Raw genomic sequence first — 1,153,433 nt, 5'->3', positions numbered from 1 at the left:
CCCATCTGATCCACTACAGCTCTCTGAATCCTGGCAAAACAATTACATCTGAGAAGTATGCTCAGCAAAACAATGAGATGCACCAAAATAATGATAATGCTCTAATAATAATTGAAGTGATGAATGCACAAGTATGTGGTGATGTCAAATATCATTGATTGTACACTTTGAATGGATTGTATGCTTTATTAATATGTAACAGTAAAATTGATTTGCTTTAAAAAAAAAACTATTTTAAGCCTCTGTGTACAAAATAGCCTGCATCTGTCAGCTATTCTGGGATTATTGCTGTTGTTGTTGTTTTCTAATACCACAATTTTGATCATTACCTCACAGTGAAGAGTGTTGTTGTTTTGTATCCAGAAGCAATTGCAATGCAAAGCTATATATCACAGTATCAGTAATGCACAATATTATATATTTTAGTAGCCTTGCTTGTTAAATCACCATGAGCTCTTTCCTGCATTCATTTCCTGCATTCATTTCATCAACAATATATTATAGATAAGAGATGGATGCCCTTGACAAAATAAAAATCTCTGATGAGGGTAATGACATATGTAAATAAAAATGCCTGGATTATTGTAAAAACAACAACAACAATATATTGACCTAATGCTTGGCCCTGGCAACCAAGATGTACATAGATTATAGACCCTGAGCTCACAATCAGGGAAAGGAAAACACATATAAACATAATTTTCACTTCCACTAGACCATAAGCATCTCAAAAACAAAAACTGCTACATCATTCATCTTTGTCAACCAGGTGCCTGGCACTCTGTGGGCCTTTACAAATTATTGTGTCCTGTGAGAGATGTATAAACAAATGCTGGATTCAACTTCACATTAAACAGATGGTTTGAATCTAATGTGACTCCAGCCTGTAAAACTTCAAATCTTCATCTGAAAACTTCGTTAGGCATTCCTTCCAGGATGACTCAGTTCCCAGTTTAGCCTGAAATAAAGCACAGAGTACCTCCCCTGACAGAATTTCCATGAATCATCACTGCTCAATTCAGTGCCCCCTCCCTGCTTTACCCAGCTACAAACAGAATGCCCCACAGGGCATTCACCCTTAGATGACGCCACAGTTCCGGGAGCTCTGTCCTGTAGTGTCACACTTACAGTTGAGATTTTAGTGGCCATGCTTCATAAATCAAGGTGAGTGTTTATTCTTTCCCTATTCATGGTGTTTCTCCCTACATACCAAAGGTGTAGCAAATTTCCTTACCAAGTGAGCAAGCTATAACCTCTAGGTCCTGCCAGCTCTGCTTGCCTTGGAAAACAGAGGAACTGGATGCATTTGTAGCAGGAAAGCTGACCAATAAAAGCTGATGAACAGTTAGCCAACTCTGGTGCCTCTACCCTCTCCATTTCACTGCCCACATCTGGAGGAAGAACTAAAAAGAGGACTCCCCCCCCCCCCATTTTTTCTGCCTCTGCTTTAGATTGCTTTTATTAGTCTAACATCAAAGAGAAAAGAACACTCTTAAGAGTGGTACAGGATCCCTCTACTAGATATATACCCAAAAGAATTGGATGCAGGGACTCAAACAAACATTTTCACAATGATGTTCAAAGTGGCATTATTCACAATTGCCGAAAGATTCACAAGTATCCATCAACCGATGAATGGATAAACAAAATATGGTATATTATTCAACAGTAACAAGGAATGAAGTCCTGATACATGCAACAACATGGATGAATCCTGAAGACATTATGCCAAGTGAAATAGCCAGATACAAAAGGAGAGATATTATATGATATCATTGATATGAAATAATTTAAATAAGCAAACTCAAGAGTTCAAATCTAGGATATTGGTTACCAGGGGGTGGGTTAGGAATAGGAAAAGGGGAGTTAATACTTAATTTGTACAGAATTTCTATTTAGGTTGATTGTAAAGTTTTGGAAATAGGTGGTGGTGATAGTACATTACTGTGAGTGTAATTAACAGCATTGAATTATATGTGTGAATGAGGTTAGAAGAGGAAATTTTCGGTTGCATATATGTTACTAGAATAAAAATTAAAAGATAAAACTTGGGACTGTATAACAGAGAACTCTTATAAATGATGGATGGTAGTTAAACGTTTAAGTATAAAATATTCTTTCATGAATTATAACAAATGTACCACATTTTAATATGTTAATAATAGGGCGATATATGGCAAAAATACACCTAATATAAACTATGGACTATAGTTAATAGTACAGTTTTAATATTATTTCATCAGTTGTAACAAAGGTACCACACTAATGTAAATTGTCAACAATAGGGGTTATATGGGAATGCTGTAGTTTTTTTTACATGACTTTTCTGTAAGCCTACAACTTCTGTAATTAAAAGTAATAATAATAAAATAAGAAAGAGTCATGCAGGGAGGGAGGTTACCCTTCTACAGCAGAAAAAAAAGTAGAGAATGTGGGTATTAAGTGTTTGGAGAAGACATTGAAATTTTAGAAAGAATGGGTAAGGAAGGCTAGCTAAGAATGTGACTATGAAACAGAGACTGGAAGAAAATTAGGGACTTACTAGTGTGTATCTTTAGGAAAGAGCATTTCAAACAGGTGGAAGACTTATCATAATTCCATGGAATTTAGTACAATGTGATAGTCATACAGAAACAGACAAATCAACCAATGGAATAGAACAGAAAATTCAGAAATGGACCCACACCTATGAAAAAACCTGGTATATGACAGGTCCACTATACAAATCAATGGAGAAAAGATGGACAATTCTAAATGGTGCTGAGACAGTGGACTATATGGAGACTTTTTTTAAAAATTCTATACCTCACACTGTATATAAAATCAATTCTAGAAGGTTTAAGGACTTACATGTGAAAGACAAAACTTTAAAAATTTAGAACAAATATATAGATGGTCTTTATGGTCTTGATGCAGCAATTTCTTAAACAAGTTGCTAAAAAACAAATCCACAAGTTAAAAATGGAAAGGTTGATAATTTTAATAACATTAAAATTAAGAACTTCAATTCACAGCATGCATAAAGATATGTATTTTAAATGATTCACAAATTGAGACAAGGAAGTAATTAGATAAAATTAACATTAGATTAGTATCAGAATAGAAACAATAAGAAAAAGACAAAAACACAATAGAAAATAGGGCAGGGAAAAAAAAAACCCACAAAACACCTGAACAGGTATTTCATAACAGAAGAAAGATAAATAACCAATAAAAATAAGAAAATATGTTCAAACTCAGTAATTGGGAAGATGCAAATTAAAATCAAAATGAGATATTTAATCTACCAGATGGACAGAAAATTTAATGTCTGAAAATATCAAGTATTAGCAAGAATGAGGAACAACAGTAACTCAAATTGCAGGTAGAAGTATTAACTGGTGCAACCACTTTGAAAAACAATTTGACCTCTCCTGGTAAATTTGCAGGTGTGTGAGTCTTCAACACAGGACGATAATTTTACTCTAAGCATATTCTCCTGAGAAGTTTGTGTGCATGGTAACCAGAAAACATTAACAAGAATATTCAGAGAAACTTTAAAATAGTAAAACATTGGAAACTATACATCGTGAGGAAAATGGGGAAGTAAATTGTGAGATATTCACAATGGAATAAAATACAGCAGTGAAAATGAATGAACTGCAATTAAACACATCAACATGGATGAATTTCAAAAACATTATGTTAGCCAAAAAACAAGTTAAAAGAGAATGCATGTATATGCTGGATATCTCACCCTAAAACCACTCACACTCTCCCCCTGACCTCTGCTCTTGACTGATATGCACCACTTAAAGGGCTTCTTGTACCTTCTGCTTCCTAGCGGGTTCAGTCCATTTGGACCTTCCAAAGGAGATGGGAAGGAAGGAAGAGAATGAGAACAATGTATTTATTCCCCTAATTGCCTTCTTGGAAGACAGTTCCAAGGCCTTGAGCTAGCTGTGTCCCTCAACCTGTCATTGTTCCACTCAAGGTAGCTGACTCTAAAAGACTGTCTCACTCTAGGCCTGATAAGAGCTCTCTCTCCTCTGCCTTTTAGGCTTTGGGCAATAGCATATTGGCTTGTATTAAGCCCTAGGTTTTCACTATCTACCCCTTGTGGTTACCTACTCCCACACCTTTGTAAAGAGTCTCTGCAAAAAACCCTCCAAGCATTGAATGTGTCATCTGTCTCTTGTTGAACACTGACTGGACAATACAGCATGAATCAGTTTATATAAAGGATTTTTAGAAAGTGAAATAATATATTGTTCAGGGATACATAAGGTGGGTGAAAATTTTTCAATAAAAAAGCAAAAGCGATCACTACCAAATTCAGTAGTGATTACCTTTGGTAGGAGTGAGAAGGATGCATTGGTGGGAGCACACAGTGGCCTCAAAAGTACAGGTATTTTTTTAGTGCCTAAGCTCAATAGCACTATTATTATTATTATTTAAATATTACATATATATACAATGAAAAATTAAAAAGGAAAGGAATAAAAATAATAGAGACAGCTTAAGTAGCAGAAAAGCACATCATTTTCCCCATAGTATTCCCCTGGTTAACATTTTGAATAGTTTTTGCCCCATTTCCTCTCCCATCCCAAGTCCACACCATCTTCTTATCCCACTTCCTCCAGAGTCCTTGTGCCCTCTCCTTCCTCTTCCTATCAGACCCAGGACTGATCTGACATTTTAATTGGAACTAAGATTTCAGAGCATTGTCTACTGAAGGCTCAGGATGGAGGTTTCCTGCATGACAGATATACATATGAAGTCCCCTGCTACTCCCATCCGTGGTCCTGAGACCTGAAGCTCACCCTGACAGCACTGTTCTTCCTTGTGTGTCTGTCTCCCTTGTCCCTGGACCTCTCAGATACCAGGATTCAGTTGTCCTTTTTACTGATAGTCACCAACATCTCCTAAATTCTCACCCCCATTGCCAGGGAAATCAACCTGTGCTGTAATGACCTGGTAAGCAGATCACCCAAGCCTCCCATGCAGTTTGTCCATCTATTGCTTCTCAGCACTCTTGATATATCTGGGAGAATGGGGGGCAGTGGTAGTGGGATGAGATTGAATGCACTAATCTGGCCCTCTCACTTGGGATAGCATAGTGGGTTGCTGAACACAGAATTCTGAGTTTGGGCCTAGGGTAGAGGGAGGAGAAATGCAGCAGAACTATGTGGAATTAAATCCAACACTGTTGCTTTGAGTTTTTCAAGAGGGTGTATATAGGTGTGCATACGGTGAGGGATGGGAGAATGGAATGAATCACACACCAAACATAGTAACAAGCAAAACTGTACACTCTTGGTGCCATCTATACATACAGAGGACTAACAGAGTACAGAAAAAAATCTGACCTTGGTTTAGCCGTATTGAAATCATTTTAAGTACTGATATTTATGACCATTATTTATCATTTGTGGATAATTAGCCTATGCACTATAAGTACAGTATTTCATTGTTCTGTGTTAGATTAACTTTGGGCAGAATTTATCTGGTTATAGTACTAATTATCCATGCAGCTCAGAGTATCCAAACAAAAGAAATACCTATCTTTGATAAGCACAAAATCCAATTTGGTGCCTACTAATTTAGAAAAATGGCCCTTATTGTTCATTACCTATTTAAATTTAAGCTGGCCTGGAAACCACTATATTAAATGCACCTACTTAGAATCATCTTATATGTATTTAAAGTAATTTAAAGAAACAACATAAGAAAATAAGTAATCAAATAATGACCCTCAAATATAATTTTATTTTATGTCCTATAATTGAAGGACTTTCTCAATGTACTGTCCATATAATTTGCCACATGGGAACTTCTCATACAAATTGGTTATGTCACATGGATCCAGTTAGATCCTGGTGTTTGTATTTCCTTGCTGCAAAAACAAATAGCAGGGAAGCGGCTGTGGCTCAATCAGATGAGCTCCCATTTGCCATATGGGAGGCCCTCAGTCCACATCCTGGGGCCTCCTAGTGAAGGCAGGTTCACCCGCATGCTACAGAGCAACCCTGGCCTGCAGATGCCCCGGAGAGCCAACTAAGCAAAGTGACAGAACAAAAAGGAAGACAAGTGAGAACACAGAGGAGCCTGCAGCTAATGGACAGAGAGAGCAGACAGCAAGCAAGCCACAAGGGGTGAGGGGAAATAAAATAAATAAATACAGACACAGAAGAACATACAGCAAATGGACACAGAGAGCAGATAGCATGCAAAAAGCTGCAAGGGGAGGGGATAAAAAAAAATAGCATACAGTGGGTTGGCGTAACAGGAGGAATTTATCAGCTCATGGTTTCAGAAGCTAGAAGGCTTCCCTCCCTGTAGGTCAGTATCTTCTGACTAGCCAGCAGTCTTCGGGGTTCCTTGGCTTTTCTGTTACATGGCAGTGCACGTGGCGATGGACTTCCATTGACTTCAAGCTTCCGTTGACTTCAAGCTTCTTGCTTCTCCCGTGGCTTTCTCCCTCTGTCGCCCTCTGCATAAGACCTCTAGTAATAGGATTAAGACCCATCCTGATTCAGTTGGGCCACATCTTAATTGAAGTAACCTCATCAAAAGGTCCTATTTACAATGGGTTCATACCCACAGGAATGGATTAAGGATAAGAAAATGTTTTCCTGGGATACCTAACTCCAAGCTACCACACCTAGCAACATCAATTGTTCTCTCTTTTGGTTCAGACTTCCCAGAATATTGGAATTTTTAATGAGATTGGTTATTAGAACATGAGCTCCTTGAGCCTAAGCTGACTATCTCATTCATTCTTGTCCTTCTGCCTCCACCACAGTTCCTGGAACAAATCAGATACTCCATAACAGTCTGCTGAATTGAACTGAACTGAACTCTTCTATATTTATCTCTAATTCCAGATGGGCTCTCACATGCTTTATGATGTAATCCTTCATAGAAGATGTATTTTCCCTCTAGATTTTGGCTTTTCCATTGAAATTCCTGATCAAAATATTTTCTTTCAGTTGCCTGATTTTTGGAAACTGAAGTAGGTATAAATAAGATCCCACTGGATGCCAAGATTTAATTCCAACTTGAATAAATGACTAATAATCACGTCTAAAAGTTACCAATCTTAGCTAGAAAATGACTTTAACATTTCAGAATATGGAATTTTAAAAAGCAAAAATAAATCTACATTACTCTATTAATCTAAACAGGTCGGGATCAATATCCTAGGTACAGAGAGGAAATGGACCTGCTTAACACATACATGTCATATAAATTGTCAGCGAACCTAGCGCTATAATTCTCACACTTGTCTAGAATCATCTTTTTTGCATTTTCTTTGAACAACAAAAATAATCTGAATCCAACTGTGTAAACTTATTCAGCCAAAAGGAACATGACTTTTTCCTATAAAGCTAAATATTTTAGAGTCAGTGCCCCAGAAGCAGTGAGATATGTACTTGGGACTCACCCTAGTAAACAGCCTTATCACCTACTCACCAGGCGATCAGACCCCAAATCAGATGCTATAGCTTCTTTCTCACTCAACACCACTTTCCCCTCACCCAATATACACATCCACCCAGGCTACACAAGCAACTCTTAGAACTAAGGCCAGTCTTCCCCAATGTACATTTATGAAAGAATTAGGTCGTTTTGCACTTTTTCCAGTGGAGTGATAAGAGCAGCTGTTTTCTTGGAAGCTGCTTAATGACCTTCACTGTGGGAATTTTCAGTCTTCTCTGTAGTTATTCCAATCTTTTTAATATTATATTAAAACCAGATTTTTCCATTTATATTTGTTTCCTAATAATAATACTTTGTATTTGTACTCCCAAGAACATTGTAGTTTTCAAAACAACTTCATTTATGTAATTTAACACAAGAGTGCTCAAACCAATTGACTCTCTAGGGTGCCTTCATTCTTTAATTTCCACTTATATCTTGCCACATTTTCTTTTCATTTTTATAAGCTTAAAGAGTTTAATTTAAAAGTTTTTTGCTAAAACAAAAAAGAAAAGAAAAGTATTTGCCATATTGCCTGGAAGACGGAGTTTTTCCAAATAGGGCCATGTGATTTCAGTGCCAACCATTGCATTGGTATTGTATGCTCATGAATGGTTTGGCTTGCAATGTATTGGTAAGCGCATCTAGCTGCTCTTAGATTAGAGTTCTTAGGTCGAAATGTCAACCATAATGCTGCATTACCATTTTTAACAAATTGGATTTTTTAAACAGAAAATTGTGATAGGACACTTTTGTTTACACAGGGTATATAATTCAATAGATATGCCTGATTTTAAACAAGCTGGACAGCCTAGCCAGCCATTACCAAATCATTTTGCAAGTAGAAGTATTGCTCTGATTCTGTCTTTGTATATATCAGCTTGCAATAATGGAGCAGTAATAACAGTACACATATATTCATGCATACATATATGCATATATACCTTATAATATCAATGAAAGTAATTGGTATTTTAAATATTTTCTACCTTGCATTTTGGGGTACACAATTAAATTGATTGGTCCTCCAACCAATTGTAGTGGTCAAAAACAAATTGACTTTTAAAACAACCAAACAAACAAAAAAGACTATGATAATGGCAATAATTCAAATGATGATCCACCATGCTTAAAACCAAAAAAATTAAATTAAAAAGTAAGTGACTAAAAACAAAAAAAAGGACTAAATCTTTGTTATTAACCTCAATATATGTTCTTTAATTTCAGCAAAAGAAACAAGCAAATTAAATTGATACTATTTGTATGAATTGTATTGGTTTTACAATTTTGTTTGCATTTAATATGTAAATATGTTTAAGTTTTATGAGGGTATTTTGGCTATAAGCGTATTAAAAAGGATGGTGATAATAACAAAGGCATTAAAAATTATTTACATCAACTGTGTGCAACCTCATTAGCTGTTTTTCCTCTTAAGGGCTTCTGTACATTACTCAAGTTTGAGAATTACTAACTTAAACATATAAAAGATTAATAGTAAGCATTTTGATTCATAATGCTACGTATAGGATAATGCTACCTGGAGTAACTTAAAATGGTTTTTGACAAATTTAGCAAGTTTGGAAAACTCTCTTCTTAAAGAAATCAAGTATTATTTTTTTGCTTCAACAATTATTTTATTTGAATTGGAAATAATAGGCTTTTATGACTAAGTTGTTTTCAAGCAGCTTAGGGATAGATGTACCAAGGCTTGGGATTGTTTATTTTATGGGAGATAAACATGTTGTTATTTAAAAACACTTCCAAATAGGTCAAAGTTTTTTAGCACACTTATTAACTCTAATAGAGTTATAAAATATTAAGGAAGTAAAATATGTTTTACTAATTGTGTCTTTGCGAGATAAGGATAATACTTCCATTGCTAAGACATTTTATGTATTTAATCTCCTAGCCATATACAGAAAATCAAGCAGTAATTTTAATATCTCTGCCAGATACATAACTTAAAATTCATCAGCTAGCTCGAAATTAATGAAAAACATGGAAAGGTCTGGGGAAAACTTGAAAAGCCAAAAAATGTTTTCTAATGATTCAAGTACGTACTTAGATGGAGCATTAAAAAAAGTCAAGTTAAATAACTTGGAATAGATACTCATACACAAACACTTTCAAATTTTATATATATTCAAATGCAAATATGCTAAAAAATAAACTAATAATAACTAAATTTTTAGCAGATATTCATATTTAAAGTGTGGTTTTTTTCCCCTAAAACATTTTATATATTCAGATAAAAGGCCCAGGTGAACAAATGTTTCATATTTGGCAGGTAAACTAGTTCAAATTTGGAAGTGTGCATCTGACCCTAGGACCCTTAAGGGTGGATACTGAAAATCCTAAGATTTTTACCTCCCAACCAGTTCCTAGGAATGTCTTCTGAAGTATCCATCCTGAGCGGGTATTCCAGAAAAAGCAAAGGAAAACAGAACCAGAATTGCATCACGGTTCAGTCTTAACTCATTCTTGACTTTGACACTTATGTGATCAATAATCCACAAAAGTCCTCTTTAACATCATCCTTGCCAGTGTTCATGTGCAGGAAATCAGATTCTGACTGGCAGGTTCTCCCCACTTTGTTCTAAAGATTAACCCTTTCACATCATTCTTAAAACTACCATGATTTGAGCTCAGGACCATCCTGAGTTTTTGCTCCAGCACTCCTTAAAGGAGAGATGGGAAAAGTGATAGAATTCAAAGAAAAAGGGTCCTATCCACACCAGGTACTACAGCAAAGCTTATCCTGTGCTTAGGGTAGTCAGATCTTACTTCATTTTCTTACAACAAAGACTTTTAAATAAAAAAAGAACCAAAATACTTTAATAAAGGACAGACAGCAGGCATTAAAGGCTCCCATGTGGTGCTACTGTCCCCCTGGAGCAAAAATGAATAAGAATCAAATGTATCTCAGCATGATAATAAGGACAACTGTTTCTAAAGGCAGAACTAGAACTATGCTAGGGAAACCATGTAGGGAAAATAGCAATAACAATTGAAACTAAGATTTATCCAAGAAAAATTAATATATTAATATGTCTCAGAGAAATTTGCATAACTAAAAAAAACACAAAAAACAAACCCCAAAAACCAACAGCATCATCAATCTAAAAGAAGATTGAACTCAAACTAGAAGACACATATTATCCCACACTCAAGGGACTGGAGCCCATTCACTACCCAATCCCCCAGGCACTCCAACACATGCACGCACACACACAGTAGATTGGATAATAATGAGCAGCAAATATATAGTCATATTCGGAAAATATATACACACACATCTTTTTTTTATCACCCTCAGTGGCTTTTTTTTTTGCATGTTGTCTGCTTTGTGTCCATTCGCTGTGCACTCTTCTGTGTTTTTGCTTGTCTCCCTTTTATGTTGTGTCACCTTGCTGAGTTGGCTCTCCGCAGCATGTGGGCAAGCCTGCCTTCAAAAGGAGACCCCAGGATGTGAACCCAGAGCCTCCCATATGGTAGACGGGAGCCCAACTGATTGAGCCACAACCACTTCCCTCACATACATATTTTTAAAATATATATATATTTTTAAGATAGAGTACATAAATGTTACATAAAAAATAAAGGGGATTCCCATATGTCCTGCTCCCTACACCTCCGTCATTTTCCCACATTAACAACATCCTTCATTAATGTGGTACATTTGTACACATTTTGTAGCATTGCCACTAAGCACGGATTATAGTTTACATTGTAGTTTACACTCTCTCCTGCACAATTTTGTAGGTTATGGCAAGATATATAATGGCCTGTACCTGTCGTTGCAATGTCATTCAAGACAATTCCCAAGTCCTGAAAATTCCCCCATATTGTACCTGTTTTCCCTCTTGCTGCCCTCAGAACCTCCAGTGGCCACTGTCCCCACCTCAATGATCTAAGTTCTTACATTGCTAGCATCACAATAAATCTACAGTAGAATACCAGTAAATTTACTTTGGTCAATAGTTCATTCCCCAATTCTGAGAATTTTGGGATGGTGATGCCCACTCCATCTCTAATTGAGAAGGGGCTTCAATCCCATACGGGACTCTCTTGCTTGCAGTTGTAGACTCTCTTGATTCCTTGGGATGGTCATTGTCCATCATCATCTCCTTGTTAGTTGTCCTGGGTGAATCCAATAGACTGGAGAGTAGGTGTTGCAACTCTGTTGAGATTCAGGACCCAGCTGATACATGGACAGCTCAAAGATTTAAGTCTTTTGGACATATACCTATCAACTCTAGTATTAATTGTAGATTCAAATAGAAGGGTCAGAAGAGGCATGTGTAAGGAAACCACAACTGAGTCCAACTCTGTCACACTGGGGAACATAAATTCCAAAGTAGTGCCCACTGGCAGGGCACCAAACTCCTGAGCTATCTGCCCTTACGATAGTGTTAGATGTCTCCAGAGCCCTCAGGAGTCCTGCTATTTGAGTTTACACATACATCTTTCCCATCCAGAACTAAAGCCCAGGGCATTATTCTAATCCAAATCTCCTCTTATGCAAGGGGAAGGAGTTTCCCAGAGGGACTGAATTTACTTGAAAACTAAGGTGCTTGTGAGAATGGTGGTGGTATAGGGTATAAGGGTGGGAAAGCCAAGTCCAAACTGGAGGAAGTAACTGTGGGATTTGGCTCCCTATGCAATGGAAAGTCCATGTTAGCAAGATCTTTACACTTGTCCCCTTGTACATTCCTTCATTAGCCCCTACAGAATCTTTGTGTGTGGGGGGGTGTGTGTTTGTATGTGTGTGTTTGGATACTTGTTTCACCTCACTCCTTCCTAGGCCTTAGCAAAGAAAGGGCATCCGTCCATCTGTGGATTTGCTAAGAGGTGCTTAGCAGAAGAAAGAGACCCACACTGCACTACCACCATCCCTAACCTAAAAAATAAACTAAAGGCTTTTATCCCTGAGCAGCTCCTGTCCAGTAGGGTTCTGCTACTTTAAAGACACTCCCATGACCTAGGTAAGATCACCAAACAGTAGATCAAGGAATATGAGAGAGGACAGGTGGGAAATGGATTCTCAGCTTTCCTTTCTATCCCTAAACATGGGTGCCCTGGCTCATCTTCTGCCTCCCATATTTCCTCCCTTAATTACAAAAGAATCAGACTCAATTCTTCATTGGGATCAAGAAGAAATGTGTATCTATCCATTAATTCATTTAACAAAAATGCGTTGGGTGCCAAACGTGGGTGGACTGGAGGTAAGAGTAAGATGGAAGACAAGGAGCACGGACAGAAAATTATCACTCTAGTCCAGTACAATGGTTCTCAAATGCTTGTCTGAGAACCACTGATTAATTTGAGATAGTCTTCAGCAAAATGAGAAAAATAAGGGCCATGTACTGCAGAAATGTAAGTCAATGCAAGTTTGGGAAATTATCTTTTATTCTGAGAGTATGTCCTTCCAGCAGGTTTTCTGTTAAAATGCCCTTCCTTTTATGAAATGGTGAAGGAAGGAAAAAAATTTTACTTATTTTATCCTGTTGGAAATTTTATCAGTTAATCAATTTTTTTAGTTTCATGAAATTATAAAATTTGGGAATTATTCATCAAGTTAATACCTAAGAAAACCCTGAACAATAAAATCTAACTTTTTGTAGCACCTTACAGTTTATAAAGCACATTCATGTGCATTATCTCATTGGAATTCTACTCCTACCCCCCCTCACCCTGAAGTACACACACACACACACATACACACAGAAACTTAGGCACAGAGAGAATTGTCTATGGTTGTGGGACTAGTAAGTAGCAAAAAATATTGATGAGTGCTTAGACCTACTGATTACAATTCCAGTGCAACAAATAGTGTGAAGAGGGAAGTGGACTTGGCCCAATGGATAGGGTGTCCACCTACCACATGGGAGGGCCACGGCTCAAACCCAGGACTTCCTTGACCTGAGTGGAGCTGGCCCATGCACAGTGCTGATTCGCGCAAGGAGTGCTGCACCATGCAGGGGTGTCCCCCGCGTAGGGGAGCCCCATGCACAAGGAGTGCGCCCCGTAAGGAGAGCCGCCCAGTGCGAAAGAAAGTGCAGCCAGCCCAGGAGTGATGCCGCACACACGGAGAGCTGACACAACGGAAAGAAATACAGATTCCCGGTGCCACTGACAAGAATAGAGGTGGACATAAAAGAACACACAGTGAATCAACCCAAGAGGGCAGACAGCTGGGGGGGAGGAGAAAGGGAAGGGAGAGAAATAAATAAATCTTTTTAAAAAGTATTGCGAAGATAGAATTGGGGGCAGCGGACTTGGCCCAGTGGTTAGGGTGTCCGCCTACCACATGGGAGGTCCGCCGTTCAAACCCCGGGTCTCCTTGACCTGTGTGGAGCTGGCCCATGCGCAGTGCTGATGCACGCAAGGAGTGCCCTGCCACGCAGGGCTGTCCCCTGCATAGGGGAGCCCCACGCACAAGGAGTGCGCTGCGTAAGGAGAGCCGCCCAGTGCAAAAAAGTGCAGCCTGCCCAGGAATGGTGCCGCACACATGGAGAGCTGACGCAACAAGATGACGCAACGAAAAGAAACACAGATTTCCATGCCACTAACAACAACAGAAGTGGACAAAGAAGACGCAGCAAATAGACACAGAGAACAGACAACCGGGGTGGGGGGGGGAGAGAAATAAATAAATCTTAAAAAAAAAAAGAATTGGCTGGTCTGGTGATACAGGTTATGGAAGAATATAGGGTGGGGGAGGTAGTGGAGGGGAAGAAGGATTCAAAATCAAAATGATTGTTCTATTTTTTGTTTGTTTGTTTTTCACCATACCTGTCTTTCTTTCCATCATTTGACAGTCATTTTTTAGCTTCCTGAATGAAGGGGAATCCACTATTTTGCAGAGGGCCCAATTTTGTGGCTGCTAAAACTTTGCTCCCCAGTGTGACATTTAAACTCTCTAACTCTCCTTTCTAGTGAACCTCCCAGAGCCCTGCATTTACCCAGCCTTCCCAAGTCAGCCATTGTTGTTCCCTTGAGCACTAAGTACCAATCTACTAATTGATACTCTTTTTCATTTTTAACGATGTTTTAATTTTTTAACTTTTCATTTTGAAATAATTTCAAGCTTACAAAATCGCAAAATAGTATCAGAAATTACCTGGATAGCTTACCATCAGTTTCCACAAATAATTAGTATTTTTCATAACCACAGTGTCATAATCAAAATCAGAAAATGAACATATATATTATCAAACACAGATATTCTTCAAATTTGCCAACTGTCTCCTTGATGTCTTTTTTTTCTGAACCAGGATCCCATATTGCATTTAGTCTCCTATAGTATAGCCTTCTCGGATGAGATGTTGTGCCCTTCTCAATACATGTGTCAGGAGACATATTATGTGGTATGTTTCATTATTGGTGATGATAATTTACGTCACTTAGTTAATGTGGGGAGCCACCCGCTGTGAGGTCTGTTTACAGCCTCTCACAACATGGCTGAGTTCACAAATCTGCCCTGTCATTTCCTTATTCTTCTCCTCCCTGCTTCTTTGTTCTCTCCCTCCCACCACTACTCAGGTGACCACAGCAATACGCATGCGCAAGGCCCGAAACTCCACAAACCGGGTGTGAACTGTTGGCCAATCTCCTCCTTGGACGTCTGCCACCCACTAGACCAGCCTATCACCTATGTACACGTTCCCTTCCCTCTCTCTATATCCCCGTGTTTTACCCCCAATAAACGAGGCTTGATCAGAACCCTGTCTTGCCTCCATTCTTCTCTCGACTCCTGCCCCACCCTGCTTCTTCCCACAGGTCCCTGGACTCGCCCCGGCTGGCCGGAGCAAGTTAAGATGGTGTTTGCTGGGTTTCTCCACTGTAAAGTTACTCTTTTCCCATTTGTAATTACTAAGGACTTTGGGGGAAGGTATTTGAGACTATAAATATACTGTTTCTTGTAATATTTTTGCCACGACTTTTAGCATTCATCGATGATTCTTGTCTGAAATAATTATTAATATTAAGGTGGTGTTTGCCAAATGATGATTTTTCTATTCTCATCATGTCTTTCATATTTATGAATTGGAATTTCACTGTGAAAAAAGAACATTCCCTTGTCTCCCCATTTATTTACTTATTCAAGTATTGATACCACTATAAACATGGATATTTATCAAATTATATCAGATTTTGCCACTAACAGCTTCTTCAGTTTGGCTCCTGTTTCATTTCATCATGTCCTTACTGGCTTTTGAGCACCTTCTTAACTCATTTTTTATTTTTCCTACTCCAGCCCTGGTATCAAGAACTGTCTCCAAAGAGCCCTGGTTTCTTTTATGACAAAGTGGTATTTATAAACCAAAATCTGGAAGCTAGGTGTGCTCATTGCTACTATGTGTTATTGATTCTAGGTGTTCTCTGTGTACAGAGTTAGGAAACATATGGATTATACACACATATATGTATCGCATTTCTGTGTGTGTGTGTAGGTAGGTATGTATGTACGTACGTGCACAAACACATACTCCTCTTTCCTCTCTTTCCTTTTTTTTTTCACTCCTTTCTTCTCCAACAATGAGAAGTTTGACTCTCATTTTAAGTATGTATATAGAGGATCCTATAATATATATAAAATAGATTCACAGGGGTAACCCATACTCCTGTGAACAACAACCTTAATAATTAGAGTATAGTATTTGGGTACAATTCAATGCCAAATTCTATTTGTGCACACAGCTCTTTTGTCTCTTAGCCAAAAAGTCAAAATACTGTTTTCCAAAGTTACTTAGGTTAGTTCATTTCTTCTCCTACAAATACAGTTAGTTTCATTTGTTACTGGTAGTATCCCATTTCACCTGCTCTCCCACCCTGTTGATTTTATTTATTGAATGTATGAAACTTTGATATGGTTCTAAAAATCACAGCATTGTTCCTTCCCGCTTTATCCTTCTATCTTACTTCCATTTCCCTATTCTTTCCATCCAAATTTAAAGGCTATTTTATTAAATAGGTTAGGAAACCAAGGAGATGATGGCAGATTTGTGGGAGGAAGTTGATGCACTCCATTTTGTAAATGAGGAGTTAAGGCACCAACAGACCCATTAACATGGAGATGAACACCAGGCAAATGGCAACTAAGATTTGACATGCCAGAGAGATTTAAATCAGGGAGAAAAACAGGCCCTCTTTAGTGTCTGGAAAATTTCTATTTTTTTCTATCATACCCTGCCCTCCACCCCACACATTTTCTTGTTATTTTCCTAAAATCAGTCAGTTCATCAAGAACAAAGCTAAAAATTACAGTCCTAACACATTAAACCACTAACATGCTCTCAACCAAAGTTATCACCTGCCTTTTCTCTTGTCAAATATTTCCTTCAGCAGGGAGAAATTTAGGACTCCATATCTATGAAATTAAGGTAGACTAATTCACTCCAAAATAACATAATGGTTTACCACTGATTAAATCTCTAGGCTCCAAAATTGTTTTTATAAAATCCAATTCTTGCTGATAAAAATAATCTTGCTTTAATATGTAGAAGTATTTCATACTTAGAAGTAATTATTGACATAAAAATGTTGACAGCATTTCCTTACACCGGTTAAAAAATTTTTTATTTGAATGGGTGGTTTATGGGTAAAATTTTAAACCTGAAATTTTATTATGTTTTCAAAACATAAAAATAAGGATTTCTTATTTTTTTCTGATTATGAAAGAAATATATCCTTATTGTAAGATACAAAGTTGGTTTAAAATATAAGACAGAGAAAGTAAAACTCTCAATATTCCATCACTTAGAAATATTTTTTGTTTTTCCTTTCATGTCCTTTTTCTAATGAATATACATACATGCTTATATATAGAGAGAAATGTGATCATACTATATAAACTGCTTTGAATCTGCTTTTGCTCACTACATTACCAATTTAATAGTTCCACAGTATTCCATTGCATGACTATACCATCATATATTTAACCTGTCTCTAATTGAGACATTACGTTGCATGTAGATTTACATCACTGCAAATTACATTTAACAAATATCCTTGTATATGCATCTTTGCATGCTTGTCCAATTTCCTTGGATTGAAATTGCTGAGTCAAAAAATACACGTGTTTGACATTTCGGTGTATGTTGCCAAATTGTCTTCCAAAAAGATTGAACTAACTTATTAAAAATTACTAATTTGTAACTTTTAAAGAATGTTTTAATATTTGTAATGTATTCATCGTCAATTTTTATTTTGTGTTGTTTTTAGTTAAAATCGGTTTATATATGGAAAAGATTTGGTGGCTGAGAGGTGATGGAGAGGGAGACATTTTTATTTGATACGTCTTGGTATTGTTTCAGCTAGACACAACAAAGCTGTGTACGTGTATTACCTGGGTGATTAAAAACAAACAAAGATGATTTAATATCACAATATTGACTACATCTTTACCTTTTAACAACACCAAACAGTTTAATTAATAGCTTTTCAGGTTAGACAGCATCTAAGCTTATCTGTCAAAGATTAAACTCAAAGCCTAAACTTGGCAATATTGCTGTGAAGTGCAGCTGGTTTGTCTTATCTGACATGCAAACATTTAAGGAAAATAAATATACCCACAGGCTTTATAATGCCCATTAGCTGAAATACTTTCCCAAATAGAGCTCCTACTTTTGAGCCAACTCTTTATCTTCAGGATTTTCTTCCCTTCAGAAGAAGTTTGCCCTATATTCCATTTATCTTCATGAAACAGACTACCACAATTCTTTTTAATCAGGGTCACTCATGTGGAGAGTGACCATATAATTTATTTGCCCAAATAGGCACACCTTTGAGAGCGAGAGGGGACACTATAATAACCTTACTGAGGCAACAAGGGTAAACCAGAAGCAATATGGAGTTGCACTGGGAAAGCCAGTTTATAATTTAGGTAAAGGAAGATTATTTCGATTTTAGCCTTTCGGGATTTGCAATTAAAGGACGCTTTTTGCAGCAGAAACATTTAGGAAGCAGTTGGAGATACCCAACAGAATTTCCATACTAAATGATGGTAGTTGAAGCTGAGACTAGGTCACTCCTCCAAAACCAAGAGCATAGGGAATTAATAAGTGCAAATTAGCAAATATTTATTTAGCATCAATAACAAGGTGCTGTGCTGGGCATTGTGAAATGTACAAAAATGAGCACGATACAATCCTTACTCTCAAGAAATGTACAATATAATAAGGAATGCACACGCATAAACACACCCCACACGTATATGGCAGAACACAAAAATGGCCCTTAGAGAGAACAAGTACGTGTTGAGTGTTTAAAGAAGGAAGAGATTGCATCTGATTATGAAAAGGAATAAGCAGAAGGTCTGGAATAGAGACTTGGGGATGGATTGTTTCAGTCATTAGTGGTGACTTCATGTTTTCCTTGGACTGTCTATGAAAACCCAGTGATGTAATCCAGGACTTAAGAACTGAGCATAAATCATTTAGTGTTGTCTTAGAGAAACACTAGTAAATGGTGGATCCAACTCAGGATTTAACTGATCAAGATCACACAGAAACTCAATTTCAGGATTTATTTTGAATAAACAGAACGAGAAACACCCGCAGATCATCCATCACTATCTTAGTGAATAAGGATCCCTTTGGAAGGAGTCCTCACAGCTGCTCCCACAGACGGCCTAATACAGCCTGTGCTCAAGGAGCACCCCTCTGCCCAGCATGCTGCTTTTGTCCAGAATTCCTGCTTCTATGGATTAATGTGTTCTGACTCCAGACGGCTGTCTGTTCAACTACAATTATGTTTCAAGCTGGAAATGTGCATTACCTCAAAGTACTATGGGTCAGTTTTCCAATTTAGCTAGTGGTCACTGAAAATATCAGTTGAAATATGATAGAAGTGTGTATATTTTGATAGATTCAGGAAGAGATGAAATAGGAGATGTTCATGTTAAAGGAAGCTGGTTGAAAGTATAGGGGAACTCTGAACTATCTTCATAACTCTTCTGTAAATCTAAAATTATTTCAAATGAAAAAGTTTATTAAGAGAAGAATATAAAGTGGGGAAATGCCAAGGAAATAATGTTAATGAAGAAAGCAAGATGTAGAATTTTACATAGAAAGTTACCACAAGCATGTAAAAAGTTATTGATCAAATATACCAAAGTATTAGCAGAAGTTAGCTCTATGTGTTGCCAGTTTATGCTATATTTTCTCTTTATGCTTTTCTGTATTCTCCAAATTTGCTTCCATAGAATGTTCTACTTTATTTTAATATCAATTTTATTGATACATATTCATAAAGTGTACAATCCATCCAAAGTGTACAATCGGTGGTGTTTGGTATAATCACAAAGTTGTACATTCATCACTTCAATCAATATTAGAGCATTTTCATTACTCCAATAATAATAATAATAATAATAATCTCTACTGCTTAATAATCACCTCTCAATCTCTCTATCCTTCCCCTGGTGTACATACCTACTATTCTATTTCCATCTCTCTAACTTATTTGTATTTATATTTACTATAGATAGAGCCAAACCATATGTAGTACCTTCTGCCTAATGTATTTCAATTAGTATATTTCCTTATTTTTCACTCTTAATGAAAGATTGTTAATATATTACACTACTGCCAATGGTTTTCTTTCACTGTATTTTTGCCTAATATTAACATCTTGTATCATTAATATACATTTGTTCTGTTTCAAAGAAAAGCAGTCTTATATATGCAATATTACTCATACTCGTATTTCACATGAGGTTTTGCTATGCTATACAGTCCCATATTACATATTTTAACTTTCCATCTAGTAATATACATGACCTTAGATTTTCCCTTTCAACCACTATCTTACCCTTATAAAAGCACTGCCAGTTACAAACACTATGATACGCTTTCACCATTTCTATGCTATTCCAAAGATTTATGAACAACATTTTTACCAATTCTGCACAAATTAACCCTCAACTTTCCATTCACTAACGTTATTCTATTTTCTGGTGACTTATATTCTAATTATTCACTCCATGAGATTACACAATATATTTCATTCATAATAGCACAATCATACAGTATTTGTCCTTTCCTATCTGGCTTACTTCAATCAACTTAATGTCCTCCAGTTCATCCATGTTGTTATAGGCTTCATGACTTCATTTCTTCTCACAGCTGCATAATATTCCATCATGTATATATACCACAGTTTGTTTATCCATTCGTTGGTCGATGGACACCTGGGTTGTTTCCATCTTTTGGCAATCGTGAAAACACCACTGTGAACATCGGTGTGTAGATGTCTGTTCATGTCTCTGCTCTCAGTTCTACTGGGTATATATGTAGTAGTGGTATTGCTGGGTTACACGGCAGCTCTTTATTCAACTTCCTTAGGAACTGCCAAACAGTCCTGCACAGTGGCTGAACCATTCTACTTTCCACCAAGAGTGAATAAGCATTCTTCTCTCTCTACATCCTCTCCAATGCTTGTAGTTCTCTATCTTTTTAATAGTGGCCATTCTGATAGATGTGAAATGATATCTCATTGTAGTTTTGATTCTCTTTAAATGAAACCACTTTATCATGTGGTTTTTCACCATATGTATTTTTTCTTTGAACAAATGTCTATTCAAGTCTTTGGCACATTTGTCATTTGTCTTTTGATTGTTGAGTTGTAGCATCTTTCTATATATCATAGATATTAAACCCTTATTAGACATGTGATTTCCAAATATTTTCTCCCCTTGAGTCAGCTGCCTTTTCACCATTTTGACAAAGTCCTTTGAGGTGCAGAAGTGTTCAATCTAAGGAGGTCCCATTTATCTATTTTTTCTTTCATCACTTGAGGTTTTGGTGTAAGATTTAAGAGACCCCACCTACCACAAGATCTCGAAGATGTTTCCCTACATTATCTTCTAGTAGTTCTAGGGTCCTGTCTTTATATTTAGGTCTTTGGTAAATTTTGAGTTGGTTCTTGTATAGGGAGTAAGATAAAAGTCTTGTTGCATTCTTTTGGTTATGGATATCAAGGTCTCCTAGCACCATTTGTTGAAAGAAGTGTTTTGTCTCAGTAGTGTGGACTTCGTAGGTTTGTAAAAAACCAGATGGCTGTAGAGGTAAGGGTTTATTTCTGGACTCTGAATTACATTCCACCAATCTATGAGTCTATCTTATTGCCAATACCATGCTGTTTTGAACAATGTACCTTTGTAATATGTTTCGAGGTTAGTGAAAGTCTTCCCACATTGCTCTTCTTTTTTAGGATGTTTTCAGCTATATGGATACCCTTTCCCTTCCAAATAAATTTGGTAATTGCCTTTTCTATTTCTGTAAGGTAAGCTGTTGGAATTTTGATTAGTATTATTTGATTAGTATTACTTTGAATCAGTTTGGGTAGGACTGACATATTCACATTATTTAGTCTTCCAATTCATGAACACAGAATGCCTTTCCATTTGTTTAGGTCTTTTAAAAAATGTTGTTTAGTAGTGTTTTGTAGTTTTTTGAATACCCATTATTTACATCTTTGGTTAAATAGATTCCTGGGTATTTGAGTCTTTTTGTTGCTATTGTAAATGGGATTTTTTTCCTGATTTCCTCCTCAGATTGTTCAATACTTGTGTACAGAAACATTACTGATTTTTATTTATTTATTTTATTTTAAATTTCATTAGTTTTTTTTTTTTAAGGAGGTACCAGAATTTGAACCCGGGACCTTGCACATGGGAAGGAGGCACTCAACCACTGAGCTACACCCACCCCCCCCCCCAGCATTACTGCTTCTTAAATTTTAATCTTGTATCCTACTACATTATGGAATTTGTTTATTAGCTCGAGTAACTTAGTCATAGACATTTCAGGATTTTTAAAATATAGGATCGTGTCATCTGCAAATAGTGCAAGTTTTACTTCCTCCTTTCCTATTTGGATACCTTTTTTTTTTTCTTGTCTAATTTATCTAGTAAGAACTTCTAGTACAATGTTGAATAATTTGACACTGAGCATCCTTGTCTTGTTTCTAATCTTAGAGGGAAAGCTTTTAATATCTCCCCATTGAGTACCTTGTTGGCTCTGGGTTTTTTACATATGCCTTTTATCTTATTGAGGAACTTTCCTTCTATTCCTATCTTTTGAATTGTTTCTATCAAGAAAGGATGTTGGAATTTGTCAAATACCTTTCTGGTCATGTGGGCTTTTTCTTACAATTTTTTAATATTACAGTTAATGATTTTCTTGTGTTGAACCACCCTTGCATAACAGGAATCAATCTCACTTGGTTGTGGTATGTAATTTGTTTAATATGTTGTTGGATTCTATTTGCAAGTATTTTGTTGAGAATTTTTGAATCTGTGTTCGTTAGAAAGATAGGTCTGTAATTTTCTTTTCTTGTATTATCTTTATCTGGATTCACTATTAGAGTGATGTTGGCTTCATATAATGTGTTGGGTAATTTTCCCTCCTCTTCAACTTTTTGGAAGAGTGTAAACAGGATTGGTGTTACTTCTTCTGCTTGGTAGAATTCGCCTGTGAAGCCATCTGGACATGGACTTCTCTTTGTTGGGAAATTTTTGATGCCTAGTTCAATCTCTTTTTAAAAAGTGATTGGTTTCTTGAGTTCCTGTATTTCCTGTAGAGTCAATATAGGTTATTTGTGTGTTTCTAGGAATTTCTCCATTCATCTAGGTTGTCTAGTTTGTTGGCATATAGTTTTTCATAATATACTCATATAATCCTTTTTATTTCTGTAGGGTCAATATTAACTTCCCTCCTTTCGTTTCTAATTTTACTTATTTGCATTTTCTCTTTTTTCAATTCTTTGGTAGTCTAGATAGGGGTTTGTCAGTCAGCTTTATTGATCGTCTCAAAAATCCAGCTTTTGGTTTTGTTGATTTTCTCTTTTTTGTTGTTGTTGTTGTTCTTGATTTCTTTTATTTCTGCTGCTTGCTTTGGGAATGGCTTGCTGTTTTTTTTCTAGTTTCTCCAGTTGTTCAATTAGATCTTTGACTTCAGCTCTTTCTTCTTTTTCAATATAGGTTTTTAGGGCTTTAAATTTCCCTCTCAGACCAAGCACCGCCTTCACTGTATCCCATAAATTTTGATAAGTTGTGGTCTCATTCACTTGTCTCTAAATATTTACTAATTTCACTTTACAATTTCTTCTTTGACCCAGTGATTGCTTAGGGGTGTATTGGTCAGCCTTCATATATTTGCAAATTTTCCCCTTTCTTGTCTATAGGATCATTCCATTATGATCTGAGAAGGTGCTTTGTATAATTCCAATCTTTTTATATTTATTGAGACCTGCCTTGTGGTCTATCCTGGAGAAAGATCCATGAGCACTTGAGAAGAATTTATAACCTGCTGATTTTGGGTGCGATGTTCTGAATATGTCTGTTAGGTCTAGCTAATTTATCATTATTGTTCAAGTTCTCTGTTTCCTTGTTTCTCTTCTGTCCAGTTGTTCTATCTAAAGATGAGAGTTATGTGTTGAAGTCTCCCAACTATTATTGTAGAGATATGCATTCTCTCTTCCTCTTTGCCAGAGTTTGCCTCATGTATTTTGGGGCACCTGATAATGTGCATAGATATTTATGATTGCTTTTTCTTTCTGGTGACTTGCCTCTTTTATTAATATGCAATGGCCTTCTTATTTCTTGTCACTTTTTTGCATTCACACTGTGTTTTGTCCAGTATTTTTTGGCTACTGATTGCATGGAGTGTCTTTTAACAGACTTTTACCTTCGGCTGATTTGTATCACTGGATTTAAGGTGGGTCTCTTGTAGGCACCATATGTTTGGGTTTTTTTAATCCATTTCATCAGCCTATATATATTTGTTTTTTGTTGCTGTGTGTTTTTTTTTTTAATGTACCAGGGGCCAGGGATTGAACCAGTGACCTTGTATGTGAGAAGGTGGCACTCAACCACTGAGCCACATTGGCCCCTGAATTGGTTTATTCATTTATTTTGTTTGTTGTTTGTTTTTTTAGGAGGCACCAGGAACCGATGCCATGGGGCTTCCCATGTGGGAAGCAGACACTCAATTGCTTGAGCCACATCTGCTCCCCATCTATATCTTTTGATTGGGGAGTTTAACCCATTCACATTCAATGATATTACTGTAAATACATTGTTTTCTTCCACCATTTTATTCTTTGATTTTCATGTGTCATACCTTATTTTTGTCTTTTTACTCTTTGGGTTATGCATTGTGCTATTTTTGCTTTCTATACTCTCCTCTAAGCTTCTCTCTCGTGTCTTTTTCTTTCAGGCTGTAAGGTTCCATTTAATAATTTCTGCAGAAGTGGGTTCATTTTTATGAATGCTCTTAGTTTCTGTTTGTGAATATTTTAAACTCACCTTTCTACTTGAAGGACTATTTTGCCAGATAAAGAATTCGTGGCTGGCAATTTTTCTCTTGCAGTATCCTAATTATATCATCCCACTGTCTTCTTGCCTCCACAGTTTCTAATGAGAAATCCATGCTAAGTCTTACTGGGCATCCCTTGTATATGATGGTTTGCTTCTCCCTTGCTGCTCTCAGAATTTTCTCTTTCTCTTTATCATTTGACATTCTGAGTGGTATGTGTCTTAGAGTAGGTCTATTTGGATTTATTCTGATTGGGGTATGCTGTACTTCTTGTACATGTAAGTTCATTTATTTAATGAGATTAGGGAAATTTTCAGCTGTTATTTCCTCAAATCCTCTTTTGGCCCCTTTTCCCTTCTCTTCTCTTTCTGGAACTCCCATAGCACATATACTGTTACATTTCATGTTATCATTCAACTCCCTGAGCCCATGTCAATATTTTCCATTCTTTTCTGTTTGTGTTCTTCTCTTTCTTCAAACTCAGCTACTTGTCTTCTGTATCTGTTACTCTTTCTTCTATCATTTTGACTCTACTCTGTATGCCTCTAATATGTTTTTTTATCTCACCTATTGTATCTTTCATTCCCATGAGTTCTGTTTTGTTTTGTTTTTTTTCCTATTCAAGTTTTCAAATTCTTTGTCCTCCCTCAGTGTCTTTTTGATGTTCTTTATATTTTTAGCCACATTATCTTTCCTTTTATTAATATTTATTTATTTATTTATTTTTATTTCTCTCACCTTCTCCCCCCCACCCTGGTTGTCTGTTCTCTGTGTCTATTTGCTGCATCTTCTTTGTCTGCTTCTGTTGTTGTCAGTGGCACGGGAATCTGTGTTTCTTTTTGTTGCGTCATCTTGTTGTGTCAGCTCTCTGTGTGTGTGGCGCCATTCCAGGGCAGGCTGCACTTTCTTTTGTGCTGGGTGGCTCTCCTTACGGGAGCACTCCTTGGGTGTGGGGCTCCCCTACACGGGGTACACCACTGCGTGGCACGGCACTCCTTGCGCACATAAGCACTGTGCATGAGCCAGCTCCACACAGGTCAAGGAGACCCGGGGTTTGAACCGCGGACCTCCTATGTGGTAGACGGATGCCCTAGCCACTGGGCCAAGCCCGCCACCCCACATTGTCTTTCAATTCATTAATTTGATTTTGGAAATTTGTGTGAACCTTGTTGATTAGTTGTCTCAAATCCTGTATCTCTTCTGGGGACTTGATATATTCCTTTTCTTGGGTCATTTATTCCATTTTCTTAGTATGGCTTGTAATATTTTGCTGATGTCTAGGCATCTTATTAAGATGGTGTGCTTACTCATATGCTCAATTTCGCTCTCTTTTCCAGGGAGTTAGTGGTGGTAAGCTGTGTGTTACCTCTGTTGTTTGATTCTTGGTTCAACCTGTTCTATCTCTTTAGGACTGTCACTATTTAGTTGTTTAAATCCAGGCCATGGACCATAATGGGTGCTAGACCCGCTTCCAAGGGTCTTAGGAAGGCAGGTTATAAAGGCTGGAAAAAGCCTCATTTATTATTTTAATTTCCTTGCAGTCACTTCCTTCATCTGCCAGCAGATGGTGCACATCGGCCAACCTCTCACCTCAAACCCTGGTCAGAAAGTGGTCATGGGCCTTATAACCTTGATTGGAACAATTTGACAGAGGACCCTGCCTCAGGGCTATTCAGAACCTTGCAAATTAAACTCAGAAGCTGTTCCCCCTTTGTTGGCAGCTCTCTCCCTTTTCCCAGGTAGGGAATAATTCCACTCCCCTCTGTGTCCTCTACAACCAGTTTTGGTCAGTGGGGAGGATGTTTGAGAGGGCTGGATCTCTTTAGTCTCCTGCCAACTCCCAGAGCAAAGACTGCTGCATCCCCTCTGGCCTGGAAGGGCCTGTAGGACACAGCAGACCAAATTTGTTGGCCAAAAGCTGAATCACCCTTAGGCTGTGTCCTTATTGCCACCCTTTCCTGGGAAAGTGGACCCCTGTGGCCCCAAGTGTCTGCAGCTGGCCAGAGGCTCAAAGCTGTCTGCTCCAATGGTGGGGAGATGGGCTCCAGCAGTTGCAGCTGCAGCTTTTCATCACAGTTTTCCTGTAAAGTTTCTTTTTGTCCCTCTCTCTTCTAGGTGGTGCCCAACCTTCCCCTGGTGTCCTTAGCCCGAGAACGTTTTGTTCCAGGGCTTTTCTGCCTGTCCCCTCACTATTTTTCTGTTAGGGAAGTGAGTCCCGTATCACTTTCTCCAATCCTCCATCTTTCCAGAAGCCCCAAAAATGTTCTACTTTTATAACAGAAAACGTAAAAATAAAAATGGAAACAAAACCCATCGAAATTGTTTCATTGCCTATGATCCTCCTGTGTCTCTGGGTAGTGTTGAGGAGGCGTCCAGATATCTTAACATGGCAGATACGGGCCTCATGAAATCTGGGCTCTATCTCCACTTCAGCCTTGTCTCTTGTGCTCTCCCCTTCTGCTCATCCTGAACCACTTGCAGGTCTCCAACACACCTCACCTTGCCTATCCCCAGGGTCCGTCCATGTATGGAGGGCAATCTGAAAGCCCTCCCGACCGAGTCCCTGTTGAGCACTACTACCCAATGGGGACTAGCTCAGCCACAGTCTCTCTATGGAAGCCTTCCCCGCCACCCACTCAACCAGTACTCCTATGGTCCTGTACTTTGACTGGTTTTAGCATTTATCACACACTTCTCTGTGTCACTCTCTTTTCTGTGAACCTCTTGAAGACGGGCTGTGCATTATTTTCCATATCGTAGCCTAGCACAGTGCTCACACATAGTAGGGCCTCACACTTTTTTTTTAAATGAGACTAATTTCATTCATTATATTCCATGATTTCCCTTCTAACCTCCACCACCCCACTAACTTCCCCTAATATTCCCATATGCAGATAGAAACTTGCCCCAGTTCTAATCATATAACTCTCAAGAAGTAGATGACTGTATCCTGCAAGGGATAGACCAGTCCAACAGTCATGAATATCTGGAAATTCCCCCACTGCAGATACTAACCCTCCAAAAGTTTCTCTGTTCAAAATGCTGTGAGAAGCTTTTTAGGTTGTCCCTTACCTAGTTCCCTGTGGCTTAAAGGCAAACTGTCCCATCTGAGAATTGAAAAGGGGTGACGCAGGGATTCCTTGTTCCTCCCAGACCTAGGGAATACAGTTTCCAGAAGTTTTAAAAAAAAGTCTAGTAAAGTAAGCTGTAAGATTTTCCAGCTCTAATGTGTGGTTTCCCTCATATAAAACCTTTACAAAGTCCTTCCTAAGACAGGATTTGGAAACATGATTTAAACCACTTTGAAAGCCAAACCTCTGATGCCACTGAGTTGGACTTAAGTTTTCACGGACCATAATTTTGCCCTTTTAGGTAACAGACTAAACACTATACTCAGTTACCATTTACTGTTTCTAGTGAATGCCTCACATCCATACCCCAAGTGCCTATCACCCTGCCTGGCATGTAGGAAGCACAAAAGTAATCAATGAATGAAGGAATGAATGAATGAATACATGAAGCTTTTTTTTTCTTATCTGCTTCATTGTATCAATATAATTATCACATGGAAAAAAATGTTCCATAGAGTTTCAGAGCAATGATGTTGGAAGAGTTCTCTAAGTCTGTGTCTTTGCTCATAACAATATTCCTTTCACCTCCCCAACTTCGGGACACCTCTCCCAGCTCCTTCACTGATGCTTTCCTGGCTGTAGCCACTCCCTCATCCACAGTTCGTCTTTTCCGTACTGTTCTATCCATGCCTTGGAAAACATGACTAAGAAGAAGGAAAAAAAAAGGGGGTAAGAAAAATTAACATAGACACCTCATATCCAGATTTTATATTATATTGCTTCTTTCAGAATGTCAGAAATAACTTTGTATTTTTTTTTCCCAACAGGACATTTTGGAACATGGATCTAGTCAAAACAAAGTTATGTATTAGATTATAAAGAATTTATTTATAAGATATCTTTCACTATGATAGCTTGTTTTTCAAAATAAAATGTATTGATATAATGGAATGAATTTCTAATAGTGGTAGAGTAATGCTACAGAAGAGTAATGGGAGATGGTTTAGATAACAGACTCTTTCCAGTGCCCTGGAGAATAAGGCTAACCCTAGGTATATGCAGAATTCCACAGGCAGAATCTTTCATCCATGCTAATGAACTAACTGACTCTGACTCTGAATTCCCATCGTGGTCCTCCAAGATCATCAACTCTATTTCCAAGCAGAAGCGGGTTCCCACCAGCCCCACCACCCCACCTCTTCCCCTGTGTTCCCAAAGTACCCTGTGCATTCATTCCTCAGCACACAACATGGCAAATATCTAAGTGCATATATGGTTTTTATCCCCAGGACTTAGAAAAATTTGACATATATAAAGTGTTCAATATGTACTTGTAGAGTGAATAAATTTCTCTCCTTCCCTGGATGCTTACTTGGGAAGTTCACAGGCAGGCTGAACACAGAGTTCGCCTGCCAGTTAACATAGGCTATGTAAGGGTGGATTTTGGGCTGTTTTGTTCTCCACTGTATCCCAGAACAGTGCAGAGGACATGTAGTTAATAAATATATGTTGAAGGAAGGAATGAATCTGGCTCATTTGAAAGGGTACCTTCCATCCTACCATCCTTCCATCCGTCCCATTTAATCTAATTTTTCAGAAATCACACATCCTATCCTCATATTCATTCTCTCAGTTGTCCCTTTTTGTACTGAGTCCCTGGGATGGTGACTGCTTGTCTAAAACCACACACTCCTGGAACTCACTGATCTGCTTGTTTCTATTGCTAGTCCTTCCAGTTTGATCTTCCTCCTCCTCTCCCCTTCTTCCTTCTTTTCCTTATCCTACTTTTGCTTTCCTTCCTTCTTTTAATTATTTGACATATGCAAAAAGGTATAACATATTTTCATGACCATGTCTTTACTGACCAATCAGCTTAAAAATTAAAATATTATAATTCAAGTCCCTGTATAGTCCTCCTCATCCTTGCTTTTCTCTCCCTAAAAGTAACCACTATCCTCATTATTTTTTACTGTCTCTCTATATATATCATATTGCTTTATAGTTTTTAACTTTATATTGATGATGTAATATTCTAGCATATTACTGCTACTTGCTTGTTCTCTTTCATTGTTCAATTTTTGTTTTTGTGATTTATTCATGTTAAAACATAGAGCTCTAGTTCCTTCCTTGTCACTTCTGTATTCCTTCACATAAAAATATCCTAGCTAATTAATCTATTTTGTTATTAACTGATATGTAAGTGGCAATTAGGGACAATACTCTTGCTGTGGACATTCTCGTTTTCCTTCAGATGGGAGTGAAGGGGGTTCCAATTGGTCTGTGGAGATAAAGTCCTCTGAAGACTCTGACAGAGCCAGCCCCTTCCAGCCACCTCAGGCCCAGGAGCTCCAAGGCTCAGGAGAATTAGCTGTGTTGAGCTGGCAATGACAGCAAAGAGGAATGCACACAAGTTGCCATCTTTCCAGAACCTCCAGCCCTCATCCAAAATCTTTATTTTGTAATAGCATCATTATGAGATGTCTCTCTAGAAGGCTGGGGAATGTAAGTTTGGAGAAAGCAAGTATTTATTGATCCAGGACTAAGTTTTGGGGGAAAAAAATCTTTATTTTAAAATTGTGCCTTATGTACTCTGATATCATCCAGTAGTTACAACATTTACTTTGAACTTTAGAGTCTTGCTTTATTGCCTCAATAATTGGTATTTAATTCTGTTTGTCTTTTTCCCCCTTCCTTTCCCCCCAAATCATTGCTTTTGACAGACTTATTGACCCTTATCCACCTTATCCATTCTGTAGATGACATTGAAAGTCTATGTAAGTGTGGAAAAAGAACTTTAACATTAATGATGGCTAAAAGATATAATAATATAAATGAAAATCCTCATGATGCTCCAGACCTAATGTATTAAAGTTCTTCTTAAAGCTCAATAGAAAAGGATATATTGAATATAAAGTACTTGCCTATTGAAACTGTTAACCTTTGCTCAGAGGTGGCTTTTTTTTTTTTTTTTTACCTTTTTGTACACAGACATCTTGATATCATGTGAAGTCAAGAAAGAACCATAAAAGGCACATCACTATATAAAATCTTCATGTTTTGTGGCTCAAATCAAAGAATATTTTCTCCCTTTTGTTTCTAACAGTTACTATTCTTACAACCTACAGGAAGTCACAAAATTCCATATAGTAATTTGAGCTCCACCTAGTGGGCATCCTGGCTCCATTCCTGAGTTGAAAGAAGCTGTAATAAAATAGTTGCTTGAAACTGAGGCGGAAATGTGACAGGGCATATTTACCCCACCCCAGGCTGCTGGAGATTGAGGTGACAACTTGCATAATTCACAGAACCTCTTGCACACCTTCAACACTTCAGTAATTTTCATAAGGTTTTAAATTCCATATCACTAATATTGCAAAGCCAAAAACAAGAGCCGTTATTCTTTTAAAGCCCACACAATGCTGAGCAGACCAAAAGGATTCTGTTTCTCTTCCTTTATGTTCAGTAGCTCAGTGATACCTCTTTTACAACAGCCCTATAGCAATGACTTCATAGTGTGTCTCTCAGATCTTTTCTGCAACACAGTTCACAATGCGATATATCCTTCATTTTCTATATCTGGACTTTCATTTCCATTTCAAGCCTTCATTAATTCCCAACCTTTGGTTTGACCATTTCACCACTTGTATTATTTTTAATCACCCCTGTCCCCTAAGCTCTTATTGACTCAAATGGCATAGTCCAGTCTCTTTTTGTTTCCCAGCTGCTAAAACAAATATCAGACCATGCACTGGTTTAAGCAAGGCGGATTTATTGGCTCATTGTTTTGAGGTTAGGAGAAGTCCAAAATCAGGGCGTCATCAAGGAAGTGCTTTCCCGGGAGACAGTGGCAATCTGGGGCTGGCCACTAACAATCCTTTGTCCTTGACTTTTCTGTCACGTGGCAACACACATGACAACATCTTCTGTTTCTCTCGTGGGTTGCATTGACTTCCAGCTTCTGGCTGTTCCCCATGACTTCTCTCTCTGTGTGCCATTTCCTCTATTTAAAAGGAATTCAGCCATATTGGATTAAGGTCGACCCTCATTCAATTCAGGTACATTTTAACTTATAACCTCTTCAAAGATCCTTTTTTTACAAATGGGTTAGAATCTGAACATGCCTTTTGTGGGGGACATAATTCAATCCCCAAGACAGTCTGATTAAAGAGAGATGCTAATAATGAACATTTTAAACTTTTTACAAAATTATTTTTATTAGTAACAAATTAAGAGTAATTCATGATCATATAATGTCCATTAAAATACGTAAGAACTTGTCAGTGTTAGGACTTGGATTCTTACATTATGGAAAGTTTTGAGGGCTCAGCTTAAGACAGAAGGTTTAGGAGTCAACTCTCCCATGGTGTAGGAATCCCTCCTAAAATTTCCAAGGAGTCACCCAGTCTGTGATGGTTTGAAGCTGTATGGACCCCAGAAAAGTATGTTCTTAAAATTAATCCTGGGAAGCGGATTTGGCTCAAAAGATAGAGCATCCGCCTACCATATGGGAGGTCCAGAATTCAAACCCAGGGCCTTCCGACCGATGTGGTGAGCTGGCCCACGTGCAGTGCTGATGGGCGCAAGGAGTGCTGTGCCACGCAGGGGTGTCCCCCACATAGGGGAGCCCCCCACACAAGGAGAGTGCCTCGCAAGGAGAGCTGCCCTGTACAAAAAAATTGCAGCCTGCCCAGGAGTGACGCTGCACACACATAGAGCTGATGCAGCAAGATGACACAACAAAAAGAGACACAGTTTCCTGTTGCCACTGACAAGAATGCAAGTGGACACAGAGGAACACATAGTGAATGGACAGAGATCCGACAATGAGGGGGAAGAGGGAAAGGGGAAAGAAATAAATAAAATCAATAAATCTTTTTTAAAAAATTAATCCATGTGCCTTGATGTGTGGCAGAGGAGTAAAATATCAGTTGTTCTTCAGGAAGAAAGTATTGTCTTGATGATGCCTTGATTTGAACATTTTCACAACCCAAGAACTATAAGCTTATAAGTTAATAACTTCCCATTGTGAAGCCAACCCATTTCTGCTATACTGCTTTCAGCAACCTAGCGCACTAGAACACAGCCTCCTGCTTGAACAATTTCTGGGATAAAGAACAAGGCTGAAGTGAAGGAAAGAGAATGGGACCCAACATCAGACAAAATTTATCCCTGATCTTTGTACTTTGTTTTCTCACCAGTTAAATAGAATGAGTTGGAGAGTCAGAGGAAAGTAAAGATCCCAACCCATACAATGGAGGTTTTTGTTTTTTGTTTTTTCATATAATAAACTTTATTTTTAAAGCAGTTTTATGTTACAGAAAAGTTACATCAGAAGTATAAGAGATTCTCATATACCCCATCCCTTCCCCCTCTCACATCTTCCCCTATTGATAACATCTTACAGTAGGCTGGTACTTGATACAATTGATAACTAAATATTGATACATTGCTATTAAACAAGGTCTGTATTTACATTGTGGTTTACACTTAATTCCAATGCCCTAAACCATACAATTGTTATAAGAATTAAATGAAGAAATGCACTGACTTTCACAAGGCAGTCCTTTTTACTTCAAGACAATTCTGATAGAATTGAGAATTCTGATAGAATTCTATGTAACACTCATGATAGTTAAGTTTATTTGTCATTTTGGCTAGGTTATCATGTCTAGTTGTTTGGTTAAGCAAGCACTGGCCTGATTGTTATTGTGGGGACATTTTGCGGCCTTAGGTCATCAGTAAGTTGATTGCATCTATGTCTGATTATATCTACAATCAACTAAGGAGATTGCTTTCAGCAAGCATGATCAGGGTATAGGAAGCTACTACTTCCTGTTTCCCTGGAAACCTCACTTATCAGTGGACACCTTAATAGGATTCCTCTCTTCCCTGTCTTAGTTGCCTATACCCGGATTATGCTTGCTGAAATCATCTCCCCCCAAAACTACTGGCACTCACATTCTATCACATCATAGTAAATAATAAGTACAAAAAATTTGCTAAATGGTAATAAAAATAATAAAGTGTGGTAGTTTGAAGCTGCATGTACCACAGAAAAACATGTTCTTAAACCTAATTTATTCCATGTGGGTTGCCCATGGTAAGGAGGACATTTTGATGAGGTTACTTCAATTAAAGTGTGGCCCACCTCAATCAGGATGGGTCTAAATCCTATTGTTGGAGTCCTTTATAGGCAGAATGAAATTCAGACAGAAGAGAGAAAGCCATAGGAGGCAGAAAACTACATCAACAGAACCCAGGTGAGAGGGAGAGAATAGAAGACACCACCATGTGCCTTGCCGTGTGACAGAGAAACCAAGGATTGCTGACAGCCAACCCCAAAATACCAGTCTTCAGGGACTAAACCTTGCCTTAATGATGCCTTGATTTGGACTTTCTTTTAGCCTCAAAACTGTATGCAAAGAAATTTCCATTGTTTAAGCCAAACCATTGCACTGGTATTTGCTGGAGAAATCCAGGAAGCTAAAACACTTAGCAAAGTCAATTTTATGCTCTGCTCTAAAGCACATCTCAACTAATTAATAAAGTAAAACCACATCTTGATTAATGAGAATAATTGCTTAAATTCTGTAGTTCACTTTGCATGTGGAGGCTCTGAATTCATTTAAGAGCATTTTCAGACTTATATCAAGACATTTGTCTTTAATTTAACATTGCCAAATTCCAAATTGGAACCAATTAATGAGAAACCATTGAACAGCAATTGGACAGAAGCTGTGACAATATTATTTCCCCCCACAAAATATTATTCTAATATAGCATATAGGTGTATATATATATGCATATATATATATACCTATACATACATATATATATGTGTGTGTGTGTGTATATATACCTAAAGTGAATTGGAAGGTTTAGATAAATAGCCAGATAATTTGACTACAACAAATTATCCTTCTCCCTTGTGATTCATGAAAAAGTTATTTGGGGTTAATTATCCACATGGTTGAATCAAATCTACATTACATATTATATGTTTAACTCGCCACAGAGTTGTTCTTGAACAAATGGTCAATATTGTCAGTTCCATAAGCAACTGCGGCTACAAAAATTGTCAAGCTGATTATTTGATTAGGTAGAGCCGAAGACTCTGGTATTCTTAGAGCTGAAGTCATTGACACATCAATAAAATGAGTTCTTCATCCTTGACTCCGAAGGCATTCCGGGTTTGTTCAATAGGTTCAGAGATGGAATTTACACCAAAGATCTAAATAAAGAGTAACAATCCTGAGCAAATGGCCAAGTTTTCATGTTGAGATGCTTAATTGCTTATATGCCAACATTAAACTACTGCTGTCTTTCATGAATCCTTGGTCCCTTTGTTTATTTACATTGACTCATACTACAGTTACTTGATGTTTAAAGCAAAATGGAAATTCTGCTTCATTCTACTCATGTTGCAGATTTCCATTTTGTTTCCTTTATTCAGTCCTGAGCCTAGAAGCCAATTAGGTTTCTTTTTTTTTTTTTTTTTAAAGATTTATTTTTTATTTATTTAATTCCCCTCCCCTCCCCCGGTTGTCTGTTTTCTGTGTCTTTTTTTGTTGCGTCTTGTTTCTTTGTCCGCTTCTGTTGTCGTCAGCGGCAGGGGAAGTGTGGGCGGCGCCATTCCTTGGCAGGCTGCTCCCTCCTTCGCGCTGGGCGGCTCTCCTTATGGGTGCACTCCTTGCGTGTGGGGCTCCCCTACGCGGGGGACACCCCTGTGTAGCACGGCACTCCTTGCGCACATCAGCACTGCGCTTGGGCCAGCTCCACACGGGTCAAGGAGGCCGGGGGCTTGAACCGCGTTCGTCCCATGTGGTAGACGGACGCCCTAACCACTGGGCCAAAGTCCGTTTCCCCAATTAGGTTTCTGACTGCTCTTTTTTTCATTCTTCTTTCCTGATAGCTTTTGCAGGTGTGAGCAAGAACTGTTAGTGATGAACTGACCCTATTCTGACAGCACATTAAAGAAGAGTTGAATGACATGCTGGCAGGAGAAGTCAGTTGGGGAAAAAAAATAGTACTTGAATTTGGAAAATGAGTCAATGTCTAGGAACCAAATGCATTTAACACACAAAATTTGCTCCAACTGAGTAAATTGAAAATGCTTCAAGAGAGCTGCATAATGAACATATCTAGTGTAGTCAGGCAGAGAATTTTCTTTGTAAAGAATGGTGTTGAATTACAATAAGTTTCTGGGGCATCTTTAAAATGAATTATTAATTTATTTAAAAAATGGAAATAGATAATTAAATCACTAAATGCATTCAGAACTTTCCCTTAGAACTGTCAAAATCTGCATGGCTAAATGGGTTCTGGAAAATGAAGTAACTACCCTAAACCAAAGTACATGGGGGAAAAAACTTCGTAGAGTGGCAAAATTTTAAGGACACATGCCAAGCAGGCAACAGTTGCTTCAGAATATCTTCAGATTAAAAAACTAATTTGAAAAATAGAGTCAAGAACATGTAAAAGAATAAATTTGGACCCCTACCTTAGACAATATATAAAAATTAATTCGAAATGCATTAAAGACCTAAATGTAAGAGCTAGAACTATAAATATAAAACTCTTAGACAAAAACATATATGTAAATCTTCGTGGCCTTGAATTAAGCAACAGTTTCTTAAATATAACTCCAAAAGCACAAACAACAAAAGGAAAAAATAGATAAATTGGACTTGATCAAAATTTAAAACTTCTGTGCATCAAAGAATGTGAAAAGACAACCCACAGAATAGTAAAAAAAAATTGCAAATCATGTATCTGATAAGGGTTTATATCCATAAAATATAAATAACTCTTATAACTCAGTGATACAGAAAGCACAATGTTAAAATGGGCAATGGGTTTAAGTAGACATTTCTCCAGAGAAGATCTACAATGACCAAAAAGCATATGAAAAGATACTTGACATCATTAGTCACTAGGGAAGTGTAAATCAAATCCACAATAAGGTAACACTTCAGACCCATGAAGAGGACTATAATAGAATTAAAAGGGGGGGGGGGAGGAAAACGATGAGTTTTTGGCCATGATGTAGAGAAGTTGGAATCCTTATACATCACTGATGGAACTATAGTATGGTGCAGCCACTTTGGAAAAGTTTGCAGTTCCTCAAAAAGTTACATATAAAATTACCATATTACCCAGAATTTCCTCTCCCAGGTATATATATTAAAAGAAATTGAAAATATATGTTCATACAAAAACTTGTACGCAAGTGTTCGTAGCAGCATTATTCATAATAAGCAAAAAGCGGAGACAATCTAAATGTCCGTCAACTGATGAATGGACAAACAAAATATATCCATGCAATGAATAGTATTCAGCCACAAAAAGGGATACCATAATGAAATATGCTACAAATGGTTGAAACTTGAAAACATTTTGATATGTGAAAGAAGTCAGACACAAAAGACCTTATATTGTTTGATTTCATTATTATTAAATTTCCAGAAGAAGCAAATCCATAGAGACAGAAGGTAGATTGATTGGTGGATGTGTGGGAATGGAGGGAGGGGGAAATGGTAGGTATGAGGTTTCTTTGGGGAATTATAGAAATGTTCTGGAATTAGAGAGTGGTGATGGTTGCACAACAATGTGAATATACCACAAACCACAGAATTGCACACTTTAAAATTATTAAAATGGTGAATTTTATGCTGTGTGAATTTTAATATGAAAAATAATTTTTAAAAGGGAGATTCAAAAATCAAAATTTCTCCTCCTTCTTGAACAAATGACTGAAGGCAATTTATCCTTTCTTCCCTCCCAAATGAAAAGTGAGAGGGAAAATGAAGCTCCCATGGGAACTGATAAACCTGAAAATGTCACATAAGAGCCTGAACCTTTGCCCAAATGGTTTAGGAAAGAGACCAGCTTGGGTCTTCACCAGAGATGGAGCCATTTCCCCATAGTCACCCAGGTCAAAGGCAGAGCCAGGAATAGTAAGATCCTAGTTGTTGTTATTAACAACATTCATGAGCATTTTATAGCATTATAGAGTTTACAAATTGTTTTCACATACATTAATTATGTGACCCTCATAACAGTCCTATCACATAGGTGGGCGTGTATATGATTACCATCCCCATGTTACAGAAGAGACCACAGTCCAGTTTTCTCTCCTCCATCCATTCCATTACTCCCTCTTAGCCCTTAAACCATACATCCTTAGAAGATTGCAAATGCTTTAACTAGTCAAGATGCCCCCTCATTACAGTGGTGTCAGAGGAACGCCATCTGTTATTCAATCACAAAATGATAAGACTGGCTCTGCCATTATTTTCTGTGAAATAATGGGCTGAGCATTTAAGATGATGTCAGACACTCCAGAACCAATGAAAAAAGAAAAAAGTGATTCATAGAGGACCAAAATAAATGCACATCACTCCCTTCATGACAACCAGTAACTAAGTCAGAAAACTAGCACAAAAATGAGACTTACAGCTTGGGCATCATCATAATGCTTCACTAAAGAGGGCTCCAGGCACCACACCAACTGAGCATTGCAGGCAACACTAAAATGCTTCCATAGCAACTATCACTAAGGGCATCATCAGATGCTAAAACCTGCAAAAGAAGAAAAAAGAGCCATTAACTGGGGACAGTCATGGATGTTTCCCCAGTAAAGTGAAACCCACTGTTTACTCTTAGAAAACATAAATATTTAACCACCTGAGCCAGGCTGTTACCAGCTATTTTAGCTGGCCAAATCTGTCCTCCTAATCTATATTACTTCAAGAAAAGAAATCAGCCTTAGAGCTGAAAAAAACGAAAGTATGAACTCACAAATGCATGTGCCAGGCAGGTAGAAGAGTATTCTAGTCAAATGGATTGATCAAGATTCAGGAAAGGAGAGTGTGAGACCCAGTCCAGTCACTTGTTAACTATTAAACCTATTATAGGCCAGGTAAGTATTGTGAAGGACACACAAGGAACTGGAAATAAATTCTGCCCTTGGAATGTTCAGTGGTGTGGAGGGGAATAAAACATAGGAAATAAGCTAGAAGGTGATAGATGCCAAAGAGAAATAAGATCATTGTTATAAGATTTTAGAACATTATTTGAGGAAGCTACTACTTCCTGCTAAAGGGATGAGGGAAGTCTTCTTTGTAAGAAGTGACATCTAAATGGAAGCTTGAAAAACCTGCAGCATCTGGATGGTAGGAAATAGGATCTGCTATTTATATAGTAACGCATTTACCATTTACTGAGAATCCATCGTGTGTCAGGTATTGTACTAGCTATATTCATATGAAACTGGGAAATTTTTTGTTGGCTGGACTCTGGCCCATATGCAGAAGGCATCTAGGCATCACCTCCTTAGTTGGCCTTTCCCTTCTACCTCCACAATGGTTGGTATGTACAGAAGCCTTGATTCTGAAAATGGCAGAGGAAGGAAGGCTTTGGATTTGGGGAGAGCTGGGGAGAGAAGGAAGGAAAACGAAGTAGATAGCAAATATCTGCTAGAAGCGAAGGTGGAAGCAAGCTCCAGAACTTTTGTGGATTGTTATTATATGAAATTAGATAAGGAACTAGGCATAGAGATCCTGTGAGGCCTGAGCACAAGCCCAGCAGATTGGGGCTGAGTTGGTTCAGGGCCAAGGGAGGCCATTCTCCTCTCTTCTCCACAGAGTTGAGTCAAGTGCAGGACTGGACTCTTTGAGAGCATCCAGAGTCAGCACCCTTAGCATGGGCTGTGTTCTCAGAATGGGCAGTGACCCTGGAAAGACTTTGGCCTTGGCAAAGCCTCAACAAGTGGCCTTGCAGGCAGCAGCTGGACATGTGGAAGCTGGGGCAGAGAAAAATAACAGGACAGAAGTTCATGGTGACTCCTAAAGAAGAAAGAATGATTAGCAGGGCACCACTTTGGGAACTTCTAGAAATAGCTGGAAATACTTTGGAGTTAATTTTCTGTAGTCAAGTAGGATAGGGATTGATGCCATTAAAAAAAATTGGAAAATAAAAACAACGTGAGGCCTTGTTTTGTGATTACAGGTGAATGAGGCCTGGAACACATGGGTCAGGCATAGATTTTCCCATTTAATCCCACTGAAACCCATCATTATCCCACTTTATTGAACAATAAAGCATTGGAGATTAAATGACTTCCTCGGCCAGTAACACAGCCAGTGAGTGACTGAATCAGAATTCAAACCACATCTGTCGGCCACTAAGGTCAGTGCTCTTTACGCTACACCACACTGTTGATGTGGGCAGAGGGTAAAATGTGACACTTTCAAGGGGTTCAAGAAAAAAGTGAAGTCAGGGTATCAGTCAAGGTACCGGCAGGAAACAGAATTTAAAACAAATTATTCAAATGAAGAGTCTTTAATGAAGTTACTACTCACATAGCTGTGGGCAGAGCCGAGGGAAGCAACAAGGGATATTGAGACCCCCAAAAAGCAGCAATAGAAGGAAGCCATCCCACTCCTACTGAGCCCTAGCCAGACCAGGAGCCATGGAGGAAAGCCTACAGCAGGATCTAGCCATGATGGACTTGTTCCCCTGGAGGTAAGCTCCAAAGCAGGGAGCTCTACCCAACAGGAAACCAGCCAGCAAGAGAGCTTGGGGAGGAAGGTGGCAGGTATGAGAGACCCATGGAGAAGGAAGACATTTCCATGGAGAGAAGGGAAGTTGAGGCAGTGTGCTAGTCTCAGCCTGTTTTTTTCCTCAGAGCCATTCCCTGCCCTACTCTACCCTTTTCTGTATAACAGAGAATTACCTTTCCCAAGGCACGTTTCCCTCTGGTTTCTGAGTCAGTTTAGCCTGTTGGAGGCCCTGGAAAAAGACTGGAGGGCAGAAAGGGAGAAGCCAGGATGTTTCTGGGGATTTCCACGTGATTCTCTGTCTGCTTCAGCAGAGTCTCTGGCAGTGACTGTGTCCTCCAGGGGCCCAGCTCTTGCTACCTAGATCTGCTGTGGTTCTAGTGTCTGCTTGGTGATCTGGCTCATCCTGACCTTTAAGCTTTATTGGTATTAGCAACTTCCTGCTCTTGATAATCTCAGGGTTACCTCTTTGTTCCTTCTTGGCTTCTCAGCTTTTCAGATCCTGTGTGAGAAATTCCCTGTGAAACACCAAGGATATTTGTTGCCTGGACCCTGAAGGACACAGAGAGCTTAAGTTAGACCCTCAATCTTCCCAGGAAAGCACGACAAAATAAAATATGAAAGCGGCTTGCGTATCATGGATACTGAATAAATTTTAGTTGAATCTGTCACTAATGTAAATCTGTTCCTTCCTCTCACTGGGGCCTCCAATCCCTCAAACACCAATAATCTGAACTTCTTTCTGGCCAAGCTTGCCCTTTACATCCTGGACCTCACAAATATCTATATAAGCAATATTCTATTAGAATTCTTGATTTTCCTGCTGACTTGTCCTTTTGCTATAGCTATCTTATCAGGCCTCATCCTTGAGTACAATAAAATATCTGTTTTCCCTGTTTCTGCTTCTTTGCTGCTAAATTTTACTGAAGAAAGAAGCATTACTTGGTCAAAATTTTCTTTTCCAGGATGTCCATCTGTTCTATTAATTATATCCATAGTGCCCATTTCCAATGATCAAGTACCCATATCTTTTCCCCAGAATCCCTTCAATCCACTAAGGTAATAGTTTTTAAAAATTGATGCTAAGGAAATATACTATAAATTAGAGATCAAAAGATAAATTTATAACGATTCATTTTAATTACACATGAATTATTTAAAAGTGGAATGGTTTGTAAAAATGAAATAAACTGCTCATATATAAAACCTGGCAGAAAAAAATCATTAAATTATGAAAGTAATTGTTCATAAAATCATTAAATTAAGAAAGTAATTATTCATAAAATAGTTCTATGCATTTTTCAATTTAAAATACAAAACCCTCAGTCATTTTTTGTGGTTTTAAAATTTTTTTATTTTTAAAGAAGCTTTAGATTACATAAATGTTACATCAAAAATATAGGGAATTCCCATATACTCCACCCCTTTCCCCACCCACACTTTCCCCCATAACAACATCTTTCATTAGTGTGGCACATATGTACGATTCATGAACACATATTGCAGCATTGCTACTAACCAAGGACTATAGTTTACATTATAGTTTACGTTCTCATCGCACAATTTTTATAGGTTTTGACAAAATGTGTAATGGCCTGTATCTGTCATTGCAATGTCTTGCAGGTCATTCCAATTTCCTCTCCCTCCCCTCAGAACCTCTGGTTGCCACTGCCTTTATGTCAATGACACAAGTTCTTCCATTGCTATAATAATAATTAGTCCACTCTAGTCCATAGATGCATTTACCCCTTATGTCTGTTCACTCTTCAATCTTGAGGATTTGGGGATGGTGATGCCCACTCTGTTTCTGATTGAGAGGGGGCTTAGATCCAGTAAGGCAGGTCAGGGACTCAGTGTTCCACCAACATGGCCCAATCAAAGACCTAATCATAATTTAATCATGCCCAGGTACAGACCAGTTTATAAACATAATCCAGTATCTATTTTTGGAATTCATAAATAATGCCAAACTGCCACACTACTAGACCAAATGGCATTTTAACTTAGAACAAAAGTATAGAGTGAAGCAAACACTGAATCTCAGTCTGAAACAGTCTCATATGGATTTAATAATTGATATTGAACTTTGAAATATCTTTGAGATGGAACTCAATTTGCAAAAACAGAGTGCCTCTAAAGAGTTCTGGGCAGGATGGAAGATTTGTAAATTGAATCATATTCAAAATGCATGAGACATGACTCCCAGGGATAAGCCTCCCTGGCATGGAGCGATTATTACCAAGTGCCAATTAGTGAAGCATTTGGAAAAAGACCTTGACCAAAGGGGGAAATATTAAATACAAATATGGCTAAGAGATTTCAAAGTGAGTTGGGAGGTCATTCCAGGGGTTGTGCTTATGCATTTCTCAGGAGGATCTCACTGACTGCCACAGTAAACAGTGCCTGAAATAGAGAGACATCTAGACCCTATTGGCAGGGCAGACAATTTGAAATGCTTTGAATATCCTAGGAAGTTCTGGAACTGGGATGACCATTCAGAGGCATTTCAAATCAAGTCAAGGGGTCAGGCCTTTGTACTCTCACATCTGAACAGTCTTTGGATGTGAGTTGCCCATGTGGGCACCCTTGGGCAAAGCAGTACCCTTCAGCTAAGGGCAATTCTTGAGTGGCAGAGGAGCAGGGGTTGGAGGTGGAGATGGAACAGGAGGCTGAGAGTCAGGGAGTGGGGGGAGGGGGCTAGTTGTGAGTCATCATCATCAAACAATATTCTCAGCAGCTGAGGGGATGAGTGCCTTGCTTTTGAAAAAGGATCAGGATGTGCACAACCGCAACTATTACATCCCATGAAGGTGGAGTATATCTCCTTGCTCCTTGACTTCGAGGAGATTTTAGCACCTAGATATGTGACTTGCCTCGACCAACAAAGTGAGGCAGAAGTGAGCATGCCGGTTCAAGCCTATACTTTGGAGACCTTGCATATTTCCAGTTTTCCACTTATACATGTCCTGACTAGCCTGTTGGTCTCAGGAGAAAGAGAGAGTCTCACAGAGAACAGCTTTCCCAACCAGCCACCCAGTCAAGCCCAGCATAGATCAGCCAATCCCCAAACTTCCCTCAGACACCATAGAAATACAAGTGTATTTTTGTATGATGTGCTTTGTTATATAGTACTAACAAGAGGACACATCAGGCTCTAAAGTCAGATCTATTTCAAAGCCTAGTAATTCTGGCTTATATTATGACCTTGAACAATTTATCCCAACTTTTTTTCTCTGCTCAAGTTCACCCTTGATATGGAGATAATAATATCTGCTCCATAATGTTGTTGTGAGGTTAGCCTGCTACATGGCACTTTATTATTTATTTTTTTAAAGATTTATTTTATTTATTTAATTCCCCCCCTTCCCCCGGTTGTTTGTTCTCTGTGTCCATTTGCTGCGTCTTGTTTCTTTGTCCGCTTCTGTTGTCGTCAGCAGCACGGGAAGTGTGGGGGCGCCATTCCTGGGCAGGGTGCACTTTCTTTCACGCTGGGCGGCTCTCCTTACGGGCGCACTTCTTGCGCGTGGGGCTCCCCTACTGCGGCACTCCTTGCGCGCATCAGCACTGTGCATGGGCCAGCTCCACACGGGTCAAGGAGGCCCGGGGTTTGAACCACAGACCTCCCATGTGGTAGATGGACGCCCTAACCACTGGGCCAAGTCCATTTCCCTACATGGCACTTTAGAAGCACTCAATAAATATTAGTTATGGTCAATATTTGTAAACGTTCATATCTAGGTGCTAAAATCATGAACTAGAAGCCCCTTGTGGGAGAAAAGGAAGAGCAAAGATAGGTCAGTGCTGACTGCTCTCCGGTCCCTTAGGCTACTCCTATTCTTCCTTCTTCCCTCCAAGAGTTTAAGTCCTAGCAGTGGAGAGAATGTCAGAATCAGGTCAAGCAATGTTGATGGTAAATTGGACCAGTTGCCTTCCCAGACTACTAAGCCAAAGATAATATCAGATGGAAGAGAAAAGAAGGAGCAGAAGAAAGTTTCCCTCTAGCCCTTCGCTGATCTCTTCCTTTGGCTTCCAGGCTCTTGAGTTTTCTTAGCTTTGCATGCCTGGTGCTTTAAGAATAACCTGTAGAGTCCTCACTGTGCAGCCACTTCAAACACTGTTGTAGGTGGAGAATTTTCACTTGCTGAAATTCTCCTGCCAAGTTTTGGCAGGGTGCTTTTCTTTTCTTCTCTTCCTTTGGAAGCTGACAAGGAAAAACAAAGTGCAGAAATTATGTTAACCAAATAAAGAGACACTATGCCTTTTTTTAAACCTCATTTGCGTCAGAAAATTCATTCCCAGATGAGCCATAACTAGATAGAACTGCACATACTCCAAGTATCACAAGAGAAAGTTTTGACTTCAGACTTATTTTATGACCAGTGGGCACAAATTACAGTTCCAAAGGGAGTTTGAGGCTCTAAAACCCTTCACTTCTCTACCTCTGTTATCTGACCATTGCATACCATTCTCAATTATTATGTTATTTCATTTTGGATATGAGTGAAACTGCAAGTAAATTCCCTTTACTCTACAAATTCCTAAAACAGCTATTCTTTGTTTTTAATGGTGCTGCAAGGAGGGAAAAAAAAGAAAAACAGTGCATTCCTGAAACATTACAGAAGACCAACAGAAAAGAAGCAAGTGCAGCATACTGCAGACAATCTTGGGGAAAACTAAGGCAGGGCTTCTGAACTTTCTTACCAAGATTCCGCAACAAAGAGGAGAACAAAAGACTAACCCCTGGAACATTTGGAAGTAAAAATAATAATGATAATAGCTAGCATTAGTGAGAAGTTACTATATATTAGACACAGTTCCAATATTTAACATATACTCATCTCCTAATTCCTATAAAAACACTATAATGGAAATTATATTATTGCTTCCATTTTACAGATGAAGAAACTGAGTCACATGAGGTTAATTAACTTGCCCAAGGACACACATCTAGAAAGGGATGGAGCTAAAATTCAATGTCTTCAATCACAAATTTCTATGAACAATTTATCATCAGCTTAAAATTTTATTAAAATTTAATTCAAAAATACATATGGATAAGGACTTGAACAGATAGAGAAGATATACAAATCATCAATAAGACCATGAAAATATGCTCTACATCATTAAACATTAGGAAATACAAATCAAAACCACAAGATTCTACCTCACACCCACTGCGATGGCTTCTATTTTTAAAATGGAAAATAAGTGTTGCCAAGGATAAGGAGAAATAGAAACACTTGCACATTGTTGGTGAGAATGTAAAATGGCACAACTGCTGTAGAAAAGAGTTTTGAGGTGGTTCCTCAGAAAGTTCAATATAGAATTACCATATGATCCTGCAATCCCACTTCTAGGAATATACCCAAAGGTATTGAAAACAGGGACCAGAACAGATACTTGTACACCATTGTTCATAGCAGTATTACTCCCGAAAAGAGGAAGCAAACCAAGTGTCCATTAACAGATGAATGGATAAACAAACCATGGAATACATATACATGTAATAGAATATAATAAAGCCACAAAAAAGGAATGAATGAAGTTCTGAGACATGTAAAAAGATCGATGAACCTTGAAGACATCATGTTGAGTGAAATCAGCCAGACACAAAAGGACAAATATTGCATGATTTCTCTTACATGAAATTTTAGAATAAGCAAATTCATATAGAAAGCAGAATAGTGGTTATCAGAGACTGGGGAGGAGCGTAGTGGGGAATTATTTCTTAATGGGTGTGAGATTCTGTTTGAGATTATGAGACTATTCTGGAAATAGTGGTGAAAGTTACACAGCATTGTCAATGTATGTAATGTCACTGAATTGTACACATAAAAGTCGTTAAAATTATTTTTCCGTTACATATATTTTACCACAATAAAGCTAATTAATTAAAATACATATGGATATTTCATTCTATTCCATAAGAGTCTCATATTTGCTTTAAGATAAAATATTCTTTCAAATATTTACATCTACATTTTCAATATCCCACTTCCCTCATCTTTAAGTAAAACTGATACTCCAAGAAGATACACTCAGCTTATCCTATGAGGTACCCATTTTGAGAAGGACTGGTTGCTCACGAAAAATAAAAATACCATTATTGTACCTCTCAAAATTAATTTGGCTAATTAATCAAATACAATAAAGAAGGTTAGCTTCTACTCCCATACCCATTCTAAAGGGTGTGGGTAAAACGGAATTGAACAAAATAGATTAACTGAGCAATTTAGCAGAAGAAAGGAGACAAACACACCAGTTAGACAAATGAATTTCACCATGGCTAAACTCAAAATAAGCATAAGGCCTGAACATAAGGCAGACAATCCTGCAAGAAGGATATTTTCAGTCTGGACTGAGATATTAGGATGTATGTGTGTGTGTGTGTGTGTGTGTGTGTGTGTGTGTGCATGAGAGAAAGAAGGGAACTTGGAGATGGAGCAAATGTGTGCCTTTGTTAGAAAAGATAATGCAATTTTTTTCTCCCCCCTCCCCCTCCCCCTCCCCCTCCCAGATCCTCAGGAAACATAAGAAGTAGTATTATTAGTTCTACCTTTTATCAAGAAAGCAACTAAATCACCTTTTCCCCCCAAAATAATATTTTTATCTTTCCTGTTAAAGATTAAATTGCAAAAAGAAACATTCACCTCATCACAAATCTAAACAATACCTCAATGAATAAAGCAAGTTGTTATGTATTCTGCCCATATGTTTTCTATTTTTATACAATAAATAAAAATTGTATATGTATGCATATCAATATACAAAAGAGAGTGATAAACCAAAAATGTATTCAGTTAGCATTTGAGCACTCTTAGGGTTTTTCATTCTACAATGCATAACAGATATAGAATCACACTAGAGGAGGCACAATTTATTGATTCTCTTTTTTAAAAGTCTCAGGTGCTGTGGGTGAAGTGAATATGAATTACACCATTAAGAGCTAGTAGTTTCCTATTCATATTTGCATTTCCCATAATAGCCTTAAAGTTTTCTCTGATCATCCTAGGTAGATGTGTCTTTCCGACTTTTACATGTTATAGATTTCTGTGTGTCTGCTCGTGAATTTTATGGCATGCTGATGCATACTGTGGTTAGTTATGTTTATATCTTCTCACATTAACCAGCACTTCAAGATGTAAAAATGAAGAAGACAAATTGTAGCAATGATCCAGCACTGATGTTTTACCAGGAAAGACTTGTAGAAAGATAGGGATGCAAATAAATAAATTAATGGCTTGGTTCCAAGCTGTATAAAGAAGGAATAGAGGCCAAGAAGAGATTAAAAGATGAATGAAATAAACGAATAAATGTAACCAACTTTCCTGTGCTCAAAGAGCAGGTGGAGTTGCAATGAACAGTGAGAGACTTGGAAGGAGTGGATTTAGGGTTACGGAGAAGAAAATTCAAATTATATTACATGTGGTTGAGAAGTTCAGAGCGATGGCAAAGTTCATGTTATGACTCAGAGTGAATAATGGCAATGGGAGTTAAGAGTTGGAAAAATCTGTGGAACTGAGGAGATAGATGGATTTCGAAGCTAGGGAGAAGAGGTAAATTTATTTTTAAGCAGGGTTCTAGAAGGTTCCATGATGTTGAAACTCCTAGGACAAATTCCAGAATTGAGTTTGGGTCATGAAGAAGGCTGTAGACTGTGAGCCTGGTGCCATTAGATAGCTCTATCTCTATTTCTATTTCTATCTCTATCTCTATCTCTATCTCTATCTCTATCTCTACCTCTATCTCATCTATATCTATCTATCTATCTATACAAATATATATATATATAAAGAGAGAGAGTGAGGGGGGAGAGAGAGAGAGAGAGTTAATCACTCTTAATCCAGTTTAAATCATAAAAACCACCAGAAGAACAAGCTCCAAAATCTTCCACTGTGAAAAGGTGGGAGCATCCTATCTGCACAGATATAGTACCAGGTGAAACAGATACAGTCACACATGGTCTAACGATTTTTTTTCAATTTATCCCTAGGTAAACTAAAATCAGTCCATTTTAACAAGACTGCAGACCCAAGAAACTCTCAAGTTTGTGGAGTTAGCATGAACTTCCTGATTTATAGACCAAGTCCTACACTTATGGTTCCTCCGTACTGTGAAACAAACCCTTCCTAAACCACCTCCAGATCCTTCCCTAACTTAGAACTAATTATAGCACTGGTTGCTCCAGTTCTATGATACAGGTTACTTCACGCCTAACTATTGTTTACTTCATTTCCATGTTGTTTTCTTAGGAAATTGAAGAGGGAATCTTGAAACCCAGAGAACTGGGAACAGCTCCTAGACAGTTCAACTGTAGTTGGACCCCCTCCTCCTTCTGGCTAAACTTCAGCTTTGTTCTTGGCTCTCTGTACCCTTGAGTCATAAGAATGCAAACATTGAGGAGCCTCATCCTCTTTATCTTGTCTGTCATTTCTAATGTCTCCCCTAAATTACCAACCTAACATAATCTAGTTCTAATAACTACTAAACCTATTAAGTCTTTCCTCCGATAAAAGAGATCTCCTTTCTAATCAATAAAACCCACAGTGGACAAGACAAGGGAATGGGGTGAGGCATCCATAATGAAAGGTGCCAGGATATCTAAAGCAGAGCTGCAGTGCAGATGCCGGTTTAGCCATTTTATTAAGATGATGTCAGTAGAGAGTTAAAGGTAAGGCAAGAGCTTGGAAACTCAAGCATGGGTTCCAGAATTAGATCAGCCAGTTATTAGCTGTGATCTCGGAAATGATAGTAATATCTCATAGACTTTTGGCGAAGATTAAATGATAATGCACATAAAGTGCTTAGCAGAATACCTAATACATGCTAAACACCTCAGTAAGTGGTAACCTGAAATCTGCATTTCTTGTGAATAAACTACACTATCCCTTAGACCAATTTAAAAGACAATGAACAATACAGAAGCAGTGATAATTGAGTATTGCCTTCTAAAAACATAAAAGTATTCTTGAGGAGGAAGAGATTAAGTTTTTAATAATCCCTTCCTATATTTAGGAAGGAGTATAGTCATCACTCTATGTTGTCATGAATTTGAAAGGAGAAGACATGGTCTTCATCTTCAATGAGGAAAGACATCAAGTTTAAAAGCTAAAGATTTGGGAAATGGACTTGGCCCAGTGGTTAGGGCGTCCGTCTACCACATGGGGGGTCCGCGATTCAAACCCCGGGCCTCCTTGACCCGTGTGGAGCTGGCCCATGCGCGGTGCTGATGCGCGCAAGGAGTGCCCTGCCACTCAGGGGTGTCCCCCGCGTAGGGGAGCCCCACGCGCAAGGAGTGCGCCCCTAGGGAGAGCCGCCCAGCGTGAAAGAAAGTGCAGCCTGCCCAGGAATGGCGCCGCCCACACTTCCCGTGCTGCTGACAACAACAGAAGCGGACAAAGAAACGCAGCAAATAGACACAGAGAACAGACAACCGGGGGAGGGGGGCAGGAATTAAATAAATAAATAAATCTTTTTAAAAAAAAAAAGCTAAAGATGTATGCCAGGGAACTGAACAAGCAAGGTTAAGGGCAAGGTTAAGGGCTGCTTGATGAGTGGATCAAGCCATGCAGAGATTCAGAACTAGGAATCATTAGTAAGGAGTGGATCTCATTAAGGACCACTTCATTAGAGGAGATGAAATTTGAAGGAAATTTAGAATTGAAATTGGTGATGAGAAGGTAAAAAATTCGCAATAATAGGTATCAATGCAAAAGCAATGAAGTGGCAAAACGAAGAGGGCTGAAAAGGTGGTGAGTTCATCCACTTGAATAAAGAAATATTTGGTGTAGACATAGTGTGAAACAGAAGTGTGACATCGGAGTGGAAATGTTTGCTAAATTGTGGAGGATCTTAATTCTTTGACATTTGAAATGTATCTGATAAGTAAAGGGTGGCACTGATGATTTTTGAGGAGCATGACATGAGTCCATGGACAACAAATCAAGATTACAATCACAGACCAAAGGGAGTATAGGTAGCTCAGTGGTTGAGCACCTGCTTCCCATGTATGAGGTCTTGAATTTAATCCCCGGTACCTCCTTAAAAAAAAATTACTGACTGAAGTGATGACAGCACAACTCTGTGATGAAAATGAGAGTCACTGAGTGTACACTTTGAGAGGATTGTACAAAACATGGGGCTGTAAACACAGGGAATCCAGTGGTGGAAGACGGACTGTTGTTAACAGGACAAATATGTGAACTTTCTCTCATGAACTATAAAAAATGTATACTACTACCAGGATATTAATAATCACGTGGGTTGGGGGAGAATACACCAAATGTAAGATATAAGCTTTAGTTAGCAGTAACAGTTTGAGGATGTTATTTCTTCATAGTTTGTCACAAATGTTTCACAATAATGTAACTTGGTGGTGGTGGAGGGGTGATGTACGGGAGCCCTGTCTGATGACATGCACGTTTGTTTTGTAAGTTCACAACTTTCAACATACACTTATTGTTCATGCTGAATGATATACTTCAAAAAATTTTTATTTTAAAAAAGATTAGAATTATCTTGTCAGATAGAAAGAATAAAAACAAATGATATGAAAATGAATAAGAATAAATGTGAAGAATAGCAACTAAATCGAAAATGTTTCTTGTGTACAATTACAGGATGGAAAAGTATTAGCTACACTCAGCATGAACCAAGACTCTGCTACATCTATAACAACAAAATAAAGCAAAATCATAAAGGAAAAATTACTAAAGTCATATCGTGTTAGTGAAATATATTATCTGCACATGGAGGTAATTGTTCTGCTGTACTATTCAAACGTGAAATAAATGAGTTAGTGCTTTTTATACTACAGTGTCTAATAATCTAACTCAAACTTTAGGAAAAAGGTCATATACTGGCTCATTTAATGAAAGGTTTAGGATAACTGCTGGCTTGATCAAGCAAGGCTTGACCCAGGGGCCCAGGCAATGTTTTCAGGACTCAGTTTCCTCTCTGTCTCTGAGTTCTGCCTTTTATTTCATTATCAGGCTCTGTGGGGAGGCCCCAGGGAACTCTTAATGCATATCCTCCATCCTGCTAGCAGCCACAGAGGAAAAGAGCTCTTTGTCTTCCCCAAGCAGTTCAAAGGAAGGAAGTACATTTGGCTGCTATTGGATCAGCCTGGATCAAATGCCCTCCCTGAGCCAGGCACCATGGCCCAAGAAGTGCTTCAGGCCTGGGTCCCCTATATCTCCCTGGAGTTGGAAACTGGAGGCCAAGCTCTTCCAGCTACCTGGAATGAGAGTGGGGCAAGAGTAATTCCCCAAAGAAATTCTGGCCACTGTTACCAGGAGAAGGTGAAAGGATGTTGGGCAGCACTAACTACTAAGGCTGACTTTGTGGAATATAATTTTCAGATGTTGTCAGATTGTGGAAGGGAAGTTGATGAGCTAATATAATAAGCTGGCTTGTGAAGGCTCTAGGAAAGATGGAAATGTTTACTCTGATAGTGTATAGAATAAAGCTGGTGGGAAAGAAAAGGACTAAGTTATATTATTCATGCGTAAGAAAATCTTCCAGATGAAGTAAAAATGACTGCCTAAGACATAACTTGATGGTATCTGTCTACCTCAACTCCCCTTCTTTGTGAATGGTCTCGACTCACAAGAATGACCACTGCAGCCATGTTTGAGGGACTTAACCTCCCTGGCCTCAGCCAATTGGACCAAGGGAAAACACCTGAATCAAACTAGGCATTCAGATTCTCTTTCCAGGGGATTTGATATTAGACCTTAGAGAAACTAGTTGATCTCAAATGCATGCTTAAATGAAGAATGGATGGAAATCAGGATCTAAGATGATCATAATAAACAATCTGTACACTGAATCAGAAAATGATGTCTGGAGAGAATGAGAGAGTGAGAGCGAAAGCAAGAATGAGAAAGAATAAAGCAGAGGAGAGCAGCCAAAACTCTACTAATTTTAGTTCCCCACTTTCATATTTCTAGTCATACTCTTATATTGCTAGCTGGACAACTAGGTGAGTTAATAGGTTTGATTTATCTCTCTCCATGGACAGGAAAATGAATCTGAAGATCACTTTGTAATCCAAAGAGCTTGACTTAATTTCAAACTGTTCCTACCATCTGGTTCCAGTGTTAGCTTGCTGGATGCCTGGATACTACTCTTTCCTGATCAATTTTCTGCAACAACAATTCAAAGTCATATGTAAATACAAATGGATGCATTTGGTCATGCCACATGACTATGTATGATTTGTATTTTTCCAAGATTTTATGTACATTCCTTAATTCCCCACCTGGTCTCATCCTGACCATTGACACCTGTAATGGATCCAATTCTTTATTGGTTAAATTTCAAATCCCGAAGCATGAATTGAATTAAATAGTATGTTGACCAGTGTTGTTGCACCCAGTGTTTTCTCTATTTTTCTTAATTTTACTGTTCTCTAATAATTTCAGGTATAATCTCATGCTCACACACTAGCCAGGGCTAATAGTACATCCAGAATACAGCCTATTGTTTAAATGCCAAAATAGTAGGCTGCCCTGCTAGGGGAAATCCTTTGGATCATATAGAAATTAGTTGCCAGAGGTTTCTAGGCCATGTCAAAATAAAATCTTGAGAGTATTTAAGTCACTACCTGAAAATTTTTGATATCCAAAAGGACATCTTTAAATAGAATTTTAATAGTCCTGAGAAACACTTTTTCACAAGCCATCTCCTCTACAGCAGCAATAATTTGAATTTATACTATTTTAGCAGTTTTTGCTATTTCTGGTGCCTTTGACATTTAGTTGGTGCTCAAAATGAACCAAAAACATTTTTTCTCTGAATAAGCCTCAATTATAACTCTAATTTATTTCACAATATTTTTCATCTCCTTTGATCTTCATTGATGGATAATTATTAAGCACTTTTCAAATTCCCAAATATATGTGTGGCATGAAGCAGGGCCTTGAAATTCGACACATCCTACAACTCATTACAGACTACCTAGACCAGAGAAGTGATGAATAATCTTCCATAACTGCAACAAAATGAAAGGTTGCACTTAATTCTTGGGCTCCAGATTATATAGCTCAGTTACTGTCATCCCTGGATGTTTTACAATGAAGGAGGGCTAGCCTGAAAGGGCTGAGGCTAGTGTCCAGCAAAGTAGGAGAGATGATGGATACCTTAGGTCTAGGGAGCAAGAAATCAAATCCAGGAGGTCAACTGGGAAAGGAAAGAGCACACAGCTGGTGAGAGAATCAGCAGGAATGTTCACAGAACAGACATTTGCTTAGTACACCTTGCATTGGTGAGCTGCTCCTCCCTGTTTCAGACCGGGCTTTTGGCAAGGACTGCCTCTCCTCTCACTGTGTTCCATTCACCAGGCACAGGTACAGGTTTATGAAACAGGCTGAGGAACTCATACCACTGCATTTCCTGCCTAGCGCATTAGGGAAAATTTTGTGCTCCCCAGTATCTGAGCTGGTGCAACATTATTCTTTTTTTTTTTTTTTTTAAGATTTATGTTTTATTCGTTTCTCTCCCCTTCCTGCTTTTACTCCTGCTCCTTCCCCATTGCCAAAAGCAAAGTATCAGCTAGATTGGAAGAGATTGGAGCCAGGGAAGTTGTTGGTAAGAGTTGAGACACAGTAAATGGAGTCCATTCCCTTTTTTTTTCACTTGAAGCATTTCTCCAGCTTTATCACATTAATATCTTGGAGAAACCAAGACACTAGCTTAAGTGGAATAATATCATTTCTAGTCCATTTAGTCATTTTCTACTGGTCTCTGGGGAAAAGGAAATTAAATTATTTCCTATCGTTTTTTACTTGAAGGTGTAATGAGATATATATAAACAAAGAACGTTGATCTCTTTGAAAGACAGACCAAGAAAACTTGTAATACCCTTTTACCCATACATAGCCTGTAGAGCAAATAACACAAGTTTCTACAATACATTTTGTTCACATTTAAATGAGTTACTAGAAGGTATCTTAGAATAATAGAAAATGAGAAAATTAAAATTTATGAGGAAATTAAATTTCTACAATGTTAAGATATATAGACATATGGATAGATAGATTGATTGATAGATTGATTAGATAGATAATATGATATACACAATACTTGATCAACTGCTAAAACAAAGCCAGAACTGGATATGTATGTTTCCTATGACTAGAGTAGCACTCTAAATAATCACCCAATCTTTCTCAATATTTTGAAAATTGTCATTTTGAGTTAAAAATTCAATGTTCTATTGCATTCTGTGAAACAGGAATATTCATGTTCTGCTATTTATCAAGTATTACAGATACACTCTCATTGCTTTCCCTCGCCCCCAGCTTCCTCCATTCCCCATCCCTGTTCTCCCACCACCACCACCACCCTCTGGCACCCAGAGCCTTCACACTTGAAGGAACTCCTGACCTGATGATTATGCTCTTTCTAAGCTATTGTTCACTCCCTCTCTTTTCAGAGAAGGAGAAGGGGTTCTGAGATTCCAGAATGGGCTAAACCTGAAGCCTAGATTGGCTAGCCTCTAAGAGACAAAGAAGGAGAATCTGGGTTCAAAATTTGCAAAACTGAAACCTGGGAAAGGGAGGGGAGCAAGGCCTAAGAGGGTGAGAAATGAGCCCTGTTGCAATTCCCTGAACTGGCTTCGTTATTTGATTACCAGATCACAGGTAAAGTCAGCCTTGGGAATTACCGGCTCAGCTCCATAGAGACGGTCTCAGAGATGACAGATATGATTATTAACCTATAAAGCCTAAGGAGAGGGAGGTAGCGTGGGCTTCAGCCCCGTGCAGTCACACAGGGCCCTGTTCTCAGAAGCCCATTCTGTCTTGAAATTCTTAATTTTGTCTTTGAACTTGTGTTTTGTAAGTGAAGTATGATGGGACCATGGAGCATGCCACTGAACAGCAGAGATATTCTGGGCTGCAGCATGCTCATCCAGGCTCATGGCCACGTGCACGGTCTGAGCAAGGTAGCCAAGCAACCTGGTGTGCTGTGACATGCTTGGCGCATGCCTCGGGGAAGTCCAGGGTGCTAAGGGGCTCCAAGGTGAGACCTGTGTTTAGACAGGAGGTGGTGAAGGTAATAGAAAAGCAACAAAGGAGAGAGGAGGAGCTCCATGTGAGGGCAGTGCCGTGGCTCGCTGTAGAAGGGCGACTGATCAGCCCGTGCCTGAAGCCCCTCCCTGGTGTCTGCACAAATGTTAACTTCCCTGCCTGAGCACTGGGATAGGAACTGCGAGCCCTCAGGCAGTAAACTTTGCCAGTAATTATTACGAAATAAAAGCATACACATGGACATTACAATAAAGTACTCCAGGTAGCTAGAGTTCTTCAAAGGGTTTAGAATCTTTGATTTTTAAAGTGGCTGCAAATATCCAGGCTTAAAAATTAAATTTAAAATTTAAAAATTAAAAATTAAATAAAAAAATTGTCATATTCAATGGAAAAGAATGCTACTTTCACATGAAGCTTCAGAAGAACCAACTACTAATGAGGAAGATAATTTTAAAATTCATTTTCCTTGTATTGAAGGCATAGTGATAGTATGCACAAATAAGCATTTTGAACTATATACAAGTCAAAAAATCACTTTTGGGTACTTGTACAACCTCCACAAGTTACAGGAAATGTCAGAGAAAACATTAAAATGCCATTGAAAATGAAACTCAGGGAAGCAGATGTGGCTCAAGTGATTGGACTCCTGTTTACCATATGGGAGATCCAGTGTTTGATTCCCGGGGCCTCCTGGTGAAGGCAAGCTGGCCTGGGTGGCAAACTGGCCAGCTCAGAGAACCAGCACAGCAAGATGACACAACAGAAAGAGACACAGAAGAGAGACAATAAGAGATGCAGCAGATCAGGGAGCTGAGGTGGTACAAGAGAACGATCACCTCTCTCCCACTCCAGAAGGTCCCAGAATCAGTTCCTGGTGCTGCCTAAAGAGAAGACAAACAAACACAGAAGAACACACAGTGAATGGACAGAGAGAGCAGACAATGGGGTGGGGGGAGAAAAGGGGATTAAATAAATTTTTTTAAAAAAATTAAATTCAGACTTACACAAAACTTGTTTGTATGAAGAGTTAAATCTTTCTGGAAAAATTGTTCCATGAGAATCATTAGTTCTAGGTGTACTAAAATTTCTATTTCAAAATAACTTATTTTGTTACAGCTTATGATACTCTTAAGAGGAGCAGTAATAGTTATATCAGCCAATCTCAAAATAAGTAATTATTGAAATTGCATTTGCAAAGTGTAATGACATTACTTTCAATTATATTGATTGAAAATAAAGTTACTAAAAGTATAAATTGTGATGACCTAATAAATGAATGCACAGAAATGTGAGCCAGAATTATGATCAATCAAGATATCACATTAATCAAGTAATATTTATTGTATTAAAATTATGACACCAAATTTTTTTGTGATTTATAAGTTTATGTTTTTACTTGTATTTCACTAGTAAAGCATTTTTTAAAGGAAAAAGCTTTACATCTTAGTTTCTTTAATATCACTATCTCTCTGCTTTTTGAACAAAAAGACCAGCATTTTTATTTTGCACTGGGCTTCCTGTAACCAGCCTGAAGGTAGGGTTAAATCAAAAGACTGGACCTCTAGTGATTTAATTTTCCATATCATCCCAGAATAGGACTAATTTATTTTTCTTTGAAAAGGGGTGGAACAGAAAAGCCTTCCTGGTGTCTCTAAAATTGTGTCATAAATATGACTAAACACCCATTCTGCATATACTTAATTCCGTCCCTGGTGACCCTATTCACATCAATGGATGAAGAAAGAACATAAAACAGTATTCTGTATATGGAAGAATAATTAATCAAGACAATTATGCTTCTTTTTTGCACAGATAATATCAAGTTTAATTATTTGTTCTAATTCAGCAAAGTATTTACTCAGGGTTATCATATCAAAGGTGTGTGAAATATCAAATAAATTAAAAAGATCCACACAATAACCAAAAGAATTTGATATTCCCATCCTGGGAAGTTCAGCTACATTCTCTAATGGAACAGCAAGAATCCCCCAAGTACAGGGAAGTGCCTAGTGAAGGAGAACGGACCATTGCTCGAGGTCCTTGATATTGATGATTGTACTTATGAGGCTTTTTTTTTGAAATAGAAACCTAGCCTAGTATTATAGGTTGCCTAAGTGTTACCTCCTGAGAGCCTCCTTGTTGCTCAAATGTGGCCTCTCTTTAAGCAAAACCCAGCATATAAATGTACTACCTTGCCCTTCCAAGCATGGGCCATGACTCCTGGGGATGAGCCTCCCTGGCACTGAGGGATTATTACCAAGTGCCAACTAGCAATGCACATGAAAACAGACTTTGACCATAAGGGGGAAATGGTAAATGCAAATGAGTTTTTATGGCTAAGTGGTTTCAAAGTGAGTTGGGAGGTCATTCCAGAGGTTATGAACATCTCAGCAGTATCTCAAGGCCACAGTGAATAGTGCCTCAAGGCCACAGTAAATAGTGCCTCAAATAGCAGGGCTCCTGAGGGCTCTAGAGACAGCCAGACATTATGGGCATGGCAGACAGCTCAGGAGTTTGGCACCCTGCCTTTGGGCCTTACCTTGGAATTTATGCTCCCCAGTATGACAGAGTTGGATTCATTTGTGGTTTCCCTACACATGGCTCTTCTTCCCCTTCTATTTAAATCTACTGTTAGTATTACCCTTGATTGATGTATGCCCAAGAGACTTAAAACTTTGGTCCGTCTATGTGCAATTGGGCCCTGAATCTCAGCAGAATTGCAACACCTACTCTCCAGTTCAATGGATTCACCCAGGACAACTAACAAGGTGGTTATGATAGATAATGCCCAGTTCAAGGAACAGAAAGAATCTGCAAATGCAAGCAAGATAGTTCCATCCACTTGCCCTATGGGAGCAAAGCCCCCTCTCAGAGGCAAAGTGGACATCACCATCCCAAAATCCTCAAGATTGGGGAATGAACAATGGACTAAAGAGGACTTACTATTCTTCTATTATAGACTTCTTGTTTTTTTTTAAAGATTTATTTATTTTTCTTTCTTTCTCTCCCCTTCCCCCCCACCCCAGTTGTCTGTTCTCTGTGTCTATTTGCTGCGTGTTCTTCTTTGTCCGCTTCTGTTATCAGCGGCATGGGAATCTGTGTTTCTTTTTGTTTCATCATCTTGTTGTGTCAGCTCTCCATGTGTGCACCACCATTCCTGGGCAGGCTGAACTTTCTTTCGCGCTGGGTGGCTCTCCTTAAGGGGCGCGCTCCTTGCATATGGGGCTCCCCTATGTGGGGACACCCATGCGTGGCAGGGCACTCCTTGCGTGCATCAGCACTGTGCATGGGCCAGCTCCACACGGGACAAGGAGGCCCGCGGTTTGAACTGTGGACCTCCCATGTGGTAGACAGATGCCCTAACCACTGGGCCAAGTCTGCTTCCCAACTTATTGTTAATCTAGCAATGGAAGAACTTTTATCATTGATGTGGAGGCAGTGGCCACCAGAGATACTGAGGGGAGAGAGAGAGAAAAATAGGTGTAATATGGAGGCATTTTTGGAACACTGGAATTGTCCTGTATGACATTGCAATGATGGATACAAGCCATTATACATCTTATCGTAACTTACAAAGTGGTGCAGGACAGAGTGTAAACTATAATCACAGTTAGTGGCAATGCTTCAATATGAGTTCATCAATTATAACAAAAATCACACTAATGAAAGATGTTTTTTATTTTTTATTTATTTCTCTCCTCTTCCCCCTCCCCTCCCCATTGTCTGCTCTTTGTGTCCATTCACTATGTGTTCTTCTGAGTCCCCTTGCATTCCTGTCAGCAGCACTGGGAATGTGTCTCTTTTTGTTGTGTCATCTGCTGCATCAGCTCTCCATGTGTGAGGCACCACTCCTTGGTAGGCTGTGCTTTTTTTCATGCATGGCGGCTCTCCATGCCGGGTGCACTCCTTGAGAGTGGGGCTCCCCTAAGCAGAGGACACTCTTGCATGGCACGGCACTCCTTGCGCGCATCAGCACAGCACATGGGTCAGCTCACCACACGGGTCAGGAGGCCCTGGTTTTGAAACCTGGACCTTCCATATGGTAGGCAAATGCTCTATCAGTTTAGCCAAATCCACTTCCCTGAAGGAAGTTTTTAATATGAAAAAGTGTGAGAGGGGAAGGGAGTGGGTCATATGGGATTCCCCAATATTTTTTATGTAACATTTATATAATCTAAAGTTTCTTTAAAAAGTTAATTAATTAATTAATTATCTAAAAAAAGAAAACACTTAAAAGGATATAGAGGCCAGAATAAAATTGCTGTGTGGATATGGGGAACCACAGTTTCTTCTATTTAATTTTTCCTTGCTTTCAAATATCAGTAAGAAACTAGGTAGTAGGACACTCAGAGGGACAATTATTCTGAATCAGTTCTTTTCCTGCTACTACAGATTTGAAATGAATTATCTACCATAGCATCAGAAAGAAATCAATAATTGTTCTTTTTTCCTTTCTTATGTTAGATCATAGAAATCTCAGTGTTTAATTTAAAGGTCCATTACGATAATCACATTAATTCGACACATTTAATTTCCCCTTTCTGTTTTTAATTTTCCCATTTACATTTTAATGGTATTAATGTGCCTGTATTGTTAATATAAATATCTTAATCAGGGTTTTTTGTTTGTTTGTTTTTTGGAGGATGTAGAGGACATCTGATATTTCTGATGTCCATTTCCTCTGCCCCATCTTTTCTTTGGAAATTGAGTCTTCCCTAACAATGGTGTGCTGGTTAATGTTTCACAACCGGATCTCTGAAAGTAAAGAAAGTTCTGATTTGTAGCCCTGCCAGCTTCTGTTTGGTAAATTCTCCCACCATGCCTGATTTGAAGCTGATGTCACTGAGCATGAACTGGCAAAAGTGGCAGGCAATCAGCTCTCACGAGTTGGAGTGAGCTGGCTCTAGCACACCATTACCCCAACCACAAGCCCTTGAGAAGAGATCACCAATCATTCGATCCTGCCTCCTATGTATGTGGAAGAAAGTTACAGACTTATAACGTTAAAACCAAACTTTCCATTTATAAGTACTGCATTGCAGGAAGGAAGGATGAGAGAAGTTAGGGTTTATAAAGTAGGGGCTGGGAACCACCACCTGTACATCCCCTAACATCAGAATTATAGGTCTGAGTGTGCCCAATAATCCAAGCATGGCCAAGAGTAGAGGAAAGAATGGACCTTAAGGTCCTAAGTTAGTAAAGTTCAAAAAAGCTATTTGAAGGTGCTGTTGACAACATGCATTTAAAAATGATTCATGGTATTTATCCAGTAAAATCTATAAAAAAGTTTCAGTTTTTTTCAGAGAAGTAAAATATTGAACCTCTATTAAGGGATCGCCCTATTTGTCCAGAAGAGTTAATCATGAAGGACCTTTTTGTTAAGAGATATTTAATCTTTGTAATATGTGATATGAAGATTTGATGTACATAGAAGAGCTAATTTCTTCATCACCTTCTGATCACAGTGGTTGGACAAGGTGAGCCGAGCTAGATCAATCAAATCCTCCTTACCATGCCAATGAATCCTGAGAGATTTGAAAAAATCTTAAGAGCAGAACTTGGGACAAGGTACAGTGCCAGGTGGATTTTCACAAACAAAAAAAGAGGGAAATGTCATTGTAAACAATGATGGATTCTCTTTGCAAAGAATCTCTCTTTTAAATATCCATCATTTAAGACACAATAAACCTATGGTCTTTTTCCCTTCAGGGCAGATTATTATGATATTTTGTAACTAGATGGGCATCTGAAAATTGGCTAAATTTGGCAGTTTCAGTTATAAACTGTGAGTAATAATCCTGAAAATATTAAATAACAGAATCAATGTCTGGTTAACTGTAGATAATTAGCCAAAACAAACAAACAAAGCCTGTTACCACAAAATAAAACAGTAACTGAAATTTTAGGGGGTTTCTCTTTCAGATACCTGAGCGCTCTTCCAGTTGGAAGAGTTTTTTGATTGCTTCCATAAGGCAAAAAGAGTAGTAGTAATAGATATTACATTTACAGACATTGTATTTACCCAAATGAAATGCAAAAGAGAAGCAATTATTCTGAAAATTCTTGAAAATTTCTACTGTGGTTTTTATTAGATATAAAAGGTGGAAGACACCATATAAATAATCAAATTCAACTCACTCATCACACTCTGAGGAAAAGACAACCCTTGCTAAGTTTAATAAAGTTCTCAGGGATGGCCCCAGGCAGGTAATGCTAATCATTCATGACCTGCTTTCGTCTATTAGTCAGAGGGGTCTGGCTTGAAAATGAAACCTATGGACCATCTGTGAATTAGTCCAGCTAATAACAATGTCTGTACCAGCTCTTCTTCAATGCCCTTCATAGTGCATCACCATCCTTCTACTCCTTCACAAAGAAAGGTAGATGGTGGGGAAAATAAAGTTAATGAAGAAAAAGACATTGTAAGTGTTATTGCCCTTTTGCTTCAAGGATGTATGAGAATTTAAAAGTTTTAAGTAGATATTTATATGCAATAACCATATATTGCATTTTTTAAAATAAAAAAAATTCCTTTTATTATTATAGCTGAAGACTTGACAATTGCCTGGCCCTGGACTCTAACTACTGAGAAGTATAGATCTAAATTTCAAAAAACTTTCTCAATTCAACAAATATTTATTAAATGTCCACAAAGTTTAAAGTACTGAGATATCCAAAAAGTGACTTGCTTGATCCTCTCTAATCTTCATGTCTATATTCTTCAATAGCTCAGAGAAAATGTAATAGCCAACAAACGTGAATTCAACCTCCAGTCAAATAGGAACCTCAGTTAATACTATTTGATTAGTCCTCTCTGCCTTCATTATTGGCTACTTTTTTCCTAGATTTTGGATTGCTCTTATTATTTATATTTTATGTAGTTTAGATTTCTAAATTATTTAAATTATAACCTTTATTTCAGAACTACCTCTAATTCTTTGTGAAACAAGGCAAGAAATGACTAATTAAATAAGAAAAAAAATTCTGTTAAAAAAAACGAATTTTCTTCTCAAGTTTCAGAGATATATGCTTAATTATTGTCAATAGGAATGCTTGTTCATCTCTATTCAATTGCTGCTTTCTAAAAACTCACTTTTAGATGCTCAGCATCTTAGTTGAGAGAGAGGTGGGGTATAGGAAAAACAGTGCCTTAATCAAATTCTTTACAAATCATTCTGGGCCTCATTGTTTAGAGATAGAGAAGTATAATTCAGATTATTTTTTTTCTCAGTTGCAATAGTGAAGTTCATTGGCTACAAATCAAATACCTGCTCACTTAAGTAGCACCTCCAGATCTTTCAGTTTATCCCCCTTGAGTAGGCAGTTCACCACCTGGAGAAATGTCAATTTGGAGATATATATCTGTGCATCCCACTAGCATATTTAGGACTTTCAAATTCTACAACCAACCAACCAACTGACTAATTAACTTTCATTGAGCACTTATACTGTTCTAAGTGCTTTTACATGTTAACTCATTAAATACCCCCAACTTCCCAAAAAAGTAAGCACTACTATGATCTCCACTTTATAGATGAGGAAACTGAGGTGCAGAGAGATTAAGTAATTTGTCTAAGGTCTCTCTGGAACTCTCCCCTTGTTACAAACTGTCAGAAGATCATTATCATGTATGAATCAATTCCCTATTCATTCCAACCCCCTCTCCCCCATCCATTCTTTTTTGTCCCTTAAGTTAATAGTAACTCAATTTTAAAAATACTCTCAGGCATGAAACCCCAATCATTGATTAATGTCAAAAGGATAATATTGGAGAGGAAAAAAATAACTTTGTTTTGGGCAGCATATTTGATTATTAGCATAAGTAGAACATTTTCTTCCACAACACTTGACTAATAATTGCAAATTCAGTTAAAGGGACAACTGGGTGAGTTTGAATTCCTAATTGGCCATCATGAGAATTAGATTCTTGTACCTAATCTACCTGTAGAACACATGACTTTAATCTACTTCATTTGCATCTGAAAATAGGGTTAATCATATATTCTGCTATTTATTTTGTGAAAGCACTGAGGAGAATTTAAATGAAAGAATGGATGTCAATAAGCTGTTTGTACATAACTTATTGAAAATGCATTCATTATCAGATCATTGGGGAAGATGCTTAAGCAAATGTTCCATTATATGTACACAGAGGATCATCACACAGATGGATTCTTGTACTGGGTTGAAAGGTGTCCCTTAAAATTTCAAATCTACCCAGAAGCTCAGAATGTGACCTTATTTGGAAATAGGATGCCAGCATGTCTATGCCTAACAACCAACCCTCAAGGCCCCCATACTTTTCCTACTGTGTGCAGTTGCTTTCAATTCCACAGACCATGGTGAGACTTTAGGTTTAATGGAACAGCCTAACTGTGCTTGAACTCAAAACAGAGAACAAGCAGCCCTGGCTGCTTGGCGGTATGTGTGTCTCCGTAGCAGGGACTGCTCTCCATGGGGTAGAATAAATACTCAGTTCTCTGGCAGTACAGGTGTCTCTCATCTCTGATGGAAGCCACTGTAGCAGTTTGATATGGTTATGAATTCCAAAAATAGATATTGGATTATGTTTGTAATCCAGTGTGTACCTGGGCATGATTAAGTTATGATTAGGGCTTTGATTGGGCCACATCGTTAGGGCATTGAGTACCTGCCCCTTGGTGGGGACTCATAGATAAAAGGCATGACAAAGGACAGAGTTGAGGGTTTTTGATGTTAGAGTTTTGATGTTGGAATTTGATGCTGAAGCCTTAAGCTGAGACCCCGGGAAGTAAGCTCACAGAGGAAACAGAAGCAAGTCCCATGAAGAGAAGAAAACTGAGCCCAGGAAGAAGCAAGGCCTGGGAAGAGAGGAACCCTGAACCCAGAGAGAAGCAAGACTCTGGAAGAGAGGAACCCAGGAGCCTGAACCCTTGCAGACTTCATCAGCCATCTTGCTCCAATATGTGAAAAAAGACTTTGGTGAGGGAAGTAACTTATGCTTATGTCCTGGTATCTGTAAGCTCCTACCCCAAATAAATACTCTTTTTTTTTAATTTTTATTTTTTTGTCTTTATTTATTTTTTTAATGTTACATTCAAAAAAATGAGTTCCCTATATACTCCCCACACCCCTCACCTCACTCCTCCCCCCATTATAACAACCTCCTCCATCATCATGAGACATTCATTGCACTTGGTGAATACATCTCTGAGCACTGCTACAAGTCATGGTCAATGGTCCACACCATAGCCTACACTCTCCCACAGTCCACCAGTGGGCCATGGGAGGACATATAATGTCCAGAAACTCTCCCTGCAGCACCACCCAGGACAATTCCAAGTCCTAAAAATGCCCCCATATCTCATCTCTTCCTCCCACTCCCTACCCCTAGCAGCCACCATGGCCACTTTCTCCATGCCAATGCCACATTTTCTTCGATTACTAATCACAGAAGTTCATGAATAGAATATCAGTAAGTCCACTCTAATCCATACTCTATTCCTCCATCCTGTGGACCTTAGAATGGTTGTTTCCACTCCACATCTAAATCAAGAGGGGGCTTACATTCCACATGGATGCTAGATGCCATTCTTCTGCTTTCAGTTGTAGGCACTCTTGGCTCCCTGGTGTGGGGCTGACCTTCTTCACCTCCATGTTAGCTGAGTGGGGTAAGTCCAATAAACCAGAGCATAGGATTTGCAAGTCTGTTGAGGCTCAGGGCCTGGCTATCACATGGTCAGTCCAGAGATCCAGGTCCCCTGGGTATACACTAAACCCCAGCACCAACTACAGTTCCGGTAAAAGTAACAGGAGAGGCTTGTGAATAAAGATCACATCTGAGTCCAGCTCCATCACACAGAAACACAAACTCCAAAGTAGGGCCTACTGACATGGCACCGAACTCCATCTGCCATGACCATAGAACCTGTGGGTCTCTGTAGCCCTCAGAAGAACCAATACCTAGGGTTGTATCTACTTTATCTGTCTCTGGGACTCTGCTGAGATGTGCATAATGGCAACCCCTCTGATAACCTCCTGGCTCTCTTTGGAGACTTGTGCCATATAAACTCATTTGTCCTTTCCATTTCCCCCTTTTATTCAGGTCAAAAAGCATTTTTAACTCCTGGTGTTATATGTAGACTGAGATATTCTGCTGGTCCAAATTGACCCTTTTATTCAAGGTCATTTTCTAGTTACATCATCAGCTGGTACTTGGTAGTAATCCCTCAGCACCAGGGAGGCTCATCCCCGGGAGTCATGTCCCACACTGGGGGGGAAGGCAACACATTTACATGCTGAGTTTGGCTTCGAGACTGGCCACATTTGAGCAACATGGAGACTCTCAGAAGGTAACTTTTAAGCACCCTGCAGCTCTAGGCCTTGTTCTTATTTCAGGTGCACAGGCTTACAAGCATAGTCTGTAGTATCAAGGGCTCAGTGTTGGGCCTTCTTTCTTTTTTGATCTTTGCTGTTGCACTTGGGGGATTGTTGTTGTTCCAATAAATACCCTTTATAAAAACCAACCCTACAATGTAAACTATAATCCATGCAGTGCAGCAGTGCTCCAAAATGTAGTCACCAAATACAATGAGTGTGCCACAATGATGAAAGAGGCTGTTGATGTGAGAGGAGTGCAGTGGGGTGTGGGGTATATGGGAGCCTCATATTTTTTTTCAAGTAATATTTTCTGTGATCTGTGTATCTTTAAAAAAAAAAGCAATTAAATTTAAAAAATTAAAAAACAATTTCTGGTATTTTGCATCAACACCACTTTGGCTGACTAATACAGCCACCATCCACTGACCCTGACCCAAAGAGTTGGCCTCCCTGTGGGATGGGCCATGATGGGATCTCTTCCCATGCTCTTTCTGTGTAAGTAATAAAGCAGTCATTTGCTGAAAGTTTCTGTTGTGCCTAAACCTTGGTACCATATATCAGCTCACTCAATGTAGGGTAGACCCTTATCCAATATGACTGGAGTCCTTAAAAGAAATGGACACAAACACACAGACACAGTGGCAAGACAGCTATATGAAGACAAGGCAGAGATTGGAGTGATGCTGTCACAAGCCAAGGAAATCCTGTGGCTACCAGAAACTAAGAGACAAAGAAGGATCCTCCTCTAGAATTTTTGGAAAGAGCCTAACCCCAACAACACATTGATTTTTGGACTTCCAGGCTTCATTACTATGAGAGAATAGATTTCTTTTGTTTTAAGCCATCCAGTTTGTGGTAATTTCTTATGGTAGCTCTGGGAAACTAATATGTGTACCATCAATGATGTCTTCAAAAGTTGGAAATTTGCCTCAACAGTCTAACCCTTTCACTCTAAAAGGAGGTCTCTCACCACACTGAGACTATTTTGGCAAAATCAAATGTATGTATGAGAAAGACTTGGGAAGTGAAGAAAAAAATAATATTTTCTAATAATTCCTTTATTGGTAAGGGCCCTTAATCCAGAAGCATATATACCAGTACAGAGTAGCCCATGTGACACAAGAACAATCTGGGACAAACCAAAAAAGAATCTAGAATGAATGGACTATTCTCCAAGCCACACTGGTTCCTTAGTGACCATGATTAGCAAGGTGGTCATTTAAGAAACCTGGGAGTCACTCTTGACACTTGCTTCTCATTCTGCTCCATAGTCAAGTTCTATAGATTCTACCTCCAAAGTAGAGAACCAATCTGTCCATTTTTCTGTATATGTCTGTTACTATCTCTATGGTTAGTCTAATGTATCAACTTAGCCAGGTAACTGTGTCCAGTTGTTTGGTCAAGCAAGCAATGGCCTAATTGTTACAGTGAGGACATTTCATGGACTTACGTCATCATTGTATCTATAGCTGATTACATCCACAATCAACTGAGGAGAGTGCCTTCAGCAATAAGAAACTTCTCATTCAATCTGCTGAAGGCCTTTAAAGGAGAAGTGTTGATTTCAGCAGTCAAAAGAAAAAATTTCCATTTCCAGTTCAGACAGCCAGCTTCTCAAGGGGCATTCATGGAAAAATTCATCAGAGTTCCTGGCTTCTAGCCTGCCCTAGAGACTTCGAACTTGTGCACCCCCACAGCTGCATGAGACAATTTTATAAAATCTCATAAAGTTTACAGATATATCTTGTTGGTTCTGTTTCCCTAGAAAACCCTGACTAAAACATTATCTCAATCCAAGCCTCCATCATCTCTCAACTGGATCAGCTTTCCACCAGTCTCCTGGTTTCCTCTAGTCTATTCTTTCTCTAGATAGCAATTCGAGCAAACTTTTTAAACTGTCAAGTGAATCTCATTATTTCCATCCCCATAAAAAACTCTTTGATAGCATCCCAATATGCTTGAGATATAATTCAAATTACATAATAAGATACACAAGGTCTTCATGACCTTCCCTCACTCTATTTATTCCACTTTCTACCTCACTCTTGAAAACTAGCTTTCTTTCAATTCCTCAAACTCACCAACTTATTTCCTGCCTCACACCATTGTACTTGATGTTCCCTCTATCTGAAATAATTTTCTTCCTCTTCTTTATCTGGCTATCTCATTTATTCTTCAGAGCACAGTTTAAATATTACTTTTCAGAAAGCTCTTCTTCTCTCCAGTTTAAATTACAATCACCTTTTACATACTTCCATCATAGCAGTTTTATTCTTTCATATAATTTATGAGTTTGTAGTTATTTGTTACTATTTTTATATTATCTATAAGAAATTTATAATTCGTACAAATAAAAATTATTTATAATATAAGATACTTATGAGGTATGTGCATATCTTTCTACATATTTTGGCATCCCTTACCAGACTATAAACTCCAAGAGGGCAAGAGCCATGTCCCTTTTGTGCATTACTGAATAGCCAGTGCCAAACACAGTATTTGTTACAATAAATATTTTTTAATGAATAGCTGACCTTGCAAGGCAGATAACCCCATATTACAGAAACGGACATTAAAATTTTAGGATTAAACATCTTTTTTTTTTTTTAAGATTTTTATTTATTTCTCTCCCCTTCCCGCCTCCCAGTTGTCTGCTCTCTCTGTCCATTCGCTGTGTGTTCTTCTGTGTCCGCTTGTATTCTTGTTAGTGGCACCGGGAAACTGAGTCTCTTTTTGTTGCATCATCTTGATGTGTCAGCTCTCCGTGTGTGCAGTCCCACTCTTGGGAAGGCTGCGCCTTTTTCGTGCAGGTCGGCTTTCCTTGCGGGGCGCCCTCCTTGCCACCTTATGCAAGGGACACCCCTGCACGACACGGGACTCCCTGCGCGCATCAGCACTGTGCATGGGCCAGCTCCACATAGGTCAAGGAGGCCCAGGGTTTGAACTCTAGACCTCCCATGTGGTAGGCGGATGCTCTATCTGTTGAGCTAAATCAGCTTCCCTAAACATCTTTTAACACCTAGAATAGTATGTATTCTAATGTCTGCCTAGAAAGTATTAGAATTTTTTTTTATCCAGCATGCTGTATTTGACTCTGAATACTGTTAGATTAATACCATTTAGTTAAATGGTATTATGCTGTGGTTTCTACTAGGCCTTACCTGATGACCACACGTGTATTTACATGTGTCTATGCAGATGTGTGGTCTGTGGTAAAATTTTCAAGAATTTCTTCCTTAAGAATATTTTCTAATTATTCTTTCATTTATTTTTTTCACTCAGCTACAGTTTGTGATTTTTAGAAAATGTTCAATTTATTAGAGTAAGACACAGTGAATTAGCAAAGGACAACGGACATTTTTTTGCTGAGTTAGCAAAGTTACTAGATTCAAAAGTTAACTCTAATGACTGAGAAAGTAACTTTTCAGGATGTTTGCCCTGAAATAATTGGGTGCCACTCATGTCTAGTCACAGCAGGTAACATTTATTTCAAAATCCTTAACACTAATTCTATTGCCATTTTTACCACAGCATGACTACAGGTCAGTTTTCCATGTAGGTTTTCATTATCTCACTGGAAAGAGCACAGTCTCTGCTGTGTCTGTGGATACAGCCTTCAGTCAAATAAAAGGTGGATTTTATTTGCATTGAAAGTATCCAACAAGTCCATGGTAATAGCAAGGTAATGGGGATAAGGCGAAGAAAAGGAATGATTTTCAGGGGGGAGAAGGTACTTCAAGGAGTATTTCTTGAGGATTATGGGAAGATGGCAAGGGATGAACAGGCAAAGCTGAATGCCCTCCCAAAAACAACAGAGAAAGAGGTAAATGCTGTCTGCACCTGCTTTCGGGTCAGCAGACCAGGACAGACCTACACAACTCTCAGAAGTGTGAAGAACAGAGAGATGAAGAAGATGAAGAACAAGGGTGAATTACCAAGCCCCCGCGACAGCAGGGAAGGGCTCCCCTCCTCCACCCCCAAGATCTTAAGCTGGAGTAAAATCCCTGGTTTGCTGCAGCCAACCGTGTGGAACTGACATCTTCCTTCTTGTCAGCTATTTCAAGGGAAAAGGGAGGGGAGGACAGGGTGCTTTTCTTCAGTGATTTTGGACAGCAGAGCCCACTTTGAATCTCCTCTCTGAAGATCAACACAGGAACACAGGAAAACAGAGACTGAAACACGTCAGTTTAAGGTGTGCTAATTGGCATCATCTGCTGGCTGGTCTGGAAATTGCATGGACAAAAACTTCATGCTTTCTGTAACCAACCCCTGGGAGAAAATCTGTGCCTCACTAGTGAATCCCTGGCCCAATTTTGAAAACATAAGCTGGGCAGTTTTAAAGACTGAGAATAAGGTGAGTCAAATATCAAAGAAAAGTTGTAAAAACAATAACGACAACAACAACAATAGGCAAGAGAGAAATTGGCCATTAGAGTAAATACACCAGCATATTCAGATGCCTAGACATCAGCAAAAAATTACAAGCTATACTAGGAAACAGGACAAGATGGCCCAGCCAAAAGAAGAAATCAAATATCCTGAAGAGATACAGGATTTAAGACAATCAGTGATAATCACACAATTCTCCTAAATAACTTCAAGGAATTTATAGAAAATATGACCAAAGATGTAAAGGAGATTAAGAAGACACTGGAAGAATATAAATAACAACTTGAAAGCCTGCAAAGAAAAGTAAAAGACCTTGTGAGAATGAAAGACATGATGGATGAGATTAAGAATACATTAGCAGCACATAGGAGCAGATTTGAATTGCTTGAAGACAAGGTTAATGACTTCGAAGGCAGAACATCTGAACTAGAAAAGACAGGAGAACAGAAAGAGAAGAGAATAGAAAAAATGGAACAGAGTCTCAGGGAATTGAATGACAATGTGAAATGCACAAATTTTGCATTATTGGTGTCTGTAGCAGTTTGATATAGTTAGTGTAGTAGTCAGGGTTCTCTAGGGAAACAATCAACAAGAGATATCTTTCAATAGTATGCAATTTAATAAGATTCTTTCATGTGACCGTGGGGATGCACAAGTCCAGATTCTGCATCCAGGTTACAACCTGGGGCTCCAATGAAAGTCCAATGAAGGTTCTTGATGAGTTCTGGGAGACATTGGCTGTCCAAAAATGAGCTTGGAAATTCTCACTTAATGCTGGAATCACTTCCCCTTTAAAGGCATTCGCTGACTGGATAAAGTGTCACTCATTGTTGATGGCAATCTCCCGGATTGGTGTAATTGTAATCAGTTATTTATGATTTACCACTGCAGTAAAGCCAATGGTGACTAAAGTCTATAAATGCCCTCGTATTACAATTAGCCCAGTGCTTGCTTGCCCAAACAACTGGGCACAATTATCTGGCCAAGCTGACACATTAGCCTAACCATCACAGTTAAGAATTCCAAAAACAGATATTGGATTATGTTTATAAACTGGTCTGTACCTGGGCATGATTAAATTATGATTAAGGCTTTGATTGAGCCATGTCATAGATAAAAGCCATGACAAAGGACAGAGTTGGAGGGTTTTTAATGTTGGAGTTTGATGCTGAAGTCTTAAGCTGGAGCCCCGGGAAGTAAGCACACAGAGGAAACAGAAGCAAGTCCTGAAAAGAGAGAAACCCTGAGCCCAGAAAGAAGCAAGCCCTGGAAGGAGAGGAACCCTGAGCCCTGAGAGAAGCAAGACCTGGGAAGGGAGGAAACCAGGAAGCCTGAACCCTGGCAGACATCAGCAGCCATCTTGATTCAACATGTGGAAATAGACTTTGGTGAGGGAAGTAACCTATGCTTTATGGCCTGGTATCTGTAAGCTCCTACCCCAAATAAATACCCATTATAAAAGCCAATAGGCTTCTGGTATTTTGCTTCAACACTCCTTTGGCTGACTAATACAGTGTCCCAGAAGGAGAAGAGAATGGAAAAGGGACAGAAAGGATGTTTGAGGAAATAATGTTTAAAAACTTCCCTACCCTTATGAAGGACATAAATATCAATATCCAAGAAGGACAATGTACCCCTAACAGAATAAATCTGAATAGACCTACCCCAAGACACCTACTATTCAGAATGACAAATAGCGATAAAGAGGATTCTAAAACAGCTAGAGAAAAGCAAAGCATCACAGAAAAGGAAAAGTTGTTCAGATTAAGTACAGACCTCTTATCAGAAACCATGGAGGAGAGAAGAAAGTGGTATGGTGTACTGAAAGAGCAAAACTGCCAGTTGAAAATTCTGCATCTGGCAAAGCTGTCCTTCATAAATGAGGGTGAGTTCAAAGTCTTCACAAACAAGCAAAAATGGATAGAATGTGTTAAAAAAAAAAAAAAGACCAGATCTATAGGAGATACCTAAAGGGGGTGTTGCAGTCTGCAAGAAAAAAACAAGAGTGAAAGTTTAGGAGAAGCATTTAGAAATGAAGATTGTTAGAAAGTGTAAACTAAAGGATAAGAAGACAGATAATAGAATAGTTGAACAACAAAGAACTGAAGGACAAAATGGATGAAGTAATGCCTTTTCAGTAATGACACTGAATGTCAATGTATTGAACTCCCCAATCAAAAGACACAGACTTATAGAATGGATAAAAAATATGTGCCATCTGTGTGTTGTCTACAAGAGATTTACCTCAGACGTAAGGACACAACCAGGTTAAAAGTGAAAGGTTGGAAAAGGAATTCCACGCAAATAGTAACCAAAAAAGAGCTGGAGTAAATCAGATAAATGTAAAATAACAATATTATATTCTATGAACAAGAGTTGCTCAGGGCAACTAGCAAATTGTTTCTTGATCAGTATTTTGTAAGTTTCTTCAAACAAAATAAACAATTGTTTTTAATTGAGGAAGATGAGAGATGGGATTTTTTTTTGGATACTTCATTTTTCTTTAATCCTTTCCTATGCATACTCGTTAATTAAAATAATCCATCTGGATCAATAATGACTTAGTATGATAACTGTTGAGAAAGGTTTTGAGTTTTTCTGCCTCATAAAATTATGAGTTGGCATATTATCTGCTATAATTCATTCCAATAAGATGTGAGGAATTCTCAAATAGAAATTTGATCATCCAGAAAGAATTGGCCTACATGGAAATTAAATAACTAAACCAATAATTTATTTCATTCTTAGATTATTATGTCCAATAGTTAGAGCTGTAATATAAAAATTAGAATTGTTGTAATTAACTTCTATTACATTAGAATTATCATTTTCATTTATAAATGTTTGTTGCTATACTATTTCTCATAATTGGTTGTATTAAATCCAAACTTGCTTTGCAAAAAAAAAGAGAAGTATTTCTTAAATTTGGCTCTTCAGACTAGTTCCCTCTAGCATTTTCTTTTATTAAAGGACATGAGTACATTATTCAAATTTCAGAGAATACATCACCAACTAATTCCTAGAGATAAATCTAATGGCTCCTTGATATTAAATTTCTTGCAAATAATCACTGTATTTACATTTCTAAAACTATATAGCTATTTTATAGGTAAAATAATTTCTAGTTAATATCTACATAAATAAATTTTAATGAAAATTTTCTGCTTATAAAGTATAACTCACGCACAGAAAAATGTGCATAGATGTACAATTTGGTGAGTTTTCACAAATGGACACACATGTATAACCAGCACTCAGATCAACAAACTAGGACGCCGGAAAGCCCACTGCCTTCCAGTCACTAACCCCTTCCAGCACTATCTCCTCTCCCCAAGGTAAACCGTTATCCTCATTTTTTAGCAAATTCATTTTCCTGTTTTGTCCTTTATAGAAATGGACTCACTCGACATGTACTTTTGGATCTGGCTTGTTTTGCTCAACTCTACGTTTGTGCAATTCATCCACATCCGTTGCCTGCCGTTGTCGATTGCTCTCATTGCTGTGCAGGATTTCATTATCTGAATACTGTGAATTTATTCATTTATTCTATTGCTGATGGTCTTTTGGGTTGTTTCCATTGGGGGGCTATTACAACTGCATAAATGCAGTTATGAACATTCTGATACCTATCAGTTAATGAACATTATGTATGCACTTCTTGTAGTTGTATATATAGGAGTGGAAATTTCGGGTCATAGGGTATGCTGCTTCCATGGATAATGACAAATTGCTTTCCAAAGGAATTGCACCAAGTTACATTCCAGGAGCAGGGTAGGAGAATTCGGTTACTCTACATCTGCCAACACCTGATATTTCCCATCTTTATTTCTACTTCAATGGAAATATACAAATAACTGAAGCAAAAAGTTTAAATTGCTTCTGGTTGGGTCTTAATTCTTAGTTTAGTTCTCCGAATTATTAACAATCTCAGACTTATACTTTGTTCAGTCTCAGTTTTCGGGATGTGTGTATATTCTCGGCTTTGCTCCACGCTTTAGTTCATTGCACCACTTTGATGTCTTTCCGACAAGGGAAAAAAGGTGCGAGGCGAGGCAACTCCTTTGAGGGTTCTGGAATTCTAATCACTGTGTAGACAAAATTTATGCAGGTCTTCTTCGGTAAACTTCTCTTTTCCAGGGTCCATCATCTAGGAGCTCCGGCTCGACTCTGGTCTCTCCGCTGCGGAGCCAAGTTCTACCTTAGGCGCCAAGAATCCCGAGCAGCCGCCCTCGCCAACACCAGCCAGAATATCGGTGGGGCGGGATACACGGCGCGCATGAAGCATGCGCAGAAGTCTGGCTCTCGCGCATGCTCCGCAACGCGGCGCGTCCATCGGTGCAGGGAGTCGTCTCCCGCGCCCCGCCGCCTTTGCCGTAGTAGGTGCTGAGTTGCCTGTTCTTAGCCCTGGCTACCAATAAAGTTTGTTAAAAAACCATAATCATTCTTAAAAGAGCGAGAGAGGGCGCGAGCTAGCCCGGCGGCCCCGCCGGGGAAGCTGGCGCGCTGGGAAGAGGAGGCGGCGACGGCGGTGGTGGCCGCGGTTGCGCCGCGACCAGGAGGAGCCGGGCGCTCGGGGTGACTGGTCTGCGGCGGCGGGGGACGGTGAGTAGCTGCTAGCGCTCCGGCACAGCGGCGCTCCTCTCACTCGCCCTCTTCCAGGGGCTCAGGGAACACCCGGCTCCGCTGGGGAAGGACCCTTTCTCCGCGGGGTCCCGGGATGTGCCTCATTGAGGGGTCCGGGTCAGGGGCTTCCGGGCCCGGCTCCCATCCCCCGACCCTGGCTGCCGAACGACCGCTCCCCCACCTCTGAGTGCGGTCCCCAAGTTCCAGCTGGACGTGGCAGGCGGCAGTGCCTGGCCCAGCGCCCCCTCCAGCTCCCCGCAGCCGGGTCTCCCTGTGCTTCCCTCCCTGGAATTGCCCCGTGGGCGGGGTGGGGCCGACGCACTGCCCCTAGCCCTGCGGAGCGCTCGTCCGCCTGCGTTCCCCCAGCCCCAGATGGGGAAGGGACTATCCGACTGGGCGAGACACAGGCAAGGGCGTTGAGTGCTCTGGTTAGGTTTGATGGAAAAGTGGGACCCAAGCTCTAGCCTGGCTTTTAGATCCCACTCCTCGCTGCGTGGGACTCCATCCTTAGCCGCGGCCCCACCCTTCCCCAGTCTCATGCTCGGAGACCACTAGGATAGGAGTGAGTGAGACTGCGCTATTTCATTGACACTGGCTGCCACGGAACTACTTTACTCAAAGATGAGAGGAACTATCAGCAGTTCCCAGGAATAAGACCGTGAAGCTGTGTGAAGGAATAACTCTGCTGTCAGTATCAAGTGAAGTGGCAGTCGCGTCTGAAAAGGGACATTAACTTCTCTAGATTTTATGTAAATCCTAACATCGTCTAGGTGACGTCATTGAACCTAAGAAGTTTTCCAGTGGTTTTATAAATATAATTATATCTGTACTTAAATACAGGCAATTAATGAAGAAACACCCCTTTATTGGGTGAGTTAGCTCATCCTCTAATTTATTATAGACTACATTGGTTGGGAAAAATTTAAAGTTTAAATCTGGGGCAAAGGGTGTTTGTATAAAGTACTACTGTCAGGGATTTTAGTTAGTTTACCAAGAATTATGCTTATTTTCTAAGGACCTAGTTGTTTTGGTATACTGTTGTGAGTTTGTAGAGTAGTGACTAAGAATAGCTGTGACTGCCTGTGTTAAAATTTGATTCCATTTTTTGTTTCTTCCTTTAAATTTACCATACTGTAAAATTGTCTTTTTTAGGGGTGTGCTGTGTTATGAATTTAGATTCATGTAACCATTATTATAATTATAATAGAGAACAGTTCTGCCATTTAAAAATTTCCCTTATGCTATCCTTTTATAGTTATACCCTCTATCAACCCTAGCACCTGGCAATTACTGATTGTTTTGAGAATGCCATATAAATGAAACTATACAGTGTGCAGCCTTTTGAGATTGATTTCTTTTACCCAGGATAATGCCTTTGTGATTCCTTCAAGTTGTTGCATTTAACGATGACTTGTCCTGTGTCTTACTGGGTAGTATCCTGTTGAATACTTGTGCACAGTCTCTTTAAACATTCATTCATTGAAGGACATTTGGGTTGTTTTCAGTTTTGGGCAATTATGAGTAAGAAGTACTGTAAACATTCATGTACATATTTTTGTGTGAACATAACTTTTTATTTCAATAGGTTATTTTTAGGAGTGGGGTTGAGGGGTTGTATGGTGTGTCTAACTTTATTTAAAAACTGCCAAACTGCTGTTGAAAGTGTTTGTAATTACCAGCTGCAGCTACGTAAGAGTTTCAGTTGCTCTGCAGTCTCATCTACACTTGGTATTGTCAGTATTTTTAAATTTAGCCATTCTGATAGGTATATGGTGGTATTTCATTGTGATTTTAATGGGCCTTTAACTATGGCTAGTGATGTTGAGCATCTTTTCAAGTGCTTATTTGTCATCTGTATATGCTCTCCTTAGGTGTCTGATACGTTAGGTGGCTGATACATTTTAATTGTGTTGTTTGTTTTCTTGTGCTGAATTTTGAGGTTTAAAAAATATATATTTTCTATACTTCTGGGAAGATGGAGGATTAGAGAGACACAAGACTCACTTCTGTCTCTGAAAAATAGCTAGAGGACAGGCAAAAATGGCCTGAAAAAAATGTTTTTGAGTTTAGGGCACCAGGGGAAGGCCGGATACCAACCAGAAGACAGAGGGGCAAAGGAAAAGAATCTCAGTGGGAAAACTCTGGAGTAAAAAGATGCTGGTGCCCATCCCCCCACTCTTAGAGCAGAAGGTTTTGAATTCTCCAGTCTCTGGCTAGAGGCTGCAGACAGAAAGGCTGCAGGGGTCCACCTCCTAAAGAAAGGGGAGAGGGGAATGCAGCCTAAGTCTGAGTTAGCTTTTGGCCAACAGTTGGTCTGCTGTGGCCCACTAGACCTTCCAGACCAGGTGGGACTGTGCAGTTGTTTGCCCTGGGAGCCAGCTGGGGACTAAACAGAACCAACTCTCAAAAACGCCCTCCCTACTGACTGGGACTGGTTGTTGGGATGCAGAGCGGAGTGGAATTACATCCGGCAAGATGAAAGGGAGGGTGCTGCTGGCAAAGGTTGGAGAACAGCCTCTAGAAAGTTTGATTTGTGAGGCTTTAAGTAGCCTTGAGGCAGGGTCCTCTATCACTGTTGCTGTCAGTGTTGCAGAAAACACTTTCTGACCAGGGCTGAAATTGAGGGAGCTGCCAAATAGTGCTGCTATTTGCTGGCAAAACAAGGAGTTGCATGTGAGGAAATGAAAGGTAAATAAAAGGCTCTTTGAGCCTGCCTCCCTAAGACCTTGGAAGCAGGTCTGTAACCCACTATGAATCCATGGACCAGATTTGAGTAATTCAACAGAGATAATCCTAAAGAGATACTACACGTTTAACCAAGAATCAAAAAACAGCAGTAACACACAGCCTCCTGCCACAAAATCCCTACACAAGAGAGAGAAATTGAGCATCAGAGTAAACTCCCCATCATAATCAGGTACCTAGACATCAGCAAAAATTTTAAGCCATATTAAGAAAATGGAAAATATGGCCCAAGCAAAGGAATTTATCAAAACCCCAGATGAGACACATGATTTGAGATGTTCATACAAATCTCTTAAATCAACAAGTTGAAAGACAATATGGCTAAAGTGATGAAGGACATCAAGAAGACATTGAGGGAAGCAGATGTGGTGTAACTGATAGAGTATCTACCTACCATATAGGAGGTCCAGGGGCTCAGCAAGTTAATGATAACATGAAGCACAACAACATACATGCTATGGGAGTTCCAGAAGGAGAAGAGTATTTGAGGAAATATTAGTTGAAAATTTTCCAATTCCCAAGAAAGAAATGAATATACATGTCTAAGAAGTACAGTGTACCACAATTAACATAAATTCAAATAGATCTACTCCAAGACAAATAATACTCAGAATGTCAAATGCTAAAAGATAAAGAGAAAATTCTGAGAGCAGCAAGGGAGACACAAACCATCACATACAAGGGACACCTAGTGAGACTTAGTTTAGATTTCTCATCAGAAACCATGGAGGCAAGAAAACAGTGCTATGATATAATTAGGATATGGAAAGAGAAAAATTGGGCTTCAAATATGAAGATGATTTTTAAAATATTCACAAATAAATAAACTAAAAGAATTCATAAAAAAGAATCCAGCTTTCCAGGAAGCATTAAAAGGGAGCCTATAGCCCAAAAGAAAATGAAAGGAGGGAGAGGCTCAGAGCAGAGTATAGAAGGGAAGACTATCAGAAGGGATAACAGAAAGAGTAAAAAGACACACAAAAATAAGATCTGACATGTGATAACCAAAGAATAAAATAATGGGTGTAGGGAAGCGGACTTTGCCCAATGGATAAGGCGTTGAACTGCCACATGGGAGGTCCATGGTTCAAACCCCGGGCCTCCTTGACCCGTGTGGAGCTGGCCCATGCGCAGTGCTGATGTGTGCAAAGAGTGCCGTGCCACGCAGGGGTGTCCCCCGCATAGGGGAGCCCCACGCGCAAGGAGTGCGCCCTGTAAGGAGAGCCACCCAGCACAAGAGAAAGTGCAGCCTGCCCAAGAATGGCAGTGCACACGGAGAGCTGACACAACAAGATGATGCAACAAAAAGAAACCCAGATTGCCAGTTCCACTGATAAGGATAGAAGCAGTCACAGAAGAACACATAGCGAATGGACACAGAGAGCAGACAACTGGTATTCCGGGGGGGGGGGGGGGGGGGGGCGGAGAAATTAAAATAAAATAAAATAAATTTTTAAAAAATTTTAAAAAATGATAGGTGTAAATAATGCAGCTACAGAAATATAAATGAGTTTGAATGGATTAAGTTCCTGAATTAAAAGATATAGACCTACAGAATACATTAAAAAAAAAAAACATTAGCCATCCATATGTTGCCTATAAGAGACCCATGTTAGATCCAGGTATACAAATTGGCTGAAAATAAAAGGTTGGGAAAAGATATTCCATGCAGACAGTAACCAAAAAAAGAACAGGGGTAGCTGTATTAATATTGGACAAACAGCCTTTTAAATGCAAAAAAGAGATAAAAGATGCAGAAGGCCATTATATATATTAATAAAAGGGACAATCCACCAGGAAGAAGTAACAGTCATAAATAACTATGCACCTAACCAGGGTACCCCAAAATACATGAAGCAAACTCTGGCAAAACTGAAGGGAGAAATAGATATCTCTACAATAATAGTTGGAGACTTCAGTATACCACTCACACATTTGTTAGATCAACTAGACAGAAGATCAACAAGAAAACAGAACCTGAACAATATGATAAATGAACTAGCTCTGTTAATAGCATACATACAGAATGTTGCATCCCATATCAGTGTGTTATACATTCTTCTTGACTGCTCATGGATCTTTCTCTAAGATAGACCGTATGCTGGACCACAAAGTAGGTCTCAGTAAATATTAAAATATTGAAATTATACAATGCACCTACTCAGATCATAATGGAATTAAACTGGAAATCAGTAATGACAGGAAAGGGGACAATTTGCAAATATGTCGAGGCTAAACAGCATACTCCTAAATAGTGGGTCAAAGAAGAAATTGTAAGTGAATTTAGTAAATATATGGAGACAAATGAAAATGCGAATACAACTTATCAAAACTTACGGGTTACACCAAAGGCAGAGCTGAGAGGGAAATCTATAGCCTTACGTGCCTATATTTAAAAAGAGGAAAGAGCTAAAATAAAGGACCTTACTGAACACCTGGAAGAATGAGAAAAAGAATAGCAAACCAGTCCCAAAAGCAAATAGAAGGAAAGAAATAATAAAGATTAGAGCAGAAATAAATGAAATTTGAAGGAAAAAAATAATAGTCAACAAAACCAAAAACTGGTTCTTTGAGAAGATCAATAAAATTGGCAAACCCCTACCTAGACTAACAAAGAAAAAAAGAGAAGATGCAAATAAACCAAATCAGAAATGAAAGGAGGGACGTTGTGACTGGCCCCACAGAAATGAGAAGGATCAAAAGAGGATATTATGAGAAACTATATGCCAAGAATTTAGACAACCAAGATGAAATGGAGAAATTTCTAGAAATATACAAGCAACCTACATTGACTCTACAAGTAATACAAACCAATTACATTTAAGGAGTTTGAATCAGTCATCAAAAATCTCCCAACAATGAAAAGTACAGGAACAGAAACCTTTACAGGTAAATTCTACTAAACATTTTGAGAAGAATTAACAGCAGTCTTGTATAAATGCTTCCAAAAAATTGAAGAAAAGGGATAATTACTCAAGACATTTTATGAAGCCAATGTCACCCTTAATAACAAAGCCAGATAGAGATACACAAGAAAATAAAATTACAAATCAATCTTTCTAATGAACATAGATGCAAGAATTCTCAACAAAATACTTGCAAATAGAATCCAACAGCATATTAAAGAATTACACACCATAACCAAGTGGGATTGAGTCCTGCAAGGATGGTTCTACATAAGAAAACCAATTAATGTAATACACTACATTAAAAAATTGAAGGAAAAAAAAACACATCATCTTGATTGATACAGAAAAGTTATTTGACAAAATCCAACATCCTTTCTTGATATATACACTTTGAAAGATAAGAATAGAAGGAAAGTTCCTCAAATTGATAAATGATGTATATGGAAAACCCACAGCCAACATTGTACTCGGTAGGAAAAGGTTGAAAGCTTTCCCTCTAAGATCTGGAACAAGACAGGAATGCCCCTGTCACCACTGTCATTCAACATCGTGCTAGAACTTTTAGCTAGAGCAATTAGATAAGAAAGAAAACAGGCATCCAAATAGAAAAGAAGTAAACTCTCACTATTTGCAGATGGCATAATACTCTACTTAGAAAATTCCAAAATGTCTATAGCAAAGCTACTTGAGCTAATGAACAGGTTCAGCAAAGTGACAAGCTACAAGACCAACATGCAGGGAAATGGATGTGGCTCAACTGATGGAGCATCCGCCTACCATATGGAGGGTTCAGAGTTCAATACCCAGGACCTTATGACCCATGTGGTGAGCTGGCCCATGTGCAGTGCTGCCATGCACAAGGAGTGCCGTGCCATGCGGGGACACCCCCATGTAGGGGAGTCCCATGCGCAAGGAGTGTGCCCTGCAAGGAGAGCCGCCCCGCATGAAAAAAGCACATCCCACCCAGGAGTGGCGCCGCACACACAGATAATACCTGATAATACAAGGATGCAGAAGAACACATAGCGAATGAACACAGAGCAGACAATGGGGGGAGGGGGGACGGGGAGACATATAAATAAAATAAATCTTTAAAAAAATGTTTAACATGCAGAGATCAGTAATATTTCTGTACACTAGTATTGAACAGTCTGAGCAGATTAGGAAAAAAATTCCATTTACAATAGCAACAATGAGACTCAAATACCTAGAACCTATATTCAGAAAACTATAAAACACTGCTAAAAGAAATCAAAGAAGACCTAAACAAATGGGTAGACATTCTTTGTTCATGGATTGGAAGTCTAAATATTATGAGGCTGTCAGACCTATCCAGACTGACTTATACATTTCCAATACCCATCAAAATTCCAACAGCTTACTTTACAGAAATAGTAAAGGCAATTATCAAATTTACTTGGAAGGGAAAGTGCCCCCAAATAGCCAAAAACACCCCAGGAAAGAAGAGTGATGTGGGAGGACTCTCACTGCCTGACCTTGAAACATACTACAAAGCTATAGTGGTCGGAATAGCATGGTATTGGCAATAAGGTAGACACATTGATCAGTCAAGTAGAATTTAGAGCCCAGAAATAAGCCTCTACGGCCATCTGGTTTTTTACAAACCTACCAAGCCCACACTACTGGAACAAAAAGTTTCTTGACCAAATGATGCTAGGAGAGCTGGATATCCATAGCCAAAAGAATGATAGGGGACCATCTCCCTGGAGAAGAACCAAGGCAAAGTGGATCAAAGGCCTAAATATAAAAGCCAGGACCATAAAACCTACTGGAAGAAAATTTAGAGAAATATCTTTATCTTGTGGTAGGTAGAAGTTTCTTGGACCATACACCCAAAACATGAGCAGCAAAAGAAAAAATACATAAATGGTGGGAAGTGGGTGTGGCTCAAGTGATAGAGCTTCCTCCTACCTTATGGGAGGACCTGGGTTCGATCCCTGGGGCCTTCTGCTGAAAAAGAAGAGAAAGTGTGCCTGTATGGCAAGCCAGTGCCTGCATGAGTGCCTGTGTGGTGAGCCAGTGCCCACACGAATGCCCATGTGGTGAGCCAGTGCCCTGCACAAGTGAGTCACACAGCAAGATGATGACAGAAAAAAGAGAGACAAGGAGAGAGTCAAGGTGAAGTGCAGCAGAAACCAGGTACTGAGGTGGTATAATTGACAGGGAACCTCTCTCCACATCAGAGGTCTCCAGGATCAAATCCTAGTGAATTCTAGAGGAGAGAAAATGAGAAGAGAAGACAGCACAGACAGCAAAAACAGCAGGATGGGAGGAGGGGAAGAGGGGGCAAATAAATAAAATCTTAAAAAAAAAATAAGCAAAAAACCAAAAATAGATAAATGGGACCTCCTCAAAATTAAACAGTTTTGCACCTCAAAGGACTTTGTCAAAAGGCTGAAAAGGCAGCTGACTGAATGGGAGAAAATATTTGGAAATCACATATCTGATAAGGGTTTAGTATCTGTGCTCTGTAAAGAGTTTCTGCAACTCAGCAGTAAAAAGATGAATGACCCAATTAAAAAATGGACAAAAGACGTGAATAGACATTTGTCCAAAGAAGAAGTACAAATGGTGAAAAAACACATGAAAAATGTTCAATGTCTCTGATGATTAGGGAAATGAAGTCAAGTTACAATGAGATATCATTTCACTTATCAGCATGGCCACTATTAAAAAGACAACTACAAGTATTGGAGAGGTGTGGAGAGATAGGAATACTTATTCATTGTTGGTGGGAGTCTAGAATGGTACAACCACTGTGGAGGACTGTTTGGCAATTCCTAAGGAAGTTGAATGTAGATTTGCCATGTTACCCAGCAGTACCATTACTAAGAATATACCTAGAAGAACTGAGAACAGATATCTGCACACTGATGTTTACAGCGACATTATTCACAGTTGCCAAAGATGGAAGCAATGCAGGTGTCCCTCACCTGATGACTAGACAAATTGTGGTGTATGTATACGATGGAATATTGTGCAGCTGTAAGAAGAAGTGAAGTCATGAATAATATAATAGGATGAACCTGGAGAACATTATGTTGAATGAAGCAAGCCAGACCCAAAAGGACAATACTGTATGATTGCACTATTACAAACTATAAAATACATATTTTTTGTAAACCCGTGGAATTAATAACTAGAATATAGGACAGCACAAAATAGAATGAGGTTAGAGAATGCTGATGGTTAAGCTGTGAAGAATTGGTAAAAAGGTTATTTTTAAATATTTGGGAATACATAGAAATCATGAAAGCACATCCTAGTGTTTATAACTGGTAGTGCTCATAATGTATGGATATGATCCTTGTTAAAAAGTTTAGTCTAAGGTCATGTGTATTACTAGAAGGAAAACTAAAAAATGTAACATGGGAGTGTATAGCATAGTGAAACCTCATGTGAAATATGACTGTGGGTAATATTGTATATATAATATTGTTTTTCCTTCAAGCTAAAAAAATATATGTTGATGTTACAAATGTTAATATCGGGCAAAAATACAGGTAGTAGTGTATAGTAGTGTATAGTAGTGTATAGAATATTCTTCTATTAAGGGTTAAAAAAAGGAAATATACTAAGTGAAAGAAACTAGTCAAAAGGTACTACATGTTGTTCGACTCCATCTGTTCAAAATATAAGTACAAATAAATTAGAAAGATGGAAATAGCATCTACGTATGATAGGGGAAACAGATAGATTGAGAGTTGATTATTGAGGAGTAGAACTTTTTTTTTTTATTGGAATAATGAAAATGCTCAAAGATGGAAGTGATGAATGCACTACTATGTGATTATACTAAATACCATTGATTGTACACTTTGGATAGATTATATGCTTTATTGATATATATCGATAAGATTGATAAAAACTATATATTCTGGATATAAGTCCTTTATCAGATATGTGTTGCAAATATTTTTTTCCAGTGTGTAGTTTGTCTTCTAATTCCCTTAAAATGTCTTTCACAAAGCAACTTTTTTTTTTTAAGGAAGCATCAGAAATTGAACTCAGGATCTCATACATGCAAAGCATGTACTCATCACTGAGCTATACCCACTCCACAAAGCAAATATTTTTAATTTTGATGAACTTTAATTTGTCAGTTTTTCCTTTTACAGATCATGTTTTTGCCTTCATTTCTAAGAGCTCTTAATGTAATCCTAGGCCAAAAGGATTTTCTCCTAAAGAATAGTTTTACATTACCATCTATGATCTATGTAGAGTTGTAAGGTGTAAGGTTTAGGTTGAGGTTTACTTTTTTTTGTATACGAATGTCCAATTGTTTTAGCATTGTTTTTGTTTTTTTCTCCCCCCCCACCCTCGTTGTCTGCTCTCTGTGTCCATTCGCTGTGTGTTCTTCTGCGACTGCTTCTATCCTTATCAGTGGCACCAGGAATCTGTGTTTCTTTTTGTTGCATCATCTTGTTGTGTCAGCTCTCTTTGTGTGCGGCGCCATTCTTGGGCAGGCTGCACTTTTGTACTGGGCGGCTCTTCTTAGAGGGCACACACCTTGCTTATGGGGCTCCCTATGCAGGGGACACCCCAGCGTGGCACGACACTCTTTGCACACATCAGCACTGCACATGGGCCAGCTCCACACGGGTCAAGGAGGCCCGGGGTATGAACTGTGGACCTCCCATGTGGTAGGCGGCCGCCCTATCCATTGGGCCAAGTCTGCTTCCCTGTCTAATTGTTTTAACACCATTTGTTGAAAAGACTGTCTTTTGTCCATTGAATTGCTTTTGTATCTTTGTAAAATATCAATTGACCATATCTTTGTCAATCTACTCTTGGGCCCTATGATCTCTTCCCTTGGTTTATGTATTTTTCTCTTTGCCAGTATCACATTTTCTTGATTAAAAGTAACTTAGAGTCTTAAAACCGAACAGTGTTTTCCTCAAATTTTACTGTTTTTCAAAATTGGTTTAGCCACATTCCTAGCCTTTCCGTATGAATTTTGGATCAGCTTATCTCTAACTACAAAATCCTGCTGGTTTTTTGTTTGTTTTCTGGAGATACCAGGAATTAATCCTGGGACAAGCATGGGATGAAGTAGGCGTTCAACCATTGGGCTACACCTATTCCCTTGGTGTTTTGATTGGAATTGCATTACATCCATAGATCAATTTAGGGAAAATTGATATTTTTACTATGTTGAGTCTTCCGATCCTTGAATATAGTCTTTCTATTTATATGGTTCTTCTTTGACTAATTTCATCAGAGTTCTGTAGTTTTCAGTTTTTCCAGGACAAGTTTTTTTTAGCTTTATTACTGGGTTTGTAAGCTTTTTGGAGCTAGTATAAATGCCATTTTAAGAGTTTCAAATTGTACATTGTTAGTATATAGAAATACAGTTGACTGTTGTGTCTTTTGTATCCTTGTAAGTTGTGTCCTTGTATCCTTTAGCTGTCTTGCTATATTTACATATTAACTCAAGGTTTTTTTTGGTAAAGTCCTTGGGACTTTCTACATACATAATCATGTTATCTGTGAATAGAGTCAGTTTTTATTTTATTTTCCCTAATCTGTAGGCTTTTTATTTCTTTGTCTGGCCTTATTGCATTGATTAGAACTTCTCATCTGATGTTGAATAGTGTTAGTGAGAGGGGACACTCTTACATTCCCAAACTAAGGAGGAAAGCATTCAGTCTTTCAGCATTAAGTATAATATTAGCTGTAGGGTTTTTTGTTGCTGTTGTAGTTGTTTTGTTTTGTAGGCATTTTATCAGATTGAAGAAGTTTTCTACTAATCCTGGCTTCCTGAGAGTTTTACCACAAATAGGTGTTCAATTTTGTCAAATGCTTTCTCTATATTAGTTGATATGCAAATTATTTCATGTTTATTATTAATTATTAATATGATTATTAGTATGGTGGATTACATTGATTTTTGAATATCAAATCAGTCTTGCAGTCCCAGGATAAACCCTAATTGGTCATGATATACTATTGGTTTTATATATAAATTGGATTTGATTTAGTGATTTGTTGTTGAGGATTTTGCATCTTCATGGAGGGTGTTTGTTTATAGTTTTCTTTTTGTATTGCCTTTGTATGGTTTTGGTATCAGGTTAATGCTGGCTTCATAAAATAAGTTGGTAAGGGTTTCCTCCACTACCATTTTCTGGAAGAGACTGTATAACATAGGTGTTAATTCTTCTTTTTTTATTATTATAATTTTTTTCATTTTTATTACCCCGTTGTTGTTGTTTGCACCCGCTGTCTGCTCTTTGTGTCTACTGTGTGTTCTTTCTGTGTCTGCTTGTCTTTTTCTTCTTGTCTTTCTCTTTATGAGCTACTGTGAACTGATCCCAGGACCTCTGGTGTGGGAGAGAGGCACTCAGTTGCTTGAGCCACCTCATCTCCCTGGTCTAGTGCATCACTCACTGTCTGTCCTCTGCATCTTTCTTTGTTGGATCATCTTGCTGCACCAGATCTCCGTGGCACGGGCCGCCAGCACTCTGTGTTGCAGGCCAGCTTGCCTTCACCAGGAGGCCCCGGGAATCAAACCTGGGGTCTCCAGTATGGTAGGCAGGAGCCCAATTGCTTGAGCTACATCTGCTTCCCTGTTAATTCTTCTTTAAATGTTTGGTAGAATTCTCCAGCGAAACCGTCTGGGTCTGGAGAGTTCCTTTTTGTTTTTAAATTGCAAATTCAATTTCCTTCATAGTTATAGGGTTATTCAAATTGTCTACTTCACATTAGGTGAGTTGTGGTAGCTTTGTGCTTTTCAAATTGGTCCGTTTCGTCTAAATTGTCAAATTACATGTATAGAATCATTTGTTGTATTATCTTTGAGCCTATTGTAATATCCCATTTCTTTCCTGATAGTGATAATTTGTAACCTCTCTCTTTTTTCTTTGTTGGAGGTTTGCCAATTTTATTGATCATTTCAAAGAACCGGTTTTTAAAATTTTCTCTCTTCTGTTTCTGGTTTCAATGATTTCTGGTTTTATTCCCTCGCTTTTCCTTGCTTTGAGTTTATTTTGTTCTTTTGTAGCTTCTTGAGATGAGAGCTTAAATAACTGATTTGGAACTTTCCCTCTTTACTAAGGTAAGAATTTAGTGCTATAAATGTTCCCTCAGCACTGTTCTGTGTCTCACAAATTTTGACATGTTTTATTTTCATTCAGTTCTTTTTTTCTCTTGAGAATTCTTTGACCCACAGATTGTTTAGAAATGTGTTTTTAGTTCCCAAATATTTAAAGATTTTCCTGTTTTTCTGTTAACTGATTTTTAGTTTGAGTCATTGTAGTCAGATAACATACTCTGTATGATTTCAGGTCTTTTAAATCTGCTTAAGGTCTGTTTTCTGCCCAGAATATGGTCTGTTTTGCTGTATGTCCAGTGGATGCTTGAAAGGAATGTGTTAATATGTTGTTGTTGTGACTGCTCTAAAAATGTTTATTAGATTCTGTTGTTTGATGGTTTAATGGCGTTCTTCCATATCCTTGCTGATTTTCTGCATAGTTCTATGAATTTTTGAGAGAGGGGTATGGAAGTCTCCAACTCTAATTGTGGATTTGTCTGTTTCTCCTTTCATCTGTCAGCTTTTGCTTCATATTTCACAATTTTATTTCTTTGATACATGTATGTTTAGGATTGCCAAGTCTTCTTGATGGATTGACTCTCCTATAATTATGTAAGTTACCTTTCAGTCTCTGGTATTTTTCTTTGCTTTAAAGTCTGCTTTATCTAATATCAATATAGAAATCTGTTGTAGTTTCTTGAACTGCTCAAGTAAATACCATATAATAGGTTGGTTTAAAGAATGGGAATTAATTAGCTCATAGTTTTGAGGCTCAGAGAAAGTCCAAATCAGGGCATTATCAAGGCTATGCTTTCTTTCCAGTGACTGACATTCTCAGTGTGGCTGCCAGTAATCCTTTGTCCTGGGCTTGTTTGTCACATGGCAGTGAACATGGAGGACTCTCCTGGCCTTTCTGTTTTCTTCCAGATTCCTTTAACATTCAGCTTCTTGTTTCCTATGGTTGTCTCTCTCTGTATGAATTTTATTCCACTTATAAAAAGCCCTGTTAATAGGATTAAGACCCATCCTGATTGAGGTGGGCCACAAATTAACTGAAGTCATCTCATCAAAAAGTCCTACTTACAGTGGCTTCACATCCACAGAAATGCATTATGTTTTTCTGGGGTACATACAGCTCCAAACCACTACAACAAACTTACTTTTTTGAATCATGTTTATCTGGTATATTGTTTTCCACCATTTTACATTTCCCACCATTTTACTTTCAGTTTACATATATTATTGTTTTGAAGTGAGTTTCTTACAGACAGCATATAGTTGTATGTGTGTGTTTTATTTTATTTTTTATTTTTTTAATTTTCATTTTTTTATTTTTTATTTTTTTAAAGATTTATTTATTTATTTAATTCCCCCCCTCCCCTGGTTGTCTGTTCTTGGTGTCTATTTGCTGCGTCTTGTTTCTTTGTCCGCTTCTGTTGTCGTCAGCGGCACGGGAAGTGTGGGCGGCGCCATTCCTGGGCAGGCTGCACTTTCCTTTCGCGCTGGGAGGCTCTCCTGACGGGGTGAACTCCTTGTGCGTGGGGCTCCCCTATGCGGGGACACCCCTGCGTGGCACGGCACTCCCTGCGCGCATCAGCACTGCGCATGGCCAGCTCCACTTTTGTACTGGGCGGCTCTTCTTAGAGGGCACACACCTTGCTTATGGGGCTCCCTATGCAGGGGACACCCCAGCGTGGCACGACACTCTTTGCACACATCAGCACTGCACGTGGGCCAGCTCCACATGGGTCAAGGAGGCCCGGGGTTTGAACAGCGGACCTCCCATATGGTAGACGGACGCCCCAACCACTGGGCCAAAGTCCGTTTCCCAATTTATTTTTTAAAGATTTATGTTTTATTTATTTCTCTCCCCTTCCCTGCCCCCTCCCCCAGTTGTCTGCTCTCTGTGTCCATTCACCATGTGTTTTTCTGTGTCCACTTGTATTCTTATCAGCGGCACCCGGAATCTGTGTCTCGTTTTTGTTGTGTCATCTTGCTGTGTCAGCTCTCTGTGTGTGCGGCGCCATTCCTGGGTGGGCTGCGCTTTTTTCGTGCAGGGTGGCTCTCCTTATGGGGCACACTCCTTGCGCGTGGGGCTCCCCTACGTGGGGGACACCCCTGCGTGGCATGGCACTCCTTGCGCACATCAGCGCTGCTCATGGGCCAGCACATCACACTGGTCAGGAGGCCCTGGGTTTGAACCTTGGGCCTCCCATGTGGTATGCGGATGCCCTATCTGTTGGGCCAAATCTGCTTCCTATGTGTGTGTTTTAATCTGTTCTGCCTATCCCTGCCTCTTAATTGGGTGTAGTTAAACAATTTAAACTTAATGAAATTATTGATATGTTAATACTTAAATCTGCCATTTTATTTTTTTGTTTCTGTTTGTTCTCTTTGCTTATCATTTCTCTCTTTTTCTTTTTCCTGCCTTCCTTTGGTTTATTTGGATTTTTTTAAGAATTTCATTTGCTTTACATACATTGAAAATCAGATTGGACAGTGTTAAAATTTTTGCTTCAAATGTCAAACATAATTAAGAACACTTGAGAATAAAAGCTTATTGTATTTACTCATATTTTTGCTCTTACCATGTTTTTTCCTCTTCTGGTAATCCAATATTCTTTAAAAATATTATTTCCTTTCTGTTTAGAAAACTTCCTTGAGTTATTGTTTTAGCTTAGGTCTGCTAGTAGTGAATTCTCTTAGTTTCCTTCATCTGAGATTGTCTTGATATCCCCTTTGTTCCTTAAGAATATTTTCATTGGATATATAATTCTGGGTTGCCAGTTTATTCCTTTCAACACTTGAAAATTTATATATCACCTGTATGGCCACCATGGTTTCTGATGAGAAATTTGCCATAATTCAAATTATGTTTTCCCTACATGTAATGTGTTCTCTTTCTCTGACTACTTGCAGGATTTTTTCCTTCTCTTTAGTTTTTAGAAGTTTTACAATGATATGTCTTAGATTTCGTTATTTTAACTTCTTGAATCTTTAGATATATGTAAGTTGTGTGCCAGTGTCAAATTTGGGATATTTCAACCATAATTTCTTAAAATGTTTTTTTCAGCCCCAGCCTTTTTCTCCTCTCCTTTTGGATTGATGACACAAATGTTAGATACTTTGTTGAGTTCCATAAGTCTCTGGCCTCAGTCCTTTTTTTTTTTTTTTTTTTAAATCTATTTTTTTTCTTTGTTATCCAGGTTGGGTAATTTCTATTGTTCAGACTGCAATGCTGGTTTGATGTCTGGAAGAAGAGAGGACCAGAAGGATTGACTGGAAAGAGCCTCAGTCTTCAGTGCAGCTCTGAGAAAATCTCAGCCCCTTTGATGGGGAGCCCCAGAGTAAAGAGGAATGCCATGCTGGGCAGAATTGACCTCACTCTAGTGCCCCCACTATGCTGTGTCTTAGATGATTCTTTTTTTTTTTTTTAAGAGTTATTTTATTTCTTATCTCCCCAACCTCTTGTTTGCACTTGATGTCTCTGTTTGTCTTTGTTTCTTTAGGAGGCACCAGGAACTGAAACCAGGACCTCCAATGTGGGAGGGAGAAGCCTAATTGTTTAAGCCACCTCTATTTCCTGCTTTGTTGTCTCTCATTATGTTGTTTTTTATCTTCTTGAGTCTCTTGTTGTGTCTGCTTGCTGCGCCTGTCCGTCACTGTCTTGCTTGTCTTATTTTAAGAGGCACGGGCACCTCTGCTCCCTGCTTTGTGTATATCTCTCATGTTTTTCTTCTTGTGTCTCTTGATCTGTCATCTAGTTGTGCCAGCTCTCTGTCTTCTTTAGGAGGCATGGGGAACCGAACCACAGACCTCCCACGTGGTAGGCTGGAGCTCAGTCACTTGAGCCAAATTTGCTTCCCTAGATGATTCTTAAAATCAGGCAAATTTGTGAAACAGCGGGGACAAGTGCTGAGACTGCATTAGGGGCAAAGAAAGGAATGTTTTTCAGATTTCGGAATCATTTTGTATAGTGGTTGTGTAGATGAATTTTCAGCTAAGGTAGCTGGACTAAATGTAATAGCAAAGTGGGCAGGAGCTTCCCAAATAGTTTTAAGAAGAAATATGAGGAAACGGCCTTTTTATTCTTTTCATTCTAAAATGCAAACAGTATCCATTCTATTACTTTGATTATATGACAAAAGAAGGTGTGATATAAGATTATTTGTAGAGGATTCATTGCCATCAGATGACTGAAACATTGTAACTAAGAGTCCAGTGCTAGCGCATGACTGTACATTGTTATCCAAAATCTTTCTTTGAAGTGCTTTTCTAGGAATATTAATTATTGTCTGTGAGGTTGAAAAGCATTTTCTTCAGAGTTTGTATTTGTTGTCTATTTGGTCGTGCACTATGGGGAATTTATTACTACCATTTTTTGAATGTTTGACTTTCAAGCTCTGTAGATCTAGGCATTAATTGATGCTTGGATGTCATATACTGTGCTTATTAATGGTAAAGATTCAAAAGTGGATGATATTGTTGTCCCTCCTTTCAAATAACTTACTTTATTGAAAAGGGGTAGGAAGGTGATCTCAGCCATGTAAACAGATTCTTGCAAATCAATATGATTATTTCTTGATAAAACAATTGTAGCTTATTTAATTTTGTGCAGTTTTTATGTCATGAAAAAATAATTTCATTTTAAACCACAGATTCGGGAGAGAAGATCTCATCACCTGGAATTAGAGTTGTTGCCAGAACTCATTTTCAACTCCAAAAATGTTGGAGGAAGATATGGAAGTGGCTATCAAGATGGTGGTTGTCGGAAATGGAGCAGTTGGAAAATCAAGTATGATTCAGCGATATTGCAAAGGCATTTTTACAAAAGACTACAAGAAAACCATTGGAGTTGATTTTTTGGAGCGACAAATCCAGTATGTACTTGGCCATTTTATTCCCTCAATTTTGTTTTGTCAACTATGTGCAAGACTTTCACTGAAATAATAGTAACTATTTACAGTACAGTCCAAGGTTATGCACCTGTTGGGGACGGCTCATGATAAAGTTGGTGAAGAGTAGTTTTCAATTACTCTGTGTGATCTTTCTTTTTTTTTCCCTGCCTTTCATCACTTTTCCCTGCCCCTTCCTTCTCCCCACCCCATTTTCTTCTACTCCCCTTTTTTCAATCTTATGTCTATTTTATATTTGTTGGTGGAACATTGGACATTATTTAAATACAAACTGATGCTTGACACTAGTGAGATTTTGTTTCCTATTCTATTTGGAAGGAAAGGTACCTGTCTCAGGGAAAAAATCTCTTATATTTTGGGATTCTTATGTTATGGGAATCTCTCTGGCCTCTCTTACTCTCACTCTCTCTATTAATCTGGACAAGACTCTATAGAGGTTAGAGACTTAATAATTTGTTTTCATTTTAAAGAAATAAGAAAAAACATTTGAGGAGAGTGAAATATTCCTATGAAAAGGAAAATTTACTTTAGGAAATCCAATTGTATTAAAAGATACACCAAAGTAACCCTTTTTTTATCATTAATCCTTAGAGCTTTAAGAATCTTTTAAATTGTAGGAAACAAAATGTATTTACAGAAATATGAAATTGTAAATAAATATAACTTAATGACCCAGGCATTAACATCAACGATAATTGTGTTCATTGTTTTTAAAGATTGTTGAATTTCTAATCTGTACTCTTTTTTTTTTCAATATTTCCACATTTGCTTCCTTCCTTAGGGCATAGTTTAAGAAGACTCATTTTATGTCTTGATGTTTATTTTTTTGTGTTTATTAACTGAAGCCAAATTAATATTTTAAGTTTATGACAAAATAGGGTAAATTCTTGAGTTAAAGGGCAAACAAGCAGGTAAGCTGCTTCTTTCCCTTCTTCTTATTCTATCACTAGGGCACCAGAACTCATTAGAATGGTGTAGCAAGTGGAGAGCAAGCCCTGACCTCAGGGAATTCCCCTTTTTCAACACTGCTAGTCTTAGAACCACCACTATCTGTGACTTGTCGAAGAAAAAAACATGACAGGTAAAAATCCAAATCGTGTAAAGTTAAAGCTTTGGGGGATGTCTTTCACTGTTTACTTTCACTGTTGATATCAACATTTGAAAGTACTCAGACTTTTTCTGAGTGAAACCAACAAAGTACTTTTAATACCTTCAGATTTGAAAAATAAAAATATACATGAAGCTATATTACTAAAAACATTTTTCTTCACATGTGAACTAAATTCATCTCATTTCAGAGTCAATGATGAAGACGTCAGACTGATGTTGTGGGATACGGCAGGTCAAGAGGAATTTGATGCAATAACAAAGGCCTACTATCGAGGTAAATTATGGGGTTTATTTTTGTTTATTTAAGCATGTTGTTTTGGTTAAACAAAACAAAGTAAGTTCCTTGTTTCCCATATAAGAGTTTCTCTTTAAGAATACTTCAAATAATTTCAAAGTACTTTTAAAAACTGCTGGTCATTATTTTTCTAAAGATCTTGTTGAGTGGCAAATAATACTTTGTACTATAGACAGTTAGTCTCTGCCTTAGAATTACATGACTCACATAGGAATTTCCAGACCTAAATAGTCAGAATTTAATCTGTTAAATGCCTACTCTGACCCATATTATCCCCAAGGAAATAACTATATAGTCAGAGTGGACAGTAACATGTGTCAGGGTGAAGCCCCTGCAAAGAAGGTGATATTTTTTTATGTCACATGGAATCACATTGTACAACCTTTTCAGTGCTATGGAAGTTCAGGAGAGTATAAGATACGTGTGAGAGGAAGGAACCACAGCTTTTGAATTTAAGGCTCTAAAATATGGGACTAAATTCCTCAAGGAAAACTTAAATTTCTAAGTGGAATTTAATGTTTCCATTAACATTGCCCTATAAAATCTTGTCCTCTTCTTTTTGAAAAAAGATTTTTTTCATGTGTTTGTTTGTTTTTAGGAGATACCAGGCAGGGATTGAACCCAAGACCTTGTACATGGGAAGCAGGTGCTCAGCCACTTGAGCTACATCTGCTCCCGTCTTTTTGAATTTAAAACACAATTTTCAGTGTTTCTGCAATGGTGATTGTAATAAGAGAGAGCAAAATAACTTAAAGCTTAATTTAATACCAAGAACATTGATGCCAAGTAAATATTGCCAGATAATTCATGTCAACAAGTATTTAGTACTCTGTATTTTCCAGAATGCTGTGAGCGCTATAAAGACGCAGTGAACACACATAATATCCTCTATCTGGCATAGGCCCTTCTCTGAACCTTTCACCTTCTTGCTATAGCTAGAACTTGGTTGGTTCCTAAATACATTGCTTCCCCTGAAGCCCTCTCAAGTGGAGGTTATCTTATACCCACACACCCACATTCTCACATTCTTTAAGAACATTGTTGGGCAGGAAGCCTCTGCTTTGTTCTACACTGCTGCTTTCAAACCATTCCTCTTCCTCAAAAACCTCAGTACCTTGAAAACCTGTTCATGAAACGTTTTAACCCCCCACTAACTTCCCCTGTGTTGCCACAGTCCATCTTCTTTTTTTTTCTTCCCCAAGCCGCCTTCCTTCACTGAATCTTGGCATCTGGTTCATTCTTTTCTTCTCCACAATTGTTCAGGATCCTTTTTGCAAGTTCAACCTGGTCACTCATTTCCTAGTCCTTCTCAAGGTCAGCAGTCCTTTTGTTGCCTCTAAAATCTGAACTAAAGCCCTACTCTCTGACCAATACTTCCTCTGACTCCATCTTACTAATGTTAATACTCATGCTCTAACCACCTGTGAATGCATCGAGATCTTCTCTTCACTGACCCTACTACTTTTTTCCTGTGACCTTCTGCATGGCCTTCATTTCCTAAAAAAAATGTCTTTTTCCAGTCCTCTAAAAATTTCCTTGCAAATGCCTTTTAACTCCTTTTCCTGCTTTCTCTTTATAGTACTTACTCAGCAATATGCTCAACCCTATTAAACCCAACTTTCTACCTATTCTTTGACCAAAGAAATTGTCTTTCCAAATTGGTGCTAAGGGAACTTAACATCCACTGTCTGCTCTCAAAACGTTTTGGTCCCTTGAGAAATTAAGAGTGATTTACCTCTCAGGTATCATCCTAATACTACTGTACTACTTCTGCTTGCTCTATTTACTGTGTCCTTAAAGGCTTACCATCCACAGTAGCTTTGTATATCATTCTCTTCTGGGCCTAGTTCCAGTTTGGAATCTGGAGCATCTATATCATGGTGTGAGATTGGTATCCTTACTACTTCAAGCTCTTCATAGAGTAGATGGTATTTTTTATCAAAATTATGAATTTCACCAACATTGACACTGTTGATTAATAAATCCTAAATGTTCAGTTTTTATTCTTCAGTAAAGCATGTCTGTATTTTTAATGGGGTTATTACCTCTCCTCTCCCTTTCTCACACAGGGAAAAACCAAACAAATAAAAAACCTAAAGAGGAACAAACCAAAAAGTAGTAGGATTACATGTGATTTTCATTACTGTCTTTTTACCTAACTCTATCTTCAAATTTCTCTGCGTGAAATGTGTTCTTTTTGTGAGGAAAAAAATCAGTTGGATTCTTTCTTTTAAGCTTTTGATAATTTGATAAAGCAGTATTACTTTTTTTTTCCCCAGTATTACTTTTTAGTCAGTATGGTTATTTGTGGAAAGTATTTTTGCCATAATGTACCTTAATTTAAAAGGCAAAACTGTGAATCTGTAATTATTTTGAAATAAAAAGTTTTAATAAAAAAGACAAAACTGGTGAAAAATGACTTCATTCATGAATAAATAAATAGAAAATGTTGAAAATGTAGTTTGGTACATCGTTTAGGTTCCTTATTAAAAAAAACAGTAGCTAAAAATATTTTAATTTCCTATTGTAGTTGAAGTATTGTTAATGCTTTCTCCAGGTTTTGCCTTAACTCAAGGCTACGTCCAACAATATTACCATTTAATTTCTTTTTTTTTTATTAGAGCAGTTGAAGGTATACAGAAATATCATGCAGAAAGCATAGCTCCTATATAACCCCTATCTCACACACAATTTTTTTCTAATAAGATTTTTCCATTAGTGTGGTATCTTTTTTACAATTGATGAAACATTATTATTATAATTGTATTATTAACTATAGCCCATAGTTTATATTAGAGTTGACTTTCTATGTTGTACAGTTCTATGGATTTTTTTTTGCTGGTAACTTATATACTACCTAAAATTTCCCATTTTCTTCCCTTTCAAATAAACAATTCAGTGCTGTTACTTGCATTCACAAAGTTGTGCCTCAGTCATCATCATCCAATGCAAAACTTTTCCGTCATCCCAAATAGAAACTCATACTAATTAAGCATTAACTCTCATTCTCCACCCCCACCTGTTCCCTGATAACCTGTATGTATTCTAATTTCTGACTTAAAGAATTTGCCCTATTCTGCTTATTTCATATAAGTGAAATCATACAATATTATCCTTTTTACCTGGCTTATTTCATTTAACATGATGTTTTCAAGTTTCGTGCATGTTGTATCATGCATCAGAACCTCATTTCTTTTTACGACTGAATAATATTCTGTTGTTTGTTAATATCATATTTTGTTTTAGGGTTGCTTCCACCTTTTTGATAATTGTGAATAATATTGCTGCTGTGAACATTGGTGTGCAAGTATCTATTTGAAGTCCCTGCTTTCAGCTTCTTTAGAATTAGGATTACAGGTTATATGGTAATTCTCTGCTTAACTTTCTGAATAACTGCTAAACTGATTTCCACAGTAGCTTATCATATTAACATTCCCACTATAATGTACAAGGGTTCCTATTTCTTCACATCCTCTCCAACACTTACTAATTTCTATTTTTTAAAAGAGTAGTCATTCTAGTGGGTGTGAAATGGTATTTTGTGGTTTTGATTTGTATTTCCCTAATGGCTGATGATGTTGAGCAACTTTTCATGTGGTTAGTGGCCAATTATATATATCCTTTGGAGAAATGTCTGTTCAAGTCTTTTGCTCGTTTTAAAATTGGGTCATTGGTCTTTTTGTTGTTGAGCTATAGTAGTTCTTTATATATTCTGCATATTAAATCCTTATCAGATATCTGGTGTCCAAGTTTTTTTCTTCCATTCTGTAGGTTGTTTTTACTCTCATGATGAAGTTTTTAGTTTTGATGAAGTGAAGTTTATATATTTTTTCTTTTTTTGCATGTGCTTTTAGTATAAAATCTAAGAGACTACTGCCTAACACATCCTGAAGCTGTTTCCCTGTGTCTTCTTGGAGTTTTATAGTTTTTTTTAGTTACCATTTAATTTTTATCTGATTCTTACATAGTTTGTTGTATGCCGCCTATTATAGTTTAGTACTTTTTAAGTCTCCACACATTGTATTGCTTTTCTTTAATATGTCTACAAAAAACCATTCTTTGCCAGAAACTATAAAGAGAGCCCATAATTATTATTTATATCCTTTTTTTAAAGATTTATTTTATTTATTTCACTTCCTCCCCCCCCCAGTTGTCTGTTCTCTGTGTCCATTTGCTGCGTGTTCTTTGTCTGCTTCTGTTGTTGTCAGCGGCATGGGAATCTGTGTGTCTTTGTTGCGTCATCTTGTTGTGTCAGCTCTCTGTGTGTGCAGCACTGTTCCTGGGCAGGCTGAACTTTCTTTCGTGCTGGGTGGCTCTCTTTACGGGGTGCACTCCTTGTGTGTGGGGCTCCCCTACACAGGGGCACACCTGCGTGGCAGGGCACTCCTTGCGCACATCAGCATTGCACGTGGGCAAGCTCCACATGGGCCAAGGAGGTCCGGGGTTTGAACCGTGGACCTCCCATGTGGTAGGCGGATGCCCTATCCATTAGGCCAAGTCTGCTTCTCTAGTATTTGTATCTTGATTTACGATGGGTGTTGTTTAAATAGCTTTCCACATTGTTTCATTTTGCACTAAAAGGCTCTTTAAGCTTTGCTTCCCCTATACTTAGCATTTAACTTAAAGTGGCTTTAAGCATATAAATAGGTGTCTGTTTAAAACTTATCTTAATTGTCACATAAAAACCAAATCTGGATTTATAATGAGAGATTTTATTCTAAAGGATTATTGTAAGGCAGAAAGGGACTATCACAAGAGAAGTTGGGGGAACTATTGTAATAGGGAGACTGCTTTGACCATAAGATGAGCAAGCATCTTAGGAGTTAGGCAAAAAGTCTCTATTTTCCTTTTATAGATAGGAAAGATCTGAGTGTCAAGAAGTGAGATGAAAGGGTGGTACCATCTATAGTAGATGAGAGAATGTTTTATGCTGAAGCAGCCTATTTTCTGGGAGGTACCCTTAATAGTTCACGGCCTGGAGGAAGGAGAGAAGCTTAACCCAAGTTTGGTTAACAGGCATTTTGTTCTGATTGCTAAGTGATGACAAGCAGTTCAGCAAATCATTTGTGAGATAAAGACTGGGAATGTGGAAGGTCCGTGGGCAGCCTTGTCATAGGTAAACAAAGGAGCATCTGTGAGTCTTGTCTAAGTCATATGGGAAGGGTGGTTCTTTGTAGTAAGCTGATTTCAGGAACACAGGATTGGGGGAGGGGCGGTGGCAAAGGAGGACTTATTAAATTTCACTGATTTCCAGAAACACAGGGCTTGGGTAAAGTTTAAGATTGTCACAATGTAACTCACTTTTTTTAGCCAGCTATATATAAATGGCATAGAAGGCCTTTGATTTCAGCTTCCCCTTTTCTAAATTGTAAGAATAAGCATTTATCACAACACAGTTTGAATTTTGGAGCAAACAATGGCAATTTTGCATACATTTGAGAAATGGCAAACTGAAATTTTTGTTCTTTCCTTTAGGGTTCCTTCCATAAGAATACTTTCGTTTGCTAGTAACAGAAAAGCAACTTCAGCTAGTTTAAACTACAAAGATTTATTGACTTGCTTAATAGAAAAACCTGAAATAGCATAGCTTTTAGCTGTGGCTTGTTTAGGCTGTAACCTCATTGATTTCCCTGGCCCTGTCTTCCTCCCTATGTGGGGTTCATCTTCATGATGATTTTCCTCTTTCCTCATTGTTGCAAGATTACTGCCATCAGATGTGGAAGCTACATGCCTCATTCACATCCACGGGGAGGGAGGGCTGTTTCCCACAATAATGGGTCAGAATTCCTGAGCTTCTCTCTGATTAGACCATATTTGACCAGATTGTAGTAGTCAAAGGAATGCTATTACCCTTATTGTCTTGGACCAGTCAGGGTCTCCCCCTGAGGAGAGGATGGGTTTAGTCTACCCAGACAATATGGGTGCTATACAGTTGGGGAGATACAGTTCCCCCAAAGAACAATCTAGGCATTTTTAGGAAAGGAGGAGAACTGGATGCGATCTCAGGTGCCAGCTAATAGCCACTATTAGTATAGATTCACATGGTGATATAATTAAATAGAAGTAAAAACTAGGAAGAGAAGGTAAGGGTTAGGAAGGATGAGTTGAGATATTCATTTAGTGGTAGAAATTCTATGCCTTGTAAAATTGTGGTTCACTCATTTAAGTTCTAGAAACGTTCAAGATGAGTGAAAATTTTAAAATAAAAATTTCCTTTGAAATACCTACTGTACCCAAAGCTGTTGCTCAAAGGCATTATTTTGCATTTGAAATGCTGGCTTTTAATTGTATAGTGAGACATGTTGAGACATGAGCCTTTCTTTTAAGTAGATTACAACAGAACACACAGATCACATTGAGAGGCCTTTTCGGATCCCAAATGACTCCTCTAAAACTCTTAAGAAAGTCCACTCCAGACTACAGAAAACTGTAATTAGGTAGTATAGAAAGCTTCATACAATATAAAATAGTTATTTCATTGTAGTTTTTTACTGTAATTTCAGTTCTGAGGAAAAAATTCCTTCTGAGTAGCAATGTATGGAAATGAGGTTACAGACTTGAGACCTGTTATCTGAGTTTATGTACATACATAGAAGGAAACCCTTAATTTTCTTTTTTAGGAAATATTGTTTTTCACAAGCATAAATGAATATAAATGTTGAAAATGGAACAGCTCTGGACAAAAAGTACCAAATGATAAATTCAAAAATGCAAAAAGAAAGCAGGGTTAGACTACGCAAAAGTCTCAAGTTTATTTTGAAGTTATACGTACATGGAAACTGGGAAAGGTTGGTCTGTTGAATAATATTGTGTGCTTTAAATTATATAGTGTCAAAAAGTATAAGACAAACATTTTAAATCCAGAGAAATATCTGTAGGAATGCACAATGTATAAAGCCTTATGCTTTTGATTGGCCTTTGTCATTGTCAAATTTTGTGTGTGTGTGTGTGTAGCAAATTATAATTTTTAATTTACAAAATTCTACATCTAATCATTCCACTTTTTTTTTTAAGATTTATTTTATTTATTTCTCTCCCCTTCCCCCCCCCCCCCCCCCCCCATTGTCTGCTCTCTGTGTCCATTCGCTGTGTGTTCTTCTGCATCTCCTTGCATTATCCCGCGGCACTGGGAACCTGCGTCTCTTTTTTGTTGCATCACGTTGCTGCGTCTGCGCTCTGTGTGTGCGGCGCCATGCCTGGATGGGCTGCACTTTTTTCACATGGGATGGCTCTCCTTGTGGGACACACACCTTGCACATGGGACACCCCTATGTGAGGGCACCCCTGCATGGCACGGCACCCCTTGCGTACAGCAGCACTGTGCATTGGTCAGCTTACTGCACGGTCAGGAGGCCCTGGGGATGGAACCCTGGACCCTCCATATGGTAGGCAGACGCTCTATCAGTTGAGTCACATCCGCTTCCCTCATTCTAATTTTTATTATCGAAGTCAACTTAGTTCCTCTGAAGCTTATCCTCAGGATAGCCCTTTTAAAAAGAATCCACAACTGTTAGGTGGACTTCTTTTCATCTCCACTTATGTATGGATAAACTGATCTAGCTTCAGAAACTCCCCACTTATTTAGTAGAATTCTTGGATCCTAATTTCTTTAAATTATTCAATTTAAGTCTTTTAGAATCAGAAGTGGTGGATCTGCATGGTTCAGAATTTCGGACAACCTTATCATGACTTCATCTTATTCCTTTTACCTCACCCAAGATGAGTGGAGACCTTTGGGATATGCCGGTACCTACAGGATTTTTAAAAAATGAACTTTTAGATCTTTGATACTTTTAGCAATGATCTCTCTTTTAGTTCCTTCTCACAGATTTCTCAGATCTGTGATTAAAGCTGAACCACAGTCTTCCTCTGTGAAGCATTTCCAACGATGTGGATCTACAGAGAGCCCATCAGGATACACCTCAGCTAGAGCTTTAAGTCTTTTCTGGTTACGTTCAAGGAATTTTTTCTCTTTTGCTTTGCAGTTACTTTTAGTCATAAAAATAATCTCAATTTGGTAATTAGAGTAGCTGGCCCTGTGTAATAATCAAAGCCAAACATAATTTAGCATTAAATCTTTCATCCCTTCTAGTCCAGTATCGGTGGTCTAGGAAAGATATATGTGATTACTTCTTTCCCTACCCTTCTTCCTTCTTGTTTGCTGGAGAGATTTCTTCCTTCTTTTTGGTTTGGCTCAGGAAGAGGGGCACTTGGGAGATGAGCAATCTGGTAGGTGCAGTAGTTTTTTGATATTGAGTCCCTCTGGATGGGAGATGTTTTCTCTAAATAATCATTCAAGGTTCCTCTGAGTTTCCCATTCCTGGGGACATCTTTTCCAGGCAAATGTATGGACTCTTTTTTGGCAGATACTACATTCTTTTTTATTTTGTAGTCTATGGGCATCAAGCATTCTACCTCCATCTTCCTTAATTTGCTCTGTCATTACTTCTTAAGTGACCCTATTTGACATGATTGAAAATGACCCCATGCTGACTGTCTCTTAGACATGGTTCACCTCTACTGATGTGAAATTCATGTGTGTGTGTGTGTGTATGTTTTCTTATTTTCCTCTGCCATTTATAGGAGCACATTTATATGTCAAGTTCTCTTCTTTCTGTCTGTTGGTCTTACTCTTCCACTCTTGTTCCCTACCACTATATCTTTCTCAGCTTTGAATCATGATACTACAAATCCAGGGTGTCCCCCCAATTGCTGAAAACACATTTCATGCTCTTTAAATAGTCTCACTGAAACCCATTATTTCTAGGGTTGAGATGAAGGAGGTACCTCCCCCTACCCACACTACCTTCTTGCAAGAGGGAAGGAGTTGGGGTGAGTCAGTACTTTCTTTAAATAAAAGCTTTACAGATCCTCCTCTTTCCCTGGCCTTCCTTAACTTTTTTTTTTTTTAATTCTTGCTTGAGGGAAGAGTTGTATAATGGGTTTATAGTTATATCCTTTGTAAATTCTACAAATAATTTATGTCACACATATTTTGGAATCTGGCATTTGTCATCTGTTTTATTGGTATCTCAGCCAAAATTTTGTAAAAAGGGTCCTTTTTTAACATTTTAAGAGTGTAATTTAGGAAGAGCCTTTTGTCATTAGTGTTTTCCTAAACATGAAAGAACCATAATGAATCAGAAATTTGATAGGTATATTATTTTGTCAGTGGATAATATTTAGTTAGGGAAAATTGAAACAAGTAGCTAATCCAACATTGGTCAGAATTATTATATCCATACAAGTAGTCCACGTCTGTTCACTTTTTTTCCCTTTACAGTTTAATAAGTTATTTAGGTTAAATCCGATGAGATGTTGGTTGCAGCATTCAGTCTGAAGGCTTAGTATCAGGTGAATTATCCTAATTTGGAGATTGGTGTACCATTCTTTCTGGATATTTTAATTAAAAAAAAAATTATTGTGGCTTATCTACCACATAACATTTCCCATTTAACCACTTTAAAATACACAATTCAGTGGTGTTCATTTATATTCATATTGTTGTGCTACCATCACTGCTATCCATTACCAGAACTTTTCTATCACCCTAAATAGAAACTCTGTACCATTAAATATTAACTCCCTATTCCCCACCCTAACCTCACCCCTGTACCCTGTAATTTTCTTTTTGTCTCTGTGAATCTGCATATTCTAGATATTTCATATGAATGAGATCATACAATATTTGATCTTTTGTGTCTAGTTTATTTCATTCATTGTTTCTTTTTACTGTTGAATAATATTTTGTGTGTGTACATCACATTTTATTTCCATTCATCTGTTCATGAATAATTGGGTTTCTTCCACCTTTTACCTGTTGTTAATAATGCTTCTGTAAACACTGGTATACAGATATTTGTGTGACCTTGATTTCAGTTTCTTTGGATTCGTACCTAGAATTGGGATTGCTGGGTCATGTAGTAATTTATACTTAACTTTCTGATGAATCACCAAATTGTTTTTCACAGTGACTGCACCATTTTACATTTCCCATAAACAATGCACAAGTGTTCCTATTTCTCTGCATCCTTGCCAACAACTGTCATTTTCATTTTTTAAAATAGCCATTTTAGTAGGTGTGAAATAGAATATCATTGTGGTTTTGATTTTCATTTTTCTAGTCACTGATTATGTTGAGCATCTTTTCATGTGCTTTTTGCCATTTGTATATCTTCTTTGGAGAAATGTCTTTGCCAAATCCTTGGTCTATTTTTTTAAAGAACAAATTTTATTAAGACATATTCACATACCATACAATCCATCCAATGTGCATATTCACCAGCTTTGGGTATAATCACAGAATTGTGCATTCATCACCACAATCAATATTAGAGCATTTTCATTACTCCAAAAAAGAAAACCCCTCTACCCCTTAGCAGTCACTTCTCAGTCCCTCTATCCTTGCCTGCCATACATAACTGCTAATCTAATTTGATCTCTATAAATTTATTTATATTACATTTTGTATTGATGGAGTCAGACATAGTACTTTGTATCTGGTTCTTCACTTGGCATAATTTTTTTTTTTTACAATTGATTGAAAAATATTAATATATTACTCTACCCTACAGTCCATAGTTTGCTTTAGGTGTACTTTTGCCCTAATACCACCCTATTCTTAATATCTTGTAATTTCAACATAAATTTATTCTGGTTCTTGGAAATACCTTTTATATTTATACTATTAACCACACTCATTGTCCACAAAATGCTTCACTGTGCTATACAGTCCCATGTTTTATTCTTTAGCTTTCCTTCTATTGATATACACAACCCTAAACTTTCCCTTTCAAGCACTATCCTATCCATATATTAATGCTGCTAATTATGTTCATTATAATGATATCATCACCTCTCTCCATTTCCAAACAACCTTATAACAAATCCTGCACAAATTAAGCTTCAGCTCCCCATTCTCTATTCTCATTCTAACTTCTGGTGACCTAATATTCCAGCTATTAACTCCATGAGTTTGCTCATTGTATTTAGTTCTTATTAGTGAGATCATACAATTAGTCCTTTTGTATATGGCTTGCTTCACTCAACATAATATCCTCAAAGTTCATCCATATTGTCATATGCATCACAAATTCATTTCTTCTTACAGCTGAATAATATTCCATTGTTTACATATACTATAATTTGTTTATCCATTCATCCTTTGGTAATTGTGAATAATGCTGCATTGAACATTGGTGTGCAAATGTCTGTTCACATCCCTGCTTTCAATTCTTTTGCATATATACCTAGTAGTGGGATTGCTGTATCATAGGGCAGGTCTGTATTTAACTTCAGTCTTCCACAGTGGCTGCATCATTATACATTTTTACCAACAGTGAGTAAGCGTTCCTGTTCCTCTCCAACACTTGTAACTTTTTGTGTTTTTTTTTAAATAGTGGCCATTCTGATAGGTGTGAAATGATAGTTGATTGTAGTTTTGATTACATTTCCCTAATAACTAATGATGTTGATTTTTTTTTTTTTTTTTTTTGTATTTCCTTTTGGAAAAATGTCTCTTCAAGTCTTTTGCCCATGTTTTAGTTGGTCATTTGTCTTTTTATCATTAAGTTGTAGGATCTCTTCATAGAAAATGGATTTTTTTTTCAAAGATTTATTTACTTGTCTCTCCCCCCTGCCCCCACTTTGATGAGGTTCAATATATCTTTTTTGTTGCTTGTATTTTGGGTGTGAAGTCTAAGAATCCGTTGACTGATACAAGGTCTGAAGATACTCCTCTGTGTTTTCTTCTAGGAGTTTTACAGTTTTAGTTCTTATATTTAGATCCTTGATCCATTTTGAGTTTCTTTTTGTATAGGGTGTGAGATAGGGGTCCTCTTTCATTCTTTTGGATATGGATATCTGGTTCTCCCAGCACAATTTGTTGAAGAGACTGTTCTTTCCAACTGAGTGGGACTTGGTAGTCTTGTCAGATATCAATTGGCCAAAGATGTGAGGGTTTATTTTTGAACTCTCAATTTGTTGCATTCATCTATATATCTGGCCATGTGCCAGTGCCACACTGTTTTGTTTCCTTTAGCTTTGTAGTAACTTTTGAAATAGGGACGTATAAATGCTCCAACTTTGTTCTTATTTTTCAAAATGGTTTTGACTGTTCAGGGCCACTTGCCCTTCCATATGAATTTGATTATTGGCTTTTCCATTTTGTGAAGAATGCTCTTGGAATTTTAGTTGCAGTTACATTGAATCTGAACATTGCTTTGGGTAGTATTGACATTGCAACAATATTTAGTTTTCCAACCCATGAACATGGAATACCGTCCATTTATTTAAGTTTTCTTTAATTTCTTTCAGCGGTGTTTTGTAGTTTTCTGTGTACAATTCCTTTATATTCTTGCTTAAATTTATTCCTATGTATTTGATTCTTTTAGTTGCTCTTGGTAATTACTATTCTTAGAGTTTATTTCTGCGTCTTATTTCATGTTTTCTGATTTCTGTAGTTCTCTCACTTTTTTTTTTTTTAAATATCCTTTCCTCCTTTACGCTCAGTGAAAATCCAGTTTTCTTTTGTGATTTAATAGTTAACACATTCTCTTTTTCTTTTTTCTTCTGTGGTGATTACCTTTAACTTAAAACACATTCAGTCTTAGCTTGTTCCCCCCCTTCCTCCCCAAAAAAGCACAGTTTGGTGGGGATACTTTATCTGGAAGGTGATCCTAGGAAGTAGAAGTGAGAAAATAGGGAGAGTGAGACAGGGAAGGAAGAAAGATCGATAAAAGGGTGCATTAATGACCTAATTATCCCTTAAGCAACAGGGAAGCAATCCCTCTGAGGAACTGTGTCCATATGCCTCAGGACTATTCCACCAAAGGGAGGCAGGCTATTTATCCCATCCAGTGTAAACTGAAGATTTACCCCAGAGGGATCAGTTCCCCTGCACTTCAGGGACGTCTAGCCAAGTGTCCTTTGGAAGCATCAGAAAAAGCTCTAAGGCAGAAAAGCAGAGAGCCAGATGCAGCACATGCTTGACCTGGGATGCTAGCCACAGGCATGGAATTATTCTCTACAACTGTGCTGAAATCAGGATGCTGAAAGGACATGGTGCAGGGCCACAGGAGTCTCTTACTCATATTTATGTTTGTTTACCTCCCTTGATTACTTAAACATGTCTTTTACATCTTCCTAATCAAACAAATGCTTTAACACATTCCCATATTCCTTTGGTCTCTCTCTGTTTCTCTTTCCAAAATTTCAATTAGGAATTGTTGTAGACATACTTTTTCTTTTATCCTTTGGACCTTGATTTTTTTAAACAACATTGAGTTTTCTAGATTAATTGTTCTTACTTTCATATCTCTGGCACCACTTGAGTTTATTTTTATCTTTTTCATTATATATTTCCTGTAAGGCAGGGGTTCTTAATATTTTTGTTCCGTGGACCCCTTTGCCAGTCAGGTGAAAACCACGGACTCCTTACTAGGTCCACACTATACTGTGTATTATTTATTATATATATCACGCCTGCATCAACATGTCCCCACAAGAATAATATTTTTTTGAATTTCAGTGCAAGCTCACCAACCAACACTGCTCTAAGGTTTTTGGCGTTGTTATTTTTTAAGTTTCTGAGACCTCTTATACCAGAAAATATCCTACTGTGTCCTCAATTTTAAATGATAGTTTTATAATAAAGAAGTAACAGTTTTTTAAAGTGTGATTTAAGATTTTATTATTGTAGTTCAAGTAAATGGCATAGTTCAACTAAATAGAAATATTTCAATTACTCATTTGATTTCTTCAGTTTTATTGTCTTTTTTTTTTTTAAAGATTTATTTATTTCTCTCCCGTACACCCCCGTTGTCTGCTCTCTCTGTCCATTCACTTTGTGTTCTTTTGCATCCACTTGCACTATCCGCAGCACTGGGAGACTGTGTCTCTTTTTTGTTGTGTCATCTTGCTGCATCAGCTCTCTGTGTGTGTGGCTCCACTCCTGGGCAGGCTGCGCTTTTATTTGCACAGGGCAGCTCTCCTTGTGGGGCACACTCCTTGCGTGTGGGGCATCCCTACATGGGGGCACCCCTGTGTGGCACAGCATTCCTTGTGCACAGCAGCACTGCACATGGGCCAGCTTAGCACATGGGTCAGGAGGCCCTGGGGAGTGAATCCTGGACCCTCCATATGGTAGATGGATGCTTTATCATTTGAGGAATGTCCGCTTTCCTTATTTTGTCTTAGATTTCAAGATGGTCTCAGCTTCTCTCTCTTTCTCTGGATTTTGGATGATTTACTTATTTATTGATTTAATGCCTGTTCTTAGAGTAAGGAAGGCATTCCCAGGTAAAGCGTCTCCTTTTAGTAATAACAAACTACTGTTTTTCCTTTCATTTTATGCTCTTTTACTTTCAACAGTTTTCCCTCTGGTGATGCACAAACCTTTTTTTGGCGTTAGAGTGTCTTAGATAGCCTAGGTATGTTTTGAGTCTTAGTAGGAAACGCTTACTCCAGATGGATCTCTAATGAAGGACTAAGAAAGAAAACATGTCTTGATTCCAGGAAACACTCTTAACTCCTGGGACACTTTTCTCTTGTTGCATAAACACCTTCTTTTGTCACTACCTTGCCTGAGTCAACATCTTCATTTATAAAGCATTTCTTTCTAGGAGGTGGCTGCCTATTTTTAATCTTAGATACTATCAGCCTAAAGTGATAGTTGATAGTTAAAATATTGCCAGTGGGTATATGAAATGATGCAAACTGGGTAAAAAAATAAAGCTTTTTTCCTCCTATTTTATATATATATATATATTTATGTATGTATATATATTTGCTCTTGGCACTGGTTCTCAAACTTTATTGGTTAGGATTATTGGTATTCTTTTACTAAAATAAAATAATGCAAAATTTTTAAAAAGGAAAGTGTGAAAAATTAGGATTTTTTCCCTTGTAAATTTTTCTTAAATCTGTGCTGAAAAAAGCAAATAACAAATATTAACAGAAAGAACTTGACCATAGTCTATTATTACTATTTAGTTTTTCATTCTGCATAGCTCTTACACTGAAATTATATATATCAGTATTTTGATGTGTCCCAAAAAGAACAGGTATGATTTTAAGGATAGTTTTACACTTGTACAAGTTTAAGAACCACTGTTCTTGATAAAAATTGATTTTTTGAATTAGGAAATAGTGTTATATGTTGAAAAATAAATAGAGTACTACAAAGATCGGTTTAACGTTTATTTACTTTGCATGAAAGTTGTTATAAATAGGTAAAAAGTTGCCCCTACCCCACATGGGATTGTTTTATTAATGTAAATGAGTTTTATTTTTTGACCTTACAGGAGCCCAGGCTTGTGTGCTTGTATTTTCTACCACTGACAGGGAGTCTTTTGAAGCAATTCCCAGTTGGAGAGAGAAAGTAGTAGCTGAAGTTGGAGATATACCCACGGTTCTTGTACAAAACAAGATTGATCTTTTGGATGATTCTTGTATAAAGAAGTAAGATGACTACTTTTTTTGGGTGGGAGAAGGCAATAATTCTACAAAAGTTAAAACGTTTTACATTTTAATTTTTGCCTAGGCTTTAAAAACTTAGGAAAGTTTTTTATAAAGATTGCCTAATTAAAATTTCTGTGAGCTACTCTTTGTGATTGAATTGGGTTAAAAAATATTCATACTGAATTATAAGTAGAGAAAGTTAAAAGAATACACTTTGAACATCCATTTAGGATTCCTGTCTTAGGTCCTTGCACCACAAATCCAATTTTTCATGTTAACTGACACCTAAATGTAGTAATAATGTTAGGAAAAATATCTCTAGAAATTTTTAATGCCCACAGTAAGTAGCTATCCTATGTTGATGAATTTAAATAGATAAAAAGTTCAGATTCATATAGGCTTAAATTTGTGAATAAAGTTTAGCATTCAGAAATTTCTGTCTATAAATATTTACTTATTGCATTATTAATGTTTTTACTAGCTTTGAAAGTCTTTGGCCTTTACCTGATTTTTTGTGTGTGTCCTTGTATAAGAAATTAAAACAGATTTCCCCAAAGATTTATTATTGCATTGTTTATGTGGGTCAGGAATTTGAGAGAGGCTTAGATGGGTAGTTATGACTCAAGAGTTTTTCATGAGATTGCAGTCAAAATGTCTGCTAGTGTTGTATCACATAAAGGCCAGATTGAGACTGCAAGATCCACTTCCAGGTAGGCTCACTCAGCTTTTGGCAGGAGGCTTTAGTTCCTCACCATGTGGGCCTCTCCTTAGGGATGCTTGAATGTTCATTTGAAATGGTAGCTAGTATCTCACAGAAAGGCTGATCCAAGAAAGAGCAAGGTAGAAGCCATGATGTTTTTAGTAATCTAGCCTCAAAAATCACATTCCAGCACTTCTGCTATACAATATTGGTCACACAGAACAAACCTGATACAAAAACAAACCTCTGGGAGGGGACTACACAGTGGCGTGAATATCATTGTGTGCCAGTTTAGAGCATGGCCACTATAGTCCAAATAAAACTAAAATTAGGCACAAGTAGGCATTAATATATACTGACTTTGACTTTTGGCAACAAAGTAGTCTCATGGCCAGTAAAAAAAGTAATTCAGTGTAGAATTTTTAGAGTGTAATTAAATGCAAATATTTTAAAAGAAGAAGAGAATTGATTAAAGTATTACATAAAGAAAAGTGATGATTAACTTTAGGGCTAGAGATGTGACTTTATAGGAAAGTGTTCTATTTTAGAGATGCAGTGTAATGGTTGGTGAAGACTAAAAATCCCATTCAAGCTCTAAATGAGAATATAACTTTCAACTGGTTTTATTTGACTTGGTTTCAATATCAGGGTTCTTTAAAAACAAATATGAAAAATTTCTAGAAGGTCTGATTCCTCCCTTCCCCCATCATAAAAGTGGTTTTTTTTTTTAAAGGAGCTATCAGAAGTTACCTTTATAAAGCCTTTTTTTTCCTCCCCTGAATTGATGTGCAGTGAGGAAGCTGAGGCACTGGCAAAAAGGTTAAAGTTAAGATTCTACAGAACATCAGTGAAAGAGGATCTAAATGTAAATGAAGGTAAATTGCTGTTTAAAAAATTATTGTATCAGAAGTTTGTGCTATTTTTTTGTATACTTTTTCTATTGTGTTTAGAAATTATATTTGTGATAAGAACAAAATTTTCTCTTTGATACCTATCATTAAGTAAGATTGCTTCTTCATGTTAAGGTACTTATTTACTAAAGTCCTTAAATATTTATTACTCTCTTGAACAACACTTGGGTGTTTTTTAGGTTTTTTTTTTTAAGGAAAATATTTTTTAAAAATCTAAGCTATCTCTGTGAGTGTGTATAAGTGTGTTTTTAATGCATACCTTTTTTTTTTTTAAATCTTCTGTGTTTCAAATTACTGCATACTTTTAGAACTCTAAGGTTGTAAATATTCCACTAGGTTGTGATGACCTTAATTAATATTGCCCAGTTTAAGAAAGTGAAATTAGAGAAAGATGCCAGTTATTTTTCAGATTCCCGAATTGTCACTTATATTATTAGATTGCAACTCAATTGTTACCCAAGATAGTATTCTTCACCTGAAGAAAATAGCATCTTTTTAAGAGTGAGGCAGTTATCCATGGCTAAATATTAATCACTATTTAAGTCATTTTCACCAAAGAGCCAATAATTACAAGTATTATTTCTTTACTAATGAAATACCACAGTAAAAGTATTATCATTGTACTTTTCAAGTTAGCTCAAATAATTTTTAAAAGTTCAATTTCTAACTAGATTGTGTGCAAATACCAATTTAAGTTTACATTTGTTGAGTAAGTATAAATATTATCATAAGTGGTGTCAAATAACAGATTTTTCAGCATAAATCATACTGATCTGATGGGGGGTGTTGTGTTTTTATTATAGTTTTTAAATATTTGGCTGAAAAATATCTTCAAAAACTCAAACAACAAATAGCTGAGGACCCAGAACTAATGCGTTCTAGTAACAAAATTGGTAAGTACCCAGCAAATTTTAGCCTGTGCTTACCAGTAAATTTATTTTTCATTTGTTATTTTATTTGCTTTTTTTAATAATATATTTATTTATTGAAGAAATGTAGTAAGATAGTATTAGATCAATGATTTTTTTTTTTACGTAGATACTATTTTATTTATATCTATTTTTTGAGGCAATAGACTTATTTTTCCTCCCCAAATTTCGGTAGAGATATTTAAGTGCCTTGTATTCTTCAGGTTAAATCAGTGATTCTTAAGAGAATAAGATCTTTTGTTAAAAGGAATATTGAAAAAAAGTTTTTACTGCTGAATTCTTTAGATGCATTTGATATGTTAAAGAAAGGAGAAATTTTAAAGTCTTTTTATAAAACTCGGTCTTTTATAATAAAGGAGCTTTATAACACTTGTTCTTCTGATTCTCTACTTTCAGTGTCTCTTACCTTTTCTCTTTCCTACCATCTTACTCATTACCCGATAATGAATTTTTAAATTTAATACTAAGTGTTAGGAAAAGTTTAGCATTCCCTGAACGAGTGTGTTGTCTTCTCTTTAACAATGAGAATAGACTGATCACCTCTCCAGTTTTACTTAGGCTTCCAAGAAGATGAGAACCATATTTGTTGGTTCTAAAGCAGCTGTGTTGTCTATTAAGGACTTCATAGCTGTATTCCATGCCTGCTCCTACTACATACACATAAACACACATCATTTTCTTCACATGTTTTAATTTACATTTTCCTTTGGCTCTGCCTTCTTTTTTCTTATTTTGCCATTTGGATTGCATGTGTTCCTATTGACAGACACCTCAAATGCATTGTGAAACAAGATAGGACATTTTTGCAGTAAGCTTCTAATTAGTCTGGTCTCCTTGTCTCCACTTGTCTTCTTCTAGGCCACTGATTAAAACTCTTTGATAGGTTTTCATTGTGAAGCAAAGTATATGCAGACTCACACATTGTATGATTTAAAGACAGTTTCATCCAGCTTACCTGTGCAGCCTTATATCCCACTATTCTGTATGTACTCTATTGAACAGCTCCCTGAAAGATCTTGCTCTTTCCTGAGCATACCCAATGCTTTCTTACCTCTTTATCTCTGCTCATTTTGGTTCTTCCATCAAGAATGGCCTTCCTTTTCCATCTTTTGTTAAAGAACTCTATATTCCTCAAAGACTGTCTGGAAAGCTCTCTCAGCTATGTCTTTGGAGGAACACACAGCCTCCATGCTTTTCTCCTAAAAAACAGATATCTTAAGTCCAGGGAATTGCCGAGTATCCAGTTCCACCTTCTTCACGTAGTTTTTCCTTTCTTATGAACTAGATGTAATAGGTCCTTCCTTTGAACCACCCATAGGATCTTGTGCCGCTTTTAGTGCCACTTAGCATATAACGTTTTATAACGTCACTTATTTGTATAACGTCTAATCTCACATACTAGATTGTAAACTTCTTGTTGGCAGGAATTGGTCTTGGTCATTTTTGTATCTCTGATAGCATCTTACTCAAACTTTTGTTTACCATGGATGCTAACTAGTTCATAAACTGAAGATTACATTTTGTGATCAGTACAGTTAAAAATAGAAACTATAATAATTAGTCTTCATTTCATTACTTTTATTTACTCATCACTTTATCTGTAGCCTACTTTTTTGTTGTTTTAGCCTACAAACAGGAAAGTCCTATATTATGTATGAGCTTTCACATATGCACACATAAAAACACATATGTTTTTATTAACATAAAATCACACAAGTACGGTTGTTGACTACAAATCAGGTGTTCTTGAGGAAGTTATATGATGTGAAGTTATTAAAATTATCATGTTTACTCATCAAAAATTTCTCAAATATATTATTAATGAAAAGATGGAGAGATATATGTAGCGTGTGACACCATTTGAGTAGAAAAGGGAGTTTAAGATTATGTATGTATATGTATATATGTACAGTTTTGCCTGCATATGCATAAAATATCCCAGGAAGAATATATAGAAAAGCTGATAACATGCTTGCCTTAGGTGAGGGGTTCTAGTGATCAGGGGATTAGACTTCACTGTGACTTTTTGTATCCTTTGAATTTGGACCCATTTGTATTAGTTATTAAAAATAAATGAAAGTGCTCACTTCGGCAGTACCTATACTAAAATTGGAATGATACAGAGAAGACTAGCATGACCCCTGTGTAAGAATGATACACAAACTTGTGAAGCGTTCTGTATTTTAAAAAAATAAATAAAATGAAAACAAAAGCTTAAAATTGCAGTGTACTTGAAAATATTAAGGATTTTTACTAAGAAGCTGGATGCAAAGGTTGGTAATCCTGAGGTTTATCACTTTCAATCTCTGTTTTCCTTTAATTTAACAGGTGTCTTTAACACTTCTTTTGGAAGTCACTCGGGTCAGAATTCAAGTACCATTAATGGTGGAGATGTCATCAATCTTAGACCCAACAAACAGAGGACCAAGAAAAACAGAAATCCTTTTAGCAGCTGTAGCATACCCTAAAACATTTTTGGGGAGGGAAAAATTGAATGATATTGTTCAATTCACTTAGAAATGCATACAGCTGTCATGGTATGTTTCAAGTCTTTTAGCAGACTTTGTACCTAATGGCTCTCTGAAAGTTGGCAGACTTAATATTGCTCTGGCAATATTTTTCAGAATGTAGAGTGAGACTTCTGGTGGAAAAATTACCACCCTGTGGACTCATTTTTATTTTTTACATTAGACAAAGCTTCTCCTGTTTTTGAAGGAACGCTAGAAGAAATGTCAAAAAACAGTTTTTGCTGAATTTTAAAATGTTGGGAATATAAATGAAACTCCTAACTATATAGGTACATCTCTTAATAGTATGAATCCAGGAAAGATAAGAAACATTCTTTTTCTGAATTTGACCATCTAGCTTTTCTGACAAATAGTATTGAATCTGAATTCTTACCAAAATTAGTAATATGGAAAGATAAACCCTAATTATGCCAGGCTGCTGTAGTCTACTACTTTGATTAAACTACTTTGGCAATGTTACTTGTGCAATACCTGTATCATATAGAATGTGGAGGTATGCATGCAGATATCTGGTACTAAAGTAAACTGAAGGTATGTGCAGTATTTAAGGAAACTTAGATTCTTATGAATACATTCCTAAAGTCATTTACACATTTTGTGTATGTTAAAGTTTTTATTTTCAAATGAGAAATTCCAGACATATATTTTGCAAAATGAGCTTGGATTTAAAAAGTGCTTTGTGCCAAAAATATCATACCTAAATTTTATAGTGCTTTATTATCATTTATATTGTTTGTAATCTCAAAGCAGTTTTCCCCTCTGACAGGATAAACAGGAGTATAGACATTTTAATTCTAGAGAATCTCCCAGGTGAGACTTGTGATAAAATCTGAGAACTAGTTTTTCTGTATGTCCATCTGTAAGTGTGGTAAGTTTGTGCTGTCATAAGGTTAGCCAAGTCCCTAAGCAGATACACAGCTCATCTGCAGATACTCATTAAGTTAAGTCCTTCGAAGTGCAGTGCTGCATCCAGTACCTTTGGCTGTTGACTGAGAACCCAATTTTGAACTTTAAAATTATGCTAACAATTTTTTTAATGAGATTTTTTTTTGTCTGAATCCAAATTATGAATTTTATAATGCTCTACAACTCTTAAAACATTCCTTTGTTTACACATTTTTGTATGGGATTTTAAGATTATCACTTAAAAATTTCTATAATCTAGGGTTTGTGTGGTGCTTTCTCAAGAGCTCTGTCAGCACCAAATACAAAATAATTGATGTTAATATGTAATCATGTGTCAGAGCATAAGTTTTCTGAGATTATTGAGTGAATTCTGCTAAAACTGATTATAATTCATCAGTAGTTTGTTTTTAACCTATAAATAACCCCATTCAATTTACATAGTTTTAATTGGATTTCAAAATATGTAAAAATAACTTTTCCAATGAAGTATGAGTATCATGAAGTCATTTTTCATTATTTGTACCAAATACATAATGCGTTATGTATAATGCTTGTGTATTTTATCTTGTTTTTAAGTCTTCCATCAGCACCATCCTCACCCCTGCACAGATTCAGGCTAAGAACATAATAGAATTTTCCAGAGCATCCTTGTTAAGTGATCAAGAATGTTTGCTTTTCATAATATTGAATGATCTGGCATTATCTATTCCAAAGTAATATAAAATGTTTACTCTTATGATCACCAGTTGTCATCACTCTCATTGCTGGCAGTGGGATAGGTGTTAGGAAAAACTCAGTTCCTCACCTAACAGTGGACACCTGTTAATAACTCATTGTTCCTTTTCCACTCTCTTGAAATGCATTCTCTTGTAAATTTTTGCACAAAATACATTTTGCAGCAAATAGTTTTAGGGTTTTCATTAGTACAAAAATCACATTATATAATATGTTGTAGTTCTATTTCACATAGCAGTTAAATGAGTGTGGTTAGAAGTTTTTCTTTATAAAAAATGAAATCTCTGTTGATGGTTCCAGTTCCCCTAATATTTGTAATATGATTTAATATACATAATTATGTCTTTTCTTTTTACAAGAGCCAAAGAGACCTTTGTTATATATTTGAGTTTTAAATTTGCACTGCTATATTTTAAACCTAGCTATAATTAATCATTTAAAATAATTAAGTAGGTCTGAAAATTGGCCATAAGTGATACTATTAAGTAATTTCTTAATTAATTGTGAAGAGGTAGAGCTGAGCGCTTCTGCCAGGTCTCCCTTGTAGCAAAGCTTAACCCAGCAGTATTGTGCCTCTCCTCTATGTTATATCCTAGGGCTTGTATCACTAACATTAAAAACTTCTTTCTATAAGACTTTTCCTTCTTCTAATAACTGTATTCCATTTAATAGAACATTAATGCTACAGCAAACCTTGTCCAAAAACTCTTGCAGTTGTACATTTGTCTCTAATCTACTTTTTCACATTTGGCTACTTTTTAGCACATAGATAAATAGCTGTGGGATAACTGTCCTATTTTTAGTTCCTCAAGTTTCCTTTTCCTTTTTCAGTCTCTGCCTATCAAATTAAATAGCATACAGAGTAGCCCACATATGGCAACACAGTTAAATAAAACCAGGTTAAATGGTCTCCCTTTTTTCTGTCCCAAGTTGATAGCATGCACATACTTTTTCAAAATTAAGTAAAACTAACACTACCAAAAAGAGGATGAACATTACACATTTTGGAATTAAGTTAGATGGTTTTCAGAAGTTGGCAATGCAGTGCTTAGAAAGAATTCCGATTAATGAGTACTCCACTGTGCCTGTGATCTTTTTGAAGATCTTAGATTGGTGAGTAGGTCTTAGGATTTAATGACATGACATAATTATACTACTTTAATACAAGATACAGTAATTGTTAGCATCCCTTTTGAAACCTCTGAAATGGTTACTGTTAACCTGCTAAAATACTGCCATTAATATATCATTAGACTTAAATGTTTTTCTAAAAAAAAACTGGACTCACAGGGTGGAAACATTCATTTACTTATCACACACTGCACAATCCTCTAACAAAGAGGTAGATTTAGTTGCTTTGCACTATTGGAAATATCATGTGTACCCTTGTCACTGTTTAAGTTTCTATCTGTAAAACACTGTACATGTGAAAACTTATTTGCAAATGGTAAATATTTAAGACCACAGTGGATCTGCACTAAGTAGTCACCAACTCTCAGATAGCTGGACGATTTGGCATAACGACCTTTATTGGGCAGTGCTCCTTCTCTCTTGAACTATCTGAAGTAGGATGATTGTGACTAGTCTTTTAAAAGTAAAAACTTGGGATGAAAAGAAAAATGAACCCCTTCTATATTTTGTTACTATTAAAGATTTTGTAAATTTGAATGGATAGCTCCTTGTATGTATTGCTATTGGTAAGCTTAATTTAAATATACTTGATAAAAATTTCATGAAAAATGAATTCCAATTAAAAATGCATTTCAAAGCTAGAATTGTGTGATGTATGTGTTGTATATCTTCAACATGGAACCAAACAGTGAAGGTATAATGCTACTTTTTAAAAGATCTAAAAACCTAAGAATCTGTCATATTTCAGATATCCTGCTAGTATTTAGCATATCCATTTTATGGGCAGTGGATATTTAATGCAACTTAGCACTGTGGTTTAAATAATTTGCCTTGGAAACTGTTTCTATTATAATTTTATGATTACCAGTATGTTTTAAATAAAAGTTTTTTGTCTTGTTTTGAGGCTTTTGACCCTTGAAAAACACATTTACTTTCTTGTGGTATACATGTATAGTTCAAGTTTATTTAAGTTTATTTAACAAGTGCTTTCCACAGGCTAAGTGCCTTGCATGCAGTATGGGAGCACTATTACCTGATTTTGCAGTAGGGGTGGGCAGGGACCCCAGAGTTTAAATGACTTGCCCTGAGGCTTTCTGCTGGAATGAGGTGGGGCTGGGCCTCTGTGCCATGTCTTCCTGTCCCAAAGCTTAACCCAGCAGAGTTTTGCCTCCTATGTGTTTAATGTTTTGTCCCAAGGCTTGTGTTATCTTGAGATCTCTGAGTCTGATGATTACATATGGAGGTGTATTTATAATAATTCCTAGATCTGGGTGGTGGGTCAGTTTTCCAATGTCAGATATCTCAAGTCTTTTCTGACACCCTTTGTCAAATTCTTGCATAAGTCGTGCCAAACTTAAACTGTCTGATTACCCCTGGAATATTGCATATTAAAGATGTTACCGAAGTCAACTTTCACCAAAATTGCTAGTGACTGCCATAGTGATTTTAAGCCCACTATATGCAAGGAAAGCATGTTTGCTACAAGTTTTGTGGTTTGAGGTGAACAGTTAAAAAACTTGTGTAGTCTAGTTCAAGTTGTTTACCTAGTTTATGGTCGAAGACTTAACCATGTGGTAGTGTCCTTGAAAACATCTGAAGGAGTGTTACCATTCATCCATTGCCATTTTGCTTGGTTGATGTATGACCAGACACACACAACTAGAGAATGGCAAAGCTCAAGCTCACTGGCATCCTTGTTGCTTTTTCTTTTCCAAGATTCTCAGCTCTTTCCTTTTACTTTCATTTGTCTTTGAATAATTGTAGACAGCACTATCATATATATGTATCAGCATTAATCAGTCATTTGAAAGAGATAAAACATGGGTGTTCACTAGTTGAAATTATTGCATGTAATTTACCATTTGCTAAAGTCCGACTTGGCTGCATTGGCTTATTGTAAACATTCTTTCTTGCTTCCTATTTTAACATGTGGTAGCAGAGTTCCAATTAGCTGACTACCTCTTCAGGATGAATTCTAAGCATTTTGAGTCAGGAAGTTAGCATGAGCTCAATAGGAACAACCAAACTTGCATTCATTGCTGTGTCCCTATGCATAATACAGTCTATGGCTAATGCTTTATTAAAGGGCAGATGCCATTCGTGTAAAATATAGTGTGAATTGTGCCATCTGGAGGATGCAACACTAGTACTTGGAGGGAAACACTCCTAGAAGCCACCAGTTCACATGTAGCTTTCCCCTTCTAAGGCCTCTGAAAGCTTTAGGGATATTTTTTATTTTTTTAGATTTTTATTTTTTATTTATTTCTCCCCCAGTCCTTGTCATTTGCACTTGCTATGTCTGTTCATATTACTTGTTAGGAGGCATCAGGAACAGAACCCTGGTCCTCTGATGTAGGAGGGAGGTGCCTGATTGTTTGGGCCACCTTTGCTCCCTGTTTTGCTATGTCAGTCATGTTTCTCTTCTCAGGTCTCTTGTTGCATCAGCTCACTGCGCCTGCCAATCGTATCAGCTTGCTGTCCTGCCCATACTCTTTAGGAAGCACCAGGTACCTCTGCTCCCTGCTTTTGTTGTGTCTTTCACTGTGTTTTTATTCTTGTGTTTCTTGTTGTATAATCTTGTATGAGCTTGCCCTGCCTGTCTCTTGTGCCAGCTCGCTGTCGTCTTTAGGAGGCACCAGGAACCCAACCACAGACTTCCCATGTGGTAGGTGGGAGCTCAATCATTGGAGCCACATCTCCTTCTCTAGGGATTTTCTTTTAATGTCAGTGGTCCTTAAATTAAAATACCAGTAGTCTCAGTTGTGTATTTTTCAAACTTTTAATTGAGCAGGATTTTCACTCTGCCCTCAGTTGATGAACACTAAGAGCTCTTCTGTCAAACACTCTGCAGCTGTTTGCTATCTTCCACATTTCGGGGGTAAGGGGGGCTGTCCTTAAAGGGGAAGGCAGGGAGCAGGTTTCAAGAAGGGAACATTCAACTGTTTGAGGAAGCAGTGCTAATGAGGGATGGCTGAAGGGCTATCCTAAAATTGTGCATTACATTCTTGGAATGGTACAGAATTGGGACAGGGCTATCATGGAATATGCCAACATAACCTAAATTCCATTATATTCTAAAGCCAAATATTTTCTATATAAGAGATATTAGTTTAAGTGAGGGTAAAATGCGATGCTTGGGAGTTTCATGATCTGAAAATTACACTATCATTCTAAAAAGCGCTTGCTAAGGAGAGGAGAGGCAAGATGGTGGCAGAGTAAGGAGCTCCAAAAGTCAGCTTGTCCTACCGTGCAGTTAGTAATCAATCAGAGCTACCTAAAGCACCTGCTTGGGGGTCCAGAAAACCAGAAAAGTATCTTGCAAATCTTTGGTAGAACTGAAGGAAGATACCCATCTGCAGTGACAATTTCGTAAGTAGAGCACTCCATACCACAAAGGCCACTGCCCATCCCCTTCTGTCATCGTAAGATGTTCCAGTAACTCTTCCCTGTCTGGAGCTGAAAGCTCCAGCAAGGGCACTGATTTTAGCTACTGGATTAGTAAATTTGGCTGGCTGAAGTCTAATGCTAAGAACAGCTAGTTTCAACCTGTCCAAGTCAGAAAAGAGACTGGTAGCCTCCGCTTTCACGTCACCCCCAGCATGAAGGGAAGAGGAGCTAACTGGAAATCACAGTGATGGTAGGAACAAGCTTTTTTCCATCCAGGTCGAATTGTGGCTAGCCTAGGCTCCAACCTCACCTTGGGCAGGGAGGAAGCCAGTCCCTGCACCAGCCTCTCCAGGCAACTGCAGGGACTTTCAGCCCACATGAACTAGATTGCTGGGTGCCTGTGGCTCCATCACTGCCCCCCAAATAGGATAGGAGGAGGGTGACAATTCCCCAGCCTCTCTGGGCAACTGCAAAAGCTTTTGGCACACACAGACTGTATTGTTGGACACCTGTGGCTCCATGCCCATGCCCTGATAGGAGAGGAGAGGGGCGGTGTTTCCTCAACCTCTCTGGGCAATTGCAGGCACTTTTAGCCCACATGGGCTGGATTATTTGGCATGCCTGTGGTTCCATCCCCACCCCAAAAAGGGCAGAAGGGACAGTACTTCCTCATCCTCTCAGGGGAACTGCAGGCACATTTGACCCACATGGACTAAACTTTGGGGCACTTCTGACACTCCATCCCCACCCATGGCAAGGAAGAGGGGGGAACAGTGCTTCATCAGTCTATCGCAACTACAGTCTGTTTTGACCCCAGTGGTTTAGTTTGCTGCCAACACCTGTGGCTCCATCACTGCCCAGGTTGGGGAGGAAGGGCTGTGAAGCTTCATCAGTCTCTCCAGGCAACTACAGATGGTCTTGGCTTGCATGGCTTGGATGGCTGTACATGGTGTGGCTCGATCCCTACCCCTGGCAGCAGGGAAGAGAAGGAGAAACTTCACCGGTTTCTGGGGCAATGTGGGCAGCTTTGGCCTCCATAATTATTTACAGTACCAACTGCATCCTTAGCTCCTACTGCACAACTAGTAAAGGAGAAAGGGCAAGAAAGGTGAAAAGGAGCTGAAAAAATCAGATTGGCTAAACACAAGCCACTATAAATTCCAAATTAAGTTGAACCAAGTATCAAAGAGGGGCTGTAGCACAAAGGAAATCAAATAGAATGCTCTAGATTGAGAGACTGCACCCAGAATAAAGATATCTAGTAAACCAAATGCCAAGACACCAACAAAAATTTACAATCCCTATGAATAAACAGGAAGATATGGCCCAGTGATGCCCATAGGCCTCCAAATGAAATAAAGGAGTTCAAAGAACCAATCACAGCTGTTCAAACAAATCTCCTTAATCAATGAGATGGCTAAAGTAATTAGGACATTAAAAAGACCAGGCTAAGCACAAAATAAAATGTGAAAGCATACATAGAAAAACAGCAGATCTTCTGGGAATGAAAGGGTACAATAAAAATAATCTGGGAGAATAAAAAAAAAAATACACTGGAAGGGGAAGTGGATTTGGCTCAAGCAGTTGGGCACCCACCTACCACATGGGAGGTTCCCAGTGCCTCCTAGGGAAGCTGAGCAAGATGGCAAGCTGACACAATGGGCTTGTGTAGCAGGCTGATGCAACAAAGAGACACAGGGGGAGCGAAGGTGGTTCAAGCCAATTGGATACCTCCCTCCCACATGGGAGGTCCCAGGTTTGGTTCCCAGTGCCTCCTAAAAAGATCACACAATGAACAGACACAGCAGACAGTGAGCATAAATGGAGGATGGGGGGAGAAATAAAATCTTTAAAAAAATACACTGGAGGTATATAATAGCAAAGTTGAAGAAGCAGAAGAAAGGATTAATGAGCTTGAAGACATGGCCACCAAAAGCAAATGAAAGACAAGATAAAGAAAAGAATGGAAAAAATTTAACAGGGTCTCAGGGAACTAAGTAACAGCAAGAGACGTGCACATATATGTGTCATGGATGCCCCAGAAGGAAAAGAGAAGGGAAAAGATGCAGAAGGAATATATGAAGGAATAATGGTAGAAAACTTCCCAACCCTATTGAAGAACAGAGCTATCTGTGTCCAAGAAGCAAAACAAACTCTCATCTGCATAAATCCCAGTAGACCTACTCTGAGACATAATAATCAGAATGTCAAATGCCAAAAATAAAGAGTCCTTAGAGCATCAACAAAAAGTGATGCATCACATACAAGGGATGCCCAATAAGAGTAAGTGCTTATTTCTCATCAGAAACCATGGAGGCAAGGAGGCAGTGGTATGGTAATTTTAAGATACTGCAAGCGAAAAACTGCCAGCCAAGAATCTTATATCTGGCAAGTTTGTCATTCAAAAATGTGGGTAAGTTTAGAATATTCACAGATAAACAGAAACAGAGAGTAACCAAGAGGCAGGCTTTACAGGCAATATTAAAGGGAGTACTACAGCCTGAAAAGAAGACAGGAGAGAGAGGTTTGGAAGAGAATCTAAAAATGAAGATTATATAAGTAAAAGTAACAAAGTATAAAAAGAGTGGTGGAAATAAGACAGATAAAACCCAAAGGTCAGAATGGGTGAAAAACTGCCTTTACAGTAATATTGAATGTTAATGGATTAAACTTCTCAATCACAAGATATAAACTGGCAGAATGGATGAGAAAATATGAGCCATCTATGTTATGTCTTCAAGAGACTCATTTTAGACCCAATGTATTGTAGATCAATACATTGAAAGGGAAAGGTTGGAAAAAGGTATTTCACACATGCAGTAACCAAAAAAAAAAAAAAAAGCTAGAGTAGTTATACCTGTATCAGATGAAATAGACTATTTTTAAAAGTTGCTATTACAGACAAGACATTATGTATTAATAAAAGGGACAATTCACCAGGAAGAAATTACAATCATAAATGTATATGCACCTCACCAGAAAGCCCCAAATGACTTGAGGCAAACACTGGCAAAACTGAAAGAGAAATAGATGTCACTACAATAACAGTTGGAGACTTAAATACACCACTTTTATCATTGGATAGAACATCTGGGGAGAGGATCAATAAAGAAATAGCTTGATCAGAATTGTAAGCATTTGCCCTAAATAAAATTCTCATTATAAAACTAAAAAAAAAAAAAAAAAATAGCTTGAATAATATGATACATGAACTAAACCTAATAGACATACACAGAACACTGCATCCCAGAACAGCAGGATATACATTCTTCTCAAGTGTTCATAGATCTTTTCCCAGGATAGATCATATGTTGGGTTACAAAGCAGAACTCAATAAATTTAACAAGATCAAAATTAACCAAAGCACTTTCTCTGATCATAATGGAATAAAGTTGGAAACCAATAACAGGTGGAAAAAGGGAAAATTCACAAATATATGGAGATTAAACAATACACTATTAGGTAATCAATGGGTTCAAGAAGAAATTGCAAGGGAAATCAATAAATATCTTGACACAAATGAAAATAAGAACACAACATATCAGAACCTATGAGTTGCAGCGAAGGTAGTGCTGAGAGGGAAATATACAGCCTGCAATGCTAACATTAAAAAAGAAGAAAGTAGGGAAACATCTTTAAGACCTGGAGGTAGGTGGTAGATTCTTAAACCTTACACCAAAACCAGGAGCAATGAAAGAAAAATGGATAAATGGGACCTCCTTAAATGAAAACACTTTTATGATTCAAAGGATTAGTCAAGAAGGTGTAAGACAGCCCACTCAATGGTAGAAAATATTTGGAAACTACATATCCAATAAGGGTTTGATGTCCTTGCTATATAAAAAGATCATACAACTCAGCAATAAAAGAGTGAGAATCCAATTAAATTATGGGCAAAAGACTTAAATAGACCTTTCTCAAAAGAGGAAATACAGATGGGTGAAAAAGCACATGAAAAAAATGTTCAATATCAGTAAATATTAAGTGAATGCAAATCCTAGCTACATGGAGAGAATGGAAGACAGTGGACTAGAAATACATGGGACTCTCTCCTTTCTCAGAAAAAATAACTAAAGGATAGGCAGAAATGGCTCAGAAAAAACATTCAGGGTTTCGGATACCAGAGGAAGGCTGGACACTTCCCAGAAGAGAGAGGGGCAAAGGAAAAGAATTAGAGTGGCAAAACTTTTGAGTTAAAAGCTGCAGCTGCAGGGTCCTCCCCTACCCTGCAGAGAGTTTTTAATTCTCAGGCCTCTGGGCTTGTAGCTATAGATAAATGTGGCCCCAGGGATCCACCTCCCCAGGAAATGGGAAAGAGACAAAGCCTAAGGCTGACTCAGCTTTTGACCCACAAATTTGGACTGCTGTGTCCCATGAGACCTTTCAGGCCAGGTGGGGCCACACCACCGTTTGTTTACCTTGGCAGTTGGCACAGGACTGAAGAGATCCGACGCTCTCAATCATCGTTCCTACCGACCAGAACAGGTTTTGGAGGATACAGAGGGGGTGGAATTATTTCCTATCCAAGAAAAGAGAGGGCTACCAGGAAATGTTGAACAACTTCTGAGAAAAGTTTGAATTACAAGGCTCTTGGCTTCCAGGCAGGATCTTCTATCACATTGATCTGGTCCACATTGCAAGGAACATACTCCAACTGGGCTTGAACTGAGAGGGCTGTCAAAGAGCACCATCTGCTGGCAGACCAAGGACATGCATGTAAGGAAATTAAAAGGAAATAAGAGGTTTTTCCCAGCTTTTAAACCCTCCTTCCCCAATGCCCTTGGAAGCAGGTCTGCAACCCATTACTTGGGCAGGACCCAGATATGAGCAACTAACAGATCAATCCTAAAGACCCAGAAGAGGATGAACCAAGAATCAAAGAACAGCAGCAACACAGCTTTCCACCACTAAATCCCTATGAAAGACAGAAATTGAGCATCTCAGTAAACTCACCATCATAATCAGATGCCTACAAATCTGCAAAAAATTACATGAAATACTAAGCAAATGGAAGAAAAGGCCCAAACAAAGAAATATATCAAAGCTCTAGATGAGACACAGGATTTGAGATGACTAAAATCAACGAGATTCATAAAAATTTCCGAAGTCAAAGAGTTGAAAGACAATATGGTTGAATACATACAGAACAAGAAGACACTGAGTGAGTAACAAGGAAGAATTTGAAAACCTGAATAGAAAAACAACAGAGCTCATGGGATTGAAAGACATGACAGGTGAGATAAAAAACATATTAGAGAAGTGGATGCGGCTCAAGTGGTTGAGCACCTGCCACCCACAAGAGAGACCCCAAGTTCAAGTTTCTGGTGCCTCCTAGAAACAAAAACAACAGCAAACAAACAAAAAAACATCTCAGGGGATTGGATGTAGCTCAGTGTTTGAGCACTGGCTTCCCACATACAAGGTCCTGGGTTCATCCCTGGCTTCTAGTACCTCGGAAAAAAACACAAAAAACAGGGAAACGGACTTTGGCCCAGTGGTTAGGGCATCCGTCTACCATATGGGAGGTCTGCGGTTCAAACCCCGGGCCTCCTTGACCCATGTGGAGCTGGCCATGCGCAGTGCTGATGCGCGCAAGGAGTGCCGTGCCACGCAGGGGTGTCCCCCGCTTGGGGGAGCCCCACGCGCAAGGAGTGCGCCCGTGAGGAGAGCTGCCCAGCGTGAAAAGAAAGTGCAGCCTGCCCAGGAATGGCGCCACCCACACTTCCCGTGCCGCTGACGACAACAGAAGCGGACAAAGAAACAAGACGCAGCAAATAGACACCAAGAACAGACAACCAGGGGAGGGAGGGGGAAATTAAATAAATAAATATATCTTTAAAAAAAATAAATAAAATAAAACATTTAATTAAAAAAAAAAAACAGCAACAGCAAAAAAATACATTAGAGGCATACAACAGTAGACTTGAAAGGATAGATTAAGTGATACATAAGAACAGCTGAAATGGAAGAGAGAGAAAAGAATAGAAAAAATTGAGCAGGGGTCCAGGGATTTGAATAACATAAAGCACAAAAACATATATGTCACAGGAGCTCCAGAAAGAGAAGGGAAAAGGGGCAGGAAGAGTATTTAAGGAAATAATGGCTGAAAAGTTCTCAACTCTCATGAAACAAATGAACTTACCTGTCTAAGAAGTACAGTGTATCCCAATCAGTATAAACTCAAACCTACTCAAAGACATTACTGAGAATGTCGTATGTCAAAAATAAAGAGAAAATGCTGAGAGCAGCAAGGGAGAAGCAAACAATCACATACAAAGGACACCTAGTAAGACTTAATGCAGAATTCTTATCAGAAACCACAGAGGTGAGAAGATAGGGGTATGATACAATTATGATACTGAAAGAAAAACTGACAGCTGAGAATGCTTTATCTGGCAAAACTGTCCTTCAAATATGAAAGTGAGTTTAAGATATTCACAAATAAACTTTAAGAGTTTGTTAAAAAAAAAAAAAAATCAGCCTTTGCAGAAAAAATTACTGGGAGCATTACAGGATGAAAGAAAAATATAGGAGAGGCTTGGAGGAGAGTGCAGAAGGTAAGAATAGCAGAAAGGATAACCAAAAGAGTAAAAAGACAGGAGAAAATATATAACATGAAAATTAAAGAATAAAATGGTGGAAGTAAATAATGCAATTACAGTAATACCATTGAATGTGAATGGATTACACTCCCCAATCAAGATACAGACTGATAGAATGGATAAAAAAAAACATGAGTCATCCATATGCTGCCTACAAGAGACTCACTGTAGATCCAAGGATACAAATTTGCTGAAAGTGAAAGGTTGGAAAAAGATACTCTAATGCAAAAAGTAACCACAAAATAACAGGAGTAGCTATATGAATATTAGACAAAACAGATTTTAAATGCAAAAAAAAAAAACGAGATACAGAAGACTATTATATATATTTTTTTTTTTTAAAAAAAGGGCAATCCACCAGGAAGAAATAACTCCTAAATATCTATGCACCTCACCAGGGTGCCCCAAGATACATGAGGCAAACTCTGGCAAAACTCAAAGGAGAAATAGATATCTCTACAATAATAGTTGGTGATTTCAGCACAACACTCATATCATTAGATAAAACTAGACTGAAGATCAACAAGGGAAGAGAGAACTTAATATGATAAATGAGCTAAGAGACATATTCAGAATATTGTACCCAAATGAGCACTTACACATTCTTCTCAAGTGCTCATAGATCTTTCTACATGATAAATGACATGTTAAGTGACAAGGCAAGTCTCAATAAATTAAAAAGATTATAATTTTATGAAGCACCTCATCAAAATGGAATGAAACTGTAAATCAGTAACAGATGGGAAAGGGGAAAATTTGCAAATGTGTGGAGGCTGAGCAACACACTCAGTGGGACAAAGAAGAAATTGTAAGTGAAATTAGTAATATATTGACATGAATGAAAATGAGAACACAGCTTATAAAAATATATGGGGTACAGTGAAGGCACTGCTCAAGAGGGAAATTTATATCCTTAAATTGGCTTATTAAGAAAAAAGAAAGAACTAAAATCTAACTGAACAACTGGAGAAACTAGAAAAAGAACAGCAAACCACTTCCAAAGCAAGCAGAAGGAAAGAAATAATAAAGATTAGAGGGCAGCAGATTTGGCTCAATGGATAGAGCATCTGCCTACCACATGGGAGGTCCAAGGTTCAAACCCAGGTCCTCCTGACTCATGTGATGAGCTGGCCCACGCACAGTGCTGATGCATGCAAGGAGTGCTGTGCCACGCAGGGGTGTCCCCCATGTAGGGGAGCCCGACGCACAAGGAGTGTGCCCTGTAAGGAGAGCCGCCCAGCGTGAGAACAGTGCAGCCTGCCCAGGATGGCACCACACACATGGAGAGCTGACGGAGCAAGATGACACAACAAAAAGAATCACAGATTTCAGGTGCCGCTGACAAGAATACAAGCTGACACAGAACACACAGCGAATGGACACAGAGAGCAGACAACTGGGGGGTGGGGGGTGGGGGGTGGGGAGGGAATGGGAGAGAAATAAATAAATAAATAAATCTTAAAAAAAATCAGAGCAGAAATAAATTGAAAGCAAAGAAACAATAGAGAAAATAATAATTTTTAAAAGCTGGTTCTTTGAAAAGACCGGTAAAATTGACAAACCCTTAGCCAGCCTAACAAAGAAAAAAAGAGAACAGATACAAATAAATAAAACCAGAAATGAAAGGGGGGAAGTTATGCCTCCCCCGTAGAAATGAAAAGTATCATAAGAGGATATTATGAGTAACTGTATGCCAATAAACTAGACAAACTAGATGAAACGGGCAAATTCCAAGAAATGCACAAGCAACCTATATTGACTCTACAAAACGTACAAGAACTTAAACCAATCACATTTAAAGACATTGAATCTGTCATCAAAAATCTCCCAACAATGAAAAGTCCAGGACAGATGGCTTCACAGGTGAATTCCACCAAGCATTTGAGAAGAATTAATATCAATCCTGTTTAAACTCTTTCAAAAAATTGAAGAGGGAAAATTAACCAACACATTTACAAAGCCAAAATCACTCTAATACCAAAGCCACATAAAGATACAAGAAAATCTCTCTAATGAACATACATGCAAAAATACTCAATAAAGTATTTGCAAATAGAATCCAACAGCATATTGGAAGAATTACAAATCACAAGCAAGTGGGATTGATTCCTGGTATGCAAGGGTGGTTCAACACAGAAAATCATTTAATGTTATAAACCACATTTACAAATTGAAGAAAAAAATATGTGATCATCTCATTTGAACAGGAAAGGCATTCAACAAAATCCAACTTCCTTTCTTGATAAATACACTTGGAAGGGCAGGAATAGAAGGAATATTCCTTGATATGATAAAGTGCATATATGAAAAACCCACAGCAACATTGTATTCAATGGGGAAAGGGTAAATTTGTACTAAATTTGTAGCTAAAGCAATTAGAGAAGAAAATAAAAGCATCTATATAAATCAGCCAAAGGGGCACTGATGCAAAATAGCAGAAATCTGTTGGGTTTTATAGGGGATATTTATTTGGAAAAGAAGCTTACAGTCACAAGGCCATAAAGAGTAAATTACTTCCCTCACTAAAATCTGTTGCCATGTGTTGGAGCAACATGGCTGCCAGTCTCTGCAAGGGTTCAGCCTTCCTTCTTCCTCCTAAGGCTCCTTGGTCCCAGCTTCTTCCTATCTCAGCTGTAGGCTAGCATAGGTCACTCTCTCCAACTCATTTTTTTCCGGGCTTTCTCAGCTGTTCAGGGCTCTGGTCTCTTCAGCTGCAAACTATCAGGTGAACAGCTCAGCTCACTTTAGCAGACAGACAGCTTAGCAGCAGACAGAGGGGCTCCATAGTCTCTATGTTCTCCTTCTCTATATATTTACTTCCCTGTCTTTGACTGAGCATTAGTTTATACAGCCACCAAGGTTGGGGTGGGGGGGAGGTGCGGAGACTCAAACCAAGTCACCCTGTTGATGTGGTCAAATAAAAAGCCCTAAACTTGATTTAATAAAGTAAAAGTGAAATCTCTGAATCTAAGACAATCTTTTTTTTTTTTTTTTTTAAAGATTTATTTATTTAATTTCCCCCCCTCCCCTGGTTGTCTGTTCTTGGTGTCTATTTGCTGCGTCTTGTTTCTTTGTCTGCTTTTGTTTCTTTGTCCGCTTCTGTTGTCGTCAGCGGCACAGGAAGTGTGGGCGGCGCCATTCCTGGGCAGGCTGCTCTTCCTTTTTCACGCTGGGCAGCTTTCCTCACGGGCGCACTCCTTGCGCGTGGGGGCTCCCCCACGCGGGGGACACCCTTGCGTGGCACGGCACTCCTTGCGCACATCAGCACTGTGCATGGCCAGCTCCACACGGGTCAAGGAGGCCCGGGGTTTGAACCGCGGACCTCCCATATGGTAGACGGACGCCCTAACCACTGGGCCAAAGTCCGTTTCCCTAAGACAATCTAATACACCAGAGGAACAGACCATTTTACAAACACAATCCAATACCTACGTTTAGAATTCATAAGCAAGCAATACCAAATTGCCACAGGATCCTAATAGGAAAAGAGGAAGTAAAACACTCACTATTCTTGGTAAAAAAGATAGGACCCTATATTTATAAAATGCTGAAATATCTATGACAAAGCTACTTGAGCTAATAAATGAGTTCAGCAAAGTGGCAGGATACAAGATCAACATTACTGAAATTCAGTAATGTTTCTGTACACTAGTATTGAATGATCTGAGGAGGAAATCGGGAAATAAATTCTGTTTAAAATAGCCATGAAAAGACTCAGATACCTAGGAATCAATTTAATCAAAGATGTACACACCTCTATGCAGAATACTAGAAAACAATGCCAAAAGAAATCAAAGAAGACCTGAACAAATGGAAAGACATTCTGTGTTCATGGATTGAAAGACTAAATATTGTGAAGATGTCAATCCTACACAAACTGATTTATAGATTCAGTGCTATGTTAATCAAAATTCCAACAGTCTACTTTTCAGAAATGGAAAAGGCAATTACCAAATACATTTAGAAGGGAAAGTGCACATGAATAGCCAAAAGCATTCTAAAAAAGAAGAATGATGTGAGAGGAATTTCACTACTTGACCTTGAAATATATTACAAAGCTACAGGAGTCAAAAGAGCTGGCATAAAGATAGACACATGGATCAGTGGAATAGAATTGAAAGTCCAGAAATAGACCCTCAACTCTATGGCTGTTTTTAACAAACCTACCAAGTTCATGTTAATGGAACAAAAAAGTCTCTTTAAAAAATGGTGCTGGGAAAACGGATACTCATAACCAAAATAATACTAGAGGACTCCTATCTTACAACTTATACAAGAATCAAATCAAAATGGATCAAAGACCTAAAGAAAGCCAAGACCATAAAACTACTAGAAGAAAATGTAGGGAAACATCTTCAAGATCTTGTGGTAGGTGGTGGTTTCATGGACTTTACACTTCAAGCATGCACAACAAAAGAAAAAATCAATAAATGGGACCTCTTCAAAATTAAACACTTTTGCACCTCAAAAGATTTTGTATAAGACTTTGTCAAAAGGCAGTTAACTCAATGGGAGGACATATTTGGAAATCACATGTCTGATAAGGGCTTAATACCCATGGTATTAAGAGATGCTACATATAAAGAGATGCTACAACTCAACAATCAAAAGACAAATGAAGGAAGTGGCTGTGGTTCACACAATCGAGCTCCTGTTTGCCATATGGAGGACCCAGGTTCAATCCCTGGGACCTCCTGAAGAAAAGAAAAAAAGAAAAAGAAAATAGGCATCCCAGACCTGTGCAGTGCAGAGAGGTGCAGGCCCCTGGTGTGGTGCAGCAACACACCAAAAAGACAATGACACAACCATATAGAAAAAAAGGCAAACAGCCCAATTAAAAAATGAGCAAAAGACTTAAATAGATATTTGCCCAAAGAAGAAATAGAAATGGTAAAAAAAGCACATGAAAAAGTGTTCAACATCAGGAGCAATTAGGGAAATTCAAATCAAAGTTATAATGAGATATCATTTCACACTTGTTAGAAGTGGTCACTATTAAAAAAGACAGAGAAATACAAGTGTTGGAAGAAGATATGGAGAGTTAGGAACACTTATTCACTGTTGGTGGGAATGTAGAATGGTACCACCACTGTGGAGGACTGTTTGGCAGTTCCTAAAGAAGTAGAATATAGATGTGACATGCGACCCAGCCATACCACTACTGGGTATATATGCAGAAAAACTAAGAGCAGTGACATGAAAAGACATCTGTACAGTCATGTTGATACATTTGCCAAATGTTGGAAACAACCCAGGTGTCCATCAACAGATGAATGGATAAAGAAACTGTGGTATATTCACATGATGGAATATTATGCAGCTATAAGAAGAAAAGAAGTCATTACACATGTGACATCTGAACCTGGAGGACACTGAGTAAAGCAAGCTAGACACAAAAGGACAAATACTATGATTGTGCTTAATACATAATGTCATGTAGTTAATAACTTGAATATGGATCACCAGAAAATGAAATGAGGTTAGAGAATGGAAAGGTGACTGTTAACTTGTGCAGAATTGGTAAAAAGGATGTATGTTAATCTTTGGAACTGAATAGAAGAGTCGAAAGCAAACCTAATGTTTTTTAACTAGCAGAGCTATTATTTGGGTATGACAGCAATTGAAAGGGAAAGTCTAAGGTCATGTACGTTACTAAAAGGAAAGCTAAAAAAATGTAACATGGAACTGTATAGCATAGTAAAACTTCATGTGAAATATGACTATGGGTAATATTGCATATATAAGACTGCTGTTCCTTGAAACTGAACAAATGTATGTTAATATCAGACCAAAAAAAACACACCAATATTCTAAGTGAAAGAAACTAGACACAAAGTACTATATACTGTATGATTCTGTTTATATAAAAAGTAAATATAAATCAATTTATAAAGATGAAATGAGATTAATGGTTACGTAGGGCTGAGGAATGACAGGGGAAATGAAAAGTGACTGCTAAGGGGTGTGGAGTATTTCTTTTTGAAGTAATGAAGTCATTCTAAATTTTTTTGTGGTGATAAATACACAACATTTTGATTATACTAAAATCCATTAATTATACACTGGGTAGATCATATAATAGGTGAATATATCTCAATAAAACTGCTTAATAAATAAATGAATTTTTTTTTAAAGTGTAAGAATAGCCAGAAATAGTGGCTATGGACATCAGGGGAAGCATAGAAAGATTAAGAAGTGATGGATTTTCTTTTGTCTGTTTTATATTATTATTGTTACTGAAATAATGAAAATGCTCTAAGAATAACTGATGGGATGATGCACAACTTTGTGATTATACCAAATACGCTTTGGATGTATTGCATGCTTTAATATTTAACACACAAAAGATTTTTTTAACTATGAAATATCATCTCACACCATATGGAATGGCCATCATAAAAAATTAAAAAAACAAAACTACAAGTCCTGGAGAGGATGTGCAGAAATAGGAATACTCCTTTACTGTTAGTAGGAATGTTAAACAGTGCAGCCTCTGTGGAAGACTGTTTGTTCCTTAGGAAACTCAATATAGAACTGCCATGTGATCAGGCAATCCCTCTACTATATACTCTACTAGGAGTATATCCAGAAGAACTAAAAACAGTGATGCAAACAGACATTTGCATACCAAAGTTCACAGCACCATTATTCACAATTACCAAAAGATGGAAACACCCTGAGTGTCATTAACTGAAGAATGGATAAACAAAATGTGGTATGTACATATGATGGAATATTATGCTATGGTAAGAAGAAATGAAATAGGACACATGATAACATGGATGAACCTTGAGGACAGTATGCTGAGTGAAATAAGCCAGACACAAAAGGACAAATATTGTATAGTCTCACTAATATGAATTAAATATGAATAAGCACATAGAGTTAAAACTTAGAGTATAAGTTACTAGGAAAGAGAATGAGAACTGAGAAGGGGTACAATGTATGTAGAACTTTTCATTGGCTTGACTGTAAAAGTGTGGAAATGAATAGAGTTGATGGTAATACATTACAGTGAGTAAAACAGTTGTTTTATAAATGGGATAATGGCTGAAAGGGGTTGTCTAGGGATGTAAATGTCAATTGAAAGAAACATAGAGAACAATCTAGGGACTGAGTAACAGTGAATGAGGGGACGCGGACTTGGCCCAATGGATAGGGCGTCCGCCTACCACATGGGAGGTCCGCGGTTTAAACCCCGGGCCTCCCTGACCCGTGTGGAGCTGGCCCATGCGCAGTGCAGATGCGCACAAGGAGTGCTGTGCCACGCAGGGGCGTTCCCCGTGTAGGGGAGTCCCACGCGCAAAGAGTGCGCCCTGTAAGGAGAGCCGCCCAGCGCGAAAGAAAGTGCAGCCTGCCCAAGAATGGCGCCGCACACATGGAGAGCTAACACAACCAGATGATGCAACAAAAAGAAACCCAGATTCCTGGTGCCGCTGATAAGGACAGAAGAACACATAGCGAATGGACACAGAGAACAGACGACTGGGGAAGGGGAGAGAAATAAATTTAAAAAAATAAATCTTTTTAAAAAAAATGAATAAAATTAAAAAAAACAAAAAGCAGTAAATGAGGAGGTGGATAAGTACTGTGGTTACTGGTACAAATGTACTTCTATTAAGTAGAACAAATGTACATCACTATAGCAAGTATGGATATGGAGATGTGTGGGAAAATTACAACTAATGTAACTTATAGACTAAAGTTAATGCAATATTGTAATATTCTTGCATCAATGTCAAAGAAGTCACTGTGTTAATAATGGGGGGGGGCATGTAACAGAAAAAAATACCAAATGTACACTATAGACTGCAGTTAGTGCCATAGTCTAATGATGTTCTTTTTCAATCTGTAACAAATGTTACACAACAATGTAAGTTATTGGTGGAAGGATGTTTTATGGGAATTCTGTACAATATGTATGATTGTTTCATAAGTTCACAACTTCTCTAATAAAAAAAATTTTAAAAAACAACATACATGCTAAGAGTAAACACATTTGAATCCCTGCCTCCTTTGATGTCACTTGAACTGGAGAGAGGGATGGAGATCTGCAGACCAAGGACCATGAACAGCTTGGAGATTGTGGATAACAACTCTTCAAGTCTGTGATGAGAAATGGCCTCCAATAAAACTCTGCTGCAAAAAATGTTCTCACAAAAACAATGGAGAAAGAGGCAAAAGTCTGAGGGACCTGATTTGGGGGTCAGCACACCAGGAGAGTGCTACACAACTCTCAGGAGGGTGAGGGACAGAGAAAGGAAGAAGTCAAAATGAAAGATGTGAATTACCAAGCCCCTGTGGCAGCCAGAAAGGGCTCCCCTCCCCCACCCCCAAAATATTAAGCTGGGGTAAATCCCCTGGCTCACTGCAGCCAACTGAGGGGAACAGACATATTCCTTCCTGTCAGCTATTTCAAGGGAAAAGGGAGAGGAGGTCAGGATGCTTTTCTTCAGTGAATTGGGCCAGTAGAGCCTGCTCTGAATCGCTGCTCTGGAGAAACAACATAGGAACACAGGAAAGCTGAGACTGAAATACCTCAGTGGAAAGGTATGCTAACTAGTGCCATTTGTTGGCCTGTCTGGAAAGGGCATGCACAAAAATTTCACACTGTATCCAACCCCTTGGAGAAAATATGCACCCCATTAGTGAATCCCTGGCCCAATTTGGGAACTTAAGCTGGCTGTTTTAAAGAATGAGAATAAGTTGAACCAAATATCAAAGAAAAGCTGTGGGGAAAAAAAATAGGTAAGGGAGAGAAATTGACCATCAGAGCAAATTCATCAAATAAATTCATCATATTCAGATGCCTAGGCATCAGCAAAAATTACAAGCTATGCTAGGAAACAGGAAGAGATGGCCCACACAAAAGAACAAACCAAATATCTTGAAGAGATACAGGATTTAAGGCAATCAGTGATAATCACACAACTCTCCTAAAGAACTTCAAAGAATTTATAGAAAATATGACTACAGAAGCAAAGGCTATTAAGATGACACTGGAAAAACAAAATAAAATTTTAAGAAGCATTAAAAAGAAAAAAAAAAAAAGACAACACAGAGAGCATAAAAGACAATTTGAAAACCTGCAAAGAAAAGTAACAGACCTTATGGGAATGAAAGAAACAATGGATGATATAAAAATACATCAGAGGGAAGTGGATGCGGTACAAGCACTTGGGTGCCTGCTTACTACATAGGAGATCCCAGGTTTGGTTCCCGATGCCTCCTAAAGATGAGCTAGACAACGAGCTAATGCAACAGGCTGGCGTGGCAAGATGACGCAACAAAGACACATAAGGAGGTAACACAGAGTTACAACAAGCAGGAGCAGAGGTAGCTCAAGCCATTGGGTGCCTCCTAAAAAAAGAAGAGCACACAATGGACAGATGCAGCAAGTGTAAACAACAAAAAGGGGGAAGAAATAAAAAAATCATTAAAAAAATACATTAGAGGCACATAGGAGCAGATATGAATTGCTCAAAGACAGAATTAGTGACTTCAAAGACAGAACATCTGAACTGGAAAAGACAGGAGAACAGTAAGAGAGGGAAACAGATGTGGCTCAACCAACTGGGCTCCCATCTACCATATAGGAGGTCCAGGATTTGATGCCCAGGGTCTCCTGGGGAGGACAAGCTGGTCCATGTGGTAAGCTGGCCCACAAAGAGTGCCAGCCCACATGGGAATGTGACTCCACACAGGCGGGCACCCTGTGTGGGAATGTCACCTCATGCAGGAGTGCCAGCTGATGCAGAGAGCTGGTGCAGCAAAATGACACAACAAAAGACACAGAGGAGAGAAAATAAGAAGATGCAGCAGAACAGGAAGCTGAGGTGACGCAAGACAGTTATCACCTCTCTCCCACTCCGGAAGGTCCTGGGATTGGTTCCCAGAGCCGCCTGATGAGAATACAAGCAAAGAACACAGCGAATGGACACAGAGAGCAGACAACAGGGGGAATGGGGGGAGGGGGGAAGAAATAAATGAAATAAATCTTTTTTTAAAAAAAAGGGAAGGGAAAAAATGGCAGTCTCAGGGAATTGAATGACAACATGAAATGCACATTCACATTTTGGTGTCCTACAGGAGAAAAGAATGGAAAAGGGGCAGAAAGAATATTTGAGGAAATAATGTCTGAAAACTTCTCAACTCTTATGAAGGACATAAATATCAATATCCATGGACAGCGTACCCCTAACAGAATAAATCTGAATAGACCTACCCCAAGATACCTACTATTCAGAATGACAAATATCAGAGATAGAGGATTCTGAAAGCAGCAAGAGAAAAGGAAAGTATCACATACAAGGGAAACTCGATAAGATTAAGTACAGACCTCTCATCAGAAACCATGAAGGAGGGAAGAAAGTGGTATGATGTATTTAAAGTACTGAAAGAGAAAAACTGCCAGCCAAGAATTCTGTATCTGGCAAAGCTGTCCTTCAAAAATGAGGGTGAGTTCAAAGTCTTTACAGATAAGCAAAAACTGATGGAATATGTTATCAAAAGACCAGGTTTACAAGACATAGTAAAGGGAGTGCTGGAGCCTGAAAGGAAAAAAAAAAAGGGTGAGAGATCTGGAGAAGAGTAAAGGATAAGAAGACAGACAACAGAACAATAGGACAACAGAGAATTGAAGGACAAAATGAAGTAAGTAATGCTTTTACATTAATAACACTGAATGTTAATGTATTGAACTCCCCAATCAAAAGACACAGACTGATAGAATGGATTAAAAAATATGAGCCATCTATATGTTGCCTACAAGAGACCTACCTCAGAAGGACATAAGCAGGTTAAAAGTGAAAGGATGGAAAATGGTATTCCATACAAACAGTACCCAAAAAGGAGCTGGAGTAAACCAGATAAATGTAAAATAACAATATTATAGTATATGAACAATAACTACTCAGGGTAACTAGCAAATTGTTCCTGTGATCAGGAGTCTGTAAGTTTCTTCACACAAAATAAACACTTGCTTTTAATTGAGGAGAACTGGAGAAGAGATTTTTTTTTGGATAATTCATTTTTCTTTAGCCCTTTTTTATGTGCACTCATTAATTAAAATAATCATCTGGATCAATAATGATTTAGCATGACTACTGTTGGAAAAGATTTTGACTTTTCCTGCCTCATAAAACAATGAGTTGGCAAATTCTTATCTGCTGTAATTCATTCCAATAAGATGTGACGAATTCCCAAATAGGAATTTGATTATCCAGAAAGAATTATGTTCTACATGGAAACTTAATGACTAAACCAATGATTTCATTCTTAGATTATTATGTCCAATAGTTGGAGCTGTAATAAAAAATTAGAATTGTTATAATTAATTTCTGTATTAGAATTACTATTTACATTTATAAATTTTGTTGCTATCATATTTCTGATAATTGATTATATTAAATCTAACCTGGCCTGGCCTTGCACTCTCTTTTAAAATTTGTAATTTCTTTCAATCTATTTTTCTATTTGTTTTACAATTTTACAATAACGGTCCTTTTTCTTTTTTAAGGATTTATTTCTCTCCCCTTCCCGCCCCCCCCCCCCCACCCCCGGTTGTCTGTTCTCTGTGTCTATTTGCTGCGTCTTCTTTGTCCGTTTCTGTTGTTGTCAGCGGCACAGGAATCTGTGTTTCTTTTTGTTGCGTCATCTTGCTGTCTCAGCTCTCTGTGTGTGTAGCACCATTCCTGGGCAGGCTGCACTCTTTCGTGCTGGGCGGCTCACCTTACTGGGGCACACTCCTTGCGTGTAGGGCTCCCCTACACGGGGGACACCCCCCGCGTGGCATGGCACTCCTTGCGCACATCAGCACTGCGCATGGGTCAGCTCCACACGGGTCAAGGAAGCCTGGGGTTTGAACCACAGACCTCCCATGTGGCAGATGGACGCCCTAACCACTGGGCCAAGTCTGCTGCCAATAAAGGTCCTTTTAACAGCAAAAAAAAAAAAAAAAAAAAGCCATACACTTTGGATAGATCATATGGTATGTAACTATATCTCAATGAACTGCTTAATAAACAAATAAATAATTGTGCAAGAATAGCCAGAAATAACAGCTATGTAGAGCAGGGGAAACACAGAGCTTGAGAGGGGAGGAATTTCCGTGTTTGTTTTTTATTATTATTGAAATAATGAAAATGCTTTAATAATGATTGAAGTGAAGAACGCACAACTATATGATTATACCAAATATCATTGATCATACACTTTGGGTAAATTGTATGCTTTATTAATATGTATCAATAAAACTAATTTGTTTTCAAAAAGTAGGGTGATTTGGTGGGAAAATACAGCAAATATAAGATATGGACTATAGTTGGTATTAATCCTTTGATGATACTGTTGCATGTTTTTTAACAAATGTTTTGCAATAATGGAAGGTGTTGGTGAAGGGGTGATGTATGGGACCCCTGTATAATGTTATGCATGTTTATTTTGTAATTTCACAACTTTCATTACATAGTTTATGTATGTTCATGTAGGAATGATATATTTCAATTTAAAATTTTAAAAAATAAATTAAAAAACCGAAAAACAGAATGTGGAGAATACAAAGTTGTAGAGGTAGAGCCAAAATAATTTGTGGTGGAAAAAATTCTGCCTGATGTATAATGAATGGGAAGGAGAACAAGGGACGGGATTTACAGTTCTGATGATACTTGGAAAGTGAAGAAAAGTCCAGTTCATGCATTTTTTAATTTTCAAAAAGCTGGTGAAGAAAAAGATGGCACCAAATGAAAATCTATCTAACAGTGAATTTTATGAGAGCACATCAGAGTCTGCTAACAAATTAAGAGGTTTTGCCACAGATAGCAATGAAAATGTTTTCCACAAAATGGAAAGATTTAAATGAGGCTGAGTTGGTACTGGTAACAAGCAACCATGTATGTTCTCAGATTGTAATTGCTCTTTTTGAAGAGACACTACATGGGCATTTTGTCCAGAAAATAAAGCTCAATTATTGATATTCAGAAACACACACACATATAAAATCAATCTGGGTGTCGGTTTTTCTTCTTATGTGTGAAGAATACTATTCTATATTCTCATGAAAATTGAGTTTGATGTGTATATTTCAAAGTAGGATTTGGGGAAGTTATTGAAGTTTTTATATATCAATAGTACTAGTTACTTTAAACAAATAAAAGCAGCTTCATTTATCACAGATAAAAAGAATCAATAAATTGGTCAACCTTGTTAGTATATAAAATACAAATTAAAATAAGGTGTTTCATACCTATTGTTAGGAAAAAATGCAATAATCAATGTTGGAAAGACTTCAGTGACATAGCTAGGCTTTTTTTTTTTAAAGATTTATTTATTTCTCTCCCCTTCCCCTGTCCCCCCCCCCCCCAGGTTGTCTGCTCTCTGTGTCCATTTGCTGTGTTTTCTTCTGTGACCGCTTCTATCCTTATCAGCAGCACCAGGAATCTGGGTTTCTTTTTGTTGTATCATCTGGTTGTGTCAGCTCTCCGTGTGTGTGGCGCCATTCTTAGGCAGGCTGCACCTTCCTTCGCGCTGGGCGGCTCTCCTTACAGGGTGCACTCCTTGTGCGTGGGTCTCCCCTACATGGGGACACCCCTGCATGGCATGGCACTCCTTGCGTGCATCAGCACTGCACGTGGGCCAGCTCCACAACGGTCTAGGAGGCCCAGGTTTGAACTGTGGACCTCTCATGTGGCAGTCAGGTGCCCTATCCATTGGGCCAAGTCCACTTCCCACATGGCTAGGTTTTAATACAAAAAAGTTTGGAAATATGTATCTGACCATGAAAACATACATGCCCTTTGCCTGACCTAGTAAATTACATTGCTGTGAATTTATACAAAGAAAATCAAAAGAGAAAGCTACCCAATGATGTTGCAGTAATAGTAACAAATTAAAAACCTAAATGTCCAGAGAAAGGGAAATAGGTAAGTATACTATAGTATAGGTAAAACAAACACTCTGCATTTTTTAGGCTGGCAATTAAGCAAATTTATAGCAGCACTTAAAAAACAAAAAGGCAAGTTACAACATTGTTTTTCTAATTATTATAATTTTATAGAAATTTTGGATTTGAAAAAAGTAAAATGAATATATAATTGTTCACAGTGTTAAAATTATAGGTGGTTTTCCTCAACTTCCGCCATGTTTTCATGTATATCAAAAGACACCATATTATGAGACACTTCTAAGTTAAAAAATATTTGATACAGATGCCTTTGAATTTTGTGTTGAATGAAAGATATATGGAAAGGATCTTGTTTTGCAATTCCTTTTATCCCTCTAAACACAGTGCTTTGCTAACAGAAACTGAGCAGTTAAGTGTGTGCTGCATAAGGTAAGGAATTTCTAGTCAACTAAATGTTCCACGTGTCCTTTTGATTCCATGCCAGGCAAAGCAGAGGAAAGAACAGTGAAGCCTTTTGCCCCTAATAGTTTACTTATTTTTCCCCATAAACTATATATTCACCAACCAATAGTAAAAAATAGATGTATTAGGTGCTAGCTAGATCTTTATACAAAGCAAAACTTTAGTCTAAAAACTAGAATTGCAAATAATTTAAAAATTTCCTAGTTTTAATTGTTACTCATAAAACTCATGACCTTGAAATATCTTCGTCTGAAACAGTTTTCCTTGTCAAATGAGTGGTTATGCCTAATATAAAGAACTAGTTATCATTTAAAATAATATTTTGCCATTTTAACATCATTAATTATAGCGCTCTCAGAGTTGAAAACTAATTAAATCTGCTTTCAGCATTTTGTTGGAGAGTTTTGAAGCCAGATCCTTTAGAATGCTCTAACAGCTTGATGGCCTTGTCAGAATTTTCAATATTTCTAAGCAGAGTCTCTAATCGTCTCTTAATTTTCTTCTGATCTTCAAGAGCACAGCCAATTACTATAGATTGAAATTTCTGATCAACTGGCCCAGGTGGTACCTCAGACGAACATGCACTGTACAGGGACATTAAATGACTCTTGGCATTTCCCAAATCATCCAGAAACTTGTTGACTACCTCATCAATAATCCTGGTGGCATGCTTTAGAGATTCTTGCTGCTGGGGGTTTCTAATTGTTTCTACTGAAACTTCAACGGTGAGAGTTCGTCCCATCAAACGATTTGCAGTTAGATTTAATTCTTCTCTTTCTCCTAAACAGAAAGTTTTAGAATATCAATCATTATGAGACATAATCTTACCTAGGTCAAGAACACTAAGGCATTCATTTGTGGCTAAATTTGTTATTTTCTGTAAGCACCTCTGCTATGAATTTTTTAAAGGTAAAAACTAAAACTACAGCATGTAGGATTAACAGTTGAAGTGTAATGGATTACAAAGAGGTTTTGAATTCCCTTCTTGAAGTATATGCATGGGACACCAGATAATTTCTTCAGTTAGAATGTCTGCTAAAAGTTTTGGGCAGTGATGTATTTGTATCTGGGATGAAGTTATCAGGTTTTAAAACATAAAGTGAACAGTGGGCATAACTCGGGTTTATGCAGTGAGAGCTGTGAATATCAGATGTCCTCTGGTCCACATTTATCAGAAGACACTGCCTCTTATCTTGACTGAGAAAACATGGACACAATAGTGGAAAGGAGCAGGTGTGGCTCAGGTGGTTGAGTACCCGCTTCCCACATGGGAGGTCTCAGGGTGTCCTAAAAACAAAAAAATACAAACAACAAGCAAACAAATGAAAGAGCCAGTTCAGGGGAGCTGACGTAGCTTAGTGGTTGAGCACTGGCTTCCCACTATGAGATCCCAGTTCAGTTCCCAGCCCCAGTACTATAAAAAAAAATGTGGAGAATAGGCTGGACTTAGAAAACAAGACAATAACTTCATCTCCTCAAGATAAATTTTAAGTAGGACAGCGGTATACACCTCAATCAGAACAAAGAAGCAATAATGGGAAATGCAGCTTAGTAAACATTTCATTATTTATATGAAAAAGCCAAAAAGCCAGAAATCTTCTCTTTGTCCTGTTCCTTAACTTTCTTCCCAATTCACTGATCTTTGGCCAGAACAGTGAAAAGACAGATTAGATCATAATCCAGTTGTGGATGTGCAAACGATTTGATCCAGAATTAGACTGCAGACTTAACCTCACCAGCCATCTGGCTTGTCCTGTTAAGCATCAAAGGTACCAAAAATTAGGAAGTTTAGTTCCAATGAAAAAATCCACAAATGACCAATTCCTGTGGGCAGTAATGTATGCTTCATATACAAATGATAGCACATTTTTTACAATAATGGGTTTTTTCTTTTTGTGTATCATAATTTACCTTATTTTTTATGTTTTCTCCATTTTCTCTAAGTTATACCCCAATTTATCTCCTTTTATCCTTACTTCTGTGCTTCCAGTCTCTTACCTAAGATGTCTCCTTTTAAATGTTCTGCATTCCAGGAACTTGTAAAGAAAGTGAAGATAGGAATGTGAGCCTGAGGTAAAGTCTCATGGCCTTATGGTGCTATGGCCTGTGGTGTGTTCTTCCAGGCCTTGCAGACCTTTTTCTATTACTTCCAACAATGGTCCTGGGTGGGGGTGGGATATACTGGGAGAATCATCTCTGGGTAAGTGGCTGTTGTAATAAACTGACAGTTTTACTAAATTGCAGCTGCTGCCTGCTGCTCACATTGCGCAGTGTACTCGTACCAAAAGTCAAGCCAAATTTGCCCCATATTTATTATAAACACCGTAACAGACTGTGAAAGAAGAGGTCCCTTTTGTGGAAATGGCTCTCACCATCGCTGATCTGCCTCATGTCCTGGCTATTTTGGATACTGTGTATCATCTCCAAGAGGATTTCTTTTTCTTGCTCAACAGCAGTTGCTGCTTCTCTCAAAGCTTCAACCCTGCATGAATTGGGGAAAAAAAACAGTTATACGGAAGATGTTCTTCCTGTTGATTTTCCTCATCTCTCTGTCATCAACTTGTGACTCAAGTTTAAAGATCATCAGGAATACTTTTTAAAAATTCTTTATCCTGCTTTGTTTTTATTCTTTTTCTTGTCTCTCATCCACTTATTCCAGTCTCATTTTACTCCCCATACAAAGGACTAATCTCTTCTATTTAGTATTTATCTATTTGTATTTGTTACAAAATCTGTATTGTTTATATATTCGGATATTTCTAATTTATTTATATCTCATTCTGTCTCTTTTCCCCTCAGCATTATTTTGTTAAGAACTATCCATGTTCCCTTGCATAAAATGAATCAGTAGCTTCTAACGGTACATAACACCCCATTTGTATATCCACCTGATTTTACTTTCCCACTTTCCCAGTGATCAACACCCAGATTATCCCCAACATCCCCAACTCCCCTTTAACACAAATAACACTTCGATGAATACATGTCCTCTAATGGACCTGAATGAGAATTTCCTTAGGGTTTATACCCAGGGCAGAATTGCTGAGACACAGGGAATGTGTATCCTGAATCTGATTTCATTCTGCTCCCTTGCTCTCCAGAATGGCTGTACCAGTCCACACCCAGCAGCAAAATCATGGGAGTCCTCATATCCCCACATCCCTGCCAAAAGTCAATATTTTCCTTTCTGACTATCTGTTGTCAGTTTAATAGGTATACAGTGATATGTCAGCATTTAATTTGCATTTCTTTCATTACTAATAATTTTGGACATCTCTTCATATCCTTGTTAGCCTATAGGATTTCCTCTTTTTTTAAATTGTCCATAGCCTTTACCTATTTCATTTTTTCTTTTTTAAACGGGAGTTACTCTCCTCTTGTTGATTTGCAGGCATTCTCTGTTTAATCAAGATATGAATCCCTTTTTGATTTCAGACATTGCAATCATCTTCTCCCATTTTACTGTGTATTAACTTTGCCTGGGATGTCTCTCACTGAACTGAGGTCCTTATTTTGATGTAACTGAAATTCATCTTTTTACAACATGCCTTATAGTTGATGCTTTTTAAAAATACTTTTTATTATGAAATAATTTCAAACTTACAGGACAATTCCAAAAATAATTTAAATCCCACACAGAGAACTCAAACATACCCTGCCTCTATACCCAGATACACCAATTTTAACATTTTGCCACCTGTGCTGTTTCCCTTCCCCTCCCCTCTCTCTTCTGAACATGAGAACGGGCTGCAACATCATACTTCGATGTACATTTCCTACAAACAAGGATAGTCACTTTTGTAATCAACCCTAAGTGCAGTTATCAAGCTCAAGAAATTTCTACATTCCAACTTTTTCTTATGTCCCAAAAATGTCCTTTTGAGTCTTTTCTTTTTCTGTTCTCAGATCTCATCCAGGATCATGAATTGCATTTGATTACCATTATCTCTAGTTTCTGTGTTTTAATTGTGGAAATATTTATATAACCTAAATCTTCCCATCCCAACTCCTTCCAAGTATACCATTCAGTGGAACTAATTACATTCACAATGTTGCAGTATCCTCACCATCCATTACTAGAACTTTCCTTTTACCCCAAACAGAAACTCTACTCTCAGTTTGCATTAACTGCCCATTGCCTCTGCCCCTAACCTATCTATACTCTACTCTCTGTCTCTTACGAGTTTGCGTATTCTCTGACATTTTCTTTGGGTTGCCATTTGGTTTATATATAACATCCTAAATTGACAACAATCTTGTTTGCTTTGATACCAACCTACTTCAATAGCATATATAAACTATATTCTTAGGTCCTTATGTCCACCCACCTTTATGAATTATTAGTTTATGCTTAAGGGTCTTTTCCCACCCCTCAATTTAAGATATTCTCCTATATTTTCTTCTATTAACTTTATGGTTTTACCTTTCTTATTTATAACTTTAATCCTTTAGCACCCTTGAATATGGTTCTAGTTTTCTCTAGACAGTGAACCACTTTTCCCCAACATTATCTATGAAACAATCTATCTTTCCCCCAATGAGTTGTATATTAAGCCTACCTCTGAAATCTCTATTGTGCCCATCAGTATATTTGTTATTATACCAACATTCATTGTTTTTACAGCATTGGCCTTGTAATATGCCTTAATATTTGGTAAATATTTGGTAAATCTTCTTTAAAGATAATTCAGCTATTTATTGGCCTTATTCTGTCATATTAAGTTTATAAAGTTTCTCAAAAATTGGGGAAAATTTGACATTTTTATACTTCTGTTATTCCATCATTCAAGGGCATGATTACGTCTCTCCATTTATTTAGAACCTCTTCTTATTCTTTACTAGAGTTTTGAAGTATTCTTCATAGTCTTGTGGACTCATGAATATTTTAGATACTTTATGGATTTTGGTGCTGTTGTGAAGAATATTTATTTTTATTAAATTACCTAGTTAGCTATTGCTGGTTAGAGAAACACTATTTTTGTAACTGGTAACCTTTACTTATTCTTGTTAATTTTAATGGTTTGTTGATTCTATTGGTTCTTCTAGATTGATTATCATATCATCTGCAAAAAATGATTGTTTTTACCTTTTCCTTTCCAATTCTATTACTTCTTATTTTTCTTTCTTTATGGTATTGACTAAAGTTCTCTAGTACTGTGTTAAACAACAGTGGTGATATGAACAATCTTTGTCTTTTCCCAAATTTAAACGGAATGCTTCTGTATGTGTTTGGTATAAAACTGATCAATCCACTTTCCTCATATATACATATACTTGCACTCAATATATGCACACATGAACACACACAGTCACTAAATAACTAGGCTGTGGAATTATGAGAGCAAAAGAATAAAAATATCTTGTGTATTTAAAGTCCTCTATTTCCAGAACACTTTCATGTTAGGATTACAGTAACTAGATAAGTTGGCAACTTCTGCAAAATGAAATTGTGACAGGCCCATCCTAGTGTTGTGACAGGCCCATCCCAGTGTTCAGATGGTCCTAGAAGTAAGAGATCATGGAAGATCTAATCCAGACTGTTGCTTTAAGTGGGCACAGAAGGAACAACTCCACCAACATTTTAGCACATATCCATTCCATACAAGGATCCTTACTCCTCACTCCAATCATATATATGCCTTTCTCCCATCAGTCACCCACCTGTTATACTCCAAAATAGCACTGGCAGACTGTAAAATCACAGGGTCTCAATCTTCAAAATACTAAATATATGTCTAGCCAGTAAGCAAAGAGCTGTGTGTGATAAAATTAACTGGAAAATATAATAAAAAACAAGTCTATAAAACAGTTATAATACATTATTAGGTCCTCTTCTAGCACCATTCATTATGTACTGACAAATTTTTATAGTAAATTCTCAGACAGATAAACTAGGACCCAGTACCTATGAAAGAGTCTGAGTTGGCATTAATATGAAATATGCATGCTTAAAATACAAACCATGACTCCAATATTTAGGATAATAACAAGTGAATCATGAGAATGGTAAATGAGAAGATGCTGAAAGAAGAGATTAATTTTTCAATACTCTTGAATTTGTACTCAAATGTAAGATAGTGAAGAGAGAATTGAATGTTCTTCCAAAAAGGAAGGTTTCATTTACAACAGTAAGTTAAAATATTAAGTTCATGGAATTATTAATGGATTAAAAGGAAACATGCTAGGAAAAAATAAATAAATCTATCATTATAGAAGATATTTTGTCATTAAATGAGACTAAATATAGAGAAAATTAGATGGAACTTTTTTTAAAGTGTTGGTTTTTTTCAAAAGCCTTCTTTGTACATAATAGAAATTACCAGGCATTTTCCATGCAAAAGAAAACCACTTAAAATCTTTCATAGAACTTTTTATGGGCATTTTTATGCGTACTTTTTTTTTTCACTTTTATAGCAAGGATAATTGTCATTCTTTAGAGTAAAGATTCGAGGGTTTTTTGGCATCATGGTCCTCTGCACTTGCTATTTCCTTTTACTGTAACATTCTCTTTCCCTAATTCTTGTCTACTGGGTGATCCTCTTTCAAAACTCAATCCCCTTGGAAGGAACTATTTCACAACCTCTCCTTTCCCTCTTGGACACTGCACACATCTGTAAATGGACTATACCATATTTTTAATTTTTATTTTAAAAAGCTGACCCTAGAGATCTGTAATATTTGTACTTTTTATCAGCTATTGCTATCCTTAAATTCTATTCATTTATAAATTTGTCTCCAACTTTTCCCAATTAACTCTAGAAATTCTTGGCCATTACCTCTTTAATATTGCCTGTTCCCTATTCTATTATTTTCTCCTAGAACTCTAGTTAGAAAAATGTTGGGCCATCTTACTTTATCCTTCTTGTTACTTATCATCTCTTCTACTTTTTCCATCTGTTCCTTTCTGCTGCCTTCTAGGTAAATTTGGATTTTACTTCCAGTTCATATTGTCTACCTTCAGCTGTGCCTACTCTATCATTTAACTCAGGTTTTCATTTGTTATACTTTTTCATTTCTTAGTTTTGCTCCTTTTCTAATCTGCCGCTTCATTTTTTAAAGTTTCTTCCTTTTTACTAAGGTTTTTCAGCTAAGATCTTTTTTAAAAAATGAACTTATTATTTTCTACATTTAATAATTCCAATGTCTGAACTATGATTCTGCTGTTGTTTCTACTGGCTCTAGTTCACCACAGTCCGATTTTTAAGTGTGTTTAGTGATTGTCTAGAGTGATGATTTCACTTCCTCATCTGACTTCACACGAGGATTTCTCAACCTTTAGCACTTAGTGATTTTTTGGGCCTGGTAATTCTTTATGTGGGTGCTACCCTGTGAATTATAGGATGTTTAGCAGCATCCCTGCCAGTAGCATATCCTTTCCACTACCCCGAGCAATTGTGACAACCAAAAATGTCTCAGACATTGTCAAATGTCCGCCAGGGAGCCAAATCATCCCCAGCTGAGAATCACTACTTTACAATGTAGGATAAAGAGCAGCTTGTTGACAATTCTCCCATGGTGTTGGGTCTAACATTGTGTAGATACTGAGTACTGACAAATTTAAATCACTCATAAGACTATACTTCTCTTGGCAGAAAGGGGCAGTTCTGTTTTTACTAACAGATCTTGGAGGTAGCTACATGTCCAAATTGGGAAAGAACTTAGTCTCACATCAAGGCTCTGGCCTGGGCTGTGCTCCTAAAAAACAACAGGCTTTGGCAAAAAGAAATTTTAGTCAGAATATTCACATGACAAAACTGGGGCACACACATCCTAAGCTAATCTTTAGGTCTCAGGCACTGACAAATTTCTGCAGTCCAAGTATCAGAAGAATAAATTGCTGGGAGACTTAGGAGAGGCACAAAGACAACTTTACCCATACAACTACTATTGATAAATCAGCTAATACAGTATGCAGTAGAAACTGCAATGGCTTTTCAACAACTGTTCAGACTGGTGCTATCACTTACTAGCAGTATGACCTTGGGTACTTAAACTTTCTCAGCCTCAATTTCCTCACCTATAAAATAGGGATAATAAGGATATGGTGGCTGTGAATAAATGAAGTAAAGCAGGTAAAGAGAGTTTATTTAACACAGTGACCGACAACATCGACTAATATCTTTCTCTCATATATATGTGTAAGTTTCTAGAAGTGGTACAGGTATATATTAGTTCCATGGCAGTTATTATATATTTATTAAATATTATGAACTCAGGCTTGTTAATAATAAGAATTTGTGCTTAATAAAAATGAGGAAAAATGGCAAGTGCTCTTATCATGGATTTACTCAAAAGAATTAATTTCTAAAACAGGTTCTTAAAATCATAGTCCTGTCTCCTATTCAGTATCCCTGTATCAAAAGAACTCTACAACAATATTTTAGGCAATTTAAGGTTTTCCTAAACACCAAAAGTATTAAATTATACTCACTTTAGAGAGACTTTGGAGTAAAAAAGGGGAGTGGTGTTTTGTGTTAGGAGCTATTAATTAGTAGGATGGCCTTGGGGAAGCCACTTAATCCCTTTGAATTTCAGTTCCTTCATTTCTAAAAGAGAATGTGTGTCCTCCTCCAACCTCAGAAGGTTTTGTAAGGTTCAATGCTCGATGTTCATGAAAAGTGCTCTTTTAAATTATAGATTATTATATAATATTAACCTTTACTCTACCTAATACACTGCTTTGTTAGTCATATTTAGTATAAAATTAAACTGTTAACAATTATATGAATTTCAGTGTGGTTCCTTTTAAAATAAAGGCATAAGGCTAGTTTTTTAAATATTGTAGGGCTCTGGCTGGGATATTGCCCATGGTTTCAGAAAATTTTAATAGCAGTAGCATTTTTTTTTCTATTTTTGCTAATTCTGAATCCTTTTTTTTTTCAGTTGGTATTTTCCCTCTTTTTCTTTACTAGAGAAACTGTAGGGTTACAGAAGTATCATGCATAAATGTAGAGTTTCCATATCTACCCTATTAATAATACCTGCCTTACTGTGGTACATTTGTTACAAATGATGAAAAGAACATTAACTATTGTCTATGGTTCACTGTGCAGTACATTTTTTTTTTTTTAAGGAAGACACAAAAACAGTTTGGAATTACTAGGAAACTTCTTGAAAAGAAAAATTAGAATGTATTAATTCAGTAATATTTCCTTCTCAGTTTAAGATTAAGAAAATTGTAATTTAATCACTTATATGCAATAATTTGAATACATTTTACATTAATCAAATATTTGACAATAATATAAAATACCAGAGGCTTTCATTTAAAGAAGAGCACTGGACTGCTTTTGTACCCACCATATATAAGGCATGGATTCTAGTCCCAGTGACTTAACTTGAAGGAAGGAGGGCAACGCCCCTCTCATTCCTTTACAAAAAATTCCTTCCTTTCTGAATTAGGATGAGACTCCTAAAATGATTAAATCATGCCTGCTAAAATTTAAAGGCCAGAAAAGATGTAAGTTACTTCCTCGGAAGGACATAAAGTAACTGAGGCCATCATCTCTAGCTCTGTTCCACTTTCTGTGAGGGCTGAACAGGTGAGGTTTACAGTTTCGTGGACATTCATTTGGAATAATTACTTCTCTGTATAAGAGTTTTACTTCTCTGAGAGAAAATACGTCTCATTTTGAGCAGGAACTCGGAACTGATTTCTCTGTCTTGCCATCCCATGAAATGTTGAGCACAGTGAATCTCGCCAATTGAGACTTGTTTTGGGGGTATTATTAACAGATGCCTTTTTCAGGACTTGGAGTTGTCGTGGGTGGTACTGCGGGAACAGATGCTGGACAATGTATGTCCTGCCATGGCCCACTGGGTGGACTGGGGGAGAGTGTAAACTGCAATGTAAACCACTATGTGGTGCAGCAGTGCTCCAAAATGTATTCACCAAATGGAATGAATGTCCCGCGATTATGAAAGAGGTTGTTGATGTGGGAGGAGTGGGGTGAGGGGGGTGGAGGGTATATGGGGACCTCTTATATTATTTGAATGTAACATTTAAAAAAAATAGAGAAAAAAAATGCCTCAGGTGCTAAGAGAATACTGGGGCTATTAAGTTACTTTTCTTAGCAAATAGACACCTCCTGTTTTCGTATATTAATCAAGAGAAACACACGCTGTGCGCTTCTTAAACTTTTCGGCTCACATACTTCTTTGTGTACCTGATAAAAACTATGAAACAAAATTCTGCTACAATTTTAGGGGGGTTCGTTGCATGCCTTCATTAACATTTTCATTTAAGTACATCTGCATGCGATCAAAATTTACACAGTAACTTTCAAGACATAAATATTTACAGGAAGTATATAAAATTTTCATATACTACTAAGGAAAAAGTATTTCCAAAATTTATTATATATTATTTAGAAATTCTATACAAACCCATCATTATATTAATTAATTTTATATCAGGTAAAAGAGAGAAACTGTTTGCATGCTTTCAGGCCACAGTGACTGGCACCTTTCAAGGTGTCAACACAATGTCTTCTAGGAAAGGAGGTACACAATAAATATAGAGCGACAGAATGGCTGGATACAGTAGGCGCAATTACAGAGAAAAGGAAGCTGAAGTGTCTTTATTCCACAGAATATTCAGCTACCCTTCACCTCAGCCTACTCTCCTTTCTAATCCTTACTATTGGATGGATTCTGGGACTCCCCCAACCATTTTTTTTTTTTTTTGCTCTGAAGCTTTTTGGAGTAAGGAAATTGATCAATTCACTTTGGGGACCCTGGAAACTGTGCCTCCCCTAAAAAGTGCATAATTGGAAAAAGAGTAAGTAAAAAACATCTGGGAAGACCATATTTAGGCAGGCAGAAGGTTCTAGAAATTATGTGGACTCGGGGTTTTACAGTCGCTAATCTCGAACAGTGTCACCGTAACTTTTAGCTTTTCTGTCTTCTCCACTCCCAAACGAACAGGTCTGTGAATGAGAATGTGACCACTGCGCTCACACGTTTATCTTAAATCTAAATCGTTTTCACACAGAGGAGGAAAGGAAAATTCACAAACAAAACGGCACCAGCTGTATCCGAAACAGACGTGAAGCAATAACTCCTCTTGTTGCAGCCTGCCCAGGGACTGCGCCCCAGCCCCGGGCCGCCGAGCGCCGCGTCCGCCCGTGAACCGCCCGGCGCCGCCCGCAGGACGCCCGCTCGCCCCCGCCGGCCCCCACCCGCCGCCCGCCGCGCGCACCTGAGCTCCAGCTGGTCCAGGCTCTCCAGCAGGCGGCTGGAGCGGTCCGCCATGGAGGAGGAGCGGCAGAAGCGCCCCTCGTTGGCTTTCGCGTTGATCTTCGCCTGAGCCATGTGAGCTTCCGAGGGGGGGCGGCCGAGAGGTCACCGGCCCTTGGCAGCCGCGAGTCCCGTGCTGCCGCGGCGGCCGCAGGCGTTGCCGTCACCGCGCGGGGCGCCCGCCTCCCTCTGACGCCCGCCGGGGGCGGCCCGGAGAGACGTGGCGACACCGCCGCTGCCGCGTGGCCAAAGAAGGGCAGGCGAACCCGGGGGCTCGGGGGCAGCTGGGCCTGAGGGCCTGGGAGGGGGCTGCCGCGGCTGGGTGGGGGAAGGGCTCGCTGACGACAGAGCTCGAGGATGGCTAGCGGGGCCGGGCGCTGGAGCAGCCAAGCCAGGCGGCCCCACAAACACCTGGAGTTACCCACACTGTGAGTAGCAAGGACCTCATGTAGATCGGCCGATTCTTCTGCTCTGCGAACCCTGAACCAACCGGAAGTTGGTGCGGAGACCAGAGAACGACGCCCCCCACCTCTACCAGTAGTAGGGTCCTGACTCTTCCCCCACCCCACTCCAAGGTGCCTGAAAGTAGGCTGTAGATGCATTGCTCAGTGATGGCTTCATTTGATTTCTCCCGGGAAGATAAAAAATGTTAAAGTACTTTGACATGAGGAGAAAAGGTCCCTTTGTGGAGCAGAAGGCATTTAAGTACAACTCTGTCCTGTCACACTTGAGATTAGAGTACTGAAAGCCTAGACACAAACAACGAAGCTGTAGAGGAAAAAAGAAAAGGCTACCACTCCTCTGTTTAGCTGGATGTGGAAGAACTAAAAGAAATACAGTAAAATAGAGTTATGGCAAGAGATTTAAATTAGAGTTGGGAGGTCATTCTGAAGGTTACTCTTATGCAGGTCTCAGCCTGTTACCTGCCAAAGTATGCAAAGCCTCAGGAAAAAATGTTCCTCAAAACCCTAAGGACCCCCAGTCACCATATGCAAGCCATAAGATTAAGAACTCAGTAAACTATTAACCTTTGGAGTACCCCAAATGTCCACCAACCACAAACAACAAATCAGTCTTTCTTTAAAAATCCTTACCTGGAAATGCCAAGACAGGCACGATGTGGGTTGCTACCTGAAACTGCTCCTGGAAATGGAATTCTAAGACCCCAAATACAAGCCTTTGTTGACTTGCAGCTTAATTTATTTCTCCATTAACAGAAGTGAATTTATACTTCATTTCCAAAAATTTTAGTGACCTTTTTTAAAAAAAATTATCCCTTTAGGAATTTGAGTGAAATAATTGGTATTAACTAAGAAAGCCATTTCACACCCAGCTATTTAAATCTGTTAGTAATGACAAGATTACTAGGCCCTTGGTCAGACACCATAAAAATCAGTAAAAGATGGAGTAGGGCTGGGAATATAAAGGTTTATCAATTTAAGAGAAGAAAAGTGTTTTGCTCCCATCTCATAATTTCATATATCATGGATGAAAATGTACAGGGCACAGAAAAATGACATAATAGTTTAAAGCTGAAACACAACCTTTAGAAATCAAAGCCCATTAAATACTTGAATAGAAATAAGACCCTTAAATCTAATCCCAATCCCCTCTGAACTCTAACTTTTAAAAATAAAGTTTGTCATATCATGACACAAAATTAGAATCCAAAGACATTTTGTGAATGGTTTGAAAGTCTATTAAGTAACTTATAATAATTCTGGACTTTTTTTTTCATATCCTAGACCCAATCCATTAATAAAGTCCATCTGCTGTACCTTCAGAACACACCCAGACTTGTCTCCCCAGTTCTACTGCCATCACTTTGGTCCAAGCCATCAATTCTCACTTGGATTAATTACTGCACTACTTTCCTATGTGATTTACATGTTTCTACTCTTGCCTCTCAAGTCTATTAATACAGCAACTACAGTAATTCTTTTAAATAAGGCAGATCAGACCACTTAGTCTCAGAAACCTTCAATTGCTCATCACAAAGTATCCAAAGTCCTTAGAAAGGTCTCAAATCCTAAATGTGCAGCTCCCCAATGCATTTCTCTGATATCATCCTTTATTAATATTTTCCTAGCTCACCCTGCTTCAGCCCACTAGCTTTCCTGCTTTTCCTTGAAAATGCCAAGTTCCTAGACTTTTTCACTGCTATTCCTGCTATGGGGAACACTCTTTCTCATATGTATTTTCATGGCTCACTCCTCACCCTGTTCAGGTCTTTGCTCAACAATACCTATCAGTGAGATCTTTCCGGACCATCCTATTAAAAATAGGATAAAAATATTCTTCAGTACCCCCACTCCCTATCCTTTCCTTCCCTTCATTTTCCTTCATTACATCTATCCCCGATATGCTTTATTTGCTTATTATCTATGGCTCTGTCCAACCTCCTCTCCCACAATGTGTGCTCCATAGAGGGACTTTGTTTTGCTCTTTGGTGTATCTCAAGTGCTTAGAGTAGTCTCTGGCACATAAAGTAAATAAATAATGAATTAATGATATAATGAACAGATAAGCATCTTTGTCAATGTTAGAACCATCAACTTTTGATAATTTAATAACCCATGTAACTTTCTGTAATGTAATCCATTGATTACATCTCCTTGAAGCTAAATTAATGGCAAATTATGAAATAATTTTTAAATGATTTTTAATTAACAAGTAGAAATACTATTGATGACAATTATTGATTAAAATTTTAAGCACCACAATTACTTTTTTAGGGTCATGATGAAATATTCCATTCTTGTCTTGTCAAAAGCTTCAGTTATTCTCTACCATACACACAAAAGATTCTTAATAATCAGTGTATATCACACCTGTGTGTGGAACCCACTGACAAAGAGATGCTATTTCCTATTGCTCCACATTTGCTTTTTAACCACTCTTCTTCCTGGAATGCCCTTTCTGTTCCTCACTATTTAGTAAGCTCCTGCAGATAGCTTTAATAAGGTACAGCTCAAGGACTACCTCCTAAAGACTTGTTTGACAACTTCAACCTACAAATTAAAAGCACAATGTGATCATTTTGGAAAGATAACTGGCAACTTCTCCAGCTACATTTTCTTAAAAAAACACAAGCAGGGAGGAACAGAATTGACATCTTAAGAAATGGAAACACGAATTGGTTTCCAATGTGGATTGAGAAGACAATAGTAACAAAAAAAATCAGTAATTCTATTTCACAAAAAATATCCAGTGTTGCAGAGAAAGAACAAAATGCTAGCCACTGTGTGTGTGTGTGTGTGTATATATATATATATTTTTTTGTCTTATGAAAGCTTTGTATTTATAGAAATATATTTAAGTTTGGTAAGTAATTACTATTAAAAACTTTTAGGGATAAGACATTTATGGTCAGATAACATGAAACATCTTCAAAGTTAGACATGGCAAGCTCCTCTTAGTCTTTTACTTACGTGATATGTTCTATTATTCATAATGCAATTTCAACATTAAAAAATTAAATATGTAATATCAAATGTAGGAAATGGAGACCTAGCCAACGAATAACTAAAATGAAGATTCTTCCAATTGAAATAAAATTGTAGAGTTAAGGAATATTCCTGAGATCTCATTATTTTATGAAGAATATAATATTTACACAAATATATATAAAAAAAACCTAAGATTAAAAAATAAAATTCTATGCAAATATTTTCACATTCCTTTTAAACAGATCATACATGTCATATAAAAGCCTAAGCAGGTGAAAAGAATGAAAAAGGTTGCCTTCTAATTATTGCAAGAAAAATTACAGTATGTTTTTTTCATTCCAGCAATGTATTATCTAATTAAATCAGGAATATACATTTCAGAGAAACTCACAAGAAACATTGCTGGTAAAAATTTTAATCTGTTTCCATAATCAGTTTTCATTACTCTCTTCTAATAACCATAAACAAAGATCGCAATGGTTTATCAGTGCCACATGAGAATTTACAGAAAATCTGAGCTAGAGCAGCTTATTTACATTCATTTTCACTCCTAAAAAAAAAAACACACACACAAAACTAGGATCATCTGTACAATACAAATATAAAATTAAAAGAGTAATATTTGGTAAACATATAAACAATAACCAATAGGTTTTTTTTTTTTAAATCCTTTTAACCTAAATATATGTAATCAAAGTTAACTGGGAAACTAATACCTATATTAGAATACATGATTTACATTTGTATTCTATTCCTTCTGTACATCTTTGCACAACTGCACAAAAATAGAAAGCAAATGTCAGAGTTTGAACTTGTGAATGCAAAGGCATGTTTTCAAATATATTTGTGCTAGTAGATTTCTTGTCTCTTTTAGAAAACAAACTCAAGAATTCAGTATCCTGAGAGTCTCTTCAAGGTCACTTGATGTTGTGTGGTAATATCTTAAATTACATTTCCTCAAGACTTCTTCTAATAGCTTCTTCTAATTCCACATCTGCATTTAAAAAAAACAGAATTTTAATATTTAGGGCAGAAAACTAATCAACATGTGCTTTATATATAAGGCTCATCAACTACTTTTATCTTCTCAATAAGGAAAGGAAAATTAAAATGGAAAAACTTGGGATAACCTGGCAGTTTTCCATCATAATATATATATATATATTTGACATTAATAAATTTTACTATTTTAAGTTTTTCATCAATTATAATAAAAGTAGGTACTGTTTAAAGTTTAATGTAATAAATGGCATAAAATAAAAATGCAAAGTATTTTGAGGGACTTTAAATAGTGCCCTTTCATTTAGAAGTGATAAATTCAACTCAAAATGGCTTATTGCAACAGGTAATTTATTAACTCACATTGAAAAAAATTAGATAAAGCTGAATTGACAGGAAATAATATTAGCATGGACCTCATCTTATTTAAAAATTTTGAAATATGAGAATCTGGGTATAATCTCAAACTGAATGTTTATATATATGACCTTAATATACAAAGGAACTTGCAAATTATTTCCATTTAAGGATGTAGAAAGTAAAAAAAAAAGCTTTAGAATCTCTGGCAGGTAATGTTAAAATCTATGTCATTTATTTTCAAAAAGACATGAGGTGATGTGTATAAGACCTAAAACAGAAATAGAAAAGCAAAACTCAAATGGCAAAATCCCACAGGCTATTTAAATTTTAGCTTTATGCTTTCTAGCATCTAAGACAAAAAGTGAAACTCATGGTTACATAATGGTCACCTGAGAAGCATATGATACACACACACATACACAATATTAATTTAACAAATATTTATTGAATGTTCACTATATAACAGGAACAGGTATACAATGGTGAACACGATGAATAGACATTTTGGGATTCACAGGTCTTTATTCATCTCCTTCCCTTGGAGTTATGCTAAAGCCCAGGAAAGTGGAATTAGGTATAAATTTCTTACTCTTTACAGGCTTCTCACACCAGATTTACCTCATCCTATCTGGCCCCTAGCACAGACAGTCTCTCAGAGCTTACTTAGATCACAGACACCAGTGATTCCTCCAAAACGTGTCTGTACCTCCCTCTGAGCTGGGGCACTGGTATTATCTTGTCTGTAATTTAAAATACAAGTTAATACTAGAAAATACTAGTATAAAGTAGGGTATTAAAAGTTTAAGCTACATTATAGATTCTAGTCAGTGAGTTGCCCTAAGGTGAATACAAAAGGAAGAAATGCAAAGAAAAGCCAAGATGCTCTCAGCATGAAAAACAAAGTGACAAGATTTGTAGAAGACATGAATATTTATAATAAGGTTACAGTAATTAAGAGTGTGGTACTGGATTCACAAGAACAGATAAACAGAGTAATGGAACAGAAAACAAAACACAGAAACAGACCCATGCATATATGGACATTTGATTTATGACAAAGTTAATACTTTAGAGCAGTAGGAAATGATTGTCTTTTTAGATAAATGGTGTTAGGCCAACTTATAGGCTGTGAGGGTTAGGTTCATGTGTTAACTTGGCCAGGTGATGGTGTCCAGTTATTTGGTTAAGTAAGCACTGGCCTGATTGTTACTGTGAGGATATTTTGTGGACTGAAATTATCATAAGTTGATTGCCTTCAACAATGAGAGGTATCTCATCCAATCAGTTAAAGGCATTAAAAGGAGAAGTGATTTCAGCAATCAGAAGAATTTCCTTCTCTACTTCAGCTAGCCAACTTCGCCTGGGGAATACATCGTAAACCTTCACTGGACTTTGCAGCTTGCAGCCTGCCCTATAGAATTTGGACTTGTACATTCCCACAGTTGTGTGAAAACAATTTTTAATAAAAATCTCATAATATTTATAGATATCTCCTATTGGTTCTGTTTCCCAAAGACCCCTGACTAATAAAGCTTTGGTCCTGGGAATGGTTCTTGAGAAACATAATCTTAAAGGATAAGATTTCTAAATTAGTTCCAGGATTTCTAGATCTGGTTCTCTAATCTGATTAGATTCAAAGGCACTAAGGACACTATTTCCACTAATCAATATGGCACTGATAATCCATGGCATAAGTTGGCAATAGAGATACACAAAATATCACCACTGGATACAGCTACTTAAATGCTTATAAGAGGCAAGGCTGTGGGTGAGAGTGTTTTTGACACCTTAACAGCTGTGTGAAGTTAAAAGGTATAATGATGTTGGCTGCTTATTCCTAAATATGCTGGATACAGCTATAAAAGAAAGGGAGGAGGCTCAAGGCTGCAAATTTTGCAACTTAAGTGCTGCATGAAGGATGTGAGTTTGTACATGTGCCCTGAAAGAAAATCTTGTTTTACATAGTAACAAACTTCAGATTTATGAAAACCAGACCCAAAGTCTCATTGTGCAAGTGGCTGAATTACAACATAAATTAAGCTCCCAACCTTGTGGGGTGTCTGCTGTTAAAGTGAGGGCATTGACTGGAAAGGAATGGGATCCTGAAAACTGGAATGGGGATGTAATAAGGGTTGATGATGGCAGTGGGGAGTTTGAAACCCTAGATTGTGCTGAATCTTTGCTAAATAAACCTGTAATGGTCTGCCTTGATAAAAACAGCCACCTAACCTCCAGTCTGCCCTGAGGAATCTGCCATCCAAAATCCACCTGAAGAGATTAACCCTGTGATCCCTGATAAAACTGTAATCACCTCCCCAGATCAAACAGTCCTTACTCCTTTGTCCAAAGATATTGTTTCACCAATTGAAACCACAAAGTAATGGCCTGAGTTCACTGGCTTACAAGACACTTCTAATTCTTCTTATTACCCACCCCTATCATCCATCTATTTCTGCCAGACCTGTAACTAGACTGAAGTCCCAAAAGGCCCCAAAAGGTGAAGTACAAAGGGTGACTTATGAGGACACATGCTATATTCCAAGAGAACTACACAAGCTTTCCAATTTATATAGACAGAAATCAGGGGAATGTGTGGGAAAAGACATTAAGGGTGTGGGATAATAGTGGAATCAATATAATGTTGGATCAGGCTGAATTTACTGATATGGGCCCACTAAACTGAGATTCTGGATTCAATGTTGTAAGGTGAAGGATTACAAAGGGCTCCAACAATCCCTCTGTGGTTGGCTGAAATATGGACGAAAAGGTACCTTAATTCCCTGAGTCAAAATGCCAGAACTACCCTAATATAATGTAGATGAGGGGATCCATAGGCTTAGAGAGACTGGAATATCAGAGTGTGGATTTATCATCTAAGACCTGCTCACCTACCTCAGGAATGTCCAGAGGACATAACTTTCACCAGGACTGTGATAACTCCATCTTTCCAGAAGAGTTCTATGGTCGCTCTTCTCTGTAGGTCATCGCTGAGGGAACTGGTGTCATGAAACTAGAATCCTTAAACACAGTGGCGATGATCAGATCCCATGTTGACAGAGGCCAAGTGATAACACTGATCTCACAAATTTATTCTTCACAGTCCTGGTGAAAGGTGTGTCCACAGGTATGGGACATGTGGAGATAACTCTTCTATGGTGAAGGATAAACTGTTGCACCTGGCCCCCTGCCCCCACAATCAAAAAAGGAGGCACAATGCCTAGTCTTTTTGGATTTTGGAAACATATTCCTCATTTGGGTGTGCTACTCCAGCCCATTTACTGAGTGACGAAAAATGCTGCTAGTTTTGAGTGATGACCGGAAAAATGAGGAGGCTCTGTGACAGTTTTAGGCCATATGATATTTTAAATCTAATGGCGGTGGATGTATCACTGGTAGAGATGCTGTTTGGGGCCTATGGAAGGCCGCTATACTCCTATCACAATGCAGGATTTGGAGCAAAGACTTGCCATTCTCTACAGATAACTACTACTCTTTTGAGAAATGGCTTTTGGCCTGCTACTAGGCCATAACAGAGACCAAATGCTTAACCATGGGCCACCAAGTTACCATGAGTCCTTAAACTGCCTATCGTGAGCTGGAGGTTGCCTGACGCACCAAGCCATAAAGTTGGACATGCACAGCAGCACTGCATCATAAAATGGAAGTCATATACATGAGATATGGCGCAAGCATGTCCTGAAGGCAAAAGTTATGTAAGGAAGTGACCAAATGCACATGCCCCCACTCCTGCCACACTACCTTCTCTTTCCCAACCCAGAGCTATGACTTCTTGGGGATTACCTTATAATCAGTTGACTGAAGAAGAGAAATCTCAGGCCTGGTTTAAAAAAATCCTGGTTCTGCACCATAGGCAGGTATATCCTGAAAGTGGACAGCTGCAGCACTACAGCCCCTTTCTGGGATGCTCCTGAGGGGAAATCCTTCAGTGGACAGATCATTGAGCAATGTACCTGGTTGCTCATTTTGCTTGGAAGGAGAAATGGCCAGAGGTACGTTTGTATGCTGATTCATGGGCTGTTGCCAATGCTTTTGGCTGGATGGTCAGAGACTTGGAAGAACATGACTGGAAAACTGGTGAAAAAGAGGTCTGGGCAAGAGGCATGTGGATAGACAGACCTTTCTGAGAGGGCAAAAAAATATGAAGATATTTGTGTCCCATGTGAATACTTACCAGAGGGTGACTTTAGCGGAGGAAGGTTTGAATAATCAAGTGGATATGGTGACCTGTGGATACTAGTTGGCCTCTTTCCTCAGTCACTCGAGTCATTGCCAAATGGGCTCATGAATAATGTGGCCATGGTGGTAGGGATGGAGGTTATGCAAGGTCTCAGTAACATGGACTTAGAGACACCAAGGCCAACCTGGCTACAGCCACTGCTGAGTGCCCAGTCTGCCAGCAGCAGAGACCAACATTTAGTCCTGGAAATGGTACTGTTCCCTCAGATGATTGGCCTGCAGCCTGGTGGCAGGTTGATTACCTTGGATGACTTCCATCATGGAAAGGGTAGCGATTTGTTCTAACTGGAATAGAAACATACTCTGTTCATGGGTTAATCTTCACTGCATGCAATGCTTTTGCCAAAACTTCCATCTATGGACTTATAGAATGCTTTATCCACTGTCATGGTATTCCACACAGCAATACTTCTGATTAAGGAACCCACTTCACAACAAATAATGTGCAGGAATGAGCACATGCTCATGGAATTCACTGGTCTTACCATGTTCCCCATCATCCTGTAGCAGCTGAATTGATAAAATAGTGGAATGGCTCAATTAAAGCACCAACCTGATGACAATACCTTGCAGGGCTGGGGCAGTGTTCTCCAGGAGGTTGTGTGTGCTCTAAATCAGCATCCATTCTATGGTGCTGTTTCTCTCATAGCCAGGAGTCATGCGTCTGGAAATCAAAGGGTGGAAATGGGAGTGGCACCCCTATTACCCCTAATGATCCTGTACCTGCAACCTTAAGCTCTACTAGTCTACAGGTCTCAGTTCCAGAAGGAGGAGTGCATCCATCAGGAAACACAATTATTCCATTCAACTGCCACCAGGCCTCTTTGGGCTCCTCATACATCTGAATCAACAAGCAAAGAAGGGAATTATTCTACTGGCTGGGCTGACTAATCCTGTCAAGGGAAAAAGGACTACAACTACACAATGGAGGTAAAGAAGAGTTTGTCTGGAATACAGGAAATCCCCTAGGGAATCTCTTAGTACTTACATGCCCGTGATTAAAGTCAATGGAAAACTACAAGAACCCAAGAGGAGGAGGACTACCCATGGTGCAGAAACTTCAGGAATGAAGGTTTGGTTCACCCTACTAGGCAAAGAACCATGGCCAGCTGAGGTACTTGCTAAGGGTAAAGGAAACATGGAAAGGGTAGGGGAGGAAGACAGTGATATATTTAAACTACAACCACATGTCCAGTTATACAAATGAAGACTGTTTTTGTTTTTGAGGTATCGGGACCAGGGATTAAACTTGGGACCTCATATGTGGGAAGGTGGCACTCAACCACTGAGCCACACTGGCTCCCCTGAATTGGTTTTTTCATTTGTTTATTGTTTGGTTTTTGTTTTTAGGAGGCACTGGCAACTGAACCCGTGACTTCCCATGCGGGAAACAGGAGCTCAACCATTTGAGCCACATCCACTTCCTTTGTTTTATTATGTGTATGTTCATATATATCTTTGTTTTATTCCCTATCTTATCCCCTTATCATATGACATAAATTTGTATTAGTTTCTACCCAAGCATTTACACCCTATTCTGGAGAGTGTGTTTATGCAGGACAGTTGAGTATTGTTAGATGAAAAATCTCTTATTGTTTTTTTTATTTAGCGATTAAGTATGATTTAAAGTGATATGTATGGCTGTCAAGTTGACAAGGAATAGAGTGTGACTGTTAGGGTCATATGCCAACTTGGCAAGGTGATGGTATCCAGCTGTTTGGTTAAGCAAGCACTGGCCTGGTTGTTACAGTGAGGCATTTTGTGGACTAAATCATTTCACTGATTGCATCTATGGCTGATTACATCTACAATCGAGATTACCTTCAACAATAAGAGATGTCTCATCTAATCAGATGAAGGCTTTAAAAGTAGAAGTGATAAGTTAAATGGGGCATGCCATGCAGGCTTGTACAGCAGGGAAGCTTTCCACATGGGCAGGTAACACTATAGCAGAGTGAATGAAAGTTGTGGACTTTGGTGTCAGATAGACCTAGATTTAAGTCACCAGCCTTCCACCTACTTTCTGTGTGTTTGGAAAAATTAGGAGACTGTAGCCATGTCAGCTTGTTATGATACCATCTACTAGTAAAGTGAAATACTCAAGGTTCTCCAGCACAATGGGTACATTGACCTTCAGTTTAAGAAAAGCCCTCCTATGATCCCTTAAAAGACCACTGTGCTTGCTACCATGCTGTTTTTGATTGCCACCATCCTCATCCTCGTTATCATAAGCTCTCCTGCTAGCTCTGATATGGCTCACTGATCGGGTGGCCAACATATGATTTGTCCTTTTATAGATCAAATACTCTTTCCAACCCATTGTTAGCACCTTGTACTATTATAGCATTCTGCTGAAGATTGAAAAACTGGACCTGGATCACTAGAGGACTAGACTAGCTTAGTGTGATTCTGTTTCCTAGCTTGCAAAAAGTGATTTGTATTCAAAAAGAATTAAAATGGCTAAATAAATAAATGGAGAAGTGATGATTCAGCAGACAGAAGAATGTCTGTCTCTACTTCAGCCAGCCAGCTTCACCTGGGGAATTCACTGAAAACCTTCATTGTTACTTCCCAACTTGCAGACTGACCTATAAAATTTGGACTTGTATACCCCCACAGTCATGTGAGACTATTTTTATTAAAATTTTCATAATATTTAACAGATATCTCCTCTTGTTTGTTTACCTAGAGAGCCCTGACTAATAGATAAGGGAAAAAATAAAGTTAAACTTACTGCCACCTTACAACATACACAAAAATAAATTTCAGATGTATTGTGCATCTAAATTTGAAGTAGAAAACAACAAAACTTCAAGAAGATATAATATAGGTGAATACCTTCATGATGTTAGCATAGGGAAAGATTCTTAAATAGGAGTCAAAAAATATTATGGAAAAGACTGATAACTGGGACTGTATTTAAGGTGCTTAAATAAAACAACAAAAAAGGCAAGCCATAGAATGGAAGATTTGCAATACATGGAATTTGAACAGAAAAAACAAAGATTTTCAATTTTCAAAAAATCAATGAGAAAAAAGATAAGAGAAAAATGTCAAGATATTTGAAAAGGATTCACAAAAGACTGTCAAAATATTATAACTTTTATATCTAGAATAGGCAAATCTAGAGAGACAGGAAGCAGAGTAGAGGTTACCAGGAGATGGGAGGAAGAGGGGAAATGGGACTGATTACCTAAAGGGTACAGGGTATTTTTATGGGGTGATAAAAAAGTTATGAAACTAGCAAGAGCTAGTGGTAGCACTACATTGTGAATACATGGAATACGCCTGATTTGAATATTTAAAATGGCTAATTGTTATGTAAAGTTAACCTAAATTAAAAAAATAAAATCAATAAACATTACTCGTGAGAAAAATAGAAATTAAAACCATAAAGAAATATCAAGTCATACGTCTCAGACAATCTACAATTAAAAAGACAGAGTGGTTTCAATGATTGGTGTGGATGTAGATCAATGGGAACTCACATACAGTTCTGGAAGGAATGAAAACTGGCATAACTACTTTGGAAAAACAGTTTATATTACCTATTAAAGCTGAACATAAGCAATTCTACTTTTAGGAATATATATATATTTCCCAGATGCGGGGACATATGTGCATCAGGAAACATGTATAAGAATGTTCAGTGTAGCATTAAAAAATGTTTAAAAGCCAAAAACAACAAACAATCCAAATGTCTGTCAATAATAATACAAGTTGTGGTACATCTATGGAATAGAATAATATACAGGTAGTGGAGATGAAGAAAACAAAGCTATAAGCTATGTACAACATGGATGAATTTCTAAAAGAATGCTGAATTAAGGATATGGAACACAGAAGAATACACCCCATACATGTGCTAATATAACAGACACTACTTTATGTGGCTGTAGCAGTTTGATACTGTTTATCCATTTAAAAAATAGATATTGGATTATGACTGTGAGCTGGTCTGTTCCTCTGAGCATATTAGACTGGACTTGATTCAGAGGTTTCATTTTCTTGATTAAATTAAGATTAAGGCTTTGATTGGGCCACGTCAGTAAGACATGGGACAGGGACTCACAGAACCCACACCTCAGAGAAGAGAGGTTGGAATTTTAATGCTGTTTAATGGGAAACAAATACAGAGAAGCAGATTCAGGAGGAAAGAGAGAAGGCTCCAATAGACACAGCAGGAGCCCTGGGAAGAGAGACAAGCCGTTCCCTGATAGTTTACAGCTGGCCTTGAGAGAGAACAGAGCAGCTGAGCCTGGAGAGAAATGAGCCCCTGGAGAGAAATGAGCCCCAGGAGAGAGACTTACCCCAGCCTACAGCTGATACTGGAAGAAGCTGGGACCATGGAGTCTTAGAAGGAAGAGGATGCTTGAACCCTTGCTGATGTCTGCAGCCATCTTGCTCCAACATGTGGTAACAGACTTTGGTGAGGGAAGTAACATACTTTATGGCCTGGTAACTGTAAGCTTCTACACCAAATAAATACCCTTTACAGAAGCCAACAGATTTCTGGTACTTTGCATCAGCACCCCTTTGGCTGACTAGTACAGTGGCTATTCACATTTAATTAAAATGAAATAAAATTTAAAATTCCGTTTCCCAGTCACACTAATCACATTTGAAGTTCTAAAGAACCATGTGACTAGTGGCACTTGTTGGATAGTGCAGATATAGAACATTTCCATCATCACAGAAAGTTCTATTGCATATCAATGGTCCATATCAGGGGTTAAGCTTCTTTGTTCTACAGACCCCTTTGGCAGTCAGGTGAAAACCACGAACCCCTAAGTCCACAATATACTGTTTATTATTTAATAAGTACATCACAGCTGTACCAACACATCCCCACAAGAATTTTTTTATGTAAATTGAAGCTCACAGACTGCTTGTTAAGAACCCCTGGTCTGTACGATCCCATTTAGGTAAGTTCAAAATCAAGTACTACTATACTACAGTGATTCAAGTCATCAGAGAGGTTACCTTTAGGAAGGACAGGGGAAAAAACTGGCAGAGGGTATGAGGGAGACTTCTAGGGTAGCAGAATAATCCTTTTAACTTGAGAGATGGTTATCTGCTTTTTGAGATGTTTTCTATATTTTATGTATGCATTAGGTATAATGCATATACACACACAGAGAGAAACAAAACACTGAAGATAAACATTTAAGTTAGGTAGAGGGAGAATCAGAGGTAAAAGTGTTCTTTTACTGCTCCAGAGAGCCTTACAATATGTAGATATATTTTAGTCTTTACATTATATACAGACATACCTCAGAGATATTGTGGGTTTGGTTCCAGACTACTGCAATAAAGTGAATATCACAATAAAGAAAGTCACACGAATTTTTTGGATTTCCATAAAAGTTATGTTTCTAATACTGTAGTCTATTAATTGTGCAATAGCATTATATATAAAGAACAATGTACACACCTTAAAATAAAAAATACTTTTTTGCTAAAAAAATGTTAACCATTATCTGAGTCTTCAGCAAGTTGTAATTGTTTTGTTGGTGAAAGGTCTTGCTCATTGTTGATGGCTGCTGACTCATCAGTGTGGTGGCTGCTGAAGGCCTGGGGCAGCTGTGGCAATTTCTTAAAATAAGACAATGATGAAGTTAGCTGCACTGACTGACTCTTCCTTTCACAAAAGATTTTCCTGTAACATGCAATGCTGTTTGATAGCATTTTATCCACAGCAGAACTTCCAAAATTGGAGTCGATCCTCTCAAACCCTGCCACTGCTTTAATGGAGGTGATATAAAATTCTAAATCCTTTGTTGTCATTTTTAACAATGTTCACAGCATTTTCACCAGAAGAGATTCCACCTGAAGAAACCACTTTCATTGTTCATCCATCAGAAGCAACTTCTCATCTGTTCACATTTTATGAGATTGCAGCAATTCAGTCCTATCATTAGCCTCCACTTCTAGCTCTCTTGCTATTTCCACCACATCTGCAGCTACTTCCTCCACTGAAGTCTTCAATCACTCAAAGTCTTCCATGAGAGTTGGAATCAACTTCTTCCAAACTCTTATTAATGTCAATATTTTGCTCTTCCACAAATTATGAATGTTTTTAATGACATCTAGAATGGTGAATCCTTTCCAAAAGATTTTCAATTTTCTTTGCCCAAATACATTATAAATCACTATTTATGGCTGCGACAGCCTTACAAAATATATTTCTTAAATTATAAGGCTTGAAAGCAAAATTATTCCTTGATCCATGGGTTGCAGAATGGATGGTGCATTAGCAGACATGAAAATACTATTCTCTATCAGAGGTCTTGGGTGATTTGTCAATGAGCTGTATGGTTTGAAAGGAATCTTTCTTCTGAATATGTTCAAAAGAGGGCTTAAAATATTCAGTAAACCATGTTGTATCAGATGTGTTATGACCCAGGGCTTTGTTGTTCCATTTATAGAGCACAGGAAGAGTATATACGCATAATTCTTAAGGGTCTTAGGATTTTCAGAATGGCAAGTAATAAGCACTGGCTTCAACTTAAGGCCATCAGCTGCATTTATTTGCTCCTAAAAAGAGAGTCAGCCTGTCCTTAAAAGCTTTGAAGCTAGGCACTGACTTATATGTAGCTATGAAAGTCCTAGGTAACCTCTTGCAGTAGAAGACTATTTTATCAACATTGAAAATCTGTTGTGGGAAGCAGAGGTGTGTCAGCTAGTTGGGTGTTCACCTACCGCATGGGAGGTGGTTATGGGTTCGGGTCCTGGTGCCTCCTACAGAAGACAAACAGAAGCCACACCTGCCAAAATGAACTAGACACTGTACGCACCACAACAAGCTAGACACTGCACCACCACAATAAGCAGACACCTAAATGAGCAAATGCTACAAGCTAGCATATGCTGCAGCCCGCAGGGAGCGGATATGACTCAGGCCGCCGCTGGGCGTTTGCCTCCCATGTGGAAGGCCCTGGGTTCAGTTCCTGGTGCCTCCTGGAGAAGGCAAGCAAACAATGAGCAGACAGACAAGATAATCATCTGGGGAGGGGAGGGAGCGATAAAAAATATTTTAAAAAATTTGTTCTTTAGTGTAGCAACCTTCATCAATTATTTTAGCTAAGTCTTCTGGATAACTTGCTGCAGGTTCTACATCAGCATGTGCTACTTCACCTTGTACTTCTATGTTATAGGGATGGCTTCTTTCCTTAAACATCATGAACCAAACCACTAGCTTCACTTTTCTTCTGCAGCTTCCTCACCTCTCTTGGCCTTCATAGAACTGAAGAAAGAGCCTTGCTCTGGATTAGGCTTTGGCTTAAGGGAATCTTGTGGCTGATTTGATTTATCCACACTACTAAAACTTTTTCTGTGTCAGCAATAAGGCTGTTTTGCTTTCTTATAATTCATGTGTTCACTGGAGTAGCCTTTTTCATTTTCTTCAAGAACTTTCCCTTTTCATTCACAACCTGGCTGTCTGGAGCAATAGGCCTAGCTTTTGGCCTACCTCAGCTTTCTCACTAAGCTTCATCATTTCTACCTTTTGATTAAAGTGAGAGATGAGCGATTTTTCTTTTCACTTGAACACTTAGAGGCCATTGTAGGGTTATTAACTGGTCTAATAGCAATATTGTTACATCTCATGGTATAAGGAGACCCAAAGAAAGGGAGAGAGATGGGGATATGGCCAATTTAGCAGTCAGAACACACACAATATTTATTAAGTTCCCAATCTTATATGAGTGCAGTTCATGGTATCCCAAAACAATTACAATAGTAACATCAAAGATCACTGATCACAGATCACAAAAGATAAAATAATAAAAACGTTTGAAATATGAGAATTATCAAAATGTGACACAGAAGACACAAAGTAAACACAAGCTGTTGGAAAAATGGTGCCAATAGATTGCTCAACACATGAGTACCACAAACCTTCAATCTGTAAAAAATGCAGTATCTATAAAGCACAATAAAGCTAAGTGCAATAAAATGAGGTATGTCTTTTTGTGTGCTAAAATCCCAAAAGAATAAAGTATGTAACTTAAAAACCATTTTTTAAAAGGAAACTAAGTATAACAGCAGGAAAATATATCAATATTTACAGTAAGCTTACATGAACTAAACTTGCTGGTTAAAAGATTGGAAAAAAAATAAAAGATCGAGTACATGATTCTACTTCCAGTAATGATGGTGCAGCTATATTGAATTAACTTTCACATAGATAAAAATTACTAATTCTGGTAAAATTATTTTTAAAACAGCAATTTTAAGTTTCTGGAGAGCAACCAAAAGCAGAGAGAAACAGGATGAGAGCTGACCCTTAAATGAAGGGAACTGCTCAGAGTTAAATTTGCAGCTTTGTGATTTTTCACCTTAGGGTACTCTATAACTCTTGTAGAACAAGATGGCTAAATTTCACCCAGAAAGCTAAACTCTCATTGGCTTAAGTCAAAGGACAGAATTTGTGTCTACCAGAGATGCTTGAAAATGGGGATGGGGTAAGGGGTGTCAGGGTATCCCAGCACAAAAGAGGAAGCAACAGAAAGGAGATCCCCATAATAATACAGGTAAATTGTACAAATCGTCACTTGATCTCTAAGCTATTCATACAATGGAAAGGCTCCAAGACATCCCACAATTCCCAGCAAAACCAACAGGTGGAAAGCTGAAAGAAGTGAGCAATTTTAGCTGCTGCCCACTGTAGGGGTAGACAGAGTTTGCAGTTTAAATATAGTTAAGTGCCTGCATGGGAAAATTTTAAAAAACAGCATTCTTCAGATGAAGATAACAAAATCTAGAGACTCTACAACATATATCCACAACATCCAATATATATAAAAATTACTAGCCATATGAAGAAACAAGAAAACGTGACAGTCAAGAGGAAAGCAGTCCACAGAGACTGACTCCAAGATGCTATGTATTTTCCCTTCTCTTTCTTTAAAATTTATAGGACTGTTTAAAGTAACAACAACAAATATTTTCATAGGATTTATAGCATATGTCGATGCAATACATATGACAACTATAGCATAAAGAATTGGGGGCATAAAGTAAAATGACCATAGTGTTGGAAAGTTTCTACATTTTAGGTTAAACTCTAAGTATAATGTAAAAAGTAAAAAATACGTATTGTAATCTTTACAGCAAACATAAAAAACAATGCAAAGAACAGAGCTAAAAAGTCAACAGCTAAAGTATTAAATATAATATAAATAAAATATTAATTCAAAAGAAGGTAAGAAAGGAGGAACTAAGAATCAAAAGAGAAGGAACAAAGAGAAAACAAAATAGACATAAATCCAACCATATAAGTAATTACATTAAATGTTAATGGGCTAAATAATCTAATTAAAAAGTAAACTGTTAAATTAAAAAGTCAGACCCAACCATATGGCATCTATAAGAGATGCACTTTCCAAAAAAAGACAGAAAGTAGAAGGATGGGAAAAGACATACCATGCAAACATAAAGTACAGAAAAACTGGATTGACTATACTGATATCAAACAAAATATATTTTGTGAATAACAGTATATTATCAGAGGTCAAGAACATTTTATAATGAAAATGTATCAGTTCATTAGGAAACCACACCAGAAACAGAGTTAAATACAGAACTTCAAAATACAAAGGTATAAATTGAAAATGAAAGGGAAAAAATAAATCTACAATCACTCCTGGAGAGTTTATCACCCCTCTTAGAGTAATTGATAGATTTAAAAAATCAATAAAAATAAAAGATCTGATATTATAACCACCTTGACCCACTGGTATTTATTAAATATTTTACCCAATAAAAACAGAAAACACATTCTTTCAAAGTGGACATGGGATGTTCACCCAGACAGACCACAAAATGAGTCTCGGCAAAGTACTGAAAAATTACAGAACATGTTCTCTGATCACAACAGAATTAAAAGAAATGATTGGCAAAAGATATTCAACTATTTAGAAATTAAGTAACACACTTCTAAAGAGCCAAAACTTCAAGGATGAATATATAAGGGAAATTAGAAAATATTTCAAACTCATTAATAATGAGAACATAAGATGAGGAATTTGTGGAACACAGGAAAACTAGTGCTTAAAGCAAGAGTTGGCAAACTATAGTCTGTGGGCCAAATCCAGTCCACTGCCTGTTTTTTAATATAAAGTTTTATTAGAACACATCTACACTCATTATTTACCTACTGTATATGGCTGATTTCATGCTATAACAGCAAAGCTGGGTAATTGTTGTGCAAAGCCTAAAATACTTATTCCCTGGCCCTTTACAGAAAAAGTTTGTTGGCTCTGGTGTAGAGGGAAATAAAGAGCTTTGAATGTTTATGTTAGAAAACAAGAAAAATTTTAAGTGAACAATCTTATTATCCATCCTAAGAAGTGAAGTATGAAGAAATAAAATCAAAAGTACAAGGAAGGAACTATTAAAGATAAGAACATAAATCAGTGAAAATGAGAACAATCCAAAGAGAAAATTACCACAGTTTAAAAAAGAAGTTCATCTTTGAAAATATGAAATAAATGAATAAAATTCCACTCTCTAGACAGATTGAGAAAGAGAGAAAAATATTACCAATATTAGGAACAAATGAGGGGATATAACGATAGATTCTACAGAAAAAAAATTGATAATGTAATATTATTATGAACAGCTTTATACTAATATATTTGACAACTTAAGGAAGCTGGACACATTTCTTGAAAAACACAATTTATCAAAATTGACACAACATGAAACTGAAAATCTGAGTATTTTCTACAGAGAAAACTCCAGGCCCAGATGATTTCACCAGTGAATTCTATGAAGCTTTTAAGGAAGAAAAAAAAAAAATAAACCTTGCATCTCAACTCTCAGAAAAACCCACTACATAATATTTACCAAAGTGATATCCAAAGTTTAAGGGTATTAAAAAGGTTAAATATTGAAAGGTAGGAAAAAAATACACCAAATACCAATCATTAGTTTCCCTAATAAAATCAGATAAAATAAACAAATTGAAAAAGTATTATCATGGGTAATGACAAAATGATAAATGGTTCAAATTAATGGAAAAATTAAATAATTATAAACATAGGCAACTAATAATCTCAAAATATATAAAGCAAACAAGTATATACCTCTTACAACAATTAACAGATCGATTAGACAATACAATTTTAGGATATATAACTAAACAATGAACAAACATAATTTGTAAACAGACCCCATACACCAAAAATTAAATAAAGAATATGCATTTTTCTAAATGTAATGGAACAATTAAAAATTACTATATAATATATCTCACAAAGAATACAGGCTATGTTCTCTGACTGTAAAGTTGGTAGTTAATAGAAAACAAATTAAGTATGTTGGAAATTTAAAAATAATACTTCTGATAACTTGGGTCAATAACAAAATCATACGGAAAAAGTTAAAAATACCAACAACTGAATTTATTATTATGAACTCTAGTTAAAAGACTCTTCACTCCAGATACTTTGATTTGAGGTGTAATCTAATTTGAGGTATAATCAGACATCCTAGGGTTAAAGTAGAATGGCTTACCTCTTAGAGTTCATAAGTCACCTTCCTCTTACCCACAGTGTATCAGAGCTAATCACAATGATTAGAATTTCTGTAAGAAAGTGAGTTCATAGGGATGCAAGGAAAATATGGTAATCAATGGTGTTTCTTATTTCTTAAAGTCTCTTGATTAGGAACAAATGCTTTGAGATACGGTCCTCAAAAAATTGTTCAGATGCTTTAGACAGTCATATAAACTAATAAGTGTTTGAGGAAGCAGTGTAGAGAGCGTCAGACCCAAATCAGAACTGAGAGGACATAAGAAGCATGTGCAGCCACAGAGGCTACGCAGTGTGATGGAATGATGGGCTTTATGCTTAGAGTGACCGTACATTCCTGTTTGCTCAGATCAATCCCAGTTTAAACTTGTTATTCTACACTAAGAGTGCCCTTTTCTCAGACATCAGCAGCCATCTTGCTCTAACATGTGGAAAAAGACTTTGGTGAAGGAAGCAACTTATGCTTTATGGCCTGGTAATTGTAAGCTCCTACCCCAAATAAATACCCCTTGGTGGGTGGGGACTCACAGATAAAAGGCATGGCAAAGGACAGAGTTGGAGTTTTAATGCAAGGGTTTTCTGATGCTGGAGTTCAATACTGAAGTCTTAAGCTGGAGCCCCAGGGAAAGACAGAGCCATTCGCCTGGAAGTCTACAGCTGACCTGGTGTAGGTAACAGAGTAGCTGAGCCCAGAGGAAGCCAGAAAGCCTGAACCATCACAGACATCAGCAGCCATCTTGCTCCAACATGTGGATATAGACATTGGTGAGGGAAGCAACTTATGCTTTATGTCCTGGTAATTGTAAGCTCCTACCCCAAATAAATACCCTTTATAATGCCCAGCAGATTTCTGGTGTTTTGCATCAGTACCCCTTTGGCTGACTAATACGGAGGGTTTTACATGGGCAACTATTCCCATAATGCTGAACTCTCTTTTCCAATGATTTGAGTCAGAATACCTCTGTTAAACAGGCACACCTCCAGGGCATACCTCAGATCCAGGTGAATGTGAATAATGAAAATATTAATTATCATAATAACAATAACAGCAGCAGCTACCAATTCATATACTGTTTACGATGTACCAGGCTTTTCTAGTAGGGTAGGTCATATTAGTATTCCCCTTTTAAAGATGTACAGTGAAGTTAAGTGAATTGCCCAATATTATACAGCTCGTAATTGGCAGAGCTGAGTTTTATCCCAGGCAGTGTGTGGCTTCAAAGTCTGCATTCTTAGCTACCACACTATGTGGCCTCTATCTTACATATCTGGTATATAAAACAACTATAGAGGGTCATTATGATTGGAAGTTTGGGAATTTGAGTCTGCAGATTTGGGTATCAAAGAATCTGATACTGGTCTATAGAAAAATAACAAAGAATGAGATAAGTCATCAGGGGGAAAATCAGCCCTCTACCAAGGCAAAAAGCCACAAGCAAATTTTTCCTACCTTTTGCCACCATTTGTCAGGCATTTACAGTGTTGTGTTGGGAAGGGAAAGAATGTAAAGAGGCTTGAGAGGTTATTTAAATCTCTTTTTGAATGTCACTATCAGGCCTGAATTGGACCATTACCTTGCTTCCTTGGTGCAGGGTCAACAAAATCACCCAATATTCTTCCAGCCAAATGGCCTCTGACTTAATTTCCTTTATACAGCTATAGGGAGATGGATCCTGGTGTTTCCAACATGTTATAAGTTTGATTGACTTTAATCATTCAACAATCATTCATTTAGCACCAAGCACCATACTAGGTGCTGCTGAAATAAAACATGATCCTACTCCTCCAGGAGCTCAGTCTAGTGGTGATGAGAGATCTAGATATGAATATTTAAAATCAACTTGGTATATGTTAGGGTATTGAATCATGTCCCCACAAAAGGCATATTCAAGTCCCAACCCCTGGTCCTGTGGGTGTGAACCCATGTAAATAGGACTTTTTTTTTCTCTCCCCTTCCCCCCAACCCAAGTTGTCTGCTCTCTGTGTCCACTTGCTGCATGCTCCTCTGTGACCGCCTCCATCCCCATCAGCGGCAACGGTAATCTGTGTTTCTTTTTGTTTCATCTTGTTGTGTCAGTTCTCCATGTGCACGGCACCACTCTCAGGCAGGCCGCACCTTCCTCTGAGCTGGGTGGCTCTCCCTACGGGGTGCACTCCCCGCGCATGGGGCTCCCCCATGTGCGGGACACCCCCGCGTGGCACGGCACTCCCTGCGTGCATCAGTACCGCACATGGGCCAGCTCCACATGGGTCAAGGAGGCCCGGGGCTTGAACCGCAGACCTCCCATGTGGTAGGCAGACGCCCCATCCATTGGGCCAAGTCCGCTTCCTGTAAACAGGACTTTTGAAGATTTTATTAGTTAAGTTGTGCTTAAATGAATGAGAGTGGGTCTTAATTCAATGTGGCGAAAGACCTCAAAGCAAAGGTAACTGGAACAAGAGAGAGAAGCTACCAGAGAAGTGGAAAGCAAGAAGTCAATGGAACCCTGAAGAGAAACAAAAAGATGCCACCATGTGCACTGCCATTGACAAACAAGTCAAGGAACCCCCAAAGATTGACAGCCAGCCAGAAGATACCAATCATGTGAGGAAGCAAACCTTCTAGCCTCTGCAACCATAAGCCAATAAATTGCCACTGCTGAAGCCATACCATTGCATAGTATTTGTTTTAGCAGCTAGGAAACTAATACAGTATAATACAGTGGAAGCTAGAGGAGGGAGTGGTTAGCTCTAAGTAAGGGAAATCTAGGAGATGCAGTGACCATATAAAATTGTCTACAAAAATGACAATTCTATGTTTCAACTTAAGAGGTAATATTTGAGCTAGTTCTTGTTTGGTGAAGAGGAGGGGTAAAAGGAAGGCAATTAGAGGAGAGTGAAGAGGAGACCATATTCCTTAGTTCCTTAGTTAACTTCATAAAGTACTGATTCTCACACTTGCTTTACATAAGACATCAGGACAACTAAAGAAAATGCACACTATGGTGTATATGACTTTGCATTTTCTCCCCCAACTCTTCCCTTTCTTTCCCCAGCATTCTTGAGTAGTTAAAAAGGAATGCCTTAGGGACTGCTTATGAACTGGTGACTGATCAGTAAATCTGAGACACTGCATTCTTCAGAAGTCCTGCTGCCCCTCACGTACCTTTCCCATCTGCACAGTCATGTTATAAAAGATCCCTTTCGTTTTGCAGCAAGTGCAGATGTTTGAGCTCAGAAACTGCTGTCTTTCCTCCTGCCACTGAGAATGAGGACCCCACCCTAACCCCCCTAAATAAATACTAATATTTCACCAAGCTCAGAGTTTTTCTTTGGTCTGACATATTCATTATCATTTCAGTGGGAAGCTATCACTTTACATTGCTCCTTGCCATACTTGGGACACACACAAAAACTGCATTATGTCTCCATCTCAAGGACAACTAATTAAAGTTTAAAGTATCTTTTCCTGAATCCTTCAGCATTAATTCTTTATTCAAACTACAGAAACACAAAGATATATAAACTCTCCAAATCCCCAAACCATAAAATGCATTACACATATATTCTGGTATCTATCCAGTTACACATATCTCAGATTTCCTGGTTAGCTGGAGACCATGAAACTGTGAAGGGTTTCAAAGTGTGGTTATTGAAAAGTTGTAATTTCACTTGGAACTTTCCATATGGATTAGTCATGGGGTAGCAAATAAAGGTTGTAATGTCTGAGAACACCTTAGATGTTCTATGGTGTTTATCCTCCAACGGTCTTGATAAACAATTTAGCTGAAAGTTTTTGTTTAAAACTCCCAAAAGTTATTTTATTTGTTTAACTAATCATTATGTGGCTGCTAAGCATTTAGCTAGACCTTGAAAGCCCATATTGGGAAAACAAGTTGGTCAGTCAAAAAGCTTGCTTCCAGTTAGGCCATAGGTTTCCTGGCAACTTTGTTAACCAATGAATTCTGGTTATAAGAAGGATTAATTTTCCATTCCACCAAACACAGTCCCACTGCCTGCTCAAATTCCCAAACTTCTAATAACACAAAACTCTTATTCAAACTAACTGAACTATATGAGAGAACAAACAAATGGAGAGAAAACAAATCAGCTGGGCTGTATGTTCTGTATGTGCTTAGCTGACATTTCCTTCCCAATTTCCCAGCCTCCACATTTCCACCCTAAAATCTCCAACAAAAAACACTATGTTGGAATTTATGTTAAGATACCTACTGTTGTCATTTAATGTCAAGAATGCTAGCTTAAGAGTTCTAAAGAAGCTTAAAGTATTTTCTAAAATCCATGATCTCATTTTCCCCCATGGTTATTAAAAAGAATAGTTGATTATGGAAAAAACAAAGTAAAGAATGGTTACATAACACGACTAAATACTGGTACAGCAAGTAAATTATTTGATGCCAAGAGATACAAAAAGTTCTCAACTGAAGGAATGAAATAGCTTTTCCTTTAAGAAGGCAGTAAAATAATTTTCATTTATATAAATAGTCCATTAATATTTAGGTATAAGTGCTTGCTTTCCGAGTTTCACTATGTATCTTCAAATACTCTTCATAATTCTTTATGCCATACATCAAAATAAATAAAAATTAGGAAACCAAAATCTCTTAGCCCAGGGATTGGCAAACTTTTTCTGTAAAGAGTTAGGAAGTATTATTTTAAGCTTTGAGAGGATCATTATGATCTGTGTCATAGCTACTCCACCTTGGTGTTGTAGTAATGTATATAGAGACCCTATATACATTACCTAATATAGAGTGTGGCTGTGTTCCAATAAAATATTATTTATAAAACTAGGCAGTGGGCTGGATTCAGTCCAAGTGCCTTAACTGGCTGACCCTTTTTCTAGTCCTTTTCTGGGAAAGAAAAGATTTTTTTAAACTCAGGGATTAAAGGCTTAGGGGGAAGAAAAGGGTATAGAGGGGAAAAACAAAAAACATACAGTTACGATCAAGTAGGGAAAGGATCAACTCTTATTAGGTTACCTTCTGTGGATCTGAATTCTTCTCCAACTGAAGTGCTTTTTATATCCAGGTTATCATCACTGTCACATTCTGTAAGGAAGAATCAAATAGTTATTGTGCCATAATTTATATATTTTCAAACTATTATTTTCCATGACTTCTATACCCAAGCTTACTAGTTATAATTCATCAGTATTAGGTCACTTTCTCGATAGGTTTGCTTTTTTTAAATGCTTACCAAATAAAATAAAGAAAAAAAAATCAACTAATAGGCAATTTAATTTTAGGTCTTCCCTACATTCAAAAAACTTATTTGAAAATGTTTTAATGTAACTGCTGAGGAAACATAAAATTCTGGTATTTGAAAAAAAAATAGAAATTCAAAAGTTACTAAGAAAAAAAAAGTTACTAAGAATGCTTATTTGGATCTAGCAAAATAAGCTCTAAAGTTTCATTTGCATGAAATCATCTTAAGATTAAGAAAAAGGGTGACAGATTAAACTCTCTAGTATTTTGAAAATCAATACATTCACCTCTATACTGAAAACACCATAGGTTTTAATTTATTGCAGGCCACAAACTCACTTACCAGATTTCTTATATGGTTTCATAATGAGAGAGTCTGAAGACTTTATAACAATGACATACCTGACAAGGTATTACAAAGCCACTTAAATTTGAACCATGGTACTACCAGTGATGTAATAGTTGGCTTATCACTTTAATTACATTTAAATCCATATCAATTTCATAGTGACTGAATCATAGTTTAAATCACTGAATACAAGCCATGTGGAAATGTTTGCTTCTGTACGAGGATATAAAAACTTGTAAAAATACATTTAAAAAATTGTTATTATAGGCCATCTTCTGCCGTTCCACAAAAAAACAGTTTTCTCTACAATCTAGTATGTACAATAATCAAATAATATTTTAGGGAAATAAAACAAAATTAAGCCTCTAAAAGGACCAGAGAGAAAATACCTAGGGGTTCCTATTGTGATTCAAAAGCAAGGTCAGTCAAAAGCATCTTTCCTCTATTGATATAAACAATTCATTACTGCATGCAAGGCCTAAGGCAAAACTGTATATTTGAATCATAGGTAATAGTATGACATTGGGTTACAAAAATTATATAAAGGTTTCTTTTGCCTAAATCAAACCCATTTGTAGATCAGAGAAATCATGAAAACTCTTTCCTTCTTTCAGAACCTTTGCATAGAATTCTATCGTGTAGACTTTTAGGATGATGGCAAAATACACAACTTATAATCTCATTAATAGACTAAAGAACTAAAGGCACATAGGACTTTTAGAATAAAGTAAAAAAATTTTATATAATGCCTATTTGACAGAGCATGACGCTGCTTCAATCATCCACACATTCACAGCAAAAGTGAACTTTCATTATGTTCAATTTTTAAGATGGCTTTAAAAATCTGTGTAATTGGTAAGACATCTATCAATACCAACCATACCAAATACTTTCACTCTATTCTCCAGTATGATTACCAATCACTTTCTGGCCCTGGTAATACTAAATTTCTGAAAAGTTAAAAAGAAAAAAAGAAGCTCAAACTTAAATCATTTGTCCATGGTATGGTGGAAATTTTAAAAACCTGATAATCCTCTAAATAATGCTGGCTATAAGAGGTAACTTCTTATTGTATGCTACTAAAGTGTGAAAATTACAGCCTAAAGATAAAAGATTTGTTTGTAGGTAGGAACCTTGAAACCACAAATCCCCTGAAGTTTTATGTAAAATTGTATATACATCTTTATTTTGGACAGAAGAGGGTACAGAAAACTTTCATCAGATTCTCAGAGGGCTCCCACCAACATATTAAAAACCACACTGCCTTAAAACACTTCGGTTGTCAAATCTGAAGAAGGAACACTGTGCTAAGCTACATAAAAGGAGTTATTCTGGCATTCTTGTGGTAACCAAAATTACTTTAAGGCCTAAAAGAAATAATCTTTGTAGACATCTAGAGATTTTCTTATTGCTATTACATAATAAATACCATGCCTTAACACAAAAACTATTACTCTACTATTCACAAAGACATTTGATAGGAAAGGTGACAGAAGCTATCTAAGAAACTATTCTTTGATTATCTTATTTTAAGATTTACTACCAGGCAATCTGACACCACTCAGTCTTTCATGATGAAAAAATTTAGTCTTAAATCTAATAATTGAATCAGAATATAGTGTGCTTTAGTGTAACATTTTAAAATTTTATAGTCACAAAAGCATGTTATACTTCATTAGATTCTTAAATCAAGATTAAAGATGAAATGTCTTGATTTAAAGACTCTACACTTCTTTGGCCCTTTAATTTTAATTATTTCTGTTATCTTAAAAAATGTGGTGGTTGGGAATTACATTTTCTTTTTATGGTAGTAATAATAAAAATAGCTACTATTTATTGAGCACCTATAGTGCTTTATATATGTGCTGAACACTTTATGTACATCACTAATTCTTACAACTTTATAGATGGAAAGTGAGGCTTAGAAAAAGTTAAGTAACTTGTCTGAAATCACAGCTAGTAAGCAGCAAAGCTGGCATAAGAACTAAAGCCTATGCCCTTCTTTATGTTCTACATGATCTCTGCATTTCATAAAAATTCAGCATAAAGTACACATGTGCCCCCAAAGAGCAGAAAATTCAAAAGGGCATTGAAAATAAATGAACAATAATAAAAAACGATACCTAGACCTTAAAAGGCATTCAGAAGGGAATAACCAGAAGATAACAATGACCTTCTATATCTTACTTCTAACCCTCATATATTCCCACAACTCTAATTCCAAAAAGAATTGAAATAGAGGCAAATCTATCAAAAGTTTCACATTTTAAGTTATAAAATAAATGCTTCCCAAAGCAGCAATAAAAAAAGGTGGTTAGTGTAGGGTGCAAAGGTAAAAACTCAAGTATTTTATAAGATATTAAGTAGATGCTGTAAGGATTAAGGAAGGGATGGCAAAACAGTGCAAGGAAAAGAGGTTTGAAAAAAAGAAGCCAAACACGGAAAAAACAAATGGATAAAAGCAAAAATTACAGAATAGAAAGATAAAATTCAGTACTAAGACATGATATAAATATACAAAACAGTCATTTTACTTTATAACCTTGTTATCATTACTCTGCTTTAAAGAACACATTTGAACTAGCAGATTACCAATTACTAACTTCGCAGAAGTAAACTGAATCCACTATAATTAGTGATTACAACAAAAATTTTTAGAATGGGTTTTAATCTAAATGTGGTACCAAATATGTTGAAATAAAAAAACAGCTAGGAGGTAAGCAGAGATCGAAAATTTAAATGCATATAATAAAAAAGTCAAAAAGTAGTTACTGTTTATCATTGAGGTCATTGAGGTTCACCGATACCTTCACATTTTATTCATGGCTTCAAATTGTTAGAACATTTAAAAATTAGCTTCTCTTTTTTTCTCTTCTTCCATCCATATTTGTTTATTTTTGAATTATGAGAAAAAATTGAATTCTTAGAATTTCACCTTTGCTTAAATATTGGGAGTGAGGTGGACATAAACACACCCTTTCACTGAATAGTCTCACAAAGATGAAGAAGGGAGTGCAAGTCACCAACAAGGAGAGAGGAGTTATTCATCCCTTCCCAGAACCGAAAAGTCTTACAAAGCTGTCAACCTCTTAAATTTTGTTTTGTAGTTTTATCATTATTATTCTTATTGCTTTTTTTCAGGTATAAGCAATTTGGTTTTCTAAAAAACTAAAGTAACTTCATTTGGTATTTTGGAAATGAAGACAGAATTCTGAGTTCTGCAAAATTGTATTAACATATTTAAACCCATGGATATATGGTTGATAAACACAGATTTGATCCAGAAAATTATGAGCTCATCCTCCTTCTAAAACACTAAACAATGAAAGAGAGACAAGGAAAAGATGAGTAAGATATAAGTATGAGAGCATGATAGTTTAGTGACTGGGCAATGGTTCACTAGAGGACAGCAGTTTATTGATTTCTCTCAGCAGTGAAATCTCCTCCTCTTGGGCGGTTTGCACTGTGTCTGCAGCTGCGTACCTTTAGTGGTATCAGATATGCTATTTAACAAAGCACACATCATATCTCCCTCTAAGTGGTGAGGGTTTAATATGTGAGCTGGCCTTTGAGTCTTCTTAAATTGATTCTCCAACTCCAGAAAACCTTGATCTCCTGAGAGGATGGTAAAAGGAATTTGCTTGGGTAGTTGTTCATCCAGACGGCCAGCCTAAGTTGGAACAAATGGCATATATTGATAAAATCAGTATTTGCATTTCAAATCAAGTTATAACTATTTCAAAATGAACACATATCTGGGAATGCATATTAAGCTTGTTCCCTACCCTTCACCTAAGTTTGATATAAAGATCTCCTTCATAAATGAAATATACCATATCTAATCAAATATAAGATGAAATTAATTATAAGATGAGCTATTTCATGTGCCACTAAGGGAGAAAAAACACTACCAATAGGAGGCCTCCACATAAAGCAGGAACACCAAAGGCTATACATTCAATGTAAAGGTAATAAGAAATAAATATGCCATATAGAAAGGGTAAACAAGGAAATTTGCAAGACTCGATTTTGGCATTAGAAAGAGGGAAAAAGAAATCTCTTGTGGTTTTGACCATAAGCAGCATTCAACAGGTTTGCAGAGTAAATTCACATTATCAGTGTGACTCCTAAACCCTCAAGCACAGAATTTAATTTTAAACAGTAGTTTCTATAGGTGACTGGCAGAGGCAGAAGTAAATGCAAATCCTACCTAGCCTAAGAGTGATTAAACTGCCTCCCAGAAATAATAAAGTATGAAAGCATCTTAGCTTAGATTGAGTACAATGTCATCTCCTAATCATTCATTCCATAAACAGTTGAGAGTCTATTATGCGTAGTTAGGTCCTGCTAGGAGCTAGAGATACAGCAGTAAATAAAACTGCCAAGGGACCCTGCCCTCAAAGTAGTCCTAAGTAGAATGTGATGAAGAAGATTTTATTTAAAAATATAGAATTGAGGAATGATTTACACAGTTTTATTACAATTCAAGTGGGGGAAAAATCCAAGCACAGATTCAGTGGATCCTAGAACCATACTTGATTTTCCAATAAAACAATGACTCACATGCATACATATGGCAAAATCAGCAGCATCTTTTCTCTTACTGCAGCGAGGATGAAGGAAGAAGCATCCAATCCTGTTTAGGTAATTAAAGATCTTACAGTTGAGTGGAGGTTTCCAATTGGTGTTTCCTCCTATTATTCATTTAGGAAAGGCATAAATGATAGTCAGACTGGAGAAGTAAAGACCAAATGGCTAGAAACCACTGAGAATACTTAAGGAAAAACACATAATGGGAAAAAAAGGAAATCTTTCTGGTGGACTAAATTAGAATGTAAAAGAACTCAGTTCCAGCCCAGGTTTCATCATCTTGTACCTTATAACTTGGGGAAAGTAAACCAATGTCCATGAATCTGTCTACATACAGGGATGTTAAGCAACATTCAAAAGTAATGTGTTTGAAATTGCTTTGAAATGGCATCATTTGGTATGAATGTATGCATTAGTGTTTTTATAATTGTTTTAAGGCTGTTCAGTAGACAGAAATGATGGATAATCAGCAAAGCTATATGTACTAAAAGGCTGTCCTGGCTAATTGTCCAGATCAGTATGTTTCTATCTTGAATCCCAATCATCCTCCTTAAATGCCTTTTTTATCAAATGTTAACTCTGTCAGATGTTCACTATCCTAAAACTCTGTAAATTAAAGAAGGCTCTCCCCTAGGTTTGGTCACTGTGTAAAGAGATTTAGATGAAGCTGCTGAAGCAGTACTGTTATGCTAAAAATAACTCATTCTGCAGCCCAAATATACAAGTTCAAAAGCTAACTGTGCTAATTATTAGTTTTAGAACTTTGGAAAAAATAAACTTCTCAGCCAGCTTCCTTATATTTTAAAAAGGAGAAAACCATAATAATCAGTAACTATGTTTTATGACCAAGTATACTACACAGCACATAAGAGGTGCTGAATAAAAGTTTTTTCAAGCTGTATCTAAAGATCCACAAACTGTGGGCCACCAGAGAAAGAGCCAACATTCACCACAGAAAACCATGAAGAGAAGAAGATTCTAGCAAAGTAAGTATACTGCAAAATATCAATATTACAATTATATGCCTAAATTGTATTCAAGAAGAATCCTTTTAAAGTGAACAATATTCTAAGGAAAAATAAAAGGGGGTCATTTCAGTGTTTTCCATATTAATCATACCTTGAAAGCCCCAAATAAATGTTCCTTGGTTAAGATTTCCTGGTAAATGCCCAAAAAAGTTTGACCAGTTATCAAAATCTACAAAGACTATATGAGTCATGGTTCTCAGGTAATCCAAATCTGGAAGCTCAACAACTTCTTCATCTGATGAGAGACATATGAACATCGATTTAGTAAGAATTTGCTAAAATGCTTTAATTTCTCAAGTCCAAAAGATATTAGCAAGCTGATATACAAAAATATTAATCTTTCATCTTATTCATCTCTAGCTAAACCTTTTTATGACATCGAAACCTGTATATAACACATTTCACACCTGAAACAATAAAAAAAATTAATACTTTATGTATCCTCTTTACAAATATGTGCCATTGATCCTAAGGGGGTTTTTCCTTAATCATTTATTTTAAAAATTATTAAAAATTTAAAACAAGTAGAAAGATCAAGTCTTAAGGCTAAACAGCCAAAAACTCAAACCAACCCTTTAAAAGGAAATTCCTTTTCAAGGTTATCTACAAAGAATGTTCTGCCTCCACCAGAATTTGACTCTTTTTGTAATTTAGACAGCTGGTTTATTAGGAGCACTCTGATTTTGTAATTAAACACTCTAGAGTGCAGAAATAGGATAACCTACAAACCTGCTGCCAAAAAGTAGCACCAGAAATAGGGGCCAGTGGCACATCAGCACCTCCAATCATAAACACATTTCTCTAGGTTCTCTCAGGTTCTTTTGTATCATCCATTTTCCACAATTCTCCAACTGTTTTTCTCCCTCTCATTTACTTTCTTGCATACTTTTCTACCTTGACAAGTCCTTAAACTTTCCAGAAGTACCAATGTAAACCTTAAAATGTTATATTATTTAAAAAGTTAATAGCTTCTACTCCATATAACAGAGGCTCTCTCAAATATGCTTACAATCATCCCCTCCCATTTACCAGCCACATTTCTAATGTATTTTCTCCAGGTTCTTAGTAATTCTAGATTTATACTACAATCATTTTCTATCAAACACAGACCAACACAAATTCCCAAAAAGTAATTAGAGGAGCAAAAGGAAAAACCCACGAGAACATAAAATAATGTGACCATTGTTTGAAGTACATTCGAGTAAGTCTATATAGTAAGTATTTAATCCTTTCTCACTTTAAACATGATCACTAAAAGTGATGCTGAGATCCATATGCTCTAAAGTAACCTATAAAAATTATATATATATATACCTAAAAATATTTCATTACCCAAATGTTCACATACTTTCACTGTCTCTAATAAACATGGGACACTCACTAATAAATATTGTTTGAAAAGATACAGAATTAAATTTACCCTCCTAAACAAACTAAAAACATTGCATTCTTCGGCTCTTACCAAATCCTATCATATAGAAGAAGTCCAGGATACATGTAGCAAAAAAGAGGATCCATCCCTCAATTTTTCTCCCTGGTTTCTGGCTACCACTTTCAATGCTACTTCTAATGGCTATTTTAACTATAAGTAAAAGCTTTGCTCCCCAATCAACTGTATACATACACACACACAAATTTTGAAATGACCTTTAAGATTTCTCAAGCTTATAGAATAAGACCAAAATTGAAACAAAAACTAATTCTTTTTTTTAATGAAACTAAACATTATAAGAAAAATGCAACTGATAGTATCATTGAGGATAACTTTTAAATCGACTTCCTTCATCTCTCAAAATCCCCATGTCTTTTGTAAAAGAAAAGAAAACAAATCTGAAATACATTTAAATAAAAGTAATTTAAAGCCAGCATATACTCTTTGTCCCCTTGAATTTAGAAAGTGGCTGAAGGAAGGAGCTGGCATACATATCCCCAAAATATATATATTGCAGTAATTAACTAATATATCCTGTCATGTTTCTTGCTTCAAAATTAGGTCATTATTAGCTTTCACAGTTACAATACTTACTATAAACATAGCTACCTATACTACATGTTGAGTTTCTACTTTAATTTGTGAAATCTGACAAACAATAGATTTGTAAAGCCATACCTATGTTTTGACAGCTAAGGTCATTCTCAGCTCCTTTCTCCACTTCTGAATTTTCTATATGGTTTACTGCCTGTTTTGGTTTTCTCTCTGTACGTGAGGCAGTAAACTTGTACAGGCTCATTTTTTCAGATCCAAAATGCACCACACTCGGTTTTTGTAAGAAGCAATGTTTTCTATGGAAGTGCTGCTGAGCACTTTCAGGATCATGAAATGCTTTTGTGCAGGTGCCACACTTGATTACATACTGCTGCTCCTCCTCATCACTCTTTCCTTCTCTGTGTACTTGATGTATATGAGTGTTCATGTCAGCTAAATTCTGTGCTGTTGCTGAACACAAACTGCAACGATACCACAGTTTACCTTTATCCAGCATAATTTGGAGACATCTACTATAATCTTCTTTTCTGTTGACTTTACATATGTAGCTCTCACGGCAACCACAGGTTAACAAGTTACTGGTCTCCAATACTGGAAAATCATCTTCAGTTTTAATTGAAGTTTCAGATTTTTCTGACACAAACACATAATCGATGCTGTGACACTCCTTGTAATGACTCAAAAATGCCTCTTCTGCATTAAAGATAAGATCACAAAGCCCACAAAAGTATTTAATCTTTATCTCATTGTCATGTTCATCTTGGCAATGCCGGTATAATGTTTCTATCTTGTGAAAAGTCTTTTTGCAGTGGGCACAGCTGTATCTATGAAACTGGTGACTTGCCAAAGACATGCAGTGCTGTTTTACACATTCCTGGGAGTCAAACATATCCTCACAAATTCGGCATTGCCATTTGCCCCTTGGAGGGCTGTTTGCAGGCAAATGATCGATAATAGTAATAGCTGAAGAAGGCTTCTTAGCAGTTGTATTACTCATCAATGTTGTAGAGGATGATGGCAAAATTCCACCTTCTACCATTTCATCCGTTTCATAAAAATATCTGTGTCCATTATGAAATTCAGTCACATGTGTCATTATAGTCTCTTTCCTTGTTAATTCTTTTTTGCATGTCCGACACCAGAAAAAAAAGTTATTTAAATGTGCTCCTCCATGAATCCGGCTCATGTGTAAACGGATGACCCCTGAATCTTCACACACCTTTCCACAGACCACACACTTATAACACATTGTGTTTGCTGAGAAAACATGCTTTTCTACTGCATCTTCACTTGGGAATCTTTGATGGCACTCACAATACCAGCTTTTAACTGTTGGCTTTTCTTTTTGGACATAAACCATACTTTCATGGCTTTTATCCTCTAAATTCATCTTCTTTTTTGGAATGGTACTGCAATCTTGGGTTCCAAATTCTTTAAAAGACATTGTTCTTTTAAGTGATGAAAATTTTGATTGATCTAACAGATGCAAGTCAGAAGGAGATTTGTTCCCTTCACTGCTATGGCAATAAAGTAAGACTGATTCTTCCACTGAGGTAATGACTCGGACTTTGTGTCCTAAATTCTGCTTATGATGTCGAGCACTGGTTTCATCTACAAAGACTTGGTTGCAATTTGGACAATACCCTCTAAATATGAATCTCTCTGCAACCTGGGCAATGTTCTTCTCAGCTACAGCTACAGGACCAGCATTTCGACAACGAACTCTAAATTGGATAAAAAACAAAACAAAATAAAACAAAAAACTCTTTCATAAGTATTTTCTAAAAATACCATCTCTGCTTTTATTATAGTAATTATGAAGCAACTGCATAAATAAGCACCAAACGATTCTTTTCAATAATGATACAGATGATATAATGATATTCCATGATCTTAAAATACTTATTACCTACTCCTTGTCTATTTCTACCCATTTACAAAAGGGTAAAACTAGAATCAAAAGACTAAAAAAAAAATTCCAGGCAAACTTTAGAAAACTATCAACAGTATCAAATACACAATAAAGGACCTTATCAGACAAGGAAATTATGAGCTTCTCTATAGTAATTAAATTGCATAGTAAAATTCTAGGCAACTTGGAACACATTCTTAAGAGTTTATTCATTCTGTATCAGGAATATGCCATACCCACAGCTGCTTTTGCACTAAAGAACTAGGCTCAAGTAAGACTACACAATTTTCCAAAAATTAACTCGTAAGTCATCTACTCTCAGGAAAAAGGGAAAAAATAATAACTGTGCTTCAACTTTCTTCTTCACTACTAAACAGATCTACCTTTCTATTTCTTAGCGCTCATTCTTTATTTGCCAATGAAAACACAATTATTAAACTAAGAGTACTTCTGTTTTTCAGTCCACCTTTTCCTTTTCCTCTGTAACAACTGAAAGACTTATCAGTTTGTCTGGAACATCTATCTTTCCTTTCTCAATTGTTGTGACACCTGGTTCTATTTTCAATTCCTCTGATTACACTTGGATGGCTTAATTCAGTTCCACAGATTTTGACTAAATAAATATGCCTGAATGAATCAAGACCCCATTCCAGATGGCAACAGCAGAAGTGGAAACATTGTTTCGTCGTAAGAAATGTCAATCTTACTGGGAAAAGAGACATTTGGTAACTAAAGTACAATGAGATTAAGTACTACAATAAAGGGATGGATAAGTGTTTTAGATTATTGAACCATATCAATGTTATTTATTAAAAAATAAATTAGTTTCAGAAAACTAATTAAGTGCTATGGCTTTATTGTTGAAGGCATAATTAATTCTATTAAGAAGAAAGGAATGGAAGGGGATAAGGAATCAAGAAAAACTAGAATAACACCATTTGCTATTTCACCAAATATTACAGAGCTAAGAATGTTTTTTGAGAAATTATTAGTCAACTGCTTGATCAAAATTATTCCTCTTTTCCAATATTTTAGAGGAGTTTTAGAATTCTTTTTGGGATCTATTAAAATGTTTAAATTCATATCCTATTTTAAATTACTGATGTTTCCCAAGAGCTAAAATGTGTTAAAAGACAACAATATCCTGATACTCAAGGCAAAATGTTCTATGTGAAGCACCCAATAAAAAATAACAAGACATACCAAGAAATAGGAATGTGATCTATAAGCAGAAAAAATATGAAGATAATACACACATGCAAAAATGACATGGATGATAGCATTAGCTGACAAGGACATTAAAAGACATCTGACAACTATATTATAGAAAAACAAACATAATGAAGTGAGGAACTATAGATACATAAAGAATCAAATGGGGAAGTAGATGTGGCTCAAGCGACTGGGCTCCCGCCTACCACATGAGAGGTCCAAGGGTCAGTTTCTGGTGGCTCCTAAAGAAGACAGTGAGCTGGCACGATGGGCAGCCACGGCAAGCTGACCACAAGATGATGCAACAACAGATACAAGAAGAAAAACATAATGAGACACAACAAAGCAGGGAGCAGAAGTTCCTAGTGCCTCCAGAAGACAATGAGCAGGACGGTGAGCTGGTGCAACAGGCAGGTATGGTGAGCTGACATGACAAGATGATGCAACAAGAGACAAAAGAGGAAAAACATAATGAGAGACACAACAAAGCAGGAAATGGAGGTGGCTTAAGCTATCAGGCACCTTCCTCCCACATTGGAGGTCCTGGGTTAGGTTTCCCGTGCTTCCTAAAAGAAACAAAGATGACGAACAGACATAGCAAGTGCAAACAAGGGGGTGGAGAGAAAGAAATAATTTTTTTTAAGAAGAGAATCAAATGGGACTATCAACGGTAAAAAATACATTATCTGAAATGAAAATCCATGATATGAAGTTAACAGTTTAGTATTGATTTAGTTCAAAATCAGTGAACTTTTAAGAAATAGCAAGAGTAATGATGAAAAATGAAACAGAGAAAAAAGAGAATAAATAATGACTAAGGAAATATTTCAAACAGCCTACCATCTATGCAAATAAAGTCCTAAAAAAAGAGAGAAGACAAAAAATATTTAAAGATATAATGGCTAAATTTTTTTCCAAATTTGATGAAAACTGTATATTCACAGATCCAAGAAGCTTACTGAACCTCAAATAGGACACACACACACAAACACACACAAATTAACACATACTATAATTAAATTGCTTGAAACCAGTAATAACTAAAAAACCATGAAAGCAGCTAGACATGTGACCATCTGAAGTTTTGTGAATCCAAGAAAATATCATGTTCTTTAAACTAACCCATTCATGTAGGTGTGGGGCCTTTTGCATTAGATTCAGTTAAGGGAACTTGATTAGATCAATTTTGATTAGATTACTCTAGGGCCTTTGATTGGACTACTTGTTATATCAGTGAGGTATGACCAAGGTTGGGTCTCCATCCTTTTGCTGCAGTCTTATATAAACTAAGAACTGGAAGCAGAAACACAGAGAGAGGAAAAAAAAGGTGCCATTTTACCCTGCCATGTGAGAGCACTAGAGGAGCCCTGAGAGGTTGAGACAAAGGAGGAAGGTTGGAATCAGCAGAGCACAGAGACACAGAAAGAGGCCCCTTGAGGGGCTAGGCCCACAGAGTAGCTCAAAGCTGAAGAGACTAGCCCTTCCATCTGCTTGATCGCCCACAGCTGAGTTCAGGTAGAAAGCAGCCTAAAGGAAAAGGCAGAGACCCAGACAGACTGCAACTATTTTGCCTCACCATGTGACAAGAGTCCAGGAGCCAGCAGCAAATCTTTGGTAAGAAAGCATCTCTGATGATGCCTTAATTTAGACATTTTCATAGTTTTGGAACTATAAGCTTTTACTCTAATAAATTCCCTTTATAAAAGCTAATCCATTTCTGGTATTTTCCATCAGCAGCCTTAGCAAACTAAACCAACATATTTTGACCCAGCAACTATATTTCTAAGTAAATACCCAAAAGAATTGAAAACAAGGATTCAAATAAATATTTGTATACCAATCTTCATAGCAGCATTATGCACACTAGCTAACCCACAAGCCCATCAACAGATGAATGAATAAACACAATGCACTATATACATTTATCCATAAAAAGGAATTAAGTTCAATACATGCTATAGCACAAATCTTAAAAATATCATGCTGAGCGAAATAAGCCAGATACATTCAAAAGGACAGATACTTTATAATTTCTTTTAAATGATATGCTCACAATAAGCAATTATATAGAGACAGAGAGTGAACCTCAGGATACCAGAGGGTGGTAGTGGCAAGGGGAATGGGAATAGAGTTACTGCTTGATAGTTAAAATTGCTTCTGTTTGGGATGATGAAAAGTTTTGGTAATGGATAATAATGGTGTTGGTAGCACAATATTGTGAATGTAATTAACATCACTGAATTGTACAGGTTAGTGGTTAGAATAGGAAAGTTTGCATTACATATATATTTTAAAGCAGTCAGAGACATTACCTTAGAAGAACAAAGAATCACAAGAAGAAAAAGACAGAATGCAGATTCTCATCTGAAACTATGCAAGCCAAGGGACAAAGAAAAGACATATTAAAGTACTAGAAGAAAAAAACGTCCATCTAGAATATCCAAAAAATATCATCCTAAAAAAAATGAAGATAAAATAAAGATTTTTACAGTCAAAACCAGAGAACTCAGTATTAGTAGAATCACATTACAAAAAACTTCATGATGAGGTTACTGAGACACAAATGAATACTTAATAATAATAAAACTGTTTATTGGGAAGAGGGAGGGGGAGATGAGAGGGAAGGAAAAGAGAAAGGAGAGAAAGGGAGAAGCCAGATGTCTTCATACGTAAATTCTACCAATCATTCCAAGAAGAATGAATACCAATCCTCCTCATATTCTTCCAAAAAATTGAATAGGAGGGAACACTTCAACATTTTTTGAGGACAATATCATCCTACTAGCAAAGCCAGAGGAAGAGAACAAGAAAATTACAGACCAATTGCTCTATATAGATGCAAAAATCCTCAAAAAAAAAATCAAATTAAGTACATTAAAAGAATTATATAACATGATCAGTGGGTTTTATTCCAGGTATGCAAGGGTGGTTTGACATAAGAAAATCAATGAATGTAATATACCACATTAGCAAAACAAAGGATAAAAACTATAGGATCCTTTCAATTGATGCAGAAAAGGCATTTGACAAATTTCAGCATCCATTCTTGACAAAAACACTTAGAAAAATAGGAATAGAGGGAAACTTAGTCAAAGTGGTGGGGTACAGGATCAACATGCAAAAATTAACTGTTTCTATACACTATAACATGTAATCTCAGGAGGAAATGAAGAAAAAAATTCCATTTACAATAGCAACTAAAGTAATCAATCTCTAGGAGTAAATTTAGCTAAGGAGGTAAAGGACATATACACAGAAATCTACAAAGCTTTGCTAAAAAGAAATCAAAGATCTAAATAAATGGAAGGACATTTCAGGCTCATGGATTGCAAAACTAAATTTTGTTAAGACGTCAATTCTTCCAAAATGATTTACAGATTCAATGGAGTCATAATCAAAATTTCAAAGCATACTTTGCAGAAATGGAGAAATCAAATTTATTTGGAAAGGTAAGGGACAATGAATAGCCACTTCTGTTCTTTCAAAACAGTCATCTTGAAAGAACATAACAAAGGCTTATATTTCCTGATATTAAAACTTATTAGAGGAAAGCACATGTGGCTCAAGTGACAGAGCTTCCTCCTACCATATGGGAGGACCCAGGTTCCATCCCTGGAGTCTCCTGGTGAAAAAGAAGAAGGGAAAGCATGCCCGTGTGGTGAGCCAGTGCCCACACAAGTGCACGTATGATGAATGCAAGTGCCCATGCAAGTGCCTGAGTGGTGAGCGTGAGTGCCCTTGTGGTGAGCCAGTGCTTGCAGAAGTGCCCACGTGGTAAGCCAGTGCCTGCGCAAGTGAGTCACATGGCAAGATGATGATGCATCAGGAGACAAGGGGAGAGTCAAGGTCAAGCACAGCAGAAACCAGGAACTAAGGTGGCGCAATTGACAGGGAACCTCTCTCCACAACAGGGGCTCCAGGATTGAATTCCAAAGGAGAGAAAATGAGAAAGACAACACAGACAGTAAAAACAGCAGGGTGGGAGGAGGGGCCGGGGGGGGGGGGGGGGGTAGGGATAAATAAATAAAATAAACCTTTAAAAGAAAACGTAATACAAACAGTGGTCAAAACAGTTTGGTACTGGCAAGAGGATAGAGAAATAGATCAATAAATTCAAACTGAGGGTTTAAAAACAGACTATCACATCTATGGCCAATTGATTTTGAACCAGGCAGTCAAGCCCACTCGGGAAAGAATAGTCTCTTCAACAAATGGTGCTGGGAGAATTGGATATCCAGAGCAAAAGAAATAAGGGAGACCCTTATGTCATACCATATACAAAAATTAACTCACAATGGATCAAATATGTAAATATAAAAATCAAGACTATTAAACTCCAAGGAGAAAAAGTAAGGAAGCATCTTCAGATTTCTGGATTAGGCAATGGTCTCTTAGACTTTACACCCAAAGCACAACCAACAAAATAAAGCACACATACATGGGATCTCGCAAAAATTAAAGACTTTTCAGTCTCAAAGGAGTTTATCCTGAAAGCGAAAAGACAACATACTCAATGGGAGAAAATATTTGGAAAGCATATATCCAATAAAGGTTTTTTTGTTTTGTTTTGTTTTTATTTATTTCTCTCCCCTTCCCCCACACAGTTGTCTGCTCTCTGTGTCCATTCACTGTGTGTTCTTCTGTGACCGCTTCTATCCTTATCAGCAGCACGGGGAAGCTTTGTTTCTTTTTGGTGCGTCATCTTGCTGTGTCAGCTCTCTGTATGTGCAGTACCATTCTTGGGCAGCTGCACTTCCTTTCGCGCTGAGTGGCTCTCCTTACGGGGCACACTCCTTGTGCGTGGGGCTCCCGTATGCCGGGGGACACCCCTGAGTGGCACAGGACTCCTTGCGCGCATCAGGACTGCGCATGGGCCAGCTCTACACGGGTCAAGGAGGCCCAGGGTTTGAACCGTGGACCTCCCATGTGGTAGGCAGACGCCCTATCCATTGGGCCAACTCCGCTTCCCTCCAATAAAGGTTTAATATCAAAAATATATAAAGAAATCCTACAAGTGAACAATAAAAAGACAAACAACCTAATTGGACATTTTTGCCTAAAATAGGCAAAAGGTTTTAAAAGACATTTCTTCAAAGAAGGTATACAAATGGCCAAAAAGCACATGAAAAGATGCTCAAAGGTTTGGCAGTTTGAGATTGTTCATGAATTCCAAAAAAAGAGAGATTATGTTTGTAAATTGGTCTGCTCCTCTGGGCATGATACCCTTTGACTGTATTGTCTTTGATTAAATTATGTTAAGATTAGGGCTTTGATTTGACCATATCAGTTGAGTTTAACAGTCCCTGTCTCCTTTGTGGGCTATATAAATGTACATTCAATCAAGGAGACATACAGAAGTCGATACACAGAGAAGATACAAGGAGAAAGAGATATAGCTCCAGGACATGACAGAGGCCCTGGGAAGAGAGATCAATCATTCAACTGATACTTTACAGTTGACCTTGTGAAGAGAACAGAGCAGCTGAGCCCTGAAAGAAACAAGCCCCAGGAAGAGAAATGAGCCTTATGTCAGCCTACAGCTAAGATCAGAAGAAGTTGGACCCACCGAACTTTACGAGGGACGAGGAAGGCCGAACCCTTGCAAACATCGCCTGCCATCTCACTTCAACACATGGCAAACAGAGTTTGATAAGTAACCTTGAGTTGGACTCTTTAGGGCCTTATATCTGTAAATTTTTACCCCAAATAAATACTCTTTATAATAGCCAACAGATTCCTGGTACTTTGTATCAGCACCCATTTGGCGAATACAACAGTATTAGTCATTAGAGAGATGCAAATGAAAACCACAATGAGATGCTATTTCACACCCACTAAAATGGCTACTATTTTTTAAAAAGGTAAATTATAAGTGATGAAGAGGATGTTGAGAAATATAAACATTCACTGTTGGTGGGAATATAAAATGATGCAGTTGCTGTGGAAGACAAAAACTTGACAGTTCCTCAGAAAAGTAAGTATAGTTTTACCATATGACCCAGCAATCCCACCTCTAGGTATATATCCAATAGAATTGAAAGCAGGGACTTGAACAGATATTGGCACACCAGTGTTCATAGCAGCATTATTCACAATTCCCAAAAAACGGAAGGAACATAGGTGTCCTTCAACCAATTAATGGATTAACAAATGATATATACATACGATTTAGCCAAAAAAAGGGATTCCATGCAACAACATGGATGAACCTTGAAGATAACATGTTGAGTGAAATAAGTTAGACACAAAAGGACAAATATATGATCTCACTGATATGAGACAATTAGAATAAGCAAACTCACAGAGTAGAATGTAGAATATAAGTTACCAGGGCTGAGCTGGGACTAGGGAATAGAGAGTTAATGCTTAAATTGCAAAGAGTTCCTACTTGGGTGGACTGTAAAGTTTTGGTAATGGATGATGGTGATATTAGCACAACATTGTAAAAGCAATTAACAGCAATGAATTATATATGTAAATGTGGTTAAAGTGGAAATTTTAGGTTATATAAATGTTACTAGACTAAAAAACATTTTAAAAAACCAAAACATAAGACTACAACACAAACAATGAACCCTACTGCAAACAATGGACTACAGTTAATAGAAAATCTTCTTTCATGAATTAAACAAATGTACCACACTATTGCAAGGTCTTAATAATGGGGTGATAACAGGAACTCTGTATTTTATGTATGATTTTTCTGTAAACCTATAATTTCTCCAATATGCTGGTGCATGGTGGTTCAGGATTCCCTCTTAAGCCAAGACTAGACCTATACAAACCTGAAATGCGCAGTAAGCTCCATGTGGGAACGCAGCGTCTGGTGGCAAGCCACACACTTGACTTGAAATGGAACATCTTTGCAGAGAGAGATCAAAAGTTTCTTTGCAAAAGATGGAAATGATATTGGATGTGCTATTCCCTTGTCATCTGAAAGATAAAATAAGTTGTAACTTGAGTAAAGTGATTTTTGACTAGCCTGTCAAAAACATCCACCTGGGGCAGAACAGTCTATTCAACAAATGGTGCTGAGAGAAGTGGATATCCATAGCCAAAAGAAAGAAAGAGGAACCCTATCTCATACCTTATACAAAAATTAATGCAAAATGGATCAAAGAACTAAATATAAAAGCAAGAACCATAAAGCTACCAGGAGAAAATGTAGGAAAACATCTTCAAGACCTGGTGGTAGGTGGTGCATTCTTAAACCTTACACGGAAAGCACAAGCAATGAAAGAAAACACAGATAAACAGAACCTCGTCAAACTTAAATACTTTTGTGATTCAAAGGACTTCATCAAGAAGGTGAAAAGGCAGCTTATTCAATGGGAAAGAATATTTGGAAACTACATATCTGATAAGAGTTTGATTTCCATTCTATATAAAGAGATCATACAACTCAACAAGAGCAAGCACTCCAATTAAAAAATAAGCTTAAGATTTAAATAGACATTTCTCCAAAGAGGAAATACAAATGGCCAAAAAGCACATGAAAAAATGTTCCATATCACTAGCAATCAGTGAAATGCAGATCAAAACAATAATGAGATAGCATTTCATGCATTTGAGAATTGCTATTATTAAAAAAACAGAAAACAGCAAGTGTTGGAGAGGATGTGGAGAAAGAGGAATATTCCTTCACTGTTGGCAGGATTTAAAATGGTACAGCCTCTGTGGAAGACAGTTTGGCAGTTCCTCAGGAAGCTAAATATAGAACCACCATATGATTCAGCAATTCCTCTACTATGAATATATCCAGAACTAAAGACTGTAACACAAACAGACATCTGCACAACAACGTTAATAGCAGCATTATTCACAATTGCCAAAAGATGGAACCAATCCAAGTGTCCACCAACCAATGAACAGATAAACAAAATGTGGTACACACATATGATGGAATACTATGCTGCAGTAAGAAGAAATGAAATTGGGACACATATGAAAACATGGATGAATTTTGAAGACATTATGCTAAGTGAAATAAGTAAGACACAAAAGGTGAATATTGCATTGTCTCATTAAGATGAACTAAATATAAAGAATAAATGCATGGAGTTAAAATCAGGAGTATAAGTCATTAGGAGATAAGAGGATCAAGAGGAATCACTGATGCTTAAGTTACACAGAAGTTTTAATTAACTTGACTATAAAAGTGTAGAGGGATGGAGTTGATGGTAACACATTATAGTGAATAGCGGTTTATAAATTAGATTGTTGCTGAAAAGGTAGTCTAGGAATGTAAATGTCAATTGAAAGAAAGTTAGAGAATAATCTAGGGACTGAATAACAGTGAATGCTGAGATGGATGAGAATTGTGGTTGAAGATACAGATGTTAAGAGTGTCCTGTGAACTAGAGCAGATATACATCTCTATTGCAGGGTGGTGTGAATGTGGAGAAGCATGGGAAAAATACAATTGGTGTGACCTGTGGACTGTGGTTAACAGCAATACTGTAATATTCTTGCATCAATGCCAAAGTTGTATTGTGTTGATAATGGGGGGTTTTGGGAAAAGTATGCCAAATGTACACAATGGGCCATGGTCGGTGGTTACATTGCCTCATAATCAGTAAAAAATATTCCACACAGTATGGTTTGTTAGTGAAGGGGTGTTGTATGGGAATTCTACACATACACATGATTGTTCTATAAGTTTACAACCTCTATAATAAAAATACATTTTTTAAAATAGAGTGGTTTGGGGGAAAATACACCAAATGTAAGATATGGACTATGGTTAGTAGTAATATTTTGATGATGCTCTTAAATAAAGTTTGTAACAAATGTTTCACAACAATGCAAGGTATTGGTGGAGGGGTGATGTATGGGACCTCTATATGATGTCATGCATGTTTATTCTGTAAATTTGCAACTTTTACTATACACTTACTATTTATGGATGTTCATGTATGAATAATATACTTCAATTTTTAAAAAAGTAATTTGAGCATAGGACCCAACCTTCCTCCCCTTTGCCTTTTCAACACCAGCTGAACTAAGTAAAAGAAGATAGTTATTTACACAATAAAAGCAAAGGGAAGTCATTTTCTAGGCTTAACTGCAAAGGAGACATACCTAACTGTACACACATCATGGATATACAAACATCATCTTGATTAAATATTTCTTATTCTTCCCCAAGTTTCTCTTCACTCTCCAAAATAAATACATCTTACTCTTAGGTACAGATAAATATTGAAAAACTTTTTTAAAAATGAGAAGTGAGACACAAAGCTTTCACTTCCATTCTTCTGAAATTAACACAGGTAAGTAACTTAAGAATAACCTGAGAAATACGATAAATCAGCAAAGATTAAAGTAGTCTAATAAACAGAATAGAGTGTTAACATACCACCCAGTTTAAAACTCTGAAGGATATGATTCTTTCCAGACATATGCTTCACACAATCATCATTGCTGCTAAACAGAAGGAAGCAAGTTGGACATGCAAAACACTGAATAATCTGAGGAAGAAGATTGTTTTTATGCCGATCATCTGCAGCTTCCTAAAATATAAGGCAAAGCTGTATTATGACAATTAAAATCAATACTCAATTTCTTAAAATCAAAATTCAAAATTTCCTATTTATGTATTTGGAATATTCTGTATCAATTCATAACATCAAAACCTTTTTCCCTGAATGTGAATCGTCGAACTTTTCTTACATGAGTCATATATGTGAAATTTGGGATATTTTCCTCAAATACAAACTATGGCCATCTTTCTATAACTATATAGAAGTACATTTTCTATATATTTTCCATTTTTTCCATACAAACCCAGATGAAATGTTATTGTGGCAGTCTGAGATTATGACTCCCAAAAAAAGAAAGATTGTGTTTGTAAACTCTCCCTCTGGGTGTGATATCCTTTTAGTATATTAAATGTAAAGGATTTAAGTTTACTTGATAAAATCAATATAAGGCTTTTGATGTGACCATCACTAGGGCATGATTCAGGTTCAGTCCCCACCCCCTTGGTGGGTTGATATAAACAGACACTCAAGAAGACACAGGGAAGAGGAGAGAACTTTGTCATTTTTGATACTGCGGCCCCAGGGAGAGATAAGTCACTTGCCTGATAATTTGCAGCTAAAGAGAACAGAGCAGCTGAGCAGCTGAGTAGGCCCAGAAAGAAATGAGCCCTATGCCAGAGACGGATATAGGAAGCCCTGAAAGACAAGCCCTATTCTAACCTAAGATGAGATCAGATAGAAGCTGGACTTACAGAGCCTCAAAAGGAAGAAGAAGCCCAGAGGGGACTTAAGACTGAAACTCAGGCAGAGATCAAAGACCATCTTGCTTCAACACGTGGCAACCAACTTTGGTGAGAAAGCAACCTTGAGCCGGACTCTTTAGGGCCTTGTAACTGTAAGCTTTTACCACAAATAAATACCCTTTATAAAAGCCAGCAGATTTCTTATACTTTGCATCAGCACCCCTTTGGCAGATTAATATAATTATATAAATGTATAAATGTGATCATATATAATTTCTCTAATGTTTTGCCTTGTTCTACCCTGTAAAACATATATATTCTTAAATAAATTTCTTGATGTGTAATCATTTAAATATATATATAGACAAAACATACAGGGGGGACAGTGTTTTTTTAAAAAAATTTTTATTCTTTTATTTTATTTGTTCTTGTTCTGTCTGCTCTCTGTGTCTGCTTGTCTTTTTTTTTTTTTTTTAGGAGGCACCAGGACCTCCCATGTGGGAGGGAGGTACCTAATCACTTGAGATACACTGTTGTGTCTCTCATTGTGCTTCCTTGTTGTGTCTCCTCATTGTGTCAGCTCACCATGCCAGCCCGCTGCATCAGCTTGCTGTCTTGCTCATCTTCTTTCAGGTGGCACCAGAAACCAAACCCAGAACCTCCCATGAGGTAGGTAGGCGCCTAAATGCTTGAGCCACATCTACTTCCTGGGAGACTGTGTTTTAACAACTACCATGAATTTAAAGACTCTTCAGCCTGCCTCTTAGTTTTCCCATACCACAATACTTAATACAAATCCCTAAAAATCAATGAGCATAGCTCAAATTCATTTTTCAACGGTTACAAACTACTCTATGGTATGAATTTACCATGATTTAGTCAATCATTCATATCCATGAAATCCACCCCTCCCTATTCCACTATAAGCAATGATGTTATTTATACTCTTAAACATAAACCCTTACCTATCAGTGCTTTACTCTCATAAGCAGGAGTGACCTTTGAGTTGAAGGGTATATATATTTGAATGTTGAAAGTTATTTCAGGATAAGGTAAGGGACTTCTGGGGAAGATAGCACAGTAGGGAGTTCCCAGGACTTAGTTCTCCCACCCAAACAACTATCAAACACACAAGAACTGTCTAAAATGCAAATTAATAGAAAGGAACAATGAATCTATGGTTTTGGACTTATAACACCCAAAGATATAATTTGTAACAATTACAAAAAAAAAAAAAGGTGGGAGAATGAAGGGGTATAGGAAGAGTGTATGTATATCCTACTAAAGCCAAGCTGGTATCAAATAAAAACTGCCTCCTATATATTTATAATGTTAAATTTTAACACCATGGTAACCACAAAGAAAGCATATGAAAAATATACCCAAACAGTCTACCACAGTGTGGTGTGTTGGTGAAGGGGTGTTGTATGGGAATTCTACACATGTGCATTGTTTTACAAGTTCACAGTCTCTGTAATAAAAACATATTATAAAAAAATAAGGTAGGCTGGGGGAGAAATACACCAAATATAAGATATGGACTACAGTTAGTAGTAATATTTTGGCAATGCTCCTGCATAGTTACAACAAGTGTTTCAAACAATTCTAAGTGTTGGTGTAGGGGTAATAAATGGGACCCCTGTGTGATGTTATGCATGTTTATTTTGTAACTACACAACTTCTACTATACACTTATTGTTTATGTATGTTCATGTATTAATGATACACTTCAACAAAAAAATTTTTTAAAAAAAGCTCTAAAGAATTGATGACTGGGTCTGCTTCAAGGATGCACATATATTCTCAGAATGTTCTCTAGGGCCCAGATGGAGGTGGGTATGAGGCTACAGAACTCACTCAGAGATACTTTTGAGAATAAACCTTAATTCTTTACAATGAACCTATACACAATCTGAGCTATTCCCTACGTTATTTTTCAAGTATAGTTCTAGAACTAAACAAATTCTGAAAATATGAGAAAAAAAAAATTTTAAACCCTACTGTGATCTCTGGATGTAAACATTTTATTATTTCAAAATCTAATAATCAGGGAAGCGGATGTGGCTCAAACAGTTGGGTGCCCGTCTACCACGTAAGAGGTCCTGGGTTCAGTTTCTGGTGCCTTCTAAAGAAGACCAGCAAGACAGTGAGCTGACACAATGGGCTGGCATGGAGAGCCGATGCAACGAGATGATGAAAAGAGATGACAGAATGAGGAGACACGAAGAAACACAATGAGAGAACAACAAGCAGGGAGCAGAGGTGGTTCAAGCAACTGGACCCTTCCCTTCCATTTGGGAGGTCCTGGGTTCCATTCCCAGTGCCTCCTAAAAAGAAGATGAGCAGACACAGCAAACAAAAAAGACACAGAGAGCAAGCAGCAAGTACAAACAACAAGGAGTGGGGGAGAAATAAATAAATAAAATAAATCTTTTTAAAAGAAATCTAATAATTATTAAATATATCAAGTATGGATCTTCTTGGATATTTAATGTGGCATATTTTTAACAATAGAAAAATTAGTTAAATAATATATTTATACTTATTGATTTAAAACATAGAAATGTACCCATTGATTCAACAAATATTTAAGCATTTATACTTGCAAAGCAATGCTTTTTAAAAATCACTAAAAAACTTAGGACAACTTAATTGAAATATTTATATTTATGGAAAAATAGTAAAAACGTATACCTCAAAATGTTGACAGTGGTTATCTCTAAGTGAGATTAAAGGTGATTTCTCATTTTCTTTTTGTTTCTATCTTAAAAATGTTCCACAATGAACATATATTATTTTTGCAAAGCTAATAAATTAAAGGTACTTAATATCAAATATGGTTAAAAACAATTACAGTTTTGTAATACATGAATTTCATATATTATGAATTAACTCCTATCCCTTGAGATTTAACACTTAATGAAAATTATATTAACACAGACTTTTAAATACTAGTTCTATATCTTAACACTAGCATTAATAAAAGAATTGTTATTTACTACAACATGGCTCCAACATTTCAAGAGGTAGTGAAAGGCCGTGGACTGAAAAACAGGGTTCCAGTTTTTGTCAGGTGAATAATTCAGAGTTCTTGAACAAGCTCCATAGAACCACTCCGAAAAAGAAAGGATTTCAGTGAAAATCTCTAGTGCTACTGGGTTTTAGCTATCAAGTTTACCAGTCCACAATAATTTAATGCTCCAAATCATTTCACTTTCAGTTGGCAATCATAATTTTGATCCTTATATGACTCATTGGTGACTGTAAGCTTAACAGCAGTAAGAAGAAACCTGCACTCAATTGCATGGTTCTCTAAAAAAGGAACACTTATTCTTAAGACATGCTCTTACCTTAGCAAAAAGATGATCCCTGTACTGCTGTTGAGTAACAAATTTTTTACAACATACTACACAAGCAAAGGAACTGATGACAGATCCATGTAGTGTAATAGCTGGATCGCATGGAGAATGATCAAACCTACTTGGCAAAAGAGAGGTAACATTAGAAAAGCCCATATTATAGAGGCAGTACTAAGTTTCTTCATTTGCTAGACTAAAAACACACATACATTCAGAATTTTACACTTCTCTGCTGAAATATTAAATGATGTTAAAGTAAAATCAAGTGGCTCCTATATGCTAACCAATCTTCTTGGGGGTGACCATTGGCCCAAGGTTTTGTAAAATTACCCAAGACCCAATAAAACGGGTTTAATTATGTTTTTATAAAACTGGCTAAACTTCCTAATATGAGTCAATGAGAATTACAGAGCCCATCATCTTTTCCTTCTTGTCTTAATTACTGTAATACTCACAAAACATCTTTAAATGAACCATGTAATAATAATTCCATGTGAAGATTCTATCATACCTGTTTCCTATACATTTCTTCTGATCCTTTTAATTTTTATTTTAACCAATCAACAAAAAAATGTAACTTTAAATTGCTTTGAAGACTTTAAGCAGTTAAGATACAGTATGTTCCTCAATTATTTATAAAATGCAGGAGCTCCCCTAGAGGCCTCTCTCAGTAAGAAAAGGCATCTGAAGCTAAGTGGGGGTGAGACATCTGGAAAAGGCAGCCTCAAACTTCTCAATTTCCAATCTTCCAACTATTACAATTAAATTGGGAAGTCTGTGAGGATAGATTTATATTGCTTCTAATAACACCCTCCTTTGAAATGTACTTTCTCAAGTTCCATTCTTCAAAGTTCAGTAAAGGATAAAATGTTTAATAAACAGAATATTTTAATTGTTAACTTTACTATATTTGTTCTGCCATTAGCATTTATTTTGTAATGCCAAATTACTTTTCTTTAGGGTAGACCAAGTATCTTTAAGTGGTCAGTGTCTCCTGAAATTTATATTTATGGGCTAGATTTCTCTAAAACTGATTCAAACACATATCAATGTGAAGTCTGTTTAGAATTTTATGAAGATATTTTTAGGAAGGAGTATATACTTAAAGGCTACACTCATAAAGAAGCAAGATATCACTAGAAAAATCTGCCTTCACCAAGCGTTCCAGGAAATCTAAGAAATTTAAATAAAAAATTATACCATAATAGCATAAAACAATTTGAATTTGGAATATAAAGCTATAATCACAACAGCAGAGGTGCTTCAGCTTTTCCATTTTACAAAACCACTTTGCAAAACATTTGATCTTCAGCATCCATTATTTTTACCTTTTCAAATGTCCTAAGAGAAGATGCCCATTGTCAAACTCCTTGTTACAGTGCATTATGGGGCATAAAATTGGTTTCCCTGAGTTCCTCATTTGGCCTCCTCTTCGGAATGTACTTTTTGTTCCAGAATTAATTGTGCCTGCTTTGAGTCCTGCATCAGAATATAAATTCATTAGATCCTATTTCATATACTTATCCTTGGAATGGAAATCAAAATTATAACAAAACAATGAAAATTATGCAGCATCAACTGGGTGGTCATAATTGCAATTGTTTACAACCTCTTATAAAAGATAATAATCCCAAAGTATTTGGGACAAAGAAAACCATTAACATCTCCAAATAGCATTCTCTCAGGGGAAAAATCTGTTTTCTTAAGTTCAACAGTCCAGAAATGTAAAAGATCAAATGCATTAGAAAATCAGTTGCTTTACAGAAGCCTCTGCTCCCTTCTATTCATCTATATAAATGAGTTAGCAAGGAAATTTTCTTGTAATTCTTTTCTCTTTTAACCATCTTATGCATATTACAAGGGCTAGCTATATTTTAGAGAATCTGGGTTCTACTAAAATTCAGTTAAACCATGTAACTGGAGGTGAGGGGAGGGTGAGGGCAGGGAGACAAGGGAAGAGTGGTACTTTCTGAAGAATCCAGCCACTTATCAGTCAGCTCCAACCAGGACACCAAGAACCGCAGCAATCAGTAATAACAAATTTGCAGACTACAAAGCAGAGATTGTTATTGCTCCCCTTACTATTTATCCTATTTTGACCCTTCTCTTTTTACTTTTCAAAGCCTTGGAGAGCAGTTTGCCCCCCTTACCATCTCTTAATTAATCAATTCTTCATCCCTTTCTTTCTTTATAACCTTGGTCTAACAATCATAGAATTCTTGTAGACAAATTCCCCTGGCAAAATTTTGTTTGAGGAAACTACCAACACATGATATAATACAGAAAATTTAACAGAGTTATATTGGAGAAACAAAGAATTATAAAACTGAAAGGAGGACTCTAATATTCAGATAGTTTTATTACTATATTTCTCTCTTTACTCTTGTGGATTGCTTCATTCAAATGCCCTGAGTGTAAGAGAAAACTGGATATTTATGGGCAGTTTCTACAAAGCCACTAAGCATTTAAGTAGAAAAGAATATAAATCCCTTAACATAATCTAGGTTATATGTGCTTAAGATTTCAACTGCTATTCTGCTCTTTTAGTCCTTATGGGGAGGCCTCTAAAGAACTGCAAAACTGTTTATAAACAAATGTGTCTGACAACACATTTGTACTGAACAACATAGTACTAATCATATTTTAATCTTAAAGTATTAAATGACAACATACCTTTTTATCTTTAAATTATTTAATGTGGTCAGAATTATGGCAATTTTTATTTATTGTCCATCTACATTCTAGATGTCTCCTATTAGGACCTGCATTTAGCTACAAATAGTGCCTCTGGATAAAAATAAAGTTGGAGAAAACAATCAATCAAAAGAAAATAAGCCTTCTCCATGGAAAGGCAAAACAGAGATTTAAACAACTTTTTTTCCTCAAATAGTATGTTTTTAAATGACTAAATTTCTATTTATGCAAATTGGCCCAATTTAAAGCTCCCTAAAGGGTGAATCATTCATAGTTAGAATTATTGTAAGTAAAGTACTTAAAGTATTTCTAATCAAAGAACTGAATTATAATAGCTGAGTACTCTGGAATAAATTAAATGAGTCCCTTAATGCTATTAAGTAGAATCGCACTTTTTATAATTAAAGAAAACAATGATTTATCTCTATTTTCCCCTCTTCAAAGATTTCAGCACTCCCTAAAACCCATCTATGGAATACCACCCTAACAAATACAGCCCAGTGTATTTGTTACACTGTGTATTTGCTTGCTAGAGTAGTTACTGTAGCAACAGATTCCAAACTTCATTTTCACAATCTCTGAAGAGACTAAGACTTGGGCCTCTGTCCCCAAAAAGCATATAGTCTGACAGAAGAGACAGACATGTAAGGAGAGCAATCCAATATAACAGGGGATATACTGTATTAGAGAAATGAATAAAGCACTGTGGACTCAAAGAAGGAAAGAGCTGAACCTATCACAGACACAAAAAAGAGCTAACTACAGATTCTAACTCCAGGCTCATGCTTATCAATGAGCCACGTATGACCTAAAGATATATAAAATATCAAATCTTTCAAGTCTCATATAGTCACAGCTAAATGATTGATTTGTTCACACTTAACATGCTCAGAGAAACATATAAACTGATGCTCACAAATTTGGTTTCCAGTGTATTAAAAATACTCTGACAATCTTGAGGCCAGTGATTAGGCCTAAAGGGGTATATTACTTGCCCGACAACCATACTATATGGAACCTCATATGCTAGGCTCATATGAAATAAAGGATTTTTAGAAGAGACCTTAGAAACAATAAAACCTCACAGTTCTAGCTAGTTTGCCTGTCAAAATTACTTAAGGCTCTTCCCCGAATTACAGATGCCCTAGAGGAATCTCTGGATGTGAGGCCCAGGCATCTGTGTAAAATTCTGAGTCTGATACAGCTAAGGTAAAACTATTAAGTTAGACATTAACTTCTTCTACTGAGAACTAAAAGCACACAAGAGAAATATTTTAAAACTATAAACTTTAATAAAACACCCCAAGAGGCACAATCATTTACCCTAATTCTAGGTATCTTTTGCTGAAGTAGATCTGGAATGCCAAACAAGTCTATGGTTTATCTGAATGACAGTCAGATTTGGAACCCAAGTACTAGATTTCTCTGTTCATTATGCAAATATTTATAGCCCACCTCAGCATAACATTCAATCAACATTAATCAAACATTTCTATGCTGGGCATTCTTTTTAGACACTGACACTAAAAAGCATAATAAGACTTGGTCCCTGTCCCCAAGGAGCATATAGTCTGGTAGAAGAGACAGACATATAAATAGATTAAGCCAATATAATAGAGTATATACTGTACTGAAGAAATTAATAAAGTACAATGGGCTCAAAAAGGCTGAGCAACCAAACTTACATAGAATAAATAAACCTAGAGATAAACCTAGAGGCTTATCATATATACAATGTCCATATTAACTCAGCAACCTCATCTGCGGAGCCCACAGATAAAACAAAGTTATTTATTGATCAGTTGATGAAAGTGTGACTTGAGACTCACAGGAACCTAACCTTGTATTTCCTCTAGAAGCAATGTTCAACATTTACTAATTAACTGTTCAAGGCAATTTTATAGAACAAAATTACTGTAAATAACAAGAATTGACTGTATTTTCATGAACTGCATTGAAGAATAAATAGGTAAATACTAATCCTTTAGATCTCAGCTTAAATTCCATTTTTCCTTAGAGAAGCTTTTCCTGACCTCAACTAGCCTGTTACATACCCTATCATAGGCCTATATATTACTTCATTTTAATTGCATTTATCACAGCTTTATCTTACATTTATTTGTGCAATTAATGTCTAACATCCCTACTATGCTGTGACCTTCCTTAGGATAGAGACTATGTCACATTGCATGCAACTGTATACCCAGAAACTGGTATACAGTAAGCAAGCAATAACTATTAAATACAGGAATGAGTAAATAAGCAATATCTAACGAGCTTAGGGATGACATATATTGCTTATCAACAAAATATAATTTGCGAGGGTAGGAAGGTAACTGGTAACATTATAAAATATCATTGAAACTAAATTTCAATGAAACCCTTATTAGCAACTGAATAAAAGAGACACAGTTTCTGCCTTGAGGCTTTATGGAAGGTCAGCAACTTTCGTATCCTACATTATTCTCTAAAGAATACCTGGCATTTTTAGCCACTGGTCCACACAGAGTCTTGCTGCTTCTGTATCAGAATGTCCTCGAATAAATTCCAGTTCTTGTAAACCATGAGCATGCTGAAAATCGATTTTTTCCTAAAGATATTAAGAGAAAAATCAACCTATGGTTACTTACTTTGAGAGAAAGATTTTGACACATTAATGATAAAAAATACTGATTACCCTTTATCGTCAGAATTCCGTATCTAAAAAACTACCTCAAAATAAGTCAAAATAAAGTTTCATGCTCTAAGATGTTGATCCCAATGTTCTCTATGTTTGCACAAAATTTGCTAACCTATATATATCTCCATAGGTTGTTTTAAGCAAGGACAGTTTAAGTAAATGATGATACACATATTTGATGGAAGTCATTAGAAATACTAACAAAATTTTTCAATTATGGGGAATATACTTTTGAGGTCAAATACAAACAATGAATAATTTCAATCTACATTAAAACCGTATCTGCAGAGGGAGAAAGAGACTGAAGATGAATTTTTAAATGTTAATAATGGCTATCTATGGGAATAGAATAATAAATGATTACTTTTATTTTTAAACATTTTTTAAAAATTCCATATACAGTTTGAAATATACAGAAGGAGCCTAAAATATTTACTTAGTGAACATTATTAATAACAGCAGACACTCATATAGCATTTAATATGTGGCAAACAGTGTATAAAGAATTTTGCTATTTAGATGAAGGGTGCATAAACTTTCTCCATGAAGTGTCAGACAGTAAAGTTTCAGGCTTTGCAAACCACACAATCTCTGTCACAAATACTTAATTCTAACTCTGTCATTGTAGCACAAAATCAGCTATTGGCAATATGTAAACAAATGGGTGTGACTGTGTTTCAATAAATCTTTTTTTTTTAAGATTTATTTTATTTCTCTCCCCTCCCTCCCCTCTTTGTCTGCTGTGTCCATTCGCTGTGTGTTCCTTCTGCATCCGCTTGCACTATCCTGCGGCACTGGGAAACTGTCTCTTTTTTGTTGCATCATTTTGCTGCATCAGCTCTCCGTGTGTGCGGCACCACTTCAGGGCAGGATGCACTTTTTCCATGCAGGGCGGCTTTCCTTGCAGGGCACACTCCTTCCGCATGGGAGCCCCTACACGGGGGCACCCCTGCGTGGTACAGCACTCCTTGTGTGTGGCAGCAGCACTGAGCATGGCCCAGCTTACCACACAGGTCAGGAGGCCCTGGGAATAGAACCCTGGACCCTCCATATGGTAGACGGATGCTCTATCAGTTGAGCCACGTCTGCTTCCCCAATAAAGCTTTTTTTACAAAAACAGGAATCCTGCAGGAAGTTTGCCAACCTCTGAACTAGATGCTTTATACTTTGCTAGAGGTCTCTAAATCTTTCTAATTATGTAATCTATAAATCTATCTGCACACTCTCTAATCATGCTATATCTAACAATTAACATTTATTAACCTATGTGTCAGGCACTCTTATAAAATCAGTTTACATTTAATCCTCACAATAACTATGAGGTAAGTACTATTATTGTCTCCACTTAACAATGGAAAAACAGAAGTTTACAGAGGTCAAGTAAATTGCTCAAGGATATATAACAATGTCAGGATTCAAACTCTAGCAGTCATGCTTCTAGCCACTATATTATACTAGCTCTCAAAAAAATGTATATACTTAAAAAGAAATCAGTCACAAATACTGGATTTGCAAGACAGAGGGAGAATAAGGCATGGCCTAGTTATCAATATAACAGGATATTTTATTAGACAGGGTTAAGTATAAGTGGAGGGGAAGGGAAGACGAAGATTTTAATCTCAAGAAAATCTTCTAAGCAACACTGCTCAAAAAGTACCACGATAGAATACGAATTCTCAAGGTTTTTAACACGCATCATATATATATGTATATATTTATGTATCTTTTTTTATTCTGTGATCGAATTAAATAAGTATAGAAACACCGGTATTAACACAAAATTTTAAAGATTTCTCTAATACAGAACTTGAGAAGCCTTGAAGTACTAATGGTACACTGTGATTTTCTGTCATAGAGTAGTATACAGTATCCCAACTCCAACTTAATAGATGACCAAATCCTGTTTTTTTCAAAGAGTATCCTACAAGATCAGTGCTCCAAATGCTTCCATATGTGATGGGAAACATAAACAATAGTATAATCAAAGCTAGTTTACCCAAAGAAAGCAGTAAGGCAAGCTCCTGGATAGACAACACCCAAAAACATGTTCTTACATATAAAATTAAACCATTTTTATCAAAGTTCCTTACAAGAATCCATTACAAGAAAAACTCTGAAATTAATTAAGATAAAATATTACTACATACCAGCTAACAGCCTATTTTAAACAATTTCCATTAAAAAAATTTTTTTTGAAGAAAAAGTATTCTAGCATTTCTTAACTATAGAATTTAACTCTGTGGTTATATGTACAGTAGATGCTCAAAAGTCACTTCCTGGCTAAAAGCATCCCTAAACCAGACACTCTTTCCCTCTGTAACAAAGTACTTCTACAAACTTTAGAGTTATAACATCTTGCAAGTCATCTTAAGTCATGAAATAGGCAAAGCCGGAAGCTGGTCAACTGGTCAGCACAGCACAGATCTCAAAAGTGAAGCATCCGGAAGCGGACTTGGCCCAGTGGTTAGGGTGTCTGTCTACCACATGGGAGGTCCGCGGTTCAAACCCCGGGGTCTCCTGGACCCGTGTGCAGCCGACCCATGCGCAATGCTGATGCGCGCAAGGAGTCCCGTGCCACAAAGGGTGTCCCCCGTGTAGGGGAGCCCCACGTGCAAGGAGTGCGCCCCCTAAGGAGAGCCGCCCAGTGCAAAAGAAAGTGCAGCCTGCCCAAGAATGGTGCCACACACACGTACAGCTGACACAACAAGATGATGCAACAAAAAGAAACACAGATTCCCGTGCCACTGACAACAACAGAATTGGACAAAGAAGACAACGCAGCAAATAGACACAGAGAACAGACAACCAGGTGGGGAGAGGGGGGAGGAGGAAAGAGAAATAAAAAATAAATCTTTAAAAAAAAAAAAAAAGTGAAGCATCCAGTCAAGATTTTAATGAAATTCATTTTTATTTCTTTAAAAACTTCTCCAGCACAAAAGAAGGGCAATTTACTTTAATAACGAAGCACCAACAATTTGCAAAGTTAAGGCCTTGAATATTTGGAAGACATTTTCTATGATACCTATTTTTAGGCAGGTTAGCATCCACTAGAATCCTTGAATTATTTCTATTTCATTCTCTTCCTTTCTGCTGCTGCTTTTTTTCTTTATAGCCATCTAGCTTAAAAACAGCATAACCACAATGGAATCAAATAAGAGAGAATAAAAAATCATTGATGGATAATAAGTAATGGGCTAAAACATTTGTGTGGATCAGTTTCTCCCTTAGAGAAGAATAAATTCTAGATAAATTTATTCTTTACAATTGGCTAAATAAAAAAGCTAGAAATTTCAAAATTTCAAAAAAATGTTCTCAACACCAAGATAAAATCTTTACAATAATGAATGAACATTTAAATGGGTAAAGGCTGAAACCTGCCTTGAGAGAAACCCCTAGTTGTCATAGTAACTATAAGATTCTGGGCTATATAATGAAAGCTTTTTTATCTATGTGGCCATTATCACTGCTGGGAAAAGAAGTTAGTACCACTCAGGAAATCTAAAGAAAAGGAAGTTAGCTTGCAAATAACTACTCTCTTGAAGAGATTTTTCCATGACCCATAAACATCACAAACACATTTAACGTAGTTTGGGGGGAAAATTTTTCTTAAAACTGAATAATGTTTCTGCTACAACAAAAATAATCTCCTCTCCCTTTTTGCATCTCTATATAATAAATAATTTAAATACAACAGTTAGAATACCATGCTCTAATTTTATTGGGATTACATAATAAAGTTAAAGTCCCTAATTAGCTTACTTCTAATTTCAAAGATTAGTTTATTCTATACCAGATTAGAAAACATTAAGAGGTTACAAAATTTTTTTAAAAAGGGGGTGGGGGTTACAAAAATATACAAATTCCCTTATAATAACCAAGGATTCAAAAACATGGTAAAAATTATTAAATGATTATGCTTATTCTGATCTGGGAGGTCATCTCCAACTCTATCCCTTCACAGACTTAAAGCCCAAAGCCTACAAAAGTTAAGTGACTGGTTGAAGTTTAAACAGCTGCTGGCAGAACCATGATTTGAATTTCCATTTTTAAATTCCTAGAATAGAGCTTTTTTTTTTTTTTTTAACCCAACTCTTCAACATTCTACTCCTAACACACGTGTCAGTTTTTAAAATACTTTAATTTGGGTCCTTCCAAAGCAAGTCAAGGGTAAGAATTATATCATATAAATCTAAATTAACCTTCATTTTCCACATAGCAGATCTTCTGCAACCCCTACATCAATTTGTTCCTTTTAGTAATTGATTTAATGTGAAGGAACAGGCAGTAGTTTGAGAAAGTGGTCTGGCTCTATTTGGTAGAAAATAATCTTTGAACAGTCTTTACCTACAAGGGCCCTGATAAACTCTTTTCAGTCTTGTAATAAAATGGTTCTTATAATAGACCCATAACTGATCATCTGTTTTAAGAAATTCTATAGTTTTTAACTCTCAGAAATAAGTCCATTTAATGAATTCTATTTTTCATTCTTTTTCTATATACATATACAATCAGAATCCCACAATATAACAGATGTAAAAGGCTATTATGAATTACTACTATATCGATGAGCTATCTAGGATACATGTTGAACTTGATTCTTTTTACTAAAGTTTCTCTTTACAATTTTATAACAAAACAATTCTATAATTCATTAAAACACCACTTAAAATAGCCACTTACCCGGAATGCTCTGTTCTTCTCTTCTTTCTGCTGTTTCTCCACTTCAACATGGCGGGCTAGACGAGCAAGAGTTAAAGCAACTTTATCCTTCTGATGGTCAATATAGTCTTTGTGCTTAACGTTCTCCTAAAATCACAAAAACAAATTCATTCCTTTTAATTACTAAAATTAGCTTTGGGGTAGCAGACATTCATTTACCAAAAAGCTGTTGTATTAAAGAACCATTTCTTCCTATCATCATCCATTTTCTGAGAACGTGTTTTGTATAATTTATATTTTATGTTGTATTTTGTAGGTTAGTCAAACCAGCATCTATGGCTTTAAAAATGTTAAACTAGCTGCTAAAACATTTATCATTTTATTCACTCTATAATCATCTGGATATTGAAAAGTTTTGGGTTCCTTTGCTCTAAGTCAAGGAGGTAATTATCATCAAGCCCTAACTAAGACCACACTCCAAAAGGTCTAACAGTACATCTTTGACTCTGAATTTTTAGCAATGCCTGGGCAGAAGGTATGAAAAAGAAATTAATTAAAAAGAAAAGATCTCACCTGCCACTACTAGAAAAATATAACTCCTTAGACAAATCAGTCTTATATGTACAACCTGAATATTCTCTAAAGTGGGATAGAGTTGCATCAGTCAAGTCAAACAGGAGATGTGATATTGTAAAGAAGTAGGCGGAAGTTACGTAGGAGTGAGCATATATATAAAAAGGCCAAATTGGTATTTTCCATGTGAAGCTACACCTCTGCAGTAAGAAATATTCACAGGACCACTTTGGGTAGGAGTTTCCACTCACTTCTGATCACTCAGACAGCCTTCACTCCTGTACCGAATAGCAGATTACATTCTACTAACTTTCAAATATCCTTTTCAAATATCATACGATGATGCAGATTATTAGAAATGACAGCCACAAAAATCTATTTACATATCTTTGATCCTTTCTTAGAAGCAAATGTGTCTCTTTTTCTGTCTTAAATTTAAAAGTAGTATCTATTCAGAACACAGACACTATCTTGACAGGGAAATTTAGAATACATCCTAAAAATTTTTTTAATTTAAGAAAAACTTAAATTAAGCTGAACTTAACAGAGCATGTTAGCATTCCTCACAAATGGAGAACACTTTTTAGGTTTTACATTCTAACTAAAGTCAATGCTTAGAAGGCCAGGTAAACCAAGATCATATTAATTCATGTGGGAGGTATACAAGGTATAAATTAGGGCTTAGTCACACAAACAAAAAAATCTTAGTTCTCCTTTATGCGGTTGAAAGGAGGGCTGAAATTCCTAAACAGAAATACTTTAGATTTATCTGGAGACTAAAAGCAGCAGAAAATTACAATGGCAAGAGGATATTTCAAGTTGTGACACTTCTATCAAACCACCAAATATTTTCTACTCGAACAGTGACTCATCTATGCAGTCAGGTGGGTGTCAAGAATAGGAAATGGGATTTTCTCTCTCTCTAAATATAGTTCCTCAGGTGTCACAACAAAAATTAATATTACGGAGACAGGACGAATACCATATTTGGATAAATTAATTTTAATCCAGGAAGAGCTACAGTTGAATTAATGGCTTCACTATCATTTTATTTCTTCCTAGCAGAACAAAAGAGCATTTTTAATTACTTCCACCAATGCTTTAATGCCAAATAGCTGCATAGTAACTTAATATGAAATCATAAAATCAAATTCCAGGACTGTTCTTCTTAGACTTAGGAGATGGATTTGCCATCTCCCCCAAAGCCTATAGTTTGAATTAGTATTTAGGTTGTTGAATCTTTTCAAAGAAAGGTCAGGCTTCTTAATATGTAACTTCTTGAGCTAGAACTGGAACTGGCTCTGAATCCATGGTAAGAATACGAGCTTTCAGGGTCATCCTCCTTGAAGCATTTAGTGTGGTCGGCCTAGACTAACATCTATATAAGATAAATAGCATTGAAGAGTCCTGAGGGCTATTTTCCCTTGATAGCAAATGATCAGCAAGAAAATGCTGTCCTCTCATTTTGGGGGACAAGCACGGGAAAACATCAGTGGTCACCAAAACTGCATAAGAGTAAGAACACAATCTCATGTTAATAACTTTAGTTCCCTTAGTCTCTCATATTGAACAAATTTAGCCTCGTTAAATGTTGCTGTACTGTCTTCTGATTTTTCCTACAGACCAAAAACCACTTCAATAGAAACCAGTTCAGATTGTGAACTCAATTATAAATCCTAATCTCTTAAAAGATTATTGGTAGTCACGTCTAATGGCAATCCCACTAGTTAGACAACAACTTCACCAAAGTAATTGCTTTCATTTACTAATCAGATTTAATGAGCTAATAAAGATTTCTTGGAAATTGCTAAAATTTCTAACATTGCTGTGCAAGAGTGATCTACTATGTGAACTTTAAAATAAGCATACAAATTGCTAATTGGGCAAATTAATGACAATATGGTACAAAATCCCACTAATCAATAAAGTTATAATCTGTTAAAACTTATATTTCAATGTCTTTTTTCCCATCATTTACATTTTTAAGTGAAAATGACTAAATTTTTGTAAATATATGTATAAAATATAAAATAAACATATAGAAATGTAGGATTTCGTTTAAACCGCTAATTTATACCTCATAAAAAGGTTTATATATATCTTTCATAAATATAAATGGAAATTTTGTATCTAGGAGAAACATGATCTAAATTATACCTAACTTTTTAATATCAAGATATCAATATGGGGAAGCATACTTGGCCCAATGGAAAGGGCGTCTGTTTACCACATGGGAGGTCCGCAGTTCAAACCCTGGGCCTCCTTGACCCATGTGGAGCAGACCCATGTGCAGTGTTGATGTGCACAAGGAATGCCGTGCCATGCAGGGGTGCCCCCGCATAGAGGAGCCCCACACGCAAAGAGTGCGCCCCGTAAGGAGAGCCGCCCAGCACAAAAGAAAGTTCAGCCTGCCCAGGAATGGCGCCACACACATGGAGAACTGACGCAGCAAGATGATGCAACAAAAAGAAACACAGATTCCAGTGCCACTGACAACAACAGAACTGGACAAAGAAGAACACACAGCAAATGGACACAGAGAACAGACAACTGGGGGAAAGGGGAGATAAATAAGTAAAAAAAAAAAAAATCTTAAAAAAAAAAAAAGATATCAATATGTATGTGTGCATATCAGTCGAGAATTAGGGCAAGTCATTTTCAGTTCAACAAGCTTAACAGCAATTGGGAAAATATTTTTACATCGGTTTGAGGCCAAACACCAAAATTACCTTAAAATAAAAAGCATTAGCAAAAACACTTAAAATTTTGTGTTATTTTCCTTTAATTACATGTATGCCTTTTTAAGACAAAAAAACAAAAAATCAGCCAAAGCATATCTGATTGCATTAGAAATGTTATTTAAAATATTAAAAGTATATTTAGTCAAATTAAAGCTGAATAAGCTTAAAAAAGATAATTATTAGTTTGGAATTTAAGTATAGAAAGCAAGATTAACTTTTCCAGACAAAAGATAATTTCTTAATGTTTAATAAATTTGTTTAAAAGAAAGCTAATTATGCCCCAGAGAAGTTTTAGTAAAACGTGAATTTCTACCTGACTTGTCTCAGATGAATGCATAAATTAAGTGGGCTTTCCTTTAAAATTCATCTCCAAATGCCTATTTCTAGAACAAATTGCTCCTAATCCTGATATGTATTACAGTTTAGGAAGCCAAGTACCATTTGTCTGCCAACTCCCCTCTGGTAGTTAAAGAGGCTTTGGTATCGAACACTGACAAAATGATCTACAATCTATTTCACATAACTCTTCTAAACAGGCCCCATGAATATGTTTCTTAAATATTAAAGATAGGCAAATACTTCACTTTGCTCTTCACGTATCTGCTCACCCAAAAGTTGAGCCTGTAAGTAATTTCTTATTGCAGTAATTAGCTCAATCAGTCTTCTAAGTATTTGTCAAGATCAACGCAAAGGAAATTCAGAATTAAAAGAGTAATTCTGTTTTTGCAAAGCAACTTCTAAAACTCAAAATTGAAAAGCAGGGCTTCACAGAATAACTTGTTTTTATGATAGCTTGTGGCATTATATCAGATAATGATATTTTAATGATTAAAAATGGCTTATATTTCTGAATTACTATTACTAATCTTTAAAAAGTACTTTAGTTCTTGAGTAACTAACATAAAACTACCGAAATCTGCATTTTCTATAAAATTACTTTAATGAAAATATACAGTCACTAGACCTCTCTGAAATGGAATAATTCTACTCCATATATCACACAGGTGATTGTGTGAGTATGATATAATCTAGAAGAATGTGCTCTGTGAAAATAGTTACTACCTGGAAAAGTGACTCAAAAACCCAGTTTCCTTTATGACTCAACAAAGGCATTTTCCGGCTACTAAAAAAAAAAATCAATTAATAAGGGATAATGAAATTTGCAATGGTAGGACGAGGGTGAAGGACAGGGAGAGGATAGATAGAATAATACGAATTAGAGGTTAACTTAACATCTCCCTGGATGTTAGCTGGCACTAATTAGGAAAGAGGGATACCAACTGGAAAGTGAGTTTCCTCCATCATCTTTATCTCTACATAAGGGATCTTGAGTTCAAAGAAAGTACAAATAAGCAATCAGCAAAGTCAGATGAAGTAATGTATTGAATCATCACATTATCCATCTGAATAGTGCACTTGGCTTGAGAAGAATTACTCAACTCTATTACTTTATAAAAACTCAATTTCAGTCTGTTTATTGCACATCCTAAACTTTTGTCTGTAGTCTGGTCTGAAGTTTGTACCTCCATAAATTCTGTTTACCTCAAGTACCTTTTATCCAGCTTTATAACTCAAACCATATCCCAAATAATATTTTGAAAAGCAACAAGTTTTCTCAAGAATTTTATATTCAAATACAGCTAGAGCAGACGACATAAACACAGCAAAGCATTACAATATTTATTTACCATCTCCAGCAGCAAAGCTTTGGAACCAGGAATCCCTTTTTTGTACAAAGCAATCTCCTCTCCATGCCAACTAATTATTGTTTACAAATACAAAGTACACAGAGTATCTGCTTTAAATGAACAAATTTAAAACCATACATACAGATACACCTCATTCTGTAACATACTTTAGTTAAGAAGGCTAGTATCACCAAACCTGTTAAATTAAGATTCCTCCTGTGTTGTCTTCTGGGTTATTTGTCAGTATCTATTTTCTATAAAAATCCCCTCCTAAGAATGACTTTGATCCTCAGTACAAGACAAAAAAAAAAAAAAAAAAAAAGGAAAAGAAAAATCTTATGTAACTTTTGAACTTCACAGAATTTTAAAATATCAATTTTTTAACCCTGAGTGCCAATGCTCTGCCTTTCGCACAGAAAGAAAAAGAATGAACCATAGAGAGAAGGGAAAAAAAGTCAAAGTAGCAACAGCAAGGAAAGAAACTCAAACCAGAGAAAAAACAGGAAGGTGACAAAATGTATTTCACCTGCTGCTGGAGATACCACCGGCACAAGGCTCAGTTCCTTCTTCAATACGTTTTAGAAATAACTTCATTTCCCCCAAGTTCACCCTTAAATTATCTCTAAGTCAACACACATGGACATTACCCATTTTTAGTTACACTGAGCATACCCTGCCAAGAGTTGGTCCAAATACCCATTACGAGATGCCACATTCTACTTCAATGGCATTATCTTGCCCATCTACCCATGCCTCAGTCATTTCTCATTGCTTGAGCTGCCTCTGGGGCTAGAGGTGCCCGCCTGAGAGCTCTCCTTGGGTTTAGTTATGGGAAGAATAGGAATAAATTGTTCTAGATGTCCATTGTATGCTATGGTAAAAACCAAACTTTAGACAGACTAATTCTATAACCATGCAAGTAATGGTAATACTTTTTGAATATGCAGGAACCAGTATATTTTCACAAGTAATTTATCCCTTCTTCAGCTTCATCTCTTCTAATTCTATCCCCATAAACTGTCTCTTACAGTGGTTTCCATGCCTTCGGGAAATACTAATTTTTCCACCTGAATGCCTGGCTCCTGTTTCTCAACCAGATCAACTAATTCTTCCTTAGACATCCTCAAAAACTCAATTCAAGCAGTTGTGAGAAAAAAGCTTCCCAGACCACAGAGATTCCTCTAAAAAACAATAATTGACACTATATTGTCATTTGTTTCTTCTCCTAAAGGAAGATACTTTCTCTTATTAATCCCCCAAGTATCCCGACTTCCTAAGTGCCCAGCTGTACATATATTGAAAAAGATGCTTGACAAATAAAAGAACTGTTTCCAACAGATACAAAATGACAAAATGCCATTAAAAATTGTATGCACATATATATCAACACATCCTAGTTCTTCATTCTACATTCTATTTTCTTGAGGTTTATTACAAACATTTCTTAGCCTGCACTAGAGAAAAGAGGCTATTTTACTTTAAATTTACCTTTCAATGACAATCCATTGCTGGGCTTCTAATATAGCTTAATGGTTCAGCCTTAAAAAAATTATAAAAAAGGGGAACATGATCTGATGGTATGAAATGAAATATTTATAGGCTATTAATTTTTTTCCCCACAGTCAAAAGAAATCTAAGAATGTCATTAGAAAGCACACAACTACTAAAAAAAGGAAGCCTACTTTAGACTTAAGAGTTTTCAAAGTACTTCTGAGTATTACACCTCATTTGAGAGTAGAAAAACTGAGACTCAGAGACTGAGACTTGATAATACTCTGATCAAGATCTTTGGAATTCAAATACTATGTGTTGCGCAATATTCCACCTTCCTTCCATTAAGCCAACATCTTTAAGATGCCAGTAAAATACAATTTTCAAAGGTAAATCTGAAACACAGTAAGTATAAAACAAAATGGGCAAAATAAAGAAGAAAACAAGCAGTAAGAACTATGCATACAATCATCAGTGAGGAAAAGGAATGGGATGCAAATAAGCCAATGACCAAGAATCCAGAATAATAATCATAGCCCAGCAATGTGAAGCCTTAGTGGGAAAACTAAGAGGATAAGTTACTAATCTGACAACTAAAATAATCTGGAATTGGTTAATATAAATCATCAAGTACAAAGGGATGAGCATAGTTATAAATGAAAAGTTTAGGAAAGAAAAAAGATTAGTGTATGTCAAAACAATTTTTAAGAATGTTGAAAGGGGCTTGAAAAACATACGAAGGCAGTAGCCTCACAGAGTGTTGAATTGGGACACTGACTGTATAATCTATATTCAAAGCCCCTTTCCATTACTTGAATAATTGCATAATGTCTCTAAGTTTCACGCCCTCATTTGCAAAGTGAGGGTGAATTTCTACTTCAAGAGTACCTTGCACTAGGACAGAGCTAGGTTCTCTCTTCTTCCTTCCCTGGCAGGAAGACAATTAGACACAAGGTTTTCAAGTGCTTCCAAACAATGGTCAGAATGTATTTTTGTCAAAAGCTTAAAAAAAGGTGCTATTAAAAGCCATTAAAAAAAAAAGACCATTCAATACACAAGGCCAACTCTCCACTAAGAATCTAAATGAGACTACTTACAGATTATAACCACATTCTATCCAAAGTAGAAAGGAGCAAGCTGTACATTTAACAGTAAGAAACTTAATGTAATTAAAATGTTAAAATGGAACTGAAAACCTGAAACTACAGTGACTTGGGGGATGTTTTAGTCCATCATCTACATCATAATTAACTAATTAAAAGAGGTATGGGGGAGTGGGCGTAGCCCAGTGATTGAGCACCTGCTTCCCATATACAAGGTCTCAGGTTCAATCCCTGGTATCTCCTAAAAAAATTTTTTTAAATTTTAAAATTTTAAAATAATAAAGATATAGATAAAGGGACCACAAGAACTATTTAACACATTATATTATAAACCAAGATAACGTGAAACACAGCTCTCACAGATAACAGTGGGAGTTAACAAGATGTAGCCCTTGAAATTGAATGCCATGAAAGAGCCATGCTTATGAGTAATGAAATAAAACAGAAAGCATATGGCAATTCATGAGGAAAGCATAGCATATGAGTCTTATAAAAAGATAACTATAACATAACTCTTAAGCAATAACACTGGAAACATTTAAGATCAATATAAAAAAATTTTTAAATCACCAAATATAATGCATTAACTTTTAATTCCACCAAGGAATATGATCAGGAATATTAGAAAACTCAATACAATGTAAGAGATCTCCAAAGTCCTAAAAGAGAATGTACAGACAACCTGAGAACTCTTGTTGAACTCTTGACAAGGCATTAGATAATCAAGAAACCATTTGAAATAGTTACCTCAACAAAAACCAGTAAAACTCTTAAGACCTAGAGAAAAATGGTTAACTTTAAGATACAATATCAGCGCTGTACTATAGACAAGTCTATGGTGATGAACCTAAAATTTTTATAAGATGTATTTGGCAATAAACTATGTACTAATACATCGGTGTGAAGAGTATTTAGAAATGAGAATACTGTTATTAAATAAGAAAGCATTCTTGTTTAATTTATAAATTGATGAAATTCAACAGCCAGGGAAGATAATTTGAGAGATAAGACTGAACAAATTTTTTAAAAAGAGAACATTATGAGGGAAAACTAGAAAAATCCTTTACATTAATACTTAAGCCATGGTATGTAAATATACAAACACAAAACCACACCAAAACCCAGGCTACTATATACTGGTAGAATAAAAAATATAACCTGTATAAAACAGAGTAAGAGAAGACAGACATAGATTTGGAAAGAGATGTCTTATACAGGTGAAGATTAAAACATAAAGAATAAAATAACTGAGGTTAATATCAAAAGGACATGGTTAGACTGTAAATGCCTCCAGACATACCACAGGAACCAAACATCATTTCCAGTAATAATCTCAACGGCACCAACATTACTAGAAAATCAAGAAAAAAAAAAGTACGAAAATATCATCTCCACTAATAGGAGAAAAAAGATTTAATAAAGGAATATTCTCATCGTTTATCCAAGAAAGGAAATACCATAAATGAATATTTTAAGTTTACAAAATCCATTATATCTGGAAAAATAAAAGATTTGCATTCAATACAATGATCACCACCAGTTTACTGATAACTTCCACCTATATTTTAAAATTAAGATTGAATTGTGTATCTACTAGTGAAAAATGACATAGAAAGGATCTGGCAAACTGAAAGCCATGCACAAGATGCATAGATAGTGTTGTGAGAATTACTGGACTAGCCACTATCATAAATACAGACTAAGTTTCAAGACAAAGGAACCTGAACAGTGCAAGTGTGGGGCAAAATATGCCTCACATTTAAAAAAAAAAAAACTTCAATTATTGCAGTCTTTAAACTATTTCTACATAGGTCTAATCCATGATTTGAAACCTTCATCAGAATCCTAAAATCAATGTATCCATAAGAATTAATGTGTGATTTATCTCATTCATATTAGTTCACACAACTATATTAGTATACAATTTTATAGCTAAAAGGGATTCTGGAGTGTGTCTATTCCAACCTCCTTGTTACTACAGTACCTGAGAGGTTATTCTGGATGAATTAGGCCCTTAAGAAGGGCATTATCAAGCAGGTCACTTAGGTATCATTCAACAAATTATTAGTGTAGTACTAATGTAGTGTACTAAATAGTATCCAAGTAGCCTGAAAGAGTTCATGTTCTCCTTAAATGTCATTTTGAGAGCTAAGAAATAAATGGAATTGTACTGATAAAGAAGTTGCCACACAGTAATAAAATAAAAGTTTAAATGCAATTTTACTGACAAGGAAGCTGCCACAGTCTAAAGAAATAAATTTGTCAGCAAATTCACTGCGTTTTTCTACTATCCTTGCTTCTACCAAGTAATCACATCTACTTGTCAAATGTAAGTTGTATTACCATGCCTAAGAACAAGGTTAAATATAAGACAAATGAGTCAGAAAACCTAAAACATACAGATAAAAACAAAGCTGCCATAATGCCCAGAAAACTGGGTCAATCACTAATAACTAAAAACTACTGTAAAGTTAATTAAATAAGGGAGGGATAACTGCAACCTTTTGAAATGATTCAACAGTGCTATAAGGAAAACAACATTCAGGAGAGTACATTTATATACTTATATAGTGCAATTGTACAGATGAAGGTAATAAAATACAAAGATTAAACATTGTACACAATTCACATACATACCACCAGCAACACATGCAAGACAGCAAAATGTTAAGTTTAAAACAAAAATGTGAAATTTTAAAAAGGCACTTCATATAACAATTAATGGAACCAGTATTTCTCGTACATAGTAAGACATAATATTGTCTCCATATACATTTTATACCCAGTCAAAAAAAAAAACACTTTGAAGAAAAAAGGATCATTAGATGCACTCCTTTTGAGAATACCAAGTCATTAAACTTCCAAGTATTCTAAGGTCTCCTACAGAACCTAGAGGTATCTGAACACCAGAGGATTTTGCCACAGACTCTGCACACAGCAGGCACAATATGAATACTTATTATTTGACTAATTAGGAGTTCCATACTCTGGTCTATTGGGGTTGTCTCCCTAGACCAGGTCCCTGTTTTTAGTTTTGTAACACCATCATCATTCAAGTATGCCAGAGAAAGATTTAAAAATAAAAAGGTTAGGATATTGTGTCTTCTGCAGCCAAGAAACGACTTTAATCTATAGCTGAAATCTATTCTCATTCTAATGTAGTCTGTTTCCAACTCCACTCAACTGCCAAATCTCTTTGGAAGTTACCTATTTGGGTCACCAATTTGATGATTTTCCAATACCTTTACTGTCAGGAAAACTGAATTTTCTGGAGATGCTTGGGCCTATCAATGCGAGAATGGTAAAGCAATGTCACTTATTATTTTATTTTTTTTACTAAACAACAGAAATATAATTAAGAGGAAAATTAAAAAATGATAGTCTGACAAATAATCTAATAAAAGAGCACAGGAAGCAGAAATGCCAAAGCAGTTTCAGAGAGTCTCATCTTCAAGCATCATTTATCTTGGTTTGGGTTTTAGAAAATATGAGTATCTCAAATTGTCAAGTCAGGGAGGGAAAGGTAGAGAAATGGAAAAGTGGGAACAGTTTGAAGAGCTTTAGCTAGTTGAAAATACCTATATGCAGCTATAAAGAATGGTGCCAAGGTCTCCCTCTCTACTGAGTGGAATGGCTAGTCCTTTCATAGAAAAGAGCTTGAATGGTGTAGTATACATTATGAGCTACAAAAATCCACGTGTGACTTCTTAGGCCCTTGCTTCTTTTCAGTTAATCAATGCTCTTCTAAGCATTCAATTTGAAAGACAGTTTCTAGAGTACTGGTATGGACCTAAAGCAGAGAAAGTAAAACTTAATATAGAAAAATAAAGTAATTGTTCCTCCTCTAGGTACGACTTGACTAACTCCAAGATATCCTTCATCAAGACCGTAGTTTAAGCTTAATCAACAAATAGGACATAATTTATCAATACAATACCCTGATATCTGACAAAACAAAATAACTTCTAAGTAGGAAAATTTGAGTTTTCAACTTCTATAACATAAATAGGGAGGAAGAAAAGTAATTAAAAAGGATGCTAAACATGGTTATAATGATGAGAGGGAGTAAGTTTCTAGTATAACTATTAAAAGACTTGTACCAAGAAAATGTTATTTACTGCTATGTAAGAACCAGGGCAAGAAGAAACCAAAACCACATGAACCAGTGCTATAATCCACTAACAGTATACTCAAAATATTTTCATCAAACAGATCCAAGAAGTTATAAAATTATATGTCAATAAATTTTTTTCTGGCTACCAAGCACACAATAGCAGGTGATACAGTGAGACCCCTCTAAGGGCTGGTATACCATTACAGCCACTACCTTGCGATTAAAGAGAAGATACTGCAGAACATATTACTGAGGTATCTGCTGCCAGTTCCAGTATGATAGAGAACTCTTACTAGGACCAACAGGATCAAAAAGATAAGCCATCTCTCATGGTAAGAGTTTGACTAGATTACAGTTCCAATTAACAAAGAATACGTCACTGAAGTCTTGATTTCAGCCTTACATGAAATCATTAGTGGATACCATCACATATGAATAGATATCCAGAAACAAAACTGTGTTGCTTATTCTCTTTACTCCATTATTCAGTTATGCTCTAGACCTCATGGATTTCTCAACAACATCTAGACTTTAGGCATCCCTCTTTACTAAAATAAGGGGACCAGATTGTGTGTTGTTTGAAATTCTTGCTCTTTAAGTGTTTAGAATTGCATGCCTGGATGGTGTGAATAACAGGCTTTTCCCCCAGGGCACTAGTGTGCCTATCTTTTTATTTAGATTACAGTAAATTACCAACTTCAAAGAGTTAACTGTTTAGAAGGTAGGCTTGTTTAGGAAGGCCAGCTTGGTGAAAGGCCCATGTTACAGTGAAAGACCACTATGACAGTGTCTCACAGCTTGTTGATAATGAAAATGTGACGGGTCAAAGAGCATTAGATGACGACAGTGAATTCTCTCACATGTAGCTTTGTTAATGGTTAATGGTATGGTGGCCATCAGAGTATGGGGATGTGAAAATTTCTGCAGATGTCACAGACAAGGTCTTTTTCCAGCTGGTGTCCACTGTAGATCTGTAACATCTAGTCATCACACTGGAAGCAAACTGGATTTGGCAAAATTTGACTTGATTTTTAGCTCTTGTCATATCGATTTCAAGGTTGATTCACAAGTCTCATAGAGCTTGAGAGTAGAATGGACTCTTAGTGAGTTGATTATCCTAACATAGATTGTAACAGATTCATAATTTTGTAAAGTCTTTTAAACTGAAGCCAGAACAGGGAGGTACTGGTGATCTAAAAATGATGTGCCTCTACCCTTAGTAAAAGGAGATCTAATAGAAGGTCATGTCAAGATCCTAAATCTGCTAGTCCTCAGTTTACCAGTAAGATTTTCCTCAGGAACAAAGCTATGTATTTTCCTTTAATCACAAGAGGGTCATATTTCTGAGTGTCTTCCTCTGGACTTACTCTGAACAAAAAAATAACAAACTTTTGTTCGACCCTCCTCAGACAAAAGTCTCCACTGCTCACTTGGCCAACAAAGTGTTAAGTCTATTTATTATATACTTTATTCCAAAAGTCTAGAATTCACATGTCAGTTGTGGTTACTCCAGATGTATTCAGCTTTGGAGATAACCTCCTACCTATAGAACTGTCTGAGAGAGAGAAGCATGTAAAAATAGTTAGAATCTTGAATGGCTATTCTGCTGAACATCAACAGATGATTAATTCTTGTACCCATGGCGTTCTGGGGACATTCCCTTTTTTCTATATCTATAGGGGTGGTTTCGGGGTTTGTACCAATTCCCTTTGGAATATCCCCTGTTGTAATAATGTGTTTTCTGATCATGACTATAAAAGTATCGATGCTGGTTAGAGTATCTGTTGTGATCTTTATAATCACTTTCTTTTACACTGTTTTCTTCTGCAACAACAGCATTCACATCTTGTCCAAAGAGGGAAGTACCATCAAAGGGCAAGTGTGAGATCTTCTCCCGTGTCTTCTTAGTGAGAGATGTAAGTCGGAGCCAGGCTTGCCGTCTGTAGTCTACTGCCATGGCCATAACTCTAACTACAGAGTCCATTATGTCCCTAGTAGTACAAAGCTGCCAAAGGCCCGCATCCATGCCATCAGATATTATACATCTTGCTTTTCCACGGTCAAACTCTGGGTTGTGAACCAGATCTTCCATGTCTTCCCAGAGTTTACGCTGATATTGAGTCATATAAGCCATGTAGCTGGCAGCTCGAGCTGCAATAGAAGCAGCGTGGTAGAACCTACAACCCATGACCTCCATTTCTTTTGAGGTAGAATCTAGAGGGGATGTTGTGTTTCCTCTTTTGCTGTGCTCTAAGGCTTCTACAATGGGGCCCTCAGCTGGTGGATTTGGTTGGAAAGGAGAGGTGTCCTTAGCAACAGGATATACCCTGTGTCCCATGAAGGAAGACGGATGGCAATCAGCAGGATCTTTAAAAACCTCAGTGGTGGCAATTCTCAGAAGAGGATGTAATGGAGGAACTAAACGTTTCTTAGAGGCCACACAATCAGGTTTTCCTTCACATGACTCTGCCTCTGGTTGTAATGTTACTCTCTTTATGACACCTCTTTGTTCCATTCTCTTCAAAAGACCTGTGAAACTAGACTGGCTATAGTCGGCTGGCTGCCCTTTGTCATCTGATGAAGGAGATTTGCAGTCAGACTCTTCTTCAACTGTGGATAAATTTTCATCCTTAGAGGTAGACATGTCCCAAGGAACTGAGGGGTCCTCACTTGGCCTAGAATGATGAAATCTAAAACAGCTCCTGGATTGTAGATCACGTATCACTCTAGACATCTCAGCCACTTGTGTCTGGAGATAGAGTATGGCATCCTGTCCATGCTGTGTGGCTGAAGAAGACTGTATAGATAAATCCTCCTTGACCTCTGAAGAGGCCAAAGATTCTTGGGGGACCAGAAGTAGAGATGAAGGTAGAGTCTGATTATTTTGTGATGATTTAGGTGTCTCTGTCTCAGAAATGATAAAATCTGAATTATTTTGATCATTTTTCTTGTTCTCCAATGGGTTCTCCACAGAGGAAGGTTGAGAAACTATCCTTTGTGGACTGCTGGAGCAACTCCCAGAGGAGGAGCTGCTATCTCCAATGGGAAGAGGAACACTGCAGCTAGAGCACATTTCTGGGCGATGATTCTCAGAGGATGGCACCTTAGACTCAGGCATTCTCTGGGTTATCCACATGAATAAGAAAACCAAGGAAGAAAAAAAATATGCTTTTAATATATTAACTTTCAAGTGAAGAGATGCATGTCCAGTAAGCAGAATTCAATTTTTTAAATATTATAATTAATAATGAAAGATGCAATCCACAACAGGTTAGCAAGGGCATCACAGCAGTCAAATCAACAAGCTTCACCACCCCCAAAGGTCCATGACAAACTACTGGTGTAAATTTGGGGCTCTATGAAAAGGGAGAGTAAAAAGTGCCCCATTCAAGTGGTGCAATCCTGGCCTGCTATTTGGTCCCAAGCTGGGGTGAAATCAAGAGGTGGTGAAATCAGTGGAGACAACAATTAAGGAAAAAAAGTCCCAATCAACATATGTAAGTTAGCAGTAGAAGCTAATGATGGCATTTGGGAAAAGTTCCATTGAGAAGAAAAAAAAATTTAACGCCCCCTACATCGAGGTTACTATATGACCTTTAAAAAAATGTGCTGTTATTCATTCCCTACAAATAACGAAACAAAACTTGCCAGTGCATAATTCTACTTGATGGTTTGCTGTTTACAAGGAGCTTATCTAGTTGTTACCTCATTTCATCCTCACAACAACCCTGTGAGGTAGGTATTATTTTCATTTGATAAAGAAACTAATGTTAAAAGGTTACTTAATTTACCCAAAGTCATAGAGCTAGTAGTCAAGAGTAACATTGGGACTCAAAACAAGTTTTCAGATTCCAAGTCTAAGTCTTAGTACTCTGTATCACAGAACAAAAAGTTTTTTGGCCATCTTGGACAAGAGCCAGGAGTTCTCTAACCCACCAAGAAAACAGCCAAATAATACCAATTTGGGCTAAGGCAAAGAAAAATGGAAAGGCAAGATTGCTACTAAGGACTCAGCTAGTTTGATTCTCAGAGTAAGGGAAGTATTGGTTTAAAGTGACAACCACGACCAGTAAGTCGCAGATAAAAGAAATAACTCCAAACGTGGGGGATACAGGAGGTTAAAAGAAATGATGACTCAATTAATATTTCACTTATAAAACCCTTCCCTCATTTTCTGTTTCCTAAATGGTCTTCACATATCCTTTCTTCCAAGATCTGTAGCCACGTGGTTCTGGAATGAAAGGATCCAATTCTATACGGCACACGAGGAGAGTACAGGAAAGAAGGGGAAGAGAAGCCAAAAAGCTTGCAGTTTTTATTAAATCTTTTCTATATGCTATCACCTCCAGGCTTAAAACTTCCCCGTGATGCCATCCTTCACACCCTCAATGAAAGTAAAGGAACTAAATTTGAAGTAGGAGATGTTCTGGGCAAAGGATTCCTTGGAATACCTATTATGGTTTACTCTAACAGAAATGGGACATTCTCTAAAGCACCAGTAATTCTATAAACAGCCATCAGTGACTCAATAATTCTCCTCAGAGAACTATTCTTAAGTGACAAAAAGTGATAAAACGTAAATCAAATATAGGGTACTTACATCACTACGTGATGTGCTAGGTTCTTCATCATCACTGCTGACCAGATCAATGTATTCAAGCACCGGTCTTAATGGTCCTTCCTATAAAAGAATTGAGTAAATTTATAAGTCATAGTTATTCAAACCAAACTAGAATTTACAACAATTAGATTTTTGCTTGGGAATGACAAGGATTCCTCTTAAGAGGAAGACTTATGGACGGCACAAAATAACCAGAAACAAAAAAAGAAAATTTCAGAGTACATAAATAAGAAACGATAATAAGATTGAAAAGGAAGAGCCTAAATCCCTACAGTGTATTCTTAGGGAAAAAGAAATTACACAGAAATAGTACTACAAGGACATAAATATTACGATATAATGTTGATGGGTATCAACAGTCTGTTAGATATCCAGGCTTGAAAACACGGAGTTTTTTGACTAACAGTTCCTTATTACCCCCAACCCTATAGAATCAAACATTAAACCTGGATTATTCTCCATTCTTTCCTTTTTTTGGGGGCAAAGATTTATTTTATTTATTCCTCCCTTTATTGTTTCCACTTGCTGTATGCTCTGTGTCTGCTCATCTTCTCTTTAGGAGGCACTGGGAACCGAACCTGGACCCAAATAGGAGAGAGGCACTCAATCCCTTGAGCCACTTCTGATCCCTGCTTTGTTGTGCCTCTCACTGTGTCTCTTTGTTGCATCAGTTTGCCACACGAGCCCACTGCACCCCCTTGCTTTCTTGCTCATCCTTTCCAGGAGACAACAGGAACCGAACCTGGATCTCCCAAGTGGGAGAGAGGCACTCAATCACTTGAGCCACCTCAGCTCCCTGGTTTTTGTATCTCTCATTGTTTCCTCTGTGTCTCCTTGTTGTGTCATCTTGTTGCATGAGCTCACCGCATGTCTTGCTCATCTTCTCCAGGAGGCATCAGGAACCAAACCCAGGACCTCCCAAGTAGTAGACAAGAGTTCAGTTCAATCACTTGAGCCACACCCATTTCCCTCTCCATTCTTTCTTTTCATCCATACCCTCTTCATCATAGACCAAGCCCTGAATGTCAGGCTTAAAAGCCTATATTTTATTCTATCAGCAAAAGGGAAACAATAAATAATACTGAGATGGGAATAACATTATTAGAGCTGTGCTTCAAGATTTATAACGTAAGAGGAATGTGGAGCATGGAGGAGCAGTTTAATTAATCAGTCCAGGCACATAATAATACAAAACTAAAATAGGGCAATGGCAAGGAAAACAATAAGGAAGTACATAACCAACAGCGTATATAGTAAAATGGGGGAAAAGACTGGATCAACATTAGAAACAAAACAAAATAAAAAACAAAACAGAGTCTAAGCCTTCTCTCCTTTTTCAAGCTTGGGTGACTAGGAAGATGTTAATGCCATTAACTTAAGTGAGGAATGTAGAAACAGAAAGCAGGCATTCTTTTAGACATAATGAGTTTGAAGTAGCAGTGGCACACACAAGAATCTAGCAGACAGCAGGAAATGCAGGCTGGTAATCTCAAGTGTATGAAAACAGCTGTAAAGAGACGTGGGAGCTGCTCCTGTAGAAGAGTATTAAACTCTAGAAATAACTGAAATATTGATATTGCCAAAGAAGAAAACAGAGAATAGAAAGAAGGCAGTCAACAAGAGGCTTGAGGAAATGCTGCAATTTCAGGATTCAGAAAGAAGAGCTAAGTAGGTGATCAGAGAGAGGAAAGAATAAAAAATGCATAAACTCAAAGCAGGTTGGGAATAAACATCAACAGAAAGTTGTGACTGCTAAATGTGGCCAATGACACAGCATAGGAATATGCCACTGAATTTGGCAACAGATATTTTTTAAATGCCTTGAGAGAGCAACTTTCAAGAAAAGGTAGAACATAAAAGCCAGACACTAAAGAATTAAGGAGTAGAAAATGAGGCAGTGAAGAACCTTACTAGATTATTCTTTCAAGAAATCTAGAATGTTGGAAACAAGAGAAAGGAGAAGACTAAGGCTGAGGGAAAGATTTCTCAGGATGGGGAGAGCTGACTGTAAGACAAATCAATACACTCAGTGGAAAAACTAACAAGAGATAAGTCCTAGAGATAGGGGGCAATGCTAAAATGAAATTAATGATCCTCTTTTTCCCTAGAATCATTCAGTCTCAAAGATATCTTGCTTTCTCCCCTCGGCTATGACTTCTGCCCAACCAGGAAATTGCTCTTCTTACAGGTAGTCATCCAGCCACAAGATAAAACTAGAGAGTAAAACTTCTGGGCTGGTTCAAGGAATAAAGAAATTAGGATTTTTGCCTAAGCTATAAAAATGGAAATAAAAAAAAGAAAGAAAGAGGAAGATATTCTCTAACGTATGGCCAACAGAGGTGAACTGCCTATTTTCAAGACTAAATTCTACTTTGGGTATTAAGATTGTCTAAATCATATGTTCACTGCATTTTTTTACTTTGATAGTGCCAAGAAGAAAGTAGAGAAGATAAAAATTTAACAGTATACCCCATTCATATAATTGTACTAATTTGCTCTCTTCAAGAAATGTTCATGGTGTATACATGTTAACCAGAATAAAAGAAAAATACTCATGGAACTGTACAATACCATGAATCCTAAGGTAAACCATGGATTATAGTTAATAGTACAATTATACAAACATGCTTTCATCAGTTGTAACAAATATATCACACTAAGGCAAGGAGTTAATATGGTGGTAGTATATGGGAACCCTGCATTTCAAATATGATTTTTCTGTAAACCTACAACTTCTCTAATTGAAATTTTACTACAGGCCCATGGAAATATGGCAAACCAGCAAAGTCCCCAAGTCACCAGAGGCAGGGCAGAACTTTCATGCACAGAGAACAGGTGAGGAAAAAATGGAGATTAAAAAAAAAGTGACAAAGCAGAAGACAAAAAGTAGACTAGGCAGGAAAAAAACACACAAGCAAACAGAATGATAAGGAAAATGATCATATATAGGATTAAAAAGGAACTGCAGAAATAACAGAAGGGGTAGGACTAAGGCTAGATGAGAAAAGACTACCAGAAACTTAATACTAGGGTGGACCATCAGACTGATATATAACCATTTTGAACTACATAAAAATGAAAAATTTATATGATTGATATAATTAGGAGAGAATAAAAAAATTAGAATAGAAAATCCAAAAAAAAGAAAAAACAGAGGTCATTTAAAATATTTAGTCATTCACTTAAAAAGTAATTATTGATCACCTACTATATATGGTTAAGTGATGGTAACTGGTAAGAGTGAATTTGAGAGAAGGGGAAGAGGAAAGGTGCTTAAGACTGCTAAAAAGGTAAAGAGGCTGAACAGAAAAAATAAGGAAAGAAAAGTACCCCAAAGGAAAAGATTACCTATACTCAAACACAACACACCTCAGTTAATTTTAAAATTGGATATGGAAAAATTGTTAACCATAATGAACCTAAGGAATCACAACTTTTTAGTACTCTATTTTACTATGAATCAATAATATTTATTGAGCTCTGTACTGGGAATTGTGCTAAGCTTTTCATGTACTTTATTCCATTCAGTATCCATAATTACTTTATAAGGTGAAATACTGACTTATTACTATTACTCCATTTAACAGATGAGAACACTGAATGTTTAAGTACATGGATTCTCTATAAACAAAATTGGCTATGTAGTCATTGTAATTCCAAGGCAGATTACAGTATGAACACTTTTAAAATCAATGATTACACAGGTTTCTGAGATAAGACACTTTCTCTTCAAAAAAAAAAAAAGACTACTAGCTATTGTTCCTATCGCTTAATAATTCATAATGCTTACCAAAAACAATAGTTATTAATTCCCCAAAAGAAGTTATAATGCAATATCAAGAAAAAAACTATTAATTTCTTATAATATTAATAAAGATTTCTTATATCCTTCAGAGTATACATGCATGTGGTCCTATTACAAGGTACTGTATTTGAAATTGTTCTATTGAATTTTAAATCACCATTCTCATCCACTCTATACTAATAAAATGAAAGAATTCTACTCCCAAGATTACAAAATTCAGTGACACAGGTACAAAAAAGTTTAGGAACACAATTCAATTAATAGTCTTTTTTTAAAAAAGTGCTTTTTAATGAGAGTTTTCATTCCTGTTATTACACAAACTGATTCTCAGACAAAATCAAAACATGAATTATCTACTAATTTACTAATTAGAAAGTGATTTCAATACATTAGGTATGGTCTACAAAGATTTTAACCCAGTTTAAAATATTAGGAATATATGATTTGGTATAAATGCAAAAATATTGTCTAAAATTCTAAATAATTCATGTTTTTTCATATGGAATAATTGAGGACATATATCATTTCTGCAGATGTGCCCAATTCAAACATCTCAGACAGCTCCCAACTGCCTATTTTAAAGCCCAAATTTAGTCCAATATTCAAGATCTGTACCTTGGCCCACTCTTCAGCCTCCTGCTTTTAAAAAAATGTTATCCTCAAGAACTGCACATGTTTTTTTCTGCTTTCCAATCTTGATGCCTTTCCTTATTTCTTCTAGTCAAAATGTCCTTTAAAAATACATACAAATACTACCTTCCATCTATGTCAAAGCAGTAAACTGAAAAACTTATGTCCTTTTTTATTTTTTATAGTACTATGTATTTTATATAAAAGTACCTTATCATTTCTGTTACAAGTATTTATGTAACTCTCATCTTGATTCTCAGCTCCCTTACAGAAACACTGTTATTCAAGGGTAGGATGTATTTTCAATTCATTTTTGTGGGTCTAAAAGTACTTATCTCATAGCTTTATATATTATGAGCTTTAAAATATTTATTTATTTAGTGAATTACTGCCTCAAGACACCCAGCCAAAAGATAACATTTCTTGCCTTTGATCCCCTTCTACTGCAGTTTAAGAATTAATACTCGACCTATGTGCTCCTAAAGTTATTTAAGAAATTATATCTTGATTTACTTGTCTATTCTCACATTTTCAGAGAATTACTCTACATTACAGAAATAATCTTACTCTACATTATAGATCAAATTTTGATCTCATGTGCTGTTATCAAGACTACCATAGATTCCCTCAAGCAGCTTTTATACCTTTAAGTCTGGGGTTCTTTACAAGGGGTCTGTGAGCCTGAATCAAAATTCATAAAATTATTCTTGTGGAGACATGTTGGTAAGGGTGTGATATATTTATTAAATACTACACAGTATAGTGTGGACTTAGTAAGGGGTCTGTGGTTTTCACCTGACTAGCAAAATGACCCATGCAAGAGTTAAGAACTCCTGCTTTAAATCTTGAATAGTATGGTCAACAATTTTATCAATTTTTAGCTAAAACAGTCTTTTGGGAGTAAATGAGCTAAAATATCTGCCATATCAAAGAAAGACAAAGAATGGTGGTTACTAAGCAGAAAACAAAAGCAACAGACCTAAATGGAAGATTCTCCTTATGGTAACATTCTGCTTCTTTATTTAGGCATTAATTACATAGGTTTCTGAGTTAAGAAACTTTTTCTTCCTTCAATAAGGATGATCTGTATTGCGCCTACATCTGATAATAATTCATAACACTGGTCAAAAATAATAATTAATGTAGTTAAAGGGGGAAATTCAAGATTGTATTTATGTTACTAAAATGGAAAAAATTTTCAAAAAGTTAATTCTCTAAAAGGTAATGCAAACATCAAGAAAAATATAACTCACTTTAAATTTTTTGGGGGGAGGGGCACTACCGGAGAATGAACCCAGGACCTTGTACATGGGAGGCAGGCAATGAACCACTGAGCTACAGTCACTCCCCTTTTAGTAATATTTTTAATGATTGTATTGGCTCTGAAAAAATCTACCAAGTTCTACACTTATAAGCTTTGTACTTCTCTATGTGTATGTTATAGTTCAATAAAATTAAGAGTAAAAGGAAGGACTCATTTTTGCAGCTTCAAATCTATATCATTCCTTTCCTTCAGCATGTTGTGTTGAGTTTTGTGCTCTGTATTTTGCAAACCACAGAGAGGTTACCTGGGCCATCATGTGGAATAAACATAGGAAAATTAAATTAATAAAAAGGACTGAAAAATGTAAACCAAAGTAAATCAATAAGTGACATATAATACTATATATATTATATATATATATACACACATATACATATACATGTGAAGAACTCTTCTGCAGAAAACTGTTTTTGATCTTTACTGGACAAGCATTACCTGAAAGAGTCAAGTATAGCATTGGGTTACAGAGAGACACAGTGGATTCTATCAATGAAAGAATTTTAAAATAGGAATAAACTATCATTAGTTATATTTTAAGTGACACTACTTTAAGACAAAGGAAATCTTAATAGGTTCCTTCTAGTACTGTTAATTCCAATTAATGCATACAATCCACTCTTTCATATGTGGCAGTCAAACCTTTGAGACTCTATTTGGGAACAGAAATAAATAAGTTTTATCGAGTTAATACATAATGCATTTATGTTCTTTATTCCTGATAGATGGAAATAATGGATTCTCTATATTTTAAATAAAATTTAAATTAAACGTATTTTTAAACTTCAGCTGAACATAAATCTATGTATCAACCTTGTGAAGAATCACACTGAAAATTCTTCAAGCCTTAGGGTATACTTACCAAAATTTTTTTGTTACTTTATTTTTTTATATTCCATCTGTATTTTTCAAAGTAAAATCCACAGTTCATAAAGTAGTATTATTCTTAGTATAATTTTCACAAAGTATCAAGATAAATACTTTCCATTCACAAATATACCATAGTGAGGGAGGAACCTGAAATACTTATCAAAGAGCCTTATAATCTTGTTACCAAACATACAATTAAGCCCACAATTAAGGAGGGACAAGAGACAATTCATCCTGCTCCCCTTCCCTGCAAATTCTTAAGAGTTCGAAAAGAGAAGTACAGAGCAGCATATGCACTGGCAAAGGGGAAGAAAAAAAAAAAACCATCTTGTAACACTACAATGTCCCTACAATTGGGGGGTGGGAAACTGTTTAATAACCAGTTTAACAAAGTTGCCCTAAGCTTGAGCAACCAATAATCATAGATAAACATCAGACAGGCAGTCTATTAAAAATTTTACAGAACTTTAATGTCAAACCTCAACTAACTACAGAAATCATTGCTTTGGGGTAGAAGGATTATCTATCCAGCTGAGACAGCTTAAGCAGAGAAATTTTAAAATTTTTAACTGTTTGGGATGATTTTCATCCCAAAATATATCATAACACCCTCTATGGTTTTCCTGGCAAATGCTTCAAAAGGTATCCAAATACTCTTGCATTTGTTCCAAAATCAAGATTCCTAGGCCCAATCTTGAAATAATGATTCAGTAGTTATGGAGTGGAGCCCAAGAATCTGCACATTTAAAAACAGTAATGCTTGAGAACTGCTGCCCCAAAGAGAATACATTCAGAAACTATAGCATGTTCCAGATGATGGAGATATCTTTATTACGAATATCAATTGCATCATGCTGCAATAGAGTGACGTAAGAGGTAAGTGGAGTCTTTAAGGTAATATGACTTCATGTTACAAAGCTACATAAGCTATAGCTTTGGAGTTCTACCTCCTTCATTATCAGCTGTCCCGTCTCCCTTTCATGTGTTATCTTTTAGAAAACACACTGGCTCCATTCTAAAACTTCTTCTTAGAGACCACAATTTAAGTGTACAATGGCTCTAAATGAAGGCAACAAAGGCGTGATAAAGTGTACAACATGTACTTTAGGCCAGTTTTTGCGACGCCTATTGAAATTGCTCAAAGACTTCTGTTGGGACATTTCCTAATCCTTTGCCATGCTCCCCGGTGTCTAGTACATTTAGACATTCAATATGCATTTGTTGAATGGTGATGAACAGGTGAGGTATAACGACATAATGGCTTACCATAGTCTTTCACTCTGGGGGAAAAAGCCCAAGATCGTTGCTACTTACACTAACAAACTGAATGTCATCTTCATTTTCATCCGTTGTTGACTCAGATGCCTCAGGCCCAGCTGGAGGGACAGATTCTAATATCTATAAAAATAAACCAAAACATGCTTATCCATAAAGCCAAATGTAGGGCGAGATTTTTTTTTCGAAAAGGAACGATTAAAACAAATAAGCTCTTGAGCAAACCTAACTGAGCACAACCCCACGCTAACCCGACTCGGCTACAAGACTCGATGGAGTCGGGTTATGCCACGGAATACGTGGAGCTACAGAGGCCAAACGCCGAACACGAGTTCCCATCCTCTCAGAATTCCTCTCTCTACCCGGCAAGGGGGGTGCCTGCTCCCTGCTAAAGAGCAACGCCGTCTCAAAATGTCGCTCTCACCGGCCGAACAGCGCCAACAAGGAATCCCGCAGCTCGTGCCGGGGCCGGGGGCGCCCGGGCAGCCATTGTTGCTGCCGGTTCCTCGCTCAGACATTCACCAGGCCCGAAGGCTGGGCTCGGCCCCTGAGCCGGGCAGCATCGTCCGCCGCTGCGGTCGAGCACCGGGGAACGCACGAAACCCTTCGGGGGGTCAGCTTTGAGAACGCCCAAGTTCAACGCTCGGATGCTCACCTCCGACCCCGGGTCTCCCATTTCTCCGACGGCTTAACTGACAGCACCACTGCTCCTGCTGCCCCCGCCGCAGCCGCAGCCGCCGCCGCAGCCGCCACGACTTCCCTTCCCGCCCGGTACCGCCTCGCGCCGCAGCGACCCGCCCCTGCGTGGGCACTGACGCCGCCGACGCCGTAGACAGAGACACGCAAACCCGGTTCAAGGGAGCAGAGGCCCACACCGGCCCGCTATCTCTGCTCGCACACCCTTGACCTCTCTTCCCCGCGCCGCGCACTCAGGATGCTGGGAATTGTAGTTCCGGTTGCCACGAGACCGCCCCGCGGGTGAATGGAAGAAGGCGGAAAGGACTCCGAGTAAAGGCGCATGCGTTCCGCCAGGCCGCCTCAGAGGCCGCTCTGCGGACGCGTCCGGTAGAGAAGGGCGGAGAAGATGAGCGAGGATGCGAAGGAGCCTCGGAGGTGGATTTGATCTGATTGTGGAGGCGAAGCGCACTGATTTCTGTACTATTCTTAAAGCCTGATGGTGGGGACTTTCTCACTTTCCCCACCCCCAATGTTTTTTGTTTCTTTGTTTTGCGGGGATTGTAGAGGTTTAACCGAATTTGATATGAAGATCAGGAAAGAAATCTCAAGTGTCTTTACCTTGCCTCCGGCTGCATTCTTCCATCCCCAGTGTGTATGAATACACTTAAGAAGGCAAATTGAGGGTGGAGAATCAGAGCTGCGGTCCTTACGTTGACCTGAAGAAATCAAAGCAGAGAGCCAAGGGTCCAACAAGAAAGGAAGCCAAGGCCAAGATAACTGGCGTACACCAGTTATATTAAACTTTGCTTTTTAATCTCATATATTAACCTAAAACCATAACAGACTTTTTTTAATGTGCAGACTCAAGCACCAGTATATGAAATATATCACTGATGCTAAAAACTACGTTTATTTTTTTCTAAGATACTGCCTTACAAAAAAAAATGGCCAATATTTTCCCGTCAACAGTTGTTAATAGATTTTTTAAAAACAAAACTTTGAGAAAAATTATTTTAAATGTGATGTCTGTTTTTGCCTGTGTATTAAATGAGATGCCTGCCTACCATCTGATTATCTATGAAAATTGTTAACATTTGGTATTTCCTGCATTTCCAATCAAATTCTTGAGTCTTGTAAAGGCAAACAGAAAAAGAGACCTGCTCTGTGAGTTCCTCAAATGTTTGTAGTACACCAATGTACATTAATCAGAAGAGCTAAAAGGTGGTAGCAACTTAAATGTCCATCAGCAGTTGAATGGATACACAAAATGCAGTATATACATAAAATGGAATATTAGTCTTTAAAGATAATAAAGTCCTGATACATCCCCCTACATGAATAAACCTTGAAGACATGTTGAGTGAAATAAGTCAGACACAAGTGAACAGATACTATATGATTCCACTCACATGAAAGAGCTAGAATATGTAAACACACAGACAGTAAAGTGTTTTAGTTTCCTAAAACCATGCAATAGTTAGGATTAAACAATGGGAATTTGCTAATGGTTTTGAGGCTAAAAGAAAGTCCAAATCAGGGCAATGTTTTCTCCCCCAAAATCGTGGCATTCTGGGGCTTCCTGTAGCTGATTCTTGGGCCTTAGCTTATCATATGGCAAGGTAAATGGCGGCATCTCCTAGCCTCTCCCTTCTCTTTGAGGTTCCATTGATGTTCAACATCTGGATGCTCCCTCTCTGGCTTTCTGTCTCTCTGTCTCTCTCTCTCTCTCTCAATGTTATTCCCCTTTTAAAGGACTTAGTAATAGGATTAAGATCCATCCTGGGCCACACCTTAACTGAATTAACCTCATCCAAAGGTCCTCCCACAGGAATGGATTAAGTTCAAGAACATGTGTTTCTGTGGTATATACAGTTCCAAACCACCACTTGGTATACAGGTTATGGAGGTGGGTGGTGTAATGGTCAGGCTAATGTGTCAACTCAGGTAATGGTGCCCAGTTGTTTGGTCAAGCAAGCACTGGGCTAATTGTAATACAAAGGCATTTCATGGACTTTAATCATCAGTGAGTTAATTGCATAGATGGCTGGTTATATCTACAATTCAACTGAGGAGATTGCCATCAGCAGTGAGTGACATTTCATCCAATCAGCTGAAGGCCTTCAAAGGAGAAGTGATTTCAGCATTCAGGAAGAGAATTCCCATCTCTACTTCAGAGAGACAGCTTCTCCCGTAGGAACTCATCAAAGACCTTCATCAGAGCCCCTGGCTTGCAGCCTGCCCTACAGAATTATTTAGACTTGTGCATCTCCACAGTCGCATGAGACAATTTTATAAAATCTCATACTATTTACAGACACTGCCTGTCAGTTCTGTTTCCCTAGAGAACCCTGAGTAATAAAGGGGGAGTTACTGTATAATGAATGTAGGGATTCTGTTTGAGGTGATTGGAAAGTTCTGGTAATGGATAGTGGGGAGAGTAGAACAACATTGTGAATGTGATATTAATCTCACTGAATTTCAGTATGCTTGGGAATGGTAGAGAAGGCAAAGGTTGTTGTATATTATTTCCCCAATAAATAAAAAAGCAACTAAAAAGACAGCAATCAAATGCAATACATGATCTTGGAATGGATCTAATAATGAAGGAGAAATGGCACAAAAGGACCTTATTGAGACATGTGAAAAAATGAGACTATAGACTGAAAGCTTACTATCAGTGTTAAAGTTCTTAACATGATAACTGTACTTAAAGTGGTTACGTAGGTGAATATCCTTGTTCTTAAAAAATGTACAAAGAAGCATTATGTTTTCAAGGAGCATGATAAATATATAACCTAATCATGTATGTTTAGAAAATAGACAAATAGATATACAGACAGATAGATTGATAGATGATGGGTAGATAGATACAGAAAGTGTGGCAAAATGTTCAAATTGCTGGATCTGGGGGAACAGTATGTCACAGCTCTCTGTGTGGGTTTTGTATTGTTCTTGCAACTGTCCTGTAAGATTTAAATAATGTAAAAAAATAAAATTTAAGAATAAAAGCTCTATGCAAATTAATTTCTAAAATCTTTAAATGTCCAGGTAAAACTTGTACATAAATATTCTCCTAATGTAATTGTGAGAGTTCATCTTCATCAGAGGCAATTAGGAGTAAATTGGTAAAACTCTTGGAAAATAAATAGGCAATATGTGTGTAGAGCCCAAATGCTCATATCCTTTAATTCATTAAGTGTCGTTGCAGGGATTTATCTTGACAACATAATATAAGATGTGGGGAAATCTTTATGCATAATATTATTTATCACAAGTTTATTTATAATAGTAAAAAATTGTAAAAATCTAAATGTTTAATTAATGGCAAATGGAATGGTTAAACTTTCATGTGCCCTCTACTAAGAGAACACCATAGGGTGTTCTACATTCAAAATGTTTAGCTAACAGCTTCTTTCTGTGGGTTGGTTCATTAGTACAAGCAGTTTGTCTCATTAGAGAAAACTGTAGTGATTACTTTAGAATATGGACATTCTTCTTCCACAAAATTGCATTTGCTCTCCTGAGTACACTGACCACAGTAGTTTTTGGTGCCATTATTACATATTGTGAGTAATTTGCAAAACTTCCCATCCCCTTTCTACAAATACTTGGAGGATAACAGTCCATTGTATTTGGAGCATAGAAACACTATTCCTTCTGTCAGGCCACTGATCCAAACTACTCATGACTCAACTTGTAGTGGGTCACAGGGTTTTTAAAAACATCATTGGCAACCAAAAAATATTAAAAGTGTTTTGTATTCATTAAAGGAATTGGTCTATTGCACGTTATAATTTTTTAAACTTTATTTCGACTTTAGAAAATAAAATAACAGAATACAGCATAACAAATTATGGAAGTATTACTTAAAAAAAATTCTGTCCAGGATTAATCCTGTTCAGTAGATTACTTTTAACAACCTTTCTGGTAGGTCACATAATTTATTATCTGTCTGGCCTCCTTTACAATAATCTATAGTTAGAATAGTTATCAAAATATATTTAAGAGAAACTGGAGGAATTAAGGCAGGTATAACTAATATTTGTTTCTTCCTATAAGCTGAAGGAGGGTAAAAAATTGTAAACAGAAGAAATCTCACTATAATTTCTCACTTATACAAAAATTGCAACAATAACATTTCTTTTATCATATTCTATCTTTATTTCTCTATATATATACATAGATATGCACAAAATTATTATTTTTCTGAACCATTTCAGAGTAGGTTGTATGTATCATACCATTTTCCCCCTTAATATTTCAGTGTATATTTCCTAAAAATCAAGATTTTCTTTTCTTTGACATAACCATAGTATTATTACTAAAACTAGAAATTTAACATTTATGTAATACTTTAATCTACAATTCATATCACATTTTGTCAATTGTCCAAAGTACCATATCCAATCCAGGATCATTTAAACACATAATTATTATGTATCTTTATTCTTTAATTTGGAACCTTTTTTCAGGGACAACTTGATAGCCTCCCGAAATAAGTGAAGTTGAGCCCCTACCTCACAACATATGCAAAAATTAATTAAAAATTGATCAAATGAGCTAAAACCATAAAATTATTAGAAGAAAAAATAGGGGTAAATCTTCATGACCTTAGATTTGGCAATGGATTCTTAGATATGACACTGAAAGACAAGCAACAATAACAAAATACATAAATTGGTCTAACCAAAATTAAAAATAATTATGTTTCCAAGGGTATCATCAAGAAAGTAAAAAGACAACTTACAGTACAAGAGAAAATATCTGCAAATCACGTATCTTCTAAGGGACATGTGTATAGTATATTTAAAGAACTCTTACAACTCAATAGTGAAAAGATAACTCAATTTTAAAAGGGCAAAGGACTTGAATATATATTTTTCTGAAGAATATAAACAAATGGCCAATAATAAGCATATGAAAAGATGTTCAACATCAGTAGTAATTAGGGAAATGCAAATCAAAACCACAATGAGATACCAGAATCAAAGGGTCAGATAACAAGTGTGAATGAAAACATGGAGAAATCAGAACCCTCAAACACTGCTAGTGGGAATGCAAAATTGTGTAGCCAATTTGGAAAACAGTCTTGCAGTTCCTCAAACCATTAAATATAGAGTTACCATATGAACACATACCCCACTCCTAGTGAAGGAAAGCATGTCTTACAGAAATACAATGGAATATTATTCAGTCATACAAAAAGAAGGAAGTACTGATACTTGGTACAATATAGATGAACCTCAAAAACATTATGCTAACTGAAAGAAGCTAGTCACTAAAAGCCACATATTATGTAATTCTATTCATATGAAATGTCCAGTACAGGGGAATCTACAGAGAAAGAAAGTAGATTAGTAGTTGCTTAGGGCTGGGAAGCCAAATGAGGACATAGGTGGGTGGTAATAGCTAAAGAGTATCAGTTTTTATTTGAGGTAATGAAAATGTTCCAAACTTGATTGTGGTAATGGTTGCACATTATCTGTGAATATACTAAACACCACTGAATTGTCCACCTTAAATAGTTGAATTGTGTGGTATAAGAATTATATTTTAAAAATCTTAAAAATTAAAAAGAAAAAGAATGAAGAGAGATATTGAGTACCTGTTACCCAGTTTCCTCAATGGTAACTTAGGAAAAACATCTACTATGGTCAGCTGATTCCCAGGAGAAGCTGATAAAGGGGCACATTCCATGGGGGCAAGCAGAATTCAGGAACTTGTATGAAAGGCAGAAACCTGACTAAAGTTTAGTCAAGAGAAAGCAGAGGGAAAGAATTGGACAGCTGTGAACACTTGGTCATCTAACACTAATAATTACTATTTACAAGATGATTACTACACACTTGGTACTGTGTTTCATATTCCAGACATAACTCCATTTAATCCGTACAACAGACTCAGAAAGTAGATAGAATCTGGTATTATCTCTATTAGAGAGAGAAGAAAACTCTGGAAAACAGAAAATACATGGGGTGGTAGTAACTACTTTAAAAGGGCAGAAGAAGCAAACCAGGGGTTTAGAACTATGACACCATCTATGATGATGGAGGTAACATGACACATTAAAAGAGAGGTTGAAAATCTATTACAAAAACTGTAGTTTCTCTTCTCACACATCTCCACACATCCACTCATAAGATATTCTTTCATTGGGTTAAAAGAAGATGCTCAGGGTACAGGACAACAGGTATAGTTAGGGACATGAGTAAGCTGAAAACAGCATTCATTGAAAATTTGCTTTTGAAACATCATTTTAAGCCCCTTTTCCCTGTCCTATACATAAAATACTAGCAGCCAGGAAAACCAAGGAATCTTCTGGAAAGCCATTGCAAATCAACCAAAAGACTGTCAGTATCAGACTGTTGTGTTGATACCCCAACCAAACAGCTGGTTTTCTACCCAGTGACTCACTAGTGAAGCTCCCCAGGTAACAGATTAAATATGAAAAAACAACAACCAAGGATCAAATAGAAAGGTCCTAGAAAGGAAAAATAAATACCAGGATAACTAGAAAAAAGGATTTTGAAAACAACAGATAATGCCCAGGAAATAACATTTAAGGGGGAATAAAAGCACTAATATTTTCAGAGGGAAAAAGGAAAGTACTGTCATAAATAAGCATAGTGTTCTACAAAAAAGGAACAATCAGAGAATAAGAAATGGCTCTTGGAGATTAGTTTGATTACTGAAACAAAAATTTAGTAGATGGGCTGGAAGTCATATAACCCAGTAAATCCCCCACAATGCAGAAAAGAGACACTGAGATTTACAAGAAGTCAGACAAAAAAGACAACAAGGTTCAGACCATAATACATGGATTCCCAGAATAATTAGGATTCCAGAAAGAGATAAAATAGTTGGGAAGACAATATTACATAAAAACTATACTAAAAGTAATAAGAGAAACTTCCCAGAGTTGAAGGATACAAGTACCAAATTGAAAGGGCCCATGATGTACCCAGCGCAATGAGTGAAAAAAGATATACAACAAACACATTATTGTCTAATTCTAACATATCAAGAGAAAAGAAGATTAAAGAGACTCAAGGAAGATGGAAAAGCAGGTTCTGAATAAAAGAATGAGAATCAGAGTTGCATTAGGCTTCTCAATAGCTACAGTGGATATAACTCTGGTATGAAGTTGTAGTTAGTTTTACCATTTTCCCCCTCCTCTGAGAAATCAAAAAAATAGCCAAGAGTAATTAGAAACAAGAAAACAAAAAAGAGAAAAAGAAGAAAAACACTACTCCAATTATTCAGCAAATAGGTAAAGATAAAATCTGCAGAATCCTAAGAATAAGCCATTGAAATTAAGTAGGAAATTCAAGGAGAATGTCAAGGTGCCTCATCAGTGGCAAATCTCAGAAAGCAAACACAGAAGTATACTTCCTCAAAAGGAAAAACTCGCTCAGAAACGCAAAATCTATACTTATAAAGCTAGCAAGTGAGTGAGAGCAGGGCTGCAGCAAGCTTCAGAAGCCACAAAGCTGGAAGGTAGTGGAAAAAGGAACATGAAGTAACTGGAGGGCTCTTAGCAGCAGATTCCAGAAAGGCCCAGAAAAAACTTAAGAAGGATCGTTTGAAAGTGCAGGGACTCTGTCCTTTGCATGCTGGCGAAGGGCCTGGGGGAGTGCCAGGCTGGTGATAGAAATCCTTCCAGATTCAGCTTGGATCAGAAAATCAGAGGCAAGCAGTGTTACACAAAAACTTTCCAGAGGATCCACACCGGCCAGAATCAATGGTCTCTAAGACAGGGAAGAGAAGAAGGCCTTTGAAAAGTCTAAAGACTGAAAGGAAACCTTGTCTTCCTCTCCCAGTCCTTGAATCCTCCTGCAAATCGCTGGCCCAGGAAAAACCACGCCATTAATAAATAAGTGTTCAAGGGAGGCTATGGCACATCAGTGCAAAGATTTCACAAGACAAAAATATGAAAAAGTTGAAAATTTGAAAATGTTTGAAAACATTCATGAGGAAAAAAATTCCACAAAACAGGTGAAAACACTGGCCACATGTTTCACAACAGGGTAAAAATCTTAAAACTACAGCCTCCATGTAGGAAACCCACAAAACATACATGCACAGACGCTGGCACCAGCAAGGTTTTTCTTTGGCACTTCGGCTACACAACTTTTCGACTGAGAAAGTCTTTCCCATTCAAAGAACATAAAAATAATTATCAACATTTATTTCTCTTTTATGACTTCATTTGTTACTCCATCTTCAATTTTTTTTCTAGAATTTGGCTTGAGGTAGAAACTTAACTTAAAATTTTTCCACACACCAATTCCATTTTGGGTTGGGGAATTGCATATCTCCAAAGAAACCATACTGTGTGCTTATTCAACTACTAGAAATTCTCTGGTTTGACATATATCTGTCGTGTTTAGTATGGAATGTACATGAGGCTTCTTCAGCAAATGTGTGGCTCCACCAGGTGAGCCCAGCAATAGCATAGATGTCTCAAACACTATCACTGCACTTATCTCTCTGTGCTTACTACCAAGGAAGTTGCAGATTCTCCAACAAAATCCATTATTAAATTTAAAACTAGAAGTGCTTTGTTTCAGATACCTATAATATAAAAAAACAAATTTCAAAGAGCACAGAAAATTTATGCCATTTTAATAGTATTTTTTAGTATATTTAGAATAGGAATTTTAAACAGTTGTATACAAATTATTTGTGTATCTACTGCAAATTTTTTGCTTAAAAATAAAAATTGGTCAAAGAACACTTTCTAATGAGGTGATACGGAATTATTTTATTGTCTATTCAGAGGAATTCTAGCGTAGAAAAGTTAAAATACTTAACATTTTTATTTGAAATTACCTTGTAAAAACATTTTTTTAGCAAAATTTTCAAAGTAAAGTGAACACCTCCCACACCCATCAAACATCTCAAACAAGTATCAACAATTCTAACTATTAATATATCTTCTTTTTTTTTTTTTTTTTGAGTAATTGGGACCAGGGTTTGAACCTGGGACTTTGTATGTGGGAGGCTGGCACTCAACTACGGAGCTACATCAGCTCCCCTGAGCTGGTTATTTTTGTTTGTTTGTTTGCTTGCTTGCTAATTTGTTTTTTAGGATGCACTGGGGATCAAACCCAGGAACTTCCATGTGGCAAGCAGGTGCTCAACAGCCTAAGAACACATCAGATCCCCTATTATTATTATTTTTTTGAGGTACTGAGGATTGAACCTAGGACCTTGTATGTGGGAAGCTGACATTCAACCACTGAGCTACCTCAGTTTCCATGAGTTGGTTTTTCCTTTTGTTTTGCTTGTTGTTTGATTTTATTTTTTCAGGAGGCACTGGGAACCAAACTCAAGATCTCCCATGTGAGAGGCAGGCGCTCAATGGCTTTAACCACATCTGCTCCCCCTTTCATCCTTTATTTAATATTTATTGACTGCTTATTAACTTTCAGGCAATTCCCCAAGCATTCTTCAGAAAAACCTGAATGTCTTCAGGACCTTATATTAGGCAGTGGATTCTTACAGTTTACACCCAAAAGTATGAGCAAAAAAGAAAAAAATTAGATAAATTGGACTTCACCAAAGTTAAAATGTTTGTGCATCAAAGGACATTACCAGGAACGTGGAAATGCAACCAACAGAATGGGAAAGAATATTTGAAAATATAGATATCTGATAAGGGTTTAATATCCAAAATATATAAAGAACTCAATAGCAAAAAGACAAACAACCCAATTAAAAATTGGGCCAAGGCCTTGAGTAGATATTTCTTCAAAGAAGATATACAAATGGCCAATAAGCACATACAAAGATGTTCAACATCATTATCTTTTAGGGAAATGCAAATAAGAACAACAATGAGGGAGAGAGGGGCAGGATGGAGGCAGTGTAAGGAGCTCCAAGAATTAACTGATCCTGAGGTGCACCTAGTAATCAACCAGAGCTATCTAAATCATCTATTTGGGGCCCCAGGAGACCAGAAGAGCATCCTGTAACATCCTGGGAAGAGAAGAAGAAGACCGACCATCTGTAGTGAATATGTATGAGTAGAACACTCCACACTGCAGAGTCTGGTGCCCATCCCCCACTAGTGGTGGAGGATGCCTCAGGAGCTATTCCCTGTCTGGGGTGAGAAGCTCCATTTCCCAAAAACAGAAGGAAGAGACAGTTGGGCACTGACTTCAGCTATTGATTAGTAAATTCAGCTGGCTAAAGTCCAAGCTTAAGAATATTTTAAGTTTGAACATGTCCAAGTCAGAAAGAGGCTGGTAACCTTCATTTTAACTCCACCCCTGGCATGAGGGGAAGTGGGGTTGATTGAAAGTCACAGTGATGGTAGAGACTGGGTTCTTTACATCCAGGCCTGATTGCTGCTGTAACCTGGGCTCCAGACAGGCTCCGGCAGGGAGAAAATTGAGGAGACCCACACCAGATGCTCTGGGCAACTGTAGTCACTTTTGGACCATAGGAACTAGATGATTGGGCACCCATGTGGCCACATCCCCATCCCCAATAGGATGGGGGGTGTGCAGTGTTTCCTCACCTTCTCTGGGCAAGTGCAGTCACTTTTGGCCTGCATGGACTAGATTGTTGGGCACACCTGTGGCTATACCCCTGTACCTGATAGGATAGAAAGAAGGAAACTACTTCCTCAGCCTGTCCAGGAAATTGCAGTCACCTTTGACCTGAACAAACTAGACTGCTGGACACACCTGTGGCTACATTCCTTCCCCTGATAGGATAAGATGGGAGGCAGGAGAGTTGTGCTTCCTCAGTCTCTCCAGGCAGCTGCAGGCATTTTCAGCCCACACAAACTAGATTGTTGGCACACCAGTGGCTCCATCCCCGCCCTTGACAGGGCAAGAGGGATAGGGCTTCCTTAGCTTCTCTGGGCAACTGAAGGTGCTTTCAGTCTGCATGGACTAGATTGTTGTTTCATACCTTTGGCTACATCCTGTCCATTACAGGGCATGAGGAGGAAGAGTGCTCCCTCAGCCTCTCCAGGCAACTGCTATCACTTTCAGCCTGCATGGACTAGATTTTTTGGCACATCTTTGGCTACATCTCAACCCTGCCTCCCCATAGGACAGGAGGGAGGTCAGTACTTCCTCAGCCTCTCGAGGAAACTGTATGTGCTTTTGGTTGGCACCGACTAGATTGTTGAGCACAGCTGTGACTCCATCCCTACTTCTGTCAGGCGAGAAAGTGGGCCGGTGCTTCATCAGTCCATCTGGGTAGTGCCCCACATGATTTAATTTACTTTGGCTCCATCCCTGGCCCAGGAAGGGGAGGAAGGGACATGAAGTATCAAAGTGTCTCAGGACAACTACAGTCTTGGCCTGTACTGCATGTTTTACTGCACATGACTGTGGCTCCGTCCCTACCCCTGGCAGGGGAGAAAGGTGGGAAAAGCTTCATCAGTACCTGGGGCAATGTGGGCAGTTTCAACCTCCAGAGCTTACAGTACCAATTGCATCCTTGGCTTGACTCCACCCCCAGCAATGGAGAAAAGGCAAGAAACAGATGAAAAAGTGCTGAAAAAAACTCAGACTGGCTAAACATGAGCCATTATAAAGTTCCAAAATAAGTTGAACCGAGTATCAAAGAGGGGCTGTAGCACAAAGCTTATCAAATAGAAAGTCATAGACTAAAAAGAGAAACTGAAATCAGAATAAATATATCAAGTAACTCAGATGCTGAACTGCCAACAAAAAATTACAAGCCACATCAAGAAACAGGGAGATATGGCCCCCTCAAAAGAATAAACTAAACCTCCAGATCACATAAAAGAGTTGAGATAACTAGTCACAGATCTTCAAACAAATCTAATAAGTTCAATGAGATGGCTAAAGAAATTAAGAATATTAAGAAGACACTGAAGGAAGCAGACATGGCTCAACTGATAGAGTATCTGCCTGCCATATGGAGGGTCCAGGGTTCTATATCCAGGGTCTCCTGACCCATGTGGTGAGCTGACCCACACACAGTGCTGCCATGCACAAGATGTGCTGTGCCACACAGGGTCACCCCCATGTAGGGGAGTCCCACGTGCAAGGAGTGCACCCTGCAAGGAGAGCTGCCCTGTATGAAAAAAGCACTGCCCACCCAGGAGTGGCACCACACACACAAAGAGCTGACACAGCAAGATGATGCAACAGAAAAGAGATGCAGTTTCCCAGTGCTACCTGATAATACAAGTGGATGCAGAAGAACACACAGTGAATGGACACAGAGAGTAGACAATGGGTGGGGAAGGGGAGAGAAATAAATAAAATAAATCTTATTTTAAAAAGACACTGAGTGAGCAAAAAGAAGAATTTGAAAGGATACATAGAAAAATAGCAGATTTGATGGGAATGAAAGGCACAATAAAGGACATAAAAAATACACTGGAGGCAGATAACAATATATTTGAAGGGGCAGGAGAAAGGATCAGTGAGCTTGAAGACAGGGCCTCTAAAAGCAAACACATAAAAGAACAGATAAAGAAAAGAATGGAAAAGATTGAATGGGGTCTCAGGGAAATAAATGATGACAAGAGAAGTGGAAACATATGTGTCATGGGTGTCCCAGAAGGAGAAAAGAAGGGAATAAGGTTAAGTACTGATTTCCCATAAAAAACTATGATGGCAATAAGGCAGTGGTATGATATATTCAATCAAGTGAAAAAAGAAAAACTGCCAGCCAAGAATCTTATATCTGGCAAGACTGCCATTCAAAAAGGAGGGCAAGTTTAGAATATTCACAAATAGACAGAAAATGAGAGAGTTTGTAACCAAGACACTGGCCTTGCAGGAAATACTAAAGGGAGTGTTACAGCCTAAAAAGAAAAGACAGGAGAGAGGATTGGAAGAGAGTCGAGGAATGAAGACTATATCAGTAAAAGTTACTAAAAATATAAAAAGAGTGGTGAAAATAAAATATGAGATAAATTCCAAAGGTCAAAATGGGTGAAGAACTGCCTTCACAGTAATAATATTGAATTTTAATGGATTAAACATACCAATCAAAAGGCACAGACAGGCAAAATGGATAAGAAAATATGAGCCATCTATATGCTGTCTACAAGAGATTGACCTTAGACCCAAGTAGACAGATTGAGAGTGAAAGGCTGGAAAAAGATATTCTATGCATGCAGTAACAACAACAACAACAACAAAGCATTAGAGACAAGAAAGGACATTACATATTAATAAAAGGGGCAATTCACTAGGAAGAAATAACAATCATAAATGTATATGCCCCTAATCAGAGTGTATCAAAATACATGAGGCAAACACTGGCAAAACTGAGGGGACAGAAAACAGATCTCAATAAATTTAAAAAGACTGAAATTATACAAAGCACTTTCTCTGATCATAAGAGAATGAAGCTGGAAATCAACAACAGACAGAAAAAGGGAAAATTCACAAGTATATGGAGAATAAATAACACACTCTTAAAAATAATTGTGGATCAAAGAAGAAACTGCAAGAGAAATCAGATATCTCAAGAAGAATGAAAATGAGAACCCAACCTATCAAAAGCTATGGGATGGGGAAGTGGATGTGGCTCAACTGATTGGGCTCCTGTCTATCATATAGGAGGCCCTGGTTTCGCTTCCCAGGACCTCCTTATGAAGACAAGCTGGCCCATGCCTGCAGAGAGCTGATGACCTGCACCCACAGAGAGCTGACAGCCCGTGCCCACAGATAGCTGATGGCCCATGCCCATGGAGAGCTGATGGCCCACACCCACAGAAAGCTGGTGCAGCAAGATGACATAACAAAGGGAGACAAGCAGACACAGAAGAATGCACAGCAAGCAAGCATTGGGGGTAGGTATAAATAAATAAAATAAATCTTTAAAAAAAGGCACTGGCTTGTATGAGTGGCATAAACAATTGTTTAAAAAAACCTGTGGGATGCAGCTAAGGCAGTGCTGAGAGGGAAATTTATAGTCCTCAATGCTTAAAAAAGAGCTGAAATCAATAACCTAACTACATGTCTGGAAGAAAGAGAAAAAGAACAGCCACTAATCCCAAGCAAGAGAAGGAATGAAATAACAAATATTAGAGCAAAATAAATGAAACTGGGGGGAAAATACAGAAAATTAACAAAACCAAAAGTTGGTAAAGAAGACCAACAAAATTGACAAAATTGACAAACTCTTAGCTAGATGGACAAAGAATATATGAGAGAAGATCCAAATAAATAAAATCAGAAATGGCAATAAAAGAGATCATAAGACAGTACTATGAACAACTAAACAATGTCAAGAAACTAGACAAATTCTAGGTACATATGAACAACCTAAACTGACCCTGGAAGAAATATAAGTCCTCAACATACCAATCACATGTAAAGATTTTGAAACATTCATCAAAATCCTCACCAAAATGAAAATCCCTGGGCCCAGTTGTTTCACAGGGGAATTTTTCCAAGCATCCAAAGAAGATTTAATACCAATCTTCCTCAAAGTCTTCCATAAAATTGAACAGGAGGGAAAGCTATCAAACTCTTTCTATGAAGTCAGCATCACACTAATACCAAAGCCAGATTAAAAAATATATATAAAAATTAATTTACAGACCCATTTCCCTGATGAATATAGATGCAAAAATTCTCAACAAAATACTTACTAATTGAACCCAACAACATTAGAAGAATTATTTATCATGATCAAGTGGGTTTTATACTAGGCATAGAAGGGTGATTCAACATAAGAAAATCAATCAGTATAATACGTCACATTAATAAATCAAAGAAGAAAAATCACATGATCATCTTCATTGATGTAGAAAAGGCATTTGAAAAAATGCAGCATACTTTTTTGATGAAAACACTCAAAAAGATAAGAATTGAAGGAAACTTTCTCAATATGATAAAGGGCATATATAAAAAAATCCACAGTTAACATTGTACTCAATGATGAAAGTCTGAAAGCCTAACTGTTGAAATCAGGAACAAGACAAGGATGCCCACTGTCACCATTGTTGCTCAATACAGTGCTAGATGTTTTAGCTAGAGCAATAAGGCAAGAAAAAGAAAGAAGAGGTATCAAAATTGGAAAAGAAGAAGTAAAACTTTCTCTATTTACAGGTGATATGATCCTATACCTAGAAAGACCTGAAAAATCTACAACAAAGTTACTAGAGTTAATAAATGAGTTCACAGAGTGGCAGAATACATGACTAATGTGCAAAAATCAGTAGTGTTTCTATACACTAGTGATGAGCAATCTGAGAAAGAAGTCGGGAAAAGAATTCCATAGTTACTAAAAGAATCAAATATTTAGGAATAAACTTAATGAAGAACATAAAGGACCTGTATTCAGAAAATTACAATGCATTGTTAAAAGCAATCAACTTAAGTAAATGGAAAGACATTCCATTCTCATGGATTGGAAACTAAATATTGTTAAGATACCCCAATTTATTTACAGAGCCAATGCAAATTCCAATAAAAATTCCAATAGCCTTTTCTTAAAGTAATGGAAAAGTCAATCGTCAAATTTATTTGAAAGAGTAAAGGGTCCTGAATAGCCAGAAACATCTTAATAGGAAGAATGAAGTTGGAGAACTCTCACTTCTGGGTTTTAGATCATATTACCTAGCTACATTGGTGAAAACAGCGTGGTATTGGCATAAAGTTAGACATATACACCAATGAAACCAAACTGATGTTTCAGAACCAGACCCTCACATTTATGATCATGTGATTTTTTGACAAAGCTATCAAATCCACCCAGCTGGGGTAGAACAGTCTATTCAACAAACGGTGCTTGGAGAACTGAATATCCATATCCAAAAGAAAGAGAGAGAGCCCCTATCTCACACCTTATACAAAAATTAACTCAAAATAGATCAAAGACCAAAATATAAAAGCTTGAAAATGTATGGGTACATCTTTAAGATTTGGTCATAGTTGGTGGTTTCTTAAGACTTACACCCAAAGCATGAGCAATGAAAGAAAAAATGGACAAATGGGACCTCCTCAAAATTAAATGCTTTTGTGCTTCAAAGGACTTTGTCAAGAAGGTGAAAAGGCAGCCTACTCTATGGGAGAAATAATTTGGAAACCACATATCCAATAAGGGTTTGATTTCCATGCTATCTAAAGAGATCATACATCTCAATGATAAAAAGGCAATCCAATTTTTAAATGGGCAAAAAACTTAGACATTTTTCCAAAAATGAATACAAATGGCCAAAAAAATGCTCAATATCAATGGTTATTAGGGAAATGCAGATTGAAACTACAATGAGATATCATCTCACACTTCATAGAATGGTCATTACTTAAAAAATAGAAAACTAGAAGGGCTGGAGATGATGTGGAGAGTTAGCAACACTCCTTTACTGTTGGTGGGAATATTGAATGGTGCATCATCTGTGGAAGACAGTTTGGCGGTTCCACAAGTTGCTCAATATAGAACTGTCATATGATCCAGAAATCCCTTTACTAGGTATATATCCAGAAGAACTGAAATCAGAGATGCAAACATACATTTGCACACCAATGTTCACAGAAGCATTATTCTCAATGGCCAACTGTCCATCAACCAGTGAGTGGATAAACAAAATGTGGTATATACATATGATGGAATATTATGCTGCGGTAAGAAGAAATGAAATTTGGACACATATGACAATATGGATGAACCTTGAGGACATTGTGCTGAATGAAATAAGCCAGACACAACAGGACAAATATTGTATGGTCTTACTAATATGAACTAATTATGAAGAATTAACACATGGAGTTTAAATCTGGAGTATAGGTTACTAGGAGATAGGATGAGGGCTGAGAATGGGTACTGATGCTTAATGTACATAGAATTTTTAATAAGGTTGATTATAAAGTGGAAATGGATAGAGTTGATGGTAACATATTACAGTGAGTATAATTAATATGCTGCTTCATAAATGTGATTGTGACTGAAAGGGGTAGGCTAGGGATGTAAATGTCAATTGAAAGAAAGCTGGAGAATAATTTAGGGACAGTATAACATGGTGAACCTAGGGGTGGATGTTAATAACACAAATTCAAGAATGTTCTCTATGACCTAGAACAAATGTATGTCACTATTACAAGGTGGTAAGAATATGGTGATGCAAGGAAAAAGTCACTGTAACTTACAGACTATAGTTGACAGCAATTTTGTAAAATACGTACATCAACGTCAAAGAAATTACTATATCAATGCCAATGATCAATAACAGGGATATATGAGATTTTTTCTTTTGGACTAAGGATAATGTTAAAAAATGACTATACGTCTGTGATGGAAAGTGAGTGTACACTTTGGAAGGATGGTACAAGGCATTGGACTGTAGAACACAGTGAACCATGTGGTGGATGATGCATTGTAGTTAACAAAAATATGAGAGCATTCTCTTATGAACTATAACAAATGTACAATAATAGGGAGGTATATGGAAAAATATATCAAATGTAAGCTATGGACTGTAATTAGCAGTTATGTTTTTATGATGTTCTTTCATAATCTGTAACAATGTCCCACAAGAATGTGAGGTGTTGGTGGAGGGGTGATGTATGGGAATTTTGTACCTTATGCATGAATTTTCTGTAGGCTCACAACCTCTAATAAAAAACATTTTTTTTAAAACCATAATGAGAGGGTTGTGGGAATGTAATATTGTGCACCAGCTGAGGAGAATAGTTTGGTGACTCCTCAAACAGTTAACCTAGAACCACCATATGACCTGGTAATCACACTTCTAGAAATATACCTGAAAGACTTGAAAGCAGGGATTCAAAGAGATATTTAAACACCACTGTAGCAATTTCATATGGTTCATGAATTCCAAAAATAGATATTGGATTATATTTGTAAACTAGCCTGTACCTGGGTGTGATTAAATTATGACTAGGGCTTTGATTGGGTCATGTCAATAGGGTGTCGATTCCCCACCCCTTGGTGGGTTGGGACTCACAGATAGAAGACATGGCAGGGAAACGGATTTGGCCCAGTGGTTAGGGCGTCCGTCTGCCACATGGGAGGTCTGTGGTTCAAACCCCGGGCCTCCTTGACCTGTGTGGAGCTGGCCCATGAGCAGTGCTGATGCGTGCAAGGAGTGCCGTGCCATTCAGGGGTGTCCGCCGCGTAGGGGAGCCCGTACGGCATAGGGGTGTCCATACGCCGTAAGGAGAGCCCCCCAGCATGAAATAAAGTGCAGCCTGCCCAGAAATGGTGCCGCCCACACTTTCCATGCCGCTGACGACAACAGAAGAGGACAAAGAAACAAGACGCAGCAAATAGACACAGAGAACAGACAACCGGGGGCGGGGCGGGGAATTAAATAAATAAATAAATCTTTAAAAAAAAAAAAGACATGGCAAAGGACAGAGTTGGAGTTTTGATGCTGGAGTCTTAAGCTGGAGCCCCAGAAGTAAGCACATGAAAGAGCTTGGTCATGAGGAAAGGGAAAAGGGCCCGGGAAAAGGAACAAGCCATTTGCCTAAGAGTCTACAGTTGGCCTTGTGGAGATAAAAGAGCAGCTAAGCTCGGAAAGAGGCAAGCCCCAGGAAGAGAGGAACCCAGGAAGTCTGAACCCTTAGAGACATCAGCAGCCATTTTGCCCCAACACATGGCAATAGACTTTGGTGAGGGAAGTAACTTATCCTTGATAGCCTGGTAGATGTAAGCTTCTACTCCAAATAAATATCCTTTATAAAAGCCAACAGATTTCCGGTATTTTGCATCAGCACCCCTTGAGCTAATACAACCATGTTCATACTAGCATTATTCACAGTATGACACAACATGAATGAATCTTGAAGACATCAAGCTGAATGAAATGAATCAGATACAAAGGGGCAGATGTTATATGATTCCACTTATATGAAATAGCTAGAATAAGCAAATTCATAGAGACAGAAAGTAGAGGACAGATTACGAGAAAGTTGGGGGTAGGGAACGGGAAGTAATACATAATGGGTACAGGGTTTCTGTTTGGATTGACGGGAACACTCTGGTAAAGGATTATGGAGAGGGTAGCACAACATTGTGAATATGATTAATTCCACTAAATGGTATGCTTGGGAATGGTTGAGATGGCAAAATCTGTTGTAAAAAAGGGAGACTAAAAAGACAATGACAATTAATGGCAACACATGAAGCTAGAATAGATCTAATAATGGAAGAGAAAATGTCCAAAGGACATTGTTGTGACATATGAAAAATGGACTACAGACTATAATTTTATATGAATGTTAAATATTATGAACTTAATAACTGTACTTAAGGTGGTTACATAAGTAAATAACTTTACTCTTAAGGATAGTACATGGAAGTATTAAGTGTTCAAGAAGCATGATTTATATGACCTACTCTCATATATTTAGAAAAACAGATAAATGATAGATAGAAAGATAATTTGCAAAAATAATATATTCAACCATACTCAGTTAAGACAGTAGTCTCTTTCCATTTCAACTTCCCCTCAGTTTAACCAGGATGTGTTTGGGATATATTTTTGTACTCTTCAGTCTCTTCCATGTATAGTAACATTGTTGCTGGCTATTCCAGTTTGGAATGTCTTCTAGCAATACTCTGAATATGGTCAATTCAAGGAATATTTAATTCCTTAATATTCACGCATTCCATAGAAAACTTGAAATATAATGATATCACTTGACTATGTAAGAAAGGTGATAGACATTTACACAAATTTCACAACAATCCTAAAAATTACATAGTTTTACTAATAAAGAATTGAGAATGTGAAAGAAACTGTTTGTAAAGAATTGAGAATGTGAAAGAAACTGTCAAAAATAAAAACAGCATACTCACCTGGCAGGGGAGATACCATGATCATGAAGGTGGTTTTCCCAAGGTGAGGCTTATCCATTGCCCTCCGGATGTGCTGACCCCTGTGACATCCCCAAACATGGGAAACTTGACTGCATAATTTGTAGTAGTGGGGGACTGCATTTGCACTCTCCATATAAAAAAAAGGAAAGAAAAAAAATAAAAACATATTTCCATCAACAATGCTAGAGGATCTTCTAAATGATCTTTCTATTCCTTCTATAGAAAAAGATATTTAAAAATTGCTGTCAAATGAAAAGCTAATGTGTATGCAAACAAAAAAAAATAAGAAAAATGTGTAAAAGAGCTGCAATTGATGGAAACGTTAAGTCATTTCCCTCTTCATTTTGTAATATTGTTAACTTGTAAGTACTGTGAAACTTGTAGTAATTTTATTTTTGGTCAAAATAATTATTCCAAATTGTATCTAATGGTATATTAATAATTTTGTGGGTTTTTACTTAAACAAATCTTGTAAAATTCAACAAGCAACGGGTCCCACAAAACTTGGATCTGCTGGTGAGGTAATTATTATTATCTCTGTTGAAAGAGAAGAAAATTGAAATTTAAAAAGTCAAGTGACTCTCCAATGCCACTTAGATATTACAAGACAGTGCGTGATTTAAAACCACATTTTCATGCTGGGGTGGCAGGGGCAGCACAAGCTAGGTGGGAACTGCAACTGGTGGTGAGCCCAAGGTCAGGTGGGCACTGCAGGTCCCAGGGCCAGGTAGAGGTGGCATATCGGCCGTGAGAAGGGTGGGAAGCCCACCAAACACTTCTCCCTCAGTGTACCCTTCCGATCCTCCAAGGAGGGGGAGATTGCCTGCAGATACCTGCCCCTCAGGTGCTGAATCCCACTGAGGGTTGGTTCAGGAGTTCATAGTGGCAGCAGCGTCCTGGTTGTCCATGGACTGCTGAAGACCCTCACCTTCTCCCAATTTCCATCATAAACTTTCTTGACCAGCTTTCCCTGATGGTGCAGACCAAGCAGTGCTTTTGGTCCCCTATTTCCCTCTAAGTCTGGGTGGAGAAAAAGGGGCTGAGGTCTAATTTGTGTCCTCTCCTAGGCAGTACACCCTTCCTTAGGACATTGATTCCTAAAGTAGTTGCCACTTTATTATTTACTGGGGCTTAATTTTTGGCTGTACTGGCCCTTGGGTGCTGAGAGCCCATTTTATTTGGTGTTTACATGTTTTTATTACAGTCAATAAAAACAAGTCACTAAAACAAAAACAAAACAAATACTCCCCCCCACACACACTTTTAAAAAAAGATTTTATTTATTTATTTATTTTCTCTCCCCATCCCGCCCATCCCCCCCATTGTCTGCTCTGTGTGTCCTTCTGTGATGGTTTCTATCCTTATCAGCTGCACCGGGAATCTGTGTTTCTTTTTGTTGTGTCATCGTGGTATGTGTGCGGTGCCATTCTTGGGCAGACTGCACTTTCTTTTGCACTGGGCAGCTCTTCTTACCAGGCGTACTCCTTGCACATGGGGCTCCCCTATGCGGGGCACACCCCTGCGTGGCACAGCACTCCTTGAGCGCATCAGCACTGCGCATGGGCCAGCTTCATACTGGTCAAGGAGGTCCGGGGTTTGAACCGTGGACTTCCCATGTGGTAGGCCAACTCCCTATCCATTGGGCCAAGTCTGCTTCCCTACACACACATTTTAAGTCACTAAAACAAGCTAAGAAATACAAAGAACTATTGGTTTTCTGCTCACGACTAACTTTGTGACCATGACAATTCACTTAACTTCTTGAAAATTCATTTCACTATGTACCACACGAAGAGATCCTACTAAATAATCTGTAACTTGCCCTTTCAAAGCTAGACCAATGGCAGCAAGCCTGAGCTGAATACTGGATGGAGGACATAATCTACCATGGGACATAGGATGGGGGTTGCTAGACTTCTTGGACACATTGGAATTTGTAGAAATTTGTGTGATTTTCTAGTACATATCACTTTGCTAATAGTAATTCTAGGAGTCCCCCTCCTCAAAAAAAATAATAAATATATATGGGTGAATAAGTTTCTGTTGAATCAACCTAGAAGAGAAAAAGATAATATAGCGGTATTCATTTGGTTGGTGCTGCATCTGAATAACTCATCAATTACATCTAAATTAGGTGGTTTTTTAAAAATGAAAGTTGCTTTTCAGACAAGTGTAGATTCACAGGCAGTTGTAAAAAGTATTACAGAAATACCGTGTACACTTTACCCAGTTTTCCCAATGGCAATAACTTGCAAAACTATAGTATAATATCACAACCAGGATATTGGCAGTGATTCAGTCAAGATACAGAACATTTGCATCACACCACAAGGATTCATCCTCTCTTTTTTGTAGCCATACCTACTCCCCTCCCACCCTCACCCTTTCCTTAATCCCTAACAATCATTAGTTTTCCATTTCTAAAATTTTTTTCATTTCAAGTTGTTATATAAATGGTATCATATTGCTTATTATCTCCTGAGATCCTCTTTTTCACTCTGCATAATTTTCTGGAGATTCATGCACGTTGTTCCATGTATCAACAGTGGTTTCTTTTTAATTGCTGCATAGTATTCCACCACATAGACGTGCCACATCTTGTTTAACCATTTATCCAATGAAGGAATTTGGATTTTCCAGCTTTGGGCTATTACAAATAAAGCTGCTATAAACATCTGGATACAAGTTTTCACTTCTCTGAGATAAATGCCCAAGAGTGCAAATTCTGGGTCATAGGGTTTAGCCTGATTACTCTTTAAACAAACAGGTAAGCTGTTTTCCAGAATTGCCATACCATTTTACATTCTCACCAGCACTGTATGAGTGATTAAGTTTCTCCAATTGCTCACCAGCATTTGGTGTTGTTGCTATTCTGATGGGGATGTAGTGAAATCCCATTGTGGGCTTAATTTGGATTTGTCTAATGATCTATGGTGTTGAACATCTTTTCACATACTTACTTAAATTGTCTCCATGTCTTCTCTACATTTTCCAATTGGTTTGTTGGGTTTGCTTTTTAAAATATTGTGTTTTGAGAGCTGTTTATGTAATTTAGTTATTAGTCCCTCGTTGGATATATAATTTGCAAATATTTTCTCCTAGTCTGTAGCATGTCTTCATTCTAAATAAAATTTAACTTTGATGAAGTTCAATTTAGCAATTTTTCCTTTTATGGAGAATGCTTTTGGTATCAACTCTAAGAACTCTGCATAGACTTAGATCCTGAAAAACAGTATGCTTTTTCTAAAATTTTATAGTTTGTCATTTCACATTTAAGTCTGTGATCTATTTAATTTGTGATCTAGTTAATTTTGTATGAAGTATAAGGTTTAGGTTTGGGGGGGAGGTGTAAAGTCAGGAGCATTTCATTATAGGCTGATTAGAGTATAAGCCAAGGCTCCCACCCCTGCCATGGGTGGGACTGGAGTTAACATTTTTTCTGTAGTATTGGCCTGAAGTAGAGCCCTTACTGTCCAAAAGTTTTCTGTCTTGCTAAGCTCTCTTTCCAGGTTCTCTGGCTAAAAAGAGCAGACTTTTGAAGGTTTTCTTTTTTGGGTGCCCCTGTTGGCATTTTCAGGTTGTTAGCTTCTTCAGCTCCACATCTGAGAAATATATGCAATAAAAAAGAAAACCCAGGGAAATCACCACTCTCATTTCTTGAGACCTAAGGTATTAATATCTACCTGGTCTGCCTTCTCTTCACCTTTCAGAGTCTTCTTACGTCTTTTTAAATATATACTGTTTGGGGGAAGAATAGGGCAAAATATACTTACTCCATCTCCCGGAAGAAGACTGCCTCCATCCATTTATTTTTATTTTCTTAAACTAGACTTTGTTTTTCTGAGCAGTTTTAGGTTTGCAGAAAATACACAGCATATATGGTTGTTGTAGCATATACGGCTTTGTATTTTTCCCACAGCCCTTCCAGTTCTTTCCCCTTCTAGTCACATCAGCATTTCATTTCTTAATAGTTACATAGCAAACCTTGAGAAATAACTGTTTGTGAGCTTGTGACTGATAAGTAAATCTTGTATGCTTGGACTTCTCTCTTCCAGGAACTCTAAGAATAATCTGTTCTGTGACCTGCTTGACCACCTTCATATCAATAGATCCCTTATGTAATTACTCTAAAGCTGCAACTTCAGCTCTACTGAGAAACATTGTAAATGCTCATTCTGTATAGTTACCATGAAATTTTTAACTTCTGCCCTGCTGACAAATATTGTGAATGTCTGTTCCCTTATTATCTGTCCTCAGTACTGCACTTTTTAATCATGCTCTACCCTCACATGCCCTCCCATCCACACATAGACATGTAGTATAAATGACCCCTCTTGCTTTGTGTAAGTGTGGATGTAGTGTCTCGGAAGTGCCACACTCCTCCTGCCGCCGAGGGTGTGGATTCTAGGCCAGGACCAGGCTCGGCTCTACCTCTGTGTAAATAGCTTCCTCCCCATAAGTCCCCTAATAAATGCTCACTTACTCGCCAAGCTGGACTTGTCTGAGCCTTTCTTTGGTCTGACGTATCACTCTGTTTGGTAGGAAGCTGTCATTTTACACAGCTCCCTGCCATACTTAAAACACCTGTATAATTTGAATTGTGAATGCAAGAGATACACTGAAGTCCTAATTCTCAATTCCTCAGAATGTGACCTGATGTGTAAATTAAGTCATTGCAGATGGAATTAGTTAAGATGAGGTCATACTGGAGTATACATTTATCCAATATAACTGGTATCCTTTAAAGAAGGGGAGAGAAGACACAGGGAAGATAGTTATGTGATAACAGAAGCAGTGACTGAAGTGCTGCAAGCCAAGGAGTGCCAAGGATTGTCAGCAAACCACCAGAAATTATGAAGCGGCAAAGAAATGCTCTCCCCTACAGCTTTCAGGGGGAGGATGCCCTGCCAACACTTTGATTTTGGACTCGTAGCCTCCAGAACTGTGAGACAATAAGTGTCTCCTGTTTTAAGACACCAAGTACTCGGCTATACCAACCCTAGGAAACTGAGACAGTTCCCATTATGCCCCCTCTCCTGCCCTAGCCCCTGCACACAGTTTTCCCTATTACTAATATTTTGCTTTAGGTACATTTGTTACAATTGATGAACTAATATTGATACATTATTATTAACTGAAGTCCATAGTTTACATTAGGGTTCACCACAGTTTGTTTATCCATTCATCTGTTGATGGACACCTGGGTTGTTTCCAACTTTTGGCAATTGTGAATAATGCCACTATGAATATCGGTGTACAGATGTCTGTTTGTGTCACTGCTCCCAGTTCTTCTGGATATATACCCAGTAGTGGCATTGCAGGGTCATGCGGTAAGTCTGTATTCAAATTCTTTAGGAACTGCCAAATAGTTCTCCACAGTGGCTGTACCATTCTGCATTCCCACCAACAGTGGATATGTGTTCCTATCTCTCCACACCCTCTCCAACATTTGTAGTTCTCTGTCTTTTTAATAGTGGCCATTCTGATAGGTGTGAAATGATATCTCATTGTAGTTTTCATTTGCATTTCCCTAATCATTAGTGATATTGAATATTTTTTCTTTTTTTTTTTTTTTTTGCCATTTGTATTTCTTCTTTGGACAAATGTCTATTCAAGTCTTTTGCCCAGTTTTAAATTGGGTAGTTTGTCTTTTTATTGTTGAATTGTAACATCTTTTTATATATCCTGGAGATTAAGCCTTTATTGCATATGTATTTTTCAATTATTTCTCCCATTGAGTTGGCTGCCTTTTCACCCTGTGAGGTTTGAGGAGGTCCAATTTATCAATTTTTTCTTTTGTTGCACATGCTTTGGATGTAAGGTCCAAGAAACCACCACCTACTACAAGGTCTTGAAGGTGTTTCCCTACATTTTCTTCTAGGAGTTTTATGGTCCTGGCTTTTATATTTAAGTCTTTGGTCCATTTTGAGTTGATTCTTGTATAGGGAGTGAGATAGGGTTCCTCTTTCATTCTTTTGGTTACAGATTTCCAGCTGTCCCAGCACCATTTGTTGAAAGGACTGTTTTATCCCATTAACATTAACTTTGTAGGTGGTCAAAAACCAATTGACTGTATAGGTGAGGGTTTATTTCTGGGTTCTCAATTCTATTCTGCTGATCGATGTGTCTATCTTTATGCCAATACCATGCTGTTTTAACCACTGTAGCTTTGTAATATGTTTCAAGGTCAGGCAGTAAAATTCCTCCCACATTGCTCTTCTTTTTTAGAAAGTTGTTGGTTATTTGAGTTATTTTTTTCTTCCAGTTGAATTTGGTAATTGCCTTTTCTAATTCTGTAAAGTAGGCTGTTGGGATTTTAATTGGTACTGCATTGAATCTATAAATTAGTTTGGGTACGACTGACATCTTCATGATATTTATTCTTCCAATCCATGAACACAGAATGTCTTTCCACTTGTTTAGGTCTTTTAGAATTTCTTTTAGCAGTGTTTTGTAGTTTTCTGCATAAAGGTCCTGTACTTCTTTGGTTAAATTAATTCCTAGGTATCTGAGTCTTTTTGTTGCTATTGAAAATGGAATTTTACCCCTGATTTCCTCCTCAGATTGTTCAGTAATAGGGTATAAAAACATGACTGATTTCTGTGTGCTGATCTTGTATCCTGCCACTTTGCTGAACTCATTTATTAGCTCAGGTAGCTTTGTTGTGGATACTTCCGGATTTTCTAAATACAGGAACATGTCATCCACAAACAGTGAGAGTTTTACTTCCTCTTTTCTTATTTGGATGCCTTTAATTTTTTTCTTGCCTAATTGCCCTAGCAAGAACGTCTAATACAATACTGAATATCAATGGTGGTAGTGGGCATCCTTGTCTTGTCCCCAGGCTTAGAGGGAAAGCTTTCAAACTTTCCCCATTGAGTATGATGCTGGCTGTGGTTCTTCATATATGCCTTTTATCATATTGAGAAATGTTCCTTCTATTCCTATCTTTTGAAGAGTTTTTATCAAAAAAAGGATGCTGGATTTTGTCAAGTACCTTTTTTGCATTGATTGAGATGATCATATGGTTTTTTCTTTCACTTTGTTAGTGTGGTGTATTATGTTGATTGATTTTCTTATGCTGAACCAGTCTTGCATCCCAGAAATAAACCCACTTGGTCATGATGTATAAGTCTTTTGATATATTGCTGGATTCAATCTGCAAGCATTTTGTTGAGAATTTTTGCATCTATGTTCTTAGAGAGATTTGTCTGTAATTTTCTTTTCTTGTAGTATCTTTATCTTGCTTTGGTATTAGGGTTATGTTGGTTTCATAAAATGTGTTGGGTAATTTTCCCTCCTCTTCAATTTCTTGGATGAGTTTAAACAGGATTGGCATTAATTCTTTTTTAAATGCTTGATATAATTCACCTGTGAAACCTTCTGGTCCTGGGTTTTTCTTTGCTGGGAGATTTTTGATGATGGATTCAACCTCCTTAACTGTGATTGGTTTGTTAAGTTCTTGTATTTCTTGTAAAGTCAGTGTAAGTTGGTTGTGCATTTCTAGGAATTTGTCCATTTCATCATGGCTGTCTAGTTTGTTGACATTCAGTTTCTCTTAATATACTCTTATGACTACTTTTATGTCTGTGGGGTCAGTTGTAACTTCCCCCCTTTCATTTCTGATTGTATTTGTTTGTATCTTCTCTCTTTTTTTCTTTGTTAGTCTAGCTAGGGTTTGTTAATTTTATCAATCTTCTCAAAGAACCAGCTTTTGGTTTTGTTAATTTTCTCTATTGTTTTTTGTTCCCAATTTCATTTATTTCTGCTCTAATCTTTATTATTTCTTTTCTTCTGCTTGCTTTGGGATTGGTTTCCTGTTCTTTTTTTAGTTTCTCTAGTTGTTCAGTTAAATCTTTGAGTTTAGCTCTTTCTTTTTTTTAATATAGGCATTTAGGGCTATAAATTTCCCTCCCAAGACTGCTTTTGCTGTATCCCATAAGGTTTTTTTGTTTTTTGTTTTTTGTTTTAATGAGAGGTGGTGCCCAGCACCAGCAACCACCACAATGAAGATCTTTGTTTTTTATTTCTCTCCTCTTCACCCCTCCCTCACTCCAGGTGTCTGTTCTCTGTGTGCATTTGCTGCATGTTCTTTTTTTGTCCGCTTCTGTTGTTATCAGTGGCACAGGAATCTGTGTCTCTTTTTGTTGCATCATCTTGCTGCATCAGCTCTCCGTGTGTGTGGTGCTATTCCTAGGCAGGCTGAACTTTTTTTGTGCTGGGCGGCTCTCCTTACGGGGTGCACTCTTTGCACATGGGGCTCCCCTGCATGGGGACACCCCTACGTGGCACAGCACTCCTTGCACGCATCAGCACTGCACATGGGCAAGTTCCACATGGGTCAAGGAGGCCCAGGGATTGAACTGCGGACCTCCCATGTGGTAGGCGGCCGCCCTATCCACTGGACCAAGTCGCTTCCCTCCCATAAGTTTTGATATGCTGTGTTCTCATTTTCATTTGTCTCAATATATTTACTGATTTCATTTGCAATTTCTTCTTTGACCCACTGATTATTTAGGAGTGTGTTGTTCAGCCTACCCACATTTGCAAATTTACTTTTTTGCTATTATTGATTTCCAGTTTCATTCATTATGATATGAGAAGGTTTTATTGTATAATTTCAATCTTTTTATATTTATTGAGAGTTGCATTGTGCCCTAACATGTGTTCTATCCTGGAGAAAGATCCCTGGGCACTTGTGAAGAAAGTACACCCCACTGCATTTGGATGCAGTGTTTGTATGTGTCTGTTAGGTCTAACTCATTTATCATATTGTTCAAGTTCTCTGTTTTCCTTATTTATCTTCTGTCTAGTTGTTCTATCTAGTGATATGAGTGGGGTGTTGAAGTTTCCAACAATTATTGTAGAGATGTTTATTTTTGCCTAAGTTTTCCCAGAGTTTGTGTCATGTATTTTGGGGTACCCTGGATAGATGCATAGATATTTATGACAGTTAAATCTTCCTGGTGGATTTTCCCTTTTATTAATATATAATGGCCATCTGCATCTCTTATAAGATTTTTTGTATTTGAAGTTTGTTTTGTCTGATATTAGTATAGCTACCCCTGCTCTTTTCTGGTTACTATTCATGTGGAGTGTCTTTTTCCAACCTTTCATTTTCAACCAGTTTGTATCCTTGGGTGTAAGGTGAGTTTCTTATAAGCAGCATTTGGATGGCTCATGTTTTTTTATCCATTCTGTCAACCTATATATTTTGATTGGAGAGTTTAATCCATTCACATTCAATGATATTACTGTAAATATACTATTTACTACCTCCAATTTATCTTTGGTTTTCATATCTCATATTTTTGTCTATGTTTTCACTCTTATGGTTATTCTTTCTGCTATTCTTTCTTCTATACTCTCCTCTGAGCCAGCCTCTTCTGTCTTTTTCTTTCAGGTTCTATGGCTTCCTTTAATATTTCTTGCAAAGCTGGATTCTTTTTTTTTGTCTGTTTGTGAATATTTTATATTCACCTTCATATTTGAAAGACAATTTTGCTGGATAAAGAGTTCTCAGCTGGCAGTTTTTCTCTTTCAGTATCCTAATTGTATCATACCGCTGTTCTTGGCTCCATGGTTTCTGAAAAGAAATCTTTGCTAAGTCTTACTGGGCACCCCTCGAATATGATGGTTTGCTTTTCTCTTGCTGCTCTGAGAATTTTCTCTTCATCTTTGACATTTGACATTCTGAGTAGTATGTATCTTGGAGTAGGTCTATTTGGTTTTATTCTGATTGGGGTACAGTGTACTTCTTGGACATGTAAGCTCATTTCTTTAGTGAGAGTTGGGAAATTTTCAGCTATGATTTCCTCAAATACTATTTCTGCCCCTTTTCCCTTCTCTTCTCCTTCTGGAACTCCCATGACTTCTAAGTTGTTGCATTTTGTATTATCATTCAACATTCTGAGCCCCTGCTCATGTTTTTTCATTCTTATCTCTCTCCAATTTTAGTTGTTCTGTCTTTGGTATCACTTATTCTTTCTTCTATCATTTTCAGTCTGCTGTTGTATGTCTCAAATGTGTTTTTCATTCCCATAAGTTCTGTTACTTTTCTGTTCAGGATTTCAAATTCTTCTTTGTGCTTGTTCAATGTCTTCTTTTTTTGTCTTTATTTATTTTTTTAATGTTACAAAAAAATATGAGGTTCCCATATACCCCCCACCCCCTTCACCCCACTCCTCCGCCCATAACAACAACTTCCTCCATCATCATGAGACACTCATTGCACTTGGTGAATACATCTCTGAGCACCGCTGCATCTCATGGTCAATGGTCCACACCATAGCCCACACTCTCCCACAGTCCACCCAGTGGGCCATGGGAGGACATACGATGTCCAGTAACTGTCCCTGCAGCACCACCCAGGACAACTCCAACTCCTGAAAATGCCCCCACATCACATCTCTTCCTGCCACTCCCTACCCTGCTCAATGTCTTCTTGATGTCATTTATCTCTTTGAATATATTGTCATTCAACTCAATAATTTGATGTTGGAAATTTGTGTGCATCTCACTGATTAGTTCTCTCAAGTTCTGCATCTCTTCTGGGGCTTTGATATATTCATTTTCTTGGTCCATGCCTTCAATTTTCTTAATATGGCTTGTAAATTTTTGCTGATATCCAGGCTTCTGATTAGAAGGTAGTTAACTCAGATGCTCAATTTCTTTCTCTTTTGTAGGGATTTAGTGGCAGAAGGCTGTGTGTTACCAATTCTCTTTTATTTTTAGCTTGCCTGGGTCACTAGGATTGTCCTGCTGGTTGCTCAGAACTGGGCACTGGAGCCAGTAATTGGTTGTAGAGTTACTTCTTAGGGCTTAGGGCAAGGAGTCTATAGAGGCCAGGAAAAACCTCTCCTACTTATTTTTCATTTTCTTGCTTGCACTTCCTTGGTCTGCCAGCAGATGGCTCTCTTTGGCAGGTCTCAGTTCAATGGCTGGTTGGAGTGTATTTGTTGAAACACAGACCAATGTGAAAGAACTTCCTGTCTGGAGGCTAAGACCCTTGTAATTAAAACTTTCTCTGAGACAGTTCTCCAGCCTTCTCTGGCAGCCTCCTCCCTTTTCCCGGGTCAGAAATGTTTTCATTCCCCTCTGAGTCCTCAACAGTCAGTCTGTTAGTAGAGGAGGAGATTGGGAGGGTTGTGTATCTTTAGCCTCTTGCCGGCTCCAACGCAAATGGTGCAGCTCCACCTGGCCTGGAAGTCTCCTGGGACAGGGCAGACCAATTTTGTGTCAAAATCTGAGTCAGCCTTAATCTGTGTCCCTCTCTCTCCCCATTCCTGGGTCATCCTCAACAATTATTGAAGCATGGGAGGTTATGAGGGTCGAATTTCTCCAGTCTTTCCCTGACTCCCAGGGCAAACCAGTGTGTTGTCTCACCTGGCCTGGAAGGGCTCATGGGACTCAGCAGACCAAATTTGTGGGTCAGAAGTTGAGTCAGCCTTAGGCTGTATCCCTCTGTCTCCCTTTTCCTGGGGTAGTAGATCCCTGGAGCTCCCTTTGTCTGTAGATGCAGGCCCAGAAGCCTGAGAATTCTATAGTGTCTAGTGTGGGCCGGTCCTCCAGCTATTTTACTGGAGAAGAAGAAAGTCTCATGTCTTCCTAGTCTGCCGTCTTCTTGGAAGTAATGAGGTCTTCACTGATTTCTTTTAGCATTGTTTTGAAGTTTTCTGCACATGGGTCTGGTACTTTTTTGGTTAAATTGATTCCTAGGTATTTCAATCTTTTTGTTGCCATTGTAAATGGAATTTCCCCCTCTGATTTCCTCCTCAATTGTTCAATGTTAGTGTACAAAACCATTACTGATGTTGGAGATTTGGACCCGAAGGGTATCGGGAATGAAAGAAAGAAAAGAGGGAGAAGGAAACAAAGAGAAAGAATGAGAGAGCTGGGATCAGGGGGTCTGCGAGTAATGACTCCTTAGACAACTTTACAGTTCACAAGGGGCTCTATCCCCAGTCCACATGGGTAGAAGCAGCAACATGCAGTTAACCATCAACATTACTCATAGTTTAAGAAATTAAAAAATCTTATCTCAAGGTACAAAGTTTAAGTGTTCTATTTACTACACAAATGTTATCTGCTCATCTTTTCTTTCTGCCTTTCACCGCTTCATAATGTTTGCAGGGAATTCTTAATTACCACATTCCTTAGATTGCTAGCATAGCCATGGAGACAGCACATCTCTCCTTGAGAGGCCACTGTGCCTCAGTTTCCAACAACTGATTTTTGTGTGTTGATCTTGTATTCTGCCACTTTGCGAAACTCCTTTATTAGCTAAAGTAGCTTTGTTGTAGACATTTCAGAATTTTCTAAAGATAGGGTCATGTCATTTGCAAATAGTGAGAGTTTTAATTCCTCCTTTCTTATTTGGGTGCCTTTTTTTTTTTTTTGTCTAATTGCTCTAGCTAGAACTTCTAGTACAATGTTGAATAACAATGTTGACTGTGCATCCTTGTCTTGTTTCTGATCTTAGAGGGAAAGCTTTCAACCTTTCCCCATTGAGTATGATGTTGGCTGTGGGGTTTTCATATATGCCTTTTATCATACTGAGGTATTTTCCTTCTATTCCTATCTTTCAAAGTTTTTTTTTTTAATCTTTATCTGGTTTTTATTTAGAGATTAAAAACATTTTTTAAAGATACATAGATCATATGAAGCATTACATTAAAAATTATAAGAGGATCCCATATACCCCCACCACCTACCCCGCCACTCACACTTCTCCCACATCAACAAATTCTTTCATCAGTGTGGCACATTCATTGCATTTGATGAATACATTGTGGAGCACTGCTACACAGCATGGATTATAGTTTACATTGTAGTTTACACTCTCTCCCAGTCCACTCTGTGGGTTACAGCAGGATATATGTCTTGCATCTTTCACTGCAATATCATTCAGGACAACACCAAATCCTGAAAATGCCCCCATATCACACCTCTTCTCCCCTCTCCTTGCCATCAGCAACTAATGTGGCCACTGTCTCCACATCAATGATATGATTTCTCTCATTGCTAGAGTCACAATATTTCTATAGTAGAATACCAGTAAGCCCACTCTAATCCATATTTTATTCCTCCATCCTGAGGACTCTGGGATGGTGATGCCCACTCCACCTCTAACTTAAGAGGGGGCTTAGATCCCACATGGATGATGGATGGAATTCTCCTGCTTTCAGTTGTAGACTCTTTCAGTTCCCTGGCATGGTGGTCAACCATCCCCATCTCCCTGTTAGCCGACATGGGCCTGTCCAACAAACTGGAGGCTAGTTCCTGCAACTCTGCTGAGGCTCAGTGGCCAACTGCCACACAGTCAGTCCAGATATTCAAGTCTCTGAGCATACACCGACCCCAGTGCCAAACACAGGTTCAGTAAAAGTGACAGAAAAGGCATGTGTAGAGAGGTAACATCTGAGTCCAACTCTATCACACTCAGGGGCACAAATTTCAAAGTATGGCCCAGTGACTAGGCACTGAACTCCAGAGCCATCTGTCGTGTTTGTAGGACCTGGGTGTCTCCATATCCCTCAGGAGCACCACTACTTGGGGTGGTATCTACTTTGGCTATCTCTGAGATCCTGCTGAGATGTGCATAACCATGACCCCTCTGATGATCTCCCGACTCACTTTGAAGCCTCTTAGCCATATAAACTTATTTGTCTTTACCGTTACCCTCTGTTATTCAATGTCTTTTCCTAGTTGCATCAACAGTTGGTGCTTGGTAGAAATCCCTCCACACCAGGGAGGCTCATCCCCAGGAGTCATGTCCCACACTGCGGGGTAGGTAATGCACTTACATGCTGAGTTTGGCTTAGAGAGTGGCCACATTTGAATAACATGGAGGCTCTCAGGAGGTAACTCTTAGGCAGTTCTAGGCCTAGTTGAAATTTTCAGCACACAGACTCCTAAGCAGAGTCATAAGTATCAAGGACCCATCATTGGACAATCTTTCTTCAGTGGTCTATGCCCTTGCACTTAGGAGGTTGTTGCTGCTCCATTGGGAAGTACGACAGAGTTTCCCAGAATGGGAACTCAGCATTCCCTCAGTTGCCATGTGAAACTCTACCCCTTAGGTCAATACCCAACGAATATCCAAACATATCTATATACCCTATATGCATGCCCTGGAGAACTCCCTCCCACCCATGTATGCCCCATCAATGATACCCCCCATCAGTGCTCCTCCCTTGCCATAGTTGAAACCCTCTGTGATCCAAAACTTCTTCAACACTGATGTCTAATATATTGCTGAATTCGATTAATAGGAAAATGAAATATTAATGATAGGTTTAAAGATTAGAAATAGAATACATAATAATTCAGAAACACTAAAATACAGTAAAAAATAAATTGGGGTATTAAAAAAGTGAAAAATATCATGAAAATTTTTTTGATGTTTTGCCTTTCATCACTGTAATAGATGTTGCCCTGTATACACAGTGGCAAGGCAATCTCTTCCATTTCTTCCTCAGTGTCTACATTCTTTTTTTTTTTATGTCTTCAAAAAAGTTTTAGATCACAATAAAGTCACATATACAATATAGGGGACTCCTATATACCCAACATCAAACCCTTTTCCACCTTCCCCAGCAATGATCTTTTTACATAGTGATGTTACATTTGCTGCAAATGATGTACAGATATTGAAACAGAGCTAACAACCATGGTTCCATTATGGTTTACATTTTAGACAGTACACTTAATAAATTTTTGGTTACACTATGGTTTTCATTTTAGACTAAACACCTTTATAAATTTTTGGTGTAGTTTAACATGGCCTGTATCCATCATTGCAGAATCATGTAGAACACCTCAGGGCCCACAGTGACAACCATGCTTCACTGCTTGAAGGACAAGATTGCTAGATACTTGCAACAATGCTGAGGGCTTAACACACTAGTCTGTCCTCCCTGATTGGGAGCCACCCATGCTCTCAAGAGACACCCTCCCCTCTATTTGAGAATATCAGGACTCCCAGGATGGGGGTACAACACCTTCCCCCTCATTGTATGGATCTCCACGCACTGATAAAACACACTATGACATGATGAGCACTCACACACTTCCTAGAAGTCTGCCCCATGTGCACCCTGTGCCGGATGCCCCCTGTCAAACACGTTAAACCAGTAACCCTTCCTTATTATATTTTCTAAAGAGTTTTCTCGGCATTATAGTTTCAGCCACATACCGAACAATCGCCTGTATTCACCTGCTCCTTCCACCCTTCCCCCATTCCATGGACCATCTGACCCATCCTCTCAATCCTAGCCCCACAAAGCTCAACCCAATAGCCTGTAAAGCTTAACCCAATAGTATCCCTATGCCCCCATCTTCTCCCTTCACTGCACAACTCCTTACCTCCATTTTACCATGGAATTCCCCCATGTGGTCATTGGTTCACTTCCTTCCTCTCCCCTCCCCCCTGTTTCCTGTAAGCCTATCATACAGTCTCTGACTCTCTGAGACACCTTGATTTGCTTAATTCATATCAGAGAGGTCATGTAGTATTTGTCCTTCAATGCCTGGCTTGCTTCGCTCAACATAAGGTCCTCAAGATTCATCCATGTTATCTCATGTGTTAGTACTGTATTCCTTCTTACAGCAGAGTAGTATTCCATTTTATGTATACACATTTTGTTTATCCATTCATCTGTTTTTTTTTTATTGACTTTGTAATAATATTACATTAAAAATATATATGTGAGGTCCCATTCAGCCCCACCCCCCACCCCCCGTCTCCCCCCCCCAACAACACTCGTTCCCATCATCATGACACATCCATTGGATTTGGAAAGTACATCTTTGGGTACCTCTGCACCTCATAGTCAATGGTCCACATCATGGCCCATACTCTCCTCCATTCCATCCAGTGGGCCCTGTGAGGATTTACAATTTCCGGTGATTACCTCTGAAGCACCATCCAGGGCAGCTCCATGTCCCAAAGACGCCTCCACCTCTCATCTCTTCCTGCCCTTCCCCACACCCATCGTCCACCATGTCCACTTTTCCCAATCCAATGCCACCTCTTCTATGTGGACATTGGATTGGTTGTGTCCATTGCACCTCTATGTCAAGAGGAGGCTCAGATTCCACATGGATGCTGGATGCAATCCTCCCACTTTCAGTTGTAATCACTCTAGGCTCCATGGTGTGGTGGTTGTCCTTCTTCAACTCCATCTTAGCTGAGTGTGGTAAGTCCAATAGATCAGATTGTAGGTGCTGGAGTCTGTTGAGGCTCAGGACCTGGCTATCACACTGTCAGTCCAGAGACCCAAATCCCCTAAATATATCCTAAACCCCAACATCAACTGCACCTCCAGCACATTAGCATGAAAGTCTTATGAAGGGAGATCCCATCTGAGTCCAGATTCATCACACACAAACACCATTTCCAAAGAGGGGCCATCTGCCCTGGTAGTTGACCCCACTGGCCATGACCATAACTCCCATGGGTCTCTTTAGCCCTCACAGGAACCAATATCTGGGGGTTGTATCTGCTTTATCTGTCTCTCTGACTCTGCTCAGTTGTGCATGAGGGCAATCCTTCTGCCAGCCTCCAGACTCTTTTTTAGAAACTCGTAGCCATATAAACTCATTTCTCCTTTCCATTTCCCCCTTACTTTAGGTCAAACAGCATTTTAAAGTCATGGTATTTTATGTAGACATGGATATTCTGCTGATCCGCATTGAACCTTCCGTATAAGGTCATTTTCCAGTTGCATCATCAGTTGGTAGTTGATAGTGGTCCCTCGTTGCCAGGGAGGCTCATCCCCGGGTGTCATGTCCCACGCTGGGGGGAAGGCATTGCATTTACATGCTGAGTTTGGCTTCGAGACTGGCCACATTTGAGTAACATGAAGGCTGACAGGAGGGAATTCCCAGGCACAATGTTGCTCTAGGCCTTGTTCTTATTTTAGGTTTATCAGCTCACAAGTATAGTCATTAGCATCAGGGGCTCACTGTTGAACCCTCACTCCCTCCCGGTCCCTGCCACTGTACCTGGGAGACTGTCGCTGCTCCCCTAGGGACCACAACAGAGCACCACTGGCCAGGAACCCAGTACCCCCCCTACTGTGGTTTTTAATTGTTGCCACTATGAGTATATCCATACATTACCATGCACCCTGGACATATGTTCTGTACAGCTCCCTGTCAGCCAAATATCACCTGTCATTGGTATCCCATACCAGTATCCCTCCATTGCCATTGTTGAAACACTCTGTGATCCAGAACTCCCCGAAATTTGAAGCCCAATATAATGTCATGGTCCCTTACTAGGGAATGGCATATAGCGATGGGTTTAAAGGATAGATAAAGAACTTGGATAAAGTTAGATAAAGAACTTAGATAAAGAATTTTGACTTGAAAAAATTCCACATCCTATCTTTTTCTTCCCCCCCCCCCCCCTAATTATTCAGCTTTTCTTCACAGGAGTCCTAGACCACAGCAATGTATATATATAATATACAGCACTCCCACACATCCACCAGAAAACCTTTTCCCTTCCACAGTGATACTCTTAGCCCTATTCATATCATATTTACTTAAAGTGATGTACAGAGTCTGAGACATTAGCTTTCCAACAAGGTGACATCTGTGCTTACACTGTGGTGCATACTTTAGGATACACAGTTCTTTACATTTTTAGTTATCCTATGTTTTACATTATGGTTTACATTATCAGTCTGTCATCTCCTATATGTTATGGTGTAATATTACATGTCTTAAATCCATCCTTGTGTACTCTCAAGAAACTCCTCTCTTACCCCCTATTTACTTTGGTTCCACACATTTAACGTCCATTTTCCCTTCCACCTTGGTGCCCACAGTGACAGCCAACCTCCATTTCTTGAGGAGCCACTTCCAGAGATAGATGGAATAGTGTTCAGGGCCTAACTTGCTCAACTGCCCCAATGCCCTGGGAGCCACCCTTTCTCTCGAGGGATACAGTTCCCTCTATTTGATGGCATCAGTCCTCCCCAGGATGTGGGTCCACCCCCACTCTCACTACTTGGGTCTCTACCCCATGGTGTCACCCACTCTGGCAGAATGAGCATTTAGACATTCCCCAGGAGCCCGTCCTGCATCAGACCCTCCCCTCCGAGCATTCTAAACAAGTAACCCTCTTTATTATATTTTGATATGATTTTCTCGGCATTTTACTCTCCACCAACACCTGACCCTCTCCTGTGTTCGTATGCTACCCCTCCCTCCCCCCACTTTTGGGCAACGTTACCCATCCGTCCCTCCCCAGCCACCCTCAAACCCGCAAAGCCCCAACCAAAGGCAACCCCTTGCCCCCCTTTTATCTCTTCTTTGTGTTCATACTTACCACCATCTCGTCTTAAATTCCACCCCTGCAGACATCGGCTCATATCCTTCCTCCACCCTCCGATTTCCTGTAAGCCTATCGTTCAGTCTCTTGCTATCTAGGGCAGCTTGTTTATTTCATATCATTGAGGTCATGTAGTATTTGTCCTTCAATGTCTGGGTTGCTTCACTCAACATAAGGTTCTCAAGATTGATCCATGTTATCACATGTGTTTGTAGTGTGTTTGTTCTTACAGCTGAGTAGTATTCCATTGTGTGTATATACCACATTTTATTGATCCACTCGTCTGTTGATGGGCATTTGGGTTGATTCCAACTTTTGGCAATAGTGAACAATGCTGCTATGAACACTGGTGTACATATATCGGTTTGTGTCCTTGTTTTCAGTTCTGCTGGGTATATAACCAGCAGTGGTATTGCTGGGTCATATGGCAAATCTATGGCTAGTTTTTTGAGAAACCGCCATACTGTTCTCCAGAATGGTTGGATCCTTCTGCATTCCCACCAGCAGTGGATGAGTATTCCCCTTCCTTCACATCCTCTCCAGCACTTGTATTCTGTTTTTTTTCATAGCTGCCAATCTTATGGGTGTAAGATGGTATCTCATTGTAGTTTTGATTTGCATTTCCCTGATAGCTAGAGATTTGGAACATTTTTTCATGTGCTTTCTTGCCATTTGTATTTCTTCTTCGGAGAAGTGTCTGTTTAAGTCTTTTTCCCATTTTTTAAATGGGTTGTTTATCTTTTTATTTTCAAGATATAGGAGTTCTTTGTATATGCAAGTTATAAGTTTCTTATCAGATATATGATTGCCAAATATTTTCTCCCACTGTGTGGGCTCCCTTTTTACTTTCTTGACAAACTCCTTTGAGGTGCAGAAGGCTTTAATTTTGAGGAAGTCCCATTTATCTATTAGTTCTTTTGCTGCTCATGCTTTTGGTGAGATATTCATAAATCCATTTCCTATTACAAGGTCCTGTAGATGTTTCCCTACACTGCTTTCTAAGGTTTTTATGGTCTTGGCTCTTATATTTAGGTCTTTGATCCATCTTGAGTTGATCTTTGTATAAGGTGTGAGATGGTAATCCTCTTTCATTCTTCTACATATGGCTATCCAGTTCTCCAGACACCATTTGTTGAATAGGCCACTCTCTCCCAGTTGAGAGGGTTTGGTGGCTTTATCGAATATTATGTGGTTGTATATGTGAGGTTCTATATCAGAGCTTTCAATTCGATTCCATTGGTCTATGTGTCTCTCCTTATGCCAATACCATGCTGTTTTCACCACCGTAGCTTTATAGTATGTTTTGAAGTCAGGTAGTGTGATTCCTCCAATTTCGTTTTTCTTTTTCAGTATGTCTTTGGCTATTCGGGGTCTCTTTCCTTTCCAAATAAATTTCATAGTTAGTTTTTCTAGTTCCTTAAAGAAGGCTGCGTTGATTTTTATTGGGATTGCATTGAATGTGTAGATCAGTTTTGGTAGGATAGACATCTTAATAATGTTCAGTCTTCCTATCCATGAACAAGGAATAGTCTTCCATTTATTTAGGTCTTCTTTGATTTCCTTGAACAATCTTGTATAGTTCTCGGTGTATAAGTTCTTTACCTCTTTAGTTAAATTTATTCCTAAGTATTTGATTTTTTTATTTACTATTGTGAATGGTATTTGTTTCTTTATTTCCTCCTGATCTTGCTCATTATTGGTGTACAGAAATGCTACTGATTTTTGCGCATTGATCTTATAACCTGCGACTTTACTAAACTCATTTATGAGTTCTAGAATCTTCGTTGTAGATCTCTCAGGGTTTTCTATGTATAGGATCATGTCATCTGCAAATAATGAAATTTTGACTTCTTCCTTTCCAATTTGAATGCCTTTTATTTCTGGTTCTTGCCTCAGTGCTCGAGCAAGTACTTCTAAGACAATGTTAAATAGGAGCGGAGACAGTGGGCATCCTTGTCTTGTTCCTGAGTTTAGAGGGAAGGAGTCTAGGATTTCTCCATTGTAAACAATATTGGCTTTAGGTTTTTCATATATACTCTTTATCATGTTCAAAAAATTCCCTTGTATTCCAATCTTTTGGAGTGTTTTTATCAAGAAAGGGTGCTGTATTTTGTCAAATGCTTTTTCTGCATCAATAGATATAATCATGTGATTTTTTTCCTTCAATCTGTTTATATGGTGTATTACGTTGATTGATTTTTTTATGTTGAACCATCCTTGCATACCTGGGATGAATCCCACTTGGTTGTGGTGTATAATACGTTTAATGTGTTGTTGAATACGATTAGCAAGTATTTTGTTAAGTATTTTTGTGTCTAGGTTCATTAGAGAAATTGGTCTGTAATTTTCCTTTCTTGTGATGTCTTTGTTTGGCTTTGGTACTAGGGTAATGTTGGCATCATAGAAGGAGTTGGGTAATGTTCTATCTGTTTCGATGTTTTGGAATAGTTTCAGCAGGATTGGTGTCAGTTCTTTCCGGAATGTTTTGTAGAATTCACCTGTGAAGCCATCTGGCCCTGGGCTCTTCTTAGTTGGGAGATTTTTAATAACTGATTCTATCTCTCTGCTTGTGATTGGTTTGTTAAGATCATCAATTTCTTCTTTTGTCAATATGGGCTGCTTATGTGTTTCTAGGAATTTGTCCATTTCCTCTAGATTGTCATTTTTGTTGGAATATAGTTTTTCAAAATATCCTCTTATGATAGTCTTTATTTCTGTGGGGTCAGTAGTGATATCGCCTTTTTCATTTCTTATTTTGTGTATTTGCATCTTCTCTCTTTTTTTCTTTGTTAGTGTTGCTAAAGGTTTGTCAATTTTGTTAATCTTCTCAAAAAACCAGCTCTTGGTCTTGTTTATCTGTTCAAGTGCTTTCTTATTTTCTATTTCATTTAGTTCTGCTCTTATCTTTGTTATTTCCTTCCTTCTTCTTCCTGTTGGGTTACTTTGTTGTTGTTTTTCTAAGTCCTTCAAATGTGCAGTTAGTTCTTCAATTTTTGCTCTTTCTTCTTTTTTGATATATGAATTTATGGCTATAAACTTCCCTCTCAGTACTGCTTTTGCTGCATCCCATAAATTTTGGTATGTTGTGTTATCATTATCATTTGTTTCAAGGTAGTCATTGATTTCTTTTGAGATTTCCTCTTTGACCCACTGTTTTTCTAAGAGTGTGCTGTTTAATTTCCAAATCGTGGTGTGAAATCTGGGCTTCTGTCCCTTGCAAATCTCCAGCTTGACTCCACTGTGGTCAGAGATAATGTTTTGTATGATTTCAATCTTTCTGAATTCGTTCAGCCTTTCTTTGTGGCCTAGCATATGATCTATCTTGGAGAATGATCCATGTGCGCTTGAGAAAAATGTATATCCTGCTGTGTTTGGGTGTAGCGATCTATATATGTCTATTAGATCCAGCTCCTCTAATATACTATTCAGATGTTTTGTTTCTTTGGTGATTCTCTTTTGAGATGTTCTGTCCAGAGTTGATAGTGGTGTATTAAAATCCCCTACTATAATTGTAGATGTATCTATTCTTTCACTTAGTTTTTCCAGCGTTTGCCTGACGTATTTAGAGGCACCCTTGTTAGGGGCATAGATATTTATGATTGTTCGATCTTCTTGACAGATTTTCCCTTTCACTAAAATGTAGTATCCTTCTTTGTCTCTCACAATTGTTTCACATTTAAAGTCTATTTTGTCTGATATTAATATAGCTACTCCTGCCTTTTTTTGGTTATTGTTAGCTTGTATGATTGTTTTCCAGCCATTCACTTTCAATCTCCATGCGTCTCTGGGTCTAAGATGTGTCTCTTGTAGACAGCATATGGATGGGTCATATTTCCTTATCCAATGTCCCAGTCTGAATCTTTTGATAGGTGAGTTTAATCCGTTGACATTCAGTGTTATTACTATCAAGGAATTATTTGTGTTAGCCATATTTTGATTGGATTTGTGTTTGTCATATTTTGTTTGTATATTTTTTTTTGTCTTTTTTGTTGTTGTTGTTGGTCTTATACTCTCCTCCAACTTTGCCTTTCCTGTTTTTTTCCTTTCTTCCTGCAGAACTCCCTTTAGAATTTCTTGAATGGGAGGTTTCTTGTTGGTATACTCTTTCAGTTTCTGTTTGTCTGCGAATATTTTGAACTCTCCATCATGTTTGAATGCTAGTTTAGCTGGATAGAGTATTCTTGGTTGGAAATTTTTTTCCTTTAGTACCTTGACTATATCATACCACTGTCTTCTTGCCTCCATGGTTTCAGAAGAGAAATCAGCACTTAATCTAATTGAGCTTCCCTTGTATGTGATGGTTTTCTTTTCTCTTGCTGCTTTTAGGATTTTCTCTTTGTCTTGAGCATTGGATAATTTGACAAGTATATGTCTTGGGGTGGGCCTGTTGGGGTTTACGACTTGTGGAGTGCGCTGTGCTTCTTGGATATGTACATCTGTCTCTTTCAGTAGATTTGGGAAGTTTTCAGCCATTATTTCCTGCAACACTCCTTCTGACCCCTTTCCCTTCTCTTCACCTTCTGGAATGCCTATAATACGTATGTTTGAGCGTTTTGCATTGTCATTGAGGTCCCTAAATCCTAATTGAATTTTTTCTATCTTCTTATTGACCCCTTCTACTATCTGTTTGATTTCTGATGTACTGTCTTCCACATCACTAATTCTCTGCTCTGTCTCTTCTAGTCTGCTGATATTTGCTGCAAGTGTATTTTTGATTTCTTGAACTGTGGTGTTCATTCCCATCATATCTGTTATGTTTTTGCGTATGTCTGCAATTTCCCCTCCAAGTGATGTCTTCATGTTGTTAACCTCTTTCATTACTGCATCAAATTTGTCGGTGATAAATGTTCTGAGATCTTTCATTGCTTGTGCCAAGTTTTGCTCCCCTTCGTGATTATTGGTTTGTTGATTGGATTCAGCCATGTTTTCCTGATTATTGGTTTGGTTTGTAGATTTTTGTTGCTTTCTGGTCATCTCTTTATTTTGACGAATTTAATCAGTTCCTTAGCTTCTTTGTCTGCTCTTGGAGGTTAATTAGTTGTTATTTTTGCATAGGTGTTATATCTTCTCTTTGTCACTTTTTTCTTCTTATTCTAGTTACTTGTTGTTGGTTAAGTTCACTTTAGAGGAAAGTATTAGTGTTGGGGAAAGGCAATTGTGCAAGCAAGGGAAAAGTGTAAAGTAGTATTGGTGATGTATGTTAACAAAGCAAGAATATGAGTTCTGGGAGGATGGAGGTTAGATTTATGTAGATTGTATAGAGTTATTGCTGTAGGTAGAGTACCTTTTATGAAGTAGATGACTGAATATGGGAGGAATATGGTATGAACTACAAAGCTATTGTTTTCATGAGAGAGGGAAAAAGAAAAGAAAGGTAATAGTTTCAAGAGTGGATAACAGACAGAAAACAGAACAAAGGTATTAGAAATTAAGAGTTAGACACTTTGTGGATCAAAGAACAGGAGGTGGGGGGTGGAATATAGGAGAGACAGTAGATGATAGTGGATAACAAGATGCAGGGAAAGGGGGATAGTGTAGGTAGCCTAAATCAGTTCACACAGAAATGAGGCAGTGGAGGATGGGAAAACCCAGCAAATGTGAGGTGTTCCCTGTATCACCTATTGTATACTTGAATTAAAATAAAATAAGTGGAAGATGAGGGACAAGAGGGAAAGAGAAAACCAAAAAAAAAAAAAAACTAATTATAATAAAGAAAAAAAAGAAAGACAAGAAGAAAGGAAGAAAGAAAAAGCGGATGGGCAAACGGTGGGGAACGGATGGGGGAAGAGAGATACAGGTATACACGTGTCACAATTGCAACACTATCTAAAACAACAACTTCCCCCCGCTTTGCCCTAAAACCCCCGTCTGTCTGCCCAAACGGGTCTGCAAGCACCTCCCTTCCCACAAACCCCCAATAGGCCGCCCAGGGCCCACGAACTCCCCAGTACTGCAGATGCTCCAAAAAAAAAAAAAAAAAAAAATTAAGTAAAATAAATTAAAAAAAAAAAAAAAAAAACAACACAAAGAACAGAAACCCCTCCGCAGGCCCGGCTCCGCCTGCCGCGGAGGCCTGGACCGGCTCTGCCCGGCTCCTTACGCCGCCGCGGCCTGGCCTGGCTTCGCCCGGCTCCGCTCGCTACAGCGGCCCAGCCGGCTCCCGCGTCCACCTCCCGCCGCCGCGGCCTGGACCAGCTCTGCCCGGCTCCTTACGCCGCCGCGGCCTGGCCTGGCTTCGCCCGGCTCCGCTCGCTACAGCGGCCCAGCCCAGCTCCGGCGTCCGCCTCTCGCCGCCGCGGCCTGGACCGGCCCCGCCCGGCTCCGTACACCGCCGCGGCCTGACCCGGCTCCGCCTGGCTCCGCTCGCTACAGCGGCCCAGCCGGCTCCAGCGTCCACCTCTCGCCGCCGCGGCCTGGACCGGCCCCGCCCCGCTCCGTACGCCGCCGCGGCCTAACCCAGCTCCGCCTGGCACCGCCTGGCTCCGCTCGCTACAGCGGCCCGGCCCAGCTCCGGCGTCCGCCTCTCGCCGCCGCGGCCTGCACCGGCCCCGCCCGGCTCCGTACGCCACCGCGGCCCGGCCCGGCTACGCCCGGCTACGCTCGCTGCAGCGGCCCGGCCCGGCTCCGGCGTCCGCCTCCCGCCGCCGCGGCCTGGACCGGCCCCGCCCGGCTCCGTACACCGCCGCGGCCTGACCCGGCTCCGCCTGGCTCCGCTCGCTACAGCGGCCCAGCCGGCTCCAGCGTCCACCTCTCGCCGCCGCGGCCTGGACCGGCCCCGCCCCGCTCCGTACGCCGCCGCGGCCTAACCCAGCTCCGCCTGGCTCCGCCTGGCTCCGCTCGCTACAGCGGCCCGGCCCAGCTCCGGCGTCCGCCTCTCGCCGCCGCGGCCTGCACCGGCCCCGCCCGGCTCCGTACGCCACCGCGGCCCGGCCCGGCTACGCCCGGCTACGCTCGCTGCAGCGGCCCGGCCCGGCTCCGGCGTCCGCCTCCCGCCGCCGCGGCCTGCACCGGCCCCGCCCGGCTCCGTACGCCGCCGCGGCCCGGCCCGGCTACTCCCGGCTCCGCTCGCTACAGCGGCCCGGCCCGGCTCCGGCGTCCGCCTCTCGCCGCCGCGGCCTGCACCGGCCCCGCCCGGCTCCGTACGCCGCCGCGGCCCGGCCCGGCTATGCCCGGCTCCGCTCGCTACAGCGGCCCGGCCCGGCTCCGGCTTCCGCCTGTCGCCACCGCGTCCTGGACCGGCCCCGCCCGGCTCCACACGCCACCGCGGCCCGGCCCGGCTACGCCCGGCTCCGCTCGCTACAGCGGCCCAGGCCTGGCTCTGGCGTCCGCCACCCGCTGCCGCGGCCTGAACCGGCCCCGCCCGGCTCCGCACGCCGCCGCAGCCCGGCTCGGCCCCGCCCAGCCCCGCTCGCCGCCGGCGCAGCCCGGCCCGGCTCCGGCGTCCGCCGCTGCGGCCCGGCCTGGCTCAGCCCCACCGAGCGGGGCTAGATGCCTCGTCTCCGCCTACCCAAGGAGGGAATCCTCTACAGGTAGCTGGGATCTCCGTGTATATTTCACAGACGGATCCTCTCTGTTACCTTCCCTCCAAATCAATGTCCAGACACCTCCAGACCAGCAAAAATCCCGAAACAATCCGGTCCCAAAGAGTCTCCAACGCCGCCCAGCCGATTCCCTGCAGAGGACCCTAACAGGGATGTTCACTCAGCCGCCATCTTGCCCCCTCTCTCCATTCATCTGTTGATGGTCATTTGGGTTGATGCCAAATTTTGGCAATAGTGAATAATGCTGCTATGAACATTGGTGTGCATATATCAGTTTGTGTCCTTGTTTTCAGGTCTTCTTGGTATATACCCAGCAGTGGAATTGCTGGGTCATATGGCAAATCTATAGCTAGTTTTTTGAGGAACCGCCAAACTGTCCTCTGCAATGGCTGGATTCTTCTAAATTCTCACCAGCAGTGGATGAGGGTTCACATTCCTCCACATCCTTTCCAACAGTTGTAGTCCTTTGTTTTTTAATAGCCACCAGTTTAATGGGTGTAAGATGATATCTCATTGTAGTTTTGATTTGCATTTCCCTAATAGATAGTGATGGTGAACATCTTTTCATGTGCTTTTTAACCATTTGTATTTCTTCTTTGTAGAAGCATCTGTTCAAATTTCTTGCCTATTTTTTAAATGGTTTGTCTTTTTCTATGTATCAATTTTTTAATTTCCCACCCCCCTCATGGCTTGCTTGTTGTTCTGCTCTCTGTGTCCATTCACTGCATGCTCTTGTGTTTTTTTTTAATTTATCTCCCTTTTTTGTTGCATCACCTTGATGAATGGGTTCTCCACGGCTGCTTGCAGGCCAGGTGGCACTCCATGGTTCTTGTGAGCCAGTGGCTCTCCATGGCATGCAAACGGGCCTGCCTTCACCAGGAGGCCCTGTGACATGAACCCAGGGCCTCCAATATGGTAGACAGGAGCCCAACTGTTTGAGCCACAGCTGATTCCCAGATTGTTTGTCTTTTTATTTTTGAGATATAGGATTTCTTTATATATGCTGGATATTAGATTCCTATCAGATATATGGTTACCAAATATTTTCTCCCAATGAGTAGGCTGTCTTTTAACTCTCTTCATAAACTCCTTTGAGGTACAAAAGGCTTTAATTTTGAGGAGGTCCCATTTATCTATTTTTTCTTTTGCTGCTTGTGCTTTGGGTGTGAAGTTCCTGAAGCTATTACAAGATCCTGTAGATGCTCCCCTACATTGCCTTCCAAGGTCTTTATGGTCTTGGTGCTTATATTTAGATCTTTGATCTTTCTTGAGTTGATTTTTGTATAAGGTGTGAGATGGTAATCCTCTCTCATTCTTTTGCATATAGATATCCAGTTCTCCAAGCATCATTTGTTGAAGAGGCCATTCTCTCCCAGTTGGGTGGCATTTGTGGCCTTGTCAATTATCAGATAATGGAATACACAAGGACCTATATCTGAACTCTTAGTTTGGTTCCATTGGTCAGTATGTCTATCCTTGTGCCAGTATCAGGTTGTTTTGACCACTGTAGCTTTGTAGAATGTTTTCAAGTCAGGTAGTGTGATTTCTCTGGTTTTATTTTTCTTTTTCAATATGTCTTTGGTTATTCAGGGCCTCTTTCTCTTCCAAATAAATTTCATAGTTAGTTTTTCCAGTTCAGTAAAAAATGCTGTGTTGATTTTTATTGGGATTGCATCAAATCTGTAGATCACTATTGGTAGGGTATATATCTTAATGATATTTAGTCTTCCTATCCCATGAACAAGGAATATTCTTCCATTTATTTAAGTCTTCTTTGACTTCCTTTACCAGTACTGTGTAGTTTTCTGTGTATAAGTCTTTTACATCTTTAGTTAAATTTATTCCTAGGTATTTGATTTTTTATTTACTGACTCGGCCCGCAGGTCAAATGAACTGGTACCTGAAAGAGGGAGTGGGAATTGGGGGACAAGAGGCGAGAGAAAAGGAGACAAGACAGGATTCTGATCAAGTCTCCATTTATTGAGGGTAGAGCATCAGAATATATACTAAGGGGAGGGTATTAGCAGGGGGTGATAGGCTGATGAAGCAGCTCTTCCATATAAGACAATAAAATGCTGTTACACCACTTGCTATAGGTTGCGAGTCTTCAATGCTGGTCATGGCTTCAACATCTTGTTTCCCGGGAAACTGGGGAAAGGGGAAGAAGAAGGTGGAAGCACAGGGGTGGAGTAGGTGTGCTTATGAAAACCGCCATGTTGCTGGAGACCGCAAATGCACGTAGCTCCGGGCGGTTCCCCACAATTTACTATTGTAAATGATATTTTTTTCCTTGATTTCCTCCTGAGATTGCTCATTATTGGTGTATAGAAATGCGACTGATTTTTGTGCATTGATCGTATAACCTGCAACTTTACTGAACTCATTTATAAGTTCTAGAAGCTTTGTTGTAGATTTCTCAGGGCTTTCTATGTTGGCATCATAGAATGAGTTAGGTAATGTTCTTTCTATTTTGATTTTTTGGAAGAGCTTAAGAAAAAATGGTGTTAGTTCTTTCCAGAATGTTTGGTAGAATTCACCCGTGAAGTCATCTGGCCCAGGGCTCTTCTTATTTGGAAGGTTTTTAATGACTGATTCTATCTGTGATGGGTTTGTTGAAATCATCACTCTCTTCTCCATCAAAAAAGCATCAAGGCCGCTTATGTGTTTCTAGGAATGTGTCCATTTCCTCTAAGTTGTCCTTTTTGTTGGCATATAGTTTTTCAAAGTATACTTGTATGATAGTCTTTACTTCCGTGGGGTCAGTGGTAATGTACCCTTTCTCATTTCTTATTTTGTATATTTACATCTTCTCTCTTTTTTTCTTTGTTAATCTAGCTAAGGGTTTGTCAATTTTATTGATCTTCTCAAAGAACCAACACTTTGTTTTATTTTTTCTAGTGCTTTCTTATTTTCTCTTTCCTTTAGTTCTGCTCTGATCTTTGTTATTTCTTTCTTTAGTCTTCCTTTGGGGTTAGTTTGTTGTTGTTTTTTACTAATTCCTCCAAGTGTGCAGTTAGGTCTTCGATTTTAGCTCTTCTTTTTTGACATATGAATTTATGGCTATAAATTTCCCTCTCAGTACAGCTTTTGTTGCATCCTATAAGTTTTGATATGTTGTGTTGTCATTTTCATTAGTTTCAAGGTAGCTACTGACTTCTTTTGAGATTTCCTCCTTTAACCACTTTTTGTCTAAGAGTGTGTTGCTTAACTTCTATATCTCGGTGTCTAATCTGGGTCTCTAGCCCTTGCAGGTTTCCACCTTCATTCCACTGTGGTCAGAATAATTATTTTGTGTGATTTCAATCTTTCTGAATTCATTGAGACTTTCTCTGTGGCCTAGCATGTGGTCTATATTGGAGAATGATCCATGTGTGCTTGAGAAGAATGTATGTCTTGCTGTATTTGGGAGTAGTGTTCTGTATATATCTATTAGGTACAGATCCTTTAATATACTATTCAAAGTCTTTGTTTCTTCATTGACTCTCTGTTGAGATGTCCTATCTAATGATGATAATGGTGTATTAAAGTCCCCCACTATAATTGCAGAGGCCTCCATTCCTCCACTTACTTTTTCCAGTGTTTGCCTCATGTATTTTGAGGCACCCTGATTAGGTGCATAAATGTTTAAGTTTGTTCTTTCTTCTTGAAAAATTACCCCTTTTATTAAAATGTAGCATCCATCTTCATCTCTCAAAACAGTTTTGCATTTAAAGTCTACTTTGTCTGATATTAGTATAGCTAATTCTGCCCTTTTTTGGTTATTGTTTGCTTGTAAGATTGTTTTCCAGCCATTCACATACAACCCCTTGAATCCCTGGGTCTAAGGTGGGTTTCTTTCTTTTTTTTTTTTTTAAAGATTTATTTATTTATTTAATCCCCCCCCCCCCTTCCTGGTTGTCTGTTCTCTGTGTCTATTTGCTGTGTCTTGTTTCTTTGTCCGCTTCTGTTGTCATCAGCAGCATGGGAAGTGTGGGCGGTGCCATTCCTGGGCAGGCTGCACTTTCTTTCGCGCTGGGTGGCTCTCCTTACGGTCGCACTCCTTGCACATGGGGCTCCCCTATGTGGGGGACACGCCTGCGTGGCACAGCACTCCTTGCACGCATCAGCACTGTGCTTGGGCCAGCTCCACACGGGTCAAGGAGGCCCAGGGTTTGAACCTTGGACCTCCCATGTGGTAGACGGACGCCCTAACCACTGGGCCAAGTCCGTTTCCCCTAAGGTGGATTTCTTGTAGCAGCATATAGATGGGTCATATTTCCTTCTACATTTTGTCAATCTGTGTCTCTTGAAAGGTGTGTTTAAGCCATTAACATTCAGTGTCATTGCTCTTACATTAGCCATATTTTCTTGGGATTTGTGTATGTCATATCTTGTTTTTATTTCTCCTTTTGTCTTTTTAGTTGTTCTTACACTCTTCTCCAAATTTGTCCCTCCTGTTTTTTTTCTTTCCTCCTGCAGAACTCCCTTTAGTATTTCTTGAAGGGCAAGTTACTTATTGGCATACTCCCTTAGTTTATGTTTATCTGTGAATATTTTTAACTCTCCATCATTTTTGAATGCCAACTTTGCTGGATAGAGTATCTTGGCTGGAAATTTTTTTCTTTTAGTACCTTGACTATGTCATACCACTGCCTTCTCGCCTTCATGGTTTCAGTTGAGATATCAGCACTTAATCTTATTGAACTTCCCTTGTATGTGAGGCTTCTCTTTTCTCTTGCTGCCTTCAGTATTTTCTCTTTATCTTGAACATCAGGTAATTTGACAAGTATATGTCTTGGGATAGACCTATTGAGATTTATACTGTTTGGGTTTTGCTGCACTTCCTAGACATGTATATCCATCTCCTTCAATAGCTTTGGGAAGTTTTCAGCCATTCTTTCCTCCAATACCTCTTTTTCCCCTTTCCCTTCTCTTCTTGTGGAATACCTATAATGCATATGTTTGTGCATTTTGTATTGTCATTCAAATCCCACAGTCCCTGCTGGATTTTTTCTATCTTTTAATTTATCGATTCTACAAACTGTTTGATTTCAGATATACTATCTTCCATATCACTAATTCTTTCCTCACTTCTTCAAATCTGTTGTTATTTGCTGAGAGTGTAGTTTTGATTTCTTGGATTGTGCCATTCATCACCATCATATCCATTATTTTTTAATGTACATTTACCATTTCTTCAGTATGCTCTCCAAGTGTTTTATTAATATCCTTAATTTCTTCCTTCACTTCATTATGTTGGCCCATGATATTTGTTTGGAGAGCTTTGATTAGTTGTTCAATGTTGTGCTCATCTTCCTGGTTTTTAATTTGTTCATTGGACTGGGTTATGTCTTCCTGATTATTGGTATGGTTTGTAATTTTTTGTTGCTGTCTGGTCATTTTATCTTGGTGGGTTTGTTCAGTTGATTTGCTTCTCCCTCTAGTCTCAGGTTTTTTTAGGTGTTGTTTTTGTGTGTGTGTTAAGTTTTCTACTTGACACTTTGTTTTTCTTATTCTATTTCTTTGTTGTTATCTAAGTTACCTTTAATGAAAAAGATTAGGGCCTGGGAAAGCAAAAGAGGTAAGAAAAGAAAAAGTATAATAGTAGTATTGGTAGTAAATGTTAGCAGAAAAACTGTATAAGACCTAGGAGAATAAATATTAAACTCAGATGAGCAGTGTATAGTTATAGGGATAAGAAAATGGAGTACCTACAGTGAAATGGGAAACTGAATATGGAGAATATAGTATGAAATAAAAGGCAAGTGTGATCAGAAGAGAGGGAAAGAGAAAAGATAAGAAAATAAAAGAGTTAATAAAAGACAGAAAACAGAAGTGTTAGAAAGAAAAAATCAGAAAAATTGGGAGTTAAACAAAGAGAAGTGGAATGAAAGAGCAAGAACAGAAGGAGGAAGGTAGAAAGATGTAGGAAGGAAAAGTGAGAGCATTGGTAGCCAAAATTGGTACACACAGAAAAGAGGAAATTGAGGACAAGGAAGCATAGCAAACAATAAACAAGACAGCAGCTCTAATTGAAAAAATAAAAAGAGAAAGAAAAAGAAAAGAAGGGGAAAATAGGATGGGGGAATAAAGAGGAAGGAAAGACAAGATAACGAGAAAAAACAAACCAACAAAACACAAGCCCTCAAGCAAGGAGTCAACCAAACAATAAAAAAAAACACAAGACTTCCCTCTTAGACTCTTTTTTTAGGGAAAATAAGAGACCCAAGGGAAGCTAATACAAGAATAATATTTATGTTTTCCCTGTCTCAAAGTGTCAGCTAATATCCCAGTGGGTCACTACTCTAAGAAGAGCTGGAAACTCAACCAGAGTCCTAGCACATTCAAGGCTGAAACTCCACTGAGCCTAACCCTCCTTCTGGGTCAAACTGCTCCCCCCAAAAAAAGTCCCCCTCCAGGGGCAGGATTGACTCTTTGCAATTGAATAACTGATTAGGAATTTGTCCTTCACCCTTTCTCCCTTTCTCACTTCCCTCTCAGGGCAGCAGGAAGCCCATGTGACAGTTCCCCTCCAAAAGTCAAATGGGACCCTGGTGAACCAAATCACCACAGAAAATAATGACTCTCAGTCTCTTTGAGGGAGAGCACCCACACTTTGCTGGGGACCCTAAATATGCTCTTGGAAGCCTACCAGGCACTTCCTACTGTCCCCCTCCCTTAGGTGTGTTGCACAGGATTAGTTAATTGCCTGGTTCCACCTTCTCCCAGATGTAACCACAGAGGTTAAGTAAATCGGGCTGCCTCACCACATTTGCCTCTCCGCTCTTCCTGTTTTTTCCTCAAGTCAGATTTGATGCTCCTCAAAGCTCTAAATGGAGGGCCCAGACAATTGAACCGACACTCGTAGGACTCCTCTCCAACTTTCACAAGAACCCTCCCACTCTTGGAGTTTTTCTCCTCCGGCTGTGTGACCAGTGAAGTTTGGGGCAAGCCATGCCTTCTTGCCCTGAGGGAGGGCAGAAACCCATGGTTTTACCTTGGGCTATCACTCATATTGTCGTACTCTCTCCGGATCGATGTTCAGCAGCCTCCTGCTTTGTGGGATCCCAAAACAGCTCACTCAGGCAGGATTGTGTCCCCACTCAGCTGTTTTTTTGTAGGAGAGATGATGAAGGTGCACTTACTCTGACACCATTTTGCCCCACCCTCAAAGTGTTTTTTATCTAATACCTTCTCTGCATTGACTGATATGATCATGTAGTTTTTTCCCCTTCCATTTGTTTAACTGGTGTATTACATTGATTGACTTTCTTATGTTGAACAAGCCTTGCATTCCAGGAGTAAATCTCATGTGGTTGTACTCCATATGTTTTTGTTTTGTTTTGTTTTGTTTTGTTTGTTTTTAGGTACCTGGAACTGAAACCAGAACCCCATATGTGGGAATCTGGCACTCAACCACTGAGCCACATCAGCTTTTCTGAGTTGTTTTTTTTTTTGTTTTGTTTTGCTTTTTTTTTTTTTCCCCAGGAGGCCCTGGGAAATGAACCTGGATCCTCCCACAAGAGAAGTGAGAGCGCAACCACTTAAGCCACATCTGTTCTCCATCTATAAGGTTTTTGTTTTGTTTTGTTTTGTTTTGTTTGTGGTACTAGGACTGGATATTGAACCTGGGGCCTCATATGTGGGAGGCCAGTGCTCATCCACTGAGCCACATTGGCTCCCCTGAGTCGGCTCCCTCATCTGTTTGCCTTTTTGCTCATTGTTTTTAGCTCATTGTTTGCTCATTGCTTGTTTTTGCTCATTGTTTGCATGTTGTTTTTTGTTTTGCTTTTTCTTTTGGAAGCACTCAGAACCAAACCAAGAACCTCCATGTGGGAGATGGGTACTCACCTACTTGAACCACATCTGCTCCCCTATAAGTCTTGTGATTTGCTATTGGATACAATTTGCAAGTATTTTGTTGAGAATTTCTCCATCTATGTTCATTAATGAGATCGGTCTGTAATTTTCTTTTCTTGTAGTGTCTTTATCTGGCTTTGGTATTAGGGTGATGTCAGCTTTATAAAATGTGTGGGTAATTTTCTCTCCTCTTCAATATTTTGGAAGAATTTAAATAGGACTAGTGTTAAATCTCTTCAAAATGCTTGGTAGAATTCACCTGTGAAGCCACCTGGACATGGACTTTTCTTTGCTGGGAGATCTTTGCTGACAGATTCAACTTCTTTAAATGTGATTGGTTTGCTAAGTTCTTGTATTTCTTGTAGAGTCAATTTAGGTTATTTGTGAATTTCTAGGAATTTGTCCATTTAATCTAGGTTGTCTAATTTGTTGGCATACAGTGTCTCATAATAGCCTTATATGATCCTTTTTGCTTCTGTGGGGTCGTTCATAAGTTTCTCCCTTTCATTTCTGATTTTATTTATTTGTGTATTGTCCCCCCCCTTTTTTTTCTTTGTGAGTCAACCTAAGGGTTTGTCAATTTTATTGGCCTTCTCAAAGGACTAGCTCTTGGTTTTGTTGATTTTCTCTATTGTTGTTTTATTGTTGTTGTTGTTGTCGTCATTGGTCTCAATTTCATTTATGTCTGCTCTAATCCTTATTAGGGCATTTCCCCATTGTGTACAATGTTGGCTCTGGGGTTTGCTGTTCTTTTTTCTAGTTTTTCCAGCTGTTCAGTAAGATCTTTATTTTAGAGCTTTTTTGTTTTTTATTATAAGTGTTTAGGGCTATAAATTTCCTTCTCAAGACTGCCTTCACTGTATCCCATAAGTTTGGTAAGTTGTGTTCTTGCTTTCATTAGTCTCAGTGTATTTACTGAGTTCAATTGCAATTTCTTCTTTGACCCACTGATCATTTAGGAGTGTGTTGTTCAGCCTCCTCACATTTGCAAATTTACCTCTTTTCTTTTATTGATTTCCAGTTTCATTCCATTATGATCTCAGAAGGTACTCTGTACAATTTCAATCTTCTAAAATTTATTTAGAGTTGCACTGTGACATGTGGTCTATCCTGGAGAAACATCCATGGGCACTTGAGAAGAATGTATAACCAGCTGAGTTTGGGTGCAATCTTCTGTATATGTCTGTTAGGTCTAATTTAGTTATTATATTGTTCAAGTTCTCTGTTTCCTTGTTGATCTTCTGTCTAGTTGTTCTACCTAATAATATATGTGGTTTATTGAAGGCTCCAGTGATTATTGTAGAGATGTCTATTTCTCCATTTAGTTTTTTGTGTCATGTATTTTGGGGCACCCTTGTTAGGAGCATAGATATTTATGATTGTTATATCTTCCTGGTGGATTTTCCCTTTTATTAATATATAATGGTCTTCTGTATATCTTCTAAATTTTTTGCATTTAAAGTCTCTTTTGTCCAATATTACTATAGGTATCTGTATCAGTTTTATCATTTATGAATTCCAAAAAAAAAGGGTTATGTTTGTAAATTGCTCTGTTCTTCTGGCTGTCATACCTTTTGATTGTATTAGATTCAGCTGAGATATCTTTGATTAAATTATGCGGTCACCCCTCGGGCTGAAGTGTGGTTTGCTGGCCTGGCAGGGGAGCGGCCGCGGTAGGCCTAATTCCGCTGCCCCCATAATAGGGTGGTTGGTCGGGCCCACCGCCACCCCTGAAGGAAGCTCGGCATGGGCGCAGAGTGCCCTCGGGTCTCCCCTTCTCGGCAGCCATGCTTCCGCGGCCGCCCCTCCTCCCAGATGGCGCCACCCGATGCCTTGTGGGGCGGCACCCTTCTTCTTCCTTCTCCCTGCACAGGCGCAGGGCAGAAAATTCCAGTCTGCCCTTTTCCCCTCCCCCGACAGCAGCAACAGCCAGGCGTGGGAGGGAAACTCAAGTCTGCCCTCCACCCCAGCAACAGCAGCCACCAATCCCTAAACCCTGCCACTTCCCCCAGCAACAGCGACAGCCAATCCCTAACCACCACCCCTCCCCCATCCAGTACCACCCACTGACCTTTCGCCGGCAACCAATCAGAACAGGGCGTGGCTTCGACCAATCAGCCTTCCCCAGCCCCTATAAAACTGTTGCCTCTCCCTCAGTAAAGTGGACTTGCGTGTTTACCTTGTCTCCGCGGTAGTTCTGCCGTGTGCCCTCTAGTCCTGAGAGCCCCCGACAAGGGCCTGGCCTCCCTTGTCCCCAGTTGGTCGCCTGCTTCTCCGGGCGACCCCTTCGTCGCCTGCTTCTCCGGGCGACCCCTTCGTCGCCGGCTTCGCCGGGCGACCCCGTCAGCCGAACCACGCAACTCCTTGTGAGACCGATCCCTCGTCTGCTGCCGGACCGACCCCTCGTCCCAAGTGGGACCGACCCTTCGTCCCAAGCGGGACCGACCCCTCGTCCAGAGCTGGACCGACCCCTCGTCCGCAGCCAGACCCCACCTCTACCGACCGAGCAAGCCGTCGCAAAATTATATTAAGATTAGGGCTTTGATTTGATCACATCAGTAAGGTGTAACTCAGGTTAAGTTCCTGCCCACTTGGTGGGCTGATATAAACAGGCACTCACTCAAGAAAACACATAGAAACAGATATACAGGAAGAGAGAACTCTGTCATCATATGGAAGAGGGGAGAACATTGACCATGCAGACTTGGAAACAGAGATACACCCTATTACACAGGAAGAGAGAACTTTGTCATGACATGGAAGAGGAGAGAACTTTGGTCCTTAGTTTCTGTTTGTGAACATTTTGCACTCACCTTCATATTTGAAGGAAAATTTTGCTGGAAGAAGAATTCTCAGCTGGCAGCTTTTCTCTTTCAGTATCCTAAATGTATCCTACCATTGTCTTCTAGACTCCATGGTTTCTTTTCTTTTTTTTTTTTTTTTTTAAGTTTTAAATTTCTTTTTCATTTATTTCTCTCCCCTTCCCCCCCACCCCAGTTGTCTGCTCTCTGTGTCCATTCACTGTGTATTCTTCTGTGACTCTTCTATCCTTATCAGTGGCACCGGGAATCTGTGTTTCTTTTTGTTGCTTCATCTTGCTGTGTCATCTCTCCATGTGTGTGGCACCATTCTTGGGCAGGCTGCACTTTCTTTCATGCTGGGCGGCTCTCCTTACAGGGCACATTCCTTGCACGTGGGGCTCCCCTATGTGGGGGACACCCTTGTGTGGCACCGCACTCCTTGCGTGCATCAGCACTACACATGGGCTAGCTCCACACGGGTCAAAGAGGCCTAGTGTTTGAACCACAGACCTCCCATGTGGTAGGTGAACGCCCTATCCATTGGACCAAGTCCACTTCCCTATATGGTTTCTGATGAGAAATCTTCACTAAATCTTACTGGGCATCCTTGTATGTGATGTTTTGCTTCTCCCTTGCTGCTCTCAGAATTTTCTCTTTATCTTTGATGTTTGACATTCTGAGTAGTATGTGTTTTGGAGTAGGTCTATTTGGATATATTCTTTCAGGGTATGCTGCATTTCTTGGACATGTACATTCATTTCTTTTGTGAGAGTTGTGAAATTTTTAGCTATTTGTTCCTCAAATACTCTTTCTGCCCCTTTCCCCTTCCTCTCCTTCTGGAACTCCCATCACATGTATGTTTTGGGGTTTCATGTTGTCATTCAACTCCCTGAGAACCTGCTCAATTTTTTAAAAATTCTTTTCTCTTTCTGTTAATTTCTGTCTTCAATTTCAGCTGTTCTGACTTTGGTATCACTTATTCTTTCTTCCATCATTTCTAGTTTGCCATTGTATGCCTCTAATGTGTTTTTCATTTCACCCATCATGTCTTTCATTCCCATGAACTCTGTTACTTTTCTATTCAGGTTTTCAAATTCTTCTTTGTGCTTGCTCAATGTCTTCATGATGTCATTTGTCTGTTTAGCCATATTGTCTTTCAACTCATTAATTTGATTTTGGAAATTTCTGTGCATTTTGTTAGTTGTCTCAAATCCTGCAACTTTTCTGGAGCTCTGATATATTGCTTTTATTGGACCATGTCTTCCATTTTCAAATTATGTCTCATAATTTTTTGCTGATGTCTGGGCATCTGATTAGGATGGTGAGTTTATTCAGATGCTCAATTTCTCTTTTGTAGGGATTTAGTGTCAGGAGGTTATGTGTTACTGCTGTTCTTTGATTCTTGGCTCAACAATTCAAGGTTTTTAGAACTGTCCCTGTTAGTTGCTCAAGCTGGGCTCTGGATACAGTAATGGGTTGCAGATTCGCTTCCTAGGGCTTTGGGGAGAGAGGCTATAAAGACTGGGAAAAGCCACTCATTTACTTCTCATTTCCTCATGTGCACTTCCTTGATCTGCCAGTAGATGACACTCACAGCCCTCTCCATTCAATGCCTAGTTGGAGTGTGTTTGCTACGATATAGGTTTCTGCCCACAGGGTAAGAGCCTTGTAATTCAAATTTTCTCAGAGACTATTCTCCAACCTTTGCTAGCAGCCCCTTCCCGTTTCCTGGGTAGGAAATAATTCCCCTCCTCTCTGCATCCTCAACAATCAGTCCCAGTTAGCAGAGAAGGAGATTGAAAGGGTTGGATCTCTTTAGTCCCAGATATCTTTAGTCTCTAGCTGGATCCCAAGGCAAAGAATAGCTTGGCCCAACCTGGTCTGGAAGGGTTCATGGGATACAGCAGACTAAATTTGTGGGTCAAAAGCTGAGTCAGCCTTAGGCTGCATCCTTCTCTCTCCCCTTTCATGGGGAGGTGGATCCCTGGAGCCCCTTTTGTCTGTAGCTGTTGGCCCTGAGGCCTGTAGGGGAAGTGCTGCTCTGAACTCACTGTTTTGTTATTGCCATTCTTTTCCTTTGTCTGTCTTTCTGGGTGGTGTCCATCCTTCCCCTGGTGTCCTAAACCCAAAAAGATTTTTTTCCAGGCCATTTTTGCTTGTGCTCCAGCTATTTTTCTGGGAGAGAAGAGAGTCCTTTATATTTCTAGTCTGCCATCTTCCTGGAAGTCCACCCACTATAGCTTTATAGTAAGTCTTGAAGTCTTGATAGTGCCAGTGCTCCAATTTTTTCTTCTTTAGTACTGTATTGGTATTCTGTGTCTTTTGCCTTCCCACATAAACTTTACAATCAGTTTGCTGATCCCCACAAAATAATTTGCTGGGATTTCTACAGGGACTGTTTTGAATCTACAGATCAGTTTGGAAGAATTAAAAATTTAATAATGAGCCTTCCTATCCATGAATATGAAACACTTCTCCATTTATTTAGATTTTTATTTTATTCATATGTTTTCTAGTTTTCCTCATACAGATCTTGTACATATTTTGTTTGATTGACACCTAAGTATTTCTTCTCTTTCCTCTCTCCCTTCCTTGCTAATATAAATGGTGTGCTTTTAACTTCAAATTCCAATTGTTCATTGCTGGCATAATGACTTTTGAATATTAACCTGAAACATTGCTATTTTATTTCCAGTAGATTTTTTTTTTTTTGGTCATTTCTTTGTGATTTTCTACAAACAAAAATCATATAATCTGTGAACAAAGGCAGTTTTATTTCTCCCTTCACAATCTGTATGCCTTTTATTTCCATTTCTTGTCTTACTGCATGAGCTAGGACTTACAATATTATGTTGAATAGGAATGATAAGAGGAAACATCCTTGCCTTGTTCCTGATCTTAGGAAGAAAGCATCTATTTTCTCACCATTAAGTATGATTTTAGCTGAAGATTTTTTGTAAATGTTCTTTTTCAAGTTGTGGATAAAGCACACTGAGTATTCCTAATTTGCTGAGAGTTTGTATCATGAATGAGTGTTGGATTTTGACAAATGCTTTTACTGTGTCTACTGAGAAGGTAATGTGATCTTTGTTTTTCATTTTACAATATGCCAAATTACAATAATTGATTTTTGGATGTTGAACCAAGCTGGCATTCCTCAGATAAATCCTTCTTTGTCCTGTTATATAATTCTTTTTATATGTTGCCTGATTTGGTTTGCTAGTGTTTTATTGAAGATTTTTGTATCCACATGCATAAGAAGTAATTTTACTGTTTTTGTAATGTCTTTGTTTCATTTTGGTATTAGAGCAACACTGGCCTAAAAAATTGAATTAGGAAATGCCCCTTCTGCTTCTATTTTCTGGAAGAGTTTTGTAGAGAATTGCTATGAATTTTTTCTTTAATTGCTTCATAGAATTCACCAGTGAAATCATCTGGGCCTGTTAGTCTCTGTTTGGATTATAAATTGTTCATTTGATTACTTTAATAGATACAGGTCTAATCTGATCATCTATTTTTTTATGTGTGAGTTTTGGTAGATTGTGACTTTTAAGGAATTTTTTCACTTAAGTTAACAAATGTGTGGGAAAATAGTTGTTCATAATATTCCTTTTATTATCCTTTTAATATTCATGGGATCAGGAATGATGGGCCCTCTTAATTTTTTATAGTAATAACTCATGTCTTTTCTTTTTCTTGCTTAACCTGCCTAGAGGTTTATCAACTTTATTGAGCTTTTCAAAGAACCAACTCTTGGTCTCATTAATTTTCACTGTTGTTTTCCTGTTATCAATTTCATTGACTACTACTCTAATTTTTTTCTTTTCTTCTATTTACTTGGGATTTAATTTGAACTTTTTCCTTCCTAGTTTCCTCAGGTAGAAATGCAGATGATTGCTTTAGATCTTCCTTCTTTTCTTCATTTCCATATAAGAGGGAGGTGCCCAATTGCTTAAGTCACCTCCACTCCCTCCACAATCTCTCATTGTGTTTCCTTGTTGTGCCTCCTCATTGTGTCAGCTCGCCATGCCACCCTGTCACATCAGCTTGCTGTCTTGTTCTTCTTCTTTATGAGGCACCAGAAACTGAACCCGGGACCTCCCATGTCATAGGTGTGTGCTCAACTGCTCGAGGCACATCCTTTTCCCATCACACACAATTTGATAAGTTGTGTATTTTCATTTAGTTCAGATTACTTTAAAGTTTTTCTAGAGACTCCTGTTTTGAACCACACGTTACTTAAAAGTGTGTTGTTTAATCTCTAGATATTTGGGGATTTTCAACTGTCTTTCTTTTGTTGACTTCCACTCTAATTCCACTGGTCTGAGATCATAGCATGACCTCGGTTCTTTTAAATTTGTTATGTTGTGTTTTATGGCCCTAGATATGTTCTATCTTGGTGAATGTACCCTGCTAACTTTAGAACTGTATTCTATTGCTGTTGGATGACATATTCTTTAAACGTCAATTAGATAGAGTTGATTTATGGGTTGGTTCAACTATATCTTTGTGACTTTCTACCTTCTGGATCTGTTAATTACTGATAGCAGGGTGTTGAAGTTTCCAACTATGATACTGGATTTGTCTCTTCCTCCTAGCAGTACTATCAATTTTGCCTCATTTTTTGATGCCCTCTTTCTAGGCAATGGCAGTACACATTAAAGATTACAATGATTTCTTGGAAAATTAGCCCCTTTATAATTATTTAAAATCACCCTTTATCTCTGATAATTTTCCTTGCTCATAAATCTGATTGGTCTGAAATTAATATAGCTACTAGCTTTTTTTTTTTTTTTTCCTGAGGTACCGGGACCAGGGTTTGAACCTGGGACCACCTGGTTATTAAGTGGAAGGCTGGTGCTCAGCCACTGAGTTGGTTTACTCATTTGTTTGCTTGTTGTTTGTCTTTGTTTTTAGGAGGCACCAAGAACCAAACTTGAGACCTCCCATGTGGGAAGCAGGCACTCAACCATTTGAGCCATCTGCTCCTTCCAGCTTTCTTTTAATTACTGTTAGCTTGGAATATCTTTCTCCACCCTTTTACTTTTTCTTGTTATTGTTTGTGGCAAAATCTAAACATCTAATATTTTCAAAACTTAACTATATTAAAGAAAATAAATTATAGTTAGACCACCTTCATTATTTGCACATCATCTTTACACAACTGTAGCAGTAAAGAAATTCTATAAAGGACCTTATTTCACAATTAAAACTTGTCTTAAAATGGGGGGGAAGAGCATTAGTCTAAAATATAGTTCATAATGCTGAGATATACTGATCTTTATCAAATTAACTATGTTTGTATTCAAAGTACCATGGCTTTTAAATAATGACAATTGTTTCTTGTCTATTTCAGTGATTTCTTGGATTCTCCTCAAAATCTTTCTGTTTCTTGGAAAACATTATTTGTTGACCATCCTTCCACTGCCATGGAATGATATGCCTTCTCAATCCAGTGCATATTAGTAAGAGCTTGCTTTTTCTGTTCTACTCTCTCCAACAAGTTCTTCAAAGAAAACACTTAAAAATTTGTATTCTTCTTAGGTCTTTAAGTTATTTAAAAGTGATTTACATGCCTTAGTTCTGTATACAATATTAACACTTTTACAAGTGAATCTCAGACACAAAAGACCATTAGATACAGAGAGTATGTGAGCAACATCAAATGAGGAAGATTCATATCAACTGATATTCCGGGGAAGCAGCTGTGGTTCAAGCAATTGAGCTCTCATTTATCATATGGAGGACTTGGGTTCAATCCCTGGGACCTCCTGGTAAAAAAAGAAAGCAAGCATCCCTGACCTGTGCAGAGAGGCACAGGCACCACTGCATATGGTGAAGTGACACATCAAAAAGACAATGACACAACCAGATTTTAAAAAAGAATTACACATGCTTAACTCTCATTAGATACAAAACAAACAGCATCAAGCAATTTATTCCCAAAAGGCATTTTTAATTTAATCTCTACATGATTCATTTTCACTGTTGACTAGCAAACTTAAAGTGCATTGCATATAAGAAGCAAAGGACATCTCCAGGGAATGGAAGAGTCTGAGTGCTCTTAACCATCATCACTCCTTTCAGTGCAGCAAAAAAACAAACTCTTACTTTTTTATGCTTAAATTTTTTTTTTATTGTAGTAACCTCTATACTACTAAAAATTTACCCATATTGATGACTTTCAAGTGTAAAATTCAATGATATTAATTACATTTACAATATTGTGTAATCATCATGAGCATCCATTACACAAATTTTTCATCACCTCAAACAGAAACTCTATGCCCATTAAACAGTAATTCACTGTCTTAATCTGCCAGGGCCACTATGACAACTACTACACAATGTTTTTTTTTTTTCCCTTAAAATAATTTTTTGCCTCAAGGGTTTGAATATTGGCAGGGCTTACTTTCTCCCAGAGTCCATAGCATTCTGGCAATCCTCTATCACGTGGCAATCTCTCTGCTTCTCTGATCTCTGCTAACTTGTAGCTTCTACTATCTTCTGGCTACTTCCATGTCCAATTTCCTTTGAATATAAGGACTCCAGCCATACTGGATTAAGACCTGCCTTTATTCAGTTTGGCCACAATTTAAATAAAGATAGCATCTTCAAAGGTTCATACCCACAGAAACACAAATTAAGACTAACATATCTTTTGTGGGAGATATGATTCAATCCCCAGCACTTCCTTTTCCACCCCTGCACTTGCCCTTGATCCTGGCAACCTTAATCTATTTTCAGTCTGTATTCTTTTGCTTATTTTAGGTATTTTATATAAGTGAGATCATATATTTATACTTTCATTTCTGGGAAAAATGTCTCAGTGTCTGGCTTATTTCATGTCTTATTTCATGTCTTCAAGATTCACCCATGTTGAGCATTTGTTAGGACTTCATTTCTATTTACAGCTGAATATTATTCCCTTGTATGTATAATGCACCTTTTGTTTATCCATTCCTCTGTTGCTGCTTCCACATTTTTGCTATTGTGAATAATGCCATTATGATCATGAGTGTACAAATGTCTATTCAAGAGCCTGCTTTCAATTTTGGGGGGTTTATACCTAGAAGTAGATTGTTGCTTCATATGGTAACTCCCTGTTCAATGATTTGAGGAACTGTCAAACTGATTTCCACAGTGTCTGCACCATTTTACAATGCCACCAATTATGTACAAGAGTTCCAATTCCTCCACACCCTTGTCAGTAGTTACTATTTTCTTTGTTTTGTTTTTTAATTGATAGCCATCTTAGTGGATGTGACTGGTATTTCACTGTGGGTTTGAATTGCACTTCCCTGATTACCAGAGATACTGAGCATGTTTTCACGTGCTTATTAGCCATTTGTATATCTTCTTTGGAGAAATGTCTATTCAAGTCCTTTGCCAATTAATTAATTAATTAATTAATCTATTTTATTTATTTCTCTCCCCTTCCCCTCCCCCCAGTTGTCTGCTCTCTGTGTCCATTCGCTGTGTGTTCTTCTTGTGTCCGCTTGTAATCTTGTCAGCAGCAAGCGTTTTGTTGTGTCATCTTGCTGTGACAGCTCTCTGTGTGTGCCATGTGTGCGGCGCCATTGCTGGGCAGGCTGCACTTTTGCGCTGGGCGGCTCTCCTTCATGGAGCATGCTCCTTGCGCGTGCAGCTCCCCTACACAGGGTCACCCCTGTGTGGCACAGCACTCCTGGCACACATCAGCACTGCTCATGGGCCAGCTCCACATGGGTCAAGGAGGCCCAGGGTTTGAACCTTGCACCTCCCATGTGGTAGGCAGACGCCCTATCCATTGGGGCAAATCCGCTTTCCCCTTTGCCTATTTTTAAATTGGGTTTTTTGTTTATGAGATGTAGGGATTCTTTATATATTTTGCATATTAAACGTTATCAGATATGTGGTTTCCAAATATTTTTTCCCACTCTTTTGTTTCTTGATAAAGTTCTCTGATGTAATAAAATTTTAAATTTTGATGAAGTTCAATTTATCTTTTCATTTGTTGCTTATGTTTTTGGTGTAAAACATAAGAATCCATTGTCTAAAACAAGTTCCTGAAGATATTCCCATATTTTCCTCTAAGAATTTTATAGTTTTAGCTCTTATATTTAGGTTGTTGATCCATTTTAAGTTAATTTTTTTTTATATGATGAGAGATAGGGCTCCAATCTCATTCTTGCATGTGGATATCAGTTTTCCCAGTACTATTTGAAAGAAGAGACTCTTCTTTCCTCATTGAGTGGATTGGGCACCCTTGCCAAAAATCAATTTGCTGTAAATGTGTGGGTTTATTTCTGAAATCACAATTCCATTCCATTGGTCAATATGTCTGTACTTGTGTCAGTATCAGACTGTTTGTAGCTTCGTAATAAGTCTGAAATCAGGAACTGTATTTCAACTTTGTTCTTATTTTTCAAGATGGTTTTGGCTATTTGGGGCCCCTTGCTCTTTTATATGAATTTAAGAATGAAATTTTTTTAAAAAAAGACTACTGGGATTTTGATAGGAATTGTACTCAATTTATAGATTGTTTTGGGTAGTGTTGTCATCTTAATATTGTGTTCAATTCATGAACATGCGATGTTGGCATTTATTTAAGGTTTTCTTTAGTTTCTTTCAGCAGTGTTTTATAATTTTCAGTATACAAATCTGTAACCTCCTTAGTTAAATTTACTCCTAGATATTGTATTCTTTTAGATGCTATTGTGAATGGGTTTGTGTGTGTTGTTTTAATTTCCATTTCAGATTGTTCATTACTGGTATACAGAAACACAACTGATTTTTATGTGTTAATCAATTGCATGCATGCAGATTTGCTCAATTTTTTTATTAGCCCTATTAGTTTTCTTGCGGATTCTTTAGGCTTTTCTAATACAAAGGATGCTATCATCTGTAAATAAAGATAATTTTACATTTTCCTTTCCAATTTGGGTGACTTTTATTCTTTTTCTTTACTAATTGCCCTAGGTAGAAACTCCAGTAAAATGTGGAAGAGTACTAGTGACAGCAGGCATCTTTGTCTTGTTCTTAACCTCAGAGGATAGGCTTTCAGACTTTCACCATTGAGTATGATGTAGGTTTTTCATAGATGCCCTTTATCATGTTAAGGAAGTTCCTTCCTATTTCTATTTTTCTGAGTGAGTTTATCATAAAAAGAAGTTGGATTTTGTTAAATGCTTTTTATATGTCAATTAAGTTGATTCTGTAATTTTTTCCTTCCTTCTATTAATGTGGTATATTAAATCAATTAATTTTCATATGTTTCATTAAGTTTCATATATTGAACCACCTTGTACCCCTTTACTTTTAATATGTCTGTCTTTATATTTGCACTGATTTCTTGTAGACAACATATAATTGTTTTTTTTTTTAATCAACTCTGATAGTCTCCGTCTTTTAATTGGAGCAGACCATTCTTATATTTTTTAACTTTTTATTTTGAAATAATTTCAAAGTTACAGCACAGTTGCAAAAATAACACAAAACCCATACAGGGCACTTCAACATGTCTTCCATCCAGATCTATCAACTTTTAATATTTTGCCTCCCTTCCCCTTTCCTCCCCTTCCTTTCTTTTTTCCCTTTCTCTCTCTTTTTCTAAACACTTGAGAACAGGTTGCATATATATGCTCCTTGAACACATTATTTTCTACGAATAAGGATATTCACTTATGTAACCACCTTAAGTACAGTTATCTGCAGGAAATTTAGAATTGATATAAAGTTTACAGTTTATATTCCAATTTTCTTATGTCCCAGTAACGTTCTTTTTGCATTTTCTCCATTATTATATCCAGTTCAGGATCATTTATAGCATTTAATTACAATAGCCCTTTTACTCTCTCTTTTAATTTGTAGGAATATATATGCTACATAAAAACTTCTCTCTCAACCACACCAAGCATATCTTTCAGTGGGATTAACCACATTCACAATGTTGTTCTATCCTCAACAACCATCCATTACCAGAACTTTCCAATAACCCACAGAAACCCTGCACCCCATTATGCATTAACTCCCCATCTCTCCCATCCCTGGAAACCTGTATTCTACTTTCTGACTCTATGAATCTTCATATTCTAGCTATTTCATATAAGTGAAATCATACAATATCTGCCCCTTTGTGTCTGATTTATTTTACTCAACTTGATGTCTTCAACTATCCATGTTATAGCATGTATCAAAACTTCATTCTTTTTTATGGCTGAAAAATATTCCATTATATGTATAGTTCACATTTTGTTTATCCATTTATCAATTGATTAATATCTGAGTTGCTTGCACCTTTTGGCTATTGTCAATAATGCTGTTAAGAACATTGGTGTACAAATATACCAATGTAGAAGTCCCTGCTTTCGATTCTTTGGGGTATATACATAGAAGTGGGATTGCTGGATTATGCAGTAGTTCTATGTTTAACTTTTTAAGGACCCACCAAATTGTTTTGCATAGCAGCTATAACATTTTTCATTCCTACCAGCAATGTACTATAGTTCCTATTTTCTTGTATCCTCACCAGCACTTGTTATTTTCCATTATTTTAATAACAGCCATTCTCATGAGGTGAGACTATTCACATTTAAAGTGATTTTTTATATAGTTGGATTAATAATTACCACATTTGTAACTACTGTTTTCCATTTGTTGTCCTTGTTCTTGCTTTTTTGTCTTCCTCTTTTTTCTCTGTTCTCTAGTTTTAATTAAGCATTTCATATTATTCAATTTTCTGTTCTCTCTTAGCATATTATTTATACTTCTTTCTTAATTTAGTGGTTACCCTAGAATCCACTATAAGCACTTAAAACTAATCTAAGTGCACTTTCAAATAATACTATATCATTTCAAGGGTAGTGCAGATAACTTATATCAGGGTATTCCTAACTCCTTCCTTTCGTCACTTGTAACACTACTATCAAGCATTTCACCTATTCATAAGCTATAGTGATCCAATATATTATTACTATTATTATTTATGATAGTTGTCTGTTGAATTGATTAATAAAAAAATAAAAGATTTTACTTTACCTTCACTCATTTCTTCTCCAATGCTCCTCCTTTCTTTATGTATATCTGAATTTCTGACATACAATTTTCCTCCTCTGAAGAACTTCTTTTTAACACTTCTTGCATGGCAGGACTACTGGCAACTATTTTGTTTTTTCTGTAAAAGTCTGACTCCTCTTAACCTTTTAAAAAACCTTTATTTTGAACTACTTTCAAAGTTACAGGATAGTTACAAAAATTCCCCAATGTACTCTTATTGTTCCCCCCAGATACCCATAACAACCAATATTAACATTTTGCCTCTGTATCATTCTATCTATCCTTCATCTGCCTGTTTATCTATCATGCATTTTCTGAACACTTGAGTGTAGGTGCATATATCATGCTACTTGAACACTTAATATTGCCATGTACATTTCCTGAGAACAAGGCTATTCATTTATGTAACCATCTTAAGTGTAGTTATTATCAAGTTCAAAAATTTAATATTGATATGAAGCTTATTCTCTGTATTTGAAGTTTTTCATTTGTCCCAATGTCCCTTTGAGCCTTTTCTCCTCCCTTGCTAGATTCCATCCAGAATCATGTATTGCATTGAATTGTCACTGTCTCTTTAGGTAATTTTTTGTTTTTACATTGTGGGAACATACACAGAACATAAACTTTTCCATCTCAATCATTCTAAAGCATACCATTCCACGGGATTAATCACATTCACAATATGAGATAAGCTCAACATGTTCCATTATTACAAAAATTTCCCATTTCCCCAAAGAGAAACCCTACACCATTATGCATTAACTCCCCATTCACCCTGCCCTGCCCCTGGCAAGCTGTAATCTAATTTCTGTCTGTATGTGCTTATATGTTTTTTGATATTTCCTGTGTAGTTAGCAGAGATCTTAAATTTAACATCCTAAATATATAAAAATCTCATTTACCTTGATACCAACTTAACTTCAATAGTGTACACTAACTAGGTTCCTTCCCCGCTTCATCCCCTCACCAACTTTATGGAGTTCCTTTCACATATTACACATTGATGAGTCCCAAACCACTGCTATATCATTACTTTTTATCCATTTGCCTTTTAAATCCTGAGGAAGTAAAAAGTAGAGTTATAAAGCAAACATACAGTAGTACTAAAAATTACATTTACCCATGTTGCTGCCCTCACCAAAGATCTTTATTCCTTGTATTTCATGTGGCTTTAATCTACTGTCTATTGTCCTTTCCTTTCAACCTGCAGAACACTCTTTAGAATCTTGTGTAGGGCCAGTCTAGAAGTGATAAATTCCATCAGCTTTTATTTGGGAATGTCTTAATCTCTCCCTCATTTTTGAAAGATAGTTTTGCCAGATATAAAATTCTTGGTTGGCATTTTTTCCCCCTCATTTAGCACTTTAACTGTCATTGCAATGCCTTCTTGCTGCCATGGTTTCAATGAAAAATTGGCACTTAAATCTTTTTGAGGCTCCCTTGTACATGACATGTTGCTTATCTTTTGGGATTTTTAGAATTCTCTCTTTATCTTTGGCACACAGAAGTATGAATATAACAAGTCATGGCTTGGGTATATTTGATTTTTATCCTGTTTTGAGTTTGTTGGGCACCTTGAATGTGTATATGAACTCTACCATCACACTTATCTTTCATTAAATTTGGGAAGTATTTGACCATCATGTCTTTGAATATCTTCTCCACCCCTTTCTCTTTTTCTCTTCCTTCTGGAGCTCCCACAATGTATACATTTGTATGTTTAATGGTGTACCACAGGTTCCTCAGGCTCTGTTCACTCTTCTTCATCTTTCTTCCTTCTGCTCCTCAAACTGGATGATTTAAATTATCTTATCGTCTGGTTCACTGATTCTTCTGCCATCTCCAATCTGCTGTGAATTAATTTCTGTTACTGTTGTCATCAGCTCTGTCTGGCTCCTTTTCCTAATTTCCATCTCTCTATTGCTGTCCTCCTTGTGCTCATCTATTGTTTCTCTGATTTCCTTTAGTTTTTTGTTATGTTTTTCCTTAGCTATCTGGGCATATTTAGGACCTTTTTAAAATAAATATTTTTTAATTTTTAAAGAAGCTCTCAATTACATAAATGTTACATCAAAAATGGAGTGGATTCTCATGCTTTCCCTCATTAACAACATCTTTCATTAGCCTGGTACATGTTACAATTGATGAACACATATTGAAGCACTGCTACTAACCATGGACTATAGTTTACATTATAATTTACACTCTGCCCCACACAACTTTATAGGTTTTGGCAAAATGTATAATGGCCTATATCCATTACTGCAATGTCATGCAGAACAATTCCAATGTTATGAAAATGCCCCCATGTTACACCTATTCTTCTCTTTCTCTCCCCTCAGAACCTCTGGTGGCCACAACCTTTATTTCAATGATACAAGTTCTTCCATTGCTAGATGAATAATAAGTCTAAATAGAATAATGATGAGTCTACTTTAGACCATTGTTCATTCCCCAATCTTGAGGATTTGGGGATGCTGATGCCCACTCTGCTTCTGAGAGGGTGCTTAGATTCCACGGGGGTAGATGGATGGAACTGTCTTGCATGCATTTGCAGACACTCTCTGTTCCTTGGGAAGGGCATTGTCCATCATCATCTCCTCGTTAGTTGTAGGATCATTTTTTAAGTCTTAGTCTGGTATGTCCCAGGTTTGATCTTATTTACTGATGGTTTCCAATGCTTTAATCTTTTTTAGCCTATTGCTTCCTGTTTCTTCCTATGCTTTGTAACCTTTTGTTTAAATCTGGACATTTTGATATTTTAATGTGTTATTGCTGGAATTTAGACTCTAAGGCATCTGTTCCATAAGCTTGCATTTAGTATTATGACAGAGCTTTCTTTGAATGCCATAAGCTAACAACAAAAGCAACAGGGAAAAAAACATCTTTCCCAGTCTTTGAAGATTCATCTGTGTGAGCATTCTCTTTCAGCTTTTATCCATACTTTGAGTTTAAGGGACAACACCAGTCCAAAATGTAGGTGCCTCCCTAACCCTTTCTGTTCGTGTGTGTTGTCCTGGGCATGCACTCGGGGCCCTAGGGATTGCCTTGCTTACATGGTTCCAAATGTAACCTCTTCTCCAGGAAACAATTTCTTTATGGTCCTGGGCACTGCACTGTATGTCCCACAGTGAGCAATTCCTTGCCCCAGGCAGCATGAATTGTCTACTCTCCCTCAGCATTCTACAGGAGAACTCAGTAAGTCACATTCTACATGCAGGGAAAGTTCTGGGGAAGCAAGACCCTCAAGCCACCACCAGACCTACTGGGCAGACATACATATTCCCAGTATGTACAAAAGGGTTATTCTACTCCCTTCAGAACTGGAAGCCGGGATACATACTGGGAGGACAGGCCAATCTGTACCAAGATAGGGAGAGATGAGGGAGGGTCCAGCAAGGGCACTAAAAGATCTCACTGCTTTTAAGTAACCAGTTTTAAAATTAGGCACTCATCCTATTAATGCAGGTTTTTTAAAAAAACTGTTTTCTGATGATTTGAGAAAGATATTTCTGCCAGCTCTTCGTTGTTCAGAGATTCTGTGGAGGGGATAGAGCACTGAAGGAAATCAGTCTGCTACCTTGATTGGGGTAGGACTTCTTTTACTTTTAAAGGATAAATTTCATTCGACACAGAATTATAGGTTGGTGACTTTTTGAACACTTAAATATTTCACTCCACCCTCTTCTTGCTTGGATGGTTCCTGAAGAGAAGTCCAATGAAATTTTATCCTTGTTCCTTCAGAGACAAAATGATTTTTTCATACTGTGGATCCTTTCAAGATGTTCTCTATGGCTTTGATTTTCCACACTTTGAATATCATATGCCCAGGTGTAGATTCTTTGGTATTTATCCTGCTTAGTATAAGCATACCTTGGAGATACTGCAGGTTTGGTTCCAGTTCACTGCAATAAAACAAAAAGCAGGTCATACAAATTTTGTGGTTTTCCAGTGCATATACGAGTGATGTTTACACCACATTGCAGTGTGCAAGAGCATTATGTCTAAAAAAATCTACATACCTTGATTACAAAATACTTTATTGCTGAAAAATGCTAACCATCCTCTGAGCCTTCAGAAAGTTGTGATCTTTTTGCTAGTGGAGAGTATTGCATGATGTTGATGGCTGCTGACTGATCAGGGTAGTGATTGCTAAAGGCTGGGGTGGCTGTGGCAATTTAAAAAAATATAATACAATGAAGGTTGCTGTATTGGTTGACTCTTCCTTTCATGAAAGATTTCTCTGTAACATGTGATACTGTTTGATAGCATTTTACCCACTGTAGAATATCTTTCAAAATTAGAGTCAATCCTTTCAAACCCTGCTGCTGCTTTATCAAGAAAGTTGATATAATATTCTAAATCCTTTGTTGTCATTTCAATAAATTCCACCTGAAGAAACCATTTTCTTTGTTTATCCCTCAGAAACAACTCCTCATCCTTCCAAGTTTTTCATGAGATTGCAACAATTCAGTAACATCTTTAGTCTCCATTCTTAATTTTAGTTCTCTTAATATTTCCACCATATCTGCAACTACTTCCTCTACTGACATCTTGAACCCCTCAAAGTAAGGGATGGAATCGACTTCTTCCAAACTCTTGTTGATATTTTTACCTTCTCCCATGAATCACAAATGTTTTTAATGGCATCTAGAATGGTGAATCCTTTCTAGAATATTTTTAATTTACTTTGCTCCAGTCCATCAGATGAATCACTGTCTATGGCAGTACAGCCTTACGAATGTATTTCTGAAACAATAAAACTTGAAAGTTGAAATTACTTCTTGATCCATGGACTGCTGAATGGATATTGTGTTAGCAGGCAAGAAAACATTATTCTCATTGTTTATCTCCACCAGAGGACTTGGATGACCAGGCGCATTGTCAATGAGGAGTAATATTTTGAAAGGAAGCTTTTTCTGAGCAGTAGATCCCATTAGTAGGCTTAAAATATTCAGTAAAGGCGGTGGACTTGGCCCAGTGGTTAGGGCGTCCGTCAAAACATGGGCGGTCCGCGGTTCAAACTCCGGGCCTCCTTGACCCGTGTGGAGCTGGCCCATACGCAGTACTGACATGCGCAAGGAGTGTCGTGCCACGCAGGGGTGTCCCCCGCGTAGGGGAACCCCACACACAAGGAGTGCGCCCCGTAAGGAGAGCCGCCCAGAGCGAAAAGTGCAGCCTGCCCAGGAATGGTGCTGCACACATGGAGAACTGACACAACAGGATGTCGCAACAAAAAGAAACACAGATTCCCATGCCACTGACAACAGAAGCGGACAAAGAAGACACAGCAAATAGACACAGAGAAAAGACAACCGGGGTGGGGGGAGGGGAGGGGTGGGAAATAAATAAATAAATGTTGAAAAAAAAATATTCAGTAAACCCTGTTTGTGTTTATAAAAGATGTGCTGTGACCCAGGCTTGTTCCATTTAAAGAGCATAGGCAGAGTAGATTAGCATAATTCTTAAGGGCCCTGGGATTTTCAGAATGGTGAGTATTGGCTTCAACTTAAAAGTCACCAGCTGTGTTAGCTCCTAAGAAAAGGTCAGCCTCTCCTTGGAAACTCTGAAATCAGGCACTAACTTCTCTGTAGCTATGTAAGTCCTTTATGGCACCTTCTTCCAATACAATGCTGTTTCATCTACATTAACAATCTACAGTTTAGTGAAGCAGCCTTCATCAGTTGTCTTAGCTAGAGCTCCTGGATAACTTGCTACAGCTTCTACACTAGCACTTGCTGCTTCACCTTGCACTTTCATGTTATCAGGATGGCTTCTTTCCTAAAACCTCATGAGCCAATCTCTGCTAGCTTCAAACTTTTCTTCTGAAGCGTCCTCACCTCTCAGCCTTCATAGAATTGAAGAAAAGGGCATGATCTGAATTAGGCTTTGGCTTAAGGGACTGTTGTGGCTGGTTTGATCTTCTATCCAGACCACTAAAACTTTCTCCATATAAGCAATAAGGTAGTTTTGCTTTCTTAAAATCTGTGTGTTTACTGGAGTAGCACTTTTCATTTCCTTCAAGAACTTTCCCTGTGCTTTCACAATTTGGCTGTTTGGCACAGGAGTCCTAGCTCTTGGGTCAGTCTTCAGCTTTTGACATGCTTTTTCACTAAGCTTAACCATTTCTAGCTTTTGATATAAAGTGAAGGATATGAGACTCTTCCTTTCACTTGAACACTTAGAGGCCACTGTAAGGTTATTATCTGGCCTAGTATCAATATTGTTGTGTGTCAGGGCATAGGGAGTCCTGAAGAGAGGGAGAGAGACAGAGAACTGCTCGTTGGTGGAGCAGTCAGAACACAGACAACATATATTAAGTTCACCATCTTGCAGTTCGTTACAATAGTAACTTCAAAGATCACTGGTCATAGATAACCATAACAGACATAATAATAATACAGAAGTTTGAAATAGTGTATTACCAAAATATGACACTTCAGATACATGAAGTGAGCAAACATTGTTGGAAAAATGGTGCCATTAGACTTGCTTCAGGTAGGTTTACCACAAACCTTCTAATTGTAAAAATGCAATACAAGCGAAGCACAATAAAACAAAGTGTAATAAAACTAGGTATGCCTATATTCTCTGAGCTTCCTGGATCTGTGGTTTGATGTCTGTCATTAGTTATGGAAAATTCTCAGTCATTATCACTTTAAATATTTACTGTCCCTTTGTTTCTTCTCCTGTTATTTCCATCACATGACACACCATCAAAGGCATTCTTAATTTTTTATTTTTAGCATTTCCTTTTGATTCTTAGAATTTCCATCATTGCTTACATTACTTACCAGTTCTGATATGTTGTCCATTTTTTCCTTTAGATCCCTTAGCATATTACTTATAGTTATTTAAAATTTCTGGTTGATAATCCTATCATCTTTGTCATATCAGAGTCTGGTTCTGATGCTTGTACTGTCTGTTCAAACTATATATCATACCTCTCAGTATAACCTGTCATTTTTTGTTGAAAGCCAACACAACGTACTGGGTAAAAAGGAACTGAGGTAAACAAACTTTTAGTGTGAGATTTTATGTTTTTCTGGCTATGAGTTTGCTGTGGCTAGTGTTTGCTGTAGTTGTGTCAGAAGCTAAAATTTCCTCTGGTTTCCTTGTTTTTGTCTTTGGCTTTCCCTAGAGACTCCTTATTTAAGGTTTGAGGCATGCGGGTCTTTATCTTGTAATCCCTTAATATTATAAGGAACCCTTTTTCTGTGTTGGTAAGGTGCTGAGGGAAGGCAAGTGTTCCAAAACCCCAAGATTAGGTCTCAGACTTTAAGTGAGCCTGTACCTTTGGACTATGACTATTTTAAGTGCTTCTTAGCTTTCCCCCACCTCTATCCCTACTCTAAGGTAAGACAGAAGGTCTAGATGGGCTGAAATTATTTCCCTTCCCCCATGTTTGTCAGGCTCTGGTAAACAGTTTAAGAGCAATCCTTTTTTATAGAGAACAAATACTCAATATAGTTCAAAATAGTTACTTTTTCCTTCCTCATGCTGAAAGCATGAAGGGAGTTTTCTCTGGTCTTCACAGTGAAAACTTGGCAGGGCTCTTAGAAATAAAAGTCTCATGAAATGAAAAAGACAAAAAAGAAATAAAAGGGAGCAGATGTAGCTCAGTAGTTGGGTTCCTGCGTCCCATGTATGGGGTCTTAGACTCAATCTCTGGTACCTCCTTTAAAAAAAAAAAGTCTCACGAAAGCATGGGGGCCACTGTAACACAGGAACCCCCTTGATTTTTTAACTCTCAGGCTAAGCCACACCGAAACTCCAGCAACTCATCAATTAAAGTGTTCCTACCAGTATTTGTTCCAGCAGACAGGCTTGTTCTCTAGGTTAGCTGTAATTCTCTGTATCTGCCTCTCTCTTCAGATTCCTGGGTAGTAGGTTGCCATGTGAAAAAGTTTTTCAGTTTTTATCTTGTATTTAGGATGAGAATGATGGCTTCCAAGTTCTTTACATGATATATCAGAAACCAGAAGTCTCATTCATTTACTTTTGTCTTTTCATAGATGTATTACATCTATACACATAAAAACCCCACAAGACAATGTTATAACATTGTTTTGTTTTGTTTTTTTAAGATTTATTTATTTCTCTCCCCTTCCTCCGCCCCCAGTTGTCCGCTCTCTGTGTTCCTCTGTGACCGCTTCTTATCCTTATCAGCGGCACCGGGAATCTGTGTTTCTTTTTTTTGCATCATCTTGTTGTGTCAGCTCTCCATGTGTGCATGTGTGCATTCTTGGGCAAGCTGCACTTTCTTTTGCGCTGGGCCGTTCTCCTTACGGGGTGCACTCCTTGCGCTTGGGGCTTCCCTACGTGGGGGGAAACCCCTGCGTGGCACGGCACTCCTTGTGTGCATCAGCACTGCGCATGGGCCAGCTCCACACGGGTCAAGGAGGCCTGGGGTTTGAACCGCGGACCTCCCATGTGGTAGGCGGACGCCCTATCCATTGGGCCAAGTCTGCTTCCCACATTGTTTTATTTTAAATAAATTAACAAGAAAAAATGGTCTTTTTATTTGCCTATTTACCATTTCTGATGCTTTTAATTCAAGTTCTTACCACACATCTCAAAACTACTTCAACGAAGATTATCAAAGTGCACCATTTTGTTCTTACATGAATGAACAAATAAAATACTAAGACTGTTTCCAACCTTTCACATTAATTCATGACAGTTAAGGAAACACAGACTTGGCACAAATGTGATTTTAATAAATACCATTAAGCACCGAAACTAGGTGATAGTGTGGATTATAAAATAACCATGGGTATAGACTGTGTTGAAGAAACTCTGTATTAGGGGAAAAAAGCAAAAAATGAAGCTTATCATAAGGGAACCAGAATGACTGGTTATCTTGAAGCAGAGAACTACTGAGAGAAGAAATATGGTAGAGCTCATAGGCAGGCTAACCCTCCAATCCATTGTCTGGATAGGAGAACTTAGATTTCAGAGTACCATTAAATAGGTTATAGTGTTTATAAACTATTAAGCAAACCGCATATGTAAGACTAAAGGAAAAATAAAAAGATGAATTAATTTTAGTATTTTATTTAACCCAATATATCCAAAATATTATTTTAACACATTATCAATATAAATTAGATTATTAACTTAAGCTTTAAAATCTGATTGCAGTTTACACTTACAGCACATCTCAATCCAGCTGAACGTCTTTTTTATCTTGAGTATTAAATGGTTTGCATATAGATTTCGTAAAATTTACAATTGAAAAGTAGATTCACGTACTCAAATTTTTCCAAACTTAGTTTAAAAATTTCCAGTAAGTGAATTGGTACCAGCTCATTTTTCTTTATTATTCACACACATACCAAAAACTTCCATTCAATTGATCTGACTTCAAAGTAAAAGCTTTGGAACTATGTCTACTTAAGTTAAATAAATTTACAGTATCTTGTACCTGTTTAATATTGTTATTGATCTCAAAAGGTTGAGTAAATTGAAAAGCAACTCTAAATTTATCAAGAAACTATTTCCCCAGATTTCCTTCTAGTTTTTGCAACCAATTTATGTAACTATCAAATATAATTTAAATTCTGTGCATATTTTATTCATGTTAGTAAAAATGTATAAAATAATTCTTACTGATTTTTAGTAATTGTTTCAATCTCAACAAAAATTCTAGTATTTGTCTAGGTACTTGTCTTTGATTACTGAATTATCTGGCTAGCATTCTCATTTCAAGAAAATCCTGAACTGGTGCTAAAAGTATAGTAAGTTCTTCTAGAACTCTTGCATAATTCAATCAATCAGCAGAGTACACAAGATCACTAAATTCACTGTCTCCTAGTTCTTTAAAAAATCCTGTAAGCTGGGGTTGATACATAGCACTTGCACTCATATACTGATTATTTAAACCTAATAACTATACCTATTACACTTCAGAGATATTTCAGAAAACTATGCACAAATTCTGTATTTTACAGTGGAATTAAATATCAGGCTCTTGTTTTAAAATTCCATTAAGATTTTTTGACCTAACCTAGCTGGAGTGCCATTTACTGTGATATTTTCTCATCTAGCTGAAACTCTTCTGACGTATGTAAAAGAGTTAAGAAAAAATAACGTTTGATTTTTCCTAGGCCATTAATTTTAACTATTTCTTAATAAAATTTTAAGTCCTATGAGGCAACACGCAAAGGATTCATTGGGCTGTGTCTCTTAGATCACATGACTCATCTGAGCTAGAGGACTTAGAATTTGTTCAGATTTTGAATCAATCATACCTTCTATAAAACACCCTCTATAGGCTTTTACTCATACTTTCCTAACAATTTCTATTAACTGAAATAATTTACTTTACCCATCTAAAACTAATTCTCTTTTGTGCATGAATCCAAGACATTTTACATCTGGCCAAATTTTCTGCTGGATATTTAATTCTGATTTCAAGTAATCAATTTTGTAAATTCTGATCTCTGGAAGGTAACTTTTCTTATTCATTACACATTTGCTGAAACTGTAAATTTGATATTGCCCACTTTACCTTTAATTCTTGTTAAATTGTTTTGCTCTGCCACTGCAAACTGCAATTGTCATTCATCAAGATATCTGCAACATACCTTCTTTTACTCTCTTTAGTGTTCCAATTGTACTAGCTGATGCATCTCCACTTGATTATTTTTCATTATGCTTTCACATCAATTTTAAAAATTTGTTCAAATTCATGTCTAAATTAGAAAAATAATTTGATCATAATTAAAATAAGTATTTCAATTACCAATTATATTTTATCAACACTATGTTACATCAATTTGTAGAAAAAAGTAATTTGCATTGAATCAATCAGTGATGTAAGTAAATTTGACAGGCACATTATAACAAAACAATTTTATCATATGCAATACAATAATTAGAGTGAAATGTATTACTACCACAATAATAAAATAAGGTGAAAAAATATTTTACACTTCTTCAGTTTTTACATTTAATTAAAAATTCACTTCCTTAGTCTTACTGTCCTTATTTCAAGTGCTTAACAGCCTCATGTGGCTGGTGACTATTCTATTAGGTGGGATAGATATGGAAATTAGTGAGACAAGAATTTTTATTACATTTCTCTTCTCTTTGATACCTCCAGAACTGAAAACATGTCTGAGTCATGTTATCCCTTTGCATACTTAGCAAAAGTCAACAGAGCAAATGTGGAAATGGTTGGATACTCTGCATAAAAGTCCTTGGAATATCTATTATGTCCACTGTACAAGACATGAAACAATATCTAAAATACTCTTTAACTCCTAAAAACAGTCATCATGAACTTTATTTCTTGAGAATACCTTTAAAACAGCAGTATGCTGATAGCAGTTTAACTGGCTTCTAAAAAAAAAATGTGCCTATATAAAGGATGTATTGCACATAATTTACAAATAATAAAAAATACATATTAATACTTATGTTCTTCATTGTAAGTTCCATATAGCCAATTGATTCCCACAGAAGGCTTTCGTTGATTTTTGCCGAACTCTTGTATCAGTAGCTAACCTATGGTTGCAATTTGACCAAGATTTTACAAATGGAGTTGCATCCCAATCTGCTAATTCTTTCCCCAATAAATTTATTGTCATTAAATCTGATATGTGATCTACTGTTAAACTATTTCTCACCCTTGTACAAATTATGTTCATTAAATTGAAACCTCTTTCAGCTTCAGCACTATTAATTGCAATAGCACTAATTATCTTTTTAGCTTTTTGTATAGTTGCAGGAATTGAAAAATTGTTTGATTTTATATTATTATTTACAAATTCCCGAAAATCATTCAAATCTATTTTGTATCTTAAAATTTCACATAAATGAAGTAATTTTTCTTCACCAGCTATCCATGGTGAAGTTATTTCTTCATAAGGCCAAGTAGATGGTTCTAATAAATCAAAATAATTAAAAATGGTTTCATTGTAGTTTCCATCAGATAAAAGACGTAAGTTCATGTGTTGAATTATATTTTCTAGTAACATATTCCTAGGAAGAGCATTAAATTTATTATTCTTATTAAAAGGAATATCTTTAAACTTATCTGACTTAATCAAATCCTGAATTTCAGATTCATGCTTTCCAGTACCAATCTTCAAATTTTCCAAAGCTTTTATGGTGCATTTGATCAATTCTTGAGCTTTCTGAATGTTAGTTGATCTTGACTGCAATGCAGTTGAAAGTAGTGAAAATTCTTCAAGAATGTCTATCATTAAAGCAAGGTCTTGTAAGAAATTAATATTAGCCAATCTCTTTGCCAAACCAGAAAAAGAATGAGAAAAATGCATATATAATACAGGATATGCATGCCATACAGCAGTAGCAGTTTGTAAACTACATGCTGCCCACTTTGGTCCCTTTACCCGACCAATTTTAAGAATTTCAATTTCAAGGTCTTTAGCTACAGTTTCTAAAAGCTTGGTTTGATTTTTATTAGATTGGTGATAGACAGAATAAATTTTATCCAGAAATATTTTAAAATGATTAATTTGCTTTATTTCAGATATTGAATCATCAAGTGACAATTGTAATCGATGATTTAAACAGTTCCAAATGATGATTTCAGGAAAATTTTCTAACAACTTTGTAGCTACCCCAGACTTGCTTCCCAGCATTGAATTAGCACCATCGGAACAAAATGCAATTAAATTCGCTTTCAAATATTCATTATTAAAGCCACAATCATTTAAAGTTGCCAATAAGGTGTTGAAAATACACTCTGCTGTGGTTGACACTAATTCTTTTAAAGCAACAAATAACATTATTGGTACAGGAGCTGAATGAACTGCACACTGGAGATAAATCACTAGAGTGCTTTTCTTTGAAACTGTAGATGCCTCATCAATTATGACACATACTTTGGCATTCTCTTCTATAATATTTTTAAATATCTTCATCTTCATTTCTTTTGCTATATGTTCTGCTATTCTTGTTGCACTGTATCGTGTATTTAAACAATTGACCTCTCCATTTTTCTCTTGTAATTCTATTGCCCCTTCAATATCAGATAAAGGTCTATTATGTTTAACTAAATTGTAAACAGTATTGAAGACTTTTATGGTAGAATCGATATTTTTATTATTTTGTTTATGCACTATATTAGAAACTGAGTCATTGATTGATTCCTTTAACAAATCCTGAATTTTTCCATGGGCTTTAGAAATGTCATGTTCCCTAATTTTTTTTCGCAGAGAAGCTTGCCGAGTAGTTTTATTACTGCCATTGGGGGTTACTAAATATGCAATCCATTCCTTGGAAACATGTACATGTTTTTCTGCTTTGGATCCCAAATGCCGAACTGTTGAACAATCTTTACACCCTAATTTACCTTCTTTTATTTCAAGCCATTTGTACTGTTCTGTAAACATGAATGCTTGTTTCTCATTCCAACAATCTGGAAGGACAGGATTATCTATTTCTTCACCTGATGAACATGACGGCTTTTGTTCAATGATTGGTCGTTCAACATATTCGAAATTTAGTTCCTTTGACTTAAATGATCCACAATGACTTCTGTTCCTTCCATTACTTTCTGTGTCTGTTTTCACCTTCTTCACATTTAGAATGCTTAATAAATTACCCTGTCGTTTTGGCATTTTAGGGTACAGAACCTGAAAAATAATTTTACATTACATAAGAGAAATTCTTAGCATTTAAGGGTTAATGTAAAAAGTTCTGTTAATGATTTCTGCATATAATTTTTAAAATAACAAATTTTAAACTAAAACACTTACAGCTTCAATGTGACTTACCACTTCTTGAAAAATTCACTATTGGTTTTTAAAATTCTATTGCCAAGAATAGTATCACAAAATCTGATGAGCAATTATTTGATTATTATCCAACTCAGCAAGGAAATTGCCTATATAATTTGCAAACAAGTATAGTTCCAACATGAACAGTGGTTGGTATTTTCATTTACATTACTGAATAAGAAAAAAGTGAAACAATGAATATCTATATTGGAACTTCAATCATTCTAATGACTGAACTTCTTTGCTGAACTGATGAGTACTTTTCAAGTATTGGCGGTCAATTTCTTTTTTTCTGTATTCCATACAGTCTAACAAACTTTTTTCCATACTTTTAAATTTAATCTACATTAACATTTTATCCATCATTTCCTTAAGTCTAGACAATCAACAAATTATTGATTTGCAGATTGCTGATTACCTAAGTGTAAATACCCCCACCATGTTGGAGCAACAACCTATTATATAACATTTCCACCATATAAATACAATAGATATAAATAACTTCAAGTACCTATGTATTGCAAAGTAATGAGTTTTAATATTTATCACCTTAAGTCTTATAATTTATTTACCTGTAAGTTTATATATTTTAACGTGCCAGTTCAAGCCACCACCAGCACACTCTTGCACTTAAATGACGGAACTGAAAAAAACACAAATATAATGTACTTACATCACTATGACAGGTGCTAGGCTCTTCCTCATCACCATAGACCAGATCAATGTATTCAAGAACAGGTCTTGATGGTCCTTCCTAAAAAGGAATTAAGCAAATTTATAAGTTATAAACAGTTATTCAAACCAAACTTGCATTTACAATCAGTGTTTTAAGTTATAAACAGTTATTCAAACCAAACTTGCATTTACAATCAGTGATTTCTGGTTGGGATCAGCAAGGATTCTTCTTCAGAAGAAAGTCTTGCAGATGGCACAGAATAATCAGAAACAAAAGAAGCACAGAAAGAGATTCAGAGTAAATGAATATATAATAATGACAAGCAAAAAAGAAGAGCCTAAATCTACATGGACAAATAGGACCGTGTGGATTTCTTTGAGAACAGGAAAATAGTACAGTGAGAGTGTTAAAAGACACAAATCAGAAAAAAAAAAAAAAAGGAGCAGGTATAGCTCATTGACTTGAGCACCTGCTTCTCAAGTATGAGGTCCTTGGTTCATACCACAATACCTCCTAAAAACAAAACAACAAAAACAAACAAAAAAAAAGACACAGGTATTATGGTACAATATTTTTAAACTGGGATAGTTATCAACAATCTTTTAGATATCCAAGCTCAAAACCATGGAGTTCTTGGATAGCTCTGTTTCATCCCCATATCCTTATAAAATTAAACATTAAACCCCAAATCTTCTCTCTCCTTTCTTTCCATCCATACTACTTTCATCACAGACCATACCTTGAATGTCAAGCTAAAAAGCTTAGATTTTATTCTATAGGCAAAGGAATCAATAATGCTGAGATGGTAATAACATTACCAGAGCTATGTTTTAATCACACAGAGGAGTCTCATGTGTGGGAAAACTAGAAATAAGATAATCCAGGCAAACTGTAATATAGTACTAAAATAGGGTAGTGGTAAGGAGAATAGTGAGGAGGCACATTTCTCTGTATGTATACTCTAATAAATTAAATTTAAATTAAATATAAGGGATATTTTGCATTCCCAAATCTGTATCATTCCTTTCTTTCAGCATATTGTGTTTAGTTTGGGGCTATGTACATGGCAGAATGCAGAAAGGAAATCAAACCACAATCAATCAAGAAGTGATACATTGGGAAACAGATGTGGCTCAATTGATAGAGTGTCTGCCTACCACATAGGAGGTCCAGGGTTCGGTACCCAGGGCCTCTTGGCCCATGTGGTGAGCTAGCCCACACACAGTGCTGCCACGGGCAAGAAGTGCCAAGCCATGCAGGGGTGCCCCCCGTGTAGGGGTGCCGCACACACAAGGAGTGCACCCCGCAAGGAGAGCCACCCCATGTGAAGAACACAGCCCACCCAGGAGTGGCAGTCACACGTGGAGAGCTGACGCAGGAAGATGACGAAACTAGACACAGATTCCCGGTGCCGCCTAACAAGAATGCAAGCGGACACAGAAGAACACAAAGCAAATGGACACAGAGAGCAGACAACAGGGGGCAGGGCAGAAGGGAAGAGAAGTAAATAAAATAAATCTTAAAAAAGAAAAAAAAAGAAGTGATATACTAATGAGTTATTTTTGAATATGGAGAACCCTCAAGAAGAGAACTGTACACAGCAGTGTTTCATCTTAATGGACAGTACTACTGAAAACATAGAGAAATAAGCATTTCCTGGTGAAGTCCAGTATAGGATGAGGTAACAGAGAAAATTAGTAAATTATGTTTCTGAATGTATTTAACGTAGGATTAAACTACATTGTCTTTTACATGATACCATTTAAAGGCAAAGGAATGTTTTTCACTACATTTCCTCTAGAATCCCAATTTCACTTAGAGCATATATGATTCAATTCTCCACATGGAGCTGTCAAACCATTGATCCTCTATTTAGAAAAAGGGCCAAATATAAGAGGTTGTATCACATTGGGTGCTCAAAACTCTCAAAGCAAAGATGCAACAGATCCGTTATATTTATAATATAATTTAGTGTTAATTTAGATCTATATTTATATATAACTATAATTTATAATAAAACATCAGCTGAACATAAGCACATAAATTAACCCAGTCAGAACTGAAAATATAATTCCTTATTTCTCAGTATAATACAAAAATTTAGACATATGACCTCCCAACTTTAATTTCATAGCTTCCTTCAATGTTTCTCAAAGTAAGGTTCATAGATCATAGACAATGTGTGTCATACCAAGTTACAATTGCACAAAACAGCATCAAGATCATAGTGTCCTGTTCACTGATGTCTTTTTACTACAATTCAGGGAAACCAAAATTAGTTTTCCTAAAGAAACATGGAATTTTCTTTTCCAAGTTTTTCAGTAAATGTTTTTCAGTAAAAGAGCTTTCTGTAACGATGGCTTTTTGATATTCACAGATAGACCACTTACAGCATATATTCATTCTAGATAACTGTGAATTTAAAAGGTTCCAAGTGTCAAAAGAGAGCACCATTATACACTACTAATAAGGAACTATTTCAAGAAAATAATCTTGTAAAGAATTTATGCACAAACCTATTAGAATAATAATAAACAAAAATGTTAACACCACAATGGTCATATTGTTTGAAGAGCTGAGATTTTTTTATTTAAAAAACAAGTGAGTTACAAAGTGGCCCGTATCTACAGCAACTAAAAAACACACAACCATTATAAAGAACTCCCTTAAAAAAAAATATACAGCTTTAATATCAAACTCCAATTAACTACAGAAATTAAAAGATGACTATTTTGGGATAGAAGGGTTCTCTAGCTAGATGAGACTACTTTCAGCAGAGTCATTCTAAAACTTAAACTGTTTGGGGTGATTTTTATCCCAAATCGTAACACCCCAACAAATGCTTCGCAAAGTGATTTTCAAACCCTTGCATTTATTCAAAAATCAAGATTCCTAGGCCCAATCGTGAAATAATGATTAGTAGGTCTGGAGTAGAGCCCAAAGTATATGCACATTTAAAAATAGTAATGCTTGAGAACTACTGTCCCAAATAGAATACATTCAGAAACTACAGCACGTTCCTGATGATGCAGGGATCTTTATTATGAACATCAACTGTACTATGCTGTAATAGGGTGATTTCAGAAGCTAGCGAAGTCTTCAAGGTATGCCTTCATGTTATAAAGTTACATAATGCTATAGCTTTGGAGTTCTACCTCCTTCATTATCAGCTGTCCCGTCTCCCTTTCATGTGTTATCTTTTAGAAAACACACTGGCTCCATTCTAAAACTTCTTCTTAGAGACCACAATTTAAGTGTACAATGGCTCTAAATGAAGGCAACAAAGGCGTGATAAAGTGTACAACATGTACTTTAGGCCAGTTTTTGCGACGCCTATTGAAATTGCTCAAAGACTTCTGTTGGGACATTTCCTAATCCTTTGCCATGCTCCCCGGTGTCTAGTACATTTAGACATTCAATATGCATTTGTTGAATGGTGATGAACAGGTGAGGTATAACGACATAATGGCTTACCATAGTCTTTCACTCTGGGGGAAAAAGCCCAAGATCGTTGCTACTTACACTAACAAACTGAATGTCATCTTCATTTTCATCCGTTGTTGACTCAGATGCCTCAGGCCCAGCTGGAGGGACAGATTCTAATATCTATAAAAATAAACCAAAACATGCTTATCCATAAAGCCAAATGTAGGGCGAGATTTTTTTCCAAAAGGAACGATTAAAACAAACAGCTCTTGAGGAAACCTAACTGAGCACAACCCCACGCTAACCCGACTCGGCTACAAGACTCGATGGAGTCGGGTTATGCCACGGAATACGTGGAGCTACAGAGGCCAAACGCCGAACACGAGTTCCCATCCTCTCAGAATTCCTCTCTCTACCCGGCAAGGGGGGTGCCTGCTCCCTGCTAAAGAGCAACGCCGTCTCAAAATGTCGCTCTCACCGGCCGAACAGCGCCAACAAGGAATCCCGCAGCTCGTGCCGGGGCCGGGGGCGCCCGGGCAGCCATTGTTGCTGCCGGTTCCTCGCTCAGACATTCACCAGGCCCGAAGGCTGGGCTCGGCCCCTGAGCCGGGCAGCATCGTCCGCCGCTGCGGTCGAGCACCGGGGAACGCACGAAACCCTTCGGGGGGTCAGCTTTGAGAACGCCCAAGTTCAACGCTCGGATGCTCACCTCCGACCCCGGGTCTCCCATTTCTCCGACGGCTTAACTGACAGCACCACTGCTCCTGCTGCCCCCGCCGCAGCCGCAGCCGCAGCCGCCACGACTTCCCTTCCCGCCCGGTACCGCCTCGCGCCGCAGCGACCCGCCCCTGCGTGGGCGCTGACGCAGCAGTCGCGGGAAACAGAGACACACTAACTCGCTTCACAGGGAGCCGGGGCCGGCCCGGTCCCGCTATCCCTTCGAGCCTTTTTCGCACAGCCTCGACCTCCCTTCCCCACGCCGCGCACGCAGGATGCTGGGAATTGTAGTTCCGTTTGTCAGCTCCGTTATTTTCTTGCCAAATAATGTCCCACTTGTTTTGTTTTTTTGGTTTGTGTTTCAGAATTTCTCACAACGATTGTAAACAGATAAAATTCATGAAAACAAATTTCTTTTAAACCTTTTTCTCCCCTAGCTTCGACAGTCTGAGACTCCCTGTTGTCTGACGAACTTAGTCCCACAAGCTTAATGGTGCCTTACCCAGAACTGGTGAACCATGAAGCAGGAATCATAAGGCACCTCACCAAAGTAAAGTATAGTTATCTTAAAATTTTAAAGAACTGCAGAGTTAAAGGAAACGTAAATGAAGCAATGTTTTGATAGGCCCAAAGCAAAGCAAGGTTGTCTGTAAAGGGGTCAACATCAGGTCTAGATTGCAAAGGGTACCCGGGGACCTGTTAACTTGAAAATTTAAGATGCATATGGAATGTTGTGCCCAGAAACCAGTTATTTGTAGTGTACACCAGGTTTGTAATTTGAGGCTGGTTCTCTATGTCCAAGCAGGTGTGGAATACTTCATTCTTCCACTGATAGGTTTTCAAACAGGGTTTCTGATAGTCTTTGATTTTTAGGAAGAAAAGTTTCTCAGTGAGCAAGAAAGCAGTAGTCACCTTAATCACCTTGACTCTTTACACCTGCAGTATATACGCCTTTGGGGGAAATATATTTTCCTGTTAATTTTGCAGCTGGCTTTATCTATGTCTGTAATTTGAGCCTGATAAATTGCCCTGCACATATTTTCTTTCTCATACTGATGCCTGTTTTTGCCGGTCAAAATCACAACATACCACATGACTACCTATGTTTGTAGCTACTATTAGATTAATCTGTTAGTATTTATTACAATTCCTCGAAGTGGACTAAAACTTCGGTGGACTAAAACTTCGGTTTTAAAACTTGGGTGCTTTACTACCAAATAACTTTCGAAATTTGGAATCATTGTATGTGAATTAACAATACTAAATTCCTTAAATGCTCAAGAGAAAGCTGAATTTAAAAGATTCTCCTAAAATGCTGATGAGTTCAGTGGAACACTTACTTTTGTAGGTTGCCCAAAGGAGTTAGGTAAATTCTTGAAAAAAGGCAGTATGTGGCTAGAGTGCCAAAATGCTAACAAGCCTTCAATTCAGTAGGCTTGAATTGTTGCACTGACAGTCTTTCAAATTTCAGACATTCTATTAATTGGATTGTGGTATCTCATGATTTTAATTTGCTTTAAGTTAATGATTGATTATGTTAAGTATCTTTTCATATGTTCATTTACTATCTCTATATTTTCACTGGTGAAGTGTCTTTAAGGTTTTCGGTCCTTTATTTAAATGGGAATTTTGAGACTTGTGTGTTTATTCTGTATACAAGTCCTTCAACAAATACATTTTACAAACATTTTCTCCCATCATTGGGTTGTCTTTTCACTTTGTTGATAATGTCCTTTTATGCACAAAATTTTAAAATTTTGATGGAGTCTAATTTCTTTTTTCTTTTTTCTTTTTGTTCATTCTTTTGGTGTCGTATTTAAGAATCCATTGACAAATATAAGGTATAATGAAGTTTTCCCCTATGTTCTTCTAAGGGTTTTATGGTTTTAGCTTTTATATGTCAAGTTGTTGATACATTTTGAATTAAATTTTGTATATGGTGTGAGGTAGGGATTCAATTTCATTCTTTTGATATCCAGTTTTCCTAGTGCTAATCATTAAAGAGACTATTTATTCTCCATTGAAAGGCCCAGGCACCCTTGTCAAAAATAAATTGGCCATAGATATATGGATTTATTTCTGAACTTTCAATTCTATTCTGTTGGTCTTTATGTCTGTCCTTCTGTCAGTATCACACTATTTTAATGATTATAGCTTTGTATTAAGTTTTGAAATCGGGATGTGTCAGTGCTCCAACTTCATTCTCTTTTTTTTCAAGGTTTGTTTTGCAATTTAGTGTCCCTTACTATTCTAAATGAATTATTTTTAAGTTTTTCAAAATATTATTTATTTTTAATTGTGGTAAAATATACATAAAATAAAAATCACTTTAATCCTTTTAAGTGGATAATTCTTTGACATTAAGTATAAAGACAATACTGAGTAAATTTACCACTATTTGTTTCTAGACTATTTTCATTATTCCAAACCAAAACTCATACTAATTTAGTAATAACTCCCTATTCTCACTTCCCCTACCCCTAGTAACCACTATTCTGTTCTCTATCTCTATGAATTTGTTATTTTAAGTATTTCATATCAAAGAAATCATACAATATTTCTCCATTCATGTCTGTCTTATTTCATTCCAAATAATGTCTTCAAAGTGCATCCATGTTGTAGCATGTACACTTCTTTTTACAGCTGAATAATATTCCATTGTATGAATATCCCACATTTTGTTTATCCATTCATCTGTTGTTGAACACTTGGGGGTTGCTTCCACCTTTCAGCTGTTGTGAATAATGCTGCTATAAATATCAGTGTACAAATATCTGTCTGAGTTCCTGCTTTCAGTTCTTTTGTGTATGTACCTAGGAGTGGAATTGCCAGGTCTTATGATAATTCTATGTTTAAATTTCTGAGGAACCACCAAATTGTTTTTCACAGTGGCTGTACCATTTTACATTTCCACCAACAATGAACAAGTGTTTCTATTTCTCTGCATCCTCATCAACAGGGTATTTTCAGTTTTTTCAATTAACAGCCATCCTAGTGGGTGTGAAGGGGTATCTCATTGCAGTATTAATTTGCATTTTTTAATGGCTAATGAACATAAACATTTTTTCATATACTTACTAGCCACTTGAATATTTTCTTTGGAGAAATGTCTTTTCAAATTCTTGGCCCGTTTTTAAAATTGGCTTGTTTGTCTTTTGTTGTTGAGTTGTAGGAGTTCTTTATATATTCTGGATATTAAGCCCTTAACAGATACATGGTTTACAAATATTTTTTGCCATCCTGTTTTCTCTTCACTTTCTTGCTAATGGCTTTGATGTGCAGAAGTTTTAATTATTAATGATGTCCATTGTATCTACTTTTTTGTTGTTGTTGCTTGCACTTTTCTTGTAAAAAATAAAAATCATTGCCTACCACCAGGTCTTGAAGTTATTTCCCTGTTTACTTTTAAGTGTTTTATGTTAACTAGCTCTTATATTTAGGTCATTGATCCATTTTTGTATTAATTTTTTTGTGTATGGTAAGAGGTAGGGGTCCAATTTCATGCTTTGCATGTGGATTTCCAGTTATACTAGAACCATTTGTTGAAAAGACTGTTATTTTCCCATTGAATGAACTTGGCACCCTTGTCAAAATCAACTGTTCATAGATGTGTGGATTTATCTCTGTACTCTGAAGTCTAATCCATTGGTTTATATGTCTATCCTTCTGCCAGTGCCACACTGTCTTAATTACTCTACTATCTTGGTATTAATTTTTTAAAAAGATTTATTTAGTTATTTTCCCCCCTTCCTGCCCTGCTGTTTTTGCTGTCTGTATTGTCTTCTCTTCTTTTTCTCTCCTCTAGGGTTCACCAGGATTCTATCCTGGAGACCTCTGATGGGAAGAGAGGTGCCCTGTCAATTGTGCTACCTCATTTTCTGGTTTGTATTGCACTTCTCCCTGACTCTCTCCCCTTGTCTGTCTTGATACATCATCGTCTTGCTGTGTGACTCACTTGTGCGGGGCACTGGCTCACCACATGGGCACTCGTGTGGGTACTGGTTCATGACACAGGCTTTTGCATGGGCACTGGCTTGCCATGTGGGCACACTTTTTCTTCTTTTTCACCAAGAGGTCCCAGGGATCAAACCCAGGTCCTCCCATATGGTAGGCGGAAGCACTATCACTTGAGTCACATCTGCTTCCTGGTATTAAGTTTTGAAATCAGAAAGTGTGGTTTCTCCAATTTTGTTCTTCTTTTTCTAGATTGTTTTGGTTATTCAAGGTCCCTTACAATTCCATATGAATGTGAGGATCAGCTTTTCCATTTCTGTAAAAAAAAAAAAAAAGCTTCTGGAATTTCAATAGGGATTGTGCTGAATTGGTAGATTGCTTTATGCAGTATTAACATTTTAACAATAAGAATGAAGTCTTCCAATACATGAACACAGAATATTTTCGATTTCTTGAGGTTACCTTTAATTTCTTTAGGCAATGTTTTCTAGTTTTCAGTGTATATATTTCACTTCCTTGGTTAAATTTATTACTAGGTATTTTCTTTTTTCAAGCATTCTTGTAAATGGAATTGCTTTCTTGATTTCTTTTCAGATTGTTCATTACTGACAATCCAACTGACTTCTGTGTGTTTAGCTTGTATACTGCAATTTTTCTGAGTTTGTTTATTGGTTCTGGTAGCTTTCTTGGGCATTCTTTGTGATTTTCTCTGTATAGGATCATGTCATCTGGAAGAGGAGCATTTTACTTTTTCCTTTCCAATTTAGATGCTCTTTTTTTGACTTTTTTTGTCTACATTAAAAAAATATGAGGTCCCCATATACCCCCTACCCTCCTCACCCTACTCCTCCACCCATAACAGCCTCCTCCATCATCATGAGATATTTAGATGCTCTTTAGATCCTTTTCTTATCTGATTTCTCTGACTAGAAACTTCCAGTACAATGTTGAGTAACAGTGGTGACAGTGGGATTCCTTGTCTTATTCTTGGTCTTAAGAGGAAAGTTTTCAGTCTTTCACCATTAAGGGTGATATTTGTTGTGGGTTTTTTTCATAAATGCCCTTTATCATGTTCAGAAAATTCCCTTCTATTCCTAATTTTCTGAGCTTTTTATCGTAAAAATATATTGAACTTCATCACGTACCTTTTCTGCATCAATTGAGATTATCATATTTTTTCCTTCATTCTATTAATGTGTTGCATCATATTGATTGACTTTCTTATGTTGAACCATCCTTGCATTCCTTGATATAATCCCATTTAGTTATGGTGTATAATTTTTTAAATATGCTGTTGGATTTGGTTTGCCAATATTTTGTTGAATATTTTTGCACTATATTTGTAAGGGTTATTGGTTTGTAATATTCTTGTGATGTCTTTATCTGGCTATGGTGTCAGGGTAATGCAGGCCTTGTAGAATAAGTTGGGAAGTCCTCTTCTTCTGTTTTTTGGAAGAGTTTGAGAAGGATTGCTCATAAATCTTCTTAAAATATTTGATAGAATTTATCTGTGAAACCATCCAGTACTGGACTTTTTTTTTGTTTGGAGGTTTTATTATTATTATTATTATTATTATTATTTTAAGATTTTAAAAATTTATTTCTCTCCCCTACCCCCCACCCCAGTTGTCTGCTCTCTGTGTCCATTTGCTGTGTGTTCTTCTGTGATTGCTTCTATCCTTATCAGTGGCACTGGGAATCTGTGTTTCTTTTTTTGTTGCATCATCTTGCTGTGTCAGGTCTCTGTGTGTGTGGTGCCATTCTCGGGCAGGCTGCACTTTCTTAAGTGCTGGGTGGATCTCCTTACAGGGTGTACTCCTTGCACATGGGGCTCCCCTATACAGGGGACACCCCTGCGTGGCACGGCACTCCTTGTGCGCATCAGCACTGTGCTTGGGCCAGCTCCACACAGGTCACGGAGGCCTGGGGTTTGAACCGCAGACCTCCCATGTGGTAGGTGGATGCCCTATCCATTGGGCCAAGCCCACTTCCCATGTTTGGAGATTTTAAATTACTACTTTGATCTTTTTGCCAGTTACAGGTCTGCTGAGATTTTCTATTTCTTCTTATATCACATTAGGTAATTTGTATGTTTCAAGAAATTTGCCCATTTAATCTTGGTTGTCTAATATGTTGGCATATAATTGCTCATAGTAACCTCGTATAATACTTTTTATTTTTGTAAATTCAGTAGCAATGCTTCATTTTCATTCTTAATCTTAGTTATTTGTGTCCTTAGTCTCTCTCTCTTTCTCTCTCTTTTTTTCTCTCTCTCTCTTTTCATCTGGCTAAATGTTTTTCAATTTATTCCTCTGGTTTTTTTTTTTTAATAAAAGAACTTTTGGTTTTGTTGATTCTATTTTTTTGATCTCTATTTTCTTTATCTCTGCCTTAATCTTTACATTTTCCTTCCCTCTATTAACTTTGGATTTAGTTTCCTCATCTTGTTTTAAGTTTCTTTAGGTGTGGAGGGAAGTTAGGTTATTGGTTTGTGATCTTTTTAATGTAGGCATTTAGAGCTATATATTTCCTCTGTGCAGTGCCTTTGCTGCATCCCATAAATTTTGGTATGTTGTATTTTTATTTTTATTCATCTCAAGGTATTTACTAATGTCCCTTGTAATTTCTCCTTTGATTCATTGGTTACTTGATAGTGTTCCCTTAATTTCCACATATTTGTAAAATTTTGTATTTTCCATCTGTTTTTGATTTCTAGCTTTATTCCATTGTGGTCCAAGAAAATAACTGTATGATTTCAGTATTTTAAAATTTATTGAGGTATGATTTGGGGTCTAACATATGGTCTATTCAGGAAATGTTCCATGTGCACTCAAGAAGAATATATATTCTGCTATTGTTGGGTGAAGTGTTCTATATGTGTCAATAAGGTCTAATTGATTAATAATGTTGTTCAGTTCTTCTGTTTCCTTCTTGATCTCCTATTTAGATGTTCTGTTAATTATTGAAAGTGGTGTATTGAATTTTTCAAGTATTATTGAAGAGATACTGTTTCTCCCTTTAATTTATTCAATTTTTGCTCCCTATATTTTGGGGCTCTGCTGTGAGGTGCATATAAGGTTATAATAGTTATATCTTCTTGCTCGATTGAAACTTTTATCAATATATCATATCCTTTCTTGTCTCTTGTCATCTTTTTTGACTTAAAATCTATTTCATCTTACAATAACATGTACATTCCAGCTCTCTTTTGATTACTGTTTACATGGAAAATATTTTTCTATCCTTTGAATTTTATCATGTTTCTTTGTACCTAAAGTGAGTCTCTTGTAGACAGAATACATTTGGATCATGCTTTTTCATCCAATATGCCAACCTCTGCCTTTTGTTTGGGGAGTTTAATCCATTGACACTTAAGGTAATAACTGAGAAGGATTTTCTTTTGTTATTTAGCTATATTTTTTCTCTAAGTCTTGTATGTTTTTCATTAGCTACTATTCCATTATTGCCTTGTTTGATATTTAGTTGCTTTTTTTTTGTAGTATACCATTTGATTTTCATCTCTCCTTGTCTCTATATTTTTTGATTACTTATTAGTAGCTCTTTTTGTAATTATGATGAACATATATATACATATTTTAGGTGATACTGGGGTTGACCCTGGGACATTGAATATGTGGAGCAGATGTTCAACCACTAAGCTACACTTGCTCCACTACAATTAACATCTTAAACTAACAACAACCTAGTTTGACTATTACCAACCTAGTTTCAAGTAGTATGCAAACACTTGGCTCCTAGATATTTCTGTCTTTTCCCCTTTATATTACTGTCTGAGATTACATCTCTTTATGTTCTATGCCCATTAACATAGATTTTAAATGTTATTTTATACAATTGCCTGTTAAGCCATATGGGAATGGGGGAAGCAGATACAAACCAAATATATGATAACAGAGGATAACGCAGGTCTTTATATTTGCCTATGTAGTTACCTTTACAATATTCTTTGTTTTTTTATGGCTTCAAGTGACTGTTTAGTGTTCTTTTATTTCAGCCTGAAGAAATCCCTTTTGCATTTCATGTAGGAAGGATCTTCTGTTATTGAGCTCTATCAGCTTTTGTTTATGTGAAATTATGCCTTAATTTCGCCTTCATTTTTGAAAGATAATTTTGCAGAATATAGAATTCTTGCTTGACATTTTTTTCTTAGGACTTTAACTATTCCATCCGTCTGTTTTCTTGCCTGCGTGGTTTTTGATGAGAAAACCACTGTTAATCTTATTGGGTTCCCTTGTGTGTGTCAAGCTGCTTCTTTCTTACTGCTTTCAAAATCCTCTATGTTTGAGTTTGATAACTTTGTTATAATATGCCTCAGTGTAAATCTCTTAGAGTCTACTTGCTTGGGGTTGATTGAGCATTCTCTATGTATATATTTATATCTGTCATCAGATTTGGGAAGTTTTGTGACATTATTTCTTCAGGTAATTTTCTGTCCCTTTCTTGTCCTTCTGGGACTTCAGTGATGTGTATGATGGTATGCTTAATGGTATACCACAAGTCCCTCAGAGTCCATTCAGTTTTCTTCATCATTTTTTCTTTCTGCTCCTCACACTGGATAATTTTGATTGTCATGTCTTCAAGTTCACTGATCCTTTCTTCTGCTTGTTCAAATCTGCTGCTGAATCCCTCTAATGAGTTTTTCATTTCAATTACTATACTTTTAGCTACAAAATTTGCATTTGATAATTTTTTAATATATAATTTCTATTTGTTCCTACATTTTCCTAATTTCCTTTAGTTTTTTGTATATGGCTTCCTTTAACTCATTATACATATCTAATACAGTTTATTTAAAGTCTTTTACTTATAGTCCAATACATGAGCTTCTTTAGGAATAGATTATGGCAATTTCTTTCTTCCTGTGAGTAGGCCATACTGTCTTGCTTCTTTGCATGTTTTGTAATTTTTTATTGAGAACTGGGCATTCTTTTCTCTGGAAATGTAGTTATCTCTGTACTCTGGGGTTGCTAGATGGTTTGGGGGTTGTTGCTGTTGCTTTAGAGGGCTCAATTTGTGACTTTTCCAAACTACTTTGCTCACAAGTGCAGGATGGAAAGAAAAGAGAGAAAAAAAGGTACTACCTCTGTCACTTTTGCCTTAGGAGAGTTGGCAGCCCTCTAGTGATTTGAAGTAACTGATTTAAAGTAATCAGGCCATACACACCCAGATTTTGAAGGCCTAGATCTTTACAGTCACCCTGTCACCAGCAGACTATACCCAGGGACCTGGTTCCTCACTGTTGCCTACCACATGGTTGGGGTTGGGGGATAGTAGCCACTGCATGGAGAGTGAAATTCACTAATGTTTACCACAGTTTACCAGCCTCTTCCTCAAGCTCTTCCTTGGGTGCTGCAAAATAGTCCATGAGTCTCCAGAGAGTCAATTCAGACAGTTTCTGGCAAGTCAATCTTTGTTTTGGTGAAACTTATTCTTGGAGCTTCCTACTCTGCTATCTTCCCACAATCCTTAATCAATAGTTGTTTTTTTTTTTTAAATGGAAACATACATTTTAATCAATTATCCTTGTCTAGTAAAAATATTAAATCTATTTACCCCCTCAGGACATTGTCTATAAATTCTATATAGTATGGCTCTTAACAAGATCAATAAGCCAGTGACACATAGTCAAATTAAAATGGTAATGCCTAAATGTGTGGGTAAAAAACCCATTAGCATAGAAAAAAATTTTTTTCCCTGAATTTGGTACATTAATAAAAAAATCAAGCAAACACATTTTATGTTTTAAATGGGGTTTATTTATACTTAAATAAAAGTAGCAAATGCTATTTAAGTTATTTCCTTAAGAATATTTATTTTGTACAACCATATTTTTAGCATCAAGCAACATTTATGGAATGTTCCCTGGGTCCACAGTACTGAACTTTGTAATTATTGCATATCTCCTCTTTTCCAAGTTTAGATACAACCTTGTACACTGAAGAACTATGCCTTGGCATTGCAGTGTGTCACATGGGGCAACCTGATAACAAGTGGAAAGCCTCTTGATGAAAAATGTTTTGTCATTCACTGATTTACAAAATGGTATATTTCTTTTTGCATGATTATCAAACCTGATGGTTTTGTTTTTAATTCCTTTTACTTCTGATACAATTAAAATAAACCAATTAAAACTAAGCACAGTAGCAAAATAACTGAACCAATATATATATGATGCTATATCTTACAGAAAACATTTTAGATGATACTGATGTTTATATCTCACATCTATATTTAATATATTTTGGGCAATAAAAAATTAGAAGCATATTGGGTAAACAAAAGTAAAAGGTTATTCTGAAAGTGGATGCATTGTTTGTACCACAAAACTTGGATTCTTTGTTTTTTTAGAAGCATGGTTTATTATTAAAATAAAAGGTCTTGCTAATGTTTTTTTTCAAATTCCTTTTCTTTACACATTTTAGATAACTAAATAATCCTGTTATTTTATTGCTAAAGCACTGTTATTGGCCCGATGATCAGATTGTAGGCTGACTTTGCTGCTCTCATGTTTGTGAACATTGATTATTTCACTGTCTACTTTTCCAAACATGTCCTTATGCTTAAGATAAAAAACTATAATGGGGAGTCATTGGTAATAATTAATGTACAATGATTGTTTAGGACAATGACTAGCCTTCAGGGTTGAAGTTATTGTAGCTGTGATAAGAGCTCTGATTATCCTGTTAATTTAGCTGTACAGAGAATTATCTGGGGAGAGGGAAATGCATATTTCCAAAGGAAACCATACTGCATGCTTATTTAAGTGCTGGGAATTCTGTGGTTTGATGCATCCGTGGTATCTAGGGTGGAATCTACATGCATTTTCTTCAGCAAGCTTGTTTCTCCATCAGAGAAGCCCAACAATATTAGATGTCTCACAGACTGTCACAGCTGATGTCTCTGTGCTCACTGCCAATGATGTTGCAGATTCTCCAACAAAATCCAATGTTAGATTTAGAACTGAAGGTACTTTGTTTCAGATACTTACAGTACCTACAAAAAAGCAATTTTCAAAAAAAATAGCGTGAATTTATATTGCATATTTTCTAGTATTTTAACTGTTGTAATAAGTTATTTATTTTTATATTTACTACAATTTTTTTACATAAAAGTACAAACTGTTGATAAGAACTACTAATGAGTAACTTAGGAATTATTTTACAATCTATTCAGAGGAATTCTAGCATAGAAAACAGTTAAAGCATGCAATATTTATTTTTATCTTAAGTGACTTTTAAAAACATTTAATTAGGGAAAATTTCAAACACACAAAGCAAAATGAACATCCCCCACAAGCTGATTAACCATCTGAAAAAGTTATCAACAATTCTGTCTATCATCAGTGAACATTTCTTGATTGTTTAAATGTCTGGCAATTTTCCAAACTTGCTTCATATCTTTCCAAATTCAGAAAAACTAAATGGGCTAAGTCAGAGCCCATTAATATTAATGTGAAGCTTATAAAATTTACTTGTGGGTTTGCTTCCAAGAAAGAGCCCCTAGTGATATCTTCACATGTTTATGTAATTTTGTAAAATTTTCAAAAATAAGATATTTGATCGTAATCAGTTAAGACTGCTGTCTCTTTCCACTTCAACTTACTTTCAGTCATACTTTCCCCTCTTGTAACAATGGAGTGTCAGTGCACATTTCTGAGATCGTGTAAAGGGTGACTGGGATATATTTCTGTGCTTTGCCATCTCGTCTATGTAGAGTTACATAATTGCTGGCCATTCCAGTTTGGAATGTCTTCTGGGAATATGGAGTCAAAAAATATTTAAGAGCAACCACTCCATAGAAAACGTGAAACATCCTGAAATCTTATAGTTGAGATATGAAAGAAACTCTACAGGGGTTTACCCAAATTTGACAGCAATCATAAAAATTATATGATGTTACTAATAAAGAGTTGAGAATGTGAAAAAAAACCTCTGTAAACTGTCAAAAGTAAAAAGCAAATTTCCATCAACTATTCTAGATTATCTAAATTATCTTTCTATATCTTCTATAGAAAAGGCTATTACAAAATTATTGTTAAATGAAGAGACAATCAACATATATGCAACCAAAACAAAAACTAGGAAAAAAGTACTATAGAGCTGTTAGTTAATAAAAATATTGTCATTTTCCCCACACTTTGTGAAATTTGAAGAATCTATTAGCTTTTAAGTATGCAGTTTTTCTTGATTTATTTTCCTCTTAGAAATAAATATACAGAGTTGTATCTGATTGTGTATTCATAATTTTGCATTCCTTTTCTGAAAGAGGTTTCTCCAAATTCTTCAGGTTCCAGAAATCCTGGATCCATACCCAAGGTAGGTATTATTATCCCTATTTAAATGGAAACTCTGAGAAATACAGTGACTTGCCAAAAGTCATGCAGTTATTAAGAGTTGGAGCAGACTTTAAAACCAGACATTTTCACCCTAAAACATTAAATAAGATATACAAGGTACTATATGCTAGTGTTGACTCTATTAGTTACTAATCCTATGACCTTGGTAATTCACTTAACCTCTTAAAACTTCAGTTTCATTGTCTCCAAAATGAGGGAATCTTAGACCAGTTTCTCAACCTTGGCACCATTAACATTTTGGGTTTGGTAGTTCTTTACTGTAGGGCTATCCTATGTATTGTAGGATGTTCAGCAGCAACCCTGGCCTCCATCCACTAGATGCCAACAGCACCCTTCAACTGTACCAATGAAAAATATCAACAAATATTGCCATATATCCCCTGTTTGAGCACCACTGTATTAGATCATCTTTGTTAACATACATGCATATGTAATACTCTATTAGAGATTATATACACTAGGCAGCTTTTGGAAATTTCAGGAGAAGACTGATCACTTAGTGGTAGCTTATACCCTAATAAAGGTGATAACCTAATATTTCATGATTCATATAAATGATATTTGCTTTGGTTCACATAAGAAAGAAGCAAAAAATAGAGAAAGACCAGAAAGATTGGCAACATCAAGCTTTTGGCAAGACAGAGCTGCAGCCAACATGAGGGCAGTCACAGGAATGAGAGATAATATATGAAAAAAGAGAAAGGTTGGAAAAAAGAGGTGGAAGTTAGCTCAGAATTGGTTGTCCTTTCAAATCCAGGCGGCTGGCAGCTAACCTGAACCAGAGCACAGTCTACCACCTGGCACCAGGGCGAGGGTCACTAGGCTTTTTGGACACATTGGACTCATAGGAATTTGCAGAAATCTGTATGCTTCTGTTAATAGTAATTGTATGAAAGTAATTTTTCCAAAGAATACTTTCGGGGATGGGAAAGGAAGGAGGAATGGTTCACTTGAATGAGTGTAATTACCTTTAGGTTACTGTGGTGGTAAAGGATCCAGAAAAAAAGAGTAAAATAAAGGACCATTCCAGTAGCTGGTTCTATATCTAATCAAATCATCAAGAATGTCTATAATAGATTAGGTTTCATGTGACCCTTTCTCTCCCCAGCTTACGTTCTTGGTCCTTTCAAAGCAATTTGAATTTAACTATACTTCAAATGAAGGATATCTACCAATTTTTAAAAATTTCACTTCTAATATTAATCTACTCTTTTGATTCAAAACATATGTATTATTTTAGTTCAATTTGGCACAACAGAACAAGGCTCAGGCCAAAAAGCACTAAACTGAGTTCCTAGCAAAAGGTTCCTAGCAAAATTGTACATTGTTACAATTTTAGTTCCTCGCACAGTCAGAAAAATTAATAACACTACTACAGGCAGGTATAAGCAGACTGAAATAAAATCCTTTAAACTTTAATTTCTTCAAAACTGCCAGCTGATACAGTCAGAGATGAATTTTATGCCTACTCTTAGCAGTCTTAGATAACAAAAAGGCAGATGTTAGGATATTAAAATGTTTTGCAGAGCTCTGAAATACAATAACTCCAAAAGGTAGCTCTATGACTTAGAAGTCTGGTTACATAGCATTTAGAAAGGGAAGCTGGCCATTATACACCAGGATAACTGGTTACTCTCATGTCAAAATGAGTTCTACGGGTGCATTTAATCATGTTATCACATAGTTGGAAAATTGTGAGATTCATACATCTACTGAAATTTATAATCACGTGGGGAGAAACAGCATAAAAATATCCTTATCTTCTACAAATCTACAAGTTAGTCTACCGGTACATGTGATCCAAGGAAAAGAAGCCTGCTGCAGTTTTTATAAGTAGTACTTTTTTAAAAAAAGAAAGAAAGACTATTGTTTAACCTCAGAAGAGCTAGTATTAGCAGAACAATAAATTAGATAAGGGGCCCTGGAGGAGGATGAGGGTGGAGTAGGGCAGATGGTTAGCTACAAGGGGAGTTCCATGTCCTTTTTAAAACATGGTCCAAAGAAATGAAGACATTAAGCTCTCAAAGGGGTCATGGGTTAGCAAAGAGCAGACAAAGTGAAAGCCAAAGAGAGAAGTAAACGTAAACACAATGATGAAAACAAGAAAGGAAACCTGTAGAGGACCTTGTCCTCGTGTGTTCCCCATATATCTTTATGAATAAATTAAAATATAAATAATACAATCATAACATTTTTCACATGCTTTTCTGTCAAAATAATGGAGAGAGAGGAATGATAAGGACATTAAGTTGCTAACACAAAATCCCATTTCACAGTTTTCCCTGGGGCAAGGCCAGACTATAAAATGTACTTCCTTCAGAACTTTAACTAAAAACAAATAATTACTTTTCTTAATATAATGCAAACATCTTGGTAAAAATTCTTATTAAAAAAATACAAGCCGAAAGAACTGATTTAGAAAGTTAAAGATAATAAGAAGCGTCATGGAGAATAGTGGAAACCTCTCAATACCTTCAACCAGTACTTGGTACAAACTGCTCTTTAGAGTTGTAAGGTCAGTCTCATTGATTTGCCTCAGAGAGTTCCCAAGGGTCTGAATCTCCCTTGTTCTAGAGAAACACTTCCTAAATTGTCTTGTGTCCCTTCTTTGACTCCTTTCTAACTTCACCCCCAGGTTTACCGGAATCCTGTGATGAAAAAATTCCCCAGTAAAAAACAGAGTTGGAAAATACTACGTATAATGGCCCCTTCTTAGAGATTTCTGGTACACATGGGCAAATGAAAGGGTATCAAAATATGAGCGGTTTAGGGAGGAAAACCTGTGTAACAACTCAGCATTTCCCACATTTAAATTCCCTTCCCTGTTCGCTGAGCCTGGGAATACCTATCAGCCTTTCACCGGTCACTAGTATTCTCCAGTAGAGTGTTTGGAAAATGCTATTCTACAGGTAAAAATATTACAACATATTCTAGCCACATTGAGAGGATTGTGAATATTTGAAAGACTTACCAAGGTTCTATTTAATGTCCTGAGAGTTAAGATTTTTGCTTAAATTTGGCTTCTTGGTACAATTATTTAGCTTTTGCCCTATCATTCTCCTAATTGAAACATCATCTGTATTGGGAAATAACTGTTTCGTGACTCCTGTAAAAAACACAATAATAACACACAAAAACACTTGATGAAGCTTTTTTATCTTAAGGTATGAACTGGGGGGAAACATCAAACATTCCACATTATAATTTTGTCTTGATATTTCAAAAGCAATCCAAATACCAATGAGATATTTAAATAGATGAATATGTTAGTCAATTTCTCAAAGAAAAGCAAGAGATACCAGAGGGTCTCTTTATATATAAAAATATGTATATATATATTTATCTTATAAACAAAGAGCATACATATTTGTTTTATTATGGTGTCACTCAACTTTAACCCTACCACTTGCTATGAACTTTAATCCCTTAAGTCCCCCTACCCCAAGTGTTAGCGACTTATTTTTATCCATTTCCAACATCTATTGAAACAACTAGATTCTGACTGAGCCTTTTCCAACTGAGAAATGATATGCTATCGAAATTTATAGAGCTGGAATTCACAGAAACTCTAAATTTGGTGGTTATTCGCAAAAAATTAATTTGATAATCTTGATGGTTATATTTAAGGGGATTAATTAATTTAAAACTACAATATGATAGTCAAATTAACCACTATTTTTCTAGAATAAAAAATGAGGAATGTAACCAAGATAAAGAGAAAACAAAGATATAAACTTTACTGACATTTTCTTTTTAAAGATTTTGAAAATTCATTTTCCTAAAGTTATGAATTTTATGATAGTCATTCAGTCTTTTCAATGATACAAAGTTTAGCTTTATTCTAACAATCATTTTAATGTAAAGTTTTTCAATAAATTTTCCCATATTTAATAAGAATATTATTTAGAGTATCTTAAGATTTTTCTTTCATTGAAAGATAAATCTGAAAAAATAAAGAACCATGAAAGAATAACTTGACCTTGAATGCTAAAATAATTTCCAATTCATATGACAATATAAATTAATCATATATTACCTATGATTTCTTGAACTTCATTCTGATTCATAGCTGGTTTCACAGCTTTGTCCCTTGAAGTAGAGGATTTTGCCCCTGTCAGGCTATGTGTAGCCATATATTCATTTGTGTAAAGTACTTGCATTAAATCATTAATAAACTTCTGAGGTTTACTCTTATTACAACGGGCAATCTGCCATTTTTCAATCTTGAACTAAAAAAAATAAATAAACCATAAGTGAAATTGGAAAAAACAAAACAAAAAATGATATCTGGAGAAAAATAATACTAATTGAGTTCAGACATACAAGAAAACAATATCACATTCTATAAGGTGATGTATTATACTTTTATTATATCTTTTACATTTAGGGATATAGAGTTAAATGATATTTTGAGATAATCCCCAATATTTAGGGGTATTTGTTCCAGAGTATAATACAAATTCTTGTCATGTAATCTGGATGTGGTGCTTTAAGGATTAGTTGCAACCTCAGCAGTAAATACTAGGCAAAATAATGGCCATCCAAAGATGTCCACATGCCAGTCATGTAACCTGTGAACATTATTTTACATGGCAAAAATAACTGTGCGGATGTGATTAAGGTTTAGATGGCGAGAGTATCTGGAGTTCTCCAGGTGGGCCCAATCTAATCATGAGTCCTTAAAAGTGGAGGAGGGAGGTAGAAGAGGGGTTCAAAAAAAGGCAACAGAAGAAGGAGAGATTCTGAGAGAGGGATTTGATCTGCTGTTGCTGGCTCTGAAGATGGAGGAAGGTGACCACGAGCCAAGGAATGGTGTGGCCTCTAGGATTTAGAATGCTTTCAATTTACAGCCAGCAAGAAAATGGGGAACTCAGTCCTATCATTGCAAAGAACTGAATTCTACAACAATCCAAATGAGCAGGAAACAGATTCTTCTCTACAACCTCCAAAAAGGAATGCACCAGCTGATTTCTTAATCTCAGTCCAGTGAACCCCTATCAGACTTTTCTTTTACAGAACTGTGAGATAATACTTCTACGATCTTTTAAATCTGTGGTAATCTGTTATGGCAGCAATAAGAAATGGGTACACAAATATTTAAATATTCTGAATGTTATATTATTAGCTAGTATTTAATTATAGTTTTTGAAGATATATTTTCCAAGGCTGATATCTGGGTCTAACAAAATTCTTGTCTTCTCAGCTTCTGTATCTTAAGAGAAATTGGCAAAATATAATAGAAAAAGAATTGTGTTTAGCCAACACACAAAAGGTGAAATTTATCTTCTTTCATCCTTAATGCATAGTTACTGTCACTTGTTTAAAAGTTGTTACACCATTTACTATAAAATAGTAAATTCTGTATTAAACTATAGTAACTTCATCAATGTCTGTGGTTTGACTTTGTTTCCTAAATTGGGTATTTGCTTGACAAATATTAGTTTTTATTATAAAAATAATTTTAGGTAATAGGAACTACGGTAGTTACCAAAAGTTTTATAAAAGTATCTGATATCCTTTCTTTAATTTTTATATAATTGTATCCTGGAGAAAAATAGGGCAAGTATTCCAACTAACCTGTTTCTCATCAGTATGATGCTCATCCTCAGCTTTCAAGGAAATAGGTGAACTGGAATTAGAATTAGAATTACTACATGTTGACTCAAATGAATCTGGTGAGGAATTGTTTGTTGCTCTCCAGAGAGTGGACGCAGATGTAGACATAGTTCCTCCACCCTTAAGCAGAGCCTCCGCCATGCCAACCAGTTCTTCAAACTGAGTAACTGCCTGTGGTAACACTAAAATGGCAAGAAAAGGTAACACTTAACAAATTACTGTTAATTATAACTGTAAATATACGTAATTTTTATGGTATGCATAGAAATGTGTGGAAGAATATATCCAAATTGTTAATATTTGGTATCTTTGAAAAATAAATATGATGGAAAGAGTACTTAGAACATATTTACTTTTTATTATTAAATAATTAAATAAATGTTTAATAATAATAATAATACATTTTAACCAGTTATTGTATCTCAATGTATATGCATTACTTTGAAACTCAAAAGAATGTTTTTAAAAAAGTTAATTTTTTTTCTAATTGCTAATATTATTTTAAGGTGTTTAATTTCTTGTTTGGAGACATTACGGATTCTATTATCAATCATCTTCCAGATGCTCACACTAGGTCAGTTTAAATGCTAAGATAAAGTAAGTCATTTCTCAGAGATTAAAATGAATTGTCTATAACCTTTGTGTATGATTTGCCAGGAAGTCAGATTCCATTAAGATTCACGGCAACAATGCAAACCTATGTTTTCACATTTTAAAGATGAATTTTGTTAATCAACTGAATGATCTCTTTTTCCTTTTTTTAGAATGGAAATTTATACATTGAAAGCTTTCCTGCCTCCGTGTAAAATGGTCTTCTCTGTTGTTATATCTAGTTTGTTTCCTAAGGACAAATAATATTTTGTTGGAGTTGGACAAGACCTTGGACCCTATCAAATTCAGCTCCTCCCTTGATGGCTGAGAGCACTGCCTGCTGTACAGAGGAAAAGACTCTGGAACTTCTTTTGTACTTTCGTAAAGTATATTTCTGAGCTATAATCTTTAGAATTATACTTGATTTGAGAGACATATCTTCATGACATGTCCAAATCAATACATCTGATATTACATTAACAGGAAAATATGAAAACCTACTAAAGGAGAAAATCTTATTTTCTTTTCTTTCAATAAATATTTACTAAGTACCTCTCATATCCCAGACACTTATTCAATCAGCAACTATTTATTGAGCATTTAATAATATTAAATGTTTATGTAGCTTCTATTCTGTGTCCAGCATTATTCCAAGAGCCATACTGATGTTTATTCATTTAAATCTCATTGCAAATCTCTGGAATAGGTACGCCATACTCCCAATTTACAGATGAGGACAATTAGATGGTGAGAGATTAAGTAACTTGGGCAGAGTCATCCATTTAGTGAAAAAAAAAAGCCAAAGCTCAAAATCAGACTGCCTAGTTCCCAAGTCCATGTTTTACACTACTTACTATGTTCCGCAGTCTCTAACATTTGCCAACCATTATCCTAGGTGCTAGGGATAAAACTGGGCATAAATCCAGATGTGATCCATGCCTTTTGGAGCTGAAAATTTGGGGGTGGGGGTGGGAGATATTATTCACATAACTATGGAATAAATGAAAAATTACAATTACTAAGAACTGAGCCAAAAGGTACTTGACCCAGCTTGGAGGCAGTGGGCTGGGTAATGGCCATTAGGGCTTCTCTGAGGAGGTCGTGATTTGTCTGAGAGCTCAAGTGGATGAAGGGAGTGTTAGAGGCACAGGATACTCAAATTCTGTATTTGAGTACCTACAAGAAGCCAAAGCTAGATTGCTAAAGATAAAGAGAATTTGGTATGAAGTGAGGCTTTTATACATTTTTGTTGGCACATATCCTTTTTATCATTTCTATCTGTGCATCTCTAACTATATCCATGTATTTTACATAATTAGGGCAATTCTGTATAAAGAGCATTGTATTGGCTCTTTTTCCAATTAAGACTATAAGGTGAATAGTTTGCCAGTTTTATTAAATATTCTTGGAAAATATGATCTTTTTAAGGTCTAATTTATGTACAGTTAAAGACAAGACCTTATAAGAAGTCTGAGCAGAAATTGGGAGGTAGAGGGCAAATGGATATACTCAGTCAACGTTCACACTGTTAATATATAAAGCATTTCCATTCTTCCGGAAAGTTCCCTCATGTGTCTTCTAAGTCTATCCCTGGCCTCATCTCAGAGCAATACACACACAATCACATGTAAACATATATACACACTCTTCTCCTTTTTCACCATCCCAGTATTGCTAGTTCAATAAATATTGTCTTTTACATAACTGTGATGATATAAATATTATTAAAAATTCCCATCCTTTAAAACATATTTTTCTGAAGTTAATAATTGTTTCACTTTTTATTTTATTTATTTATTTTTTAAAGATTTATTTTTTATTTATTTCTCTCCCCTTCCTCCCCCCAACTCCCCTGTTGTCTGCTCTCTGTGTCCATTTCGCTGCGTGTTTTTCTTTGTCTGCGTCTCTTCTTCTCAGCGGCATGGGAATCTGTGTTTCTTTTTGTTGCATCATCTTGTTGTGCCAGCTCTCTGCGTGTGTGGCTCATTCCTGGGCAGGCAGCACTTTCTTTTTGTGCTGGGCAGCTCTCCTTACGAGGTGCACTCCTTGTGTGTGGGGCTCCCCTATGCGGCGACACCCCTGCATGGCAGGGCACTCCTTGCGTGTATCAGCACTGCGCGTGGGCCAGCTCCACATGGATCAAGGAGGCCTGGGGTTTGAACCGCGGGCCTCCCATGCGGTAGACAGATGCCCTAACCACTGGGCCAAGTCCCCTTCCCTGTCTCACTTTTTAGATAGCTTATTTTTTTAAATGTTTCATCACTAACACATCTTTAAACTTTCTACCAGAAATGTAAAATATCCTTTCAGTATATTTGGATATATCACGTCATCTATTTCATCTTTTTCTTGGAGACATCTCTCCTGGAACTCTCTATACTCCTCTATTAATCTAGACTAGGCGTTATCCAGGTCGCTGTATAATGGTTATCTTGGAGCTTTCCCTTACTATCATTCTGGGGATCCCCCTAGTCTTTCTCCTAAATTGGATCACTTGTTTTTTGGATACCATTGTTTTTTTTCCTAGGGCTTATGCTCTCAATTTATAGAACATCCTCCATTAGATTTCTAGAAAAGGAAGCATGGAAGATACATTTTTGAGACTTTGTATGTGTGAAAGTATTATTGTTTTACCCTAACACTTGGTTGATAATTTTATTGAATATAAAATTCTATGTTAAATCATTTCCCTTCACAATTCTGAAGATATTGCTTAATTATCTTGGAGCATCCAGTGTTGCTGGCCAAAGTTCCACATCATTCTGATTTTCAATTGTTAACCTGTTAGCTTGTTCTCTCTGAAGTCTTTTGGTTCTTCTCTTTACTTCTGGTGCTGATATCTTACAATGTTATATGTTGGGCAAGTCTTTTTTCATTATTTCATTCATTAGAATGGTATCTTTCATTCTAGAAATTTGTGACCTTGGGAGTCTGGAAATTTGCCATATTATTTCTTTTTTACTCTTTTAATTAATTACTTTTTTTTTGTGGTGGTGGTAACTTATTGTTATGGATTGAATCTTGTCCCCCTGATTTTGAGAATGTGAGCTCATTTGTAAATAGATCTTTGAAGATGTTAGTTAAGGAAAGGTCAAACTAGATTTGAGTGAACTCTAATCTAGTATGATTAAAGTCCTTATAAGCAGAGGAAATTTGAACTCAGAAGACAGATGGGGAGAGAGATGACCATGTGACAGAGGCAGCGACTGAATTATGGATTGCTGTGAAGCCAGTACCTGAAAATGACAGACTTCAGAGAGAGCATGGTCTGGCTACCACCTTGATTTTGGACTTCCAACCTCTAAAAGTGTGAGACAATAAGTTTCTGTTGTTTAATCCAAATAGTTGGGGATACTTTGTTATAGCAACCATGGCCAACTAAGACCCATCTATGCAAAATAAAATTTGCGTTTTATTTGTTTTTAAGTATACAATTCGGTGGCATTAATTACTCTTACAATGCTGTGCTGTCTTCACCACAATCTATTAACCTATCTTTTCTATCTCCTCAAACAGAAACTCTGTGCCAATTAAGCAGTAACTTTGCCTTTCCCTCCCCTACAGGTCCTGGTAACCTGTAATCCACTTTCTATCTCTATTCATCTAACCATTCTTAGATGTTTCCTATAAGCAGACTCATGTAATATTTATCCTTTTGTGTCTGGCTTATTTTACTGAGCATAATATTTCCAAGGTTCGTCCTCATTGTAGGATGTATCAGCACTTCATTTTTATAGCTGAATTGTATTTCATGGTATGTATATACCACATTTTGTTGATTCACTGATTTATTGATGGACACTTGGGTTTTTTTTTAGTGATTGGCTCTTGTGAATAATGCTGTTATGAACATTGGTGTGCAAATATCTATTCAAGATGTTTTTTTCAGTTCTTCTGAGTATATACCTCAAAGTGGAATTGATGACTCACATGGTTATTTATTTTTTTTAATTATGGTGTTTTTAGTGCTTTTTCTTTATTAGAGAAGTTGTGGATTCATAGAAAAATCATGCATAAAATGCCAGACTCTCATATATCACTCTACCACCAACACCTGGCATTGGTGTGGAACATTTGTTACAATTGATGATAGCACATTTTTATAATTGTACTATTAATTAAAGTCCATGGTTTAACTTAAGGTTCACTGTTTTTGCAGTGTAGTTCCATGGATTTAAAAAATTTTATTCTGTTAATATATATACAATCTAACATTTCCCCCTTTTAATCATATTCAGGTATGTATTTCAGTGCTGTTAACTGCATGTACTACCATCACAACTATCCATTACCAAAACATTTCCATTGTTTCAAACAGGAACCCTGTACATTTTAAACCTTAACTTCCCATTTCCTATCCCTACCCCATCCCCTGATAACCTCTATTCTAGGTTCTAACTCTATGAGTTTGCTTATTCTAAATGTTTTAAATGAGTGAGAGCAAACAGTATTTGGCCTTTTGTATCTGGCTCATTTCATTCAACATGATGCCTTCAAGATTCGTCCATGTTGTTGCATATGTCAGGACTTCATTCCTTTTTATGACTGAATAATATTCCACTGTATGTATATACTACACTTTGTTTATCCATTTATCTTTTGATGGACATTTGGGTTACTTCCATTTATTGGCAATTGTGAATAATGCCACTATGAACATCAGTGTGCAAATATCTGTTAGAGTCCTGGTTTTAATTCTTTTGGATATATATTCAGTCGTGGGATTATGGGGTCATATGGTAGTTCTTTACTTAGCTTTCTGAAGAACTGCCAAACTGTATTCTACAGAGGTTGCAACATTTTCCATCGACTAGCAATGAATGAGTGTTTCTTTTTCTCCACATTCTCTCTAACATTTGCTATTTTCTATTTTTTTAATAGCAGTCATTCTAATGGGTGTGAAATGGTATCACATTATGGCTTTGATTTGCATTTCCCTGTTGGCTAATGATGTTGAGTATCTTTTCATGTGCTTTCTGACCATTTCTATATCTTCTTTGGAGAGATGTCAGTTTAGGTCTTTTTAAAAAAAATTTATTTTTCTTCCCTTCCCCCTCCCCCACCCTGCTGTTTTCGCTGTCTGTGTCCATTTGCTGTATGAACTTCTGTATCTATTTCTCTTTTTGTCTTCTCTTCTCATCTTTCTCCTCTACAGTTCACTGGGACTCAACCCTGGGGAACTCTGATGTGGAGAGAGGTTCCCTGTCAATTGTACCATCTCAGTTCCTGGTCTCTACTGGGTTTCACCTTGACTCTCCCTTTCATCTTTCTCCTTTGTTGCATCATCATCTTGCTTCGTGACTCACTCACGCAGGCACTGGCTCATTGCGTGGGCAGTCGGTTCACCACGCAGGCACTGGCTTGCTGCACTGGCTCATCATGCAGGTATGCTTTCTTGTCTTTCTTTTTCACCAGGAGGCCCCAGGGATCGAACCTGGATCTTCCCATATGGTAGACAGAGGCCCTATCACTTGAGCCACAACTGCTTCCCTCAGTTCAATTCTTTTGCCCATTTTTAAATTGGGATGTTTGTTTATTTGTTGTTAAGTTGAAGGATTTTGTTATATATAATGGCTGTCAATCCATTATTGGATAAGTAGTTTCTAAATATTTTCTTCCATTGTTTAGGTTGTCTTTTTTACCTTCATGATAAAGTCCTTTAAGGATCAAAAGTTTTTTTTTAATTTTGATGAAGTCTCATTTATCTATTTTTTCTTTCTTTGCTTGTGCTTTGGGTGTAAAGTCTAAGAAGCCACTGCCTAATACAAGGTCCTAAAGATCCTCCCTATGATTTCTTCTAGGAGATTGATAGTCCTTGATCTTATATTTAGGTCTTTGCTCCATTTTGAGTTATTTTTTGGATGGTGTGAGGTAGAGGTGCCCCTACCTTTTTTGCCCCCCACATGGAGGTACAATTTTCCAAGCACCATTTGTTGAAGAAACTCTTACTTCCCTATGAGTGGTCTCTGCCATCTTGTCAAAAATCAGTTGGCTATAAATGTGAGGGCTGATTTCTGAGCTCTCAATTCTATTACATTGATCTCTATGTCTGTCCTTGTGCAAGTACCATGCTGTTTTGGTTACTGTGACATTGTAATCAGGTTTTTTTTCATTTAAAATTTGTGGATATATATTATTCATACATGAACATACATAAACAATAGGTATATAGTAAAAGTTGTGAACTTACACAACAAACAGGCATATCATCATGCAGGGCTCCCATATATCACCCCACCACCACACCTTGCAATGCTGTGAAACATTTGTTAGAAGCTATGACAGAGCATCATGAAAATATTACTGCTAACTATAGGCCATATCTAACATTTGGTGTATTTTCCCCCAACCCATCCAATTATTAACACCCTGATTTAGTATTATATTTTTATTATAGTTCATGACAGAACATTCTCATACTTGTTCTGTTAACCACAGTCCATCTTCCACCACAGCTTTCACTGGGTTATACAGTGCCATGCCTTGTACAATCCATTTAAAATGTACACTCAGTGGCTTTCATTTTCATCAGAGTTGTGCTGTCATCACCCCAGTCAATTTTAGAACATTTTCCTTATTCCAAAAGGAAAAATCCCATTCCCCCTCAAAGCCCCTATTTTTGTCCCTTAGAATTGATATAATCTCTTCTTTGCCTTTGCTTCAAAACTATAATGATGTACTGTTAACTACTGTCTATACATTATCTTAGTTGTAATTTTCTCATGTATCACCACATTTTTAACACTTTGTAAAAGAACTTTCTTTTTTTAATAAATGCTGATATTTGTGATGATTTTTTATTTATTTATTTATTTTTTATTGACTTTGTAATAATATTACATTAAAAATATATATGTGAGGTCCCATTCAACCCCACCTCCCCACCCCCCCTCTCCCCCTCTCCCCCCCCCAACAACACTCGTTCCCATCATCATGACACATCCATTGGATTTGGTAAGTACATCTTTGGGCACCTCTGCACCTCATAGACAATGGTTCACATCATGGCCCATACTCTCCTCCATTCCATGTGATGATTTTTTAAAAGATTTATTTATTTATTTATTTATTTTCCCTTCCTGCCCCTCCCCCCAGTTGTCTGCTGTGTCCATTCACTGTGTCTTCTGTATGTCTGCTTGTATTCTTGTCAGTGGCACCTGGAATCTGTGTCTCTTTTTGTTGAGTCATCTTGCTGCATCAGCTCTCCATGTGTGTGGTGCCATTCCTGGGCAGACTGCACCTTCTTTCGCGCTGGGTGGCTCTCATAAAGGGGCACACTCCTTGCACGTGGGGCTCCCCTACATGGGCAGCACCCCTGCGTGGCAAGGCACTCCTTGTGCACATCAGCACTGCATGTGGGCCAGCTCATCACATGGGTCGGGAGGAACTGGGTTTGAACCTTGGACCTCGCATGTGGTAGGCAGACGCCCTATCCGTTGGGCCAAATCCGCTTCCCGAGAAGAACATTCTTATATTTATACTAGTAACCACAATCGCCATCTACCACTGAAATCACTATGTTAGAGAGTCCCTAGTTATCCTCTAGCTTCCTTTCAATTGACATTTACATCCCTGGATTACTCCTTTTAGCCATGATCACATTTATAAATCAGCAGTGTTAGTTATACTCCTTATAATGGGTTACCATCAACTCTATTCATTTTCACACTTTTATAATGAATTTTATTAAAAATTATACCTATGGGGAAGCAGGTGTGGCTCAAGTGATTGAGCTCCCACCTACCACCTGGGACATCCCTGGTTAGGTTCCCGGTGACTCCTAAAGAAGACAGTGAGCTGGTACGATGGACAGGTGCAACAAACTGACACAACAAGAGATACAAGAAGAGAAACAGAACAAAAGCAGGCAGCAGAGGTTCTCAGTGCATCCTAAAAGAACACAAGAAAGACAGTGAGCTGACATGACAGGCAGGTGTGGCAAGGTGATGCAACAAGATGATACAACAAGAGACACATAGAAGGAAACATGATGGAAGGAAACATGATGAGAGACAAAACAAAGCAGGAAGCAGAGGTGGCTCAAGTGATTAGGCACCTCTCACCCACATTGGAGGTCCCAGGTTCGATTCCTGGTGCCTCCCAAAGAAACAAGGAAGATGAACAGACACAGCAAGTGCAAAATAATGAGAAGGTGAGGAGAAACAAATAAAATAAATCATAAAAAAAAATCTACCTACATTAAGCATCAGTTCCCCCTTCTCAATCCACACTGTATCTCCTAGAAACCTATACTTTAGACTTTACCTCCATGAGTTTACTAACTGTATTTAGTTCATATTAGTGAGACCATACAATATCTGTCCTTTTGTGTCTGGCTTATTTCACACAATATAATGTTCTCAAGGTTCATCCATGTTGTCATATGCAGCCCAAGTTTATTTCTTCTTCACTGAATAGTATTCCATTGTAAGTATATACCGCATTTTGTTTATCCATTCATAGTTGATGGACACTTGGATTGTTTCCATCTTTTATCATTGTGAATAATGCCACCATGAACATCAGAGTGCAAATGTCAGTTCATGCTTTCAGTTCTTTTGAATATATTCCTAGTATCAGGATTGCCAGATCATACAGTTGATCTATATTAAGCTTCCTGAGGAATGGCCAAACTGTCTTCCACAGAGGCTGCACCATTCTAAATTCCCACCAACAGCAAAGGAGTATTCCTATTTCTCTACATCCTTTCCAGGAGTTGAAGTTTTCTATTCTTAAAAAAAAAAAAAAGGCCATTCTGTATGGGTGTGAAATGATATCTCATTGTAGTTTTGAGCTGCAGTTCCCAAATAGCTAGTGATGTTGAGCATCTTTTCATGTACTGTTTAGTCATTTGGATTTACTCTTAGGAAAAATATTTTTTAAAGTCCTTTACCCATTTTTAAATTGGGTTGCTTGTCTTTTACTATTGAATTGTATGATCTCTTTACATAACATGGAAATCAAACTCTTATTGGATATGTGGTTTCCAAATATTTTCTCCTACTGAGTTGGCTACCTTTTCACCTTCTTAACAAGTATTTTTAAGAATAAAAGTGTTTAATTTTGAGGAGGTTCCATTTATTTTGTCTTTTGTTGCTTGTGCTTTGGGTATAAGGTTTAAGAAACTACTGCAGATACAACCCCCAGATATTGGTTCCTTTGAGGGCTAAAGAGACCCATGGGAGTTATGGTCATGGCCGATGGGGTTAACTACCAGGGCAGATGGCCCCTCTTTGGAAATGGTGTTTATGTGTGATGAATCTGGACTCAGATGGGATCTCCCTTCATAAGACTTTCATGCTAATGTGCTGGAGGTGCAGTTAATGTTGGGGTTTAAGATATATTTAGGGGATTTGAATCTCTGGACTGACAATGTGATAGCCAGACCCTGAGCCTCAACAGACTCCAGCACCTACAATCTGATTTATTGGACTTACCACACTCAGCTAAGATGGAGGTGAAGAAGGACAACCACCACACCATGGAGCCTAGAGTGATTACAACTGAAAATGGGAGGATTGCATCCAGCATCCAGGTGGAATCTGAGCCTCCTCTTGACATAAAGGTGCAATGGACACAACCAATCCAGTGTCCACATAGAAGAGGTGGCATTGGATTGGGAAAAGTGGACATAATGGACAAAGTGTATGGGGAAAGGCAGGAAGAGATGAGAGGTGGAGGAGTCTTCGGGACATGGAGCTGCCCTGGATGGTGCTTCAGAGGTAATCACCGGACATTGTAAATCCTCACAGGGCCTACATGATGGAATAGAGGAGAGTATGGGCCATGATGTGAACCAATGTATATGAGGTGCAGAGGTGCCCAAAGATGTACTTACCAAATCTAATGGATGTGTCATGATGATGGGAACGAGTGTTGTTGGGGGGGGGGAGAGGGGGGGTGGGGGGGTGGGGTTGAATGGGACCTCACATATATATTTTTAATGTAATATTATTACAAAGTCAATAAAAAAAAAAAAAAAAAAAGAAACTACTGCATACCACATCATCGTGAAGATGTTTCCCTACATTTTCTTCAGTAGTTTTATGGTTGTAGCTTTTATATTTGGGTACTTGATCCATTTTGAGTTGTGTTTCTTTCTTTCTTTCTTTTTTTTTTTTTTGAGTTACTGGGACTGGAACTGAACCCAGAACTTCATATGTGGAAAGCTGGCACTCAATCACTGAGTCACATCAACTCCCCTGAGTTGGTTTTTTGTTTGTTTGCTTGTTGTTTTTTTGTCTGTCTGGTTTTTTTTTTTTGTTTGTTTGTTTTTAGGAGACATAAGGAACCAAACCCAGGACCTCCCATGCAGGAAGCAGGCATTCACCGCTTAAGCCATATCTGCTGCACAAATTAATTTTTGTATAAAGTGTGAGATAGGTGTCTGCTTTCTTTCTTTTGAATATGGATATCCATTTCTTGCAGCACCATTTGTTGACAAAACTATTCTGGCCCAGCTGGGTGGGCTTGACGGCATTGTCAAAAATCACTTTACCATAGATGTGAGGGTCTATTTCTGAGTTCTCAATTTGGCTCCATTGATCAGTATGTCTATCTTTATGCCAATACCATGTTGTTTTGACCACTGTAGTTAAGTAATATGCTTTAAAGTCAGGAAATGAGAGTCCTCCAACTTCTTTCTTCTTTTTTAAGGTATTTTTGGCTATTTGGGGCACCTTACCCTTCCAAACAACTTGCTTTTCCATTTCTTTAAAAAATATGTTGGAATTTTTATTGGGATTGCATGGAATCTGTAAATTAGTTTAGGTAGAATTGACATCTTAATGATAGTCTTCCAATCCATGAACATGGGATGTCCTATTTATTTGGGCCTTCTTTGGTTTCTTTTAGCAATGTTATGTAGTTTTCTGAATGCAGGTTCTTTATGTCCTTGGTTTATTCTTAATTCTTAAATATTTGATTCTTTTAGTCACTATTAGAAATGGATTTTTTCTGATATCCTCCTCAGATTGCTCATTAGTAATGTACAGAAATGCTGATTTTTGCATGTTACTCTTGTATCCTACCACTTGTAATCTCCCACTGAACTTGTAGATTAGCTCTAGTAGCTTAGTTGTAGACTTTTCAAACTTTCTAGATATAGGACCATATCATCAGTGAATAGTGAAAGTTTTACTTCTGCCTTTCTTAATTGGATGCCTTTTATTTCTTTATTTAGCCTAATTGCTCTAGCTAGAACTTCAAGCATAATACTGAATAATAATGTTGACAGTGGACATACTTCTCTTATTCCCCATCTCAGCAGGAAAGCTTTCAGTCTGTCAGCTGTGGGTTGTTCATATATGCACTTTACCATGCTGATGAAGCTTCCTTCTATTCCTAAATTTCAGCGTGTTTTTTACCAAGAAAGGATGCTGCATTTTATCAGATGCCTTTTCTGCATCAATTGACATGATCATGTGATTTTTCTTCTTCCATTATTAATATGGTGTATTACACTAATTGACTTAATTGTGTTGAACGCCTTGCATATTTGGATAAAACCCACTTGATTGTGGTGTATAATTCATTTAACATGCTTTTGGATTTGTTTTGCAAATATTTTGTTGAGGTTTTATGCATCTATATTCATTAGAGAAATTGGTCTGTAATTTTCTTTTTTCATTATATCTTTATCTGACTTTGGTATTAGGTTGATGTTGGCTTCATGGAATTTGTTTGGTAGTATTCCCTCCTGTTCAATTTTTTGGGAGAGCTTGAGCAAGATTTGTATTAGATCATCTTTGAGTGATTGGTAGAATTCACCCATGAAGCCATCTAGTTCTGGGGGTTACATTTTTGGGAGGTTTTTGATGACTATTTTAATCTTTTACCTGTGCTTGGTTTGTTGAAGTCTTCTATTTCTTCTAGGGTCAGTGCAGGTTGTTCATGTGTTTCTAGGAATTTGTCAAATTCTTCTACATTGTCTAGTTTGTTGGTGTAGTTTTTCATAGTATCCTCTTATGAGCTCTCTTCTTTCTGCAGGGTCAGTGGTGGTTGTCCCCCCTTTCATTTCTGATTTTGTAAATCAGAATCTCTTTTTTATTCTGTCAGTCTAGTTAGCATTTGTTGATTTTTTTGATCTTTTCGAAGAACCAACTTTTGGTTTTGATTCTCATTTTTTTTTTTTTTTTTGGTTGTTCTCAATTTTAATTTATTTCTGCTCTGATCTTTATTATTTCTTTTCTGCAGTTTGGTTTGGGGTTAGTTTGCTATTCTTTCTTCATTTCTTCCAGGTGTGCAGTTAGGTCTTTGATTTTAGATCTTTGTTCTTTTTTAATGTAAGCATTGAGGATTATAAATTTCTCTGTCAACACTGCCTTTCCTTTGTCCCATAGGTTTTTTAAAAAGCACTTAATAAGCACTATTTATTTAATCCTTACAGCAGTTTTTTAAAACAGATCAATTTTATTGATACATATTAATAAACACAATTTGTGCAAAGTGTACAATCAATGGTATTTTCTATAATCACTTAGTTGTGTATTTATCACTTCAATCATTATTAGAGCATTTCCCATAGGTTTTGATATGTTGTGTTCTCATTTTCTTTTGTCTTGATATATTTACTTTTACAATTTTGTCCTTGACCCACTGATTATTTAGGAGCATGTTATTTAATCTTCGTATGTTTGTGAATTTCCCTTTTTTCCATTTGTTAATGATTTCCAGTTTCATTCCATTATGATCAGAGAAAGTGCTTTGTATAATTTCAATCTTTTAAAATTTATTGAGACCTGTCTTGTGACCCAGTATATGGTCTATCCTAGAGAAGGATCCATGAGCACTTGAGAAGAATGTATATCCTGCTGTTTTGGGGTGTAATGCTCTATAAATGTCTTTAGGTGTAGCTCATTTATCATACATATTGCAGCTCACTTTTTCCTTATTTGTTTTGTGTCCAGATGTTCTATCCAATATTGAGAGTGGTGAATTGAAGCTTCCAACTATTATTATATTTTAGAGACATCTTTTCATTCCCTCAGTTTTACCAGTGTGCTCATGTATCTTGAGCCCAGGTTAGGTGCAGAAATTTTTATTATATTTATTTCTTCTTGGTGAATTGCCCCTTTTATTACTCTTTAATGACTATCTTCATCTCTTATAACAGTTTTGCATTTAAAATCTATTTTTTCTGATATTAGTATCACTACTTCAGATCTTTTTTTTGGTTACTATTTTAGTGGAATACCTTTTTCCAGCCTTTCACTTTCAACTTGATTGTGTCTTTACATCTGAGGAGAGTCTCTTGTAGACAGCATATAGATGGCTCATATTTTTTTTTATCCCTTCTGCCACTCTATGTCTTTTGATTGGGGAATTCAATCCATTTGATGTTATTACATTAAGGCATTGCTTACTTTGTCCATTTTATCCTTTGGGTTTCCATTGTCATGCCTTACTATTGTCTGTCTTTTTACCCTCTAAGTTAGCCTTACCAATAATCTTCATTTTTACTCCTCCAAGTCTCTCACCCTTGTCTTTTTCTTTCAAGATTCATGACTCCCTTTAGTGTCTTTTGTAAATTTGATCTTATGGTAACATACTCTCTCCGATTTTGTTTGTATTTGAAGACTTTAAACTCACCCTAATGTTTACAGGATAATTCTGCCAGATAAATAATTCTTGGCTTACAGTTTTTCTCTTTCAGTCCTTAAATACATCATCCCACTGCCTTTTTGCCTCCATGGTTTCTGATAAAAAAATGGCATATACTCTTATTGAGCTTCCTTTGTATGTGATGCATTGCTTTTCTCTTGCTGCTTTCAGAATCCTCTCTTTACCTCTGGTATTTGTCAATCTGAACAGTAGGTGTCTTGAAGTAGGTCTATTTGGAGTTGTTCTGTTTGGGGTGAGTTGTCCTTCTTGGAAATTGATATTTATGTCTTTCATAAGGGTTGGGAAATTTCTGGTAATTATTTCCTCAAATGTTCTTTCTGTCCTGTTTTGGTTCTCTTTTCCTTCTGTAACACCTATAACATGTATGTTTGTACATTTCATGTTGTCATTCAATTCTCTGAGACCCTGTTCAAGTTTTCCCATTCTTTTTCTGTCTGTTCTCTCTTTACAAGTTTAGATGTTCTGTCCATGATTTCACTTATAAGTTCCCCTATCATTTCAAATTTACTGTTATATACCTCTAAATGTATTTTTAATCTTATTTGTTGTGACTTTCATTCCCATAATCTCTGTTACTTTTCTTTGTAGGCTTCCAAATTGTTCTTTATGTTCACCCAGTGTCTTCTTAATATCCTGTACCTCTTTAACCATGTTTTCCTTCAACTCCTTGAATTCATTTAAGAGATTTGTGTTATTATCACTGATTAGTTGTCTTAAATCCTGTGTCTTGTCAGGATTTTTGGTTTGTTCCTTTGGCCAGGCCATCTCTTCCTGCTTCTTAGAATGACTTGTAATTTTTTGCTGATTTCTGGTCACCTGATTATTGGTGAATTTCCTCTGACAGTTAATTTCTCTCTCTTGCCTAGTGGTTTTGTTTCTGGCTCTTCTTTGATTTTTGGTTCAACTTATGTTAAGTCTTTAGAATTGCCTAGCTCAAGGTATCAAAATAGGGCAGGGACCCACTAACGGGGCACAGATCAGATCCAATCAGTTTGGGATATGAGACTCCAAAAAATAATTTTTTTGTCCTACAGTTTTCCAATCTGCCAGCAGATGGTGCTCTTCTGTGAATCTTTTCACAGAGGTGTTTCTTTCAACTTCCATATGCCTTTGATTTTGTTCTGGTCAGAGTCAAGATTCAAAGTGCACTCTATTGGTTAAACTCACTGAAGAGAAACAACTGTCCACCCTTCATTGCACCCTCTCTCTTCTCAGGAAGGAAGATGTCTGTTCCCCTTTCAGTTGGCTACCATAAGCCACAGGTTTTACCCAGGCTTTAGACTTGAGGGTGAGGGATGCAGGCTGTTCCTGGTCATGGGGGCTCATAACTCATGGTTTTCATTTCAGTTTCATCATCTCTCTGTCCCTCGCCCTCCTAGATGATGCACAGCACTCTCCTGGTCTACAGATCCCCAAAGCAGCTCCCTCAGGCAGCTTTTTACCTTCCCTCCATTGTTTTTGTAAGAGAGTTGAGTCTTATCTACCTATGCCAACACCATCTTCTCAGAAGTCTCCTGTTTAGTTTCCTGTAATAGCTTTTACAATAAAAAAGTGTGAGTCCTCCAACTTCATTCCTCTTTTTCAAGGTGGCTTTGGCTATTCAGAGCCCATTACAATTCCATATAAATTTCATGATTTGCTTTTCCATTTCTGCAAAGAAGGTTATTGGAATTCTGATTGGGATTGCATTGAACATATAAATTGCTTTGCATAGTAGTGACATCTTAACAATATTTAGTCTTCATATCCATAAACACAGAAAATGCTTCTATTTATTTAGGTCTTCTTTAATTTCTTTTAGCTATGTCTTGTAGTTTAATGTTTACAAGCCCTTTACATCCTTGGTGAGATTTATTTCTAGATAGTTGATTATTTCAGTTGCTATTGTGAATGGAATTTTTTTCTTCATATCTTCTTCCAATTGTTCATTGCTTGTATATAGAAACACTATTGATTTTGGGGTGTTCATTATGTATCCCACTCTTTGCTGAATTCATTTATTATATCTAGGAACTCTGTTGGGGATTTTTCAGGTTTTTTTCTATATAGGATTGTATCAGCTGCAAATAGCAAAATTTTACTTCTTATTTTTCAATTTGAATGCCTTTTATTTACTTTTTTTGTCAATTGTTCTGGCAAGAACTTTTAGTAAAATGTTGAATAACAGTGGTGACATTAGGCATCCTTGTCTTGTTACTGATTGTAAAGGGAAAGCTTTTAGTCTTTTACCATTAAGTAGAATATTCACTATAGGCTTTTCAAACATGACCTTTATCATATTGAGAACGTTTCCTTCTATTCCTAATGTTCTAAATGTTTTTATCAAGGAAAGGTGCTGTATTTTGTGAAATGCCTTTTCTGCATCGATTGAGATGCTCATGTATTTTCTTTTTCCTTCATTATGTTAAGGTGCTCTATTACATTAATTGATTTTCTTATGTTGAAACACCCTTGCATACCATGGATAAATCCCATTTGATCATGGTGTATAATTATTTTACTACACTGTTGGACTCAATTTGCTAATATTTTGTTTAGGATTTTTGTACCTATACTCATAAGAGGTATTGGTCTATAATTTTCTTTTCTTGTGGTATATTTATCTGGCTTTAGTAGCAGGGTGATGTTGGTTTTGTAGAATGAATTAGGGAGTATTCTTTTCTCTTCAATTTTTGGAAGAGTTTGTGCAGAATTGGAGTCTTCTTGGAATGTTTGGTAGAATTTGTCTGTGAAGCAATCTGGTCCTGGGTTTTTCTTTGTTGGGAGGTTGTTTTTTTGTTGTTGTTGTTATTTTAAAAACAATTCATTAAAGCATATCATACATGAACATACATAAACAATAAGTGTGGAGTAAAAGTTTGTGAACTTACAAAACAAAGATATATAACATCATACAGGGCTCCCATGCATCACCCCACCACCACCACAAATACCTTGCATTGTAGTAAAACACATGTAACAAATTATGAAAGAGCATCATCAAAGTATTATTACTAACTATAATCTGTACCTTACATTCAATGTATTTTTCTCCCAACCTATCTTATTATTTGTTTGTTCTTAAACCATATAATTTTTCTAAAGTGTATACTCAAAGGCATTAGGTATAATCACCAAGTTGCACATTCCTCACTTCAATCAATATTAGAGCATTTTCATTACTCAAAAAAAAAAAAAGAGAAAGAAAAACAACAAAAAAACAAACCATTATCATACACATATGTTAGCACTGCTAATTGCAAATCCTATGCTGTCCTTTCACCATTTCTTTTCATTTCCAAACAACTATTTACCAATTCTGCACAGATTAAACCTTAGTTTTCCATGCTCTAATCGCATTCTGTTCTCTGGTGACATATTCTAGCTATTATCTCCATAAGTTTGCTCATTATATTTAGTTGATAAAATAGTGAAATCATTCAATTTTTGTCCTTTTGTCCCTTGCTTCCTTTTTTTTTTTTTGTTCTCCTGGTTTATCCATGTTACCATATGCTCCATGACTTCATTTCTTCTTACAACTATGTAAGATTCCATTATATGTGTATACCACAGTATTTTTATCCATTCATTGGTGATGGACACCTGGGTTCTTTCCATCTTTTGGCAATTGTGAATAATGTCACTATGAACATAGGCATGCGGATGTCTATTCATGTCTCTGCTCTCAGTTCTGGGTATATACCTATTAGTGGTATCGCTGGGTTACATGGTAGATCTATTTTTAACTTCCTTATGAACCACCAAATAGACTTCCACAGTGGCTGAGCCATTCTTCATTCCCACCAATAGTGAATAAGCATTCCTATCTCTCCTCATCCTTTCCAACACTTGTAATTTTCTGTTTTGTTAATAGTGGCCATTCTAGTAGGTGTGAAATAATATCTCATTTTAAGTTTGATTTGCATTTCCCTAATATCAAGTGATGTTGAACATATTATTATTATTATTATTATTATTATTGTCATTTGTATTTCTTCTTTAGAAAAATATCTCTTCTGGTCTTTTAAAAATCAAGGTATTTGTTTTTTTATTGTTGAATTGTAGAATCGCTTTATGCATCATGGATATTAGATCCTTGTTGGATGTGTGATTTCCAAATATTTTCTCCCATTGAGTTAGCTGCTTCTTTACACTCTTCAAAAAGTCCTTTGAGGTGCAGAATTGTTTTATTTTGAGGAAGTCCCATTTATCTATTTTTTCTTTTGTTGCTTGTGCTTTGGGTGTAAGGATTAAGAGACCCCCACCTACTACAAGGTCTTGTAGATGTTTCTAGGGGTTTTATGGCTCTGGCTTTTATGTTTATGGCTCTGGCTTTTATGTTTAGGTCTTTGACCCATTTTGAGTTGGTTCTTGTACAAGGAGTTACATAGGGGTCCTCTTTTATTCTTTTGATTATGGTTTCTCCAGCACCATTTTTTGAAAAGACTGTTCTGCCCCAGAAAAGTAGACCTGTCAAAAATCAGTTGACCATAGAAGTAAAGGTCTATTTCTGAACTCTCAATTTGATTCCATTGATCAATTGTTTATCTTGACAACAATATCATGTTGTTTTGAACACTGTAGCTTGATTATGTACTTCAAGGTCAGGAAGCATGAGTGCTCTGACTTTGCACTTCTTTTTAAGGATAATTTTGGCTATTTGGGTCCCCTTTCCCTTCCAAATAAATTTGTCAATTGACTTTTCTATTTCTGTAAAGTAGGCTGTTGGAATTTTTATTGGTATTGCATTGAATCTACAAATCAATTTGGGTAGAACTGACATTTTCACCATGTTTGGTATTCCAGTTCATTAACATGGAATATTCTTTCATTTGTTTTGGTCTTCTTTGATTTTTTTTTTTTTAAATAGTGTTTTACAATTTTATGAATACAAATCCTTTACATTCCTGGTAAAATTAACTTGTAGGTATTTGAGTCTTTTCATTGTTATTGTAAATGGAATTTTTTTCTTGATTTCTCCTCAGTGTGTTCATTACTAGTATGTAGAAACACTACTAGGGAAACGGATGTGGCTCAACCAATTGGGCTCCCGTCTCCCGTCTACCATATAGGAGGTCCAGGGTTTGATTTCCAGGGCCTTCTGGTGAGGGAAAGCTGGTCTATGGGGTGAGCTGGCCCACAGAGAGTGCCAGCCTACACCGGAATGCCATCTGGCATGCCCCCCTGTATGGGGATGCTGCCCAGCGCAGGAAAGCTGCCCCACGCAGGAGTGCCGGCTAAGGCTGAGAGCTGGCACAGAAAGATGATGCAACAAGAGACATAGAGGAGAGAAAATAAGAAGATGTAGCAGAATAGGGAGTTGAGGTGGCACAAGAGAGTAATTGCCTCTCTCCCCCTCCAGAAGGCCCCAGGATTGGTTCCCAGAGCTGCCTAGTGAGAATACGAGCACACACAGAAGAACACACAGTGAATGGACACAGGACAATGGGGGAGAAATAAATAAATCTTTAAAAAAAAAATAAAGAAACCCTACTAATTTTGCATGTTGATATTGTACCCTGCCACTTGGCTGAACTCATTTATTAGCTCTAATACCTATGTTGTAGATGTTGTGAGGTTTTTGATTACTGATTCCATCTCTTTATGAGTAATTGGTTTGTTCAAATCTTCTATTCCTTCTTGAGTCAATATAGGTAGTTTGTGTGTTTCTAATAATTTGTACATTTCATCTAGGTTACCTAATTTACCGACATACAATTTTTCATAGTATTCATATATTCCTTTTGCTTTCAGCAGCATCAGTAGTAATATCCCTGTTTTCATTTCTGATTTTTGTTATTTGTAACCTCTCTTTTTAACTTTTTCTGTCTAGCTATATATGTTTGTTGGTTTCATTCATGTTTTCTTTTTTTTTACTCTCTCCCTTTTTAAAAAAGATTTATTTATTATTTTTATTTCTCTCCCCTTCCCCTCCTCCCTCCCAGTTGTCTGCTCTCTGTGTCCATTTGCTGTATGTTCTTCTGTGACCACTTCTATCCTTATCAGCAGCACTGGGACTCTGTGTTTCTTTTTGTTGCATTATCTTGTTGTGTCAGCTCTCCATGTGTGTGGTGCCATTCTTTTGCGCTGGGTGGCTCTCCTTATGGGGCACACTCCTTGCGCGTGGGGCTCCCCTACATGTGGGACACCCCTGCGTGGCACGGCACTCCTTGTGCGCATCAGCACTGCGCGTGGGCCAGGTCCACATGGGTCACGGAGGCCCGGGGTTTGAACCGCAGATCTCCCATGTGGTAGACGGATGCCCTAACCACTGGGCCAAGTCCACGGCCCCTATTGGCTCTTTAAGAGTATGTTGCTTAATTTACAAATATGTGTGAATTCTCACTTTCTCCCTCTGTTATTGATTTCTAGCCTCATTCCATTGTGATCAGAGAATATATATTGTATGATTTCAATATTTTTAATTTATTGAGACTTTTTTGTGACTCAACATGTGGTCTATTCTGGAGAATGATCCATGTGCACTTGAGAAGAATGTTTACTTTTTCATTGGGTGCATTGTTCTATATATGTCTGTTAGGTTTAGTTGGTTTAATGTAAGTCATCCTGTACTTTCTTACTGATCTCCTGACTAGAAGTTCTATACATCATTGAGAATGTTGTGTGAAAGTCTCCTACTATTAATGGAGAATGTCAATTTTTCCCCTTCAAATCTGTCAGTATTTGCTTCATATATTTTGGGGCCCTGCTGTTAGGTAAATATATATTTATAACTGATATATCTCTTTGGAATTGTCCCCTTTATCAGGAAGCAATGACCATCTGTGTCCCTCATAACAGTTTTCTGACTAAAAGTCTGTTTTATCTGATATTACTGTAGCTACCCCAGCTCTCTTTTGGTTGTTACTTGCATGGTATATATTTTTTCCATCCTTTCACTGTCAACCAACTTATATCTTTGACTTTAAGGCGAGTCTCTTGCAGACAACATATAATTGGGTCATAATTGTTTTTTTTAATCCATTCTGCTATCTGTGACTTTTGACTGGAGAGTTTCATCCATTTACATTAAAGTAACTACTAATAATACAGATCTTTCTTCTGTCATTGTGGTATTTAGCTTTTGTAAGTCTTATATATTTTTTGTTCCTCACTTCTGTTTAAGTCTACTTTTATATTTGCCTGCTTTCTTGTGTTGTGACATACTGACTGACTTCCATTTCGATCTGGATATGTTTTTTCATGTTTTCCTTGTGGTTACAAAATGGTTTGAATTTAACATACTAAATATATAGTAGTTATATTTTGTTTGATACCAAATTAACTTCAATAGCATGCACATATAATTTTTCCTATACCCCTCTCCTCTCCCCCATCCTTTTTTTTTTGTACCTGTTACCATGTATCTTTATACATTGTATGTCCAAAAACCTAGTCTTTTCATTACATTTCGTGCATTTAATTAATAAATTAATAACTGTGGAAAGTACAAAGTAGAGTTACATACCAAACAATATGATAAGATAGTACTGTCACTTATAATTACCCAAATGGCAACCTTTCCTGCAGGTCTTTATGTCTTCATGCTGCTTTGAACCATTGTCTAGTGTCCTTTCATTTCCATCTGAAGAATTCTCTTTACCATTTATTGTAGGGCAGATCTTGTGGTCATGTACTCCATCAGTATTTGTTCATCAGAAAAGGTCTTAATCTACCCCTTGTTTTTGAAAGAGAGTCTCACCAAGTATAATATTCTTGACTGGTTGTTCTTTTTCTTCAGGACTTCTTGCCTCCATGGTTTCTGATGAGAAGTAGGCACTAAATCTTATTGGGATTCCCTTGTATGTAATACATTGCTTTTCTCTGGCATCTTTCAGAACTCTCTCCTTGTCATTTGCACTGATAGTGTAATCAACATATGATAGGGTGTTTTATTCAGGGTTCTCTAGAGAAACAAAACCAACAGGAGATACCTCTAAGTATTATGAGATTTTATAAAAATGTGTCATATGGCTGTGGGTATGCACAAGTCCAAATACTGTAGGGCAGGCTGCAAGCTGGAAACGTCGATGAAGGCTTTTGATGAATTCCCTAGGAGAAGCTGACTGACTGAAGTGAAGATAGAAATTCTCCCTTCTAACTGCTGAAATCTTCCTTTCTCTTTTTAAAGCCTTCAACTGATTGGATAAGACACCTCTCATTGTTGAAGGCAATCTTCTCAGTTATTGTAGATGCAATCAATGTACTGATGATTTAAGACCATGAAATGTCTTCATAGTAACAAACAGGCTAGTGCTTACTTAACCAAACAACTGGGCACCATTACTCGGCCAAGTTTACACACAAACCAGTATCACACAGGGTATATTTTTCTTCATGTTTATCCTATTTGGTGTTCTCTGAACTTCTTGGATGTGCATATTCATGTCTTTTGTTATGATTGGGAAGTCCTCTCTCATTATTTTTTTAACTATTCATTCTTCTCTTTTATCTTTCTTCTTCTGGGACTCCCTTAAGGTATACATTGGTATGCCTGATGGTATCTGTATTAGTCAGCCAAAGGGGTTTTCACAAAGGGTATTTACTTGGGGTAGAAGTTTACAGTTGCCAGGCTATAAAGCATAAGTTACTTCCCTCACCTAAGTCTTGCCACGTATTAGAGCAAGATGGCTGTGTATGTCTGCCAGGGTTCAGGCTTCCTGATTTCCTCTCTTCCTGGGGTTCATTACTCTCTGGGCTCAGCACCTCTGTTTTCTCCACAAGGTCAGTTGAAGATTATGAGGCTCTCTAGGCTTTGCCTCTCTCTACAAGGCCAGATGTAGACTATCAGGCAACCAGGTCTTTCTCTCTCCTCGGGGCATGATTCTCTCCAGGTTCAGCTGCTCTGCAACTCTGTGTGCTTATTTCCTGGGATCCAGCTCAAAACTCCCAACTCTGTTCTTTGCCATGTCTTTTATATGTGAGTGCCTACCCACCAGGGGTGGGGACTCAATGCACCACTGATGTGGCCCAATCAAAGCCCTAATCATAATTTAATTAAGTAAAAATGAAACCTCAGACAGACTAGTTTACAAACATAATCCAATATCTATTTTTGGAATTCATAAACAATATCAAACTGCTACAGTGTCCCATAGCTATCTTAGGCTATTTTCACCTTTAATATTTCTTTTTTTCTTCCTGCTCCTCAGTCTGACTCATTTCTGTGTCTTGTCTTCAAGTTCATTGTTTCTTTTTTCTTAGATTTCCAAACAGTTCTTGATACCCTCTGGGCATTTTTCATTTCAGTTATTGTGGTCTTCAACTCCAGTAGTTCTGTTTTTTATTTCTTTTAAAAATTTCTATCTCTGTACACAAGACTACCATACTGTTTGTTCATCATTTTCCAATATCCTGTAGTTTTTTCTCTGTACCTTGCTTCATCTTATGCATTTTTAAAAACTCATTGAAGTATATCACACATACATATATAATTAGTATATAGAAATAATTGTGAACTTATAAAACAAACATTTATAACATACAAGGACATCATACCTCATCCTACCAACAATGCCTTGCATTGTTGTGAAACATTTTTAACTAATGAATGAAGAGCATCTTACCAAAATATTACTACCAACCAAAATATTACATTTGGTGTGTTTTCCCCTCAATCCACCCTATTATTATTATTATTTATATTATTTACATATGAACATACATAATAAGTGTATAGTAAAAACTGTGAACTTAAAAAGCAAATATGCATAACATCATACAAGGGTCCCATACATCAACCCACTACCAACACCTTGCACTGTTGTGGGACATTTGTTACAAATGATGAAAGAATATTGTCAAAATCTTTCTACAAACCATAGTCCTTATCTTACATTTGGTGAATTTTTGCCCAACCCACCCCTTTATTATTTTTTTAAATATATTTCTATGACAGAAGTTGTTAAACTTAAAAAACAATCATGCACATGTGGAGGATTCACACAAAACACCCCTCTATCAACACACCGCACTGTGGTAGAACATCTTTTACAGATTATGAGATAAAATCATCAGACTATTACAGGTTCATAGCTTACATCTGGCACACTAATCCTCCGCCATTATCAACACAGTACATCTTTGGCTTAGAAACATGAATATTACATCATCACTGTTCACCGCAGTCCATAGGTCATTCAGGTGTATTTTTCCCATGCTTCTCCACACTCCCACTACCATGCAATAGTGATGTACATCTGTTTTAGCTCACAAAGGACACTCTTTCATCTGTACCTTCAACCACAACTTCTTCTGGGTTTACCGTGTTATTCAGTCCCTAGATTATTCTCTAGCTTTCTTTTAATTGACATTTACATCCACACACTCCACTTTTCAGCCACATTCTGATTTATAAACCAGCTGTCACTCACTGTAGCAGTATGATATGGTTATGAATCCCAAAAATAGATACTGGATTATGTTTGTAAGCTGGTCTGTACCTGGGCATGATTAAGTTATGATTAGGGCCTTCCCCCCATCGTGGGACATGACACCCGGGGATGAGCCTCCCTGGCACCGAGGGACCACTATCAACTACCAACTGATGATGCAACTGGAAAATGACCTTATACGGAAGGTTCAATGCGGATCAGCAGAATATCCCTGTCTACATAAAATAACATGACTTTAAAATGCTGTTTGACCTAAAGTAAGGGGGAAATGGAAAGGAGAAATGAGTTTATATGGCTACAAGTTTCTAAAAAAGAGTCTGGAGGCTGGCAGAAGGATTGCCCTCATGCACAACTGAGCAGAGTCAGAGAGACAGATAAAGCAGATACAACCCCCAGATATTGGTTCCTTTGAGGGCTAAAGAGACCCATGGGAGTTATGGTCATGGCCGATGGGGTTAACTACCAGGTCAGATGGCTCCTCTTTGGAAATGGTGTTTATGTGTGATGAATCTGGACTCAGATGGGATCTTCCTTCATAAGACTTTCATGCTAATGTGCTGGAGGTGCAGTTAATGTTGGGGTTTAAGATATATTTAGGGGATTTGAATCTCTGGACTGACAATGTGATAGCCAGGTCCTGAGCCTCAACAGACTCCAGCACCTACAATCTGATTTATTGGACTTACCACACTCAGCTAAGATGGAGTTGAAGAAGGACAATCACCACACCATGGAGCCTAGAGTGATTACAACTGAACGTGGGAGGATTGCATCCAGCATCCATGTGGAATCTGAGCCTCCTCTTGACATAGAGGTGCAATGGACACAACCAATCCAATGTCCACATAGAAGAGGTGGCATTGGATTGGGAAAAGTGGACATGGTGGCTGATGGGTATGGGGAAAGGCAGGAAGAGATGAGAGGTGGAGGCGTCTTTGGGACATGGAGCTGCCCTGGATGGTGCTTCAGAGGCAATCACCGGACATTGTAAATCCTCACAGGGCCCACTGGATGGAATGGAGGAGAGTATGGGGGAGAGGTGGGGTGGGGGGGTGGGGTTGAATGGGACCTCACATATATATTTTTAATGTAATATTATTACAAAGTCAATAAAAAAAATAAATAAATAAAAAAGTTATGATTAGGGCTTTGATTGTGTCGTATCATTAGGGCGTTGAGTCCCCACCTCTTGGTGGGTGGTGACTCACAGATAAAAGACATGGCAAAGGACAGAGCTTGAGGGTTTTTGATGTTCAACTGTGATGCTGAAGCCTTAAGCTGGATCCCCAGGAAGTAAGCAAACAGAGGAAAGAGATGCAAGCCCTGGGAAGAGAGAAACCCAGGAAGCCTGAACCCTGGCATACATCGGTAGCCATCTTGCTCCAACACATGGAAATAGACTTTGGTAAGGGAAGTAACTTATGCTTTATGGCCTGGTATCTATAAGCTCCTACCCCAAATAAATACCTTTATATAAATCAACTGATTTCTCGTTTTTTGCATCAACACCCCTTTAGCTGACTAATACACTCACTATAATGCATTACTATCCACTCTATACATTTCCACACTTTTACAATAAAGTTAATTCAAACTTCTACATATATTAAACATGAGTAGTCCATCCAGTTCTCCTCTTATCTCCTTTAAGAATCCACCACCGACCACCAGGTCTTGAAGATATTTTCCTACGTTATCTTCTAGAAACTTTATGGTTTCTTGCTTTTATATTTAGGTTTTTGGTCCATTTTGAGTTAATTTTTGTATAAGGTATGAGATACGGGTCCTTTTTCCTTCTTTTGGCTATAGACAGCAAGTTCTCTCAGCACCATTTCTTGAATGGACTTTTGTGTCCAAGCTGGGTGGGTTTGACAGCCTTATCAAATATCACTTGATCATGGATATGAGGGTCTGTTTCTTAACCATCAATTCAGGTCCTTTGGTCTATGTGTCTGTTTTTATGCCAGTACCATGCTGTTTTTACCATTGTGGTGAGGTAATATGATTTCAAGTCCGGACTTGAGAGTCCTCCAACTTCATTTTTCCTTTTTAAAAGGTTTCTAGCTACTTGAGTCCCCTTACCCTTCCAAATAAAGTAGATAATCATGTTTTCTATTTATTTTTAAAATTCTGGTGGAATTTTTATTAGGTTTGCATTGACTCTGTTTATCAGTTTGGGTAGAATTGACATCTTAATGATATTTAGTTTTCCAATCCTTAAGCATGGAATGTTCTTCCAATTATTTAGGTCTTTTTAAATTTTTTCTTAACAGTGAGTTGTAGTTTTCTGAATACAAGTACTTTGCATCCTTGGTTAAGTTTATTCCTAAATATTTGATTCTTTTAGTTGCTATTGTAAATGGAATTTTTTTTCCCCTTACTTCCTCCCAGGTTGCACATTACTAGTGTCTTTTAAAGTCTATTCCATCTAATATAAGTATAGGTACTGTGGCTTTTTTGCTTTGTTTTGTTCTGAATGCACGGAATATCTTTTTCCAGCCTTCCACTTTCAATCTATTGTTATCTTTGGGTTTAAGCTGAGTCTCTTGCAGACAGCATATAGGTGGCTCATATTTTCTTATCCATTCTGCCAGTTTGTGTCTTTTGATTGGGGAGTTTATCCATTAGCATTCAATGTTATTACTGTAAAGCCAGTTCTTATTTTACCCATTTTGACCTTTGGGTTTTACCTGTTATATTTTATTTTCACCACTTTTTGGGGAATTTTAGTGTCTTTTACTGATACAGTCTTCATTTCTAGACTCTCTTCCAAACTTCTCTCTCCTGTCTTTTCTTTTCAGGCTGTAGCACACACTCTAGTATTTCCTGCAAAGTCAGTCTCTTGGTTACAAACTTTCTCAGTTTCTGTTTCTCTGTGAATATCCTAAAGTCACCCTCATTTTTGAAAGACAATCTTGCTGGATCCTTTTTTATAATTACTTTTTTTGTCTTTTTTTTTTTTAAGATAAATGGATCACACAAAACATTTAAGATAAATGTTACGTTAAAAAACATAAGAGGTTTCCATGTACCCCATTCCCCACCCAACCTCAGTCCTCCCTCATCAACATCCCCTTATATCAGTAAGGCACATTCACTGCATTTGGTGAATACTCTCTGGAATACTGCCACCCTGCATGGACCATAGTTTCCATTATAGTTCACACTCTCCCACAGTCCATCCAGTGGGATATGGCAGGATATACAATGTTCTGCATCTGTCCCTGCAATGTCATTCAGGACAACTTCAAGTCCCAAAAATGCCCCATATCACACCTCTTCCTCCCTCTCCCTGCCCTCAGCAACTCCCCTGGCCACCATCTCCACATCAATGATACAATTTCTTCCATTGCTAGAGTCACAACAGTTCAATAGTAGAATACCAGGAAGTCTATTCCAATCCATATTATATTCCTCCATCCTTTGGACCCTGGGATGGCGATGTTCACTCCCCTCTAAATTGAGAGGGGGCTTAGCTCCTACATGACTGAAGGATGTGATTCTCTTGCTTGCAGTTATAGACACTCTTGGTTCCCTGGTGTGGTGGTTGACCATTCTCATCTCCCTGTCACCTGACCTGGCTAAGTCCAACAAACCAGAGAGTAGGTGTTGCAACTCTATCAAGGCTCAGGGCCCAGTTGCTAGATTCTTGACAAGAAAATTTTTCTCTTACAGTATCTTAACTATATCATACCACTGTCTTCTTTCCTCCATGGTTTCTGATGAGAAATCACCACTTAATCTTATTGGGTATATATGTTATGTGTTACTTTTCTCTTGCTGCCCTCAGAATTCCCTCTTTGTCTTTGACAGTTGACATTCTGATTAGTATGTGTCCTGGAGTTGGTCTATTCTGATTTGCTTGGATGGGAGTGCATTGTGCTTCATCAGGGCTGGGAAATGTTCTACCATTATTTCTTCAAATATTGCTTCTGCCCCTTTTCCCTTCTCTTCTCCTTCTGGGACACCTATGACATATATGTTTGCATTTCTCTTGCTGTTGTTTAATTCCCTGAGACCTTTTTCAATTCTTTCCAATCTTTTCTTCATCAGGTCTTTTGTATGTTCACTTTCAGAGGCTGGATACAGCCCCATGGAACACCATAATATTGAGGTGGAATCACTGCTGGACCTGCTAATGTTACTGCTGCAGCCAATCCTGCTGCAGTATATGGATTGGTCACTGGAGGAAGAGCATTGATAATATATGGATTTGGCACAAATGCAGCTAGAACAAGGCCTGATGAAAACACACCTGCTATATGTGGCTGCTTAGTTGCAGCTAGTGTATACTGCTGCTGCTGAGGTGTAGTTAACTGCTGAACTGTTAGTGCATTAGTCTTCTGAAAGAGCTGTTGCTGAGAATTGTAGTCAAAAAGGCCTACAGTAGCTCATGAAGAGTCCACTGGTAAATGATTACCAGGATAGCCAAACTGTAAGGAATCCAGACCAACTTGGCCCATGGCATCCAGATTCTGAGTTTCAGGATTTGAAAATTCTTTGACAAGTGTTTTATTAGTTGTAGATCAGGAAGAGGTCCCAGTCCTTCTGAGGGATTAGTACTGGGGCCCTGGCACTCACCTACTTCAGTTGGAGAGGCTAGATGCCTTCCAGGAGTTCGATTAAAATCTTTGCAATCGGCATCCATTCCATTTGGCAAATCTCTACCACTTATTTTAGAATCATCATCTCCTCCTTAAGATCTCTGTTTTGTTCCTCCTCAAATGGAGAAAACATGCCTTTTTGATCTCCTTTCTCAGGCCCATCTGTTTCAGCATCTCTAGTGCCAAAAGTTTCCTTCCTATATCAAGAATCCAATTTATCAGCAGGAGAGGAACTTAATACATATTCTACCATGCCCACACCAAGACCTCCACTTTCTGATTGGGAGACAGTATTACATTTACTTCACTGTTTCCATGAAAGCTTTGTCCAGATCTTCTCTGTACCATAATAGGCTGGCACATTGAATGGGGAGAAGTTCCCCATGCAGTCTCTCTTCACTCATCATCCCCAAGAAATATGCCTTTTTGTCCATCTTTTATTGAATTATCAGGTTCCCAAAACTTTTTAATAGGTAAAAGCTCTCCCATTCCCCAAGATTCTAACGCAAGAGCTTAAAAATCATGATTCATTTCATCCACAGATCAAACAACATGACTGCTGCTGCCAGCTCCCTTCCCTCCCCCTTATGCATTTTTAAGATAATTTTTTAAAAGGTTTTGTTTGATATGTCCACATTCTCTTCTTTTTTGTTGTTGTTGTTGTTCATATTTTCTGTATTTTTATCCTGTTCCTTTGAATGGGCTATCATTTCCTGTTTCTTTGTTTGTCTTGTACTCTTTAGTTGTACACTGTACATTTTAATATTTGAAGATGTTAACTCTGGAATTTACTCCCTGGGATGTCTGTTTCTTGATTTTGTAAGTAGCTGGTGATAAGACAGATATTTTCTTAAGCTTCAGCCCTCCTATCAGGAAGGCCTGCCCCAAGTGAATGCACTGTTCAGGGTTTTCCCTGTCTTCCTGAGCTCCTGTTTTGTCCTGGGCTTTTGCTTCTTAGTTGTTTTGGAGTTCCCCTGTTTACATGAGTTTGGTTGTCCCCTCTGTTTCCCTGGGACAAACCTCCCTTTCCTGGGTATCTGAAGCCAGCAGTCATTTCTCCCAAACTGTCAGCCTTTACATTTTAAAAAAATATTCCTGTCAATGTCTCATGGTGATTTTTCCTGGAGGGCAAATTCTGGGAGGAGGGCCACTCTGGGAAAGACTTTCCCAATTTGGTCTTTCCCAGCTAAAACAGGGCCATGGGCCCACAAAAGGGGCACGGATGGCCTGGCTCCAAAGTACCCTGTGGAGGGGGTCAGGAAGGACACCAAAAACCTCTGCAATGACTCCCAAAGCTGAGCTTTCCTGGCCTACCTAGCAAACGCAGCACTTCAGCTATCCGTCTCCCCCAGGCCTGAGGAAGTACTACATCTTTAAATCTCCACTGCCATCACCCCTGTCTGGAGAGGGTTGAAACAATGACTACTGCTGCCTTTGTCTGGGGTGGGTTGAAACAATAGCTGCCCTCAGAGCTAGGAACCTTCAATCTGAATTCACTAATCAAAAACCATGGTCTGTGTGCCAGCTGGACCCTGAGCCTCAGTGGTGTTGCAGCACCTACTCTGCAGTTTGTTGGACTTATCCAGGTCAGCTGACAGGGAGGTGAAGATGGACAACCCCCCCCCCCCCCCACCAAGGAACCAAGAGAGTCTACAGCTGTGGGCATGAGAGTCCCATCCATCAGCCATGTGGGATCAAAGCCCCCTCTCAATTGTGGGGTAGAGTGGGCATCGCCATCCCAGGGTCCTCAGGATGGAAGAATAAAATATGAATTAGAGTGGATTTATTCTACTATAGAGTTATTGTGACTCTAGCAATGGAAGAAATTATATCATTGTTGTGGAGACAGTGACCACAGGGTTTGCTGGAGGCAGGGAAAGGGAAACGAAGATGTGATATGGGTGCATTTTTGCGAGTTGGAGTTGTCCTGAATGATGTTGCAGGGACAGATGCAGAACATTTTATATCCTGCTATAACCCACTGAATGCACTGGGAGACAATGTAAACTACAATGTAAAGTATAATCTATGCTGTGTGGCAGTGCTCCAAAATGTATTAATCAATTGTAATGAAAGAAGTTGTTGATGTGGGAAAAGTGGGGGTGTGGGGAGTGGGGTATAGGGGAACCTCCTATATTTTTTAACATAACATTTTATGTGAGCTATGTAACTTTTAAAAATAAATAAAAATAAAAATAAAAAATACATATTTTTAAAAAAGCGACAGTCTGTGATTAGCCATGCACACACACCTGTTCTTGGGGAAGAGGATTTTTATGTCCATTTCTATCACCAGCTGCCAGCAAGGACTGGACCCTGTGGCAGCCTTCCATGAGAGGGGTATGAGAGCTGGTAGCTATCATGCAGAGAGAGTAATTTGTAGTTCTTTACCATAATTTATCAGCCTCTTACTTCTGCTCTTTCCTGGATGCTGTATGGTGTTCTTTTGGCCTCTGGAATTTCAAAATAGTAATAGCTGTTTTGGACAGTTACTGCCTGTTTAACAGTTGTTTTGGTGGAAGGAATGAGTCCTGGATCTCCCCTCTCTGCCATCTTCCCTGGAAGTGGAATAGGCTTATTTTTTAACTTCTCTGACTCTATCCCCTTACCACCCCATGACAGACATTGAGCTTTCAGCTTTCTCCAGATTAAATCAGTCCCCACTAATCCATTTGCTTTTCAGCTTCTAAAAGTTTATGGGTATCTTTTATCTGCTGTGGCCTTTTCTTGGGTATTACTGGTTTTAGTGTTTATATGCCTTTTAAATGTATTTTTGGTGGGGTTTCAAGAGTGGAGGAAGATGCACGTATGTTTAAATGAGACTTTCTGTCATTTTTAAAAGAAGTTAGGCAAAACATATTGACTTTAGACTCTTTACTAAAAGCTCATTAGTTACAATATCGAGTTTGTTTTTCCTAGGTGGACATTCATTCTTTATAAATAATAACCATTTAATAGCCTTCTGTTCAATAGATATATCATTCATTTCTTTTCACAACTTACTGTTTTAGTCACTTATGGTTTATAAGGTATGTTTCAAGTCCTAACACAGACACATGTAGCACACTCACATTTGCTATTCTGAATGTCTAAAATTGCACTTGTATTTATTTTGCTATTTTTCTTATTTAGTAGACTTTGTAAACAGAGAAACAGCTCTGATTTTTAGTTCAAAGATTTATTAGGAATATTACTGAGCAAAGGCAAATAGTTAACATGTGTTGTTCTCTCAGACTCCTTTCTTATTTGGATTACGTGTAAAATTTCACCTTTCTGGTATCTCCCTAGTTCTGTCACAGAGAGGCCTACCCTGACCATGTTATTTTAAATTATAAACCACCTTCTCTCCTTCAAATATTTCTCCCTCTTTACTTCCTCAATTTTCTCTATAGCATTTGTCATCTTCTAACAATTTACTTAATTATTTTTGTTTTTTAATGTCTCCCCCTAATAGAATGTAAACTCCATGAAGTCATAGATTTTTGTTTTTTTCACTGATTTTTCTAGGTACTTAGAATTGTGCCTGACATATAGTAGAAACTCTATAAATGCTTAGTAAATGAACAAATGAATAAATGAACACTGCAATGGCTGCAGGCAGTGTCTGATAATCCCTGTTGCTTGAAGTCAAGTCAATAGCCAACTTTATTACCTGGTTTCCAGAGTGATATTCTAGTATGTGTGTTTGGGGTGTGGTGGGGGGCCAGCAGACAATATTAGCTGTATAATGGGTTATATATAGTTATAAGGCCAAGGAGAAAACAAAGCAGGGGAAGGGGATGTAAAATGTTGGGGTGGGGATGAAGGATCTAGAAATTAAAATTTTAGGTGAATGAAGGAGGTCAGGGAGAAGATGAATTTGGACTAAAGATCTGAAGGAACTGAGGGTACAAGCAATGTGGATAGCTGGGGAAGAAAACTCCAGGAAGAGGGAATAGCCAGTACAAAGACACGGAAGTAAGGTCATACCTGATGTCTTCAAGGAAAAGCAAGTGATCCATTGGGGTTAGATCATAGAGAAGGTAGGGGAGAGTAGAAAAAAAATAAGGCCAGAGAGATAGAGAGAATATGGCCAGATCATAATGACTTAACCATAATAATAGGGACATGGTTTTTACCCTGAGTGAGGTAGGAATCTATTAAAGGGTTTTGAAGAGAGGTATAACATGAATTGACTTATGTTTTGCAGAATTGTTCTTGCTGCTGTATTAAGCATAAAGTTCAGGGAAGCAAGACCAGAAGTAGGGAAACCAGTTAGCTGGCCAGTGAAATAATCTAGGTGAAAGAAAATGGTGACTAGGACGAGAGTAGCAGTAGTAGGAGTGATAAAAAGGGATTGAATTTCAGAAATATTTTGGAGGTAAAGTCAATAGGATTTGCTGATAGGCCCAGTGTGGGCTCTTAAAGAGATGAAGAAATTCAAGATAATATCATGGTTTTGGGCCAGAGTAATTGGAATAATGAAATTACCATTAATTGAAATAATGAAGAAAGAAAGAAACAAGTTGAGGGAAGTCAGGAATGCTGCTTGGAACATTAGTCTAAGATGACTACTAGTCAGGTCAAGTACACAGTTGGATTATGAGTCTGGAGTTTAAGGGAAACATCTAAGTGGTGTTTATAAATCAGAAAATCATAGCTTATTGATGCATTTTAATGTAATATTTTTGGAAGTGGGCATGGCTCAACTGATAAGAGTGTCTGTCTACCATATGGAGGGTCCAGGGTTCGATAACCAGGGCCTCCTGACCCCTGTGGTGAGCTGGCCCACGCACCGTGCTGCCACGCACAAGGAGTACTATGCCACACGGGGGTGCCCCTGTGTAGCGGTGCCCCACGCACAAGGAGTGTGCCAAGCAAGGAGAGCCACCCTTTGTGAAAAAAAGTGCAGCCTGCTCAGGAGTGGTGCTGCACACACGGAGAACTGACACAGCAAGATGATGCAACAACAACAAAAAGAGATGCAGTTTCCCAGTGCTGCCTGATAATGCAAGCAGACACAGAAGAACACACAGTGAATGGACACAGAGAACAGACAGTGGGGGTGAAGGGGAGAGAAATAAATAAAATAAAACTTTAAAAAAAAATGTAGGGAAGCGGACTTGGCCCAATGGATAGGGCGTCCATCTACCACATGGGCGGTCCGCGGTTCAAACCCTGGGTCTCCTTGACCCGTGTGGAGCTGGCCCATGTGCAGTGCTGATGTGTGCAAGGAGCGCCCTGCCACGCAGGGGTGTCCCCCATGTAGGGGAGCCCCATGGGCATGGAGTTCTCCCTATAAGGAGAGCCACTGAAAGCGAAAGAATGGCGCCAAACACATGGAGAGGTGACGCAGCAAGATAATGCAACAAAAAAAAGAAACATGATTCCTGTGCCGCTGACAACAACAAAAGCGGACAAAAGAAGAACACACAGCAAATGGACACAGAGAACAGACAACTGGGGTGGGGGGGGGGGAAGAAGGGGAGAGAAATAAATAAAAATAAATATATATTTTTTAAAAGTAATATTATTGGAGAGGATGACCTAAAAAGTGAATACAAATAGAAAGGAAAGAAAGTCTACAACTGAGCATAGGGCATCATCAAATATGTAAAGGTGGGATAATCAAAGGAATCAGCCAGATAGACTAAGATAGAAAGATTAGCAGTGAAGGAAGAAAATTGATGAATGTGGTGTCCTGGAGATCAAGTGAATAAACTTTTCAAGGAAGGGGAGATTGTCTACTAATGCTGCTCATCGGGTACTTAAGATGACAATTGAGTAGAGTGCATGTAGCTCACTGGTTGAATGCATGCTTTACATGTATGAGGTCCCTCCCGTGTTCAATCCCTGGTACCTCCTTAAACAAACAAATAAACAAACAAAAGGTGGCAACTGAGAAATGATCATTGGTTTTAGCAATGTGGAGGTTATTGATGATCTTGAGAAGTACAATGCAATGATGGGATCCAGAGAGAACAAAAGGGGGGAAACTGAAGAGAGTTTATATATAGTTAAGTCTTCTAAGGACCTTTCCTATAAAGAGAAAGAGAGAAATATTATAGAAGGTAGAGGGGAAAAATGGGCTGGAAAAGTTTTTTTTTTTTTTAAATGGGAGAAATAATATTATGTCTAGTAATAATCAGATGGATCCAGTTGCAAAGGAAAGTGGGGAGAATTGCTGGAGCAATGTCTTTGATTAAGTTAAAGGAGATGGGATCTGGTGCAGATGTGGAGAGATTGTCTTTGGGTAGAAATAAGGATAGACCAACCATGAGCAAAAGGAGAGAAAGTGGAGCCTATAAGTGCAGGGAGATGAGAATCTTTTCTTATCCATCAATTTCTCAGTGAAGTAGGGAGCCAAGTCATTAACTGAGGGTAAGGGTAAGAGAGGCGGCAGAGAGAGGAGAAAGAACAAAATGGCAATTATTTAGTGTAGGAGAGAGAGGAAACCCTATTTGGTCATAGAAAGTGATTCTTTTAATAAATTATTGACCGTTATTTGCCACTCTTTCATCTAGAGTTTTCTCTTCTATATTTTTAACAGAAATTGGTCTATAATTTCCTTTTCGAGGGTTTATGCATCAAAAAAACCCTCTTCTTGAGGGTTTATGTTCTGGTGCCAGTAAGTAAAAACAGTGACAATAACATTAATAACCAGCATTACTGAGCACTTATCATGTGCCAGGCACTGGGTAAAGCATTACTCTTAATTACCTTATTTAATCCTCATGGCAACAAGGAAATGATGTATTATCCCCATTTTGTAGACAAGGAAATTGAAGCTGGAGGTGAAGACACTATAAAGTGACATAGCCAAGTCGTACAGTTAAAAAGCAGAGTTGGAATTCAAACCAAGGTCTGACTCCAAGGTCTGAACCAGTAACTTATGCTAACTTTATAAGCTAGTTTTTCATCTTACTCTAAGTTTTCATGTAAAAATGGAATTATTTTTTCTTCAAAAAGCTCAGAAACTTTACCAGGAAAAAATATCAATTATAAGTATATAATATTTAAAGAGAAGAAATTAAAAATAGATGGCTCATTAATGGAATACATAACTTATTTCTAGTCACATGTTGCATTTTCTACTTAAAACTATCAAACCTCTAATTTAGTAAATATTCTTAGGGTAATATCTGAATCATTACTCTGCCAACCTCCCCAATCACCATCTTTTGACTCCTGTCAATTTTGCCTCCAAAAATATCATGGAAATGTCCATCTGTGTAGGCTAAGCTGCCATCATCTTAGTCTGAGTGGTTCTTTCCCATTTTCTTTCATGGGCTGTATACTTATTCTGCATATAGCAGCCAGAGAGATCTTTTTAAACATTCTGTTTATTTACTGTTTTATAACAAACTGTTGCACAGTGTGCTACTTAATTGCCGAATAGTCAACTGTACCAAATAGTACGTGGTACTTAATCATAAATGGAAAACATAATTTTTGGAAAAAAAAACAATACCACTTCAACACAACACAGGTTCCTATCAAAAGCCATTAAACCAAGTGCTTTTTAATTTGCTCAGGCTGATCTTTCTCCTTTATATGTTCCCTAAGAAATGTGATTATTTTCCTGAACCACTGCCCCCAAAACAAAAATTCAGATTTAACACCTGAAATCACCAATTGTAGTGGTTAATAATGAATCAAAACACATTTTGTAGAACTTTATCTATTAAAAGGGAATGAGACAAGCACATCTTGAGATTCTTAATGTTTTTGCTCTGTTTTATTAATTTTTTTTCACTACAGTGAATGACCTATACTAAATGTTCAATAAATATTTGTTGAACATTATTAAATGAATTCAACATTTGGTATTTTGTAGGAATACTCTTAAATATTCTGAAAAAAATTAAAAACACACAAAAAACAAAATGTTCTAAATAATAAACTAGAAGCTTCAATTGAGTGTTTCCATATTATATTATGTAATCAGAGGTTTTCTTAAAATGTGAATTTTGAGTTATCACAGTACTGATTTTTTTTTCATTCTTGAAAGCTAATTTGTAATACCTTTCATTATCACATATTTTCCCTTTCACCTAAAATGTCAAGTTTTCTCAAAGTTTACCTTGAAGCATGACCAAAGACTGTCGGAGTCGGCTGTTTTCTTTACGGGTGTTTGTTAGTTTTTGTTTTAGGCTTTTTATTTTGGTGCATAATTCCTCCTTTGATAATTCTGCTAAAGGTTCTTCATCATCACTGGAGCTCTCACCAGGCAAAAAGGCATTTCCTGAATATGGGTCTCTCTGAAAAACAAGGCAGATTCAACAAAAGAAGCTTTATAGCATCATTAGTGGTTCATCTCATGTTATATATGCTGAAGGGACTTAACTAGGTTTACAAATTCCTGTTTTCTCAGGCACTTTCTGATGCGGGAGAAGAACTAGGCCCTAAATAGTGATCTAGCACCAGTTTTATTTCCTACTATCCAGATGAACTCAGAATAATACCCAAGCATCACAGGTATATGCTCATGTACCTCTTACAAAGCAGAAAACAGGATTCTGGTTTTCTACCTAACTTCAGTGAAAAATACAAAGTAGGAAAATAGCATTACAGAGTATAATCAAAAAGAATGCCATGCAAATCTGGGCTAATTTTTGATATTCAATTGACTTTGAATAGGATGGTTCACTATCTGAACCTTATTTCTTTCATCAATAAATACTCATAGAAATATTAAATAAAATAGGAGAGTTTAGCAAGATGGCAAGATATAAACCAATATATAGAAGTTTATATTATTCTAACATTCCTTATAATATACTGTAAAAAAGGAGAACAATCTAAATGTCTAATGCAAACAAAAGGAATGAAATAATAGAGATTAAAGTTGAAATACAGAAAAGAAAAACAGAAAATCAATGAAACCAAAAGCATGGTCTTTGGAAAAATCAACAAAATTGACAAACCTTCAACTAGATTGACCATGAAAAAAAGAGAGAAGACTCAAAATACTAGAATCACAATTGAAAGAGGGGACATTGGGAAACGGACTTGGCCCAGTGATTAGGGCATCCGTCTACCACATGAGAGGTCCGCGGTTCAAACCCCGGGCCTCCTTGACCCATGTGGAGCTGGCCCATGAGCAGTGCTGATGCGCGCAACGAGTGCCGTGCCACACAGGGGTGTCCCCCGCATAGGGGAGCCCCACGCGCAAGGAGTGCGCCCCATAAGGAAAACTGCCCAGCGTGAAAGAAAGTGCAGCCTGCCCAAGAATGGCGCTGCCCACACTTCCCGTGCAGCTGATGACAACAGAAGCGGACAAAGAAACATGACGCAGCAAATAGACACAGAGAACAGACAACTGGGGGAGGGGGAGGGATTAAATAAATAAATAAATAAATCTTTAAAAAAAAAAAAAAGAAAGAGGGGACATTACTACCAACCTTCTAGAAATAAACAGGATTCTAGGTGAAATATTCTAGAAAGATGCAAACTATCAAAACAGACTTAAGAAGAAATAGACAATTTGATTAGGCTTATCACAAGTGAAGAAACTGGTTTAGTATAGAAAACAAAACAAAACAAAACAAAACAAAAACTTCTCACAGAGAAAAGCCCAGGCCCAGATGATTTCAATGCTGAATTCCATCAATCATTTAAAGAAGAATTAATACCAATTCTTGACATGCTCTTCAAAAACTAGAAGAGCAGGGAACACTTTCCAACTAATTTTATGAAGTCAGTACTACCCTATTACCAAAACAAGCCAAAAATATCACAAGAAAAGAGAACTAGAGATCTATATCACTTATGAAGATGGATGCAAAAATCTTTAACAAGATGCTATCATACCAAATCCAGCAATACATATAAAAAGAATTTTACAGCATGACCAAGTGGGATTTATCTAAGGAATGCAAGGTTGGTTCAACACCTGAGAATCAATTAATATACTGTATCATATTAATAGAATAAAAAAACAAAAATCACATGATCACTTCAAAAGATGCAGAAAAAACATTTGACAAAATCCAATACCCTTTCATGATTTAAAAAAATTCATCAAATTAGTCATAGAAAATAAGAAAAGGAATTTATGAAAAACTCATAGCTAAAATGATCACCATCCCAGGGTCCACAGGATGGAGTAATAAAATATGGATTAGAGTGGACTTACTGGTATTCTACTATAGAATAATTGTGACTCTAGCAATGGAAGAAATTATATCAATGATGTGGGGAAAATGGCCGCGGTATTTGCTGCAGGCAGGGAGAGGGAAGAAGAGATGTAATATGGGGGCATTTTGAGATTTGGAGTCCTAAATGATACTGCAGGGCCAGATGCTGTCCATTATATATTCTGCCATAACCCACTGAATGTACTGGGGGAGAGTGTAAATTACAATGTAAACTACAATCCACGTGGTGCAGCAGAGCTCCAAAATGTATTCACCAAATGCAATGAATATGCCACAATGGTGAAAGAGGTTGTTGATGTGGGAGGAGTGGGGGTGGGGGGTGGGGACGTATATGGGAACTGCTTATTTTTTTTTTAAAGATTTACTTATTTATTTATTTCTCTCCCCTTCCCCACCCTCTCTCTCCCCCACAGTTGTCTGCTCTGTGTGTTCATTTGCTTTGTGTTCATCTGTGACCGCTTCTATCTTATCAGCAGCACTGGGAATCTGTGTTTCTTTTTGTTGCGTTATCTTGTGTCAGCTCTCCATGTGTATGGTGCCATTCTTGGGCAGGCTGTACTTTTTTTCATGCTGGGCGACTCTCCTTATGGGGTGCACTCCTTGCGCATGGAGCTCCCTTATGTGGGGGACACCCCTGTGTGGCACAGCACTCCTTGCGCACATCAGCGCTGCACATGGGCCAGCTTCACACAGGTCAAGGAGGCCCCGGGTTTGAACTGCGGACCTCCCAGTGGTAGGTGGACACCCTATCCATTGGGCCAAGTTCACTTCCCATCTTATATTTTTTAATGTAACATTTTTTTGTGATCTATGTATCTTAAAAAAAAAAAGACAATTAAAAAACATCAAATTAGACATATAGAAAATAAGAAAAAGCATTTATGAAAAGCTCACAGCTAAAATGAAACTTAATGGTGAATGACTGGATGCTTTCCCCCTAAGATAAAGAACAAGACAAGGATATCTACTTGTGCCACTTCTATTCAATATTATACTGGAGGTTCTAGTCAGGGCAATTAGGTAAGTAAAAGAAGTAAAAGGCATCCAAATTGTTTATTCTCAAATGACATGATCTTGTATATAGAAAATCCTAAGGAATCCACTACAAAACTACTAGACTGAATAAATTAGTTCAGCAAGTTTACAGAACACAAGATAAATGAAAAAATAATTTGTATTACTAAATACTGGCAATGAAAAATCCTAAAATGAAATTAAGAAAACAATTCCATCCATAATATCACCAACACTGATAAAATAATTAGGAAAATATTTAACCAAATCAGGTCTAAATAAATGAGAAAATATCCCATGTAGGTGGGCTGAAAGAGTAAACATTAAGATAGCAATACTCCCCGAACTGATTAACAGATTCAACATAGTCCCTATCAGAATCCCAGATGACTTCTTTGTAGGAACTGACAACTGATACTAAAATTCATATGGAATTGCAAGAGACCGAGAAAAGACAAATGATCTTGAAAAAGAACAAGGTAGGAGAATTCACACTTCCCTATTTCAAAACTTATTATAAAGCAGTGGTAATTCAGACAATGTGATACTGGCACTGTAGAGACATATCAATTAATGGAATTGAACTGAGAGTCCAGAAATAAACATAAACATTTATGGTAAACTGATTTTTGACAAGGGTGCCAAGACCATTCAATGGAAAAGAATAGTCTTCAACAAACAGCACTGGGATAACTGGATAACCACATGCAAAAGAATGAAATAGGACCCTTTCCTTATGTCAGTTCATAAAAAATCACTCAAAGTGGATCAATGACCCATATATAAGAGCTGAAACCACAAAATTCTTATAAGAATTTTCTTAGAAGAAAACACATGAGTAAATCTTCATGACCTTAGATTTTGCAAAAAAAATTTATTCTTAAATATTGCACCAAAAGTATGAGCAACAAAAGGAAAAATAAACAAATTGGACTTCAGCAATATAATGACTTCAAAGGACATCATCAAGAAAGAGAAAATTGGGGAAATGGACTTGGCCCAGTGGTTAGGGCATCCGTCTACCACATGGGAGGTCCGCGGTTCAAACTCCGGGCCTCCTTGACCCATGTGGAGCTGGCCCATGCGCAGTGCTGATGCGCGCAGGGAGTGCCGCACCACGCAGGGGTGTCCCCCGCGTAGGGGAGCCCCACGCGCAAGGAGTGCACCCGGTAAGGAGAGCCGCCCAGCGCGAAAGAAAGTGCAGCCTGCCCAGGAATGGCGCTGCCCACACTTCCCGTGCCGCTGACGACAACAGAAGCGGACAAAGAAACAAGGCGCAGCAAACAGACACAGAGAACAGACAACCGGGGGAGGAGGGAATTAAATAAAATAAATAAATCTTTAAAAAAAAAAAGAAAGAGAAAATTGGGAAGCGGACTTGGTCCAATGGATAGGGCGCCCACCTACCACATGGGAGTTCCGTGGTTCAAACCCCGGGCCTCCTTGACCCGTGTGGAGCTGGCCCATGCTCAGTGCTGATGCACGCAAGGAGTGCCATGCCACGCAGGGGTGCCCCCACCCACACAGGGGAGCCCCATGCTCAAGGAGTGTGCCCTGTAAGAAGAGCCGCCCAGCGCAAAAGAAAGTGCAGCCTGCCCAAGAATGGCGTCTCACACATGGAGAGCTGACACAGCAAGATGACCGAAACAAAAAAGAAACACAGATTCCCAGTGCTGCTGATAAGGATAGAAGCGGTCACAGAGGAGCGCACAGAGAGTGGACACAGAGAGCAGGCAACTGGGGAGGGGAAAGGGAGAGAAGTAAATAAATAAATAAATCTTAAAAAAAAAAGTGAGAAAACAACTCATAGAATGACAGAAAATCTTTGCAAACCATATATGTGATAAGGGACCTGAATCTATAATACATAAAGAAAACGTACAACTCAATAATAAAAAGACAAATAGCCCAACTAGAAAATGGGCAAAGGATCTGAATAAATGTTTCTGCAAAAAGATAAAAAAGTGGTCAATAAGCATATGAGGAAATGATTGATATCATGGTCATCAAGAATATGCAAATCAAAACCACAAGGAGATAAGCACTTCACACCTGCAAGAATGACTAGCATAAAAAATCCGATGTGATTGGTGAAGATGTTCAGAAATTGGAATCTTCATACACTGCTAGTGGGAATATAAAATGTTGCAGGACTTTGCAAAACAGCATTTCCTCAAACCATTACACACTGAGTTATCATATGATACAGCAATTTCACTCCATTACTCAAGAGAATTGAAAACATATGTTTACACAAATACTTGTACATGAGTGTTCATCGCAGCATTATTAATAATAGCCAAAAGGTGGAAACAACTCAAATACCCATTAACAGACAAATGGATAAACAAAATGTGGTATATCCATACAATATTATTCATCCATGAAAGGAATTAAGTCCTGATACATACTATGACTTGAATGAACCTTGAAAACATTCAAAAAAGCCCATGTACTTTATTATTCAATTCATACGACATCTAGATTCTAGACTCTAGAATCAGGATATATATCAAAACAGGAAGTAGACTAATGATTTCTTATGGCTGGGGTGGAGGTTGGGAGGCATGATAGATAAAAGTGTATACGCTTTCCTTTTTAGGTGGTGAAAATGTTCTAAAATTGTGATCATTGCACATATTAAAGAATATACCTTAAAACCATTGAATTGTGCACTTTAAATGGGTGAATTGCATGGTATGTGAATTATGTTTCAATAAAGCTGTTTTTTTAAAAAATTGGTTGCTTCTATAAACCAGCAACAAGCAATTAATAAACATAATGTCCAAAAGGACACCATTTCTTAAAAGTCGGAAGTGTTGTTATCTGTGGGGAGGAGTATAGGGGTTGTAGCTGGGAGGGGCATGAGGTGAGCTTCCAGGATGCTGGTGATGTTCTGTTTCTTGATGTGGGTGTGTTCAGTTTGTAATAATCCATCAAGCTGTACACTTTTTTTTTTTTGCATTTTCATTGAAGCTGTTAAAGCTACGTATGTGTGATGTATGTATGTATGTATGTATGTATGTATGTATGTATTGGGAGGTACTGGGGATTGAACCTGGGACCTTGAAAATGGGAAGAGGCACTCAACCACTAAGCTACACCAGCTTCCCTGTACACTTTTGATATGTGCACTCTTCTGTTGTATATTATACTTCCAGAAACACTTTTTCAAAACAGATCTCCAGAAAATTAATTTGATCATTTCCCTTAGTTTTCTTGTATTTACGTTTAAACACTCTTTTGAAAACACCCGTCATGAACAGATAACAAAAGATGAGCAAGGTCTTTATGTAGAAAGTCATAAAACTTCAATTGAAAGACAATGAAAAAGATCTAAATTAAAGGAGAAAGATCCCATATTCAGAGACAAGAAGCCTTAATTTCAAAAATATTGTCTCTCCAAATTGATCTATAGATTTAATACAATTCCAATAAAAATCCAAATAGGCTTTTTTGGAACTTGATAAATGTATTCTAAAATATATATGGAAGCGCAAAAGGCCAAGATATTCAAGGCAATCCTGAAGGATTATAAGGAGCAGGGTCTTTTTTCTTACAGATACAAAGGCCTGTTAAAAGTCTAGGGCAATTAAAATGATATAGTACTGGCACAGGCCTAGACAATAAGACTAGTGAAATAAAATAAAAGGCCAGAAATAAATCTATGCACATGAGGATCGTAGATATATGACAGAGGTTGCATGGCAGCTTCCTGGGAAAATAGTGACTATTCAACAGATGAAGATGGAAAAATAGTTGACCATTGGGAGTTTAAAAAAAAAAATGGATCCCTCTCTATATAAATGCACCCATACACACATATATGTATGAAACATATAAAAATTAAATTTATTAAATATAGAAATAAATTAAGATTAAATTTTTAATCCATCTGAGGTTTTACATATATATATAAACTTCATAAAATCTTAAAAGTCTGAGAAGAAAAGTTAAGTGAATATCTTTTGAATTTGGGGCAGGAAAGGAGTTCTTAAACAAGACATAAATTCAGTGGACATAATAAAAAAAGACTGATAAATTCAACTACATTAAAATTAAGAACTTTTGTTCATTTTAAATTAAGACACTTGAAATTTTTTAAAAAAGACTTTAAATAAAGTGAAAAGACAAGCTACAAACTGGTGGAAGATATTTGCATTATGGGTGACATACACATATATATTATATATATATGTCATATATATTCCTGTAAATCAATAAGAAATACCCAGCATATTAGTGGAAAAATGGGGAAATGACAAGAACAAGCATTTTACCAAACAGGGAAGACGTATGGCTAATAAGCATACAAAGAGATGTTAATCAACTTATTAACAATCAAGAAAAAGGAGATCAAGAGCACAACAAGATAATAATTTTTTGGCAAAAATTAATTTTGATGAAACCAAGTGTACAGTGGCTGTAGAATAACAGAATTTTCTATATATTGCTGGTGAGAATGTAAATTGGTACAAATATTTTGTAAGACATATTCACCTTATCTTTTAAAATTATACATTCACTTACCCTCTGATCTTAGTTTCACTCCTACATCTATAACTAAGAGAAACTTAGCACATGTGTACAAGGAAACATATCCAAGACTGTATATAGCAACATTGCTCATAATAACGAAAACTATAATAGAAAGATACAAATGTCTATTAATGGGATAGAGGGTAAAATTGTGTTAGGGTCATGTAATGGAATATTACACAGCAATGACAGTGAATGCTTTATAAGTATAATAAATGAGTCTTAGTAAAATGTTGAGTGCTAATAGCAAGTTCCAGAAGAAAATATATAGTACAATATATTTTTCCTAAAGCTTAAGTACAAATCAAATCAAATGATAGAAAATACATAATATATTCTTATATATAATGAGACTATATAACATAAACATCAGTATAGATATATATTTGGTGAAACTAAAAACAAAGCAAGGAAATTCCATACAAAATTGAGTACAGTGATTACCTCTGGAGTGAGGCAGGCAGGGGGTGAGGTAGAGAAGGAAGACATAGGTGGATATAAGTTATTGTCATATTTTACATCTTAGAATAGAGCAGCTTTAATAGAGTTGATTGTACTTTTTAAAATAAAGAAATAAAAGATGACATGAGACAATATATAGAGAATATCTAGCATATTGCATTGAACATAGTAGACATGATAATCATTACTGTTATGGTGGGATAATATTGTTGAAATACACAGTATTTTTCTATCTGGGTAATAAATTCCCAAAACTTTTTTTAGGGAGCCAATTTTAAGGTTTCTCCATTGGTGAGGGACAGTGCAGAAACAATTAGAACAGTTTTCATGATTACCTTTGAGAATTAAAAATATTTTAAAAGTCAATAGCAAGGCAATAGTCTGAAAACGCAGGCTTTTGAGTTGTAAAACCTGCTATGTTGAGACAGAAAATAGTTTTCTCAAACTGTCCAAGCTCGCCTATATATGTAAAGATCTAAACCTGACCCAGTGGAGGAGAGTGGAATGTGTGAAGATCTAAACCTAGAAGCCTGTGCACTAGTCTGAAGAATGAATCCCCAAAGGCATCCATGGCCAAAACCTTGGAGGCTGTAAATGTTACCTTACATGGAAAAAAGGACTTTGTAGATGTGATTCAGTTAAGGACCCTGACTTGGAGAGATTATCCTGGATTATCTAGGGGGGGCCAATGTAATCACAAACTGATAATAGGGATGCAGAAGGAGTCAGAGTCAGAGAAGGCCATGTGATGACTAAAGCAAAGAAAGGAATAATGCCCTTTGAAGATGAAGCAAGGGGCCACAAGCCAAGGAATAAAGGCACCTCCAGAAGCCAGAAAAGGGAAGGAAACGGGGTCTCCCCAGGAACATGCAGGAGGAACCAGCCCTGCTGAGACCTTGACGTTAGCCCAGTAAGACCTGTGTAGGACTTCTGACTTCCAGAACTATAAGAGAATAAATCTGTGTTATTTTAAGCCACAAAGTTTGTGATAGGTTGTTACAGGAGTCATCAGATACCTGGAGTTAATGTTTTTTAAAAATAAAGTTTAGAGTAGAAGAGAAAATTTTGATATAAAGAAAAGCAAACAGTAAATCTTAAGGAATAGATATTCCAATTTCTCCAATTTTTTTTTTGAGAAGGAAAACATTTCCTGATATCTTGCTGATCTTTCATTTCCCAGAATATAAAAATAAGTTTGAACATTAGTCTTTTGGACCATATCTAAATAGATGCAGGTAAACTGTCTGTTGAGTATGTTTCTAACTCAACTCATTTAACATTAAAAAAGGATTACTGATGCTTAATGTATGTAGAAGTTTTAATTAACTTGATTGTAAAAGTGTGGAAATGGGTAGAGTAGATGGTAACACATTATAATGAGTAGTACCTAGTTTATAAATTGGAATGTGGCTTGAAAGGGTAGTCTAGGCATGTAAATATCAATTGAAAGAAAGCTAGAAGATAATCTAGGGACTGAATAACACAGTAAAAGCAGAGGTGGATGAGAATTGTGGTTGATGGTACAGATGCAAGAGTGTCCTTCTATGAGGTAGAGCAGATGTACATTATTATTGTAGGGTTGTGGGAATGTGGAGAAGCATGGGAATAAAACAACTAGTGTGACCAATGGATTATGGTTAACAAGCAATACTGTAATATTCTTGCATCAATACCAAAGATGTACTGTGTTGACTATGGGGTGGAAGTATGGAAAAAACATGCCAAATATATGCTATGGACCATGGTTACTGGTAATAGTCTGATGATATTACCTCATAATCTGTAACAAATGTTCCACCATGGTGTGTTGTGTTGGTGAAGGGGTGTTATATGGGAATTCTACACATGTACATGATTGTTTTGTAAGTCACAACTTCTGCAATAAAAACATTTAAAAAAATAATAGGGTTGTTTGGGGGAAAATACACCAAGTATAAGGTAATTTAAAAAATTGAAAAGGGAACACGAAATTACATTCCCTCGATGGAATATAGAATTAAAAAGAAGAAATTAATAGAAGGGGGAAAAGTTCTAATAAATTGCTAAAGGAATTATGGATTATTGTGGAGCTAGATAATGAAATTATATCAAGGCAACAGAAAACCAACCTGTCCTTTATCCTTGTCACTATTTGCATTCTCTGATTCCATTGTTTCTGTCCTTTTCCTCTTTCCTTTTCTAAGAGCTTGGATATTGGTAATTTCATCTGTTTGGAAGAGCTTCTGCATTTTCTCAATTAGTTATGAAGGGTCTTCTGAAATTGTGGGAGGAGGGAATCCCCATGTAGATGATCTATTCTGCACGTAGCCCAAAATTTAATGTTTTTCCTTAAAAACAAAAACAAAAAAAAGGATACATATTTAAAACTGTATGTTTCATAATGGCATTTGCCACTCATGTTAATTCTTTTTATTAACGGCTTCTCTATCTTTCTCTCCCCCACTGACCAATTTTATACATCTTTTCATTTGGTTCTAAGGTCTTTCAATTTCACCAGCATCCTGGGGATTTTCATTGCATCCATGATCTAATTTGCAATGAATTGTCACTTATAAAATCAAAGTGTAAAATTTTGCCATCTTTACAACTTTTTTCTTGTCAATCAGTTGTGAGAGTCTAAAATACAAAGTAGAACATTATAAATGTATGCAAACAGTATCTCAGAGAATTGAAGTTACACATCTTTAAGAAAAAGACACTCATAATAACAAATCTTTCCAGGACCAAAATGTCCCGGGGAGATCAATCAGACAATAAGAGTTTTTTAGAGTTGTTCTTGTTTGTTTGTTTGTTTTTAACTGGAAACTCTGAAGTCTTGAGATGAAAGAATTTTCTTTGGTGTAACTTAAGGAATTATACCATAAAGAATGGGAGGAAAATCATAAAAATTGTGAAGGATAATCATTTTTCAAAACCAAATAAAGTAGATGTTTCTTCTTATGTAAAAGAGAATTGAAATAATCAAATTTAACTTTTGCTACACACGAATGATGCAGTACACTAGGTCTTAGCATCCTTACTACTTGCATATATTGGTCTATTTTCTTGGAAAATATTTATTTATAATACTTAATTATAAATACTAAAACTTTAGCTATGGAATACCAGAACTGGGCTTAAAAGGGATTTCAAAAATTGTGGACTTTTAGTGAGAAGGTAAAATATGTTATTTACCAAGTTACACTGAGTAATTATTTTAGGAAATATGATTCTTTTGCCTCTTTTACGAGGAATTCATTCTCTCTACATCAAGCATAAAAAAACAGTGGAAGTGGTCTTGCCAAAATTACCTGTCTCTTGATAGCATGATCTTTGAAATTATTAGTAAAGCCTGATATGGGTAAGACCTCTGATTTATGTGAGTTGATTTGACAGTCAGTCCAGTCTTTTGTGTTAGCTCAAGCGCTATTCTATACTTAGCCTAACATAAGTTTTCAAAGAAGAGTCACAAAAAGCAATTTTGCCAAGACCATCCCTAACATCATTCTGTGTAGGATTAAGTAAGAAGAGGTGTAGGGCATCCTACTGGCTGCCTACGGCTTTCCTTCTCATATCATACGTGCATCTGAGATTCAGAATAATAGGCAAAATTTCTAAATGACCTTTGAGGGTCACCTCACACAGGGAGGAGCATTTAAGTTAAGCCACTTTTCCATTATGTACCTCAGAGTTCTATAGCTTGTGTGACATTCTTTAGGGAGTTATAAATCCATAGATTCTATATACGTTCACTACCAGTAGTCTTATGCCAGGGATATACTGCTAAGAGTATTTGCTAGATAAAATCTCTCCTTGTAGGAAATATCATTAGTATATTTTACTAGAGGAGGGGGTAATAAACTTTTTCTGCAAAGGACCAGATAGTAAATATTTTAGGCTTCGCAGACCAAGAGGCACAAACAAAGATATTATGCACTTATGTGATGAGAGAGAAAATGAATTTCCACAAAAGTTTTTATTCACAAAATTCAAAATATTATAACAACAATAACTGAGTACAACTTTTTGTAAAATAGGTATATCTATAAAGAGAAGAAGGAAATTCTTTTTAAAAATAGTAACATTTCTCTTAATTGGGGTTCAAAGTTAGTGTTTGCTTTTGTCAAAATTGTTTACAAATGCCCATCTGAATGCACATCTGCAATGAAATTTTATGTATTTCTCTCTTTTTTTTAAAGATTTATTTTATTTATTTATTTCTCTCCCCTTCCCCCCTGCCCCGGTTGTCTGTTCTCTGTGTCTATTTGCTGGGTCTTCTTCTTTGTCCGCTTCTGTTGTTGTCAGCCGCACGGGAACCTGTGTTTCTTTTTGTTGCGTCATCTTGCTGTGTCAGCTCTCCGTGTGTGCGGCGCCATTCTTGGGCAGGCTGCACTTTCTTTCGTGCTGGGCAGCTCTTCTTATGGGGCGTACTCCTTGTGCGTGGAGCTCCCCTACGCGGGGGACACCCCTGCGTGGCACAGCACTCCTTGAGCACATCAGCACTGCGTGTGGGCCAGCTCCACACGGGTCAAGGAGGCCTGGGGTTTGAACCGTGGACCTCCCGTGTGGTAGACAGCCACCCTAACCACTAGGCCAAGTCCGCTTCCCTGTATTTCTCTTTGAAAATATCTGTCACATGGATAGGTTCTGCCAAATACTAGTGATACACGAGCTTATAATTTTTAAATTGAGATAAATTTATATAACATGAAGTTTAACATTTTAAACTGTACAGTTTTTAGTATAGTAACAATGTGTGAAACCATCACCACATTTAATTCCACAATATTTCTATCACCCCAAAAAGAAACACTGTACCTCCCGAATAAGAGCTGATAATTTTTACTGAGCATATTCATCACATAGAAGGCATTTATAGAATTCTATTGCAGTCTTCTCATGATATTTGCCTTTTACCATGTCATTACATTGAACCTGGAAAATATATCTACTGCAAATTTGTGCAAGAATGGAGATCTCACTTCTTGTTTCAACTTTTTAAAATTTAAAATTTTATTTTTATTTAATTTTTATTGGAGTATATCATTCATACACAAACACACAAACAATAAGTTTATAGTAAAGACTGTGAACTTACAAAATAAACATACATAACATCACACAGGGGTCTCATTCATCACCCCTCCACCAACTCTTTGCATTGGTGTGAAACATTTGTTACAAACTCTGCAAGAGCATCATCAAAATCTTACTACCAACTATATTCCTTATCTTACATTTGGTGTATTTTCCCCCCAACCTATACTATTTTTTTTTCAAATATATTTTTGTTACAGATATTGTGAACACAAAACCATCATACAGATGTGTAGATTTCCCATACAACTCCACATCCTGGTGGAATATTTGTTACAGATTATGAGAATATATCATCAGACTATTACCACCAATCATGGTCTATAGCATACATTTGGCCCACTTTTTCCATACACCTCCATTATCAACACAGTACAGCTTGGCATTGATGCAAGAATATTATAGTATTGCTGTTAACCACAGTCTATAGGACACACCAGTTGTAGTTTCTCCCATGTTTCTCCATATTCCCTTTACCTTGCAATAGTGATGTACATCTGCTCTAGCACACAGGAGGACTCTCTTGCTTTTGTACCCCTAACCACAATTCTCAACCACCTCTGGGTTCACTGTGTTATCCAGTCCCTAAATTATTCTTTAGCTTTCTTTCTATTGACATTTATTTCCCCAGACTACCTTTTTCAATCACAATTCCATTTATAAACCAGTTGCTACTCACTATAATGTGTTACTATCAACTCTATCCATCTCCACACTTTTACAGTTAACTTAATTAAAACTTCTATATACATTAAACACCTGTAGCTCTACTCAACCTTCCTCTTCTATCCTTATAACCTATACTCGAGATTTTAATTCTATGTGTTTATTATATGTATGTAGTTCATATTAGTGAGACCATGCTATATTTGTGTCTGGCTTACTTTGCTTAGTATAATGTCTTCAAGACTAATCCATGTTATCACATATGTCCCAGTTTCATTTCTTCTTATTGCAGGATAATATTCCATAGTACATATACACCACATTTTGTTTATACATTCATTGGTGGATGGACACTTGGGTTGTTTCCATCTTTTGGCAATTGTGAACAATGCTGCTATGAACATTGGTGTGCAGATGTCTGTTCGTGTCATAGTTTTTAGTTCTTCTGGATATATTCCTAGAGGAATTGCTGGATCATATGGCAGTTCTATATTTAGCTTCCTGAGGAACCACCAAACTGTCTTCCACAGAGGCTGCACCGTTTTACAATCCTACCAACAGTGAAGGAGTGTTCCTTATTTCTCCACATCCTCTCCAGGATTATTGTTGTCTGTTTTTTTAATAATGGCCATTCTATGTGGTGTTACATAATATCTCATTGTTGTTTTAATTTGCATTTCCCTAACAGCTAGTGATATGGAACATTTTTTCATGTGCTTTTTAGCCATTTGTATTTCCTCTTTGGAGAAACGTCTATTTAAATCTTTTGCCCATTTTTAAATATTGGATTGCTTACTCTTTTATTGTTGAGTTGTATGATCTCTTTATATAGAATGGAAATCAAACCCTTATTGAATAAGTGGTTTCCGAATAGTTTCCCTCATTGACTGGGCTGCCTTTTCACATTCCTGATGAAGCACTTTGAATCACAGAAATGTTTAAGTTTGAGGAGGTCCCATTTATGCATGCTTTCTTTTGTTGCTCGTGCTTTTGGTGTCAGGTTTAAGAATCCATCACCTATCACCAGGTCTTGAAGATGTTTCTCTACATTTTCTTCTAGGAATTTTATTGTACTTCCTTTTATATTTAGGTCTTTGATCCATTTTGAGTTAATTTTTGTATAAGGTGTGAGGTAGGGGTCTTCTTTCTCTTTTGGCTATGGATATCCAATTTTCCCAACACCATTTGTTGAATAAACTGTTCTGCCCCAACTGGGAGGGCTTGACGGACTTGTAAAATATCACTTGGCTGTAGATGTGAGGGTCTGTTTCTGAACTGTCAGTTCAGTTACATTGGTCTATGTGTCTATCTTTATGCCAATACAATACTGTTTTTATCACTGTAGCTAGGTAATATGATTTAGTCTGGAAGCGAGAGTCCTCCAACTTCACTTTTACTTTTTAAGATGTTTCTGGCTATTCAGGGCCTCTTACCCTTCCAGATAAATTTGATAATTGTGTTTTCCATTTGTTTAAAAACTGCTTGTGGAATTTTTATTGGGGTTGCATTGAATCTGTATATCAATTTGGGTAGAATTGACATCTTAATGATATTTAGTCGTCCAATCGATGAGCATGGAATGTTCTTCCAATTATTTAGGTCTTTTAAAATTTCTTTTAGCAATGTATTATAGTTTTCTGAACATAAGTGCTTTGCATCTTTGGTTATGTTTATTCCTAAATATTTGATTCTTTTAGTTGCTATTGTAAATGGAATTTTTTTCCTGATACCTCCTCATATTGTGCATTATTCGTGTATAGAAACACCACTGATTTTTTGTATTAATCTTGTATCCTCACACTCTACTGAAATCATTTATTAGTTCTAGCAGCTTTGTTGTAGATTTTTCGGGATTTTCTAGATATACAATCATATCATCTGCGAATAGTGAAAGTTTTAATTCTTTCTTTCCAATTTGGATGCCTTTTATTTCTTTTTCTTGCCTTATTCCTCTAGCTAGAACCTCTAGGACTATATTGAAAAACAGTGGTGACAGTGGGCATCCTTGTCCTGTCCCCGATCTCAATGGGAAAGCTTTTAGTTTTCACCATTGAATACAATGTTAGCTGTGGGTTTTTCATATATGGCCTTTATCATGTTGAGAAAATTTTCTTCAATTCTTATTTTTTGTAGCATTTTTACCAAGAAAGGATGCTGTATTTTGTCAAATGCCTTTTCTGCATGAATTGATAAGATCATGTGATTTTTCTTCTTTGATTTATTAATGTGGTGTATTTTTTTTTTAAGATTTACTTTTTTATTTATTTCTCTCCCCTCCCGGCTCCCCCCCTCCCCCCAGTTGTCTGCTCTCTGTGTCCATTTGCTGCGTGTTCTGTGACCACTTCTATCCTTATCAGAGGCACCGGAAATCTGTGTTTCTTTTTGTTGCGTCATCTTGTCGTGTCAGCTCTCCGTGTGTGCGGCACCATTCTTGGGCAGGCTGCACTTTCTTTCACGCTGGGCAGCTCTCCTTATGGGGCACACTCCTTACACATGAGGCTCCCCTATGCAGGGGGACACCCCTGCATAGCTCAGCACTCCCTGCACACGTCAGCACTGCACATGGGCCAGCTCCACATGGGTCAAGGAGGCTTGGGTTTTGAACAGCGGACCTCCCATGTGGTAGGCAGATGTCCTATCCATTGGGCCAAGTTTGCTTCCCTAATGTGGTGTATTATGCTCATTGATTTTCTTGTGTTGAACCAGCCTTGCATGCCTGATCATGATTAATTCTTTTTATGTGTTGTTGGATTCAATTAGCAAGTATTTTATTGAGGAATTTTGCATCTGTATTCATTAGAGAAATGGGTCTGTAATTTTCTTTTTTTCTGGCTTTGGTATTAGGGTGATATTGGCTTCATAGAATGTGTTTGGTAGCGTTCCTTCTTGTTCAACTTTTTGGAAGAGCTTGAGTAAGACTGGTATTAAATCTTCTTTGAATGCTTGGTAGAACTCACCTGTGAAACCATCTGGTCCTGGGTTTTTCATTTTGGGTAGCTGTTTGATGACAGTTTCAATCTCTTTACTTGTGATTGATTTGTTGAGGTCTTTTATTTCTTCTAGTGTCAGTATAGGCTGTTTTATACATTCCTAGGAATTTTTCCATTTCATCTACATTGTCTAGTTTTTTAGTATAAAGTTGTTCATAGCATCCTCTTATGATCTCCCTTATTTCTGTGGGGTCAGTAGTAAGGTTCCCCTTTTCATTTTTTATTTCATTTATTTGCATCTTCTCTTTTTCTTAGTCAGTCCAGCTAATGGTTAGTCAATTTTGTTAATCTTAGAAGAACCAAATTTTGGTTTTATTAATTTTCTCTATTGTTTTTTTTTTTTCGTTCTTGATTTCATTTATTTCTGCTCTGATCTTTGTTATTTCATTCCTTCTACTTGCTGTAGGATTAGCTTGCTGTTCTGTTTCTAGTTTTTCCAGCTGTGTAGTTAGGTCATTGATTTTAGCTCTTTCTTCTTTTTTAATGTAAGCATTGAGGGCTATAAATTTTCCTCTCAACAATGCCTTCACAGCATCCCATAGGTTCTGATATGTTGTATTCTCATTGTCATTCATCTTGAGATTTTTATTGATTTCTCTTGAAATTTCTTCCTTGACCCACTGATTATTTAAGAGTGTGTTGTTTTAATCTCCATATATATGTGAATTTTCCCTTTATTTGCCACTTGTTGATTTCCATTATGATCAGAGAAAGTGCTTTGTATAATTTCAATTTTCTTGAATTTATTGAGATCTGCTTTGTGTCCCAACATATGGTCTATCCTGGAGAAAGATCCAGAGCACTTGAAAAAAATGTATATCCTGCTGTTTTGGGGTGCAATGTTCTGCATATGTCTATTAGATTTAGTCCATTTATCATATCATTCAAGCTCTCTGTTTCTTTATTGACCTTCTGCCCAGATGTTCTATCCAGTGCTGAGAGTGGTGTACTGAAGTCTCCAACTATTATTGTAGAGATGTCTACTTCTCCCTTCAGTTTTGTTTGTGTTTGCCTCATGTATCTTGGGGCATCCTGGTTAGGTGCATATGTATTTCTGATTGTTATTTTTTCCTGGTGAATCATCCCTTTTATTAATATGTAATGTCCTTCCTTGTCTCTAATAACAGTTTTGCTTTTATTTATTTATTTCTCTTCCCTCCCCGACCCTGCCCCAGTTGTCTGTTCTCTGTGTCTATTTGCTGCGTCTTCTTCTTTGTCCGCTTCTGTTGTTGTCAGCGGCATGGGATTCTGTTTCTCTTTTTGTTGCGTCATCTTGTTGTGTCAGCTCTCTGTGTGTGCAGCGCCATTCTTGGGCAGGCTGCACTTTCTTTCATGCTGGGCAGCTCTCCTTATGGGGCACACTCCTTGCGCATGGGGATCCCCTATGCAGGGGACACCCCTGCATGGCACAGCACTCCTTGTGCGCATCAGCACTGCACATGGGCCAGCTCCACGCAGGTCAAAGAGGCCTGGGGTTTGAACCATGGACCTCCCATGTGGAAGACGGATGCCCTAACCACTGGGCCAAGTCTGCTTCCCAACAGTTTTGCTTTTAAAGTCTATATCATCTGATGTAAGTATAACTACCTCAGCTTTTTTTGTTGTTTACTGCACTTGTGGTATATCTTTTTCCAAACTTTCAATTTATTGGTATCCTTGGGTCTAAGGTGAATCTCTTGCAGACAACATATAGATGGCTTATATTTTCTTATCCATTCTGCCAGTGTGTGTCTTTTGATTGGGGAGTTTAATCCATTAACATTCAATGTTATTTCTGTAGAGACAGTTCTTATTTCATCCATTTTGATCTTTGCATTTTGTCTGTCATTTTATATTTGACACTTTTAGTTACCGTTGCTGATACAGTTGTCCTTTCTAGGCTCTCTTCCAGGCCTCTCTCTCCTGTCTTTTCTTTTCAGGAAATACTAACACTCCCTTTAGTATTTCTTGCAAAGCTGGTCTTTTTGTTATAAACTCTCTGTTTCTGTTTATCTGTAAATATTTTAATCTCACCCTCATTTTTAAAAGATAATCTTGCTGGGTATAAAATCCTTGGTTGGCAGTTTTTCTCCTATAGTATCTTAAATATATCATACTACTGCCTTCTTGCCTTCATGGTTTCTGATGAGAAATCAGCACTTAATTTTATTGGGTATCCCTTATATGTTATGCATTGCTTTTCTCTTGCTGCTCTCAGAATTCTCTCTTTGTCTCTGGCATTCTGATTAGTATGTGTCTCAGAATTGGTCTATTTGGATTTATTTGGATGGAATATGTTGTGCTTCTTGGACATGGATATCAATGTCCTTCAATAGGGTTGGGAAGTTTTCCACCATTATTTCCTCAAATATTCTTTCTGCCCCTTTTCCCTTCTCTTCTCCTTTTGGGACACCCCTGACATTTATGTTTGCATGTCTCTTGCTGTCATTTAGTTCCCTGAGACCCTGTTCAATTTTTTCCATTCTTTTCTTCATCTGTTCTTTTGTTTGTTCACTTTTAGAGGTCATGTCTTTGAGCTCACTGATCCTTTCTCCTGCTTCCTCAAATCTGCTTTTATATGCCTCCAGTGTGTTTTTAATTTTATTTATTGCACCTTTCATTCCCATAAGGTCTGCTATTTTTCTATGTATGCATTCAGATTCTTCTTTGTGCTCATCCAATATCTTGTTAATATCCTTAATCTCTTTAGCCATCTCATTGAACTTATTAAGCATATTTGTTTAAATATCTAAGATTAGTTGTCTCAACTTCTTTATGTCATCTTCAGGCTTAGCCTGTTTCTTGGTATGGATTGTAATTTTTTGTTGGTGTTTCTGCATCTGGCTTGCTAGATGTATTTATTCTGGGTGCAGTTTCTCCATTTAATTTAGGGATTTCTTATCTTTCCCTTGCTGCCTGTGTTGTAAGAGCCAAGGATGTAGTTGGTGCTATAAGCTATGGAGGTTGAATTTGCCCACATTGCCCCAGGAAGTAAGGAAGCTTCTCCCACCTTTCTCCTCTGTCAGAGGTAGGGACAGAGCTGTAGCTGTGTATAATAATCCCAGTTGGGCACAAGACTGTCTGTAGTCACCTGGAGACATTGATGAAGCTTCACACCACTTCCTCCCCTATCTTAGGTAGGAATAGAGCTATAGTTTTGGTCAGCAATCTATGCTGTGTGGGCTCAAAATGACCACAGTTTCTCAGGTAAACTGAGGTATCACCAGATCCTCTCCCTGCTGGGGTGGGAATGGACCCTCTGGAGTGCCCAACAATCTGATCTCTGTGGGCCAAATATGCCTGCATTTGCCCTGAGAGGCTTAGGGAGTATTGTCCCTTCTGCCCTTTAGGGGGTGGGAACAGAACCACAAATGCTCAACAGTTCAGTCCTGTAGGCTGAAAGTACCCACTGTTGCCTGGAGAAGCTGAGGAAGCACCAGCTTCCTCCTATCCTATTGGGTGGTAAGGGTGGTTCTATGGGTGCTCAACAGGTCAGTCCCTTTAGGCCAAGAATACCTGCCATTGCCTGGAGAGGTTGAGGAAACACCAGCCCCCTTCTATCCTCTTAAGGCATGGGTTGGATCCACAAGCACCTGATAGTTCAGTCCCTGTAGGCTGCAAGTACCCACCATTGTCCAGAGAGGCTGTGGATACACCAAACCCTTCCTATCCTATTGGGGGTGGGGGTGGATTCATTGGCATCCAGTAGTACAGTCCATGCAGGCTGAAGGTCTGCTGCTGCCCAAAAAAGCTGTGGAAAGTCCAGTCCCCTTCTTTCCTATTGGGGGCTGAGAGTGCTTCCACAAGTTCCCACCAGACCAGGCTGTGTGGGTCAAAAGCACTTGCAGTTACCCAAAGAGGCTGGACAAACACAGTCCATCTCTTGACCTATTAGGGATGGAGATGGACACACAGGTGCCCAACAGTCAGACTTATGCAGCCCAAAACTGTTGCCCTCAGAGGATGAGGCAACACCAGCCCCCTCCTATTCTGTGGGGGGACAGAGGTGGATAAATCTGTGTGGGCTGAAAACTACTGCCATTGTTTGAAGAGGCCGAGGATACCCAGCTCCTCTCCTGTTCTCTTGGGGTGCAGGAATGCAGGCCTAGGTGTCCGACTATTCAGCCTCTGCCAGCACTTGCAGTTGCCTGGAGAGCACTTGCAGTTGCCTGGAGAGCCTGGTGCAGGTCCTGCCAGCTACCTCTCCACTGGAGGTGGGGCTGGACCCTAGGCTAGGGCTGCAGTCCGGTCTTGGTGGAAAGAAGCCTGTCCTTAACTTCACTGAATTTCAGTCAACCCGGCTTCCTCTCAAGCTGGGTGGCAGAGTCAAAATAGTGGCTACCGGACTTTCCCACTAGGACAAACACAGACCCCAGCTATCTCTAATATTATACTTTAGCCTGCTGAGTCCACTAATCAGTAACTAAAGTCAGTGGACATCTGTCTCTTCCTCCACCATTTATGGGAAATGGAGCTGCCATGGAATAGCTCCTGAGGTGGCTTGCGCCCCTAGAGTAGGATGGGCACTAGTCTCTGTGGCGTGGCTTGCAGCTTCCCAGAGAGGTGGTGCAGGTTCCCCCAACTTCTTCCCTGCCGGAGGTGGGAATAGGGTTTAGGCTAGACCTGCAATCCAATCTGGGTGGAGAAAACCCAGTCCTTACAAGCACTATGATTTTCAGTCAGCGCCGCTTCCCCTCGTGCCCGGGGTGGAGTCAGAATGGTGGCCACCAGCCTTCCCTCTGACCTGGACAAGCTCAAAGTTTAGTTGTTCCTAGGATTCTCTACTTCAGCCCGCTGAATCCACTAATCAGTAGCTGAAGTTGGTGCCACACTGTGTTTTCCTCCTGTTTTTATTGAGGAAAATGGATTTTCCAACTCCAACCATGGAATAGCTCCTGAGGCGGCTTGCATACCACGGGCACCAACCTCCAAGGCATGGAGTGCTCTACTCGCGATTCCTCTGTGCCGATGGGTAGTCTCCTCCTTCCACACTATCAAGGATGTTGCAGGATACTACTCTTGTCTCTTGGGTCCTCCAAAAGGTGCTTTAGGGAGCTCTGGGTGACCACAACTGCCCTGTTTCACGAGCTGACTCCAGGAGGTCCTTACTCTGAAGCCATCTTGGCTCCACCCTCATCTTGTTTTAACTTTTGACAGCAGGGGAAGGGTATAAAGCAACTTGACCTTACTTGTGAGGCACACAGAGTTGTTATTGAAATGACTTAATCTCAGTAGAAGTTTCGCACATAAGGGTTGCTTTGTCTTGTAATTTTACATTGAATTCATAGCAAAACATTAGAAATTCTGTAGCAAAAGTTAATTCCCATTCAATGATTCATAAGAGTGGTTGAGAGCAGTTCTTCTTGTTCAGAAAAATTTCAGTTCCAGCCCCGAGCTCAAACCTTTGCAGTAAAACTTCACCACTGTTAAGCTATCGAAATGCTGTGAGGCAGAGCAAGTCAGAGTATTTAGCTTCTATTTTTCACAAAATTCATGAAACTAATTATGATTAATGGTAGAGGTTTGCAATGATTAACAAGTTGTAGCTCAGTTTCCCCTGATATGCATTGGGAAAAGGCTAACCCCATCCCCCATAAGCCTATGTGTTTAAGGGCATGGCACTTCCCAACAGGTTAAGCAAAGAAACCAGTAGAGATGGGAGTAAAGGGAAATGGAGACATTTCCTATCTGCATATTAGAGGGAGATAAAGAAACCTTTCAATCCCTACAGATCAAAGAAACATCTGCTCCTGCAGCATTCCAAGAAACCATAACTCCCTAACCCACTATCCTCTACTCATTATGAGGGAAAAATTTTCACCTCTAGGGCTTCCTATTGGTCCCTGCACCCCACTCAGATCCTCAACCCTCTCCCACCAACTATCGTTTTCCCACCTAGGAAAGTTCCGTATAAATTCAAATCCCCCCCTTCCAGGAGTGGGCTGAAGTCTGTTCTTCAGACCCCCTCTGTTGGGAGAGCTTCCCAATAAATTCTTTCTCTGCCTGTGGTCATATCAGTCTCCATGTCTCCTTAAGTGCCATTTTTCTCCTTCATATGGTGCTGAAACCCAGGATTGGGTCATGTTGAGATTGATTGACTGGTGACTGCCACAGCTGAATGCCCATCCAACACCAGACATAGAATCTTGGCTGGGTGAGTTAAGGATTTCTCTGCTAGAGGATCCTGCTGTCTTTCTCTCTCTCCTTTTCTGTTGTCCCAGACAATCCACTGGGAAACTTAGTGCTAGGTCAGGATCCTCACCATTCTGCAAGGACCATGGCAGGCAGTAGGCCTGCAACCTCATGGGAAGAGGCCCCTTGGCTCTGGAGACATCTGGCTCCAAGAGTGGTTTCCCATTTCCTTGGAGATACCTGACTGATTTGGGGATGCCTGTCTCACTCAGAATCTCTTCTAGAGCTCCTTAGTCTCGCCCCAGCCACCTAAAAGGGGGAATTCAGTTTTGCCCCCAAAACCCATGCCTCTGGGCTGTCTTCTTCATAACCTTAAGATTTTTTTCTCTCTCCTTCCCTGTCCCCTGCCCCCAGTTGTCTGCTTTCTGTGTCCATTCACTGTGTGTTCTTCTGTGTCTGCTTATATTGTCAGTGGCACCCGGAATCTGTGTCTCATTTTGTTGCGTCATCTTGCTGTGTCAGCTCTCCGTGTGTGTGGCGCCATTCCTGGGCAGGTTGCACTTTTTTTGTGCTGGGCGGCTCTCCTTATGGGGTACACTCCTTGTGCACGGGGCTCCCCTACGTGGGGGACACCCCTGCGTGGCACGGCACTCCTTGCGTGCATCAGCACTGTGAGTGGGCCAGCTCATCACACAGGTCAGGAGGCCCTCGGTTTGAACCTTGGACCTCCCATGTGGTAGGTGGACGCCCTATCTGTTGGGCCAAATCCTCTCCCCTCCTTCATAACCTTAAATCTCTGTACCCAGAAGGAGACATCAGACCTAAAAAACTCATTTTCTATTCAACCTCTGTGTGGCTACATACAAAATGGACAATGAAAGTCAATGGTCAAAAAATGGCACTTTCAATTTCCAAGTTCTCCAAGACTTAGAAAACTTTATTCAGTGCAATGGCAGATGGTCAGAAATTCCTTATGTTCAGGCATTCCTTTTCCTTCTTTTCCTTCCTCTGCCAATCCTGTTTGTCCTTCCAAATTCTTCTTTTACACCAGAAACCTCCTCAAAAATCTTCCTTCTCATCACTTCCACCCCCTAAAAGTTCTGAAAACTCCAACTTTGATCCCTCAGATCACTCCCACCCCCGGGTACCTCCTCCATAAAATCCTCTGGGGTTATCTCTGGACTCACCCTGCACCCCTTCTTCCTACCCCCCTTCATTGCTGCTGCCTTCTCTCCTCCTCATAGGAGCTTGCAGAGACTACCTCCCCTCCTTCTGCACTGCAGCACTCCACCTCCATCAGCATGCAGGCTCCTAACTCCACACAGACACCAGCAAATTTCTCACCCCTCTGGGAGCGAAAAGAATAACCAGAGTACATGTTCCTTTCTTATTCTCAGATTTAAGCCAGATAGAGAACCGGTTAATGTCTTTCTCTTGCAGCCTCTACATCATTCCTTCTACCTGTCTATCCCCAGAAGAAAAAGAACATATTTGGTTTGCAGCCCAAACCCTTGTAAATACCCTAAACCAACAAAACACTACCAACAGCCCTGTCAGAGCCACAGCAGTCCCCCTCAAAAAACCTAGCTGCAAATCCTCCACCCTCAAGAGTTCCCGACAGACACTCCACTCCAGGCAAGTACAAAAAACCCCACCAAGGCCACGCTTCAAAGGCAAAAGGCCTGGGCACACTGAGCCAAGCAGTGCCCAAACTCACAACCTCCTCCAAGGTCATTCCTGCTGAGCAAGCAAAAAATCCACAGAAAGTCTGACTGTTCCGAGGACTCTCCAGGCAAAAGGTCATCTTATCCAGTCAAACCAACCCAGACCTTCTGGAACCAGCAACAGATGATTAAAGGTACCCCAGAAACTGTACAGACCCCCACATCCATCTCCAAAGCAGACTCTCAAGTAATTCTGGTGGTAGCAGGTAAGCCAATTTCATTTCTTATTAATATGAAAACCACTTACTCTGCCTTCCCCCAAATCCCTAAATACTCCTCAGTCTCAATGGTGAAAGTCAATAGTTTCACAACCCATCTTTTACTATACCCAGTAAAAAGCCACCTGTTCATCCACTCATTCCCTTCTCTGCTCCCCATTTTTCTGTCAAACTCTGTCAGTCCTAAAATCTAAAATACTAAAGTTCCTATCATTGCTGCCCATCACAAACCAGTCACAGTTCAACTTAAAAATCCTACCCACATCCCATTCAAACTCCAATATTCTGTCCTTCCTGATACCCTGCAAAGTATCAAGCCTACAATTACTCACCACTTACAAATAAGCCTTTAGCTTACTCCTGAACTTTAAATCTGTCTAGGTGTACTCCTAAAAAGTAATAATCCAAAATACATGTGTTAAATATCTGTCTATCTAAACTGTTAAAGTTTAACTGCAGTTATCACACTCAAATATTCCTAACTTGCTGATTACTAGTAAACAAGATTGCATATTGCAACACTGATTCCAAAAAATCTTGAAAGCAGTAAAAATGGCCATACCATAGGAGTAAAAATTATGAGTCAAATTAATAAACTTTGTTTCTGTGTGTCATAACTTTTTGTGTTTGCCTGTTTGTTCACTGCCAATGTATATTTTAATATCTCTGGATGGTAATATTAATTCTTACAAGAGCTCTATTCAGATAGCCAAAAATTAAACAAGTGCTTATATTGATACATAGGTATGAGTGATGAAAATTATAAGTCTTGACTGATAAAATTGCTAAGTTTATTTTTCTTCACAGAATGAAATGTAAGATATTGAAAAAAGTAAAAAGTTTCTAGAAGTGCTAACTGAAATTTGGTAAGTTTGTTCAAGAAAGTGTGTTTTTTCCTAAGATAAGATGACTGGTTTTCTAAAATCAGAATGGAAGTATGCAAGACAAAACTTGAATGCATATGGCAAGTTGTAGAAGGTATTGTGGTAGCACTGAGTAAGGGAATTTGTTCTGTGAAGGCAGAATTTGTCTCGAAATGAAGTAACTATACTTTATGTGGTTATGAATAGTTATAAAAAGTTTGTAAAGCATTGCTTAAACTGAAATATTCAAATGGCTAATTACAGAAAGTCATTATGAAACAGAAACTGAATTGATAATTAAAAGCCACCTCAATCTGCATATTACAATGGTAATAGGGAAAAATAATTTTAATTCCTTTGGAAATCTTAAGTTTTCATAAAGTAATGGGAAAAGTAGTTCTTCTGCACTGCTAAAATAAGATACCTGCTAATTAATGTAATCATGACAATTGTATGTTCTAAAAATTTGCTTTGAGACAGTTTCCAAAATCATTTTAGTAACTTATGTATGTAGGGTGTATACAATGTGTTTTATTGTTAAGAAAAAGATAATAATTTTGTCCTAAAATAAAACAACTGGTTTATCTTAAGAGCCTGAAATAGGTAAACAATTAGAACAAGCTACAAAGTCCTGACTGTTTATCACATTCTTAAATCGTGTTTAGTTAAGTAAAACAAAAAACTGTACCCTCTGTTGAAACTGAAGTATAACGTTTTCTCATATTATTAAGGTACTGAAAACACTTCATCCCTCATTTAGCTCAGATATTAAAACCATTATATGTATTAATCAGAAAGAGTTGGGCATGAAATGAAAGCCCCACTCCCCCCAAGCAGGCTGTTTTTAAAAGAATAACACAGGCTCAGGCAGTAAGGGGGTCGATCTTAACTTACCCTGTGAATTGGATGTAGCCAGTACCAATATTTTCTTTGGGTGGAGTTTGTGGCAAAGGCAACTTTCTAAACATATGCCACTTAAGTTTTAGTCACAATTTCGAGAGGAAAACAAAGTGGAATAAAAGCAACGAACTATTGTGAGCTGCCCTCTGTGGAGAAGATATATCTGTGGAAGAACATCTGGAACACCTGCCAGCAGTGACAGGTAACCGTCTATCATGTCCCTGCCCCCTCCTCTAACATCTCTCTTGGGACTGTTAAGGCAGATGCCCTCACAAAAATCCAGAGCCATTCTATTAAAACCCAAGGAGCAGCAGAGTGTCTCTATAAAAAAAATATCATGGATACCAGACCTTGTAGTGCCTAGGCCAGCAGTTCGAATTGCCTGTCAGTCACCAGCAGCTCATGAACATCACCCACAAGTGTTCATCGTGCTCACTCCAATGCCCATGGCAATTGCCTCACTGGATGAAACATACTGGCCGAGCACAGACTCCAGTAGCATGATGGCAAGTGGATTACATCGGTCCCCTCCCTCTCTCAGAAGGGGCAAGGTATGTTTTCAGTGCTGCAGACGCTGCAAAGGGACTCTTGTAACCTTGTAACGAAATCCTTAAAAGAATGAACTAAGTCTAAATTACAAGTTAAAGTGCCAGCTGCCCCAAGCCCAAAAGGGGACATAATAATAAATTGTTGTTGCCTATGCTTCAGACTATATAAACTGGGAAAAATGTGGTCATTTGGCCACTGTACTAGTCTATGCAGCTCTGCTAGTTGTGAATCTTAAATCCATGAAAAATCACTCAAAAACACTGTTATAAAACCACAGTTAATCTTAAATCTCCTATTCCAGCTAAAATTCTATGTATACAAACCCATCAAATCATGTAATTTCACTGTTAACCATTAATGCCATTGTTTAATGCTGAATGTATAATCTTATTATTCCTTCTCCTCAGACTCCTGGAAGTAATAATCTCACAAACCACCCTAAATTTTCTAATTAATTCTTATCCTTACCACTGTTGTAACTCTCATTCTTCTATCAGCAGGTCCACACATCTTCCATGCAATAACTCAATTTATTCAGACAGCTGTCCAAGATGTCACCCATGATCATCTTCTTGTCTGATTCCTTCACCAAATTGTACAGTCAACAACCCAGGAATATGTAAACTGCATCTTTCTGCTGCATGAACAACAATATCAACCCCTGCAGGATGTGAAACCACAGCGCACTGTACAGGATGGAAGAAAACTTCTTTTCTTCAGCCCTTGACAGCAGGAAATAGCCAGATCAAGCCAATGCCCCAAATCCCCTCACCCTCCCATCCTGCCCGGTACCATATACCCCAATACCTAGGTCCCCCAGGAGTTAGGAATTTTAGAGGTTTGCAATAATTACAAGCTGTGGCTCAGTTTCCCCTGATATGCATTGGGAAAAGGCTAACCCCATCCCCCATAAGCCTATGTGTCTAAGGGCATGGCACTTCCCCACAGGTTAAGCAAAGAAACCACATAGAGACGGGAGTAAAGGGAAACGGAGACCTTCCCTACCTGCATATCAGAGGGAGATAAAGAAATCTTTTAATCCCTACAGATCAAAGAAACATCTGCTCCTGCAGCATTCCAAGAAACCAGTAACTCCCTAACCCACTATCCCCTAGTTATTATCAGGGAAAATTTTCACCTCTAGGGCTTCCTATTGTTCCTGGTACCTCACTTGGACCCTCAAACCCCTCCCACCAACTATCATTTCCCCACCTAGGAAAGTTCTGTATAAATTCAACCCCCCCTTCCAGGAGTGGGCTGAAGTCTCTCTTCAGACCCCCACCATGCTGGTGGGGGAGGCTGAAGTCTGTTCTTCAGACCCCCTCTGTTGGGAGAGCTTCCCAATAAATTCTTTTTCTGCCTGTGGTCATATCAGTCTCCTTGTCCCAGTAAACGCTGTTTTTCTCCAACAATTAAGTGCACAATAACAAATGCAGTTCAATATCACATGATATTTTCTGAAATAAATAAGCTGATCCTAAAATTTCATGGAAATGCAAAGGAACCAGAAAAGCCACAATAATCTTCTAAAAGTAGAAACTTGAAGACTCAAACTTTCTGATTTTAAAACTTACCGGAAAGCTAAAGTAATCAAGACTGTGTGGTACTGGCTCGAGGACAGACATATATCAGTAGAATGGACTTGAGAGTTCAGAAATAAACCCTTACATCTGTGGTCAATTGATTTTTAACAAGGGTCTTAAGGCAATTAAATGAGGAAAGAAATGTCTTTTCAACAAATGGTGCTGGGACAGCGGAATATTTACATGCAAAGGAATTAAGTTGGATCCTGCCCTACACCATGCACAAATATGAACTCAAAATGGATCACAGATGTAAAAGGAAGGGTCAAAACTATAAATTACTAGGAAAAAAACATAAAAGTAAATCTTCATGATCTTGGGTTAGGCAATGATTTCCTGGATATGACACCAGAAACATTGGTTTTGCAAGTGATACTATCAAGAACAAATAAAGAAGCAACCCACAGAATGCAAGAAACTATTTTTAAATCATTTATCTGAAAAGGGGCTTGTATCCTGAATAAATGATTCTGAAAATGCAATAATAAAAGACAAACAGGGAAGTGGTTGTGGCTCAAGCAATTGAGCTCCTGGTTACGATATGGAGGAACCAGGTTTGATCTCTGGTACCTCCTGGTAAAAAAAAAAAAGGAAAAAAGGCATCCCAGCCCTGTGCCGTGCCCTGCATGGCGCGGTGAGGTGTGGACCACCCACAAGGCGAAGCAATGCACTGAAACGACGATGATGCAATCAGAATTTTTTTAAAAAGACAAAATAATTGAATTTTAGAAAATGAAAAATAGACATTTCTCTAAAGAAGGTGTACAAATGGTCAACAGGCACATGAAAAGAGGCTCAATGTCATTAATCATTAAAGAACTGCAAGTTAAAAACACAATGACATACCACTTCACGCTCACTAGGAGGGCCATAATAAAATAATGGAGCAAGTGTTGGTGAGGATGTGGAGAAATTAAAACCTTTGTACATTGCTAGTGGGAATGCAAAATGGTACGGCTGTTATTGAAAACAGTTTCTCAAAAAATTAAACATACAACAAATTACCATATAACCCAGTAATACAACTCTTAGGAATATATCCAAGCAACTGAAAACAGGTGTTCAAGCAAAACCTTGTACACAAATGTTTATAACAGCTGTATTTGCAATAGACCAATAGTGGAAAAAACTGAACTATCCATTAGCAGATGAATGGATAAACAAAATATGATATATGCATATAATGGAATATTCATTATTTAGCCATAAAAATGAAGGAAGCACTGATGATACATGCTATACTATGGATGAACCTTGGAAATATGCCACGTGAAAGAAGTCAAACACAAAAGGCACATATTGTATGATTCCACTTATAAGCAATATTCAGAATAGGCAAATCCAGGGAGAGAGGAAGGAGATTAGTGGTTGCCAGGGATTGGTGAGAGGAAAGACAGAAAATTTGCTGCTTAATAGGTACAGGGTTTCCATATAGGATAACGCAAATGTTCCTGAACTATATAGTGATGATATTTACACAATATTGCAACTGTACTTAATGTCACTGAAATGCATACTTTGAAAAGGTTAAAATGGTAAGTTTTATGTAATTTGTTTTTTTATCACAATAAAAAATAACTATATTGTTCAACTGGAACGTCTATGGTCCTTCCTTAAATTATTTTGAGATAATATGTTGATACCTTTACAGAAAATAGAATATACTTATTTTTTTGGATTCAGGTTTATATATTGGTACAAAGCAAGAAAACTAATGAAATTATATAATCATATATATAAGAATTTAGAATATGGTTAAGTAAAACCTCTAACAAGTAGGGAAAGGAAGGTTTATTCAATAAATGATAATAAGACAACTGGTGAATGAAAAAAATTGTTATATTCCAATTTAAAACTACATTTCATAAAGGATTCCAGATTGGAAAGTAAAGATTAGAATCATATGCAAAAAATATCAAGAAAAACACAAAGATGCCGAGTCACCATGTTACTTAACACTGTACTGGAAGTTGTACTCAGAACAATTAGGCAAGAAAAAAATAATAAAAGGCATCAAAATTGGGGAGTAAAAAGTAACACTTTTTCTATCTGCAGAAGACATTATCCTATAGACAGGAAATCCTGAAATCTATATAGCAAAGCCACTAGAGCTAATAAATGAATTTTGCAAAGTAGTGGGATATAAGATCAATGCACAAAAATCAGTAGTGTTTCTATACACAACTAACAAACAATTTGAAGAGGAAATCAAGGAAAAATTCCATTTACAACAGTAACTAAAGGAATCAAATATCTAGGAGTAAACTTAACCAATGATGTCAAGACTGTACACAGAAAACTACAAAACATTGCTAGAGGGTGGACATGGCTCAAACAGTTGAGCACCTGCGTCCCACCTGGAGATCCCAGGTTTGGTTCTCAGTGCCTTCTAAAAAAACAGAAATGAACAATAAAACCAACTCAGGGATACAGATATGGATCGGTGGCTGCGGGCCAGCTTCCCACATACAAGGTCCTGAGTTCAATCCACAGTACCAGTACCTCAAAAATTTTTTTGCTAAAATAAACGGAAGGAAAATTCTGCATTCATAGATTGGAAGACTAAATATTGTTACAATGTTAAATATACTCAAAGTAATTTATATATTCAATGCAGAATCCCACTTAAAATTACAAAAATTACTTTGAAGAAATGGAAAAGCCAATCATCAAATTTATGAGGAAGGGTAATAGCCCTGAATAGCCAAGAGCCATCTTGAAAAAGAATGATGTTGGAGCACTGACAGTTCCCTATTTTAAAACTCATAACAAAGCTACAGTAATTAAAACAGCATTGTACTGGCACAAGGACAGACATATAGAGCAAAGGAATTGAATTGAGAGTTCAGAAATCAACACTCACATTTATGGCCAATTGATTTTTGAGAAGGGTGCCAAGTCTACTCAATAGGGAAACTACAGTCTTTTTAACAAGTGTGGCTGGGAAAACTGGATGTCTATATGTAAAAATATGAATGTGAATGCCTATCTCAAACCATATATAAAAACTAACTAAAAATGGATAAAAGACCTAAATATAACTACAAACACTATAAAATTCCTAGAAGAAAACTTATGGAATTATTTTTTTAGGACCCTCTGTTAGATAATGATTTCTTAGACTTCATACTTTAAAACTTTAGTGCATCAAAGGACTTTATCATGATAGTAAAAAAACAAGCAATGCAATGGTAGAAAATATTTGGAAACCACATACCCAATAAGCATTTAATATCCAGAATATATAAAGAAATTCTAGAACTCAATAACAAAAAGCCAAATGATCCAATTATAAATTGGGCAAATGGCTTCTCCAAAGCAGATACAGAAATGACCAATAAGCACATGAAAAGATGCTCCACATCATTAGGCATTAGGGAAATGCAAATCGAAGCCACAATGAAAATGACATTATCAATAGGCCATGTAAGACATCCCCTGAATAAATCTCCCCAGATTTCAGTGAATAACCTTTTAGTCAAATAACAAATCTTACTAGCTTAGAAATCTGGAGGATGGTAGAGAACGAAGACAGACTCCACAATGAGTTGAAGAAAAAGAAAAATATCAGGTTGGAAACTTCTGACCTGAACCTGCTGGTCCACTTTCCTCTTCTGTACATAGTTCCATGCAGCTTTGGGAGCTGCTCACAGGCAGTGAACTGGATTCATCCTGCCACCCCCTGGGAACTATAGAGCCACTCACAGCAGTGACAGAACCCAATGCATATCCAGGTATAGGGACCCAAGTCCACAGAGACCCAGGGCAGAATACAAGCTGCTGAGGACTACTACATAGCAAAGGGCCTACAGGAGGAAAAAAAAGGGAGTGATTTTGGTGGATCTGTTGCTGCCAGGCACTGTACACAATCCATTTTCTGTTGGCTGGACCCTCTAAGCCAAAAAATGGACTGGTCTAGAATAACCCACTTTTCTGGATTGACCCCATCTGGTTCTCTGGGTGGAATTTCCTAATGGGGAAGAAACCAGGGGCAGCAAACTTTCATAGAGAGAGGAAAAAAGAGGGGGTGTTAAAAACTGAACTGCTACAAGATAGGAAGTTCCCAGAACTGAGAAGAGTAAGGATAATGGGGCACTGAGTAAGGGAAAAATTTAAACAAATCTTAAGAGCAGGGGAGAAAATGCTTCACAAAAGCAAACAGAAAAGATCAAGATTCCTGGAGCACGAAGAGAGAAGGGAAATTTTCTCCTAGAGGTGAAACAATTACACAAAAATCGCAATCTCAAAAATTGTACCATATATCCAGGGAAAGAATCAGATAAAGAAGAACTGAGAAAATCTGATCAGTTAAACAAGGGCTATTTTAACATTTTGGAGTAAGTTGGACCAAGTATCCTTAACACAAAGCCAATCAACGATAAAGCCCTAGACAAGAGGGAGAAACTGTTCTTTAGAGTTAACTCTTCAAGATAATCAGATGCCTAGACAACAGCAAAAACTTATAAGCCATGCTCAGAAACAAGAATATATGACTCAGTTAAGGGAATGAATTAAATCTTCAGAGGAGGCACAGAATTTGGAATAACTAATCAAAGAAGTTCAAACAAATCTCCTAAATCAATTTATGTCGATGAAAGAAATTATACATGAAGAGATAAAGCATATTATGAAGACAATGTGTGTGCATAAAGAAGAATGTGAAAGTATAAAAAAGAAACATAGACATTATGAGGATGAAAGACACAATACGAGATTAAAAGTACAATAGAGGCATAAAGTAGCAGATCTGAACAGGTGAAAGAAAGAATTAGTAAACTATAACAGGACAATTGAAATCACACAGTCAGAAGAACAAATAGAGAAAATAATAGAAAAAATTGAGCAGTGTCTCAGGGATTTGAGTGAAGTGCATGAAGTGCACAAATATATAAATCATGGATATCCAAAAAGGAGAAGAGAAGGGAAAAGGTGCAGAAAGAATCATTGAGGAAATAATGGCTGAAAATTTTCCAACTCTTCTGAAAGATGTATATATACAATGTCCAAAAAGTGCAAAATACTCTAAACAGAATAAATCATAATACACTTAAATGCCAAAGATAGAGAATTCTGAAAGCAGCAAGAGAAACAATTTATCACGTTTAAGGGATCCTCAATAAGACTGAGTGCCAATTTATCATCAGAAACCACCAAAGTGAGAAGGTAACAGTATGACTTATTTAAGGTACTGAAAGAGAAAAACTGCCAGGCCCAAACTTTTATTCAGCAAAATTGTCCCTCAAAAATGAGGGAGAAGGAAGAGGATGTGGATCAAGTGATTGAGCTCTCACCTACCACATGGGAGGTCTCGACTTCATTTACTGGTGCCCCCTGGAGAGGACGAGCAAAGCAGCAAGCTGACATGATGGGCTGGTATGACAAGCTGACACAACAAGATGACACAACAAGAGACACAAGAAGGAAAACATAATGAGAGACGCAACAAAACAGGGAGCAGAGGTGGCTCAAGTGATTAGGCACCTCCCTCCCACATGGGAGGTTCTGGGTTCGGTTCCCAGTGCCTTCTAAAAGGAAGACAAACACACAATGAACAGACATAGAGGGTGCAAACAATGGGGGGGGGTGATAAATAAATAATAATAAATAAATAAATAAATGAGGGAGAGTTTAAAATATTCATTGATAAACAGAAAGTGAGAAAGTTCATCAACTAAAGACCTGCCCTACAAGAATTACTAAAGGGAGTTCAGCAAGTTGAAAGGAAAACAGGAAACAGTAGCTTGGAATAGTGTGAAGAAATGCAGATTATCAATAAAGATAACTAAAGGGTAAATGCAAAACCCAATAGTTCTGTGTCCTCAATAAACAACTTGACTTTCATTCCTATAAGGATCAAAATACAATTGGGGGAACTTCTGGAATAATGGCATTGGAGTAGGAATGCAGGGTTTTATTCTCTCACAAAAACAACAAAGGAAAGGCAAAAAACTATCCAAGGGAGTTGCTTTGGGCATCTGCAGACCAGGAAAGTGCTGAGCATCATCCAGGAGGGAGAAGGACAGACAGAGCAAGAGACCAAACAAAAACCTGAAAAAAAAATAAGACACTTGTGAAACATAGAAGAAATTGTCACTGTATATAAAAGAGATAACAGATTTTATTGGGATGAAAGGCACTGCAAAAAATTATTTTCTTTTATTTTAAAAAGTATTTGTGTTTATTTATTTTTGTCTTTGTTGTGGAGGGGTTGGATTGCAGAAGAGTTGCAACTGTGGCAGGGGAGGATCATTTGTGTGGGATATCAGTGGTGGGGGATGTGTGGGGAAGGGTGCACCTGGGGCATGTCTGTATGGATTATGAATGTGTTTAAGTGGTCATGGGGCATTCTCTCAGTGGGTGGAGACCCACACAATAACCCAAAGAATACTGAATTTCCATTCTGGGGAGTCCTGCCACATTCTCTAACAGAGTGGAAAGACTCCCTATAGTACATTGTCAGTGCCTAGTGAAGGAAGACAGACCAATATGCCAGGCCTTTTATATCAATGCTTGCACTTTTGAATCTCGTTCTTGTAAAGTTGAAACTTAGCCTAGTATTATATATAGCATAAGAGTTACCTGCTGAAAGCCTCCTTGTTGCTCAAATGTGGCTTCTCTCTAAGCCAAACTCAGCATATAAATTCACTACCTTCTCCCGGTGTGGGGCATGACTTCCAGGGATAAGCTTCCCTGGCTCTGAGGGATTATTACCAAGGACCAACTAGCAATGCATTGGAAAAAGACCTACATCAAAAGGGGAGAAATATTAAATACAAATGAATTTTTATGGCTAAGAGATTTCAAAGTGAGTCAGGAGGTCATTCCAGAGGACACGTTTATGCAAGTCTTAGAAGGATCTCACTGACTGCCATAGTAAACAGTGTCTCAAGCAGGAGGGCCCCTGAGGGCTGTAGAGACATCGAGACACAATAGGCAGGGCAGACAGCCCCAGGAATTGGATACCTTGTCAGTGGGCTTACCTTGGAATATATGATAGCCTACCCCACCCCTGCAATGTATTGGAGTTGGACTCGTACATAATTTTCCTACATATGGTTCTTATGCTCCTTTTATTTGAACCTCTAATTAGCACTATACCCATTAAATATGTGTACCAGAGACTTAAATCTTCTGGCTACTCATATGCCAGTTGAGTTCTGAATCTCAGCAGAGTTGCAGGCAATACCTACTCTCCTGTTCATTGGACTCACCCAGGACAACTAACAAAAGGTGATGATGGACAACACATCCCCAAAGAGAGTATCTATAACTGCAAGCAGGACAGTTCTACCTATTTGCCCCATGAGATCTAAGTCCCTTCTCAGTTAGAAACAGAGTGGTCATCACAATTCCAAAAATCCTCAAGATTGAGTAATGAACACACATACGGAGGGAATGGAACTGTGGACTAATGTAGACTCATTATTATTCTAGCAATGGAAGAATTTGTAACATTGATATAAAGACAGTGGTCACTAGAGGTTTTAAAGGGAGGGAGAAGGAAGAATAGGTGTAACATAGGGCATTTTGGGGACATTGCAATTTTACTGCATGACATTGCAATGATGTATACAGGCCATTATACATTTTGTAAAAACCTATAAAGTGTAAAAGTTTACAAAGTGTAAACTATAATGTAAACTATAGACCATGGTTAGTGACAATGCTTCAATATTTGTTCATCAATTGTAACAAAATGTACTACACTAATGAAAGATGTTAATGAGGAGGAAGGGGTAAGGTATATGGGAATCCCCTATATTTTCAATGGAACATTTATGTAATCTAAAGCTTCTTTAAAGAAAAATACAATTGAACAAGAAAAAGGCATATTTCCAGAATAGACATGCAAATATAAGGTGGGAAAGTGGGAGAAAAACAACATAAAGAGTGGAAACAGAAGGATATGGGAGCAGAGAGTGTGTAGTACGTTTTCAAAGTTAAATGGGTATCTTTTCAAATTATAGGTTATAGATGTAGATTGCATAATATAAACCCCAAGATAACCACAAAGAAAGACACAGGAACAGAAATAAGAAATAAGAAAGGAATCACTCAGATACACCAAGAAAGATCAAGTATACAGAAAACGAGTTTACAATAAATGAAAAGAGAGACAAAAAAAGATATGATATATAAAAAAAGACAAAATGGCTGAAGGAATTACCGCTTTTACAGTAATAACACTGAATGTCAATGGATTAAACCCTTCAATTGAAGACACAGAGTGAGAGATGGTTAAAAAATCATGATCCTACTATATGTTTATAAGAGACCTTAGACCTTAAAATACAAATAGTTTGAAGCAAAAAGTTGGAAAAAGATATTCCATGCAAGTTGTAACCAAAAAAGAGCTGGTGTAGCTACACTCATCTCAGAAAAGATAGACTTTACATAAAAACTCTTATAAGAGACAAAGAAGGACATTATATTCATAAAAGGGTCAATCTACCAAGAAGAAATAATAATCATAACTCTTTATGCACCAAACCACAGTTTCCAAGTGTTTGCCACCTGAGGCTAACACTGACAAACCTGAAGGAAGAAATAAACACCCCACAATAATAGTTGGAGAGTTCAATATACCACTCTCATCAACAGAAAGAATATCTAGATAGAAGAACAAAAAGGCAACAGAGAACTTGAATAATATGATAAATGACCAAACAGACATATGTAGAACATTACACTCCAAAACAACAGGATATACATTCTTCTCAAGTGCACATGGCTCATTCTTCAGGAAAGACCATATGTTGGATCACAAAACAAGTTTTGATCATTTTAAAAGATTGAAGTTATACAAAGCATCTTCTCTCACCATAATGGAATGAAGCTGGAAATCAATAACAGACAGAGAACTTGAAAATCCACAAATACATGGATGTTAAACAACACACTCTTGAACAATCAAAGAATAAATTGCAAGGGAACTCAGTAAATACCTTGAGAAAAATAGTAGCAAAAACACAACATATAAAACCTTATGCACTGTAGCAAAGGCAGTGCTGAGAGGGAAATTCTCAGGAAGCTAAATATAGAATTACCATATAACAAGCAATCCTGCTGTTTGGTATATACCTATAAGAATCGAAAGCAGGGAGACTTGAACAGACATTTGCACACTGATGTTCATAGCGGCTATTCACAGTTGCCAAAAGATGAAAGCAACCCAAGAGAGCATCAATAGATGAAGAGATAAACAAAATATGGTATATACAGACAAAGGAATATGACTCAGCCATAAAAAGGAAAGAAGTCCCTATGCATGTGACAACATGGATGACCTTGACGACATTATACTGAGTGAAATAAGCCAGATACAAAAGGACAAATATTGTATGATCTCACTGATATGAACTAATTATAATAAGCAAGCTCACAGAGTCACAATCTAGAATATAGGATACCAGGGGATAGATGGGGGTTAGAGAATGGGGAGTTGATGCATAATTTGTACAGAATTTCTATTTTGGTTGATTGTGAAGGTTTGAAAGTGGATGGCAATTATGGTAGCAAATTATTGTCAGTGGATGATTATATAGGTGAATGTGGCTAAAAGAGGAAATGTTAGGTCTTTTATGTTACTAAAATAAAAATTAAAATAAAAAGCATAGGGCTGTATAGTACAGTGAACCCTATAGTAGACCATGAACTATAGTTAATAGTACAAGTATAGGAAATGGTCTTATTAATTATAACAAATGTACACACTTAAACAAGGTGTTAATAACAGGGTCATATATGGGAAAATAAACCTAATGTAAATTTGGACAATATTTAGTACAATTTTAATAATCTTTCATCAATTGTAACAAAGGTAACTACTGTTAAAAAACAGTACAGTTATAAAAAAGTGCTATCATCAATTGTAAAAAATGTTCCACACCAGTACAAGGTATTGACAATTGGGTGGTATATGGGAATCCTGTATTTTATGCATGATTGAGCTGTAAACCCAGAAAATCTCTTAAAAAATTTTTTTAAAAAACAACCAGAATAGGATACCATTTCACACTCACTAGAATGCTTACTATTCAAGAAACTTAAAATAATAACTGTTGGAAAGGATGTGGAGAAATAGGAACACTCATTCATTATTGGATGTGGAGAAATAGGAACACTCATTCATTATTGGTGGGAATGGAAAATGGTGCAATACAGTTTGATGGTTCTTCAGAAAGTAGTAAATGGATTAACATATGACCTGGCACTCCCACTTCTAGGCATATACCCAAAAGGGACTTGAAAAGATATTTGCACATCAACATTGCTAGTGGCATTATTCACAATGCGAAAAGATGGACGTAACCCAAATGGATGTTAACCGATGAATGGAAAAAAAAAGGTGGTGTGTGTGTGTGTGTGTACATATATATATATACACACACATATATGTACATACACGCATATATATACACACTGGAATATTATTCAGCTCTACAAAGAAATTAATATCTGACACATGCAACAACATGCATGAACCTTGAAGACATCACATCGAGTGAAATAAGATAGACACAACAGGACAAATACTGTATGATATCACTGATATGAAATAATTAGAAGAAGCAAACTCATAGAGTCAGGAACAAGAACATAAGTTACTAAGGGTTGGGTTGAGGGTAGCAAATGGGCTGTTAATGCTTAATTGATACAGAGTTTCTATTTGGTCTGATAGAAATGTTTTGGTAATGGATGGTGGTGATGGTAGCACAACACTGTTAATGTAATTAAAGGCACTGACATACATATTTGAATGTGATTAAAAGGGATAATTTTAGGGTATGCATACATATATATGTATGTGTATATATATATAAAACTAGAATAATTTTTAAAAAACCATGGGAGTGTACAACACAGTGAACTCTAATGTAAACTATGGACTATAATTAATAGTATAATTATAATAATATTGTTTCATCACTTTTAAGAAAGGTATCACATTAATGCAAATCTTTAATAATAGGGAGAACTATGTGTGCTAGGGATATATGGGAACTCTGTATTTTCTGCACAATTTTTCTGTAAATCTACAATTTCTATAATAAAAAAAGCTTACAAAAATACAGCTTTTGGGTGCAGATGTAGCTCAAGTGATTGAGCACCTGCTTCTCATGTACTATGAGGTCCTGGTTCAATCTCCAGTACCTCCTTAAGAGAGAGAGAGAGAAATATATATCTATATATGTCTCTCTATATATATCTTTTGTATTATACACTTTCCATCAACTCCACTTTGGCAGACTAATACAGGTGGAAAAAGGGAAAATTCACAAATACATGGAGATTAATCAACACACTCTTATATAATTAATGGGTCAAAGAAAAAATTGCAAGGGAAATCAGTAAATATCTCAAGACTAATGAAAATGAGAACATAACATATCAAAACCCATGGGATGCAGTGAAGGCAATGCTTCAATTTGTAGCCCTCAGTGCTCACATTAATAAGGAAGAAAGCTGAAATCAAAGATCTAATTGCACTGGCAACTAGGAAACTAGGAACGGGGTGGGGGGGGTGGGGGTGGGCGGAACAGCATACTAATCCCAAAGCAAATAGAAAGAAAGACATAACAAAGAGTAGAGTAGAAATAACTGAAATGGAGAATTAATTAAAAACCATAGAATTAACAAAACCAAAAGTTGGGTTTTTGAGAAGATCAACAAAATTTACAAACTCTTAGCTAGACTGACAAAGTAAAAAGAAAGAAGAAGCAAATAGCAAATAAATAAAATCAGAAATGAGATGGAGGCACTACTACTGACCCTATGGAGATAAAAGAGATCATAAGAGGATACTATGAACAACTGTATGCCACCAAAAACAGAGTGTAGACAAGAAGGACAAATCCTAGAAACAAACAAACAACCTATACTGACCCTAGAATAGAAGACATCAACAAACGAATCATGAATAAAGAGACTGAAACCATCATCAAAAACTTCCCCAAAATAAAAAGTCCAGAACTAAATGGCTTCACAGGAGAATTCCACCAATAATTCAAAGAAGATTTAATGCCAATTTTGCTCAAATTCTTCAAAAAAATTGAACAGGAGTGAACACTACCCCACTCATTCTATGAATCCTACATCAACCTAAAACCAAAGCCAGTAAAGAGACAACAAATAAATAAAATTACAGACCAGTTTCTCTAAGGAATAGCGAAACAAAAGTCCTCAGCAAAATACTTGCAAACCAAATCCAAAAACACATTAAAATAATTACACATCATTCAATCTCAGGTTTTGGTACCTAATAATAATAATAATATAATACTTAGGGAAGCAGACTTGGCCCAATGGATAGGGCGTCTGCCTACCACATGGGAGGTCCAAGGTTCAAACCCTGGGCCTCCTCAACCCGTGTGGAGCTGGCCCACGTGTAGTGCTGATGCACACAAAGGAGTGCCCTGCCACACAGGGGTGTCCCCTGCGTAGAGGACCCCCACATGCAAGGAGTGCACCCCATAAGGAGAGCTGCCCAGCGTGACAGAAAGTGCAGCCTGCCCAAGAATGACACCGCACACACAAAGAACTGACACAACAAGATGATGCAACAAAAAGAAACACAGATTCCTGGTGCTGCTGCTAAGGATAGAAGAGGTCACAGAAGAACATACAGCGAATGGACACAGAAAGCAGACAACTGGGGGGAGGGGAAAGGGGAGAGAAATTTAAAAAATAATAATAATTATTATACATCATGATCAAGCAGGTTTTATACCAAGTATGCATGGGTGGGTCAACACAGGAAAATCAATTAGTGTAAAACATCATATTAATAAATTGAAGAAAAAAACACGTTTCTCTCAATTGATGCAAAAAAGGCATTTGACAAAATACAGCCTCCTTTCTTGATAAATTACTCCAAAACATAAGAATAGAAGGAAAGTTTCTCAACATGATAGAGTGCATGCACAAAAAACCCACAGGTAACACTGTACTCAACAGTGAAAGACTTCAGGCTTTTCTGCTGATATTGGAACAGGACAACAATGTCCACTGTCACCTCTTTTATATAATGTTGTGCTAGAAGTTCTAGCTAAAGCAATTAGGCAATAAAAAGAAATAAAAGACACCTAAATATTAAAGGAAGAATTAAAACTCTCACTTTTTGTTGATGATATGATCCTATACCCAGACAATATAGAACAATCCACAACAAATGCTTTGGAATGAATAAATGAGTTCAGCAAAGTGGCAGGATTCAAGATTAATATGCAAAAATTAGTAGTGCTTCTTTACACTAATAATGAGTAATCTGAGGAGAAAGTCAGGAAAAAAATACCATTTACAATACTGACTAAAAAAATCAAATATTTAGGAATAAACTTACCAAGGGCACAAAGGACCTGTATTCAGAAAACTAGAAAACATTGCTAAAAGAAATAAAAAATGACCTGAAGATTGGAAGATCATTCTTGTTTATGGACTGGAAGACTAAATATCATTACAATGTCAGTTCTACCCAAGATGATTTACAGATTCAATGCAATCCCTAAAAAGTCCCAACAGCCTTTTTAACAGAAATAGAAAAGCAAACTATCAAGTTTACTTGGAAGAGTAAAGTGCCCCAAATAGTCAAAATAGCTTTAAAAGAAGAATGAAGTTGGAGGACTCTCAATTCCTGACTTTAAAGCATATTACTTAGTTACAGTGGTAAAAAAAAAAAAAACAGCCATGGTTCAGGAATAAATATAAACATATTGACTAATGGAATTATTTTGAGAGTTCAGAAATAGACCCTGCCCTCACATCTATGGTCAAGTGATTTTTGAAAAGGCTGTCAAACCCATATAGCTGGATCAGAACAGTTCATTTAACCAATGATCCTGGGAGAACTGGATATCCATAGCCAAAAGGAGGAAATGGAACCCCCTATATCACACCTTATATAAAAATTAACTGAAAATGGATCAAGGTCCTAAATACAAAAGCTAAAGCTATAAAAAAACTTCGAAGAAATTGTAGGGAAACGTCTTCAAGATGTTGTGGTATGCAGTAGTTTCTTAAACCTTACGCCCAAAGCAAGAGCAACGAAAGAAAAAATAGATAAATGGGGCCTCCTCAAAATTAAATGTTTTTCTGCTTCAAGTGACTTTGTCAAGAGGGTGAAAACCCAGCCCACCGAATGAGAGAAAATATTTGGAAACCACATATCCAATAAGATTTGATTTCTATGTTATATAAGGAGATATACAACTTAACGATAAAAATGGGCAAAAGACTTGAATAGACATTTTTCCAAAGAGGAAATGGCCAAACAGCGCATGAAAAGATGTTGAACATCACTAGCTATTAGGGAAATGCAGATCAAAACTACAATGAGATAGCATTTCATGCCTACAGAATGGCCATTATTTAAAAAAAAATAAATAAAACACAGAAAACTATAAATGCTGGAAAGGATGTGGAGAAATAGGAACACTCCTTCACTGTTGGTAGGAATGTAGAATGGTGTGGCTCTGTGGAATACAGTTTGGCAGCTCCTCAGGAAGTTAAATATAGATCTACTGTATACAGCAAATTGAAATAAAATTATGAATCCCAAAAAGAAGAGTATGTTTGTAAATTAAGTTATTTCTCTGGGTGTAATACCCTGATTGCATTAAATTTGCTGAAGGACCTTTGATTAGATTACTTCATAAGATCTCTTTAGGGCAGGGATTCTTAATTTTTTTTGCTCCAGGAACCCATTTGCCACTTAGGTGAAAACCACAGACTCTTTCTCAGAACGTAACAGCAGATAGTTTTATGACACTCGACTAGCGTGAGGTCTAACAACTACCGTAATTTCAAAGTATGAGTGTAAGCGATTTTTCGAGATAGGCAACAACTGTAATATGATATTAAATGAATACTACTGTAATTTATTACATACATTCATAAATGAAGGAAATGCTAGATTTCTGTTAGAGGTCAAAGAAAACAAAGATAATAAGTTGATTTTTTTCAATTCAAGCTCACAGAACCCCTGAAATCTTTCCACAGACCCCTTGGTTAAGAACCCTTGTTCTAGAGCATAGGTTGCTAGGAGATAGAATATGGCTTGAGAAGGGGGAGCTGATGTTTAATATATAGGGAATTTTTAATGAGGTTTATTGTAGAAGTGTGGAAATGGATACAGTTTATGGTAACACATTATAGTGAGTATAAATAACACTGTTGATTTATTAATGTGATTGTGGTTGAAAAAGGTAGTCTAGGGATGTAAATGTCAAATGAAAGGAAGCCAAAGGATAACCTAGGGACTGTATAACAATGATTTTGGTGGATGAGGATTATGGTTAATAGCACAAATAGAAGAATTTTCTTCTATTACAATGTGTTAATATGGTGATATGGGAAAATACAATTAATGTAACTTACAGACTATAGTTAACAGTAATATTTTTGCAGAAATGGCAAAGAAGATACTATATCAATTCTAAGGTTCAATAATAGGGGGCTATAAAGAGGTTTGGGATTTTCCTTTTGGAGTAATAAAAACATTCTAAAATTGACTGAGGTGATGAAATCACAACTCTGTGATTAAACTGACAGCCACTGTGTGTACACTCTGAATGGATTGTACAAGGCATGGGACAGTAGAACACAGTGAACCCTGTGATGGATGATATACTGTGTTTAACAATACAAATATGAGAATGTTCTCTCATGAGCTATAAAAAATGTACAATAATAATACTAGTGTTAATAATAGGAAGGTTTGTGGGAAAAATACACTTAATGTAAGATATGGACTACAGTTAGCATTAATATTTTGATGACGTTTCATCATTTGTAACAAATTTTCCACAACAATGTAAGGTGCTGGTGGTGAGGCAATGTATAAGAATCCTGTATAGTATGCATGCTTGTTTTTGTAAGCTCACAACTTCTTTAATTAAAAAAATGTGTTGGTGGGGAACATTAAATTCATTTCAAAACCTAGTAATGGGTTACAATACATAGTTTTGAAAACAATGATCCAAATCATGAAAAAAAGAAATACCTAAGAAATAGGCATAGAGAAGGTGAATTTTATAACTAGTGAAAGCAAATGAAGGCAATAAAAATAAAAACTCTCAATGCATTTAGGTTTACTTTTAATAAATCAGTGACAAAATTAATGCAGGAAGTCAACAATGCAACAGCTGCCTGTAAAATTCTAAAAAGCGGGAAACGGACTTGGCCCAGTGGTTAGGGCATCCATCTACCACATGGGAGGTCCGCGGTTCAAACCCCGGGCCTCCTTGACCCGTGTGGAGCTGGCCCATGCGCAGTGCTGATGTGCGCAAGGAGTGCCCTGCCATGCAGGGGTGCCCCCCAAATAGGGGAGCCCCATGCGCAAAGAGTGCACTCTGTAAGGAGAGCCGCCCAGCGGGAAAGAAAGTGCAGCCTGCCCAGGAATGGTGCCGCCCACACTTCCCGTGCCGCTGACGACAACAGAAGCAGACAAAGAAACAAGACGCAGCAAATAGACACAGAGAACAGACAACCCTGGGGGGGGGGCAGGGGAATAAATAAAATAAAATAAAATTCTAAAAAGCAAAAGTCATCAAATTTAAGGAAATTAAATGAATGCCAAAATATAATTCAGGTGTCTCATCTGTCTTCGTATTTATATATAAGTTCTCTATTATCAATTAAATTAAAATTGTGGAAGACATGTACAACACTACAATATAATTTAAAGATACTTTCATGTAAGGTTTGGATTGCTTCTATATACATGAATTCTGGAATGCACAGAGATAAAAGGTCTCCTGCACTATTGAGGTCAGAATATGAGCTGAAGACTCCCATCTAGATGAGTCCCAAAGTGCCAGGAAAATAATGCCAGTGTTATTCAGTGCCTGGTTTAATGATCTCTGTGAAATGAATCAGCAGTTCCAGCCCAGCTTCTAGTCAGGTAAGACATGGGGGAGGGAGCTGTTCATATTATTAAAAAATACGTATTCACTGATGGAAGAGTAATTCAGATTGGAATGTCTCTAAATGTTTGGGTGCTGTTCAGGATTGAATCAAATCCCCCACAAAAGGCATGTTCAGATCCCAAACCCTGGTCCTCTGGGTGTGACTTATTTGTAAATAAGATCTTTGAGGATATTATCAGTTAAAGTGTGCCCACACTGAATGAGGGTGGGCCTTCTATCCACTAGGGTTAAAGTACTTATAAGCGAAGGAGATTGGAAAGTGAAGCCACAGGCAGCAGCCAGAAGCTGGACGTCCATAGAAACCCTAAGACAAGAGGTTCTTAACAAGGGGTCCATGAGCTTAAATTGAAATTAAAAACAAAACAAAACATTATTCTTGTGGGGACATGTTGGTGCAGGTGTGATATATTTATTAAATAATACACAGTATAGTGTGGACTTAATAAGGGGTTTGTGGTTTTCACTTGACTGGCAAAGGAGTCCATGGAATTAAAAAGGTTAAGAAACCCTGTCATAAGAGAAAGGAGAAGACATTGCCATGTGAAGGGAAAAAAACAAGGAACCCTAAAGATTGCTCACCAGCCAGATGATATCAACACTGGGAGGAAGTAACCCTTCTAGCCTCTGAAACTGTGAGCCAATACATTCCTCTTGTTAAGCCAACCCTTCCATCATATTTGCTTTAAGCAGCTAGGAAATAAAAACATGAGCCTCTGATGCTGTTTCAGCAGAACTCAACTGAGCAAAGAACTGTCTGGCTTTTTTTTTTTCATTTAAAAAATTTATTGAAGTATATCACTCATACATAAACACACATACACAATAAATGTAGAGTAATAGTTGTGAACTTACAAAACAAACATACATAGCATCGTACAGGACTCTCATAACTCATCCTACCATCAATATCTTGTATTGTTGTTAAACATTTTAAACTAATAATTAAAGAGCATTGTCAAAATATTACTACTAAACAAAGTATTTTTTATCAGTCAGGTATTCTTGACTTTTGGGGGGAAATTATTAGATTTTGCAAATACCTTTTAGGGAGAGTTTCAACTTATTCTTTTTACTTTCTCCTTTTTCAAATGACATCAAACACATTTTCAATTTCCAAGTCGTTTCAGCAATATCGTGATTAAAATGAAGATTAGTATACTGATGATTCACCAATGTGGCCAAATTATGATAGCATCATTTACATTGGATTTGAGACAATGTATGGGCCTAAGAAATGTTAAATATGTTTCAAGATCTATAGATGTGAGTCATTTCAAACTTTTCCTAGAGGGAAAAGAAAGGAAAACATTCTTATTTGGCCAGAGTTTCGGATGTACTTTTTAAAAAATTACAAATTCAATTTATTTAACAGATCTAAAGCGAATCATATTTTCTAGTTTTTTTCCCCCATTTTAAAAGAAGCTTTAGATTACATAAATGCTACATCAAAAATATAGGGGCTTCCCCTAAACCCCACTCCCCCCCAAGCACCGTTTTCTCCATTAACAACATCTTCCATTAGTGTGGGACATTTGTTACAGGTGATGAACACATACTGAAGCATTGCTACTAACCACGGTCTATAGTTTACATTACAGTTTACACTTTGCCCTGCACAGTTTGATAGGTTTTGACAAAATGTACAATGGCCCGTATCTGTCAAAGCAATGTCATGCCGGTCAACTCCAATGTTGCAAAATTGCCCCATTGTTACACCTATTCTTCCCTCTCCCCTCCCTCAAAACCTCTGGTGGCCACTGTATTTCTATCAAAGATATAGCCCATTGCTAGAATAATAATAAGTCTACTTTAGTCCATAGTTGTGTTTCTCCCTTATGCTTGTTCATTACTCACTTGAGGACTTGGGGATGGTGATGCCTATTCTGTTTCTGATTGAGAGAAGGCCTTAGATCCCATGGGCTAGATGGATGGAAATGTCTTGCTTGCAGTTGTAGATACTTCCTGTTTTTTGGGCATTGTCCAACATCACCCTTTTGTTAATTTCCCTGGGCAAGTCCACTGGAGAGTAGGTGTTGCAACTGTGCTGAGATTCAGGGCTCAACCGGCTTATTTTACGATTTAATTCTCTGAGACATTTATTTAACAAGTACAGTGCTAATTAAATGTTCAAATAAAAGGGGAACCCCTTCTCAAATGAGAGGTAGAGTGGGCACCACCATACCAGAGTCCTCAGGATGGAGGAACAAAATATGGATTACAATGGACGTACTGGTATTCTACTATAGAATTATTGTGACTCTAGCAATGGAAGAAATTATATCATTGGTATGGAGACAGTGGCCAAGGGAGTTGCTGAAGGCAGGGAGAGGGAAAAGGAGGTGTGATATGGGGGCATTTTCGGGACTTGGAGTTGTCCTGAATAATGATGCAGGGACAGATGCAGGACATCATATATCTTGCCGTAACCCGCTGGATGGACTGGAAGAGAGTGTAAACTACAATGTAAACTATAATCCACACTGTGTAGCAGGGTTCCAAAATATGTTCATCAAATGCAATGAATGTACCACACTAATGACAGAAGTTGTTGATGTGGGAAAAGTGGGGGGTGAAGGGAGTGGTATATATAGGTACCTCCTATTTTTTTTATGTAACATTTTGTGTGATCTGTGTTATCTTTAAAAAATAAATATTATATATATATATGGGGCAGAAGAGTCAATAGAAGGGAAATTGTGAATGAATCTAACTTTGTTACATTAGGGGGCATATATTCCAGAATAAGGCCTACTGACAGGGTGCCATGTGATTGGGTTTGACAGTGCTGGAATGTGAGGGGGAGTAGGGTGAGGGGGTAGGGTGGGACTATCCATGGAACTTGGGGAAGGGCTGGAGGAGGACAAGGCAAACTATGGGGATTTGTAGGTCTGTGGTTAAAACTACCATGGTGGTGGAAACGGATGTGGCTCAAACAATTGAGCCCCTGCCTATCACATGGAAGGTCCCTGGTTCGGTTCCCAGTGCCTCCTAAAGAAGATAGTGAACTGGCATGACAGGCAGGTGTGGCAAGCTCATTCAACAAGAGATACAAGAAGAAAAACATAATGAGAGACACAACAATGCAGGGAGTGGAGGTTCCCAGTGCCTCCTAAATAAGATGAGTGAGACAGCAAGCTGACATGACAGGAAGGGGTGGCAAGCTGATGCAGCAAGATGATTCAATAAGAGACATAAGAAAAAAAATATAACGAGAGACACAACAAAAGCAGGGAAAAGAGTTGACTCAAGCGATGAGGTACCTCCCATCCACATCTGAGGTCCTGGGTTTGGTTCCTGGTGCTTCCTAAAGACACAGGGAAGATTAACAGACACAACAAGTGGAAACAATGAGGGGGTGGGGGGAAATAAATAAAAAATAAACAAATCTTTCAAAAAACTATAATGGTGGGTAATACTCTTTTGGCAAACATGGCAGGGAGGGTTACTGGTGCAGGGCGACAGGAGGGGATATGTGGGATATGGCGCACCTGGGGCAGGCTTCCATGGAATATGAAAGTGTTCATCTTGCCATAGTGTGTTATCTCTATGGAGACCCACACAATTAAAAAGAAAATATCAAATTCTCATTCTGGGGAGTCCTGCTATGTTCTCAAGTAGAGGGGCAAGACGCTCTTGAGAACATAGACAGTGCCTAATAAAAGAAAACAGACCAATATATCAAGCCCTTGATATTACTGCATGTAACTATGAACCTCATTCTTCAAAAACTGAAACTTAGTGGTTACCATAGGTTTGAGGGTAGAGAGAACAGAATAGAAGGAACATAGGGCATTTTTAAGGTATTAGAATTGTTCTGCATGATCTTGCAATGACAGAAACAGGCCATTTAAAATTTTGTCAAAACCTATAAGAGTGTATGTTCCAAAATGTAAACCATAATGTAAACTATTGACAATGGTTAGCAGCAATGCTTCAATATTTATTCATCAGTTATCAAAAATGTACCATATACATGTAAAATGTTATTAATAGGGGAGAGTGGGAGAGGAAGAGGGTGATGGGTATAGGGGAATCCCCTATATTCTATGTGACTTTTCTGTAACCTAAAGCTTTTTGAAGATAAAGTGAAAAAAATAAGACACTGGGGAACATATGGAAAAATTTGTCACTGTATATATGGTGATAAAAGACACAATAAAAATGTTTTAAAATTTATATTTTATTTTTGTATTTTATTTGTTGTTTATTATTGTTGTATTTTCTTTTTTTTTTTCTTTTTTTGGGGGGTCTTTGTTTTTGGAGAGGTTTTGGATTGCAAAAGGGTCACAACTGTGGCAGGGGAGGATCACTAGTGTGGGGTGTCAGTGATGGGGTAATGTGTATGGAGGGCATGCTTCTATGGAATATGAATATGTTCAAGTGTCATGGGGCATTGTCTCAGTGGGTGGAGACTCACACAATAGTCGAAAGATTATTGAACTCCCATCCAGGGAAGTCCTGCTACAGTCTCTAACAGAGTAGCAAGAATACCCCAAGTACATGAGTAGTACCAAAAGGAAGACAGACCACTATATGAGGTCCTTGATATTGATGTTTGTACTATGAACCTTGTTCTTGTGAAATTGAAACTTAGTCTAATATTATATATTGCCCAAGACTTACCTCTTGAAAGCCTCCTTGTTGCTTAAATGTGGCCTCACTCTAAGGCAAACTCAGCATATAAATGTACTACCTTCCCACTTCTGGCATGGGACATGACTTGTGGGGATGAACCTCCCTGGCACTGAGGGATTATTACCAAGTGCAAATTAGCAATGCATTTGGAAAAAGACCTTGACCAAAAGGGGGGAAATATTAAGTACAAATGAGTTTTAAGGCTAAGAGGTTACATTTATGCACATCTCAGCAGGATTTCATTGACTGCCACAGTAAACAGTGCCTCAAACATAGGGTTCCTGCAGGTTCTAGAGACATCAAGACACTATAGGCAGGGCAGACAAACTCAGGAATTGGATGTACTTTTATTCAAGTTAATTGAATAATAAGCAGTGATATCATGCATAGTCATATACGTAACCATTACTTAGGAAAGGCATTCATTTAACTTCTTATACTGCCTTATGTGATATCTTTGCAATCTGTTGCTTTCACTTAATAAGTATAAATACTATAGCTAGCATTTACTGAATACTTTTTATATATAAGGTAATATTCTAAGCATCCAACCTATACTAACTCATTTAACCCTTATAGTCACAATTATTATAGCTAAGCACACTTATAATTCACACTTTACAGATGAGGGAACTGGGGTCCCTGGGGGTCACTGGCAACCATTCCTAGTTGCTAACCCCTAAGCATGCTAAAGAAGGGCCCTGGAGTCGAACTTTGAAATGATCATGTCAGCTTTGTAACAGGCTTCTGCTTTCTTCAGTTGACTTAAGTCCCTTACCAGGCCCTCCTTGCCTGTTTCTGCCTAGTACTCCTGCTACTCCTGGGATCAAAATTTTACCTTGTTTACCTTGCTCACCAAGTATTTCTTGGGACTATAATTCTGCTCAGACACGAGTGTCAAAAATCCTCTTTGCCACTCTAGATTCATTCTAGATTCTAGACTCAGCTCTTTATGTCTGGAGGTTTTCCTGTTTGGGGTATCTTGCCCTTTCTTCAGTTGTGTTTGGCCAATCGAAAGTCATAGCAGATCAGAGAGGGAGGACAGTGAGTGGACAGTGAGTTAGGCTTCCTTCCTGTGGGGCCACCTCAGGCTAGCTATGTCCATCAGCTAAAGCTTATAGTTCCTCTAATGGTCACCCTCTCTACATAATAATCTCACTTTGGGGTGTGAGAACCACATCCTCCTTTCATTCCTTGGGGCCCAGAGATGGTAACATTTCCACTATTACTACCTTGGGGTGCAGAACTATCCCTTGTGGTTTCCCTATACAGAGCTCATACCTCCTTAAATAGTCCCTTCATTAAAGCCTTCTCAAATTATTCTAATTTCATTAGGCCATATATTTCCTGCCAGGACTCTTACTGGTATAACAGGGTGGGGTCCCTCATACCTCTACCTCCTGACTGCCTAAGTGCCTATTTATTATAAGCCAGTAGATTACTTTTGCTCCCAGGACTTCTACATGTTTTCTCCCTAATGGACATCTGATGTTGACATTTTGCTTTGATCTACACTATTTGTTTGTTGGAGTATTTCCGATTGTCATATTCTGACTTGATTCATGCTACCACAGATTCAGCTCTTTTTCTAGTGATGAATGGGTAGCTCAAAGAATAGGGGGAAAATCTCTATGTTTTGCTCTTCTGTCAATACATAAGCATTCAGTTATGTACCTCGGGTATTGCTACTTCCATTGGTTCCACGCATTTTAGCTTCATTTTCTGTACCAGAGTTTCTCTTCTGCTCCTGACTTCCTGACCTGGCAAGAGAACCAGGTGCTAAATGACCCAGCGTCTCTCTTACTTGTAATTGTTCAGGGAGAAGACTTCTAAGGCAAAGAGGTAAAAGTGCAGAAAGCAGAGACTGGGAACAGGGAAGACAATCTTCATTTGCTCTATATGTTACCTTTCCTATATCAGTTGTCAACGAAAAGTCAGAAGCTATGCATGGAACCATCTGAAAGTGCACAAAAACATATTGCAAAACACAAAGGGACTCTAGGCAAGGTTTCCTATGGTCCTAGGGCCTCCCAAATATTTTGTAAGAAATGCCAGTTTTTGTGAACATATTCTCCTGGGCTGCTAAGTTTTGTTACTACCCTCCCCTCATCCCAAAATTTACATGTATTTCTTTCTGATTTATTAAAAACACAGATGCAGGGAAGCGGACTTGGCCCAGTGGTTAGGGCGTCTGTCTACCACATGGGAGGTCCGCGGTTCAAACCCAGGGCATCCTTGACCTGTGTGGAGCTGGCCCATGCGCAATGCTGATGTGCACAAGGAGTGCCCTGCTACACAGGGGTGTCCCCGCGTAGGGGAGCCCCAGGCGCAAGGAGTGCTCCCCATAAGGAGAGCCGCCCAATGATAAAGAAAGTGCAGCCTGCCCAGAAATGGCACTGCACACACGGAGAGCTGATACAACAAGATGACGCAACAAAAAGAACACAGATTGCCGTGCCGCTGACAACAACAGAAGCAGACAAAGAACACGCAGCAAATAGAACAGAGAACAGACAACTGGGGCAGGCGGGGGGGAGGGGAGAGAAATAATTAAATAAATAAATAACACAGATGCAGTGTTAATCCTGAAGAAGAGAGAGAATCAATTAAAAGTTCTATTTTAGGGGAATGGGTGTAGCTCAGTGGTTTGAGTGCCTGCTTTCCATGTACAAGGTCCCAGTTCAATCCCCAGGACTGCCTAAAAAAAAAAGTTCTATTTTAGGAAAACTATAAGTCATGTAAATGGTCTTTGTTTTTTTTCAATTAATGTAAAACATTCCATTTATCTTAAAAGTTGATAGCAAGATGAGACCATTGTGCTTTTTTGCTTTAGTCAAATGAATTTTACATTAATAAGTTTAGACCAATTTTTTTAATTCACAAAATTGAATCTGACCCAGAATCAATGCCTAAGCATTAAAATCAGGAGTGATCCAACTTTCAAATGTTAATTTATCTTATGAATTCTAGCATGAAAGGACAAGCTAATTTTCCTTTGAACTATTTAATTCATTAGACCCTATATTAATATCATTTATTAATGAAATAACTAGCTACTATTTACCAATATTACTATTAATTTTGTACTTTTATACTCTTTAAAGTTTATGTCTAAACAAAATTAATGTGCTGAGTCACATATTTCAGATAATTTACTTACTAAATCATCTTAAGTGGTTTTTCTTCTCTAACCTATTACCAATCATTTTCTCCTAGTTCTAAAATTGTTTCATGCACCTTGAAACATTAAAGTTAAAAAAAAACAAAAATAACCGGAACAATCAGCAACATTACAAATTTTTATCATTATTTCTCTATTTCCTATGTACAGATTACTGGAGGAATACATTCATATATATTTATAAATGAAAGTACTTTGCTATTGATAAATTCATAGGATAATGAAAAAGAGGTCATCTTCCTCTCTCTGTTACATGGATGGACAAAGCCTGGTTGTGAGCAGGTGAAGGACATGCTAGTACTAAGAAACTATTTAAGGATGGACAAAGCAAGAATTGATCAAAGAAAAATGCCCAAAGAGATGGATGGATCTGTTTAAGTGGACTGAGGCCTAGGAAGTTATATAAAAGCATGGAAGGATAGATGGGTACTGTGGGTTCACAGTATGTAAGTCAACCTCAGGATTAAGAAATCTAAAAGGCTGAGAGGAACAGGGGAATCAGAAGCAGTGGTATTTTAAAACAATGTTGTGAGCCCTGGATTCTAATATAGAGAAGTGGCTGGAACAGCCAGAGGGAGACAAATTCAGACAAATGTACATCCTCTTTGCAGCAAGAGAAAAACTGAACTCTCCTTCTATCAAAGAATAAAATGCTCAGTGAGACACTTTTTTTGTTTTATTTTTTATTATTTATTTTGGTAAAGTTCTTAGGTAGTTCGAGATGGTCTTCCAGTCTGAATCTCTCCCAAATATATTCAGTGTTGAAGTAGGGTCATGTAAGTGGCTACAAACACAGACTCTAGAATCAAACTGTTTGGGTCTGTAACCTGGGCTCCACTACTTACTAACCATGTAATCTCTATGTGACTCCATTTTCCCATTTGTGAAATGTGGGAAACAGTACTCCATTATGAATAGATTAGGTATATTAGTAGTATAGTAGTTTATTAATCGTAGCATTTTTATTAATAACTGGTGGGAATATGTTCAGATCTCCCTCATTCAAGATCAAGTGTGCTGAGATGGAAGGTGCATTTATAAACAGTACGGAGGTTTCCAAGAAATGTAGCTAATTAACCCCAATGCCTATCATGCTATATTAGATAAACCCCAATTTTACTTCACAATAGAAAGAAAAAAACGATTAGAGCTAGCCCTTTTATAAATGTTGACCAGCTGGTTTCCAATAGTGTTTTTTTTCAAGTCTTCTTGGCCCCCACAAAGTTGTTTAGGTTTTTGGAGATGCTAGGTCAAAATTACCCAAGTGACAGTGATGCGGACACTGCAATGAAATGATGGCAGAAACCTGTAATTTTTTTTAATGGAAGGAGTTTGTTAGATTGGAGGATTAGGGGAAGAGGTCTATGGAAATTTCTCACAGGCTTGTGTACTGTTGGACTGTCTGGTTTTTCCTCATTCTTCTGGCAGGGGAAGCCTAAGGACAGTCAAAAGAAAAGGAAGGGTAGTCCTCGTCTTTAGGACTACTCCTCAAAGCAATTCCTTTGGGGAAGGGCTGCAGTGGGCAAGGAGACCATGCAATTGAAAATGGTGTGATTTTTGAAGTGCTGGGCACTCTTTATGCCACGCACTAGCTATAGGATCTTGGGGAAATTCCTTACATCTCAAAACCCCAGAATCCTCAGCTATAAAGTGGGGATAATAGTAGTACATACCCAGGGTTGCTGTGACTATTAAATGAGGAAGTGTATGTAAAGCATTTAACACAGTCCTAGCAGAGTAGATAGTAAGTGTTAACTACTGCTAAAAATAACTAGGTTGCCCACACCAAGGTAGCCTTTAGCAATGAGGAAGTATAGGACATGTTGTCCCCTGCGTTTTGGGGGAGAGGTGAATGATGATCATAAGCAACCATTTCCCGCAGTGCTGCTGGCACAAGCTTGATGCAGACACCAGGACCCAAGTCAACAGTCCACCAGATAGCCGGCCACCAGGGAGTCTGGAATGTTAATTGCACTTTTGCAGTGTCTTCTTGAGATGGATTCCTGCTTCATTACGAATGGCCACAGAATGAAATTGTGCAAATAGAGTTTACTAGACGTTGAGGCACTTTGAGAATGGTGTTGATTCAAAGCCTGTCTCTGTGTGCTAAGCAGGAATGTTATGCCACCAAACTCCTCACAGCCTAGAGAGTCAAACAGGAACTTGGAGTTCAGTAAGAAATAAAACTAACCAGACTGAGAAATCAGGACACCTCAGGAAACTGGCCCTCCCCACTGGAGTAAGGCAGGCACAGGATGAAATAACCAGCTTCTTGCTGTGAGGGGGAGGAGGCGAGGCTCACAAGTGTGGCAAGCGTGGGAAGCTGAAGATAATGGGTGGGTGCACCTGAGCACTTGGTATGGGTGAGGCATCCTCCTCATCCTGGAGTGCCAGAGTGCCCTGGACTTGGAGGCAGGCTGTTGAATGTTGAAATCCTTTGTAAACTGTGGCTTGGGGCAAAATTTCAAAATTTAGGAAGAGGGTTGTTAAGTTGACCAGGATGTCTAACAGGAGATTTGGGAGCCTGATAGTAAGTCCTTTTCCCCCTTCCCTTACCCTTTTGGGCCTTAAGACTAAGGAGATCCTTGAAGACTTAAGACGAGATATTAGGACCAGTATGGTCCTCAATTCATACTTAGGACCCATATGGTTTTAGGCTGAGAATGGGTTTATGCATTCAAACATCTAGATATAAACTCTGATTCTTACTGGTCAAAAGGCAGCTGCTCAGTTATCAAGTTAGCCCTTCTCATGCAGAAGTCTGTAGAAGTTAACACAGTCTTCTCATTTCTCGAGATTAGAACTGACTTTGCAAGGATAGCTACCTTAGGAAACTCACTTGTCTCTTTCCCATTCTGTTTAAAGGTACAAGAGGACAAAGAAACTTACAGCACAGGTCGCCAGTTATTGTTAGAGTGTACAGAATTCATCTGCATTTGGGAGACTTTTCTGAACTTTTATAGGTTGGAGTAGAGAGTTTCTTCTGTTCTACACTTATCACAGTCTTAGGAAAGGTACTAGGTGATACAAATCTTGAAGGATTGGGAAGCGGATGTGGCGCAAGTGACTGAGCTCCTGCCTACCACATGGGAAGTCCTGGATTTGGTTCCTGATGTCTCCTATAGAGAAGACGAGCAGACACGAAAGCACACAGCAAATGGACACAGAGAGCAGACACTGAGAGCAAACACTGGGGGGTTGCGGTGGGGTGGGGGGGATGGAATAAATAAAATAAATCTTTAAAAAATCTTGATGAATTGACGGGATTATTTGGTACGGCATTCAGAAGCCTTGGTATTTGTGTGGATTTGTAGGAGTCTGCTTCTTAAATTTTCTTTGGTAATAACTCCTTAATAACCTGATGAAAGCTATGGATCATGCCCCCCCAGAGACCCACAGTTTTATATACAATTTCAAGGCCCTAGAAGCCCATCCATAAATTCCAGGTTAAGAGCATGAACAGTTGAGATAGGATCAAGAAGAACATTCCAGGTTCAGAGCTCTTACAGTTCTTACAGGATTAGCAAGGACAGGATTTAGGTTCTTGGCTTTCCTCTTGGAAATATAAACTCCACTATATTTTAATTTTGTGTGTTTGTTGTTTGTTTCCCTGTTTTACTCCATTAAGTATTTGAAGCTACCAATACATTTTAAGATGTTCTTTTGTTTTTGTTCCTCGAGCCGTGGGATGTCAATGGAATTCTTTCAATAACCTCTAGAACTGTGTGTTATTAAAACAATTTTACTGATCACCAGTGTACTCATCGAAATTCTCTGTTCTTTTTGGCATACTTGGTACTTCTACTCTCTTAGTGATATTACTCTTTCAGGCTACTAGCATAATGATTCATTAGTTTACAAATCTATTAGTATGAAATATTTAATGCAAAAATCCTAGATGACCAAGAATTATCGTAAGAAATGGAGAAAATCTAGCTGTTAAATGTCGGTTATTTTATTACCAAGACAATCTGGAATTTAACTCATAAATATTAATCAAGATTTTAATCATCTAACATACTTACTATGCAACTATAAACCTCCTACATTCCTTTTTTCCTTTTTTCACTTAAGAATGCAGAAAAGCTTGTAACTTATATGACAACTCTCATTTGGATCTAGAAGGCAATACCTTCAGCTTTCAAACTGCAAATTGTTCATTCTTAGAAATGGTGGAAATATTTTACACTATCTGAATAATAATGAACAATGCTGTTCAATGATTTATAATTCTAGAGCTTTATAATTTCACTTATGAACAGCTCTCAAAATTTCCACTGGCAGCTCATACAACTATGAGTAAATTTTCTGGTCAAATGACTCAGTATTTTGCTGCATGGCTAACCCCACCTTCAATGTGGAAACTATATAAATGAATTCTATTTGCTTGTGGATAATAAATGATTACTTTCAAAAAATGTCTGCAAAGCATTATAGAGTAGATGAATTCAATTACATTGATGTTTTTAAACTCCCAAACTCAGCAGACTTTCTTAAGACGTCTATAATGTTTACAAAAAGAACATTTTTTCTCCCACAGCATTATGTTGAATTCTGCAGCTTAGGAACCAGGGACGATTCTAATTAGCTCTAAATTGTCTAAAATGTTAGAAGAACAATTTGGAATGATTTATTTTGAAATACTTTCTCTTACAATGATGCTTTTAATTTATTTTTAAAGTTTTTGTTATGGTAACATGAATATGAAGTCCTTTTCCAGGGAATATTTGCTGAAAATAATAATTGAAAACAACAATTGTTTTTTTTTCAAAAACTCAAATATAAAAGGCCAATAGCAATTTAGCCACACAATGACTTCCCTGATTCTGGTGACTGGAAATTGCCTCCAAGAATACATAAGATCGGGAGTTCTTAACCAGGGGTCCGGTCCATGGACCCCTAAGATTTCAGGGGATCCATGAGTTTGAATTGAAAAAAATCAACTCATTATCTTTGTTTTCTCTGATCTGACTGAAATCTAGCATTCCTTTAAAGTATGAATGTATGCAATAAATTACAGTATTCATTTAATATCACATTACAGTTGTATATCTTGAAAAGTTGCTCATGCTCATCCATACTTCAAAATTATGGTGGTTGTTAGACCTGAAGCTAGTTGGGTGTCATAAAACTATCTGTCACTATATTCTGAGAAAGGGTCCGTGATTTTTACCTGACTGGCAAAGGGTCAGTGGAACAAGAAATGTTAAGAACCCCTGCATTAGATGATGCAGCTCTTTCACCTTTCAACACAAGCACATGTACAGTCCCGGCACAGGTTCTGGTCTCAGACTGTCATGAAAAATATTTTGGAATAAAAAGGCCATGGAATACATTTCACTAGATGTCTCTCAATTCCTCTTATGCCATTTAAGTCTGAGAGTAAAAAAACTTTTAGGAACAAGTAAGCTATCAGTCCAAAGTCAGTATGATTTATTCTTAGTAATTGATTGCTGGCGCCATTCTTACCCAAACTTTTTGTTTTTAAAGGATAATATTTCAATGTAATGTCCTTGTTTAATTACCAATTGGGTAATTTACTCACTTCCACATAGGTTTGCCAGTTTCCACAAAGTTTACATACTCTGGGGTACCTTCCAGGTATTCCTTATCTTTCCATAAAAGTCATTTTTTGAATCTTAGTTTTGGTAACCAGGGCTGGCAGGAGGAGCTATGGACCAAAGCCATTAAAACTAATCAGGCTCATTCTTTTTTTTTTTTTCTCTCCCCTCTCCCCCCCACCCTGCTGTTTTTTCTCTGCGTCCATACCCTGTGTACTCTTCTGTGTCTATTTCTTCTTTTTGTCTATCTCTTCTTGCTTTCTCCTCTAGGATTCACCATGATTTGATCCTGGGGACCTCTGATGTGGAGAGAGGTTCCCTGTCACTTGTGCCACCTCAGTTCCTGGTTTCTGTTGTGTCTCACCTTGACTCTCCCTTTCGTCTCTCTTTTTGTTGGGTCATCATCTTGCTGGGTGGCTCACCGCACAGGCACTTGGCTCATCATGAGGGCCTGGCTTGCCACACGGGCATGCTTTAACCAGGAGGTCCAGGGGACTGAACCTGAGCCCTCTGATATGGTAGATGGAAGGCCAACCAATTGAGCCACATCCATTTCCCCAGGCTCATTCTTAACTCTGCAGAGTCAAAATCAGCCTGAGCTGAAAGCTGGAAGATTCACTGTATGATGAAATAAATTGCTAAAACCACAGAGTTGAAGAGAGGCCCTCTTCTTGTCTCTCTTCAACTCTTACATTCTTTCCCACCACTACTTCCCTGTCTTCCAAGTTCCCTAGAACTTGTCCAAGTACCCCTTTGTTTACAATAAAACCTCTATTGACCTTTACTCAGGTTTTAATCTTACATATACTCATCCTTTTTAGAGTCAAAGATTTTCAAAGACTGTGGACAGCAGCTCTCCTTTCCTTTTTACTTCACACTCCCTCCTCAACCCATTAATGTCTGGCTTTAGCCCCTCCCATTTTAATGAATCAGCTCTCAGAAAGGTCTCCAAAGGTCTGTTAGTCACTAGTCCTCAGTCCCTGTCCTGTGTAAACTCCCATTTGTGCATCTGTTCTAATCAGCCACTAAAATGGAACATTCCCATTTGGCTTCCAGGCTTCTCCTCTACTTCTCCAGTCCATAAGAGGAAGTTTCTCCAAAATTCTGATTCCAATTCCTTCTATAGTTCCTCTTCCTTAGTCATTTTATCCATTTCCATGACTTCAACTTCAAACTATGTTGATGACACTCATGTTGACACTCATGTTTGTCTCTGGTTCTGACGTCTCCACCCACATTTCCATGGGCTTGCTGGATATTTTCACATGTTGTCCTTCTGACAAATACATCTACATCAATGGGTCTAAAATGCAGTTTTTCATCATTACCTTCAAAATTGTTCCTTCACCCTAGCTCAAACTTGAGTCAACTTCAATTTCCCTCAATTTCTATGCTCAAGGTGATGCTTTCTTCCTGATTTTTTTTTTAGCCATAAATTAGGAATTTGCACCATAATTTGTGCTACCTCTCAGGAATTACTGGGAAGGATGCTTTTGCTGTTTTATTCAAGTTCCCTATTCACCCCTTGCCTTGTGAAGTGGAATGATTTACATGATGGGGGACATTGGGGAGGTTGTGCGAGGCACTAATAGGCAGGGCTGACATTAGTCTCACACAGGGTCTGTCTCTTGCTCACTCATGCTGTGTGCCTAATGGATTGGATTCAGGCTCTTCTTAGCCTCCTGCTTCCATGTAGGAAGTATTATATTGGGTCCTTTTCTGCTCCAGTGTTGAAAAGGTCTGTAGTTCTTCAGTTGTTAGGAGCAAAGGAATAGACACACCACCTTTAAAAATCTAAGCCATGTTCTTAAATCCGGATTTACCCTCTATAAAGCTGATACTTTAGTTTCCCTTTGGTTCCCTGCATCTGTTGCCAATTTGAGTAAGAATCCAAAGGGAAGAAGGGCTGAGTAATGGCTTACCTTCAATACACCTAACACAAAACACTCTTAGGTATTTCCCTTACTCATTTGTCTTCTCTTGGTTGACAATGATTACTCACTATCATTTAAAAACTTTCAACAAATTACATGTATTTTTTATATTGCCTTAATATATTCTAGAAAGTCTTGGTATGGAAGATTGTGGCCATGGGCTTTCCTTCCTTATCCTACCACCAAACTGAAAATATTTTGATATTATGGCAATTATTATTTTTAGATGAAAACCTAGCAGGAAGAAAAGGCATGAATTCTATTAATTAAGTTCCAAAAAGGATTGATTAGTTGATTTACTATTTATTGAATTCCATAATGCTATAGGCACCCCCCAAACACCCAGAAAAGAGGCAATTAATAACTTGCCAATATTTGGAGAAGGAAATTATAAATTAGCAACAAACAAATAAAAAAATAAAAACAAAATCTAAATACTAAATTCTTCTAATTATTTGGTTTGTATATTATTAGTATCTCCAATATAACTCAAGCAAAGAACAGAAATGAATACACCTAAAAGGAAATATCTACAATTCTATCATGTGGCAGTTAAGAATTTGCCTGCCAAGAGAGATAAATGATGTTCTTGTACGTACTTGAAACTTATAAATGACTGCAGCAAGAAACAGGGTGATAACAATTGTGCTAAAGTAAAAGCTCAGAAAGCCATAACTGCTATTTAGTTGCTTTTTTTGATATTAAAAATGCAGAATTTGAGGCAAATTGGTTACTATGCCGTGTTTGTTGGTCTTAGACATTTTTCTGCTCAAGGATATTGAAGCTGTTTTGGCTCACTCATGAATTTCAGTTGATGAGAAGTATAAAGTAAAGATGACCTTTCTAAATTTTATTCTTTATTTCCATCAATGTTTAGAAAAGTTTGGTTTAGTTTTGTTATTTTAAATTACTCCACCATGCCTTTGGGAGGCAATGCTGTAAAGAATCCTTCCTTTCCTCAGGCTCTCACCATTCTCTTCACTAACCCCTGCACAATGGACAGGAATACAGTGTCTCACTGCAGTGGGCTGCAGTATCGGGAAACCTCTGAGCAATATGCATGTGATGCAGTAGCAACCTGCCAGCCCCTCTGGGTGCTAGGACCCAGCTTGGACCTACATGTAGGGCAGCCTACCCTCTGACATTCAAGGTTCCATCTTCTATTCAGAACTGAATGAGATGCATGTCAATTTTAAAGTTTTATTTCGTCTTAAGAAACGTACACTGCCCATAAGAAAACTTATCTATTGCTTTCCAGGTTTACGAAACTGGCCTTTAAGAGATTGCATTAGACAATGCCTGTTTGAGTTTCCTTTTATGCTTACAAGATAATCGGTTACTGCCCTAAAGATTATCAGTGTTTTAAGCTTTCAGGCAGAGCTATACAATTGGTTTTGTATAGTTAGAAAACAACACTGACTTAAGTTCCTACACGCAAAAAACAAAACTTCAGTATTCTGACCGTTTCTTTAGCTGCTTTTCAGAGTTTTTACAAATTACTGTATGACACAATTTCTTCAGTTTCTTAAATATTCCAAAATAAGTCTCCACCTAGTAATTACTAGAAACTCCACAAATACAGTCATGTGTTACCTTGTCACTATTAATTGCAGTTTCCTTATGCGAATAAACAACACAGCACAACACAACTCAACACCTAGCTCCACACAGGAAGAGCCAGCACTGCCTTGGGGGCAGCAGAACGCGGTACCACACCCGGCCCGCCAAGGCTGCAAGATGCCGCAGACTGCTGCAGGAGCGGCCTCCTGGCAGGTGACCGTGGCGGTCCTACAGACAGGCACACTGCAGCGCTCCCGCCATACCGTCTGCGTTGGCATTGTAGCAGCGATCACTGTAATATCCGACGGTCACCAAACTGCAACATACTTTTTACTGGCTATGAAGAAATGTGGGGAGGCAGGAAGGGGACACAGCGGGGCGAGGTGTGTGCGCGTGTAACAGATCACTATTTTCTCACCTTCCCTAAAAAAATTCTTCCCAACATATATACAAGCCAATTCCCCAATTTCCTTCATCTGCCAGGTCCCTAAGACATGAAGTCCTCCCTCCTTCAAATGGAGTCAGGATTGTACCGTAAACGCAGGGACACAAGAATATCTAAAGTGCCCATTTTCTCAACTGCGAAATAGCACCAAGTTTGCGGGGTGGAACAGTTCACATTTGCTGTAAGGGGCGTTCTACTTCGTAGCGCTCCTAGTTTAAAGGGGGTTGAATAGGGGCGGGTCTCCAGATTCTGGAGGACCCCGACTCTCAGGAAAGGCCCTTCCCGTTGTCCACGCTTCGCCCTGCGAGGAATCCCCCGCAAGCAATAGCTCACCCGGCTGCATCCTCCAAAACCCCAATCTGAGGGCAGGGGTGCGGGGAGGTGGGAGGTGGGAGATGGGGCAGCACCTCCTGGAGACTCCCGCCAGCGCCTTACGTTTTTCCCCCTGGCTCCTTGGCGCCCCCTGACGCCGGGCTCCACCGCAATTCTGCCAAGGAGGGCTGGGTAGGTGGAAGCCCCAGATGTCGCGGGCACGAAGGTGCGCCGGGCCAGCGCACCCGCGGGCGGACCCGCGGGAGGGCGCAGGGCGCTCAGACCCCGGCGCAGCCGGCGGCCGCCGCCGCAGCCGCCGTAGCCGCCGCAGCCATGTCCGCGCCCCCGCGCTGCCGCAGCCCGGCCGTGATGTCATCAGCCGAGTCTCCGCCGCGGCGCCCCATTCCCGCCCCCCGCGGGCCGCCGCGGCAGCAGCCCGGGCGCCACGTCCCCGCCCCGACCCACGTGCGCCCGGCTCCTGGGATGCTGAGACCCGCGGCGGCCACGCGAAGATGCGCGGGGCCCTGGGGGTCGCAGCGGCAGAGCTGCTCCTCCCCACTCGTCGCGTCCCCGGCGGGGCTGCGCCCGGGGGCTGCGCACAGACGGGGGCGGGGGCTCCTGGGAAGGGAGGGGAGAGGCTCCCCGCCGCCGAATCCCTGCCTCGTCGCCGTGTGCTGAGTCATGGCAAGCGCTCTGTGCAGCCTTGGAGCACTCGCGTAGCGCGGCTGTCGCTGGGTGCGCGGCCATTGAGCCGAGCGCGGGGCCGCGAACGCCGGGCATGAGGCGCTGAGCCGCGCTCGCCCGTACCCGCCACCCGGGCGAGCGCCTCGCGCCAGGGCCCGTGCCGCCGCCCTCCAGCCCCGCCGCCGAGCCGCCCCCGCCTCGCCCGCACCATGATCGCCGCGGCTTTCCTCGTCTTGCTGAGACCCTACAGCATCCAATGTGCCCTCTTCCTCTTGTTGCTTCTGCTGGGCACCATCGCCACCATCGTCTTCTTCTGCTGCTGGCACCGCAAGCTCCAGAAAGGGAGGCATCCGATGAAATCGGTGTTTTCGGGTCGTTCAAGGAGCCGAGGTAAGATTCGCCGCCACGGGTTTCCTGGGGTCGGAGGAACATTTAAGCCTGTTTGGATAGGGAAGCCAGCCTTGCTCTGTTCCCTGCTGCCGACACTATCCCCATCATTGCCCACTCCCTGAGCGGAGTGTGTTTATTTAACCGCTCTTGCTCTCTTTGCCTTCACTCCCTCCCCCAATCACCCGGGTTTGTATAACCACAGAGATGCCGAGAGCAGGGAAGGGAGGAATGGACGAAAATCTTTAATATCTGCTTGCTTAAGCCCTGGTGTAATTCCAACGGAGTCCGGGGCTACGGCAGCCTTGCCTTCACCCATCCCTCGCTGCACGTTAGTGGTAAGAAAGTAAGACCTGGAGAGTTCGGGGTTCCCCAACTCCCCCAGAACTTTACCGGAAACTTCGCGCGGAGAAAGCACCTAGAGACAGATGGCCCAGTGACACCTCTCCTCAGAATGTTTCCTCCGAATTCGAGGCTTCCGCAGTGTTGCCTTCCTGACCCCTGAGCCCGGGTAAAAGTCATTAATAACTCGTAAGGTGAAAAAGAAGGAGTTGAATGAAATCTTGTTTTTCTCTTTTCTCCCCAGATGCTGTTATGAGATCTCACCACTTTCGCTCTGAGGTAATTTATTTAGCGCGCACACTCAAGGTCAGAAGAAGTTCTCTTTCCTGAGTACAAATATCAATCATATTCATGTTAAGTAACCACTAGCGCGCATGCTGCCCCCAAGCAGAAATTGACGTTTTTCTTTTCAGGCGATTACCCAACATTAGTGACCAGCGAATGGTGTTAGCATATTTCTTGTGTAGTGGAGCCGCAATACAAGACCGGGAAAGGCAGCCCCTAAAAGTGCTGTCGACCTTCGGAAAGTTAGGCATGGGGTGGATGGCAGCTTAGTTTACAATCTGTAATTTGCCGGTGGAATCGTCCTGGGTGCTGTCAGCAGACTGTGGTTGTTCACTTGGATTAACGACAGAGAAGAGCTTTTTGGAGGTGAATGCAGAGCAATTTGATCCTTATGCAATTCATTTTCAGATCTTCCAAGTTTTCCGTTCTATTCACTCATAAAGCTTTCTGCGTTTTTGGGGGGCCATCTGATGTTTTTTGCAAAATGATGGTGGTGGTGATTGGGCTTTTCATAATGGTGTGTCCCTAAATAATCGCACGGTCTCTTTGACAACGTGGGCCCCTCCATGAACAGGTGACCTGGGCATGGTGAGGAGGTGGGACATTTGTAGGATCAGCTCCACTAAAGACGAGAGAAAACCAAGGAAACAACAAACTCTCCCTGACACAGCATTTTCTTTATGAGTTTCCAGGCTGTCTCCGTTTAGTGTGGAGATAATTTCTTCCCTCTTTGGGAGAGTTTCACACAACCAAGCTTGTAGGTTGCTGGTGCCAATGCTCAATGTGGTTTGTGCATTTTAGCAAATACTTCCTAGTTACACACCCTCCATTTACCTGAGGAGTTTTTTCACATTGCATCTCTCTAGTTAAACAGATGTTTTATTTGGACCCTGGATGTTTTATTGGACTCCGGTTGTTTAAAAATTTTAACAGCATTTTTATCCCATCATTATGATGTTACACAATGAGTTATTATACTGTATACAGCCCTCCAGGGTGAGAACTCTGTGCTTAATTTAGTATTCTTGAGAGAACAAATTGACCAGTTAAATAATCAAGGTTCCATACCTGACTTTTTATTAACTAGTTGTATGTTGCTAGGAAACTCTTTTAACTTCTCTGCACCTCAGTTTCGTCTTCTGTAAAATAGGGCCAATAGTATCTTGTAGGGGGGATTACAAATAATTGTTAAAAAAACCACTTATTTCATAGTAGGTATTCAATATATGGTAGCTCTCATTATGTTTTGTAAAATTCAAATGAAAATGTATAAATAAATTTTCTGTTTGCAAATTTTAAGTCTTTATTAATTCAAGTTTATGGGAAGCAATATCAACTATCTGTTGTGAAGCAACATTTTTTGAATATCTGATTGACTCGATAGAACAACCTGGTTAGATATGACAAGAAGTAAATAATGGTCAGGGTGCAAAATTTTCATTTTAAAAAGAGAACACACATTAATGGTAGAACTGGAATAATATGCTGTTATGATTTATTATAACTAGCCATCGGGCAATTAAGTTAAAGAGCAAAATGGAAGAATGAGATAAGACTATGTCTTGTGTAGTTACCCCTTAGTTAAATGTTTGTCCTGAGCTTTGCATATTGATTGGGAAAGCTGGGGGCAGTTGTCTTATGCCTTAACTCATTTCTTGAGATTACTGGTACAGTTTGATGTCTGTGTGTATACTTGAGGTTATTTCCTCTGCTAGACTGTGAGCTCCTTGAGGGCAGGGACCATATCTCTCTTCTTTAGGGCCATATCCCCAGTGCCTGTATACAGTGGGTTCTTAATAAATATTTTTAAAAATTCCCTTAGTAGATAATGCTTTAAGTTGCTTGTTCCAGTAACTGGGCAAATAGAACTCAGCGTCGGACAGAAAAGAAAAATGCACATTCTCAGGCAATTGTTCTGAATTCAACATTTGCTGAATCTCAACTCCCATTTTATCTGTCCAGGCCTTTAAACATTGCCTTGGAGTTTGTACAAAAAAAGTAAGACACTAAGTATAACAAAATGGATTTGGTTAGAAGGCTTTATTTTCTGAGAAAATTAAATGCAATGTTAGCTTTATTTTTTGATGTTTCTTTTTGTACCAATTTCCTTTAATAAACTATTCAAATAGTATTATTTTATAAATGAAAATCCTGAGACTGTGTTGCACGAGAATGTCATATTTCATCATTATTTTGTGTTTACCATAAATAAAAAAAATTATCCCTAAGGAAAACATAGGGACTTTTTTTTTTCTTCTCCCTTTCTATAAAAATGCCATTTCCTGCAAGATTTTCTCTTTAAGAAATACCTCTGAATTTATTATTTGGATTCTACTATATTAAAAACTTAGAATTTGAGTAGCATAATGAAATTATTGCTATTGTTGCTTTTTAGAAGCAGCTGCTGCAAAATAATTAATTGTCAAAGAAAATGTTTTGATTTTCTGATGAGTCATAATCATATTGAAGTGAGAAATTTGTGTTTCTGTTCCTTATTCCGTCTAAGTAAGTAGATAATTCACTTTCTGCATTTCTGTAGTTGTTAAATGAGGAAAATGGGTTTAGGATCTGCTGACTCACTTTGAAATGTGAAAGAGCTCTGGAAAAGCCCTTGAACAGATGAAATTCGGCAAGTACTTTGCTGCTTTGCTTGGCAGGGATATTGCTTCTGCTACCCACACACCCAGAAAGAAGTCTAGTTGGACAGGAAATTTCAGCGGGTTCCTTCCCAGGTAGTCTCCATTATGATAGAAAAACTTCTCCAGAGTGAAAAGCTGTGACGCCAGGGCCCAGTTTGCTTTGCGGAAGTTCTGCAGCAGGGAAGTAAACCACATCTCTCTTCTGAGGTTCTTCAGGTTTTTTTCTCCTCACTAGTAAGAAGCACATTTCTTCAATGCAGTTTTTCCTCAAAGCTAAAAATAAATAATGTAGATGTTTATAAGATGTTTGGAAACAGTAACCACCACTAACCCTTTTTATTTGCACATATTTATAAACTTATCTTTCTTAGCTTTTTCATAGTCCTCTAAATTTTAGTAATAGTATATGAGAATGTGAAATTATTAACTCATGCAGCAAGGCCCAAACAGAACTGGCAGAATAAAAAGACCTAATTTAAAATAGAAATATGTTTGGTGTATGGATATAAAGAATTTGTTCAATCCCCCTCCCCCTAAAAAACTAATGAAAAGAAGTGATTTCATAACCATGTAGGACCCAGTCTGGAAACCAAGTATTTATTCTGGACATCTAAGAAGTATACTTTTCCTAAGGATTTATAATGTTTTATGTTGTGACTCTAAACAATGATCAACTGTTACCCATTTCCTCTGGTGAAAATCAGGTAGTGACAATCCTGATTTTAGGGAAATTTCAGAAAGTGATATGGGTAATTGAGGCACCATTAGATTACCAGTGTCTCGGGAGTACTTCAGCAGAATGAAGACAATTATACTGCCCATTGAGACTACCCAGGGTGAACAGTGGAAAATGATCCCCATTCATCAGCTCAGTGCAATAAGGGAAGCCTTGTTTGATGTAAGGAGGGGAAGAGTGTGTTTTATGTCTATCAGATTTGAGTAAATGTCTCCATTTCTTGTTTCAGGTAAAGGAACCAAAAGAGTTAATTCAAGTTAAACAGTTAAGGGTCACGTAGCAAGATGAGAACTAAGGGGAGAATTCCCTGGCTGCATTCTGACTGCTCAATGGAGTTTAGCTGTATCACTCACAACCCAGAGAATAATGAGTCCAGAATTCTGGACAAAAGAGAGAAGTTAAGTTGAACAAGTTTTTAGTGGACATTTTCTTACACTGCTGAATAGTCAGATCTTTTATGTTTTTCCAATGATTAGCTTAGTTATCGTAGATGAAGGAGAGATACACAGAAGCACTCTTGGCCTCATCATGCTGTCAGAATGTCCCTGTACCAAACCTTGGGAGGATGATCAGCAGAATAAGCCCATTTCTTAGCCTCTCATTAAATTTGCATTGTATCTTTCATTAAAAATTACCCAGTTTAGTGGTTTAGACAAAGTGATAGTTTATTTTTTAGCTATCCTTTACAATTAGGTTACCTTTATAAATAAATTGTTTGCCTAGAGTTAAATTCTAGGCCTAAATTAATTTGTACTAATTAAGTTACTTTTAAGTCATAACCGCACACATAGTGCTCACTTAGCTTCAGCCAATTATTTTCAAAATAAACACACAGTTAAAATATTTCCATATGAACTGTGTTAGACACTAAGGCTATCAAAGGGTCAGGGATACACTCCTGCCCTTGACAGTTATGTTACTTCTAGGTCAGTCCTGATACCAGTGCTGTAATTTTATAGTTACTTATTTCTTCCATTATGGTAATTGAATTGCTTGCTGTTTGCAACTATAAATCACAGAATGATGAGCACATTAGAGGCAGTGGTATACTAGTGTACAGTCAATACAAATGTGAATAAGACAGATTTATCTCTATTCACAGAGTTTATTACACCAGAGTCACCACTACCACATAATGATCTCTTCCTATAGCTCTATGGCAAGAAAACAATGCTCAAAGGGGAAAAAAAAAAGGAACAAAAAAACCCAAGAAAAATCCACCTTGTGTTCATGCACTCAAGCTAACTACATGTCATCTAGATTAAAGTTAAAATCTTTTCAGACAAGTTCGAATCCTTGTCTAAATTAAGGCTTAAGAATAAGACTTTTTGAGATTTGACTTGCAAAATTGATTCATAACAACAAACAGGGCTTTAATGAAAGGAGTATAGAAATAGGAGGTCGAAATCCTGCTTTGTTTTCCAGCTCTGCCGCTAGCTGTTTGACTTTGGTCATGTTAGGACCTCTAGTGTTCTCACTTGTAAGAGGAAGATGATCTCTGAAGCACCTTCCAGATGTAGCAGGACATGAAGCTATTATATGTAAAGCCTCATGCTGAGAAGGCTTCATGTAAGACATGGTCCCTGTATTCTAAGACCTTAAGGCAGGTGAAGATAAAATATAATTAGTATAAATACCAAGCATCAAATTCTGTATGGTAAATTAATAGTTGGACTAATTCTGATGAAATGATGGCTTCTAGCTGGGGTATTCAGAGAAGTCTTCCAAAAATAGGTGATATTAGTGCTGAAGCATGAAAGTTGAGCAGTACCTAAGTAAACAGAGGAAATTTAGAGCAAACCCCCAGGGAGGTAGAATGTCATAAGAATAGCCAAAAAATCACAAAAGCACACAATCTGCTTCAGAGCTCAGAATAAACAAGTATGACTAGAGCTAAGAGTTCTTGAGTTTGCATAAAGGAATAAAAAGCTGGAAATTTAAGTAGAAATAAAAAGAATTCTTGTATACTACCTGTCAGTTGGCAAAGGACTTTGACATAACATTATATATATATTTTGAACACCTTTGGAAGGGCCCTGCTAAGAACCCTCTCAAGAAAAGTGAAAATATCACCTCTTGAGTTCTTTTCTAGCAACATAATGGGCAAGCCTGATCACTCTTCTTTCGCATTCTGGTAAAATGAAGAGTCATGGCTTCTTCTGTGGACGGCTAGGAAAATGACTGGTTGGGGTCCTTTCTGGTTGGTCTCTGAAGCTGAGTTTTTAGAGTGTACCACATTTTTGTGGTCTAGTGCTCAAGTGTCATTGGGTTATATTCTGACTACAGACACCATCTGTCCAGGGATTTGTAACAATCTGCTTATGTATTCAGTGTAGTAATTCCAAAGCCTAAGACAAAGTATATAGTATGTTTACAGGTAATTCATTGTATGCATAGCCATTTTTATCAGCTATAAAATATGTATTTTTTAAAGTATTTGAAAAGTGTGTATCTGCTTTTAAACTTCTTCCTCGAAAATTCCTCCCACACAATTATTATTCTGAATTTAGTTCCTCTTTAAATGCTCAAGCCTACTTCCTCATCATTGCCAGTGACTTTTGCCTTCTATCTCACAGAGAACATAAATGCCATCTAAGCAATATTTCCTCTTGTCCTTATAGAAGAACAGCATCTGTAAACTTCCCTCCTAATCCAATGGAAGATTCATCCATCCTCCACACTAATGATTTCTGCTTATCTTCTGTGAATTCCCCCTTTCCCCATCTCTTGAGGGATGTGGTACTATTAGTCATCCCTCCTCCTTTATCTGCTGTTGCTCCCTCTTTGCTGGCTCCTTCCCCTTAAATGTAAACATCATATGTGTTTCCTTTTGAAAACAGCAGCAATGGCAATAATGCAGATCCTCCCTATGCTCTCATTTCTTCTCTTGGCAAGTAAAGTTACTAGAAAAAGGTCCCTTATTTCCATTTTTTAAAAAGACTTATTTATTTTTAATTATTACTCTCCCCTCTCCTCCCCCCCCCCCCCCCGCTTGTCTACTCTCTGTCCATTTGCTGTGTGTTCTTCTGTGTCCACTTGCATTCTTATCAGTGGAACCTGGAATCTGTGTCTCTTTCTGTTGCGTCATCTTGCTGTGTCAGCTCTCCGTGTGTGCGGCGCCATGCCTGGGCAGGCTGCACTTTTTTCGCACTGGGTGGCTCTCCTTATGGGGCACATTCCTTGCATGTGGGACTTCCCTATGCGGGGGACACCCCTGCGTGGCGTGGCACTCCTCGTGCACATTAGCACTGCGCGTGGGCCAGTTCATCACATGGGTCAGGAGGCCCTGGGTTTGAACCTTGGACCTCCCATGTGGTAGGCGGACGCCTATCCTTTGGGCCAAATCCACTTCCCTGTTCCTTACTTCTGATCATTCCTTGCAGTAGTATAATCTGGCGTCTGCTGCTGCTACTTAAAAATTACTCACAATTAGCTCACCAGTGACTTTAATTGCTAAATGAAATGTTTTATTTTATTTATTTTTTAAATATTCACTGATATGGCTAGATATATGTTTTTAAAGATTTATTTTTATTTATTCCTCCCTCCCCCTTGCCACTTGCTTGCTGTCTGCTCCCTGTGTCCATTCCCTGTGCGTTCTTCTGTGTCTGCTTGTCTCCTTTTATTGAGTCATCTTGCTGCGCCAGCTCTCCGCGGGCGTGGGCCAGCTTACCTTCACAAGGAGGCCCTGGGAAGCAAACCCAGGGACCCCCATAAGGTAGACGGGAGCCTAATCATTTGAGCCACATCCGCTTCCCTAAATGAAATGTTTTAGTCCTAATGTAATTGACCAATCTAATATTTGACACTGTAGGCTACTGACTCCTTCTTAAAACTCTGGTCTGCCCAGATTTTAGACAACAATCTCTCTGTTTCCCCCATTCCCCCCACCCCCTTTTTAAGTGGCCATGGCTTTCTCTATTCCTATACTAGTTTATCTTTTACTTATATATTGATGTTACCACTGTACTGGGCCTCATTTCTTTAAGAAACAGCTTTATTGCCGCATAATTCACATACCATACAACTTAACTGATTTAAAGTGTGCAATTTAAAGTGATTTTAATTATACCTGCAAAGTTGTGTGATCATCACCACAGTTTATTTTTAGATTGTCACCCGTAAAAGAAACTGTGGATGAATTAGCAGTCCTTCTCCATTTCCCTCCGACATTCACCTCCTGGAGCCTGGCAACCTCTACTCTACTTTCAGTCTCTGATGATTGGCTGGGCCTCATTTTTGCTTACCCTTGCTCACTTGTGGGATGTCACCAAGCTCACTGTTTCAGTTTACCTCCTGTGTTAGTTTCCTAGGCCCGCCATAGCAAATTACCACAAAGTAAGTGGTTTAAAACAACTGAAAATCTATTCTCTCACAGGTCAGAAGTTCAGTATCTGTAGTGCTGGTCAGGCCACACTCCCTCTGAAAGCTCTAGGGGAGACTCCTTGCATCTTCCAGCTTCTCGTGTATCCAGGTGATCCTTGGATAATGGTAGCATAACTCCAGTCTCCCTCTGTCTTCACATGACCTTGTTCTCTGTGTGTCTCTGCACCTACTCCCCTTCTGTCTCTTATAAGGATGTGCTGTTGGATTTAGGACCACCTAGTTAATATAGGATTATTGTTTCTTTTCTTTTTTTTTTAAAGATTTATTTATTTATTTATTTATCTCCCCTTCCCCCTCCCCGGTTGTCTGCTTTCTGTGTCCATTAGCTGTGTGTTCTTCTGTGACCGCTTCTATCCTTATCAGCGGCACCAGGAATCTGTGTTTCTTTCTGTTGCGTCATCTTGTTGTGTCAGCTCTCCATGTGTGCGGTGTCGTTCTTGGGCAGGCTGCACTTTCTTTCGCGCTGGGTGGCTCTCCTTACGGGGCACACTCCTTGTGCGTGGGGCTCCCCTACGCGGGGAACATCCCTGCATGACAGGGCACTCCTTGCACACATCAGCATTGTGCATGGGCCAGCTCCACACTGGTCAAGGAGGCCCAGGGTTTGAACCGTGGACCTCCCATGTGGTAGGCGGACGCCCCATCCATTGGGCCAAGTTCACTTCCCTGATTGTATCTTGAGAGCCCTCAGTTAATAACATCTTCAGAGATCCTTGTTCCAAGTAAAGTCATATTCACAGATTCTGGAGGTTAGGATTCAGACATGTAGATTTTTGGGGCCACAATTCAACCCATTACACTCTTATATAGTGGTGTATTAGTCAGCCAAAGAGGCACTGATGCCAAGTACCAGACATTTGTTGGCTTTTATAAAGGGTATTTATATGGGGTAAGAGCTTACAGTTACAAGGCCCTAAAGAGTTCAACTCAAGGTTACTTCCTTGCCAAACTCTGTTGTCATGTGTTGTAGCAAGATGGCAGGTGACATCTGTAAGGGTTCAGCCTTCCTCTTCCCTCTTAAGGCTCTATGGGTCTGGCTTCTTCCAGTCTCAGTGGTAGGCTGGTATAGGGCTTGTCTCTCTCCCCAGGGCTTGTTTCTTTCAGGGCTCAGCTGCTCTGTTCTCTTCACAAGGTCCGCTGTAAACTAGCAGGCTAATGGCTCATCTCTCTTCCTGGGGCTGCAGTATCCTTTCTCATGTCTGTGGAGCTTTCTCTCTTCTGTGTAAGAATTTGTTTTATCAGCCCACTGAGGGCTTCATTCTTGCCTTCATTCTTGCTCCTTTCCACTTTGTCCACACTAATTTTAACAAAGATCATTCTAAAATACAAATTTGTTCTTAAAATTTGTATCAGTCAGGGTGACATTCGGCCAGCCTGTGCTGTGGCTGGTATAGCTGAGGTAATCTTGGTCTTTCCTTCATAGTAGCAGGATAGCTGGCACAATTTCAGACATTGTGCCTAACTTCATGGAAGGAAGAAGAGGAAGTACAAAGCCAGTCATGGATTTTATCAGGATATGAAAATCTGTTTGGGGGGCAGCTGGGAAGGTGGATGTGACTCAAGCAGTTGGGCATCTGCCTACCACACGGGAGGTCCCGGGTCTAGTTCCCAGTGTCTCATAAGGAAGACAAGCAAGACAGTGAGCTAGCATGACCAGGTGGCGTGGTGAGCTGATGCAACAAGATGTTGCAACGAAGAGACACAACAATCAGGGAGTGAAGGCTCAAGCCATTGGGAGCCTCTACATGGGAGATCCTGGGTTCAGTTTCTGGTACGTCCTAAAAAGAAAAAAAAGAAGATAAGCACACAGCGAACAGACACTGAGAGCAGACAGTGGCGCAAAACAACGAGGTAGGGGGAGGAATAAAAAAAAAAATCTGTGTGGGAAGCCTTTTCAATTAGATTTCCACTTAAATTTCATTGGCCAGAACTGTATCATGTGGCCATCTCACTTCTAGGGTGGCTTGGTATATGAGCTCTTAACGTTTTCTAGCTTCTATAGGAGAGGCAGGCAAGGGAGAAAAGTTTGGGGCAGGATGGTGGGTCATCCATGTTCCTCTGCCTCTTAAAACCCTGCATGATTCCCTACTTATTTCAAGATGATAAAATTTAATCTTCTTAATATAACATTTAAGGAATCCTAGTCTAACCAGTTGTCTGCCCTTGTCTGTACTTGTTGCACTTGTTGTAATTCTCTGAAATGGACCAGGGCTTTTTGGATTAGTGCTTTTGTCCATGTTATTTCCAACCAAGAAGGTCTCTCTCTCTCCCTTTTCCTCTCTTTGCCCACCCACCCCCAACAAAAACAAAAAGACCCTCAGGCACAAACCGCTAGTTCTGCTTAATTCAAAACACAGCTTATAGGCTTCTTCTCTTGGAAACTTTTTTGGCTCCCTCCTCATAATAACTTGTTTGTAACCCATAAAAATCGTGTCTTGAAAGCAGTCAAATTCCTAGTTCTTTTTTTTATTGTATAAAGTATACACAGCATAAAATCATATAAACCATATTTAAGTATACAATTCTGTAATATTAAGTGCATTGTTGTGCAATGTTGTGTAAACATCACTACTATTTCCAGAATGTTTCCATTATCCCCAACAGAAACTCCTACCTTTTGAGCAGTAACTCCTCTCTACCTCTAATCCTTGGTAACAACTATTCTGCTTTTTATTTTTAGGAATTTGTATCTTCTAAGGTAAATCATATAATATCTATCCTTTTATGTCTGACTTACGTCACTTAACATGATATCTTCACTGTTCATCCATATTATAGCTTGGTGTACCAATATTTGTTTGAGTTCCTGCTTTCAGTTCTTTTGGTATATACCTAGAATAGGAATTGCCAGGTCATATGGTAATTCTATGTTTAATTTTCTGAGGAACCACCAAACTGTTTTCTGCATGGAATGTACCCTTTTAATTGTCATCAACAAAGTACGAACGTTCTTATTTCTCCATATCCTGGCCAACACTTGTGATTTTTTGTTTTGTTTTTTTAGTTTTAGACATCCTAGTGGGTGTGAAGTGGTATGTTATTATAGTTTTGATTGCTTTTCTCTAATGGCTGGTGATGTTGAGCAAAGTTTCATGTGCTTAATGGCCATTCGTATATCTTTTTTAAGAATGTATGTTCAAGTCCTTTGCCCATTTTTTATTTTATTTTATTTTGTCTTTTTGTTGTTGCCTCATTAAAGTTCTTTATATATTCTGGATATTAAATCCTTATCAGGTAAACGATTTCCAGCTATTTTCTCCTTTCTGTAGGTTGTATTTTCACTTTTGTGATAATGCCCTTCGATAAAGTTTTGAATTTTGATGCAGTCCAATTTATCTCTTTTTTCTTTTGTTGCTGATGCTTTTGATATAAAATCCAAGAATACATTACCTAATGCAAGGTCCTTAAGATATTTACATAGTTTGCTGTTAAGAGTTTCATAGTATTAGCGCTCATATTTAGGACATTTACCCATTTTAAATTAATTTTAGTATATGGTATGAAGGTAAGTGTCAAAAAATATTTTACATGCGGATTTCCAATTGTCCCAGCACCATTAAAAATCTTTTTTTGGGGGTAGGTACCAGGGGATGACCTCAAGACCTCCTACATGTGAACCAGGCGCTCAATCACTGATCTACACCTGCTCCCCCAGCACCATTTTTGAAGAGACTATTCTTTCCCTATTCAGTATACTTGGAAACTTCTCAGAAATCAACTGGCCGTAGGGGAGTGGGCCAGTTCAATATAAATTTGAAGATTTGGCTTTTGCATTTCTGTAAAAAAGTCTGCTGGAATTTTGATAGGGATTACATTGAATTTGTAGGTTGATTTAGGTAGTACTGACATCTTAACAATATTAAATCTTCCAATCCATGAACATGAACTGTCTTAGTTCTTTTTTAATTACTTTCAGCAATATTTGTAGTTCTCCGTGTACAAGTATTTTACCTCCTTGGTGAAGGAGTATTTTACCTCCTAGTTGTTTCATTCCTTCAGATGCTATTATAAATGGAATTATTTTCTTGATTTCCTTTTCAGATTTTTCGTTATTGGTGTACAGGAACCAAACTAACTTCTCTGTATTTATCTTGTACCCTTTACAACTTTGCTGAATTCATTTATTAGTTCACTAGAATTAATCCCAGGATTCCCTGGGATTTTCTATAAGCAGGATCATGTCATCTGTGAAAAGGGATAGCTTTGCTTCTTCCTTTACAGTTTAGATGCCTTTTATTTCTTTTTATTGCCCAGTTGTTCTGGCCAGAACTTCCAGTACAATATTGAATAACAGTGATGACAGCAGGCATCTTTGTCCTATTCCTGATCTTGGGGGAAAGCTTTCAGTCTTTCACCACTGAATATGATGTTAGCTGTGGGTTTTTCATGAATGTCCTTGTTGAGAAAGTTTCCTTCTATTCTTAGTTTTCTGACTGTTTTTATCATGAATTTTGTCAAATGATTTTTAGCATCCATCAGTTGAGATGATTATGTGTTTTTTTTTTTCTTTTTCTGTTCATTCTATAAAGTGGTATTATTATATTGAACCACTCTTGCATTCCTGGAATAAATCCCACTTGGTCATGATGTATAATCCTTTTAATCTACTATTGGATTCTGTTTGCCAGAATTTTATTGATGATTTTTTGCATCTATATTCATAAAGGATTTGGTCTGTAGTTTTCTTTTCTTGTATTGTCTTTATTTGGCTTTGGTATCAGGGTAATCTGGTCTCATAGAATGAATTAGGAAATGTTCTCTCCTGTTTTGTTAAAGAGTTTGAGAAGTATTGGTGTTAATTAGTATCTAATTTCTAAATGTGTGGTAGTGTCTTTTTTGGGAGAATTTTGATTATGCATTCAATTTCTTTATTCTTTATAGATCTGTTTAAATTTTCTATTTCTTCTTGAGTCAGTTTAAGTAATTTGTATATTTCTAGGAATTTGTCCATTTCATTTAGGTCATCTAATTTGGTGGTGTGCAGTTTTTCATAGTTTTCTCTTAGAAACTTTTAGTTAAGATCAGTAGTACCCACTCCACTTTTAACTGATTTTAGAGATTTGTGTCCCCACTCTTTTTTTCATCTTTGTAAGTCTGGGTTAAAGATTGTTGATTTTTAAAATCTTTTCGAAGAACCAATTTTTGTTTTATTGACTCTTTTATTTTTCTATTCTATATTTATCTTATATTCTATGTATCTATCAATTCTATATATCTTGTCTCCACTCTAATCCTTACTATTTCCTTCTTTTGGCTAATTTTGGTTTTAATTTGCTCTTCTTTTTCTATTTCTTTAGGTATGAAGTTAGGTTATTGATTAGTGATCATTTTCTTTTTCAATGTAGGCACTTTATAGCTATTACTTTCTCTCTGAGCACTGCCTTTGCTGCATCCCATGTTTTGGAATATTGTGTTTTTGTTTTTCATTCATCTTTAGGTATTTCCACTTTCCCTTCTGATTTCTTCTTAGATTCATTTGTTGTTTAAGAATGCGTTATTTCATTACCCCATTTTTGTAAATTTTCCAGCTTTCTTTCTGTTGTTGATTTCTAGCTTCTATTGTGGTCAGAGAAGATACTTTGTATAATTTTAATCTCTTAAAATTTACTGACATTTATTTTGTGACCTAATATATGATAAATCCTGGAGAATGATCATGTGCATTTTAGAAATATTTATATTCTGCTGTTGTTAGGTGCAGTGTTCTATATATGACTGATCTGATTGGTTTGCTGCACAGTTCAAGTTCTCTATTTCCTTATTTATATTCTAAATGTTCTATCAACTATTGAAAGTGGTATATTTTAGTCTTCAACCATTATTGTAGAGCTATTTATTTTTCCCTTTAATTCTGATAATTTTTACTGTCACATATTTAATTATGTCATATTTTGGGGTTTTGTTATTAGATGTTTATATGTTTATAATTGTTAAATCTTTTTTTTTTAAATCCCCCCCCCCCGTTGTCTGAGCTCTCTGTCCATTCACTTTGTGTTCTTCTGTGACTGCTTCTATCCTTGTCAGCGGCACCAGGAATCTGTGTTTCTTTTTGTTGCGTCATCCTGTTGTGTCAGCTCTCTGTGTGTGCACCGCCATTCTTGGGCAGGCTGCACTTTCATGCTGGGTGGCTGTCCTTACGGGGCACACTCCTTGCGTGTGGGGCTCCCCTATGCGGGGACACCCCTGCGTGGCACGGCACTCCTTGCGTACATCAGCACTGCGCATGGGCCAGCTCCACATAGGTCAAGGAGGCCCTGGGTTTGAACCACGGACTCCCATGTGGTAGGCGGACGCCCTATCCATTGGGCCAAGTCCGCTTCCCTAATTATTATATCTTCTTGCAGAATTGAACCTTTTATCAATATATAACATCCTTCTTTGTCCCTTGTAAAATTTTTTGACTTAATGTCTCTTTTGTCTGATAATAATATTGCCACTCCAGCTCTTTTTTGGTTGCTATTTCCATGGATGTCTTTTTCTTTTTTTTTTTTTTTTTTTTTAAAGATTTATTTTTTTATTTATTTAATTCCCCTCCCCTCCCCCGTTTGTCTGTTTTCTGTGTCTTTTTGCTGCGTCTTGTTTCTTTGTCCGCTTCTGTTGTCGTCAGCGGCACGGGAAGTGTGGGCGGCGCCATTCCTCGGCAGGCTGCTCCCTCCTTCGCGCTGGGCGGCTCTCCTTATGGGTGCACTCCTTGCGCGTGGGGCTCCCCTACGCGGGGGACACCCCTGTGTAGCACGGCACTCCTTGCACGCATCAGCACTGCGCATGGGCCAGCTCCACACGGGTCAAGGAGGCCCGGGGTTTGAACCGCGGGCCTCCCATGTGGTAGACGGACGCCCTAACCACTGGGCCAAAGTCCGTTTCCCGGATGTCTTTTTCTATCCTTTTATTTTCAATGTCTTTGTGCCTTGAATCTAAAGAGAATCTTTTATAGACAGCATGCAAAACGATCATGCTTTTTTATCCAGCTTGCCATTTTCTGTCTTTTAATAGCTGAGTTTAGTCCATTTCATTTAAGGTAATAACTATAAGGAAGGATTTACTTCTTCAGTTTAGCTATTTGTTTTCTGTATATCTTGATTTTTTTGAACCTAGGATTTGTACATGGGAAGTAGGCACTCAACCACTGAGCTACACCCACTCCCCAACTACGTATTTTTTTATTCCTCATTTGCTCCATTACTACCTTTTTTGTGTATTTAGTTGCATTTTGTAGTACCATTTTGAATCCCTTTTTCTCTTCTCTTCTTTATATTTTTAAGTTATTTTCTGAGTGGTTACCTTTGACATTATAATTACATTTTAAACTAATAACAATCTAGTTTGAACAATATGAACTTAGTTTTGGTAGTATACAAATACTCCTATATATCCATTCCTCCCTCTATATAATGTTATTGTATCACCTTACAATTACATACATTGTATGCCCATTAATATAGATTTTCGTTATTGTTTTACACATTTGCCTTTTTATTCATATGGTGGGTGAGTGGGGAAAGCAGTTACAAACAAAAAGTGCAATATTACAAGTATTTTATATTGTTCTTTCAATGTCCTTTATTGTTATGACTTCAAGTTACTGTGTAGTGTTCTTTTCAACCTGAGGAACTCCCTAGGGATTTCTTCTAGGGAAGGCCTCCTAGTAATATACTCCTTCAGCTTTTATCTCTGTGTCTTGATTTCTTCTTCATTTTTGAAAATAATTTTTACCAAATATAGAATTCTTGGTTGGCGGTTTTTTCTTTTCTGGCCTCCATAGTTCTGATTAGAGATTGGCTATTAATCTTGTTTAGGATCCTTTGTAGATGAGAAGTTTGTTCTCTCTTGCTGTTTTCAAAATTCTGTTTTTGAATTTTGACAATTTCATTATAAGGTGTATTGATGTTGATCTATTTGCATTTATCTTGCTTGGATTTGGATGTCTCTCATTGGATTTGGAAATTTTCAGCCATTATTTCTTCAAATACTATTTCTGCCCCTTTCTCTTACTCTTGTCCTTCTGGGACTCCTGTGACACATGTTCTTGTGATTCATAGTATGTTTCATCCTCAGTGTCAGTCCCCAAGATATCAAATGCAGTGATAAATCAGTGATGAGCAATTAGACTACACAACCTTGGTTTTTGGAGGATGAGGCCCTTATTTCCCACCATGGCACCGGCTCACTACACCAGGAACTCGGACTGTATTCCCCACAGATGCCTGCCCCACGACTGTGAGGTGGAGGATGGGAGATGGGGGGTGGAAGCCACTATATGGAGGGTGAAATTCACTGATACTTACTGAAACTTACCAGCTCTTCTCTGGATGCTGCAAGTTTCCCACTGGAGAATAAGGTTCCAAAATGGTTGATTCAGATGTTTCCTGGTAGATGGACTGATACCTGGAGGTTTGTACTCTCATCATCTTCTCATAATACTCCCTAAATTCCTAGTTCTTGACACAAACCTTGCACATAGTGAAGGTCAGTATGTTTTGCTGTATGAAGTAATATCTCAAGTTTTCTACAAGTGAGTTTGAGTCTTAATTCTTATGGATTTCATAACTCTGTAAATATTCCTGTATTCTTCTTTATCCTAAGTGGGAAGAGAGAGATGTCTTTCATTTTTTGTTACAGACATATTCATGGTTATGCTAATTATCATTCTGTATTTACTTCGAAGACACACAGATTAAGGCAGTAGTTTTAGTTTGCAAAGTACCAGAAATGGATTGGCTTTTATAATGAGAAATTTATTTGGGGAAAAGCTTACAGTACCAAGGCTGTGAAATGTCAAAATCAAGTCACCATCAGAAATCCTTTCTCACCAAAATCTATTGATTCCAGCATCTTGCCACATGGTGAAGATGGCCACTGGACTCTGACTTCCCCTGTAGAATCTCCCATTTCTGGGAGCTCAGCTGTGGGCAGCCAGGCATAGGGCTTTTCTCTCTCCAGGTCTCCTTTATCAGTCTTGGCTGTTCCACTTTCTTCCCAACTTCACCGCAAGTTATCAGGCATATGGCTCATCTCTCAGCTCTTGGAGCCTCAGGGGTGGGGAGCAGTTTTCTCTTTGCAGCTTAATTGTGGGATAAATTGGGAGTCCTTTCTCTCATGCTGCAGTGTCAAATATGGTGGCCTCCCTTTACCTGTTTGTCTCTCTCTGTGTCTCCGTTTATATAAGACCCAGCAAGAGCTCAGATACAACTGAGTCACTCCTTACAGACATAGTCCATTCAAAAGGATCGCACATCCACAGGAATGGATTAGTTCAAAAACATAATTTTTCTCTTTTTGGGATTTGCCAAATTCAAACTGTCTCAGCAGTTTTAAAAATTTGTTGAAAATATCCCCTGATATTTTTATTAGTTGGTAAAAAATTGTAATATTTTGACCTGAGAGTTTTGAATAAAATTTTAAATATTTAATACTTTTATTTTAATTTGTAATCTAAAAGTCAACCTAACTATATTCTGCATTATCTTGTACCTTTTAATTAATATTGTCACCCATTTTTAGTGCCTGAATTTGTTTTGTTTACAATCACATTTGTTCCAAGTTTATTGCTTTAACTATCATTAGCTAAAGCGAGAACTGCAGTCAATTTTATTGTGTAATTCGTGTCTGTGCTAGCTGAGGGCAGAATGGTGTGATTGGAAATCTTTGTTCAAGTAGTTTTGAGAAGTGTTGTGGTAGGTCTCACTGATAAGTACACAAAATCAAGGGAAACGTAAAAGACATTTTATTCCTCTTAATGTCTTTAAAATACATAAAATTTAAAAAGCACCAATTGTTACATTGTCTTGTGTCCTTTATAAGGTAGAACTATAATATAAGTAATGATAGGGAAGTAAGTACTCTCAATATGTATTAGGTTGTGCAAAAGTAATTGTGGTTTTGGACTGTGAATTTTAAATCATTATGACTAGTGCAGCAGTGCTTCAAAATGTATTCATCAAATGCAATGAATGTACCACACTGATGAAACGCTGATGTGGGAGGAGTGGGGGTGGGGGTGGGGGTGGGGAATGGGGTATATGGGAACCTCTTATATATATATTTTTAAATTTTATTCTTTTTTTTTTAAAAGATAAATAGATCACACAAAATGTTACATGAAAAAACATAGGAGGTTCCCATATACCCCACTCCCCACCCCACCCCCACCTCCCACATCAACATCCCCTTCCATCAGTGTGGCACATTCATTGTATTTGGTGAATACACCCTGGAGCACTGCCACACCACATGGACCACAGTTTACATTGTAGTTCACAATTTCCCCCAGTCCATCCAGTGGGTGTTATGGCAGGATATACAGTGTCTTGCATCTGTCCCTGCAGCATCATTCAGGACAACTCCAAGTCGTGAAAATGCCCCATATCACACCTCTTCCTCCCTCTCCCTTCCCTCAGCAACTCCCATGGCCACCATCTCCACATCAGTGATGCAGTTACTTCCATTGCTAGAGTCACAGCAGTTGGATAGTAGAATAACACGTCCACTCCAATCCGTAGTATATTCCTCCATCTGGTGGACCCTGGATGGCAATGTCCATTCCACCACTAAATCGAGAGGAGGCTTAGATCCCACACTCTTATATTTTTTAATGTAACATTTTGTGTGATCTATGTATCTTTAAATAAAAAAAACAATAAAAATAAAAATAAATAAAAACAAGTTATGTTGAAGCAAAAAAAATCATTATGATTAGGCTTGAACACATCTTTATTAATCAAAATAAGAACTATTACAGTCAACACATTTTTTCCAATGAGAAATAGGTTTGTTTATTCCTGTAGCATAAAAATCTTTGCTTTGGGATTCGGCGAAGTCTTGGAAAGCATTTTCCTGCTGGTTGTGGAATCATTTTCCTGCAAAAAGTTGTTGAGCTGTTTGAAGAAGTGGTGTTTGGTTGGCAAAAGGTCACGTGAATATGGCAGATGAGGCAACACTTCAGAGCCCAATTCGTTCAATTTTATTTATTTATTTATTTATTTATTTATTTATTTATTTATTTATTTATTTATTTATTTATTTATTTATTTTTCTCTTTCCTTCCCGCCTGCCCCCGCCCTCACCCCAGTTGTCTGTTCTCTGTGTCTATTTGCTGGTGTTCTTCTTTGTCAGCTTCTGTTGTTGTCAGCAGCATGGGAATCTGTGTTTCTTTTTGTTGCGTCATCTTGTTGTGTCAGCTCTCTGTGTGTGTGGCGCCGGTCTTGGGCAGGCTGTCCTTTATTTCGTGCTGGGCGGCTCTCCTTACAGGGCGCACTTCTTGCACATGGGGCTCCCCTATGCAGGGGACACACCTGCGTGGCAGGGCACTCCTTGCACGCATCAGCACTGCGCATGGGCCAGCTCCACACGGGTCAAGGAGGCCCAGGGTTTGAACCGCGGACCTCCTATGTGGTAGATGGACACCCTAACCTCTGAGCCAAGTCCGTTTCCCTCGTTCAATTTTTGAAGCGTTGGTTGTGTGATGTGCGATTGGGTGTTGTGGAGAAGAATTGGGCCCTTTCTGTTAATCAGTGCTGGCTGCAGGTAGGTGCAGTTTTCAGTGCATCTCATCAATTTGCTGAGCATACTTCTTAGATGTAATGGTTTCACTGGGATTCAGAAAGCTGAATTCAGACCAACAGCAGATCACTAAACAGTAACCATGACCTTTTTTTTGGTGCAAGTTTGGCTTTGGGAAGCTCTTTGAAGCTTCTTCTCAGTTCAGTCAGTAAGCTGGTCATCACTGGTTATTGTATAAAATCCCCTTTTCATTGCACATCACAATCTGATTGAAAAATGCTTTGTTGTTGTGTAGAATAAGAGAAGATGACACTTCAAAATGCAATTTAAAAAATTTTTGGTGAACTCACAAGGTACCCACTTACAGAGCTTTTTCACCTTTCCAATTTGCTTCAAATGCTGAATGACCATAAAATGTCCATGTTGAGTTCTTTGGCAACTTCTCGTGTAGTTTCAGAGGATCAGCTTTGATGATTGCTCTCAATTGGTTGTTGTCAACTTCTGATGACTGGCCACTATGCTCCTCATCTTCAAGGCTCTTGTTTCCTTTGCAAAAGTTCTTGAACCACCACTCCACTGTACCTTCATTAGCAGTGCCTGGGCCAAATGTATTGTTGATGTTGTGAGACGTCTCTGCTGCTTTATGACCCATTTTGAATTCAAATAAGAAAATTGCTCGAATTTGCTTTTTGTCTAACATAATTTCCATAGTCTAAAATAAATATAAAATAAACAGCAAGTAATAGGTCATTACCAAAAAAACGTAAAGCAAGAAATGCACTTTAAAATGATGGATAACAGGGAAACGGACTTTGGCCCAGCGGTTAGGGCGTCCGTCTACCATATGGGAGGTCCCCGGTTCAAACCCCGGGCCTCCTTGACACGTGTGGAGCTGGCCATGCGCAGTGCTGATGCGCGCAAGGAGTGCCTTGCCACGCAAGGGTGTCCCCCGCGTGGGGGAGCCCCCACGCGCAAGGAGTGCGCCCGTGAGGAAAGCCGCCCAGCGTGAAAAGAAAGAGCAGCCTGCCCAGGAATGGCGCCGCCCACACTTCCTGTGCCGCTGACGACAACAGAAGCGGACAAAGAAACAAAAGCAGACAAAGAAACAAGACGCAACAAATAGACACCAAGAACAGACAACCAGGGGAGGGGGGGGAATTAAATAAATAAATAAATCTTTAAAAAAATAAAGTAAAATAAAATGATGGATAACATAATCACATTAATTTAAGAATGTATGCCAATATCAAACAGTAAATTTCAACAATGCAAAAACCACGGTTACTTTTGTACCAACCTAATAATAGCATAGGTCCTATATTTTATATAAAGTGGTATATTAACTCTACATAGAATCAAAAGTTAAGTGAATATTCCCAAGTGCAACCAGTAAGAATAATATAATGGTAATAGAGAAACCCACATAACATTCTAAAAATACTCAAATGACCCAAAGAAGGTAGGACAGATGGGGCACAAGTACAAAAAATAATAGGGACAGATAGAAAATACATAATAAAATAAAAACCTAAATCCAACCATATCATTATATTAAATAATAATGGGCTAAACAGTCAAAAGATAGATATTATCAGAATGGGTAAGTAGCAAGGCTCAACACTACACTTTTTAAAAAGCAATGCACTTTAAATATGAAAATAAATGAATGGAAAAACATAAAGGATGCAAGCAATAAGCATAAGAAGATGGGTGACGTTGTATATTATAAGCAGATAAAGTAGATATCCAGACAGATAGTATTAACACAGGTAAACAGGGGTGTTCTGTAATTATAACAGTATCAGTTGTTCAGGATATAATATAAATTTGTACGACTCTATAATAGAGACTCAAAATGTATGTAGTAAACAGTGTCAAACTTAAAGGGAGAAGTAGACAATTTTACAATCATAATAGGTGATTTTAACACCCATCTCCAGCAAGTGATAGAACAACCATAATTATTAAGGACGTGGGTGATCTTACCAACCATATCAACATCCTTTCCCTAATTGATATTTATGTACACTAAACCCACATGACTTATTCACAAAGATAGCTTATTATATGCTGGGCCATAAATAAATCACAATATATTTAAAAGAATTGAAATTATAGGCGGCGGACTTGGCCCAGTGTTTAGGGCATCCGTCTACCACATGGAAGGTCCGTGGTTCAATCCCTGGGCCTCCGTGACCCATGTGGAGCTGGCCCATGCACAATGCTGATGCGTGCAAGGAGTGCTGTGCCACGCAGGGGTGTCCCCCGCATAGGAGAGCCCCACGCGCAAGGAGTGTGCCCTGTAAGGAGAACTGCCCAGCGCGAAAGAAAGTGCAGCCTGCCCAGGAATGGTGCCGCATACACCGAGAACTGATACAACAAGATGATGCAACAAAAAGAAACAGAGATTCCCGTGCCACTGACAACAACAGAAGCAGACAAAGAAGATGCAGCAAATAGACACAGAGAACAGAAACAGGGGTGGGGGGGGGGAAGGGGAGAGAAATAAATAAATAAATCTTTAAAAAAAAAGAAATTATATAGAATATATTGTCTGATTACAACCGAATTAAATTAGAAATCACTAATTATATATCTTGGAAATCTCAAAATATTTGGAAATTAAATAATTTGTATGTCAAAAAATCATGATGAAATTAGAAAACATTTGAACTGAATAATAATGAATGCACAATATATCAAAATTGTGGGATGCAGGCAAAGCAGTGCTCAGAGGAAAACATATAGGTTTAGTTGCTCATGTGTAAAAGAAGAAAAGTAAAAAATCAATTAACAGTGGTTAAACCTTAAGATACTAGAAAAAAAGAGCAAGCTAAATACTAAGTAAGTAGAAGGAAGAAAATAATAAATAGAATAAACTGATTAAATAGAGAAAAGACACACAACAGAAATAATAAAGCCAATAGCTGGTTCTTTGAAAAGGTCAACATATGTTATAGGCATCTGAGTAGACTGATCAAGAAAAAAGAATAGCCAGAAACAGCAGCTATGTACAGAAGGGGAAACACAGATTGATAGGTGGGGAATTTTCTTGTTTTTTTTTTATTATTATTATTGAAATAATGAAAATGCTCTAATAATGATTGAAATGATGGACACACAACTTTGTGATTATACTACATACCATTGATTGTACACTTTTAATGAATTGTATGTTTTATTAGTGAGTCAGTAAAATTGATTTGTTAAAAAAAAAAACCACCCTGAAGATAACACCTTACTTAATGATAGGATTCAATGCTTTTCCCTTAAGGGCAAGGATAACTGCTCTTGTCACTTCTCTTCAATGGCTGGATGTCTTAGTTATTGCAGTAATGCAAGGAAAATAAATAAAAGTTCTGGGAGCTGATGTGGCTCAAGCGGTTGAGCCCCTACTTCCCACATGGGAGGTCCTGGGTTTGGTCTGGTGCCTCCTAAAAACAAAACAAAACAAAAACAAACAACAAGCAAACAAAGGAAAAAACCAACTCAGGGGAGCTTATATGGCTTTAGTGGTTTAGTGCTGGCATTAAAGGTCTTAGGTTCAATCCCAACCCTAGTACCTCCAAAAAAAAAAAAAAAAAGAGTCCCTCTGTGATCGTGATGGCAGAATGAGAAACTTCATAGCTCTGTCCCCCCAACGAAGCTTTGAACAACGTACAGAAAAATCTTTCCAAAAACTCCAGAAAGCAGTTAAAAGACTTCAGTAGCAAGGCAAAAGCCAAATGAAGAAAAAGCATACCTAAAAGTGATGGGATTCCATGGTGCTCTGGCTGAACTCTTCCCTACCCCAGTACAGAGCCCACCCACACTCTCAGTGCAGACTCTTGGTTCCACTTCTGGAAGGAGCAGTGTAACCCTTGTTCACATACTGGGTGCTTATATGTCTGGCCCAGTCTGTTTGATGGTAGTCTGGGTGACTCACTACCTTAGAACTTACCTGTGCAGAAGGCAGTTCACAGAGCCCTCCTATGGAATGCTATGAAAAAAGTCAAGTGGCTGCCTGGGCCAAGGAATTACTAGCTGTAGAATATATAGTACAATGCCTGGGGCCATGAGGAAACTGTTTCTAAGGGAAGCGGGGACAATCATTTCCTAAACGGGAATTTTGGGGGCCACATGCACAGACAAGACACATGCTCAGAAAGGATCAGGGAGGCTCCTAAACTGTGACTTGGAACTATTTTCTAAGCTCATTGTACGGATAAGCGCTGACGGATGTCACAGCCACAGGTCAATTTGAAAAGACTGGGAAGGTGTTTTCTTATCCTTCTTTTTCTCTTTTTGCTAGCAACTTATATTCATGGAAAGCTATGTCATGATACTAGCTGGATACAAGTTTAAGGAATAGATGCCTAAGAACTTAAATCCTGGGATACCATATTAAAACATCAAATGTCCAAGTTTCAACAAAAGATTACCAAATATATAAAGAAACAGGAAGTGATGGCCCAGGCAAAGAAGAATATTAAAGCATTAGAAATCATCAGTAAAGGAGCATTAGACCTGGGACATTCCAAAGACTTTATTTATTTATTTATTTTTAAAAGGATTTATTTTATTTAATTCTCTTCCCTTTCCCCCCACCCTCGTTGTCTGCTCTCTGTGTCCACTCGCCGTGTGTTCTTCTGTGTCTGCTTACACCCTCTGTGGCAATGGGAAACTGCGTCTCTTTTTTGTTACATCATCTTGCTATGTCAGCTCTCTGTGTGTACGGAGTCACTCCTGGGCAGGCTGAGCTTTTTTTCATGTGGGGTGACTCTCCTTGCAGGGCACCCTCCTTACGCGTGGGGCATCCCCACGTGGGGCGCCCCTGCGGGGCACAGCATTCCTTGTGCGCAGTAGCACTGCGCGTGTGCCAGCTCACCACGTGGGTCAAGAGGCCTTGGGTATAGAATGCTGGACCCTCCCATATGGCAGGTGAACGCTCTATCAGTTGATCTACGACCACTTCCCTCCAAAGACTTTAAAAGAATGGTCCTAAATATGCTGAAAGAGCTAAAGGAAAATATTGACAAGAAACTAAAGGATATCAGGCAAACGACAGTTGAACACAAAGAGATTATCAGTAGAGGGATGAAAATTGTGAAAAGGAAACAATGCTGAAGACCACAGTCACAGAAATTAAAAATTCTCTAAAGGATTTCAGCAAAATACTGGAACTGGCAGAAAAAAAGAATCAGTGAACTTGAGATTAAGACAATTGGAATCATCTGGTTTGAGAACAGAAGGAAAAAAGAATGAAGAAAAGTGAACAGAGCCTGAGGAAACTGAATCTCCATCAAACATATCAGTATACTCAACTTGGGAATCCCAGAAGGAGAGGAAAGAGAAATGAGCAGAGAAAATACTCAAGGAAATAATGACTAAAAATTTCCCCAAATTTACAGAAAATATGAACACACCTATCCATGATGCTCAACGAATTCCAAACAAGATAAACCCAGATGGTCTTTTCAACTAATTGTTGATAACTCAAGGGATAAAAGAGAAATTTTATCCCTACATTATTTTATACAATAAAAATAATAAATTTGATATGGCTCATAGACTTACTAGGTATAAAAGCTAAAAGTTTTCAGGTTCTAGAAAAAAAGCAGGAGAACAATCTTCTTGACCTTGAGGTAGGCAAAGAATTATTTGCTAGAACATCAAAAGCATGAATCAAAATGAGAAAAAAATAGATAACTGGAGTTTATCAAAATTAAACCCTTTCTTTTCCAAAAGATACCATTGAGAAAATGGAAAAACAAGCCCAGAATGGAAGAAAATATTTGCAATGTGTATAGCTGATGAAGAACTGTAAAGACATTAATAGAGTATGATACTATCTTTGTAGATTGTACTTCCATGAATATTTCCAAATAACAAGGATATTTACTTATGTAACCACTTTAAGTACAGTTATTAAGTTCAAGAACTTTAACATTGATAGCAAGCTTTCAGTCTATAGTCTAATTTTTTCTTATGTCCCAATGTCCTTTTGGGCCTTTCCTCATTTGTTAATACATCTGGTCCAGGATCATGTTTTGCATTTAATTGTCATTTCTTTAGTTGCTGTTTTTAAAATATTTTGATTGTGGAAACATAAATACAACATAATGCCCAATCAACTACTCCCAAGCATACTGTTCATTGGGATTAATCACATTCACAATGTTGTGCTACTGTCACCACCTCCTGTTGCCAGAACTTTCTCCTCACCCCAAACAGAAACTCTATAACCATTATGCATTAACTCCCTTTTTTCCCTCCCCTGTACTGCCCCTGGTAACCTGTGCTCTATTTTCTGTCTCTCTGAATTTGCATATTATAGCTATTTCACATAAGTGGAGTCATACAATATCTTTGTTTTTTGGTGTGTGTCTTACTTATTTTCCTCAACATGATGTCTTCAGGGTTCATCCACTTAGGGGCATATATTAGGACTTCATTCCTTTTTAATGCTAATATATATCCCATTGTATGTAGATACCACATTTTGTTTATCTGATCATCTGCTGATGGACATTTGAATTGCTTCCACCTTTTTGACTATTGTAAGTAATGCTGCTCTGAACACTGGTATACAAATATCTGCCTGAATTCCTGTTTTCAATTCTTTTGGTTATATGCCTAGAAGTTTGATCTTATCTTTTTCAAACAAAAACCATAGCTCTCACCCATTCTGAGTCTCATGGTAGTGCATTACTCTGGGATATAAAAGCTTCTGGAATGCCATAGAAAGGGACAATATACCAAGGAGTTTTAAATTTCATTATTGTAAGTTTTTATTCTATACTTTCCATTCGGTTCTTTATATTTTCAAGTTATTCTTAGATTTAAGACTTTTTGTGATTGTTAGAGCATTTGTATAATAGCTGCTTTAAAGTATTTTAGGTAATTCTAACATCTGTTTTATTCTGCAACTAGCATCTGTTGATTGTCTTTTGAGTTGAGATTTTTCTAGTTCTTTGTATGCAGAGAAATTTTGGATTGTATTCTAGACATTTTGAATATTATCTTATGTGGCTCTTGGTCTTATTTAAATCTAATGGAAAATATTGGTATTTTTGTTTTAGCAGTCAATCCATCTGGTCCTGTTCAGGCTGCGAATTCAGCCTGCATTTTGTGGATTTTGTTTCCTATGTTGATTCCGTCTTCAGAGCCTTTCAATTTTATTTGGCTCTTGCTCACATGTATGTCACATTCTGGCTGGTTTGGGACCTGGGCAATTATCTGTTAGTTCAGTTCTCAAAGACTTTATTTATTTTTATTTTTATTTATTTTCTATTTTTTTCTCTATTTTTTTCCTAACGTTACATTAAAAAAATATGAGGTCCCCATATACCCCGCACCCCCCTCACTCCACTCCTCCCACATCAACAACCTCTTAAATCATCATGGGACATTCATTGCATTTGGTGAATACATTCTGGAGCACTGCTGCACCACATGGATAATAGTTTACATTGTAGTTTACACTCTCCCCCAGTCCACCCAGTGGCCATGGCAGTGCATAACAATATCCAGCATCTGTCTCTGCAGTACCACCCAGGACAACTCCAAGTCCTGAAAATGCCCCCACATCACATCTCTTCTTCCCCCTCCCTACCCTCAGCAGCTACCGTGGCCACTTTCTACGCATCAGTGCTACAATTTCTTCCATTACTAATCACAGTAGTTCCATAGTAGAATATCAGTAAGTCCACTCTAATCAAAGACTTTAGTATCCTGTTTAGAAGCACATCTGGGTATGTGCAGTTCAGCAGCCGAGCCTGGAATTCATAAAGACACAGGTTGCTCTCCTGAGTTCTTCTCTTTGTATAATCTCCTCAGTACTTTCTGGTTCCTTGGGATTTCCCTTTTCATTCCTCTGGCTGGAAAGTTGGGGCTTTTGTTACTCTGCCCTAATGCACACTTAAGTGACTGTGCCTGCCTCCAGGGACCCGTGTCAGGAAGAGAGAGAAAGAAAGTAGTAGGACTTCGCCTCACTCTCTTGGGATCAGAGAGGACAATTTTCTTCCTAAGAGTTTTGGTTGCCGTGAGCTCCTGCTGGGACCTCCTCTCTTGCCATCATGGGATTGTTTGGGGGGTAGGGCTTGAGAGAACTCGGACAAAAGGAAATGGGGGTTTCTGTACTCTGAGTCTGAATCCCCTTTCTCATTCCTCAAGGCAAAAAATAATGGGGCATCTCCTGCATCTGTCTCTGTTTGATATCCAGTGCTCACCTCTGGGTTTTAGGCTGTGTTGTTGCATTGCATTGGGGCTGGGGGATGCTGTAGGGAAAAACATCAAGCTCACCAGTGGCTTGGTGATATTTTGAATTCTGGCCCACTTTCTTCAATCCACCTATTATTCACTTTTCAAAACTCTCCAAGAATTGTTCCAGGTTCCTGTTCAGTTTTATAGTTGTGCTCAGTGGGATGGACATTGGAAATGCTTATTCCATCTTATTGTAATTGTAACTACAATGTGTTTTTAATTGGTTTGTTTCTCTTCTCAACCCAAGCTCATTGCTTTTCTGCTTTTATTAATTTTTTGATAATTCTTGTGGCATTTTACCATCTAGTAAGATGATGCTGGTAGAGGCATATTGCTACATATAACACTAAAGATTCTATTTCATCACTATACAAAATGTCAAGGAGGAAGCAGATGTGGCTCAAGCAGTTGAGCCCCTGCCTCCCACATGGGAGGTCCCGGGTTCCGTTTCTGGTGCCTCCCGAAAAAAATAAGAACAAAACAACAAGCAAAACAAATGGTAAACCAGCTCAGGGAAGCTGATGTGGGTTGGTGGTTGAGTACTGGAGTCCCACATATGAGGTTCTGGGTTCAATCCCCAGCCCCTGGTACCTTAAAAAAAAGTCAAGGAATCTAACCTTGAAACATTTTTGAAAAAATTTTAATAGTGTCCTTTATTTAACTCAATATATCCAAAATATTACTTCAACATGTAATCAATGTAACAATTATTATTTTGCTATTTTGCATTTTTTTCATATTGCTTTGAAATCCAGTATGTAGTTTGCCATTTTTATACTACACCTCAGTTTGGACTAACCTCATTTCAGGTGCTCAGTAGACTCATGTAGCTTAATGGCTACCATTTAGACCACACAGATCTAGAGATTTGATCAAATTCCAGTTTGATTTCTTTCTTTTCCTTTTTTTCCCCCAAGACTGCTTCATAGGTAATATTGTCTTCTTTCATCAGGAGCACATAGGTTTGGTTAGATTCTACATTAGTGTTCTTTTTTTTTTTTAAGTTTTAATTTTAAAATATGCTCAAACTTACAGGATATTTGCTAAAATAATACAAACCCCATACAGAGAACGCTGACATACCCCTACCCCCAGATACATAGGTGCACCAGTTTTAACTTTTTGTTTCCTTTGCCATGTCATTCCATCCATTGGTCTATCTATCAATCCATTTTCTGAATACTTGAAAGTATTAAATACTAAATGCTGCCATGTACATTTCCTAAGAACAGGGATATTCATTTATATAACCACCTTTAGTGCAGTTATCAAGTTCAAGAAATTTAACATTGATATACAGCTTATAGTCTATATTGCAATTTTTTCATAAGTCCCAATAATACCCTATTCAGCCTTTCACCTCCCTTGCTAAAGCTCTTCCAGATCATATATTGCATTTAATTGATCTTTGTCTCTTTAGTTGCCCTTTCTTTCTTTTTTTAAATTATGGGAACGTAGAAACAATATAAACTTTATCATCTCAACCACTTACAAGTGTACTATTTAGTGGGAATAATCAAATTGATAATATTGTAGTATCCTACTATTACTAAAACCTTCTCATCTCCCCAAACAGAAACCCTATACCTATTATGCATTAACTCCTCATTCCCAGTGCCACCCTGCCCTGGCAACCTGTACTCTAATTTCTGTCTACATAATTAATTTGGAAAAGTTCTTTTTTTTTTTTTTCTGGCTTAATTTCATCATTCTACAGAATTTCTGGATTTCCTGCAAACTTCTGAACACTAGATAGATTGAGATTAGAGAAAATTTTAGAGACAGCAATACATATTTCATAATGTTTACTGATCTTATATTATAGAGAGACTGGAACTTTCATATAAAGAAGTAACTAAGCAGTATATAGTGAATGGTCACAGAGAGCAGACAACGGGGGGAAGGGGAGAGAAATAATTAAATAAAAACTTAAAAAAAAATAAGTGGTCAACTTTGGAGAATCATTAGCAGATACTAAATACGTAAATTCCTGCCACTACCCATTCTACAGTGAGCTAAATGCAGGAGGCAGTAGGCCCTTGGAGCTACTTGGAGGAGGCAGTTGGACAAGGCCTCTTGTTTTGAAAGCTGCCATGGGGTGTCTCAAAGGGAATCCCAAATACATCCTCCTAATTTGGCGAAATTGTCCAGCTTTTTTAAAAAAGTGGTGTAGTGTCAAATGGAAACTTAAAATTAAGAAAATAAAATAATAACTGTGTCTAATTTCTACTGCTTTGAAGTCCTCTTGTGGGATCTTAAAATTTGGGAGAACATTCTGAGAATCTGATGAAAACTGTGGTCTGCATCTCTAAAAAATTTATGTAGGTACGTAGACATACTTTTATGTATAATTTCAAGGGGCTGCAGGGGCACTCATGATGCTAATCTGTAGATTCTAGGGCAGAGATAGATACCATTTAAGAACTCTTGCAGTAAGATGATTAGATATCATTGTCTAGCTAAGGTTGGGATCATTTTTAAAAGTCTCTACCAGATGTAATTTGTCCTGGGACATGCCTTTGGCTGAGCAGTTGAGCTTCAGTTCCCACTGTGGTTAACCTATGAAGTGTCGTACATAGTTTTCTGTAAATTATGGATGATAGTTGAAGAAATAGTCTACAATTTTAAATTCTTGCTCAGATCTTTTTCCTGCTGCAGAGTTAGGAGAGCCCTTTCAGTCCTATGGGCTCCATTTTTGTTTGTTTATTTATTTTCCCCCTCTCTCCTCCCCCTTCCCTGCCCTGCTGTTTTGTTTGTTTTTGCTGTCTGTCCATTCTGCTGAGTGATCTTCTGTATCTGTTTCTCTTCCCCCTTTCTCCTCCCCCTTCCCTGCCCTGCTGTTTTGTGTGTTTGTTTTTGCTGTCTGTCCATTCTGCTGAGTGATCTTCTGTATCTGTTTCTCTTTTTGTCTTTTCTTCTCATCTGTCATCTCTAGGATTCACTAGAATTAGATCCTGGGGATCTCTGATGTGGAGAGAGGTTCCCTGTCAATTGCGCCACCTCAGTTCCTGGTCTTTGCTGTGCTTCACCTTGACTCTTGCCTTCCTCTCTCTTTTGTTACATCATCATTTTGCTGTGTGACTCGCTTGCATGGGCATTGGCTCACTGTGCAGGCACTTACGCGGGCACTTGGCTCACCATGCAGGCACTGAATTGCGTCATGGGCACTGGCTCACCACCCGGGCACTCACATGGGCACTGGCTCACCACCCGGGCACTCACATGGGCACTTGGCTCACCATCCGGGCACTTGGCATGCCATGTGGACACTTGTGTGGGCACTTGGCTTGCTGCGTTGACGCTCGGCTCACCACGTGGGTCCTTGGCTTGCCACATGGGCGCTCAGCTTGACACGCGGGCACTGGCTCGCTGTACAGGCATTCTTTCTCTTCTTCTTTTTCACTAGGAGACTTACGGATGAAACCCGTGTCCTCCCATATGGTAGGAGAAGGCCTTATCACTTGAGCCACATCTGCTTCCCTGTTTATTTATTTTTAACAGTGAAGAGGTACGTGGTCCAGGAATATATGGGGCTCCAGGAACTCTTTTGGGAAATATTCTTAGCCTCCCTTTTCAGCCTCTCTTCTCCATACTGCATTTATAGGGCCATGTGAGACACACAGTGGTATAATGGAGAGGCTCCTGGATTAGTTGTTAAAAGGCCTGAAATCAAGTATTGTTCCTTAGTTGAGCCTTAGTCTCTCTTTCCATAAATTAGAAATAGCAAGATTTGTTTTAGAGGACATTGTATGAATAATGTGATTTTTTTTCCTATATAAATCTATAGAATTGAGAGATACTACTATGGGAATCCATAGCATAATAGCCATGACAAAATGGAATCTTCTATTTATTCTTTAAAAGAAACCTATAATCTAATATGCACTGATCATCTTCAGTTTCTCTATTTTCCCTCTTACTCTTGGTGCATGACTGGAAATGTGGTCCTTATATCCTTCAAATACTTTTTAGAATCAAGTTATCTTGTATAGAAAAGAGAATGATTAGAAGTTGAATAATTTGTATAATATTTACGTTGGAAAAGTCAGTAATTGGGTGGTTTAAACTCTCTTTTAAAAGAATAGTCAAAGATAGCAGGATGATTTTAGGCTCTTCTGAAAATAGTGAGATCTCATCTTGCCCCATATCGTGCTCTGCTGATGACCTAGTTATAGAAAAATGATAATAGCTGCCATTTCCTGAGACTTCTCATGTACCAGGCATCTTTATATTTCTCTTATCTCATTTAATCATCACTTACCCAAGGTCTCATGGTACCCAGAGCTGAAATTCAAACCCTGCTTCTCCTGCCTGCATAGTTTTTTACTGATAGCTGCCTTGGAAGCAGAGAAATGGAGCTGAATTACAAGTAGCTGAACTGGCATTTGCCTCTTCTAAGGTTCATAGGAGTAAGTGTTATTCACATTTTTTTAAACTTGAAAGCTTAGAATAATCTTTAAGCTTCCTCTTTAGGACTTAGAGATAATGGTAATTGCTATCTGAGAACAGTGTGGGACACAGATGGAGTTGAACCTAGTTCTAAGAAATAAGATTATCTGAGTTTCATTTTTTAATTTTTGAACTTCTTAAAAACTGGATTTCTATCATTAATTTTTTTTTTCTTTTTGAGAGTTTCCTTTTCAAACATATTTGAATTTACATTTTTTGAGTTATTGGAAAACTTGAGGCAATATAGTTATTATAATTTGTAAATTCGTTGTACTTTCTCCATTGCTATTAGAAAGAAAAATGTGCTGCAGTTTTCCACAGATGCAGCCCGTGTGTTTGTGAGGCTGAGTTCCTCCTTGGTCTGTTGTGTTTGACTCAGCTACAGTCTGCTGGTTACATTACTGATATGGCAGAATAGCAGAAACCAACGTAGAATTTTAACTAACATTCCTAGTTGTTTAGATTCTCTTAAAATATTTAGGATACATAACTATGTGTCTTAATAAAATTGGGAAATTTTGGTTGGCTACTGCTGTATCATAGTTTTTTCCAGAAATCACAAGAAAATAATGGACTCAAGTATGCCTTGAGCTCTTCTTGAAACTATGGCAACAGGCCTTTTAATTAAAGCTGAAGTAGTGTGAGTAGCTTGGAAAAATAGAGCCATACTGCCAACTGATAGAGTGTATGGGTATAATTTAGAAAATTTAAAAAATATTTTTCTTTGTAGATCTACTTGCTAATTCTTTCCTATCTATATTGCTCAAAGAAATAGTGGATACTAATATCTAGCTTGGAATATGTAATAATATTTTTCTTTTTCCTTCTGCATTATGTTTTTAGAAGACTAATAATTAAATTAATTTAGGTATCATGAGCATAATTTAACAGACAGTTGGGAGAGCCAGCCTAGTGGCACGCTCAGTTGCAGAGGGCAGGCAACCTCAGTCCACAAAATGTGTGATTTCTCCATACTGTCCACCTCTATAGTTTCTTACACTCCTTTGATTCTTTCAAGCTGCTTTGAAGGGCAAATTCTCAGAGGGGGACATGGTATATGGGAGAGGAATTTGCATGTCAGTCATTGCCTGCAATGGGCCTCTCGTACAGGAGGACTGCGCAGACCCGTTCCAAAGTGCCCTAGGGAGAAGAATAGGAAAGGTGTCAGGAGCTCCTCCATGGCTCCCCAAAGCTGAACTTTTTTGACCTGCCCAGCAAATGTAGTCCTTGAACTTGTCCCCTGAAACCCTGAGAAGTGTTGGGTCTTTAGGTCTCCTTGGCCTCTGTCTGGGCAGGCTGGAATAATAGCCACCTCAGAACCAGGGTCCCAGTAATCAGAAGTTACTAATCAAAAGTCGTGATCAGTGGTTGGCCGTATCCACCCCTGGTCTTGCGGAAGAGGATTTTATGTCCCTTTCTGTGACCAGCGTGTCAGTCAGGTGCTGGAGCCCATGGAGCATGTCACGAGAGTGGGGGATGGGTGCTGGTAACCTCCAGAAAAGATCCATTTTCTGGTCTTTACCATAATTTACCAGCTTGTTCCTCTCAGCCATCCCTGGATGCTGTACAGTGTTCTGCTGGCCTCCAGGGTTTCATGGTAGTTGTTTCAGACAGTTCCTGCCTGTTCGACAGTTGTTCTGGTGGAAGGACTGAATCTTGGAGCCCCCTAATCTTGCCATCTTCCTACAATCCTTCTTGCTCTCCCGCCCCCCCTTTCACTCTGAAGAATGTTCCTGTTTGAATGATAAATTCTTCAGTCACCTGATGAGGGCAATAGCCAGCAGCTGGAAAGATGGATGGCATCTAATTACATAAAACGAATTATGTGAAATGTAAAGCTCCTAAGCCAGAGACAGTGTTGGAACTGGGTTTTATAATAGCCTGCTGTCCAGTCTCCTTGGCACTGGCTTGCAATTCACCTTTGATCGTCAATGTTGGCAAAGATTGCTATCAGTAATCATATTTTATCTTCCACTCCTTTTGCTTAATGGCTTCCCATTGCTTACAAGATTAACAAACCCTTTCATAGTCTTAGCTCCAACCCATTTCTAATACACAAATACCCTAAACTAAAACAAGGTCCAGCTGCTAGATGTCCCCTGCCCTCTTCTGTGTTTTCATTTTATCATCCATGTTGAAATTCTTCTACCCTACTCTTTTCTCTGGAAAACTCTTGCTTCAAAACAAGGATTAAACATCACCTCCTTCCTCCATTTATCTCCCAGTCTTCCTTTAACCATCCCAGACCATCTCTCTTTTCCTTTCTCCCTAAAGTACTTCAGACACACAGCTGTTACTGGTTTATAACACTGCACCATGGAGGTTTACACATCTGTCTTCACAAAGCAGGTGTTATATAGTTTTTATATTGTGTCTCCACAGCCTTGTGTGGCATCTGGCATGGAATGGGTACTTAGTCACTATTTGTTGAGTATTTGATGTTTGATAATGAATGAATGAATTTGAGGAAGTGGATAAAATAATTGCCAGGGCATATTTGAGATAACAACATAGTATAGTTGAAATTCCGTCCTGCTGCTTTCCTGCCTTCCTCTTTCTCACTCTTCTGCCCCTCTCGGTCATGATGTCATGCCTGTTCTCATGCTCTCATTTCTGTTCTTTGTCTTCCCAGAACACATGCTGCAGGGTCTTAGCAAGACTTGCCCTACCCCTTAAAGCCCCCAAGCTTCTAAAATACCCTGTGCCTTTCTTCCCCATATGTCGACCCCTCAATTCTAGTCAAAATATCATCTCCAAACCGGCGAATCACTACTTGATATAAGTAGAGATTATCACTCAATCTAATACATGCTGTGTTATAAATGACTGATGGGGAGTTAGCAGGAAGAGTGTGCATTTTGAATTCCACAATATAAGGGGTTGTTTGTACGTTTAAATTTCTGACTTGTATGTAACCTTCCATTTCATATTGTTGAAAAGGTAGAGCATCCACATAATTCAAAAATTAAAATGTAAAAAATGTATGAGTCAGAATTCTTGATCTCATTCTTGTTCCTCATTTTTTAAGGAAACCACCCAACTCCTAACCCTAGGTAATCACTGTTGTTAGTTTTTTGTGGACTTTCATTCTTTTCATTATCTAAGGAAACAAACAATTATTTTATCTTTCCCTTTTTTAAAAGGAAGGTAATATAATATTATTCTCACACATTCTGTTATCTTTTTTTAATTCACTTAATGCATATCTTGGAGAGCTTTTCAAAGAAAACATTCTGCTTTTTAAAGCTGCATAGCATTCCTTTGGATGCATGTACATACTTTAGTTAACCCTTTATTAATGACATTTAGGATTTTTCCAATCTTATATTATTATGAACTATACTGTAATATGAAACCTTAGTCATTTCATGTGTGCATATGTTTTCTGTAGGATTAAGTCTTATAGACTCCTGCATTTGAATTTTGATAGCTATTGCCATATGGCCCTCTATAAAGGTTTGTTTTAATTATTGAGGCTTCGTAATATATTTTAATACCTTTTAAGATTATCCGTCCCTTATCAGGTTCCTTTTTTGTTTGGCTGTTCTTTTTTTTCCCATATGAAAATTAGGTTTTCTACTTCTTAGAAAAAAAAACTTTTAGTGTTTTTGTTGAGAACATGTTTATTGTGTAATTTAAATACGGGAGAACTGAATCTTTATAATTTTGAGTTTTCCTCTCTAAAAATAGGTATGCTTTTCTGTTTGTTCAACCCTTCTTTTTTTTTTTTTTTTAAAGATTTATTTTACTTATTTCCCCCCCACCCTGTTCCCCCAGTTGTCTGCTCCTCTGTGCCCATTTGCTTTGTGTTCTTCTGTGTCTGCTTGTATTCTCATTAGGCACCTCCAGGAACCGATCCTGGGACCTTCTGGAGTGGGAGAGAGGTGAGTACTCTCTTGTGCCACATCAACTCCCTATTCTGCTCCTATTTCTCTCCTCTGTGTCTCTTGTTGGGTCATCTTGTTGGCCGGCACTCCTGCGCAGGGCGGCTTTCCAGCGCTGGGTGGCATTTCCACGCAGGGCGGCACTCCTGTGCGGGGCAACATTTCCATGTGGACCGGCACTCCATGTTGGCCAGCTTGCCACATGGGCCAGATTGTTCTCATTAGGAGGCCCTGGGCATCGAACTCTGGACCTCCTATATGGTAGACGGGAGCCCAAGTGGTTGCGCCACATCTGTTTCCCTGTTGAGCTCTTCTTTTGCGGAAGAATTTTATTTGTGTAATTCTTCCTCATTTCAAGTTAAGATTGTTTCTAGTATTTTATCTTTTTGGTTGCAATTACAAGTGGGTCTTTTTTCCATTATATCTTCTATTCGTTTCTGTATATGAAAGCTATTGATTTCATTATCTTAAACTTGTGGTCTGCTCACTTATTTAATTACCTTACTGTTTGTAGAGTTTTCAGGGTTTTTCTAGGCAGGCAAACATATCATCTGCAAATACTAGTTATTTTACATCCTCCTTTCCAACTTTTACCTTTCATATTTGTTTCTCTTGTATTATTGTATTGGCTAAGACATCCAGCAAAATGTAAAATAATAGTAATAAGAGTAGGTATCCTTTTCCTGTTTCTAACTTTACTGGTAATGTCTGGTGTTTATTATTAATGAACTGACTTTTGGGTTGAGATAATACATTTTATTATATTTCAGAAGTATGCAAATATGCTGGTCATTTACCCTTGGTCTTTCAGCTCCACCTCACCTTTCTACTCTCTGGTGCTGGGACTGGGAAGCCACAGACATTTCCCAGGCTCCTTTGCCAGTGCCTTCCTGTTGGGACCCCCAGTAGGGGGCACTAGAGAGAGCCTAGAAGGAATCCCTGCTCTTCTGCCAGAAGTGCCCAGTAGAGATATCTTTTCCTCAGCCTCCAGCTTTTTTCCTGAACCTCCAGAACCAGCCTTATTAGTCCCTCTGACAGGTACCAGTGGCAGCCAGGAATTGCCCCTGTCTCAGAGGTATGACCCTCAACTCAGAGGCATTCCCTCCTTTGAGCTCGTGAGGAAAAGCAGCAGCAAGGGAGTGCCCCTCCTCAGAGGTCTAGCCTCAGCCTTGCCAGGCCCCTGCTGTGAGCCCCCAGGTTCTTATTACCTAATCTCTTCCCCTTTGTTCCTCCATCTCTAGCTGCTCCCTGCATTTATTATTTCTGGGTTACCTCAGTGACCAGTGACCCTCTTGCAGGTATTCCAACCCCCCAACACCTGTTTAATGAATTCCCTTTGTTAAATTCCCTCTGTTGAAATAAATACCTGATATGCTTTTTGCTTTCCTGAAAGGACCCAGTTGATGACTCATCTATTCTTATTTTATTGACTGTTGTTATCAAGAACGGTTGCTCACTTTTTTTTTTCTAATGCCTTTTCTGTGTCAATGGTAGTGATTGTATGCTTTTTCCCTTTAGGTGTAATAGATTTTCTATAACATTGGACTCTTGAATTGCTGTAATAGTGTTCCGTCACAGTGTATTCTTTTCATGGACTACTGAGTCTATTTGCTGATATTTTAATTAGGATTTTTGCATTAATATTTATATATGAGGTTCATCTGAAGTTTTCCCTTTTTGGAAAATGTCAGGCTTTTATTTCAATATTCTGTCTATATTTTCTTATCCGCCCTTTCCCCCTCCCCGCCGTTGTCTGCTCTTTGTGTCCATTCGTTGTGTGTTCTTCTGTGGTGGCTCCAGGAACCCATCCTGGGACCTTCCAGAGTGGGAGAGAGGCTCTGGTTCTCTTGCTCCACCTCAGCTCCCTAGTTCACTGCATCTCTTCTCTGTGTCTCTTTTGTTGTTGTTGTTGTTGCGTCATCTTGCTGTGTCAGCGCTCTGTGTGGGTGGTACCACTCCCGGGTGGTCTGTTCTGCATGGGGCTGCACTCCTTGTACAGGGGCCACTCCTTGTGTGGGGGGCACCCCGTTCGGGTGCACACTCCTTGTGCACGGCAACACTCCGCGTGGGCCAGCTTGCCACACGGGCCAGGAGGCCCTGGGTATCAAACCCTGGACCTCCTATATGGTAGGCAGAAGCTCTATCCGTTGAGCCATATCCACTTCCCTCAATGTTATATTTGTTTTAAAAATTTTAGAAGTTTCTCATGTTTTTTAAATTTTGAAACAGTTCAAATGTCATTTAGCATTGACCTTTTTTTTTTTTTTCTCTTAAGATTTGGTAGCATTTCTTTATGAGCCTGTCTGGGACTGGAGCTGGTTTGGTATCATTTAAGGAGAGATGTATTTCATTAGATGAATCCAGAAATTTAACAACAAAATGATGTTTGATCTTACCTCAGCTGGACTAGAGAAAAGCTTTTGACCAGGCATGGTCCATAGCTAACTGTGAAATAGGCAATGTCTCTGTGGTGCTTTTCCTACCTCATAATTATTTTATGTCTCTAAGTAATTCTCCCTCTTCCTTGCTTCTCTTTCTCCTGCTATTCTGTTGCCAGCTGTTGATGAGGTTACCAGCTACTAACTGATACAGTTTTTGTGATATGCCCTGCAGAGAAATATTCGCATTTTAGTAGCAGAATCATAGATACGGTCATGACAGAATCTTGAATCTTGGTAGTTGTCTTAGTTTGCCAGGGTTGCTATGATAAAGCCACACACAAGTTGGCCTAAACACGGGAATTTATTGCCTCACAGTTTTTGGAGGCTAGAAATAATGCCAGACAGTGTTTTTCCCCGAATCTGTAGTGTTCGGTTAATGGCTTGTTAGCAACCTCTGGCATTTCTTGGCTTGTGAATACATCTCTGCCTCCATCACACGATGAATTCTCTCTCCTTCTTTGTCTTCTCCTACCTAACTGTATCTGAACTTCCCCTGCTTAAGGACTTCAGCCATACTGGATTCAGGCCCACCCTGACCCAATTTGGCCTCATCCATAATGGATATTTGAAGGTTCTGTTTGCAAGTGACTTTACACCCATAGGACGAGGGGTTAGGACTTGAACATGTCTCTGTGGGGGACATGATTGAATCTACCAAATACTTTGTTCTATGTCCCCTCTGTATTCCATTTCAGGTGGTCCAAATATACTTTTGCCTGAGAAGAGGCGTAGCCTCCTGGTGGTATGAGAGGAGCATATTCTCATTTAAGCAAGTTTAACAAGTTTCCCACTCAGGGACCTTAGAGGGTCTCTGTCATATGTTTTTCCAAAATACAAACAAAAAGAAAAAGAAATCATCAGGGCCTCTACCTAACTACCTTGAGATGAGTTTAGAAAAAGTTAAAATAACAAGCTGATAAGGTTTCTGATCTCGCCTCTCGTCTCCTAGGTCATAACTTATTTTCAGTGCCTTTGTGCCTCCTCTTCTCTGACCAGCAGACCTCTCCTTTCCCTGGTTCCTATTTTTGATGCAATGGCTTTGACTTGCCTCAAATAGTGGTTTCTGCCTCCCCTCCTCCTTGACCATGAACTGACTGCTTCCTCAATTACCCTGTACTGTCCCTTGAAAGTACTTTCTTCATGGCACCTTCATTGCATTTTACTTGATACGTCTGCCTCCCCACTGGACTCGGTGCTCCTGAGTGTGGGTTCTGTGTCTAGTCATCTTTCTTCCCAGTGTGCCACAGTGCTGTGCTCAGGGGAGGCCTCAAAAAGTAGTGGTTAAATTAATTGAAAAAACGAGACCCAAGTAAAAGTGGAGAAAAGGAAAGATGAATGCTAACTGGTTAAATAAATGGACTCTGAGGAATTTTAATACCAGGCCCAAGTGCTAAAAGGTGGATTTTTAGTAATTGACTTGTACTATATGAAATAAACAATGTTTTCATTCCGAGAGGATTTAATTTATATTTGGTTTATATTGACATTGCAGATGCTTTTCTGACAATATGCTCCCTTTCTAAATCTTCTTATTCAGAAGATATATATTAGAATAAGAAAGATAGTTTTCAAGGCTATGAAAGTCTGAAATCCTCTGGTAGCTTTATAATAATCCACCTTTGTATCAGGAAATTTGTATTTATCCTTCCTGCATCAGGAAATCATGTCCTCCTGCAGGAAATGATGATAGTAGAGATAAAAGAACCAAAGGAAGTAATAAAGGATGCTGAAAATAGATTTGTTGGGATGTGAGATAAAAGAGGATTAAATGGAGGGGTTTGAGGGAAATAAAAGCTATTTCCATAATGCTCCCACCTGGAAAGTATAAATATAAATAGAGCATGGGATTACATTTAGCTTGAATGTTTTACCATTTTGAGCTGCTGGAAAAATTTTAATTGGGAAGCTATGTTTGGATGACAAAGGGAAGAATTTAGGATTCTTTGGAACCACTTTAGCCATCAGAATTATTCAGGATTATATAAACATTGTTATCCTTATATTCTGTTCCATTGATATTAAACTGCTCAAAGTATATCTTCATGTATGTAGTCTTTATTCTGTGTTCTTGAGGTAGATTTTTATGTTTTAGTTTTCTTTTTCATATTGATATTTTAATGTTTAGTCATGTTGAATCAAATAGAGACAACTTTGGGCATAATTTACATATATATCTGATTATTATTGAATTGCATTATAATCTTTTTATTTATTTATTTAATTTAATTTTTTAAAATTCATTTTTAAAAAATATTACATTAAAAATATGAGGTGCCCATTCACCCCCCACCACCCCCACCCCACCACTCAGCCCACAGCAACACTCTCCCCCATCATCATGACACATCCATTACATTTGATGAGCATTATAATCTTTTTAAAGATTTTGGCATTACTCCACCATGGGGGAATTTGTTTGATGGTGACAGTGCACATTTGCTGATTTTATCATCTAATTTCCAAGTGTTACTCCTTTTTAAGGAATTTCATCAACTGTGATATAAGAAGTCTAATTTTTATTTGTAAATAATATGAATGCCTTAAACTCTGTCCTATAGATCTCATTTCTACTTTCAGAGTGTAGGAAATGTACGGATGGAAGCCATGGGGAATAGATCTTAGGGTTTCTTCTGCTGGCATGTCCTTTCCACAGAGATGCCCCTGGGACTGCTTATTGATTTTCCCAGTCTCTGCAGCATCTAAATGAGAAAGTAATGTTCTTCCTATTGATGCTATTTTTGACTATAGTTATAGAACCTATTGGTCCATGTATTAGTCGGGGTTCTACAGAGATACAAAACTGATAGTATATATATGTAAGTATTAAGAGATTTATTATGGAGATTGGCTCACAAGATTGTGGGAATTAGCAAATCTGAATTCCATAAGGCAAGACACAAGTTGGAAATTCGAAGGTCATGTTGAATTTCTCCAGGAGAAGCTGGCTGTAGAAATAGAAATTCTGCTTTTTACCTGCTAAAATCCTCACTTCTCCATTAAGGTCTTCAACTAATTGGATGAGGAGACTCCTCTCAATGCTGAAGGCAGTCTCCTTTGCTGATTGTGGATGTAATCAGCCATTGTTGCAGTCAGCTCACTAATGATTTAGACCCAGGAAATACCCTCACAGTAACAGTCAGGCCAGTGCTGGCTTGACCAAACAGCTGGACACCATACTTAGGAACACATGAAATTAGCCACCACAGTCCAGAATCATTACGCTAAGAAAGCTTTTTAAGTTAACTGACCATATAGTGCCAAAATCGATTGTCTTTAATCCCTGTGAAAAAAATACAATACTGGGCAATTCAAAATTTGATATGAAATGAAATGTCCTGGTCCCTCTCCCCCTTCCTCATAAAATTAAAGAAATACATATATTTTTAAAGCAAGCAATTGTAATTTAGATTTTTCTTTAAATTCAAATAGTCACATATATAACCACACCAATAGCCCCTTTCAGGCTCTCTTGGTTTTTCTTACAAACTAATCTGAAGGAGATGATTTTTAATAAATAATTCCAAAATTCATTGAAACTTTTCATTTGGATGGTTTTAAAAACAGATTGGAGAACTCTAATTCCAAATTTTAAAATCTACAAAATTAGAGTTTTTCTAGATAACTAATATACCTTTTGGGGGGAAACAAAATAATTTATTAGAAATCAAAATCATTTGTTAGAGATATATTCAACTCTCCATTTTCAAAATGCGCTCTCTTCTTCAAATTTAAAAGAGCAGTTATTCTTTTAGTCATTGTTCAAACAAAGGCTAAAAAAAATTATCCTTTATTTGTTTGATTTTTTTGTTTGAAAATATCTGATAGCCTCTTGTCATCACCGAAAATTAGCCCTTTTGGCTCTCTTATCTTTCTGTAAACAAAACTGCATAATCTTCCTTTAAATTTGATAACTCTTTTAAGTACCTTTTATAGATAACCAATGCAACTCTGTGCTAGCAAAAATTTTTATAATCATTCAGCTCACTGTAGTTGAAACTTTGAATTTTCCCTCAAAACTCATTCTTCCCTTATTCTTTTTATTTTTTAATTTTTAAAAAAGATGTATTTATTTATCTCCCCACTCTCCTCTCATTGTTTGCAGTTGCTGTCTGCTCTCTGTGTCCATTTGCTGTGTGCTCTCTGTGTCTGTTCATCTTCTCTTTAGGAGGCAACAGAGACCAAACCCAGGACCTCCCATGTGGAAGAGAGGCGCTCTATACCTGAGCCACCTCAGCACCCTGCTTTGTTGTGTCTCTCATTGTCTTTCCTCTTTGTGTCTCTTTTGTTTTGTCATCTTGTTGTGTCAGCTTTCCTTCTCCAGGAGGCACCAGGAACCAAACCTGGGACCTCCAATGTGGTAGTTGGAAGCCCAGTTGCTTGAGCCACATCTGCTTCTCAGCCCTTATTCATTTTAATAATAGGAAATGCCATGGTTTTATAGGCACACAGCCACCCAGCAAAAGCCTAAATTTCTGAGGCAGGTATGAGTTCTGGCCAATGGGATGTATGTGGCAGTGATGTGTGTGCATTCTGTGCCACGTCCTTAAATGAAAGCTGCTTGTCCTCCATAATTCCTCCCTGTGTTTGAAAAAGAATTGTCCTGGTAGCAAGCCAGTTTGAACCACGTGATTAAAGACCACTTGAGGGGAAGATAGTGGTGATAGAGTAGGAACCTGGGTCCTTGTATGAACTCATGGGCCAAAGCCACCCACCAACTGTGCACTGTCCACAAGAAATATAAATTTCTATCTTGAGTCTGTGTATTTTTGGGTCTCTTGTTGTAGTAGCTTGGTCTGTACCTTATTCCACTTTTCATCTTTTTATAATGCTTTGGAAAGTTTTTATATATTATTTTGCTTTTATAAAATTTTTATATTTTATATAATTCTTATAAAATAAGCACACTGATTAAATTGGAAGAGTGAGCAGATATATACCCAAGTATAGACATTTTGTACGTGATGTACACGGTGTTTTAAATCAAGAGGGATGAGTTAATAATTATTGAAGATGATGGGTTCTTTATACTTTCAGCTTTTTTATATTTTAAAATTTTCTTTGATAAAAAGTTAATAAATTTTAAAAAATAGCCAATGAATAATATAAACTCATTGAAGACAGGATTGTTAAATAAATGCTGTTACCCCTTTGGAAGGAAACAAAATTAGTTAATGTACTTCTTTCTATATTCAAAATTTAATTTCAGATGGATTAAAAATATGTAAGCGGGAAGCAGACTTGGCCCAGTGGTTAGGGCGTCCGTTTACCACATGGGAGGTCCGCGGTTCAAACCCTGGGCCTCCTTGACCCGTGTGGAGCTGGCCCATGCACAATACTGATGTGTGCAAGGAGTGCCCTGCCATGCAGGAGTGTCCCCGCGTACGGGAGCTCCACGCACAAGGGGTGTGCCCTGTAAGGAGAGCCGCCCAGCACAAAAGAAAGTGCAGCCTGCCCAGGAATGGCACCGCACACACAGAGAGCTGACACAGCAAGATGATGCAACAAAAAGAAACACAGATACCCGAGCCGCTGACCACAACAGAAGCAGACAAAGAAGACGACGCAGCAAATAGACACAGAGAACAGACAACTGGGGTGGAGCGGGGGCGGGGGGAGGGGAGAGAAATAAATAAATAAATCTTTAAAAAAACCAAAAAACAAATATTACCTCAGGCAAGGGCCCCCAGCAGATGCTGAAATGTGTCACATTAAAAAAAAATATATATATATATGTAAGCAATTAATTCTAGATGGATTAAAAATTATAATCTATATAACTTTTAAAAAAGATAATTTAATAAAATATCAGAAAACAAAAAAATTATAATCTAGAAGTAGGGAGGAACTTTCTAGTGAAAAACAAAATTTAGGAGTTATAAAGGAAAATACTGGCAGTTTTGAATAAAAGACATGAACCTCTGTAGAGCAAAATTAAAAGATAGTGATCTGCACAAAAATATTTGTTGCATATATAGAAATAATTGTATACATATCATATAAAAACGTCTACAAAATCATTAAGACAAATAACAAATAACTCATAGATAAATGAGTAGAAGATGCAAGCAAACAGTTCAACGAAGAAAACACAGATGTGGCTTTAAAAAATATGAAAACGGGAAGTGGATGTAGCTCAGTGGTTGAGTACCTGCTTCCCTTGTACAAGGTCATGAGTTCAATCCCTATACCTCCTAAAAAAAAAAAAGCTCTCTGAAACAAATTTTTTTTTTTTAATCATCAGATTAGCAACAAATAAAGAGATTGGTACTTTCTAGGGTTAGATGATAATGGAGTAAAAAGGTATTTTGTACAATGCAATTTGCTGTAATATTTTGAGAGACAAATTTGGTAATATCTACAATGTGATTTTTTTTTTAAGGCCAGGTAATTCCATTTTTAAGTAAGGAAGATTTACTTAAAAATATTTATCTTGTTTATTGCAGTATTTGTAGATGTATATCTTGTTTACTGCACTGTTCATGATAGAAAAAATTGAAATCCTAAATTTCCATCAGTATAATGGTTAAAATATAGTACATCCATATACTACAATATTATGCAGCTACTAAAAAGAATGGATATCTGAAATGCATCAATATTATTGTTAAATAAAAAGAGCAAAGTGCAAAACAATGTATAGATGTATAAGCACAGTGAAAAAGGAAGATCTGCACCATCTTAATAGTGATTACTCTGGAGTGTTTGGAGGTACAAAAATGGCCTGAACACTTATTTATATAGTTCAAAAGAAAGTATTGTGATTATAGGTGGACTTAAGTTTCTTATTTATGCTTTTCTGAAAATTTTAGACAAATTGATCTTTAAAAAAGAAAAGCAGAACAAAACATACTGAAAACTTACTTTGGGCCATAGATAAAAGCAATGAAGGGCACAAGTACATTTTAGACAAGTCACACTGTGATAAATGTTGTTAAAAAGCCACATTGAAATAAGCACCACTTAAATGAATCTGCTGGGCAAAGTCAATTGGAATCATATGATCCAGCTTTTAGTTCATAGCTCTTGCCCAAATATCTGTAAGAGAAGCAAGAGATGGTAATGAAATCTCTTCAACACTTTTAGCTACTATTCTAGATTTAATGATATCATCTCAGGAAAAAAAGTCAGTCCAAGGTGACTCTTAATGCAGAGAAATTTTTGCTGATATACACGTGATGTATGTCAGAGACAGAGCAGAACTGAACAGTGAAAAATGCTGTGACTACCCCCAAAATGGACTAGCTACAAACATTCCCCTCAAGCTGACCCTTGTCTTGCTCCCTTCCCTTTCTCTTTACTTGGTATAAACTATCAGAAGATTTTAGGTCATGAAAACAATTATTTTTTTCTTCTTGATGGTAAGTGTTTCTTCAGAGGCAGCAGATATTGAGAGGAAATGTGCTGCCAGAAAAGAATTTAAGACTTGAATGCAGGCCAAATAACCATTTGGTTAGTCACCACCAGGGCAAAGGTTCAGCGTCCAGAGTGTGGGCAGGAATGGTCAGTCCTTCCTGCTCTTTGCATCCTTGCTGGGAGGGGGTGGGCATTGATGTTTCTGACAGTTCTGATGGAAGCAGGTTGTGCTAGGAGCTTCTGTCCCGTGGTTTCTTTATGAGCAGTGTGCCTGGGGCTTGGTGTGAATCTTGTGAAGCAGCCACCCTCCTCTCCCCCTGCCTTAAATGCCTAATTTGCATTACTGTTTTGGTACTGTAGTTCACCTTTGGGATCTGAAACTCTGCTCTGAACTCTAGCCCCAAAGCCAGAATAGCTTTTGTTAATTTCATATGTTAGCAGGAGTGACACTCAAAAGAACATCCAATAGAAAATGGGGACTGACAGGTGCCACTTGGGCCCTGATTCTCACCAGAGTTGCAACACCTGCTCTCCAGTTCATTGGACTCATCCAGGACAACTAACATGGTATGATCACCCATCCCAAGGAACAGAGAGAGCCTGCAACTGCAAGCAAGGTAGTTCCATCCATCTGCCCCATGGGATGGAAGTCCCCTCTCAATTAGAGGCAGGGTAAGAATCACCATCCCCAAATCCTCAGGATTGGGGAATGAGCAATGGATTAAAGAAGACTTGCTATTATTCTACTATAGACTTATTGCTGTTCTAGCAATGGAAGAACCCTTATCATTAAAATAAAGGCAATGGCCACCAGAGACTCTGATGGAAGGGAAAGCAAAAAATAGGTGTAATATGGTAGCATTTTCAGTACATTGGAATTATCCAGCATGACATTGCAGTGACAGATACAGGCCTTTATATATTTTGTCATAACTTCCAAAATTGTTTGAGACAGAGTATAAACCATAACGTAGACTATAGTCCACACTTAGTGGCAGTGCTTCAATGTGTTTATCAGTTATAACAAATATACCACACTAATGAAGGATGTTGTTAGTGTGGGAACGTGTGGGAGGGGGAGGAAGTGGGACATATGGGGATCCCCTATATTTTTTTATGAAACATTTATGTAATCTAAAATTTCCTTTAAAAAAAAAAACCAAACAAACCCAGGCAAGGATTTGAAATGAAATGGGCAAGAAAATTGAAAAAAAAAAAAAGAAAGTGGGGACGGACCAATGAGAACAATTGCCAGCTGAAGCACTGATGCCTTTTAGTTGCTGGATCTGGGGGGAGGTTCAGGAGTCCTGGCTGGGGCCAAGGTGGGGCAACAGGGAGGACAGTCGGGTTTTAGAGACGCTACCCTTTATGGCATCACAGTCTTGCTCCTGTCTGCCAGGCTTTGAGTCCTTGATGCCTGGAGCCCCTCTAGGCTGTGCTGACTCACGACTCTTGCCTATACATACCCGTGACCTTAGCAGGCCTGTTTCTTTGCTCCCATCACCTATCTGCCACCTAAGCTAGTGAGGCCCCATCTGCCTTATGGCTCTGCTTGTCTGAAGATTATAGGGTCCACCTCTAATCGGGCATTTCTCGTAGAAATAATGCCTTACTATAAGGATTAAATTGGTCCTGAAGATGAAGCTATTACTTGAGAAGAGTTTGTTAGGGATGATATTGATATATCTACAGTTGCAAGGTTACCTTAGTTCTATTTTTCCTTTGTTTAAAGGGTTAGAAGTTCAGTTTGCTTACACATTTAGTTTTATTTTATCCTCTTGGTCTTAATCCATTGTTATCTTCTGTGTATTGAGTTGTATCTGCTGCACTGTCTTATAAACTGACCTTAGTCTCTTAACGATTGATTTGTAATGGGCACCTAAAGGCATTTAAGGATGCCCTTGAAAAAGGCTCATTGACGATTTGTTAGGACTTTGGTGTGAATTGTTGCAAATCAGCACAAGTCTTTTATCCTTTCTTGTTTACAGCTTGTTTTGCACCATTCTTTCCTATCCCATCTATCCCCTGCCCCCAACTCCCGCAGCTCCCCTGTATTTTCTCTGGCACACTCAGTGGGTTGCAGAGCCTCACTCTTCTCCATTGCCTTTCCTCCCTGTGTTTTTTTCATGGCCCCCTTTTTCTCCACATGGCCACTGCTGCATTTGCTCTTACAACAGGTCTTTGCTCTTACAACAGTCACATTCAGTGTGACTTCAGGCATACCTTGGAAACAACATGGGTTCAGTTCCAGACCATTGCAGTTACGTGAATATTGCAATAAAATGAGTCACATGAAATTTGTTTTCCCAGTGCATATAAAAGTTATGTTTACACTATAGTCTATTAAGTGTGCAGTAGCATTATGTCTAAAAAACGATGTACATACCTTAATTTAAAAATACTCTGATGCTGAAAAATGCTAACCATCATCTGAACCTTCAGCGAGTTGTTATCTTTTTGCTTGCCTCTACACTGATGGCTGCTGACTGATCAGGGTGATGTTGCTGAAGGTCGAGGGAAGCTGTAGAAATTTCTTAAAATAAGACAGTAATGGAATTTTTACTGCATCGATTGGCTCTTTCTTTCACTTGAGCACTTAGAGGCCATCATAGGGTTATTAATTGACTTAAGGTCAATATTGTTGTGTCTCAGGGAATGGGGAGGTCTCAGGAGAGGGAGAGAGAGAGAAGTGGCCAGTCGGTGGAGCAGTCACAACACACGCAACATTTATCAGTTAAGTTCGCCATCTTGTATGGGTGTGGTTCTTCGTATTCCAAAACAATTACAATAGTAACATCAAAGATCACAGATCACCATAAGAGATATAATAATGATGAAAAAGTTTGAAATTTTGAGAGAATTAACAAAATGTGACAGAGAGACACAAAGTGAGCACATGCTGTTGGAAAACTGTGCCCATAGACATGCTTGACACAGGATTCTCACAGACCTTCAATTTGTGAAAAATGCTGTATCTGTGAATCACAATTAAATGAGGTATGTTTGTATTATCCACCTCAAATAGCTTTCTGGGTGCTATTTGGCATCTGAGCAGTTGTCATCCGGAGGTTTTAAATGTCTCATAAGACACGGTTCCTTATTTTTTATTTCCTAGTTTATCTTGAAAAGGGCATTGTCTTTGACATATAAATATTTTAAACTGTGATTCTTTATGTTTGTAGACATGACGCTAGTGATATTGTCTGTGAGTCGGCATCTCAGTAAAGGGCTGCATGAGAACAGGTTGTGCCCACATTTGAAGAGTCATCTAAAAGACCCCACTGTCTGTAATTATGAAGTCTGGCTTATGGTTTCTGGGTTGCATTGCTATTTATAGAGCCTGTCATTGCGCATGGCTGACTGCTCTGGGCTGCGAGCCTCATTGTTGAGAAGAGCTGAGCTCTCCCTGCCTGGAGAACAGATTGCATCGGCTGCTGCTCCTGTATCTCAGGCACCCTTTCTTCACTCGCTCTTCTTAGCCTATTTCTAGTGCTCTGTTTATTCCCTGCCTCACTTTCATTTGGCTGCTGCTCCTGTATCTTGTTGCTACCTGTTTCTTTGTTGTTATTGTTTAACTTTTCATTTTGAAATACTTTCAAATTTACAGGACAAACTATTACAAACCCCATACAGAGAATTCCACTTAGCCCTATCCTCCCAGATACTGAGATTCACCAGTTTTAACATCTTGTCATAGGTGCCTTACCATTCTTTTTGCCCATCAGTCTATCAGTCCATCTATCTACCTTTCCATCTATCTGCATATCTGTCTATTGATCAGTCCATTGTATGAACACTTAAGTATAGGTTGTACCCATCATGCTCCTTGAATACTTAATACTGCCGTGGACATTTCCTAAGAACAAGGATATTCACTTATGTAACCAAGTTCAAGAAATTTAACCTTGATATAAAGCTTACAGTTTCCATATGTCCCATAAATGTCATTTTGGGCATTTTCTCCTCCATTATTAGATCCTGTCTGGGATCATATATTCTTTTAATTGTCATTGTCTCTTTAGTTGCTCATTCTTTTTTTAAAATTAGGGGACATATATACAACATAAACTTTCCCTTCTCAAGCTACTCCCAAGCATGCCATTCAGTGAGATTACTCATATTTACACTATTATGGCATACTTACCACTTTCCATTTCTTCTTCCCGAACAGAAACCCTGTACCCATTATGCATTAACTTCCCAGTCCTTTTGTTTCCCCACCCCAAGCAAACTGTACTCTAACTTGTCCCCCTATGAGCTTGCATATTCTCTGATGTTGTCTTTGTATTACCATAGGGCTTAAATGTAACATCCTAAATTTTTAACGCTCCTGTTTGCTTAGATATGAACTTAACATCAATGGTACACAAAAACTATGTTCCTATAACCCTCTGTAGTAGTTCTTGTCACACATTGCATGCTTATACATTATGAATCTAAAATCATTGATTAATCCTTGTATTCTATCCATTTGCTTCTTAGATCCTCTAGGAAGCAAAAAGTGGAATCACAAACCAAAAATACAATAGTACAGACATTTATATATATCTGCCTTGTTACTTTTACTGGGGAACTTTATTTCTTCATGTGGCTTTGATTTATTGATTAGTGTCCTTTCCTTTCAGCCTGCAGAATTTTCTTTAGCATGTCTTGTAGGGCTGATCTAGTGGTAACTAACTCACTCAGCTTTTATTTATATGGGAATGTCTTAATCTTACTTTCATTTTTGAAAGACAGTTTTGCTGGCTATAGAATTCTTGATTGACATTTTTTGTTTTCAACACTTTAAATATGTCATCCAGTGCCATTTTGTCTCCACTGTTTCTGATGAGAAATTGGCACTTAATTTTATTAAGGTTCTCTATTATGTGACAGGTCGCTTGTCTCTTGTGGCTTTCGAAACTCTCTATCATTGGCATTAGGAAGTTTGTTTTAATATGCCATGGTGTGGGTTTGTTGAGTGTATCCCCTTTTGAGTTTTTCAAGCAGCTTGGATGTGTATATTCGTGTTTTTTTTTGTGTGTGAAATTTGGGAAGTTTTCAGCCAATATTTCTTTTAATTTTATCTCTGTCCCTTTCTCTCTTTCTTCTTCTGGAATTTTCTCAAAGCATGTATTGGTGTACTTGATGGTGTCTCACAGGTTCTTCAGGCTATGTTTATTTTTCTTCAGTCTTTCATTTTTCTGCCCCTCAGACTGGATGATTTCAATTGTCTTATCTACCAGTTAGCTGATTCTTTCTTCTGCCAGTTACAATATGCTATTGAACCCCCCTAGGGAATTTTAAATTTATGTTACTGTGGTTTTCAGCTATGTTTGGTTCTTTTCATAATTTCCATCTCTCTATTGATACTCCCTTTGTATTAATTTATGCTTTTCCTTATTTCCTTTAGTTCTTTGTCCATGTTCTCCTTTAGCTCTTTGAGCATATTGAGAACCGTTAGCAAAAATCTGTTTCTGGTATGGCCCAGGTCTGGTCCTTCTCCTTAATGATTTCTGATGCTTTAATATCCTTCTTTGCCTGACCCATAACTTCTGTTTCTTTGTATCTTTTTTAATCTTTTGTTGAAACCTAGACATTTTGCTATTTGAATGTGTTATTGCTGGAGTGTAGACTGAGGCTCGTTTTTTTAAGTTTGTATCCAGTTAACATTGTTATGACAGAGTTTTCCTTGAATGCCAGGAACTAACAAAAAATGATAAAGTACAATAAAGAAGGAAAAAGAAAACACCTTTCCTAGTCTTTTAAGGTTGACTTGTATGTGTGCAGTCCTTCAGAGCTTATCCATACAATGAGTTTAGAGAATAGTTTGAGGCTAAAGCATAGGGGCCTCCGTGATACTGTCTGTGCATGACTCTTGTCTTGGGTATGTGCATTTGGCCCTACAAATCCCCCCCTTTACATGGATATGAATGTCCACTCTTCCCTGGGAAATAGTTTCTGTACACTTCTGGGCATGGCACTGTGTTTCCTATAGCTAGTAATCCCTTGCTCCAGATAGCCACATGACTGCTCTCTCACAGCATTCTGTAGGAGACTGCCTTCTACTTGCAGAACAGGTTCTGGGACAGTGAGTCCTCAGGCCATCACCAGAAAGATTGGGCCAGGTATACTTATTCCCAGCTTGTATACAAGGGTTACTCTGTTCCCTCCAGAACTGGGACCAAGGATCCATACTGGGAGCATGGGCTGGCTCTGCACTGAACTGGTAAGGGGACAGCCAGGGTACATGAGAGCCTTCTGCTTTTATGTAGCCTTTTTCTTGATTTGGTACTTCTTCTGTTACTGCAGTTTTTTTTTAACTGATTTCTGGAGTTTTGAGAAAGATGTTTCTGCCAGTTCATTCTGATCATTCCAAGCTTCTATGAAGTAACAGAGTTCTGAAGTATCTTACTCTGCCGTCTTGTTAGGGGCAGGGCTACAGCCTGTTTTCTATGTATGTACTGCCCAGTATTCTGTTTTATTATTATTATTTTTTATAGCACTTTATTGCTGAGTCTTTCCTGTTTTTCAGTGTTAAATATGGCTCATAAATGGTGCTGATGGCACTATTTAGGAAACCAGACTTCATGTTTGCTGCAAGTCAGCTTCCCAGTGATATAGACCTTGAGATGAAAATTGTGTATATGAGATATATTGGGAAAAACTTCTGTAAAGAAGTGAGGGAAGCAGGACTGAGTGGAGCTAGAAGTTGAATTTTGATGCATTTGCAACAGAGGACTCAACTGACCTTACTAATGGTTCTGGAGTTGGAAGGCTCTTCAGAGTTGTCCCTAACTGATACAACCATGACCCTCTCCCCCACTGACCAACAGGGGTGGGTCTGTGACCCTGTAGCAGAAAGCTAGCCTTTAGGTTGAAGTCCATTGCTGGAGTGGGATTCAACTGAAAGCCATCTGCTGCCATCACTCTCAGCAGCTGGGGGAATGAGTACCTGGCTCAGGAAGGGTTATGGAGCCCCACAGCATCCACTGAAATGTCGTCATAGTTTTGCATGTAGTGTATGCAATTTGTATCTATTTTTAACCTGATTTTAATACTAATGTAGTGTGGGTTCCCTACTCTGAGAGTCTCTTAAAATCCAGGCCTATTTATTTTCTCATTATAGTTCATTTAGATACAAAACATGGAGTTGATGGTTTCAGTCTAAGAAAACATGGAGTGGAGGTCAGTTTCAACAAAATAAACCCTGCCTTACTGAACAGCCACTGCCTGTGAAATTCACTGTCATGCTGTGCTGCTCAAAACTAAAGCAGACAGTATGAAGAATAAAGGGTTGAAACCTGTTGTACCAAAAGCTGTGGATGTGATAAATTTGTGCAAATCTTTTCTTAGTCATTACAGTCCAAATACAGAAAAATCATTGGGAAGAGGCAAAATTTTTTTAGAAAAATAATGCAAATGCATCCTTTGGTCAAGTCATCTATGTGTGTGATGAAACAGCCTAACAGATGTTGTTTAATCTTCCTATGAAACTACAAACAGATGGAGTAGACATGGTTGCCAGAGGGAAAATAGTCTGACCTTATATTTCAACAACCACTTGTTGACTGAGAGTATAAAATCACAGGCCAAAACACTAAGACCAATTTTCTTTACTTGAAAGAAACCTATTTAATGTTCAAGGCAGTACAGGGTACTGTAGAGCAGGGGTTGGCAATGTTTACTTACAGGGCCAGGTAGTAAATATATTAACTCTGTTATTGTGGCACAAAAGTAGTCATGGTGATATATAAATGAATGGGCGTGGTTGTGTTCCAATAAAACTTTACAAAAGCAGGTAGTGGGTCATATTTGGCCCAAGGGCCATTGGTTGCTGATCCTTGATGGGAGAGCACAGGTCATATTTGCCCTTGTTCCAATCTCCCAGGAGATACTTACTAAATCTCTTAGGCAAACTTCTAAGTGTTGGTTTCCTTTTCTGTAAAATGGGTATTAATAGAGTATTTACTCCTAGGAACATTACATGAAATAAACTGACATAATTCATGCACAGGGTTTAGTGCATAGGAAGTGCTCAATAAATAGAAATTATTATTTATGGAACTATAAAGGACAAGAAAAAATTGGAAGGAGTTAATAGGTAAACAGTATATGAAAAGTATTAAATGGGGCTCAAATTATGTTGGACTATGTAATAAGATGTATAAATGGAACCACTGTTTTGGTCTTAGTTTTATGTGAGCCCCCAAGAAATATCGGCAGTAAGGGTCACATCTCCAGATTGAGGTGCTAGCCCTTCTGTGCAGGACTTGCAAGGAAGGCAGAGATAAAACTGGTTTTGTCACCAGTTCTGCTGAGTCTGCTTTTACCAATATATATGTTCTCTTCTTCAGGGCATACAGCTGCCAACATTTTTTAGCTTCCCTTACCATTAGGTGATGGCCGTGTGACTGAGTTAATAAAAGGTAAGGGGAAGTGATGTGTGTCATTTACAGACCTAAACATTGTGTCCACACACAGTTGGTTTATACACAGATTGTGTGTCTGTCCACACTCAATCCTGATGAGCTCTTTTTCTGCATATCAGCAGAGTAGAGAGGATGTTTGGGACCTAAAATGGCACAGATGAAAGGTGTCCGGTGCTCTAAGTGACTGTGTGGAGCAGAAGACCTCTCCCATTTGCTGACCCACATGTGGATCTCATGACTGAGAAACTTTTATTGTGTTAAACTACTAGGAATTTGGTATTACTTGGTACAGCAATTAGTTTACACTGACAGTCATATTTACTCATCCCCAGTTTTAGGCTTTATGGATAAATCCAAAGGATTCACTATGTGAGGTAAGTACAGTGTTGTGCAATAGAACTCTCTATGATAATGGAAGTGGTTTATCTGCATCATCCAATACAGTGACTATTGAACACTTGAAATGTAGCTAGTATATCTGAGAAATTGAATTTTTAATTTAATTTTAAACTTAACTAAAATTTAAATGTAATTAGACACAAGTGACTAATATCTACTCTGTTGGACAGTTCGGGATTAGAGACTGGAAAATTCCTAACAGTACCCTGAGCCCTAACTCAAACTCTGTTAAGCCTAGTGTCTTAGTTTGCCAGATTGCTATGACAAATATCATGTAATGGGTTGGCTTTAGTAACAAGAATTTATTGGCATATGGTTTCATACGCTAGACGTCCAAAATCAAGGCCATTCCCCCTGAAGTCTGTAGCATTCTGGCACAAGCTTGCTGTCATCCTTGGGGTTCTTGGCTTGCATCTCTTATTCCTATCATGTGGTACTCTGTCCCTTCTGTGTCTGCTCTTCTGTCTTCCACTTTTGGCTCCTTGCTCCTTCCTGTGGACTTTTCTTTAAAATGCTTCCAGAAATTTGGATTAAGACTCACCTTGATTCAGTTGACCAGACCTTAATTAATAATAACATCTACAAAAATTCTATTTACAAATACATTCACATCCCCCGGAATGAGGGTTAAGAATATGTTCTTTGTTGGGGTACATAATTTAACGTATGACACCTAGTGAGAGCGACTTTAAGAGACCATTGGGACAGACTGACTTGTGTCTTTAGAGTGTGTGTGCCAGGGTTGATGCCAGACTCAAGTGTGACAATTCCAAAGGACCAGAGGCTGTGGCTGGCTGAGTGCTCAGCTGATGGAGCAAGCAGAGGTGGCAGCACTGGTGGCATGCACTCCCAGCATTTCTTGGAGACAAAGGATACACAAGTATTTCTTATGGATATCTCGGGGAGAAAGAGCGTAGAGTTACTTTAAACCCTGTCAAAGAGAAAATCAGAAGTGATGTGACCTCTGTGGAATGGCACCGTTTTTGTGACTAGAAGTGGCTAGTGGCTAGAGGACTTTTTAATTATCTGAGTTCCATCAGAAAATTTTAGGAGCTACCCAGAATTTTATGCAGTGTTGGAAGAAAATCAGCCCGTCATAGTAGGCTTGGAAGGGCAGTCGGGAGAAAGAATATAGTTGTTTTCTGAGTATACCCTGTGATTCCTGCTTGGGTCAACTGAACACGTAATTAAAAAGGACTTTAATCTCCTGAAAGGAGAAGATGCTATACCTCAAGTAGTTTCAACCCCAAGGTTTCCTTTTATTCTTTTTCCCACTCCTTACCATGGGAGTGTTATAGTCATTTATTTGTGTTGTACAGTCCTAAAGTTGTTTTTCTTTTTTCATTATTATTCTAACTATATATATATATCACCTAAAATTCCCCCTCTTAACCACATTCAGATTCATAATTCAGTGGTATTAATTACATTCACAATGTTGTGCTTTATCACCACTATCCATTACCAGAACTTTCCATCACCACAAATTCTCTACTATTAAATTATGAGAAGCAGTGGTATACAGAATGGTTTTTTTTAGTTTCAAGTTCCATGCCAAGTGGCCCTCAAGAGAGGGAATCTGAGAGACCCAGTGTCTAAAGCCAGTAACCATGGCTGGTGAGGTAGGGCATCATGGTAAAAAACACTTCTCTCATGCAGCAGGGACCGTGGGTGGGACAGTATGTCCAAGAAAGGAATGATTCACATAGCTAATACATTTTTAAAAGATTTCCATTTGCAAAACTGCATTAAAGTTGTAATTCATTGCCAAATGGAGAAAAAAATCAAAGCTCTGTAATTGGCAATCGGAGCTCTGACCAGCAAGAACTAATAACTAGTTGAAATTATATCAGTCGATATAAAAGAAACACTATATTACTAACCCGTGAAAACTTGTCTAAAATAAATGTACAATTTCTTAGACTTTGCAAAGGTTGAAAGTAGACGTTTTGTTGTTATCACATCTCTGGGAACCAGTGATCTGTACCAGAGTAGGATTAATTATTAGAAAATAAGACTTTTAAAGTATAATATTGGGAAGTGGATAGCTCAAGTGGTTGAGCGCCTGCTTCCCATGTATGAGGTTCAAGGTTCAATCCTTGGTACCTCCTAAAAAAAAAGTGTAATATTTTGCCCCCGTATCCCTTATTTGCAGCTTATGCATTCTCTCTGAAAACAGAAAGGTAGCTGTAGATATATTATTTTCTTTATCCAGCTGACAGTGACTTCCACAGCCAGCTTTTAATATAGGATTGTTAAAGCTGCAACTCTAAATTATATTACAGCCTTGCTCTAAATTAAAGCTTTGCTCTAATCCTGAGGATCTCCTGTACTCCGCTCAGTAGGGAGTCTTATTATGAGCTACTAACCACACAATAAGGGGCAGGACCGGGTATTCCTTAGAGCAGGGATTCTCAAAGTGGCAGCACCAATGGCAGCACCAGCATAACTGAGGACTTGTTAGAAATGTAAATTCTCAGGCCACACTAAAGTCTACTGAATCAGAAACTCAGAGGGTAGGGCTCAGCAGTCTCTATTTTAATAATCCTCCCTGTGATTCTGGTGCTCCTAAAGTTTTAGAACCACTCAATTAGGATAATTGATGTATAATGTATAATGTATAATGAATGAATGGCCGAAACAAAATAGAAATGGATGTGTTCCAGCTCATTTAAAAGTAGAGGTGGGTGAACAGGTTGGCTGAGAGGCCTCCTCCCTGTAGTCATTTGGGAGGAACTGCCATCTTCAATATGTGGCTCTCAAGGTTTTTCTGGAGGTTATCCAGTGAAAAGGGGAAAAGAGCAAGAAGTGGTTCTGTAAAGTATTTATGGGATAGTTCCAAAAAGGATTCATATCACATATGTCTACATTCCCCTGGCTAGAACTCAGTTACATCATTTTACCAAAGTGCAAGAAAGGCAAGAGAAATATAGGCTAGATTGTGCCCAGGAAAAAAAGACAAAGGTGGATTTGGGTGAGCAGCTAGCAGTCTCTGCCACAAACCCCTTTTGGAAATTTCTGAGATTTTCTGTATCCTAAACCTGGGGTTCTTTTATCCCTATTTTGCATCATAAACCCCTTTGGCAGTTGGTGAAGCCCATAAATCCTTTCTCAGAATGTTTTTAAATGCATAAAATAAAATACATAGCCTTATAGAATTATAGAGAAAACCATTTTATGGAAATACAAATTATTAAAAATATATTTTTTAAAAATCAGGTTTATTGAGATATGATTTATATATAGTGACAGTCACTTTTTTAAATGGACAGTTTTGACAAACACATACACTTATGTCATTATCTACAGAATATTTCTATCACCGCACAAAGTTCCCTTGTGCCACTTTAGAGTCAGTTTCTACTGCCCCTCCCAGCCTCTATCACCCACTTAAAAGTATTTTTTTAATTTTTTATTTATTTTTAATTTTTTTATTTATTTCTCTTCCCTCCCCCCAGTTGTCTGCTCTCTGTGTCCATTCACTGTGTGTTCTTCTGTGACCGCTTCTATCCTTATCAGCAGCACCGGGAATCTGTGTTTCTTTTTGTTGCATCATCTTCTTGTGGCAGCTGTCTGTGTGCGCGATGCCATTCCTGGGCAGGCTGAACCTTCCTTCACGCTGGGCGTCTCTCCTTGCGCATGGGACTCCCCTACTTGGGGGACACCCATGCGTGGCACGGCACTCCTTGTGTGCATTAGCACTGCACTTGGGCCAGCTCCACACCAGTCACGGAGGCTCAGGGTTTGAACCGCGGACCTCCCATGTGGTAGGCGGACGCCCTATCCATTGTGCCAAGTCCACTTCCCATTAAAAGTATTTTTAACTGAGCAAAATATGTACTTTATTAATGCATCAAATAGCAAAATCTAGTGACAGATCTAACTATTTTGAGTTTTGAAGTAATGATGAGTATAAATGGTATTTCAAGATATATGCAATCACTATATTTAATATTAAAGTATCTGTGGTTTCCTTTGGTGGCAAAAGCCACAGTACTGTTAATTATACCTGTTTTTCAGTCTGCATTCATAATTGATAGAAATGCTAAATTTCAATTAGAGGTTAGTGAAAATAAAGAGAGAATTTTTCCCTATTCAGTTTCATTGACTTCCCTCCTGTCCACCTCAAATTTTATCCATGGATCCAAGAACTTCTGTATACACTTGACTTCTAACCTGGCTGATAAGGGAATTATAGATTTTTTTTTAGCAGGGTTTTATGTGTTTTATAAAAATCACCTTATCGAGATTCTATTTATTTGTATATGGTAGTTTTTTAAATGAAACCAGGAAAAAGAGTTTATTGAAAAATGAGAAAAAGGAAAAGTACACACTGGAGACATGGGTGTGGGCATGTTACATACAAGGTGAGACGTGCCAGGCGGGGCCCGGGTAGGTCTCTTTAAGGCCTTTCCTCCCATATTAAGGCGGGATCTCAGCCACCTGCTGTCCTGACTGGTGCCTTTCTGCCTTCACCTGTCAGATTTCAGGGGACCAATGAGGAGGCCTTTCTGTTTGGAGTTTTCTGGGACTTCTTTTGAGCCTGGGAGTTTCAAATGGGACCTCGTGACCAGGCCCTGGTGGGCTCTTCAGCTGTGACAGTGACAGCTTTGTTCTCAACAGCTGCCTCCTCTCGGGGGCTTTCCGGGCATCTTGGGGCTGTGTTCTGACCAGCGGCCTTCCCTGCTTTCCTATACTAACCTGCCTCAACTCCCCCCTCAGAGAGTTTGCATCCTTATTCTTAAGGATCTGCTGAAGGGCGATGGCCATTCTTCTGTAGCTGCTTCCTCCTGGTGGGGGCATAGCCCCTCGCCAGCGTCATGAAGGGGGAGGAGTGAAGGTTTTAAAGGGGCCTAGCCCAGGGCCCCACCCGTGACTCACCCTGCAGCAGGCCCACGGTCTACTTCTCAGATTGTACCTTTCTAGGTTTCTTGTTTCTTAATAAACTCTTCACTGCCTTGCCTACCCCCTCCACCCAAAAAAAGATTGATGGGCAGCCTAAATATGACAGAAATCCACTACCAAGAGACTCTAAGGTGTTCGCTGCCTAGTGGTTAAAGGGTATCCGAGGCAAGATAATGAATAAGAGAGAAATGAGCTTTATATGGATAGCATCAAATCCTTTTTAACACCTGTAAGTGCATATGGTACCACCTACTGTTTTAAAATAAAATTTCCTTCTGTTAAAAGTCATGGCTTATTTTTTATAGCATGTAGGACAAGCAAGTGTGATAAACCAAACCAAGGACCTATAATTCTATGCAGTGATTTAGGAAAATAAACAAGGTGACTGCCCAGTGATTACTCTGTTATTTATAGGGTCTGTAATCATAGCTCTGAACTTTTGACATGTGAATTGCTACTGAAACATCCAGAACGCAAGTGAAATTGTAATAATAACGATAATTTATTGACTACTTATTGTATGCTGTGTACTGTTCTAAGTATCTAAAGTATATTATCTATTTTATTTTATTTTATTTTATTTTTTATTTATTTCTCTCCCCATCCCCCCTGCCAGTTGTCTGCTCTCTGTGTCCATTCGCTTTGTGTTCTTTTATGTCCACTTGCATTCTTGTCAGCAGCACCGGGAATCTGTGTCTCTTTTTGTTGCATCTCTTGCTGCGTCAGCTCTCCACGTGTGTGGTGCCACTCCTGGGCAGCCTGTGCTTTTATCACGTGAAGCGGCTCTCCTTGCAGGGCGCACCCTTGTGTGGGGGCTTCCCTATGCTGGGGATACTCCTGCATGGCAGGGGACTCCTTGCATGCATCAGCACTGCATGTGGGCCAGCTCACCACACGGGTCAGGAGGCCCTGGATTTGAACCATGGACCTCCCGAATGGTAAGTGGGTGCTCTATCAGTTGAGCCAAATCTGCTTCCCAGGCATATTATCTCATTTAAATATCTCTAGATCTCTATGAGGAAAGTATTAATATATGCATTTGACAGACAAAGGAACTGAGGTACAGAGAAATAACTTGGCCAATATCACATGTCTAGTAAATGACAGAGCTGGTATTTGAACCCAGATACTCTGACTCACTGGGGAGGGTGAATACCTGGCTTGCCTCTGAACAAGGGTCTCTGCCATAATGGTCACGGGTGGTGGGGTTGTCAGAAGTGCTGCAGCACAGTGTCTTGTAAGTGGGGCACCTACAGAGTGAATCTCTGTCCTTTTTATGACTGATTATACATTATGTCTTTAGTATGTCTTTTATTCATGTAAGTAATGTACATTATAATCATAGCCAACACTTATATACCATTACATGCCAGGCAGTCTTCTAAGTCCTTTACATACATTAATTCATTGACTCTTCTCAACAAGCCTATGAACCAGATACTATTTTCAGTCCCCATTTTACAGATGAGGAAATGGCTAATGAACTATCCAGGATCACAGCACTGGGAGCAAGAGAGGTAGATTTCAACCTGGATAGTCTGCTTGCAGAGTCCATGTTCTTAACCATTGTACCATGGCGCTTATAAAAAGTTACTTAAAAATAATACAAGTGAGGTTTCAATATAACGAATCAAAGAGGCATACGCGGTGGTACTCAGCTGGTAAAAAAAAAAAAAAAGTGAAGGTGGAATGAAATGGTTGTAGTTTGGGAAGACTGTTTTAAGTTGTTTGAAATGTTTCCCATCATGAATAGTGCTGTATTAAATGTCTTCTTCCATGCCTCTGGCACACATGGTAAAATTTCTCTAAAGAAGATACAGGGATGTGGAATTACTGGGTTATTGCTCATAAATGACTGACTAGCATGTTTTATTTATTTATTTATTTTGTCACTTCAAGGGAGTTTTATGCAGTTTTTTTTTTTCCTTCATTGTTTCTAGATTTGTAGGCCGGTGAAGACTGTAGTGATACAAAATTTGACTGGTACACGCCTATCTGAACTAGAAAAAATGTGAGGACTGTGAAGTTTAATGCCACCTAGTGGTTAGATTAAACTATAACTCCTAGAGGTTCACAGTCTTTAAAATGGAGAAAATTTACCAGAGAAGTTTGATAAAAAGAAGATTCTTTGCCTCATCATCAGCAGAGTCTAACTCAGAAGGAAGGACAGAGGGTCTGTGGGGTGTCCAGGAGCCTGCATATTTAAAAAGCACCCCAAGTGACTATTAGTTCTGATGTGTTTGGTCCAAATTTTGCATCTAGAATGCAACTTAGCAATTGGCCTTAAGTTCCTCTTCTCTGTATCCTTCTGGATTATGTGGAGCTGTGGGGATCTTCTGGGACTATTTTTGGTTGAGTAGGATCTGGCTGAACTTGCACATAGAGGAAGGATGGAAACAGGTTAATGTGTTTGGATATGAGAAGAAAGAGGCCATGACCTCACTTTTGCCAAATACATTTGTGTTTCCTTATTGATTTCTTCTTGACCTCGGTGTTACTTAAAAAAATATTTAGAAATGTTTCAAACCTAGAGGACAGTTGCAAAAACAATATAGATGCCATATAGAGAACTCCAACTACCCCCAGATACTTAGGTCCACCAGTTTTAACAATTTGCCACCTTTGCCATATCATTCTTTCTGTCATCTATCTAGCTATTGATTTTCTGAACATTTGAGAGCAGACTGCACACATCATATTCTTTGAACACATACTTCCACGTACATTTCCTACCAAAAATATTCACTTATGTAATCACCTTAAGTTCAGTTATCAAGTTCAAGAAATTTAATGTTGATCTAAGACTTATGTTCTATATTCCAATTTTTCTTATGTCCCAATGTCCTTTTGAGCCTTTTCTCCTCCATTCTTCGATCCTATCCAGTGTCATGCATTGCACTGAATTGTCATCATCTCTCTAGTTTCTCTTTCTTTTATAAAAATTTAATTGTGGAAACATGTACAACATGAATCTTCCTATCCCAACCCCTTCCAAGCATACTCAGTATTACTTTTGATTCTGTAGGTCACTACAGAGCAAAAGCTATATTTCTTTTTTCTCCTTCATATTCTTCAGCCTAGTGTGCAGGGTCTCTAATCAGGCTCCAGCTACATCTCCCAGGCCCCATCCCCTGCACATGTTAATCTTTCAGCATCCCACAGAATCATACTCAGCCCTTTCCTCAAACAGTATCTCCTCCTCAAATTCTTCCTGCCCATTCTTTTTGCCTTTCCTGCAATCTTTATGCCTTTTATGTATATTTTAAGATTCAGAAGACACAGTCTCAAAGATGCCCTCCTTGGAGTATTTAATAACCTTCCACCCCCCTAATTTTCCACCACACTTTCCATTTAGTTTGTACCCTCATTCTGGCATATTGTCAAATAATGTTTCTCTTTGCTATATCAGTTTTCTTTCCACCATCATTTTACTTACTCATTCACTCCTTATGTTGTTTCCCTTGCCTGCAAAACAAATTCTACTCATTCTTCAACTGCCACCCACTCAACTAAGCCGAGTAGAGACTATTCTAAGCTTCATTCATTGATTCCTTCTCTGAGATCTGCTAGCACTGATAGTCTTGACTTTAGCTCTTTAACTGCACTTTCCTGTGTGTTCATGAACTCTGTATTTGACTTCTTTTTGCTCTCTAGTAAACTATAAGCTACGTGAGGACAGAGATTTTGTATACAATTCTTTCCAAAATCTTTTGCACGTATCAATTACATAATATGGCTTAGCTGAACTTGCTTTTGTTGTTTAATGGGTGTGATTTGGGTTTGGGGCCTAGAAAACACCAATTTAAAACCTTATTCTGAGAAGGAAAATTGACATTTTACTGAGCCAAATACTGTATTTGGAAATTTAGTTATATTACCTTGTTTAAAGCTTAAAAGCCATGTGAGTAGGGTGTTACATATTTTGCGGATTAGAATAGTTGGACTTGGAAATATTTGATACATTGTGCAGCTACAGTGAATGGGTCAGAATTTGGACTCAGACCCATCATCTGATTCCTAAGCCCGTACACTTCACTCACCACACTGCGTCCATTTCAGTTTTGGATCTTCACTTTATAGTGCTTTATAATAATGCTTTGCATTCCTGCTTTCTGTCCTTCCTGAAGAGTCTGCTCTCAGGAAGGTAGAGTGGTACTTTACCCTGGAATGAACTCTGCTCGCTCCACCTCTAAGTGGAAATACCCTTCCTCACACGTAGTCTGCTTTATACATAACCAAAGCAATAGGCCCACCAGCCTTTTTTTCAGGCCTGACTTTACTGAATTAAAAACACTTATTAATGTAGACTAACTCTGGGCCCTGAAACACGGAAGTGCTTTACAAAACACTTGCGTACAGGGCTTGGTTGCATGGTGCATCTTGGTCTACATGCTCACTTTGAGAAATGTACGTGATCACATTGAGCATGTTGACTTTTGGAGCTCTTTGTATAACTAGTCCCCAAGAATTTCCAGACTAACTAAATTCAAATGTGGATTTGTTATTTGTGTTTTCTGCCATAGGGATTCCGAGCAAGCCCTCGGCATATAAGAAGACGCGCTGCTGCGGCTGCAGCTGCCCGTCTAGAAGAAGCAAAACCTGTGGTGGAAGTTCACCACCAGAGTGAGCAAGAAACTTCAGTGAGGAAACGAAGAATCAAGAAAAACAGCCGAGTCCAGGCAGAATTTTATCAATCTGTTCAAGGGGCTTTGACCAGAAGACCTGTAAGTAGAGAATCATCTTCTACCAGAATATTAAATACGCTGTCAAATTGTGTGGTTATGTGGCTGTTTAGTTAGCGCTAAAAAATTGTCACGTTAACATTAAATAATTAAGTTGTTCTTTTTTTTCCATTGTTATCCCTAACAAGTGGTAAGGAAAATGGTTTTATGGCAGGTTCTGGCTAAGGGAGGCCAGAGTTAGTTACCGTCAAGCAGACCGATAGAGAATCTGGTGAATTCCAAGCCTTAATTCCAAGCAAGGTTCTTGCATGAGGACAGGGGCCATCATGAGGCAAGCATGAGGCAAGTATGAGGTAAGCTGATGTGCGGAAAAGCTAGAGTCAGAGCTGGTAAAGAGGGGCAGCAACAAAGGCGACGTCAGGACAGGAGAACCAGGGAATAAAAAGCTGGGGCTGGAGTCTAGGGTGGTAGCTGAGCCCCTCCAGGAGCCTCCTGAGCTCCTAAGGCCATGGTCCTCCCTGCGGCCAGCCCAGGTGGACTCTTTAAGGTCCTGGCCTTCTCAGGTGGGGCCTTTATGTTGTCCTTAGGGTGCAGTGTGTCCTTTTCTGATCAAGTGCCCTGTGTCTCTCTTGGCTTCAGTGCTACCTTTCCTGGGAAATCCAGGGATCAGCTGGGAGCTGGTCTTTGTCTCCTGAGTACATTGTCCTACATATTCTGATTTTTCTCTTGGTTGGGTTCTGACGCATGGTTTTTTTTTCCACCAGGGCTGTGACTGCCGTGATTTGGGCTTGGGGCTTAGAAAACACAAATTAAAAATTTTGTTAAGTATTTCATGACAATGCTATTTTACATTGCTTTAGCATTAAAAAAAAGTTTCCTTAAGGTTCATCCCTATGCTGTGGGGAACCTGCTGTGGCCATTCCTCACCCTAACGGAGCCATCCAGAGTTGACTTGATAATAAGTCTTTGTAAATTACTGATACAAAACTGCCCTTCTGCGGGGGTACTATGTGGCAGGCACATGTGGAGATTGCGAGAAGGCCAGGAGGATGTCTGACCCAATGAGCCAGACAGTTGCAAGAGCAGGAAGCTAAATTCCCTTTACCAAAAAGGTTCTATTATCTTTAACCAATTGCTAAATGAGCACACAGAGGTGAGAGCATTCCTTTCATGATTTAATGAAACGAGGGCTTTCTAAATAGAATTTATTGTCTATGCAGAGCAGTATGGAATAGTAGGAAAATGTAGTCATTCAACAAACAGAATAAATGCTGTTTTTCTGTACAGGCAATAAGGGATACACAGATATATTAATAACAAAAGGTTATTGAGGGCTTGGTGTATACAGGGATTATTCTACATGATTTACTTAACCCCATGAGGTATATGTTGCTGTTGTTATTCCTATTTTATGGTTGACGAAACTGAGGAGGCCAAGAGAGGGTAGATAACTTCCCTAACGTTACCTCATTGTTTGGGGCAGAGTCGAGGATTTGGATCCAGATAGCCTTCCCTTAGAGAATTAAGCACTTAGCTCTTTGCTTGTCTTCTATATTCCCTGTTCTAGAGGAGCTCACAGGTGAGTCAACTGACAGATATGCAAACTAGTAAATATTATGTTGCATGTTCTGTGCAATGAGAACACTATCATGGAGTTTTGCATACAGTACTGTGGGAGCTTCTTGGAGGGCCAGAGATATTTGTAAAGAAGCAGTCCTTTGAGATGAGTCCTGAAGATAAAGTGGAGGTAGCTCTGAGGAGGAAAACACAGTCAAAGCACAGAGGCATGAAAGGGTATGATGGTGTGCTCAGGCGACACCCTGAGTGATATTGTCAGATGAGGCTGGGTGGCTAGGTAGGGGACAAATCCTTGAAGGCTTGTATATTATGCTAAAGAGGTGAACTTATTTTCTGAGATGAGGATGCATTAAAGGTAGGGAATAAGTGAATTGGTTCTCTTGCTCGGAATCTCACTAATTCTTTGCTTTGTCTAAACTCCCGTCATGAATCAGGATGGAGAAGTAAGTGATCATCATCAAAGTTTAGAAACTTCAACCACCATCATCCTCCATGTACACTCTTCCTAACTGCTTTGGTTAATAAGGCATATTCCTCATGTCTCTTTGACTTTGAACCTCTGACCACTTTGTCCTTGAATACCTATCTTACCCTTTGTTTGTCTGGTGAATTCCAATTCACCTTTTAAGCCTCCTTATTCTTGTTTAAGGGGCATGGTCAGGGGAGTCTTTTCTGATCTCTGCTGGTAGTCAGGTGCCTTCATTTTGATCCTCAACTCTTTGTACAGACCTGCAGTATAGCAGTTGTCCCTGTGAAAAATTCAGACTCTGCAGTAAAACTGACATGGCTTGAAATCCTGCTCAGTCAGGTTCTGGTAGGAAAGTCAGAGGGTTTAACTGAAGAGTGTTTAATACAGGGACTTTTTATGGAGATGTGGATAGAATTAAGGTTGCTTCATCATCCTATAAGCAGAACCTGCTTACCACCCATGGCCTGGAGGACAAGAGAAGGCAGTGGTGCTACTGGAACTTGGTAACAGAGCTGGAACCATGGCAGGAGAAGCCCTCCAGGAGCTGTGGCCGTGACAGTCAGAAGCCCAGGGGTCAGGGAGCGGGTAGGAGGGAGAAAATAAACTGTCCACTCAGCTCCTGCTGGTGCTTCCCTTCTTCTAGACTAACTGGAAACCAGAGGACAAAGGAGCTTTGAGTGCTTTGAATCATGGAGATTAGCCTCCAGGACACAGAGCAAGACATTTATAAGTAAGATATTTAAAGAATATCTTTTTATAAAGAAGAAGGGGAGAAAAGCTGAGAGGGGGCCACGGACAGTAGAAAATAAAAAACATACCTGGTATCCTTTGCCAAGTTGTTTCAAGTCTCTGAGACTCAGTGTCCTTATTGTAAAGTGATAATAACAACTGTCATTCATAGAGTTGTGAGGATGAATTGAGATGACATATGGAAAGAGATGGTGCAGTGACCTGTATACAGTAGTTACAAAGAGTAGTTCCTTCCTTGCCTTGACCCCCCTAGACTGCGAGCCCATTGAGGGCCATCTTATCTGGTCTAGAATCTCTCTTGGCATCAAGCCACTGAATGCATTTTAAAGAATGAATGATGAATGAATGAAGGACATTTAGACATGCAATATAGCTTATATAATAAGTGGTGTAATTAGTAAGCACTATAGGAATTCAGAGGATGAAGAGGTTCCTCCCCCAGCCCCAGATAGGGTGGTCAGGGGAAAACTACCTCATGGACAAGATGGAATTGAAAGTTGGGCTGGAAAGTATGGGTAATAATTGGATAGACATCAGATGCTAGATCTGGGAATTACTAAGAACTTTTTGGTGGGATGTGGGAATTTAGGTGGGAGGAGTGAAAGATAAAGTTGGAAAAAGAAACTGGGGCTTTAATAAATTCCATATGACCACTGGGTTTAAATTTTATTTTATATTCTTCTTGGAGACACTGGAACAGGTGAATAGCAGGATCAAAGCTCAATTTTAGAAAGATTAAACTGGCAGCCCTGTGCAGGCTGAATCGGAGGGGAGCAGGACAGGGGCCAGTTATGCAGCTACTGCAGTATTCTGAGTGTGTGGTGATTAGGCACTGAATTTGGACTGAACCTGTGGCTTTCTTTGCTGGCATCTGATGATCACTGCTGATTATCAGATCACTCTCTGAGGATGGCTTTTACCCTCTCTGCTGCTGAGGGATGGCTTGAAAGGGAGAGAGATTAGAGGGAGGGAAAAGCAGTGGAAGCTACTCTGTTGCGTAGGGGGAAAGTATTCTGGGGTGTCCTTTTTTGGGGGCAGCTAAAGCTCACTGCCTCAATCTTACTGTATCACAGTTGTTTTCGATCCTGGAGTTTGAGAGATGTGATAGTAAGGAGGCAATTAGTTTCTTGTCTTACATTAAAGTCCTGCAAGCCTTCTGGAATATATGGCCCCTGCTGACAATTTCTGCTTTTATACCATATCTAGATTTGGGTAGGTGCAGTCAATGTGCCTGCTGGAGCCTCTCTATTCCACACATGCCTGAAGCTTGTGCCTTTTCTAGTGTATACAATGGGAGAAAATCAGTGTTACCTCGTGTTGCTCTGAAAACAGCTCTGATTGTGGCGTGGTCATGGTGACTCAGGATTGTCTGAATGACTTTACATGGAGTACTCCAGCACTTCTAGTGGCAATCTGAAAAAGAAACAGGCCCATGAGTGGGAAAGACTTTAATAGGAGTAGTTGTGAAGGGAGATGAATCAGAAAATGTGACAGTACAGTTTCAGTCAGCTGTCATTCAGACCATCCTCTATGAAGAGGGCCACTTATCACGTAGAATGCATTATTCTTTAGCATCGTTGACTGCTCTGACCTATTTATTTATCATTGTGAATTCATAATTTATACTCAAATGCACCTGAAAGAATTTGTAATGGGGATCACGAATATAAAGTTAATATTTGTGTATGTTTTATTTCACTCCTTTGGAAAAACTAGATGTTTCTGAGGGCAAGTAAACTAAAAATGTATCTAGACTTTCTCTCACTAAGCATGTCTTTATACTTCACTTTATATAGATTTATCCTATATATTTAGATGTATAACTGGAACACTTAGGAATTTTCTACCACATTGGAGCAGAAAAGATAATTAAATCCAGATCTTCATTTGTTCTTCAGTATTTTGATATTACAAAGTTATTATTATTATTTTTTGAGTGTGTCTGAATCCTTGAGTTTTTTAAAACCTTCATCATCATCATCATCATCATCATCATTAGAGTTCTCACATTTATTACACGCTTACTACATTCTGGACATTGTTCTGTGTGCTGTTTCCTATGTTTTCTCATTTCATCTTCCTGGTAATTCTCTGGGATACATATTCACTCCCAGAGGAGGAACCTTGTTCAGGCCACACAGCTGGTTAGTATGGAGCTAAGATTTAATCTGATCTGAAAGCAGTCTGAGTAGAGAACAGAGGATTCCAAATGATTACATTTCTAGTGCTAGGCTTTTATTCTCATCAACTCCTAAAGTTTTAATCACTTTAAGTTTCAGTTTTCCTGTCTGCATTGATAAGAGCTGTAGATGAGATCTTTGTTTTTTTTTTTTAACTATTACATCAGTTAAAAGCTACTTTCAGTGACATTTTTGAAAATGGTAGATAAACCCTAAACCTCATTTTTGCCATGCTTTTCTTTGACCCTTTGTGTAGCAGAGTGCCTAGGAAGTAGCAGGAGGCTTTCTGCCCACTGCTGTGAACCTGTGAATGATATCAGCTCCCAGGCCCAAGAACTATCACGTGTTTACAGGTGGGAGTGGCGTAGAGGGAAACAAAATTTTGGAGTACTTACAAATTATCAGGCACAGTGACTGTATTCCTGTTACATTTAATTGATTTTCGTTTTTGAATTCCGCATCGGCATTGCCTACATTTCCTGTGACTCAGACTTTCTGAGACTTTCTTACCGATGTGAAAGAGTACCTGATTAAAAATGGCTACCACTCCCAGGCTGCGGCTATACCCGCTTCTGGCAAAATCTTGGCTGGTGAACTTCTGTTGTCTCACTCTTGGGCTGCCCCTACAATTTACTGGATTTTTGTGCTTGAACTCATTCCAGAGGACAGAGAGGCTGAGCACAGATGATTTGTGGGCCTGTTTTCTGAAATGGGGGTTAGAAATCAAAACTTCCAATTTAGGTATATAAATTTTGAAATACCTCTTAGATATTCTAGTATCTGGATTTCATGGAAGATAGGAGTCTGGCTTTGAAAGTCATTAGCACATAGATGTCATTGTATCTGTGGGTCCGGATAGATGACCCCAGGCTTGAATATCGATACAGAGCTTCAGACTGAGCCTTAAGTTTCTGCAGCATTGAAATGAGACTGGGAAGAGGACTGAGGTTGCCTTATAACCTCCAACTCTTCCCTCAGAAATATAGGTGCCTTAGGCAGAGAGGGGTTCTGGGGCTCTTAACTTCAAGTCAGAAGAAAGGTCACACAGGTAGAAATTAGAGAAAGTAGCAGAAAAGGATTTCCCAGGCTTTCTCATGATTCCTTTCTTTCTCTGCCCTTTCCTCTCCTAAACCACTTCCTTGACCTCACCCTTTCAGCTTCTGTTGGTTTCTGTTTTTGAATGTTGGGCAAATTTTCTGCTTTTTAGATTGTATCTTAGGTTAATTTGGGTTGCAGGATATTTTGGAACTTGGCTTAGTTTTAATTTTTTAAATTAATATATTAACAGTTTATCTTTGTAGTTGGGAGCTTCCTGGAGGGTAGGAAAGCCTAAGCGCACAAACACATCCTTGATCTAGTTGAAAATACAGCAGGGTGTTGCTCTGTTCCTTTCCTGCTTTGAGTATTAAATGGTCTTCCTTTTCCCTTTCCTTTTCAAATATGTAGGACCAGGCAGCTTTATTTGCATAACCTCAGGACACTTCCCCTTCTGTGGGAGGCTTGGCTATATGGCTCATACCTTATTTTGGCTTAATTAATTTGCAAAATAAAAAGCTCTTAAAGAAAATGTTTGTTTCCCTTTCCTTTTTGGAATTTTAGAGCATGAATTGAAATAATAAAGTCGAATTTCTTTTGGTAACTTCCTCAAAAGGATTATATTGAATTATGCCTACTCAGTATGCTGACTCTTTGCTTTTCTATATATCCCTTTTTAGTTTCTTAATGAATATATCCTACAAAAGAGCTCATTTATTATAAATTTGCTTTTAGGAGCATACAAGAGCATTTGGTGCACAGGAGCCTGTAAGGTAGATGGGCTATACTGATAGGGTTTACTATCTTAAACAGTGCATGAAACCATTAACTTGTTAAATGATTCATGTGCTCACAAGGAGAAAAATAAGCAGGTCTTTCTAACTCTTGATTCTCTTCAAGGTCAGCATTTTGACCGAAACAAGGCCTGTTGCTGTTCTATGTTTCTTGTACTCAAGGTCATCTGTTGTCTTTAAAACCTTAAATTTTTAAACTCTAAGCAAAGGAAACTTGAAGAAAATGTTTAGATAGCTACTTTATGCTACAGCGTTTTCATGGACAATGGTGAATCACAGGCCTGGCAGAAAGTCCCTTTAAAATTTATTACTTTACCTCTTACTGGAACAATTCTTAAATTGCTCAGGGGAGATGAGTCTAAATTCCTTTATTTGAAAGAATACACTGCTGGTTTCTGTTTGGCATTTGGCAGCCATCTTTGCCTGAGACCATTTCCTATATGTAAAGAAGGTGACATATGCTTTATAGCTCTCCAGTTATTGTAGTGCCCTCAATCCTTATAGAATCAAGGAATATTAAAGTTTGAGGGGTTCTGAAAGCTTATATGATTCAATTTTCCTTCTGATTCCCCTCTGCTCCATTACTTTTAGCTATAACATATCCCATTGTTAGATAGCTCTAGTTAGTAGAAAGTTAACTGTATTTTTTTTAAAGCAGTTTTAGTCTCACACCATACAATCTAATGTTAAAATGAAGTAAAAGGAACAGATGTAGCTCAAGTGACTGGGTGCCTGCTTTCCATGTACAAAGTCTTGGGTTCAATCTTCTGTACCTCCTAAAAAAAATTAAGCTAAAACAGAGTATTGCAGGCAAGGAGGCAGAAAAATAAAAATCAAGGTTTATAGAATAAGAGGCCCAGGTGGTAAGAAACATTAGAAAATAAAGCCTTATTTTAAATAAAATTACATAAAATATGAGGTGATTACAAGTAGCAAATGCTAAGAAAGGTTTTAGTTACTAACTGAAGGACATGTCCTTTGTATACTCAGTATAGGCATGACCGTGGATTGAGCATCAGATGGCAAAACACAATTTTGTTTCATATGAATGAAATGACAGTTGGTAACATTACTCTTAAAAAAGGGAAACTTACTTGGAATATAAACTTTTAGTTGAGGTTTTTAAGGGAAATTGTGCATTTGCATATGAGTTAAAACATACTCTGGAATAAACAATATTGATCTAAAACAATATAAACTCGAATATATTATTTTATAGTCAGTTTGTGTTTTGTCAGAAAAACTGTTCAGAAACTATTTTAGCAAACAAATAGATACGTTGATGTTAGGAATCAGAATTTTCAGTGGGAGAGAGAAGAGTGGCAGATATACATTCAGGGAAGTAAATCCTTGTTACCCTAAATTTAAATGGGAAATAATGAATTTTCCCATTTAAAAAATTATTTCCTAGTTCTATACACTGAAAAGATCTAGAAACAATGACCAGTAGCAGTGAATACCTTTGGTGCTCAGATCGTTATATCCTAATGTCATTTCTTACTGGAACAAACTAAGGCTGGGTCTTTGGTTGGGTTCCTTAAGCACAGACTGAGACCGGGAGTCTTGTGAAAGCCATTTATTGAGGGAGGGCTCTGAGGAGGAGAGTGAGCAGGATTTGGCAGAGGTGCAGCAGTGCTCAGAGATGTATTCATCAAATGCAATGAATGTCTCATGATGATGGAGGAGATTGTTGTTATGGGGGGAAGAGTAGGGTGAGGGGGGTGGGGGATATATCGGAACTTCATATTTTTTGAATGTAATATTAAAAAAAAATAAAGACAAAAAAAACACAAAAACCTAATGAGCAAGAATTTGAGCTTGGCTGGAGTCTAGTGTCAACTTGGTCCTGTGTTGAACTCTTGAACATGTACCACCGAATTGATCCCACCTTGAAACAAGCCTTTTGTCCCCTATGTCAGTCTGTCAGTCATTGGCTGTTGGCTGCTGGGGGTGGAGTGTGAGGAAGCCCTGTTTAGCCCATGTGAGTTCTCTGAAGGAGGGGGCAGCTGTGTGCCATTAGCAGGCAACACTTTTAGCAGCTGGGAGGTGGACGCATTGGTCCGGAGAAGGACATCAGGTGGGGTTCCCTCAAGCAGCCATCACAGACTCCTTGGAGAAATGGCTGCTTCAAGGTCTGGGACAGGAAATGTAGAATGAACCCAGTACATTTTGTCAAATCAGACAGCAAAGTAGTATCAGCATCTCCTGGGGTCTTGCCAAAAGCACCAGAGGCAAACCTGAAGAGGCTCCTGCTACCCAGTCAGTAAGCATAATGACCATAGTGAATTGAAGCACAGCAAATGATTAAAATCCTTGAGTTTATATTAGATATTTTTAAACACCTCATTGGTGACCTTTGGAGAATGTTAGGGAACCAGCTCACTTTTCAGCAAAGTGGTAAAGGGAAACAATCAGACATCATCCTGACTTTGCTGTAAGAATTATCCCACAGAGTAATCAAATAATTGGTGAGGAAAGAAGGAATGATGAAATTAGAATGTCATCATTTTGCAAACCCGAATGAAATAATGAACCTTAACAATGATCATCAGTGTCTTCTGACAAACCAAAAGAGAGGCATTATATGCCTCCTGATGAAAGTATTCTTGCCCCCAAAATCAAACCTAAATCAGATCAAACCACTAGTTCTAATTACAGATTTAAGCAAAGTGCAGGGGACAGATGAATATGTTTAACAATATAGTGAAGATGCAGTTAGCAAAACCCAGACTGGGGGAAACTCTAGGACAAACATCCCAGTTTTTTCAGCAAATTAGCAAAACCCAGACTGGGGGAAACTCTAGGACAAACATCCCAGTTTTTTCAGCAAATGAATTGTAAGGAAACAAAAAGCAGAGAGGTAATTATAGATTAAGCAAGACTTAAGAGACCCATCAACCAAATGTTATGTGTAGGCCTTATTTGGATGTGAACGCACAAAGCGAAAAGAGAACTCTTGTGAAAATTGGGAAAATTTGAACACTGATTGGATGTTTGATGATAAGAAATTTATATTAATGTTTTAGATAGTGCTATTGTAATTTTGTTTAAAATTAGTCATTATCTTACAGAGATGCCTACTAAAACATTTAATAATATGAAAGAAGATCTCTGGAATTTGCTTTTAAAATAATTCAGTAGGATGGAGGAGGAAATGTGGGTAGGGATAGTGAAAGAGCACTGGCTGTGAGTTGATAATTGCTAAAAGTGGGTGATGTGTAAATGGGAGTTCTTCATACTATTCTCTGTGTTGTTGTATAAATTTGAAATTTTCCATAATGAAAGATTTAAGGCAGTCAAAAAAGAAACAGACCTTTATTTGAAGTTTACATTATCAATACTTTGGGTCAATAAGTATTTCAAGGGTATTTATTATTAGAGAACATTTAGAAAGGTAGAAGATGCACAATTCCCATGCCTATTTTTTGATGCATTTTATTTATTTTTTTCTTTTTTAAACAAAAAATTACTTGCTTATTTGTTAGGGTTTTTTTTTTTTTTTACATTTTTATAATACATATTAGTGAATGAAATATAAAATTTACCTATTATTTAAAACTTAAATACATGATGTAAAATAGACAAGGAATGATATAGGTATATATTTTAAAATATTTTTATTTTGAAATACTTTCAGACTTACAGGACAGTTAGAAAAATAATCAAACCCCATACAGAGAACCTCAACATACCCCTATCCCCCTAGATACCCAGATCCACCATTTTGCCATCACCCATTATTACTAAAACTTTCCCATATCCCCAGACAGAAACCTTGTACCCGTTATGCATTAACTCCCAATTCTCCCTGACCCCAGGCAAACTATACTCTAATTTCTGTCTCTATGATTTTGCACAGTCTCCCTTATTTCTTTGTGGATACCATAGGCCTTAAATTTAACATTCTGAATTTGTAACAATCTCCTTTGTTTTGATACCAGCTTAACTTCAGTAGTTCCTATACCTGTCTGTTCCCCTATCTTTATGTAGTATTTGTCACAAATTACCTTTTTATACATGATGAGTCCAAATCCACTGATTTATCATTACGTTTTATCCATTTGCTTTTTTGATTTTGTAGGAAGTAAAAAGTAGAGTTACAAACAAAAAATGTAATAGTGCTGGCATTTAGAATTTTACCTGTGCTGCTACCCTTACCAAAAATCCTTCATGTGGCATTTCTTATAGGATTGGTCTAGTGGTGATAAATTCCCTTAGCTTTTGTTTATCTATAAATACCTCAATCTCTCCCTCAATTTCTGAAAGACAGTTTTGGCCAATGTACAATTCTCGGATAATGTTTTTTGCTTTCAGCACTTTAAATGTCTTCCACTGCATTTTTGTCTGCATGGTTTCCAGTGGGAAATCGGCATTTATTCTCATCAAGGCTCCCTTCAATGTCACATATTGCTTCTCTTCTGCGACTTTCAGGACTCTCTCTTCATCTTTGACTGTTTGATTAAAATATGCCATAGTGGGGGTCTATTTGGATTTGTCCTTTTGGAGTTTGTTGAGCAGCTTGGATGTATTTGTTGATGGCTTTCATTAGATTTAGGACATTCAGCCATTATTTCTTTGAATATTCTCTTTGCCTCTTTCTCTCTTTCTTCTTCTTCTGGGATTCCCACAATGCATATATTGGTAGACTCGATGTATCCTACACGTTCCTCAGTTTTTGTTCACTTTTCTTCATTCTTTCTTTTCTCTGTTCCTCAGACTGGATGATTTCAACTGTCTTATCTTCCAGTTTGCTGTTTCTTTCTTCTGCGAGCTCCAATCTGCTATTGAACCTTCCAGAGAATTTTCGGTTTCTTTTACTGTGGTTTTCAACTCTGTTTCGTTTGTTTTCTTAATTCACATCTCACTATTGAGATCCGCTTTGTGTTCATTTATGCTTTCCCTGATTTTGTTTAGTTCTGTGTCCATGTTTTCCTTTCGTTCTTTGAGCATATTTAGAACCATTTTTTAAAAGTCATTTTCTGGTATGGCCCAGGTTTTGTACTCCTCATTAATAGTTTCTAATGCTTTAATATTCTCCTTTGCCTCGGCTGTCACTTACTGCTCCCTCTGAAACCGGACCCAGGGATTTGTGCTGAGCTGGTGAGGGGTGGTTATGGAACCAGCCAGGGTACCAGGAGACACTACTGCTTTTAAATAGTCTTTTTCTTTGGTGCTCCTACTGTTACTACAGTCTTTTAACTGTCTTCTGGAGTTTTGAGAAGGATGTTTCTGCCAGTTTTTCTGGCTGTTCCAAACTTTCATGGAATGAGAGAGCTGTGAAGTATTCCACTCTGCCATCTTGATCCTGGGCATGTTTTTTCATTTTAATACTTAAAAGTGGATTTTTTGGGAAGCGGATGTGGCTCAACTAATAGAGTGTCTGTCTACCATATGGAGGGTCCAAGGTTTGATCCCCAGGGCCTTCTGATCTGTGTGGTAAGCTGGCCCACGTGCAGTGCTGCTGTGCCTTGCAGGGGCACCCCGGCATGGGGTGCCTAACGTGCAAGGAGTGTGCCCTGCAAGGAGAGCCACCCCATGTGAAAAATGTGCAGCCTGCCCAGGAGTGGTGCCACACACACGGAGAGCTGACACAGCAAGATGACACAACAAAAAAGAGATGCAGTTTCCCTGTGCTGCCGAATAATGCAAGCAGACGCAGAACACAGCGAATGGACACAGAGAGCAGACAATGGGGGGGGGGGGGGTGGAGTGGGGGGAAGGAGACAGAAATAAGTAAAAAATAAATCTTAAAAAAAAGTGGATTTTTCTCTAATATGCTACTTTACTTCTTTGCAAATTTATTGATATTAAAATAAAATCTTACTGAAATGAAATAAACTTACCCAGAAGGCAAGAAGCCATCACATTGCTTGGCATTTTCTTGCTGGAATACAAATGATACCTAGTCTTAAATTTTTTTTAGTAAGTGGAACTTTTCCATTCAGTATTACTTCCTTCCAGCAAATTACACTTATATCTTTTCACAGAACACATGAAATTTTGATGATGGCTAAAATGCAAGCTTTTGAGTTGTCAAAATGATTTGAGGCAATCTTTAATATTGACATCATATTCTATTATGTGACTATCTATTCTGGTAATGGTTTTCCAGTTGTAGATTATTTGCTTTTATTTTGCTTCTTACACTTTTTTTCTTGCCAAATAGGGAGGCAAGCCAGTGAATTGCATATTTCTGTTTAAAGATTAAGAGATTTGAAACTATCAATAATTCAGATGCCTTAGAATTATCTGTGAATTTGATTTATATATCATCCCTATTAGTCATGGCCATAAATAATTGAGAATTGATTGTAATTTTTATCTCTTTTGCCAAATGCTACAGAACACCCCATTTACTTTCTTTAAAACTCTAAATAGCTGGGCTTTGAATACCTTTAAAAAAGCAGTAGGGGACTTTATGAGTTTTCATGCTTATTAATTTTCATAAGTAGTTAACCACAGAAAAATAATTATTTGAGATATTCAGCCTAAGCATTGAAAATGAGCCCCCTTTTCTTAGCTATCAGATTAACCATTTTCCTTGAATTTTGATAAGAATCAATTTTGAAATATCACTTTCAGCCTTTTCTCTTGCTTTTTCATTCCAGAAGGTTTAACATTATTAAGCATAAACCTTGTCCCAGGGGATCAGAAAGGCAAAAATTATATAGTCAACCTAAATTTATCCTTTGAAGTGGAGTTCTGTGCTAATTTGACTCTTTGGAGTTTTAAACAAGAGGTGTTAGAAAGTAATCGGCTTAGATTCTGGCTCCTCTTTTTCCCTTGTGTTTTGGTGCTTTTTTGTTTGTTTGTTTGTTTGTTTTTCTTCTGTGAAACAGAAGATTAGCCACTCATATAATAAGGTGTGAGGTAGAGTTAGGCTAAATTTCTTCTACTGATGACAAATTGTAGAAATTTTTATTTTCACCAATGAAGAGGACTTACTTGGATTAAATAACTGATTATCAATCTGCTTTTGAGTTGTGCTATTGTATTTTTTTAAGAAGTATAAGACTGAGTATGGTTTGAGATTTGTAGAATTCTATGACCCAAGGCCTGCTGTTAAAAACCTGGATGGTTCCTTTTTTAATATAAAAATGAACTGGTGAGTCTGAAGGTGGGAGGTAGAGTGGGAAGACAGTGGGTGTTAGGCATCGTCTGATTCTTTTGGCAATTACTTACTGTTTGCCTTTTATTAGTTTTTCATTGTTTCTTTTTATTTCCCTAGGTACATATAAAGTCGGTGGAAGAAACTATTTTAAATCACTAAGCACTGTATAAGTATTTCATTAATTGGTACTTTAAAATATCTTTCATTAATTGTGGATCTAGGCAAATTAAAAAATAGAGCAATACATCTTTCTTAGAAACTTTGTGGGATTTCTGTCAATTTTTAATAAGAGTGAAGCTCTGGGCTACTTTTTTTCTGAATAGTTATTGCATAGCCATCATGGGAGTGAAAGAAAGTTGTAAGGTGAGAAGTAAGAGTGAAGAGAAGCAGAGAAAAGGAGAATCATATGCTGAGTTACCTTGGTGAATTGCCAAGTTAAATTGTATTTTTATATATTCCAAAGTACCTTTTTTGATTCTCTTTTAAAAGTTATCTCTTCATCATGGGAACAGAAATTAAAATTTTTAAAATCATATGCTACAATAGCACCTGTTTTGTTGATGGTTTGGGCTCACTTTAGGTTTGCTTGAGCTAAGATACTTTTTAGCAAACATAAGCAGCAGTGGAGTGGAGTGGTTAATAAGTGTGCATTCTGAAGCTACCAAGGCTATGGGTTATGTGAGTTTAAATTCTGGCTCCAGCACTTATTAGCTCTGTGCCTTTGGGCAAATGAGTTATTTATTTTCTTTGAAACTCAGATTCCTCAACTGTAGAAGGGCAGTCTTAACTTCATAATGTCATTGTGTGCTGTATTAGTCAGTGTTCTCCAGGGAAACACAACCGACAGGAGGTATCTATAAATAGTATCAGATTTTATGATATTCCCTCATGTGACCATGGGGATGCACAAGTCTAAATTCCACAGGCAGGCTCCAAACAATGGGCTCCAATGAAGGTCCTTGATGAGTTCCCATGAGACCTTGGCTGTACAAAGTAGAGCTGGAAATTCTCTCTGAATACTGAAATAACTTCCCCTTTTTAGGGCATTCAGCTGATTGGATAAAACATCACTCATTGCTGATGGCAGTCTCCTTGGTTGCTTGTAGATGTAATCAGCCATTTATGCAGTCAAGTCACTGAAGATTAAGTCCATAAATGTCCTTGTATTGCAGTCAGCCCAGTGCTTGCTTAAGCAAACAACTGGGCACAATTATCGGCTGAGTTGACACATTAGCCTAACCATCACAGTCCACCCCTTGTCAACTTGACCTTAAGCCATACTTAGTCTCTAAATAAAAACAATAACAGACATACACATATATATTTCTGCCTAACAGTATTCAACCGACCTGCATACAACTGGAAATGCACTAATTCCTTGCAAGTCCTTGGGTAATATTTACTTTTAATAGGGTGCAAGTCCTTGGGTAATCACTTTTAAACTTGACATCCTTAAATATTATGACATGAAACTAATACAACTTATGTCATATAATAAGGGGAAAAGTTAGGGAAGAAAACAAAGATATTTGTTTTATGTACCTATACAGTCTTATTTGTAACAAAACAAGGAAGACATCTTCATGACTGTTACAGTCCTTGTTTCTGTAACTGGTCACGTGGTTGAAGTTCATATTTGTCACTACCTTCTTCCGCTACCCATTCCACGTTCCCGTTATCCTCAGCAAGCACCTCAGCTGGTCATGGTTCTTTGCCTGGTGGGATGATCCAAACTTTCATTCCTGAAGATTCTGGACCATTGTTAGTCCTGTTTGGATTGGGTTGTTTCAAGTTTCCATTGACTTTAATCACAGGGTATGGCAGTACTAAGAGATGCCCTAGAGTATCTCCTGTCTTCCAGGCAAACTCTTCTTTACCTCCATCATGTAGGTGCAGTCCTATTTCCTCTTAATAGCCAGGATCAGTCACCCCTGCAAGTACGATAGTTCCCTTCTTTGCCTGTTGATTCAGAGGCATGAGTCACCCAAAGTGTCCAGGTGGCCATCTTCACTTCCAGTTCAATGGAATCATTGTTGTGTTCCCTGGTGGAAGCACTCCTCCTTTTGGAACTAAAACCTGTAGACCAGCAGACCTTAAGGTTACAGGGACAGGATCTTAGTGGATCACTAGGGGTAATAGTGAGTGGTGCCACTCCCATTTCCACCTCTTGATTCCTGGACCTGTGAGTCCTGGCTATAGGAGAAAAAGCACCAGAGAATGGGCACTGATTTAGAACATACACAGCCTCCTGAAGAACATTGCCTCAGCCCTGCAAGATGTTGACATCTAGTTGGCTCCGTAATTGAGTCTTCAAAAGGCCATTCCACTGTTCTGTTAATCCATTTGCTTCAGAGTGATGGGAATCATGGTAAGACCAGTGAATTCCATGGGCATGTGCCCATTCCCACACATATTTCCCTGATTTCTGTCTATATAAGGTGGAAAACTCATGTAGTTCTTTTGGATATAGCGTACTTCCTCATGGGTCACACTTTGTGCTTCGCATTTGGGGGATTGTTGTGCTTTTAGTCTTGTAATAGGTCTGGAAGAGAAAAGGAGTGGTGGGGGTGGGTCAGGAAAAGGATTAGAAATGTCTTACAAGTTATTAATCTCAAGGAATTCCTTTAAATTTTTGTCTTGTGGGACAGGATTAATCTCTTCAGGCGGTAGTTGGAAGGCAGACTCCTCAGGGCAGGTTGGAGGTTGGGCAGTGCATGCTGGAGTTTGGCTGATATCTGCCTCAGAGTGTGTGGAGGTCCATATTCCCTGGGGTAGTCCAGAAGCTGGGTGATACAAGCTCAACCTTATGTGGTGTCCACAGGCAGGCCATCACAGGTTTATCTGGCAAAGTCTCAGCAGAATTTAAGGTTCCAATGTCCCCAGTTATATTAATATGGCCTGTGTATAAATTCAAACTTATTCTATATCCAAGTATGCCTAGTTCTCTGGAAAGCCAATTGAGAGGTATAACTCTATCGGCTTTGGATATTCAGGGAGGATGCAAACTAAATGTGTTAATTAAAGCTTACCTGGAATGTGGGAGTTTGTGTTAAAAGCTTACCTGAAATGTGGGGTGTTCATGTTAAAAGCTTACCTGGAATTTGGGGAATATGTGTTAATTTAAGCTTACCTGGAGGATATAACCTATCTGATACTCAGATAAAACACTTGAAGAAACTAACAAAAAGTCCTTTTGCATCGAAGCACCATTTGACTCCCCACTCCTACATCCTCTGTATAAAAACGACCCAAAATCCTATCAGGGCTCGGTTTTTATTAGAAGAGGAGTCTGCTGAGTCTGGTGGTTGTAATAAATCTTCCTTCTCAGAATTCTTGTGTCCTGGCCTTCAATACCACGTACACCTGACTACTCTTTGCTACAACAATATCACATGAGGATTAATCTTTTTATAGTGTTCAAAACAGAGCTTCCTATATAGTGAGTTTTCTGTTTACTGTTAATTATTTATTGACTACCTCAGTGTAGATAAAGTTCTAGATATATAGGATACTGGGGATAATGAGTAACATATAAGGTTCTTTACCTCAAGGATCTTTGGCTTATGGTAATGAGAAAGACAAATAAACTGATGTTTACCATGTGGTGTGACAGAGGATGTTGTAAGAGAATATTAGAGAGTCACTTATCTTAAAATAGGGAGGTCATATAAAACTTCCTGGAAGACATGTTTGCTGAGCTAAGTCTTGTAAAACTAATGGAAGAAATGGGAAAAGCCTTCCAGATAGAAATAACAGCATTTACAAATTGTGCTTTGGGGCAATTAGAAATAGTTCCTAATGAATCTAGAGTAGACTGTGACTCTGGGAATGAATAGGGTTACAAAGGACCCTGTTTGTTATGGCAAGCAGTTTAGACCTTTGTCTTTTGGCATTGTGGACCACTGAAGGGACAGTAAGTTAGGGAGAGCTGTGATGAAAATTCTAGTGTAGAAGATTAGTGCCAGTGTGGCAAATGGATTGGAAGGATACAAGATTAGAGCCAGGGAGACTAATGCTGGGGTCCAAGTAAGAAATGATGAGGATCTGAATTAAGAAATTAATATGTACATGAAAATGGCGGGATTATTTTGAGAGCTACAAGGAATTAGAACAAATACAAATTGGTGATGGATTATATCTTGGGAGAACATTCATTAGTTTGCTTGAACATTTCTAACTTTAGCAAATGGGTAGGTTATAGAGTATTTCACTAAAATTGGAATAAAGCAGGATGAGGGGAATAGGTTCTGGTGGTGGTGAGGGGAAGATATATTTGATTTTCTATGTGTTGATTTTGAAGTGTCTGTGAAATTTCCAAGGAATGATGTCCAGAAAGCAGTTGGATATAAGAATATGAACTCACAGGAAAGAACAAACTTGGTATAGTAGTTTGAAGCTATATGCACCCCAGAAAAACATCTTCTTAACTTTAATCCATTCTTGTGGGTGTGAACCCATTATAAGTAGGACCTTTTGATGAGGTCAGTTCAATTAAAGTGTGGCCCAGCTCAATTAGGATGAGTCTAAATCTTATTACTGGAGTCCTTTTTAATCAGAATGAAATTCAGACACACACAGAGAAAGCCATTTGTATTAGTCACCTAAAGGCATGCTGATGCAAAATACCAGATATCTGTTGGCTTTTATAAAGGGTATTTTTTTGGGGTAAAAGCTTACAATTACAAGACCCTGAGGAGTCCAACTCAAGGTACCATAAGAGGTACTTTCTCACCAAAGTAAGCTGCCACTTGCTGAAGCAAGATGGTGGGCAGTCTCTGCCTGGTCTTTCCTTCCTTCGTTCTCCTAAGGCTCCATGGTCCCAGAATCTTTTGATCTCAGCAGTAGGCTACCATAAGACTCATTTCTTTCCAGGCCTTCTCAGCTGCTCAGCTGCAAACTATCAGACAAATAGCTCAGCTCTCTTCTTGGGGCTTTAGCTGTGTGAGCAGTCTCCTTTCTGCCACATGGCAGGACTAAAATGACCAAGTTTTCTCCTTTCCCATGTCTGTGGACCTCTCTCTCTTCCCGTGTGTCTTCTTGACTGAGTGTCCATTTATATCAACTCACCAAAGAGGCAGGGACTCAACCCTGAGTCATACTCTACTGATGTGGTCAAATGAAAGGCCCTAAATTTGATTTTATTACGTAAACTTAAAACCTTTGAATTTAATACAAATGAAGGGTATCACACCCAGAGGAAGAGGCCTGTTTACAAACATGATCTCTCTTTTTTGAGGGTTCATAAATAATTTCAAATTGCCATATCATGGAAACAAGAAGCTGAAATTTAGTGGAACTGGAAAAGAATGGACATGCCAGGAGAGACCACCATGTATATACTGCCATGTGACAGAGGAGCCAAAGACCAAGGATCACTGGCAGTGAGCCCCAAAACACCAGTTATTGGGAAGACAGCATTGCCTTGATGATGCCCTGATTTGAACATTGTTTTAGCTTCAAAACCATAAGCAAATAAATTCCAATTGTTTAAGCTGAACTGTTGCTTTGGTATTTGCTTGAGCAACCTAGAAAACCTAAACACTTGGCAAAATAGATTTGGGGGAAGCGAATGTGGCTCAAGTGATTGGGCTTCCGCCTACCATTTGGGAGGACCTGGATTTGATCCTTGGGCCTCCTGGTATAAAGCGTGCCCACATGGCGAGCCAGTGCCTGCATGGTGAGCTGAGTGCCCACGCAAGTGAGTCACACAGCAAGATGATGACACAACCAAGAGAGGAAGGGGAGAGTTAAGGCAAGGCGCAACAGAAACCAGGACCTAAGGTGGCGCAAGTGACAAACAGGGAACCTCTCTTCACATCAGAGATCCCCAGGATTGAATTCCAGTGAATCCTAGAGGAGAAAAATGAGAAGACAAAAAAAAAAAAGGCCTAGACTGGCTTTATTTAAAAAAAAAAAAAGATTTGGTAGTTGTTAGCAAATAGAATGTTGTTAAAGCTGTGAGAATTAGTGAGACTAGTCAGGGAGAGTAGAGTGAGAAAAGAACAGGTGCTAATGCTGAGATCCCAGATAATAATATTCGATGGTTAAATGGAGGAACGGGAAGCTGTCCAGACTAAACAGTGAAGAAGAGAAGCAATCAGAGAAGAAAACCAGGGAAGAATGGTGTCACAGGATTCATGAGAATAGTAATTCTAAGAAAGGAGGGATAATGGTATAAAATATTGCCAAGAAGTCAAGAGTGAAATCAAATTAGTGTCCTGAATTTTAAGTAACAAAGAGGACATGAGTGCTTCGGGGGGAGGTAATTTTAATGGTTATAGTATTGGACAGAAGCCGGATTTCAGTGGGCTGAAAGTGTGCAGGAAACTTTTGATTTCATGATGGCAAGTAAAAGCCTTTCATTCCCTGACCTCTTGAAAAATTACTCCAAAATAATAAGAAACTGAAAAATAAAGTCAGTCCTTGAGGAAGCTCAGATAAATACTGGAACTTTAATCCCAGTACATGAAGATGAAAATCCTATGAGAATGGTAAATGACTTAGCCAAGAAGAGGAATCACAGATATTCAAACTGTAGCCACCACCACCCATCATTAATTGGAATCACCAGGTTTTTTGTTGAGATGGAATTGAGGTGGAGACTGCAAATAAAATTATTTGAAAGTCTAATTACTCAACTAGACACTTTCTCCTTACTCACACAGGAGAAGGGAAATATAATTTCTGAAGAAATTAATTCAGAGCGACTGTGGACTTGGGAGCTATAGGCATTAAGGAAGGTAAGGGTGCGGTGGTGGAATGAGTAAGATCCAGAATGCCGTCCTCTGCCTGGCTTATACTTCCTAGGCAGGAGAATGGAAGACCCTTCCCTGGAGAAACTGAACCACCACAGGGGAAAGGGCTATTAGCAGTTCCATTATGAAAAAGCCATCTGGGCACCCAATCACCCTTTAGTGAATCCCACCAGTTGACAAACTTCATAGTCATGCTTTGGTGAAGCTCGCCAGTTGACAAGCCTAAATCATGCACCCAGAGTTTCCAGCGAGCATTTTATTAGTGTTCAGTCCTAAATATGAATGGACAGCCCGGCATCGCTAGATATTGATGAAATCTTTTAACATAAAGGAGCAAGAAGAAAACAGACCAAAAGAAAAAAAGGAACTCAGAAGAAATAGAGTGTAGGGAGCTGAAGAAAACTTTAATATCCTTAAATGGATAAGAGAAGGCATTGAGTCTGCTAAAGTATAATTTTCAAAAAGTTAAAAACGTGACTCTTATGTAAATATAAATTGAGCATTGTTCAAATAATTTATTCAACTCCTTACTTAACAGAGGAAGCAGTCAGAGAAGATCAATTCAACGAAAAGTATGATGGGCATATATAATCAGTCAAGAATGCTGCAATGAATTTTCTGATAGATGCTAGATGTAAAACAAGTTAATATCCTATAGGAGAATATTATCTAATATTTAAAATTATCTTTTCTATTGATGAAAATTAGATGAATTGGACATTTACTGGACTAAATATATTTGCATTACTATGGACAAGAATCATTTGCTTTACTACAGATTAACTTCTACCCCAGCAGCATTTTAAAATAGCCTAGTCCTGTGGTTCACAAAGCATGGTTCCTAATCCAGCAGCAACACAGACACCTGGGAACTGAACATGGGCTCCACCACAAATCTATTGAGTTCAAGACTAGAACTCTGGGACCAGAGTCTGGAAATTTGTGTTTTAACACGCTCTCCTGCCAGGTATCCTGATGCATGATAAAGTTGGAGAATAACTCATTAGTTAATAGAAAGTCAGTCAAAAGAATTAGATAATCCCCAGAGAGTTCTGGATAATGCTCAGCACTCTAAAAACACCTAATTATGTCTTTTTTTTTTTTTTAAGATTTATTATTTTTTTAAAATTTATTTCTCTCCCCTTCCCCCACCCCCGTTGTCTGCTGTCTGTGTCTATTTGCTGTGTGTTCTTCTCTGTCTGCTTGTATTCTTGTCAGCGGCACCAGGAATCTGTGTCTCTTTTTGTTGTGTCATCTTGCTGCATCAGCTCTCTGTATGTGTGGCGCCACTCCTGGGCAGGCTGCACTTTTTTTTTTGCCCTGGGCAGCTCTTCTCCTCTACCCTATAGACACTTTTGAATTCTTAGGCCTTGGGGCTGGCAACTACAAAGGGGGCTCCAGGGGCTTACCTATCCAAAAAAGGGGAGAGAGAGGGACCCAGTATGACTGAGCTTTAGACCCACAGATTTGATCTGCTGTGTCCCATGAACCCTTCCAGCCTGCGTGGGGTTGCATCAGTGATTGCCTTGTGAGCTGGCAAGGGATTAAAGAGATCTGACTGTCTTAGTCTACCTCTCTACTGACCCAGATGGGTTGTGGAAGATACAGAGGAGAGCGGAATTATTCCCTACCTGGGAAAAGGGAAGGGGCTACGAACAAAGATTGGAGAACTTCCTCTGAGAAAGTTTGAATTATGAAGCTATTAGCCTTCAGGCAGGATCCTTTATCACATTGGTCCCATTGATGTTGCAGAAAACACATTGACCAGGCTTTGAACTGAGAGGGCTGCCAAAGAGTGCCATCTGCTGGTGGACCAAGGAAGTGCACCCAAGGAAATTAAATAAGTAAGAAAGGAGAGGCTTTTTCCAGCCTTTACAGCCTTCCTCCCCAAGGCCCTTGAAGCAGGGCCCAGTTTGGAGCAACTTAACAGGGAAAATCCTAATGATACAGGCCAAACTAAGTATCAAAGAGCAACAGTAACTCACCCTACGAGAGAGAAATTGAGAAAACTCAATTTAATCAGATGCCTAGACATCAGCAAAAAATTATAAGCCATACTAAGGAAATGGAAGAAATGGCCCAAGGAGAGGAATGTATCAAAGCTCCGAGACACAGGATTTGAGACAACTAGTCAACAAAATTCATACAAATTTCTAAAAAATTAATGGCTCCAAATACAGTATGGCTAAAGAGGTAAAGAACATCAAAAGGATACCGAGTGAGCACAAAGAAGAATTTCAAAACCTGAACAGAAAAGAAGCAGAGGTCATGGGAATGAAAGACATGGCAGGTGATATAAAAAACAAAAAGCAAAAACATTGTAGGCATATAATAGTAGACTCAAAATGATAGAAGAAAGCATAAGTGATCCTGAAGACAGAACAGCTGAAATTGAAGAGAGAAAAGAAAAGAATAGAAAATAATTGAGCAGGGGCTCAAGGAGTTGAATGATAACATGAAACACGACAACATATGTGTCATGGGAGTTCCAGAAGAAGATGGGAAGGAAAAAGGGACATAAAAAGTATTTGAGGAAATAATGGCTGAAAATATCTTAGCTCTTATGAAAGAAATGAACTTACATGTTCAAGAAGCACAGTGTACCCCAATCAGAATAAGTGTGCATAGAACTACTCCAAGACACATACTATTCAGAATGTCAAACGTCAAAGATAAAGAGAAAATCCTGGGAGCAACAAGGGTGATGCAAACCATCACATAAAGGGGATGCCCAGTAAGACTTATTGCAGATTTCTCATCAGAAACCATGGAGGTGAGAAGATAGTGGTGTGATACAATTAGCATACTGAAAGAGAAAAACTGCCCCCTGATAATTCTTTTTCCAGCAAAATTACCCCTCAATTAGCAATTTGCATTTAAAATATTAACAAATGAACCGAAACAAAGAGAGTTAGTAAAAAAGAATCTACCTTTGCAGGAAATATTAGAGGGAGCCTTACAACCTGAAAGAAAAAAGACAGGAGAGAGAGGCTTGGATGAGAGTATAGAAGACAAGAATAACAGAAAGTATAATTGAAAGAGTAAAAAGGCAGATGAAAATAAGATATGACATATGAAAACCAAATAAAACGGTGAAAGTAAATAATGCATTTATGGTAATATCATTGAATGTGAATGGATTAAACTCCCCAACAAAAGAAGAAGCTGACAGACTCGTTAGAAAAACATGAGCCATCCATATGCTGCCTCAAGAGACTCACATTAGATCCAGGGATCCAAATTGGTTAAAAGTGAGAGATTGGAAAAAGATGCTCCATGCACATAGCAGCCAAAAAAGAGCAGGGGTGGCTATACTAATATTGGACAAAACAGACTTTAAATGCAAAAAAGTTATAAGAGTTACAGAAGGCTATTATAAATTAATAAAAGGGATACTCCATCAGAAAGATGTGACTGTTATAAATATCTGTGCTCCTAACCAGGGTGCTGCAAAATACATGAAGCAAACTCTGGCAAAACCGAGGGGAGAAATAGACATATCTACAATAATAGTTGTAGGGAAGCGGACTTGGCCCAGTGGTTAGGGCATCTGTCTACCACATGGGACGTCCACGGTTCAAACCTCAGGCCTCCTTGACCCGTGTGGAGCTGGCCCATGTTAAGTGCTGATGTGCGCAAGGAGTGCCATGCCACGCAGGGATGTTCCTCGCGTAGGGGAGCCCCATGCGCAAGGAGTGCGCCCTGTAAGGAGAGCTGCCCAGCGCGAAAGAAAGTGCAGCCTGCCCAGGAATGGCGCCGCACACACGGAGAGCTGAGACAAGGAGATGATGCAACAAAATGAAAAAAAACACAGATTCCCGGTGCCGCTGACAACAACAGAAGCGGTTACAGAAGAACACACAGCGAATGGACACAGAGAGCAGACAACTGTAGGGGAGGGGAAGGGGAGAGAAATAAATAAAAAATAAATCTTTAAAAAAAAAAAATAGTTGTAGACTTCAGCATACCACTCACATCATTAGATAGAACCTAGACAGAAGATCAACAAGAAAACAGAAAACTTGAACAATATAATAAATAAGCTAGACTTAACAGACATATACAAAACGTTGCACCCAAAGTCAGTGGGTTAATTTTTCTCGAATGGATCTTTCTCCATAACATGCCACATGTTAAGTCACAAGGCAGGTCTCAATAAATATATAAAGATTGAATTTATACAAAGCACCTTCTCAGATCATAATGGAATGGAAATGCAAATCAATAATAGATGTGAAAGAGGTAGAATCACAAATGTGTAAAGGCTGAGCAACACACTCCTAAATAATCTGTAAAATAAAAGAAATTGTAAGTAAAATTAGTAAATATATGGAGACAAATGTAAATGAGAGCACAGCTTATAAAAAAATACAGGATATAGCAAAAGCAGTGCTGAGAAGGAAATGTCTAGTCCCAAATGCCTATATTAAAAAAGGAGCTAAAATCAAAGATCTAACTGAACAACTGGAGAATCTAGAAAAAGAACAGCCAACTATTCCCAAAGTAAGCAGAAGGAAAGAAATAATAAAGATTAGAGCAGCAATAAATGCAATTGAGAACAACAGCAACAACAACAACAACAAAAATAGAGAAAATCAACAAGACCAAAAGCTGGTTCTTTGAAAAGAACAATAAAATCGACAAACTCTTAGGTTGACTAGAAAAGAAAAAAAGAAAGACACAAATAAAATCAGAAATGAAAGGGGGAAACTTATGACTAACCTCACATAACAGAGAGGATCATAAGAGGATATTATGAAACACCGTATGTCAAGAAACTAGACAGCCTGAATGAAATGAACAAATTCCTAGAAATGAACAAACAACGTTATGCTAACGCTGTAAGAAATACAAGATCTTAACAAACCAAGCAGATTTAAAGAAACTGAATCAGTCATCAAAAATCACCTAACAAAGAAAATCCAGGACCAGATGGCTTCACAGATGAATTCTACCAAGAATTTCAAGAATTAACACCTATCCTGTTTAAATTCTTCCAGAGAATTGAAGAAGAGTTAAAATTACCCAGTACATTTTATGAAGACAACATCACCCTAATACCAAAGCCAGATAAAGGCATTACAAGAAAAGAAAATTATAGACCAGTCTCTCTACTTAACATAGATGCAGAAACTCTAAATAAAGTACTTGCATATAGAATCCAACAGCATATCAAAAGAATTATAGACTATGGCTAAATGTGATTTATTCCTGTTATGCAAGGGTATTTCAACATAAGAAAATCAATTAGTGTAATATACCATATTAACAAACTGATGGGAAAAAAACCACTTGATCATCTCAATCGATACAGAAAAGGCATTTGACAAAATCTAGCTTCCTTTCTAGATAAAAGCACTTCAAAAGATAGGAATAGAAGGAAAATTCCTCAATATGGAAAAAGGCATATATGAAAAACCCATAGCCAACATTGTATTCAATGGGGCAAGAGTGAAATCTTTCCCTCTAACATCAGGAACAGATCGAGGATGCCCACTGTCACATTGTTATTCAACATTGTGCTAAAAGTTCTAACTAGAGCAGTTAAACAATAAAAAAAAATAATAAAAAAGGCATCCAAATAGGAAAAGAGGAAGTAAAACTCACTATTTGTAAATGACATAATCCTATGTTTAGAAAATTCTGAAATGTCTTCAACAAAACTAACTTGAGCTAATAAACGGGTTCAGCAAGGTGGCAGGATACAAGATCAACATGCAAATGTCAGTAATGTTTCTCTACACTAGTACTGAACAATCTGAGGAGGAAATCAGGAAAAAATTCCATTTACAATAGCCACAAAAAGACTCAAATAATTAGGAATCAATTTAACCAAAGAATTACAAGACCTATATGCAGAAAAATACAAAAACATGTTTAAAAAAAATCAATGAAGACCAAATGGAAATATTGTGAAGATGTCAGTCCTACCCAAACTCATTTATAGATTCATTGTCATACAAATCAAAATTCCAACAGCCTATAGAAATAGAAAAGGCAATAACCCAATTCATTTGGAAGGTAAAGTGCATGTGAATAGTCCAAAAGCATTCTAAAAATAAGAGTGATGTGGGAGGAATTTTACTGTCTGACCTTGAGACATGTTACAAAGCTACCGTGCTCAAATCAGCATGGTGGGGAAGCGAATTTGGCTCAATAGATAGAGCATCCACCTACCACGTGGGAGGTCCAAAGTTCAAACCCAGGGCCTCTCTGACCGTATGGTGAAGCTGGGCCATGCGCAGTGCTGATGTGCACAAGGAGTGCTGTGCCATACATGGGTGTCCCCCGTGTAGGGGAGCCCCACGCGCAAGGAATGCACCCCATAAGGAGAGCCACCCCATGCAAAAGAAAGTGCAGCTTGCCCAGGAGTGGGCCACACACACGGAGAATTGACGCAGCAAGATTATGCAACAAAAAGAGACCCAGATTCCTGATGCTGCTGGCAAGAATACAAGCGAACACAGAAGAACACAAGCGAACACAGAAGAACACACAGTGAATGGACACAGAGAGCAGACAATTGGGGGGGGGGAAGGGTAGAGAAGTAAATAAAAAATAAACCTTAAGAAAAAAATAAACAGCATGTTACCGACATAAAGATAGACACATTGATCAGTGGAATAGACTTGAGAATTGAGAAGTAAACACTCTATTGCAACTGGTTTTTTACCAACCTACCAAAGCCATGGTAATGGTACAAAACAGTCTATTCAACAAACGGTGCTGGGAGAACTTGATATCTATAATCAAAAGAATGAAAAGAGGACCCCTATGTTATTTCCTTTATAAGAATCAACTCAAAATAGATCACAGACTTAATATAAAAGACCAGAAGAAACTGTAAGGAAACATCTTAAAGACCTTACACTCAAAGCATGAACAACAAAAGAGAAAGTAGATAATGAGACCTCCTCAAAATTAAACACTTTTGCACCTCACAGGACTTTGTCAAAAGGGTGAAAAGGCAGCCAACTCAATGGGAGAAAATATTTGAAAATTATATGTCTGATATGGGATTAATATCCAGTATACATAAAGATATGCTACAACTCAACAAGAAAAAGACAAATGACCTATTTAAAAAATGGGCAAAAGACTTGATTAGATATTTATCCAAAGAAAAAATACAATGGCAAAAAACATATGGAAAAATGTTCAACATCACTAGCGATTAGGGAAATACAAGTCAAAGCTACCATGAGATATCACTTCATACCTATCAGAATGGCTACTATTAAAAAGACAGAGAACTACAAGTGTTGGAGAGGATGTGGAGAGGAACACTTATTCACTGTTGATGGGAATGTAAAACGGTACAGCCACTGTGAAAGACTGTTTGGCAGTTCCTAATGAAGAAGCTGAATATAGATGTGCCAAGTGTCCTGGCAATAGCACTACTGGTATATAGCCAGAAGAACTGAGAGCCGTGACATGTACAGACATCTGCACACCAGTGTTCATAGCAGCATTCATTCATGACTGCCAAAAGGTGGAAACAACCCAGATATACACCATCAACCGATGAATGGATAAACAAACTACTGTATATATGTGATGGAATATTATGCAGCGATAAGAAGAAATGAAATTGTAAAGCATATGACATCATGGATGAACCTGGAGTTCATAATGTTGAGTGAAGCAAGCCAGACACAAAAGGGGAAATAGTATTTGACTGTGCTATTATGAACTAAATGTTTTCTGTGAATGTATGGGGTTAATAATTAGAATATAGGTCAGCAGAAAATAGAAGGAGGGTGGAGAATGGAAAGCTAAGGGTTAATCTGTGCAGAATTGGTAAAAAAAAGATGTGTATTAATCTTTGGAAATGAATAGAAAAGGTGAAAGCACAACATATTTGTAAGTAGCAGTACTATTATATGGGTATGACAGTGGTTTAAAGGAAAGGTCTAAGGTCATGTATATTATTAACAGGAAAGTTAGAAAATGTAACCTGAAGAAAAAAAAATGTAGCCTGGAACTATAGCATAGTAAATCTGCATGTGAAATATATATATGGGTAAAATTGCATAAATAAGACTTTCTTTGAAACTTAACTAATATATGTTAATACTTATATTAATATAAGACAAAAAACCATATGTTAAGTGAAAGAAACCAGACACAAAGTACTCTATATTGTATGGTTCCATTTATATAAATTGTAAATATATATCAATTTGTTAAAATAAAATTAGATTAGTGGTATGTAAGGCTGGGGAAGGATAGAGGGATTGAGAGGTTACTGCTAAGGGGTTTTTCTTTTTGGAGTAATGAAATTGTTCTAAAATCTTTTTTTTTTTTTAAGATTTTATTTATTTCTCTTCCCTTCCCCCCTGTTGTCTGCTCTCTGTGTCCATTTGCTGTGTGTTCTTCTGCATCTGCTTGCATTATCCGGTGACACTGGGAAAACCTTCTCTTTTTGTTGTTGTTGCCTCATCTTGCTGTGTCAGCTCTCTGTGTGTACGGCGCCACTCCTGGGTGGGCTGTGCTTTTTTTTCATGTGGGGCAGCTGTACTTGCAGGGCATACTCTTTGCGCATGGGGCACCCCTGTTCTAAAATTTTTTAGTGTGATGAGTGCACAACATTGTGAGTATACTACAAGCCATTGATTATATACTTCGGATAGATCATATGGTATGTACATATTTCTTAATAAAATTGCCTAAAAATAAATAAGTAAATAAATGTAAGAATAGCCAGAAATAGCAACTATTTACAGCAGAGGAAGCATAGAGAGATTGGGAGATGAAGAATTTTCTTGTTTATATTTTGTCTTTTTTTGTTTGTTTATTATTATTATTGAAATAATGAAAATGCTCTAATGATTGATGTGATGAATGCACAACCATGTGGTTATACCACATACCATTGATTGTACATTTTGGATGAATTGTTTGGTTTATTAATAAGTATCAATAAAATTAGTTTAAAAAAAAAATCTGTAAAAAATTGATAGAAAAATCTCCCCACAGTTTTATAGTTGAGAAAATGTTCCAGGAAGTAGGACAAAAAGATAGATAATTAGAATGAAAAGATAAAAACATTAGGGATGGATACAGGCGTTCCAACATCTGAAAAAGAAAATGAGAGGAAGAATAATTCAGTGGAGAAAATTAGCAAAGAAAAAAATCAACAACAAAAATTTCTCAAACTTGGAAGATATGAATCACACAATAAATGGAAAAAAAAGGCCTATGCCACAACATATTACCATGTAATTACAGTACGTTAATAATAAGATTCTAAAAGCTTTGGTGGGGAGGCAGGGAGGAAGGAGAGAGGAAGGAAAGAAAGAGGAGGAGCAAGAGGAAGAGAAGAGGGAGGCAAGGGAGAAGGGAAAGGTGCATTTTATTGTATATAAATTATTCCTCAATAGAGTTGATTTAAAAAACACAAAGAATGAAAAATATTGTGTCATTGGTTTAAGAACAGTTCTGGAATCTTTAAAGCAATGGAGCATTGCTTTTAAAATTCCAACTCAGAATGTCACAACCACGCTATCTTATAAAATGTGCAGGGAAAGACATTTTCAGACAGGTGGGATGTCACAAAATTGATCTTAAACCTGCTTTCACTTGATTGATAGAGGGCATATTCTGTCAAATGATTGAATAAAACAAGAAGGAATATGACATGGGATCTAAGAGGCTAGGATCTAACACAGAAAAGAGATGAAGGGAATCTTGAGGATGATGAAAGGATGGTTTCAAAATCGTAATGTGTGGTAGTCCTAGGGAGCAGCTGGCCAAGGTGGTAGCAGAGGATGGAGGACTCCAGCAAAATGTCCTCAGGAATAAAGAGGCATTGATAGAGGGAGCAGTTGGACTGTTTTGTTTTTGTTTTTTGTTTTAATATTGAGAGGAGTTTTATAGAGTTTTGGGGAGGTATCAGAAATCATAGCCAGAGAGTAAAATAAATGAAATATTAAAAAATGAGGCAATTGCTAACTGCAAGAAAGATGAAAATATGAACAAGCAAGAACATTTAATCATAGCACACCAACTCAGCAGTGATTAATATTAATATGGAATTAATAATATGGATTTAAGCCAAGACTTTTTAAAAAAACAATCTTTGTCCACCATAAAAAGAAATCAGTAGATAACATCTAAAATTACTGACTCTAGAGATACCACTGTATGCATATTATTTAGACCTACAAAGATAAATGACATAGGAAACAGAAAGTTGAAAGTGATTCCACCTTGGAAGGACGGGAAGGACACCCAGGGGCTTACTGCTTTAGTGTGTAATCTCTTTATTCGAGTGCAAAGGAAAATCATACTTATTCTTTCTGCCAGTCGACATTTAACTCACTCTTTGCTCCTGAGAAATATCTCAGGCCAGGTTCCATAATTTTCCTGGACACTCTTAGACACTGGAATGCCCTTGGATAACTTTTTAAGCATTAAGTATTTTAGCACAGTCTGGTAATGCTATAACTTCAGTCTGGACTTTTGTGTGTTATCCAAACTTTAAATTCAAGGTTAATTTTTCTCCTTTCCCTCAGCTTGAGCCAGATTCAGGCTTAAGCGGCAAGGGCATGGTTGACTTCTCTTTTCCGTAATTTCCTCCTGTACCCTCTAGCTTTTGCTCTAGGATGGCCTTTGGACATAAGGCATTAGGCAATAAAGGCCTAGTTTTGCCCAGCTCATCTAGTTGTAATCTGGCATCGATGTCCTCTGGATGTGTTATATTTCCCTTCATGTGGAAAAAGTCTTTGCTTGTGTATATCTGCACTGGCCCCTGGGCTCCTGATGGTTTACTCCCTCTGTTAGGTCCCTTTCTCCATTCAGGAGTTCCTCTTGGATAGGATCCCTTTGCAGAACAGCCTAAGCTAGCTTCCTCTCTCTTGCAGTCCATACCTGCATGCACCTTTATCACATTGGGACCCCAGAAAATACATGTGCTTTTGCCTGCCATGGAGGGGTGGCTCAGTTCTAGATCGTCGTTTTACTCCAGCCACAGTCTTCACCTTTAAATAGTCTTGGTGAGAGTCCATTTCCAGTGTTATGTTTCCTAAACTTCAGAGAAGACATTTTAAGCCTTCCAAGGAGACTCCTTGAAGGCCCTTCCTTTGGTTTAAGGTAAAGGATAAGCACACCAAGAAGAAGAAATGCTCCAGGCATAATAGCTTTCTCCAAAGCAGACACTTCTCTTGGTTTCTTCCCCTTATCTTTGAGTGGGTGATGGGCTCATGCTGCTGTAATTGGTGCTAAGTCATGTTGCATGGACTTCATAAATGATCTAGCACAGTGGTTTTCACACATTTTTGGTAAAAAAATCTTTTTTTTCTTTGTAATTTCCAATCTAACACAGATCTACATGTGGCTCTTTAATGCAACTAGACTGTAGCTCAAGTAACTTGTGACTCACCGGGCAAGTTCAGCAACTCTCAAAATAGTTTATATCCTGTTAAGCAAGGCAAGTCTACTGACCACTTGCATTTCAGGGCATTGTCAAATTACTCTAAAAATTTCTAAACCCTCCCAATTTTTGTATTTTTTAGCAAAACAGTAAAAATCCAGTTCTTAGTTTTCAAAGTATACTCAGACCACTGACACACTTTGAGTTACACTGTTTCACTCTTTCTTTTAGGATCTGGAGAATAGTTAGTTGCTTATGTATTGTTCCTGGCCTTTGGAGTGTCTGCCAATAGAGACAAGAAGAGTTCTAGTTTAATTTCTTATTTTATGTTTAATAGATCTTCATTAATTCCATGTACATTTTTTAAGTGTCTGCTCTGTGACATGGATCTTATAAAAGTAGAACTTGTGTTCCATAGAGTGGAGAGAGAAAATGAATAATATATAATGTATCAGGAGGTGGTAAGTGGTTTGAGGTAAAATGATTCAGGTAAGAGGGAAGAGAAGCTGAGGGGTGGGGATGGTGGATTACAGTTACATATTGTGTGGTCAGGGAACATTCTCTGATTAGGTGACATTTGATCAGACACCTGAAGAAATATGGAACAGAGCTATGTAAGAGCCATTTAGGCCAAATGCTTTTTAGCTTTATTTGCTTCTTTAACTATGAGCCTGTTTTACTTTGATAAAATAAAAAGAGAAAGCATTTGTAGTTTATTCTTTTAGGAAGTTTGCCTAAGAAGGGAACTAGAAAATTCTGCAGTAACTAGGGAGGATGTAGGATTCTGAAAGTTCTTTTGTAAGATGAGAGACATTTGAGATGGTCCTGGAAAGAATGATGGTGTTGAGGGAAGAACAGAAATAGATTTTGGGAGTGGGAGAAGTTGCTAAATAGGGACAGTCCTCAGGGCCCAGTTGGTGTTGGGTACTTGTACATTTGTCATGGGATCAGGCTGCCTGACTAAGTGATAGTTTCAAAACTGGTTTCAGCAGGCTAGGAATTGGACCTAAGTGAATGTTTCGATTGCCTAAGACGGAGGGTTGAACTGGTAGCTGTAGCGAAGGGGGTTGGGATACAAATGTCAAGAGAGTGCTTGACATGTTTCCCCATGAAGCTGGATTAAAAAAGAACAGGAAATCACAAGGGCGACAGTGAATATGCCCGGGAACAAAGGATTGTAAGTCTGGATAAGCTTGAAGAGCAGTGAGAGAATCAGAGAGCTGGAAATTTGAGGTCACTCTTTTGGACTAGAATGAGAGGTTTCAGAATTGGTTCTGTTCCAGGTGATGTTATTATCCAGAATGGGGCCGTGCAAGTTGGTGCCTGAAGAGGAGAAAAAATGATTATTGGCATTCAGGAAGTTATGAACTGTTGCCGCTGAGGGGTTAGATTGTTTATCCACATGAATATGGAAGTCCTCCTGGTTGATGGGGCAACTCAGGAAGCAGCAGTGAGTCAGATGCCAGAGTCCAGTGAATGAGGTGGTGTGGCCAGAGGTCAGACAATGACAATTCAGGGAGGGGAGGAATGGCATTGGATGATGACTTGAACTTCAGAGAGAGAAAAGCCTTTAATGGGAAGTGTGACAAAAGGATCTGCCTTTGTTGGGGAGATGTAGGGATGCAGAGAGTGTGCACTTAATAAATATATATAGTGGGAAGTGAATGTGGTTTAAACCGTTGGGCGCCCGCCTACCACATGGAATGTCCTGAGTTTGGTTCCCAGTGCCTTCTAAAGAAGACAAGCAAGACAGTGAGCTGACGTGATGGGTTGGCACGGTGAGCTGACACAACAAAATGGTGCAAGGAGGTGCAATGAAGAGACACAATAAGGAAACACAATGAAAGACAAAACAAGCAGGGAGCAGAGGTGGCTCAAGCCATTGGGTGCCTCCTTCCCACATGGGATGTCCTGGGTTCAGTTCCCAGTGCCTCCCAAAAAAGAAGATGAGCACTCAATGAACAGACACAAAGAGCAGAAAGTGAATGCAAACAACTGAAGGGTGTAAGGGGAATAAATAAATAAATCTTAAAAAATATGTGCGTGTGTGTGTGTGTATATATATATGGGATGATTAAAGTAAGACAAGCAGTGAAAGTTGTTCTTTCTGTGAGGAGATAGAGACTATTGACTGCAAAATGAAGTTTCCAAAGGGCACCGCTATAAAGAGTTGGCAGGGAGGTCACCCATGGGGGAGGTACAGAAGAGGTGTAGGAGGATGATAGGCTTTTTTTTTTTTTTTTTTTCTGATCAAACTGCAACTTTATTAAAGGGGGCAAAGTATCAGGATGATAGGCTTTGAGAGGACAGTTGCCCATGGGGCTTGAGTTTGGGGCAGTGGCCAAGGATAGCAGGGATGAGTGGTGTGGTGGGTGAGTTTATCTGCACTGGGATTCTAGTAGCTCTAAACTTGGACCTCAGGGGTAGCTAGAGGCACCTACCAGTATTCTGCAGCATTTAGACAGTAACCTGTGCTTTACTGTCTGTGTGCTCTTCAAAGACCTTTTAGAATAACTGAGACCTAAAAATTTATGATTGATTCCAAAATAGGGAAAGAAGTTTGGAGCTTGAACTTTAGAACAGTCTTTAATTAGATGACTACAAAATGTATAATTAGGGAAGTGGATGTGGCTCAAGTGATTGTGCTCCTGCCTACCACATGGGAGGTCCCTGGTTTGGTTCCTGGTACCTCCTGGAGAGGACAGTTAGCTGGTGCGATAGGCAGGCACAGTGAGCTGACACAACAAGATGACGTAACGAGACACAAGAAGAAAAACATGAGTGACACAGCAAAAAGGGAGCAGAGGTGGCCCAAGCAGTTAGGGGCCTCTCTTCTACCACGGTTCAAACCCCAGACCTCCTTGACGCGTGTGCAGCTGGCCCATACACAGTGCTGATGCACGCAAGGAGTGCTGTGCCACGCAGGGGTGTCTCCCGCATAGGGGAGCCCCATGTGCAAGGAGTGCGCCCCGTAAGGAGAGCCGCCCAGTGTGAAAGGAAGTGCAGCCTGCCCAGGAACGGTGCTGTACACACGGAGAGCTGATGCAGCAAGATGATGTAACAAAAGAGACACAGATTCTCGTATTGCTGACAACAACAGAAGCAGACAAAGAAAACACAGAGAACAGACAACTGGGGTGGGGGGGGAAGGGGAGAGAAATAAATAAATAAATAAAATCTTAAAAAAACAGACAAAACCGTATTGTAATGGTCAGATGCGATCCAACAGCTATCTGTTTATATACATACAACAGCTATCTGTGTATATACATACATGAATTTTGAAATCAACCAAAATTACTTTTAATAAAATTTGTTATTTAAATAATAAAATCCTTTCAAATATTTTAAGGGGAAATTATTAAATGTGTCTGATCATATGTCTGAAATGATACGGATAGAATCTGTAAGAGATACAGGTGCTGAAGACCATCTTAAAAAATCTCTGGCTTGGGCTCTTTATAGTTTGATATAGTTATGAATTCCAAAAATAGATATTGGATTATGTTTGTAAACTAGTCTGTCTGAAGTTTCACATTTACTTAATTAAATTATGATTAGAGCTTTGATTGGGCCACGTCAGTAGGGCGTTGAATTCCTTGGTGGATGGGAGCTCACAGATAAAAAGAGATGGCAAAAGAAGAGATTTGGAGTTTTGCTGTTGGGAGTTTTTGAACTGGAACCCAGGAAGTGAACACACAGGAGAAGAACACAGAGGAACAGAGACGGCCCCTTAGACATGGCAGAAGCTCCAGGGAGAGAGAGATAGTCTACAGCTGACCTTGTGGAAAAAAGAGAGGAGCTGATCCCAGAGAGAAGTGAACCTTAGGAAGGGAGGAACCCAGGAGGTCTGAACCCTGGTGGATGTCGGCAACCATCTTGCTCCAACACGTGGCAAAAAAAAGACTTTAATGAGGGAAGTAAGTTATGCTTTATGGCCTGGTAACTGTAAGCTCCTACCCTAATTAAATGCCCTTTATGAAAGCCAACAGGTTTCTGGTATTTTGCATCAGCACCCCTTTTATTGACTAATACAGGTTCCAAATAGAACCTCACTCTGAAGGTGTTTGTGTGCAATTGAAGATTGTGCTGGTAAAATAACCAGACCTCCAATGTGACCCGTTCAGGTGATTGGAAAGGGAATCACTATTCTGTGCAGTCATCCCTTCTCATGACCAGTAGTTTTGATATCTACCTTTAATGAATTGGAGGCCTAAGATTTTCTCTGAATGTTATTATTTCTCAAGATCTCTTAAATATGATATGATTAGGGGTGTGTATTAAAAAGGTCAGATATTCTTCAGGCTCATGTAGAAAAGAATACAGAATTTGAAGTTGTAACCTAGATTTAAACTGGAGCAATCACATATCTTTGAGCCAGTTTTCTCTTATGTAAAATGAGAATGATAGCAATGTATACCTCATAGGGTTATTGTGGGGATTAAGTGAGATAATGTTTTGAACAAGGTTTTATAAATTATAAATTCCCCAATAATGTAGTTATGATTGACAGGGTTTTAGGTGGTGTATGAGAGTTCAGTAGGGAAACAGAACTGACAGGCAATATGAGATTTTATAAAATTGTCTCACGTGATGTGGGGATGCACCATTCCATTGTGGTGACTGAAGTAAGAGGAAAAAGTAAGATAGCTCGATCATGACACACTTTCATTATTGGCCCGTGCTCAGCCTAAGTTTTAGTTAGTTACTTCATAATCTGATAAGCCCCTTCAAGCTTCCCATTCAAAACTAGCATGGCAGTAATCTACATTTAACTATATAGTCATTCCCCATCTTTCCGCCTGCTAAAAGTAACCGTAGTTCTGAAGCCCATGTCATCATTTCTTTGTTTTTCATTTTAAAAAAAACATTTCCTTGTCTTTATTTTTTTTAAAACTTTTTATTCAAATAAAAAAGTTTGAAGGGAGTGGGACATATGGGAAACTCCTAAATATTCTCTGTAACATTTATGTAATCCAAGTATCTTTTTTAAAAAAAGTTCGAAATAACTTCAAATTTACAGGGCAGTTGCAAAAATAATACAAACCCCATATAGAGAACTCCAACATACCACCAATCCCCAGATACCCAGGTCTACCAATTTGAATTATTTTGCCACCTTTGCCTTATCATTCTACCTATTATCTACCATCTACCTGTCTGTCTGTGTATCTATCTATCTATTTATCTGTCTATCTATCTATCTATCTATCTATCTATCTATCTATCTATCTATCTATCTATCTATCTATCTATATCTGTCTTTATTGTATATTTAAGGGCAGGTTGCACATGTCATACTCCTTGAACACATTTCCACATACATTTCCAATAAACAAGGATATTCACTTATGTAATCTTAAGTGCAGTTATTACGTTCAAGAAATTTGACATTTATATAAAGCTTACAGTCTATATTTCATTTTATTCTTATGTCCCAATAATGTCCGTTGAGTCTTATCTCCTCCATTCTTAGATCCCATCCAGTATCATGTATTATATTTGTCATTATTTCTTAAGTTTAACTTTCTTTCTTTTTTAAATTGTGGAAACATACACAGAATATGAGTCTTCCCATCCTAACCCCTCCTAAGCATACTATTCACTGGGATTAGTGGCTTTCACAATGTACCTTCCCCACCATTATCAGAACTTTCCCTTCACCCTAAACAGAAACTCTACACTCATTTTACATTAACTCCCCATTGTTCCTTCAGCCCACCCTGGTAACCTGTGTTCTACTTTCTATCTCTGTGAGTTTTCACACTCTCTGGTATTTTCTTTGTGATTCTCATTGGCTTAAACGTAACATCCTAAGTCTACTACAGTCTCATTTGTTTTGTTATTAGTTTAACGCCAATAGCACACATAAACCATGTTCCTAAAACCCTCTGTTGCCTCACCAACCCTAGTATTTTTAAGTAGCTTTTTTCTAGATTTGATGCTCACACTGTTACTGCAGTCCTTTATTTTCTGGAGCTTTAAGAAAGATGTTTCTGCCAGTTCTTGTTGTTTGTTCAAAGTTTCTGTGCTGCCCTTTGTTTTGTTTGTCAGAGTTTTGTTGTATGCCTATGTATTACTAAAATGTTTATATTAATTCAACTTTTCCACTTAATATTTTATAGTTAATATTCAACGTTATTGTTGCATGTCACTGTTGATTATTCATTTCAACTTTCATGTGAATGTAGCATAGTTGGTTCATTCACTGTCTTGGAAATAGGCATCTGTTTCCAGGTCTTTACTTGACTGAGTGCTACTATAAATTTTCTTGTACATAATTCCTATTATGTATGTGTAAGAGTTTTTCTTGGGTATATGTAGGAGTAGAATTGCTAGATTACAGGGTATATATGTAAGTTTAACTTTAGGAGATAATGCCAAACTTTTTCAAAATGCTTGTGCCAATATATACTTTCATCAGCAATGTAGAAGTGAGCCTGAGGAGCCAAGTTCTTTTCAACATTTAATACTGTGAGACTTTTTAATTTTTTGCAATTGAATATGTTAGCTCATTTTGGGCTTGATTTTCTTTACCTTGATCACTAATGATGTCAAACATCTTTTATATATTTATTAGCCAAATGTGTTTCTTCTTCTGCCAAGTGTTCATTTTATTTGCCCTTTTCCTTATTTGATTGATTGTGCATCTCTTACTGATTTGTAGGAATTCTTTATATATTCTCTCTTGGCTGGATTTTAATTGAAATCATTATATTTTTCATTTCTATGCAATCTTTTTTTCCCAGATCTGCTTGGTTATTTTTGATAGTATCTTTTTCTAACTCCTATTTTGGTGGCCATTCCCTTATTTTAAACATTATAAAATATATTTATTTTATATTTACTATCTGATGATTAACATGCCTGAAGCTTTTGAGTTTGTGTCTATGTCTTTTGTTTCTGTCAGTCTCACCAATTGGCCTGTTTCATTGTTACATTTTATGCCTTTTTATCATGAGCTTATGTTTGATGGAATTTTTTAGTAATTTTTGAGACTTGGACTGAAGGTATGTTTTCCAGAGGGGACCCTTTTTATTTTCTGCCAGGATTCTAAGAACCAAGGAAAATTTAAAACTAAATTCTCAGCTTCAGAATTTTTCATACCACATAGTGGGAGTTTGGACCACAAACTGCATGTGAGAAACATCTTGTGGTTATGAAAAAATTTCCCCCATTCTATCCAGCCTCCAGGTTGAGGCAAGCAAGTGCCCTTGCTTTCTCAGGGTATTGTGTTTTGTTTTTCTAATTTATACTCTCTGACCTTATTTGCTGGGGTAGGGGTGGGGGGTTTGCTCAGACTCCCATGACTTTCTCTTCTGTCCCTGAATAGGCACTTTACCATCAAAGTGAAGCTTTAGATGAAAGGGGGTCAACATAACATCCCTATATTTCTGCTTTGGCTCACTCTCTCTGGCCTCAAGATTTCCCTTCTTTGCTGCCACTTTGCTGATGCATTAAAATATATATTATTGATATTTTATCCAGCATTTTTAGGTCGTAGTATGTGGAAGAATGCCAAATCTTCATTATATCTAAGAAACCCTTGTTTATATTTGTTATTGTTACTTATTTTTTTAAAACTCATGAATAGTTCTTATTTAATATATTATCTTCAATTTTTATTTTGAAATTATTTCAATCTTACAGTACAGTTGCAAAAATAATACAAAACCCACACAGAGAACTCCAGTATACCCCCTCCCCAGATCGACTGATCCACTAATTTTAACATTGTGCCACATTTACCATGTAGTTATCCATCCATCCATCCATCCATCCATCCACCCATCCATCCATCCATCCGTCCGTCCATCCCTTTATCCATTTTCTAAACATTTGAGAGCACCCTGCTTTGTTTTTGTATGATGAAAGAGGTTCTTCAAGATCTTCTCAGGTAAGAGTTAGATCTGCCTCAAATTTCTACAGCTATCACTAGAGCCACTGAAAGTTAAAATATTTGGCCATTCTTGTCAAAGTACTGCTCAAAAGCTATGAGGTCAAAACATAGCTTTTAATTCTCATTTATGGTAAAAATTTCATTTCTACTTAGGGTTGTACATTTAGCCATTTGCTTCTCACCTTTAAGAGCAGATGATACAGCACCTTGCATTTTCCTCAGAGATAGAATTCATGCTCTCATAGGGTGCTGAGAGGTAATATAGTGACTCACTGTCAAGACTCAAATTACATATTTGTCATTTCAGTTAAGCCAAATCACCTTCCTAACTGCACAGTTTTATTATAATTTGGAGCAATATATAAAATTTCAAATAGCAAAAATATTTATGTAGTAACGTTTTTATGGCCAAAATCCAGATAAATTAGGAATAGCAATTATGGTTGTCAGGTTATTCTGTTTGATTGCTTTTAGTGAATAACAACTTTATTTAAAATGTTGTAGTCAAAATACATTTTTTTTGGTGGGGGAAGTATGAGTTATGGGATTAGGAGAGGATGTTTTCTGTTTTCTTTCTGACATGTGATACTCAGTATATGCATAAGTCTAATTTAGTTTTTAAACTTAGTTTATGGTAAACATATATACATGGACTTCTATAAATTTGAAGACAAAACATTAAATATAATGGAGTTTGGGCATCAAAAAGGCCTTAGAGATGATAGACTCTTATGTAATTAAGGAACCCCAAAAATCATCCAGCCTGGATTTTCACTTTGGGAAAATGAGGCCTAGAAAATTCACCAGAGATGCCAAATATCATATGTCGAGTTACTTTCAGAGTTAGAATTGAAAGCAAATCGTCCTAGTTAAAAACACTCTCTTTTATGTTGTATTATTTCCCTGTGTATATGCCTTATTTAACTAAGCATTTAAAAATTTTATACCTAAAAGTTAAAAATTATTTCTGTTTATGTTTTATAAAAATGATCTGATCCCCCCATGCTTAAGGTTAATTTAGAAAACCCAGACATTTTATGTTTCTTTTAAAACTAAATAATATTCTTTGGAGTTTATGGGAGTATTAAACAGGAACACAGATTTCTCAAGTTTATTTCTAGAACACGTGTTATAACCATGATTCCAGGCAAACTTTTCTGTTTATTAGAGCAAAAGAATCAGGAAGTCTGAGATGTAGACATTTCAGGATCCTGGGGAAGTGAAAATTTTCTTCTTCTGAAACAAGAATGCTGCTTTTCATAAACAAATGACTATCATGATTTCCTGTTTTTTAATTCTATTTAAAACTGTTTTGGAACTTCATCAAATCTTTATAGCTCCAGAGGTAACCATAAATAAGTGAGGCTATACAAGAAAAGAAGCTATAAAGACACACAGACATTTCACATCAGCAGCATTTTTATTATAGCTAATAAATATTAATAATGATAGCTAACACTTCTTAAGCACTTCTTGAGGAGCAGGCATGTGCTAGGCAATGTGCATTAGCTCCTTTAATCCTGATGGCCACCCTAGGTGGTAGGTAGATTGGAAAACCCAAAATCAGAGAGGTTAGGTAGCTTTTTCAAAGACTTCTGGCTAATAAGTGGTGAAGCCTGGCCAGGAGGCATACGACTCTGCCCAATTGCAGGGCTATCTAACCTCATCTCTCTATTATTTCCCCATCAGTTTGCTCAGAGCAGTTTGATTTCTGGTGTATGTTAGGAGAGTCTTAGCATACTGGATTGTGGGTTTTGATTGAATGTTTTACTTTAAATCCCTTGTTCCAGGGCAGGTTCCAGGGCAAGTAAAACAGGCTGTGATCCTAGGGGAAAGGAGAATAAATAGGAAGAAATTAATATTTATTGAAGGAAACCAGTTTTTATTGAGTTCTTACTATGTGTTAGGCACTACAGGTGATTTTTCAAAATGTTTTCATTATTTACATTTCCATTCCATAAATATTTACTGAGCACCTACTGTGTTTTTTGGTACTGTGATAGGAGCTGAGGATGTAGCAGAGAAACAAATTAAGTCCTTGCCCTCCTAGAGCATTTATTCCAGTGGGAGAGACAGGCAACCAGCAGATCAACCAGAAATTATGTAACATGTGAGGTGATGATAAGTGCTATGGGGAAAAATGAAGCTCCTTAAGTGGAATAGAGTGATCGAGGTGGGGCAGGTGACGCTATCTGGGGTTGTTAGGGGAGACCTTATAAAGTTGGCATTTGAGCAGAAATCTGAAGATGGACCAGGGCCTCTTAGGTCATGGGGAAGGCTTTGACTTTTACCCTGAGTGGAGTGGGAAGTCATTGGAGGATTTCGAGGCGCAGGTCTGCTATATACTCTGGCTTACATTTTAAAAGATGCAGTCTGGCTTCTGTGTGGAGAATAGACTGTTGGAGAACAAGGAGAGAGGCAAAGAGACCAGTTGGAAGACATGTTCTCCATCACACTTGACACTTCCCAGAATTCCTCCTATATTCCCAGTTCAGCATCAAGAATTCTTTCTGTGGCCTCCTATTTATTAATAATTATGGTAAGGCAAAGAATTTTGTAAAAATTGTGAAAAACTATTCATCTTCACATTTTTGCCATTTTTTCCCTTCTCTTTGACTGCTCTCAGATGATCTAGAGCTTTCTTCTAGGAGGAAGTTGCCTGACCAGTTACTAATAGCTTAATATGCCTTTACACAGTCCATTATTCACATTTTACAAGCCTGTCCCAGGGAAAGGAGCCTTAAAGAGTGAATCTCTAATGGTAGAATTTCAGACATTGTGGCACCAGGTTTTGGCTAGCAGATCTTCTGATTCCCGCCAGATCACATCAAAGATTCTGTTCTCCCTGGAGAGGCAGGAAGGCAGGTGAGAAGATAAAGGCATCTGTCCCTACTGCTCAACAGGGCATTAATGACGAGCTTTCATTCTAAATTAGGGAGGCAGAGGGGTGGATTGTCATATTTAAATTAAAAGCATGTACTACAAGAATTATTTCTCTTAAGTAGCGTTTTGAATTGGGGCCAGGTTGTGTTTCTATTAGGTCAAAGACTTGCATCTCCTCTCTATGGTCAGAAAAATTGTAAAGTAGGCAGTGTTTATCTTTCTTTACCTTTACGAGCTTCAGTGTTGTTCCCTCTTCCTTTTATCAAAACATTTCTTCAGGACATAGGCTGATGGCCTTAATGATTGATAAAAATTTATGTTTTTTGCCTATGGGAAGCTTGATTAGAAATAAAAAGGAATGAATCTTTATTGCTAGAACTTTAGGCATCAGTGTGCAAGTGATGTGAAGTGGAAATTCTGTTCAAGTCCTTGAAATGATCTACTTTTTGATGATAGAGCAGCAATCACCAGTAAACTAAGATTTTTATACCTGGTAGTCATTTTATTTTTTTATCTGAGAATGAAAAGCTTATGAAAGTGTATTGAATGTCTGTTAAGTGCTAGGCAGGCATTATATTAGATGCTTTACGTAAGTTTTCGTGCTTTAGTACTGTCTAATACTCATGAGATAGGTGTAAGTGTCTGGAGTTAGAATTCAGGCAAGTCAGAGAGGTTAAATTAGCTTTCCTATGGAAGTATGGAGCCAGAAGAAGCACTGTATCCTCCTACAAGTGTTGTTACAGCCAGTCAACAATGATTTTCCCTGAATAGATTTTGAAACTTTGGATTCTCCACTAGCTAAATTTCAGCTGGTTCAGGTGCTGTAGACACTGGCACAGGGTGAATTCAGGAGGAGAATGTGGTGGAGCACAAGGAACAGGTATTTGTATATCCATGATGTATGTATGGGTGTGTGTGCATGCATATGTGTAGGTTTTCTGATAGACTGTGTCATAATGCTTTCTGGAAACAAATAAGCATTTAAAAAAAAATTATCGGTTTTATGTTATTGTTGGTGGAAGTGATAAGACTTCCTGTTGAGAAAGGGAGTGGGGAAAAAATCAAGCAGTATTTCAGGGTTGGGAGTGCAGTTGGGAAGGGGAGGAAGTCCAGGGGATTGTGATTCACGCAAATCATAAGTGTACAGTATGACTCAGGAGGGGAGGGGTGAGACTGCAAAGCCCGAGAACAGGCTTATAACTGATAAGAGAGCCTTGAGGTGGGTTCTTTGGAAGAAGGAATAAGTTTACTTTACAAGTGCAGCAGGAACAGTGTACCTATGTGCTTGCTATAGACAAATAGAAGTCAGAAGAAAATATAGGTATTGTTATTTGTGTGTTTTAAAGCAGAATGGCATTATAGTTCATGGAATGTTATAAGTAATATGGGTACATGTCTAATATATTCTCCAGTACAACTCTTGTGTGTAAGGGACTGTGAACAAGATGGTTTATGCACTCTTGTACTCTGAGTATATGAGAAAAAGGACAAATAAAGGGTTGAGTGGCTGAGTAAATCATTGTTCCTGGCACACTGCTACCTCAGCAAAAGTTTGCCTGACCCCGACCAGCTACCGCTTCCCTAAGAGGCAGGATTCTGTGGGTCCCTCACTGCAGTACCAGGGGCTGAGGCTGAAGTTGGAGGGTAATGCAGGGGCACTTGGTACCCAGCCTCGTACCTGAAACCAGCTTGAGTCACCATGCACTAGGGGACTTACTGGAAAGAACCTCAGGGAGCAGATGTGGCTCAAGTGGTTGAGCACCTGCTTCCCACATGGGAGGTCCCAGGTTCGGTCCCTGGTGTCTCCTAAAAACAACAACAAAAACAAAAACAAACAGTAAGCAAACAAATGAAAACACCAATGTAGGGAAGCCAATATGGCTCAGTGGTTGGGCACTGGCTTCCCACATACAAGGTCCTGGGTTCAGTCCTCAGCCCTGGTAACTTAAAAAAAAAAGAGCCTCAGCATCTTGAGGCTGTGTGTGACTTGTCTGGGACCCTCTCGTTTTTCTCCTGCCCTTCTCTCACTTCCCACTGTTACAGTTCTGATTGACTTCAGAAATTCTCATTTCTTTGAGAAAGACTACTTTCACTTCTTACTCTATCAGTCATAATGCAGCCTTCTCTTTTTCTAGCTTCTCAACATTTATCAATTGATCTTTTGCATCCCTAAGAACTGTGATTTAGTACAGGCTGTCATCATTTATTACCTGGACTATTACAATAACTGTTAACTAATCTAGTCTGGTTTTTGCTGCTCTGGCATTCTGATACTTACTGGCTGCTGGCAATCCTTAAGGTTCTTTGGCTTATATTTCTGCCTCTAGTCACATGGTGCTGTCCTCTGCTTTCTCCCTGCTCTTCTGGTTTCCTCTCATACCTGGTTTCTGGCCCCTCCTTTTAGCTTTCTCTTTATAAGGCCTCCAGTAGTCTGGATTAAGGCCTATCCTGGTTCAGTTCACCACACCTTAACTAAAAGCAGCACCTTCAAAAGGTGCTATTTACAATGGGGTTACACCCACAGGAATGCAGGTTAAGATTAAGAACATGTGTTTGTTCCGTACGTGATTCATCCTACCACAATTAACCTTAAATCCTTTTGGAATAAGGTAGCAATGTACAACCAAGCAAACAAACAAACAAACAAATACAGTCCATTTACTCTGGTTCTAGAATAATTCAAAGTAGGCTGTATCATCAGGATTTTCCAGAGAAACAGAACCAATAGGATATATATATATATATACAATTGCATGAACCAATTCCTTAAAATAAATCTCTTTATATATATATATATATATATTGGCAAGTCTGAAATTTGTAGGCCTGAAGGCTGGAAACTCAGAAGTTGATATTGTAGTTGGTGGCAGAATTTCTTCTTCTCCAGAAACCTCAGAACTTGCTTTTAAGTTCTTTGGATGTGGGCCATCCACATTATAGAGGGTCATCTTTATTTAAAGTCAGTTGATAGTAGATGTTAATCACAACTATAGAACACCTTCACAGCAACATCTAGACCAGTGTTTTTGATCAAACTGGCAACAACAACATAGCCAAGTTGACATAAAAGATGAACTATTAAGGCAGACTTGAAATTAAAAATGATGCAAGGGGAAGGGGTGGTGATGTTTAACTGCTGTACTGAACCTGTTGGGGGGCATGGGCTGTGTGTGTGTGTGTGTGTGTGTGTGACAGATGGACAGACAGATACTCAAGACCATTTCAGCCTTAGTTGGCAGAGCTCCATCTCTGAACCTCTATTCATATACTACTTAGCTGCTGAAGCCAATGAATTCATTCAACATTCGTTGAATGAATTTGTCAGGGGCCCACTCTAAAACTTGGGATTCTAAAGTAGATAAGAAATAGTCACTGTGCACACAATGGGTTTGAATCTCAGTCTATAAATTTTAGTACATGATATATCACTTTTTTTTCCAACTCAATTCAGGTCTGACTTCTAGTCTACCATTATAACAGGCCTGTTACTCCTCATTTCCTCTACCTTGGAGTTGTGTTAAGGTTCTGGGGTCTTCTAGAGTGTCAAAGTGTCAGGGAATGGGAGGAGCATTTGCAACTCCAGGTTATGCTGACTCATCACTTATGACCGTCTCTTAGGGCTATCATGCTTATTCTGGATCACTCTCAGAACATAGGGATCTTTTGAAAAGTTAACCCTTTGGTGTGTACCCCTAGACATACCAGGCAGCCTTCTCTGGGTCCTCTTCTAGGAAGCCAAGAAATCCTTTGCTGCAGGACACACAGGTGCTCCTTCTGGCCCAGAGGGACATCTTTATAGGCTGGGGAAAGTTTATCCAGATTCCTCTGTCCCTTTGGATACCTCTAGCCTCCTCATTGGGTTTAGGCTTGTGGAAAAAAAACAAGTATTCTTGCAGGCTGCTTTTTGTGCCCTGCCACACACCTTCCCCTAGGTGGTAAAATGACGAAGGGTCAGGCCCAGATTACCTTCTCTGAAATAGGGATATATTGCAAAGATAAAATGAAACATGAGGTAGTCCTTTGTATAGGTGTAGGGGCTTTGAATTACATAGTTGTTTTGGATGCATTTAAGACATTCTAAGACTGGAATGCATAGCAGACGGTAGGAAGAACCTAAAGCAAAGGGTATCTGGAATACACTTAGCATTTATTCTTTCCCAGCAGGGAGGCTGTGATTGGATTGGATTGCCCCCATACAATATGAAACATTCCAGTTGGGCAGAGTTTTCCACCAAACCCCCTCAGAGGCAGTGAACGTCTTTGTGTCCAGGCACTGATCCCTAGATTAGGTATGGCTTAAAGGCACCGAAAATTTCATGGACTTTGCTTCATCACAATTAAAAAAGGTCTTTTTAAAAATGAAAATGTAATTCTTCAACTTAAGTAATAATTCTTTGATATGAGAAAACAACTGTATATATGCTATTATCAAAAGCAATTCATTAAAGAAAACAAGGTAATGTAGGTGGAAGTATAAAGGAATAAAGACATAATCCTGCTTATCTTTTAACAGACTATCTTTGGTTGCTGTTATCGTACTTTTGTTATTGTTCACCACCAATGGAAATGAACTCTTACTTTAAAAGCAAAAAAAAAAAAAGGAATGTATTGGAAAGATACTGGGGTATCCCGGAGAATTAAAGGTTCAACAACTAAGTTTAGGACGGACAGGATAGATACAGGGAATTCATGGACCTTATCTCCTGACATCTATTATTACTGTGGCCCCGTTCTAATAACTTCTAGTCACTTTATCTCTCAGTTGTTTCAGATTCCCTGGAGTGATTATTGACTAGGGTCATTTATTTACAACTGGATCAGAGATGTGTGAATAGGAGGGCAATATCACTTAATAATAATAGCTAAAATTTACTTAATGCTTTCTACATGTCGAGCATTGATCTTTTCATGTTTTATTGTGCCACAACAACATGGTGCAGTAGGTACTCTTATTTTGCCATTTCTCAGATAAGAAAACCAAACCCCAGAGAGGCCAAGCAATTTTCTCAAGGCCATTTAGCTAGTAAGTGGCATAGCCAGTATCTGAACTAAACCAAGAATCTACCTTGAATCCTGAACCTGGACTCTAACAACTGTACCATGTTCTTCCCTGGCTGTGGGGAAGTCTACCCTTAGAGAAATCATTGCAGTCAGACAGCCATGCCAATAGATGTTGCTATAAATAATTATTGGTGTGCTTAACAGGAACCTGCTTGTTGATTACAGCTATTTATATACAGCAGTGTATTTGCACTTTCTAGGTATATATGAATTTCACAAGTCTTGATGTTTGATCTATCAGGGAGCCAGTTTCAGAAAATATTTGTATTAACTTCTATAATACATTCCAAGGCAGAATGGGTTAATAATAATTTAGAATAGATAGATAATATGTCATTTACCCCTCAATAGCTTTTACCCAACCTTCTATTTTGGCATAACATGCACTTGCATATATTTTTAGCATTATGCCTCCTCTATGACTTAGGCAAGGGGAGGAGAAATATGTGGGGAGCAGGGGAGAGGGTGGGAGCAAAAAATGGGGATTCAGCAACACTAGTATTGAGTGGGTTGGTCCAGTAAATTCATGGAGGAGAGGAGCTAGTATTTACTTATTCATATAATTTTTTCCATTTCCTGGACATTTTACATGTTAACCAGGGTTCTTGGGGATGGAGGATGAGATCAGCATTTGAGCATCAGTGGGAACATGGCATTGCCTACTTCTGTTTGACACCCATTTAATGGAAATATTTAGGTTGCCACCTTTTTGTTTTGTTTTGTCCCCTCCCTCCAGCTTTCCTCTTTTCCTTATGTTTTTAATTTCATCCCTTTTCTATTGTTTACCATTAGCCCAACCTTCCCTGCTCTATCTTCCCCATACTCTTTGAATGCAACAATATTACCCTTCATTTATGCCATGGACCCCAAACTCATATGCCTTCAGGGGCCAGGATCACAAATGAGTGAAGTGGCCAAATGAGGACTGTGAAGACTATGTCAGACTGGAAAGCTCCTGTCCTTTCCAAAAAGTGGAAACTTGTATTTGGCCTGGTATTATCACATCTGAATTTTCTCAATTTTAAAACGTTTGCCATCGACTTAATTTATAAAAATGGGTAGGTCAATCACAGTGCATCTAGGGGGTGGATCTATCAGCAGTTGTTATTTTGGGTAGGAGGCCATTGAAGAAGTGAAGGAGGTGAGAGCACCTGCACCTCCATCCTGGCTTCTAATGGGGATATGGATGCTCCAGTCCATTTTGTGACTCAGCTTCTTTCTCCTAATTGTCTTTACACCACAAACAAAATTTATATGTATGTGTTTAATCGTTCCAGTGGAAGACATTTTTGAGCCAGTACATGAAGATAAGATGATGTTTAATTATAAGTTGGCTCTTTAATCAACTCCGCTCTCCCAGATAGATTTTAATCTTCTCCAAGGTAGAAGGTGATGGGTGTGTAAGACATCTTTTAACTGCCTGGTATCTGCACCCATTTAAAATATAAGTTTAAGTATTCTCTAGTTAAAGGGACGTTTTCAATATTTGAGTTTATCATCTTCATGTGTTTCTGTTTTGTGGGGCTTTTTTCAGAGATGTGTTTGCTTTCTTTTTAGGTAAACTATTTAAAATTATTCTGTTAGGAAAGACTATTTGCAGATGTTTAAGTGCAAACTAGTTCTTGATGTCTACAATTTTAATATGATTGGTTTAGGTGAACTTGCAAAAATTTTTACTTGTGTGAAATCTTTAATGGTTTTAATAATTTCAGTAAACATTTGGTATCTTTTTTTTTTTAAAGATTTATTTTGTTTATTTCTCTCCCCTTATCCCCATTGTCTGCTCTCTGTGTCGACTCACTGTGTGTTCTTCTGTGTTCCCTTGTACCCTTGATGGCACCGGGAAACTGTGTCATCTTGCTTCGTCAGCTCTCCATGTGTGCGGTGCCACTCCTGGGCAGGCTATGCTTTTTTCATGTGGGGCAGCTCTCCTTGCAGGGTACACTCCTTGCACGTGCACAGCATTCCTTGTACGTGGCAGCTCTGTGTGTGTGGGCCAGCTCACCACACGGGTCAGGAGGCCCTGGGAATGGAACCCTGTACCCTCCCATTTGTAGGTGAATGCTCTTATCAGCTGAGCCATGTCTGTGTCTCAAAATTTGGTATCTTGATATTTAACATAGATTTTCTTTCATCTGTAAGTCTAGGGAGTGGATGTGTGGTGGTATAGGAGCGCATGGGACTAAAGAATACCAGGGGAAGCAGATGTGGCTCAAGTGGTTGAGCACCTGCTTCCCACGTGGGAGGTCCTGGGTTCAGTTCCTGGTGCCTCCTACAGGCAAACAAACAAAAAAGAAATTCCATTCATGGAAGCTGACATGCCTCAGTGGTTGAGTACTGGCTTCCACATATGAGGTCCAGGGTTTAATTCCCGGCCCTGGTACCAAAAAAAAAAAAAAAGAATATTAAAGTTAGAAGAGACCATAAGACATAAGAATAAATTCACTATTCCACTCATTGCCGACTTTATCCCTTAGAGTAGGACGGATCCCTCTATCATGCCAAGCAGCCTTTTCCAATTGTAAGTAACTGTATATTTTTTTGGGTGGTTTTTCTATATTGTGAACTGACAACTGTTTCTGGTAATTTCCACCCTTTGGGCCTCTTTCTGAACCCTGGAGCTATGCAGAACAGGTCTAATTATTTTGGCTCCCCAAATACATGGCAAAATCTTTGAGGGCAGCGAGCATGTTTTAAGTGCCTCTCAGTGCCTGGGTGGGGGTGAAGGGGGTGGGTGGGTGTTTCATTTCAGAGCGCTTAGTAACACCTGGTTGAGAGCACAGGCTTTGGGGTCAAAATAATCCAGAGGGAAATTCTGGTTCCACTTTGGACTGGCACAATGACTGGACAAGTTACATAACTTCCCTAAGCCTCTGTTTTCTCGTTGGGTTGCAGTGAGTATTAGGTAAGATACCAAGTGAAAGGGGTTAATACAGTTCCTGACAACTGTCATAATGATTGATGTGTCTAGTTAGAACATACTGGTTAAATTTAAAGGAAATTTAAATTTATATCTTGCAGAATGTCTTAGTCCTAAGCCAGTACTGCCCAGAATCTGAAGCTCTGCTGCTTCTGGATATAAGTCTTTTATACTTACCTTAGTCGACTATGAGAGGGGCTATACAGCTAGAGGAAAATGATGTTGGAAATTTCATCCCCTTCTGTGTGTCATCACAAACTCAGTATCCCCAGAAATACAATACCAAGGAACATTTCAAGCAATGCACAATCTTTATACCCTAGAAGGAGTTTATGCCCTGAATTCCAGTGTTCCCATGAAAGGCTGATAAGCCGGCCTCTTCTCCTAGAAAGAAACCTTTGACTTTCTTACCTCTGCCTGGAACCTTCCTCAAGCCATAACCTAGCAGCTTCCCCTCCCTCTGACCTCCCCTTCCTCTCCAGCTCCACCCAGATTCCTCTGGTGCTAAGAGCTGATAGCTCCTCCAAATCTTTCCTATAAGGAGAAAGTCAATAATCGGAACGAGTGAGACCTCACCAAATCAGAGGCCCTACTATTTTAGGGTGGTTTCCAGTAGAGAGGGTAATTAAGTGCTATTTATTTTATGAGGAGTACTTGGATTGTTCAACCGGCTTTGAGTAAATTTTAAACTAAAGCAAAGCACATTCTCTACAATGTTAGTTTGTCTTCATGGGGTTAAGCATACTTTCTTACATTTTCCTTAATTGTTTTCTTCTACATCTGTGTCTACATCTATTTGGGGTCTCTAAAATCAGATAATGTGTCCTTGCTGTCTGACTTATTTCCAAATAACGAAGTAGTATATAGGAAGTGGATGTGGCTCAAGTGATAGGGTCTCTGCTTACCATATGGGAGGACCCAGCTTCAATCCCTGGGCTTGGTGAAAAAGAAGAAGAAAAGCATGCCTGTGCCGTGAGGCAGTGCCCATGTGGTGAGCTAAGTGCCCATGTGAGTGCCTGCATGGTGAGCCAAGTGCCTACATCAGCCAGTGCCCACATCGTGAGCCAGTGCCTGTGTGGTGAGCCGAGTGCCCATGCGAGTGCCTGTGCCTTCATGGTGAGCCAGTGCCCGCATGGCAAGCCGAGTGCCTGCATGGCAAGCCAAGTGCCCATGCAAGTGAGTCATGCAGCAAGATGATGATGCAACAAAAGAGAGATGAAGGGGAGATTCAAGGTGAAGTGCAGCAGAGACCAGGAACTGAGGTGGTGCAATTGACAGGGAACCTCTCTCCACATCAGAGGTCCCCAGGATCAAATCCTGTTGAATCCTAGAGGAGAAAGATGAGAAGACCAAAAGAGAAATAGGTACAGAAGATCACACAGCGAATGGACACAGACAGAAAAAAGAAAGAAAGAAAGAAAAATAAACAGCAGGGTGGGGAAGAAAAAAGTTTTTAAAAAAACTTTCTTAAAAAAAGTAGTATATAAGGATAGACTTGGGATATACAATGTACTTTTATACAATATACATGAAATTAGTATCAGTATTTTAAACAAAATGGGATCTTCAATTTTTCTCAGTTTTGTTGTCCATTTTTGGTTTGTATTAAGTATCAAAAACTATGTGATGATGAATCTGTTTTGTGTTCACTGTACTGTATTTTAAATGAGTAACACTGAGGAAATTTTAAAAATAATCCCTCTGTCTAATACCTCTGCTTAGGGCTGAGGTAAGCAGAGCATCTTTTTTTGGTGAGTGTCGATGTAGGTTACTGCTCTGATGCTTCCCTATTGCCAGAGAAATACTGTGAGAAATTATTTGGGTTGACATTATTACTGTGTCCTTGTAATCCCAAGGTTTTGTGAGAACAGGTCTTGACCAGCAACACTTGATAAAACTGAAAAACGCCTTGGTACAGGTTTTCCCTCAACTCTTCACTTTGCAAATACTCGAATTTCCAGCAAAGTTGAAAGAGTAGTATAATGAATACTCCTTAACCTATTTGCTAGTTCTCTCTTTTTCTTTGAAATAATTCAAAGTAAGTGCAGACATTGTGACATTTTTTCAGCTGGCATCTCCTCAGGATCAGGACACTTTCCTACATAACTACCATACCATTTTCACCCCTAAGAAAATCAGCAGTAACTTCCTAAAATCATCTAATAAGTGATCCACGATCCATGTTCAGATTTTCCCAATTGTCCTTACTGTGTATTTTTAGCTTAAAAAAATCAACCCTGAATCTAATCAAGGTCCATGAATGTGTAGTTATGCCTCTTTTGTCTCATTTATTTAGAACAGTCCCTGCCTTTTGTGTGATCTTTTTGAAGAGTCCAGGGCAGGCATTTTATAGAATGTCCCCAAATCTGGATTTGTCTAGTTGTTTCCTTATATTTATTTCCCTATAAAATTTTTGAACTATAACATACATGTAGAAATGTGCGTAAATCACAAGTATGTGAGGTTTGTGAAAGTTTATTTAACAGCCTCTGGGATTTTAAAAGTCTGGCTATTTTACAAACCCTTATCCTGTTCTTGTTTCTCCATTACTTTTAGAGAATGCCTAGAGCAGAGGCAATTTCCTGGCACTTTCCTATACATCAGGGTGCTGAGGCTGATTGGGTTCCAATTTAGGCAGTTCCATTGTACTTATCTCAGACCCCCAACTGGGGTTTCAATTAGAGAAGTTATTATTCACTTCCCCTTCTAAAAATGTTGCGTTATGTAATTATCCTGGCTTTAGGAGATTTTGGCTGTTTTTATACCATGGGAATGAATTGGCTATTAGCAAAGTCAGTTTAAAGGTTTTGGTGATCTAATTCAATTGTTAAAAGTGTTTTAAGAACTAGTTGTATAAAACACAATCTTGGATTTTTGGTTTGCTACAAACTACTTTTTTTTTCAGTTGTAGAGATCCATCATCAGTCCAGAGACCGACTGTTAAGAATATTATGAGCTAGGCCAACTTTGTCTTTACTACCTAATTACCCTTTCCTCTTTGGGCTGTTTACTCCACAGCGCTCTTCCTATTTGTTCTCAATATGCATGCCAAGAGGTCTTGACAGATGATGTGTAAATTGGGGTCTTAACCTGGGTTCCATGGGTTAGTGAATCCCATGGAAGTATATGCAAAATTTGTGTGTAGTTGCTAATGCGATTTTTTTTCCCTTGAGACAGATTTTGATAGATTTCATCAGCTTCACAGGGGTGTCCATGAGCCCCAAATGGCTAAAAGCACTTTCTTAAACAGTTACTTTTTCATAGGGTTTTTGGATATTGCCTCTGACTCTTAACATAGTGTCTTTTTCTTTTTTTTAGCCTTTTTTTGTTTTTGTTTTGGATTATATAATTATAATGAATAACACTAAATACGTCCATATGCTTATCATGCTTAGAAAACCACTACATACTGGTAACATTATATCTGTCTATCTGTCATCTGTCCATCTATCATCTAATCTATCCATCTGTCCAATCTACCTAATTACCTACCTATCTACACACATACTCATACATGTACTTTTGTTAATTTAATAAAAAAAAAATGTAGATCAACAACCTGTTTGATAATTGCTGCAGAATAGCCCAATCATATGGACACAGATATTTCTCTTTTAATACCAATCAAACCTTAGGCAGAAAGAGTAGAAGAACAGACAAGGGCCTGTGGGTTTTGCTGGTCACTGGAGCCCTCTTCCTTTGCCCTACCCTTCCGAGCCCCATGTTAAAGGTTAGCTCTGGACTTTGGGTCACAGAACATGTTTACAGTTTCCAAAAGAAAAGAGAGATTGTACTCCCACACTCTTCCCCTTAACCCCCAAGATAGTTGCCAATATGAGTTGGCAAGTAATTTCAAATCAATAAAGAGGACAATAGTTTTATAGGTTTGATCCACTTGAAAGCAGCTTCATTTAAATCCATTCTTAAAATTTTTAGGGTTCAAATGGGCTTAATTTTGTATGGTTTACTTTATCAATTTTAAAAGTGTTTATGAGAATTATTGTGTAATAAATCTAATATTTTAATTATTAAAACACTTAGGTCAGTATCATTGGAGAGACTTTACCCTATATATGCACATGTGATTTCCCTCATTTGTCTATGGGTGTCTGTATTTTTCTATGATATATTGCTGAAATTTGTTTACCAATGACATGACCAGATTAGAGGCTGCCCCAGTCAACACCCTTGGGTCCAGGGGTAGTAACTGTTCCCATCTGGCTCTGTGTGATTAATGATGTTTATGTCATGGCATAAATCACATTTTGTTGTTCAGTCAGCTGAGGCTCTGGCCATTAAAAAAATTTTTGCTAAAAAAAAAATGAGCAGTGGTTTTGGAAGGGAACAGTTCGTTTCCCAGTTATTCTCTATCTAGGTCTGTCTGTAAAGATAAACAAACAAATTACTATACTCACTAAAATACTGCAGGCAACAAGAAATATAATCTCAAAGATAAAGGATGACCTTAAGTAAGGACAGGTAGAAAGACATTTTAAGGAAGACAGAAGTCAACCAAAGAAACCCAACACCCTTTTAAACGTCTTTAAGAATGTTCCTTTTTCAAAGATCCAGGCAGCAGTGGAACCTTAGAGAACTCATGATGAGTTTTCACAAAAGCATGAAAAATTAGATTGATAATAGCATACTGTGAGTGACTTAACATCACTCACCACTCCCTGTGGACTCTAGCTACAATACAGAAAATCAGTTTTATTTATCTGCCTTAAGTTTGTCTAATGCACTATGGCACTAGGAAAACATACAAATCTAAGTAATAAATTAGCCAAAGAGATGAAATTTCCTGTAAAATAAATTGGAATACTGCCTTTTGTGGGAAAGAATAGAGATAAAAACAAATCTCACCCTCATTACTTTGAGATAAATATTATGTGTACTTTTAAAAATGTGTTGACCATGTATGTGAAGGAACATGCTGGAACAGACTGAGGTACGATCAATCTATGTGCTGATCAGTTACGGTTTTTTTCACATGTCTTGTGTGAGTGTTCTGGGATGTTGCTCACACAGCCTGTTTTTGCTGCAGTTGCCACTGCTTTTGTCACCAGCCCAGTGTTTTTGTTCAAACTGAAGCATGCCTCACTGATTCCTGCCGGCAACTTGCTTCTTAGGAATCCATGACTGCAAGTCTACATTTCAGGAATTCAGGTTGTACGAGTTTTGCATCTTCACTGTGAGCCTAAGCAAAGTGGAATTCCAAATGGGAAAGTGAAGACTGCCCTTTGATTATTTTATTTATAACCCTGGTTCATAGCACAAATGTAAGCCAGTGTCCCTCTTTCATTAGTAAGTTGTTGGCTTCGTAAATAATTAACCACAAACATGACCCAATAAAGAAGGAATGACATTTGTTTGTGTCTTTTCCCTGTATGGAAGGTATAAGCCTTTTTGCAAGATAGGACCCTGCAGATTTGCTCCTGCTAGAATTTTGAAGGGAAGACTAAACACTTGGGCAAAGTGCTTCTTCGGTTTCATTGTGTTTCTCATTTCATTGTGTAATGACCAGGAGCTGGGAAGGACTGTTTCCTGTCACTGCACTGCATCATTCTAATTTACATTATTGGCAGCTGTTACTTTGCTAGAAGTTTAAATTATCTCAAGAACTCTAAACTGAGTTCAGATATTTGTTTATTGGCGCTGTCTTAGGCTTTTGAAAACAGTCTTTTGTGCTCTCGCCCAGACTTAAGGGGGAAAAAAGGCTCTTCTCAGAATCAGCCTGTCCTCCCCCTTTGCTCTTTTCTGGGATCCTGCTTCAGTCTCATGAAGAAAATTAAATACGAGGACAAGGGGATCAAGACTCATCAGAACGGAGACTCCGGTGGTGAGGCGACTTGAAACGGAAAGGAATTGGGACTCAACATCCTGCCTTTGGGCTTTGTTTTTCAAAGTTCGAGTTACTTGCCTTAATGAATTAACCAGCAGTCTAGTAATGGATAATGTTTCCTCCATCCTGTTGGGGGAGCCAGACACTATAGATTTGTAACAGGAAGGCTGTTGAGTCTAGCTTCATTGTTGGGCCAGTCATTTGTGAGCTGGTGGCCGGACTGCAGGCCACACACTTCTTGCCTGCAAATCTTCATGTGTTAGAACTGCCTGGGTCTCGTTTGTGCCATCAGAGACTTGGCCAAGAAAAGATGGTGAGCCCTGGGTTTTCATTTTTTATTTTGTGTATTCCCTCAGCTCTGAGGATGCTGGATGCCAGACCCAGCTTGGGGGCAGGGAGGAGAGGGGTGTTTAAATCAGTGAGCATACATGCGGCTAATGCTTTTTTTCTGTGTCATTCTCTGTAGAGTTCCGGGAACGCATCCTATCGCTGCTCCATGTCTTCCTCTGCGGATTTTTCCGATGAGGATGATTTCAGCCAGAAATCAGGCTCGGCATCTCCAGCTCCGGGAGACACCTTACCCTGGAATTTACCTAAACATGAGCGATCCAAAAGGAAGATTCAAGGGGGATCTGTACTGGACCCCGCTGAGAGGGCAGTGCTTAGGATAGCAGGTAAGAATATTCTTGGGAGGGGATGGAATGGATCGAGAGTTACAGAAATTCATCCATCTGCTCCTCGGGGCAATAACTGGGAGCTGATGCACTGGTTGGAGATTTGTGCTCAGGGCGGGGAAGGGGATGACTGTGTTTACTTTATCACGGTTTTATTGATAGAGCTGTTTGCCGTGCCTGCTGGTGACTAAGCTGTTTGGCCCTGTCTTATGGTTGACTGAATCAATACCTTTGAAATGCAAGGAAATATTTATAGACATCTGCATTAAGCTTTCATATTTATGTGCAGTAGCCACCGTGACAATCTGAAAGTATTCTCTCTAGTGGTTCCTAGTGTATTTGCTAGAAGCTGTGAGAGAGAGCAGCCTTCATTTTCATTTTTACCCAGGGGCACTGAACTACGCAGATATAACTCTGGTAGGTTCATGTTTTTTTGGTACCCAGGATCATGGATCAGATTCTAGCAACTTGGATGTTCTTTTGTTTATTTATTTTTAATGTAGCAGCTCTGCCAGCATTATGTGTCCATAGCAGCTTTTTGTCCCTAGTGCTTTTGAGGTTTGGCCATCATGCATTCCTGAGTAATTAATACTCAGGAGGTGCCAGTGCTCAGATCTGTTCTGTGTTACCCGGTATTCTCTTGCACGGCCTGTAAAAGCTGAACCAGAAATGATGGCTTGTTTTACGAAGCTGAAAGCTGAGAACACTATGGAAATCAATCCTCCAACCTTGTAGTCAAGTGTGGTTTGTATGTGTGTGTTTTGTGTATGACAGTTGCTTCCAGGGTAGTTGTGTCCTCTGTTCTCTCAATAATTTTTTTTTCTCCGAAATGATAATGGGACAGGATGGAGTATTTCCCTGGGGACTCTCTTGCAAAGGCCAAAGGCCAGTGCTTTTCAAGTTGGGTTTCCATAGTCAGTGGTTGGGTCTCCTTTTTTTGCCCCTCTCCCATATTCAACTCTTGGCCCACTCCCATAGCCTCTTTTGCCTTCTACTGTAATGCAAAATTGATCCTTACACTTCCACCCAGAGGGCTGGAGGGGACCAACCCAGGTCCCAGCCACCTAGGCAGCAGAATGGAATGAGGCTGAGGGTTCCCCCTAACAGCCCCTGCAATAGGATTTTCATGATTACGGGAAAAACAAACAATGCCTGGCCAGCCATTCCGTAGTCAGGGTTTCTGGGGCAACTGCCTCGAGCTTCTTCTGGCTTCTGTTCTGAGATGTTGGCTGGTCTTACCCAGGCCTCTGAAAAGGAGGGGTTGAATAGGACCAGGGAGCAGGAGAGAAGATGGAGACTGTGTGGCAGCCAAATGAGAGTGAGCAGGGGTAGTGCGGGACAGTCAGGGCAGACCTGGCTCTCACTGCCCTCCAGGAGTACTAAAAAGTGTTTAGTCACTGAGGCCTGCCTCCTTGCCCAATTGCGAACTCCCCCACAGGCCTGAGGTACAAGGGAGAGGAGGACACACTGTCGTAGCAGTTATGTGGATCAGTAGAATGGGAAAGACAGAGTTAGCATGAGAAGGAAGGTATGTGTGAGAAGTTGTTGGGGCTTCATAGAAAGCCTGGGGCATCAAAATGGGATGTCAGGTATGTGCAATTTTATGGAAGGTAGAAGGTGCTTCTGGCTTGAGAGTTTTGATTGTGGTGGCAGAGATGGATATTTTGCTTTAGGTGGTAAAGAAGGGATTTATGAGAAGAGAACAGGGCAGGTGTTTTTCAGGGGGAATGAAATAATAAAATGAGACTGACTCTACTAGGTAGGAGGCCATGAGAAGCTGATAGGTGGAGAAGAATTGGTTCTAATGGGATGCAGTATACCACACAGATGTCGATTATGTTAGTAGACTACAAACTCCCTGAGGGCAGGGGCCAAACATTGTAAAATGTTTGCTAAATGATCTATGTAGTTGACGTTGTTTGATGCACTTAAGACTTCAGAATTATGCACTTAAGACTTCAGAATTATACACTTTGATGACCACTAATTCTTCAAAAACAGAACAAAATCAAATAAAAGAACACAGTATAAGCTGTTGGAAGTATACTTCGTTCTACATAAATATTAATAAGTTGAAATAAATTAGCAAGTTGTCTGTTTGCTGCACAAATCATAAAGGATAGTCACACATGGAGAATAGACTTAGGGATCAGTCCATAAATATCTGTTTTTTAAAGTATAAGATTCAGAAATATTATGCTTTAAATTGGCTACTGATCACTCAAGAGGAGGAGGGAACAGGTAGCTAAGGGAATTTGGTGCTGCGGACATTGTGAAAACATATCATTAAACTTTGGACTTTAGTTTTATTATGCATTTTCACATTATCCCTGAAAGTTACCCCATTTCTGAAATTCAACCCTGGTAAGAGATGGGATGAGGTTCAGAAATGGCATGAGGAGAAACCATTGTGTTCATTAGTTAGTAATAAAAATTGCTGGAAGTTTAATATTTTGTTTTTAAGGTCATAAAATAGAATTGAGTGCTAAATATCTAGAGTCCAAAAGACTCTATAGATAATGGGCGAGCTGTGTGATACCTTAATTCAAATTTTAACAAATATTTATTGAGCTCCTAGAATAAAATGAAGGATAGCACGCAGTTCTGCCTTTAAGGTAGTCACGTTTCAATGTGATAGATGGATGCATTCCTAGGTAATTACAACATGGTGTTAGAGATTAGTTATAATGACAGTAAATTCCTAATATTAAGGAAACCCACAGGAGAGTCTAATTAACTTGGTGGGCAAAGAGGAGGCATGGGGGTTCATGAAAGGTTCTGAGAGAATGTGCCACTTGAGCTGAGATTTAAGAGCTTCCTGGAATTCAGGTGAAAGTGAAGGCCACTTTGGGGGATGGTACTATAAGAACAAAGATAGGGAGATGTGTTTAAATGGGAACTGCAAGTAATGTGTATAGCTAAAGCATGGAATTTGGTAGGGAAAGGCAGAAACTATAAAGGTGCTTGCATGCAGTACCCTCTGAGGAAGATGGAGTATTTATGCTGTAAGTGGTGAGGAAAGATTTTTAATCAGTGCAGTGGTGCAATCAGATTACATTTCAGAAAATGATTCTGGTGTCAGATACTTTATATTTTTTAAAGTGCTTTTGTATTTCCTTTAGTTTCTTAAGTATATCTGGGGCCATAATATATTCCCTCCTTATCTTCCAAGGTCAATGTCAGAATAAAATGACACAAAGTAAGGAAAGGGGCTTTGTAACATTCATGTGTAAATGCCCTTTACATAAGAACAATGCAGACTAGGGATTGGATATTGTAAGCCGGGTTTTTCAGTCTTGAAGTGCCAATAAAATAGGTACATGTTTAGTCATTAGCAATGCTATTTCAAAAATATGGATTTTTGTCCCATGGGAATTCTTTTAAGTTGGAATTGAAGACTCTAAGCAGTCAGACTTTGGACTCAGGCAAACTTGGATTTTAATTCCTGTTTGATCTTTAATCAGTTGTATGTTCTTGAACAATTTACTGAACCTCTCTCAGCTCCATTTTCCTCGTCAAAGAATCATGGTTGTGGTGATTAAATAAAATAATGAATACAAAATCTTTTGCAAATTCCTTGTGACATAGAAAATGCTCAATAAATGATAGCTTACTGATGACTAGATGCTTTTCTAAGCACTTAACATGTTATATCATTTAGGTCTCTCATCAATCCTGTGAAGTTACTACTATTATTTTCTCCATTCTAAAGTCCTGCTCAGAGAGGGAGAGAAACTTCCTAACGTGATCCATTTAGTAAGTAGTAGAGCTAGGATCTGAATTCAGACATTCTTGATTCCAGAGGCCAAAGTCTTAACTGCTCTACTTTTGCTGCTTCCCTATGGAATGTACTATTATTACTGGCAGATTAATCCAGTGTTACCTTTCCAAGAATGCGTGGGACAAAGGCCTTCTCTACAGTCAGCCCCAAATGCTGCTGCTGTTCATTTTAACTGGCTCCTTAGTAGGACTGTTAAAATCATAGTGTGCATTGATTATATTTAAAACATTGGGTGCTACTGGGCATCATTCTCCTATGAAGACTTAAGCTGTGCCCTTTGAGGGAGACAAGACAGTTTCGAGAAATCTACATCCATCCATGTGTGATCTATAAATTAAATGACTCTTAGGGATCTAATTGCTAGCCCTTCCATTTCAAGAAGCCATCTCATATGACTTGTGCTTGTTACTACCTGAACTAAAGAGCATACCAAGTTGCAAGAAAACTATAGTGATCTTAAAAGCTTAGTGGAACATGGGATCAAACTCAGATTATAAAGCAGTGGCCAGGATAGAAAAGAGATGTTGCCTTGCTTTGTTTGGAGTAATAAAAACATGCCAAGTGCTGAGGAGTAGTTAAACACTCCAATTCTAAACCATTAGTTATTTTCCCCCAAAAGTTTGCACTTTTCCAAGAGGAACTATTATTCTTATCTAAGAATTAACAGAAAATGGGTCAGATTTCACAATACTGAAAAAGAAAAAAAAAATTATCAAGGGCAAAAGGTCAGTACAAATGGAAAGTGGAAAGGAGGAGAAGTGGGTAAGAGGAAAACTGTTCTGGGTCAGATGGTCAACAATGAGCTGGTTTATTTAATAAGAATAGTAACAATAGCTAACACTTACATAGGCTTACTATGTGCCTGGCAGTGTTCTAAACACCATTCAATATAACAACTTTATGAGGCATGTATTATCTTCGTCCCCATTTTATTGATGAGGGGAGGCTGAAAGAGGATACCTTGCCCACGTCCTGCAGCTAGCCGTGGAGCCCCAGAATTCCATTCAAGGCAACCTGATATTACAGCCAGTAGTCTTTATATATATATGTTTGGGTATATATATATATGTTCCTCCACTGGTCCTTTAAAGTCACCCACTTAGTATGTGATATGTGTGATTTAAGGAAATTGTACCCATTTTACTCAGTTTTAATGGATACCAGTGCTATGCAGAATGAGAAAGACATGGGTAGAGGGAAGGAGGTGAGCGACAAGGTAATCTGGGACTGATGTGCACTGACGGGCTGTGGTAGCGCGTCAGCAAACGTGCGGGCCGGCTCTGGGCGGCGGAAGGGAGGAATCGCGAGCTGGTCCTCCTGCCGCCGCGGGGCGGGCTGGTGCGCAGGCGCAGGCGCAGGGCGGCTCGGCTGTCAGGCCCTGATGTGCCGGGCCACCTGCAGAGGCCGCCCAGCCCCCGGGATGTGCTTTGGCCCTGCCCCGCGCTGCCACAGAGTAACCTGAGTCTAGGGGGCAGCTCTGTCACTAGGCCAGGTTGAAAAAATATTTCCCACCTCTCTCCCCGTTACCTCTTCCTGGGGGAGAGCCGCCGGCCCCTCTGCAGGGGACTGCGCACTTTGGTGGCCTCGATCTGCCGTGATCTCAGGCTTTGTTTCCCGAGCACCTGTTGTGGGTCCCAAATAGAAACCTTGTCCCGGGGTGGGCGTGCTTGGTCGCCTGATCAATCCGGGTGGGCGGGCCGGGGGAGGGGGCCCGGGCGCTGCGATATTGCCTAGAAGGGAGGGGCCGAGGGCCGGAGCCGCCGGCGGGCCGCTGACCGCAGGATCGCCCCCTCCCTTCCGCCCTCCGCCCTCCTCCCTCCCTCTCTCCCGGGGCGAGTGTCTGCGGCGCAGGGGTCAGGAAATGCAGCAGATGCGCCGCGCAGCATCCCGGGCGAAGGCAGAGCGCCGGTCCTCCCGCGCGGACGCCGCGACCTCGGCGGGGCCCGGAGCGGGCGCCCCGCGCCAGGCCGGGGAGGCGGCCGTGCTGGCCGCTGAGGGACCCGGCGTCCGACGTGCGCCGCCGGCCCCCGCCGCGCTCCTGGCACCCCCGCTTGGCGTCGCGCTGCCTGCCGCCGCCCCCAGGCTCGCTGAGATTTGCCGCTGCTGAAACCCGAGAGCGAGAGCGACTCTGGCTTCCCGAGAGCCGAGCGGCCCAGTCCCCGCGGCCCTTCAGGGGGCCTGGGCGTGTCCTCCGCCTCTGCCCGCTTCAGCGCCCGCCGCCCCCTCGCCGCCGCCCCCTGCGTCCCCAGTTCTGCGTCTCCGGCTTCAGCGCTCTCTCCCCGCCTGCGCTTCCTTCCCCTTTTCCAGTTCCCAAGGCTGCGTCTTGCTGATTACGGTACTGTCCCGGGTTACCAGGGGGCAGGGGAACTGGCCAGTCATCGATTAAACTTCGGCATGGCGGGGTACCTCTCGCCAGCTGCTTACCTCTACGTGGAGGAGCAGGAGTACCTCCAGGCCTACGAGGATGTCCTGGAGAGGTACAAAGGTATGTGGCCCCTGCGCTGGGGCTGCGGGGCTTTGCGTGTACCCGCGGTGCGACCGTTACCTTTCCTTAACCAGAGGCACTGTTGGGCACAAGTAAAGGGTATCTGGACTACCCTTGGGGATGGACCGGGCCCTCTTGGATGGGATTCACCACCCCCTAGGCAGGGAATGTGGTGGGGTGGGCAACCGGAGACGCCCTGGGATGGGCAGTGGAGGGGGGGAAGGGGCTTGGTTTCCAAGAAGCACATTGCATTTTCTCTCCTTGTAAAAGCTCTTAAGCAGCATGCATTAATGGATTCCGATTAATTATCCATAACATTACTAAGGCATTGCGGCTCTTGCATAGCCTAGGATATTGGTTAATGTGATAAAGGTTTTTGTGTTCTTAATACATGGACTCTCACCACTGAGAATATCACAAATAATATTCTCTAAAATGATCCTGCTATTTGGAAAAAAGTTTATGGTTTTTGACTATATACCTATTCTGAGGTAGCAGAAAAATGTGACGTTGGAAAGCGGGGTGGATGAACAATTTTAGTCAGCGAGTCTGTTGTAAATTTAAATATAAAGCAGTATATTTTGAGATGATTTTCTACCCAACTTTTAGGTTTGGGAAGATATTTATCAATCTGGTAAATAATGATTTTTTAGTATTTTGTTTACTTTAACTTCATAGTAAATGTAATGTTAGACAAGCTGGAACTTGTACCTTTCCATCTTAAGAGTCTTTCTGTGTCTGGGAATGTGTTTTTAAATATTATTGTAGCTCCTGAAATACTCCACTCCCAAGGGTAGCTTACAGAGCATTATATATTAATTATGAATGGCCTGTTTTGTAGATTTTGCATCCTTTTGAATATTTGCATAGGAGTTCCCCTTTCAATTTCTTTAAATTGAGTGGGATAATATGATTAAAAATGCATGTATTAATGGTTTTTCTGTTATTGGGAAGTGGTAATATCAAATCCTGATCTGAATAATAAAATTCCAAATTCCCCCAAAACCTCAAAATCCACCTATAGTTATTATGATTTATCTCATTCTAGAATATATTTTATTTCTGGCTTATTTTGCAATCCATGTATAATTTTGTAAACAGCACAGGCACTCAGATTCCTTTGTGCCAAGACTCTATTGTGTATATTATTGCTACTGAGCAAATGCCGTGATATTTTAGGCTAAAGCACATTTATATCATCTGTGCGTACGTGCGTGTGGGTAATATGCTCATGTTTATCTCAATCTTTACATTTTAAAATAAATTCTTAATTAGTTGTCTCCAGAACTTTAAAGAAAGTGACAAATGGTGCAGTATAGACTAGTAAGCCTCACTTGAAGTAATACACTTGTGTGCACTCTTTAACTCTTGAAAGAAAAGAGTCTGAAAGTTCTAAAGTTATACTTTTGAAAAAATTATAACTGTATGAATTTTGGTTCCATCAAATTTGACCTCATTTCATATGTGTGGTTTCAGGTGACTTTGAAAACAGAAATAACCAATGTGCTGATCTGCCTTTTCTTAAGGAAGTGGACATTGTTTACAAGCTTGTCTTTATTTGCCTTTGGAAATAAAAAGAAATAAAAAATCTGAAGACTATTATAGTTCTCACTATACTTGATAGCCTAATGATGAATATTGCACTTTACTTAGATTTTCCCAAATATATAGTCCACAATTTTACTTTAAAAGAGCCTGTTTCCCTCTTTTTCTTTGTGCTTTAAAATTGCTTAGGTCATCATCGGTTTGTACTTGACTTTATAGATGTTCTGTGCTTTTATTTAGTCTAGGAATGGAAGGTAAGAGTGTTGGCCAGTATATTCCATGAAAAGTTGAAAATCTGGAAAACTCATTGTTTCCCAGATGTGTTTTTAAGCCAGTTATGATTTCCCATCAGTATCCAATACTATGACCTCACTACAGAGCTTATTATCCTGATGACTTGCTATGGGGACTGATCTAATCAGAAAAGAATTGTTGGCTTTGAATAGGGAGTGTCAGTTCACTAAACTTTCAAAGTACAGTTGCTCATTTTCTGAAATCATGCATTGTTCAAAGTATTTTACATCCCACTTGAACTTAGAAAGTTTATTTTAAACTTTATTTCTGACACAGTTTCTTGGTTACAGAATGAGTTTACATTCATCTAAAGTATTACTAGGTTGTCACGTTATATACCCAGCTGTTGAAATACTGTAAGTGGTAGAGTCAGCAGGAACAAATTCAAAATCTGGCTGTTGTCAGAAACATAGAATTATAATAATCTATAATGTTAAGAATTAAGAGTATTGCATTTACAAGTTAAGAGTTTTGTTAGGCCTAGTCCTCAGATGGCCTTGGAAAAACTTCACACCAGGCAAGTGAGCAAGCCCTAATTATTTATGGTGTGGCCTGCTCTTGTGTCTTGCTTTGGCCCTTTACTTCTGAGTGAAAATGGGCAACTGTTTGCTGATTTAGAATAACACAGAAAGAGCTGTTTGCTACAGAGGAAGATGTCGTGCTCTGATTTATAGTCCAGTCTTGTTACTTAAAAAATATATTCACAGCCAGAATATTCAGGGCCATCTGATTGAAAGGAATCAGATTACTTCAGCTTATACCAAAATCAGGGGGAATAAAGGCAATTGTTTATATTTTCAATTACATTTTTTTGTTTTGTATATGCTAGAAATTGTCCATGTCAGTGGCTTCCTTTTTATATTTGTAGTAACAGTGTATTTCTGTATAATACAAAACATTTTAAAATATTCTGTATAAAAGATACAGAACAATCTATCTTGCCTTTCTTAGCAATAGAAATTAACCTATGTACCATTATTATGGATGATCAAATTAGTTAGAAGTCACTTTAATCTATGAAATTCTGTTGCTTGAGTCAGTCATTGGAAGGTTTTGTTTTCCCAGTGCATTGTTACTTTAAATTTTTTTACATAATATTAAGCGTGAAAATGATATAATATGAACCCAGTTTATTTTATTCTGTACCTTTTAGGCTTAATTAGAAAAATAAGTTAAATTATTTTGGGCCAACAAAATGGTTATTTTTACATTAATCTTATGTAATGAAAGTGATGCATTATTGTTTTTTTTTTTTTTTCCACTTACTAAGATGTCCAGTGTAGGGAGGCCAAGGCTGTCAGTTACCTCCTTTTGCCAATAGGGATCTAGACTCCTGTATTTCAGCTTAACCATTCTTAGTGTATCATAATACCACTCTGATCACAAAATGGCTGTTCCTACCCAGCCCTTGTGTCTCAGTTCCAGGTGAAAAGAAGGTGAAGGGCAAGCACAAAGGACAAAAGGTTCAAACTATTTGAGTCAGCCTCGTTTTAAATACCTTGTTTTTAGAAGCCCAGCTTGAAACTTCCATTTATATCTCATGGTTAGAACTGTCCCAGTGGCTACCTATACCTGCTAAGGAGACTGGGAAATAATAGACTTTTAATTTTAAATTGGTTCCATTTAGTGCCTTGAACAAAACTGAAAGAATGAATGTTGGGTTTGCTCTCAGCAGTGTCTGCCACTCTGAGGGTGAAGTGTCTGTGCTGAAATTGGAAACTTAAAGTTTGGACACAGTGTGTTAATGGTGGCTGTTAATAATCATAACACAATTTATTTGACTTCACTAAAACTTTGAGGGAATATCTGTGAGCTCTTTTTTGAAGTCTCTGGGGATTTTCAGCATGATACAATTGAATATTTTGTAATGTTACAGACTGGATTTGGAAAGTAATTTCCATCGAACAATTAGGATTTAAATTGGCAAAAGAACTGTCCATTGCCTCACATCATAAGGAACACATACCAGTTCAGGAATGTGAGCAGTTATTAGATATTGTTGGTAATTAACTTTGAACCCAAAATATTATACTGATGCTCCTTTAGTTTTGTTGGGTCTCATTTAGTTGTACACAGTAATCTCAATGTTTGGTTAGTGAGGGACTTTTTACAAAAAGCTTTAACTGATATTTAACTCCCAAGTTTTTTTATTTGAGAATTTTGGAGAAGCTTCTTTCCTGGCTCATGGGAGTTATTAGGTAATAAATGATATGTAAGGAGAGATGATGGGAACAATTTAGTGTCTTACTGTAATTCTCTAGCCTGGCAAAGAGGTGTTTGTGTTTCTGCCTTTGGGGTTTTTTGTTCCTCAGGAGTCTGGCTTTGTGAGAAGCTGAACTGTTTGACCAAACCATCTTTATGAAGCTGGAGAGATTGTAAAAACATCTGAAGTTAAAGACATGATAATAAAAAGATGGTGTATGTAGGCTGCTGTGTTTATTTCTGTTTTAGTTCCACAATTGAGTATAACAACATGTGAAATCCACCCAAATCATCTGACCCTGATGAACCAATTGAGTGAAGAGAAGATGATTTGTAGTTTAGAAGGCATATTATTTTATATAAACTAAAAAGAAACAGATGGTTCTGGTACATCAAACTCTTCTCTCTATACCTAATGACTTTTGAAGAAAAACAGAAAGACTTCTGAGTCCATATCTTAGCTCTTAGTAATTCAGGGATTATATTCTGCCTGTTTTTGAAGAGGAATTTCTGGCAGCTATTTATCTGCTAAGTTATCTATTGTTGTTTTATATGTGATCAAGTGAGCCATATTTTTTCCCTATCCCTTTGGTGTAATTTTATTTGCTATTGTTTTCCATCTACATTTATTCTCTTTCAAAAGTGGAAACAAATAATTCTGTTTAGAGTGGGTATTGAGAAATGTTCATTTTTAGGGTCAGCTGGGATTTTATCCCATGAGAAGATGAAGGTATCGAGGGAAACTCAGAGAGACTAGCATGAGTATTCCATTTCATTGGCATAACTACAAAATTCATTAAGAATGTTTAGCTGAAGTTCATAGTAAGGCTTAGGAGTGGGACAGATAAGAGATTATAGAAAGGTGGAAAGGAATGCATATGGAGAGTAATGTTGAACCAGTTTGAAAATGGCCTTGAATGCCACACCCAGGACACAATTTGGGTTTTATTCTGTACTCAGGGAGGGATACCCCTGATGATCTTTAGCAGGAAGTTGCTAATGAAATATGTTGAAGAGCTGGAATTCTGATAATAGTGTGTAGAATTGCATGGAAGGGAAGACTCAGGAGGCAGGGAGACAGGTTAGGAAGCTTCTGTAAAATTATGGTGGCTGGAATGGAAGGCCAGTTTAAGAGAAATATCAGAAATTGACAGGATGACTGGTTGATTCTGTATGTTAGGACAGGTTGGGATGCAACAACTTCTGTTTGAGGTTAAATTTGAAGAAGCTTTGGATATTTTTTAAATTTGTAGAAATGTGTGGTATGTATTTATTTAAAAAGATGTTTTTGAAACAATTTTAAAAATAAGAATCATTGTTAGGCCTTTCTTGGTAGTGAAATGAAGTGGACACTATTTTCCTTGATCTTGGAAATATCGTGTTGTAGCGTGACCTGGAAAAATGGAATATTCCATTTGATGTGGGGCTTCTTTTGGTAATACCTTATCAGTCTCCTTGTTGAGAATTCTTCGGGCTTATTTAGTAACCTCTTAAAGTAGTGAACCTATTTTCTATAAGCAAGTAAAATCATTGGTTTCATATACTTTTTAAAAGGATAAATTGTTTTAAAAACAAATCTTTTAAGATATTTCAATGATCTTTTCTCCTTTGGCTTTATTTCCAAAAAACTTCCTAATTTACTGTTTTTTTCTGCTCATAGAAACTTCTGTAAATTTGTTGAGTTAATTTGGTTTGATACATACAAAAGCCAATGGTAAAATGCTAATTTAAGTTCTAAGCCATCGTAAAAATGAATAATAGCTACCATTTATATGCTTAACTACTTATATGCCAGGTCTAATGCTGGGTATTGAAAATGAATTATATATAATTTTCTAATTCTTATAACTCTTTATGTTGAGTAGAACTGCTGCCATTTCACCAATAAGGAAATTAAGACATAGAGAAGTTAGGTTTCCTATGGCTGTAAGTAATAGAAATGGGATTTGGATACCAAGTGTATATTTGACATAAATTATATATTTTGAATTTCACTACAGTGACTGGGAAATTTTGCAGAAATGACTTTACTAGTATATATATATTTTTAACTTAAAAAAAATTTTTTTTTATCCACCCTCCCTTCCCCCCATGCCCCGTTGTTTGCAGTTGCTCTCTGCTTTCTGTGTCCATTTGTTGTATGCTCTCTGTGTCTGCTTGTCCACTCTTTAGGAGGCAAGGGAACAGAACCCGGGTCCTCCCATGTGGAAGAGAGGTACTCAGTCACCTGGGCCACCTCAGCTTCCTGGTTTGTTGTATCTTTCATTGTCTTTCCTCTTTGTGTCTCTTTTGTTTTGTCATCTTGTTATGTCAGCTCGCTGTGCCTGCCTGCTGTGCCAGCTCATCTTCTCCAGGAGGCACCGGAAAGTGAACCTGTGACCTGCCATGTGATAGGCAGAAGCCCAATTGCTTGAACCACATCTCTTTCCCTTTATTAGAATATTTTGCTAAGGATTCTGATTACAGCTTGAACTTTCTGAGACATGTTAAATGGACCCATGAAATAAAAATTAATAGTTTTAAAATTCATAGAGATTTATTTCAACTCAAATATTTAATAGACTTTGGGGCTTAAACTGTAGTATCTTTGATGGATTGTAAATTCAAATGATTAGATATCCGTAAAAGAAAAATAAAATTTATCATGAATATTAGTGTGTATTTAGATTGAGATTTTGAAAAGAATTAAGTTTTGTAAATGTCACCAGTGAATATGGCTGCTTTAATACATGCCTGAAATGTTTCCTGGAAAGAATCCTCAAAGGGAGTTGACAAAGTCTTGATTTTTCTCTTGTGGGTGAAAATATTTCCCAGTGAATCCTGGTATTAAAGACATTATACAAAGATGCTATTGTCCCACTGAATTAGAGATTTGACTGTATATTCAGTGATACGGTTTTCCATACTGGGAGTCAGTGTGACAATTTGAATCTTGATTTTTACGATGAACTAATGCTATTTGGTTATTTGTTTTATCCTATCTTCGATAATCCAGTGGGCGTATCTATCTTACTGGGTTAGTAAGGGTGGGATAAAATAGGGCCTATGAAGTATTCTGAGCAGTCAGTGAATGAGGTAGACCTAAGAATTCAAGTCCCTTGGCTTGTCCTAGGTCACAGCCTTTTTTCACCCTGTTACCTTCTTTTGACACTTTTGAACTATTGCATATTATAGGTACTATTTTATAATAGGGCCTGGTTATTTCCTTTCACTTGGCCATATTCTTAAAGTACTGTATCTTGGGTATGTGCATTGTGTATTGCATGTACTTCTTAGAGTGACATATGGTTGCTCAGAGTTCAGCAGTCTGACAGTTTGCTTTAGAAAACCTGCATATGCTGCTGCCTGCAATTTAGGTATCCAGACAGTTGGCAGCTATGATGCTTTATAACACTTAATTCTAAAATTAGTTGAACTGTTCTATTTTAAGAATACTCTGAAATTAGTAGTCCGTGTCCTGCAAAACATGTGAAAGTTAAACTCTTAGGAGATTGAATTACTTCTTTTTAAATGTAATCAGGAGTAGGGGGTTGGATAGAGTATAGTTTGTTTTAAATTTTTAGAAAAAATTTTTGTGGTGATTTGATTATAGCCTGGGTGTGATGCTGGTATGTATACAATATATATGAACCCAAATTTTTACCCTTTGCCCGTTAGAGTTAAGGCAGTGATTTTGCATACACTCTTATGTGTGATTTTTAAGCTCATATGAGTTAAGAGTAGAGTAAGCTTACTTGACTTTTTTTCAGCATGAAGTACCATGGCCCCTAAATATTTATGAATATTGAAACGCCATTATTTTGCTTTGCTAGGAAAATAATGACAAAAGAAACATTTGTTTGTTCATTTTTTTCTTTGTGATAACATTATATAACAGAAACTAGAGAATTTTGAAAATACTTAGCATATAAAAACTGATTGAAATTCAGAGTTTCAATTTGAATTGTGGGAATTTTGTAACTTTAAACGAAGGGTTAGGGTTATGAAGTCATTTTGCAGTGTTTGCATGTGTTCCTCAAGCAATATCAGAAGCAAAAACCATGTGGGTTAGGAGTAATGTAAGAAATTAATATTGTATTATTGCTTTGGCAATTTATATAGCTATTTTAGATAATTTGGAGTCTTCATATGGTTTTTTTTGTAAAATTTTGGAGAATCTAAAGAATTCTAAATTACAGAAAGCAAACTACAAGAGTACTTTAGTTTTGTTTAGAAAAACATACATACCTAATTTCTATCCCCTTTCTATATAGAAAACTATATAGAAATTTAAATGTGTACTTCAGGAGAATTAAAATGATAAAATAAACTGAATGAGATACTTCCATAATAAGTATTCCTTTGAAACATTTAAGCAGCATTGTTCCCAAACTTTTTCATATTTCTGGTCAGAAATTAATTGATTACATGGTTAAAGTGAACAAATTACCATGCAATATATCCTCCCTTTCCTCGCCATCACATTTTCTACTCGGTATTTCCCTAGAAAAACTGGGAGGTGATGAAGCATTGGGGCTAGGAGAAAGATCTTTTCCAAACTGGAATATGTGGTTTAATTGTAAATGCTTACTGATCCCATACTTAAAATGTACAAAGGAACCTAGGGCCTAAAGAAGGAGGAGGAACAGCGTTCATGGCCTTTCAAAGAGCTCTGTTTGGTGAGGAAGGTAACTTCATTCATTATATTACAAGTAAGTGCTATAAAGAGGAGTGGTCTGAGCATCCAAGGACTTCACAGTTGGCATTTGAAGGAAGGCAGAATTTTAATGGGAAGAGAAAGCTTTTGTCTTGTTCGTGTGGGAGCGTATGATGTGGGTAGCAGGGTTTTCTCAGCCTTGCTTACCATTTCTATCAATTATTTAATTAATAATTTAATATAAGCCAGACAGATTTCATTTGTAGATAATCAGTGTTGAATTGAACATTTTATCCTCCATATTTACTATTTAGAGGTAACTTTTAGAATTGGCTTAGTAAATGTAAAGGATGAGTGAGGTAGTCTTAACATGGTAGAGCAAATTTAATGTGGTATAGGAAACTGAATTTGGTTGATAATTATAATAATGATAGTACCTTACTTATTTATCATATTTTTCCATATATAATATAACTTGATTCTTATAACAACTCTCTGAGATAAGTAAAATATTAGCCAATGCCCTTATTTTATGGCCAAGGAAACCAGCCTCCCTGTGAGTGCTAATGACTTGCCCACAATTGCATGGACTGGGGGCAGACTGGGACTAGAATCCAGGTTTCCTGATGGCCAGTCCAGAGAATTCTCTACTGTAGGTAATTATGGCCCATCCTTATAAATGCACTCAAAATTACCATTAATAATGTGGATTGTAAGTAATACATGTGTTGAGAGGTGCATATTCTCAATGTAAGTAGCTATTAAATATGTTCTAGAATTATTCCATATTTAGGAAGAAGAGATGTATGATTTACTTGTTTGTTTCTTTTTTTCATTTTGGGAGGTGACAGGGATTGAATCCGGGACCTTGTATTATGGGAAGCAGGCACTCAATGACTGAGCTACACTTGTTCCCCTACTTTTTTAAAAACATGGTTTTGTGTTCTTCATTATCCATAAACTTCAGTGAAAAATTCTGTTGCTGGCTATTGAGAATTTACTTGTGAGAAAAACTCCATTATTTCTCATTTCCATTGTTAATTGAAGCAGCTCTTAAAATTATAGGGTTCTACATTTAGATTACTGTATAATCAGACAGAAAAACTATCCCATTGACTAAAGATATAATTTCTGTGGTACTCAGTGGAAAAGGAGGAACTGTGTAAGAACTTGGGGGAACATAGGGAGAAAACCTGTGACACAACAAAGAAATATACAAAATATGCGTGAGTCATCTGTAGTTCCATTATTCAAATACAGTAATGTTCTGACATAATTCCTTTTTTAAAAATTTCTTTTCTAATATATGAAATTTAAAAGTTGAAATATTTTGTATAAAGTTCTGTATCTTGCTTTTTTTTTTACTTAATATAACCTGGCATTTTCTTATGTCATTAAATACCATTCCAAAATATTTTTAATGGCTGAAGTGGTGGTGATAAACAATATCATAAAATTAAGCAATTTTGTGTCCTGATACTCTTTCGTTAGTATTATTACATTGGTATTTTTCCATCTAATTACAAACTTCAGAAATGTAAATTTTCAAGAAAAAGAAGTAAAATGGAATATACAAGTCACTTAGCATTTATTTGATCTCAAGATAGGACCTAATTCATGAATTGAGTTGAGTGGATTCTGGAGTTATATATTTAATTAAAAATTTTAATCACTCAAGTCTAGAAATTCAAAAATAAAGGAGCAATGATTAATAATCAGGAGATCAGGTTTCCATCCCTGGCTCTTATGCTTACTAACTAGTCTTGATTGGGCTTATAAAGTAAAATGAATGACTGCCAAAGTTCCTAATCATCTGATAATACCCACTTCAATTAATTAATTCACCTTTTATTAATTTAGAATACATTTATTCAGTGCTTCTTATGTGCCAGCAAGGTTAGATCTTTAGGGTGATAGAGATAAGAAAGTGTGTTATTTTTGTTTTGTTTTGTGTTTTGTTGACGTGTGATTATATCATTTTTTGCTGGTGTAATCTTTCTGGTTATCCTTGACATCATTTTGACATACTTTTCATTTATTATTTATGGCATTTTTTATTTTGAAAATAATCACAATATCTGTGTTTTTTTGTTTTGTTTTGGTTTCAGAAAGTGTTATTGAATCCTTTTGAACCCTTTTAAAAATGATTTTGGGACTTTCGATGTAGAGTGTAATCATTTATTGCATTTGTATTTCACTACTTGTAGTCTTTAAGATTATATTACTTATTAACGGTACTGAATTAAGAAGTACTTTGGGGATTAGATGTATCTATAACATTGAATGGGGGCAGAATTTAGGAATAAATTCACATTTTTAAAAGTTTTTCCACTCTTATTAAATACATAAATGTTATGTAAATTTGCCATCTTCCAGAGTGTCTGCATATAGCCTCTTTTGGGAGGTTTTTTCTTTTCTTTTTTAAAAATTTTTAACCACCTTTTATTTTTAAATTTTATTTATTTATTTTTTTATTGATTTTGTAAAAATATTACATTAAAAAAATATGAGGTCCCATTCGACCCCACCTCCCCCACCGCACCCCTCCCCCGCCCCAGCAACACTCACTCCCATCATCATGACACACTTGGGAGGTTTTTTCATTGTTACCTGGCTTATTTTTATTTGTTGTTCTTCCACGTCTAGGTTTGCATTTCTTCTGCGTTTTGGTTAAATGAGCACGATGTTAATTTTTTCTCCTCCGAGACTTCTTATTCCATCTCTGGTGAAATGAATGACTTCTTTCATAGTACTTTCCTTATTTTAGCAGTGAACTAGAACAAGCAATTCCTGATTAGTCATTCTTTCCCATGATTTCCAAACCAGTCCTTTCTTTCAACGTGGGAAGAAACGATAGCCTCCCATTTTGGGATTGTGGTCTTCAGCTTTGAGACAGCTTCACTGGGGGTGGAGGTGGCAGTGTATGTGGGGGGGATTGCTGAAATAGTTTAGTTTTTTTTTTCATCCCTTCTTTCCCTACCAGCCTGGAAGAACTATAGGGTACTTCTGTATCTAACCCTAATACCTGTCCATCCTTTGAGAATTCCCATTGTTTGTGGCTGATGGAGATAAAAGACCGTGTATATTGATTTTCATTCCTTTAAATTTTTACTTGAGTTAACTGAAGTCCACGGAATTGGGCCAGCAAAGAAATAAATGAGGACTAAACAGAGGTCTCCTGATTTCCCATTCTCCACATTGCTCAAGCTCTTCTTTTACTTACTGTTAGGTAGAAGGGGTGCTTTCATTGGCTATATCTAAGTCACTTAATGAAATGACAGAATCACTAGAGAACTAGTAAGAAAAAGAATGTAGAAGCAGAAATGAGTGGAAAAGTTGAAGCAATAGTAGAAAAAAAGTAGTCATGGAATGCCTTGAGAGGCATCACTGAGTTTTCAGTGTTATATTTGGTTGTGTATTTTAGGGATCAGCATTATGTCAGGGATGATAAATTGCAGGCAGTGGACTCGTCAATGTTCAGGAACTGTAAAAAGTAGATTAGACTTAATATAAAATTAGAATTATAACACAATTAAAATATTCACCCATCTTGCAAAATTGAATGATAATTTGACTACAGATCTTGGATCAGTGTGTGACCATCTCATCTGGCTGTCTCCTAATTAGCTACTAGATCCAGGCTCCAGGCTGGCAAATCTAGGCCACTGACTCCCCCCCAAACTTCTCCCCTCCTCATGACCTGCATTCAGAAGATCAGCTGGAATTTGGAGCCTTCCCTTCTGCTCTGGATCTGGACTGAATAGAGGAGAACATGATGCTATGTGGCCTCATTTCTAACACACTTAGAGAGTAGGAGTGGCTGGGGAAGGGATGGAAAGTTTGGATTTGCTCACACCTCATATGGGCATATGGTGTGGAGGGGGGAAGGAGAGGAAAGAAAGGAAGGGAAGGGAGGAGGAAAAAGGAAAGGGGGGATTATGTCTTGGTACTTTTGAGGAGTTGGGTGATAAAAGTTCTTAGGTTAATTGTAGCCTGGCTCCATTTCTCATCTACTGGGTCTCCACACAGATATTCTCTCTCCTCTCCCACCCCAGTTCTGTTTCTTCTGGCTGTCCTAGTCTCCTAAGCGCCCTCTGTAATAGCAGCAGGCAGGTGTATGATTAGAAAAGATGTAGTTTGCAAAGTGATTTTCCAATAAGAGTGTTCTGGTAGCATGTATTTAAACATTTTTATGAATCCACTGTTGTATTTCGATTATTATTTTAGATTTAACCACAAAATGTCTACATATTGTATACATTGTTTATATTTTTATTTAGTTTTGTTTTGATCATTTTTAAAATTCAAAATAATAGCTTTGAATTAGCCTGGATTATATAACCATTTGAAATAACATTTCTAGAAGAAAATGTGTTAGGAGATGGTTGTTTGGAATTTCCAGAAGTGAATTTCTAAAGCACAGCCAGTGAATTGGAGACAACTGGCAAACTTAACAGTAGGCAAGTCTGTGGAGAAATTTAATAAAGAGATTAGAACAAAGTAGAAATAATGTATTTTCAAGCTAGTAATCTCTTTTCTTCTTATCATCATCTTTCAGAAGCATTTATTGTAACATCTAGTACTGGCAAGAATGGGGAAAATGGTATTCATGCATTGTTTGAGACACGGTGACATATCTTTGGGGAAAGGATGTTGGTGCTGAAGGCACATGTCTTTTGATCTACCAATATTTCAGAATCTCTCTTACAGATAGAATTTAAGTGCAAGGTTATTTCTGATGAACTTTCAGGGTGCTCCCAAACTTGGGAGCACCCTGAAAGTTCATCAGTAGGGGATGGTCAACTAAATTTTGATACTTCCATTCTTTGGAATGTTAAGGAACTAATAGTAGGTTTTAGGTATTGACCCATAACATTTTCCCAGTACACACCATTAAGGAAAATTAAAAGGCAAAGTATTAATGTATATGACATTTTTATTTTTTTAAAAAGAAAATAAGTACATATGTCTATGTATTTGTGTATACCCAGAAAGAGGTGTGAAAAGATAGAGACTAAGCTGTTAAGAGTGGTTGACAACAGAAGATGAGATTTTTTTTCAGTCTCAGTATTTGACTTGTTAAAACAAACATATATTACTTCTATAACAAATATAAATGCCACTACAAATAAAGTAGAAAAGTTTAAAAGAAGAAAATCATTAAACACTCTCATGCATATGAAATATGCTGATTTTCTAAAAAAAACTTCTTCCAAGTGATTGTGAGTAGGGTATAATTTAAAAGCAATATTGTGTGGGTATTAAGTGACATTGACTTAATAGACCATCTGGCACTTTGATAAACAATTTACAGACTTATGGTTTGTTTGCTTCTTTATTACTGAGTAGCCCATTATGGCCCCAAGTTACCATTTTCAGGGTCTGATTTAATCATATAGTCCCAGGCTTTCTCCTAGGCAAAGTCCAGTGGAGTTAGAAGGCACTAACTTGAATAAGTCAGACAAATGTATTAAGGGTCTCTGAGCGCTATCTTTAGCCATCGTACACATTTTTTAATGTGACTTTTTCTCATTCATTTATTAAAATATAAACATTATTCGGTGCCCACTACATCCACAAAGATGAAAAGGATAATGCTGCTTTCCTTCAGAAATCAATCTGTTGGGGAGACCAGGAAGATGAATTATGGAAAAATGGAAAAATTAATGTGCTATATTGCAATATAAATAAAGTACCCTAACAGTAACTTTCTTACACCCTTTTCCTGGTGAGGTTAGTGAGTCCTGTACCCATTATCTTATCTCATAAAGATTTATTTCTCTGAGAAGTAGGAATAAAGAAGTTATAGTAGAGCCCTATTATTGTACAACTTCTTTTTCTGTAGATTGGAATATAAAGTAGCCCCAGGGTTGTAAGAAAGTAACTAATACTAAGAGAGATGATAAGGAAATACAGTAGGGAGATGAAGGAAAAGCAAATTGCATATTTGTTTATAATATCATTAGATGAGAAAAGATGGAATACTTCTGAAGTTCACAAAACCAAGTTGGAAAACTATAGAAAATATTTTATGTAAGTTTTTGTGTATGTGTGTGTACCCTGTATTAGTTGAGCATTTATATGTATTTATACATTTTTAAACATTTATATATGTGTACATAAATAGATATATATTTTTTCTACTGGCCTTTGTGCCATTGTCATAATTTTTGTACATTTGTTATAAATGCCACAATATATTGTTATTTTAATATAAATCTTTAACACTTTGAGTGCTTATCTTGGCATATTGTAGATGTACAATAATTTTTTAAAAATGATTGAATAAATGAATTTCTACTGGGGGTTTTAAGATTTTCTGAATTCAGTTCTGAAACAAGCTAACCCTAAGTAACAACTCCGGAGGTTCTGAACTATAATTCTAAAACTACTAAACGGGTGAAGTTTAAAGTAACTTTTGTAACTTTCAACAAGTATACAGGTTACCTTGCTTCATGGTATGTAATTTCCCTATGTAGGAACATAAGTATAATGAGCTGTTGACACAGTAAATGACAAAAGAAGTTATGGGGAGAAAGTATGATTTGATTTAGATAAAATAAACATAATGCTGGAACTTTGGGAGAAAAAGCATGGAGTTGAAACTCAGACAGGACAACAAAGGCCAAGTTCATGGACAGATTGGTTTACACTTTTGTGGGAACTCAGGGAATAGTCTTGTTTACTTCAAAAAAATTGAATCATTTTAAAGCAGGTGTGTATAATTTTAGACCGAGAAAATGTAAAAGGGTTAGAGGAGTGTATTTCTAGTGTCAGCACGTATATAGCAGCTTCAGGTAAGAGGAAGTTTTATTTGGGTCTTTTAAAAATGATTTCTTTGTCTCTCTTTAACATGCTTATACTTTCCTCTATCTTTATGAACATATGGAGTATTCTAGTAATAGTTGCTTTAATATCCTTGTCTACTACCTCTATTATCTGTGTCATTTCTGAGTCTGTTCCCATTCATTATTTTTTCTCCTCACTGTAGATCTTATTTTCCTGCTTTATTGCATCCCTGGTAATGTTTTATTAGATACCAGGCATTGCTAAATTTATTTGTTGGTGCTAGATTTTTTTTTAATGTGTACCTTTAAATGTTCTTGAGTTTTGTTGTGGGGTGCAGTTAAGTACTTAGAATAGATTGATCCTTTTGACATTTGCTTTTAAACTTTGTTAGACGAGGCCAGAGCAGCCTTTAGCCTAGGGCTAGTTTTCCCCACTACTGAGGTGATACCCTTCCCCTGTCTGGTGGCTCTTTACCGGGCTTTGGGTAGTTCTTTACATATATACATAATACTGAGATAAAGTCTTAAGGAGAACTCCTTACAGATTTGTGGAGTTTTCTTTTTGTGCAGTTCTTTCCTTTCTCTGCCCTGTTGAATTCTAGCCATGTAGCCTCCTGAGATTCTTAACTCTTATCTCCTCAACTGAAAAAGATGGCCAGGCTTGCCCCTGAGTTTCTCCTCCCTGATCTGTGTACTGGAAATGCTCTCTAAGCAATAAGCTGGGACAATAGTAGGGCTCAGCTGGCTTGTTTCCCTTTTCTTAGGAATGATTGTCACCTGCTCGGCCTATTGTCTAATGTCCAAAAACAATTGTTCATGAATTTTGCCTCCATTTTTGGCTAAGACTAGAAGAGTAAATCCAGTGTTTCTTGCTCCATCATGCCCAGATGTAAAAGCCCTCCTTTTTTCTTAAAATAAGGTTCATGATCACATAAAATTTGCATTTAGTTTTCTTTTATTATAGTTAGGTAGAGTATAGAAATGTTACAGAGAAACAAAATCTGTCAAGTCCTTTATATATAATTTATCCACATTTATTAAGTTATTTCTGTTTAAGGGAAGTTCTTTACTTGTAGAGGTACAAAAAGGAAAAAATATGATTCTTGCTCATACATTTGTCTTTATGTTAGGATAATCCTAAAAATGTAAAAGCTTTTGTGTAACTGGAAAATTAAGACATGATACATAAGATTTTTTTATTTTCACATTAATGTGAAATAAAATGAATTGACTGTTTCTATTTAAATTTGGGTCAGTTTAATAAAACTGTGTTATCATAGTGGGGCAAGCAGAGAGGAAAGATACCTCTTGTAGTGACAGCATATTTATTCTCAGTATTAGCCCTGTGTATTTTAATTAAGCTCAGAGATATCAAGCTTATAAAACTAATTGGTACCAACCCTGGAATTAAAGCCCAAGTATTCCCATTTCTAGTTTAAAACTTTTCCCACTTAATCATGCTGCTCTCAAAAAGTCCTTGTATTCTTTAAGAACCCAGACACATGTTCTGAACTTCTCTTCTTCCTCTCTCTGTTCTGACCAAGTAAGGTAAGTATTAAGAGCCCACCAACCTGCCCGCTTTCCAGCTTCATTTTGTGTTGTTCAAACACTTTCACACTTTTAGCAGAAATTGAAGCATTTACCTTGTTGGTCTGAAACATTATTTTAATGTACATATTGTATTTGTCACATGCAGCAAGCACTTGGATGGCTGTTGGAGTACTTGACCATTATTTTGAAAGTTATTATTTGTGTTTCAGCTAGAGTAACTGTGGGCCTGTTTGTTATTGACATGAGTTGCTAAGTAATGTCAGAAGGTCAGAACAATTTTAAGAAATGTGTGGACTGTATCTGATGACAGTTTGGCACTTAGCTTTTATCTCCTTAAAGTGGTCTCCATATTGAACCATGGTAGTTTGTTATTTTTAAAGAATACAGAATCTGTCTGGCTTTGCCAGTACAGAAAAAGCAAGGCCCCAGTCTGGTGCAGTTAGAGACAAAGGTATGTGGTCCTTGAAGGACACGGTTTTGAAAAGGAACCTGAGCTTGGCAGTTATGTTTGTATACATACTACCATGTAGGGATGAGACAAAGACTTACGATAGCTAATAGTTTGACTTACTAACCCTTCTTTGTTTTATGACCTTCAAAAATTCATTGCTTGAATGAAGGAAATTAAAATTGATTTTTTATAGTACCAGGCCTTGGATAGTATTGTACTGGTAAATACTTGACAGCTGACTTTCAGAAGAAAAAGCCTTGGGCTACAGTATTTCCTCCTTTCCATGGTGTAAATGGTTTGATTATGACTAATTTCAAGCTACCAACTTGGCATCACTGAGAGTGTAGTTGGGGAGAGATGTGCTGTAGCACACCATTATATAGTATTGCCTTTATACAAATGCAATAGAGTAAATAAACTTAAGACCATAGATAATGGTAAAATGTAGTAAAACAATTAGTAAGTGAGGAGTTATGAATATTTTTATTTGTGTTTTTAATGTAATTTGTTTAAATGTAGGCCTATGTAATTTTTTTTTTTTTTTTGAGATACTAGATTGAACCTGGGACCTGGTATGTGGGAAGCCAACGCTCAACCACTGAGCAACATTGGCTTCCCCGAGTTGGTTTTTTCTTTTGTTTTGCTTGTTGTTTGTTTTTCTTTTTTCAGGAGGTTCTGGGAACTAAACCTGGGACCTCCTGTGTGGGAGGCAGGTGCTTAACTACTTGAGCCACATCTGATCCCCATAATTTAAATTTTAGTGATGAATGTGCTTAGTAGCTGGCTCACAAAATTCTGAAAATTCAACAAGGAGCTCTTCCAAGCCAGTATGAACTAGTTCTAGCACACCACTGGAAATAGGTAACATTTATGGAGCATGTTCTAGTGCCAGGCATGTTCCAAGTGTTTTGCATGAATTATGTCATCCTCAAAGCAAACCTATGAAGTAGGTGCTTAGTTAATGCCTATTTTTCATTTCATAAAATGAATATGCATAGAGGTTAAAAAACTTGCCCAAGGTCACAGGAAATTTCAGAGCTGAGATGGCCATCTGTCTCTAGAGCCAGTGCTCTTAACCACATTGCCAAACTCTTGGAGTTAATGATGTTCTTAATTATGAGGCAGTAGTTGCTGTGATAAATTTCAAATAAATTACTTAAATTATTCATATTTCATAGTGATTTTGTGACTTCAATAATTAGAGGAAAATTAATTTCTAATTCAGATTTTAATTTTATTTGAATTTTTCTTTATGATAAAATGTTATCTTTTATATATGAAAAGCATACATAAGCAGGCAAAGAAAGTAGTGCTCTCTTTAGTGGAAAAACAGCTCAGAAACTTCAGTAGGCAGTTCATAATAGAAGAAATAGCAATGGCTTGTAAATATTTAGGGTAAGGATGGTGTCCACTTTGTTCATGAAAATATTAACCCACCCTTGACAGAGTGCCTGACTCATAGGAAGGTCCATAAATATTATTTTAGTACCCATTAATTTTTTATAAATCTTAATGAAGCATATATCAAGATTTCTTGGCCTTTTGCTTATACAAAGCTTATTTTTTTTTTTTTTTTAATTTATTTATTTATTTAATTTCCCCCCCTCCCCTGGTTGTCTGTTCTTGGTGTCTATTTGCTGCGTCTTGTTTCTTTGTCCGCTTCTGTTGTCGTCAGCTGCACGGGAAGTGTGGGCGGCGCCATTCCTGGGCAGGCTGCTCTTTCTTTTCACGCTGGGCGGCTCTCCTTACGGGGCGCACTCCTTGCGCTTGGGGCTCCCCTACGCGGGGGACACCCTTGCTTATTTTTAATGTTATCTTTAGTTGTTAAAGAAATGAATGTTTTAAAAAAGCTTCCTCCTTGTATCAATACATTTATTGTTAAGAAACTTAAGTTCAAAGTAGGATGAAGAGGCCTAATAAATTCCTTTTTATTTGAATTATAATTAAGAATCAATGTATGCTGTTTTCTTTAAGCTCAATAAGTAAAATTGATATTTGTAAATTTAAGAGACTGTCTTAATTTGCCACAGGACTGCTGTTGCATAGTACCAGAAATGTGTTGGCTTTTATAATGGGAATTTTTTTTTTTTTTAAGATTTATTTATTCATTTAATTTCCCCCCCTCCCCTGGTTGTCTGTTCTTGGTGTCTCTTTGTTGCGTCTTGTTTCTTTGTCTGCTTTTGTTTCTTTGTCCGCTTCTGTTGTCGTCAGCGGCACAGGAAGTGTGGGCGGCGCCATTCCTGGGCAGGCTGCTCTTTCTTTTCACGCTGGGCGGCTTTCCTCACGGGCGCACTCCTTGCGCGTGGGGCTCCCCCACGCGGGGGACACCCTTGCGTGGCACGGCACTCCTTGCGCGCATCAGCACTGCGCATGGCCAGCTCCACACGGGTCAAGGAGGCCCGGGGTTTGAACCGCGGACCTCCCATATGGTAGACGGACGCCCTAACCACTGGGCCAAAGTCCGTTTCCCTATAATGGGAATTTTATTAAGGTAAATTCTTACAGTACTGAGGCTGTGAAATGTCAAGGCACCATTGGAAATGCTTTCTCAACAAAGTCATCTACTGGTGATCCTGGCGTTCTGCCACATGGTGTGGCAAGATGGCAGGTATGCCGGTCTCTCTCTGCTTTTCTCCTCGAGCTCAGCTGTGGATTATCAGGTATCTCCCCCTAGGCTTCTCTCCTTGAGCCTTTTAGGGATTCTCTGTCTTTCTACAGCTGGAGATGGACCTGGAGTCCTCTTTCTCTACTTTCTCCTTCCTATCACATGGCAGGATCAAAATGGCAGCTCCCTTTCGGTGTCTTTCTGAGTATTCTCAGTATATATAAGACCCAGCAAGAGGACAGAGTCCAAATGTGTCATGCCTCACTCACGAAGTCCAACCAAAAGCATTCTAATCAAGTGATCTAATCAGTCTCTTAACATTGTATTGCAATCAGAGGGCCTTAAATCCACAGGAATGGATTAGTTAAAAACAATTTTTTTTTTGATTTACCAAATTCAAATTGCCAAAGAGACTTTAAGGAATTATGAAACATTTCTACAACTTAATTATATAATACCTAGAAACTTTAAGTTACAAGTAGTGATGCTTTACTGCTTTTAGATATTTATCCTCAACGTTTTTGAGGAATGTACGTGTACCCTTTTTTTTCTTTAAGATTTATTTTATTTGTTTCTCTCCCCTTCCCTCCCGTTGTCTGCTCTCTCTGTCCATTAGCTGTGTATCCTTCTGCGTCTGCTTGTATTATCAGGCAGCCCTGGGATATTGCATCTCTTTTTTTGTTGTGTCATCTTCCTGCGTCAGCTCTTCATGTGTGAGGTGCCACTCCCAGGCGGGCTGCACTTTTTTCACGCGGGGCGGCTCTCCTTGCAGGGCATTCTTCTTGCGTGTGGGGTTCCCCTACGTGGGGGACACCCCTGGGTGGCACAGCACTCCTTATGTGTGGCAGCACTGTGCGTGGGCCAGCTCACCACACGGGTCAGGAGGCTCTGGGTATAGAACCCTGGACCCTCCACATGGTAGGCAGACGCTCTGTCAGTTGAGCCACGCCGCTTCCCTGTACATGTACCCTTAAACATTGTAGACACTTTGTGGCTTTTCCTTGTTCTTCATCTCTTCCTTGTCTCTGGTAGATATCATTTTAGCCATCTCATATACTTCTGATCAACGTTGTGAAGTATTTTGAGAAGTAATGAAACATCATAACTATGTTTATAGTGCTCACATCTGTATTTTGGGAACTAGGAATTTTAGGTATTTGAATTGTTTCAAAATTGTTTTAGTTATGTTGATAGGCTCTTCATCTCTTTGTTTGGATAACCAAGAGCTGAAATTGGAAAAGGCAATAAGGGAAGCAAATATTTGTTAATAGTGTACAAAAATACATTTTGTATTACAATCTTGCAGTGCTTTTAATTTAAATATAATTGATAATATTGTTTGAGCCATTATTGGATAAAATATTTATATTAGAAAGAATGGGAAATCATATATTTACAGTATTCTGTAATATACTTTCAGGGGTAGCTGTTCCAGTTTAACCTCATTTGCACTCCCATGTGTCCTCTGAAATGGCCTTAAGCCCTAAACTTAGGAGAGGCAGAGGTGCTGGGGATTTGGGATTCAGTGGTATCTTCTCTTCTTCTTGGTGGGGATCATCTTTAAAGAGAGCATGAGCACAAACCTTTCACCCACTTTCTAAAAGTGGAGCACTTCCACTGTGCTTTAAAAATTGAATGAATTGGTCATAATCCTTTTTGGAATGATTTTGTGAACTCATGCCAGATAAATAGAGTGCTAAATTAATTTGGCCAGTGTGTACATGTTATACTAAAGCTGGCCTTTCTTGTAAAAACAGGATGGGTATAATTGCCTAAAGTTGGAAATTTGAATTTGTATACCTTAGTGTGATGGATAACTTTGGATATAATAAAAACAGGTCTTATTTATAGATATAGTACATTAGAAAGAGGTCTATGGTCGTTATTAGCTTTACTTAGGATCCATTTTCTGTTCCTACCCATTTGTTAAAATTACTACCTGCCAGACACTCTTCTAAGGGGTTTACACATGTTAATGAACAGAACACCCCCTTGAGGTGAGTGTTATCATCTCCATTTTACTAATGAGGAAATGGGTACCCAGTGAGGAAAAGAGCCCAAGGCCACACAGGGATTACAGTGATTGGCTGTGTTAGTTTCCTAGAGTTGCCATAACAAAGTGCCACAAACTGGGTGGCTTGAAACAACAGAAATTTATTGACTCACAGTTCTTGGAGGCAAGAAGTCCAAATCAAGGTGTCAGCAAGGCCATGCTTTCTCTGAAGTCAGTAGTGTTTTGGCGGTGGCTTGCCGGAATCCTGGCGTTCTTTGGCTTGTGGCGTAATTCATTCTCTGCCTCTGTCACGTCACCATCTTCTGTCTCTGTCTGACTGTATGTATCCAAGTCTTCCTTTCTTATAAGAACACTAGTCATAGTGAATTAGAGCCCATCTTAATCAGTTGGGCCTCAGCTAATAACATCTTCAGAGAGCCTATTTCCAAATTGGGTCACAAGCACGAGATTGGGAGTTAGGACTTAAACATCTTTTGGGGGGACATAATTCAGTCCCTAACAGTGGCAGAGCTGGAATTCCAACCTAAGCCTTTTGGTGCTATAGCCTATGTTCCCTATTTCCCACCTACGCCATACTGTCTGTGCTACTGTCCTACTTCTCATTTATATCATCTTGCTTTTGTAAATGACTTCAGATAATTTCTGGAACATGGTGGGAGGACCAATAAACAGATAATATTCTTCAGCATCTGAATACCCTTTTGCCTTTAACTCTTTTTATTCAAGCATATTTTGGACAAACAGTTAAACTTCTAAGATATTATATGTAAGATATCTTGACCAAAATATACCTCAAGAATCAGTTTTGGAGTTCTCTCATATTCTGCAAAATGTCTTAAGAGTAGAGAATTGGTTCTCCATTTTTCAGGGGTAGCTTTTGGTAGTTCTGTAGTGTGGTACAATTAGATTTCCCTTCTATGAAGCACAGCTATAGCTGTTGCTGTGACAAATGCTGTTGAAAGAAACTGCTGCTGCTTGGTGAGCAGGGGTGAAGAGATATGCCTCAATTAAGTGTTTTCTTTGCTATGTCATAGACTTAATGGAGGTCAAATCCAGCTCTGAAGGCCTATCCATGGCAGGTGTTATTTCTGTCATCAGGAAGGTCTTTTTAATTTTTAATGCAGAGGCATCTCCAAATAGAAGCATTTTGTTACTCTCGATCCTTCCATTTGTGGAAGAACTATGATCAAAGGGTTTTTTTCTTTTTGGCTACTCATTTATCAAGATATAGCATCATATTTCATAAAATATCTTTTGTAATAGGTAAAAATAAAAATTTTAAGTGAAATAGCTTAACTACATTCACATATACATGAATTTTTACTTTTAAAAATTAAGTCTTACAGAAGCATGCATTCTCTCTATAAACCTGTATTTGTTTAGTATATTTAATAGTAAATAATAATAAGATGAGTAATTTAGTCGGCATATTGGGACCGTCACAGTTATTGCATATTCTTAATTATCATCTTTTTGGGAATTAACTTACTTTTGAGTTCATACAAAAAGAATGTTTAGGCTAGTAGTAATTTTTTTAATGAATAATGAAAGACAATGATTTTATTTATTTGTAATGTAGTGAAAGATTGGCTATTGAAGGAAAAAGTGCTAAAATTTTTTAGTATTTATTTGTATTTCTTTTAGGCAAATATGTATTTCTTATGAAATAGTGTAAGAATTAAATACATTTAAAATTGAACTATTTGCTTTTTAGGTGAATAGCTCATATAAAATGGAAATATTCCATCTAGATTTGATTAAATAGATATTATCATTAGGTTGGAAGATATTGAAACACACTCTGACCATTTCAGTCTGAATTTTAGGCTGGAATGTGAGTTTTTTGTTACTGTTCCATGTTTAAAGCATTTGTTCACTTTGCTTATTATATATATCTGAGGCTGTTAAGTTATATTCTTGGCAAATGTCTATTCAAAGCTGCCATTTGGAAAAATTTGCCCCATATTATATAGGACTTGCTTTAGGACTTTTTCCTACTTCTGTGGAATATAATTTATGTTTTAGGTTTATGTTTTCTTCTATTTTTAGACTATTTTTCTAAAAAATTTTACCTTAGGCTTACTCATAGATTATCATCATAATTAAAGTTATGATTAAGATGTTTCTTCTACCTTTGTTTTTTTAAGCAGCTAATAAATTAGTTTATTTTTAACAGAGAAACTTAAGTTACACTGATATCAATTACTTACTATGTCATTAAGAATGCAGGATATTTGCAGTTTTCTTGCCAAGAACTTTATATTTCCTATCATCATATCTATTAGTAAAGCAGTAAGTACTTTCTTTTGCTTTCCAAGGCAACCTTGACATTGATATATCAGATTCTGGCTCCCTGAAAATAAAGACTTTTGACAGGTTACCCCATCTTCTGTAGGCCACTGGGAAAACACAGCAGATATGGTTTCATTATCGTATCAGCTGGTAGCTCACTTAACACCCTCACCGCACCCATGTTAAGTGGGCAGTCAGTATCTGATTTACAAATGGATTTGTTTCAATGTTTCTTTTTAAATTGTCCGCTTGGCTGGATCTCGTAGCCCATTTTCCCTTAGAAAATCATGGTACTTGTTTTGTGAGGAAGGCAAGTCATATTGGTGGTACTGTAGCAGCTCATGGTTTCTATGGCAAAGTATAATCCCTTAGTTCCATTCAAAATATCCAGACTCCTACATGTGTGACACCTTTTCCCACCTCAGACTCATTTTCACTGAATCCTTCTTGGTGTCAGCTGACTCTTCTTCCTGCTCCCTCCTTCCTCCCCTGCCAGGAGCTGGGCACTTCTGGATTCCCCTCTCAGGTTTCGACTGGGCAAAGGGCTCTCTGCCCTGCTTTCCCCCAATGGCAAGACTACTCTGTCAGGTGGAAGCAGAGCTTCCTGTTGGGTGGTAAACCCGAGGCCTTTCGCCTGAGGGGGGGACTGCCTGTTATTCTATTTAGTGAAGAGAATATGATGTAGAGGGAGGGACAAAACAAGTGAAGTTAGCATGATGCTGCTATTTCTTTACTATGAGACCTTGGGCCAGTCACTTAAATTTTTTTTTTTTTTTTGGTGGTGGTAGTGAAGGCAGTTTAGTATATCGGGTGTAGGTCACAATAGATTCTGTCTAAGGTCCTTTCCTGCTTTAATATTATATGTAAAGACCACATATTTCAGAACAGGATTTAAAAATGATAAGGCTCTTAAAATATCTGAAGATAGAATTTTCTACATAGAATACAGAAACTTTTACTCATGGTTGAACAAAACATTCCTCAGAATTAGGATTATATAGTTGGGTATATTATCAATAACTGGCCTTTTAATCTCAATGTTATTACTAATGAAATGCCACAGTGTCTGGTGGAGGTGGTATCATGTTGTACATAAATGTGACATTAGCATTTTGTCTGAACTGTGCTCTTTAGCAGTTTACTGAAAGTATAGATTGCCACTCTTTTGTTTTCTGTAGCCTAACAGAATAAGTGCTGTTGAGAGACAAACATACTAGGAAGTAGAGTACTATTAAGAAGTAAAAGAAAATTTTTAAAATTCTTCAAATTTGGCATATCAGAGTTTAAATGTTTCTTCTAATTTCTTACGTAAAGATTAATCAGAAAAAGAAATTTTTAAAAGTTATGCTCTTATATTTAAAAATCTGTCTAAAATATATTGGTATCGTCTCTTGTTTTAGTTCACAGTGGCAGAGGAGGTTCTGTGGTTTCGCAAGTATTTTGCCCAAGTGTGTCATCAGTGGGAACATTTACTATGGTTTTACCAGCTGTTCGTGTGGAAGATGGAAGGATGAGCTGATTGTGTGCTGACAGCAAGCAACGATCAATTTATGTTTTGAATTTGAAATTTTAATTTGAAGTAGAGCTGAGGGATAATATATTAAAGGCTCTAATTTTGGGGAGGGTTTCTAATGTTTTTCTGCATAATAAATGTAATAATTATGAGATGGGAACATTTAAAATTCATGCTATCACCCAAACAGCTAGGTTTTTAAATAAGATTTTGCTTTTCACTACAAGATAAGAGTTATGTGGTTTTTAAAAAGTGGTCTAATTTAATTGTTTAATATAGCATCTAAAGGTTTGTATACCCTTTTTCAGAATCTGTACAGTGCCCTGACACCTTGACAGAAAAGATGCTAGGAGGCATCCAGAAGTTGCTTCACCCAGGGGAGGGTAGTTAGTTGAGGTTTGGTTCCTGATACCAGCTCCATTCCTTGGATACTTGTGACCTATGAAACTAATTTGGAGTGGGAGAGATACAAGGAATTCAGGGTGGGGTGGTATTATGGAGACTTAAGGGAGTGCCCAAAGAAGCAAATCATGGCGGTAAAAGAGGGATTAGTGCCTTTCAAGAGAGGGTGGGAAGATTTGGGAGGAGTGAGCCAATAAGTGTGGGTAGACCTCATACACTCTCTGCCTCTCAGCTGTTCCCTTTGCCCTCAGATGCTGAGTGATTTAACATTGCAAGCAGCCATGGGGGGCAGTGGGCGACTGGAGGTGGTGCCAAGACCTGACAGCCCACCTTCCGCCATCATGCTAAGCCTCATGCAACAAATTTGCCAAGTCACCATGTTCAGAAATCACTGAAATCCTTATTGTTGACTAAAAAACACATGCTACTACCAGTTAGTAAAAAATGTCCACTTCCTATTATTAGATTGTTCTCCATTTGCTAGTTATAAAAATATGACTGGTATGTTAATTTTAACCTTTTAATTGAAACCTACTAACGAAAATCATTTTGTGGAATATTTCTAACTGGTTGTGGGAAATCTAGTTGAATTTGAATAGTGATTAGTACGGAGAATCACATTTTAGGCTGATTTTAAGTAGTCATGTCCATTAAAAAAATGCTGGTTAGATTCAGTTATGCATAATTTAATCATTTTAATTTAGGAAATGTTTAAAAGGCATTAGGTAAATGGTAAACCGTTTTTTTTACTTACTCTCTTGTCCATGATTTTCTTTATGATAATGGAAAACATGAATTTTATGTTTTTTTTCCCTTCCAACTGTATCACAGAAAATCACATGACCGTGGTTTACTTTGTTTTCCTTTAAAACCATTTATGCCTTTTTGTTCTCAGACTTTCTGTTGGAGCATTTATTTTTTATTTTTTATTTTTTTATTGATTTTGTGATAATATTACATTAAAAATATATATGTGAGGTCCCATTCAACCCCACCCCCCCACCCCACCTCTCCCCCCCCCCCCCAACAACACTCGTTCCCATCATCATGACACATCCATTGGATTTGGTAAGTACATCTTTGGGCACCTCTGCACCTCATAGTCAATGGTCCACATCATGGCCCATACTCTCCTCCATTCCATCCAGTGGGCCCTGTGAAGATTTACAATGTCCAGTGATTGCCTCTGAAGCACCATCCAGGGCAGCTCCATGTCCCAAAGACGCCTCCACCTCTCATCTCTTCCTGCCTTTCCCCATACCCATCAGCCACCATGTCCACTTTCCCAATCCAATGCCACCTCTTCTATGTGGACATTGGATTGGTTGTGTCCATTGCACCTCTATGTCAAGAGGAGGCTCAGATTCCACATGGATGTTGGATGCAATCCTCCCACTTTCAGTTGTAATCACTCTAGGCTCCATGGTGTGGTGGTTGTCCTTCTTCAACTCCATCTTAGCTGAGTGTGATAAGTCCAATAAATCATATTGTAGGTGCTGGAGTCTGTTGAGGCTCAGGACCTGGCTATCACATTGTCAGTCCAGAGATTCAAATCCCCTAAATATATCTTAAACCCCAACATTAACTGCACCTCCATCACCTTAGCATGAAAGTCTTAGGAAGGAAGATCCCATCTGAGTCCAGATTCATCACACATAAACATCAGTTCCAAAAAGGGGCCATCTGACCTGGTAGTTAACCCCATCGGCCATGACCATATCTCCCATGGGTCTCTTTAGCCCTCAAAGGAACCGATATCTGGGGGTTGTATCTGCTTTATCTGTCTTTCTGACTCTGCTCAGTTGTGCATGAGGGCAATCCTTCTGCCAGCCTCCAGACTCTTTTTTAGAAACTCGTAGCCATATAAACTCATTTCTCTTTTCCATTTCCCCCTTACTTTAGGTCAAACAGCATTTTAAAGTCATGTTATTTTATGTAGACAGGGATATTCTGCTGATCCACATTGAACCTTCCGTATAAGGTCATTTTCCAGTTGCATCATCAGTTGGTAGTTGATAGTGGTCCCTCGTTGCCAGGGAGGCTCATCCCCGGGTGTCATGTCCCACGCTGGGGGGAAGGCATTGCATTTACATGCTGAGTTTGGCTTCGAGACTGGCCACATTTGAGTAACATGAAGGCTGACAGGAGGAAATTCCCAGGCACAATGTTGCTCTAGGCCTTGTTCTTATTTTAGGCTTATCAGCTCACAAGCATAGTCATTAGCATCAGGGGCTCACTGTTGAACCCCCACTCCCTCCCGGTCCCCGCCGCTGTACCTGCGAGACTGTCGCTGCTCCGCTAGGGACCATGACAGAGCACCATTGGCCAGGAACCCAGTACCCCCCCTGCTGTGGTTTTTAATTGTTGCCACTATGAGTATATCCAAACATTACCATGCACCCTGGACATATGTTCTGTACAGCTCCCTGTCAGCCAAATATCACCTGTCATTGGTATCCCATACCAGTATCACTCCATTGCCATTGTTGAAACACTCTGTGATCCAGAACTCCCCGAAATTTGAAGCCCAATATAATGTCATGGTCCCTTACTAGGGAATGGCATATAGCGATGGATTTAAAGGTTAGATAAAGAACTTGGATAAAGTTAGATAAAGAACTTAGATAAAGAATGTTGACTTGCAAAAATTCTACATCCTATCTTTTTTTTTTCCCCCCCTAATTATTCAGCTTCTCTTCACAGGAGTCCTAGACCACAGCAATGCATATATATAATATACAGCACTCCCATACATCCACCACAAAACCTTTTTCCTTCCACAGCGATACTCTTCCACCCTATTCATATCATATTTACTTAACGTAATGTACAGAGTCTGAGACATTAGCTTTCTAACAAGGTGACATCTGTGCTTACATTATGGTGCATACTTTAGGATATACAGTTCTTTACATTCTTAGTTATCCTATGTTTTACATTATGGTTTACATTATCAGTCTGTCATCTCCTATATGTGTAATATTACATGTTTTATATCCATCCTTGTGTACTTTCAAGAAACTCTCTTACCCCCCATTTACCTTGGTTCCACACATTTAACGTCCATTTTCCCTTCCACCTTGGTGCCCACAGTGACAGCCAACCTCCGTTTCCTGAGGAGCCACTTCCAGAGATAGATGGAATAGTGTTCAGGGCCTAACTTGCTCAACTGCCCCAATGCCCTGGGAGCCACCCTTTCTCTCGAGGGATACAGTTCCCTCTATTTGGTGGCATCAGTCCTCCCCAGGATGTGGGTCCACCCCCACTCTCACTACTTGGGTTTCTACCCCATGGTGACACCCACTCTGGCAGAATGAGCATTTAGACATTCCCCAGGAGCCCGTCCTGCATCAGACCCTCCCCTCCGAGCATTCTAAACAGGTAACCCTCTTTATTATATTTTGATATGATTTTCTCAGCATTTTACTCTCCACCAACACCTGACCCTCTCCTGTGTTCGTATGCTACCCCCCACTTTTGGGCAATGTTACCCATCCGTCCCTCCCCAGCCACCCTCAAACCCCCAAAGCCCCAACCAAAGGCAACCCCTTGCCCCCCTTTTATCTCTTCTTTGTGTTCATACTTACCACCATCTCGTCTTAAATTCCACCCCTGCAGACATCGGCTCATATCCTTCCTCCACCCTCCGATTTCCTGTAAGCCTATCGTTCAGTCTCTTGCTATCTAAGGCAGCTTGTTTATTTCATATCATTGAGGTCATGTAGTATTTGTCCTTCAATGTCTGGGTTGCTTCACTCAACATAAGGTTCTCAAGATTCATCCATGTTATCACATGTGTTTGTAGTGTGTTTGTTCTTACAGCCGAGTAGTATTCCATTGTGTGTATATACCACATTTTATTGATCCACTCATCTGTTGATGGGCATTTGGGTTGATTCCAACTTTTGGCAATAGTGAACAATGCTGCTATGAACATTGGTGTACATATATCGGTTTGTGTCCTTGTTTTCACTTCTGCTGGGTATATACCCAGCAGTGGTATTGCTGGGTCATATGGCAAATCTATGGCTAGTTTTTTGAGAAACCGCCATACTGTCCTCCAGAATGGTTGGATCCTTCTGCATTCCCACCAGCAGTGGATGAGTGTTCCCCTTTCTTCACATCCTCTCCAGCACTTGTATTCTTCTGTTTTTTTCATAGCTGCCAATCTTATGGGTGTAAGGTGGTATCTCATTGTAGTTTTGATTTGCATTTCCCTGATAGCTAGAGATTTGGAACATTTTTTCATGTGCTTTTTTTGCCATTTGTATTTCTTCTTCGGAGAAGTGTCTGTTTAAGTCTTTTTCCCATTTTTTAAATGGGTTGTTTATCTTTTTATTTTCAAGATATAGAAGTTCTTTATATATGCACGTTATAAGTTTCTTATCAGATATATGATTGCCAAATATTTTCTCCCACTGTGTGGGCTCCCTTTTTACTTTCTTGACAAACTCCTTTGAGGTGCAGAAGGCTTTAATTTTGAGGTAGTCCCATTTATCTATTAGTTCTTTGCTGCTCGTGCTTTTGGTGAGATATTCATAAATCCATTTCCTATTACAAGGTCCTGTAGATGTTTCTTTCCCTACACTGCTTTTTAAGGTTTTTATGGTCTTGGCTCTTATATTTAGGTCTTTGATCCATCTTGAGTTGATCTTTGTATAAGGTGTGAGATGGTAATCCTCTTTCATTCTTCTACATATGGCTATCCAGTTCTCCAGACACCATTTGTTGAATAGGCCACTCTCTCCCAGTTGAGAGGGTTTGGTGGCTTTATCAAATATTATGTGGCTGTATATGTGAGGTTCTATATCAGAGCTTTCAATTCGATTCCATTGGTCTATGTGTCTCTCCTTATGCCAATACCATGCTGTTTTCACCACCGTAGCTTTGTAGTATGTTTTGAAGTCAGGTAGTGTGATTCCTCCAATTTCATTTTTCTTTTTCAGTATGTCTTTGGCTATTCGGGGTCTCTTTCCTTTCCAAATAAATTTCATAGTTAGTTTTTCTAGTTCCTTAAAGAAGGCTGCATTGATTTTTATTGGGATTGCATTGAATGTGTAGATCAGTTTTGGTAGGATAGACATCTTAATAATATTCAGTCTTCCTATCCATGAACAAGGAATAGTCTTCCATTTATTTAGGTCTTCTTTGATTTCCTTGAACAATCTTGTATAGTTCTCGGTGTATAAGTTCTTTACCTCTTTAGTTAAATTTATTCCTAAGTATTTGATTTTTTTGTTTACTATTGTGAATGGTATTTGTTTCTTGATTTCCTCCTGATCTTGCTCATTATTAGTGTACAGAAATGCTACTGATTTTTGCGCATTGATCTTATAACCTGCGACTTTACTAAACTCATTTATGAGTTCTAGAATCTTCGTTGTAGATCTCTCAGGGTTTTCTATGTATAGGATCATGTCATCTGCAAATAATGAAATTTTGACTTCTTCCTTTCCAATTTGAATGCCTTTTATTTCTGGTTCTTGCCTCAGTGCTCGAGCAAGTACTTCTAAGACAATGTTAAATAGGAGCGGAGACAGTGGGCATCCTTGTCTTGTTCCTGAGTTTAGAGGGAAGGAGTCTAGGATTTCTCCATTGTAAACAATATTGGCTTTAGGTTTTTCATATATACTCTTTATCATGTTCAAAAAATTTCCTTGTATTCCAATCTTTTGGAGTGTTTTTATCAAGAAAGGGTGCTGTATTTTGTCAAATGCTTTTTCTGCATCAATAGATATAATCATGTGATTTTTTTCCTTCAATCTGTTTATATGGTGTATTACATTGATTGATTTTCTTATGTTAAACCATCCTTGCATACCTGGGATGAATCCCACTTGGTCGTGGTGTATAATACGTTTAATGTGTTGTTGAATACGATTAGCAAGTATTTTGTTAAGTATTTTTGCATCTAGATTCATTAGAGAAATTGGTCTGTAATTTTCCTTTCTTGTGATGTCTTTGTTTGGCTTTGGTACTAGGGTAATGTTGGCATCATAGAAGGAGTTGGGTAATGTTCTTTCTGTTTCGATTTTTTGGAATAGTTTTAGCAGGATTGGTGTCAGTTCTTTCCGGAATGTTTTGTAGAATTCACCTGTGAAGCCATCTGGCCCTGGGCTCTTCTTAGTTTGGAGATTTTTAATAACTGATTCTATCTCTCTGCTTGTGATTGGTTTGTTAAGATCATCAATTTCTTCTTTTGTCAATATGGGCTGCTTATGTGTTTCTAGGAATTTGTCCATTTCCTCTAGATTGTCATTTTTGTTGGAATATAGTTTTTCAAAATATCCTCTTATGATAGTCTTTATTTCTGTGGGGTCAGTGGTGATATCGCCTTTCTCATTTCTTATTTTGTGTATTTGCATCTTCTCTCTTTTTTTCTTTGTTAGTGTTGCTAAAGGTTTGTCAATTTTGTTAATCTTCTCAAAAAACCAGCTCTTGGTCTTGTTTATCTGTTCAAGTGCTTTCTTATTTTCTATTTCATTTAGTTCTGCTCTTATCTTTGTTATTTCCTTCCTTCTTCTTCCTGTTGGGTCACTTTGTTGTTGTTTTTCTAATTCCTTCAAATGTGCAGTTAGTTCTTCAATTTTTGCTCTTTCTTCTTTTTTGATATATGAATTTATGGCTATAAACTTCCCTCTCAGTACTGCTTTTGCTGCATCCCATAAATTTTGGTATGTTGTGTTATCATTATCATTTGTTTCAAGGTAGTCATTGATTTCTTTTGAGATTTCCTCTTTGACCCACTGTTTTTCTAAGAGTGTGCTGTTTAATTTCCAAATCGTGGTGTGAAATCTGGGTTTCTGTCCCTTGCAAATCTCCAGCTTGACTCCACTGTGGTCAGAGATAATGCTTTGTATGATTTCAATCTTTCTGAATTCGTTCAGCATTTCTTTGTGGCCTAGCATATGATCTATCTTGGAGAATGATCCATGTGCGCTTGAGAAAAATGTATATCCTGCTGTGTTTGGGTGTAGTGATCTATATATATCTATTAGATCCTGCTCCTCTAATATACTATTCAGTTGTTTTGTTTCTTTGGTGATTCTCTTTTGAGATGTTCTGTCCAGAGTTGATAGTGGTGTATTAAAATCCCCCACTATAATTGTAGATGTATCTATTCTTTCACTTAGTTTTTCCAGCGTTTGCCTGACGTATTTAGAGGCACCCTTGTTACGGGCATAGATATTTATGATTGTTCGATCTTCTTGACAGATTTTTCCTTTCACTAAAATGTAGTATCCTTCTTTGTTTCTCACAATTGTCTCACATTTAAAGTCTATTTTGTCTGATATTAATATAGCTACTCCTGCCTTTTTTTGGTTATTGTTAGCTTGTATGATTGTTTTCCAGCCATTCACTTTCAATCTCCATGCGTCTCTGGGTCTAAGATGTGTCTCTTGTAGACAGCATATGGATGGGTCATATTTCCTTATCCAATGTCCCAGTCTGAATCTTTTGATAGGTGAGTTTAATCCATTGACATTCAGTGTTATTACTGTCAAGGAATTATTTGTGCTAGCCATATTTTGATTGGATTTGTGTTTGTCATATTTTGTTTGTATATTTTTTTTTGTCTTTTTTGTTATTGTTGTTGGTCTTATACTCTCCTCCAACTCTGCCTTTCCTGTTTTTTCCTTTCTTCCTGTAGAACTCCCTTTAGAATTTCTTGAAGGGGAGGTTTCTTGTTGGTATACTCTTTCAGTTTCTGTTTGTCTGCGAATATTTTGAACTCTCCATCATGTTTGAATGCTAATTTAGCTGGATAGAGTATTCTTGGTTGGAAATTTCTTTCCTTTAGTACTTTGACTATATCATACCACTGCCTTCTTGCCTCCATGGTTTCAGAAGAGAAATCAGCACTTAATCTAATTGAGCTTCCCTTGTATGTGATGGTTTTCTTTTCTCTTGCTGCTTTTAGGATTTTCTCTTTGTCTTGAGCATTGGATAATTTGACAAGTATATGTCTTGGGGTGGGCCTGTTGGGGTTTATGACTTGTGGAGTGCGCTGTGCTTCTTGGATATGTACATCTGTCTCTTTCAGTAGATTTGGGAAGTTTTCAGCCATTATTTCCTGCAGCATTCCTTCTGACCCCTTTCCCTTCTCTTCACCTTCTGGAATGCCTATAATACGTATGTTTGAGCGTTTTGCATTGTCATTCAGGTCCCTAAATCCTAATTGGATTTTTTCTATCTTCTTATTGACCCCTTCTACTATCTGCTTGATTTCTGAAGTACTGTCTTCCACATCACTAATTCTCTGCTCTGTCTCTTCTAGTCTGCTGATATTTGCTGCAAGCGTATTTTTGATTTCTTGAACTGTGGTGTTCATTCCCATCATATCTGTTATGTTTTTGCGTATGTCTGCAATTTCCCCTCCAAGTGATGTCTTCATGTTGTTAACCTCTTTCATTACTTCGTCAAATTTGTCGGTGATAAATGTTCTGAGATCTTTCATTTCTTGTGCCAAGTTTTGCTCCCCTTCGTGATTATTGGTTTGTTGATTGGATTCAGCCATGTTTTCCTGATTACTGGTTTGGTTTGTAGATTTTTGTTGCTTTCTGGTCATCTCTTTATCTTGACGGATTTAATCAGTTCCTTAGCTTCTTTGTCTGCTCTTGGAGGTTAATTAGCTGTTATTTTTGCATAGGTGTTATATCTTCTCTTTGTCACTTTTTTTTCTTATTCTAGTTTCTTGTTGTTGGTTAAGTTCACTTTCCACTCAATCGATGTCCAGGCACTTCTGCCCTGCAAAAATCCCGAAAAAGCCCGACCTTGGAGATTCTGCAGCCGCGCCCAGCCGTCTCCTCCCGGGACCTACCGCAAAGGCAAGTTCACTCAGCGACCATCTTGCCTCCCCCCCTCCCTGTTGGAGCATTTAGTAGTAAACGTTAACCATTCCAACACACTGAAGTAAATTTTTATAACTTTGAAATAAAAAAAAGTCAGTGTGGGAAGTCCCAGTTAAAATCTTAAACAGAGTACTGGCTTTTAAAAGTAATGTTTGTTGTGGCTAAAGAATGGGTAGAGGAATAGAGACTGTTAGGGATTGGGTAGGTGGCCCAGAAGTCATTGGGATATTATTCGGATGAAATCATTGTAGTCTGGAGTCTGGTTCTTAGCCTTGTAGGTGGAAAAGCTTTATTCTTGTTGCAGTACTCCACTCAGGGAAACAGACCCTCTCTAGGTAAGCAAAACTCTCAAGAGTAGGTATGTGTGTAAGCTAGATTGAGAGTTTATTAACAAACAGTGAAAAGAATGCTATAGCCAAGTGGATTAGACATCTGTGCTGAAAGAGTAATGGAATCTTTTGCCATCAGAAAAACTAAGAAGCCATATTGTACAGAGAAGTGGGAGTTGTCTAGATCATTTTAAAGAGCAAGAAATTTTAATTCTGATGAAGTATTATTTATCAGTTTTTTTTCTTTTGTAGTTCATGCTTTTGATATCATCTCTAGGAAATCTTTGCCTGACCCTAGACATGAAGATTTTCATCTATATTTTCTACTAGAATTGGATTAAGTTTTGCATATGAATATCCAGTTGTTCCAACACCACTTGTTGAAAAAACTCTCCTTTCTGCATTGAATTATCTTAGCGTCTTTGTTGAGAATCGGTTGACAATATATGCCTTGGCCTCTTCTGTTGACCTATGTTCATGTGCCTTTACCACACCATCTCAAGCATAGTAGTTTCATTGTAACTGTTGAAATCAAGCAGAGTGAGTGCTACAATTTTGTTACTTTTCAAAATTGTTTTGGCTATTCTAGTCCTTTGTATTTCCATGTAAGTTTTAAAAAAAATCAGCTTAATGATTTTTACAAAAAGACTTGCTGTTATTGTGATCGTGATGGTGTTGAATCTATCGATAAGTTATCTATAGGTCAGTTGGGGAGAATTGACATGTTAACATTATTAAGTTTTCCATTCCGTGAACACATTTATTTACATTTCCTTTAATTTCACTCAGCCATTTTTTTAGCATAGATTTTGGACTCAGATATGGGTTCAAATCATGGTTCTGCCACCTACTATCTAAGCATCGTTGGGCAAGTTACTTAGCTTTTGGGAGCCTCAGTTTCCTCATTTATAAAGTAGCGCTAATACCTCATGGAGTTTGTATGAAAGCTAAATGAAGTAATGTATGTAAAGAGCTTAATGCTGTACCTGGCAAAAAAACCAAAAAGTTGAGATGCCAGACATCTTCCAGACAGGGTCATATTCTTGGTAAAACTCTAGGGCCAATGTGATAGTGAGCCCAGATGCTCCAGTGTCACCCAATCTGTTTTACTTAGAGCCTCCCCCTTTTTTGGCGTCATTAGTCCTTACTTCATGCCAAATTTTCACTGGAGGCATCCTGTTTTTCCAAATGAGCTTATGACCATAAGTAATATATTCCAAAGAGAGCTCCCCCAAGATGTGCTGCATGATCGAAAATTTCCAATCCAGGATCATTCCTGCTGTTATCTATGGCAATAATGGCTATTAGGCATTCTCTGTTGAGAATATGAACATTGGAAGGAAGATAATGGTGCACCTCCCTTTTGGGGTCTTGGTGCAGACAGCTGCAAAATCTGTCATGATTGTGCCTGACTGCAGATAACTAAATTGCCATGAACTGTCTTGACCGAGAATATTCCCTGTGCTGGAGGAGAAGCCCTACAAAACATTCATGTTTGTGGCCATGAGAACCAAGGAGAAATGATTAAATGTAGACAGCAACATTGGAGAGCAAAAGACCTTTGAGGCTGGATGGATGTGAAATATTTGATCATTGTCCTGTAGAGAAGGCACCCTGTATAAACAGAATACAAACACATTTGCAGCTGTGATACTTGTCACAGTCTGCTGGTCATTACTTAGGTTATTCCCGCACTTATTAATCTCCTTTCTGAAGTCTCCTTTTTGTGGTCTTATGCTATCCAATCAATCAGCTTTTATACCACAACAATAGCTCTGGCCCTGGATTTTAGTGATTCATATTGCCAGGTAGTGGCTCATCCAGATGTACAACCTGTAAACCCAATAGTAAAAATTAAGACTTTACAAGGCTCCTTATAGGATAGGCAGAAGGATAACAGGCTGTTTCCTCTATAGAAGGAATCAAAGCACTTCTCTCTCTTTTTTTCCCCAAGAGGAAAAGAACATTTATTTCCATATATCAGGTAAACAGGGAAGAGAGAGCACAGTCCAATGAGTACAAACTGATTGTAGGAGAGAAGTGGGGCAGCAGTTGGAAACGGCACCAGGTAGTGCCCTGTGGGCCACAAATCTGGTGGTGTTGACAGGACTACCTTTTGGGGTGCGACTGGAATCTTCAGGCCACGTGTAGTCCTATCTGGATAAGTATAGGCAGGAAGGGAGATTGGAAGAAGAAAAATGACAGGCTCAGGGCACTGGGTGAGGGCTTGTGTATAATACACATCAGCACTGACTGAAACTCCCATCTTCAGTTTTCCTGATCACAAACCCTTAACCCAAAGCCTTTCCTCTCAAGCTTTTGGTCCAGGCAGCTTGGACAGAGGGGGAAGGAGGCAGTGCTTGGCTAAGCCCCAAACTGGCAGAGGTAGAATGAGTTTACCCTTAAGTAGGTCATTGCACTTAACACACTGATGAGGCCGAAGAGGAGTGGGGTGGGGGCAGCAAGTTCAATATGCACAATAAAAGCCATAAGTTAGGTGTTCTCATCATCATCATTACCACCACCTTCATCATCATCATCACCATCACCATCATCATCATCATCATCATCATCATCGTCATCATCTTCACCGTCAAGTAATGATAGCCTGGTATAGCCAAATAGTTATTCCTGCCCAACAGTGAGGTGGTTCACAGCAGCTGCTCACAGTTCCCTTTTTCATCAACATGGCTGATGAATACTGCCAGACTCTTGCTCTTTGGGTTTCTCTTTTCTCTACTCCACACTGTCCATTCTCCAGCTGTTCATACATTCTTCCTTCAGATTATGTTAATGCCATTGGTTAGGCAACAGCTTTGCTTGGCATTCAGATCTGTCTTTTTAGATAGTCCTCTCCTCACTTTCTGCTTTATCAGAAGACTTTGTCCTAAGGATTTTGTCACTATCTGAACACTCCCGTTATGTACCTGTTTCATGAGTTTACCTTGTCGAGTTTTGGGCTTATCAGTCCAGTTTCCATTTGAATATTTGTAGATTGTGTAATAACTGCAGCTTATTAGCATAGTGTATTTTAAGTATTTATACAGGCTAGATGTTTGTAAAATTTGCCTCCTTTATTAAAAAGTTGTGGGAAAAAAAGGGATCCTATTTTATTTTTATTGAAAAAATTTAAGAGCTTATAGTAGGAAATCACTTGATATGGTTGAAATTGACTTCTTGTTGTACTGTTTTGTACAGTCTTATGAATTCAGAATGTCCACTGTTTTGAAATCAGAACTTTATTCTTTACCCTCAAGGTTTGCTGGCCAGCATTCTCCCTGTCAGGGATATTCAGGGAAGTGAAGGGTAGTTTCTCAGGGAAAGATTTGGGGTGTCTATTCCATAGTTTTTTTTTTTTTTTTTTTTAAAGATTTTATTTATTTATTTAATCCCCCCCCCCCCCTCCGGTTGTCTGTTCTCTGTGTCTGTTTGCTGCATCTTGTTTCTTTGTCCGCTTCTGTTGTCGTCAGCGGCACGGGAAGTGTGGGCGGCGCCATTCCTTGGCAGGCTGCTCCCTCCTTTGCGCTGGGCGGCTCTCCTTATGGGTGCACTCCTTGCGTGTGGGGCTCCCCTACGCGGGGGACACCCCTGCGTGGCGCGGCACTCCTTGTGCACATCAGCACTGCACATGGGCCAGCTCCACACGGGTCAAGGAGGCCTGGGGCTTGAACCGCGAACCTCCCATGTGGTAGACGGACGCCCTAACCACTGGGCCAAGTCCGTTTCCCTCTATTCCATAGTTTGATATCTCCATTTTTGTACAGTGATGATTTAGCTTTAGAAAGAGTACTGTGTATTTGTCACAAAATATTCTACTCTTTACTGAACCATTAGATAATTCATACATCTTACTCAGTATTGGTTTTAGAAGAAAATATGCCACTTACTAACTTTGTGCCTCTGGGCAAAGAGCTTAATCTGCATCAGTTTCAAATGGGAGTAATATTCATACCCATCTCATAGGACTCTTGAGGATTAAATAAAGTTAAACTCTTAGAACAGTGCCCGTGCATGAAAGGCACTTAACAGATTTTAGCAACCTGTTTTGTTTTAGAAGAATGGCATCCTGTTTGCTCAATGAGCATCATTAAGCCGAATTGATGGTTTAACCAGTTGTTTCATTCCTTGACTGTTCTGCTTAAATAGGAAATATTGAGCTTTTTAAAAAATTTTGTATTTACTTAAGTGCTGGTATAACTGCTGTGGTAGCTCAGAGGAGAGTCTTGACTCTATGGTGTTTTCAAATTATTTTTATTTTTTTAAACCACTTGGAAATTTTATCTTCATATATTGAATATAATTTTCCAAAGATACTGTGTTTTACCTTGTTTCCATATAAACTAACTGAGTCAGAAGGAAGTTATTTAATTTGTTAACAACCATATAGGAAATCAAAACTCTTGGCTCCTAGTTTGTTTCTCCAGTCCCAGATGATTCTGTTTCCTTAGAAATACATGATGCACATGATTTATGATTTCTATTTCATGTTCAGTTAAGAACTCAATTACCAATTGTTTGGAACTTGTTTTAAGGACTTGAAATATAATCTGAGAAATTTTAATGAATAAATGCTCACTTATGAATAACTATGTATTTAAACATTGCAAATTAAGATAAAAAATTAAAAATATGAAAACTATATAATCAAAACCCATAAAATTTTGTATCCCAAAAGAAATTTGATGAAAAAGAATCCAGAATTCAAAGGAGTCAGTATAATTTCTCTGTTTTTATATACTGAATTTAAAATCAGTTAAACAACCTTAGCTTAAAATGGTAGATCTGGTGTATTTAAAATCTTACAGCAGTCCAAACAGTGACAATTAGCTGTGATGACAAAAGAGACATTCACTCAAGACCATGGCACTTGGAAAAAATCAATAACGCAAAATAATGCTGGAAAAAATGTTTCACAAAGAAAAAGTAAATTATGGGACAATAAGATAGAAATCAAAATTCAGTTTTCACATGTATAGTAGCAAAAGTTGCTGATTCACCTTTTTATTAGCCAGTCTTGAGGTAAGGTAAGTCTTGAGGTAATTCCTTGTAAGGAATTACTGATAATTATAATTATCATCACCAGACTCAAAAGTTTGCTTTAACAAGCTCTGTGGAGAAATAGAGTTTGGTTTAATATAGTTATGTTCATCCCCTCTGAAACTGTATTTAATTGAGGTACTTCAGTGTGATCGTTAGAATGCAATCTCTTCTATGATATAGTCTTCAAGAAATGTTCCATTGCAGTGGGATTTGAGGCAAACCTCATCAAATTTAATTATCAGAAGAGACTCAGATATATTTAAAAGCCCCAGAAAATTGAGTCTTTGGAGCAAGCAATGTTTGTAGGCAGCAATGTAATATTTGTAAAGCAAAGTATCAGATAAGATTGTACTGTAAATTTTAAAAGCATTTCCAGAGGGATAGGCTACTTCCAGGCACTCAGGTGACGTCATCACCCAAGTTCTAGAGTTTGGATATGCCATCGTGTTTTAAGAACACTGTGGTTTTATAATCCTGGCCCTGCCAGTTACCAACTCTGTGACCGTGGATATATCACTTAACCTTTAAGATGTGCTTTCCTCAGCTGCAAAATAGGGATGATATCAATTTACAGGAGTTTTGTGAGAATTAAATAGGATGATATTTATAAAACATTTAGCTCATTGCTTAGAACATCGTAAACACTCCTAAAATGGGAGTGGTTATTGTATCAATTTTCATGTCAGGCACAGTAGAGTATTTGGATCATTTGTCAGTATTGTAGTATCCTTTATGGTATGATATTCTTTCTATGTTCTGGGCCTTTTTAAGTGTAAAGATTTTCCTCTTCTCACATTAAATCTTGACCTTTTCAAAAGTCTGGAATTCACTGAAGACAAGGGATTATCAAACACTGCATGAATGCTGATGTTTATATTGGGTTGGCTGGAAGCCAGGTGGCAAACAACATTCAAAAGAAGACATAAAATCTTCCTTTTATAAGAGGCCACATGGTGCTCCTTTACTGCGTCAGGCTTCCATGGAAATCAATGGGTGTTATGTGTGTAGAGCAAGGGAAAGGTCTTGCTACTAAAAAGTAGGGCAGTGTGCTATATGACATAAATTGGTATGTTCCCATGAACTCATGTTTTGTCCTAAAAGATGTCTTTGTTTTGAGGTCCTGTTAGACTCTGGCTAGAAGTAAGAGTCAATATTTGGTATAATTCTCGGTGGTTTAATCCTACTAGGATGTTCTGTGCTTGTTGAAAAACTAGTGATATTAAAGCCCAAACAAAAATATTTACTATAATCTTACATGCTATACTTTATTAGATATTTACTAAGGAATTTACTATTGTTACCAGATTTAAAAGATTGGGTTAAATCTTTCCCCCCAAAATTTTAAGATAAGTGATACTTGAATGCATAAAGATAAAAGTATGGTTATTATCTATGGAAATTTAGAAAATGTAATTCTAATTATTTGTAGAATTATTTTCTAAAATTTAAAATATATTACTCATTATATCATTAATTCATTTTTACATGTGCTCTGCTTATAATATAATGCTGAGTTTCCAAACCTGTGTTCTGATTATTGGACAACCCAAATGTCCATCAGCAATTGAATGGATAAGCAAAATATTGTACAGAAACACAGTAATAGAGTATTATTTGGCTATAAGAAAAAGTGAACTTCTGAGATATGCTGTAACATGGAAAAACCTTGAAAAAATTATGCTCGGCAAAATAAGAAAGACACATATGACGAAAATTGTGTGATATCACTTATAAGAGATGACTAGAAATAGCATATTCGCAGATATATTACTAGAAAACAGATGAGAAGTTACCGAGGAGGAGGAGATAGGGATAGAGGGCAGGGGAAGTGGTAAAAAAGTCAGAAGATGATCTGGTAACACTGGGCCCACATACTCACTTAGCAGCACCGGAGCTGAGTTGAAAACTGCTCTTGAGAAGTCTCACACGTCGTAGTCCACTTGACCTAAGTCATTCACATTGCCCTAATATCTCTTGAACATGTTTGACTTTGGCATCGTTGACCCAGAGGTATAGTATATATGTTTTTGTTGTATTTGTAATAGTAAAATAGAAGAACCTAAATCTGTTTGGTTGTAGAGGGAATGAAAGAAGTATTCATATGGGAGGTAGTTATATGAGAGACAGAATGAAAGAAGAACCTGGTGACCAATTAATTTTAAGGGCCAAGAGACTCAAAAATTAAAAGAATTAAAGATGACTGTATCATTACCTATTGCTCTGTAACCAATTACCCCAAAGGAGCACCTTAAAACCTCAAGCATTTATTATCTCTCAGTGTATGACAGTCAAGAATCCAGAAATGGCTTAGCTGAATGGTTCTGGTTCCGGGTTTCTTGTGAGGTGTCAGTCAAGCTGTCACCTTTACCTGCAGTCTCTCAAGGCTCTATTGGGGCTGGGGAATCCTCTTTCAGGCTCACATACACGGTTGTTGCCAGGCCTCAGTTCTTAGCATGCCTTTGGCTGGAGGCTTCAGTTCCTTTCCAAATGAGCTTGTTCACCATATGACAGCTTGCTTTCACCAGAGCAAGAGATCCATTACCAAGGGAGAGAGTAGGTACCCAAGAGGAAGACGCGGTCTTTTATAACCTAATCTCAGAAGTGGCATACCATAGTTTCTTCTGTATGTTATGGACCACACGGATAACCATGGTACAGTGTGAGAGGAGACTACATTGGGTGAGAGTAGCAGAAGGTGGCATCATTGGGACCATCTTGCAGTCTGGCTACCATAATAATCTGAGAGACCAAAATAGCAAATCAGAAAGACAAGTAGTGTTTCTGAGGCATCTAGCTTATTGTGCATGTAGGAAAATGTTATTTAAAGGCACCCTGTCATAAAATTGCTTGTGATTGTAATTGTTTTGTTCCACTAAATGACCCTGATTCTCATTATTTACTTCTGTTTTATTTTAATTTATTATTATTATTTTTAAGGTACCAGGGATTGAACCCGGGACCTCATACATGGGAAGCAGGTGCTCGACTACTGAGCTACATCTGCTCCCCAATGAGAGCTGGTTTTTTCATTTGTCTGTTTGGTTTTTAGGAGTTAATGAGAATTGAACCTGGGACCTTGTTTATGGGAAGCAGGCGCTCAACCACTTGAGCTACATCCACTCCCCATTCTGTTTTTGTTTTAATTTTACTTTTAACATACTCAGGCATTAGAATAAAAATATTTAGGATTTTTCAAGATGATATAGTTCACTGCCTTAATTTGATAGTTTTTCCTAAATTGACAATCCTAAAAGGTAATGGCTTTAATTGAGGTCACATGGCTAATCAGTTGCAGCTTTAGAAACAGACTGAAGATATATCTGACTTCTTGGTAGAGTGCTGTTGCTGCTCTGTCATGCAGTCTCCTACCCCATGCCCTTTATTACAGAAGTATCATTACAGTAACATCGCCACTTTAAGAAACTTAGTTCCATGTTTCAGCTAATAGCCTATGCATTTTTTATTCTTATTTCGATATTACCAAATTCTATCACATGAAATAATTCAGCTGTTATATAAAAAATTTACTCTGTATTTATAAATATTCATACTTCAGCTCATTCGCCTTTGTTTTAGAGATGTTTCATTAAAATACTATATGATCAGATATATAGCTGTGCTTGATATTCAGTTTTACCAAGTGATAAAGTGTTTATCTTAAAAAGTCTAAAAATATACCAACTTTAAAAGCTGAGATTTTGATTTGTCAGCTTTCTTGGCATTGCTCAATCCTAATGTCTAAAATAGACTGGACCCCACATAGTAGGGTGTAATTCTTCCTTTCCTTCCATTGCAGTTTTTCTTGTGGAGTGCATTTTATTAGTAATCCTGGTATTCTTTTTTTTTTCTCAATGGGAGTATTAATATTTTATGTATGCTACTGCCCCCATGTCTTATTGGAAAGAGCACAAATCTGGTGACTCTAATGCAATTTTGTAATGAAATTTTTTAATAGCTTCCAGGTTAGAAGTTTTTAAAACTGAGATTAAAAGGTTTCAAGACCTACCTTAACTCACTGGTAAAATTTGTGGGTCTCTGTGTACATTTAGAAGAAAGCCCACAGGTGTCATCAGATTGTTGAAGGGATCTGTGAACCAAAAAATGTTAATGAGTTCTGCTATTTGATGCAGTTTTATCCTTGTAGATGTGGTTGACTTTGCTCTGATTTATGTGCAGTTTGTGTTTATGGCTGTGTACAGCTATTACTTATATTTTGGATAGGAAAATAGATTTTCACCATTTTACCCATAAATAATCAGTAACAAAACAGTATATTTTGACCTAGGGCTTTTGTACTATTTTGTGATTATTTATACATTTGAAACGTTGTTAGAAATTATAATTTTATAGTAAAAAGTTAACACTCTGCATTCAATACATGAAGTTATAGTCTCTTCTGAAATGTCACCACATTCCTTAACTATTACATTACAGACAGAACCAGAATGTCATTGAACAGCTGCTGTTTGCAGACAATTTTAATCACATACTAGTGTGAGGATTAGCATTAGCCTAAGTTGGAGTCCTGTGTAAAAGAATTTATGAACTTCTAAAGTCATAACCAATTTTCTAAGGTAATGTTTATGATTCCATTCCCTTTTGAAGAGACCCTGTTATCTCAAAGGAATGTAGTTAAGACACCTCCTAATAATTGTACCATCAGAGTTATTTTTAAAGATGTTATTCTGGGATGTGGTAGCTCTAAGGTAGCGTATATATTGTCCAGAAGACACTTTCAAAAATAGAGCTTTCCCTTTCTCCAGCGCCTACCTTAGCCCTCAGTAATTTTAAGATCCTGGCTGATTATTTCTTGTTCATATTTTTAATGGAAGCAAGATTTACTCAAAGATTAATGTTTTAAGAGTGTAGCAAAGCCTAGGCTAGGGAGAACCCTGATTCATCTTTTCAAACTCCTGTTACTTCGTAGAACTCTGATAAATTGTCTGAGCATGACAGTTATGTCCTATCCAGTGGTAGATCTGAGGCCCTATTGCTGGGTGGATGCATGGAATAACATATGGTATCCCTACACTCTCTGGGTTTTAATTTATTAACAGTTTTAAAAAATGTTTATCTTTTCTCTCAATATTACAAGTTACTCTGTTAACACAAGATAATAACTACAATGACAGTAAGTCTGCTTTGGTCAGTGGTTACTTTTCCCCCTTATTTTTGTTCATTCCTCCATCTTGAGGGATTTTGGATGATGTTTGCTCTGACTGCTTCAGGAGGAGAGGGGACTTAGATATTATTGGGCAGAGGAAAGAAATTGTTGTGCTTGCAGTTGAAGATCCTTGTTTTGGGTTGGGACTTGTCCATCATCTTTATTGTTTTGTTAGTTGTCCTGGGTAAGCCTGAAGAACTGAGAGTAGGTGTTGGCCACAACTCTGCTGGATTTCAGTGCTCAACTGTCATACGAACAAGATGAAGATTTAAGACTCTGAGAAATGTATTTAACAGGTACATTGAAATTATAGGTTCAAATAAAAGAGTAGAAGAATCATGATTAGGGGAATTATAAATGAGTATAACTAATGTTATATTGAAGAGATAGATTTTCATATGTTCCCAAATAGGACCCGCCAAGGGGGTGTTGATTTCATGAGGCCATGTGGATTATCTGTGGTGTCCAGACATCCTTAGAGCCCTTGGGAGCACTTTTGTTTGAGGCTTTGTTTGCTGTGGCAGTTTGTGAAATCTGCTCAAGACCTGCCTATGTGTAGCCTCTAGAATCACATCCTGACTTACTTTGGCATAATCTCTTAGTCATACAAACTGTTTTATTTAATATTTCCCCCTTTTGGCCAAGATCTTTTTCCAAATGCATCACTGATAATGCTTGGCAATAATCCCTTGGTACCAGGGAGGCTTATCCCAGGAGTCATGCCCCATATTCGGGGAGAAGTTAGTGAGTGATTTTATTTGCAAAGTTTGCCTTATAGAGAGACCACATTTGAGTAGCAAGAAGATTTTCAGGAGGTAACTCTTACGTATTAATTATAATTAGGCTTACTTCATTATTATAGGAAAAGGCTCTTAAGTGCAAGTGTTATATTGAGGGCTTGGCATATTGACTTTTTTTTTTTAATTAGGCAAGGCTTCTCTATTCCAGAGATTTTTGCCATCTTTTTGATAAAGTAGCAGGACTTTCCCAGGATGGAAGTTTTATGTTTTGTTAGCTACTGTGTGGGACTCTATTAACCCATAAAGCATACCTATGACCACAAGAATACATTCATATTCCATAGAGGTGTGCTATATGTGCATTGTTCCCCATATATATACCACCCCACTATCAACACCCTGCAGCAGTGTTGTACCTTTGTTATAGCTCCTGAAAGAACTATAAGCCACAATCCTTGGCCACCCCGGAGTTCACAATTATCCAGTCGCCCAGTTCATCCTCTAGCTTTCCTTCTAGCAACATGTGTGACCCAAAACTTCCCCTTTCAACCACATTCACACACACACACTTCAGCACTGTTAATTACACTCATATCACTGTGCCACCATCACCTCTGTCCATTTTCAAATCATTACAATCAACCTAATTATAAATTCTGTACAGATTAAGCATCAGCTCCTCATTCTCTTTTCCCATTCTATCTCCTAGTAAACCATCTTCCAGACACTATCTCAGTGAGTCTGCTCACTATCTTTAGTTCAAATCAGTGAGATCATGCAATATTTGTTGTTTTTTTGTCTTCGAGGTTCACCATAAGGTCTTCGAGGTTCATCCATGTCTTGCATATAACAGTATTTCGTTCCTTCTTACAGCTGAATGATATTCCATCATATGTATAAACCACATTTTGTCTATCCATTCATCTGTGGATGGTTACTTGGGTTGCTTCCATCTTTTGACAATTGTGAATAATGTCGCTATGGACATTGGTGTGCATATATATGTTGGTATTTGTGGGTACATACGTAGTAGCAAGATTACCAGATCCTATAGCAATTCTATACTTAGCTTCCTGAGGAACGTCCAAGCTGTACTCCATTGTGCTGCACCATTCTACTTTCCCACTGGCAGTAACTGAGTGTTCTTATTTCTCTTCCTCTCTAATACTTGTAGTTTTCTGTATTTTTAATAGCAGCCACCTGTCATTTCATAGGTGTGAAATGATATATCGTTTTGATTTGCATTTCCCTAATAGCTAGTGATATTGACCATCTTTTCATGGATTTTTTGGCATTTGTATTTCATCTTTTGGAAAAGTGTCTGTTCAGGTCTTTTGCCCATTTTTTATTCGTTTGTCTTTTTATTATTGAGTTGTAGGATTTCTTCATATGTGCTGGATATTAGATCCTTATCAAATATGTGGTTTCCAAATATTTTTCCCATTGAGGAGGCTGCTTTTTCATTTTCATGACAAACTTCTTTGAAGCACAAATGAAGAGGCCCCATTTATCTATTTTTTCTTTTGTTTCTCTTGCTTTAGGTGTAAATTTTATGAAACCATTATGTACCACACAACCTTGTAACTATTTCCCTACATTTTCTTCTAGGAGTTTTATGGTTGTAGCTTTTTATATTTAGGTCTTTGGTCCATTTTGACTTAATTTTTGTATAGGTCATGGGATAGGAATCTTCTTTCATTCTTGTGGATTTTGATATCCAGTTCTTCTAGCATCTTTTGATGTAGAAACTATTGTGTCCCAGTTGAGTGGACTTAATGGCCTTGGCAAATATCAGTTGACTGTAAATGTGTGGTTCTATTTCTGAACTGTCATTTCAGTTCCATTGGTCAATATATCTGTCATTCTACCAATACCATGCAGTTTTGACCATTGTAGCTTTGTAATATCTTTTAAAATTAGGTCATTTGAGTTCTCCAACTTTGTTCTTTTTTTGGGATTTTTTGGCTATTCAGCATCCCTTACTCTTCCAAATAAATTTGATAATTGGCTTTTTTACGTGCTACAAAAAGTGCTTTCGGAGTTTTTATAGAAATTGTTTTGAATCTGAACATCAGTTTGGGTGAACTGACATTGTAGCAGTATTTAATTTTCCAATCCATGAATGTGAGATATCCTTCCATTTATTTAGATCTTCTTTTTAAAATTTCTCTCCCCTCTCCCCCCCCCCCAAATTGTCTGCTCTCTGTGTCCATTCGCTATGTGTTCTGCTGTGTCCACTTGCATTCTTGTCAGTGGCACTGGGAATCTGTGTCTCTTTTTTTTGTTGTTGTGTCATTTTGCTGTTTCAGCTCTCCACGTGTGTGGTGCCACTCTTGGGCAGGCTGCACTTTTTTTGCATGGGGTGGCTCTCCTTATGGGTTACACTCCTTGCATGTGGGGCTCTCCTATGCGGGGGACACCCCTGCATGGCACATCACTCCTTGCATGCATCAGCACTGCACGTGGGCCAGCTCACCACATGGGTCTGGAGGCCCAGGGTTTGAACCTTGGACCTCCCATGTGGTAGGCAGACACTCTATTAGTTGAACCAAATTTGCGTCCCATATTTAGGTCTTTTTTGATTTCTTTTAGCAATGTTGTGTATTTTTTTGTATACATGTCCTTTACATTCTTAGCTAAATTTATTTCTAGATTCTTTTAGTTGTTATTTTAAATGGAGTTTTTTCCCTCATTTCCTCCTCAGATTGCTCGTTCCTAGTGTATAGAAATACTACTGATTTTTGTGTGTTGATCTTATATCCCACCACTTTAATGAATTAATTTACTAGCTTTGGTAGCTTTTTTATAGATTTCTCAGGATTTTCTATAGGATCATGTCATCTACAAATAGTGAAATTTTTACTTCTTCCTTTTCAATTTGGACATCTTTTATTCGTTTTTCTTGCTTAATTACTAACTAGCAATAACTTCTAACAAAGTGTTGATTAAGAGTGGTGACAGTGGGCAGCCTTATTTTTTTTTGGATCTTAGAGGGAAAGCTCTTAGCCTTTCACCATTGATGGCAACTGTTAGTTGTGGGCTTTTCATATATGCCCTTTATCATGTTGAGGAAGGTTCTTCTATTCCTATATTTCAAAGTGTTTTTATCAAGAAAGGATGTTGAATTTTGTCCAGTGCCTTTTCTGCATTCATAGAGATGATCATGTAGTTTTTCTCCTTTGATCTGTTAATGTGGTGTATTACATTAATTAATTTTCTTATATTGAACCATCCTTGTATACCTGGGGTAAAACTCACATGATCATGGTGTATAATTCATTTAATGTGTTGTTCAATTCAATTTACAAGTATTTTGTTGAGGATTTTTCCCTCTTGTTGAGAATTTTTGCATCTACATTCATTACAGAGATTGAGCTGTAATTTTCTTTTTTTGTAATATCTTTATGTAGGTTTGGTATTAGAGTGGTGTTGGCTTCATGAAATAAGTTAGGTAATGTTCCCTGCTCTTCAGTGTTTTGGAAGAGTTTGAGTAGGACCGGTATTCTTTTTGGAATGATTGGTAGATTCACCTGTGAAGCCATCTGGTCCTGGGCTTTTGTTTTTTGGGAGGTTTTTTGCTGACTGATTCAATCTTATTACTTGTGATTGGTCTGTTGAGGTCTTCTATTTCTTCTTTCATCAGTGTAGGTTGTTCATGTATTTCAAGAAATTTGTCCATTTCATCCACCTTGTCCAATTCGTTGGCATACAATATTTCATAGTATCCTCTTACAATCCTTTTTATTTCTGTGGGGTCAGTGGTAATGTCTTCTCTATTGTTTCTGATTTTATTTATTTTCTATTTCTTTTTATCTTTGTTAGTCTAGCTAAGGGTTTGTCAATTTTATTAATCTCAAAAAAAACCAGGTTTTGATTTTTAAAATTCTCTTATTTTTAAAATTCTCAGTTTCATTTAATTCTGCTGTAATTGTTCTTATTTCTTTCTTTCTGCTTGCTTTGGGATTGGTTTGCTTTTCTTCCTATAGTTCCTCCAGATGTGCAGTTATGTCTTTGATTTTAGCTCTCTCATCTTTTTTTTTTTTTTTTTTTTAGGTAGTACTGGGGATTGGATCTGGGACCTCATATGTGCAAGGCAGGCGCTCAGCAACTTAGCTACAACCGCACCCCTCTCTTCTTTTTTAATGAAGGCATTTAGGGCTATAAATTTTCCTCAGCACTGCCTTCACTGCATCCCATAAATTATACAAGATATTTGTTGTGTTCTCATTTTCATTTGTCTTGTTCTGATTTCTTTTACAGTGTCCTCCTTGACACACTGATTATTTAAGAGTGTGTTGTTTAACTGCCATTTTTGGTGAATTTTCCAATTTTCTACCCATTATTGGTTTCTAGATTCATTCCATTGTGCCCAGAGCAAGTGCTTTGTATAATTCCAGTCTTTCTAAATTCATTGAAACTTGTTCTATTACCTAATATATTCTATTAGGAGAATGATCCATGAGTGCTTAAGAAGAATGTATATCCTGTTTTGGGGTACACTGTTCTTGTATATTTCTATTAGGTCTGGTTCTTTTAATGTGTCATTCAAGATCACTGTTTCTTTATTTGTCCTTTGTTTAAAATATTCTGTCTATTGCTGAGAGTGGTATATAGAAGTTCCCCATTTTTATAGTAGAGGCTTCTATTTCTCCCCTCAGTTTTGCCAGAGTTTGCTCATATATTTTGGGGCATCCTGGTTAGGTGCATAATATCTATGATTGTTCTTTCTTCTTGGTATAGTGCCCCTTTTATTAATATATAGTTCCCCTCTTTGTTTCTGACAACAGTTTTGTATTAAAAGTTTATTTTGTCTGATAATAGTATAGCTACCTCAGTTCTTTTTCAGTTACTGTTTGCGAACATTTCACTTGCGATCTATTAGTATCTGTGAGTCTCTTGTAGACAGCATATAAATGGATTGTATTTTATTAATCTGTTCTGACAATCTGTGTCTCCTAATTGAGAGTTTAATCCATTTGCATTTGGTGTTATTGTAAAAGCAGTACTTACTTCAGCCGTTTCATCTTTAGGCTTATATATGTCATATCTTATTTTTTATCTCTTTTTGCCCTCTTAGTTACCATTACTAATAATCTTCCTTTCCTAAACTCTGCTCCAAACCTCTCTCTCCTGTCTTTTCCTTTTTTCTTGAAGGGCAGGACTGTTGTTGATGATTTCTTTCAATTTCTGTTTTTCTGTGCATATTTTAATCTCTCCTTCATTTTTCTAGGACAGTTTTGCTGGATACAGAATTCTTGGCTGGCAGTTTTTCTCTTTCAGGAACTTAACATTATCATACTACTGTTTTCTTGCCTCCATGGTTTCAGATGAGAAATCAACACATAATCTTACCAAACATTCCTTATATGTGATGGATCTCTTTTCTCTTGCTGCATTATGGATTCTCTCTTTATCTTTGGTCTTTGACAATCTGATTAGTGTATGTTTTGGAGTAGATCTGGTAGGATTTAGTCTGTTTGGAGTGTGCTGCACTTCCTGGACATGTATGTCCATGTCCCTCATAGGAGTTGGAAAATGATTGGTCATTATTTCCTCAAACACTCCTTCTGCCTTTTTTCCTTCTCTTCTCTTTCTGGAACACCCATAGTGTATATGTTTGTGTCTTTCACACTGTCATTCAGTTTTCTGATTCCCTGCTCAATTTTTTCCATTTTCATTTTCCATATATTTTCTTCTATCTGTGCAATTTGGGATGTCTTTTATTCTAATTTACTAATTCTTTCCTCTGTTCAGATCTGCTGTTGGGTGATTCAAATCTGCTGTAAGTTTTTAATTTCTTCTCTTGTGCCTTTCATTACCATAAGACCTGTTAATTTTTAATGTATCTTTACAATTTCTCCTGTATGCTTACTCATTGTTTTCTTAATAGCCTTTATATCTTCCTTTATCTCGTATAATTGATTTAGGAGATTTGTGTGGGCATCTTTGATTAGTTGTTTGAAATTTTGTATCTACTCTGGCTTTTTAGGTTTTTCCTTTGACTAGGCCATATCTTCCTGTTTCTTAGATTGGCTTGTAATTTTTTTCTAGTATCTAGGCATCTGATATCTGTTTTTCTTGATGGGTTTATTCCATTGGTCAATTTTTCTCTTGCCTAGCTTTTTATTTTTGTTTTGCTTTGTGTCAAAGCTCTTCTTTGACACTTGCTTCTGCTTATTCTAAATCTTTAGAATTGCTCTTGTTAAGAAAAATAAAACAAAGAAGAAAAGGAAGAATAAAAAGTGGAAGAGGAGGAAAAAAGAAAAAGAAAGAGAAAAAAAACTGTGCCTCCTTCCTAGGCCACCAGCATCTTGCTAGGTCCCTCCTTGCCAGCTGCCAATCACCCTATGACTCTGCTGCTCCCCAGGTTGCCAGAAGAAGAGAAAAAGAAAAAAGAAAAAAGAAAAAACAATGATAAAGAAACCCCCAAACTGGGCCTTCCTTTGGTATCTGGCTATTTCTCCCATTGCTGACCCTCTAAGCTGATGAATCCATGACCTGTTGCTCTCCTGGTGCCCAGTTGACCATCTGTGCTTATTGCCTTGTGGTACCACTGCTTCCTGGGTTTTTGGAAGAGAAGAGAAAGAAAAAATTTTAAAAAAGCAAAGCAAAACAAAACAAAACAAAAAACCTATGCTTGCATTTCATGCCTCTGGCATCTAGCTGGGTACTCTCCTTACAGACTGCTTGCTCCAGTTGGCCTGCTGCTTCCCTGGTACCCAGATGGTCACCCCCTTGCCAGGTGCCCATTCAGATTGCCCTGCAGCCACATGACTTCCCCTGTGCCTGGCAATCCTGCCTGTCTTCTCACTGCTTCTGAAGGAGGAGTGCAGCCTGCTACTCCCTACTCTGCCATCTTGGATTTCCAAAATTACCTTTTATTAATAGGTTTTGTAGATAGGAAATGTTATCATCTTTTTAAGATTAAGCTTAGGGAAGTGAATGCAGTTCAAGCAGTTGAGTACCTGCTTCACATGTAGAAGGGTCTTGGGTTCAATCCCTGGTACTACAAACAAACAAACAAGCAAACTCTCATTGGGGAGTGGATGTAGCTCACTGGTTGAGTGCCTACTTCCCATATATGAGGTCCTGGGTTCAATTCCCAATATCTCCTAAAAAAAAATTACACTTAGGTAGTTTCCACCTTAACTGATGTTATGTTTATTAAATTACTACTACTTTTGACAAGTTGAAGATAACATACAGTAAAAAGCAAAAAGAAAAAGGTTATACTTTGCAGTGTAGTGTCAAGACTGTGGGGACTTTGTGTCAAACAAACCGTATGTTCAAATTTTGGCTGCCATTTTTTAAGCTGGAATGTTGCAAGACCTGTTTACTCTGTACTTCAGTTTTCTTTACTAAATAGATGGTTTTCTGGTTACTATATTAGATCATAAAACTCCTTTACCTGCTTTCAAGGAGTCTTTAATGGGAGCAAAGACATTTATCAAATCATCATATTGGTACTTTTTTGTGGCATATAGAATTCATGGTACTTTTTTTGCTTTCAGCAATTCACATCTGTCATCTCACTGCCTTCTTGCTTTCATGGTTTCTGGTGAGAAATTGACACGTAATCTCATTAAAGCTCCCTTGTATGTGGTACATTGCTTCTCTCTTACAGCTTTCAGAATTCTATCTTTTAACTTTGGCATTTGACATTTTGTTTAATGTATGCTGTGGTGTGGATTTGTTTGGGTTTACCCTGTTTTGGGGTTTGTTGAGTATCTTGGATGTGTATATTCATGTCTTTCATTAAATTTGGGAAGTTTCTAGCAATTCTTTTTTTTTTCCTTTATTTTCTTTTAAATATTATATTAAAAAAAATATGAGGTCCCCATATACACCCCACCTCCCCTACAATTATTTCTTTTAATATTCTCTCTGCCCCTTTCTCATTTTCTTCTCCTCTGGAGTTACCACAATGCAAATACTGCTAAGCTTGATGGTATCACATAAGTTCTCCAGGTTTTTTTTTTTTTTTTTTTGCTTCCCTTCATTCTTCTCTTCTTTCCACAGACTGATTGATTTCAATTGTCTTATTTTCAAGTTCATTGATTATTTCTTCTGCCAGCTCCAATCTGCTGTTGAATCCCTCTAAGGAATCATACATTTCTGTTATTGTAGTCTTCATCTCTGTTTGGTTCCTTTTTATAATTTCTTTCTCTCTGTTGATATTCTTTGTGTTCATCCATGGTCTTCCTGATTTCCTTTAGCTCTTGGAGCATATTTTTTCAAGTCTTTACCTGGTATGTCCCTTGTCTGGTCTTTCTCACTGATGGTTTCTAATCTTTCAATTTTCTCCTGTGTTGGGGACATTTCTTCCTGTTTCTTCGTATATTTTGTAATCTTCGGTTGAAACCTTGGCATTTGGTGTATTAATGTGATATATTTGGGATTTAGACTTTGAGCCATCTGTTCCTTAAGTTTGTATCCAGCTAGCTTTCTTTGAATGCCAGGAGCTCACCAAAACAAAAAACAAAAACAAGAAAACAAGGCAAAAACCAAAGGAAAAAAAGAAAATACCTTTCCCAGTCTTTGCAGATTGACCTGTTAAAAGAGTTCTGTGTCAGTGTTTATCCATATAATGAGTTTACAGAGTAGCTGCAGGCCAAAGAATAGACACTACCTTGATCCTTTCTGTGTATGTCTTTGCTTGTGCATGTTCATGGGACCCTAGGAATTCCTATTACACAGATAGGAGTGTCTCCTCTTCCATAGGAGACGGTTTCCTCCTGGTCTTCAGGCAGCACAACTTGACTACTCTTCCACAACATTCTGTAGGCAAGTTATATGAACCGCATTTTACCTGCAGGGCAAGTTCTGGGACCGCAAGTCCCTTCTGCCACCACTAGACAGAATGAACCAGAGATAACACTCCCAGCACGTGCACAAGGGTTACTCTCAGTTACTCTCCTCCTTCTGGAATTTGTACCAGGGATCTGCAGTGGACACTCTGGCTGGCTCCTTGCTGAGCCAGTGAGGGATGGGGGAGTGGCCATCCAGGACACCATGGAATCCTACCATTTTTAAGTAGCCTTTTTATTAATTCAGCACTTGCCCTGCTACTGTAGTCCTTGTTTTCTGGAGCTCTGAGAAAGATGTTTTTGCTTGTCCTACTGATTGTTCAAAGCTTCTACCATCTTTATTGGGCCAGGGCCCCTTCCTTTCTACTTTTAATATTTTTTATATGTCATCTTAACTCCATTTGGAAGTGAGCTGAGTATGGACAATAAAGTAATAGGTGTATGCTTTCTAAAGACAAGAGTTTTTCATGTCTTGAAAATAAGCGTTAATAAATATTCTATTACAAATCTTATTTCTTTCTTTAATACTGTGGCCATAGTGACCTTTTTAAATGTAAGTAAGATCCCTTACTCCTATGCCAAAACTTCCCCCATGGCTTTCCATTTCTGTGATAGTCAAACTTAAACCCCTGGAAATCACCTACAAGGTCCTCCGTGACCTGGCTCCTCTGCTGCCTCTCAACTTCATCTCTTAATACTTCCCTCCTCAGTTTCTCCATTCCAGATACAGGTGGGCTCCATACTTTGTTTGAACATATGAGATATACCCTTCCTTAGGGCCTTAGCACTGGCTGTTAGCTCTGCCTGGAATTTCTTTTTCCAAGATATCTGAGTAGGCTAACTCTTATCTCTTTTGGATCTTACTTAAATCATCTTCTCAATGAGATCTACCCTGATCACTTTATTTGAAATTCCAGCTTGTTTCCCCTCGCCTCTCATCCCCTACCACTAATAATCCCTCTTAACCTGCTCAGTTTTTTTCATAGCCATAGCCATCATCCCTTTCAACATCCTATATACTTATTTGTTGTTGCTTATTGTCTCTTTCTGCTAGAATTTATGTTCTACAATGTCAGCACTTTTTGTCTCTTTTGTTTACCAGTGTATCCACAACTCATGAAACATTTTGATTTTCAATAAATACTAATTTTCAAAAATGAGTGAATGAGTTAATGACTGACAGAGCATTAGTTGTGTGAAAGAATCCTGGACATTGATTCATTTATCTTATCTGACCCTGAAATTTAGGACCTAATGATAGTCAAAATTTAAACAAACCAAACCAGGACATTATTTTAGAAAGTGCATTGATTTCTGACAAGCTGAAGCTCCTTGTTGTAATTATAAGTTTTCCTTATTGTTTTATTTTATGAGTAAGGGCATCAGCCTAGTCAAAAGAGAAAAAACAAAAACCCGACTCATTAGATTTTTAAAAGCATATTTGAATTGGATAGGAAGTTGTCTACTTGTGTGAAGCAAATTTGGGTTCCCTTCTATAACAAGAACTGTTAAAAGTACTGCAGGAATAGTAGAGAAAAGCCTTATATGTTTGAGATAAGAGATTAAAGATTGCAAGCCTTAGAGAGCCAGCAGTGTTGTCTTCAATCTTCCTAAACAAAACTGTCTCCAGTGTTTCAAAGCCAGGTCTTCTTCACCCAGCTATGTATCCCGGCACCTCACCTGGTGCTTGGTACCGAGAAGGTTCTCAATAAATATTTGTTGAAAGAATGAATAGTATAAAAGAGAGTGCACTGTCAATGAATCAGTCACATTCATAGTGTGTGATAGTCATGAAACATGAAGTGGGGCTCAATTGTACTCATGCATCTTTGTTTTATGAGACAACATTTTGCATTTTTTATTATGAAAATTTATCAAATAAAATTTGTCTATGACTTGAAATCTCAAGAAAATAAAGTTTTCCACAAGGTGTGCAGCCATGTTTCAACTGACAAATCTTTGGGAAGGGAAACAGGATTCAACTGTTATAGATAGTGTGGATGAATTGGGTTTTTGGTCACATGAAGTTGGAGTGTAAGAATGCTAAGCTGTGCATGTGCCAAGCTGAGTAGGACAAAAGTAGCTTCACTCACAGATTCTCTTTGCCCACATGCAGTTCAAGTAAACACAGTGAATGAACCCCGAGCAAAATTTCAAAGTGAGTCCTGAGAGGCAATGTTATTTAGGTGGTTTTAGAATGGAGAGATGCACTTTTCCCTCTCAGGAAGGTTGAGTAGCTGACATACCCCCATTCCTGGAGAGTTTCCTCTTGTCAGTTGCCAGCGACCAAAAATTGAAGCCTCAGTTAAATCCCTAGAGGCTTCTTCCAGACACTGTAATTGCTTTACCTTGGGTCTGTTGGGCAGTGCCTCCCTATTGCTGTCATTTCTCGTAACTCATACTTCTTTCCTGCATCTGTCCCCAAATCCCCACCCTCTAAACACAGATATCGTTCTGCTGAAATCTCTGCTGCATATTTGACTTAGGTTTTGCCTCTTTATTCTTTAACCTTCCCCTTTTTGATGTCCTGGCATATATTCCTATGGTACCTATGGTATTTCTATCAAATAGTTGGTTGGAATTAATAGTCTTTCTTAGTTAATCCGTTTCCTTACTTCTTCCTGCAGTGAGTTTTTACTATATAATCGTAGCCTGTGAATTTGAAGATACATTCAAGTTCTAAGTTTGGCATTTCAATGTCTGTATCTGTATGAAATTCTAAAAATATTTTGAAACATAAAATTAAGGGAGTGAAATCTGCAGAGTATAGTAAAGGAGATGGTCTTTGCTTTTCAAAATCTCATTTGAAAACAGGTGTTTCTTGTAGCATCTTTCACCAGCCTGATGGGCATGTGTATAATACAATAGGATATTACACTTTTAGAGGTCAAGGGATCTTGGATTTCATCGATTGTAGCCCAGTAATCTTAAAGATGAAGACACTGAGGCCTGATGAGGTAAGTTATTCCTGCTCATATAGCTAGCTTGTGGCAGGCAATCATACATAGATGAGCTGGTTTTTAGTGTTCTTTTCTCCTTCTTTCTAACATACTAACTTCCTAATGCCCTTTCTAATTTCTTCCTTACCTAATTTTCTTCCATAAATATTTGAGTATCTTTCTACTGGACAGTGTACATGTTGCTGGGAATACAAAGATAAAAGTAAAAACATCATCCCTCTGAAGTATTACCATGAACTACATCATCCCTCTTAAGTATTATTGTGAACTACGAGGAGCTGGACTCCGAATCAGAGACCTTACCGTGCAGCCTGGGGAGCAAGTGCAGTAGGGATCATAGAAAGCTGAGCCACGTGCAGATGGGGCACCAGAAATCACGTGGGTAAAGTGACTAAAGGAGGTGGGAGAAAAGGTCATTGGATAAGCAGAAAAGGCAGTGCTATTTGTTTTCTATAATAGTTTGACCAGAAAAGTGTGCTTTGTTTTGCTTCTTGGTGACTTGCTGTTTTCAGTTTAGCCACCAGGGGGCGCAGGAAACCTGGGCAGTGACGTTTACAAAAGTTCCTGTCTAGGTAGAAGTGGCCAGATTCAGCTGGTGTGTCTTGCCTAGGGACGAGGAGGGCCTCTGGGACTCTGTGAGTGTATGTGCACACTGGGAAAAGGTTATGGCTAAGAGGAGCAAGTAGCACTTTTCTTAATTACTGGCTGTAACTATTGTTAATTAATTTGGAGTGTTGTATATTAATCTCTATACAGTGTTAACGTTTCAGTAAATGGGATATCTCTATACTGGATAAAAAAATATTTCCAAACCTTAGGCAGTTGTGTACTTAATCCAAATAATGTTTTGTCTCTTGGTATTTTAGAATAGTAAAAAAAAAAAGTAGCGATACTGTCCTCGAGTTCCTTGTGGGATTGGACCAATGTTTCTTGAGATAAATGGTAGGTTGCTAAGTGAGCTCTGAAGTGTTTTTTCTCTCTCTCTCTTTTAATTAATTGATCATAGAGAAAAGTCTAGACTTGATCGAAGCAGAGAAAAGAAACACTTTGATATATTAGGTAAGTGATCAGGAAGATGAGGCATGAATTGATGTTTATGTGAACATGCTTGCAATATGTAAGTGGAAAACTTGAACAAATGGTCATGGATGCCAAATCCCTAAGGATAAACATGTTGGAATTCCTTTTTTGTAAATGTGTTGTGCTCACAGATTTGTTTTTACCCGTGGTAAAGTGTGGTGCACAGTGGGGTTAATATTAAGTGCTTGTTGAATGACTATAATAAACTAAAAGCTATTTTGTTTTTACCCAAAAATATGTAAAGAGAAAGAAGTAAGGGGAAAGTAGTTGTGCAAGTGTTTTATAATAGTTTGTGAGCAAACATTTATTGGGTGACTCAAATGAAACTGTGATAGATATTGAAGGAAGGATTCCTTATCACCAAGAATTTACAATCAAGATGGGGAGATAGAGGTACCCAAATAATACTTATATGAAGTGGAGGTGACCATGTTCACGGTTTCCAAATGGCAACTCTGGTGTTAGAGTCTGGAGGAGAGACTTTTAAAGCCCTTCTCTGCTGAGTAAGTCTTTGCTCTGTCTGGGAGAATGAAAGCCTCTTCTAAGAGCTCTCAAGTCACATGTGTCTGTTTTAAATTTTCTAGACGATGACTTTATGTTGACATTTGTTCATTTGTAAAGTAATTTTGGGTTAATTTGCTCAACTTTGTTTTGTCCTCATATTAGTCTGCTAATTCAGGTACCTTTTTTTGACTAGGTAGAAGAATAGTTAATTTTAAAAAATGCTGTGCTCAGGCTCATCAGTCAATTTCCTGTAAGTAATTACTTGGTAAAAAGTGATCATGAGGTAAGACCCTATTTTTTTATTTGAAATATCTGAGTGAAATCCTGATTAATCTTTATCTGAGTTGTCAGAAGGAACATCAAACACATTTGTGAGATTTCCAGCTTATACTTCTCATAGGTTCTAAACCTGGAGATAAGATGACAGAGCCCCACCCCAGAACTATTTAATTTGAATCTTTAAGGGTAAAGCCCAGACATCTGTATTTTGTAAAAGTTGCAACAATGTTCTTAATAGTCTGAGAAGCACTCTGTTATGCCAGTCCAATTTGCATATTTTGGATTTTGAAACAATGGTGGTATTTGAAAAAATTAATTTATAGCTTGGTTAAATTCCTAACTATGTAGTTTGCATCTACCTGGAGTAGTGCCGCGGTTAAGCATGCAGCCTTGTACTAGATTGCCTGAGTTTGATCCTGGCTCGGCCACTTTTTAGTTGTGTTAGTTATTTCCTGTTGTATAACATTGGTCCTAAATTTATCAGCATAAACCAGTAAAGCTCTTTAACTCTTTTTGTGGGCCTGGAATTCAGAAATGGCTTCAGTGAATGAGTTTGAAGTCTTGGCCTGGGCTGTCGTCATCTGAAGACTTAACGGGGGCTGGAGGATCTGCTTCCCAGGTGGATGATGCATTGGCTTTTGTTAAGAGGCCTCAGTTCCTTGCCATGTGGGTCTCGCCCTGCCACTTGGGCCTCCCCTTATGGCTTTTGTGTCCTTACCACATGACAGCTGCCTGCTGCCTGAGAGAATGATTTGAGAGTGAGAGAGCAAGAAAGAAGCCACATTACTTTTTGTCATATAGTCTCAGAAGTTGTTTCATTTCAGTATGTTCTATTTATTAAAGTCCCCACAGGAGAACAGATGTAGCTCAGTGATTGAGTGCCTGCTTCATAGGTACAAGGTCGTGTTTTCAATCCCTGGTACCTCCTAAAAAAAAGTTCCTATAGTCATGGGGAGGGGAATTCATTTTACCTTTTTAAGGGAGGAGTTTCAATTTATGGTCATATTTTCAAGCCAGTGCACTAAAATGTCTATGCAATTTACTAAAACTTTTTATGCCTCAGTTTCCATATATATAAAAGAGATGAAATAATAATACTTCATGTTGTTATTGAGGGATTTGATGACTTAATACCTGGAAAGTGCAGTGCCTGCCATGTAGTAAGTGCTTAGTAAATGCAACCTTTTATTATTTCAAAGGTATGTTTAATAGTATTAATTGTAGTCATTTCTATATTGGCAGAGTAAGAGAAATTCAGGGATGAATTTTCAGTCTAATGCGGGTAAAAATACACAGCTTTGACTGTGTGATTAAAACAATTGTTTTCTGTATCAGAAATACAATGTATTTTATTTAAAATTAGTTTTTAGTTTTTCTTAATCCTGCATTATTTTGTGTGTGTGTCCCTCTCCCCCTTCTTCTCACTAAATCCAAAAAAGATCCATGGTGTAATAATGCTTTATAATCTTCCTTTTAAACTCTAACTTATAGGCCAGACAGTGCAGACAGTGCTAAGCTCAAATCTTTTGACTAGGATTTGGTTAGGTGAAGATTTAGGGAGCTGGTTAAAGGCATTTGGTGCCAAGGTGATTATGAAAACAAGTGCTGTCAATATTTCAGTTTGAGATTTTCACTTTGCCTACAGCTCTTACCTGTAAGGCAACAGAGATATTTAATTCTCTGGATTGGGATACCTACATCTGATCAGTATCTGACAGCTACATTAGCTTTAAATATGTAGTTGGATTTCCTATTTAGTAATCAGTGTGAGAGAAGCCATTAGAATAGTATTATTGCCGTTAAGGACCATGTCAACTCCTTGGTCCCCTCTCCTCCTCCTCACTTCTCCCTCACAAAGAAAGGTTGTGATTTATGGAAAGGGAGTATTTCTGTTTGTGCACGTGTGTGCGTGTGCTACTTCTGTTGTATTATTTTAGGCAAGAGCAGTGGGTTGTGATGGAGAAGGATCCTAATATTCAAACAATGTGGATGAAGGATATGTGTGAATTCTTTGTATTGTTTTTGCAATTTTTTTGTAAGTCTGAAATTAGAGTGAAAATTTAAAAATCAAAATGGCAAATGTATCTCTAAGATTTGTAACTGACATTGTGCATGAGTTGTGCATCTTCATGTTTTATGATGGATTTTACTTGAATTTAGGGAATGCTACTGTCCCTTGTGTTTTAAAAGGAGAGCCTATCACTTTTTCTATATAAGAAATTAAGACAGAGCTGGCTTTAGTGTATATACTTAACATGTATCATTTAGATATTGAGATATAGTTTCTTTTCTACTTTTTCTTTCAATTTATTGAAGTTTATCACGCATACATAAACATACATAAGCAGTAAGTGTATAGTAATAGTTGTGAACTTAGAAAACAAACATCTATAACATCATACAGGGCTTTCATACCTCATCCTTCTACTATTACCTTACATTGTAGTATGACATTTTTAACTAATGATTAAAGAATATCCTCAAAATATTGCTACTAACCAAAGTATTTTTTATTATTATCTTTATCTGATTTATACTTGAACATACATAAACAATAAATGTATAGTAAAAATTGTGAACTTATAAAGCAAACATGCATAACATCTTATAGGGATTCCATACATCAACCCACCAACACCTTGCATTGTGTGAGACATTTGTTGCAAATTATGAAAGAATATTGTCAAAATCTTACTACTAACTATAGTCCTTATCTTATACTTGGTGTATTTTTCCCCAAACTACCCTGTTATTTTTTTTCAAATATATTTTTACAACAGATGCTGTTAAACTTATGGAACAGTCATGCACATGTTCAGGATTCCCATAAAACACCCCTCTATCAACATACCACACCGTGGAAGAACATTTTTTATAGATTATGAGATAATACCAGACTATTACCAGGTCCATGGCATACATTTGGCACACTTAAACTCCACCATTATCAAGCGTCTTTGGCTTAGATGCACGAATATTACATCATTACTGTTAGCCACAGTCTATAGATCTCTCCAGTTATATTTTTCCCATATTTCTCCACACTCCCACCACCCTGCAATAGTGATGTACATCTGCTCTAGCTCACAAAGGACACTCTTGCATCTGTACCATCAACCACAACTCTCATCCTCTGGGTTTACCATGTTATTCAGTCCCTAGATTATTCTCTTGCTTTCTTTCAATTGACATTTACATCCACAGACTACCCTTTTCAGCCACATTCTGATTTATAAACCAATTGTTACTCCCTATAATGTGTTACCATCCATTCTATACATTCCCATACTTTTATAGTGAAGTTAATTAAAACTTCTACATACATTAGTCCATCTTAGTCCTCCACCCTATCTCCTTTAAGACTCCACCACCTACCACCAGGTCTCGAAGATATTTTCCTACATTTTCTTTTGAAAGTTTTATGGCTCTTGCTTTTGTATTTAGGTTTTTGATCCATTCTGAGTTAATTTTTGTATAAGGTATGAGGTAGGGGTCCTCTTTTCTTATTTTGCCTATGGGTATCCAAGTCTTTCAGCTCCATTTGTTGAATGGACTGTTCTGCCAGAGCTGGGTGGGTTTCGACAGGCTAGTTAAAAATCACTTGACTATAGATATGAGGGTCTGTTTCTAAACCATCAGTTTGGTTCACTGGTCTATGTGTGTCTCTTTTTGCCAGTACTTTGCTGTTTTTACAACTGTAGCTTGGTAATATGATTTAAAGTCTGGAAGTGAGAGTCCTCCAATTTTGCTTTTCCTTTTTAAGATGTTTCTGGCTATTCAGGACCCCTTCAGGACCTTACCCTTCCAAATAAGTTTGATCATCTTATTTTCCATTTATTTTAAAAATACTGGTAGAATTTTTATCAGGATTGCCTTAAATCTGTATATCAATTTGAGTAGAATTGACATCTTAATGATATTTAGTCTTCCAATCCGTAAGCATGGAATATTCTTCTAATTATTTGTCTTTATTTCTTTTAACAGTAAGTTGTAGTTTTCTGAGTAAAAGTGCTTTACATTGTTGGTTAAGTTTATTCCTAAATATATGGGTTTTATCCATCATATTTTATTTTCACCATTCTTCAGATACTTTCCGTTACTTTTATTGATATAATGGGTCATTTCTAGACTCTCTTCCAGGCATCTCTCTTCTGTCTTTTCTTTTCAGGTTGTAGTACGCCCTTTAGTATTTCCTGCAAAGCTGGTCTCTTGGTTACACACTCTCTCAGGTTCTGTTCATCTGGAATACTCTAACCTTACCCTCATTTTTTTAAAGACAATCTTGCCAGATATAAAATTCTTGGCTGGAAGTTTTTCTCTTGCAGTATCTTAAATATATCATATCACTGTCTTCTTGCATCCATGGTTTCTAATAAGAAATTGGCGCTTAATCTTATTGAGTGTCCCTTATATGTTATGCATTGTTTTTCTCTTGCTGCTCTCAGAATTCTCTCTCTGTCTTTGTCATTTTGGTTAGAATGTGTCTTGGAGTTGGTCTATTTAGATTTATACTGATGGGAGCACATATGCTTCTTGGCCATGGATATCTAAGTCCTTTAATAGGGTTGGGAAAATTTCTATCATTATTTCTTCAAATATTCCTTCTGCCCCTTTTCCATTCTTTTCTCCTTCTGGGACACCCATGATGTGTATGTTTGCACGTCTCTTGCTGTTGTTTAGTTCCCTGAGACCTTGTTCAATGTTTTCTTTCCTTTCTTCATCTGTTCTTTTGTATGTTTGCTTTCAGAGGCCATTTCTTCAAGCTCATCAATCCTTTCTTCTACCTCCTCAAATCTGTTATTATATGATTTCAGTGTATTTTTAATTTCATTTATTGCACCTATCGTTCCCATAAGATCTGCTGGTTTTCTATGTATGCTTTCAAATCTTTGTGCTTATCCAATGTCTTTTTTTTTTTAAGATTTATTTTTTATTTCTTTTCCCGTCCCCCTCCCCTCCCACTCCTCCCCTGTTGTCTACTTTCTGTGTCCATTCACTATGTGTGTTCTTCTGTGTCTGCTTGGATTCTTGTCAGTGGCACTGGGAATCTATGTCTGTTTTTGTTGTGTCATCTTGCTGTGTCAGCTCTCCATGTGTGTGGTGCCACACCTGGGCAGGCTGCACTTTTTTCGCATGGGATGGCTCTCCTTACAGGGTGTACTCCTTGCGCTTGGGGCTCCCCTATATGGGGCACACCCCTGCATGGCACGGCGCTCTTTGTGCTCATCAGCACTGCACATGGGCCAGCTCACGACATGGTCAGGAGGCTCTGGGTTTGAACCCTGGACCTCCCATGTGGTAGGCGGATACCCTATCAGTTGAACCAAGTCCATTTCCCTGCTTGTTTCTTGTAGGTGGCTTCCCTCCCTCTTTCTCCCTGGATATCTAGGGGGAGAGCTGTGGCTCTCAGCTGCCAGCCTTTATACTTCCTTTTAGCATCTCTGCCTTCTAGGTGACACCCTTTTTCCACCTGGGTGCCTAGCACCATACAGGCCACTGATTCCCAAGCAGCAACCCATGACCTTGGGGTCCATTCTTGTGGCTTAGGCCATGTCCTTCATTAATTTGACTTCACTTTGGCTCTCACTGGTGCTCATAAAGTCTGAGTCTGGTTGGGGTACTAGCCCAATCAGACTCAGCAACTTCTGCATCTAGTCTATACCAAGTGGAAACAAAGGGTGGCCTCTTCCCCAGGGTGCCAAATAAGGAATATAGCCAAGAGCCCCTTTCTGTCTTTCATGTCACTCCTCACTCACCAAATGCACCTCCTTTTTCAGGGTCAAACCTGGACAGAGGAAATTGGTCTAGCCTCTTGACTTCATTTCCTTTCTCCTATAATAGCTGAGGCTGGGGAAGAAGCTGGTTTTCTCCATATCACATGTACCTTTTACTAGCCCCATGGCTCTGTTATCATAGCTGGAAGGAATAGCTTTTCTACCTTGTAGGAGAACTCTGTGAGCTAGGTCAGATCCCTGAATAAAAGGAAATAAGGAAGGGGAACAGTAGTAAAGCAATTTAGAAAATTCTCTCTAGACAACAGCATGGCTAGCAAATCAGTAAGCCTTGTTGAATGATTTTGCAAGTCAGGAACAATGACTTCCTTCCATCTTTTTGTGGCATTTCTGCAATCTCTTTTTTTAGACTAATCAACACTTTATACCAAAAGGCAAAAGAGAAAATATGAATACTTTTCAAAATATTATCTTTATATTTGTTTTTAAGGTCTGTCCACAATTTTTCCTTCTTAAATTTCATATCATCTAAGTCCCTTTGTTGATAGTATGTGAACAAGAATATGGGATTTGGTAATCTGAAGACCTGTGCTCAAATTCTGACTACCAGCTAGGTGATGTTGGATAAATTTTTTTCATTTCTTAAGGCTTCAATTTCCTTATCTTGAAATGTGGCTAAGTATCTACCTTACAAGTAATATGTGAATATAAAGAGGCGTGATTACGTGAAAGTACTCTGTAAACTCTAGCATGATTCGTTAATATTAGTTTCCCCATCTCACATTATTATGCTTATTTTCAGTGTACTTTGGGTTCTGTTCCATTTACCAAGAGTGTGTAACATCTCCTATGTGCCCTCAAGATTGCACTGGTTGCTTTTGAGAGCCGTTCTATATATAGTTATCAGGTTTCCATTCCGTGTCTAATATCTTATTTTGCTTTATTTCCTCAATTAGATTTGAATTGCCTTGATGACAGGAGCTATGTTTTGTATTTTATACTTTCTGGGTATTTTATGTAGTCCTGGGGCACATGTTGAAGCTAAAAAAAAAAAAGGATGTTGCTTGATATATTGTCATAAACCAGTGAATTAAGATGATACCATTATATTATATTTTGTTTTAATCCTATTTCCTATCTGATCCTTTTCTGATTCTCCAAAGTAGCTAGCCTGTGAATAACTTGTAAATGGCTGAAATTATTCAGAACTTAAAAAATAAAAAACATGTTTTAATTTAATAACTCAAAGTTCATGAGTTTAAGTACTTTATCCATATCTAGTTTTGACTATTAGAAAGTATTTTTAGATCTTAGAAATTAATCTTGGAATTATGAAGTTGTTTCTTGTATCACACTGAAATATTCATGACTTAAAGACTTTTTTTTTTATGTATGTGACATTTTGATTTTGGCGCCCATGTTTATGTAGCCCTTGGACCCTCTTATGGTCTATACCTTCAGCAGCTCTAATTAAGCCTTCTCATATTTCATGTATATTTTACTAACAGATATTCATGAGGCTGCTAGGAAAACAAAACTAGTGATAAACGAAATTTAGGGATGGTCTGTATTCAGAATCAATTGAGTGCTTTTTGCCCTCAAGGCCCTGTGGTAGATGGCACACAAAGTAAATTAAATTTAATCTGGATCTTTCACTTAAGAACACAGGATCTAAAAAGAATGAGTCACGTAGACCCCATCGGCAGAAATAGAATTTCGTAGAAAAATTGTGCAGAGCAATAAAAATCTTTCACTATGAATGTCAGTTTATTTTGTTCACATTTTTTCAAAAGGTTAGCATCTACAAATAAGCTACACATTTCTTCTGTTGAATTAATTTTCTTTTAAAGGTTTCACTTGATGAATAATTTACTGTGTTTCTATCAGAGGTAACTTGGAGTGAAATATATCACTATATAATATTCTATAGTGTCTTTTCAATTTCTATTGCTAAAAGGAACAAAGTTTAGCTTTTTGTAATTGAAATTTTCATTGTAGTGTTAAATGAATTTCTGAAATGGTTCATTTCTTTTGTATTTTTCATTTATTATGAAAATAATACGATTCTCATAAAATTTGGAGAATACAGAAGAATGCAAGGAAAATAAAATCCACCAGAGTTTTATAGTCAGATAACCAATATTAGCATTTCATTTATTTCCTTCCCAATCTTTTTAAAAAATGAGTTTGGGATGGTGATTCCCATTTCCCAACTATCCCTCCCTCCAACCTCATTATACTTTGGATATCAGTGAGCTCAGGAACAAATCAATAATATCACTAACCTCACTATAACCAGCCCTTTACTGTTTTTTAAAAATTGTATATTAAAAAGTAGTACTATGTTTTTTGTTCCAACTGCCTTTTTGAGACTTTTGGTATTTAGCTCTGCTAATACTGTGGCTGGATAATTAGGCTTATTTTTTTCTTTTAAAATAGCGGTAACTATGAACAAGTGTCCTCTAGTCGAGGAATGTGTAATCACGATGCATGTCCTTCTGTTACAAGCCTCATTTTGTTGACTTGTGCTCACTCATTTCATATGGTCCTAAAGATACTCTCCAGAGACTGGTGCACTACTGAAGTATATATAGTGTAAGATTGGCAGAAGCCATCCAAGATGCTTCCAACATTGTTATTACTTAGATTCCAGGAAATACTTGAGAGCATTTTAATTTATCAAATACTAGTAAGAGGAACTGCTATTTTATGCTAAACATTTTCTTAGGTGAATTACATCCATTGCTTTGCAGCCTCTCAACAAGTCTTTGTGTGCCTATCCTGATTTTACAGATGAAGAAAATAAAGCTTAGGGAGTTTTTCACTTGCCCAAGTCTCCAGTGTTAGCAGCTGAGTGGACATTTAAGACCAGGTCTTGGGAAACGGACTTTGGCCCAGTGGTTAGGGCGTCCGTCTACCACATGGGAGGTCCGCGGTTCAAGCCCCGCGCCTCCTTGACCCGTGTGGAGCTGGCCCATGTGCAGTGCTGATGCGCGCAAGGAGTGCCCTGCTACACAGGGGTGTCCCCCGCATAGGGGAGGCCCACGCTCAAGGAGTGCACCCATAAGGAGAGCCGCCCAGCGCGAAGGAGGGAGCAGCCTGCCGAGGAATGGCGCCGCCCACACTTCCTGTGCCGCTGACGACAACAGAAGTGGACAAAGAAACAAGACGCAGCAAAAAGACACAGAAAACAGACAACGGGGGGAGGGGAGGGGAATTAAATAAATAAAAATAAATCTTTAAAAAAAAAAAAAAAAGACCAGGTCTTTCTGCCTACAAGTGGGTGCTCTCTAAACTGCCTCAATGCGGTTCTGAGCAATGTGCAGCCATTTGAATTTTCTGTTCACTATTCTCTGTTGCCTTCCTGATACACTCCCAACTCTTTGGCATGGAATATTTTTAAAGGCCTTTTATTGTAGCCTAACCATCCATGACTCTTCTGTATGTGTTGCATGCTCCATCCATGCCTAATTACCTTCCATTCTCTCACGATTGTCTTTTACCATTTCTATTTTCTTTGCACATACTCTTTATTCCTAAAACCTTCTCCATTGTCCCTGCCCCCTGTTTTACAAACACACAGAGACATAAATCAAAGAGAGGAAATAAAACAGATTAAACTCAGCCTTATTTAGTGTAGCACAGATGTCCTTCTGGGGAATAATAAACTACAATGGAACACTTCTCAAAAATCCCAATATAATAGTAATCTCAAAAAATATATGTATGCTTCCATTATGTGAAATGTTAGGACAAGCAAAGCTCATCTGTAGTGATAGAAATCAGGTTGCCCAGGGGAGGGAAGTGGGATTGACTGCAGAGAGGTTTTGAGTGCTAGTTGCAGGAGGTATACAATTGTCAAAACTTTTAACTGAACACTAAAAATTTACTCGTTTTATTTCATATTAATTACACTTGATTTTAAAACAACACAAGACTAAAACCAGGCTAAGCTCAGATAACACTCTTGTACAGAAGCTCTCCCTGACCCCTTCCACCTCTGGCTGTGTTGGACTCCCCCGGTTGTTCTCAGGGCTCCTTTTGCATAGTTCTGTCATAACACTTATCACAGATTTTCCAATTCTGGCTTCTTAGTTTACCTTCCACTGGACTGAGGCAGAATATGTGACTAATTCCTTTTTGAATTGCCATTGCTTAACACCTGCCGCATCTGGCGCTTAGTGATGCTTGTTGAATAAATGGAATGGCATGTTCTGAAAAAGGTTGGTCCATTAAAAAAAAAGTGGGTTTGGAAATAGTGGGAACCCATTAGGGTATTAATAACATTAAGAGCATGCGCGTCTAAGCTTCATAGGGATTGCAATTTAAGCTATTTTTAATTGAGTCGGTTTTAGAGACTTGTACACAAAAACATGTAGACTGGCTCTGTATATTTTTAGTGGTTGACTTTTGAGTTTTAGTCACTAGGTATCAGGTGATGCCTGAAGTTTAAAATTCCATTATTTCTTTCCCCACTGCCTCACCCCCTTTTTTTTGTTTTGGAATAGGCTTGGACTGGGTCTGATCCTGAGTCACACCTCCTGCTTTAGGAGCCTTGAAAGTACATCATTATTTAAACAAATTTTAGTTTACAAACTTTCTTTCAGTAGCCAGACAGAAGTTGCTGAATGTCAGGTGGTCCCTAGCTCATGGGCCACAAGGTGAGACGGTGAGACGCACTATTCTCTGAGGGAACCCTGGAGCAAGTCTCTTAAGGAAAGATTCCCTAGCATTTTAAATGACTGCCTGAGACTGGTGTTCAGTGTTAACCCCTCCTTTTCAAGATGACAGCAGTAGTAGTTAGGAATGTTTAAGACATTTTAAAAAAAGTGTTGTTCAAATTGAGAGGTGCTCAAAATAGTCTCAACAAGAATGCCTGCTGTGCCTGTCCCAACATAATGGCAAAATTATATGTACATATCTTGAAGACAGAAGATAAAAATAAAAATCACCAATAACCTCACTACCTAGATTTAATCACTGATATTATATTGACATTTTTTTGTAATCTTATAATTTTTTCTAAGCATTTGAAGTATTTTTTCCTGTTGATATTATAAGACATTTTCTATGTCACTAAAACTCTTCCTAAATATTTATTTAATGAATGATTAATCTTTGTGCATGTGCGTGCCTTTGCCATAGCTGAATTAACCATTTTTCTATCCTTTGATGTTTACGTTATTTTACATTTTTCTGTTAGTAGCTATTAATAATAGCTAATAAATACTGAGTATTGTAAGCATGGCGTCCTGTAACTAACTGGGGCCAATTGGGGCTTGCATGGTGATCGTATAACTAACTACATTTAAATAAGAAACTTTGAGTGGGAATCAGTCTCAGTATGAAACAAGCCCAGGCTGAGAATACTTTTCAGTGGTTGAGAATAGTCATCTTTGGTGTTTCCCACCCTTTTGTCCCTGCTGCTGACTCACTCTGTGACTGGCTTTATTGTATTGTAGGAGTCAAATGTGTTGTACATCTGGATCACATCCATTATTTCCACTAAGTTGAGAAAGTGTGGTCTCACAACTCTCAAAGCCTTGGCCAAAATGAAAGCATCCACAACTGTATGAAGTGAGTTGCTAATGCTATTAGGTTACTCTGTTTCATGAAAAATGGAGTTTGTTGGATAAGTATTACATCATGCATTAAGGTACATTTGGTTTTATTCCTTAGGCCACTGTGACAAATTCATGATACCAGTCAGTACTTATCAAGAAAGATTCTGATTATATTCAGGGTAAACAGAATCAGCATTCCATTGTGCAATAACCTAGAGCCTAGTACCAAAGAGGGACAAGAACGCCCAAGTTCTTATCTTAGTCATTGTGTTGATTTTACACTATCACCTTGAGCGGAATGATGAATTTCAAATAATATTTTCTTTAATAGCAGAGTAATTCATTTTGGGTTTTCTTTTTCTGGAATTGGTATGGTAAGAGAATAAAGTACCTATTTATGTCCCTTTCTAGGTTCCGTGATGGTGGAAACTGTTTGGGTCTGATTCACCTTTGTGTTTTATTCTGGTGTAGTTGAAAGGGAATTAGAAAAGCTGGGTCAAATCTCACCTCTGCTATTTCCCTGCAAAGAGAAACGTTGGACTAGATTATTTAAGTTCTTTGAACTTTAAATTATAATCTTTACACTTTAGTTTTTTGATCAGTAAAATAAGGATTGCTATGAAATCCTATAGTGCATAGTGTAGTGACTTTGACATTCTAGGTACATGATACATATATGCTGATTGAATTAAAGTGATTTGGGAAGCCAGTAGTATTTGCTGAGGGCTTACTATATCATCTTATTTATTTTTATTTTATATCATCTTATTTATACTGTAACATCTTATTTAATGCTTAAAATATCCTATGTGGTAGGTATGTGAAGGTGATTCCATTTTACAGGTGAGGAAATTAGAGTTTCATAGAAGGTAAGTCATTTTCCCAAATTCACACTGATAGCCCGTCTTGATGCCAGGATTTGGACTGGTTTGTGTAGACTCCAAAGTCATGTTCTTTATCCCTAGTACAGTCGTCTCCCACGGACTACCAAAGAGAGCAGCTAGACAGGGAGCCATCTTGAGTAGCAGTTCCCTTTATTTGGAAGTCTAAAGGCATCTAATAGTTAATGAGCTTCTGCAGGTATTTGTTGTCGATAAAAGGAATTAGTTAAGACAAGAAATAGCATAAAGGTAAAAGAAAATAGGATTTTTTCAGAAACCAATAATTCATAAAATTTCAAAGAAATCTGAGAAATGGTGTGCATTCATTATAATTTATACTTTATAAAATAGTCATGTCAATAAATTTTGAGGGTATCATTAATTTGAATTTTAAATTCAGCTTTTCTGTTTTCATTTCATATAGTAATTATACAAAATTTCTAAACTAAATACTTTAAAATCCCAAGTTATTTAAGCTACTTATTTAATTTATTGTCATCAATTAATGTATCTTTATGCTTTGATATATATTCTTAACCAGACCTCTGCATTCTGGAAGAAAAGGCTAACACTGAAAACTTAAAAAGAAGTCTACTTTCCTTATTTAAGTTAATATAATACAGATAAAGAATTGCAGAAACTTTCTGCCCAAAAATAACTCAGAGTGGCAGAAGCTACATCACATAATAGTTGACTAATCTAGCACTGCAAACTTAATTAGAAGGCTCTTTATGTTCGTATGTTTTTAGGATGCTCAGATATAGGAGAAAGAAGATGAAAAGCTGATTCTAGGAGTTTTATATTCAATTTGTGAGAACAAATAGCAGTAAGTTCCTCTTCAGAGCAGAACCCAACACCTCTTTGTTCCCAGCCACCAATACCGTTGATCCTCAGCCACACAGCAACTGCACTGAGGAGAAAGCACGGGATCTGATTATTGATGGGAGAAGGGAGAGGAAAGCAGGGGTATACAAAAAAGCATTTGTGGGAAGAGATTTATGGTGTCCATTGTTCTACACCATTTATGATTCAGTTTACTTAGCACATTCTACCATTGTCCTGCTTTGGATTCATGACAAATGTGGACAAAGCCATATTTCATTTTGTTCCGTGGCAATTAAACTTCAAACATAGACAACCTCCAAGAAGGGTAATTTCTGAATAGATTTTTCGTTATTGATTCTCCTTTCAGAGATTTTCTATAGCCTCATCATTTTGTATCCCAGCCTGGACAACCATCCTCTGAAAAAGATGTCACCAGATACTCCCCCTCCCTCCGCTCCCACTCCTCATCCACACTTCTTCCTTCCCTCCTGCAGCCACCAGCCCAGGAACAAGCCTAGCCACACTTGAAGTCCTTAGCTGTTAACTTCAGACCTGTATGGGAAGCTCTGGCTGGCTTGTGTTTGTTTGTTTTTTCCCTCTTAGGTAAGCTTATTTATTTATTTATTTTTTAAATTTATTGAAATATATCACTCATACATAAACATACATAAACAATAAATGTATAATAGTTGTGAAGTTACAAAACAAACATATATAACATCAAACAAACATATATAACATCTCACCCTACCATCAATAATTTGTATTGTTTTTAAGCCTTTTTAACTAATGATTAAAGGACTTTGTCAAAATAGTGTTACTAAACAAAGTGTTTTTCCCCTAACAAATTCTATTATTATCTTTATATCATTTATATATGAAAATACATAAAAAATTAAGTGTACAGTAAAAGTTGTGAACTTACAAAGCAAACGTGCATAACATTGTACAGGGGTCCCATACATCAACCCTCCACCAACACCTTGCATTGTCATGAAATATTTGTTACAAACTATGAAAGAACACTGTCAAAGTCTTACTACTAATGATAGTTCTTATCTTATATTTGGTGTGTTTTTCCCCCAACCCACCCTATTATTATTTTTAAAATATTTTTTTATGACAGAAGTTGTAAACTTAAAAAACAGTCATGCACATGTGCAGAATTCCCAAACAACATCTCCCCATCAACACACCACAATGTGGCGTGTCATTTGCTACAGATAGAATAATATCATCTGATTATTGCCATGTCCATAGTGTACATTTGGCTCACATTTTTTGTACTGCCTCAGTATCAACACAGTACATCTTTTGCATAGATGCAAGAATATTATATTATTACTACTAACCACAGTCCACAGGTCACTCCAGCTATATTTTCCCCCTGCTTCTCCACATTCCCAACACCCTGCAGTAGTGATATATATTTGTTCTAGCTAACAGAGGACACTCTTGCATCTGTACCATCAACCACAATTCTCACCCACCTCTTGGTTTACTGTGCTATTCAGTTCCTAGATTATTCTCAAGCATTCTGTCAGTTGGCATTTATATAACTAGAGTACCATTTTCAGTGCTTGTGTTGTTTTTTAAAAAATTTTCTGTAGAGTCTACCAGACTATTTAATCATAAATGAATAGAAATACCCAAAATGCTTTTTTCTTTAGTTTTTGAAAAAAAAGTAACATACTCATAGATCCTCATGTAAAAGTTTCGATCTAGAAATGTGCAGAATGAATATGAAAGATATCCTACCAACCCCCTTTCTTCCCAGCTTCCGCTCTCTTCTCCTGATGAAACTGGTCTTTATCAATTTGATGTACACCTTTTATATGTATTCATTGTTTTGCATTTTTTCCATTTAGCTATATATCTTGGAAATCTTTTTCATGTCACCATGTACAGATACACTCTCCTACTGACATGCATTTAGATTGCTTAAAATATTTTGCTACAATAAACATCTGTATCCTGATCATACATATGCAAGTACTTCTTTAGTATTTCCTAGAAGCAGAATTGCTGAGTTAGAAAGTATATGCATTTTAATTTATAATGGAACTGTCAAATTGCCCTAAAAAAATTGCCGTTTTATTTATTTCTCCCCTCCCCCTGTTGCCTGCTCTCTGTGTCCTTTCGTTGTGTGTTCTTCTGTGTCCACTTGTATTCTTGTCAGTGGCACCCGGAATCTATGTCTCTTTTTGTTGTGTCATCTTGCTACATCAGCTCTCCGTGTGTGCGGCACCACTCCTGGGCAGGCTGCGCTTTTTTTCATGCTGGGCGGCTCTCCTTACGGGGCACACTCCTTGCACGTGGGGCTCCCCTATGCGACACCCCTGCATGGCATGGCACTCCTTGCGCACATCAGCACTGTGCATAGGCCAGCTCCACACGGGTCAGGAGGTCCTGGGTTTGAGCCTTGGACCTCCCATGTGGTAGGCAGACACCCTATCTGTTGTGCCAAATCCGTTTCCCAAAATTGCCATTTTAAATATTCACAATGTATGGGACTGTTTCTCTGCATTAGGTATTATCATTCTCATAAATGATAAGTATGAAATCATTACTTTCTTAATTTACATTTCCTGCTTAGAAGGGAGGTTGAGCATTTCCCCATTTCTTTGACCACTTATATTCCTCCTTCTGTGAACTGTATGCGCATATCATATGTAATTTGGAGGGCAGTGTCTCTTTTTTCTTACTGTTTAATAGGAGCTGTTCATCTATTCGAGATATTTTTGTTGTGTGTTATGTATGTAGTAGTATTTTCTTTCAGGCAGTTCTTTTTAAAAAAAACTTTAGTTTATAGTGTCTGTTGTTGCACCAATCCTCTGAATTTTTATATATTCAAGTTTATTAGCCATTATATACCGAGTTTCTTTTGAGTTTTGTAACTAGTTTTGAAACTATTTTAAAACCAAGTATTTTTCAGTATGTTCTTCTAACGGTTTTATTTATTTAAAAAGTTTTCTTTACCTTTACTCTGATAATTAACCTTAATAGTTTTATTAAGTAGTTTTACTTCATAAAGTAGTTAACAAATTGTCACAACCCCATTATTTAACTTTCCTTTCTTTCTCCACTGATTTTGAAACCTTTACCACAGTTTTTGTTTCAGTCAATTCTCTTGGAATTTCTAGCTAAATGATTAGTCATTTCCAATAGTTACAGTTTTGTTTTTTTTATTGAGGTATTTATAAGCTTATTTATATTCTTGACTTAAAGTATTAAGTATGACTAGGACATAGGAATGACAACAGCAGGAATTCTTGCCTTATTCCTGACTTCACTGGAAATGTTTTTGATGTTTCATTGTTAATTATATTTATTGTAAATCTTTCTCTTTCTAACTCCTTTTTGAAAAATAACTTCAGTCAAAAGCTACCTTTATGGGGAGTGGATGTAGTTCAAGTGGTTGAGTACCTCCTTCCCATGTGTGAGGACCTGGGTTCGATCCCCAGTACCTCTTAAAAACAAACAAATGAAAAACCCAACTCTCACGGGGGAACATATGTAGCCCAGTGGTTGAGCTCCTGCTTCCTGTATCTGAGGTTGTGGCTTAATTCCCGGTACTGCCTAAAAAAAAAACAAAAAAACATACACAAAAAACTAGCTTTATTTTATTACATGCTATTTAATTTTGCTTTAGGACTTAAGATTTTATGTAGGATTTTTCTATCTGGTCTCTTGAGATTAACCTATATTTTTGTTTTTGTCTTAATGTTGCATTCACAGTTGTTTATGTACAAGGGTTATGCACTGGGACAGTTTCCTTATTCTCTATGCTATAGAATTGCTTTTTTTTTTTTAATAGAAAATTAAAAGTCCTTGAATAATTGGATAGAATTTTCCTATAAAACCACATGATCTTAATGCCTTTTAAAGAGGTAAATCTTTCTGTAACCTTTCAGATTATTTTGTGGTTTTGGCACATAAGCTTTCCTACTGCTCCTTAAGTTAATTTTATTTTAGTAGTAAATCATTAATTTACCTATAGAATTATTGGCATAAGAAAAATGTATTTTTATTAAATAAAAAAATATTTAAAATATTTTCTGTGTTTGTGGCAATTTATTCATCTTTATTTCTGTTATTGAATAATGATCTATTCACATACTGCCAGATAGTATACATCTGAAATTTTACTGTACTTCATTTGAAATGTTTAAGATGCATTGTTAGTTCCATGCTTATCTTGAAATAATTCCTTTTAAAGCTCTCTCCAGTTTTTTTTAGCATAGGGACTAAGGGTGTGTGAAGATATAAAGAAGTTCTTTATGAAGACTATAATTTTGATATACTGAAACTTCCTTTTAAATGTTTTATTTTAATCAATACTTAATAACTAGCACAGAAATTATAGATTGTTTATGTCCTGGTCAAATTGGTGCTTATACAGAAATTAGTGTCAATTTTATTTATATTCAAAACCTAACAAGTAATGGGTATAAATCTAAGTAAGCTAAGAAAATCATCAACACTGGAAAACTTAATAAAGCCAGTAAGAAGAAACGGAAAACTCTGGAAACTTTTATGTTATCAATTCTTGTAGAAGAGGCAAAATTCTGTTTTTAAGCCATTAAGAAATGAATCTCAAAGTGTGCAAGAAATGGAAGTGGATGTGGCTCAAGTGATTGGGTTCCCGTCTACCATATGGGAGGCCCTGGGTTTGATTCCTGGGGACTCCTGGTGAGGGCAGAAAAGCTGGTCTGTGCTGCGAAGAGCTGGCAGCCCACGCCATGGAGAGCTGTTGTTCCCCAATACAGCAAGATGACATAACGAAGGGAGACGCAGAAGAGAGACAGTGAGAGATGCAGCAGTTTGGGGAGCTGAGGTGGCTTAAGCAATTGAGTGGCTCTCTATTCCTTACCAGAGATCCCTGGATCAGTTCCCAGTGCCTCCTAAAGAGAAAGACAAGAAGAAAAGAAACACATGAAAAGAACACAAGGTGAATGGACACAGAGAGCAGACAGCGAGTGCAAACAACAAATAAGGGGACATGGGGGTGGGGGGGAAATATTTAAAAAAATGTAATTGCAACAGAAGTAGAACACAATACTCATGGTGAGATCAGCTATAGGTCTGACTTATAATGGGACTTTACAGAACTTTGTGGTAATGACTAAAGAAATTATTGAGATAATATTCCTACTCTGTCACCCATGGAGTACTAAAATATTTTGCCAACATTTTTAATGATAATGTGTAGCATTGTTAGAGGTTTCCAAATGAGTACTTTCCTTTCAACAAACGGAGGAAGGGCATAGCTAAAGCTTAGTGAGAACAGCTCCCTTTTTAGGTTTGTAGTACCAAAGAGGTGGGTACGTAGGGGAAAGTTGGCCTAAACGAAATGTGAACATCAGTTGTAGCTCCATACTCACAGAAATATACCTTAACGATGTTTCCATGGGACTATTGGATAAGATTTGTCAACTAAATGGGAGCAAAAACTCCCCTCCTCTTATGTATTCATCTACCTGACAACTGTGACCTCCAGTCACAAATGATGTTGGCCAAGGCCTAAGTGGCTAAGGGTGTGTCAGGTGTGGGGTGGAGGGGAGGTGTTCCTGGAATGAGGGTGGGGGCTGCTCCCTCGGACAGTCTGAGGTGGGTCAGAGGTGGAACAGTACCGGGTGGAGCGGTGGTAAGCGGCAGGCTTTTGGCATTCTCACTTACTTTCCTGGTCACTGACCATATATTGTCCAGCTAGTTTTCTTGCTTCTATAATGCTAAAAAGTTTAGTTTCCTTTACCATTCTTACTGTATTTTAGTACCTGGTTACTTGTAGATGTGGTGTAGAAACTGACTAGATTTTATTCTTCCTGCTCCTTTTCCCATCTTTTTTCCACACAATTCAAACAATCCTTCTTCCTTCCCTTCCTCCCTCCCTTTTCTTTTTGAAAGAGAACCTTTTGCTGTTTCTTGTGCTTTTAAAATTCACACCTGAGTAATGATTGAAGTGATGACTGCATAACCATGTGATTATACCAAATATCATTGATTTTACACTTTGAATGGATTTGTGCTTTAGTAATATGTATCAATAAAATTGATTTGTTAAAAAAAATCCACACCTGATTCTTAATAAACTCAGAAATCTCATCCCTGGCCTAAGTTGTAATGTAACCTCTTAGTAAAGCATCATGGTTCTTCTCCTTCCATGTTTTAGAATCACTAATCTGCAGAAGGTAAATTCCTTCTTCTGTGTATCCCCACCACCAAAGATTTGACCAAGGTTCACTTTTCACTTTTTGGTGTTAACTTATTTTTTAAAAATTAACATTTTGTTTCGTAAGTATGAAATAATGATATTCATCATGCTTTTGTAAGCTACATCCCCTCCCTAAACACACCTCTCATAGCTGTGTGATACTGGACAAGTTATTTACATAACTCCTCAGTTTAGTCATTTGTAAATGGGGATGATCTGACAGAGTTGTTGTGTCAATGATATGCAGTATATGTGTGTCATATATGTGTGTGTAGCTGAGAACAATGCCTGGTACATAGTAGGTGTTTGCTGATGGATCCTTAATATTATCATCATCCTCTTTTCAGTGAAATAGGTAGGCTTAGGTCAGTTTACAGCCCCTGTAGTCAAGGCAGGCGCTCTGGAACAAATAAAGGCAATTGGATAGGGGAGAGAGAATAGGAGGGGATACTTAAGCAGGTAAGAACTTATCAACAATAGCTGATGTAATGTGTTAATGTATAGTCTCTTTAGAATGTAGTCAGAAATCATAAAGATGTTTCAATTTCAAAGCATGTGAGCAGCTATTAATAATTTAGCAGTGTTGTGGGCTTGACTTATAATCAAATTTGCTGAAAATAGTGATTATTTTTGGTTAATTTGGAGTTAGTTTGTAGTCTCTATTCATGGAGTTCTATTTGTTTCATGTTTCAGACACACAAAAGAGCACTGGTTGATCTTTTGCTTGTTTAGTGCAAGGGTTCACATCTCTAGGCATTTATTCACTCATTTGTGTTCAGAAATGAAGTTCTCATAAACGGAGACTCCTTATTTTTCCTGTATTATTAGATTAGGGGATCAATTGTTTAATGACATAGAAAAGAAGTGGGTTTGAAATAAGACTTAGTTTTTTTTTTCATAGATATATATATTTTAAATTTGTTGAACTATCACTCATACATAATAAATATATAATACTTGTGAACTTACAAAACAAACATATATAACATCAAACAAATACATATAACATCTCACCCTACCACCAATACCTTGCATTGTTTTTCAGCCTTTTTAACTAATGATTAAAGAGACTTGTCAAAATATTAAATTCCAGTTCAGTCATTTAGGCTGTGGGATCTCAGGCTAGTATTTTAATCTCTCCAAACTTTGTTTTTATATCTTTAAGATGAAAACAGTACCACCCAACTCAAAGGATTTTTATAAGCCTCAACTGAAAATATGTCTGTGAAGTTACATAGAGAAATTTTTAGGCCACCTGACCCATCTCCCATCCCTAGCCTCCCTCAAACCTGCAAAGCCCCACCCAGTAGTATCCCTCTGCCTCTTCCCTGTATAACTACTTAACTCTACTTTATCATAGATTTCACCCATGTAGACATCAGCTCACAACCTTCCTGTCTCCCCCAATTTTCTGTAAGCCTATCATCCAGTCTCTAGTTCTCTGAGACAGCTTGGTTTGCTTATTTCATATCAGAGAGGTCATGTAGTATTTGTTCTTCAATGCCTGGTTTGCTGCACTCAACGTAAGGTCATCAAGATTCATCCATGTTATCCCATGTATTTGTATTGTATTCCTTCTTATAGCTGAGTACTATTCCATTGTATGTACATACCACATTTTGTTTATCCATTCATCTGTTGGTGGGTATTTGGGTTGATTCCAATTTTTGGCAATAGTGAATGATGCCGCTATGAACATTGGTGTGCATATATTGGATTGTGTTCTTGTTTTCAGTTCTTGTGGGTATATACCCAAGAGTGGAGTTGCTGGCTCATATGGCAAATCTATAGTTTTGAGAAATTGCCAAACTGTCCTCCAGAATGGCTGGATCCTTCTGCATTCCCACCAGCTGTGGATGAGTGTTCCCATTCCTCCACATCCTCTCCAACACTTGTAGTCTTCTGTTTTTTTTTTAAATAGCTGCCAGTCTAATGGGAGTAAGATGGTATCTCATTGTAATTTTAACTTTAATTTCCCTAATAGCTAGTGATTTTGAGCATCTTTTTAAGTGCTTTTTAGCCATTTTAGTTCTTTGGAAAAGCGTCTGTTCAAATCTCTTGCCCTTTTTTAAAATGGGTTGTTTGTCTTTTTATTTTTGAGATATAGGCAGTGGTGGTCCCTGAAATGATATGTGTCTTGTCTAATGAATTGAGATTTCCAAACCATGTTAGTAGCATACATGTCAGGGATGAGATAAACAAGTTAGTCTGGATGTGGTTTTTTATTCCAAGGGAATTCTGCCTGGGGTGTTAGAAGAGAGAATGTGATGAGCTAGTTCAGCAGTGAAACCTAATATCCCATTGATTTGTTTCATTGCAAAAAGAGTTAGGAACTCAAAGCTCTTTTTGTAAGGGACTTTATATGAACAGGTTTAATATAAAAAGAGAAATACATAATAGAATTTTTTAGTAATATTTGGTTTTGTCCCCTGCGAAAGAGTAGAGGAGGCTGGATTTGCTAATGTTTGCTTAAAAGGGGGAGTTACCTACCTTTCAGCTTGCTAGTAGGAGTGTCTAGTCAGTGTTTCCGTTTTTATATAGAAAGCACAACTCTGACACATCAAGAGCTTGTACGGAAGAACAAACTTCTTCCTGAAGAATGATGGGGCAGCTCATGAAAAATGATCAAGACTGGAATGCAAAGCTGTTGGGACTGATGTGCTGTATGGGTTAGTAGTATGACCAGTAATATCACTTTTGTGTTTTCAAAAATGGGAAAGTTGCATTACCTGCATTGGTTTGTGTGTCAGAAGTTCAGCAGACTGTGGGGCACCTTTCAGAAATCTGGACAGGCAAGCACTACGACTTCAGAGCCTCCCAGGAGGAAACTTTGTTTTCCCCATTTTCACGTGAAGGATAATACAGTCATACAATCTTGATGTTTATTTATGTGTAAGATAAACGTGTGTGTATCTTTGATTGGGTTTTCTGAGAACAAGTTAAGTGTGGGTTGTAATAATCAATGCTCTTTTTGCACAGCTGTTTGTTTACCCAGTTCTTTTGTTATTGTCTTTACATTCTGTGTTACACACCTTCAGCCACGTTGTACTTTATGAGGGGAACATAAATGAATGTTGTCATTTAAAACTTACTCTACTAATGAAATAATTTTCAAATGGAGGAAAGTATATAAAACTTCATTCAAAAAATAACCAGACTGTCTGTAAAACCAGTGGAATGGTGAAAATCACAGGAGTGATTTTCCCTATTGTTGTCATAGCAACATTGCTGTAAATATAAACCTCAGTGTTGGACACCCCTGACTGAAATGATGTAAAGAACCACTATGAGACTTGTAATTGGAAAATAAGATGGTGTAATCTGGAATACTCCCTTTTGAAATAGTGCATGTGCAAAGTGGGAAATCACAATCTCCCCAGACATAAATTACTTTCTGATTGTTAATTGTTCCCCTGTAGAAAGTGGGGTCCACAAAGTCCACATTAATTCATAGCTCACAGTTGTAGCATTGTGGGAACATTCTGGTGTTACAGAACTTCCCTTGGTGCTTGAATGGGACATATGCAGATTTGTCATGGCTTAAGAGAAAAGGTTCAGGTTGTTATTGTTAGAAAACCTTATCAAAATTTATGAATCGTGTTTTTTACTTAGTTTTAGACTTTGTACCCTATTCATGCACTTTATATGTGGACCATAATTCCCAGGTATTATAGCCAAATATTAGCATTATCTAATTTTCAGCAGTACTTTTGAGCCTCTAGTGATAAAAAAACTCAGTGATCAAAGTAACCTTTTTTTAATAGTTGTATTTATTTATTTATTTTTAGATTTATTTTTTATTTATTTCTCTTTCCTTCTCCCCCCATTGTCTGCTCTCTGTGTCCATCTGCCCATCTGCTGTGTGATCTTCTGTGTCCATTTGTATTTTTGTCAGCGGCACCCGGAATCTGTGTCTCATTTTGTTGCATCATCTTGCTGCATCAGCTCTCCATGTGTACAGCGCCCATCCTGGGCAGGCTGCAGTTTTCTCGCGCTGGGCGGCTCTCCTTATGGGGCGCACTCCATGCACATGGTGCTTCCCTCCGCATGGGATACCCCTGCGTGGGGGACACCCCTGCATGGAACGGCACTCCTTGTGCTCATCAGCACTGTGTGTGGGCCAGCTCATCACACGGGTCAGGAGGCCCTGGGTTTGAACCTTGGACCTCCCATGTGGTAGGCGGATGCCCTAACTGTTGGGCCAGATTGGCTTCCCTTATAGTTGTACTTAAATAAATCTCTCTTCTGTACTTGGAGGTAAATTATTTGATTGAATCTGCCTTGATATACCACTTGGGTAAGAAATTAACTAGTAAGTGGTTAGGTCTTTATAACCTGTATTCTATTTCATTTTCATTAAAATATAGAATCAGTTTATTAATTTAGAAAATAATAAATCCATTTTGTTACTGGAGTAAATTTGTTTGAGTTCAAATTATTATGTGATAATAACTAAATTAATTAAAATTTGGAGGATGCTTACAAGGGCATCTTAATCTTATATTAATATGGAAGCTGAGTATTCTTGATTTATAAAGATTTTAATTAATAATGCATTTTGATGTTTTTTTCCTTGAGGATTTAACATCAAGGTTCTAAGTTCTTAATTGGATGGGTGTAACCTAGATTGTTAATTAGATATAAATCCAGTACCTAGGAAGTAATCTTCCTTTTGTTCACTGTGTTTTCTTTTTGCTGGAGGGTTAGAGAGGCCTTGCTGAAAATGTGATGTGGGTGCTAAACTCTGTCAGAGATGTTCCATAGTTCACATTCACTTGTCCAAAGTTCACATCACACACACTGACCAGATTCCCCAGCACCCTGGCTGTAACTCACTTCTTCCTTTTGAAGGATGACAATATCTTGCAGGAGTAGAAGCAGCTCTGGGGAATTTACGATACTTGGGTTCTATCCATTGCTCTCTCCATGTTAAATTATTAAATCAAGGTCGTTAAATTATTAAATCAAGGTTTGTTTTTTTTGAGGGAAAAATCTGCACATGACTGGCTTGCTTCTGTTTTCCAACATACTTTCTCCCCTCCAGGCTCTGTCTGACCACTCTGGGAAGGGTTGGGCCTCCTCCTCCTTTGTGCTTGCTTTCTCAGTCTGTGCTGCATACTGTTCCAGCTGGCCGCTTACCATGTCTGGTGTTTCTCTCTTGATGAACTCCAGTGGGCCAGGGCCAATGCTCTTTCTATCCAGTCCAGTTGTCCCAGTACCAACGTGGCACTGCACTCATCAGAGGAACATAATAGATGCTGAAATGAATTTACAGAGTTTAGAATCTGCGTTGTATGAGTAAGGAGGACTTAGTAGATTGCTTGTTTTTCCTCATTCTTTCTGCCTTATATAGTTGAGGTTCTTTTGAACTCTTTAGGGACAGCAACTCTGAAAGATATTTAAGACACTATTATTGCCTTAAGACCAGATAGATAAACCTTGTTATCCTGAGTTTGATTGTCTTTCTTTGGGAATATAAGTAATTCACGTCTTTGGCATTTATTTATTGAATATTTAAAAGCATTATGGCATGTAGTATGAGGTAGGCAAAGATAAGTGAGGTATAGATGATTCGCCTATGGGACCAACAGACTAGACTGAGAGGAATTGATAAATGGTTTCTGGATGCTAATGTTCGTTAAAAATTATTAATATCATTGTTCTTGACAAGAAAGTAATAAAGTACCTAGGGAGTTCACATTTGGAATCAGGAAAATTGAACAATTTAATGTAAATCCTGAGCATTTATACTCAGTAAATCTGAGCCTCTACCTCCTGGGACTGCTTTCTGCAACCCTTCCTCCCATATTTTAGTATCCAGTGTTAATTTAAGAGGGAGATTTGACATTTGGGGCACTGGAAATGTATTTGTTATGGGCAGAACTAAATAGTAGGCTAAGTTTAGAAATCATTTTGTTTCTCCCACTAACAATGATAGGGAATAGAAGGAGTTTCAAGGAAGTACTTGGGGAAAGAAATGCTTAGAAAATACATGGCTTACCTCTCCCCTCATATTGGCATTAATGTGTAAGAGAGTACAAAGTAATATAGTAACCTTAAATAGCTTTGCAAATAATTGAGTCTTGTAAGGCCACTGGATTGCTTTACTAAAGTGAAATTACTGGAAAGGGTGATACATTTTTAAGGCTTCTGATAACTCTTGTCAAATTGTTCTAGAGCAGTATTATACAATAGACTTTTGCTCTAGAGCAGCACTGTGCAATAGAAATTTCTGTGATGAAGGAAATGTATAAATGTGCTGTCCAATATAGTAGATACTAGCCACATGTGATGAGCCCTTGAAATGTGACTAGTGTGACCAAGGAATGGATTTTTAATTAATTTTGGTTTACATTTAAATACCAGTGTGACTGCCATACTGTGCAGCACAACTGTAGAGAACTTAGATCATATTTCATTTCTATTCGCAATATACAGAGATGTTTGTTCCCTGTGACCTTGTCAACATATATTTAAAAAATAATAATCTTGGTAATTTGTTAGGTTAAAAAACTTTACCTGTATTATTTTATATTATTATTATTTGCTAGTAAGATTAAACACCAACTAAATATTTCTTGGGCATTAATTTTAAATTTTTATGTCTCCTTTTGCTCACTTATACATTATTGAGGGTATGTATGAGCATATTTTTCTTTTCAAGTGTTTTTTGGTTTTAATATTAATGAACCTTTATCTTATATTGCAGATATTTTTCCTAGTTGATTTGTTTTCTTATTTTTGTTTAAATTTAAAATATTGTAGAGTATATACATACTTTTAATAAATAGGACAAGTATTTTCAGAGAAACCTTAATTTCATTATAATGGTTTAGGGGGTTACCCGAAAAAGAATGAGGAGGAAAAGCAATGAAGAAAGAGAGCACATGTTTTGTCCGTGGGGAAAGATTGGAGAAAGTCTGATTTGTGTTGGGAGAGGAAAGAAGACCACCAGGAAGGAGTAAAAAGGTGTTTCCAGATGCAAAAGGAGAGAGGAAGGAAACAATAAAATAGGGAGGGAAGAAGATAATCATGGTTTTCTATGTTAGCTGTAGGTGTTGGAAGGTTATGATTCCTCTTTAAATAATAATCTTATGAATCAGAATATTGCAGTTATAGGAGCAGAGGTAGCTCAAGTGGTTGAACTTCTGCTTGCCAGTACAAGATCCCGGGTTTGATCCCCGCTACCTCCTTAAAACAGATGACAAAACCAGCTCTCACTGGGGAGTTGATGTAGCTCAGTCATTGAGCACCCCGCTTCCCACGTATGAGGTACTGGGTAATCCCCTGGACCTCCTTAAAAAACAAAATGGAAATCTCCTTCTCCTTGAACCTTCCCTCACCCTTCTTTACCCTGTGTGTAGTAACCTGGGCAATGTTATTCCCTATAGCAAGGATCTAGTTAGGATGTTTCTTTCTTACCAGACAATTCAAAAGAGAATTTAGGAGAGAAGTAAGGTGGTTAATAATGTTGAAAGAAAAACTTTTCATGCAATTTAGGATCTCACAGTTTTATGGAGCAATTCATGACTTGGGCAGCATCCCATTCAGAAAGTAGAAGGGAGCTGCTCTGAAGCAATAGAAAGGAGAGCTTACATGGTAGGGGGTCTTACAAAGTGGGGAGTGGATATACATTGGTTAGTATGATATGCTTGTCCATTCTGATAAGCTATCTCTACTGGACCGGAGCTGGTTTTTCATGAGGTGTTGCTTATCTGCAGTTCTGCTGAGTGTGTTTGTTCCATTTTCCATTTTCTTGGAAAGCCCCTGAAGGTCAGTTGTTTAAATCTTCTAGAAAATCCCTACTCCAAAAGGGGTCCCTTCTGGCAATGCCCAATGCAGGTGACCATTCTGTTTTGCTTAACAATATGTAAATCAGAACTCGACTTTAAACAAAAGACCTAAATTTAAGTACTGCCCTTTATCAGAACTTGAAACTATTTGTTGAATCATCATGGGCAATTCTTTGAGCCTAAATCTTAGTTTTTCTCTTTTATAAAAATGGGAATGGCACGACCTATTCTCACTCCTGTAGTTTTGAAGAGCAAATGATAAGTAATGTGTGTTAAAGTATTTTGGGAAGATCCAGTTCAAGTGCTTACCTGAAGGAAAGGTGAGGTTAGATAGCTTTGTGGTGGGGTGGGGTAGAGGACATTCTGTGACAGAATGGGCAGGGGACATTCATTTAATGGAGTAATGTTATCAAATACAACACTGGAAAGAGGCCAATCTGATAAAAAAAAGTCCTTTAGTACTTTCTTATGGAAGAGCCTAAAGCTGCAGCAATTTTAACATGAAATTCAAATGCGCTAAGCAGTATCTTTGAAGTACCTTATTTTGTTTATATGTATAATTACAATAAAAATCTATTGATAGATTTTATTTAAACTTATTTTATATGTTTTTTTCCCAGATGAACGGGACAAAGTTCAAAAGAAAACATTTACAAAATGGATAAATCAGCATCTCATGAAGGTCAGTTTACATTTTATCATATCTTGGATTTCAATTTATTGAGCAGTAGTTGATTGTAGGGCTCTGAAGCACAACTTTTGAATAGTATTTGAAAGTTTAAATTCTAGAGTATTTTACATGCATTTCAGGCATCTGTAATTATTTGGTGTGTGGCATGTGGATAATGATGGAGGTGTGAAGATAAGTACCCAGCAATTACAGTGTATTCTGTGACACTAATAAAACCTATTATTATTGGACCCTAAAAAATCTCAACAGTTTAATTAATTTGTAAATATTTATGTTAGGTCATGGAAAAGCTGCATTTCTCATTGTGATTTTTTTCCCCTGAAGATTCAAATCAAGTTGTAGCATCAGATTTATGTTGATGGCAGAGGTTAGATGAAAATGGAGATGGATTCAAAGAGTCGGAAGTCTAGACTCATTTTACTTTTTGTACTTGGGTAAGACCCAGGAGATGATATTTACATTTCTTTTTCCCTGAGTGAAACAGTTGCAGTTAATAGTTATGGTTCCTAAGTTAATATTTATTTGTGTGTCATGTGTCCTTTGCTCATTGAATATGAGGATACTGTCATTGCAGAAAAATATCACACCAGTATTTGAGCTCTTTAAGGACAGAGACTATATATTCATTCCTAGGGTCCTTTATAATGCCTGGCAAGAGTATTCTCACTGTGTGTATGCGTACACATTGCATACATAAAACCATTTAATCCTTCCAGCAACCCACAGAGTGATGTAATTTAGTGGCTAAACATTCTACTCTTTAGAGTCAGAAAGCAAGTGTTCAAAGGCTAATTTACCTGGTATATGTAACCTCTTTTTTTTTTTAATTAAATGACAAATCTCAAACATTTAAGGCTTAATTACGGTACAACTCAGTAAGAACTGGGAAAATAATGTTTTAGGGACAATGGTCAATAGATAAATGACAGTCCAACTCATAGACTCCTAATCAAGTTTGCTTTTTTTCCCCCTAAAGTCAGTTATAGGTCATGATTTAAAATTAGATCTTATTAAATGAGGATCTGTTTTAGGGATGGGGAAAACCTGACAATAAAGTCTTGGCTAATTCCCATTGTATTTAGCTGCTTCCAGTGATTTTCTGTTTTAGTATCAACTCAAAGAGCCTTTTCTTATAACTCTTAAGAATTGTGCACTGAAGTTTCTGACACAAAACTTAAAATATCAGAACATAGATTTTTTACGTCTAGAAACTTATAGCATTAATCTCCAATAAAGAAAAGTAATTAAATTTCCCAAACCATTCTGGGACATGGAATCTGTTAAGGTTTGAGTTGTTATTTAGTTAAGCTGAGGAAATTCAACCTTCATGTGATCTTTTCCATGTTTGTCTCAAGTGGTTTTAAAAGAAAGTTGCATTATGTAATCAATCTCATTTTGTCTCAGTTCAAGGAGTGTTGGACACACTTTTGTTCTAGGAGGCCATTTGGTCATTATTCAACTAGTGGGAAATATTATAAAGTTTATGAATTTTGGATAAAAATTTTAATATTAGAAATAAATATTCTGAATTGACTGTTTCCTACTTCACTTGAATGTTGAACATGTTCAGGGAAGAACAGGGCAAGGAAAGCAGTAGGTCCCATATCTTTCTGGCTTTACCATATCCCTTTTCAATTAATGAAAAATATTATTTGAAGAGTTTTTAGGAAAGTGAGATCATTTTATATAAATGTTGAGGGTAAGGAGGATTATAGGAAATGAGTTAGTAAAATGAAAGATAATTGAGAACAAGGAGAGAGTAAAAATGGGTATAAAGTAAGATAAAATCTAAATACAAAGTCTCTGTTTTTGTCAGTTTTAACTCTAGTCTCAAGTGGCTCTTAAACCATGGGAGGGGCTGGGGAGAAAGGGTAGAGGAGAAAAGAAAGAAGGTGTGGAGGAGGAGGTTGAAGTGGGGAGAAAAAGGGGAAAAGGGAATGTCAGGCTTATAGTCTAAGGGCAGGGCTTTCTCTCCCTGCAGCCCTAAAGTTGTGCAATGGAATGGCTGTAAGGAGCTAAGGGTCTGGAGACTCCCTATCCTTGGTTCATATACTGCAGTTAGCTACCTGGGAGTGCTGACTCAGGTTAGCAACATATTTGCCGTCTTTTAAAATACTTCTCAAGGCTTTTGCACTTCCTAAATTACTGGTTTACTTTAACATTTTTTTAATTATTTTGTCATGGCCGTTATGCCTTAGTTATGGCTGCAAAGGGAACTGTTCTTGCCAGTCCTGCACCTTTGAGCAATGATATGGTTGAAAAGTTAGAGCAGATCGTTGCCCACTGATTCCCTGTCCCTTCCCCCATTTTATAAACAGTATATTCTGCTAACTTAGAGAAAATTGTCTTTGAAAGAAAAATGTCTCCTATAAGTTTTTTTTTAACCCCTTCCCCCGTGGCTTTTTTGGTGTGCTGTCTGCTGTCTGTGACCATATGCTGTATGTTCTTCTATATTTATTTATTTCCCCTCCCCACTTGAGGCTTGCTTGCTGTCTGCTTTCTTTGTCCATTCATTGCAGGCTCCTCTGTGTTCTCGTTCTCCGCGGCATCTGTGGGCCGGGCAGCGCTCCGCAGTGTGCGGGCGAGCCTGCCTTCACAAGGAGGTCTCAGGACATGAACTGAGGGCCTCCCATATGGTAGATGGGAGCTCATCTGATTGACCCACAGCTGCTTCCCTCCTACAAGTTTTATGAGTTTGTGACATGTAAACCAAAGATGGGAGGCAGCAAGAATAGCAGATAAAAACAATGCCTTTGGGATCAGACAGAATAGAGATTTGCACCAGGCTTTGCAGTTTTTTATTAATAGTTTGAGAGGCCTTAACCTTCTTATGTCCTCATCTGTAAGTTGGTGGTAATGATAGGTTGATGTGAGGATTTAAATGAGATAAACATAAAGCACAGCACTTGGCATATTTGTAGAGTTTAAGGCATGGAAGTGTGGCTAGACTTGGAGGGTGTATTTAGTTTCCTGTCGCTGTGGTAAAAAAAAAAAGTACCACAAATTGGGTGGCTTTAAACAAAAGAAATGTGTTCTCTTACAGTTCTGGGGGCTAGATATTGGAAATCAAGTCTATAGGAACATGCTCCCCCTGCAGGCTCTTGGGAAGAATCCTTTCTTGCCTCTTGGTAGCTTCTGGTGGCTCCTGGCAGTGCTTGGTGTTCTTTGGCTTATAGCTGCAGCACTCCCGTCTCTGCTTGCTTCACATGGCCTTCTCTATGTCTTCTCCTCTTCTTATAAGAACACCAGTCATTGGCTGTAGGGCCCACCCTAAATCCAGGTGATTTCATTCAAAAGCCTTAATTATTTACATCTGCAAGGACCATGTTTCCAAATAACGCTATATTCTGAAGTTTCGGATGGACATGAATTTGGGGGGACACTGTTTAACCCACTACAGAGGCCTTCAAACAGAATTGTAAAGTAGGTGTAAATTGCTTATGGTGTCCTTCCACCTCCCTCACTCATATATCCCTTTTCTTACCTCAAGTGTTTTTATTTTCAGTTTATTCATTATAGAAAAAACTAGGGTTTGGGGTTCAGAATCTGTGGAAGAGTTAGATTGGCTCACTGAATCCTTGCTTAGAACCTGCTGGGACACTTAAGCATTACTTGAGGTAATCCTATTAGTTGTACTTGCCCCATCCTCTAACCCCTTTAATGTTTTAAGTTAACCTAGGGGCTAAAGCCCCTTTTTCTTCCGTTTCCTTTCTCCCACACAGTGCCCCCACAGAAAGGGAGTCAATGAAGACTCCATTCTCCCTTGCAAATACTGGTAGTGTTTGCTCCTCAGTCACGTTTTTACTTAGAATCACACTTGCAGGTTATCTTCCTAATCATCTGGTTTGATGACCTCATTTAAAAGAAGAGGAACCTTGCCACAGATTCTTGCTGATAGAGCTGTACTAGAAGTCATGATAGGAGAATATGAATTAGAATGAGGGAGGGGAATGTCCAATGTTTGATTTCTTTGAGCACTGTGAAACGTTCCAGACCCAGCATCAAGTTCACCTTGGCTTTGAGATTGTAGTTAATTTTCTCAAACTTATAGTTTAAACTATTTACTGATTAATCAATCCCATGACTTAGGAAGTCATGATTCATGCATCTGCAAAACAGGATATATCCAGTACCCAGGAAATGATTGTGGCATGATTGGTTTTTAAAAGTTTATATGCCTGGAAAAAGTAAACATTGTGGAGCATTTAAATCATTGCTTAAGTTACTCTTAAGCCCATGTATGTAAATATTTCTTTCCTGTATTTGATTATGATTTTTTCAGTAGCTTTTTATCCAGAAAAACTTCACTATAGCCTTATTTTATGAGATTTAAAATTGTGTCTGCTAAAGTAAAAAATTGATTAATTGAAACCCTATTTGTGGATGAACAGAAATTTCTGGCTTTCTTCAAGTGTATTTATATTTTAAAGTTCTCTATTTCAGTTGTATGACTAAGCTTGTCTTTAAACTGATTGTTCTGGCAAGAATATCTTTTGATTCATCTTTCTTCAGAACACTTTATTTTTTTTCCAGATTCTACTCAATTTATTCATTTTTTAAAAAAGATATTACATTAAAAAAATATGAGGTCCCCATTCGCCCCCACCGCCCCCTCCCCACCATTCCCCCCACAATAACACTGTCCCCCATCATCATGTCACATCCATTGCGTCTGGTGAGTACATCTCCGGGCATTGCTGCACCCCATGTCCGTGTTCCACACCATAGCCCACACTTTCCCACGTTCCATCCAGTGGGCCATGGGAAGACATACAACATCCAGCAATTTTCCCTGGGGCACCACCCAGGACAACTTCAAGTCCCGAGAATGCCTACACATCTCTTCTCTTCCTCCCCTTCCCCGTACCCATCTTCAGAACACTTTTAAGAATAAAGTTTAATTATCACATTTGCTGCTTGTACAGATCTCCTTACCACTGGGTAATAGGTAGACTTGATTGTTTACCTTGAAAGTTATGGTTTCTAGGTAAACTAGATATATTGTTGGTGTTAGAACATTTAGATATTCGTTAGCATAATTTTAAATATAAAATTAATTTGTGAACTAGCTGTTATTAAAAGTACCTGTGCTTTAATTAGTAAATTTTACTCAGAGAATTGATCTTAAATATAAACTTGATGGCATTCTTTTATTATTTACAGCCATTGTTTATGCCCATTCTACTTATGACACTAGAGTGCTACCTCTTTAAAAACTAAAGGATCTTATGTAACTATTTAGTTGCTACTACTGGTCACATGAAACTCTGTCTTATCTAAAAATTGCTAGGACAGGGAAGCAGATGTGGCTCAGATGATTGGGCTCCTATCCACCACATGGGAGGTCCAGGGTTTGATTCCCGGGCCTCCTGGTGAAGGCAAGGTGTCCTGCGTCTTGAGCTGGCCTGCGTGGCAAGCTGGCCTGAGTGGAGAGCTGGCGCAGCAAGATAATGCAAGAAAAAGAGACACAGAAGAGAAACAATAAGAGATGGAGCAGACCAGGGAGCTGAGGTGGCACAAGAAATTGAGTACCTCTCTTCCACTCTGGAAGGTCCCAGGATCAGTTCTCGGTTCCACCTAAAGAGAATATAAGCAGACACAGAAGAATGCACAGCAAATGGACACAGAGAGCAGATGACGAGGGAGGGGAGTAAATAAATAAATAATCTTTAAAAAAATTGATAGGACAGTAGTATAAAAAATGACACCTAAGATTTAAGTACTATGATTTAGCGCTTGCCTTTTCTGGGGGAAACAAGAAAGATGTCCTTACCTTTCTGAAGCACTTTAATGATTATCAAAGATTGGAAATTCCTGTAAAAGTTTTTACTTATGTATTTAGAATTAGAACTGGAGCCATCACTGAGAAGCTGTATTCAAGAGGAGTAGTTTAAGGGGATGAATGATTTTTAGAGAAGATGGAGGTATAGGGAAGTCCATGTAATATGCTTTCCTTGTGCCGCATCCGTCTAACTGTGGAAATGTATTCTTCAGCACTGGTTAGTTATACTATAAATTTATTCCTTACCTTTGTAAGTAGGTAAGTAGGATATTTGGTCTAAATTTTAATTTTAATTTATTGATACATAAATGCATTTTGGAAAGGAAGAAGCCAGGGATTTCAGTGTTGGTCCACACCCTGTTTGTTAGTAACCTACTTGGTTACCACATGGGAGACACCCAGACTACCAAATATTTATCTTTGTTCCATCATGTCTTTGGAAAGCTTAATTTACTCATGGCAAGATATCCTTTGCCTACATTGAAAACGACTTCATGACTCCACTGAATCATTCACACTGTTCTTTATTTTCTGATTTGGTGGCTGCAAGGAAATATAAATCCCGAAGCCGAGAGCACAGTGATAACTTTAGGGAATAGAAAAAATACTTCATTTGGTCTGTGTTCTTGACCACACCGCATAGTTTTGAGTAATTTTATGCTATGGGCACAGATGAGATAGAAGCATTTTTGAAGCATCAGCTTTATAAAGGATAGTAAAAACTCCTACTTATGAGAGTAGTTTTCTTAAATCTTAAAATCTGAAAATAAATAAATATTTTTTCCTAGACCTTTGATTTATACCAGTGGTGCTAAAGTTGAGCTGCATCAGATTCCCTTGGAATCTACTGGGCTCTACCTGTCAGAGCTTCTGATTCAGTAGGTCTGGTGTGGAGCCTGTGAATTTGCTTTGCTAACAAGTCCTAAGAATTTGCCTTTCTAACAATATTCTAAAGCTGTTAGTCTGGGCCATACTTTGAGAACCCCAGCCATAGCTAAATGGATAAAATATTCTAAATAACCATCAGTCTATTTGGCATAATCAATAAATATGGTTTAGAAAATAATAGTTGCTATCTTTTATTGAACCCAGCTGCCTGCTATGTACTTTACAATATTAATATCAATCTTATTAATAATAATGGTGTTTAATATTGGTTGAGCCCTTATTGCAAGCCAGGATCTGTCACTTTCACACCTACTGTACTGAACAGAGAGGTTCAGTAATTTCTGAAGGTTATATAGCTGGTAAGTCTCAGGACATGGTTGGAAAATAGGCTGGGAGAGATTAGGTAACTTCCCGTAGGTTGGACAGCAGTCCAAGGAGGAAATGACGATCATACCCTAGTCTGTCTGACTCCAGAGCCTTTGCTCTCTCTCCACTATGCTAAATTCTTGAGGATGAATTTAGTGTTGAGTAATTAAAACTAAAGGGGGAAAGCTGAGCTTGACATTCTGACATTGGCCTGATTTCTGTATAAATAGGATTTGATGGTTACAGTTATTTTTATTGTGGTATAAGAGATAACAGTGTGTATAGTAGAGGAATGGCTAAAAGCGTTTGGAGGAAATGTCTGGTTGAGGCCCAAAATGTAGAGTTTAGAAGCAAATCTTGCAAATCAGGTTTTTATAAGTGGGAAAATACAGTTGCTTTGGCAGTCTTAGCATTTTCAGTACTGTGAGGGATGCATGGAATAGTATCAGAAAGTTCTGTGTAGATAAAATTGCAATTTGGAATTGAGAAATTAATTCTGAATATCTTTTCTTCAAGGAGATTAATACTTTATTGGTGATAAATTCTTCATCAGTAAAAGACAAGAATAATGCTGAACTTTCAGCAGGGTCGTATCGAACTTCTAGTTGTGTTCAGGGACTTATTTGAAATACACTTTAAGGAGGTCTCAGCTTGTCATGCTGTTTGGATATTAAATCTAATATTTGAAATCTAATAATTAAACAATCCTGCCAGGCAGCATATGATAAAATGCCAGAATGAGGGACAAACAAGGCTTTAAAGAAGTCAGAGCTAGGCAACTCAGGGAGACTCTGAGCAATTGGGGACTGTATCTGGGAAGGAGAGCTGACTTAAGCTGTGTGCAGAGGTGGGGGTTTTACAGTGAGCCTGATGTGCCTGATGCTAGGGCTTGACTGGAAGGAGATCAGTTGGATAGAAAAAGATGGGGCCAGGTAATAAACAGACATGATCAGGTAACCAAGGATGCTGTTGGAAATTTTTGAGAACAAGAGTGGCATAATATAACTGGCATTTTAGGAAGGACTCAGAATTTCATACACAGGCATTAAGTAGCTAGCTTTAATTTTATTATGAATTTCATGAAGTGACTGACTGTATCTTCATGTGATAGATAATCATTCAATGTTTGTGGAATGACTGAACCTAGAGAGAAGTGACTACTGGCTTACCCCAAGAGACTCACTCTTGGATTTACTCTTTGCTTTATAGCAGAAACTTCATTGAAGACAGAGAATGCAAGTGTATCAGATCTAGGGATGGGAGGAATACTCAGTGTAATAGAGCAATAAAATCCATTCTCAAAATAATTTTTGAGAAGCTGGAACTCTTCTCTCAAACCAAAAAGACAAAATTTTACAGTGAAAATGTAAAGTTCTGTTCAAAGATTGAAATAGCCACCTGTAGAATATGGAAGGACTGTATAGCAAACATTTATGTGATAAGACTTAGTGGTTTCATTGACCTCAAATTCCCAGCAGAGGTGCACCTGAATCCAATCTCAGGCCCATCCTTACAGAATTGAGGGTCAGTAGCTCTTCTTTTCTTGTTACCTGCTTAAGCCTCATCTGGAGTATTTTGTTAACACATTTTAAGGAAAGTTGAAGAAAAAGTATCTAGAAGAAGGCAGCCGATTATGGTCAGCATCTGGAACTATCTCTGATGAGGAAGAGTAGAAACGGGGAAAAGTGGCCTTCAGAAGAGAGGATGAAGGGCACACAGGATGGGTGTTTTCAACTATTGGCAACTTAATCTTGTAAGAGAGAGTGCAGTTTTGGGTTTATCTAATCCAAAGAGAAGATTATTGAGTAACTTTAGGGATAAAGATTTAGGCTTAATATAAAAATATAACTCCATACATCCTCAGAGCCTAGCACAGTTTCTGGTACATAACAGTTAACAGTGAATTTTGACCAAAGAGTATATTATTAGTTACCTTGGGGTGCTATAGCAAATTACCACCAACTGGTGGCTTAAAACAACAGAAATTTATTTTTTCACAGGCCTAGAAGTAGAAATCTGAAATCGTTATCACTGGGCCCTAGCAGACAATCTAGCTAATAGTGGCTGCTGGCATTCCTTAACTTGGGGCCATATCACTCCAACCCTTGATTTCCTGGTCACGTTGCTTCCTCTCTGCTGTGTGTTTTAAATTTCTCTCTGCCTCTCTCTTATAAGAATACTTGGATTTTTTTTTTCTTGTCACTTTTTTTTTCTTTTTTTTAAATGTTACCTCAAAAAATATGAGGTCCCCATGTAGCCCCCACCCCCCTCACCCCACTCCTCCCACATCAACAACCTCTTTCATCATCGTGGCACATTCATTGCATTTGGTGAATACATTTTGGAGCACTGCTGCACCACATGGTTAGTGGTTTACATTGTAGTTTACACTCTCCCCCAGTCCACCCAGTGGGCCATGGCAGGACCTACAATGTCCAGCAACTGTCCCTGCAGTACCACCTAGGAAAATATGATGTGGGGACATTTTCAGGATACTTGGATTTAATAATCTCCCATCTCAAGATCCTTAATTTGCACATAGGCAAAGGCCTTTTGTTTTCTTCCTAAATAAGGTAACATTTACAGGTTTCAGGAATTAGGAGCTGATTTGGGCTCACCATTCAGCCTAGTACCGATATGGCAAGTTAAAACTGCATGACCTGAACCCATGGCTTCATGGGATAGGATACTCCCCAGCAATTACCAAATGTATTCCTATGAAGCTTTTGTTATAGTCTATGGGAATAAAAATGATTAGGACGTTGGTAGGAGGGTAAGATACTTTCTGAGACCAAGACTATGTAATCAAATGCCTCTTTAGGATGTCCAGTTGTGTGAAATACTAACAGGGATAGACCATTTATTTTTATATTAATTTTTTTTTGTTTAGAAACAATGTTATTTTCATTGGTTCAGAATTTGAAAGAATGTTAGAGCTAGATTTTTTACACTTGAAAATTTTCTATTAATATTTATAAAATTGGTAGCTTCTTTATAGTCTCATTGCAGAGGTAGTCAAGTTTCTTTGAAGGTCTAAGATGTCCCCTTTCATAGAAACAATAGAATACCCTGTTTCAAGTGCTAATAAGGTTTGATATAATGCAAACCTCTGAGGGAGAGTTCAGTAACTTGTTTATTGTTTGTTTTTTTTTAAGATTTAAAAAATATATTTATTTCTCTCCCCTCACCCTCCACCCCCCTGCCCCAGTTGTCTGTCTCTGTGTGTATTTGCTGCGTGTTCTTCTTTGTCCGCTTCTGTTGTTGTCAGCGGCACGGGAATCTGTGTTTCTTTTTGTTGCGTCATCTTGTTGTGTCAGCTCACTGTATGGACGGTGCCATTCTTAGGCAGGCTGCACTTTCTTTAGCACTGGGCGGCTCTCCCTTATGGGGTGCACTCCTTGCGCATGGGGCTCCCCTACGTGGGGGACACCCCTGCGTGGCGGGGCACTCCTTGTGCACATCACACTGTGCATGGGCCAGCTCCACATGGGTCAAGGAGGCCCAGGGTTTGAACTGTGGATCTCCCGTGTGGTAGACGAATTCCCTAACTACTGGGTCAAGTCCGCTTCCCTGTATTTTATTTTTAAAGAAGCTTTAGATTACATAAATGTTTCATTGAAAATATAGGGGATTCCCATATACCTCACCCCGTCCCCTTTCCCACTTTCCCCATTAACAACATCTTTTGTTAGTGTGATACTCTTGTTATAATTGGTGAACACATATTGACATATTGCTACTAACCATGGTCTGTAGTTTACGTTATGTTTTACACTTTGTACTGCACAATTTTATAGGTTTTGATAAAATGTATAGTGGCCTGTATCTGTCATTGCAGTGTCAGGCAGAACAATTTCAATGTCCCAGTAATGTTCCATGTTATACCTATTCTTCCCTCTCCCTCCCCTCACAGCGTCTGGTGACCACTGCCTTTATATCAGTGTTACAAGTTTTTCCGTTACTAGAATAATAATAGGTTTACTGTAGTTCATAGTTGCATTTCCCCCTTATGTTTGTTCATTCCTCAGTCGAAGATTTTGGGATGGTGATGCCCACTCTGCTTCCTATTGAGAGGGAGTTTAGATCCCATGGGGCATATGGGTGGAATTGTCTTGCTTACAGTTGTAGTTATGCTCTGTTTTTTGGAATAGACATAGTACATCATCATCCTTTTGTTAGTTGTCCTGGGGTGAGTCCAATGAACTGGGGGGTAGGTGTTAGCTGTAACTGCTGAGATTCAGGGCTCAACTGCCAAATGAATAGCTGGAAGATCTAAGTCTCCAGGACACATATTTAATGGGTGTAGTGCTAATAATAGGTTAATATAAAAGGGGCATAAGAACCATGTGTGGGAAAATTTATCAAATGTGATGAAGTACTCCGATTCATAATTTTTTAAAACTCCAGTGGAAATATACTACTCTTTTTTCAAATAAAATTTGAGAAGACCATAAAACTTAGTCACATTTGAATTGAAACTTTTGTAAGTCAGGTTGCAGGGTTTCTTAACCATTTTTGTTCCATGGACCCCTTAATCCACATCATACTGTATGTTATTTAATAAATGTATCACATACCCCCAGCGTGGGACATGGCTCCCAGGGTGAGCCTCCCTGGTACCGAGGGATTACTACCAATCACTAACTGGTGATGCAACTAGAAAGAGACCTTGAATAAAAGGGTCAACTCAGACCAGCAGAATATCTCAGCCTACATGTAGGATCATGTGTTAAAAACTGCTTTTTGACCTTGAATAAAAGGGGAAAATGGCAAAGACAAATGAGCTAATATGGCTAAGAGTCTTCAAAAAAGAGTTGGGAGGTCATCAGAGGGGTCACGCTAATGCACGCTTCAGCAGGACTTAGAAACAGCCAAAGTAGGTACAACCCTACTGGTTCTCCTGAAGTCTATGGAGACCCACAGGGTATATGATCATGGCATATGGATTTGGAATTCTGTGCCATGTCAGAGGGCCCTACTTTGGAATTTGTGCTCCTGAGTTTGATGGAGCTGGACTCAGATGTGACCTTTCTACACATGCCTCTTCTGTCACTTTTACTGAAACTGTGGTTGGTGCTAGGGATGGTGTATACTCAAGGGACTTGAATCTCTGAACTGCCCATGTGCCATCTAGGCCCTGAGCCTCAGCAGAGTTGTAACTCGTACTCTCTAGTTCGTTGGACTTACCCAGGTCATCTAACAGGGAGGTGAAGATGGTCAGCCACCACTCCAGGGAACCAAGAGTGCCTACAACTGCAAGTAGAAGAATTGCATCCATCATCTATGTGAAATCTAAGCCCCCTCTTGATCTAGAGGTGGAGTGGACATCACCATCCCAAGGACCGCAGAATGGAGGAATAAAATATGGATTAGAGTGAGCCTACTGATATTCTACTATATAACTATTGCGACTAGTAATAGAAGCAATTGTAGCATTGATGTGGAGAAAGTGGCCTCAGTAGTTATTGAGGGCAGGGAGAGGGAAGAAGGGATGTGATGTGGAGACATTTTTGGGACTTTGAGTTGTCCTAAATGATATTGCAGGGTCAGATGCTGGACTTCATGTATCCTGCCATAACCCTCTGAATATACTGGGGGAGAGTGTGAACTACAGGGTAAACTATTATCCATGTGATGCAGCAGTGCTCCAAAATGTGTTCACCAAGTGCAGTGAGTGTGCTCAATGATAGGGGAGGTTGTTGGTGTGGGAGGAGTGGGGTGGGGAGGTGGGAGGTACACAGGAACCTATTATGTTTTTTAATGCAATGTTTTTTGAGATGTGTATATCTTAAAAAAAATACTATTTACAAAAGTGATGGGGGTGGGGGGCAGGGAGTGGATTATATGGGAACCTCATGTTTTTTAATGTAACATTCTTTGTGATCTATTAACTTTAATTAAAATGTAAACAAACAAACAAAAAAATAAATATATCTCACTCATTCCAACACGTCCCCACAAGATTAATGTCATTTTGAGTTTTCAGTTCAAGCTCACTGATGCCCTGAAATCTTTCCACAGACCCTTGTTTAGAAGCCTCAATGAATTTCTTATATGGGTGAAATATGTTATATGTTGGTCTTATTCTTAGCTAGTCCACTAGATCTTATTTAATGCATATCCTGTTTTACAGATGTGAACAGCTTTTATCTTGAGATCTAGGAACCATACCTTAGAGGAGAAAGAGTGTGTCCTCTTTCCCCATCCCCAATTAGGTTTAAGTTCGAAATCTTCTTGTTTCCATTTCTGTACTTATTCCTTAAATCCTCTTTTTCTGAGGCATCTATTGCATGTGCATGACCCCTTGAGGTACTGTCTTTCCCAGAATGTTCATGTTCTTAGACTCCTAGAGCAACTGGTCTCAGCTAAATGTCAGTAGAAAAACCATCTGACTGATGGGGACCTAATTCACCATAGTCCTAGAATGAGTCACTGGAAAGTGAATCTCTGGTAGAATGTCAGATAGGCTTAAGTTGAGGAGTCACCAGTGGTTAGGCAAGCCAGTGTGGAAATAAGCTAGTCATGCCTAGAGTTTGCAGCCCTGGTGATTAGTTTTTCTAAGCTATTCCTAATATCTTCCCTCACTCTACTTTGGAGCCCAGGGCAAGTGCACAGTGAGGTGGTTAAGAGCACAGGCTCTGGACTGAGCTGCTTGGACTCACATCTCCCCTCAGCTCTGTCCTTGCAGTGTGACTCTGAACTTCTCTGAGTGTTGGTTTTCTCGTTTATAAAACCGAGATAAGAATGATGCCCTCTTAATAGGGTTGTGATATAAACATTAAATGAAACAGTACATATAAAAAGCTTTGAACAAAGTGCTTATTAAAATGGTGCAATGGTGAACTCTAAATAAGGAATATGCTTTTCATGGCCTGGCTGAGACCCACACTGACACCTATTTTCCCCTTGCATGGGTATGGCAGTTTGAGGTGAGATGCTGTGAGCACATGGCAGCCAACTCTTTGGATTATTTATGAGCCATCCTATCGCTGGTTGAATTTAGCCTAGATAAGATAATTCACAGAGCTGTAGCCCAGCAGAGCCTCAACCACAACAGATTATTTCAAACCTCTTGCCTGAGCAAAGAACTCTGGCACGTACAGTTTCTATGATAGCAAGCATTAGCAGCAACCTTCCAATATTAAACTAACAAAAAAGAACAAAAACACAAAACTCCATGCTTGAAACCTCCAAACCTTCACTTACTACCTGTTGAAATCTTGGAGAATATTGTAAAAATACTTAAGAATACTAATACCAGATAGCCATAACATAGGTGTCCCTCCAAGTTCTAAAACTAGAAATGCTTCCTTTAAGCTGTTGTCTGAGTTAATGAGTTTTAATGTATTCCTTCTGTTTATCTCACAATTTGTTATTGTTCACAGATGTTTTAGATATCTAACTTTTATGTAAACGTAAAAACTTAAGAAACCATATTTATAGACATTTTGATTTTACTGAGTGTTCTATACAATAGAGCAATTTTAAAGTTTCTTCAGGGTTGTTGAAGAAAATGCCACACTTTTGTGTTATAAATTTATTTAATTTCTGATTAATTCTTTCTGGATGAATTATTTTATTCATTATCCAGAGTTGATAAGATCAACTAAAGCAGTATTTTATTTTATAGTTAGTTAATTATTTAATTAGCAGAGGAGCTGCATTTCTCAAATCAGATTTCCAGTAATACCTGGAAGTAAAAAAAATTTCTGTTGCCAAAAGTATGGAAAGTGGCCTTTCCTAGTGAAAAAGATTTACAGTACACATTAGCATATTAAACACAGAAATCCTGTTGTAAAGAACCCTGTGTTTCCCAAATTTATTTGGTTATGGAATCCTTTTATTAAATAATATCTATTAACTTCCTATTGGGAAATCCTTTAGAAGAGTTTTCAAGTAACTTCTTTTAAGCAAATTCAATTAATTTTACATTATTTAGAAGTTTAGACTTGGTGGGGAGACTAGTTAATTTAATGGTCATTGCAGGAATGTTTTCTCATAGCCTTTCCTTTGGGTCATTGATCTTCTAATTCATGGGCAGCTTATGCTTTTCACCCACATGGCTATTTCTTTCATTATGTAAGCTTTGCTTACTGTAAATTCCACTCAGTTACCTTGGGCTGGTCCCCTCGAATAATGTAAGACTCATAGACAGCTTTTAAATATCTGAAGAGAATCTCGCTTCAGTTTTCTTGCCAAAGCCAAATAGTTCCATTTCTTTCCTCTCATTTTCATGTGAGAAGATTTATATACATTTCTTTTTCTAACATGTTCTCTTTCAGTTTTTATATTTGAAATTAAGATTATTTAAGGCAGAAAATGAAGGAGAGTCTACCAGGTAATCAAAGCTAAACAATAAGAATATAAGCAGGGAAGCGGACTTGGCCCAGTGGTTAGGGCATCCGTCTACTACATGGGATGTCTGTGGTTCAAACCCCGGGCCTCCCTGACCCGTGTGGAGCTGGCCCATACACAGTGCTGATGCGCTCAAGGAGTGCCCTGCCATGCAGGGGTGCCCCCACATAGGGGAGCCCCATGCGCAAGGAGTGCGCCCTGTAAGGAGAGCCGCCCAGCGCAAAAGAAAGTGCAGCCTGCCCAAAAATGGCACCGCACACACAACAAGATGACGCAACAAAAAGAAACACAGATTCCCGTGCCGCTGACAACAACAGAAGCAGACAAAGAAGAACACGCAGCCAGTAGACACAGAGAACAGACAATTGGGGTGGGGGGGGGGTGGGAAGGGGAGAGAAATAAATAAATAAATCTTTAAAAAAAGGAACGTAAGCAAAACTTATGTATAGTAAGATCTTAGCTACATATGTATTATCTACCTACCTACCTTTCACCTCCTGACCTTCCTACATATGAGCAATTGATCTCACATTTACAGTATTTTTTTCCCCCTGCATTGTGGGCTAATTCCTTTTGACTTATCTGTTTTTCAGTTTTTGTTCAAAGAGCACATATTATTTTTATGATAGGAAAAAAACAAGATGTTACTTTATAAAAACATTGTCTTTTGTACTCTTAACTTACTATAGCAAGAGAAGGCAATTGAATAATTCATCTCCTTTAAAGGAGTTGAGGACTGGTGATGACTAAGTATGCTGTACCTTCTAGGGGTAGTTACATTTTTAACCAAAGAATCTTCTGGCAGGGGTCTTCATATTATCTATGGCTCATGAGGCAAATCTGACCAGAGCCTGTTTTTCTGGTACTGCCCATGAGCTAAGAATGGTGTAACATTTTTAAATAATTGAGAACAAACCAAAAGAAGAATATTTCATGACACATGAAAATGTTATGAAATTCACAATTCAGTGTCTATAATAAAGTTGTATTAGAACACTGTCACATCCTTCATTTACACATTGTCATACTTTATGTCCCAAAAAGCCACAAGTATTTACTCTCTGACCCTTTACAGAAAAAGTTTGCCAACTCCTGTGTTCAGGTAAGATTTTGTATATTTTTAGGGTAAAGTATGTATTCAAGAGAGTGTACCTCTTACATATAGGTGGCTTCCCTTACGTGTATTTGAGACCAGCCATAGTACTGTGGGTGTAGTTTTATTGCATAGGTGCTTTCTGAATGATTGTCCCTTTGATTTATTTAATAAACTGTTACCTGAAAAGACCAGTTCAATATGTTGTTTCACTGCATAAACTTTTACTTCTGCGATAACCTACTTTGAGTCAAGCTGTTGTCATAATGATAAACTCATGGTAAATGTCATTTGAAATGAGAGTTCAGTAAGTGCAAATGTTGAAGCCCATGCTATTGTAAAACTGAGGAAGTGTTCCTTCAAGCATTTTTTAAACTTTATTTTTTACATTTAGTAATTGACAATATGAACAATAATTTAAAAATAAAAATAAAACAGTTGAATAAAAACATGTTTCTCAAACATACTGGATAGATATACATTTTTTTTTGAGCCATACAATATGGTGTACAATATATTTGGTTCATAGTAATGCAGTCATATAGTATTTGTCCTTTTGTGTCTGGCTTGTTTTGCTCAACATAATGTCTTTCTAGGTTCATCCATGTTGTCATATGCTTTATGACTTCATTTCTTTTTACAACTGCATAATATTCCATCATGTGAGTAAATCATAGTTTATCCATTCATTGGTTGCTGGACATCTAGGTTGTTTCCAACTTTTGGCAATCATGAATAATGCTACTATGAATGTAGGTGTGCAGATGTCTATTTGTGACACTGCTCTCAGTTCTTCTGGGTATATACCCAGTAGAAGTATGGTAGGGTCACATGGTAAGTCTATATTCAACTTCTTTAGAAACTGCCAGTCTTCCACCATGGCTGCATTCCCACCAGCGGTGAATAAGCATTCCTATCTCTCCACATCCTCTTGAACACTTGTTCTCTGTCTTTTTAATAGTGGTTATTCTGATAGGTCTGAAATGGTATCTCATTGTAGTTTTAATTTGCATTTCCCTAAATCAGTAGTGATGTTGAGCATTTTTTTGGTGTGTGTGTGTGTGTTTTGGTTTTTTTTTGCCATTTGTACTTTTTCTTTGGACAAATGTCTATTAAAGTCTTTTGCCCACTTTTAAATTGGGTCATTTGTCTTTTTATTGTTGACTTGTAATATCTCTTTATATATTGGACCTATGTTTATATTTCTCTTGGACACATACCTTGGTGTGGAAATGCTGGGTCATATGGGATTGTCGGTTAAATTTTGTCCCCCACAAAGATATGTTAAGTCCTACCCCTGGTACTTTTGAATATGGTATTATTTGGAAATAGGGTATTTGTAGTTGTAATTAGTTAAGATGGACTGTACTGGTGGATCCTAATCCAGTATGGATTGGGGTCCTTATAAGAAGAAGGAAATTTGGACACAGACACAGATGGACACAAAGGGAAGATAGCCATGTGAAAATGGAGGCAGAGATTGTAGTTACTCTACTAGCCTAGAAGTGCCAAAGATTGCTGATAAATGCTAGAGGCTAGGAAGAGGCAAGGAAAGCTTCCTTGCCTAGAGCCTTCAGAGAAAGCGTGGCCCTGCTTTCACTTTGATTTCGGACTTGTAGCCTTCAGACTGTGAGAGAATTATTATCTGTTGTTTTAATCCACCCAGTTTATGGTACTTTGTTATTATAGCAGCCATTGGAAACTCATACATATGATAACTATGTTTAATTGTTGGAGGAACTTCCAGAATGTTTCCAATGTGGCTGCAACATTTTGCATTCCCACAAGCAGTGTATGAGGTTTCTAATTTCTCTGCATCCTCACTAACACGTCATTATGTGACTTTTTTTATTCTAGTCATCCAAGTGGGTGTAAAGTGGTATCTTATTGTGGTTTTGATTTGCAGTTCCCTGATGACTAATATGCTTATTGGCCATTTATATATCTTCCTTGAATCAATGTCCATTCAGATCCTTTGCTGATCTTTATTTTTATTTTTTAAATATACTTTTAAAAAAAAGGTACTTAGATTATATAAATGTTACATAAAAAACATAAGGGTTCCCATATTCCCTGCCCCCAACTCCTTCCACATTTTCCCACATTAACAACATCCTTCATTAGTTTGGAACATTCGTTATAATTGATGAACACATTTTGGAGCATTGCCATTAAATGTGGATTATAGTTTATATTGTAGTTTACCCTCTCTCCTGCACAATATTGTAAGCTTTGACAAGATATATAATGCCTTGTACCTGTCATTTCAATGTTATTCAGGACAATTTCCAAGTCCCAAAAATGTCTCCATATTACACCTGTTTTTCCCCCTCCGTCTCCTCAGAACCTCCAGTGGCCACTGCTTCTACATCAATGATAAAAGTTCTTCCATTGCTAGGATCACAATAAGTCTAGAATACCAGTAAGTCTACTCTAGTTCATCCTTTGGATTATGGTATGGTGATTCCCACTGTACTTCTAATTGAAAGGGGCTTCGATCCCACAGGGCAGATGGATGGGACTATCTTGCTTGCAGTTGCAGACTCTTTCTGTTCCTTGGGATGATTGTTGTCCATCATCATCTCCTTGTTAGTTGTCTTGGGTGAGTCCAATGAATTGGTGAGTAGGTATTCCTGTGCTGATTTTTAAATTGTTATTTGTCTTTTTATTATTGAACAGTAAGAGTTCTTTATATATTCTAGATAAAAGTCCCTTATAATAAACATGATTTTCAAATGTTTTCTCCTATTTGGTGGGTTGTCTTTTCACTTTGATGATGTCCTTTGAAGCATAGACATTTTTTATTGGCAGTTTATTTTTTATTTTGTTGCTTATGCTTGTTTTGTCATATCTAAGAATTTTCTCCCAAATAGATTCTAATGTCATATAAAGTTATTATTTCCCTATGTTTTCTTTTAAGAGTTTTATCATTTTAGCTCTTACATTAGGTCTGTGATTTGTTTTGAGGACAGGTCCAAATGTAGTCTTTTGCATATTTGTATTCAGTATCCCAACATCATTTGATGAAAAGACTGTTCTTTCTCCATTGAACTACTTTGATATTTGTAAAAAACCAGCAGACTATGTATGTGTGGATCTATTTCTGGACTTTGTATACTGTTCCAGTGATATACATGCCTATTGTTATTAAAAACATTTTAAGATTCATAATTTGGTTTTGAAATTTAATTTATCTGAATACCTTCCTGTTGTTCATTTATCAAATGACCAATTTAGATGGGTAAAAGGAAATACTTGGGAGGTTTTACATGCAGAAATGGACATTGCTCCCCTGTGTTAGTCATTCTGCAACATTTATTTAGCTCTAACTTGTGTTCCAGGCACTAATTCTGCTAGATGCCATGATGGACTCTGGGGGCTGAGACAAATCCCTTGCTAGGAAGTGACTGCATAGATTTCATGAATCTATATCCTGAGTTTCTCTCCCCCTCCTCCATGACTGGGCCAGCATTCAAATGCTCACAGCTGAGGGCCTGGCTAAGATGACAGGCAAAGTATAGATGACTAATCTGTTTTCATTAAAAAGTGTTTTTGGACATGTTCTATATGAAAGGTACTGTACAACACCTGCAGCATTTATAATGAGGACCCACCCCAAGGCCCCATCATTTTAAGGGGCCTAAAACTACAAAACTATTCAGTAAGGAAAATGATGATTTATATCTTAGTGTAAATCAAAGAATAGGGGAGTGCAAAAGAGAGAAGCCTTCACAGAGTGGTTGACACTAAAGAGCTTGACCTTAAGGAAAAGTGAGGTTTCAATAGCCAGAGGAAGAGGGAATCAAACAGCATTTTGGGCAGAGGGAATACCATAAGTGTAGGCAGAGAAATATGACAGTGGAAGTTCTGAGAATGTGACTTCAACTGTTCCACTGACATTCTTTTCAAATTCTCTTCTTTTGGGATTGGAAGTGAAACACTTTTGTTAAGGTGCTGGGACCAGAGTATTTTGTGTCAAACCTAGGGCTGTGTTTCTGTGTTGCACCTTTGGAAATAAGGCTTCTGATTTGCCAGGGAGTACCTGGCTCAAGCTTACTCTTGATGAAACTTGTCAGTTTAAAGAGATGGGTGCTCAGAATGGGAACTGGAGAGAAAATAACTTCCGCATAGATTTTAGTCCTTAATATGAGTCATAAATGCAGCATCTCCTCTGTGATTCTGGTACTGTGTAACTGGGAAGACTAGCTGCTGGATACTTTTAGTCCATAGGACTCTGTTGATTATACCGAAATCTGGAAATTTGGCAAAATTGTTATTTCTTTCAGGAAGTGATCAGTTTGAAGAAATCAATGGCATCTTGAAAGTTTCAGTCCTACAAAAAAATATATTTCTGTTGCAGAAATTAATTTTAATGAGTCTGGTCGTATCTGTCAAATTTTTTTCATTAAGAAATTCATGGAATATACCTGTATTTATAATTCTATTCCAAACATATCAGTTCTTCAGATATGCTTTACAGTGGCTTTATTTTGGAAAATGTAAAATGTTATTCTGAGGACCTGGTGTATCATATGGATTAAAGAAAAAAATTTTGACAGGGAAGAGGTATTAAGCATTAGAATGGATTGTAGCAGAGGCAGAGAAATCTCAGCATCAGGGGGTATATTTAAAAATAGTTTTTGTTCATCTCCCTGTTACAGTATCACCACCATAGTCCTGGTTATTTCAAAGGATGTGAAAAAGATGCAATCATTGTTCTTAGTTGTTTATTTGTAAGGACTCAAGGAAATGGGCTTAAATTTAAAGAGGAATGAGCTAGGTTGCATAGACAGTAGCAGATATTAAGACCTTAAAACTTTCAAGTAGTTTTAAGTCTCCTGAGGGAGCCTATAGATTTTCTAGTGCTTGAGACTTAAAAAAGAAATGGTGGAGAAACAGATGTGGCTCAAGCAGTTGGGCTCCCATCTACCATATAGGAGGTTCCAGGGTTTGATGCCCAGGGCCTCCTGGTGAAGGCAAGCTGGTCTGTGTGCCAAGCTGGCTTATGTGGAGTGCCAGCCCACACGGGAGTGCCGCCCCGCACAGGAATGCCTCCCAGGCGCATGAGTGCTGGCTGACTTGGAGAAGTTGGTGCAGCAAGATGTCGCAACAAGAGATACAGAGGAGAGACAATGAGAAGATGTAGCACAACAAGAGATACAGAGGAGAGACAATGAGAAGATGTAGCAGAACAGGGAGCTGAGGTGGCGCAAGAGAAAGATCACGCCTCTCTCCAGAAGGTCCCGGGATTGGTTCCCGGAGCCGCCTAATTGAGAATACAAGCAGACACAGAATAGAACACATCAAATGGACACAGAGAGCAGACAACGGGGGAGTGGGGGAAGGAGGAGAAATAAATAAAATATTTAAAAAAAAAAATCCATGAAGTCAGTCAGGCAACCTTGAGTGCTCAGTTGGTTCTTTGATTTGTGTGTGAATATGTGCTTAACTTGTACCTCTTTTTTCTATAAACTACAGAATTATTTTTTCTATAAACAACTATGTTAGAGAAGATTGGTATTTTAAATGGCTCCAGAGGAGAGAGAACAGTTCACATTCAGGGGAAATTATCCCTTTTATTGTTGAATGACTGTGTAACAGGTCAGGCATTGGTAACCTACATTTGACAAAAGGCCCAAAAGGGATGATTCAGTTCAGAAGCACTCGGGGCAGTTGCTACAACTAGTGCTTTAATCAGAATTGCAGTGTGGGTAGAAAGTTATTTTCATTAGTCACTTTCATGTATCTTTTCCTGCACCTTTCTCTTCCTACTCACCAGCTGCCCAGGGTCCTCACGCTGCCTTCTCCGTGTTGAAAATTTTACTCTGGAATCCCCCATGATTGCCTAACACACAGTGGCTCTGTCCCCCGCCCCTTGTACTCTAAAGTTATCCTCAACTAAGATGAAAATTTCTTTATTAAGATTGATAATAGGTTGGTGTTAAGAGGAAAAATCACCCTGGGAGGGAACTGGCATTAAGGGCAAATGACTGTTAGGATGTTGCATCTCAGGAATTATTTTTATCTTCAAAGAAGAAGTGAACGTGTTTACCTGAATATCTCCAGTTAGAGGAAGAAGTGGGAGATTTTTTTTGGCTTCGGGTATTTGTCTACTTGTTTTATTGCCCAGTTTATATAAAAGCATGAAAATAAATAATATTTTTATAGCATTTTGTAAAGCATTTTCTTATATGTTGTATCATTTCAGTGTCAGTAGTTCTATGAAGTGTGTAATATTATTGCACCCCATTTTATAAATGAAAAAAGCAAAGTCTAGATACATCAAGTGTCTTGCTCAATATCACTTAGTTACTAAGTGATAAAGCCAGAATTTGAGCTGAGGGCTTTTGAATCCAAGCACATGTTCTGGTAATTTGTTGTTACCAACATAAAATTCTTCTTACGTATCCATGTTATTTCTTTTGTTTTTGTCCTTAAAAGCCTTATTTCTGCAGTATTTGCTCCTTTGGGTATTCATTAATTTTTGTTACTCTTGCAGCTCTGGGGAGTGCAGAAGCTCAGTAAGGCCTTTCCATTTCATTTCTTTTCTAAGGATAGAAGATGATAATTATAATAGTTAAGTGATTAACATTTATTGAGTACTGTGTGTCTGGCATGGTTCTAAATATTTTATATATAAAACCAGTTATTCTTTACAGTGATCCTATGAAGTATTTACTTTTATTATCCTCATTTTGAAGTGGTATGATACTGAGATATAGCCAGTGAGTGGAGGAGTGGAGACTCTAACTCTGCAGCCCTATTTCCCACTTTTAACTCTCTACTTTAAATTTTCTTTTACCCCAGTGTTATGGGTTCTGCTTTCAGCCTAAAAATCTATTATGTCCTGCTTCCCTTATGGTCTCAGCTCTGTTTGCTAAATTAAGGCATGGTGAGGGCTTGTTGGACCCACAGCACTCCAGAGCACTTATAGAATAGGGTGAACTGTTTTCACTGCATTTTGCCTTTAGCAATAACACTTGTACTATTTTATGTTGATACTTATTTTTTTTTACTATTTGGTTGAAGTGGCTTGACAATAGGCATCTTGCTGTATTTGCATTTCCTTTATTCCTTAGGTCCTTAATATGGTACCTTAGAATAGGAGTTATCAGAGTGTGGCCTGGGAACCCTTGAGAGTTCCCAAGGATCTGGGATATCAGAACTGTTTTTGTAATAATACTCAGGTGTTGCTTACTTTTTTTACTTTGAATCTCTCACATATATACAGTGGAGCTTCCCAGAGGCTACATGGTGTGATATGGCACATTGAAGACAGAAGCAAAATGAGACTCCAGTTGTCTTCTAAGGCAGACATTAAAGAGATTTACAAAGATGTAAAACAGTGCCACACTCCTCACTAAATTTTTTTGGTTTGAAAAATGTAGCTGTTTTTCTTAATACTTTGTTAACATGTGATAGGTTTTTTTGGTTACTTTAAAACAAATATCTTAAAACTCTCTTAGTTTTATTCTCTAAGACCAGAAATATCAATGATATAATCCTCAGGAACAAATCTCTTTGGGAGTCTTAATAATACTTTGCAAAAGTATATACAGAGATTCTGAGATCAAAGAGTTTAAGAACTGCTGGCTTAGAAAATGGTGGTTGTTTGATAGGAGCTGGCAAGTTTCATAATCCACATCAGTGGATCCACATCAGTGGTTCTCAGCAGAGGTGGCCTTGTTCCCTGGAGGTATTTGGGGGAATGGTGGGGCTGTTCCCTTGTCAGAGCGATGGAGGTGGGGCTTGTAACTATCCTCTTTGGGTGGGGACCAGGGATGCTTAGATATATCCCCCTTCCCTTATGACTTTCAGATATTTCCCTGTCATCCATGAAGGCGTAAAACCTATTGATAATTTTCTGAGCCAAGACCTAACTTTCATTTTTTCATTTAAATGTGAAGTATTTTTTGCCTGATTTTAAAATACCCTGAATTTTTAGTGATGAAGCCACTATATAAATTGAGGGAATATTGCACTATGTTATGTTTAATAGTTGACTATTATTTTGGAAAATCAGACTGCTAATGGCAATGCCACTGGATTTTGTTCACTAATACAGCATACATGTAGGTGCCCGCATTTGCTGGTGTGGCAGTCAGGATGATCTAGTGTACATGCTATCTGACTATACAATTACGTCTTCTATGGAATATGTTTAAAATTGCACTTATGTTTTTCCCTTTATTTTGTGTTAAGTGTGTGTGGAATTTTTCTGATTTTCATTTCAGAATAATAAAGTGAAAGTTAAGTAATATTTGTTATAAATGGGAGTGGGTCTGATAAAATTGAGAACCCATTGGACTAGATAACTGAATTATGATGATCGCTTACATCTATATAATACATTTCAGTTCTAGAGTACTTTTACCTAAATTTTCTTATCTAAACTTCTGTCAATGCAAGGACGGTTTGCCTGAGAACAAGAAGGTTCTGCTGTCATACACAAGGCCATATAACTAATAATTGTTAGGATCCAGACTTGAATCTTTGTCTCCTGATTTCAGTTTCAGGAAAGCAGAGTAATACAGAATGAATTAACACCAACAATATTCTGAGTCTGGTTTACATTGCTTTTGTTAAGAGTTGAAGGCAATGCTTCAAACACTATAAAATTTTAATATAAGTTTTATTGTATCTTAAATATATTGTTTCTGGACATTTTGGGGAAGAGAATCCCTACCAGGGAGAAATATATCTGATGCATAAGGGATGTTTGGCTTATGAAATTGCTGTGTTATTAGATCTAGTGAGGGAAAATTGGGATGAAGGTTACTTCGTCATTACAGGGAATAGGGACTATGTTAAGAGCTAAATGAGGAGAAATGGTGGGAATTGATAGAGTGGTTATATGAAGCAAGAAGATTTAAGAGACTACATGGATTCTTTGAGGCTTTGCATTTATAATTCATTTAAACCTAATCATGAAGTTAGTGTGACTTTCCCTGAAGTAATTTGAATGGGGATTTATTGAAAAAAATATGTCTACATCAAGCTAGTTGTGAATTTTTGTCCTGACTATAATTTGAATAAAAAATAATTTAAAACTCTTTAAATAACTTAAAAATGCCTTTTTTTTTTTTTACAAAAAAATATATACAATACTCTTTCCAAACTATTTCAGTAAAAGCTGGAATTTGAAAATATAGTGGAAATCTGTTTTAAAATGCTGGTTGGTAAAGGATAGGACTATGATGCAGTAATTCTAGACTACCTTTGTTAAAAAGGCTTTGCTTTATGCCTAGTTTTATTTTTTAGGGCTTGGTACATCATAGTAACCCTTGTAATATTTAGCATTCATAATCATATTCTGCTGTAATTGTCATTATTGTCTTGTTATAGTCCTATAGTTGCATGTTTCCATTTATAGAAAAATTTAGTTTCACTAACTAGCTTATTGGTTATTCATCAGAAATGTTAAAGTAATTATGACCTCCACTTTGCAAGCTTTTTCTTTCTATTTCCCAAATTGTTGGGGAGGTGGAAGCAAAGAGGTCCACATGAAAATGCCAGTGCATGCTTCTTCCTCTTCTTGTCATTGATAACAATTCTTGATATAGAGGCATTTATATTTTATGAAGTGATTGAAAGTTTAAAAGAAAGGTTTAGATAAATAATGAGCTAGGAGAATGTTTGAAAAAACTTAAAATATTTGAGACTCTTATCCCCCTGCCTGAGCTTCACCCTCAATACGGAATATTCAACAGAATCATCCTTTAGTTTTACCTAAAATGCACCCTCCCCCCTTTTTAAGACTGTATAATAATATTCATTAGCTATTCTTTTCTTTTTCATAAATGGAATGGGTTGTGTTGATATCTGTATAAATCAAAGCTCATTTGTTTGACATTGTAAAATGGAAATTATCTGGAATACATCTTTAATAGAAATTAATTCCCAAAAACAATAGCAGAGGGAAGCGGAGTGGTGATAGTCTGTCTACCATATGGGAGGTCCAGGATTCAAACCCAGGGCCTCCTGACCCGTGTGGTAAGCTGGCCCACACACAGTGCTGCGTGTACAAGGAATGCTGTGCCATGCAGGGTGTGGAGGAGCCCCATGCGCAAGGTATACGCCCCGCATTGAGCCGCTCCTCATGGCAAAAGCTCAGCCCGCCCAGGAGTGGCGCCACACAGATGGAGAGCTGATGCATCAAGTTGATGCAACAAAAGGAGACACAGTTTCCTGGTGCCTCCAAGAATGCAAGAGGACACAGAAGAACACAGAGCAAATGGACACAGAGAGCAGACACGGGGAGCAGGGTGTGAGAAATAAATAAAATAAAATCTTTAAAAAAATGAAAAACAATAGCAGATACCAAAAAATTTATTTTTGATATGAGGTTCTGAATTTTACTTTCTTTTAGAAAAATTATTTATAATTGTTTAGTGCCAAGATCTGTGCAGCTGTGCAAGAGACAAACGATCTGCAGGCTGAAAGGAAAACACACAAAGAAATTAGATTTTTGTTCGTTTTCCTAGAAGGAGAAGTGAGGACCCAAATCCAACCCCAACCAGAACCAACCAACCCAAACCCAGACCACACACACATACATTCATGCATATCCACAGAATATTTGAAAATTATTATAGAAAAGAATAAACCCATACTTTTTAAAATTACAATAGCCTTTTATAAAGTTTCTATAATTATGATGAAACTATAGAGAAGAAAATATAAAAAATAGCAAGGTGCAACAGTGACTACAATGCCACCAAATCTAAGTGTTTATCAGTAATTAAGTGCATTTATTTGACACCCATAGTTCCATCTTGTGGCTAAAGACTAGAAAAGACCTTTTAGTTTAAGTTTGTTTTTTGTGTTTTTTTTTTTTTTATTGCAGATTGTCAACCTGAAAGCTTAAAAGAGAAAGTCTTCTTTTGTCAAAGAACTAATAAGGTCCAAAATAAAGTAGACAGATTATGTGTACTGTCCAGTGCTGACACTGATTTGTTTAAAATCTTTTCAGTTATTTCATTAACTCCTTAAGATGTGCGACAGAGGTCTTTATTTTGTAGCAAAAAAAAAAAAAAATCAAGATAAATTTTATGTGATCTTAATGCTGGCTTACCATATTGCTAGTAAAGAAAGCATGACAACCTATTTATTGCATCAGATAAATATATTTCCCATTAAACTTAAATTCTACACCAGTTTAGAATATTTGGTAATTTGAGTAGTCTGAGTTCTAGTTTTATTCTTGCACAACTCTTGAAGAAAGTACTGAAATAAATTTTCCATAAAACTGTACACGTAAGACAAGTTTTACCTAAGAGAATACATTATTTTTTAAACATTTCTGTATTTTAAAAGCATCAATTTACTTATCAGTAATTGAAATGATGAGATTTTGACACATTGTTTTAATTTACTTTTGAAGTAAGTCTTCTGAGGAACTCTCCCAGGAGAATTTGATGGCTCATTTTGCATGTTTGTATTTGTTTGAGCTAAAAACTTTGCATTGAAAAACATTTTAATTCATATTTTTCACCAAAGTATGCTATCCTCTTCATCCAATTAGTAAAAGGTAGTGAGGCTATCTCATTTGGGGCAAGCCTTCTTTTATTATTTCTGTTACTCTCTAAAGATAGCCAGCTGTTTTCAGAATACTATATCCCTCAGATGTTTAACTTCTTTAAGAGTGCATTCTGAGTCCTGTGTGGCTGGTATTTCACTCTGCTCGTGTGCTAGGATGTATGAATTTTACCCAAGATTCACTGAACCTCCTCTCTAGATAGCTTTTTCCTGAGGAACCGTACTTCTTTATAATGTACAGATTGGGCTCTCTGCTTTACCTGTGTTTTGGGTTTGTGCAAGATGATAGTTTACATGAGGCTTTTATATTGGTGAGAGATCTTATGACCTCCTCCTGCTTTTTAAAAAGCTTTCAGTGGTTGTCTTTGCTTAGGAAAGGTCTAAATTTCTTAATCTGTTGTCTTTGCTTAGGAAAGGTCTAAATTTCTTAATCTTCAGATCTGTCTTTCCTGCCTCATCTTTTACCTAATACTTAGAAATTTCATGGAATGCTTTCTTTCCTTGGAATTTGCCATACTGTTTCATGGGTCTTCATCTTTTTTGTTTATTCTTGCTCTTCCCTCCACCTGGAATACTCCCATCTGTTTGTTTTTTTCTTTTTTTGTAGGAGGAACTCTTAGATCCCAGACTTGATTAAATCTCCTGCAAGGTTTCCTGTGTGTGCTCTGAGTATATTTACTTTATACTGAAATTTCCTAAGTTTCTATCACCTCAGTTGGAATGAAGGCTTTAAGATGTGACGTATGTTTTGATCAGTTAAACTATTTAAATTTTAAAGACCTGGCATAATATACCCAGTTTTCTTTCAAAATAAATGTGAAATATTGTCTATGTCATCTTCAGACCTTGTTTAGGACTTTTGCCCTTATAAACTCATTTCTGTTCTACTTGTTTTCCTTCCTTAGGATATTCTTTTAAGCAATAGTTTAGTGCCCTCTAGGGGTAGACTACGGCTGCAAAATAGTACACATCTTAAAAACACTGTAAAATTCTGGGAGAATTGTGTGAAAATAAAGTGGTGCTTTGCCTTTATTATGTAATTCAAGTTATATAATTTAATCCCAGGTGCTTTTACTTGGCTCATCATTTCCTCTAGCACTGTTTATCCAGACATTTTTTTGTCCCACAGGGAGAAGATATCCAAAAAGAAAAGAAGGAATGTTTAATAAAACATTTTTTATTTGAAGGTGGAAGGTAAAGTCTGCTGGCAGTTAGAATAGTCATCCGTGAAGGGAAGTTACTAGGCCTATGGCTTATGACTCAGACTTAGGATAAAATAGAAAGCTTTTGTCTGCATCTCTATCAACTTAACTATTTAACTGCCCTTTTCCTGTTTACCTTTCCTTTCCCCTAATTTTTTTCATTTGATCAGATATTTCTCTAGAGCTACATTTTCCCTCTTAATTCATTTGCCACCACTATCCCATAATATTAATTTTTAGGGCATTTTCTTTTACCCTATTTGTTTGTGGTGAGGAAAATGAGCCAGTAATTATAAAACACTTAATACAGGGGCAATAACATAATAACTCAATGTATTTTTGTTTATTATTGTTAATAATAATAATGACATTTGATTTTCATAGAATGATGAAGATGATGGTATCTTACATTTGCAATGATGTTTTCTAATAAGTTGTTTTCACATACAGTATTTCCTTCAAAATAATCACCTGAGACAAGCAGAGCAGGCAGTATACTAACCAATATCTCAGGATTTTTTCAATCATTGCAGAAATGAAGTTGGTTATTTCTGAATATTCTTCTAAAACTTTTAAGATAATTAAGCCACAGGGCTTAAGAATAGCTTTCCATTTTATATATTTTCTTTCTAGTTGATAGGTAGTAGATCTTCAAAAACAATAATAGTTTATTTTCAGATTATAGAACTTTTGTTCTCTAGTTTGAACTAGAGGCCATCTGCTCATAAACCTTCATTTTGCAGATAGGAAACTGAGGCCTAGAAAGTTTAAGCAGCTGGTACAAGGTCATGAGGACAGTAACAGAAGCAGGACTAAAAATACAGGGTTCTTAATTCTTTCCCACTTAACATGTTTTCTCTTTTCCTCACTCGGTTTTGTGTAGAATATCATTATTTTTTCTTCTCTAAGCATGTCTGATTTAATTTGTTTATTGTTGCAAAGTAGAGTGGTGAAAATAATACCTGGTTTTGGGAAGTTTCCCCAATCTAGAGGATTTAGTCCATTCTGGAAGACAAGTTGTGAAATGACTGTTCTATGAAATGTGTTCAGAATCACAAGCCATCTTTAATCATTGTGGGGTGAGAAATGCATAGGAAGTGGATGATGGACCAGAGGAGCAGGGAATTCTCATCACTGCGTTAGCTGCTGCCGTGGGATGCCCCCTTCTCATCTGGTGCTTGTGTTCCACTGTCTCTACTGTGTGCCAATGATGTCAGATCTCTACAATAAAGTCTTTTAGTTTGAGAGGTTAAGCATCTAACTAAGGACTTGGAGCTGTGTACAATTGTTAATCTAAATGTGGTCTCTTAGTGTTCCTGTTCAGGCACTCAGGGTTAGACTGCTGACTGGGTTACACTAGAGATACACAGAGAAGTACATAGACTTAGATGCATTAATGTTGGGGAAATACACGAGGTTGGCTTTTCTCCCTTGTTTTAAAGTAGGCCTTATCCTTAAAAATTCAACCTCATGACTTGGAATGGGGCAGTGTGAATATTTATAGTGCTCTAATATTAATATGTAAGTAGAACTTTGTAGTATTAGTACTCCTATTCACTGTGTGCTTATCTGCACGCATTTGTGTCATACATGTATTAGTAGATGTATTCCTGAAAAGGTCCTTGAAAATTGGTTCAACTTTGAAATAGAATTGAGTAGTTGAGGAGTGTGTCATTTAATGCTATCCCAAGGTAAATATGCTAATGAAATGGACAATTCCCTTTTAACGTATTTGGATATTTTTAGATTTTCTAAATAAGGATTGCCTAAAATTTATTAGGACATGCTTTTTTTTTTTTTTTTAAGAGAAATGAAGTATTTTTAAATTTTATTTTACTGTGGCATAATTATCTTGGGGATTAGGAAATAAGTAAAATATCAGTTTGTGAAGATGGGCACATGATTAAAAGTGACTTGGGAAGCGGATTTGGCTCAACTGATAGAGCATCTGCTTACCATATGGGAGGTCCAGGGTTCAAACCCAGGACCTCCTGACCCGTGTAGTGAGCTGGCCCACACACAGTGCTGATGCACGCAAGGAGTGCTGTGGCACATGGGGGTGTCCCCCATGTAGGGTGTCCCCTGCATAGGGGAGCCCCATGCGCAAGGAGTGTGCCCCCTCAAGGAGAGCTGCCCTGTGTGATAAAAGCGCAGCCTGCCCAGGAGTCGTACTGCACACACAGAGAGCTCACAAAGCAAGATGATGCAACAAAAAGAGAAACAGATTCCCGGTGCCACTGAAAAGAAAGCAAGTGGACACAGAAGAAAACACAGCAAATGGACACAGAGAGCAGACAGTGGTGGGGGGGGCGGGGATAAAAAAATAAATCTTTAAAAAAAAAAAAAAGGACTTGACTTGTGTTCAGTTTTGCCATTTTATAAGTACTGTTGACATTAATAGTTACTTAGTGGTAGAGCCATTGATCCTATGTTTAATCATTTCTTTACTTGTGGTTGATGATGCAGATATGGATATTTGAGTATTTAAAGGTTCTTGTGATTCAGGCAAAAAGTAATAAAAACACTGGATGTAGCAGTTGGTGAATTTAATATGATACTCCTAAGGGAACTTTTTCATCGTCAATCAAAAATATTTTCTAATAGTAATAAAGGAGATTGCAAAACATGCATTTGGTCAACCATGATGATAAAGGTTAAGGGAATTTAAACTTCTTTTTTGGAATGAAAGAGATGCCATCAGAGGTTTTAGACCTTTTTTTGCCTGTCATATACTTTTAATCATATTTTAGATCTTTTTATTACTTTGTGTTATATTAACTTGCGGTTTGGAAGTGCTGAGGAGTTTGGCTCATATGGATAAAACCTTCATAGTTTACTGCAAAGGCTCGCAGGTATACTAGGTTTGTGCCACATGTGAAGTAGGTGGGATTCTGGTCCCTGCCCGTTTCTAGATGCCTTCTTTGGCTCCTTTTATGGGAGCCATGCCAACATCACCAAATCACCAAAAGGCGAGAAATGGAAATATGTCAATTCCTTGTGGAATAGCTATCTTATTAGCCTCTTTGCCATTTGTTTGTCTAGCACAAACCTTGCTCTGGGCCTGGTAGTTTACAGAATGAAGTTTAATTTTTTGGACATAACTGTTTGGCAGACTGAGCAAAGCTTTTGGGGAGGTTTTAGAGGGTTAAGTGCTAAAATCAGAGGCTTAAGTCAGGCTTCTAAAAAGGGGGAAACTATTAGAGGTCGCATGTTAATTTTATGCTAGTGTTATGTGGGTTTGAAAACTCCCCACCACAAGATTAAGTCATAAAGAGGAAGATTTTGACAGAAGCCTTCTAACACATGATATCTATAGATTTAAAAAATATATTTTTTTGAGGAAGGAGCTGGGGATTGAACCCGGGACCTTGTATGTGGGAAGCTGGCACTCAACCACTGAGCCACATTGCCTTCACTAGTTGGTTTTTTCTTTTGTTTGCTTGTTATTTATTTATTTTTTTTTTAGGAGGCACTGGAAACCAAACCTGGGACCTCCCATGTGAGAAGCAGGCACTCAACTGCTTGAGCCACATGCAGTCCTCTATAGATTTAAAAAAAATTTTATTTTGAAATAATTACAGACTCACAGGGAGTTGCAAGAATAGCACAGAGACTCATGTGCCCTTCACCCAGCTTGCATCTATGGATTTTTAAGATGTGGAGTGTGTGCCTTAAGCATCCTTGACCCTGGTGTGGGCTAGCAAGTAAAAACCTGACCTTCAGGTTAAGGTGGCTTTGGTTGTTGGGATCAAGAATCATCGATAAGATCAGGGCATTGCCTGTATTTAAAAAGTGTAATCCCATACAGTTGTCTAGTTTTACATTTACTCTAGTGTGTTAAAATGCAGTAATTCTACTTTTTAAAAAATTAATTATTCGCCTGAAATTTACTTTTAGGGTTTTCACTAATGAGACTAGTTAAGCGTGTTTAAGATGATCCAGGGTTCTAGGACCATAGGATTTAAATTGCTTTTCTCTGTGCAGGTTCGAAAGCACGTGAATGACCTCTATGAAGACTTAAGGGATGGACACAATTTGATTTCTCTTTTAGAGGTTCTTTCAGGAGATACCTTGGTAAGTTTTCAGTTTCTTATTTTGAAGACCATGTTGTCCTTTACTCATATGACCAGTATGTTTTCAGCACAGGTTGTTCAGATTTTTGCAGAATTCATCCTCTGATCTGTGATTATGCCTGGGAAAAAAAAAAAAAAAGAGTGCTGGTTAGATTCCTAAGCATTTTAAGACTTCAAATTATGTGAATTTGAGCAATTGAAGCACTTTGATTACCTCACTTATATAATCAGTTATGTAATTAAAATACTATTTTTGTTCTTGCTTCTTTTTTACTTTGGTTTTTGCTTAGCAGAAGTTGGATGCATAATATAACCCCATATTAAAAGACTGACAAATAGCAAGGAAATAAGCATCGCTTTCTGAAAAGTGGTCTAACCCATCCTTCAAGTGTCATTTCCTTTTTTGTGAACATTACCTTCCTTCTTGGTTACCTGTTCTCCATTATGTTCTGTTCATGCTCTTTTTTTCGTTTCTGGTCTGTCTTGTGTCTTTGCTGTCCTATCTTCTGTCTGTTATATTCATTAGCCAAGGGAGCGAGATTTTTTGAAGACCTTACGATTGGTGAGTGCAACAGAAGCATGCGAATATGAGCAGCATGAGGATGTGGAGGATGAGGATAAGGGGGTAGGTGTCGGCCCCCATAACTCGACTAACCTAGCCATTCCAGTGCGGTGAGCGCTAACGTGAGGGAAGTAACCCCCGGGTTCAGACTCCTTTTTAGAAGAGTACAGAAAGGGCCCAAACCCACAGTGAGGTGAATGTGTGTGTACTGAAAAATTGAACAAAGAAAATATTTTCTCTTTACGTTTATCTCAAGACCTGAAATAATAAAATTTTTTATACATTACTGTGTACGACATGGTAATTGAACATATTTGATAAAAATTGCCTTAATGGCAGCTTAGCTAAAAAATTTTATATAAATTTTATGTAAATATGGAAATCTTATTGCTAGATTGCCAGTTATTATGCATATTTATTCCACTCCTGGAATTGATATTTTGAACACAGCAACCGAATATTGCTTTTTTGGGAAGGGACTTAATGGAAATTCTTGTAAGCATATAATTTCTGCTTTGAATCATATCAGTTTGGCCATAGATAATTTGATGGACATTCTTTACAAATATGTCTAATGGTATTTAGAAGGAGGGAAAATTTTAAAATCCCGTGTCCACAGAGCTGTTTAATCTCCATAACGCATAGTTTACTTTAACCCACCTTTGCAAGACAGATGTTCTTTTACCATCTACAGCCCTCGTGCCCCTGACTTAATTGGAAATTGTGCTTTTCTTTGATTCAGTGGGTGAATTTATCGGCATCATAGTTCTACCTGTTACACAGAACTTATTTTTCCCTTCTGTGGTCTGCTGTCTATTTTATTATGGTGCCTTTGGCTTCAGCAACCAATTAATATTTGAGAAACTAAGCTGTCAGTTTTCTTTTTTTTCCCTTTGGAAGATTTTATGTGGTAAATTTCAGCTCCATTCTTTGTATTTTTGTTAAGCATTTCCTCAGCTCTGTTTCCTTATGTTATCCTTCTGCTAACTTGTAACGTTTCTTAAAAGAAACGGCATCAAGGAAAAGAATTATGGTTTGTCAGTTTTCCTGAGACTGGGAAAATAATCGTGTCCGTCCCTAAGTTGAGTAAAACTATTACAGAATCTTTTCTGATTATTATAGAGTTCAACTGCTTTTGTGGGGGGGGAAAAAAAAACGAAAATAAAGAGGAAATATATTATATGGTTTTAATTGCTTTTCTCTCTTCCTCTATCATGGCTAAGTAAATCTCCTCTTGTCTTTTCCTTCTTGGTGATTTTTAGACTAACTGCATGCTACTTTACTTCATTTTAAATAACATACCATACATATAATTATAAAACCTTCCTGCTATTAATTAATGTTTACTGAGAAAGTAAAATAGCTGATGGTATTTAATTCTTTTTGTGCATCCATAGCTAAATTACTAGTTTGTAATTGTACTATTAGTGAATATGAAAAGGGACAATATTTACAGTATTTTCTCTTTTCCATTTATTTAAATATAAAATTTGGAATAAAGTAAATGTGTAAATAAGGCATGTATGGAAAAATCCCTAGTAGTTTAAATTCAGTCCCAGAAAATATAAAGAAATTAAAAAGTTTCTTTTAAATATTTTATGGGTTTACCTAAACAGTGAATACTGTTTTCACATATTTAGATGAAAGAAAGTATATTTTTTAGCATAGTTAATGGTGTCAGAAACAATATTATTTTTTAACCCTTCATTTTTCTATTCTTAGCCCAGAGAAAAAGGTCGGATGCGTTTTCACAGACTGCAGAATGTACAAATTGCACTTGACTATTTGAAAAGACGCCAGGTATGATGTTTCTCAAAGACTGTAATAACACACTATTTGATTAAGTAAATCTACATAGAAATAAGTCTGGGAATGAAAAGATTAACTTTGACTTTGAATTATAATCATTAAGCTTATGCTTTTGTGAGACAAATATTTAAAAATATTTTAAAACATTTCTCCAAAGAAAAGGAAGATAATAGCAGGTGTTTGCCTAAAGAACTGTAAATGGCTACATTTTCATCTAAGTGCTGCTGATTTTCCCTTGGTTTAAATTGGAATGCATTTGCCTAGGATGTTAATGACATTTTAGTAGCAACGGAATGGTAAGAATGCCTATGAAAAGTTGTTAGTAGTGGGAAAGCAGTACTTTATTTTTTATACTCAGTATTTTAAAACAGTTTATTTTTTTTATTTTTATTTTTAGAGGGGTACAAGAGGGATTTTGATTAATGGTTTTGAGGCTAGAAAAAGTCCAAAATTAAGGCATGAGGAACATGATGCTTTCTTCCCCAAAATCTATAGCATTTTGGCTGCTGACAGTTCTTGGGGTTCCTTGGCTTGTATCTCTCACATGGTGATGTGCTCTCCTTCCTGGATTCTCTTTATAGACCTCCAGTAATTGGGATTAAAACCCAATTTTATTCAGTTGGGCCACACCTTAATACAAAGTAACATTTTTCAAGAGTTCCTATTTACAAGGGGTTTACACCAATAGATTAAAACCTGAATTCAGTTTGCCATACCATGTAAGGTACTGATGCTGAGCAAAAGCAGGTTCTTGCCTCATACGCTTCATAATGACCAATTCCTGAGCCAATGGGATTTCAGAGAGAGAAAGAGTTTTATTGTCAGCATGTAGAAAGGATGTCAGAGGCCTAATGGCCTAAAATCCGCTTCCCTGAGTTTTGAGGAGTTGTTTTTATGGATTCAAACAGGGGAAGGTGGAGTGGTCAACACCCTACTGATGTGGCCCAAACAAGCCCTAATATAATTTAATCACACCCAGGTACAGACCAGTTTACGAACATAACCTAATACCTATTTTTGTAATTCATAACTATATCAAACTGTTACACACAGTAACAATTTTGCTTTAAAAGTCTGTGTAACCATACAAAAAGTTTAGAAAGAAATATATATCATCTTTTGTTATTGGATTTGGGGAAGGTGTACTGGATATTTTTTTTCTTTATATGTGTGTGTGTGTGTGTATATATATATATATATTTTTTTTTTTTTATATTTATTTATTTCTACCCCCCTCCCCAGTTGTTGCCTCTCTGTGCCCATGCACTGTGTGTTCTTCTGTGACCGCTTCTATCCTTATCAGCGGCACCAGGAATCTGTGTTTCTTTTTGTTGTGTAATCTTGCTGTGTCAGCTCTCCGTGTGTGCGGCGCCATCCTTGGGCAGGCTGCACTTTGTTTTGCACTGGGTGGCTCTCGTTATGGGGCGCACTCCTTGCGTGTGGGGCTCCTCTACACAGGGGACACCCCTGTGTGGCAGGGCACTCCTTGCGTGCATCAGCACTGCGCATGGGCCAGCTCCACATGGGTCAAGGAGGCCCGGGGTTTGAACCGCGGACCTCCCATGTGGTAGATGGACACCCTGTCCATTGGGCCAAGTCCGCTTCCCTCTATTTTTCTTTATCTTCACATTTTTCTGCATTGAATGTAATCAAACAAAAAGTTGTTTTAAAATTTAAAAATGGACATTTAAAGCCAGCTCTTGAGAGCAGTTTCTGGTAATGAAACAAGATTAGAGACTACCAATAATACTATGTGAGTGACATCTTCATTTTATTAAAAGAGGATTGCTAATGACTATACCATCAGAGCTTGTGTTTGCAATAGCTTCCTCAGAAACACTGGATGTTAATACTGAGTTAGTCTAAAACTTAAACTACTTAATAGACTATACACACATTATAGTGTGTCAGGTATTTTTAAAATTAATATTTAGCTCTTTGTTTCTACTACTTTTATGAGTTGAATTAATTTACATGAATTTGTGATTTTTAAAAAAATATATAAATTAGAGGCTTGCTTTTCTTCTCTGTTTATTGCTAATTTTTTTGTTGTTCTTAGAAGTTTTCTATTAATATCACCAGGAGATCCTAATTTTTCCTTCAGATTTATTACTGTACTTTTCACTGTGGTTTATTACAGAGTACTTTAGTGTTGAATCTTTTGTCTGTTTAGAAACTCTATAAAGTCAATGTGCTTCTATGAACTTGTCTTCAAAGTAATAAGCTGCCAGTTGTCAACAATAAATAAACCAGTGACTCTCCTGTTTTTAATATTGCGTTATTTGGGTTACATGTGATTATGGAAAAAAATGATATCTTCAAGGTTTATTATATTGTTACCTGTATCAGAACTTTACTCCTGATTAATATTCATTTGTAAAAAAACATTTTATTTATCCACTCATCTGTTGATGAACACTTGGGTTACTTCTGTCTTTTGGCAATCATGACTAATGCCATTATGAACATTGATGGTGAAATACCTGTTTGGGTCCCTGCTTTCAATTCTTTGGGTATATGCTTGGAAGTAGAATTGCCAGGTCAAATGGAAATTCTATTCTTTACTTTCTGTGGAACTGATAAACTGTCTTCTACAGCAGCTATATTATTTTACATTCCCACCAAAAAGAAATGAGCGTTCCTATTTCTCCACATTCTTTCCAACACTTTTTATTTTCTGGTTTTTTTTTTTTTTAATAGTAGCCATTTTAATATATGTAAAATGGTATTTCATTGTAGTTTTGATTTGCATTTCCCTAATGCCTAATGATGTTGAACATCTTTTCATGTGCTTATTGGCTATTTCTATATCTTTGGAGAAATGTCTGTTTCCCTATATTTTAATTGGCTTGTTTGTCTATTTGTTGTTGAATGGTAGGATTTCTTTATATATTCTGGACTTTAAACCCTTATTGGATATGTGGTTTCCAAATATTTTCTCCTATTCTGTAGGTTGTTCTTTTACTTTCATGATAAAGTCCTTTGATACACAGAAGTTTTAAATTTTGTTGATATCTCATTTATCTAGTTTTTCTTTTGTTGCTCCTGCTTTTGGTATAAAGTCTAAGGAACCATTGCCTAACCCAAGATCTGAATATGATTACCTATGTTTTCTTCTAGGGGTTTTGGGTCTTTCATCCATTTTGAGTTAATTTTTGTGTATAGTTTGAGGCAGGGTCTACCGTCAGTCTTTTGCATATAGTTATCCAGTTTTCCCAGCACCATCTTTTGAAGCGACTATTGTCGCTATTGAGTGGACTTGGTACCCTTGTGAAAAATCATTTGGCCATTAATCTGAGGGCTTTTTTCCTGAGCTTTCGATTTGATTTCATTTTCCTATATGTCTGTCCTTGTACCGGCATCATGCTGTTTTGATTACTGTGGCTTTATAATGAGTTTTAAAATCAGGAAATGTGAGTCCTCCAACTTCGTTCCTCTTTTTCAAGATGGTTTTGTCTATTCAAGGCCCCTTACCCTTCAGTATAAATTGATGATTGGATTTTCCATTTTTACAAAAAGCGCTGTTGGAATTTTTATTGTGATTGTGTTGACTCTGTAAATCACTTTGGGTAGAACTGACATCTTAACCATATTTGGTCTTGCAATCCCTGATGATGGAATGTCCTTCCATTTATGTAGGTCTTTGATTTTTTTAGCAATGTTTTGCAGTTCTGTGTATAAGTTCTTCACATCCTAGGTTACATTTATTCCTAGATACTTGATTCTTTTAGTTGCTATTTTAAATGGATTTTTTCCCTTGATTTCCTCTTCAGATTGTTCATTACCAGTGTATAAGAACGCTACTGATTTTTGCATATTGATCTTATAAAAAGTTACTAGTTTGCTGAATTCATTAGCACTAGTAGCTTCATTGTGGATATTTCAGGATTTTCTGTAAATAGCATCCTGTCATCTGCAAATAGGGAAAGTTTTACTTCTTCCTTTTCAATTTTCGATGCTTTTATTTTTGTTTCTTTCCTACTTGCTCTGGCTAGAATTTGCAGTAAAATGTTAAATAATAGTGGTGACTGTGAATGTCTTTGTCTTGTTCTTGATCTTGATGGTGAAAGGCTGAAAACTTTCTCTTTGATTATGATATTAGCTGTGTGTTTTTTATACATGCCTTTTATCATGTTGAGGAAGTTTCCTTCAGTTCCTAGTTTTCTAAGTGTTTTTATCGAGAAGGTGTACTGGGTTTTGTCAGATTCCTTTGTGTCTTAATTGAGATGATTCTGTGTTTTTTTCACTTCATTCTATTAATGCAGTCTATTACATTAATTGATTTTCTTATGGTGAACCACCCCTGCCTACCTAGAATAAATCCCACTTGATTATGGTATAGAATTCTCTGCATGTGCTCTTCAATTCAGTTTGGTAATATTTTGTTGAGGATTTTTGCATCTATATTCATAAGGCGTATTGGTCTGTAATTTTCTTTTCTTGTGGTATATTTATCTAGCTTTGGTATTAGGGTGATATTAGCCTCATAAAATGGGTTAGGAAGTGTTTCTCGTCCATATTTTAGGAGGGTTTGAGCAGGGTTGGTGTGAATTTTTCTTGGAATGTTTGGTAAGATTCACCAGGGAAGCCATCTTATCTTGAACTTTTCTTTGTTGGGAAGCTTTTGATTACTGATTAAATCTTTTTACCTAGTATTGACGTCTTTTGAGATCATCTGTTCTTTGAGTCATTGTAGGTACTTTGTGTGTTTCTAGGAATTTGTAATTCATCTCATTTATTGGCATACAGTTGTTCATAGTATTCTTTTATAATTCTATTTATTTCTGTGGAATTTTAGTAATAGTCTCCCTTTTATTATTTTAGTTATTTGTGTCCTCTTTTTTCTTCGTTAGTCTAGCTAAAAGTTTGTTGATTTTATTGATGTTTTCAAAGAACCAACCATTGGTTTCATTGATTCTTTCCATTATTTTTTATTTCATTTATTTCTGCTCTCATCTTTGTTTTTTCCTCCCTTCTGCTCACTTCTCTAGATACTGCAGTTATATGGCAAGGTCTTTGATTTGAAATATTTCTTCTTTTTCAAAATGAGCATTTAGAGCTATAAATTCTCTCCTCAACACTGCCTTTTCTGTATCCTGTAATTTTGGTTTGTTGGGTTTTCATTTTCATTTGCCTCAAGATATTGGGATTTCTTTTTGACCCATTGGTTGTTTAAGAGTTTGTTGTTTAATTTCCACACTTTTGTGAATTTTCCAATTTCTCTCTGCTTTGATTTATAGATTCATTTCATTGTGTTTTGAGAAAATACGTTGTATGATTTCAGTGTTTTTAAAATTTATTGAGACATGTTTTTTGACCTAACATGTGGTTGTCCTAGAGAATGATCCATGTACGCTAGAGAAGAATGTGTATTCTGTTATTGTTGAATGAAGTGTTGTATATATGTCTGTTAGGTCTAGTTGATTGTAGTGTTGTTCAAGTCTATTTCCATATTGATCTTTTGTCTAGATGTTCTACCTGTCATTGAAAGTGGTGTATCAGTCTCCTATCATATGTGTGGAACTATCTATTTCTCCCTTCAAGTCTATCAATGTTTTCTTCATATATTTTGGGACTCTGATCTAAGATGCATATATATTTATAATGGTCATGTCTTCTTTTTGGATTGACCTCTTTTTCAATATATAATGATCTTCTTTATCGCTCAACAGTTTTTGACTTAAAGTCTATTTTATCTGATATTAGTATAGCTATGCAAGCTCTCTTTAGGCTCCTGTTTACATGGTAATTTTTTTTTATCCCCTCACTTTCATCCTACTTGTGTCTTTGAATTTAAGGTGAGTCTTTTGTAAACAGCCATAGAGTTGGGTCTTGCTTTTGTATCTATTCTGTCAATCTCTGCCTTTTGACTGGAGAGTTTAATCCATTTACTTTGAAAGTAACTACTGATAATGCAGGACTTTTTTTGGTCATTGTGCTATTTGGTCTTTGGAAGTCTTATACCTTTTGTCCCTCAATTCCTCCATTAATTCCTACTTGCATATTTATTTGTACCATTTTGAGTTCCTTCTCAAAATGGTAAATATTTTTCATATATTTCCTTTGTTGTTACCATGGACTTAAATGTAACATTCTAAATCTATAGCAATCATGTTTGTTTTGATACCAACTTCACTTCAATAGCACACACAAACACTGTTCTAATACCCCTCCATCTTCCCACCTATTTGTTGTATTTGTTAAAATTATAATTTCATACCTTGTATGTCCAAAACTCTAGATTTATCATGTCATTTTAAGCCCTTCTTGCATTTTAGAACTTGTGAGAAATAACAAGTGGAACTGTATGCCAAAAAATACATTACAATATAATATTCTTGGTATTTATAATTGCACAAATGTTTACCTTTACCGATGGACTTTATTTCTTTAGACTACTTTGATCTACTGTTCAGGTTCTTTTCTTCCAGTCTGAAGAAATCCCAGTTGCATTACTTGTAGGGCAGGCCTACTGATGATGAACTTCCTTAGCATTTATTTGGCAGTGTTTTAATCTTTCCCTCATTTTTAAAAGAAAGTCTTGCCAGATATAAAATTCTTGATTTATAATTGTTTTCTTTCAGTACTTCTTGACTCCATGTTTTCTGATGAGATAGCAGCACTTAATCTTATTGGGACTCCTTTGTACGTGAAACATTGCTTTTCTGTTTCAGCTTTCAGAATTCCCTCCTTGTCCTTGCCTTTCAATTGTTTAACAACTACGTATCTGGGCATGATCTTCTTTGAATTTGTCTTGTTTGGGATTTGTTGGGCTTCTTGAATGTGCGTGTTCATATTTTTGTTAAATTTGCAAAATTTTCTGCTGTTATTTCTTAGAATATTCTCTCTGCCCCTTTTTCTCTCTTTTCTCCTTCTGGGACTCCCATAATGTATATATTGGTACACTTGATGGTGACCCATTGGTTTCTTAGGCTCTGTTTTCTTTTATCTCCGCCTGAGTACTTTCAATGGTGGTGTGTTCAGGTTCACTGAATATTTATAATGCCAGCTCTATTCTGCTTTTGAAACACCCCAGGGAATTTTTCATTTCCGTGGTTGTCAGTATTTATGTTTGTTTCTTTTAAAAAATTTCTTTGTTTTGAAACTCTTTTATTGTTCATTCATAACTTTACTGATATCCTTTAGTTCTTTCTCTGTGTTTTCCTTTCCTTGAGCATTTGAGGATACTTTTTTTAAAAAGACCTGTGTCTATTAAAAAGTTTATGTCCAGGGTCTGGTATTCTTTGTTGATGGCTTCTGAATTTTTTTCTTGTTCTGTTGGATGGACCATTGTTTCCTGTTTCTTTGTTTGTCTTGTAATCTTTTGTTTCACACTGTACATTTTAATATTTTAATATATTAACTCTAGGATTTTGTTTCTGAGTTGTCTGTCTCTTCTAAGTTTGAATCCAGTTAATTATATGACTGATATTTCCCTAAGTGCATAGAGCTAACAAAAATAAACCAATGAAAAAATCACCTTTCAGAGTCCTTGTAAAGAGGTTCTGCATTGGCTGGTGCTCTCCTTTAGAGTTTAGCACCCCTATTAGGAAGATCAGTATAATGTGAAAGTGAAGTACAGGATCATCTTTGACTTTTCTGAGACTGAGTGTTGTCCCGGGCTGGTGCTTGCTCAGGACCTCAGGAATTCCCCCATTTCTAGGAATCTGAATGTCCCCTCTACGCTCTATGAAATAGACTTTCCTCCCTTCTGGGTACTCTTGTGTATGTCTTAAAACCCATAATCCTTTGCCCCAGGCCACTGTGACTTACTTTGTTTCTTACACTGCTTTAACTGTCTGCATGCTTCTCCTTCCAGAGAAAGTCTGGGAGGGTGAGCCAGAGAGGAGTTTCTTGGTTCATTCTTTCAGGCAGGCACCTGCTAGATTGACACTGATATATAGGCACCCAGTATATGCTTAGGGATTACTACATTCCTTCTTGAACAGGGCCAGGGACCCACAGTGGCAGTGCGGGCTGATTCCACCCCAAGCTGATTGGGGCTGGGCAGAGACCAAAAATCTAGGAGCTTTTCCTACTGGTTTTAAAGTTGCATTTTCTTGATTTGGTACTCATCCAGTTAATGCAATCCTTTAACTGGTTTCTTTTTTTTTCCTTAAAGATTTATGTATTTCGCCCCCCGCCCCCCCCCCCCTTGTCTGTTCTCTTCTGTGTCTATGTGTTGCTTCTTGTTTCTTTGTTCCCTTTTGTTATTGTCAGCTGCACAGGAATCTGTGTCTCTTTTTGTTGAGTCATCTTGACTCAGCTCTCCGTGTGGATGGCGCCATTCTTAGGCAGGCTGCACTTTCTTTGGTGCTGGGTGGCTCTCCTTATGGGGTGCACTCCTTGCGCGTGGGGCTCCCCTATGCGGGGGACACCCCTGCGTGGCAGGGCACTCCTTGTGCGCATCAGCACTGCACATGGGCCACCTCCACACGGGTCAAGGAGGCCCGGGGTTTGAACCATGGACTTCCCATGTGGTAGACGGACGCCCTAACTGCTGGGCCAAGTCCGCTTCCCCTTTAACTGGTTTCTTGACCTTTCAAGATGATGGCTCTGCCAGTTTATGCTAGTTGCATTGCTTGATGTTCAAAGATTCTTTGGCGCAACTGTACTCTGGAGTCTTGTGCTTATGGTAACCTTGGTTGGGCCTAGTGTAAGCATTTCTAAAAATTAGTAGTGGTGAAGCAGTATTTTATTTTTTAAAAGTAGCTACCAATAGGCAGCTCATGAGTGGTCACAAAAGAAACATTTCTGCCAACAGAATCCAGTTAGTTTGAAGTTTGGGGAAAAAATCATGGAAAAAGAATGTACACTATATTGGTTGGATATAATCTTGATTTGGTAGCAGTGTATGTAATAGTGGCATAAAAGCTAAAGTACTGTTTTTTTTTAATTAGTAGAAAAAAGAAGAAAAATAAATGCAGGAGTATTAAAAATTACCAGAAATTAGTGAGAAATCACAAATGGCATCAGTTTTGCTTTTTAATGTAACTGTAAAAAAGAGAAAGAGGGAAAGACAGAGAGAAAACAGTAACTTTTATTATTCCTTCATTTGGTTATAAACATTAAAGTGCTTTTTTGTTGTTACATACTATGAAATCTTCAGTGCTTAAATATTTTCAATGGTATTGGTGTTTGCCTTATTATCCTTCATTCTAGTGGAAGTTTCCATAAGGATTAATGGTTAATGTAGATCTTTGTGTCTGAAGTGTTTATTGCAGTGTTTTGTTCAGGAAGTAAAATCTTAGATATCATCATTACATTTATTTTCCTGAATTCACAATATAACAGTTGATAAGGTTTAAGTCTAAGTATTATTTTAATAACTGATCTGTCTGTCAAATGTCCAGGGACTCATTATTTATTTATCTATGGTAACTATGGTAAGTGTACAGGAAAATAATGCTAGTCTCATTTTTAATAGTTTTTTTTAAGTTGGCAGTAAACCAGTATTTTGATGATTGCTAGTATTTAAATCATTCATTTTTTTTCTGTGTATAATTTAGAATAGGTTTTATATAGGTCTAAAGATAGTTTGTGTGCTGATTTTAAAAACACTTTATCTCTTTTTCACATATAAAACAGGTGAAATTAGTGAATATTAGAAATGATGACATAACAGATGGGAATCCCAAATTGACTTTGGGATTAATATGGACAATAATTTTGCACTTTCAGGTAAGCCCACTTTTTCTTAATTGCCTTTTTTTAAGCCTCTCTCTGCTTGTTTTCAGGGGATTCATATGAAGAATGAATTATTTATTCATGTACAGTGTAAGAAAAATAATTTTCAGGCTTGCTTTCTTAAACACTGTTTTTAAATTTTTCCTTTCAAATAACCTGCTGCTTATGAATCTGGCAGCCCATTTCCTGTACTCTGTTAGCTTAAGTGTAGTTTCAAATAGTGCTTGTAATCTTAGAGTTGGAAGACAAAGATTTCTTTTTATTGAATGCAAACACATTTCTTTAGTTCTTTGGGCAGTATCTACATGTTTTAAATACATAAAGATTTTGTGATTCCATCCTTATTTAGAATTGTTTTTATTTATTTTATAGTTTCTCAACCATAGAGAGTATTTTCTTATTTAATAGACACTAGATGGCAGTAGAATAAGATTGGCTTATGATTATATGCTCTAAATCTAGATTTGAGGAGAGTCTATTCAAATTTATTAACTATGATTTTTATATAATACACTGTGCCACTTGAAGGCTGATTTTTATTTTTAAGATGAGTTCATGCTAACCGTGGACCTTGCTTTAGTTTGTTAACCATCTTTCTACTCATGTAGTGTCCTGTATGCAGCACAGAGCCTGTAGCACAGGAGGGTACTCACTGTGCTTTACTCTCTGGTTACTGTGCACCTGGCCTTACTTGAAGGAGGAGGAGAGGTAGTCTGCCAGCTCAGAACAGAACTCAGTTTTTAAACCAAATCTTGAGAAGAGTAAGGCTTTGTTTTCTCTCTCTTCTGGCTGGTTTATATGGCTTATAAGTTAATGGTGAAAAATAATATACTTGGGGCTCATTTTGGAACAGGATATATCTGACTGGAATGCAGGGCTACAGGAAATAGAGTCTAGATAAATTCCCAGGATCTAAATAAGTGGCTAAGCACAATTTAAAACTGTAGGAAATTGGAGGAGGACCCAGGTAAGCAAAGGAAAGATATCAGCCAGGCTGCTAAGCAGCTACTAATCGGTGTACATTCCGCTGCACTGTTGATGTTGGGAATATCAAGTAACAGGAAATGGGAACTGGATCCCAAAAGGACTAACTTAGGAGACCTAGGATACTAAACACTAAACCAAGGTGAGATTTGGTCACGGAGTGCACAGATAGACTTTGTTACCAGAATTGTGTAAAGTCTAATAGAATTGGTCAAAAGGCTGAATTGACATGGAGTTCCTCAGCAGCCTTCTTAGAAATCCTTTAGTTAGCCCTAAGTGGAGCACAGAATTTATAATAGCATAGAAACTGCAAGAACCCCAGATGGGAAGGTCAGAGGCCCATTGGAGCGGGGACCTCATCATATCATATTACTGACAGAACTATGAGGCAGACTGTGTCTGCATTTTGAATCCTAGACTAAGAATCACTTTGGGTCAATGGGAAGCCCTCAGCTTTTGGAGGGAGCCAGAGTTAAGTTTCATTCTTGACTCCTCTGTTAGCATTGGGTAAGTCACGTAACTACTCTGAGCTTGAAAAAGAATCTTTTAGGAAACTGAATCTATCAACTCTCTGTAAAGTAGATTGAAATGTGTAAATTCCATAGTTGGGGGAGACACTAAGAAGCTGAGGTGATGACCTCAGAGTGGAGTGATAAAAGACAGAACAAAGGCTGGGATGAAAAATGGAATCCAAGAGATGACATTTTGAAGAAAGAAAGGAAGGGGCTTGACAACAGAAGATAGAAAAATGAAGGCAAAGCATTAAAGATAAAAATTAAAGAACACTAAACTTTCTAGCCTGTGGGATCAAAGGAACAGTGGACTACAGAGAAAGGGGATGATGGTAAGGGGACAACTAATGACCTTCTGTATTTGGGTTTTGAAGGAATGGTGGAATGTCCTTGCATCTGACTGCTGAACAGTGGAGATATATTAGCACAGCAGAGCTGAGAAGATAAAGGCATAGATAATAAATTTGGGAGTTGTCAGAAGTTATCAGTATACTAGTGACCATTGAATCTGTTAGAGAGAAAGCCTCCTCAGACCTTCAAGAGAAGTGCAAATGTGGAGAAAAGCAGAGAGCCAAGGAAAGAATGCTGTAGAAGGCCCATGCATGATTAGAGATGCAGGAGGAAGAAGATCCAGCTGAGGGAAATAGAAAAGAACAGCTGGATAGGTTGAAGAAGTAACAGGAAAATGTAACATTAAGGAAACCAAGGCAAGAGAATTTCAAGTAGAAAGAAATGGGTGATCAGCAGTATGAAATGCCACTTGAGAACATGGGAAAATTAAGACCAAGTACAGGCTAATAGTTTTGTTAAAAGAAGGAAGGCATTGGAGATTCTGGAGAAAGTCTACTGGGAGCAGAAACTAATCACATCCCAAAATGTGATTAAACAGTTGAGAATTAGTAGCAGCATTTTTAGACCCTTAGTTTGAGGAAATTTAAAGCAATAAGTCAGTAGAGTAAGTGACAGGATTAAATTAGATATACCTTTGTTTTGTTCATATGTTTGTGTGTAGAAGGAAGTTTTGTAGAGGAGAGGCGAAGGATGTTGGATAGAGAGTAGGTGATTACAGATGCTTTTATGTGGTAGAACGGGGTAAAATATAATGTACCTGGGAAGGACAGCCATTAGAGAAAAAGAGAGGTGATGCCTCTCCTGAAACTTTTTCTGGGTTTTACTTTAAGAAACAGAAGTCATGAAGGTATAGCCTTATACCATTTTTCATTACAGTGAGGAATTAGATATTAAGAATGACCTTTGGGGTTCATGTGCCTTTGGAGTAGAGAGGATGACCAATCACAGAAGTATCAAAGAAGTTTTGATTCTGGTATGATCCTATGACATAACATTACAGAATCCAGTGTATTTTAGAACCTGAATTACAATGAGTTATGATTGTTAAATGATCACCAGTATTTAAAAATTGCATCAAGATTTATTTAAAATGAATACAGGGAGCAGATGTGGCTCACGTGGTTGAGCACCAAGCACCTGGCCCCACATGGAAGGTCCCGGGTTTGGTTCCCAGTACCTCCTGAAAAAAACAGAAAACCCAAGCAGAACAAATGAAAAAAACAACTCAGGGAAGGCAGTGTGACTCAGTGTAGGGTGCCAGCATCCCACATGTGAGTTCCAGGTTCAATCCCTGGCCCCTAGTACCTCTAAAAAAAAAAAAAAAAAAAGAAATTCAGTTATGGGTTGGTAAAATGGAAATGTTCCTTCTTAGTGCTACAATAACTTAATATTAGAACTATTTTTCTGATTTTGCCAAGATGTAAGGCTATTTATAACTGTGTTAATCATCCTCACCCAGGGTGATTGGGCTTTTTTTCTCTGTACTTTGCATAAATAAAGGAAAGTATTTCCCAAAGACCAATTTATTATCTATCTATCATCTATTTATTTAATACTTGTTTTTAAACATCACAAGCTAAATCTATTATCCAGCCAGGCTGTCTGAAGGCAAGCATTGTCATCACAGGAATCCTATATCATTAGCTCCCACATGCTAGATCCAGAGATAGAGATATTAAGGTAAAGAAGTACGTTGTGTTATCTATTACGGGAAATGCTCATAAAACTAACTATAATCTAGGGTGATGGGTCTATTAACAATATAAAGAAAAATAGAAATGTAGAGGATAGAAAGTTGTGGTAGGATCAGCAGGGTATTACAGAATAAGGGAAAGTTTCACAGGTATTAGAGGTAGGTCTTGCAAAATGAATGCCACCTGCTGTGCAGAGACTAAACTTGGGTGATTTCTGGGAGAGGGAGCAGTGTGCCTGTACATAGAAATCTATAGTTGCTGAATTTGGCTGAAGTAGAGGCCCAGGCAGGTGTTTGCCTCTCTATCATGATAGTACAGATATCAGCCAGTATACTTTTAAATTAACTCAGGACATTGACAATCACTTTAAAAGCAAAAAAATAAAAAAACCCAAGAATTTACTTTTGCCAGCTTGTCCTCTAGGATACTCAGCTTCTTGTAATTGGAGAATGTTTAGTTTCCTTTTTAAACAATTAAGGGAAATCTCACAATGCAAAATATGTTACTGAGAAACATCAGCATCATCATTACTAATTTGATTATTTATTGAATATTCTTAATTAATAAAGTCAGTTCAGTCCATTCATCATGCTAAAGACTACCTAAGAGAAAAGCAATCATCAGTTTTTAATTGGTCATATGTTTTCTGCTTACGTGTAAGTTCCATTTCGTGCCATACTAATTTCCTTTTTACTCTATATCTATGACTCAGTGTAAGAAGTATGCACACCTTAGATAATAAAGTTCCATACTAATTTATTATTTTTACAGCAAGGCCCTAGTAAAATTGAATAATATTTAACCAGGGTACAATTATAAAAGTTAAATATAAAAGTTAACTGCCTTAATTCATGTATAAGAATGCTCAGGTGCTTCATTTGGCTGAGTGTTACTTGCTTTAAATAATAAAATTCATCTATTTGCACATATGAAAATCCTATAATTTTATAAATTATTATCTCAGCCATTTTTTAGATAGTAGAGAAGGTTTGGAATTTTATTAGAAAATATTATACACTATTTTAAAAGATCAATTTTAGAAACAATATTATTAGAGGATTTTAAGCATTTAGCATTCATTATTATCTCTTTAGCTATTGACGCATCCTTTTTTTTTTTGGCTGCTGTTTTGATTTTACAGAAATTTCTGAGCTTTTTGGTTTTGGAGATACTGAAATTAGTGTTTCTTAAGGAAAAAAGTATATAGGAGAGATTCTCTGCAATTAAATTTGAAAGTCACTTTGAAACTAAATTTGAAAGGCACTTTGCTGAATCTCTCCTGACTGGTATTTGCTTTCTGTTTGCTCTCAGATTTGTTGAACCACTGGTAGTTTCAAAGGTTAATGCAAACTTTGGTAGTGTTTAACTTTGAAAGTTAAAGTGAGGGTCAGAATCTTCTCATACTGTAAAGCTAAGGCTTGTCTTGAAAGCGCATCGGCATTGTGTTTTGACAGTGAGCAGTAATGTTTGTCTAAGAGGATTGGTGGCCAGAGCAAAGCCATGGTGTCTAATGAGACACAGGGGCCTGGCTGGGCAAGATGCCATGGCATTTCTTGCGTGTGCATTTCTCATAAGCAAAATGGCCTCATACTGAAGAGGGTGATCATGAAATCTGTGAGGAATTAGAATTCAGAGTGGAATTTTCTGAATTACTGGAGAAGATTTAAGTAAGCGGTGGATATTGAAATGAGTGAATCTGTGGAACTGTGATTTCCTGCTAATCAAATGGGGAATGTCTGTGGATGTGTACGAGCTGAGAAAGAAGAACAATATTTAGATCCTGCCAAAACTCCTTTGAGCCCTGAAAAACATTCTCCTGGAAGAAAATATTTCAGAAGAAAGCCGATCAAGCAAATTGTAGGTGACCCAGAGTCGGAGCCAAACAGTGAAAATGAAGGCAAGAAAAAGAGTGACATTCAGCTTTTGCAAGAACAGCCAGCTCTTTTGTCCAGGGGACTGGTGCAGAAGGAATCTGATACCCCACACCCCACACTGGAAGGTGGTATTCAGCAAGAGAAGACAGAAGTTGTAGTTGACAGTGTTAAACAGAAACTTGTGCTGAGTACTGCGGGAACAGTGTCTTACCAAGGGAACATTTCTCCTGCTAAAAACAGTGAAACAGAAGTAAAAGTTAGTGAACTGGATGAAAGGATTCCAGAGAAAGACAGCACTCCATATTGTGCTAAGAGGACAAAACATTTAGATGACGTCAACACAAAAGAAATAACATTCCAGAGAAAAACTGATGCTTTTCCTTTTCGAAAGGCAGCCAGCTTAAGTTCCATTCACTATGGATCATTTGAAAAAACTGGGTTTGCTGAAGACCTATCAGAAAATTATAGCAGTGTTCAAGAATGGCAAAATACTGAGAAATTTTGCTGTGGTGCAGTATATCATTATCAGTTTGAGAAAAAGAGGTGTCATTCCTTCTGTACTAATGTGTCCTCTACTTCCAGGCATACAAATGGAATCAAGGTAAGTGAAACGTGAGGTCTAAGATTTAAGGTGTAAACCAGTACTCCACATACTCATAGCTGACTTGAGTTTCTGTAATTTGTCTTTAAAAAAAAGTTTTTAAATATTAGTTTATTTGAAAGCTGTAGTGTTCTTGGTGCATTTTATTATTAGACTTAAATTGGATTTTTGTGATTTTATTTTTTGTGCAATCCACATTCTTTAGTCTCCCTTGAGTTTCAAAATCCTGCCATTTCTGTTATTATTGGAAGGTTTAGAAAAACATTGTTTTAAGAGGATGCTCTCGTTTGAATTTCTCTAGTTAAGATTTCTTAATTTTCCCGTGGAATAGCTGTGGAAATTTAGTTGTACTGTAGGTAAAAAATTAGAAAGCAGTCATTATATGACAGATAGCTGTATTACAGACTTAGGGAGGATACAGTACAATTATCAGTCAGTACTGACTTGGTGATCTATAAGTTTAAAAAGTTGGATTCCAGTTCTCTATCAGTTTTCAAGCACAGAAACATATTATTCCTCCATTTCTCTGTGTGTGTGGAGGGAAGGGTTGAGTGATACAGCTGAAATTGCCTGAATCATTCCATCTCTTTCTTATGTGAATTATTGTTTGGGCAGCATGTCATAGGGAATTTGGTTATGACATAGTCTGGAGGAAGTTGAAATCTTTATTCCTAACATGGATATTTGTTTTAGTCAAGTTATTTATCTGGGATTTTTACTTATGTTTAAGTGTAAGTGAATCTTACATATTTGCTTGCCTGAAAAGTACATTACCCGAACAACCTCTACATATTACTAGATGGGAGTTGATGGCTTTTTCTTTAATCTATTCATAACTTTGCCTTTTAACAAAAAATCTGGACATAAATAGCATTTGTGAGTTAATCATTCTTGGCTAGGCCATTGTATCATTGGGTAGAGATCATTTGCACAGTAATAGAATGAAATTTAACTAGGGTTAGTGTGGAAAATCATCATTGACGTTGGCAGCTGAGTTCTACAGAAGTTGTCTCTATAAAAACCAGCATACCTTGCCAATATTATGTCATCTGTTTTATTTACATTTTACAGTGGTTACATATAAAAGAGAAAACATCCATTCTATGTCCTTATCTATGTAAGTCTGGCATAAAGGTCAGTGCAAAAGGAAACTACTTGGCTGCTACGTATTTAGGAATGTGTTTGCTTATCCTTCACATTTGTTCTCCAACTGGCTTTTGTATACTTTGGCTTTAAGTAAGCTCAAGTTTTTTTCATTAGTGGAAACTCTTTTTTTTTTTAAATTTCTCTCCCCTTGTACCCTTCCCCCCCCCAGTTGTCTGCTCTCTGTCCATTCGCTGCGTGTTCTTCTATGACCACTTCTATCCTTATCAGGGGCACCAGGAATCTGTTTTCTTTTTGTTGTGTCATCTTGCTGTGTCAGCTCTCCTTGAGTGCTGTGCCATTCCTGGGCAGGCTGCACTTTTTTCACGCTGGACAGCTCTCCTTACGGGGCGCACTCTTGCGCATGGGACTCCCCTATGCGGGGGAACATGCCTGCGTGGCAGGGCACTCATTGTGCGCATCAGCACTACATGTCGGCCAGCTCATCACATGGGTCAGGAGGCCCTGGGTTTGAACCTTGGACCTCCCATGTGGTAGGGGGACGCCCTATTCATTGGGCCAAACCTGCTTCCTTTTTTTTTTTATTAGTGGAACCTCTTAATATCTGTTTCCTAAGTAATACATAAGCCTTTTTTGTGTGTGTTATCCTCATGTCAAGGATTTTACCATTCTTTCTAATGTGTGTATCTAATGATTTTTGAAACTTAGAAGGCAAATATATATGAAAATAAGTCATATACTTGTCAGTCAGAGTTATTAAACAGTTGTCATATAGAGGTACATAATGAAGTCTGTTGTCTTCTAGGGCAAAGCTGAATGGATTAGCCATTTTAGCTGAGGAGTTTGATATCTCATTTCTCCATAGTCTAGATAAAAACTATTCTATGACATATAAAGAGTCAGAACTAACAGCTTAGCCATTCTTCTCGGGACTTCTTCCTGTTAACTTAGGCGTTGTTTGATTCTGTTTGCTTAAATATCTTTGGTTAGAACTTCTGCAGGATTCTTTATCTTGCATTGGAGTCTTTGGAGAATTACATGCACATGGGAGCTGACAGCCCCTTCATTAGTATTACATCCCAAAATTGGCTTATTAGCCAAGATCTTTCAACATCAAGATGTTTTTTCAAGATCTTCTTCATATCTTTCCTATTTAATCTCTTTTAACTCTTAGGCAGTTGGATGTAGGGTTGGATTTGATGACTTTATGTTAACCTCAGAGCAGAACAGCATACTATTCATTGAGCCTCTCTAAACCTTAGACATTCAAGCCTCTGACTTAAACTTCCCTGTTCCTGTGAAATTTGTCATTGTTAGAACCAGTCTCCCTCCTTTTTAAATTCTTGCTTTCAGTGATGTACTGACCTCCAGGCACAGATGTTCTTTTGAAGCAGGCAGCTCTGCCAGCTCCTCCTAGCTTGCCTGCTACATATAAATCTCATGAGCATGTTACATCTATATTAGGATATGGATGTCTAAATTAAAAAAAATGTTATCTTGGATTTGTATACAGCTTTGGGATTGGAAAAATGCTTTCAGACATATTGTATCTTTTGCTCATCAAGTAGCTATATGAAATCGGCAAAATAGACAGTTTCTCTTTTGCAGAGTGAAGAAATGGAGATTCAGGTCTCCTGAAGGCAGCATAATAAATGGGAGTAGCTGAGTGAAACTATGGCACCATATCTTACTTGAACTAAAGGGGTTGCTGTGAGTTCAGAGCAGGAGCTGAGGTTCATAGGGTCATCTGTGAAGGAGGAGTGTTTAAAGGAGGTGGCAAAAGGCAGGCCATGTTTGGGGACAGAGAGAAACAAGCTCGGTGTCTGCACCTTCTTCAGGGAGTCTTGTTTGTCTAGGACTCAGTGCTTACTGTTCCTTGTGACAAGGTCTTTATCTTTACCCTGATCTCTTCCCGTAAAACTTTTTTCTTTCTTTAGTGTCACAAATCCCCTCTCTTCCCTGTCTTGTTATATTGAACTCAAAAAAGACTGGTAGGTCTTCTGCATTGGCTTTCTAAATGACTGCATATGAGAGTCACCCAGGGGCTTTTAAAAAACACAAATGCCTGGATGTCAGTGCCACTGATTTTAATGTCATTGTGCCAGGGTGGGGGGCTCTCTGATTCTAATGGTCAGAACTATGAGATGGGGAACTTGTTACTCTTCTTACTCTGCAGCAGTGCTTCTCTAAGTGTGACCCCAGGATCCCTGCACCAGAATCATCTGGATGCTCGTTGAAAATGCCTCACCTCAAACAAATTAAATCAGAATATTTTCTGTAGGGTATAAGAAAATGTTCTATGTTTTTTAGGCACCCTCACATGTGTTTCTTGAAAACACACTAAATTTTGAGGACCCAGCGTCACCCATAGCTTAGCATTTGCCATCTCATTCTCTTCTCAGAGTAGGGTTTCTGAAAATTGTGTAGTTTATGGGAAAGAAAGTAGACCTAGAAACTAAGGGGCCTGAGTTCTAGTTAGGCGTTGTTGCCAGAGATCTGTGTGACTTGGGAGTCTTCTTCATTTCTCTAGGTCTCAGTTTCATTTTCTATAAAAGGAGGATATTGGACTCCTTTTGATACGTGAATATAGTTTGTTCTTAACAAATGACAGGGACCATGGCTGAAAATGGAGCCATCTGAAAATAAGACTTCTGGGTTGAAGATCATGAGTAATTTTTTTTTTTTAGGAGGTACTGGGAATTGAACCCAGGACCTTGTACATGGGAAGGAGGTGCTCAACCACTGAGCTACATCCACTCCCCAATGAAAGTTGGTTTTTTCATTTGTTTGTTTTTGTTTTTAGAAGGTACCAGGGATTGAACCCAAGACCTCATACATGGGAGTAGGTGCTCAACCACTTGGGCTACATCTGCTCCCCTCATGAATAATTTTAACTTCCCACCAAATCCTGTGGCTGTATTAACTAATAAAAACTGAACTTCTTTTATGTTCCCTTTCATCCTTTGGTGAGTTGCTGATGAATAGTTACAGTAACCTAAGGGAAAGAAGTCAAGCAGAGAAGGATAAGAAATAAGGTGTGTGGATATTGTACAGATAATAAGATCAGTCTCTGAATAATGAAGAGTTCAATATTTTTATCACTTTGACTTTTATGTTAAAATACTTAAGTTTTTTGGGAGGCATCTCAAAATGTGAGCATCTCAAACTATTTCACCCTCCTTGAAATATAATGATTATTTATTATCATTTTCTTTAACCAAGCCTTTTATGAAGCATAGACTATATAATTCATACTTAGAATTCAAGGACTAAGATGATATCTAAATATGTTTTCCTTATATGATAGCTTTTGTTCACAGATCTTTTAAACAAAAATCATTCATCCTATACTTGACTGACTCATTCTTTCTGAACCATTTTATCTTTGTTTACATTTTAAAAAATGGGAATATATTTATTGACGTTTGACTATTTCTAGTCATTATTTGGATGTCATAACCAGCTTGTGAAAATTTTCTTATAAAATAGTTATGTAGAATTTCTCTCCCTATCAGCATTTTAACCCCTCTTTCTTTTCAGGAATGTGAAGGACATGCAAAAGTTTAAAATCCCTTACTCCTACAAAAAAAGTAGTTATATTTCATTGGTTTTTCTCTCTATTTGAATAACATATAGATGGGAATTTACTCCAGGTAGCCATTAATTTGGAACATTAACATTTGAACTTTATCAACTTTTTAATTGCTTTTTAGCTGTTTAGCTTTCCCTTTTAGGTAGGCAGTTTGTAGTCAGATAAAATTTTCAAAATGTTTACACCATCTTTATAGCTAAAAACAGTTGTGGTGCATTTTCACACATTTTTGAAATTTGGAAGCAGACACTAAAAATGTGTTGATTACGTTTGTTTCTGCCAAAATAGTTAAAACATTTTTGAGGAGATTGTCTTTGGAAGCAAACATCTTTGCTTGGAAATATTTGCCTGTGTTGATAGATCCAATATGGAATTTGCTTTTGCCTGACTACAGTGTGAAGAAAAGGGTTTGTGCAATAATAATTAGCCCCTTACACAGTTTTAACTTCTGCTCACTGTGGGGCAGGCACTGCTTTGAGCCCTGTCATTTTAGCCTCTCACCATCTCTTTGAGGAGTTACTATTAACCTCATTAAATACAAAAGGAAACGAAGGCCCAGAAAAGTCACAGAGCTAGTAAGTGGTGGGGTCATTAATGAATGCAGGCTGCCACCCTTCACAGCGCTGAAGCCCTGCACCTATTTCCCCCCAGTGTTAAACTTTTACTTGTCGAGGAGGAGAATCTTGAAGAGAGGAACCTTTTCCACCTTGCTGCTTCTTTTCATATTAATACCTCTACTCTTTTTTTCATTTTAATAAAACCATGTGAAGAAATTGAATTATCTTCCATATTACTTTGTCTACCCTCTGAACTATCATTTCTTCATCTATTTATGCATCCCATAGTCAAGTTTCTACTTTTGTAAAATAGGGTGGTTCATTGATAGATAAAGCTCCTTTTGAGCTTGATGTTTTAGGAGTCAATATAGATTTATAGTAGTACAAGTAGTACAAGTAGAACAAGATTTTGAGTCGGAAGGCCAAAATTTGAGATTTAACCCAGGTCTTAGTATCCTAATCTCTAATATTGGTGCTTTCTTGTGTAGTTTTGAGATCAAATGAGGTAAAATATGTGAAAAATGGTCTATACTAAAAACAGTCTTTTTAGCAAACTATAAAGAGCTTTATGAATATTATTATAACTTATGTCTTTTGCTCTTGTAGAAAGTAAGGACCATCTTATAACTATCCTCTGAACTGAAGATCTCTCTATTTATTTTTAAAACTTCTAACAGGACATTTCTATTTCTCCTTTGGCCATCAAGCATTCTGCCTAAGCAGAGTAGACTGCCACCTTCTACCCCTCCTGACCCCTGAAATCCATTCATCCTCTCATTCATTTCTTCACAAACATTTATTGAACAACTAGTATGTGTCAGTCAGTGTGCTGACTGTGTATCTCTAATTCCTTTCTTAGCTTACATTTTGTTAACCTGTTAGAACAGAAGTACTTCTGGACGAACCAGTTCTTGAAGCTAATATCAGTTATTTACACCTTAGTATAGTTATGTTTCAGAGGCATTGCTGGGAGTGGCTCTGATATGGGAGAGGAAGAGAACATAATGCCAGACTCAAATTTGCTCTTCCGTGGGGAAAGGCTGCCAGTTAAAGAGGTATGTTCAGTCTAGTGAGGAACATTGTCCTGAACCCTCACATCCAGTTCATGTGAGAAACCTGTGAGCATTATCTTCCTCTAAATATGTGTGGTGTTCTGTGTATTAACCAGTCTGCCTATGTGGAAGCTCAGAAGCTCCAGTGGAAAGGATCTTGACTTAAGGGGTTGAGGTCAAAAGAATGCCATTTCATGGCCTCTGTTTGTGTAGCCATTTTTCCAGCACTGGGTGTACTTAAAGGAAGCATGTTGCTAATATCCGCAGGGGCTCATGACACAGAGGAAAAATTAGTCTAAGTTGTATGGGTAAATAAAATTTCTTTTATAAATTTGAGGGAGATATTTCAATTTCTTCTTGTAGGTTCTGAACTGGAGTTTAGGGGACGAAGGTTCAATGCCCTGGGTTTCCTACTGACATTCTGTGAGATCTCGAGCAAGTCACATCACCCCTTTTTAGTCATACTTTTTTCACCACTGAAGGAGGGAGTCTACCAAATGGCCTCACTTTCTTTCAGCTTGAGTTTCTGTGCTCCCTTAACTCTTCACTATATTAAAGCTCCTTTTAAGCTAAATATCTTAATTCTTTTAACTTCAGAGATGCTGCCTTTTCTATTTTATCAATTTTATACATCAATTATTTAAATTGTAAATTTGATAGCACTTTTGATTTCTAACAATAAATTATGTAATTATTAATTTTTTAACAAAAATTGCATTATTTGCCTTGTTTAGAATAATGAGATATATCCATTTTTTAAAAAATGTGAATTAGCTTTTAGAGAGTATTCACCTCAACTGAGTTGGCGGGTTTTTGTTTACTCAGTGCATTCCAGAACCATGCCAACATCCATAAAAATAGAGTGTTTCTATTACCCAGTTGTCCCGTGGTGTTGACTTTGCTCAGAGGACTTTCACATTTACAGCCTCAGCTGACCAACATGGAGAGGGTGTTGCAATTCATTTAGTAATAAGCTATGAATGAAATCAGACTGCTGAGAGGGGAGATATTTTAGCTTATTTTCTTTTATGGAAAAGACGTTTAGGGGCTATATACTTGTGTGAAGTTTACAGAAATTTTTTTAAAAAATTATTCATCTTAGGTTCACTTGACATTGGGTTCCCTTTGAGTGGTCTCTGGGCTTGTGTTTACTTCTGGGCACTTTGTACAGTGGTCAGGGTGTAAAGGGAGATTAATTGGAAATCATTTTAATTTTCTAAAATGGTAAGACTTATTCATATCAAATGAAAACATGTGTTTCTGGTGTTTGACACTTTTTCTTCCTTGTTTCTTTTCTTTCTTCCTCATACTGCCAACCCCCTTTTCGACATTGTTTTTGAACACCTAACACATGCCATGGCAGGGTAGAGAGTGTTCCAAGGGGAAGAAGTAGTTTGAACAAAGGAACCTTGGAGAGAGAGTGCATTAAGTTCATGTGGTTTGAAGTTCACATGATTTCGAAGTCTATAATATAGTTTGAAGTTCATGTGATTTGAAGTCCATATAGTTTGAAGTTCATATGGTTTGATAATAGAATGCAAAAGGGAAAATGGCTTAGGTCTGGAGAGATCATCCAAGACTGGACCAGATTATTGTGGCTACAGAGTAAAGAACAAAATGAATTGGAAAGTAGGAGTAAGGGAAAACTTGGTGCAGTGTAAATAGTTAGGCTGCTACTAATCCAGACATTAGGCTTAGTTCCTGAAGAAGGTGGATGCTCCAATGAGCTCAGTGTCATTTTAGGCCTGTCTTTACTTCGTCTTAAAAGTTGTTGGGATTGATATTAGAGACTCTAGGTAATAGTCCAGACTAGATAATAGTTTCCTCAATTCAATTATTAGCAGTGGGAAAGAGGAAATGGGGATATAAGATCTACCTTTTTTAGGCACTTGTCTCTTCCCTAGGGATGTGGGCAACTAGCAGGTGATTGAGTGTTTGGCAGAATGAGTCAACACTCATGAGGAGAATTTCTGCTATGAGAAATTCTACCACTAGTTTCTTTGGCTCCCAGGCTGCAGAAGTAACATGTTTTACTTGTTCTCAGGTATTAATTGTGACCTTTAACTGATTGAAACCGTGGTTCACATTGCTTGACCTTGATCTATGAAATGGTCATAACTGCACAATGGAACAAGACTATGTTGTCTTATATCCCTGACTAGCCATGAGCAACCGTATATCTGATTTATTACAATTAGAACTACATGATTTGGAGTAATGCTTTATTCCTTAAGTTTGAGCTCTCCCTATCTACCCCCACCCCCACCACATACACACACATTCTCCCAGAGCTTCCTGCCCTTCTCTTCTATTTCTCTTCAAATAATAATGTGTTTATTAGGTTTTCACACAGTTTCCCCTTTTATTAACACCTTGCATCATGGTGGAACATTTGTTAAAACTGATGAAACGAAGTTATGTTAATTATGCTCTTAATTATAGTCTATAGCTTACATTGGGGTTCACTTGTCTTGTACAGGGCCTCTTCTTTTGGTCTCATTTTTTTTGGTTTTAGTCAGTGGTGTTGTCTCAGCTCTGCCAAAAGGGCAAAGGAAGAATATGGAGGTTAGTATTAGTGTTTGTGTAAGCGTAGGGGGAATATAGGAAAAAGAGGTGAATTTAGGAGAGAATATGAGTGTTACTTAGATGCTGGTAATTTTCTCTCTTTCTCTGCATAGGTTAGATTTTAGTACTTTTATTTCAGTTTTCGAGCTTGCCTAATGGAGTAAAAAGGTAAAACAACAGTGGTGATGACTTTAATCTCCAGGCACAGAAGAATGCTGAACTATGAAAACAACTTTATATATTGGCTATCTTAGTTCTTTTTTTATGCCCTAGATGGCTCAAAATCATTTTGCTAGAAATGTAGTCACAAGCCTAATTCTATTTCAAATGGTTTGAGGACCTCCTATCCAAAGGGTTAGATTTTCTGAGCAATTTTTTTTATTACCAGTGGAAACAATACCATTAGAAACCTACATTTAGAGAACCCGCTTTCTAACATAACCAGGAAGTTTTTGAGAATGTCTTATGGTGAGTATGCTTAATAGTATTTTTAAAGTCCAAAACTGTTCTCTGTAAACCAGCTTTTGTCAGAGTTCTGAAAAAATGCTTAGGCTTGATATAAAAATCTTGTAGTGAGAGATTTATCTTTCAAATTTAAGGTAGGAATATTTTGGAAAAAGGAATACATGTAAGTATAGTGGTGATAAAAGACATGTCACCCTTTTTTATTCCAACTATGCAATAGCATCACCATATTTGGGTTAGACTCCATGGGGAGGAAGTAACATTTTCTTTGTAATTCAAATGAAATGAAGAATTGGCCTATGGTGTATGTCTATACAGCAAAAAGTACCTGAACATGAGGCATTTTTCTGTTAATTTGCCTTAATCACTACAGAACTATTTTTATATATGGGGGTTAAATTGTATCTGTTAATAATAAAAATATGTTTAGAGACAACCAGCAAGATGGTGGCAGAGTAAGGAGCTCCTAGAGTCAGCTTGTGCTATAGTAATCACCCAGAGCTGTCTAAAGCACCTGTGTGGGGGCTCCAGGAGACATAAGAGCAACATCCTTGAAAGAATGGAAGGAGGAGATTGCCCATCTGCAGTGAAGATTCATAAATAGAGCACTTCTGGGGAAACGGACTTTGGCCCAGTGGTTAGGGCGTCCGTCTACCATATGGGAGGTCCGCGGTTCAAACCCCGGGCCTCCTTGACCCGTGTGGAGCTGGCCATGCGCAGTGCTGATGCGCCACGCAAGGGTGTCCCCCGCGTGGGGGAGCCCCACTCGCAAGGAGTGCGCCGGTGAGGAAAGCCGCCCAGGGTGAAAAGAAAGAGCAGCCTGCCGAGGAATGGCACCGCCCATACTTCCCGTGCCGCTGACGACAACAGAAGCGGACAAAGAAACAAGACGCAGCAAATAGACACCAAGAACAGACAACCAGGGGAGGGGGGGAAATTAAATAAATAAATAAATCTTTAAAAAAAAAAAATAGAGCACTTCACACCACCGAGGCCAGTAACCCTCCACTGGAGGCACAAGCTGCTCGGCACTTTGGGAGCTATTCCATGGCTGGAACTGGAAGCTCCACTTCCCAAAAACGGGGGAGGAAGAGTCAGTTGGGCACCAACTTCAGCAACTGATGAGTAAATTCGGCAGGTTAAGGTATAATCCTAAGAACAGCTAAAGTTTGAACCTGTCCAAGTAGGAAAGAGGCAGGTAACCACCATTTTGACTCTACCCAATGACAAATGGAGGCTGGTGTGATTGAAAATCACAGAGATGGTAGGGACTGGCTTCTTTCACCCAGATTGGCCTGCGGCCCTAGCCTAGGTTTCACCCCTCGCTCTAACAGGGAAGAAGCTGGTGAGCCCTGCACTAGCCTCTCCAGTTAATTGCAGATACATCCAGCTGACACTGACCGAGTGGTCGGAAGTCAGCCTGGGCAACTGCGATCATTTTGGACCCGCACGGCAAAAATTGCTGCCCACACCTGCAGCTCCATCCCTGCCCCAGGGAGGGGAGAAAAGAGTGTGACGCTTCATCAGTCTCTCTGGGCAACTAAAGTCTGGGCTTGCACAACTTGGATTAGTACACATGGCTGTGACTCTGTCTCTAATCCTGGCAGAGGAGAAAGTTGGGAGAAGCTTAATTCATCCCTGGGGCAATGAGGGCAGCTTGAGCCTCCACAGTTTGCAGCACCAACTACATCCTTGACTCCTACTGCACAACCAGCAAGGGGGAAAAGGGCAAGAAAGCCCTAAATTAAAGAGAGAAACTACACCCAGAATAAATACTCTAGTAAGCCAGATGCCAAGATACCAACAAAAAACTATAATCCACCCCACAAAACAAGAAGATATGGCCCAGTTAAAGGAACAAGATAAGCCACCAGATGACATTAAGGAGTTGAGACAACTAATCATAGGTGTTCAAATGAATCTCCTTAATAAATTCAATAAGGTGGCTAAAGAGATTAAGGATATTAAGAAGATATTGGATGAGCACAAAGAAAAATTTGAAAGCATACATAGAAAAATAGCAGATCTTATGGGACTGAAAGAGGCAATAATGAAATTAAAAATATAAATTGGAATCATATAGTAGCAGATTTGAGGAGGCAGAAGAAAGGATTGGGGAGCTTGAAGAAATGGCCTCTGAAAGGGAACATATGAAAGAACAGATGAAGAAAGAATGTTAAAAATTGAACAAGTTCTCAGGGAACTAAACTATAGCAAGAGACATGCAAACATACATGTCATTGGAGTCCCAGAAAGAGAAGAGAAGGGAAAAGGGGCAGAAGGAATATTTGAAGACATAGTGGTAGAAAATATCCCAACCCTATTGAAGGACATAGATATCCATGTCCAAGAATCACAACATGCTCCCATCTAAATAAATCTGAACAGACCAACTCCAAGACATGTACTTATCAGAATGTTAAATGGCAAAGGCAAAGGGAGAATTCTGAGAGCAGCAAGAGAAAAGCAATGCATAACATATAAGGGATACCCAATAAGATTAAGTGCCAATTTCTCATCAGAAACCATGGAGGCAAGAAGACAGTGGTATGATTTATTTAAGATACGACAAGAGAAAAACTTCCAGCCAATAATATTATACCCCGCAAGATTGTCTTTCAAAAATGAGAGCAAGTTTAGAATAGTCACAGATAAACAGAAACTGAGAGAGTCTGTAACCAAGAGACCAGCTTTGCAGGAAATACTAAAGGGTGTGCTATAGTCTCAAAAGAAAAGACAGAAGAGAAAGACTTGGAAGAGAGTCTAGAAATGAAAATTATAGCAGTAAAAGTAAGTAAACATGTCAAAAGTATGGAGAAAATAAAATATGACAGGTAAAACCCAAGTATTTTGGAAAAAACCAACAATGTAAAGTACTTGTATTCAGAAAACTACAATTCATTGTTAAAAGAAATAAAAAAAGACCTAAATAATTAGAAGAACATTCCATGCTCATGGACTGGAAGACTAAATATTCAAGATGTCAGTTTTACTCAATTTGATACACAGATTCAGTGAAATCCTGATTCCACCAGCATTTTAAAAATAAATGGAAAACCTGATTATCAAATTTATTTGGAAGGGTATGGGGTTCTGAATAGCCAGAAGCATCTGGCAAAGTTGGAGGACTTTCACTTTCAGACTTTAAATTGCGTTACCTAGCTACAGTAGTGAAACAGCATGGTACTGGCATAAAAACAAACAGATAGAACAATGGAACTGAATTGATGGTTCAGAAACAGACCCTTTCATCTATGGTCAAGTGATGTTTCACAAGCCTGTCAAACCCACCCAGCTTGAGCAGAACAGTCCATTCAACAAATGGTGCTGAGAAAACTGGATATCCATAGTCAAAAGAAGGAAAGAGTACCTCTAATCTCACATCTTATATAAAAATTAACACAAAATGGATTAAAAAATCTAAATATAAAAGCAAGAATCATAATGCTTCTACAATAAAATATAGGAAAATATCTTCAAGACCTGGAAGTAGGTGGTGGATTTTTAAAGAAGGTAAGAGGAAGACTGAATTATCTTTACTGTGAAAGTGTGGAAATGTATAGAGCTGATGGTAACACATTATAGTGAGTAACAGCTGGTTTATGAATGGGAATGTGGCTGAAAAGGGTAGTATGTGGATATAAATGCAAATTGCTAGAGAATAATCTAGGGACTGACTAACACAGTAAACCCAGAGATAGATGAGAATTGTGGTTGATGATAGTATGTGGTGATGCAAGAGTGTCTCTAGTGAGCTTCAGCAGATGTACATCACTATTGCAGGGAGGTGGGAATGTGGGGAAGCATCAGAAAATTACATTGGAGTGACCTATGGACTGTGGTTAACAGTAATAATGTAATATTCATGCTTCTGGGCCAGAGATGTGCTGTGCTGATAATTGGGGAGTGTATTAGTCAGCCACAGGGGTGCTGATGCAAAATCCCAGACATCTGTTGGCATTTATAAAGGGTATTTATTTGGTGTAGAAGTTTACAATCATAAAGCATTGTAAAGTGTAAGTTACTTCCCTCACCAAAGTCTGTTGCCATGTGTTGGAGTAAGATGACTGCTGACATTTACAAGGGTTCAGGCTTCTTGGGTTCCTCTCTTCCTGGAACTTGTCTGTCTCTGGGCTCAGCTGCTCTCCTCTCTCCACAGGGTCAGCTGTAAACTCTCATACGAATGCCTCATCTTTCTCTGGGGTCTCTGGAACTGTGTCTAATGGAACTCTCTTTCTTCATGTATATGCTTCTCCTGCATGTTTATTTCCTGGACTCCAGGATCAAAACTCCACAAAACTCTGTTAAGGTGTTGAAAACATTCTCATCCAGATCCTAGCTTCTTACAAGCAAGGAAGTAGGGAGGGAAATCTGTTGATGATATTTTGCATATCTCCATTGCCAACTCATGCCATGGACTGTTAGTGGCCTTTTCATTATTTGAAAGGGAATCACTAGTACCCTTGAGTCCAATTAGAGTAGAGAGCCAATTGCAGAACTCCCAGAACCACTTCAGACATCCCATTTTTAAGACTCTGTTCCTCAAGAACCACTCCCAGTACCAAGCTGTATTAGGTTTCTCTAGGGAAAACAGAATCAACAGGAGATACCTGTCAATAGTAAGAGGTTTTATAAGAGTCTCTCATGTGACTGTGGGGTTGCACCCAGGGTCTCTGATGAAAGTCCAGTGAAGGTCCTTGATGAATTTCTGGGACACATTCACTGTCCAAAGACGAGCTGGAAAATTCTCTCTGATTGCTGAAATTGCTTCCCCTTTTAAGGCATTCAACTGTTTGGATAAAGTGCCACTCATTGCTGATCATAGTTTCCCTGGTTGATGAAGATATAATCAGTCATTTGTGCAGTAAACTCACTGATGACTAAAGCCCATAAGTGTCCTTGTATTACAGTTAGCCCAGTGCTTGCTTGACCATACAACTGGGCACAATTACCTGGCTGAGTTGACACATTAGCCTAAGTATCTTGAGGAGTATAGAAAAAGTGTGTGGACCTGGTGTGGACCTGGTGATAGTCTGATGATATTAGCTCATAATCTGTAACAAATGTTCTACCATGGTGTGTTGATGGAGGGGTGTTGTAGGGGAATTCTGCACATGTGCATGATTGTTTTGTAAGTTTACAACTTTTGTCATAAAAATACATTTAAAAAATAATAATAGGGTGGGTTGGGGGGAAAATACACCAGATGTAAGATAAGGACTATAGTAGTAAGATTTTGACAATATTCTTTCATAATTTTAACTAATGTCTCAACAATGCAAGGTGTTGGTGGTGGGTTGATGTATGGGACCCCTGTATGATGTTCTGCATGTTTGCTCTGTAAGTTCACAACTTTTACTATACACTTACAGTTTATGTATGTTTATGCATAAATGATATAGTACTAGTAATAATAACAATAGGCTGGGTTGGGGAAAAATTGCCAAATGTAAGATACTTTGATTAGTAGTAATATTTTGAGGATGCTCTTTAATCATTAGTTAAAAATGTTTCACAACAATGCAAGGTATTGTGGTAGGGTGAGGTATGAGGGCCCTGTATGATGTTATGTATGTTTTGTTTTGTAACTTCACAGCTAGTACTATATACTTGTTTATGTATGTTTATGTATGAGTGAGAGACTTCAATAAATTGAAAAAAAATCAGTATAAAAATATGTCTAAACAAAATCCATTGTGAACTATATACTGGAATTTCATATTTAAAGCAGGTAAACCAGAAAAAGGTCAATGAAGTTGTTTAGTTAGTTGAAAAGTTAAAGAAAATAAACCAAGATTGTTACTTTGATTACAAGTAATTAGGAAGCTCTTGAGATGCAGAACAAGATATGACAGTTCTCACTTTCAAATTTCCATCAGTGTGAGGCTCGGTTTCAGAAGAAAGTGGGAGCTTTTTTGAGCCCAATATAATTTTAGAGCCATCAAGAAGCTATTGATTTGACATTGTAGTTCGTTTGGACTCAGAACATAAAGACATTTTAATTCAGGAGTGTGAACCTCTTCCAATCACATTCTCTTTGAACTAGGAGGACACATATTAAATTTTGGTTGTATTTATACAGTGCCAAAATAAATTTATTGAAAAGTATTGTCAGATGTGTTATATGTGTTATGTAAATAATAAACAGACAAAACTGATTTGCATGAGTGACTTTTTATGGGTGGATCAGTTTTGTTGGTTAGGGGTTATATTTCTCCTGTAGTAAATAATGCTACTCTCTGTGAGGCTTCTTGAAGTATATGCCAAAGCAGAAGTTATAAAGGGTAGCCTAGTCACCTGAATGAACTAGTGCAGATTCCAAACTTGCCTCATTCAATTATAAAGCCTTTTGTTCTTGTGCATTTATTATTATGTGCCAAGCACTGACAGAGGTAGGCACTTCATACTTAAATAAATAAGATATTATCCTTTCATGTACACTGCTCACAGGTTAGAGAGGAAGAAGATAGAGCTAGAGAGTAGCAATATGCAGCATGCACTGCTATCGTATGTGTGGTGCTATGCTGTGGAAGACAGAGGATGATGGGCACCTTATGCAGAGGGACATCATTTGGAGTTTCGTTAGGCAGAAGGATGAGTGAAGGAGTAGAAGTGGGGTGTGGTGTGGTGAGAGCATTTTATGAGTAGGGAATAATACATATAAATGAATAGAGTACTGTGAAAATGTGTTCTGATTAAGGGAACTAAAGGTAGGGCAATGTTGCTGGATCATGAGTTTTTTGGGGTGGGTATCAGATAGGAGAGAGGAGAGATGAGGTTGCCTTGGACTCTGTAACCAATTGAATGTGGGTACAGAGGAAGAAATAGGCAACAAAGGTGACTTTGGGACAGTGGGATGAATGATGGGGCCATTCTCTGAGCTAAGAGTACAGACAGAAGAGGAAGGGGAAAGAAATTCAATTTGGGATATGTTGAGTTTGAAGAGGTTGTGAGATAAAGTGCAGTGGTTAGGAGTAGCAGCTTTTGGAACCAGATAGATTTGAGTTCACAGGGAGACGAATATACAGATCTTGAGTTTAGAAGTGAGTTTTTGGGTAGCATATACGGATTTATGAATCATCACTGTGAAGGGGAAGTTGAAGCCCTTGTAGTAGATGAGATTATCCAGGCGGAGTGGGAAGAGAGGAGGACTGAAGACAGAATCCTAGGGAGCAGTAGAGGAGACGCCAAAAAAGACTGAGTGAGAATGGCCAGAGAGGCAGGGGGAAAAGCTAGGAAGAGTGACACCTTGGAAGCCAAGGAGGGAAAGAGTACCAGTGACACATATCTGAGAGAGATCAATGATTGGGAAATGGAAGGATTGGAAGAAACCATTGAGCTCTTCCCTATGTTGCTTTTCCATCATCGGATGGTAAGGCCCATAAGAATGGGCATTTGTGTTACTCATGGTTACATTACAGTGCCTAGTAATTGACAAGTGGATGTTTATGAGTATTTATTGATTAAGAAGCAAGACTGTGCCTGAGGAGGGGCGATAGATGCTCCCTCACAATATTTTTTTAACTCTAATCATTCCTCTAAAACTTCCTGCCCTCTCTATGTCTTCTATGTTTAGGATACAATGGAATATCCTTATTTATTGAATAAATAGAGGTATAAGCAAGAATTTCCTCAGTTTCTTGTCCTGTCATCCCTATTTAGTTTTATTGGAGTGAGGGGTAGAAGCTAATTACAACAGGTGATTGAATAGTGAATATAATGTATGAAAAAATCCATGATGCTTTTCAAGTAACTTTACTGAGAGGAGAGAGAGATAGAGTGAGTAAAGACGGAACTGAGTTTATCAGGTATTCATTTTTACTTATTTTAGGGTGAGTTTTTTTACAAGTATTCATTTTAAGATATTTAGGATGGAAGAAATTTGGGCATTTTAAATTCTGAGAGGAAAGATCCAGTAAGAGAGTGTAATTGATAGAGTGAGGCCCCTCAAGGGGCAGGAGGTACAGGAAGAAAAGAGGTAACATGAAAGCAAAGTCTGTGGGTGACTGGGCAGGGAACTGAGGGACTTCTTACTTATATCTCTGTTTTCTCTATAAAGAAAGAGGTGAAAGTGGTTGTTTCCTAAGCATTAGAGCAGAGGTGTGGGAGTCTTAGGGGAGTGGTTCAGAAATGAAAGAGGTACTGTGAAGAATGGAAAATTGGCCAACTAGGATACTAAGAATTGTCAGGCTTTTTTGAGGTCCTAAATGAGGTTGCAGACCTGGAATTTGTGGTGGCAGTAGTCCACATAGTAGTAATGGTGTTCTCTAGCGAGTTTATAGCCGAGGGAAAGACCAGAGAAGATAGATGAATTGATCAGGATTAAGGTTTGACTGGGTGGTTGCAGAGTATAGACAAGGATGTGAGGGAATTGGGGATATTGGCAAGAAAGTTGTTTAAGTGATGGATCAGGTAGTCCTGGCTTGTTTAGAGAAGGAGGAAATTAGGAGAAGGCTGATGGATTGGGATAAAAATGGGTGAATCAAGGTATGTTAGATGTTGAAGTTAGATAATTAGATAGAGCTAGGGAATGAGAGTGCTGGAAAAAAAACCCAGAAAATTGCTGTGAAAAGTTAAATATCTTAGTGGACCAATTCTGGGTAAAGATGACAAGGATGAAGCAATAGGAGGGTGAATGTCTGCACTGTGAGGGCAGGGTACTAGATGGAGACAGTGTGGGCTTTCAGGTACACACTTAACCAGGTGCCAGACCTTTGGGGGATGTTGGGATCATTATTTTTTGTTTAATTTTTATTCTCATAGTGTATATATAGTACAGAATTTCCCATTTTGACTATCTTTAATTGTGTAATTTAGTAATATTAATTACATTCACACTGTTGTACTGCCATCACCACCATCCATTACCAAAAACATTTCTGAACCCATTTATCAAAAAATCCGCATTTCCCTAACTCTCAGCCTCTGGGAGCCTGTAATTTACTTTCTGTCACTATGAATTTTCTTATTCTAGATATTTCATATGAGTAGAATCATACACTTTTTTTCTTTTATGTTTGGATTACTTCATTCAACATAATGATTTCAAGGTGCATTCATATTGTCTCATGTGTCAGAACTTCATTCCATTTTACAGCTGAATAATATTCCATTATATGCATGTACCACATTTTGTTTATCCATTCATTTGTTGATGGACCATTGGGTTGTTTCCACCTTTTGGCTATTCTGTGAGGTCATTTTTGAAGAAAAGGAAAAGGTGGAAGTAAAAGTGACCCACATGTAAAAAGTAAGGTTTTTGTACCCAAGGGTAATGATTTGAAAGCATCATTGTTGGGGTTAGAATATGGCTGCTCTGCCTTTGGGTCTCTGTGTCTGGGACTTGGCTGAATTTGAGATGGCACAGTGGGGGAGAACTGGAGTTCAGTAGGAAGGTAGAAAGAAGCACGTAAGGTATTGAAAATATAAGAGATATTGTTTATCATGTATTAGATATTTCAGGAAAGTTTAGAAATGGTGGCAAGCTGAGTCAGGAGAGATGAAGCACTGATGACATGGGCACGAGAGGCTCAGTAACAGGAAGAATTTGAATTTGGGTGGTAGTCAACAGCGAACTGGATGTGAGACATTAGGGCTTCAAGTTTCCATAAGGAACTCTGATAAAAAGTATTTTGTTTGTTTTTGAAGTTAGCTGACAATGTTTGTGAGAAGCTTTAAGCAGCAAATCACTAGTAGTACTATTATTGAGGGAGAAGCTGACATTTATGGAGTATGTTTTCTATGTGCTAGTCATCATGCTAGTTAGCACATGATGTGCTTAATGATACCCATCTTTAGAACAACCTAAGGAGGGAGACGTTATTATCATTTCACTTTTACAGATAAGGAAGGTGGATTTTAGAGAAATTATGTGTACAGCTCTGGATTATTCAGCCAGTGTAACTGTTAGGAGTTGGGATTTCAACACAGGTGTCTTAAATTGAATCCTCTCATCATCACTGCATTGCCTCCAGGTTTTGAAGGCAAAAGCCTTGATTACTTCCTAGAATTCTGACCCGAATGTGGAAACATAACTAACCTGTCATTGTTGGAGCAATTCAAGTTGTTTTGCTGCATACATTTCAGAACATGGATTATGAATGACAAATACAGATTTATAGTCTTTAGCATTTAATATATTTTTCTTTTTAGTTTTGACTGCACAATATTAAGAAAAGTCTGACTTGTTCAGATATATTGTGGCTAATGGTAACAGTATATTTTTAAAAAATACCCTAAATTGCCACCTGAGAATAATTTTCAGTTCATTGGAAATGGGAGGAAAAGCTGAAAATGAGTTAATAATCTCTTTGATATGTTAAAGTTTGCTTCATAACATTTATTGAAAATGCATTTTTAAATTATGGCTTTTAAAATAGCATGTGCATGTTTAACATAGTCTAAAATATTGTGTGTAAGTAATAATCTGAAGTAAATCTATTGGAAAATTATTTCATAAAAATGTGTTTTTTTCTCTTGGTTGATATTTAGAGCATTATCAGACCACTAAACTCCTCTTCTGCTAATATTCTTCCCTTCCCTTCCCTTAGGTAAAATGCTATATGACCTTCAAACCTATTAAATTTAAAGTGGTACCTTGTAGTTGAAATTGACTGACTTCCCTTGTTAATGGATAATTAAACTTTTGTGACTTACCTGGCTTGGAATGTTCCTGAACTAGCAGAAAATAGTCTCGCTTCCCACACTTACCTACATTTTCTTTATCTTACTGTAAATACCACCATGGAGCTCCAGCATTGTAAGGATTCCCCAGAGCACCAGTTGATTTTATAATTCATCAAGGCTAGGGGGGAACTGTTGTAAATTCCACCTAGAGACTCAACTTTTTTCACTTACAGGGTTTTTAAAAAAAGATTATTTATTTATTTATTTCTCTCCCCTTTCCCCCCTGCACCCCAGTTGTCTGCTCTCTGTCCATTAGCTGTGTGTTCTTCTGTGTCCACTTGTATTCTTGTCAGTAGCCCTTAGCAGTAGTCTCTGTCTTTTTGTTGTGTCATCTTGCTGCATCAGCTCTCCGTGTGTGCAGCACCACTTCTGGGCAGGCTGGACTTTCTTTCTCTGAACCCTTGTTTTCATAGATTTTTTTTTTCTCTAAGATTTATTTTATTCATTTCTCTCCCCTTCCTCCCCGTTGTCTGCTCTCTGTATCCATTTGCTGTGTGTTCTTCTGCGTCCACTTGAATTATAGGTGGCACTGGGAAACTGCATCTCTTTTTTGTTGCATCATCTTGCTGTGTCAGCTCTCCATGTGTGCAGTGCCACTCCTGGGCAGGCTGCGCTTTTTTCATGCGGGGTGTCTCTCCTTGCAGGATGCACACCTTGAGTGTGGGGCACCCTTACATGGGGGTGCCCCTGCTTCGCATGGCACTCCTTGCATGCAGCAGTACCACTCATTGTCCAGTTTACCACATGGGTCAGGAGGCCCTGGGAATCGAACCCTGGACCCTCCATATGGTAGACAGACGCTCTGTCAGTTGAGCCACGTCTGCTTCCCTTCATAGATTGTTTTATTAGTTTGAGGTGAGACAGCAAATTTTCATTTTCCTTATACTTTTCTTTATAGAAAAAGAATTGACTGACTAATAAAGCCAGGTGTTTGTTTCTTCATTTATCAAAAAGAATAGTAATTACCACAAAGTGAAGTAGCTAACCTACACTGAGCATGTGCTAATGTTTTTAAATTCTCACAGCACAAAGTAATAATTATTACCATTATTTTACAAGTGAGGAAATGGCTTTAGCATATTTTAGTAACTTGAGGATGTGGGGGATGGAGATGGAACTGAAATTCAGAATATTCCAGAAAGGCTCTCTAGCATAATTTTAGAGGAGAATATCAGTTGGAAGTTGGGTGAAAGAATATTGGTGATTTTTTTGTTTTTTTCTACCCACCTGAGAAGAATACAAGCAACCCTTCCCATGAATACAGTATAATGCATTCTTGCACACAGTTCTTTTTCATGCTACAGAGATTAGCACGGATTCCTAAGAAAGATCATTAGAACTGGAGACTTTGCCCCTGGCGTTTGTCAGGAGGAGTGTCCCAGACCATGGCTGAGAGTGGAGCTCCACAGAGCATGCTGTGTAGGGCTCTTGTCATGTTGTGTCAAGTGGGGTTCGGGACTGCCAGGCCTGGCACGGGCTTTAAATGCCGCAGCCTTCCTGTCCCGGGTACTGAGTGCCTGTGCTGCTGGCAGTTAGAGCAGTTGGAAGGAATAAAGGGCTTCCTGTTTCAGCTGGGTATTGCCTCATATAAAGGACTTTCTTTAGTCTGGGTGGTTTTTTAGTTAGGTTTTAACTGTTTGTTTTTTTTTCCTTTCCACTTTTGGTTGCTTTGACTCTGCCCATTTTGACTCTGACATCTGTATTTACAATTTCTTAGTAAGGCTTTAGGACTAAAAAGAGACTTAAGCTTTTTCTTGTTTCTATCTCTTCATTTTGTAGGTGAGGAAGTTGACTCACAGACATGAAATGAATTGTCCAAAGCGAGGGAGCTAGTGGCTGGTACTCAACGCCTGATCTCATGACTAGTGATTTTTTTTTCTGTTACCAAATGACCTCAACCTCCCTATGTCTCATATCCAGTCTCTTCCTTGCTCATCCTGATCCTCACTTGTTTTCTGTGTTCTTGATCCCTTGGCTTTGCATCCTGTACTGACTGAGGGAACAGCTGTTTGCTGGTGCTAATTCCAGTTTTGGAATTACTGAGTGACCCCTGGTAAAGTCACTTTGTGCCTTAATGTCATAATCAGCAGATTAAGTAGGATCCTTATCAAAGACATGCTCTAGGGGAAAAAATGAATCTTGTGAATTGGTGACCTGTCTTCTTATTGAATGGAAGAGACTTTTAGAAAACTCAGTGAAAACAAAGTGTAGGGGGAAATATCTGATAAAGGTTTTGTGCTGAGTAAGCTGAGAAAGGACTAATGAGAAATTTAGAGACTTCAGGCCAAATTATGTAATGTAAATAGTAGTAGAGGATACTATTTTCTTTCTTCTTCTTTACACAGAATACCTGTTGGATCCAATTCTGCTCTGCAGGTGTTAGTGTGGATTAATTTAGAGATTTTACTTTTGATCCATTTGAATTTGGAAAAACATTTGCTTAAGTTGTTTTATCAGATCGATTAACAAAGGGGAATGTAAAGTGTTTAATGCTATGTAGTATTGATATTATAAATGAAAATTAGATGCTTTTAAGTTGGACACAATGGGTTAAATCCTTTTTTCAACGTGTTAACCTCTTTGAAGCTCAGTTTACTTATATGTAAAATGAGGAAAATATATTTAGCTTACAGGTGAGTTACGAGGATTAAGAAAAATAAAACTTAAAAAGTTCTTAGCACATAGTAGGTTCTTAATTTGAGATAGTTTCCTTCCTTCCTAATGGTTTAACGCTTTCCATTGAATTTAGATATCTGATATCCATGTTACTGGAGAGTCAGAGGACATGTCTGCAAAAGAGAGATTGCTTCTGTGGACACAGCAGGCAACAGAGGGTTATGCTGGAATACGGTGTGAAAATTTCACTACCTGCTGGAGAGATGGAAAACTATTTAACGCCATCATTCATAAATACAGGTATAGAATTTGTGGGGTTTTTTCCTTAGACAAATATGAGACATGTCTCTTTCATTGCAATTTTTAAAAATAACCTTTTATTATTATGGAAGTATTGCATGTGCATGCCAGAAATCAGAAAATACAGACAAGTAAAAATAAAAACATAACATTCCTACTTCTCAGAGGCCATCCCTCTAACTTTAGTGCAGGTATACTTTTAATTTCATATATTTTAATTGTCATTCAAAGGAAAATTGAATGTAGTAGACAATATTCTGCTTTTTGGCATTTGGAGATCTGCTTTGTATTAATATCTCTGAATATGGGGGAAACTTCCTAAGAATGAAAACCCATTCTGTATCCTTTATATCCCCAATATTATATTGTCTTGACAGCATCATCAATATGGCAATACTCTGGACTCTATCTGCCAACATTTGTCGTAAGATATATTATTATATAATTCATTCTAGTAAGATATGGGCTTTTTGTTTCACTAAAATCTTTAATTGGCCCAGAGAAAATCACTTTTCCTTATTCTTTTCAGGCCCTAAGTATGATACTAAAAACTATCTCTGAACTAAAAAGACAAAAGGTGAAAAATGGCTATAGTAATTTGCTTTTTAGATTATATTAGTTGTGATACTGGGTTTAAAGAAACAGAATACTCAATTAAAAGTAGCTTTTAAACAAGGAAGACAATGTATTATCCCAAAAAGAAGTTGCTAAGTAGACTTAAGGTTAATTAGATTGTTGAGAACCCAATATCACAATTTTTCCATCTTTCTGCTCTGTCATACATAGCATGTTCACTAGGTCTTAATAGTTATAGGATAGCTATAGCAGCCCCAAAGATTAGGATCTCACCTAGTAATGTCTGAGGTCTGAGGTACAGCAAAATGGAATGTCTCTTTCTTGTGTCCCTTTTAAGAGTCAAGAAATTCTTCTATAGAAATTCTTACTGTGTTATGTTTACCTTTGCTTTTTTTTGGCCCAAATGTTATCATTTACTTAATAACAGAACCAATTACAGGCAAAGGGAATGAGACAGACCACGCTGATTGGCTCCAGTTGTTGGAAGACTTTCTTTAAGAGTCAGATAAATATTTTAGGCTTTATAGGATAAATGCTTTCCATTATAGCTACTTAACTCTGCAACTGTAGCAGGAAATCAGACATGGATAATATATAAATATATACAATGTGGCTATGTTCTGACCTCTGCTTTGCATCCTTTTTTTTTTTTTCTATAATTTATAAGCTACTTAAGGACAGGGAGTGCCCTATTTGGGTGCAGACATAGACATAATGGTTTGAAAACATGAGCTCTGCCATTTACTACTTATTAGGTTCTGAAAAAACTACTAACCTTGTGAGACATTAATGTAATGGCAATAACAATGTCTTTGCTTTAAATACAGAATTAGTTCATATCTAAAATATACCTAATACATGGTAATAACTATAATATGACTTTGGATATTGCCAATAATTAGTAAGCCCTTGATATGTAGAATCTACAGGTAGATAGATGATCAAGGCTGTATATATAGGGAACTGTTAAGTGGTAAGGTGAGGGTTTTTAGTTCATAATTCTAGCCCACAAGCCTCCAAATATTAGTCCCCTAGTTTAAAGAGTAATTGGTTTTAACAGTACCCAATTTTAGGATGGTAAACAGTTTCCCAGTGAGAATTCTTAACAACAGCCAAATCCACATCAACACTTACAGTGAGTTCTAAGCAGTTTACATATATTAATTATTTAATGTTCACCCTAAGGAGATATTGTCATCTGTAGTCAACAGACAGAAACTGAAACATAGGATAAATGCCTGCTTAAAATCACACAGTCAGCCAGTAGTATAGAGTTAGGATTCACACCCAGGTAGTCTGGCTCTTGAATTCATGCTCTTATTCCCTTATAAAAAGCTAAATCCCAAGGAAATATTTATTGGGAAAGAATATATTTCTTAGTCTCAGTTATTTTTCATAGTTTCACAGAGAACTATGCCATGTTGTTTGTAGAACTAAACACATTGCCTAAACCCAGTAAACGAACAAACTCATTTGAGTACAATAAATAATGATTATAGAGAATAGTTAATATTTTTGATAACTTTCATTATGTGAGGCACTCTGTGAAGTGCTTTACATGTGTTATCTCATTCAGTCTCCCAACAGTTCCAGTTTTACAGATGAGGAGTCTGAGATTTACCCAAGGTCAGTCACACTGCTAATAAATTACAAAGGTGGAATTCAAACCCAGGTCTGTCTGACTTGAAATTCACTTTTCCTCCCCTTTCCTTTCCCTTTCCTCCTTTTCTTTCTCTCTCCTTTTGTCTCCCCTTTTCTTCTCTCCTCCTATTTATTTAGTTTTATTTATTTTAGGAGTTATTGGGGATGGAACCTTGACCTTGTATCTGGAAGCAGGTGCTCAACCACTGAGCTACACCCACTCCCCTCCTCCTTTTTATGTGGGAAATTTCAACATAGCACTATAATGAATCCTCCATGTATCTATACCCACTAGCCCCTATTTTTAAACACTGTAATATTACCTTCCTTTATGGTACAACATTTAAATGGGACCTAGGTTGCAGAATTAAAAGAAAAATCAGGATCAACTTGCCTGTGTATTTGTCCAAAATAAAGTTCTAAATCTTCTTGAGTGAGAGAATGCCAAGTCAACTTAGTCGCTGCAAAACATTGCCATCATCACACCGCACTTCCCAGTGACCTTTATAAAGCACGAGGCCCTTAGAAGGTTATATTGCCCAACATTCTTTGTCTGGGATGTTAAAAGCTTCTTGGCCTTTGAATAAAATGTTTGTATCTTTATATATAAAGGATTTCTGTCACGATGGACCTTTTAGGGTGTGCAATACTTTCTTTGAAGTTTTTAACTAGAAGCAAAATATTTAGAAGCCACCTATTCTAGAATAATCTACTTTCAAAAACAATGGTCTCTGGGCATTGTCTCTTCAACACTCATAAAAGATAATGAGTACAAAATGGTGTATGCATGCTATGTATTTGGGTTCTGAATATATAAGTTGCTAAAATGTTAAAATCCTAAAGTTTCCTAGGGAAGTTTAATTTTTAGCTCTTAATTGTTTTAGGAGAGCATTTGGACCTTGTAAATACTCTTTTTTTTTAAACTTTTATTTTGGCAGAGTGATCTCTTTAGATAATTGTTTAGCTTGAGTTTGAACTTGCATTTTCCTAGTTTGCGCTGTTTCTTTTGTTAGATGTCATGGTAGAAATATTGTATATTAGGTTTAAATGTTTACAAGATTTCTTTGTTGCTTAACTTTTGTTAAATTATCCTTTGCTACATAAAACCATACTGTGGTTTCTTTCACCAGAAGAAACCTTTCATCTGCAGAACCTAATTTTAATTAAAGTCCTCAGGCCTTTCTTTTTACTTAGAAGCAATTAATAGAATATGTTTCTCCCAGCATGTGTAAGAATTAAATGTATAGGTTTGAACTGCATGCATTTGTCACTATTGAATGTTTTGATTTATTCTTAAGAGAAAGAGATAAAGTCATAAACAATTTAAAAAGCACCAAAAGTAGATTTTGGTATTAGGCAGTAATAGTCATATTTAGGCAATAGTGTCTTATTTAACAGTTATTTCTGTTTGATAATTGTTATCTTATGTGGTGTATTTGGTTTGCTGTGGAAGTACAATCATTTGTTTGGGCTCTATTTTTGTAATGATTTTGACAAAAATTGCCAATCGACTTTTATTAGGCTTTATTTGGTAGTACAATTTAACTGAGATGGCACATGGGTTTGGTTTCTACTCAAATACCAACTGTAACCACATGGAATTCTTACTTGAGAAAGATCTTAAGAGGGAGTGAGGGCTTAGCAGGAAAGAACCCTGTGGTTGCTGCAACGGATGAGAACACGGATTTGGTGACATTTAGGCACGTTTATGTACTCCAGATAGAATATGAAATACTCTTTAGATTACAAAGAAAATACATAACATTCATATTTTTAAAATGAACCAGTATTATTTGTAGTAAAAGATTTAGTAAGGTCTTTTTTTGTTTTGTTTTGTTTGTGTATCCTCTAAAGATTCAGAAATATTGATCTGAAATAGGAACAGGATAGTAGACTTTTTATTCATGTAAATTATACTGCCAAAAATTATTAACTAAGTGCATGAATTTGAATTGTCTACTACATTTTTATTAGTGTTCCCACATAGAATATGATTTTTTAAAATGAGGAGCTAGTTTATTGACCCAGTAAGTAGTATTTTACCAAAATGCAGTATCTGTAAGTTTTCTATTGAACACTTAATTTTTAAATTTTTATATTTCTTGAAAGAAATATTTTATGAATTGAACATGAGAAAATTATTTAATAAGCTTAATTGATACATATACAATAAAAATGATCCATGAAGGTAAAAAGAAAGTACCTGGTAAAAAGTAGATACACTAGAAATATATGCATAATGTTGACTCTATATTTTTTATGTATGATAGCTTTTATAATTACCACAAGACTATGAAATAGAAGTCACTGCCTCCATTTTTATCAAGAAAGAAACTGAGGCTCAAAGGAAGCCTAACATGCTTGACATCATATACCTTTTAAGTAGTAGAGGTGATGGTTCTGGAGTCTCAAATCCTCATATACTTCTGTGTAACTAGTTAAGTAATTTCCTGTAGGCAAACTATATATCAAAGAATGGAACCATTGACCAGATGGCTGTGGTAATGCAACCTTGAATAGTAATGATATTCAGAAGAGAGAGAAGAAAACTATTGATAAACTGAAGAGATGATTAATAGTATCAACAGCCAACTGGCACATAAGGTTTTTGCCTCTTGTAAGAAATTAAAGAAAGACAAGAACATTAATTGCTTAACTTAGAGTCAGTCATCTATGAAAATAGTGTCAGCAGAAACTCAGACTGTGGTGAGGAAGATCATAGATAAAGAAATTTAGCACAAAAAAGACCAAAAATGAACTGTGCTGTAGTTTTAGCTTCATGTTATCCTAGAGGATGAGTAGCCTAGATTATGCCATGGGTAATAGGAATGCTAAAGTATAATGTTTTAGTGGAAGAGATTGCAAGGGATAGTTCTCTAGGTTCTATTTAAGTAGTCCACTGATTAAATACCCTATGTTTTTCCTTTAAATCTGAGTTAGAAAATTCTATTCCTGATTCTTTCTAGGAACTATTTGTCATGTTCAATTTTCAGTGGAGAGGATTTAAATCATTAAAATATCATTAATCTGTCCAAGTTTCTGCTTGTTCTGTTTGTATAGTTTAAATTTCCTTTAAATAAAGCATTACTATTTTCACCGAAAAACGTAACTACTAAGAGATGTTAGCAAAATTAGCTTCTTTATTGCTCCTAACCTTACTTTTCAATTGAAAGAATATCAAGGAAGTCTAGATTTGATGGATTTAGACCAAAAGGTTGACAGAAAAGCATTTGATGGGTAAGTTGCTTAAATGCAAGAGGGGGTGCATTTAAATTTGCTACTGAGAGTCAGTAGCCAAGGGATTCTGGGCATATCCCTAAAACACTAGTGGATTAATAAATCACCAAGAATTAGGGTAGATATAGAGGAGTAAAATTCTTGGTAGTGTTGTACATTCTTCAGAGGTAAGTGTTAGAAGCAGTGTTCAACTGATAGGTCTCTGCCCTTATTTAAGGATGTGCTCAGTCATCACAGTAAAATTGATTTACTTCTCTTCTGAGAAAGATAAAACTCTGACTTCCAGCTTTAAGTTCAACCCCTGATTTGTCTGACTTTATCAATCGCTCCAAATGGGTATCTGCCCTAGAACATTTGATGAAAGCCAAGTTCCAAAACAGCAGCGCCTGGCATTGCTCACTGTGAAAACGTGTCTTCCTATGCAGGCCTGAACTTGAATGTACACTCACAGGGCTGGAAAAACAGAGCAAAATGAGCGGCGGGCTGTGCGAGTCTAAGGTGGTGATATGAAGGACACTAAGTATGTCAAGACTAAAAGGCTAGGGGGTTCTGTGTTTTGAAGAGAGCTGATTTGTACTTATTAGATTCTGCTTGTTCTATTCCTGTTTTCAGTTTATCCCATTCATTTATTTAAGTCTCCTTTTAAGGCCCCAGGCTTTCTTCTGTTGGCATATTGTAAATGTATTACCCAAGTAATACTCAAAATCCAAGAGGTTACATTTAGGAGCATACCACTTAAATATTTTCTAATTAAGCAACCAGGAGTTTTTCGCTTGTCTGCGTGTGTAATTGGGTAGCAGTCATTTTGTCCATTGTTTGAGTTTTGAATTAGGATATATTGAGGCCATGATATTTCATTATATTAAATGTTTAAAGATGCTTTAATTAGGAAAGTTAGACTGGAAGGCTATGGTCAGAGTCATCTTGTTTAATAGTATGTCCTGGAGGCCTGTGATTCAGTCATACTTTATAAGCTAAACTGGATTGGACTGGTTTAATACTGGGCAGGAAGCCCTTTAGGGCTTGAAATGTTCCCATAGGAAATTGGATTAATATTGCCTAGGTGGTTCTTTTCCCTCAGACTCAGTTCCACCCTCAGGCTGAGTCTGTGAGGTTGTATAGTTATGTGTGCATACACACAAGTGTGGACTTTGGTTTGTGTGGCTGTGAGAAACTGAACCCTGACGGTTATTAATTTTTTTTAAGTTACAAGTAATTCAGTTTGTGCGGCAACAATCCATTGCTTATTTATCTTGCCAAATGAACTCAGATGAGTGGACTCTGAGAGCAGCAATGCCTGACGTCTAACCATCGTCATGTTTCCAAACCTGCAAGAGCTCACACATTATACTAGTAAATGCTTCTGTGTTCAGGTGAGGTGTGTGAGTTTGTGTTCACATTTGGCAACTGTTTTTAATTTTTGTATCTTTAAAATTTATTTATTTATTTTATTTTTTGTGTACTTTTAAAATTTATTTATTTATTTTCTCTCCCCTTCCCCCCCCTGCAGATGTCTGCTCTCTGTGTCCATTCACTGTATATTCTTCTGTGTCTGCTTGCTTTCTTGTCAGGGGCACTGGGAATCTGTCTCTGATGTGTCATCTTGCTGCATCAGCTCTCCATTGTGCAGTGCCCTTCCTGGGCAGGCTGCAATTTTTTCGCACTGGGTGGCTCTCCTTATGGAGCACACTCCTTGTGCGTGGGGCTCCCCTACACAGGAGACACCCCTGCGTGGCACGGCACTCCTTGGGCCCATTAGCACTGCGCATGGGCCAGCTCATCACATGGGTCAGGAGGCCCTGGGTTTGAACCTTGGACCTCCCATGTGGTAGGTGGACACCCTATCCATTGGGCCAAATCTGCTTCCCTGTCTGTGTATTTTTACATGCGGCTTTAGGGATATAATTTGTCATGTAAATGTTTAGGGGAAATACCTGTTTGTATTACTTTTTTCCAAGTTCCAGGTCCTCTTGCCTAGATTAATATGCAGAAATTCTCTGTAATACTAAGCTTTCCATTATGGTATGAAATTGTCCTTTGTAGATAAGAACTAAGATAGATTCCAAAGTCTCCTAGTTCCATTTTGTGAGGCAGAAAACTGAAAAAGTGACACAGCTCTAATAGGAAGATGGCTTATCTGGTTGTCTTACCCCGAAAGCCTTATAAACTTCGTAACAATTCCTACAGTAGGCACACCTTGCCACATCCTATTTTTTATTGTATCTGTGATTTTTAAAAAAAGGAAGAACCATTTGATAAGGCAATACATTAAAGCAATAGAGCATTCAATTAGAACAAAAGGGTATATATTGAATTATGGCCACCTTTTCCATGATTCTTAGTCCTTTTCTCCAGAGGCAACTACTGTTAAGTTTCTTTCCTGTTTTTCCAAAATTTTTCTATACATACATAAACAGCTTTTTTCTTTGGGATGGTCAGCTTTATTGCAGTATAATTTATATAAACCCCTAATCTTTAACATGTATATAATCCCAAAACACAAATGGGAGAATAGTATTTATACATTCTGTGTTGTTTTTCCTCTCAATTTATTTTGGAAGTCTTTCCATATCAGCACTGGTAGATCTTCTTTACTCTTTACTGACCATATAGAATTCTGTTGTATGGATGTAGCATAATTTATTTATATTAATTTATTGATAGACATTATGTGTTCTTTGCTGTTAAAAATATTGTATTGGGAGTGGATATGGTTCAAAGGGTTGAGTGCTTGCTTCCCACATGGGAGTTCCCAGGTTCAGTTCCCTGTGCTTCCTAAAAACAAAAACAAAGAACAATCAAACAAACAAATGAAAAAACAGCTCAGGGGAGACAGTGTGACTCAGTGGTTGAGCACTGGCTTCTACTTGCGAGGTCCCTGGGTTCAGTCCCCAGCCCCGGTACCTCAAAAATTTTTTAAAATTTGCATTAAAAAACTTTGTGTCTGTCATTGTGCAGAGATGTGAGAATTATCTGTAGAATAAGGTACTAGAAGTATGTAGATTTATATCCTCACCTTATTCTGTCATATGAATTAGTTTAATATTTTCTTTCATACCAGAGTAAAATAAATTGATTTCCCCACTCCTTATTTTGTGTGGTGATGGTAGTAGTATTTATCTCTTAGTCACTAAGGTTTACTTAAAACTTACTCTCAGTTCACTAAAACATACCTTAGATACTGAAGGAGTTATTTCTTCATCCAAATCAATACTATTTTTTGTATTTATTAAAACTGATGAAATTGCTATGGGGTTGTTTATTCTAATGAGGTAAGAATCACAGTTCAGTCGAATTAAAATTTCTTTTAATTTCTGAGGTTAGAGTTCATTCTTGAAACACAGACTAATCTTGTTATAAGTGATAATGCTTCTCAGTCTTTATTCTTTGCTTTTTTGTTTGTAGAGAATTACTTTGTAGAAAAAGAGAAAGAATATTTGAAATAAACTCAGGCATCTAGTTACAAGGGAAAATTACCTGCAGAGCTTGTTGCTACCTAGAAGTTTTTGGCTTTGTTTCTTTCAACAATATGTGCCTAAATATGAGCATAAGGGAATGCCTACACCCAGTTACACAACAGTGGGTGGATCTTCTGCATGTTTGTATTTATTTGCTGGAGGAAAGGGGAGGACAGGTCTATTTTTTTAGGGGTGGCACAGGAGATGATTTTTCACCAATAAGAACAGTAAGAATATGCTAAGCCTGAACATGTTTTAATCCATAAACAGTCTGAACAGTCATCTTTAGGAATTTGTTATTGTTACAGTAACTGCTCTGCTGTCCTAGGAGAAGTAAGGCATAGTTAATACATATTCTTGTTGTAAAGTGACTTATGTGACTTCATACATGTGTTATGCATTGTGTTCTCAGGTATAGATGTTCTAAGACTGATGTGTAGGTAAGTTGAGTGTGATTAATTTTTAGTTTCCTTTTTTTTTTAACTTCCCTGGAATGCCTTTTCAGTTCTTTGCAAGTTGCAGAGTACATACTAGTTTCCCAGCAAAGCCCAGCCGCCTGGTTTGTCTGTGCATGTACCCAAGCAGTGAAGCACACCAAACAGTGCCATACTTCTGAGAAGATTGTTTCACTACAACTTCATGATCACCAACTGAAATGGTCTCTTGGTTCTGACCAGCTGTCCTTTCCTATTTGTGTTACTCACCATTTCTCTCTTTCCTTGGATGCATTTCTCCACACCCTTTCCCTCCATCTTAACAGATGATCCTGACTCCTGCTCTCAGAGAAGATCAAAAGAACAGGAAGGAAGTCTTTCCACTTGCTTCCAAAGATACAAACCCACCTTCATGTGGATCCCTCTTCACCATTTCTGCTCCAGCCATCCAGGGCCTGTACCCCTTCTTTTGTACTCTGGAGCCCATCTAACCATTGCCTAAGAAAGCTTAGAGGTATATTCAACTTTTCCCTCTCAACCAGTTTTTCTTAATTGTTTTTAAGCATGAAAAAACTCTAATTAAAATAATACAACAAACATCAATAAACTCCTCCTTAACCCCAGCAGCTACCTTATGGCATTCCTCTCCATCAAAGCCATACTTCTCAAAAGAGTTGCCTACTTCCTTCATCTTCATTTTGACTCTTCCCGCTTATTCCCCCCAAACACTCTAATCTGACTTTAGACTCTACTAAAATACTTCTTCCAGGGTCATGAGTGACTTCCACATGGCTAAACCCAGTAGACATTTTTCAGACCTTATCTTATGTCTCAGTACATGATCATCTTGACCATTCTTTTCTTCTTGAAATGTTCTTTTTGCTCAGCTCCTATGGCAGTACATTCCCCTGTGTTTTCTCCTATTTCCTGGACCATTTCTGCTCACCTCCCTTTTCAGACTCTCAGCTTCCTTCACAAAACCAGTAAAAGTTGGAATTTTTCAAGGCTGCATACTCTAAATTCTCTTTTCTCTCTGATTTGTTGCTTGTCCATGCCTACGTATACCCTAATAGCTGTAACCAGTGTTATAAAACTAAGTACTGTGGGAGTACTTCTGCTCCTTTAAGTTTGTTCTCTGACCCCAGATCTGACAATTTAATCTCATCCCATCCTCCTTAATGCATTTTAATGGCTTTTCAGAGTTCTTAGAAAAATGTTCAAATCCGATAAGAAGTTCATGAGATTCTGCATTATCTTAGGCGCTGCCATCCATATCCGTCCAGCATCATCTCTTACCATGTTTGCCATGCTGGTTCCTTGCATGTGGACTGGTCTTTTAGGAGTCATGCTTCTGCCAACCACAGAGCACCCGCATATTTCTCCCTTTACCTGGGTGTTCTTCCACCACCTTGTCTCCTGGTTTTCCCCATTGGAGCTTTGACCTCTCCCTGCACTTCACTGAGAAAACATTGAGTGGCACTTTCATGTCCCATCTCCTCCAATGTGGTATTTAATGTGGTCACAGTCTTATTTACTTCCATAATTATTTGGCTGTCTTCCTCATTCAGTTGTAAGAGTTCCAGTAGTGCAAGGTCCATTATATTCTCAGTGCCGAGCTAACACACTGCTTGGCTGATGATAAATGCTAATGAAGACATTTGCTAATTTGTTAACTAGAAGAATTTTTATTTTCATACTAAAGCACCAAGTTATGCCTTGACTGATTATATTTTCATCATATTGTTTATACACCAATAGATACTTCATAATAACCTGTATACATTGCTCTTTTTATCTAGTTTCCAAAGTACTTTCATATAAATCCTCTAGGGACCTGGGACAAATCAGTTGGGTTTTTCAAACCTTGCCTGTAGCCCTTCGGAATGCTTGACACCCGCCCCCTGCCTCCCCCCCCCCCCCCCCCCTTGCCCTGTATACATTTCCAGGTGCTTTCTAGGGATAAATGGAATTCTGGTCAATTCTAGTTCTCAATTTCTGTAATTCTTGATTTTAATTTTTCATAGAAGGGAACTGAGACACAGGTTGCAGGATATAAGTTGAAAATCATACAGATAAATAGAATTTAGGACTGAATCGGGACACTTGAATCACAGCCATTTAAATTTTTTTTTTTTTTTTTACCTCAACATAATCTTCTTTCTGAAATATAAAAAACTTGTCCTTTTTTTAATTGAGAAAGGAAAATGTTGTTTTCTTTCAGGTGATTAGGTATCTCAGATCACAAAGTTTGCTTCATTGGTTTTTTGTTTTGGAAAAAAGATCTGTTACCAAGTGCTCTCCTTTCCAAACTTATTTGACAGTCTTATTTCAGAGTTAGTCCAATATTAAATATCATCTCTGGAAGACACTTAATTTGATTTAATGATAAAAAGGAAAGACTGGAGAATAGTTAAAAGGTTACTGTCTCCACTGAGGGCATAAGGAAGTAGGCATGTTTGTTTGTGTGTGCTTTGTGTTTGTCTTGTTGCATAACTATCTGATAGTATTGTGGAGTTTACCAATTAAAAATCTTTATAATTCTGGATAAAAGTGAAAGAATTCTAACAGACAAGCAAAATTTTGGACGGTTTACTTCTCAACCTTGCCTATGAATCACCTAGGACTACTTTGTTAAAATACAGATGACTAGGCCTTTCTCCTTACTCAAGTGTGTACTTCAGGCAAGTTTGGGGAACATTGGTATAGCATATACTGATGAGAACTCTCTTGGCAACAATCTGGAATGTTATCTTGTTTTTTATAATTTTTTTTTTTTGATTATGTAAACACACACTCTCTCCTGTGTTTCTTTATGGCTATTACCATCACTTTTATTTTCCCCGGTAGCAGAAGCATAATTTCTTCTGTATTTTCTTTATTTTGATTTCAGCTTGATGTTGGATATTACTGTTTAATTAGTTCTTACTCTATAATGCCATGATAGTTCAGTGAAGGGCTCAGGTAAATCCTGACTCTGTCACCAGATTTAGGATCTTGGTCAAATTATACAGCTTCCTTACACTTCAGTTTTTTCACCTGTAACTTGGAGATAATGACACAACCTAGGGCTAGGTGAATCTTTTAAAACCTTTAGTGCACTGCTTGCTACACAGTAGCCTGTTATTTCATTATTATTGTTTCACTGAGCTTTGAACTAGTGCCTTTACCAATAGCTGAGGTGAGGGAATATGAGAACATAAGAGGGAGGAAAACCGAGAGGCATCAATTTATACTCTTTGAACCTTATAATTTACCCTTGTTTATCATTTTCACTCCATGTTTATTTTCTGAATTGTCTTCAGCAGAGAAAAGCCTTTAGTAAACCTCAAAAGGGTGTGTGCTTATTTTAGGTTATGGGAAGCTATGATACTGTATTCTGCTTCAGTTGGAAGGATAAGGATTTGAAACCCTGGTTGGAAGCAATAGATGATGGCTTAGTGTGTAAAAAGGAACAAACATAAGATGGAAAATGTCTCCAAAAGTTTGAATCATTAGGACATTCCAGTCCCCACAGTTCATTCATTCCTTTATTGGTCATTCATTCTTAAATGTTCATGTGTCAGGCATTTTGCTAGAGATCAAGGATATAAACATGAATAAATCACAGCCCCTACCTCCAGGAAGATTACAGTCTAATTGAGAGTATCAACGCAAGCATAGTTATAACAAAAAGCAGTAAATACAGAAATAAATTTAGCACTGAGCTTTTGGGAACAGTGAAAAAAATTGTTTCCTAGAGGATATGATGGGTAGAACCAAGTCCTATAGATAGATCGTGAGTTGTCTAGAGAATGTATGGGGTTTGGGGAGGATTTGGATATTGTTTGAGCAAGGGAAAGAGAATAAAAACTTGATGTACATTTGTTTCTGTAGCGTGAAATGGGCTCTGGCCCCTCTTTGTCCCCAAGACTCACAACAGGGAAATTTCTCATGTATACAAATGGGTTCAGGTGCTGGACAGCCAAAACCTAACTGTTCACATCCACTCAATAATAATGATTGAGTGCCAACACAACCCTAACAAAGTCGATGAAATTTAAACCACTCTTTTCATGCTTTGAAAAATTCTCCTGATTTGGGCCTTGACTATATTTCTTACATCTGTCCTTTCCGTTGTTCAAGATTTGGTGATACTTTATCTGCACTAATGTATTGTTCTCTTAGCTAACTTTGGTCAGTGCCCACTTTGTTAGGTTCCAAGGTAATTTCTAGTTACTTTCTTCCCAAGTGTTTTGGCTTTGTTTCCTGTTCATTGAAGTTGAATGAATTGGTGTTTGGCATGATAGAATTGTGGCAACTTTAGTTAATCTCAGCTATTCGTAATACTGGGTAAGTCATATTTTCTTGCAGAATATTATCTAATGCTCACGTGAGTTAATATATTAGTGAAGGTTTGAGGATGGTAAGTTACTCATTTGGGTGTGTCTGTACCACAAAAATCTCTTCTGCGATTTTAATGTTCAGCTAGCCTTGGCTACTTTGGTGATATCTTTATAGTAGATACTATATACACACTAAAATATATGTTTATTTTGACTAAGGAGAATGATTTTTTAAGAAGAATGTTAGAGAAGGGACAAGAATAACCTTTATTCTAAACTATTTTGAGTTATGGCAATAGCATTTTATTTATACCTTTTTCCTTAATGTTTGGAGCAAATTAAGTACACTAGCATGCATACATATAGGTGGTTTTCCTGTTTTGACCTTGTTTTCCAACTCATTTTATGGTCTCATCTTTGCTTTACTTCTGTTTAAAATTTGTGTTATCTTCTTGTATTTTCATTTCTTTGTAAGCTGTTTTTAATAATTTCCAAAAAAAAAAAAAATTTGGGATAGAAACATATTTTAAAAATTGCCCTCCATGATGTTTGAGTCATTTAGAAAAGATTACAGTACCATAGAATAATAAAACAAGAGTTAGAATGACCCTTTTTAGAAAGACTTGTATACATTATTTTATTTGGTGAGGGTTATATTTTATGATACCAAATACCTAAAATACAATTCAGGAACATGTACTGCCTTCTGCATGTTTATAGTATAGTATAATGTTTTTTGGTTAGTTAAACCTAAAATGGAAATGAAGTTTATTGTTAATGCTCTGCACAAAGAAGATTTTACAGTGAATTGAAGCCTTTAAGATGAAAAGAAAAATCTTCTGTATATGGAAAATAGCTTGAGATTTTAAAGGTTATATTATCTCAGTGAGTCTATGAAGAAAGAAGGAAGGTGGTTGGGCACAGCTCCTGCCTTTTCAGAATGCTCACATTGGCAGGAAAATAGAGGAAAGGGAGACGGGAAGACTGAAAACGACCAACCTGTTAGAAGAGGATCTGGGGTGGGATGGAATCTCGAAGACTTTTATGCTGTTTTAGTTTTTCATAGTACTTTTAAAAATTTTCTTTCCTTTCTTTTTGCAATCTTTTAATGGAGTAAAATCATTTCAGTTTTGTTCCATTAAAGTGTTAAATATGAGAAAGAGATGACTTACCCAAATGCAGTGTATTAAGCAGCTGCTTTTGTGCTGAAATGACTATGTCATTCTGAAGAAAGTTTTATGTTTTATTCTCTTAGTGAAAAACTCAATTCTTCAATGACTATATTCATTTTCTCTGGGATTACTCATTGTGCTCTCTTCGCTAATGTCAGGGTTCGTATAACAACATGCTGTTTCTTGTTCTGAGATTTGGCAAACTCAGAAAGGCAGGCCTTTATTTCTCAAACGTGTGAACTTTATGGAAACAAAACATTTTTTAATGAAGGGAAATTTAGACATTTGTTTTTGTCTAGACTGTTAAACACACCTGTTTAGATTGTCCTTTATCTTGAAGCTGGCACATTTTTCAACATACTTTTATATGAATTTTTAAAATGTTATTTTTAGAGGCATACCATTTGCCTCTGTTGTTTTCAGTAGATTTGTTGTTTCTATAATAAATGAGTGATCATATTGGCTGGCATGTGAAAAACAAGAATTTCCTAATACAGTGTCCTAGGATTTGGGTGAGTGGGTAAAAGTGGCTATATTTCAAAGTTATAAGCATTTTCAAAGTGCTATAAAACTGTAAATATGCTGTTTCAGGGATCTGCTTTCTCATCAGATTAAGAATAAGAATACAAATTGCTATTTACCTTTCTAAGATTAATGATATATTTTTAGAGTTTCTCATGTAAATAGCCTTCCAAGTTGTATTTACAGTAATTTGCACTTCATCGCTTCTACACTGTCTTCCAGCCCTCCCACTCTCCATGGTTTCTCCAATGATTATTTTGAGAAATGCCTGTGGAGGTTGTAGAGGGCTTTCATTTATAAGTTTATAAACACATGGTGATTTTTGGGGTGGATGCCACCCTTATAGGCTCCACTGTTGATACATTTTTTTTCTGTATTCTTTTTTTTTAAACTCCCTCCCTACCCCCCATTTGGCTCCCTCATCTGTTTGCTTGTTGTTTATGCTTGCTATCTGCTCGTTTGTTTTTGCTTATTGTCTGCTCATTGTTTGTCTTCTTTAGGAGGCACCAGAAACCAAACCCAGGACTTCCCATGTAGGAGGTGGGTGCTCAACTTTTTGAGCAACATCCACTCTCCTATATTCTTTTAATGCTTTGGTTTTGAGATGAAAGTTTCCTGATTGGCTTCCGAGCTTGAGTGAAGTTTCCAATGACTATATTTTGTCACTTTTTATGCAAGGAGTATTTGGGAAATCTTGTCTCATGCAGAAAGAGCTAGCTTCAGCGTATCCCCATGGTTTGGTGTTATATTAGTCACACAAATTATAAAGAAATGAAATCTGGTGCACCACACATACTTGTGTGTGTACCTAAACAAGGGCTTATTTTAGTATTTCACTTATGATTCAAATTGCTATCTATCCAACCTACCTGTCAACTTCTCAGCAGATATTTATTGTCTACAAAGTACATGTCAGAAGTCTCTTAATACTTGGTTCTTGCTATCTTGGGAGAAACAATATGTATACATACATGAAAGAGTGAATAATAGGACAAAGAAATGTACGATTATCCTAAGTGCCAAATTAAGTGGCACAAGCCAGGACTATAAGGAGTCAGTAAACAGAGAGAGAAATGGGGCCAGGAAGGTCAGGGAGGGCCCCACAAAGGAGATGGGGCTTGATCTCTGCCCTGAAGGCTGAGCAGGATTAAAGAAGACAACAGCAGGAAAGTGGACATGGCTCAACTGATAGAGCATCCGCCTACCATGTGGAGGGTCCAGGGTTCGATACCCAGGGCCTCCTGACCTGTGTGGTGAGCAGGCCCATGCACAGTGTTGCCACACACAAGGAATGCCATGCCATGCAGAGGCACCCCCGCGTATGGGTGCCCCATGTGCAAAGAGTGCGCCCTGCAAGGAGAGCCACCCTATGTGGAAAAAAGTGCAGCCTGCCCAGGAGTGGCACTGCACACATGGAGAGCTGATGCAGCAAGATGATGCAACAAAAAAGAGACACAGTTTCTCAGTGCCGCCTGACAATGCAAGTGGATGCAGAAGAACACACAGTGAAGGGACACAGAGAGCAGATAACGGGGGGGAAGTGGAGAGAAATACATAAAATAAATCTTTTTTTTAAAAAAAGAAGACAACAGTTATAGGATAGGGCATCCAAGATTGGGGATGCCATGGGCATGGCATGAAACTGTACAAAACCATTTTCTATTTGGGGAGAAACATTGAGAGGTTGCTGGTTAGACAGGGAGGCTGCTGTTGGAATAGTGGAACTTAAATGGGTTGAATGAGATGGATATTCATGTATATTGTAAGGCAATGAGGAATTTAGAATCTTTGTTGAAAGTTGTAAGAATGCAGATTTTCGTATTTTCCTTGCTCCATTTGCTTTGTGCACTTGAAAGATTCTGAGAGAAATAAGCACTGTTAAATAATGAAAGCCTCTGTATTTTAACACTGGCTTAGTATTAATATTTGTAGAAGTTGTTATGTAAACAGATGCACATATAAATATGAATGTTGAAGGGGCACATTAGAAAACTTCATTGATACAGTGAATTTTTTTCCTAGGCCGGACCTGATAGACATGAGTACTGTTGCTGTTCAAAGCAACCTTGCAAATTTAGAGCACGCTTTTTATGTAGCAGAAAAAATTGGCGTTATAAGACTTCTGGATCCTGAAGGTGAGTTGCTGTCTTTACCATATGTGGACCAACATGACGTATGATGAAAAGTAATCTATCACTGTTATGAAATAATCAATTTATGCTGCTGCTTTTAGATGTTGATGTCTCCTCTCCTGATGAAAAATCAGTAATAACTTATGTGTCATCTCTCTATGATGCATTTCCCAAAGTCCCTGAAGGTGGGGAAGGAATCAGTGCAAATGTGAGTATTGATTTTTCTATGCTAGAAACTTGATTGAGTACTGACCAGATGATTGAATTCTTTACTAGTGCTTTTCACAGGTTTTAAAGTTCAAGTATGTTTAAAGAATTTGAGTTAATATACTATTTAATAAACTGATACTATATATGCATTTGTTCTGTTACAAATAAAGTAGGTTATTCAGAGTTACATGGCATTTTATAAATAAAAACAACTGAAATGTGGAGATTTTGATTTTTAGCTTGGTGCTGTTTTATAACAGCTTTATTTGCTATCCTTCTATTTGCACAGAATATCTCAATTTTGAAAACATTTTCTAGTTTGTTAGCTCTTATGATCCCATGAGATAAGATGGTTGGAATTACTTTTCCTGATTTAAAGTTGAGGCTCAGAGGAAGGTTATTTGATTTGACCAATTTAGCAGAGCTATTTAGTTAGCAGGGCGTATCTTTGGACTCATTTTTGGACTCTTTATGAGTCCACTGTTTCCCAGAGGTGTGTGTGATTCAGTTCAGTGATGTGCTTCATAGTAGTCACATTGACAAGTGCTTATGCATTTCTGGAAGAGAACAGAAAACCCTGTACATGGTATACATTTGGGGATACTCCCTCCCTCACCCTGGCTCCCAGCTTCTCCTTTTGTACTTTCGAAGATTTAGGTGCTCGTGTATCATCCTTCCCTTTCTCTTCTCTTAATTCATCTCCATGTGCTGTTGTTTCTAGACCTATTTCCGTTCTCTTGTTCTTTCTTTCAAAGGTCTTATTCTCTTATCTATAAGTAACTCGCCACCATGCCCATGTTCATCCTTTCCTCCAGTGCTGGCCTACAATTGAGTGCTTTCTTTTCCAGGGATTCATCCGTATTCAATTCTCCATCTTGGGCATGGGGCATCAGTAGGACAACTTTGAATCTGCTTCTTCTTTAGCTGATAAATTATTTCTCACAATCACTCACTTAAACTCCCCATTCTCAAATAGTTGGTCTATGCTGCTTGTTCCTATCACTCACGTCCCCCTGCTTTATGACTTTTGTCCCATCTTCCTGCTGAAAGGGAGGCCTCAAATTTTTTCATGAAGTTATTTTTTCTTATAGTTATAACATCTGTCACAGGATAGGCCAGAGGCTGAGAATGCATAGCCCATGGTCCATACCTGACCCACAGACAGGTTTTATTTGACCTCCACAGGCATAGGACTTTTATGTTTTTTGAATTATAAGCCAACAAATTATGTATGTTTTATTGTGACAGTTAAATGAGATTATAGCTAATGTGTCTTAATTTACACACCATAAACCATACCCCACACTTAGTAGGTGCTAAATTGGCCAATACTTAATACATTCAGGGCTCTTGTATTTTTAAAAAATTTTTTTAATTTTAATTTTTAAATTTATTTCTCTCCCCTTCCCCACCCTTGCCCCTCCCCCTCCCGTTGTCTGCTGTGTCCATTTGCTGTGTGTTCTTCTGTGTCCACTTGTATTCTTACCCAGAATCTGTGTCTCTTTTTGTTGCATCATCTTGCTGTGTCAGCTCTCCGTGCATGCGGCACCATTCCTGGGCAGGCTGCGCTTTTTTCGCGCTTAGTGGCTCTCCTTATGAGGCGCACTCCTTGTCCGTGGGACTCTCCTACACCTGGGACAACCCTGCGTGGTACAGTACTCCTTGTGCACTCAGCACTGCACGTGGGTCAGCACATCACACGGGTCAGGAGGCCCTGGGTTTGAACTTTGGACCTCCTGTGTGATAGGCGGATGCCCTATCTATCTGTTGGGCCAAATCCGCTTCCCTAGGGATCTTGTATTTTTATCTTCTTTTCCTTTTTTGCATTTTCAAGGCTCCACTATCCTGGATTTCCTTTTGCCCTTCTGAATACTACTCTGTTCCCTTCCTGATTTTGTTTCCTCTTCAGAATTTTTCTGTAGATGTATCACGAAACTCTGTCTCTGACCTTATTTTTAATGTTTGAATTATTCTATTGTTGTTATTTTATTGTTTCCAAGACCCCTAGTGCATTTATTGAATGAAAAAAATAAATAAAAGCAGTCCATTTCTTCTCTCTATCCCTGATGTCTTGTGTAAACTTTCACCCCATATGTCCAAACACCTACTAGCTTGTTTCATTTAGCTGTTCCTCAATCATCTGAAATTCCTCATATTTCCAACTAAACATTTCCTCTTATTTCCAGTGAACTGGCTTGTTTCTTCCCTCTCCTGCTTCTGTTAGTGTTTTCTCTTTGTTCATTTACTTGGGCTCAGAACATGTAGATTATCATTGCTTCTTCCTTTCCTTTAAAATCAATTAACCACCATTTCTTGTTAAGCATTCCTTCAGAATGCTGCCTGTGGCCATTCATTGCTTTTTTTTTACTACATCTACCGTATACCTGGCTCTTACTCCTTCACTCTACAACTATAATGATAGCTTTCTTGTGGTTTTTCCACCTCTAGTTTTTTCTTGTTCCAATCTACTCTACTCACTGTTGTCAAATTAATCTCCCTAAAGACTGATGTCTTCAGCTTGAAAATCTTTGAGGCTTCATATTGCATTCAAGGTTGACTCCCTAGACATTCTGACATTCAAAACTGCACATCTTCATCGTTACCTCTCTTTTCAGGTGCAGCACCCCAACATGAACTGTTTTCTTAGGCATTTACTTGAGTATTAGCTAGGCCATTTCCATTTCAGTGCCCTGGCTTACCTGGGACTCCCCTGTCTTTTTATTTTCTACCCCAGTTACTTGCCATTTCAGAACTGCTCAGAGACTACCTTTCCCTTGAAGCCTTTAGTGGCTGTTTTGGGACACATATATCCTTATCTGGTTCTTATCTATACTTGCAGCATGTACTGCCTTTTCCAGTTATTTTGACATTTAGTTAAATACTGCTTTTCATTTTGCTTAACTGTTTATATTATGTATGTCTCTTGCCTCCTGATCCAGACAGTAACTCCTTGTCAATAGGCTTTATGTCTTAAACTTTTTTTTTTTAATAACACTTAGTACAATGCTTTCTGCTTAACATGGAAGTTAACAAACTTCTAGTTTTTTTTTTCCATTTTTTTAAAAAGCTTGCTTAGTTGGTGCTTGAATCATCTCACCATTTCCATTTCCTATATTTTTCATTCTTATACAGTTCCCTGTGTAGCTATTTTGAATTTCATATATGCAGTGAATTAGATAAAAAATAATTGGCAGAGATGGCAACTAACCTCACATATACAAGCTATTGCTCCCACTTCTTTCTTTTTAACCTCCCCCCATAGCTCCATTGTCTGTTTGCTCATTGTCTGCGCCCATTGTCTGCTCTTTTTCTTCTTTTTCTTCTTTTTTTGCTCATTGTGTGTGTCTTTAGGAGACACCTGGAACTGAATTTGGGACCTCCCATGTATGAGGCGGGTGCTCAGTTGCTTGAGCCATATCTGCTACCTGCTCATTTTATTTTTGCTCATTCTCTGCCCTTTGTTTGCTTGTTTGTTTGGTTTCTTTTTGCCTGCTTGCTTGTTGTCTGCGTGTTTTGTCTTCTTTAGAAGGTACCAGGAACTGAACCCAGGACCCCCCATGTGGGAGGTGGGTGCTCAACAGCTTGATGTACATCTGCTCCCCAACCCCCTTCTTGAACTCCTGGCAAATCCCAAAGTTGAGCACGGCATTTGTTTCTGCTGTACTATGTTGCAGCCTCAGAAACCTTTCCACACAGTGCTCCAGGCAACCACTATCTTTGGATCAGAATTAGGTGTTAGTATACTAACCCCGTATGATAGTATGTTTTTAAAGCTGTTTTTATGGAAAGGATTGCAACTGCATGGAAAGTGAGAAAATATTTAGTTGGCTGTCTCTGTCAGGCTCAAAGACATGTAAATTCACAGAATGACTTTTGACTACATTGTGTTAAGATGTAAATGTTATTATCTATTAAATGACCTTTCCTGTTATTTTATTGTTTTAGGATGTTGAAGTCAAATGGATTGAATATCAGAATATGGTAAACTATCTCATCCAGTGGATTAGACACCATGTGACCACAATGTCTGACAGAACATTTCCCAATAATCCTATAGAACTAAAGGTCAGTGTCACTATAGAATGTTATATAGGATTCATTTGATCATTCAGATTTAAAAGAATGCTACAATATACAGTCCCATAATTTTATAAATTCATGAAAAAAATGCCTTTGGTAAGTCACTAATAAATGAACGAAATTTTTATTTACTCATCTCATTATTATACAGAAGTAGGTAAACATTAATTATACTTAAAACATAGTAGCAACAACAGCTTAAAGAAATTCATAGCCCCTTAGCTTTGGATTTATGAGAGTTAAAAGGTCTAATTTAAGAGTCTCTGGAATTTACATTGCCAAATGTTTTTTGATACATGGAAAACCCCTTGAATCCTATCAGATGGCTAGGGGAGGAGGAACTCTGGGAAACTTATGCAAGTGTGATAGTGGTTGAATCCTATTAAAAAACTGCCTCAGAGGCTTCTTTTATATAGCAGGAGGTACATACTATATTTCACCATGAATTTGAGAATAAGGAACTGACTTGCAGCATAAATGAATTCATGAGCATTTGCTAATACCTAAAATCTTAGGTCAGACTCTTTGGGGTAAAGACATAATAGAAATATAATTGAGGATGCACACTGAAGAATTAAATTTAAGTTGCATCATTTTGTACATTTGGATTATGTAATAGCAAAGTTTTAAAATGTTTCAAAACACTGAGTTTTAGCTACAGGTCTGATTTCTTGATCTGTAGGCATTGTTTTCATGATCAAACAAACTGGAATTGCAAAAACTGTATTAACCCAGGTAGGCCCTGTGAAAGTTATTCATTGTGCTCATGTGTCCTTAGGGAACATCTGTGGAACAACTTATTCACATTGCCACAGGGAGTTTGTCCTTGGCACAGAGTTACTTGGCATCTGTTGGTATGATGCTTTTTAAGTGTTCTAAAGTAGTTGTATGTAGGTTTAACCCTTTCCAGGGTAGCTTTTTTTTTTTTAACCTTCTATTACCACTTGGTGGCACAGATAATATTAATATTTAATAGTGGCTTTCAGTGTTTATTGTTTGACTGAAATCCTAAAACATTAAATTTTGAGTTAAAAAATTTTTCACATGGTATGTTCAAATACACTGACTTTTCAATGAATTCCTATCATCTATACACATGGGTAAATTTGTGCTGGCTTCTGTTTAATGCAGATTCTTAAAATTATGGAAGAAGTTTAAGCAACCACACAGATTACTTATGCCCCAAGAGATGACATAATACAAGAAAGAAAATATGTCATGGGGGAAAAATGCCCAGTAATTTGACTGGCCAGCACAACCTTCACAAATGTGACTGCTTGAAGGTTTACAGGGTCTTGTTTAAATCAACATGAATTAGGCTGAAATGATTAATATACATTAACTAAATGTGGAGATGTTTAACTCACATAATTTTTATGAAGGTCTTTTCAAATATATGCAGTAAATTATATTTAAGACGTTCCCAAATTAAAATCTACAAACAAGATAATAACTTAATTATAAGGTTAACACTTCTGTAATAATAATAGCACTGGCCAACCAGTAGCATCTGTCTTCATTTATCTAAAAATTTGTTTAACTCGACCAGTGGGACAATGAAACCAATTTTTAACCTTGTCTAACAGATAAGAATTCTATTTCAAGGGATTGAGCTATGAAATAGAAGAGAATGTTGTGTTTTTTCCCCTTTATAGAAAACTTCATCATTTTTTCTCAAAACTAAAAGCTAAAGTGTACACATTTTGTAAAGTATATCTTTTAAGGGATATGTTTCTTGTTTGGTTAATGAAAGAGTTTTAGTAGAGCCATGGTCATGGTTTATTATCATGAACTCTCTATGCAGCACATGTTGAATCATGGCTCACAAGAATAATTACATCCTCATCAAGTCTTAGATAGCTCTGCTCCCCATTTGTCTGGGGATCGGTATTACCTGTGAGTTTGTTTCATAAAGGAACTCTACAGAATACATATGGCACAAATAAATGTAATGTAACATCATGGGATATTGAAAACAGGTCTTTGAAATCTGACTCTTAATTTATTTTTCTTCTTATTTCAGGCACTTTATAATCAGTATTTGCAGTTTAAGGAAACAGAAATTCCACCAAAGGAGACAGAAAAATCAAAAATTAAACGCCTATATAAATTATTAGAAGTAAGGGGAGTTGCCTTTTGTATTATCAATGTTAATTTTGTTTTTGTTTTTTTTTGCATTTTGCCTTACATTAAATTTTCTGTTTTCCCAAGATTTGGATAGAATTTGGACGCATCAAACTCCTTCAAGGTTATCATCCAAATGACATAGAAAAAGAGTGGGGGAAACTGATTATTGCCATGCTTGAGAGGGAGAAGGCACTTCGCCCAGAAGTGGAGAGGTAGGAAGGGCAAATCGGGGATGGGGCGTGCTATAAAGGGAAGTCTCTCTTTTCCTACGAAAAGAAGTTGAGTTTTGGAGCCAGACAGAATTATGATAAAAATTTACCTTTTAAACTTACTTGCTGTATGACCTTAGATAAGTCACTTAGTGTTTCTGATCCTCCATTTTCTTATTTATATACTCTTTCAAGAGTAGTGTTCATAGAGTGCCTATTAAGCCTATGAAAAATTTTCAAACTGGCCTTAAATCACCATGGCCTGGAAATGGAACCTCATTAAGTCAAGAATTAACTTATTTTGCTGCATTTTACATCTTTGACTATGGTCCTTTTTCCACGGGGCAGTGGAGACCAAAATCCAACCTGTCTCCATTTAAGTTTTAAAAGGCAAGGGGGTGACATCTAGAAAACACTCAGTAAGTGTCAATTTGAGTACCCTTTCTGCTACTTATGTGATATCATCACTGGATCTTTATCATTTTGTCTCTCCCACTACACCCACTTACCCAGGAAGATGCCCCTTATCCTTGGGAAGCAGTTGTTGGATGAACTTGTCTATGTTATAGTACTTAACCTGTCAGCCTGACTCATGGTAAATGGTACCTGGAGTCTGTGTTCCTCATCGGCTGTGGCTCCTGGCTAGGCACCCCTCTCCAGCTTCATCTCCTGCCAGCCCATCCTTGCTCTCTGCAGGGCAGCCACATAGCAGCTTCTCACGAGCTCTGGCGTGTCAAGGTCCTGCCCTCCCCCATACGCAGGATCTTTGCACAGTCTGTTCCTTTGGCAAGGAGGTCTATTTCATTCTCCCTGCCTCTCTTTACTCCTTAATCATTCTTCAGATCTCAGCTCCAATGTTAACTTTTTCAAGAACCTTTTCGTAAGGCCATATGTCCTGGTTATTTATTCACATTTATGTATATATTTCTTTCATAGTGCTAATCTCAGTTGTAACGTTGCATTTATTTCTATGAATGTTTGATTACTGGCTGCCTCTTCCATAGACAGTGCTCTAAGAATGTGGTGACAAAATCTCGTGCTTGCTTTCTGCCCAGCCCAGGGCCTGGTGCACTCTGCTGGTACTCAGTCTAGTCATGTCCTTTGTGCCTCACATGTTGCCTTCAGTATTGTCGGAATATGAAATAATGCTTTGAAGATATAAGAAACAGGTCTAAATTGTCCTTTAACTATTAAATTCCTAATTATGCTCTTGATAGAGATATCCATATAGCTGGATCAGTAAAACCCAAAAAGTCTTTAAACCAGGATGGGGCTTTTAGGGAGGAAGTAATTCTGGGTGATTAAAAGTGAGATAGTAAGATAATCATCTGAGATAATGGCAAAGGATGCCAGAGAAAGGCTACTGAGTAGATTCTGTAGTCATGAGGGCAGTAGCTTGATTTTAAGATATGTTAATAAAAGATTGCAGTGGTTAAGAGTTCAGGAGTCAGTCAACCTGTATTTGATTATTAGCTCTTCCTCTTGCTAGCTTCTTGATCTTAGACAAGTTCTTTAATTTAACCTCTCTAAGGCTCAGTTTCCTCATTTGTGAACAGGATGTAGTAGTACCTACCACATGTGGTGGTTATGAACATAGGATGAGGTAACGTGTAAAGGGGTTAATTTTCTGGCACATACCAATTGCTTAATGTTATATGCTGCTATTATTATTTTAAGCCTTTCTATTTACCATCTGTATTTTACATGCCACTGTCCAATTTCCTCTTTCTTGCCTTTTGAGAAGAAAACATATCTACCCTTAGAGTGGAGAAGCATCAGACTGGCTTTGTCATATTTGGTGTAGGGAAATATTTAGGTGCTTGGTTGTGTAAATGCCTTCATTTTTCTTGATGCAACACGTTTTCTGGCATTAACTATGCATTACAAATGCTGGTTACGTGGCAGGGAGTATAAAAGACAAATGGGAAGAGCTGATGCATTTATGCTTTGTAGTAACTGATAGGAAGGAAAAGCAAGCACATACAAATTTGCAAGCTTTACCTTGATATTCTACTTAGCAATTTTGCCTTTTCAAAAGATAGAAGTAATGTTAGTGAGAGCACATCAAATAAAGAAAAGTAAATGGATAATTTTCTAGTTAATTTAATAAACCAATGACGTGATGGTTAATTGAAAGCATACCTTTTTTCCCTCATCAAAATCATCATTTTATAAGCACATGCCAACTTTTAGCTCTGTTATTCAGTAAAGACCTGGCCCTTTACAAGTCAGTTTGTGATCAATATTTGGGTTCTTTTAGCTGATGATTGGTACAGCCTTAATAATCTGGACTAGATTATTACCTGGGCTTCCTTGAGGCATCTGAGTTGTTTTTTAGGTGGTTGCAATGGAATGACTCTTAGTGAAACTATTTGGAATATCTTTTTCAGTGACGCCCAATCAGTCTGCTTTGTCCATACTTGTAGATTTTTAATGCAGGCTACAAAAGGCAAACCGCAGCTAGCAAACGGATGGCTCTAGGCGAGATTCTTTTGAATAGTTATCAGCCTATTATTTGCTGTGTATTGAATATGCATGTTGAAGCATATTTAAGGAGCCATTAAAGCTGTAACATTCAGTGGCCACCTTTCACCGTTAGAAGTTGTGCTTTTTGCACTTTCTAATTTTTGGTCTTCTGGTATTAGTCGGAGAAAGATCATCATTTCAGGGATAAAAATGCACAGTAGTAGTTATAGCTACCATAGTAGTGATTCTATGTTTAGTAACACTACTAGCACTCCAGCTAGTCTTGATTCAAATGAAAATTTTCTCTCTATTAATTGTGGCCCAACGCTGATCAACTCCTGCATTAGCTTTGGCAATGAATCTGTTGATGGACACAGGTATTAAACTTTTGGAATGGGGATTTTTCTTTTTGTGGGGAGCATTTGAGAGGGATGGTGAACTCTGTGAATTTAAAAGGAGAGGCTTTGTTTTATTTCGTCCCTTCTTTTAGGCTGGAAATGTTGCAGCAGATTGCCAACCGAGTTCATAGGGACAGTGTCATCTGTGAAGACAAACTGATACTTGCCCGGAATGCTCTACAGTCGGTAAGTTAATTTTAGGAGCTATTAGGGTTGTGGTAGGAGGGACAGTGTGCAGTTGGATGGACTAAAATTTTGCATAAGGTTTGGCTGATTCTTGGTATATGCGCTCTTCTGAAATTTAAATTTTGTTTTAAGCTTTAAAAATCTTTAAATCTCTTTCTCTTGAGGGATAGAGAGCAAATGGACCAAACTTGAAAACAAAGAAACCTTAAGTAAACGTCTGTTCTTATGTTTAGAGTTTTATATTTGAGACTAGTTTTGAAACTTGTTTCACTGAATTAATATTCCATTCTTTTTAAATACAGGATTCTAAAAGATTAGAATCAGGGGTACAGTTCCAGAATGAAGCAGAAATTGCTGGATATATACTTGAATGTGAGAACCTTTTACGCCAGCATGTAATTGATGTCCAGATTCTTATCGATGGAAAATACTACCAGGCAGAGCAGTTGGTACAGAGGTAGGAGTGCTGCTTGCTCAATACCTTGTGCTTTAGCATAACACTTTCACAGGCACAAATGGCAATGTAGAATGTGATGATTTTACGAACATCTTTTTATGTTCTCTTCCCTTGAAAATGTGTATCATCTTAGTTCTCATATATTTTGGTGTGTTAAGTAGATGTTTGTGCTTCATAAATCAGTACTGGGAAAAAAATGACATCATACACAAAACATTTAATACTATTAATATACTTGCATCTAAAATATTCATGTGTGACATTTGAAAAATGGAAAAATATAAATAAGTGCCTTTTTCATCATAGTTTATCTCTTTTAATTTTCTTTTCAGGGTGGCAAAACTCCGCGATGAAATTATGGCCTTAAGGACCAAGTGCTCCTCAGTATACAGCAAAGGACGCATGTTGACAGCTGAACAGACAAAGCTCGTGATATCAGGAATCACTAAAAGTTTAAACTCAGGATATGCACAGACCTTAAATCCCAGTTTGAACTCAGGACTGACCCAGAGTTTAACTCCCTCGCTGACACCTTCTAGTGTGACATCAGGCCTGTCTTCAGGTCTGACTTCCTGCCTGACTCCATCTGTCACTCCGGCTTATACTCCTGGTTTCCAGTCAGGATTAGTTCCTAATTTCAGTTCAGGAGTAGATACAAATTCATTGCAGACTCTGAAGTTGATGCAGATCCGAAAACCCCTCCTGAAGTCTTCTCTGCTGGATCAGAATTTAACAGAAGAGGAAATCAACATGAAATTTGTTCAAGATCTTTTGAATTGGGTTGATGAAATGCAGGTACAAGTCTTTACTTAACCTGAGAGTGTCCATCTTCATGGCCATTGCATTCTTTTGTAACCTAGTATTTTGCTGTTTAAAGGTGCAGCTGGAACGCACTGAATGGGGAACAGATTTGCCAAGTGTTGAAAGCCATTTGGAAAATCATAAAAATGTTCACCGAGCTATTGAAGAATTCGAATCTAGCCTTAAGGAAGCTAAAATCAGTGAGGTAGAGGAAACAAATTTATATATATCTCATTTTGACTTACTGTTGTTTTGCTTTTTATATGAAGACCCTGTAACTCAATAATAAATAATAGATAAACTATGAGTCAGAGTTCCTTAAGATTCCTGACCTTGATGCCTTTTCGCCCTGTATTTTTCGTAGATTCAAATGACAGCACCTCTTAAGCTAACTTACACAGAGAAATTGCACAGATTAGAAAGTCAGTATGCAAAACTCTTGGTAAGTATTTTTAAACTTATGTTTCCTTTATCTCTATTTGACAAACACTTGTTTCTCATAATGATTTTCCTTTTAAAGAATGCATCCAGGAATCAGGAACAGCATCTTGATACACTTCATAATTTTGTAACTCGTGCTACTAATGAACTTATTTGGTTGAATGAAAAAGAAGAGGAGGAAGTTGCTTATGACTGGAGTGAAAGAAATACCAACATATCTCGTAAAAAAGATTATCATACTGTAAGTCTAACCTTTGTAATTGAATACTAAAGCTGTATTTCAGGTTTAGATAGTTTTCTAATACATGTCTTTATTCTTCTTAAATTAGGAATTAATGAGAGAACTTGATCAAAAGGAAGAAAATATTAAATCAGTTCAGGACATAGCAGAGCAACTCCTTCTGGAAAATCATCCAGCCCGGTTAACTATTGAGGTAAGTCAGAAAGTTAAATGGTTGTTATTGAATATTGACATTTGATTATTATCCCTCAGATTCTTTTATTGCTAAGGAGAAAAATACAAACTATCAAAATTTTGTTATAACCTAACATTTGTTGATTTGGAAAGAATGTTTCTGACAATTCAAATTTTCTTGCCTTCAATTCTTTTGCTCTAAGTATGTCACTTATCAGTTTGAATAAAAGTATCTTTGTCAACCTCTGTGGCCAGGGAAATGTATTGTAAATACAAAGGATTTTGCTTTTACAAGCTTTGACATTTTACTTATTCCTGCTGTGGGCAAGGAATAATCTCATTGAGCCTCATTTTTCTACCCATAATGTAGGAAATTGCTTCTCAGAAAAAGGTTGTAGTGAGAATGAGAAGAGAAAATGTACACTTACTACTTAGTGCAGTGCTTGGTACATAGTATGTTCCCAAGAAGTATTAGCTATTACTATGTAACGGAATAATTTTATTTATGACTTAGTTTTTGGAGGTGTATATAGGACAGCATCCACAAGATGCAGAGGGCACATTTCAAATAAAGAAATGGAGAATTGGCTTGGGATTTGTCAGGTTGCCCATCTGGTAGCATTGTTTTTAGTTTCATATTTTGTATGATAAAAGAAAAATACACAATGGTATGTCTGTTATAACCAATTTACTCTAACCAGTTTGAGAGAGAAGGTAATATGATCATGATATATTGCTAGATTTACAATACTGTATTGTACATTCCATCCAGAAAACCTGCCTGAGCATAGCTCAGAAAGAATGAGTTTATCCAAAATGAGAAATTATAGGCCTTATTTTTGACAGTCATTAAAGCATCTGCTGCGCCCTCTGCTGGACATTAGTGAATTGCACATTAAATATAAAAAGGTGTTTTACCTGTTTCTTGAATGAAGTAGGTGTCATTTTTATGTTTTGTTTTGTTTTGTTTTGTTTTTGTTGTTTTCTTGAGGTATCAGGGCCAGAGTTTGAACCTGGGACCTCATACGTGAGAAGCTAGTGCTCAAACACTGAGCCACATCTGCTCCTCTTTGTTAGTTTTTTTGTATGTTTGCTTGTTGTTTGTTTTTGTTCTTTTAGGAGGTACCAGGGACTGAACCTGGGACCTCCCATGTGGGAAGCAGGTGTTCCACCACTTGAGCCACATCTCCCTTTACAATATTTTTGCACATGAAAGATACACTTAATATTAAATAAAACTTCAAGTAAACAAAGGTTATTATAAAATATCTGGTAGATATCCAGAATTACACCGATACAGGAAAGCACTCACTTCTCCAGCTTCCCCAAACCTTTCCCTGGCAAAAACAAACTAAAAGCCAAAGAAAGAAAGAAATGTCTTTTCTCCCTTGAATAGTTTATAGCCTAGTTTTAGAAATAAGAAACAAAAAAGAAAACTACAGAACCATACGGTTCTGTATTAAAAGGTATATTTATGACCCAGTAATGTGAAAATTCAGAGAAAGGAAACGTGAAGGAACTCATGAAGGAAAGCATAGTTGAGAATTCCATGAAGTAGGTATAAAGATTGGGTGGACAAGAGTAAAGAGTTAATTCTCTAAATTGGGAGGATAGCTTGCATCCATTTCAAATTTTAAGTACTTTGTTTCTGTAAAAATAGGTAGAGTTCTAAAATTGGAAAGAAATCAATTGAACTAATTTTTAAAAATCATACTTAAACTGGAGGACTGACTTTCTGCAAGTGAGAGCACAGTTTAGATTACACCGTGGTTTTCAAGTCTTACTCTGTTAAAACAACATCATTCCTCTGTCTGAATAGTAGAGTATTTTTGTTTTTTAAAGCATGAAGGGCATCATTTATATTACCTCATTACTCTCCAGCCAGTTGTGAAGGCTGTGTTTTATCTTTTCAGGCCTACAGAGCAGCAATGCAGACACAGTGGAGCTGGATTTTGCAGCTCTGCCAATGTGTGGAGCAGCACATAAAGGAGAACACGGCATATTTTGAGGTGAGTAAGTGGAACTGCACTTTTGAGAGATTATATATTGGTGTTGGCCACTTGCAGGAAACGTCTTCAGAATTTGTTTGGATACATAAACATGTACATAATGTGCATATGAAATAAATCAAAGCATTTTCTTTGTAGGATATTAGATTAGTTTCATGTCCTATAGGGTAAATAGAAGCATTCTATGAAGGGTGAAATCCTCTAAAAAACCCTTAAAATGCCAGAAAGTCTTTATTTTCCTAATGTGTCTCTTATTCAGGAAATATTTTCATTATAAATAAGTCAACCAAATGAGCTCCTTTTTATTCTTCAGAAATTTTTAAGTATTCTTGGCAGTTCACACCTACTTAATGATTGTTTGGACCTGAAGTAGAGTAGATCTTTGACCCAAATAACAGTGCATCAAAATGCAATATAGACATAAACTTTGGACACTTAGTATTCATTCACAATCATCCTAATTTTAAGAGTTGTTTTTCGGTTCCATGAAGGAAGGGATTATTAACTTACTGTTCTTTAATTCTGTCCTCATTTATGTGGGGCATACACAGGGCCATGGGCCTAGAACTCGACAACTCTGTGCTGTGGTATTTAACAAAGTTTAACTGCTAGTTTTTGTCTTTCCCTAGTTTTTCAGTGATGCCAAAGAAGCTGCTGATTACTTAAGAAATCTAAAAGATGCCATTCAGCGGAAGTACAGTTGTGACAGATCCAGCAGCATTCACAAGCTGGAGGACCTTGTTCAGGAATCAATGGTACTAGCACACTATTGCTTCTCAGCCTTTTGGCTAAGATCAGGTGTAATGGTATTAGCACAGAAACCTGTGTATTTCATCAGTGATGTAGCATGGTGATTAATTAGTGTTTTGCTATATTTTTACATATGTAGAACTTTATGTTTTACTGGTTCTTTTGATATTTCTCCCTCATGTAATCAAGCATTTGAATGTGCAGTTTTAGTGTTTTATCGTAACATACAACAAAAGTGTTTTTATATGCTTTAATATTTTAAACAGTGTTCTGTTTTTTGCATGTGTTCATTTATTCATTTCACAAATACTTGATAAGCCAGGCACTGTATAGGTGCTGGAGTTAAAGAAAAAAAAACAACAGACAAGAATTCCTGCACTCAAGGTGCTTATGTACTTGAAGGGGAGAAAGACAGTAAACATGACAAATAAGTAAAATATATGTAGTTAGCTAGTGGTAAATGCTAAGAAAGGGGGAAGGCAAGGGAAAGGAGATGTAAGAGAGGGTGTTGATGGGTTGAAAGTTTAGATTGGGAGGTCAGGGAAGGCTTTCTAACAAAGTTTCATTTGTATAAAGTGGTGAAGAAATGGAGGGTACAGAATTATACTTTGACAAAATCTTCTTTATTACTTAGGAAGAGAAAGAAGAACTTTTGCAGTATAAAAGCACAGTAGCAAACCTGATGGGAAGAGCAAAAACAATAATTCAGCTGAAGCCAAGGAATCCTGACTGCCCACTCAAAACTTCTATTCCAATAAAAGCTATCTGTGACTACAGACAAATTGAGGTACTCATAATTTCTAGAAACAGATCCAATTTCTGTCATTGTTCATATTTTTTAATGGAGTCATATTGCAGAATAATGGTAAAAAGTTTTCCACCTCGGAAAACAAATACACACAAAACCAAAAAACTCCAAGATTGGGTGTGAAAAGAGATTAGTTAAGGGAAGTAGATGTAGCACCGTGGTTAAGCACCTTCTTCCATGTTCAAGGTCTCGGGTTCAATCCCCAATACCTCCTGAAAAAATGAAAAAAAAAAAAATCAATTGGCCATTTTTGGGAGGGTTTATTTCTGGTAAGTGGCTATAGCTAAGTGGTTGAGTGCCTGTTTCCCATGTAAAAGGTCCCGGGTTCAATCCCCAACACCTCTTTAAAAAAAGAAAAAGAAAATTGGCATTAAAAAAGATTAATTTAGTGATCTCATCTGATTATCCTGTTCTTCATTTAAAACCAGATAACCATTTACAAAGATGATGAATGTGTATTGGCAAACAACTCTCATCGTGCTAAATGGAAGGTCATTAGTCCTACTGGGAATGAGGCTATGGTCCCATCTGTATGCTTCACAGTTCCTCCACCAAACAAAGAAGCAGTTGATTTTGCAAACAGGTTTGTATGTATTAGTTTACAGCCTAGAACTGGTTTTGGGTGTTTTCTTAAGGTTAGAGAAAGAATACACACTTTGCTAAGTTCGCTCAGGATCAGAATGCTCTAGAGTTAATAGACACGGGATAGTTCAAAAACGAAAAGAAAAGTCTAGCATATTTTCAGAGTGTGAAGACACTTAATCTGTGTTTTCTTTCCTGTTTTTCAGAATTGAGCAACAGTATCAAAATGTCCTAACTCTTTGGCATGAGTCTCATATAAACATGAAGAGTGTAGTATCATGGCATTATCTCATCAATGAAATTGATAGAATTCGAGCTAGCAATGTGGCTTCAGTAAGTATGACTCTATCCAACAATCAAATCTGCCTGAAAATGTGGGGCAGTTTGGCATGAGTGAGTTGGAATTTATGTCTGTTCTAGAAGATTCTTATGATCCTTGAAGGCTAATAGAGCTATGATAATATTCATTCATTCCACAGGTAATTGTTATATGCCTGCTGTATACAAAGTACTTTGTAATAATTGGGGGAAATCAGGAGATCACATTTCATTCAGTGCTTGTGTTTTGATAGGGAGACATAGTATTTGGACAATTAGAGATGGGTATAGTTTGATTTCATTTGTTGATATTAATAACTTGTTTTCCCTTGTCTTTTAAAACTGGAAATGTTTCATGGAAAATAAAATCAACTTCAAATGACTTCTATTTATAACTTATTATAAACTGACATATACCATGAGGCCAACTGGAGCACTGTACCATTTAAACTGCACTTTTATGACTGTAATCACTTAATTACATGGATCTTTGCTATTTTTCAGATAAAGACAATGTTACCTGGTGAACACCAGCTTGTTCTGAGTAATCTACAATCTCGTTTCGAAGATTTCCTGGAAGATAGCCAGGAATCCCAAGTATTTTCAGGCTCAGATATATCACAACTGGAAAAGGAAGTTAATGTATGTAAGCAGTATTATCAAGAACTTCTTAAATCTGCAGAAAGAGGTAAAGTGTGGGAATCCTTGTCTTCGTCCCTTAGGTGTTTTAGACCAGGCTGTTTTCTGCACTCGGTGGGAGTCTCAATCTTCGATGTATTATTCCTCTAAGCCTGTGATGTAGAGGTGCAATTGTTGGACCGTTCAAAACATGTTTGAGGTGGAAACATACAAGGGGGGGATTCTTTTATTTCTAAATGGTAGATTAATAAAAGGGTGTGCCAACAAATAATATGACAAATGATTTCTTACTGCATCTACATTTTCAGAATTTTCACTGTTTTACAAAGACATGCTCAGAATGATGATCCTTATATCTCAGAAATGGTTTGGTTATTTTCCTGTATACCAAACTTGTATTTTATACAGGGATATAAAGCAGAAAAGTTTTGGCTAGTTAACTTTATTTAACTATAAATGTAATTATGAATTGTTGATATTAGAGACAAAGAATTTATTAATGATAGTATATTTTTTAATATCTTAAGCATTAACACGTTTCCTACTTTTCATTTTAAAGGACTTATTTTTTATAATTAATCTACAACTAATATAACTCACATTTTTGTGAGATAAAATAGAGCAATATATAACTTTTCTTAGATGTCATCCTCTAAGGATTGATACTTCTGTTGGTATTAGAGAAATTTTAATGACTCTTCTTTAAATTGTTATGTCCTTATTTTAAGGTTTATGTCCTTAGGATGGGTTTGTTATAACAATAGACAGCATTAGTGTGGCTCTGTCCCAGTAGTAGTAAAAGTTTTCATATTAAAAGCATGAACAAGAGATATAAAAGGTAAGAAGAAAGTTACTTTCTAAACATTTTGTTTATGTATGTATGTATTTTTATTTTATTTTATTTTTTACTTTTAGGAGGTACTGGGGATTGAACCCAGGACCTCGTACATGAGAAGCAGGTGCTCAACCACTGAGCTACACCCACTCCCTAAACATTATATTTACTTTCACAGAAGAGCAAGAGGAGTCAGTTTATAATCTCTACATCTCTGAAGTTCGAAACATTAGACTCCGATTAGAGAACTGTGAAGATCTGTTGATTAGACAGATCCGAACTCCCCTGGAGAGAGATGATTTGCATGAAAGTGTATTCAGAATCACAGAACAGGAGGTGAGATTTATAAATGTGATGGGGGAAAAGGGTAACTTAAAGATAAACTACTCTTTTAATGACCTTGTGTCCACTCCTGTGACTTCTTCACTTTCAAGTTTGCACATTGGTCCCTTGGCAAAGTCTGATTATGTATTTATCACTGATTATAAACAGTGGTTCTGTAATTTAGTTGTTCTGCCTTGGAATCAGGTAAACACAAGAACACGCACCCTCCCACTCACTGTGATGGAGGCGCGGGGGCTTCTCAGAGTGAAAGTCATTACACATTTGTTGATCTCTGCAGAGCACTAAGTTAGCGGTTTGGGCCTAAATAAATGAAGAGAAGAACATTGAGAGAATTACTGATTGTAACCCTTGTGTGCCATGTTTCAATTTTCTTCGATGGAAAAGTAAAGAATATTTAGATTTTGAAGTCAACAGTCACAAAGTAAAACATGTTTTTAAAGTTTTAAGAAAGATGCCCCATCTTGGGTGATAGCCTAATACCTGTGTTTGTTCTTGGTTTTATAGAAACTAAAGAAAGAGTTGGAGCGACTTAAAGATGATTTGGGAACAATCACAAATAAATGTGAAGAATTTTTCAGTCAGGCAGCAACCTCTTCCTCAGTGCCTACCTTACGATCTGAGCTCAGTGCGGTTATTCAGAATATGAACCAAGTCTATTCTATGTCTTCCACTTACATTGATAAGTATGTAACTGTTGTCTTTAATTATTTACTTCATGTAACTGTCATCTTTTTATATGCTGTGATTTAAGACATTCATTTTTATGAATATTAAAGAATTATTTGTCTTAATAGGAAATGTATTATGATGCTTTTTAGCATAGAATGGAATGTCCTTCAGAGATTACTGTCTTTCCACATTTTGCCTGTAGTTTAGGTAGTTCAGCATTTTCCTCTCAAGCTTGGATTACACATGGTTTGATAGAAGATCGTCTTATGTTGAAATTCGTTGCTAAATACTGCTTCTGGGGTAGGACATGGGTTGGAGCACATAACTATCTATGAAGGAGAGTCAGCTGAATATTAACCTTGTAATGAATTTATTGGTGTTACAAGAAGAGGAACACGCTAATATTATTTGTCATAAAGGAGCTCCAGGACTAAATGCATTATAGGAAAATAAACATTTTACTGTACAAGGCTATGATTTACATCTCTTTTTTAGGTTGAAAACTGTTAATTTGGTGTTAAAAAATACTCAAGCTGCAGAAGCCCTTGTGAAACTCTATGAAACTAAACTGTGTGAAGAAGAAACAGTTATAGCTGACAAGAATAATATTGAGAATCTAATAAGTACTTTAAAGGTATGAATCTCACTTTTGGCTATTTTCAAGATCATACTCTAATAAAAGTATTTCTCCCAGCACCTAGCTCAGGTGTTCAGACAACAGACAGTAAATATCTTATTTTCAGTTTATTTATATTAATTCCATTTCATTTCTCTGTAATACCACAGCATAATGCAAATAAGTATGTTCAGTCAGTTCACTTTAAGGAGGGCTTATCCCATTTTGAAGTTTGAACTTTTTGACAGTAGCTTTTTATAGTCAATTCCGAATGTTGGTAGTAAAAAGAATGAAAACTAAAAATTAAGTTCTTTATGATAGAGTCACTTGATAAAAGAGGCAATGAGTGTTAATGGGTATGGAGTTTTACTTTTTGGAGTGATGAAATTGTTCCAAATTTTTTGTGGTGATAAATGCACAACATGGTGATTATACCAAAAGCCATTGATTTTGTCCACTTTGGATGGATTATATGGTATGTGAATATAACTCAATAAAGCTGCTTTAAAAAAAAAAAGAGGGTAGGGAAGAGAGAAAAAACGGAGACAGTGAGTAAGAAATCAAGGAGGGAAGTAGTAGAGTTAATCTACAGGAGAAAGGCTGGTAGTTTTGCCCATCTGTATTTATCTAAATAATAAAGCACTGAAGAAAACTAGGTATTGAAAACCTGTTGTGAAAAGTTATCTAAGTGATTTTTAATGCATGTGTTCATTCTTTAATAGTGGAATTTGTAGGTATTTAAAAAAATAATAAAAAAGATTTCGTTTTGTTCATTGAGGTAGCAAACTTGCCTATAGAATGCATTTTGTTTATTCTGTAGATATGCAAATGCAATTAGGCAAAATTTACAAAATTGGCCTTTTTTTGGATGTGGGTATAGTGAATTATTGGCAGTTTCAAAAGATTCAACCTAATATATTTATATATATGAAGGCTATTCTTTCAAATTAATTTTTATGCCAGTCCTTTGTCAATAAACTGTAAAATTGGGCAAAAAAAGTATTTACTCAGAATGGTAGATGTTATTTTTATAATTTTTATCAATTAATGTGTTTTAGCAATGGAGATCTGAAGTAGATGAAAAGAGGGAGGTATTCCATGCATTAGAGGATGAGTTGCAGAAAGCTAAAGCCATCAGTGATGAAATGTTTAAAACATACAAAGAACGAGACCTTGATTTTGACTGGCACAAAGAAAAAGCAGATCAATTAGTTGAAAGGTGGCAACACGTTCAAGTTCAGATCGACAACAGGTCAGTATCCTTTCTTTGTACAGTTTTAGTACAAATTTAATGTTTGTGTTTACTAGGTGAAATCTAAACTTGCTAGGCTATTTGTGTTACTTGCATAGTTAATTGTTAAGAGCTCTCCCTAATTATGTTTCTTTCTAAATGGTGGTCTTCAGGAAGACTTTGAACTTCAAAGTATTGTTTTCCAATTCTGTTTAAACTGTTAAAGTGTTTTGGCATTTGTATAACTCATCTCCTTGTTTCTTCTGAAGGAAAAAAACATTGCGACTCTCTAATTATTATCAAGTTAAAATGCGTATAACCATAAACTTAGTAAGAGCATGGATCATACATTTTATAGGGCTTTACTTAGCAATCCCTACTAGACATGAGAAATGAAAAGCAATTTATATGACCTGATGTTGATTTTCATTGTAGATACAAGAAAATAGGAATCATTGCCTGGCCTAGTACTTAAAATAAAAAGTAAAAGGAAATGGGATGGTTTAGGGCTGATCTGTAAAGAAGTAGAATAGTGTCCTTTTTTATTCATTGTCAAGTCTAGATGCCCATTCTTGAGAAGAAAAATTATGTTCAAATGTATTATTTCTTCTCTGTAAAGTACATGATAAATAGGTTTAATATGGCAGTTCTAAATTCACAGAAACATGTTTCTAATCCTCGTTCTTGGAAAGACCTTCTCATTCCATGTTCACCATTCACTGGTACTGCTAAGTCACACAACTACAAGAGCAAAACATTTATATTCAACCCAGTGCCAGTGTAGCATGTCCTCGAGGTTTGCCTCAGGGTGCTGCACCCTTGAATTCTTTACACTGTTGTGTTTATTACATTGTAGTACAGTTGTTCTGTCTGTCCCTTTCTTGCTATACCTTCTATCCTGCTAATTGAGACTGCTGGAAATTCCTCTTCTTCTCTTAGGTTACGGGACCTAGAAGGCATTGGCAAATCTCTGAAGTACTATAGAGATACCTATCACCTTCTAGATGACTGGATCCAGCAAGTTGAAACCACTCAGAGAAAGATTCAGGAAAACCAGCCTGAAAACAGTAAAACCCTGGCCATGCAGTTGAATCAACAGAAAGTATGTAAAATTAATTCCTTGTGTGTCTTAAGTTTGTGTTATATATTTGGTCACTCGGATTCTCACCTTCCTTCCCCATGTTGAAAGAAAAAGTCAGCAACTACTTGGAAGAAAGTAGGAGTAAATGACAAATATTAAAATCCTGTAACTCTCACCTACATTCATTACTTATTTTGATATTGGAAATCAGTTTTAGAAGCATAATAAATAAGAAGTAGCATGTTTGAACAATTTTCAGGCTCTTAATGGTCATTTAATCATACATATGGAAATCTCTTTGATGCTTTGTTGTCCATGTAGTTTTGTGAGATCCTAAAAACATAAAAATGGTTACTAGCAGAAAATTATATGGCGACATTTGGCAAGAGTTGATGAATGTCTTGAGATTTTATTTCCATTTTTAGGGTCCTGTGATTTCTAATTCTGTTTTGATCAGGATTAGGTGGGGGCTTCTAATCTGCTTTCAGATTTTTCCTTTGGTATTTAGTAATTACTGCTTTTAGAAGTTCTGTGAGGAGCTATTCTTAAAGAAAATTGTGGATATTTTTTAGTTCCTGAGCATCTCAAATGGTTAAATAGCTTAGATTTCCTGTCCTTTTCTTCTAAACTGTGTGTTATAGATGCTGGTGTCTGAAATAGAAATGAAGCAGAGCAAAATGGATGAGTGTCAAAAATATGCAGAACAGTACTCAACTACAGTGAAGGTAAGAAGACTCAAATACTTCTATCAAATTTAATATTCAAATAAGTGTAGCACAGTATTCTTTTAAAGCCTTTGAAAGTCTTTTCACTCTGTGAAATGGTAAAAAGAGGAATCCTCATTTGAACTGTCTCTGACTTTTATCTATAATTCTGTGTGAAATCTGAGTCACACAGCCCCCCCCATTCATCTCCTCTCCTCTCTCACTCTCACATATACCAGAATAAATACATAGCTCTTAGTCTTCTATCATTCCCCCGCCCTACTTCTTTAATACTGCTGGCATATTCCATGAAACAACTTCTAACTTAGGGGACATTTCTCCTGCTTTCTGAAGTCATCATTAACAACTTCTTAGCTTTAGCCGTCCAGATCCAGTGCCTAGCTAGAGGACACTGAATATGACTTTAGAAAACTGTAAGAAAATGTTTCCATGAGCTTCCAAAGAGATGTGGAAACTTTTTTGACTATCCTCAATGTTTCTGATTTTATCTCCGCCTTGGAAACATCTCTAGGACTGGATAGATTCCTAAAAATGTAGTTGTGCAATAATTATTTCAGTGAAACTACATTCCAGTTCAGTATGTTGAATCCCTGTAGAACCAAACTTTAATGCTTTGCTTTAATTAATTTAATCTTATTGACTCCTTTATACAGGACTATGAATTACAAACAATGACCTACAGGGCCATGGTAGATTCACAACAAAAATCTCCAGTGAAACGCCGAAGAATGCAGAGCTCAGCAGATCTCATTATTCAAGAGGTAATAAAAGTACAAGCAAAAGAGGGGTATGGGCATGTGAGAGAGAGGAAAAATACATTTTATTAAGGGCTTTTAAAAAAACATGAAAAATCATTCAAGATCAGTTATTGATTTCAGAAGAAAATTAAATGTACTTTTTGATTGAATTTAGAAAGTAATTGTCATTTTCTTTGTTTTGCACAATAGTAATAAACTCAATTCCTACTCAGTTACCACCTGTTATTGGGGAATTGTATGATTTGCTTTCTCAAAGCCTAGTTAATATTCTAATTATTACACAAAATTCATTCAGCTCATTAAAGGCAACTGAGGATTATGTGTTTATTAAGTTTTTCTTTACTTGCAGTTCATGGATCTGCGGACCCGATATACTTCTCTGGTTACCCTCATGACACAGTATATTAAATTTGCTGGTGATTCATTGAAGAGGCTGGAAGAGGAGGAGGTAACCATTAACTATGAGCAACTAACTAAAAAGGAGCTACAATATGATTTGGGAAAGCAAAAGAGGTTTCATGATAAATTTACATGATCAATACACATTAATTTTCTGTAATTATAAAATTACAATGAGAAAAGTGTGGAGTATAGACCTGGGTGTTTTTTTTTTTAAGATTCTCTCAAATACAAAAAATACATAGTTTTAATTTTAGGCTTCTAGTATGATAGGGTTAATGTCTTAATTAAATGGTTCTATTTAAATTATGAAATGTAGCAGTTTGACAGAACTTTTTTCAGTTTTCTCACAGTATTTTTTCTTTGAAGAACAAATTGTAGTTATTGCTGCTATGGTGTCTCTAGAAGTACTGCACAAAGAAATTTGTTCGTGCATTTTAAAGCAATTCACATCTTCAAAGAATTAAAGCATGAAAGTCATTTATTTGGAAGTAGCAAAAATGGATACACACAAAACAATGCTACTTTTTAAAATTGTGGGCTATTTTATTTTATTTACTTGTAGGTACCAGAGATTGAACCCAGGACCTTATATATGGAAGCAGGCACTCAACCACTGAGCTACACCCACTCCCCTGTGTTGTTTTTGGGGTTTTTTTGATTATTTGTTTGTTTTTGCCAAAATGTTGGGTGTAAGGTTAAAAGATTCTTTAGGTACCATTCTAATTTTGGAGGATTTCTGCAGTTTAAAAATATATGCCAGAGTTATTTATAAAAATATTTTGTCATTAAAAACTAATGTATCTAATCATGAAAGGATTATACTATGCTCTGTTCTCTTGATATGCTTTCTCTTTTTAGCTTCAGAATAGACAAAAATAGGCTGAATACTACATTAAGTAAATCATGGGACATTTGATATTTTACGTTGGACTATTAATGAAATGCTAGAAGTGATTATACTTGTTTTTCTATTCATATAAAGAAAAAAATCAAAAGAGTAACATCTATTTATTTTAGAAATAGATGTTACTTTCTTAGTGTCTAAAAACATGACATTTTGTAAACTATTTTAGTCTGTTCAAAATTAACATTTTTCTGCAACTAAGTTACTAATATAGCTAATTGCAAGACTTTATAATCAGCTTCCCTTGTCCTCAGAAAGGAGGAGAACCAGAATATTTATGACCACCCTGATAATTGGTATATATGGCTCATTTATGAAGGAACAGCTGTACTTTTTTTGTTATTTTTACATATTGGGTTTTTTTTCTTTTATTCTAAATAACATGCAGGTCTTTTAAATTGCATATTCAGTAGTTATATTTAAAATAAAATAATTAAGTCCCTTTCTTTTCTTATAGTGTTTGTCTAATTGTAAATATGATCCAGTTTTTTTTCTCAGTTTATCCAATAAGGCAGAATGCTAGAAGTTGGTAGAACCAAAATATATTTCAAAAGCCCTATGATATATACAAGCTATGCTTGTCTTGCTTCGAAATGCCAAAGATTTACAGTGAATTGAACATAAAAACAGTATAATTTATTGAATATGCAAAATACTACAGTTTCAAATAGATAAGAAAAATTTACTACTATAGTATCATATTAATGATTATAATGATATATAGCCCAGTTTTCAGACTCAAAAGAGTAGTGTTTCTGGAACTGAGTCTTTGAAGATGCCATATGAGAAAGCTTGGCTGAGAGCAGTTTTCCTTAGTAAACATCATCACAGAAGGGTGCAAGTTGGGTTCAGAAGATGATACCAAATTAATTTAGAGAAGTATTAGTAGAGTATCTTTAATTGATACTAGAATTGTTTAAAGAGATTCTCTAGTCTACATTGAGAGTAAAATATATTATTAATTACAGAGATGAAAGGTGAGTGTATCTCCCTGGGAAACATTCAGAGAAAACTTGAAAGTTATTCCTATATGAATTAGTTTGATATCTACAAGAAAGCACATCAGGCAGTAGTATTAATTTTTTTCTTGTAATTTTTCTTGTATATCCTAAAACATTCAAGATTATAGAGACTATGTGACACTATTAACAAATCATTAAAATGACTCTAAGATATTGAGAGTTCAGTAAGAGAAAGTGTTTTTCCTCCTGAGATCTTTTTTTCCTTTTTTTTTTTTAATCTCAGAATATGACCAAGAAAAAAGTAAAAGGCTCAAAACTCCTTAGCAATAGCTTAGTTTCAGAGGAGGTTTGATAATGAACTGGGATAAGAACCTCTTAGAAATCATCTGCTTGTAAAAAATTGAAAACTTGATATTTAAACAGATAAAATGTTACAGTGTCATCACAAATTGACCCTGATAACAAAATTTTAAAAGTAGAGTACTGAGTATAGTAGACTAATGAAATTTGTTAGTATATGAATTCTTGATAAAAACCATTTTTAGTTTAGCAAAGAGAACAGCTGAATTCTCATCAAAATTACTGGGGACCAGGACAATAAAAGAAGCTATGTAAGATGTGTAGAATAATAAATTATTGAAATTTACCAAAGCTTCTCAGTGAAAATAAATCTGCTATCTAGGAAAATTTCTGTACTCCTGTTTGAATTGTTTCTAAATTATGATGATCTTAAGTTGATGATCTGAAAGTAATGGCATTATGATATTAATAAATAGAAATTAAATTGTAATTATAAACTAGCCCTGATCATGCCCTTCTCTAGTCAATGTAATGTGTATTCCTCCCAGCTGAGATCGATTCTTTCCTCAACAGAGTAAAAAAAATTCTGAGCATTGGCACTGAATCCCTCAATATATTTTTAAAAGCCCTTGTACTTACCAAAATATCTTTATATTCATGGAGTATCTAAAGGTACTTGTCAGGGTGGATTTATATGAGGCATGTCATGAGTACACACAAGAAGCAAATCTTTTCTAAAACTACCAGGGATTGTAGCTGCCTTTGCAATAGCAATTATTATAATTTTCATAATATGGCAAGTATAAACAAGTAAGGAATTTTGTCTTTAGAAATTACACATTTTTATATAAGTTTCTTCCTTCTCCATCTTAAGGTTTTTCCCCTTAATTTGGCTTTCTGTTCTAGAGTTCTGCATGTGTTTTATCTTATTGTTTGTTTTTAACATGAACAATGGAACATAAATAATGTTTTTTAATTTCTTAGGGCCATCTATTGAAAACTAAATTCTTTGGTGTCTTTTGGTTCCTGTATGTTGCATGTTCTTCTTGGCTTATAGGACCAAGTAGTGCGCGAGAGCAGAACGAGCACTCTATGAGCATTTTAGTTATTATTTTGTCACTAACCCATTGTATGACTGTGCAAAATTATTTAACCTCCTCGTACTTCAGTTTTCTCATTTGTAAAAGGTTGGGTTCATGTTGTATGTTTGTAAAGTCCCTTCTTAACAGTTTTAATTAAAGTATTCTTGAGAGAAAGAAAAGATTCTTCGGCTCAAAAAACCTGTCATGTAAGGTTTTTTGTGTTCTGCTGCTGACTTTTGGAAGCTTCCTCCCTGAAGAAGGTGGTAGTGGTGATGATAGTACTTATTCTGCATTTGGGAATGCTTGCTTTTGTAAGTACTTTTATGAACATTGCATCAGCTTTTGTAAGATAAATTTGAATAGAACAGGTTTGACATTTTCAAAACATCTCTTGTAGATTAAAAGATGTAAGGAGACTTCCGAACATGGGGCGTATTCAGATCTACTTCAGCGTCAGAAGGCAACAATGATTGAGAATAGCAAACTTACAGGAAAGATAAATGAATTGGAAAAAATGGTAGCTGAACTTAGGAAACAAAAGTCCCGAGTAGAGGAAGAACTTCCAAAGGTCAAAGAGGCTGCAGAAAATGAATTGAGAAAACAACAGAGAAATGTAGAAGATATTGCGCTGCAGAAAATAAGGGCTGAAAGTGAAGCCAAGCAGTATCGCAGGGAACTTGAGGCCATTGTGAGAGAGAAGGAAGCTGCAGAACGGGAACTAGATCGGGTGAGGCAGCTTACATTAGAGGCTGAAGGCAGAAGAGCAGCTGTGGAAGAAAACCTCCAGAATTTCCGAAATCAGTTAGAGGAAAACACTTTTACAAGAAGAACACTGGAAGATCATCTTAAAAGAAAAGATTCAAGTCTCAATGATTTGGAGCAACAAAAGAAAAAGTTAATGGAAGAATTAAGAAGAAAGAAAGACAATGAGGAAGAACTCTTAAAGCTGATAAAGCAGATGGAAAAAGACCTTGCATTTCAAAAACAGGTAGCAGAGAAACAGTTAAAAGAAAAGCAAAAAATTGAATTGGAAGCGAGAAGAAAAATTACTGAAATCCAGTATGCATGTAGAGAAAATACATTGCCAACCTGTGCCATCACACAGGCTATGCCATGCACAGAAATAAGAGGTCTTCAGAAAGAGCATGACAAACAGAAAGCAGAGGAGCTCAAACAGCAGGTAGATGAACTAACAGTCGCAAACAGAAAGGCTGAAAAAGACATGAGAGACCTGAAGTATGAACTTCATGCCCTCCAACTTGAGAAAACCTCATCTGAGGAGAAGGCTCGTTTGCTAAAAGAAAAACTGGATGAAACAAATAATACACTCAGCTGCCTTAAACTGGAGTTAGAAAGGAAGGATCAGGTAGAGCAAGGCTATTCTAAACAGCTCAGGGAACTTGGTAAGCAGTTGAATCAAACCAAAGATAAAGCGGAAGAAGTCATGCAAGAAGCTAATGATCTAAAGAAAATAAAGCACAGTTATCAAGTAGAGTTAGAATCTCTTCATCAGGAGAAAGGGAAACTGCAAAGAGAAGTAGACAGAATCACTAGGACACATGCTATGGCTGAGAGGAATATTCAACATCTAAATTCTCAAGTTAACTCTTTTCAGGATGAGAAGGAATTCTCCAATGAAAGATTACGTTTATGCCAAAGAAAATCGGATCATCTAAAAGAACAATTTGAGAAGAGCCACGAGCAACTGCTTCAAAATATTAAAGCCGAAAAAGAAAATAATGGTAAAATTCAAAAGCTTAATGAAGAATTGGAGAAAAGTAATGAATGTGCAGAAATGCTAAAACAAAGAGTAGATGAGCTGACTAGGCAGAATAATGAAACCAAATTAATGATGCAGAGACTTCAGACTCAATCGGAGAATGTAGTTTTAGAGAAACAAGCTATCCAGCAAAGATGTGAAGCCCTGAAAATTCAGGCAGATGGTTTTAAAGAGCAGCTACGTAGCACAAATGAACACTTGCATAAACAGACAAAAACAGAACAGGATTTCCAGAGGAAAATTAAATGCCTAGAAGACGACCTGGCCAAAAGTCAAAGTTTAGTAAGTGAATTTAAGCAAAAGTGTGACCAGCAGAACATTATCATCTTGAATACTGAGAAGGAGGTTAGAAATCTGAATGCTGAGCTGACTGCCTCCAAAGAGGAGAAGCGACTGGGAGAGCAGAAAGTACAGCTGCAAGAAGCTCAGGTACAAGAGTTAAATAACAGGTTGAAGAAGGTACAAGATGAGTTGCACCTGAAGACCATAGAGGAGCAAATGACACACAGAAAGATGGTTCTGTTTCAGGAAGAATCTGATAAATTCAAGCGTTCAGCAGAGGAGTTTCGGAAAAAGATGGAAAAACTAATGGATGCCAAAGTCATCACTGAAAATGATATTTCAGGCATTAAGCTTGACTTTGTGTCTCTTCAGCAAGAAAACTGCAGAGCTCAGGAGAATGCTAAGCTCTGTGAAATGAACATTAGAGAACTTGAAAGACAGCTTCAGCAATATCGTGAGCAAATGCAAAGAGGGCAGAATGTGGAAGCAAATCATTACCAAAAATGTCGGAAACTTGAGGATGAGCTGATAGCTCAAAAACTTGAAGTTGAAAACCTGAAGCAAAAAATGGATCAACAGATAATGGAGCATGGACATCAATTAGTTTTGCTCCAGAGTGACCTCCAAAGAAAGAAAACAACCAAAGAATGTAACTTCAAACCAGATTTTGAGGTGACACTGCAGGAATGTCAACACTCTGGAGAGCTCTCCTCTAGGAATACCAGACAGCTTCACCCAAGGGCCAGATCTCCTCTGTTGAGATGGACTCAAGAACCACAGCAATTGGAAGAAAAATGGCAAAATCGGATTGTTGAACAGATACCAAAAGAAGTCCAGTTCCAGCTGCCAGGAGTTCCACCTGAGAAAGAGAAAAACCAGCAGTGTTATTCTGAGTATTTTTCTCAAACAAGCACTGAATTGCAGATAACTTTCGATGAGACAAACACTATTACAAAGCTGTCTTCAGAAATAGAGAAGATAAGAGATCAAGCCCTGCACAATTCCAGACCACCTCTTAAGTATCAAGATGATAAGTGTGAAATGGAATTGGTGAAACTTTTGACCCCCTTAGAGGTATACTGTGTATTCTGAAATCTTATCAGCTATCCAATAGCAAAATTCCTCCTTTCTCTGCTAGACTAATTTTAAAAACAATTGTGACTGTGATTGGCTCTTTGCAATTCTGACAGGAAAATAATGCTACGTTTTTCCCAGTGATTTACCCAAATCTTTATTGTAAGTTATCATTCTTTGACTTAAAAAAAATTAAGCATGCAGATATAATGAATATTTTGTTATATCTGTGGGAATTTATATTTTGAAAAACCTGACCATAAAAAATGCTACAAGAACCAAGCAGTCAACTTTAATTTCTAACATATTCTATGTCCAAAATTCTTCTCAATCTTTTGTAAATGTATTATTTTAATAGCTTTAATTGTCATCTGAAGTAAACTTCAGACTCTCAAAATGATACCATTTGTTTCTGAACCCTCCTTGGTCCAAAATTTTTCTTCTCGTTACTTATCTCTATTATTCTAGGAAATATGTTTGGATTGAGAATGGGTAAAGTGACATAATATTCTTTAGGTGACTTTTAATATCTTATAAATTCCTATTGCAGATAGTTAAGAACAAGCAGTATGATATGCATACGGAAGTCACAACATCCAAACAAGAAAAGAACCCAGTTTCCAGTGCTGAAGAATGGATGCTTGAAGGTTGCAGAGCATCCAGTGGACTTAAGAGAGCAGATTTTCTTAAGAAGGGCTTGGAATCAGAGACTTTCCAAATATTCGATGGAGATGCGAGTTTAGTTAGGGATGATGAATTTAAATTTCAGGGGCTCCGGCACATGGTGACTGCCAGGCAGTTGGTTGAAGCTAAGCTTCTGGACATGAGAATCATTGAGCAGCTGCGACTTGGCATTAAAAGTGTGGAAGAAGTTCAGCAAACTCTTAGCAAGTTTTTAACTAAAGCCACCTCAATTGCAGGGCTTTATCTAGAATCCACAAAAGAGAAGATTTCATTTGCCTCAGCAGCCCAGAACATCATAATAGACAAAATGATGGCACTAGCATTTTTAGAGGCTCAGGCTGCAACAGGTTTTATAATTGATCCCATTTCAGGTCAGACATATTCTGTCGAAGATGCAGTCCTTAAAGGAGTTGTTGACCCTGAATTCAAACTTAGGCTCCTTGAGGCGGAGAAGGCAGCCTTGGGATATTCATATTCTTCTAAGATATTGTCAGTGTTTCAAGCTATGGAAAGTAGATTGCTTGACAGACAAAAGGGTAAACATATCTTAGAGGCCCAGATTGCCAGCGGGGGCATCATTGACCCTGTGAGAGGCATCCGCATTCCTCCGGAAATTGCTGTGCAGCAGGGGTTGTTAAATAATGCCATTTTACAATTTTTACACGAGCCATCAAGCAACACAAGAGTTTTTCCTAATCCCAATAACAAGCAAGCTCTGTATTATTCGGAATTGCTGCAGATGTGTGTGTTTGATGTAGGCAGCCAGTGCTTTCTGTTTCCCTTTGGGGAGAGGAACATATCCAGTCTCAATGTAGAGAAAACTCATAAAATTTCTGTAGTAGACATAAAAACAGGAGCAGAACTGACTGCATATGAGGCTTTCCAGAGAAATCTAATCGATAAAAGTACATATCTTGAGCTTTCAGGGCAACAATATCAGTGGAAGGAAGCCACATTTTTTGAATCATATGGACATGCTTCTTATATGCTGACTGATACTAAAATGGGATTACAATTCAATATTAATGAGGCGATAGAGCAGGGAATAGTTGACAAAGCCTCGGTCAAAAAATATCAGGAAGGCCTCATCACTCTTACAGAACTTGCAGATTTTTTGCTGAGCCGATTAATTCCCAAGAAGGATTTGCATAGTCCTATTGCAGGGTATTGGCTGACTTCTAGTGGGGAAAGGATCTCTGTACTAAAGGCCTCCCGTAGAAATTTGATTGATCGGATTACTGCGCTCAGATGCCTTGAAGCCCAAGTCAGTACAGGGGGGATAATTGATCCTCTTACTGGCAAAAAGTACCGGGTAGCTGAGGCTTTACATAGAGGCCTCGTTGATGAGGGGTTTGCCCAGCAGCTGCGACAGTGTGACTTGGTAATCACAGGGATTGGTCATCCTGTCACTAACAAAGTGATGTCAGTGGTGGAAGCTGTGAATGCAAATATCATAAGTAAGGAAATGGGCATCCGATGTTTGGAATTTCAGTACTTGACAGGGGGCCTGATAGAGCCACAGGCTCACTCTCGGTTGTCAATAGAAGAGGCTCTCCAAGTAGGTATTATAGATGTCCTCATTGCTATGAAACTCAAAGATCAAAAATCGTATGTCAGAAATATAATATGTCCCCAAACAAAAAGAAAGTTGACATATAAAGAAGCCTTAGAAAAAGCTGATTTTGATTTCCACACAGGACTTAGACTCTTGGAAGTGTCTGAGCCTTTGATGACAGGAATTTCTAGACTTCACTATTCTTCCTAAGAGGACAGTTGTCCTACTGTTTAAATAACTTTGTGGGCAGCGCTTGATGCTGTCCAGTTCATGCACACTGTCCAGGACATGACTGTATCTGTTATATGTATGGTCTAGTGATTATGCTACATGTGCAAAGCACTGTTTGTTTCTTGAAGGCTGGAAATAGCTAGCTGCTGAGAAGACAGAATATTTTTAGTGGAAAATAACAAAAGAGTTACTGCTCTTAAAATGGTCCCATTTAGCTTTTAGATGAGTTTTTTTTAATATTCTTGCTCACACTAAAATGAAAGGGTTTTACCTAAAATGTGGGGTACGCTTGATGATCTCCAACAAGTTCATAGTGTCCTTTTCTTCAGAATCTCTCTATCACCTAGTACATCGAGCCTGACGTTAGGGTTCCCAATGATCAAGTTTTACATTGTATTCGCTGAAAGAGGATTTCATAAAGCACCACAGAAACAAAGAAAAAGATGTACATTTGTTCTTACATCCATAATGTGGCAGTGTTTCAGATTGCCTTGAAAATTGAAACAGTTTTGAGTCTTCCTGTTCATGGTGATTTCTTAACATTTTAAAATGTTTACTAGACTCTTGCATTTCTAATTCAGGCTTTGGAATTAAAAGCTAACATTGTGAATGCATTTTGTGTTGGAAGAGGGGGACGGATTTTTCTTCATTCTATGTATTTTCCGTGTGTGTAGACATTCTTTGTTCTTTCAGCTTTGTATTGTCTGATATTTCTCTGTCAAGACAATTGGGATTGTAATGCTAATGCAAAGGCAGCAAATCAAAGATCTAGTGCTTCATGAATAAAGTTCATGTTTTTTTATATGTCATATTCATGGAACAGCTGGGAGGGTAGACTGATCATTAAAGAATGTTTGTCACAGCTTTCTTTGACACCATAAACATTTGGAAGTACATCTGCTATGTGACACGATACACATGGTTAAGTAAATGAATAAAATATCTCAGTAGTCTGATGAAAAGAACATTTTCACATTCTTGTTTTCTGTATAGAGGTCAGTCTAATAGTTTTGTCATTTACTGGAATATATCTTTTCTGCCACTTACACTTATCAGAAGACCCTGGAAGAAGAAAAGAAAGAGCATATTGAAAAAGCCAAAGAACTGCAGAAATGGGTATCAAATATCAGCAAGACATTGAGAGATGGAGAGAAGGCTGGAAAATCTCCCCTCTCTAAGCAAAAGGTATTCACTGAGGCCCCTTATTAGTAATAATAGTAGTAGATAGAATTCACTCCTAGACCACCTAGCACAATATTTAGTTCTTTACATTCATTTTCCACATTTTTATAGGCAATTATGAGAATTAGAGAGGTTATATAACTTGCCCAAGGTATCACAAGTAGTATGTGGCAGAGTAAAGTGTCTCTGATTCCAAAACCTAAACTCTGGCATCAGTTAAAATCTTATGTTGTACTATTAGATCTGCCTCCTGATTTAATGAGACTTGCTGAAGACCTGAGTCATCGTGCTTTTTGCCCCAGATAAATCCAAGTCCTTTTTGTTTTTTAACGTTTCACTTTTAAAGACACTTTAGATGGCATAAATGTTACATCAAAAATATGTGGGATTCCCATATGCCCTGTCCCCTCCCCCTCCCATACTTTCCCACATTAACAACATCCTTCGATAGTGTGGTACATTTGTTGCAATTGATGAAAATACATTTTGAAGCATTGCTGCTAACCATGGACTATAGTTTACGTTATAGTTTATACTTTACCTAGCACAATTTTACAGGTTTTGACAAAAGGTATACTGGCCTGTATCTGTCATTGCAGTGTCATGCAGGACAATTCCAGTGTCCCAAAAATACTCCCATGTTTACCTTCTCTTCCCTCTCCCTCCCCTCAGAACCTCTGGTGGCCACTAATATCAATGAAACAACTTCTTCCATTGCCAGAATGATAATGTCTACTTTAGTCCATAGTTCCCATGCACTCTTGTATTATAAAGATAGTATCATTCTTACAGATATAAAAAAGTAATATTTTTGAATATTGACCTTAGTTATGATTTTCTAGATATTTTCTTTTTCATAAAGAGGGCTTTTGCAGTTAACCACTGGATATTCTAGACTCTTACCGTACCTCAGTGAACCCTTTAGTCCTGTACCCAGTGCCCTCGGCTTTATTTGTATAACTGCAGGCTGTGAGATGTCAGTGCTGCATGGTGTCTATTGGATTGTACCACTCGAAGTTCTTAGGACATCAGTAGTTCAGATGTAAATCTCAAGTGTTGTTGCTATGATAGCAATGGAGTTGCTGTTATGTTTTTAATAATAAATTTCTACTATTATAAGTAGGGTTTTTCAAAAAAAAATACTCTTTCTTCACTACCCTCACTGTCCTTGCCTGACATTTGGGAATTTTAGGGTCTGTCATCTCAGTAATTTCTCCTCCTCCTAGCCATGCTTCAGTTGCCATCAGTTGAACACAAATTTTCGGTACAGTTAAATAGAGAAAAACTTCAGTATCTTGTCTAATTTTGCCTATGATGTGAGACAAGTGTACCTTATTAGGGATTCCCACTGGAGAGGTTTATAGAACTGAAAGTGATTATTCAGTTGAAGAATCACTTTCAACTGAAAGTGACTATTCAGTTGAAATAAAGATGAATTAGCCCATAGTCTTGCACAATGTAATTTATATAATGTGAAAGAAATAGAGTTGTAAAGCAGTTATATTTGGTGCTTTTAGTTAAGTTAAAAATTACTTTTAAGTAATTTTCCACAAATATTTAGTTTAAAATATCTTATTCCATCCTCTGTCCCTCCCCCCACCCCCATTAAATAGGAAGATAACTAAGATAGGGACCTTAGCAAGTATTTCTTTGGAGAACAAGTTTCTTCTGAGAAACATGGATTATGAACCCTTGCTATTTTTTCTTTCAGTAGTTTAAAATTCTCTAAAACATTACTATGTCAGTTTTAGACCTAGAATACATGAAAGTAGAAAACTGCTTTTTTAATGCAGTTAATGGCCTAAATTATAAATATCTAAGAAATTTTGATGCTCTCTTTGTTAAAAGAAATTTAATTTGATAAGAATGATAAAGGTGTCCTTCAAAAATCAATATGGTTTCATGACTACCTATAACCATGAAAAATGGGCTCTAAATAAATTTAGGTAGACTACACAGGGGAACAATAAACCTTTTCATTGACCTATCATTTCCATTCGTTTTGCTCATTCAGTGGTTTGTTAAAGAATCGCAATTTGCGAAATGAGATGTTTAGACGAATCCCTTGAGGAATTAGAAGAAAGTGTTATAACCTCTTGCTTTTCACCAAAGTGATTAATTTCCCTGACCAGATCTGGCAGCCTTTAAAAGTGAGGGTCCTAGCAATAAAACTGTCTTGATCTGCAAACCTAAGAAAAATACTTTCACCACAATTTTTTCAAAAGAATTGTATTCAGGAGCTAGGCAGAAGGAGGACACTCTGAAGAAGTGTTCCACATTCCTACATCACTCTGAGTTCTACAATGTACCAGGACAACATTGATACAGTGCTGAACCACTGACCATCTACGGTATTAAACGTAATCTTTACTCACCCACTCAGTGGTTGGACTGGAGCAAATGCAGCAGATGTATACTGTTGAATTATATCTTTATGAAATTGATGGCATTGTGCAAAGAGGGTCTTGTCTTAATCATGCGCTTTTCTCCAGTCTTGTAACCTGATAGTATAGTGGCCATTGATTTGGGTTGCCCAGAAATTAAAACTTTTGCTTGATTAGTTTCTAAAAATTACTGTTTAGTCTTTATGAGGGCAGAGTTTGAATATGTTTTCTGTACCTTGCAGATCTCCAGTGAGGAACTATCAGCTAAGAAGGAACAATTATCTGAAGCACTTCAAACCATGCAGATATTTTTGGCTAAATACGGTGACAAGTATGTTGACTTTCATTAGCTCTTCTATTCAAGGCAAGGAAATGGTCTTAAAAATATTCAGCAAAGCAGAAGGTGGTAAATTTTATTTGAGATGTTTTTTGATTGAACTCAATTCAATGCAGTTACCATTTACTTAATAACTTGAGCATAGACTTACCATTTTAATTAATGATCCATTTTAGGCTTTACCACAGCCTTGAAAGGTATATATTATCTGTATTTTACTGATAAGCCAAGTCTTAATTTGAAGTAGTACTCCACAAGACTTAACTTGGTAAAATATACATAAATATATGCTTTGTTTTCTTAGTTGAGGCTTATGGCAACCTGATTTCTCATACGTTGGTCCTACTTTTTGAGACAAAGCCCTTCATATATTTCAGCTGATGCCTCAGGCAGGGAAGGAATCCACCCTTTTCTAAAACCCTTTTTGCTGTCATTTTTATGTAAGAGAATTCAGGTTAATTTCTTTGTGGATATTCTCTTCATCTTTCAGTTTAAACAAGTTTCATGTTGAGTAATGGTACCTTCCTATTGCCCCCTGCCCCCCGTTTTAATATATTTTTAAAATTATTTTTAAAAGATACTTAGATTACATAAAAATATATAGGTGATTCCCATATGCCCCATTCCCTACACCTCTCCTTTTCCCACATTAACAACTTCTTTCAGTTTGTGAGCCAATGCCCACATGGGTGAAATCTAAGATAAGGTGGAAGCGAGTAGTTGTACAGTGAAGGGATATGACAGGGGTGTAGGGATACTATTGGGTCAGGCAGTTCTATCCCTTTTTTTTTTTTACGTTGAGAATAACAGTGGGATCTTTGCCTCTGTAAGACAACAGAGCAATTGTTATTCTGGAAATTTGCATATGTTAGAGAGATACCAATCTGTCAGTTTGCACCCTTTCTTTCAGTGCCTTTCTCAGCTAAGAAAGGATTCCTGGATGTTTATGGCTCCTTCTTTACTTTTCATATACATTTATTCCAAGACCTGGGAAGACTGCGTATGAAGTTCTATTTTATTTTATGACTGTTAGCTTGTTTTTAAAAATATTCTACTATACAAAATCATTGAACCTAAATGATTCATAATATAATGGTATTATCTTTATCACTTGAAGTCTTATATTACTCTTCATGTTTTCTGGTTATTTTAGAATGACAGATGAAGAAAGAAATGAACTGGAAAAACAAATGAAAACTCTTCAGGAAGGCTATCATTTATTATTCAGTGAATCTCTGAAGCAACTACAAGAATCACAGACCTCAGGAGATATAAAGATAGAGGAGAAGGTAATCTTATTTATTTAAAATGTGAGGTCTTTTCACAATTCTTTTTTTTTTTTTTTTTTGCATGGTTTTGGAAATATATTTCAATGATAACAAAAGGACCTTGGGTTTTGTACAAATAAAAAATGTGGTTGGAGTTCATTTCAATGCTTGGATGTTTCAGTGTTGTTAATTAAATGCAGTCTTACACATGCTGATCATCAGTTTCTGTGACATCTTAATCTCTGCCTTGCATGGTAAAAGAAAAGAATTATTTGTTTTTCTAACTCTTCTCCTCAAGAGCCATTCTTCTACTGCTATATCAAGTATTTTTAAAATATAATGTTATAAAATGGCCTGTGGGAAAATCTAAAGGTGGGAGTGAAGTTTCATAGCGTTGGTTTGATTTTCATATATGCCAATGGAACTTAATTGAGCAAGCTAGACCGTATGTTCTAGCAAAGAGATCCTATTATTTTCTTAAAATATAGCAGAAATCACTTGATATTTGGTCTGAATTTAAACCTTTTAAACTTAATAGTAGATGTGAACATACCCCAAACAGTAGTCAATATTCTAAAAGTTTGGTTTACATTTAATTCCCTTATTCCTGGGAATACTTTCCACATAATTTTGTTGTGGTTTGGGGGTATTTAACAATTTTTTCTGGTTCCATAGTTTTTGACTGTGCTTATAGGAATCTGTATGCTGTAAACATCAATAGCATGGGTTTCGATAATCTCTTTCACGTCCGTAGACTCTAATCTCACCCAGGTGCTGAAAGCATGATTTGCCTTCTAGGTATATGCTCTGTTTTCTCACTATCATCATCTACTCTGTTGTGTCCTCACTAACCTTGTTAATGTACACAGCATTAAGTTTTCAATTTACAGATGCATGTTGTTTTCAAAGCTTCTGTCACATCCTGTTTGTTGAATAGATCACTGACATAGATCACTTGTGCATTTGAGCTGCCTAACATTCACACCATTGCTGCGCCTTGGTAAGTAGAGGATTTTTGAAGTGTATTATTTATTTAAAAAGAAAAAAAAAACAAATATACTTAAGTTTCAGGAAACTCTGCCCACCCTTGTATAACAGACTGACCTGAACTTTTTTATTTTCCTTTCAGCTGGATAAAGTGATTTCAGGTACCATTGATCAGACAACTGGAGAAGTCCTCTCAGTCTTTCAGGCAGTTTTAAGAGGCCTTATTGACTATGAAACGGGAATCAGGTTGCTTGAGACACAGCTAATGATTTCTGGTTTAATTTCACCAGAATTAAGAAAGTGCTTTGACCTTAAAGATGCTGAAAGTCATGGTCTTATTGATAAACAAATTCTGTGCCAACTCAGAGAACTAAGTAAAGCTAAGGAAATTATTGCTGCTGTGTCATCTACCACAATTCCAGTACTGGACGCTCTGGCTCAAGGTGTGATATCTGAATCCATGGCCATCAGAGTTCTTGAGATACTACTTTCCACAGGCTTTCTGGTTATTCCAGCCACAGGAGAACATTTGACTTTACAGAAGGCTTTCCAACAGAACTTGGTTTCCTCAATGTTATTTTCTAAAGTCCTGGAGAGGCAAAAAACATGCAAAGATCTTATTGACCCCTGCACCTCTGAGAAGATTTCATTAGTAGATATGGTACAAAGAAGTATTCTACAGGAAAACACTGGGATGCGGCTTCTACCTGTGAGACCACAAGAAGGAGGTAGAATAGCATTAAAATGTGGAAGAAACATAAGCATTTTAAGGGCAGCTCATGAAGGTCTTATCGACCGTGAAACCATGTTTAGGTTATTAGGTGCACAACTTCTCTCTGGAGGTCTGATTAATTGTGACTCTGGCCAAAGAATGACGGTTGAAGAAGCAGTAGCAGATAGGGTGATTGACAGAGACACTGCCAACAGTATTCTCACATATCAGGTTCAGACAGGTGGGATCATTCACTCCAACCCTGCCAAACGTTTGACTGTAGATGAAGCAGTCCAGTGTGACTTAATAACTTCCAGCAGTGCTCTTTTGATTCTAGAGGCTCAGCGAGGCTATGTGGGACTCATTTGGCCCAACTCTGGTGAAATATTTCCCACATCTTCTTCCTTGCAGCAAGAGTTGATTACAAATGAATTGGCTTACAAAATCCTGAATGGCAGGCAAAAAATAGCTGCTTTGTATATTCCAGAAACTTCTCAAGTCATTGGTTTGGATGCAGCGAAACAGCTAGGAATTATAGATAATAATGCAGCATCGATTTTAAAAAATATAAGACTACCTGATAAAATGCCAGATTTGGGAGATTTAGAAGTTTCTTGGAAAAATGCTAGAAGATGGCTTTCCTTTTGTAAATTCCAACCATCTACAGTCCATGATTGCAGCGAGGAAGAGGGTGTTTTTGATGGACAAGAGCCAGTGGCAGTTCAGAGTTCAGAACAAACTAAAAAATTATTCCTCTCTTATTTGATGATAAATAGCTATATGGATGCGAACACAGGACAGAGACTTTTGCTGTATGATGGAGATTTGGATGAGGCTATTGATATGTTACTGGAAGGCTGTAGTGCAGAATTTGATGAGGAGACACCCTCAGAAGAGTATCTTGATTTAATACTCCCTGGTGGATTCCTTAATAACACTCCAAGTAAAGAAAAGGATGAAAGTACTGCTCTACCAAGTAGTTTTGATAAATGTTGTTGTAGAGAATCTGAACATGAAGAAACTACTGAAAATAGAAAGCATGCCATAGATGAAGAGCTTCATGAAATGAGAAATAATGTTATCAGTAATGAATTTTATCATTCTGGAAACTTGTCAAATATAGTATCAACTGCTCATCAAGTTAACAACAACTCCTCTGATCTCTGTGTTCCCAATCCCATATCGTGCTTTACACAGACTGAACTTGCAGAAGATAGCATGCTTAAATGTGACTCTGAAAACATACTTAAAAACTGTGAAAATCAAAGTCAAATCAAAATAAATGAACATGCAGAGAAACTTGGTTATTCCAAAAACATTCAAAACTTTGCAAGTGATTTGATAACAAACCCTGTTGTGAAATCAAAAAATAGTATGTTCTGTGATCTGAAGGAGACAGAGAATGAAGATAATATAAATAAGACTTCAACTATCTTTGACTATTCCCCCAGCCTAAGTGCTTTGTTAAGTCATGATAAATTGAGAAATGATCAGAGAAGTTTTCATGATATACACATCCCAGAGAGCAATGGAAATAATTGTGAAGCCCCTACATTGCCATTAAATGACCAAACCATGTTATTAGGTCAAAGAATGGGAGAAAATTTTCAAGACCAATTTCTGGGAATTGCAGCTATTAACATAAGTTTACAGGGTGAACACTCAGGACAAAAATTTTTAAATACTGATTTTAGTGATCCTCAGATACAATATCACAATGATAAATACATTTCAGATACTCATGGTGAGGATGAAAAAGTGCATGCTGCTTCTCAGCAGAATCCTGAAGACAAGCAAAATGAGTCTGAAATGGAAGAGTACTCCTGTGCCATGACTCCTAAGAGTGTTACTGATAATGTCAACACAGCTCATGTTTATGCTTCACCATTGCTTGAAGAGACTGTCAGTGCTGGTGACTATGAAACCTCACTGTTGGATGACCGGGAGAGTGACACGGAAACAGACACCGACAGTGATGATGATTTTTATGATACTCCTTTGTTTGAAGATGATGACCATGATTCTCTTGTTCTTGAAGGTGATGATCGTGATTGTTTGCAACCTGAAGAATATGACACACTGCGAGAGGAAAACGATGGGACTACTCCTCCTGGGGATGTTTTTTATGATGTTTTAAAGGAGAATGAAAATTCCGAGGTCACCCAGCAGGAACTAATTGGTAACTTAAGTATGAAGGAAAAAGCAGTGTTTCCTCAAGATTTTCTCATAGGTATTGAGAAAGCTGAATTAGATCCCAGGGCAAGACTATATTTCAATTCAGCTGGCTCAGACCAGGTAATTGGACAGTTGCTGGAAAGTGTATTAGAAAGGGAAGGTACAAATAACCTTGAAGGTAATAAGACTGCCTCAATGATTGATTATGAGAATATAGGAAGAAAAGAGAACTTAAGTGCTTCATTAAGATGGGATGACACTGGCAGTTGGAGAGAGAGAAGAGACATTATAACTGGACAGGAAATTAAATCTGAGGTTGATTACTTTGATTATATGCAAAATGAAAGAAGTTATGGGGATTACATATGTGACAGTAATGATCAGGAAGACACTGATGATGATGACGATGATGATACTGAAGATGAAGGAAGAGGAAGAGATGAGAGTGAAATGTCCATGTGCCAAAATGAGACTGAATATATGGATATCCAGTTATGTGCCACCACAAATGAAAATGAAAACAGTAATGAAAATCAAACCATTAATAAAATGACCCTCCTAGATAAAATGCACAATTACAGTTCTTCAGAAAATCTTCAAAGTGTACATGTTTTACCACTAGAATCAACTAGTAAAAGTAGCTTAGTTACTGAAAGAAGCAGCCTTTCAGAATATACAACTGAGGTTCTTGGAAAAAGCAAAGAAAATCTGTTAAATCAGGAGTTGGCACTTGATACATTGTTACCCATAATTAAAGATACTGAATCAAAAAAACCCAGTTCACCTTCGGAGTTAGATAATGGTCTGGGGAACATAAAGGTTAAGTTGATTCAAGGGTCAGAATTGACTGGCTCTGTGAAAAGGGAAGATCAATATTTCAATGATGTGGCACCTAAAGTCGACTCATCATTTGATAAAATCATTTGTTCTGTGACTGATTTAATAGGAAAACCTGATGAGGAAAGCCATTTGTCATCTGTAGCATCTGTAACTGACAAAGATAATCAAAGAAATGGAAGAGAAATGATTAAAGGGAGAGATGACAAAAACAATATACTAACAGAAGATGAGACATCAATTCAGAAATTGTGTTCAGGTAAAGGAGAAGAGCTTATGGAAGGTGTAAAAGAAGAAGATAATAAACATCTCAAACTTTGGCCTAGTAACAGTACAAGGAAGAATCTTAATTTAGTTAGTAGTCAGTTTCCATTTACACAAGTCACAAATAATGAAGAATGTAATCAGAAAAGAAGCCTCAAAAATGTGACTGTAACTCTTAATGACAAACCAGAGACTGTACAAATGATTGTCAGTAAAAGTCCTGTTCAATTTGAAAATCTTGAAGAAATATTTGACACGTCTGTTTCCAAAGTGATGGGTGACATTACTGTTTTGTCTGAAGGGAATACAATTGAGAAAGATTCCTTCATTGATGAATCTGATAAAGAACATGATCTACTTACTTATTTAAAACATTGTGCTAAAAATATAAAAGCAAAAGATGTACTGAACTCAAATGAAGATATTTGTGATTATCCTGATAAAAAAACAGACGTAGAAAATGGGCTGAAGAGGGCTCAACAAACTGAAATGAATTCTGATATCCCTGCTTGTGTTTTAATAGCCCCTCCCACAAAAGGACACTTACAATTAGGAGTTAGTCTTGTAAAAGAGGGGGAAACTCTTACCCAAGAAGACTCACCTCTGAATGAAATGATCCCATTTTCTATTAAAGAAATTGTCTCAGAAGGAGGAACAGAAGTTCCTCAGTTTACATCAGAAAGCAAAGAAACCACGCATTCAGTCTTACCTCTTAGAAATGTGGAAGACATGGGGAAAAATACTGATTTTGTGCAGCTAGAACTCTGTACAAAAGGAATAAGAAATGATAACTCCAGGCACACCTCGTACACTGACTGTTTATTCTCAGAAATTAAAAATAAGAAAGAAATAATCGAGCAGCAGCCACCAGAAGAGCAAGCCTTGTCTCCAGGACTGCAAGAAAAGGAAGTTCAGCTTCCTAAATTCTCTCAGGTATTGATTGAGGACTTAAAGGATATCTTAAAAAGTCAATTAAAAGGAGGTCATGTGAATCCTCAAGAAGTTGAAGACCCTTCAGCCTCCATAGGCACTGAAGTTTTAATTGGGAACTTAATGAAAACGGTTACTAGCACATCACAGTTGACTAATGAAGCATCTAGTATGTCCAGTGACTCTAAAATCAGTGACTGTACTGCAATTTCCCCCTTCAACTCACCGATACTAAGAGCAGAGGGTAAAGATGATCCTCTATGTATTACAACTCTGAAGTCTGAACATCTCCTTGATAGAATGCAGCAAAATCAACATAGCCAAAAAATTACAGGAGCATTTGAATTGATGAAGGAATTAACTCAGATGGAATCTGACCCAGAGAAAAGTGGTATTCCATCCAAAGTACTTCTGCTGCAACTTAAAAATATTTTCCACAAGCTGCTTGCCGATGACTATTCATGGAAAGTAGAGCAGGTTGGAGACTTGAATCAAAACGTTTCTACTTCTGAGGCAGTGGATGAAGAGTCACCCATTCTTGGTGCCCAGTGTTCGAATAATTTAGAAAATATAAAAGAAATTGGACTAGAAGATGCTACTGCATGTGCATCAGCATTGCCAAGAGTTGAGAAGCTCAAAAAGCTATGCAATGATTCCCCAAACCATTTGGAATATATTGCAGGGTCAAAAGAAATGACTCCTGGAGATATCTCAGTGGAACAAGTAAGTTGACTGATAACATTTTATATGGAAGTAGCTGCATAAACATTTGGGAATAATCCCATACATTGTATTTTCTTTAAAAATCTTCAAAAAGGCTATTGAATTAAAGTCCAAATTTATTTCCAGTTTTCCAGTGAATTACAGCAATGTTTACAGCATACTGAAAAAATGCATGAGTATTTGGCTTTGCTTCAAGACATGAAACCTCCTTTAGACAACCAGGAGTCTCTGGATAACAACCTAGAAGCTCTGAAAAACCAACTAAAACAGTTAGAGGTAAGAATTGTGTTTAGGTATGGCAATTATTACAGATGGTAGATAGTTTAGGTTAGCCTTAGGTTAGCTTTTCAAAAATAAGAAGATTTCTTTATTTTTATGTTTTAAATATTAATTTAATTTGTGCTTGTCACTGAATAGTAAATAGATCTGGGATTATTTTTTTTTTCTTTTTCTGCAGACATTTGAATTGGGATTGGCTCCAATGGCTGTTATTTTAAGGAAAGACATGAAGTTGGCAGAAGAGTTCCTGAAATCTCTTCCTAATGACTTTCCCAGAGGACATCTTGAGGAATTGAGTATAAGCCACAGAAGTTTGCAGACTGCCTTTTCTTCCCTCAGTGATGTGTCTTCAGAAAGAATGAAACGAATTGTGCTTGCAATTGACTCTGAATTGGTAGGCATAAAAAAGTTTTACATCTAGTCAAAATTGATTTTTGAAGAGTATTTGAGAATTTAGTTGTATTTTATTTTCAGACTTGTAAGCTCTTAACAGAGAGTCATTATTTGTAATGTGACATTTTGGGGACAAACAAAAATGAATGTACAATTTTATTTTCTAGTCTAAACTAACAGTTTCCCATGAAGAATTTCTGCATAAGCTTAAGTCATTTTCAGACTGGATATCAGAAAAGAGCAAATCTTTGAAGGATATTGAAATTGTTAATGTTGGAGATACTGAACATGTAAAGAACAGTTTGGTGTTTCTCAAGGCAAGTATCACAATAAATATAACAAAGTATATTTAGGAACCTATGGATTTTATATAATAAGTATTTAGACATAATATGACTTCATTAAGTATATGACTATTATTTCCTTTCTTAGTCTCTGAGATACCTTTGTTCATAGTTGACAGAGCCATAAAATAATCACTACTTTATGGGCACCATTCTGATGCTACCCAATTTGCCTTATCAAACTCTTACTGTCACTGGTGTGTTGAGATTAGTATTTATAGTTACACTGGTGACCTTTGTGTGCTGTTTTCTCCAGTAGATGCTTTATTATAATAAGTTCTTAACTTGAACCACGGGCCTTATAAATGATGGCTAGATACCTGGCCCTAAAAGTCAAGAAACTGAAATTCTTGATGCCCCACGTTTCAAATTCCCTATAGTCTCATTTAGGTACTACTAGAATTACATGGATATTATAAATTCTTAGTGACATTAAAATATTAATGTTCCCTTCAATGTGCTAAATATACATATGTTGAGTTTTGCCTTTCATTTGAGTTACATTTTAAGTATGATGGCCCAAATATCCTTAGAGGGATTATTTATCTTTTTTATATAATATCGATTACTGTAGTATTTAAATAATTTCAACATAGATGTTAAATAGATATTTGATTATATGAATAGTGAAAAAAAGTCAATAAAACTTTGAGTCCCTGATATGAGGCATAATTTAGAAATATATATTACTGTTAATATAAACTTTATTATGGCTTAACTGGGTAACTTGTATTACTTCGTTCACAGAATGTGTTAAAAGACCTTGGAAATAACAAAATGCAGCTGGAGACTATTGCTTTTGATGTGCAGTTCTTCATTTCCGAATATGCACAAGATCTGTCTCCCAACCAAAGCAAACAACTGCTGAGGGTCTTAAATACAACTCAAAAGTGTTTTCTTGATGTACAGGAATCAGTAACTACCAAGGTGGAATGTTTAGAGACTCAGTTACAGCTAGAGCAAGATCTTGATGATCAGAAGGTTTGCCTTTTTTTTTGAAGTTGGAATTCTTTGCTTTTAGTTCTTCATTATGAAACCTTTATATAGACATCCAAAGATAATGATATATTAGGAAGGACTTTCTAGAAAGGCAGTTTATATATACTGTTCAAGTTAGGGATCCTTCAATGTATAACAATATTATTTTCTATAATTATGCTATAATATAGTTGTCATGATTCCCTAAAACTATGCTATTCAGGTGAGAGTTGATTTTTTTTCTAGAGTAGTATGGATACATTCAGAATTTTCAAGGGATAAACTGATGAACACACAGTTAATGAAGGTTAAGGGTGTTTCCCTTGGCATATGGCATAGCATGTCAGAGTATGGGCTCTGGAGCTAGACTGTGTAGGTTTAGATCCTAGCTCTACCACTCACTGGTTGTGTGACCTGGGGTAAGTCACTTAACCTTAGTTTTCTCATTGTAAATTAGAAATAATAGTGTTTATCTGGTAATGTTGTATTGAGCATTAGATAAAAGGATGCAAATAAAACACTTAGTACTTTGCCTAGCATGTGTTGATTTCTTACTAAACTTTATCAGTAGCTGTGAGATGAATAAACAGTGTATATGTAATAGGAAAATGAAAGGAGCAAGTAATTAGTATTGGCCAATTTAATTAAATAATATCTTAGAAAGATTTAATGAGTTGTATTAGAGTATTGTATCTAATGGCAATAATGAGCAAAAGGGTAGAAATTGATATCTGTGGAATTAGACGTAGTAGTTAAATGAAAATAATGCATGCAAGATCCTTTTATTATCTCTTGAAGCACCTGGGCATGGTTCTCTAGCATGATAACTTATAAACGCATATCAAGTATATTAACTGACAAATCGCAACTAACTTCTGTTTTGATATCCTTTTGCAGAATTAATTGTGTATGTTGCAGGTTTCAAGAGCTTACGAAAATGGGATATTTTCTTCCTGTCGGTCAGAAGTTCCATCTCTTACACATATGCATGGCCAGTATTTGTTAAACATTTGCATCTGAACATGATCTCTTTTGTTATAAATGGGATGTGCTTATACGTTGTCTACTTTACTCGATATGTATCCCACTGCTATCATGTTTACAGCATACTTGAAAAAATCTATTTAGAGGAACCTTGCAAAATGTGTTCTAATAAGGAGCTATCACAGAGTGATTTTATTACTTCACATTTAAGATATTTTGGTTTTGCTCCACTTCAGGTTGTGGCAGAGCGTCAGCAGGAGTACAAAGAGAAACTTCAAGGCATATGTGATCTCCTCACACAAACTGAAAACCGCCTGATTGGTCACCAGGAAGCCTTTGTGATTGAAGATGGCATGGTTGAGTTGAAGAAGTACCAGTCCAAGCAAGAGGTAGAATTTGGTTTTCTATTAACGGTCTTATGTTAATGTTAAGTTCTATTACTATTATTTGGAAAACAGGTGTATTGAAAAATCGATCATTTTAGCTTTTCAGATGCAATGCGTAGTTAGGTATCCTCAGGCCTGACAAGGTAGGGTCTTGTTAATGATAGTGTGTATTTTTTTTTTTTTTAAGCCTTCCTTCTAGCTTTCAATGATACTAATTTCCAACTTTTAGCAAGGCAGGTAATTTTCTCAACTGGTTTTTGGTGAGATTGAGTGGAGCAGGTATGAAGGAGGTTTGCCAGTGAAAATACCTGTTTGATGTTCTGAAATTTGGATCATTTAAGACCAGGCCATGTGCTTGCAAACTGAGGAAAATAATTATACGTTCACTTTCTTTTTCTTAACTCCTTTCTGTTGCTTCCCCCTTTCTCTGAAATTTGTTTCTTTCCAGTAAAGGAAAGGGAAAAAAAATAAAGATAATGTTTTAACTTTATTTTGGTAGCAGGAGGAAGAACTTTGTCACTGGAATAAATAGCTTTTGTTTCAAATCCCACACTCTGCATGTTGTTAGCTTTAGAACTTAATCTCTCTGAGCCTTAGTTTCTTCATTAGACATACTGCCATTGGTACATTATCATAACGAGTTAAGTAAATACTCTATGTTAAGTGACTAGTACACTTCATACCACATATTAGGGGCTCAATAAATAGTATTTCTTTCAGTTCAGTATTTGCCAGAAAAATTTAAGGAGGCTTAATATGAAAGCAAGAAGGAAAATAAGATTAAAAATCAAACAGTACAGAGCAAGGACAGAAAAAGACTAGTAAAGGAGAAAGGGAAAAGGAAAAAAGCTATAAAGAAATCTGTTCTGAGAAAGGTTGCAACTACTGATTAGAGATCTTTTATTTTTTTCAAACCATATATAAATTTTATTTCAAAATTGATCAAAGAACTAAATATAAGAGCTAAGACCATAAAACTCTTACAAGAAAGCATAGGTAAATATCTTCAAATCCTTGTTAAGCAATGTGTTTTTTTTTATGTTACACTCAAAAAATATAAGGTCCCCATATACCCCCCTCACCCCACTTCTCCACCCATAACAACATCCTCCATCATCATGAGACATTCATTGCACTTGGTGAATACATCTCTGAGCACCGCTGCACCTCATGGTCACTGGTCCACACCATAGCCCACACTCTCCCAAAGTCCACCCAGTGGGCCATGGGAGAACATACAATGTCCAGTAACTGTCCCTGCAGCACCACCCAGGACAACTCCAACCCCCGAAAATGCCCCCACATCACATCTCCTCCTCCCACTCCCTACCCCTAACAACCACCATGGCCACTTTCTCACACCAAGACCACATTTTCTTTGATTACTAATCACAATAGTTCATGAATAGAATATCAGTAAGTCCACTCTAATCCATACTCTATTCCTCCATTCTGTGGACCTTAGAATGGTTGTGTCCACTCCACATCTATATCAAGAGGGGGCTTAGATTCCACATGGATGCTGGATGCAATCCTCCTGCTTTCAGTTGTAGGCACTCTTGGCTCCCTGGTGTGGTGGTTGACCTTCTTCACCTCCATGTTAGCTGAGTGGGGTAAGTCCAATAAACCAGAGTGTAGGAGTTGCAAGTCTGTTGAAGCTCAGGGCCTGGCTATCACATGGTCAATCCAGAGATTCAGGTCCCCTGGGTTTACACTAAACCCCAGCACCAACTACAGATCCAGTAAAAGTAACAGGAGAGGCTTGTGGACGAAGATCACATCTGATTCCAGCTCCATCACACAGAAACACAAACTCCAAAGTAAGGCCAACTGACATGGCACTGAACTCCATCTGCCATGACCATAGAACCTGTGGGTCTCTGTAGCCCTCAGAAGAACCAATACCTGAGGTTGTATCTACCTTACCTGTCTCTGGAATTCTGCTGAGGTATGCATAAGGGCGACCCCTCTGATAACCTCCCGGCTCTTTTTGGAGACTCATATCCATATAAACTCATTTGTCCTTTCCATTTCCCCCTTTCATTCAGGTCAAAAGCATTTTTAACTCCTGGTATTATATGTAGACTGAGATATTCTGCTGGTCTGAGTTGACCCTTTTATTCAAGGTCATTTTCTAATTACATCATAAGCTGGAACTTGGTAGTAATCCCTCGGTGCCAGAGAGGCTCATCCCTGGGAGTCATGTCCCACGCTGGGGGGAAGGCAACACATTTACATGCTGAGTTTGGCTTTGAGACTGGCCACATTTGAGTGACACGGAGGCTCTCAGGAGGTAACTCTTAGGCACCTTGCAGCTGTAGGCCTTGTTCTTATTTCAGGTGCACAGGCTTACAAGCATAGTCATTAATATCAAGGGCTCATTGTTGGATCTTCCTTCTTTTTTGGTCTTTGCCGTTGCACTTGGGGGATTGTTGCTGTTCCTTTAGGGCATGTGATAGAGCTCCCCTGGCTAAGAACTTAACACTCCCTCAGTTGTTGCTTTTAATTGTAACCACTATGAAAATATCCAAACATATTAGAAATCTTAATCTTGAGTTTCTGAGGAGCCAGGAGAAAGAGATAAACATTGCAAATTATAGAGCTCTGGTTTCTCAAAGAAGAAAGTATCTTTATTTACTGGGACAACTATTTTTTTAATCCTGAGTAGTAGATAAATATTAGAGAATAAATGTCTAGAAACAAAATATTAAAGAATAAATATATTATGTAGTTAAAAATTTTTGCAGAGATACTCATATATTTTAAAATATCTGATACGTCCATGTTTATATAGATTATATACTGTGTTTTCAGTGTTTGAAAACCACATTTTTCTGTTAAATAGACAATCTCATGCCTTTCTTTAATGATGTTTGAGATTTCAAATTATATTAAGTGTTGTGGTTATAATAAACCAAATCAAATTGACGTATTAATTTTTTTTCCTTCAGATTTCATGTGTTAAACTCTCTCTGCCCTCCTATTTTAGAATTGCAACTCTGTGTGAGTAAAATAGGTAACATTTTAATTGAATATTTTATTTTTGTTATAAGGAATTACAGAAAGATATGCAAGGAAGTGCACAGGCATTGGCAGAAATAGTGAAAAACACAGAGAACTTCTTAAAGGAGAATGGGGATAAGCTGTCACAAGAAGATAAGGCCTTGATTGAACAGAAACTTAATGAAGCTAAGACAAAGTGTAAACAGCTTAACTTAAAGGCGGAACAGTCGAAAAAGGAGCTGGATAAAGTTGTGACATCAGTAATAAAGGAGGAAACTGAAAAGGTCCCTATCCCAATGAGTGGTACACTATTACATGGTTGAAAATGATTTAGTCTTACAGCTGCTTGATTTATCAAGTGATGTCCAGTAGTAGTAGTCAATGATCAGCATTAGGGAATAGAATTCTGGGTTTCCATGTGTGTAATTGACAAAATACTACAAAGTGTTTGAAGAGTTAGCTTTGTTTAACTTTTTCTTAAAATTTAAGTGGAGCTATGAGATTCTCTGCTTGTGGGATGTGTAATGACTCATTATCAATTGTAGTTATATACTTGGAACAGTGAAAACTTAAAAGTAACTGTATGTTGCTGTAAGGTAGAATTTCAGTGTGTCCTGTTGTCAGGTTTTAGCAAATCATTATTCCCTACTCTACTTTAGAATGATCTAAATATTTACTTTTAGAATTTTATAACATTAATGGCTTGGCACATGCTCAGTGGTGAACTTTCCCTGTTCAGGTTGCAGCTGTGAAGCAACTGGAAGAGAGCAAAACCAAAATAGAAAACCTTTTGGACTGGTTGTCAAATGTTGACAAAGACTCTGAAAGGGCAGGGACAAACCACCAACAGGTAATTGAACAGAATGGGACCCATTTTCCAGAAGGTGATGGCAAGTCGGCAATTGGAGAAGAGGATGAGGTTAATGGTAATCTGTTGGAAACTGAGGATGGACAAGTTGGAACCACTCAGGAGAATCTGAACCAGCAATACCAGAAAGTCAAGGTGTGTTATTTTCAACTTAATGAATACTGTTAAATTCTATTTCCAGGTCAGTAAAGATAGGAACACCTTAGCAAATGAGTTCTCTTTATAAAGCTTAATGACCAGAGAGTAAGTGCTTTTTTCTAGATGTATCAGTATGTCAAATATAAATTATTTTTAGAGGTATAATAAAGTCAAAAAGCAGTAAGAAGTAAATCATTAAATATGGCATTCTCCACATAAATGAAGCAGAATTATAAGGAATTTGTATAAAAAATAAGAGTTAACATATAAAGTAATTGCAGTGGGCTAGACACTCTTCTAAGTTCTTCCCATCTATAGACTCATTTAGTCCTCACAGTTACTCTGTGAGGGCAAGTTCTGTTAATATTCCCATTTTACAGATAAGGAAAGTGAGACCTATAGAGATGAAGTATCTTGCCCAAAGTGAGACGTCTAGTAAGAGATGGAGTTTGGATTTTAAGCTACGCTATGTCCTCCATCACTCTGCTAAATTCTAAATCCAGGTTTATTGATTAACTTGCTATGCAGTCTTGAGCTCCCTTAACTCTTCTCTGAGCTTCTAATTTTCTAAAGAGTAAAGACTACTGTTGAGTGGTAACATTAAAACCCCTCTAAAAATTCACCATGTGATGGAAATTAAACATAAATGCTAGTATGGGAGCAAAGACACTTTTGAAAAATCATTTTAAAAGTGTCACATAATCGATAATTGTATGTCAATGTTTGGCTTTTTAAATGGACTTTAGGAACTTTTTGAAGTTCTATTTGTTTTCCTCCAAGTAGAGACTTTGCAATAGGATGCTCTATGTCAGATTCTTATATTACAGGACATAAAAATTAAACTGGAAGAAGAATGTTTACTACGTCACAGTTTCAAGATGCTATTATAGAACCTTATTGTATTTGTCTCTTAAGATAAAATCTAATTAATTCCTGAAGAAACTTAATGATTCAGTTACAGAGAAGCCAGGAAAGCTTAGTAACTTGACCAAAATAGGGAAAAGTGTCATAGCTGGATTCAAACATAAGGATGCTTGGTATAAAGCCCTTGTTTTTAGCCACAGTTTGACATTCCCTTCTGATCTTTTCACCTCTAAGAATGTGGGAATCTGAAAGTGCTTTAGAAATTCCTAATCTCTTGATACAGTGGAGAGCTGGCCAAAGGCCCTGAGTAGGGCGTTCTGTTACTAGCTCTTTCTAGTTGTGCCACATGGCCTTGGCCAAGCTGTTCTCCTCCGGCAGCCTCAGTGTCCTCATTTGCAAAAGGAAAGGAAAGGATCAGAGAATCAGATGAAGGACCCTTTACATCCGTCCAGTCTCACTGAGTGCCTCCTTTGTGCAAAGACCCATTGGGGGTAAGATATTTAGCCAAAATATTTGTTATGTGGCAGGTGTCATCATAGACAATTGGTAACAGAAATTGAGTCTATTCTCTGCAGACTAATCAGGATCTGACTTGTAAGTAAGTTGCCTCACTGCGGTACTCCTCAGTCGTTTTCACTTCATGGCATACCTTTATTCTTATCTAGCCCTTCTGTGGAAATTGTCCTTATCTAGCACTATTCTAGGTATTTGGGATTGTCCAGTGAGCAAATAAAGGTCCCTTTCCTTCTGGTATTTACATTCTAGGAGGGTTAAGATGATACGGGAGAAAATAAATAACTGAATTATATGATATGTTAGAAGGTGATCAGTACTAGGGTTAAAAAGAACAGCAGTTGGGCAAAGGCAGCTGTATGCTGAGGAAGGATCATCAGGGTTGGCCACAATGCGATGAGGTTTGTGCAAAAACTGCAAGAAGATGAGGGGTTCACCACATGGATATCTGAGAATAACTGGAGAAAGGATACTAAGGTGCCAAATAAGATGGAGATGGGAATGGCAGAGGCTGGAGAGCTTGGGGTGGAGTGGGAAAGGAGGCAGGTAGCAGAGAGGAACTGTGAGGTCAGAGGTCAGGTCATGGCTCCATGTGAGGCAAAAGAAAGGTAGAAAATTGTCCAAAAGGATAATACGTTTGGTATTTGGGGTGAATGGAGGAAGCTGCTTATGACTGGAGAGAAAGGGGCCCCAGCTGCCCAAGGCCCACCTGCCTCCCTGCCCTGAGGGCTGATGTGGTCGTGGCTCTGCCCACCTGCATATGAGCTGCCACCTGCCTAAAGCGCTGGATACGTACTGCCCTCAGAACAGGCTCAGCAGGCACTGTGCTAAGTGTGCTAAGTATTCTACTGTGATCTCATGTACCCTTTACAGCAAACCTAGGATGTGTAGGGATTATTGTCTCCATTTTCCAGTGCAGGAAACCGAGGCTTAGTGAAGTTAAGTGACTATGGTAGTGTCTTTTATTTCTGCTCCTTTAACTTCCATTGGGCCCCCCTGAATATAATTGTTTTTGCTTAATTATTTTGGTAATATTTTTAATAGATTTAAATTTACAGATTCTTTTTATCCCATTTAATTGTTCTTTCAGGATCACTTTGTAGTAAAACATTTTCTACTTCTCTACTCAATAACTAGACCAAGGCATTATGTTCCTTTGGGGACAATTATGAGTAAGCAGGGATAAAAAGAGACCAGATTATAGATTCTTGTTTTAAAATGAGAATATAAATTAGTCCCTTTTTTTTTTCATAAACTTATCAAAAACACTGTACTAGTCCTATGTGATTTTCTAGGTACTTTCTAGAGAAAGTTGGAAATTTCCTTAAAAATAAGATGTGTGTGCTCAGAATGCAGCTTTTGCTCTGCTGAAACTCAACATTAAACCAGAAATACTCTAAAGTGTGGAAAAAGTCAGGAGAAGCAAGTTGGGTCATTTGAGCCTGTAAGATCCAAGTGGGAACTCCCAGCAGACTCAGGGTAACGGTGTTACTGCTTTAAAGTTAGAGTCAGTGTGTCTTCACGCAGGCCCACCACGAGAAGATCGTTGCTCAGCACCAGGCTGTCATCTTAGCCACTCAGTCTGCACAAGCGTTACTCGAGAAACAGGGCCACTACCTTGCTCCTGAGGAAAAGGAGAAACTGCAAAAGCACATGAAGGAACTGAAAGCTCATTATGAAAACACACTGGCCGAGTCAGAGAAGAAAATGAAGCTAACACACTCTCTTCAGGAAGAATTAGAAAAATTTGACGCTGATTATAACGAGTTTGAACACTGGTTACAGCAGTCGGAACAAGAACTTGAAAACCTGGAAGCAGGTGCAGATGACTTCAGTGCTTTGATGGCCAAGGTGAAGAGGCAGAAGAGTTTCTCAGAAGATGTTATCTCTCACAAGGGTGACTTGAGGTACATCACAATTTCTGGAAATAGAGTATTAGAAGCCGCCAAAACTTGCAGCAAGAAAGGAGATGGTAAGGTTGACAAAGATAATGTTGACACTTCTGCCACGCACAGAGAAGTACAGAGCAAATTGGATCATGCTACCGATCGGTTCAGATCTCTCTACTCTAAGGTAATTTTTATTTTTGAGGGAAAGATCAATCTATGGTTATAATATTCACTCTCTTGTTCTCTTAACTTTTGTTTTGGAATTAGAACCTACAATCTGAAGCAGGAAAAAAATTGGTAGTTTCAGCCTTCTTCCCTCAGTGTTATTCATCTGCTTTACTTCATAAAGAAGTTAGGAACCTAAATTTGTTTAGATTTCCATGCAACACTGACTCTAGAATCTCTGTTGAGGTACAGTGTCTGCATTGACCACCAGATGGCGTGTATGTATTAGCTCTAAGCAAAAAGAGTGGCTTGCTAATTTGCAGTCCCAAAATTTGCATTCACCTCAGACAATTCTTTTCACAAATACTGTAAGTGTTTGCTTTACAGACATGTTTGATCAGGTATTTTTAAAATACTTAATGACTGGTGGGCTCTTTGAGCTTCTCATACCTTTGGCCAAATAAAAGAGATTTTTTTTTTTAATCCGAAGAAAATATTTCCCTGTAGGTAATAATATATAACTGAACAACATCAAATTTTCAAAGCTGGGTAAATGATTTAAAGATCCTCTGTGGTGCTTGGCTTTTGCTTTATTCTAACCTAGACTATTTGACTTCTTGTGTTAATGTATCCTGTGAAATATACAGAAGTGATTTATGAAGTACTTTGAAAACCTTCAGAATAAATGCACATCTATATTCATAGGTTTGTACCCAGTAATATAATGCCATGGTAGATATTCCTCCTCTTGATGACTGATATCGCAATCCTTCATTCTGGGTTAAGATTCAGCTGTTGTAAACATTTTATAAAAATTGATATAAATCTAGAACTTTCTCATTTTCATAGCTGCTTTTTGCCTTCTTCAAGGCCTTCTTTGTATAAAGAAGAAAGTCTTATCTCTATAGAGTTTTACTAACTTGGGTTGAAGGCTCCTCTCTTCCAGGTTATGTAACTAATAGGGCCCAGGGTTATTTTGACCCATATGAAAGTAGTGAGTTGTAATCACCTCTTTTCTCTTTTGACTATTTAGTGCAGTGTCCTTGGGAATAATCTTAAAGACCTGGTGGAAAAATATCAACACTATGAAGATGCTTCGTGTGGACTTCTTTCTGGGCTCCAGGTCTGTGAGGCCACAGCAAGCAAACACTTATCTGAACCCATTGCCGTGGACCCAAAGAACCTACAAAGGCAATTAGAAGAGACCAAGGTAAAAAAAAAAAAAGAGAGAGAGAGAGCAAAAGAGATCCAAACCTTTCAGTAGTCTTACTGAAAGCCCCCCACTTTCCTATACTTTTTGTGATAGCTTGACCTAGGTAGTGGGGGAAAGGATGGGAAAAGTGTACTTCACGCTCCAGAGGGAGTCCTGGCTCTATTTCTCCCTAATCCATTCCTTTTTTTTTTTTTTCTTTCTAATGAGATTGTTTCGCACTGCTGTTATGGCTCCTTACTTGTAGCCATCCCCCAGACCCCAAACAAAAAACAATATTGTCCAAGCCCTTCCTTGAGAAGGATTCAGCAGTTGGAATAGATTATGACTCCTACAAACATACACATATTTGTCAAAGCAGTGGAGAGTTTTATAATTTAGTATTAAGGGAAAGTTGTTGAGAGTTGAGCTTCCTGCAGGGAGGAAAAACAATCTTGTGAAGCATTCATTGAAGCCTATGAGGGAAAGTATTTTTGTCTGTTTTGTTCTTTACTACATCTCCAGCACCTAGAACAATGCCCGGCCCAGAGTACATGCTCAATAAATATTTTAAAAGGATGGACTGTGGGAAGGAAGAAGGGTTATCACTGCCACATTTGAGGATTCCAAGGCTCGGGATTGGGGGCTTCTGTTCAATGATAACGTAGAGATATAATAACTTTAGTTACTACCTAGCACAATTCTTGAAAAATTTTCCTGCTCTTTCAGAAATGGAGGCCTGATGTGTGAATTGCACAATGGGGTCTTCTATATAGAGTCTCTGTTCAGTTTTCTTAAATTTAAAGCATGTTCTAGAACTTTAATGAAGGGAAGGTAATTTTTGAGATATTTTATTCTTATTCAACTTGACCAATAATTTTGAGTTTGAAAGCTGTAATTCATAAATCTGTGATTCCTTTCAGCAGGCAGGTAGTGGTAGTTTATTGCTGCCATAGCTAGACAACAAGCACAGTTTTTCCAATTACGTAACTGCCTTTCAGAATTTAAGAATTAATTCTAATTAAGCCAAAGCATAATTTTAAAAAGTTAATGTGCAATTAAAGTTGTTCCTGGCATATGTACATATTTTCCTGGCAGATGCTTTCTGCATGTATGAGGATTAAGTCGTCTCCATTTCTTTTGGGCGTTTTTTTTTCTGTCTTTATTAACTTTTGTTTCACTGTTGTTACATATCTACAGCATAAAATTTGTTGCCATTTTAGCCATTTTTAAGTGTATAATTCGGTAGCTTCACTTTTATAATGTTGTATTACCATCACTATTTTCTATTACTAAAACTTTTTCATCACCAGAACAGAAACTCTTTACCCATTAAGTAATAATTCTCCATCCCCTACCTCCAGCTACTGGTAGTATCTAATCTACTTTCTGTCTCTATGTTTATTCTAGACATTTCATGTAAATGGAATCATACATTATTTGTCCGTATATGTCTGACTTATTTTACTTAGTACAGTATCTTGACTTCAGATTCTTTATGTCAAGTTCCAACTTGTGTTCAGAGCCTTCTTCATTTTCAGCTTTTCTATTTCTCGCCATATGAAGGTCTAAAAAATATTTTGAAGTCATGAGTTTCAAAAGAAGCTCTTCTTTACTCCTAAACTTGTCCCTACTTTTGTTTATAAATTCTGTTAATAGGATCAAAAACTTTGGAGATGTCTCTCCTCCCCGCTTGTCTCCTCCTGTTCTTTCTTCTTGTGCTCTTGAGCAGTGATGTCCAATAGAATATTCTGCAATGACAGAACTCTTCTAATATCTGCCCTGTGCAATTTGGTAACCACAGGCCACATGTAGCTCTTTAACATTTGAAATGTGGCTAGTGCAACTGAGGAATTTAATTTTTAATTTAGTTTCATTTTAATTAACTTAAATTTGAAATGTGGGTTTTTTTGAGGTTGAGCAGCTTTAGATAATGTTACGAAGTCCTTTGGAGTCTTCCCAACTCTCCTCTTACCTGTACTAGATCTCACTTCTCCAGTCCAGATAGGCCCTTACTACTTTGTTACTGCTGAAGTTGCTCCCTCTTATGTCTGTTTCATTTCTCTTCATTTAATTCTTCCCACACTGTATACAAATTTAACCTTCTTACAGGACAGCTGTGAGCATGTCAACCTCTTACTCAAAAGCCTTGAATAACTCCCCATTGTGACAGAATAAAATGCAAACTCCTTAGCCTGACCTTTAAGGCTCTCATCTACCTTCCTGCCCTATTCCTATTTATTTCCTGCCTTATTCTAATAACCTGGGTTTGTAATGATGAAAGTTTTACTCTGTCCAGTTTAACTTTTTGGTTATTATGTCATTTTTGCCTTATTGGAAATCTGTCATTTAGTCCTGCTGAGTATAACTGAAAAGCATTTACTCTTCCAGGCTCTGCAAGGACAGATATCCAGTCAGCAGGTTGCTGTAGAGAAACTGAAAAAAACGGCTGAAGTGCTTTTAGATGCCAGGGGATCTTTACTTCCTGCCAAGAATGATGTCCAGAAAACTCTGGGTAAGATATTCATTTTCTTGTTTCTTGTCTCACAGGGAAACTAAGTGAAGGTATTCTAGCAAGTAAGAGAACATGTTCACTAGTAGATATTGTGTTTTGTCTTTTCTGTGTAGAATGGTGATTCTCAATTTAGTAGAATGCCTATCTTCTTTAGCAGGTATATTGGAATCTTAGGGGTGAGGGCAATGTAGTTTGAAAAGAGTATATGTAAGATGTTAATTTTATAGTCATTAAATATAACAAAAACTTCCTATTTATGGAATATATACAGAGAAAGTAAGACCTAACAAAATTATCTTGGTTGATGGGATTGGGCAGAAAATAAGCTTTCAGCTTAGGCAAAATAGAATCTTTGTGGGATCTGTGTTTCTCAAATGTGGGATCATGGGTGCAAGTAAGAGGTTGAGGGACCCTGCATAAAACAATGTTCCCACTTCTGCATTGTCTAGAAGAGGTCTCTGAGTGGCTTCATAGGGTTCCATTTACTCCAATTCTTCAGTAATACTGAAACATGTACAGTTATAGTGGTGATTTTGTGTCCTCTCACATGGATTGATGTGTTTTTTGAAGGAAGAGCTATTGTATATTATTCTGTTTATCTATCCACAGTGTTTAGTCAATACTAAACTCACCATAGCTTATCAATAAATACTGTTTATTGTCTTGTTGTATGTATTTTTTGCCTGACTTCTGCTTTTCATAATATTTACTATGTGGTTGGGTTTATCATTATATATTTCTATGTGTGAAATAAAAACTTGCACAGACCATGATTAGATATGTTTCACTCCAGAGTATGAATTAAAATGAATAGCAATTTTAGATAAAAAGAGGGATAAAACTTGCTCTTCTAAAACCACTCAAAAGAAGGGACACCCTTTTTTAATTCTTTCAGATAGTCAATTTTTTGATCATGCACCCCATCAGTAAATTATTTTCAATGTACACTCATATATACACATATATTTATAAATTACATACATATATTATGTGTATTATAATTGTAAAATGCAAGAATGTAAATTTTTAAAGTATAAGAAAAATGTGTATGGAAGTTATAACATTTTGTTCCTTTATTTCTACATTCTCTTGTGCATTACATGTTGGAGACCACAACTTTAGGACTTAGGTCATAGGAACTTGGGGGAGAAAGAAAGACTATTTTATATGCATATCTGTGTACAGAGACATTTTGACATATTCTCCATTGCTATCTAAACATATATAATTTTTATTTGCTTAAATCCATGTTACAGTATTTTCAGACCTTTCTTTGGCATAATTTTCTAGGAATATGTGAAAATAAGTTATTTGAAATATAGAGGAATTTCTTTAGGATCTATTTGACTTGCAAGAAAGTATCAACCACTTTTTAAAAAAACTTTCTTACGATGGATTTTGTTTCTATATCTTTTCTAAGATGATTTTTAGTTGTTGAAATCAAGAATTTACTTAAATGACAATATTTTATCACTAAGAATAATCCTCACAATGTGTTGTTTACATTGAAATAATCAACTTTGCTTGGTAATGAGCTCTCAGAGGCTAAAAAGATCACGGATGTCACTCATCCCATTGATGCCCAGAGTTGCTGATGGAGCATCAGCTGGCCTGCCAGTCAGAGCCCGCAATGCAAAGTATGTTTGAGACTTTCATATTAGAGCTTTTGAGTCTGCTGCCTGTTTTTTCTGCTTATGGCATCTTGGTGCATATTAAATATGATCCCCATCTCATGGGCCACATTATGTCTCAGTGATAGACACATGATTTTCTCTTCGGACCATCTAAACTTAATCCCTCAACTCACTGAAAATTTGTCAGACTGCTTCCTCATGATGTAGTACTAGAACAAGCAAAGAGAAATATTGTTTTATTTACATGGATTAGGGAAGCAGATATGGCTCAAGTGATAGGGCCTCTGCCTACCATATGGGAGGACCCAGATTCAATCCCTGGGGCCTCCTAGTGAAAAAGAAGAGGAGAAAGTGTACCTATGTGGCGGGCCAGTGCCTGAATGGTGAGCTGAATGCCCACACAGTGAGCAGTGTTTCCACGCGAGTCCCTGCTTGTTGAGCCAAGAGCCCACATGAGTGCCCGTGTGGCGAGCCGAGTGCTTGTGTGAGTGCCTGCATGGTGAGCTGAGTGCCCACACAGCAAATGGAGGGCCCACGCGGCAACCCAAGTGCCTACGTGGTGAGAAGAGTGCCCACGTTAGTGCCTGCATGGTAAGCCAGTGCCCATGTGGCAAATTAAGTGCCCATGCAAGTGCCCATGTGGTGAGCCGAGTGCCCACACAGCGAGCCAGTGCCTGTATGGCGAGCCAAGTGCCCACGCAGTGAGGCAGTGCCTGCACAAGTGAGTCATGTAGCAAGATGATGACACAACGAAAGAGAGATGAAGGGGAGAGTCAAGGTGAAGCACAGTAGAGACCAGGAACTGAGGTAGCACAGTTGACAGGGAACCTCTCTCCACATCAGAGGTTCCCAGGATCCAATCCCAGTGAATCCTAGAGGAGAAAGCCGAGAAGAGAAGACAGAAAAGAAATATAGATACAGATGATCACACAGTGAATGGACACAGACAGCCAAAACAAAACAAAACAAAAAAACCAGCAGGGTGGGGGAGGGGAAGAAAAAAATAAAAAAAAACATGGACTATGTGCCATGGACCAAACACAAGCCTGTAAGATATTTCTTTTTTATAGAGATGTTTCAGAGCAAAACTTTATTCTACTGAAGCATTCTATAATGCAGCAGTCTAAAGCATTCAGAAATAATTAAAATACTTTTGGAATTCTTGGACAATAAGTAATAAATTCATGATTAAAAACAGATTGTTTTCCAGAGAGAAAGATGAATACATTAAAAATCTTTTTTCTTTGAACTTGTCATTGGTCTAAAACATAGAATGTAAGGATGCTCAAATGTAGTTTTCTAGCCAACTGAAAATTAAGCAAGAAAAAATTTTTTTAGCATCTTAATCTTTAGAATTGAAAGTAAAATTTATCTTAAATGAGATGGGTTAAGCTGTTAACCTTTAAAAAATTTTCCGCTTTTATCTGGTATTAAGCTTTTCAATTAAATTCTATTTATGTGTATGTTAGAAATATAATCTCAACCTTCTCTATTTTAAATGGATTTTCATTGTACTCTATTGTCTATACATTTACATCTTCCAATTTCTGCATGTAATGAGTGACAAAAGTTTAGCTTGTGTGTGTCTTTGTGTCTGTGTGTGTGTATGTATGAGAGAATAAGATAGAGCAAGAGAATTTTTCTACGTTGAAAATCACTGTGCATGACTGTCAACTTATTTTGTCATGTAGTTATCAATAAGTATGTTTATTTTGAAATGACAAATTGAGAAGCAGTATTTATCCCGAAGGTTTGGTGTTTGGACTCTCACTTCTCTGAGATAGTTAAACTGTTTATGCATCTAGAATCTTTTTTCAAATGCATACATACATATTAACTTTTATTTTTAAGATTTCAATTTTTCATCTTCCACTGGGATCTCTTCTTCCTTTTTCTTCATTTTTAAAGCTTTAGGTCATGCTCTGATCATATATTATGAGATTTACTATTTAAAATTTGTTTTCCTTTTTCAGTGTTGGTGTAGAAATTTTGTGATTCAACTTAGTGTATTTTTTAAAAGGAATAGGGCAAAGAGAACTTTGTGGTTTACATTTCCTGTTCTGTTTGAACTAGATGACATTGTTGGACGATATGATGATCTGTCCAAGTCTGTTAATGAACGAAATGAAAAACTCCAGATAACCTTGACTCGCTCCCTGAGTGTGCAGGATGGCTTGGATGAAATGCTGGACTGGTTGGGAAGTGTAGAAAGTTCTCTGAAAGAACAAGGCCAAGTGCCCTTAAACTCTGCTGCTCTTCAGGATATTATCAGCAAAAATATTGTAAGTGACATTTTCAAAAGAAAAAAATCCCAATTATATAAATGAAAGAAGCAATTTAATAAGCTCCCAAGGATGGGTAGATTAAAGATAAATTTAAAGATATAGAAAATAAATGTTTCCTGAATATAACAGGGTGTGCAAAGTAGTACTTGCACAAAGACAAATGTGCAGAACAATTTTTCTTTGAAAGAGTCTAGAAAGAGCTTTGTATACTTTTTCATGAATATTATCATTCATTATAGAGGGTCTGTGCATACATTGAGTTCTATCTTGTTTATCATTGTTTCTGCCAGCTGCACATGACGTTAATCAGATCAACTTGTTGTCGACTAGCCTTTTAAAAATTAAGACCATGGATAATCCCTAGGCTCCATTAGATCTCAGGGGCTGCTCATAGCAGCAGCCTCCTGCCTCTTTCAAGCAAATAGCCAGCTGTTCTCTACTTTCTCTTGAAGAGATTTGGGGTGGGATTCCTTGAGGGACAGATCAGACATGTCATTCACCCCCAACTTGGCCACAGGCTGTTCAAGCTTGTACTGTTCTGAATGGTAATTTTTAAAACTTAGTAATATTATTTGTAAACATTGTAATAAACTAAATGTAATATTCGGGTCATTTCAGATGTTGGAACAGGATATTGCAGGTCGCCAGAGCAGTGTAAATGCCATGAATGAAAAAGTGAAGAAATTTATGGACACAACAGACCCATCTACTGCATCCTCACTGCAAGCCAAAATGAAGGACTTGTCTGTTCGGTTTACAGAAGCAAGTCATAAACACAAAGAGAAACTTGCCAAAATGGAGGAGCTAAAAACCAAAGTAGAACTGTTTGAGAGCCTCTCAGAAAAGCTCCAAATGTTTTTAGAAACAAAAACTCAGGTTCTCACTGAGACAGATGTGCCAGGAAAAGATGTTAGTGAATTGTCTCAGTATGTGCAGGTATGACTTCCGTAATACACACAGGCTGAGTTAATGGTTAAGACAAGCTCAGAGATTTATTGGTAGAATTACAGTTAGCAATCATAATTTTAATTGCTTATGGATTAATAAAGATATATGCTTTCTTCCTTTACTCTCAGATCCCATATCCTCCTTGAAGCCTTTGCTCAATGATTAGAAATGTGCACCGTTTATCACACATACACTCTTCAATTATCATAGATAGTATACATCTCATCTTACTTGCCAGAACCCACAAAGAGACAAAATGTAAAGAGTGCCTTTTTAAGTTAATTAATGTTTTCTGGGTTCTGTTGTAAACAGCCTACTTTTTATTTATTTAGTGAGTACTACCTTTAGTCGGGATCATTCTTCTGTGAAATTTTGAATGGAGACGTTATGGCCCCGTATATAGCTGAATGGAATGCCATTTGAATATATAGCAACATTTGTACTGACTAAATATTTAATGCTTTTGTAGGAATCAACTTCTCAATTCTTACAACACAAGAAAGATCTTGAAGTTTTGCATAGTCTTCTGAAGGAAATATCTAACCATGGCTTACCAGGAGATAAAGCTCTGGTTTTTGAAAAAACAAATAATTTGTCAAAGAAATTCAAAGAAATGGAAGACACCATCAAAGAAAAGTAAGCACCACTTTAAAAATTGGATATTATTTTTACTTGATACTAATTGGAATCATTTTTATTTATTATATAAATGTCAAAAACAGTTTGAAAACTTGACTACTTAGACCTAGGAACATTTTATAAGTGCTTTTATGTTTTGATAATCTTTTTGCTGTTAAAATTGAATGCATTTAAAAATATTTAGGAGGGAATTTCAATACTTCTTATGTAAAAGTGGGAAGCATTATGTAAGAAAAATGTTTTCATCAATTTGCTAAAAATTATTTCACCTCACTATAGTCTCTGAAGTCTTTGGCAAATACCACATTTTTATTTGTAAAGGCAGAAATAACCTTAAAAGACAGTTCATGGTTCATCACTCTCTGGACCAATTCAGAAGCTATGTGCAATTTTAGTATAGTTACTAATGGCCTTTTTGTATAATAGTTTACTTTTTAAAGAGTCGTAGATAATAAATGATTCCATGGGAAAAATAAATAAAAAACAAGAGAATGAACCTAAGTTGAGCTAAAGAGCTATGCAGGGACGGGCCTTACGAATGAATTTTTGTATTTCTGATTTCATGTTAGTTTAGAATATACATCTGGTTTTGCTAAAGTTTATGTAAAGAAGAGCACCAAAAGATAGAAAATAGCCCTTTTTCTTTCAACTATTCTTCTTAATTTCTTGAGAATTTTACTACTTAAAACTTTTGAGTACTGTCTATAGACCTATTCACCGAGCTCTCTTTCACCATGTCATATAATATTTAATTCACATTGTACAGAAAAATGTTCTTGGTTTTCTTAGGTCATCCTTGGGTTTTCTGCTTTCAAATGGGTCCAATGTTAAAACCATGTGGTCATCAGTAATTAGTCCAGCTGCAGCATTTGCCAATATTCTGTACACTCGTACATGTGCACATCACCCATGTGCCACATGTAGCAATCCTCACAGTTGTTCATGTGCTGCACGCGTGTGCTCCTTCCATGGTGTTCAGCATCCAGAGGTATCCATACAGTTCCCTGTGGAACTTCCTGAGTGTCTATGGGCAAGGCACCAGTTAAAGTTCTTAAGTTACTAGGTTGCACTGCATTTTTGAAGTCTTCAATCTGTACTCCCTCTAGCAACCCAGTTTATCCATCCATCAAGAGGACTGTAGTCTAGTGTGTAAACCACTGGGTGGCATTATGTTTTCCTCATTTTAGTGACTCATTAAAGTTTCCTTTCTGGTTCTATGACTGCTGGAATTAAGCACCATGTCAAGTAGATAGAACAAATCTCATCAAATCTGTTATAAATAATGTAAAAACAATCTTATGTAGTCTTAGAGTTTATGTAGTATTTTGGATGCTAATACAGATCGGTTACAGATTTCTTAACTGCTTCTATCTCTATCCATGGACCTTTCCTGAAGAATAGACAGTCACTTAGCTTGATTTTTTTACTCACCACCTATGAAACATTTCATCCTATGTCAAAAGGGCTAGTGTATGGGTGGGGTAGATCTTTCTCTTAATATTCACCCTGTTATGGGAGTAATATTTTCTTTATTAGTAATCAGCCTTTGGAGTATTTCCTTTCTTTGGCTTTATTCTGTATGATTTTTGTTATCTAGAAAAGAAGCTGTATCTTCTTGTCAAGAACAGATGGATGCTTTCAAAGTCCTTGCCAAATCTTTAAAGTCATGGATAAAAGAAACAACAGAACAAGTTCCCATTATACAGCCTTCTTTTGGTGTAGAGGATTTAAGAAGATCTTTGGAGGAAACCAAGGTGAATCATTGTGTATTATAGTAGTTTCTCATTTGCCTGTTATCAGTAATGATAGTTTAAAGACTAATGCTGGGTTTCTTTTATCCAAGTCACATCAGCTGGGTCCTCATATATGAACTGTTTATCTCAGTCATATTTTAAATCATGACATGGGGTTGACTGATTCTTTGGGGGAAAAACACAAACTTTTCAATCTTCAATTAGTCAGCTATTTTAAAAAAGATGAACTAGTAAGTTAACTGTTTCTGTTTCAGAATCCAAGTTTCCTTCCTCACCAAATCTCTACTGTTTTGATTATTTTTTAACATATCTCTCATAACATTAAGTAATAGATCCTCCTCTTCATTAAGTATTTTATTTTAATTTAGATAAATCACTTTAAGCAGTATTTGAAGATAGAAGTTAACTGAGTGTCCCAGCACAAATAGTGCACATGTCTTTTGCCATCTGACTTAAGTCATAAAGTCTTTGACCAGTAATGGCAAGTTTTCTGCTCCAAATTAGTGGAGGCGTGTCTTTTAAAAAATTTATTGGAGATTTGATGATTAAAGCTTACTGTTAAATGGAATTCTGAATTCCTGTTTAGTTTTTTTTATTGTCTGTATTACATTTCCTTATGTAACTTGGCTGTTACCAAGCATGCTTTTCCAGACTTACAGTTGACAGTTACTTTGGAACCTATGGCAGCTAGGAATAGCCTGCCTTTCACTGTGGCTAGAAGCAGAATGTAGGATGGGCCATGCCCCACTTCTCACCGCTAACAGTGTTAACAGTCACCTGGGCTGTGGGAACAAGTAGGCATGGTACCTTTTTCCATCCTACAGATCCCTACAAATCAGGGCCTTCACATATCGTTGCTTTAATATACATTTAAGAAATTGAGTTATAATGTGCAACCTTGAAAATATTACAAAGACTGAAAAATAATGAGTGTTTATATCTCAAGAAATTACAAGAAGAGTGGAGTTTAAAAACACCAGAGATTCAGAAAGTAAACATCAGTGGGATCTCACTATGTAACCTGATTAGTGCTGTGACTACCCCTGCAAAGGCAATCGCATCAGTTAAATCAGGTATGTGCTTTAGTTTTATGGCAAAAAACAGGAATTGGGTCTTATTTTTATCTGTGTTCTTTTTTAAATTAATGCATAAAATAAACCTTAGAAATACAGAGCGAACTTGATTAAGAAGATGGTACCTATAAACACACCAAAGCTGCCATGGAAAAGTATCTGTCCTAATCAAATTACAAATCCCTTTTATGTTTCATTTAACAAACCGTAATTAAAATGCAACTGATTTAATATATAAGGACTAAGATGCATTACTTTTGGAAGGGGCACCAGTCAGATTCCAATTTGTTGGTTTTTACCTTCATTAAATGGAGATATCTAAATTCCATTTGAAATATTTCTATTTTTGTATAATATTTGATGAAGAAATGAGTCTGGTCTCCTGGGAAAGGAAACGTGAGGGACAATAAACAGGCAATTTTTCTGTGGAGTGGACTTCTCATATTTTATTAGAGTCTACTTTTTTTGTGCAATATTCCCAAAGAAAACAGTTAAATAATGTGTTAGCCAGTTGATGGAAATCACAGTCTAAATCTTGGTTGAGCCACTCTTTTCAACAAAAGGAGAGAATCATGTATAAATATGGATTCTAAAAGTAATTTAAATATTTTGGATATAGTTTTTAGTACCTGTTTATATTATCAACAGTTTTTTTTTTTTAAAAGATCCAGGAATAGACAGATGGCAGGTCTCATATCTTTATTCTTTGAGGTTCTGAGTATCCTCTGTGGGTTATCTGGCCTGACCAGCCCCCCAGCTGCCTCTATTGTGATACTGATGTTCCAGCTGGGCCTCTCTCAGTCAACCCTTTATTCTGCTCTATTAATCCCATTTCAGGAATACTCATATATGATCTCTCCTTTCTCTCCTAATCAGATTTCCTGAAAATGTTGGTTTTTTTTTTTTTCTCAAGAAAAGAAATTCTATTGTATTTTATTTATTTTATGTCTCTATGTCCACTTTATATTTGCAATAAGTAAAAAGTCATTTTTTTCCTACTCTTGGTAGTTCCCAGTCATGGTGGCAATTAATTTTGAACATTGATGTGATGTTTTTGCTTCCAATTGAAATACCATTTCATGTGATTTTTTTAAAGGCACAAAATGTAGAATAAGATTCAGCTATTTCAGAATGATTATTCATTTTTATTTGTTTAGTCTTTGTTTTGTGTGGTTGATTTTGGGAAATATTTTTGTGTTTTCAATAGATAATCAGTGGATACTGGCATGAAAAAGCCTAATTGATTTTTCAATATTCAGATTATGAAAAAAGTGCCAATACTAGTTGGTTATGGAATAAAAAGAATTAATACGTCATTACTCTCTGAATATTTCCTATTTGCTGGGAAATGGGTTAACTGTGTTAATTCCCACATTGGTCTAATGTGTCAGTGGTATTATCACCATTGGTTTGTGTGGGTGGGTGGGGATGATTACTCTGTGCAGTCACAAAGCTTGTAAATTAGTGGGGCTGGGCTTTGAATTCAAGTGAGCCATACACCAAAGCCCCAGGACTCCTAAACCACTCTGCTCTCCTGTCTCTGTCGATATAGTGTAGTTTTAGTAATAGGGTTTTGTTTTGTTTTTACTTCTAACTTTTCTTTCATGTCTTTTTGCATCATTCTGTCTTTATTAAGCCCACAGTAACTTTAACTTCTTGTTGAACAGCACCAACAATTTTCAGTTGCTTAATTATGGCAGTTCTACACAACTGTGTTCAATGCGCTTATATATTGAGTATCTTCTGAGCTTCATAACTTTATCCCTAAAATAACTTGAGCAGTAAAGCCACTTAATCACAAAATTGCTTTATAAATTATTTAAAAATTAATTTATAATATAAACTTACGGACACTCGTGTTCATAGAATATTACTATAAAAATAGGTGTTTCAAAGAAGAAAGTACATATTTAGATCGTTAAGTTTTCAATCTTCACTTGACTTTGAAGTTGAATCAGTATTTTATATTTTGAAAGAGGATTAGCATTTTTAAATGATTACTATTTATGGGGTGTGATTTAAAACCACCCACTATAAGTACATAGAAATGCTATGGAAATCTGTGGTTATTTCAATGTTAATATTTTTGCAGGTGGAGTAATATTAAATGGTGAAGGAGCAGCCACAGACACTCAGGAATTTTGGGCAAATAAAGGTGAACAGTAATATTAAATGCCTGTTGATTAAAAGTAGTTTTATTGGTTGGGTTTTTTTTTTTTGAGAGAGAGAGAAAGTCTTTTTTAGAGGCCAATAGTAATTATATAGAAATTTCAAAATTGAATTTAATGGCATTATTCAATAAAATATTCCTGTTGTCCCTAAATATATTTTATGTAACATTCCATGCAGAGTTTGTTCATCTGAAATTATTGAAATCCAGTGGTTCAGTTTAGCACTTGATTTTGTTTCTTTTTTGTTAATTTGAGATATTTTGTCACTTAGTATACTATTTTAGCTCACTTGTTGAGTTTGGCACCTAGGGAATTACTAAGCAGTATTTCATGGTTTTAGTTTTTATTTCATTTAAGATGCCTATTTAATTTCACTTGTATTAGGCAGTGTTTCTAAATTATTTCTTATTATAAGATTTTTCTAACCTTGTAGTTCTAAAATTTCTATGACTTTATGGTAGTAGGCTTAATACGGAGAACATAGAAGGAATGATCATGTAAAACTTTCTTTAATTGTAGAGCTCTATCTTTAAAAGCCCTGAATCATTTTTACTTTCTTACTCCTAGAATTAATATCCATTAAAAAGGATATGACTGATATAAGTCACAGTTATGAAGATCTTGGCCTCTTACTCAAGGACAAAATAGCTGAACTGAATACTAAACTCTCCAAATTGCAAAAGGCTCAGGAAGAATCAAGTGCAATGATGCAATGGTTACAAAAAATGAACAAAACGGCAACAAAATGGCATCAGACACCTACACCTACAGATAGTGAAGCTGTGAAGACTCAAGTTGCACAGAATAAGGTAGATTCTGTGGGTACATTTACTAAAGACGTGGAGGAGAACAGATTTAGCATTTAGAACTGAGTCCTAGTAGTCAGGGGGCCTGTTTCTGATCTCTAGTTCAATAATGTAAAGCAAATACTTTGCTAGTTTTGTGTTTATTGTGCTTTCCTGTAGAGAGTCATGGAAATAGTAACCTCTTTTTTTTTTTTTTTTCCCATAAAGGTATTATTAGTATGAGAGAACTGTTGGGTGTAAATGACTTTGCCGCTATAAATCAGTTTAAGTCTTGAATATTAACCAGTCAACCATTGGAAAAGATTAATTTAAGGGCTAAGTATATTAGGGATTTGTCCTATCTAGTAAAAAATAGGGTAGCTAATGCCTGCCTTTTCTTTAATGGATGGTATTCCTTTCTACATATGTCAAGGTTGGGAAATGATTTTACATGGTAGCAATGATGGCAAAAATTTCTACAAAGTACTAACCTTTATTTGAACTCTATAAAGTGTTGTCAAAAAGAAGTGCTAACCACTAATAGATTTTCAAATTCTAGTAGCCTGTGTTAACACTGCTTTTCTTATTAATTACAAGTTTACAGAATGTCACCGTCTTTTTTTCTAAAGGGGTTCATTTGAGAAAATATGAAGTTCTTCCTCGTAATGGGGTTTGGAGTCATAATTGCTACAGTTATAGTATTCCTCCTTTGTGGAATTCTTTCACCAGATGGTTGAAGATTAGCTAAAAAGAGGAAAGTAATTAACTCCTGAATCCAGATCATCACCCACTTGGGCATGTGACTTTTTTCCTCTGTTGGTCATGCTGGAGAAAAAAAATACTCTATCATAATTGTGTTTTTGTTTTTAATGTCAACATACTTTAATATAGTTACTTTATTTTTTCCCCTGCTAGTCATTTGAGGCAGAACTGAAGCAAAATGTAAATAAAGTGCAAGAGTTGAAAGACAAATTGACAGAGCTGTTGGAGGAGAACCCAGATACTCCTGAGGCTCCCAAATGGAAGCAGATGCTGGCAGAAATAGGTAGGTTGTATTATGACACCAAAGTCCATGAACAGAAGCTCAGTCATTTTCTGTTTTTCATAATCTTTATCAGAAAACATTTATCCAACAATCTAAAATATTTTGGGGTTTTAGTTTCAGAAAGCTATTTTTGTGTATTTAAGTGTCATTTCATTTTGGCCTTAGAGTTGGTATATCTTATTTTCTTGCTAAAAACAGTTACTAAATTTATTTTTTGAAGGAGGTAAATGCTAGTTAATAAAATGCTGTGCACTGAGTGATGTTTTTGTATTCGCTTTAGTGTTTTAGACTGGGTGAAAACAGTCTATCAGATCAACTATCAAACCATCCATAGATGTTTACTGAGTGATTGATGTGTTTAAGGCACTGGACCAAATGCTCTGGTTAGTAACTCCTGGTTTTAGGGAGGATGCTGACTTGAGGTTGGCGAGAACAGGAAAAGCTTCCTAGTGGAGAATAAGACCCAGTGGAATTGTGAAGGAGTGAAGAGATGGGATATATGCATAGGAGGGTAGAGCATAGCAGGCATGGGACTTGTGTGAGCAGAAGTGTGTTTGGATGATAATGGTAAGATCAGCAGGGCTGCACTGGAGGATTCATCTTTTTTTTTTAGAAATGCACTTTATTTACTCATTTATTTTTCTTCCCCTTCCCCTCCCCCACCATGCTGTTTTTTGCTGTCTGTGTCCATTTGCTGTGTGATCTTCTGTATCTGCTTCTCTTTTTTTTGTCTTCTTTTCTCATCTTTCTCCTGTAGGATTCACCGGGATTCAATCCTGGGGACCTCTGATGTGGAGAGAGGTTTCCTGTCCATTGCACCACCTCAATTGCCGGTCTCTGCTATGCTTCACCTTGTCTCTCCCCTTCGTCTCTCTTTTGTTGCATTATCATCTTCCTGTGTGATTCACTTGCACAGGCACTGGCTCACCACACGGGCACATGGCTTGCCACTCGGGCACTGGCTCACCATGTGATCTCTCAGCTTGGTGGACATTCATGTGGGCACTCAGCTCACCGCGCAGGCAGTGGCTCACCGTGCAAGCACTGTTTCACCACACGGGCACTCACATGGACACTCGGCTCACCACGTGGGCACTTGGCTTTCCACGCAGGCACCCACATGAACACTCGGCACACTGCATTGGCTGCTGTGCAGGCATGCTTTCTCTTCTTCTTTTTTACCAGGAGGCCCCAGGGATAGAATCCGGGTCCTCCCACATGGCAGGCAGAGCCCTTATCACTTGAGCTACATCCACTTCCCTGGAGGATTCATCTTGAAGAGCAAACCCTCTAAGGGAAGAAGAACAGGGCCAGGTTGAGAGAAGCCCTGATTATCAGGCAAAGGCCTTTAGATTTTATGGTTTACATAGTGAGGAGTTATAGTTATTGAAGGGTTCAAGCGGGGAAGTGACATGTTTAAAAGTTATTTTTTAGGAAATTTATTTTATAACCAAATAGACTATCGAAAAACTATGGGGAGATCAGTTAGGAAATTAGTAGTCAAGGTCTGTAGTTCTCAGAGTGTGCTCTGGGGACCAGCAGCAGCATCTGGGACCTTGTTAGAAACACAAAATGCAGACCTACTGAATTAGAAACTCTGGAGGCTGCACCCAGCAATCTTTTGTTTAACAATCCCTCCAGGTGATTCTAATGGGACTAAAGTTTGAGGACCACTGGTCTAGGTAAAAGATGAGGGCTAAAATGGCAGGTAGCACTGGGAATATAAGCAATGGGTTTAAGTTTTATGACCAAAGATATAGGAGAGTCATCAGAGATGTAAAAGAACATTCTGAATTATGGCTTCTCAGTGTTGTGGGGGAGATGATAACAAACACTGAAAGAAATTAAAACGTCAGAAAAATTCACCAGTTCTGAAAGAAATACAGTGAACTTTGTATCATAATGTTGCATTTAAAGTTTATGAGATTTCCTAATGTAATCTTCTAAGCAACTGGTTGTTGATGTGTGATTTGAATAGGAGAGAATTATTTGGGCTAGATACGCAAATTTGGGAGTCATTTACCTAGAACTGATAATAGAAAATTTTATATTGAAAAAGGATTAATATTCATTGTTCAAATAGGTAATTTACTGTGGAATAAACTGACTGTATAGGACTTTTAGAAGAAATGAGGACTGTCAGGATCCTGTTTGCCTTAAGGAATATCCCATGTTCTGCAATATTTTCTAAAATCAGATACAAAGTTATTTATCTCTTCTTATAATTCAGTTAACTCAAAACTACCAGGACCATAAAATCTATATCATTAAATGACACTAACTCTCTTAAGTTAGACCTTTAATCAACTATGTAAGAAGAATTGTAAAGGTGGAATGATAGCAATTATATATCATTTTTGAGTCATAGCTTAGTCTTCAAAGATATAGTCATAACTGCATAAAAGCAAAACACCAATTTCATCTTTTACCTTTTTCTTTTAGATTCTAAGTGGCAGGAACTCAATCAATTAACAGTTGATAGACGACAAAAACTGGAAGAATCCTCCAATAATCTAACCCAATTCCAGACCATAGAGGCCCAGTTAAAACAGTGGCTTGTGGAAAAAGAACTGATGGTCAGTGTTCTTGGACCTTTGTCAATTGACCCAAATATGCTAAACACACAAAAGCAGCAGGTGCAGGTGAGTATTACTTAATAATTTCTCTCATGTGCAGCTACTTTTCTTAACAAGACAGATGTTTTCATTAAAGAATACATTAGCTTTGGACAATATGTGCTTTATCTGCCTTGAGATGTATTTGCAATGTTTCAGATGCCCATAAGAGATTAGTGGGAAACCTCCTGAGAACTAAAGCTATGAAACACTTCTCAGAGTAGACTTCTTGATCCCATGAGCAGGTCAAGTCCCCAGATAATTTCAGTCATAACATGATTTTTGCAGACTCTGTTAAAAAAGCATCTTCTTTGAAGTTTTCATGTTATTTTATAATAATGACATTTTTGTGAGAAGCTAGTATATAGTTTTTATGTTTAGAAATTACTTCTTTGAGGTTTTATTCATTTTGATTCTAGTAGTAAATAATTAAACTTTAAAAACTCATGGAATACAGCCCTGAGGGGGAGAGACACAAAATAAGAGGTGGAAAAAGAACAAGGAAGCATAGAGGGAACCTTGAAACCTAGGGGGTTAGTTAGATCAGTCTCATTATAAAGCAGGTAAACCCACAAGGGGGAAAATCCATATCAGACTTATAGCAGAAGTTCCACTGTGGTTTCAATTAGATTTCTTTATATATGAGCAGTAACTTTAGAGCAGTAAGGTTGATTCTATGAGGTGAAAATACAAATCAGTCTTGGTAGTTTAGAGTCATATGGCATATGAATATATGTGTGCGTTCTTAAATTTCAAAGAAATGAAAACAAAGATAAAAAGAAATATTCTGGAGGAAGTAATGATTAACTGTAGTCTTAGTAGTCTCCCAGAGATAAATCTGATATGACTAAAAGTAGGAAATTTTTGGATCATTCATTCTGTAATGAGAAAGAGTCATGTTGAGCCTGTTCATTCTGAGCACATGATTTATTGGGTAAAATCCTTGTAATAAAGACTATAAACCTCAATAAATCTTACTGTGTTAACAAAAACCTCTTTGTAAATCAATGTGTTATAAGTTCATGTATTCTAACACTATTATCAATATGCACTTCCTTTGGTTTAAACTGCTGTTGGGGGAAGCGGATCTGGCTCAACTGATAGAGCATCTGCCTACCATGTAGGAGGTCCAGGGTTCGAACCCAGGGCCTCCTGGCCCATGTGGTAAGCTGGCCCACGCGCAACACTGCTGAGCGCAAGAAGTGCCATGCCACACAGGGGTGTCCGCTGCTTAGGGGAGCCCCATGTGCAAGGAGTGTACCCCATAAGGAGAGCTGCCTTGCGCAGAAAAAGCGCAGCCCGCCCTGGAGTGGCGCTGCACACGCGGAGAGCTGACGCAGAAAGATGATGCAACAAAAAAAAGAGAGATTTCCAGTGCCACCAAGAATGCAAGCAGACACAAAAGAAGAACACACAATGAATGGACACAAAAGAGCAGTCAACAGCAGGGGGTGGGGAGGGGAGAGAAATAAATATAAATCTTTAAAATAAATAAATAAATAAACTGCTATTGGATATTTCAGAAATCCTACAAAGAAAAAAATATGAGTAGGAAAAAACCAAATTAGGTGTTAGTATGATAGTGAACTTGTCCAATAGCAGTATTTCCTTTTGTTCTTTTTTTTTTTTTTAATTTTGTCAAATACAGAAGTATTTATTCTATTCCTTTTCCCCTTTAGGGGATGTTATTTTAGACAAAGTGTTAATCTCTGTGAGATACCATTGACTACTCTTTGGATTGTTTTAAGGTAATTACACTGCCCTTAAAATGAGAACTAGGAAATAGTAACTCAAAACCAAAGCTAAACCTAGATAAATAAGAGTACTGTTTCTGATTGCTTAGAAATTCAAAGCTATGTTTTCTGTAATTAACTAGTTAAACAATAATTTATTTGCATGTTTACTCTCATTACTTTAGATTCTGCTGCAAGAATTCGATACTCGGAAACCTCAGTATGAACAGCTAACAGCAGCTGGTCAGAGCATTCTAAGCAGACCTGGTGAACACCCTTCTTTACATGGGATTGTGAAGGAGCAACTGGCAGCTGTGGCCCAAAAATGGGATAGCCTAACAGGGCAATTGAGTGACAGATGTGACTGGATTGACCAAGCCATTGTTAAAAGCACACAGTATCAAAGCCTGCTGAGAAGCCTTTCTGATAAACTGAGTGACTTGGATAATAAACTCAGCAGCAGTCTGGCTGTGAGCACACACCCTGATGCTATGAAACAGCAGTTGGAAACAGCCCAAAAAACAAAGCAGGAAATAGAGCAGGAAACAAAGCAGATAAAAGTGGCCCAGGCACTCTGTGAGGATTTGTCAGCACTGGTTAAAGAGGAGTACTTGAAAGCAGAGCTTAGTAGACAACTAGAAGGCATCTTAAAGTCATTTAAGGATATCGAACAAAAAGCAGGTTTGTCTCTCTTCTGTTACTACATATGTTACCTGGTCAGAAATATGCTTTCTGTATTCCCTATTTACAAAATGTTGTCAGTAATCCAGGACCCATAAAGAGAATCTTTGCCTTTTGAGAGGAGATGGAAAGGAGGCTCATTCCACGAGCAGAGGAAACACTTCTGTGTGCATATGAGCACACAGTGTTAGGGTGATTCCACCCAGATAACTGGCTGTTTGTAAAATTCCAGGGCCCGTTAAAATTTCTGATAACCTGAATAGTGTTTTTAAAAGGTTGAAGACATTTTCAGTGTGACACAGTCCTATTTTACCAGAAAAACACATGAATTATAGTTATTAACAAGGCTCTGCTTCATCTTCTCTTATACTGTTACTTGGATTTCTGTCACAGAAAACTTTTATAAAGGAACATGTCAAAGAGAACCATTTGGCACTGTTTTGCTCTCTCATGTACTGTGGCCATAATTTTGTGACAGATGGGCAAATATTTATCAGAGGCAGCAGTAGTGAGTTATTGCACTTCAGCAGGACCTGTCAAGGAAGAGTACATTTTTACTGCCATGTTTGTTCTGTTTGAAAAATGACACAGTACCTTGCACATAGTAAATATTCATGGCATTGTTTTTTTTCAACTGATTGCATTTCTTTATTGACCATAGAAACCATTTCAAATTTACTCTTTATTTTTATATAATATTGACAATAAGTGTTAGCTATTAGTGTTACTATTATTATTACCACCAGTGTTCCTAACACTTTTATGAGCTAGGTGTGAAGCTAAGGACTTACATGTCCTACTATTTTTCAATCCCCATAATAGCTCTAAAAGTTACCTACTATTAAAAATTGCCATTTTACACTTGGGAAAATGAGGGTTAAAGGTTTAACCATTTGCCCAGAGTCTGACAGCTCATAAGAGGTTGAGCCAGCATCCAAACCCATGCAATTCATGGAAGCAGTATATTGTTTCCACGATATGCAAACATCTTAGAACTTGAAAAGTAACATTTGATAGAAGATGAATTATTTATTTAACACAACCTAGAACTTCAAACAGTCGTCACTTCCCCGTACTTGAAAGGAGGTGACGTTAGCACAGCAGGTGGTATCTGGTGTGACTACTCTTTACAACCTTGTACCTACATGCATTTTTTCCTTCCCATAATATTTTTTTCCCTCTCATTTGTCTCCTGCTTCTTCCCTTGATTCTTCTCTTGTTGACCCTGCCTTGTGCTCCTTTCCCTGCTTCTGTCAATAATTTAAGCTCACATATAGTTCTTACAGACAGTGCTAGAAACCTTGATTTTATAATTCTGTGCATTTATTTGGTGATTTTCTCTTGGCTTCTCATAGAGTAAATCAACATATGTAAAATAAACATACCTGTAATTTAATTTTTTTAGAGAATCACGTCCAGCACCTTCAGTCAGCCTGTGCAAGCTCTTATCAATTTCAGCAAATGTCTAAAGATTTTCAGAGTTGGCTGGATACAAAGAAAGAAGCACAAAACAAGTCTCATCCAATATCAGCCAAACTTGATGTCTTAGAGTTATTAATTAAAGACCAGAAAGACTTTAATAAAACTTTGACTGCCCAGTCTAATATTTACGAAAAAACTATTGCAGAAGGAGAAAATCTCTTATTAAAAACTCAAGGGTCTGAGAAGGCAGCCTTACAGTTACAGCTTAACACAATTAAAACTGATTGGGATGGATTTAATAGACAGGTGAAAGAAAGAGAAAACAAGTTAAAAGATTCATTGGAAAAAGCCCTCAAGTATAAAGAGTATGTTGAGACTCTCCAGCCATGGATAGGCAAATGTCAAAACAACCTGGAGAATATTAAGTTTTGCTTGGATCCTACCGAAACAGAGAATTCTATTGCCAAGTTAATGTCTCTGCAGAAAGAAATGGACCAACACTTTGGGATGGTAGAATTACTAACCAATGCAGCCAATAGCTTACTCAATGTCTGTGAGATAGATAAAGAGATTGTTACAGATGAGAATAAATCACTGATCCAGAAGGTAGACATGGTCACTGAACAACTTCACAGTAAGAAATTTTTTCTGGAGAACATGGCACAGAAGTTTAAAGAATTTCAAGAAGTTTCCAGAGAAGCTGAAAGACAACTTCAGTGTGCAAAGGAGCAGCTGGATGTCCATGATTCTCTAGGACCCCAGGCTTTCAGTAACAAATACCTGACCATATTGCAGACCCAGCAGAAATCACTTAAGACCTTGAAGCATCAGATAGATTTGACCGAAAGACTTGCACAGGACCTTGTGGTAGAAGCCTCAGACTCAAAGGGAACCTCTGATGTCTTATTACAAGTGGAATCATTAGCTCAAGAACATAGAGCACTAAGCCAGCAGGTTGATGAAAAGTGTTCATTCTTAGAAACCAAGCTCCAGGGCATTGGGCATTTCCAGAATACCATCCGAGAAATGTTTTCTCAGTTTGCAGAGTTTGATGATGAACTGGATAGCATGGCTCCCGTGGGGAGAGATGTAGAAACATTGCAAAAGCAAAGGGAAGCTATTAAAGCCTTTCTGAAGAAACTGGAAGCCCTCATAGCAAGCAATGACAATGCCAATAAGACCTGCAAGATGATGCTGGCCACGGAGGAAACCTCTCCTGACCTTGTTGGAATCAAAAGGGATTTGGAGGCTTTAAGCAAACAATGCAACAAGTTACTGGACCGAGCACAAACAAGAGAAGAGCAGGTTGAAGGAGCTATTGATCGTCTCAAAGAATTCTACAACAAATTGAAAGAATTTTCTACTCTGCTTCAGAAAGCTGAAGAACATGAGGAGTCACAAGGACCTGTTGGTATGGAAACGGAGACTATCAATCAGCAGCTTGATGTATTCAAGGTAGGGAATTCTTCACTTTTACTGGATATTTTATTATAATTGGTATAGAAAGGAGATTGCCCGCTTTCAATATTTGAAATATAGTTTTTGAGCCTGAATGTGCAGTTAAAGGGTAATGCCCAAACAAGTAGGGCATTTCCAAGCCTACTGGCAATTTGTGCCCTAATGGGCCAAGGGCCAAGATAACAATGAGGTCAAAAGAGTACTTGAAAAAGTTTCGCACAAGCCTAAAGCTGACATCCTGAAGTTAGTTTCTAATGTCATTCAGCACTGGAGTGACCTGAGCCATGCTTTGAACTCTGCGGCAGAAGCCAGTCCACAGCATAATCAGCTTGTTATCTTGATGTTTATCTCCTAGCGTTTTCTTTAAGGGTGAATTATAGCCTTTTTCTGCTTTTACCATTTTTATAGTCTTCTCATCCTTTTTAATTTAATTTCTTCTGTAAACTAAATTTTTTTTTTTTTTTTAATTTCGAAAGTTCATCTTTTTAAAGACAGAGCAGAGTTCCATGTTATAATCCTGGATTTATAAACAAAAATCTTGGGCTTGTGCCCCATAGGATTAGGAGTAAATTATTTCTATTTGAATTATTAACTCCTCATTGCAAAACAATGTCTGCCACTGGATAACACTCAATGCATACTTAATGAATATAACATTAAATAAAAAGGGTGGAGACGTTTCTGTATGGATTTGGTCTCATTTATGATAGTGAGAATGGAAGTTCCATGTAAACAGGGAGAAAGAATAGGTTCATCTGTGGATGGAGAGTGTTCTAAATAGCAAGCATTTCCCACATGGGACTCATATAAATCTTTGCAGTAGCCAGGGATCCTTTTTTTTTAGGAGGTACTAGAAATTGAACCCAGGACCTCATACGTGGGAAGCAGGTGCTCAACCACTGAGCTACATCTGCTCCCCAATGAGAATTGGTTTTTTCATTTGTTTGTTTGTTTTTAGGAGGAAACTGGGCATCGAACCAGGGACCTCAGATATGAGAAGCAGGAGCTCAACTTCTTGAACAACATCCACTCCCCACAAGGGACCCTCTTCTGTTCACAAAGGATAGCTTGTTTTCTGTTTAAGACTAGTGAAGGTGTGTCCCTCCATTGGTGCATAGCAGATAAAATAAGATCAAATAAAGTAGGACTCCTAAAACTACAATTTGTTTTCCATGATAAATGAATATAAATCAAATGAACTTCCAGATTCTATCCTGTTATATTTGACAGTGCTTCCTTTGCTTATCATGGGTAGCATTATGTAGGCCACAGAATTTGAAAAATAAGTTCTTTTCTTTCTCCTTTTCTTCTTCTTACCTTTCTTGTTATTTGTAGTTAATATGTGTTGTTGAAATCTGGTTCCTTCAGGACTTAAGAATTTGTGATTCATATCTTGAATCTTGAAGGTGAAGGGAACTACCATACTCTTGACTTTTTTCCTTCAGTACTCTGTAAATTTTCATGTATCTGGGGTTTAAAAAATAAAGATTTCATATAAGAGAATTTTCTTTTAGAAAAGGAAAAGTCTGTGGCAATTGCTGTTTAAAAGGCTGCAAGAGAGCTTGAAAAGTGACTCTTCCTCAGACAGAAAAGGTAGGAATTTTCAGTAGAGCCCTGACAAAACTTTAAAGCAGTCACCACCCTTGCTTAAATGACAGCAATCAAGTACTGTTTTTACTAATGAAATTTAATCATGCTCAGTACCTTTGTGAGAAACATCATCATTTCCTTAGGTTTTCTGTGAAAATTTATAGAGAAAACAGTAGGACTTCATTTCTCTTCACTGCTTTAAATACTTGTAAAAAAAAAAAAAGGGCAAAAGTAATAATATTGGAGCTGCTGTTTGTAGACACCGCTCCCATGTGTTCTTGGCATGTGTCCAGTGAAAAAAGTAGCCACCGATGCAGAGAATTCTTCTCAAAGTAGGAAAAGCCAGAGATAGGAGCTTTTTCATCATTGCTTTGAAAGTGTTTTGCAAACTGAAAAGCACGAATAAGCACTCATTATCATTAATATTTATACAGATTGTCTTATTTTATTGTGAAGAAAAATAAAGTAATAATTCCTCCTGAAATAGACTCCTTGGCATGCTGTGTTTGCCTGTTTTCTGATAGCTTTGGAAGCACTTGATTGATTTTTAATGAAATTCCGTATATTATGTATAAAGAATATCATGATGTGTTTTCATTGTTTGAAATCCAGTGACCAAAAAAAAAAAAAAAATGGTTTCACGTGGGCAAATCATCTGTCTGCATTTAATATATTTTAGTGCCATGGTTAAAAAAAACAATAATATGATTACATAAGTAAAGATGGTAGCTTACACAATCCCTAATTCCATTTATTTGTGTGTGTTCTAAAAAATAGTCATTCTAACATTTATCATGCGTTTACTAATTTAAACTCTGAACCTTTACTCCTGTTAGTAGTCCTAATTGGTATCCCCACTTAGGACAAAAGAGTTAAGTGAATTGCCCAAGGTCATCCAGGTAATAAGTGTCAGAGCTTATATGTTTTCATGAAAACAATGCCGTGTTTTGTGGCAACTTTATTCATCATGTTCCACGTCTGATATATTCTCTGAGAAATTTTCAAATTATCTTTGCTGTTTTGGTGGTCCAAATAATCAGTCATTGTTCATGTTAATCCAAAACTCCAGTAACACGCACTTCAGGAAAGTGTTCTATAAAACTGGCTATTGTGAGAAATAACTGAGATAAATGTGTGTGAAATTGTCTACGAAACTAATATTATGTAATGCTTGTAATGATAATGATGATTACCCTTAAAGCTACCACTTCTGAGGTGGAACCAGGCATTGTCTTATTGATTATATCTTTCTTGATTAAGGTAGTAGGTTAATTTGTTCACTGTTTAGATTTTTAGTTTTGTTTTTGAGGAGGCATTAGGCTTTCATTGAATATTAGTTTTAACATAAATTTTTTTTAGAAAGTTTTATTTTTTTAGTGGAATGATTCATACTGAAGGAAAAGCTAATTACTAAATCATTAGTAGCAAACTATTTGTGATTATAATTCCTCAAAATGAAGCACAGATTGACTGAAGGACTCTTGTCATTTATAGACTTTGAAACATAATCCAGTTTCAGCTATAATCTAGGTGGTAAATTCAGTTTAACCTAATGTCACAGATGAAAACCTAAAACATTTTTAAATATAAAATGGATTGATTGCCTTCAGAGAAGGACTGAAACTGAGTAATAGGCATTCAGGTTTCAACCTAAATACAATAAGAAAAAAAAAAACACTATTCTGTACCAAAAGTCTAATTGACTGTCAGTGAAAGTTATTCAGTGTTCAGAAATAACTCTTTATGTTAGTTTGATGTTTTGAGACTATTTTGATTGTGTAACTCAATAGAGATGCCTTAAATCCACAGGGAGTATAATGGGTTATTTAAATGAGGGAAGACAGACTTCCCTGCTAACATTTTTTTCCCCTATAACTTAACCTAAGAAATAGCCGTTACATTTATCTTGGGTTACCTGGAAAGGACAAAATTCATTCATGTTTAAGATACCAGCCTAAATATAATGATTTTTAAAACACACTGTTCTGAACCAAAAGTCCTAATTGACTGTCAGTGAAAGTTATTCAGTGTTCAAAAATAGTTCTTTGTTAGTTTGTTTAGTTTGTTGTTTTGAGACTATTTTGATTGTGTAACTAATGTTTTCCATACATGGAAAGTATTTATTACTTCTAAAATAGTAGCCATTGATCTAAGATGTCTGAAGAGCAAGTTATTTTCTCCTATTGTTGACAAACTACCATTTTTCTACTTATGCTTCTATACTATTACAAATAAATTCTGTATATACTGGCATACATTAGTAAAGAAGAGAGTAGATTCTGTGTATCTCTAGTGCATTGGTTCTTTCCAGGGAAGTTTCCCCTACCCCCTCCTGTTTGAGGACTCTCAAGCTCAAGGTTATCTTCAAATCTAAATTACATATTAATATTTCCATGTTTTTATTTACCAAAGACATATGTAACTGACTTATACATTTAAAAAGTCTCAGTAATTCCTATGATGTCTTCAAAAACCAATCAGGTCTTCTGATCATCAAGAAATAATCATTAGCACCATATTGAATTGATTTGATTTCAGTGATGATCAACGCTACCTAATGATTAGTGAACTTCATACCATCAAATCCTGGGTAAATTTACCACCCCCACCCATACGTAGGCCATGGTAAATTGTCTTACCTTTGAACCTGCTTACTGCTTATTTTTGGCTATTCTATTCCTTCCCCCATAGGAATTCATTTTGTCCCCACAAATGATTGCATCTCTGTGGTACAGGTCTCTCTGAACCAAGGATTTCTTTTTATTTTCAAAATAGAAATAGCATTCCATTGAGCAAGGATTTTTAAGCCAAGTTGAAACCAGAGACAAAGACCAGAACACATGCCCAATTACACTATAATAAATTTTCACTGGTCAAGGAGAAGGCATTGTTTAACCCAGGAATCATTATTTGAATAGTAGATAGACTAAATGACAAATATCATGGAACTAGAGAAGTCAGGCAGTTGGATTGAGCATAATTTATAAATATTATTGCTGAAATAAATAACTATCCAAATTTCTTATTAAAGTATTAAGTGATCCCCCAAAATAAAACCTCTGGGATATCACGATATTTTTAAAGATAAAATTAAACCATTCAGAAATGTTTTAATAGTGGCTTTTAAATGTGCCCCTTTGATATGCTAAGGTCCATGAAGAATTGTTCTCCATTTTTTGTGTAGGACAGGGGAAATTAGAAAAGGCTGTTGCAGAAGACATTTTTGTGGGGGAAAGATTTCTTAATAGTCTAGATTTTTGTTAATAGGACTATATTAGCAATGGGATTGTATGATACTTTACTCTGGTACTTTTAAAGACGAAAAATGTTTTACTATAAAAATTATAACTAGAAATGTGGACTTTATAGGAAGATCACATTTTTTACTGTAACTATATCCAAGTGGCATTTAACATTTGAGAAAAAAAGAGCCTCATATACATTGAGTAAAAGAGAAACACTGCTGAAGCAGAAACTGCTCCAAATACCAAGAATTGGAACTGACCTCCTATGTTGTATTGTGAATACCGCATGTCTCAGCCATTTCAGTTTTTTTTTTTTAAGATTTATTTATTTATTTATTTCTCTCCTCGTCCCTGTCGCCCACCCCCCGCCCCAGTTGTCTGTTCTCTGTGTCTACTTGCTGCTGTCATCATCTTTGTCCGCTTCTGTTGTTGTCAGCGGCACGGGAATCTGTGTTTCTTTTTGTTGCGTCATCTTGTTGTGTCAGCTCTCCGTGTGTGCGGCACCATTCTTGGGCAGGCTGCACTTTTTTTCGCGCTGGGTGGCTCTCCTTACGGGGCGCACTCCTTGCACGTGGGGCTCCCCTACGCGGGGGACACCCCTGCGTGGCAGGGCACTCCTTGCGTGCATCAGCACTGCACGTGGGCCAGCTACACACGAGTAAGGAGGCGCGGGGTTTGAACCCCGGACCTCCCATGTGGTAGACGGATGCCCTAAGATAGATGTCCCTTCTCCTAGATCACTCAAGTAATATACCATCCTGCTCTGAAAAGACTGTCAATGAGGGAATTTAGCTGTGTGCGTTCTCTGTCCAGTTTGGGGACTAATTCATTCTATGGCCCATTACATCCAACACCTTCTCTTGACTTTTATGGGTTCATTTAAGCCTGAAGAATTAAAGTAGGTTGTTCTGAGGGCAGTTCCGGCCAGAGATTTTTTAACATAGGGTTTTGTTTTGTTACTGTTGTCTTAAACTGGGTAAGCCTACATTGCCATTTTAAGCAATTAAAAAAAGAGCCAAATTAAAGGATCTACTGATAGAAGGAGGCCTGTGTAATTTATTTTACTAATATGGAAAGTTGCTTAGAGGTGTTTGTGGGTGTGTGGGAAGGGATTTGCTTTGTTATTATACCTTGGTTCCTTGATAAAGTAATTTGGTAGACATTTTTCTAGGCCTCTAATCATTTATTAAATTATAGCCAAGGATGGGTAAATGTTATGATTGTCAATTAAGTTAAAAGCTTTTGGAGTTGTTCAAGAGCCGGGATACTTTGAGAAAATGTCCTTACAAATCCTGTTGTCACATATTTTAACTTTATTATTTTCAAGATTATTTTTTGTCAGTATTTTCATATCAAAAGTGTTTTCAGGTTTATTTTGTTTTTTGGTTTTTTGTTTATCTGAGGGAAATTGAATGGGGTCATTAACAAGTGTTTTGGTTTTGCTTACTAGATGACTTTTTTAAAAAATTTTAACTTTTACAAGTTATATAGACATATTTTAATTAGTAAGATTTATATATAGGATCATCTGTTACATAGAATATTTAATATCACTGTCACCTGAAATCCTCATCAAAGAAGGGAAAAAGCATAGGTTTAATATTATAATAGCTGACAGGAAGAATTACAAGTGCTTTTTAAAATTATTACCTAAAATGTCTTACCAAAATAAATTTATTATTTTGAATTAACGATAGATTAATAAGCCTATTAAGTGTTTCTCAGTTTGATTATTTTTATGATTGGTCCTGCATTAATATTCTATTTTCTTTTAAATATACCTTTTTTCAGTGAAATAAATTCTTGCATATTCACCCTGATGATTATCCTTGAAAACCAAAGCTTTAGCTGTTTACGAGAAGAAGTTTATTATTTTGAAAACATAAACATAGGATGCTTTCGGTTTTCATTCACTAATGGGTTATCTGTTTTAGGGGGAAAAATAGCAATGGAAACTCTGCCCCTAAGGCTATTTTGTACTCACAGCACAAAATACCTATCTCTTGTTTGGCTTCAAATCCAGGTTTAGGAGCTTTTGGGACAGGAGGATACTTTTGTCACTATTCATGAATAATATTATATTTAGTTTTACAGACTTCTCCCACATGAATTGAATTTCTTAGTATCTCCAAGAAATCTTTCCGTTCTAAAAGCTCCTATAGTAGTTAATAAAATTAGTCTTCTAACTTTTCTTTGAAGTAGATTTTTCTACTCAGTAATATAAGATTTTGCAGGAACTTTCCTTTTGAAAGATTTAATTTAACTTTAGATATATGAATTGTGAAAGTGGTACTGTTTTACTTATTATCCAATTAGTGTTTGTGAACTTTTCGAAAATCATCTTCCTTTAGAAGATAATTTAGCTGTATCACATCTAGTAGGCCGTAAGTACTATTACATTTTTGAGAACATTTAACGTTGTGATTTCTGTATCTATGAAATAATTGTGTTGATATTTTTTAGAAAAGCTTTACTCATCTTATTCATTATACATTTCTCTCATTATGAACACAGTTTAATATATCTTGATTATCTTAGCATTAGAGATGATAACATTTAAGTAATTGTATAAACCAAATTTGGGAAGAAAAATAAATTAGTCCAGTACTGCTGTAAATATGAGTTCTTTTATGTTATACAGATAGGAGTTTGGAACATGATTTCAAATAGCAAAGTTATATATTAATTATTGTCATAAACTCCAAAGTAATATTAATAGTGCAAATTTTTACTTGACTCAGATCATAATAAATTATTTGAAATAGGTTTAGTAAAATAGGGATTCAGTTATGAACTAGATGGCATATAATTAAACATAACTAGAGTGCATTTTCCCATAGCACACCCTATGCCAAGCTTGTGCCCATTTTCTCACCCATATTCCCCACTGTAATTTAAAAAGGGCAGGAATGGCTGCGTGTCTTTTGTGCACCACCATTTCTACAGCGGTTGCCTCCTGTTTGGACAGATAGTGAGCACTGTTGAATGGTTGAGTTTATGAATTAATTATCCACCAGGTTTAAAATATGTACTGACCACCTCAAATATGAGGTTATATGTTGCTCTTCCTAGTTTTACTTAAGGCTGGGATGATGTGCTGATGATTCAGAGTTAAAGTATAAAGTAGACTAAATTAGTGCCATTTCTTGTGAGAAGTTGTGTAAGGATCTAGAGGGTTTAGAAAAAGTCAGTCATCCAGATTTCATGGAAACTATATCATTAATATTGCCATAAATAAGTTGCTTTCCAGGCTTTCATATCAAGATAATATCAGTTGGGAGTAAACCCCAGGTCTCTACTAGTTCCCGGACTAGGGCCCTGTCCCCTGTTCAAACGTGGTTAACTGTGCGCAGGTTTTTCTCTCTTTCTGTTATTATCAGCATCCCAGAACAGCCCATGTACTTAGACACCATAGGTGGTTTTTAAAATAGTTCAAATCCTGGCTGTGAAAAGTGGGTATTGAGATTGTGGTGTTGATGGGTATTTTTATGTCATTTTTTTCGCTTTATACCTGGCCTCATATAGTGTTACATCTAATAATTGTTGAATGTTTATGTTACCCATTAAGAGTTCTAGTAATGAATAGATTGTTTTTAAAAGATTTAACTCTTAGGCTTATAAAAATAACTTGGGGATAATATTTTCTCATTACAAGTGCAAAGTTCCCTCCCAGAATCTTTTCTGTAAAATTATCAGCGAAACTATACAGTGACTTTTTCTAGAACTACCTTTTCCCTTGGTATCAGTGCAGTTTTAGTCATTCCGAAGAGGTTTTTTTGTGAGATTATAAAGAAGACAGTCCATTCTAATTTGTAATTTTATCTGCAACTAGGGCAATGTCACTTATTTCATAAAGACTGAATGGACATTTTTATGTAAGTAAAACTATTAATTTCTCCCACAAAGGATAAGGTTGTATTGCTGAATTTAATTGTAAACAATATTTGTAAAGAGTGTTTGTTGCATAAATAAAAATCTGCGGATATTTACTACCCTTGATCTTTGCCTTAGCCTTACATTAACTGCGAAGGACTTGTATAATTGTTAGTAGCTCCTAATATTAATGTCAGCAGAGTTCAGGGCTTCTGTGCCCTTAGCACTAATATACTCTATGGAAGAGTTAGATTTGTTGAACATGGGCTTTAAAATGGAATGACAGAACACTTGACTTCAGAGTGATCTCCACATTGCACAGCAGATACAACTTAAATAACAGAAGATTCTCTAGTGCCTGAAAGTTAGGTGCCTGTGTAGTCCCCTTTTTTCTGCTTAATATTCAAATGAGTGTGGTCTCTAGACATTCACGAAATGATTTTTCTGCATAGCTCCTAGGATCAGGGTTTGCGTCTGTAAGCCTACAGATCCCTTCCCATTTTGACCTAATTGGTGGGGTTTCAGCACTCTCTGAACCCCGGCTGCTGCTGCTCTTCCAGTTCCTGGGCTGGGATTTGTGCTGATGTCACCACAGGCTATTGCACTGCAGCCTCTAGGCGGTTAGGTACCTCCCCCCAAAACAGCTCGCTGGCTCGGGAGAGGAGGCTAGGAGTAACAAAAAAGATGACTGCGAAGTTAAGTCACAGGAGGGCGTAGCACCGTAGTGAGAGAGCTTTGAGTCCTAGGAGATTCAGAATCTGGAGCTCAAAGGGAAGGAGCCAGTGTTGGGGAAAGAGAGGGCGTTGCTGAAAGTGCCCTGGCTTAGAAGGATGCCTGCCTGGAACCAAGCTGCCCTGGGGAGCTGGGACAGCACTGGAGGTCTCTGCTGGAGTCCCTTTTTTGCCTCCTCACTGCCATCTCGATCCTTCTCCAGCTGTAGCTAAAATGAAGGCAGAACTACAGCCACGGTTGTTCAGTTTCAAAGGATAAAGTAGTTTCTGGATTTTCAACTGAATGTGAATTACACTGCCTGTGCCTTAAAGGAAACCTCCGCTGAGCTTTTTGCTGCAATTGCCTCAGGTGGAATAAGCCTTCTTAAGGAAGATCAGATAAGCTTATCTTTGGAAATGGCCTGTTTTTAAAAAGGGGGAGCTTTCTAACTGTTTACTTTAAATGGTTGCTGGATTGTACTGGCCTGGCTGTCCAAAAGTCGATTTTTTTTTCCTTTGGGTAGTCCAGATAGCCTCAAAGAAGCTTAATATGGGAAGAATATCTGCCCTTTGGATCAAGATTATTTATAGATACTCCCAAAAAAAGTAAAAGAAAATTTGAACTTTCTTAAGACTTTAGACCTAGTTTTCCCTGAAGGTTTGTCTGTGCCTTGATCAGAACAATAGTTGGTCTGTGTTTGTCTTTTAAGTTTCTAAAGTATGGTTTATTTATAAAGGAGATGAAGTTTTGCAAGGCATCTTTAAGTGGATTGCAGTTAACCAGAGCTCTACAAAAACTGACATTCAGCCTGCTAGAATGCTTGCTCATTTGCAGGGTTTAACCTGGAAATCTCAGATGCAAAATTAGCCTAAAATAGGACATAAACTGACAAAAGAATGTTCTAAGTGAGCCACTGTTAAGTGTGTGTGTTTGTTTTTTCTGTGGTTTTGGAGTGTGCGAAGGGGAACTTTGGGAGGCTGTGGGGAGGCAGAGGAAGATTTCTGTTCTCTGTTCTTATTGCACTTTATTTTTTAGAATCGTTCTAAAAAAATCAGGTAAAGCATAGTTGCATTTATGCTGATGCACTGATGATGACCTTAACCACCTCATATATCACGGCATATATTATTTGAATATGTGTCTTCATGGTGAAGGCACTTTGTAGCTCAGTTCATAAGTATACTTTTTTGAAAGATGCTTTGCCTTATTTCTAATTTTCTTTATCGAGGGCTGCAATATTTGTTTTAACTATCTACAAAATGGGGAAGCCACTTTTGCCTTATTTCTAATTTTCTTTATCAAGGGCTGCAATATTTGTTTTAACTATCTACAAAATGGGGAAGCCACTCAGCAGACCAGACTGTTTACGTCAGAATCCCCCATGTGTAGGGAAGGGCGAAGAAGAGGAGGATCTAAATATTGAAGACTGTTATGTTCCACAGAGGTCAATCTATGATACTGTTAGGCTGAATGAACAGATAGACTCTGGTTCAAAAGGTAGCCTGTCTTCCAGGCATTTTACAGATCGGACTTTACCCTACAGTCACAGAACACTGGATGTAAGTTCTTTATGCTCGAATGGTGCCCTTACCTCTTCCAGTGTATTTGAGTTGAGAGGTCGAGAAGCTAACAAACTAGATGAAAAGATGATCTTTGATGCACTCAAACTAAACAGCGATATCATTCGAACCACAGGATTACCCAAAGCTAAATCTCATGCAGAAAAGAAAGAGCACAGACGGTCTTGGCGAATGTTTGTTCCAGCCAATTTTATGGATTATGCAAACAAAAGTGAAAGCTCGTTTGTTGAACCTACTGATATGTCAGATGCTGTTACCAAGGCCAGCAAATGCAGATGGGGCACTAATTCTCTAACTTCTGAGGAGGATGACTCTGGTTTATGTAGTCCTCCAGCAGAGAGGGAAGAAAAACAGGGCATTTTAACTGGAGACCAGTCACGAATCAGAAGCTTGTCTTCTTCCGAAGATATTCATATAACAGAGCAATATAGACCATTTTTTTCTGTTAATTCCATTAGTGAACAGAAAATCCCATTGCTTTCATGTAGAAATGCCCATCCTGATGAAAATTTCAAAATGATTTTACATGGTGTTTCTCCATTAGAGGAAACAAAACGTGTAATAGGTCAAAGGGAAATCCATGGTGGAAATTGTTGCCTTCAGAAGGATCTGAAAGAAAGTACTGTTAAATGTGATTCATTAATTATTTCAAGAGATGGAGAAAAGGAGTATATTTCTGACTCTGGAGAAGATAAAAAGACATATGGGCCAGAAGAATCCCAAATCACAACACAAAATAGGGAACTTATGAAAGATTCACTTCAGGATTCAGAGCTCTCTCACACAGAGCTGGGGGAGAATGTTGTAGATTGTTGTAGCACAATTTTGATAGAAAATGTAACACTATTGACACTATATGATTCAGAAGAATCCAAGATAGCGTCTAAAGAGGAGGTGGAGGCTCCACCTTCTGCCCAGGAGCTGGAGGTGTTCCATATGAAATGCTCTCCGAAATTCATACCAATAAAAAAGAAAGCAGCTCCCAGAAAAATAAGGGCGCAGGCAGAAATATTGGACACAGTCTTCAATGGCTTTCAGTCAGTTCAGGTAATTAATGGAAATGGGAAACTTTGCAGCGCGAAAGGTTTGTCATGCTGGCATAAAAGTGGTCACAGGTGTTTCTAAGGCTAATCAAATCCAGTCTTCTATTGTGGAGCTTTAACTCATACCCTCAAGATGCCAGGTATTGATAAGTTGATCATTATAACAAATTAATTAGGGACCAATTTTGAGAAGAATGATTATTCCCAGATGTTTAGGGTCTTGCTATTGATTGTACAGATGGTGGCTGTTTCCCTTCATTTAGAATGCCTCTGCTGTGAATTTGTGTTAACATTAGGCTTTTACACAAATTGTGGTTTAAGGCATTGCCATTTCAGGGCAGTTATATTGAATTTATTAAACTTGAACAGGCTTAGTCATGGAGGTACAAGTACAGAAGTATATTGTTATGGTTTTCAGAGTACTCTACCCAAATTAAGGACTTTTTAAGTGTGCTGAATTTTTTTCTCTCAGTAGCCCTTCTTGTGGATCTAGAGAAGTTATTGTACTGTATTTTGCAGTTGATATAGATCCTAACTTTTTGTGAGTGGTGAATGAGGTAAAAAAATAAAGGGTGCAGCCTTATAATAAGTAGAGGTTGTTTGTCAGGCCTGTAATTTTTTTCTTCCCACTCAGATTTAAGTTCAGCTATTTTAGTACTTTACTAAACTCTTCTGATAAACTCAGAGGTTATTTTATTTTATTTTAAGCTTCTCTCTGTGTTTATCTGCTTATGGGTTAGATTAGGGGAGAAATTGTCTCTTCATAGATATTTTGTTACCACTGAGTGATAAGGAATATAGACAACATTAGGAAAGTTCCTCTTCTCAGTCTGCAGTAATTGTTACAGTCAACAGTTCTCTTTCTTTGACCATGCATGAGATGGCTCCTTTAAAAGCTTAACAGAGTACTATTTTTTTCTGTAAAGGATTTTGCAGTTTATTTATAAAAAATTAATTAAACTCTGGAGTATATAGATTCCTCAGTAATTATCTTTTTAAATCTTCAGTATATTTTTGGTAGCACTTTAGAAAGTTATCTCTGACTTACCTGTATTTGCTCTGATGCCCTGCTCTAAAATTAATTTCTTTAAAACCAAGATCAGAGGTTAAGACAATTTTTTTTATCCTGAAAATAACAATCTGAGATAGAGAATTAAACTTTCCTCTGAGTCCTTATATGCCATACAAGGTCCTAAAATTAAGAAATTAGCAGTTTTTCTATTTCCTCCCCCCCCTTTTTTTTTTCCCCTAAGTAAGGCATATCCACAACTAAGTGTAGAAAAGAAATGGATAGATTCATAATGCCAAATCTGTCTTTACCAACACACTTGAATTTTTCTCTTGACTTTTTGGGTAAATTATGTCTTTTTTAAAAAAATTAGACAAACTTCTTGTGATTTTTCTCAATGATTTAAGGAATTCTTATACTTCATATTTCTTTGGTTATGTGTAACTGATTTTTATATATTTGCTTTTATTGTGTAGAAGCAGTTAGCCAGTGTGGACATTGTCTATATGGATTTTCCATGGAATAAGAAGCTAAGAGAGGACTTTGAGGGGAAATGGGCATTTATTTGTTTGCTTGTTCCTTCATTTATTCATTCATAAAATAATACAGGAGTATCCTGTGTGTTAAGCCTTGAGCCAGAGTCTGGATAGTCTGTCTCTTGCAGCCTCTATGTTTTTCAAAAATTATTTCCCATACTATGCCCATAATTTTTCTTAAGTGCTATTTTAATATTTGCCTTCATTATATTTTCATATATTCTATTTAACTGTCCATTCATCTGAACTATTGGTTTGTTTATATCATGTCCTTCAATATAATGTCTCAATATCCCAAACCGTGTCTGTCTTTAATATCTATCTGAAACGTCCCTTTTTTAGTTAAAATAATTTATTTTCCTCATGGCATCTGTATTGTTTATTAAGGAGTTGATGTTTGATGTCATTTACCCTTAGACATAAATATGTTTCTATATTGATATTCATTCATTTGGCAAATAAGTAAACATAATGGTTATCGGATCCCAGTTACATGCTTGGTGCTGTTTTAGACCCACAGCAGAAATTTCTGCTTTTATAGACCTTGCATTTTAATCTAACACATTAGAACTTTTGCCATCCACAGCCAACTGTGAGTCCATATGTTGGTTAAGGTTGAGAGTGGGGAGAATGGTGGGAACCTGCTGGAAGTGGAGGCATAGACTGAGTGACCAAAGAGTAATCAGAGTTGCTGTGCTGGCAATATGTGTCATCACCTTCATGGGGTGAGTTCTCCTGGCATCTTACAAGCCCATTGGCATCTCGATAGGCTTTGAGGGGACTGGATGTGTAGGGATTCATATTACTGCAATGCATGCCTGTCGTGTTAACTTTTTCTGTACCTATATTTTGGTACTCTGGTAAGCCATATATTTGGTCTCCTGACTCACCTCAAAGAGTAATCAGAGTTGCTGTGCTGGCAATATGTGTCATCACCTTCATGGGGTGAGTTCTCCTGGCATCTTACAAGCCCATTGGCATCTCGATAGGCTTTGAGGGGACTGGATGTGTAGGGATTCATATTACTGCAATGCATGCCTGTCGTGTTAACTTTTTCTGTACCTATATTTTGGTATTCTGGTAAGCCATATATTTGGTCTCCTGACTCACCTCATCTCCTTGTCACCTCCTTGTCAGTGATTCTACATTTCTAGTTTGAAGTCTCAAATTTCAATTGCCAACTACCAGCAGCCATCTAGAAGAGCCTGTAAGAATTCTTGCCCAGTAAGGCTCATCTTGGACCCATCCTATCCTTTTGCTCTTTAGATTTTCCTTAAATCTTTTGTTAGATTTAAATTGGGGTGATAGGATATTTCTAGTGCTATGATAATGAAACAATAAAGAAAGGACACATATACTATCATCTTGGTTTTATTGGTAGCGATTAAATCACTTAGGATATTCTTTAATATTTGATAATACTATGAGTTTATATTTAATTTACATATTATTCATAAAGTACCTATGAATACACAATAAAAATTATCTTTACTTTTGTAGCAATTGATTGTTTCTAAAACCAGAGGACAAGACAAATGTTTGTTATATATTTGGTGATTTTTAGATAATATAAATAATACAATTATTGCCATTCCAACTGCAGGTTTTCCAGAAAGAAGAGATTGAACCCTTGCAGGTCAGACAGCAAGATGTGAACTGGTTAGGTCAAGGCCTTATTCAGAGTGCTGCTAAAAGCACCAGCACTCAGGGTTTGGAGCACGACTTAGATGATGTTAATGCACGCTGGAAGACTCTGAATAAGAAGGTAATTTTCCTGTTCCCTTCATTGTTGTTTATGCTGATTATTATTCATTAGAATTTATTTTGAACAGTAATCATTTTTATAGTAGCCGAATTTCCCTAAACATATCTACTTTTTATATTGCTGTAAACTGGACTTCTGAAATTTGGGTACCCATAAGAGCTGGATAGGGAGCATAAATGAAAGAAGCAAACTGGGCAAACAAGTCCTCTCTCTGTCATGTCTCAGCTTGGATGGAGGCATGGCTGCAAGTACAATCATGCAGGTGTGATGGCAGGTGGTGTCTGACCAGTGACCCTGTGTCAAGAGAGCACATGCACCTACATTGCTCTAGCAAATCATCACCGTGTAGGGACGTAGGCTTACTGTTGCCACATATTCTGTTTATTTTCAAAAGAACCTGCAAACCTCACTTTTTCTGTAAAACCCTCCAATTTTCAAATGTTGGCATTAAATTTCACTATGATAGGTCAACTCTGTGCAAGCCAAAGAAATTATGTGTGTCAGCCCAGGACAAAGGGTTTGCCACTCCCCCTATAGACCATCAACTGCAGGTATTATTTTACTTATAAGATGTAGCTGCCACCTTTCCCTGAATTTCTAGGAAAGTAAACACTGGAAATGATGATCTGATATCTTGAGATAACCCAAGACACAATGGCTGCTCTTAGCATGACATGTAAATTATCAGAAAATTTTTCTAGGATGGCAGTGCTTATCTGGTGGTGGTGATTGTTATTGCTTTTGTTTTCTCCATGAATTGACATCCTAAGCAGCTGCTAAGTCTTAAAACTACACTGGTCATCCTTTAAAGTCTGATTCATATTGTGTATACCTTAAACACAGTTAGAATTCAGCATCAGATGCAAATGTGTTCCATAGTGCCTAAAATAACTCACCAACTACCTTTTCAGTCCAAAAGGAAAAGATCTATGAGAAGGACAGTGGAATATCTCTGTGTGAGATACAGAACCTTCATTTTTTAGAAGACAAAGGCCCCTATTTGTTGAAAAGGTCTGTAGAGTTTGGATGTAGCAGAATTCTATTGGATATTTTATAGTTCTTTTGCCTAGCAAAAGATGACTCTGATTCCCTCTGCTGTAATGCTTTTTTTAAAAAAAGCGTAGTTCTTTTATCATTATCCCTGATTTTCTTGAGTAGGAAATATAAATGTATATCAGGGATAATGATAAAAATCATTAATGTGTTTTTTGTTGTTTTTTTTCAGTAGTCCAAAATATTTTACTTAGTCATTGCTAGTCATAAACATATCAGACATTTCCAGTATCTCAGAGATTAAATCTTCTACATTGACTGTTTGGGATGGTCACCTTATTTTCATGCCTTGCATGCTAAAGTTTGACGCCACCCTTACCCTGCTCAAGATCAGTGGTTTGGGTAAATTTAAATGAAAAGGATCTGTGACCAAGTGGGAAAATAAGCATAAAAAGTGGTAGGTGATGAGCTGATTTCACTGTTTTACGAAACAAGCAAAATTCATTTGGAGCAATGGAATTTGCAGGTGGCTCAGCGAGCAGCCCAACTGCAGGAGGCTCTGCTGCATTGTGGGAGGTTCCAGGATGCCTTGGAGTCCCTGCTCAGCTGGATGGTGGACACTGAGGAGCTTGTGGCCAATCAAAAGCCCCCTTCAGCTGAGTTCAAAGTGGTGAAGGCCCAGATACAAGAGCAAAAGGTAAGTTGGTGATGCTTGTATTGTGTACCATACCATTTTAAATCCCAATAATGAAAATAAGAATTTACTTTGTGCCTCTTTTTATTTCTATGACTAGGATATCCTAGTTAAGGGATCATAGGTGCTTCTAGACATTATGTTGCTAGTCATTCAACAAATATTATTTATTGAACATCTACCATGAGTCAGTGCTGTTCCAGGTGCTTACGTATACATTACTGAATAAAAATATGAAAGCTCTTCATGGAATTTAAAGTCTAGGGGGAAGAGGAGACAGGGAGAGAGAGAGACAATAAACAAATGAAAGAAATAAATTATGACAAGTTAGCAGATGATAAATAAAGTAGGGATGGGGGCAGGAATTTCTAGAATAGGGGGGAAGTATACAGTTTTAAATAGAGTAATCAAGAAAAGGTAGCATTTGATCAGAAATATCACTACTTTATATTAGGTTGATCCATATGAAATGACCATTTTTATAGGCTTAATATCAGCCATTTCTTATGGCTCAACCTATACTGAAGAGGCAAATGTTTGATTCATATGCACCAAGGAATATGCTATTGTTTTTTTTTTGGTATTACTAAATGAGGACAAGATGGGAAGATACTTTTTTAGAGGGATGATGACTACTTCCCTGTGGCCCCATGTGCAGGTTTTATGGTGTCCTGATGGTGACGGTTAATTATGAAGCATTTAATGATGTAATTAGAACTGGTTTGTCAGCCACAACTTGAAATGGCATACCGGGAAAGTCTGCTACACACACATTGGTAAGGGTCTTTCCCCACTGTGAGGACTTCAAAAAGAAGGGAGTGGAGGAAGAGTCTTAATTTAATTTCTACAATCTCTATTATCTCTCTCAAAGTTCTTTGTGGAAATCGTCAGCATTTTTGGAAACTAGAAATAGATTTACATGTTAAGGATTAAAAAAACATAACTGGAAATGCATTACATTCATATGATTTTTTTCAGTAATATAACTCTTTCCCATTCAAAATTTAATTTAAATCTTTGTTGTTCTTCCAGAGTTGATGAACTATGTTTAGCTAATAAAACCTTTTTTGTTAATTTTTCTTTCTAAATAACTAGAAGCTTCGCTATTGGCATTTATAAAAAATAATACACTCAATTATTTCTCTTTGCTGCCGAAACCACCCTTTGTTCTTTTGTTTATGTATGACCTAACTATTGTCAAGAGTCAAGAGTGGCTGTTTCTCTTACCTTCTTTTTTTTTTTTTTGGAGGTCCTGGGGATCAAACCCAGAACCTCATATGGGAAGCAGGCACTCAACCACTGAGCTGCATCTGCTCCTCTACCCTTCTTTTTAAGCATGTTCTTCTTACCCCTGTTTTGGAGGTCTCTATCTCAAAGTGAAAGTGAGAGATACTCTTGTAGCTTGTTACTTCTGTTTAACCAGTCTTTAATCCTTCAATACCAGTCCGGATCAGATTAAGAAATTATTTAGTGGTAGTAAGAAAGTATTTAGTGTTTTGTACCCATATGCTTCCTCAGTGCTATTAACTCAGTACCTGTGCAAAGCAGTTGCTGGTAAAATATTTGTTTTGATTAGATTAGAACAAGGTAATCCTGAGTTCTGGCTAGCTATATCAAGCATTCTATTCCAGGCTTCTTGAAATGCTTAATTAGAATTAAATTGAATTTTGTTTCTGCTGCTAAACCCTGCAAGATTAGTCTTATTTATAAGCCAGCTTCTGATGTTCTGTCCTTTAGTCCTTTGGGAAATGATACTCAAATGCTCATTTTTTAGTATTCATCCTCATCCCACCTAGTGAAAGGGAACCAAGAGATAGAAGGCTTGGTTTAGCCTCCCTAAATTTGTGAGCTTGGGCAAATTACATCACTTCTCTGAGTCAGCTTCCTTGTCTATGATGGATTGCTTAACATGGGAAAGTGTCCCCGTCTCCTTCCCGCCCAGTATTGGCAGCCGGCGCTGCCCCTCCTTCTCTCCTTCTCCGTCTTCCGCCTAGCCGTTATCTAGACAGCCCACACTTTCCCCTTCCCCTCCCTTGCTCCTAACCCCTTAGCCAGCTTACTGTCCAGTAACCGCCTACTGTCCAGTAACCGCCTACTGTCCAGTAACCGCCTACTGTCCAGTAACCGTCTACGCAAGCAACAGCACCCGCCGGCACCAATCAAGTCCTTTTACGTATCCCTAGACCCTATAAAACCATGTCCCCTTCTACAATAAAGCAGACTTGTGCCCAGACCTCATCTCCGTGGTGTTTTTGCTTGCACCGCGTGTCCCCCGTGCCTGAGCGGAGAGAGCGAGGGCCCAACGGCTTCGTGCCGACCCCCCTCCTCTCCTTTGACCGTGGGGCAGCCCCCGTCCGGAGAGCTCACCCGGCCATCCGCGTCGACCCTCCCAGAGGCCCGCAGCTGCCCACAGGAAAATGTTGTGTAGACTATAATAATTTATGATAACCATCTTTATCTGGGCAAAGCAGATAATTATTGAATGGTTAAGGCATTCCCTGTTCACTACACTAAAGGAGATTTTGTACTTTACTCATTATTTAGTGAAGTTATCCTATATATTACCTTCTACCCTTTTGTTTGAAATTAAAATATTAATAGCAAATAACTTAGTGGTCTTATCAATGTAAGTTTTGTTCACTATTAAAAGTCCTTACCCATAATGTCTGACAATAGTAATGAATCTGAATTCATTAAATAAAATGAGTTCTCTTTAAGTTCTCAGATCATTTCATATGGCATCCAGGCAAAATTATTTTGTCACACATCAAAAGTACTTAGAATACAGTTTCCTTTGTGTGGATATTATTATTCCTTTGTCTTTTTTTTCACAGATAAGTTTTATTGATACACATTAATAAAGCATACAATTCTTCAAAAGTGTACAATCAATGGTATCTGGTATAATCACATAGTTGTGTGTTCATCTTTTCAGTCACATTACAGCATTTTCATTATTTCAATAATAATAATAAGCAGAAAACAGACAAACAAAATTCCTCACTTCTCAATCTCTCTGTTTCCCCTTCTGTACAAAGTTGCCATTTCTGACTATTCTTGCACAATTTTTATTTGTGTATTAAGCAGTTTTATTGAGATATATTCATATAGCATGTGATTTATCCAGTGTATAATCAATGACTTTTAGTATAATCACAATGTTGTACATTCGTCATCTCAAAAATTTTAGAACAATTTTATTACTCCAAAAAGATGACTCCACAGCCCCTTAGCATTCCTTTCTCAGCCCTAAGTATCCACTAATCTAATTTCATCTATATAAATTGATTTATATTTACATTATATATAAATGGAATCATACAATATGTAGTACTCTGTGTCTGGTCTCTTTCACTTAGTTTTGTTGTTTTTTTTTTTTGTCTGATAGTAACATTTTGTAGTATTAACATACATTTTTTTAGCTTCAAAGAAAACCAATCTTAAATATGCAACTTTACCCATATTCATATTTCACATAATATATTCATATCTCACCTATATTTAATTCATAATAGGGCAGTCATACTGTATTTGTCCTTTTGTGTCTGGCTTGCTTCACTCAACATAATGTTCTCCAGGTTCATCCATGTTCGTAGGATTCAGACTTCATTTCTTCTTACTGCTGCAGAATACTCATCATGTGTATACTCCACAGTTTGTTTATCCATTCATCAGTTGATGGACACCTGGGTTGTTTCCAAATTTTGGCAGTCGTGAATAACACCACTATGAACGTCAGTGTGCAGATGTCTGTTCGTGTGTCTGTCAGTTCTTCTGGGTATATACATAGTTATGTATTGCCAGACCCATTCCTTTGCCTTTTTAAAATATTTAATATTTTTTCTCAAGCTTCTCCAAAGATTGTTGGATGACCGCAAATCTACCGTGGAGGTAATCAAACGAGAAGGAGAAAAAATTGCTGCAACAGCAGAACCTGCAGATAAAGTGAAGATTTTGAAACAGCTGAGTCTCTTGGATAGTAGATGGGAGGCATTGCTTAATAAAGCGGAAATTAGGTAACAAATACTTCCAGTTCTTTTGAAAGAGTAACATTGGCTTTAATACTATTTTATATTTTATTAATAGTTTCCTTCAAATAATTTTTCTATATTTACCCTATATGTGAACATAGGTAGCAGGGTCTGTACTGCTTCTCTCTTTATTCCTCTAATGGTGATACCCTGTCACCAGATATATACCATCTGTGTCTTAAGAAGAGCATTTCTCCTGGAGGTGGTGCATTTATTTGTTTGTTAGATAGTTATTGCCTGCCCACCATACATCAGACAGAGTTGGGCTTTGGGTTCTGGAGTGACTTGGACAGACCACCCCTGCCCTTAGATAGGGTACAGAGTAGTGGGGTTTATAACCATTGAAAAATAATATATGTGAGGAGTGTTTCAAAGCCAAAGTGCAGGGTGCTGTGGGAGCGTGTAATAGGAAGAACCTAGTCTAGAAGAAGGAAAGTGACAGCTAAGCTATATTCTAAAGGAGGAGTAGACGTTAACTAGGAAATGAGAGGCAGAAGGGTGGGCTAACGTTTCTGAAGGCCAAGAAGCCAAGAGCATAGCTCCACTGGACTTTCGTTCTCAGAATTTTTACAAAATCCAGACCAACATTGTCCTTAATCTCTTCATCGACACCACGTTCACCAGTGTTGAGGAGCTACATTGATGTGTAGCACTTAGATTGTTTGGGTTGAAAGTAGGTGAACCAAGGAATGGAGTGCCTTCTTTGGAACTGAAATAGTGAAGAGAGGGATATATATAATCTTGAATAATGGAGTTATACTTTAATATGGGTCAATAGATTAGCCCTTCTGTGTTATGCTTCAGGCTATTAGGCCCTGGCTTCATGGAAGACACTCATTAATCTTTAAAAAATAAATGAATGAATGTTTATACCTCTGCTTTATTCCCATAACTGATCTTCTTTTCCTAAAACTTCCCTCCAGTAATAGTATTAAATGGGTATTGGTCATATTACAATTCATATGCGAGTTTTTACTCACATTTAAAATCATAATAAATTTAATTATGAAATAGTTGTTTCCACTGATTATAGATAATTGGATGTTTGAATTTGGATAAAAGAGTCATAGGTAGTGTTAGGACAGATTTCAATTAGTAATTTTATTCCTGCTTCTTTAAGAATCAAATTTATTACAACTGAAAATTTTTAGAAATATGTGCGTATTTAGTATGTGATATAATGATATAGAAATTATATTCAATAGCATGTGCCAATTTTCCATAATTCCCATTGTCCTTATAGAAAGGTAATTTTCAAATCATGTAATTCCCTAAGAATTAAGCTTGGTGACAGATTAAGAGAAAGACGCTAGGTCCTAGCAGAAATGATTTGTAGGATTTGAAACTGAATCAGGTATTCTCTACACATACCAGCATAATCACTTGCCCTAGATAAAACAGAGGACAGTGGAAGCAAATTTTAACTTACATGGATAGCTCTGATGCTGAAGAAACAATGTGTTTTCTTTTTTTCTTTTTTAAGATTTTTATTTATTTTATTTCTTTCCCCTTCTCCCCACCCCACCCAAGTTTTTTGTTCTCTGTGTCTCTCTGCTGTGTGTTCTTTCTTTGTCTGCTTCTGTTGTTGTCAGTGGCACGGGAATCTGTGTTTCTTTTTGTTGCATCATCTTGCTGTGTCAGCTCTCCGTGTGTGCAGCACCGTTCCTGGGCAGGCTGCACTTTCTTTTGCGCTGGGCGGCTCTCCTTATAGGGCACGCTCCTTGCGCGTGGGGCTCCCCTACACAGGGGACACCCCTGTGTGGCAGGGCACTCCTTGCACACATCAGCACTGCGCATGGGCCAGCTGCACACGGGTCAAGGAGGCCCAGGGTTTGAACTGCAGACCTCCCATGTGGTAGACGGACGCCCTAACTACTGGGCCAAGTCTGCTTCCCCACAATGTGTTTTCTTAAAAGAACTTCAAACTATATTACAAGTAAAAGTCTGAGGAATATTTCTCCATAAAAGATTAACTATTGTATTTGGGAAATCTTCCTGCTACTGTATTTTTATAAAGTAGGAATCAGTATTAATAATTCCACTGGGGGAAAGAGCTAAGTATGGTCTTCAAAACTTGAATCAGTTTTGCCCATTTGAGCAAAGAGCAATTATCATTAATTGGTGCTATGATTGAATTTAGTTCATATTTAAAACAGGGTCTGACATAGAATAAGTGCTAAGTGCTCAATAAATATCACCTATTGTCATTTTTATTGTTGTTATAGTTATTAGAATATTATTATTGTAACTATTGTAAGTATTATTACTGAAAATTACTTAAGACTTTCATGAGATTCAGGCACTTGAGGTTGGTCTATTGTTCAACTTTATTTCATAGAATAACTATAGTAACAACCTTTAAATGTCACAGATTTTAATCTTAACCGCAGATGGTTTCTACAAAAACATTTAGACTAGAATGTAAGAGCATGACTGAAGGTTTCTGTTGAATATTTCACACATTCTTCATCCTCAAATGACCTTTATCTTGGCACACTTACAGGAATCGTCAGCTGGAAGGTATCTCAGTGGTGGCACAGCAATTTCATGAAACCTTAGAACCACTGAATGAGTGGCTTACAACCATAGAAAAGAAGCTTGCAAATTGTGAACCCATAGGAACCCAAGCATCTAAACTTGAGGAACAAATTGCACAGCACAAAGTAAGATACAAATCACACGTTGATACGATGCAGTGTTCCATGTATTCTGTGGTTTTATGACATGAATTTGAGGCATGTACATTGTTGTGTTATGCGTAATTACAAACTAAATCCATTTCGAAGTCATCCTTCAGTTCCATTTATGTTTTCATCTTTATTTGTCCATTCTTTTTGTTTTTCTTCTTTCTTTTTTTAACTTTATTTAGGCCTTAGAAGATGACATCATCCATCACAGTAAACATTTACACCAGGCTGTTAGCATTGGCCAGTCCTTAAAGGTTTTGAGTTCCAGGGAGGATAAAGATATGGTGCAGAGTAAATTAGACTCCTCTCAAGTGTGGTACATTGAGATTCAAGAGAAAAGTCACAGCAGGTCTGAACTCCTCCAGCAGGCCTTATGTAATGCTAAGATTTTTGGGGAAGATGAAGTTGAGCTGATGAACTGGCTGAATGAAGTACATGACAAACTGAGCAAGCTCTCAGTCCAGGATTACAGCATTGAGGGGCTATGCAAGGAGCAGTCTGAACTTCGGGTATTTTTATTTATTATTATTTATTTCATTTCATTTCAGTTGTCATTATTTTCTCAGTCTTCCTTATTTCTGCGTTATTTTATGTTCATTATGGTTTATATATATATATATATATATATATATGGTTTATATATATATATATCTGCATACCCAAGAAAGATGTTTGCCTGCAAATACAGGTTACTTTTAATAAAGTCTCTTTTAAAAAGAAATTGAATTTATTCAGTTAGCTGGATTTTTCACTTTTCATTTTGTTGTTTTATTCTGTTTACAAAAAGCCCATAATTAACCAGCACTCCAGTAACTGTACATAGCCCATTTTCATAGGGCCCTAAATACGATCTGAGAAGGAGAGTGCTATGAATTATGGTAGGTGAACATGGGACATGGGCCACAATGATGAAACGAGGAGGCGTAAATATAGGAACAAAAACGAATATTTGAAAATGTGAGGTGTTTACTCAAATATATCTCTAAGAACCCTTAAGTAAAGCCTGCTCAGATAAACTAATGCTAATGCTGATTTAAAATTTATTTCCTACATAAAAATGACGATACCTGTGTTTTTAGGTTCTACAAGAGGACATCCTACTCAGGAAACAAAATGTAGATCAGGCATTACTGAATGGTTTAGAACTACTTAAACAAACAACAGGTGAGCTACCTTTCATATCAAATAATCATGCAGTCAGCACTTGCAGTTTTCAAAATATTTCGGAGATGGGGGAAAAAAGTTATAATTTTACGGCCGCTTCAGAACTTCATTCTAGAGAATGCTTTGAAGACCAAGGTGTGGTTTGGAGTATGACCTCACTTTTTTCTCATGATCTCACTTGAATTCTTAAAGGGATGTTTTACTCATAACATGAAGCACTTTGGCACAGGAGACGATGGTCAGAGAAGCCCAAGATGGAGTTACATCAGTTTTCCAGTCATGGGAGATGTTATTCTAGATGAGCACATAGGTTGTAAATGTGTTTTTTGTTTTTACTTTTTGATTTTTTGAGATCAATTGTATTGCATATATATATATATATATATATACATGCTTTATCTCTGTATTTGGATTCACTGAGAAAATAGATAGTTGGTATGATATCCACATGAGGAAATCTTAGCATGACTGAGAAAAACTAACTTATTTAGGTGATTCTTTGGCCATAGGGAAGTTCCACTCTATCATTATCCAGTTCGGCATACGTATGTGTGATGAGGGCAAGCATTATTCATTAGGATCTAGAGAAATTCAGTATAGTTCCTAGTCTGAAAGTAGGAGTGTGAAACTCAAGACACATTTTCTCTGTGTCTGAAAATGAGGTAAATAGATGGTTCCACTGGAATAGTGCAGATGACTTTATTATTTTTAACATACATACATATGCACACGTGCATACATGTGTGCACATATATATTCATACTTTCACCAGGCACTGTTCTAAACACTTTACAAATATCAACTCTCTGAATCTTTATTACATCCTTACCAGATTGGTTCTAGTCTTGTCTCCATGTAATGATGAGTAACCAAGAGCTTACATATCTTGCCCAAGGTAACAGCTTTTTAGCCACAAAGTCAGTACTTGAACCCAAGCAGTTTTTAACCCCTGTGCTTTGAAAACTGAAAGCACATACAAGTGGATACAAGGTGCTGTTTTTCATGTAATTAAAGGGTGCTGTAACCCCTTACAGTTCTGTCGTTTGTATTCCTAGAGCTCTGTAGATTTGCCAGAAATCCTGGGAAAGATTTAAACCTAGAAAATGGTTTTGCTTGGGCCAAAAGATCAGCTTTAGAAAAATGTCTCCTTTTTTCCCCAGAAAATTTCATCAGTATACAATAATGCCTAAAGAGATTCCCTCCCCACCTTTTTTTTTTTTCCTTCCATGAGAAATAACATGCCTTTGAAATTTTAGGTGATGAAGTTTTAATAATTCAAGATAAATTGGAAGCCATTAAAGCAAGGTACAAAGACATTACTAAATTGAGCACGGATGTAGCTAAAACTCTGGAACAGGCACTGCAGCTTTCTAGGCGGCTGCACTCCACGCATGAAGAGCTCCGTGCATGGCTGGACAAAGTGGAGGTGGAATTACTTTCCTACGAAACTCAGGTTCTAAAGGCAGAAGCAATAAGCCAAGCACAAGAAAGACAAAAAGTATGTTCTTATTTATACCTTTTGGATCAGTTTGCTGTCTTCTAGGGAGTCTTATTCACATAGGAATGAAATGATATTTGTTTCATGTCATTACTAATATACTAAAGGATGCGTTGGTGGGCAGAGAACCAGCAGAAATTGGCAGCACATCAACTGTTTAAACTTTTAGGAGCCCAGAGATGAAAACAGCATATTATAATTTGTTTCCAGAGTCTTATGGTTAGAAATAGAGTTCATTAATTACACAAGAGACGAATGATAAAAAAAGAAAATAAGAAAATGATCATTGTTTCCTAGATAAACATAATTTGGTTAGAATAACAGTGTTTATAAGATAGATGTGTACCATAAAGTGGGTTTTCTAATTATATCGCAAAAATAGCTTAGTACCATACTAATCATTTTTTTCATAGATACCAGTCTTTGTTTCTCTCATCCCTGAAGAATGATCACATGTGGGTGAAAGGCAGTGTGGTCTGGTTTGCTGAACTTAAAATGATTCAACTGAATGATTTAAAGCCAATACATCTTCCCTCTTTATTTCAGTATTGTTACCAGATTATTTAGAGGTTACCAGAAAGCAAAGAATATTACCTTGCTTGGTTATATTTCCTAAATTTTAATGTTTATATTAAATTTCAAGATAAATGCTTGCCATGCTGACAAATGAATACATCTAAATGTTCTTAGGAGCTTCTCAGGAAACATTTTCCTTTTTGCAAAAAGCTTTAAATAACAAAAGTTCATATAATTTAACTGAAACTTAAGGGGTCCATTGCATTACATTATTGGCCCACAAAGACTTAAGGCTCAAGAACAATTAGAAGAAAAGCCCATTCGCACTCTAAATGTTATCCAAATACTTCTATATTTTCCTATTTCCACTTGCAGGAACTAAAAAAGGAAGCAAAGAACAACAAAGCTTTATTGGACTCCCTCAATGAAGTGAGCAGTGCTTTACTGGAACTGGTACCATGGAGGACAAGGGAAGGACTTGAAAAATTGGTGGCCCAGGACAATGACCGATACCGGTTAGTGAGTGACACCATCACTCAGAAGGTGGAGGAGATCGATGCCGCCATTCTGAGATCTCAGCAGGTAGAGAAAAGTGGTTTGTCGTCGAGACAATACATGTTCTCCAGTTGTTCCCAGAGTCTTTACCTGAACAAACTATATTTGTTAATAGTGTTTCCATTCATTTGTTGTGCTTCAAAAATTAAAGGGTGGATTTGAAAAGAAATGGACTGGGCTACTTTGACATCAGAGTGCCAGGGCAAAGCTAATTTGTACATTGTTAACAGACATCTGCCTCATTGTTTTGCAAATTTATCCTTACCAAATCACACACTGGGCAGGTCAGCCTTGCTTTCCAAACAAAATGCCTTTTGTCTACATATATTCATATTGCTAAAGTTAAAGGTTATGCCTTGACTTTATCTAAATCTAATCTGTTGGGGACTAAATATTTTGAGGGATCATTTAGGTCAGTAGTAACTGTTCATTTGCATACAGCAACTGGCAAAGAAAGGTTGGATTCTTTCTATAAAGGAAACAATTTTGTTGGTAATGTGGAGTTTTTGCCAAAGATGACTGAAGGGAAAAAATGATCGTTTCTGACCTGCCTGGACTCATGCAGAGTTTACAATTTTGGAAAGATTTATGGGCACCCAACCCTTAGCCATGGTTCCCTCAGAAAGTTATGAGCAGTGAGTTTTAGGGTCCTAGAAAGAGAAGCTTATAGTACATGTTTTGATTAATTTTTATTGAAATTTCTGTGAATATTTATATTATGTCATCAGACTCATAGTCCAGACTTTTTGTGTGAGGGTCAACGTAATATCACAGTGCCCTTTAGAGCAGAACTTGGGAAGGTATATGGCTAAGACTAGCCAAAAGCAACAAACACAAATTAAGCAGATTGTGTGAAAGCAACCAAAATTAATTTTCTAAAGTTGCTGTAAAAGTATAATTTGTACAGCTCCAAAGTACAATGCTCCACTCCTCATATTAGGGCTGTGCTCTCTGATCACAAAAGTTGGTAAAACACAGTGATGGCAAAAGCCCTGCCTATGAAATTTTTCTGTGGGAAGGCATTCATGTCTGAGGAATGTATTTGCATTACTTTGTTTTTAAAGTTTGGAGGAATTTACATACCTCATTATTATGGGGGAAAGAAGTATGTTTATTTGCAAAGTTTATTAACTATTTAAAAATATTGAATGTTTCCCTAAAATTTATTTGAACATATCAGAATTGGCACTTAAGACTTCCCTAAATAGTAATACAAATAGTCTGTGCTCTTGGGATTAAATTTTTTTTTTTAATTTTCTTGAGAAATTGACTATGGCTGGTTAGTTGAGTAAAGATAATCAGTAATAACAGCAAGGTCACAGATTGAACTCATACTGCTAAGTACTAGCTTTGATTTGTGCCAAGGTCATTAATGGTAGACCAGTTTTAGTACAGGTTTTTCAAATGTTTTTTGAAGTTTTTTTTTTTTTTAAAAGGAGCCAAGTCAGTATAAGTTTTCTAGACCCTGAGACATGTATCCTTTAGAAAAATAACATTTATTGTTTTTTTTTCCTGGTAAAATCTTTCCTTACAGAAACTTAGAGATTTTCTGGGAAAAAAAAATACAGAAGAAACTCATGTAAGAAAAATATGTGAAAAATTTAGTATATGTCTTTCCAGCTTTCCTTCTAAGAGAGAAAGGAATGAGTTAATTTAGTAAAAGCATCTAACTCCCTATAGTTGGGACAGCTAATACTGGTAGCCCTAATATCTTGTAGTATTTATATTCCTTTGAAATACCTGCAAGGTTGTCCATTGAAATACCTCCAGTAAAGCTAAACAGACATATAGGTCTTTGGAGCTGGAAGACCATGTGTAGTATGTGATGAAATGACTTACCTGTGGTCCCCCAGCTAGTAAAGGGTAGAATTGCAGTTAAAATTTAATCCAGATCTCCTTCCCCCTCACTACTGTGCCTCCTTATAAATTGCGCAGACAGGAAAAATCCTGGGGTGGGGGTAGGGAGGGATGATCCATATTTTCAACCTCCTTGAATAATCTGAAAAAGTGGACATGACTTTGTGCTATTATTGCAGCAAAACAAGGAAGTTGGTAATGAAAATATTTCCAACAATAAGGACTAGGGATATGAAAATGCAACAGTAAAAGGATCGTGAAATATTTCTCTCAAGGCAGGTTTAAGGACAGAGAAGGTACCTGTCTTTCTGGGTTGGCAGAGATTCAGTTTTGCAAACTAAAAGAATAGCTTCTAAATTCATAATTCAAGTTTACAAAGAAGCTAATATACCATTAATTTAGTTTATAAGTACTACCAGAGTACAGTTTGATTCTAAAATGTTTGTTTTCTGTTTTAACCAGTGATAATATATCCATGAAATTTAAAAGAGGTGATGCAAAAAACATTTTAGATTTAGATGTTAATCACATTATCTTGTACTGTCTGTTTTAATGTTGTATAATTCGGTCTCTACCATGCTGTGTCTATTCTCCATCGGAAATATGGACATTATCTGACCTTAATGCATCTTTTAAGACACACCTTTCATCACAGTTTATCTGCAGCTGTGCCTCCACACCTCCCCAAACCCACACACATAAGTGACAGAGTTCAAGATGTGTGCCTTGAACATTACTTAGGAGTTTTTAAATTTAGCGATTTAATGCATTGGCCCTGAAAACTTGACTAAACTAACCTAAATTTTAAATAACTAAATCTGTTTTCCAAGCAAATTTCTCTTCTGATATTTCATATTTTGCCCTTTGGGGTTGTTTATATGCAGATCTACCACCTTTATAATGTTATAACCTCCCTGATAGCTATTTTTGAAGTTCAGCAAATGCTTAGGGGCTTTGATAACTGTCAAGCTAGTATCAGCAGCATGAAATAAGATGTCTAGAAAAACATGGAAAAATTAAAATTTGAAGAAGGAAGGAAAGAGAGCAAACAGGTATCTTCTAATTAGCATGACTTTGTAGCCACCCTCTAGAAAGCTTAAAATAAAATACTTTCTTGACATGGTTAGACTTTCCTGTTAATTATTTCCCAATAGCAGTTTTGAAAAGATACATCACTGCATTTAAAATCATATGGGCAATGGTCTTATGTAAATTTGAGTGATGTCAGTCATTATTTGGGAAATAATTGAACAGCCTCATTTATGGGTAAATGGTAGGATTTAGGCATGCTATCCACTAAGTAAATAGGACCCAAATCTGAATATACAGATTTATAGGCACTGGCATTCCAAAGAGAATAGTTTCTTTTAAAAGAATTGGGCCCATTCATTTCTTTTACAAAAAAACTGAGTAGAACAAGGCAGCTTCATAAATAGAGATGGTGAGCTTTTAAAACAAAACAAAACCTCCCTTCTCACAATACATGCCAATATCTGTGTTAGAAACTATATGTATTTTCGCATTTTAAACCTACATGAAGTAAGTTTGTGTATCTCTGTTATTTGTGTATCTTTGTACTTTTTTTCTTTAATTGCAAATTTGAACCAAATGCACCAGGTGGAAATGGGGAAAGGCACTTTTGCTTTAAAAGTCCAGACTTGTAGCTGGACTTCAGACCATGTGATTGTTTAAACCTCAGAGCAACTTATTGTCCTTTGCCTGTTGGAAATACACAGTTGTCAAAAGTTGCTGATATGTGTCTCACTGGGATTTCCAATCCCAGCCACTCTTCTGCAGGTCTAATTACTTCACTTAGTTAAGCAAGCCCCATAATAACCATAATATAAAGGTCCATGGATTGGTGGTTTTGGGTCCAATTAAAATAAGCATTTCATTGGATTATTAGGTATCAGCCTTAGAGAAAAATAACACCTGTTTACTTCTTTTAAAGAACCAGAAGGAAATGTTCCCTAAGGAAATGAGTTTTGTTTATACCGTGCAGGTGTTGGGGCTGGGAAAATATTGGCTGTGCTATGAATAATGAGAAGCAAAGTAGAAGGAAATGCTAATCAAAACAAGGTGATAAGATATCCAGGCCAAGGGAAGGGAGTAAAAAGGATGTCCTTGAGGTTAAGTTTTGCTTATCATACTATCATTCTTAAACCTGAATTTCCACTAAAGAGAAACTTTCTGAATAAGTGTGGAAGGAACTGTGAGAGATTGAAGTAATGTTTAATATTAAATTACAATCTACTACTTATTGGCTCTTATGTTATGTGAGCCATTTTTGGTGACATCACATGAATATTTTAAATTCATGAAACCCAAACCATATATAAATACAAGCAATGTAACGGCAAGTATGAGTGCAGTCTCTAAGGTCAGACTACCTCTCAGGTCCAAGTTGTATTTACTAGTTGGGTAGCCTAGTTAACTTCTCTCTGCCTCAGTTTCCTCAGTCATAAATGGAGTTAGATGTAATACATTACACAGTTGTAAAGATTAAAGAGCGTATTACATGTTAAGCATTTAGAACAAACATTCAGTAGAATGCTAGCCATTATTGTTTTAGAGAATGTTTTTCAGGACTATTTAGAGATAGCCGCTTAGAATGTCTTTTACTAACTTTTAGGAAATTTCTGAAATGCTAGTTCATCTATAATAGGTGCTACAGTAACTGAAGTCCACTGATACTATTTCCCAGAATGCAGTTATGGATTTTGAGATTATCTACAATTTATTTGAAGTTAAATTTTACTACTTGTATGAGCAGTAAACAAGTGTATTAAAATTGGGTCTAGTAATATTCCTAACCATGTTACATACTAATAAAATGAACCGTTTTTGATGGTCCATCGGAAATGTGCAATCATTTGAGTGAGTCATAGAACTAAAATGCCTTGCTTCACTATAAATTGCTTAATGTAGATCCTGGGATTATTCTATTTGTTGCTTAACAATAAATATTTGCTAATTTAATAAAAATTTCTCAAAGGGCAGAAGGAAAATTTCTGCTTGAAGTCTTGTTTTCCTTTAGCAAAACAAATATTTGCCTTGGTTAAAAAAACAGCAGTTGAGTTTCGGCTTTCTGTTTTGGCAGTTGTTTGTCAGTATTTTTTATTTTTTTGGCATGCTGGGTAATTTTTTTGTTGTTTTTAGATACTTTGTCATATAAATATTAAAATAGCTTGAACACAAACAAGAAGTATGGCATCATTTACTTTCTTCAGGAACCAGTAGCAGAAAAAAATTCATGACTCTTAAATTTTATTCAGATATCTTATAGCATTTACACACAGGTAGAAAGGCCTGGCTTTTTGTTTTTGTTTTTGGTTTTTTTTGTTTTGTTTTCAGCCTTATATTCTTTAAGTGAATCTATGTGATCAAGTTCTATCTATACAGCTTGAAGCTAATAACCCATGCATAGACAACTCTTCTACCTCTCTCAACAAAATCAATTTTGTCACACCTGATGTTCTAAATTAGTTGAAGAAATGTTTTTTTTCTATTTTATATTGATCAATAATTGCTAATGAGTAGTTTCATTTGAAAGTAAATAACATTGTGAAAATTACTAAACCAGTTTAAGGTAGACTTTTTCAAATTATTTACCAAGATTCCTTCTGGAGTCTGCCTTGGTCTAATTTGTCCCATTACCAGGAAAAGTAATGAATCAGTCAACAAAAATATTTATTAACACTCTGTGTGCAAACCATTAGGTGCTTTGATTTGTTTTTGATAATTGTTACCCTAGATTTTTTTCTATTTAAATGTTAACTAAAAAAAGAATTGACCTGCAAATAAGTAGGTTAGATGTGCCTTTATTATATATTTATGCATTCATCTGTTTGTTCATTATTTGGTAAAGATGAAAGCAAGTGGATTCATAATATTTAGAAAAAAATTTCAAATAAATACTATTATCAGGTGTTGTTTTTTTTTTTTACTACTCTAATTTGTTGATTTTGATTTGTGAGATCACAGCCATAACTGTCAGTAAGCTTAAGCAATGCTCTTAAGGTTTGTGTCAGGTTCCTGCTGACCGGTTGCTTCCTCATAGTTAAGATACAGAACATTTCCATCACAAGGATCTGGCTTGTCGCCCTTCTAAAGCCACACCCACTTCCTTCCCACCTCCACCTCCACCGTGTAGTGTGTTACCTTTTAGGATGGGATTTTTCACTCAGCATAATTCTCTGGAGAGCCATCCAAGTTGTTGCACGTATTAATGCTTTGTTCCTTTATATTGTTCTGTGGTATGAATGTACCACACTTTCTTAAACATTTCACCTGTTGGAAACATCTGGTTTATTTCCAATTTGAGTCTATTATGAATAAAATTGCTGTAAACATTCATTTTTTGTGTGAACCTAAGTTGTCATTCTCTGGGATAAATGCCCAGGAATGCAATTGCTAGGTCATATGGTGGTTGTATATTTAGTTTCTTAAGAAACTGCCAAACTGTTTTCCAGATTGGCTGTACCACTTTATATTCCCACCAGATGTATGAGTAATCCATTTCTTTCATGTCATCACCAGCAGTTGTTTGTCAGTATTTTTAATTTTAGCCATTCTGATAGGTGTGTAGTGATACCTCATTGTGGTTTTAATTTACATTTCCTTAATGATGTTTCTTTTCATGTGCTTATTTGCCATCTGTATGTGCTCTTCAGTGGAATGTCTCTTGATGTCTTTTGCCTGTTTTCAAATGGAATTATTTGCTATTTTACTATTGCATTTTGAGAGTTCTTCATGTACGATAGGTACTAGACCTTTGTCAGATAAATGGTTTGCGAATATTTTCTCTGAGTCTGTGGTATATCTACTTCATCCTCTTAACAATCTTTCACAGAGCAAAAGTTTTTAATTTTTAAAAAGTCCTATTTACCAGTTTGTCCTTTGGGACTCATGATTTTGATGTCAATATTAAATGAGATTTGGAGTATGATCTATATACATAGAGACATATATGTGCATGTATACACATAGATATATATATAAGTAAATGGGAATGTTTCATTATTTTTGTCTGGAATCATGTATTTTGATTGCAGAATGCTACATGGATATTATATGGATTGAGGTAACAGATGAAATGATTGAAAGACAGAACATGGTATCTAGCTGTTTGCTCTTACACCTGTTAGATATGTATGGTACTCCTAAGGAGAAAATCCTTAAGACTACCAGAAGTCCTAAAATCATTAATGTGTTTTCATCAATCCAACACATTTTAAGAGCTGTGTTTAATTACTCTGTGGAAAGTTCCTCTTTGTTAATGACTTCAGTCTTTATCAGGAATTATTTCAGGATGCCATTAAGAGATAAGCTCAGATTTTCTACTTGTGAAATAATATATAAAAGAAATGAAATAGGTATTTTTCTGGCAGCAGTTACAGAAACTCACTGACCTAATTATGTATTTCTTGTTTAGTTTGACCAAGCGGCTGATGGTGAGTTATCCTGGATTGCTGAAACAGGAGAGAAATTGATGTCTCTGGGTGACATTAGGCTTGAGCAAGACCAGACCTCTGCTCAGCTGCAGGTTCAGAAGGTGAGGAAATATATTTCTAGTTGCCATCTACATTATGCTGTTATCATCCAAGTCTAAAAAATGTACTTGCATGGTTTACTTTTCAAGACCCATCTAAGTATAATTTGGTATTTTTAACTGCTTTGCATAATTGTTTTCATTTTAGTCATACATTCTCTCTTCCCCCCACCCCTCTTAACTTGTTCTGGAAAATCAAAGACATTCACCATGGAGATTTTGAGACACAAGGATATTATTGATGAACTTGTTAAATCTGGGGATAAAATCATGACCACATGCAGTGAAGAGGAAAAGCAATCCATGAAGGTATAATTTTCTCTGTGTGGCTGGTAGTGAGACTCTTGAATAAACAGCATGTGTTGAGTGTTGAGCTTTCAGTCCTTGGAAAGCACTTTTCATTTATCCACAGCTGCTGCTTAAGCAGTTAAATCATTAGTTTTAAGTAAGACATTTTTCAAACCTGCAGAATAACAGTGAAAGAATATTCCTTGGGAATCACCATGAAGTCAATCTTTTTTAATAGGTATAAAAGCTATTAAAATTTCAGTTCTTGGGCAACAGGCACACATTAAACATTCAATTAATGTTATTAATTGAATGCTGTATTATTGTATTATTACTGTATTTTTACCATTATTATCAGTATAAAAGTGTTATTATATACCAAATATAGTTTATATACCACAGGAATATTTGTTTGTCTTGAACTGAAGCAAACCAAGATAAATGTAGTTCTCTCTAATGCTGAAATCCATTCAGTATAAAGTTATAGTAAACTTCATAAGAAAAAAAAAAAGCTGTGTTATTAAGGAAGCCTCCAGTTCATATAGTTTTAATGACTGTTTAAATTGATGGAAAACCATCCACTTGCAAAAATGTTTTGTTTCAATCCATATGCAGATAATTTGAGCAGCCTAAAGAAATTAATGTACATTAATGTTTCTGGCAGGAAAATATCCTGTGGCAAAAAATTACTTTTTATACCTAAGATCACATTTTAAAGAGTATATATTGCTTTTAAGGTATACCATAGGTCTAATAATAGAATTCATGCTATACACTGATTCTTTCTCTAATATTTATATTCTGTGAATGTTTATAATTTAATCTTTCCTTCATTATTTTTACAAAGATTCTGATGTAAAAAAAATGCACACCAAATTTCTAAGAGACTCAGGAGTCAAGATACACTGGGTTTGAACCTGGCCCTGCCATTTCTATTTGTATATCTTGAGCAGTTTACTCTTTATACCCCATGCTCTCCATTTATAAAGTGTGGATAAAATAATAATCTTTCTCATTATTGTCATCATTAGTATATGAGACATCTGTAGTCCCTCAGTATCACTTTGTCAGTTTTCCCTTTTTGTATGATTATTATTATAAATGTATTTCTAAATAGATAGCGTTCCATGTTACTGAACTTAGATTTAGAATTGATTTATACTATTTAATGGTTTGTCTTTGTCTTACTTGGACTTCATACCCATAATAAATTTTCTTAAACTGAAAATTTTCAATATTCACTCATCAGCAATTTTTTTTTAATGCAGAAATTGAGTGGGTGACTTCCAGAAAAAGCTTATATATTTAATACTTCAGGAAATGCTGTGTTCATTCCCTTTGGATCTTCATGAAATAAAGTCTGTGCAGTTTTGTAGTTTATTAGATTTCTATTGTGCTTTTATCTTCTGCTATTAGTTTATGATGTAAATTTATACCATAATCTAGAACACTGTACTGCCCCATAAAATCAGAGTTCATCATAATATTCTACTTTGATTCTAAAATGTATAAATAATTTTTTAACTAGCAGTTCCTCTTAAAATTTCATCTGTGAAAGGTATTCCTTATTTTCCCCCAGTAAGTAAAGTAAATGTCACTGGAATCATGAAACTTGTTTTCTAAAACCTAGCAAGTAAGTGATATTTTAAGAATGGCTGGAGAATTTTGCTCTTATGTTTAGAGAGCCAAAGGTTCTATTCCTAAAAACTCAATGCCTTTCTTTAATTTAAAATAAACTTTTATACCTGGACAATTAAAACCTAGATAGCATATATTGATTTATTAATTTCACGTACATTTGTTGTGTGCTTGCTCTGCCTGGCAGGCAGTGATGGTCAAGGGATGTGTGCTTTCTGGAAGAATGTATGCTCCGTGACCAGTTAAACACATTTCATCTTCTGATTTTCTAGAAAAAACTGGACATGGTATTGAAGAAGTATGATGCCATCTGCCAGATAAACTCAGAGAGGTACCTACAGCTGGAACGGGCACAGTCCTTGGTTAACCAGTTCTGGGAAACATATGAAGAACTTTGGCCATGGCTGACAGAAACACAAAGAATCATCTCTCAACTTCCTGCCCCAGCTCTTGAATATGAAACTCTAAGACATCAGCAGGAAGAACACCGGGTATGTTCAGTGTAGTAGAGAAAGTTGTATCCCCTAGTAAAATATACTCTTGCTTTTTATGGTGATTTTAATACTATTAGACACCTTCCATGATTGGGGTGTTTTAATAATATTGATTTCTCGTTTGCTTACCTCTTATTTGCCTTACCTGTTGTCCAGTGTAACAGTGAGAAGACAAATAAGGTAGAACATACCTTATGTCATTAATTATGCCACAGCTTTTTAAAAAATAGTATGTAATACATACCATCTGGGTAGAAAAAAAACACAATTTCCCATTTTTAAATATTAGCAAAATAAGCTTTTGAAGTAGTTTTAATTTACACATGATGCTTGAGATTTACACTTTTTATGTAGTGGTTATTGCCATCTAGAATATATGTCAAGAGTAGAAATATATAGAAGATACATCATACAGACAAGGGCATTGAGCATGGAGAAAATGTTCAATATAGTTAATATGTCAAAGTAGCAATACCGTGAAAGCTATCTATGAAAAGGAAAAATGCCGAAGTATAAAGTAGTAATATTGTTTCCCTTTTATGCCAGTATTTAGGTGGAGTAAAATAGGGAGTATATTTATATCTGCAAATACATTGCTTTGAGTGTATATAAAATGACATTATGAAGTCCTCATTTCAGTAGCCACCTAGATTCTACTGTGGCTTAAATTGTGCAAGGGTTTGGATGAGAGAGTTTCAGTATTGTCAGAAAAATATCTAGAGTTCCTTGTTATTTTTGAATTTGTAATCCTCGTTGTTCTCTTAGATCTGTACAAGGTGTACTGTGAAGCTAATCAATGAGTGTGTGTGTGTGTTTGCATGTGTGAAGTTTAACCCAGGGTATATTACATCACTGCTTGAAATATGTGACTTAATTATTAACCTTGCTTGTTTATTTTTAATGTACTATTCATTGGCATTGAAGAATATCTCACTGAAGTATTTGTTTAGAAGAGAGCTTTAAAGAATACTTTAATGCTAAATTGAAATTTTATGGAGTTTTATCTAAATTCAGCAGGGACTGACAAACTATGCAGAACCAAATTTAATTTTAGTATAAAGTTTTATTTGTGGCAGAAATCATGATACTTACCCACTGAATAATTTTTAATATAAAACATTTCATAAATTTCTTCAACTCCTAGTTGATGTTGAATAACTTTATTCTTTCTAGCATGACATCAAATAGTATGGAAAAGCTCATTATCGAACTAAAATTTCAAAATTTGTGCATAAGCTTTATACTCTTAAAACAAATTTATGACTGTATGTATAAAGAGAACTACAGAGTTTTATAGCCAAATCTTCAAATTCACAGTAAAAGCTGTCCTGTTTCAGAATATTTGGAATTTTCTAGAATAACATTTCTTCCCAAATTCCACAACATCCTTGCATACTTTTTTGGGGAAGATCTACCTTTTAGTTGTTAGGGCCAGGAAGGAAAACTGGCTTCAAGGGCCATCTTACCAAGTAATAGATATCTTAAAATTCAGTATCTCCAGCGTGAATGGACTCCTATGACAATTTGCCACCAAGAATCATTTTGTCGTGTATGAGGGAAGAAGCGTCTCCTCTTGGGCCCTTTTCCCATGCACACACATATCAAAGTAGAGTAAGTGTTCTCTTCTGTGTCATGGAATTGTCTTAAAAAGATTCATTACTCCCCAAGCTAAGGTGTCTCATTGTGCTGCACAGATAATATTTACCTATACTCTGGGCATCTCAAGAAATCTCAACAGAGATCTCTCATTTCACTTGAAAGTTCCTTGATAAAAGTGTACACTTGTTTCCTAGCCATATATTATAGAATATTGAAACTACAGAATATGTGTAACATCTACAGCTTTCCTCTTCTATGAGATTGTAGATTTGCTGATATTGCTATCTCTACCTCCGTTATTGAAAGCAGCATGAATATCTGAGTGAATGATATGAAATACAAAAAAGAATACCTCAGCTTGGAACACATAAGAGCATGGTTGTAGATAAGACCCTACCACATCCTCATGTAGGATTAGACACACATACCCTGCCCCATTTTTAGTGAATTTATGTAGCCCTTTTCCAAGTCTCTGAAGCAACCTTCAGAAAAAATGCAAAAATGATAATATTTCATTCAGAGAGTTAATGAAATCATGTACACAATGTTCTCAAAGACTTCTCAAAATAGTCCATATGACTGATTTTAGTGGGCACTTTCAATGAGAATGTAAGTATATGACCTTCCTGGTGATTCTTCTTGATAAAGAATAAAAAATACTTTTAAGAAAGATTGATATTTTTCCTGAATATAGTTTTTCATAGAGAAGCTTTTTTTTTTTAAGATTTATTTTATTTATCCTCCCCCACCCCGCCCCGGCCCATTTCCCCCATTATCTAGTCTCTGTGTCCATGTGTCCATTTGCTGTGTGTTCCTCTCTGTCTGCCTGCTTTCTGGTTAGGTGGCTCTGGGAATTGATCCTGGGACCTTCCAGAGTGGGACAGAGGCGATTACTCTCTTGTGACACCTCAACTCCCTATTCTGCTACGTCTTGTTATTTTTTCTCCTCTGTGTCTCTTGTGTCGTCTTGCTGTGCCAACTCTCCGCTTCAGCTGGCACTCCTGCACAGGGTGGCTTTCCCACTCTGGGTGGCATTCCCACACAGGGCAGCATTCCCGCGTGGGCCAGCACTCTGCATGTGCCAGCTCGCCGCACGCGTCGGCTTGCCCTTACCAGGAGGCCCTGGGCATTGAACCTTGGGCCTCCTATATGGTAGACGGGAGCCCAATTGGTTGAGCCACATCCGTTTCCCTTAGAGAAGCTTTTGTTAGGGGCTGAATAGCAAACAGTTTGGAGATATACATTCTGGTGAGGACAAGGAACTCCTGATTAAAGAACCTATTGATAATCTGATACAGATGGAAGGCTCCTCAGTGCTGCATAGAGACTAGCTTCAGAGAAATCTGAAGGCAAAGAAATATCTCTCTGTGGGAGTGGTTTTGGATTTGGCCTGTGAATTTGGATTTGGATTTGGATTTGGCTTCATAGAGGTCTTAGGATCTTCCAGCTTTATTCAGGCTCCCAACACATAATCAATCACATAGAGGGAAAGGGCTCCTCTTGGATTCCATACCCACCCATTAGTATAAATATCATTGGATTTCTCTATTTTTGTATTTCTAAAAATATTTGTATTTCCCACATTTTCCTTAAATACACCTTATAAACAGTGCTCAGTATGTAACTGTATATTATATAGATTGATTATTCTTGCAGCCTTTAACTTTTTAAATTAATAAATAGAAGTAGATTCATTCATATATATGTATTTATATTATACATCTCATGTATATATGTAGAGGTAATAAACCCATATATATGTATATATGATATATATATACATTTCATATGGATTCACGCATAAATACAATGCTTCGTGGACTTACCCTAATTTCCCTTTATAGTTTTTTTTTTCTCTCAGCATTGTGTCTACTTTCTGAGTTTCTGTACTTTTCCTTTTTATCTTTCTTTCCCTCCCTCTCTCTCTCATCCCTCCATCCTTCCATTCCTCCATCTCTCCATCCTTCCTTCTCTCCTCTCCTCCCTCCTCTCTCCTTCCCTTCCATTTTTTGAATGTATCATGATTACACAGAAAGGGACACCAAGAGTTTATGGCTTGATCATTTTAGATTGGGAGCATAGTGAATTCTTTTATGTCATATAACCCTTGGCTAATGTTCTTATCAAAACATACTGCCCTTGATATGAAATGTATAATGTATCGTGATTCATTATTTCACTCAACTAGCATTTTTGTGTGTGTTCTTAAAGGAGCTTTTACATGACCAGACTGTTGTTTAATCTTTGTGACAGAGACATTTCTTTTAGCAAAGAGTTGCATGAGCCATCATTTGTTAAGTGCCTTGTGATTGGGAGAGTATTTGTTTGGAGATTCTTGCCAGCTGGATGCTTTGGGGGTGTAGACAGCTGTAATATGGAGGTTTGAGCCTGAGATACTAAGAAGCTGTTTGGTGTGTTGTAGCAACTACGAGAGTTGATAGCTGAACACAAGCCTCATATAGATAAGATGAACAAAACTGGGCCACAGTTACTGGAATTGAGCCCAGGGGAAGGCTTTTCAATCCAAGAGAAGTATGTGGCAGCTGACACCCTTTACAGTCAAATTAAAGAAGATGTCAAAAAGCGAGCTGTGGCACTGGATGAAGCCATATCTCAGTCTACTCAGGTAATCATTTATCAGAAATATAATTGGATTCTTCCAAATAGTAGATCATGGAAAGGTATTTTCCTGGATCTCTCAATTAAATTTCAGCTAACGATTATACCATTACATTGACACTGAGTACCGATGTATTTGTTTCTTGGAGGTGGTGTTTGCTTGCATCCAATCTTTATATTTGTCTTGCTGTTTATAGATAAAAGAAAAATAATTTCAATGTATTAGAAAGCATAATTATCACTAAAAATAAGATATTCCCTAAAGGCAATGTGAAGAAAGCCTATGAACAATAGGCTGTATAAAAATATGTAAATTTGGAAGCCAATTTTCTCCTTCTTTGAAGATGTGTTTTTTCAAGAAGTTGAATTTTGAAATTATTTACAAATATTTACTGATTATTATCATTAGATACACTGACATTAGGCTTTCATTTTCTATAATCCCACATGATGTTTCCTTTAATTTTAAGGATAGTGTATTATCTGTGAATGAATAAGTTTTTATAACTTTGATTAATTGTCTGTGGTACCTTTTGCAAACAAAATTTTAAAATTCTGTCGTGTATCATGGATGCTGTTCTCATTGTGTGTGTGACCATGAATTAAATACAAACTTCTCATTTAGCATTGGGAAAATTTTTTTGTTGTTTAATTTTTTTTTAAACATTTTTCAGTTCAGAAAATGTATATCATAAGGAATCCCCTTGATCTAGTCAAAACTGTCTATGAATTTCACCTTTAATAATGTAACTTTTATGTTATGCCAAAATAATCTGTAAAAATTACAGAAGCAGTCACTTTTGATATGACAAACCCCAGTTTATTGAACTTAATTTCTTAAATTAGTTTGAATTATGATAAGATGAAGCAATAGGTAAGATACTGCTTTCAGGTTTGCCTAATTATGCATTATAAAATACCATTTCTTAATGAAAACACTCAATTATTTCTAAGAAACCAAGTCTGTACTTCTTAAACATTGTGAAGCAGAGAAGTACATCCAAATCATGATCTTGGGAATGTCTTGAAACTCAAGGTGGACATAACTCTTTGGGTGGATATATTGGTAAAGGGACCAAAATTTAGTTCTTAATTGTGACATTAATAGATGTCTTTGCATTTAAATTCCACATTTAGTGTTACAGATCATTCCCTATAAATGATCCCTGTGTTTTACTCCTAGTTCCATGACAAGATAGACCAGATCCTTGAGAGCCTGGAACGCATTGTGGAGCGTTTGAGGCAGCCTCCATCCATCTCTGCTGAGGTCGAGAAGATTAAGGAGCAGATCAGTGAAAATAAGAATGTGTCAGTAGACATGGAAAAGCTACAACCATTGTATGAAACTCTTAAACAGAGGGGAGAGGAAATGATTGCTCGATCGGGGGGCACTGATAAAGACATATCAGCCAAAGGTAATAATTTTGTAATAAACAATTGAAACTTACTTTTAAAACAATTCTAAATTCTCATGCTGTTTACTGTAAACAGCCCAATTAAATAACCAAATGCCAGATCTTAGGAAAGGTTTCACAGATATGATACAAATAATGTGGTTGAAGGACTATGTACATAAACCCCTTGTTAATGACTTCCTCTGTTTGTGAAATTGGTTAAATGCCAAGTGTTCATCCAACAAAAAAAATGATGTTCTCCAGCCCTTTTAAACCAATTGGCTGTAGCATAACGATAATAAGACCAAACCTAGGGAGTTTTTCCCCATTATATACTATGCTGCCTTACATAAAGCATACTTGATCTCATAACTATAGTAATGACACCGCAACAATAGTCAGGTATCTTAGAGATGTGTGCTGAGGGTCGAAAGGATGAGCACGTAAGCACTGATTTCTCATCAGAAACCATGGAGGCAAGAAGGCAGTGGGATGATATTTAAAGTGCTAAATGCAAAAAACTGCCAACCAAAAGTTCTGTATCTGGCAAAACTGTCTTTCAAAAATGAGGGCCAGAGTAAGACATTCCCAGAGAAGCAAAATCTAAGCGCGTTCATCACCACTAGCCCAGCCCTACAAGAGATGCTGAAGAGTTTTGCAGGTTGAAAGGAGAGGACCCCAGACAATAGATTGAAGCCACATGAAAAAATAAAGATCTCTGGTAAGGGAAGCAACAGGGGTAAATATAAATGCAATGACTATTGTTTTTTTGTTTTGTAACTCCACTATTTACTTCCTAAAGGATCTAAAAGGCAAATGCATAAAATGTAATGATAAATTAGTGGTTTTGGACTCATAATCTATAAATATGTAGCTTATAGCAAGAACTTCATAAAGACTGAGAGGATGGAGGGTATAGGAACATAGTTTGAGTATACTGTGGAAGTTAAGTTGGTATTAAAGCAAAATAAGATTGTTACAGATATAGGGTTGTAAAGTTAAACCCATTGTTACTATAAAGGAAATATCAGAGAATATGCAAGCTCATAGAGACACAAGTTAGAGTACAGGTTTCCAGATGAGGGGGACAGGAGAGACAGAGAATTATTGTAAACTTGGGTGTAGGGAGATGGGAAAGTTTTAGTGACAGAAGTTGGTCAGGGTACCACAACACAGTGAATGTTATTAATCCCTGAGTTGAATGCTTTGGAGTAGTTGAGATAGCAAAGTTTATGTTGTATAGATGTTCCCACAATTAAAAAAAAAAAATGCAGCTAAAGAGACAATGACAATTAAAGGCTGTGCATGATCCTGGATGGTATCTAACAAAGGCGAAGAGAAGGTTCAAAAGGACAATATTCAGACTTATAAAAAAATTGATGTATCAATGTTAGATCTCTTGAACTGGATAACTAAACTTAAGATGGATATATGAATGTCTTTGTTCTTAGAATACATACATGGCAATATTAACTATTCAAGGAGTGTCATGTATACAACTTTTATTCAAGTGTTCAAAAGATGGACTGATAAATAAGTAGATGGATAGATTGATGGATAGAATGATATGGCTCATTTGGCAAAATGTTAAAATGGGTGGGTCTTGGTATCTGGGATGATAGGGGTATGTTGAAGTTCTCTATATGGAGTTTGTATTATTTTGTAACTATCCTGTAAGTTTGGAAGTATTTTAAAACAAAGTTAAAAAAAGAGAAAGAGCATGTACATAGGTTAATGGAAACTTGTGACAAGAGTATTCTAGAAACATGCCAAAAGTATATATCCTATATTGTTATATCCCTGAGTCTGAAATGACAACTTCATTCTTAATTTGGAGAATAAAATTAAAGAATATACTGAGGTGATTATATCACCTTGGGATTAAAGCCAGCCTTAGTAACCTTGAAAACCTCATGGATCTCTTAGGAACTCACTTAGCTTTGAGCACCTGCTTTTGTCAGGAAGAGCCTTGGTTTTGGAGGAGTAAGAGGCCCTTAGATCTTGCTTTATGTGGGACTGGCTCTTTGGCCCAATGATGCCCACTAGAATAGGATAGTGAAAATTTGGTCCAGTTTTAGATTCTTAGCAAATTGAATCACTGCTTTCTGTGTGAACTAAGACATTCTGTTTTTATTTCTTAATTGTGGCTAACAGATAGCCTTATTAATATTGTTTTGTTCCATAGCTATTCAGGATAAGCTTGACCAAATGGTTTTCATTTGGGAGAACATACATACATTGGTAGAAGAAAGGGAAGCCAAACTACTTGATGTGATGGAACTAGCAGAAAAATTCTGGTGTGATCACATGTCATTGGTAGTTACCACTAAAGATACACAAGATTTTATCCGGGACCTAGAGGATCCTGGAATTGATCCGTCAGTAGTAAAACAGCAGCAAGAAGCAGCAGAGGTAAGCAGAAAACCTCATTTCTAGTTAAATAATCAATTTTGGGGGCTTGGATTCCATGGTTCATATTAGGAATCACTTTGTTAAAATGTATTTTGGGTTTCAAAAATGGTACGCACAGTGATATGTTATGAGACAGGGCATACCCAGGAATTTCACTTGTAGAGTATGTATTTTAAAATGTTTCCTCCATCCCCAGTGCTTCTGCCTTATTTCAGGACCTCGTTATCTTTTCTTTTGATTTCTAATGTCATTTAAAAGTGGTATTCCTGCCTGCAGACTCTCTTTCCTTGGCATGCCTGTAACCTTGATGCTAGTTGTCTCCCTGGATGTGCTCTTATTGAGTCACTGCTTGAAAGTTCTCAGAGGCATCCACTGCCTACTGGATAAAGTCCAAACTCCCTAGAACAGGGTATGCAGATTTTTACGTCTTAGCTTCACCCATGCAATATGTTTCCAAAGCCATTTTTTCCTACTCTTCCTTCACGCATGCTCCTTCTCTTCCATTAATTAGAAAGTGACTTTTCCCAAAATTCCTATGCATTTTCTAGCCTCCAAACCTTTGCATGTTTTATTTCCTCACTCTAGAAAATGTCCTTATGGCCACATTTCTGACTAGATCCCACGCAAACTTCAAGGTTCAGATGGATGATTACCTCCCTGTAAAATCTATTTTTACATACTTGGCAGAGTTAGTCCATCTGGGTTCCCATAACACTTTCCTCTTGGAAAGGACTCTACACATTTGATTTATCATTGCTTATACACTGTCTTTGCTAATGGACTGTGAGCTCCTTGAAAGGACTGACTGTATCTATTTTTCTTTGTATCCCCAATGCCTAGTTTAGAGCTTGGTTCATGTTTTATTGAAAGAATAAATATATTTAACCAACAAGATGAAAGCAAAAGTAGAATATTGCATTTCTGCTGTAGGGTTTTTTTGTGTATGTGGTTTTTGGAACTAGGGTAATGACATAAAATGTAAACCCAAGGCTATATTATCCTAGACTACTAACAGAGTTGTATATATTTTTAATGTACATAGCCAGACTGTTTAGTTTGAAAAACAAAATGTTTTTCTACATTTTTTAGTATTGCTGATATTTTTTAAAATTTGCTGTGCTGTTTGTTACAGCTAATTCTTTCTTAAGTGTTATCTTTATAGTAAATGTTATTTGTTACTCATTTCATGGATGGTGTTTTTTCTTTTCAAAATATTCCTTTTGTTATCTTGTTTATTGCAGAAACAGAAAACAGAGAAGAAAATAAAAATTGACCATAATCCCACCTGCTAGAAATAATTGTCATTATTATCTTCATGTACATCTTTTTAGTTTGTGTGGATTTGCTTAAAATTTCAAAACTTCCATTTTCTTATATTAGGCCATAAAGGAAGAAATAGATGGACTGCAGGAAGAACTGGATCTAGTCATTAACCTAGGTTCTGAACTCACTGCTGCATGTGGAGAGCCCGATAAACCCCTTGTCAAGAAGAGCATAGATGAGGTACAGCAGACATATTTTCTACTTTTATCAGAATGCTATTTTTAGTTGGTTTACTAAATTATATTTGATAGAAGTAGTTGGGAAATTTAACATATGACACAAGAACTAAAACTGTTCTAATATTTATATTGTAGTTAAATTCAGCATGGGATTCGCTAAATAAAACTTGGAAGGACCGGGTTGACAGACTTGATGAGGCGATGCAGACTGCTGTTCAGTACCAAGATGGACTGCAGGTAAGGGGATTACAGTGTGTCTGCTGCTCCTGGCTGGCAGGAGGGATCATGCTAATTAATGTCTATAAATTTGTGCATTGGCACCACCCTGAGACTGGAAGTGCACACATGTGGACAAATTATTCCTGCAGTTGTCTCACCTACTTTAACTCATGTTTTGTCTTATAGCACATATTTCTGACACTACAGAAATGTATAGATTTATATACATATATAAACACTATTTGTACATACATGCAGTGAAATTTATGTTGAAAGGAAATATTTTCTTTTTTTTTTTAAGTGAAAGTAAACTTTCCCATATAGTACTTTTCATAAATGGCTTAGTACCAGACAGTGAAATGGAACTAAATCTGAGTTCTGTTCTAAAGTTGAGTGGACTAAGATGAAAGGAAGTAAACACTATCTAAAAATATCACCAAGTTTAACTAAAGTCAGAAGTAAAGAAATCTGATTTGAAGCCAGTATTCTCCATGTACTGAAATAGATTTATTTTATTAGGTCATAATCTGGTGTGTAAAATGTTTTGTTTTGTTTTTTTTCTTTTCTCTTTATATAACTCCTTTTAATAGTTGTTTTTCACCTCTTTTAAGAGTTCTCATTCAGTTTATTAACCATTTCTGCAGTTTTTTTATGTTAAATTTCTCCTGTCAATGGAGGCCTTCTCAGTGATATTTCTTTCCCTACCTCCTTAACTTTGTTCCATTTCCTAACAGGCTGGCAAGAGTTTAATCTCTCATCTGTCCTACCATATGGAAAAAACCTTTCTAAGTATTTCCATAACACCAAGCAAATATTATTTTTAAAGCTCAGATGAGAACACTTTTTCCTTTTTGATTATGCCACTGCATTTCTCTGTTTGTAAAAATAAATATCACCAGCCAGGCTTTATGCCAGCTGAAAGATGTTTTGAACTATAGACATATATGAAAAAAATTAATAATTTATTGATTGGCTAGATATCATTATAATGGCCAATTACTAAAATGCACTCCAGCCTCTGTCTGTGAGACCAGGTCATGGTTTTCACCTAGCTTTAGTAGGTCATTTAGTTGTGCTCTCCTCTGTGGCTAAAAGTGGCCCCACCACTGTGTTCAGCCATCTGACATCAGGAGGTCACAAGCAAGACACCATGACTCTGCAGTCTCATTACCATTACTAGAACAATGCAAATCACAGTTCCTGTTGATTGTGTTTTAGTAGCCTCATCTGCATGAATGAAGGGCAGCTTGATTTATTGAATAGCTCTGGCTAGATGTTGAAAGCTCCAGAAGCAAGGGAGCCTTCGAGGTTTGATTGTAAAGTAAAATAAATTTTATTTTCCAGTTTGTGGATGAAGTTCTTTGGTAAGGTTTATTGATGACACCTTGAAAATGCTAAAAAAATTTTTGCTTACTGTATGGTCTTGCAACATCATTCAAGTGTGAAATAATTTTATGTATTCAGTACCTGGAAAAATATGAGCCGAGACATTTTAGAATGTTTATATTACCTAAAAAGAATAAGAAAAATAGGAGATTCTGATGTCTTCGTTGCAATTCAGAATTATGGTCTAAATATCAGTAATTTATATGTGATGGATTTCAGTGCTAATCCAAATAACAGCTAAGGGTTGCTCAAGTACTGAACAATATTTTGCTCAAGTACTGAACTATAAACTTCTTTTCTTTTCGATATATTTTCACTAGCTACCTTTTAGACAGGCATAAAAGAGTGTAGAGATTTTATTCCATAGAACTAAATTTATAAAAATTTATTCAAATGCACTTTTTTAAGAAATTGTATTTTAAGATCTATTCAGCAAAAATTTACTTTTGCAAATATGGACACAGAAAAAGAGGTTCCTTCTATTTCACAGGTGGGACAACCATTTCAGTATGTTGCTTTACTTAAATATTTAGGTGAACCCTTTTATTTCCTTTAACCTAGGCTCATTCTGCAATATCTTTATAGATTTATGATTGTATTCCTCTGTAACACTTGAGTAGCAGTTTCAAATGTCCTATCATAATAACACATTGACTAATATGTCTTTTAGGCAGTATTCGACTGGGTAGATATTGCAGGTGGAAAATTAGCTTCAATGTCACCAATTGGAACAGATCTTGAAACTGTCAAGCAGCAGATTGAAGAGCTAAAGGTATGGGTTAGGTTTAACTACTTTAGTAAACACTACCTTGCTTTTTTTTTTTTTTTTCAGTTTCATAAAACACTTATATATGCAATATTACCCATATTCATACTAACATAAGATTTCACTATAGCTGTACAGTCCCATGTTACCTTGTTTAGCTTGTTTTCTAGTTCCTTGCATTTTAAAGTTCTTGCTTCACAGATTCTTTGCACAAATTTATTTCTTTTAGGTAATTGAAGCTGATTTAATATTTTATTTTAAAACCACTGACAGTAGTACCTGACATATAGTAAGCAGTATATTAGTGCTTATTTAATAAAATACTAGTTGTTTTCTTATTGTTAAATCAATACATGTTCATGATAGAAAAATCAGAACGTGCAGATAGACAAAAAGGAGAAAAACAAAATTTTTTTTTAAACTACCCAGTAGGTTATGTACCCAGAGGCAGCCACTCTTTAAGATTTGGTTTATAGTCTTTCAAATCTCCTCATGTTAAGGCAGGATGGGTTGTGGGGTGTATTTATATATGTATTTACAGATAGATGGATCATATGGTAAAGAATTTTTTTAGCTTGCTTTTTTATTCAGTAGTATATTGTTACCAGTACACATACAGCAACATTTTAATTTTCTTCAGTGTGATCTGAGTAATTCATTTAGTCTAACAGGCTAAAGACACATGCATGGTATAATAATGTCTCCCAAAATGATTGTTTGGTAAATGTTTGTTGTTTTTCCATCTGCTTTGCCCTGTAATTTTTGCATTTGTGGCTTTTGATCTCCAGCTGTGAAAATGGCTAGACTCTTTCCTCTTTGAATTCTTCATTTATCAAAGTGAGATCAACTATTTCCTGCCTAATTTTAAGCTCCAGTCTACAAAGACATCACATCATCTTCAATGAACTCCACCAGATTTTCATATAAAATTATTATCTGGCTTTAAAATTGTAGCATTTTCTTCCATAAGTCTGACATAGATATTTCATTTGGAAACAGTTTTCTTTTCTTTTTAAGAATTGTACTGTTACCATCCTTAGATTGAGATTTTTTTATTTTATCTGATAAAGTGGTAAGTAGATGAAATATTTTATGTACAATTACAGATGTGAAGGAGAAATTATTTTAGTTACTTAGAGATATATCACTAGTTTTTATATCACAAACTGGGTAGCAGTGTTCACTCTGAAATCAGGTTGCCTGAGTTTAGATCCCAATCCATCAATTCCTAGCCAAATGACCTAGGGCAACATATCTCACTGATGTCACCTCTGCATCCTTAGCTTAAATTGAGGATAAAATTATTTTCCTTATAAGCTTGTTGTGAGTACCTTTTAGTACATAGCAAGTGCTCAGTATACTTTATTGCTTTTCATTATTATTTTCATAAGTTTGAAAAATTTTGAAGACTGCTCAGTCATTATTTATTGCAGATTAAAATTTATAAGGAGTAATTTCCTGCTAAAAGCAACCATTTACTGACTTGTTAATTGGCAAAGCCAAGATTTAAATATAATATATGTCATAATTTGGGAAGAGAATAATATTATTCTGTGTCAGGAATGGGTGAGGCATAGGAATGATAATATTAAGAGCACAGCTTGCAGAAGACATAAAATTATCAGTGGATGAAAGGTGTGTTTATGTTTTAGAGCAGAAAATATTAATTTGACTTTCTTAGAGATAGCTTTTTCAGGGTTTCCTGTAAGTCAATATATATCTTACTTTTTCCCTAAAATTTCAAAGCTCAGTTATGGGATATATATAATTAGGATTTGAAATAAGTTCAGTCTTGAAATTTGTTAATTTTTCATTGTAGAGAACAAAATAGAATTTTCAAAGATAGGAATTAGAGGCATCTTTCCATCAGGAAATATTAATAAAGAGAAAAGTTTTCCCTTATCTTTTTTGTCTATAATTATTTATTAGTAAATTCTGTATTAGATTTTTATTCTTCTTCACTTCCTCCTGATAAGAATAGATATAACCCATAGAATTGTTTTAAAGTTAATAATTTATAATAAATTCCCTTGCATATCTCTTTTTTGGAAAAAAAATAGCAATTTAAGTCAGAAGCCTATCAACAACAAATAGAAATGGAAAGATTAAACCATCAAGCAGAGCTTTTGCTAAAGAAAGTAACAGAAGAGAGTGACAAGCACACTGTTCAAGACCCATTAATGGAACTGAAACTGATATGGGATAGCCTTGATGAAAGAATTATCAATAGACAGGTAAATACCAAGATTTTTGTTAAGAAGTTACACATTTTCAATTTCGTACATATTCATTTAATAATAAAATAATTATTAAAAATTAAGATTTGACAATTCTGAGCATAAACTTTTGAAGACATTAAATTCCTTTGTTTCATTATAACTCTCAAGTGCAATTTTTTTTTTAGTCACAAAAAAGATGCAGTCTTAAAATGTAGAAAGATGTGATGATTAGATCTTTTTGGATATGCTTATGGACTTATGCACTATAAACAATTGGTTTTTTGCCTCTGTTCTATGAATGTACATCATTTATAATATCAAACTCATATATTATTTCCTTTCTTTTCACTTTTTCTGTAGCATAAGCTGGAGGGTGCTTTATTAGCTCTGGGACAGTTCCAACATGCTCTGGATGAACTATTGACTTGGCTGACAAACACCGAGGGCTTGCTAGGTGAACAGAAACCTGTTGGAGGAGACCCTAAAGCCATTGAGATTGAACTTGCCAAGCATCATGTATGTATTTGTTATTGCATGTTCCGTTTCTTCTCTATGCATAGAGTTTATCCTGATTTTCAAGTCTTTTTGACTTTAATATTCAAATTAATAGTGGTATCTTCAAAGTCCTAAATCCTAAAATTAAATAAATTTTACTTGACTATCAAATAGAAAATATTTCATTGTATATTTTTATTAGCATTTTTAAAATAAAAGTTGATTTTTAGTATGTTAATGTGCAGGGCACTCCTTGTGTGCAATAGCACTGCATGTGGGCCAGCTCACCACATGGGTCAGGAGACCCTGGGTTTTGAACCCTGGACCTCCTATATGGTAGGCAGATGCTCTGTCAGTTGAACCACAACCGCTTCACCTGTTAACATATGCTTTTATAGGTTTTCACTATCTTGCTTCAGTTCCCCTTCTTTATACCTTTCCCAGCAATAATTGACCCCTTATTCAAATTCTTATTCCTCTTTAACCTAGTTCTTTCTACATATGTAGTCCTGACAGAACCCTATCTTAAATTGGCAACTAGCATTTATTTTGTATCCTTAATGTTTAGATAGAATCTGCTTTGTTATATAATGTTTATTTTACAGCTTTGCTATGAGTACTGAAGACTGGCTAGACTGTTCATAAAAACAAAATATGTTTATTCTCATTGTGGGAGTTTTGAGGTACATTTTCATTTTCATAAACTTTGTAATTATCTTAAAAGTAACACACATCAGTGATGGGAATTCTGTTTAATATAGTAGAGGTGGGAGCATTGATGCCCTGTTCCAGTTATTTTGACAGGAAATAGGTAGAGAGCTTTTAATTCTGTGTCTCTTTCTTTGAGTGGTTAAAAATGACTCCTTTTCATTTTTTCCTTCCATTTCCCAATGATCAAAAGTTGGAGCACTTAGATGTCCCAGTACAGATGCTGGCTGAAGGGAGGGAATGTTTACATCCCTCTCCTGATTTCCCCTCCTGCTCCTGGACTTTGGCTTGTGTGGTGGGACTCAGACCATTGGGAAGAATGGACTTTATAGAATTTTCTTTTACTGACCATGAGACTATTGAACACGTGCATTTTGAAAGTAAAGTGATTTATGTGGTTAACTTATCAAAGCACATGCTTCTATAAAGATAACCCCTTAGTCTATTGATTTTTAGCCTTTCCAAAACACCCCCTCATTATATGCCTCAGAAAACAAGTGAATATAGTCAGAGAACCAGTGATCTCAGATGGTTGCTGCTCTTTACTGAAAATCCTGTCTGGTCTGGATTTCCCTCCAGATGTGTGCTGTCTTACATAGGTCTGAGAAATGTTCCTTTTCTTTGCTGTTGTCAACTCAGAGTCAGTGCGTGTAGGGTAGGATTACAATTGACTCTCACTAAGATTAGAGGGAGGTGTCTTCTGATTTCCAAAAGTGTAAACATAGTCTTCTTAAAAGGAAACTATTATCAAGGCTATATTTATTCTTTAAAATGTAATTCTTTTCAGTATAAGAAATTGATTTTTTAACTTTAGAGGTGCTTTCTGTGTACTTACCACTCTCACCCAAGTACAGTATATTTAAGTGATAGTAATCTATTCTTCTATTTCTATGGTATAAAAGGAAGGCCTTATATACCAGGATCTATAATAAGTATTTCATATGTGTATTTTCTAGATAAAAAGACCACTAAACCTTGAAATGCTGTCTTCTAGTATCCTGAAATATACAACAAAATCTCTTTTCCTTGAGATTTGGGGCCTTTCAGGATCCCTGTCAGCTTAACAGTTGATTCCAGCACCTCTCCAACTAGGGAAGATAAAAGGATATTTTATGGTTATTATTTTTCCCTTTCATAATGCCAGTTACAAAATATGACTTCTTAGAAATATAATCATTTCATAGTTGAATATGGATATATAGGAGTAAAAATAAAATACCTTTTCAGTTAATTCCTTAAGACATGAAAATTAAGTTATGATTACATGGTGTTATCTTCATGTTTTTAGGTTCTTCAAAATGACGTATTAGCCCATCAGTCCACAGTGGAAGCAGTTAATAAAGCAGGAAATGATCTAATTGAATCAAGTGCAGGAGAAGAAGCAAGCAACCTCCAGAACAAACTTGAGGTTTTAAATCAACGCTGGCAAAATGTTTTGGAAAAAACAGAACAAAGGAAGCAGCAGCTGGATGGTGCCTTGCACCAGGTGAATAAAATAATAAATTCTCAAACTTTCCATAGCATTCAAGATGAAAATAGCTGGTTTAACAGACTCTTGTTTAATTTTTATACCTCAAGGAGAGAAGTAAAGGTAAATGGGATAAAAAATAGAACTGAATGTAGCTTTCCAGTTCTTAGCCTAATACTCTTATCTGCTAGAGCTCTCCTGATGCAAATCTAGTGGCACCTGGTGGTTCTTAAGTATGCTCAAAGAGGTTTAGTAGCCTGAGACTGTTTGAGTATTGTATTGTGCTTTAAAGAGACAGTGTGTATGTCCCAAAATTAAAACTCTGTACCACTTCAGGCCAAAGGGTTCCATGGCGAAATTGAAGATTTGCAGCAGTGGCTGACCGAAACAGAGCGTCATCTGTTGGCATCCAAACCTCTGGGAGGTTTACCGGAAACAGCCAAGGAGCAGCTTACCGCCCATATGGTAAGTACATTATTTTTAACAGCTCTTGCCTGAGATTAAGACACTGACCCTTTTGTGTGTGCCTTGGTGATACATAAATCATGAGAACAGGAATTAAAGGATATACAGTTTTGTAGGAGAAACCTCTGTGTGCAAATGTTAAAAACATTACCATTTGTTGATTGAATTTTTTTAGTCAGAACCTATTCTTTTTTTTCATATAATAAACTTTATTTTTAAAGAAATTTTTGATTACAGAAAAGTTATATCAAAAGTATAGGGGATTCCCATATACTCCACCCCCTCCCACATTTTCCCCTATTAATAACATCTTACGTTAGTGTGGTACCTGTGTTACAATTGATGAACAAATATTGAAACATTTTACTAACCAAGGTCTGTAGTTTACATTATGGTTTGCACTTTGCCAGTTTTATACGTTTTCACAAAATGTTTAATGGCCTGTATCCATCATTGCAGTATCATGCAGAACAATTCCAATGCTCTAAAAATGCCCTCTCCCCTCAGAACGTCTGGTAACCACTATCTTTATATCAGTGTTACAAGGTCTTCCATTAATACAATAATAATAAGCCTACTTTGGTCCATGATTGTATCCCTCCCTTATGTTTGTTCATTCCTCAATCTTAAGGATTTGGGAATGGTGATGCCCACTCTGCTTCAAATTGAGAAGGGACTTAGATATCAAGGGACAGATGGAAGAAACTGTTTTGCTTGTAGCTGTAGATACTCTTTGTTTTTTGTGTTTTTTTTTTAATCTTATTTATTCCCCCCCCCCCCCCATCTAGTCTTTGTGTCTACTTGCTCTGTGTCCTGTGTCCGCTTGCACCCTCGGTGGCACTGGGAAACTGTCTCCTTTTTTTTGTTGCATATCTTGCTGCGTCAGCTCTCCATGTGTGCGGCGCCATGCCTGGGTGGCTCTCCTTGCAGGGCACACTCCTTGCACATGGGGCACCCCTACGTGGGGGTGCCTCTGAGTGGCACAGCACTCCTTGTGTGCGACAGCACTGCACATGGGCCAGCTCATCACACAGGTCAGGAGGCCCTGGGTATTGAACCCTGGACCTCCCATATGGTAGGCAGATGCTCTATCTTGAGCCACATCTGCCTCCCACTCTTTGTTTTTTGGAATGGGGCTTGTCCATCATCATCATTTTGTTTGTTATCCTGGGCATGTCCGATGAACTGAAGAGTAGGTGTTGGCCGCAACTATGCTGAGATTCAGGACTTAACCAGCATATGCACAGATAAAAGATTTAAGTCTCTGGGACATAAACTTAATGGTTATAGTGCTAATCATAAATTCAAATAAAAGGGGTAGAAGAATCATATGTAGGGAAGTTATAAATGAGTCTAACTCTATTACATTGGGGAAATAGGTTATCATATATTCCAAAGTAATGCCACCTATGGGGTGCTGATTTCATAGGGTTGTGTGCCTTCCCTCTAGTGTCCAGATGTCTCTCAAACCTTTGGGAGCACCCCTGTTTGAGGCTTTGTCAGCCGTGGCAGTTAGTGAGATCCGCCTGAGAAATGCATAAGTGCAACCTCTGGAATGACCTCCTGACTCACTTTAAAATCTCTTGACTCTAAAAACTATTTTGTATTTAATGTTTCTCCCTTTTGGTCAAGGTCTCTTTTCACATGCATCTCTGGTTGTTATTTGATATTAATACCTCGGTGCCAGAAAGACTCATTCCTGGGAGTCATGTCCCATGTGGGGGGACAGGGGAAGGTAGTGAGTTTATTTGCTTAGTTTGTCTTAAGAGCCACATTTGAGTAACAAGTAGGTTTTCAGGAAGTAACTCTTAGGCAATAGTTATTAATAGGTAAATTTCAATTTTACAAGAATAAGTTCATAAGTACAAACATTAATATCAAAGGCTTGTGTTGGCACATTGGTCTGTTTTCTCTTATTATGCACTGCCTATGTACTCTAGAGATTCTTGCAACTCTATTTGAGATTATAGCAGGACTCCCTAGGATGGGAATTTAATATTTTATTGGTTATTTTGTGTGTCTCCATCTACTGAGGTCACACCCTATGACAACATGAACACATTCCTATACCAGAGAGGCATGCCCCAGGTACATGCTTCCCCTTACATCCCCACATCACCAAAGACCCTACACCGGTGAACCTCCACTGCCAGAGATGCTGAAAAAACACTCCCATAGTTGTAGTTTCAACCACAGTCTTCAACCTGTCAAGAGTTCACCTGTTCTTCCTTCAGCCCTCTCCCCAGCTCCATGGATAATCCAACCCACCCCCTAACCCTGCTCACACTCACATTCCACCACCATCAACTCCACTCACATCGCTGTACCGCCATCACCCCCATCTACTACCAAACCATCACCATCCACTTTATCATAGATTCTGCCTAGTCTGAGCATCAGGTCACCACTCTTTACTCCCCTTCCTATCTCCTGTTAAAGTATCTTCCAGTCTCTACCTCCAAGCATTGCTTAGTATCTTTCATTCTTATCAGTGAGGTCATGCAATATTTGTCCTTTAGTGACTGGCTTACTTCACTCAACTTAAGATCTTCAAGATTCATCCATGTTGTCACATGTGTCAACACTTCATTCCTTCTTAACAGCTGAGCAATATTCCATCAATTGTAAATACCACATTTTGTTTATCTGTTGATCCTTTGCTGGACATTGGTTGCTTCCAACTTTCTACAATTATGAATAATACTGTGATGAATATTAGTGTGTATATATACTTGTTCATGTCCCTGCTTTCATTTTGGGGGAGCATATTCCTAGTAATGGGATTGCAGGGTCATATGGCAGTTCTATAGTTAGCTTCCTGAGGAACTGCCAAACTGTCATCCACAAAGGAGGACATTTTGCATTCCCACCAGCAATGGATGGGTGTTTCTATTCCTCCACATCCTCTCTAACACTTGTAGTTTTCTGATTTTTTAAATAGCAGCCAGTCGAAGAGGTGTAAGAGGATATCTCATGGTAGTTTTGATTTGCATTTCCCTAATAGCTAGTGATGTTGAGCATCTTTTCATGTGCCTTTTAGCCATTTTTATTTCCTTTTCAGAAAAGTGTCTATTCAAATCTCTTGCCCAATTTTCAAATGGGTTGTCTTTTTGTTTTCTAAATGCAAGTTTCTTTATATATACTGGATATTAGACTCTTATTGGATAAATGGTTAGTCAGAACCTAGTCTTTATTTCAAATGTTGGTATGTCAGGATATGAAAAGAGGTTTTTGAAATTAATTTTTAAGAAGCAAACCTCACCCCATAAAAATTGATAAGTTTATATAGGTAGTCATAAAACATTGTTTAAATTAAACACTGTTGTGCTTTGAAAGAGGAGAAAAATTCTCAAAGTAATCAGAATAGGCTTTAGAAGTATTGTTTTAAACTTTTGCTAATCCCATCTAGTTTCATGGAATGCCAGAATGTGTTCTTGTAAATGAAAGTTACTTGCTTATTTGTATGTTTGTTTATTTTAGTTGTGATAGTGATTTGTCTTCAACTTAATGCCTATACCAGATATGGACAAAGGGAAACTTCTTTTTAATTGTCCAGCTGAATCATAGTGCCTGTAGGCCATTCCCATCTAGATTCTGTTGCACTGTCAACTCTTCAGAATAAGGAGGAAAACTATTTGAAACTTGGAACCCTGGCTTGCTTCCATAGAAATAGGGACTTCCTTTGATTTTTTGATATTTCTCATTATAATTCAGCTCTAAACTTTTCCAAGAGAAAACAATCTATTTTCAAAATATATTACCGTACTGTCATTGTATTTTTATTTGATCATTACATCCACAAAAAGATTACCTCCTCTCTAACATCAAATTCAAAATTATCTCTAAGTTAAGTGCAGTGGTAGGATACTAAAATACTAGAGAGTGAAGATTCTTCTGCCAAATTCCTAAGTACTTCTACTTTAATTTCTTAAGATATTAATCATCAGTATTTGAATATTAAAAAGAACATTTCTGATGCAAATTCATGACTGTAATTATTAGAGGAATAGTTTTCAAAATTTTAAAAACACAATGACAGCAGGTAATATATTAGTCATTGCACAATTGTTATGGATGGTTAAAATAAATCACCAATTCAGTATAGAATTTTTGGGAATTCTTTATATGATAGGTTTAGATATATTCATTGTTTTAGAAAATTATCGTGTGTGTGTTTGTTTATTTTTGTTGCCACAAGAGGCCCGTTTGTTTCACTGGAAAAGTAACTGATTGAAAAATAACTTCAGCATGCTTGTTTTCCCTCTCCAAAAAGCCTGATTGACTTCTCCAAGTAGCTCCTTACTTTCCAGAAAGTACCTGCCTAGCATTTTACAAGTATCCATTAATTATAAATTTATTGATCTCTTGAACAAATAGATGCTTGAAATTATTCTCTAATAACATAAATATTTAAAATGTGACTTTAAAAGAATATAAGTAAGAACTTGGAAAGAATCAGCTTATCTTTTAGAATATTTTACTGTTAGGAAATTTGTGTATCAGCTTATTTGGTTTAGTTGTTATATTTAGAATGGATTTACTATAATCCAGTATAATTTACTAGTTTACAGAAATCAAGCTGCTGATATTTGTAATACTGTTTCAGTAATGTTCTTTTAGATTTGGTTGTATTGGAAACAAAGAAAACTAGAAAACCTGGAATATTATCATTTCATGAGTTTCTGTCTATGTTTAAAATTTTTGTTTTAGAATTAAAAGCTTACTAGGTAAATATTGGAAAAATGTTTAGAAAGTGATTATTTTTGAAAAGGCTTAAGACAAAGTTTTAGGGTGATAAAAATGTTCTGGAATTAGTAGTAATAATTGCATGCTTTTGTGAATATACTAAAAACCACTGAATTGTCTACTTTTAAATGGTGAATTTTATGGTAAGTGAATTATATCTTAATTGAAAAAAAGAATTATAAAGTTGAAAATGTTAGTGCAACATAGAATTTATAAATTTTCAGTGGGAGCTATGATTTGACTCGTATTATCATTGAAGCAATGGAATTTTTTAAAATGATGTTCAACTTTTATTTCATTGATCGTAAATTGTGAATTTGCTTAATCAATGTTTTCTTATATTCTTTAATAGAGGATATATACTGAAAGCTTTAAAAATGTTATAAATGAGAATAATATTCAGAGTACCAGAAGTTTGGTTTTTGTGATTTCAAAGTTTGAATATTGCTTTACAACCTTATCATAATTGAATGGATTGCTGGTGATAGCACCTTTTCTGAGAGTTCTTGGTAACAGGGTATGGCTGTTGGGTTAGGTGTTATCTCAACATGTGAAACATCATGTTAGAGTTCATATGTCAGATAGAGATGAAAATATGTTAAGGGATTTGGGGGTGATTACTGGGAAAAATAGGACTCTTAGATTTTATTCTCTTAAAATTATATAACTTTGGGGATATTTCAATTTAGGAAATCTGTGCTGCCTTTGAAGTTAAAGAAGAAACATATAGGAATCTTATGCAGAAAGGCCAGCAGATGCTTGCAAGATGCCCCAAATCTGCAGAGACAAATATTGACCAAGACATAAAAAACCTAAAAGAAAAATGGGAATCAGTGGAAACCAAACTCAATGAAAGAAAAGTATGTGTTTTGATTAATACAATATAATCAATGTTTTAGTGTTTCAGTTCATGGAATTTGCCTTATTTCTAAATAGAACTATCAGGAGTAGAACTTTTGTTGATCCATGTTTAATTTTCTTTGTATACCATTGGGGGTTTCATGGAGTCAGTCTTAACAGAGGAGAACAGTTAACATGCATCTCTTCAGATATAGATCAAGATATATCATAGATCAAGTATAACTCAGGTATATTTTTAAATATTGGAATTCTGGGTTGTTAAATAATTCTATCCTAACCACACTTATTAAAGCAAATAACTGCGTGGAGGGGGAGAGAGTAAAAATCGAGAGAGAGAGAGATTGATGGTATGTATATTTATAAACACATAACTGAGGAAGGAACTAAAATTTTTGCCAAATTATAAACACGTTTTTCTTTTTGTCATTTTTTAAGTAACAGAAACAATGTAAGAAATCTTAATATTGCTGTTTAGTGCTATAAGAAAAATGATAGGCTAGTGATACTAAATTACATGCCATCAAACTGACAGAACATGTTTTGATCCAAAAATGAATTGTATGAATGTCATTTTTTTTTCTTTTTACAAACTCTGTTTCATAATTGGGTTCTGTGGTTAAATGCCAAAAAACAGGATTTTTGTGTATATTGAAATTTTATAGCAGTGAGATGCTTTTCACTGTACTTAAATAGGGTTAGTTTATCAGTATTTCAGTGAGAGCCCATTACATTCATAAACTGTTTAGTTAATATAGATTATGAAAAAATAAAATAGGGATGAAAAGGAAATCTGCCAGAGAATGATTAAACTGAAGGAAAAAAAAACCAACTCTTAATATCATCAAATACTAAGTAATCTGTCTTTGCAGACTAAACTGGAAGAGGCCCTCAATTTGGCAATGGAATTTCACAATTCTCTCCAAGACTTCATCAACTGGCTTACCCAGGCAGAACAGACTCTAAATGTAGCTTCTCGGCCAAGTCTTATCTTAGATACAGTCTTATTTCAAATCGATGAACACAAGGTATGTAGTGACGCAAATGGATAGCATTCTCCTTTCAGATCATTAAACACTGGGCTATTTAATGTCAAAAGCATCATGTTGGTAGTTTGAAAGCTTTCTTTTGTCCTTTAAAACAATTTCAATTTATGATGCTATTTGTAAGATCAGTTTTTCACTCATATCTATTTATGTCCCTTTTTTGGGGTAAAGGTCTTTGCCAATGAAGTAAATTCTCACCGTGAGCAGATAATAGAACTGGACAAAACTGGAACCCACCTGAAATATTTCAGTCAGAAACAAGACGTTGTCCTAATTAAGAATTTACTTATCAGTATACAAAATCGATGGGAAAAAGTGGTTCAGCGATTAGTAGAAAGAGGAAGATCTTTGGATGATGCAAGGAAGAGGGCCAAGCAGGTAAACCTTTATAAAAGCTCTGAGCTAGATACAAATCAATTCTTGTTGTTGAAGTATATATTATGTTATTAAAGTGCTTTTATTGCAGGCTCACTTAGGTGTAACAAATCAGTAGCACAGAGCCAAGGTAGTTATTTTCTAAAAGGGCCGTGGCCTAAGTTTGGGTGCTGATATCTTCTCTTACGAACATGGCATTAACGTCAGGTTCTAGGGACTAATCTAGAAATTTTGTAATCTGCTGACAAAAGTATTACTTTTTTCCCCTTCAGGGGAAATTTGAATTAATATTTTTACTATTCCATTAATATAAATTTCTGTTTAAAAATATGCCTGATTTCAAGTATGATGAGCATGTTGGAAAGTTTTTTGGATAAAAATGTTGATTTCTTTCACAGTTCCATGAAGCATGGAGTAAACTTATGGAGTGGCTAGAAGAGTCAGAAAAGTCTTTAGATTCTGAATTGGAAATTGCCAATGATCCAGATAAAATAAAAACACAACTTTCCCAGCATAAGGTGAGTCTATAATTATGAAAAACATCAGGTAGATCTATAATTATGAAAAGCATGCTGCCTCATTATATATCTCCAGATCACTTTAAACTTCTTACTTGATTTTGTATTTATTTATCACTAGAGGAAAAAGGCTGTCCAATGTGGACCTATATTAATTTAAACCCAGCTGCCCTTCACATTGGCCAAATGGTGACTGTGTCTTTCTTCTCCAGAGATCTTTCAGTAATGATGTCAGGGTTAATTGTTTAAAAAAAAAAAAAGTTAAAACTGGAAGTTCTATACAATCTAAAACATATAAAGCATTTATAGTGTTTTGAACCTTGACATTTCAAATTTTTCATGACAACTATCTTGTCATTTTTTTCTCAGACAGTGTCTACCTTGAAAATAGTCCTGTTATAAAAAATAATAGTATCATTCCACAAAATATTTTTGTCATAGAGACTCTTTTAAACAGTAAAAATTGAAAAAATTGGCTGCCCTATCTAAATTTTTATTTTACTGTGTATATGTATGTATGTGTATGTATGAAATTCCATCCCTCCCCACAAAGCCATATTATCTGTGACTTCCTTCTATAGACAAGAAGCATATAGAAGCATTTTAAAATATTGTTTACCTTTTATTTCCTCTCCTTATGGCATCCAAAGGGCATTTCATCCTCCATACTTGTAAATTTGAGTCTTTCTATCATACTGTTTGTAAAGTGATTATTAGGGTGAAAATGTGTGTACAAGGAAAAGGGTTCCTACAAACATAACTTTATAATTTTAGGCCTCTACATAAATGATTACTTGAAGCATGGTGATTTTAAAAGCCTGGAGAAAATAGGAGCAATCTAAGATTTATCATCTTCAGAAAATTCCAGCCTTTACACAGGCTGCTGGCTTTCATCCATGGGCCTAACCTAAGAGTCACAGTCCGAGAGTAATGGAAGGAAACATGTCAAGCACCTGTTCTTTGGATAGACGAGGGCTCAGGAATGTCTTGTTCTGCTGGCACCTTCTGCCAGTGAGCTGCCACATCTGATATTGGTGGCACAGTGACTGACCAGCACCTTCTGTCCCCTCTGATAGAAAAATGAGAGGCTCTTTCTTGAAATAGGATATCTTATTTGAATTTGAGCATTGAGGTTGTCTCATTGAGATGTATGGACGTTATTGTATATTAAAGCTAGGAAATCCTAGAATTAAGAATATGGGGAGAACCCTATTAGATTCTGTTTTTTTTCTAGTGTGACCTATTGCCAAAGTCATCATTTCTCTGAGATAAAGATACAAGATGACCCATTAAACCAATTTTTTGAGAAGTCTCATCTCTTCATCATTTGGGTACATTTGTCTTTAAAAAGTTTTAATATTTCCTATATTCCAGTATAAATTTTATGTATATGCTATGTGAAAAAATCTTTGTCCATACCATGATTCTAACCAATAGCACTCTGTTTAAAATAACATGCAAATAATAATAATTGCAGATAAAATGCCAAAATAGTGTGATGAAATGGTGTTTAATATTAAAAAGTTCCCAGATGTAGACACCTCCTAATATAAGAAAAATAAATAGCTCAGTTATATTAGAATACTTAAAGTACTTAAAGTATGTAACTTTTAGAGGCAATGATAACTTGTTAGGATATTGTATCCTTAAGTTATTTGCAAAATAGCACATTTGCATAGCGTTTTACAGTTAGTGAAGCTTTCACATTACACATTTTCTCTTTTGATCCCAGAACTTAGTGAAATATGTAGGTTAGCTAAGACTCTACTGAAGAGTAAACTAAAGTGTAGTAGCAGAGGAGGCTTCTTTAGAACCCAAGATCAGTACTTTTTCCCCTAGGCACATTATGCTCACAGAATAATAAAGTATTAATATCTTGTTCTTATATAAAATTAATTATATCTCATACTCATATAAGAATCTTTATCTTTGTATTAGGTAGTCGCATAATTCATATTAGAAAAATCAGAGACTTCAGAAATTGTTAGTGCTTTGTAGATACATTACTAAAAATAGCAGTTTGCTATGTTTACCACAAATTATCTACCAAAAAAATGAGTATAACATGTAAAGGATTTCTGATGGCTTGATGGAGTTTCAATTTCATCATTATGTTAACTGTCTCGTGTTTCACTGTATGTGCCAGTTATATGTTAGCAACCCTGAAAGAAATAGACGGTGGAGCTTTTATCTGGAAAAGCCGAAAGAACAAAATCAGTTGCACATTCTGGTTAGAGATACATATTCTTTTCTCTCAGATATCAAAATTTGGCACAGTTTTTTACCTTTAAATTCAGGAGGCCTATTTGATATATTAGGATTAATAATGTTAAGCTTAACTACAAGAATCTGCTCTGAGAGTTTAGAATAACAGAAAATTTGTGGCTGCAAATTGGCTCCCCAGAATTTTTTTGATTCAGTTCAGAAAAGATCATCTTAATACTCAAGTGAGAGTGCACTGCTTACTCCCATACACAAGATATTGCATATTGTGCCATCAAAATCCAAGAATTTAGTCTGATTTAAAACAGGGCTTAAGTCAGATACCAACCAGAATTCTAGTCTTTTTCTAAGTACACAGGTGAATGTACAGATAGAAACTTTCTAATGTAATTGGTTAAAGGTGATTCTATAAATAGTTGTATTTTTACTCATTCTGTAGTCTGTATAAAAGTATGTTTATAAATATAATCCCTGTATTTAGTCATCCTTCTTTAGAGCTGGTAATTACAGAAAATAGACTTTTTTTTCCCTTTTATTTGAAAAGCCTCAAATTTAAAATATTCTTGGGACATAATGAGAAGATAACAATTCCTTTCAGATGTTGTGTCACAATCTCCTCTATTTCAGCAACTTTAATATCGATATATAATGATGAAGTTGATACTTTCCTGGCATTCTAGGAACTCCCACACTAGTAAGAGAATGGATCTCATACATAAATGACCACAACAAAAGACAGGCTGTGAAGGGCCCTTTATAAATTGCAATGAAAATGTATGGAAGGAAAGCTCAGTTCTGATTCCAGGCATCTGGAAGACTCCTCTAGAGAGAAGTAGATGAACACCTGAGCTTTCGACTTGGGCATGTGTGGGGAAATAATATTGCAAAACAGAATCTAAAATTTGCCATGAGTCCACCCTACCCTTCACCCTGCCCATGGATGATGATGATGATGATGATGATGATGATAGAAACATGATGAAATTCCTGGTTCTGTGCCTGGGTAATGTGTTGCACTAGTTCTATATCAAACCTTTCTTATATCTGACATGCTTTCTAAATCTTCTCCCTGCCCCCAAAAATGTTAGATAAGATAAATCTATTAAACTATTAAACTAGACAATTATTTTTAACTCTTACTGTACAATTGAGTTACTCAGGGAGCTGTTAAAAAATACTCAAAATATCTAGGCCCTTTTAATGTGTCTGGGATGGGACCTGAACATAGTATTTTTAAGCAATATAATTTATATACCATAAAATTCACTCATTTAAAGGGTACAAGTCAGTGACTTTAGTATGTTCAGCATTGTACAACCATCACCACAATCTAAGTTTAAAATAATTTTCCTCCCTCTACAAAAGAAACCTTCCATTCATTAGCAGTCACTCTCACTCCCCATCCTCCCTACCCTTACCCAGCCCTAGACAACCACTAATCTACTTATTATTTCTATAGATTTGCCTATTTTGGACATTTCTTAGAAACATGAAACATGCAATATGTGGTCTTTTGTGACTAGCTTCTTTAACTTACCCTAAAGCTTTCAAGATTCATCTGTGTTGGAGCATATATCAGTACTTCATCCCTTTTTATGGCTGTATAATATTCTATCATATGAATAAACCATATTCATTCACTGATTTATAACTTAATGGACTTTTGAGGTTTTCATTTTTTAGTTCTTATGAACAATACTGCTATGAACATTCATGTACAATTATTATATATATGAACATATGTTTTCATTTTACTTGGACATATACCCAAGACTAGAATCTCTGGATCATATTATAACTCAATGTTAAACATTTTGAATAGTTGCCAAACTTTTTCCAAAGGAGCTGCATCACTTTACATTCCCACCAGCAGTGTATGAGTGTTCCAATACCTCCTCATCCTTGTTATCTTTTTTATTATAGCCATTCTAGTGAATGTGAAATAGTACCCACAAAATGAATGTGGTTTTGATTTGCATTTCCCTAACAGCTATTGATGTTGGGAATTTTTTCATGCTTATATTGGTCATTGTATGTATATCATCTTTGAAGAATTGTCTAATCAAATGTCCATTTTTAAATGGAAGGCTTTTTTATTATTGGGTTACATGAATTGTTGATATATTCTGGATACCAGTCCCTTATCAGATATATTATTGCAAATATTTTCTCTCATTTTGTGGGTTATATTTTCACTATCTTGATATCATTTGCAATACAAAAGTTTTGAATTTTGATGTACTCTATTTTTTCCTTTTGCTGCTTGTGCTTTGGTGTCGTATCTAAGAAACCATTACCTAATCCAAAGCCATGAAGATTTACACCTGTTTTCAACTAAGAGTTTTGTAGTTGTGGCTCTTACCTTTAGGTATATGATTCATTTTGAGTTAATTTGTGTGTATGGTGTAAAGAAGGGGTTCAGTTCTTTTTTTTCCTTTGCATGTGGATATCACGTTATCCCAACACCCTTGTTGAAAAGAATGTTCTTCATTGAATGATCTTTGCATCCTTGTTGAAATCGATTGACTGAAAATATAAGTTTGTTTAGGCACTCTCAACTCTCTTTTATTAGTTTGTTTGTCTGGCCTTATGCCAGTATCACATGTTCCTGAGTACTGCAGCTGTGTAATAAGTTTTAATATTGGTAAGTGTAGGTCTGGATATGTGGGGGAGGGAGGGGATCATATATTGGAGTTCTCTGTGTAGGGTTTGTATTATTTTCACAACTATCCTGTAAGTCTGAAAGCCTCTTGAAATTAAAAGTTTAAGAGAAAACTCAGGAAGTGTGAGTCCTTCAATTTTGTTCTTCTTTTTTAGAATGTTGTAACTATTCTGAGTCCCTTGCATTTACACATAAGTTTATGATCAGCTTGTCACTTTCTACAAAAACACAGCTGAGCTGAGGTTTTATAAGAATCACTTTGAACCTATAGATGGGTTGAGGGACTATGCCCTCATAACCATATTAAGTCTTCTGATTCATGAACATGGAATGTTTTTCCTTATATGTAGACCTTAATGACGGTCAACATTTTGCAGTTTTCAGTGTACAAATTCTATACTTCTTTTCTTAAATGTATGCTTAAGTATCTTATTCTTTTTTATGCTATAGTAAATGGAATTGTGCAGTTTCATTTTCAGACTGTTCATTACTAGTATATAAAAATAAAATGGATTTTTCATATATTGTTCTAGTAAACTGCAACTTAAATTAAATTCCCGAACTTGTTTAATAAGTTCTAGTAGATTGTGTGTATTCCTTTGGATTTTCTATATAAAAATCATAGCATCTGCAAGTAGAGATAGTTTTCCTTTTTCCAAAGGGTATTTTTTTAAAGCTCCTGGGGCAATTTTAAGGGGATACCAGGACTGAGAACCACTATATTAGTGTTTCTTTGGTAATGTTTTGTGAGCTTGCAAGCTTCCCAGTAAGTTCATCTGTCTTATATCCATGAGCTGTGTACTCAATAGCAGTTATGTTACCCTTTCTAATCCTTCTGTTAAATACTCATAACTGCCTGGTAATAGAAGATGGTAATGAGAGACCTATAAAGACAATGTCCCTGCTCTATAAAAGTTTATAATTGATTTATGAAGGAAGTTTATAATTCACTGCCCCTACCCCACACAGACACTCAAAAGGTTAACTAACCAGGTAAAAGGTAGCCTTTGTTGTTTCTGTTTTATAAATGCCCATTCTATAAGAAATGTAGCCATTTGGTACTGGAAAAGTAAATGTTAGCTATTTTGAGACTTTGATGGGGATTTATGTATGCAGAGAGGAGGAAGGTAAGCTTTCCGGGTGGTGTGACCAGAACAAGCAAGAGTTTCAGGCATAGGAACCTAGGGACATGCTTCTTACTTGCCCCTCATCTTGGCTTAGAGATAAAATTACATGTAACATTATTGTGATTATCCAAAATGTATGACAATAAATCTGTTGATGCAAAATTGTAATAAGTTTCTGTATTTTTGAGTCACTCTGTATCCAGACTGAATCCACAATTACTAACAGAATATTAGCCAATTTTCCTCTCCAAACCCTTGGGTTTTTCATATAGTTTATTAGCAACGCAATTTTATCATAACTGTATACTGTTCGTAGTTTTGTTCACGTTTTGTTTTGCTTTGAAAGTACTGTAAAGATTATAGAAGGTATTCTCAGAGACATCCAACTTTTGAAAAGAATATATCCTCCAATTTGAAAGTTTAAAGATTCTTTTCTATCCTCATGTTGCTGTGTGGAGTACAGCACTGCATTATCTGGCTTGATTACTCACTGATTTCTTCTAGTCTTTGCACTCCATTTATTAAGTATGCCTCTTTTAATGCCTCATGCCTATCTGTTTATTAGCCCCAAGTAGAAATGCATATTGTTATCTTGTTACATACATAGGAGTTTCAGAAATCACTTGGAGCCAAGCATTCTGTCTATGACACCACTAACAGAACTGGACGATCTCTGAAGGAGAAAACCTCCCTGGCTGATGACAACCTGAAACTGGATGACATGCTGAGTGAACTCAGAGACAAATGGGATACTATCTGTGGAAAATCTGTGGAAAGGTAAATGTTCTTAAAGGCAGTGTGGAGACTTTGTAGACCTTTTTCAATTATTAAGCAGTGGGACTCCCAAAGGAAATTTTTGAACCTTAAATACCTCCTTTGCCTGGGGAACTTCAGCTCGTTGGTTCATTCCCCACTCTCAGGGCACCTCCGCTGAGTAGGCATTGCTGGTCATCATTATTTTTAGTCTTACTACTCATTTACACTCAAATGTTATCTTCCAAACGTCTGTCATCTCTCACCTAGACTACAGCATTTGCTTTCTGATGGGCCTCTTTGTCTCCCCTTAATCCAATTTCTACATCATTACTAGGGTGGCCTCTTTAAAATGTAAATGGAATCTTGTCATTCCCCTTCCGAGGGTTACTATTGGGCCTGAAATAAAATGCAGGCTCCTTAAGGACTCTTGATGTTGCTGCTCTCCAGTATCTCTTTTTCTCATTACACTTCAGCCATGAAGATCCAAGATTTATTTCAAAATTAAGTATTCAAGAAAGTACATAGAGTTCAAGGATAAAACCTTATAAATATTTTCAAAGCTTTCATTGATCCTTAGTCTAATTACTTTTGTCAGAATCAAGATGAAGTAGAATATTATGTTCAGTTCTAGGAACATCACAGTAAGTTTTTGCAGTGTTAGGTTTTTTTGTTCGTTTTTTTTATCTTGATTTCTCCAATCTAAAAAGGTTACATACTGTATGATTCCATTTCTTTGGTATTTTAGAAAAGACAAAATTTACAGTGATGAAAATCAGGTGGATGCCAGAGGTTAGAGATGGGGAGATAGTATTCACTATAAAGAGTTAGCGTGAGAGAGATTTTTGGGGTGAGGGAACTCTTACATATCTTGATTGAGGGGTGGCTAAATGAATATATACATATGTTAAAATTCATAGAACTACCAAAAAAGTCCATTTTATTGTATGATAATTTGAAAATAATTTTTTTTTTAATTTAAAGTCATACTTTTGGGAAGTCGACTTGGCCCAGTGGGCATCCGTCTACCACATGGGAGGTCCCGGGTTCAAACTCTGGGCCTCCTTGACCCGTGTGGAGCTGGCCCATGCTCAGTGCTGATGTGTGCAAGGAGTGCCCTGACACACAGGGGTGTCCCCTGTGTAGGGGAGCCCCACGCACAAGGAGTACACACCGTAAGGAGAGCCGCCCAGCGGGAAAGAAAAGTGCAGCCTGCCCAGGAATGGTGCCACACACATGGAGAACTGACACAAGATGACGCAACAAAAAGAAACACAGATCCTGGTGCCACTGATAAGGATCGAAGTGGTCACAGAAGAACACACAGCAAATGGACACAGAGAGCAGACATCTGGGGGCGGGGGAGGGAAGGGGAGAGAAATAGTAAAGAAATAAAAATAAAAAGTAAAAAGTCATACTTTTATGAAAGGCCACTGATTTGCAAAGGTGATAGTGAAGAAATTTTCCTGGAACAGATGCCATGTATTTAGAAAATAAAAAGAAAATTTGGAAATATGTTAAGAAAAGTTTTGTTATTTTCTAGGCAAAGCAAAGAAACAGCAGCAAACACCAATATACAGTTTTTCCCCTTAAACACTACTCAGCCTTCATAAATGAATTTTTAGATGTTAGATATATTCTAGAACATTATTATTCAGATTTGTTTTTCCTCTTTTTTCCCTAGACAAAACAAATTGGAGGAAGCCCTGTTATTTTCTGGACAATTCACAGATGCCTTGCAGGCCCTCATTGATTGGTTGTACAGAGTTGAACCCCAGCTGGCAGAAGACCAACCTGTCCATGGAGACATTGATTTGGTGATGAATCTGATCGATAATCACAAGGTATTTTGATCGAGGGCTGTTTTTTTTATCTAGTTGTTTGGATATTTTGAGTATAGAAGGAAAAAGAAGCACTTAGTCTTTTAAAATCAAGAGACTTACACTCTATAAGTCTGTAATATTGAAATATGCGTAATGAGGAGAATCAAGACGCCAACTCCAAAAATGGTGGGGAAATTTCACTTTGGTATCAGTGAATTACTTTAATTTTTAATTACAATATCTAAAGCCTTTTTTGAACTTGGAAAGTAATTTCATTCTCTGGTGCTTTAAAACATGTTTTAAGAATTTTTACTTTCATGTTATTCATTTAAATAAGTATATAATATAACTTAAAATCATTTCTTCAGTGACTTGAATTATTATGTAAATGTGGATTTGTGATATGACACATAGGGACCATAATCAACTGCTTTTCTTTTTTAAAGACTATTTAAATCTTGCCCCTGAACCATGGCAATTTATGATACAACATGTGTAAACATATAATTACTTTATAAATCCTGAGTTTAGAAAACGCATTTCATTTTTAAATGCTTTTTGTACTTCCATGGTTGTGCTATTTTAATCTTAACTATTCTTTTCTAAACTATTAGTGCTTTTGCATATTTGTTTTCCCTTTTCTGGATCTATTCTCATTATAGTCATAAAAAAAGAGTTTGTAACATTTGGATATTAACAGAAAATGAAAGAATAGATAAAGGACATAAATCAGACCTACAAAAATTTTAAAATTTTTAAATTACTTTGCTCTGCCTATATTGAAACAAACATATTTTATGCATGATTACTAGAAATGTTTCTACTCCCCGGCATGCATTCAATGAGTAATGAATAGTATAATGTTACTTTTTACATAAATGCCATTTTTATAAGCTCATTGTCTAAATATTTACTACTGAAGATACTTGCCAGATTTTTTATATAGACAAGATCATCAAGAATGAATTAATCATTCAGTATTAAGTAATACAATTGGAAGACTCAAGAAGAAGTTTTAAGTATACAAAGTTCATTGGAAAGTCTACTCAAAATTATCAGACTAGTTCTATCACAAACAGAATATTTAGATACTGTACCTTCTGTGCTTATGTGTATGTGTGTGTTTGTATCTATCTGCAGGCACATTAAATTTAACACTTTCACAGTGAAATCAGTCAATGAATTCATTCCACGAGTTTTGGGTTGTTTTTGATGGGCTGCCTTTTGTGAATGGTCTGGGTATCAAATAGAAACATGGAGAAAACCAAAATTTAAAAATGTGCTTGGCAATATTCATTTGTTATTTTTCAGAAAAATACATCAATTTTATTCCAGACAGAAGGTTTGTTGTTTGAAAGATCTAGTTTATTATACAGGCTCTTGAATCAAAAATGACAAAACCTGGGCTCATTTCTTGGATTAAATCTGTGACCAGCAGAAGCCAGTTTAACTCCTGGCTCATCAGGGTTCATCAAAATTCTACGGATGACATATAAGGATTTAAATCTCTAAAATTTCACATTGTAAATTCTACTGCCCACAATGCTATGAAAGACAAAGGAATGTTATAGGGGGAAAAGGCTACATTCTGCCTCTTAGAGACTAATAAGGGCTTCTTGGCCATTATCTCTAAGACCCTGTGGACACACACCAGAATTGCCTGGTTATCCGTTAGACTCTTAGATATGTTTACTAGCTAAAGATATTGCAGTAGCCGACATGCATTTGGCACTCACATTAATGATTTGAAAGGAATTGGGAGATCATATCAAAAGGTCATAGAAAAAAGGAATTTGATGAATTTTTGGTAGAATTGAAATACACTTATTTCACTCCAGTTTGCCATTTAAACAATAAGGTAATCATTCTCTTGTTCCCTCATGAGACTGTTATAAGACCGATTAAATTGATATAACAATTTGTCCTTGATGATGCTCGGTTAGTAACAATGCAATCATTTCAAATCTGAAGATTCTGCGAAAAATATTTTCATTAAACTGTAGGTCTTGGTGTTGTTATATATACATATATATATATATATATATATATATATATATATATATATATATATATATATATATAAATATTTGAAACTGTATCGATTGCTGTTTTATTTTTGAAACTGAAACTAATGTTTTAAAAATACGGTCCTCGTAGGTCTTCCAAAAAGAGTTGGGGAAGAGGACCAGCAGCGTGCAGGCCCTGAAGCGCTCCGCCCGAGAGCTTATAGAAGGCAGCCGAGATGACTCCTCCTGGGTCAAGGTCCAGATGCAGGAATTAAGCACACGCTGGGAGACTGTGTGTGCACTTTCTGTATCAAAGCAATCACGATTAGAAGCAGCCCTACGTCAGGTAAAAATCATGTATGCTGCAGTTGTATATAATGGGAGAAAAGTATTGAAGCCTCACCAAGAGCTGATGTAGGAAAGCACTCAGCCCAGGATAGTGATGGAGAAGAAGAAGCAAACAAAATGCTTACAGTAGCACTGCCTTGTTCTCTCCCAAGCCTTGTTCTCTCCTAACCCCGCCTGCCCTTAGAACTTAATTTACTCACAGAGGGAGGTTTTCTAATCTTCACATAGAAGTGTTGCCTGAGTAATTTTTCACCTTGAATAGATAGATAGTGGGCTTCTTTTCCATCTAAAACCCGGTTGTTAAAATGGTAAATGAGGTTTCATATAGGCCTTTTTGCTGTATGAGATGTATTCTTATGTTTGTAAAATGCAGCGCTATATAGCCTTATCTTTTTAATGGAAGGTTAATGCATACAGTTAATCAACTTAAAACTTTTTTTGTTCCATCAAGAGGAATCTACTGTGCCGTTGTGTAAGTTTTGCTAATGGGTATATTTGGTTATCTTGTTTGGGGTGTGTGTGTGTGAACTAATAGGCAGAGGAATTTCACTCGGTGGTACATGCCCTCTTGGAGTGGCTGGCTGAGGCGGAGCAAACCCTTCGTTTCCATGGTGTTCTCCCAGATGATGAGGATGCTCTTCGGACTCTCATTGATCAGCATAAAGTAAGTAATATACAAATGCTAATAAGTAAAACTAAATGAGAAAATCAAAGTAGTGAAAATAGACTGGTCATTGCTAATATCAGCTGTATGAATATTTTTCTTTCTGAGAGGAAAGAAAAGATCTGGAACAGTGGAATATTAGCTGTGTCCTCTCTGCTTATATGGTATACCTCCTTGTACCTATATACACACACCCAGAGCTGTCTTTATAGATATATATTACATAGTTTTCTTAATAGAGAAGGTAGTTATTCTAAACTTACTCTATTTCCTATCTTTAGGAAACACATTGATATTTTAGGAGGTTGTTTCATTCTTCTGACCAAAATTAGACAATTTTGTTGCGCTTCTAGGTGTATTTCAAAAATAAAACTTCCTTAACGAGCAGGTTGGTGTTCATAAAATTATACCAGGGGAATTGTAAATTAATAATTTGGACCTTTGCAAGCAAGGCAAACAATTTAAGAGCTGATCTTTAACTTTTATCTTTAACCATTTGCTGCTTGTTTTTAATCAAGAGCGCTCTTAAATCCTTTTTAGAAGGAACCCAGAGCATAAATTATAAATAAAAAAAGATTTACATCAGTAGATATACTATTGAATAATTAGCCAAGTAAAAATCTGACAATTGAAATTGTCTTTAAGTCAAAATCTTTCCTGTGGCCATGTATAGAATTTAGCAAAACCCTGAAGAGAATGGTTCAGCTTGCTCTTAACAGATGTTTTTTAACCTTTGACTCTAAAGTGAAGAATTTGCATTGCTAACCTTCAGTGTAGTGTTGATGTCAGCATTTCCTATTAACTTTGAAAGATCTGTTTAATACACTGAATAACCCTGTCTTTCAAGGTCAAGATGGAAACACATCATTAATTCCACTGTAGCATGGGTTTACATCATCTATAGATACTTCTTACTTTAATATGTTCCCTCAAGAATGGACTGGTAATCATAGAGCAATGAAATATTGCCCAGCCTTCCCTCTTCCTTGGTACTTTTTAAAATATACTTTTTCTCTCTCTTGGCACCGTTAATGCTATTTTAAATAGTAACCTCCATGTCTTATTTGTTAGAATATTTTTTTGCAACTGTAATTATTTCTTCTATCTCTAGTAATGCTGTGTCTCTCAGTCTTTAACTGCATTAGCAATGTAATTATAATATATCCACATTAAGAAGAGGGCATTTTTTTTTTGGTTTGTTTTTGAACCCAGGACCTTGTAAATTGGAAGCAGGCACTCAACCACTCACTGAGCTACACCTACTCCCCTAAAGGAGGCATTTTTATTTATTTATTTATTTTTAAAGACGCTTTTGATTACATAAATGTTACATTGAATATATAGGGATTCTCATATACCTTACTCCCTCCCCCTCCCATACTTTTCTCCTTTAATAACATCTTTCATTATTGTGGTACCTTTGTTACAATTGATGAACACATATTGAAATAGTGCTACTAACCATGGTCTATGGTTTACATTATGGTTTACACTTTGTACCATACAATTTTATAGGTTTTGACAAAATCTATAAGGGCCTGTGCCCATCATTACTGTGTCATGCAGAACAGTTCCAGTGTCCCAAAAATGCCTCATATTGTACTGATTTTTCCTTCTCACACCCCTCAGAACCTCTGGTGCCCAGTGCCTTTATATCAATGTTACAAATTCTTCCCTTACTGAATAATAATAAGTCTACTTTAGTCCATAGTTACAGTTCCCCCTTATGTTTATCCTTGAGTATTTTGGGATGGTGATGCTCAGTCTGCTTCTGATTGAAGAAGGGACTTATATCCCATGGTGCAGATGGATGGAACTGTCTTGCTTGCAGTTGTAGGTACTCTGTATTTTTGGGGATGGGCTTTGTCCGTCATCCTTTTGTTGGTTGTCCTAAGTGAATCCAATGAATTGGAGAGTAGGTATTAGCTGCAACTCTGCTGAAATTCATGGTTCAAATGGCATGTGAACAGCCAGAAGATTTAAGTCTCTGGGACACATATTTAACATGTATAGTGCTAATTTTAGGTTCAAGTAAAAGGGGCACAAGAACCATGTGTGGGAAAATTATAAATGAGTCCAACTCTAATACATTGGGGAGATCGGTTATCATTTATTCCAAGATAAGGCCCACTGACAGGGTGCCAAATTCCTGGGGTTGTCTGCCCTGCCTAGTGTCCTTATGTCCCTAGACCTCCCAGGAGCCCCCTGTTTGAGACACTGTTTGCTGTGGCACCAGTGAGATCCTCCTGAGATATGTATAAGCACAACCTCTGGAATGACCACCTGACTCACTTTGAAATCTCTTAACCATAAAAATTCAGTTATATTTAATATTTCTCCCTTTTGGTCAAGGTCTTTTTCCAAACACATCACTAGTTGGCACATGGTAATAATCCCTTGGTGGCAGGGAGGCTCATCCCTGGGAGTCATGTCCCATGTCCTGGGAAAGGTAGTGAGTTTATTTGCTGAGTTTGGCTTATAGAGGGGCCACATTAGAGCAACAAGAAGGCTTTCAGGAGGTAACTCTTAGGCAATATATAATATTAGGCTAAGTTTCAACATTACAAGAGTAAGGTTCATAAATACAAGCATCAATATCAGGGGTCTTGTATATTGGTCTGTCCTCCTTTGCTAGGCACTGCCCATGTACTCTAGGGATTCTTACCACTCTTTTGGAGGATAGGAATTCAATATTCTTTCAGTTACTGTGTGGGGCTCCACACACCGTGACAACACCCCATCACCACTTGAACACATTCATATTCCCATAAAGGCATGCCCCAGGTGTACCTCTCCCCACATGTCCTCCCTCCACTGACACCCCATACTAGTGATCCTGCCCTGCTACAGTTGCACATCTTTTGCAATCCAAAACCTCCCCCAAAACAAAGCCCCCGAAATAAAAATACAATAAAATATATATATATAATTTTTTTTTAAATTTTGATATGTCTTTCATTCCCATAAGATCTGTTATCTTTTATGTAAGTGAAAATTTCTTCTGTATGTTCCCATAGTGTCTTATTTTTTTCACTTTATTTTCAAAGAAGCTTTGGGTAACATAAAGTCACTTAGAAAATATAGGGGATTCCATTTACCCCATCCCTGCCCCTCTCACATTTTCCTTATTAATAACATTTTACATAAGTATGGTACATTTTTTTAATTGATAAACAAATACTGAAGCATTGCCACTAACCATAGTCAATGGTTTACTTTATGTTGCACATCCTGTACCATATACCTTTATAACTACTAACAAAATACATAGCGGCCTGTATCTGTCATTGCAAGATCATGCAGAACAGTTCCAATGCCCTAAAAATGCCCCATGCTCCATCCATTCTCCCCTGCCCCCTCCCACCTCAGAACCCATGGTAACCACTAGGTTGCAATTTTTGAAGAATAAGTTTCATAGTTACATGCATTAATATTGAGGGCTTGACATATTGGTCTTCTTTTAGTAGGCACTGCTGAGAACCCAGCAGGACTCCCCAGGATGGGAGTTTATTATTGTCTTATTTATTATGTGGGTCTCCACCCACTGAGATGACATTCTTTGAACACTTTCATAATCCATGGAAGCATGCCACAGGTGTACTCTTTCCCACATACCACCCCCCCATGCCTTTTGCCCTACACCAATAACCCTTCTCTGTCATATTTGCTAAAATATGACATATTCCCACCATTGTAATTTTAACCACAGACCTACAAATCCCCAGAGTCGACCTGTTCCTTCCTCCAGCTCTCCCCCTAGTTCCACGGGTAGTTCAGCCCAACCCCATGCCCCACCCTGCTTACCCTCACATTCCAGCACCATCAACCCTACTCACATCCCTGTACTGTTATTCCCCCATCCACTGCCAAACCACTACCTTCCACCTTATCATAGATTTTTCCCAGATTGAGCATTGGCTCACCACACTTCACTCCCTTTCTGTCTCCTGATAACTTATCTTCTGGACTATAGCTCTGTGAGCCTGCTCAATTAGCTTACATCATATCAGTGAGGTCATGTAATATTTGTCCTTTAGTGACTGGCTTGCTTCACTCAACATAAGGTCTTCAAGAGTCATCCATGTTATCCCATGTGTTAATACTTCACTCTTTACATCTGAGTAGTATTCCGTTGTGTGCATATACCACAATCTGCTTATCTCCATCTGTTGATGGACACTTGGGTTGCTTCCAACTTTTGACAATGTTTAATAATGCCACAGGCACATTAGTGTGCATGTATCTGTTCGTATCCCTGCTTTCAATTCTTCAGGGTATATACCCAGCAGTGGAATTGCTGTATTATATGGCAGTTCTGTAGTTAGCTTCCTGAAGAACAGCCAAACCATCCTCCACAATAGCTGCACCATTCTACATTCCCACCAGCAGTGGATGAGAGTTCCCTGTCCTTCACATCCTCTCCAACACTTACAGTTCTTGGGTTTTTTCAGTAGCCATCAGCCTAATAGGTGTAAAATGATATCTCATTTTAGTTTTGATTTGCATTTCCCTAATAGCTAGTGATGTTGAATATCTTTTCATGTGATTTTTAGCTTTGTATTTCCTCTTTGGAAAAATGTTTATTCAAATCTCTTGCCCATTTTTTAAGTGGGCTATTTGTCTTTTTATTTTCAAGATGTATAATTTCTTTATATATGCTTGATATTAAGCATTTGTCCGATAAATGGTTCCCAAATATTTTCTCCCAGTGAGTAGGTTGTCTTTTCACTTTCTTGACAAACGCCTTTGAAGCACAATTTTTTAAATTTTGAGGACATCCCATTTATTTATTTTTTCTTCCATTTCTCATGCTTTGGGTGTAAAGTTTATGAAACCGTTTCCTATTACAAGATCTTGTAGATGGTTCCCTACATTATCTTCTAGGAGCTTTATGGTCTTGGCTCTTATATTTAGATCTTTGATCTATCTATATTTTTCTTTTTTTTTTTTTTAAGATTTATTTTTTATTTATTTCTCTCCTCTTCTCCCCTCCCCCAGTTGTCTACTCTCTGTGTCCACTCGCTGTGCATTCTTCTGTGACCACTTCTATCCTTATTAGCAGCACCAGGAATCTGTATTTCTTTTTGTTGCGTCATCTTGTTGTGTCAGCTCTTTGTGTGTGCGGTACCATTCTTGGGCAGGCTGCACTTTCTTTCGCGCTGGGTGGCTTTCCTTACGGGGCGCACTCCTTGCGCGTATCAACACTGCACATAGGCCAGCTCCACACGGGTCAAGGAATCCTGGGGTTTGAACTGCAGACCTCCCATGTAGTAGGCAGGCGCCCTATCCATTGGGCCAAGTCCACTTCCCTGATCTATCTTGAGTTAATTTTTGTATAGGGCATGAGATTGTGATCCTCTCTTATTTTTTGGATATGGATATGCAGTTCTCCTAGTACCATTTGTTGATCCCAGTTAAGTGGGCTTGGTGTCCTTGTCAAATATCAGATGACTGTATATGCAAGAATCTATATCAGAACTCTTAATTCAGTTCCATTGGTCAATATGTATGTCCTTGTGTCAATACCATGCAGTTTTGACCGATGTAATTTTGTAGTATACTTTGAAGTCAGGTAGCATGATTCCTCCAATTTTGTTTTTTTTCTTCAATATGTTTTTGGCTATTTGGAGCCCCTTGCCCTTCCAAATAAATGTCATAATTAGCTTTTCCAATGCATTAAATGTATAAATCAGTTTGGGTAGGACAGACATCTTAATGATGTTCAGTTTTCCAATTCATGAACATGGCATATTCTACCATTTATTTAGGTCTTCTCTGATTTTCTTTAACAATGTTGTGTAGTTAAGTGTACGAGTCCTTTACATCTTTAGTTAAGTTTCTTCCTAGATATTTGATTGTTTTAGTTGCTATTATAAATGGAATTTTTTTCTTGATTTCCTTGAGGTCATTTTTTGTATACTGTATTTTGTAAGGCACAAGATATCATTCTCTACTTGTATTTAAAAATAAGTATATTATTTCCTATTTCTTCCCCTTCTTCTCCCTTGATTCCCCAAATAGTGGATTATTTCCAACTATGAAAAAACCAATTGAGGTTCCTGTTTATTTATTCAACTCTGACAGTCAAATGAACATCACCAGAATTTTATTTTCAGCCATTCCAGTAGGTAATTGAAGTCTTTGTTTCTGCTGTAGGAATTCATGAAGAAACTGGAAGAAAAAAGAACTGAACTAAATAGAGCCACATGTATGGGAGACACTGTTCTAGCCATCTGCCACCCTGACTCCATCAGCACCATCAAACACTGGATCACCATCATCCGGGCCAGGTTTGAAGAGGTCAGTTTTGTCTCAGCTACTCTGTAGAGCAGCAGGAGCTTTGCAGTTGTGAAATTAGAGTGAGAAATTTCAGCAATGAAGATGCAGTCATGGCCATGGGAAAATGAGACCTCTGAAGAGAAAAATTGTTTTTAAAATACCCTTCTTGTGAGCTTTACCAATCTCTGAAATTCAGTTTTCCTTAAAAATTAAAGAGGAATATTGTGCCTCTGTCCCTAAAACATTAAGAGGCAAAGATTTGGTTCACTGTAAAAATTTCTTCCCACTTCCACCTTGCATCCGTTGACTTGATCCAGCAGTTGAATAATATATCAGAGCAATACTGCTCATTAAGTGAATTGACATGTGAAAATTATTTGTGCCATATTTATGATCTTTGCTTTTGGTATTTCCACTCTGTGCTACATAGAGTTAGCACATTTGATCCTTCAGGGCATGCATTCTTGAACTTAAATTAGAAAGCAAAAGGAAGTCTAGGTGATGGATATTCTTTTCTAAACTTCTGAGGGCGATGCACAATGAAAACTCCCATATCCTCCACAAACCAGGTCTTGGTGCACCTAACAGAATCTAAAAGATGGGTTACCTTATGGGTCTGGTCCACACGGTCCTGATTTGACAATAAAAATGTGTGTATTTGGCAGCAATGAAATTATTCACTAAGTAGGAAGAAATTCAGAGAAATTTCTATTTCTCCAACAGGTGCTGGCCTGGGCAAAACAACATCAGCAGAGATTGTCAAGTGCCCTTGCTGGGCTCATTGCTAAACAGGAATTGTTGGAAGCTTTGTTGGCTTGGTTGCAGTGGGCTGAAACTACACTTAGTGATAAAGATAAAGAAGTCATCCCCCAGGAGATTGAAGAGGTGAAAGCTCTCATTGCAGAACACCAGGTAAAATAAATATAATCATAACCCTTGTTGGCCATCTTCTTAGATTTTTTTCTTCACTTTCACTGCCATACTTCTCAAAAGATTGTTTTAAGCTTGTTACCTTCATTTCCTCAAACATACTCCTCAACTCCTTACAACTGGATTTCTAATTCTGCAACTGTCCTAAAACTTCTCTCTTCATACTTACTTGTCTCTCTCTCTGTGCCCTTCACAAAACTCCTTCTTCCTTTGCCCTCTGTGAAGTTAGTACTCTTGTGGCCCTGACTCAGACTGGCTCCTGCCTTCTACATGCCTACTCTCCTTGGATTTTATTCTTGCTCTCTACTCCATTCACTTCACTCTTTCCTAGGTTGATCTCATCCACTCCCTTGGCTTTTTCTGATATCTTGTTTTGTTGTTCAACGTTTGCATTTTCATTTGTATGCTATTAAATATCTCCCATGATGATCCTCAAAACTTCTAATTTATCGTATCTGAAAGGGAACTCATCATCTTTCTCAAGAAAGTTGCTTCTAGCTAGCCTATCTGTTTTAGGCTCTGAAATGATGGGCATCACAGTAACTCTGATTTATTTGCTCATTTGGTATACATTTACAAGTGTTGGCTCAGTTGGTTAAGTAGTTGACATTGCCTGTATAATATTTTAATAAAAATGTAACAGTAGATGTCTATAATGACACTGAAGTATCTCAGGTCACCTTCTCTTTGACCAAGGCTATTCGAATGATCTGAGTTCTCTAATGTGACATACATTCCGAGAATGTGTTACTTCATCTTTCAGTTCTGTCCCTTACCAGTCAGCATTATTACCCTAGTCTCTTCCTTTCCTCTGCCTTTTCCATACATTCCACATATAAGTCAATGATAATGAGCCTAAGAAGGTGAGAAAAGAAATGGCAAGATGTTCAAAGCTTTCAAATGTGACTATAATAAATTTTAACATGAGCATCCCCCCTCCTTGGCATAGCTTATTGACAAGCATATTTAAAATACATCCACATTTTATGTGGATGCTTTGTATTACTATATATCAGAGCTATCTTAAATATTTCAACTATCTAGGGGAAATGCCCCACAGAAAAGTCCTAGGAACAACTTAGTTAATTAGTTATTTTTCAGCCAATTACTTAAGATTCTTCAAGAATCATGGTAGAATCTTGAGTTAGGTTGGTGCAGAGACATGTAGTGTTTTTCATACATCTGCTCCCATGCATGGTCTTGAAAACTAAAATGAATTTTTTAAAGTTTAAATTTACTATCTTAAACAGCTATGTAATATTATGTATTTTTTAGAAAATAGTCAATGCTGTATTATAATGCTTTAGGTAATTTTTCCCTGAATATAAAACATGATGATTTGTTCCCTTTTCAAAAATAATAGCATGGTTTCTTAATCATTCTCTCTTTAGTTCATTTCTTAAAGATGGTTTTCTCTGGTATCCCTATGTATATCTGACATCATGTCTTTCATTTCAGACCTTCATGGAGGAAATGACCAGAAAACAACCTGATGTAGATAAAGTTACCAAGACCTACAAGAAGAGAACAGCTGATCCTTCCTCACTACAGTCCCATATTCCAGTCCTGGATAAGGGACGAGCAGGAAGTAAGCAGTAACCCATTTCTTTAAAATGAAGATGATTAATCCATAAAGCCAGTTTTATTCTGAGTTGTCATTTGAAGTCTTGGAGCAATTGGTGATTTTATCTGAGTTCCCTGTCATGAAAGGTTTTCTTGAAGGATTATGTGGGCTTGTGTATGATAGCAACTTATTTGAAAAATAAAAAGAAATATCTAGGTCTCTGTATGTAACTTTATTTGCTTGAAGTGTATCTTTTAAATTAGAAGAAACTGGGAAAACTTGTGATGAACAGAAGCCATCACCCCCTTTGAATTGTCTCATTTTTCTTATATTTTACTAAAAAACCTTAGAGCTGAATATGACTAAATAAATGACCAAGACATGCATAAAGTTCATAACCTAACCATTCATCAGTTATGTAACCAGAAACCTAATAGATTTTGCCTTTTTTCATATGATTTCAGGTTCTATTTACTTCTTAGGCTACCTTGACTCAGCGATATGACATGAAAAAGAATTATAGTTAGCATGAAGAAGGTTTAACAGAAGCACAATTTATATCATATATGTTGTATGTTTCTGGATGGTACCTTGATAAAATGAAGTCAGTTCAGACTTACTGCTATTTTATACAAGGAGGCAGGGTAACAAATTGATTCAGAACTCTAGAGTCAAACTCCCTGCTTCTCCTTACCACTTACCAACTGAAAAATGTAACTGTGGGCAAATGGCTTAACTCTATCTGAACTTTAATTTCCTCATCTATAAAAGGGGGTAATTCGAACCTCATGAATTGGGGGATTAAATGAGCTAATGAGTATGAAGTACTTATCATACTTCTTAGCACATAGTAAATGCTCAGTAAATATTAGCTATTAATATTTTTATATAACCCTAATGTGGAAGTTAGGAATTCTGGGGAAAATTTCAGCTCTGACACTAACTTCTTATATGACCTTAGGCTAATAAATTTTTCTAGGCCATATTTAACCATGAGTTAAATGAAGAAAAATGTGTTGAGATAATTCTTGTGTACAGTGTTAAAAACTTGTGAAAAATAGGAAAAGAGAGAAAACCTTAGTAAGACAGTAAATTTAGGTATGAGACTATTCATAGGAAACACATCCATCACAGTGGAAAGATGTCTTAGGAGAAAGCTAGGATCCTACACACATTTCAATATTTGATTATTTAGAAAATTTGTAAAGTATCTTGCAGTGTCTAATGACTTCCCAGGGTCTCCTGCCCTCACCTTCTCTCTCATTCAATCATATTCTCTGAGAAGGGCAGCTGGGTTTGCTGTAACTGATTCTAAGTTCTTATTGCCCTGGGAGATTAATTTTTCTTGTCTAACAAGGAGAAAAATCATAATGTATTTCATTGGTCATTGAAATGGCATCAGTGTTAGGCTGGAAAATGTTTGAAGCCTAAGTTTTGAGAGAGCTGTTTAAGATATCATTCTCTAATTCATATGAACAGCATGTGACCTTTAAGAAGTAAAACACATTTGGACTTGACATTATGTATCATCTAAATTAGTTTATTTCTACTTGTGATATCGAATAATTAAGTTGATTCAGTCTTAGCTAAGAAGAAAAAGGTGAAGCCTTAATGTATTTCAGAACCCTGGAAATTCCACCATCCTGACTGAATTTATATCTTAATAGGAAAACGCTTCCCAGCATCAAGTTTATATCCCTCTGGATCACAGGTGCAAATTGAAACCAAGAATCCCAGGGTAAACTTATTAGTGAGCAAATGGCAGCAAGTCTGGCTTCTCGCACTGGAAAGAAGGAGAAAGCTTAATGATGCCTTGGACAGACTAGAGGAGGTTAGAAAACTCATATATTCATATTGTCATTCATGCTTAGTCTTATAACACATTGCCAAAATCTTGACTTTTAAAAGTTTTTGAAAATAGATAAGCAAACTCTTGCTTTCTGAGTGTATGTTTTACTTTTTAAATTAATACCGTAAGTATGTATGTTTTTGTGAAAACCTGATACATGGTATTTGGAGTTAGAGAATCAATAAAGTAAAAACCTGATAGGTTTTAACATAATCAGAAGCTGACTTCTTAAGATCAAACTTGGCATGTGTTTGCTGGTAGTATTGGCAAATATGATCATTTATAATTCAGATCTTTTAATTTATAGATATTCTGTAACCTGAGATTTATTGGAGTTTCAGAATATGAAATTAGGAAAGTTTGGAAGTTTAGATGAGTTTAAAACTGGCTGATAGCAGAAGTGGGGAGGGAGCAGGAGTTAGGTAAGTGCTATGAGCTGGGCCTGCTACTTCCAGTGGGCATAGAACAAGTAATGGTACTTTGAGGCAGACACCTTGAGGATTTGGGCATTATCAGAAATGTTATTTGATTTTTTTGAGGAGATTTGTCTCATATTTGTAAAGAAAAAAGTAGCAGTAATGAACTCAGCTTTACTGGGGGAAAAAAGCAAAAAAAAACCATTTCTGAGACCTTCTGCAGGATCATACCTTTCTTTGAAAGATGTGTATTATGAAGAGGATCGTTAAAATGGATTTATTGATACTATGTAAGATAAAATTTAAGCCTAGCGTTAATTCAGCCAAAATACCTCTTGTCTTTTTAAGCTGAGGGAATTTGCCAACTTTGATTTTGATATCTGGCGCAAAAAATACATGCGGTGGATGAATCACAAGAAATCTCGTGTGATGGATTTCTTCAGGAGAATTGATAAAGATCAAGATGGAAAAATAACAAGACAAGAATTTATTGATGGAATTCTTTCCTCAAGTAAGTCTCAAGAGAGATGACTGTAACCGATGTAATTTTTTAAAGAAAATAAGCTTAGTTTAAAATTGCCGAGTCAGTAAATTTGTATTACCAGTAAAGTACTGCCTTTGACTTTGGCTAGGCAGTCGCCATCCTTTAAAAAAATCATCCTGTGTAAAATTTGTGATTTGAGAGTCTGGCATACTTAGTAATTGTGTAACCACAAATACATTCCTTCACCTCGTGGAGTCTATATCCTCATAGCAATGTTAATATTTGATTCTTAAGTTTTACATATTGCCTGGTATATAATAGGAAATCAATAAATCCAAGTCCCTTACATTCTGGTCTAACATCGTTAATAGAAAATTAGAACTCTATAAAAATTCTTAAGCTATGGGTCATGTATATGTGATTTCCCTGGCAGATTTTGCTGAAAGTCATTCTTAAAGTAAATTTCATGCAAATTATTCCTTCAATAAAGTGTAGTTGAATCATGTGAAACTGCTAATATTAAGCAGTTTTGACCTACATAAATGGCTATTTTATCATGGTTTACCTAATAGTAAAGATAATTTGGGTCACATATGTAACTTCTGTTTTTGTTATAATGTAAATCCATTTTTTTAAAGATTTTAAAATATATTTGATAGCCATGATAATTCAACCTGCCACATGCAGAAGTACACCAATTAAAATGCTCAGTCAAGAATGTCTTGAGGTGAAATTCAGATACACTATCCACAGCTTACTGTTGTTTTGAAAATTTTAGAGTTCCCAACTAGTCGCCTGGAAATGAGTGCAGTTGCAGACATCTTTGACAGAGATGGCGATGGATATATTGACTACTATGAATTTGTAGCAGCCCTTCACCCAAATAAAGATGCATATAAACCTGTCACCGATGCTGACAAAATTGAAGATGAGGTACTCATTTTCTTTCCACAGACTGCAACAATATTAATGTGTTCTGCCAGGATATCATGCACAATTCATGTGACTGTTTATTTCCATGTTCAATGTTGTGCCAAGACTTTAAGGCTTCCCCTTTGTAATATTAACACTAAAGCAAATATTTCATCATTGTTTTTGGCAGGTGACAAGGCAGGTAGCTAAGTGTAAATGTGCAAAACGATTTCAAGTTGAACAGATTGGAGATAACAAATACAGGGTAAGTTTGCAAAACAGCTTTGTAGTTCTAAAGGATTTGCATTCAAATTTTGCATACAATTTGATCTGCATTGTTTTCTAGGAATCCTCATTATTTATTTTTACCACATAAAATTTAGTGGTAAATCAAATTCCAAATTTTATAATTTTAAATTATATGACGATAACCTACTTTTTATACATTTGAACATACCTTTGAAACATAACATGGTCATTACTTTTAAAGAGAAAAGTATTCCCAGTATAACACTCAAATTTCATATTACTTTATAACATTTTAAAATTCTGACCAGAGGTAAGTGTTCAGATTTCAAAGAGCAAAGCTATTCCAAGCCAGCCACAAACTTAAAAATGTTGACTCATTTTTATTAACATGGAAAAGAGGCAATGTTTTCCAGTTACATAATAATTTTTGCTTTTTTATTCAAAATCTCAGTAACTCAGTTTACCTTCCAAAACAATTACTTGAACAACAATGTGACTCATCGCTCTTTCTTTTTTAAAACATCTCATATACATAGTAGCTAGGATCACAAATGTGCTAGATTTCCCTAATACAGTGTCATACTTACAATGAAACATTATTCATTTGTACTTTTATATTTCTACATTGAAAAACTTTCATACACCTATTAAAATTTTTACCTTAATTTTGAAACCCTAAGATTTTCACAATTAGTAGGGAAAATTTTCAGATTTATTTGGTTTGAAATTGGGACATCTAGATACCTGCACATCACTAAATCTACATACTGTATCTAGAAGCCCAAAATGTGAGAGAGTGTGTATGTATGTTCTAAAGTTATATAAAAAGTTTCCTGCTGAACTAATTGTCTTTTTTCCATTTTTCATTTTTTTTTATCAGTTCTTCCTGGGAAATCAGGTATAAACCAGTGGAATGTATTCTCAAGTTCCCAATAATTTTTTAACTTTAATTCATAGTCATTAAAGCTTGCCATGGCCAATCTTTCCCATGCTGTCTCTCTAGCTACTATATTGTTGGTTGGCGTGGTGTTTTTGTAAGCAATATAAGGGTCCTTGATTCAGGACTCCTTTTTGCCTTGTGTCTCAAATGAGGAGATTACTTTTAAGTGAACCGGATACTGAGTTGTAGCTTGACTGGCTACAGTGTTACAAATGCAATTTTCAGTTCCCATTTTGAGTATTACTATTAGCATATATTTTAATGCAAGGACTCATTGAACACAAATTTGATTCTCCATACATCTCTGTGTTACTTCATTGGTGTTTAACCATCAAAGACAGATGGTATATGGTCAATAGAAAAGGATCAGCATTAGGCAATGACGTGGGAAGAGTGGTAAAATGTCTTGATGGCACTCAGCTGCAAGTAGCATATTCTCTCCTAAGCAGTCATTGTCCATTTGCTTTAAGTCATTGATTTTTTTGTACTTTAGGGCTTTGTACCTTTGGAATAGGGGTTTTAAGTCTGTAGGTTTTAAATGATGTCATTCCTTCTGAGGAAATTTCTCTCTTGTAACTTATAAAATCACATTTTATGCTACCATGACCTCACATTTCAGTCAATATAAACAACCCAGTGGTATTGCATTGTGATAAGAATTTTACAACTGAAGAAGAGAAGAATTGTGTTTTGATTTAACACATCCAAAGAGGAGAAAAATTCTTTGCTATATGCCTCTGGAAAGAACCATGCTATATATAGTTCCTGACTACTGTCATATTGGAAATTCCTCTACCATGCAATTTTTAAACCATTTTGCAATTCAATTTTCAGATCATCTATCATCCCCATTTATTGCAAGCAAATAATTTAATTAGAATAAAACTTTTCAGTTACCTTGACTAGACCTTTTTAAACTTCCATTATTTATTGACCCAAAAAAAAGGTAGCTTTTCTATTCTTATTAGTTTCTGAGTCAGCAATTGGGATAGCATCTTTTTTTGGTGAATAGGAAGGGAGAAATATTAACCTGCAAATGTTTTATTCACTGAAAATACAAGATCAGCATTAACCTGGTTTTTCTGGTCTCATGATTTGGCTTTTGGGAAAATTAGGGAAATTCTGAAAACAATGTTGTTTGGAGAATACCTTCTCAAAATGAAATTTAAAATTATTCATCTTTATTAGTATTGAAATATCTCTATGAAATACTTCGCTAGTTATTTCTATAAATTTTTTTGTTTTGAATATAATTTTGGACCAATATTATCTGGTCCAATTATCTGGTTCCTTAAGGGTAATTTTCTTTAAGTCCCTTTCTTTCCCTTTGCTTATAGCAGCACCCAAATTTTTCTAACAAAATAAATACATATATTTTGATTTTTAATTTTTACTTTATATTTCAGGAAAATGTCCAATGGTAGGAAAGTTTAAGACTCAAGGTTTAAAAATGGATTTAGAAATAGTGATTTAAAAGAGTTTGACGTAAAATGCATGAACTCCTGCTAGTGCATTTTACACACTTTTCAGGCCCATCTGAGATTTAGGATCTTGAATGGGATTTGGTTGGCTTCATTTGAGGGTCCTCTTGCTGAAATTCAATGTTAATGTTTACTTGAAAAGTAACTGATCCTTTCTACTTAAAATAAAGTTTTCTGTTTATCCATGAACTCAGACAAATTGTATCTCACCTTCCTCAAAAAGCAGCAGTCATGTTTAATTGACTCTTCATTTTGCAGTAGTATCTGCTAGATTGACAACCATGAAATTTAGCGTGGAGGTTTTTAAAAGTAGGACATTAGTCTGTTAGAAATGATTTAAAAGTATAAAATCATTTCTCATGGACTTTCAAAACAGATAAACTTTATGATCAGGAACTACCTAGAAATTTGTTCAGGACTTGTAGAATTTGTAGCATATCCAAGTTATTGGAAATCCTTTGAAAGGGCAGGAAAAAGATGGTTGCTTGTTATTATCATCAGTTAAATTGCAAAAAACTTTGAGAGAAACCCTTTTGGATTTGAAAGCTGTATACTAATAATGTAACAGTGGCTGTTCTAATATTAATGTAATCTAGGATGACATATTAATCCAGTCTTTTACAAATTGGTTTATTAGATCATTAGGGATGCAGAAATTTTATTTGACTGTGAAATTTTTATTGGTCACATTCATTTATTACTTTATTCATCCAAAGTCAAACCTGCTCCTTAGAGAAAACAGAATGAGTTTATGAAGATTTCTCTCACAGATAATCAGAGTTGATGAAATTTTCTTTAGACTCATCTTATTTCTTATGTGCCCTGGGCAAGTGAGCGAGTGCTTGTTTTCATGGTCATGTTAATCTCTAGAAAGAGTTTTCAATTACTTTCTTACTAATGTTGTTTCTGTCATAAGAAAGAAAAGGGATTTTTAGACAAAGCTTTAATATTATACTTGATAACCTTTGTTACTTTTTTCCAAACTGTTTCCTTTGGGCTAAATTGGCATGCAGCAATCTAACGCAGATCATTTCAAACCCCCTTTTCTAAGATTTTACTAATCGCTGTGAACTAAGCAAGAAATAAAAGTTGGTTGCTTAAGCTACTGCATATTGTACATTACCGTTTACTTCAGAATTAATATTGACAAGAAGAGGTGCTTTCTTTCTTCATGTGCAGTTTGGAGACTCCCAGCAGTTGCGACTTGTTCGGATCCTGCGAAGTACCGTAATGGTGCGCGTTGGAGGTGGATGGATGGCGCTTGATGAGTTCTTAGTGAAAAATGATCCTTGCAGGGGTAAGGAAATACTTATGTCAAGATAACACCACCATCAAAATATACCAATTTTTTTTTTCAGCATCAGAAATATACTGGATATAATTTTGGTCTTTATTCTAATAGTGAGTGTTTCATATTGGTCTCTATCAGCCTAAAGTTCCCAGAGAACTTGTGGCAGTCATGTAAACCATTTTCTTCTCATTGTTTTTTTTTCTTTCTTTCTTTTTTTTTCCTACTTCTGGTTAAATAGGAGACAGGCATGCAGGAAATATTAGAATACAGTATTTTTATGAGCCCCTCCCTTCTGTGGTTTTCAAAACGAATAGTTATATCAAACCAAGGAAACGATTTTTTCTGCAATTAAATAACAAAGTTAGAGAAAAGAAAATTGAGGTGTTAAAGAAGGAAAATACTGTATAATAAAATTTAAAAGCAAAGGGTTTTATGAAATGAGGGAGAGATAAGGAAAGCAACAATTTTGAAAATTTTTAAACAACTGCTAACTTGACACCTACTTTAAAGTTGTACATTACAACATTTAAAAAATATAAACATATGATACTATAGCTCTGTCCATATCTACCAATCCAAGATCCCTAGGTTGGCCTTCACTCTCCCTTATTTTCCAGACCCTACAGTCAACTTTCAAATCCTTAACTGATTTACAAGTGATCGTTTAATTGCAATTTCTCGTTAGGTTCCCTTTACTCAGTAGGCCATCAAGCAGTAAAACGGTTATTATTTTTTTTTAACATGTGGCTCATTTTAATCCTTTTAAACAAACAAAAGCAAATGTTGGTGCCGGCTTTGAATCCTGGGCTCCTCAGGCAGAGCCTCTGGGTTTAGATGCTGGCATCAGAACCCAGGTGTATCTGTGGGAGCTGCCATGCAGTCAGCAGGCCTCTTGCTATCAGCCGTGAACAGTAGCTGTGCTCTCTGCAAGTCAGTGATGAGCCCGTGAAAGAAATAAAGTAAGAACAAAAGAAAGCAATGAAAGCAGCCATGAGAATGTGTAGTGTTCTTTTGGGTTGTTTAGGAAAGTTAGCGTGGCAGTGGCAAATCCTCCAGATACTTTTCCTGTTGAGTCAGCCTTCAGTGCTTCCTTTCCTGATGCAACTCTTCTTCTAAAATGTGTGCTAAAGGCCCAATCTGAGCACCCTTTGCATATTCAACTATGTACTTTGTTTCTTCTTCTGCTAACAGTATTCTTTAATGTGATTTTGGTATCCTGTGTCATTTTTTCTAGTTCATCATCATGGGAGTAAAATGTTACGTTCGGAATCAAACTCTTCAATTACTACTACTCAGCCTACTATAGGTTGGCAACCCTCTCTTTACCGCTCCCCTCTTCCCTTTCCTCTTTCCTACTTTTACTTTCTTGCTTTAATCATTTGTTTTAAAGTAACACGCTTCATCCATTGCGTATGGCTTACCTCGTATCCAACTGAGCTGGTGCTTCTAAATTTAAATTCTGAAAATCTGACATGCCACCGGTGTGTTGCAGATGCAGGTGTTACATAAGTAATCAAATACATGCTAACACGTTGCTCATCTGGTTCTGGTGGAGTGTTCTCCGTGTGCATATGTGTTTGTAGGAGTGCTGCATCACTGATTTCCTCACGGATATTTGGGTCTGGTGTTTGTTACTGCATGGTGGTAAAGCAGAGTGTTTCAAGGCATAAAATAAAAATACTAGCTGCTTCATTTAAGTGAAAAATCTTGAAGTCTATTATATGTTGTCATCATGATTAACAAACCATCTTTCATGTTATGTAATTCTTTTGTTTAATCGCGGTGTTAAAATACCAGCATTCTCCTTACCTCAGTACATGCAAAAGACACAGTCCCTGCCTTACTGACTTGTTTTCTCAGTGTGATGAAAAGGATAATGAAACCATGTGGGCATCAGTAGCTGGTGGATTAACAATATTTGAGCATGGGCTTTCCATTTTCATGCTGACTCTTTCTTTAATAGTGGTTATTCTTGCTGGTGTCTAGTGCTAGAATAAGCACACTTCTTTATTTTTATTTTTTTCCCCGAACTCACTTGTATCTGAAAGGAATGCATTGTAAAGGAATGCATTTAACTTTTTGTTATGCTGAGTTAAGAGTTAGCATGGCAAAAAGATGTTCTTGAGCTCCTCTAAGTGATCTCTGGTGCCAAGTGGTTGTTCATCACATAAATAATTGAGCACCTCGTTTCTTTCTTCTTTTTGTGCGCACTCGTGTGTGTGTGTGTGTAATCCAGCTAAAGGAAGGACAAACATGGAACTGCGTGAGAAGTTCATTTTAGCAGACGGGGCCAGTCAGGGTATGGCTGCTTTCCGACCCCGGGGCCGAAGATCCCGGCCTTCATCGCGAGGAGCTTCGCCCAACCGATCCACTTCCATGTCCAGTCAGGCTGGCCAGGCGGCCTCCCCACAGGTCCCAGCCACCAGCACACCCAAGGTAGGACTCGGATGCCGTCTTTTCCTCCTCTAGTGTGGTCAGCGTCCCAAGTATACTTTTGAATGTTTTAAGGAGTCTAGAATTTGTAGGACTAGCTTTCTCCATTTGTGTCCCTTCTCACAAAATGGAAAGTGAAGAATTGTTTCTTTAATATATGATTTTGCCTTGTGGCCCATTCAGAGATTATGCACATGACACTCTGATTCTTTTCAGATTTGAATTTTTGGTTTTGTTTTTTTCTAAAGCTTCATTATTTTACTTTATTATATTTTATTTTATTTCTTTTGGTGTGTATGATTTATGGTTTGCCATCAGATCTTTCCACTTATTTTTAGTTATTATATCCATTCTTAATGTGAAATGTCGCTGTTTGCTATGAATATCTCTTTCTGGGGCTTGGGTTTTTTTATCTGCTGTCCTTTACATTTGATTTGCCATTGTTTCATACAGATTCTCCATCCTTTAACACGCAATTATGGTAAACCATGGTTGACAAACAGCAAAATGTCAACTCCTTGTAAACCAGCAGAGTGCTCAGACTCTCCCGTGTCATCTGCAGAGGTATCGTAAGGCCCCAGATTCTGGTCTAATAGTTTTTACTGGAAACTATCACCCACTAACATTGCCTCACTCACCACTCCCTTAACATATGTACTTTGGGTAATGCTACTTCTTTTCTGTAAAATAAATATCAGCCCAGGAGATCCCAGAAAACATGAGAGTTAGGGGTTAACAGAAAAGACAGTTTTGAGCTCCTTTAGCAATGTTCCCTTAATATACTCACACCTGCAGGCTCTGTACCTCCTTGGTTTTGTGTTTAGTTTTGTTGTTCTCTCACTCATACTTAATTCTTTTCTCTCTCTGTGTGAATTACAGATATTATGTCAAGACCTAGGTAAAGTTTCAACCAGATGGTATGCTTTTGCCACTAGATATAATTTGGGCAAGGAATGCAGCCCACTTCTCTAGGCTGGAGCAAGAGGCAGTGTAATTTGAAAGAGATTAAATTGAAAGAGAGTTTATTGAGGGTTCACTGTGGGCACAGTCCTTCTGAATGTCTGTTACGCTCACTTTTGCCCAATACTGGGTGGGTATGACATGAATCCTCAGTTATCAGTACAGGTAGGAGTGGGCTTATGTAGGCAAAAAGTTATCTATCATTTTCCTAGCTTTATTAGATGTTAATGGTTACTAATACTATTCGAGCATGCCCTTGCCTTTTAATGTGGTATATATGGGGATAAGATAAAATTTGTGAAGATTAACTCATGTAACAGATAATTTATATTCAACTGAAAGTCAATCAAGATTTAAAAAATCTTCTCTGTGAAATAGCAAACATAGGCATTGAATGATCACGTATTTGACTAGAATTGCAATATTTAGGGGGAAAAGTCCCTAAAATATCTTTTCTTTTTTTTTTTTAATATTTATTTATTTATTTTATTTCTCTCCCCGTCCCCCTCCACCCCAGTTGTCTGTTCTCTGTGTCTATTTGCTGTGTGTTCTTCTTTGTCCACTTCTGGTGTTGTCAGCGGCATGGGAATCTGTTTCTTTTCGTAGCATCATCGTGTTGTGTCAGCTCTCCATGTGTGCGGTACCACTCCTGCGCAGACTGAACTTTCTTTCGCGCTGGGCGGCTCTCCTTACGGGGCACACTCCTTGCGTGTGGGGCTCCCCTACACGGGGGACACCCTTGCGTGGCAGGGCACTCCTTGCGCGCATCTGCATTGTGCATGGGCCAGCTCCACACGGGTCAAGGAGGCCCGGGGTTTGAACCGCGGACCTCCCATGTGGTAGACGGATGCCCTAACCACTGGGCCAAGTCCACTTCCCAAAAATACCTTTTCTTGAAATGAAGGAGGCATTTCATCTTTAAGATCTAGAATATAACTTATAGGCCATTATAAAAGTAATAAATTTCCTTTAAAAAACCCTTTATAATTTTCAAAACACTTTCATATCTATTATCTTACTTAATCCTCAAATTAGAATAAAACAGAGAAAACGTTGTTACCCTCATGACTCAATAGAAATCTCTAATAAATGGTAAAATTGGGACAAAACAGCCGGTTCTTCAGTTCTTCCTCCTTCCTTCCTTCTCATTCTCCTCTCCCTCGTTTTCACTCCTTCCCTCCAGCTGGGGAATGTTAGTGTCATATAGTGAATCTCTAGATAGCTGGCATTCACCATGATTCTGTTGTAGCTGAGAACACTGCAAGTAAGAAAGGCTTAAAGAACCTCAAATGATAAATTGTGTTTAGAATATTTAGGCCAAAATGCTATGTTCAAAAATCTTTAAAAGTATAGACTACCCAAACTAAAAGGCTTAAGTATATTATTTTGACTAATACAAAACTATGCGTCATTTCAAATCACCTGAAAAAACAAAAACCAACCAACCAACAAACAGAAGTCTTTAAAGGTACTAATTAGGGTTTGTGACAATAAAAACAATCATGGCATTCTGAGAAAAAGGATTTTGGTTTTTCATGGTAACTAGTTCTGCCCCCTTGAGTGATATTTTTCATAATTTGTCAGTCCTTACTCCCTCATGGGTTGTTATTAATAATATTCTTTCTAAGTTAGGAATTTAACTATAGTTAAACCTTGAGTGAATCACCTCCCTCCTTGGGCCTTCATTTTTCTCATTTGTAAAAAAAGGTTAAAATTAGGTGAGTGCAAGGCTTGTTTGGGCTATGTGTGTGAAAGTATTTTGAAAAATTGTTTTATTTGCATCCAAATCATATATAAAAATTTTACTTAAAAATAAGTTTAGTATACATGAATAAATGAATGTTATGAATATCCCATTAATATAAATTAAAACAACTCTGATGTGTCTTATATAAGCTTTCTTAAATATCATAAATTATATACTAAAAGAAATAGTAATTTTTATAAAAATACGTTTATAATTTCACAGATTCATTTCCTACAAATAGCTACCTGGCTGTGAGTTCATGGGGGGCAGTGACATCCTTTATATGTCTCAGATTTAATTTTTTTTTTTTTAAGATTTATTTTCTCTCCCCTTCCCCCCATTGTCTGCTCTCTGTGTCCATTCACTGTGTGTTCTTCTGCATCCGCTTGCATTATCCAGCAGCACCGCACATGGGCCAGTTCACCACATGGGTCAGGGGTCCCTGGGGATCGAACCCTGGACCCACCATATGGTAGGCGACACTCTATCAGTTGAGCCATGTCTGCTTCCCTGTTTATTTTTTTAACTGTGGGAGAACTTTCAAAATGTTATAGTGATCTAGAAAAAAATGTAATGACTTTAGACTTAAAATCTCGGAGTTGTGATTACATTAGACAGTCTCTGTAAACCCCTATATAAATTTTAGAAGAACTATGCACAAATGTTGCATTGGTATCTTGTATGTAGGGACTATAGAAGGTGATAGAGCCAAGAAGTAAAGCAATGATGTTATTACATGTCACTTTTTTTTTTTTGCTGTTATTGATTTCAATTATGGCTGTCTAGGCATTATTTATATACTTACCTTTCTATTTCAAATTGCTTGTTCCTGCGTCATACCATCACAACATTGGAGGCAGCAGAATATCCAGACACACTTTTTCATACTCCCTGTTCCTTCTTTATTCTATGTAGTCACCGTCCTTTTATTAGAGGTGGGGAAGTTATTCCATGTTAAACCACAGTTATCCCTATGAGCTTTTACTTTTGTAAGTATCAATACTAAGTGACATTTAATGCACCACTCTCTTAATTCTGTAATATTCATTAATGGTCTGAAAGATACTAATACACTCAGATTTTAACTTGTCCTTTTTTCCATGCCATCACTTTCATACTCATTTGGGTGTCTCCATTTTTGTGTTTTCTCTTCAACCATGAATTCATTTTCTTGAGGCAGTTTCTTTTGAATTCAGGGAGAGAATAAGAAATTAGAGAAGAAAAGCAAGAGAGAACCCCATGTCTCATTAATTAAAACATGTCTCATCCTCCTCCTCCCAAAGAGCCCTAGCAGAGGATTTCTACTGCTTTTTAAAGAAGTGGTGTCGATAGAATACCAGGAAAAGGAGCAATGTCTTAAAATGTTTTTTTTACTGGTTAAACACAGGGAACACCAATCCAAGGAAGCAAGCTTCGACTTCCAGGATATTTATCAGGGAAAAGCTTCCACTCTGGGGAAGACAGTGGCTTGATAACCACTGCAGCCTCCAGAGTCCGAACACAATTTGCTGGTAAGTGTGGTTGCATTTCTTTCTTTAGTGGCTTTTACAGTATGATAACCTGAAGATTAAAGCCCCTTTTTTTCCTAAGTGGTAAAGAAATTGATGATACTTTATTCTTTTGAAATGGTGTGTAGCTCCAGTCCTTCATCAGAAGTTAGGGATAAATGAGTCATGAGAGCAAAAGACTAGAAAATCCCTTTTGGAAAGTACCTAATAAAGATGAGAGAAGGAATGACTGTGTAACAGAGAAAAAGATTCCAGCAGCACTCTGCTTCTGCAAGCTGGAAGGCCTTGGCTTTTCTGCCTGCCTAGAGATTACACCAGGCCTTGTTGTGAGTGGTGAAAAAACCCAGCCTTATCCGAAAGCTTCTTGAATTTCTTAACAGGATAGGGTAGTGAATCTGCCTCCAGGGTTCCAAACTCAGCAAGCATGAAGCTCCTGTAAAGTCTTATCTTTTAAACTCCTATACGCTTTAAATTACTTCTAATCAGACAAAGTTTAACACTCGATGGAGTTTGCTCTGTGTGTGCACACATCCCTGGCTGCACATGCTAAACAGAAAAGCATAGTTTGAAATGATAGGAATATTCCTTTTGTCTGTTTGCAGCAAAATGGAATTCTGAGTGAGGTAAACCAAATTTACCTTTTGTTTGTAACTTTCACTTTTTTGTGTATCGTGTCTGCCTAAGCTGAAGGTTACCTACAGTTGTGGAATGGGGATAGGCCAGGTGTGGGAGGGTGCTCTGTATGGTCCCCAGTATAGGGTCCTAATCCCATTAATCCACAAAGACTTTGAGTACTTACTAGCTGTCAGGAAAAATGATGGAGATTAAAGGTGACATCAAGTTTGAAGAATCAGTTGCAGGTGGACCTGGTTAATAAGGGTGACCCGTCTCTGCCTTCTATCCTCAGATTCTAAGAAGACTCCCAGCCGACCAGGAAGCCGAGCCGGAAGCAAACCTGGCAGCAGGGCCAGCAGCCGTCGAGGCAGCGATGCATCAGACTTCGACATTTCAGAAATCCAATCTGTGTGCTCAGACATGGAGACTGTCCCCCAGACACACAGACCTATGCCCCGAGCAGGTTCTCGGCCATCCACAGCCAAGCCTTCCAAAATCCCCACGCCCCAGAGGAAATCACCTGCCCGCAAATTGGACAAGTCCTCAAAAAGATAGTGCAGTTGGTTCCACCAAGGCCCTACCTTAAGCATTTATTATTTAAGTTTGAAAGATGTAAAATAAGATGTAGAAATTATTGTGAAATATTGCCAGAGTTGAGTTTAAAATTCTGCAGATGGCCTTATTTGTGTATTTGTCTGTTTATTTTATCTGTTTAATTTTTGTCAGATACTCTGGGGTTAAAGTCACATCATATGTGAGGGGAAAGAAAAAGTTTAACATGAGCTAACACTAACTTTTTCACACTGTAACGTGTGGAACATACACTAAACTTTTACTGTACCTACAGGTAAGTCTGCATCCTCTCTGAAAACCACATCACTGCATTGGTAGCTAACATTAACGATACCTCATGGCACTGTCTTATGGAAACTCTGAAAAGCCAAAAGACACACACAGGAATATATTTTGAGATGATTTAAATCTAAACTAACAGGTGGAGGACAGAAAGACAAAATATCCACACTCAGCTCTTTAAACAGTATCTAAACAGTAACAGAGAACCCACAGGAAGTTACCTTAAGCACTTGCGAGAACTATGATATTCAAGAACCTTGCAGCATTTCTGTGCCATCACTTTAAATGAGGCCAGAGATGTCTTGGATATTAGACCTATTATATTGTAAGAATATAATTATAATAAAGTGCATTCATATAAATGTGAGGTTTTCTTTTGCTTGAATGGACAGTAGCACCTGTATCATTGAACTCATTTTGTATCAAAGCAATTTTGCTTGCAGGAAGCTATGAAATAAACATGTCCCTTAACTACATTGCTATGGAATTAATTTTTTTCCCTAGGGAAAATCAGTGTATTTTTTTATGGGTAATATCAATTTGGAGTGACCAAAAGAGACTTAAAAATGGGTTTATTTTGATTTCTCATCTGAAATAATCATGTTCTGGTATTATATCTATATTTAATAAATATATATGCATTTTAATTTATTATGTATACTCACATAATATAGAAAGATATTAGTATGCATTTAATAAAACATATTCACTTGAACATATGGAATACCTGCTTATTTAAAGTTAACTTCCTCTTTTTTTATCTGGTTTAAATAAAGATTACCTATATGATACATATCTGTTAGTAATATGCTAAGTTGAAGTTAGGGGGCATCAAAAACAGGGAGTTATAATAACTTTTTACTAGTACGTCAATGTTACTGGAGCTACAGGTTTCCTGCCCTCCTATATTCAAGGAATATACAGTTAATAACTAAAATACGGGAACTGTGAAACTAGGGCATGTGTGACAGGGCAAATGATTTTATCAAGGGAGTACAGTTGTCTTAGTTTGCTCAGGCTTCCCTAACAAAACCAGGTAGCTTTAAGCAACAGAAGTTTATTTTCTCTCACTTCTGGAGGCTAAAGGTCGAAAGCCAAGATTCCAAGAAGCCATTTTCCCCTGACGTCTGTAGGGAAGAAATCTGTCCCACGTCTGTCTCCTGGCCTCTGGTGGTGGCCTTGGTCCTTGGCGTTGCTTGACTTGAGGCAGCATCACTCTGCCTCTATCTCCACATGGCCTTCTTCCTTGTCTCCATCTTCACGGGGGGGCTCTCCTCTCTGTTCTTCAGATAGTCTTCTCCCCTCAAGTCTGTCTTCAGCATCCGAATTTCTAACGACACCAGTTATACTGGATTAAGGGCCTACTCCAATAGAAACCCATTTTAGCTTAATTTATTCCATCTGAAATTACTTAGTTTCCCAATAAGATCACATTCCGAGTTACTCAGGATAGGACTTCAACATATCTTTTTAGGGAACACAGTTCAACCCATTGTACCTATGTACACTGAAAAATTATAGAATGTTCCTGAATGTGAAAAAAAAGCACCAAATATACTTAGAAGGGGTGACAGATTGTTCCTTTGGGTGGCATAATAGGTCATGAGTTTGTGCATAACTTTAAATTTATTCTAGCAAAAGGCTAGTATTGGTATTCCAACTTCAAGGGAGCAGTACTGTGTTCTCCCTGCTTGACCTTTATAATGGAGGCCAACATTGAGGAGCCTGTAATTTCCACTGACATAAATCAGGTGCCATTTTTAAGTGACAATTCCTGCTTTCTCAAGACATGGGTCTCATGTGAGAGCCTTTTATGGAAAAAGGTCAGTCTAACCTATGAGATCATAGTTCATGCATTTGACTATAAAATTGTGAAGGTAATTGAAATGGTTTTATACTTTGCATATAATCGCATTTCCACTTCAAAGACAAAATGCAAGGGAATGATTCTTATCTTAGCCAATTTGAATACTACCCCTGTTAAAGAGCTAGGGATTTTTTTTTTAGGAGTAAAATAAGCTTTTTAGAAAAGATAAGTAGTTTAAAATATTATAGAATTCTTAAAGAACCAATCCTAAATATCATATGTCCTCTTAGGGAGCTGTGCAGACTTTGCATGATGCTTGGTCCTTCTTTCCTCTCATACTGACTTCCAAAGGGGCCTCCTGTAAGAGTCAGTGAATGCAACAGAACATGACTTTTCCCCATGCCACACATATTCCTTTTTTGGGGGGGTGGGGGAGTGGGGCTTTTTTCACATTGGGGGCCACAGAGTTCTCCTCCTTATCAGTGAAGGCACTTCCAGAGGTTTCAGCCACTCCAAGCCCAGCCCCTAAGGGTCCTGGGGGTGACTGTGTATCCTCACAAGTCGCCATCATCAGACGGGCACTGGGTACTTGCAGGGTGGGGCCTGGTTAATTTTGGTGGCATATTTGGTGTAAGGGCTGAGTAGGGACAGAATCATAGTGAGGCCCCTGATGGTGGAAGACACGACCAGCACCTGCTCTTTGGCCCAGCCGTTCTTAAGGAAGAGGGCAACTCTCGTGGCCTTCTTGGTCTCAGCAATAACTGGTTTCTTTTTATTTTCTTTAAAAACAACATTGGAATTACTCTCAATTCTAGAAATTTTAATATAATATCTCAAAAATCATTATCGAAGCTAAATCATGGAGTATACTTTTTTTTTTGCCTTAAAAATCAAACTATTTCTCATGCTACCTTCTTTTGAAATATGAGTATTCTCTTATATCAATGCAGAAGTAGATGGGCCTGGCCAAATCTCACACCTAGTTTCTTTTATGGCAATTATGACCGGAAGGGGTTAGGATGCACGTCTGTGCTGTCAGGGATGAACCCGTAAAAACAAGAAGGAAGAGGAGGCTGGGAAAGTATCTTGTTTACTATTTATTCATTCACAAAGTTGTGGATTTCCTTTTTTTTTTTTTTTTTTGGTCATTTTAAAACTTCCTTTGCAACAAAGAGAACCTGTATTAGTGTTCTCCAGAGAAGCAGAACCAATAGGATGCCTGTGTATATATATGACTATAGAGAGATGCATTCTAGGAACTGGCTCATGCCACCATGGGGATTGGTAAATCTGAATGCCTTAGGGCAGGCTGCAAGCTTTCACTGAATTGCCCTGGAGAAGCTGGCTAGCTGAAGTAGAGATGGAAACTCTCTTTTCTGGCTGCTGAAATCATCACTTCTCTTTTTAAGACCTTCAGCTGATTGGATGAGACTTCTCATTGCTGAAAGCAGTCTCCTTTGTTGGTTGTAGATGTAATCTGTCATAGATGCAATCAACTGACTGATAATTTAAAACTACATAATATCCACACAGTATCAATCAGGCCAATGTTTGCTTGACGAAACAACTGGACACCAAAACCTAGCCAAGTTGGCCAATGAAATTAACCATCACAAACAAATGCAATCATCTATTCCCTTTTTGACAAAGTGCTTTGAAATGCAATGCTTTTCTGTATGTCTGCTGACTTTACCTGGCTATAAACTTTCCCATGGGGTCCCACAAAGAAGGTAAGGGCACTTTAACTTTGTTTTCTAGTACTTTTTTTTTTTTTTTTTTTTTTAGGAACCATTATTTTTTTTTTTTTTTAATTTTTTTATTTTTTATTGACTTTGTAATAATATTACATTAAAAATATATATGTGAGGTCCCATTCAACCCCACCCACCCACCCCCCCCTCTCCGCCCCCCCAACAACACTCGTTCCCATCATCATGACACATCCATTGGATTTGGTTCTAGTACTTTATAATTGAATCCTCTTGGGTCATTTAGAGATTGACTTGGCAGTTAGCCAAAATCAACTTGAGAAGAAGAGGAAATAGAGTCCTAGCCAAGGTGTTTGTGTAGGAAATAATAGTACATAGGGCTGTTTTAAAATATCTGACAATGTGCAGCTTCAGTTGATTTTATTAACTCCCATGTCTATGGGGATGTTGAATGGCTAGCTAGGATGAAGGACAAAAAAACAGGAGTTATTCTGTCTTGTTCCTACTTCCAATGTGCTAAACTAAAAATAAAATACAAAGATAAATGTGTTGCAGAAGAATTACATTTTGGCTTGCCTAAACTTTTATTATTCTCTATTATAGGAAATTAAAAATTGTGTAGGAGCTGAGAATAAAATAGAGATTAAGAAGATTTAAAAAGTTAGCCCAAACAGAAACAAAACATTCTTGTAGAATGTTATTAATCTTAAAGTGTAGCTACTTTTGTCTAAAGCCATATTGTTCACTGCTTTAGAATACAACTTCTTTGCCAGTGGTCTCCAGTTGTTTTATATGTACATATATATATAACTTTTCCTTTATTATAGAAGTTGTGGATTTACAGAACAATCATGCATAAAACACAGTATTACCATGTATCACCCTACCACCAACACCTTGCATTGGTGTGGAACATTTGTTAAAATTGATTTTTATATAATTTTTAAAAATTTTAAATTACACAATTTAAGTCCATGGTTTAACTTAAGGCTCACTGTGTAGTGTAATTTCATGGCTTTTTAAACACTTTATTCTGTTACCATATATACAGTTTGAAAGTCCCCCTTTTAATCATATTCAGATAAATATTTTAGGGCTGTTAATTATATTCAAAATATTGTGATGCCATCACCACTATCCATACCAAAACATTTCCATCATTCCAAGTAGGAACCTTGTACATTTTAGACCTTAACTTCCCATTCCCTATCCCTACCCTGTCCCCTGGTAACCTGTATTCTAGATTCTGACTCTATGACTTTGCTTATTCTAATGATTCAAATCAGTGAGATCATACAGTATTTGTCCCTTTTTATCTGGCTTTTTTCGTTCAACATGATGCCTTAAATATTCATCCATGTTGTCACATGTATGAGGACTTCATATCCTTTTATAATTGAATATAATAATCTATTGTGTGTATATACCACTTTTTTTTTTTTTTTTTTGAGGTACCAGGGGGCCAGGCATGATCCCAGGACCTTGTATATGGGAAGCTGGTGCTCAACCACTGAGCCACATCGGCTTCTCCCAGTTGTTTTTTTCATTTGTTTTACTTGTTTATTTTTGTTTTCCAGGAGGCACTGGTAACAGAACTGGGACCTCCCATGGGAAGGAGGGAGCTCACCACTTGAGCCACATCTGCTTCAATATACCATATTTTATTTATCCATTCTTCTGTTGATGGACATTTGGGTTGCTTCCATCTTTTGGCAATTGTGAATAATGCTGCTATGAACATCGGTGTGCAAATATCTGTTTGTCCCTGCTTTCATTTTCTTCAGGTATATACCTAGCAGTGAGATTGCCAGGTCATGTGGTAGTTCTATACTTAGCTTTCTGAAGACTCACCTAACTGCCTTCCACAGCGGCTGCACCATTTTACCTTCCCAGAAACAATAAATGAGTATTTCTATTTCTTTTCATCCTCTCCAACACTTATTTTCCATTTTTTAATAGAAGTCATTCTAATGGGTGGGAAATTGTATCTTATTGTGGTTTTTTAATTTATTTGTCTGCCAATCAATCACCCCACAGCTGGGCTTTCTGCAAGTGCCGTAATGAAGAGAGGAGGGAAGAAAAGGAAAATGAAATAGGAAAAAACCTCTGACTAAATTCCCTCAGCTTTCCCCATGGCTTTCTCTGCTCCCATCTACCCTAAGCAGGTTGGGCAGAGGCCTCCTCTGGGATTGTGCCTTAGCAGCAACCCTCTCCACCAGAGCTGGTTGTGTGGCTCCCCCTCCCTCAGGGCTGGCTGGTCTGCTCCCTTCTCAGGAGCTGGCTGGGCACCTCCCCTTTAACCCAATACCTAACTGGACAACCCCCCTTGAGCCACCCTTTCCTATTGCCCCCAACACTTCCCTTATGCCCAGCAAGCCTGCCTACCTTCTCACAGGTTCTAGAGGAAGAGTGCAACCTGTCATTCCCTACTACCTTTCAGTGCTAGTTCTTGTATTTATGTCTTTGATCCATTTTGAGTTGATTTTTGTATATCTTCTTTCTTTTTTTTTTTTTTTTTTTTTTAAGATTTATTTATTTATTTTAATTTCCCCCCCTCCCCTGGTTGTCTGTTCTTGGTGTCTATTTGCTGCATCTTGTTTCTTTGTCCGCTTTTGTTGTCGTCAGCGGCACGGGAAGTGTGGGCGGCGCCATTCCTGGGCAGGCTGCACTTTCTTTCACGCTGGGCGGCTTTCCTCACGGGCACACTCCTTGCGCGTGGGGCTCCCCCACGCGGGGACACCCTTGCGTGGCACGGCACTCCTTGAGACCGCATCAGCGCTGCGCATGGCCAGCTCCACACGGGTCAAGGAGGCCCGGGGTTTGAACTGCGGACCTCCCATATGGTAGACGGACGCCCTAACCACTGGGCCAAAGTCCGTTTCCCTGTATATCTTCTTTCTTTGCAAATGGAGATGCAATTTTCCCAACACCATTTGTAGAAGAGACTGTTCTTCCCAAGTGGAGTAGTCTTTGCCCCAGTCTTAAAGGTCAGTTGGCCATAAATGTGAGGGTTGATTTCTGAGCCCTCAATTCTATTCCATTGGTCTATATGTCTTTCATTGTGCCAGTACCAGGCTGTTTTGGTTACCGTGGCTTTTTAATAAGATTTAAGATTGATAAATGTAATCCCTCCAACTTCATTCTTTTCTTCCAAGATGGCTTTAGCTATTTAGGGCCCCTTACCCTTCCATATAAATTTAATCATTGGCTTTCCCATATTTGCAAAGAAGGTTGTTGGAATTTTTATTGGGATTGCACTGAATCTATAAATTGCTTTGGGTGGTATTGACATCTTAATGATTTTTAGTCTTCCAATCCATGAACATGGAATATCCTTCCATTTATTTAGGTCATCTTTAATTTCTTTTAGCAGTATTTTGTTGTTTTCTGTGTACATGTCTTTTACATCCTTGGTTAGATTTATTCCTAGATATTTGGATCTTTTATGTCATCATGAATGGAATTTTTTTCTTGATTGCTTCTTTCAATTGTTCATTGCTTTTTTATAGAAACACTACTGGTTTGTGTGTGTGTGTGTGTGTGTGTGTGTGTGTGTGTGTGTGTGTGTTGAGGGTCTGGGGCAGGGGATTGAACCTGGACCTCAAATGTGGAAAGCCAGTACTCAACCACTGAGCTACACCAGCTCCCTCAAGTTGGGTTTCTCATTTGTTTGTGTTTGCTTTTGTTTTTAGGAGGTACTGGGGATCAAACCCAGGACCTCATACATGGAAAGGAAGCAGGTGTTCAGCCACTTGAACTACATCTGCTCCCTGAAACACTACTGCTTTTCAGGTATTGATCTTGTATCCCATCACTTTGCTGAATTCATTAATTAGCTCTAGGAGCTCTGTTTTGGATTTTTCCAGATATTCTGTACATAGGATCGTATCATCTGCAAATAAGGAACATTTTACTTCTTCCTTTACAATTTGGATGCCTTTTATTTCTTTTTCTTGCCTAATTGTTCTGTCAAGAACTTCCAGTACAATGTTGAATAACAGTTATGACAGTGAGCATCCATGTCTTGTTCCTGAACTTAGAAGGACAGCATTCAGTCTTTCACCATTAGGAAGCATGTTAGGTGTGGGCTTTTCATATATACCCTTTATCATGTTGATGAAGCTTCCTAGTATTCCCTGGCCTTGAGCCAGGACCCAGGGATCTGAATTTGCTAATCAAAAGTTATGATCAGGCGGTAGATTTGGCCCAGTGGTTAGGGCGTCCATCTACCACATGGGAGGTCCACGGTTCAAACCCCGGGTCTCCTTGACCCGAGTGGAGCTGGCCCATGCGCAGTGCTGATGCGCGCAAGGAGTGCTGTGCCACACAGGGGTGTCCCCCGCGTAGGGGAGCCCCACGCGCAAGGAGTGCGCCCGTAAGGAGAGCCACCCGGTGCGAAAGAAAGTGCAGCCTGCCCAGGAGTGGCGCCGCGCACACGGAGAGCTGATGCAGCAAGATGATGCAATAAAGAGAGACAAAGATTCCTGTGCCGCTGACAAGAATAGAGGCGGACACAAAAGAACACACAGCAAATGGACACAAAGAGCAGACAACTGGGGGTGGGGGGGGGGAGGTAGAAATAAATAAATCTTTAAAAAAAAAAAGTTATGATCAGTGATGGCTGCACCCACCCCAGTTCCTGTGGAAGAAGTTTTTTATGTCCTTTTCTATCAACAACTGCTAGCCAGTATCTGGATCCCACAGCAACCTGCTGTGACAGTGAGGAACTCTTCTTTACCTTTATCAGCATCTTCCTCCCGCTCTTTCCTTGATCCGTATGGTGTTCTTATGGCCTCTGGAACTTTTAAAATAGTTGTTTTAGACAGTTCTTACTTGTTTTGGAGGAAGGATTGAGGTGTATATATATAATATAATCATTTATTTGCATGCATGTTCATCATTAGCTAATTTCTCAAGCCTTGATATGCTCTTAGGATGAGATTTATCCTTAATGATATTGGTGTTCATCCATATTTCAAATAGTCTTGTTAATTTTTTTGGTCAAAATCTTGTCTTTGCTGATGAGATTTAGCTGATAAAGGGCTTGACCTAGAATAAGTACAATTTTTGCAATTTTATTGTTGTTTCTTCCTTACATTATGTGTCTTAAATCCATGGTTTATCTGCAGGGATCACTTTAAGTCATTTTTTTAAACAGACTATTTAGTTAAAAATAGATAACAAAAAGATTTTATTTCACCAGACTCTGCATAGGTAAATTGGAGTTGTAGCACATGCTGAAGACAAACTATGGAGTTTGGGAGGTGGTGGGACATCCCATTCTGTCCTCCTTTCACCCCAAATGCAGACCATGATAGGACTTAAGTACCGTGAATGTCATGGGAGGGCACCAGTGTCATTCTATGGTAAATATCAGTGAAGGTTAATTTCCTCCTCCTTCTTTTAAATGAAATGTAAGTATAAATAGACATTCTTCCTTTTCACGTTCTATTAGATCACCTTGCATACATCTAATTTAGGAGAATACTGCTCTATCCTATTCTCTTCTTTCAACCTCTTCTCAAGCATTTCTGGACACAGGTTTGAGTTATGCTATAAAATCTCCTTTTTTTCTCTGGTACTAGTTATGTAAGGGCATGCAAACCTGTGCTAGTGTTTATATGTGATTAAAGCCTTGATCGACTATTCTAGTGGGCAAGATGGGGTGTGGAGAATGCTGGTTATCTCAGTTTGCCTGGTCTGCTATGACAAAATCTACACAATAGGGTGGCTTAAACAACGGGAATTTATTGGTTCATTTATTGGTTTTGAGGCTAGAAGTTCAGAATCAACACGAGCAAGGCCTGCTTTCTCCCTGAAAACTGTGGTGGCCTGGTCCTGGTGGCAGTCCTCTGGATTCCTTGACTTTTCCATCATATGGTGATGTCCTTTCCTTTTTTGTCTGGGTTCCCACTGACTTTCTGCTTCTGGCTCCTCCCTTTGGCTTTCTCTTTTAAGGCCTCCAGTAATCCAGATTAAGACCTACCTTCATTCAGTTGGGCCACACGCTAGCTAAAAATCTCCAAGAGGTCCAGTTTACAATGGCTTTATACCTAGGGGTATGTGGATTAAGATTAAGAACATGTCTAATTTGGGGTACATAATTCAATCTACCACATTAATCTCACTGGTTATTTAACCAAATACTATTTATTTGATCTCTGTAGAAATTTCAGGGGAAGGAGAGAGGAGGAACATATTAACATTCCCAGAGTCACAATTCTAGTTCTGGCCCTTCTCACCTCTTGCTTATACTCCGACAATAACCATCTATTTATCTCCGTGATTCCAGTGTCTCCTCCAGGCATCGACCTGGAGAGATTGCCCTCATGGGGAGGGACATGTCATGGCTGTAATGGTTAGAAGCTGTATGTGCCCCAGAAAAACAATGTTCTTAAAATGAATCCATTCCTGTGAGTATAAAGCCTTTGCAAGTTACTTCAATGTAAGTAACTTACAATGTAAGATGTGTCCAACCTCAATCAGATGGTTCTTAGTCCTTTTACTGGAATCTTGCAAATTTAGAGAGAGAAACAGCCACAGGAAAAAAAAGGATGGACGTTGCTGGAAACAGGAAAAGAAAGGACAGACCAAGAGATGCCACCATGTGCCTTGCCACATGACAGAGAAGTCAAGGATTGCCTGCAGCCAGCCCCAGAATGCCAAAGTCTTTGAGAAGGAAAGATCAGATCATCTTGATGTCTTGATTTAGACTTTCTCATAGCCTCAAAACCATAAGATAATAAATCACTTGTGTTTAAGCCAACTCATTTCCTGGTATTTGAACAGCCCAAGGAATTAAAACAATGGAGAAGGGACTAGAAGACAGGATGGTAGAATGGACATGAAAAGCTGACAGAGTTACCCTGGACTGACTGATTTCTCTCAGCAAGTTCGAAAGCACAGTTTCCTACCTTCAGTTAAGGATAGGGTATTTGAGTAGAACAGAGAAAGTTTGAAACAGCTGCTGTGGAGAACATAAAGAGAGTGGATAGAGAAACAAAGGGAAAAACCCTGGACACCATTGTGAGGGCCTCCCTGAGGCCTGAGAGCATGGATTTACAGTTTCCCTTTTCTACCCAGGGCAGCCTAGCCTAGGAACAAAGAGGACAGAAAGTTAACTGATCCAGAGCTGCAGTTTGTAAAGTCAGGGTCAACAAGAAAGGTAAGAAATTTAAACAATGGAAAGAGGCAGAGGATGCAATATGTGTTTTCACCCCAGAATCAGGTTTTAGTGTACCTAGAAGAAACTTTGGGGAGGGAGATACACTGTGAGTAGGAGTTTGGGGGAGGCTGTCAGAAGCATAGAGCACCATGGATGAGTGTACAGGAGGGGATGTCTGACCAAGAATGACTCATATTTTCACCCTTATTGTCTAAGGGTGATGAGAATATGACTCTTGTAGCCTCAGCTTTGTTTTAAAAATTAGTTTTGGCTGTTCTAAGTGTTCTTTGAGCAGGGGAGAGGGTGGAAAAACTTGCTTTCTCTAGAGGTTGGTTGTGATTCCAAGCCCCAAGTAGGCTGAGAAGTATATTTTGTTGATATCTATGTTATATATGGCTGTGGGCATCAACTAAAAATGGATTACCATAAAGACATTACATTTCTGAAAAGATTATCAACCAGTTAGAGGAACATACATGGCTGTTTTTGATTATCCAATGCAGAAAAATTTGATTCAAAAATAGCCAGCCAATGGACATATACTGCGCTAATCATAGGAAACCTGCCTGAAAACTGACCAATGAATTCAGGGGTAAAAAAATTGGTTCAAAACATTATCTTCAGATGTAAACCATGGATTTCACAGTGCCATATTTAGTCATGGATTAATTTTGAGTTGTTTCTCCAGGAAAACTTTTTCTTCTTTAGTTACTTTATTATGGCCTAATTGATTTTCAAAAGTCTTATATTTTAGTATCAATTTTGGTTTATAAAGCTCTTAATAAAAACATGCATCTTCTTGCATAGTGAAAAGGATTTTGGGGTTTTCTGTTTTGTTCTTGAGAACATTTTTTTTGTTGTTACTTCCTTTTGTTTTTGTTTATTTTGGCCTCTCCTCTTTTTGTCTTTTCATGTAGACCAGATATTTGAAAGGGCAGACAATGGCTAAAAGTGTAATGTGCAACTTGTTTATACATTATTTTTTGGAAATTTTTTCCTTGGATGGGAAATGGGATCATGGATTCTCTAGGTCAGTGGTGGCACCCTTTGCCCTTACCCTCCAGTTGAGTACCTATTGTTTCTCCTTTCTAATATGTGATTGTATTAGCTCTTTCCATATGAAAGAATTCTCCTTATTTAAATTTAAAAAGTTTAAAAAGAAAAACAAAAACCATGCGTCTTATATGAGGTTCCCAACAAGTCACTGAAACAGTAGGTAAGTAGTATTTGAATTTTATGAATAATTTATTTTTTTAAAAGATTTATTCATTTCTCTCCCCTCCCCCCTACCCCAGTTGTCTGTTCTCTGTGTCTATTTGCTGCGTCTTCTTTGTCCGCTTCTGTTGTTGTCAGTGGCACGGGAATCTGTGTTCTTTTTGTTGTGTCAGCTCTCCATGTGTGCGGCACCATTCCTGGACAGGCTGCACTTTCTTTCGCGCTGGGCGGCTCTCCTTACAGGGCGCACCCTTGCACATGGGGCTCCCCTACTTGGGGAACACCCCTGCGTGGCATGGCATGGCATTCCTTGCGCGCATCAGCACTGCGCATGGGCCAGCTCCACACGGGTCAAGGAGGCTCGGTGTTTGAACTGCGGACCTCCCGTGTGGTAGATGGGCGCCCTAACCACTGGGCCAAGTCTGTTTCCCTATGAATAATTTAAATGAAGCTGAAGAGGCTATCATTTTGGTCAGGATCATACAGCTAGAAAACTGCACAGCAGATGATCTTCTCATATGGAGACCAATATTTGTTCCATGACATCTCACCATCGTACCAGAGCCTAAACTTTCTTTTCTGGAGATGATAATAACTCCTCGTAAGGAGGAGATGATCAGGGCCTCTCTCTGAAAGCCATACACAGACATCTGAGTGGCAAACTTCATATTGTTTTAGACTTTTTGGAGTTTTGGAAAAGAGCTAACGTTGTATGACTAGACTACTTTTCTAGTGTTCCATATCTCATTAAATTATCTGATTCCAGAAAAGTAGTGCCCTTATAATACTGGTTTGCTGAGAGTAAGATAGTGGGTCTTATTTGAGGCAGCTAATATTTAATACCCTTTCTACCTCAATATCACAAGAAACAGAGTGAGTTTCCCTGTAATGTTACTTCACTACTTTGAGAGCTACCAATGAGTCCTGATTCCTCTTCTGTTGTCAGAAGTATCCTAAATGACTTAATTGAATTAGACTTCTGAATATTCTTCCTTTCACTTAATTTCATTGACAATAAATGCAGATAAATAATTGTAACTCTTCACCAATATCATAGTGTGTTATTTTCAAATCAAGAGGTTTTCAAAACTTTATTTCAGGTGTGGAAACATACAATGTGGCCTAATCAAGAAAGGTCTAGTAAAGTTGTACATGGAATACTTTCCATTCAGATTTTGGTCAGTAAACCATTGGACCAAATGGTTTATAAGATGGTCTTAGGTATTTGTCCTGGTTCTATCATTCAAGTATATTTCAAATTATGTTAGGCAGTACTTTCACTTAAGTCGTTTTTTTTTTTTTTTCTCATTCTTATTTGCTCACATACCTCTAAAAATGTAGCCTTAAAATATCGGTTTAACATATCATTTTTAAAAAAAACAACAAAAAACATATCATTGTCAGAATCACTCACTTTAGATAAAACATATTTGAAAGATAGTTAATTCAGTGAAGAATTTTATTTAGTACATCTCTTTTATTTACATTGACTGCATTTGGGGAGTGGGATAGTTTATGCATTCAGTGATAGATTTTTATTGTCAATTTCTAATTATAAAACTATGCTTGTCAATTATAGGAACTTTTTAAAAATATATAGATTACAAAAAAATCTAAAATTACTTATCACTTCACCACTCAGAATAAACCACTGATAAATTTGAAGGTGATTGTTATTTTGTTTTAAAATTTTGATATCATACTCTTCATTCATGTTTGTATCCACAATTTTTTTTGTAAACCAGAAAAAGGCCAATGTTAATGTCATGGTTTTTACAAAATTATTATTTATCTGGCATTCTTTTACTCTTTAAAACTGGAAATAGGATGATACTTGTATTACCCATTGCCACACAACAAATTGATGGTTTAAAACAATTTATCCCACAATCTCTGTGGGTCAGGAATCTGAGCATGACTTAGCTGGGCCCTGGATTTCAAGATCTCTTACAAGGCTGCAAAGAATTTGTTAGATGAAAGGTCTCTGTTCCTTGCTGGCTGTTGGCCAGAGACCACTCTCAGTTCCTTGCACATGGGACTCTTTCCAACATGGCAGCTTGCTTCATCAAAGTGTAAAAGTCATGAAGGCTACAAAGGGTCCAGCATAACTAAGTTTGTTGCAACCTAACCACAGAAGTGACATTGCATGACTTTTTGCCATATTTGATTAGTTAGGAAAAAGTCCCTGGGTCCAGCCCACACTCAAGGGTAGGGAATTACACAAGGGAGTGAATACCTGGAGGCAAGAACCACTGAAGGCCAACTTTGAAAACTGCCCACCACAATACTGTATTCTAATCCCTTAAATTCTTTATGTACTGAAGAGACTGGTTTTAAAAATCTCTGAAGTCCTTTCCAACTCCATCATTCTATAATTTAAAGTATGACATATCAAAATTCAATTATTAGTCCAAGGTAATGTAGATGGCAAGAAGAATGTATATTCCAAACTTGAGGTTACTAGAGAAGTTACTTTTTACATTTGGAAATGAGCAGCACAAATATCCAAGGAAAGATTTTCTAACCATGCCACAGGAGTGTTGTTTGACATTCAAAATAGCAAAAATAGGTTTCAAATGGGCATCAAAGATAGAGAGACATAGGGAAGTTATGAAACAAACATTCTTCAAATACAGTGAAAGGGTGAAGAATGAAGAGTCCTTAGGCTGGGAACTCATTAAACCTACTTCACCCTAACTTGCTCAAGTGTTGCCTTGTCTCATTCTCCTTCTCTTGACTCCCTTCCTTGGCAACACTGGAGGTCCCAGGTTGTTCATTATGTTGTTCAGACATTAGATCCTGTCCACTGGGGGACACCTATTTCCCATGGCTGGAACTATGTGGAGGTTGTCCTCGGCACCTAAATGCTCATCTGCTAGCCCAGGAGCTCCCAAGGTCAGCTAGCTAGTAAGGATTAAGGTCTTCTTTCAAATTTTCTAGCAAGGGATCCAACATTTGTGGCACATGTATTTTAAAAGATCTATACTCTTATGTGAAGCAGGAGGAAAAGTTTGGCAACAGATAAAACATGCCCTGGGGCCTCTCCCTCCGTGCATACATATTCCAGCATGGTATGACATTTGATTTGTTCCAGTGAGATCACTTTCTTATTCAGAGGAACTACTTCACAGTGTTCTCTAGAAACCAAACTGTACAAAACATTTCATGAAGTTGGTGCTGTTCTTTGGACTTTGCGCTCAAGATTTTCCAAGAGATTTTATGTATAATGAAGGTAAATAACTTACAGAGTGTTTTGAAGCAGCAGTGAACCAGCTTGCCTATGAATTATTGTACTACAATTTATAAATAATTAAGAAACACTTTTCATACCATAATCAGACATCATCAACTGCCAGACGACCAAAGTGTTTTCCAGTTTTTATCACTTCTAGAGAAAAACCAAAGAATATTGGAGATTTGGGGGAATTTGATTCCTTCCTTACCTCTCACCCTAACTTGACCATCCAAAACACACACGCACACACACACAAACTGTTGACAGGTAGTGATAGGAATCAGGGTTGTTGTAGCTTTCTCTTTATGGGAACCATGATTTCTTAATCCTCATTCAACATTTTGAAGTAGGAGTTACCTCAAATTTGATAAAATAGAGGCCCTGAGAGTTACTTACTCAAGATCATCCAGTTAGTAAGTAGAGGAGTTCATGTTTAATAACCTACTTCTGTCTCAACACAAAGCTCATCATATTTCTACTGTACTGTGCTACTTTGTGAACATTTATTTTCTGTGATGTGGCCTGGCCCACATCTAATTGATCAGTTCTTTCTTTCTTCCTAATTTTAAACTAAAGCAAGTTAAAAACCTAAAAAATATATTATTTACCATCCTGCTTCCTCCACCAGCAAAAACTTAAATAAAGCAGATATATTAAAAATACAATTCCCCTACTCTATGCAAGCATTACTAGAGAGCTAAATGTGGGGAAAGATGAGGAAGAGAACAACAGAAGAATTTAAAATGGCAATTGGGAAGCAACAAGAAATGGAGGTCTTCAACATTATGATATAAATTCAAAATTTACAATTTAGTTGTGCTCAACTTTGCACGGAAATCCTTGGCTTTAGAGGATAATGTATAAACACTGTTTAGAATTAGAGTGAATTATGGTTCCAAGTGGGCAGAAGAGTTCATCCTCTGTGCCAAGAATCAGTGAACTTGGCTTATGGTTGCTTCTTTTCTCTTTGATACGCAGTGCTTGGGTCTCTCTAGGATCAAGGAAGGCCTTTGGAGTGAAGTGCCATTTTCTTTCCTTCTGCCAGATAGAAAGCTGTTCCACACAGATTTATGATTATAGAAGTCAGAGCTATAACGTTATGTAATATGCACTTATCAACAAGTTTGTGGGAAAATATTAGGGAAGAAAATCACCTGATTCCAGTACACACTCTAGAACACATGTTTGAAAATACAAAATAAATGTCATCTATTTTTCAGCTGAGCTCAGCACATTGCAAAGATTTTCAATCAACTTTGTGAATTACCTTCCCTCCCTGTATGGTAGACAGGCTACAGTGATTGCACATCTGGTCATTGGCTGAGCGATTAAGACCATCTTGCCTGTTAATTGGCCTCAATGATGATTACCAAACCATTGCCTGTGCTCCTGGGATATAACACTACACAGTGGGGGGTTTCTTTCTGTTTTTAAACCTAAGATTCCTCAGCCATCCTGTCCAATAGCTTGTCTTCAAGTAAGAAACATTTTAAAAGCAATTAGGGAAGTGGATTTAGCTCAATGGATACAGCATCCGCCTACCACATGGAGGTCCAGGGTACAAACCCAGGGCCTCCTGACCCATGTGATGAGCTGGCCCACGCGCAGTGCTGATGTGCGCGAGGAGTGCCCTGCCACGCAGGGGTGTCCCCTGCATAGGGGAGCCCCACACGCAAGGAGTGCACCCCGCAAGGAGAGCTGCCTAGCATGAAAAAAGTGCAGCCTGCCCAGGAGAGGCACCACACACACAGAGAGCTGATGCAGCAAGATCACGCAACAAAAAGAGACACAGATTCCCGGTGCCACTGACAAGAATAAAAACAATTAGGTGATAGATGAAGACATAGAGGAGTCTAAAAACAACCTGGATGTGGTGGGTTGATAACCCACAGATAAAAAGCTAAAATTTAACAGGTTTTTATACATTTGGAGTGTGTAAGTCAAATGCAAGATGGAAGATAAATTTATCTATAACCTACATAAGAAAACAAAGTGGCTGTAGTTGACAGCTCGATGGAAGCTAGTTGGTGATGTGGCTGTCAAAGGTCTTGAGCTAAATAACAAAATAAATATAGTGCCTAGCACAAGGGAGGAGGAAAAAGTACTTCATTATAAGATGTAGGCAACTGGTGAGTTTCTATACTTCTATAGTCAGTTATTACTGACTTCTATTCTCAGTTAAGGTGTCATCTAGTTTGTGAATAATATCTTCTAAGGGTCTTAATCTGCATTAATGGAGGTCACATAAGGGAATTCCAAAAAAGCCACAGAAAAGAGCCAGAAGTCAGTGGAAAAGCAGAAAAGCAGACACAGGGAGAGAGAGGCAGTCATGTGACAGGAGCAGACGCGTAAGTCAGGGAACCCCAAGGTTTGTGGTAAGCCAGCAGCAGATGGCTACAGGCTTTGTGGAGAAAGCACGGCTCTGCTGATGTCTTGGTTGTGGACTTCTAGCCTTCTAAACAGAGAGCTAATAAATTCCTGTTGTTAAACCAACACATCGTGTGGTATTTGTCATAGCAGCTCCAGCAAAACAAGACACCAAGACATCAATTTTGTTAGGGAATCTGCATAGTCTATATACTGTTTATTGTAATTATAACAGATCAGGGAATTCAGTTAGGTTAATTATTGCAATGTAGGTGATAAAATGCATTTAAACTTTAAGTGTACTGACACGGTTTTTTTTGCAACTAACAGTTATTTTCTCTAACAATCGTAGTTCTAAGATTATAGCACGATACTTGTGAAATAACTGTACTTTTTAGACAGCAGACAGGAGTCCAGCTTCACAATGACCACATGCAGAAAATGCGTATTGTTAGACTTAAATTCCATGCTAACTGGGATGTAAATGTTCTCTAACCATTTTTCTTATATTCCTCTCCATCCCCCAATAAAGGGCTACTGGCCATAACAGTGTTTTACCCTTGTGACAACAGTCTTTTCTAGATTTCCACTAACATTATCAGAACATCTCATCTTCTGCCAACCTAATAGCATGGACACACTTCATCTGTTTTCTGGATATGACTATAATGCCGTGGAGAAGGTAATTTGCTCAAGTTTACAGAATTAATATTTTGTGGAGTCAGAGTTTTAACCTGAGTCTGCTGCAGGGTAGAATTTATCATGCTTGGAAGAAGTCAGAAAATGTAATTGTATATATGGAATTATTCAACAAGTATTTAAGCAGTACCGTGGGTCAGAAAGTGCACTAAAATCAGAGAACAGAGGGAACCTCTAACACATGTTCTGGCCTAATCCCATCAGTTTAGGTGTAAAAAAAACTGAGGCCCACAGAAACTGAGGGACTTAGGGCTTTTAATAAATTGGTATACTATCTTTTCTACTATTAATGTGAGAGAAAAGCTACAAAGAAAAGAGAAAATGATAAATATATGGATTTTTATTTTAAAATATTTCAAAATTCAAGTTTGCATATAAATATTCCTCTGAAGTTACTGCTCTTCTGTTGAGTTAGTCTGTCAAAATAAATCCATTAAAGGAAAGTTTAAATTGAAAAAAAAGTAAAGGACATTAATTTTTTTCCTCCCAAATCCTTTCAGGGTAAAGCTTATGGATTATATGCCTTTATGTCTTTGTGATCTCATAGCATGCTCCTGGTACCATTCTTCAAATTATCCTTCAAAGTGTTTATAACAACTTTCATAGACTAGCTGGAGACTGGTCTAATTAAGAATGGCAGGAAGTGGACTTGGCCCAATGGATAGGGCAACCACCTACCACATGGGAGGTCCAAGGTTCAAACCCTGGGCGTCCTTGACCCGTGTGGAGCTGGCCCATGTGCAGTGCTGACGCATGCAAGGAGTGCCGTACCATGCAGTAGGGGAGCCCCACGCACAAGGAGTGTGCCCCATAAGGAGAGAAGCCCAGCGCAAAAGAAAGTTTAGCCTGCCCAAGAATGGCGCCGCACACACAGAGAGCTGACACAGCAAGATGACGCATCAACAAAAGGAAACACAGATTCCTGGTGCTGGTGCTGGGTGGCTCTCCTTATGGGGTGCGCTCCTTGTGCGTGGGGCTCCCCTACGCGGGGGACACCCCTGCGTGGCAGGGCACTCCTTGTGTGCATCAGCCCTGCGCATGGGCCAGCTCCACACGGGTCAAGGACGCCCGGGGTTTGAACGGCAGACCTCCCATATGGTAGACGGACGCCCTAACCACTGGGCCAAGTCTGCTTCCCTCGATGGTTTATTGTATACTGTGCTCTCCAAACTTATTGGAAGATGAGGAACTTATTTTTCCCCAAAGAGTATCTCACCTGTATCTTTTTCTTGCTGTGTGTCCTTGTGCCATAGACTTAGTCACTAACTACACTGACATTTCTCATTTTAAAAGTAGAATAACATTTCATTTCATGGGGTTAATATGAGGATGAAGAAAAAGTTTATATACATATAGAATTGCCTTACAAATGATAAATTATTATATGAATGGCTCCATTTTTAGGTATGGCCATAATCCTGGTGGTAAAGATCGATATGCATGTCTCTTCACACCATTTGTGTGTATTTTCCCTTTATAGCTTAAAAGTATGAAAATTGTCTTTTTTGAGCAACCTCACTTCTGATTATATTACAACTCTATCCAGGGCCTCATTGTTGCATCTGCCCCTTCAGTTGCTAATGCATGCAACTGCGCAGCATTTTCCAGAGTATGAAATTTTGGGGAAACACAGGATTAAACAATGTTCAACAGATGTCCCACGCTTCATTTCAACAGGACATCTCAGAGCCTTTGTTGTGCTAATGTGTGTAGCATTATAAGTCTCCAAGAGAGAACTATAACTTGCAGAATATTTTCCCAATTCTTTTACAGTGGAACTCCTCCTTTCCTGGAGAATCTATGGGAAACAATGGTCTGTAGAACACACATCTGGAAATAGTGCTGTATAGGCTTGGTGGAAATAAATTTGCTGCACTGCCGGTGACAAGGAACATCTCAGAAACTGTATCCCCAATAATCTCTGTTTTTTTAGAGGAGGTACTGGGGATTGAACTCAGGACCTCATACATGCCAAGCAGGTGCTCAACCGCTTGAGTTACATCCGCTCCCCTCACAATCTCTTTTGATACTAATCCACCGTTTAAGTGTGACACTGTTATGGTTTGAATTGTGTCCTCCCCAAAGACATGTTCAAGTCTTGACCTCCAGTCCTGTGAATGTGACCTTACTTGGAAATAGGGTCTTTGAAGATGTTATTAATTAAGATGAGGCACAGCTGGATCAGGGTGGGTGCTAATCTTATATAAGGGAGATTTGGACTCAGGGAAGGAAACAGGAAGGAGACTGTCATGTGGTGACTGAGACAGAGATCGAAGCCCAAGGATTGCCAGGAACCCACCAGAAGGTAGGAAGTGACAAGGGAGGATTTGCCCCTCCAGATTTCAGACTTCTGGCCTCCAAAACTGAGAGACAATACATTTTCTCTTATTTTAAGCTGTCCAGTTTGTGCTACTTTGTATAGCAGGCCTAGGAAACAGACAGACACTGTTGAAATAACAGAAGCTAAATGTGCCATTGCACCCAGTTTAATTACATTATAAAAGCATTTTGGCAATGTCACAGCTAAACAAATACATAGACAGTAAAAATTGTATAACCTAAGTGAAGTACCTAGATATATTGAGGATCTATACTGAATAAAAGTATAGGCTGAAAACCTTTATAAAACCTATAGGTGTACTTTTTAGACTTTGTCAGTTCAATAAGTAAACATCACAGAAGCATATTTGGGATCATTATTCATGCATCAGGTTGATTTTATCCAGGGATTATTATATGGTCCTACTTCTGTACAGGGTTCCAGGGGTTTGGCTTGAATCAGAGTGGTCTCCAACATTTCCTGGAAGTTTTTGTATTTTTTAAATCAACCAAAGCTTATTTTCTGAACATTTGTGTCATATCTCAGGGATTCAGGCAGATCAATAATTAGCTTCACGCACGTATCTAACTATTAACGAACCTCTAACATTGACAGTCCTTGGAGAGGACAATCTTCTGCACCACATGACATTCCTGTTCTCCCAAACCCCAGCCACAGTTGCTTGGAAAGGCTAGATAGCAGACCTGAGCTTGGCCAATATGATTCTTTCTCCTCTGAACTTACAAGTGGAAACTGAAAGACTGAGTCAGTTGGACAGTGGTGGGTGCCTGTACATAAAATATTGATTTTAAATATTAATTAATTTTAATTTAATTAAAATATTAATATTAATCTCATTGCATGGGCAATGAGAGCAAATGATTAATCTGTTAGGATATTAAAGACAAAATAAAAGTGGCTTAAACAAAACAGGGTTTTTTTTCTCTCCGAGGTATCATTCTGAACATAAATAGTCCAGAATTGACATGCCATCCCCAGGTTGTTGGAGATGCAGGCTCCTTCCATTTTGTGGTTTAACTACCCTTAGGGTTGCATATTCTAAAATAGCTCACTACCGCATCCCAATTCTAGGCAGGAGAATGGAAAAGGAGAAGAGTGTATATATTCTCATGGTCCAAAGTTGCATGCAACACTTGCACATAAAGCCAGAATTTGGTCATGTGGCCAGGGAAGACAAGGAAAAGTAACTCTAGCTGGGAGGCCATGGGAACAGTTAAGATCAGGGTTCTGTGACTAAAAGAAGGGAAAAATGGATACTGGAAAACAGCCAGTGGTCTCTGCCACCACTGTGAGTTCAGAAAGGGGATCAGTAGATAGGAACAGACAAGCAACATGAAGGAGAGAAGACAGACTTTCAGCCTCAGAGAGAGACAAAGAGTCAGAGAGTTCAGGAGTGGTTGCCTGTGACTTTCCAGTTCCTGGACATCCAAATGTCCTTATGGTGATAGAAATCGGGCTCTGTTCCTTTTTTTTTTTTTTTTTTTTAATCCTTTCAATGAGCCCCAATGTTTCCTGGAGCTAGATTGAGTCAGGTTATGCTATTTGCAACTGAAATAATGCAGATTACATTTATTACATTTATTTAGCACTCACTCTGTCCAAGCATTGTGCCAAATGCTTCATGTGGACTGACTCATCTAAATCTCATAGCAATCCTATGAGGTACTTATTGTTATTTCCCACTTTTTATAAGTGAAGAAAATGAGACTTGGAAAGGACTCACAGTTAGTGGGTGCAGAGCATAGTCTGAACCGGAGCCAAAACCTTGATCCACGTAGATACTCTTAAGCACCATCAAAGCTAGGCATGAATACCTGTACTTACAGCAGGATGAGCCAGGTGGGGCAAAGCTCAAGCCTGGAAGAAGCCTGGCTCATGGAAATGAGGCAGGTACAGAGGAGTCACACACAGAGATTTGTCCTGGGGAAAAGCTCAGTTGGAGGCAGAAACTCAATGCCTGGAGCCCAAAGGTAAGCAGTTGAGTATGTCTAAACTGAAGTGTTTGGGTGTCCCTTAGGCATAGTGAGGGTGGACTCAGGAGCGGGCAGGGAGACTGTCAGATGGTCAGCCGTGAACAAGCTTATCAGCAGGTGTCCTGGACACTAAGTTTGGGGCACTGAAAGGGCCTGAGAAGGGCATGGCAGGGAGTGGGAACTGGGCAGGGTATGGCAATCCCTTTCTTCCAAGGAAAGGTAGTACAGGGGTTCCAGTGATAGCAGGTTAAGTGCATCTTGATTAATTGCAGTTTTCGCTGAAATATGTTGACCTCCAACTCCTGGAAGAGGTCTGGCCTGATTACTTGTTGCCTAGAGGCTTGTCTATCACAACAGCTTCTGTCCTTATGTGACTCAAACTACATGAACTTATCCTACTGTTGGCATTAAAGCAAGGGCAACTTCCACAAAGCATCTCAAATGACTACAGAAAGGAGGTCATTGGAGAAAAGGTCTTTCTTCTTGCAGATTGACATATATCTTAATTAAAATGCAGGAAAAACTGTTTCATGTACTTAACTCTTATAATTGAGTGATTTTCCACGTCATCTTGAGTTAAAGGAATGAGAATGCTAACAGCCAGATTCTAGAAGTGGCACACAACAAGACTTATCACATGAACTGACCTAAGAGCAAAGAATTCTGAAGTTTCAAAGAGAAAATTTAACTTAATTACTAAGCATTCAGTTTGCTAATCTGCCTCCAGCATTTCTTCTACTCATTTTGTTGGTAGAGCCACAAATTTTGTGGCTTTCCAGCTGTATATATGGTTTTAACAAAACACATGCCAGCAAGAATTTGATTAGAAATAGGTAACTTTTAGTAGAAATATAGAATCCTAGACATCAGGATCCAAAAACTTTCCAACAGCCTTTAAACTTTGTATCTGACAGTGTTATTCCAACTTGGGGTAGGGGTATGAATGGAGAATGTTCCTGATAGGCTACAGATATGAAAGGCACACTTCTTTGACAGTTGGAATTTGAAAAGGGGAGTCACTGTTAGATCAAAGAGGCAGCCTGGGATGCAAAAGATAATTGACAGAGGTGAAACCCTCAGAGACCTGTCTATGGTATCGATCCCAGAGAAAATCCAATCTAGGAAACTACTGAGAGAAACCCTACAAGTTAAGAGCTAATAATGAAATTTATTAGTAACATTATTTAATAAGGTTAATTAATTATTCCAAAAATTTAGGCCAGTAGTTCTCCATCCTGGCTGCATATTAGCATACCAGTGCCCAGACCACAATACAGAACAATTAAATAAAATCTCCGGGGGTGGGGGCAGTGGAACCCAGACAGCAATCTCTTCAAATCTCTCCAGCTGGTTCCAATGTGTTGTCAAAGTTGAGAGCCACTGATTTAGGCAGATTTGAGAAAGACAGATTGAGAGGATCAGCAGAGATTATTTTGAGCATTATTAGGCGAGAGAGTGCAAGAATTTGTAAGGACTGGAAGGGAATGTGCCCAAAAAGGCCTTCTTGAGGAAGGCACAGTGAGACCCACCAGCAGGATAACAAAAGATGTAGGCTGGAGGAGTGGAAGCTTCTTCAATCATCAGGGATTATTTCAACAGTAGATGTTTTCAGCAGACACAGAACTCAGTGACTTCATCTCCCTAGGTGCTTACATGTGATGGTTAAGTTCATGCATCAAATTGACCAGGTTATGGTATCCAGTTGTTTGGTTCAGCAAGCACGGGTTTGATTGTTACTGTGAGGAAATCATCAGTAAGTTGATTGCATCTGTGGTTGATTACATCCACAATCAACTAAGGAGATTGCCTTCAGCAGTGAGAGCCTTCTCATCCAATCAGTTAAAGATGTTAAAAGGATACGTGATGATTTCAGAAGCCAGAAGGAAGAATTTCCATCTCTACTTCAGCCAGCCAGCTTCTCCTGGGGGAATTCATTGAAAACCTTCACTGGAGTTCCCAGCTCATGACCTGCCCTATGGAATTTGAACTTCCCCGTCCCCATAGTCCTGAAAGACAATTCTTATGAAAATCTCATAATATTTACATTTATCTCCTGTTGGTTCTGTTTCCCTAGAGAACCCTGGCTATTGATAACACACCCCATAATGCAGAATCTGGAGGAGTGTGCCAGGCAGAAAGGAAAGAGAGAGATGGAGTAGCAGTTCAGTTATTGCTACACCTGGTAGAGCAGCATATAACCTTAGAAGCAGATGAATAAGAAAAGGGAACAAAAAGAAGGAAATGAAATATTAGGAGTATATCCCTCCCTAGCTGGCAACTTAGTGAAAGTCTGGAAAATTCAAACGCTGGGGACATGATGATATCATATTATGTGAAATAAGCCAGACACAAAAGTACAAATATTATATGATCTCACTGATATGAAATAATTAGAATAAGCAAATTCATAGTGTCAGGGGCTGGGGTGGGGTAGGGAATGGGGAGTTTATGTTTAAATTGTAAAAAGTTTCTATTTGGACTGAGGGAAAAATGTTGACCACAGGTAGTGATAATGGTAGTACAACACTGTGAACATAGCAAGAACACTGAATTATATGGTTGAATGCAGTTAAAGGGGGAAATTTTAGGTTGTATACATGTGTTTGAAGTAATAGAAATACACACACACTAAAGGGCCACCGTAATGTAAGCCATGGACAATAGTTAATAGCATAATTATAACAATATTCTCTATCAATTGTAACAAATCTGCTATACTAATCCAAGGTGATAATAATGGGGGTGGGGTTTACGGGAACTCTGTACTTTCTGTATGATTTTTCTGCAAACCTACAACTTCTCTAAAAATTAAAAAAATAATAAAGTTAAGAGCAGGCAAATTTGGAGGAGGAGCTGGTGTGGCAAATGGTCCTGCCTGGGCCTCTTGGGGTCCTGGGATTTAATGGACGCAACATTCCAAGTGTTGCGGCTCCCATTTGTCTCTGGCTAAGATAAATGTGACAGAAGGGAAAAGGTTCTTAGGAGACTGGGGTGTGAGGGCCTAAGAATTCCAGAGTGGGAGGCAGTGGAGCAGATCTCCTGGCACGTGACTATGAAGGATGGAAAAACACAGAGGACTGGGCCCTGGAGCTGTGCTTAGAGAAAAGAACATCTTTCCTATTAGGAAGAGAACATGGTCCCAATAGGGCATGAAGGGTGCCTCATTACAGGAGGAGCAGGGAACCCAGAGCACAAGGGGAAAGAGCAAAAAAGAGGTTTGAATATTGGGTTAAATCCAAAGAGGAAGGCTCCTGGGGTATTTCAAATGCTGTTCTTTACATGATGCAGCAGTGTGCATAGGGAATCCCCTACCCCATTAGGGAAATGGAGTGTCTCAACTAACATCCCTCTATGGAGGTTAAATTTACAAATTGTACACGCACTTTAGATTACAGCTCAGGTTGACTGGTGTGCTGGTGAGAGTGAAACCAAGAATATTTTCCCTACCCTCTGTGTTGTCCTCCTCTCCAACCACAGGTGTGGTGGCGTGGAGTTATATACCCCAGAAAAGCATGCTCTTGATCTTAATCCATTGTAAAATGAGATATTTGGATGAGGTTACTTCAGTTAAAGTATAACCCAACTGAATCAGGATGGATCCTAATCCTACTACTGGAAGCCTTATGGAGAAGACCACAGAGGGAGAAAGTCATGGAAGAAGAAGCTGGAAATCAGTGGAACCTGGAACAGAAAAGAGAAGATGCCGCCATGTGCATTGCCATGTGGCGGAAAAACAAAAGAACCCTGAGATTGCGGGCTAGCCAAAAGATTTTGACCCCAGAGGATGGCAAACCTTTCAGCCTCTGAAACCATGATTCAATAAACTTCTATTGTTATACCAACTTATTGTATCATATTTATTTTAGCATCTGGGAAACTAAAACACCAGGAATTGCAAAATCACCACTTGGATCTTTGGTTAGTAAAGCAATGTGGGCCTGCAAAATTGCTCTAGAGTAGAACATGTACTTGTTGGTCACATTTCCAAAAGTAAGGCAGGTCAAAGGGTACATGAACTTAAAGAGCTGATAGATATTGCCAAATTGTCTCCTAAAGAGGCCATTTCAACTTGCATTCCCAGCAATAGTGTTGGATGGTCTGGTTTCCCCACGTTCTCCCTGTCACTGTATATAATCAGACTTTTCTATATTGTTCCAATATAGAAAAAGCACTTAAAATTTGTATTAGGTTGAATACACTTCATGTAAATAAGCCATTATATTCTTGTACTGTGAATCCATCTTCCAAGTCCATAAGAAAATTGTGCTAACATAATGCAAATACTTTGCTTAGTTTGTCTTTTGACTTTGTGGTATTTTTTTTTTTTGACAGGCAGACATTTATCAATCTTTCCTTCATGGTTCCTGGATTTTGTGTCTTGTTTAGAACAGCTTACTCACTCCAGTATTATTTTTTTAAAAGTTCTCTCTTGTATTCTTATACATTTTCACCTTTAGATTGGGTAGGGAATATTAACAGAATTTTTTTTCACTGGGGAAAGACAGGTTGCCACCAGTTAAAATAATCAAGACATTTTCATAAAGTGGTATTTTCTAATATATTTGTACCCCAAAAACATCATATGGCTCTGATCCCTGCTTCTTAGTGAGAATTTTCAAGTATTTCTCATAATAGTAATCTAAAAATACATCCATGGAAATATGCTACTACAGAGCACATACTGCTAGTTTTTCATGCTTCAGCAGCCTGTACTCTGTTCCCACACCAGAGAAAGACAGTATTTACACTCTTAACAACCGTTTCTAGTAAACAGATCATAATGTGTGGGTAAAACAAATTTAAAGGGGACTCAGTTAAACTTCCATTATTTGTCTATTATCAGCATGGAGCCACTTCTTAAGGATTTCTTGTGACAGGTCATTTATACCATATGTTATAAGAATACCCATTAAGGAAGAATTATCCTAAATTGGTTATTCAGAAACATTAAGACATTTTTCAAAAGCAATGATTTCACCAACTCCAAAATAGGGTCAACTTTTAATTTATCTTCTTCTGTGATTTGGAGGCTCTGCTAGAGTTATTTATGCTAATCCTATCTCTAGGGAAAAAATTCCCAAGATCATGCTTTAGGGAGCAAAGAAAATAAATTGGACATGCTGCATCTTAATGGTAAAATCTCCAGAATTCCTGGTGGAAAGACAATCCTTCTCATAGATGTGTTTCCAAAGATTTCCACCACCAACACAGTTAAGAAATCTTAGTTGCAACTTCTACTGTTCCCTGCACCTACCAGAGGCTGGTGATCAGTGAGATGATCCTGCCGAAGGAACAAGAAATGATAAAGGAAATGGAAAGATGACCGTAAGAAGCTAATGTTCCTTAAAGCCATGAACTTAGAGTCATTCTTTTCCTCCCAACACCTAGCCCAGCTTTGGGCTCAAAGGAGGCGCCTATGAAGATGATGAAATCTGGGCCCCACTATCAACACAACCCAAACTCCACTCCTTCTGACTCTCAGGTCTTTACGTCTCCAAGTGGCCATTAGCGGTTTTAATAACCAGGACCTGGAAACACAGCACTTCATTAGAAATGAAGAAATTTTTAAAATTAACAACCTAAACTTTCATCTGTAAAAGTTTGATAAAAATAGCAAAATTACACCCAAAGAAAGTAAAAGTTAAAAGCAGAATCAATAAAATAGAGAATAGTTGTAACAAGGGAAAATCAAAATTAAAAGTTGGTTCTTTGAAAACATTAATAAAATTAATAAATTGTTAGCATTATTGATCAGAGGAAAAAAGAGAAAGAGAAAAAAGCACAATTTACCAAAACGCTATTAAAGTAGTGAATTTGTAGTTAAAAATTTCTCCACAAAGAAAACTCCAGATTTAGATGGCTGCACTGATGAATTCTTCCAAATATTTAAGGAATAAATAATTCTAGTTTTACCCCAAATCTTTTGGAAACAGAGGAAGAAGGAATACTTCCCAGCTCATTTTATGAGGATAGCGTAACAGTGACAGCAAAAGCTGAAAAAGGCAATATAAGAAAGGAAAATTGTAGACCAATATGGCTCAGAAACATAGAGAAAAAAATCCTAAACAAAGTAAGAGCAAATCAGATCCATAGTAAGACATAATGACCAGATGGTGTATTTTCTAGGCATGCAAGACTGTTTTACTATTCAAAAATATTAATCAATATAATTCATCATATCAACAGATAAGAAGAAGAAATTCATTTGACAAAGTTCAATACTTGTTCATGATTAAGATTCTTAGCTAGGCCAATATGGAACCTGAAACTTTAAAAGGACATCTACAAGAACTCTATAGCTAATATCATATAATGGTGAAATAGTGAAGGTTTTCCTCTGGAAGTAAAGGACAAGAAAAGCGTACCCCCTATTTCTGCTTCTGCTGAACATTGTTCTGGAGGTTTTATTAGATTCAATAAACTTAGCATGTTTGTTGCATACAAAGTCAATATAAAAAATGGATTGCATTTCTATATGTTAGCAACAATCAACTGTAAAGTGAAATTTTAAATAATGTACGCTTTAGGATAGCATCAAACAAGATTAAATTCTTGGGGCTAAATCTAATGAAATACATATAAACTCTCTACACCCAAAACTACCAAACATTGCCAAGAAAACACTAAGAAAGTTTAAATTGAGAGCTATACCATGTTCATGCATATGGACAAGATACCAATTCTCCCCCAAATGATCTATAGACTAATTATTATCATAATTAAAATCCTAGAGGAGATTTTTGGGTAGAAATGTATAAGCTGAAATTTATATGGAAATGCAAAAGATCTAGAATCCAAAGACAATTTGAAAAAGAACAAAATTGAAGGACTTATATACCATCAAATTTCAAGACTTACTCTATAGCTACAGTAATGAAGTCAGTAAGGTATTCAAATTGGATAATCAAATATACCAAAGGAACAGAATAGAGTGCAGAAACAGATGCTCTAGAGGATCACTTGGTTTATAGCAAAGACACCTCTGCAACTCAGTGGGAAAATGACAATCTTATCAATAAATGGTAATGAAGCAATTGGATACATGTATGGGAAAAATTAATCCTGACCCTTAGTTCCTATCATACACAAAAAAATATTTGAAACGAACCATAGATTCTATCAGATGTAAGGTAAAACAGTAAATCTTTCAGAAAAAAGTAGCATAGAAAAATACCATTATTTGTATGAAGTACTGGAACTCATAAAGCTAATTGACAGTGATAGTTGTTACCTCTGGGGGAGTGTGGAGTAGGAAGGGGCATGGGACCGTTCTGGGCCCTGGAGTGCTGGTTCCATAGCATGAGATGCTGGCTATTGGCATTCATACATAGGTACAACTCATTAAACTGTTCACTTAGATCAGGGCACTTTATTCAATAAGAAAGTAAAAATAAATATTAACACATGGCTCAAAAAAGAAATCTCAATGGATTGTAGAAAATATTGTGATATTTTTTTCCCTCTGACCTTTGCATTCTTATACCCCAACCTTAGGAGGAATTTGTCAGTTCCTTTTCTCCATCCTGACCAAAACAAAGCATTAAATGCCTTCAAAGTACTGAATTTAAGTTTCTGTGAGAATTTCTCTTTATTGTAAAAGAAAATATACTTGAAAAAAAAAAAACAATCAAGCTGACACATGTAAATGGTGGCTCAGTTAAGGGGATATAATCTTGAAAGTGGGCTGCATCTGGTCCTTGGCAACAGGCCTCTAGCTCACAATGACAGAACTCCTTGAATAAATCAAAGCAAAATCATTTGGGAGTTTAATCATTGTAACCTATTCTGAGACTCACACAGGCACTGTGCTAGGTCCAGGAAAATCCATAGGAATGAGATGTGGCCTCTTCCTTCAGCTGAACTCACAATCTAATGATAACAACTAGGTTTAACACAGCACTTCCGGTGTGCAGCACACTATTCTAAATGCTTTATCTGTTAAATTTGCTCAAGAACCCTGTGAGGTGAGTTTTTATCTCCCATTTTTACAGATGACAAAACTGAGGCACAGAGAGGCTTAAGTAACTTGTCCAAAGTCACACAACTGGTAAATGATACATCTGGGATTTGAACATAGGCATTCTGTGCTATTCCACATTTCTTACTTCCTTTTGTCCCCCATGAGTGTGAAGTCTTCCATTCCTAAAATGATATGGAGAGTGGGGAGATTCCCAAGCCCCCATGATCCTTTATAGACTCATCTTCAGAGTTTCTGAAAAGCCCAGAGAAGCCCATGCTGTAAGGCCCTGTGAAGCCGGGACAGGGGTAGCCCTGCCATCTCACACCGCCTCTCTGGTGGCCTGTTCTGCAGGTGTGTTTGCTGGACCCTTATTTGTACTCTAAATAGGAGTAGGTATTCCCAAGTCAGGGGCCCTGTCCACCTCAAGTTTAGAGTATGTTTTGTCTTTGTTTCTCATTCTCTAACATCAGCCTTGTAGCACACAAGGATAGCTAACCAGAAAATAGATTTTCCTAAGTGAATTTCTGGGGGTGGCTGCATATCAAATCTTCTTCCTTCCAGCACACCAGCATCACTGAGAGCATTTTCAAAACTCCCAGTAATTAGATTAATTTGCTAAATGCCACTGCAGATCCAAGGAGTATATTATGCTTGGTTTTATTTTGGTGTGTGTGCTTTGTTTATTTCTTTTACATTGCTGTGATTTCATTACATTTTTTCCAATTTTGTACAGGCCTTTTCTCTGAGAGGTCTGAGAGGTACCTCACCAATGGGCCTCTTTAGTCCTCTTTGACAAGAGACATCTTGCTTCTCTAGGCCAGGGTCTCTCAATCCTAGCACTATTGACATTTTGGGCATATATCTTTTTTCTAAGGGGGCTGTCCTGTGCGTTGTTGGATAATTGTCTGCATTGCTGGATTCTATCTACCTGATGCCAGTACCACCCATACCCCCAGTTGTGACACCAAAAATGCCTCTAGACAGTGCCAGATGTTCCCAAATAGGAAATGAGGGATCATGGTAGGTTGAGAACACTGATTTAGTCCACAGTTCACAACAGGAAGAAAGCCAAGTGTAGTCTAAAATCCCAGATGCCATGTTTCTCCATAACCAGCTCCAATGCAAATGGCGGAAGTCTGAAAACTCCCCTTAGGTATGGTTGTGAGCACTTGAGGGTATGAACTCATCTAGCTTCTCACCATGGGACAGAGTCTTTAGAAAATATTTATTGAATGAGTGAAAAAAGTGAGTGATGAATATATAAAAGTTCTTTCCAGTGCTGGGAAATTCGGGAAACTGCAGAGGCACTAAACCAAGAACTATAACTAGCCTGATTAATTTTACATGAAATTGGCTGGCGTGCATTCATTCCGCTGAGTTTTCATTCATTCTTTGACTTAGTGAATGCTTGTTGGGATCTTACTTTGTGTGAGGCAGCCTGGCCTAGTGGTTCAGCTATGAACACTGATGCCGAACTGCCTGGGTGCCAGCTTCATCTCTGCTATTTATTGAATTTGTGACCCTCGGCAAATTCACTGACCTCCTTCTGTATCAGTTTCCTCATCTGCAAAATGTAGGAATGAACATGCAGCGTCCATACCTCATGGACTTATTAAAAGGATTTGATTACTTAATATATGTTAAGTGCATAGAATATTTCCAGACCCCTACTAAATGCTATATGCATTTGCTATTATTCTGCCCATTTGGGAAAGTAAAGTTGGATAAAGTAAAAGATGTTTACCAGACTAATTCTAACCAGAAGCAGGACATGATATGTGTATAAGAGAGGTTCAAATGAAATGTAACAGGGAAGAAAGATTACATCCAATGGAGGGGCAAGGAAAGCAGAGACGGCCTTAAGACACGGGAGACATTTGGGCTGGGTCTACAGGTGGGTAGAACAGGATGTGACGTGAGGGGGAGCATCAGAAGACAGACAGTGTGAGTAGAAGTGGGGGAGGGGTGCTCATTACGAGAATACTGAGTGGGTCTATTTAGCTGGGGTTTTAGAGAGATCGCGGGAAATAAGCCTGATAACACAGTTAGGGCCTGACTGAAGGGTTTTGCATGAGATTCAGTTTCTTCTGCACAGCACAAGGGAACCTGGATTTAAGGTCCCAGTTTCATTACTTACTAGCTACATACTAGGATATCATGAAACTTCTCTAAGCCTCATATTTCTAACCTTAAAATGGGCAAAACAATATTCATCTCCCAGAATAATTATGAGGATGAATAGAAATAATTGGTTAACAGGATGTGGGTGCCTCAGCAATACTTTGTCACCGACAGAGCTGGATGGTAATGGTTAGAGCAAGAGACCAGAAGAAGCTTATTTCATGAAAAGTATGGCGAATGACTATCCCACGCTAGGCACTGTGCTGGATTCAGGGCATAAAATAAACGGGATCCAGTCTTCATCCTCAAGGAATTCTCATTTTAGTAGAGGAGACAGACCTGACAATAAAAATAATTATAGCAGTAAAATATTATAGGCCATTCTGTCTCTTCCCTTTTTTCCTTTAAATGTCATAGTGGATATGAACACCAGAAGGCGAGCAGGGACTAGGGTATGGACAAAAACTAGACATCCTTGAGTCAACTTGTAAATATAACTTGTATAATGCACAGTGGTCCCATGGCATAGTCACTGAGGAAGTGACTTTTAAAGAAAATGACCAGCGACAGCAAAAAATAATTAACAGAAAGAACAACAAAAATTCAAAGAAAATGAAAAGTCTTTCCCATCTCTTCCCAAAAGACCAAGTTATTTTGATTTTGTTTTAAGAAGTGCATCCAGAGAGAGAGGGTGAAAAGCTGTGTGAGACCTTCATAAAACACAGAACAACTTCATTAAAATCCTCTCTCCTCAACTTTTTTGCATCCAGTGTCTTCACTTAATGTGGCTGCTCCAAAGTCTCTCTCTCTCTTCTCTGACTGAACTCATCTCCAACAATTGTCTTCCTCTAAACCCAATTTACATAGACTCTTTTCTTTCTCCCATCTGTTCAACTCTTTATTATGTAGATTTCTGCCTCTCATGTATCTTTCAATTGTTTTTGGTTCTCTCATTCCCTAAATTTTGGGAATGAGATGAACCAGAGCTCACCAAGCCAAGTCAGACTATTTCCTCCCTGAAAATATCTGGCAGGGGACTGGTCAAGGGAGAGGAAGAATGGCCTAGAATTCTCTTTAGAAGCAGAGACAGGGAGAGAGGTTACATATATGCATTGACTAATGGGAACTTTGACCCTGTTTTACAGAGTGATTAGGAGTGAGTCTTAAAAGAGAAGCAGTTGACTGAATTTCCCACATCAACAGGCATCAACAAGGTTTCTGTGGTGATTTTTGTGTACAGCTCAAGAAAGCTGACTTGGTTTGACCATAAGATCATACTAATACTTTTGTTTATTATTATTGGCAATGGCCTCTATCCAAAGACCACCTGTAACTGAAGAAAGCTTGGGTTTATTGATTCATTGCAGGGAGGGCAAACTCACACATGGGGAACTGTGAGGTGTCTTGGTAAGAGGGTTTTAGACAGGACTTTTTGAAGGATTTCAGCTTGTGTTAGGTGATTTGGGGGAAGGTCCAAAGAAACAGGGCTTGTCTCTGGATTGAATGTTGTCAGGAAACAAGGGCAATTCTATGATTGGGTGTTTTAGTAATTCTTATTTAGAAGGCATAGAAACACAACCTCACAATGCATCATCCATAGATAGAGGATGTGAATGCTTTGAGAGGTGCTATTTCTGTGATCAAAGTAAGCACTTGTAAGGAACAAGTGGTTTGGGTCTCCCATCAGCATCCTCCTTCAAGGACCTAAGTGAAATGCACAAGAAAGGGCACAGAGAAGCCTTGTAAGTACTAGTAACTTGTGCAGTATATACTGCACAAACAGCATATACTGGCCTCCTATGCCATAAGGCCAGTATAGTATGATACCCCCGGGGGTCAGTTACCCAGCTGGCCCCTGCTACACAGTCATAATCTGATAACATCAGGGAAAAGAGTCTTTCAACTAATTTCTTTTTGGAGGTTCAGTAAGTTAATCAGATTTTCAGATGTTAATGACTCTCGTCCTAAAAATAGAAAGTTAATTTTATTTTTTTAGTCTTCTTAGACTCACCATACAATGAGGTATCTAGTTTTTTACAGAGCATCGTTCCTATTTTTAATTTTTAAAATTCACTCTAGAATGTGATGAATTGTCTTGTTGGGCTTGGTCACAGTTTGCCTCCAGACACAATTTCATGCCTTACTGGGTAAGTTTGTGGTTGACTGGAAAGTAAATGAATTGCTTAAGCAGCATTCATTTTTCAGGACTTGTCCATTTAAGCTCACTGTGTGACTTTTCTGTCATCTTGGGCACTTTGACCTAACTAAATGCTATGTATAGTTGCATCTTGTCTGTCATCTCAGCACATCTCCCTTCCAGTTAATTCTATATGAATTTTTCTTTTGTACTTAGATTGTTTATTATACAGATCCTTTAAGCACCATCTGCCAACTTAATTCTCCTATGCGTATGGTCGTCATTTAATGAAAACACACATTGTGCTTTCCACAAATAGATTGTAATTGGGTGGTGTGTGCTGTACAGCTCTTGACCTCCTCTTGAACTTGGAGTCCAGCATGACTCCCTTCTTTTTGCCAAGGCTGCCTCACACAGCTCTGTTACTCCCTGACCCCTAGCTATTGGAAGAAAATGGTGCTTGAGAAGGTTTCAGCTCATCAATTACCTCATACCCCACAAAGGATTATTAGCTAGACTCAGCCCTCTCAGGAGGTTAAGGGCCTTCTTGGGCTAATGGGTGGACTTAGAGACAGAGGCAGCAGAGTCTTTTTAAAATTTTAAATATATTTTTTAACATTTGAAGGAGGGTGTTAAACACTTTTGTATCTTCTAAATGAACAAAGAAGACTTCACAATTCTCTTATCATTAACCTTTTATACCAACAAATGGATCCCAGGTGACACCAGATGACTCTTTCTGGACTGTAAGTGGGATTCCTTTCTAAAACGGTAAGGACTGCAATTGCAACCAGGGCCTTGATGAATACTGCAGCCCAGAGCTGTTTGGCTTTCACAGTTGGCTTTCTAAGATCCCCTGAGCTTTGTAACTAACACAAGAGCTTCTCTTGTCTTCCAGTTTTCAGGGGAAAGGAAAAAGAGTCTATAGGCCAGAGAAGTAGAATAGGGCTGAGCCTTCGGTGCTCCAAGGAGGATGCTCTAATGGCCACTCCAGCGTGAGGAGGTTCTGGCAGCCTTAGAGGAGGCCACAGGGCTCTGCTCATCTATGATTATTTCAGTCTATAATCCCCAGAGCCTACTACAAACAAGGAAAAGCACTCTCCTCATAGGCCTCCTGGAGGAGGATTGTGGCATGGATGGCTTCTGCAAATGTAAACACTCTTTGCTCTTGGAAAGGCCTGTGAGAACCATCCTGCTCAGCAGTAAAAGAGATTGATGCTTTTAAACAAAAATGCATATCAAGAAAATCTTCCTCATATTATCTAGCAGGCACAGGTTAAAGAAGTAAAGACCTTAATGTTAAATAACCAGGATCCTATTACACTGGGTAAGTGTCCTAGTGAAAAAAAAAGCTAATCTAGGAAAATGGAAACTATAGAGTATCAGTAATTGTGGGGCAGCATATGACTGTTGAGAAGAACACGAAAATAATTAGATTTTAGATTATTAATTTGAATTGACTTAGATAGGCACAGGGTATTCTTCTGAAGATGGGATTCCTATTTCTATTCCTTTCTTCCTCTACTTAAACTGTGCCGAGTTACCAGAGACCCTTCCACATATAGATTTCAGGTAACTGTGCCCCAAAGGGGGCAGAACCATCAGGAGTTAAGTAGAAGCAAGGTTTTCTCCTGTCACTGTCCTTGTCTCTATCAAGATGCTCTGGTCATCTCTACTTGTGCCTCCCAGGAAGTATGTCTGATAGGCTGATGAAGAGTAAAAAACCCAGGCAAATGATAAAGCTGGCTTGTTTGTCTTTGGTGTTTCCCAGTCTCTGGTGCCCTTAGCCTTGTCCTGGCTGCCTGAGGGGCAGCCATACTCAGGCCTATCTGTCACTGTGATCTTGTCCCTTCCTCATTAAGGCCTATCTGTCACTGTGAGCTTGTCCCTTCCTCATCCTGTGTCTAATAATTTAGGAACCCTATTTTCTTATTTCCAAGTAGCAAGTGAATAGTCTGATCAACTAGAGAGTGCTAGAGCATACACTGTATTCTTGTTTCCCAAATCAAGTATGTTTTAATATGATATGGAGTCAGTACTCTAGTGGTGGTGGCCTAATTCTGTGTGTTCAGGGCATGATTCACTCCTGGAAGGGAGAGATCAGGGTCTGTGTCCCTCTTTGATTCACTCTGCAGAGGGAGGCACTCACCATCTTTGTAACCTTGGGCAAATTGCCTCTCTTTGCCTCAGTTTTCTCAGCTTTAAGTTTGGTGAAATAGTAATATGTAATATTTACTGAATGCTTACTATTTGCCAGGTACCATTTTAAACATGTCATATCTATTAACTCAATTAAACCTCACAAAAAATTTATGAGATAAGGAAACCGAGACATGGAAAGGATAAATACTTACCCAATGCTGCTGAGCTAGCAGGGAACAGAGGTGGACAACAAACCAACACAATCTAGTTCTAGAGCTCATGCACAGACCATTACATATACTGACCTTTAGTGCTGACCTTTTACCATGTAATAAATGATAATATATGTAGAGCACCTAGAATGGTCCCTGATATGCAGTGGGTGCTCAATAATATTATTGATCTGTATTCTTGTAAAGATCTGCCCCACTGAAAATTCTGCTTTGACCATTTTCTGTTGCTTGGGCAATTTCAATTCTCTGTTGATGTGAACAGAAGTATAGTAGAGCCCACTGTTCTGTTTAATAAGCAAATAAGCAACCACAGTTCCATATTTATTTAGCAAACTGGACTGCATGAATGAAATGTGCTGGATTTTGGTAGGTCCTGAGGCATATACTAGGATGAGTCCTTCCAGTGTAGAGAGGGTATAAAACAGGAACATCAATAACCCTAATACAAGATTGGGGCAATAAATGTTATAGGAAACATGCTTTGGAAGTTTAGAGGAAAAAGAATTCATCCTTCTGATTATTTCTTCAAAATGGGAAGTTTAAGTTTACCTGTGTCATGGTCCTCAGTGATAGCACTGAGGAAAATATGGGTCTGAATCCATGCAGGCTAAAATCCTATGACACTAGGCTCATTACTTTACTTCTCCAGTCTTGTATGTATGTGTGTGTGTGTGTGTTAATCTGGAAAATTTGAATAATTTTACTAACATCTCAGAGTTGATAGGAAGATTCAAGTAAAAACAAATTAATATGACCTGCACATAATTAATCTGCGTGTGATAAATGAGTACCAAAAGTATTGTGATGTTAGTTGTTCTTTGCTGGATTTATGGTTAATGGAAAATCTACTTTTTTTACTTGAGAAATATTTCCCCCCAAAAGCCTGATTTTTTTCTATGATGACTTAATAACCTTTCCTCAGATCATTAAGCAGTAACTGTGATAGTTAAGTTCATGTGTTAACTTGGCCAGGTTGTAGTGTCCAGTTGTTTGGCCCAACAAGCACTGGCCTGAATGTTACTGTGAGGATATTTCCTGGATGAAAATCATCAATAAATTGAGTGCATCTCTGACTGATTACATCTACAATCAACTGAGGAGATTGCCTTCAACAATGAGAGAGGTCGCATCCAAACAGCTGAAAGCCTTAAAGGAAGTGGTGATTCCAGCAGTTAGATGGGAGAATTTCCATTTCTACTTCAGTCAGCCAGCTTCTCCTGGGAAATTCATCAAAAGCCTTCGTTGGAGTTCCCAGCTTGAGGCCTGCCCTACGGGATTTGAACTTGCCCATCTTCACAGTTGTGTGAGCCAGTTTCTTTAAAAATCTCTTAATATTTACATTATATACAATTCACATACACACATCTTCTCTTGGTTTTGTTTCTCTAGAGAAACCTTACTAATATAATAACCTATCTCAATTTATTTTATGTCTTGCTCCTTCAAATAATTGTTTAAATCTCCCTCCATACTCAATGGACCACAGAAAAACTAAAGCTATTTGGTATTGATGGACCCATAGCTAATAGAACATGGACAGTTCTATTGTGTTCATGAGGCTCTTTCCCCACTGACACTTGTTTGGATGTAAGTGCCATGAGGACAGGGATTTTCCCATTTCTTTTTTTCCACCACTATATTCTCAGAGTTTTGAACAGTGTGAGGGACAGAGTAGGCAATATGTATTGTTGAATGGATGAATGAATCCACTATCCTTGTGTGCCCACCCTTTATCTTTGTAGAATTGCTTTAAGTAGAGATAAATAAGCTTGTTAAGTTTGTTGTTCTTTATCAAATGAATTGATGGATTCTTTGACAAATGAATGCTAAGAAAAGAATTCTGGAGATTGTAAAATACTGTAGAAATGGAGTGTTGCTTTTATTTCCTGATGGATACCTGGTTAACAAAAAGGCTCTGTAGGAAACAATAGCAGCCCTTTAAGGAAAATACATGTATGAAATAACTACAGCACTGTATTCTATTTGAAAATTGAAAAGGGTCCAAGAAGTAAAATGTGGAGAAAATCTGGCTTCTCTGATAATTTGCTGTGTGTGGCAGATGTGTTTGTATTTCAGTGTAATTGCTTTTCCACCAAAAGTCAATACTAATCTTTTAACAGCTTCTTACCATATTAGACTTCAGGGTTTACTTTCAATCAATTCCATCTGAAGAGTCAATTTTGTCTAAAGAAAGCAGAATGACCTCCATCCAGATGTTCCAGGGAAGTGCAGGGAGGTAGCGGGATCACTGTTGTTTATCCTAACTTGATGTATTAAGTGTTATTCCAACAACCACCTAAAGTCCATGACAACCCAACACTGCCTCTGTCAGGCCCCTAACCTATGATTACTTCACTTTTAAAACCTTTTTATCTATGTATAATACGTTGAAGAGAAATAGCTATCTATAAATACCCTGCACTGTCCAGTAGCCCACCTTCATGGTTAGAAACTGTATGTATCCCATAAAAACATGTTCTTGAACTGAGTCAATTCCTGTGGGTGTGAACCTATGGTAAGTAGGAGACGAGGTTACTTCAGTTAAGGTGTGCTCACCTCAATCAGATTGAGTCTTTTTTTATTTTTTTTAAAGATTTATTTATTTATTTATTTATTTCCCCTTCCCACCCTCCCCCCCCCCCACCCTGATTGTCTGTTCTCTGTGTCTATTTGCTGCATCTTCTTTGTCCGCTTCTGTTGTTGTCAGCCGCACAGGAATCTGTATTTCTTTTTGTTGTGTCATCTTGTTGTGTCAGCTCTCCGTGTGTGCGGCACCATTCCTGGGCAGGCTGCATTTTCTTTCGTGCTGGACGGCTCTCCTTACGGGGTGCACTCCTTGCGCATGGGGCTCCCCTATGTGGGGGACACCCCTGCGTGGCAGGGCACTCCTTGCGCGCATCAGCACTGTGCGTGGCCCAGCTCCACATGGGTCAAGGAGGCCCGGGGTTTGAACCACGGACCTCCCATGTGGTAGACGGACACCCTAACCACTGGGCCAAGTCCGCTGCCCAGATTGAGTCTTAATTCCATTAGTAGAGTCCTTTATAAGCAGAATGAAATTCAGATATATATATATATATATATATATATATATACACAAAGCCACAGAGGAAACAGCCAGAAGCTGAATATCAAGGGAATCTGGAAGGGAAGGAGAGACCAGGAGATGCCATCATGTGCCTTGCTATGGAATAAACTAAGGACCAAGGATGGCTGGCAGTCAGCCCCAGAACATCAGTCTTCAGGAAGAAAGCATTGCCAGGATGATGACTTAATGTCGACTTTCTCTTAGCCTCAAAACTGTAAGCAAATAAATTCCCATTGTCTACGCAGACCAATTGCATGGAATTTTCTTGAGCAGCCAGGAAACTAAAACACCCACTTAAAGGAGTAGCAATTGTATACTTCAATGCTGATGATATACAACTAATGATAAAGTGGTTTATTACCTTTATCCACTGGTGATTTGAGAATATGATTTATTTAGAAGTGAAATCACTCAAGCAAACTGTATTAAGGTCCTCTGGTTGGGAAGAACTAACATCTTTGTATTATATTTGTTATATTTTCTTTTTAAAAATTTCAATATATAGCTATCTATCCTATTTTCATGACTTCTGGATAATTCTTCTTTTATTTTAAAGAATTGTCACTCTTTTCTTTAAACCCCCAAATGGATGGAGATAATTGATCAAGTGGTTATGGCCCTTGTATTAGTCAAGGTTCTCTAGGGAAACCCTTATCAACCCAAATTGCCATTCCAATTTTCAGGATCCCATTCCTTTCCAACCAGTCCCCGCACTGTAAGAGCAGAGACCCTGCAAGGTTGGGAATTTAGTTTATGTTGTAATTCAGCTACTCACATAATGAGATTCTGGGTCTGATTTTCAGAAACTCAAGTCTATAGCTACATGAAATAAGAATTTCTTTCAGGGAACATATAGAAATTTTCACATACTTCATGCAGCACTTAGGTTGCAAATTCCTTTCTTTTTAAATTGTATCTAGCATATTTAGGAACAACCAACCAGCATCAATGTATCTTTTAATGCCTCAAAACTCTGTTAAGGAGTCAAAAGCACTCTTACCCAGAGCCTTGTCTCTTATAGTCATTTGAGTAACTGTATCAAGAGGTGGTATTTAACTCATGCCATGGACTATCAGCGCCATATGGATTATTAGAAACAGAGTCATTCATGCTTTTGAATCTCATCATATTAGAAAACCAATTCCCAAAACCCCAGAACCAATTTAGAAATCTCATCCTTAAGATTCTGTTTCTCAAGAACCACAAATAGTACCAAAGCTGTATTAGGCAAGGTTCTTTAGGTAAACAGAACCAACTAGAGATATCTATAAATACTATGAGTTTTTAAAAAATAAGAATTGACTCACAAGACAGTGAGTATGGGCAAATCCATATTCTATAGGGCAGACCTCAACCTGGGAACTCAATGAAGGCTTTCCATGAATTCCCCAGGAGAAGCTGGCTATCTGAAATAGAGATGAAAATTTTCTCTTCTAACTGCTGAAAGTATCACTTCTCCTTTTAAAGTCTTCAACAGATTGGGGGAAATGTCTCTCATTGTTGAAGGCAATATTCTCAGTTGATTGTTGTTGCAGTCAACTACATATTGATGATATAAATGCACAAAATGCCCTCACTGTAGCAATTAGGCCAGGGCTTGCTTGACCAAACAACTGGACACCCAAACCTGGCCAAGTTAACACATGAACCTAACCATCAGAGCCCCCAAGCTCACTCTGTAGGTATACTACTTAATTACATTAGTAATTATTATAACTCAGTTTCCAGGATTTTTCCAAAGAGATATATTGAGATTTTTCAGGAAATACAGGCCTTTTTGGAAGATGCTAAGGGAAATTCAGTGTTCTGTCTTGTGGGTCTTTTTCCCTTTGGTTATTCAACTGCATGTTAATATTCTGAGCCTGGAAATTGTGAGAATATTAGCAAAGAACAGAGCAGGTACTAAAGAGACACCTCCTTTGGATGAATGTCTTAAGATTTGCCCTCAGAATATGTTAGGTTGCTGACTTTTTAACAAATCAGAAAACCCAGACTCAAATGTCTTGAACAATAAGTGGATTCATCATTTCATGTTAACAGAAGTCCTGAGGTTGGGCTTGTTCTAGTCACAATTTGTCATGGTCTGTCTTTGCTTCTCTATGATTCCCAGGGCCCTGCCATCCCCTAGTAGCTTGGCTCCAACCTTGGGCTGGTAATAAGAGACTGCAGCAATCCCAGGTATCACCTCGAAATGTGACAATGTTCCCCGAGACAGCAAGGTTCTTCTTCTTCTTCTTTTTTTTCTTGTGGCATGTCTTTTAAAGGGCAGGATGGCTTTCCCATATATCCTCCCCTCCCCCAAAAGACCTCTTGGTGCAACTGACCAAAATTGCATCATAGGAGTATTCCTTAATCAACCAGTAGCTAGGCAAATGGGATTGCCATGATGAGTCAGTGAAGCTTGTGGCTTTTTAGAATTAGCTTCTAGATAAAATGGAGACAGCAAGAGCAATGGTTTTAGTGTAGGCAACCGTAAGCTTCAGATGTGCCCTTGAAGGGCAATCAAGGAAAGCCTTTTGCAAGGCAAGAAATGTAAATGGGCTTCTTGACTTATTCCCAGTGTCTGCTGTGTGAGTGCTCAGTGCCCAAATCAGGCTCTTGAATATTTGTATTAAAGGGAAATTGAGCAAAATGTTAAAGTATCAGGTATACAAAGACTGAAATAAATTTATATTCTTGGTCATGCCATCCAGGAAAGAGTTATTTCTTACAGTTAACAAACCAGCAATAAGAGAGTAGGGGAAAAGATGTGGTAGTGGGGGCACTACTGACATTAGTGTAAATACAACTTCTGAGTTACTGCAAGATTTCATCTCTTTGCCCTATCTCCATTCCCCAGTATTTAAAAACTACTTTTGACTGTTAAATAGCCACTTGGAAATTACCCTATTCTTGTTACCGTGGTAGATCAATTAAGAGGTGACTGACAGAATTAAAAATGCACTTTTAGTGCAGTTTGACCTCTGATTTAAGGTGACTTGGACTGCAGAGATGGAATGCCTGGATGATAACAAATTCTGAAGGTGATTATAGATTATGCAGATTAGTTAAAAACCTTTTTTTCTCTCTCTCTCTATTTTTAAAAAAATGTTACATTCAAAAAATATAGGTCCCCATATACTCCTCCTCACCCCACTCCTCCTACATCAACAACCTCTTTCATCATCATGGCACATTCATTGCATTTGGTGAATACATTCTGGGGCACTGCTGCACCACATGGATAGTGGTTTACATTGTAGTTTACACTCTCCCCCAGTCCACCCAGTGGGTCATGGCAGGACATACAATGTCCAGCATCTGTCCCTGCAGTACCCCCAGGACAACTCCAAGTCCTGAAAATGCCCCCACGTCATATCTCTTTTTTCCTCTCCCTACACTCAGCAGCTACTGTGGCCACTTTCTCCACATCAATGCTACAATTTCTTCCATTATTAATCACAATAGTTCCATAGTAGAATTATCAGTAAGCCACTCTAAACCATACTTGATTCCTCCATCTTAAAAGCTTTCTTTTTTGAACTGCTGTTAAATGATTCACCTCTCAGGTGCTGAACTATTGGTGGTGTTTTTTCTTGTGTTCCTATGATTATTCATTGCTTGCTATTAATATATTTTTTTTCATATTTAATTTGTAATTCCTATTAATTCTTTCAGGAGTCTTCGTTTTGTTTTATTTTAGTGTAGGAAAGCATGTAAAGGGAAGTCTCTTAACTGAAAGTAAAAAATAATTTCATTCAATATTCCTGTTAACAGGATTCTTTTTTGGAAAGAACAGAGGAAGTGAGAAGGCTGTGGTGAAACTCAATAGAACACAGGCCCAAATATGGAAAATGAATACTTTCTGAGGTAGTTTTTCAGATTTTTCCAAAAAAAAAGCAAAAAACAACTGAGAGGGTAGCTTGCAATTGACCAGTTCTAAAAAGGCTAATAAAATAAATGGAGTTTCTGTTTTATTTTTTTCTTGTATTTGGCAAAATCTTACTTAATTTCTTTCCTTCAGGTCAGGAGGCCTGCCACCATGAAAAAAGAGACACAATTTTCTTCTGCATTTTGTAACTAACATTATTTGGCATCCTTCTAATCTGGCAGCAGGTTGTGTGTAAATGACAGATTACTGAGGGGAATGATTGGTGTAGTCTTATTCAACAGATTGTCATTGTACAAATGTACAAACTAACTGGTTCAAAGCCACTCCACACTAGTGCTTTACCTAATGCATCTTGATATAGTTTTTTTTCTGTGCATGTCTTTTGTAATATGTCTTAAAATCCCAAAATGGACCCATACAAATGACACAAAATCTGGGAAATATGCTTTCCTGGCCAATTCTGGTTTGCTTCAGTAGTGTTTTGATGAATTTCTATGCTAACTGCAAACATTTACATACCAAATTCCACAAGGCCTTCATCATTTTTAATGTAAAAAGAATCTGCTTTTTGTTTCTTTACTCTTTTATGGTCAAATTGGGTCCAGGAGATGAAACTCTAGACCTATACTTTGTAACTAAACAAAACATCGCTAATGGAGAGAAAATATGAGGAGATCCTATGTAGTCAAATCTCCAATTTATACCTTCTTTTACTCTCGAAACAAAGAGATCTATTTAATACATGAGAGAAACACGGCCCTATGGTCTTAAAACAGCTGACAGCAGGAAATAATTTCAGAGGCTCAAAGTCTGACTTTATTTGAGATCTACTTGGAATAGTAGACTTGTATGAAAAGATGTACTGGCTTACCCCTTGCCAAGTGATCTCAGCCAATTTTGTAAAAAACTGCTCAAGTGGGAAAAGAAACCCTGTTCATGTGACCAGTTTCAAGGCTTTGACATTGTCTGCATATTTATTATTTTCTCTAAAATGAGGACTCTTAAATTGTGATTATGGATATCCAGAAGATCTTTGAATGGGCTGTGAAAACTTCTGACATTTTTAGTACATTTTTCTTACTAGAGACCTTCATTTGTATCTGATTCTTAAAGGAATCACTGACCACCCTCCAAGATTAATAAAGACTAATATATACAAAATTTCTTGAGCTTCCATTGTAAGGCTTCTCTCTCCTTGTGTAGAATTGAACACTGACAGTAGATAGGGTTAAGTGAATTCTGAGCATATATTTTTCTTTCATTTCTCTCTCAAAAAGTTTTTATATTTTAGTCAAAGTTGTACAAATGTCAATTCCACAATGATTGTTACGAATATATAGTATGCCCTTGCCTCATTTCTACATCACATAGGCAACCGCTTTCAACTTTCTTAACAATTTCTTTTGGAATTTGCCTCCATCAATATACCATGATTATATTTCTGGTCTTGGGTTTTTCAGTCTTAGTTGCTATCTACTGACTCTTGGTTTATGGAAGATGAGAAATTAGCTTCCTTAGTATCCTTCCAAAGTAAAACTAGGATATTGCAGTGTTTACACATGGATGCAAGTACACACTCACACCACTGCCCTCCCCCATTCCTCCAAAATGCTTATATAATAAGTTTTTGTTAGCTCAATCTTCATTGCTTACATTAGTATTCCCATGTAAATTTTATTTACAGCTAGGTCATGTAGTGTACTATGATTTTGTTTCATATTTCATATAATTTTTTCCCTTAGGATTAATATTTTGTTGTTCTAAAAACAAAAGTCCCCAATTTTTTGTTGTATCTTCCCCTAATTTACCCCAAAACTCTCCTCCAGTGGTGTAGATCTTCTCTCAGTTTGTCTTTATCCATCAAGCTATCTGTTGCTGTCATCATTTCCTTGAGAATAGCTTCTGGAGTCTTCTGTCCCATGCCCAGTTGGTCTTGTCCCTGGGCCTGTTGCCCTTGGATTTGCTTCTATCTCACTCTCAGGTTCCTCTCATCTCTCTTCTGGTTGGAAGACATGCTTGCTAGATTCATGCTTTTTTCTGTCTTGCTTTGCTTACTCATTCTATTAGAATGTATTCTCTGGTAACTTCCTAAGAAACATTGCATGGGTAATAAATATTTTGAGAGTTTGCATGTCTGAAAATGTTTTAATTCTATTTTCACAATTGATTGATGATTTGTCTTGTTATAGAATTCTAGGTCGGAAATTTTTCCTCAGAATTTTTAGAGGATTTATTATCTCTTGGTAAAGGAACCATTATCGTTACGAAAAGTGTAATTTTAGATCTGGGCAGCAAAATGAAGTGATATAAAATGTGTAGATTCTCCAATCCCCATAAAAATTATTGTGTTAACTTTTGCTGAGTAATAGTTTTATTCAAACATCAAGGACTTAGTTTGTAGTGGTAATTTATAAATAGATTATTTTTAAACTTTTAATCTTGAATTTCAAACTTACAGACAGTTGCAAAAATAATAGAAAGTTCATGAACCCTACCCAGATACCCAAGTCCACCAACTTTTAACATTTCGCCACAATTGCCATATTATTCTATCTATCCATCTTTTATCTTGGGTAAAGTGAACTTTTTCCTTGATATAGATCAATAGTCCTACTCAATGATTAGCTGGTTAGTCCAGTTAATATCAAAGAAACAGAATGTTAAAGATATATGCTGAGTGATGGTTCAGAACAAGTTCCAATATTTACAGTTAAATAAGAAGGAACATGAAAATAAGTGATTCACAATACATAAAAAACTATAATATAATACTAATATGCAATGTTAAAAGAACTTCTTAGAAAAACTTACATCTAAAGATTAAAACCAAAATTAAATTCCTAGACCATAGGTATGTAAAAGACGATGGGAATTTTTTCCCAATGACCTCAAGAAAATATGGAACCAGACTCCTCCTCAATACTGTTTTCTTTTTTCCTCTAGGAAAGCATTTTCTCACCCAAGGTGCTCGTGAGCACTGCCACCTCCACCTCCACCCTGCATTTCTGTTTGCATCTATGCCTTCACTCATGGAAACCTCTCATCAAGTAAACTACACATCAATGTAAGAAATATTAATATTTAAACAATCCCTGCAGTTGATTGCATATCACTGCTATAAGTCATGCTCTGACTCACTTTTATAATTCTTAACTCTTTAAGTCTCAAATTGGGCACTTTCTAATTTCTCTGTTCTAGATAAAATTTTTTTGGGGGTAGAAATCAGTAAAGAATAGGTTGTTGAACTTCTGGGGAAGAAGGTAGAGTAGGGAGTACCAGGATTCAGTCGTTGCACCAAAACACCTATTAAATAGGGAGGAATTGTCTGAAACAACTACTTTGAAACTCCAGAGACCAGGATAACACTATACATCATCCAGGGAAGAGCAGAAGAGGCTGATAAATAAGAGTAAAGAACTGTAAGTTGTTCTTTCCAAGTGGCGACTGCTTGCCATTCCACACTCTTGCATCAAGCGGCTATGAGGACCAGTCCCCGCCCAGAAGTTGGTGACAGAAAAAGACATAAAAATTCTCTTCCCCAAGAATAGGATTAGGCATGGCCCATTACGGATCACAGCTTTTGATTAGTGAATTCAGATCCCTGGGTTCTGTCTCTGAGGGCAGCCCTTGCTTCAACCCACCCTGGACAAGGGCTGCTACAGACATCGTATCAAACCTTACCAGACAGGGGTGGAGGTCCTGGAGATTTTAGGACATAGAACTTCCTCAGGGCTGAAGTAAGCTGAAGGTCTGCATTTTCTGGGCAGGCTAGGAAATCTCAGCTTTGGGGAGCTATCAGAGAAGGTTTTGGTGCCCTTCCTGACCCTCACCACAAGGCACTATGGAGCCAGTCTGCATCCCCTTCATGAGTCCCTGGCCCTGTTTTGACTGGGAAAGAACAAATTGGAAAAGTCCTCCTGTGGCGACTCATCACTGAGAATTTGTCCTCCAGGCAAAGGCAGTATGAGATAAGGAAAGGCAGGTGAAAAAACTATAGAGGCAAACAGACTGGGGACAAAGACCTCCTTCAAAACCCAGGGGAAGGAAGGGAACTCTAAAACAACTATCAAACAAAAGCCCGGGACAAGACAGAGGCCCAGAAAGACAGAAAAAAACCTGTATACTGCATTTGCCTTAGGCAGACCTTCCTAATAGGAAAGTTGAAACTCAAGAAAATCTCTGCTATATCACCAGTTAGATATAAAATCAAGAAACAGACATCACAGGGAGTAAACCCCAGAGTTAACATTTTTAAATATTAAAATGTGCAGTGTGTAACAGAGTACAAGACAAAGAAAGAAACAGGAAATGCTGGCCTATCCATAGCAAGAGGATAAAAATCCCGAAACATCAAGGAAGAACTTGAGATTTTTGATATACTGAACAAAACCTCTAAAAAATATATTAAAAATGCTCAAGGACATGAAGGGAAGTACAAAAGATGACCATCAGATATCAGGGAAAAAAAAGCAATGCATGAACAATATGAAAGTCTAAGTAAAGAGACAGAAATATTAAAAAGAAACCAAACAGAACCACTGGAGTTGAAGACCACGTTAACTGAAATTAAAAAAATTGCTCAGGAGGGTTTCAAGAACAGATTGGAGCTGGCTGAAGAAAGAATCAGTGAACTTGAAGACAAGACACTTGAAGTGAGTCAGGCTAAGGAGCATTAAAAAAAAAAAAAAAGAAAAGAAAAGAAATAGTAAAAGCAAAAATAGCCTAAGACAGCTATGGGGCAATAGCAAGTGCACCAATATAAGTACTTCCCAGAAGGAGAAGAAAGAGACAAAGGGACAGAAGGAATAGTCAAAGAAATAATGATTTAAAAAAACCTCCCCAAACTTAGCAAAAGATTTGACTATGCACATCCAAGAAGCTCAGAGAACACCAAAGAGGATAAACATGAAGAAAAAGGCACCCCATCTTATAATCATTACACTGTCAGATGCACAGGTCAAGGAGAGAGTTCTGAAAGTTGCAAGAGGAAAACAATGTGTTACGTACAAAAGAGTCCCAATTAGATTTATTCTCAAAAACCCTGGAGGCAAGAAGATAGTAGGTTGAAATACTTAAAGTGCTGAAGGAAAACAACTGCCATCCAAGAACTATATAGCCAGTGAGACTCTTTCAAAAATGAGGGTGAGATTAAGACATTATCAGATAAACAAAAGCTGAGGGAGTTCATCAATACTAGACCTGCCCTACAAGCAGGGAGTTCTTCAGACTGATAAAAAGGGCACTAGACAGTGGTTCAAAGAAGCATAAAGAAATAAATGCCTGTGGTAAAGATAACCATTTGGGTAATTATAAATGCCAATATTATTGGATTGCTTTATATTGTTTGATTGTAACTCCATTTCTTACTTCCTACAGGTGCTAAAATGTAAACACATAAAAAGCAATGATAAATATACATTATTAGACATACAATGTACAAAGATATAAGTGGTAACAAGTACCAAAAGGGGTGGGTGGACAGAGGGGTATAGGAAAATTATATGTGCAAGTTATTGAAGATAAGTTGATATAAAAAAAAAATGTAATTGTTATAAATTTAGGATGTCAAATTTTAACCCCATCTTAAACACAAAGAAAACAGATGAAAAATATATCCAGATAGAAATGAGAAGGCACTCAATATGGCACAACACAACAAAGCAAATAAATATATAAGTAGGTTTAACCAAAGTGAGGGACAAAAAAGATATAAGATTTATAAAGGCTAAATAGCAAAATGGCTAAAGAATGTTCTACAGTATCAGTAGTGACTTTAAATGTAAATAAATTAAACTCTCCAGTCAAAAGGCAGAGATTGGCAGAAACTAAACCCAAAGCATGCAGAAGGAAGGAAATAACAAAGACTAGACTGGAGATAAATGAAATAGAGAAAAATAGAGAGAATCAAGCAAACCAAAAGTTGGTTTTTTGAAAAGATCAACAAAATTGACAAATCTTTAGCTAGACTGACAAAGAAAAAAAGAAAGAGGATAGAGAAAATCAGAAATGGAAAGGGGGACATTACTACTAGTCCTGCTGAAATAAAAAGGACTTTAAGTAAATACTACGAGCAACTGTGTGCCAATAAATTAAATAACCTAGATGTAATAGACAAATTCTTAGAAATGCATAGACCAATTTCTGGTAGAGACATTGAATCAGTAATCAAAACATCCTGACAAAGAGAAGCCCAGGAACAGCAGCCTTCACAGGGGAAGTCTTCCCAAATGTTCCAAGAAGGTGTAACTCCAATTCTGCTCCAATGCTTCCAAAAAATGAAGAGGAGGGAATCTTCCCTAACTCATTCTACAGACTAACATCACCCTCACACCAAATCCAGATAAAGACACCACAGGAAGGAGAGTGGGTGTATCTCAGTGGTTAAGTCCATTTTTATATGTATGAGGTCCCAGATTCAATCCTTGATACCTCCTAAAAAAAAAATAAAGTGTAATGATTAAAAAAAAAAAGAGGGAAGCAGATGTGGCTCAATTGATAGAGCATTTGCTTACCATATAGGAGGTCCGGGTTCAGACCCAGGGCCTCCTGGCCCATGTGGTGAGCTAACTCATGCGCAGGGCTGCTGCGCACAAGGAGTGCAGTGTCACGCAGGGGTGTCCCCTGCATAGGGGAGCCCACACACAAGGAATGCGCCCCTCAAGGAGAACCGCCCCACGCAAAAAGCACAGCCTGCCAAGGAGTCGCATTGCACACACGGAGAGCTGACACAGCAAGATGACGCAACAAAAAAGAGACAGATTCCCGGTGCCACCGAGAATACAAGCAGGCACAGAAGAACTCACAGCAAATGGACACAAGAGAGCAAACAATGGGGGGGGGGGGGGAGGGAAGGGGAGAGAAATAAATAAAAATAAATCTTTTTTTTAAAAAAAGATGCCACAGGAAAAGAAATCTGCAAACCAATATCTCTTATGAACATAGATTCAAAAATCCTCAACAAAATACCAGCAAACTGACTCCAACAGCATATTAAAAGGATTATACAACATGGTCAAGTGGGATTTATCCCTGGTATGCAAGGTTGATTCAATGTAAGAAAAGCAATTATGATAATACACCACATTAAAAGAATGAAGGAGAAAAAAACACATGATCTTCTCAATTGATGCATTTGTCAAAATACAGAGCCCTAACTTGATAAAAACACTTAGAACACTAGGAATGGAAGGAAATTTCCTCAAAATGATAAAGGGCATTATGAAAAGTCCCCAGTTAACATCACAGACAATGGTAGGAAAGAATAGTCTCTTTAACAAATGGTGCTGGGAAAACTGGATCTCCATGTACAAAAAAAGCAGGAAGACCCCGGCCTCATACCATATAAAAAAAACAACTCAAAATGGATCAAAGACATAAATATAAGTGCCAGAACTATCAATCTCCTAGAAGAAAACATAGGGAAGCATTTTTAGGACCTTGTGTTAGGCAATGGTTTCCTAGACTTTATTCCCAAAGCACAAGAAACAAAGGAAAAAATAGATAAATGGTACCTCATCAAAATGAAAAAAACTTTTGGTCTTCAAAGTACTTTATTATGAAAGTAAAAAAGACAACTTACACAACTGGAGAAAATATTTGGAAACCACATACATAGTAAAGGATTAATATCCAGAATGTATAAAGAAACCCTTCAATTTAATAACAAAAAGACAAACAAACCAATTAAAAAATGGGTAAAAGTCTTGAACAGACATCTCTCCAAAGAAGAAATACAAATGGCCAGAAAGGACATGAAAAGATGCATCAGGGAAATGCAAACCCAAACCACAATGAAATACCATCACACTCATTAGAATGGCAGCTGTTTAAAAAAATGGAAAGTAACAAGTACTGGAGAGAATGTGGAAAAACAGGAACATTCATTCATTGCTGGTGGGAATGTAAAATGGTGCAGCTGTTGTAGAAGACAGTTCGGTTGTTCCTCAGAAAGCTAAGTACAGAACTATTGTATGACCCAGCAATCCCTCTACAGGTATACACCACAAAGAATTGAAAGCAGGGGATCAAACAGATACTTGCACACTGATGTTCATAGCAGCATTATTCACAATTGCCGAGAGATAAAAACAACCAAGCATCCATTAATAGATGAGTGGATAAATAAAATGTGGTATATACAAAGAGTAGAATATTATGCAGCTGTATAAAGGACTGAAGCCCTGACACATATGACAACATGATGAACCTTGAATGCATCACGATGAGTGAAATAAGCCAGGCACAAAAGGACAAATATTGTATGATCTCCCTGATTTGAAACAAGTAGAACAAGCAAATTCATAGAGTCAGAATCTAGAATATAGATTACTAGGCAAGAGGGTGGAGCTAGAGAATGGGAAGATAAAGTCTTAAAAGTATAGGGTTCCTATGTGGAATGATGGAAATGTTTTGGTAATGGATTGTGGTGATGGTAGTAAAACATTGTGAGTACAATTAACAGCAATGAAATATATATCTGAATATGATTAAAAGGGAAAATATTAGATTGTTTATATGGTAAAAGAATAATTTTAAAAACATCCATGAAACTACTTTACACGGTGAACCCTAAATTAAACCATGGGCTTTAATTAATATTGTAGTCCATTGTAACAAATGTTCCATATCAAAGCAAGGTGTTGGTGGTGGGGTGGTATATGGGAACCCTGTATTGTACACATGATTGCTCTGTAAACTCTCTAATATAGGGGGAAAAGAGCAGGTTGTTCTGAACATAGATTTTTCAGCATTTGCATGAACTCAAAACGCATTTTCATTAATCTTCAAAACTTGATTGGGAAGATTTGCAAATCCAAAATAGGCAAGAGTTTCTGGATTTATAAACAAAGTGGGCTCTTGGGGCATCTTTCCTGAAGATTGGTCAATCAGTGAACAAGTCAAAAGTGGACAACTACTAACTGAGCTGCAAACCCAATCCAACATCTGTGGTCATTCCCTCAGAATTGTTTTTATTTATTTATTTATTTATTATTATTATTTTTTAAAGATTTATTTATTTATTTTAATTTCCACCCCTCCCCTGGTTGTCTGTTCTTGGTGTCTATTTGCTGCGTCTTGTTTCTTTGTCCGCTTTTGTTGTCGTCAGCGGCACGGGAAATGTGGGCGGCGCCATTCCTGGGCAGGCTGCTCTTTCTTTTCACGCTGGGCGGCTCTCCTCACGGGCGCACTCCTTGCGCGTGGGGCTCCCCCACGTGGGGGACACCCTTGCGTGGCACGGCACTCCTTGCGCGCATCAGCGCTGCGCATGGCCAGCTCCACACGGGTCAAGGAGGCCCGGGGTTTGAACCGCGGACCTCCCATATGGTAGACGGACGCCCTAACCACTGGGCCAAAGTCCGTTTCCCCAGAATTGTTTTTAATAGCTTTTTTTGAGATATAATTCACACACCATAAAAGCCACCCATTTAAAGTGTACAAATGAGTGTTTTTTAGTATTTTCACAGGGTTGTATAAACATCGGCACTATATATTCCAAAATATTTATATCACTCTTGTGTCAGTTTGAGTTTATTTTATTAATCCCAAAAAGAAAGCTTATGTTTGTAAACTAATCTCTTCCTCTGGGTGTGATACTCTTTGATTGTATTAAATTCAGTTGAAGGGCCTGATTAGATTACTTGGTAAGATTGTTGTAGGGATTTTTATTGGACTGGATCAGTGAGGTGTGACTCAGGTTCAGTTTCCACCCCCTTGCTAGGCCTGATATAGACGGACACTCAGACACAGGAAGAGAAAGTTCTGCCATCTTGGACCTTCCAGGTGATGAGGCTAAACAGCTGAGGCCCCCGGGGAGAGATGAGCCATTTGCTTGATAGCTTACAGCTGAAACTGGAAAGAGAGCCCAGCTGAGACTGATATAAGAGGCCTGGAAAGAAAAAGCCCAAAGCCAGGGAGAGTTCTACAGGATTGCTCAAGCACAAAGCCCCAAGAGCTGGACTCACTGAGCTCAGGAGGACAGGGTGAACCTGGAGGGCAAGGCTGAAACCTGGGCTGAGATGAGCCATCATGCATCACCACGTGGCAACATGCCAGGAGCAAAAGTAGCTGCGTTGGTGAGAAGCATCTTTGATGGCGCCTAGGTTTGGACTTTTCACGACCTTGGAACTGAAAGTTTTTTTTTTACCTCAAATAAACTCCCCTTATAAAACCCAACAGATTTCGGGTACTTTGTATTGGCAGCCTTTTGGCAAACCAAAACAACTCCCCAAAGAAATCTTCCTCATTCCCCCAGCCCTGGCGACCACAAGTCATTTGTCTGTTTTTATCTATTGCCTCTTGTGGGTATTTTATATGAATGGAATCATATAATACGTGGCCTTGGATTTGGTATCTTTTACTTAAGAATAATGTTTTCAAAATTTATCTATGTTATAGCTGGTAGGTCAGTCCTTTCTATGGCTGAATAATATTACATTGAATGTATAAATCACATTTATGCATTTATCAGTTAATAGACATTTAGGTTGTTTTAATTATTTGGCTATTATGAATAATGCTGCTATGAACATAAGATTACAAGTTTTTGTATGGGCATGTTTTCATTTCTCTAGGGTATATAAGGAGGATTGCTGGGCCATATGGTAATTCTATGTCTATCATTTTACGGAACTGCCAAACTGTTTCCAAAGCAGCTGCATTTTAGATTTCCACCAATAACATGTGGATGGGGGAGGGTTTCCCATTTCTCCACAGCTGTATCAACCTTGTTATTGTCTTTCTTTTTCACTGGAGCCATCCTAGTGGGTGTGAATGGGGTATCGCAATGTAATTTTTTAAAAAAAATTATTTATTTATTTTAAAAAATAACATTCAAAAAATATGAGATCCCATTCAACCCCACCGCCCCCACCCCCCGCTCCCCCCACAGCAACACTCTCTCCCATTATTGTGACACATCCATTGCACCTGGTAAGTACATCTCTGAGCATCACTGCACCCCATAGTCAATGGTCCGTAATTTTGATTTGCATTTCCTTAATGATTATTGCTGCTGGCTTTTTTTCCCCCATGTGTTTATTGGCTATTTGCATATCTCTATTCAAATTCTTTTCCCATATTTGTGCTATTTGTCTTTTTATTGTTGAGTTGAGAGAATAATTTTCATATTCTGGATGCAAGTTCCTTATCAGTTATATGATTTGCATATATTTTCTTCCTTTCAACGGGTTATTTCCTTAGAATTTTAAAGGCCCTTTTTCACTGTCTTCTGGGATCAGGTGTTTTATTAAAGAATCCACTTCCATTTGAGCTCCAGATCCTTTATATGTGACCTATTCTCTCTCTCTTTCTCTCCCCTCTCCCTCTCCACTTCTAAAACTTTCATTTTGTCTCCAGTGTATAGTAATTGCTGGATGATGTACTCTAAGGTGGGTCATAAAAAACCCTTGTATTTGGGTATACATTTTTTTATTACTGTAATTTTCAAATAAATGCAGAATAAAAAGAATAATATTATGAACACACATATACAACCTCCTAGGCTCAATGATGTCACTATGTTGCCAACCTTCTTTCATTCATCCCTCTCTTTTAAATTTTTTTCTGGAATATTTTAAAGCTAATCCCAGACATCTGTCATTTCATCCATAAATCCTTTGCTATGCATCTCTAAGAGATGAGTTTAAAAAAATCGCATTCATGTTACCCCTATGAAAATAAATAATAAGACCATAATATTATCCAATTGCCCCTTCATAGTTCTATTTTCTCTAATACAAAAAAATATGCTTACAATTGGATGTACCATAGTTTATTCAGTTGTCTATTGATAGATATCTGGATTATTTCCAGTCTTTTATTATAAATTATCCTGTAATAAATATCCTTGTGAATATGTCATTTGGCATATTTGCAAGGCTTTTGGATAGATTCCTAGAAGTAGAATTGCTGGATCTAATGGTAAATGGATATATATTTTGCTAGATATAGTCCAATATCCTTCCATGAGGGTTGTGTAATTTTGTAGTCCCTTGGTGCAAACATTTAATCTGGAAACACACGTCCTTCAGTTCTGGGAAATTTATTGAATAACTTCTTTGATCATTTATTCTCTCCTATCTTCTTTTATCGCTCTTTCTGGAATTACTACTACTTTAATATTTTCCCTTCTATCCTTATTCTTTAACTTTCTCATCTTTTCTCTCCTATTCCCCATCTCTTTGGTTTTCTCTTCCATTTTCTGGGAGAATTCTCTCCACTTTATCTTCAAACCTTTCTAGTTGATTGTAATTCCAGATGTCTTATTTTAATTTGCAAGAGTTTTTTTGTTTTTCCTAAATGATCCTTTTTATTGCCTTTTGTTCTTATTTTGGGGGGGATTCAACTTAATTGCAATCAATCATTCATTCAACAACTATTCTTTGAACACAGTCTTAGTTTCCTAGGGTTGCCATAACAAAGTACTACAAATTAGCTGGCTTTAAAAAACCAGAAATGTATTATGTAGCAGTTCTGGAAGCTAGAAGCCTGAAATCAAGTTGATAGCAGGGCCATGCTACCTCTGAAACCTGTAGAGGAGAATCCTACCTTACCTCTTCAAGCGTCCAGGGTTTGCAGGCAATCCTTTGTGTTCCTTGGCTTAGAGCTATACCATTACAACCCACGCCTCCTTCACCATGTTGCATTCTCCCCTCTTGTGTCTGTCTGCCCCTTTGTGCAGCCCCTGTGTCCAAATTTCCCTTTTCTTGTAAGGACACCAGTCACTGGATTAGAGTCTGCTTTAATTCAATTTGGCCTCATCTAAATGAACTGTATCTTCAAAGGTCCTATTTCCAAATAAGTTCACATTCATGGGACTGGGAGTTAGGAACTTGAAGGTATTTTTTTTTTGCGGGGTGTGGGTGTGGGGTGGGGTGCAATTCAACTCATAGCAAGCACCAACTATTGCACTCTAGGCATTATTATAGGCATGTAGAATCAGCAGAGAATGAAAAGCCAAATCTCTGCCCTCTAGGAGCTCACAATCAAATGGCAGGAAGACATAAAATAAATATTCAGTATGTCAGTGTTAAGTCTGTGAAGAAAAACAGTAAAGCAAGGTGAGAGTGACTGCCAGAAGGGGCTGCTATTTAACTTGGGCATGTCAGGAAAGGCCTCAATGGCAGGATATATTTGATAAGATAATTGAAGGAAGTGAGAGAATAAGACATGATATCTGGAGGTAAAGAACAGGCAGAGGAATCTAAGTCAAATGCTGAGAGGTAGGGAAATAGGAAGTTTAAGGAAAAATGAGGAAGCTAATGTGGCTGGAGCAGAGTGAGCAAATGGAGGCATGGTAGGAGATGAAGTTAGAGAGGTGACGGGGATGTGAGATGATGGATGGGTTGGAGCAGAAGGATGGCATGATTTGACTTAACACTTTAAAAGATCCCTCTGGCTGCCCTGTAGACAGTAGGTGGGCGATGGTGGGAAGAGGAGGAAAAGTTGGGAGGCTATTGCAATAGTGCAGGTAAAAGATGATGGTGGCTTGGACCAGGATAATAGATTAAGAAGTGGCCAGATTCTGAATATATTTTAAAGGAAGAGCTGACAGAGTTGCTAAGGAAATTGATGGGTCAGGAATGAAACCAAGGTTTTAGGGCCAAGGACTAGAAGAGTGTTACTTCCATTTCCTGTGATGGTGACAATAGGAATGGCTAGCTTGGAAGGGAAATAAAAAATTCAGTTTTAATCATTTTAAGTTGGAGATACTTATTAGGCATCCAAGTTAATATATCAAGAAGACAGTTGGATATATGAGTCTAGATTTCAAAGATGTGTGGATTAAAGACATAAATTAAGAGTGATCAGTATCCCATGGCATTTAAAGAAAAGTAAAGAAAAGAGGTCCAAGGACTAAGCTCCAGTATACTCCAACATTCAGAGTTTGGGAAGATGAAGAAAAACCAACAAAGGACACTGATTAGGAGTGGTCATTAAGAGAGGAGGAAAACAGAGAAAGAGTGTTATCCTAGAAAGCAAGAGAAGAAAATGTTTCAAGAGAAAAGGAAGTAATAACTGTGTGCTGTTGCTAAATTGAGTAAAATGAGGACTGAGATTAACCATTGCATTGACCACATGAAGGTCATTGATGATCTTTACAAATCTGTTCTGATGGAGCGATAAGGACCAAAGGCTGACCACAGCGGTTTCAAGAGGAAATGGAGGAGAGATATTGAATATGGCCAGTATAGATTTTCTTTGGAGGGTTTTGCTGAAAAGGTGGCAGAATAATGCAGTTATTGCTAGAGATGGATATGGGTTCAAAAGTGTTTCTTCCTTTTCCTCCTTCCCCTCCACTTCACCCTCCTCCTCCCCCTCCTCCACTGCTGCCACCACCTCTTCTTTCTTCTCCTCCTCTTCCTCTTCCACCTCCTCTTCCTCCTTCAATGGCAATATCAATGGGAATGAAACAGTTGAGAAGGAAATATTGATGATATAGTATAGTAGATTAAATTATGTACCCTAATTTAGACATATTACTAATCTTAATCTGCATTCCTGTGGATGTGAACATATTGTAAATAGGATCTCCTAGAGATGTTACTTTTAGTTAAAGTGTGCCCCAACTGAATGAGATTGAATCTCAACTTGGATTACTGAGGTCTTATAAAGAGAAAGAAACCAGAGGCCAGAGTAAGAGAAAACCATGAGGAGGAGCTAGAAGCAGGAAGTCAATAGAACCCTGAAGAGAAAGGGGAGGGCATTGCCATGTGACACAAGGCAGGAATACAAACCAAAGAACCCCACAAAATGCTGGTAGCCAGCACCAGAATATTACAGATATTGGGAGGAAAACATTACCTTGCTGATGCCTTTTTTAATAACCTCAAAACCATGAGCCAATAAATTACTGTTGTTTAAGCTAACACATTGTGCCTGTGTACTATAAAACATACAGCATAGAGAGGGCACAATTGCAGGGTTCTGTCTTTGAGTAGGTGGTGGTGGGCTATGGAATGCAGTAAACTGGAGAAATTGGCCTGTGGAGCTAGGCCCACTCATCCATTTTTTTTTGGGGGGGGGGTGGGTGGAAAGCTGGAGAAAACAGATACAGGAGTGATGGGATATTTGGTAGTAGCAGCCTGTGGAAATTCTCTCCTAATTTTGCCTATTTACTTGGTAAAATAAGAAAAAAGGACATCAGTCTTGAGTGAGGATGGGAGAAATGTTGGAGGTTTGAGGAGAAAGGAGAAAGTAAGAAATATTAATTTGGGAAAGTGAGTGTGAAAACAGGTTGAGGATTTCCACATGATTTGGGGCAGCACTAAAGACCCAGTTGAGATTATTGATCACTGATTTAAAGTTAGTCCAGTCAGCATGGTTATCTGATTTTTTTTTTAACCATGTTCAACTCCACAGGTTGGAGTGGGTAGGGTTGGGTTTGGCTAAGAGAATGTGGCAAAGAGAGAGTTAATTGTGTCTGAAAGGTAGTAATCAAGGATTCTGGGGTGTGCAGACTGAGGGAAGGGTCACTGGAAGAGAGGACTTTAAGGAACTGAGCAGCCAAGGTATTGGATAGGTCATCTACATACAGAAATTGCCAAGATTTAGTACTTAAGAAAGTGACTGCAAGCTCTATGTTAAAATCTTCATGGAAAAGTAAAGAGTAACCCAGAAATGTAGAAAAATCTGATAAAGAGAGGAGGATAATACAATATGAATCCCTGAGCTTCAGAGGAACTGAGAGATGTTAGGAGGAGGAACAGATGGAAACGGAGGTGGCAGTGAGGGGCAGAGGGGAGAGCTTCCCTTTCTCTAGTCCCTCTGGTGTGTGGGGTACAGGGGATGAAACAGCTACTACTTGAATAGGGCACACTGGAAGCGATTGCTTCAGGAGAAGCTGTGTCTCTTTGAGGAACAGGAGATGAAGGGAACTTTCAGAGTAGGTGATGAGGATGTATAATATTTGATATTCGATAATTGATCATTGAGTTTGCATCTGATTGTACATTCCAGATGTCATTCGGAAGGTTCAGGGCTGGAGTATGATTTAGAGTAGAGTGTGATTGGGTCAGTTTAAGAGGTGTACAGAGCCACGGCGCTGTGATTCTGGTCTTGTTCTTAGTCACTGAAGTACATAGGACTGCAGGCCTGTGATAGCAGCCTAACGGTAGTGGGGCAGCAAGTCCTACCATGAGTTCTGTGGGAAACTTCTTCAGTCACATCTATGGTGGTGGGCAGGCTGTGGAGGGATGGTATTCATGGGAGCCTGTGGGATCTTTTGCACAGAGGAAGTTCCTATAGGGAGAGCAGGAAACTCTGAGGGCCCTGGCCACTCAAGACAAAAGCCCTGTCTGGGTCAGAACTCTGCTAGAACTCTTGGCAGTATCTCCGCCTATCTCTGTGAGAATATAATTTATGGTGGTTTGTTGTTGTTTGTTTTTGTCTGTTCCTTACCCTGTCTGTGTTCTTAAAATTTCCTTTATTCTGTTTGTTTTGAATTCTGTTTGCAGAGTTCAGGGGTGCAAATGGAGACCCACATACCAGGTCTATAAACTTAAAATTTATAAGTCAAGATAGACTGTTAAATAAAATATGTTCCATCCTCCTACCTTGACCACTATACCTTCATAGTAACTTGGAAATCCAAGTTCAAATTTAGAATTCTTGGGCTCCTCAGAGGGCCGATGGGGCCTGGGAAACTCACCTTTCAGAGCAGATATCTCTAAGGAGACCCACAGGTTTACAGAAGAGTATCCCGACAAGCAGCCAGGCCCAGTGTGCCCTGCTCAGTCTCTCTAGGGAAACCTGCCCACAGACTAAATCTCCCGTTTCTCACTGAGTGCTGTAAGGCCAGTCCCCTGGCTAACATGGATTGGGGAGCAAATTGGAAGTCTATATGATCTTCCTCCTAATTTATTCAATTCTTTTGTTTTCACCCTCATCAAACTCCTTCTGGTTTGATTTAGCCTGCTTCTGCCTGCCCCTCCACACTCTCCCCCACCACCCCAAATCCTTGCTGGCTTGGTTTTCAGCTTTCACAGGTCTTGTCCATCTGCTTTTCATCTTTCTGCTGTCATCTCTTCTCTGGCTCTCTTTGTGCTCTGGGTTTATGCTTAAATTTCTTTTTTACTGTCATTTTAGTGGAGTTTTGGAGGATAGATGAGATAAACGTGTTACTTTAACTGAAATTATTAACACTTTTTCATTGGTGCTGAACTTATCTTTGGGATGATTGCAGTGAGCACTGGGTTGGTTGCCGGAGGTTCTGGGTGTATGATGCCTACGCAACTGTTTGAACAGAAAAATACATGGAAGTCTATATTTCAACAGAGTGCCAGTTTTCAAATGTTTTTCACTAACCTGTTTTGCTTATTATATTGACTAGTGTATCTAAGTACAGGGAGTAAGAAGGCCAGGAGCAGATGTGGGTTAGAGAGACACTTCATTCTCCAAACTATCAAGGGAATGTAGTGGACAATTATTGTGTTTGCCTGTGCAAGAAACTTCACCTTTCTTGGCAATAGGTTTCATTTTTCCATTAGGAACAACCCCTAAACACTCTCTGTTCAGATGTTTTGGGTGAAACTGAACCTTCCCCTGGATTTGAGGGACACACATGAGTCTGTTCCCTGAGCAGGTATCACCCTGTGGCCACAGTGGTTGGTTCAGGGATGAGCACTTGACCCAAATCAGTTGATTGTGGCACAGTCCATTACTTTCCGTGGAGCACTGTGGGAAGAAGTGATCTTTCTCGCTGTGGTCTTTGGGCTGTTGAAGGTGCTGGTGGTTATTCTGCCCCCTTTTGGCAAAGACGTAGGAGAAAGGAAAGAATGAGAAAGAGGGAAAGGTCCCGTAATGTTGCTAGAGCCCTGAAGTCCATCGTTACCTGAAAGTCTACCCTTGGACTTTTTGGTTACTTGAACCAATGCCTCCTGTCTTGCTTAAACTAATTTCAGAGGTGTTTCTGCTACATGCAACCACAGGCATAATAACCAATGTAGAGTATATGCAAATCTTTGGATGTGTGTGTGTATTTCAAAGAAATCATTGATCCTGCATATTTTCTTTAGAAATATTATCTTGTTGTTCTTGTAGAAATCAGTAAGGTTAAATTGTTAATGTGAATTTGTACCTTTCACATGTAAATAAACAAGAAAACATCATGCTAGAGGTATGACTATTTGATAAATTTCTTTTCAGAGGCTTTGAGGATTATTTCATCAAATGCTAAGAGCTCAGGGGAATATCAGAGGACAAGAAAAAGTGAACATTACATGATTCCACCAGATGTGGGATAAAGGAATAATTTTAGAATTAAATAACTAAAAAGCACCTCTGGTGTGCTTCTAACATTTCAGTATATGCAAATTAGATTTTATATAATGAACCTCATAGTATATTCAACAAAAGGATGAAATTGAACTTCAATTGAAAGCAGAGCTAGAAGGAAGTTGAGATTGGAAAGCACAATTTTCAATTCCAACAAAAAGCTATTTATACTGCATATCAAGAATAGGCTATAATTTTAAGCAAAATCAGAAATAGATCAATAGAATTCATTCCAAAGAATGGAAACAGATTTGGATACACAGAATAAAATCCTTTATATGTGGAACCATTCAAATGTAAGAGAAATTATGCACAATTTTTAAAATTGCAAATAGCAAAGCGGTAAATAGGGAAAGGAATTAAATAATTTAGATTGAGAAGCACAATTGATACAAAATTTTAGCAGAACAAACACCATCTTGACATAGCTCTGTGCTTCTGAGTTATATTTTTAAACTATATTTTATGCAGCTTTTTGCATTTGAGGTCAGTTTGGAATCACAATCCAAGCAAATATAAATAAATATAAAAACATTTGTTTATTTTTATTTTTTTAAAGATTTATTTACTCCTCTCTCCTTCCCCCCGTTGTCTGCTGTGTCCATTCACTGTGTGTTCTTCTGTGTCCGCTTGCATTATCCAGCGGCACTGGGAAATTGCGTCCCTTTTTTGCTGCATCATCTTTCTGTGTTAGCTCTCCATGTGTGCAGCACCACTGCTGGGCAGGCTGCACTTTTTTTCACGCGCGGCGGCTCTTCTTGCAGGGCACATTCCTTGTGCATGGGGGATTCCTATGCGGGGACACCCCTGTGTGGCAAGGGACTCCTTGCACATGGCAGTAGCACTGCACATGGGCCAGCTCACCACATGGGTCAGCAAGCCCTGGGGATTGAACTCTGGACCTCCTATATGGTAGGTGGATGCTTTATCAGTTGAGCCATTCTGCTTCCCTATAAAAACATTTATGACTTCCTAGATAAGGAATTGAAACCATGGAGACTGATTTAGAATTAACTCCTATTGGATATATGGAGGAATTGTCCCATTGTTGCTGAGTATATATTTTAATATATTTTATACATTTAATTACATATTTAATATTCCATATAATTCTATATATTTTGTATGTTAAATTCACAGGCATATAAAATATTAACTATATTAGAATATATTACTATTTTCTAATATATGCAAGATATCCTACATATCTTTTTTATTTGTATTAGGAACTTAGAGGTCATTCAATGTTTGGATTTGTGGTGTTTTAGCAGTTAAAAAATAGTACTAAGATCATAAACAATTTTGTGAGGCCTTTGGTAACCTTTTGATTCTTTGTGACAAATCATCAGAAAGCTCTGTACCTTAACTTCATATCTGCATAATTGCATAATCAATATTCACAATCTGCCTAATTAATTTTACTAAATTGAAACTTGGTACAATGCTATTAGTTTATCTCAGAGATCTGTTATAAGGAGACCCTGGGGTAACTTGTCAATGTGCTTATTACAGGACTTTTAATAATCATCATAGCTAATAATTAATGAGCACCAGTGACTGGCTAGAGTACACGGTGGAGCTAGTATCCGAATCCAGGCAGTCTGACCCTAGAACTGTTCTCTTAACCACTTCTCTGCTGACTCTTGAAACAATGGTTAACATATATAGTGCCAAGTACGGTTCTAACCACTTTACCAGTATCAAAGCATTTACTCTTCACCACAGCCGTCTGGAGCTGAGGCTATTAGCCCCAGTTTTACACAAGAGGCACATGTGGTTAAGTAAGAGCCGATAAGAACCCCCTCCTTTACTTTCACAGAACGAAAGTACTCTCTCAGAAGGTCTATGGGGAGAAATTTCTTTCTGGTCTTAGGAACAGGAATAGTCATCCTTCTCGTGAGCAACCAGATAGCTTTTACCTTAAGGACATGGCAATTTTGTTATTGCTTGTTTTTTTTCTCTTTTAGCTTACACCTGGAAAGCTATGAACCAAATTAGTGGCCTACCACCAGTGGAAGATAGGAATTCATGGTTTCCTGTTTTTGAATGAACTTCATTCCCATTTCCATTTTCTTTCTTTCCTTAATGAACAAGGTGGGCATCAAACTGAAAACTTAGATAATATTACTTTGTCATGTAATGTAATGTAACATGAATAACCATTTATATGTATTTGCTTTCAGACTTGTAGCCGCACTGCATTTATATCTTGGCTTACCAAGATATTACTGCACATACAGTAAGCAACAAGGACCCATAGAAATGTAGGGCATTTCAGCAATAATTAGCCAAAATCTTAAAATCATGCATCCCTTCCACTCAGAAATTTTATGCCCATGAATTTTTTGAAAGAAAATATAGATTTTCATTCTAGGATGTTAATTATAGAATTATCTATACAAAACATAAATAATCCAAATATCTAGTAATGGGGAACTGGAAATTGGTTATATAAATTATGATGTATTCATAATGCAACTCCTAAAATACACACTCTAAAATATATATATAGGCATAGGAAAATATTCCTGATTTGCTAAATTCATTCAGTCAACAAATATTTATTGCCACAGAAAGTGTATGGTTTCCTTAATAGGTATATTTCAATAATTAGATGGGTCATAATGTGTCACAGTAGAAAAAGGTGAGTAGTGTTAAAAGATTTTCATGACCTTTCTCAGAAATGATTCATCATTTCTTATTTATTTATTCAACTGTTCATTCAGTTGCCAAGTACACTGATGGTTTAAAAATGTACTTGCAAATTCTTCAATACTTCTCCCAGCAAAGTGGAGTCTAGTTCCCCTCCCCATAAATATGGACTGGCTCTAGTGACTCCTTTTTAACAAATAGAATATGATGGAAATAATGCTATGTGACTTCCAGGGATAAGTCATAAAAGGTGATAAGCTTCTTCTGGGCTGCAGCTCATTCTATTTCTCTCAAAGGCAGAATTGAATTGCTGGGTTTAGGAAGAGGAATTAGCAGGAAGTGATGCCAAGAGCATTTCATTTGGAAAGGTCAACCCACCCCAGTACAGGTGTCAGAGTTGCCAGCCAAAGCATGACTACACAGGCTCTGTAGGAAAGATGTTTTATTCACAGAGAGAAGAGACAGAGCAAGGTTAGTTTCACTAGTGAGTGTTGGTTCTCTGTAGCCAGAGGGTCTCAATCCATGGTGGATTCAGGGAGACATTCTATGTGCAACATCCTTCTCTTGTGTTTGTGTGCCATGATGGAGCAACCCACTCCCTCCCCACCAAAGACAGATTATTGTGTGAGCTGAATGTTGTAAAACATGCCCATCAGAGTCAGACTGCCTCTACTGAATATTTACATATGCTGGGACAATAGAGGACAAAATGTACCAGCAGTACCATTATAAACTATAAACTAGAACTATGTTCTATCCCATCAGACTGGGACACCCGGACCTGAGTACAGGATATATCTGTGGGTCCCAGGGAAAGGTGGCAGGCAGTGCTAGGACTTCCCCCTATGCAAATTTACCAGAGGAACTCTACAGTATATTTTTGCTAGCATGAGAAAGAATACACAGACTAGAATATAGATCAATAGGGACTGTAATATCTGAAGGACAGAAAAAAATTAAGGAAAATGGATAGAAACTCAGAGAAATATGATACATCATTCTGTAGCAAAATAAGCATAATGGGAGTACATAGAGGAGAGGAGAAGGAAGAGTTAGAAAAAAAAATATTCAAAGAAATAATAGCTGGAGGCTACCCCAATCTGATGAAAAGCATTGATCTACACATTCAAGAAACTCAACAAATTTCAAGAAGGATAAAAACGAAGAGATCTACACTCAGACATACCAGCTTGAAACCAAACAGTTTCAAGCCAAAGAAAAAGAAAACAGTTGACTTCCCATCAAAAACAATAGAGGACAGAAGTCAGTGAGACAACATAGTAAATGCATTGAAAGAAGCATTTTGTCAACCAAAATCCTTTATTCAGAATATATTTATGTTCAGCAAAACTATCTTGCAACAATGAAGGCAAAATAAAGAATTTGAAAGCTGTGAGAATTCATTGCCAGAAGACTTACCTTAAAAAGAAAAAAAAAAAAAAAAAAAAAACTATAGTAAATTCTTCAGGCTGAAAGGAAGGGACACCAGAGAGTAATTTGAAACCACAGAGGAAAACAAAGAGCACCAGTAAAGGCAATTATGTAGGTAATTACATATTTCTTCTTTTAACAGATTTAAAAATTGCGTAGAACAGTATCTACAAAGTTACATTGTTGGGCATATAATACATAGAGTTATAATGTGTTTGACAATAACAGCACAAAGGAGAGGGGAGGAATGGATAAAACTCTATGAGTAAGGAAATTACATCAGATGATAACTCAAATCCACAGGAAGAAAAGAAAACCAGAAAATGGAAAAAGAAAAAAAGGTATGGTTGTGTCTGTAGCATATATAGCTTTAACATACATGACAATAATAGCAGAAAAATGTGGGGATGGGAATGGAGCTATATTGGAGCAAATGTTCTATATCTTTAGTATAACTCAGAAATAGATTCTGAAAAGTAAAGTTGCATATCTTATACATCTAGTACAAACCCTAATAAAATCATCAATCAAAATACATAATTTTAAAAATTTTTAAAGGAATTAAAACCATACAGTAGAAAATGCCCACTGAATACAAAGAGAAGGCAGTTAAGGAGGAAAAGGAACAAAAAGACATGAAATGTATTGAAAATAAATAATAAAATGGGATGTAAATTCAACTAGATCAATAATGATATTAAAGGTGAAGGAATTAAACAATCAAATCAAAAGGCAGAAATTGTCAGACTGGATTAAGAAATAAGGTCTAATTATTTGCTGTCTCCAGAGACTTACTTTAGATTCAACACAAATAATGAAAGAAAAGGATGTAAGCAGCTAACATAAGACAGTTGGAGTGTCTATACTATCATCAGACAAAATGAGATATTAAAGAAAAAAATGTTGCTAGAGATAAAGAGACATTTTATACTTTCCTGATATCCTGGGAAAAGGAACAGGTAGAGTGGGAAGAAAGAGGGAATCAGAAGTTTTTGACGCGTATTTACCCCCATAGGGTGTTTACCCCAGTCTTCAAACTGGGACAGACCTCAACTTAAGAAGGACCCATAAGGGGAGAAAAGTTCCAGGTATATGAGCTGAGGAAGTGAAGATCAGGGAAGAAGGCATTTCCTCTAATTCTTTTCCCCACGGACCCCACAATTCAAACTTTAACCTTCATCCTAGCCTCTTTATGAACTCTCACTGGAAATGATTTAATGATCAGGTTGAGTTTGAGAAAACTGTACATTTTATATCATATTAGAAAGAAGATTGAGAGTACATAAATTACTTGAAAGGTGAATAATTCAATGTAATGGCTTAATGGAATGTGTGGCTTGAAGATGACTAAGCTAAGAAGAAATAATGAACTATTATAAATGAATGGGAGAAGGGCATTTGAAAAAATGAAAGATGTTTTAATATAGCTTATGAAGGGCAGAATCCTTCAATTCTTTTGCTATCTCAATGGGCTAATGATAATAAAACCAAAGATTCATCAATCTTTCACAAAAGATATTAGTTTTGTAGTGAGTGGGTATGTTTTAGCACATGATCTTGTTGTGGCAGCAGAGAGATGTCAGTGGTCATGGTATTGAAGGTCAGGATGTGAGAAATCTCTGAGAAGGAAAATTTATTTTGACCGGCTGTGCCCAGAGGACTTTTGTTCAAAGAACTGAGCCCTGAGTAAGATTTCCAGGTCCTTTTTATGCAGAGGATTTAAGAGTGGGGGTCAAGCTGTGCTTTTGGCACAAAAAGACCTTTCTTTGTTAGATCAGGTTTTGGTTTCTTAGGGTCTAGGGGTTTGTTTGGACACCAGGTAAACTTGAATTAATATATCACCTATGTTCCCTGGATGTAAGTTCAAATACACATATGGTCTATATCATTCCTGATACACAGAGCCTATGGAGTCTATATCATTTAATTGACTTTCCGGAAACTAGGCAAACTTGAATATATAATTAGATAAATTTGAATACATGCATATACATATACAGGCTATGTTAATCTCATGTGCCATCATAGCACTATAAAATTGTATTTATTTAGCACTAATACAATGGGGAAAATAGAACTTATTTTTATTTCATTTATTTATTTTTAAAGATTTATTTATTTCTCTCCCCTGCACCCCCGTCCCAGTTGTCTGTTCTCTTTGTCTATTTGCTGAGTGTTCTTTGTCCGCTTCTGTTGTCAGTGGCATGGGAATCTGTGTCTCTTTTGGTTGCGTCATCTTGTTGTGTCAGCTCTCCGTGTGGGTGGTGCTATTCCTGGGCAGGCTGAACTTTCTTTTGCGCTAGGCAGCTCTCCTTATGGGGCACACTCCTTGCGCATGGGGCTCCCCTATGCGGGGGACACCCTTGCGTAGCACGGCACTCCTTGCACATGGGCCAGCTCCACACGGGTCAAAGAGGCCCGGGGTTTGAACTGCAGACCGTGTGGTAGATGGACCCCCTAACCACTGGGCCAAGTCTGCTTCCCAGCACTTATTTTTAAAGAGAAGGCACAACTCTTTCTTGTTGGGTGAATGTTCTTTAATTTATTTCATGAATAAGATCATTCCTAAATTATAAAAGAATAATTATATAATAAACAATGTTCCATTTATTCATTTATAGTTCTAAACATGTATTCTTACTGAAATTCTTTTATCTCTAATCACGGTTATATCTAGGTAAGTTTTGAAGTGGACCAACTTTGTCTGGCATTTTTCTGAAAGAATGGAGGAGACCAGATCCCAATCAAGGAAATTTCACATTGTAAAACTCTGTTAATCCAAATGTAAACTTGGCCTTTCTTATCAGGAAATTGTTATTTTGCTTAAAATAACTTAGAAATTAAAACATTGACTTATTTCCATTACACAGACTTCTTTTAAAACTAGTTACCATTAGAATCTTAATTTCCATTTTTGATAGGGTTATCGGCTTACCCATGGTGACAAATTCCTAGTGCTGGGCTTGAGGATTGTTACGTAAAGCATGTTTGCTATTAGAGGATAACTTGTTCAACTCTGTGCTGTGATGTAGTTTAAATTTTGTCCTGTCTCAGCTGTCTCTGCAACGAACAGGACTTATCCTTAGAAGCAGTTAAAGTACATAGGAAATATCAATTTTAAAGAGCCCTGAGTACTTGGAGCTGCCCTGGAAGGTGCTTCAGGGGCAATCACCGGACATTGTAAATCCTCACAGGGCCCACTGGATGGAATGGGGGAGAGTGTGGGCCATGGTGTGGACCATTGACCATGGGGTGCGGGGGTGCCCAGAGATGTACTTGCCAAATGCAATGGATGTGTCATGATGTTGGGAACGAGTGTTGCAGGGGGGGGGGAGTGGTGGGGTGGGGGTGGTGGGGTTGAATGGGACCTCATATATTTTTTTTAATGTAATATTTTTACAAAATCAATAAAAAAAATAAATAAAGAGCTCTGAGTAAATTTCACCTGATAAAGCTCTCTGATATTTGCAAGGCAATGCTACTCTGATAAAGGAATGTTAGAAATGAGAAGTCTGGATAGGTCATCTGGCCCAGCCCTTTTATTATACAGATAAGGGGTGGTGTCAGAGGGGAAAGGCGATTTTGATTTCTCTCTTTCCCTCAACCCCCACACTCAATAGGTCCCTAAATTCTAACAATTTTACTTTCTAAATATTTCTCCAATTGGTCTCTTCTTTTTTCTACTGCCTTTGCTTATTCAGGTTTTCATCAACTTTTGGAAAACTGGTTTTTGTACCTTCTTTTCACATCCTTTTAAGTTTATTTCTCATGCAACCTCCATATTCAGTTATTTAAAAATCAAATCTTACTATATAACTACTTCCTCTCCAAAGCTGTTCAAAGATACTCTATTGCTTTTAAGAGACAATACACCATGGAATATAAGCACTGAGATTTGGTTCCTGCCTGCCCCTCCAGGAACCTTGTACAACACTCTTGTTACCAGTGCTGACCCTTCCATTCCTGCCCTTCCCATGCCCTTGGCCTGGTTATCATATAGTCCTACAAGACCTGGTCTGAACGTTCCACTTCCAGGCCCTTCCTTGGAGCTCCCAGAACATTATGGACACATCTCTATCCTTGCAATTGCATCCTTTAGTTTATGTGCTTGTTGTGTGCTCCATAAGATCAAGGCATATCTTTAAAGTCCCAGAATCTGAACTGCACTACTCCCAAATTCCTGCAGACAATACTGCTCTATAAACATTTGTTGAATTAATAAATGGACAAAACTAATCTACAGCTAGGTGAAATGACTTACAGTGAATTATTAGCATAACTGTGGGTGAGTATTCTTCCCAGGCTGGTGCTCTTACCAGCTACTTAATAACATTCAGCAAGGAAAGATTGCCCTGTAATTCCATTTAGGGCCTGTTGTTTGTGGACCAAGATAATTTAAGAAAATATTATTTTTTTCTCACTTTATTTTCCTTTTCCCAGTTCTTTAAGAGTAACCAAGCCCTTTGGTGCTCTTTTTAGCTTAGAGGAAGTCTTTGTATTGGACCAGTAGCAGAACTTCTTGGTAAAACATTTCTCTTTCTGGCTTTTGTTTTCCTAAAGTCTCAGCTTTGAAAAGTTCATACTAAGCTCGTCTAAGGACAGTCAGAGGAGAAGAAAATTTTTCTTAGACCAAAATAAAAGGTCAAGGATATATTAAACGTTTGGAGTGAAGGTGGAGGGAAGAGAAGGAAAACCCATTCCATGGTCAGGATCAAGAAAATTGGAAAGACCTGGCAGAGAGAAGTGAAGTGGGAGTAGCCGTTGTTCTTTAAGCATTGTGACCCACTCGTGGCACAGAGGCAAAGAGGTTAAGGAAACATTAAATGGACTTGATTTATGAGGATGTCAGGGTAGCTGGCAAGGATTGATGAGTAAGGGTTTCTACCCCCTTTTCCATGCACCATCTAGCCTCTTGGATTCTGGTATGACTATGACAAGACAGAGTGTTTGAGGAATAGATATCCCACAAAATAGCAGGAAAGGGGCTAGGAGTTGTATTTAGTTGACTCTAAGGAAAAATATTAAAAATGGGTATTTATTCCATCTTTTAATTGGTGGAGTAAGGTTTATATTCAATTGAATGTGGATAAATGGAATAAAAGCATCAAACTACAAATATATAATGTGAGTGTGGGCTGAAAGTTCCCCTTTGCCACAAATAGCTCTTCTACTAACCTTTCTCATGTTAAAAAAAGTTGGTAGAAGAGAAATGATCACATTTTAGCTTTTTAAAAATTATTTTAGTTAAGTCACTGAAGGAGGTAACAGTTTACAACAGAAGGGCCCTTAAGTAGGAAGCCAAAAGTCCCAACAGCATTGGACCAAACCATGAGGGAGGTTTGAGCAGAGCTTTTTTACCCCCCTTCCTCTGCCTATCTCTGTTATAAGCTTAGCATTGTCAGGCTTGTTCTAGCCTTACCAAAATGTGTGGGAAGAAACTGGGCATGTTTTGGGAGACATACTCTGCCCTAGGTACCTGGCTAGGAAAGGGGGGAGAAACAAATGTTCCACACATCAAATCTTTACCTGACACGACACTGTAGCATGACATAGTTTATCAGATCATTCAGTCACCCGAGAATAGTGTTTGAAGGAAATAGTAGTCAAAAGGGAGATGTTTTGGTTAACTGGGAAGAGGCGTTTTCCAGGAAAGGCTAGAACTGTGGGTAATGGTGAGGTGAGAATGGTGGGATAATGTGGAGAACCGCATGGCTGCATAGTAGGCTGCTCAGAACCAACATGGCAGAAGCACTGGACCTCTTGGGCTAAGAAGAGACAAAGGAAGGAGGAGGGTGAGAGGAGCAGGAAACCTATTTCTCAAAAACTTCATCTCCAGGGATCTCTTCTTCTTAAGGTTGTCCTCTTTAAGGACAACAAAAACAAATCCACTTGACCTATAGAATTATAGAAATGTGGAGATGATACAGCACTTTTGTTTCATATGGGCAAGTATTTTGGAATAGCTGATGATAAACTAGAAGGGAAGACTTAGCATTCCAAATACAGTTTTATGGTACAACACTCACAATTGTGGGATTAATCACAAACACACTGAAAACTCTACTACTGTGCAGATTCTACATAATAAAACTCAACAGCTCTGATAGGTATGACCTGCTTACTGCCCTAGAAGTGGTAAAACTGAATGCTTGTCAAATTGAATACTTTTGTTAGTTTTCTTTTTACAGCTCAGTATCCATGTCATCAGAAATAATTTGCATGTAGGTCACAGATTGATATCTGTTGTTGAAGTAAAATTAATGGTGAATAGGATTGTGCACAAGGGAACGCTTTTGCATGGTGCCATTGTGTAAGTGTGTTGCTATCAGAGTCTGAAATCAACCATCACCTGAGATTTGATAAGCTGAAGTGCTAAAAGTGTGACTTCCAATTTGGAGTCAGTTCATCACTTTCAGCATCATGAAAATACAACTGTGGACTATATTAGTTGATAACTGACAAAATACTCCTCACTTCCTTAGAATGTAGGTTCTTATTCTTTTGGGGATGATCCCAGTCAAAATGGATTAAAGAGAAAGCTTCATTATGATTGCCCAAAGAAACTTTTGTAGCTTATCTTGAGTGAAGTTTAAGGAGACACCAAGAATCAAGCAATATCCTTGATTCAAATTTTGTAGAAAGAGAAATTAAAGTTTTCCATGCATTTCTTTGTAACTGAGTTGAAGTCCATGGGCTCACCCCATCCCCAAATAAATATTCCAAGGATAATATGAAGTAATACTCTTGGGGTCTAATTGATTCCCTTTGAGATAACAGTCATAGACTCTTAGTTTTCTTCTCTACAGGGTTTTTTTTTTTTAATTTTAGCATATAAAGAAAGAGCTTGTTTCTGTTTGGCAGGACTAGATGACAGGAAATACCTGGCTTCAGGCATTTATTCCATATATTTATTTTTTTCCCTTTCTGATTAAATCAAAATAACCAGAGGCACATAGTAAATATAACTTCATCAACTTGACCACGTAAAAATAAAAATATGTATTATTGCCAAAAAGTAGGTAACATTCAAAGAAAAATGATAAACTAGACAAAATAATTCTGCTGATATCACAAAGGCCTAATTTTGCAAATATGTAACCAGTTATAAAAATATATAAGAAAAAGTTTTACTGCCTAATAAAAAATTGCAAAAGCAATGAATAGACAATTTTCAAAAAAAGGAAACACAAATGATGCTTAAACATATGAAAAGCTCTTCAATTTCATTCATACTAAGTTAAGACAAATGAAAATTACATCAAGAGGGCATTTTTTAACTTACCAGACTGGCAAAAATCAAAAAGTTTAACAAAATGTCATGTTGGGGAAGATGAAAGGATATAGGCACTCACATACTTTGCTGGTAAAGTGATAAAATATCAAATACAAACGCACATAACCATATACCTATCAATTCCACTTCAGAAATTTATTCTATGGATTTATTTGTACCATGAAAAATGACCTGTGCATTGTGGTATTCATTGCAACATTGTTTATAAAGGCAAAACTCTGATAACCTAAATATCCATCAATAGTTCTTTGGTTAAAGGAATTGATGATACACTAAGACCATGGAAGATTATATAGCTTTATAAAAGAATGAGAAATCACATCAAAATATACTTACTTTTAAAAAGTTAAATGAAGAGGATTGTGGGAAGATGCGATGGACTAACAGGCATTGCTAAATGCTCTCAAAAAAACAACAGAGAAAAAGGCAAAAGCTGTCTGAGGGACCTGCTTTGGGAGTCAGCAGAGCAAGACAATGCAATACAACACCCAGGAGGGTGAGGGACAGAAAGACAAGGAAACCGAAATGACAAACGTGAGTTACCAAGCTCCCATGGCACCAGGAAGGGTTACCCTCCCCTACCCCCAAGATAATTAAGCTGGAGTAAAACACCTGGCTCACTGCAGCTAACTGAAAGGGAAACAGACATCTTCCTCTCTGTCAGCAGTTCCAAGGGAAAAGGGAGGGGAGATTGGGTGTTTTTCTTCAGTAAATTTGGCTAGCGGAGCCAGCTTTGAATATCCATTCTGGAGATTCAACACAGGAACACAGGAAAGCCAAGACTAAAACACCTCCATGGAAAGGTGTATGGACAAACACCACCTGTTGGCCAGTCTGGAAATTACATGGACAAAAACTTGGTGCTCTCTGTACCCAATCCCTGGGAGAAAATCTGCGCCCCACTTGTGAGTCCCTCGCCTGATACTGAAGATTAAGCTGGGCAATTTTAAAGACTGGGAATAAGTTGAACCAAATATCAAAGAAGAAAAAAAAATAGGCAGGAGAGGAGAGAAATTAGCCATCAGAGTAAATTCGCCATCATATTCAGATGCTTAGACAGCAGCAAAAAATTAAAAACCATACTAGGAAACAGGAAGCCAAATGAACAAACCAAATATCCTGAAGAGATACCGGATTTAATACAATTTATCAGTGATAAATACAAAACTCTCCTAAATCACTTCAAAGAATTTAAAGAAAATATGACTAAAGAAATAAAGGATATTAAGAAGACACTGGGAGAGCATAAAGAACACTTTGAAAGCCTTCAAAGAAAAGTAGCAGACCTTATGGGAAAAGAGACACAATGGATGAGATTAAAAATACATTAGAGGTACATAAGAGCAGATTTGAATTTCTTGAAGATGAAATTAGTGATTTCAAAGACAGAATATCTGAACTGGAAAAGAAAGGAGAACAGAAAAAAAAGAGAATGGAAAAACTAGAACAGAGTCTCAGGGAACTGAATGACAACATGAAATGCACAAACCTTCACATTATTGGTGTCCCAGAAAAGAAGAGAATGGAAAAGGGGGCAGAAAGAATATTTGAGGAAATAATGACCCAAAATTTCCCAACCTTTATAAAGTTCTTAAATATCAATATCCAAGCAGGACAATGCACCAAAAACAGAATAAATCTAAATAGACCTACCCCAAACACCTACTATTCAGAATGACAAATATCAGAGATAAAAAGAGCTGCAAGAGAAAGCTGCAAGAGAAAAGCAAAGCATCACATACAAAGGAAACTCTATAATAGATTACTCATCAGAAACCATAGAGGAAAGAAGAAAGTGCTGTAAGGTATTTAATGTACTGAAGGAGAAAAACTGCCAGCCAAGAATTTTGTGTCCAGCAAAGCTGTCCTTCAAAAATGAGGGTGAGTTCAAAGTCTTCACAGACAAACAAAAACTGATAGAACATGTTACCAAAAGATCAGGTTGGCAAGAAATACTAAAGGGAGTACTGCATCCTGAAAAAGGGAGAGGGAATTGGAGAAGAGTTTAGAAATGAAGATTATTAGGAAAGGTAAACTAAAGGATAAGAAGACAGACAATAGAACAATCTGACAACAGAGAGCTGAAGGACAAAATGAATGAAGTAATGACTTTACAGTAATAACACTGAATGTTAATGGATTGATGTACCTAATCAAAAGACATAGATTGACAGACTAGATTAAAAAAATATGAGCCATCTACATGCTGTCTACAAGAGACCCACCTCAGATGTAAGGACACAACCAGGTTAAAAGTGAAAGGTTGGAAAAATGTATTCCATGCAAATAGTAACCAAAAAAGAGCTGGAGTAAACCAGATAAATGTAAAATAACAACACTATAATATATGAACAATAATTACTCAGTACAACTAGCAAATTGTTCCTGTGATCAGTATTCTGTAATTTTTTCCATATAAAATAAACACTTGCTTTTAATTGAGGATGACTGTAAAAGAGATATATTTTTGGATACTTTTTCTTGAGCCCTTTCTTATTCATACTCTTTAATTAAAATAATCTATCTGGATCAATAATGACTTAGCATGACTACTGTTGAGCAAGATTTTGAGTTTCTCTGCCTCATAAAATTATGAGCTGGTAAATTGTGTGCTATAATTCATCCAATAGGATGTGAAGAATTCCCAAATAAGAATTTAATTAACTAGAAAGAATTATGGCATAAATGGAAACTAAATAACAAAACAATAATTTATTTCATTCTTAGAGATTATTATGTCCAATAGTTAGAGGCATAGTACAAAAATTGGAATTACATTATAATTTCTATTATATTTGAATTACTATTTACATTTATAAAGATTTGTTGCTATGCTATATCTACATTTTTAAAATCATTGCTTATATTAAATCTAACCTGGCCTCGCACTCTTTCTTAAAATTTGTAATTTCTTTCTATATATTTTCTATTTATTTTACAATTTTACAATAAAGGACTTTTTAACAGCTGAAAAAACCCATTGATTATATACTTTGGATAGATCATGTGGTATGTGAATGTATCTCAATAAAGCTGCTTAATAAACAAATAAATAACTGGGCAAGAATAGCCAGAAATAGCAGCTCTGTAAAACAGGGAAAGAGAGATATTGAGAGGTGAGGAATTTTCTTGTTTTTTGTTTATTATTATTGTTGAGATAATGAAAACACTTTAATAATGATTGAAGTGTTGAATGCACAACTATGTGATTATGCCAAATACCATTGATTGTACACTTTGGATAAATTGTATGCTTTATTGATAGGTATTACTAAAATTGATTTGTTTTTAAAAAAGGTAAAATGCAGTATGTTACCACTATTTAAAATATGTATGTATGTATGCAAGTATGTGTGTGTTTCTATATTTTGTACAGTTTTAATGGCTTACAAAGTTTAGTATTCTTCTAATTTCCAAGTCGTGTACAGTAATAAATTAACACACCTGGATGCTTAAGGATACCTGAGTGCTGTTTCTCCCATACCCTCCTCCTCTAAGTTTAGAGTTTTTAACTTTTATTAATATAAATCTGGGCAGGAGAGTGGTGTGGAGAAGGCAGGAGAATGTTTTATGAGTATGTGCTATCTTGCTTTAGCCTACTTATCTAATCTATATATTATCTGAATTCACCTATATCTTATCTATATTTATATCTATATTCTTTGTGGCTCTTTAGTATATCCAAATGGCCCTACATTTTTCTTCTAATTATACAAAACCTCCTTAAGACTCCTATCCTACTTCAATGCCTCATATCAAATTCCCGTGTCTCTTAACTTATTGAAAAAAATTGAGACCAAAAGTTTAGAATGTCTCAAGTTGTTCTCCATCTCTAAAAGTTTTTTGTCTATAAATGTACTCATCCTTACTTCCCCATTATATATGAAGGATGAGGTCCCACCTTCTATTCACCTCTTATCCTTCTGTAGGTTGAAACTCTCCTCCATGGTTTATTCCCTCTGCATATGAAAATTCTCACATTTCTCTCATTTTAAAGAACTCTTCCCTTTATCCTTTCCCCCTCTACTTACTTGTGAATCTGGGACAGTTGTTTTTATTTGCAAGCTGTTGAAACCCACTCTGGATGATTTAAGTAGAAAAGAAATTACTAAAGGGCTACTGGACTCACAGCTAACATTATACTCAATGGTGCAAGACTGAAAGCTTTACCCTAAGATCAGAAATAAGACAAGGATGCCCACTTTCATCACGGTTACTTGACATTCTCCTGGAAGTTCTAGCCAGAATATCTGGGCAAGAAAAGGAAATAAAAGGCAGCCAAATTGTAAAGGAAGAAATAAAACTACTTATTTCCAGATGTGACATGATCCTTTATAGAGGAATACCCAAAGAATCCACATGAAAACTAATAGAGCTAATTAGCAAGTTCAACAAAGTTGTAGGCTACAAAATTAACATGCAAAAATCAGCGGTGTTCCTACACACTAGAAGTGAACTAACAGAAATGAAAATTAAGAAAAAAATTTCGTTTATAATAGCATCTAAAAGAATAAAATATCTAGGAATATATTTAATCAAAGAGGTGAAGGACTTGTACATGGAAAACTGCAAAACAATGCTGAAAGAAATTTTAAAAAGACCTAAATAAATGGCAAGACATTGGTGTTCATGGACAGAAAGACAATATTGTTAGATGTCAATCCTGTCCAAAGCAGTCTATAGACTCAGCTCAAGCTCTACCAAAATCTCAATGGTCTTTTTTTTTTTTTTTCAGAAATGGAAAAGCTGATCCTCAAGTTCATATAGAATTCTAACAGATCTCAAATAGCCAAATCAATATTGAAAAAGGAGAACAAATTTGGAATTCCCACACTTCCTGATTTTGAAAGTTGCCGCAAAGCCACAGTAATCAAAGCAGTGTGGTGCTGGCATAAAGATAGATGTATAGACCAATGAAATAGAATTCAGAGTTCACAAATGAATCCATGCATCTATGACCAGCTAATTTTCAACAAGGGTGCAAAGTACATTAAATAAGGGAAATAAAGGTCTCCAACAATAATGCTGGTCATATTGGACATCCACGCATAAAAGAATGAAGTTGGGCCCCTACCTCACACTATGTACAAAAATTAAAATGGATAAAGGACTTAAAACATAAGAGCTAGAACATAAAACTTGCAAGAAAACAAAGGGCAAACTTTTGTGCCCTGGGATTTGGAAATGATTTTTTTCAGTTATAACACCAAAGGCACTAGCAACAAAGAAAGGAGTAGATAAAAGAAAGTAAAAATACCCATAGAATGGGAGAAATAGGGATTGTAAAATGGTACATTCACTGTGGAAAAACAGTTGTCTGTACCTCAAAACGTTGAACATAGAATTACTGTATGACCTGGCAATCCTACTTCTAGGTATATACCCAAGAGAATTGAAAGCAGGGCCTTGGACATACATTTATATACATAATAATAGCAGCATTATTCACGATAGCCAAAAGGTGGAAACAATCCAAGTGTCCATCAACAGATAAATGGAGAAACAATATGGTACATACATATCAATGGAATATTCAGCCATAAAAAAGGAGTGAAATTTTGATATATGCTACAATATGTGTGAATCTTGGAAGATACTATATTGATTGAAATAAATCAGACACAAAGGGATAGATATGTATGATTTCACTTATACAAAATAACTATAATCAAATTCATAGAGACAGAGTAAATACAGGTTACCGGGGCCTGGGGTGATGGGAAGCAGGGAAGAAATGGGGAGCTGTTGCTTAATGGGTGCAGTCTTTCTGTTTGGAGTGAGGAATAGAGTTTTGGTAATGGATGGTGGTGATGGTAGGTCAACATTGTGAATGTAACTAAACCACTGAATTGTCTTTTGAAATTGCTTAACTTTGAGTTGTGTATTTGTTATCCCTGCAAAAAAAAAAAAGGTTACTGGGAAACTGAAGGAACCCCTGGGATGGCCAGAGAATCAGATACTTTGTTCAACATCTGGAAATAAGGTCCTGACTTTTGCCACAGAACAGGGTCAGTGAGGACGCCTTTGCCATCTTGGCTGCGCCCTGAGCCCTCCAGCCTTGCAGAGACACTGTGGGTCCACGATGCTGATGCTACCACCAGTCTGCTGCCCAGGGATGTGAGCTTGCCAGGGAGAAGCCTCAGGCTCCCTCTTTTTTTTTGCCTAGTCCCAAATTTAGGAAGGCTGTGTCTGGATAACATACCTGGACCCCAACTACAAAGGAGTTGGAGAAATCAAGCATTTGACATTTTCAGCTTTCTATAATGGGAGTGAAACTGACAATGCCCTAAACATAGAGAGGAGGATCAGCTGCTGGAGAGCAATTAAAAAAAAAAAGTGACCAACACTGTTCCAAACAGTCAACATCCCTGCTCATGGAAGAGCTGTTCTGCAGAAGGAAGACAATCTAGAATAGGAAGAAAAGACAGAAAATGCAGAGATAGCCAAAGCCTGGAGATATTATTCGAACCTCTGTACCTAGATGTGCCTGAGACTTTTTTTAAATTTGAAAACCCTGGCCTATTTATGTAAGCTGATAAATTCTTCTTTTGGCTTAAGTTATAAACTCCCTATTGAGTTGAGCTTCTGTGCCTAGTAAACAAGAGACTTCTGCCTTATATGGTGCTGTTTCGTGTTAGTATTGAAATCATATTCTTGTTTCTTTATTGGGGTATTTTCTACTGTGTTCTCTCTGCCAAGACTCTCTGAAGACTCTCAACATGTTGGCCCCTGGACAAACCTGGGTGAGGAGGGAGACCCACCCTGCCTGCCCGTCAGGCCCCCTGTTATAAGTTGGCCAGCCTCTGCTTCAACCTGTGTAAATGCTCCCTCAGCTAAAATCCTCCAATTTCCCCCCTGTCTCCTGTATTTTAAAGAATATTATTCTCTGTTGAAGAGTGTGTTGTAGTCTTGTTCTATGTCTGATTGCAGAGTCAAGGTGTCCAATCTCGACTGTATCTAAAATTTTAGCATTTCTACTGGGATCCATTTGTATGCACAGGATAAAGAGTTGAGTCCTTTCCCTCCTGGAATTGGCATTTCTGGAGTCCTATGGAATTAGTTTTCTGCTGTAGCACACAGCCTGAGGAGTTATTCTGTGGCAGAAGGAAACTCTTAGAGTCATTACCTCACTCCTTGGTGCAGAACACTTGTCAATTTGTCCCCTTCACCTTTGGCCCCCCTATTTCATGGGTTCACTCTGCTCTGGGGCTGGATGCTGGACACTCCTTCCTGCTTGTCTATTTATCTTCCCTCCTCTGATGACCCAGGGCGCTTAGGCCCTTGGCTGTGTAGCCCTGGAGAAATAAATAGGCATTCGAGGAATTCAAGAAACTGAGGAACGGGAAGCCTGATGTCCTCTTTGGCCTTCAAAGAGGGACTCGTTTCTCCTCAGTGGCTGAGACACTCCTGTGGAAGCTATGGTTTCTCATCAGATGTCACTTGTGAGGCTGAATTGCAGATTCTATTAATACTCTGGCACTTCTTGGGTATGTGAGAATGGGCTTCTCTACCCAAACTATCCTTTCTTAGGGAACCCTCATAAATTCTAGGCTTTCAAGAGGTAGTAAATGGGTAGAAGAGGAAAGGTCTGGGATGGCTGGGGTGGAAAATGGTAAATCTATGCTGGCAGCTGCTGACCTTTCTTCACCTTGGTAGTCCTGAGGTAGGGTGAGGCTGCTGGCCCTCTTGGCATGCCTTTATACTGGTAAAAAATATTGGTCATCATGATGCAGCAGATTTGGCTCTGATGCCCTGTCATTTAACTGAGCTGAAGATGAACAACTCATAGGACCTTCCTTATCTTACCCCATCTCAGCACAGAAATTTAGACTCTAAATCCTCCTTACGCATTAGGATTTGCAGTGAATCTACTGGGTAAATAGCAGATGTTGAAGAACTGAGTAATGACGCATTTTTAACTTTTCAAACAGCAACATGGATGGCATTTAACTTCTCTTGAAGCTTCCAGACTCTGCAATATATCATACTTGTTTGCTGAAGTTTCCTTTGAACCTGGAGTTTTTTTCAGCAGACATGAATAACTGGTGAGCAGAGGTTATGGCTATCATGTGTTGTAGATCCTAGAGGAAGTGAAAGCTGATTTTTAGAATGGCCATTCTATTTTTCAAGGCACTTCCTTCTCCCTTAAAAAGATTATATATTAACCTAATCAGGAATATGTAAATAAGCTGCCTCCTTCCTCTTATTTCCATCTGTTGCTCTGCAAAGTCCGTTCTATGGAAATGGAAGGAACTGATGTAATTGTTCTATGTTGAAGACAATGAAGAACAATGGGATCCTTGCCAAGTACATTTCCTGCCAGGGCCTGCTCCTCCAATCAGTTTAATTATGAGCGATTGTTTGGGCAGCGATGTGAAGAAATATTAGAGAATGGAAAAAAGAGAACAGAGCTCAGAATATTATGCTGCAACTGATTCATGTTTTGGCAAGAACTCTTAACTAGATTTTATGCTTTAGCTTTGTGACGGTATCGTAGGGAGCAACCTTGCCATATAAGCACATAAAGTCCAATTCTAAGTTTATTTTGAAAAGGCCCAAGTACAAGCATTTGAAATATGCAGAAATAATATCAGCCATTGGGTAGAGCTCTGTGTTAATCATGTGCAATGCCCTCATCTGAGGGACCTAAGTTATTTTAAGTGGGGTGTTAGCACCACCTATATTTAGCTGGTGTGTCAAATTTTACTGCTTAGTTTTCATATATTTGACAAATCTCACATTTTACAGAAAAGCTCTGATTAGTTCTCACTGTATGTGCTGAGAGAGGGACATAAGCCAGTGGAAGTTGAACCCTGTAAGAGAGGCTGGAAACAGACGGTTTTTCAGATCAGGATCTAAATCAGGCAACACAGAGGCAGAAGCAGTGTCCTCAAGTGGACACTGCTGGGAGAATGAATGTAGGCAAGAAAGAGTCTAGAATCAGAGATGCCACATGGGCCATTTATTATTTTTGTTTTTTGATTAATAAAATTAAACATAAATACAGAAAAGCTTAATGGAAAAAAAATTAAAATAGCCTGCTTTCTTACCACCTGGATGTAACTACTGCAATCCTTTAAGTCTTTTTTTCCCTATACTTAAATTGACACATAAGTATGTATTTTTGAATCATTATAAACATTTAACATAAATTGTTTTGTAATGTACTTTTTCAAATAAAATATGTATCGGGAACATTTCCTTGCTTTTAAAGGAAACAAGTTTTAACAGTGGCTGGATAGGATTACATTTTATAGCTATAAGAGCATACTGAATATTAGATTATTTCATTTAAATGTACTTCGTGGTTGTTTTAATTTGTGTTTACTTGGACATCGTTGAGGTTGAACAAGTTTTTTCATATTTGCGGCCATTTATGTAATTCTTCTTTGATGAATTGCCTATTCACATCCTTTGCCCTTTTCCTGTTGGGGGACATTTGTTTCATCCTAACTGACCCGAAAGATCTTTCTCTATTAAACGTATTACATCTTTTATCAGATGTCGCAAGTTTTCATGGCTGTTTACTTTCTTATTTTATTCAGGATTCTTCTCAGCTAGAAAGTTTTACATTCTTATGCAGCCACAGACATCTGTCTTTTCTTTTTAGTTTCTTCTGGTTTTATGCCCAACCTCTGTTCTGCAAGTTCAGGTACTTTTCACCCTTACTTCTTCCAGATATTTCATGGACACAATATTGTATTTAACTTCCTCATTCATCTGGAATTTCTTTTGCTATGTGATGTGCAGGATGGTTTTTGATTGTCCCTGAATTTATTGCATACTCTTTTCTGAGATTGACTTATGTCTACTTCACCATTTCAGCACTGCTTTAACTATTATAATTTTATCATATGCCATCATATCTATTAGGGTCAGGCCTCCCTCTTTTACCATTGTTTCAGAATTTGCTTGGATTTTCGTGCCTGCATAATTTTTCCAGTATACTTTAGAATTATTTTGTCCAATTTCATTTGGGAAATTTTCCAGTAGAGAAACATAATATTTCTCTCCATTTATTTAAATAGTGTTTTATTTCTTGATAATTTGTAGTTTTCTTCACACAAGTTTTAACACAGGTAATTTGTGAGAAAAGCTGAATTTAGTTTTTTTTAAAAAAATCAGTGTTTGGACAAAAATAAAATGCAATAGCTAATGATTTTTCCTTTCTAAAGAGGTCATTCACGCACCTTTGAGATATTCTGAGCACTTGCAGATTAGAGCAGAATTCTCTATATGAGCACTGTCATATCAGGATTTCTCTTTATAAAATATATAAAAAGTGATCAGATATTTAAAGCTCTCTATAAATTAGAATATATTTCCTGGGAAATTACACTATGCTTTCATGTTGTGGTTCTGGTGAATCCAATCAGAAGGTGAAAAAATAATTCCATTAACCAATTATCTTCTCTTCACAAAGCCACCAAGAATTAAAATAATTTTTACTTAGTTGAATATTTTCAATTAAATCAAAGTGTCTATTGGCTTTAGTTAATAACAATGATCAAAGCAAATGTTTCTTGATAGTCAGCTAATAGCAAATATTCTGGATTCTTACTTAGACTAAGTGCTTACTTGATTTCTAAATAATCTATACTCAGTCTGTTCTATTTCTAAAGAAGGTAGAAATTACTATATTACCCAATTCTATAGACACTCAGCAGAGAACATTCTAGATTTGTATGAGAGAAATTACATTGGCATCCCTCTACCAAAATAGTCACAATAAAAAGAAATGTATGGTATTCCTTTGTATAATTTGAAGTCTGCTGTGTTGGATTAAAAATTAGAGATCATCGAGAATTTCTCTTCCTCAGCACTAATGAGAACAGGAAAAGGAAATGCCCCAAGTGACACTTGCTGACAGGGAATTAATGGTAGGAAGTGACCTAGAAGCTTTGCTCCCAAGAAATATAAACAAACTTTCACTGGCAGCTGAAGGCAGATAATTCTGAAACAAAGGGAAATGTAAATGCATTTTAATGGGGGTGAAGAGAAGAAAGTGTGGTGGGATCACCTAGTTCAACTGTGACCAACTGGAATTTTAATCAATTAACAAAGCAGCCACTACCATGTATATTCACTTCTATGTCATAATCAAGATTTCTTCTCAGCTGAAGGTAAATGAACCATTTAGTATTTAGGTTTTCCCACTCCAGTGCATGAAGCTATTTTGTTATCTGAATAAAATTATTACAAAAAATGCCATTTCATCTCTTCTTAATTAATCTGCATACCTAAAGAACATGCTTTTAAAGAGGTTAGATGCAGAGATATAAAATTTTGTTATTGTATAGTCCATGAATCATAAATTACACATCAACAAATAAGGGAATTATTTAAAAATTTAAGGTTCTTCTAGAATCACTTATTGCTCTTAAAATTTTAGAATCATTTGTAAAATACTAATACACTGCAAATTCACCACCAACCATGATGAACCAAAGCTGAGAGTGTTGAGTAGTTCTTTATTACAGTGTTAAGATTAAAACAAATTAGAAATGCTTAATTAAAGCAATTGTCTTGACCATCTGAATTTTTTCTCCTTTCTGGTCTGCCATTTCCAGGGTATTGTGAGGGATTGGTTGTCTCCACTCATTTTTCAAACCTTCATTGCTCAAAAGCATCATATCCAAATACAAAATTATCCTGGGTAATTATCTTGTTTCCCTTTATTTCTCTTTTTTAATGAGAGGATTTTTCCACCCATAAGTCCCCAGAAGACTTCCCCTAATACCTCACTGGCCAGATTATAGGTCACATACTCTCTCCTAAACTAATCACTGGCAAGGAAATAAAATTGCCATGGTCAATTTAAACAGTTTACACTGAGTCACATGCAGTGAACACCACAAACAAAACCAGGATTCTGGAGGCAAGAAAGAAGGGGGAGACTGTTGATTAAACAACCAGCTTTAAAGAATAATTTCCTATGCATCATACATGTTGAGTAATCCATGAATAATAAAATTTTTAATTAGTTTTCAATATTTAAAGTTGATTTTGAATAAAAGATGAAAGCTGTTAAACTTACAGTTTTTTGTTGTGCCATTAAAATTTGTATTTTATTTGTAAGATCACAGAGACTTTACATATTCCTGAGATTTTAGACTTCTAATCCAAATTTAACTTTGAAGAAAATAGAATTTTTGTTAAGCTAGGTAGGGTTTATACAGTTGTGCTTTTTAATAATACAAATGACACTCCAGAATTTAGAAGTGCCATTATTTTTCCATGGTTGACCAGTTCTCCCTCAACGCATTAAAATGGCCCAGTAATTAAATCTTAAAAAAAAACAAACACACCCACAGTGAATGGACACAGAGAGCAGACAACAGGGTTGGGGAGGGAAAGAAATGAAAAATAAATCTTAAAAAAAAAAAATGGCCTGGTAAAAACGAAACCATTCTAAAAGCTTTTGCTTCATCACTTTCTAAAAAACACTGTGCTCTTTTGCTTGCTATGAAACAATTTTCCACCCATGAACTGTGAAAATGCTCGTCTGGAAAGAAGCTTGCATTAGTTCTTTTGAGCGGTATTGGCCTGGAGTCCAAACCAAACCCTATCAACATAATTGCTCCTGTCTCAGGAGTAAAGAATTCACCCTTTGTTTACAACTGACAAGAGAGGCCAAGCTCTGCAAAAATATATTGTTTGAAAAGAAGAGAGAAATATGACTTTATATGACATTTTCCTTCCATCTAGTTGTTTTTATGCCACAACTTGTACATTTAGATGTTGTCGCACTTCTAAAAAATACATTTCTTTTCAAGTGGGAGCAGTCCATGTACACTGCCATACTCAGCTTCTGAGAATTTACATGATCCCAACCAGACACTCGTCAGATTTTCCTGTTGTAGAACTTGGCTGTCAAAGCTAAAAGCCTGCTCCAGTACAGGTCCAGTGGTCTCCCAGGCTAGCAGAGAGGGGAATCAGGAGAAGAATGTGAGTACATAGGCTCAACCTTGGCAAAATTGTGTTGTAGTCGAGGTTTTGTCTGTTAAGCTAGACCCTCTCACTTTTTTTTTTTTTTCTGTTCTTTCTCACTAAGGCTTTCGAGTCTGCATCCTATTTGGCTACCAAAATGTGATCTCAGAAAAGGAATCCAAACTCAGTAACACACAAGGGTAAATGTCATAATGCTAGAGACATGTTTCCATTAATCCTTCCCTTGAATTTTCAAGAAGACAAATATCTAAGTCAAAAAATACATTTCTAGGGGAGTGGTAGTAGCTCAATGGTTGAGCACCTGCTTCGCATTTGTGAGGTCCCAGGTTCTATCCCTGGCACCTACTAAAAAAAAAGTGAGAGATTAAAAAGAAATATATTTCTAATTGTGACATTTTAGTCTTCCATAAAAGCCAAAAGAAAGGTTTTCTTTCTTTTTTTTTAAGTGGTTGGAATTCTTCCTGGAACCCTTTAAATCCTCACATATAGGGGTGACTGCCTACTCTATAAGAGAGGTGGCTACATGGTACAAGGAAAACAGGCTTGGAAAGGAAGTGATTGCTACAAATGACATAAAGATTCAGAGTCCAATCTATCAGATCAGTGGAACTGGCCAATGGTAAACCAGTTTCACACCCTCTCCAGATGAGTGAGACATGGGCAAAGGAGAGTGATGGGTGCATTGAACCACACTCCCACATGGTGACCCACAGTCTTATAGCATTGTGTGGTCTTTTGGCTTTAGCAAATTATAATATTGGAAAAAACATTTGTGATTAGGCATGTTTTAGAAAATCCCAGACACCATATTTATGACATTCCTACTGCCAAAGTGAAATGGAGGCTACATAATTTAAAACATCCCAAGCAATAAACTAGCAAAACCATTGAAACAGAAAAAAAAAGAAAAGAAAATCAAGAACCAAGAGGTTCAAGGATAAGAGTAGTTTCATACCAGAAAAATTATTTACATGTAACCATTCACTGAGTGTTCAAAGTTAGTGCTGATCTTAGAATCAAGAGAAAGTTGAGGGATATAGAGGTCTCATTGGTCTTCCTTGCCCATCCATTAGCAAAGAAAAGAATAATCCTAGCTCTCAACTTAGGAAGCAATCTATCACCTATGTTTTTATATGAGGGACATTGAACAATACAGAAGATAAGATGGTTTATTACTGGTGAGTCATTTCAGTCAAGTGAAGATAGCTATTTAAAATTTTTAGAGAGATTTGAGAAGGTGGGGGAGAGGTTTGTGGTGAGCGTTAATTGGCTTTCCCTAATAAATTAGACTCCTGACTGTTTAGGGTTCAGAGATTAAAGGACATATCTGAATTTATCCTTGGTACCTCAAAAACCAAACCAAACCATGTTTTCTGGAATCATTACGGGTGAAGCAAGGTTCTGGAGAGGCACCAAGTGTGGGTGTCAGCATGAGCATCCTTGTCTCCTCTCCAAAGGGGGAAGGATTTTACAAAATCCTGTAGGGCTTTCAGAGTATTCAATTCACCAGTGACTCAGAAACAAAAATGGAATCAAAATACTTTATTGAAACTCTTAGTCCCTATTGTATAACCCTGAAAAGGTGCCCAGCAATAGCTACCATAAAAGAGCTTGTGCCCTCGGTGTGAGAGAATAGGCTGCTTGAGTTTCTGAATCTTTCTTCTGAGCTCTTTAAAGAGACAGATAGCATCTAGCAAATTGGGTAGATAAGCTCAGAGCTGCTATTGCCGTGCAGTCTTTATACAGGGCAAAGCAAAATGTAGCCCTAAAAAAAGTCATCCAAGAGAAAATGGAGGGTACCCTGTCTGAGAACCAGACAGGGCTTCTGATGGGAAAAGCAGAGCTGCACAAAGCCCTTTTCACCAGCTGCTTGTGTGATTTAGATGGTTTGCCATAGATGGAGATAAGTTGAATTTATGGGAGGGGTCTCCCTAAAGGGTCTAGCAGCACACAATCCTCTCTCCTAGTCAAACAGGAAACCTCATTCATCTGTTAACAGCATCCAGGAGAAAATGGCCCTTGAAGATGATATCTATGAAAAGGCATTGTGTGCTTGTAAAAGAGACTATTTGTTTGCATGGAGGTGGAAGAATCATTGAGACTTCTAATTCTTGTCTGCCTCTTTTCTGAAAGGTCATGCCTAGGTTTTCTCGTTTACATCACCTGACACTGCTACTTCTGCCAGGATCCATTAGTACCTTCTTGATGCCTCCCTCTGCCAATTAGAAAGAATTTAACATTAATGAGAGGCTAGGATGCTTAAGAGCTCATCATTGCCAACTCAAGGGACAATTGGGAGAGACACATACTTGGTCAAAGATACAGATATTTGTTTTTTCCATCCTAATGAAATCACACAACACTCATTATTCTCATAATGCATTTATCTTGGCAAGCAACCTATTGAGTGCCTGCTGATCATATCAACCATCAAGTCTGATGTTCAAAGCAAACTTTGAGTTAGTCCAGGTCGGTCCAGGTCTGTCCAGGTCAAATGATCTGCTCTGTCGCAGTAATTACTTTTCTATTGATCTATTTTTTAAAAATCTGAGATATTACCTCTTAGCAATATGGGCATTCTAGCTTTTAAATCAGAGGTTCTCAGATTCCTGTAGTAGTTCTAAACTGAGGACAGTATAACCCCATCCCTTATCTACCCACCACCGCCCCCCTCCCCTGGGGTATTTGGAAATGTGTAGAGGAATTTTGAGTTGTCACAAATCAGAGTTTTGTAGGCATGTGTCAAGAGTGTTAAACAACCTGAAATATGTAGAACTGATCTGTACAATGAAGGATTGACCCACCCTAAAGTGTCCAAAGTGGGTCCAAATTGAGAAATTTTGCCTGATACCTAACTCTCAGACCCAAGATGTTTCCTCCTAGGAATTCTGCTTATCTCCATTGAAGCAAATCTCCTGAACTCACTATCAGCTGGTACTACCACAGGATTGATCTACCTCAAAACAGTTCTCCCTGTGATCATAATGAACTGTGTTATAATAGAGACCAATTAGTATTGATTGAGTCAGAAGACCTGGATTCAAGTGTCACACTACCATTTGGTAGTAGTATAACCTTTGTTAAGTGTCTTAATCTCTGTGAGCCTCCATTTCCATATTAGTAAAAGGAATATATAAAAACCAACCTCACCTGGCTGTGGTCATTAAAATACATGATGAGTGTACAATTACTTTGCAAATAGGAAAGCTCTACACGCGTAATTGCTGTCCACATGGCTTGATGCTTCTGATCTGTAAGTGACTTAACTTGGGAAAAAGAACCTTAGGCTGGACTCCAGAAGGTCAAGGAGCTGAGTCTTTGTCTCCAAAGGTATGCATTCATTTATAGCTTAGATACAGCAATTCATCTCTCCATTTCATGGTTTGTAGGGCATGTATTTTCAGAGCTGCACCTAATAGAGACCAGCCATTTGTTTTCAGGAAAGAATGCCCAAGGGAAGTTACTGAGTTACTTCTAGTCTCCTCAAGCCTTTGTGCCTGGCCACAAAAGGGATTCAGAGCAGAGAAGTTTCAAAGGAGGTGAGAGGGAGGAATACCTGCTGTATTAAGTCCTGGGAGTTAAGGGGCAATGTAGGCCAGGACGAGTGTCAAGGGTATTCTGCTGACAAGAAGAGTCATAAAGCCTCTGAATTCTCACTGATCTGGCATACAAACAACTAGGGACTTCCAGCAGCAAAGAAAGGTCATTGTGGTCCTTCCTGGGCCTAGGAAGCCGGGGAATGGGGTGCAAGGCCAATCCATGCGACTGTGTATCAAAGCCAGCAGAAATGGGAGGCGTGGCACCTACTTGGAAAGTAGACAAAGGCGTCTTGGTGGTGGGCAGCTGGGAGGAAGAGCATTTCCTGCAATGAGAGGCCTCAGATAGGGCACAGGTAGGGGAGTAAACCTAACCTGTCCACTCTTAAACACAGGGCCACTGTTCGCTTTGAATGAATTTAATAAAATGTTTTGAATAAACATAGTAAACATCTCAATATTTTAAACCACTCGATCCTTTAGGGATCTTTTGTCTACATCAATCTATTTATAAAAAAGGGATCTCAAATTATGAACTTGATTAGATGGAAAAATGTCTTTTTCATTTGATTAAAATCACAAAATAATCCATACTTATCATAGAAAATTTAGAAAACAGATAAGCAAAAGTAGAAACAGTTAAATGCACTCATAATCCCACCACATAGGGATAGCCATGATTAACATTTTGGTGAATTTCCTTCAGGTATTTTTACTATTAATTTTTTTAATTAAAAAAATGAGCTCATAGTTTTTATACTCTTTTTCCCCACTTACCAGACTGTGAGCATCTTTCCAGTAGGTCTGAATTTGCCACCTGTTGACAGTTTGTCACCTGGAAACTTCAGACCAGTACTCTGTGGTGGGGACAGAGGCAGTGGACAGGAGGACAGGTCAGGCGAGGGTTCCGGGGGCAAGTGCTCACTGTGTTCAACTAGCCTGGAGACCTTCGATTCACATCCTCTCATGGCCAGGAAGGTGGTGGTTCGTGATGGGAGGCCAAGCCCCTGGGCAGTAAAGGAAAAGGTTACATCTGGTTGAAAACAACGCTCAACATCCTTGTTGATGAACTATGAGCCCTCTAAGCTTTGCTTCCTTACGCTGGCTTCAGTAGGAATGGGACTTTGGGAGTCTTGAAAGAAGACTCTTGTGTTTTTGCTGTTTATGTTGCAGAAAAGTACACAAAAAGAGGACATACACATCACCGATAGTCCCATAAATCAGAAATAGCTGCTGCTAACTTTTTGTCTTTTGTGCTATAATCTTTTGTTTTTAATTTAGAATAATCCTGCCAACCAGAGATGAATACTGTTAACATTTTGGTGTCATTTTTTTTTTTTTAAACAAAAGTACAATCATTCTGGTTTGAGCTGCCCGGCACCCCCGATCATGAGCATTTTCACCAAGCCTTTGGATTACCTTTGACTTCATTTCAAATGGATCCCTGGTACTCCACTGACTCTATCACAATAATGAACAAGAATCCCCTATTGTTTGAACATCTAGATTATTTCCAGTTTTAGGCTGTCTTTAAATAATGCTTATGATATTCAAAATATATTAAGTTAGAACATAATTGTGTAGGTTGCACATAAAATCATGATAATGATGGCCTTGGCTATTCATTGGGGAGACAGAGCATCAGCTGAAGAACCTCTGGAGACAGACATCCCTCCGGTTCTGCTTTTGCAGGGTGCAGGTTGGTTTACCCTCTCATTTTATGCTGAAGGAAATTTAGACTCAGCAAAGTTAATACCTGTCTTAAGCACAAAACAAGCAAATAATAAAGACTAGTGGTGTCTCACTTCCTGTCCTGGGCCCTTTATATGATGAACATGTAAATAAAATATTAGATCTAAAAGCAAAAAAAACAGGGGTTGCTGCTAATAAAATCAGCACTCTATCTACTTCAGGCTTATGGAAACATGTTTTCATTACTCCAATAAATTTCCCAGGAGGTGTACTCTGAAGAGGTTCCACAGGTATTTGCTATTTTCAGCCTGAACCATTTTTTATTTTAAATATTTTCAATGCCTTTTAAATTCATGCTGTCAGCTTTTTGCCAAGACTTTTTTACCCGTTTCTATTGCATTTCCTCCTCTGCTGCTATTTTGGTTTCCATTTCTGTGAACTTTTGCTGCCCCATTATTTCTATTGGTCTCAGGTTCACAGCGTTTACCTTGGCATGGGCTCTTCTTTTGGTATTTGATAAAAGGGCCTTTTAGTATCTTTCATCAGGTTTGCAATCATCTAAACATGCACATTCCTGAGTCCACAACATCTGCTCTTCCTGACTTTGCAATTTTGAGTTCTACTATTGTAACCTTCAAAGGGATTCGCGTCACCATGCCAGTGTGAAGTCGCAACAGATGTGGGGGCACAATGCAACCGGTTTTATTCCCCTTTTGTGCTCACTCTATTATGCGGTGAGGGTAATGTACACCCTCCCACCCCTCTCCTGTCGTTTTCATTTGTCTGTGCCTTCTGCTTTTTCATCATCATTGTAACTATAAACATTTTCAATTTCAGGAGAATGATTTAAAATCCTATGAAAAAGAATCTGTGCTATAGTACCACTCTCTGCCATTCTTTTTAGAACAATCCATAGAAGCTTTTTTATTTATGTGATTATTTACCTGCAGTGCAAATAAAATTATTATTCCTCAGTGGTGTTCTCAGCACATCGTATCTTGCTGGTTTATTGTTGCTCAGTTTGCAACGGCATTAAACTTAAAGATGATCACAAATTAGATTAAGGAATACATTTCACTACCTTTGATGTAGGACTCCATAGGACTTCAGAGACGTTGCCAATTCTCCTTTGTCTTGCTTTTCAGACTCGCATAAGAAAACTTCAGTCTTGCAAGAGATCTCTCTGCCAAAGCCATTCAGTTTAATTTAATATGCTATTTAGGTAAGACTGGCAGTCTTTATCTTCCACCCTACATTAATATGTCAATCCTAAACACAACCAAAAAAAAAAAAGGGACCATAACTTATAAAGAGAAGTTTCTTCTGGTAATGGATGGTGGTGACGGTAGCACAATATTGTGGGCATAATTAACAGCACTGAATTATATATTTGAATGTGGCTTAAAAGAGGGAAAGTTTAGGCTATATATATATTACTCTAATAAAAAATTTAAAAAAACCATGAAACTGCTCGATGTAAACAGCGAACCCTAAGTTAAAACATGGGCTATAGTTAACAGAACAATTATAAAAATGCACGCTTATCAATTGTAATAAATGTACTACACCAATGAAAGGTGTTAATTATTGGGTAGGGTATGGGAAAACTGTATTTGAGGCATGATCTTTCTGCAAACCCACAACTTCTCTAGTAAAAAAAGAATAAATAAATATTCCCTTTAGAAAAATCAATGACAAATGTCCTAATACAACGTATTTCCAGCTTTAAAAATTTAATTTGATTAATTAATATAATAAAAGACCTACAAGGCATTAAAGTAAAACCTAATATAATCGGCCCTGGTGAACTAATAGCCAAAGAAAAGGCATTGTGAGGTGCTTTGCTGTCCTCTGGCGGTTAACCATCTTAATAACACTGACTACGGCTTAGTGCCTCATTTTGGAAAGTTCTCCCATTACCTAGCTTTACAGGAAATGAAACTGAAGCCATGGGGCCCTGTGATGGATCCAGAGTGCCAAGGAACTGTAATCCTGCAGCAGTCTAGTTCTAAGCATTCTTTTTAAGGTGTCCGGATATGTATATAATTATTCATATATTTGATCAGTTTTTGGAAATTACCTATTATCAGGAAAATTCTCCCACAGAGTAATTTTGATGATCTGATGTGCTATTCTACAGTAACTTTTAGACATTATATGTTTGAATGGCATTAATAATCAATTAAATTTATTAATGAAATTAATAAATGAAAGTTTTAAGAAATATTATTCAGTATATTCTAGGTAGAAAACTCTTAGTAATATTGAGGGAATGTAAAATTTGCTTTGCTTTAGCCAAACAGCTGTTAAAAGGAAGTCCCTTGCCCCTGGGAAGGGAAATAGCCACCTATCACTGTTTGTTTATAACAAATGTTCCACACACATTACTGTATCTCTATGTATCCATTTGTCCAAAACTGATTTTTCACGTGATTTTGATTTAAATTATTAATAAATTTAACTTTTTTTCTCGAATGTTTGGGGATTTTTGTATTTTCCTCTTCTTTTTTTTTTTTTTTTTTTGGTGTGTTGTGTGTATGAGAGTCAGGGCAGTGGGGGGAGAGAGAGAATCTTTCCTGCCTTGGGACCATGTTTGGTGAAATTTCATACTCGGATGCTATTCTTTTCTTCTGATATTATTTAAATTCCAGTGAGATTTAATCAAAAGTACTAGAAACTTAAGACCTACAGGATTGAGTTATAGGTTTGTATGTTGGTGGGTTAGAGTGGTTTTAATTTCTATATCTTATGCTGTTGGACTCTGAACTACATAGAAAAGTTATCTATGGAAAGGGATAAGAAGGATATGGTTCAAACTACACTTTGCAGTCATTGAGGCTTCAAATTCACAAATGTTATCAGTAGCTTATAGAGGACATTCATGTTTAAATTACAATATAACATTTTTTTGTATCAAATCTGATTTGGGGGATTTTTGTACAAGTTAAGTTTGCAGATTATCTTCAAATATTTCCTCTTGCTTCAACGAGATTTGACATAAAGTCACAACAACAATGATAAATCTACTTTATTTAGAAGCTACTTGGTGTGAGGCACTCTACTGGGTCTTCTCTAAGTTGTATTCCATTTATTCTAAAAACAACATTGAATGAAAGGCACACCATCATTTTATGTATCACTAAGAAAAAATATGTCCAATTAAAGTATTAATGCTCTATTATCACATAGAATATTTATTGTATACATATTGAATGATCTTTTAGATTTAGCTAGAGCTGGGTATTTATTATCATTTTATCACTCTTATACATATATAAAAAGTAAAATACAAACAAATTAAGTTATTCCTGAAAGGTATCCACATTCAGAGTCTATCTTAACTGAACACTTTTTGACCTAACATTGTTGATATCCTTGTTTTTTACCCAGTTTTGTCTTATGTGCCTTGAGAGCACAGGTTACATAGCATTTCTTAGAAAATGCCCCCTTACTACCTCTGGGGTTTCCTTCCATGCTGCCGATACACATTCATTGAGGTTCAGTGTGGTGCTTTCGGGACACAACCAAATCTACATTTCTTCCTCCAATGGTTCTCAAATGGTCTGTCGACTGAAGGCTAAAGAGTTGCCAGGAATGCCACCAGGAATAACAATGTTTGTGTGTGGGCAAACAATGACAACTAGATCATACTGCTGCCTTGGATGATGATTGCAAAATACATTTCTAGGGAATTGGATGTGGCTCAAGCAGTTGGGTGCCCACCTACCACATGGGAGGTCCCAGCTTTGGTTCCTGGTGCCTCCTAAAGAAGGTGAGCAAGAGGGCAAGCTGATGCGACAGGCTGGCGCAGTGAGCTAAGACACAATGAGGAAATATGAGAGAACAACAAGCAGGAAGTGTATGTGGCTCAAGTGATTAGGTTCTCCCTACCGCATGAGAGGTCCTGGGTTCGGTTCCTGGTGCCTCCTAAAAAAAGAAGATGCATACAGTGAGTGCAAACAATGAAGGGGAGGAAATAAATAAAATCTAAAAATATATATATATTCCTATTCTAGGGGTGCACAAAAGTGCAGGAAAATGTGCTTTTAAAAATCAGTGGATATAATACCTTATATTTTAATTTAATTTTCACTATAATCCTATGCAGTAGTTTATTTCTTACTCTCCTCCCACCCCACAGATGCCTCCTTTGTTCGCTCATTGTTTTTTGCTCATTGTTTGCGCTTGCTGTCTGCTTGTTGTTTTTGCTTAATCTCTGCTTGTGTTTGGTTTTTTTTTTACCTTAGGAGGCACTGGGAACTGAACCCGGGACTTCCGATGTGGAAGGTGGATGCTCAACAGTTTGAGTCACATCTGCTCCCCATTAACACTTATTTTATAGTTTATTCAGTGAAATTATAGCACTGAAAGAAGATTTAAGAATAAAGGTAACAGACTTTGCAAGAGGAATGGTTGCCTTGAGTTATTCCTTTTGTAAGTCATTAGAAATTAGGAGTGCTTGTAGCAGTTCACATTACGTGGTCTCAGGTGCTTGACTTAGAAAGAGACAAGTTGGTCTTGTATGTCATGTTCTGTATACCCAGAAAAAATTTGACAGGGTACATCAGAATTTATAAAAGGCCAATAAAATATATGTGGCTTCTGGTTGTGATGTCTGAAAAACAAATAAAGGATGCATCCCGTAATATTTTTGCACAATACCCTGTGCCAAAATCACTGAAGCTGCCATGATTGCTTCGGGATTATGAAGACTGGGATGTCTATGTTATTTTTGTAAATAGGCAGCAGGGCTCCTCCATGGAGAAATTTTGATCATCTTCACTAGACTTCAAAAACCTCTTCAGAAGGAAGTGATTCACAACAGGATTAGAGGGCTAAGGGATTCATCCTACAGAAATAAGAACGTGTCAATGAATTTTCCGAGGCATGCTCCAAGGAACTGCTGGAGGAATTTAAGCTGGTTTTAAGCTGTCAACATTTGGCCGCAAAGGATACCTTTTATGAGGAAATCACAGTTATTCCATAAGGCAGTCATTTTACATTGGTTGCATTTCACGCAGCACACCCTTTATTGTTAATATGGAAACATTGGGTAGAAGGAATGCCTATGATTTTGGGACTCGGGACATTTGGCAATGTTTGTGGACATTTTGATTTTCACAACTGGGGAAAGGGGAAGATGTTATTGGCATTTAGTGGAAGGGGTCAAGGATGCTTCTAAATACCCCACAATTCACCGGACAGCCCCCTCTGTAACAAAGAATTATCTTGCCAAAAATGCCAATAGAGCTGACTGAGGTTGATAAACCCTGGTCTAGCCTGTAATACAGTCTTTCAGCTCCTATAAATAATGGCTTTTCTGGAAAGCTTTGTGGAGTGCCTCTTTCAAGGGTTGCACAGTACCCTGCTCTTGCTGCCTTCATAGAGCATTTTATTCTGCTATTCCTGTACAGATTATACTCAGAGTAATCTAATAGTTGATGGGGCAGGGGGTTATCTTTATCTTTATAGATCATTCCAGTCAATCAATTAAAAAAGAATGAGAGAATTAGAACATCAGCACTTTATAGTATCTAGTGAATTAATGGATCTAGATATTGATCAATAGTTACTAAGATCACAAAAAGATAGACAAGCAGTTATCATGTTCCTCTAATCTTTTGGTTGTTTGAGTTTGATGCCAAAACCTCATAGACATTCTCAACACCCAATACCCAAGAAGAGTGGGCTATGAAATAGTCTTGCCAAGGGGAGTGAACTGAATCTGATCAAACCTGCAAGAGTGCTTACCAATTTCTAGAAACATAATGGAAAAAGAAACTCATTAAACACCACAGAGATGCAATTAGCAAAATTCAGACCATGGAAAACTCTACATGACAAATAACCAGTTTTTCAATGACAAAATTTTAAGAGATGGAGATGGGAGTCTATAGGTTAAAAGAGACTTAAGAGGGAGCAGATATAGCTCTAGTGGTTGAGTACCTGCTTCCTATGTATGAGGACCTGAGATCCATCCCTCCTTAAAAAAAAGAAGACACATATCAAATTGCAATATATGGGCCTTATTTGAATTCTGACTCCAAAAAGTTATAAATGATAAAGAAATAAAGCATGAAGCAATCAGGGAAATTTAACACTGCCTGGATATTTGATGGTATTATGGAACTAATGTTCATTTTTAGGTTTGGTATCAGTATTGTGATGTTTATAGAGTCCTTATCTTTCAGAGATACACACTGGAGTCTACACAGATAAAATTTGCTTTGCAATAATTGGGAGGGATGGGGGAAATAAAGACATGTATGAAGTAGGATAAACCAGAGTTAATGGTTGTCGAAGCAGGGTGATGGGTCCAAAGGGGTTATTATATTATTGCTATTTATAATTTTCTGTAATAATATTCAGTGTAAAGGACTTATCTCACGCAGTATAGTTATAAAGAGAAAAAAAACTGATTAAGCTTCCAAATATACAAGCCCTCAATAGAGGTTTTGGCATCAAACTCAAATAACCAAAAGATTAGAGGAAGAGAAAGCAAGGAGAAAAATGATGCAGAGGTCTCTACATCTCTGTGCCTTTGTGATTCCTAGAGTATCCAAGAGTTGAATCTTTCTAGGTGCCCTGTGTATCTTCTGTTTGCCCCTCTGGATTCACTCTCTGTTCTCTCCACCCTGCTCTGGGGGTCAGGAGTCTGCCTACATGGATTGCTCAATCAGGCGCCCTTATTTCTGGATTCCAGTGCCAGCATCAGTGCTGTGCTGAGCTCTGGTGGAGGGTGGAGTCTGAGCCAAAGGAAAAAAACAAAACAAAACAGTAACACTGATCCTCTATTTAAAATTTTGGTATTTTGCTCATCATGAAATTTTTGCATTAATTCTGATTTTTAAAAAATGTTGCATTAAAATGTAATTTATCTTGAGTCCTGGGTTTTCCATTTTCCCTCTTAAATTTTGCACTCAAGTGCCTCACTCACCTCACCCTTTCCAGCAGGGACGTTTTATTTTTTACACGTAGGTTGTGGATCTCCAGCTCCACGGGCCTGCTCCCGCGCCTGCTGCGGCCCCACCAAGCGTCAGCATGCCTCGCAGTCAGAAGGGCTGGCGCTGCCAGCGTGGGGAGACCTTCACCCCCAAAGGGAGACCCAGGACCCGGCGGGTGCGCAGCTTCTTTCGGCTGTGGAGATCCGCCTGTCTCCCCACCCGTGCCCACCGCTTCCCTCTGCCCGTGTCCTCCTCCTGCCATTGTCCCAGCCCAAGTGTCCCAGAGTTTTCTGGGCGGGGACAGAATCCTCCCCAGAGTCCTCCCCAGAGTCCTCCCCAGAGTCCTCCCCAGAGTCCTCCCCAGGGCCTCGGAGCGCCTGCTCCTCTCCCGCTGCCCTCACAGCCTCTCCGGGCGCCAAGCAGGTGAGGGCCCCCGGCGCTGAGAAGGGGACCCGGACCTCACAGGCCCCCCACAAGCTGCCTGCGATTAAGTCATCCGGAGACTGTAAGTCATCTGGAGACTGTTGGGTTTTTTTTTGGTTTGTTAGGTTCAGGCTGCAGGCCCCGTCTCGCCTTCTTGGGGTGGGGGTTACGTCGGTGCCGATCTAGACGCTTCCCTGTGCCAGGGGGGTCAGCCCCCACCACCCGGGGCTGCGGCAGGCCTTGGGTGATGGCTTATATTGTAGTTCAGTTCTGGACTCATTTAAAATCTGGCTACAGCAGACCACATTTCCAAACTATTTAAATTCATTGATGAGCTAATATTACATTAGGTAAGTGAATTTTCCAAGACAGAAACGGGAACCTCTGGCGGCTGGCGCGCTGCAGGAGTGGGCTGGGTTGTGAGGCCAGGGTGCGGTCAGCGCTAACGCCTTAACCTGTCCTGCTCTGTCCCTCACATGCTCCTCGCCCCGCATTTCTAAGAATAAACAGTAAACTGAGCGTTCTAAAATGTTAACCCTTTTATTTCTCAGTGATGATTTTAAAAACCTTTGATTGTGTAGAAATGTCTATTGCCACTTTGTTGATGACCCTTACCATCTGATTTTTTGGGCCCCAAACCACTTGCTGGCAAGAATGCAGCTTGAGATAATTATGTCTTTGCACACTGAGTTTGGTTTTTAAAGAGTATTTGGATTTATGGTGACTCACCTCCTCAGTCTATGTGGTTAACGTTATTTATTTATTGTTCTTGGCTTTGTGGATTAGCCAGGCTTTCTCTTTAAAAAGCATGAAATTAAAGTGAGTATAGTCTTGTTTCTTACTTCTTTTTACTCTCTTCAGGGTGTTCAATGCTAAGGTGTCTAACCATAAAGCATCTGTCTCACTAAACTTAGAATTATCAGTGCATTGATAAATTTCCTAGTGTCTCAGCCAAGGGTTAGAGAGAAAGTCTTTTGAATTTCTCTTCAGAAACTACCTTTTGCTCCTTTCTCTGCTTTAAGGACCACATTTTCCCCTTAAGGAACACTCTGTAAAGGGAAAGTCTGTTTCCACTTCCTCTCTAAGTGATAGAGACAAGTGTAGCATCTTTATCTCTTGGCTTGATCAATCCAATTTTTCAGGGTGAATTTTTATCCCCCACCTTACCCAGTCCTGAACACTTCTGCAAATTAAGTGAAAACACCTATCTCTTTTGTCTCTTTGAATTTTAGAAATACATGAGGGAAGCAGACTTGGCCCAGTGGTTAGGGCGTCCGTCTACCACATGCAAGGTCCACGGTTCAAACCCCGGGCCTCCTTGACCCGTGTGGAGCTGGCCCACGTGCAGTGCTGATGCGCACAAGGAGTGCCGTGCCACACAGAGTGTCCCCCGCGTAGGGGAGCCCCACGCGCAAGGAGTGTGTCCGGTAAGGAGAGCCGCCCAGCGTGAAAGAAAGTACAGCCTGCCCAAGAATGGAGCCGCACACACGGAGAGCTGACACAACAAGATGATCAACAAAACATGCTGCTTACAACAACAGAAGCGGACAAAAAAGAACACGCAGTAAATAGATACAGAGAACAGACAACTGGGGTGGGGGTAGGTGGAATAAAAATAAAATAAATCTTAAAAAAAAAAAAGAAATACATGATATGAAATTTGTATGGTAAATTCTGATTCATGCTTCATGTCCATTAAGTCCCTAGTTCAGTGTGGTCACCTCCCCCTCTGTACCCCAAGCTTCTTAAAAGAAGAGAGCAGACTTCCTTAGTGGGCCCTTCTTATGACTCTAAGTACACTCTAAGTAGGTAGTTGTTTAATGAATGAATAAAATACATGGTGCTGAGCAGTGGGGCTGCCCTTGTGACATTTCAGGAAGAGCTGAGGAATAGAGGACTAAGTTGGGCCAGAAGGCAGCCCTACAGAGCCCATTGACCTTGCGTTTGGTGCAGCAAAGGCAGCTGAGAGTTCCTGGGACTCAAGGAGGACAGGGAGTGGTGGCAGAACTGGTTGGCTGAGTAGGACTGAAGTGTGACATGCAGTGTGGCTGCTTGCGGGATCACCTGAAAAGAGGCTTTGATTTGGATCACTGAGTGCTGGAGCAAGTGGTGTCGTGATGCCAAGTGCCAGCAAAAACCTGGATGGTGGTACTTGCCTGAAACCACATCTGCCACCCTGAGGACAAGGACACCGTCCCTTCCATCCAGACATGACCCAGAGAGCAGTAAAATAACCCTCCTTGGGAGTTGGAACTTTGAGTTTAATATTCACCTCAAAATCAATTTAGACCAATAAACTGTTTTAAACCAGAAGAGAGAGTTACTTTTAATTGGAAAGTCTATGTTTTTCTTCTTCTATCAGTGAGAATAGGAAGAAGAGGGCAAACCAAGAACAGGTATAGATCACAAAGAAAGTGATGTTTCCTATACAGCTGAGCTGTACATTTTTGGTGTGAAACAATGTAAAGGATGGGCTCAAATATTGACCAACTAGACACTGTAATTTCTCCACACTATTTCACAAGAAGCAGCTTTAAATACAATGTAATACTACTTAGTAATCAATAAGAAACTACAGATACATTCAGCAACAAAAACAAACATTGAGTGAAAGAAGCTGGACCCAAAAGAGTACATGCAGTGTCAATACATTAATACGCATTTGAGGAATTGGCAACATTATCCATGGTGATAGAAGTCAGAATAGTGATTACTGCTGCAAGTGTGGGTGTGTCATTGACTGGAAGGGCGTGAGGGAACTTTCTGGGATGATGATCTTGAGCTGGCTGGTGGTCAGATAGATGTACAAATATGTAAAACGTCACTGAACTGCATATTCCAAGGCTGTGCATTTTGAAAGTGGGTCCTTGATTGTCCGCTGGTATCCTCCAGAAGTGCGGCCCAGAGCTGCTGGGCTCATTTGCCTTTTTGCATTTTTCTCTGGTGTCCAAGCCCTGAGACCTCCAATTTTATTTGGATACATCACTGCATTTTTATACTGAGCACATCTAGGTTGGCCTTTATTTTTTATTTCTCCTGTCATATGTTATAGATGAAGGGTGAGGAAAATCATGTAAATGTGCTGGAATATATTTATTAAGGGAACTTTCCCAGGAAAAAAATCATAATTATAAATTATAATTCAAACTGTACTGAAAAAAAAAAGGGTTGTTTAGTTTCCTTGGTTGCTCAAGGAAATACTTTGCAGTGGGTTGGCCTGAATAATGGAAACTTGTTAGCTTCTGGTTTTGAGGCTGAGGAAAAGTCTCAATCAAGGCATCAGCAAGGTGGTGCTTTCTTCTCAAGACTGGCATTCTAGGGTGGACTGCCAGTGATCCTTGGTCCTTGACTCCCCTGTCACATGACAATGTACATGGCAGCCACTCCTGTCCTCTTCCTTCTCTTCAGGGTTCATTACTCTCAGTGTCTGGCTGTTCCCTCTGCACCTTTCTCTATCTGTTTGAATTTCAGCCTGCTTCTAAAGGACGCCAGTAAGAAATTAAGACCCATCCTGATTAAAGAGGGTCATACCTTACCTGAAGCCACCTCATCAAAAAGTCCTACTTACAATGGGTTCACACCCTCAGGAATGGATTTAGTTTAAGAACATGTTTTTTTGGGGGGTAATATACAGCTCCAAACCACTACAAGGGTAAAGGAAATAAACAGTTCTATTCATTTTTCACCCCCAAAATTGGGAAAAACTGCTAGGATATATATCCAAGTGTTGAAAAGCAAATGGTGCCAGATAAAAATGCATGTGGTGCTTAAATTTGCCTGAGGTTGCTTCAGTCAGTTCCCTGAGTATAGTAGAGAGAGATGATAGAAGGTTTAGACGTGAGTAATGAGGAAAATGTGTTTTCACCAAAAGCCCCTGGGCCCCCTCTGACAACCTCTCTCTCTCCCTTGGAAATTTTCAGATGCTATTATGATACCACAGCATTTTTCCAAAACTCTCCTCCTGGAATTGATTTGTCTAAAGACACACTGGCTCCTTTAAAATCAAAACTTAGCTGTCAACACATCCTAATGGTATTTCTGGGGAAGAAAGATTGGTGACATAAGTGGCCTGGAAGATGTAGAGATTATGGCATGTGCATGTTCTGAGCCCCTGGGAAAGTTACTTTTCTTCACTGTGGTATAGTGGGAAGAGCCCTGGTTTTGACATCAAAAGGATCTGAGTTCACCACCCATTCTCTCCATTTCCTTTCTGGGCAACCTTGGACATACTACTTGATCTTTTAGGACTTTTGTTTCTGCATCTCTAAAAAAGCAGATAACAACTTCTTTACAGATTTTACTCTGAAGGTTAAATTAGGTCATATATGTATAGTGTACATATATGATAGACTCAGTAAATGAGGTAATTATTACTATAGATATTATTTGTCTGTATTTCTATAGTGGGTGGTCTCTTCAAAGTACTTATTGTTTAATACGTTTACTCTTACTTCGAAACCTATAAAGAACATCACATACACTATTACTTTTATAAATCTTTTCACTAGGAAAGGCTGAAACCATACCCTGGGTTTCAGTTTTGCAAAATTTCTATTTTAATAATGTTTATTTGATCTGAATAATCTGATGTCACTTTGAGATGTACATGTCAATGAATGACTAGCCAGATGCAGAGCTGTGTATTCAGTTATAAAAGGACAGCAAAAGGCCACCTACTTAAGTAGCACCTCCCATTAGCCATGGAAATCAGTTCATATAATCAAGTTCTCTTAGAATTATTTTATCAACCTTCTCCCTTCTAATTCCAATTTCAATGTTATTTCCTCCTTGGCTCCTTTCTCAGAGGTAATCTTGTACTCCACCCTCCCCCCCTTTTTAAAAAATATATACATGTACTTTAAAAAAACATATTTTTATTAAAGTTGTGTACTTACAACACAATCGTGCACATATATGGAATTCCCATACAACACCCCTCCACCAACACACTACATTGTTGTGGAATATTTATTACAAATTATGGGATAATATCATCAAGCTATTACCACCAACTGTGGTCTATAGCATGCATTTGGTGTATTTTTTCCCTAGCCCTGCTTATTAACACAGTACATCTTTGGCATTGATGCAAGAATACTATAGTATTGCTGTTAACCATAGTCCATAGGTTACATTTTGTATTTTTCCCATGCTTCTCCACATTTTTATCACCTCACAATAGTGATTTACATTTGTTCTAGTTAATAGAAAGACATTCTTGTATTTGTACTATTAACCACCATTCTCATTCACCTCTGGGTTCACTATGTTATTTAGTCTCTTTCTTTCAATTGACATTTACATTCCTAGACGACCCTTAAAAATATGGAATGCTTCTTGAATTTGTGTGTCATCCTTGCACAGGCACCAGGCTAATCTCTCTATCTTTCCGATTTTAGTATACGTGATGCCGAAGGGAGCACTCATGTTCCTTTTTGCTCTATTAAGACACGGGTTATAACCATCATCGTGATGACTCATGTTCTGTCTTTTGTTACTTTCATAAAGTGCTAAAAGGCAGAGTCCCTGTTCTGTTCCCTGTACCCAAAAAAGGCCCAGTATAGTTGTTTATATAGGTAGATGCTTAGGTTTGTTAACTTGAAGGACTCTAAAAATACAAATGTTTTAGCAGAGAAAAGATGGAATGTTAACATATATGCAATTATTTACACAGTCACCTCTATCAGTTTATCAAATCGACTGCTTACTAAATACCAGAGAACATACCCTGGAGTTAGGAAGAGGATATCCCTTCACATACTTTGTGGGAGAAATATGTTAGTTTCCAGGGACTGTCAAGATTTTCCCTGATACCAACCCTGTATATTAATTATCAATGGCAATAAATCTCCCCAAATCTTAGAGTCTTAAAGCAACAATTATCATTTATTCTCTCTCACAGTCAGGTATTTGGGAATGGCTTGGCTGGGTGGTTTTGGCTTGGGGTCTCTCATGAAATTACAGTTAGATGTCAACTCAAACACAGTCATATGAGAGTTTGCCTGGGGTGGAGGTTCGATTTCCAGGATGCTCAAGGATGTCAAGTTAGTGCTGGTGGTTGGTAGGAGACTTCAGTTCCCCTCCATGTGGGCCTCTCCATAAAGTAGCTTGAATTTTCTCACAATATGACAGCTGGCTTCCCACAGTGCACTATCCAAGAGACCAAGACAGAAGCTGCAATGCACTTATGACCTAACCTTGGCAGTCAGACAACGTCACTTGTGCCATATTCTGTTGTTCACACAGATCAAACCTGATTCAATGTAAAAGTACAAACGCCACAAGGTAAGGATCATGGGGCCATTTTGGACGAAGGCAGCATAATCTGGCAGGACTTCCTGTAGGATGGTAGGGTTTACTTATTTCACTCCAGGCAGCGCTTCTGTGTTGTAGAACTATGGAGGCTTTGTTGACATTATGTCATCTGGAGGCCCCTAGAAAGGCCAGTTTTGGAGAGACTTTTTGGCTAGTAAAAGTAAGGAAATTAGAAATTTAAGGAGCAGGGAAGCAGATGTGGCTCAAGTGATAAGGCCTCCACCTACCATATGGGAGGACCCAAGTTTGATCCCTGGGACCTCCTGGTGAAAAAGAAGAAGAGAAAGCATGCCTGTGTGGTGAGCCAGTGCCCGTGTGGTGAGCTGAGTGCCTGCATGAGTGTCCACGTGGTAAGCCGAGTGCCCACTTGAGTGCCTGTGTGGAGAGCCAGTGCCTGCACAGTGAACCAGTGCCGGTGGGAGTGAGTCATGCAGCAAGATGACGCAACAAAAGAGAGATGAAGAGAGTCAAAGTGAAGTGCAGCAGAGACCAGGAACTGAAGTGGCGTGATTGACAGGGACCCTCTCTCCACATCAGAGGTCCCCAGGATCGAATCCCTCTGAATCCTAGATGAGAAAGATGAGAAAACAAAAAAAGAGAAATAGATACAGGAGATCACACAGCGAATGGACACAGACAGCAAAGACAGCAGGGTGGGGGTGGGGAAGGGGAAAATAAATAAATCTTAAAAAAAAGAAATTTAAGGAGCAAAAGGACACCCTCCTAAGGAGTAAGTTTCCTGAGGGAGGACTTTTGTCTGTTTATAGCTCTACCTGTCAGAACAGTGCCTGTCATATGATTGATGTTCAAAAAATATATGTGGGATAAATGAATGAATGAGTTTGCAATGGTTTAACAATTAATGTACAGTCAAAGCTAATGTAAATAAATTACAGGAAACTTCTTTTATGTAAACATACATATTATACCACATTATTAATTGCTAATCAGCAAAGGTTGCTTTTAGTTAGATGAGTATTATTTAAATTTTTATTTAAATATCTGAAGAGTTAGATTTTTTGAGTGATTACATTTTATAAGGCATTGCCTTATGAAACACCTCTTTTCTCTTTCTTATTGGTAGTAGCATTATCAATGAAGAAAATTATTTGGAAACATTAATTCTGGAAACAGTTTTTATATTTGGATTATCATGCTAAATTTTAAGAGGTTAAGACACTTATATGATGCAGGCACCCTATGGAAAAAATGTCTTTGGGAAACACAAAAAAGACAATGAGTTCTTTTGTTCCATGTCAATGACTAGAGGAAAAATAATTTTTTCTTTGATCTTTAAGTTACCAAGTAATACATTTCATTTGAGTAACTTTAGCCACAAAAATAAATCTAGGAAAATTTTAAAGGAAAGCTGAACTCTGAAATTGGAGTTTCTCTTCACCATGAAAACTGACTGAAATTGGCAGTCAAATAGGATAATCTCCACTCTCTCAACTTCCCATTGATTCAGGCTTTATTGTGAAGGTGATAGGTGCTCTTTAAGCAAAAAGAAGCACCAGACACAGGCTGCGGTATTCCCCACCCCGCCCCAGTCAATGTGTAAAAATGCCTCAGACAAAAGCAGATAAACAACATCATCCCAGAAATGAAAAGCAACATGTAGGCAAAAATAGAGTTAAATTTCATCTTAATTTAAATTGTGAAGGAAGTTGACAGTTATTGTTTCCATATGCCAGAAAAATGCAATATTTTGAAAGCTTGGTATTAATTATTATTGGAGGTTCTGGCAATTATTTAACAGACTAGGAAGACAGGCAGACAAATTCTCAGGCAATGGGAACAGGGTGGGAAGCTTCAGCTTGCACTGGTGAGCTGCTACCCTTGTAGGCAGAAAGGCTACCATAACTCACAGGATTAGAAGCTATTTTGTGGATCTTTTCAAAGACCAGATAATGATTTTTAGTTGTTTGTTTAAAAGCCTGCCAAGGAGATTGCTTTAAAAGGAAATCTTTCTTTTCAACCTTAGGGATGTGTCATAGTTGGGCCTGTGGGAAAGCAGGCATCATTTTCCTGGGACTGCCTTGAGAAACAACCTAAGTATCTGAGCACCCATAGTCAAAGGAGTACCTCATTTAGCAATTTCTAAATTAAAATCCATTTGATTGATCAGCTATGAATTGTCAGCAGTGTGTCCTACAAAAGTGGTGAAGGGCCTCAGGTGAGTCCCTGCTGAAGTTCCCAGGAAAGTTCTAGGTGGAAACGTTCTGCAAGGGTCTGCCTCCCAAGTACTGAGAACTGAGAATAGAAACACCCTCTAGCCCTGAACTTTCAGGGTGACGTGTTAATAACATATTGGTAGAGAGGAAAGGAGATTCATATCTTGTTTCCACTAGTCTCACTAATTTGCAGAGTGACTTGGGCTTGTCTATATCTCTATTTCCTTTTCTATTAAAAAGAAATATCAGTTTTAATTTTGAGTTTCTCTTTTCTAGCTCCGCCAGCTAAGCCACTTTGAAAAAATCATATCTGAGTGTTTTCCCATCGTAATATGTAAGAAGTGAGAAGTATGCTATATGGTAAAATTGTATTATGCGTGAATATTTTTCAAATTGTCAAACAGGGTGCATGCATTGACTTGGTCTTGTCAGTGTATTATCAAGGTGGTCAGTCAGTGCACAGTCAAGAGCGGTTCCTTTCCTCAAGTATTTTTTTGCTTATTCCCACAGAGCAGGTAACTACAATGCAGATGACTGAGTTTCATACCCAGGGCAATGGGATTCATGTAAGAACAAATAATGTGGGGGTTATGATGAATTGTAGTAACTTAGCAAACTCTTAATGGTCTAAGTGGCACCTAATTATGCAGTAATAATAATCCAGGATGTTTAAAGCAGGTTCTCTAATACAAACTATGTATGTACAAGTCCAGAATCAAACTTGTATCCTTCCTTGTTTGTCTGCTCCTGACTTACACTTCAGAATTTTTCCACTGGACTTCAGATGCCAAAAGTTATTCCTTTTCTTAGGTTTTTACTTGTGAAAATTATACCTGCCAATTAGATGTACATACAAAACTTCCAAAGGCAAACATAATTTTGTTTAGCAGTAAATAAAAACAGTAGAGCTCAGTCATATGCTGTTTGAAAAAGGGGAGGGAAAATGATCCTTTGAAAAGACAGTGATTACAAATGTAATTTTTTTGCCATCCCTTAAAAACATATTGAATGTACTCACATTATGTGAAAATAAATTCTATCATTCCTTGTCAGAGTTTCCAATGTGAAAATTTTTTCTTGTATTTTCTATTTCCCACAAATTTATTATAATAATTTTTCTTTCGAATTTTTCTGATAGTTTGATATTCTTTCATTTAGCTTTAAATTCCTTTTTCCAAATTCTTTTTCTCTCTTCCATTCTATGAAAGAGTGATGTCGGGTTTCCTGTCTGTAAATAGAGATGTTTAGGTCCCTTGGAGATGAGCTTTGAAGTGGCATTCATCATGGGAGCTTCTAGTCCACAAACACTATGACTCTATCATGAGCTGGAAGCATGCTTCACTTCACACAGAAGTGCCAAGAGTCCTAGTACTGTACCTAATAAAACATGACTGCTAATTTTGTATGATGACATAGCAAAATAGTCTGACTCCATTCTGCTTGTCTGTACTTTGAACTGCTAGAAAATGTGGTTTATTTGTCCACTGGGCTAACAACTTCTCAAGGCAAAATATGCAGGAGTTTTCAGACTCTAATCCAATCCAATCGAATCTGAAATCATTTATGAACATTAACTAATTTATTGTATTTTTCAAATAACTCCAATTGAGAAAAATATCAGAAAACTCTCTGTTCATTGTTAGGAGGATTTCCAATATGGTTCTTTCAGATGTGAGCTGGATCCCTTTAATGAAGTGTTGTACTGTCTACAGGTTTTCCTTGATAAACAGATAGACAACCAGAGATTTGGTAATACATCAACAATATAAGTAGATAAAGTGATTTTCAAACTCTTTTGTTTTAAAGACAATTTCAGGGGCAGAAGACCACATGAATCATCGTCCTACACAAGAACAACTGCAAAAACAACCCTAAAGGCCACTAAAGAATAAGATGGCTAGTACTGATATTTACACGTTTTTGAGTTTTTACTTAGATGCAATAATATACTGGGGCTAGACTCCCTCATTAGTGCTCATTAAAAAGTACATAAGCAAGCCCTGCTGCCCCAACCGCTGTGGGCAACATCTCCTCCACTGCCCCCGCCCCCTGCCTTCCCAGCCCATATAAGCAGGAGACAAGAAGATCCAGGGACTCATTGAAAGGAATATGTCCTTAACCAGTGTTATGGGTCAAATTGTGTACTCCCAAAATATATGTTGAAGTCCTAATCTTCAGTACCTTATAATGTGAATTGATTTGGAAATAGGGTTGTTACAGATGGAATTAGGCAAGTTAAAATGAGGTCATAGTGTAGTAGGGTAGGCCCTTAATCCAATATCACTGGTGTTTTTATGAGAAGGAAGAATAGACACAGACAGACACAGAGAGATAAGACGGCCATGTGATGATGGAGGCAGAGATTGAACTACACAGCAAGCCAAAGAATGCCAAGATTGCCAGCTACTGCCAGGAGCCAGGAGAGAGGCAAGGGTGAGAATAATTCTTACATAGTCTTCAGAGGGAGCATGGCCCTTCTGACACTTAGTTTTGGACTTCTAGACTCCAGAACTTTGAAATGATAAATTTCTATTGTTTTAAGCCATTTAGTTTGTGATACTGTTATGGCAACCTTAAGACATAAAGATAACCAAAGACCTGGATTGGTGGTTGAAAACAAGAATTAAGAACCACAGGGAAGTGGATTTGGCTCAACGGATAGGGCATCTGCCTACGAGGTCCAAGGTTCAAACCCAGGACCTCCTGACTTGTGTGATGAACTGGCCCATGTGCAGTGCTGATGCGTGCAAGGAGCGCTGTGCCCTGCAGGGGTGTCCCCCACATAGGGGAGCCCCACATGCATGGAGTGAGTCCTGTAAGGAGAACCAGCCAGTGCAAAAAAAGTACAGCCTGCCCAGGACCGGTGCTGCACACATAGAGAGCTGATGCAGCAAGATGACGCAACAAAAGAGACACAGATTCTGGGTGCCGCTGACAAGAATACAAGTGGACACAGAACACACAGCAAATGGACAGATAGAGCAGACAACTGGGGAGGGGGGTGGGGAAGGGGAGAGAAATAAATAAAAAATAAATCTTTTAAAAAAAACCCACAAAGGTAAAGCAAGCCTAAGGGCTGTTTTACAGGCAAGAGCACTTGATGAAATAATTTATTCATCCTCCAGCCTTGCATAAGAGAAAGGAGGGTAGGAAGTTCTTGGAAAATTACAGGCCCTCAATAAATGGTAGCAGTTGATATTGCTATTATTATTTTAAAAATTATTATGTAGATATTAAATAGAGCCTTGGAGAAACCCATTCCAGAAAATGAAAGAAGTTCACTGCCCAGGAAATTTCCAAAACTGGAGATGTCTGACCTTGTTCTGTCCACTCACGGTTGTTGTCTCCTTGGATCAAGAAAGGTGCCCTGGAAAAGTAAGTTTATACAGCATGTTTGAAAGAGAAAAAGACATGAGATAAATCTCTTGGGAAGAGCAAGCTAAGGTCTGAGCTAAGAAGAGTTCCAGGAACCAATTAAGCATGGCAGGAGAGGATTCGTGAAGATTTAAGTGTGGAAAAAGGCATAGAAAGTGTGTACATAGTCAAAACAAAGCAACTGAGGCCATATTGGTTTGCCAAAATAACTGGATGAAAAATAATCCACCCATTGTTTTGGACTAGACAGTACCAAATAACTGGTTTGACAGATTTATTTTTCCTGCTGCATCAGCCAAAATTTTGGCATTGAAATAGACACAACCTAAATCACAGGGCAGAGAGAAGTACCAGAAAGATGACTTTACAGACACTTTTATTGGCCTTAGTTAAAAATAATGACGATAACTTGCACTTCTATAAGTCTTTAAAATTATTTTCACATAAGTAATCTCATTTGGTTGAGACAGATTTCAATTTTCTCTTTTTTTTTTTGTAATTCACTGTTACATAGCCTTGAGAAAAAAATGGTTACTTGGAAAAATATTTCATCTTGGCAATATTGAGGGAAAGTCTTGCAAACCCTACAACTGGCTAATACTACCCTCTCTTCAGGGTTCTGGCTAATAAACTTTGTTATCAGTTAAAATATTTTCTTTTCATCTGTTTATCCTTCTACCATTTTAGTTACTTAAGCTCTCACAACTGAGTAGTGTCCAATGGGCTAATCAGATAAAGAAAACTGGAAACTATTGACTGCCTGGGTTTGAGTCCAGCCTTTATCATTTACTATATGTATGATTTTGGACAAGTTAATTGCCCTTCACCTCAATTTTATTATCTCTAAAAGATTCCAGTGGTTCTCCATCTTTAGCTGCATCAGAATCATCTAGAGGGCTTGTAAAAACAGATTTCTGGACCCCATCCCCCAGAATAAGGGGTAGGGGACAGAATTTGCATTTCTAACAAGTCCCAGATGAGACTGATGCACTTTGAGAGCTCTGGGAGAGGATTCAGGGAATTAAGTTTTGTAATGAAAGTACTTATAAGAGGAGCTGGCACATGGCAGTCTTCAATATCATCATTGTCATTGCCTTAATTAGAGAGGTGATAATATAATGTCAATAACAAGGCAGACCCAAAAATTTCATTGTTAAAATAATAATATTAATAGAAATTGGAGGTATCTGTCCTCATTCTTGAGCAATTTTCATGAAAGAAACTAAAGAAAGTATCAAGGCAGGCCTTTATGGGCAGCTCAGATTGGCTTATCTCCACCCCCTACTGCAAACAGTGCAAAGGAGACAGTGCAAAGGAGAGGAGGTTCTGACTGCACTGATTAGCATTTCAACCTGTGTGATGCCTATAACTTTTACCATAACTCACATATTGGTTCACTTCTGCATTAGCTACTTGTGAGGTTAGCTAGTGTTAGTCTATATTATAAACTATATTATAGATTATTATAAATAATCCAATCTGGATGCACTAGAAATCAAGACTTTGAGCTTACCCAAACCAGGGAACAGATCCTATAATTTACCAAATTATAAACTATTGACAAGTAACAATTTTCTTATTGGCCATGCAGCCACCCTTCCATGAACCAGAACTCAGCCTCATTGCTGTCTGCACTTAACTTTCAGTTCTCTAGCTCTGTACAACTTCTTTAAGCCTACATAGCAAAATCTAAAGCTGTGATGCCAATTATAACTCAAAATTGTTGTGTTCTCCTTGTGATCCCAGCTAAAGCATGCTAAAGCACTTTATACCTGTCATCTGACTTAATCTCCACAGCAATTCTCTAAGGTGGGTAGTGTCATCATTGTATCAATGAGTTCCTGATTCAGTAGGTTGAGTTAGGACAGTCTGAGAACATCATTTCTAAACTTTCCAGGTCTGACAGTTTGAAGTTCTTTTGTGAACCCCAGAAAATCATGTTATTGGAACTAATCCATTCCTGTGGGTGTGGGGCCCTTTGATTGCATTAGAATAATTTAAGGGATCTTTTGATTAGATCACTTTTATTTAGATTGTTTCAGTGCTTTTGATTGGACCACATCAGTGAGGCATGGCCCAGAGTAGGTCTTTGTCCTCTTCCTGGAGTCTTATATAAACAGAAACTGAAAGCAGAAACACTCAGAAAGACAGCTGCTATTTCGACACTGTCATGTGAGAAAGGATTCCAGGATTGCCTACAGTTGCAAAAGACAAAGAAGCCCTGAGAGGGTGAGAGGCTGAGAGGCTGGATATGCTCCAAATCAGCAGGGCAACAGAGGCAAGGAAAGAGGCAGAGTAGCTCAAAGTTGAAGAGAGGAGCCCTGCCGTGTGCTTGATTCCCCAAGCTGAATTCAGGGAGAAAGCAGCTTGGAGGAGAAGGCAGAGAACCATATGGAAAGCCAACATTTTGCCTTGCCATATGGTGGGAGCCCAGGATATGACCAGCAGCTGACCACTGCTGAGAAAGAATCTCTGATGATACCTTTATTTGAACATTTTTGCAGCCTCAGAACTGTAGGCTTTTACTCTATAAAAATCCATTCCTGGTACTTTGCACTGGCAGCTTTTAGCAAAGTAATATACCAGGTGATGCTGATGCCATGCTCTAGGGGCACACTTTGAGACCAGAGTTATAGAAGAGCAGATGGAAAAGTATAATTAGAAATTAGGGTAAAATCTATAAACAGAGAGGACCGAAATTTGATTTGGGTAGTTAGAGAAGGCCTTTCTGAGCAAATAATTTTTTTAATCTAATCTTTTCTATAGCACTTTGAATTTTTTTTTTGTTACTGAAACTGTGCTCTCAAAATATAGTGATGATTCCCTCTTACTTTTAAAAGGATTTATGAAAGGCTAGGTGCTAACAAAGGCAATACGACACTGAAGAATTTAAAACTGGATTCTTAATCTGAATTTACAAGGACCCATAGACCCAAGTAGTTTCCCTTTTCTGATGTTGACTTTATATCCATCTTTTTAAATCTTTGCAGAATTTGGCAATCTTGACTCATCCTTTCTGAAAGTCTCCACCCTTGAATTTAATGATATTACACTTATTTGGTTCTCTTTTACTTCTTTTGCTTTTTTCTCTGTGTTCTATGTGTCCTATTTCCTAACAGTGAGTACTCACTAGGTTCTAAGTTCTCTCTTTTATGCTACATTAATTAACCACACTTTCCATTTGCATGTTTTTAAATTCACATCTACATTTCCAAGTTTTTCATTTTATACACCATCTCTCCCACATTTCCAACCATTAGGAGTTTCTTTACCACCTTAAACTTAGCACATGGAACCCAGGAGAAGGGAAACGGTCAGAGATCCAAGAGACAAAGGACATAGTTGAAGATGAAGAATCCTAAAGAAATGAGAGAGTTGGGATTCAAAATATGAGTTGCGAGAGATTATCATTAGACAAAAGAAAGGACTGTTCTTTTTTTTTTTTTTTTTCCTACCTAGATATGGCTGGAAGAAGAAAAGGCCAGGGAAGGAGATGTGGCTCAAGCAATTGAGCTCCCATCTATACATGGGAGTCCGTGCATCAGTTCCTGGTGCCGCCTAAAGAAGAGAGTAAGCTAGTGTAATGGGCAGCCATGGCAAGCTGACACAACAAGATGACACAACAAGAGACACAAGAAGAAAAACATAATGAGAGACACAACAAAGTAGGGAGCAGAGATTCCAGGTACCTCCTAAAGAAGATAAGCAAGACAGCGAATTGATATGATGGGCAGGTGCAGCAAGCTGATGCAACAAGATGATGCAACAAGAGATACAAGAAGAAAAAAACATGAGAGACACAACAAAGCAGAGAACGGGGGTGGCTCAAGTGATTAGGTGCCCCCTGTTCATATCAGAGGTCCTAGATTCAGTTCCTGGTGCCTTCTAAAGAAACAAGGAAGATGAACAGACACAGCAAGTGTGAAACAATAAGGGAGTGGGGAGAAATAAATAAATAAAAATAATAAATCTTAAAAAAAAAAAAGAATACATTTCCCTGAATAGAATTGATAATAATGCATAGGGAGAGGAAAAAAATAAGAAAAGACCAAGAATAATTGAGGATATGCTTGTAAGCACAGGGAGGGACTGAAGCTCAAAGAGTGCATACCTGAAGCTTCCTTTTTCAATGAATTATGAGTCAAAGTCTTCTGATGCTGAGTTAAAGGATGACAGGTACAAAGCTTGAAAACAGAGGGTGAATTAGAGAGGAACTGTTAGGCAACATGCAGAGGAGTTTCTGGGCAAAAGTAGTTACCTAATAATTACTGATTTATTCATAGTGTAAGTATGAATTTTTATGGTGACTTTTACAGTGAACACTCAGAGTTAACATTTAGCTTACTCACCATTCAAAGCTGCAATGGAGAATACTATTTGATTTAAAGTCACAACTTTTTTAAAAGATTACCTTTTGATTACAGGAGACATTTCATGGTATTTTGTTATGTCAGTCAATTTATCTTTCTAACATTATTTTCAACTACTCCACAAGGCAAATCTTTTTTTTTTTTTTTTTTTTTTGAGGTACTGGGAACTGAACCTAGGACCTTGTCCATGCAAAGCAGGTTCTCAACCACTGAGCTATACCTGCTCTGTGCAAATCTTTTTTTCTTTTCTTTTTTTGACTTTAAAATGAAAACATCACTTTTATTGACAAAGTAAAACCACAATGAACAGTTTTAGAGAAGAGAAATAAGACAGACACAAGAGAATAGAGTGTATAAAATTGTAGCAAACAGGTTAATACTCATCACCCTTATCCTCTCCTTCACCATTATCCGTTCCAACTTCCTTATAATCCTTCTCAAGGGCAGCCATGTCCTCGTGGGCCTCAGAAAACTCTCCTTCCCTCATCCCCTCACCCACAGACCCAGTTAAACAAAGGCACGCTTGGCATACATCAGGTCAAACTTGTGGGCAGGCAAGCCCAGATCTCAGCCACAGCTGTGGTGTTGCTCGGCATGCACACAGCTTAATGGACCTTGGCCACATCTACCAGGTACCACAATGGGCAGGTACCACAATGGGTAATTAATGCTGACCTTGAAGCCAGTGGGACACTGGGCTACAAAGTGGATGGTGTGCGTGGGCTTGATGGTGGAAATGGCAGCTTTGATGTCTTTGGGAACCACGTGCCTTGGCACAGTAGGCAGCAAACCATGTATTTACCTTCATGAAGGGTGCGTTTCACCCTCTGGTTGGCTGTCTCAAAGCAAGCACTGATAATCTCTGCTACAGAAGTTGTTTGTGGTAGGCTTTTTGAGCAGAGATGATGGGCATATGTGGCCAGGTGGTCTGGAATTCTGTCAGGTCAACATTCAGGGGACAATCAAATCTGAGGGAAGCAGTGATGGAGGACACAATCTGGCTAATAAGGCAGCTAAGGTTGGTGTAGATTTGGGTGGTGAATATTGAGGTTCCTACGACAGATGCCATAGATTACTTCATTGTCTACCATATAGGCACAATCTGAGGTCTGTGTGTGGTGAGGATGGAGTTGTAGGGCTCAGCTGCCTCTGTGGAAACCTGGGGGGTTGGGTAAATGGCAACGGTTTCATTCTTTTCCTCCCAAGTGCCTTTCTGTCTACACAAATTCTTTTGTATATATTTCCCCTGGGTGGAATTAATTTGTTTATCCATGTTTCATTCATTCAAAAACATTGAATCAATACCAGCTATATGCCAAACATTTCACAGGTGGGAAAACTAGAAGTAGATAGATGGTTCCTATCCCTAGAAAGTTTACATTATACCAGAGAAATAGAAATGAAACAACAACAACAAAAAGGAGCATAAAATGATAAATACATAGAAACACAGACAAGTGGGTGAGAAGGTAAGATTTTTGTTTGGGCTTTAAAGATTAAGAATTTTTCTAGCAGAGAGAAGGAGGATGGCAGGATGAGAGCTGTTGAATAAAAGGTGTGCTGGGCAAAGGCCAATAGCATGACAACACTAGGTGTATGGAGAGAACAGTGGGGATGTGGGGAATGAGGATAGGGGAGCAAAGAAGGGATTAGCAGAAGAGAGGGGAAGAAATCCCATTGTGAAGGGCCTTGGGCACAAAGGAGAGCCAAAAAACATTTTGAGGAAGAGGATGACATGAAGTACAGATTATAGAATTCTGGCGTCATTGATTTAGAATTAGAAGAGCCTAAGGCCTGGCAGTTGAGGGACTATTGCAGTGGTTTAGGCCATTGGTTGACAAACATTTTCCATAAAGGGTCAGATGAAAAATATTCTAGACTTTGCAGGTGACATATGGTCTCTGCCACAACTACTCTACTCTGTTGTGGTAGTGTGAAAGCTGCCACAGACAATATATAAATGAATGAGGGTGGTTGTGTTCAATTACACATGGCAGCAGTGAGATGGTGGGCACGTATGAGATGGAGTATCTTAAGGTAATTCTATGATTTTTAACTTGGGAAACCAGGTGATTGTAACATAATTTATTGAAATAGAAAACACCAAAAGGTAAAGATTTTGTGGGAAACTTAGGAAAGCTGTTTGGTCATTTCTTAAAAAGCTGAGCATACATGATGCAACCATTCCACTCCCAGGTATTTACCTAAGAGAAAAGAAAGCACATCTCCATATAAAGATTTGTACATGAGTGTTCACAGCAGACTTTTGTGGAACAAAACTAGAACAACGTAAATACCTATCAACAAGTGAATGGATAAATTGTGGTATAGTTGTACAATGGAATATTAGTAACAAAAAAGAATGAATTAATGATACACATAACAATATGGATGACCCTCAAAATAATTATCCTGAATGAAAGAAGTCAGGTGAGAAAAAAGTACATACTGCATGATTTCAGTTGAATAAAGTTCTAGAAAAGGAAAACTGATCTATGGTGAAGGAAAGCAAATAAGTGGATGCATGGGACTAGGAGGAGGACAAAGAGAGCCAAAAGTGAGTGATTCGAAGGCGTGTGAGGAAACCTTGGGGGCAAGTGTGTGTTGAATATACCCATTATCTTGATCTAGTAATAGTTTCACAAGTATATATATGTTGAACATAAAAAGTTATATACATTAAACATGTGCAGTTTACTGTATGTCAATTTTACCTTGATAAAAGCTATTTTTAAAAGTTAAAAAAATGAAACCATAAGATAAATTGGAGGGAAGTGGATGTGACTCAAGTGACTGAGTTCCTGCCTACCACAGGGGAGGTCTTGGGTTCGGTTCCCAATGCCTCCTATAGAAGATAAGCAAGACATTGAGCTGACACAATGGCTGGCATGGCAAGCTGATTGCAACAAGATGGTGGAACAAGAAACACAAGGAGGAAAACATAATGAGAGACACAACAAAGCAGGGAGCCGAGGTGGCTCAAGTGTTTAGGTGCCTTCCACCCACATGGGAGGTTCTGGGTTTGGTTCCTGGTGTCTCCTAAAACAAAGATGAGCACATTATGAACAGATAAACAAGTACAAACAAGGAGAAATAAGCAAATAAATAAAATAAATGTATATATTTAATTAAAGATTTTTTTTTCCCCTCCTCCCCTCCTCCTGCCCTGCTACTATTTTTGCTGTCTGTGTTGTCTTCTCTTCTCATTTTCTCTCCTCTAGGATTCACTGGGATTCAACCCTAGAGACCTCTGTTGGGAAGAGAGGCTCCCTGACAATTGTGCCAACTCAGTTCCTGGTTTCTCCTGCACTTCACCTTGACTCTCCCCTTGTCTATCTTTTGATGCATCATCATCTTGCTGCATGACTCAGCTGTGCAGGGCACTGGCTCACCATGTGAGCATTCGTGCTGGCACTGGCTTGTCATGAGGGAATACTTTCTCTTCTTTTTCACCAGGAGGCCCCAGGGATCAAACCCAGGTCCTACCATATGGTGGGTGGAAGCTCCATCACTTGTGCCACATCTGCTTCCCAATAAAATAAATCTTAAAAAAAAGATAAATTGTAGAAAATATGGCAATTTCTGATCTCAGGGTGGAAAAACCTTCTTAAACATAAGTGCCAAAAAAAAAGTACTGAAAAAGACTAGTTAGGAAATCAATAGACGGATCTGGAACCTGTTAAGAAGTCCCCATGGACATCAGTACCCCCAGGACGGCTGCTGGAAGAACTTGCAAGATTCCCCCATTTGGAACGAGAGTTCCTCTGCAAGCCAGGAGAAGCCCAGATATTCTCCAGGGGCCTTAGCATTGGGACCTCCCAGCGGACTGTCAGGTTGGTTAATCAGTCAAAACAGTAAACACCTGGGACTCCTTTCCTGTAATGACAGTAAAAAGGCAGAATAATTAATGGTTCAAAAAGCAAGCACAAAGGCCAAACTGGCCCTCTCTTGCTTTTTGACCCCTGCTCTTGCCTTCCCCTGCCCTGCCTTGATGAACGCACAAGCAGAACTGGGGATTTATAATCTATACTGGAAAATTGTATTCTGTCAATTGGCTCTCTTTATCATTTTTTGGCTCCTTTCCTCTCTACCTGGGACTGACCCATGATCTCTTACTTTCTCACATTTCTCTTCTCACCATTCCTTAATAAATTACTAGCCTAACTAACCTGGCTTACTCTCAAAATTCATTTCCTGTAACTTGGCCAAGAACCTAGAGAAAATATGTTTATAATACCATGAAAGAAAAGGTTCAGAGTTTTATCTGCATGAAAACTTAAAACCTAGTAAAGAAAAATAACATAAAGAAAGTTAAAGGCAACAAATTGGTAAAACTGACCAGTCTTTCCAGACATATGTCTTTAAAATTTTTAATGTATAAAAAACTTGCAAGTACCTAGCTATTTGAGAACACATCTATAAAACAATAGGCAAAGAAGATGAATAGACAACTTGAAAAAGGAGAAATACAAAGAGTTAAAAATCTTCCAGAAATTTTCTATTCATGGCAAACTTGCAAATTAAAATTGAGCAGGGAGATGCCACTCTCTATAAGTAAACTGACTAATGTGATATAGTCTATTGTCAAAGATGGTGTTAGGTAAATAGTGTTTTTCTGGAGGGCAAATATGCAAGCCTTCTGGAGGGCTATTTAGTGGCATATATCAAAAGCCCTAATCCTTTGAGCCACAAATTTTACTTCTAAAAATCATCCAAGAAAATAATCCCAAAGTGTTTTACATAATTTTGTAACTAAAGTAAAAATTACGAATTGATTTTTGAATACTTTTCTGATTATTACAATGCATTAGTGATTCTTTGACATAGTCCTTGTCAGCTAAGAGCTTGAAATTCCAAAAATAAAGGAGTAATTGTTATTCCAAATACTACTCTTCTTGATTATTTACATAGTTAGATAAAGAATATATTTGCTGTCCCCACCCTGATCAAGATGGTAGAATGAGAAGCTTCAGGGCTCTGTGCCCCCATAGAAGCTCTGAACAACCAGAAAGAACTAGCAGAAACAGATTTCTCAAAGCTCCAGGAAAGTTAAAGCTATGCAGAAGGGGGCAAGAGCCAAATCAAGAGAAATGCTACTTAGAAGTGGTAAGACCTCTTGGAACACTAACTGTCCCCTCTCCCATCCCCTCACTGGTTCAGTATGCAGCTGGCCCATGCTCCTATTTCAGGTCCCTGGTCCTGGTTCTGGAGGAAGCAGAGTAATTCTTATGCACGTACAAGGAGATTGCATGTGTGGCACAGTCTGACAGGTGGCAGCCTGAGTGAATAAACCAGGATACTCTTCACAGGCTTGCCATCCCACAAATTGTCCTGTGTGTAGAAGTTCTCTCCTACAAAATGCTGTGGGAGAGGAGTCAGTTGTGGCTATCTGGGGCAAGGGATTGCTGACTGTAGGACATGGAGTGTAGTGCTTGAGACTTTGAGGAAATTGTTTCGTAGGGAAGAGGGGACATTCATATCCATGCAAATAGAGGAATTCCTAGAGTCACACCTGCATGCCCAAGGCAAGATGTATTTGCAGAAACAATCAGCAAGGCACCTAAGCTTTGGCCTGGACCTATTTTCTAAATTTATGGTTTATGGATAAGCCCTGAAGGAGAGTACTCACAGGGGTCCATATGAAAGACTGAGAAAGGTATTTGCTTCCTTCTTCTTAAAAAAAAAAAAAAATTTTTTATTGTTAGCTCCTGGCAGTCAAAGAAAGCTCTGTCATAATACTAACTGGATACAACCTTAAGGAACAGAGGCCTTACAATATAAAATCCAGTGAAAACACTTTAACATATCAAAATGTTCAGATTGAAACAAAAGATTACAAAATACATGAAGAAACAGGAAGCAGTGGTCCAAGCAAAGGAGAAGGTTAAAACATTTAGAACCAAAGATAAGGAGGTCCAGTCATGGGACATATTTGACAAGGACTTGTAAAAAATGGTCCTAAACATGCTCAAAGAGCTAAAGGAAACATGGACAAAGAATTAAGGGAAATCAGGAAAATCATAGATGAACACAAAGAGAATATAAATAGAGAGATGGAAATTATGAAAAGGAAGCAAACAGAGTTGAAGACCACAGTAACAGAAATTAAAAATCCTCCAAAGGGGTTCAAGAACAGATTGGAGCTGGCAGAAGAAAGAATTAATGAACTTGAAGATAAGATAATTGAAATCATCCTGTGTGAGGAGCAGAAAGAAGAAAGAATGAAGAAAAGTGAACAGAGTCTGAGGAACCTATGGGACACCACTGAGCATACCAATATATACCCTATGGGTGTCCCAGAAGGAGATGAAAGAGAGAAAGGGTCAGGGAGAATATTCGAATAAATATGACTGGAAATTTTCCAAATTTAATGAAAGACATGAATATACACATCCAAGATGCTCAAAGAACTCCAAACAGGATAAACCCAAACAAGCCAAGACTGTGATATATTATAATCAAATGCCAAAGAGAAAATTCTGAAAGCTGAAAGCTGAAAGAAAGAAGTATTGTGTCACACACAAGGGAGCTTCAATAAGATTAAGTGCCAATTTCTCATAGGTAACAATGGAGGCAATAAGGCAGTGGGATGATATATTTTAAGTGTTGAAAGCATAAAAAACCTGCCAACCAAGAATTCTCTATCTGGAAAAACTGCCTTTCAAATATGGGGGAGAGAGTAAACATTCCCAGATAAACAACAGCTGAGAGAGTTCATCACCACTAGACCAACCGCACAAAAGAAGCTAAAGCAGGTGCTGCAGGCTGAAAGGAAAGGACAACAGACAATGGATTGAAGCCACATATAGAAATAAAGATGTCTGGTGAGGGTAATAATGTGGGTAAATATAAATGCCAGAACTATTGTATTTTTGTTTCGTAACTCCACTTTTTACTTCCTATAGGATCTAAAAGTCAAATGCATGATAGTTAATGAGAAATCGGTGGTTTTGGGCTCAAAATGTACAAAACGCATGTAGTTTTTGAAAGAACTACATAAAAGTTGGGGCATTGAGGGGTATAAGAACAGAGTTTATATATACTGTTGTAGTTAAGTTGATATCAAAGCAAATGAGATTGTTATAGATTTAGGATGTTAAATTAAAGCCCCAAGGAAATGCAAAGAAAATCTTGGGGGATATGCAAGGTCATAGAGAAGGAAATGAGAGTATAGGTTGCCGGGGACGGGGAGCAGGAGGAGTGGGGTGTTAATGCATAATGGGTATAAGGTTTCTGTTTGGGAAGATGGGAAAGTTTTAGTAATGGAAAGTGGTGAGGATACTGCAACATCATGAATGTGATGAACCCTACTGAGTTGTATGCTTGGGAGTGGTGGAGATGGGAAAATTTGTTATACAATATATGTTTCCTTAATAAAAACAAAAAGAACAACTAAAGAGACAATGACAATTAAATACAATACGTGACCCTGGATGGGATCTAACAAGGGAGGAAAAAAGACTTATAAGGACATTATTGGGACATATGAAAAAAATGGAAAATAGACTGTAAACTTTATAACAATGTTAAATTTCTCAAACTAGATAACCACACTTAAGGTGGTTACATAAGTGGATATCCTCAGTCTTAGGAAATGTACATGAATTTACTGAAGATTTCCCTTAGTTTTGGATATCTAATTTGTTTTCAGTGTTAATCTAATATAAACAATGCTACCCTGACTACCTCTCATGAAAATAATATTTTTCCTTTTTCAGAATATTTTCTTAGATTTAGAAATTCCCAAGATTTAGGATTAAAAATTATAAGAGTCTATTAGTTAGGATTACTTTTGAGACCTCAACTAAATTAAGGTTAAAGAAACTAAACCTTCTGTGAAGGTTTAGTTTCTTTAAAGAAATAAAACAGTATGTAAATGCACATAGACTAAAATAACATTTTACAAACAATAAAATATCATCAACTAACAGTAAATAGATATTATAAAAGCTTTTTATTTTGAAATACAAACTTACCAATTACAAAAATAATACAAACTCCATACAGAGAATGTCAACATTCCCCTACCTTCCCCCTCAATCCATCTATCTTTCTGTCTATTATATTTTTTATCAACCTATTTCATGCACACTTTAGTATAGGTTGTATACTTGAACATTAAGATGAGGGTCTTTTACATAACATTAAAGATGTGAGGCAATCTGTGCTTAAATTGGCATTGCATTTCCTCATATTTAGGCTGTCATCATAACAAATATCTTCTATTCCTGAGAGAACAGCTACATCAAGATGGATTGTCAACTAAATCATTTTGGTGAAAATATCTGCTAACCAAACAGATTAATAAACTTAAAGCAGGAGCTCTCTCACCATCTTTGCTGTCCACTAAGACACCTTTTTGCAAGCTGCCAGATCAGTAAATGAGCCTCAGGGATTTTCAAGACAAGCCAACAAAGCATAAAACCGTCTTCCCAATTCTGGAGTAAAGTCTCTTTCTCCAAACCAATTACTAAGGTATTCCAAGATGCTAGTTACTATTGCCTGATTCTTTCTGCTAATAATCTAAGCAAGGGAAGAAAATCACTTATACACAATCAATTTCTGGATTTTCACTTGTAGCTGGTCCAGCAGTCCCTCCAGCACATAATCTTTCACCAAGACAAAAATTTTCCAGCCTTCTTCATGCTCCGATTTTGGCATGGTCATGTTACTATCCAACTGTTGAGGTTTCTGGGGCCTTCTATGTTTGTTCACACTCTGTCAAACAGTTGAAAACCGTGCCACTTGTTGCTGTTGCTTTTGCAGTATTAGGGAATATCCTTTGGGAGCAGGCTGGCATCCTTAAAGAGATACATTCACAGTTTGCCTTTATTTATTTATTTATTTTATCTTTGAGTCAATCTGAGTTTCCACAACCTCTGGACCTAAGGCTGATTCCATCCTTCCGTCATGTCTCAGGGCTCCACTGGCAAGAGCTGGGGCATCAGCTCTTCCACTGCAGATTCCATTTGTACCCACACTGTGGCATCCAGGCCAGTCAGTCCCCAGTACTTTTTATTTTTATGAAATTATTTTCCTGTGTGTTGCCTGATGATCAACTGATCTACAGAGAAGTTTCATTAGTAAGATTCTTAAAAGGTTATATCCTTTGAGAAATTTAAATGTGTGGTTAGGACTACAGAAAACATTCTCTATGTGTCTACCACATCTTATCCATGCTGAAATCACATTGGTATGAACTATCCTAAGAATCATATCCTGGTATGTAAAAGTTTTATTAAACTTTTAGTTTAGCAATCTCATACTACAAACCATACCTATGGCAAAGCATTTCTGTGGGAGGAGACTAACTTAACCTCTTGAGAGTTTTGTGTGTTCTGAGTTAGTGACAATATTGCCTAACCCTATGACTTTAAGTTTGTGGAACTAGATAGGCATGTTGCTAAAAAACAAATGTTGTTGGGTGCATGTTCTTAGCTCGATAAGGAGAACTTGTTTCCTGACAAACAAGCCTTCCATTTCCTCCCACCTCTGATCTAAACTATTGTAAAAAAACAAAAACAAAACAAAAAAAACAAACAAAAACCGAATTAGCTGCCCTGCATTGGTCAGGCAGCAAAATAAAAATCAAGATAGGAAATGGTCCAATGTGGCTATACAGATCTTGACTTCTGAATAGCCACTAATGTAAAATATATTTCCTGACTTCCTCCACCCCTGATTTCCTCCACCCTCTTCCTTCCTCCTTCACAGCCCTGAAACCGGGACAAAGCTCACAGAACTGTGATAAAACGGTGCTCATAATGATCAGATATGTGTGTGTATGATTATATGTACACATAAAATATTTATTAAGGAACGGAAAAGTAGGAATTGCTATATACTAATGAGTTTAAAGAAACTTTAAACTTGAAATGATAGTAGATGTAGACCATGTCATCTTAGTGACAATAGCTACATTTTAAAGCAATACCTCACTTATCTTATCTCATCTTATATTATGAAGTAAATATTATTTTGTTCACTTTCAATATGAAAAGCCTGAGACTAGAGAGTCTGCGTTACTTGCTCTGAGTCATACATCTAGTAGGTGGTGAAACTGAGTGAACCCAGGTTTGTTTTATTTCTGCTCATATATAAACACTAATTTCTGATATCTAGATCTCATCTAACACCAAATTGTTGGATTAAAAAAATTTAGAGTTTTTGAAGAAATAGTGTTAGAAGAGACTCACAAAAAAGGGCCAAAACAAGGTCAAAAGGTTTGATATTATCTACTGCAAATTAGAATATTAACTTAGTTAATATTGGTTTATAAAACAGAAAAAAAATCCAATCTGATGATCCATGCAAATCCATAAACCATTTTCAAAATAGGTAATGGAAATGTAAGGATTTTCCATTTTCTGTTAAGATTTCCCTCTTACTAAAGCCAGGAGTCCAGTGGAAGTAAATTTGGGGGATAGATTTAGGTGTGGAAGTTGTCTCAATTAAAATGAAGACATTCCAGTGTTCACACCATCATTCCTGATCTAGTAAAGACAAAAACGAATGGGTATTTTTATACACGCAGAAGATTTTCTTACTGAACTAATATTTAATTTAAATTTTATGGAATTTCTTCCCTAACCTAATCAAAATGGTGATTGCCTGGCTTGAAATAAATGTGTTTTGAAGAATTACAAAACATATTTTAACTTAATCACCATGTACAAGATTGTCAAACATGGAGAAAAACAAGGCTACAATTTTGGTTTGGTGTCATGTTGGTGATTTGACAACACATTTTAGTTAAATTAAATTAGTTGTGAGAGTCTTTTGTCTGCCAAGATTTGAGAGCCTAATAAATTTAGGGAGAAGGTCGTTTCATGTAAGGGAGAAACAATAGGTATGCTTAGGGCCATGGAGCAGCTACTTTCTGAAATGAGGAATCATAATTATTTTGTTGCTTCTAATTCTGTTTAATTTCCCAGATTGTTGGAATTAATATATGCAAATTATATATTATATTTTAATATAATAAAAATAACTAAAGAATCCAGTTATTCCAAATAACTGCCATTATTACTTTATCATCAAAAGATTATCAAAACTTTTTCATTTCATATTTATGCATTTAATAAAATATGTGAAGAACTTTGATAATAAAGACAACATATCTCAAACATATTAAAAGAGAACCATGTGCTTCCCTGTTTGGTCTTGCTTTGTATTAAATTTCTTGATCAGTTATTACAACTAATATTAATTGTCTGTTGGAAGAATGACACAGTCATATAGTGTCTAAATTATTATATTAATGTAAGGGAAGTGGGTGGGGTACAGTTGCATGGCTGCCCAGATGTGGTGGGAGATTAGGAGCTGGTTCTGTCTAGTTTACCTAGACCGGGTATATGTAGGGGTCTGCCTTCCATGCTACAGCCACCTGCCTGGGTGTCTAGGATTCCCCTCCATCCTTATGTTCCAGCAGTGCATGGAGAGATTGCCCTAAGGTGGTGGGTTGGAAGGGGAGGGGGATCCAAGTGAAATGCTGAGGCATGGCTGAGTGTCATTCCTGCTGTACAATCCAGGGCAACATGCGGGCTGCTCGAATACTAAAGGATAACTGGGCACTGACTTGGCACTGGTGTCTGCGGTGGCTAGAGACCTCTTGGCCCCATCCTGCTCCCTTCAAGCTGGCTTCTCCATATACTAGCCTATGATGTCTTTTATCTGGTCTAAGGGCAGGAAAAGACTGCTCTGCCAGTTTCTCTCTGAGTTATACCATGTGATGCTTAGAACTCATGAAGTTGCCATCTTTGTTTTCTCTGCCCACTTTGCTCAAAGCATTGGAAACTGAGCCCTAAATTTTTGGGTTAATGATGAAAACCATTAGAAATTAAATGAGAAGGGCCTCAGAGTAGGGAAGAGCATTGATGAATGTTTTGAATTTTTATTCCACCACATTAAATTAATATTGATCTCTGTGCCATACTTTTATATCCTGCTCTCTGTTTCTGTGAGGATTATCTCCAAAACAAGAGGAAAACTGTTCTTTTATGAAATACCAACCTTTATAATATCCCACAACAAACTACTTATTTAACAAAATATCAGTGCATACTATTTAATTTATTCAATATACTAGGTGCTGAGGATATAGTTGTGACTAAGACAAAAAGAGTCTCTACCCACATGGAACTGCTATTTTAGTTCTTTCCCATGTTATAGAGCATAGGCACAACATAGATACATTATTCATATGGGAGAAAAGTAGTTTCTAGTATTTTTACTTCGGACTGCATCATGATTATAATTTCTAGTCACTGATTATATAATAAATATTTATGTTATAAACTATAAGGGAAGAATATATTATTGACAGGTAAGCTGAGAGCTTTCCATTACTTTGGATTAAATATTTTGAAAAGTTCATCTGCCTCAGAGGGGTAACATTTGCCTTAAAATTATGACATCATTTGGAGCATGTCTTAGTTACTGATGGATGCTGTAACCAAGTACCACCAACCGGGTGACTTAAAACAACAGAAATTTATTGTCTCACCCTTCTGGAGCCTAGAAGTCTGGATCAAGGTGTTGGCAGGTTTCTGGTGGTGGCATGCTGGCAATCCACGGAGCTTTTTAATGGCTCCTGAGAAGAAAGACTTAGAGATCATCGCTCCTTATTTTCCTCTCATACATATTCCTGTAATTTCTAAATTTTAAATTTCAGAATGAGGGATTCTTATTGGCCCAGCAGGCATCGTTGGCCATGTTTGTGTAGAGCTGTTTGTCTAGCTACGTCGGAGGCGGTTGGCCAGCCTGCGGGTTTTTTTCCCTTGAGTGATCCAATCCAGGAGCAGGAGGGGGGCCTGAGGAAGGGCGAGGGCCCTCGCGGGTGGAGAGCCCAGACACTGCTCAGGGAAGAGCTCAGGACCCCTCCGTGAGGCAATTTCCCTTAAAGGAGACTTAATGTAGATGCCTTGTATTGTATAATTAATACAAGCTGGGTGAAAACAAAAGGTGAAGTAGATATTTATGTTTACACTCATTCATTTGCCTTGTTTGTGGACAAAGGGTCTAACGGTTAGCATAACCCTTATGTTAACATTAAATAGGTCCCGTTGAATTGATTTGGGTGCAATCTGTGTTTGCAGTCACCTCCCCCCTCCCCCCTTTCCTATACTGCCCGTGCTCAGAGATCCCAGGGATGGCATCATACCCACAGATGTTTCACTGTAGGTAAAATACCAAGGTACCAAAGAATCTATGTTATCCTGCTCCCCTCTAGTGGATTATTCCAGCATTTACAGTTGCTGTCCCACCTTATTTAGAAGGCAAGCTTCTGCACTAGTTAAAAATTATAACGGAAACTCTTTGCTTCAATTCCTTTTAGAGTGCATTGATTAATAGTCACCATTTCATAATATACTTTTATTTCTTACCATGGATAAAATCACAACCTATATGCACCAACTAGTAGAAGAGCCCGAGGTTAAGACTCTGGAAGCTGGGCACTTTGAACTTTAGCTTTTAGACAAGGAGCTTCAGGATGTTGTTAGAATTCTATATTAGGGTTAGAAGGAAACGTAAATACAGTTGAATGCAACCTATTCATTTTACAGTTGAGGAAATGATTCCAAGATTTAAAAATCTTGACCTAGGAGCTGCAGATCATTTACAGTACTACTGATTCACAGATTCACAGGCAGGGACTCTTTTCTTTTACACAATCCGCCTACTTTGGTAACATTTATTCAATGGGGAGTGGGCCCAAGATCCAGGCGGTGATCATGAAATAAGTGCAACATGTCAAAAAAGAAAATTAATCTATCATTTGTTTAAAGGAAGGAGAGGACAAATGCTCTTTCTCTTTAGGAAAATAATACAATTTAAAAGCACATATTTTACTTATTCCAGAAAATCATTTCTTGGCAAAGCTAGAGATATGAGTGGCTGAGCAGTGGTTCTCTTCTCTGTGCCAACCATATCCTTTTTTGATAACCTTTACAAATTGGGACTGCTCGGTGTAGGGTATATGAGTAATTGGGCTCCCTGCCTAGAATTTGCAAGTAGGAGATTACTTTTATTTTGCTTTGTCTTTATCACATTCTCGAAGCAGTAGTGAGGAGGCATGAAAGTTGATTCTTCAATTCTATCTTTACCAGGTGTTCTATACCTGACTCTTTACCAGGTATTCTATAGCTTCTATTGAATGCCTAATTTGTGCCAGAAACTGTACCACATACTGGCCATCATTATTTCACTTAAATTTTGCAGATTTTGGAAGTTAAGCCTCAAAGGGTAACTTACCATCTAGCAAGTAGCAGAACTACAAATCAAATCCAGGTTGTATGATTCTGAAACCATAGATCATTTCCACTAAATTGTGCATTGGCCATTGTAGTTCTTACTAGCAGCTTCTAGGCTGTTGAAAAATTTCTCTTCCTCTCCCTTCCTGAACTCCCCAGCCTGCCTTGTAAGATCCCAATAAGCCAACTGAGATTTACCAAGCATGGCTTGGTATAATCACAACAATTAAAGACATGAGCTGTCTGGCTGGTCTTCCTGACAAGGAAGTCTGTGGATCCAATCTCCTTACTGACACCTCTGATACATTTGCCACTGTGGATCACATCCACCTTGTAAAGTTTTTCAGTTGGTTGTGTAATACCAGTTTCTAATGGTTGTCTTTCTTCCTGTCTAACTCCTACTTCCTTGTCTTCACAAAGGTACCCTTTCTTCCATGTGCCGTTTATTTTTTTCCTTATAATTATTATTATTTTACTACCACTCATATTTTAGGTCTTCAGAGTTTCTGACCTGTACTTTCTTCTGAGCTTCAGATCCTTTTACCTAAATATCTGCTGGGCATTACTATCTGAATCTCTGGCAGATACTGCAAACTAAATAATTATACCTGTGAACTTACAATTCATTTTTACAATTACTCATTGAATCTTCCTACTCAGACCTCATCATTGCCTGATTTATTGATTTTTTAATGTGTACTTTAAAAGAAGTTTTAGGTGATATAAATGATATATTAAAAATGTAGGGATTCCCGTATACTCCACCTGCTCCCCCTCCTACAATTTCCCACATTGACAACATCTTTCATTAGTATGGTACATTTGTTACCACATTAATGAATTATGGTACAATTGATGAACATATATTGAAGCATTCCACTAACCATGGACTATAGTTTACATTATAGTTTATACTTCTCCCTGCACAATTTTAATAGGTTTTGATAAAAATTATAATGGCTTGTATATGTCATTGCAATGTCATACAGGACAATTCCAATGTCCCCAAAATGCCCCCATGTTATACCTATTCTCCTCTCTCACTCTCAGAACCTCTGGTATATCGCCCCATTAAGAAATGCCAATATCTTTCCAATCACCCAAGTCAGAGAGCAAGGAGTCAGTCTGGATTATTTCCCCTACCCCTTTTCCCATTGCCAATTACCAAATTCTATTTTATGACCTAAATAATCACAGACTCCTTTCCCTTCTCTGTCCTTTCTCTCCTTCCTTACCACTGTTGCTCTAAATCACAACCTCTTCCTGGCTTGCTGGCATTAACCTTCTAACCTATCTCTCTGCCTCCAGTCTTGATCCACTTAGGTCTGTCCTTTATACTATAGGAGTTTGAACACTTTAAAATGCAAATATGGCCAGTTGCAAAGTAGAAATTTTAATCTCTAAAACTAGTTACATGTGGTCCTCATAATCTATTTGTTGCCTTTCCTTTCAGTCTCATCACTAATCGTTTTACATCATATTTCATATTCCAGGTTTGTTATTTTTCTTAGAGTTCCCTGCTTAAATAATCCTGTTGTCAGTTACTAATGCTCTGTCCTGCATCCTTAACTTACTACTCTTTGGAATGCTCAGCCCTCCCTCTCACTCTGCAAGAATAGTACCTACTAGTATCATTTTTTTTTCAAGACTCGGTTGAGGTGCCTCCCCCTCCAAGAAGACTTTCTGATATCACATCAGGCTAAGTGTCTTTTCTCTGTGCTGACACAGAATTTGGAAAACTCCTCTATCAGTGGCTCCACCACGTTGTAGTTACATGACTGTCCTCATGTTCTCCTCAAAGGGACTGACCATGCCAGGGCTCAGTTCAATGCTTAATGGGTCTTAATAGTCTTAAATAGTCTGGGGCAAGGTTTTTTTTCAGGACTAAGCCTTTGGTTTCAATATCTTATGAGCCATTATTTATTTTTAAAGTTGTGTTAATAACCTTTTAAGACTTGTACCATCTTAAGTCTTCAAAAGTAGAGTAAAACTCAATTATAAAAATCAATACTGTACTACAAATTCATTTAATGGAAAATTACTTTGTCAAGGTCAAATTCCCTCATTAAAATATGGATTGTAATTTTTCTTTGACCCCCTTCCAATAATAAAGGAGTTCACCTCTGTTCTTCCCAATGTTTTCCTCCTTTTCATTGTTTATCTGATAAAGTACTAGAGAAGGCATTAAAATAAGCAGGGTGGCACTGCAGGAGCCCAAGTAGCTCACTGCCAGCCAACCAAGGGCTCCAATCTGGACTGCTTCCATCATTATATCAGGAACACATGTTTTCAAACAAATGTTCTGATATAACAACTCATATCCTGGACCTAGTTTCTAATCACTAATCCAAGAATTGTATTCTCTGGTTTATTCTTTTTACTCATGATCTGTGTGCATTCATGTTGGCCAGGAAAAGAGTCATTGTATTATGCAGAACTAGTGTCTCATGGGCTAGCATTTGGAATGTTGGAAGTTTTCTCTTTATGGAAATGGTGCTTTTAAAATACATTGGCAATACAACACATATCTTTTTAAAACCAAGAGCTGTTTATCATTCCTGGTTTTTGTGAGCTGAGTATATGTTAATTTGCTACATCTGTGACAAGGATTAAAATCCATGTTTTAAATATCTACTGCTAATGGGTCAAATGTTTCTGGTAGAAGTAAAAAAAATGTATTAACGTATATATTAATTTAAATATATGTTTGAGTAATATATTCATAGCATTATATAACAACATTATCAATGTTAATAATCTTAGATTTATAAGTATATTAATGAATGCACATTGCTTTATTTGTTCTGGACATATCCCTCGAGTTGGATGGTTAGGCTTAATTAGCCAGACCAGTTACTGGTGCTGTAACATATTTGTGAGTGGATTCTAAGAAACTCTTATCACTAAAAAGAAAGGCCTTTCCATATCAGAATGCCTACATTTAAATAAACTTATTGGTTAGTAATAATCCTATTAAGTAGTTATGGGAAATGATTTCAGTTTTGGTGATTTTATTTCTGCTTTGTGGTCTTCCCCACTTGTCAGGCATTTGTTTGCCTTTAAGACAGCAGCTCTCAATCTTGGATGGATATCATCATCATCTGGGGAGCATTAAAAATACCGATACTCAGATTCTTCTCTCAGAGATTCTTCTTCAATTGCTTTTTGGTGGGGCTCTCACTGACTTCATAAGACAAACATTAATTAGTGTTTCTAACAAGCTCCCCAGTGGATTCTAATGTGCAGCCAGGTTTGAGAACCACTACTGTAAATCTTTCTTGCATCCAACCTTCCAGAGTACTCCAAAGTGAGCCAGGATGTACCCACAGAATCAAGTCTTATCATTTCAATTTTCTTCTTAAATCTACCAATTTACATTGATTTTCTGGTTAGATGTGTTTGTTTTTTTCTCCCCTGGCTCTTGCTGTGTCTAGGTCATACTTAAAGTGACTGACCCAGGAATTTAATGCTTGACTCCACACCTTCATTAATTCACTAACTCTTATTGGTCATCATAGATTTTCAGAGCCTTAGGGGTATAAAGAGAAGTGAGATATAGTCTCTGCATTGGAAAAATTCCACAACTGGATCAGAGGACTATAGTCTCTCTATTAAGCAGTTTTTTTCCCTCTTATCTATCATTCATTTATTCATTTATCCTGCACCTATTGCTTCATTCAAGAAATAATTATTTAGTGTTTACAATGTGTTTGGCAATGTCCTAGGTGCTAGGGATATATAGGTGAACAAAGCAGGTCAAAATCCATGCCTTTCTGGGGCTTACACTCTAAAGAGGGTTATGATGGGACATGCTGCCCAGATTCCGTTCAGGAAAGGTTTCTTGACACTTCTGGGACAAGAGTCATAGGTATCCATCAGTGGTCAGCACTTTCAAGTATTGCCACACCTGTACAGAGGCAGAGGAATAAAGTTTCAACCACTGTAGCCCAATGCAGGACAGCTACAAAAGCCATTTAGCTCGAGCTTCTAGGGGTTTCTGAGGGCTGTTGGGCCTATGTTGCCCTTGCACACTCTCTAAAAAAGTGCTCTGCACACTCTCCGTCTTGTCAGAGTCTGCTTCTCAAGAAACCAACCTGCAACAGTTGGTTCCAGGAATGACCTGAGAAAGCGGGAGATAAAATGGGATTCAGGAGTAGGATTCTCAACCCTCCACTTGACACTGAGGACCTCGTTACTGGTAGTGGGAAACGGTGTCCTGAGGGCAGCACGAACTGGTGATATGATTGGGAAAATGCACCAGTGGTGAGTTAGGGTGGTATACCAGTGAAAGGGAATGCACCAGCTGGTATGATGTGTCATGATGTGTCAGGTATTTGAAAAATATGGGGGGAATTGTAACTATGAGGATAATGGGGTTGAAGTTCTTGCCAAGCTCAAACTGACACACTAGAAAAAGATGATCAGAGGCTAAGGGTGATGAAGAAGCAATTGAGATGGAAGCCTCTGAAACTGCCCTTATCCTTCTTCCCTGGCCAAAAACATCACATCCCAGGATAATGATGGAAATAAGTGCCTCTCTTAAGAATAATAATCAGGCTAACCAATAAAATTTTCTGTAATAGTAGAAATATTCTCTATCTGCCCTGTTCAGTACAGTAGTCTCTAGTCACATGTATATGTTCGACCCTTGGTAAATAGCTAGTATAGTAGAGACTGATTTTTTAAAAAAGATTTTATTTTTTATTTATTTCTAATCCCGCTCCCTGCTTCCCCCATTGTCTGCTCTCTGTGTCAATTCACTGTGTGTTCTTCTGTGTCTGCTTGTATTTCTCATTTGGCAGCTCCAGGAACCAATCCTAGAAACTTCCAGAGTGGGAGAGAGGCAGTTACTCTCTTGCACCACTTCAACTCCCTGTTCTGCTACATCTTCTTATTTTCTCCCCTTTGTGTCTCTTGTTGCATCATCTTGCTGCACCAGCTCTCAGCGTCGGCTGGCACTCCTGTGCTGGGCGGCATTCCCATGCAGGGGGCACTCCTGTGTGGCGGCATTCCAGCATGGGCTGGCTTGCCATGTGGGCCAGCTTGCCCTCACCAGGAGGCCCCTGGACCTCGTATATGGTGGACGAGAGCCCATTTGGTTGAGCCACATCTGTTTCCCAGAAACTGAATTTTAAATGTTAATTATTTTAATCAATTTAAATTTAAATTTAAATAGATACATGTAGTTAGTGGCTACAGTATTGGACAATGAAGATCTAAGGATCCAGAAGTGGTGATCTCTCTATTTCCACTTAATCTCTATCAGAAAACTCTTCTTCATGTCTCTCATCAGAAGTAATCTTATTACTACTTGTATTAGTTTTCTATTGCTGTTGTAACTGTTTGTGACAAATTATCACAAACTTAACACACCTTTATTATCTTATGGTTCTGGAGGTCACCTCTTCTAGATGGCTCTTGCTGGGCTAAACTCAATGTGCCATCAGTGCTGCACCCCTTTATGGGGTTACTAGGGGGAAATCTGTTCCCTTGGCTTTTTCAGCCTCTAGAGACCACCTGTGTTCTTGACTGTGGCCCACAGATCAAAGCCAGAAATGGCACTCTGACCCTCTTGCCTCCCTTTTTCTCTTATAGGTCCCCTTGTGGTTACATTGGGCCCACCCTACTAACCCAGGATATTCTCTGCCCTCGACATCCTTAACTTAGTCACTTCTGCAGAGTCCCTTTTGCCATGTAAAGTAACATATTCACAGATTAGAAAGTGACATCTTTGTGAGCCCAATACATTTGCTGACTGAATGATTAGGAACAGAGCAAAAGTGACCAAACATGCTTTCCATGTGAAGACACAGGTTTCAGGAGAGTGAAGGCACATGGCATCAGGACACCTGGCTGAATGGACATGGCTGCACAGGTCAGTGCGGGTGGTGGACCTGAGTCTGAGCGTTGCCTCTGTAGCTTCTACTCTCTCTCCCAGGCTGCCTTTCTTGGTCTGCCCCTTACATATTTGGCTTCCTTAACTCTACCTGCCATCCTCTGATCTTTTCATTCAGGTCACCCTCCATGGATAACTCAATCCTAAACCCTAGTGTCATCTCTTGAATCTCTGACTCCCATTACTGATGAACTATGTAAAAAAAAAATGTTTTTTAAATTTATTTTTAAAAGATACATAGATTACATAAAATGTTACATAAAAAAATATAGGGGATTCCCATATGCCCCATTCCCCATACCTCCCACTTTTCTCACATTAACAACTTCTTTAATTAGTGTGGTACATTCATTGCAATTGATGAACACATTTTGGAGCACCGCTACACAACATGGATTATAGTTTACATTGCAGTTTACACTCTCTCCCACTCCATTCTGTAGGTTACGGCAGGATATATAATGTCCTGTATCTGTCTTTGCAATGTCACTGATGAGCTACTTTTTCTCTCTATTTGAATGTGGCACTTCAAATTCAGAATGTTCAGAACAAACTGATTATCTTTCCTCTCACCTAGTTCCTCTTTGTATATTTCCTTTCTGGATAAATAGTACTGTTATCCATTCATTGGTCCAAATTCTTTAAAATAACCCAATCTAACAACACCTGATTATATTTAGAATAAAATCATACTCCTTAGCCTGGTCTGTAGTATACTGTCCAATAGAACTTTTTGCAATAATAGAATCTAATCTGTGCTACGTAGTAGCCACTACATATGTATCTATTGAACACTTGAATGTAGCTATAGCAAAATTGAAAACTAAATTTTTATTTTATTTTTTTTAATTTAAGTTTAAATAGCCACATGTGGCTGGAGGCTACCCTAATGGGCAGCACAGGTCTATAAGCATCTTCTTTTTTTTTTATTATTATTATTATTATTTTTTATTGACTTTGTAATAATATTACATTAAAAAAATATATATGAGGTCCCATTCAATCCCACACCCCCACCTCACCTCTCCCCCCCCCAGCAACACTCGTTCCCATCATCATGACACATCCATTGCATCTGGTAAGTACATCTTTGGGCACCTCTGCACCTCATGGTCAATGGTCCACATCATGGCCCATACTCTCCCCCATTCCATCCAGTGGGCCCTGTGAGGATTTACAATGTCCGGTGATTGCCCCTGAAGCACCATCCAGGGCAGCTCCATGTCCCAAAGATGCCTCCACCTCTCATCTCTTCCTGCCTTTCCCCATACCCATCAGCCACCATGTCCACTTTTCCCAATCCAATGCCACCTCTTCTATGTGGATATTGGATTGGTTGTGTCCATTGCACCTCTATGTCAAGAGGAGGCTCAGATTCCACATGGATGCTGGATGCAATCCTCCCACTTTCAGTTGTAATCACTCTAGGCTCCATGGTGTGGTGGTTGTCCTTCTTCAACTCCATCTTAGCTGAGTGTGGTGAGTCCAATAAATCAGATTGTAGGTGCTGGAGTCTGTTGAGGTTCAGGACCTGGCTATCACATTGTCAGTCCAGAGATTCAAATCCCCTAAATATATCTTAAACCCCAACACTAACTGCACCTCCAGCACATTAGCATGAAAGTCTTATGAAGAGAGATCCCATCTGAGTCCAGATTCATCACACATAAACACCATTTCCAAAGAGGGGCCATCTGACCTGGTAGTTAACCCCATGGGCCATGACCATACTCCCATGGGTCTCTTTAGCCCTCAAAGGAACCAATATCTGGGGGTTGTATCTGCTTTATCTGTCTCTCAGACTTTGCTCAGTTGTGCATAAGGGCAATCCTTCTGCCAGCCTCCAGACTCTTTTTTTAGAGACTCATAGCCATATAAACTCATTTCTCCTTTCCATTTCCCCCTTACATTAGGTCAAACTATAAGCATCTTCTTGATCTGATCTTTAGCTGCATTTCCAGACTCATGCTCCCTGAGGCACAGACATGTATGTCCAAATGCTTTACAAAGAGCACTCCTTGAATATTTTAGATACACCTCAAACTTCACACATCCAATGAAAGTCTTGAGTTCTGTCCTCAAACTTGCCCCACCCAGGCTTCTTTATTTCAATTACTTATTTCCATACCCACTTGGTTGCTCAAGTCATAGATCTTCTCTGGTGTCACATATCCAACCTATCCCTAAGTCTTGTTAATTCTCTTTAAAAAATATTGTTAATCCATCCACTTCTCTCCATCAGCACTGCCATCATTCTGACTCTAGTGCTCAGTATTTCTTGAGTACATAAATGAAAATTAATTTTAGAATGTGGGGAGGATTGTTCTCTTAGTCTCCTCACCTAATCAGCCACAGATGCTCCTGCATTCCTCCTCCTTAAGGTCTCTTATGCTTGTGTGTGTTCATGACTTCCTATTACCACTGCCACTGATCTACTTCAGGCCTCAGTCATTTAACGTCTGTATTACACCATGCACTTCTGTCTGCTCTTTCTTCCTTTAGCCTAGCTTACTTCCAACCCAGTTCCATGCTATAACCAAGAGTTGATTTTTTAAAGAGATGATATGATCATTTTACTCATCTCCTTAAAGATCATCAGGAGTTCCCCTTTGGTGTTGTCAGAAGAAAAGTCACATTCCTGATTTTAACCCACTAGTCCCTTCAGGACGCTTCCTCTGTGTGCTCAGTCTCTGCTCTAACTGCATCAAGTGCATTTAGGTTCTAGTATGGTGTCAAGCATTTTCACGTCCCACACTTTGACACCTGTTCCCTGTGAGTGGGATATTCTTACTTTTTTCTTCTGGTGAATGTCTACTTTTTGGAGTGCAGTAGAGTGCCAGAGTTTGGAATCATGATGTGGGGGGGATTAATCTCCATTGTTTAACCCAATCCATTTCATGGTATTTGCTTGAGCAGCCAAGAAAACTAAACAGGTAGTACAGAAAACTAAACAGGTAGTAACAGGTAGTACTTAACAATATTAAGTATTCCAGTTCATGAGCATGGAGTATCTTTCCATTTATTAAGGTCTTCTTTAATTTCTTTCAGTAATGATTTGTAGTTTTCTGCATACAAGTATTTCACATCCGTGGTTCAATTTATTCCTAGACATTTAAATCTTATAGCTGCTACTGTAAATGGAATTATTTTCTTGATTTCATTTTAGATTGTTCATTGCTGGTGTATAAAGACACCACTGATTGTGTGTATTAATCTTGTACTGTGATATTTTGTTGAATTCGCTTAAGTCTAGTAGCTTTCTTGTAGTTTCTTCTAAATTTTCTAAATATAGAAACATGTCACCTGCAAACATATTCTTGCAAATAGAAATAGTTTTACTTCTTCCTTTTCAATGTGTATGTCTCAATTCTTTTTCATGACTAATTTTCCTGGCTAATGCTTTCAGTAAAATGTTGAATAATAATGATAATAATGGTCATCTTTGCCTTGGTCCTAATCTTAGGGATTAACAGTTGAATATGATGTTAGCTGTGGGTTTTTTAAAAACGCCCCATATCATGTTGAGGAAATTTCCTTTTTTATGTTTGTTTTTTTTTTAAATCTACAAATCATGCTGAATTTTGCCAAATTCCTTTTCTGTGCCAATTTGGATAATCATGCCAGATTTTTTTCTTTCATTCTATTAATATTGTGTGTAATAATCAGCTAAAGGGCTGCTGATACAAAATACCAGAAATCTATTGGCTTTTATAAAAAGGATATTTATCTGGGGTAGAAGCTTACAGTTACCAGGCCAAAAAGCGTAAGTTGCATCCCTCACCAAAGTCTGTTTTCATGTGTTGGAACAAGATGGCTGCCAACGTCTGCAAGGGTCCAGCCTTCCTCTTTCTCTTAAGGCCCTGTGGTCCCAGCTTCTTCCAATATCAGCTGTAGGCTTGGATAAGTCTGGTTTCTCTCACGAGATTCATGTCTCTCCTGGCTCAGCTGCTCTGGTCTCTCCACAAGGTCAGTTATAGACTGTCAGGCTCTCTCTCTTCCTGGAGTGTCTGTGGAGTTGTCTCTGTTCTTCTGTGTTTTCTCTTGTGTGTTTATTTCCTGGGGCTCCAGCTAAAAAACTCCAACTCCTCCTCTGCCCTGACATTTTCTCTGTGAGTACCCGCCTACCAAGAGTGCAGTGATTCAATGTCCTACTGACGTGGCCCAATCAAAGTCCTAATCATAATTTAATCATGCCCAGAGGAAAAGAGCAGTTCACAAACATAATCCAATATCTATTTTTGGAATTCATAAACAATGCCAAACTTCTACATGGTGTATCACATTGACTGATTTTCATATCCAACCCTTGTGTTCCTGGGATAATTCCCACTTGATCATGGTGTATAATCTTTTTGATGTGATGTTGGATTTGGTTTGCTAGTATTTTTTTGAGAATTTTTGCATCTAATTTCATAAGGGATATTGGTTTGTAATTTTCTTATCCTGTGATATCTTTATCTGGCTTTGGTATTAGGGTGAAACTGGCTTCAGAATAAATTAAGAAATACTCTGCCTTTTTCAATCATTGGAAAGTTTGAGCATTATTGATGTTAGTTCTCCTTTGAATATTTATAAAATTCACTAGTAAATTGTCTGGTCCTGGATTTTCCTTTGCTGGAAGGTTTTGATTACCGATTCAATCTCTGTACTTGTTATTGGTTTGTTGAGATCTTTTACTTCTTCTTGGTTCAGTGTAAGTAGTTTGTATGTTCCTGTGAATTTGTCCATTTCATCCAGGTTATCTAATTTGTTGGCATAAAATTATTCATAATATCCTTTTATAATCCTTTATATTTCTGTAAGGTCAGTAGTAATGTCCCCCCTATCATTTCTGATTTTTGTAATTTACATTCTCTTTTTTTTCCTTTGTCAGTCTAGCTAAAGTTTTTAGATTTTGACTTTTGAAAGAACCAACTTATGATTTAATTAATTCTCTCTATTCTCCATTTAATCAATCTTCACTTTAATTTTTAGTGTTTCCTTCCTTCTGCTCATTTTGGACTTGATTTGCTCTTCTTTCCCTGGTTCTTCCATGTGTTAGATTAGATTTGAGATCTTTCCTCTTTTTTAATATAAGAGCATTTAAAGCTATAACTTTCTCTTTGTACTTCCTTTGCTCCATCCCATAAGTTTTGCCATGTTGTGTGCTCATTCTCATGTGTCTCAAGATATTTCCTAAGTTTCCTTGTGTGGCAGTTTGATATTTATGAATTCCAAAAGAAATATTGATTATGTTTGTAAACTGATCTGGTTCCTCTGGGCATGATATTCCTTTGATTATATTAGATTCAGTTGAGGCATCTGATTAAATTATGTTAAGATTAGGGCTTTGATTCAACCACACCATTAGAGTGTGACTCAGCATTGAGTCTCCGTCCTCTTGGTGGGCTGATAAAACAGACTTACACATAAGTAGACATTTAGAGAAGAAGAACACAGAGGAAGAGAGACAGCTCATTAGACAGGATCCTGCTGTCCTGGGAAGAGAGATGAGACAGAAAGTCTATAACTGACCTTGTGATGAGAACAGAGCAGCTGAGTCTTGGAGAAAATGAGTCCTGGGAAGAGAGAAAAGACCTATGCCAGGCTACAGCTGAGATCAGAAGAAGCTGGGACCACAGAACGCCACAGTGCACCAAGCAGGAGGTGAGCAAGGACCAGCGAGGACCTTGCAAGTGCCTACTTCTTTAAGTTAACTTTTTTTTTTTTGACTGTACTTGTCCAGTTGCTGCAACCCTTTAACAATTTTATGTAGATCTGAGAAAGATGGTTATGCCAGTTTTTGTTTGTTGTTTAAAATTTCTGTATGGGGACAAAACCCTGGAGTGCCTCCGTGGTAGTTTGAGGCTTTTATGGATCCCACAAAATTATGTTTTTAAAGTTAATCCATTCTTGTGGGTGTAAACCTATTACAGATGGGAACTTTTGATGAGGTTAAGGGTCTTTTGATTAGGTTACTTCAGGAGGGTACAACCCAGGGTGTGTCTTAGTCCTCTTATTAGTGTCCTTTATAAATGGGATGAGAAAGACAGAGACATAATGCCACAGGAATGGAGAGAAAGCCACATGAGCAGAGAATAAAGCCAGAGGAAGCCAGAAACTGAAGGCAACAAAACCTGGAGAAGGGAGGGAACAGCAGATGCCACCATATGCCTTGCCATATAACAGAGGAGTCCAGGACCACTGGCAGCTGGTCTTTGGGGAGAGAGGATTGCCTGATGATGCCTTGATTTAGACATTTTCATGCCTTAGAACTGTAAGCTTGCAAGCAAATAAATCCTCATTTTAAAGCCAACCCATTTCTGCTATATTGCATTTCAGCAGCCTAATAAACTAAAGCTGTATCACTCTGCCATCTTGGTGACATCAAATCACCTGGCCTATCCTGTTTCAATTTATATTTTTCTTCCCACTGCCTCTCCCCACCCTCACTCCAAGCCCTTATTATTTTAAAGCAAATCCCAGAATCATATCATTTTATATATACATTTAATCATTTATAGACACATTTGGCAGATTTGTTAAAGGATTTCCTCATATTCATGTTGGCTTCCTGTGCTTTTTGGCTGCTCCATAATCTTTCTGACATTTACTGTCTTTTCTGTACCTTATGTGGCATTTTGTACTGAAATTAAAAACAATACTACTAAATATAGAAAATGCTAAGCTGGCGAGCCTTGTTTAATTTTCCTATGACTTCAATTCATATTTTAAAAAACAACTTACAAAGTGGAAATATATGAGAATGCAAGTAGAAGTTAAAACAATATTTGCATTTTTATTTGAGAGGAAAGAGGGGAGCTCTTAGCCACAAGGGAAATATGAGAACAAAATCCAAGCTCTGTTCCCTTTTATTTTAGGAACATATTAAATACTGTTGAATTAAGGCGTGTATAGTCTAATTTGAGAAAGAGCACACAAAACATTCAGAATTAGGAAAACTTCTCATAGGAATAATTAGGTAAAACCAGGACTGAGAAATAAGATTGTTTTGAAGATAAAAGTCTGGTCATAAAATATGAAAGCAATTAGGTTCTTCCATTATTTTTGCTCCTTCTGGGCACTAAAATAATAGCTTTTCATACCATATGAAAATAATGAGTGTAATTAATTATATATATTTGTGATATGTATATCCCCAATATTTTCAATATATTAAAAAGATGCACATTATTAGGGATGACTGGGCTGGAGTAGGAGATTTTTATTACTTTAAGATCAGACATCATTTACAACTACTTCTGTCTTTCTGCTATTTTTAATTGTCCAGAATTAACTGTCCATTCAATGGACCTGAGCTGTAGTACTTATTAGTAAATATCCAAATTAAAATATTTACAAAAACAAGCAAAATCAATTTCTAAGTTTTCACATCCAAATTTAACCTTCTAAATTTCATCATGCTGACATTTCCCTGATATCCAACTGTTCTAGAGTAGAAAGTTTCTATGTGTTTGTTCTGTTCATAGACTCATAAGGAGTTTGAGCTGTATAGAATAAATGAAATAATTTCATTCAACCCCACATCTAGGACCTGAGGTGTCTGCATTAAATGAATTGCTAAATGCCACACAGGTGAACCTAGCAGTCTGCCTTTCAGGGTAATGCCCTGTATTGGTCAGTCAAAGGGGTGCTGATGCAGTGGACCAGAAATCTGTTGGCTTTTAAAAGGGTATTTGTTTGGGGTAAAACTTACTGTTATAAGGCCCTAAAGAGTCCAACTCAAGTTTGCTTTCTCACCAAAGTTAGTTGCCATGCATTGAAGTAAGATGGTTGCTGATCTCTGCCCGGTTTCTCAGGGCTTCCTGTATCAGTCTGTGGCATAGGACTTATTTCTTTCCGGGCCTTCTCAGCTGCTCAGCTACTCTGTTTTCAGCTGCAGACTATCAGGTGAATGGCTCATCTCTCCTTCTATGGCTCCAGGATCAAAATGGACACAGTTCTCTCCTCTTCTGTGTGTCATCTTGAGTGAATGTTCATTTATAGCAGCCCACTAAGGGGGCGGGAACTCAACTTGAGACATGCCCTACTGACTTTGTCGAATCAAAAGCCCTAAATTGATTTTATCAAGTAAATTTAAAATCTTTGAATTTAATACAATCAAAGGGTAACACACCCAGAGGAATAGATTAGTTTACAAACATAATCTTTCTTTTTTTTTTTTGATTCATAAATAATCTCAAACTGCCACATGCTCCCTGCCCTACATTACAAAAGATTTTTTGAAAATCTCAAGTGACAAATGAAGAAAATTGTCTGGTTCTGTTAACTATGACGGTATAGAAACCTATTCTCTAATGTCTTCAAATAAAACTTGTCTCAAGGAGTTGTGTGACTTTTAAAGTCTCTTGAAGCTCTGAAAGGATGGATTTATAAGAAGAAACCCTGGTTTGCTTTTTTATTTTATTGAATACCATTTTTTCTGTAAAACTAATGTAATAAACTAAGCCAAATATTTCCAAAAGATTAAATATTAATAGAGGAAAGAAGATAGGCTTAGAACTCTGCTTCTGGGAAACGGACTTTGGCCCAGTGGTTAGGGCATCCGTCTACCATATGGGAGGTCCGCGGTTCAAACCCCGGGCCTCCTTGACCCGTGTGGAGCTGGCCATGCGCAGTGCTGATGTGCACAAGGAGTGCCGCGCCATGCAGGGTTGTCCCCCACGTAGGGGAGCCCCATGCGCAAGGAGTGCGCCCCGTAAGGAGAGCCGCCCAGCGCGAAAGAAAGTGCAGCCTGCCCAGGAATGGCGTCGCCCACACTTCCCGTGCCGCTGACGACAACAGAAACAGACAAAGAAACAAGACGCAGCAAATAGACACCAAGAACAGACAACCAGGGTGGGGGGGAGGAATTAAATAAATAAATAAATCTTTAAAAAAAAAAAAAAAAAGAACTCTGCTTCTGGTATGTGTTGTTGATATTGGTGGTGGTGCTCTATTTATAGGTGAGCTGGACAAAACTTCTAACAGCAGCAATCTCCCCAAAACCTCAAGTTATTCTCTAAGTCTCCCTCCATCTCTTCACCTTAATTAATACTTGGCTCTGCCCTGAATATACCACCTTCTCACCAATCCTCTATAACTTGGGCTGAGGGTAGAGTGGTGTCCTTCTCACTCCCAATTACTATTTTTTTTTTTGGTCTATTTATTTTTTTAATGTTACATTCAAAAAATACAAGGTCCCCATATACCCCCTACCCCCTCACCCCACTCCTACCCCCATAACAACAACCTCCTCCATCATCATGAGACATTTATTGCACTTGGTGAATACATCTCTGAGCACCGCTGCACCTCATGGTCAATGGTCCACATCATAGCCCACACTCTACCACAGTCCACCCGGTGGGCCATGGGAGGACATACAATGTCCGGTAACTGTCCCCACAGCACCACCCAGGACAACTCCAAGTCCCAAAAACACCCCCACATCACATCTCTTCCTCCCACTTCCTACAGCAGCCACCATGGCCACTTTCTCCACACCAATGCCACATTTTCTTCGATTACTAATCACAATAGTTCATGAATAGAATATCAGCAAGTCCACTCTAATCCATACTCTATTCCTCCATTCTGTGGACCCTGGAATGGTTATGTCCACTCCACATCTATATCAAAAGGGGGCTTAGATTCCACATGGATGCTGGATGCAATTCTCCTGCTTTCAGTTGTAGGCACTCTTGGTTCCCTGGTGTGGTGCTTGACCTTCTTCACCTCCATGTTAGCTGAGTGGGGTAAGTCCAATAAACCAGAGTGTAGGAGTTGCAAGTCTGTTGAGGCTCAGGGCCTGGGTACCACATGGTTAGTCCAGAGATTCAGGTCCCCTGGGTATACACTAAACCCCAGCGCCAACTACAGATCCGGTAAAAGTGACAGGAGAGGCTTGTGGACAAAGATCACATCTGAGTCCAGCTCCATCACACAGAAACACAAACTCCAAAGTAGGGCCAACTGACATGGCACTGAACTCCATCTGCCATGACCATAGAACCTGAGGGTCTCTGTAGCCCTCAGAAGAACCAATACCTGAGGTTGTATCTACTTCATCTGTCTCTAGGACTCTGCTGAGGTGTGCATAAGGGCAACCCTTCTGATAACCTCCCGGCTCTTTTTGGAGACTTATAGCCGTATAAACTCATTTGTCCTTTCCATTTCCCCCCTTTATTCAGGTCAAAAAGCATTTTTAACTCCTGGTATTATATATAGACTGAGATATTCTGGTGGTCTGAGTTGACCCTTTTATTCAAGGTCATTTTCTAGTTACATCATCAGCTGGTACTTGGTAGTAATCCCTCGGCACCAGGGAGGCTCATCCCCAGGAGTCATGTCCCACACTGGGGGGAAGGAAATGCATTTACATGCTGAGTTTGGCTTCGAGACTGGCCACATTTGAGCAATACAGAGGCTTTCAGGAGGTAACACTTAGGCACCCTGTAGCTCTAGGCCTTGTTCTTATTTCAGGTGCATAAGCTCACAAGCATAGTCATTAGTATCAAGGGTTCATTCTTGGACCTTCCTTCTTTATTGGTCTTTGCTGTTGCACTTGGGGGATTGTTGCTGTTCCTTTAGGGAATGTGATAGAGCTCCCCTGGCTAGGAACTCAGCACTCCCTCAGTTGTTGTTTTTAATTGTAACCACTATGAAAATATCGAAACATTTTTATGTACACTGGATATATGCCCTGGAGAACTCCCTGCCAACCATGTGTCCCCTGTCAATAACATCCCACACCAGTATTCCTCCCCTGTCATTGTTGAACCTCTCTGTGATCCAAAACTTCTTCAAAAATGAAGCCCAATATATTGCCAGGTACCATTAATAGTAAAATGGAATATAGTGATGAGTTTAAAGGTTAGATATAGAATACATAGTAATTTAGAAAGATTAAGATAAAAATAAATTGATTCCCAATTACTATTTTCTACTCATTTCTCCTTCATCCTCAGACCATATATCCAGCACCAACTGCACATCTTTATTTAGGTGCTATACAGACACAGTAAACTCACCTGTCACCAGCTCCCACCCATCCACTCTTTTTTTTAAAAAAGATTTATTTATTTATTTAATTCCCCTCCCCTTTCCCCCTCCCCCTCACCCCCCTGGTTGTCTGTTCTCTGTGTCTATTTGCTGCATTTTGTTTCTTTGTCTGCTTCTGTTGTCGTCAGCGGCATGGGAAGTGTGGGAGGCACCATTCCTGGGCAGGTTGCACTTTCTTTTGCGCTGGGCGGCTCTCCTTATGGGTGCACTCCTTGCGTGTGGGGCTCCCCTATTTGGGGGACACCCCTGCGTGGGGCGGCACTCCTTGCGTGCATCAGCACTGCGCTTGGGCCAGCTCCACACGGGTTAAGGAGGCCCGGGGTTTGAACCGCGGACTTCCCATGTAGTAGACGGACGCCCTAACCACTGGGCCAAGTCCGTTTCCCACCCCCGCGTCCACTCTTATGTTGTCAGATATATTCCACTTGCTGTGCTCGCTACCTCAGTGAAAGGCACCCCAAATTTGTAGTTGCCTAAGACAGAAACTTGGGAATGATATTGGCCCCTCTCTACCTTATGCCACTCAGTCAAATGTCAAGTTCTGCTGAGTTTATCAGTAGTTAACTGTTGCGATTTGACACTGTTTTCCACTGGACTGAGGGGTCCCCCAGGCTGGCAGGCTCGAACTAGTCGGCCCCGGGGGGGTGAGGACGAATAGGGAGACTATGCACACTCCAGAGACGGGGTTCTGGACCAAGTCTAACTTTATTACGTAGGAACAGCAATTTATAGTTCAGGGCAATAGGGAAGGGGGGTTAGGCGGTATAAGATTGGCGGGGGTGAATATATGTCCAAACAAGGAGAGGGGTAAGCTATGGGGGATGGTTAGGTTGATCACGTAGGCTGAACTTTTTCCCGTCATACTGCCTGATTGGTGGGGATTAAACAAAGGGAGAGGGGCTCGGAGAGGAGGAAGATGTGGTGTAGCTGGACAGGGCTAGGTTGCTATTCTGTTTGACCTCGTGGTCAGCGGCCATTCCGTTCAGCTGTGTGGTTGCCTTAGAGACAGCGTGTCAGCAATTGACAAGCTATGCCTTGTCGGCAGTGCACAGGGTGCTCTTGGGCACTTTTATTCTCCTACAGTTAACTGTATCTCTAATTGGTTTGCTGCTCTCAAAACCTGTTGACCTTACATTAGTTTTGGTTGCCATTTGTCTTTCAGGAACTGTGGCCACAGTCTCCCATACATTCTCATCACTGTTAGACTTGCCCCTTCCAGTCTACTCATTGGCTTGGTAACAAAAATGTGCAAGGTAGTTTTTTTTTGTTTTTTTTTTTTTAGGACCCATTTGACTCTAGGAAAAGAAACCCATCTCAGGGAAACAAAAAATTTGCTCAAGCTAATATAACTCTTGAGTGTCAGAGCCAGATTTTCCAACTGGCTCTGGGTTCCACTACCTTCCAGATGCCCCTTTTGCAGGTCTAGAGATATGTGCATGCCTGAGGAATAAGCAGTGCAGTACTAAAACCCTAACGAAAGGATAAAAAGATAGAAGGCTCTCAACTTTTAAACCCTAATTGTAACATAATGTTCTGCTGTTCAAAGGACAAATTCTGAGTCATAATAATGGCATTTAGATGCCATCAGTCTACAGTGTTGTGACCTTTTAAGGACTATAACTTCATTGTGTAGAACTTGTTTATACTTTCCAATATCTCATTTTATTATCACTATAAATCATGCTTGTTTTTAAGGACTTTAATTTTAAGATTGTCTTAAATTATAAACTAGGTTATTCTTTGACTAGAGTTATAACCATCTGTTGCCCACAAAGTCAAATAAAAAGGAATTATATTCAGTGAAATAAAATACTAAATATTCTTAGCCATTTTTGACTACCCTTTTCTTAGCTTGGAAGATTTTCACAATATGACAAAACAGCAAACAAAGTAAAAAATATATGTTGGCCCATATTCCTGCCCATCTTTGTAAGCCTTGATGGCTACTGATCACATTTAAAAGTCAGTGAAGATAATCTCAATAATCTCTACAAACTTAAGAGAATAAGCAAAATAATAAAGTAATTAGAAGGAAATTCTGTGATATGTAGGTTTTTCTGGAATTTCCTGAGAAGACTTTGAAGGGCAAAGAATGATAGAAACTATTTTCACTTTTCAGGCTTTTATTCATTCTGCATAACTTGAGTTCATGGTAACTTGATCTGTATTCAATCTTCTGTCAAAGCATTTTTTCATTTTGACTTTTTTAAAATTTTTAAATTTTTTTAAATTCATTTTTTAAAAATATTACATTCAAAAATTATGAGGTCCACATTCACCCCCTTCCCCCCCCACCACTCCCCCCACAGCAACACTCTCCCCCATCATCATGACACATCCATTGCATTCGGTGAATACATCTCTGGGCATCGCTGCACCTCATGGTCAATGGTCCACATCATAGCCCACACTCTCCCACGTTCCATCCAGTGGGCCATGGGAGGATCTACAATGTCCAGAAATTGTCCCTGCAGCACCACCCAGGACAACTCCAAGTCCCAGAAACGCCTCCACATCTCATCTCTTCCTCCCATTCCCTGCACCCAGCAGCCACGATGGCCACCTTTTCCACACCAATGCCACATTTTCTTCTATCACTAACCCCAATAGTTCATGAATAGAATATCAGTAAGTCCACTCTAATCCTTATTGTATTCCTCCATCCTGTGGCCCTTGGATTGGTTGTGTCCATTCCATATCTATGTCAAGAGGGGGCTTAGATTCCACATGGATGCTGGATGTAGTCCTCCTGCTTTCAGTTTTAGGCACTCTTGGCTCCATGGTATGGTGGTTGACATTCTTGAACTCCATGTTAGCTGAGTGGGGTAAGTCCAATAAACCAGAGTGTAGGAGTTGAAGTCTGTTGAGGCTCAGGGCCTGGCTATCATATGGTCAGTCCAGAGATTCAGATCCCCTAGATATATCTTAAACCCCAGCACCAACTACAATTCTGATAAAGTAACAGGAAAGGCTTGTAAAACGACATCACATCTTAGTCCAGCTCCATCACGCAGAAACACCAACTCCAAAGAAGGGCCAACTGACATGGCAGTGAACTCCATCTGCCCTGACCGTAAAACCTGTGGGTCTCTGTAGCCCTCAGAAGAACCAATACCTGGGGTTGTATCTACTTTATCTGTCTCTGAGACTCTGATGAGGTGTGCAAAGGGCAACCCCTCTGATAACCTCCAGACTCTTTTTCAGAGACTCATAGCCATATATACTCATTTGTCTTTTCCATTTCCCCCTTAATTTAGGTCAAAAAGTGTTTTTAACTCCTGTTATTATATGTAAACAGGGATATTCTGCTGGTCTGAGTTGAACCTTTTATTCAAGGTCATTTTCTAGTTACGTCATCAGCTGGTACTTAGAAGTGATCCCTTGGCACCAGGGAGGCTCATCCCCAGGAGTCATGTCCCATGCTGGGGGGAAGGCAGTGCATTTACATGCTGAGTTTGGCTTCGAAACTGGCCACATTTGAGTAACACAGAGGCTCTCAGGAGGGAACTGTTAGGCACACTGCTGCTCTAGGCCTTGTTCTTATTTCAGGTGTACAGGCTCATGAGCATAGTCATTAGTATCAGGGGCTCACTGTTGGACCCTCATTCCTTCCTGGTCCTTGCCATTGCACCCAGGGGACTGCCACTGCTCCCCTAGGGACCATGACAGAGCCCCCCCAGCCAGGAACCCAGACCTCCCAGCTGTTGTTTTTAATTGTTTCCACTATGAATATATCCAAATATTTCATGCACCCCAGACACATGCCCTGTATAACTCCCTGTCAACCATATGTCCCCTGTCAATAACATCCCATACCAGTATTCCTCCACTGCCATTGTTGAAACACTCTGTGATCCAAAACTTCCTGGAAAGTGAAGCCCAATATAATGCCAGGTTCCCTTAATAGTAAAATGGAATATAGCGATCAGTTTAAAAGTTAGATATAGAATCCATATTAAATTGGAGAAATTCTACATCCTGTCTTTTTCTTTTCTTTTTTCTAATTATTAAGCTTATCTTCCCAAAAGTTTTAGATCACAGTAATTCATATATACAATATACAGTACTCCCACATATCCAATACAAAACCTTTTCCCTTCCACAGCGATAATCTTTTAACATATTCATACCATATTTACTGATACTGATGTACAGATATTGAGACAATAGCTTTCAAACAAGGTAACATTTGTGTTTACATTGTGGTTTATACTTTAGGCTATACAATTTTCTAAATTTTTAGTTATCCTATGTTTTACATTATGATTTACATTAGTCCATCGGCCCCTATATGTTTTTGGTGTAATATTACATGTTTTATATCCATCCTTGTGTACTCTTGTGAAACACTTCTATTGACCTCACAGTTACGCTGATTCCATCTATTCAATATCTATTTCCCCCTCCCCTTAGGGCCCACTGTGACAGTCAGTCTTCATTTCTTGAAGAGCCATGTTCAGAGATACTTGCAACAGTGTTGAGGGCTTGACATGCTCAACTGCTCTAATGCCCTGGGAGCCACCATTTCTCTTGAGAGATACAGTTCCCTCTTTTGATGGCATCAGTCTTCCCCAGGATGTGGGTGTACCTTCTCTCTCATTATATGGGTCTCTACCCAATGATATAACCCACTCTGGCAAAATGAGCATTCACATATTCCCTAGGAGTCTGTCCTACATCAGATTATCCCCTTTAAGTATCTTAAACAGGTAACTTTCCTAATTATATTTTGAAAAGGTTTTCTCAGCATTATACTCTCAATGAACACTTGACAATCTCCTATGTTCATATGTTGCCCCACCCTCCCCCCAATTTCTTGGACACTATTACCCATCCGCCCATTCCTAGCCCCCCTCAAGCCTGCAAAGCCCCACCCAAAGGTAATCCTATGCCCCCATTTTATCCCTTCCTTGTACACGTACTTACCTCCAGCTTATCATAGATTTCACCCATGTAGATGTCAGCTTACATCCTTCTTCAACCCCCTGATTTCCTATAAGCCTATCATCCAGTCTCTAGCTCTCTGAGGCAGCTTATTTCATATCATTAAGGTCATGTAGTATTTGTCCTTCAATGCCTGGGTGGCTTCACTCAACATAAGGGTCTCAAGATTCATCCATGTTATCACGTGTGTTTGTAGTGTATTTGTTCTTACAGCCGAGTAATATTCCATTGTATGTATATACCACATTTTATTTATCCATTCATTTGTTGATGGACATTTGGGTTGATTCCAACTTTTGGTGATAGTGAACAATGCTGCTATGAACATTGGTGTGCATATATCAGTTTGTGTCCTTGTTTTCAGTTCTGCTGAGTATATACCCAGCAGTGGAATTGCTGGGTCATATGGCAACTCTATGGTTAGTTTTTTGAGAAACTGCCAAACTGTCCTCCAGAATGGTTGTATCCTTCTGCATTCCCACCAGCAGTGGATGAGTGTTCCCATTTCTCCACATCCTCTCCAGCATTTGTATTCTTCTGTTTTTTTCATAGCTGCCAAACTTATGGGAGTAAGATGGTATCTCATTGTAGTTTTGATTTGCATGTCCCTGATAGCTAAAGATTTGGGGCATTTTTTCATGTGCTTTTTAGCCACTTGTATTTCTTCTTTAGAGAAGTGTCTTTTTAAATCTTTTTCCCATTTTTTAAATGTGTTGTTTATCTTTTTATTTTCAAGATATAGGAGTTCTTTATATATGCAAGTTATAAGTCTCTTATCCGATATATGGTTACCAAATATTTTCTCCCATTGTGTAGGCTCTCTTTTTACTTTCTTTTTATTTTATTTTTATTTTTTATTTTTTATTGACTTTGTAATAATATTACATTAAAAATATATATGTGAGGTCCCATTCAACCCCACCCCCCACCCCCCTTCTCCCCCCCCCCCCCAACAACACTCGTTCCCATCATCATGACACATCCATTGGATTTGGTAAGTACATCTTTGGGCACCTCTGCACCTCATAGACAATGGTCCACATCATGGCCCATACTCTCCTCCATTCCATCCAGTGGGCCCTGTGAGGATTTACAATGTCCGGTGATTACCTCTGAAGCACCATCCAGGGCAGCTCCATGTCCCAAAGATGCCTCCACCTCTCATCTCTTCCTGCCTTTCCCCATACCCATCGTCCACCATGTCCACTTTTCCCAATCCAATGCCACCTCTTCTATGTGGACATTGGATTGGTTGTGTCCATTGCACCTCTATGTCAAGAGGAGGCTAAGATTCCACATGGATGCTGGATGCAATCCTCCCATTTTCAGTTGTAATCACTCTAGGCTCCATGGTGTGGTGGTTGTCCTTCTTCAACTCCATCTTAGCTGAGTGTGGTAAGTCCAATAAATCAGATTGTAGGTGCTGGAGTCTGTTGAGGCTCAGGACCTGGCTATCACATTGTCAGTCCAGAGATTCAAATCCCCTAAATATATCTTAAACCCCAACATTAACTGCACCTCCACCACATTAGCATGAAAGTCTTATGAAGGGAGATCCCATCTGAGTCCAGATTCATCACACATAAACACCATTTCCAAAGAGGGGCCATCTGCCCTGGTAGTTAACCCCATCGGCCATGACCATAACTCCCATGGGTCTCTTTAGCCTTCAAAGGAACCAATATCTGGGGGTTGTATCTGCTTTATCTGTCTCTCTGACTCTGCTTAGTTGTTCATGAGGGCAATCCTTCTGCCAGCCTCCAGACTCTTTTTTAGAAACTCGTAGCCATATAAACTCATTTCTCCTTTCCATTTCCCCCTTACTTTAGGTCAAACAGCATTTTAAAGTCATGTTATTTTATGTAGACATGGATATTCTGCTGATCCGCATTGAACCTTCCGTATAAGGTCCTTTTCCAGTTGCATCATCAGTTGGTAGTTGATAGTGGTCCCTCGTTGCCAGGGAGGCTCATCCCCGGGTGTCATGTCCCACGCTGGGGGGAAGGCATTGCATTTACATACTGAGTTTGGCTTCGAGACTGGCCACATTTGAGTAACATGAAGGCTGACAGGAGGAAATTCCCAGGCACAATGTTGCTCTAGGCCTTGTTCTTATTTTAGGTTTATCAGCTCACAAGCATAGTCATTAGCATCAGGGGCTCACTGTTGAACCCTCACTCCCTCCCAGTCCCCGCCGCTGTACCTGGGAGACTGTCGCTGCTCCCCTAGGGACCACGACAGAGCACCACTGGCCAGGAACCCAGTACCCCCCCTGCTGTGGTTTTTAATTGTTGCCACTATGAGTATATCCAAACATTACCATGCACCCTGGACATATGTTCTGTACAGCTCCCTGTCAGCCATATATCACCTGTCATTGGTATCCCATACCAGTATCCCTCCATTGCCATTGTTGAAACACTCTGTGATCCAGAACTCCCCGAAATTTGAAGCCCAATATAATGTCATGGTCCCTTACTAGGGAATGGCATATAGCAATGGGTTTAAAGGATAGATAAAGAACTTGGATAAAGTTAGATAAAGAACTTAGATAAAGAATGTTGACTTGAAAAAATTCCACATCCTATCTTTTTTTTCCCCCCCCCCTAATTATTCAGCTTTTCTTCACAGGAGTCCTAGACCACAGCAATGTATATATATAATATACAGCACTCCCACACATCCACCAGAAAACCTTTTCCCTTCCACAGTGATACTCTTACGCCCTATTCATATCATATTTACTTAAAGTGATGTACAGAGTCTGAGACATTAGCTTTCTAACAAGGTAACATCTGTGCTTACATTATGGTGCATACTTTAGGATACACAGTTCTTTACATTTTTAGTTATCCTATGTTTTACATTATGGTTTACATTATCAGTCTGTCATCTCCTATATGTTATGGTATAATATTACATGTTTTATATCCATCCTTGTGTACTCTCAAGAAACTCCTCTCTTACCCCCCATTTACTTTGGTTCCACACATTTAACGTCCATTTTCCCTTCCACCTTGGTGCCCACAGTGACAGCCAACCTCCGTTTCCTGAGGAGCCACTTCCAGAGATAGATGGAATAGTGTTCAGGGCCTAACTTGCTCAACTGCCCCAATGCCCTGGGAGCCACCCTTTCTCTTGAGGGATACAGTTCCCTCTATTTGATGGCATTAGTCCTCCCCAGGATGTGGGTCCACCCCCACTCTCACTACTTGGGATTCTACCCCATGGTGTCACCCACTCTGGAAGAATGAGCATTTAGACATTCCCCAGGAGCCTGTCCTGCATCAGACCCTCCCCTCCGAGTATTCTAAATAGGTCACCCTCTTTATTATATTTTGATATGATTTTCTCGGCATTTTACTCTCCACCAACTCCTGACCCTCTCCTGTGTTCGTATGCTACCCCTCCCTCCCCCCACTTTTGGGCAACGTTACCCATCCGTCCCTCCCCAGCCACCCTCAAACCCGCAAAGCCCCAACCAAAGGCAACCCCTTGCCCCCCTTTTATCTCTTCTTTGTGTTCATACTTACCACCATCTCGTCTTAAATTCCACCCCTGCAGACATCGGCTCATATCCTTCCTCCACCCTCCGATTTCCTGTAAGCCTATTGTTCAGTCTCTTGCTATCTAGGGCAGCTTGTTTATTTCATATCATTGAGGTCATGTAGTATTTGTCCTTTAATGTCTGGGTTGCTTCACTCAACATAAGGTTCTCAAGATTCATCCATGTTATCACATGTGTTTGTAGTGTGTTTGTTCTTACAGCTGAGTAGTATTCCATTGTGTGTATATACCACATTTTATTGATCCACTCATCTGTTGATGGGCATTTGGGTTGATTCCAACTTTTGTCAATAGTGAACAATGCTGCTATGAACATTGGTGTACATATATCGGTTTGTGTCCTTGTTTTCAGTTCTGCTGGGTATATACCCAGCAGTGGTATTGCTGGGTCATATGGCAAATCTATGGCTAGTTTTTTGAGAAACCGCCATACAGTCCTCCAGAATGGTTGTATCCTTCTGCATTCCCACCAGCAGTGGATGAGTGTTCCCCTTCCTTCACATCCTCTCCAGCACTTGTATTCTTCTGTTTTTTTCATAGCTGCCAATCTTATGGGTGTTAAGATGGTATCTCATTGTAGTTTTGATTTGCATTTCCCTGATAGCTAGAGATTTGGAACATTTTTTCATGTGCTTTCTTGCCATTTGTATTTCTTCTTCGGAGAAGTGTCTGTTTAAGTCTTTTTCCCATTTTTTAAATGGGTTGTTTATCTTTTTATTTTCAAGATATAGGAGTTCTTTATATATGCAAGTTATAAGTTTCTTATCAGATATATGATTGCCAAATATTTTCTCCCACTGTGTGGGCTCCCTTTTTACTTTCTTGACAAACTCCTTTGAGGTGCAGAAGGCTTTAATTTTGAGGAAGTCCCATTTATCTATTAGTTCTTTTGCTGCTCATGCTTTTGGTGAGATATTCATAAATCCATTTCCTATTACAAGGTCCTGTAGATGTTTCCCTACATTGCTTTCAAAGGTTTTTATGGTCTTGGCTCTTATATTTAGGTCTTTGATCCATCTTGAGTTGATCTTTGTATAAGGTGTGAGATGGTAATCCTCTTTCATTCTTCTACATATGGCTATCCAGTTCTCCAGACACCATTTGTTGAATAGGCCACTCTCTCCCAATTGAGAGGGTTTGGTGGCTTTATCGAATATTATGTGGCTGTATATGTGAGGTTCTATATCAGAGCTTTCAATTCGATTCCATTGGTCTATATGTCTCTCCTTATGCCAATACCATGCTGTTTTCACCACCGTAGCTTTACAGTATGTTTTGAAGTCAGGTAGTGTGATTCCTCCAATTTTGTTTTTCTTTTTCAGTATGTCTTTGGCTATTCGGGGTCTCTTTCCTTTCCAAATAAATTTCATAGTTAGTTTTTCTAGTTCCTTAAAGAAGGCTGCGTTGATTTTTATTGGGATTGCATTGAATGTGTAGATCAGTTTTGGTAGGATAGACATCTTAATAATGTTCAGTCTTCCTATCCATGAACAAGGAATAGTCTTCCATTTATTTAGGTCTTCTTTGATTTCCTTGAACAATCTTGTATAGTTCTCGGTGTATAAGTTCTTTACCTCTTTAGTTAAATTTATTCCTAAGTATTTGATTTTTTTATTTACTATTGTGAATGGTATTTGTTTCTTGATTTCCTCCTGATCTTGCTCATTATTGGTGTACAGAAATGCTACTGATTTTTGCGCATTGATCTTATAACCTGCGACTTTACTAAACTCATTTATGAGTTCTAGAATCTTCGTTGTAGATCTCTCAGGGTTTTCTATGTATAGGATCATGTCATCTGCAAACAATGAAATTTTGACTTCTTCCTTTCCAATTTGAATGCCTTTTATTTCTGGTTCTTGCCTCAGTGCTCGAGCAAGTACTTCTAAGACAATGTTAAATAGGAGCGGAGACAGTGGGCATCCTTGTCTTGTTCCTGAGTTTAGAGGGAAGGAGTCTAGGATTTCTCCATTGTAAACAATATTGGCTTTAGGTTTTTCATATATACTCTTTATCATGTTCAAAAAATTCCCTTGTATTCCAATCTTTTGGAGTGTTTTTATCAAGAAAGGGTGCTGTATTTTGTCAAATGCTTTTTCTGCATCAATAGATATAATCATGTGATTTTTTTCCTTCAATCTGTTTATATGGTGTATTACGTTGATTGATTTTCTTATGTTGAACCATCCTTGCATACCTGGGATGAATCCCACTTGGTCGTGGTGTATAATACGTTTAATGTGTTGTTGAATACGATTAGCAAGTATTTTGTTAAGTATTTTTGCGTCTAGGTTCATTAGAGAAATTGGTCTGTAATTTTCCTTTCCTGTGATGTCTTTGTTTGGCTTTGGTACTAGGGTAATGTTGGCATCATAGAAGGAGTTGGGTAATGTTCTTTCTGTTTCGATGTTTTGGAATAGTTTCAGCAGGATTGGTGTCAGTTCTTTCCGGAATGTTTTATAGAATTCACCTGTGAAGCCATCTGGCCCTGGGCTCTTCTTAGTTGGGAGATTTTTAATAACTGATTCTATCTCTCTGCTTGTGATTGGTTTGTTAAGATCATCAATTTCTTCTTTTGTCAATATGGGCTGCTTATGTGTTTCTAGGAATTTGTCCATTTCCTCTAGATTGTCATTTTTGTTGGAATATAGTTTTTCAAAATATCCTCTTATGATAGTCTTTATTTCTGTGGGGTCAGTGGTGATATCGCCTTTCTCATTTCTTATTTTGTGTATTTGCATCTTCTCTCTTTTTTTCTTTGTTAGTGTTGCTAAAGGTTTGTCAATTTTGTTAATCTCAAAAAACCAGCTCTTGGTCTTGTTTATCTGTTCAAGTGCTTTCTTATTTTCTATTTCATTTAGTTCTGCTCTAATCTTTGTTATTTCCTTCCTTCTTCTTCCTGTTGGGTTACTTTGTTGTTGTTTTTCTAATTCCTTCAAATGTGCAGTTAGTTCTTCAATTTTTGCTCTTTCTTCTTTTTTGATATATGAATTTATGGCTATAAACTTCCCTCTCAGTACTGCTTTTGCTGCATCCCATAAATTTTGGTATGTTGTGTTATCATTATCATTTGTTTCAAGATAGTCATGGATTTCTTTTGAGATTTCCTCTTTGACCCACTGTTTTTCTAAGAGTGTGCTGTTTAATTTCCAAATCGTGGTGTGAAATCTGGGCTTCTGTCCCTTGTAAATCTCCAGCTTGACTCCACTGTGGTCAGAGATAATGTTTTGTATGATTTCAATCTTTCTGAATTCGTTCAGCCTTTCTTTGTGGCCTAGCATATGATCTATCTTGGAGAATGATCCATGTGCGCTTGAGAAGAATGTATATCCTGCTGTGTTTGGGTGTAGCGATCTATATATGTCTATTAGATTGAGCTCCTCTAATATACTATTCAGATGTTTTGTTTCTTTGGTGATTCTCTTTTGAGATGTTCTGTCCAGAGTTGATAGTGGTGTATTAAAGTCCCCCACTATAATTGTAGATGTATCTATTCTTTCACTTAGTTTTTCCAGCATTTGCCTGACGTATTTAGAGGCACCCTTGTTAGGGGCATAGATATTTATGATTGTTCGATCTTCTTGACAGATTTTCCCTTTCACTAAAATGTAGTATCCTTCTTTGTCTCTCACAATTGTTTCACATTTAAAGTCTATTTTGTCTGATATTAATATAGCTACTCCTGCCTTTTTTTGGTTATTGTTAGCTTGTATGATTGTTTTCCAGCCATTCACTTTCAATCTCCATGCGTCTCTGGGTCTAAGATGTGTCTCTTGTAGACAGCATATGGATGGGTCATATTTCCTTATCCAATGTCCCAGTCTGAATCTTTTGATAGGTGAGTTTAATCCATTGACATTCAGTGTTATTACTATCAAGGAATTATTTGTGTTAGCCATATTTTGATTGGATTTGTGTTTGTCATATTTTGTTTGTATTTTTTTTTGTCTTTTTTGTTGTTGTTGTTGGTCTTATACTCTCCTCCAACTTTGCCTTTCCTGTTTTTTCCTTTCTTCCTGCAGAACTCCCTTTAGAATTTCTTGAAGGGGAGGTTTCTTTTTGGTATACTCTTTCAGTTTCTGTTTGTCTGCGAATATTTTGAACTCTCCATCATGTCTGAATGCTAGTTTAGCTGGATAGAGTATTCTTGGTTGGAAATTTTTTTCCTTTAGTACCTTGACTATATCATACCACTGTCTTCTTGCCTCCATGGTTTCAGAAGAGAAATCAGCACTTAATCTAATTGAGCTTCCCTTGTATGTGATGGTTTTCTTTTCTCTTGCTGCTTTTAGGATTTTCTCTTTGTCTTGAGCATTGGATAATTTGATAAGTATATGTCTTGGGGTGGGCCTGTTGGGGTTTATGACTTATGGAGTGTGCTGTGCTTCTTGGATATGTACATCTGTCTCTTTCAGTAGATTTGGGAAGTTTTCAGCCATTATTTCCTGCAACACTCCTTCTGACCCCTTTCCCTTCTCTTCACCTTCTGGAATGCCTATAATACGTATGTTTGAGCATTTTGCATTGTCATTCAGGTCCCTAAATCCTAATTGGATTTTTTCTATCTTCTTATTGACCCCTTCTACTATCTGTTTGATTTCTGATGTACTGTCTTCCACATCACTAATTCTCTGCTCTGTCTCTTCTAGTCTGCTGATATTTGCTGCAAGTGTATTTTTGATTTCTTGAACTGTGGTGTTCATTCCCATCATATCTGTTATGTTTTTGCGTATGTCTGCAATTTCCCCTCCAAGTGATGTCTTCATGTTGTTAACCTCTTTCATTACTGCATCAAATTTGTTGGTGATAAATGTTCTGAGATCTTTCATTGCTTGTGCCAAGTTTTGCTCCCCTTCGTGATTATTGGTTTGTTGATTGGATTCAGCCATGTTTTCCTGATTATTGGTTTGGTTTGTAGATTTTTGTTGCTTTCTGGTCATCTCTTTATTTTGACGAATTTAATCAGTTCCTTAGCTTCTTTGTCTGCTCTTGGAGGTTAATTAGTTGTTATTTTTGCATAGGTGTTATATCTTCTCTTTGTCACTTTTTTCTTCTTATTCTAGTTACTTGTTGTTGGTTAAGTTCACTTTAGAGGAAAGTATTAGTGTTGGGGAAAGGCAATTGTGTAAGCAAGGGAAAAGTGTAAAGTAGTATTGGTGATGTATGTTAACAAAGCAAGAATATGAGATCTGGGAGGATGGAGGTTAGATTCATGTAGATTGTATAGAGTTATAGCTGTAAGTAGAGTACCTTTTATGAAGTAGATGACTGAATATGGGAGGAATATGGTATGAACTACAAAGCTATTGTTTTCATGAGAGAGGGAAAAAGAAAAGAAAGGTAATAGTTTCAAGAGTGGATAACAGACAGAAAACAGAACAAAGGTATTAGAAATTAAGAGTTAGACACTTCGTGGATCAAAGAACGGGAGGTGGGGGGTGGAATATAGGAGAGACCGTAGATGATAGTGGATATCAAGATGCAGGGGAAGGGGGATCGTGTAGGTAGCCTAAATCAGTTCACACAGAAATGAGGCAGTGGAGGATGGGAAAACCCAGCAAATGTGAGGTGTTCCCTGTAGCACCTATTGTGTACTTGAATTAAAATAAAATAAGTGGAAAATGAGGGACAAGAGGGAAAGAGAAAACCGAAAAAAAAAACTAATTATAATAAAGAAAAAAAGAAAGACAAGAAGAAAGGAAGAAAGAAAAAGAGGATGGGCAAATGGTGGGGAACAGATAGGGGGAAGAGAGATACAGGTATACACGTGTCACAATTGCAACACTATCTAAAACAACAACCAAAAAACCCCTAAATAACTGTATAAAAAAAAAGGACTTTGGGGGACACGCTAGGAGAAAAGAGTAGGGGATAATGCAATATTAGCAATCAGGGCGTCAAAAAGAGTAAAAAATAAGATAAAGTGAAAATAAAAACAAAACAATATGAACCAATAAAGATAAAACGCAAACGTTAAGGTCCAGGGCACTCAAGGACCCCAGGTAGACCCCAGGGCGTGATGGATTCAGGGGTGGAAAGTCTGAGACACTGAAGACTCAAGAGGTGTGAGTCTGGGGTGTGGACCGCCAGAGTCCAGGGGACCCAGATCTGGCAACCTCAAATCTGGTCCACAGAAAGCTTAGGAGCCCCGCAGTGCAACATAGCCCTCAGGGATCCCCATAGCTGGGTGCCAGCCCCGTGGGGGAAGCCAGGTCCGCGAATTCTATATTGAATGTCTGATCCCTGCAATTCACCTACTCCTCAGGGTTTCAGCCTTTGGACAGCTCCCTCCCTGTGCTCCCACGCTCTTTTTACTTTCTTGACAAACTCCTTTGAGGCGCAGAAGGCTTTAATTTTGAGGAAGTCCCATTTATCTATTTTTTCTTTTGCTGCTCGTGCTTTTGGTGTGAAGTTCATTAAGTCATTTCCTATTACCGGGTCTTGTAAATGTTTCCCTACACTGCTTTCCAAAGTCTTCATGGTCTTGGCTCTTATATTTAGGTCTTTGATCCATCTTGAGTTGATCTTTGTATAAGGTATGAGATGGTATCCTCTTTCATTCTTTTACATATGGATATCCAGTTCTCCAGGCACCATTTGTTGAATAGGCCATTCTCTCTCAGTTGAGAGGTTTTGGTGGCTTTATTGAATATTATATGGCTATATATATGAGGTTCTATATCAGAAGTTTCAATTCAATTAAATTGGTCTGTGTGTCTCTCCTTATGCCAATACCATGCTGTTTTCACTACTGGAGCTTTGTAGTATGTTTTGAAGTCAGGTAGTGTGATTCCTCCAATTTCATTTTTCTTTTTCAATATGTCTTTGGCTATTTGGGGCCTCTTTCCTTTCCAAATAAATTTCATAGTTAGTTTTTCTAGTTCCTTAAAGAAAGCTGTGTTGATTTTTATTGGGATTGCATTGAATGTGTAGATCAGTTTTGGTAGGATAGACATCTTAATAATATTTAGTCTTCCTATCCACGAACAGGGAATATTCTTCCATTTATTTAGGTCTTCTTTGATTTCCTTGAACAGTTTGTGTAGTTCTCTGTGTATAAGTTCTTTACCTCTTCAGTTAAATTTATTCCTAAATATTTGATTTTTTAATTTACTATTGTAAATGGTATTTGTTTCTTGATTTCCTCCTGATCTTGCTCATTATTGGTGTACAGAAATGCTACTGATTTTTGCGCATTGATCTTATAACCTGTGACTTTACTAAACTCATTTATGAGTTCTAGAATCTTTGCTGTAGACCTCTCAGGGTTTTCTATGTATAGGATCATGTCATATCCAAATAATGAAATTTTGACTTCTTCCTTTCCAATTTGAATGCCTTTTATATCTGGTTCTTGCCTCAGTGCTTGAGCAAGTATTTCTAAGACCATGTTAAATAGAAGGGGAGAGAGTGTACATCCTTGTCTTGTTCCTGATCTTAGAGGGAAGGATTTTAGGATTTCACCATTGTAAACGATGTTGGCTGTGTGTTTTTCATATATACTCTTTATCATGTTCAAAAAATTTCCTTGTATTCCAATCTTTTGGAGTGTTTTTATCAAGAAAGTGTGCTGTATTTTGTCAAATGCTTTTTCTGCATCTATCGATACAATCATGTGATTTTTTTTTCTTTCAATCTGTTTATGTGGTGTATTACATTGATTGATTTTCTTATGTTGAACCATCCTTGCATACCTGGAATGAATCCCACTTGGTCATGGTGTATAATTCGTTTAATGTGTTGTTGAATACGATTAGCAAGTATTTTGTTAAGTATTTTTGCATCTAGGTTCATTAGAGAAATTGGTCTGTAATTTTCCTTTCTTGTGGTGTCTTTGTTTGGCTTTGGTACTAGGGTAATGTTGGCATCATAGAATGAGTTAGGCAATGTTTCTTCTGTTTCAATTTTTTGGAAGAGTTTCAGCAGGATTGGTGTTAGTTCTTTCTGGAATGTTTTGTAGAATTCACCTGTGAAGCCATCTGGCCCTGAGCTCTTCTTAGTTGGGAGGTTTTTAATGACTGATTCTATCTCTTTACTTGTGATTGGCTTGTTAAGATCATCAATTTCTTCTTTTGTCAATATAGGCTGCTTATGTATTTCTAGGAATTTGTCCATTTCCTCTGAATTGTCATTTTTGTTGGAATATAGTTTTTTAAAGTATCCTCTTATGATAGTTTTTATTTCTGTGGGATCAGTGGTGATATCTCCTTTCTCATTTCTTATTTTATGTATTTGCATCTTTTCTCTTTTTTTCTTTGTTAGTCTCACTAAGGGTTTGTCAATTTTATTGATCTCAAAAAACCAGCTCTTGGTCTTGTTTATCTTTTCAAGTGCTTTCTTATTTTCTATTTCATTTAGTTCTGCTCTTATTTTTGTTCTTTCTTTCTTTCTTCTTCCTGTGGCAATACTTTGTTGTTTTTTTACTTATTCCTCCAAATGTGCAGTTAGTTCTTCAATTTTTGCTCTCTCTTCTTTTTTGATGTATGAATTTATGGCTATAAATTTCCCTCTCAGTATTGCTTTTGCTGCATCCCATAAGTTTTGGTATGTTGTGTTATCATTATCATTAGTTTCAAGGTAGTTATTGATGTCTTTTGAGATTTCCTCTTTGACCCACTGTTTTTCTAAGAGTGTGCTGTTTAATTTCCATATCTTGGTGTGCAATCTGGGCCTCTGTCACTTGCAGATTTCCAGCTTCACTCCACTGTGGTCAGAGATATTATTTTGTATGATTTCAATCTTTCTGAATTCATTAAGCCTTTCTTTGTGGCCTAGCATTTGGTCTATTTTGGAGAATAATCCACGTGCACTTGAGAAAAATGTATATCCTGCTGTATTCGGCTGTAATGATCTGTATATGTCTATTAGATCCAGCTCCTCTAATATACTGTTCAAATATTTTGTTTCTTTAGTGATTCTCTTTTGAGATGTTCTGTCCAAAGTTGATAGTGGTGTATTAAAATCTCCCACTATAATTGTAGAGGCATCTATTCTTTCACTTAGTTTTTCCAGTGTTTGCCTGACGTATTTGGAGGCGCCCTTGTTAGGAGCATAAATATTTATGATTGTTCGTTCTTATTGAAAGATGGTCTCTTTCACTAATATGTAGTATCCTTCTTTATGTCTCACAATTGTTTCGCACTTAAAGCCTATTTTGCCTGATATTAATATAGCTACTCCTGCCTTTTTTTGGTTATTGTTTGCTTGTAAGATTGTTTTCCAACCATTCACTTTCAGCCTCCATGAATCTCTGGGTCTAAGATGTGTTTCTTGTAGACAGCATATAGATGGGTCATATTTCCTTGTCCAATGTCCCAGTCTGAATCTTTTGAAAGGTGAGTTAATCCATTGACATTCAGTGTTATTACTTTCACAGAATTGTTTATGTTAGCCATATTTTGATTGGACTTGTGTTTGTCATTTTTTTTTCCTTTCTTTTTTTGTCTTTTTTGTTGCTCTTACACTCTCCTCCAACTCTGCCTCTCCTGTTTTTTTCCTTTCTTCCTGCAGAACTCCCTTTAGTATTTCTTGAAGGGGAGGTTTCTTGTTGGCATACTTTTTCAATTTCTGTTTATCTGTGAATATTTTGAACTCTCCATCATTTTTGAATGCTAGTTTAGCTGGGTAGAGTATTCTTGGTTGGAAATTTTTTTCTTTTAGTACCTTGACTATATCATACCACTGCCTTCTTGCCTCCATGGTTTCAAATTAGAAATCAGCACTTAATCTTATGGAGCCTCCCTTGTATGTGATGGTTTTCTTTTCTCTTGCTGCTTTTAAAATTTTCTCTTTGTCTTGAGCATTGGATAATTTGACAAGTATATGTCTTGGAGTGAGCCTGTTGGGGTTTATGATGTTTGGGGTGCGTTGTGCTTCCTGGAAGCACAGTAGATTTGGGAAGTTTTCAGCCATTATTTCCTGCAACACTCCTTCTGACCCCTTTCCCTTCTCTTCTCCTTCTGGGATGCCTATAATATGTATGTTTGTGCATTTTGCATTGTCATTCAGGTCCCTAAGTCCTAGCTGGATTTTTTCTATCTTTTTATCGATCATCATTTTGACTTATCTGGAATGCCCCCTCCCTTTTAAAAATTAGGAAATATTTGGCCTCCATATTGGATTTCTATGGAAAATTGTCAATTGAATATAGCAGTAGGCAATATTACTGACGTACAGCATAAGTTCTGCTGAGTGTAAAAACTCAAGAAGTGGGTACATAGTTGAATGGACCTGGGACATAGAATAATATTGTTAGATGTTATATTTTCCTCCCTACTAGGCATGTCAGTGACCAAGAGCCTAAAGTTGGTAAATCATTTTTGAAACACATCCTCATTAGATAAAATGTGCCATAGTTACATTCCAGGGGAGGTGACTTGTTTCATATGTTTCTCAAATGTTCTTTGGGTATTAATAGATATTTTTCTTGGATAGACTGTTAAAGTAGTTTTTTGTCCCTGAAAATACTTCTTTTTTTTTTTTAAGATTTATTTATTTACTTATTTCTCTCCCCTTCCACCCTGCCCCGGTTGTCTGTTCTCTGTGTCTATTTGCTGTGTCTTCTTTGTCTGCTTCTGTTGTCAGCAGCACGGGAATCTGTGTTTCTTTTTGTTGTGTCACCTTGTGTCAGCTCTCTGTGTGAGCGGCACCATTCTTAGGCAGGTTGCACTATCTTTTGCACTGGGTGGCTCTCCTTATGGGGCGCACTCCTTGTGCGTGGGGCTCCCCTACACGGGGGACACCCCTGCATGGCATGGCACTCCTTGCATGCATCAGCAGTTGTGCATGGGCCAGCTCCACATGGGTCAAGGAGGCCCAGGGTTTGAACTGCGGACTTCCCATGTGGTAGATGGATGCCCTAACCACTGGGCCAAGTCTGCCTCCCTGAAAATACTTCTTGATAGTTAGTATCATAGGGAGTTTGCCATCTATGTATTGGTATATTTTTTTCCAAGTATTGGTTTACCATAATGTAGACACAGCCTAAATATTGTGTAAGAGAGAAGCTTGGCATAATGTGCAGTGTATTTGTCAGCATTCCAGAGTCGATAAAAGAAATTACAGAATTGCCATTGGGTGTTTATTACACATGGTACCTATGTGTGTATCAAGAGAAAATTGGAGGGAACTTAATAGTACTCTTAGCATATCATTATAATGTGTTGAGGTAGTCAGAAACATAGCTAAGTGTCATGGGTCAAAATTTCAAATCATCACTGTACACAAGAGTTTAAAGAAGTGATTTTGACCAGGAGGATTAGAGGGACATTTTGCATAAATATAGGTTTCATTGAAGACTGGAAAATGCCGTTGTTAATTAACTACATTCATTCGAAGTTATTTGGACTGACCGTTGTTGTGGAAGCAGAGAGATTCAATGATCGTGTATTGGAAAGTCAGGACTCAGTAATAACTTTGGGAAAGAAAATTTATTAATGACTGGCTGGGCTTGGGAACTTTTCTGTTCAAAAACCTGAGCCCCAAATAGGATTTTTGGATTCCTTTTATACAAAGGATGTAGGAGTCAGGAGTCAAATGGTGCTTTGTTTGAATACTAGATAAGCTTGAATTAACACATATTTCCCACATTCCCAATAAGCTTGAATTAACATATTTAGTTTGCTTCTTCCCTGAATAGCCAAAGTCTATAGAGCCTGCATCACTTAATTGGCTTTCCAGGACTGGAGTGGTTGGCATGGTTACGAAAGGTGGGGCTGCAGTACTTACTGTTTGACACACACAGCCCAGGTTTTTCATGAAGAGACACACAGCTCCCACACATAGCCCATAATACCATTTCCTATATTAATTTAAAATATGTATTTAGGATATACTGTTCCTTTGAAGTTTTGATTTCAACAAGACAAGATGACATATTGTCCACCATTTTTAAAAAGAGATTTTGTGTACTGTTGAAATATACTAATATTTATATTAAAAATAAATGAAGATTGATAGAATATGAAATTGCTTTTCCTTGAAAAATACATTATAGAATTTTGAGTACTGTGCATCATTTCTTGATCCTTTAAAAAATTCTTGCTCTGTGGAATTTATTTATTTAAATTTTGACTGAAAAGGTAAAGGTAAGTGCTCACACATTCCAGTAAACTCACATAGGTAGTGGAGGTTTGCTATTTGATTCTTACATTTTTGCATAACTCAAATTTATAATATAATTGTGAATGATAGTCTTATTTTATTTAGTATAGTGAAGATAGGAGTTTGAAATGGTTATGATTGATAGAGTAAAATAATTTGGATCTAGTTCTGGTTCACCTAAATTGCCATTTCAAATCAATTTTCTGGTTTTATTTTAATTGAGATTGACTCACCACATGCAGTTTTCACCATATGCACTTTGCAATGAACCAGGATAAATTCTGAAAGAAGCCAGCACATCTCAGCTGTTATAGTTCAAGTTCAGTTGAAACTTAATACAACAGAAACCTTTTATATTTTCATAAAATTTCTCATACCTGAATTCATTTTGTATAGTCAGTGGTCTAGAAATAGTCATCTAATTTTAAAAATTTATTTTAGTAAAATTTCAGATTCAAATTATCATCAGTTTTCATGTCTCTTTTTTATCTTCTTAAATAGTCTTAATGATTCTTAGATTTTTCACATGATTTTCTTTTATTAAATCCAGTACAGTATTATTATAAGTCAGATATTAATTAAATCAGGGCTGCCTAGTAAATGTAATTTCAGGAAAGTTTTTTATTTATAATCTCATTGTATTATTTTTGTAGTTCTTTGAAGAATGTCATAATAATATTTTTGTCAACATATTTATCCATAAGTTTATTTATCCACACTCAAATAAATGAATCCCTAAATGTCAAAAGTTTTAAACCTTGAAACTCTTGGAATCTATGACTCAAAAAAATTGTGAGGAAAATAATCTGATACAAGCACAACAACCTTATAAAATAAAATAATTGCAAACTAACACAAATGAACCTTTGAATCAAAATCACTTTTTTTACTACTTATTTTTATATTACTTATTTTTTTTACTTCATGTAAAAGTTGAAATAGAATTTATATGTTTGAAACTAAAAATTGAATTATGATCTTCTTAGTGTATCTTGAAACTAAGAAACATATCTCCCAGATTTGAAAAAAAATCACTTTTAAATTTACAATTTCATGAGTTGTGTTCTCATTGTAAAAGTATATTAGAAATTTCTAATCATATAAAATAAAATAGACATGTACATATATTTTATACCAACCACACATATGTGAATATAATCTACTTTAATTTTTAATACCTTCAAAGGAGCAGTGGTTTTCAATCATAATTATACTTAAGCTTTGAATAAATTCAAAATGCTGGGTATGTAGTCAGGCAAAGCTTGGGAATTAGGGATCATCCGCTAGGTGGCAGAAGTGAACCAGGAATGTTCATAAATAGACCCTGCCTTGGGAATGTGCAGCTCTTGGCAGGCCAAGATGATGCTACTGAAAAGAACATGTTGATGCTCCGAAGGAAGACATGCACTTACCAGTTATTTTCCTCAGCTGTGCCCATGTATTGGCTCTGAGCCACCCTCATTTCCCACCTGGTATTCCCTGTAGCTAACGAGACATATTTGCCAGATGCCTGGTAGTGCAAGACACTCCAACTTTGAGAGAAGCTGAACCATCTGCATGGTAAAGAAATACTGAGGGTTCTGCCTCACTAACCCTCTGGTGAGTGGAAAGATCCAGACTCTCCTTGAGGGGATCCCTGTTTTGTTGATGTTACCTGCACAATCAAAGCCTTTGAATTTCACACAGCTGTATAAAGAAGCACTAAGAAGCAAAAGGATGGTAATTTGCTTTTGTTTGTAACACTTTTAAACAAAAGGGGAAAATTAGACAAGGAACAAACTGAATTAATCTCATCCTCCCATTAAAAATATTCTTTACATGTAAGACGATAAACCACACTAAAGTTGTGGTTTGTGTCATTGGTAATAGGACCGAATTGTGATTATTGAAAATGGTGGTCGCTGCCAAGCTACTGACTGATTTGTTTAGAAGTCAGGGTAGATAAAAGGTGTGATATCCTCTAAAGCAGAACTTCTCGCACTATAATGGGCATGGAAATCCCCTGGGGATCTTGTTATTGCCTCTCAGCTCCGAACCTACCCTTCTATATTCTGCTCTGTGTCACTGGGGTTCAACTCTTCTCGCCATATTTCTGCTTTGTCAGTGGGCTGTATTTTAGGCTTTTCCAATAGGGGATGCTGGAGGAAGACTGCAAAGCTGGAGGAGGAAGGGGCCTGTCCTGCTTGCTGCTCTTGTACATATTGCCCCAGCAATGCTTCTTCAACCTGGCAACAGCAGTTCTGTCCTGTGGCAGTAGCATCCATCTGAAGCTTTACTAATATGGACTGTGCATAAATTCAAACCTATTCTATATTTAAGTATGCCTAGTTCCCTGGAAAACCAATTGAGAGTTATAAACTCTGTAGGCTTTGGATATTCAGGGAGGATGCAAACTCAATGTGTTAATTAAAGCTTACTTGGAATGTGGGGGATATGTGTTAATTCAAGTTTACCTAGAGAATATAACCCATCTGATACTCAGATAAAACACTTGAAGAAACAAACAAAATGGTCTTTTTGCATATAAGCATCATTTGACTCCCCACTCCTACATCCTCTGTATAAAAGGAACCCAAAAATCCTATTCAGGGCTTGGTTTTTATTAGGACAGGAGTCCACCGAGTCTGACTGATTGTAATAAATCTTCCATCTCAGCTTCTCATGTCCTGGCCTTCAATCCCGTGTACACCCAACTTCTCTCTGCTACAACATCTCTGGGTCTCATCTGGGATATGCTGAGAAGGCCAGAGGCAGCAACAGTTGATTGCCCCTCCCAGACATCTCTGAGGAGGCCAGGAGGGCCCGGGCGAACCCCAGCCCTGGGCACCCCTGGGCTCCCCTTAGTCCAGAAAGAGATATGGACTCCACCAGAGCCCTCCCAGAGAAACTGAGGCATCAGAGGGTTCAAGAGACCCTGAGAATGAAGCAAGGAGCTCCACATGCCAGACAGGTAAGACCCCATGGGGGCATAGTGCAGGAAAAGCCTAATTCTGAAAAATAAGGAGGGGAGCCTGATCAGCTCTTGAAGAAGGCCCCAGTACTTCTGAGTAGAAGGGAGGAAGCTGTCTTCTCCAGGTCTGAGAAAGGAAAAAGGGTGATTGTGTGCATGTGATTGTAGAGACTGAGTGAGATGAAGAAACACACTTCTGTGGGGTGAGTACGGAGTCCTGATTCACAGTCCCATGGTGACCTCATCTGGTCAAGGGAGGTCTGGAGGGCCTCCCTGCAAAGGGACCCTCTTCTGAGTCAGGGGTTTATACCGGCCTGCTAAGGCTAAGATGTGCATAAGCTCCCACGAGGGACGTGGCTGGAAACGGACAAAGTAAAAGGCTGAGTGAGTGTTGTACAGGGTCAACACAGGTTGGAAACATGGGAAATGCACAAAGTAGGACCCCGTTAGGTTGTATGCTGGAAAACTTTTCCCAAGAGTTCCATGGAGATGTATATGGCATAAAGTTCCAGCGAGGAAAGCTTAGAATGCTTTGTGAATTAGAATGGCTGACTTTCGGTGTAGGCTGGCCCCAGGAGGGCACTTTTGACCCCTGGATCATCTGTAAAGTCCACTATGTAGTAACTGGGAAACCAGGGCACCCTGACTAGTTCCCCTACATCAATGCCTGGCAGGACGCTGTGAATCAAAGTCTGCCCTGGTTAGGGAAATGTATGACTAAAGAAGATAGGATTTGCCTGATACAAAAGCCCAGAAGTGCTGTCCCAGGAACCAGGTCAAACAAGCACCATGCAAAGGGTCCAGAGGAAGTGAGTCTCCAAATCCAGTGCCGACCCACCCATTCTAGCAGATGAAAATGACCTCCCGCTGCCCTAAGCAATTGCTCCTTCTGCACCATGCTGAAGAATGGGGATGAGCCAGTTTCCCTAAGTGCATCCACACCATCCCAGTAGCTGTCTTTGTCACCATCCGGACTAGGAAGTATATTCACACTTTCCCAGCAGCTCTCTTTGCTGCCATCCACACTGGGAAATGCAACCCAGCCACCCACGCAGCTGTGTGTCCCTGGCAGCATAGTGCCAACCATCAGTCAAGGAGGAGTCCATGAAAAATGATGACTCTGATCATGGGGAGCCCCAGAGGCAGGTGGAGCAGGGAGAAGGGTTGCCCTACAGTTACCTCTCCATGAAGCCTGAGCTCCAGTTTATTATGATGCAGATGGCCAGATTCAAGGAGGAAGCCAAATGTTCATGTACCAGCCCTTCACTACAACCAACCTCTTTAACTGGAAAAGCCCCACTCCACTATACTCGGAGAAGCCTCAGGCCATAATGGACCTCTTCCAGTCCATCACACAGACCCACAAACCCACTTGGGCTGATTGTAAACAACTCATCATGACCTTACTCAACTTCAAAGAGAGAATGCGAGTCACACAAGGGGCTCTAACCTGGCTCAAAGAGCACCCACCTGAGGGAACCTTGGACAGCAACCAATATGCCTGCACACAGTTCCCAGACAAGAACCCCCAACGGGATCCCAATAAACGACCGGGCTCAACTGACTAGAAACTTTCCATAGGGCTTTAGTTTAAGGGTTCAGAGCTGGGAACAAAAAAAGTAAACACGGCAAAAACTACCCAAATCCTACAGACTCTCAATGAAAGCCCATCTCAATTCTATGAGAGACAGTGCGAGGTTTTTGTGTATACATGCCTTTTAACCCAGATGCTCCAGAAAGCCAAACAATGGTCGATGCAGCATTTTTTGCCCAACCACAGGCTTACATCTGAGGAAAGCTACAAAAATTAGATGGGTTTGCTGGTATGAATATTTCTCAGCTCATGGAAGTAGCCACCAAGGTTTATATCAACTGTGATGTAGAAACCAGGAGGGAGGACAACTGAAAAATGAAAAAAATAAAGCAGACCTTCTCACAACAGCAATAGTTGAAGAAAGCAGTCCTGTGTCAAGGAAACTAAACTGGGAAACCCCTGCCCCAAGGATGGGGAGGGGGCCACCCCAGGGTGAAATCAGTGTGCATACTGCAAGGAGGAGGGGCACTGGAAGCAGGAGTGCCCCAACAGGTCCCTCCACTCCATCGCCGCAAAAAAGCAGCCAAAGCATTAGCCAGGAGAGCTGGTAGAACATCTCAAACTAAACCCAAGGTTTGCAAAAATTCAGAAGGAAACCCTACAAATCAGCTCATCGGACTTGTGGGAATAGAAGACTCTGATGGAGATTATTAAGACAGACCGGGCTCCTATATGGTTGGAGTCCAAATTGGGGGCCACATCATACATATGATGGTCGATGCTGGGGCTTAATACTCTGTCATGACAAGCCAGTCAGGCCACTATCAAAAAGCAAGCCACTATCATAGGGGCATCTGGTAAAAGCACACAGTGGCCCTTCCTCCAAGCCAGGGCCTGTAATTTTGGGCGTAAGGAAGTCACTCATGAATTTCTGTATCTCCCATAATGCCCAGTCCCCCTCCTGGGTCAAGACCTGCTGTCTAAACTATAGGCTCAGATTACCTTTAATCCACACTGACACTGGGACCACAGGACCCTCTGAAAATAGCACTAATCCTCCCTCTGCAGGAGGAATGGAGACTGTTCTGCCTCAGCAAAGCTGGCCAACCTATGGCTGCATGGCTCCCCTTTGAAGATGTGCCTCAAGTATGGGCAGAGGGCAACCCAATGGGGATGGCACATGACATTCCTCCAATTATTATTGAAATAAAGCCCACAGCCAGCCCAGTGAGCATAAAGCAATATCCAGTTCCAAGTGAAGCACAAGAAAAAGTCCGGCTACATATTCAGAGATTGCTGAATGAAGGCATACTAGAGCTGTGCCAGTCTCCATGGAATACCTGACTCTTCCCAGTTAAAAAGGCTGATGGGGATTACTGCCCAGCCCAGAACTTGCAAGCAGTCAACTCAGCAGTAGTAACCCTCCACGCGGTGGTCCCCAATCCTTACACTCTCCTCAGCTTGATACTCTCATCAGCAATCTACTTTTCATGCCTGGATTTTAAAGACACCTTCTTCTGCATTCAGGTAGCACCCCAGAGCCAATTGATTTTCCTTTACATGGGACAATCTGAGCTCCAGTGAAAAGCCACAGCTACTCTGGACACGGCTCCCTCAGGGATTTAAAAATGTGCCCACTATTTTTGGACAAGCCCTGGCCAGTGATCTCAAATCCTTTAAACCAGAAAGCCATAACTGTTTTCTCCTCCAATATGTCGATGACCTCATCCTCAGAAGTCTCACCTACCAAGTCTGTGCTAGTGGAACCCATGCCCTTTTACAACCTCTGCAACAAAAGGGCTATTGGGTGTCCAAGAAAAAAGCCCAAATCCGCTTACCTCAGGTCAAACATCTAGGTTATAAAATAGCACAGGAGCTCCATGAATTAGTACTTGAAAGAAAGGAAGCAATCTGTAGTCTCCCTGAACCCAGCACCTGCTGAAAGTTGTGAGAATTCCTCAGGGTGACTGGATTCTGCCACATTTGGATCCCTAATTTTGGGGTCCTCATGCAGCCCTTTATATGAAGCCACAGAGGGGGGAGATCATGATCGCCTGTTCTGGGAAAGCCCACAAAAAGAAGCTTTCACCACTCTCAAGCAGGCTCTGATGGAAGCACTGAGCCTTGGGCTTCCGGAGCTCAGTAAACCATTTTACCTATACGTTCATAATCACTAAAGCATTGCAGTAGGAGTACTCACTCAATACCTGGGTTCCTGGCAAAGACCTATTCAAACAACTGGACACTGTAGCCCAGGGATGGCCATCATGCCTGCAAGTAGTAGCAGCAATGCTAACACTGGAGCCTATAAAATTAACTCTTGGGCAGCCTATAATTGTTTGGGTTCCACATGCAGTAATCACAATCTTAGAAGCCAAAGGAATACACTGGCTTACTAACAGCTGCCTGGTTAAATATCAAACCCTATTATGTGAAAATCCATCCATCCAACTGGAACTTGTAAAAACCCTAAACTATGCTACCCTGCTACACATCGAGCTGGGAATTCCAACTCATAACTGCCTGGAAACATTGCAAGAAGGATACTCCTGCTGTCCGGACCTCCAAGACCAGCCACTACCAAATCCCAACATGGAGCTCTTCATGGATGGGAGTAGCTTTATTCAGGGCAGTGATTGGCAAGGGGGATATGCTGTAGTAACATCTGAGACCACAGTGAAGGCCCAGAGCCTCCAAGATAACACATCAGCAGAAAAAGCCAAACTCATTGCCCTCACCTGAGCCCTACAACTTGCAGCTGGGGCTAAGGTTAACATCTACACAGACTCCAAATATGCCTTCCTTACCATGCACATGCATGGAGCTTTATACAAACAAAAAGGACTCATTAACTTGGGAGGGAAGAGCATTAAATATGGCATAAAGATTCTGGAACTACTAGAAGCAGTTTGAGAGCCCACCAAAGTAGCTGTGATGCACTGCAAGAGACGCCAGACAAGCCACAGCCCCATCGTTCAAGGAAATCAGAGGGCAGACACTGAAGAAAAAAACGTGGCGTGAGAAGGATCCCTATCTGAAAACCAGGCCACTACCCTCATCCCTCAACCTCTTAATTATCAGAAACTCCAGTGTACACTGCCTGTTCTTGTCCTGCAGCCTAGGAATCACTGGAAACTGCAAGATACTCAAACCGAGAGGGTGGATATTCTCTGAGAGTGGGACACAAGGAGCAAACGGGTGGTGGACATTGCCCGATCACAGAATAATCATGCTTCATAGTTCAAGACTAACATGAAAACACACACTTGAGAAAACCATCTTAAAGACATGTTAGAAAGATTCTTCTACATCCCAAGTCTAGCCACTATCACCCATGCCATATGCCAGTGGTGCATGACATGTGCAAAAAATAACCCTTGCCAGGGACCCATGGGAGCCCTGGGAGTCCAAAAAATCAGCAATATACCTCTCAAAGATCTAGTAGTTGATTTCACAGAAATATTATGATATGGAAGCTATAAGTATTTCCTAGTCCTCATTTGCACCTTTTCTGGTTGGGTGGAAGCCTTCCCCACTTGAACCAAAAAAACAGAAGTGGCCAAAGTTCTCCTTAGGGAAATCATTCCTCAATAAGGGCTACCAATCTAAATTGACTCCAACAATGGACCCATCTTCATCTCTGAAATCACTCAAAAGATTGCCAAAACACTGCACTTCCGATGGAAACTGCACACTGCTTACCATCCTCAAAGTCCAGGAAAAGTGTAGCGAATGAACCATAAAAACTTATATTGCCAAAATTTGCCAAGAAACTGGGCTCACATGCGTGCAAGTACTCCCGAGTGCTCTCCTCCAAGTTTGGGCCAGCTCAAGTTGAAAGCTAAGCCTAATCCCTTATGAAATCCTCTTTGGGAACTCCCCCCCTCCCCCCCCCCGCTTAATCCAAAATATAGAAGGGGATCTCAGAGAAAGAGGAAACTTATCAATAGCTCAGCAAATCATCAGCTTAGGAAAAACCCTACAAAACCTGCATCACAGGGTCCAAGAAAGGGTCCCCATTAGCTTAAGCAGCTCCATACACCCATACAAGCCAGGAGATGCAGTCTAGGTCAAAGACTGAAATCAGCTCCACTAACCCCTTGATGGTGAGGACCCTATCTTGTCATTTTACCCACCCCAGTGCAGTTAAAGTAGCTGAAATCACCCCATGGATACACTATAGACAAGTCAAGCAAGCTGCCCCATTGTCCTGGACCTGTGTTCCAGATACCCACAGCCCAACCAAACTTATCTTGCAAAAGAACAAAACACCAAGCCCTGCTCCATTCACACCCCAGAAGCTGACTGGTCCATGCATGGCCGAAGGTTGAGTATGGAACACCGAGCTCTCTCCAATCACACCCTGAGAGTTGATTGGTCTACACATAACTGAAAAATAGGAATCCAGTTTAATCCCAGTTACAATGCCCCTTTGGTTATTTTCCCTACTCCTAGCCCTGACCCTCCCTTGGTCCTAGGTCGGCAGAACAGAGTGTTAGTCATGTATCCAAGAAGTGTGAACGGAGGCCCATGTCAATACCACATTAATATATCATTGCCATTACACCTGCAAGGGCTATATAACCACCTGTCAGTTTCAGGGAATCTCCTATAGTGTCTGTAATGTATCCAGTCAAATAACCTGCTATGACCCCAAGCCCCCAATAGTCTCCCATAAATAGGAAATAAGAGTGTTTAATCAAAACAGGGAGCTACTTAACTCCACCCCAGTCACTAATTGGAACCAATGAGTGTCCCTCCTATTTGATGCATGTCAAGTTATAGACTCCGGGATACCATGGAACACCAAATGTGGAGGGCTTAGCTGTGAGCAGAAATATACTCATAACAATAAGTAGATGTGCACTCCAGAAATGAAAAGTGCAGCCTAAGGGAGGGGGGGGGGCTTCTGGTGCAAACACATAGGTGCATACTACTGCCCCTAGCGGCCCTGGGTCACCTGGGTCACCTGGAACACAGACACAACTAAACAAACAGCCATCCTCACCAAAGGTATGGCCCCAGCTAACTGTCCATACAGTGAATGTAACCCCTTAAGCCTCACCATCCTTAATCCTGAATCATGGCAGACTCAGGGAGTCCAAATGGGCCTCCACAATGATGGTAGAGGAATAGACCCAGGAGCCTACATCTGGTTGGGGTATTGGGAACACCCACTCACAAGTAAAACCCACTCTGTGTTCCACTCCTTCTATGAAGAAATGGAAAAACCCTTTTCCATTCTGCAAGCAGCAAAAAACCTCTTCATAAACCTAGCTGAAGTAGTAGGGGCAGCCATAAATGTCTCCTTGTGCTGTGTATGTGGAGGTACTAATGTGCAGACCAATGGCCCTGGGAAACTAGAGAATACAATTACAGTCAACTGTATAATGAAACTGGCCTCCTGGCCATCTCCCGAGATAGTATGTGGCCCTTGCAAAGTTCTGTCATAGGATAATATTGTGCTTCAAGGGCCTGTCTAAACTCCTCTATATCTGTTGGAAACCTAACATGTACAGGGGGAAAATTCCAAAATTCCACCTCCAATACAATGGAGCCTTGAGGAACATGGAATGAATCTGACCTCATTCTCATAAATTGTTCTTTCCCCAAATTAATCACAGAGTGGAACTCCACCACAAAGGGCCCCTTTACTGCCCCAAATGATCTGTACTGGATTTGTGGAAAAGTTGCATTCCAAGAACTTCTCCAAAACTGGTGTACTTGCACACTTGGTACAATAAAACCCTCCTTCTTCCTCATTCCCTTAGCAGAAGGGAAAGAGCTAAGCCAGCCAGTATATCAAAACATAAGAGAAAAAAGGGCTGTCAATACCTGGGGAGGTGAAGAATGGCCCCCTCAGCATATAATCCAATACTATGGGCCAGCAATTTGGGCAGAGGATGGCATGTGGGGTTATCGAACCCCTATCTATATGCTAAACTGAATCATCCACTTACAAGCCGTAGTAGAAATAATAACTAATGAAACCACCCATGCTCTAAACTTACTAGCCCAACAGCAAACTAAATTCAGAAACACTATCTATCAAAATTTTCTCACCCTATACTTTTTCCTGGCAGCTGAAGGGGGAGTTTGTGGAAAATTCAATCTCTCTAACTGCTGCCTTGAACTAGACAGCACTGGAAAAGTTATTGATGAAATTATAAGCAAAATGGTAAAAATTATTCATGTTCCAGTGCAGACCTGGAATGGCTGGAATTTAAGTAATCCCTTTGGAAGCTCGCAGTCAATAGCAGACAATTTCAAGCTTCTAGTGGGAATACTTGCCTTCCTCATAGGAGGATGCATCATACTTTCTTGCCTCCTCCCTTTCATCATAAACAGAATACGTGTCCTAATAAATGGTATAGTAAAAACGCAGACAGCTGCCAATCTCATAGCTCTATATACATACCAGTTAGTCCAGAGAGACTCTGACAATAGTGATGCCAAAGCTTAATAATCTTAAGCAGGCATCAAAGGGGGGAAATAATATGGCCTGTGCATAAATTCAAACTTATTCTGTATCCAAGTATACCTAGTTTCCTGGAAAGCCAATTGAGCAGTATAAACTCTATAGGCTTTGAATATTCAGGAAGGATGTAAACTAAATGTGTTAATTAAAGCTTACCTAGAATGTGGGGGATTTGTGTTAAAAGCTTACCTGGAATGTGGGGGGTACATGTTAAAAGCTTACCTAGAATGTGGGGGATATGTGTTAATTCAAGCTTACCTGAAGGATATAACCTATCTGATACTCAAATAAAACACTTGAAGAAACTAACACAAAGGTCCTTTTGCATATAAGCACCATTTGACTCCCCACTCCTACATCCTCTGTATAAAAGGAACCCAAAAATCTATTTGGGGCTTGGTTTTTATTAAGACAGGAGTCCGCCGAGTCTGGCCGGTTGTAATAAACCTTCATTCTCAGCTTCTCACATCCTGGCCTTCAATATTGCATATACCCAATTTCTCTCTGCCATGACATCTCCAATGCTCTCAGAATGAACTTCAATATGCCTCTTTAGGGAGCTCAGCACTGGCCAAGCTGCTCCCTCTTTTCTCAGGGATTCTAACCTTTCTTTTATTCCCTCATCTTTAGAGTTGGTAGCTGCTTCCTGCAGTTGCTACTCTCTAATATATTAGAGCTTTATTTTGTACTCCATTTGCTTAATTAACAAATCTACACCTAGGTAACAATTTTTTAAAAACAATTCTTTATAATAAATTCTCACTCTTCAAATAACAGGTGTGGTTCCTGTCCCTTGACTAAATCCTGACTGATGTAGGAGGTCTGGGGGAGGGATGGAGATTCTGCATTTCTGAGAAGTTCCCAGGTGATGAAATCCAGCTGCTGGCCCATGGATCATGCTTCAACTAGATAAGTGATTCTCAACATTTGGCTGCACATTTGGATCAGGCAATGAGCTTTGAAAAAAAAATAGTAATGACTAGATACTATTCCAATGAGTCTGATTTAGTTGTTTGAGGTATGGCTTAATATTTCTTTTTTTTTTTTTTTTAAGTCTTCCCAAGAGATCCTAATATGCAACTAGTGTTGAAATATTCAGTACCTCTTTTCTCTTTTCTAGACCAGTGGTTCTCCACTGAAGGTAATTCTTCCCTGGGGGTCATTTAGCAATGTCTGCCAACATTTTTGGTTGTCACAATTTTGGGGGTGCTACTGGCATCTAGTGGAGAGAGGCCAAAGATTCTTCTAAGCATCCTAGAATGCCCAGGATAACACCCCACAGCCACAGATTATGCCAGTGGTGCCAAGGTTGAGAAATGTTGGTCTAGAAAATGTGGGAAAGTCAATGCAATTCATCTCTTTATCTGTTTGCTCATGCAAATGTATTCATTGAGTGCTTTCCATGAGCTGTTCTACATGCCAGAGACTACAAAAAGATTTGAGAGCCAGGTGTTAGACACCTGGTATTAGAAATAATAGAGATCCATAATATGCTTCTTGGGTGAGATACATGCTTTGTTTCTCACTTTTTCCAGGTTCTAGAAGTTAACTGTGGGTCAAGGCTTGCCTTCATACATATGGGCTGCAAGACTACCCCCAGAACATTGTGGATGCTTTGGATTTTGTCCCATTGTGTGCTGGACTCCAGTATTGCTATCAAGAATGCCAATTCAAAAGTGACATGTTGGGAAGTGGATGTGGCTTAGGTGATAGGGCCTCTGCCTACCATATGGGAGGACCCAGGATTGATCCCTGGGGACTTCTGGTGAAAAAGAAGAGGAAGTGTACCTATGTTGCAAGCTGAGAGCCCACATGGTGAGCCAAGTCCCTGCATGAGTGCCTGTATGGTGAGCTGGGTGCCTGCACAGCAATCTGAGTGCTTGTGCAGTGAGCCAGTGCCCGCGCCAAGTGAGTCATGCAGCAAGATGATGGTGCAACAAAAGAGAGGTGAAGAGGAGAATCAAGGTGAAGTGTAGCAGAGACCAGGAGCTGAGGTGGCACAATTGACAGGAAATCTCTCTCCACTTCAGAGGTCCTCGGGATAGAATCCTGGTGAACCCTAGAGGAGAAGAGAAGATGAAAAGAGAAATAAGTACAGAAGATCACATAGAGAATGGACACAGCAAAAACAGCATGACAGTGGGAAAGTACGGGGTGGAAAAAAAGTGACATGTTTGTCTGAACCTCCCTTTAGCTGCTAAGGTGATACTCAATACATATCCAAAAGAATCGAGGAACTGAATGAGTAAACCAACTACCATTATTAATGAATAATAATTTCCACTGGCTGGGCCTACTTTACGTGCCAGATTCTTTGTTAGGCACTTCAGATATATCATTTTTAATCTTTTAATTTTTACCTCTGTTTTAAAGTTAATAGGACCAAGATTTGGAAAGAATAATTAATATGCTAATTTTACATAGTTTATAAGGGCGGAATTTTTATCACCTCAGAAAGTGATACCCCTGTATATATTCCATCACGAATATATCCCTACAGTGAATTCACATAATTTACAATGGGAAAGACACTGTGATATAAATGTCAGAGTTACAAAGGAATTGCTGATGAGTACCAATAATGCTCTTTTATCAACTTCTATCCTTACCTTCAGCATTGTTAGCACAGTGTTCTGTTTTTATACGTCTCCAGGTCACTGGAGCTATTGGTGGTTGCTACCCAGTTCTCAGAAAACCCAACCCCAGGCCTACTTGACTTTTGGCTTGTACATTACATTGAACACAGAGACTAGAGTCTGTTGAGTAGCTGTCTCTTCAGCTGTTCTCCAGGTTTTACTGCCTCTTGTTTTCTTGCTGGCCCTGAGCATGTGAATGTGGTGTACAATGTTACTCAAATGTGGCCAGTCTCGAAGCCAAACTCAGCATGTAAATGCAATGCCTTCCCCCCAGCGTGGGACATGACAGCCGGGGATGAGCCTCCCTGGCACCAAGGGATTACTATCAACTACCAACTGATGATGCAACTGGAGAATGACCTTGAATGGAAGGTTCAATGCGGATCAGCAGAATATCCCTGTCTACATAAAATAACATGACTTTAAAATGCTGTTTGACCTAATCTAAGGGGGAAATGGAAAGGAGAAATGAGTTTATATGGCTACGAGTCTCTAAAAAGAGTCTGGAGGCTGTCAGAAGGATTGCCCTTATGCACAACTGAGCAGAGTCTAAGAGACAGATAAAGTAGATACAACCCCCAGGTATTGGGTCCTTTGAGGGCTAAAGAGGCTCATGGGTGCTATGGTCATGGCAGATGGGGTTAACTGCCATGTCAGATGGCGCTTCTTTGGAGCTGGTGTTTATGCATGATGAATCTGGACTCAGATGGGACCTCTCTTCTTAAGACTTTCATGCTACTGTGCTGGAGTTGTAGTTGGTGTCGGGGTTTAAGATATATTTAGGGGATCTGAATCTCTGGACTGACAATGTGATAGCCAGGCCCTGAGCCTCAACAGACTCCAGCACCTACAATCTGATTTATTGGACTCACCTCACTCAGCTAAGATGGAGTTGAAGAAGGACAACCACCACAACATGGAGCCTAGAGTGCCTACAACTGAAAGTAAGAGGATTGCCTCCAGTATCCAAGAGGAATCTGAGCCTCCTCTTGACATAGAGGTGCAATGGACACAACCAATCCAATGTCCACAGAGAAAAGGTGGCATTGGAGTGGGAAAAGTGGACATGGTGGCTAATGGGTATGGGGAATGGCAGGAAGAGACGAGATGTGGAGGCATCTTAGGGACTTGGAGCTGCCCTGGTTGGTGCTTCAGGGGCAATCACCGGACATTATAAATCCTCACAGGGCCCACTGGATGGAATGGGGGAGAGTATGGGCCATGATGTGGACCATTGACCATGAGGTGCAGAGGTGCGCAGAGACGTACTTACCAAATGCAATAGATGTGTCATGATGATGGGAATGAGTGTTGCTGCGGGGGGAGTGGTGGGGTGGGGGTGGTGGGGTTGAAGGGGTCCTCATATATTTTTTTAATGTAATATTTTTACAAAATCAATTAAAAAAATAAAAAATAAAATAAAAAAAATAAAAGAACATATAATTGCAAAATATACCTAATCACAAAATCTATTGCTTAACATACATTAAATAAAAAATGAAAAAAAATTAAAAAAAAAAAGGGCAGTGTGTCTTCAAAGTCAGCAAACACTAAGTCGTTTTAAAATTCATCCATTTCTTGTGCGTGATTGTATCAACAGTTTTGGCAATTTTGCTAAAATTGTACCTAATTTTCTCCTTTATTAATATTTAAAGTCTACCAGAACAATTCTTATCTAGTTGGACTATGGCAGTGTTTTCCAAATCAGGATCCTGTGACAGCCCTTAGTGGGTCATGCAATCCAAGTGCCAGCATTTCCTGTTTATTTTAATTTAAAAAAAATTTTTTTAAAAGAAGATAAACAGGAATAGAATAGAAAATAACAGAGAGCACCCATGCAGTTAAGGGTCATTTCATGTAACTTTTGTTTCATAAATATAGTTGTGTATGGAGCTAGTATTAGTTTCCTATTGCTGCTGGAATAAGTTTAGGGACTCACGACACAATTTTATTACCTTATAGATCTATAGATTGTAAACAGGACTTCTTGAAGATATTTCAGTTAGGATGTGGCCCAGTAAAATAAGAGTAGTCCTTAGTCTGGAGTACTGTGTCCTTTAAAAAGCAGAAGAAATTCTGATGTAACCGGAGAAAGCCATGGGGAGGAGCCAGAAGACTGAATGAATTCAGGGTCCCTGTGACTTGATACTTCTTACTGGAATTTTTGAGTTATGGTACACTCTTCAGCAAAGTTTATTTAAAAATTTATTCCTTCTACAGATGGCCACTCATATCCTTTGTGTATGGTTTTTAGTCATTTGTCTCTTAGAGACTGGCCTTATTTCCTTATTCATGGTCCCCTCATGTATCATCAGTCATGCTCATTCTTCTACCACTGTTTACCAATGATTCAAGTGATTTGCCTTTGGTCTATGACTTCCTTTTTTTTTTTTAATTAATGTTTATAAAATGTAGCAGAGTTGAGAAACAAAATAAAAACTACCCATACCAGAACCTTTTCATGCTGTTAGAATTTTGGTGTATTTCAAGTAGGCCCTTTAAATCTATCTCTGTATTGTTAGTAAAAATAAGCTAAGGCGTCCACCAAATTTTTATTCTCTTAATTTTTATTTTTATTTCTCTTAATCTTGCTTTACGAGCATTTCTCCAAATGGGTAATTATTAATCAAAAAACCATTTTGATGACTGTATATTATTCCAAAAAATTAATTTATCATGATTTTTTGACCAAAGTCTTTTGTTGGACCTTGTGCTTTTCTAATTTTTTTGCCTTTATAAATAAAGCTATACTGGAAATCTTGTAGGTAAATCTTCATGCAAGTTTCAGTCTGAAGATAAGGGGGAATTACTGGGTTATAGCCTACTTATATTTAAATTCTTTATACAGATTGTTAAATTACATTTAAAAACTTTGAACATATTTCTTGAGTATAAGAGTGTATTGTGCATATTTCTATAACACTTCAAACTTGTAATTGAAGTTTCTTCCAACCTACACAATTTTTTAAATGCCAAGGCTGAATCATCCAAATATATATATATATGCTGAGAAAACCAGGGGAAAAATGTTAACATTAATAGGTTTTATGTAGCCTGGTAACTGAGTATAGCATATTCTCATTTTTTTTATAGTAATGAAGTAATGCAATTAAATTTTTTTTGAAATGTGCACTTCAGTGGTTTTTATGACATTCACAGAGTTGTGCAGCCATCGCTTTCTAGTTCTAGAACATTTTCGTCAACCCCGAAAGAAGTCCCACACCCAATAAGCAATAGCTCCCTCTTCCCCGGCTCAGCCCCTGGGCCACATGGGCTGTTTCACTGAGGATTTGCCTCTTCTGCACATTCCATGGAAATAGACTTAGTGTACGTCCTTCTTTATTCAACATAAAGATTTCTAGGCTCCTCCATGTTGTAGGGCCAGGACTATTCTTTCTAAGACTGAATAAAAGTCCACTGTATGTCCAAACCAAGGCTCTCAAACTTCAGCATGTTACGATGGAAAGATCAGAGCTGGTACCCAGGGGGCAGGCAGGTACGCAGGTGGGAGGCAGATGCCTGGGTGGGTACCCAGGTATAAAACTGGTACTCAGGTGGGAGGCTGGTACCTACGTGGGAGGAAGGTACCAGGTGAAAAACAGGTATGCAGGTGAGAGGCTGGTATCTAGTTGGGAGACTGGTACTCAGGTAGGAGGCTGGTATTGGGGTAGAAGCTGGTATCTGGTAAGAGATAGTTACCCGGGTGGAGATTGGTACCTGGGTGGGGCAGGTAATTGGGGAAAGGCAGGCACCTAGGTGGAGACTGGTACTTGGATGAGGCTGTACCCAGTTGGAGGCTGTAACTGCGTCCAGTAATGGGCGTAGTGCTTGGTCCCAACGCTGGCAGTGGGAGGGAGGGATGGAAAGTAGCACCAAGAGCTCAGCTCCATTACTGGGCCAGGTGGAGTCAGAATGAAGAAGACCCGTGGGGGCCGGTTTCTGGTGCTTTCAGTCTTTGGCGACCCTCACAAATAGTTTTTAAGAAACTGAGTTCATCATCTCAAGTGTTTCTGCAATAGGTTTGCAACATGATTTTGGGTGGCAGGGAATCTCTTTGCGTAAGGTATGACCCTATGATTAAAATTAACTTATACGTTTTTGGGGAAGCCTTTTCTTTATTGAAAATCATGTGATGCTGATGTATGACTGGAACTAGTTTATATAATACAGCAAACAGGCAAATGCATCTGGAAGACGTCTTCATGTTTTGCAATATTCTACATGCTGGTCTGACCACAGAGGAGCTTTCCCATCATAAGCTTGTGCTCGGCAAATTTTGAATCATTTATATGATGTATCTGGCATCCGGGCTCTTCTCTCTGTACATGTTTCATAATAATAGAACAATAGAAATGTGGCTCTAGTTTTTGTATCTTTGTAATTTTCTTTTTTTTTCTGGGAATATTTGCTCCAAAATCTTTTTATTTTATTATGGAAAAACCATGCTTATAAGAAAAGATGAAATCTTATTTAAAAATTAAATTCCAATGTCTCCCAAAAGGAACTAATACCTTAGTTACTCTTTCCAGCTTAAAATGTTCCATTTTTTTTCTTCTTTCCTTTAGGGTTCCATCAAAATCCCCAGTGGTATTAATAATTGTAATTAAAAAATTTTAAAATATGTTCTTACACTGCTTTTTTTTTTTAAAAAAAGTAATTCTCCTTACGCTGTACCCCCTCCTTCCCCCCAACGATGGTTCCCTTATCTGTCTGCTCTTTGTCTGCTCATCTTCTTTAGGAGGCACCAGAACCAAACCTGGGACCTCCCATGTGGGAGGGGAGTACCCAATTGCTTGAGCCAGTTCAGCTCCTGTAATAAAATTTTGGTGGCAACAAATACTGGGGCTTTCTAATGTACTTCTCTAGTCTGGGAAAAAAGAGTTTTTTATGACTCCAATCAACATTTGCTTATTTGATATGCCTGAAACTGTAATTTGAAGGCACCAGAGCTTTTAGAGTTCCTCCAAAATATTTAGAATAGAAACTTACCACAAAGAAAATAATTCTAAAACCCATTGTTGACATGTCACCTCCCAAAACAACAGTAACTTTATTCCTAAGAGTTTTTAGAGTTAATTTTCTCTCCTTTTTGAACTACCAGAATATTTATTTCATACCTAATATTATTAGATATATAATTATTTCTAAATACTTATAGGCTTTATATTCCATGTCCGGGCACCATCTGTTTCACATCTATGCTTGGCCTCCCACACAGTCCAGGCTCAGTTAATACAGGGATTGGTCTATTATTTCTTAATTTTTCTAATTGTGATCTGGAAACAATCACTCAACGCACAAGCCTTGGAAGTGCTGCCCCAGATTAACTGCATGAAGTTACTTGGGATAAGGAGATGGATAAATTAATACAGCAATGGTATGGTCATGTCCTAGACTAGTGAGCACCTCAAGGGCAGGGATGGTATCATGCTCATTTTCCATCTCCAGTGGGCTAATTCAGCACCTGGCAGAAAGTGGAGACTCTGGGATTGGCAGCCTTACTGAACTGAATTCAATTGTGCAACAAGATCAACAATAATATCAGGAATTTGGAGAAGAGTTGAGAAAATGGAAGGATGCAAAATAGAGCAATAAGAGGCTTGTTCTGTGTCACTTGGCCAAACTTATCTCTTAGAAATTTTGCCTTGTTCAATACTTGCTGAGTGAATGATATTAATAAGAACATTTGTAAATGAGACACATAGGAAATGTAAGAGACAAATTGAGGCAATTTAAAATTTTATCAGTTTATTTGGGCAATAAGCGATTTGGGAGTTGGGTGGCACCAAACTGAAAGTGATAAGGAGCTCCACTGAGGGAGCGGAAAAGGAAAGCTCTCATAGGGTAAAAGTGGAAGCAAGTGAGGAAATATTCTGATTGGAGATCTAAGCTGTATTGGTTTATTTGAGCTGTTTCCGGTGGAAACTCCCTTCTTAAGGTGTCTATTTATGATTTTTTTTTTTTTTTTTTTTAAGTACAGCAGTATTCTATAGGAAAGGCAACTTGTCTATCCCACTACTTGGATTTGCCAGTTAGGGATTGGTGAAGGCCAGTCACCGCAGTCTAATGCCCTCCTGAATTTTTATTTTAACAGGAAGTTTTATGGAACTGAGATTAGGTGACCTAGCTGAGCTCATGACATGTAAATGAATAAATATTCATTGAATGAATGAAAAAAATGATTAAATAAATAGAAGAATACAATTCATGGATGGTAGTAGTGGAAGGTGGTAACCATTTGGATTCTACCTACATTTGCATATATGTGTGTGTGTATGAGAGAGAGAGAGAGGGAGGGAGAGAGGGAGGGAGAGACAAAAAGAGAGAGAGTAAGAGGGCTCAGGTGAGTCACTGAGAGAGTTGAGTCATTTATCAGGCTTAGCTTCCTTTTATCACTGCTAAATGTTAATTTAGATTACTAAAGGAGATTGTCTTAGAGACAAAAAGAACTTTCACATCTGACTATTACAGTCGAGATAGAGTTTTCAGGTACTGGTAGACAGAGGAAAAGATGGCACCTCAGTGTTCTTGCTAATATACAGACAGTACTGTTAACCAGCATAAACTAAGATGCATGAAGAACCTCATTTAATTTTTTAAAGCAATTAAATGAACACAGCTTTTACTTGCACCTGAGGTTTTTCAGACACTCAAGTATTTCTAGTATTTTTCCTGTGTAATCCTGGAGTTATCAAATTTGGCAACCAATGGAATGGTTCTCATGAAGCCTGCATCAACAAGGAGTGGTCACTGTTTTGTTGCCAAGACAAAGATGCTCTGGGCTCCCGCTGTTGCTTTCTGCAATTCCAGTAACTGCTGGGGAGCTGGGTAAAGTGCCTGAGCAGCCAACATAACTACAAAGAAGCCACTGGATCCATCTTGGCCTTGTTCTACCCTCACTATTTCCTAGTTCAGGCTTAGGCAACTTCATTCTCATGCATGAGCATAACTTTTCTAAGGGCTAAGAAATTATAGAGTATCATATTATTCTTTCAAGAGGGATGGTGTTTAGGGAGGAGGGTGGAATGTAGAGGTTCTAGCAGAGGCTGAGACATTCCCCAGCGATTAATGTGATATTGGGATGTCACTGACATCCCCGAGCATCAGTTCCTCCATCTGGACAGTGACCATGTTCCTCCACAGTCACAGAGCTGCTGTAGACATCAGTGAGAAGAGATGTGAAGGGATGTTGTAACCATACAATGTTGTATGAATGCATGAATAAGTATATTTTATAAGTTCAATATCGCAAGAAGGGGAAAGGGGGACTGGGGAGACAGACGCCTCTTAGATCATCATAAAGAGTTTAGCTTATTAGGGGGAATGGTGGAAATATGCAGTGTTTATAGATTCCTCATATGCAACATGTAATAATAACGAGAAGGCGGGGAACAACAACGCGTTTGTTAAAATGAGCTGCTTTTTCTCTTGCTTTCCATACCCGATACTGTCAAACCTCTCATTCCCTTTCAGCTCCTTCCAGGGATGTGTCAGCTGGAATGCTTTTTGAGATCATTAAGTATAACCCCTAAGCAATTATTTCATGATTGTTTAAACATCCCATCATTTATTCTAGGCTATTAACATAAACTTAATAAGATAGGCCTAAAGCTCAAAGGAGAAGACAGTGGTGGTACACATTCTTACGGGAAAGGAAAGATGAAAATTTCTGGCACTTGTTTAATTCTGGGTTTGCCAAATAGGAAACGTGCATAAAAATTACAATCTAAGGGGCATAAAATATCCAATGTACTGAAATAAAGTCCAGATTTGAAAGAAATAATTCTCCACTTTGCACAGTATGATTTCATGGTCCAACAAATAAAAGATGGTCCAGAGGTCTTTAATTTTGACCATGATTTAATAAAAACTCATGAGAAATAAATAATTTAGGTAGGATTTTGGATGTCTTTGTATAATCTGTGCAAATATGACATTCTGTTGTCAGGAGTATAAATATAAGCCTATATCTTTCTAATCACCTTCAGGTCTTGCTTGAACTCGCAAACATTTATTGTTACTTTTTCTTATAGTTCATATGCTTTTCTGTAAAATTAGTGTTTCCTAGTTTTAACAAGGATTTTTAATATCAAATGACTTACTCAAGAGGTGATAAAAAATAATATGGAGATGTCTAAGATCAAGGGATTGAAGACATCAAAAAATCTTAAGGTTGTGTGTAAATGGAAATGAATGGAAATGGTGAGAGCACAACATGTTGTTTGTGCCTAGCAGAGCTATTATATGGGTATGACAGTGGTTGAAAGGGAAAGTCTAGTGACATATATATTAGTAGAAGGAAAGCCAAAAAATGTAAAATGGAATTGTATAACATAGTGAAACCTTCATGTGAAATACAAATATGGGTAATATTGCACATATAAGACTCTTTTTACAAAATATAAGTAGAAATAAACTAACAGGAAGGAAACAGAATAGCAGCTATGTACAACAGGAAGAGCGTAGAGAGATTTAGAGGTGATGAGTTTTGTTTGGCTGGTTTTTGTTTATTATTATTGTTATTATCATTGGAATAATGAAAGTGCTCTAAAAATGATTGAAGCGATGAATGCACAACTGGATGATTATATCAAAATGCCATTGATTGTATACTCTGGATGGATTTATGCCTTATTAATATGAATCAATAAAATTGATTAGTTAAAAAAATCTACTACATAGTTGTGAACTATCTACGTGACTGTGTCATATTTCTGTAAATTCTTGAGTTGATTTTAACAGAAATGATTGTTTAGTGCACATAATAGACATTATTCAAACATACTACTACTAATAAAAACATTCATCTTATGATTAAATGGTAATGCCTGTTAGAGTTATGCTAGCTGTTGTAACAAATAAGTCCCCAAATACATAATGGCCAAAATATTATTGAAGTTAATATATCTTATGAAGTCCAAGACAGAGAATCTTGATTGATAGGGGCTTTCCTTCAAACAATAATTGGGGACAAATATTTCTTCTATCATGGTGCTCTGTCATCTTCAAGTTGAAGAGAGACTCATATTCTGCTTCTTAGACTAATGTCAGTATAAGGTAATGGTTTATTTTTTTAATTTTTAATTTTTTAAATATACTTTTTAATTTTTTAAAAAGATGCTTAGATTATGTAGGTGTTACATAAAAAATAGAGGGGATTCCCATATGCCCTGCTCCCTAGCCTTCCTACATTAACAACTTCCTTCATTAGTGTGGTACATTTGTTCAATCGATGAACACATTTTGGAACATTGCCACTAAGCATGGATTATTGTTTACATTTTAGCTTACACTCTCTCTCACACATTTTTGTAAGGTTATTACAAGATATATAATGACCTGTAACTGTCATTGCAATGTCATTCAGGACAATTCCGAAGTCTCAAAAATGCCCCCAAATTACACCTATTTTTCCCTCTCTCTCCCCTCAGAACCTCCAGTGGCCACTGCATCCACATCAATGATAAAAGTTCTTTCCTTGCAGAATCACAATAAGTCTATAGTAGAATGACAATAAGTCTACTTTAGTTCATCATTGAACTAAAGTAGAATCCTGAGGATTCTGGGATGGAGATGCCCACTCTGCCTCTAATTGAGAGGGGCCTTAGATCCCATGAAGCAGATGGATTGGACCATCTTGCTTGCAGTTGCAGACTCTCTCTGTTCCTTGAGATGGTCCTTGTCCATAACCATCTCTTATTGTCCTGGGTGAATCCAAGTAACTGGAGAGTAGGTGTTGCAAATCTATTGAGATTCAGGGCCCACCTGGTACATGGAAAGGCCAAAGATTAAGTCTCTTGGACACACACTTATCAACTCTAGTACTAACTATAGATTCAAATAGAAGGGGCAGAAGAGCCATAGTTAATGGGTTTTAAAGCAAATTTATATATTCAGGTTTGAGCTGTGTGCTGTGGAAAATGTATAAATGTGACTGAGTCAATATGAGCTATTAATAGTTAACTACACAAAGGAAAAGAATGGTGAAATATTCCTTTTTCTTGAACATAGTTTGAACTACATAATCTTAGCCAAATACTCTTTAAAAATAAAAATCATTCTTAAAATGAGATAAGTAAAGCATACCCAATGTCTTTGATTCATTTTTCTTAGATGGCATGTCCTGTGCTGGTAGAAATTTCATATGCTGGTAGAAATTTCCCTCTCTCTCTCTCATCTATATATCTAATCATCCATCTGCCTATCATTTGTTGATCATCTATTATCTCAATGAATCCTACCAGAAAAGGTTTAGATATTCAGGTATTTTTCTTTCAAAAGAGAGCACTTATTCTAGAATAACTAGGGATTTTGCATTGTGTCTAGAACACAGGTTGGCAAGAATTTTCTGTAAAATGCCAGGTAGTAAATAGTAAATATTTTAGGCTTTGCAGGCCATGAAATCTCTCTCACAATCAACTGTGCTATTGTACTGCGAAAGCAACTGTAGACAGTAAGTAAAAAAATCATCATCCTGCGTTCTAGTAAAACTGTATTTACAAAAATAGGCAGCAGCCTAGATTTGGTCCCATAGGCCATAGTTTGCCAACTCTTGGTCTAGAATGTTTAATACTTTTTAAAAAAGATTGCATTTTATAATTCTATGTAAGATGATTATGACATTTATGAGGAGCTGATTTCTCTTTAGAGTGTGGAGGTTTTTTCCCCTTTGATTTTTTTTTTTTTTTTTTTTTTTTTTAGGTACCAGGACTGGAGATTAAACCTGGGACCTTGTATATGGGAAGCTGGTACTCAACCACTGAGCCACATCATGTCCCCAGCATTGTTGTTTTTTTTTTTGCTTGTTGTTTATTCTTTTTTGTTTTTATTTTAGGAGGCACCGGGCACTGAACACAGGATCTCCCATGTGGGAAGCAGGCAGTCAAATGCTTGAGCCATATCTGCTTCTTTTCCTTTGATTTTTGGTGGGAAGAATGACCATGATCTAAGATAACTTCAACTAATTCACTGCCTTTTGTAATCAGAATTAATAAATCTATAAATCATAATTGTGTTGGTATGTTTAGACAAATCATATGCCCAGAAAAGCTACTGATTACCTAGAGTAAAATTGCCTCATTAAAAACACTAGGAGAAATGTTTCAATGACTGTTCTAAAAGGGTTCAAAGACCCTTGTTAGTAAGTTTAGTCTCTAATGTAACTTTAGTTGTTAGTGTGTATTTGCTTAATTTTTCTTCTCATAAATAGATGGAATTTAATTTTCTTATGTTACCAGTTCTTACACAGAAGGGCTCCAGGTAGCATTAATCATTTTATTAATTATTTAATGTTTTCAAACCAATAAGAGTCTTTTCCTAAAATGTTGTCCTTAGCTACTAAGGTAAAAAAAATAAAGTAAAAAAACCTTATGTCTCTGACAGGAACATATAAAAAGATCTAATTAAATGATACAGGTGGAAGCAGGCCTAATATCTACCAAATTAAGATGATATAATCTTCCACATCTGGGAACCACAGGCTATAGAATTATTTCCATATTGTCTGTCCCTGGATCCAGTCCTTCTGGTTGGAAGTGTAGGTGGGGAGGAAGGAAGGAAAAAGGACAGTGTCTCTTCCTTGGTTGGCTCTATTGTATCCCCAAGCTGCATCCTGCTGGTGTTTCTGTTTTTTTTTTTTTTTGTTTGTTTGTTTTTTTTATAACTAATTAGTCTTTGGTCTCATGTGGGCTCCAAATTCTGACTCTTCTGGAAGGACTTGCATGCATTCTTCTACCTCTTTCAGTCCTCCACTTAGCACCTTTTTTGGGAGGTCCACTCCACAGCCTCTTGTGCCTGGGGAGAGTTGTGGGAAATCCACTGACTCTTGAAATACTCACGCATGCTTGCTTGTCCACGATGTGAGCATGCAAGCTATTCCATTGCCAGTCTTGTCTTAGCCCTGCCATTTCTTTCCAATTTTCTTCTCCTCTTGCTCAGGTAAGCACAGAGGGAATATATACAAGTTCTTTGTGTAAGCAGACATGCACTGTGAAACAAGGTGCCAGCCTCAGCCTCCCCTTCTTGTTGGCACTGCCGACGTCTGAGTGATTCTCTTTTAGTCTCTACCTTACTGGGTTGGGAAAAGTATCTCCACTTAGCCATGGGCACAGGAGGGAAAAGACTGCTCATCAAGAACTACTAATAAATCCTGGGAAACAAGATGTCGACATCCTGCTTCAGTAGCTTGGACTAAGTTGTTGGTGGTGGAGAAGGATAGAAATGGGTGGATTAGAAATATTTATAGGACTTGGTGATCAGATTATGTTTCATTAGATATGGGAATGGAGATCCCTTGAGGAATTCTGACATTTAATAGTTGTAAGGACAGGAATAAGCAACTGAAGGATACTGAGAAGGAGTCAATCTTCAGGTAGAAGAGAAAACCTGGAGATTGTTGTGATAGAAGCCAGAGGAATAGAATGCTTCAACAGAATCATTATTAAGTATTGCTAAGCGGTAAGGAAAAAGACTGAAAAATGTCATTAGGATATTGTGACATGGAATTTACTTGTGTGGCCTTTATGAGAATTATTTCAGCCCATTGACTTAAGTATTTATTTAGCACTTACTATGTTGAAAACCCTATCTGTTTCCATGGGAAACTGTAGTGAATCAAGATCCTTGTTCTCACAGAGTTTGTGTTCTAGTGTGTATGTAAGAAGGAGTATGGGGCAGAGAGTAAGCAAATAAATGAACAAGATAAATTTTAAGGAGTAAATAGGAAGAAAATAGATAGTTGGGTTTATCCAGCTTAGAATTTTTCCAGGTCGATGCAAATAAAACATAAAGGGAAAAGGGAGGCTAGAGTATTTGCAAGAATATGTATGAAATGATGCATTATGGAAGTGGAATGGAGAAGGGAGAGGGCTGATAGAGTGGCAGAAAGTGGGAAGAATAGTGAGCTAGAGGCCACAAAGAAGCTCATAAAAGATTATAGAGAAGTGGTTAAACAAGTCAGCTTGAAGGAAAAGTTGTGATCAGAAAGTGGGATGCTTGAATTGGTGATTTTTAAGAATGATCAGTTACAGTTGATGAGTAGGCTAAGGTATGACCATGGGAGTGAGTAGTTAAAGCTGAATTACGGAATGGAGAGACCAGAGTTTTGAGTCGGTCACCCACTCTGATATTGAAGTCAATCAGGCTGAAAGCAGGGCTTGGTATAAGGAGAATGTGAGGAAGCAACCTCAAAGATATTAATCAAATTTTTGAAAGTCACACAACTAGTAACGATTGAAGCTAGATTTTGAACCTAGGCTAGTTTTGTGCTAATTCTTTTCCTGTTCAGTAGCAGGTGATGGGATAAGTGGCTGAAGAGTGATTGTGATTATTCTATTTATGTTGCTCCTCTTGATGCAAGAGGACACCAACCAAATGGAAATGTGAATGGATATGGAAGCATTAAGAAACTCTTTTCTTGAGGATTTATTTGGAATTCTCATGTTGCTAAATAAAAATTTATTTTGGCAATTTACTTCCTATCATATGATTTAATCAGTTCCAGAGAGACTTCATTTATCATAAAGACAATGCTTCATGTATCACTTGGAAAACATAAACTGGTCATTGTCCTATAAAGGAACAAAACTTCAGTCTTTAAAGGTTTTTTTTCATCTTTGTGTGTGTGTATTGTGTTCGTGTAGGTGATTCTCTTTCTGTAGACAATGTTATCATTTACTCCTTCTTAGTTTTCTTATGGTATATCTTATACTCTGTGCCAGCTAATGAGAAAATATCAGGAAAATGTTTATGAAAGTTAGTATGGAGAAAACATTAAACAGCTGTTTTCCACTTCTGATGGGAAGCAAGAACACAGCTTCATCTCAAGTCATAGAGACTTGTGTAACAACAAAATATAACAGGATGAACAATGGCGATTTCCTGGGGTACAGAATAAACACAGTTTAAGTGAGCAATGACTTGGGGATACTCTGGGTCAGGCTTGCTACAGAAGGGACTTTCTTTCAGGATGCACACAGTTTTTAACTTCTCTCTGACTTGAGCATCTTGTCCTGCCCTGGAGATAGCAAAACTTGCACAGATTGATACCAATGCACTTTTTTTCAGCCTTATTTCCCACCATTACCTTAAGCCCCATTTCAGTAAAACTGGAATCTTTGAATATGGGCTTTGAATCACTGGGTTGGCTTTTTCTCTAAATATTTGAAAGATCCAGCTCACATGTCACCTCTGCCATGTAACATTCCAGAGTACCCAATAAAATATAATTTCTCCTTCCTATAGATTTCTTTAGGCTTTCTTGAAATACAACTTATTTAAAATGTTCCTTCCTTTCTTTATTCAGTCACTCAGTAAGTATTTATTGAGCATCTATAAATATATCTATCACAAATATAACCAGAGTCTATAGTGATAGTGTTGGGGATAAAGCAGTGAATAAGACAGGCAGGTCCAGTTTTACGGAGTTTGCACTCTCATGCCAGAGAAGTGGTGCAGACAGCATGCTTTGGAGCCGTATTTCCTGGTTGGAATCCTGGTTATACTACTTACTAGCTGTGCGAACTTATTCCCATTTTAATCTTTCTGTGCCTTACTTTCTTCATCTGAGAACTGGAAATTATACCTACCTGAACCAAGTATTTTCAGTTTTGGTTTATGTGTCACCCTGGTTTATGTGTCATGCCTTTGCCTTGCTTTCTAGCTAGAGCAGCCCCAGTAACAGCCTGCACTTTTTCCTTAGGCCTATGGCCAGGCTGCTGCTGTCACCACTGACAACACTACAGACATGGGCCTAGAAGGGGCTGTTCTGGGACCATCTGGAGATTGTTGGACTTTTCAGTGATATAGTACTTTTCTGCCTCTCTGAAGATCTCTTGGTTTCCTGTGAGCATCCAGCTTGTCACAAAATTGTCGTGAGCTCTGTACCCTAAGCCGTCATATGCGTTCCCCCGTCTTCCCTGCCACATCACCTTTTTTTCCTCTTGCTTCCCTAGGCATTGCCCACCCACTCCAGGGCTAGCATATATGCTTTTGGCTCAAGCTTTGTTTTATGGGAGCTAGGACTAAGGCACTACTACATTGGTTTGTTTTGAGGATGAAATATAAAGTGCTCAGAACAGTACCTGACACAGAATGGATACTCAATAAATGCAAGCTATTATGATTGTGGAAGATATGAATGGGAGCAGAGAAGTGGGTCAAGGGGAAGACGAAGGAGGGCCATTCGAGAATTCTTAGAAGAAATGTTGTCTAAACCAAGACCTTCAGGTGAGTAGAATTTGGCCAAATGCAGGATTTGGAGGTGGGGCATATTTGTGATGAATACACCAGGCAGAAAGAATATTATGTTAGAAAGACTGAGGATTAGAAAGAGCCTGGGTTTGAAGGATTGAATCCATTAATAACTTAAAATTTGTGTTTGTGTTTTATTTAGTTGTAGTTATTTGGGTATACAAGTATAGCAGAGATAGTAAAAGTTATCAAATATTTCTTCTCTTATTTCCCAGTCCCCTTGTGGTTTTGGTTAAAGGAATGTAGAAGGAAGTGAAGCATCCCTTCTGGACTGAGGTAGGATAAAGACGGTATTCTTCCTCAGCTGCAGTGATCCGAGAGACCACATGTTCCAGATGGGCGGGATAGTACGTGGTGGAGCCTCCATCGCGGAATTTACCGAGTAGCTATGTAGAACAGAATTTCTTGTTGATCTGTCAGTAGTGAAAGCAAGAAATAATCACCAGAATTTGGGGATTGATTTGATATTGCAGCACAACCTAGCTTATCCTGCCTAATACAATAATTAATTTTCCTTTGACTATGTTGTTAGCTTCTGGACCAGGGCCAAGACTAGGGAGAGACAAGTGAGTTGTCTAGAGTGCAAAATTTTAAGAGGTATTTGCTCCTAAGTTTGTGTGAGTGTCTTTATGACCAAAGCAGAGTGAATGGGAGGGAGAGTGACGGGATAGGGGTTTAGAGAGGCTACCTACTGGAAAGCCATTGAAATAATATTGGTTTTGTAGTAGAATTTTAGTTAACTACTCATTTCTATTAAAAAAAAAAAGTGGAGGAAAGGAAAGCTCAAGAAAACCCAAATCCAGAGGAAGACATTTAGACATTGAAAACTTACCCTTCAAACAAACGTTATTATTAGCCTTGAATTTAAGAAAAGAATTAAGACATTTGGGAGATGCCTTTAGAGGTCTTTTAAATAAATAGAAATGGCTATATTGATAAATATATTTTACTTGATTTCAAGCAAAATTGCACTCCAGAAAGGGGCTTCTTTGAGAAGAAAATTGTCTTCCACTTTCTATAAAATCCTCACTGGAGATTCCATGTTGTCTGTAGTGATATAACAATGCCTTACAACTTTCATTGAATTATTTCAATCTAAGGGTTTATTGTGAGCTAAGCCCATGTTTACAGAAGAAACATTCTTTCTGGTTGAGAGACTTTTCCTGAGAGGGACAAAAATATAATTCAGTTTAAGGCTAGATTCCCTAATAACAATGTGCTGTTAACTCAGACTCATTATTTGTTTCCAGCTCTCTACCTTTATCATTGTTGAAGAAGAAATACACAGTTTGTGTCTGATAGGGTGTACAATTTAGGCAAAGTGTGCAATCCATAGTATTTGGTATAGTCACAAAGCTGTGCATTTCTCACTTCAATCATTACTAAAGCATTTTCATTATTTCAATAGCAATAATCATAAAAGCCAGATACAAAAACACACAGAATGCCTCCCCTCTCAATCTCTCTGTTTCTTCTGCTGGTGGGTCATGCTTACACTCCAGTGATCTGGGTTACAATCTGAACCTTAACGTGAGAAGGTATGTCCTGTTTTTTCTTCTTGATAAAGAGACTTATCTGACTATGTCCAAAACGAATCCAGGGTATTATATCATGGTTTAGAAACTAACATCTGCTGAACTGGCCATGTGTTTCTTTAAACTGAAGTTATAAGGAGCACATATTTGAGGTTTGGGAATAATAGATTCTTGTGAAAGATGTCATTTGCAGACTAGCTGTTGAGAATTGCTTTAGGCAAAAGTACATGTTTTTCATTTTTCTAAGGAGCTATTAGCTGAATTAAACATTAATGCATAAATGTCCCTGGTGATTGGATATTTGAAACATACTGCCAAAAGAAAAACAATGAGATGCATTCAAAGAAGACCGTATATTAAACATGCTCAGTTCTTAGGAAAATAAACTCGGGAACATCTAATCGCATCACAGTTGGATACATATGGTTTTGCAGATGGAATGTAATTTTCTAAAGATGTCAGCTGTGTGTGTCTCATAAATAATGAAAACATATGCTCATTTTTGGCAGGAGCAGAGGAAAGTTATGGTGCATTTAGCTCAAATTTAAATACCTAATTGGTGAGCGAGCACTCAGCAATGGTGGTAGTGTACTAGAATGATAGTGTATGTGGCTTTGAGTCAGAGAGATTTATGGAAGGAAAAGCAGCAGGTGGAGAAGTAGGGAGTTGAAGGCACGAAGAATTCTAAATAGCATTGCAAATGGTGGCAGTGCTGAAGCAGTGGGGAAAAAGCAGTAGATCCTGAGGCCATGATGAGTCTAATTGAGGGTCTGAGAGTATCCAAATCTAATGCAGAATGATTTGAGGGATATCAGAGTATGAGAGTGATCACCCCTCCCTCCCTAGTTCTTCCCAAATCAGTTCTTCTGTTGACCAGTCATGATATTCCCTAGAGTATTCCTTGGAAACAGTGTTTCTAATGGATGTTTATATGTTTCTATTAAACAAAGGTAGGAGAAATGAGTTCGTGAGACAAATTCAAATGGCTATTTTTTGTGGATTTTGAAGAGCCTTTAATATGCCATTATGAAATGTTAGCCTCAAAACTAAATAATGTATGCAGCATCTCTTAAAATGTTCTTAACACACATCCCTCTCTTTGACTTTAAATATCTCACAGGACAAGTGTTTGTGAAACAAACTTGGGAAATGCCTGCCAGGATGCCTGAAAAGTGTCTGTCAGATGATTATTCAATTGAGTTAAGATATTAAAGATTCCAAAAACTCTTTTTAAAATAAGTATAAAATCTAATCATGGAAGGCCTGTAGAGTGAGCCATTATCAATTACAAACACTTAGCATTGACTCAGTTGCTTGTTTGTTAACTGGTAGTGAACTGAGCATATTAGAGATGATCGTTTGCACATGGGGTTTGAATGGAGTGCATCTAAGACTGGAGGGATGCGTCTGAGGCACTGGTTGGATATAGGTGTGGAAAGTAGTTGTAGGTGGTACAGTGAGAGCATTAACAGTGGGAAGCTAGGGGTAGATGCATGCAACTGACAGGTATCTGGGAAGAGGCTGAAGGGTGTATAAAAGAGAGTGAGGGAACAGGGCTGGGAAGCAAATGAAAAAGCATGGGAGACACTGACTTTAGGACTAAGACCTATCTATTTAATGAAAAAATGTATGTACCCCTGAAATTAAATGAATGGTTAGCTCCTGTTTTTTTTTTTTAATTGCATTATAAAAATTATACTTAAAAAGCTGTGTGAGTTTTGTCAAGAATTTCAGAAAGTCAGAAGTTTGTGAGTAATGTCTAAAGAATGAAAAAGAAATGAATATTTTTAGCTAAAAAAGTGCTCTTTAGAAATATCACTTTTATCATAAATAACATGTTTATTTTAGAAAACTCTAAAAATATAAAAAATAAAGAATAAAAGAAATATTCAGAAATAACCACTATAAATATTTTCTTACATTATCTTCTAGTGTTTATCTCTTATTTTATCTATCTCTATCTAATCAAATTGCATAAATTATGACTGATATTAAAAGTATATAGACTGCAAACTGACACCCATTGCAATTCAATTCAATTCAATTCTGACTGTACCTGGAGTTAGACCAGAATCCACAGGTTAAGGACAATCAATCCTCTACAAGTTTGCCCTTCAGACACCAGCCATAGTTCAGGGATCCAGGCCACCCGCAATTCTGACCAACTGTCTATACATTTGAGGGTTCCCACCACTCCCTCAGATTCTATAACTCGTTGGAAAGATTCACAGAACTCACTGAAAGCACTATACCTAGGATTATAGTTTTACATAGTGAAAAGAACACAACTAAGCAGAAGCCAAAAGAAGAGACGCATAGGGTAAGGTCTGGGAGGATATCAAATACAAGCTTCAGATTGGAGTCGTTCTCTTGGCACAGCAGTGGGTCTTCTCAATCATGGAAGCTCATCTGCTTCCAGCATCCAGAGTGTTTGTGGAATTTCATTATGCAGGCATAAGTGGCAAAATCAATGCCCAATGTGATTGAACTCACTTTCCAGAACCCCTTGTCTTCCAGAAAGCCCCAAACTCCTAATTATGTGGTTGGTCTTTCTGGTATGGCTACTCTCTTATTTATTATTAAAATCAACTATCAGGTGTGGTCCTGAGGTCCCACCATGAAAAACAAAGACACTCTGATCCCTGGAAATTCCAAAGGTTTAGCACTACTCCCCAGGAACCAGGAACAAACATCAGCCAAGTTCTTTATTAGACTAAAAGTGATGAGCATACAATTTTAATTGTGTACTGTAATTCATCCCAGAGTTTGGCAAACTTTGGCCTGGTGGCCAAACCCGGCTTGGCCCACCACCTGTTTTGAAAACCCATAAACTAAGACTGGCCTTTACATTTTTAAATGGTGGGGAGAAAAATCAAAAGAAGAACATGCCATGATATAAAAATTGTATGAATTCAAAGTTCAGTGTTCATTAATAAAGTTTTATGGAAACACAAGCATACTCATTCATAGTGGAGTAGTAGTTGTAAAAGAAATATCATGGTCCACAAAGCCTAAAATATTTACTGTCTGGCCCTTTACCGAAAATATTTGCTGACCTCTGATTTAACCAAACTTCAGTTTTAGGGCTGTTAGGGTTTCTTTTTTATTTTTTATGCACATTATAAATGGTGCTGTAATCGATATCTTTGCACATAAATCTTTGCCTAATTTTCTGATTCTTTTTTAGAGTATTTTCCTAAAAAGGGAATCACTAAGTTAAAGGGTATGAATATTTTAAGGCTCTTGTGCATTATGCCAAATATCTTTCCAGAAAACGCAAACTAAGTTTTACTCCTGTAAGATTCCTATGAGAGCTATAAAGATTTTCCTCTTGGCAATAAAATCTCCATTCTATCCTACCTTAAGCTCTTTTAAGTCTAATAATAAAACAGTGTTAATCAAGTCAAACCTTGCTATAATGAGGATTTCTTGGGGAAGAGAGTTTCATATGCTTTATAAATTTCATCTCTCCTCTAATTTGTTTCTGCTTTTAAGGTAATCTTTGAGAACTCCCAGAACTTGCTTACTCTCTTTGGCATTGTAAATTAATGTTTAATGGAAACATATCTCTCTATATTATGGTAATATAAGGCTTAATGGAGTGTATTCCTGATTCTCTGTAAATTTGAGATTAGAGTTCCTTTGCCTGTCTATTTGAAGCTACTTGTATTTTTAATGGTTGATCCTAGACAAAATATTCTAGACAAACCTGCCAATACTCACTTCTTCAATTGATAAATAGATTTGCCTGCTGAACAGTAAAGCGTGGTTAGTTTCACCACATATAAGGCTATAAAGGATGTGGCTGTGTCTTTGAAAAGGACCTAGGAATCCTTATTGTAACATTACTTAGTTGGAGGTGTGCAAGAATAGATATTGAGGCTTTAAAATAAGTTGTCTAGATTTTACCCATCCTTAATGTGAAACCAAATTATATAATAAGGATACAGTTTTGAATTCTTCATATTTTAAGCTTTACTTTTTGTAGACTAAGAAATAACAAACCAAGCTGTAAGACAACAAAGGCATTTATTCAGGCTCTTAGAATTGCAATTTAGGGAGCACAGTTTTGGGTGGCAAGCCAAATCATGCCCCGTCCTTTATATCCCAGTGCCCCATTTTGGGTCTTCCAGGCAAGAATTTTTGGTGTAGTTGTCTTCTATTTTTTTTTTTTAATATATATATATATATATTTTGTTAGAGAAGTTGTGGGTTTATAGAACAATCATGCATGAAGTATGGGATTCCCATACACCACCCCACAACCAACACCTTGCATTGATGTGGAGCATTTGTTACAATTGATGACAGCACATTTTTATAATTGTACATTAATTAAAGTCCATGTCATATATACAATCTGACATTTCTCCTTTTTATCATATTCAGACATATATATATTTCAGTGCTGTTAATTGCATTAAAAATGTTGCAGACAAGTGTTTTTAAAGAAAAAGATTATGAAGCCGGCTAGTAAGATAGCAAATCAATAGATGGATCTGGAACCTGGCGGAGAATCCACATGGACATCAATAACCCCCAAGATGACCACTGGAAGACACCTGCCCACAAGATTCAGCCATTCAAAGGATTTTCTCTGGAAGCCAGGAGAAGCCCAGACATTCCCCAAGGACTTTATCATTGTGCCCTCTTGAAGGATTGATGGGTGAACTAATCAAACAAAACAGCAAACAGCTGGGACCCCTCCCCTGCCATTAGCAAGGAGGTGAAATAATTAATGACTCAAAAAGCAGGCACAAGGCCTGAACACGCCCTGTCTTTGGACCCCTGTTCCTGCCCTCTGCACCCTGCTCTCACTGTTTTTCCCTGCCATGGTGGCCATGCAAGTAAAACCTGGGCATTTATAATTTATAATGGGGAATTGTAGTCTGTAAATCAGCCCTCTTTATCACTTTTCTGCCCCTTTCTCTCTACCTGGGACCCATGATCTGTTATTTTCTCCCATTTCTTGTCCCTCCCTACCTGAATAAATTACTGGCCTAACTCACCTGACATGCTCTTGAAATGTATTTCTGCAGCATAGCCAAGAACCTAGACAACATCCGGTTATAATTACATACATTGCTTGTGATTGGTGGATATTTGGGACGCTCCAAATATCCTTCACTTGCTTACTGAGCACTTTATATTGTGGTTTGTTTATGTTGTGTGGATGTGTTTAGGGTTTTGAGGAACATTATTGCTTGAGGCTTTTCCCCACATTTTGGCAATCTGTGACCTCTGGCTGAATAAGAGTAACCTCAGAATGACCTCTTGACTCCATTTTAAGTCTCTTAGCCATTGTAATTCTGTGTTGTTTCTTTTTATACTTTTGACCCTACAAAGCTCTCCCTTTCTCCTGACTTTAAATACTTGCTTGTCAATGTTACAAAAATCTAACTTGTCCCTAATTTTAAACTTTAATGTTTCCCCCCACTTATAGGGAAAATAAATAAGAAACTTTTACTGACAAAACAGATTTTTACCTACAGTGAAGAATACAGGAACTAAGATTCATTCTATTAGGACTTGAAAGGAACATAAAATGCTGCTCATGAGATGAGTAATTCCCATCTCTGTTCACATTCTCAAATCCACCAGGAAGCAAGAGGCTAGATCTGAAGTGCTGTAAGATCCTTCTCAGATTCTTAAACAGAGCAGAATGGGAGTAACTGGGACTGAGGAGTGAGTGTTATAAGTACTTTGAATTACCATTTTAACCTGGTCTTAGGCTAGTTGTAAGGCAGGTTAGAGAAGGGAATGAAGGAAGGTGGATGGGACCCAGCAGACAATATGACCATGAGGTCCCACCTGGAAACACCCTGAGGGGAAGGCTGCTACTAAAAACAAAGCCAGAAAGACTGAGCAAGACCCTGGTCATGAGGTCCCATTTGGAATTCTTTCCAAGGTCAAAGGGAAGCCCTGGATAACTTCCAAACAACAGGTCTCCCCATTGGACCCCTGAGAACTAACAGGTGGGCCAACCGTTCAGAACAGCAAATAGCTGGGGCCCCTCCCAAACATTAAGAAAGGGAAGGAGGAAAGTTCTTAAAAAGGTCTAGTCTGGGGGCCCTATGCAGGTGATGCAACCTGTAGCATACCTGCAATCTACATCTAGAATTGTGTACTCTTTTCCTGTTTCTTAATAAACTCTTTACTCCCTTGCCTACTCTCCTTAAATTCTTTTATGCAACATAAACCAATTACCTAGAAGCCCAGAACCCAGAATGTTCAACCTTAACATATTTGGTGAGCCATGGCAGGAGATAAAGTGGCAAATAATGTTACTGGATTTTGTCTAGGTTCTTGGCTATGCTGCAAAATGAATTTCAAGAGCATGTCAGGTGAGTTAGGCCAGTAATTTATTCAAGTAGCAAGGGACGAGAAATGGGAGAAAATAACAGATCATGGGTCCCAGGTAGAGAGAAAGGGTCTGAAAAGTGGTCAAACGGGCTGATTTACAACTACAGTTCCATGGTTAGGGGCAGTAGGCCCTACCTGACCAGGTGTAAAACCCTCCTGCTATTCTATCTCGATTGGAGGAAGATGGATCTGGCATCCTGTGTGAAGGTGGAAGAAGTTTCCATGTGGCTAACAAGATGTTGATTCTGGAAGAAATAAATTTAATTAGAATTTTGAGAATATGTGGTCCCGCTAAGGGGATACTGGAGTACAAAAGTAAAAAATATCAGGTGCCTGCAAAGGCTGCATTTTCCTGAAGTTGGTGGGAATCAGTATTTTTCCTTGAGTTATTTTATGCTGTTGGTTAATTCTAGAGAGAAATTGCAATAGACAGTGGGATTAGGTATAAATTGTCAATCCCAGTCCCTATGGCAGAAGAGAGGATTGGGAAGAGGTGTTGCCCTTTAGTTAAGTTGAAGGAGATGAAAACAGACAAGGTTTCTTAAAAGGATGTCTGGTTTGCCCTCCCCTTAGCAATAGCCATTTGGGCTAGAGTTAGAGGAAACAACTGACTTTCACATGAACACTACTTAGCTTTTTCTCTTGAAGAGGGATTTCAGGCCATCCAATGACTGGCATTCATACATCCCATCAGGTGCTTCTGGTGAACTGGCACTTTCTTGGGCAGCTGGCTTCACTCAGGATGAATGCACCTAGCTGGAAATATCTTTAACTTTGATAGCTGTGGGAGTGATCAGAACTACAGAGTAAAGTTTCTTACATTTTGGCTTTAATTGAGAGTGAGGCTTGTTTACTTGCCCAGTTTTGATCAGAACTTGGCTTGCAGGTCTTGGGTGAGAAAAGGTTGTGTATGGGCTAAGCTGAAGTGAGTCTTAGCCATCTCATTTGCTGTTTCCCTTCTGGTGGGAAAATGCTTAGCCCTGGTAGGATGGCATGCAGATCTGCCAGTCCCCCTAGGGTATGAATGGGGCAGATTCTGGAATAAGGGCTAGAGGGAGACATGGGCTAGGCACATTTGTTAACTACTTAGAAAATGAAGTGTACCAGGACTTTTAACATGTTCAGTGTTTCTCTGCATATGGTCTAGGATAGAAAAGATATCACCATAATCAGGCTTAAATCTAGAATAGGATGTAGGTACAGAACTTAATACTAATTAATGTACTTTTCAATGCATAAGCTTTTCTTTGAGCTGTAATTAATAGATTTAAGTTCCAAGTTTGCAATACCTTACATGTTGTCTTTCCACAGGAGCAGGCCATAAAACCACTTGTGTTTAAGTTCTACTCCCAGTACTCTGATGGTCATTGCTCCACTTGGTATATACTTCACACAGCCAGGATGCTGCAGCATCTTTGACCCCAGAGAGAAGCTAAGAAGGTAGGCTCCAGTATTCCACCAGCCTGGTGCATAACACCCTTTGGCTCTATGAAACAGTGCTAGTCTGGCAGTGATATCCATTGCATATTTGGCTATGTTGGGCCATCACTGGCTGCTGCAGGAATTTGAAACTGCAATGTAGTCTCCATTGACTTCAGGAGCACAACCAGAGATGTAGTAAATATGTTTATTGTTTTAGGGGTCAGTGACCAACCTAGCCAATGACTTAAATGGAGAGGCAACCTACAGTGTATTGAAGGCCTGGTTTGAATTCATAAGAGAGTTTGACAAAGCTGAAGTCTATTTCTTGATTTTTCCACCCTTTTTAAACACTTCCAAGGCATTGTGTTACATATCAAATAAACCTTTTAGTACTTTGCTTCTTCTACACTTTTACCATAAAGACATTACTTAACAGATATTTTACTTTAGCAGTAGAGGAAAAACTATTTTTTCCATCTTTAAAATGAAACCTGAAGATTCCCAATGGAATTAAGGTAACTTTCCATTACCACCACTTGAATATGCACATTGAGGTGACTTCTAAACAGGTTTCACTACTGTGAAGTTACTTTTTGCAATTAATATCAATTTAGGTTTCTAGTTACTAATGGCTTTTTAGAACTAGCCATTTAAATGCTTCAGTTTAGAAGATGCTTTTATAAGCTCTTTATAATTAGCCACAACCACATAGACTGGTTTATTTACCTTAGATTTCAATTAGTAATCAATGGAATTTACTTTATGCATTTAAAGAGGGCAGATCTACATTTCTTTAACTTAATTTCCTTAGATATGAACTTAGAATTTTATTTATTAATTTGATATTATCACCCCAATATATGAGGTTATATACTGAGCAAATAGGCAGACACAAATAGAGTTTAACTCAGAAACATAGGACTCACTGTTATAATTTTCATTTTCTTACAAAATAAGTTTAACTCTATGATAACATTTAAAAGATTTCTTTGAAGGCTCCTTTTAATTACTCTAATTTGCACTGTGACCATGCACTTTTGCACAAGAATTCATTCTTTAATTATTGGCTTATAACCAAAATTTCTCCAACGCTTTAAAACAATTTTCCTTGGCTTCAGAACTTTATTTTTTACTTTGATTTTAGCAGACCTTGGATGAGCAAGACTAATTCTATGCATATTCACTAAGACTACAAAGCTTCAGGGAAACTGGTTTCTCTCATAAATTGCCACTTTTAGGAACCCTGACAGTCAAGGCAGGAGGCCTCCTTCACTTCCCAGGCCTCAGAGATAACAGAACTCTGGAGCCTGCTGGATTAGAATAGTGGATGTTTAAACCCGAGGGCCGAGAATTCCACCAGGCAGCAATTTAGTCCATACTTGGAGCCACAAGAGAAACCAGAGTCACTAATACAAGTAGGACAAGAAAGAGGGATGTCTCAAGTTTGCTTTCCCCTGAGCCACAGGGGAAGAAGCCATTATGAAATAATCATAAGCAAAGACAAGAGGCGAGCCTAGGCTTGAATTGACCACAAACAAAGATAAATTCAGTTTTAAGGGTTATACTTAAAATAGTAGGTTTAGACTAAATCTACCCAATTATAATTTCAGTTATTATCTTTCTGTTTTATTATATAAAGGCATCTATAAATGACATTAACTCTTAGTTACAGTTTCTAAGAAGTTTTTACTTTAAGGTGAATTGGGTACTTTTATTAACTAAGCCACAAGAATTTTATCAGTAACAATTTTGTGAAGTTTCTCCACTTTCTAGCAATAAAATAAGTTCCACTTGTGATTTATGCATTAAATCCACTTGCAAGACAGAATTGACATTTATTATTATTATTTTTTTAAAGATTTATTATTTTTAATTTATTTCTCTCCTTTTCTTCCACCCCCTCCCCCATTGTCTGTTCTCTGTGTCCATTCACTGTGTGCTCTTCTTTGTCTGCTTGCATCCTTTGTCAGCGGCACTGGGAATCTGTGTCTATTTTTTGTTGCATCATCTTGCTGCATCAGCTCTCCGTGTGTGTGACACCACTCATGGGCAGGCTGCCCTTTTTTGCACAGGGTGGCTCTCCTTGAGGGGCACACTTCTTGCACATGGGGCTCCCCTATGCACGGGACACCTCTGAATGGCATGGTACTCCTTGCACACATCAGCACTGCACATGGGCCAGCTCACCACCTGGGTCAGGAGACCCTGGGCTTGGACCTTGGACTTCCCATATGGTGGGACACTCTATAAGTTGAGACAAATCTGCTTCCCAGTATTGACATTTATAGACTCATTTTTAGGTTACCTTTCACTGTGAACCAATTTGTTACAGGTGAACCTCAAATCTGATTTTCTAGGCAAAGGCGAACTGACAAAGTTAAATGCGGATTTTAAATTTGAACACAAAGTTAAGCACAGATTAAAACAGAAGAGAGAGTTTTATACCTTTAGCATTTCTAGGAACTCTTTAACCTTAACTGATGACATGTGAGGTTTCTTATTTTCCAGGACAGGTTTAGTAATTGGTCTGGATCTCGATCTCTATTCACACCTTTTATAGGCACAACCAGTTTAAACTGAGAAGGCAAAAAGGGAGTTATTCAAAGTTTGAGCTTTCTTTCCTCATTTCTTTAAGGAGACATGACATGAGGTTTCTGGGCCTCATATCTATCTGTTCTCTTTTCTTACACTAGTTTAACTGGAATTCAGTGTTTTACACAGAGGCTGCTTTCAGCTATTCTGTGGCCATGTGGACCAGCAGTAGGCAGAATTTCCTGATCCCTGAGAAGAGACTCCTATGGGAATTTGCTGGTATGCTAGAGGCTGCACCCATTATTTTAGGAAGTATCAAGAAGCACCTTTTAGTCAACTGATCTAGCATCCCAGAGTCCTAGTCTGACTAAAACGTTCACTACTCCACATAATTTGGAGCTGATTCTCTGTCCCAGCATCCTGAGAATTTCAACTTTCAGAACATGTCTGGCCCACAAGCATCCTTGTGGGGAACTTAGGTCTTGGGGGATATCTAATTTTGGATATCAGATCAAAGAGCCCAAATCAAATTGGTGGGAGTCTGAGCAGTTGCCCCAAATCAAAGTACCTGAGATGTTTGTCTCAGGGGTATTTGGCTACCCTCTGAATGGATGGGCCCAAGGAATAGGGGCCATTCAGAGTTTACTGCTCTGGTTCTCAGCACCCCTACATTCCAGGGACTGAGGCTGACTGCACTGTTACCCAAATAGAAGTTCCTGAGTTAAATCTCAGGAAACATTTAAGTGCCCTAAGTGCCCAAGCCTTCAAGTCTTGGAGGACATGCAGAGTTACTTCTCTGGTTCCTGCCACCCCAGGAGTCAGAGACCCTGCCACCAGGCATTTCTGGGGCCATCCTGGACTTGGAAGACAGATCAAATAGATCAAATGCCCTTTAAGCCAAATACTGCTCCCTCCTTGGAGAAGGGGCAGAAAGCTTTTACCTCCTATCCTTCCAGAAGTCTTAGACGCAGTCCTAGTTTAATGACTTTAATGTCTGATAATTTCCCCATTAGACTAATCATCTAAAGGCCATTAAATGATTATAGATTAACTGTTTTAGCTATCAGGCCTTGGATCCCTGAGGCAATAGCTTCCTTGCTAGCAAAGACATCTTCCCAGTTTCACAGTTTTTAAGATATACCAAAGCATTCTAACTCAAACTTGTAAAGACAGATTCAGTAGCAAGAAGTAGGAAGGGAAAAATGTGTGTAAAAGTTAATTATGCAAGGGTGTTCTGGCCTGTAACCCTCCTGGGGAAGGGAACTCCCATGGCATCCACCTTGGCTCTGCCTGCTGCCTTCCCACTTCATTACCCAGGTAGCTGGGTGTACTCAGATAGAAAGACCACTTGCAAAGTCATGGACCCATTAGGAGGGGCAAGCCCCCAGCTCTCTGCCATTGCCATGCTGCCTCTGAGGGGAGAGGGTAGGAAAAGGCAACGGCAGGCAGGCCTGTCTCAGCTGCTAAAAGGGCTTCAAAAAGAGGCTTCACAGCACCTGGCATTCTGCCAGGGAACCTCTGTCTTGGTAAGGCCATGATTTGAGCCACTGCCCTATGACCCAGCTGTCTTGGTTGGGGTCAGATCTCACAAGCCTGGGCATGTGGTGCAGATGCAGAGAAATCCTGTGCCCTGGCCCTTCCCCCCTGGGATTACATCCTGTGGGGGCTCGTACGCAAACCCATTTAAAATGGAAAACCAAAGGAAGGCATTAAGCAGGCTGTAGGCCATGGTTTCATTCACCAATAAACTCCTGCCTGGCTCACCAAATATGTTACCGGATTTTATCTAGGTTCTTGACTATGCTGCAGAAATGAATTTCAAGAGCACATCAAGGTGAGTTAGGCCAGTAATTTATTCAGGTAGGGAGGGACAAGAAATGGGAGAAAATAACAGATCATGGGTCCCAGGTAGAGAGGAAGGATCTGAAAAGTGGTCAAGTGGGCTGATTTACAGACTACAATTCCCCATTATAGATTATAAATGCTCAGGTTTTACTTGTGTGGTGATCATGGCAGGGGAAATACAGCAAAAGTGGTACCCAAAGGGCAGGAACAGGGGTCCAAAGGTGAGAGAGGGCGCTCAGGCCTTGTGCCTGCTTTTTGAACTGTCAATTATTCCACCCCTTTGCTAATGGTAGGGGAGGAGTTCCAGCTGTTTGCTGTTTTGATTGATTAACCTGCCCACCCATCAATCCCCCATGAGGGCCCAATGATAAAGTCCTTGGGGAATATTCAGGGCTGGGGAAGGTCTTCCAGCAGCTATCTTGGGGCTATTGATGTCCACGTGGACTCTGCCAGGTTCCAGATTCATCTGTTGATGCCCTATCTTACTAACCAGCTTCAGTAATGCTCTCTGACCCCTGTCAAGGACTGGTGAGTCTCAACTTTTAATTAAAAAATGTGCCATCTTTTGTTTTGTTTTATTAGCAAGGCCCTCAAGATGCTCTTTCATGGCCACTTTCTAGGACCTCTGAAAGAATAAGTCAAAAGGAGGGCCCTAACCAGTCCCTAGTCCCTTGCCTAGTAGGAGGCTTGGCTTGGAAGCTTCAATCTGGGAATCAGACCCCGACATCTCTGAAGATGTCTAAGGTTCTGGGGACACCCAGAGACAAAAGGTTCCAGATCCCCAGTATGTGGGGACAATGAGTAGGACTCCCATCCTCCAGGACACTGGCTTCATGAGCTACCTATTCAACCAGGTCTAGGAGTGGGATGCCACCAACACTGATGGATGTGTTTATCCTCCCCTAGGATAACAGGCAGCTCTCCAGCATTCCAGCAGACTCCCCATTGTGGTGTCTTCTCAGGAATGGGACAACATACTTACTGAAAAAAGGAAAAGGGCTAATCTTTTCCTGCCACACCACGTGGCCACAGTACAGGTGAGGTGGGCTCTGTATGGGACCCTAAATTCCAGTTACACCTGTGTAAGAAAGGGAAGGGAGACAGATTTCAGGGCCAGAGACCACATGTCATGTCTCCTTCAAGGGATGAGGAAATGTACTACCAAACCAGGTGTATTAGTCAGCCAAAGGGGTGCTGATGCAAAATACCAGAAATTGGTTGGTTTTTATAAAGGGAATTTATTTGGGGTAGGAGCATACAGATACCAGGCCATAAAGCATGAGTTTCTTCCCTCACCAAAGTCTATTTGGAGCAAGATGGCTGCTGACATCTGCGAAGGTTCAGGCTTCCTGGATTCCTATGTTCCTGGGGTTTGCTTTTCTTTCCTCTGTGAGCTTAGTTCCGGGGTCTTCAGCATCAAACTCCAACATCAAAACTCCAACATCAGAAACCCCCAACTCTGTTCTTTGCCATGCCTTTTATCTATGAGTCCCCACCCACCAAGGTGTGGGGACTCAACACCCTAATCATAACTCAGTCATGCCCAGGTACAGACCAGATTACAAACATAATCCAAAATCTCTTTTTGGAATTCATAGCCGTGTCAAACTGCTACACCAGGCAATTATAAGCTCAGGGAAATTTACTCAGAGGCAAATCTAGACACCCAGCCAGTGTACCTCAGATATCTGTAGGAAGCTACAAAGTCCTCTCAGGACTTTATCCTTTGTGGCAGGCAACTACTGGGAAACTGGGATGTAGCCCCCAGAGCAGCCCCAATTTGTGTCTTATTGGGGGCAGGACTTCTCTGGACCCCTTAGCTTCACATATAGCAGCTGCCCAGAGATTTTCCTGGAAGAATGAACCTGTAGGGTCCCGCATGAGGTTTCTGCCATGACAGATACTGGGAACTTTGCATTAAGGTGATTCTAAAAGCAGTTCTGATGGATGTAGGATGACCGATTACCTGAAAGTAACTTGTTTCTCCCCCTGTTGCTAGGATACGAAGAAAAGAACTTTTTTTAAAAGATTTATTTATTTCTCTACCCTTCCCTCTCCCCCCCCCCCCCCCAGCCCCAACCCCAGTTGTCTGTTCTCTGTGTCTATTTGCTGCATCTTCTTTGTTGGCTTCTGTTGTTGTCAGTGGCATGGGAATCTGTGTTTCTTTTTGTTGTCTCATCTTGCTGTGTCAGCTCTCCGTGTGTGCGGCGCCATTCCTGGGCAGGCTGCACTTTCTTTCGCGCTGGGCGGCTCTCCTGCTGGGGCGCACTCCTTACGCGTGGGGCTCCTCTATGCAGGGGATATCCCTGCATGGCACGGCACTTCTTGAACGCATCAGCACTGCGCGTGGGCCAGCTCCATATGGGTCAAGGAGGCCCGGGGTTTGAACCGTGGACCTCCCATGTGGTAGACGGATGCTCTAACTGCTGGGCCAAGTCTGTCTACCCAAAGAAAAGAATTGTATGTAAATCAGAAGGTAATGAAATGCAACCCTCTCTTTGGGCCGAATTCTGCTTTTGGTGGTCAAGAATATCCTGTTGAAGCAATGAAGTATGAAAACCAGCTTCAACCAGTTGGCTGGGCCTGCGCAGAAGCAACCACTTGCTGTCCTCACTTCAACTTGCTTAATTAACGTAGCAAAATTCCCACCCAGGGGTGGAGTTATCTGCCCCTTTCTTGATCATGCAATGTATGTGCAAGCGTGATTTCCTGAACATACTAATCATACAATTAATTATATAACCAGCTATGTGTGTTCATCCATCTGCATAAAAACTAATGCATAATCAAAGCAAATGCTAAGTAGTAACTTGGGTATTTAAACAAGAGTGAAATTGCAGCAGAGGGAGTCAGGTCTGAGTCACTGTGGACTGGCCTTGGCTCCTTACCTCTGCAGACATAATAAATGTGAGTTTGCCTAACTCTCGTGTTGAAGTTTTCTTCATGCCATCTCTGGTTATCCAAAAAGGCCTTGCTTTGAGGCCTAACAGTTCTTTCCCTAACCTAAGTGTGTAAAAGTCTCTCTCCTGTTCTAATCTGTGCTTGCTTTAACTTTGTCAATCTGCTCATGCCTAGAAACTCGTAAATCAGATTTAGGGTTTGCCTGTTACAAATTGGATAATGATGAAAGGTAACCTAAAAATGAGTCTTTAAAATGTCAGTACCATCTTGCAATTGGATTTGATTTATACATCACAAGTGGAATTAGTTCAAATACTGGAAAAGCAGGAAAACTTAGTAACATTGTTACTATTAATAATAAATTAATTTTTGTTGCTTAGTTAATAAACAAAAGTGCCCAAATTGTTTTCAAGTGGAAATTTACTAGAAAACTTTACCTAAGAGTTAAGATTATTACATTTATAATATAAGGCATATATATTATAATATATATGCCTTATATTATAAAACAACAAAAGCTGAAATTGCTATAACTGGGTGGATTTAGCCTAGACCTACTATAGTGATGGTAATCTTACACTAATTTACCTTTGTTTATGGTTACTTCAGGTCTGGGATCATCCCTGCTCATGCTTGCTATAGTAGTGGTAATTATAAACTGAACTTACCTTTGATTATGGTTGTTCTGAGACTAATTTCTCCCCTAGACCTACTATTGTGATGGTAATTCTAAATTAAATTTACCTTTGCTCTTGGTTACTTGGAGTCAAGGCTCACCCTTGCAAATGCTTGCTATTGTGATGGTAATTCTAAACTGAGTTTGCCTTGTTTATTTCAGAGCTGGCCTTACCTTAGTAATGGTAACAACTTTTTTCTCCCCTGTTTGTAGCCTGGCAAATTCTGCCCCCTATGGCTCAGGGGAAGGCTAATTTGAGACACTCCTGTCTTCTGTCCTTCCACTGGTGTTCATAACCCTGCTTTCTCTCATAATTATTCAGGTGTGGACTAATTTGCTGCCTGGTGGAATTCTCCACCATTGGGCTTTAACATCTACTCTTTCAGTCCAGCCACCACTGGAGTCCTATTTTCTCTGAGGACTGGGGAGTGGGATCCTCCCACCTTGAGTGTTGAGGTTCCTAAAAGCAGCAGGTCATGAGGAAAACCAGTTTTTCTTGAGACTTCAATGACCTCAGTGAAGATATACTGGGAATTAGTGTTGCTCATCCAAGGTTTGCCCAAGTCAAAATGGGAAATAAGCAAAGCTCTGAAGTAAAGGAAAATTTTATAAATTGTATTTTAAAGCATTGAGAACAATTAGATTATAAACCAATAATTATAAGGAATGAAATTCTTACGTAAAACTACATGGTCACAATGCATATTAATTTGAAATAGCCTTCAAAGAGATCTTTTGAATATAATGTTATTTTACATTTACACTTATTTTGTAAGAGAATGAAAATTATAAGTAAACTTAGTGAGTTGTATTGTCTCACTCTCTATTTGTGTCTATTTATTTACTGTGTATCCTTGAAGCACGCTAGTAAGAGAGGGAATCAATGGATGGATCTGAAACCTGGCAAGAAGTCCACGTGGACACCAATAAGCCCTAGATGGATGCTGGAAGACCCTACCCCAAGATTCTGCCACTTAGAAGAAGACTTCCTCCAGAAGCCAGGAGAAGCCGGATATTCCCCAAGAACTTTATCATTGGGCCCTCCTGGGAGATTGAGGGGGAAATAAGCAATCAAAACAGCAAACAGCTGGAACTCCTCCCCTGCCATTAGCAAAGGTGTGGGATAATTAGCAGTTTAAAAAGTGGTGCCAGGCCTGAGTTTGCTCTCTCATGCTCTCTTGCTGCTGGACCTGGGCTTCAACTGCTTCTCCTCTGCTTGAATCACCATGAAAGTAAAACCTGGGCATTTATAATCTGTAATGGGAACTTGTAGCCTGTAAATCAGCCCTCTTTATCACTTTTCAGCCCCTTCCTCTATACTTGGGACCCCTGATCTGTTATTTTCTCCCATTTCTCTTCCCTCTCTACCTAAATTACTGGCCTAACTCAACCAACATGCTCTTGAAATTCATTTCTCCAGTATAGTCAAAGAACCTAAACAAAATCCAGTAACATCTTCATACATCAGGATGGTAATATCAAATTAACAAGTAAGAAGTTTTAAAAGAGCTCTATTCAAATTGTCAAAAATTAAATATATGCTTATGTAAGTGAATGAATATTCCTGGAGTCCAAATTAGGCTAAGCAGGATGAAAAGGTCATATAGAAATCTGAATATAGAAACTATTGAGAAAGGGAAAAGCTTTTTCTAAACTCTTTTGTAACTGGATTTTGTTTAGGTTCTTGACTATGCTTCAGAAATGAATTTCAAGAGCATGTCAGGTTAGTTAGGCCAGTAATTTATTAAGGAAGGGAAGGAAGAGAAATGGGAGAAAATAATAGATCATGGGTCCCAGGTAGAGAGGAAGAGGCTGAAAATGATAAAGCAGGCTGATTACAGACTACAATTTCCCATTATAGATTATAAGTGTCTAGGTTTTACTTGCATGTTGATCCACACAGGGGGACACAGAGAGAGCAGCCGTGCAGAAGGCAAGAACAAGGGTCAAAAGGCAAGAAGAGTTCAACCTTTGTGCTTGCCTTTTAAACCATTAATTATTCCAACCCTTTGCTAATGGCAGGGAGGAGTCCCAGCTGTTTGCTGTTTGATTGATCGCTCCACCCATCAATCCCTAGGAGGGCCCAATAATAAGGCCCCTGGAGAATATCCAGGGCTTCTCCTGGGTTCTGGAGAAAATCTTGTTCTGAATTAGATTTCTCATGAGAGTATTCCAGCAGCCCTCTTGGGATTATTGATGTCACTTGGGCTTCTTACCAGCTTCCAGGTCCATCTACTGAGGTCCCGTCTTACTAGCCTGCTTCACTTTGACCTATCCAGGCCCTCAGGGCCTTCTTTTTATAAGAGCTATGAGGGACGGGCTACATGTGACAGCTTAAAACTTTTACCTACTGGGCCAGGGAATTAAGAATCATAATTTGTCCTGTAATTCCCAATTTAAACCTTTTTAACAGCCTTAAAATAAGGGTGGTTAATAATCCTATTGCCAAATTTCAGTGAGTAAAGGAAAAGTCCTTGAAAGCTATGGAAAGATCTTTTCTAAAATATGATTTAAAAAAAGTAAATAATTATAATATATTCTGGAACCAGCAGTCAGTATGCTTTTAAGACTATTCAAAGTGTTAGAATGTTTATTAAGGAAAATTTTATTAAAGGTTTTGGTCTCCTGTGAAGGAAGAAAAAAGAACATTTCTTGCGTAAACTAATCGTACCTATTTTATTTAGCTTGTGTGTAATTTCCTTAGTTTTATAGGATACTGATAAAATACATTAACATTATACATATTACATCTTTAAGATAATGAAAGTTGTAAGTTCATTTTTAATGAAATAGAGCTCTTAAAGTGAAATGACTAGTTTTCATAGAACAGAATGAGGAATGTAAGACAAGACTATTAAATGGATAAAGGTAAGTTTCATTGGTTGCTAATTATAATTTAATAAGCTAATTTAAAGGTAAAATAACTTATGGATAATTATAAGAAGTTTGTAAGACCATTGTCAAATCTGAAGTACTTAAATGGCTAATTCCAGGAAGCCATAATTAATTAGAAACCTAAACTGATTGATGATAACAAAAAATAGCTTCATAACAGAGAAATCGGCAGAGATACCTCAATCTGTATGTTAACGTGGTGGTAAGGGAAGATCACCTTGAGTCTATAGGAAAGCTTAGGTTTTCATAAAAATAATGAAGAATGTCATCTTTCCTGTACTGCTAATACCTGTTAATTAATCTCATCATGGTAAAGGTATGGAAGTAAAAAGTAAAATATTAAAAATAGTTAAGTTCATTTGATATGTTATATATTGCATTAGAAGTATTTTAAAAGTGTATAAAAATGAAGAGATAAACTTCAGTATTGTCAAACTCCCTTGTGCATTCAAACCAGGCTCCCCTAATACCCTGCATGATGCTTCTCCATTTGAATTATTGGCAAGGCTGGTCACTATGACCCCTAAAACAATAAATGTATCTACCACATTTGGACATTCTCCTGAAGTGGATGGAGAGTACATTGCTGTTTTGAACTCCTGCAGCAGCCAGCAACAGCTCAGTGTGGCTAGATGTATAGTGGACATTGCCTCCAGACAGGCTCTGTTTCATAGTGCCAAAGGGGTCTATGTACAAGGCCAGTGAAACACTAGAGTCTACCTTCCTAGTTTGCCTCAAGTATCAACTATGCTGCAGCATGCTGGTGGTGTGAAGGGCATACCAAGTGGAACAATGATCACCAGAGTAATGTAAGTAGAACTTAGACCAACACCATTGGCATTATTGCCTGCTTCCATGGAGAGACTACATGTATGGTATTGCATACCTGAAACATAGATCTATTAACTGCAGCTTAAAGATGAACTTGTGGCTTGATTAGAGTTAAGTTTTTTGCTTATATGCCTGATGAATATGATAATATCTCTTCTATATAATATTCCAAAGGGTATTGAACATGCTGAAAGTCTTGGTAAACTTCATTCATTTTTTAGGTGATTAATGGATTTACCTGTAAGATACAGAAATGGCTTTCTTAAGTACTGTCTTTATTTTGCTTGCCGTATACTTGCCTTGTTGTAGCTTGTATTGTCTTTGTGAGATTTGTCTAGGGCAGTGCCTCGCATACCTCTCTTAGCTGTCCTGAGCATACCTACCACTGTGGGAACTGGGGTTGGCAATTTATAACAAACCCAGCAGGTCTACCACAATCTCTACCTAGAGTAAACCAACAGCATAAAAGAACTCAAGGAAGAATGCTCTTTCCCACCAACTTTGGGAGGATGCAACCTCTGAAGGCACTTGACTTTTCTCACCCCCATTGTCCAGTATGTTATGGCTGGCCCCCTTTTGGGTCCATTCACTACCAGCTTCCTTAACCTTTTAGTAGGACCATGTATCTTAAATTCTAACTAAGTTTACTTCTTCCAGAATTAATATCTTCCAGAAAACGATATTAGTCATGTGGGGATTTTTATCCAGTTCCAATTATGGTGCTGGACCCATCTTCCCTCAACTTCAGTAGAATAGCCAGAGGGTTTTACACTCTGTGAGGCAGGGCCTATTCCCCCTAACCAGTGGAAGCAGTTACGGAAGAAAGCTCATTACCCTTTAGCTACCCTTTAAGAATAAGGGTGTAAGCTTTCTGAGGGGTGGGGGGAGTTGAGGCAGGTTACGATAGGGAAGGAAGGAAGGTGGCTGGGACCCAGTAAACAACATGGCCATGAGGCCCTGCCTGGAAACCCCCTGAGGGGAAGGCTGCTACTAAAAACAAAGTCAGAACAAACCCATAAGACCCTGGCCATGAGGTTCCATTTGGAACTCTTTCCAGGGTCAAAGGATAGCCCTGAATAACTCCTAAACAACAGGCCTCCCCATTGGCCCCTTAAGAGCTAACAGGTGGGGCAACCAATCAGAATAGCAAACAGCTGGGACAAGCATTAGGAAGGGGGAGGAGTAAATGTCTTAAAAAGGCCTAACCTGGGACCCCATGCATGTGACTCATTCTGTAGCATGCTCACCATCCATGTGTAGGATTGTGTACTCTTTTCCTGTTTCTTAATAAACTCTTTACTCCCTTGCCTACCTTATGATGTGTCCTTAATTTCTTTTATGTGACATAAGTCAAGAACATAGAAGCCCAGAACCCAGAGCATTCTGCTAACAGTTGTCACCAGCTATGATGGTTTGAAACTGTATGTACCCCAAAAAACATGTTCTTAAAATTAGTCTCTTCCTGTGGGTGTAAACCAATGTAAGTAGGATATTTTGATGAGGCAACTTCACTTAAGTTGTGTCCCACCTCATTCAGGATGGAGCTTAATCTTATTACTGGAGTCCTTTATAAATGGGGTGAATACAGAAAGAGGAAAAAAGAGAGCCAGGGAAGCAAGAAGCTGAAATCAGTGAAACCCAGAAGAGAAGGGAGCGACCAGTAGATGCCACCATGTGCCTTGTCCAGAAGGCAGAGAAGCTGAGGATCACCGGCAGCTGGTCTTCAGGAAAAAAGCATCGCCTTGATGATGCCTTGATTTGGACATTTTCTCTCAGCTTCAAAACTGTATGCTAATAAATTTCTGCTGTTAGAGCCAACACATTTCATGGTATCTGCTTTGAGCAGCCTTGTAAACTAAAACACAGCAAACCTCAATCATTTAGTCAGTAACTAATGAGTTATGTCTCTACTAAAATGTTCTAGAACATCTTAATTTTTCCTTAGAAAACATCAGAGAAGTTCATAAGTGACTTCAGAAATGTCCTTGTGTTATATCCTTGGATTTCAGCAATGAGAACCTTGGGCAAGTTTCGGCTGAGCCAGGCAGACTTCCTAGAATTGTAATATTTGAAGTCTGAGAAGAAGCCTTTAGGAATCATTCTGTGCAATCCTCACTTCTAAGAGACCAGTTGTGAAAGGTGAGGTTGGGGACTCTTTCTGAAGCCTTTTTGCCATTATGTACATTGCAGCTTTCTAGAATTCAGGCTTTAAGTATTCTCAGACTTGAGTTTTTGGAAGCACTGAGGGGCAAGCAGCATCTCTTTTGTACACAGATTTTAGCAGATGATTTTGTTACAGCAGAGGAACTGCTCTCTTTTAATAACTTGGCATCTTCTCACTAACAGTCAGGAGTGCAGCCAGCCAAGGCATTCAGCTCCACCCTTTGCTGCTCCATGAGGCTTCCCAAGTATGCTTTTACACAGGGAAAATCCATGGCAGAGTGGGAGGAACATATTTGCTTCCCTGTTCCTTAAAGTAAGACTTCATGCAGGTAGGTGGCCTAATTTATGAAAGCAAGTTCTAGAGATAGCATCTGATAAAAAAAGTCATAAGTGTTAAGAAAAAATAAACTTCATAAAGCTTTATGCAGTTATATTGGGATTAAACCCAAACATTAAATACACATACTCTCTCTTAACAACAATGAACAATGTGGGTTAGAAAAAATTTATGCACAACATTTAAAAAGAAAGCTATGAAGCAGAAAGACAGTTTATTTTATTATCTATGATTTACAGAACATGGGAAGTAAGAAGTAACTGTAGGTTGTAATGCATGACGGTGACTATGACTTGATTGACTCCATAGAAGTCCTAGAATTTAGAGCTGGAAAGAGGCCATAAACATCATTTCATCCATCATCCTAATTTTTCATATGCCACATGATGAAATAAATCTTTAATCTAGTCAACATGACCAGAAAAATAAGTATTTGGAATTAAACAATGAAAATTTAAGGAAAAAAGTACTGAGCCATTTATCTAGGAAGAAAAGCAAGTTGGATAATGAATATGGAGAAAAAAACCTAGGAATTATTATGAATTGTGAAACCAAGCTGTATAGTCTTTTAAGCAAGTAGCATGTTGTAGGATGTTTTCTTCAAGAAGATATCACTGTATGCTTTTTCCTCAAGAAGCTAATTCCCTGTATGAATTACTATTCTGGGACCTATGCAACATCTGAAATCTCAGAGGTGTGCTAAGACAATGATTGAAGGAATGAAAATATGACCTAATTTAAGAAGTTAAGGGGAAGTGGACTTGGCCCAGTGGTTAGGGTGTCTGTCTACCACATGGGAGGTCCATGGTTCAAATCCCGGGCCTCCTTGACCCGTGTGGAGCTGGCCCATGCACAGGGCTGATGAGCGCAAGGAGTGCCGTGCCACACAGGGGTGTCCCCGTGTAGGGGAGTCCCATGCACAAGGAGTGAGCACCATAAGGAGAGCCACCCAGTGCAAAAGAAAGTACAGCCTGCCTAATAATGGTGCTGCCCTCATGGAGAGCTGACACAAGATGACGCAACAAAAAGAAACAGATTCCCATGCCACTGACAACAACAGAAGTGGACAAAGAAGAACACGCAGCAAATAGACACAGAGAACAGACAACTGGGGCGAGGGCATGGCAGGGGGGAGGGGAGAGAAATAAATAAATAAATAAATCTTTAAAAAAAGAAGTTAAGGAATTGGTATTGTTATAGATTTTAGAAAAATGTATTACATAACTTCAATATCTTCAAATATTTCCCATTTTCCCATTACCTTCAAAAAGGTACTTGAGGCTTTTTCCTTTGGAATCTCCCTCTCTCCCTCCCTCCCTTCCTTCTTTCCTTTTCTCTCTCTCTCACACACACCCAAAATGGAACTTTTAAACAATTATTTTGAAATGTTCAGAGTTAAGGAATTTTGCCACATTATTTCCCGCTGGCTGTCACTAACCATTTCTATAAAGGATCCAGGGACTTATGGAATCTTTGTAGATAGGAAATTCTTCTTCCAATTTTTAACTGTAATTCAAGGGAAAACCAGTAATTAATATTATGTTTCCACTTTCAGCACATTTCAATCATAAATGAATTAGCCAAAAAAGAGTGTATCTTCCCTGTACTTATAAAGATAGCTGCATATAAATGACTTCAGCACAGAAGCCAATCACTCTTATCTTCCCTCAGCAGTGGGCTAACCATCATGAAGCATCCCTTGAAGGGTTTCTGTAATAAGAAATCATTTCTACTGCTGTTTAGAAATTGAGTTTAAACAAGAGGAGAGTTGAATTTGTCTTTCAGCTCAAAGATAAAATTATAAAAAACGTGACCCTAAACACCAGGTGACATAATTTCATTGTTTTCACTTGGTCAGAAGAAATTAGGAGTTCAACATTAAGGAAGAGAAAAGCCAGGACATGGAATAATTATTCCCAAATCCTTCCCCACTCCACTTCAGTGTATACTTGTGTGTGTGTGCTTTCATTGTTATCTTCCAATTTGGGATCTCACATTTGGATCTAAGGAAATGCCTTCAAAAATAAGACCAGCAGATTATCTAACCAAATTCAAATATGAACCAAATTTCCTTGGGCTTTTGGGCTGAGGACTTGCTAAAATACTCATTATGGATGCAAAGCTCTTAATAACATTCATATTTAATATTCAAAACTGTAAAGTAAAACAAGATTGAGGTACAAAAAGTTTTATATTGACATTCTCTTTTCTTTAGACTCTTTCAACTTGTGAATTACTTTTGGATTTTCCATTTAGGGTTCTTCTGGTTGAGAGTCACAGAAACCCAATTCAAACAAGCTTAAACAAAAAAGGAATTTATTGGTTCAGAAAACAGAGAAATCCAGAAGTAGGCCTAGTTTTAGTAATGGCTGGATGCAGGTACTCAAGTAGTGTCAGCAGCTTGCTCTCTCTTTCACAAATTCTGCTTTTCTCTGTGTCAGCTTCATTGTCATGCAGACTCTTTCCTGGGAACATCTAGGCCTACATGGTCCTTGAGTTTATAATCTAAGAAAAAAGATAAAAATCCTCTTTCCTTCCTTGCCAGAGTCCTGGAGAGACCTCTAATGGCCCAACTTGGGCCACGTGTTAATTCCTTTATCAATCTGCATAGAAGGTGCCTCTACTCATTGAGTGGCCCAACGATGTTAGAATGGGAGTGTAAACCAAGGACCACTAGAATCACAGCTTCAAAATCACTGGCCTTTGTTATTTAGAATACAATTATTATATACTAGGTCCTATGATTTATCCAAAAAATCTGAAGGTATATGCAATGAAAGGCTGTAGGTGTTGGAAGGAAATGTAGGTGGTATCTGTAGTTGGTTCTAAGGAAGCCCTAAGGAAATGGCATAGCTCTGTACCTCCCCGCTCCCCACTTTTTTTTTTCCCCATTCAGTATTTATTTTCCTTCTTATGATAACAGTATCCTGATTTCCTTTGATAATTTCTTCCTCCCCGTTGTGGACAGTCTTAGCAGTTAAATACCCTGTTTGCTCCTAATCTAAGGGATTGGTAGATGACTCAAGGTAGGCTAATGAAACGTTTTGTCCTTACATATTTAATAGATTAATATATGAATGGGAAAATGTAGCTCATTTCTACCACTGGTGATGTCCTTTAAAGAATTCTATTTTCTGCTACCTAGTCTCTGCAGCTTTACTTTGTTTCTTTTTTCTGAATTTAGTTTTCTAGCCCTTCTGTGAGTTACTTATATATTTCCAAGGGATTCATTTTCTGCATAAATTAGACAGAACCATTTTCTGTGCTTGCTATCCAAGAGCCCCAATTGGTGTAGAAATTAGGGCAAGAAGGGTGTTAAAAATGACATGAGCAATTATCTAGGCAAGGAAGGATGGAGCATAGAAAAGAATTCTCTATCTAGGACTGGGAAGTTAGCCATTATTATTATGCAATAAGGGAGAAGTTTATTAAACTGTAGCATGTACTAATGTGGGACTCAGACCAGTTTGGTGTCAGAGACATAGAAGAAAAATGTGAAGAGACTGGAGTTTTTGGTTATGTCTTACAGTTTTCAGTAGGATCCTAAATAAAATTGATACACTTAGCTGAAGCTCACTCACCTGAAAGTAGTAAAAGAAAAAAAAAAATAGACCCTTTCAAGACACTCTGTACCGATAAAATAAGATTGCTTAAAGTCTGATAATCCAGAGGCTTCACCCATTTTTAAGTTGTTTAATTTGCATTTTTTGATAAAAGATCTTTATCAGATATTAGTAAATATTTTGCCACTGTGATTTGCTTTTCTCTTTCCTTTTTAAAAGATTACAATAACATATAGACCCTTCAAAATTTCTCATCTTTAACCACCTTCAAGTGTACAATTCAGAGTAGATTATGTTCAAAATGCTGTGCTACCATCACCACCATTCATTACTGAAACTCTTTTAATCATCCCAAACAGAAAATCTATATCTATTAAGCAATAATTCCCTATTCTACCCTCTGCCCCTAGTTCCTGGTAGTCTGTAATCTACTTTGTCTCCATGAATTTTCCTATTCTAGGTATTTCATATAAGTGGAATCATACAATATTTGATATTTGTGTCTGACTTATTTACTCAATATGACTTCAACATTATCCAAGTTGTAGCGTGTATCAGAATTTAATTCATTTTTATAACTGAATAATATTCTGTTGTATGTATATACTGCATTTTGTTTATCTAGACATGTGTTGATGGACACATGGGTTGCTTCGCTTTTTGGCAATTGTGAATAATACTGCTACAAACACTGGTAACCAATATCTGTATAAGTCCCTGTTTTCAATTCCTTTGGGTATATACCTAAAAGTGGGATTGTGAGTTCACATGATAATTCTATAGTCAAATCTGAGAACTGTCAAACTGTTTTCCACAGTGGCTGCACCATTTCACTTTTCCACCAACAGTTGATGGATTATCTTTTTACTTTATTGATAGTGTTGTTTGAACCACAAACCTTTTAATTTTAGTGATGTCTAACTTATAAATTTTCTTTGATTGTACTTTTGCGATTCTGGTATCATGTTTAAGAAACAATTACCTTATCTAAGGCAGTTTACTCCTATGTTTTCTTCTAAGAATTTTATGGTTTTAGCTCTTACATTTAGATCTTTGATCCATTTTGAGTTAATTTTTACATTGTGGGTTAGGAGTCCAACTTCATGCTTTTTCATGATAATATCCAGTTTTCCCAGAACCATTTTTAAAAGACTATTCTTTCTCCATTGAATTATCATAGCAGTTTTGTTGAAAATCAATTGACAATAAATGTAAGAGTGTATTTCTGGACTCACAATTCTATTCCATTGATCTATAGTTCTATACTTCTGTCAGTACCACACTGTCTTGAATACTGTAGCTTTAGGATATATTTGAAATTGGGAAATGTGGGTCCTCCAACTTGTGTTCTACTTTTTCAAGCCATTGCTTTGGCTATTCTGGGTCCCTTGCATTTCCATATTAATTTTGGTATCAGCTTGTCAATTTCTGCAAAATAGGCAGCTTCATTTTGAAAGGAATTTTGTTGAATCTGTAGATCAATTTGGGGAATATTGCCATCATAAAAATAGGAAGTCTTTCAATATTTGACACGAGGTATCTTTCTCTTTAATTAGGT

The 1,153,433-nt window shown here is 37.7% G+C and overlaps 7 protein-coding genes, 4 non-coding genes and 3 pseudogenes across 39 annotated transcripts; 5 read left to right on the top strand and 9 right to left on the bottom strand.

Annotated features, from left to right (window-relative positions):
* Positions 1 to 74,472: 74,472 nt before the first annotated feature.
* On the top strand, positions 74,473 to 118,067 carry RAB23 (RAB23, member RAS oncogene family). 3 transcript variants are annotated; one of them, XM_058306924.1, is made up of 10 exons: positions 74,494 to 74,798; positions 87,495 to 87,548; positions 88,095 to 88,136; positions 90,731 to 90,871; positions 92,183 to 92,404; positions 93,739 to 93,824; positions 109,148 to 109,304; positions 110,797 to 110,879; positions 111,719 to 111,808; positions 114,173 to 118,067. In XM_058306924.1, exons 5-10 carry the CDS (start codon positions 92,250 to 92,252, stop codon positions 114,310 to 114,312), a joined length of 711 nt encoding a protein of 236 aa, XP_058162907.1. In that variant the 5' UTR covers positions 74,494 to 74,798; positions 87,495 to 87,548; positions 88,095 to 88,136; positions 90,731 to 90,871; positions 92,183 to 92,249; the 3' UTR covers positions 114,313 to 118,067. The 3 variants fall into 3 exon arrangements, with proteins under 3 accessions (XP_058162904.1, XP_058162906.1, XP_058162907.1); XM_058306923.1 differs by lacking the exons at positions 88,095 to 88,136; positions 90,731 to 90,871 and having other exon boundaries at positions 74,484 to 74,798; XM_058306921.2 differs by lacking the exons at positions 87,495 to 87,548; positions 88,095 to 88,136; positions 90,731 to 90,871 and having other exon boundaries at positions 74,473 to 74,798.
* On the bottom strand, positions 101,648 to 101,772 carry LOC111765808 (small nucleolar RNA SNORA18). Its single transcript, XR_002798034.1, has one exon. It is a non-coding gene; the product is annotated as a small nucleolar RNA SNORA18 (small nucleolar RNA).
* On the top strand, positions 113,924 to 114,030 carry LOC131280526 (U6 spliceosomal RNA). Its single transcript, XR_009188131.1, has one exon. It is a non-coding gene; the product is annotated as a U6 spliceosomal RNA (small nuclear RNA).
* Positions 118,068 to 139,346: 21,279 nt separating the features above from the next.
* On the bottom strand, positions 139,347 to 152,981 carry BAG2 (BAG cochaperone 2). The gene is made up of 3 exons (XM_058306920.2): positions 152,696 to 152,981; positions 143,868 to 143,977; positions 139,347 to 142,275 (listed from the first exon to the last, which is right to left on the bottom strand). The coding sequence occupies exons 1-3, from the start codon at positions 152,806 to 152,808 to the stop codon at positions 141,863 to 141,865; spliced, it is 636 nt and encodes a 211-aa protein (XP_058162903.1). The 5' UTR covers positions 152,809 to 152,981; the 3' UTR covers positions 139,347 to 141,862.
* A 2,397-nt stretch (positions 152,982 to 155,378) lies between these two features.
* On the bottom strand, positions 155,379 to 238,544 carry LOC101415012 (E3 SUMO-protein ligase ZNF451). 14 transcript variants are annotated; one of them, XR_011650075.1, is made up of 17 exons: positions 238,125 to 238,392; positions 237,509 to 237,592; positions 229,548 to 229,628; positions 213,259 to 213,384; positions 208,377 to 208,488; positions 204,533 to 204,683; positions 203,196 to 203,322; positions 198,979 to 199,132; positions 196,406 to 196,553; positions 186,620 to 188,220; positions 184,601 to 184,744; positions 183,455 to 183,585; positions 182,375 to 182,561; positions 178,318 to 178,386; positions 166,109 to 166,222; positions 162,352 to 162,462; positions 156,582 to 157,176 (listed from the first exon to the last, which is right to left on the bottom strand). XR_011650075.1 is itself a non-coding variant. In XM_004465341.3 (16 exons), exons 1-16 carry the CDS (start codon positions 238,143 to 238,145, stop codon positions 157,130 to 157,132), a joined length of 3,297 nt encoding a protein of 1,098 aa, XP_004465398.1. In that variant the 5' UTR covers positions 238,146 to 238,392; the 3' UTR covers positions 155,379 to 157,129. The 14 variants fall into 14 exon arrangements, 10 of the variants coding, with proteins under 10 accessions (XP_004465398.1, XP_004465400.1, XP_058162902.1 ...); XR_011650076.1 differs by lacking the exon at positions 166,109 to 166,222 and adding an exon at positions 160,434 to 160,559 and having other exon boundaries at positions 161,734 to 162,462; XR_001119039.3 differs by lacking the exon at positions 166,109 to 166,222 and having other exon boundaries at positions 155,379 to 157,176.
* Positions 238,545 to 257,918: 19,374 nt separating this feature from the next.
* Positions 257,919 to 258,080, top strand: LOC111765805 (U1 spliceosomal RNA). The gene has a single exon (XR_002798031.1). It is a non-coding gene; the product is annotated as a U1 spliceosomal RNA (small nuclear RNA).
* A 56,469-nt stretch (positions 258,081 to 314,549) lies between these two features.
* Positions 314,550 to 324,342, bottom strand: KIAA1586 (KIAA1586 ortholog). Of its 3 annotated transcripts, none has more exons than XM_058306913.2 (4): positions 324,074 to 324,342; positions 323,461 to 323,544; positions 319,936 to 320,016; positions 314,550 to 319,118 (listed from the first exon to the last, which is right to left on the bottom strand). In XM_058306913.2, exons 1-4 carry the CDS (start codon positions 324,092 to 324,094, stop codon positions 316,938 to 316,940), a joined length of 2,367 nt encoding a protein of 788 aa, XP_058162896.1. In that variant the 5' UTR covers positions 324,095 to 324,342; the 3' UTR covers positions 314,550 to 316,937. The 3 variants fall into 3 exon arrangements, with proteins under 3 accessions (XP_058162896.1, XP_058162897.1, XP_023446564.3); XM_058306914.2 differs by having other exon boundaries at positions 323,413 to 323,544; positions 324,074 to 324,334; XM_023590796.3 differs by lacking the exon at positions 324,074 to 324,342 and adding an exon at positions 323,843 to 324,041.
* Positions 324,343 to 333,789: 9,447 nt separating this feature from the next.
* Positions 333,790 to 443,809, bottom strand: BEND6 (BEN domain containing 6). 4 transcript variants are annotated; one of them, XM_004465351.3, is made up of 7 exons: positions 443,499 to 443,809; positions 389,482 to 389,700; positions 379,282 to 379,459; positions 341,990 to 342,210; positions 340,449 to 340,641; positions 339,384 to 339,518; positions 333,790 to 335,049 (listed from the first exon to the last, which is right to left on the bottom strand). In XM_004465351.3, exons 2-6 carry the CDS (start codon positions 389,599 to 389,601, stop codon positions 339,391 to 339,393), a joined length of 840 nt encoding a protein of 279 aa, XP_004465408.1. In that variant the 5' UTR covers positions 389,602 to 389,700; positions 443,499 to 443,809; the 3' UTR covers positions 333,790 to 335,049; positions 339,384 to 339,390. The 4 variants fall into 4 exon arrangements, with proteins under 4 accessions (XP_004465408.1, XP_004465409.1, XP_058162893.1 ...); XM_004465352.4 differs by lacking the exon at positions 443,499 to 443,809 and adding an exon at positions 442,628 to 442,968; XM_058306910.1 differs by lacking the exon at positions 443,499 to 443,809 and adding an exon at positions 442,730 to 442,963.
* On the bottom strand, positions 370,665 to 371,750 carry LOC139440046 (pumilio homolog 2 pseudogene; annotated as a pseudogene).
* Positions 443,024 to 929,383, top strand: LOC101417339 (dystonin). Of its 9 annotated transcripts, XM_071218526.1 has the most exons (103): positions 443,024 to 443,680; positions 444,264 to 444,298; positions 508,174 to 508,374; positions 565,451 to 565,658; positions 659,602 to 659,663; positions 692,881 to 692,970; positions 695,254 to 695,331; positions 704,929 to 705,021; positions 733,814 to 733,980; positions 751,365 to 751,477; positions 751,576 to 751,682; positions 755,630 to 755,749; positions 757,788 to 757,883; positions 757,976 to 758,103; positions 761,057 to 761,150; positions 761,453 to 761,607; positions 761,940 to 762,402; positions 762,485 to 762,613; positions 762,773 to 762,850; positions 762,929 to 763,090; positions 763,179 to 763,283; positions 765,178 to 765,273; positions 765,903 to 766,028; positions 766,658 to 766,810; positions 767,260 to 767,414; positions 767,620 to 767,746; positions 768,236 to 768,419; positions 769,384 to 769,541; positions 770,055 to 770,233; positions 770,715 to 770,853; positions 771,894 to 772,087; positions 773,006 to 773,168; positions 773,789 to 773,872; positions 774,526 to 774,633; positions 774,980 to 775,078; positions 784,943 to 785,071; positions 787,695 to 787,783; positions 788,943 to 789,078; positions 790,187 to 795,685; positions 795,812 to 795,961; positions 796,143 to 796,358; positions 796,525 to 796,674; positions 797,449 to 797,682; positions 798,900 to 799,052; positions 802,103 to 802,336; positions 802,792 to 803,055; positions 805,963 to 806,508; positions 807,523 to 807,699; positions 810,070 to 810,193; positions 813,901 to 814,109; positions 814,731 to 815,048; positions 815,530 to 815,696; positions 817,297 to 817,453; positions 818,400 to 818,526; positions 820,619 to 820,681; positions 821,265 to 821,506; positions 822,398 to 822,527; positions 824,970 to 825,169; positions 827,061 to 827,556; positions 828,962 to 830,433; positions 845,627 to 845,788; positions 847,308 to 847,478; positions 851,325 to 851,491; positions 854,010 to 854,169; positions 854,376 to 854,702; positions 855,273 to 855,357; positions 856,614 to 856,855; positions 857,747 to 857,953; positions 865,218 to 865,337; positions 865,536 to 865,643; positions 867,533 to 867,751; positions 871,776 to 871,979; positions 873,156 to 873,387; positions 875,552 to 875,778; positions 877,159 to 877,281; positions 877,416 to 877,517; positions 879,556 to 879,657; positions 881,712 to 881,885; positions 882,231 to 882,386; positions 884,362 to 884,559; positions 884,878 to 885,006; positions 890,442 to 890,612; positions 891,483 to 891,638; positions 891,828 to 892,034; positions 892,430 to 892,549; positions 899,169 to 899,338; positions 900,999 to 901,158; positions 903,295 to 903,489; positions 904,027 to 904,155; positions 910,312 to 910,455; positions 911,158 to 911,346; positions 912,823 to 912,952; positions 914,596 to 914,759; positions 915,542 to 915,704; positions 916,456 to 916,610; positions 916,780 to 916,854; positions 917,719 to 917,736; positions 920,439 to 920,556; positions 921,785 to 921,856; positions 922,787 to 922,986; positions 923,437 to 923,547; positions 927,078 to 927,201; positions 928,106 to 929,383. In XM_071218526.1, exons 1-103 carry the CDS (start codon positions 443,500 to 443,502, stop codon positions 928,366 to 928,368), a joined length of 23,361 nt encoding a protein of 7,786 aa, XP_071074627.1. In that variant the 5' UTR covers positions 443,024 to 443,499; the 3' UTR covers positions 928,369 to 929,383. The 9 variants fall into 9 exon arrangements, with proteins under 9 accessions (XP_071074627.1, XP_004465404.1, XP_058162889.1 ...); XM_058306906.2 differs by lacking the exons at positions 443,024 to 443,680; positions 444,264 to 444,298; positions 508,174 to 508,374 and adding an exon at positions 564,473 to 565,297; XM_023590800.3 differs by lacking the exons at positions 443,024 to 443,680; positions 444,264 to 444,298; positions 508,174 to 508,374; positions 565,451 to 565,658 and adding an exon at positions 571,378 to 571,924.
* Positions 608,505 to 609,375, bottom strand: LOC139440045 (presenilin-associated rhomboid-like protein, mitochondrial pseudogene; annotated as a pseudogene).
* On the top strand, positions 778,429 to 784,853 carry LOC111765802 (desmoplakin-like). The gene is made up of 3 exons (XM_058306909.2): positions 778,429 to 778,591; positions 778,678 to 781,416; positions 781,967 to 784,853. The coding sequence occupies exons 1-3, from the start codon at positions 778,553 to 778,555 to the stop codon at positions 783,863 to 783,865; spliced, it is 4,677 nt and encodes a 1,558-aa protein (XP_058162892.1). The 5' UTR covers positions 778,429 to 778,552; the 3' UTR covers positions 783,866 to 784,853.
* Positions 929,384 to 1,033,246: 103,863 nt separating the features above from the next.
* Positions 1,033,247 to 1,033,350, bottom strand: LOC111765806 (U6 spliceosomal RNA). The gene has a single exon (XR_002798032.1). It is a non-coding gene; the product is annotated as a U6 spliceosomal RNA (small nuclear RNA).
* An 18,801-nt stretch (positions 1,033,351 to 1,052,151) lies between these two features.
* On the bottom strand, positions 1,052,152 to 1,053,166 carry LOC105746771 (gem-associated protein 2 pseudogene; annotated as a pseudogene).
* Between the last annotated feature and the right edge of the window lie 100,267 nt (positions 1,053,167 to 1,153,433).

Source organism: Dasypus novemcinctus, chromosome 11 (genome assembly GCF_030445035.2).
Source record: "Dasypus novemcinctus isolate mDasNov1 chromosome 11, mDasNov1.1.hap2, whole genome shotgun sequence".
NCBI lineage: Eukaryota > Metazoa > Chordata > Mammalia > Cingulata > Dasypodidae > Dasypus > Dasypus novemcinctus.
The sequence above is the reverse complement of the archived record's forward strand: the minus strand, read 5'-3'. Positions and strand labels throughout refer to the sequence as shown.

Bases quoted from the DNA above. Each gene is read 5' to 3' on its own strand.
- LOC101417339 (XM_071218526.1), top strand. From the start codon at position 443,500: ATGATCGCCGCGGCTTTCCTCGTCTTGCTGAGACCCTACAGCATCCAA. The intron at 815,049-815,529 runs GTATGACTTCCG...ATGCTTTTGTAG, and splicing joins AATTGTCTCAGTATGTGCAG to GAATCAACTTCTCAATTCTT. The intron at 851,492-854,009 runs GTAACAAATACT...GCACACTTACAG, and splicing joins CTTAATAAAGCGGAAATTAG to GAATCGTCAGCTGGAAGGTA.
- LOC101415012 (XM_058306916.2), bottom strand. From the start codon at position 238,145: ATGGGAGACCCGGGGTCGGAGGTGAGCATCCGAGCGTTGAACTTGGGC. The intron at 178,387-182,374 runs GTACGCAGCTGC...TCTTCCTTACAG, and splicing joins CATATCTGATACCACTAAAG to AATGTGACAGTGATGATAAC. The intron at 157,177-166,108 runs GTAAGTCTCTCT...TTTTAAATGCAG, and splicing joins AGTATCAGCTGTAGGCTGGG to ATGTGGAATTAGAAGAAGCT.
- BAG2 (XM_058306920.2), bottom strand. From the start codon at position 152,808: ATGGCTCAGGCGAAGATCAACGCGAAAGCCAACGAGGGGCGCTTCTGC. The intron at 143,978-152,695 runs GTGCGCGCGGCG...CAATTCATGCAG, and splicing joins CTGGACCAGCTGGAGCTCAG to GGTTGAAGCTTTGAGAGAAG. The intron at 142,276-143,867 runs GTGAGAGCCATT...CTTTCTGTTTAG, and splicing joins CATGAGGCAGATCAGCGATG to GAGAAAGAGAAGAATTAAAT.
- RAB23 (XM_058306921.2), top strand. From the start codon at position 92,250: ATGTTGGAGGAAGATATGGAAGTGGCTATCAAGATGGTGGTTGTCGGA. The intron at 109,305-110,796 runs GTAAGATGACTA...ATTGATGTGCAG, and splicing joins GATGATTCTTGTATAAAGAA to TGAGGAAGCTGAGGCACTGG. The intron at 110,880-111,718 runs GTAAATTGCTGT...TTTTTATTATAG, and splicing joins GGATCTAAATGTAAATGAAG to TTTTTAAATATTTGGCTGAA.
- LOC111765802 (XM_058306909.2), top strand. From the start codon at position 778,553: ATGATAGTACTTATTCTGCATTTGGGAATGCTTGCTTTT. The intron at 778,592-778,677 runs GTAAGTACTTTT...CATCTCTTGTAG, and splicing joins ATTTGGGAATGCTTGCTTTT to ATTAAAAGATGTAAGGAGAC. The intron at 781,417-781,966 runs GTATACTGTGTA...TTCCTATTGCAG, and splicing joins AACTTTTGACCCCCTTAGAG to ATAGTTAAGAACAAGCAGTA.
- BEND6 (XM_004465351.3), bottom strand. From the start codon at position 389,601: ATGCAGAAGCTCTTCCAAACAGATGAAATTACCAATATCCAAGCTCTT. The intron at 342,211-379,281 runs GTAAACTTTGAG...TTGCCATTTTAG, and splicing joins GTCTTTGGTCATGCTTCAAG to TGTTACCACAGGCAGTTACT. The intron at 340,642-341,989 runs GTTAGTTGGAAT...TATTTTTTTTAG, and splicing joins ATCATACTGATGAGAAACAG to TTCAAGATTGAAAAATGGCA.
- KIAA1586 (XM_023590796.3), bottom strand. From the start codon at position 323,908: ATGGCTGCCCGGGCGCCCCCGGCCCCGGCACGAGCTGCGGGATTCCTT. The intron at 323,545-323,842 runs GTGAGAGCGACA...TTATTTTTATAG, and splicing joins TTGTTGGCGCTGTTCGGCCG to ATATTAGAATCTGTCCCTCC. The intron at 319,119-319,935 runs GTAAGTACATTA...ATTATTTTTCAG, and splicing joins CTAGCACCTGTCATAGTGAT to GTTCTGTACCCTAAAATGCC.